Source organism: Alligator mississippiensis, chromosome 1 (genome assembly GCF_030867095.1).
Source record: "Alligator mississippiensis isolate rAllMis1 chromosome 1, rAllMis1, whole genome shotgun sequence".
Taxonomy (NCBI): Eukaryota; Metazoa; Chordata; order Crocodylia; family Alligatoridae; genus Alligator; species Alligator mississippiensis.
The window spans coordinates 185912948-187028432 of NC_081824.1; the positions used below are offsets into that span (position 1 = coordinate 185912948).

Consider the following 1115485-nt stretch of genomic DNA (forward strand, 5'->3'; position numbering starts at 1 on the left):
ATGTCCACATTCATTTGGACGTGGTCCATGTATCTAAAAATGTCCAGGGCCTTGACTTCTTCCTCTGTAACAGGGCTCAATTTTCCATTGAATCACATTTTCTACTCAGCATGCAGGATAGGGAAAATTATGATTTTCTAATAAAATGCTAGCCCATTGCAGTCTACTGCTTCAAATTGTAGCACTGGCATAAGATCCTTGTGATATCTTTCACCAGCAGAGATTTCCTACCTCAGCTCATCAAACCAGTGTCTGAGCAGCAGAGTTAACATCTTATATCAGTTTAAACTGAGCCACAACCTGGAATGCCACCCATCAACCCAATATGGTATGTATTGTATATATAGAATAATGTAGCCAATAATTTCAGTAATATTGTATAAAAAGGAAGGGAAAATTGTATGGGGTATAACAGAAATATAAAAAGCCTATGCACATGAAGGGAATTGTAGGCACATTGAGATTTCCATGCAAGGAGATATGTAAAACAATTATGAATGTATAGGTTAGGGAAGAGGTGAGCAAGAATGACCACTAGTTAAAAGATGCACAGAAGGTAAATGTGGAGGTTCCTATTTTAACTTTTTTCATTATAATAAGCAAGAAATGTAAAATACAACAGCTTTAAAAGTGATAAAAGGCTCCTGTACATGGCTAGACTATGAAACTCAGTGCCACAGGATCTAGTTGACAATTAGTACATGAATAATGGCCACAGTTTTAGTAGATAAGATAGATAATGCAACCATTACCTGACTTGAATTAAGAATAAATTTTCAGATGTGGAAGATTATTCTCCTTCCCTGGTGGGCAGATTATTCCATACTTGTCCACATTTTCTTTTGAAACATTTGCTGTTGTCAGAGTTGGACACCAGTGATCTGATTCACTGTCAATTCCTAGTAGTATTGCTCTCTGTTTTAGTGAGCTGTGTTATTTCTCACTGTCTTTATCTCAAAACTGGTCTATATCATGGTTTCAACATATTATCATATAAAGTAGATACCATTTTCAGTGATGCAAGGATATTCTTTGAAGTAACAGGACTAACATTTTTCGGTTAAGCCTGGTGTATAAAGCACACCCTGGATTTAAATGTCTATGCCAGTGCTTCTGAGGATACCTTCTACGACCCTCAAGATTAGTTTATAACACATATCTGTTGAAGCTTGGATAACTTTGCATAGAACTGTGTGTATCAGGGTGCAATAATTTCTTGTGTCTACATTCAGAAATGGTGATTAGTAAAGGTGGAAAGAACATATCTCTATAGCATCTTTCAGAGATTCAAAAATTTAGGGAAAATATGCTAATTTCACAAGCACTGTCTTAATTACATTTCAGTATTTTAAAAACTCTCAAATATTCTGATGCATTAGAGCCTTCTGCCACTTCTGAAGTAAACAATACCTTCCCAACATCTAATATTCTTTTAGGTGCCAACGCCTTAGTGTACACATGATTCTGGCTTTTCAGTTTCAGTCACTTTCTGTAATAATACACATATCCTACAATACATGACGTGGAGCCATACATTGAAATACAGCTAACATTCCAATGAACTCTATGAGTACAGTTTTCTTGAACATGACATATGTTGTACTCAAGGTACTCAAACTGTTAAATTGGATTAAACTTGAGTAGTTCCATTATGTGAAAGATCACTTGTATAATCTGAAAGAGATCTTTTTTCCATTCAACCTTATTCCCTATTAGTCAGTGAAAGCAAAGCAACATAAGCAACTTTGAGACCTGATTTGGTTTTTAAGGATGTTTTTTATGCCAGGCCAACATAGTAACTAACATCAATGTTAATGCATTTTGGGAAATGACTTTACACTCACTGCAATATAGGGGTTACTACAGATGTTTTCATTTGTCAGTGACCTTTTGAGTAATGAATTGCAGTTGTGAAGCAATTTGTATGATAGCATAAATGAGGTCACCAAAAAAGCAATGGTGCCTGAGTCCACTTTGAGTTTTCCTCTCAAGTGATTGAAGGTTCCACTCAGGGAATGCATACATTTCCTGCTTCTAAATGCTGGAACTATGGCGCTATCTATTTTTCTAATGGGGGTTTATATTTGATAATCTCTGTAAATGTAATAGCACTTTAATATTAACATTTTACAAGCTCCGGAAATGAAGTTTGACAGACATACTTGTTGAAGTAGGTCCCCCATAGCCAGGGGCCTCAGCTTCTGTTCCCTACTGTGAAGTTGTGACTTGAAAGCCCTCAATGCTATACATCCAGCACAAAGGTTCACTACCTGGCACCATAGAGCACAAAGGTTCACTACCTGGCACCATAGTCAGGTATCTAAAAGTGCTGCAATCCCTGCCTTGAGCAAGATGTCCCAAAGTTGCAGGGTACATTGGTGAGAGAAGGCCTACCCATGCAGATTGCCCCTGTTTAGGAATTCCTAGCCTTCCAGATCTACAGCTCTAGGGCAGCCCTACTATACTACCAGAGTCTGAGGGAGCCCATGGTTTCTAAATGTCCTGTCATTGAAAAGGAAGCCTTCATCTGTAGGAGCCATGACAACAGCTAAGGGAAATCAGCAAGAAGCATGCTGGTTTCATTTAGCAGTAGCTGGAGTCCTGGAGAACATAGTCATTGCAAAAATATACTGTGCTGGTGTTTCTGAAAAGAAATGTTTCAGAATTCGATTCTGAATGACATTTTAAAGAACTTTGTTCTACTCCAAAATCACATTTTGAACTATTGAAATCTGCCATGAACTAGAGATTCCAAGATTCAGCCAGCTGACCAGCTGTTTCCTGTGAAATTAAAGGAGAGTTTTGATTTCAATTACTTTGAACATAAAAGATTGCCATCCACCTTTAAGATCATTCAAGCATCTGTTTGTTGTGCTAGCCTCAGGACAATGAGCTGTTTGACCTGTCACAAATATTAAGTACTACAGGTCACATGCTGCAACACCCTAAAGTTAAAGCACAATGTCTTGGTGCTGTTGGGAGCATTTCACAGGCATTTCAGAGGTGTTTTACTAATTAACTCCTTGCTAGTACAAATGCTTTACTTGTTTACACCTGAAAGGTTGAGGGATCATTTTCCCTACTTGATTTGGTGGCCAAGTGGCATCAAAGTATTAATTGGGCCCACTAGAACAGCATTTCTCAACCCATGGCTCGCAACTGAAAACTAGGTTACAAGAATATATGAAAGGTCAATGAACAAACTTTAAAAATGGATCATATTTAAGAAACAGAAAAAGGAGGATCCAGGGAACTACAGACTAGTCAGCCTCACCTCAGTCCCTGGAAAAAAACATAGAGCAGATCCTTAAGGGATCCATTTCTAAGCACTTGGAGGAGAAAAAGGTGATTAGGAACAGTTGGCATGGATTCACCAGGAAGAAGTCATGCCTGACCAACCTGGCCTCATCTCATCTCTATGATGAGATGACTGGCTCTGTGGATGTGGGAAGCCTGATGGATGTGGTGTACCTTGATTTTAGCAAGGCTTTTGATACCGTCTCTCAGACAAGCTAAGGAAGTATGGGCTGAATGACTAGACTGTAAGGTGGATAGGGAATTAGCTATCACATCAGGCTCAGACTAATAATCAATGGCTTGATATCTAATTGGCAGCCAGTATCAAGTGGAGTGCCCCAGGGTGCGGGGGCATGTTACTCAGGGAGGAGGTGGGGGGACACAGGATGCAGGCGCAGCAGCACTGGGAGCGGAGGCTATGCCTTGCTGCCGCTTGCCCCTTCCGCCCATGTCCCCTCCCCCCCACCACCCTGGCTGGGCAAGTGGCAACAGGGCAGAGCCCCCACTCCCAGTGCTGCTGCACCTGCATCCTACATCCCCCCACCCTCTCCCCAAGTAATGCACCCCACCCCTGCCCTGGCTGGGCAGCTTGTCCCAGCCCCAATCCCTCCCCCACGCCCCTTTCCTCCCCACTCCCGCAACCCCAACAGACGCTTCAAATGGATGCTTCAAATGGATTTGGAGCTTTTACTTGGTCTCCCGATTCAATTTGAATTTGGAGATTCGGTCCCTGAATCGGGCTGAATCTCCTCCAAATCAGATCAGCTACCAAAGCTTTGCACAGCCCTATAAAACACTGGAACAGGTTACCTAGAGAGGTGGTGGAAGCTCCATCCCTGGAGGTTTTCAAAACCCAGCTAGACAAAGCTTTGGCTGGGATGATCTAGATGGGGATGGTCCTACTTTGAGCGTGGAGTTGGATTAGATGGCCTCCTGAGGTCCCTTCCAACCCTAACTTTCTATGATTCTATCAACAACTTTAAAAATGGATTCTCCTTTAAAGAAGAAAAACTTGGGAAACTATGGCTTTTCCCTTGCAGGCTGTCAGAGTTCCAGCCTGTAAGGAGCTGCTAGAGGCTCCCCATGCCGCACACATTCCCCCCGTCCCACACACGCACCCCCTGCCCCATATTCTGGGGTGCTAGGGGTAGGGAGCAGTGGGTCGGGAGTGAGGGGTACAGGGTCTAGATCAGCCATCAACATTTACAAATGGGTCCAGGTACAAAAAAGTTTAAGAACCACTGCACTAGGAGAGTGCCAGAAGTACCAATAAAAAGAAAGCAAAATATATCCAGGATGTGGGTGGTCTATACATCTGACACAAAGGGGCTGTATGCAGATGGAGATATTCAGAGTTACCCAGCAGGTGGTTTGGTCTGGAGGAGTGGGCATGTCTAAACTAATAATTGTAAAGCAGGTGGCTGGCGTTCATTGCAGTAAGAGCACATTGTCATGGCCATCGCTTATTGAGATCCAATTCTTTGTACATGATAGCTGGTTGGAGAAGTTTCATCCAAACCAAAAGCCAATTTTGAGTCATGTTTGTGTCTGGGCCTGTTGAGAGTGAAGAGTAAAGTTTTAAGAAAGAAAGAAAGACAAAGACAGAAAGAAAGAATCGCACCGTACGTAACAAGGAGAGATTTGGTTCTACATATAATATTACACACATAAAGAATAAGTCAGTGAAAAGTCTGGCTGTTTGTTAAACTGAGAAACCATCCGTGAAGTCTTCATGTCCAGCTTTACACAGCTGTGACAAAGCATATGCTCTGCTAATTCACATTACTTACTATTTAAAGGAGACGAGTTGCTTACATGAAAGTCAATAAATCTGTTAATGTATTGTTTCATATTCTGTCTTTATGTAAACCTACTTGATTTTTTTAGTTGTCTTCCTCCTAATTGGGAGTAAAGTGCATTTAATAGCTCACTTAAGGTGTCATCCATTACTATGAGTTACTGTTAGACCTAATTAATAGAGCTGAGATTATTTTGTAATGAGAAATTGAAGTATTGCAGTGTTTAAAAAAAAATTGCCATTCATACCTAATTAACGTTTAACAATGCAAATAAGCTGATAATTGTTTTTCAAGCCATAGAAAAATTCTGTGACACTTTATATACTACCTTTCTGGTCTTAATTGTTTCTGAAAGTATCTTAGATTAAAGCAGGATGAAGAAATCTCACTTCATACAGTTTTAAGGTACAATGTAGGGTGGTCCAGCTCTCCTTGCTCCAGCAGGGCCAGGTTCCACCATGCCTACAGCGGACGGGTAAAGGAGACAGGAGAAGGAAATAGGGGGTCAAGGAGCGAAGCAGTGACAGAATTATGTGCGACTTTGTAGGCAAATTGTAGCGTAGAGGACTACTTAGGACAAACTGAAAGGAGCAAGGATTCAAGGAAGGAGATGATAAGGCAGGGAATCAGTTGAGAAGATGCACCATTCAGTGAAGAACTGAAATACAGGGATGTTGAAGAGAAGAAACCTCCATAAAATGTAGCAATGGAGAGAGGAAAGGAAAGAGTTGAGAGAGATCATACCCCACACAGTTCACTGAGGAGGGTGTCCCCAGTCTTACAGGACATTACAAAAGTTAATGGGAGGGGAAAACCTCATATTTAAATATAGACAGGATCAATTCACCCCTTTCATCAGCCTAGAAAGATAACATGCATGCTACACCGTTATTTGGACAAAACTTTGAAAACATTCTGCTCCATTTAGACAGCAAAGTGGTTTCTTGCTTGGTACAAATAAGGGTTTGCCCTGGGTTCTTTAGCCAAAATTTCCTCTCGGCTCCATATTAGTCCCTGGCTGCCATCTGGCCTGTCTCCTTTTACTATAGAGGGGAATTGCTGCATCTCCAGGGCCCAGTGTGCAGTGCTCATTAGCCAGTTTGGATCCTTCAGGATGAATGCTTCTAATTAAATAGACAATATCTCTATTATACACCTACTGAAGCCTGATCTGATTTTTAAGATGACAAACTGTGAAAGAAGGGGAGAACTTAGGTATCTGTATTATTTTATCAGTATAAAGCCCCTCTCATCTCAGAGGTCACAGGGACCATTATAAACCAGTCCTATGAAAACTGTGTAGGGCAGGAATTGACAATCTGTGGCTTGAGTGTGGCAAATAGCATAGGCGGCCTGTGTTTGTGGCACATGGCAGATCAGGGAGGGGACAGGGCGAACACCAGCGCATAGGGCAAGAAGCAGAAAGTAGAGCAGGAGATTGGGCTAGAAACACGTTAGAGAGCAGAAAGAGCAGCAGATCAGGCAGGTGAAGGAGATTGGAGTGGCACTTGTGGGGGGGCAGGGCTCATTTGTGGCACCCGTAGCAAACAGGTTGCCCCCCTCCCCATTGTGTAGGGTAGGGAAATAAGTTTGTGTTCATTGAACAGTAGCTTATATTGAAACTATCTAAAGGGAGACTTTCAAATCGAAACCTCATTTGGGTGTGTTTGGTTTTTTGGTGGGGTTTGTTGGGGTTTGTTTTTTTTTCTAAAGAAAGGAGCAAAAACTACTTGATGTTAGTACACTGGCTCCAGAGTCCCCTGGCTATTTTATGTGGTATAAACCCTGCATTTTCCTATTTTAAAATATTTTTTTCTCCCTTGTTGCTAGGTGAAAAGCTGACATAAGCCAACATACACACTCACTCAGTACAGCTGTACTTGTAAAAAAAATAACAAGTTGGGAAATACAGAGAAAATAATTTTCTCTGACTTCCAGTTATAATCATCTTGAGTGTTAATTTGTAATTGTAGTTTTCATGTGTGAGAATAGAAGAGCTGAATTTATGGTGTCCCTTTAGGTTGTTTGCCCAAGGTCGCAGGAGTCTAAAATGTTGGGCTAGTACGAATTATCAAAGGCACAGTTGGGATTTTCAACACTGAATTCTGATTCCCAATCTTTAGCGCTAATCACTAAACTACAGCCCTTCCCTGTAAATATTAAAAAGCTATTCTTACCTGATATAAATTGTACGATCACTCATTCCCTTGCTATTAATATCGGTCTAGTAAATGAAATTTCATGTTAGCTTGCTTCGATCTTTAAATCTTCTGTATATTTTTTGTTTTATTTGAGGAGATGCTTTTAATGACAGAGTAGTTTTATTTTCATCAAAGTTTTCCTAAAAATATGAAGTTTAATATTTTTGGTTGCATCAGTAGGTATTAAATACTCATTTATTTAACAGCTTTGTAGTAATATATACTCAACTGACAAGCGGACCATGAAGGCTCCTTATGCTGGTCTCCTACTAAGCACAGACTCATTACTTTATACACCTGACATTTTAAGTAGATCCAGATTTCTCTCCAGCGATTCAGTGCCATTAACTGCCAGTGGTATGATCTACTATTGCCACTTTTGGTTTTATCTCTACGTTAGAGTTGTCTTCTGTCTTTGAATTGTCAGACAGCATAAATCATCCTCCGATTCACAGGCACCACTAGCTTTGTAGAAGGAAAGTGTTCCTTGATGACTATTTTTTTTCAGTAGATTGTTAGATATTTTTTGTAGTCACATTTTTATCCACATGGTCTGATCTTTTTTTTTTTCCTTTTTAATCATCACTTTCCTTTACGATCATCAAACAGTGAGAAATAGATACTTTCCCTTCCTCTCAGCTGAAGTAATATCTCATTCCTGCAAAGTGGGTATCAGCCTGTCTGTGAAGAAAACAGGATTTTCTCAGAGGCCTGATATACATTCTAATGGTAATATCACACAGTCATCCCTAAGGGACCACAGCACTAACTCCAATGACATGTTGTGTCTTGCTTAAAGTGTGAGGCCCTGGAGTCATGGTATTTTGTGAAAATCCTAATTTTCATTTAAAAAAAAAAAAGTTTCTAGCCCTCCTGGCTGAAGAGAAAAGCTTGCAGTTGTGACCTTAGTAAAATCCTAAAAGTGCTAAAACCAGTAACTTTTAATGACTTTTTTAGACAACCTAATGATCTGGGGGAAGGTGCTTAAGTCATGATTTTTGAACAATTGAGTTGCTGTTACTGGGCAAGTCTACACAAGATGCTAAATGTACAGTAGACTAATTCTACTAAACATTAGCGCTCATGGCAAAAGCCATGCTATAGCTCTAATGCAAAGTAGAATTAGTCTACTGCACATTAGCATCACTAAAAAGGTGTGCGCCGCTGTGCAGCAGTGCCAGTTAATGCACATTCAGTTAGTACCTGTACTAACAGGTACTAAACTTAATGCACAGTAACTACGGCACATTAATGAACATGTAGACGTGCATTAATCAGGCATTGAAATAGATGCACCTAGAATTAATGTGGAATTAGGGACACAAGGAAAATTATGATACTTAAGTTTTGATCATGGAAAAGAGTGTAGGTCAGGGAGAGGTTAGTTTTTTCCCCTTTTCACAGTTGCTAGATTAGTTTGCCTTTAGCAGATATCTTGTTTAAATTAATGATAATAAACTGGTGGTTATGAAGAGTCTAATTGTTATCTCTTTTCACACTGGCTCTACCATCTATAGAAGATATTGTTAAAAACCTTTTGGATACTCTGCTAATTGGCTACTTTCGTTCCTTGCTCCCTAACTTCATCCAGAGCTGTAGATTGTTCTTACTTGCAATGCATCTAAGTATTAATATTTTTCTCTTTCAGATTGACATGATCACTAAAGACAGCCTGCAATCTTTATCATGCTAAAATTATTAGATGCCATAAAATTAAGAAATTTTTAAATGAAAAATATGAGCAATTATAATAAACATTTAATGCGAATATTCTGAAAAATTTGCATTGTAAACCTTTTTAAAAAAATATTGATTGAAGGTCTTTGCTGTCTTTTAAACTACTATAATACCTATAAAACAGATTTTAAAGGAGGGGTAGCAGTATTTGCATCTGATACCAGAAATATAGCCATATAATATAAATATACATACTTTAATCAAAATAATCAAAATAGATCTGATTTTCGCATGTATGTAATATAAAATTGTTTTGGATATTTACATTTCTAAATGCAACCTATAAAATGAGGAAACAGTTGGCAAAAATGCTAAGAAACCTTCCTGTTTTGAGACTCATGCTACTGTATTTCTCCATTACGTCTGTTAACAACTATACTAGAAACAAGCAGCAGATTTTTTCCAGTCTGTGAGTAATTGTCTGCACAGCAGTGACAGATGTGCAATATAGCAGCTTCTTCAGGAAAAAATTAACAGTTTGTCCAGCATGTCAGCTCGCTCTTTTTAGTGCTTCGGAGGTCTTGGCCCCATTATGGATGATTTAGAAATTGAGGCAAGCTAAGACCAGCTGCCTGAGTTGAAAGCCTTAGTTAGTAGGCCTCATCTGCATTCCAGTATTCACTTACATCTAGAAATTGGTAGGGCCCCTCTGGCCACAAGATGAGTATGGGCTGACAATGCCTTGATTTGTTGAGAGAGAGAATAAATGGGTTTTTCAGAAGATGAGGAAATATCACCATTACTGGCCAATTTACAGCATTTTATCTGTTCTTCAAACATGTCACTTTTGTTATTGTTGCATGGTAATTACATAGTGAAACGGAAAGAAAACAAATTCTGGTTACATATTCAGATGGATTGCAAAATCATATAATCCTGATAAATGCCCATTTATGATACACACGGATGAAAGGTTCATTTTAATTTTGAATAGCTAGCACAGCCATAAATAGGATATAGGATTAGATCCCACAGAATCCGATTACCTAAGAGCAAATAGTATTTTTCTTCACTTTTTCATAACAAACAGATTCAGTGTGTGCAAGGTATTGAAATAAGTAGGTTTTTCAGAAAATATATGAAATAAATATAGACCAATATTTTTTAAAAATATAACACCACTTAAGACTACTCAGCTCAGTCTTGCCGAGAGTGCTTATAGAAAGACATCAACACTTGAAATGGTCTCACACATGTCCCTTACACATTGCAGAAGCTTGAAGAAAGCAGAAGTAGCTTCGCTCATCAGATATCCAGTAATAAAGTAATGAGCACAGGATAACTTATCCTTCACATTCTATAACCATCTACATTTTATAGCATCTCTACCAGCATTTTAAAAAAGCTTAAGTCCATGTGATCAATTTAGACCAGCGATTCTCAATCAGGGTGCCAAAGCATAGTGTTAAAATCCATAGTGTTAATAGCATTCTGACCTGCTGTGGTCTTTCTGAGTTCTTTGCAACAGAAGAATTGCACTGCTTTTCTGTGCTCAAAAAAAAGTGAAAATTAAGAGCTGGCATTTTCCAAGGGGTCCTTTAGTCAAATGAGGGCTGCTTTGAGTCTAAACTGGTTGAAACCCACTGATTTAGAAAGAATTTCTGACAGTGTTAAGAAAACATCAATCATTTCTAAGCATAGCTGTCATGCTAGAAATTATAGATCATTAAATCATTAATTAGGTGTCTATTCTTCTATGGGGGGGGCAGACTTATGCATGTAATTTCCACTGAAGTTATGCAATTAAATCTTCTTACATACATAGAAAAAAAGACAGCTTAGTAAGATTCTCTGCTTCCTAAGTCTTATGCTCCAAGATTGATGACTAAAGTATCCTTACCCATGCCCACCTCTTGAATCAGATGGCGTTTAATGGAGTTTACTATTGGTTCATGGTAGAACCAGAAAAAGTGAGCATCTGTGTAGCTTTCATGTAATCATGTCTTCTCTCACCAGCGGGTGTCACTGTACTCAAGCAGAATCTTATGTCATTTTGTGAGGCTAGTAAAAACAACTTTGAAAGAGTTGAACAATCTTGTACAGAAATTCTTACCTAAATGTAAAATCTTTCCAAGGAAGTAGAGATTTCAATGCTCTAGTGGCAACTACATGGTCAAAGTATCTGTAGTGCCACATCATGCTAGGCCTGTTTAGTGTAGTGTTTTAAGACTCAAAGATGCATTAAGTTCCAGAATTGAAAGTTCATGAAGATGTTTGTGATCCTGTCACAAAGGAATAACATTTGGCAGTTGCTAACTGCTTACCTGTGTAAAAGTCAATGTTTATCTGTGTGTGTCATAAACATGACTAGGTGCCAGCAATCTGAGCAACTAACCTTTAGCTAAATCTGCTCTGAACTGATTAAGTGGTATCTTGCCTGAACTTGTCTGACAATGTACCCATCTGAAGATTTACAGATTTAGGTCACTTATTACAGGTTAGATTACAGTTTATAATAAGCCTGAAGTTGTTGCAGAGGTGAATATTATAAATGACTGGTATCATTTTTTTTCATTTATCTTCAACCATGTTTCTAATCATTTATGCTTGCTCCTCCCACTTTGGCAACTACCGAATCAGTATCTAACCTGGCACCAAGACATTTCTTCACATACTGTCATTTCCTAATGGGACAATGAATACATAGTACAACCTGAGCAAAGTAACTTAGAGCCCAGGAGTCCCTGTACAACTGCATACTTTCCTCCTGGAATGGCAGTATGGCATGGATTATGCTGGGGGCCACTGAACAAGGAGAAAACAGCTGTTCTTTCTAAAAGCTGACACTACAACTTTGCATGCTGCATACAGTTATAGCTATCTCAATACTCAGCAGATTTTATATAAGTTTAAAGGAATGCAACAAATGAGATTAAGGAGCTAGGTGGACCAATTAAGAAAAAAATCATTAAAAGAACTAAATATACATGGACTGTTTTGACATGTACCTAATGTGGGTTATGGTCATCTACAGCATTTAAAGAACATAAACAGCACAGAGCAACAGGAATGTTTTAGTGTTGTACAAGTGAGTCAGGCGAAGATACTATTATAAGGCATGTGTTTTATGGCACTCCTCTGGTGGCTCTATCAATTTCTAGCCCTTCTATGAGGAGGATGGGACAGTGCCATTCACTGAGTTTGCTGACTGGTTCAGTTGAGATCCCCTGTGGGCATACAGGCTAAAGGAGAAATTAGATTTCCATCCAGAGTGAGGCAAGCTGTTTGCAACCTAAAATGTTAGCTATGTCTATTCCTTCTCCCAAGTACTGTGCGCACACACACTGCATGGATATATCCAGACAGCCAGGGGCTTAGCCACTCCCTTAGTAGGTGACATTCCCTGAGAAAGTGCTAATTTCCAAAGCAATCTTTTAAAACATCAAATTTGCAGGTCTAGCTAGACTGAAATGGTTCTTGAGGCATTACAAAATTGAGACACTGCATTTTAAAATTTCATTTGTGTGCTGTTAAGCAAAATCCTTTAAACTTTAATGAAATTTAGAGCTATTTCCCATTCAGCCCTCAGAGGTTATTCATACAATTGTATGCATGCATAAGAGAGGGTATAAGAAAGAGTAGTTCTCTGCTATGGCGAAGTATTGTCTGATTTTTTTTTCTTTACTTAAAGATTTCCTGCTGACTTACACAGATCAAGCAGAGTCCTAGATGTAACATGTGCTGCTATAATCTGACTTTTAACAAACATCTGTAGTGGCATTTAAAATTGGAATAATATATGGCCATCACTTTTTAAAAATACAGTTTATCAAGGGAGAAATTATGAAGAAATCTTTTTTTTCCCCTATTATTATTATTGGCCTGAATTTCTGAGTAGTGTTGAGCCTTCCATAATAAGCTGTCATCTGGTACAATTGCCTCTGAATATGGCCTCATATTTGATTGTAGGGTCTGGAACATCAGACAGTAGGAATGCAATGCTTAAGCTTCCTCGCTTATTGCCTGCTGATGTACAAATACAGGATTTTGCAATTTACTCTAAAGCCTTAGTTTCTTCTCCTATATATGCCCACTCTGGGAGGTACTGTGTGTGCAACCATATGAGGGCAACAGGGAAGTCGCAAAGGATTTGATAAAGATAAAATAATAGCAAAGGTGTAGAGAGAGTTCATACCTGGAAGTGCAGATTTCTCAAGGGGTCCTTAAAACCATTCACCACCAAAGAAACCTCATAAATGCTGGAAACTAACAGCAGGTCACCAGTGAAACAATTTAATAACAGGAATTAGAATGCATCTATTTCATATGGTGTCAGATTGGCAAATATCCAAATCCCTGACCCTGTGCCTCTCTTGAGTAATAGGTTTTAGTATGAGGTGAGGTCCTGTGGAAAATGCAAGGAAAAACCTGACCCCATTATTTCTTCATGCTGCATAGTAGTGTAGTACTGCCTTACCAAAGTCACTGGTGCCATTGTAGCAGTGTCCACAACCCCAATGGCTTTCAGCATCTCTGTGAAGCAGAGAAGGATTGTGTTAGTCTCAGGAGCCAAATACCACAAAACTACAGACTGTGGTCTCAGGTCTTTAATAGCCCCAGGTTAAGTTAACAGCATATAAGGGCTGTGGCTTCACTGGCCAGCCTTGGATGAATGGGGTTGTGGTTTAAGTATTAGATTAACTGCTCAATATTCCCAGGTGTGCCACAGAATTTGAGTGTGACCTTGGGCAAATCACTTAGCTTCCTTGTGACTTAGTTCTCCACATGGGAACCATAACTCAGTTTCCCCTGCATCTTTCTCTGCCCTTGCTTTGTTCCTTGATTCAGCATCATCCTAGGCACAGCATTAACTGGAGTAGGCAACTGACTTTTTCAACCTTAGGCAACTGGCTTCTTTAACCTGTGCCTGCCAAAGTGGCGTATGTCAGTTCCACTATGCTCCTTCTCCTCCTCCTGATTAATCCTCTTTCCACCCTCCCTCCTCCAAAAAACGAGCTAAATGCTAAACAGACATTTTGTAGAGTAGGTGGCAGGGGTGGTTTGCCAGGTTTGCTAAACATAACAAGGGTGGCCAGCCAGGTTTTCTAAACCTTCACCTAGGTTTGCTAAACATAAACTGACTCATCCAGCATTTGCTCTGTATCTTGGTTGAGAATTCATACCTTCAATCAACATTTCTCTCCCTTCTGGTTTGTGTTATAAAGGGGCTGTGATTAAATGAGAATGGTCATTACAACTTCCAAGCAAAGAAAGTGACATGTAAAATATCCTATAGTAACTCTGATAATACGTTTGTCGTATGTCTTGTCCATTCATTTAAATGGGCAGAAAACATGTGAGAATGAATAAGTCGATGCTATTTCCATGCGTTAGAAATGGGTCTATAATTCAGGACAATAACGCCCCACATGGCTTATCTATGTTAATGAAAGGCTGCCCATTGGCACAGACTATATTTGTGATAAGTCAGAAATTCTCCATAAAGAAACCACACATATCCAGGGCTTCTTGTGTTACGTACAGAATTTCAAAAAGAAAAAGGTTGATTCTTTTTGTTTCTTGCTGATGCTGAGAGGGTGCATATAAGTTTGTAAATATAAAGACATAAAGCAAGCTTCACCAGGACCTGATTATTATTTATGTCAATATAATTACTGGGCTCTGGAGCTCCTGTGGAGGAAAGAAGCTGTCACAGTACCCAACAGTGGACTAACAAGTTGCAGAGTCTCTTAGGTACGTTGGCCAACTTAAAAAATAGTCATTTAAAATGGAGAAATGATGACCAACATTTTTCAGAACATATTATACTTTGGGTATGGTTTTTGAGAAGTATAAGAGTTACATATAACTTGAAAGGGCTAAAGAACACTGGGAGTCCAGTTAATGAAATGATAATTAAAAAATTGTTCTAATAGGGAATTGTGTAAATCTTGGATCATATTGTCTGAGGGTGAGTATGCCTCTTTAACCAGGCCAAGAGACCTTGAGTGGATTAGGCAGAATGTGTGTCAGAGGAACCCCTAGAAGAGAAGATCCTTTGAGTACAGCAGGTGAGCTAGTGAACTGCTGGGATATTTTTAAACAGATACAAAGGAAAACAGCAGTTAAAAAGCTCAGTAGTCTAGAGCCAAAGAGTTACCATGAAGATTTTTTACTACACTTGGTAGAAAAAAATCAAAGCTCTTTGAGTGATTTGAATGAATCACTTTCAGGAGTAACATCTGAATCCAGGCATACGATAGTAAGACTACAAGCCACCATACCTGTTCTCCTTCACTTAAATCCATTCAACTCATATAAAACAAATCATATAAGACAAAAAATAGATATTGTTATCTTATACAATTGTATTAAGGTATTTCTACTCTACTTTCCTTAGTATGTCTAACAGCAAAGAAAATAAGATACTTATAAAGATTCATAGATCAAAGTTGTGTCTGGATGCCAAACAAAACTTGGTTTATTTCAACAACCAGGAACCCAAACATCAGATATGATCAAAATGCTATTTACAGCTTTGAAAAGTGGAGAGACAACTGTCCTACCTACTATCCCTAATCCACAATGGTCTACCTTTTTTTTTTTCCTTTCTTTGTTGTTGCTTTGGCTAGTGTTGTTCTTGCATATTGCCCATTGGAAAGGTGAAATCAAAGGTCACCTATACATGAGCAATGAGGCTGCTCTGATGCACTGTAATTACAGCACGTTTAATCGAGTCTGCTGGAGCATGGTAATTACTGTGCTTCAGCAGGCTCCAGCATCATGTGTATCAGTGTCCCCGCAATGAAAAATGGCAGCAGGGGCACTCTAAAGCTCGTTTGATGAGCTCTAGTTAAAGCACCCCTGCTGCCATTTTTCAGCGCGGGGACTCTGATACACATGACGGTCCGGGTGCTTTAATTAGAGTAGCTCTCGGAGATGCTCTAATTAAAGTACCCCCTTCCCCCACCCCTCCCAGAGCACATGTATTAATGCCCAAAGAGTCCCTCTAATAGAATAACAATGGCCTAGGACTGATTGTAAGCCCAACAGAAGATCACTTGAGTCCTTGAAGAAGCTCATCTGCTCAGGGCAGATCAGTGACAGAACAACACAGAAATGCCTTATGCTCTGAATTGGCTCCATAGTCAATCCTGAATGTACCATTTGGTCCTGGTCTGCTTCAAAACCATACACACACACACACACACACACACACACACACACTAGTTCAATTTACAAGGCGAGCCCAGGGGCAAACTCTTGGGATGGCAGAGGCTGGGTATTTTTTTATGGAAGTTCCTCAACACATTTTCATAGATTTCATAGACATTCGGGCTGGAAGGGACCCCGGAGGATCATCAAGTCCAGCCCCCGGCCCCAGGGTCAGGAAGTCAGCAGGGATCATAGGATCCCAACAAGATAAGCATCCAAAAAGGCGTTCAAAGTGGGTGCTTGAACTGCCTCCAGTGGCAGTCTATTCCAGACCTTGGGGGCTCGGACAGTAAAGAAGTTCTTCCTTGTGTCCAGCCTGAATTGGTCACAGCGGAGTTCGTTACCATTTGATCTTGTCATCCCTTGGGGCACTCTGTGAACAGACGTTCCCCCAGATCCTGATGAGCACCCCCGATAAACTTATAGGTGGCCACCAGATCGCCCCTGAGCCTGCACTTTTCCAGGCTGAAGAGTCCCATGGCTCTTAGCCTGTTGTCATAAGGTCTGTTTTCCTGACCTCTGATCATGCGTGTGGCTCTCCTCTGGACTCTCTCAAGCTTCTCCACATCCTTTTTGGATTGTGGAGCCCAAAACTGGATGCAATACTCCAGCTGTGGTCTCACCAAGGTCGAGTATAACGGGAGAATAACGTCCCAGGATTTGCTTGAGAAGTATCTATGGATGCAAGCCAGCGTTTTGCTCCCTTTACTAGCTGCATCATCACACTGAAGGCTCATGTTTATCTTGTAGTCAATCATGACCCCCAAGTCCCTTTCATCTGTAGTGCTAACATTGAATTCCTGTGAGTAAGCACTCAGGAGTGTGAAGATGTGGTATGCAAACTAGCCTCCCACACTGATGGACAGTATGATTTCCTACTCAAAGGGCCAATTTTGCAAACTCAGGTGAGTGGTTAAGGGAACCATCCACCTGAGTAGGTTTTTGAGGGAGCTAGCCCTGTCTTTATAACATAACAGTCATCGGCTTGAGGCAGTGTTCACAACAAAACCGAGAAACTGCTAGCTCTCCAGTGTCCTTTGCTGCTCCCTTTTTTTAACAGCCAAGTTGTGTATGTTAATGTTTCTATTGTTTTAATATTCTTGCCTTTCTCATTCATATTCTAAGATATTATTGTTAGTGCCAACTCATTTGATTTATCATTTAGAGAAAGCACTTGTTCAAGAAGTCAGCATGGGATATCAAATGATGATTGCCTGCAATGAATTTCTTCTCAACATCTGCAAAGACAATTTGGCCTTTTCTTCTACCACTTAACTCTAAATGAGAGATCTTAAGCATAGTTAAATAGGATTCATAATATCATACTTGCAGAAACTCATCTTAAAATTTAAGGTATTAAAACAAAAATTAGTAGAGTTATTGGTTATAAACCTCTCTGAATAAATTGAGAAAAGAAGAAAATTATGTGCCTGTGTACATTAGTGGTGGGGTGATATAATCTGGGAATGGAAACAAAGATACAGATCCTTCTTTGGAGCTATGCTGTTTCACAACAGCTAGGAATCTGGCCCATACACTTTTCTTGTTAGTGTTTAAAAGAATACACACAATTCTGGAGGCATACCTTACCCTCCCTTCCTTTCTCTCCTCCCCCCACCTTCCCCCTCACCCCCACCATGCTGCATTCTCCTTGCTCACATGTTCTGCCATACATGGTGAGTGGTCAAAAAAACACTAGTTTTCAGAAGCAAAAAAAGGGAGGACAGCTCCAGCAGCAACACACCATCAGCCACTACCACTTCTTTGCCCTCCTCACTACCAGAGCTGGAGCCAGAACACAGAAGATATTGGGTGGGGGAAAGGGGAGGAAGAGGGAGGCACCCTCCTTAGCCCCATTCCAGCACCCCTCTTCCCCTTAGGCAGCACCTAGGGCTTGTGTCCTGCTTTCCCACGCATCATTCCTTAATCCACACATTTTTGTCTAAAATGGTCACTTTTGTAAGTGATTGATTAACATCAAGAAAGTAGTTTCACATCAAAATTCTGTCTGACCCAAAGCCCACTGAATCTTTCCATCAAGTCCCATAGGCTGCAGATGAGGTGCTGACCTGGTTTTTTTGTTCTTGTTTTGCAGGTGGGGTTATCTGCTTGCTTGCTTGCTTGTTGGTTTGTTGTTTGTTTTTGCTGTGTAAAAGATCAGTAACACTTTTATCATCCATAACCTCAAAATAACAGGGACAGGTTGACCTGCATATTAATGACCAGCTTGACATGGCTGCTTTAAAAATTCCTATGCAGCCAGATCAACAAAGGTTGCACCATTCCTTATCATCCAAGGGAATCAGAAGTGAAACTGGCTACAAATGAAAGTGCAATTTGCAAGCCTTTTGCCATTAACCAATGTATTTAACCTTAATTTATTAAATGAAAAGTGAGCAAGCAGGATAAATAGTAATAAATATATTTTCATAATTTATGATTATGTTAGTAAAACAAGTACTGATATCATCTGTTTTATGATTTTTTTTCCCCCAGAAAGTGACTAAAGAGTCTAGATAACAAAAAGATAATGATCTTTTCTTTTCTTAAACTAGTGTTTTGATTGATTGTATGGATTCACTTCCACAACTGTGTATGCCATAAAGGAAAAGCATTAGGGAATTTTAATTGCCCACTTCTTTGTAAAGCATAAGTTAAAATAGGAGGGCCCTTTTTAACATTTTAAACACATAAGAGTGATGTAGACAGCAGTGACAAACATTCCTCCCAGTTGCACTTTGTCCCATTTGCCCTATTCAGGCATTACAGTCAACAACAAGTACTCTGGAAATCATTGGTGAGGTTCTACTCCCACTGAACCCACTTGGAAAAGGAGTGGGCCCAGCGATTTAACATCTTTACCAAAAGCTGTAGCTGAGATTTTGTTTTCTCTTCTATAATTACAGGTTACATCAAGTATGGGGGAAACATGAGGATATGAACTGATTAGAAACCTGTATAATGTCTAATGACAGTGGAAATAGGTAATGCCAAAGTAACAGCATTTGGTTCAATTCTTGTCTTTTACTGGCAAAATGTAAAGGTTTTGCTAGCTCTCAGGATGCATAAGGACACAATATAACTTAAAGGCTTCTTCACAGTGAATTTGTGATGGCCATGGTACCCAGGACTGGAGAAGTCAGAATAGAAGCAATGCAGAAATACCTTAAAACCTTTCTTTTAGTACCATAATGCATTTGGCATATGCCACATATTTTATTTTTTCAGAAATGTCATATGCAATTTTATTAGTACTACTCTACAAAGCCCTGCACTTTCCAGCTTGCCTTAATATCTATGAATCCAACTCTGGGGTTTTTAGGAGAGAGAAGGGTGATAGTTGATGGTTTTGAATCTATACTGTTACTTAAAACACCTCATTCTTAAGCAGATATTAAATACTCCTGAGCAGGCAACCTTAAATCCTTAATTTTAAAATTATTTCTCTTCACGTAGATTTTTTAAATAGATGAAGGTTCTGGTGTAGGAAAACACTGAAGAACACATGTTTCCATACCACAGATTTCAAATTAAATACATGCTTAAGTGATGCCTTGAGTAGGAATGTTTTTCTGAACCAGAAACAGGTTGTACAGGTAAGTCAGAACATCTTCAAACAAAATGTTCTCTAGCTGTTTAGGGTGCTTTGTGCAGTGCATGCACATAGATACTTACAGTGTTTTTGCATTGGTTATTGAATATGATTGATCAAATCAAGGTGAAAGACATCTTAAGAACAGAGAGGAAGGTTGTGTGAAATGGGCTAACTGCATTTCAGGAGATTAAGTTTGAGTTAGATTTATACCAAAGTGAGAACTAATGGGTGGCAAAATCAGCCTGTAATGTCAACAAAGTTAAAATTTGTCAGATCTACTTGACTGCATGTCGATCCAGGACAGGAATACTTGGTAACACCATACTGAAGCCTGAGTTCTGCAGGGGACTTGAATGAGCCTATGATGATTATTGATTCAATAGACTATAATGACTCTTTCTGAGCCCTTAGGGGTCTATTGTATAAATGTGTACTTAGGGGCTCTTAAATATATCTTATTAATGACTCAACAGACCATAACTGCTCCAAAAGAGATGTTACAATCTATCGTGTAAATCCTCCTTAGTTCTGAGATAATTGACCATCATGTCAAAGTCTGCCTCACATGCACGTTGGACCCAAGTGCTAAAAATACATATGATTTTTCTATGCATTTTGAATTGGCTTAGGCATTATTATTGTTAACTTGCTAATATCCTCATAACCTCCATCTTTTAAGTGCTAATTCATGGGGCCAACTAATAACCTGCAGAATTTAAGAAACATGAACATGTTTTGCATTAAACCAGCACAAAGAGCATCTGAAATCAGTGAGCTGTTTCCTTTGTGTTCTGTAACTTAATGACACTGCATAGATTATTATTTTTTTTCTAAATTGCTCCTAGGGTGGGACCTTGCATACCAAATTTCAGGCTAGAGCTAATTCTTACAAATGAATTATAAATGCCCTGATAATAGGCTTTATGATGGAAATGCTGACACAACCTTAACTCCAGTAACAAAAACTAGTGTCCCTGCTACAAAAATGACCCATGTTTTCTTTCTTAAATGAGCTCTATTAAGTCATCCACTGACTCTTAATTCCCGTGCTCTTCTTTCATTGATCCCACTTAGAGTTATCTTTATTGTTTGAAAAAGATAGTCTGGAGTCTGAACTTCCAAGTCTTCCTCTTTGTTGCCTAAGGAGCATACAAAGGTTTAGATTGCATCTTTTCAATGCATTATGGCACTGCAGCCTAAAGCCAATACTTGTTTTTTAACTGGCAACCTGCCTGTGCGAATGGAGGAAGCAGATTGCCTCTTTGCTGAACACTTAGACAAGGTACTGATTTAACAACAGTGGACAAGCAGCTGGGAGCTGGGCTGTCAGCCTGTCACACACTGACAAATCTGTTGTTCATATTCAGGCAGGATGTTCCAGTTAGATTGCCATCAGTATCATCCATCTACTACAGGCATGCAAGCAGTACCAGCATCTACTGCATACCCATAGACAGAATGCCGTTGCTACATCTTTCTGGGAGAATCTCAACAAAATAGCTAATTTGCTTTGCTTTTCTTTTTTTGCTTTTCCTTTTTTTTGTAATGGTCTTCTGTAATAAAATTAGTCAGATAGTTGGTTCCATTTTTGTGCCTCTGTTTCTTCATTCAGTATGCCAGAATAATGTGTGTAAATTGATGGTTATTCCAGTTTCATGTCACTTGCATGAAAGCGTACCTTTGAGGAGGGCCTCAGCACTTTTTCTAAAGCTATGGAAGGTAATTCTCCAAATAGGAATTCAGTAAAATGTGGTTTAGCAAAATGAAATGAGAGGGGAAAATATGGTAGTGGCTGGGCTTCCAGAGTAATTTTTAACACATTCCCTATAGCCGCTGGATTTGTAGCACTAATGATATTCTCTAGATTAATCTCATTTGGATAGTAAAGTTTAACCTATGTGTAAATTCACAGGAAAATGTCTATTTATATTTATAGTAACCTTTTTGAATCAAGCAGTACTGCTCATAGCATCAAACCTTTGGAATGTGATCTGTAGTTATTTTAGCAGTCATCTACCAGCAGATTTTTATTTTATTTTGGAAACACTGCTTTTAAATATTCTGACCACATGCCATATCTACTCAAATACAAGATGACCCTGAATGTAAGATGACCCCCCCCCCAGTAATTAGATTCTACACACAGAAAATTTATAAATGGAATCAAATTATTGGAATATCATCTTAAATTTGCTCCCCACCCCTCCACTACTGCAGGCAGTGAGGGAGAGGTCATGAGGGGGACAGGTGGTGGGGGAGGCAGTAGGGGGGTAGTAATGGAGCAGGCAGTGAATTGCAGGTAGTAGGGGGCAGGCAGTGAGAGAGGCGGGCAGTTTGCCTCTTATATCTGCACCCCCCCCCAACCTATCCCCTATTGTGGCTGCCCACTAGGGCTGTGTGAAGCTTTGGGTGGTGATTCGATTCGGAGGAGATTCAGCCCAATTCAGTGGCTGAATCTCTGAATCTGAATCTAATCAGGGGACCAATTAAAATGTCCGAATCGATTTGAACCTCTCCGGATCTTCAGAAAATATTCGGAGAGCTTCAATGATTCGGACAGTCCCTGGTGGTTGCAGCAGGGGTGGGAAAGGGAGGGCTGGAGGGGAGGGGGAAGGGGACAATGGGGGGACCCCTGCCATGCCCTATCCCCTGCCTGCTCCCCCAGCCTCCCAACCCCCGCCCGCTCCTCGAGCCCCCCCCCGATGGCTGCCTCACCTGCCCCAGCTCCCGATGCTTTAAAAAAAAGCCCCGACTCACCGGGTGCTGCTGGGCAGGGGCATGACCCCTGCTGCCCCCCACTGCCCCACGCTGCATGGGGGGTTATGCCATGAGCCCCCTGACCCCAATCACCCCAGCTCTGGTCTTTAAAAAAAAAAAACCTAGAAAAACCCTGTACTCCTCACTCCTGCAGTGGCCTCAGGGCTTTAGGGGGCTTGTACAGAGCCCCCCAGTCAGTGAGGGGCAGTGGGGATTACCCCCCACCGGGCAAGAATGGTGAGTGTGGGGTTTTGGGGTTTGCCTTTTTTCTTAAAGGGCAGGAGCTGGGGTGGGCAGGACAGCCATGAAAGGGCTGGGACAGTGGGAGGTGGGGGTCAGGGGGCTCATGCAGAGACCCCCATGCAGTGGGTGGCAGCAGAGATCATCCCCCCGCCCGGCAGCACCTAGTCAGTTGGGGCTTTTTTTTTTCCAAGTGCCTGGAGGTGGGGCAGCCATTGACGGGGCTAGGAGAGCAGGCAGAGGATGGACCCAGGTGATTTGGTGATTCAGCCAGAGCAATTTGGGACGGTGATTCAAATCACTGAATTGAATCACCATGCCTCAAATTGGCCGAATCTGAAGCGAATACTAGCTGCTTTGCACAGACCTACTGCCCACCCACACGTAGCCTTAGGTTGCCCTGGTTCCCCCTCTCTGTTTTCCCTTCCTCCCCTCTCCACATCACCTCTGCCACCTGCAGCCTCAGGTTCCCACCCCCCTTCCTCCCATCTTCCCCACTAAAGTCTTTCCCCACTGCCTGCCCCTCAACCACCCTCTGCTCTGTACTGGTAGGCTGTGTCCTTACTGCAGCCCAGGGCATGGAGCATGGCTCCAGCCTGCCACATAGCAGCAATGCAGAGCTGTGACTACTGTTCCAGCCCAGTCCCATAGCAGGAATGGCAGGGACCCAACACTGCTGCTGTGGGGCTGGGCTGGAACAGCAGTGTCTGCTCTACACCATTGCTACAGGGAGCATGCTCCATGCCCCACACTGCAGCAGGGACAGAGCCTGTTAGTGAGGAACAATGGTAAAAAGGACTGCGGCAGGGGAGGAGAGAGAGAAGCCTTATGGGAGGGGGAGATTAGGGGCAGTGAGGGGAAGGAGTGTCAAGTTGTGCAGAAAGGGGGGCTGCACTCAGCTCCAGCTCCTGCCACAACCCTGGGTTGGGGCTGGAGCTGCAGCAGCTACCTGCAGGTTAATTGTAAGGCACAGGGCTTTCCCCCCATGTTAAATGGGGGGGGGGAGGGGACGGGGGGACAGGGACTTCATCTAATCAAGTAAATGCAGTATATGCCAAATTATGGATTTGTATTATCTGACCGTATATCAAAGTTATTCAATTTGTGGCCCTATGTGCCATTTACCTTTTCCTGTTCTGGTTACAGATGCATAATCCTAAAGCTCATAAAAACTATTCCAATTTAGCAATCTCCTTCCCCACCCCCCCCAAAAAAAATTCATCCATCTGTAATTCCAAGTGGCTGTCATCTGAATTTGATGCTGCTTGTTCATCACCTGTCTTGTACAACAGAGTGATAGAAATAACCCACAGCTTTCTCAAGGAGGTGATAGAGAAAGTATTCCACTATTTTATTCTCATAGTAGAATATACCATTTTAAATGTTTAGGGAGCACTGGTGTAATTTAAAGCCACAATGACCCTGAAAAGTGGCAAGCTAGTCAAATTCTTAGTATTAAATCTATATCACTTTACATGTTACCTTAATAATGTAAAAAATCATAATGTTATTAGTGACATACATTTATGTAGTGTGTAATTTAATCAGCTAATATCTCCTCTAAGTCTAGAAGATCCTCTTCTCAGCTTTGTCATTATAAATCCTTTTCTAATCAAGAAAGCACCTTACTTGACTATATTTTTACAGTGAAGTTTAAGGCCTTGAAGAAAAATACCTAGTCCCTGGCAACTTTACTAACCAGGAAGGAGAACAAAATCAGATAATTTGTCCAATTTTCCTGGTCTTAGTCTATCTGGAAGAAAGACTGCAGTTAAATAGAAATAGGTGTCAGTATAGTACAGATTACAGTAAGCTTCCATCCCATGCTGGGAATAATAGAAGTTGTGAATAACACACACACACACTGCCTTGTGACTAGACAACCAACATTACAATGCATTTCAAAATGCATTTTGGTGTGTTTACTTTTTACAATTAGTAAATTCACTTCTATTTTTCAAATTCCTTACTTAGAAAGCATCACAGTTATAAAACAAACCATATTGCACATAAGGAAAGAGTGGAGTAACTTATATTTTCATTATACTTCTTTTATTCCTCTCTTACTTTCCCAAGTGTCAAAGCTTGAAACAGTGTCCAATTGAAGAAACAAATTGCAAGTCCATGAAATGCTATTATCTCATTCTTGGCTCATGTGAGGGTGAGTAAGCTACATATCAAGAAATCTCAAGATATGAGCTATAGCATTTTTATTGCTAATGTCTGCAACTACAGTTCAGTCTTGTGCTTTTTAAAATATGCTTTAAAGTCCATCAAATTCTATATGCGAACCAACAAATGGAGAACATGAAAAGAGAGGATTACATCAGATTTCTAAATTCTGGTTGAAAATTCACATCTAAATTGAGGAGGAATCAATTGGCATTTGCTCTGCTTTGGTATGGATAAAAATAAAAGTGAAAATGCTTCTGAGCCTTCTATGTATTCTCATACATTAAGGTTACATTTCTATTTTTTGTACACCAGGATAATATCAATTCCCTATCTGCATAAGATCACTGGGTGTTCTTTATTCTACACTGAAACCTCAGTGATTTTTGATTGACAGAAAGATTACCTAATAAACCTTCACCACAAACTAATTAATCACTTTGAATACAACACTAAATTGGCAAGCATAAAAAAGCAAATGAGATGGGTGTTGAAGACCATTTTCAAATGACCTTAGTTAAAAGCCAAGTACAGAGTGTTGAAAGCATCAGTATATTGCACTGCTAGTAAACTAACTTCTTCACTAGATCTGCCTGCTCATATAGCACACTAGAGAGGGAAAGGTGTAAATTCACAGTGCTCAGTACTGCACATACCAATTCACTTTAGTAAAGAAGAAGAGATCAAGAATGTGAAAGCACACAGAAAGTCTCCTGCTTCACAAATAGTCTCTGACATAGACATATTTAACATCCATTTTATGCTTCTCTCTTATTTTTTTGCATTATTTGGTAATTGTAATTTCAACTATTTTTCTTAATGACTGCAATAAAATATTTCTCTTTAGCCTGCAGAAGAGACCTCATTTTAACTGTGAACCAAAACTGTATCCCATAATCTCATCCCTATACTTAGTGTAGCATTGTAACAAATAGGTTTCCTCTCACAGTAGCCACAGCAGGCCTCCCTAAGCCTGGAGAATGTCTTTTCCCCCCTACACAAGTTTAACTAAGATAAAGTCACTGCAAAGTGATATTCCTGTCAAGTTTATCTAAGTCTGAAGATTAGGTCAATATAAGATCTTAGTCATCCACTGCTTTCTTTCTTCTTTTTTTTTTGGGGGGGGGGTGGGGGGAGGGCTGACACTTTAACAGCACATACAGCCTTATTTACAGTAAAGGTGTGGGGCTTAGTCGGACTGCTGCATACGTCACTTTTTAAGTCCTAGAGATGAGACTCAGATATAAGTTTTCAACTGATATGAATGTTCTCCTTATTCAAGAGTGCTTGGAGGGGGAATTTAGGGATGATCTTTGCCAAAGCACTGAGATACAGAAGGAATATAAGTTCTGTAACGTATCATCTTTAATAGCGCAGCATGAAACCTCTACCATCAGTTTCCCCCTTATTAAGGGAGTCACTGAGGTGCAAGTTCTGATGGCACAAAATGAGGGATGACCATTTTGGTGGTGGCAAGGTTTGAAGAAAACACTCACAGGCTCTTGTAACAGTTTGGATGTGAGGAGAGAAAGGAAATCAGAAATGATGTCAAAGAGGAACACAAAGGGTAGGAAAATGTTCAGCTTCAATAGGGAATGAAGAGCTCATGTCTTTGCTGATATTTGTAAACTCATTAGGTTTTCTTTGTAGTTTCAATCTGTCCTTACTATTTGTAATTTATCAAAACTTATGGACATTAATGAAATGTCTGTATTTTATGCCACCTTTTAGAAAATGTGTGGGAACATTAATTAAGACAAGCCCTAATATTGCTCCCTGTCCAGGAGAGCCCAGTTCTTTGTTTCTTTTTTTTGCTTGTTACCTACTTTTCCCTCCAAGGCATAGTTTCAATCCAAACCAATGGACACTGATGTGTATGTAAGATTTTTGTTAAAATGTATGACTTAATTTACTTAAATTCAAATATGGTACCTCTGCTGTGTTCCCCTTCATCCACTAACACTGTCATTCTATTTACAACCATACTTTTAAAATAAGCAGTCTGGTTTGTCTGACATGATTTATCCTTTATAAATCTTACTGCTGGAGATGTTCAAAGAATCTTTCCGTTATTTAAGAATGCTATTATTTGTTGAGAATAGATAACACTTGGTATCCCCCACCCCCAACCAGTACATACAAACATGCCAAAATAACCTTTCAGCCTTCTGTTTTCCATCCAACATCACATTTATTTAACAAGATATGGACGGTATGAGTGGGGAAAAGAGGATGGAGACCTTTGCCCAAACCTGTTTCGAGTATGAGAGGAACAAACTGAGGCTCTGCTTCTGCAAATCAGTCTCCTGGTAGTACCAACGAGCTCAAGAGGGCTATTCATGAATGTAAAGTTACTCGTCTGCACACATGTTTCTAAGGGACTAAAAGAGCTGGAGTTTTTCAAAAGAGAAGCACCAAAACCCCCAACCACCTAAATTGTGCTGCTAATTTTTATGGCTGCATTTTCTCTTCCTTCGTGTTGTTTGTTTTGTTTTACTCTCAGGCCACGCATCATTTGTGTCATCGTCTTGTCCCTGCGGTGGGTTTGATCTGTCTGCCTCACTGTGAGCTTGGCCGCGTGCTGCAATATAGGCTGGGCTGGGTGGGTGTGAATTGTCTGGTCTACTCAAGAACCGGCTGCTGGGCTCCAAACACAGACATCTCATTTCACGACAAGCGGCAGCAGCAGCCACCGCCACTCCCAGGGATTTTAATGAATTGGTTGCTGCTCTCCAAACTACTTATTTGCCCCTTCCCCACCCCCCTCCACCCTCAGCCTCTTCCCCTCCTCATTTTTATCCGAGCGGTTCAGGATCTCCCTCTCTCTCACACTCAGAGAGAGAGGGGAATTATTTATTGTGTGCCTGTTGAAAATGAAAGGCTTTTACATTTTAATGAGCACTAAATAGGAGCAAGGAAATATTGTTCATTAGCTGTAATCTGCGGAATTGCTTGAGTGAACTTCCTTTGGAGGCCGCTTTAAACGGTTCACTCAAGTAAAGCAGTTTGTATGGTAATTAAGGGAGCATTTTTCTGTCAACATCTGTGCTGCTATTTATAATGCTGAAGGTATCTTATTACTCCACCAGAGAAACATTAAAGGGGGTGGGCAGAGGGGAGGTTGTATTTTTTTTTAAATATTATTACTGTTTTCACTCTTCACAACCCCTCCCTGTGTCTTGCCTCCCTCTCTTTCTCTAGCTCTCCCCCTCCCTCCATCCCTAGTTCTTCAAGGGGAAAAAAAAATCCTGTCCACTATTTCCGGAGAGGAAAAATTATCATTCTGACATCTTTTCATTAATCATATCCTTTGCTCGGCAACCAGGCAGGGAGACTCAAGCTGCTTGGCAAAAATGAGGCCTGTATTTCTGGCAGCCATTCTCCATCCTGTCTCTCTCCCTGCTAAAATGCATATCTTTTGGCTTCACTGTCACTGTGTCCCTGAAGGGGTTTGGGCCAGATACCTCAGTCCTGAGGACGGCCTACCAGCAAGCACGAGCACAAATGGAGGGAAACCCAACCAAAGACAATAAGGGGCGTGATGATAACCTGGAAGAGAGGAGTGATAATGCTAAATAAACTTTAGATATGTGCAGTCCTGTCAGAGATTTCATTATCATTCGGATGTGTGATCTTCCACCCTACCACTCAGCCACCTAGTGCTTCTTAGGAAAAAAATCCTGGGTCAGTGAATGGAGGAGGGTTTTTTTGGCTGAAGTAGGAATGATTTTGAGAGTACCGGTCCTTTTGGTCCTACGTCATTGGTTTCTAAGTTTTTTAGTCCAAGGACCAAAAAAGTTACATTAACAAGGGGAGGCAGAGTTTACAACTGCCATTTCCCCCTCATTCTGCCCCCTCCTTGCTCTCTAAGTGCTTAGAAAATTAATCTGGGATCCTAAAAACCTTGTTTAGGACCCACACTGACTTCAGGCTCAAAGCTTTCTGTACTTTCTCAGAGCACCAAGTAGGCTTGAAAAGGCAAGAGGTGGCTTCCTTTTTCAAGTTCTGCTTTTACCCTCTACCTCTCCCCTGAAAATCACAAGATTGGAGGTTTTCCTGCAATGCTATACAGAAGACAATCATGCATTATGGTAAAAATGAAGACTTGGACATTCAAACTAGTAGAACTACAATGTTGGTACAAATTAACCCTCTGGTCAGAATATAATGAGCTCCTAAATTGCAACTCATCACATCTTTCCTTCCCAAGTCTCACTTTCTTTCTTATTCTGGGAGGTTGAGCTCATGGCCTTGGCCCTTGCACATTCTGCTCATGGGGCTTTACAACCCAGACTTGAGATTAATTGGGTGCATAACTAGCAATTTACAACATGGCCCAAATGAGCTTCCATCACCAATCTGCAACGGAGGCTGTGCACTCAAGAAGAGGACAAACTTGAGCTAATGAATAGTTTGGCCACCCAATTTAGGGTTAAAAAGCTTAGAGTGTTACTAATTATCATGGTTTTTCCTCATAAGTTATGTTTCCCTGGCCTCTGATCATTTTCATTGCTCTTTCCTGGACTCTTTCCAAACTGTCTACACCTTTCTTGAAGTGTGGGGCCCAAAACTGGGCACAGTAATCCAGGTGCAACTTTACTAGTGTTGAATAGAGTATATTACAATTACTTCCTTGATTTGCAAAGGTGCAAACAGAAGTGACATTTTTCAAGCAATCTGGCCCCTGAAAGTGCTCTACACACATGTTTTTTGCCAGTGGGTGCTGGTAGATGTAAGAAAATACAGAAAACCATGGTGTAAAGCCCAGCAGATGCAGCATGTTCTTCAATCCAGTTCTGCAGCGTCAGTAAAGACTGGGCGATTTAGTGGGGCTTTTCTGGAATTTTTATCTAATAGCTGATTGAATCAGCTTTAGCTAACAGCTCCAGAAAGCCCTGCTGAAGTGCCCAATCTTTACAGATGCTGCAGAGTGGATTGAAGTAATGTACTGTTCACTAAAACACGGGGTTTTTTTCTTTTTTCTTTTTTTAAAGTCTGCAGTGGCCTGCAGCCATGGCTTATGGGTGCTGAGCATCCACTAATTTTTTTCATTGGGTGCTTGAGCCCTGGAGCACCCTTGTGAGATGGCCGATCGTTTGAAAAATTAACCCTGGTTAAATTGGGTATTACATTAAGACACTGAAAAGCAGATGAATTAACCCCCCCGGGTTAATTTTTTTGTGAGGGAGGTGGGACTGGGCACATGCCCAGCCCTACCCCTGGGCTGTCAGAGGGAAGGAGAGGGAGCTGCTGGCTGCTGAATGGCCAGACCTGGGGGAGAGGGGGTGGGGAATAGGGCCCCCTTGCCTCACAGCCCCCTCCAGCTACCCTGGCTGAAGTATAGATGGACAGCTGGGTCAGGCTCCTGAGCCAAAAGGACTCCATTCCTCTCCCCCACCCACCCAGCTCTGGCCATTCAGTATGCTGGCATAGCCAGCATAAAGATGCCAGCTGCTGAATGGTCAAAGCTGGGGGAGTGAGGGGGAATGGAGTCCCTTCACCTCATGGGCCCAACCTGACTCCCCCACCTGGTACACCAGCCAGGGTAGCTGGGGGGTGACCACAAGGCAAGGGAGCCCTGTTTCCTGCCTCCTATCTCTGGCCAATTAGCAGCTGGGAGCTCCCTCGCTGATATCCCTGGAGCTGAGGGGTGGGGAAAGGTTGGGTAGGGGGGAGGTTTGGCAGCTTCCTGGGAGGCTGCAGGAGTGCCCCACTTACTGGCCTGGTACAGGCTGGGTCCAGCTCCCCTCCCCCCCACACCAAGCAGGCAAACGTTTGTTGGGTTTTGGGGGAGTGGGGGCTTTATGTAAAGTGCCATGAGTTAGAGTGGGGCCCTAACTTCTGCCTGCACCCCAAGTGACACTCCTGTTAATACAACCCAGTATGTTGTTGGGTGGTTTTGCAAAAAGAGCATACTGCTGGCATATATTCAGTTCATGGTCCACTGTGACCCCCAGGTCTTCTCTGCAGCACTGCAGCCTAGCCAGTCATTCTCCAGTCTGAATTTGTGCATGCAATGTGTTTGTTTCAAGTGCAGGTGCATTTGTCTTTGTTGAGTTTCATCTGATTGATTGAGGACCTTTTCCCCAGTTATGCAGGTCATTCTGGATCCTAGCCCTACCCCTATCCTCTGGAATGACTGCAACTGTACCCAACCTGGTGTCATCTGTAAACTTGCTAAGGAAATTCTCAATCCCAAAACACTAATGAAGGTGTCAAACAATACCAGACCAGAACAGACCCCTGGGGGACTCTACTTGATATCTACTTCCAGCTAGACATTGAACCATTGATGACTACTCATTGAGCATAATGATTGAACCAGTTATATATCCACCTTAAAGTCCTTCTAGCTAATCTGTATTTCCTTAGCTTGCTAGTGAGAATGCCATGGGAGATAGTGTCAAAAGACCTCCTGAAACCAAGGTATATAACCACCACTGCTCTCTCCCCCTATTCACAGAGTCTGCCGCCTTATCATAGAAGAAAATCAGGTTGGTCAGGTATGACTTGCTCTTGGTAAATCCATGCTCGCTGTTCCTGATCACCTTGTTCCTCCTCTATGTGCTTCACAAGAGAGTTCTTGAAGTGATTATGAAGTTTCTGCACAAATATCTTTAGCTTTCTTTAGCTTTCTTCTCCCTACCATCTAAAGATACAAATAAATTTTGGTTGAAGCTGACTATTCAACTCACCGAACTTTTCTTGTCCTTTTTCACTTCCAGGTTTCCTGGCTAAGAAAACACATCCTGGATCAATACACCACAGATTACCATACATCCTTCTGGGTTCTCACTCTTGGGTAGGATGCCTTGGTGCTGCTATGTCCATGCTTTCTGGGATCTCCAGCTCCTCCCCTTTATTTCATCCTCCTTTGGTTGCAGCCTCCATTTTACTATTGCCTCCTCATCCCCCATACCTCATAGTCTAAGCCATTATGAAATGAACTCTACATTGCACAGCAGAACTGTGAAGAATGTAGCACTTCAGAAAAATCCTGTTTGCCTTCTTGACACACTACTGATGTACAAAAACATCCACACAGCCTCTTCAGGCTGCTGATGGCTTTCTCCGCTGGTAAGCTTGTGTGGCTTTAGGATCACTCTGCCATGTTTCCTGGGTGAGTGCTGAGGAATCAAGGTTAGATGGAATAGTCATGGTCATCTGCCTAAAACAAAAGGACAACCAATGAGGCTTGGCAGAGCTTTGCATACAGATAGGATGGATTTCATGGACTCTGGTTAGTGGAAGGAGGCAGAAAGAACTAGACAAGAATGAGAGGCATTGATTCAGGAAAGGGTCATGGGGTGTGGTGGGAGTAAGCAATTCCATGAGAAAACACTTACTTGAGGGAATTTTCCATGGCAGAAGGGACTTGAGACAGACTGTCCCAAGTGAAAGAGTCATGGCTAGGTCCCAGGAACTGTATGATCAGATTATGGATTGTCTCTATATGGGCATTGTAAAGTAGCTTCATGTTCATTGCAAAGGTCCTGTGCCAGCTGACATAGACATAGACATCCCACATGGGCTTGCAATATTAATGTCAGTCAAGTGGGAAGCCCATGAAATTCCAGCATGATCTTCTTCTCAAGCACCAAGGTCAGTGGGGGAAATTATATATTCTCTTATGTGAATGATGACAGCCCCCCAAAAATGGTTGAGGATTTGGCTGTGGGATGATCTAGTTGGGGCTGGTCCTGCTTTGAGCAGGGGGTTGGACTAAATGACCTCCTGAGGTCCCTTCCAACCATAATCTTCTATGATTCTATGATTCTGGCATGACTGGACACTCACTGGAAAGACCCCATTGCCAGAATACTGAGATTATGGTGACCTCTCTCAGAACAGAGAGAACCAAGTCTGCAAAGCATGCAGTCTCCAGATTGTCCTGAACTACAGTGCATATGGCAGTAATTCTCAACTGGCATGCCACAGCACACAAGTCCACCCCATTCCCCAGCCTAGTGCCATTCATCTACTGCCTTTTAGAAAAACCCTACCCCACGCTTTCAACCCAATCTAGCTAAATGTGCATTCTTCCTTACCCTGATTGACTAACTAAGCTGTCTTTAATCTGTCCATATGCCTTTCTAGGACTTACTGCCTCTCTCCTAAACCACCAAAGTCTAACTAACTTATCTGATATTGCCTATCGAAAACTCTCTGGTTCATGCTTGCTCCCATTAGCACTTGCCCTATGCTTATCTGCCAACCATGGGTGTTCTCAAGTGCTCTTTCTGAACCATGGATTTCTCCCCAAGATCTCTGTACCTGTAGCAACTAGCAATGTGCTGCTCTACATGACCTGAGCAGAGCACATCTGGCCTATTCTGGAGACTCAGCTGGGTTTAGGTACAACTTGACATTGATCTAGATTGTAACAAAGCCAAGGCAGGAGCTGTGCACATAGGAGTACGTTTGGAATCAAAACTACTTATGCATAAAGACTGTGAGTAGACTGTCTTGGGGTCTGTTTAGGGAAAAATGAAGATACTTAACAAAGCTAGACACAGTAGCAGGCTTTTGAACACTGCAGTGGTGTAGATTTGGATCAGACTCAGATGCCTAAATGCCACCTGAGGCCTCCTTTAATGCCTTACCTATTGATTAGGTTCTGGCTTAAATTGTCCAACTAGAATTGTAGTTGGTCATCTAGAATTTTTGTTTCTTTCTGTAACACCAACTCTGGAATTACTACTGTAAGAAACTGGATACGGAAGGAGAAATCAGAACATTAGCATTAATTCCAATTAATCCCTTTAGCATTTAACTCTTGACTAAAAATGAATAATTGTTAGTGCTTTTTAGTAGAAGCCATATGAAATTAAGTAAGTCTATATGTTAAACCTCAAAGGTAGCCAGATTTGGTAGTTTCAGGTCTGTTTTTCTTCTGTGATTTGAATTTCTGCCCAGAGGAGTAGAGTAAAAGAGGAGGAAAGTTTCAAATGAATCCCTATGAAACCCTCTCAGAGAGAGAGCACGCATACTAGCAGTGTTATCAGTAAAATAATGTTTGATGAAAGGCAAGCATTAACACTAAAGCTTGTCAGGAAGCCTCTGCCCCATAGAAACTACAAATGACTTCTATGAATTTTTTCCATAACTCTAGTGAAGGAAAAACATAAATGAGACGCTCATAAAATGATAAACATTAGAGATTAAAAAATCCCTTTAATAGCATCCCATTTTCCTGCCAATAAAGGGTTGTTCATATTTTCTAGTGATTTCCTCAGACTAGTGTTAACGTCTCAAGTGATGGGCCTTCAGTTTTCCTTGGGACAGCCTCTTAAAGCTTAATACATTTCATTGTCAGAAAGTTTTTTCTGGAAACTTAGTTTTTCCTGTCTTAATTTCACCTAATTGCTCTAAGTCTATAACTTAGTATATCCATATAATTTTTTTTCTCTAGGTTTTCTTACCAATATTGAAACTATTTCAGAAGTCATAGAACAAAAATATCCATTGCAGGGTTTTTTTTTGGTCTTGGGGTGAGGTGTTGTTTGTATATACATTTTCTTGTTATTTTGGGTTTGTGGTTTCTTTTATATAAAACACTTCCTTAGCATTTGTAATGTATTACATCAGGGTTTTTTGTACAGTTTCCAGACTCTGTAACACTGATTTCTCTTCCAGAGGGGAACCAAGACTCCCAACATCTGCTATTTTTTGGTAGCCAGGTGTCAGTGTTGTGAGAAGATCTTCCTCCAGAATTCTGAAGGAACTAGCCCATGAAGCTGGAGGTTTGTTAACAAGTACAGTTACATGTCTCTGTAGTCAGGGCTGGTACCATATGATCTAAAATAGTAAGTGTCCTTGTTATATTTAAAAAGGACAAAATTGAAACAGGTAATTACAGGCCAATAAGTCTGATATCAATTGGAAGCAAGGCTTTTTTAACAGATTTTGAAGGAAAGGTCAATTTAAGATGTGGAAGTGAAGGGGGAAATGGGGTATTGTAGAATATGTGTGTATCAAATACAGGCTGTACCAGACTAATCTGGTAGCTCTTTTTGATAAGTAGACTGACTTTCTAAACAAAATATGAGAGGTAGATGTCACATATCTGGACTTCAATAAAGCATTTCGTAGGATACCAAATGGGAATTTGTGTTTAACTTGGAAGATGGTGATTCACAAAGGAAGTATAAAGTGACTAATGAGATGGTTCAAGAGAAAGACAGCAACAGGAAGTGTTGAAAAACAAATATGATACTTGTGGCATTCTTACTAGTTTACCAACATGCATCTTAAAAACAGTTTGCTTTTTGCTTCACTATGATTAAAGCAATTACAATACCTCAGTAGGTTACTCAAATAGCTAGGACAGATGCTTCTTATGTCCAGCCTGAATTTATTCATGGTAAGTTGGACTTATTTGTGCCAACACTGTCCTTCAGCTTACTTGGTTCTTTTCTGTTTCTAGCTTACCCCATCACTTAATATATGTGTAGAAAGAAATTATATCCCCTCCTGGCTTTCGTTCTGAATGGCTAAAAAAGCCAAATTTATGTAAGATAGGTTTTTAATTCCCGTGATCACTTAGTATCCCTTTTCCACTTCTGGTCCTGTTTGAATTCATCTCTCTTGAATTTGTTGACCAGAAGTATAGACAGTATTCCAGACTATCACAAAAAGTTATCCTTTGCTAATCTTTTGGCCATGATGATCCTTTTATACATCCATGTCCTTTTCACCTTCATTTGAAATTGAACAGTTCCCAATTTAGCAAGCTGGCTTTTGGGAAAAGTGGTGTACCATTGACCAAGTTACATTACATAAATCTGACATAAAAACCAGATTTGAAATGAGACAGAAAACAGGTGTGGTCTTCATCAACCTTATGATACTGTATGGCACCAAGGCCTCAAATATAAACTACACTCTATAATGCCTGACTGCAAGCTATGTACTTTCATCATGAACATGATCTCCAGCAGATCGTTCAAACTTGCTACTAGCCAAGGATGAAAAAGCAGCGTATGAACGCTGAAGAATGGAATCCTCCAAAGGTCAGTGCTAGCTGCAATACTTTTCAATGTACATGCCTCAGACTTCCCACATACAACATCTAAGCAATACATGTACGCTGACCATGTCACTGTAGTTGCTCAAGGAACTGACATGACAGAACTAGAAAACATACTGAATACTGACATGGAACTCAATGCTATCTCCACAAGTGGTGCTTAAAGTTGAACATCAATAAATCAGTATTGTCACTCTTCCACCTGAACAATCATCCAGCCAAGAGGGCACTGAATATCAGAGTAGACAACCACATCCTCTCCCATGAGCATAACCCACCCTATCTAACAGTCACATTAGACTGTTCTGTCATCTATAAACATCACATTCAGAAGGTCAGCAGTAAAGTATCTGCATGGTTAGCTGCCTGAAGATGTTTAGCCAGCATGACATGGGGTGCCAACTTCAAAGTGCTCAAAACCGCTGCACCTTAGCAGAATATTGTGCTCCTGTATGGTCCAGAAGTTGTCACGCTGAAAATTTCAACACTGTACTTAACAGTGTGCTGAGACTCATAACAGGCTGCACAATTTATGCACAGATGTACTCCCTGTACTCTCAGGCATTAGACCAAGTGATATAAGAAGATATACCCTAATATCATTACTGGTAATAGAGGAAAGAGATGATGAAAATCACCCCCTCTGTTAAATGAAGACCCAAATAGATGGAGGCATAAGAGGCTTAAAAGTTGTAAACCACTGTTACATGAAGACCATAAGCTCTTGGAAGAGCCTGGAGATGCTGAACTAAATCTAAGGACAGCAATGGAATAGGTCAATCGCTGGTAAATGTCAGCCTATTCCTACAGCATTTTATACCAACACCAAGCAAGTTCCCCATTGGGCACAACCTTGACAGAGAAGCGTGGGTCGAGCTGAACAAACTGAGATCTGGATACAGATGCTTTAAAACAACACTTCACAAGATGAAGTTCTTGGACAGTCCCCTGTGCGAACGTGATGTCCAACAAACAGCACAGCACTTAATCGAAAGCTGCAGTCTTTAAAAGGCCCATATGAGGCAGATGGAATCTGTACATTGAGAAATACTACCAGACAGTGGCTCATAGATTTGGAAGTTGATATCTGATGCCATACAAAAGAAAGGGAGGGAGAAAGAGAGAGAGAGAGAGAGAGGATTCACACTGACTTGCTGAATGTTTCAGCAAATAGGGAGTAGTTAAAAAAAAAACAACAAACAAACCTAGCACAACCATCACATTGCCAAAACATATTGATCTTGTTTATATTAATGATCTCTTTTAGATCAGGGACACAATTCTTGACTCATAATCAAAAACTGGATTTATATGGTGTGTCCAGATGAGCGTGCATGTGCAGGGATGCATATTTTCCATGGCAAAATAGCAGTGGCACAAACTTGTACCACTGCTTTTTCCTGCTGTGCATGCCCCTGCACATGGGGTCTGATGCAGGGCAAAATGCCTCGCTTCAGGGAAACAGTTGTTTCCCCACTCCTCCTGGCTCCCAGCATGCTGGAAGAGGCAGGGGACAATTAGAGGAAGGGACCCAGCCTCCCTGTCTACTGGAGCATGGACTGTGCCACTTTTTTTTTGTGGTGGATTTTTTTGACACCAGGATCTCCCGGTGTCAACTTTTGGCACTGCGCGGCAAATCTGCAGTGTGGTGGATGGTTGCACAAGCACCAAGCACAGCATGCGGCACTGCAAACCACACATACCCACTCACCTGGATGTGCCTATAGAGTTTAAAGCCAGAAGATCATTAGATCACCTAGTCTGACCACAAGCTCTTAAATTCACCGTTTCACCAAATTCACCTTTGGTATTGAGCCTAATAATTTATGTCTGATAAATTCATATTTTCAAAAACATAGGCAGTCTTGATTACAAGATGCCAACAACATAGAATCTACCACCACTCTTCTCACTTTCTTTTTATAATATATCAGTGACACTGTTAAAATTTTCTATCTTAAACCTTTCAGCTACCTCTCTTCAAATGTATAGTACTGCAAATGAGCTACACTAGGGGCACATCTACACAAGATGTTTAACTTTGCATTAGCATAGTTTACTGTGAAGTAAGCATGTGTGTCTACGTGTGCACATGCTAACTACACAGTAAACCTCCCTAATCCTGAGTAAATATGCTACCTGGAAATGCAAGATTAGTAATGGCGTTGTAACGTTCATGTAGATCCATGACCGGGAGCAAAATCTGCTCCCAGTCAGCCATCCACCGGGGGTGGGAGATAACCCTCTGCCCCCAGGAGGTCTCTGCTAGGGTGGTCTCTACCACAGAAGCCTGGGTGGGGATTATGTCCCCCTGCCCTGGCAGCAGGGAGCTCCAAGCACCCTGCTTCCAGATTGCAATTGGGGAGCAGGGGCCGGGGGATCCTTATCTCCTGGCATCTATTCCACCACTGTAGTAAAGGAGCAGGGGGCTGGGAAACACTTATCTCCCAGCAGTGGCTCCACAACCATGGGGCTGATGCTAGGAGATGCTTATCTCCCAGCAGTCGCCCTGCGGTTGCAGAGCCACAGCTGGGAGATAAGGGTCTCCCAGCAGTGTCCTGGAGGCGGCACTGGGATGGCAGGGACCAGGAAGTCTGTTCCTTGCCCAGCTCCACAAGCACCAAGCTGGGACGGAACAAGCTTCCCAGCCAGTTCTGCTCCCAGCTCTGCGCTCACTGAGCTGAGCAGGGCACAAGCGGTCCAGCCCCCACCTGGCATGCAGGGCAGGAGCTGGGAAATGCCTTTGGCAATTTTTCACCCTGGTTTCCCCCCCTCCCCTCCCTTCTCTACCAGTTATTTTCCTAATGTCCACCAATTTACATTCTCATTTTTAGCTTCTTTCATTCCTTGGTGATTTCAAAACAACAGCAGAGACTCCCTATGCCTGAAGAAGGGTGCTTGTGCCTGGAAGCTTGCAAAGAGCATTTTTCCAACTACTCAGTTGGTCTAATAAAAGATATCACACCTACCAAAAGAAGCTTGCCTTAACAATTCAATGAATGTATGCACACGAGCAATTAATCATAGCATATTTTCAAAAACCAATGATATTCTTCAGGTCATCTAAAGTTGCTTCTGAGTCTTTACAGGTAGTACAGCATTGTAATATGGTATTAACACATGACAGGGCATGTTCCAGCAGTCCATTAATACATGTCATAGATGTGCAGCCACATGCATTCAACCACCCACGGCATGTATTAATGGACCATTAAAACATGCCCAGGAGTGTCTTAATGCTGTTACAATATGGCTCTGCAATTTTAAATTCAATTTTTGTTAAAACATATTTTCAAAAACCCTCTTTTCGTACTATTTTATGAAATACTTTTCAAACTCGCAAAGAGAGAGCTTCTGGCAAAAAAAAGAAAATAATAAGACAAGGTTCTAAACACCATTTCTGCTACCATTTTTCAAAAGCCTTCTGTCTCTTCTTATACTGTTGTACGGCAGAATCCTAAGGCTTAATTCTCATTTATACCAAGAAACCTTTATTCTACTCTAACAAGGTAAAGAAGTTTTACAGTGGCATAACTGTAAATTACATCCATAGACTTTTGAAAACCTGGTTGCTAAGTTCAACAGAAATTTCCAGATGTCCAGAAGAGTAAGCTTTTAAAGCTGTTTTTATTTTCTGGTAGAAGAAAACAAAGCTGGAAAATCCAAGCAGCTCACCAGCTACATGTTGCAATAGAAAACTAAAGCTGGAGGTGGAAGCTAGGTGTACAAGGACAGAGAAAAAATTCAAACAGTTATTTTTGCCCATCCTGAGTGGCCTACTCAAGCCTTCTGTAAGATGTTGGCCATGACCATATTTCTGTTAAGACTGAAGTTATGTTTAAGTAGCTCTGTAAAACATATACTCTTATTGCATCATTGTATTACTATTTGTCTTACAGTAGCACCCAAAGACCCCAGTCAGACTCTCATTGTACTAAATACTATGCAAACATGTAAGAAGATTCACAGAAAGACCCTTCAGGACATGTCTACACTCAAAAAGAAAGGCCACATCACAAAATCCCATATAGGTGCTGTAGCTGCCAAGGAAGGCGGGCGTAATTTAGGTAGCCCCCCGCCCAAAGCTGTCTTGATTGCACTAGTGGGGTTTACCAGCCACCTAACTATCTCAGGATCAGAAGGATACAAGGGTGGCTTGTAGCTACTGCAATACCTCCTCAGTCTGTGAGTCTTGTGTTGCATCTCATCGCAATGCAGAACATCGTGTCATCCTCAGTTCTGGTCTTTAGTAATGAGGTGCATAAGGACTTTAATTAGAACTGAACAGGAATTAAACATTTTTGTTTCACAGGAAAGTCTGTAATTTCACTTTTTTCCATTTCAAAAGGAAACAAAAACAAAGATTTCCCCAAAACAAAATTCCAGAAATATTTTGTTCCAGAGCTATAGAAACATTTCTTTCTGTCTTTGACTTTTTGCATGTTATGTTAGAAAACATAAAATTTTAAGGCATGGGTAAAAAAGTCATTTTGAAATGGTAAATTGCAGCACTTCATTCTTGTTTTCTTTCTAAATGACATATCTTCAAAACTGACAGTCTTCAAATCACTTTGCTCTTAGCTAAATGGCATTTTCTGATGAGAAAAGTTGTACTAGAAAATTTCCAATGAGCTTGAAATTTAACTTTGCAAAATTCGAGGTGCTCTAATTAATATTGTTGTTATTACCATGCATTGGTGAAGATCCTGGTCTGCTATTGAGTCATTTAAAGGCACTTAGCCAACATGTGTAAATATTGGCACTGCTGAAGTTCCTTTTTTCGCTAACGAAGCTAAATCAGAAGCATTAGAATAACTCCAAATTTAGCTGCAACATTACTGCCTCAGACTATGAGCTCATCAGAACATAAACAGTTGGGTGTGATCATTAGTTGGATGAGCTACCTGAAAGGAAATAGCAGTGCTGCAGGATATGGTGTAGATTGGAACTGTCTCTGTCTTAATATTAAATCATTGATATACAATAATACAGTGGTATAACTTTGGGGCGTAGAGGGAGAAGGGGCAAGTTCTCCACACACCAATATGCAGGGGGAGGGCAAAAAAAAAAAAGGCAGCTGATACCAGTGCATATATTTGTGATCGGGAACCAGAAGTCATCACTTCCACTTTGCCCTGGGTGCTTGGCCATGTCCCTACACTGCTACAACAGTATTAAAAAAAAGAATGGTGCTGATCACAATGCTGTCTCGTCATATTCAATGACTAGGAAAGGTAAGGTTTGAGTTAAAGACAACTGGAAATATATGCCACACAATACTGACTATAGCTGCAAGGAGAGAAAGTTACAGGGTTTTTTATTTGTTTATAGGTGTTGCAAAATTTAGCTTTTGTTTTTAAAAACATTGGGATGTATGTGGGAGGAGGTGGAGGGGATATATTATTTGTGCATATATCCTTTTGACTGTGACCAGATATGTCCTTCGATTACTGAGTCTACAGATTGGCAGAACCAATAGTTTTGGCCATTGTGAATACCACCAGTCATCCTAGCAGGCCGGTAAATTAAAAACTCAATAATGGCAAACTACATTTAAGCAAAGGTGATTATTTCAGTGCTGGACACTTTAGTAGTAGTGTCTTCTATGTGGCATGCTGTGGCAGGGCCAAGGGTTAAGAGAGAGACATACTGAGGAAGAACCACAGTTCAGAGGAGAAAGCAAGACACTAGGGGAAAGAGAATGAGAAAAAGGAGCTGGGAGGAACTGGAAATGGCTGGGCAAAAGACAGGTCAGGAAGGGGACTGACACTAAAATGGAGAATTCAGAAGAATAAGAGAGAGATTGGCTGGGCAGAGAGACTGAGATTGGAATAAAATGTCTAAGGGGTGGAGACTAGGATTGGCTTGATTTAGATCCATGTGGTAGATCTCAAGAGTCTGCTGATGAACCATGGGGGCATCAGTGAGGGAACAAATGACAGAAAGGTGTCAAATCTAGCTCCTGCTGTCACAGACAGTAACATTATATTATCGTTTTCATAAAAAGAACAAGCTTCGTCAAACAAATAAGTTTTTGTCATCACTACTTTCATTGTAATGCTGTTCCAGCACCTCACTTCCCTGATGGCTAGAAACCACCTTCAAATTTCCAGCCTAAATATACTCTTAACCAGCTTACTCATTTGCTTTATCGACATTGTTCTTTAGCTGAAATAGCTTGTCACCTTTGCAGTGTACTTGTAAAGAGCAGTCCCTCAGTTCTTTTGTCTCATTTTGCTAAGATAGGCTTTCTATTCCCCTGGTTAGCACAACAGCCTTTCTTTACACCTAGTCACATTTGAGTTCATCTTTCTTGAACATGGGGCCCCTACACATGTGCAGGAAATCCAGCGCGTCAGAGTAGACTTGATTAATCAAATCTGCTGGAGCACAGAAATAAACGCACTCAAGCAGACTCTGGCGTTATGTGTATTAGCATCCCCACATCGAAAAACGGCAGTGGTGTGCTCTGAACTAAAGCTTGTTCAATGAGTTTTAGTTCAAAGCACCCACCACCATTTTCAAGTGCAGGGGACACTGATACACGTGACACTCGGGTGCTTTTAATTAAAATGCTCCCTAATTAAAGCACCTTCCCGTGCCTCCTGGAGCTCATGTAAAAATGCCCTGGATGACCAGAGTGGTATGCAGTATTCCAAATAAAGCCTTCTATTTTGGCAGTAATTCTACCAGATCTTTACTGGAAATACTTTGATTGGCACAGTCTATATGCATTTGCCTTTTCATGAGTGCATCACACTCGCAACTCACTATAATTCTGGGATCAGCTAGCATACCCAGGTCCTTCTCCTCCTCAGTTCTTTCTGCCAATGATCAGTTCATCTCTTGAGGCAGAATGTTTTGTTAATGATCTCCAAATGCTCTTTATGTTCTTGCATCTCATCCCATTTCTGTTGCTCCATTTCTAAAAGTCATCCCATTCTTTCTGTATGATTTCTCTATCTTTGCTTGCATCAGTCATGATGTTTCCTAACATGATGCCATCAGCCAATTTCATTCCTACATTTTTGTGCCAAGATCTTTAAAAAAAAAAAAAAAGATTGGTCCTAAGACAAATTCTTGAGGGACTTAAGTTGTAACTTCCGTTCAGCCTGACAATTCCCCTTTCAAACTGTCCTTCCTACCTCCCTTTTAGTCAGTTCTTTACCAGCTTGATTGGGTTTTTGTATTAAAATCAGTTTTATTATCCAGGGATATCCAATTTCTGAGGCCCCCCCACCATAGAATCCCTCTTCCCCACCACACTGTGGGTGCACCTACACGTGCATTGATGCGCCTTTGCTACTGCACATTAAATTTTGTACCTCTAATATGAGGTACTACATAAATTCACAGTAGCAAAGGTGCACAGTCTTTTTGCGATGCTTAAAGCGCAGTAGACAAATTTTACTGCACATTAGTACGGCGTTTGCCATGACACGCTAATGCGCAGTAGAATTAGTCTACTGTGCATTAAATGTCTCGTGTAGGCAGGCCTGGTATGAACCTTCCCAGATGCCTCAGGCCCTTTGAGACCCTCAGGCTATGGACTCCCTGAGCTCTTTAGTCTGTACTGCCCAAAAAGCCCAAGGGCGAGAGCAGGAAGTGGAGATTGGAAACCCTGATGGCTGCAACGGGAGAGTGATGGGGCAAGTAGCACCCAAATCAGAAGCCCAGGGGCTAAGAATTAATCTCTTGCAATCCACACATCATTTGTGGACCAATATTTCAACAGGTCTGATCTTATCAAAGCAATATAAAATATGGATCTGATGCTACTTACCGTTAGTAAACCCACATTGTAATTTGTTTCATTTTTGATTTACCTCCATGTCCTAAATTATTTTTACCTTCAAAAATTATGTCACATAATGGGAAGATAGGGATCTGGGCTAGATGTATGACACCTCTACTTTGAAGTCCCCTTAGCATAGCTAGGGTGACATTATTGTGACTTAATGTGAGCTGTGGAATTGTATGATATTGATGCCATGTAGATATCCAAACTAGCTTGGTTAGCTCAGATACTAGAGGCAGAATAGCTGTGTTAGTCTGAGAATCAGGATAAAGTAGCATACGCAGAGCACCACAGTAACTTAGTAGCCCAGATATTTCTACATGATGCTGCATGGTGTATTTGAGGCATCCCTTCAGTGTCCAAATCCATGTTATAATTAAGCAATGAGAACAAAAAAAGGCAGTGCATGTTAAGTTGTGTGATAAGACAGATAGCCGAAAGCCAAGTGCCTTTTCAAACTTAATAATTGTGCTGATATCTTCCTGAAAAGCAGCTTTGTGGGAGTTGCTTTGCTCTTAAGAAATTGGAATTACACATAAAATAAGCAGAAAAAAGCATTGTGCATATATTGGTCTTTAAAGTCAGGTTATAATTATTATATTCAGCTACTAACATATTCATTACTAAATATGTATACAACAACAAAAAAACCCATGAAGTGCTAAAGTGCTTCATAGTATGAAGTACTATTTTACTATTATAACAAATGACATCCCTCAGCAAATGCCAATTATCTTTAGTGCTGTTTCAGAATTATTTTTGTAACTTTTTAAAAACTTCAGAAAGGAGAGACATGTTCTGCAATGCAATGCTGAAGAAAGTATAGTCCTCATTAGACTAGTGCTGGCAATGTACTTGATGTTGTGCAACCCCATTAGATGTAGGCCATGCCTTAGGGAGATCACAATCTACTCAGACACCAGAATCCTGAATTAGGTGTTAGTGAAATGTAGTACACCTATTTCAATAATACATTTATTTCTACCCTAAACAGAAGAAATGACAATTAGATTTTGATGCTGGTTAAACCCATGCCATGTATGGGTATGCACAGACATTCAAGGAGGTTATGGGAAGGTTAGATTGTGTTAAAAATGGCCACCCAATCTATGATAAGTCGGTGTGGGGGGCTTGGGAGTATCAGAGGGGCAAGTGGGGTCTTCAGGGAGGATCAAAGCGGTAAGTGGGGTCTGCGGGAGGGGCCTGGGGGGACAGGCAGAGTTAGTGGGGGCTGTCAGGGGGCAAATGGGGTCTATGAGGGAGATTGGGGGATCAGAGGGGCAAGCAGCATCTGCAGGGAGGATTGAGGGGGATTCTTTTGGGGGAAATGGAGGGGATTGAGGCAAGCAGGGTCTTCAGGGCAAAATGGGGGAAGTGGACTCTGTGGGTGAACTGGGGGACTGGCACAGTCTGCAGGGGGGTTGGTTGGGTCTGGGAGGGCTTGGTGGAATCAGGCAGGCTAATGGCATCCACAGGGGGAGCTTGGGGGGAGAGGGGCTCTCTACTCCCCAGGATGAAGGGCTATTTTTAGCCTCCTGATTACTTACCCAACTCCAGATTAACAGTCTCCTTGGCAAACCTTCCCCCTTGATCACACCCGCCCCCCTCCTCACCCTGACTTACTTCCATTGGCTCCCAGTACTGGTAAGTATTGGTAAAACCAGAACCAGGAGTGGCTTGTAGGATGGGGGGGTTGGCAGACTTGGGGGAGAGGGGAGGGAAGGGCTGGCTGGTCCACTGCAGGGGGATGTTGTCCATCTGGGGCTGGGATAATAAAAATAGCCTGGTGCCAGGGAGTCGAGGGGGAGGGAGGGTAGGAAAAGTGTAGCTCTGGGACTGGGGCCAGAGACTGGGCTTTCCCAGCCTTGGAGCTGCACTGGGAACTGAAATTCAGTTAAATCAATTTCACTGGACCTGATCTAAGTGAGACTATCTCAGAGGTACAGTTAATTTAGATCAGGTCAGCCATTTTTAGACTGATCTAACTTTCCTGACCTTCAGTACAGTTCACACTTAGAATCCTAGTTAGGTCAATCTAATTGTAAGGTCCTCACCTAGGCAAACTAAGTTAGATCAGGTGGCCATTTTAAGGCGATCTAACCTCCCTGAACATTTGTACCAAGCCTGTGCGAAACTGAAAATTAGAAGTAGCAGTGTATGAATCTTTCTTCTACAGAGCTGATAAGGAACAAGTCCAGGTGTTTGGTTTTACAAATACTGAAGGTCAGGTTTTGGCTTTCCAAATTTTCCAAAGCTGAATTTTCATTCAAGCTGCTGTGATTCTAGGTCCTATTTTATCTAAACCATCAATGTCCAGAGGTTTATTTGCAAGCACAGATGTTTTTGGACAAGTTCTGGTTTTGATCAATTTCTAAGTGAAAGCTGTGTGAAATTGAAATCAAAGGCATTTACACTGAAATACATGTTGCAGTTTTACCTCCTCTTCCTCACCTGATGGAAAACCTATGCAAAACCCCAAATCTGAGAAACCACAGTAAAAAGTTTGGAAACAACTGCATTCTGAGTAGCTTTGCAAACAAAATCCTGGTGATAGTGAAACACAACATGCTTATCCTTTCAAAGGCCTTCCCAGTTCCTGATAGTTGAGGAAGCCCATGTCATTCACATAGTTTGTGGTCTCATTTGGTAGAGTTGTGGCATCTGTGTTTAAAGCTCTCAGCAGCCACTGTGCTGCTGGCAATGCTTCACAGGTGCTTCAGATTTACTATTTCTCCTTCCAGCATTATTGACCAATCACTTACCATGTGCATCAAAGGCATGTGTAAACAAGCTCATGATTAGACTGGTAGGAGTCCCACTCGATCCCCCACATCCCACCCCTTTTTTGTAGAGAATTTAGACATGGGTATGATAGCATAAACCAGAAATAATTCATACTTAAAACTGTACCATATTACACGTTATTTCACAGGAGAAGAGGTCTTTGTTTTGCTGATTTGAGCAGTGGTCATGATATCAGATTGTAAACAATAAGAAAACAAATAATAAAAAAAAATCCCCATTAATAATAGTCTCTCTAGGACTGCTACCCAGGAGAATTTATAAAGATAGACTGAAGAATATTCAATAGGGGATTTGAATTGACCTAGTAACATTGTTACTGGAACAACAATAATAACCAGTTCATGTGAAATTCCTTGAAAGGAGTTGTTCTAACTTACTTCAGGTGATGACACTATAGACACTGCCACTTAAGCAGCAAATACTAACAAAGACATAGTTGGGGATGAGAGGGGAAAATCAGAGTATAGACGCACACAAATGTAGCCTACCATCTGGCACAGATGTCATTTATGGCTGTTCATGAATCAGGAACCAGTTAAATTTAACCTGGTACAATGCTAGATAATAAAGATAAATATTCTTAAGGATTTAAAACTTGATAATACATGATTGATCATTTTTTACATGTGCAACAATGGAAAAAAAATGGTAAAAATGTGGCAAAATTGATTAGGTATATCTCTTAAATTCATGAATGTCCTGATCTTTAACTATGGTGTGTTAGTTGCTAACAGATAGTTCACCGTTTATAGAATGAAAGAACATTGGGTTTGTTTTTTTCCCCAAAACAAAGATAGCAGAGTTATTTTTTACTGAAAAATGATAAAATATTAATTGCAACATAGATGCAATTTTTGGAGGCAATCATTTGAGGAGACTAATTTTTCTGAAGAAGTTTAGCTGATCTGCTACTAAATTTCTTTAGAATATAATAGATGTATCCTATACATAGAGAGAGAGAGAGAGGGAGAGCCCATACATAGTTCTGCATACTGCACCATGCTGCTCTTATGGTAATATTTTGAGTAACATAGAGGCATAATGTTTATGTTATGTTTATAATAGTCAGTAGTAATGCTGTTTAAGTTTAAATGTCCTCTGTGCAGCTATTTCCTTATAAAAGCAAAGCCTTTAATACGTGAACTCTTTATGATCAGAAAATGAATATACTATGGCATCCTCATTAACAATGTCTGTATGCAACCTGTTTGTTTTGCTTTTGTGTAAGACCATTTGAATTAAAAACATGCAATGCATCCTAACTGGGTGATAAAATATGTTCATTTTATTAAAACCTCATTAATTTCCACCTCTACCCTATAAACACATATCCGATTCTATGGCAGAATCTTTTTAGCACACTAAACATGTTTTTAGAAGTTAGTTCTGGAGCTTAAGACCAAGAAATAGAAATAAAAGTATTCTCTATCGATCTAAAGTTATGAGAAAGTGCTATTTAAATATATTTCCTAGCATACAAATGAGCTGATGAGACAAAACAGAGAAGTGTGAAAAGAGTAAAATCAAAAGGAAGTACTGTCACTGTGTCAGTTATAAAGGCTTTTTAAAACATGGTTGCTTCTAGAATTATATTGTTAGCATTAACTACTGTGCTAAATGTAATTTCAGAGCAGCTTGGCTATGCTGGGACCAATAATGTTTCAGCAGATGTTAACAGTGAGGGAATTTAAAGATTACAGAGTTTCATGGGTGTAGTAAAGCTGCAGTGGGAACAGAAATATTACCGTAGCTGTTATGTTCTGAGTGCACCACATTTACTGACAAGTAATACATGAGTGATAGTGAGGACCAAGGGAACAGAACTTTATACTTACTGGTCAGCAGCATATAAATTCCATAAATTAAACAAAGTTTTATGTATTTTTCACTTCTTTTCAGAATGATCCTCTCTAAGGACCATTGTTTCATATTAATTTCATCGACCAAGCATAGGTCTATCAGTCAGTCTCTTTCAAAAGGGTATTTTCCCAAATACAGGTTGCCATTCCCCCGTGTTCCCATTCATCTTTTCATTCTTTTCATTGCTTTTATGTTTTCACCAGAGATGCCTTATCACTGTAGAGTTCCCTGTCAAGGAATCAAGTCAAAGTTAGGTAAAAAGAAAGCACCTAATATGCTAATTTGAGAGGCAGCCCCTCAAAGACGCTCTGTTTCCAAAGTTGACCACCATTTTGCAATGTGTTGCTTCCACCCGAAGTGTCAATACAAAGAAATTACTCCTAGTGCACCCATGGGAATCTCAACAAGCATTAACAGGTGAATCCCTTTTACTAGGCCTCAAAGCTAAAGCATTAAAGCATCAAACTTGAAATAAAAAACTAAGCTAGAAAGAGTGGCCAATCTATTCTATTTTGCTGATTTCACTGCTGTCTTGTTAATAATGTGAATGCAGAAATAAGTGAAATAGTTCAGTACTATGCAAGCATAGGGTGTTTTGTGTGTCCATGTATAGATCTAATTCTAAAGAACAAATAAGCCTAGAGAATATAATATAAAAAACTAAGGCTTGTGCGCTGATGTCACAACCCACTCCATGTTGATGGAAAAGAAAAAAAGTAGGATATAACATTTTTTTAAAATATTTTGTTCATAACCCAAGTTTTATACTGAATGCAGTCTTCGAAAATATTTTGCTCCTTGTACTCGTCTGCTAACAAGAATGTAAGTGAAAAAACCCATGAATTGTGATTTTTAAGAAAATGAAGAAAATACTTTTTTTGCTTTTTTCCAAGAGACCATGCCCTGCAGTACAACCTAGAGTAAATGTCTGTGTTCTTCTTCTTGACCTTTGAACGGTTTAAAAAAATGTGATACCTTATACCTTTTTTAAGTCTTTGCATTTTCAAAACATCATTCAATGTTAGAAAGGCTTTTCTATTTGTACTTGCAGTGTTGGACTTAAACAAATTTTGCTTTGACACCCTATGCTGGCACACCGAAGTTCAATATAACATACTATTGATATAAGAAGTAAATTGTGTTATCTTTCTCCATTATATGAGACTGATCCAGAAAAGCCACATAAGTCCACTGCCATTATTACTACTACTACTACCACTACTACAGCAGACCTTTCCCTCACTAAGTCAAATGTGTTTATAAAAGAAAATGATACAGTACCAGCATGATGCTTATTACGAATGGAGACACCCATCCAGCAGACTACATAGTGGAAGCCTTTTTATTTTGATGGCACTATTTCACTGTCTATCATAAACTTAGTGAAGCAGGCTTTCTCTATCCAGCTCTCCTTTTATTGGGCATAAATCACTCCTGACAGGAAGTTTTATGCCTAAATCCGTTTACTGTCCTTGTTGGTAGTCTTTAAATTAATATTTATAAGCTGAGAGAGGCCTAAAAGGATGCAGCAGTAAAATATCTAAATGCTTCAGTTTGGCTTGAACTGATTTTCTCCTTCTTGACCACTGACATTCTTTAATTGCTAGTGACCCAGGCATGTATTGTCTCTGCTGTCCCAAGCCCACAAATCACAGTCTCTGATGGTATTGTGGCAAACAAAAGGAGAGGTTCAAAATGGATCTGTTTGTATGATATATTGGACAAACAGGCATAAGTACAAGTGAAAAGGGTACTTATTGAAAGGAATATCATTTAAAGGTAAGAGAAACGACTAAAAGTTGAAACAAAGTGATCCTCATTTGAAAAATGCTGTGTTTTAGTTGGCAAAAACATCAGTCTAATGCTATGTTTTAATTTTAAAAAGATGGCAAGCAGCTGCAGGGCATGCTAGGCTTACAAAAACTCAAATAGTCATATTCAAATCCTAGACGTATGACACATGGACCCACAGCAAAATGACCATATTCATTAAGTCAAGATGAAGGACACATCTTCCACATATCAAAAATCTTTCAGCAGGTTGTGCATTTATCTCAAATTAGAACAAAACTGATCAAGAACAAAACACTATTTCAATTCATTTTGTTGCGTTTAGATATATAGATATAGATATCTATATCTATCTGTGTGTGTGTGTGTGTGTGTGTGTGTGTGTGTGTGAGAATATTATTATTTACTCATGTTTAAAGTCACATCCCTGGCAGAGCACCTAGGGAACTGTACAACAGAATAATAGCAAATGTAATAAAATTGTAATGAAATGCCACCTTCTTATTGTATCCTCTTAAGAGCAAACATGGTTTGATGACCTTTTTAAATGAAAGATTATATAGAGGGATCTTTTTGAAAATATCTGTATAGGGAACACATCTGTAAGGTGTTCTTTTTAAAGTGAAGAGGGACACAGGTGTGCTGTCAAGTGTGCAGCACCCTTATCCGGTGTTTAAGTGCAGATCCACAAGTTTAAGTACCCTGCTTAAGCAGGGCACATAAGGACATTCTTAACTTAGCATACACAAGTAACCCTAGGATTTCATAGTGAGATTGATCCTTAGTCCACAGGTACCAGGCATTTGTTGGTGCAAGCAACAAATAAATTTGATTTGTCATTGCCCCATACCCCTGGGTAGGTTTTTATGCAAAGTGTGAATTAAATGAGACTCATACCCACATGTAAACCAAAATGGATTGAGTCTCAGTTTTTAATAGAAATAAATGAAAGATGAAATCAAGGAGCTCCCAGCTCTGCAAATTAAGTCTTGGGGTATGTATAAGTGTTACATTGAGATCGCCCTAACCAAGGCTTAAACTAAGCCGCCTAAACCTGAGCTCAGTTATGTGAACGCTTGTTCATAGTCAGTCATCACCTGACAGGTAAGCACTATGTTTATACATTTGCTTTGGAATACAATGAGAAACCATTTAAGTTTAAAATACCACAATATTGTTTGAGAGCTGGGAAAGAGAGTTAAAGAAAAGCCATTTTTTCTTCTGTACCTCAAAACTCTGCTACTCTTGAGAACTCAAAAACTTGAGCTGAGTTCAAATAGTCTTGAAGCATGGCTAATAACACCACTCCTGCCATCAGAGATAGCTAATAAGTAGGCACAAACCCACCCCTATAATTACAACACGGGCATGGTTATGTGTTCTGTTAAAATGACCCGGACTGTTCCTAAATCTTATTCTTCCTGAACTAATAGACTAAGATGATCATCTGCTGGGGTCAACTAATTCTCACACAAGTCGCTTTCTGCTCTTGGAGAATCAAGTATCCAAAGTAATTCATCCTAGAGCTTAAAAGGAGATGTCCTCTTGGAATTTTGGCCAGGCCTTTGATTCAAAACTGGCATTACAGGCTATGTTAAATACAAAATATCTGGTAAAGATGATTCTATAATATGATAGAAAATTCTAAATCCACCAAAAACCACTAATTGGCTCTTATATTCTTTCCAAAAAAACACCTTCTTGCTTCTATTTCTGTTATCCTCTAATATTAGTGACATAAATAAGTAGAGAAAAAAGAAGCAGCTCCATGCAGAGTCACTTGGAAGAACTGGATGCCTTTAAGTCGGCAGGCCCGGATGAGCTCCATCCGAGGGTGCTGAAGGCACTGGCCGACATCATTGCAGAGCCACTGGTGGGAATATTTGAACGCTTGTGGTGCACGGGCCAAGTCCCGGAGGACTGGAAAAGGGCCAACGTGGTCCCCATTTTCAAAAAGGGGAGGAAGGAGGACCCGGGCAACTATAAGCCAGTCAGTCTCACCTCCATCCTTGGCAAAGTCTTTGAAAAAATTATCAAGGCTCACATTTGTGAGAGCCCGGCAGGACAAATTATGCTGAGGGGAAATCAGCACGGGTTCGTGGCAGGCAGATCGTGCCTGACCAATCTAGTTTCTTTTTATGACCAGGTTACGAAACGCCTGGACACAGGAGGAGGGGTGGATGTCGTATACTTAGACTTCAGGAAGGCCTTCGATACGGTATCCCACCCCATACTGGTGAACAAGTTAAGAGGCTGTGACTTGGATGATTACACAGTCCGGTGGGTGGCGAATTGGCTGGAGGGTCGCACCCAGAGAGTCGTGGTGGTTGGGTCAGTTTCGACCTGGAAGGGTGTGGGCAGTGGGGTCCCGCAGGGCTCGGTCCTTGGACCGATACTCTTTAATGTCTTCATCAGTGACTTGGACGAGGAAGTGAAATGTACTCTGTCCAAGTTTGCAGATGACACAAAGCTATGGGGAGATGTAGACACGCCGGAGGGCAGGGAACAGCTGCAAGCAGATCTGGACAGGTTGGACAAGTGGGCAGAAAACAACAGGATGCAGTTCAACAAGGAGAAATGCAAAGTGCTGCACCTAAGGAGGAAAAATGTCCAGCACACCTACAGCCTAGGGAATGACCTGCTGGGTGGCACGGAAGTGGAAAGGGATCTTGGAGTCCTAGTGGACTCCAAGATGAACATGAGTCGGCAGTGTGACGAAGCCATCAAAAAAGCCAATGGCACTTTATCGTGCATCAGCAGATGCATGACAAATAGGTCCAAGGAGGTGATACTTCCCCTCTATCGGGCACTGGTCAGACCGCAGTTGGAGTACTGCGTGCAATTCTGGGCGCTGCAATTCAAGAGGGATGCGGATAACCTGGAGAGGGTCCAGAGAAGGGCCACTCATATGGTTAAGGGCCTGCAGTCCAAGTCCTACGAGGAGAGACTAGAGAAACTGGACCTTTTCAGCCTCCGCAAGAGAAGGTTGAGAGGCGACCTTGTGGCTGCCTATAAGTTCATCACAGGGGCACAGAAGAGAATTGGTGAGTATTTATTCACCAAGGCGCCCCCGGGGGTTACAAGAAATAATGGCCACAAGCTAGCAGAGAGCAGATTTAGATTGGACATTAGGAAGAACTTCTTCACAGTTCAAGTGGCCAGGGTCTGGAACAGGTTCCCAAGGGAGGTGGTGCTCTCCCCTACCCTGGGGGTCTTCAAGAGGAGGTTAGATGAGCATCTAGCTGGGGTCATCTAGACCCAGCACTCTTTCCTGCTTATGCAGGGGGTCAGACTCGATGATCTATTGAGGTCCCTTCCGATCCTAACATCTATGAATCTATGAATCTATGAAAGTAACATTATTTCCCAACTTTTTTTTCTCCCCCAAGTCTTACTTGTAATCATTGTTTCAAACACTCAGAACATTACATGTAGCCCAGGCAGGACCTTTGCTTGCAAGCTACTGCTGTCCTTCTTTGTGTTCAGGCATTCAACCATTCTTATACTTTCATCGGAGTCAGCATGTAATTATGGCAACATTTTCCCCTAACCATCACTAATGCTGTGGGTCTAAAAAGTCTCCTTAGACATACCCTGGTTCCTAACACCATTTTTTTTGTCAAGTCCATACTTTAGCTATCTCCTCGAATAGCCTGAACTCTTTCACTATATTTTTGAATTTACATTTCTAGTCTGTCTGCTTTCAATAGTCTGTCTTTCAAAAAACAATGTTTTATTTTTCTATCATGATCACTGAAAGCACCAGAACATTCAAAACTGTGTTCAGTAGGGTTGCAATGCCAAACATAAAACAAACACTGCGATCACAATGACGCCCCCTTATTCTTAGCCATTATTTCAATCAGAAGATGTTTGTGCAGAGCATTTCCACATACATTATCGTCCAAAAACTCCCACCATTTTAAAAATACAAAATGCAGTACAAATATATGCATACATAAGTATGTCTTGCTAAAGAGACTAGAGTATCCCTGGATTAGAGATGCTTGTTAAATAGACTACCCTGCTTTCTAAATGCTCTTTCCCTAGTGTCTCGACCTGAGTCAAAGCCACATGGCAGTAATTTTCCATAGCTGAAAGATCTTAAAATTGAAATGTTTGGAAGTTGCTTTTCCATTGGCTCTGACCCATTGTTCTCAACAGCCTACTTACTTTAATTTCCAGCTGTCCTAATAGAGACAGAATTGTCAGTTTCCTGCCTCCTGCTGTTTTACCAAATTCATCCGTGTACAAAATCATCAGTGCCTTTTCCAACAATCCTGTAGAATTCAATAGAGAATTATAATTCCTGTATAAATTTTTATATACCAACCTTCAGAATTACATAGCAGAGATATTAATTTTCTGTTAAATTATTTAAGGTTTGCTTAAATATTCTATAGGCATTATACAAATTTTTGTTATGTTATATTGGGGAGTTTTTTAGAGTCAGTTTTAGGTTTATGCCTGTTTATGTCCCAAGATCTTCTTTTTCACTTATTTAGGAATGAAAGAGACTGTCTTCTTACAGCGCATAAAAGCTCAATCCCCTTACATTTTTTCCCTTGTTCGAGCCCAAGGTCTTAACCCGATGATATTTTGTCAGCATGATGTAGCACCCTGGGTGGCCATGAGATCCTTTTAAGGGTGCTACACAATATTATCACCTTTAGGTGTGCAAACACTTGCACATAATTCACAAAATAAGCCTAGAGATTTCAAATAAGAATCTGTAGTGTCAAAAACATTCTGACCTCCTGTAACATTTTAGGGGGTGCCTTGCAAAATTGAGAATGACTGCATTGACCAAAAAAGGGTCATTTGCTGATGTTTCTTGGCCAGGAATCTGGTTATTTGTGGTTATTATCTGGATTAAGAGAAAACAAAAACAGCTAGGGTCAGTATTGTATGTTTTCTGGCTATAGTGCAGTACACTTATTTGGCTTGTGGATGTGAGTTCAACAGAGACTGGGTAAAAATTAGGTTCCTAAATTTCTCTCAGTTGTCTAGCCCTGTGTCTGCTTTCGCCTAAGTTTAATAGAATGCTTTATGTGTCTTTATTTAGTAGCTTCTCCATTTCAAGACTAGCTTCAAAGTTGGAGTGAACTACACCCATCCGTGTTTATCTAATAGGATGGATAATTGTAATTGGTCCCAATGGAAAGGAATTGGGAAATAAAATAAAGATGGGAGGTACCCTTCTAGCTGGAGAGGGTTGGCCATCCATATACCCCATGTCATTATTTAATGAAACTCCTGAGAGGAATAAAATCATGCAACTACAAGAGAGGGGTTTTTTTGTAACGTAAGGCTACTATGCTGCTGTATCAACCGAGGAAGTTGGTTCTCCAGTGCTGCTTCCTCCCCTGTAGGGAAAGAAAAAAAATCTGCCTAAATGATGCAGTAGTGTGTAGTGGCAACACAGACTTCCAGATGTTTGATGAGAATGACAGCCCCCAAGTCTGGATTGCTTGAGTGTGTGTGTGCATGCCACTCTTTACAATTCAGAATTAGCTAGAAGCAGAATCAGAGAGTGAAAATGTCAGGCAAGACAGTATTCATTGCAAGCATCGTATTTCAGGCCGGAGGACCAGCAGAGTGAGGAAGAGGAATATTGAAACAATTTATAAAGTAAAGAAACAGAGGTCCTGTAAATGGAACAAGTCTGGAAAATGTAGAAGTGATCATCACCCTTCCTTCATGTCCCATGCCTTGATGTAAGCTAGTACTGAAATAGCCCAACTGAGTCATGCTTCCCCACAACTACTTGTGTTCTCTTTAGTAGCCCTCCAAACTCTCTGTAGTTGGCTCTGATTGCCTCTTTCTCCTGACAGGCCGTTTGCTACCAGTGGCCCTGCACTTGGGATGCTGGCACCCACAGCAGCAATGTGAGCAAATGTCCACCACCAGCCCCTCACCAGCAAGGCTATGACAGAGCCAGCCCCCTGAACAGGCGCATTGTACATAGCATCTGGTCTGCGTACCTCCCCATGCCTCTCCCATCACCAAATTCCCAAGTCCCACATGGCCAGATTGGGGCCAGGCTATGTCCCTTTCTCCCAAGGGGCTAGGTTGGAGCCCACATGGCTGGAGAGGCCAGGCCACACCTCTTCCCCCCATGCAGCTGTATCAGGGCCAGATCATGAACTTTCCCCCTATGTAGCTGGATCAGGACTGGACCATGCCCTCCTCCCCTGCACTGCTGGGTTAGCCAGACTGCCCCAGCCCCCACCAGATCAGTCCCACTGTGCCTGCTCTGCCTGCTGGATTTGGTTCACCAGCCAGATCCGGCCGGTGGTCAGACCAGGCACCACCCATCCAGCCCATAGAGCAAAAAGGTTGAACACTGCTGGTTTAAACTAAGCTGCTAAACTTCCACCAGTTCATCTGAATGCTTGCACACAACCTAAGTTAGTCTCCAGTCTTCTCCCCCAGTTCTCTTTGACAACCCCTCTTGAGCTTTCTCTGTTCTTTTCTTTGTCTTTTAACATATTTGTGTCTCTCTCACACACGTATACACTGAAAATTGCAGAACTAAGAAGTGCTTTGCCAACTACCATACAGATTACTCTGCATACATCATGTACCACTTTCCCTCACCCTTTGTCTGACTTGGCTACTTAGAGTGTACAAATAAATAATAACAATGATGTCAATCTGTTCTCCTTCCTTCTCCCTGCCCTCTGAAAATGTTACATTTCCATTTCACTGACTCAATACCCATCACTGGCAGCAAACTATGAAGATAAGTAGGGCTAATCAGTAGCTTCCTTGCTGACTAACACTGATTTTTTCCAAGCTTAAGAGTTAGTCATCTGTAGTAACACTGTTTCTGCCCTATAGTTAACCCACTCACAGTTGTTTCCATATTATTGCACCTCTTCTTTATTGTCTCTTTTAAAAACCCTTTTTTTAATGAGGATCATTTAACAAGGGTATCAGCTTCTACCGGAGGAAATATGCTTATATTCGTGTATTTCTATTCAGGCATTCTTCCTGCAATATAAAAGTCCAGCTTTAAAGAATATTGCATCCAAATTACTGACAATGCTATACTGACATTTCTGACTAAATGACTTAAATTTAAAATATTTTATTAACAAATTCTGATATGTAAACATTCTATTTCTTTCAAAAAATATTTTTCTCCTATATTTGATAGCACTGGTTCTACTAGAATTGAAGTTGTCGCAATTATTTTAGTGCAATGGACTCTGTACTTTCTTTGCAAAGGATAGGTATTTTCTTTGCAAACCTATACCTCTGCAAAGAATAGGTATTTTAGAATATATTCTGTTTTGTTTGAATGGAATCATTTAATGTTATGTGTGCTATGTATTGCTACAGTTAAGGGTAATTCATTGTACCATTCACCTCTGGGATCTATGCTATAATATAGCTTTTGACTAAAGTAGCAGAATATCTCTCTGATCATCATTGCTCTTATTATAAAACATGTACCATCTGAATCTGCATTGAGACTGATAAGAAGGTTTATGATTCAGAGAATTGCCTTTATTACAAAGCCCTCATTTACAATAAACATGATGGACCAAATCCATCCCTACTGTAATTCCATTGACCTTTGCATAATTACACCAAGGATGAATTTGTCCAGTCATATTTGTCATAAGAAATATTTTGTAGTAGCAGTAGCACAGATGAACTAGGCTAGTCAGCTCTGAAGTCCCATCTAGAGCATATAAGTTGCCTCAGCCATTACCCCAGGCTCCTACCTCACCTTAGGCTGAATAGAATGATAAGGTCCAACTTGTCAGGACTTATTACTTATTCACAAAACCATCACACCTTTGACACATCTGTCAGTTTTTATAGAAAAAATGAATGAGCAAGGATGCCAAAGTTTCCTTTCAGCTCACTGGCGGGTAGTCCTTTTCACCACATCCTAAAGGCTTTCATGTCAGGGATTGGTTACAATGACAGAGCAGTGTGAGGGACCTATCACTTTGCCTGTCCATACTGTACTTAGCTTCTGGATACATTATACTCCAGCCCTTGTATTTAAGAGAATTATATTTTTCCCTGTTTTTTATTTTTTTTATTACAGAATATAGTACTGCATCTATACGATTACTGTCAATTATTATCCACACAGAAGGCAGGGTTAATTTGCACCTTTATAGTGTAACTAAATCAGAGCTGTATAGCAAGAGCCTTTTATTATTCAAATTTATACTATCCAAGTTTATGTTAGAGCTAGGGCTTAAGTTAAGAAGTTGCTTTTTTTCTGAACCGCGTTTAATAATATTCTAACAGACTCTGGAGATGATTGTTTTTGTATGAGCAAACAGCAACATATTTAGTCCAAGAATGCAAAACAAAAATCGGGGGGGGGGGGGGAGAGGAGGGGAGGAGAAGTCAGGAGAATCACAGAATAAAGTGATTTTCTGTCTAATGAGTTTATGGTTAAATCTGTAATTTAAACTTGATGGTATTGTTAAAAATTGACTAGATTAATGTGAAAGTCACTAGAGTCTTCAAGAAACATTACATCCAATGCTGTATATCTGTAATGGTTACAGAGTAGCAGTGATTTGGATAAACGTGGTTGATCTATGCAAGTTCTATATGGTAACAGACTGCATTGAATCCAACAACTGGTCTTTGTGTTTATCCACTTTAAATCCTGGTCAGACCAAGTTCACTCTCCTTTTCAGCATCCACTCTCTGCCTCTATGTGACACAGGATACTGGGCAAGGTGGACCAGTAAGTGGCAGCTCTTATATTCTTCGTTATTTCAATTTTAAAGTTCTGTATCATAATATAAAAGAAATACATAACAGTATTATAGTAGCACTGGAGCAATGTTGTAGCTGTGATAGTCCAGGAATTGTGTGAGAGGCAAGGATTTTTGTAGATGATATCTTTTACTGGACTAAGTACATGGTTGGGATAAAGATGAAGGAAGTCTTGCATTCAGAAACTTGTCTAACTGTATCCCAGCCATGCAGTTGGTCCAATAAAAGTTATCATCCACAAAAATCCTTGCCTCTTGCATAAAAAGAATATACTAAGTGACAAATCATTTTCCAGTTCCTGCACCAGCTAATAGTCTTGTTTTCTAAAAATATAATAACCAAAAATGCTGCTGCAAAATGCTTTAAAAGTGCGACAGAACTCATGTAAAAAAAATTATTCAGAGCTGTTGTGCACAGAACTGTGGTTTGAGGTTTTCTTTGGAGCTCTGCTAATGCCTAATCTGTTAAGATTAGGTTATGAATGCATCCATTGAGTATTCCTATGCCTGCAGTGAATTTGTCAACTCTGGTGAACACACCTGGCTTTTCCATGTTGTGCTACACAGGGTTTTGCATTGTTTTTTTCTAACTAACAGTACAGACCTCAAGGGAGTCATACTTTGAATGATGGTTCTGTCCCTTTGGTTTAAAGAAAATGCCTGCAAATGTTGATAGACTTTTAAATATCCTTTTATTTTTCTTGCTTAGTATTCCACAATATGGGTAATAAAATATTCAAATATGCCACAGGACTTTTTCTATGGAGTTGTTTCTACTATCATTTCTTAACCTGTGGTGAAAAAAGCTAAGTGTCTAGGCTTACTAACATAGATCTACTGGAATTAGTCTTCCTTTGATATGTTAGTCTCTTTATTTTTACCTCTTTATTAATAATGATTTCAAAACTGTTTTCAGTGATATATGAGGAAATTGAGCCAGTCCTGAATATAGAAGCTGGACAATCTTATACATAAAACAATTTAGACTGAGCCCCCTAAGAGCATTTCTTAATGCTTGCCATGTATCTGTTGAGTATCATGGATGTATGTGGTAACCGTGTTGGTCTGAGACAAAAAAAAATGCAAAAATCAAGAACTCTTTTTTCCAGCATGATACCTTTTATTAGACCAACTGAGAAATGTAAAAAATATATCTTTTTCTGCAAGCTTTTGGGCTCATGTGCCCTTCATCAGGCTCAGGGAAAGTTCAAGATGGTAAAAAATCCCCATATGTAAGAAATACATTTAATTTTGCACAGAGGAAGCAGAAGCTGGAAAACTGTCCCTCTGGGTCCATGAGTCTAATTGTGAGCTTTCTCTCTGTGTAGATCCAGCAGGATGTCTTCCCTGGTGGTGTCAGATGGCAGGCAGAGAAGTGTAGAAATCATTCTTGATGTTCAGCAATGATGAAGGGCACACGAGCCTGAAAGCTTGCAGAAAAAAATTTTTTTTTTTTTGCTATTTCTCAATTTGTCTAATAAAAGGTATGATTTTGGAACCAAGAGTTCTAGATTTTTGCAGCTCTGTTGAGTATCACAGCTGTTCAATTCAATGAGTATCACAGCTGACTCATTAGTCGCATATGCACTGATGTAGTTCCATTGCAGCTTAGGGTTATGGCTGGGCACCCAGGGCACAGGGGCAGCATTGACTTTTGGTTGCCACCATGATTGCTACTGCAATCATGCAGCTGCTGGTAACAGCCCCTTTTTTTTTGCCCCCCTCAAGTCAGTGCCTGGACAGTTACTCCATTCACTCCAGCCTACTTACTCCACTACTACAACTTTCATTGAGGTGAGTCAGCATCTTGCTTGTTATATGTGTGTCTGGGTGCAAGTGTGTGTTGTGTATGTAAAAAAATGTACTTCAATTAGAACACTGCTAGTTCTATTTATATAAATAAATATAGGCAATATGGTGATCTTTTACTTTCCATATCTTACATAAAAAAGGATACAAAAATCAAATGACCCTGAAATATACCAAAACACAGTAATCCATGGACAGAATCATCAGATGTCCAGCAAGCAATTAGACCACCCAAAATTATGCCTAAATCAGTGATTTTCAAATTACATTTCAACTCATTAATCCAGGTCTCTGGGCTGTTGTTAAGATCACCCAGTGTTCATGGAGCACCCCAAGAACATTTTTGTTTGGTTTTGTTCTGGAAACTCTCCTCACCGAGCTAGCTTTTCCAGCCTTATCCAATGGTTCATATACCTTTTCAGCAGATCTATAAATATGTCCAGATGCATAGCTGAGCAGGTCCACCTCTCGGGCAGCCGTGCAACAGCTACTACAGTGATGATTGCAACAATGCGATCACCTGCCACTGAGGTCATATTTTTGAGCCCCTGCACAAAGGCAGCACCCAGGGCAGCTGTCCCAGTCACTGCCCCTTCATTATGCTATGGGTATGTCCTATACTGACTGAGGGACTGATCTAGTTCCCACTGAAGTCAAAATGATAGGCCCCCCATTGACTTAGTTTCTGATCCAACTGCCATCAAAGTGACAATCAACATGTTTAATAAGTGTATCAGCTCTCAGACATAAATTGTCACCAATGCAGACTGCTTTAAACAAGCATAAAGTAATGATCTTCTTTTGAAAAGAGGACAGCAGTAGAAAAAAAAGCATTTACTTGTCATGATATTAGCAGCACAAAATGGCACAGGACTGCATGACTAGGGCTCCATTCTACAAAGTACTTAAGTATATGCTTAAAGTTAAGCATGCATTCAAGTGTTTTGCTGAAAAGGGGTGAGATCATTCACAGACTTAAAGTTAAATGCATGCCTAAGTGCTTTGCTGAATCTGGGCCCACATGCATAAACCATTAAACAATCACTTTCAGAAAAAAAGATGGGAAGCTGTTATACAATTTCTAGACCTACATCTCTCGCCTCTCTCCCCCTCTCATTCTTGTTAGCTCAAGGAAGAGGTTTTTAAAGCTCCAGTTCACCAAAAATGATAATGCTCATTGCTACTCAATTGTAATTCAAATTGCTCCACGCAGCCCCAAGCATGTGTTCAAACATATAATCAACCAAACAGGAGACTTGCATCTTGCCAGTTGGAATACTGTAGGTCACAGATGCTACACATTTTTTTTTCAGAGGGTAAATAAAGACAGAAAGAAAGATTGATAAAAGCTGGCCTTTGCTGTCCATTTCTGGTGTTCTGTTCCTGTGGTTTGGGTTATGTGGTACATGTTGCTTTGTATCTGTGAGGGCTCTTTTTTTTTTTTTTTTTTTTTGCCTTTCTAGCATGGTCAGAGAAGCAGTACTCATCACCTGGAGTGAAGGCTGACAGGAATGAACACAGGCAGGAAGCAGCGTGACACACACATTGTCATGCATGACTGACCAGCAGCCATCAACAGCAATTAAACATTGAGAGCTCTGGATCTTTTTGGACAGGTTCAAGTTTCCTGGCACTGCTGTGATTAGATGTTTTGCACTGTTTCCCTGTAGTCAGTATATGACACATTTCCTTTTGCTTGCTCTTTTCTGATATTTATTTCTACGCCATCCCAGTATTGCAGCAGTCTCGTAGCAAAATGTAGCACTTAAAATGGGTTCGTTTTGAGTTAGATTGATGAGGTGGATTAAAAACCAAAGAGAAAAAATGTTAAGAACATTTGTTCAGAAATCAGTATTGAAATATAGTGTGTTGAAATCTTTTGATAAACCTTAATTATATATAAGATTCGCCAAGAGAAAATCCTGTGAATGGCAGGGGCCACTGAAGACCAGCATAAGCACTGGATTTGGCTAAGTGACTGTAATTTGATTACAGTTTAAGACCAGCAAAATGCTCTAAAAGCAACAGTGAAGTAAACGAAGGCTACAGTCACTGCCCACTGTCACAAGCCTACCTCTTTTGAGATGCAGAGCAGCCTAGCCATCAAAGGCCTGAGCAAGACCCCACAATTTTAAGCTGAGGTAAAGTCTGTGGTCCAGCACAAACTACTCCAGATTGTAGAAAGAAAGCTTGACTCTAACTCCCTATAGCACAGAAGTCAGTCTGGTGCCTTGTTTCATATAGTCATAGATTTTGAGAGCACAGGAGACCATTAGGTTATCTAAACTTATTCCTGTATATCACAGGCCACTATGTTTCATCCGGTTCCCCCTGGAGTCGAACCCCATAATAGGTGTTTTAAGAGGGCATACTACGTGTTCATTTGAATATCCCAATCTCTGCATGGAGATGGGAGGCTCTACCAGCTTGAAAATATAATAGTAAGCTAGCAGCTGCTTCCAGTCTTCTTTCTAGAGAACTCTTCCTTCCCCTGCCCACTTCAGCCTGAAAGGCACCACACCCAGCAAGTATGGTCTGAATATTTAATAAACCATAAAATCACTGGTGATGCATAGGTGATGCATGGGGGTGCACCCCCTGAGAGTGCTGTTGCATCCCCTGATAGGCTGCGCTCTCTGCTTTGGCAACGGGCAGGGGGGGCAGGCAGGAGCGGCTGTGTCCCCCTTGCGAGCACCGTAGCCACTTCCAAGGGTGCCGGATGAAGCTCCAACCTCCCCCCCCGCCCCCAGTCAGCGAGATCGGCCGCAAGGAGACCCCCACCCTGGTCACTGACTTGTCACTGGGGGGGCACATGCCCCCCAACTAAGGTGACACCAGTCACCCATGCATAAAATAAGCAAAGCACCTGGACTTCTTTGTGGAAAAGAAAGAGTAGGTCAGAAAGCTCCTGAGATACAGTCATTTCATTTTAAATGGACTGCTCTCACTGTACCACAAACTATTCACATCACAACAACCTGAGAGCCTAGCACATGCCCCAAGAATTTACTACAGATACTGTGCTAGCAAGTGACTCAAGAAGCCAAGCCTCTACCCTGTTGCTCTCAGGAACAGTATTTAGAGGACAAACAAGTTTTCAGTCTCATCACCACTGCCTTTCTTTATCAACCCAGAGACTGGAGTGAAGAAGGAATTGCTGCAGAAATCAGGTATGAATTTACTGTGGTAGCTGGAGTGGTTGCTGTGATATCAGGATTTGCACAAAGGGTAAACATCCTACTACCACTTCTTGCTTCTTGTGGTAAGCAACTTACTGACATGTTTCAGAGCCAAAACAGTAGCAGTGTCAGAGGCAGAAGGGAGAGGTAATTTGTGGGTTACAGGAAGGAGGAAGCCTCCTGGGTGTACAGACAATGCAATATGTGTACCATTCATTGTAACAAGTCCCACTCTGATTTAAGTGGTGGGGGTTGTTAGGAATGGAGGAATGAGAAATAGTAGGGAGAGAGGAGCTCTTGCAATATCATCTTCTCCCATCTCATATAGTGCATCTGAGTTAGGTGTTTTCCAGATAGGCACTAAGGCTAGGGGCAGACATGCACAAAGCCCAAGCCTGAATTGATTCAACCTTGGCAGGTTAGTCTAACGCCACGGTTGAACCAGTTTGTAACAGGACAGACATTCCCTCTGGAGCACATGCCTACAGTTGCTCAGGCAAGGAGATGGGGGGGTGCTAGAGCTTGCCCTCAGCTGCAGGGAAGCTGTGCTGGGGGAGGAGGCATGGCCAGTCTAGACTGAACTGGCCAGAAAGGGGTTTAATTCCCCACTCCCTGTCCCACTGGCAGAGACCCAAGCCAGGTCTTCTGGGTGCCCCCACCTCGTTGCTGCAGTGGCAGGCCAGCATGGCTCCTGAGGTAGCGGGATCAGGGAGGGGGTGTTATTCTCCCCTCTACCCTCACTGCCCCGGGGGACCACAGCTGGGTCTGCTTACCCTGACAGCCACAGCCACCGAGCAGAGGAATAAGCCCCCTCCTGTCCCCTCCGCCAGATGCTGGAGGGAGGGGGAATAAACCCCGTCCCTGCCCCCATCTAAGGGGCCCTGCCGGCTGGTGTCTGGCCACTGCAGCAGGAGTGGGCAGGGCCCTTAGTAGGGGCAACAGCCCCTGTTATAGTGTCAGGAAGCATGAGCTCCTTCCCGATGGGAGGCCCCGCTGCCTCAGGGGTCACACTGCCCTGCCACTGCATCAGCAAGGGGGGAGTGCCCAGCAGACTCAGCTTAGGTCCCTGCCGATGGGACAGGGAAGGGGGAATTAAACTCCTCTCTGGCCAGACCCCCACCCCTGCCTGTCCCTGCTCTGGCTGGGGAGTAGAGGTGTGGGGCCAGCCCTGCTGGGTTGGAGCAGAGAGCCCAGCCCAGGGAGCATGCTGGGGGAGTCTGGTTTAAGTTAAACCAGGAAGGGGTCTGGGACAGACATTACATAAACTGGTTTGAGCCAAATCAGTTAAGTCTGATTAACCTGATTGAATGTAGTATCTCAAACCGGTTTCGGACATTTTGAAAATGGCTTATGTGCACTGAATGTCTGTTCTGTTACAGGTTTAAACCAGTTTCTGATCACTTAAACCAGTTTATGTATAATGTCTATCCTTAGCCCAAGTGGCAGGGACAGTTTCTAGCCTACCTACTGAACCACAGACTGATTGGCACATAAGGTAAACAGAGTAAGACGGTGTTGTTGTATGAGAGAGGCAGGGTGGGAATGAAGTAATGTTCACATTGCATTTCTAAGTAGCAACATGATGCTTCAAAGGATGTGGTATGCATTCAGCTGTGATAGGAAGTAGTCTCCTATCCCCAGCGCCATCTTCTATTCTGGGAAACTAATTCAGGCAGCATTTAAAGACCTGACTTGTAGGCATCATGAGCTCCTATACATGTATCTGGAGCCTGCTTCAACGCACTGGAAATCCAGCGTGTTGGAACAGACTCGATTAATGAAGTCTGCTGGAGCACAGAAATGGACATGCTCCAGCAGTCTTCTGTGTCATGTGTTTCAGCATCCCCACGCATCTCCGTGCTGAAAAAATGGTGGTGGGGCACTTTGAAATAAAACAGTGGTGATGCATAGGGGTGCATGGTCGTCCCCCCATCCGGTCGTTCAAAGCACCCTGCAGCCATTTTTTCAGCACAGGGATGCTGATATATGTGATGTGGGGGTGCTTTCAATTAGCATGGCTTGCTAATTAAAGTGCCCAGTACCTGCAGGGTATAACTTTCCCTCTTTGGCCAGTCTGAGTCCCAGTATTCCTGGTTTTGGCTGGTGTCCTTGTACTTGCTATAATGGTGCTTCTGCATTTCCATTCAGCTGGAAATCACAATGCAGTTATAGACTTATAGAGAAGTAGGGCTAGAAGGGACCATTAGAGGTCATCTAGTCCAGTGGTTCTCAACCTTTTTTGTACCAGGACCCATCGGTAAACATTGATGGCTAGTAAAAAGTTTAAGTAGAAAACAACCCCCTGGCCCTGCCTGCACCCCTCACTCCCAACCCACTGCCCCCTGCCTCCAGGCCCTAAGTGTATAGGGTAGGGGTGGGAAGAAGGCAGGGCACATGTCTCCCCAGATTTGTGCATCCACACCAGTCATGGGGCTGCAGCCTGGCTGGACTGGCATGGGCAGGAGCCACCTCCACAGCCTAGCAAGTGAGACCCAGCATGGGAGGGTGGAGCAGGGTTGCAAGACTTGTTGCTGGCAGAACCTCCATGCCAGCCATGCTGGCAGCAGTGTGAGAAGCAATGGACAGGGGAGGAAGGGCCATGCTTCCTTCATTTACTCCTGCCACCAGCCTCCCAGGCACTGGGCCATGTCTCTACCCTGCCACCATGGCCCAGCTGCCACTGCCACTGCCCTCAGGCCACCTGCACTGCCCTCACCCCACCTCCTTTCTGGGGTACAGCTGTAGCCTGAGAGGAGTGGTGACAGCAGCAGCTGGGCCATGTGATGGGGTTGAGACATGGCCTGGCACACAAGCACTTGTCAGCTGGAGGAGGTTAGAGCAGCTTGTCCTCCCCTCCCCCCCCACCCCATCTGTTACTCCATGCACTGCTGGTGGCTTGGCTGCCATGGGGGTCACAGTGACAGCCTACCATGCGGGGTCCTACCCATTTGGCCATGGAGGCAACTTCTGCCTGTGCTGGTCTGGCCAGGGTGCAGCCCCATGCCCACTGTGGGTGCACAAATCTGGGCACGTGCCCCACCATGTCCCCCTGATGTGTCACCTGTATCCCCCTGACATATTGTCTATGCCCACCCCCATCCCACCCCATAGACTTACCTCCAGGGAGCTACAGAAGCTGCTTTCCATGCTGCCTGGTTTCTACATTCATGGAGGGATCTCCCTCCTCCCACTCCCACCAGCCCCAAGCAGCTGTTTTCAGGCTGGAACTCTACCAGCCTACAAAGAGAAACCTGCGGTTTCCCAAGTTTTTCTCCATAAAGGAGAAAATCTGTGATTTTCCGCATTTTTGTGTGATTGCTCATCACCCTTTCATATATTCTTGCAACCCAGTTTTGGGTCAGGACCCACAGGTTGAGATATGCTGATTTAGTCCAACTCCTCACCAGAGGCAGGATCATCCCTATCCAAACCATCTAATCCAAATCCACTGTATAACCAGTTAGTAAAACTACACAGTCAACCCTGACACAACCATAAAACATGGCACTCTAACCTGCCACAGGTAAGACAGGGCACAACGGCAGTTGTTCAGGTTGTTGAAATATGCTCAAGATATCCAAAGAAGAGGGCCACACCCCCTGCTAAAGGGCAAAACCTCACATTATGTGCAGATCTAACCATGGATTTGTACCAGTCAGATCAATAATAAATAAACCTTAGAAGAACCATGTGGACTGAAGAGGTGGTATTATTGACCTTAACTCAGAAGGGAAAACCAATGCACAAAGATTAAATGACTTGTCCAGGGTCACAGAGTAAATGAGGACTAGAAGCCAGCACTTCTCCTACACTATCATCACTAGAGCATGCCCCCGCCTCTTTGTGCATCTTATTTTATCTTTTGCCTGAGTCCATCATATTGCCTCTGCTTTTTAAGGGTTTACACAAGTGCAGATAGCCTGTTGGGTGGGGAGGGCTCAGTCTGCCTGCACCAGCCTTGGACAGTTGTGGGGGGAGGGTTACTGCAAGCACCCTCAGGAGGCTCCTGGACTACCCCTCTCCCTAGTCCTCCTCCCCACCAGCTGTTAACTGTCAGTAGTGGCTGGGGGAAGGGAGATGGGAAGGAGCTCCCCTACCCCCAGCTACCACTGCTGGGGTCTTGGGGAGAGATGGGCCCATGAGGCAGGGGTTCTCTGCTCCCCCCCCCCATGTCCTGCACAAACATCTTGACAGTGGCAGAGGCTGCTGCACCTGGAGCTGGGGTGTGGGGGAAATAGAGCACCCCAACTGAGTCCAAGCTCAGTTCCCCCCAAGACCCCAGCAATGGTAGCTGGGCTGGGCCTATGAGGCAGGGGGGCTCCATTTCCCCCCACCCCAGCTCCCAGCACTGTCAAGATGCTTGAGCAAGATACTCACATGGAGGAGGGCAAGAGAGCATCCCCTGCCTCATGGGCCAGCCCAACTCTCTCCAAGGCCCCAGCAGTGGGGGCATATGCAGCTGTGGGCTCACTTTCCCCACCCTCCCTCCTCCCTCCTGCATAGGGAAGAGACTCCTCTCTGTGGCAGCCCTGAGGGTAGGGCTGGGCTGGTGCTTGCCCTTGTGAGCACCAGTCCAGCCCTGCAAAGCTGTGGAATCAAAATTAACCCTTGCAGGGAACTTGTACACAGGTTTCCTAAGGTGCTGTGACTTACAGCACCCCTGTCTGATACTGCATCAGATGAGGGTTAAATTTTCATGTGATCGGCCATTTTTAAAGTGTGCTGAAGCCAGGAACATTTGTTACATTATGGCTGTAGAGAATTTTCAGGGGCCTCCTCTTGTGAAAAATGTAACTTCTGTAAGTGTCCTAGGGCTCAAAGGTATTTCACCTTTTTCCTCCTAGGACATCTATAGATGCTAATAAAAGAAGAATGCCTGGTTATTATTAAACATTTCTTGGAATAGCATTGCCTCAGTAACTGACACAATTAGACATGCTAGGAATCTAAGCTTGTAGAGGCAACTCTGTTCAGAAATCTGGGAGTTTGTAATTGGACTTTGGTGTGATGGTGAAAACAATTATCATCTGAACAATGAAGTTTTAGATTTCCAATATGGACATAGTTAGGCACAATTCCTTTTAAACAACATTTTATAGCATAAATGAAGCTAAGAAGGTGAAACATAGGACTAACCCTACACTGATGAGACAGAACCTACAATAGTAAATTCATTAGCACAATTACCAAACTTGCTACGTTAGAGGTGAACTATATCAGAAGAGTTTTCTCTAAGCACTGCAGCAAAAATAAGTAATAAAAACACAGCAAACCAGCAAATTAAAACCTGCAGCCATCAATAAAATATTGTCCTTTATTATAGTCATTAGAGTGATCTTTTTAATAGTGATTAAAATTTCTTAATACAGTAGTGAAAATTCTAGCTGTTGTCTGGCAAAAAGGAAGATATTTTGAACTGTATAAAATGGGAATATGTTCCATTGTGCAACAAGGTATTAACAAATAGCTGTTAGACAAAGCTGACAGATTATGCTTTTAAAGGGCACTCAGGAAAAGCAACAGAACAGAAGCATTTGAATTTTTTCTGTACAGAGACTGAGGATAACTGGTTTAACTTGGAACTGAATCCTTATCACTTATAAAATTCAGATATATATCAATGGCTCAGCTTTGATGTCTGCTTGGTGTTGAGGAGCATCCCTTCATGCAGTCCCAGTTAAAGGGCCATGAACTTAAACTGACCAGCTCCCCCACCCTAGGAACTTGTGAGATGACACCCTTGAGCACAGAAGTAGCATAGAAACATGGCTATTCATCAGGAGAGTCTTTGCAAAAAAAATATTGAAGATACATAGCAAGATGCATATATTCTTATTAGTTTAGAAAAATAATATAACAATACAAGAACTGGGATCTCTAATCTACTTACATTAGATTTGCATTTTTAAGGTACAGACAGAAGTAACAGTTTTTACCCAGTCTGGCCACAGTTACAGCCATGACCAAATACAAGTACATGTCTGAAGACAGCTACAAAAATGGCCGATCAGGTGACAATCTGAACCCTCACTGCATGAGGGGTTAAATGAAGACATTTCAAAACAGAGTGTTTCCATAACTTCTGTCTGCACGGTCTTTCAGCCTTGAGCTGTTTTCAGAATAGGAGGGGAGAAAGGGAGCTGAGGGAGGTCAGTCTGGGGTTTTTTCTGCCCCTGATGGAGGGTGGGATGGGTGAATTGGAGCACCCCCTATGCTGGAGCACCCCCCAGAATTGGAGCAGTCCCCTCAGAGGAGAATCCAATTCACACACCCCACCCTCCAGCACTGTCTGGGGAAACCCTAGAACAAACTCCTTCTCGGTCCTTCCCCCACTCCCATTCTGAAACGAATGGACTGGGAGAGAGGAGGAGCTGTTGCTAGGGAAAACTGGCTGCAAGCTCGCAGCCAGCAGCTAGATTCCCTTCTCCCCAACAGTGAACTTCTGTTTGGTCCAGGGAATTGTTGTGACTCAGAACACTTCCTGCAAAGCCTTCTCAGTTACAGCAGGGAGCTGCACTTCTGTCTGCACCCTTAGGGTAGGATTTACAAGAATAGAGTGGACTTATTCAGCAACCTTTTGTGACAGTGGTGTTTTCCCCCTGCTGACAAAAGAAATGCTGTTCATGTGAGGGTTTTGGGAGAGACAGAAAACTACATACATAATTGACTCAATGAGATAGGAAGTTTAAAAAAGCATTCCAGCAAACACAAAGTTACAGTGAAAGTAGCTCATATTTCTGTATGTTTTAAACTATGGGATAGTATAAAAGGAAAAGAAGAAGAGTACGTCACATTGCAAAGGTAAAGGAGATTTAGACAATCAAGATATGATGATATCTGGGAGGCAATTTGGCCAAAGCATTGGAGTACAGTATAGCAGAAGTGATATACATGGTCTGGAGCTCCCCTTCACTCTCTTTTGTTGCCTCTACCTGGCAAAGATGTTCCTTCGAGTGGTTACCAGGGGTGTGCAAAATGGGCCCTATTTGATTTGGATTTGGCATGAATCAGTGACAGTGATTTGATTCATTGATTCAGATCACTGTCCCTGATTCAATTTGTCTGAATCCGAATCTTAAGATTCGATGCTGATTCAGAGAATCAACGTTTTGGACATAGACACAGCTTTAAAAGATTTTTCTACATACCTTGAGGTAGCGGGTGCAGCTCGTGATTGCTGCGATGCTGGGGCACATGGAGCGTCCCACAGGAGTGGTGGGGGGACCTCCACATACTCGGCAGCAAACCCAGAAGTGGACTGGAAGTACTTCCGCTCCACTTCTGGGTCTTCCCAGGAGTGCACTGGGGGGACCCCCTGCGCCTCCCAGCTCATCAATTACCCACAGGGGGACCCCAGGTGCCTCCCCCAGACCCAGAAGGCACCAGTCACCAAGCCAGGGGGGGCGCAGGGGAGCCCCCTTGCACACTCCCCAGCAGACCTGGAACTGGACCTAAAGTGCTTCTGGTCCACTTCTGGGTCTGCTGCTGAGCGTGCTGGGGAGCCCCTGCGTTCCTGTGGGACACTTCATGCGCCCAAGCACTCCAGCATTCACAAGCCGCCTGCTACCTAGAGGTACGTAGAAAAAACATTTAAAGCTGTGTCTATGTCCGAATCTCCAAATCTTTCTGAATCGCTCTGAATCAATTTGGAGGGTTCTGATTTGATTTGGAGAGATTAAAGAGTCCTCTGACTCAATCCGGATTTGGATATTCGGCCACCGAATCATGCCAAATCTCCGTCAAATCGAATCAGGGACTGAAGCTTCCCACAGCCCTGGTGGTTACTAGTTTTCTCCCTCCACGGGAACATGGAGGACTTGAAGGAAGGTAGAATTAGCAGCTGAGTTCAGTGATGGGTTTCCAGGAAACCACTTTTCTGCCTCTCAACCACAACCCCCCTCACAACCACCACTTACCCAAACAGAAATGGAAACTTGCTGTCCAAAAAACTCTATTAATACAGAATTAAAATTGACTAGCTAGACTTTGTCCCTTTCTAGTATACTAAATACAACTAGACTTAATTGAAAACAGGGAAATAGAGCATTAAGGTATACATCTGCTCTGCCCCTACAATCTTAATTCTACTCTCTTTGAGCAATGCCTCAACATTTTAGCACTCTCACCTTTCAGTTTATATGGAGCACTGTAGAGATGCAGCACATCTTGTACATTAGAAAGAACTGTCAAACCACATCCTTACTAAGGTGAAAGTTACATTTAGGAGAAGATTAGGAACACACGGTGGCTATGGCTGCCCTATCTTCATCCACCTCCGTATTGTGCAATGTAGCCCCTCAGAGCTGCCAGATGTCACCATTCCTTCCCTTGTCCTCAGTTGTCCTTATCTCTGCCCTGTCATGTATGGTGCCAGACTGCTACAAGTCACCACAGCAACAATAGATTATTGTGCTTCCTGCTGCACAACCCACATAACTCAGCACAGAAATGAGAGCTCTGTGATTTCTTTCAGTGCAGATGCATCCTTCTTCATCTCATCATGTGAGCAGTAGAAAGTCATCTCTATGCCAATCAGTCCAGCTGTCCTGCACAATGAAGGGCAGCTAAGAGTTTATACACACAAATGAGAAAAACACAGTTCTGTATGACTACATGAAGTGGTGCATTTACTAAGTCATACCAGGCAGCCTTGGCTGAAACATATTTGCAGTAAAGCTCCTGTGGCTGTTGCCAGCTCCACAAGGCAGAGTTAAGGTTGGGAGGCAGAAATGTTGTATACTTTAACTCTATTTCCTGATTTTCTGCTGTACAAGTATACGGGCATTCAGTGTTCTGGAGGGGGTACTGCCAGTCAGTCTTACCTCTATTAATGTAGTGTTGAGGTAGGCAGACAAGGTTCTTTGGGTAAATCCGATATCTTTTATTAGACCAACTCAAATAGTTGGAAAAATTCTTCTTTGCAAAATAGTTTTTGTTGAAGTAGCACATGTAAACAGATATATGTTTGTCTACAGCAAAGAAACAAAGAACAATGCTAATAATTTCTCCAAGAGCCTTAGAGGCAGTGGATCTAACTGACTTCAAATCCCAAGATGTCTAAAGGAGGAATGAGAAAATGGCTAGAAATTAGCCTTCTCTACCTATATCAGAGAACTTAATGGCTACCTAATATGGTCCAATTTGCAATGCAATAGGAAGGAACAAGGAGGCTGAGAACATGTACTGTTCATGTTATTCTTTAGTGCTCTTCGCAACTTTAATAACTTTTAACATTGTTTTTGGTGTTTTCATTCTTCATTATTCTACTGGTAGAACAAAGTTATGCTGAAATCACCCTGTTTGAAAATATCAGCTTCAAAATGTTTGTAGTAAAATCTTTATGCCCCCACATCTTTGGAGCATTGTAATGCAATAGTCATAGGGTCTAGACATACAGTGAAATAGTTTTGCCATCACAATCTCGCATTCAAATGGCCTCATAAGACAGTCCCTGTAGACATGCAATGAAATCCTTTTTCTCATTGTGACAGCATCACAAACTCTAATTGTTAGGCATTATTCTTGCTTTGACATTGACATGAAATCAGTACTACAAAATGCAGATCCCTAAGCAAGTTTATGTTACATTAGTACACTCTTTGGAATTACTATTTGCCTACACTCTAATTATTCTTCACCTATTGGCATCTTGGCTTTCTAAAATTTTCCTTTCCCAAATAAGCTACAACATTTTAATACTTATGGCAGCTTGCTAATCTAGATTTTTCCAGAAAAAAAATCATGACTTATGGAAGTCATTTGAAACTGTATAAAATGTTCCATGGTTCTACAAATACAGATTGCATTCTGTTTTGGATTTCTGTAGGTACCCAAATAAACCCAAATAACTCAGAAGCCAAGTAAAGATGCCCAGGTTTATTTGGGTCTGCATTTGTGTACTGTTTTACAGTATTTCAAAAATAGCACCAGTGTTCCATTTATAAGGTCACAATAAGATGAGAATATTATGAGGGTAAACTTTTCAAAATTGGGTTGAGCTGCCAACTTCCCTTGACTTCCAATGAGCACCTTAAGTCATTTTTAAAAATAGGACTCAGGCTCCCAAAACAAGTCCCATTTTTATAAGTTAATGAAGGCACTCATTGAAAATCAATGACACTTTAATATCCCAAGTTACTTAGGAGCTTTTGAAAATGTTGCCCCTAGACTTCTTTGTTTTTACCCTGAAAAATGGAGAAGATTGATCTTGAAGATGAAAACCTCAAGTGGAAGTGAGTTCTGGTTATGCCAAGGATACTAAAGGCAGTCACTGAACTCCAGTGAAAGCTAGGTATGCACCCAGTGTCTGAGACTGGGAAAAAAAATGACTATTGAGGTGGTGAAAGTGCCTGTGCAGAGACAAAATGAAACACACTTTTCTGAAGCAACTACACTGCCTCGGGGAAGGAAGCAACAAAAGATGAGATCTAAGAAAGAAATGTATCGTAGCCTTGATCCAAACAGCAGAGTTAGAAGAGGATATTTTCCTTGTGTCCTCATACTTTTCTCTGCTTCCAGGTTCAAATGGGTGATTCAATATTGCTAACTCTCATGATTTTTGGCATTGTGCTTAACGTCTATGCTTTGGAAATATGAAAAACTTAGTCCTTTCTTTTATATTTCTTATATTTATATTTTTATATATAAAAGAAATATATATATAAGACATATATATAAAAGAAGGATCTTGGGATGCTGGAGGACTGCAAATTGCTTGTTTTATCTCTGTGGAGCAGATTGAAGTTGCCTTAACATGAGTTAGGTAGCATGGCCCAGAGTTAACCTTCACCTGAAATGGAGTAACTTTCAGACATTTACTTAGCACAAGTTAAAGAGTTTTAACAGCAGATGCTCACATTTTAAGTGTCCTTAGTATAGTTTAAGTGTAACATGTAACTTTACTCCCACTCTTCAATATCTTCTAAGTGTGTGTGTGTGTGTATTTGTGTGTGTGTATACACACACACACACACACACATACATATATATACATACATATATATATATATATATATATATATATATACATACATATATATATATATATATAAGAAAGAGCTAAGTTTTTCACATTCCCAAAGCATAGACTTTAAGAACAATGCCAAAAATCATGAGAGTTGGCAACACTGGTGATTGATAGCATATATTGACACCCTTCTTACTTCATGATGCCAAGGACTAAATTGGTGATGTTTTTTGTTTTTTTTAAATAAGAAAGAAAAAATCCTATGTAAAGTTTTAACCCCCCAAAAAGCGAAGCCAGAGATGATTGCGAAATCCACTAGGATTCTACATAGAAGATATAGAAGAGTGGGAGTGAAATTGCGTGTTACATCTAAACTATACTAAGGACACTTAAAATGTAAGCGTCTGCTGTTAAAGCTCATTAACTTGTGCTAAGTAAGCATCTCAAAGTTACTCCATTTCAGGTGAACGTTAACTCTGGGCCATGCTACCTAACTCATGTTAAGGTAACTGCAGTCTGCTCCATAGAGATACAACAAACAATTTGCAGTCCTCCAGCATCCCAAGATGCACTGCTCCCAAGCAGGAATATAGCCCATGTGTCCTGGCTCCTAGCCATGCCCCTGCTTGCCAGCCATCTAGGAACAAGTCAGAGCTAAGCAGGCAAGAAATGGTATTAACCCTTAACATGCAAGTGATCATAACATGTTCTAACTTTAACAGCATTTAACATCCCACAGATGTAGCATGGTCTGAGTGCAATGTGGAACTTCTGCCTGACTCTCAATCAGGGCTCTGTGGCACCCTGGGGTACTCTAAGATCCTTTCAAAGGTGCCACACAATGTTAGGTGTACAAACATACTTCCCAAGATCAACCCAGAGATTTCAAATAGAATCTTTAGCGTTAAAAACATTCTGACCCGTTGTGATCTTTCTGAGTTGGTTGAAACAGAAAAAAAATGCCTATTTTTCCATAGTCAAAAACAAGTGAAAAGTGCTAGCAATTTTGGAGGGGTATCTTGGGTCTAACACAGAGTGCCTCAAGTCTAATGAGGGGTGCCTCAGGTCTAGAAAAGGTTGAGAAAACGTGGTGTAGATGATGGGTGGCAGCGTAAGACACTAGGGAAAGGCAGCCTAAATTGGTACAAAACCCTAATGAAGACAAACAATTATAATGGGCAGCAAGTTAACTCAGAAACTACATGTATGTTCAGAAAGGATACAGACTAGCAAGGGCATTCTTAGCTGAGGATAAGAGAAACCCTGTCACCATCTCCTAGATGAAGGGGAGGGGGAGAAGGAGGGGAGAGAGAGCATTCCTCTTAGAGGGAAACTGTGCCAAGACTGAAAGCACTTTTACGTGTGGAGGAAAGCAAGAACACTTCAATGTAGGAGCTACAATTTATTTTACAGAATGTGTTGGTCCCTCACTTTGAATTTAATGATGCGAATGTACCTGTGGCTGGCTCAGTTGGCCTGAATGCATGCATATTGTTTGGATAATAAAGTCAACAGTCATCAGGAGTTGCCTGGAATTACTGGGTAACTAAATAGCTCCTATAGCATTGTTATAAAGAAGTTAAAGCAGCCTGGGGCAATCTTATTTTATGCAAGTGAGTTTTCCCAAACTAATTCTGCATTCATGAATTGTTCCAGTTTGTGTGTGGATGGATTGAACTTTTTATATTCCTTTTCCAACATCTTCAGAAAAGTTCCTTACTTACATTTCTCCATTTTTCTGCTTGAATTTAATATACAAAACAGGGTTCTGTGTTTGCAGAGTTGGGGGGAAGGGAAATCCATATGCCTGAACACAAAGCCCTCAAAGTGAAGCCAACTTGTGTGCTCCACGGTACCTGAACAGTTTTCCGTATGGATCATTACTGAAATAGAATATTTCCTATGTCACAGTAACTCACTTTTTTAATTCACTAATGTATCCACTTGATGTCACTATCACTGCCCAGTAGAATGGTAAGTCAAAGGCTTTCGGACCATAAAAAGTTTTGTACCAGTGCATTGCTGAGCAGAGCATAGCCAGGTTACTTGTCTTACAGTTAGAGAAAACCTAATAGTATTACATATCGGGTGAGTTATTTTTGCTATTCATTCAAATCTAGTCATAATATTTCCTGATGGGTCAGTGAATCCTCTATTTTTTACTGAAATAGAGTATGAGCTCCAAAAAAATTATAGCCACTCTTTTTATCCTTTTGCAGTGGTTATATTAATTTTGTTATGGAGTTTGCTATATTTTACAACATCCTTTCTGTTCTTTTCCTTTGTTCTTGATTTTATCATAACAAAGCAGAGAAATTATTTTTATTCATCCCTCATTTAATCACATGTGGCTAGAGAATTTAATGCATTGGAAAGTTTATGAAGAAAAATTGTATAAACTAGATAAAATCTAATTTTCAGACCATTTTTTTTGTTCTCTGGTCACTTGTCCCGTCAGATCAAGTTGTCATGTGACAGAGATGGAGGACTTAAATACTTTAAGCTTTGGTTTAAACAATTGAAACACAGCTATTCCATGTGAATTGCTCCTTGCCAAAGCCCATTTGCTAGTATTAAGTACTTTGGGGACAGCTGTATCCTACTTTAAGGGGCCTAGATCCTTTCACTGTTGTGGTCTTGCTGCCTAGGTGAGAAGCACTTTCCATCAATTTGCAGTTATCTCTTCAGTGCCACAGTAAAGATCAGATCTGACAAAGCCATGGAATAGTCTGTTCTCTACTTCTAGGTCTATACAATAGCTGCTGAGTTGCTTCTTCTACTGCTTTTCTAGCACCGGGCTTCCTTAGCCTTCCAGTCCTTCTACAAATTCCACAACTGGCATGGATAACTACATCTTTGTAAATTGCACTCTATCATTTATGTGTGCATAGGTATTATCAGAGGTGCTGGAAAGGGAGACTGTAAATGGTTCACAGAAACACATGTTCACAGCCAAATCCTCATTAAAAATTGCTTTAACACACAGGCCAGGAGAGAATGGCAGATACAAATGATTTGCGTCTCCTGCCACTTTAGAGAGTCTCTGCAATTTGTGTTGTGTTCTGAGCTTCCCTCTCAAAAGCATTCCTTGGGTTTTCCCCTGTGCGTCTGTGACTACTTGAAGCAGCACTATATGCCCTTCTTGATTCTTGCCTCCTATGCAGTCAATCAGGGTTGTTGGCAGTCAGTATGATTTAGAAGAGGCTTAATTTGGATGGCAGGAGGGAGGGGTAGGAAGCAGGGCAAGCTTAGCACATACCTAGCCTTTGAGGGAGCTTAAGAGCAAATTTTATGCTCCCAATCCTGAGCTGAGCTGTGCACACTCCATGGCCATAACCAAAAATCAACATTTACATTTTTGTTCTTTTCCAAGATTCTCTCCTGCCCTGGCGCTCCCCTCAAATGTAGAATTGCTAGCCCCAGGCCTGTTTCTGTTTTATGTTGTACCCCTGGTATACAGCTCTTTATGGCTCTTAAGCTGGGCCGTGCACCACTGTTTCTTTTACTCTCTCTTTCATCTGGGTAATGTGGGTGAGAGGGAACCTGAAGTTACAGGGCCTTTTGTCAGCCTGAAGTTCCCCTCTCTATGGACAATCATCTGCAAGGATCCATAGCAATGTTCCAGCCCCTCTGCACTTTCTAACTGGTAAGTAACTCCAAGGAGGCAAAACCATTTAAATGCTAACATTGTAACCACATGCAATTCTTTTTTCTTCTTCTTTAAAACAAACACAGGATGCAAATAAAGAGAAAAATCCTGTGCAAAGCAACAGAGTTTGCAACAGCTAAAAAATAAGAAGAATTTTTAAAAAATCAGAAAATAAAAGAATTACACGTCTGAGAATAACATTCATTTCATTATAATAATATTTTCTTTTTCTGTGTTCTATTTGATTTCCTAGTCCTGCAAACTTTCATGCAGATGTCCATGTGATTAGGCCCATTCACTTCATTGGCACACTTCTTGCCTACTTACATGCATAACTTTACTGGACTGGATTTGAAGTCTGAGCCTATCTGCATAGGGAAGATAGGTTTTTTTCTTTTTAAAAATTGTAACAGTTTGAAATATTTAATGTTAATATCGAGAAAGAGTCTCACTCAATATTTTATCAATAAAAATGTATAAAAATCTTTGATCATTGATAGTGTGATGTCCATGAAAAACTACATGTTTTTTCTTACAGACATATACATATACGGAACAGGGAGGAAAACAAATGGGAGTATGGGGCCATTGCTCAACAACTCAGGACAGCTAGTTACCAGCACTCAGGAGAAAACTGAACTCCTGAATGACTACTTTGCTTTGGTATTTCACCGGGCCAAGGGGAAAATCATGCCAGTTAGGATACAGAATTAGCAGGGTAGGAATGACCACCTTCCTACTACTGCTGTAAGACAATCTTACTCATTCACAAGTAATCGCTCACCATCATCATTGCTGTAGAACTGGTGTGTGATCAATTTAAAAAATTAGACCTATGTAAGTCAGCAGAACCGAATGAACTTCATCTGAGAAGTTGAAGGAGCTGGCTGAAGTCACAGCAGAACCCCTGGCGAAGTTCTCTCAAAATTTGTGGTGCTTCGGAGAGGTCCCCGAGGACTGAAAGAGGGCCACTGTTGTGCCCATCTTCAAGAAGGGGAGGAGGGGAGCACGTGTGTAACTACAGGCTAATTAGCCTAACTTCTATCCCTGGGAAAATCCTGGAAAAATGCATTAAGGAGTCTATGTGTAATAGGTTTGCAGAAAGTAGGATTCTGAATGACAGCAAGTATGGCTTTGTTGTGGGCAGGTCTTGTCCTATCAACCTCATCTCCTTTTTCGATCAGGTAACTTGCCACCTGGATAAGAGAGAGGAGGTTGACATTGTGTACCTAGACTTCCAAAAAGCCTTTGATCTGGTTTCCTACGATGTTCTCATAAGAAAATTGGAGGCTTGTGAGCTTAACTGTGAGACAATTAGGTGGGTAGGGACCTGGTTGCGGGACAGGACCCAGAGAGTTGTAGTGAACGGATCTGTGTCATACTGGTGAGAAGTGGCCAGCAGTGTCCCTCAGGGGTCAGTACTTGGTCCAGTGCTTTTCAACATCTTTATCAATTATTTGGTTGCGGGGGTGAAGAGTTCATTGGCCAAGTTCACAGACAACACCAAGTTATGGGGAAGCATGGTCATGCTTGAAGATAGGCTACAGATACAGGCGGATCTAGACAGGCTGACAAGTTGGGCGGATCAGAACCAGATAAAGCCTAACATTGAAAAATATAAAGGGCTCCACCTGGGGATGAACAATCCTCTACTCACCTACAGGCTTGATGGCGACAAACTACCCAGCACCATGAACAAAAGTAACCTGGGGGTAATAATAGACCACAGTATGAATATGAGCCAGCAGTACAACACTGTAGACAGCAGGGCAAATAACACTGTGGCATGCATCAATCGATGCATCTCCAGCAAAACCAAGGAGGTGATTCTTCTGCTGTACTCAGCGGTGGTGAGACCGCAGCTAGAGTACTGCATCCAGGTCTGGGCACTGCACTTTAACAAAGACGTGGCAAAGCTTGACAGCATCCAGAAAAAAGCCACCCGTATGATCAGAGACTTGCATGGCAAGCCATACAAGGAAAGGCTGAGGGACCTGGCACTCTTGAGCCTGAAAAAGAGAAGGGTGAGAGGGGACTTGGGAGCAGCTTACCACTACATCAGGTGAGTACATCAAGGTCTCAGTGAACAACTGTTCACCAGGGCACCCTTGGGGAAAACCAGGAGTAATGGCCACAAACTCCTGGAAGACCATTTCAGGCTCAACATTAGAAAAAGCTTCTTCACAGTCAGGGTGTCCAGACTGTGGCATAAGCAACCTCCAGAGGTGGTACAATCACCTACTGTAAAGATCTTCAAGAGGAGACTGGAGAGCCAACTTGCTGGGCTCACCTGACCCCAGTTGTCTTTCCTGCCTGGTGCAGAGGGCTGGACCCGATGATCTTCTGAGGTTCCTTCCAGCCTTACAGTCTATGAATATTCAAGGCTCACCATGCACGGAACCTGACATAATTTTTTTATGAGAAATATGACAACTTCTTCTATGTACAGGAAATAAAATTGCCAGGTCAACCTGGAACTAGATTTTGCCAGACATTACCTGATTACTGTGTGGTGGTAAGCAGCTTTTGAAAGGTGTTTTCCCACATTTTCTGAATGTTGTCAATCTCTATAGTAGCTGTACTCCTGGCTGGAGTCAATTCTAGTAGTTCCTGTCATGGAAAATGCCTCTGTTTGCCTCAAGGCCAAACTATAGGGCATTAGCATCCAGCCTTGTTCTCAGCATACCTGTGCTGACCCCAGCAGCCTTACCTGGGGTTCTGGGGGTCCCTTGGGGCTCCAGTGGTGGTGATCTGGCAGCAGGGAGCCTGGCCAACAGCTGGAGTGCGGCTCTGGCTGGCCAGGCTTCAGTTTTGGGTGGTGCACTCTGTTGTCACATGCAACCCCCACACATGGGGTTTTTTTACATCAGGATATCCTGGTGTCAAATCCCCCCCATGCTACAAATTAGCAGCATGGGGAATACCTGCATGTGCAGTGCATGCAGTGTGTAGTGCCACAGACAGGTCTGTAGCACCACGTACCACATGTGCGCACTCATCTGGACCTGCCCTAAGAGAGTAGCTGTTGAGACAGGCAGTGAGAAACATGCTGCACCTTGAAAAGACTTGAAGTAATCTTTCCTCAAGCAAAAAGAAAGACAATACCTCCATCATACAACTCCTCCCTGGGCTACCTTTAGGGAATTTAGCCTCCCAATTACTCTGGAAGAAGGCTGAGTCAGCCTAGCCACCTGTGACTAGTGTTGCCCTCTGAAACGAACTTTTTTCCAGCGTGTCTCTCTGGGACCAGCTCTTGAAATTTGGCAGAATCAAGCAGCTGCATCTTTAGCAGGACCATTTCCTAACTGCCTGCTGCATTTTTCACCTGGGTCCAGCTGGTACGTGTTCTTAATTTCTGTTATTCTCTCACCTAGGTTTTTCCTTTTCTTATCCCTGAGGTGGTGACATGTTCTCACAGGGGGCCTCGACCCATGGCTAATGAGAAAAATTGTTCCTGGAGATATTTCCTTAGTGTTGGCAATTTTCTAACTACATATTTAAAAACAAATACAAATTCTTAACATTCCTGAGTAGGGGGTTTCTAATATCAGAATGAGCTTTGGTCACTGCAATTGAAATAATTAATGTTTGTTATTACTGTTAGTTTTGTTCCTCACCATGCTTAATCACAGATTCCTGTCCTTTCTCATAAGGTCCTTGCCAGTCAATAAAGATGCTATTCTGGTCATCTACCAGACTGCTTCCATTTATCCCCTTTCTGTCTGTGAGGTAGCCCTCCATGAATGGGTATGAAACTTACGATTACTGTTTGCCCATATATTAAACATAGCCTGTGGAGGTGAGAGAGTTGACTGTTACACGTGTAAAATAGCACGGTATTAGTGAAGTCAATAGAGTAAGCTGATCTCTACCAACCCAGTCTGGATTTTTTTCATCTTAATCAAAAAAACCTTAGCTAGTGACTGTGTAAGAAGAGTTCTGGCCATTTAGAAAGCTAAGGTACCAGAGCAGAGGGGAGTCCTTTTGATCGAGGACCTGACATGGGAAGGAAAGTTAGGATTTCTAGAACCCAATCCAGCTCCCCAACTAGAAAGATGGATCTGTGCCTACATAGATCTGAATTGATTTGGAGACACTTCTGGCACAATCTTGTATCATCCAGAATTTCCAGAGGTGGCTATACTTCACGAATGTCTATATTTTTCAGTGCTAAACTTAAGACACTTTAAAGTGGCATGACTTTTACAGCATGAGTGCTCAGGATTTTTCTGAAATTAAAGTTCCTTCAAGGTATCTGGACTCATGTGTACAAAATAAGAGGCACACGCAACCTCTAGTTGCTTCCAAAGTTTTTGGCTGACACATTACCTTAAGTTGGGCAAAATTTGTTTGGTTGGGCATTTGTGGCAAAAACATTTTTAAATGTCATGAAGTCTTGTACAACGAGATTTAATTTAGGTTTTAACTTGTGCCTGGCCACCCCCTACCAGTTAACTGTGAGTTATCTCCTTATCTCTGTGTCGCAGCACACTGATCTGTTCTAATTTCTTATACATTTTTAGCTGCTGCTGTAGCATGTTCAACCTCTAACATAAATCATTTACTGTACTTTGAAAGTTGGATAATGTGTTTGATGCACCCAACATTAAAAATACACATCTGTTTTGATGTTGGGTGCATCATGCCAGTAAATAGCATCATTTATCTTAATATTTTTCACTTCACGTATAAATGAATAATGAATATACAATCACAGAGGCATTGCCAAGCAGTAGTGGGTGGGGTTTTTTCCCTACTTTCACACACTGTATTTTTAAAAGTTTAAAAGTTTGATGCTGAAATCTCTGCACATGGTTAACTCTCCCTTTTCTCATACACTTTTCTCATAACATTAAGAATAAATGGGCAGTTCTTGCTGTGGTTTTCTAGCATTTTCTGTTTCTTGTTGGCAGGACATTCTCAGTGACAATACACTGATATTGAAATATACTTCCTTCATGGTCCATGTTTGGTAAGGACCAGCTCCAGGATGTCACATGTGGCTCACTCAATTGAACTGAGTGTTTTAGTTGTTTTGCTCTGTGCTCCGCTGCTGATATCATCTGGTAGGAGCAGGAAATCCAACACTGATAACTATGTTTATTGCTGGAGTTGCAACTTTAATTGAAATTTGCTAACTCGGGATTCAATGTCACCTGGAAGATGAAAGGCGCTACAGTAGTTATGTTCATAAGGTATTGAGGGCTACCGCTACATGCCCTGGACTTCAATTTGACCCCTACCTCACACTCAAATAAATTGTGAGTGGTACCTAGCAGCCACAGGGGCAGAAGATAAAAAATAACAGTCAAATATTCAATCTTTTTGCCTATTTTGGAGGAGGAAGCCCTGACTGCTTATAACACCTTTACCTTCAAAAAAGGTCAAAATATGAAATTAGGTAACATACTATCCAACTTCGAGGAGTACTACCAAAAGAAGAATGAGACCCTTGAAAGACACAATTTTTTTATGGGCTGACAAATAACAGAAAAAAGTATAGATCAATGTGTTGCTGAACTACAGCCTGAGAAAGAACTGTGCTTTTGGGAACTTGACAGAATCTATGAGGCATTAGTCAATGTGTCACTTTTCCCAAGGAGGTGGTGAAGTCCCCAACCTTGGGAGTCTTCAAGAGGAGACTGGACAGACGCCTTGTTGGGATCATTTGATCTCAGTAGTATTCCTGCCCAGAGCAGGGAGGTTGGACTCAATGATCTTTCAAGGTCCCTTCCAGCCCTTAATTTCTATGATTCTATGATTAGAGATAACATTATTTGTGGTATTGTAGACACTACATTACAAGAAAGATTATGGCATGAGGGAGACTTGTCCCTAGAAAAGACTATCCAAAGGTGCAAGGCAGCAGAAACTGTGAAGGCCCAGGGTGCAGAGCTGAATACACTAAAAGGGGTCATCCATGCCTAGGATGGCTATTGGTCCTGTTTTACACTGGATTGTCCTGTTTTTAAACCCATTGTACCCTGTCCATTCCTGAACCAGGAATGGACAGCAGAAAGTCCTGTTTTTCAGTTCATTGATGGAAATACATGTCAATCATTTGTCCTCATGATTCTATTGGCTGTGCCTGGAGGAAGGGTGGGGCTGTACAGGGGGAGAGGGGCTCCAAGTCAGGGAGTGAGGGAGCTGGGCTGATTCCTGACTCCCAGCCTGATCTAGCAAAATGTCAAAACAGCATTGTAACATCCTGTTTCGGCAAAGCAAAACGGAACAGCTGTTTCGAATCAAAATGAAATTCAAAACGGAACCCTGTTCCATCAAAACCTCGAAATGGAATGGTGCCATTTCACAGAGCCCTAAAATATACCCAGGGACACAAATGTAAGTACTATCCTACAGAAAGAGGAAAGTAGCCTCTTCAGTCTGTAGCTTATAAACTTTGTGCTATGTGCAAAAGCACAGATGCCAAAAGTGCAAGTCAATAGGATCCCAGTATAAGGACTCAAGGCTATCAAGACTTGGAGGAAAATCTTCTTATCGAAAACAAATCAGAAACTGATCTTATACTTTGTGGGTCTGAGAAGAACGTAAAACCTCCTGAAAAACTCAGAAGAAAAGGTGGACTAGGAAAGTGGGTGCTAACGACTCGCTTCAGAGTGAAATGCTGGTAAGATCTTCTCTGTAGATGGGCATTAATTGATTTTTTTTACTTATTCTTAAAAGAAAAGAAGTTGTCATTTAAAGATGCTCCCTAACTAAAGAGACTGAGGAAGTTAGTAATTGGGAGATGGTCCTTCAGTTAATTGATAAGTTAGAGACAGACAGAGGATCTGCAGGGGTTGACTATTGGTCCATAATAAAAGTTTGTTACGAGTTATTTTGATTCATGGTATGCCTGTTGACCACTACAATACAGTCATAGGACATAAGAGTGGAAAGGACTTCCTGGGTCAGTAAATCTAGTTCTCTGCTACTGAAGACAACCATGTCTTATAAACCTGTTCAGAAGCTTATCAAGTTCCATTTTAAAACATGTTAGTTTGGTCCCCTCCATCCTTGCTGCTCCTGTAGGAAGTCAGGGGGACACTTTTGGGCCTACATTTATTCATAGCCAGCCTAAACCCATTTGTTCTTGGGCCAACATTGTCTTTTAGCTTAAGTTGCTCTTCTCCGATGTCTACTGCCCCGCAAAAAAAAAAAAGTATTAATAAAAAACAATAGATTCCCCTCTCTGCCTTGATTTTGCTAAGCTAAACAAGCCAATATATATTATTTATTTTTGTGAGCAGGGGAATGGAGGGTCTATCATAAATTTAGAATGATGCCATGGGAGATTAACTCTAACTTTACATCTGTTCCTAGGAACAGCTATCAAGAAGCTACCTCTGGTCCCATTGGAAATGCACGCCCCTGCACATGTGTGCTCGTCAGGATGCACCCTAGGGGCACATCCACACATGCAGGCAGATGCGCTTGCAGCAGCTCAAATAGCAGCAGCATAAATTTCTGCCGGAGATTTGTGCCTCAGCACACATGCCTGTACATAAACTTTGATGCAGTGGTGATGCGTAAGGGGTGCATATGCACCCCCTGAGAGTGCCGGTGCACCCCATGACAGGCTGCACTCCCCACTCAGGCAATGACTGGGGGGGCAGGCGGGAGCACCAGTGCCTCCCCTGCAAGTGCCGGCCAGGGAGTGGGAGTACCACAGCCACTTCTGGGAGCGCCACAGCGGCCTCTTCCCAGCTGGCACGATTGGCCATGGAGGATGCCCCCCACCCCGGTCACTGCCATATGCCCCCCCTGACTAAGGCAGCACCAGTTGCCTATGCTTTGGTGTGGGGCAAATTGTATCACTTGGGGCAAACTGACCCTGCCCAGCTCCTCCCAGATCTTCAGCCAGGGGGAGCTAGACTAGAGGCTTGGGTCAACACCTGTGCTGGCCCCAGCAGTATAAAATGCTACCCTGGTGAGCAGCTCAGGGCTGCTCAACCTCAGGAGTTTCTGAGGCCTGACAAGTTGGTAACTGGGGACACTAGCCCCTTGTGCCAGCTGGACTACTGAAGCAGTCCTAACCTAAAGTGGCCCCTGCATCCTCTACCCACTGCAGCATCCTGGCAGTGGGGGCTGCTGCCTTGCTGTGATCTACTGCCACCTATGACAACATCTGCCCCCTTGGACCTGCAGCCCCATGGCTGCATGCCTGCCAGACCCAGATGGAGACCGCACAGCCACCTGGGCTGTGGCATGGGCACAGTAGCAAAGCCACCTGCACCTCTGGGCCAGCTGCCAGTGGGCTCTGGCTGCGCAGTTGGCCTTTGGGCAGCACTTCTGTCATGTCTTCTGGTGCCCCTACTCTGCTTTTTGGGCAGCTATTGCCTGAAAGATGAGTTTGTTGCGGTGACACACTTTGACCTGTTAAAGTGTATCCTCCTGGCCCCAAATGGCCAGGAGGTCAGCCACCTTGTCTGCCGTCTAGCTGGGTCCCCAGTGCTGGCGCTGGACAGGCTCCTCTGACTGGGTCCCACCAATTGCCTCACCACTTGCCTCATCCTGGTGTTCCGTGTTTAAAAATTGCAAATTCTCTGATAAAAAAATCAAATACTCTCATTAAAATACCCAAATCTGCATTCTTCCATGATTAAAATGAAATGCCACTATATATAGAGAGATCAGTTGGGCAATGTTTTATTGATAGATTTACAATTTTAAAGCAATTTGGAAGCCTACCAGTGCCTCTATCATTATAATAATATGAATTCTAATATATATACATGTTGGAGTTTGGTTTTGGTGTTTTATCATAGAAAAATCAGAGATGCCTCTGCCCCCTTTGCTCACCAGGATGTGGGGAGCTGAGCAGCACTGGGATGCCAGTGCCCTGCCCCTGCTCATGCCCTTGCCCCTCACTCCCAACCCACAGCCCCGTCAGTGCCCCTCAGTCCTGACCCACAGCCCCTGCCTGGCCCCCAGTAGCTCCCTCTGAGCAGCAGCTCCATCCCAGAACCAGGATATGGGTCTGCCTGCAGCTGTCCCACCCGCTGCTCTGTGGCTTTAAGCACTGCCAGCAGTGCTGTTCTGCTCCCTGCACCTGTGCCCAGGCCCCAGTGATCCCCATGTTGATCCTGGGAAGCCCTTGACTGGGGCTCAGGGACAGAGCTGGGCAAGACTTCTAGGCCAGCCTTCCCCTGCACAGGCTGCTTTAGGGAGGCAGGGGGGCTCTAAGCTGGGCTTTGGCAGTCTCTCCTACCCAGAGTGTTCCCCCATCCCTGACCCCCCACATATTCCTCTCTCTCACACATACACCCCTGCTGTCACCTCCAGTCCTCCCCCCAGCCCATTACATCCCCCAAGTCATTCCTGGGACCAGGAGCACCCCCCCCCACCTCAGCTAGAGATGCATATCCCAGCACTGGTGTGGGCCCAGAGTAGGGATGCAGTGTAGCAGTTGCCCCTGCAGCTGCAGGTCCCATCCTATCTGGCACCTGGGCACATGAAGTGTGAGATTTGTGGAGGGATGTGTAGGGTTTGGGGGGGGTTGTGGGTGGGTATAGGTGTGAGTGTAGGGTTTGTAAGGGTGAGGTTTGTAGCGGGTTTGGGGCTTGTGTGGGTGCTTTAGGGGGTGTGGGGTTTGTTGGTGGATTGTGGGGGGTTTGTGGGTATAGGTCTGTTGGGTTTGTAGGTAAATTGTGGGGGGGTTGTGGATATGGGGGGACTGTGTGGGGGTGGAAGGACTATGGGGGTGGGATGGGTCCCCTGTCCACCCCCACGGCACACAGCCCCCACCCCCCTGGCAGCAGCAGCCAGCAGTGGGCCGTTGGGGCTCTCATGGCCTGCTGCTGGCAGAGACCCCTGGCAGTGCACCATGCCACTTGAGACCCAGGGGCTCCATGTGGTGCACAAAGCCAGCCCAGCCCACTGGCGTGCACCTTCAGACAGGATCAGGATGGCTCCTGCTGCCACCCAGGGTTCCCAGCACTCTATGCAGGAGCTGTGCACCATTGGGCCAGGCTGGTTCCTGCCTCCATGGATTTTAAGGCAGGAACTGGCCTGGCCTGATGATGTGTGGTGGCAGGAGCCAGTCTGGTTCTCTCAGAAGGTGCACACCAGTGGGCTGGGCCAGCTCCATGTGCTGCATGGAGCCCCCAGGTCTCAGGCAATGTCACATGCTGCCGGAGGTCTCTTCCAGCAACAGGCTATGAGCACCCCAATAGCCCGCTCCTGTCTGCTGCTGCCAGGGGCAGCAGGGGCTGTACTTTATGGGGGTCAGTGGGGACTCACCCCTCCTACACAATCCCCCCCATCCCCACATACCTGCTTACCAGGACAAAGCCTGGGTCTGGGCCACTGCTGCCAGCCTTGCCTCGCTTCTATTTGCTCCAGCATGCTGACGCAGTGTGCTGAAGCAGCAGGGGCATGCAGCATGCATAGAGATGCTCTGGCCATGTGCTAGAGCATCTCTCTGGACAACTCAGCCTCCAGTTGCTTCAGGACACACAACAGGAGTGCACCCTGCACTGCTTTTTTTCAGCATGATTTTTTTTTTGATATGAAGATTTCCCAGTTTCAAACTTAGAGTCCATGCTGGGAACATTTTTTCAGTGCAGTGAAAAAACTGCTTGGAGATGCCACAAGAGACACATGCTCACTTGTCTGGATGTGGCCTAGGTGTTTTATTAGATCCATACATTTCTTTAAAAATGTTCATTTTTCTTAACATTTCACTAAGGAGCTGTACTAATGACATTTCACAGACTCCTGCTAGCAGATAAACACCAACCTTGTTCTTTTTACTGAACTGTAAGGGCCACTGCGCTTGAGTAGGTTAGTGTTTCCAATCACATATGTACCTGCATCTGAGACTGACCAGATTTAGTTAAGACCACAAACCAGCCTAATCTGATGGATGGGAAAGTTCACAAATGAAATGAGTTCAGATGATCTTGACTCAGTCTCCAGTGCACATGAATACACACAATAAAACAGCACTGCACTGTCACCGATTTCTCACTTTTAGCTCCAGGAGGCCCAAGGAGTAAAAGCAGAATAAAGAACTGTGTCTTGCTGGTGCCAACAGCAGGTGGTGGCACCAGGTCATGTTGATGCTCAGTGATAGGTCAATGGAAAGGGAGAATATTATTACAGCCTTGTGATGCAGCTGTTCCCTCTGCTTGCAAACTGTACTAATGGAACAAAAACATTCTTTCTATAGTGGTTGTTATTTAATGGCTCCTCTCCATAATGTCAATGAACTTGGGCTCTGTTCTTGTAGATGACAGTGTGTGAGCAAACTGACATGCCTGCACGGAACCTTGTTGAAGTCAATAGGACTCTGTGTGGACACAGCAGTCTGCCTATGTGCTATCAATTTCAGGATCGGAGCCTTGGATGATACTGTTTTAAAATCTCTGATGTAATTTCAAATCTCAGTTGCTGTTGTCAAGAAAAACAAAATTGTAGCTACTTTGTCTTCCCCCTCCCCTATTGTGATCATAGCAAAGAGGTTCATAGGTCAACCTGAACTGTTCTCTACCCTTACATTAAACAGGCCAGGCCAAATCTATCCAGTAATTTTAGCAGCAAGGTGGGGCAACAGCAGTGCACCTTCAACTTTATTGTTTCAAGAAACTATTTTGATGTATATTTCCCCAGTTCTATTTTTTTTTTAAATAAAAGCGATCAAGCCTGCTCCTGCTCATGTGTAAAATCACCCTTAAATAAACTCCTTGAGCTATGAATGCTATTTTTACCTATATCCTGATGGACAGCAAAATCCAGGGTGTGACAAATGGCACCTGACATCCAGGAAGGAATATATCCTTAAGAATAAATCCATATCTCCAAACTATCTCTAATTTTATAGGACAGCCTTTCATTCTAGATCCATATCTACCACAGTTCCACAAAAAACAGATCTTATTTTTCAGTTCCTGTGAATTATAAGCATTACAAAAGTTCAGTGGTGAAACTAAGTTTATATTTGCTTTTGTTGCATGTCTGTAGGGTTTCGTTCTTTCTTTTAATTCTGTATTTGGTCTCTGATCTATACCTAAGAGACACATCCACAATTCTGGGTGGGGGAAAAGGGCAAATAATGAGCATCTTGGAACACAGAAATATGGGTTGCCCCTCCATATTTTTGGCTTAAAATGAGAGCCACAATATTTTGGGTGAAGAAGTAAAAAAGGCTAGAATAGACTTTGACCTGAATCTGGTCCCTATTATCAGCATACTGTTGAAATCTAAGAATTTAGAGGCTGATATTTGAATTGTAATATAATAGATGATGGTTTCCTTTACATGTTTGTGATAAATTGAAATTGGCCTCTCTGTAGTTTTGTATAAATTTATCAAAGCTCTGCAAGAGTGCAGTTAGGTAAGTCTGATTATATGTACAAACATGTACACACACACGCACGCACGTTACCCTCCCCATTTTTAATGGCTTCTGTTATGAAATGCTCTTGGATAAAATGGCCAATATTCTCTGCATCTCATCCCATTAACACTCCCTACCAGTTCCTTTGTTCTGTATATACAAAACTCTTTCTTGTAATATTCAAAAGATTTGATCCCTTCTTATCCCTTTACCTAAGTACTAAGCATTATAACCATTTGCAGGTTTTAGACCCTCTCCCTCCTCTCCCCCCCCAGCCCCCTCCTACACTCCTTATTTGTTTCATCAAAACATTTTGGAGTCATCCCTAATATTTGGCTAAAAGGATCCAGATAATGAGGAATCAACTGATTCCCACATATCATGGGCTATAAGAGGTACAGAGTTGAATATAAATGTTGTTTACTGTAATTTCCACAGTACATCATTCCTTTTTTTTTCAGATGTGAATCTGTTCTACTTAAATTTCATTAATTGATAGTGACCTTTCGGTGCTTGGCTAGAGTTTAGTAGAAAAAGTAGTGTGGCTGTAGCGCAAGCCATAGATGTACTGCCTTGAAAAACCTGTCAGTGGTTTGCAAACATGAATGCAACAGAATGGGTGTCTGAGAGTCGGGTCAGAAGTTAACAGGATTTTGCCCTACTATGGAAACTTAAGCCGCAGATCGGAAAGTGTTTATGTGATATCACAGTTTGAGTGACAACTGTCAATAGGTGTTGGATGGAGGTGAGGTCAGTATAGATTTTTTTCAAAGGCTGTCTGCTGCTATTGCCTGTCATGAGATAGCTGTCATTTTCAAATCACTGTATATGTTCAGCAAATGTAATGCATCAGCAGGCTAGCAGAAACACTGAGGTAGCAACTGTTACAAGTTTATTTTTAAATGGCCCTGGTTTTGGTTGTTTTTTTAATTGTTACAGTTTTAAATTTTCTGCATTTTGTAAAACATTTAGGATGTAGGTTTAGTTTAATCAAGCAGCTCTATTGTTTAAAGTATTTTGTTATATTGTTTGATGTTTTGTAAATGTATTATCTAGAAATCAATTCTTTTGAGACTTTTATTAATTAAGTACTGCAATGTATTTTATGTTACCTTTAATGGACAGAAAATGACTTTTGTTCAAAAGGATTTCATTGTACAGTATTATATCTTTTTCATTTGATGTGGAGAAAAATCAATTATTTTAAGAGTTCTTTTCTTCTGGCACTTCATTTAAGTGAATTCTTACTGTGTTAAATGATCATCAGTATTTTTTTCTTTAAATAACTGCTTGAAAAGTAGCGTAATACAAAAAGTGTAATTTGCTATCATTGGCATTGATTTTGCTCCTGTTATAAAAGCAAGAACTATTCAAATATATCTGTAATATTTTAATTTCTATTTGGTTAAAATGTCTCTGATGTAAATGAATGATTAACTAACAATGAGTAGTAGTATTCATTGATCTGAATATATGGACTGTGTACAATAGGTCTGGGGCCTGTTTCTGATTAGCCAGATTTACCCAGTATAATTCCAATGAACTCATGGAAAAAATGATGTGTAACATCAGACTGGGTCATACTCAACCCATGTAGTTACTATCTGTTCTACGTTGCAGTAATAATAATAATATATATGTTGAAAATACAATCTTCACATGTACAATAAGGCTTCATAGAAAAGTTGAATTTGACTGTATTGGTACTGAATTAGAACCCATGTTTGTAAAGCTTTTTTGACAGGCCTATGAATAAAAGAATAACATGCGCTTTTATCTGAGATTCTGAATTTTATCTTCCAAAGCTGCAGAAAAAAAAATGAAGATCTTCTTCTCCCACCCTCTTTATCTCCAAACCACCAGATTTTTCCAGGTCAGGGGCAGTTTCAAGTGGTTTAGTAATGTGTGTCTTGATGTTTGCACTGGACAAGGGCTTGCAACCTAAAAATATAATTCTTAAAACAATTACATGCTTTTAAAATAGACTTCACAAATACAAAAAGAGCAATCCAGTGGCTAAAATGCCATGTTAAGCAGGCTCTGCACAGCTTGCTTGTGAGTTGCAAATCTTTTATTTGTCATGTATGATGGAATAAAATGTATTTTTTTGACATGGAAGAAAACAGTGAGATAACATGTCAAATATAAAATTCACCAAGTATTATACTGCATTAACAAAGATTACTTTTTTCTTAAATTGCTATTTGGAATAATAACATTATTAAAATGGATTTTATTTGAAGTTAGACTATTTAAATTGTTCTAAGCAATTTCTCAAACACTAAAATCTGTTGAACACATTACTCTATAAGACTCTTGCATAATAATGATTTGACTAGGTGGACTAGCATCTTCTAATCCTTTCTTTGAACAATCACAGGTTTAGGGGATTTTTACAACAGTGGCAGCCTCTTTAACACAGAGATACTGTGTCAGATTTTTTAAATTTACTTTTTATAAATCCCAAAACTATGGTATAGATACATTACAGAGCACTTCAGATTTTAGTTTTATAATATATTTACACTAAACTTCAAAGAAGAGGCAAAATAGTCAACCACTTTGCAAACTATGAATAACTATACAATGTGTTTTGTACTCCTGATTAGATACATGCTTAAATAAAAAATAATTAAAAATAAAATAAGAACAACAAAAGCTGAAGTCTTTTAAAACAAACATATTTTGAGCAAAGAGGCTTGATTCTTTCATGGAAACTGTAACATGATTTCTGTGAACAGATTATTCATCAATGAAATAATATAAAGTGAGTGTTGAAAAATGTTTGAGCAGATCAAGAAATGCTAATTTGTTTAGTATTTTTAAGTTTACCTTTTAAATATAAGGTTATTAAATATTTGATTTCCAGTAAAATGTTGATTTTTTTTCTTTTAATTTTTGTTTTAATCTACCAAAATAAAAGCCATTTTTCAATTACAAATTCAGCTGGATCAAAAAAATTTAAAGAGGTCTCTGGGAATGAGTTTCTAAAACAAAAATCCTCCCATTGTTGTTAATCATTCAGTGCTTAACAAGCTGTCATGAGTATCTTACCAACAAACAAAAAAAGTAAAAACCTGAGCAACATGTTGATCCCTTGACATTGTAATAAATTAGGACTGACGGCAAGTTTGTCAGTGTGTCTTTGTTTAGAAAATGTCTGAAGATTGCTGAAAACCTTTGGCCCATCAATAGATAAAGTAAAATTCAGATAGTTATTTCCCCCTCACTTGGCAGAGATATGATATAAGGATCAATTCGGACATCTTTTTGCATTGACTTGTTTGATCAAAATGAATACTATATCCAAATCCCTCACACAGGGGCACCTCCCAAATCAGACACATACAGAGAAACTAGGGCTAGCTACAGACATTAAATTTAAGATGTGCTAAGTGCACAGAAAGTGTTTTAAAGCCATAACAGAACAGACAGTCATGGCACTTAAAACACTTTAAAAATGGCGGCTCATGCTCTAAGTTAACCCTTGATGAATGTGCTATCAGACTTAAGTGTTTTAGGTTAGAGCTCTTTTTTGAATGTCTGGACCACATTCATCACATGTTAAGCTAAGTTGCATTCACTGGCATCCCAGGGCCCCCTTGTAGGGTGGCATGCTCACCTTGGGCAGAGCTTGTCTGCTCTGCCCATGCTGGGCTGAACCCTACCTCCTTGGCTCTCACTGACCTGAACCAGTGACTGCCTTTGATCCTGGCTAGCTGTGAGCCAGCTCTATGGCACACCACAGCCCAGCTGTGGGGAAGGGGGGTTCCTTTCCCCCAGCTACAGCCAGCAGCAGTGTGAGTTTCCTATCCTGCTTTTTGCCACACTGGGAACTTTGGTAGGGGGGTAGAAAAGGAGCCCTGGCACCCCTGAGATCCTGGCCAGCATGCTAGGTGGGGGGCCCACCCAGCAGGGGCGGTCCTTTTCCACCCCCCACCAAAGTTCCTGGTACAGCAAATAGCAGCACAGGGAACTTACACTGCGACTGTTGGCTGCAGCTGGGGGAAAGGAGCCCCCCTGCCAGGCAGTTCGCCTGCCCCCAGGTTGCTGGCTGGTTTCTCAGAGATGGGCCAGGCTGGGCCCCCCTCTGGCGGGGGGGGAGCGGGCTCCTTTCCCTCATCTGCAGCCAGCCATGGCAGGGTGAGTTCCCTGCACCATTTTTTGCTATACGTGGCACTCTGGTGGAGCCCCCCTACTGCAGGGGTCCCAGCCCAGCCCCCAACAAGACCTGAGCTAGGAAGCTGGGAGGGGGCCATCCAGCAGAGGGGCTCCTTTTCCAGAGTTCCTGGTGCAGTGAAAAGTGGTGCAGAGACCTCATGCTGCCACTGCTGGCTGCAGATGAGGAAAGGGAATGCCCCTGCCATGAGGACCCCTCAAAGCTTGCTGGCTGGGGTCAGGGGGCAGGCTGGGTCAATGTGGTAGGAGAGCTCCCTTCTCCCCAGCTGCTGCTGACAATACCCAGCTGGCAGAGGGTAAGGTGGGGGGGCACTCTGGCAGCCTCCTGGGAGGCATGCAGGGGTGCCCCCTGCCTGCTGGCCTTGGCCAATGCAGGCAGGCATTGAACAGCACACATCTTTTTGGTTGGAACATGCTCTAGCTTATAGTAGTTTAAGTAAAGTGTGATACAGCGCTTTCTGCCAGGGACTTTTTAAACATCTATACTTAGCCAAAGTCTGTCTTGCAAGGTGTGCCTAAATAGGTCGGTGAGGTTATGTGAGGCTCTTCCCAAGATGTTATATTCTTTACCTGAGTGGCATCAACCCAAATCTGAAATTTTTTGCTGGCTAAGGAAACTCAAACAAATCTTCTGGAATAGATAGTTGCAATAAATCCCCACAGGTAAAGAACTGTGAAACACATCTGAACACAAGTTGATGGTTTTGTTTCTTGTTCTTTGGTGTTTTTTTGTCTGTCACCATTAGGCTAAAAATAATTCACTGTCATTTATATGTGGTTATTAATCTGAGCTTTATTCAACATGTTGTTTTTGTAAACTTTGGCTACATGGGGCCATTTAGTAACTTTAAAAATTACCTTAAATAATTGCTACTGGTCTTTGGTGGCAAACATCTAGGAGTAAACCAGAAAATTAATTATCAATTACTTTCTCCTCTTTTCCCTTTTTATCTGGGAAGTGTGAATAACTTCACCCTTTTTTGTAGAGCACTGTATTTATACTTCTTTTCTACTCCATCAGCTCCTCTGGTCAGAATGTGGGAAGTAGGAACAAAGAAGCTTCCCCTTCTTGGCTTCCTCCCTGCCATTTGCAGGGAATTTCTGTATGCCTTCTGGAGTCAGAATCGAGGCAGGGCTGAACACAAACTTAATGGAAGTGGGCTGCTTTTAAATGATGGTAATGACAATTTTGTCCATTGTAACCTTGTAGTTGGACATGGAATTCTAATATATGTCTGCCATATCCAGAATGGATTATTGCAATTTATTATGGAATATGCCTAACCTCTTAGAAGCTTCAGACTTCCTAATTCCTTAGTAGTAGTTTGCTTATGGAACATGTCCACTTGTATTCAGGACTACAGCAGCTTCCATTTAATTTCTTGGTTACTGGAAGGTGTTGGTCACCTTTATCACTTTATTGTTTGGCATTAGAAATCACCTATCCCTTGCCCTTTGCCCTAAGATTTCACATAACCTGGGACTGTCTGAGCTAGGAGTTACTAACTCAGGCAGTTGGTGACAGAGTATCCTCAGCTGTATAATATGCTTTCCCCAAGCCCATGTGAGTGGGTTTTTGCTACTCTTCTGGTCATACCACAATTTTTCCCCCCTGCCAAACAATGTGTTAAGTAGGAAAAAAAAATCATTTTCTTTGCCTTTATTGTGAGCTTAGGACTGTTGCAATATTGGATAAATGTAGACTCTTTGGGCATGTCCAGATAAGTGTGCATGTGTGGTATGCAGCACTGCAGGTCTGTCTACACTGCTGCACATCACACATGGAGGCATTCCCTGCACTGCTAATTTGCAGCAGCGGGGGTGGGAGTTATGACATCGGGAGATCCCAGTGTAAAAAAAACCCACACTAGAGAAAAGCAGATCTGCTCACATGACAGCTGAGTGCACTGCCCAAAACAGGTGCCTGGGCAGCCAGAGCCATGCTCTAGCTGCCAGCCAGGCTCCCTGCTGGATCACCACCGCTGGAGTCCCAGGAGGCACCAAGTAAGGCAGTTGTGGCCAGCCTGGGTGCTGTCCCTAGCCTCCCCTACCCCACCCAAGGCAACTTGCTGCACACCAGAGCATATGTGCATAGGTGTTCCCTGGGGACAAGTAGCAGTGGCACAACCACGTGCTGCTGCTATTTGTCCCTAGATTGGGTTTGGACCTTCTAATCATAGAAATCATGTAATATGAAGCATGTTCTTATTTCTTTCCAATATCATTTTATTTTTTCTTAAAGTTATATTTAAAATCATTTTATTATCAGCTGAGTTGGCTAATAGCACCAGCAGCCATAAGTGCTACAAGGTTCTGGGAGTCTCTAAGTTGTTTCCATTTGATTGCTAGCTGTTGGCCCTGCTAAGCTGTAGGCAGGCTCGCCAACTAGAAAGTAAACTAAATTGTTCACATTGCACAAATCTACACAACTGGGCTAGTGACAGAAGTTACACATAAACCACTTTAAGTCATCAGAAACTGGTTGAAACTTGTAACAGAACAGAAGATCAGTGCGCATAAACCAGTTTTCAAAATGGCTGAACTGGTTTAAGATAAACCTGGTTGAATGTAGTATCAGATTTAACTGATTTGGGTCAAACCAGTTTAAGAAACTTCTGCCCCAGACCCCTTCCTGGTTCAAGTTAAATCACAGTCCCCTTGCATCCCAGCATGCTTTTTAGCCCTGGGCTGTGCTGTGCTGTCTGCTCCAGCTAAGAAGGGTTGGGGAGGGGGAGGGGAGGCAGGAACCATCCCCCTTCTCCCTGGGCAACCCTGGCTGGGGTCTGGGGCCAGGGAGGGAAGTTAAACTTACCTTCCCCCAAGTACAGTGCTGCCCTACCTTGCTAACACCTTACAGCTGACTGTGCCTGTGGACTATAAATCCCAGAGGTACCTGGAAGCAGGAAGTGGAGATGATGAGCAACCCCACAGAGTCCCGCAGCTGTGATTCTGGACTGCAGATCCCAGAGACCTCAGGGGCAGCAAAAGGAGGAAGCAAACACAGCCATCCTAGCTGCATGCCAGAGAGCTGTGTTCAAGCACCCACTGGCTTCTGACCTGAGTCACTGCAAGTATGTGGTTGCATGTCCTGAATCAAAAGTGACAGTCTGTCCAGTTGTTTCTCAGTTTAATCTCTGCAACTTAGACTAACCTGCAAAGACTGAATCAATTCAGCCTTGGGCTTTTTGACTATCTGTACTTAGCCCTAGTCTTCCTCAATGTAGAGACATCCAGGGTCTATACACTTATGTGACAATAGAAACAACAGAAAAAGTGCAAATGTGGGAGAGCCCTTGAAAAAAAAAGCTAATTTTATAGCTTGTGCATTATTGTAAGCATTAGGCTTGACAAGAATAAGCTCCTTCAGAAGCCTCATAGATATTGCCATTACAAGGGTTTTTTGTTACAGTAACTGTATGACTATATGGCTAATTAGCAACATTCTTTTATTGGTGGCAATGTCATACATTTATTTATTTATTTGTTTGCACCACTTCTCTAGACCATAACATCATCTTTCAACTTTACTTTGCAAGACATTTCTTTTTATATTTACATCTATATTGATTTCTGGGGCATGCCTGGAGGCATATTTTCCATTGCTTTTATCAATAATTTAGGATTTTTTGTATTTATTGACTTACAGTTTGTGATTGGGAGGGGGAAAAGGAAATAAAAATAAATATTCAGGTAAAGATTATAGTATAACTGTCAAATGTAAAGTAATGAAGAAGGTTTACCCAAGTCTTATTTCTTTAGGAAAACCATGGAAGGATTGAAGCAAAATTACACATTCTGTAGATGCAGTTTCATTTTTTTCTAAAGAATTTAGTGCCAGTGAAACAAATAATCATGCTCTTACTTTGGCAATTTTACACAGATTTCCAGTCCTAAAAACTTCACAAACAAGGTCTGCGACCCTAGAGTTACAGCCTCTCTGCATTTTCTTCTTTGACTTCAATGGAAATGTGATTAAAGACTGGATTTAGATAATTAAGTGGAGTGTTTTTTGTTTAAACTGAATAAGGAGCTCAGATTTGTTCCCTTTCTAATAATATGCATATTTATTAAAGTTATGTATATCTGAGTGCCATGGTGATAACTGTAAATGCAGCTGTTAGCTTTGTTTTTTCTCCTTGTGGTGTTCCTTTAAGATTGGCAGTGTGGAGAAAGAGCAGCTAATCAGACTCATAAGGTTAAAGATCAGCAAAAGGCCAGAACAGTTAACAAGGGACAAATCCTGTCTCTGCCTCTGCAGCTGTGGTAGTTCTTTTGGCAGAGAGACCCAGGTTCTCTCCTCTAGTTAGTGGCTTAATGCTGCTTGAACACTTTTTTGCTGACCTATTCTTCTGAAAGGAAAACTAAGCTTTGGATGGAATGACAAATGTTATGAAAAATGTCCATTTTCATCCATTGGGAGCTGGGGAGAATCATTTAAAAATCATAATCTTGAAAACTGAAATGCTTTTCGATTTTTAATTTGGGGGTGTTGGGGGGCGGGGAGGGAGGGATTGGTTTGGTTTTGGTTTGGGGTTTTTTGGAGACACACTAGAACATTTTAATCTGTGACTTCCAGAAACAGAAAATATCTTTGTAAATCTGCTTGGGTTGACATCTATTCTGGATGGAGGACTTGTTCCTAACTCCAAATCTCTGAAGTACCATGAAGATTTTCTGTTGGGTTGCTGGCATTCTTGCTGCTACAGAGAATCAGCAATGTATCCTTGCCATGAAAGATATCCAAGGTACTGTAGGATTCTTGACATCTACTAATGCAAGGGAATTGAGGGGACCTTTGTGATAGTTGTTCAGGGATCCTCATTACTGGTTTTGCAAAAGCTAGTGCCCACTCTTCCTGATCTCCTATGTCAGTGGTTCTCAAGTTTTTCAAACTCAAGACACTCCTCCATTACTTTTGTAAACTGAATAGCATCCCATTTCAAAACCTAATTTCTTACAGTGTTTACTTCTTTGCAGAGAAGCTGGGCAGTTGGAATGAGGCAGTGGACACATAAGTGACAGTGAGCCTGCACTCATCTCCTCACACCTTTGCTGGACCCATCAAAAGATCTCAGGGTGTCCCAGACTGTGGTTGAGAATCACTGCCATAGGCTGTATGTTGTGCTCAGCCCCTCTGGTGAAAAACATAAAGGATCTTTTTGCTATTTTCTTTCTCTTAATGTGTGTGTGTGTGAAACGGCCTCATTTAGGCCTTTCGAACAGGGATGGGCAATTATTTGTGCTCATGGGCCACATAAAGAGTTTTGGGGAGCTGTCACAGATCAGATCAGCACCCTCCAGCCCCAAAACAGCTCACCAAAGCTCCCTATGTAGAATGGGGCCACAGGCGTAGGCACAGGTGGATGGCAACTTCAGCATGGGCAGCTCAGCTGAGTCCCTGCCACCACCTGTGCTGCCTCTGGGCCGCCTTTCTACACCAAAGAGGAGCTGTAGCTGCAGTCTGGCTTCAGCAACAGTGGCCCAGGTGTGGAAGCTGTGGCAGCGAGGCAGAAGCTGCTGCTGAGCACCATTAAAAAAATGGAACCTGAGGGCGGGTGCACTGGCATTTATCCTTTGTAGTGTATATTGCTTTCATGTAGTCTATCTTTCCTTCTGTGTTCTGCACAGCTCTAGTAAGGGAGAAGTAAAAAAAAAAAAAAAAGACAGATACCCTTTCTTGTCTTGATTGCTGGTTCAGACTTTCCTCTAGTCTGTAATATCCCTAAGCAGACTGCTAACTACTGCTTGTTGCCCAAGATAAATTGATAATTCAGTCCATTTCCTAGATACCTGCTAAAGGAAAGAAAATGGCTAACAATCCTTTATGTTCAAGAGGGGTCTAGCCCAACACGTGACCTAGGACAATAATTCTCAGCTGCAGTGCTGGGGCACCCTGAGATCTTTTGATGGGTCTAGCAAAGTGGGAGGAGAGAAGTGGAGGCTCACTGTTCCCTACCTAACCACTGCCCCACCCCCTCTATCCAGTCTCTCTGCAAAGAGGTAAACACCATAATGAATTATTTGTTGAAATGGGCAGGCACACTACTAAAAGTCCTGTCACCAGCACTAATTAGCAGTAGTAGATAGGACATGCACTGAACAGGCACGGAGAACACTCTTACCCTAAAGGTGGTCCCTCAGGCTTAAAGCTGAGGCAGACTGTCAGAGTGGCTTGCATGATGATTTTCCTATACTATTTCACATGTCTGTGAAACTGGTCCAGCTGCACATAAGGAAGTTTTTAATCAAAAGCCATCAATAAGCTCTTTGGTGCCAACCTCTTCTCTAGCTTTGACTATTGTCATGTCAAGGCAGTGAGGAGATGACAAACCTGGCCAAGTCACAGGCTATATTCTTAGAAGTAAGCCAGCAAGGAAAACAGTCTTGAAAAGACCTGCCCCCTCCCCAATGTCTGAGTGATGGAATTCATAACAGGTTTGTGCTCCCTTAGAGATACAGCATTAGACTGAAAACAATATTTGTTTTAAAAGCAACCAGCTCCTGGCTATAGGGGTTATGGGTTTTAGGCAAAAAACAGATGCCAATGCATGTGCCAAAAATGCTGGTGATCTGAGCTTTTATTCTGGTCAGCCTAGCATTGACCAGGCAAATTTACACAGCTACTTTTGCAGATTCTGAATGCCAGACACATCATAATCCAAGTTAAGGGTTGCATCTACATGTACAATTAATGCACCTGAATTTTCTGTGCAGAAAATATAGGCACATTAAGCTGTGCCCCTGCATGCATCTGAATGTATGCCCATCAGGAGCAAATTTGCTCCTAACAGGAGCAGTTCGGTCCAAGGCTGTTCCTGCCCTGCTTTGCCCCCATGCAGCAGCCAGAGGGAGCTCCAGGCTCTCCTGAGTGCCAGCTCCAAGCTGGCAAGGGATACAGGGGCTGGTCACAAACTCCACAGAGTTGGGGGAGTCTCCATGTGGCTGGGAGGCAGTGTCCTGCTGATCCTAGGCAGTTCTTCCCACCACCTGTTGTCCCCTTCTGCCTCGGCTGACTGGGAGCAAATTGCTCCCAGTCAGTGTCTACACATGTGCTTTGGCACCATAAGTGATGCATAGTGGGGGCACAAGGGGGCATGAGCCCCCTGAGTTTGGCCCTTGATGGCCGGAGAGTCAGGAACGATGGCCAGTGCCCCCGCTCCCCTCCCCGAGATTGTGGGGGTGCCGAGAGAAGATTTACCACCAGCACTTGCAGTTTTATGATCTGGTCGGCAATCAGCCACAGAGGGACACCCCCCCTCCCCCCCCCAGTCAGCGATTGGCCGCTGGAGGGCCCCCAGTATCAAGAGTAACCAGTCACCCAAGTTTGGCACATTAGTTTAATGTGCCAGTTTCTAGTACCTGTATCTAGAGGTACTAGAAAATAGCACATTATACTAATCTACTGCAGAGTAACTGCTGAGCACGTGTAGACGGTGATGCTTTACTACACATTAAATTAGTTTAATGGACAGCAAAGCATCTTGTCTAGATGCACCCAAGGAGAGGAAGGAATGGAGGAGAATAGAGCTTATACAAGGATCAAAGTTATTCCCTAAAACCACCTGATTTTACCATGGCTCCTAAACCCTGGGAATACCTTCCTGCACTTCAGCATCCATGGTCTACAAAGCGCTAATTTGTACATCTGGGGAATGTAAGATTATGATACAAAACCTATGTGCCTGTTGGCATCTCTACTAGCTATGGTCAGGAGAACATAGATGTAGCTTATGGCTGTTGACAGATGTTGGGGCGGGGAGGGAGGGGGGGAGAAAAACAGTGCTTTACTGGAAGAGGAAACACATTAGTTCAACCCTGCTTCCCAGTGTCTGTATAGATTGTGCACTTCAGCAGGGCCTTTTGGAGCTTTTTTCTAAAGCTGGTTCAATCAGCTATTAGACAAAAGCACCAGAAAGCCATGCCGAAACACACAATCTATGCAGATACTGGGGATCACACTAACACAATGCCTCTTTTGGGCTGGCATTGCACTCAGCACAGGGACACACCAAACTGAAAGTAAAGTACTAATGGGGGGAGGGGGTTCACATCTGTAACCAGCCTATGACCTTTAACAGAAGCACCATGAAAGAGAAACTCAGCTTTTTCATGCAACCACTGCAAATTTGCTGTTGCTTGTAATAAGAATTAAATCAGGACCATCTGACTACTTCAGAGAGAGAGCCAGATCCTCAGCTAAAGTAAAGTAGCTCCATCAATTTTAAAGGCTACACTGATTAGCACCAACTGAAGATTGGGCCCCAAAATTATATAACATTAGCAGGTGTAGTGAGCAATCTATTTTCATAAGTTTCAAATGATTATACCTCTCATAAGACAGAACCAGGCAGAGTTATAATCAGTTACCAACTGATAACTTCTCATCAGAGGCAAAGACAAAAAGAAAGGTTCAGTCCATCTTTCTTCTATGGTATTGATATTAATATTACCTTTTAGTTTTCAATAAATAATGTTTCCTGGAAATCCAAATGCCCTCCATTTGGTTTTAGTAATGCATGCATTTTCAGATATATAGACATTTTGTGTGAATGGTTTTACATTCTAGATCTCTCTTTATTTGTCTGTAAAATTTCAGCCCCATTTACATTATTTTATGCTTCCCATACTAATTTTTTTTAAAGTTACACCTGCAGATTTTTATCTGTGTTCCATCAGCATAAATGCTTCAGGATCAGCACTTTTCTGTTCTCCCATGAAAAGTGATGAGGTCTTGCAATGGCTTAGGTCATATGATCTGTCTCAGTGCTGTCTTGTACAGATACCAGGAGCTGTGGCATAAAGTGAGTGCTATTTTGGCCACACTTTATTGAATTCCCTATGCAGATGCTCTGCATATTTCACAGCAGAATTAGTAACAGTAATCATTGTGCAAGATTGAAAATGTCCCTGCTCAGGGCTGCTACCAGCACTGGATGATGACAAACTTGTTCCATCCATTTGACACCATAAAAAGTCCACGTGTTGCAGAGCTGCTTGGTTCTGAAGTGACAAAAAAACATCATGGGAATGAGCAAAACTTGGCTTCAGTACCTGAGACTTTCCCTGCCTGACATGCAATACTGTTCAGCAAGCTCTGTGAGGTACAGTAGATCCCTTTGCTACAGCTATGTTTTACACCTTCTACACTTTGAAGAACTTGTCAGCTACATTTCCTTTCATTCTGAGTACACATCTTCCTGATCCTTACATACAGAATTTAGCAAAAGAGTCCATTTAAAATGTATGTTCTGCACATCTAAGTAGCCTCTCTAAAATTTCATGTGACAGATCTTTAACAGTGAGATTAGCTCAGACTCTTTGAAATAAAGTTGCAAGGCTTTCTATTGTTTGAAACAAAAAGTTTGGTTCAGTAATGGTAATTCACAATAAATTATTAGTCTAAAAAGCCTAATTTTTTAGTGCAATTAGACTGTCATACAGAGAAATATTATATTGACTTATTAGCTCAGAGTTTCTTTCTTTTTTCTTCTCGCCCCGCCCCCCCAGTATATCCATGGAAATTCATAACATGCTTTGAAACTCTAGGAAACAAAATACTAAATTATTTTGAGATGATGTTGTGTATTAATAAATGATGACTTCTATACTCTTCAACTTCCTTGTTCATTTTACATGCTAAAAAGACTCAAAGTAGAACGACTTTAAGTAAATAGTTTTTGAATATTTATTTCCCCAGTTTAGTTGTTACAAAGTTGGGAACCATCAAAAGCATAGGGTTCAGGAGAAAAAGAACACAATTTTCCTGCGTATGAGTGATGACATTAACATCTGTGCTTTAAATAATTATGAATGCTATGGGAACAATCTATTAGTTTTATTACAGGTCCTTTTAAAGGTGTTTCATGTCTTTACAGCATGCATCAGTGTCACTATGGCTTATAGAATTGGAATTGGCTACTGTGGGATTGGAATGTGAGCTCTACATCACAATCTTGAAACTCTGCAATATTGCAAAAATTTCAGGATTTTATTGAGTAGATCATGGCTTTGTTATACATTGCTCATCTATAAGTGACTGGGGAGGAATCTAGAGCACCGAGTCTGATTGACTGGCACACAGGAGTATAATATACAACCTGTACTACCCTAGTCAACCTAATACAATGGAAATGGGTACAGGTTCAGTAGGACTAGGTCCAGAAAGCTTTAACACTTTGGTACCCACAGTATTAGTCTAATGCAGTTGTTCTCTTCCTCTTCATAGGGCAGATCCTAACGTTTTTACTCAGTCTAAAGCCAGCATGAGTTTGTTCAAATAAGGAACAACTAGAACCTAAGCAAGGACCTGAGTATTTGGCCCTATACCAGCAAAATGGTTCAGTTACAGATCTGCAAATGAATCAAGAACCCCACAGCTTACCTGCAGTATCCTTCTTTCCCTACAATCATTGTTTTTTTAATTCTAGGAGATAAATGGCCATCTCTGCACAGATGCATTTAGCATTGACACTCTGTAGGAGCAAGAGCTCGCAAATAATGGAGGTCATAGCTTTACCAGACTATAGCAAAGTCAGAAACAAATGTTAGCCTCTCAATCAGCTGTACATGACTAATTTTTATCTGCTTATCTGGAATTGGGTACTGAATCTAAGTTGGGGAGAACAACTGCATTAGACTGCTACCTAAGGGTGCCTACAAATGCTTAGAGAGGGCACTTTAACTCATAGCACTTTACACAAAGTGCCTTGAGTTTAGAGCCCCCCACCAACCCAACAGATGTGTGTTCACCTATTAAGCTGGGGGGGCTCGGGCCTTCCTGTATGTGCCCTGGCCAACAGGATGCTGCCAAACCACCTGTCTCCCCTGCCCTGCCCCAACTCTAGCCACTGCATAGCTGAGTCGGCAGGTGTGCACTGTCCTTCTCAAGTGGCTCAGGTGGGGGTGGAGGAAAGGAGCCCCCCACCTCACAGGCCCCCACAGCTACCCCAGCAGGGGTATTAAGAGGAGCTGGGCTGGGCCGGTGAGGCAGGGAGGGCTCCCTTCCACCACCCCCTGCCTAAGCCTTTTGCCAGCTCACAGCTGCTGGCTGGGCTTTGCTGCAGCTGGAGCTGGGGAGGTGTGGGGAGAGTGTGAAATGGACCCCTTTCACCTCATAGGTCCAGCCCAGCTCCCCCTGATACTCCAGCCAGAGTAACAGGGGGGTAGGGGGCCCATAAGGCAAGGGGGATCTGTTCCAGCCTGCCCCAGCACAGAGCTCTGGCCATGGTGAAGCCCAGCCAGCAGCTGCATGCTGCCACAGTCAAAAAGCCTTAGGCTGAGGAAGGAGGAAGGGAGCCCCCGCCACCTCGCAGGCCCTCTCAGGTACCCTGGCAGGGGTACCTTCCCTACCTAACCCTAGCCCCACAAAGGTGCATACAAAAAAATTAACCCTCAAAGGAACCTGAACAGAAATTCCCTGAGGCACTCTGCTCTAGAGCACTTTCAGCTAACAGCTGCTTTATCGAAGGGTAATTTTTCACACAATCAGCCATTTTAAAAGCACTCTGCAGCTGTGCACATGTGTTATGTCACAGCTGTAGAGTTCCTTTAGGGGCCAGATTGCACAAAAAATGTAACTTGTGTAAGTGCCGTAACGCTGTGGGTACCAAAGGGAAGTAGGCCTGTGCCTGGCCTCTGCTGAGTCAGCCCTGCAGATAAAATCCATTCATCTCCTTTTTATCCAAGCTGCTGTCACCTTGTGTGACCAGCATGCCTGCCACTTCCTCCACTACAGCCTAATGACAACACAGCTCATTAAAATGTCCTTTTTCCATGCCCATTGACCATGACTGGGAGGGAGAGGTAGGTTCCAGAAACAATTTATCCATCAGCACCTTCCTTAGCATTTATGGTGTTCTGTCTTCTCTAGGAAAATTAGAATGAAATTTTCCATATAATTGTAATACTAATCTAAACCAAGATTTATTAAAGCAAAGTGGATAGAATTCGAAGAACAGAAATGGTTTCTCTGAAACCATTACACTTCTCATGAACTATACTAGTTACAGCATCCTTAGGTTAGATACAAAAAAAAAAAAAGTGAACAACATTTACTTCATGAATGCAGTTCTTTTCTCCTTTGATTACATTGTCAGTATTGCTAGGGGTGGATATCAGCTCTTTGCTGCATCCAGAGATTTTTCGGGTAGCCTTCTTCAGCTTGGTCAGCCATATGGGAAGCCAACCCCATTCTCCAAAGACTCTCCTACCCTTACTTAGATGTCCTATAGAAGGGTGGCCTTTTCTTACAATTTGAATATAAATCTCATTTGTTGTATTTATGTTGAAGCCCCTGATTCTGGATTCATGTTATGAAGTAAGAATCTCAGAGTTTCTAGTTCTAGTTTCTAGTACTCATGATAATGGTTAGAACCTGGAAGAGGCAAACCCTAATTGTGACACAACCAGTAAGAACCCCACATTATTATTAGTTATTTAATCTCATGATTTTAAACCAAACTAATTATTTGGGGGCAACTGACTGATATTTTTTGCTTTTTTGTTTTAACATTTAGAGTTGGACATACCAAACTGTGGTTGTTCCACTCTCTAAGATGGCCCACTGAGGATACAATCTCCTTAATAATGATTAATAGCTTCCTTTCAAAGGTTTAATGAGTAATCTCAGAGACCACATTTCACATTCCAGTCTGCATGTCTGTACCCCAGCTAGTTTCTGTCCTTTCAAATAGGCAAGCTAGTATGTTCCTTGATACTTCCCTCTGCCCCATTTTCCATTGTTATGAAGTATAAATTAAGGGCAGAAATAAGAAAACAAGATGCAACTGTGATTCTGCAGTGTCAGCTTGACAGTTGTATTTGGATTGGAGCAAACTGCCTGAAAACTGAACTAGGTACCATGAGGATGATAGGAGGGTAATAAAGGAATGGAGGTGCATTTTGCCTGTACCTTCTATTAGAAGTGCCATGCCAGTTCTCACCATTATGCTATGCAGCTTTAAATTTCTATTGAAGCCCTCTCTAGTTTTAGATCAGCAGGTAAAAGTTGGTCACATATGTCTGATTGACTGGCTGAATTTTTTTCTGACCTTACCATAATCTGGTAAAACTGTGACCTCTGGTTTAAGATAGTGAATGCTTCTTGGCCCAGCTGATACAGAATCTGTCTCTTCATCTTCTGAAGAGGTTAGGTCACTAGGGTGAAGTATGGGAAACACACGGGTTATTTGTTTGGTTGGGTGTAATTTAAGTTACTTTTGATCATCTTAAAAGCCCAGCCAGGCAAGGAACCAAGGGTGTGTACAGAAGTGCTCTGTGCACATTTTACAGTGCTGTAATTTAGAGCACTTGTTATAGCACTATAAAGTTATAGCACTCTTAAACATGACAGAAGTGCAGTGTTTGGGGGGGGGGTGGGGAGGAGGGAAGGGCCTCTTAGCTTCCCTGAGCTTTCCAAGCTAGGAGGCAAGGGATGCTCCACAGCCTCCTGGGGCTTCTTCACTGATCAGAAATGTGACCAGTGTATAGAAGTTATTTAAAGCACTGTAGGTTGCTAATGTTCTGTAAAATACAGCGGTACAGTCATTCAGGGTGCATATACACATACAAAGTTGACTTTAAATAAGGTGACTTTATGTCAACTTAACCAAATTGACTTAAGCCAGCTCAATATACGCATGGCAGAGTGGCAGCCATCTTGTGATCTAAGTTGACTTAACTAATGCAACTCAAGATAGTACACCTCAGAGGTGTATTATCTTGCACCGCATCTAAGTCGACTCTGCTCCACATGTGTGTACACTGACAGTTAAGTCAACTTAAAAAAGTTAAGTCAGCTTAATGGTCAAAGAGTTAGTATATGTGTATGCACACTCATTCTACAACTTCCTCCTCTACCCAGTTCCTTGCACCTTTCCAAGACCAGGTATCCCAGTCTAGAGAAACATGGGCTGTCCCAGTTTTCCCATTCTCAGAGGGATTGGAGCAGTGGGACAAAGTGTAAGAAGCAGGCAGCAGATTGCACTTCTCCCTGCACTCAGCTCCCAGCAGCCAAGCAGATGGGCAACATGGCAAGGCCCCTGCCTGCTCTTCACACCATGGTCTCTGGAATAAGAAACAGGCAGGAAGCAGCTGGTGACTGCTTCTCCCATTCCCTCCTGTTCTATAGGAGGGGGTGAAGTAGCTTCCTCCCACATCTCCAGACCAGGATGACCCTGGTCTCTGGAACACCTGGAAGCTTTTCTCCCAGTTCTACTTCTGGTCCTGAGAATAGTTGAGTCAGGGGAAAGTGTGAAGATGTTCATTGTCCTGGGAGAAACTTTTCCAGGAGCAATTTCTACCTCAGTAGTCATTTTTTGCTCTGATAGCAAGAGCTTGAAAGTCTATACACTTTTGGTTTCTACTGGGAGAACAGTGATTCTGTTACGTTGAGTCTGAATACGTTGTGCCAAATGAGAAAAAGTAGTATATTCTTGCTGTCTTTTTCTGATGTGTGTAGCAAGTGATATTCTTACATAAAAGTCCTTGTTTTTAGAACTGATACCATAGGATTTTTTTGCCAGGGTCTGAATTCAAAATAGAAGTCATTCATGGGACTTTTGTCCTCTTTTTTTTTAAGGGGTATCTGTAACATTTGTAACAGAGCTGAACCCTGGAATAAAGCATATCCTACAGATGGAGCCGGAACAAACATTTAGGGAATGTCCACACTGGTTTACAAATGTGCAAACTAGCAATTAGCAATTGGGAAACTCAGGGTAAAGCTTAATGTTGATGTTGATTTAATACTTATGGTGAAATTTTTCAAAAGCAGGAACTGGAAGAGGAACTAGGTCAAAATGATTGTGCTGATTTCAGTGTGAAGAGACTTAGGCAAAAATTGTTCACTTTTGAAAATTCTACCCTCAAACTTACTCACCTTTGATGAATATGCTGAAGAGATATGTTAATAAAATATAGGATATGAATCTTGTTTTATCAACATTTCCTGACTTTGAAAAATTTTTTGTATGTTATGGAAAATGCTTAGATTGATACTAAGTACATTAATGAAAAAATAATGAGAATGTTATACCTGCTCTAAATGTTCAGTATTTTTAGTGAAGTGATATTAGGTTAAAATAACATTTTAAATAAATAATTGCTGCTGGTCACCAAGAATACCTTTTGAATATTATTACTGAATGGATTTTGAGAGCCTGATTTTTTTAAAATGGGTTCTTCAACTCACTTCTTTTCCATGCTCTTAAAATTTTGCTAGAGAAAATGTATCTAATTTGAGCAGCTAAGTTCATAACCATCTACCTGACAGCAACTGTACATGCAGAGAATATACCTTTGTGAAAAAGTGGTGCTGAAATTTGACTTTTTGAAATCATACCATTAAGGTTCTGTTTAATTTGCACAGTTGGTTTTTCTTTTTTTATGCTTGCATTTTTTATACTTACTAATGATAATGATAATAACAATACTTATCTCACAAATAGCACTTCTTATTAGTATATCTCAAAACATATAAAGGGGAGGTTGGTATCATTATCCCATTTTTCAGCAGGAGACATTGAGACACTGGGTCTCCCTAACATCACCCAGCAGGCAAAAATAATCTAGTCTCTTGTGGCACTCATGAACTAATTTGGTGCTACAATGTTTTAAAAACATTCTTTGTGCTGACTTTTCATTGTACAAGAAATTGTATTAATATTCAGTTTTGTAAAACTTATTTTTGAAGTTGGATGCAACTAAACTACTTGTGTCCCCTTCATCTTCTATCAGTGACTTTGCTTTTTATGGAGAAATTGTTTAAACTGTAGGTATAGATTGGCCACAAGGGACAAAACCCTATAGTTTTATGTTATTGGTGAGAATAGGATGTGCTGCATTCTTCATTTATTGTATACTTTTAAAAATACAGAGGTCTTTACATCAGAGGTGTATTTCTGAGGTTTGTTCACATTTGTGAGAATGTTAATACTGTGTTGTGGGAATAGTGCTGAGTTCCCTGTTATCATGCAACCAATTGCTAACTGTAGACCTCTGACTTTGTAATTTGTTCTTTATGGACTAGCCTGCAGCCAATAAGCAAAATCAATAGTCTTTGCTGAAAAGTAAGCAAGTGCCAGTGTGTTATGTGACAGGTGAAGATACATGTGCTTACCAGGGGTCAGGGGGCCACATCAAATTTCTCTCTGACTTCTTTTCAAAAAGCTAAATCCATTTAGGGAGCATTCGTCATTGGAAAATGTTGCAGTAGGGAATTAGGCAGGCTCCTGCTCTTCTTTTCTCATTTAACGATGTTTGTTTTCAACAGCCTGTTCAATAATGTCACTGAGAAGAAATTATGTGAGAAGAATAAAGTGCTTATAGTCTATTTATTTATTCATTCATTTCTGTAGAATAACACTAGCTGTTGCTTTCTCATGTATATTAATACTATTGTAGTAGTCCAAACATTCGTTTGTTCTCTTTTCCCTTTGAAAAAAAAATAAGGGGGGGATTCATAGCACTATAGAACTGATTACTTATAGTTTAAGTCTGAGATGAAGGTTATACAAGATTGATTGGATTGGAGTTATACATTTCTATAAGCTACCATTCTCTATATTTGAATAGGATATAGATATATTCCACAATCTTTGTACTCCCAAGAGACTGGGAAGCTTTTTTTGTTTTCAAAGTGGGATGATCCAGCTACAGGCAATTCACAAGAAGGCTAAAACCAACCCTCCTGGGCTAAAATTGATTCAGATGAACTTAACTAAAATGGGCATTACATCTGAGAGACTTTGCCACTGCAATTTTCTGTTTTGCATTGAATATTCAAAGTATTTGAATGTTCCAGTTACAAGAGAAACAGAGGTCAGGAAAAAAATTCTTGTCCATCTATGTATTAGAGTGTAAACTAAAGCAGCCAAACCCCTCCCCCCCAAAAATAAAAAACTCCACCTAGAAGTTCAGCATAGTACATGTCAAAATCTTAAATGTGCCCAAGGTGACTTGGGGTAAGTTTCATTGGTACTTAGGAGTCTAAATTGTATTGGCTTTTATTGAGATGTGGGCTCCTGAGTAGTTTAGGTGGTTTTGCAAATTTTGCCTCAAATATGTTGAAAAATATTAGGACCATAGTCCAATTTTCATTTAACATAGTTGCTCCGCTTGTCAGCCTGGCTTTTGGTCATAATATTACCGCATTTACTTTTATTCTCCTCATTTGGAAGATGACAGTTCCAGGCAGGTGTGATCAGATTATATGTGTGTGTGGAAGGGGTGAGGGGAAGAAAGAAACAGAATCACACTGGTGTGTTAAAGATCTAAACTTCTTTGCTGCCATGTTTGATCCTCAGATGTTAAAAAAAAAAGAATCAATTCTAATTATTTTTCCATCCAGAATTTGCTTTCTTTATACAAATATTTTTTCTCCTACTGACTACAAAAAGCATTAAATTAATATTTTCTCAGTTGAGCACTGCCTTTGAAGATGATGAATTATTAGACTCAATGTTTCCAGCAGGCTGCAGTTGATGCCTTTGAAACTGGGTGCAGCAATACTGCGTGCCCATGCTACACCAGGCACTGGGATTTCACAAGCTTTTGAAACTGTATTGTTTTGTGAATGCCCAGGCCTAAATAGGTTTGAGATGCAAGAAAAACTTTCAAGCTGATTCATAAGGTCTAAAATGCGCAAAGCAGCCCATTTTCACTTTTTTCAAACAAATCAGTGCTTTATTAATCTTTTGATGCAAAACATTAAAATAGCATTAGTGTTTCCAGCTCTAAAACCTATGGGGTATGGAAATTGTGCTTCTCCACTGAATCTCATTAGAGTGTCTGCTGGTCCTATTGTCCCTCTGTGCTTTGTCTTAGTACATTCTGAAACTGTGGTGTTCTTATTGAACATGGGCCCCAAGCCAGATTCTCCCATCTTTTTAAAGTTCTGGTAGGCACTTAGAGAAATGATTAACTGTATTAACATTTTACCACTCGCTGTCCCTTAGTGAGTAGCTGTATGTACAGGCTGAAGATAAAATGGGAATTAATCATTCTTCCACTCATTGTTTGTTTAAAAAACAGATATTGGGATTTATTGATAATTTAAAGGAAAGCCAAAAACAAACACTGGGACAGTACAGCTTCTACTATACTATGATAGAACAGAAGGTAAAGCTGAAGTAACTTCAGATCTTCTCTGACTTATTGTTTGTATAGGAAAAATGCTAAGCTTTGTGAGCTTAGTTTCCTTTTTTTTAATTCAGTGTTAAGCATTTTCCTCAATAACAAATATGTTTTTATACAGAACATTTTCCCCCTTATCATAAATTGCCCACTTTTGTGTTTTATATGAAAAAACCTAATGCTGCTTTTTAGCCTAAATGCTCCGTCTTTGCTAACAACCACTGGCCAAGAGAGGGAGTGTCTCCCCCTTTCACATATGGCACCTGATCTCAGGAAAAGGATAATGCATACATTGCAACTTCTGTAACTACTGTTCCTCTTGCATTGGCTCCTAAGCCAAACCTGCATCAAAACCTCAGCTTTAAGCTACCTGAAACTTCAGGAAAGTTCAACTTTACAGCCAGCATTGGTTGCATGAGCTTGTCTCTAAATTACTGTGAGATCGCTTTAATCTAGCTTGCATGGATAACAACAGAAGTGGGAGATGAAGGAGTGTCACAGTATGGAGTCCCCAAGGATCTCCGTGATTACCCTGGGGCTCCATGACCATGCCTGCTCTGCCCTGCAGGCACCTTGTAATCTCTCCTGCCATGTCTTGTTGGTTGAAATAATAAGTTGGGAGGCTGCCCACAAGTTTGTGTAGTTAGGGTCCTGCTGAACCCTACTAGACCCTGCTGATTTTGGATCCTTTACTGAGTCTTGCTCAAAGTCTGTGCCTCCCAAGACATGCTAAGCCTTATGGGCTACATGCATGGCTCCAAAACCTTCCCTTTACCATGCCCCATGCCTCACAGGTGGTATTTAAATATTGTCCCTTGTAATGAGACCTCAGTCTAGCTCAGCCTCCTGTCATCACTAGGCCCTTGTAGCTGCACCCTCTGGCATTGGGGTCTCTACATCCCATATAGTGGCTCCCTCTCTGGTTAAAGAAGCAGGCACACCTCAGTGCCCTGCGACAAGGTGGTAAGGTTTTCTGGGTACACATCCATTGCTGCAAGATCAGGCTCATGTCTGTGCCATAGCTGTGTCTTCACAAATCTTATCCACACTACAGTTACACCATATGGACTGAGTACAGACAGTAAAAAAGCCTGAGGTTGGATCGATTCAATCTTCACAGCTTCATAGATTCATAGATTCATAGACGTTCGGGTTAGAAGGGACCTCAATAGATCATCGAGTCTGACCCCCTGCATAGGCAGGAAAGAGTGCTGGGTCTAGATGACCCCAGCTAGATGCATATCCAACCTTCTCTTGAAGACCCCCAGGGTAGGGGAGAGCACCACCTCCCTTGGGAGCCCGTTCCAGACCTTGGCCACTCTAACTGTGAAGAAGTTCTTCCTAATGTCCAGTCTAAATCTGCTCTCTGCTAGCTTGTGGCCATTATTTCTTGTAACCCCCGGGGGCACCTTGGTGAATAAAACCTCACCAATTCCCTTCTGTGCCCCCGTGATGAACTTATAGGCAGCCACAAGGTCTCCTCTCAACCTTCTCTTGCGGCGGCTGAAGAGGTCCAGGTGCCCAAGTCTCTCCTCATAGGGCTTGGTCTGCAAGCCCTTAACCATATGAGTGGCCCTTATCTGGACTCTCTCCAGGTTATCTGCATCCCTCTTGAAGTGCGGCACCCAGAATTGCACGCAGTACTCCAACTGCGGTCTGACCAGCGCCCGATAGAGGGGAAGTATCACCTCCTTGGACCTGTTCATCATGCATCTGCTGATGCACGATAAAGTGCCATTAACTTTTCTGATGGCTTCGTCACACTGCTGACTCATGTTCATCTTGGACTCCACTAGGACTAGGTTAGTATAAGCTGTGTAGATTGAACCGATAAACAAGTGAACAGACATTCACTTCTGATTCCAGCAATGCAGCTGCATGCCTGCAGTGGCCCAGGCCAAAAGCCAGGAGGTGCTAGAGCATGCCTCCCCGCTCTGCTGGAGGAGACAGCTTGAGCCAGAGCTAACCTGCCTACCTGATGAGCGAGGGGGGAGGGGAGGCAGGAGCAAAGCATTCTGGGATGCTGGAGGACTGTAAGTTAACTTGAAACCAGAGGGGATCTGGGACAGAAGTTCAGTAAACTGATTTAACCTAAATCAGTTAAGTCTGATACTACATTCATCCAGATTTATCTTAAACCAGCCATTTTGGCCATTTTGAAAGCAGTTTATGTGCACTGAACTTCGGTTGTTTTACAGATTTCAATCAATTTCCAATCACTTGTACCAGCTTATGTGTATTTTCTGTCCCTAACCCAGTTGGCTAAGCAAACACAGTGGTTAACCTTTGTGGTGGGAATTCAACTTGGAGTAAAGCTGGAGTAAGTTTATCTTGAGAAGGAATTCTTTCCTTTTAGTTTTGTCTTATTGTTTGTCTTGTTTCATAATTTAAGTCTATGAAACAGACTTAAACTCAAAAATAAGTTACCAGTGACTTCTTCATATGTTACTAACACACAGCATATACCACTTACACTAACAATTTCTACCATTTTTGTGACCAGGCATTGTATATATTTAGCATCACACATGCAGAACAGTGTAAGATTATGAGCAGCAAAAGTTACAATAGTTGAAGCAATTGCCAGAGTTGATTTTTATATTTTTGGCTTTGGTCTTTGCTATTTGGAAATGTTGCTAGAATTCTAATCTGAGAGACACTGGGCTTGTAATTTATTTCAATTTTTACCTAAAATCAAATTATCAGGTGTAATTTTTTTCTGTTAAAAACACCCTATTTACATATCTGAAAACCTACATATCTTTCTTTAATTCCTCCAAATTATTGCAATTTTTCCCTTTATTTCTGTCTCTGCTACTGACTAATACTCCAGATAACGGCAGATGCATGTGTTGGTTATGACTGCAGCATTAATACCTACAAAGAGTGGGAAAAGAATCTCTTTTCTGCTTTGTAGCTTGAAATGAAATCCATGCAAAATGCACCCTGTGCTTTGGGCCACAGTGTAAGTCCAAGGAAGCATGAAGGAATGAACAATGTAACATGTTGTACTTTGAGCTGCTCAAATGTTGATGGGTGTTCGTGCTAGCTTGAGCTTGTAGCAGTCACATGTTCAAGCCAGCAGGGGCCTGGAGGACTGAAAGGCAATAATCCCTATCCCTCCTCTCCCATTCCAGGCTTCTCCCCTGCCCCCTGGGGCTGTTCCCCTACCCCTCAGGGTTTCTCCCTGCCCCCCGCCCCACCCTGGGGCTCCCTCCCTGCCTCCCCAGCCCACACAGCTCCCTCCACCCATGCCCCCCAACTTATTTGTGGCTTCCTGCCCAGCCCAAAGAGCAGCAGTGGTAGCAGTGTTACCAGTATCTGGGCAGGCAGGTTCCCCTTCCCTTGTTGTTCGCCTGAGACAGCACTAGCAGCCAAAAGGAAACCAGGGGTCTGGGGAGGATGAGCTGGGATCTGGGATGCTGGGGGGGGGGATACTATGGGCAGTGGACTGATCTGGGCTGCTGGGGGGTTGAGGCAGGGGGTGGCCATCTGATGGGGGGGAAGAGGGGAGCAGTAGGCACAATCCAGGTCCAGGGGGATGGGGGGGGGTGAACGGGGTGTTTATACTAATGTATAGCCTAGAGTAGCCACATTAGTGTGGCTGGTTAACACTGGCTGGGTAACTCAGTCTGGAGCGGTGTAGCTTTAAGCTGCCAGAAGAATGCTTAAGACTAGTTCCACATGTTAATATGTGGGACAATCCAGGGGTTAAGAGCTCTGGGAGCTACCAAAATCTAATGTGTAGCAAGACCCTCAGTTCACATTCTATTCTTTGCTTTTCCTGATACAATTCCCTCCTTGTGCCCCTCCTGTAAGTTATACCCATGTGCCAACCTAAACCTGCTTACTAATGGGGTATGTACATAATTGAGTAAGGCCCCTCTGACTTTGGCTCTATTTCTCAAAAGAATGTTTTGAAGCAGGAATCTTGTATGCTGTTTTCTCCATCAGCGTTATATATCCTTTGGATCCTGTTGCTGAAACTGTTAATGTTCCATATCTGTATTAAGCCTACCAAAGAATGGGTGTGTCAGATCCCAAAATACATTTTACAGGAGTTTGCCTACTTTGCATAAACAGAAGTAGGCTATATAAGGACCAGTTCTATTTCACCAACCTTCTACAGCAGGGGACAGCAATCTATGGCCTATAGGGCCTTTGGATGTGGCCTAAGGATGTAGGGTATCAGCAGCATTTACTGGTTGGGGGGGATTGCTTTCTGCAAGCTCTTCCCATGCCACTGCTGGGATGAATGCTGGCTAGATGCATGTTTCCCATGCTACTGGGGAGACAAGCAATGGCAGCAGTATGGTCCTAGTGCCCAGGGGTGGGTCATTCTGACCCACAGCTGAAAATGGTTGACTACTCTTGCTCTACAAAGTAGTATAGTTCTAATGGCTGTGATTAAGTTAGTCAAGATCAATGCTTCATCCATGGCCATTACAGCCAGTGAAAGGACCTTCATCCATCACCTTTAGCAGATGTTGCATCATAATGTTACAGTGATACAAGTGAAGGTAGAATTAGATTCATAGTAATTTCTGCTATGTAAAATTAGTTTTGATGTACTTTAAGCCTACTTTTTTAGCAACTAATACAGATCTCTGGGTGAATAATTCATAACAACTAATGAATTCAATTTAATTTTCTCTTTATTTTTTTGGTTCTTAGATTATCTGTGAATGAAGGGTAATTATGATAGACATTTATTAATTATATGAAATGATTCACAGAGTAAGTTCTGCAAACAATTCTTGGTCTCTCATCCTGACAAGACTTACACACACATTTAATTACTCAAAGGGAATGCAGTTTAGCCCAAGTCTTTGTAGGACTATGCCTAAGACTGTAGCTTTTCACAAGTAGTTCACTGTAAAAATTTAACACTCAAAATTTGAGCTGTTTTGACAGGACACATAGGTCGCATGCTAGTTTTCCATTCCCTAATAGGTTAAACATTATGAATCTGTTTTAGCATAAGGATTCATGACTGCTGATTCAAAATGAACTGTCCATGCATAATCTATAACCTTTGCTTAAAATTCACTGTTTCGTCAAACTTTTCTAACAGGAAATTGTGTTTATTAGAGTATGAAAAAATGTGAAGAAGAGATGTGAATGTTACTGAAGGGAATCCATTTGAAAAAAATTACAAATATTTCTGGAATAAACAATTATGGTATTAGCCCTTCTCTATTTATAAATGGATTGTTTCCAGAGAAAAATTGATCGGCCAGTACTCTTACCACTGATGAAAAACTACCTCAAGGTGTGTAACTTTTTTTTTAACTTGCTCAAATAATTTTTAAGATGGAAAAAAAAAAATTACAGTAACTCTCAGAGAAGGGTGATCTCCTAATCGGAGATATGGGGCTGACTAGTCCTCTGGAGAAGTTTGAGATTAAAGTGCCAAGAAGACTCGTATATGTTCTTTGGCAGAGAGCTCTCTGTAGCACATCAGGGTAATGTTCAATTCATTTTATATCTCTAAACCTCCAGAATAAAAGGTATCAGTGTTACTTAGCTGTGATGCAAATAAATATTCATAACAATGGCACATGCATAACTAATTGAATGGTTTTTGTTAATATTATACTAGATATTCATGGACATGTGCCTTTTTCTATAATGAAAATACTGCCTTAGGCTAGCTTTGTTTTTCTTGTCAAGAACAATTTATGTGCTTTCATTTAAATGAATATAAACTCCTATTCTCATGACAAAATAATTCACTGTTAATTTGGGTAAATAATTTCTTTATTCCCATTATGGTATGTTTTATTGGAAAAGAAAATCCTAAATATATCTTTAAAAAAATGTGCAGTCTGTCTAATTTCGGCAATACAGTGTCTATAAATAGTAATTACCAAGTGATTATGTGGGGAAGGGGGGGGGTGCATGGTGTGAATCCATAAGAGATTTCACTTTAAATGAATCTTGAAAGTAATACTAAAAAATACAAATTTCCCCCATAGCTGTTAATATGGTGACTCAGCCAGCTGTTTTTAATCCTCTTGCTCTTTAAAACTAAAAAAAACCCCTTCCTGCTCCTCCTTTGCTCTATTTTCTTCTCTTGTATGTTAATTACTATCCTTTTAAGTTTGCCTGAAAGAAATTTTGAAAGGGTTAGGACCTGGGGTGCTGAAGAGTAAAGGAAGAATTTACATGTTGAACTGAGGAATGAATATGGAGGGAGATGCTCTCCTGAAATCTGAGCCCTGCCGACTTCTGTGGTAAGGCTCTTCATAGCAGGTAGGACTCCATATAAACATCACTCTCTTTTCTCTGCTGTTTACAACTTTATCTTATTTAAATTTTCAGTGGTGTTATTCAAAGGTAGCAAATGGTGCTAAACCCCAAATTAACTAGTCAATCAATTCAATTCTGACACCAAATTAAGGTTGTCTAGTAAACAGAATATAACTCCATTAAAACCCCAAACCCCAGGCACCTACACTGCTACGAACGCTTTCAATATTTATGTTACGATCCTTTCAGTAGCTGACTGTCACATTCTCTTGCTTTCTAAAATAACTTTAAAATGTATACCTTTCATAAATGCAAAGTCAGTGGGTTTGACAGCATTTCTGTATATCATAGTTCTTTTTCAGGCAATCCTTGCTTGTAAGGCAACATGCACTGATATCTTATCCAAAGTGTATTCACATTATGGAGTGTTGTACTGCTAGCTTTGCTAAATTGATTCTTCGATGTGCCTTCCCCATGATGTAGAAGCTTTACTTCTAAGGATAAGAAGCTAATTTATCTTTGAGCATTTGGTCATTGGTCCATCAGCTAAGTAATTTACTAAGGTAATGTTCTTTATAATGTGAGTTGCCCACTACAAACTGGACTGAAGCAACCAAATTCTTTTCCCTGCACAGCCATCAGAGAAAACCTGCTTCAGCTCAAATTTGAACTGATGCTATAGGGCTGATATGTTACCTACACTTGTAGCCTGCAGGGCTAGAAAACAAAACATTCGTTCCCTGGAAATGCAGTCTCCAGTGAGACTGAGGAGTTATTTGTAACCCTGGCATGACCCAAACTATTGGATTAAAATGTGTGATGTTTTAGGTGCAGAAAAGCTATACAATCCTGTACATGCCAATAAAACTTTTATTCCACACCATAACAACATGTATTCCATATACATATGTGTGTAATATATAAAACACACACACGTTTGGATATAGACCTACTTCTTAATAAGTAGATGAGACTTACATCAAGAGGGACTTCTTAAACCACATACTGCCTCTGTTCAGTCTCAATGCTGGTATGTGATAAGAGCAAGCAACTATTGCCCTTAGCCATCCAGCACTTTATCTTCTTGATTTTTCCAATGTTTAGGGATTAATTAAGTGAAAATAGTAGAACACTTAATTCTCAGGCTACTGTGTGTCACCACATGCTCACAGTGCAACTTGGGAGAAAAACATTAAGGATGCAAATTGTCACAACAATTTTTATTTAATGCATCACAAAGGTTTCTCTTTTCTATCTGTTTTTATAAGTAAATAACTTCCTTAGAAGTCTCTGTGTGGCCTAATAACTGGAAGAACCAGTGAGGATTGGGCGCGGCTTGCTAGTTATCAAGTAAACAAAGCAGCATAGATATAGATTTAATAACATTGTGTTTTTATCCATTCTCACCTTTTTATGGTGTTTGCTTATCCTTCTCTGACTTGTTTTGTGTATCTTCCTTGCTGCTTCTGATGATTATAATGACCTCTATTTTGCTCTCTGCCAAGCATCATCTCTCCTCTTTAGAAATACATTATTGGGAAGTCTGTGTAGTTTGTTCATGGTATTCCCCACTTCTCACCCCCTGCAACACACACACACAATTTTTTTTACATTTAGAGTGTGTTCTTTCACAGTTCAGAATATTTTCCATTAGCCAAAGAGCAGTAGCTTTAGGAGCCTTGTTAAGTCATTTTCCTGTTGGAAGGCAAATCTGGGAAACCAAGTCCAAGCATAATTTGCCTTGCAACTCAAATAGTCACAAACATCACTGGAACAATTCTCTTTCAAGGAAGCTCAGCCAAATCATCAATTGCTCGTTTCCAAGGAGTAACTAAACTTTTTTTTGGTTTGTTTGCAGGAGTTTCTCCTCAAAGAACTTGCCTCAATAAACACATTAGTGATATGCTTCTTCACTGAACACACCCAATGTGCTAAAAAGAAAAATATCATTTGGTGACTCTAGTTAAGCAGGAGATTTTCAAAGGTGCTCAATTCTGTTCCATTGAAGTCAATGGGAGTTTGATTTCATGGAAGCCTGAGCGCTTCTGAAAATCCCACTCCATTTGTTTGTATCTTCATTTGTTGTAATCCTCCATTCTGTCCTTTGGCAGTTGTACCTGTTTCCTGTGTCTCATCTAAGTAAGAGCCCAATCTTGTGAACGCTTAACACACATGACTCAGAACTGCACTCAGTTCTTTTTTGTAAAATCATTCAAACATCTGTAGGACTGCAATAGTACAGTAATAGCAGCAGAGGTTCTATAATAATTAATTGTGTGGGATGAAAAAATGAATCAAAGTCCATTACAAGGAATTTCAATATAAAAACCAACACGTTTGATTATTAATTTTACACAAATTTGACAACAGAAAGGGGAATTCTCCACCCAAGGTCTCTTCTTCTCCTAACCAACAATTACTTACAGTATGATGAGATTAAAAATAAAATCAGCCAGTGTTCTATGACTACACACAAAGAAAAGGGCATTTCCCTTTATCAACATGCACCCCTATGGGCACAAAGTTATAAGGACCATGATTTTAGATTAAAAACCACTTGTAAGTTCCACATACCTTATGGCAGTGTGACCCGGCGGATGGAGCCCTGGTTCGAGACTTGGAGTTACCTTGATCCTGTGGTCACTTCTGCCACTCTATTAAGTGACCTTTGCCAAGTCACTCCCTCTCTTTGGGGCTCAGTTTTCCCATCTGATCCCTTCCACAAAGCACTTTGAGATCTGTTGATAAAAAATGCTGTAGAAAAGGCCAGTCCAGTTGGTCCTGTGTTGCATAGGTATAGGCTGAGGACCAAAATGTAAGGTTCTGCCAGGGAATTGCAAGATTGTGAGTAACCCCATGGCATTATTACATAATCCACCAGCCTCACTCACTCACATTTGCTTTGCTTGTTTTGTTTTACTTGTAACCCCAACCCCCACTCCTTTGTGAGCAATCACACTTATTCTTGTTTGTAAAGGAAAAAATGCTGAATGCTTAGAATTTCCATTGTCTGTTGAATTTCCATTCCCATCAAATAAATAGCCTTGAGTCCAATTCATCACCTCTGAGTACATTTAAACTGCTGTGCCATCACACCATTTAATGGTGCCTTTTGTATTCACAATAAGATATTTATAGTAAGAGACTTAAACTTTCATGTTTCTTAATTAAAGAGATTTTCTAAACTACTTGTAACCTGCATTTGGCCTTATAATACCTTCTGGAATAACAATGATCTGCCAGTTAATATGTAAGGGCTCAGGACTGATTGTTGCTCCTCTTCTTCTGCATATTAAGTAGCATTCATTAATTAATATTCAGCTTGCTTGCCTCTTGCACACAGGACATCATCTTTGCACTGGGTTCCCAATAGACAAAAGAATAATTGTAGTTTAAATGAAAAGCTTTAGAGATCCCTTTGAGTGGGGTGTTAAGATTACAATCATGAAAAAGTGTATATGGGTTAGAAAAATTCAGGACTTTCATTACAATACATTTTGGTTTAGTGTGATATGTCAACCCACCTGTGATCTTAAATGTTTGTTACCTGGATGGGTGTATCTTTGTATTGTTGTCCAAGGCCTATTTTGAATTAACAGTACCATATTTTGTTATAATTTGTGTCAAAATAGGACCCTAATAATCTGATGTAAGCGTGCAGGCACAGGCGTGTACCAAAATATCTGAAGAGGTGTGTTACAACTGACTTGGTTACTTTGGTTTCAGACTTTAGTAAACAGTCTCTAAGTTCCCAGTTCAGCAAATGCTTAAGTATAGTTTATTTCAGTGAGACTTAAGCACATGCTTAAAGTTAAAGTAAGGCATGTGCTTAAATGCTTTGCTGAGTCAGGACCTAAAGCTATTTTTGATTAAGCCAAAAAATAAAGCACTTTCTACTACTTTCTACTACAGAAAAAGGGGGTCTTTACACTCTAGAAAGTAAAAGTGTGGACTCAAAATCACCTATAAAACAGGCCTGTTTTGCTAGCATGTCAAAAAGTTAGCTCACTACTCAGGTAGGAGGGTGGGGAGGGTGGGGGTGAGGATTTGTCACCCCTGCCCCCACATCCTCCTGATTTTTTTTTTTCTTTTCTGTTTATTTGTTTGCTTTTTTTTTTTAAACAATAAGTCTCCCAGTGGGACATGTCACTTGAAGCTTGTGTTTGTCATGCTTATGGTGCAGGGAAAAACACACACTAAATTCAATCTTTAAATTAAGCTGTAACCAAGCTTGTATATTCATTAGAGGAGAAAAATTCTCTTCTTAGAAGTTCAAATTGTTTATTGATTTTCATTTCTGTGTTCAAGTGAAGCTTGAGTAAGTCTGTCTCACTGCAGTCCCTCTGGGGCAGCACAGCCAACAAGTGCATCACATTGCAACCCAAGTGAGCAGTTACCAACAAAAATCTGAGAATTCCTTTAAAACTATATTAATAAATAGTTAGAGGGTGAGATTTCCAGTTCAATAAAGTTGATTCTTTTGCAAGGAGAGTAACAATTTTGAATTGCAGGCTATAATGACAATCTTCATGAAAAGCCTGAAAGTGAAATCAGGTCAGTGGAAAGAGCAATTAGTGACAATGCTGTTCAGGTGGGTGAGGATAAACGGACGGGAGGGAAAGAAAGAAAGAGAGGATGCTGGCACATATTTCTTAAATTTTGTGATGTTTTCATAATGGTCTGAAGCTCTAGGCTGTTATCACTGCATGATTTTTGTCAATGGAGTTGCTGACACAGATATTGAGCTACTCCATCTCTCTTTAAGAACATGTTGCAACAGACAAGCTTTAGGTTATGAATATATACAATCTGTGAGACGAAGTCAAACCTCAAGTCAGCTCTTGAAGTGGATTGATGCTTGGCTTACTTTTCATTGTGATATTTAAATTGTTAATAAAAGACAGTACTTATTAAAAAGTGTACTGAGCCATTTGTCTTCTGTTTCTCAAGGTTAATTTCTATTTAGACGTCTAATTAAATGAACTTCAATTTATTAAGCACATAGTCACATTTGTGCAGGGATGGAGTTTTCCATCTCTTCCAAGTCCAAATTTCCATGTATGCTGTAAGAACTTTATAAAAATAAACCACATTTTCGTCTTGTCAATGGCTTGGAGCTGTTTGTGTCAGGAATGAAAGATAAGACAGTGAAAGATAATTCTAGTTTCTCTTTAGGAAGATAAGAAAGCAAGAAGCATTTTATACCAAACAAAGAAGGTACCAAATAAATTTAAGTACACCCAGGTTCAGCATACTCAATTTCAACATTTATAGAACAAATATGGAATGCAAGTTCTTGAGAAATAATTAACTGAAAAACAAAAGTTGAATTGTGAGATGTACATTTACAAGAAAATAAGAGATCATCTTCTGTGCATTGGCTATGATGTATCAAATTACTTGTGAATGTACTGGATTTTCAACTACATGCAGTTAGATACCTGTGCTGCAAGAGTAACTTGGGGCCTCTTTATGGTTATGTACATGGGTTTAAATTCCATACAGCTAAAAGAAAGAAAGAGAGGATACTGGCACATATTGGGATATTTAAAGTGTTAAGAAAAGACAGTACTTATTAAGAAGTGTTTAATTGAAAAAGTTCCTTAATTGAAAAAAAGGAAGAGAAAAGGAAATAGTGACAGAAGAAGCATTAACTATTTCTAAAAGGTGTTAAGTTTTACTTTGTTAAACACAATAACTTTTTCAATATTTTACCTGCAATTTCACTGGCTACAGTATTTCTCTGCCCATGTGCCTCTGTGCAACGTGTCTCACTGATGTCCCTTTTTATATGTTTCAGTGCTCATTGAACAGAACGTATTTCACTGTTCCTGCTGCTGTCTGTTTTCTGATGCACTGACTTTCCTTTCATCTGCTTTTTTTCCTTCCATCTGTTTTAGGATTTTTCAAGTTTTCTACCTTTTGAAAGCTATAATCTCCAGTTGCTGCTAAAATACTCATCGTTAAACAACATTTTTTTTCCTGTGTCAATTTTCTCTAGGATCCATTTATGTGATTTTTGAAAATCTTGGTTGATCGTCTTCATACAAAAATCAAACACACAAAAGTAAATATGATAAAAGGTTTCAAAGTGTGGGTTGGGCAGTTAGGTTTTTATGAATGGTATATACGGATATTCCATGCTTTTCCTTTTCGGTGAAGCTTTCAGCATGTGTGCAGCCACTTGAAGTTTTGAAATACATATTTGTATGGTTGTCTATAACTATTATGATTCAAATTTGGGCTTTTTCTGAAAGTCCTACTTGATAATATATTTATAGAAGAAAAGTAAGTAGGATTGAAAAAAGTTCCTCTGAAGATTTTTTTTAAAGGAGGTCTTAAAAAGCCAAAATAATTTAGAAGCACATGCTTTACTGACTTTTAATCACTTTTCTTTATCTTATTGCTTAAGTAATATTATTTTTGTGGTATTGGAAATAACCAACTAAACTCAAGTCCAGTTTTATGCATATTGAATATCTTGATAAATTTACTTATGGCCAAGTGTTGGCAGCATTGGTTCCATATCCTGTGCCTACTCTGTTAAAGCAGACTACCATATGTGCATGGTCCTCAATTTAATTTACATAGTTACATTTTTAACGTGAAAATTATTGAAAGCCCTGAACCTTGAACTGTGTAGAGTACTGTAGCTAAAAGAGGTGGGAACAGGGGAGGGGATGACTCAGGCACCAGTCCCAAACACTGAAATATGGGTGTGCGCAAAAATAGCAGCTGCTGTGCTACTGACCTGGCTGCTACCACTAGCAACACAGTCTCTCTTGCTGTCCTGTGACCACCCCTGCCCAGGGCACAGAAATGTCCGGTTACACATCAGAGTTACAGTGGAAGATCTTTATGCCTTCATGAAGCCTTCCTGGGGCTCTGTACATGCATAAGGATCCACAATGCGGCAGAATCAGGATAGGACCTTAATTTGAATTTTTTCTGTATTTGCTCTTGTCAAGAACAAAACAAGAACAAAATTAAAATAATAATTACAAAATCGCTCCCTGGGATCATTTTACCTATTATTAGACCTCATGGATTTAAAAAAAACACTAAATGCCATTTATATTTATGGCCTAATTAAATGTACATGCTATCCATTACATGTACAATATTGCCAATTTCTAAATGCTGTGCTTGGAAGCCATAGGTTTAGCATGGTAATCTAGAGTATTTTATATAAATGGCAATATAGAGCAAACTGGAAGAATAGACATGATAGCAAGAAGCAGTAGCTATTCAGAGACCTAGTGGGTGTGCCTACACATGCGTTTTAACAAGCTTTAGCCTATTTTAATGTGCATTAAAGTATCACAAAAAACCTGTGCACTTTTGCTAATGGGCATTCAAATAAGCTAATGTGCCTTTTCCTAGTACCTCACAATGGGGGTACTAAATTTAATGCACATTAGCAAAGGTGTATTAATGAATGTGTAAACCCACCCAGTGTGTAACAGGAACTCCCCACATTGACTCACTGGATCTCAGCAAAAGGCCAATGATGACAACATACTCCGTAAATCTGACACTTTCCAAGACTGATTTTGGTTTTACACTGGTAGGACCCAATAGAACTCAGTGGATTTATTCCTGATTCATGCTGTAGTCCAGTCTTATAGATAAGGTGACAAGGGAAGTTGTCCAGCACCCACTAAGAGGAGCTGAGCAACTAATTACACAAGAAACAATTTTTCTCATAGATTTTAGGAACATTCATCTTTTGTTCATCCAGACTAGACACACTATGGAAAATATTCCTATGGTATCTCAGCACTTCTAAAATCCTGAGAAGAACATATATAATATTTGAAAAATTAAAAGTTTTGTTTCGGTGGGCACGCCTATACGAGATATGTTATTGTGCATTAGCCTAATTTACTGCACAGTACGAGCAAGGGTCTACATATGTACACCCTTACTATGCAGTAAAAATGACTAATTACAACTAAATTTAATACCTGCAAATGCAGCTATTAAATTTAGTTGTGATTAGTTAATGCACAGTAATGCACACGTAGATGCAACCTGGCACTAACTTGCCAGGTCTGCCCAGCTACTAGGGTGCTGACCTGAGCCCAGCCCCAGGGCTCCTGGCTGGGAGCCTCTCCTGCTGCAGGGCTGGGTTGCTCTCTGACAAAAATCCCTTACTGCACATTAGCTTAATGCATAGTAAATTTAGTCACAACTAAATGCACGTGTAGACATGCCTAGATTCTTTTACTTTTGTGATAAGGCTCAAAGGAACCTTATTTGAACAGAAGTAAAGCATTCTTCCCTACTTGTACAGAGAATGATGAAGACAAATATATTTCACAATAAAAGAAGCTGGATATAGACCATGCAGGAAAAGAAATACAAACTATCCAGTCTTCAAGTAACTTCAAACAAGAGGCAAAAGTAGTTGTTAAATGGTAGCAAAGAGAGATGTCCTCCCACTGTGCATTCAGATCTTCCACAGAAAGAGTCAATCTTTTGATTTTATTTATTACTAGTGGAAGAACCCGTTCTTTGCCCGGGTTATTATTTTTGTAATTGCAGTGTTGGTTTATTTTCAAACAACTTCATGCAACATATTTAGGTTAAAAGTATTGTTTATTTTTAAAGAACATAGTAAAACATATTTAACATTTAATATTTAACATGGAGTGACATTTTAAATGACATCCAAATGAATAATCTTTATTGTAGAATTTATTTGTAAACAATGTTTGCAGAGTTTCCTGTTGGCGACACTGTTTGACTACCAACTCTGGAGCAAACCACATATAATTTTCCATGTGAAAAGCATTGTTTCATTAAATCAGCGGTTCCCAAACCCAAGTCACAACCAAAATGAGGGTTGTGGAAGCAATACTGGGGGAGCAATACTGGCGGCGCCTCATAGAAAAGACAAGCCAGACTGCATGCTGGGAGCTCCTCTGCCCCCGCCCCTGGGCTGCTGTCAGTGTCACACTCTGCTCCCAACAGTGGAGCATGGAAAAAAAAGGTTGGGAACCATTGCCTTAAATAGTCACTGGAAGCCCCCAAAAGGGTCAGGTGAAAAATAACCCACCTATAATTTTCCTTGGGTTGCATTCAGTGATTTTGGAAGGTTTAGAGTAGATAGGACCAGCCATTCTCAAGGTAGAAGCAAATGTATGTACGTATGTACATACATACAGACATACACTTCATTTTGTATATATAGATTATTAGGGGTGTACAAAATGGACTATATTTGATTTGGATTCGGCCTGATTTGGCCTGAATCGGGAGACAGTGATTCAATTAGTTAATTTGGATCACTGTCCCAATTCGATTAAGCCAAATCCAAATCTGAAGATTCAATGCTGATTCAGAGAATTCGTGATTCAGCTATAGACACAGCTTTAAATGTTTTTTTTCCATACCTCGAGGTACCAGGCATGGTTTGTGCATGCTGAGATGGTGGGGCAGATGGAGTGTCCCACAGGAGTGTGAGGGGGAAGGGTCACATGTTCAGCAGCAAATCCAGAGGTAGACCAGAAGTACTTCCAGTCTACTTCTGAGTCTACCAATGAACATGCAGGGGACTCAACCCCACACCGCCCCAGCTCAGCAATCAGCCACAGGGGGAACCCTGGTGCCCCCCCAACCCAGGAGGCACCAGTTGCCAAGCCAGGAGGTGGGGGGGTCTGCCGCTGAGTGTGCTGGGGACCCCCCCATACACTCCCATGGGATGTCTCATCTACCCCACCATCTCAGTGTTCATGAGCCGCCTGGTACTTTGAGGTATGTAGAAAAAACATTTAAAGCTATGTCTATGTCCAAATAATTGAATCTCTCTGCATCAATTTGGAGCGTTCTGATTCAATTCAGAGAGATTAAAGGGTCTCCTAACTTGATTCAGATTCGGCAATTCGGCTGCCAAATTGAGCTGAATCTCTGCCAAATTGAATCAGTGACCGAAGCTTCACACAACCCTATAGGTCATCATCTAATGTAACATCTTAGACACTAAAGTGATGTTTAACCAGAAATTCCACTGTGGAGTGGGAAATTCTTCCCAATGAAAATTTAATAATTTTTCACTTTTTTCCATGAGAAGATTCAGGATCAATCAGAGTAATAGGGAAAGCAGAAAGTGAAAAGGAGTAGCAATAGTTGGACAATTATGGTTAAAGAGGGAAATTATTACTTTTTTTGTGAGTCAGCATGATGAAATGTAATGAGCACCTTTGGACTCATTTGCCTGCATTTATCTAGTGTAAATCTCTGTGGGGTCATTCAAGTCAGAGGGTGGCCCACGATGTTACTGATTTTACTTGCCTCATTTGATCTCTTTAGTTTCCTATTAATACTAAAATCCATGTTTTAAAAATGTTAGACTAACAGTCCCTCATAAGTGTATAACTGATGCATGGTTTTCAAATAGTTGTCAAATCTCTATGTTCAATCTCTATGGTGCATTAAACTGATGCACACCGTTCACGTGTGGCTAGGGAAAGAAATTACACATAAAACGGTATAAGTGATCAGAGATTGACTCAAATCTGTAACACAACAGAAGTTCAGCACACATAAACCACTTCCAAAGTGGCCAAAACCAGCTGAAGATAAATCTGTATGAATGTAGTATCAGACTTAACTGGTTTAAGTTAAATTGGCTTATTAAACTTCTGTCCCGGATCACCTCCTGATTCAAATTAACTCACAATCCCTCAGCATCCCAGGATGCTTTCCACCTCCCCCACAAACCCTGTCTCACAGTCTGGGTGGGCTAGCCTTGGCCCAAGCTGTCTGCTCCAGCCAAGCAGGGAGGCATGCTTTAGCACCCCGCAGTTTCTGGTCTGGACCACTGTAGGTATGTGGCAGCATTTCCAGAATCAAAACTGAATGTCTGTTCACTTGCTTATTGGTTCAATCTACACAGTTTAGACCAGAGGTTCTCAAACTGTGGTCCATGGACCACCACTGGTCTGTGAGCTCCATTCAGGTGGTCCGCAGAAAGGCTGTGGAACAATCAAGAATATCTGTACTTGGACCTGCACTTGATTAATTTTTTCTAAAGACAGATGGAGATTAAGTGGTCTGTTGAGATCCTCAGCAATTTGCAAGTGGTCCATATAAAAAAAAGTTTGAGAACCGCTGGTTTAGACTAATCTGTGAAGCTTGAATCGATTCAGTCTTGGGCTTTTTGACTGTCTGTACTTAGCGTTAGTCTGAGATCTCCAAAACATGTTGGGTCCACCAAAGAAAATGGAAAATGCTTTATGATTTATAAAGGCCCATCCAGATTTAAAGACAACTTTGTTTGAGTCTAATTAATTCTCTCCAGCAAAAAAGAAGAAAAAAATCCATATCACTTGACTTTTTCTGGTTGCTGCACAGCAGAATGAACTGTTTCGGAGACAAGGTGATCTGTGAGAGAAAGAAAATTCCTTGAAGTTGCAGAGCTGTTTGTGAAGCATGTAGCTCATTTAAATGAACATATCGACATAGATAATAAATCATTCTGCCTGGAATATCATTCATCCTGGAGTAATTCCACACCTACAGGTATATGGATGGAGAAGGTACTAGGCTAGATAACTTCCTTTTGCTAAGAAGATACAAACATCAGGGAAGCAGTACAGAGAGCAGTTTTCTCGTCCCAGAATTTTGCAGAACAAGAGAGTTGGTGTCTCTATGCCAGTTTTTGGAGATGGTATTGATGCTGTTATTCATTACTGTTACAGAAGTGCATTCAGTGAAAGTAGAAGGCTTTCTCACCATTCCATTCTCAGCTTATAGGATAGCAGACGTGTTGCCAGTATGACAGCTTCCAAAGTCCCAGAAAGTACTAGAGCATCTGGTTCATGGGCCAGCAGCCATGAATGCTAATTTGTGCTGGAGAAAGACCCAAATCCAATTATTGCTGCTTAAGGACAGATTTTTGTTTTCCCTTATACTGTTACTAGCATGCAGTGACATTCTGGATTCATCAGGGGAAATTTTCACTAAAAATCTACATATGTAAAATACTTCATCATATATCTCTTGCATCTTCCCATTTGCTGCTACCTAACGTGAATAGTGACACATGTCTAAAATATGAAATATCCCATTTACTGACAGGTCAGTTTTATTTATTAAATAATTTATGGATTCCATTACATTGGACTTATTTTAAAATATATATATGTCTAGAAAAGCATTAGAACATGTGATTTTTATTTACTTATTTCAGCAGTCTTACTTTTCACCTCCTCTAGGGAAGACATTTTATAGAATCATAGAAAGTTAGGGTTGGAAGGGGCCTCAGGAGATCATCTAGTCCAACCTCCTGCTCAAGGCAGGACCATCCCCAAATAGATTATCCCAGCCAAAGTTTTGTCCAGCCAGATTTTGAAAACCTCCAAAGATGAAGCTGCTACTATCTCTCTGGGTAACCTGTTCCAGTGTTTTACCACCCTCCTAGTGAGAAAATTCTTCCTAATATCTAACCTAAACGTCCCTTGCTGCAACTTGAGACCATTGCTCCTTGTTCTGTCAGCTGCCACTGCTGAGAAGAGTCTAGCTCCATCCTGTTTTGAACTCCACTTCAAGTAGTTGAAGGCTGCTATTAAGTCTCCTCTCAGTCTTCTCTTCTCTAAACTAAATCAGCTCAGTTCCCTCAGTCTTTCCTCAGAAATCATGTCCCCCAGTCCCCTCATCATTTTTATTGCCCTCCGCTGGACTCTCCAATTTGTCCACATCTTTTCTGTAGTGGGGGCCCAAAACTGAACACAGTACTCCAAATGTGGCCTCACCAGTGCTGAATAGAGGGGAATAATCACTTCCCTTGACCTACCGGCAACACATTTACCAATGCAGCTCAGTATGCCATTAGCCTTCTTAGCAACAAGGGCACACTGCTGGGTCATATTCAGCTTATTGTCCATTGTAACCCCCAGGTCCTTTTCTGCAGAGCTGCTGCCCAGCCAGTCAGCCCCCAGCCTGTACTGGTGCATGGGATATTTCTGTTCTAAGTGTAGGACTTTGCACTTGTCCTTGTTGAACCTCATGAGATTTCTTTTGGCCCAATCCTCCAATTTGTCTAAGTCACTCTGAATCCTAGCCCTACCCTCCAGCATATCTACTAGTCTCCCCAGCTTGGTGTCATCTGCAAACTTGTGAGGGTGCACTCTACGCCATCTTCCAGGTCATTGATGTAGATATTGAACAAAACTGGTTCCAGGACTGACTCCTGGGCCACTCCACTAGATACTAGCTGCCAGCTAGACATCGAGCCATTGATTACTACTCTCTGAGCCCAATGCTCCAGCCAATTTTCTATCCACCTCACAGTCCATTCATCAATCCCATACTGCCTTAGCTTGCCTGGGAGAATGCTGTGGGAGACTGTATCAAAAGCCTTGCTAAAATCAAAGTACACCACATTCAGTCTCCCCTCATCCACAGAGCCAGTCATCTCATCATGGAAGGCAATCAGGTTAGTCAGGCATGACTTGCCCCTGGTGAATCCATGCTGACTGCTCCTAATCACCATTTTCTCCTTCAAGTGCTTAGAAATGGATTCTTCGAGGATCTTCTCCATGATTTTTCCAGGGCCTGAGGTGAGGCTGACTGGTCTGTAGTTCCCTGGATCCTTCTTTTTCCCTTTCTTAAAAATTGGCAATACATTTGCCCTTTTCCAGTCATCCAGGACTTCTTCTGATCACCTTGAATTTTCAAAGATGACAGCCAATGGCTCTGCAATCACATCAGCCAACTCCCTCAGCACTCTTGGATGCATCCCGTCTGGCCAATGGACTTACACATGTCCAGCTTTTCTAAGTAGTCCCTAACCTGTTCTTTCAACACTGAGGGCTAATCACCTCCTCCCCAAACTGTGCTGCCTGGTGCAGCAGTCTGGGAGCTGACTTTGCCTGTGAAGACAGAGGTGAAAAAGGCAGTGAGTACTTCAGTCTTTTCTGCATCCTCTGCCACAAGATTTCCTCCCCCATTCAGTAAGGGACCCACATTTTCTCTGATCCTCCTCTTGCTACTGACATAATTGTAGAAACCATTCTTATTACCCTTCACATCCCTTGCTAGCTGCAACTCCAATTGTGCTTTGGCCTTCTTGGCTTCATCCTTGCATGCCTGAGCAGTGCTCATATATTCTTCCCTAGTTATTTGTCCAAGTTTCCGCTTCTTATATGCTTCCTTTTTGTAATTTAGTTTACTGAAGAGTTCCCTGCTAAGCCAAGCCAGTCTTCTGCCATACTTGCTAGACTTCCTGTACATTGGGATAGTTTATTCCTGCACTCTCAGTAAGACTTCTTTGAAGTACAGCCAGCTGTATGAGTTAATATTTCTTTTCTCTCAAATAGTCTTGTAACAAAAAGGTTTGTTATTAAAAGGCAGAAAAGTAAGAGTGGAATAGAAGGTGTTAAGAAATGGTATTTCTAGGAAATATTCTCTGCCTTTTAATAAATAATGTCTTAAATCTTCTAAGAACATCACTTTAGATTTTCTCTCTCAGCAGATGTCACAGTCACTTTATTTACTTCATGTTAAAAAAATCTGGAAGAAGTAATCTCTTCCCCTCCCCCACACCTCAGTATAGTTCATCTCCTCTCCCATAACTAATCTTTGACTGTTTTTGTTTCACAAAAATTCTTTTTATACATAGTCTTAACAGCTGACCTTCATCCCTTCTAACTTCCTCATTCTTATCACTAAACTCAACACTGCCTTTTGACTAATATCAAAATATAATTGTCACCCTTTCTACAGCATTGTACAGGCAGTCCTCAGAATTGTGACACAATCGATTCCTTAAAACCGCACCATAAGTCAAAACATTGTAACTCTGAACCAGTTTTCCCATAAGAACGTTACAAATGGGGGATTGGTTCCTTTACCACATTCAACACAGCTGTGTCCAGCTGGTAAGTCTGTTGTGGTGGGGGGAGCAGGGAGAGAAGGGGGGGTGGCAGGGCAGATCAATGCCCCACAGCAAGGGAGGAATTTGGGCTGGGGCTGGGACATGGGCTGGGGCAAGCGCTCGCTGCCCAGACAGGGTGGGGGGAGGCGTGGGACTCAAGGAGGGGGTGGGGTGGCTCCCACAGCTACACACTGCTGGTCTGGGAGGGCACAGGGGACATGTGCCCCCAGATCTGCATGGGGCAGTATAACAGGGAACCCTAGCCCTGTTACTAAGAGACAGGGTGGTCCCTTTAAATCCAGAACCTTCCAGTCACAGCTGGCCAGTCAAGTAGGGGTTAAGGCTCGAGCCCTGCCAGCCGGTCAGGTGACAGGAAGAGGAAGGCCAGGATCCTACAAATGGCAAGTGGAGAAGGCCAGAGGGGCAGCAGAGATGGGGACTCCCGATGACCATGGTGCCGCGGCCACAGTCTCTTTCGGAAGAATACGCCATGCTGTGAGCCAGAAGCATGATCATCTAAAGTAAGCAGGCATGTTGGCTCTCTTATTTCTTCATTATCATTTTTCTATTATATGGCCATAGAAGCCTATGTTTTATGTTGCATGTTAATAACTGGAGGATCAGGCTAAGGCTATTTGGGGAAGGAGGAGGCCTCATTGGGGGCCTACTGCAGTGTGGGGACCCCAGTGTCAGAGAGGGCACAGTATTCAGGGGTGAGCAGACCCCAGCACCAGAGAAAGCGCAGGAGCCTGAGGAAGTTTTTTGAAAGCTAGAGCCTTAGAGTTAAGCCCTGATTAGTGGGTTTTTTGACTGACAGGCCTTGCTAGAGAGAGAAGGGGTAAGCCCACAGCGGCCGAGACCCCAACGTAAACAGGAATTTATAAATACCATCTGCGAGGCTTGGGCTGCAGTGTAGGAGAGGAACAGAGCCACACATAGCACCCCCCTGGCATCGGGGCAAGAAATGGGCAGCCTCCCACCAAATTAAGATCATTAATTAATTAACAAGGTGTGGCAGGAGAGAAGGTGGGCGGTTGGCCCAGAACTGGTGGGTGGGGCCGTCAGTAGACAGGCCCCGAGCAGGCCCCCTGTTACAGGTCGGCAGGGTGAGGGCTGCACCATGCTGTGCTCTGGGTGGGCATGGTGGCATTGGGAGTGGGGTCTATGCCCTGCTGCCATCATCCAGCCAGGGTGGGGAGGTATGGGATGCAGGCAGGACTTGCTCCAGGCAGGTGCGGAGGCACTGGGAGTGGGAGCTATGCCCTCCCACCACTGCACTGCCTCAAACAAGCAGCACACAGTCACAGGAGCCACCCTGGCTGTCCCATGTTTTCCAGATGAGCCGTGGCTTCACCCAGCCCTGCGCCAGCTGGGAAAGCAGTGGCAGGGCATGGCGAGGTGTTTGTCCTCAGATCTGCATGGAGCGACCGGGATCAGGGCTGCACCAGGCTTTGCTCCAGGAAGGCAATGGGGGCTATGGGGAATTTTAGGGCAGTTGCAATGCTCCCCATAGCCCCTACTCTGCTTTCTGCCCTACGTAGATCTGGGGGCACGCGCCCCCACCATACCCTGCTACTGCTGCCATTCACCCAGCCAAGGAGGGGCTGTGTGAATCTGCGGCTCATCCAGAAAGCATGGGGAGGCCAGGGTGGCTCCCACCACTGCACGCCACTTGTCCAAGGCACCACAGCAGCTCCACTGTGCACCCCACCCCGCCCCAGCTGGGTGAGCGGCGGGAGGGAAGAGCCCCCTCTCCTAGCACCTTCTGCCTGGTGCACAGCTCTGGCCCCTCTCACCCTGCACAGATAGGGGGCACACATCCCCCCTGTGCCCTCCTGGACCAGCAACACACAGCAGCAGGAGCCAGGCCCCCCTAACCCGGCTGGGCAGCTTGCCCCATCCCCATACCCCTTTCCTCCCCCCTCCCTCCCACTGCAACAGACTTACCAGCTAGATGCAGCTGTGTCAAGTGTCATAAAGACAAAACCCACATTGAAACCTTGAAATAAGGTGTCAATTTACAAATATCGTAAATGCTGTTCATCATAACTTGAAAAGTTATAAGTCGAGGACTGCCTGTTGTTTCCTAGTGTATTATGGAATTTCCTGTCTTCCTACACATAGTACCTACAAATACATCTGTTCTCCAACCTCATCTCTACCAATTATTTAACTCACTCCATTGTTTGAATGTGACTTCTTTGTTTCAGTCTCTTCATATTATTTCTCGCACTGCCATCTGAAGAAAAAATACTTGCTTCTCTGTATTCTCTGCTTCTCTGTACCTTGCTGAATCCTATGTCCTCTCAAATTACCTAGTAGAGATTGATTTTATAATTCCAAACTGTCAGCTTGTTTAACAAAAGAATCAAATTTATACCTTCACTCTTGATAACTTCCCAGGCTGCCTCCCAAAATGTACTATTTCTTAATTGTGCTCTAATAAATGTGCACGCACTGAAAGCAGTATTATGATTGAGATTTTTAAAGATATCCAACAGATTTAGACATACGTCCTCCATTAATTTTAATTTTCTAAAATATTTTGGGACTCTCATCTAATGTTTTTTCCTTGGTTCAACATAAGTTGCAAAGCAAAATTTCTATGGTGGTTTAAGAACAACATTTCAACAAAAAGAAAATTATAATGTATTTTATGTAAAACATGTACTATTGCTGGTTTTTGTGGCAAGTTCATATGTTTGTGGCAAGTTTGATTTATCACCAAACAATGACCAATATGTATGGGCTTACAAGTCATTATTATGTATTGATTTATTTGAAAACTAGTCATTTATACTGTGTTATAGATGCTCACATACTGTGGTCTTTCACTGGTATAACACTACTGTCTTCAGACTGATTTACATCAGTGTGAGGAAAAGAAGAATCAGGCTCATTGTGTGATGTGCCTAATATTGGGGGGGGGAATCTTGTTCACTTTTAGTCAATGGAGTTCTTACTCATATCTGTCTTAAAGATTACTAAAACACCTCTATCAAAATCACTCACTCTAGACTAAGCAAAATGGGCAAGGAGTTCTGTACATGCTCCTGTTTCCCATGCAAGCCTACTTCTCTACTTAATATAAGGAACTTGTGAGTGTTGCAGATATATAACATTTTCATTCATTCAATCAGTTCACATATTACTATTAGTAGGAAAACGTGCCATATGTTTTTATGGTGAGCATGCTATCTGAAAGCTGACCTTCACAGTATTGTCACTGGTTATGCTCAAAGCTGACTTTGTGAGTAGTGTTTTCATTGGTGGTGTCAAAAACCTTCAATAATTAAAGTTACTATCACATATGTATATTTTTGTTCTTTCCTTGTAATAAAAGAAGTCTCTTCAAAAGCAGAGAAGAAAAAAATTAATTGATCTGACATTTGAGCTGTGGAGAAATACTTTAAGGAATACTGTTTAAAAAAAAAATAAAAAGAACTTTGAAGCCCCAAAAAATTAAAATGAGAAATTTAACTAAGCAAACACAGGCATGTCCTCTCAGTTTTCTGTTTTTTGTGGACACAGGTTTTGGATGCTTTTCAACATATATGACATAACAAGGTTTTAATTATAGAATTTGAGAATCTCAGAATTACCCTTATTGTGTGTGTGTGTGAAAGAGAAAGAAAGATTCATTGTCATTCTGACTTCTTTGGAGTATTTGTTAGGGCATTGTGGAAAGCTGGTGAAGCACATAGTGCTGGTTCTTGCTCATTTCCATTAGAGCTAGGGACAGACATTCAAAAAGCCGGAGCCTGAATTGATTCAATCTTTGCAGGTTAGTCTAACCTGCCTAGATTGAGCCAATTTGCAAGTGAATGGCCATTCAGCAAATTCAGGCACATGCCTGCAGTGGCTCAGGCCAGAAGCTGGGAAATGCTAGAGCTGCCCTCAGCTGCAGGAAAGCTGTGCTGGGGGTGGTGGGGTTGGCATGCCCAGCCCCAGCCCCAGCAGTAGCCTCAAGTAAATTGGCCAGGGAGGACATTTAATCCCCCCTCCCTGTCCCACTGGCACGGACCTTAGCCAGGGTCTGCCTGGCACTCCCCCATCACTGCTGCAGTAGCAGAGGCACAGGCAGATGTCTGAGGCAAAGGGGCCAGGGAGGGGGCTTATTCTGTCCCCAGAGGACTGCCGATTTCTCTCTGTGTGGGGCAAGAAGTGGGATAAGCTCCTTCCCTGCCCCCTCTGCCAGATGCCAGAGGAAGGATGGAAATAACCCTTGTCCCTGCCCCCTTGCCTAAGGGGGCCATGCCGGCTGGTCTCTGGCCATGCCCCTGCCCCTGCCTCTGCTATTGGAGCAGCAAGAGGGGACTAACCGTGGCGGGACACCAGCCCTTCTCATGGTTTTCTGGGAGTATAAGCCTCTTCTCAGTGGGGGGCTGTGCTGTGGGTGGGGGCTGGGCAAAGCTGCCACAGACTGCATGGGATGAGCTGTGGCACTGGGGCTTGGAGGGGTGGCCATAGTCCCCCAAGGCACCCTTAGCGCACCACCACTGCTCACCTCGCACAGTCTGTGGCAGCTTTGACTTCCCCACAGCTCAGCCCCACCACTGGGAAGATGCTTGCACTCCACGGGAAACCCTGAAAGGGGCTGCTGCCCCCATCACCATCCCTGCCCCCTCGCTGCTCCACTGGCAGGGGTGGTGCCACAGCCATAGGCTGGCTGGCATGGCCCCCTTAGTTAAGGGGGCATGGAGGGGTTATTTTCCCCCCTCCCTCTGGCATCTGGTGGAGGGGCAGAGAAGGAGCTTATTCTGCCACTCGTCTCATGCAATGAGCAGTGGTGGCAGCAGTCAGGGCTGGCAGACTGCAGTCCCCTGGGGGCAGAGAGGGGAATAAACCCTCTTTCTGCCTCCCCCACCTCAGGGGGACATGCTGGCTGGCATCTGGCCATGCCCCTACCCCCGCCTCTGCAGCAGTGAGGGGGGAGTACTAGGTGGACCCCAGCCCAGGTCCATGACAGTGGGACATGGAGGGGGGAATTAAACACCCTCCCTGGCCAGTTCACTTGAGGCTACTGCTATAGCTGGCCATGCCCCCACGGCTGGAGCAGCAAGCAAAGAAATGCCTGACAGGGGCTGTTGCGCCCTGCCTGGCAGACCCCAGCTGGGGTCTGTGATGATGGCAAAGGCAAGGGAGGAGGGAATGAACCTCTTCCCTGCTCCCTTCACCTTAGAGGGGCCAGTATCTGGCCGTGCCCCTGCCCTCTCCTGCTCTGGCTAGGGAGCAGCGGGGCAGGACCAGCCCTGCTGTGCTGGAGCAGAGAGCACAGCCCCCGCCCAAGGCTGCAGAGCATGCCGGGATGCTGGGGGACTCTAGTTTAAGTTAAACCAGGAAGGGGTCTGGAACAGAAGTTGCAAAAACTGGTTTGAGCACAATCAGTTAAGTCTGACACTACATTCAACCAGGCTTATCTCAAACAAGATTCAGCCATTTTGAAACTGGTTTACATTCACTGAACTTCTGTTCTGTTACAAGTTTAAACCAATTTCTGATCACATAAGCCAGTTTATGCGTAACTTCTGTCCCTAGCCTAGAAGATGTCCAAAAATTGCAGGCATTAACTAATATTACTTTTCCACGTAAGCACGTGCTACAGCTGTCACTGAAATCTGCATCCCTCAATGGGACGGCAGGTGTTCTATGAGACGATTTCTGCATCAAAATGTGGTTGAAAATGAAGAGCTTGGGAGAGCCCCTGGTCTGGTGATTGTCTAAAGCCTACTGAAAGGACAGAAACCCTTATTATGAAAGTGAAAGGAAATTTGTCCAGTAGTTATAACTGATAGAAGCCAGAAATGTGTAGGAATCTTCCTAAATTTTGGTGAGTGAAAGGGATTTTTGCCAGCCACTTACAGTGCATTGATCCAATGTTGTGGTCTTTTCAATGGGAGCCCACTCCTTGCAGCTGATTGGCCAAGGGGGCTGTCCCTAGTGTTACCCCACCCCTCACTGCTGATTGGTGGAGAGGAGCAAGGCCATGCAACAGGCACCTTCTCAACCAATCAGCAATGAGGGGTGGGGGAGGGGGGAAACAGCTGGCATCTTGGCTGCTCCCCTCCACACCAGCAGTTCCCCCCACAGAGGGATGTGAGGCCAAGCTGCAATGGCCATGTGGACCACTGACTCCCACTGGGGAGTCAGCATTTTATTTTTATTGAGTTTTTAAAATTTTTTTATTTTGTGGATTTTGCAGACAATGCCCGATTTTGCAGACAATGCCTAATTTGCAGTTTCTGTGAAATCTGCAAAATCACAAATTAAGTAGGTCCCTTAAAATGTGGTTTTGTTTGTCCTGGATTTTGAAAATTTAATGTCCTGGATTATATAGGTGAAGGCTACTTGTCTGGCAATCATGTTATATTTGAAACATTTGTGCTTTAAACTAATTTTAATCATTCATATTTTTTAAATCTAGCTCAAAGGAGAGAGCTTTTTCAGAATAAGTTTATGACTTTACTTCCTGAAGCCCAGTAAGATCAAATGTATTTTTGGCCCTAATATTTTGAATTAATTCTTCAGTGCCATACATTTCCTTTGGAATAAAAATGGCTTGTTTACAAAAATCTTATTTATACAAATCAAGCCTTCAAGAGGCAGTCTGCCTCAACCCTTTTCAGCCTTGTCTCAGTCTACCAGTTGTTTTTTAAGCTACCAAGGAAGTCACTGCTCTTCACTCTATTGATAGTGATGTCCCTTTTGGTTATATAAATAAATAAAACAAGACAGGTGTAGGAAACAAGATCACTCCATCATTTCCCTGTGATCCCATAAAAGGGATAGAGGAGAAAACAAACATTTATAGGGAGGGAAGTCCCCCCCACCTCTCTGTAATGGCCACAATAAATATGTTTGATGAAAAATAAATGTGAGGAGAAGACATGCACACCCGATGTTTGAAGAGAGCTTGTTCATGCTTAATACATAGGAAAAGGTGCTCAGGAGCTGTTCATCCACGTTAAAAATATTACCCCTGTAATCCTGCCAAGGACAGTGAGACCTATGGTGGTTGACTGAGTAAGTGCTGGCTGCTCAAGTTAAAGTGCCATTGGGGCAGCTATAATTTAAACACCTAATTTTTCCCAACATGTCAAAAACTATTTTTTTAGAGAAGCAGGTGAGATCCTCTTCTAATGTAAATTGGTCCTGCTCACTGAAGTCAACAGAAATATACTCACTAACCCCAGCTGAGGATATGGTCCACTGTGTATGTCTTTGAACGTTTTTATCAGTTCCTCACTTTTAATGTTCTCTATACTTTCCATGAGTTATTAAACTGAATATGGATTCAGCTTAATTTTGAATTAGAATGTATTGGTATTGGCATTTTTTTTTAATTCAAACTCTCTGTCAATTCAAAGTATGCAGATAAGTCACAAATGGAAGGACTGTGCCCTTAGTCTGCATCAGATTTTATTGTGATTAGACAAAATTTATGCTAATCTCAACACTTATCCTGAAAATAGACTAGTATTTCAGATCAGGAACCAACTTAGAAGAGAAACTGACCACATGGATATGAAGTCATGGGATTTGTAGTTTAGGCTGATCTGGCCTGTTTATTAATGATAAATTTATGGTTTCAATTTTGGTTTTGTTGATCTTGTTTTGGGTGCTTGGTTTTTTGTTTGGTTTTGTTTTGCAAGTGCAAACTAAGTTCATGATGATAAAGGCACAGGCATAACAAACAGGTTCTGCTCCCTGGACAGCAGGGAACAGCAGCAGGTAGGCTGACAGTGGCTGCTATTCTTCATCGCAATCTGGCTAAGTACTAATATTCAAGAAGGCTGAGGCAGAAGTGCTCTAAGGTCACAGACAGAAGTGACAATTTTCACCTGGTCTGGCCCCAGAAAGCGATCTAGAGCCATGACCAAACAGAACTGCATGGCTACAGACCACTTTAAAATGGCCCAATCCTGTAAAAATCTGAATCCTTGTTGCATGAGGGTTCAAATGAATGTGCTCCAAAACAGTGTTCTGTAACTTGTGTCTGTGGAGCTCCCAGCTTGTTGCTGTTTTCAGAATGGGAAGGGAGAAAGGGAGAGGAGGGAGTTTGGTCTTGGGTTTTTTCAGCTGGCAGTGGAGGGTGGGGCGGGTGGATTGGAGCCCCTCTGAGGTGTGTGGGGGGGGCTCCAATCCACACACCTTACCCACCAGCACCATCTGGGGAACCCCGAGAATGAGTTGCCTCTGCTTCCTCTCCCTGCTCCCATTCTGAAAACAGCATCCGGGCTGGGAGGGGGGAGTGGCATTGCTACAGAGACTGGGCTGCAGGCTCTAGCAAGCAACTGAAATTCTCAACTGCTGGACCCAACAGTGAACTTCTTTTAGATCCCGGGGATTGTTGCAAGTCATAGCACTTCCTGCAAAGAGTTCTGAGTTGCAATAGGGAGCTTCACTTTTGTCTGCACCCTAAGCACCTAAGGTTAGGTCAGGAGCAAGCAGAACACATGTTAGCCATTATGCAGGGGTGGGGGCTTAGATCCTGCCTGCCTGGTCTGAGCCTAGCAGGAAGGGAGGTTCTCACGTGCCTCCCAGCTTGCCATGTGGGCTCCCTAGGACACTGAAGACTTTCAAACTGAGCCAAATGGCCAATCCACCCCTGACTGATTGGTGGGGACATCACAGCCATCCACTTTGACCAGATGTGGCAGCAGCTCATCATGGTATGCACCCTCATGCCCATGAGCCATCAGCCAACTGTCCCACTCATGTCCATCCAGTGCAACCTGCCAGATGCCTGGGGCATGTGTGTGTGTGTGTGTGTGCATGTGTCCTAGATACCTGTATCTCCCACCCCCCAGTGTTGGTGGCCCAGCCCCACACAGAGGCAGGCTATCCAGATCTGTGAACCCGTAGCTGAGTAGCTCCTCCCCTATGTGGACCAGGAACCCACCTCAGGTGAGTGGGGCTGAAAGACTTCAAGTGGCCCCACCCTAGCACTGAGTCATGGGCCTCCAGTCCTGACGCCTCTTGCCTTGTGTCATGGGCACCACTGCCCACAACCCAGGCTGGCCAGACTCCATTCCCCTTCCCTTCTCCCCACCCCCATCCTTCTCCCCCTCCACCAAGGGCACACACAAAAGCTATGGGGAAAGTGCAGCCTTAGGAAGAGACATGCCTAATCAAATGTTGAAGCTGCCAAACTTTGAGTGTGTTTATTAAACAAAAACTGTGCAACATTGCCTATTCCAGAACTTGGAACTGTCTTCTCAGTTAATATTGAAAGAGTGGGGAAAGACCCTGGCTGCACCAGCCATTATGGCATTTGGAAGGGGAGGGGGGTGGCTAGATCCAGGGACTCAACTTAAACATGAAACTTTGGGCTGCAGGGGGGATGCCACATGAGAAACTGTCACCCGCCCCCTAGGCTTAATTAAATGTTGCAGCTGCCAAAGTTTTCTTGTGCATAATAAATAAAAACTGTGGAATGTTGCCTGCTCTGGAACTTGGACCCTAGCCCAGGGGCTGCCTATCCTCACAGAGGCTGCACTGTTCCCATACAGCGGGACTTGGGTCTGGAGTGGACAGGCTCTGTGGGCTGGTGGGCTTCTCCCTCCCATTCAGAGTACTTCTGAACCCTTCCAGGACTGGCCTAGGACCTTTTGGGGGCTGTGGACTTATGCCAGCAACTGCCAGGGGTAGACAGTTGGCCCTGGAAGGTGGGCTGAGTCAATGCCAGCCCTGGCAGTGGGTCTTGGGCAGCCTGGTCTCCCTTGCCTTCCCCAGTCCTTCCCCCTAGAGTGGACTTCACCAGATGCCTCCCTGGCTCCTTGGACCACAGATCAGGGGCTCCCATATACCATATCTCCTGTACTGAGGCTGTCCTGTACCCCAGCATTCCCAATCAATGCACAATGTGTTGCATTCCCCCATGGTTGCCATCCAGCCCCCCACTCCCTCCCTTCTGTGGGATTCTCAGGCATGTCACCCCAAGAAGGAATGCCCAGAGCAGCATTCTCCATGGAGAGAAGGAGGTGGGTAGCAGCCTGCCTCACCACTTCTGTCCAGGAGGTCTCCCCATGGGAGGCAGCACTGACATCATTCAGGGGTGTCATAGATAGATCCCAAATAGGCTTCTTATCCTGGCACTGTGACTCAGCTCCACAGCGGTGAGGTTGGCCTCCCTTCAATAATTCAGTATCATCAGTTTTCCGCATGGACAATAGTTGAGTCAAAAGCACGCTGAATATCAGAATAGGCAACTATATCTTTCCCCATGAGCATACCCCAGCTTACCAAGGAGTCACATTAAACCATTCCCTCACCTATAAACTTCACATTCAGAAGGTCATCAGTAAAGTCTCTGCCTTAAGACATTTAGTCAGCATGACATGGTGTGCCAACTTCAAAGTGTTCAGAACTACCGCACTTGCAATGGTGCATCTACTGGTGCAATCTGCACCAGCAGACTACTGTGCTCCTGTATGGTCTAGAAGTTGTCACACTAAAAAGCTCAACATTGTACTTAACAGTGTGCAGAGACTCATAACAGGCTGCACAACTTACATATACACACATGTATTCTCTGCACTCTTGGGCATTAGACCAAGTGACATAAGAAGACAAACTCTAACTGATCCTCTGCTGCCAGGTTCCTGGGCCTGTGGAGAGTCCGGTAGGCTGTGTTGTGGCCTTGTGTGTTGCACTAAATTTAGATAAGGGGTGGGTGAATGGAAATGAAATGATCATTCAGAGTAATCTTGTCTGAAATTTATTCCTACAGCTTTTTATACCAACACCAAAGGAATCCCCCTTTAGGCACAACCTTGACAGAGGAGCCTGGGTCACATTGAACAGACTGAGATCTGGATATGGACATTTCAAAACAACACTAAACAAGATAAACATCTTGGACAGCCCCCTGTGTGAATGCCATGTCCAGCTATCAGCACAGCACTTAATCAATGTCTGCAATCTTTACAAATGCCCAGATGGGGTAGGTGGAATCTGTACACTGAGTGATAATACCAGACAGTGGGCATGTCACAAGACGCTACTGCGTAGTCATTACTGCACATTTATTTAGTACTTGTATTAACAGGTGAGCTAATAGCTCAGGTGAACTAATTAGGTGATGCTACTGCACAGTAGCCTAATAATACTGCACAGTAGTATATTAGCACTGACTGTGCTGTGACATGCTACTGCACAGAATTTTTTGGCTACTGCATAGTCAACGTCTTGTGTAGACACACCCACAGGGTCATAGCTGGCCAAAGGGAATGTGGGGGGCTGGGGGTTGGAAACAGGGACTTCACTGACTTTTGTCAGTGGCAGCCCAATGGTGGGGCCAGCCTGGTGCTTGTGCAGACCACACAAGCTCTGACTGAAGCTAGAGCAGTGCTCTGGGAGAAGGGGTGCACGGGATGCCACAAAGCCCACTGGGTTGCTGGCAGATGTTCATTACAGTGCTCTAACCTACATCACTGAAGTCTCATACCACATCCATCCAGAGTTATTTTAGGGTGGGATCTGTCATTTTTACAGTACACTAGATGCCCTGATTGTCTCTTTGGGTATGGTTGTAAAGCAGAGACGGGCTATTATGGAATGGCCTGGCGGGCCGCATTTTGCCTACCCCTGTTGTAGAGTGCTTTCTGCACACCTACGGCACAGTAACTGTAAGTTCTCCAAGTTTCCCCAGTTGCCCACCCCTAGTTATGCTAGTGATAAAAAGGTCAGATGTGGGCAGCATATCTTACAGGACTTGAAACAAGAATTCTAGTAAATACATGCCGGAGAGAGAGAGAGGAAGGCACTAGTTCAAAAGGCAGACTTGCATAGATATATGAAGGATCAAGGAACACAAAATGGCACTATGTATTATGGAGCCAGGCCTGCAAACTTCTATCTTTTGAAAACAAGAGACTCTTGAGACTGTTGAAATCTGCTGTTTTAGCCTACTCTGGTGGTTCAGTTGTTAAATTCTGGTCCCTATTTGACTTTAGGATTCTCAAAAACACTATCCTAAGAAAAACTGTTAGGATTTTGATTCAGATCTCTCTTTAATTTATCTATGTGTTGTAGATAAACATATGTTATAAAGATGTATTGGAATTTTTTTTTTAACTAGCAAAACTCAGTAAACTAATACAAGTGAGTCCTAGTGACAAAAACAAAATGCTTGAGGGAACCTTGAAGGTTTACCGAAGTGGCCATTTAAAATAGAGATTGTCCATTAATGCAAGATTCACTATTTGCATGCATTAACACATCCATATACTCTGTTTCTTATCATCCTGGTGACTGGTGGTTACAGGGTACATTCAGTTCAGGAATTCAAAATGACAGGCCAAGTTATAGTGGTGCATTTTGAATCATATTGCACAATTCTTATTAAACTAAAAAGAAAGTCACTGAAATTATTATTCTCAAGTAGAATGGGTTGTATTCTGAGGTTCTTGCTCCATTTTTTTTCTTATTCCTTACTTGGACAAACTCCTACTGAAAGGGCTCAAGGATGTGGCCTGTTGTTAGGATGGAAAAAGAGTGCACGTTTCATCTAGAGGGAAAGTCCTAAAACTTCTGTTTCAACTATGTCCACAAACCACTATAACAATTATAGGGGAAGAGGTGGGGCTAAATGATTCCACAATTTCTCTCCCCAGTGGAACAGGCACAGGTACAAACCCTAGTGCTTCCAAACTCTCCACTCCCCATGGATCTCGGGTGTTGAAACATGACTATCTGTCTGGGATTTCTGGCTCTGTAGCTCAAAACTGGCAGCTGCCCCAACGCACATACCTTGAAGGACAGTTCTACACTGGAACTTAGAGCAATGCCAAAAGCTAATTCTTCCTAGGCAGTATTACCTGCTGGGTGTAGATGGAGGTGACAAACAGCCCCATGAATGCCACATGCCCCTGAAGCCTGGGTGGGTACGGTGAGATCCTGCAGGCGGCAACGGCAGTGGCGCTGTCAGTGGTGGGAGCATGGCAGAAGCAAGTGGGGAGCTGCTGCAGGCAGCCGCAACACTGTCAGCGGTGAGGGTGGCAAGTGGCAGCAGTGGCCAGTGGTGATTGTGGACCGCCCACAGACACTGCCAGCAGTGTCGGTGGCAGGGGGGAGTGGGGCGAGCAGCAAATGCTCACAGGTGCCACTGACAGTGTTGGCTGTGCCTTTTCACAGAGGGTGCACCGTGGCCACGCTCAGGGAGTGCACGTGCACTCGCGTGAACCCCCAGCATGTTGCCAATGTACAGCCCTACCCACGCCCCCAACTCCCATTGTTAATGTCCCTTCACCACTTGCTTTTCTGGAATGGGAAATAACTCTCCATGAAGTCCGGTGAAACTAATTTATCCATGTCCCCAAACAGCTCATTTCTTTCTTCTATATGAGAGAAGCATTATGTGTGTCTAGAGGCTATCTTCTGTATGCAGATTGATACAATTTCTCCCCATATTATTTAATCAAATCAAAGCAAATGTCTCAACCAATCTTGTAAGTGAAATATAAAAAAGTTTCCAGGTCCTTATAATAGCTGATAATAATAATAATAAAGGTTTCACATTATCTATCTTGTCCACATTTAAGCATTTCTTCTGCATACTTCTGTAAGGACACTAATATAAAACTTGGTTGCATCAAGTGTGTTTAGATACCAGCTTTAAATTTTTAAAAGAATTAAAAACTTAAAAATATATCAATACCGTATAAAGATTGCATTATTTGGAACAGGGATGAATATGTTGGTGCAGAATCAAAAGTATTTACTCAGCAACTTTCCATAAATGGTCTTAGCTAAAACATGGTTTCTACAGTGTATTTTAGGAATATGTAAAGTCTTCTGGTTCATATTATGAAAGTGTCACAAAGTTGAAATTTCTTTGTTAGCTCTGTGGAAGAAGACGATTAGTACCTGATCTGGGAAGTCTTTCACATCAGCAAGCTTCAGATTAAACTCTAACTTTTTGAAGAGCCGTATGTTCTACCTGGCTGCTTTTGGCTGACCTTGGTGTATGACCAGCACAACAAAATTTCTACCAGGACTTTACAGGGATAGTCTTGTAGAGGTACCCAGACTCAGATTCAAGAGATCTGTGTTCCTTTCTGGCCTTTTGCCTTGGGCAAGTCACATAGGAAAGGATTTCAAAAACACAAATAACTTCTATTTGTATCTTTAGAAATCTCTGCCTTAACCTCTCTGTCTTTTGCTCCCCCCCCCCCCCCAACCCTGCACTTTATGGAATCAAAATAGTATCAGTTGCCTATTGCCTAAAGATACAGGTGCTTGTGAGATAATACAATGATATAATATTGCTTTATGGCATGATATACTTGGGGATGCTCCTGCTTTGAGCAGGAGATTGGATTAGATGACCTCCTGAAGTCCCTGCCCACCCTAATTGTCTATGATTCTTTTGGCTTTATTGTAATATGTGCAGTTTGCACTGTGGACAGTTTTCAGACCCAGTCTGGAGGAGACTTTGCTTTTTAGGCACAGCTGTGTGGGATGGTGAGAAGAGCCCCAAGGAGTAACTGTGTCTCAGAGGATCATGATTCCTCCATTGCCCCAAGAAATAAACAATTTGTTGCATGTGCCTATTGTGTATATCATGGTCCACCTCTCCTACTTGGGTTGTCTCAGTTCTGCTGGCTAGACTCTGGTCCATCCGTTCCATCCATGCCGATTCACCCAGCAGGTAGTAATAGCTGCCCAGAGCCTGTATGAGAAAGCTACTCAAAAGACTGGGAAAGCTACTCAAAGGACAGAGGACTAGTATCCCTTCCACAGCACTGTGTGGACATATTGTGGCAGCCATAATGTGGCTTTGACTGCTTACCCAAATGCCATACCCCCGTGAGTCTCTCCCCTTTTGTGCTTTTGTATTTATGAAGTGTCCTGTTCTGGTTGCCTATCTGAGAATGTGCGTCCTAGTCTGTAGCCCTTGAATCATCATCACAGTAAGTGCAATTCGTATTATGAGGCAAATTTGTACTCTTACCCAACTTAACTGGAGTGATTTTGCTAGGAGAAGACTGATATATGGATAAGTGCAAGGATGCATACTCTCTGTAAAATGTAGACTCCTCTTCCATGAAACAGAGTAAGTAATGAGCTAGCAGGGTGAAAAGAATCCAAGGGGTGACTGCTTCATGGGTACTCTTTTATTTCTGCCTGCTCACGTACCTGCAGGAGTCCTGTTTCACCAGTCTACTTCAGACACTGAATCAGACTCAAATGTATTACTGGAGAAATGTGTTTTTCCATTATATACACTGCATACCCTGTGTTCTATTGTGCAGATCCAAGAGTGAAATCAGGCCCTTGATTAGTGTACTTTATGCCAAAATATTTTTATGATTAATAGAATTTGAATCTATAGTCTAGCTATGGCACAGTCTTGATTTTGTATATTTATCATTTTTATTTCATTATAATAATTTTATTGTCTAGGTCAGGGGTAAGCAACCTATGTACGGCCTGTGAGCTGACTCTAACCTGCAAAGAGACTGGATTTGGCCTGCGAAGTTCCAGTCTAGCTTGCGGCATCCAGAATTGAGGCCTGCAGATACTATTCTTGCTCTTGTTGGTATAATTAGTCTTACCTCGATCCTGGGTAAGCTTTTTGAGAGAATTAGCCTGGAGCATGTCCACGAGGGACCAGCAGGGGAGGTTATGCTTAGGGGCAACCAATATGGGTTCATTAAAGCCAGGTTCTATCAGACCAACCTGGTGGCCTTCTATGAACAAGTCACAAAATCCTTAGATGTAGGTGTAGCAATGGACATAGTCTTTCTGGACGTCAGGAAGGCCTTCGACACTGTCTCTCACCCCATTCTCATTAAAAAACTAGGGGACTGTGGCGTTGACACCTACACAGTCAAATGGGTCACTAACTGGCTGGAGGGCTGTACCCAGAGAGTGGTGGTGGACGGGTCATTTTCAACCTGGATTGATGTGGACAGTGGGGTCCCCCAGGGCTCGGTCTTCAGACCTGCGTTGTTCAACATCTTCATCACTGACTTGGACGAGGGGGTAAAAAGCACCCTATTCAAATTTGCTGATGACGCTAAGATGTGGGGGGATGTGGGCACACTAGAAGGGAGGAATAGGCTGCAATTAGACCTGGACAGGTTACAGGGGTGGGCAGATGAGAACAGGATGGGTTTCAACACTGACAAGTGCAAGGTGCTGCACCTGGGGAGGAAGAACCAGCAGCATACCTACAGGCTGGGGAACTCCCTTCTCATCAGTGCAGAGGCAGAAAAGGATCTTGGAGTTATTATTGATGCCAAAATAAACATGGGCCAATAGTGTGGGGACGCGGTCAGGAAGGCCAACCACACCTTGTCATGCATCCACAGATGCATCTCGAGCAGGTCCAAGGAGGTGATCCTCCCCCACTATGCGACACTGGTCAGGCTGCAGTTGGAGTACTGTGTCCAGTTCTGGGCACCGCACTTCAGGAGGGATGTGGACAGCATTGATAGGGTCCAGAGAAGGGCCACCCGCATGATCGGGGGCAGCAGAGCAAGCCCTACGAGGAGAGGCTAAGGGACCTGAACCTGTTCAGCCTCCACAAGAGAAGGCTCAGCAGGGCACTGCGTGCTCTCTGGGAGCTGGAGCCACTAGGGCTGAGTCGTGCTGGGCTCCAGCTGACTGCTGGAGCCGCCCCAGCTCTCAGACAGCACGTGGTGCTCTGCCAAGCCACATTACACCTGTGCGATGGGGCAGCTGCTGCATGGGTGCCAAGCTGGGGGGCAATCTCCACTGCTCCCCACTGTCCCATGCTGTGTGGGGGGGCTCTGCCATGAGCCCTCAGAGGCCCCAGTCACCACTGCCAGAGCTGGCAAGTGTGGAACAGCAGGGCATAGCCCCTACTCCCAGCACTGCCGTGCCTGCATCAGCACTGAGAGCAGGGGCTCTGCCCTGCTGTCACTTGCCAGCCAGCACAGGGGATGTGGGATGTGGGTACAGCAGCACTGGGAGTGGGGGCTCTGCCCTGCTACCGCTTACCCCCTTCCACCTGGAGTGAGCCACACCCGCATCCACCCTGCCCCCCCAGCCTGGCTGGGCGAGCAGCACCAGGGCAGAGCCCGTGCTCCCAGCACTGCCACACCCGCATCCCACACCTCCCCTCCTAAGTAATGCACCCCCCTGCCCCAATCCCTCCCTCCCCCATGCCCCTTCCTTTCCCCCAAACCCAACAGACTTACTAGCTGGAGGCAGCTGTGTCAGCTGCCTGTTTAGTCTACAGTCAAATCTCCAAAGTGGCCAAATCTTTTCCAAAGTGATTTGGATGCTTTGAATAGATTCAGAGCTTTATTTTGGCTCCTGAGATTTGGTCCCTGAATGGGGCCAAATATCCTCCAAATAGAATCAGCTACCAACGTTTCACACAGCCCTAGTAAGCATGAGATTCATAAGGTAAAGAATAAATATTTCAACATTATGTGTAGGCCTCTCTTTAGTACCCTAGACTGCCTTTAGTTCAGTGTTCTGTTTTTGCTGTACTCTTCAGTGTTAAACTTTTCTCTTGCCCACCAAAATGTAAATATTGATACTCCTGCACAGCATTAAATGGTTTCCTGAGATAAAAATGGAGAAACAAAAAAAAAAAACCTATATCTCCAGTCTTGAGTCCCTTCCACCTTCAGGAAGCCCCACTGGCTTGAACAAAAATCACATGCATGGTGGACCATGCTCAAAAGTAAGAAAGTCACTTTGGTTTCTTCAAGAGAAAGGTAATATCCCTACTGTGATTGGGCAACTGGTGTGGCTGTTCCTTTAAATGGACAAGGATCCTGACTGGCAGCTTGCAAGTGGTGAGGGGAGCTGATTAGGGGCTCACCTGGCTAGAAGAGAGGTAGGCTTGAGCCATATAAGCCCCATGCCTGAGCTGGTCAGGTAGTCCATCCATGAGAGCCACGAAGATGGGAGCTCCTGGCTGCAGAACTCCTAAACTGGCAGTAGAACTGGTCAAGCAACTCTGCAGGTCTGGGAACAGGCGAAGTTCCTTGGGGCAGAGAGAGACTTCTTTATGCAGGCAGTGGTCTCTATTTTATGCTAAACCAAGAGAGGGTTTAGGTGTCTACTAGGGGGCTGAGATGCTTTTTATTTAAGTTGCACTGGTGGTTTAGCCTTGAGCCCTGCTAGGGGCAGGAGTGGCCTAAGGTCAAGGAGAGACCACAGCCAGAGACTGCCAGAGCTGAGGAGCCTGGAGATCCCAACTGGCCCAGGAGTGGGGCCAGAGCCCAGGAGGGGCTCAAGGTCCAGGAGGGACCACAACTGGAGACAGAGCCCAAGGTGGGGCAAGTTGGGCTAGGGAGCCCGGAGGAGACAAAGGTTTAGAAGGGACCACAGCTGGGGACTGCCAGAGCTGGGGCAAGCTTGACTGGCCCAGTAGTGGGGCCAGGGCCCAGGAGGGACCACTTCCAAAGACCAACAGGGTTCAGGACCCACAATCAGGGGATCTGGAGCCTAGAAGCCAAGTCTGATACTGTGAACCTGGGCTAAAAGACCCAGTGAGAGCAGAAGGGGAGGAAGCCAGTAAGGCCAAGATCCCTATAAGGCAAGTGATAGTACAGTACCACCCATGGAGCGTGGTGTAGGGATGGATGGAGCTATGCAATGATCCCTGAAGGCTACAGATGCCCTGGAGGGGCACAGATAGGCCAAGAGGGCCTATTGAGCTTAAGGGCCAAACCAAGACAAGTGGGGTCTGGGAGGGACTCAGTGATGATTTACTGGACTAAGTCTCACTCTAAAGCCCATTGGCAGCCTCCTTTACCTAATCCTCAATAACAGCAAGGTGGGGCAGGTGAGCAGTCAAAGGACGGCTATAGTACAGACTGAGCTGGGCAGGAGCTACATAGCCACCAAAGGGTGTAACTGCTGTGCCTGGGGCCTTGTCCTGCCACACTTACCAACAAACTGAACCTAAGCAAAGGGAGAACAGTATCATAAGCCTACCATAGTATATTTAGTTAAAACACTATGCAAATGACAACCCCATGATAGTGATGCAAGGAGGACTACACATTTCTCCATGGGATTGCAGAGAAAGTTCTAATGGTCCATTAGTTTTCATTGTCAATTACCCCAATATTAGTTCTCTCTTTATCAGAAACCCTAAACAGTACCCTTACCTTTCTGTCAGCAATGCACAAATGTAGATAAATTCAATATGATTTTCTTTACCTCTCAAACATATAACTATCAAGCAAAGATGTAAAATGCAGTTAAGGGTACTTTATATGTTGTGATATACAAATCGCTGAAAAATAACAGGTGCAGGTACTCAGATTCTCCAGGACTCTTGACATATTCTGAAAATTTCAAAACACAGGTGGCCTTCTTGTACTTATTGGTGACCTACAGTTTATGATTATGGAATTACAGCTTAGAATAGTGAAACAAATGTAAATTTGCAGAAGTTAGTTATCTGCAATCAATCCTATCTCCATCTTTTTACCCACAAGCATAAAAGTGACCATTCTTTATGATTTATTTTTATTTCTGAAAGTAGATATGTGATTTTTTAAAATAAATTTTAGCATTCAGAAATTGGATGGGAAGATGTAAAAGATTAAATCTGTTGTACCATACTGAGACTATGGTTCACTTAAACCAGAGCCTTTTACAAGGGCAGAAAAATTGTTTTGATTGCTTTCTTACTGTGAAAAAAAGAAATGTTATAATAGTCAAAATGTCCCACATTTTGCTTAGAAATAAAGATTCAGTTAAAAAAATTTAGTTAGTTTTATAGTAAAAAAAAAAGAAATAGAAGTACATCCAGTTCCTGAAAATTTTATAGGAGCTTTTTCCTTCTAGGATCTTTTTTTGGTTTCATATCCAACTTCATGTATGCATGGCATACTCAAAGGTGGCATGCTCAAACTGAAGTGAGCACTGAATATAGTGATTCACCATACTCTTTTGGTTGCCTTGCCTTTCTTTCCTTTTGGAAAACTGTATTATTAGGTTTGGTTAAAAAAGCAAAAGGCAAACCAAGTCTTGAGATCTTGCTTAGTGCAGGTCTCTGAAGACGACTTCATAAAACCAGAAAGTAGAAAGCCATTCCAAAATGATTTGTAAGAAGGATATGTTCTTTCACAGAGAAACCTTCGTTTGGGTCATTTGGATTTCTCTTTTTCCCTAGAAGCGGCTAGTCAAAATTGTCTGTATGCAACAGAAAGATAAAAATTTCAATTAGGTTGAGTGCTGTCATAAGCAGACTACATGAGAAGGCTTGAGATAATATGCATTACATATTGATGTCTATCAGCACTGAGAACATAGCCATGTTTTATTCCTTGCCCCTTTTGTAGGTTTGGCAGCAATGGCACCCAATAAAGGCCTAATCGTATTAATTTATGCCCCTATCAATTATACATTCAGATTCTACCGATAGCTTGTCAGTTTTTATTCACTATTTTCTGAAAAATACGCCTATTACAGTTACTGAGCAAATAGGAGAACTGTCAGAAACTGAGATTTAAAGAATATTACTTAAAAGGGGTGGGCTTCTTTAATTTATAAATCTGGTAATATATGTCATGCATTTGTTAGTTTTAAAACAGGTGACAGTGCAGGGACAGATGTTACATTAAGGACTTTCTGGAGACAAGGGTAGAAGTAGTCTTAAAAAGCACTGTGATTTAATTCAACTCTTCTTGAAAGCAAAGTATTCTGTGTTTGGTAGATGTAGTGAAAATGTATCAGCTTTGTTAGTTTAATATTAAGTTGGGTCTGTACTTAAGGCTGTATTGTTTTAAATTGGTGGTATAGAATCTGTCAGAGTTTGGAAACCCCTGCCGTAGGCTAAGGCTAGGAAGGCCAAAGCCTATAAAAAGGAGTAATGGTCAACCAAGTGACACCTGCATGGGTATGGCTGTAGGGGCAGGAGGAGACCACTAATATAACCCTTAAGGCAAGAAAGGTCCAAGAAACAAGTACAGAGGGAGGAGAAGAGAGAGAGAGAGAGTAAATATCATAGGCTTACCAGCCTCCAAGGGCAGCCTCTCCTCATTATCTTTTAACATCAAGGCATGGCAGACAAGGAAATAGCCTGGGAGGCTAGAGTGGGAGCCAGGCAGGAGAAGGCGGCTGCCACGGGGCATCATTTTGGCCCTTGGAAGGATCTCAAGACACTCCAGTGTGCCACTGCACCCTGATTGAGAATCACCGACCTATATGCTGCATGGTGAAAGTTAGGGACCTCAGAAGTCATTCAAAAGATGTGCAGACTGAGTTGCTTGAGGCTAGCCAATGATAAACATTAAGTACAGGACTGTGTCTGATTTCCTGCTCTTCACTGGAATTTAGGTACCTGAATCAGGGCTTCAGGGGAGGTATCTTTTTCTATACAGAATGCAGAGCCTTCTTCTGAGGGCATTTGCCTACCTACAAGTATTCTTTCAAGGTATATAGGAAGGGTGGTGCTATCCACCTAAAGCCTACTAATTAAATCACTCTTCTGGGAAACAGGAGATGCGTTTGAATCCTCTCCAGTGGAAGAGAGCCTATACCCAGATCTCTTCCCTGCCCCCCTTGTCCCCATACTCCACAAAGAGTACTCTAGTCATTATATACCTTATATGTGTAACCCTGCCAATTTTGGATCTCTGGGATGCCAATGGCTTTGGTCTTTTTCCCAGTCCACCGAAGAACTGGTAGCAGCCAAGCAGCAGACTACTCTGAGTTCCCTTCATCCTAAGACACAATACAAACTGATAGATATGGATATGGATATAGATATGGATATAGATATATAAAATACAAAATATCTACAGACACAAATAAACTCAGCAGGGGGTGCAGCTCGGGGTCTGCTAGGCTTAGCTCACACAACCTTGTCTTCAGCTGGGTTTGCAGGCAGCAGCTGGTCTAGGATGCTGTGCCCTCTGGCTCATCTGGTAGCTGACTCCGGTTTCTGATACCCTCAGACAGTGCTGTCCCACCCCAATACAAAGCTTAACTCGAAGGCAAACACAGAACAAAGCAACACAAAAGCCAACCATGTTTCCTAACCCCTCTTGGTCTTTCTATAGCCCTTCACTCATCCCTCCTAGGGTTTCTTCCATCACACAGCTTCCCTGTGTGACACTCAGTGTCCACTTCAGGCCAACCCAACCTCACAAATGGCCAAAGGCAACCCAGGACTAACTCCCTCCAGTCTTGCCTTCCCTCTCATCCCATATAGGGCTCACTGGTGCCTTGTGAATGGTGTGCCTGCAGGACTCAGCATGCTACATCCTGAGGCCTGGCTTGGTTCTTCTGGACTAAGTGCTCCCTGATCCTCCAGAAGTCCCCTTGTGAGCTCCAACTGCCCCAGTGGGTGGATCCACCACTGCACAGCTCCCTCTGCCATCTTCCAGCACATGCCTTTCTCTCTCCCTTCCCCCAGGGGTGGGGAAAACCTCCTCTCTTTAAGGAGCTCTCCCAGCCAATCAGGAGGCTGGGATGTTTTACAGGCTTGCTGACAGATCCTTTTGCTTGCAAGCCATGTACACAGGGCTTCCCCCTTCCAAAATGCCCCTGCTGAGGCAGATTTTCATTTCATTGCTCCCTATGGTGATTTAGAAGGGGACAAACCTCTGCTGCTGCAAGCCATGCTGTGTCCAACATGGAGCACAGCTCTCCAAACTGTGTGCACTTTAATGCTTTTTACATCTCTAAAGCAGCCACTACCTTCTCATCCTCTTTCATCAGTGTTCTTTTAAATGACATTATGTTAGGTGTGCTGTGACCATGCCCACCTGATTGGGCCCTTAAGTGATGCTCTGCAAAATTTCTGGATCCAAATGGGGCTCGCGTGAAAGTGAGGTGGCTAGCACCAGAAAGCAGGGCAGTTCTGAGCATATGCAGAAGAGAGCACTGCACGTGTTGAGATCATTTTCAGGTAAAAAAGCAGAGGCACAGTGAGTTTAGACACCTCTACTGTTATGGAGCTACTGAGCATGTTTGTTCTAGGATTACAGTTTTGGATTCCATCCAGCACCTCTTTAGATCGGTCCCCTCCAGGACTAAATCAGTAGATCAGTTCTCTTAACAATGTATAAGTGTTCAAAACAAAGTCTATCACTTTGATGTCAAAAAAGTGTTATCCTTGAATATAGATTATACTAAATTATCTGTGTAAATCTACTTAATTTAACAGAGCTGAACTTAAACCTAGGTTTAGCTTTGTAGTCCAACCCTGGAAGAAGAGTCCCCATAGTATGAGAGACTGTGAAGGGAAAGGGCAAATGCAACCCAGTTTCAGCTTTGTACTTGAAGTTACTGAAGTCCCACCAGGAACATCATTAATGAGAAAAAATGCTGTGGTAGCACATTGCTTTTTCACATCATTGCACATAATAAAGGATTTAACTTTATCTTTAAAAAATGGAGGCCTTATATTGACTGGAGTCCATGCACATTTAGGCCATTAAAACTGCTTAATTTTATCAAGGATTAAAATAAATGCCAAAGGGAAAAAAAAACAGGCCTTAGCACCGTGTAATACACAAACCCTTTAAATACATTAAACCCTTTAAATATATTTATTTGTATTGTTCCTTACATGCCCTGAGGCTGAATGCTGCTGCCAGAAACATCTTGCCATTCTGTTACCTTCTTTCTCACTCCTTGTCTGCTTGACTCATTCTTCCAGCCTCTTCTCACTAGGTTCAGGCTGCCTGTTCCAAACTTTGGAACATTCTGCCCTAGATCTAAAAGACAACTTGAGTGCTTTTACTGGGCTTTAAGTGTGCAATATGTAACCCTGGCTGCGGGGCTACCCGCAAAGCCACCACCCAACTCTGGATCCTTGGAGGTGCCCACAGCCTGCAACCACTTGTGCCCCTGGAGTGAGGGAGGTTCCTCTCACAAGAAGGCACCTATTGTCCCTGGACCTTTGATTAGAGACACCACCCAATTTGCAACTAGGTGCACTTTATTTACAAATGGTTAAAGAAAAGGAAACTAATTACTACACAACTAATAAACTGTCAGAAACATATCCACCCCCTCAGTGAATAACGTTGCACACGATGATAGCCTCGGATGATATAGGTAGCCTGGACCGAATGCCCGGGAAGGTGGAGCTTCTTCCATGGCCCTCCTTGCAGGAAGCGTGGGCAGGTCCTTGCTGGGAGGGTCTCGCGAGGCGTGCCCCAGGGATTGCTGTGCTGCAGGCAGGGGCTCCCTCGCTGAAATTCCTGTAAAATAGCTTACTCTGCCCAGACCCTTGTCCCCTGACACACACAAAGCAGGGTCTGGGCTGGAGCTCTGGCAATCTCCCCTGCCCACACCCACACACCCCTGCTTGCCAGGCACTCAAGTCCTCCCCCTCCCTTGGGTCTTAACTCTTTCTCACAGGGGCCCTGCCCTGTGAGCAGGGCTCACGTCCCTTAGCTCTGCCGCTCCCCCCCCCCCCGAGTTCACAGGAAGCTGGATCAATCTCTTTCCAGTTCCCCCCCCCAATTCCCTAATGCACCTCACATCACATAGGGGCTTGCAGAAGTCTCCTTTTCACTATCTCCAGACAGCCAGGTGCTCCTCCAAGCAGCTCAGGTAGGGCTCTCAGGGGAAAAGGAGCAAGAGAGGTGCTGCAGTTGGGCTTCCCAACCCTCCAGCCTACAGCACAGTCCATGCTTTCCTCAGGCTCCAGCAGCTCCAGGATGGGACACTGTGCCCAAACTCTCCTTCAGGCTCTGGGCTTCTCTCACACCTCTTCCTTTCCCCAAGACAGCTACCTCCAGAGCAGGTATAAGAGGGAATAAGAGATGTGTAATCCAAAAAGTGATGAAGTAGTAAACTAACAAGACCTGGCCTGAACAACTAAAACTTTGATGGTGTTTGCCAAGGAGGAATAGTCCAATTAATGGGTGCCTCTGGGTAGTTTTCCCTTACATGACCAGCGCGTCTCACTTGAGATCTTACTGCACTTGGCAGCATTACAGGGCAATCTTCAAGTAAAGATGAAACATTTCCCTAATGTATTAGTCATCTTCAGGTTTCTCTTCTGCATTTGGTAGGGATAGCTTTCCGTTTCACTGGGTTTTTTTCTGTCAGAAGTATATTTATTATGGTAATATGCAGTGTAATCTGCTTTTCAGTTATGTTTGAGTTTGCTTCTTACTGTATTTCAAGGTATTAAGGGAGTATGGGATTCTGTGTCACATATGTCTCCCTAAAGTTCCCCATTTGAGACTGCAGTGCCTTTGGGCTATTGGAGGTGTTTAATACAATGTTCTACTACACTAGCTCTTTCTATATAAAGAACTTAAGTGTTCCTCTTGACTAGTGGCCCAAGGATTATACAGTGGTACCAGTAAGAGAAAATATAAAAGCTACACCTTTTAAACTATTAGAGTGGAAGCATCAGAAACAACAACATGAGTGAATTGTATTGAGGTGCTGCTTCCCTTCCCCATCACTATAGTATGAATCTACCTAGTTACCTATGTTCCTTTGTGTCCCAATATATAACCAAATGAGATAAATTCTGGAAAAACAGAAGCTGATAATACTGTTTTGGGGAAAAATAAAACACAGATCTTTAAAGATAGGGAGCAAGCAGGGGCAGCAAACAGGGGGAGCAGTTTGCAAGCAGTTAGCTAGTCAGTTTGCAGATCAGTTTGCCACTCCCCTCTTTGAAGAGGAGCCTTTAAACTTGGTGAGAGGAAACAGAGAAAAATTGACTTTTTGGGACCAAGGAGCAGTAAACAGGCCAACTTACAAGTGAGTTTGCTAGAAAAGGTCTACTTGGAAGAAGAGTAGCCAGAGCAAGGTGGCAGATTAAGAGATCCAGGGAAATGGGTGGAGGATGTTGCAACACCAGAACCACTGTTACTGCCTGTGCTTGCATCTGTGAGGTTTCTGTCCAAGCAGGACTGCTCATTGTTGAGCCTTCCACCTAGGTCCTGGTTTGGCACTGTGGAGACTAAGACTTGCAGTTTCCTTCCAATGACAGCCAGGTGAGGGAGTGCCTGCTATGTTAGCAGTACCTCCTGGTGGTGTCCATCAGGGAGCAGGCAAGAGAACAACAGGAGAGGCGACAAGGCTCTGAAGCATCTTCCACTAGGAGGACTTCAGTGCCAGAGGAGACCTCTGGGACTGTGGAGGAAGGACTGCCAAAGGATTTCTGCATGGATTTCTAAGAAGGTGGAAACTCAAAGCTTCTGACCTCTGGCAGCAAGCAGAAATCTTCATCTCCACCTCAGCTGTTTGCCTGGAAAATAGAGATGGAGCCCAAGCAATGGAGGAAAAAGAAGACATTCCATTGGCGGAAGAGGACAGGCCAGGTCTCCCCAAGGTTGGCAGGATCAAGATCACTGCCACCAAGAAGAAGTGACAGGTGCTGATGCTTGGAAACTCCCTTCTGCTGGGGCTGGAGGCATTGATCTGCTGGCCTGACCTATTGTCTCAGGAGATCTGATGCTTGCCCAGAGACCAGATCCAAGATGTCATGGAGGGATTACAGAGACTCATCCAGCCCTCTGACTGCCACCTCATGCTGCTAATCCATTCGGGCACCAATGATGCACCAGAGGAGACCCTGAACAGATCAAAAGTGACTATAGGGTTCTGGGTGCAAGGGTGCAGGGGATGGGGGCTCAGATGGTGTTCTACTTGATTCTTCCAGTCAAGCAGAAGGGTCCAGGCAGGAGCGGATGTATCCTGCAGATCAATACATGGCTGCGCAGATGGTGTCACCCACAGGGATTTGGCTTCTTCAACCATGGGATGTTGTTCCAAGAAGACGGATTACTAGGAAGAGACAGCATCCACCTCATGAAGAGAGGGAAGAACATCTTTGCAGATAGGCTTGCTAACCTAATGAAAAGGGCTTTAAACTAGGTTAACTAGTAGAGACCAAAGCCCTGAGTTAAGTGGGGAAGTGCAAGCTGGAGGGGAGAACAGGGGAGGCCTTCTCATTCTTCCTGAGAAAGTAGGGCAATTCGCTAGTTACCTCATATGTCTGTACATGAATACACTGAGCCTGGGAAACAAGCAGGAAGACCTGGAAGTCCTTGGACAATCAAGGAACTATGATGTGATTGGAATAACAGAGACTTGGTGGGAGTTCGCATGACTGGAGCAGTGTCATGAATGGATACAAACTGTTTACGAAGGACAGGCAGAGAAGAGGCGGAGGAGTTGCACTTTATATAAAAGAACCATATGATTGCTCAAAGCTCCAGTATGAATCTGTAGATAGGCCTGTTGAAAGTCTCTGGGTTAGGGTCAGAGGGGAGAGCAACAAGGGTGATGTCATGGTGGGTGTCTGCTATAGGCTACCATACCAGGAGGAAATGGTGGATGAAGTTTTCTTCAAACAGCTAGTGCAAGTTTCCTGATCACAGGCCCTGATTCTCATGGGGGACTTCAATCACCCTGATATCTGCTGGGAGGGCAAGACATCAGTGCACAGGCAATCCAGGAAGTTTTTGGAGAGTGCTGGAGACAACTTCCTGGTGCAAGTACTGGTGTGGCCATCTAGGGGCCATGCTCTTCTTGACCTGCTGCTCACAAACAGGGAAGAATAGGTGGAGAATGTAGTAGTAGATGGCAACTTGGGTAGCAGTGACCACAGGATGATTGAGTTCAGGATCCTGAGGAAAGGAAAGATGGAGAGCAGCAGAGTAAGGACCCTGGACTTCAGAAAAACAGACTTTGACTCCCTCAGGGAATTCATGAGCGGGATCCCCTGTGAGGCCAGTCTGGAGGGGGAGAGGAGTCCAGGAGAGCTGGCTGTACTTTAAAGGAACCTTAGTGAGGGCACAGGAACAAACCATCCTGATGTGCAGGAAGACTAGCAAGTATGGCAGAAGAGCAGCTTAGTTTAACAGGGAACTCTTCAGTGAGCTAAAACACAGAAAGGAAGCTTACAAGTGGTAACTTGCACAAACAACTAAGGAGGAGTATAAGAATACTGCTCGAGCATGCAGGAATTAAATCAGGAAGGCCAAAGCACAACTGGAGCTGCAGCTAGCAAGAGATATGAAGAGTAGTAAGAAGGGTTTCTACAAGTTTGTCAGCAACAAAAGAAGGATCAGGGAAAGTGTGGGTCCTTTACTAAATGGGGAAGTCAGCCTAGTGACAGAGAATGCAGAAAAGGCTGAAGTATTCAATATCTTTTTCAACTCAGTCTTCATGGGTAAGGTCAGCTCCCAGACTACTGCACCAGGCAGCACAGTTTGGGGAGGAAGTGAACAGCCAACCATGCCAAACAACAGATTAGGGACTATTTAGAAAAGCTGGATGTGTTCAAGTCCATGGAGCCGGATCTGATGCACCCAAGGGTGCCAAGGGAGTTGGCTGATGTGATTGCAAAGCTGCTGGTCATTATATTTGAAAACTCATGGCAATTAGGAGAGGTCCCTGATGATTTGGAAGAGGGCAAATATAGTGCCCATCTTTAAGAAAGGGAAGGAGGAAGATCTGGGCAACTACAGACCAGCCAGCCTCACCTCAGTGCCTGGAAAAATCATGGAGCAGATCCTCAAGGAATCCATTTCTAAGTATTTGGATGAGAAGAAAGTGATCAGGATTAGTCAGCATGGATTCACCAAGGGCAAGTCATGCCTGACCAACCTGATTGCCTTCTATGACAAAATGATTTGCTTTGTGGATGTGGGGAGACCAGTGAATGAGATATACCTTGACTTTAGCAAGACTTTTGATACAGTCTCCCATAACATTCTCACAAGCAAACTAAGGAAGTATGGGTTGGATAAATAGACTGTAAGGTGGATAGAAAACTGGCTGGATCATCAGGCTCAGAGGGTAGTAATCAATGGGTCAATGTCTAATTGGGAGCAAGTATCAAGTGGAGTGCCCCAGGGGTCAATCCTGGGGCTGGTTTTGTTCAATATCTTCATCAACCTGGAAGATAGCATAAAGTGCACTCACAGCAGGTTTGCAGATGACACAAAGCTGGGGGGAGTAGTAGATATGCATGAGGGTAGGGCTAGGATACCGAGCAACTGTGACAAATTGGAGGACTGGACCAAAAGAAATCCCATAAGGTTCAATAAGGAGAAGTGCGAAGTCCTGCACTTAGGATGAAGCAATCCCATGCACCACTACAAGCTGGGAACTGGTGGGCTAAGCAGCAGCTCTGCAGAAAAGGACCTGGGGGTTACAGTAGACAGTAAGCTGAACATGAGCTAACAGTGTGCCCTTGTTGCAAAGAAGGCTAATAGCATAATGGGCTGCATTGGTAGAAGCGTTACCAGCGTTCTTCCCCTCTATTCAGCACCAGTGAGGTCACATCTGGAGTACTGTGTCCAGCTTTGCACCCCCACTATAGAAAGAATGTGGACAACTTGGAGAGAGTCCAGCAGAGGGCAATGAAAATGGTGAGGGGGATGGGGGACATGACTTCTGAGGAGAAGCTGGGGGAACTGGGCTTATTTAGTCTGTAGAAGAGAAGACTGAGAGAGGATTTAATAACAGCCTTCAACTACATGCCCAGGCAGGGGGTCAGACTTGAAGATCTACAAGGTCCCTTCCGACCCTACTTCTATGATTCTATGATACATGAAGGGTGGTTCCAAAGAGGATGGAGCTGGATTATTCTCACTGGAGGCAGATGACAGAACAAGAAGCAATGGTCTCTAGTTGCAGCAAGGGAAGTTTAGGTTAGATATTAGGGAAAACTTCTCACAAGGAGGGTAGTACAATATTGGAACAGATTACTCAGAGAGGGGGTAGAATCTCCATCCTTACAGGCTTTTATGACCTGTCTAGACAAAGCCTTGGGTGGGATGGTCTACTTGGGGATGGTCCTGCTTTGAGCAGGGGGTTGGACTATATGACCTCCTAAAGTAGCTTCCAACCCTAATTTTGTGATTCTTTGTGGAAAAAAAGTGTCCTTGGGTATTATGACTAACAAAATACATAGGAATATGTAGCATATTTGAAGAGGCACATGCAGTAATTCTGTATGAGGATCTGGTGATAATGGATCTGGAATATATTTTTTTCTGGGCATTTCAGAATCTAAATGGATTGAACACTGATATGCATCAGGATCCATCACACTCTTCCTGTGATATCAGATGGTTGTGAGCAGATGCACTTGACATGCTAACCCTACTGGTCTAAGGTGGAAGGAAAGCTGAACAGGCCTTCTGAGTTTTAGAGATTCAATTTTGAGATATGTTTTCTTGTTTGGTCCACCAGAGTTCTGGATTTTGTATCTTCTGAGTACACTGAAAGACTCAGTGCCTCCTCTCCCCAGATGTTCTGGTTTTGTAAGTAAGACTGGGTCTCTGGTTAGCAAAACCAGCCAAAAAATCTGAAACACTTTTCTTTTGGTAAATGTGTTTTTGCTTTCTTGCTTGCTTGTTTGTTTGTTTTTACCTAATTCTAAATTTTCCTTGGGAAAGGTCAATTACTAAGAGAATCTAAATGAAACAAAGTTGCAATGTTTTCAAATAGAAACATTTTATTTGTTTTGTTGACCTGAAATGGAATGTTTTAATCAAGGTCAACATTAAACTCCAGCATTTTTAAATTACATTTTTTCATAACTTTTAATTATGCAAAAAATTTTGATATTTAACTTTAAATCCTGATTCAAAATGAAAATAAAAATGGATATTAAAAACAGTACTTCACTTCTTTTGCAGCAGCTCATCTTCCTCTACATGAGGAAGAGCTTGCCTAGAACTGCAGACTGACAAATATGTGCGTTTAAATGGTATCTATAGTTTCTGGTTTCATGTACAAATAGCCACTTGCCAATGCAAGATATTTATTATGTACACACATAAGCATGTGCTTCCTTTATTAGCAGCATAGGACTAGAAGGTACCTGCCTGGCCTCATACAAGATATATTTGAGCTAAGTGTACAACATATACTTTTGCATTTTTTGTTTGTGCAAGTGAAAGAGAAAACACCAGCTAGACCAAGAAAATTATTGCTTAGAAAAGGTAGTCCTTAAGTAAAAGCTGAACAAAATTGTACCGTAAATCATGATAAATAATGAAAATGGTTTGCTTCAGACAGAAGAACAGTGCTGAAGAAGTTCCCTACTGAAAATTATTTTTAATATGGGTATTTATATAGTCTTGTTATGGACTATGCTAACACAATAGAAAAAAGATTTTATGCAATTTCTGACCAAACTTTTGGAACTGTTCACCATCCTAAATACCTAAATGGAAGGAAAAACCATACAAAGACTTAAGGAAAAGAACATTCTTTCTTTGATGCACCTTAACCTATCTTTACATGTTGACCTTGTTTATATTTTCAGAAACCATATATATAGTTGTTGAGTTGGTCAATAAACTAATCCGACCATCAATAAAACACACCTTCTTGTTTATTAATATGTGATTAAAAATGTATATGATAAAGAGATATTGACTATAGCAGAGTTTGGGTGACAAGAACAATTATAGTTCCCAAGGCTAATCACTACATGAGCTATTTAACCCAGTGAAAGTCAATAGTCTTATTTATGAACTATACTTTTTTATTTTAAATACAATATTTGGATTTTGTTAGGTTTCTACCCTTTGTAACCTATATAGATCACCAGAATGAAACATTCAACTGATAAACCTCTCATTACATGTATTCTTTATGCTGCCTTGTATCACAAAGCAATACATATGTATATATATACATGTGTGTATGTATGTGTGATATATATATAAAACCAACATTTTTTGCTTTCATTATACTTTATCTAAGCTGTATAATTCACTATTTTCCATTTTTCATCACATTAGTTACATAGCTAATAAACAGCTTTTCAAACCTTCCCAATTTACTTATCCATTTTAATAATATTGTAGATTTGATTTTGCAGTACGTGGACTTAGGACTCATTTTTTTCATTTACAACTGTATAAAGCTGCTGAATTACATCAATGAAAAACTAATGCAAGTGAGATTAGAATCAGACCCTACATTTTCTGATAAAAATGAATCTTGGGTTTTTAAAAATCTTTCCCATAATTCAAGTGCATTTGGTCTTCTAAAGCACTAGTGGTCCATAGAAACATATATATTCTATTAAAAAATTCAAATCAGATGCATGAGAGCTGCTAGTAGAGGATTTTTAAGAATAATTCAAAGAAGCAAACTTCTATATTTTATTCTTGACTTACAAAGAAAACACAATCAGAACATAGTTTCTGTGTTAGAACTCTGACCAAGTCAATAATGGTCAAAAGCAATAAAAATCTGAAGTTTGTTGTTACAGTTTTGTGAAAGAAGATCTATGAGAGCACAGTGATGGATTTTGGAAGGATTAAGCAGAGTTTGGTTTTCACCTGCTTCCTAATGGACAATGCCCATATTACAAAAAACACGTCATGCATTGTGGCAGAGGAGCCAAGTAAGCAAATAAGCATGAAACTTAAAATAGCCATTTAATTCTTAAATTAATCTTTCTAGGCTTAACTTCACCCTCATGGGGTGCATCTACATATGCACTTTAATGCACACTAGTCTATGCTGCTGCTGCTGCTATTAAAGTGTCACATCAAAAAACAGTGTTAATATGCTAATGCACGGTAGAAATGTTACTGCGCATTAGGCATCATTAAAAAGGTGTGTGCTTTTGCTACTGTGTATTATGGCAGCCTAATATGTAACACCTCATGTGAGAGGTACTAAATTTAATGTGCACTAGAAAAAGCACATTAATGCATGTGTAAACATGCCCAGGGTTGTGTGGAGAAAGACAGACTGCTACTGCCTGATGGTTCCTATTTTGTGATTCAACACAAGACTTCAAGAGTACCAAGCAGTCACAAAAGATGCAGCATTTGATTCAATTCTTAAAAATAATACCAAGTACTGTGTGTTCCACAAGATTTAAGTGCCTTGAATGAGGGAGACTTATAGATTCATAGATTCATAGATGTTAGGGTTGGAAGGGACCACAATAGATCATCGAGTCTGACCCCCTGCATAAGCAGGAAAGAGTGCTGGGTCTAGATGACCCCAGCTAGATGCTCATCTAACCTCCTCTTGAAGACCCCCAGGGTAGGGGAGAGCACCACCTCCCTTGGGAGCCAGTTCCAGACCTTGGCCACTCGAACTGTGAAGAAGTTCTTCCTAATGTCCAATCTAAATCTGCTCTCTGCTAGCTTGTGGCCATTATTCTTGTAACCCCCGGGGGTGCCTTGGTGAATAAATACTCACCAATTCCCTTCTGTGCCCCCGTGATGAACTTAAAGGCAGCCACAATGTCGCCTTTCAACCTTCTCTTGCGGAGGCTGAAAAGGTCCAGTTTCTCTAGTCTCTCCTCGTAGGGCTTGGTCTGCAGGCCCTTAACCATACGAGTGGCCCTTCTCTGGACCCTCTCCAGGTTATCCGCATCCCTCTTGAATTGCGGTGCCCAGAATTGCACGCAGTACTCCAACTGCGGTCTGACCAGCGCCCGATAGAGGGGAAGTATCACCTCCTTGGACCTATTTGTCATGCATCTGCTGATGCACGATAAAGTGCCATTGACTTTTCTGATGGCTTCATCACACTGCCGGCTCATGTTCATCTTGGAGTCCACTAGGACTCCAAGATCCCTTTCCATCTCTGTGCCACCCAGCAGGTCATTCCCTAGGCTGTAGGTGTGCTGGACATTTTTCCTCCCTAGGTGCAGCACTTTGTATTTCTCCTTGTTGAACTGCATCCTGTTGTTTTCTGCCCACTTGTCCAACCTATCCAGGTCTGCTTGCAGCTGTTCCCTGCCCTCCGGCATGTCCACATCTCCCCATAGCTTTGTGTCATCTGCAAACTTGGACAGAGTACATTTCACTCCCTCGTCCAAGTCACTGATGAAGACATTAAAGAGTATCGGTCCAAGGACCGAGCCCTGCGGGACCCCACTGCCCACACCCTTCCAGGTTGAGACCAACCCATCCACCACGACTCTCTGGGTGTGGCCCTCTAACCAATTCGCCACCCACCGGACTGTGTAGTCATCCAAGTCACAGCCTCTTAACTTGTTCACCAGTATGGGGTGGGATACCGTATCGAAGGCCTTCCTGAAGTCTAAGTATACGACATCCACCCCTCCTCCTGTGTCCAGGCATTTCGTAACCTGGTCATAGAAAGTGACTAGATTGGTCAGGCACGATCTGCCCGCTACAAACCCGTGCTGGTTTCCCCTCAGCATAATTTGCCCTGCTGGGCTCTCACAAATGTGAGCCTTGATAATTTTTTCAAAGACTTTACCAAGGATGGAAGTGAGACTGACTGGCCTATAGTTGCCCGGGTCCTCCTTCCTCCCCTTTTTGAAAATGGAGACCACATTAGCCCTTTTCCAGTGTTCTGGGACTTGGCCCGTGCACCACGAGTGTTCGAATATTCCCGCCAGTGGCTCTGCAATGATGTCGGCCAGTGCCTTCAGCACCCTCGGATGGAGCTCATCTGGGCCTGCCGACTTAAAGGCATCCAGTTCTTCCAAGTGACTCTGCACCACCTCAGGATCTACACATGGAAGTCTGGCGCCTTGCTGCTGCCTCTCTACAACCCCAGTGAGAGACTTGTCGTGCCCCTCACATAGGAACACTGAGGCAAAGAACTCGTTGAGGAGTTCAGCCTTGTCCCCTCTGTCTGTCACGAATTGTTTCTGCCCATTTAGCAGCGGTCCTATTCCTCCCTGGGCCTTCCTTTTACTCCCTATATATCTAAAAAACAATTTCTTGTTGTCTTTTACTTGGGTTGCCATCCTCAGCTCCATGGTATCTTTGGCCCGTCTAACTGCCTCCCTACAAGCACGAGCAGAGGAGGTATATTCATCTTTAGTGATCTCACCTTGTTTCCACTATTTATGTGCTCCCCTTTTGGCCCTTAGGCTGCCCTGGATTTCTCTGGTCAGCCATGGAAGCCTCCTGGCCCCTTTCCCTCTTTTGCCTCGCTCGGGGATCATCTTGCTTTGTGCCCGAAGGATTGTTTCCTTAAGGCACAGTCACCCTTCTTGGGCTCCCATCCCTTGAAAACTCCTACTCTGCAGTGCGTCCTTGACTAATCGCCTGAGTTCATTGAGATCAGCTTTCCTAAAGTCTAGCACTTTCACCCTACTAGTTACCTTACCCACTCGACGTCTTACGTTGAATTCTATTATAAGGTGATCACTGTCTCCCAAATGGCTACCAATCTGGAGGTCCCCTACCATGTCATCCCCTGTTGCCAATACCAGATCCAGTATGGCATTCCCCCTAGTGGGATCATGTACCTCCTGTGTCAGGTGGAGGTCCTGTACACAGGTTAGAAACCTGTGTGGGCGGTGGGACTTTGCTGTCTGTGTCTCCCAGCAGATGTCCGGGTAGTTTAGGTCCCCCATGACTACCGCCTCTTTAGCTTTTATGGTCTCTGAGAGTTGCCTCAGGAGCCCCGCATCTATTTCTTCCCACACACACACACTTAATTCTGTGTGTGTGTGATGAGGGAAGCCTATAGAATTATTTAAGTAACTGCATTTTACATGTTATATTACACTACTTTACAAAATAAAAGACATACAGGGCACATCTACATGTAGCCCTACAGCATTGTTGTTACTGCACCGCCATGTAGTACTTCCTTTTGAAAGTATTAAATGACGGAGCAGTAACAGCCCGTAATACACCATGCTCAGTGCGCGTGGTTATTTTTAACTGTTACGTCATGGTAGCAGTGCTCTACATTGAAGGAGCATGTTGCTATGGCGACATAACTGTGGTGTCACAGTTTTGTCTGTCGACATGGTCGTAGCGCATTGCTACAGTGATGTAGCATCACGTGTAGATGCACCCCCATGGTAATATTTTTTAAACCTTTACTTGATACTTCCTAAGTGCTTGATTTAACTTAATGGTGGTAGGCAATGCAATCATCTAGACAGAGCACTACCCTGAGGCTTCAGGTACTCGAGCCCAATTCCTGACTTAGCTACAGCAGTGTAACCTGAGATGTCACTTACTGGTAATTTGCTCCATGCCTCGGTTCCTGCTATGTAAAATAAAGGCTGTATTTTCCTCTATCACAAAATTGTTATTAGGATTAAGTCTGTTAATTATCATAAGTCATTCAGATACATGTATACAAACATATCAATGCTGACATATATGAGAATGATGTCAGTAGGAGTCTTTCCATTGACTGCCAAATGAATTAGATTGGATTCATGGCATTTATTAGCTTTTCCAGTGAATAGATGTAATCAAATTATCATCTCTTCTTTTTCTTCTTTCTTAACAGGGGTCTTTGGTGAAAACTCTTTTTCCCAGGCATCTTATTTAGCGTTATGCAGCAAAAGCTCACAAGAGTCAGCAGGTTCAGCAAAACTCACATGAGAGTGTTTTCAGGATCAGGCTCTTAACCTGAAAGATTTTCAAGTCAGGAATCTCCTTACTTATACTTCCAAATGCTATGTACGTCAAGCCATAGTAATGGCTTGCAGAGTCTTGTAGCCATTCCTTCCATCTATTTATAGTATTATCATTGTAATTCACTTATTGTGTCATTGGATAAGCACCTTAGAAATAAATCCGTTTGTATTAAAATGATATAACTCCCATCCTTTATTTTCCTCAAACATTAGGTAGGTACACTGGAAATACTGATGCCATATTACTAGTTAATATTAAACAACACCACATTGATTATATCAATATAATATTAATTGGTATTAAATTAATATTATATGAATTGTTAATGGATATGCAAAGCTGTCACTTAATAAGAACAAAAATACTAAAAAAGAAAGCCATGAAAATTGAAATCTATGTTCTTAAAATATAGGACTACTCTGAATAGTTATTGGTGACATTATAGTCACTAATTTGCCATGCACCCTTGTGTTCACATGGGAACAAAACAAACATTAGTCAAAATTAAACAGCTTTTACATCATCTATGGTAAGAACCCAGGGACTAAACCAATTTCTCACTATGAGGCCACATCCAGACATGCAGGGGTCTGTGCTTGCAGTGGCACAAATTGCTGCAGTGCACGTCCCTGCATGTGCCCTTCACTGCAAGACAAATTGTGCCGCAACAGACAAACTGTCCTTACCCAGCCCCTCCTGGCTCTTCACCAGTGCTGGCTCCAGCAGTCTTACCAGGTGGCCTGGAGCAGCAGGGACACAGGTCAGACAGCAAGTAGGCCTGGCTAGCAGCCAGAGCATTGCTGTGGACAGCCTGGCCTTCGTGTGTGCTGGAGCACATGTACATGTGCACCACATGTGTTGTACATGAGTTGCACCATTTTTGTGCTAGTTTTCTTCTTTTTTTTTTTCTTTTTTTCTTTTTTTTCTTTTTTTTGCTACTGCGAAAGCTTTATCTCCCAGCCCTGGCTCCATGATTGCCTGGGAGATGGTTATTCCCAGCCTCTGCTCCAACAACCATCCCTTACTTCCTACTTTGCAATCACAGAGCCAGGGCTGAGAAATAAGAATCTCCCAGCCCCCACCCTGTGATCCCAGAGCTGGGGCTAAGAGCAGGCAGCTCCCCGGGAGCAGGGAACAATCTCCCAGCCTCCACCAGGAGAAAGATGTCTCCTAACCCCATGCTCCCTGCCAGCCCCAGGACTAGCACCTAGGGGGAGTCTAGAGCTCCCCCTGACTGCTGCAGGGGGCTGGTACTGAGCCGGCAGTGGTGGGAGCAGACTGCTGCCAAAAGCAGAAAATCTGCTTCCCCTTCCCTGCATGTGTAGATGCCTGCCCAGGATGGGTTTACCTTTGAGTAAATTACTCTAAAGTAAACCCACCCCAGAGCCTTTGCATGTGTAGACACACCCAGTATGAAGGGACTGATTCTTCTCTCCCTTATGCCACTAAAATTATTATGAACTCAATTTTAATTAATACATGAGGGGGGGAAGGAGGCTCTGTGCCCCCATGTTTCAAGAAAAACAGAACATTCTGGAACAGCAAAATTAAAGTAATAAATTTCCAGCCAAAAATACTAAAAAAAAAGAGAATTTCTGAAAAAGGGGAAATTAAATTGTACCTGGACATGGAAATTGTATCAGACATGGCTCTCATTACAACAGAACAATATTAAGTAGAAGATTAAAAAATAAATCTGAAAAAATAAATTGATCATTCTACAAATATATTCAAAGCATAAATGTAATTGAAATCCTAGGACAATGATCACATTTTAATATCCTTCTTAGTTGAAATTTTGCACTTGTCTACTTATCTTCAAACTGACTTTGAATAGGACATTGCTAATAAGATGCTTTGTTCCAGTCCATGACCTGAATCACTCACATGCTTAAAAATATTAGTACATTTAAGAATGTTGGTACATTTATGAGTCTAATTAAATATGTACGTTGTAGATCTTTATTCTTCCGCTCAATAAAACAGGGTTTTGATTCATTTTAAGTTTCACTGGTTTTTTTACTCTCTCTCTCTTTGCTGGGAAGGAAATGGAAGTGGATGTAAGCTGTGATATACTTTCTGAGAAACAGACACCAATGATATATTGATATTGGTGTGCAATAATATGCAATAATTTGAAAAGTTGCTCTTCAGACACAGATAACAGTGATGAATCCATTAGAATGGGGTGTTATCAGGACTTTGTATTGGCTTTAGAAGGTGATATATATACTTTAATTTATCTTGGTCTCATTATTTGTCCAACTACTCCATCTTCAGCCCTAGCCTATATAAATGATTCTACTAATAATCTCTTATCTTCATCATCATCACAGCCTCATTCTGTCCAAACATTCTGATGCTGCTGAACATCACTATCCTGACCTCCATGTCCTATACACTCTAAGGTGCCAATATACTTTCTCAAAGTGCATGACGTCCACCATTACATTGGTCTCCATTCTACAAGGATCACTCAAAAAATACCAGGAGACTGGAGGTTGTAATACAATGTGGTCCACATGTAATACTTCTTGTTTGAACAGCAGTGCCAGGAAGTCAGTGATAGTTGAGTATCTGAAATTCTTTGCATCCCTGAGCAGCTACTGATCTTGAGCTAGTTACCTGTTGGGTACAATGAGATATGATTATCAGTGGGTGTGTCTACATGAGATGCTTAATGTGCAGTAGCTTAATAACACTGAGTAGTAATGTGACGGGCAAAAACCATACTAATACACAGTAGTATTAAGGTACTGCACAGTAAGCATCACAAAAAAATAACTCGTTTAGTTAGTACTTCATTAAGCAAGTACTAAACTAAATGTACAGTAACTACTCCGCATTGATGAACATGTAGACACACCCAGCATAAGCCACACTAACATTTTTTTTATGACATGAATATATGATTTTTTTTTACTTGGTCAGGCATTTGGTTTCCTTTGTGCTTGTTGTGGTTAGTGGATTCTGGCCCTGCAAGGTTTTCAATAATATAGGGAATATATATGCAGGGTTTCTGTTTTAACATGGTTTTGTCATTAGGACTTTTGTATTGGACTCCATAGCACATAATTTTAGATTCCTTATAAGTCTATTTTGCTTATTTTACATACTTGTTCTACAGCAGACTGGCCTGTCATATGGAGCATTTCAATTTATTGTGATAGATAAACAGTAGAGCAACTAAGGCAGGGTGACTGGGGCAGCAGCCCTAGATGCCTCCATGGTTGGTGAGGATGTGTGGAAAAATAACAATTGCTGTAGCAGCCAGAAGTCACTACTGCCCCAGGCACCCAGCTGCCCTGTTACACCTCCATGGACAAATATTTTCCTATGATCTGGCAGCCAAATAGGCCCATTTGCATCTAGCATCATGCTTGTGGGACCTGAGCTTGCTCAACATAGTCATTGACAAAACATCTATTGACTTTAATTGGTATAATATCAGACGTGTGTTTTTTGCTGTATTCACATTTACAGAAGAGTAGTAGTGATGGCCTGTGATCTTCCAGTAGTGTAAAGCACATATAACTAGTATAAAACTAACACAAATGAACTTGGAAAAAGGCCCTCATTCCAATTCTCACAAATCAATAGAATGTTATTTTTTTCCTACAGTTTTAGGCAGTTCTTAGGGTAGCTGAACACATCAATAACAAGGTTTATAAGAAATGAGAGAAGGGGTAGTATCCCTTAGTTTATTTCTGTTGACATTAAACATATGTGGAATGAAGGTCAAGGACAATGTTTTCATGCATAGACAAAATAATAAATAGCATAGAGAAGATAAATCAGGAGCTTCTGTTTATTATTTGAGAACAAAGTAGCAAAGACGAATATGATAAGAAATTATTTTTTCACATGATCCATCATTAGAATGCTGAAGTGACTGTCATAGGATGTCACTGAGACCAAAATCTTAGCAAGATTCAAAAAAGGATTGAATGTTTAATCAGGCTAACAAGAATATTCAGTCAAAACAGCTCTGTTAAAAAAAATTAACTTCCAACATTTTTGTAAGGAATATAAATCTTCATGCTTCAGGATTTAAGACCATCTCTAACTAGGAAGGGATTTTTCTAGAAGTCCTGCGGAACTTTTTTGCATCTTCATCTGAACATCTACTGTTTTGTGTCACAGAAAACAAGATACTGGACTAGATGGGTCACAATTCTGATCCAGTAACAATTCATGTATTCCTAAGGCCCCTAAAGGACATTGCACTTGAGATGTGATTCACTGGTTAATCATGTCTTTAGCAATGACCTGGTCACATGTTCATTCAATTAATGGTGTGATTAAAACAAGGAATAAAATCTGTGTAATAACTTGTGGCATGCCTTTTATTAAATGTATGGCCAGTGCTCCCAGCCCCCAGAGCACAACAGAGCCCTTCAAGACTGTGCTACAGAGGTTGGGAGTACTACTGAGGTGATCAGCCAGGGAAGGCACCATGGCTAGGAGCCCCGATCAGCTCACCAGCACTCCCAGCCACAGAAGTGCTCCCCCAGCACTGGCTCCAATGTGTTCCTCCCGCTGGGAGCCCTGATCAGCTCACTGGGGGCCCCTGATCTGTCATGGGCTCCCCTGCACTCCCCCAGCTGGGAGCCCTGGTCTGCTAACTGGGACTCCTACCTGGAGGAGTGCAAGAAGCCAAGCTTTCTATTTGCCAATGCAGAGGGAGCCCAGGATCATGATCCCAGGCTCCGCATGCAACAGCAATCTGGAGCAATGCAAAATGTTGTTTGATATTGTGGCAGAGCACTGTTGGTGCCTGCCACTTTAAGGGCTGAAACAAGCAGCCAGCAGGTGCTTGATTGCAGTGGCCATTTTAGATCTCTGGCCACCTACATAAACAGAGCAGTTCGCTGCTGGCAAGCCAGGTAGAAACATTACCTAACTATAAGGCTGTATGCAACATCCTGGAGGTAAGGATAGGAGCTTGAGGAGATGGTTTGGAGGCTCCTGGTCCTGGGCATGACCTGAAATTGTACCCTGCCAGGAGTGGGTGGCCTGGTGGGGCTCCCAGTGGCGTGGGAGCCCCCAGGAAATACCAGGCCAGTTATCACCCTGGTGAAAGGTGGGTCGGGCACCTTAAACACTAGCTCCCACAGCACTGTTGGTACAAGATGGGCCAGGCACAGCTATGGCCACCTGAGCGCAAGGAGGCTGGAAGATTCAGATGGGGCCAGGCATGGCTATGGCCACCTGAGCCCAACTGGGGAGGGAAGCCCCGTAGCCCCAGTGATGGGGTGGAGATGAGGAGCCCCAGTGAAGTGGGGAAACCAAAGGGCTGGGAGCCCAGTATGTGTGTGTAAATGTATAAAGAGTTGTGCCTGGTGTGGGGCAGAATTAGCCCAGGGTTCAGTACAAGGCCGTGCCATGTAGAGTAGGGGAACTTGTGGGAACTGAAGGGACTGTGTGGTGAGGCTGGTATATAAGTAGTGAAGCCTGATGGCCCAGAGGGGTTGCTCAAGGAGGAGTAGGATGGTGGAGTGTGGCCCGGTAATGGGCAGTATGCCAGAGGTCCAGGTGAGAGAGGGGCAGAGTGGAAGAGGCCTGCTGAGAGTGGAGGTTGTATGAATGTGCATGTGTGTGGTGCCCCACTTTGGATTCAGTTTGCTCCGGTCTCAGGCCAGGAGTAATATTAACCTGGATGCCTTCTGCGACGCTTGGGCTGCAGTGTAGGGGAGGAATGGAGCCACAGATAGCACCCACTGGCATTGGGGTGAGAATGGGCAGCCTCCCGCCTAACTAACACCATAATTATGTATCATCAAGGCGTGGCACATGAGGAGGTGGGCAGTTGGCCCAGAAACAGATGGGCAAGCCAATGACAGAGAGGCCCCAAGAAAGCCCCCTGTTACAGATATCTATAATCCACCTCCTGCCAGGCATATAGATTCATAGATATTAGGGACCTCAGCAGATCATTGAGTCTGACCCCCTGCCCCAGGCAGGAAAGAGCGCTGGGGTGAGATGACCCCAGCCAGGTGCTTGTCTAGTCTCCTTTTAAAGACCCCCAATGTAGGGGAGAGCACCACCTGCCTTGGAAGCCCATTCCAGATTTTGGCAACCCTTAGCATAAAGAAGTTGTTCTTGATATCTAACCTGAATCTGCTCTCTGTTAGTTTGTGGCCATTATTTCTAGTTACTCCAAGGGGTGCCCTGGTAAACAGAGCATCTCTTATCCCTTGCTTCCCCCCTCTGATGAATTTGTAGATGGCCACAAAATTACCTCTTAGCCTTCTCTTGCGGAGGCTGAAGAGATTCAGGTCACTCTATCTCTACTCATAGGGCCTTACCTGCAGGCCCCTACCCATACGAGTGGCCCTCCTCTGGACCCTCTCAAGGTTATCCACATCCCTCTTGAAGCACAGTGCCCAAAACTGGATGCAGTACTCCAGCTGTGGCCTCACCAGTGCCACATAAAATGTTGCATAAGAGGGGAAGTATCACCTCCCTGGACCTGTTTGTGATGCACCTGATAATGCATGATAAAGTGTACTTAGCTTTACTGATCATGTTGACAACTCATGTTCATCCTGGAGTCAACTATGACTCTGAGATCCCTTTCTGTTACAGTGCTGCTGAAAAGGTCTTCCCCCAGCCTGTAACTGTGTTGGTGATTCCTTCTCCCTAGGTGCAGCACTTTGCATTTGTCCTTGTTGAATTGCATCCTGTTCTGCTCTGCCCACTTCTCCAACCTGTCTAGATGCACCTGGATTCGTTACCTGCCCACTAATATGTTTACTTTACCCCATAAATTGGTGTCATCCACAAATTTGGACAGAGTGCTCTCCACACCCTCATCCAAGTCGCTGATGAAGACATTGAACAGCATTGCTCCAATGACCTGAACTTGGGAAATTCCACTGCCCACATCTTTCCAGGTGGATGCCAACCTGTCCACTACCACTCTGGGGGTGCATCCTGTTAGCCAGTTTGCCACCCACCTAACCATGTAACCATCTACATCACAGCTGTTCAGTTTATTTATGAGAATAGGATGAGATACAGTATCAAAGGCCTTCTTAAAATCCAGGTAGATGACATCTACCTCATCCCCTGCATCTAAGCATTTTGTGACCTGGTCATAAAAAGAAACAAGATTAGTCAGGCAGGATCTACTTGCTATGAACCTGTGCTGGTTGTCCTTCAGCATTATTTTTCCTGCTAGACTCCCACAAACGTGATCCTTAATAATTTTTTCAAAAGTTTTTCCAAGGATAGAGGTGTTTAAGCACACTAATTTACTGCACTGCTAGATGCCACTTGTATCTGATGGGACTATCCAGCAGCACAGTAAATTAGTCTACTGCACCCTAATTACTGTGCAAGTGTAGATGGTGATGCTTTACTGTGCAGTAAATTAGTCTGCTGTGCAGTAAAGCATCCCATGTAGATGTGCCCAGAAAGCAGTACTTTACTCTGTAAAGAAACCCATTCAAAGGTACTATTCATTATAAGGGTAACTGAATTAGGCCCCAAATGCTTTAGCTCAGGGCTGTCCATCTAGAGGCCCACATGGGGTTAATGTGCAGCTCCTGGACTCCTACCCAGCCACTGCCCCCTTATTTCTGGCTGCCGCTGCAGCTATAGTCTCTATCCTCCCCCACTCCCATCAGCTTTCAATCCTGCTCCTGCCCCTGGGAGTGGAGTGCTGCAACCCATGATACCAGAACAGTGTGCACTATAGTACAACAGTGTGTGTAAGGGGGTGGGGGGGAAGGGGACTGCCCATGTTTGCAGTGCAGGGCAGACTTAGCCGAGGGGTTTGCAGTCCCCCACTGGTAGGCCTGCTCAGCTTGCAGCCCCCAGCCACTTAGAAACTGGATAGCCTTTCTCTAGTTATTGATCCTCCTCATTGTAAGTCCTGAAGTTATCTTTATCCTGACCAATCTTCATCTTCACATCATTTCCAAGACCCTCCATGTCTTTTTTCACTCTTGCAAATTTTTATGGCAAATAGCTTTGGGGGGCAGTTTTACACTTGCCATCTTGCAAAGTTATGGGCATAAAAACTGATACTGAGTTGAGGCTTTCTTCCAAATCAGGTCCCACTTCTGCTTTACCATGTGTCTTGGATGAGTCAATGAAGCAGCTTATTCATGTAAATTAGCATAGCTGTTTAAGTGATGGCCTAGCTCTAGGATCTGGTTCCTTGACCTCATGGTTGTGATATCCAAGAGCAGGGGCAGGCAATTATTTCAGCTGGAGGGCCACTTAACAAGTTTTGGTGAGCTGTTGAGGGCCACAAGGATAGCCCTGCCCCTTGACTGGTACCCTGCACCTTGGTTGCCATCTTAGGACTGGAAGTCCCGCCCTCTAGCCCCTGACCCTGTGGGGGGAGGGTTGTGGGACTTGTGTTTATGGGGATGTGTGTATGGGTGAGTGGGGGTTTGTGGGGGCATTTTGGTGTGTGGGGGGAGGGTGATTGTGTGTGCTTGCGGGGTGTGGGTGCATGTGTATGGTGGGGTATGTGCATGTAGTAGTGAATGGGGCTCCCCCCCAGAGGTGTGAGGGTGTGTGTAGGGGGGGGGTGCATGTGGGGAAGGTATAGGGGGTGTGAGGTTTGAGGGGGAGGGTGTGAATGAGTGCAGTGTTTGTGGGATGTGTTATTGTGTGTGGAGGAGGGTGAGGGTTTGTGGGGATGGTGAGGTGTTCATAGGAGTCCCCCCATGCACATAACCCCCTGAGCTGGTCCCCCACCCCACAACAGTGGGGAGCCTGCATGCCCTGCAGCACCTCCCCACCACCACCACCGATAGCATGCAACCCCGGATCCATCCCATACCTCCCCATCTCACCCCAGTGGGAGAAGACCAGCCAGAACTCGCGTGCATACCCCTGACCCCATCCCTCCCCGCTCCTGCTCCACTCCACCTGCCTGTGGTACATCCTACTGCCCCCTGGGCGTGCATCAGAGCTGGGGCAGGTCCACGGCTGGACTGCCTTTCTAGGCAGCCCAGGTGGAAGCAGCTCCTTCTGGCTGCCACTACCACTGGCCTCAGCCCCCTGGTACTAGCAGGGACCCATGCACACAGCCCAGGCATGCTCCACGCTGCACCTGCTCTGGACAGACCCGCCCAGGCTCAGCAGCAGCAGCAGTGGTGACTGGAAAACAGAAACTGTTCCTCAGCATTGGGAAAAAGTGGCCCCTCCCCCTTACCACTGCCAGGCCCTTCCTGCTGCAGCCACCTGGACCCTGCATTGGGCTGCCCTGTGTTTCTATTGCCATCACCACCTCCTCCGGGCTACCTAGTGAGGCAGTAGTGGCAGTGCAGAACAGATGCAGGGCAGCCCAGCACAGGCTCCAGACAGCTGCAACAGGAAGGGCCCAGGAGTGATGAGGGGGAGGAGCCACTTTTCCCCCACTTTGAGAAACAGTTTTTGCCCAGCTGCTGCCACTGCTCAGTACTGGTGAGTCCAGAGCAGGTGCGGGGCAGGAAGGGCCAGCGCAAGGTTGTGCATAAGGGTCCCCAGCCACCCCAGCCCCATTGCATGTCTAGGTGGCGGTAGGACATGCCACAGGCGGGCAGTGCTTGGGCCAGGTGGGACCAAGGGACTTGCAACAGGCCAGACCAGGCCATATTTTGCCTATGCCTGCCCAAGTGGGAGACTCCATGAATAGATGAATATGGATTGTGTTCTCCCTCCCTTATCTTTTGAGCAGATGAGAGAGGGCCTTGAACTTCTCTGCACTTTAGCATGCTGTCATGACGTAGAAAATCTTTCTAGATCAGTAACTGAGAGTACAGTATTTGCGAGTTGTTGCCAATCACTGGTTCATGTATCCATGTGAAATGATTTGAAGTTTTTAGTCCAAATATTAACAGCCAGGTGTTTCCATTTCCAAACAATACAGCCAGTGCTAATACATGTATACTAGCTGACTGCCCTCTATATGGTCCACCAGAGGGAGCGAACAGTCTGAAAGATTACAATAATATTGATGGATATACTCTCAAATGGGTCGGGGAGTTGACTTTCTGAAGTCTTATGCAAGAAAAAGAGAAAGTGCTAATACAGCAAAGCAGCCAAAGAGTGCTTAGACACCAAAACTGAATTATCCTTTCTACTAAAGTTAGTCTTCCTAGGACTGGGAAACTTTTTGTTGTTAGTGTTGTACTCAATCAGTAGATAAACAAAAGTGCTGCCTCTAGGGCTATCAATCTAGTATCTTTCAAAAGCACTAAACACACAAAATAAATTAAACATTTCAATCAAATACTTGAGATCTCAGTAACATCTCCAAACCACTCTAGCCCCTGGGCAGGACTTGGAGAATAAAAAAACAAAAACCAAGGAACTGACTGAGCACTAACTTGCAGTGATTGCAATTATAAATAAAAGCAACAGATCAACTGAGAGAGAACCCTAAAAGATTAATATTAAATTAGGCATATTACACAATAATATGAAAAGAACATTATTAAAGCTGCAACACGCAGAAGTTAGGAAACATTAGACTTCAGCTTACCTATGCAACCTTAATTCATCTGCCTTATGCATATATATTATGATAGTCTTTCATCACATAATCACATACTTGGAGCTGTTTTCTTACACAACTTTTTTTACTGAAATTGAAACTTTTCATAGAAACATACCAGTTTTGGCACAGCTTTCCCTGGGAAGGGTTGGCTCCAGAACTGAGTTTCTGGTTAAAATCAAAGAGAAAAACTGTCCTCCAAACAGCCAATAGCACAGTAGCTAGGACACCTCTGGATGTGGGACACGGCAGGAATTTATAACCCTTCTGACTGAGACCAGGGACTTGAATCTGATTCTCCCAAATTCCAGGTGAGTTACCAAGCCACTTCTTGTTTTCAAGTCTATCTCTGATGTTTTTCATGGTGAGTCTTAGTAACTCTTGAGTTAGACTTGAAAGAATACATGAAATCTAGAAAAATGTTGTAGGAATTCAAGGGGTTTTTCTGCCCAGCATTACTCGTGATGTTTTTCTGTCTTATTTGACATGTAGGATCATAGGAAGGTAGAGCTAGAAGGGCCCTCGCAATGTCATCTAGTCCAGACTCCTGCTCAAGGCAAGATTGTCCCTGACTAAACCATCCCAGGCAAGTATCTGTCCAGCCTGCCCTTGAAAATTACCAGGGATGGAGAGTCAACATTTTTTCTAGGTATCCTGTTCCAGTGCTTGACCCCACTCTCCATTGTCAGAAAGTTCCTCCTAATCTCCAACCTAAATTTCCTCCTTGTCTTGTCCCCTACATCCACAGAGAAAAGCCTCTCTCCATCCTCTCTGCAATCACCCTTCAGGTATTTGAACACTGTTACCAAATCCCTTCAGTCTTCTCTGCTCCAGTTCTTTCAGCCTTTGCTCACAAGTCACACTTCCCTGGCCCCTAATTATTTTTGTCACTCTGCACTATACTCTTTCTAATCTATCCATGTTCTTCTTGAAGTATGGTGCACAAAACTGGATATAGTACTCCAAGGATGTGTACAGACGTTGCTGTTTTCACCATTTAAAACTCTGCCATGACTTAACAGAAGTGCACAGCTTTACAGCATTTTAAAAATGGGTACAATGCTTTTAATAAACCCTTGTTAAATGAGGTATTACGTTTGAAATACTGTATTGTACAGCAGTTTATCAATCTACTGTGTTTTAAATAACTTCTGTATGCTGGTCAAGGGAGGGTTTCACCAGTGCTGCATAAAGCAAAAGAATCATTTCCCTTGATTTGCAAGTGACGCTCCAGTTGATACAATCCAGTATACTGTTGGGTTTTTTTGCAACCAGAGCACACTGTTGGCTCATATTCCGCTTATGGTCTGCTGTATCCTCCAGGTCCTCCAGTCTACATTTCCTTAGGTTATTGATGGGAATATCATTAGTCCTGGGGAATGACTTAAAACTACACCCTGCTAGGGTTGGGTGGTGTGGTAGGACTGCCTGTGGCAGGGTGGTACCCAGGAAATGCCACATCAGTGCCTCCCTAGTGAAAGGTAAGAATGGGGCACCGTATAGTGTTAGCTCCCAGAACCTGTTGGGTTACCCCATAGAGGAGTCAGGCGAGGGTCCAGGCACTGGTGTCAGAGGCCTGAGATCCAAGGGGTATAAGGCCCAGGAGCTGCAGTGAGGGGGTGGTGTAGTAGCCCCAGTGAAGGAGCAGAATATTGGCCCCAGTGAGTAGGGTCTGTATGGCAAGGCTGAAGGACTATGCGTGGACCACGTAGAGTAGGGTCCATATGAGTGGGCCCAAAGGACTGTGCATAGGCCAGCCTGCCGAGAGAACAAGATATGTTAGGAGGGGCCCAAGAAGGTGGACCCATATGGGAGTGTAAGGGCGAGCAGTTCTGTACCTACCCTAAATGAGCATGCTGGGGCCAGGACCAAACCAGTTGAAGGGCCAGAGTGCCCACTGTGAGGGACGGCCAAGTGCTAGAGGCTGGGAGTCTCAACTGGCCTAGAGGTGAGGCCAGGGCCAGTGAAGCCAAAGGTCCCAGAAGGGACCACAGCCACAAGGGGAACAGGGCTTAGGGAGTTTTGCCGCTAAGAATGAGGGTGGAGTAGACTGCCTGAGATGGAAGGATCTAGGTGGGGTCTGAATGCCAGGCAGGCATAGAATGAGGTCCAGTATGGGGTCGAAGCCACATTGTGATGCCATCTGCAAGGCATGGGACGCGATGTAGGGACAGTACAGAGCCATGTATTATGCCCTTGGCATCAACAGCAAATGGGCAGCCTCCCAACTTGTTAACATCTTTTAATTGGTTTCATCAAAGGAGAGACAGGTGGGCAAGCCAATGACTTGACCAGCCGCGAGACAGCCCCCATCACAGAAGCAAATATATGGTATTTTGTTTTACCACCATATGTGAACTGAAAGTCTCATTTACTGCCCACTGTTCAAATCAACTTCTGAAGAAAAAATAATGATTTCCTCATTGTCTTTTTCTATGGCTTTCATCCATATATATTATGCTTTACATACATGTTTACAACACCCTTCAGGGGCAAGATACTAATGGTTTCCCTATTTTGCTAATTTTTCTGAGCAGCTGAGACACAGAGAAATTATGGACCAGTGTCCTTTTATTTCTGGTGTCCAAGTAACAGTGCCCATGTCTGATTTTTTTTTTTTTTTTTTTTTCAGAGAACTTCGAACACTAACCACTTAAGTGTGGTGCTTATTCTGTTCAATGCACAGTTCTAACAGCTTCAGGTGCAGCTGTGGAAGCTGAGTACTCCTGTAGATTATGTCCTATTTCATTTCGGGCACCCAAAAAATAAGAAACGCATGAGTAGTCACCACTTTTGAAAAGTATGTTTTAAGTGACTTGTCCAACATCACATAGTAGGTACGAATAGAAATCAGTTCTCCACGGCTGCATTCTCGTAGTCATAAGACCACCCTTTTTCTCCCTACTGTCCCCTGCTTTACTCATTAATCACATTTCAACTTCTTCAATAACTGAGGAAGGAATCCAATAGGAAACAGCCTCTTCCACTGCACAAATCTACCCCTAAAACAGGTCCACCCTGTTCCAGGCACGAGTTCAGATGCAGGGATCTTGTGGAAAAGTAGTATGTAATTATTTAATGAAAGATTGTATCGTACTTCATATGCATAAAGGGATGTAATTTGGTTTGTAAACACAACTTTAATGTTGATATTTCCTAACTTTTGAGTACTTGACACTTCAAGAAGCACTGTGACAATGAAAGAACTCAAAAACAGTTTGAATCTGGTCTGTGTAAATGACCAAATCCAAATAAAACATTTCTATGAAGTTGTTTAGCTTAGATCCATTTTGAAACACAAGTGCCCTGTTGAAACGAACAGGTGAAGTATGTTGTTTCCAAAATGTCAAAGTAAAACACTTTAACTCTTCATTTTCTTTCATTTTTCTCAGTAAAGCTAGTGACTGCTTTCAACCCAAAGTAGTGGATATTATTTAGTAGTTTTATTCTACTAAAAGTGCATTTTTGTGAATCTACTAATTGCCAGAATTTCCCTGCTCTAATTACAACTTTCTTAACGCCCTTTTAATGTACAATTTTATGAAAGCTTTAATTTTCTAGATGCCTCTTTCTAGATGTTTCTTTCTTTCTTGAAAAAAAATCCATCATATATATGCGGCATGCAAGTTTTCCCCTGCCTGTTTCTGGGAGGCAGGGGCAGCACCGGGTAGTGGGTGGCAGCACTCTGCCTCCCCCTACCCCTCATCCCTGCGCCCCTGTCATTCTTCACAGGCAATTCGCTAGTCTAGCATAATATTGACACTCACATGATGCATCATGAGGACTGGAACCTTTGCTGCACATTTGAGCTAAGGGAGTAACTGGAAGCAATGTTAGGTTGTCCCAGTCTCCTTCCTCAGCCAGTCTTAGATCCTTCCTCCAAGTTTTTCATCTTCTCTGTTTCTCTTTCTACCAAGCTCCAGTCCCCCAGTTTCCAATTCCCCGTCATGGTTTCTCTCAGTAGTCCCCCTTACATCAGTCTGGCTTTGTCCCCACTCCATTTGAAATGGACAGCTTCATCCTTCTTGCAGCCTGCAAGCCAGTAGAGAAGTTACTGAAAGCACTGGGGAGATGGGCTCCCTGCTCCCAGGTCCACCAGTGCCTTGTCTCAGGAGAACCTAGGAGTAACAATACACCCCAGGGCTGCTCCATGCTCAGTCACTCTTTGTAGGTGGCCCCTCACAAGGGGGTGCGCAAGACTCGCGTATGCTCAGTGACGATGGAATCCTAGAGACTTTTAGTCATTAAAATCAATAAAAGTCTCCATTGGGTATATATGAACTGTGATTTTTTTTTTCAAAGACATATAACTTATTCATATTTGAGCAGATATTGCTGCATATTCTAAACTGCCAGGCATATTCCTGGCAGATAGGCCACTTTTTTCCTTCCAAATTTCAGATCTCAGCTCTAAAACCATAGGGTGGAAGAGCATTTCAAAGAAAAAATCTCAGAGAGATGCAGCATGGAAAAATGTAGCCCCAATAATTTAAGTGTTGCAAAGTAATAGGAACATTGGACTAGAAGGGACCTCCTGGACCAATGAGTCGGGTGTCCTGTGATTGCAGGAGCTATACACCCTGTTCTATACCTCAAGTTCCACTTAAAGCTGTCAGGGACTTTGTCCCTGCTACTCTTACTGAAAGGTTATTCCAGGACCTGATTATACTAGTGGTTAGGAACCTTCTTGCAATTTCCAGCCTACATTTATTCTCAGACAACATTTGTTTCTGTGCCAACATTGACCTTTACTTCAAATAAACTTTCCTTCTTCCCCCATGTTTACCCCCCACAGTGTATCTATAGATAACAATCATATCCCCTTTCAACCTTCCTTTTTTTAGACTAAACAAGCCAAGCTCTTTTAGTTTCCTTTCGTGTGGCAGGGTCTCCAGTCTGCTGATCATCCTAGCATCCCCTCTCGGCACCTGTTTGAGTCTGAGTTCACTTTTCTTGAACATGAACAGAACCTATCATCTTATAGTAGCCTATGCTATAACCTCACAATACTCTTATAGATTCTCCCTTGGGGATTTAGAGGCTAAATAATATCTCAAAAAGCAGCAATATGGTGGGTAAGCACATTTTGCCTATTTTACAGATGGGGAATCTCAACTGTAGAGAGGGAGTTAATGGGAAAGCCAGGTATAGAATCCAGGAAGCTAGAAGAAGGTTTCAGACTTGATATATGGAAAAACTTAGTGTGACCAGACTCTGGAATAAACTCCCAGCAGGGCCTGGGATAGACTCCCAGCTGGGGTGGTGCAGGCACCTACCTTGGAGATCTTCAAAAGGAGACTGGACGCACACCTTGCTGGGGTTATTTGACCCCAGCAGTCTTTCCTGCCCAGAGCAGGAGGGGCTGGACCCGATGATCTCATATGAGGTCCCTTCCAGCCCTAAACTTCTGTGAATGTGTGATTTCCAGTCTCCCATTGCTGTAACCACTGGAGAAGGTTTCCTCACTGTGGAGTGCAACCATATTCCTTTATTTCTGGTTTCCCTTCCTTCTGAAGTTTTATTGTGCTGCTTGCCCTCACCCGCATCAGAAATGTATGTTTTAGATGGAATACATCCCTATTATATTTCCTAGCTGTTTAGGATTGTGACTCCTATAGGGTGGGTATCTGTGAATAATAATAAACTGATTGGGTATCTGGGTCAGAACAAGCCAGCCTCCTAACATTCAATCCTGTGGCTTGTGTAAATGTCTGCATAATGCAAAGTCTCAGTCACAGTTGGAACTGCAAAGCTCATTTTCTAAGAGAGCTAATACACACAGCAATAGCAGGGCTCAGAAAGGAGGAGGGGCCCACAAGAAGCAACTGCTTCTGGTGTTTGTAGAGACAGTCTGCTTTGCTTCTGTGACTAGTTAACTCCAGGCCATGGACTTGAGTGCTCCAAAACCTCTTGCTAGGTGAATTTCCTGCAAACTAAAGGTACCACTCAGGGGTGCCAGAGGCCTGAAGTAGACAAGCTGTACAAAAGTTCATGCCGCTGGCTGACTCCCTTAGAAAAGTCAGAAGAACAGCTAACTGCTGGCAATAACTGATGAGAGAGCATCATGCAGCAGTGAATGCCTCATAAAAACATTCCCAACAACAACAAATTCTCCAGCTTAAAAACTGCAGCCGTCTTCAGCAACAAAGAGTTGCCAAATCAAACTGCTGACTCCTTTTTTCTTATCAAAACACCACAGCATACATCTTAACAGCCCAGAGTAAATCAAATGCAAGACCAGCTGGAGCTAGCCAGCTCATGTCTCTCCCTTGATATCAGGTGTGTGCTGCACTTGTGGCAGATTAATTTATGATCTCAAATGACTGTGCGCACCTAAAACTTTCAATAGGACTATTAGGGCGATGCCACAGATGTCCTGTGGAAAGCATTTTCTCTGTGTAAAGATAGAGCTCTTCCCCATTGCCACAAATATTCTCATGTGGGTGCCAATGACTTTGTTTCCTATATTTTTGTTTAATCAAAACCTTTCCATCCATAATGTGAGGACTGAGTGAAATTCAGGGATAGATACAGCGAGTGCCTGGAACTGAGCACCTGTGTCTCTGCTGATCCCTCCCTCTTTGTCCTTTAGCATTGTTTCAAGCATTCTTGCAAGAGATATGTCTGAAGCTAACCTTTAAATAAAAGTGAAACCAGGAGAGATTTAGACCAGTGTTTGTGGTTTGCATCAGGTTTAAAACAGATCTCTCTCTACCAGGTCATTCTGATGAAGGTCTGTAGAGGCTCAAAGTATAGAATAGCCTGTTCTTTCCAAAGTCTGGAAAGTTTGTGGGTTTGGTTTTTTTTCCAAATCAACCCTTTATTATCTGCAGGAGAAGTTATTGTTTAACTCTTGAGTTTTACACTACCTGCCCTGCTTGTGGGAAGGCAAGCACATAAGGTGCTTCAAAGTGGATGGCTGGGTGGAGGGTGGGGGGCAAGCATTAGTGAAATAAAAAGTCAGGGAGTGAAAAGGAGCTGCTGTTTCTGCCCAGCTGGCTCCTGTATTATGCCTTGCATTGTTAGCAGAGAAACAGGCTGTGGAGACAGCCTCCGTGTGTACGAGATCAGTTTCAACCTGGTGGCTCGCATGGCTCCAGCCTCCTGCCCACCCTGTGCACCTTGAGCATTTCTGCACTGTCTCCCAGCCCCGGCTAGAAAAGCGCCTAGAGAGAAGCACCCCAGAGCCAGCTGCCCCTGCCTCCGCCGCACAGGGATCCTCATTGCCTAGGGACACAGCTCACCATCTGAGCTTTCCCTTGGGGAGGGGGAGAGAGGGCTTGGACATGGGGGAAACCCTGGTTAGGCTCCTGACTTTGAAAACTTGGACTGAGTCACTTCTGGGTCCTTTCCTGGCTCCGGAGGGATCAGAGACAGCAATCAGTCAGGCTCTTAGGCTGCTACCTGGGTGCCTCCATCTCGATTTGCTTGACTCTTTAAAAAAAAAAAAAAAAAAAAAGGAAAAGAAAAGAAAGAAAGAAAAAATCCTTTTCCAAATTGCATTTTTGTTTAATTTCTTGGCTACAGAAGGCTGAGTAAAATCACAGCTATGAACTGCTTCACTAGCATAGCATGGTCAGGCGTGGGGTGGACAAAATAACTATATTCCCAACACACACAACACCTGTATAGTCCCAAGACACACGTATATATACACACACCCCTCTGTATTCCCAGCACACAAACACACACACACACACACACACACACACACACACACACTGCGATAACTACCCTCCCAGCGTGGGCAGTGCAGGCAAGCTGTCTCTTTTTCCTATAACATGCATATTTTTTGCGGGAGTCCAGGTCAATATGTTAATTAAAAGTGAGCCCAGATCGGTCCCTTGCAATCCCAGATGTGTTTAAGAGCATGCAATTAACACATAAGGAAAATCTTTTTGAAGATACCAGAAAGTAAAAGAAAAAAAAAATGCCCCAGGGGTGAGGCTTCCCCTTACCAGAAACTAGCACTGGCAAAAAAGTCATTGGAGAGGTAATTAGCCAGGGGCTCCAGTTTTGAAGAGGGTCCTGCAAAATCGCCCCCAAATAGGAGATGGTAATTTGATTGCTTTTTTTTTCCTGAGCACTACAGGTGCTGGCAGTGTTTCCCCCTCATTTCCCACGCCATGTATATTAAGCAGCGGGAGAACATTGCTCCATTGTCGATGATGACCCGAGCCTCCTCTGAAATCTTTCGCTCCGCGGCGCCAAATTGCAAAGTGGGTCTCTCTGAAAGCGCTAGATTGGTTTTATAATTATCTCGTGGTCCAAACTTCTCGACCACCTCCTCCTCTCCTCCTTTTTTAAAAGAAGAATGCCCTTCCTTATTAATATTTCTTTTCTGCAGCCAGCCCCCCACGGGAGTTTTGCCTGAGTAAAGACTCCAGGATGGGGCCCCGTGCGTTCAGACAGGCTTGCAGTCGACTTGGCCTTCTCCAGGCCGCTCTCCAGTGCGCCCGGCTCCCGCCTTCTCCATGCCCTGGGCTCTGCCCCCTCTGCCCGGGCTGCTGGGAGCTTGGGCTTTGCCCCTGGGGAGCTCGTTTGAACTCTCCTCCCCGCGCTACACGCCCAGCTGGGCTCGGCTCGGGGCTGTCCCCTTGCGACGTGTCCCCCGCCCATGGGGCCGGGAGGCTCGGCTGTGGCTGCGGCAGGCGCGGGGCCCGGCAGCTGAGCCCAGCCTGGCCCCTTCTCCTCCTTAGGCGGAGTGTGTGTGTGTGTGTGGGGGGGGGGTGTTCCCCCCTTTCTCCTGTGTAGGATACAGGCGGTGAATCATGACTTTCCTTCTGCTAATGGTTTATGAGGCATGAGATTGGAAATGGATGTGGCTGGAGCAGAGCACCAGGCTAAGAAGCGCTGGAGGGAGAGGGGCCTGGGCTGTGGGCTCCTCCGCCGGGGAGGGGGTGCAGCGCGGGGGGCCGTGCAGGCCGGCCTCAACTTGCTCCCGAAGTCGCTTCGCTTCGATTGCAGCCTCCTCTGTGCTGTGCTGTGCTGTGCTGTGCTGTGCTGTGCTGTGGGGGACGCGCTGCCTCTGTCTGGGAGGCCACGGCAAAGCGCGGCCGAAACGCGCTTGAGGAAGACTGTCTCGTGCCTACACACATCTCTCGCACACACGTCTCTCATGGACACACGCACACTTCTCTCTCATGGGCACACACACACACGTCTGTCTCTCACACACATACACATCTCTCACAGATCCCTCATGGACACACTTGCCTCACACACACACACACACACACACACACACACACACCTCTCTCTCGTGCACACACACGTCTCCCTTTGTCACGCACACATCTCTCATGGACACACACACACACACACACACACAGATCTCACATGCACACACACCTCATTCACACACACATCTCTCCCCCACACGCAAACACACCTCTCTCACACAGATCTGTCATGGACACATTTACCTTTTACACCTCTCTCTCTCTCTCTCTCTCTCTCACACACACACACACACACGGATCTCATACACAAACAGGTCTCACACACGCACACGTCTCTGTCGCGCGCACACCCCCCCCACACACAGATCCCTCTCTCACACTGATCTCCCCCCCAAGATCTCATACACAAACCGCGCTCTCACCGACACACACCCAGATCTCACTCACACAACACACGCGGATCTCTCATACACAGACGGATGTGTCTCACACAAACACACACACGCGCGCGGCCCTTCCTTTTGTGCTGTGCAGCGTGTGAGCCGTGCTTCAGAGAGAGCTGGGCTGCCCTACCCCTGCCCCCCAGGGGAGTGTCCTTCGGAGCTACCCCCCCCCCGGCTGGGGCCGCCGTGCCCCAGAAGCGCGTGCTTGGTGCCGCAGCCGGGCCGGCCGAGCGCGAGCGGGCCCCAGCTGTCCTCCGCCCCCGGGAGACGCGCCGAGAGATGTCTTTAGACAGGTCAGCAGTTCCTCCCCAACCAGCCCTGACAGCTACCTGTCAGGGGAGAAAAACCTCTTCATCGCTGCCCGGCTAGGATCCTTGGGAGCAGCCGCAGCCCCTCGGCTGCCACTGACCCAGCCTCAAGCTCCCTGCAGATCAGTGTCCCCCAGGGACGGGTACCTGTCACCAGGAGGGATGAGCCACCAACCCCCCCCCCCCCCGCCCCAGGGACCAGAGCGGGGAGACGGAGCCCGACCCTGGCCCCGCCGGGGGGGGCGTTTGCCTGCCAGCCCCGGCTTTGCTCCCACCTCCAGACCTGCTGGTGCCGGGGGAGGCACAACCCCCCTCCCTCCGTGGGGTAGCACAGGGCAAGGGGCTGGGCCGGGCAGCTCTTCTCCCTGTTCTGTGTGAGTGGAGGGGACACGTTGATCCCTATTCAAAATGCGGGGGTGGATCTTCAGGACCCAGTGCAGCGAACGCCCCTCTGACAGTGCCCCCCAGGCTCGGTCCAGTGCCCGCCCCGGAGGGTAAGGTGGGAGAGGGGGTCCCCGCTGTGGCTTCCAGTCCCGGTGCAAACTTTTCCCCACCGCTGATTTCCCTGCCATAGCAGCTCCCAATTTCTTTTATTTATTTATTTGGGGGGGGGAGGGGCAGGCAGGCGGGCTCGGAGCGGAGCTGAGTGAGTGCCCAGAGCTGCCCGGGTCCGTGCCAGCCCCCGGCCCGGGTCAGAGGCAGAGCCAAGCTCTCTCCCACTCAGCCCGCATTGGAGGAGGCGGGGGTGGTGATCAAACCGAAAGGGGCTTGACTTTGCTGCGGGAACGGAGGGCATCAGTGCCTGGCCAGTCCCGGGCAAATCGCCTCCTTTCTTCCCAGCCAGTGCCCGACAGACAGATCGCCCGACCCTGACCCCCCAAGTGCTGATCCGCTGCCCCCTCCAGGCTGTGCCCTGCCCGCCTCAGCTCCCCCCTCCTCCACGCTGCGGAGGGGAAAGTCAGTGCTAATCCAGGTCAACGTCTCCCACCCTTGGGAGGGCTGTAACATAGATGATGGGGGTGGGGGGGAGACCCAAACAACAACAAACAAAAAGCCCCCTCCCCAACACACAATCATAATAAAGTCCAGTTCCTTTCCACCCGCTCCCAACTTTAGCCCTGGCTGCTGCCCGAGGGGTTTTAATCTTGCAAAGAGAAAGGGGGGCTCCCTGCGCAAAATTACGCCTTCTTCTCTCATTTGTTAGCTGATTCCATCAAAAAGTTCGCTATTTATAGGCTACACACAGGGAGCTGGAGGAATGCAAACCCTCCCGTGCTTGTTCCCTTTGCAAAGTGACCGGTCCTGCAGCATCTGATCGAAAGGTGCGTGCGTGTGTGTGTGTGTGCGTGTGTGTGCGCTAGCCAGAGAGCCAGCTACAAGCAAAGAGGGGGAGAAGATCTCCAGCCGAGAGACTTCTTAATTGCTCCGAGCTGCTCTGCCATCCAGCCATGTGAGTACCCAGCCATGATCACCTTTTGCACAGATGGTCACTGAAATCAGGCACAGACACTTTTTACCTTTTTTTTAATCCTTCCCTCCCTTTCTCTTCCTTTATCTCCCCGCTTCCTCTCCACCTCTTCCCTAGGTTTTTTTTTTCTTTCTTTCTTTTTAGTTGTAGTTTGCGCGGTTTCTCCCTCCCTAAGAGGAAGAATGAACCATAGGCAAATGTCAAGGGGGAAATGTGCTGGAGAAAAAGGAAAGAAGGAGTGGTGAAGGAGGGAGGAGGAGGAGGGTTTTGCTAAGCGATTGCCTTTTCCCCTGAGTCCGAGCCGGCTGGGAATTAGCAACAGAAAGATAAGGCAGGTTATATCCCCCTCCTCACAGCTCTGCTTTTCGACCCCTAGACAATGATACAAGTCTGGAGAGGGGGATCGATGTATAGGAATTTGGGAAAGGCTTGATGATAACCGCGTGTCTAAAGAAGTGGCTGTCAGACAGCTTGTGCAGACCGACAGGTAGGGATGCAGCTTGCCCAGGAGCCCGGGCTCCGGGAGCACAGCTGGGAAGAAGGAGGCAGATCGCACAGCGTGCTCTCCAGGCTCCGCGCTGCCTCAGCCCGCTCAGTGCCCGGGGGGGCGGGGGGTATGGCCACACGTCCGGCCCCTGCCTGCATGCTTTCCAAGGCATCCTCCAACCAGTGTGACCCCAGAAGTGAAGTCAAGCCCCACACGATGCATTTAAGAAATTGCCCAGTTGACTCAGGGAAGGGGAAAATGCGATGTGAGACAGGGAATGTGGCTCTTGGGAACATGGCTGGAGAAGGCTGAGGGATGCAAAGCCCGCTAGGGACCCGGCGTGGGGGGTGAAAAGTGGGGATTTGCTTCCAGCAGGGAAAGGCACTTTTCTCCAACAATACTTGAGCTCTGATCGTGCACTCCCGGGGCAGGGTAGCATTACACGAGCAGAGTCAGGGTTATCCAGGGCATGAGGCAGTGCGCCCGGGATGTAACCTTTCTAGCCATTTAAACACAAAGAAGAGGGAGAGCAGGAGTTTCACTTGGAAATCCAGAGAGCACGGTGAGTGTGTGCATTTATTCCTTTACTTTGCCACCCAAGTTCAGGAGAAGCCAAGCCTTGTCTTTGTGTTTGGGTCTTGTATTTGCTTGAGCAGACTTGAAGCACAGATGGTTTAAGGACGAGCGCACACAAACGAGCAGGGGAACTTGCTTCTAACTTTGCTGCTTCCTTGCGCGGGGGAGGGGGGGGGGGGTTGCCTTGGATCTAGTGCCATTTATAGGTGGCAGTAAAGCTTCCTTTTCAACCAGCGGCCCTGGAAAGCAGCATCAGGGGAAAAAAAAACAACACAAAACAAAACAAATCTGGATGCCCTACTGCTTCAAAGTTAGACAGAGCCAGTCTGTACCTTACAAAGTCACAGCTCCTCTTGGTTGGGGGGAGATGTAAAAAGAGGAGAGGATGTTCCGTGTGTTCCCTGACCCCCCCTACTTCAGACTCATTCAGTTCACACTCCCAGGCTACATGCAAGACTCCCCCACCTCCTCGCCTTTCAGAAATGCACACAATACAGGGCGCAACCTGCGGGGTTGAAAGTGGGCCACGGCCCCACGGTACGTATCCGAGCACACATATCAGAAGAAAGAAACCCGGTTAAAACAAACAAACAAACAAACAAACAAACAAAAAGAGATAAGTTCACATCAAAGGGCGAGCTGTATTTTATTTATTTATTTAGACAGAGGCGCCCAGCGGGACAAGCTGGGAGCAAATCGTTGCGAGTTACAGCTGGGATCTGCACTTCTGTCTGCACCCTTGGTGCCTGTCGGCGTCCCCCACACCCATTGCCAAGGCAGCAGGCAGCGGTGGCTCTTTTGATTGTGCATCCTTTAACCCTCTTTTAATTAGGATCGCTAAAGTAGGACACGCCGGTGGAAGATGTTTTCAGCATCCACCTACCTGTCTGCCACCCGCAGAATTATCTGTTAACCTTTTGCCCCTGGCAAAAAACCGCCCCCCCCCCATCATGTTTTGCCGCCTTGTCATCTGCCCAAATGACAGTCTATCTGCGGAAAGGGTTTTTCCATTAAAAAAACCCAAACCCTTAAAGCAGCAACTAGACGACTAGCTTCAAAGGGCTTTGCTTGTTTAGGGACGGATTAGGAGGCGCTCCCAGCATTTTGCAAGACTCCAAACTTGGGAGTGACCCCTTCTCTCCTTTGTGTTTGAATGTATTTGATGACTCCCAGGAGATCCGCTTCTCAGGCTTTGCCCACGTAGTGACGAGGTGAGGAACAAGTGCTGCTTAGCTAAGGACACTTGGAGTTGTAGCCCTTGGCAGTTCAACCTAGGACGCGTCTGCTTTGTGCAGCTCAGGTGGTCACCGTTGAACTGATCCTGACCCCTCCCCCACTTTGCTCTGATTTTTCTAACGATGACCAAGGTTGATCACTCCAATTACCGCTGACGAAAGAAAAGATCTTGCCAAACAAGCGAGGCGTTCGGAGTTTTTTTCGCTTCCAAGTTACGAACCGCTTTAAAAAGTTGCCATCCTTTTGACGGTCTCATCATCTTGAATGTTTCAGCCACCCCTCGGCCATCTCGGGTTCACCTCCAGCCTTGGGGTCTGTCCCAAACTCACCCTTGTATCCCACGTGGGATTATATTCGCTGCCCTTAGTAAATCAACTGAAATAATAAATAATACCCCCCATAATCCCTTCTGGTTATTATTAGTGTGTGGACGAGAGGGGAGTTTAAATGTAACGCTTACATTTGGATATATGTGCTCGCCAAGGAGGGTAGCAATCCCCCTTTCCTTCTTTAAAAGACAAGGACAGGAGGCATTTATTTTCTACGGTCCAACGGTGATTTAATTAAGCTATTATCCCGCCCATTCAAACCTGTTCAAAGTGGTTTTCTCTCATTCCCTATATTGCATTAAAAATACAAACAGGTCTCTAAATGACTTTGAAAATAGTTCAGATTGTTGTTTCCATTCCTTTCATTCTTACTTTGTGGCGGCTGCCCCGGACTCTCGATTCAATTCTTAGTACGACGAGACCCATTTGAGCATAAGTTATAGCCTGGCATTTGCTTGGCCATCTGAAATGATAGAAATCGCACTAATATGTAGCAAAGAGAGGTAGGAGAGGCGGGACCCCTCACCAGGGAGTCCGCATTGCAAAGCTAAAAGGATATTCCTAAACTAACGAGATCGCTTTCGAGAACAGGATGCCACTAGAAAAAGGAAACTACTGCCGAGCGCAGTTCAGAAAGTTTCAAACTATCCATGAGAGACAAAGCAAGTGTTCAGGGGAATCAAAGAAGAAAAGATCAGCGACTGCCTACACAATCTTGCTCGTGATGTCTTAAAAAATACACCTCCGTCGCCCAGTTATCTTACCACTCTGGAAAGGAGAGGGATTGAGACCCTAGCCTTGAAGCACAAGACGTGTGTTGGTAGTTGGGCAGTAGAAGAACACTACAGACTTCAAGGATGGGAAGGGACCATCCCCAGTGATCTCCCCTCTTCCCCCGAATGTGTATCCTCTCTGTGCAAAGCGTATGTAGTGAATCCAGCACTTGGGATTGTGGGGTCCCACACACACGCACACTTTTCTTAAGCAGCGGGGGAAGCGATCAGAAAGGACCATGCAGGTTTAGGGAGGAGGCGCGCAGCTCGTTACTGAAGAACAAAAGAGCCGGGTGCAGACGTCACAATGGCCAGTGTCTCAACGTTCGGAGCCCGCAGCCACAGCCCCAGGACTCCTGGATCTCCTGCGGGGTCACTTTCTGAGTCGCCTTGCCAAGAGCTGGAGGGAAAACGACTCCTATGTAAATCCAAATTTACCAGCCCTGTGAAGCACTGGTATTTTAGACTGGCCAGGCTGGATCGGACGTGTTGCTGGAGTTGATGCCGCATTTACAACCCAGGCAAAACCCACTAAAGTCACAGAACCGGTTCTGAAAGGAGCCTGCCTCCCCCACCTTTTTTTTTTTTTGGGGGGGGGGGGGGCAAACAGGGGAAACCTGGGAACCAAGATAGCCTCTTGCAGAGACAGCTGAAAGGAAGAGTTCCCTTGCTCTGAATTACTGAACTTCACACACACTGTCCTGGGCATTAGGAGTGGCATATAACTCTTGCAAAGAATCAGCAGTCACATTGGAAATAGGATTGGGCCACAGTTGTCAAGAAAGAAAGAGAAATTAGGGTTCAGTTTGGGCCCCAGAATTCCCTTTTACCTACCTTTTCTCTTCAGCTGAACTAGTCTTGCTGCTGCTCCAAAGGGGAACATGCCCAACATACAGACAGAGCATCTGTTTTCAGTGTTGGGAAGAAAAGACAGGTCACACTGATGAAGAATTTCTAAACGGAACAGTCTGCAGGGTGAACATATTTAGAGTTTGACTATTTGGGCTGTACAGAATAAAAATCCCTTTGGCCTAATCAATTTTTTATCAATGCCTCTTTTTGTGACAGATTGAAAATTATCAAAGTGAAGCTGAACAGCTAAAAAAAAAAGCCATAACATTGCTTATGTAAGATACAGTCCTATTAATAGGATACAGTCCTATTGGTACTGAGAATGGTAATGTAACAAACACCTCTGGATAGTGGGAAAAAAATTCAGTTAGGACAATATACTATATTCATACATTTTCTTTTAAAAATAAACTAAACACAGCACATTTTGTCACTGAAGAACACCTTTCGACCACAGATCTAAAAACACTTCACAATCATAATTACTATCACAATACAAATATCAGACAGATAAATGCTATTCATTTTATTTGAGAGCTGTGGAAACTGAGGCACAGGGAAACTATGTTCAACATTTAAGACAGTCTGATGGGAGAAGTGAAAATATAATTTTTGAGTCTTAAATCACAGTTCTTTGCTCTACCCACTGGATTATGCTTCCTCCTTTATAATAAATGATATCATACAAGGACATATGCATTTTTAGATTCTGCTGAAAAAACACTTGAGCTAAGCTCATGTAGTTAACAAATAAAATGCCTATGCGGATGTATATGGACATTATACTTATTTATTTTTGCATTTGTATATCTGGGAGTTAATATATATCTCTTACTCAAACACTGTAATAAATATTTTCAGAGGATTAATGTATCGGAAATCACACAAAATGGCTTTTATAACAGTGAGCTAAACTTTCTGAACTTAACAAAGGAGAGTTGGCATGGAATTAAATTTGTGCTATTTTATCTAGGATGAGAGAAGATTGAAAGACACTACATCCAATATTCACCTGTTTTTCAGTAATTTTTTCCCTTTGTGCACATCTGTTAGTATGTCTGTAACATGTAGAAAACTATGGGACAGTATTTTAAATATTTTCAGAAGTAGACTTTGAATTTGGCTGAGTTTGGCCTGACCTTTTTTTCTTTTTAACATTCAGTGCAGGCATCTCCAAATGAAGTCAGAGGGAGCTATGGGTGCTCAAAATTCGAAAATATGTGGTTTACATTTCTGTTCCATGTTAGATATTAAGAATGTAAGGCTGTTCTTGAAAATTTTGGCCTGTATTACCGAGGAGCTTTGATTCCTAACTGATTATTATAACAGGATCAGACCCTAGGAGAAATTCAGAGAAAGATGTATGTATCAGATTAGATGCTTTGATTACATTTCACTGTTTCTAATTCAGTATCTCAATGAATACAAGTAATTTTACTAATATCTTTCTTAAAACTAACCAAGGATCAGATTATTGTTATTTTGTATATTAGTGATAGTACCTCGGAGATAATAATGGGTTGTGATACAGGGTAAAAATACATTCAATATAATTTATAGTGGGGAGTCTTTCTTACACATCTAATCAGTAATGGCTAATACAGCAGAGTGGGTGAAAGTCTGCATTTGGAAATATAAAATATCTTTACAGAAGTTGATGGTGTCTCTCTCATTTTGCTAAAAACTGAAATAGAGCCAGGTTTCCAAGGAAAACAATATGCAGCTAATTGAAACAAAGGGATTAATCACGAGAATCATACCTGCATGCTGATGACCTGGCAGGTGCTGTATTGAATCAATAGGAATGGTATCTGTGAAGGGGAAGTGATTTGGGGCCAGGCAATGCTTCTGTGATATTGGTTCAACGGAGAGTTTCCGTAATTTCATTTTTGATGCAAACAGGTACAATTCTGGTAACAGCAATCGAGTTGCACCTGGTTGCACATTGGTTAATAAATCTCTTTTTTTGTCTACTGGCTTTTATTGAACTATATGTTTTCTCCCCATAGGTGAGAAAGTCATATAGACTCTGCTCTTTCTTTCTGAACCTTTGACACTAACATTTTTGTACTGTTTTTAAAGAGAGGAAGAGCTCATGGACAGTTGTTTCCTTAATTCATGAAGCTCCTGGAGTTTTCTGAAAAGGTGTTAATTCCCCTGACTGAACTGGTTTTTGATTGAGAGTCTTCATCACTCTCATCTACCAGAAACATGCAAAATAAAAACAAGACCCCATTCCTTGCCGCAGCTTCATTTTCATTTCATTTGTACTGTTTACACATCTGAGTAAAACCACTGAGTTCAACTGAGTCTACTCCTGGGTTTACACCTGGAACAACTCAGAGCAGTGGTGGGCCATGAGTCTGACATAAACCAGCAACAATCCAGAAATTTAAAGAGAGAGGCAGGCATTTCCTATAACTGTTTTGTAATGTGCATGTGTGGGCACAGGTATGAATAAACACATTGGTTCATTTATACAAGTCTTAAATGGGGGAATCAAAGCCCACAAGAAAGATGGTATTATAACATATTTAGCAAATGATATTATGCTAAGATCAGAAAAACTTGCCCAGTTAAGGGTACTGTTCTTGACATATCTGCAATGCAATCAGATCTCACATATAAAGAAGGGAAAGCATATAACAGTGAGACCTATTTAGAGAATAGACGTTTAACAATGTAAGAGTCTCTCTCCTTTTATTAGTTTACATCAGATTCTTAACATTATTAAATTATTTTCTATTACTTTTTTCCTAGCATTTAGTCAGCACAGGTAAGAGGGCTTCTTCAAGATATTACAATTTTTCTACAAGTATACAAGCATTACAAAGGGCCACACTATGCCTCAGTATATGTAGCTTTGGAAAAGTTTCATAGTGTATAGTATTAAAATGTACTCATTAAGCACATTCTGCAATTGTCACTTTATGCAGAAAAATATTTGCCACAATAGCAAATGCTGATATATTTAGATATAAACTATTTGGAATGTGTTGTTTTCTAAAGTAATAACAACATCATACTAAGAAGTGATAAGTTTCCAAATATTATATTTCAAAATACTTTTCTTTTCCCCAGAGTACAAGTCATTATTATTTGTATTTTGTCAGTGACTACAGGCCATAGTACATCTGGCATTATACAAATAAACAAGCTACCTCCCCCCGCCTAAAACAATTCACATTCTCTCTCACAGAGAGCTTGTAATAGCATTTAGTAAACTATTGCCTAGCTGAATTTGTGCAGTTATGCACCAGTAATGTAAAAGTGGCTGTTGTATTCACATAATGAAAGCTGAATACAAAAGATACCAAATCAGTATAAACACACCCTGTATAACTTAACTGAGTTCAGGATTAACTGTAGCTTCCATCACAGTCGATGCCCAAACACCTATGTATTTTTTAATGAGCCCATTCACATTACTATTTGCTAGCACCCAGAGACCTCACCTTACATTTGGCCCCATTATTGCTAAGCATCAGACAAAAACATAAAAAGATAATCTCCATCTTAAAAAGTTCTTGGTTTTATGCCTTAATTTCTCATATGCTTTTATCTAGTATTGTGGTACTTATGTTATCTACTACCTAGTTTCTAAATATATTAATTTTCCTGCTGGGACTTTAGTAATATAACTGGCTTTAGTGTTTGGATATTTTCTGACTTCACACAAATGCTGGCTAGTGATGATCTTACTTATATTGAATGCAAATCATTAGATTAGTACATGTTTTGGGAAACTGCCAACAAAATGTCACTAAGTTTAACACCTGTCAGCAATGGCTGCTACAATGGATGGTATCTATATACATTCTTTTCAATATACTTAAAAGTTATGCATATTCTAAAACCCATAAAAAACCCATAAGGAAGAAAAACTCTCAATAACATGGAAACTAATGTCTCAATGAAGTCATTCCATGAATATGTATGTACTTATGAGTCAAAACTTTTAAATAGATTATTTCATATTATTTGTGTTTTGTTTCATTAAATAGTTTTGTATTCAACAGAAGAAAATGAGACTTTTCAAGTGCTTAGCTTCTAAGGAAAACATAGATCCTAAAATATAGATAAGGAATGAAAGTTTTATGGAAGAAGTATGATCCTTTATGTCAAAAGACTTGGTTTCTACTTTTGCCTGGACCAGTGAGCTTGTATGTGACCTTGGTTAATTTCCTTAAACTTTCACTTTGCCTCATTTTGTTAACCTGTAAAATGGGGTGAATAGTGTTTATTTTTGAGTGGTATGGTAGAGTATAAAGCATCTGTGTGGTACTTAAGCACCTCAGAACAAAGTGCTATATATAAATATAAAGTGTTTAAAGTATTGTTACAAAGATTAAACCTTTACTTAACCAAATGCACTGCATTCTATCCAGTAATAGTTTGCATTTATACAGAGAGTCAGAAGTGCTGTACAACTTATACCCAGACATATACTACCAATAAAATCCAGCCACTTCTGAAGTGGAAGGGGACAAACAATTGATAGTAATATGCAGAGAAAAAGTTAGCTTAGGAGACAATGTAAATGAAAAAAAAGACTCATGCATAATAAACTGCATAGAGTTCAATTTCCTTGTTTTGGTAGAATGAAGAAATTAATCCACTTGCAGGATCCTACCCTCGTGTAGTTTCCATTGATACTAGTGAAAACAATAGGCAGTGGACCTATGTAAGTGAGGGAGACCATAGTCTGCAGGTGATTGTTTTATTTTCATCTGAGGTCACATGTCTGTTATCTAGCAGAAAGGTCTTCATTAGGGTACTGAAATGAAAGTATATTAAAACCACACACATGCCTTCAGCTTTTGAAGGAAGGAATTAATGTATTTGTATTAGGGACTATGATTAGACCATTATGAATGTGGCTTAGGTTACTAGATGATGCCCACACCAGGTGATAGCCTTAGATTCTCATGGTGAGGTCACATTTGATCTATATTCTCAATGTCACACATTTATTATTCAACAATATATGTGACTTTAATAAAAAGTCATTTTTATATGTTAAACTACTTTAAATACATTATATACCACAAATACATCAACCCTGAGAGTGGTGATAATACCTAGCATTCACGTAGTGATTTGGTCTGCTGATCTCTAACAAAGGTAAGAATCATTATATGGGAAACTGAGGCACAAAGAACTAAATGATTTTCCAGGCTCAAAAGGTAAGTGACAGAGCAGAGTGGCAGGCACTAAAAACACATGGGAATTCTGTTAAAATCTCAAAGCATGTACATTTTCCAATAACATCACAAATTGTTGCATTTTCCTCACATACCACATGTCCTCAAATAAGATATGCACCTTATTTTGGAAAGGCAGAATGAAGAAAAAGAATTTTCTAGAGTCAAGACCAAGTGCAAGTCTCACGGAGCAGGAACAGAGTCTTTTCAGCATCACTCACTCTCTACTTACAGCTTAAGCTTTAAACCTGTCACAGCTGATGCTAAATTGGCAGCAGCTTTTGGTTGTAATGGGATGTAATGGAAGCAGAATCTTCCTCTTAGCATCTTAGCTTTTTATGATGTACTAAATTAATACTTCAGAGAATAAAAAAAAAGTCCCATCAGCAAAGACTTAAGTACATGGCTACAGTTTCATAACAACTAGATACTGTATTTTCTTTCATACCACACTTCCACAAATAAAACATGCACCTTGTTTTTGGAAGGCAGACTATAGAAAAAAAAAAAGATTTTTTCCAGAGTCATAGCCAACTGTGTGATACAAAGTAAATCCTCCTGGAAAAAGTGCATCCAAAAATGTGGCATTCCAAGAGGCAGTCTGAGTGAGGCAGCTGGAAATTTCTGGTGTGGCAAGACAATGACAGAGATAGGCAACAGGCCCTTGCAAAGACAGTAACAAGACTATTACTTCTTTACTGTAAATAGTTCTTTATATAAGTTCCATAAATAATGAAGTGTTGTTTTTACATCACAAGCCTCATTGAGATTCTGCAGACTGTATCCAGGAGCTCACAGGCCCTGAACCAATTCAAAGTGTTCAGGCTGTTAACACTGGACTTCACCCCTTCTGCTTTTAGGGCCACAGAGAAGCAGGAACCATCTTAGCTGCCATGAATCATGATGTCTGCTTGCTTCAGGGCCACCCTGCTTCTATTTCAGCCAAGCAAAATCATCAAAATAAGATATGCAATTTGGGGTGGAGGGGAAGCTGATTGGCAAAAAAGCTGCATGTGATATGGTATGTGAGTAAATATATTAAGGTCAGGAAATATTACATTATTTAGTAGTTAATTTAAATAGTACAATTAATAATTATTAGGGACAATATTATTAATCAAAAGACATGTAAAAAATAAATGGTGTTAGGCAAAATGTTAGTAGTCTATTATACACCAGGCAAACTAGTTAATGATTAGAGAGGTGATGTTTGTAAAGGAAATATGTATACAAATAATGGATTGTTAATTACAAAAAGGACTAAGGCCATGGAAGTATAGAAGTGCCTTGCTAAATTTCACTTGACTGCTTTGCAAAGTTGATGAGACTCACAGAAGGCCCTGTACAGCCCTCACCAGAGTCAATGGAAAGACTTCAATTAGCTTCTGTTGGACTTGAATCAGGTGGTAGAATCAATGGGTTCCATTTCTCAGCAAAGATTAGGAGCAAAGTGACCAACTGAGGTGTCTCATTAGTTAGACTGCTTTGATTTTACATGATAGGCTATATAGTGTACATGTCAGAGTATATCATAAGTAATTAAAGTTGCAGTTGTCAAACTAAATGAACACAACAGATACTGGCCACGCTTGTGATTTCCCTTGTGCATAACAAGAGTAATTCCACTGAAGTCAATGGACCTGAGCAGTGTAAAAATCAGCGTGAGAGCAGAATCAGGCCCACTGAGCTTACTGTTGCCTTCTGGTCACATCCTGGATGCTGACTGACTTCAGTAAAAGTTTTTGATGTGAAGGGAATGGAGGTAGGATTGAGCCCTTGTGTGTTGTACTATATTTATTTACATACCACATACACCTTCCCCCCAAAATTAGCTCTCCAAAATTGGGCGATGTGTTTTAACTTAAGGAAGCTATTTTTCTTGCACTGGAATGGAGGTGTGCAAATGCTGTAGTGGCTGCAGGGGGCTATGCTGCTTTCCTTTGCCTTCCTGGCTATATGGAAGAAGGGTAAAAGTCCAGTTCTCAGTGTCATTCTCTCTCTTCTTGCACACTTTGCAGCTCACGTTTTAACCCCAGGTCAGCTGCTGCTGAATTGTCAGCAGCTTTTGACTGACTAGCCAATTTGGCAGTGGCTGTGATGGGGTTAAAGCTTGAGTTGCAGAGTTGGCAAGTACAGAATGAGAGACACTGATGAATAGATTCTGTTCCTGCTCCATGCAGCCTGCATTCAACCCTGACTCTAGAAAAATGTTTTGGGTTTTTTTCCTGTTCTCATTCCCCCCCTCCCCCAGGTGGGTGTCTTATCTGGGGGAGGGAGGGCACATGGTATGTGAGAAAATATGGTACTATCCTTGTTTCTCTTGATTGTGCTTGTGGATGTAGCCACTAACTCATTGATGGCTATGTTTTATGAACAAAAGGTAACAGAAAGTTGCAATTCCTCTCTTCCTCTCCATGTTCTGGTGGTACAGGGGCTAAGGGGGTTACTTTACTCCTTTTCTTGGAGTAGCTTTGCATATACTCAGGTAGCTACTCTGGCTTGAGAGTGAAAACAGAGCCAGTGCCTTTCCCAGTCCCCATTCTTTCCCTGCCTGTCATTACAGAGGAATGCTGGGTAATTGAGCCTGAGCCTGTGTGGCTGGAGTTACAATCTGAGCAGAGGCAAGCAGATAGCTAAGGAGGTATGGGAGGGTAACTTTCTTCATTTTACAGCCAAGTAATCTTATAGGATGGAGAGACTCAGATGCGGTATATGACCCAGTATATGCTAGAAAAGTTGCACTTGTTTATCTAAACATTCCAAATCGAACTAGTTATGTTGATATAAACCCAGATTTAAATCAATTTTACATAAATTAGTTAAACCAGCAAAAATATTCTAGTATTAAGACATAGCCTCACATACTATGTGATGGATGCACTACTAGACCAGAGGTAAACAACTCCTTGTCTTTGTAGAATTAACATCAAGTTGTGCATGGAGGTGGTTGATATAGCCAAATGTTTCTGCTGCAGTTACTCTTGTATTCTCTCCCTTTTGCCCCTGTTGTGTTTTACTCTCATACGTGGCATCTCATTTTGTGTGGGCTCTTTGGTTTGTACAGTGCTTTGCAAAAAGAGTCTGTCTGCTAGGTGCTGCTATCACACAAGTTGTTCTTGCAGAGAAGGCAAAATTCTGTTCTCATCTACGGCAGTATAATTTTGAACTATCTTTGAGCAAGCTACTGAGCATCTTCAACTCCCACTTAACCTCAATGGAAGTGGAGGCCACTCAGCACCTCCCAGGACTGAGCCCCACTAGTTTTCTGTATTGCCCAGAAATTGCTTTGACTGGTCTCAGCATTCCAATTGAAATTCCATTGTTTAGGCTAGTGTTAGAATGATGCTGTAGCCATGATGGCCCAGATATCACCCCCCAAAAATCCTTGCATCTCACATTGTTTACACTGGCCTCCATACACCTACCTGGGGAAAAAACTCAGGATGTCAATAATCAGGTTTGTTTATAAAATCTGAAAATCAAGGAATCCATGTCACTCACAATGAAGATGTCACAGCTGCAGCTCTAATGATACTGCAGTAACTGTTGAAATAGTAAGGGCGGCTAAATTACATTGCCTTTCTGTTTACAAGTTGAACAGTGCTTCCACATGGTTGAGGGGCTGAAATATGTGATGATGTGATTATAGAATCACTTTGCCAGACATTCTGCCCTGGTGCTGATTTCTCCCCGCATTATTGTATAAATGTTTATTATCAATCCTTCTATTTTATTGCTAGTGTTCTGTGTTTGTCATTACCATGTTTTCATGAAAAAAACCCCATCCTGCAACTTCTTATTTTTTCCCATATAAAGTCATAAGGCCAGATCCTCAGCTGGTATAAATTGGCTTGACTCCACTGCCTTCAGCAGAGCTAAGCCAAGTTTGACCAGCTGCAGATCTGGTTCTCAGTCTGTCATCCTGGGCAGCCAGCTACTGTACAAGCCTTCTCCATGAATGCTTGCATATTTGGCACAGTATGGGTCCAGTGTAATGGAGTATGGGGTTTTGAATGGTTTTAATTAGTTAAATATGATTAAATCTATTTATAATATATTTGGTAAAATAAGGCATTTGACTTTTCCCATAATTTCCCATGATAAACAACTTAATTAAAATATTATGTGCTATGATTTTTTTTTCTCATTCTCTCTCTCTCTTACCACTAGAATTCTGATGGAATTTCCTATGGGAAGACAATCAGGTCCATTTATATAACACCCAGAGACAGACCATGTTGCCTCTGCATTAAAAACAAATGATTGAAATTGTAAAAGGAAAGTGCCTTGCCAGCATTTCAAACTTATGAATGCAGCTGTGGAATTCTTAGTCAAATGACACTTGTAACATTGACTATTATACAGAAGCCTGACCATGTATTTATCACTTCATATAAAATACAGTATAACCTCATAAATCTGGCATGCTTGGAACCAAGTGCCTGGTGGAAACTTGAAAATTCCGGATTTTTTAAACTGGAGAGGCAGCCAGTTGTGGAGCAGGGGTGAGGGGGTAGCGGCAGCACGCAGAGCAGCGGCATGGTGTGGTAGATAGCAGTGGCAGCTGCCATGTGCAAGCTTCCCGTTCCACTGCTCCGGGACTGGCCACCGCTACTCCCCAATGTGGTGTATTTTTAAAAAGTGTTGGATTTTCAAGAATTCCAGATTTTTGATATCTGGATTTATGAGGTTATACTATACCTAAAAAGCCCAGGGAATAGGGACTGGAAATGAGGAGTCCCCTCCATATTCCCCAAAATGCCATAATCATGCTTCCTTTCTCTCCCAATGCATCTTGAACTCTATACTGCCCAGTGGCACAGTTACAGCAAGAGGGTTAAAGACTGACAACCCCCCTCCCCCCGCCAAAAAAAGAAGAAAAAAGAAAAAAAAGATTATGACCTGGTAGTTATATCACATATCACTTTCCTGGGAGAGGAGAGATTATTTGAACCCGCTCTGATTGAGGAAAGAAACAACCCAAGGTTGCCCACTGTCTGGCTGAGTGCTTTAATCATTGGGCTGTTGTGGGAGTTGAACTAGGTCAGTCTTTCTCAAGCTTTTTTGTACCAGGACCCATTTATAAACATCAATGGCCAGTCCTGACCCAGTAAATAGTTTAAGAAGAAAGCAGCCCCCTGGGCCTGTCGGTGCCTTTCACTCCTAATCTATAGCCCCCGGCCCTGCTGGTGACACTCCCAATCCACTGCCTCCTGCCCCAGGTGGCAAAACTTGTTGCTGCCGCTGCCACTGCTGAGACCCCCGCAACAGCCACATTGCCAGCAGCGCAAAGAGTAATAGACGGGGGTGAGGCCTGCACTGCCCTCACCATGTCAGCCATTTGGGCATCGGGCTGTGGCTCTACCCTGCTGCCATCGCCCAGCCACTGGCACTCCTCTCAGGCTGCCTGTGCTGCCCGCCACCCCACCTCGCTTCCAGGTTAGAGCCACGGCCTGAGGGGAGCTGCAGTAGCGGCCAGCCAATGGTGGTAGGGTAGAGCCACAGCCTGGCATACAAGTGGCTGGTAGTGGGAAAATGTGAGGGCAGCATGTCCAATCCCCCCGCTGGGCATCTGTTACTTCTCATGCTGCTGGTAGTGCAGTTGGCATGGGGGTCCCGGCAACAGCAATAATGAGTCTTGCTGCCCTGCTCTGCTCTCCTATGCTAGGTCCTGACTGCTGGGCAATGGAGGTGGCTTCTGCCCATGGTAGTCTGGCCAGGCAGCAGCCCTGTGCCTGCTTTGGGAATTCTGCCAGCCTGCAAAGGGAAACTCATGGTTTCCTATGTTTTTCTCCTTTAAAGAAGAATCCCTTTTTCAAGTTTGTTCACAACCCTTTCATATATTCTTGAGACCCACTTTTGCATTGCGACCTATAGGATGAGAAACTCTGGACTAAACGATCCTCAAGGTCCTGTGATTCTGTGATTACAGAGAGACACTGATCTCTGCCTCTTCCAACCAACCTCTAAAAGAAAATATGAACCTTCTGAAAGAGTGATATTTTTGGTCCCTGTCTCTGGGGAGGATTCCAAGCTTTGGATCCTAAATGGATGGAGGAGACGATTTTCTGCATTGGGGAACTAGGGTCCTAAGATTCAGAAAGGACTCTTCTTAGAGCTTGCTATTGGCTATTTCTAGGCAGCTCTTTGCTTAGTGTGCGTGCATGAAGCATGTAGCTTTCCCCAGGTCCTGCATATGGAACCTTCAGCTTGAAAAAAGGCTCGGGATTCTACTCTGGGGAGCAAGGCCCTAAAGGTTAGGCACATACAGTGGCGATGCATAGGGGGTACATGTGCACCCCCTGACTGGCCGCACTCACCGCTTAGGCGACGGGCAGGCGGGAGCATCAGTGTCCCTCTTGCAAGCACTGGCTGGGGAGTCAAGCACCGTTGCACTCCCGGAAGCGGTTGCAGCGATTGGTCACAGCAATTGGCCATCTCACAATTGGCCACGGGGGTTGCCTCCCTGATTGGCGGGATTGGCTGTGGGGGGACCCCCCCGCCCCCAACTAAAGTGGCACTAGTCACCCATGAGCACATAAGTCCTTTATTGAATCTAGCAATTGAACATTGTATTTGTTAGAGAGAACTTGCTGCTTATGACTTCTTTTTGCCACACATGCGTTATGTAGAATGTTTAAACTGCTTATGCCAAGGCTGTCTAGCTTCTCAGCAGTTGTGGGGTGCACTGTATGGTTGGTGCTTCCCCCATACAGCATTGCACCATACTGGCATCCCTCACCACATGGGGTCTCTGGGTCCCTCCAGACCTCCCACTGGGAGCTCCCTTGGCCCCACGGGCTGTGGCATACTGCCCTGCCCCCTGTAAGCAGTAAGCAGAATCTGGAGGTGGGAGAGGGAGCTCAAAGTAATTCATGCTAGCAGCAGGAGAATGATAGGGGGAGCGGCCCCTTGATCAGAAGCCTGGAAGCCACAGGTTAGACCCTCAGGAGCTGCATGCAGCCCAGGGGCTGCCAGTTAGACAACTCTTGGTTTATGCTACAAACCTCTTATAGGACATGATAGCATTTTATTTTGCAGCCTAGGCATCCATGGAAGTGCCATCATGGAGGTTCCTTGGAAGGCATGTTGAATCAGCACACAATCTCAGAGGTGTAGCTGAACTGCTCTACACCTGGGGCAGTGCCAGCTGCTGTTGTGCTGATCACAATAGCACAAGCCAGCTGCTGTTGCTCTAACAGCTATTTTGGCACCCCTCCCTCCCCCCCACACACACATAAAGGTGGTGACCAAGGCTGCTGCCTCAGTTGCTTCCCTTTCAGTGACACTACTGCATGTTCTGGTAGCCTTAGCCACAGTATGGCTCTGCCTAGCCAAACCCATTTTCTGTATCAGCTACCACTGAGATCTGCTTTGGAGGTTCTGGGAAGCCTGTAGGGGCTTGCACTGACTCATCTAAGATGTAAATGACTCAGGGTCATGGAATGCTATGTTATATCTATACATGCAAGTACCAAAACCATTGCCTATTTTGCTGGATATACTATTTATAACATGGTAAATGTCAGGGCTTATAGTGCATTAACATTTTAGATGGTGTTTGCTAATAGTTTCATAATGCAAAATAGCCTGGTCAGGAGTTTGATAGACCCTTATTCAAGGCATGGACAATGTGCACAATGTGCACAAAGCCCTGTTATAATTACAGTCTACACCCAAAGGGGAGTGAAAAGTGTGCTCTCTCTATGTGTTTCAAAGGGGCAGGAGTTGATGAAGCCTCCTATACCCTCTGCACATATTTATAGAATAAGCTCACATTTGGGTGCTCCGTGCACACCAAGCAGTTTCAGCAGAGATTTTGATTTCTTTGGGCACATCTACACAAGATGCTACTGCACAGTGGTTACTGAGCATTTTAGTACTTGTATAAGCAGGTACTAAATACATGTGCAGTAACTGGAGTTACTGCACAGTAGAGCTGGCAAATGTTTTAAGCAACGCTACTGTGCAGTAGCCTAATAATACTGCACAGTAGCATATTAGCACTCTGTGTTCTGTGACACGCACAGTATTATTTGGCAGCACAGTCAGCGGCTCATGTAGATGCACCCTTTAAATGGAATTGCACACTGATCTTCTGATGTATGCATGAGGGAAGCAGGGTGGGGAATGTTGCATCGAACTAGTGTTCAGGATAGTGTCTAAAAATTACGATTTGTCGCCCTTAGCAGCATCAAATGTAATTGACTATTTTCCTGTGTAAGTGAATTGCAGTGTTTGTGAATAATGCCAGGTTGACACCACTAGAAATCAGAAGAGAAGAAAAACATCTCCAGAAGCAGCTCCATCTTAGTACCCACTTGGATGGCAGTCTATCTGCCAAGCGGATCAGGAAGTATGCCAGTTAGTGCCAATTGGGACAGTAGATTTTGCCTATTATGAATACGACTCAGACCATTACATTTATGTTGTATTATTATCTCCTGATGGCAGTTTGGCAACTTGCATTGTTACCCTGCTGAGCAGATTCTAATCTTCTTACCAAATCACTGGGTTATCCAGCTCTCTGAATACCAGGCTAGAGTATATGAGAGAGAGGACCAAACTGTGGGATTTAAATATGAACCTGACATTTCTAAGGATGCTTAGATCCAGTATTTATGTGGGCCCCACACCTCAAATTCTGATTTGTAATGTACAGTTTCCCCACCAAGTTTTTTTTTTGAATTGCACATTGAATTAAAGCAGGTTAGAAGCTGCATGTCTAAAATGTGGTATGTTTGCATGGTATGATGAAGTATGAGCCCGTTGTTTCTGATTCGGTCATGTTTACATAGCATGGGCATTAGTAACACATGCGTCTTCTTCCCTGCAGAATTAAACCAATGTAAATTTGCGTGACTCAGGGATTTCTTTCAATGCCCATGTGTAAACTCCCATTAAAGATGCTTATGCTTCAGAAGAAGAAGAATATAGTGTTTAGTATTAATGTTTAATGCATATTTCACCTTGTTGGTACAGAAAGAAAATGAGTCAGTGGTTTGTTAAGACAAATGTTAGGTAACAACATCACCAGCCCACTCTGACAGATCCTTCATTTTACTGCATTGAGTGTGCACTGGGGTTTCTTTTTGTGGGGTTTCCATTGAGTCAACTGTTTATTTTCTTCAGTGATTTCCTGATGTTAATTCCAGCCATGAAAACCCCATTTGTTGTGTCTCCAATTCTTCGGGGTTCTTCAATGGGAGTGGAGCTTGAAAATATAGTTTTGAGGACATCCTGAAGCATGCAAGGTTCAGTATACAAGGATCTTACCCCAATGTTTGCAAGGTTTCATATCATTATATGATTTCATACCAGGGCTGCTCACACGGTGGTCAGGAGCCCCATTATCTTCAATGTTAATTCTTGCCTGAGTCCAAACAGCAGGATGAGGCCTGCAGTTAACACCTAAACTACCATATTTGCTCAAATATAAGACAGCCCTGAATATAAGATGATCCCCACCCCCAATAATTAGATTCTATCAAAAATGTATAAATGTTATAAATTTCCAGGTATATAATTTAATTATTACAGGTTTGCATTGAATTTGTCCTCCACCCACTGCTACAGCAGGAAAATAAATCTGGGGGGGGGGGTCAGGTGCCCCCCTTGTCCTTTGCCCCCCACCAGCCTCTTCTTCCTGAAGCCCCTTCCCCCCCACCCTTACTGTCAGATCCTATTCTCCCTGAGCATATGGAAGTGAGAGGCAAATTTGAAAAGACTGACCTTGAAATAAACATACCTGTAGTAATTTGCATGTAGTACCCCTTGCCTTAAGGTAAAATTCATCAATTCTGGATTAACTATTCTGAAATTACTGCAAATTTTAGCACAGGTACTCCATAAACACACTTTTAAGTAGTACTTTTGTACCTACTCATATATACAAGCTATGCATGACATTAGTCTAAAACCAAAAGGCTCATGATTTATCATATAATTCCTGGGCCTGGGCCCTAGTAGAGTCAACAGCATTTCAAGCTGTTTTGACCCCACAGCTCAGCACTGCTCAGTATTGTGTGTACTCCAGATTATGCCCCCCCGACATTAGGATACATATCCTAATTAGCCCCCCACTCATGACTACAACTGGATGTTCTTGTTACAAGTCCTGGGATGCTCCAAAAATTTATATGCAGATGAGGCACAGGGCAACTTGGTCCAGCTCTACCTCATGGAGGGCAGGCCCACAGTAACATATGCCACAGGCTAAGAGAGGGGGTGACAGAGGGATTCTGGGTGAGTTGTTTGGGGTCCAGTTCGGTGATGTTTGCCAGACATTTAAGGCTGATGAAGAAACAGGAATCACTGGAAATTAGAAAGAAAGGCACGGCTTGGTGGTGGGAGTGCAGAGAAAGATGAAATTTCTTCAGTGTAGTGGCTCACCGTGACTTGGAAACAAAAGAGTCAGCACTGAGAGGGGTTGCACGTGCCATATACTTTATGCAGATGGGCCGCATTAACCTATTCCTGTGGTAGGTGAATGTATGCCCAATATGGGCCAGATGTTTTATAATCATGCTTAGCATTGGCTGCATTTCGTCAACTTCATAGTTAGTTTCCATGACTAAACACTTGCTGCTTTTGGCAGCAATTTAATGCTAGACAATGTATTTAATGAGATTTCCTTGTATGTGAATGTAAGACAGAGGACTTTTCCTCCTATGCTGATTGGGGAAAAAACCCTTGTTTGTATTTGAGTAAATACAGTACTTAACAGCAACGCTCTGATTCTTCTTTGGCTCTCTCTTTCATTTTACAGTGTGATTTTCTTCCATACAGTCTACGAAATCAGGTTCTATATGAAAGAGGTATGAGTAAGTGAAATTCAAACGCTCCTCCATCAAGCTAGGGCCAGGGGTGTAATGCAGGACCTTATCATTACCATTAGTCACAGCTAGTAGTGTAACTAGGAGTAGGCTCCAGGCTCTTACCATGGGGAATGGATGCAGGAGTCCCCTTGTTGTCAGCCCCTTCCATCCTCTGCCTCTCCATGGGAGATATCGCTGTAGCTGCTGTTGGGGGAAGTGTCAGCATGACCAGCAGACAAGGGTTTAACCCTCTTGCTTGGCCCTACAGCTGGTTTTTCACCAGAATTCGGGGTTTTAAATTACCTCTCAGAACCAGAATCATCAACACCTTCCCCCAAGCAGTGGCATGTCCTACTGGAAGTGGGGCCTGGTGAGGCTGACAAGGGGACTCCTGCCCAGAATGCAGAATGTACCAGTTATGCCTCAGCTCACACTTACAGAAGGAAGTAGTATTTGCAGACCCTCATTATCTCTCGTGTGGGGGTACTGGAACCACTTGATCTGTATATGGATCTCTGGCAACCCTCTGGCCTTGTCCTATTACAGCCCTTGGCACTAAAGCTGATCTGAAACTCTTTTCAGCGTGGGAATAGTTTTTAACCGCTCTATAAAGCCTGTATCTTCAGTAGGGGGAAAAATGTGTTCTTAACTTGCATGAATTAACTCAAACTAAAATCCTAGGGAAGATAAGGCAATTATCTAACTCAAGAACACACTTTTCTTTCCCAGTGAAAACAATGACCTACAGCTATCCAAGAAGTCCAAGTGCAGAGGCTAACGAAATGATTTTGAGAGATTTGCTCTGGTTTTTTCTACCCTGGGTAATTTCACTCTCTTTTGCTCATGTCCTGACCCCTTCATAACTCCTATTGGCTTTTTTTGTGCCTGTTTAAAGGGTCAATGTATTGTAGCGTACAGCTCATTTATTTTCTGTGATGCGCTGTTTCTTTTTTCTCTTTCTACATTTTTTCTCTCTCCCTCTTTCACAAATATGGTTCTAGATTTAGAGACTTGTTACTTTCTGGCAAGAAGCCAGCCTCTTCACAGGGGAGTTTTGTGGCATGAAACAATTTACAATGACTTTTGAAAAGTTTTCTGCTTACCATTAAATTACTGTATAATATTTTTTTGGTTGGAAGCTCATTTTAATTTTTGTACTGTTCCTATAAGCCAATTACGCTACATGTACCTGATTCTGATTCAACTCGCATGCATTTTATGCTGGCATTATTGCATGGGCTTCTGTATGGAGTTTCTCTTGACTAAACCACAGTAAGACAAACCAGAATTGGATCCCTATTCATAAGGTGCTTTCTAAAAGCCCTATTAATTCTGAAAACCATTTTGTGCAAGTCTATTAGAAATTCCTCATTAAGGTAATATTATTGACTTTTAATGGGTGCTTCAGTTAGACACTGCTACTTTAAATGGAGCATTGTATAAATACAAATGGATCCTGAGTTTTCAAAAAGACATAATGTTTTTTCCCCTCCTTTTGTTTCTAATAACGTACTGAAAATTCTTACAGTTAGGAGCCCAATGCTGCCTCCCAAGAAATGCAATGAAAAAACTCGCACTGACTTCACCAAGAGTAAGAATAGGCTATAAATATAAACCATGTTTGTTTTCTTTTGTAAGTTACACAGAGATTTATTGTGAAATTGTTCATAAATACACAGCTATTTATTTATTCATAAATACACAAGTACACAAAATACTCTCAAGTTTAAGATACTGAAATAACGTGCAAAGAAATGGAAAATAAATCAAAGTTTCATCTAAATTACCTTTACACTATCAACTGACTCCAAACAAGTCCCCTGACTTTTTTCCATATGCTGGACTACCTGTCACTGAAGGACTTGTCTTTGGCATAGTTTTTGCAGGAACAGTTTCTAGAGTAAATTTACCAAAGTAAATGTGCCTGACTAATTCCATGCATGGATACTCTTACTCCTTTTCAATATGGTTTAAGATTAACTAGAAAAAAGGCTGTCTTATTCCAGAATAAGAGTATCCACAGAGGGCCATTCCAGATTAATTTTGTTTTAAATTCACATACAACTTTATTCCAGAGTAACTTTCGTAGGTACATAAAGATCTCCAGCAAATGAAGATGCAACTGCAGCACAGGTACCTGTACCTCCGCTACTGTTAATCCTGGTAGCATGAATATTAATAGCAATAAAAATATCAGCAGGCTTTAGAATCGGTTTGCAACCTATATAAATGTCCAGGGTCTTTGGTGGGCTTTTATAGCCTGTCCTGAAATCCATGTCTCCACATTTTCACTCCTCTTGTTACTGTGCTAGTTAGATTAAAGCTAGGGCAGGTATGCCTATTCAAACTTTCATCTCCCATGTAGACATACCCAACATTTGGTATACGAAATACAGCAGGACTGGCCTACATGAAAAATGGCCGATTATAACTTATTTTATTCACACTGGGGAAGATGTAGTGGATTTTAAAATGCTTGCAAAAGTAAGCGAGGCTGCTCTGAAAAGAGAGTAAACAGCTGAATGACTCTATAGGCCAAAGTTAACTATGCTGAAAATGGGCAAAACTCCAGAGATTTCACCCAGGCTGAACCTGGGCCTATACGCAATGCCTGGCTTGCGAAGGCTGACCAGTTTCTTCAGTGTTGTTTTGGGAGATGCTAGCCTACTCATTTGCTTTCATGATATTACACAGATGGGTTTCTTCTGAAGATACTTACTTTAAAAATTAATTTGTGTACAACAGGCCCCACATTCAAAATCTGCTCAGATTCAGTTCCTGAGAGGTGCTGAGCAACAGTCACTTACCCCTGGGGGAGCCACAGTATACCTCTGACTTTTAAAAAACTTTCCACAAAAAAAATGTCTTGTTTAAAATTAAAAGAGTCAGGAATCAGCCTGTATATTATATTTCAAAATCCTTCTCAATCTTTTCAAGCAATCCATTCTTTTGCTCCAAGGCACTTTACCTGAAGGAGACTGGAAACATCTTGCTTGAATACACAGCAAAATATGTTTTTAAAAAATTCAGGCAAAATTGGCTTTCCTATCAGAAACTAGAAAATAAACTTGGGCATTTAAAAAAAGCCTATGGATGTCTCATATTTTATATTGCTTTCTGTCTATATTCTGAAAATATTGGGTTTTCACCATTTAAAAAAAAAAAAAAATAGGGTGTCCACCCTGAAAGATACAGGTATCACAATGAAAAACAACATTCTGTTGCCCTATTAACCCACCCTTGCAGAAAACTCTTTCAGGAAAAGTAAGAATCTCTCCTCAATAAGACAAGAATAGCAAAATTTAATGTACACCAGTTAAATGCTAAAAACATTATTAAAACACAGGCAATGTTCTTTTTTTTCCTCCCATTTCATATAAAAACCTGGGAAATTACATAAAAAAACCCGTTAATGCTCGTGTTAAGGACACATAGATAAAATAACAAAGTCAGGACATGCAAAAAAGTAAAATTGCAATAGCTAGATATTGGCCACATTAACACACCCGCATCATTTATGAATCTTTTTCCTGGTTAAAAGCATAGGCTTTACCTATTATATGACCTGCTATAGGAAAAGGTAATGAAAGGCACAAGGAAGTGCCACACAGCAGAGCTGCATTTCTGTTCAACTCAACTTCTTAATTCCAGACTTCTACAAGCAGGCATTTTCTTACTAACATAACCATCGATTTTTTGGCATGTCAGGCGCCGGGGTGCGCATGCCATTCCATTCGAAAACCCAAATTATGGTTGAGTTTGCAAAATCAGGCCTAGTCCTGCAAACACTGATGCACATGCAAGAAGTCCCATGAGTTGAGCGAGGCCGCACATGCATTCACAGGATCTGGGCCTTCAACTTCCAAAGGGAGAGGCGCCCCATTGGGCCCTCACTGGATTTATGCAAACAGCATTTATTAATGAACACACGCACGAAGCTTTTCAGAACTCAAATCTTTTTTTTTTTTTTTTCGGAAGCCTTGCAGCTGGTCGCGGTACCAGATTAATTGGTGGTAATCTTTGGTCAAGGCTGTTTTGGATTTTCTTTTTTGCTTTCTGTATGAAGAGCTTCCTCCACGTTCAAAATGCCAGCTCTGTTTCTCTTTCAGCTCTGCGGCGTTCACCCTAGGAGGAATGCTAGCGCTCCCTGAACTAAACGCAGGCCCACATGGATGCACTCAGAGCTCCCCCCCTCCCTCCTAATGGGCTTGAAAGCAAATTTCTAAGGGGCAGAAAGCGCCTTCTGAGCTAGGCCTAGGCGCTGCCTGCATCCTAGAGACAAATGCATTCATCTGGCATTTCTGCCGCTCTTCCCCTTCAGCGGAGAAAATGGCTCGTTGTCTTTTTTTGTGGCGGTGGGCGACGCGGCCGCTTCTTGCAGGAGGCACCTGCTCCCCCCTACCCCACCGCCGGTGCCCCCTTGATTTCCCCAGGTGGGGCTTGCCGATGACCACGGCCCTGAATGTCACCCTGAAGGTAAAATGAAAGACAAAAAGATGAACGCATGCCTGATTCCTCCTCCTCCTCCAGCAGCAGGAGCGGCGGCGGCAGCAGCACACACAGCGACTCCATCCCCGCGAAGGCAGCACAGCACTCGGAGAGCGCAGTCCCCCCCCTGCAAGCGGGCAGAGGCACACACATGTGCGCCTGCATCGCTGCGGAGCCACACGCGAGGCATGCCCAGAGACGTGCACGTACCATGTAGCATGAGCCCGGGGAAAGAAAGAAAGAAACAACAACAAAAAACCCCAACCACCAGCCCCAACCTGGCAGCTTCCCCCTTCTCCTGCCAAGTTATCATTGAGAAAACAGACAGGCAGAGTGACGTCCTGGGTCAGCCGGAGTGCGGACCGACTCTACCAAGGCAGCAGGGAGGCCGGGCGCTGCTCGGCGGCCCCGCCGCTGCCTGGCCGGGCGGGGGGGGTGCGGCGCGGCGCAGGGGGGGTGCGGCCGACGGCGGGGCCCGGGCCGGCGCGGGGCAGCGCGGCGGGGGGCGCGGGGCGGCTGCCGGGCGGGCTCGGCCGAGCCGGCACCCCCCTCTCCGGCGGAGGTCGCGGGAGCCCGGTTAGAGGAGGCGTGCGTAAAGATTTTGCAATGTCCCTGCATGGTGTTGTAGACTTTCCTAGCCAAGAAACCGGCTTCGGCTTCTTGCAAATCCCCGACGACTCACCTGATTAACCTGCCTGCGGTTCTGCCCGGACCAGGTAACGCGAGCCCGAGCCTCCTGCCCTCCCCCCGGCCCCGGGCACGTCTGCAGGCCCCCCGCATCTGGGGCAGGGTTTTTTTTGTGGGTTTTTTTTTTTTTTTTTTTTGCCGGGAGCCGAGAGGAGCTCTCTGACTACCCCCCCACTTCCTCCTCCTCCTGCTCCCACCTTCAGCCCCTGCCCCATTACACTTGCTGAGGGTCAGTCCCTAAAAATAATCCGGAGACTCAGACTCCTCAGACTTCAGCACCTAATCACCCCGCAAGGTCAGCTGCCCAGCTGGAGCTCTCGGCCAGTTTTTTTGGGGGGGTTGGTTTCGTTTTTTTGTTTTTTTTTTTTTTAATATTTTGGTGCTATTTTTATTTCTGCTGAGGGATCCAAACCCCAGTAGGTTTTATCCTGCTCCCCCCCCTTCCCTCCCCCCTTCCTTTGCCAAGGATCAAGAGCACTGTGAAAGTGCCAGGCTTTGCGGAGTTAGGGACGGGGTCCTGGGGTGGCTGCAAAAGCGGAAAGGGAACTTGGCTGGAAGGCACTGATCCCTGTGTAGCTGCTGCCCCGGCTGGCGCTCTGCCTCCCTCAGCTCCCCCTGCTCTTCCAGGGAGCTCAGAAGTTCATTCAGGCTTCCTCGCTGGCTGCTTTTTGGGTCCCTAGGGTGCCAGGAGAAGCCCCCATGGCACTGCTTCCCCTAAATGCTGCACAGAGTCAGGGAGAGAGGGACAGACCCACAGGGAGGGAGAGGAAGAAAGACGCTTCCCCCGTCTTCCTCTCCACCCTCTTCCTCCTTCCTTAAACATTTCTGAGAGTGATTCACAAGAGCCAAACAGGCCTGGTGGAAACCTTGCATGCCGGCGTTGGGGAGGGGGATTGTTCTTCTCATGTCTTTTCATTCCCTCTAGCCTCCTTGCTTCCCTGAGGTTGTGAATTTGCCACATGAGGCTGGGAAAGCACGTTTTCTCTGTTTGTGTGGTAGTGCTGGAATCAGTGGACGTGGACTTAGACCTTACCCACAAAGCAGGCATTTGCAAGCACAATGAGGGAGGATGAGGGGAAGTGTGGAAAGTGCATGCAGACCAGACAAGGTTCCTTAGGCAGCTGTGATCTCTTTTATTAGACCAACTAAATAGTTGGGAAAATTGTTTTTTTGTAAGCTTTCGGGTATAAACACCCTCCTTCACGAAGGCAGCGCATGTGGATCACATCTTGATGGCCCACCCTCCTGGCTCTAAGCATTAGGGTGTTTTTTTTTGAAAAGTGATCTCATGTTCACATCTAAAATATGACCTGCCTGCCAGGATTTTTTATTTATTTATTTATTTTTGCCCTGAACATTCACAGGAGCAAGTGGTCTGAGGATATATTTTGAACTGTTGCAGGGGAAACTCTCTGATTAGTTGGTCTAGCGGAGTGGTTTATTGCAGCGCCAAAAATCTGGCAGGAGGACTGAATTAGGAAATGAGCAAAGGATGAGAGTGGCAAATAAAAAAGATGAGAATTCAGATGCAAGGAAACTAGAGGGGGGTGAGGTTAGAATTTGAGGGGCTTTATTCCTCTCATTGTGATATTTTTACCCAAGCTCTGTGATTTTGATGTTAAGAGGACTTGAACAAAAAAAAAAAGAGAGAGACAGTACCACCAGCTGTGTAAGAGAGGGAAATTTGAATTCTCTTTAAATAAAAGCCAGTGCAGAGGTAGAACATAGAACAGCTTGGTCGTTCTGTAAGGGAGGTGCATGAGATATAGCAGGAAGTTAGTAGGAAAACAAGATTTGACATCCTCTGTTTTTCTTCCCCTTCCTCCCTCAGTTTTGCCCTTCCAACTTAAATATGAAGTATCAAACTTATTTGATGCGCAGTTGTTTCTCAGATTTCACTCTAAAGTACGTAACGCTAAGTTTAAATGTGAAGACCGCCCCCCCCCCCCCCCCAACCACACGCATTCAATTGTAAGCATGGGCATTCAATATTGTATTGCAGTTCCATAGGAAATACCCAAGGGCTTAGAATCAGGAACTGATTTATGTGATTAAATTCTTGTTCCCTGTGTGTAAAGTATCATTGTAACCACTTTTTGTGTGTATACTAGATTCTTACAGTTCTCCTTTAAGGGGACTTTCAGTTTCAAATATGCAAAGGGTAGAGGAAGGTAAACATGGCTTTTAACGTGTTCGGTATCAGAAACATAGCAAATAAATCAATTACATTAACAGTGTTCAATACCACACTTATTCTGCTATTTTTTTCAGAAATTAAAAGGTTACCACTAGAGCACTATATCCATATCTCCAACCTAGCAGCACTTATTATTGCAACAGTATTTCAATATTAAGTGATCTTAAAGATATTTCATCTTTCATTTTGAATCCTGAATTTGAATCAGCATTAGAATGTCAGAGCTGCAAGATAAGGTATAACAAGCTAAGTAGACAGCTGAAGGGTTCCTGGTGAAGGTGTTGCTGAGAAGGATATCTCGGTCTGTTCTCGGTAACCTTGTTTACAGGGACATTTCAATTGCAACCAGAATTTCAGCAAGAGGCTGCCTAGACTAATGTCTGTGTGTTTGAAGTTGATCACGAGTGTCTTTTTTCACTATAAACATACATGCCTTAGCAACACTCACGTAAACTTTTCTGGAAGGTTATGATGATTTTTTTTTTGTCTACCAGAAAGGCAGATTTTTGTGCTGGCGTACAGTAGAAAAAATATTTATGAAATTATAGTTTGGTTCGGTTTGATGCGTTAGGCAGGAGCAATTCATGGGTCTTCTTAATGTCATGTGTATAGGCTTTGATTTATTTGACTTAAGTGTCATGATTTATTAATACATTTTACAACATGCTAAGTCAGTTTGAGGTAAAATTTGAAAAATGAATATACTATAACAGGTAACATTTATGCCTTGATTTGCTGAATTTTAGTCATTCTGTTTTAAAATAACATTTGGAGAATAATACAAATTTAGAGACTTGGACTTAAACACCAGAAGCTACATTAATGAAGAAAAATGCTGTTGAAATACTTTTGAATAATAAATAAGATATGGAATGGTCAACCACAAGATAAAAATTTTACACAGTGTTTTTATGACTCTAAATTGGCTGCATTGTAAACTAAGCTTACTACTCTATTAAGTCATCCTACTTTTCAATTATTTAACATTTCTAGCCATGCAATTTAGTCTTCATTGTGCATATCAGAACATTATATATAAAGTAGTCGTCACTTGTTAGTTTGTCTGGGTTTTGTGGTGGATCAGGGTTTAATTTTAACTTATCAGGACAAATATTACGAAGTATGCACACAGCAAAATGATATGGAAATAGCCCCAGTCGTATGAAATGGGGATAGTTACAGCACTGAAATGTACCTAATACAATTTGAGATCCACTCACTAAGAAACCTTGACAGTATCTGCCTTCCAGGTACTGTGCATTTGGAAATACTGTATCTCCATTTAAATGCAGATCTTCTGTTTTCTCCAGGGGGCAGTTGGTGAATCTTTCGATTGAACCACTGGTACTAGAAAAACTAACTGAAGATTTCCCCATGAACAAGAGAACCTTTCAAGTCTGCCTGTTTGAAATAATGATTATAAAATTTCCTAATATTGCGGTTTTATATTGATTTTAAATGCCTTTTCAAAAATCAAACCAAAGGAATTGTGCCTTTTGCTCAAACAAAGCAGTTTTATGTTTTCACCTTTATTTAGGGGGCTTAGAAGATATAACCATTACAAATAAGTTCTTTGTTTTTACATTGGTATTGTGTTTGCATGTGAATTTCATCAAAGGGACATAGCAGTCTTCCTCTGATTTGACCTAGATTCCTCCTGATTATTCCTATACTGCCAGTACCTTGCTATTTCCCACTGTGAAAATAGGTGAGCAACTGTTGATGCTACGTAGCTGGGGCTGCATGGGCAATGGGCATATACAAGCGGTTAACTCCCTCCCTTCTTGAAGACTTCATTATTAGACCTATGTGAAAAAATGTAGCTTGACTGAAAAAGGGATTCAGACAAATATTTTTCTTTGCTTTCAGTTCATGTAGATTTGAGTTCAAATAAGCCAGCACAACCCAGTTGAACCTGGGAGGTTTGGGTTTTTGTTTGTTTGTTTGTTTTTGCATGTTGAAAACATGGGTTTTATATGATTGCAAGGATAAATTGGACCACGTTTGCTTGAAACAGAGGCCTGCTTCTGCAGACCCTGGCCCTAGTTTTAGTATAGGGTCATATTTGCCTACAGAAGGGGTATCAAATTTGTATGGGCCCCAGAGCTCCTATGGGCTGGATGAGTGTTGCTGGACTGGTTTGCACGCCAGAACGGACTGTTACCCCTGTGCAGTGCTTGCAATGCTGGATCTAGCCCGCATGCTGCACACATGCCAGATCCTGGGGACTGGCACTGAATGCGTGCTGCCCATGGCATGCAGGCTGGCCTTGGTGCTTCAGGCAGCACAGAGAGTTGGTCCAGAGCAACAGATGCAGCTGTGAACATCTTGTATCCCATGTAGCTCACAGGGCAAGGGCTGGCACAGGCTGGAGGATACAGGTCAACAGGCTGGATCCAGCCTGTAGGCCTTATGTTTGAGATCCCTGGCCTATACTGGCTGTTGATGACGGCTAAGTGTTCATCCACCAGAATTAATGGTGAAACTCTGTGGACAGAGAAAGAAATTGGGAAAAACACTCTTGTTGTTTAGACTTTGTAATGGAAATTAAACTTAAGTGACTTTCTTACACAAACATTCATATCTTGGTTAAATGAATCTATCCTGACTCTCCTCTCATTTAACACTGTCACTTGAGTGAGGTCAATCGAATTACTCTTAATTGGCAGAAGTATGAGAGAGAGGAGAATCAAACTTAACACTTTCCCCTCAAGTATACTTTGGGTCCTTGAAGAGGGTCCTTTCCTGAAAACCTGTTGTATGCCTGTCTTGCTTGCCTGTGTGTGTGTGTGTGTGTGTGTGTGTGTGTGTGTGTATCTGCATAGAAACTGATACATATTTTTCAATAGAATATATTGAAATATACATATATAGTTCAATAGAATACGTGTGTGTGTGTGTGTGTGTATACACACACACAGAGCTCAACTATATATATGTGTGTGTGTGTGTGTGTGTGTGTGTGTGTGTGTGTGTGTGTGTGTATATATAAAAAGAAAGTCACCCAAATATATATTTGGGTACAGACTCATATTAGAACCCAAACATGAGGGGAAAAAATGGAACTTCTCTCAAACAGCTTTTCTTAGGGGGAATCTAGTGGCAATTGCTTTGAAGCATGTGTAATTGATTACCATACATTTATTTTAAAAAGGAGACATAACAAGGAATCTAACATGATGTTTTGGAATATATCTTTTCCCCACAATGTTCTTGAGGGAAATGTAAGGTTGCAGGCATCATTTCATGCCCTGTATGTTTTTGAACATAAATCAAAGAAATTGTTGGAGAGTTATAGATGTTCATAGCAACTATAGCTATAATAAACACATGCAGTATATATTTTCTAAGCTATTTCGTAGGGGCAAAAAGCTGAAGCCGGCATTCTGTATGAACAATTCAACTTAATCAATGAAAATTTATTTCCTAGTTAGTGTGAATTACCAGTGTAGCATGGAGTCATACACCTTGGTTTAAGTTCATCTGATTTGAAGCTGTGGTTAAAACTGGGAAAGAATTTAAATTAGATTTAGACACCCAGAATGAGTTATCCCAAATGTCACAAGTACAGTGATGGCTGTATGGTAGTATTTATATCTCTATTATCAGTTGTATCTATCAAATTATTTATGTGTATATTGAATTCAAATGGTGTTGGCAGTTTACATAAATAAATAAATAAACACTGAGTTTTACACATGCCACAGAAAGTGAGGGTAATAAATAAATGGGGAAGGTGGAACGCTGAGGCTAGGTACAGATGTTCAAAAGGCCCGAAACAGAATCGATCTAAGTTATGTGGTTTTCTGAAAGTGGCCTATGTTAGACAGGCAGTGAACAGAACATACATTCTGCCTTTGGTGATGAGGAAGGAGGGGCCAAGGCCAGCAGGCAGGGGCCACTCCTGCATGCCTCCCAGCAGGCTCCGCAAGCTGGCAGAGACTGCTGAGAGCAGCCAAGCACCCAGGACACCCCTGATTGGCTGCTGGGCATGGACAAGCATGCCCTGAACTCTCCTTACCCCAGCTTGGCTGCTCAGTGCCCCCCCTTCTCCCGACCCTAGAACTCCAGGACCCTGTAGCTGCAGGCTAAAATACCTTTGAAACACCCCAGGAACTCATGTCCCAGGTACCTGCTGTCAGTGGCCAAGCCAGGAGGTCACAGGATTGCCTCCATGCAGGCCCAGTCCCAATGGTCTGCCCCTTTTCATCCTAACACACAAGCAAGCCTCCCGCATCGGCTTCTGCTCGGGGAGGTCCATGCTGGGGTCTGGCTGGCAGGGTGCCTGACTCTAGCAACTGAGATGTGATGTGCAGCAGCCAGAGCCAGGTCCGTGGGGTTGTGCCAAAGCACTGGAACATGGAGGTCCCTGGCTGGGTGTGAGGTAGCCAGGCCCATGTCCATGGAGCTATGCCTGAGCACAGGGGCATGGGGGTCCTTGGCTGGGTCTGTGGAACTGTGCTTGAGCATGGGGTTATGAGGCATCCCTGGCTGGGCATGTAGTCGCTAGGGCCAAGCTCTGTGGTGCTGTGCCCGGAGCACAGGGCCTCTCCTGGACTCCATGTCAGTTCTGTGTGTACATTGTATGGTGCTTTGTGACAGGGCAGGGGACCAGCCCAGGGACTTTTGTGCCCAGTTTCTGGGGTTCATGAAGGGGGGGCAGACACCTCCTTCCTCTGCACACCCCCATCTGCCTGCACCTGGCAGATAGTTGTAGGCTGGAGGGGAGGGGAGCGGGGCTGGGGAGAGGGGCTCTGCTAGCTCTGTTTAGGGAGAGCTTGGGATTGGGACCTGTTTGGTGGCCGACTGGAGCAGCCAAGTGTGGGCTGAGTGCTAGCATGCCTTCTTGTGAGGGGTGTAGCAGGGTGTCCCAAAGAAGGCTGGGATGCTGGCAGACAGTGGCCTAACTTGAATTGATAGGGGATCTGGTACAGAAGTTCAATTCACTGGTGTAATCTAAATGGATTAGATTTGAGTGCACATTGATCCAGGTCTGCCTTAGAAAAGAAATATATATATATAAAGAGGTCCCTAAAAATCACAAGAGTTTTTTTTATTGGCCTTCTGTTTTTCCAAAGAGTTTAGGGAATATTTTTAACCTTTTCCTAACAGCTGGAAGGGCTAACACCTTATTTTTTTTAAATGATAGGTGAGATCCTCAATTAATCTCTTGACTCCAGGAGCTGAGGCTTTCAAAAAACAATCAGTATTGCAAAATTTATGATAAAATCATGAGAACTAGTACTATGGTTTAAGTACTGGTAGTATTGGGTCCTTTGTGATTTGTAGGTTAGGATTTTTTTTTTTTAATTACAGTTATTAAGGATGTTTCTGCAATTTGTATCTAAAATAAATGATCTTAATAAACAGTTAACAATAAGGGATTTAGAAATAGAGTTGCAACATTTACTTTTGGCCTGGTTTAGTCTGGCCATCCCATATATTATACAGTTAAGTCAGCCCTTTCCAAAGCTGAACCCATAGAATTAATTTGGTCCATATATTATTTTCCTACCCCACTTCTATACAATACATTTAATTCCTCTACCCCCTTTCACTTCATTTAGCACTAGCCCTCCCTGACTGCAGGATTTCACTGCCTGGAGTGAGCTGCTTGCTGCTACTGCTATTCTGGCCCCTACAACTCCCCCAACACTCTTTTTCTCCTAAAAAAACCAAGCGTCAGAAGCACTGAATTCCTTATGAGCAAGCAGATCAGAAGAAGCAAGCTGGACACATACAGTGAAGTGTGAGGAAGGAAGGAGTATATGAATAATTTTGTGGCACATGGGCTTTTCCTTTCTACCAAACAAAAAATATGTTGGGTCTTACAGTCCTTTCTTGCTCCTTGAAGGACAGAAGGAAAACCTAGGCAGGATTTCCCAGAACTGTTGGAGAAGGTCTCCATTTCTTACCTACAGCCTGCTACCCAGATGCTGCATCCTGTCTTGTGGGGACATTTCCTAAAAGAGTAATGATGAGACACAGAGGAAGAACCAACTTTAATACAGATCGTTTCAGACAGCATGGTAAAGTGGATAGGTCTGGGGGAAGAAACATTTTGCAGGTCTATTATGCTGGGTACTTGGGTTCTAGGGTAGCTCAGGCTGTGCTGTTATATAAGAGGAGTGCTGAAGGAGAATCACTGCATGTAGGAACCTGCATGTACAGAGTATAAAGGGAGAAGGGATTATGATAATCCTGGCTGGAGATTTTTGCAGCCCTAAGAAACCCCAACTTTGTTGTGTGGATTTTTCCACTCACCAAGTTTAGAGCAAGACAGCTTCTTAAATCTGGAATACTGGCCTTCATATCTGATTCAAGGGTGTCAGTTTTTGGCTGGGGATTGGATTTCTGTACAGACAGGCTTTTGGACAGTAATTTTCATTCACTAGAAGTCTTTATCTCCACTGAGACTTTGCTGTTATTTATAATTCGTTATTAATATAGTGTGTTCAGGTCCCAACTGACAAGAGGGCCCTGCTAAAGCAGGCACTGTGCACAGGCATAAAGAGGAGATTAAATCCTTTCCTGAAGGGATTGCAGTCAAGTCAAAATACAGTAGATCAACTAGACAAAGGGTGGGAGAAAGTCCTAAGGCATATACATGAAAAGACTGGAAACTAGACAGAGAATTTGTCCAAGGTTGTGAGAGATGACCATGCTGAACTCAGTAGTTTCTAAATTTTCCATCTGTGTCCTTCATCCCAAAAGTTATCCCTATTTTACAGATGGAGAAACTGATGTGCTTAGGCTCTTGCTCTCATTGTAGCCATCAAACTACTCCAGTAATTTGCATAGTGCAGAATCAGTCACTAAAGGGAAAATGGTTTCGTTCAAGGTCACGCAGCATGTCAGAGGCAGAGTCAGGAATAGAGCCCTTGTCTCCTGACTCCAGAGCTCTTGATTAACTAAGTCACACTGCCTCTTTAAGTGAAAAAAGACAGAGAGATATATGTTTCACCATTCAGCAGGACCTGGGGTGGGGGGGGGGGAAGGAAGGGCTATAGTCAGGGGACTCTTACAAGGAGACTCTGGACAGGCTGAAGCTATTTGGGGTAGGGTTGGTTGGAGATGATGTCTGTTGCATGTTAAAAAATTATCTTGATCTAGGCTGTTCCTATTATCATTCTTGTTTGGGTCACATGCCCACTTTTGTGAATAATCAGACTAATTGAAAAATGTAAAGAACAACTGCCCCCCCAACACCCAAGGACAAGCACTATGATTTTTCAGAGGGGCTGAGTACCTCTAAAATCAGATTATTATCATTATTGTCAATATGATTATACCCCTATTAAGCCCCTTTACCTCCTGTATGTGTATAATATGTACATGTACATTTTTTGTGCATGATACGCACACACACACATATCTATAATCTCAGTTATTTTGCTGCTTGAATTCGTGAACATGCCCTTTTGTTGTACTGCTAGTTTTGGTTTTTGCCCTTTGGACCATAGTTCACAATATTAGAAAAATAGCATGCAATATACTGCTGGCTGGAATAGTCAAGAGTGCCTGAGGGGAAAAAGATGGGTGTTGAATAATCTAAGTGACCATGAACTATATCGCAAAACCTCATCACAAAATACATAATAATTGTTGCTAACCAGACTCTAATACTGTGTGTTTTAAAGCTGCACCTGCCTACATTTGCTTTTGAACTTTGTGTTTGTAACCCAGGTAAGAGAAAATGGACCCTTTCTGTAAAGACACCATGCTGTTCGGTTGCCTTTGAAATGTGATGTAAACATTCTTCTTACATTACTGAACAAAGTCAAGGGCCAAATATAGCATAAAAAAAGCATGATTGATGATAAAAAATGATTACCTCCTAAAGTTGTGGATCCATTTGGGTTACTGCTCCTAAATATGGGAATCAATATAGTTCTGGTGAGCAAGTTCAATATGTTGTTACTCTGGTTTCATTAGTTTACTTGGACATGGGTAAGGCCCACATGCAGTTTAGGAGCTTCCTACTTCCCAAAAGTTTTGGAGTGTTTGGATTTGAGGCTTAGGTGAAAACTGATATCAAGTAAGGATTGGTTTTGCAATTTGCTTCTGGATCATAATTCCAAATCATTACAGTGTTTTGCGGTGTTGGAATTTAGGGACTATGTCAGGGTGTTTCATGTAGGACATGGTGGGGGTGGATGGAAAGGAGACAAATCCCACTCTTGAATTTTTCTGTATATCAGAATCAGAAAGAATAACTAGGAACAGTGTGACAGATGATACCGGGTTGTGAGGGGCAGAACAAATTCAGGGCAAATCCAGAATGTGTACTGCGCCTGTTATAATAGGTCCAACACATACCTTAGGGTGCAGCGAACATCTCATCATCTGCAAAAACTGCAATCAAGACAAAAACAAAATATACTGGGGCGTATTCTGCAGTCTTTACTCAGTCCTGACACATGTACAATTCCCTTTGAAGTGAATGGGAGTTTTGCTTCTATCAGAGCTGACTAAGGACTCCAGGATTCCAGTTCATTGTTAGAAAAATTACATGGTAAATATACAATTTAAAAAGTCCTCCTGGACATATGTAGCAAGCCCACTTATTTGAATTGTGTGAAGTTGTCAAAGGTTGCTTTGCTCTCCAGAGCCTGGCACTAGCTCCACTGAAATGTGATGCCATTGGTTTTCAGTAAAGGTTTCTTTCTGCAGGGCTGCAAACAGAGATCAGCTGCTACTGTGTATACACAAGTAGGGAGCAAATCAACCAGCACATTTAAGCAGCCTTTTTAACCCTGAGACTTTCCAAGATTTCTTCTTCACACGGGAAGTTTCCTTTATATTGTCAGATTTAGCGCTTGGCTCATGTAATCAGATCAGAGCTAGGATCATTGCTGCACAGTAGAAAGACTTCCTTAAGACATTTGTCCTTGAAACTGCACCAAACTCTTGGAAGAACCCAGAACCTGTAAGTATGTATGATTTAGGCAACAATAGCACAGTGCAAAGCTGCAATCAACCATTATACAGTATCCGATTAGTAGTGCAGTAGGGATTTTTTTTTAGATGTTATGTTACATTCATTTTCAATTTGTTCTGAGGAAACAAATCAATTCGGGCTTCTGATACAGTGACTTTGCAGTAGATGAGCTAGTAATATGTTTGATTTAACTATTTGTTGTTCTCATGTAGCTGGTGGGACAGTTATTATAGCCATCAAACTATTGAGAACTTTTCTTATATTATTAGACATTATAAATGTTTATATCCGTGTTGTAAATAAGTTTTCTTTTTGTTTCTTTTTTTGGCAACCCCACCCCAGGGCAAGCAATAAATAGCAAGGCAAATAGAATTAGTTTGTGTCATCCTTAAGTAGCAATGCAACCTATTAGTTTGCAGGCTTAATTTACTACAAAATGACATTGGACTGTTGTTTTGTCTTAATTGAATTCTACTCAATGCTGTCTATTTTGTGCTTTACTATCTTGTATGTGTCTAAGTTACTTTGCTGGGACTGCAGTCTGGTTAAACCTGTATTTTAGAACTATTTCTATTCTAAGCACATCCCTGCTAAAATAAGCGCTCAAGATTAAAAAAGGGGATGGGGGGAAAAAGCTTTAAAAAGGATAGTTTTATTAGCTTTGAAGGCTTGAGAAGGCACAACATGGATGAATGTCAGCTGTAGACTACATAGCTTAAGTCCCCCATGCACTAAGTCAGATCTCAACACAGCCACTTTTGCAACTACGACTAATAGAAGCCTTGAGCTCCCTTTATATAAATTTTTAATATGCAACAATACTTATGTTTATAAGATTAATTTCTCCCAGGTTAGCCTGATTGATAGCTGGATTGTGGTTTCTTAAGAGCTTTCTCCAAGAAACCCACAGAAGAGCTGCATTCCATTTAACCAGTGAATGTAAAAACTGGTAACCATGGATTCAGGCACCACTAACTGCCGAGTGCAATGACTTGTTGTAAACAATACAAATGAGCCAGGATAGCAGAAGCAACCAGACATGAAATGATTTTAATAGAAATTACGGTAAAGGTCATGTGATACTATATCAGTTTGTATTCAGTATTAAAGGGAAAGTATTTCAGTTTTTCAGGTTCAGCTTAAATTGGACATCTCTACCAGCTTCACTGTTGCACAAGGTCCACTGAAGGGAAAAAAATCTCAGGAAATGTTTCTGTTTAATTGAACGTTGCAGACCTAGGCTCGGATCCTGAAATCACTTATGCACATGCTCACCTCATATGAGCAGTCCCATTAAACTAAAATCAATGGGGTTGTTTGTGAGCTTAAAATTAAGCACATGCATAAGCATTTGTAGGACCAGGAGTTTACTGGGTAAGTCCCTGTGAAATGCATTTGTGTATTGTAAAAAATAGTAAACCACTGCTATATTTTGACAAGAATAACAGGTTATATCTGTCACTTAGGTTTTAAGTGTTATGACTTTCATGTCTTAGCCGCCCTTCCCAAAACATGGCTTTAATTTATAGCCTCTGTCTTTCTGGATAACTGATAAACCATGAGTGCAGCTATTATAATACAGTATGATGATATGCACATGCAGATCTCATGAGTAGTTGTGTGCCCTATCAAGAATTTCCATTGTACAAAATCTTTGCCGGCTCCTGGCTGTCACATGCCTGTCACTCATAAATTCTAACTACAAGCACGTCCTTTTCCAGGTGTGTTGCATGTATACCCATGTAGATAGATGTCTGTTTAGTCACTTTCCCCCTCCAAATCAATCTCTCCTCAAAGCCTCTTATATTCAGCATTTATTTATTCTTTAATCTAAATGTCTGCTTCTCATTCCTGTGCTAGCTACATAAATTTTGTAAAAGAGAGTAAGCAACAATAGTTACAAAGAGAGCTACCTAAAAATTAATGTAATATAACAACTTAAAGGAATATAAAACTAGGTTCACATTTCCAGCATCCCTGGAAAACCTCTTCCTGGGTTTAACCTTTTAAATCCTTTCCTGGTGATGTTGTCATCCCTCTATACACTTCCTTATGACCAGTTGCATTTACTTGTCAGGTCATTATATTGTCTAGCAGGATTAGATAATAAGCTTCATGGGCAGGGCCTTTATTTATTGTTTTAGAGTAAAGCACCATGCACATCTTCATTGTTATTTCTGTAATGATAATTAATATGGATATATAGATTTCAGCCAGAACATGTTTTGTGTTAGTTAGCTCCAGCTTGTTGGAATTGAGCAGCACGTGTCTGACATATATGAGTGCAATTAAAATAACTGCATATAGGGACATCCGGCTTACTTTACTTTCATGAACACCACTGTGGCTTATGTGAGTTGGGAGAGCAGGATTTAGCCCATGTGAATAGTGAGAGGCTACTTATGACAATGGACAGAGTTATTCTGACTTCTCTTGAAAAGGAGTGTATTTGAAAAGCTAGTAAGAAGCTCTCTAGTATGTCAGAAAAATCTGCCAAAAGCAACAAAGCACTTCATCATTGTTTGAATTGTGTTAAGTGTTAAGATGATTTCAGTAGTGCACAGATGCAGAGTAAATACAAAATTTTGAGGCAGGATAGGATGTTACAAATATCAGGTTGTCGCATTGCTCCTCAAAGAGGTGGAGGACTAAACAGTGAAGATACCAGCTTCCTGGCAACCCAAAATCTAAATTAAATGTTAAGGGGGAAAAATCGACACTAATACCCAAATGAATTGGGATGGCTTCCTTAAGTGTGTTAATTATGATGAGTTAGTAATCTTTGCACATAATTAAAATAAGTAAAAAGTTCATGTTACTGGCCTCAGCAGAAATGATATTTTGAGTCTATCACACAGGTTTCAGTCTGGGAGAAAAAACAGAATTCAAGAGCAGCAACATTCAAAATGGCTTTAGCAGTCTGTCAAGATGGTGGAAATAGGCTTATTTTCTTGCAAATGGGTATCTTTGCTATCTGTCCAAGATCCCACTTTTTCTTTACCATGACACATTTTGAATTTTCCAGCTACAACATCTAGAAGTTAGATAATGGAATGACAGAACACTTCTCTCTGTATACTGAGTTGGAGAATTAATATTTTCAGTCCTGGGTTTCAGCATGGTGAGGGAGACGTCTGTTTTAAAACAAAGTTACCTGAAAATCTTTTTACATACTTAAGATTAATATATTCATATACATTATGCTTGATGAAATCTCAGTGCCCATGTTTTGTCAAGCTGTATAACATCAGCTAGAGCATGCTTTGGTAAAAATAATCAATGGTTGCTATTAAATATGAATAATATCATTTATGACAGTATTTCTTCTTGCAAATTTCCCTACAGCTAATCTCTTATAATAAAAAGACTCAAACCCATAGGGATTGGAATTATAATCTAATTGGTTTTCCTTTTAACTATATGTTTACAGCAAAGTACATTTTAGTGCAGTGTTGGGTTTGTTTGGTTTTTTTTCCTTTTCCTTTGGAAAATTATCAGATTGGCCACCCTGGTAACTATTCCAGGTTGTATAAGGGCAAGCTTTCTCTTATTAAGTCAGTCCCAGTGTGACAGTACCCCCAGTAGGAATGTGAAGGGAATAATTCAGGATCCCAGACCATTCAGTTTTGTATCTCTTTCAGGGCACCCAAGGGTGAGTGCACAATATTGAACTATGTTTTGTTGTCTCTTGTCAAAGGGTTGCTAACAGGAACTTAAACTGGAACTGGGCCAAAACCACTGATTCATCTTACATGGGCCATTTTGAAATAGCCAACCACCATATATTTATGAATATACCTCTTTAAATTCCTACATATTTTTTCAAACATTCTGTACTTAATGCAGTATTTATAGACCTGATCTCTTCTGGAAAGCTCCTACTGGGCATTGAGTAGGGCCTGTAATGACTGCAATTATCTTTGATTTCTCTTTGCCTTTCATATGTACTTCTTTTTCAGGAGCTGTGAAAGGTGTTGTGAAGTTCTCCAAGACAACAAAATTGTCTCGTGGCCTCGAGTGAGAGTCCTAGTCAGAGCCAACCAAATTAACTATAATTTCCTGGGACTTCAGCATATCTCTTTCATAATGCTGAAATACCCTTACATTATTTGTGTGTACCAAATAAGATTTTGGTGTGTGTTAATTTAGTTTTAACAGTGTCAGATTGCCATTGAGCATCAGTCTGATGACCTAAGCAGCCATTAGGGCATCTCATTTGGGCACCCCAAAGCACCTGTGACTTTTAAAGGTCTCAGTCTGAAGCTTATCCTGGGCTCTAGCTGGACTGCTGGTTTTGACAGTTGCTTTGCGAAGGCAGAATCAAAAGCAAATGACAACTCATTAGTGTAGCTGTGTAGGTGATCTTATGCTGTCACATAGTTTTTATCTATGCTTGAGCCATTTCAAGTGTTTTAGCAGTGTCTGCTCTTTTATTTACATCCAACTTTGTTCCTGGATTTTTTTTAGCTTCTTCTGGACCTTTGTTCAAAAAGTCCCTTAAGTTATCTTATACTAAATTGAGGCACCATTATCAGTACACAGTGGGCGTGTCTACACGAGATGCTGTGTCACCGTAATGACAAGCTATGGCATATAGCTCGTAATTTTGACGTAGCTTCAGTGGGCATGAACCGTGCTCATTGCTGCTGCGCTGTAGTGTTAGAAACGACCTGTGCTGCTGAGACTGCACAGTAACGGTGGTTACTGCACAGTCATTTAGTACTTGCTTTAGTAAGTACTAAATGACTGCAGTGCACAGTAACAACTGCGCAGTTGGGGGCACGTGTAGATGCGCACCCAGTTTGAAACAGTTTGAATGGGTACACTTGGACCTTTCATATTATAGCACATCACATTTCATGTTTTAGGTTTTTGGGATGCAATTCATGAAACATACTGCAGTATGCCCTTACATTTTCTACCTCTTCATATGACAAATTTATCCAAATGTTGTAAAAGTCTCTGCCTTTCTTTCCATTCCAGATTAGCAGATAACCATCATTTTGCTTCTTCGTATCTATATATCAAGTAATTCTCATTTTCCCATTCCTCAGGAAAGTTCCTGCTTTTCTAGTGCATCTTAGATAATATGGTTGCATTTACAGGATTTCTGACCTCACACTGTAATTTTTGCTTTATGTGTATAATCCTGTAAAAAGTAGTACAGAATTTATGGAATGAGTCCATCTTTATTATATATTATTTGTGCTGGAATAGAAAACGTAAGAACTATACAGGCACACAGTCATTGCATTTATGAGCCTGCCACTATAGAAAAGTTCATCCAGAAAAACTCTTATGTAGTAAACACATTTTAAATGTGTTAGAAGAACAACTTCTAAAAAGAGTTGTATCGCAACTAACAGACATTTCTTTCAAGGTGTACCTATGTATGTATTTAGTTAAACAAAACATAAGTAAGCACATTATCTGTAGTAGTACCATCTAATGACTCCTAATAATATTATTTATTTCTTTTATGAACCAGTCTTTTCAGAGAGATCAGTTATTTTATGGAATAGTGTATATAACATAAACTTTTAGCTTTCAATCCAGTGAAGTCATTTTACAGAATAGCATCACTATTGTGTGTTCATTTTGGCATTTTAAAACTATGAAAATTGACACACAAGCTGAAAGAGACTTTGCGATTTTGACTGTACTTTAAATTAAAACTGGATTATGGCAGCCTAGGGGCAAATATCCATGGAAAGTCTGTTGGAATGGTGTAGAATAGGAGATGCCCATTCTCAGCATAATTTTAACAAATTATTTCTTTTGTTTGCTTAACATCCACCCTAATGGACTTCTGCGTCAGAAGGATATTCCCTGAAGACGTTAAATTTTACATTTAGGGGCAGATTCATGCACACATTGAATAGAATATGATTGGCTGCTTAAGAATCTTGTTCCTGGCCAATACCTACAAAGATCAAGATGTTGCTTTTAGAATGTCAAACTAATGGTTAATGAGTATATGGTTAATATATAGAGGCAATAGTAAATGCTTGCTGGTCAGCAGATATTTTGTCCTAGTGGCTCCCAGAGCACTTACTGTTCCAGGTTTACTAAACCCTATAGGCAGCACTTCTGTTCTTTGGGTTACTCATTGAGCTTTTAATAGTCAACTTAATTTGAGTTAAGGTTCAGTTTAGTAACTCTAGCAATTAGCAGAAAATATTGTTGGTATTCAACTGGTGAACCGTATTACACGTGATAAGTGTAAGCACAGTGTACCAGGAGGTAAAAGATAAAAGATCAATTCTTATGGATCCTATAGTTGCAAGCTTTTAAGGATAAATTACGGAAACTTTGTAATTATTGTGGGTAATCTTGCAGAAAATTGAATCTTGAACATGTATGAGGAAGTTTGGTCTCCTTTGCTCACCATAGCTTTGTAGTGTTAAAGCAGCTCTCTGTACTGTTGGCTCCTTGGTTACCTGTCAGGCTTTGTGTTTCACTTCACTGCAGGTAAAATGCTGTTTCTAAGATTGGGTAAATCCCTGGCAAAAGCAAGAGGACTTATTTTTCAGGCATGTTGCTAAGACATCTAGTTCTTTCTTTCTCTGTCTCTTTGAAAGCAGCTTTGGAGCGTGCTGAAGTGTACGAGGTAAGAAGGAAAGTCTGTTGTTTGACTCTTTGTTGGACAATTTATTTTTTTTGACTGTTTCATGGTTTAAACTTTCTGGTGAAGTACAAAAAAAAAAGAAAACTCCAACAAGACTTTTTGTTCTGCTTAAATAAGGTCCAGTTTAATTGCAGAGGGCCTGTTTGTACCCACAGGATAAAACACTAGGGTTTATAAGTATGATCAGGACCTCATAAAAAGACACAGGCAAGGGGGGGTTCATTTGATGTGGTTCAGTTGGATTTGGTTCTTTTTATCAAGTGAACGTTTTAAAGTGTTTGTAACAGATATCTGACTGATGCTCATGGAGCATGAAAACTGCTATCACTACACAGGGCAGATAATACAAGCTCGGGTGCATTGCAGACTTCCCACGTTGTCCATTATGGCCTGTCTACACTTGTCTATATCTAGGTCCCTAAAAGAGCAGCCCATGTAATGGAGCTAGTGGGAGTTCTCTCATAGACAAAGAACAGAGGGTAGCAGGCATTTTTAACACAGTCATCTCTAAACTTTCTCAGGGGTAAATGACACTGTGTTTAAAAGTGCCAGCAGCCATGGAAGTCTCATGCACATGACTGTGAAAATAGCTACGTCTCCGCTGGTTTTAACAATGAGGAGAATTTTTTGACAGAAAAAAGTAGTGGAAACAGCGCCAGTTGAGGTAGTTTACTCTACAGGTTTTAGCTGTGAACTTACAGACCAGTGGTTCTCAACCTTTTTAGACTCAAGGCACCCACTGGAAAATGCCAACTCTTAGTTTTCACTAGGTTTTTGACTAAAAAAAAATAGTCATTGATTTTCCATTACAAAGATGTCAGAAAGATCATAGTAAGTCAAGATGCTTTTAACACTATGGATGCCTATTTAAAATCTCTGAGTTTATCTTGTGAATCATGTTTACACACCTAACAGTGCTGATATTGTCTGGCACCCCTAGGACTCTTGAAAGGATAACAGGCCACCTCAGCATGCCCAGCCATCTTGGCTGAGAATCACTGACATAGGCTAATGTGTTCCCTAGTTTCTAGGGAGGGTCAGGATATTTTGTTGGAGGATATTGTCATGTGTGTGGATGCTTGTGAAGTAAATCATGCTTCAGATGTTTGCTGAAGCATATGGGGTGATATTTTGGCTCCATTAAAATCAATGGGAGATTTGGATTTCACTGTCAGGCCAGGTACAGACATTACACTGTTACTAGTATAAGTGATCAGAGACTGGTCCGTATCTGTAACAGAACAGAAGTTTGACACACAGACTGGTTTAAAAATGGCAGAACCTAGTCTAAGAGTTGCCCCTAACCGTACCCCCAAAGGGCGAATGTGTGTTCTGTTTATGAACTGATCTAAACTATGCTGCTTACAGAAAACCATGTAACTTAGATCAATTCTGCCTTGGGCTTTTTGAGTGTCTGTACCTAGCCACAATGTCTGTTTCCTCTTTATACTCCCATAGTACCCTCTACAAGGTGTGTCTTATCTGTGGGAAAAATACCAAGAGTATTCTGATAAAGCCTACAATAAAAAGTTTACCAAACAATTGATTGTGTTATTTATAGGAAAGGTATGGTAAAAGTGTTGATTATTGTAATTTCTTGAATTTCTGTGGAACAAAACGTCCTGACTGGTTCTGCTGACACTATGATTTAAACACTGACAAGTTTGGACAGGGAGTATATGGACACGGACAGAAGTTACATTTGTCATGCGATTGGCCCCTTGAAAGTGCTCTACAGCCGTGTCCTTACAGAAGTGCATGGCTGTAGAACACTTTTAAAGTGCCTAATCGTGTGACAAACTGAACCCTCATTACGTGGGGGTTTAGATAAAGGCATTCCAAAGCCTTCACCCACCCCCAGAGCTGTCTTTAGAATTGGAGAGGGGGGAGGCAGTTCCATCTGGGGTTTGCTCAGCTTGCATTGGAGGGCGGGGCAGGTGGATTGGAGCTCCTCTCCTCCCCCTGCCCTGCCCCGCAAGGTGCTGGTTGAGCCAACCCCGGATCAAGCTCCCTCCCATTCTTTCCCTCCCTCCTGCCCCCCATTCTGAAGACAGCACTGGAGTTGGGAAGGTAGAGCAGGGCTAGGGAGAGCAGCTGCAGATATGCAGTTGCTCCAAACTGGAGCTCTATCCCCCAATCCCCAGGACCCAACAGTGAACATCTGTTGGTGGGGGGGAGCTCTGTAACTAATGGTGCTTCCTGTGGAGTGCCATGAGTTACAGCAGGGAGCTGTCGGCTCTCAGCCCCATTTTACATGGGACTGAACTCATAAGTAACGTGAAAATGGCATCCTAGGGTTCACATGTATTTCCTTTCTGTGCGTCTTCTACATGTTTGCTAAAAAGCAATTTATTTAACTGCTGTATTGCAAACTAACACTAAGATCTAAAAACTGCCATGTTTTTTGCCTCCTGCAGATAATCATCAGCAAAACAGTTTCTGCACTTATAATACAATAATTTTATTAACAGCGTATAAGGTGCACTAGTATCATAGTACTGTTCTTTCGCACAGCTGCCCTAACTGCAGCAGTAATAGTACTGATGTTTTTGTTTTGCTAGTGGTGTTAGTTAAAGAAATGCAGGGAGCAGATATATTGGTTTAGAAGACACTGTTGTTATATCCATGCCTAGCTTGGCAGGGCTTAGATTTGGCTATCCTAAGCAGTTCTGCCTTGAAATAACAAGGTTGCCATGAAAAACTCAAATAGATATTATTAAGGAATTAAAATATTTCATTAGAATGCATGTCCAGAATAGTGGGAGACAGTATACATGTGTCAATAATGAGAATTATAGTCCTGCCAAGGAATGGGAAAATCTTTCTCACAATAGCAGAAGCAGCACTACTTTAGACCAGCTAACAATGGAATTCTCTTGGGAAGAGCTGCACGACCCCAAAATAAGAGCAACATGCCATCTATATGCCACAGACGGAAACTTCAGATACTTCTGTTTTATAATAATGCCACATTACTGTATGTGATTTCAGAGCAGCGATCTTGGCAATAGCGCTCAAAGCACAGCACTAAATACCTGACGTCTGCGCACTAACCAGACATGAATGTTTTTTCATTGTTAGATTAGAGAACTAAAACTCGGGGCTCTGGGGCATTAATTCTAAATGATCTATAAAATATGGGAAATAATGAAAATAATAAGTGCTTACCTTCTAGGAGTTACTTGCAGTTTAACTGTTTCTGAAGTGGGTTGATTTCCATGTCTGAACGGTGTTATAGAAGTGCAAAGTGTTTCTCTTTTAGATAGCACTGTATTTAAGTTCCTATTTTGATCACTGTATAACAAAACCTTTGAATATCTCTTCCATCATGGTTGGCTACCATAAATTATGTGATAATGAGGATGGAGTAGAGGTCACAGGGTTGCAAATATATGGGAGAAGATGGTGAGCTTAACTTTACCAGGTGAAAGAAAGGTTAGTAAACCAACTGCATGAACACTTCAAAGCATGTAGCTGGTTTACTGCACTAACTTAATTATCTGTTTATGACATATGTTTGTCAAACATATCTATAGCCCAGATACTGTTACTTGCAGAGGGCTTCTGTTTGATTGCCAGTTTACTGAATCCTTTCTCCTGCTTCTCTGCATTACTCTCTTCAAGGACTCCCTCCCTTCCCCTGTTTCCCGTCCCTTCCCTCCTTAGTCTGTTTAAATGGAAACTTACTCTTCTCTTTGTAATGGCTGAAAATATTTTAAGATGCAACGTTTGCAGCCTGACGAAATGGTTTCAATATGATTTTTAAGTGAGGCAGATGAGAAGTGTAAGATTTCTTTATTTTTTTCTCTTCCTTTTAATTTCTTCTATTCAATTAGTTGCATTATGGAACCAGTTTAGATTTTCAGTGAATAAGTGGCTCGGATCCTATATGTAATGCTACAATGGGTGTATCTACACATGACCAGCAGCTACTTTGCTGTAGTGGCGCTCTCCCCCATTATAGCAACCAGGTGCCACATGTATGGCACAGTACGGGCGGTTACTTTGCCGTGCTTTACTACTTCCAAAAATGAACAAACAGACATAATTTAAAACATACTGGGCCCCTACATGTTGCCCTATGGCAGCATTGTTACTGTGCCATGCTTTAGTACTTCCACAAGGCAGGACTAGACTTCTGAAAGGAAGTACTAAAGCATGGTGCAGTAACAATGTCTCCATAGGGCAATGTGTAGACACGCCCAGTATGTTTTAAACTATATGACTGTTTGTTGATTTTTTCTGCAGACTGTAATCTGAATTGCAGAGGTGGAATTAACAACTCATTGCACCAAAATTGAATAGAGTCATGTTCTGGGACACCCAAACCTGGTCTGTGGTTGGTGAGCTATAGATGTCAGTAGACGAAGACTGTGAGGAACTGTTCAGCTTGTTTATTGTTTCTTCTTCCGCAATATCTGTTACCCAGTTAGGTACAGTTTTTAATATGGTCATTTTTAATACTTATCCTTTGAAGCTCATGGGTAGATGGAAGGAAACAGAGTGAGATTGTGGCAAACTAAAAGTCTGGGATAATCTATATAAATAAAAGTGAAGTAAAATAACACTAAAATAAATTAAATGAATTCAACACAAGTGCTCAGTAGGAATCTATTTTAGGAAAGCTCTTAACTCTGATATTAGATCAGCCATGGTAAAAGTATTAGCTAAAGAAACCAGTAATGTACCTATTGTGAATTCACTTGAGTAATTCATTAGCCAACACTTCTAAGCAGAAGAAGTTGCAAGTAAAATTCTAAATGAGTTTTTGCCCCTCTGTAGCAATGCTTTGGTTACAAATAAAGAAAAAGATATTGCACATGTATTCTTTTTTCAAATAAAGAGATTACATTGGTTATCTTTGTTGTGTCAGTTGCCTGTGTGTGCTGATTTAATACAAAATTTTGTTTACTAAACAAAGACACGACCCAACTCTGATCTTGGTTACATTGGTGGAAATATGGAGCAGCCTGTTGTCTTTAGAGGAGTTGCTTTGGGTTGCTTCTGGTATAACTAGATCAGAACTTTGCCCATGGTTTGAGTAATTTTCTGATTTAAAGGTGCAGTTGATTACAGGCATGTTTTACTTACTAATATGCTTGGCATTAAATGCAGTAACATACAGCTCTTAATAAGGGCCTCAGATAAGCTAAGAGGAAAACTTTTTTGTTTATCCTAGTTTTTATTTGTTCTGCTTTTGCAGATTGAATTTCATAAAAGAAACTGTTGTATTGTAATAACTCCTGCAAGCTTTAGCTCTTTCTTTGGGGGAAGAGTACTGACCTTTCCCTATTTTTAATAAAACCTTTATGGTTTTCTGTTTGCCTCCTCTAGAATAGCACAGTCATTTTTATTTTGTGTTGGTTGGGGAAAACCTATTTATTTCTTTTGTATATAAGACATCAGGAAAGTCTTGGGACGAGGCGCTTTATAGCCTTAGTTTATAGTGGTGTAACTGAAAGGAGGATCACATAGTATATATTGCCACCGCATGTAGTGTTAGATGGAACAATATGGGTGCCTAGTGAAGTATTAGTTTAAGCACAAGCTACTCAGAACAAGTTAATAAAAACAATCAGTGAATGGCAAATTATAAGGACATATTTGCATGTGTGCATCCCCCTTTGACAACTAGTAACAGCTATGTGTATGTGTGTATAGGAAGCAGTACAGTCCAATGGATAGGGCACAAGCCTGGGAGTCAGAAGAAGTGAGTTCTATTCCTGGCTCTGCCCCTGATCTGCACTCCTTTGTTAAGTGCTTTGAGATCTCTGGATGAAAGGCATTATAAAAGAGCTAAGTATTATTAAGCCTGCTTAGTTAGACACTAGGCTTTAGTGTCTTTTATTTTCTGCTTTGTGCTTTATGTGAATAGAGTGTGAAACTGCTAGGAGAGCCCTTTGTTCTTTAAGACTGGCATTTTCCTTCAGCCTCCCCCTTTTTTTGTTCAGTCCCACACTACTGGAAGGTAAAGGACACAGCATTTATTTAAACAATATGAAGTTACCTAAATAACAGGCATATTGAACCAGATTATCATTAACATGAATGACAAATCATTTCTATCTGATACTTCTAGATGCTTCTGGAATAATTCTGATCATTTCAAGTGTTACTGTGTAGAAGACATGGAAGACTTTCTGTCTGGGATTCTCCTGTATATACCAGAAGAGAGCAGTCCCAGTCTTCATCAGACAAAGGCTGCTTCTGTGTCAGAGACTGACTTGTCTTCATGATAGTGACAGAAAACTAAAGGATAGCACTGAAGTCACACTTGCTGAAGATCTGACCTGTAACTCTTTGCTTTGTCACCTCCCTAACACCTAAAAACATTATCTCCAGGGAGTTCTAGAAATACAAGCTAAGATCTCTGAGAGCTGGCTCCTATCTGAAAGGAGTAATATGTGCAGTGTATTGTAATAAATAAACAGCTCTCTGGCAAGTTCGTGAGCTCACAACAGCATTTCTTTCTGCATCGGTTTCTCTTCTGCTATCTCTGATCGTTCTGCACTCGCGTGTCCCCCTGGTTTCCTACAAAATGGTTTTGATCAATGCAGGGTTTTTCCAGACATCTTGCTAATAGCTTGATTTTTCTTCCAGCTGCTTCATTAAATGCCTTCCTGTCTATCGTATCAGAGAGCAGACGCAAAGCTTTAGTTGCTTCTCCATCACCACCTCTTTTCTTGAAGCTTCTATAGGTGCACAATAATTCTGAAGACCCCTTTTTTACTTGTACCCAGGAAACAAATATCCAGGAATGGCTATTCTGTGTCTGTGGGTATTTGCTACAGGGAGAACATAAACCATCTGAACTTGTCCCAGCTATATTCCTCCAATTGCGATTACCCCCTTGTGGTGTGTGTTTTTTTTTTGTTTTTTTTTTTGCTCAGTCCAGCTATGTGCTTAAGGAGACCAGGATTCTGCCCAAATCAACAGTCTGACACTGAATTTAAAAAGTCTACCCTCCTGCTGCATTAAAAAGAAGCACTGGATACTGTTGTGATGAGTGGTACAGGAAAACCCTTTCTTTAGATTTCTTCAGGAATTGTGATCGTGTGGCCTTAATAGAATCACTGAGTGTCAGACTATCTTGTGACTATGATTTCAGCTACTCATTTGTGAAGGGAAAGATCTAGCTCAGTGTTCCAGGAGCTTCACAAACAATATTTAACTAATTTGGGGGAAAAATCCATCAAAATAGCCTTTTCTAGAGTTTCCAGAAAACCCATCAACACTTGATTCACAGTATCTTTTTATCATTGGGCATTTGCTTTCTGTGCCTACTTAGCTCAGTTATCCAGAAAATATTCTTTTTTTTTTCTCCAGAGCTAAGACTCAAGCAACATAGTCTATATGCCACCGAGCTTTGTAAAGAATCTTACTGCTGAAAGTTTCACAGCTGCTGAGGAATAGGCCAAGCCTTCCTCATAATGTGACACTAAAACAAGAATATGTATTCCATTGGGATTGATCATGTATTTTCCCAGACTCCTTTCCTTTTGAAAGAAATATGCTAGGACTTCCCAACTACATGCCTAACAGATGGAGGCAGCAACCAATTTCCATTGCAAAGGCGTTCAGCCACAAAACATCCAAAAGAATTATGGAATTGGACAAGTTCACAAACTGCAACCTAAATCAAGAGCCATGGAAATAAGAGCTGAACAACTTGCTTAGCAAGTCTAGGAACATATCTACTCCTGATAGAAATATACAGGAATGAACATTTCAGAACTTAAACCCCTTATTTATTAGGGCCTAGCTTTTGGAGTTGCTATCTATGTTATGGGTTTTCCACACTTCAGAAAATCAGGTCTTTAATATCTGGCCAATGGTTGCAACTACTGAAAAAGCACCTTTCAAACTATACAGAATGACCTTCTGCTGAGGCAGGCTTAATATAGCTCCAACTGGCTTAGTCAGGTAGAACCTTCCCTTTTGGCTCACTTGATATGCTGCCTACAGGCCATGAAAGACCCAGGGTCTTGGCTGTGGTGATATGGAGGGACACACTGTTAATATAGAAAGAGGATTGGACACCGTTAATTGGTTAATTCCAGTCCAGTGTGTGGCCACAGTTTGTTGACTATAGTAGCCTCCTTTGGTGATAACTGTGGGTAAATGGATGAAAGAACATAATATGCTTCATTATGCCATCTTTTCAGAACACCTGAGGTTCTGCACACCATGAAGGTCTGAAATAAAGACCATCAAAAGCAATACTTCTCCTTCCTGAAGTATTCCTCCCACAATCCCAAGATGGATATGAATAGGTTTCAGAATGCCATTCACTGAAAAGTAGAAGGTAGTTGCTTGTGTAACTTTGGATCTCCTGTACATATGGGGCATGAAAGGATACTTACAGAACCATCTGGTTTCATGTTTGTTTTGTCAGAAACATCTACCAAAATAATAGTATAGAATCGCACAGAAATAAAAAGCAGATGGAGATATCTCCCATGTATGATCCGTGGGGAGGTGAGAATTCATCTTCCATAAAAATCTAAGGACCTGTTGTCATTGCTGGCCTTGGACTGTCTAGTTTTATTCTCTTGCTCTAAAATAATTAACTCCTTTCTGACCTACAGTGGGTGACTGCTGAGCCTTCCAGTAACTAATCCAACTAATGCAAGATCCAAAGTTTTGAACTATGTTTCCATAGAAAAAGTGATTAAGATCCTTAAAACAAGGATAGCCATGTATGTAGCCACAGATAATATGGTTTTGTAAACTTGGACTATCAGTAAAGTTGAGCTTTGAAGACTATGTAAGTATGCCAGAAACCACTGAAAAGTAGAATCCATATTTGCACTTGTCTGGATTGGGTCATTTAATTGCACAAGTGTGCAGTGGCCTGGTTGGAAAGAGGCATATGAAACTGAACTTAAAAGAGAGCCAATGAAATCATTAACTGACTTACCTTCTGGATGTGACAAGTGATGAATCAGCCTAAACTTGCCTGGAGCTTTCTTTGGGACAATACCCATAGGGGAAACCCTCATATGCTCAAGTCAAGCGTTTTCAAGCGGGCCCTCTATTCTTCCCAAATGCCAGTTCTTTTTTGTCTCATCTCTAATTACCTGAGGACATCTAACTGCTGATCTCAGCTTTTTAGTCAATGTTTGCATCTTGGGGGTTTGAGTGCAGGATAGTGAACCCTCAACAAATACTTCATGCAGCAACTGTATGCACGCGTGTGTTTCCTTGTCAGCCTATTTCCACAATGACGGAAACATTTTATTTGCCCTCACTGTCATTTTTGTTTGTTGCAGGCCCCTTCAACTAACCTGCGTGCTTCCAACTTCCTTGCTTTGATTTGGGTGACTGCTTGAAGCACCTGCTAATGGCTTGGAGCATTCATGCTGAAGTGTGCAGTCTCTGTACCACGCACACTCCAAACTGTTAGTAAATGGCAAGTGTGTGACTTCAGCATGCAGGCTTTACTAGTTGGGCCTAGGAGTCTGCTTTCTGTTTGCTGATGGAAGCATTCTGTTCAGTGCTCCCTTTCTCTAACCTTGTTCCAGTCCCTTACATTCTTTCCATAAGCTACTTTCTGTACTTCAGCTACATAACACTAGTATTCTGGATCTGATCCAGATATTTGAGTGAAAAGTGGGGTATTTCCAAGTTGTGGGGGTCATGGGTGTTGCGGTAACAGGTATGATACAAATAACAGCAGCAACAATGATGATGATGATGATGATTCATAGAAGTTTAGGGCTGGAAGGAACCTCTTGAGATCATCAGGTCCAGCCCCCCCTGCTCTGGGGAGGAAAGACTGCTGGGGTCAAATAACCCCAGCCCGGTGTGTTTCCAGTCTCCTTTTGAAGATCTCAAGGGTAGGTGCCTGCACCATCCTCGCTGGGAGTCTATTCCAGAGGCCAGTCACACAAACTGTGAAGAAGTTTTTCCTTATATCTAGTCTGAAACCTTTTTCTAGGAGTTTATGACCGCTGCTTCTGGTTTTCCCCTGGGGTGCTTTGGTGAATAGTTGTCTGCCTAGCCCCTGATGCCCCTTGATATATTGTAAGCTGCCACCAAATCCCACCAAAGTCTTCTCTTTTCTAGGCTGAACAGTCCCATATCTGTCAGCCTTTCCTCGCATGGTCTGATAATGGCTCCTCATAAGTAGATCTGAAAGCACTTTACAAAAGATGAGCTGTTATTCCCACGTTGCAGATGGCAACACTGAGGTAGAGAGTGGGGTCACAACATGTTCAAGGTCATCCAGTAGACTATTGGCTAGGAATAGAGTTCATGTCTCCTGTGCCACTATATAGTATACAGAAAAAGAGAGAAATCCTAAAAGCCTGAAGAATAGCACCACTTCCACCTAATGATAAAGTTCCTCTCTATTTGGTGATTACCTTCACTGCTTTTGGGATTGTTTTGTGCCAGTCTTTGATGTGAGTCATCCTGTTCACTATGCATAAGCAAGAATACATTAATGAGTTCTATACACTGTGCTTTCTCATTCATATCACTTGGCAAGGGACAACCCTAATGGAGTAGCTAAGCATGACTTCACAGGCAATATGGTCCAACTCGGTAACTGACACTGTTCCCCTCATTTACTTTCCATGCTGCACCCACATGCACTGGCTTTTCTATACCTAGGATATCACTGACATGGGATTGCTCCCTCTGAAAAATCATTTATTTTCTTTTTTAGAATAATTGCTGTTAACAGTTATTGGAAAAGCATAAGCATTGGCTTCTTGCCTGAATATTTACGCCTACATAACCTGCCAGTCCCATTAGTGGAAGGAATCATGCTCTTTCTACCAAGTTGCATGCCAGTATTCAATCATATCTTGCCTTCTACCTATCTGCTACCTCAGTGGAAGTGCCTCACAGTGCATTATTACAATCTAGGATGCCCCTCAAGAGCTATCTTACTCATTGTGCTGCAAATCATATACTTGTCGATACTAGAGAAGCATCTGCTCTGATAAAAATATGGTCTGACCACCATAGTGTTTGATTTGTCTAATCATTAGTTACTGGTTGTCTCAACATAACCCTATTCATAGTGCTGAAAAGAAGCCCATACAGTAGACCCTCATGTGTCTGACTCCTTTTCATATGGTATTCAGATCATATGAATGCCCAATTTGGTCACCAGAAAAAAAAAAAAACTGAGCATCTGCACATGCATAAGTAAGCAAGGATGGCAGCAGGAAGCAACAAGATTTTGTTCTTATGTTCCTCTTTTTTGGTGCTGTTATATTGCAGATGTTACATATATCAGAACAGTTCGCATATATGAACTGATGATGATCATAGGAAGGTCAGATAAGCGAGGGTCTATTGTAGTTGCTCCTGTAATGGAATTGTTTGATGTTCATCTGTTAAATGTTATCTTTAGATGCCTTTTGGAATAGTGTAAGCATAGTAACTCCTGAGTTTCTAGTTGTGCCTTTGACCCTGACTTCCTCTGTGGCTTTTGACATTTTGTGTTTTTTTCCTGATATGCATGGTGATGAGTACTACTTACCTGCCTACCTATTGAAGATCTTGTAAGGACTGATAAACAGTTAAGATATTATTTAAATATAATTTTTCCCATCTCTGTCTATTTTTCTGGTTATTTAATTTCACACAGTTGCTCTTCTTAACCATCCTTAATCTTTTTAACTACTTCATCATCATTTTGTATAATTTCTTATGGATTTATGAACGTGTAGAGGGTCAAGAGAAGGAATAAACTCTTTCACTGCATGTCCCACAAAAGCTCCCTTTCACTGTTTACAGATTTGTCCCTCCCCTTTCTTCTTAAGTGCCAAATCAGCCTTTTTTAATGTACCCCAGGTCTTTTTCTAAATAGCAGTGCCATATTGCTCTTCCTAATTTCAGTAAAAAATGTCTTGGATTTACATATATCACTTAGATCTAGCCCATATTATTCCTCTAAAAGGGTGGGGGATGCTGGTCCTGGTCTGGTTCTTCATCAGATCATACATACCGGCCCTGTCTACATGAAACACTGACTGTGCAGTAGCCCAATATGACCGTGTGGCAAAAACAGTGATGTGACGCTGCTGTGGAGCAGTATTAGGCTACCGCGCAGTAGCATCATGTAAAACACGTTCATCGTCACTATTGTGCAGTAACTCAGGTTACTGCATAGTCATTTAATAGTTGTTTATACAAGTACTAAATGACTGCACAGTAATGACTGCGCTGTCAGCATCTCATGTAGACAATGACACAGTTCCTTAACGTCTCTTTGCCCACAACTCTCAGCCTTTGGCTCTGTGTGCATACAGAGATTTAAGTCTGAAGAACCTACCACCCATCTTCTAAATGGTGTCTTCTCTTAGTATCTCTAGTACTTAGTTGAGACTTCCTGTTTCTTGTCTACTTAGTGTTCTGTGGTACTCACTTTTGGAATCGTTTTTCTTGCCCTTCCCCATAAGCCTTCTATTAGGCAGCTACATACTTAAGCAGTGATAAGAGTTTGCTCTGAACATTAAATCAAGGAAAGAAAATGAGAAGTCAACTCACTGCTTTTGGCATCTGGAGAGGTACAGTGCTGATAGGACACAAATCCTATCAGCATTTTTTTTGCTACCCCAGCCTTGTTTTTTCACATAACAAATCTGTGATATATCCTAAATGTAAATAATAGAAATATTTTACATCAGATAATTATTTTGGGCTTATGCAGTATGAAATCCTCTTGGGTTCTTCTCTTTTCTGCCTTGTAATAGTTTAAAAAAACTAAAAAACAAAATCTGGTTTAAAAAAGGCAGATAATACAATATCTGTTAATAGATCCAGAGTAATGTGGGTTTGAGAAGAGAAAAACATTCGTGTAGCTGAATCTCTGAAATGTAGCTGTACCACTGTAGTTGGGGAAAATTTGTTTGAAGATGTATTACGTTCCACGATCAAATGGAAAAAACGGCACCTGTCATCATATTTAGAAAACAGCTGGGTAGCATGGCTAAGTGCCACAGTCTCTTTTCACATGGCCTTTATGCTGAAACCATCCAAGCTCGATCTTCAGCAAGTGGAATAACCCAGTGCCTTTAAATGGTTACAAAAACATCTACTTCGGGGACAGCTCTTATTGCAGCAGAGTTTGCTTCTGATGCTTCTAATTAGCAGTTAATGGATTACACTTTACTTTTGTAAGCCAGCAGGCACTCTTTTTAGGGTACTTTTTCAGTTTTTTGAAGTAGCCAGATATCTGCCTTTTACACTGCCTTCATGCCTGTAATTTGAACATGCAGAATACATTTGAAATAAAACTATTCAAGATTTATTTAGTGCTAATATATTTAATTTAAATCTGAATAAGCATTTTTTTACGTGGGCTTTTTCTCTTATCTAACATCTTAAAAAATACCTCTAATGGGTTTACTGTCCTTGCTGATCTAGTCTTTGATGCAGAATCTCTCAAATGCATATGTATTTTTAATTAAAATATTTATATACGCAAAGAAAATCTTGACTTTTTTATATTTGCAAACATAGCTTTAATATATGCTTATTTAAAAATACATTTTTCCAGCTGAATGCACTAAGGGTACATGCTGAAGCACCAGTGCTTTTCAAAAAGCAGGTGTGTTTGTACAAGTTAGCAATTTTTACTCTGATTTTGAATTAAATGACAATAGGATTGTTAACAAAGAATATATATTACCTTATCATATATGACAGATGCACATAGTCCTGTGGTGTATCTGTAACTGAATTAAAAAAAAACCCACCCTTTTCAGAAACATCCGTTAATGGTTTAATAACTTTGTAACTGTTTAATTGTGAATGACACACATCTGTTGCAGCAACCCTTGCCTGTTGACCTAGGGTTTGAGGCTGCTGTCCTTACTCAGGTAAGACTTCCACTAAAGTAGTGTTTAAAATGAACCAGTTTGAAACAGGAGGGGGAGCTCTCACTGCACTAGCCAAGAAAGGGGGGATGGTATGGGGATTTCCTAACATGGAGGGGAAGCTTCCTTACCTAGGAATGAGATGGGGCACTCACTTCTACTTTGATCAGAGGTATGTGCATGGTGCTTCCCTCTGCTCCATGTTTCAGTAATGTAGCATTAAACTCTTGGGAGCCCAGTCCTCCATCTCTTATTTACACAAGTGATCAGAGCGTTCAACTCATATGAATAAGCAATATGAGATAAGAGCCATAGTTTGTGACAAAGGACGTGCCAGTTGGGAGTGCCCCAATTTAGCAAGGCGCTTAAGTGTATCTTTATCCAAGATAGCACTTGTTAAGCAAGAGGTTTGAATGTAGAGCTGGGTGAAATGGTAGCTATGGTGACCAGGAGATGGCACAGCTGCCATGGCTGGTTCAAAATAAATGATGTTATTTGCTAGAAAAACACATGCAAAATGTGTAATATGAAATAACCGTTATGGCAAATCTCTTAACCTATCTTTTTTTCATTGTGTTACCTTAACATGGCTATGACAACTTTCCTCAACCCTGTGTGGCAAGAGGGCACATTTGTGTCTTTTACAATTATATATATTTATGTTGCATAATATGCTGGTCCACCTCGCCTGGTAGGGCAGGGCCAGAAATGTGGTGCAGGTGGAGTAAGCCCTCCTCTCCTTTAAATCTCCATGCAACCTGTCTGTGTCCATAACTGCAGCGCCCCCATCTTGCCAGGAGCATGGGATTTCTTGGCATGGGATAGGAGTGCTCCCATCTCCTTGTTCTCTGGACAGCAAACACAGATAAACATCTAGCACGGTGTATTCCCACCCCCAGAGCCAAGCAGAACCAGAAAAGAGACGGTGATTCTCTGGCTTGGTTTTCTTCCTAGGCTGCTCCAAGGAAAACACAAAAATGTGGTGTCCCTTGCTTGGACCACAGTTGCAGTCAAGTCCTCTCTGAATAATTCTCCCCTGCTTACTCGCTGGCAGGTGGATGAAGTAATGGGAACATATGAAAAATAGTTCACATCCTTTTGCACATTATGGCCAGGTACAGACATTATACTTTTACTAGTATATGTTATCCGAAACCTGTAACAGAACAGAAATTTGGTACACATAGACTGGTTTAAAAATGGTGGAACCTGGTCTAAGATTTGCCTCCTCATTAAAAGGCAAACATGTGTTCTGTTTGCTACCAATCTAAACTACGCCCCTTACAGAAAACCGCGTAACTTAGATCAATTCTGCTTTGGGCCTTTTGAATGTCTGTAGCTAGCCTACATGTCTTTTTAAAAAACCAGCATGACAGTTGACAGGCCCAATATAATGGTATAACTTTTTCCTAAAAATAACCTTTATGAAAGGAGTATTCCCTGAAAATGATAAAAGCTCTAGATTTCTCCCAAACAAAGTCTGACAGGGATAAAATTCAGTTCTCACTTGGCTGGAACCCTCATAACACACTCAGAGCTCAATCACAGATGTCAATGAACTGCAGGATCAGCCCCCATTCAACACATAGCAGAGCTGTACTGTAGTAGCACTGCCTCCTGCAGATACATTTCCAGTCTGTAGATTGGTCTTTGGTGCCACTTGCTCAGTGTGTTGGGACTTTCATACTCATCAGCATAACTTCCCTGACCCCTCTGGTTCTCTGCCCATGCATAGCTGGTCCAACTCAGGGACTCAGCAGCTCAGAAGGTTTTTTGTCGGCCAACCATCCCAAGGATTAATTCCACCTCTCCCCACCAAGTAAAAATATTTTTTGGTACAAAATTTATCAAACTTCTAGCAACAAATTTGTTGTGTTTGATATTAGAGGGGTTGGGAAGGGAAAGATATATTTGACAGGGATCTTCTTACCTACAAAAGCAAGGTTTCAGATCACTTGCATCTCCCAGTAGATGGTCAGCTTCAACATGAAGCACTTCGTAAGTATTTCTGTCTGTTTTTGTTTCTAGGGGTGCCAAGGATGGCTGAACGTTTAGCATTTAGACTAAACTTGCCACTGGAGACAAAAAAAAAAAAAAGGAATGTCTGAGATTGCATTTTTTGACCTTTTCTTGAGAATATGGGGAGAAATTAGGAAAGTACGATTTAGATGTCGGTATTTGGGTGACGTGACAAAGAACAAAGCATCATGACATGGCAGGGGACTGAAGCAGTGGTTTGTTTCATGAAAAAATTGAAAGTGTAAATTGCATGAGAAAAACCATGACAAATTTCATGGAAAAATAAAAAGCGTAAATGTATACGAGAGCAGAAAGTCTGAGGAAGGACAGCACACTCCTCTGTCACCGGAGTCCTGCTCTCAATACTGGATTAAACGTGACTAGCCCCTTGCGTTCAGATGAACCCTTTTGGAAGTTCTTTTTTTAAAGCCAGCAGCTTGGCCTTCTAATTTTAACTCTGATGGCACATAATTAGAAATATTTCCAAACTTGTTTACAAACACCTGCACTGATAGTGTGTGCCTGCAATTTTAGAAGGACTGTCTTGTCACCTCTAGTGGGGGTTGAGAGGGCATTTCAGTTCTTTGTGCTTGTACAGTTGCTGGATACTGGAGCAAAAGTTGCTTCTTCTATTTTTTTATGATGTTTTAGGCAGGACTGAAATGTATTTTATCAGGGAGCCTTTTACTGCTTTGAAATCAGAAGAATAGTTAACCAGTGGTCATTTGGGACAAGGCTTGATTTAAACTGACACTCAAAGGAGAAATTCCAGTGACTAATTTTAGCAGCCTGGTGTCTGCATTTGGAGAGGATGGTTTTATGTTTTCTGTATTTATATCTAATTTAAATATATTACTTTCTTGTCTACTGTCTTTTAGTAATGGATTCTGAAACAGTTTTAAATACCATAATTCATGCAACTCAACATTTTATTACATTAGAAGTAAGAAAGCATGATGCTTTTTGAGCATGAGTGGGTTTATGTGGTACACAGGGTTTTAGGCAAAATTTCTCCAACTATGTGAATTTTCGGTTAGGTTCATTGACAACAATTTTGCTTTTCTGAAAAACAGAACAAATATTTTGGCTACAACGGAAGGCTAAAAGCAATTAGGAAAACAAAATATTAACCAAAGTTTTTATAGAATCACTTACACTGGCATTAGAAATGCAGGGTAAGCAGAACATTTTGTAAAAATAAGCTTTTGCCTTTTCATTCATGCCCTTATGCCCGTCACACCTGGATACTAGCTGCTGCATTTAGATTAGCAGTGCTGCTTATGAATTCCTTAAATAATATGGAAAATTATGTCCTACTAATGTCCCTTTAAGTTGCTCTGGGAGCAGAAACAACCCTTAAAATACTCATAGTACTGGGCTGGTACTTGGGCAGCATTAGCTGTCCTGTTGGCTGCTCTATGTGCCAGTTATTTCTAAATGCCCTGTGGAAGCTCCTGTAACTTTAAACAACCTCTGCGATTATTTTAAATTACGCTGGGATCAGCACTGCACCTCTTCACCTCCCTCCATGAAATCCCGAATATTGAAAGGGAAAAGGTGACAAAATGACTTCCCTTTGTTTTTGTAAAGTATGCGTTATCAAAGTATGCAGCATAAAAATGTGGACCATTGTATTCATGTTTAACTTAAAAGGAACACACGGCCTGTTCCACAAAGGTATTTAGGTAACTTACTCCCCCTCTTTTTTTAATAATGGGAGTCATGTACCTAAATAAGAGTTAAACCCCTAAAAGTTTTTGTTGATTTGGCCCAAAGTAACTAATGTTCAAAGTCCTTTAATCTTTCCATACTTCAAGGTCAACATATGTCAAGTGGAGATAATAATTCTAACCTCCCTAGATACAAGTTTTAATTATTAAGTGTTTTGAAAACACTAGCCTAGAAGATATTATAGACGCCCAAAGATTTTAATATTATTATTCAACCCCCACACCTGTGCTTGACTACCATTTATCATCATGCTTTTTTAAGTGGCATGGTTCTGAAAAAAATCTTCTCTATCTGCATTGAATGGGGATTTATTTTAAACAACTAAGTTAGTGAAAATTGTGCTTTAGGTATGAAACATAAGTAGTCCACTGGTTTCTCATGAAGTGTGGATGTTACGAGGCTGTAGCCATATTTGAAAATAACTTCAAACATAAGCCTTCCTGTGGTGAAGGTCTAGGTTGATTGGCATTAGAAATAGCTGACATTTTAGAAATCATTTGTTATGATTTAAATTTTACTGTAGACGTTAGACTCAAAGAGAATAAAGTAAATTCTCCTTCATAACCAGACTTAGACTTTTTGTATTTTAGTGTCTCTTCCTTATGCTGGAAAGAAAGCACTTTCTAGACTGACACACTAAGGGACATGTTGCTTCATGCCATTGTTACAGTTTTCCTCTATTTTTGTTTGCTTGTGTCAGCTCTATGCCCACTCTCCAAAGTGTTAATATGTAGAAATGTTTCCAGAAGGTTCAAAAGCAAGAAATATGCAAGTGTGGAAAAATCTGTCTAGCTAGCAAGGGCCTTTTTAAACACAAGCACATACAAAAACTTTAGGAAACCCTTGTGAATATAAGATTGAGTGAATACAAGATTGAGTGAATGCACCTCCAATTACAAGTTGTCTTAGATTTGTGAAAGATCTGATATTCATATTCATATTGGGGTTATCTCTGGCCACACGAAGCATCTTTTTGGGAAATGTCATGGCTTTTGTACTGAGATAGGATAGTAGATAAAGGTCTTTTATGGTACTTATCCACAAAAGAGCGTGGGCCCTTGAAAATATTAATTAAAGGAGGAATCTCTGAAGGAAAATATCAGTGCATCTGTTCTTCTTTGGTTCCTTTCTTGTAAAAGTTTTCATTCTCTGTGTTAGGTGGGTTCTTCTCTTTCACCAAGGGTGCTCAACCAAGGGCGCTTTCACCAAGGGTGCTCAAGTGCAGCCCATGGAGCCTTGGAATCCGAACCACAGGTCTCCCTACAGGTTGGAAAATTTGGCAGCGGGGGAGTGGTGACAATGAATACTACTATTCTCCCCCCAGCCAAATTCCAAAAACCCCAAACCACAAGCTCTACGCAGCAAGTTGGGGCTGGGCCAGCCCCCCACCCCCCAGCCTGGTCCCCTTCTTTGTGGCTGGGCCATGCCCCTCTCCCCACTCTCTGCTGCTCCACAATGCTGGTGGGTCCCGCCACTGCTGCCCTAGGTGCCAGGTCAGGACCACTGGTCAGATTCAGCCCACAGACAGACCAGGCACTGCCCATCTGGCCCACTGGCCAAAAAGGGTGAGCACTGTTGGTTTATATGTGTCTAGTTCAAATAGTCAAATTCACATATATTTAACTGGGCTGAAGGATACTACTTGTATTAGCGTTCTGAAATCAAATATGGGCATAGAGCAACTGTAAATTGCCAGTCCATCTGTGCACATTGTTAGTCCATGAACTACCATTGTTTGGCAATGGGTGCATTTTGAGAGCAAAAGCGAAAGCAAAATGCCAGTGTGGTAATAAAGTAGCTTATCAGATGTGTATCTTGCAGCCATTTCTCCAGTATTTCAGGCCTGTTGACTAGTTTAATGTTTCTTTCCAATATTCAGAATATTTCCTATTCTTTTCAAAGGAAAAAAAGAGAGGTAAGAAATGTTATTTTCTGTAAAGTAGCAAAAATGAAGAGCATCATGACTGACTGTTAATTAGGAAAGTACTATGGCCTTCTGAAAATGATTGTAATTTACTCCTTAAAGCTCTGTGCTTTCTTATTTTATACCAGTGAATGCATTTATTTAAGAAGGTATTTGTCACCTCAGGAGCAGAACCATGCTATGATACTTATTTTCTCTGCTTAATTGCATGTCAGAGGTTGGCAACCAAAATGAAGGGACACGGTGCAAACTTGGGTTGTCTTGAAGCAACATCCGAGTTTCAGACTTACCAGGCATTTTAAAAGGCATTTTTTTTCTCAGCATGCTAAAAGCCAGCATTGCACCCTTTTAATCCTAGTCAAGTTCTGTTTTGAAATGTTGGGGACCCTTTGAACAAGGGGGGAGACTTTCACCGTTAATGAATATGAAAACCACTTGCTGTACTTAGCATCGCATAAATGTGTGCTAGAAGGGATTAGTTCTGTATAAAGTGTGTGAGCACCCTAGCTCAGTCCTCTGTACTTGTTAATGAATTGGCCCTGCAGTAGAAGGGGAAACCAAATAAGGTGCTTGAGAACAGAGTAAGTACTGAGGAGGAAATTGAAATGACACAAAGCACAGTCATAGTTTTTAACTTTATATAATGTGTTTCGCAATATATTAGAAAATTAACTTTAGGACAAGTGGCAAGACCTGTTATGTAAGTAATCGAGCCATAGAGCTGGTTGGTATCTCTCCTTTCATTTGAGTTTCTCTGCGATGCGACTCTTGCAGGAGTGAATGCTTGCCACAGTCCCGGCTTGGCTCCTTGGTAAGTCTGTCTTCTGATACAGTTACTTTCCAAGTGACTGAATAGAAATAAGGACATTTTTCATGGAGTACTTTAAAAGAGAGCTGCTAATCAATATTTCTTATTATTTTATGCCCTGTGATTTTTACACCACCCCTACCAGCTGGTTAATCATGCAAAAGCTGAACACTTCATTAGCCAGAACATGTTTGCCCATGGGCATTTCTCTAGTAAATTAGTTCTTTCTATTTATACAGGTAAGTCATGGCCAAAAGTCTTTAAGGTGCCAAAGGTAAGGGTTGGAATTAATACCTTTTCTGAGTCTTCAAGAGAACTCATTTTTTAACTCTAAGTGCTGGTGGTTTGAAATTACTTTTGAATTAAAGATGACATGGAGAAAAGATCATTCTCAGGCTGGTCCAAAAAATATTGTGTCTTTCTGGAAATCTGACATGGCATTTGTTGTGTATCCTTTCTATAAAAAAAAAAAAAACCTCACCAAACAAAGTGTGTATTTGTGTAGTAGGAGGCATACTGACCATTCTTAGAGGGGTTTTTTCCTTACTAGTTACCTTTTACACCAATAATTGAAAATCTGTGGTTTACAGATGCTTTGTTCCCTAAAATGGAATGGTACTGTCTGAAAGCCTGCAATAGCCCAGCATTGAATTTAGCTTTCAGACATAGACCAGTGCAGTACTGCTTATATACCACTGTTTCCTGTAATCAATGTAGTTTTATGTCCACCTAGAATAGAAAGTCTAGATGGCAAATGTCTTGATATAACTGAACATAATAATCAATTGATCATCGATTCATTACATGCCCAAAGCTTCCACCGATTTCATTAAGACTATTGGGTTCATAAAGTGTGCAGGATCTCTCTAAAATGTTGTCTTTGTGACCAGTAAGTGAAGTATCAACACATTGCTAAATTTAGCCAGTTGCTCCTGCCAACTTGTATGTCTCAATAACTTAAAGAGCATTCCAAAAATAGCATGCCACTTACATCACTGTATCTCTTCTGCCTGATTTGCAGTATTTTACCAAATATTTGCATAAGAATTTGGTGTTTGGTGTATATAGGCAGAAAGTGAAAATAATGTTGTTAATGGATATCATTAACTCACAGCTAATGGAAACCATTTTGAAAAATTAAAGGTTGGTCAAAAGATTAACCCCCTGAGAGCGACCTGGTGGGCAGCAGGACCTAAGCTGAGAGACATTTAATCAGATGACTAGATCCTGATTAATACAGAATTTTACCACGGGCACCAAATAAACAGGTAGTTGGTATAAAATGTGCCATCAGCATTTGAATTTTGTGGTATGTTCACAAGGCCCTTATACTGAAATGATGTCTCATTCCCCTTATTTTTCTCCAAATGTATTGGCAATAAATGTTTCATTTTACAAGACTGGTGATTTTTTCCCAGTGTAAAAGCTGTCTTAATTATTTTTTTGTGCGCTGATTTCTGTACCTTGATAATTAGTTTCTTTAACCTTTATGTGAATCAGGACTGCAGGAATTATTCTTAAGGACTTTTAAAAAATGGATATTGGCTACCACTGCTTCGGCAAGTCACTTATTTTCACCTCCCTCATAAAATCATACAACACTGGTATTGTTGGATTAGATTGCTCTCATTTTTAAAACATATTTATGCAGTGCTACATCTTATTTTTCTCTTTTTATTCCTATTCATATTAACATATGTGGGCGAGAACCAGATTTTCATATGCGACTGTTCAGTGCCTAGCATAGAGGAGGCTTGTCTTGATTAGGGCTTCTGGACGTTGCTATAATATTTATATATTAAATCATAATAATATATTTTGATGTCTTGAAATCCAATTGAACTCAAGCTGAGTTTAAAAATCCAGGATCTGATTCAGGAGAATTCGGTCCCATCTGGTCTGTGGGTAGCAGGTGCGTGCGTGCATGTGGTAGGTTGATGATTGCAGGGAGTGAAACATTTGCTTTACATGTAAAGCTTTAATTCCAGTCTAATGCTGTGGTTTGAGGCTCTCTGCTTGCAGTTTAAGTTCCCATTTAAGTACAAAAATCTATTGTTTTTCTCCATTTTTAGACAACATAATTGTGTTGGTAAATGGCAGGAGCAATTAAGTGTACAGCATAATGAAGAAATAAAGGTTCTAGGCCTTTAGATTTGACTTGGTTTCTAATTACACTGAGTCCTCTCTAATATGGGTGAGTGTGTGTTTCTGAAAGTTTGAAGTATGTATAGAGATCAGGAGAATAAAACTCAGAGAAGCTGTTTCATTATATACTTCAGCATGAAGGTCTATTGTAAGAACTGGCATGTTATCTAACAGCAGCACAAAAATAATTTCTTCTCTTTCTTTTTATATGATGGGCAGAAGATTTATTATTTCATCTCCATTACCAATAAGCAGCAAAAAAAAAAAAAAAAAAAAAAAAAAAAAAAAAAAATCTGCTAAAATTTCTCTCTCTCTCTGGTTAGTAACGTGAAGGAATCTTTCTCAGTTGAAGCAGCATTTTAGGAAATCTTGCCCAGGTAAATCTAATGTTAGTAGGAAAAAACATGAATTTGTGAACCTACTGTCAGTTTCAAACAACTCTTTTGACTCTTTGTTCATCTCCTGTATTTAGTATAACCTTCATGAACTTATTAAAGCTATTCTAACGGACTTCTTTTTCATCTCTTATTTAACTACTTCTGTTTTTCCGTTGCCCAGCCTTCTCTCTTCTTCTTCATGCCATCTTTATGCTTAGGAGGTTACTGCCTCTTTTGCAACATCTAGCCCCAAGAATCACTTTCTTATGGGCCCATTTCATTGAACGCATCTCTTAAAAAAACAAATAAATCCCTTATTAACTCTTTCTTATCCCAACTTTTAAATGTCTCTCAATGTTTTTGCTTATGTTTGCCTTTGTCAGTACATAATTGTACTCTGTAAAGGGTTTTTTTTGTTGGATACAGCTTATGTAGAAGATATTGCACAAAATAGAGTGGTTGTAAAAAGTGAAGCAACGTGTTATTTAGTTCCTAAATTTCATGCTACTATGGCAGATAACATTTTTCTTGCTGTACCTCATGCAGTTTTCCTTGGGAACTGACCTGTATCTGTAATGAAGAGTGGAGCTGGGGTTGCATTGTAAGGTAAAGTCTGTCTGTTTAGCAGACTGAGTGATAAGCGTTTATCTGGACATTTCCTTAAGGACTCCTTCTTTCATTTGTTTGCCTTAGTAAGGTAAATGAGGGAGGTCATCCCCTTTGACAGAGTAAATTTTTTCCAGCAATAGGGTTTTGCATGAAAACATTTTTTATTAAGCAAGTCATCCATACTGCACCGTAGGCTGTTTGAGTATAACAGCGTGTTACAGACTGCAAAGTTAATGCAGTTAATATTCAACTGAACTTTTGGGGGGTTGCTAATCCCTTAGGCGGGCTTAGTAGAAAGGGCAAACATATTTATAGCACTTTGAATCAGACTTCAGTGAGTGAACAACAGTATGTTATACCATGCAAATGTTATACAATTTCAGCAAAGCTCAATGCAAAGTAAGCTTTTAATAGTACCTGAATTGCTGAGATATCCCTTTCCTAAGAAACGGAGTTGTTGGCTCAGAGACACAACAGATTGGTTAAATTGGGGCTGTCTAAAAGGTCTTAAGATTCTTTCTCTGGTAATAAATCTGTTTGGAACTTTAAACATTTATGGGCTGTTTAATAAGGAGCTAACTGTATTGTAAAGCTGTGTGATTTGTATTATTGCCTAATAGGATTTCATTGGACTTTTATCACATATTTGGGTATGTCTCTGCACATGTAATGATGGACATAAATGATGTCTGCTGTTTTATGTAGACTCTGTCGTGTCTTGCTGACTGTAGAGGAGTGTGAAAGTTATCCTCAAATCATAGTAAAGGTTTCTGGTTGGCAGTGTAGTACTGGGTAGAATTTGCTCAATACTTTTGGCCAGAAGACCTAGGGGTTAAAACATAAGTTGCAGAAGGTTTGGTAGGGATCAGAATAAGGGACAAAAAAGGAGGGTGATGTCTCCACAGTTTGCTCACATTTAGATTGGTGACAAAACTCTCATTGGCTTTAATTGTGTAAGATCAAGGTCCAAGTTACTATATTAACACTGTTTATCCAGTGAAGAAATAAGGGTCACACTTTAGAATTTTGGGGGGAAAATGTGAAATGTGGAACTTGAATAGACTCAACTAAATATGAGGGGGAGCAGTTGGGAGTCAGCAACACATTCCTCCTTCCTCCTATGTTTTCTTTCTGCAGACACACTTCAGATGGCTACTGGTATCAGTAACCTTTAAAATAGGCTGCTAAGGTGGGCTTCTATCCCCCACAGTCATAGAATACCAAATGCATAACAAAGTATCTACTCTATTCTGTTGGCTGCAGTTTAAAACTGCTTTGTCTTGTGGCTATTCTCTCAATTTATTGTAGACATTATTTATAGGAATATAGTTACACTAATAGACTGATTCAGCAAAGGACTTGATGTCAGTGGGACTGCTCACATGCTTGAACTTAGGCCCTTGTTTAAAATGCCTTTGCTGAGATGAGGGAGTCCCACCCAGGATTGATCATGTGTCTCTGAAAAGAAAGAAATCTGTTCAGGAGCATCTCGATCTTATAGCTGTTGGAGAAATGGAAAACATTTGGGCTAAGTACAGACAATCAAAAAGCCCAGTGCTGAATCGATTCAATCTTCACAGGTTAGTCTAAGCTGGGTAGATTGCACCAATAAGCAAGTGAACAGGCATTCACTTTTGATTTTGGAAATGTAGCCACATGCCTGCAGTGGCCCAGGGCAGAAGCCAGGGGGCACTAGAGCATGCTTCCCTGCTCGGCTGGAGCAGACAGCTTGGGCCAAGGCTAGGCAACCCATCCTGCAAGGGGGATTTGCAGGGGATGTGGAAAGCATCCTGGGATGCTGGGGAACTGAGTTAGGTTAAATTGGTTTATTAAACTTCTGTCTCAGACTCCTTCCAGATTTAAGTTAAATCAGGTAAGTCTGGGCATTTATGCCCATACTTTTTTTTCCTGGGATGCACTGGAGATCTGCCGCTTTGTAGCAGACTCGATTAAATGAGTCTGCTCCACCTGTGAGCTGAGTCAAACTGCATTGTGCCGCATGCAGTTGTATAAGTGGTGAAATGCACGTTGGCATACAGAAAATGGCAGTAGTGCACTTTTGAATTAAAGCACCTCCTAAGTGTTTTGATTCAGAAGCATGCCACTGCCATTTTCTTAGTGCTAACATGCATTTTACCACTTATACAACTGCATTTACAATTGCGCTTTTCAAAGCAACCGGCACTGTGACACAAGCATGTGTAATAATGCCCTCTGATACTACATCCATCCAGGTTTATCTTAAACCAATTTCAGCCATTTTGAAAGTGGTTTATATGCGTTGAACTTCTGTTGTGTCACAGATTTGAACCGGTTTCTGATCACTTTTACCAGTTTATGTGTAATTTCTATCCCTAGCCTGTGGGAGGAAGCTTTCATGAGTGTATTTTTAATGTTTTGTCCAATTGTGATTTTTTTTTAAAAGTTAGGATTGATTAATCAGGCTGTACAATGGCCCGTGAAGGGCCAGCATGCAGTCCTGGGGCCCCAGTGCCTGCTTCTCCCTCTGCTTTGTGGCAGGGAGGGCTTTAGGATCTGTGCACTGCTGTCCAGCCTGTTTAGCAGGGGGGCTGCATGCTGTTAGTGGAGGGTGGGGGTAATTGGGTGCTACCAGTGGGAGTTAAGGCTGGGGGTGTTACTTGCTGTCACCACCACAACCCATGCAGTGGGGAAGGACTCTGGGGGCCAGCCCCACAGCATGCAGGCCATGTACATACCATGCGCTACCCCCAGTTGCTCCAAAATTGGACAGCCTGGATTGAATACATTATGCCTGGCTGATATTTAAAATGTTATAAATAAATACGATGTATTACACTTAGGTTTTCAAAGATGAGTTCCAAATGTTTTAAAATATTAAGTGCACACCTTTGTTTTAAAACTCTCTTTCATGTTGTTTAACATGCATGCTAAAAAAGCCCCAATTGCTTAATTAGAAATAATTTCTAATGATTTCTTTGAAGACTGATCGTTACCTGCTCTTAGGCTTTAAATTGTTCAGGATAAAAAACCTTATTTGTATGACCCATAAATCACTGCTACACATTCTGCAACTCTCTTGAAGTTTAAAAATAAATAAGATTGCTGGCAGTTGTATATGGGAAGTAAGGAACTAACATACCAGTTACCTTTGTTGTGATAACAGTTATATCTTTGTTTTTCTGTGGGGACTCTGCCGTGGTACTGCATTTATTAATTCTTATTACAATAGCAGTCAGAGACCCTATTCAGGACTGGTGGACAATTATGCTTGCACAGATACCTATGTAGACATGGCATGCTCCTTTCCTTTAAAAGACTGAAGTCTAATTAAACACTGGATAGACAAAACAATTGGAAGCATTAGGGATATTAAAGGTAACTGTAATGAGTTCAAGTTCCTATGTAGGGTAGCTAGATGCACAATAGGGCTCTTAATGATTTCACTTTTTTCCTTAGACCTCTTGTCTCTGCACATTATCTCCTCCAAAAAAGGGGATTTTAGGTTTATGGACCATAATTATTTAAATAGGAACATAGGACTTGCTATACGAGACCTAAGTTCTACCTAGTCTGGTATCCTATCTCCAAAAATGACCAACACCAAATGCTTCTGAGGAAGATCACAGACCAGTGTGATAGGGGCAGATATGGAATAATGTTACCTATGTTAGATCTCATCCTAATAATTATTAGGGATTTTTCATTAGCCCTGAAGAATGAGGTTTAAAAGCATATGCCCCCTGCCCTTTGTATAGGCTATCCTTGTTTAAAACATTCACTTTCCCCACAACACTCTCAGATGCTGGGTCCCTCTCTCTGAATAATTCTTCCCTTCCTAAAGCATCTGCTTAAAAGCCTTTGGGCGATCTTTTTTTCTTCTTTTTTTTTTTTTTGCTGGTTGGAGAATTAGGGTAGATCTCTGAGTGTGTGAGGTGAGGTGCAAGCGGGCAGAAGTCCATCAGTTAGCTATTGTCTGTATATTCTGATGTTACTCTGTGCCTGGGTCAGGATGGTGCTGCTGGAGCTTTTTTATCACCCAGTTTTCAGTACAGCACAATAAAGAAATAACCATCAGTAAATCTGGGAATCTTCGTATTAATTTCCACTGCTAGCCATGTACATATGAGCAGCTTGCCATTTGCATATGTGAATCTTGTCATAACAATTTCAGGAAGTGATCTGTTAATAATCAAGTTCTCAGAACAGCTCTAAATTGGTAATTGATGTAGGTCTGGATAAAGCAAGCCTTCCGCCTGCCTATTTTGTGGAGCATTTTTTGGCAAGTTTCAAGCCAGCATGAAAACTAGCCATCAGAATAAAATTTAGGACAGCTGGGATGCTTTGCAGTGAAGACTTTTGGCTCCACAGTTCAAATAATCACAATAGCAGCTCAATTTAGCCTTTGGCTGGATAGGTTTGGCAGGGCACAATGAAAAATAATTATTTCATGGCCTGCTTATTTGTCCCTTAACAAATAAACTCTCTGACCTATGCAGGCTTATGTAAATATGCTGCCGTATGTAGAGCTGTAGAACAATGTAATATCCCTATTTAGAAAACTGTTTTATTTCACCCTCATGTTACAAACTTTCTTTGAGTTCTATCTGGGGACCAAAGAAAGGAACTGATGGTGTCAGAAATTGAACCCCAGGCAGCCAGACACTCAATCTAAAAGGCCATCAACCACTGTCTTCCTTCTGAAAACATTCCCATTAGTATGCAGCATTGTCACTATTGTAATAATACAAACAATAATGATATAAACAAGTCTGTCTCTTTGCAGCCTTACCACTCGGGATGGGGAATGACAGGTCCTAAAGCATTTGGATTTTTGCCTAAATGTACGCTGCTTAGCTAATTTTCTGTTGTCTCGGTCTTGTGCCTTCCTTGTCTTCCTTTTCGGTCGTTTTAATGACACCTTAAAATGTAAGGCTGGGGGGGCAGGTAGACTAAAAGACTACAGAGTGCTTGGTGGAAGGAGACTATATGCCCAACAGTCCACAACCACATAAACTTGCCTGTATCTTCCCTGATTTTCTCTATTTGAGGTTCTCTTTGAACTCAAATGCAGCCAGTCCATGGTACTGTATTTCCATTTCCCACTCAGTGAATTAAAAAAAACATACAGAGAAGCAGGCAGAGTGTTGTGGTTTCCTCCACCCCCACCATTTGTTTCTTTAATAGTGAAAGAAGTCCCTTTCCCCCTCATGATCCAAAATATTTGCCTGGAACGTCTGCTGTAAAAACACACCGACATACAGACACACAGACACAAATCAAACTCCCACTATGAGCATCATGAGCTGTTTTTAATGAGTGGCACTTCTTCTCAAAGTGTCATTTGAAAAAAAAAATCAGCAGTCATGTCATGCTTCAGGATGAATTTCTAAATGTAAATGAGATTCTCTCAGTAATTTATTTACATTTGTTTTCAGCACAACAAATGAGACATCACGTAGCTTCATAATTTCCCATGACCGAGTCACCAGCATGCGGTGTGTAATTTACCATGATTTAAGATGCTTATCTGGAGGTTCTTGCAAGAGTACCTTCTGAGGGTTTTTTTTTTTATAATACTTTTCTCTGGCTTCGCCCCACCTTCATTCCCTTCAGGGTTTTTCAGTAGAAATATAAAAGGATATATATATTTTTTTGATTTTGTGTGTTTTCTTGCTGATTATCAAGACCTTTGAGAAGTAGAGCTGAGAGAACTGTGTTTGGTTTGTGTATAATTTTTTCTCCTATCAATTAGGACATTGTTGCTTAAATTTGTGTTGCTGGTAAAACTAATATTTCAGTAGCCACAGTGGACGCTATCCCAGATTAGAGACTGAATATAAAAGAGGAGCATGCTGGAAGGACATATACATCATGTGTCTGAAAAAAATGACTGCCCAGTCACTTGGTATGAGTGGGAAGTGTCCTACTGTTAGCAGTTCTTCACAAATTAATGAAAACACCAGGATTCTTAGGGCTGCTATGGGTTAGATCTCTAATCACTTGGTTGTTCATTTGATGAGGTTTAAGGTGGAAAAATTGTGGGCACAAAAGTGTGCATGCAGTTTTGTACCACTTATCTTGGAGGCTGAGTATAGGCTTGGTTAAAAAAATCAGGGATACGACATTTATTTTAATAGCACTGTTAATTGAGAACTATTGGGGCTTGAATGAAAGTTACTAAGTACTAGTACTACGGATGGTACTACCGTGCTCTACCTTCTGTATAAGTACAGTAATAATCCAAAATAGTGCATCATAAAATTGTGCTATTATAGTGTTTTAGGTCATCAGCCTAGAACAATATGATATGAATGTATGGCAGTCTGCAATATAAATTGTATATGAGCAGTTTTTTCACCTAGAGTGAAAGCACGGAGTTTCTTTTTGTTCATTCAGAGCACCAGAATTCATAACCCCCATGAAAATGAATAAGCAAATTCCAGAAAGAGCAAATAGTTTTTAGTCCATTTTCAACTACGCAATGTAAACATTCTGGACTAGATAAGCTTCTGAGTGATCAGTTTTGCTCTCCTAGACATTTCTATAGGTCTAGCACCATAGACTGCCATAGCTCAGGGCTGGTCTCTCAAACTGCATTTCATAATGAACTGTAGTTAAATTACAGAAAAATTAACACAGAATGTGCTAGGGGCAAATTATTTCTTTAAGGCTGTTTTCCAAAATACATTTGAACAAGATCTTTATAAAGGAGCTGCATGAATCATATTTTGTGTGGTTGTGTATGTGTATGTGCATATGTGTGCACAGGAAAATAGCCTACTCTTTTACAGATGTGAGGCTTTGTTCCTGAAACAGAAACAGAAGTGTTTAATGATGTTTGTACTGGATTCAAATTCTCAAATCATGGATGTGTTGATAGGAGCAGCACAGAAGCCTCAGTGGCACCATGGTCTTATATAAGATATTGGGGCACCATTCTGTTCTTCAGATTTATGGGCATGCATTTCTCTGTGCCTAGTAAAATCAAGTACTGCACAATTGCATGGCAGGTGCAAGCACATCAGCTGCTTTTACAAGTTCTCTCTCATATCCAGGTCTACCAATCCAGGAACATCAGTTGCTTTTACAAGGGACCTTGTGAATGTGTGTTTGTGTATATGAAAGTGGGATGGAGTCCTTGTTGTGTTGTGCAGTGTGATTCAAGCATTTTTTTGATAGAGCAGTATCATTATCAGCTATACGAAGAGACTATATTTCCCAATGGCAACCCTAGTTCCCTGCAGAATATCCCCAAAATGTTAAACATATTTCTCTGTAGATTTGGTCTTATTAATAACAGTCATACCCATTGCTTTACTTTGAAAAAGCATTGGAACAGAGCATTGCTTAAGGGTTCTCTATGCAGCGTTTATGTCTAGCTAGAGTATTTTGTATGCATACATTTTTGTCAGTATTTTTTTAAACACCTTTACATTGTGAAATACCTTTATAGGGCTTTGTGTGGACCTTACTTGATCTTGCAGAAATACATCGTAAGTTTCTGGTTTATTGAACACTGCAGTGCAGGCATTAAATTAATTCCCATACATAATTTCCTTTAGGAGAAAGAGTTCTGTGCTTTCAATACCTATAGGCTAGGTACAGATGTTTGAGGAGGTTAGATAGTGTTAAAAATGGCCACCCAATCTAATTTAAGTGCAGACCTTACACTTAGATCCCTAGGTAGGTCAATGTAAGTGTGAACTGTACAGTACTTCAGGAAGGTTAGATTGGTCTAAAAATGGCCGACCTGATTCCCCCGCCCCACCCCTGGCTCTAGTCTGTTTTTAGCCCTCTAGCCCCTTGATTCACCTCCATGCAGACAACATCCTTCCCCCACAAGCCAGCCAGCCAGACCCCTCTGCTTCAAGCCTGCCAAAGCCCTCAATCCTGTAACCTGCTCCTGGTGCCAGTTTTATCAATGTTCACTGGTGCCGGGAGCAAATCGAAGTAAGTCAGGATGGGGAACTGGTAGGGGGTGTTAAAAATAGCCCCTGGCCCTGGAGGAGTGGAGAGATTCCCCCCCATCCCACCAACCCCCCTCCCCCCCTGCAGATCTGCCAGCCCCACTCATCCCCTCCCCTCACCTCAGTTTACTTTAATTAGGCTCCATGGACCAGTAACGCCCTGGGAGCAGTTTGTGGGATTGGAGGCAGTTCAGTGGCATTGGGACCTAGGAAGGTCTGGGACTCTGATCCCTCCCCCCCTCCACCATTCTTCCAAGTGCCCCCTCAACAGACCCTGCTATTCCCCCTGATCCTTCCAACCACCCCTCCATGGACCCCACTTGTCCTCACCTAATCTCCCAAAGCCCCACCCCAACCCACCCTATTCTGACTTACCTTAGATCAGGTAGCCATTTTTAACTCAGTCTAGCCTCCCCCTGTCCTTCCTGAATGTCTGTACAGACCCTCAGGATGCAGTTCAGCCCTGTGGAGTGAGCTTACATAGTGCATAGAGTCTTCTGTGGGCTCTCTATGTATGCAGCCTACATTCAGTTATTATTCAAGTGAGAAAATGCACTGAAATTCATGTGAATTAAAGGCATTAGAAGGAGGAGTTTTTGAAAGCCAAATGTATTTTTTATTGCAATACCAATAGGGGATATATGAACCAGTTTGTATATAATAGACCTGACTGTTCACTGAATCAGATGTTCTTTGTGATTTGAAAAGTTCAGATAAATATTTTCTCTTTTCATTTTCTTCTCAATATGGGCCTTGTTTGTTAACAACTAATATGTCAGCACTCCATGAGGTGTTTAAGGCAAGGTTTGAGCAGTTTGTACCTTAAGGCTGAGTGCAGTCCAGTTCCATGGAGACTCTTTCCATATGCACATGCAATGGGATTTAGAAGCCTGTAGACAGGCCTTCCTAGCACATAAAACTGGTTCCATTTGAATCCACGCTTTGAAGCAGAATTTTCTACAGCGACATCTGTGTGTAACTTGGTGGGGAGAATCCTTCCATCACCTTCAAAGGACCTGTGACTGCATTATACTTTGAAACAGGGTAGGGGGTCATGTGTAAATGTCACCCACTGGCTAGTACATGTTGTATATCCCTTTATCATCTCCATTCTCAGCTTGCAGAAGTTATGAGTCTGTTAAAGTCCCATATTGCAGAGACTGGCTCTTCAGCTCAATTCAGAGACTCATGCTTTTAGCTCTCTGGGTCCCTGGTTCAATTACTATTGTGCCAAGATGGTTGCTGCCACACAAACACTGTGCCTTAAGTTTCTAAAACAACCAAAAGTTCCAAATTGTATATCACACAAGTACTTTATTCCCCAAGTTCAAATCCATATCTCACTTATTGCTACAGTCAACAGTCTAATAGTAACAAAAAATAAAACCTTTCATCATCTATTGATTTGCAGTCTATAAAAATGACAATAAAATATTTTTGTCCAATTTCTCAATAAATAGGAACATTTATTGGCTTTTCAGTTTTACCGTATTGCATGAGAATACATTTTACTGTGTATGATGGGTAATGCAGCATCGGGATACATTGTTTCATTCTGCAAGTCAGTTCTGAATCTGCATTGCTCAAGTGAGAGGTGTAAACATTTTAATTGTACCTTAATTCAAATTAAAATGCATCTAGTAGACAGGCTGGAGTTAATGCTTTTGTTTGTCTCTTTGTGATCTTCTGTCTGTAGGCTAATGGATGAGAGTTGCAATTAAAAAATATTAGAGTAGATTCCCATACTATATTCCTCTACCTATTGGAAAGAAAAAGGATTTTCTTGTGGCTAAGTGGGAGTCAGAATATCTAGGTTATGTTGCTGGCTCTGCTATAGACATTCTGTCTGAGATTGGGCTGATTACATGTTCTCTCTTTCCTTTTTTGTGCTTTTAAGTGCATTGAAATAATTTTTTTTCATTTAATGCAGTACATGTTCTTTCTTAGCTGTTTATTCCATGACTGTATTCTTTTTACTGGGGGTGGGGAGCAGTGGTAAACAAATATAGTAGGTCCCAGCCATTTCAGGTATTAGAGTGTGAGACCTCCATTGTTGTTCCCAAGAAAACCTCTCTAGGGTTTTCTCCTCCTCTAGGTCCTCTATGGGGGAGACATAAAGCTGAATCATTGCCTCCCACTCAGGGCTCACTACCAGAAATGAGAATCTAGTGAGATATTTCTAACCTCATGACTTTTTCATAAAAAGGCAACTCTGTCCTACACTATATTTTCAACAATAGTGCAATAGAGGAGAAAAATCAGATTTCCATATGAATTTCCTGCTAGTAGTGGGCCAGAGGCCAGGGAAGAGCATTCATGTGATTTCCTTTTTTGGGAGCAGGAATGGAGAGGCTTCATGAGAGTGAGCCCCTACTGCAAAAGACAGCTCCGAGGAGACAAGGTGAAGATCCAGCCCTGACATGGGACATCAGGAAGATATTTCCTTCCTCTTCTTACATTCCTGGAGATGGAAATCCTAGAGGGCTGCAGGGCCAAGCAGGCCTCTCTCCTCCAGCCTCTCTCCAGAGTTTTCTGGCAGGCCGTTGAGCACAAAGTCCTCAAAAACTTGGGACCAAGTGTGCTCTTATTTTTACCACATGAAGCTTTGACTTGTTTCATGAACATAAGAGCAAAGGAGTTATATTGCGGGCACGGGGAGAATCAAGAGTTTTTGCAGGTAAAGCTGCATGTTGTGCATAGGGCTTGATCCTGGAAGAAGCAGAGGCTTTCCTATAGGTGGTTGAGGACCCTAAACCTTATCAGCTACATTGGAAGCTCACCCCCTTACAGGATCAGATGCATAAAGAGTAAATAAGTGATTGCTGACCAAAGCCATTATTGCTCCTCTTTGTAAAAAATGATAAAGAAGGATGTATAAACCTGGAAAGCAAATCTAGGCCCACTTTGTGGATTTTTTTTCATTTACCTTTCCCAGAATCTTTAATGTCATTCTTCCACAGTTGTTTTGTATGTGGTGCAGTACCGAAGGGGAGAAATAACAACATTCCTTTGTAGCAGGAGTCTACCTGACAGCACCCAGCAAATGCAAAATTTGACATTCATATGAAAGTGAGCTAAGCAAGACCAATAGGAAGGAGACAAAAATTGACTGCAGCAAGAAGATTAAAAAGTGCTTTGTGGAATCAACAGCTGCACAATTTATTGAAATACCACAGCCGACCTTTAAGGTGGCAGTGCTACAATGTAGAGGTATGCAGAGTAGCAGACAGAGAGAGAGAGGGAGAGATGACTCTTATCAAGGAAACATGATTGGATTCGGGGTCATGGAAAGCTAAGCTTAGAAGAGGGTTGCCCTTCATTATTTAAGCATATTATACAGTAGAGTTTATTTCAGCGTGCTGGATGGAAAGGTATCGTATCCAAGACAGCTGTTTGCTGTGCTTGGTAATGAATTTCTGATGATTGTTTGGCCTCAACATACACTGTGGAGATGCCTACAGCAGAGTAGATGATTTCTGATTGTATGTGTAGTTTAGTTCTAAGTTACATGCAGAGCTCTCTCTTGTCAGGCTCCCGAACCCTGTTATATTCCAATAAATCAATCTGTTAATAATAACTAATTTGAACTAATTTAACCTAAATCAGTCAGATTCACCTCCCCAACAAAGATCATTCAGGGCAAATTGTCATACAGTATCAGTTCTCTTCTGTAACTGGATAATCTAAACTTTATAATCTGCTCCTCTTCCATCACACTACATTTCCTTTAATCAGAAAACAGACATTCTATTATGAAATACATCTTATTTGCAAGTACAAAATTTGTTTTTCTCCTTTGTTAATATTTAACAAAATGGATTTGAACATGAGGAACGAGAAGTTGTCTGACTTTTTCAACCCAATCTCAGACACTGAGGGAGGGGTTAAGGATTCCATTGGCAGTTTTGGAAAGAATAAGTGCCCCTTAATTGCAATTTCTCTTTCCTTATACATTGTTATAAGCCAGTTGCTTTTCAAATTACTGTGCTGCCTTCACTCCTCCCAAAATTCAGGATGTTAAATTTCTGAGTTGAAGTGATTCCCTTTTCTGTGGTTTGGATGGAATAGAAATGCTTACACGTGCGATGTACCATATTTTCGCACATATACCCCACCCACGGGTATAAGCCGCACCCACGTATAACCTGCAGAAAATTGTATTTTTGTAAATAAGTCCGTGTATACGCTGCACCCGTGTATTCCCTGCAGCGGCGTATACACGGGGAGGCAGCGCAGCCTGCCCCGGCCCCCGCAGCGGCAGTGGCACAGCCTGGCCTGCTCGGGCCCAGTGGGGAGGCGGCGCAGCCTGTCCTGGCCCCCGCAGCAGCGGCGGCACAGCCCTGTGTAGCCCGCCCCAGCCCCCATGGCAGTGGCAGCACAGCCCGGCCTGCCCGGGCCCAGCGGGGAGGCAGTGCAGCCCAGCCCACCCTTGCCCCAGGCCCTGCGGCGGCGCAGCTGGCCCTGGCCCCCGCGGCAGCCCGCCCCGGCCCCGGCTCCCCACGGGGAAAAAAAGTCCGCCGATAGCCCGCACCCCTGTATAGCTCGCACCCACCCATTTTTTTGGGAAAATCGCGTATACTCCGCGGGATAGATGCGCGAAAATACTGTAATTATTTTTAATGCCAAAGGGTCACCATGGGAATTTTTTTTTAACTCCAAGGCATTATATGGTGCAGGTTTGACTTTAAAAAGCAATTGAGAATATGAGATGAAGGAACCCTGGGTGTAGTAAAATTGGATTTTTCTTTCCAAAGTTTTTAAAACCTGTTCATAATAATGATATTATCTGAATGCTTGTCTTGATAGAGGCCTACAGTTGCTGAAAATAATCATGGTCATCATTGTTGAGGGGGTGATTCATAGCAAGGACAACATAACTCAGTGAGCGTGAACCCTCTGCTAGGAAGAGAGGATTGCCAGGGCAGCAAAAAACTATACTGATCCAGCACTTCTCTGTTGCAAAGTTCCTGGGAAGACTGGTGGGAATTACCCACATGGTGATGGGGGCTTCTTCCCATTCACCCTGTGGTAGAGTGGTGACCTCTGCTGGGTAGAGTATTGCCTGTGGCACCAAGAGGCTGAAATCATAATTTATAGTGGCTCAGGGAAGTTGAATTACTTTTTCTTTGCACCAGCTTCCATGAATTTGGCTCTTCGGGCCATGTTCATCCCTGGTGTAATGCCACTAAAATCCTTGGGCTATACCAGGGATAAGACTGGCCCTTGCATTACCAGATACACTCATTGTAATCACACCATCACTCCACACCTGTATACTCCATGCTTTACATCCCCACTGGCAGGTATTACAAAGATCTTTTAATGTTTGTTTCCAAATGTAAGAATAACTTTTTCATGAGCTGTCTTAGTCTATTTAAGCAAAATGGCATTTAGAAATAGTAAAGAGAGATACAGAAGACGTGAAAAGGGAAACAGAAGGCAGGGGTGCGGAACGAGTTAGGATGTCTCTTACATAGGTCTTAGAAGAGAAAAAAGAAAACATTATGGATACTCTCACCTTTTCCCCTTCTTTATTGTTTTCCCGTCCAGCCCATTACACACATGAGGTGCCAACACCTTCAATCATTTTGTATCAACTCTGATGCTTATAAAACTAGTCTTCACTCTCATGCCTTTTAGCACTGCACTCAGGCTCTCCATTCCCTTTGGGCATTCCCTACAGTTATAACTACTTACCTCTCTCAATTAGAAAAGACACATTGCTCTCACACACCGAAGACTCACATCACACATAAGCCAAAGGCCACTTGAGATCACTTGCATTTTTCATCATCTTTCTAAGATAGTTGGCAAAAGTGTACAGTGGCCATTCTAGCTGTTTGCAGTTGCTGAGAGGGGCTCTTGCTTACTATAATTTTTTTACAAAAAAATTGCAAAACCACACAAGTGAGCAACCAATTATAAAACTTCTTTCTCCTCACTGCTTATTATAGTCTCATCAAAATGTATGAAATAGGTATGTTGATATTCAATTTAATCCTATTATATAGTCTTTTTATAGAAAAACACCTTTCCTATATCCCTGTGTTATTAAGGGGTCACAACAGCTTATTTAGTAAACCTGAAGATGATCTTTACAAGCCTCTCCACTGGGCTGCTTTTTTTCAAATGTCTAAGGAAGATGTAATGCAGTGGCACAATGGGCATAAATACACCAGTGCTTGAGGAGCTCAGGGCAGGGGACAGAATCATACATTCATAGGAAATTAGGGTTGGAAAGGACCTCAGGCTATCATCTAGTCCACCCCCCTTGCTCAAAGCAGGACCATCCTCAACAATATAATCTCAGCTAAGGTTTTGTCTTGCCAGGTCTTAAAAACCTCCAAGGATGGAAATTCCACCACCTCTCTGGGTAATGTGCTCAAGTGCTTTACTACCCTCCTTATGAGAGAGGTGTTTTTTTCCTAATATCTAAGTTAAACTTCCCTTGCTGCAACCTGAGACCATTATTCTGTCATCACTCATTAGAAGAACCTTGCCCTTTCATTGGTAGCCAAATCTGATAGTTAGCTACTCTGAGTAATTCAGAATAACTTTCTTTTGTTGCTTGTGTTCTTATCCTATTATCATCGTATCCTATTAATGCTGTTATTGCCAATTATTCCTTGGTGTGTGATGTCTAGTCAGTGTAAATAGAAATACCCTACTGAAAAAACCTTCCCCCCTCTAGTAAAAAATTGCTGTGCAGGTTGAAAAGTAAAACATTCAAAAGCAATGGTTAACGTCATTGTCAGTTTCAATCAAAAAGGCCAGCGATTGAAAGAATAGCAGTTGTGGATTTCTAACTCTTGTAAAGATGGTCATCTTTTCAGAAGCAGTTTTGGAGAACTTTGGATAGGAAAAATGAGGGAGGTTTTCATTGCTATTGCCTCTAATGTAACTTTTCTTTGGAGAAATAAATGAATTAAATTTCCAGTTCTAGAATCTTTCACCAATACTATTTCTTTAAGAAACAGGGAGGTGTTTTTTTTTTCTTGGATGAGAGTGAATTATTGTTATTAGAGGATATTTGGGTTTTAGTACTACGTGCTGCTGTCTGGAACGTTATGTAATGTAATGATCGTTTTTGGGAACATAGAGTCCTTTTAGTGCTAGTCAGGTAATATGTTATTTTTCTCCATTGAAACTGTTCAGCAGGGACACGAGTTATTTATTTATCTAGTTATCAGAAGATCATGTAGCTCTGCTAAGGCAAGTCAGTTGAGTTTTGCCCCCCAGTTGAAATGTTTATATATTTGGACAGATTGCCCAAATGCACATCTTTTTAATTTTTTGCACATGCAACTGAGTTTCCATGTGCCTACCAAATGGTAAGGCCCCTTCACCTGTGTACTTATCATTCAGTTAACTGCAGCCTGATGACCATTTCCTGTCATTATTCTGCATGCATACTTCCCAATGAGATCGGTGGTATTTCTGGCAAAAGTATCAGGGACGTTGTGACCTTAAATAGATCTCACTCTTTCATTGTATGAAGTGGGGATAATTTCTTAAATACATAGAAAAGCAAGGATATATTTGGTACTATTCTAAAGACAAATATGGCCCCCATGTTACATTGGAATACATTCACTTGCCCTTTACAACAACATCCGCATCTGTCTCTAGACAGATCAGTTATTTGGAGAGCAGAGACAAGGTAAAAAAACAAATAGTACATGGTTTTGAAAAGAAATAAATGAGCGATGCCATAGAGTTAAAAATGTTCACCTACTGATTTTAAAACAACTACATTCTTAAGATGGTGGATGAATTGTATTAGTACGCAAGAGTTAATTAAAATGGATTGTTTTATCTCAAGCTAAAGCCATCCAAAATTGCAGTTGGAGAAATCATCTGCATTTGTGAAGATTTTACAAAGCAGTCTGTTTCTGAAGTCTGTTGAAACTGCACCATTCAGTCTCTGAGTCATTTGGCTGAAGAGGCGTCAGCTTTTTTTTTCTCAGCTGCAATTATGATTGTTTTCATCTTCTGCTAAAATGTAACAAAAATGTGATTACCATTGCACTCAGAAGCAGCTAGTGGCTTGCCTGAGCCAAAAGGCACAGAAGGCAAAAACAGGCATACATGAAGATACTGAAAAGGTGTACAATAGATTCTTGAGAATCATTATGCATGACTGAATCTGTTTCCCAGTAAATCAAACCCTTGACAAACCCAAACCCTTCCCTTTGCATTTGTGGGGGAAATAAATTATTTAATTTAAATTCAGCCCAGATTCATCTGAAAATCAGTTTGGAGGCACTAAATGATTGGTAAACCTTGGCTGTTTTCCAGGACTAACCATATAGATAGGCAAGTTTTGCCTGTTTTTGTGATTTCCTACATACATTTAGCATAAATGTACTGTACTCCTATAATTCCCATTAATGGGGAGATCTTTCAGAGTTTTCACTGTTTTCTCTCTATAGTCTTATACCTGTAATAGCTATTAATAAGTGTATTTATGGGATCTGTTCTTGCAAAGTGCCCCTTGGTTTTTGATTTTTTAGAAATAATGTTAAGAACATACATTTGAGTTGAGTATTTGTTATGTGTACTCAGTCAAAGTTAGATGCATAAATTCAAGAGTGCACCATTAGAATTGCACATGCCATTTCTTATGAACACAAAATATAACAAGCATGTTAGAAAACAAACCCTAGAATGTTGTAAGAGATTCTGATGTACTTGAAGAGTTAGAGTGGGCATTTCAATAATGGGCAGTGTGGAAGCTGCACCATCTAGGAGGCTTTATGTTTCAGAATCGGAGACACCCTTGTAGGCATCTGGAGGACTGGCTGTAGTAACTTGTTGGTGACTAATACTAGTGATAAATTGCCACTCTGTTCTTCGCCCCTTCTGCTCGGGTAATTTTGGAAGCAGATGAAGGGGGAACAGCAATTCCCTACCTACCTGCTATAAAGGAGGGAGAAAACAGGTGAGTAGCCCCCCCATTACACCTTTTTACCTGGATCCAAGATAAGCAAGCAGAGAGGTTCAAGAGCATGTAATCTTTGATGACATCTATATTACCTCCCTTCCATCCTTATTGTATCTGTAAGTGTTTTGCCTTGCTTGTGATCTCTCTCTTATCCTTAATCTTTTCTCAGTAAAATCTTAATGGCAAAACAATAACTTGCTTAAATCCACATAACTGTGAACAGTCATTAATTTCTTTCCACTGATAGAAGTAGTTAAAGCTGCCTCCACTTCTTTGTTTTCCCTGCCTTTCCCAGACCAGGGAATCAGTCTGGGGAAGGTGTTGGGAGCAGAGGCTACTCCACTCTTCCCAGTCTTGGGGTAACCGAAGTAGTAGGAATTAGTGTTTCATGGGGGGCAGAGGGAGAGCTTCTCCTTTGTGTGCCACCTCAAAGTCAGTGACTACCACAGCCCTGGTGTGGGGCTGCAAGCACAGCACTCTCAAGTGCTGCATAGGGGGAAATTTCCTCCACATACAACATTTTGAAGCACATGCCCACAGCCCTCCCTCAGATCAACAGGAATAGGGAATAAAGCTTGGGGGAAAGTAGTCTGGGAGGGGAGCAACAGTGCAAAGCTCCTAGCACTGGGCAGTCTCCACTGCTCCCCTTCTAGACCAGACCATATCAGGAGGGGAGCCTCAGACAGAAGTAGATTAAGTTGTTGTGGGGCCCTGGGCAAGAAGAGGATTGGGAGCCCCCTGGAGGGGGAGGCTTTTTTCCTCTTCCCCTCCCATGTGGGAGCTGGAGTCTGAGAGGGGAAGAAACCACTTCTCCACTTGGTGGTACTGCTGTTGTGGAGGTGTACATCTCAGTTCTCACTCACTCACTCACTCACTCATGGCGAGTTAAAGTGAGCAATGTGGAGTAAGCGAGGGGGGCTTATTTGCATATTTGTTTGCATACTCCCAATGTATACAAAATGTGTATACAAATGGATCTTCTTTTTTGCTTTGTATTGCTCACCATGGCTGGCTGGTGAGTGAACTGGGTTAAAATTGAAGAATTATTGTCCTATACCTGGCAGCACTGTCCCCCCAGGCATGTGTGGGAGCCTTTGGGCCCGGGCCCAGTTGGCCTGTGTGTTAACCCGCCTATGCCAAAAGGTATTTTTCTTCTTGGTAGAGAAAATCTCTTGCAAAGGGATATCTTCTAGGCTGACATTTGGAAGATCTTTTTCCGAAACGGGCATTTTTTCTCCAGGAGAAATTGAATGAATGCTTGTACTCTTATCCTTGCTAGTGGGAGAATGGTGTTTCTCCTGGTAGAAATGTTGCATCTCTACTTGGCTAGTTTCAGAGCAGAGATTAGAATTTGGGAGTTCCTGAATCCTAGTCTTGTACTTAGGTGAGTAGGTGAAATGTGTAGGTATCATTCTAAGGGAAATATTGATGGAGGTTTACTATACTGTATCAGCATGTTTTTAAGAATGTTAAGGGTGACTTTTTCCCCCCCCCCACAGAAATATCTCAGTTTAAAAGGACCATGGAGGTGATATGTTCTTCCCTACTTTCCCATTTCTACCTTGCATGTGGCCATTCTGGAATGAACTTAGTTGCATGCACTTGCAGATATTGGGATTTCCATTTCAAAGTACAAACAATTCTAATATTAAAAAGCCCATCTCCCCAGTGGGAATAATGGATTGTATGAGCTTCTTGACTTTCCTTTTTTATCTTTTGATCGTATGTGATCACACCTTTAGATCTCTCCATCATTTTTTTTTGTCAGTATCACAGCGGACAAAATGTCAGGTGAAGTTACAGTAGAACATTTCTCTAGAGAAATAAAGGTTCTTTCTTAAGGACCATTGTACTTTTGAATCTCTTTTTTTTTCCAGTTATGGTTTGGTTTGCCAGTGCACTTCATTACTTCATCTTAGATTTACTTTTCTGTTATATAAAGTGGTAAGACTTTTAGCCACCAAATAAATATACAGGTGGGGAGATAGAGAAGGGGAGTGGTTGTGAGGGGAGGGGATTTTCTACAATGATTATATATATGTTCAACACTTGGAGCTTAAGAATATATCTGATACTTAAACTAACGTTCAGTTGTTTTTCTGTAACTACTTTTATCAATGAGCCTTAAAAGCACTGATATTTTCAGGCTTTATAGCTAAAGATAACTGCAGTGCCCTTGAACTATCCACTAGCCAAGGGGATGATAGACCCAAATTCGGCTGGCAAATTACCACTTGCTGTCATATGTTATATTTTTTTTCCTTTCCCTCTGGAATGTCAGACTGGTACCAGAACTTCGGCTCATTACACAATACTCACAGGCTGACTGGTACCATTGTCAGGTGCTGCTTAGATTCTCTGTTGTCGTCAAAATGTCTGCTCCTGCACTGTATAGTGAAGCTAATCTTTTGTTTAATTTTTTTAATATTTCCAAAGGAAAGTCAGGCTCTCAGACAGGTCTTTCCATCTTTGCATGATCATACAGTTGAACAACATGTACATGTGTTAATTAAACATCCCTTCTTATCACCGTTTTGGTAAGTGTCCTGTAAATTTAATCACTACAACACCTCTGTACACATTACAATCCTTTTAAAGATCTAGAGAAAAATCCTGGTGGATTATTCAAAGCACTAAATCACACAGAATTACAGTAGTTATTAGAGGCATTAAAACTTGTGATAAGAAGCTTTATCATGCATTTTTGGGGAAGCTTAGTCTTTATCACAGATGACAGTAAATAAAAGTGAACAGAAAAAAACTTGGTAACACTTCAGTTCACAGCACATCAATAATTAGGTACTGTAATTACAGTATAGTTATATGATAATTATTGCATAGTAAGGTAACTACAATATATTAGAGGTTCCTCATTTTTTCCATGATAACAAGTAACTAACCTGCTGGACATCAATAAATAAACACAGGGCCTGGTTTTCTCTCTTACTTATGTTGGCACTATATGCATGTTCTGTTTGACTTCAGTGGTGTTGTTCTTATTTACATCAGTGAAAGTGAGAAGAGAAGTTATATGCAGTGTGAACTGCTAAAATATATGGGCAGTATTCTAAATTAATGTACATATATCAGAATCAGGGCTGTAGGAGAAGATGATTGGGTTTAAAAATAGATCTGCCCATTTAATTGATTTTTTTTCTTGTTTCTGACATTGGAGAAGCTGTTTTCTTAATTGCAGGCTCTCCATTACAGATTTGCTGCATCTCTACCTATACTCTATTTATAATGTATCTATATCTACATATATGTTTGTGTTTAAAGATTAGATTAGATTAGATTAAAGCTTTGATGATTGCACTTGGGCTGCATGTGTACCTCAGTATTTGCATATTACCTGTCGTAACCCCAGAGTGTTTTTTTTCTTTTATATGGGGCGTAGCCTGAATGAAGAGATGCAATTAAGTATGATTTCTTCTAATTTAATACTGTTTACAGTGTTGAGGGATCTAGTTAATTACGACAATTTGTGAAGTTGGCAAGAGCAATGTTGATCAAGTTGAGCTCATCTAGTTTTATTTATAGCAAGTGTCAAGTGTAAAAAACAGTGTAAAAAATGTCAGATATAGGGTCATACAAGGGAGATTGGTGGCATGGTTCTAGATGGGCCGGAGCAGGGGGCGGGGCGCAGAGGGTGGGAAGAAAAACTGATGTTTTGAGTTTCTAAAATAAGTACAGAGGGTGTCTATATGTGAGTGCGGAAGCTGCTCCAACACACTGCAATTACAGCGCGTCAGAGCAGACTCAGTCATGTCTGCTGGAGTACAATAATTACCGCGCTGCAGCCAGCCTCTGCATCTCATGTATCAGCATCCCTGTGCTTCAAAATGTTGGCAGGGGAGCTTTACCTAAAGTTTGTCAAGCGAGTTTTAGATAAAGTCTCCCTGCTGCCATTTTGAAGCACAGGGACGCTGATGCATGAGACGTGGCAGCGCTTTAATTATAGTGGCTCTTGGAGCCCCTCCCCTCTACTCCTCCCCTCCTCCCCCTGGAGCACATGTATAGACATGCATATATGCTACTGGAATATAAGCAAGGAACACCCATGGAAGTGCTGAAAGTATTGAGACCAGTGCAACTTTCAGGTAATCACCTTCACTAAGGATTAGTTCATGTATTTGGGACCAAGTGTTGCACTGGCTGAAGACCGTGGCAAAATTGCCATTGGCTTCTGTGGGAATGAACCACTGGCTTTTATGCATTTGTAATTTATTTCTGCATTTGGAGTTTGTTTCACTCCAAATTCAGGTCTGTATAGTTATTGTGAATTACCAAATTGTGCTTGGGAGGTATGGATTACACAGTTTAATAATGAATTAGTTTCTTTGACTAATGGTTACCCCAGAAATAGTGACCCTGCCATTATCTTTACAGGCTGTAACTACTGTGTAATTGCAGTGTCTAATTACAGAATAACCACCTCAATATTCTTTAATATAGTCAGAAGAACTCTTGACTCTTTGTAGTTACTTTTTGGTGGCCTTTTGACTGAAAGCAAATGTACTCTACTTACTCTGGATGAACATAGATTGCATGATTAACTAAGTATATGACTAAGATTGCATTAACATCCCACAACTTTGTACTTATGTAGCTACCATATGTGGGGTCCTGTTTATTTTCTAACTCTACGGTACCACATAAAGGTCTTAATTTTAACTTTTTCTCAATAAAGCTTTTAAAGCTTTTAAAAGCAATAAAGCTTTTAAATCTGAATTTAATGTGTGATTTGCCCTGATTAGGGGACTGTCTCATGTATTTGCAGGTGGAAGACTTGGTGAGCTTGTTGGGTTTTTCTCTCTCTGTCCTGTGTCTGCAGTAGAGCATTTATAAGGAGCTTTAGGTTAACCCCTATAAATGCCTTCCTGATTGGCTTAGCAGAGGGTCTTGTTTAATTTCTAGTAACTGCTGACATGTGGAAATTATTGCTGTCTGATCAACAGAAATTCTTACTGAATTGCAGCTCTGCAGCAGCAAGTTAGGCTAGTTTACACTGTTTTGTAAAATGTGATTTTTCTTTTTGATCTAAATATCATGAACAATTATTATATTTTTAAGATGGTAAGTGCACTGAAAGATCACAGTCTCAGGCATGTAGGAAAAAGTATGTTGCATTAAATAGTAGTCCAAAAATTGTGTTTGCTATGGCCCTGAAAAATGCATACTACGCAGATCTTAGAAATTATAACTCCCTCTTAGGTACAGATGAAGCACAGCCTCTGATCTACCTAGGCAGTTGTTAAATGGTGTGCAAAATGCCAGAGTGATGAGTAACATGGTGGAAGCACTGTGCCTCCAGGACAGAAAAGTTCAAATCTTGAGGATTAATTTGGAGGTTGCTGGGTTTGTTTGTAAGTATTTTAGCAGGAAACATGAACAGGAAGATGCTGAGTTTGCTCTTTAAAGCAGAGGCTGCTTTACGCAGTCCACTGAGCGTTCTTTACAGTGCTCATTATATTGCGGTGGGGCCTGGTCTCTGGTTTGGTCTCTAATGACTATCTGAGCATGGTGAAACAGGCCTTTTTCAATTCCTTTTGACTCTCATAGCATTTTCAGAGTTAATAATGTTTTTCAGGGTCTGATTTTAACAGAAATTGGGGGGGTTTTTTTGGCAAACACTTTTTATGGAGGCACATTAGAGAAGAAAGGTTAGGAATATGTAAGGGAGGGGAATTAATTGAGTCACTTCTATAGGCATTAGGCAAATTGTTTCACTCGGAGTTAAGAGGCAACCTGGGAGTGTTTAAGTATAGGGTGCCTGCGATGCACTTTATGGTAGTCTTAGCTTACGACCTTATATCATTTTATTTCTCTATTAAATCAAGATATCGCACATTGAGACTAGGATAGTGCATGGTGTAATAGTTAGCTGCTCCTGGTCAGAGGATTGCGTAGTATACTTTGATTAAACAGTAAAGTGAAACTATTTGTATGTTGTACAAAACATGGGGAGTTCATATAGTAGCTCATGAAAGAAAGGCAGGTATGTTGTATGGGTCAGAGTGGCAAATAGAAACATCTGTTTCCAAGCTAATTTTATATGTATAATGCATTTTTTTTACGTTGTAGGGCAGCTACCATGGAAACGCATTCATCCTAGTGATTCAAAATAATAACTGGTACAACCTACAATGATTACTAGGCTAAGTCCTTAGCTTTAGATGTGGGAAGAACTTTAGAATTCAGCCCACTAAAAATACAGCCCACATGGGAATTAGAATTCAGCCCACATGGGAGGCGTGTGTTTGTTGACTTGCCTTGAAGCCTGTGTAGTAGAGGCTTCCAAGGCACCTTAGTGGAAAGTGGTGGGACTGTTTTTTTAAATATACAGGGAACCGGCATTGGATGAAACAGGACTGTGTAAGGCCACATACAGACATTCAGTTTCTCCTGGGAGAGTTGCTTTTCTTCCATGAGAAATGAAGAGTGTACAGATGTTTAGGATTTTTCTTCCAGAGCAAAAATGGCTGCTCCAGAAGAAAAATAACCGGGACAACCAGGTTTAAATGACTCCATGGAGAGTTGCTTCTGTGAAAGTGAATGTCTGTACAAATTACCAGTCTGAGAGAAGCCACAGCTCAGTCCTCTTCCAACATCCCGGGGTGCTTGGGTATGTTGCTTGGGCTGGACTTTGCTACTCCAGCTGAGCAGGAAGCAGAACAAGTTTGTGAGGATTGTATATCTTTAAGAGGTAAGCAGAATTAGAGACAGGGCTGGCGAGAGAGTCTCATGGCTGTCTGGGTGCGGGTGGCATGAATACAGAAACCTCTTTGTTAATGTGGTTCCTGACTCAGTGAACTGAACCCGTAACATAACAACATGCCCTTCATAATTCTACATCGTGCTGCAGGGAGACATAAGCAGTCTGAGTCAACCCATCAGGGCTGCCTTGTGCACTGCTGCCATCTGTTGCCAGGCAGACTAAGAGAGTCAGCAGAGTATTCTGGCTGCTCAGAATTACCTCTGCAAGCTCTCTGCTCTTCAAGGGCTCAGCTTTAACTGTCTGTTCAGGTATCTTTGGGTATGTTTTTCTATTAAGAGAACAAACCCAAGAGAATTCTTCTACATCATTTGAAAGTGTGTACACAGCCTAACTGGCAGCCTGTGGGCTGCATGCAGTGCACAAGGGGTTAATTTGAAGCCCTACGCTCCCATCCTGCCACTATTCTCCCTGTTGCTCCAGCTGCAGTAGCAGCCAGGGCTAGGCTCCCCCTCCCTCTTCTGGATTCTTCTTCCCATGTCTGCCCTAGGGTAGCATGGCACAGTCCAAGGTGCCAAGAGAGCTTGTAGCCTGTGGCACTCAGGCAGCACAGTGTAGCAGAGGAGCCCGCAACCAGGGAGCTTCGGGTAGGAACCAGGACATCTGCATGTGTAGTACAGCACAGGGGTGCCTGCACTGGTGTGGCCTGATGGATCTGTGGCTTGCATTGTTGTGGTTTACGCTGCTGCATTTTGCATGGGTTATGGCCCTGGCTGCTTAGAAAATGGACAGCCCTAGGATACAATATGGAAACAGGCCAGGGGGAGGGACAGTACATCAGGCTTCCTTCCTCTCAGATGAGTGCCCTAACCTTTAGAGTCAGGTGCCCTCTTGTGCTGTTGTTTTGAGTTTTTTTTCACAGTGCTGCAACTTCAATAGAAAGAGGGGTCTGATTGCCCTAGACCCAGCATAGGTTGTACCCTGGTGATTAGGGAAGTCTTATGGGAAGTGTGGGTATGAATCCCTTCAGGTGAAGGAGAGAATTGTGTGTGGGTTTCTCACATCCTGGGTTAGTGCTGTAATTACTTGGCTCGTCAGTAAAAGGGGAGGAGCAGTATCACCACTGGCCATGTTATATCAGACGGCAGTAGTTCACACTGCATTTCTGTATCGAGCCCAACCTCATTTGTATGTGATAGGTGTTTCTGAAATCATACTGGGTTATAGCCCAGGACTTAGGCAAAGGAAAACCTAATTGCTGGATCTTGATGAGGCTTTGGCACGAATAAGATTGCCTTTGTCAAGATTGGGACAGTTCTGGGTATCTGAAGAGGCACAACTTTAGGCACCTGGGGAACTGGGAAGTCTAATAGTGAACTGCTCATGGAATTAAGCACTTCAAGTGTAAAGCTGAGGGGAGGCAGGGAAGGGTTCAGGATTACAATTCTAAATATATACATCCAATTTCTGCCTAAATCCTGCTTTAGGCTCCAAAATCCTTTTTTTTTGCATTGGTTCCCTGTGCTTTACAGAACCAGTTCTTAGGCTGTAAGTACTTTGGAACTGTAATCATGTTGTCTCCTATATTTTGTCCAGCCCCAAACATTTTATCAGGGATCCATAAATAATAATCCTATTTTTTTAGAAGACAAATTGAGCATATTTCAATTTGTTGCATATTATGGGTGGGTGTCGGGGTTGGATTACCACTGTTTTTATGGTACACTGGCACCTTTCATAGAATAGAAGGACAGGAAGGGACCTGTAAGATCATCAACTCCAGTCCCCTGCCATGGACAGGAGGTAGTTGGGTTCAAACGACCTCCATGAGGTGCTTGTCCAGATTCTAGTTACACTTACAGAAAAGAAGTTTTTCTGTATGTCTAGCCTAAATTTTTTCCTCAATTAGCTTGTGCGCATTGGACCTCGTGCTGCCTTTTTGTTTACCAGAAATACATCCATTTATTTAAAAATATAGAACCAGACTCCAGCCCTGCAATGTAGGCTGAGATAGCCTGTGCTCACCATTTTTCCCCCCTCAGCTAATTGTTTCAGTGATCTTTGCTGGCACTTACAAAACCTGAAATGCTCGCTCTGAGCTGTGCAACTGCCCCATTCATCTCAGTGGGTGCTAACTCACATATCTAGTGCTAATCCTTCAAATGTCAGAGTTGATAATTATTTCCCTGCTCATCAAAGCTTTGTAAGAAAAGATTACACTATGAAGAGCTGCACAGCCGAGTTCTAGGGGCAGCTTATATTTGGCACTGCATGAGTAGGTTTGGCAGACTACACACATACTGGATCAATAAGGTGCCAAGCCTAAGGAGACTAGAAGAATCCTGATGGCATCTGAACCCCACCAAGGGGCACCAAGTGCAAAAAAAATCAGTAGGGTAAAGAGCAGAGTATATGAGCATGTTCAGACAGTATTTAAAGTTGAGCTAAGGTTATGGACCCAAATTGCTTATTACAGGGGTGGGCAAAATATGGCCTTGGGGCCAGATCTGGCCCACCAGGCCATTCTGTGCAGCCCACAGGGCCCTTAAAAAATTTAGTAAATTAACATTTATTTGCTCCTGGCTGCCTGTCAAAGATGACAGGAGTCAGGGGCAGTAGAACCCAGAGGAAGCCAGTGGCAGGACCCAGCAGCAAGGCCTGACCAGCCCCACCTTCCCAACCAGAAGCTCTACCTAGCAGAAGCTTCTGGCTTGGGACCGTGGGGCTGTTCCTGCATCCCTGCACCGGAGAGGGAAATGCAGCCCAACAACTTGCCAGAACTCAGTAAGCAGCCCTCCACCTAAATTAACTGCCCACCCCTTATTACAGTAAAGCTCACATATGGCCACCGCCACCCACCACCTTGTGTTGTTGCGGCTCCGCGTGTGGCTACTGCCACCTTCCCTTCACTGCGCAGGGGTTTTCAAAAAGGTTGAAAACCCCTGCCTTAGATATCTGGAATTTTTAGGTACCTGGCACCCTCCTTACCCGACTCGTGCTGGTTAACCAAGCTTTTAGTGTATTAGGAGCATCTGCACAGTATTCTGTGAGAAGCATCTTGTGGGTGGAGGTTTAAAGTGTACCACCACTTTTTTTCTAAGTCAACCTCTGAAGAGAGTCACTTTAGAATGACTATTAGGCTGTGGGTAAGTGAAGTGCAGTATAGACTTATGAAGATGACCAGGGTGGAATAATGTAGTTATGCTTTTCCTTCTTTAATTATATCTGTCTTTAATATTCTTCTGCTAACATATGTTGTATTTTATTTCTTTGTACATTTGGCATTTTCATGATTCGCAATTGCTTCTTCAGTGGGTATGTGTCATAATGTCATTTCATTCTACTGAGGAAAAAAAGTGTTTCCGTCTTAGGACACTAGATGAAGTAATGGTAGCTACTACTTCTGTATCTTGATATTTTCCCTGCTGTTTTGCAGGACATTAGATTAGAACAAACAAACAAAGGTTTTCCCAGAAGGGTCAGAAAAGCAATTTTAGAAATGTGGTTTGCAGCAGAAATCATTGAAAAACTATAATGTTGTTTTCTGTGGGAATTATGTTTCCATTTCTACACTTTTTCTGTTAAGTTTCTATTTTTAAATATAAGGTCTTCTGTTTTACCAGTCATATATGAGTTGGGGTTGGGTTTTTTTTGGAGCTCTCAGAGCTACATGAGAAATTGGTACTGACCTTGGGTAAGATACTTCAGCCTCTGTGCGTCACTGTTCCTATCTCTAAGATGCTTTAAGATCTGCTGATTAAGAAGTGCAGGGCACAGTATTACTGTTTAGTCAGCAAAAGCCTCACTGACAAACAGTGCCGATGATGATGGGGTTTTTTTGTTGGTTTGTCTCACCTGCCTGTTGAGAACTGGGCAGAGAACATCATTTAAAATTTACCAAGGGCTTCAAAAACCTGTTACATTGTTTTAAGTACTGTATTATTGCCTGGATTACCTTCAAGCTGTTGACCGAGAAGTGAGCAACTCTGTCCCCCGGTACTCATCCATTCAGTGAAATATTTTAAATTGCTTCTGCACTTTTCAATTTGTGACGCATATTTCAGACAATCTTAAGATGCACCCACAATGCATAATTGGCCAGATTTTAAAAAAATGGCCTCTCTTTTCTGGAACAAGTTATATTGATAATGTGGGCCTGTGGTTTGGCACCTATGTTTGAATAACAAGCACAGATATCAGTACATGTCCTTGAAGTTGCACAAACTCTCATTCAGATGAGTAGTTGTAGGCACAAGTACTGTGACCTGCATCCACTTGGGAGGGCAAAGAGAGAGGCTTACAAATTGTGTAAGCGCAAATGAGTACTGAAAAAAAGGATAGAATCTCTATAGGAGTGCACACATTGAAAATGGTTGGTATTGAATTGTCCTAAGTATAATTAAAAATAGCGATCCTCAGTTTTAAACTTACAGCCTGGCTATATGTTACTGCAGCTCTGCAGAGAAGGACCTGGAGGTTGCAGCAGGTCATAAGCTGAATGTGAGTCAGTGGTGTGTTCTTGTTGCAAAAAAGGCCAGTTACATATACTGACTTGTATTAACAGGAGTGTCATTTGCAAATCAAAAGGAAGTAATTCTTCTACTCTGCTCAGTACTGGTGAGTCCTTAAGAAAAGAGAGCAAGAGTGGAAAGAGTGGAGAGCAACAAAAATGATTAGAGGCCTGGGAAACATGACTTACGAGGAAAGACTGAAAGAGCTAGGCTTATTTAGTGTAGAGAGCAGAAGACTGAGGTGGGGAACAGGGATTTGATAACTATCATCAAATACCTGAAAAGCAATTACAGAGAGGACAGAATTTTTTTTTTTTCTGTGGTTGTAAGGGACAGGACTAGCAACAAGAGCTTCAAGCTGCAGCAGAGGAAATTTAGGTTGGAAATTAGGAGGATTCTGATGATGAGGGTGCCCAAACATGGGAACAGGCTATCTAGAAGATGTTGTGGACTCAATCCCTGAAAAATTTCAAGAATAGGTTGGATAGTCACTTATCTGGTTAGTCAGGGATGATCTTGTGAGGTCCCTTCCAGCCCTGCTTTCCTGTCATCTTACAAATAGAAGAGTAGGAGAAGAATTTATACACCAGCAGCCAGAGTTTCAGCTGAGAAGACCAGCTTCCTGAAATGAGTTCAAATAGAAGAGAGTTATAATTAAAAACATGAATCTTATCTTCATGGGAGGAGAGTCAAAGAGATCTCACCACCAGCAGTCTCTTCTTGTGGCATAAAATCCTGCCAAGAATAAAGTTACTAAATAAGTACTGCACAGAAGTTGTTACTTTTAAATGCAAATAGATTGAATCAGACTTGATGTTAACTGGTAAGCTCACATCATTTGGTTCTTATGATGCCTTTTGTGCCTCTATTTTTATGAAAAGCACATTGAATTCTTAATTCTAGAAATGTGGATGCTTTTTTTTTTTTTTTTTTGACATGCTCATACGGCTTGATCTTAAGAGGTAGGAACATCTTCCACTCATAATGAATTCCTTGGGATGTTTTGGGTGCTCTGAAGAATTTAAGATCAGACTTTCTAGCCAAGACCTTTTGTCATTCAAATCAAGAAAGTATTACCTTGTGGGAACAGGATTTAAACACTTACTGAGCACATCTACATGTGCGCTTTAATTCACAGTAGCCTATTCTACTGCGCATTAGTGTGGCATGTCAAAAAATGTGTCAGTACTCTGATGCAGTAGAATAAGCTCCTGAGTATTAAGCATCAACTAAAAAGCATTTGCGCAGTCTAATGTGCATTCATTTAGTACCTCATATTGGAGGTACTAAATTAAAAGTTCATTAGTAAAAGTGCATTAGTGCATGTGTAGACCTGCCCACTGGGTCCTTTATCCAGGTAAGTCTTTCATTTTTCTCAAGAAAATGTGCATGGTGAAATCCATTGTTTTTCAGAAAGAAAGTTGATTTGTTTGAGTAAGCAAGAAATCCTATAGAATGAAGAATTAAAACACTCACATTTCAGATAATCTGTGCTGGTTATTTGCATGCTTAAAATAGTTCAGAGAATGTCTGTGTATGGCTAATAAAAAACTCTGTGAATGTGGGTATGCATCTTTGGGGCACAATATAAACTGAACTCTCAGAAAGCATGCTAGCAGATTCTAGGGAAAACTGACACAGAAAAAGTGATCTTGGCATCAAGCATTGCTTCCCCAAATTATGTTAAGCTATTCCCAAGATGGGAGACTTACAAATATTGAATACAAGTGGAGAAAAAGAATCACATGAAAAGAAGTCACAACACCAGAAAACAGACAGAAGCATGAACAGCTAAATATGCTCTTTCAGTGAACAATGAAAGCTACACAGAAGGAGACATCAGTGAGGCATATTGCACAGGAGAATAATGAGAGCACTGACAGTACAGTGAAATCACGTACAGAAAATTGAAATTTTATTTTCTTAAGAGACACGATCATGCTTTATTAAACAGACACTATAAGGCAGTTCAGAAGCAAAGTTTAGGATTTAAAAACAATTACTTTTTATAGAAAACCTTATATGAGCAGAAATGTTTTCATGAAATAAAAACCAAGGCAATCAAAACATTCCACTGTGGAATGGGCAACCCAGATCCTTCAGCTATTTGCCTGAAAGCCCCAAAGTGAAATAAATAGAAACAAATCAGTCTAGTTTGTATTCTCTGAGCTAAGTGATGTACAAAAATCAATGAGCAGCTTAAATGGTGAAAAGCATATTAGACAAAAAGTATTTATATTTTTTTCTTTTACTTTAAAATGACTCCATTCTCCTTTTGATATAATTCCCCCTCAGGCTAATAGGGGGGAATTTGCCTGTACCCAAGGAGCAGATCCCGGAGAGATCTATTTGAAGATAAGAATGCAGAGATCTTCAATGCAGAGATTTCTGTTATCTACACAGAGCCAGAGTAACAAGGATGTTTATACTATGGCCCTATTTTTTCATTCTTACAGGGCATGTCTACATGTCAAATTAGTGTGTGTGTGAATAAACTTTGGTGCAGTTCACACTGGAGTTTATTGTTCCCAGGCACAGCATTTACACATGCGCCCAGGATTGCAGCACATTGAGCCATAGTGGCACAGTCCTGGCTGGCAGGGAGCCCAGGAAGTCAGCCTGCCAGCCTGGAGCTGCTCTGCCCTGGCTCAACCTGCTGTGGAGGGGCTGGCTGGAGCATGAGGCTGCTCCAGTGTAGGGCTAGCCGGCAGGGCAGGTCCCACATTGTAGCACCCTCGTGGCTCAACTAGCCCCAGTCACTGTAAACATATGCATTGCACTAAATAACTCCACCATAGGATAGTGCTTGTATCGGGCAGTACTGTCCTACAGCAAAATTAATTACTTTACTGCAGCTTAATAGTACTGCACGTGTAGATGGTGATGCTTTACATGTATATAATAACGTATATTTAGCTGATAAACTATAATGGCTCCTAAGTTTTCTAATATTAATAGAAGACAGGTTTGCACTTGAAAGTGGAAATAAAAAATAATATTTTGCTCTTCTTCAGCACCTCTCATCTGAAGATTTCAAAGCACTTAACAGATATTAAATAATGTATTTATTCTCTTTTTCTCTAGTATATGCCCATGTAGTGCCCTGGGTACATGTACGTTAACAGTAATTTCAAATATTCAAACAAAAAAGCAAAGTATTATTTCTCTTCATTCCAAAACTATTATGCATAATACATTTGAATCCAGTTACCAACCACATTGCCTTTAACTGAACCATGGTGTGCCCCTGTGATATAGGTATTATGCCAACTTTACAGGTAAGTAAATTGAATCCCAGGGAAGTTAATTGATTTGGGAAAGGTTAAACATCAAGTCAGTGGCAGAGTCAGTAAAAGTACATAGTAGTCCTGATTAGTAGTCCTTCATTAAGACCAGTAGGCAGTATATCATCTTAATACTAATAAAAACCAAATAGATGTTTCGGTGTTTTAAAAATAAGCCACTCCCCTAAGATTTTTTTTTAATTAGAGAAAGTAAATAGTAATTTAAATAGTAAGTAAAGGAGGAAGAGGAAATACATAGTAATTAAAAATAATCCCTATTAACAGTTCCAGCAAGGCCTAGTGAATGACTATACAAAAGCTTGCATCACAAGCCGAGACTTCACTGAAGTGCTTTGTTTTAGTGTAACATTCGTACTGTATTTTCTCATGTATACCCACACCTTTTGTCTCAAAACCAGTTGGTGAAAAGTGGGTTGCACATTATATATGAGGAAAACAGATCTCCATGATTCCAGAAGTTTGTCATCTGGAGTGTAGTGGCAGCCCAAGCCAGAATGTCGGGCCGACAGCAGGCTTGGGAGCAGGCCGGGCTCCCTAGCTGCTGTTTTTTCATTACCAGCAAGGATGATCTCTTTTTTTTTTTTTTTTTCCCCCTTCAGGCTATTCTTTCAAAACACAGTGGGTGCTATATGTGGAATTGTGACATACGTGAAAAAATATGGTATTTTATAAAACACCATTGTATTCTCATGTGGCACAGTCATTGTTGGAGATATGAGCTACCTAACATTACAGTTATGCCACTTCAGTAACAAAGTACCTTTCATTCCAGACAAAGAATCTCAGAACACTTTATAAACTTTTCTGTAGAAAGCACTTTTCCTGCCATTTTAAGCAGCTCCCAATGGCACAGAGTACAGCTGATGCTGATAGCAACATTACACAAATGTTTTGTAGGAAAAGTGAAGAATAATACCACATCCAATTTAAACTTCAGGAGGGGAGGCGTGCAGTTTAGAGAATTGCAATTTTGCTGGCACATCTCTCCAGGCTAGGCAAATATATTATACCTGTGAAATTCAAAGTAAGCTTGATATACCTTCCTTTTGTTCCTCCCTCCGTTAAAAAAGACCCCCCCCGTTTCCTTCATCCACACCTTGCAATAATAAATTGTTTTAGGTTTGTACAGTGCCTAGCACATTGGTCTCCTGGTGCATGGGCCTCTTAGGCTCTACCACAAGCCAAATAATAACAATAATAAAAATATTAAATAATTTTTAAGGTAGCAGCATATTATACCCCCCTCTTATAGGGATGGGAAGTGGGGCCCAGAGAAGTGAAGTTGCTTTGTGCTAGGTCACAGGGTAAATCTGTGGAAGGAATGAAAATAGAACTCAAGTCTTCTGACTTTTGCTTTGTAGATCTAATTATTAGACTTTGGAATACAAGCCCCTCTCTACTCACAACTATCTCAGGGCAGCAGAAACCAGCCTGGCATGCTGCAGCCACAAAGTTAAATGCTCAATTTGGAGGGGGAGGAAGGTTGTCACAATTTCAATGGTAATTTAATAGTTTTGTATTTTATCTATATGCTTTCATTTGTCCTCTTGGAGAGTATGGCTTATGGATTTGTCCTCTTGGAGAGTATGCATTCGGTTACTTATCAGATCCAAAAAATGTATTTCCCAGATATTAGTAATTAAAACATGTTAGAAACCTGTATACTTTCTCTTCCAGGCAAATAAATAACCAAATCAAATTGCGCAATTGTTTGGAGCCTGCTAGTCATATGGTTCAGTACATACTGAAGTACTGTTCAAAACAGATGAGTCAGCCCTAAACTTTATGACAAATTTTGACAGGGAAAAAAAAAATGAAACTTCTAAAGGGGAAAAAAATAAAAACAGTCCACCAGACATATTGGGAAAGTTCTGCTCTGAAGGAAGGGGGGAAAAAGATGGACAATAATGAATTCATCAAGCTGAAAATGCACAAGCCATCGGAGCGCTCAAGTTTCAATACAAGGCAAATGGAAAAAGAGCCCCCATTACTGTTGAGATACACAGACACGGTTCCACTAATCGCTTGGTCATGCTTGGGAGACAGTAAGTCATCACAGGCCATGACATGGTGAGAACAGGGTGCCAGGGTTTGTTGTAAGAAAAAATTGTTTATTTAACATCCATAACAAAGATCACCTCCCCGCTTTACCTACAATCCTCTTCCCTACTCCACTCTTCTCTGCTGGGAAACAGAGAATCAGAAAACACTTTAAAACTCCTTCAGTAGAAAAGAATTGAGTAGCTGATAAAAGGTGGGGGGGGAGGAGGAGCATTCCCACTGGGCTCACGCTCAATAATTTTGTAGCGAGATGTGTGGAACTGGTCACCAGTTTGAACTGAGCTTGGTCCAGTAGAGACTAGCAGGTATTTTGTGGTCTTTTTGTGGTTGGTGGTTTCAGTTCAGTCTGCACTGAAAATACACCACCACAAGTGGCACGGTTGGTAAGCTCCATGCACAGACTGAATAGGCTAAGAACTGGATGGGCATGAAATTACCTAATGGTCAGGGTTGAGGTAAATCATTAGGGCAGTGTGAGGAAGCTTCTCCCTCTGCCCTGCTTCTACCCCCCCCCCCAATATATTCTGTGGCTTTACACATTGTTCCATTCCCTTTGGCTGTCACTCCAGAATCTTTCACTGCATTATATTAGTCATCCCATTTCCATGATAGGAACCTAGATAGATAATGGAAACACTCTCATAGTTAAGTTTACTTTTAAAATTCTGAAGCTGAAGCAATTTTTTGCTTAAAAAGAATGGAAGTCAAGAAGGGACTTGCAAATTTCTATAAAATTTAACATCTTCCCTCATCAGAAATAAAAAGTCTCTTATTCCAAAATCTTCTAGACTTTCTTAAAAAAGGGAGGGAAACCCTATGTGACAGGGGGCTTTCTCAGGGCCTGTATGGGGTCGGTATGGGGCAGTCTGCCCAGTCTCTCCTGCCACGACTTGCTGTTTATCAAACTGGTGTAAAATGCAGGAGGCTGTCCATTTTAATGCCCCAATGCCAGGGGGCGCTATACACGGCTCTGTACTGCCCCTACACTGTGTTCCATGCCTTGTGGGTGGCATCCAGATTATTATTACACCTTTGACTTGAGGCCGGGTCGAACTCGGTCCTATGTTGAGTCTGTTGCACTCTGCCCTTCACTGGGCCACACGCATACCACCCTTCTCTCACTGGGGCTTCTTTCACTCTACCCATTCTCACTGGGCCTCTTTCATACTGCCCATCACTAGGCTACTCTCTACCCACCCTGCTCTCCTGAGCAGCCCCTCTTAGGCCATTGGGCTTGCCTACTGTCACGCTGGCTGGACCCCATGCAGCCCTTTGGGTTGCTTGAGCTTCCCTATTCTGTGACTCCAGCCTTGCCTCACACAGGGCTGACTCTGACCCTAGCCCCTCACTGGGCAACTTCACACACTTGCATACTTGTGGGAGTTGGTCTCTGTGCTGCCCTTCAGGCCACCTCTACAGCCCTACTTAACACAATGGTGCAGACCTTCAGATCTCCCTCACAATCCTACTCTACACCTGCTTACACATATTTCTTCAGGTCGCAACGCTGCACCCTACTCCATGCGGGCCACCACAAACTTCTGCCCCCTCACTGGGGCACTCTATCTGATCCCTTTGCTGGGGCCTCCAGGGGTCTTATACCCCATGGGGCTCAAGTGTTCACAGGTGTGCCTGGCCTCCGTGCCTATCCTCAGGTATGGATGACCCAGCTGGATGTGGAGGCTGGGGTTATAAGGTGCCCCTACCCACCTTTCACTGGGGAAGCAACTGGCCTTGCATTTTTGGGGCACTGCCCCACCACAGGAAGTTCCACCAGGCCTTCCTTCCCCAGCACGGTGTAGTGTTCAGTCATACCCAGGACTAGGAGTCTCCTGCCATCCCCATAGCCCCTGCCCTACCTCCAATGATGTTCTGAGCAGCAGCTCAGCCAGGTGTTGCTCTTTTGGCTAGCAGCAGCAGACCGCTGCCTCAGCCCTAAGAGCCTAGATCTAAAATGGAGGCTTCTCAGCCCTGTCTTGCTATCCCAGGGCTCTCCTCCAGTCATGTGACTGCCTCATTAGGGCTAGCCAACACCTGCAGGCTGCCCTGCTGCCTGCTCTCAAGCCTTAAAGTGACAGGCAACAAAGGTGCTCTGCCACACTCTAGCTGATGATACATGATTTATAAATGATGTCTTGCTCATATGTTGACAATGGGTAAGACCTCATATCTAAAACATTGGGAGACAGACACATATCATGTCAGGTAAACTAACTGATTAACCAGGTGGACTGAAAATCACAGGAACTGTGTTCTGCCTGTGACTCCTGCCACAACTTTCCATGCAATGAAAAGCATGTCACACACCAAATCTTTTGGAGTTGGTTATGGTTTACTATTTTTAATAATTTGTGTTATATTAAAGTGACTGTCTTGGTATATTTCTTTTTTTTTAATGAAAATCTCTAATTTCTAGAAAGTGAAAATAGATCACAATATATGCAGTAATTAACATTTTTATTATTACATTAATTATATCACAATAATGCATGATGAAATGGGCCTGCTGTGCTTTTTTAGTCCTTTTCTTCACAGTTTTAAGGTCTGTACTCCACAATTTATCTTTCAAAGACTGATCTTTTCAAGCTGATTTTTTTCCCCTATTTTCTAAAGGAAATAATTATAAAAATTTATATTCATTAGTACATAGCTACAAATTAAGCACATTGATTTGATTGTTTTTATGTGTCACCATATCATCTACTATTCTATGTACACATGTAGTTCTCAGTTACTGGAGGATGAAGAAAATGTATCAAAGAGTAAGTCTTTACCTCTCAATTACAGTGCCAGACAGCGCTCATTATGTTCTGAATGAAAATATTGTTAACCCGATTAGTGTGGAGCACTGTATACACCAATAACTCTGTCTCAGAGTCTTAAGGTGGCTACGTTACTTTCTGTTTAGGAGATGGTGCCCAGTTTAAACTTGGTATGTCTTAGTATGGGGATGGCACTGCCATGTACTGTAATTAAGTAGTATAGTCGCATCCTTAGCATCCTTTCCACTCAACCCCTATGTACACATTTAAAATGCCAAGAAAAGTTTCTTGAAAAACAATTAAATGTGGATAATGGAAATGGCTAGCCACACAAACCCTTAAAAGTGCAAAGTGTACAATTAACTTATGCTTCCTGAGCACACTTTCTGCCCCACACATAATATTACTCACTGTCAAAGACAGACTCCGCCTGTCTATATAAGAAGTTGGATGCATCTCTAGGAAGTATTGTGAAACACCTACACCACATTCCTTATAACTACAATATAAAACAATACTTTAAAGCTGACCCCATGCTTTCTCCTAGAAAAATAAGGTCACATACTTTTTAACAGCACATGGATATCTTTTAATAGTGTTGAGGTCAGTTATAGCTTCCACTTTACTTCTTTATAACAAAGAATTTGGAAGTTCAGAGCCTTGTGAACTCTTTAAAAATAATAACTCTCAAGTACAGAACCGTTACCTGCTCCTGGGTATCCTATTCTGATTAAATAAATACGAGAGGAATAAAGGTGGGGACCACAGAAGCTATATATTTTTTTTACCTCTAGTGCACTTGATTTTGGTAGAATCAGGAGCTAATTCTTTCCTTTCCCCCTCTTTCTCCTTTCAAAAAGCCATATGAATAATGAGGAAAGAAACACTTATTTGAACTCAATCATTGCTTAAGGACAAAACACAAAACTCTATTGAGTTAAAAATGAGCCTGAAAAGCAGTTAGGTTCACACACACAAAAAAATTACCACTCCTCTTACAGCCTGTATTCTGATGAGATGGATTCTCTTTCAGATAGGGATGAATTCTTGCTTTGTTAAATGAACCCATAATTAACAGGCCTTTAACATGTAGAGCAAGAGAGCCTTAAAATGCTGTTGCCATGAACGTGTCAGGCCTGTAGAGACAAAGGGTTATTAAGGTTACAAGTACTTAAGGTAAACTTTACAAAATGGCCCATCTAGCCAATATGATTTGGGCAATTGCTAGTCAAGTAAAAGGCTGACTTACAGGGTATCAGACCTTTTCATTATTAATGCCTATAGCACTATCCTCTGGAGACTCGGGTTCAACTTGTGGAAAGTGGAATGAATTTGGTGGTCTTGCCTTAGTACCTAATAAGAGTTTTACCACATCAAAAAGCTTTGGCTTTATTTCAAGGTGTTTGGGAAAGACTGGAACAACAGGAGTTTCATGGTACAACATCAAAGCAAATGTAGGTAAGATTCTGTGAAGTGACTTACTTGTATAATACCTGTCCTCAAGAAACACTTGACCCTGTTTGTGTGCCTGTTTCTCTCTAGCTAAACGTAGCCTCTAAAAGTGAGTACTTTACACTGGGGTTAGCTTCCCCATTAACAAAGACTCAGCCTACCTATCTGTCTATGCATAACAGCTTTTAGACCACATCCATAACCATACGATCTGAGAGAGCTTGTGTTTTCAGTAGTGGTTTCAGTCCCATCCTCTTCATTCGTGCCTCCCCCCCTTTTTTTGTGGTAATATATGTGTTCACTCAGTTGTTTTGGCAAAAAGATTTTTTTTCCTTGTCCTTGACTTGTCCAGATTGCTGTGTAACATGCAAGATAGGTAAAAGGTAGGTCATTCAGAGAAGAATACATAATACAGTAAGATGGTTGTTCTTTCAGGTTCATATAGCCATCTGATTTCATTTCAAGTTTTCAATTGATGTTTGTTTTTATTTAAAATGTCTGTAAGGGTAACTGTTCTGAATGTACCGTCCAAGATAATAGCATTAACTGGCATGGCTGCAAAATCAATAATAGTAACAAAAATATTCGTCTACTGATTAAGAGTGACATAAAACAAATTTTGTTAACTAAAACAGATGCAGTCAACAGTTTAAACGTACATCATAAATGTTTAAACTCCATTCATATTTCTTTTTTTTTACTTTTAATAAATTATATTTAAAAAAGATACTTTGAAATGTACAACAAACTATGGAAAGAAACAGAGAGGTAACCCAGAAAGTGCCTTCCTACTTCCCAAAGGAAAAAAACCCAATAGTGGACTTCACCCAGGGAAAGTAATCGAAAATGCTAATTCAGTGGCCATAGACTTAACTTTGAAGGACAGGTCTTTGTCATTTGGCTTCTTGAGAAACAGCAGAGCAGAAATAAAGATAGATCATAGACCAAAAATACCCTTTTCTAGCTAGGATGTTTAAAGCACCACTGTATTCCATTTTTAAATCATAATATAAGTTATTTCAGAACTACTCTAAAAAGGAGCACGAACAGTGAAGGTTAAATACTTTGGATGACCTCACTGTTGATGGTGAGGATGATTTGAGAAGTGGTTTACAAAGAGATAAAGAACTAAATTCTATCCTTGAGTCATATATGTATACATATGTTTATAAAAAAGTGGCCAACCGTGAACCATCTTGGCCCTGGTGATTGCTTCAAAATCATTACATTTGTACAATGGTGGTTTTGAGCTCTTCATTGCATCCATGGAGGAATATTTTGAGTCTATACTGCTTTGACTGTTTGTGTTCTAAGCATGAATCCTATGAGGATAGTATGAGTCATCATGGAGTTTGTATGGGTACTTTCTCATCAGCTAACATAAAGTCACAAGTTAATACTATGATAGGTTAATTTTTAAAAGACAAAGTGAAGAGTCAGCATTTGACTCAAAGTCTTTCAAACTGCTTGGTGCTTCTTTGAAAAAACAGTGGAGATGAAGTGTTATATCACTATTCTGTAATATTGTAACAGACACAGTTAAAAATTGTAGAAATGCTTCAACATAGCACCCCCCCACACACTCCACTCCAACCGTGGTACCCCAACTACCAACCCAGTATCTTTAGCTTAAATGCGTACCTGCCTTCCTCTTTTTCCCTCTTTCGTCTCCAAGCATGAGACTATTAAAATTTTGCCCTGCTTCCCCTCAAATGGAATGAGTGCTCTGATTGGAACTAATTTGTTTTCACTGTGCATATATGAAAAAAATATTTGGAACACAGAGCTTGGGATCAGTACTTCCCTGTGTACTTTGCAAGTGTACCCAGCATTCAGAAAAGCTGAGTATTAAGTGGGGAGCCAGCCTGAGCAGTCATGGATCAATGGCTCTCTGGATCCACTGACAAGACATTCATTCCTGAATTTGTAGAAGGAAAAGGGGGCCCCACTGTTGTTTTGTATCTCATAGGAGAAGATTCCTTTCTCAGCCTCCACAGAAACATATCACACAATTGGCCCACTGAGCCAGATCTTCAGCTTTTGTAAATCATCATAGCTCAGCCGAAGTCAGGGAAGCTGTGACAGTTTACGTCACCTGAGGATCTAGTCTGTTTATTCTTGCTGTAAGGTGGGGTGAAGATATAGCAATTTGGAAATAGGTTGGTGCTACGGCTGCGTTTTAACTGTGTCATCGTATGACATTATAGCATGTTAGAAAGAATTATGTTTGGTGGACTGTTTCTATTTCATCAGATTATATAATGGAAATACAGAATAAAATTGAGGGTTGATAGAAGACACAAAAATAAGAAGCTACTAATTCAGGACTATCAGAAGTAATGATATCTAAACACCTTAACCTCGAACTCATTAGTCTCACATATCTCAATCAATATGGATCCTCTCAGAAATCAATTTTCAGCCGCAAATATGATTGTTAAATAATTCACAAGTTACAGGCCTTCGGGCAAGAAGAGGTTAGAGAAGTAGACGGAAAGTGGTGATCTTGACCTCAGATGTGATTTCAATTAAAAGAAGAGAGCATCTGTAAAATATAATTTTATGTCTGAGGTGGCAGTTCATTGTTTAAAGAAGAAAAAAGGATTATAAATGTACATTATACTCTTCTGTAGTGTGATATTTTAAAAACATTTATTCTTTACATATTAACCTAAAAAGAGATGGTGAATTGGCTATCAGGGAATATTTCTTATGAAAAACTGAACAGGTATTAAGCATGTCTTAGCAAAAATAATGATACAAAAATACCTTTATCAACCTGTATTTCCAATTACACAATTTAGTAGGAAGCATCAATGAAAGGTAGAGATCCTGGAAAACTTCAGGAAACGTTATCAATTTTTTAAACAAAGGATTTAGAATTTGTGACTGAACTTTTGTTTTTCTTCTGTTATCTCCCATATAATTTTATATCCGGTATTATCAGGAGACTCAAGAAGATACTTTAGTTTGGCTATGTGATAGATTCTGCAGTATAGCAATTTTATGGGTATTAAAAGTGAGGCTAGGGAAGGCTTCTTATTTAGAGTTTATAAAGGGACCAGATCCTGTTACAAAGCCCTGGTCCAAGGCATAACGAAAAGACTCCCATCAGTTTAATAGGTCATGGATCAGGCCTTAACTACCTCTGTGCAATTTTAGGATAATAGCATTAAAGTTAGTTTCATTTTATCATTCTTAAACTGGTATAAATTATTGAGATTCAGACCCTACGTCTTAAAATTTCTTATGCCTGTAGATGCAAATGATAGTTTTAACAAATTTTTAAAATTATGATTTTATTCAAAATTATTTACTATCTTACTTATCTCTGCACTAGACAATTATTTCAGGTAATTGTAATGACACGTTATAATCTGACGTTATCTGTATTCTCTCAGGGACTTTTCAACGTACATGATTTGGATAAATATCAAACACTCCAAATGCATTTGAATTCAGCCCAGGTCAGTAATGACCAAAAGGTATTACTGTCTGAAGGCTCTCCAGTGACTTAGTCAAATGAGCTGGTGAGCTCATTGCAGTTCTGAAGGCACTCGTGTACTCTAATGACGGATGCCAGTATAATGGCTTGAATAGATAGATTCTGAGTGAAAAAGCTTCCATGTAACAATGCCCAACTGGCACTTATTGGCCCTCTCTATAAACTTAACTACTTTCTTGCCCTTTGAAGTGGTCTCTCCAGGTCCAGGATAAGGTAGTGCAGTATTGGGGGGAACATTGTATGGTGAACTTTGGATTGTTGCCTGTTCTGTTCTTGAACTGAAAAAGGCTTCATTCATTCATTCTTTAGGACTGTCAGTCTGCTACCTTTCACCTTCACTAAATTTCATTTAAGGTTCAAAAAGAAGAAAGATCTCCCTTTTAAAAAAATAGTGGACTATTCACTCAAGAGTAATGGTAGGCATGGGTTTAAGCCATAGATTTATCTTGTCCTTATAAGAAAAGTCATATAGATTTAGCTGAAACATCCTCTACATTTTAATAGAGAATTTTATCTTATGGAATTCTATAAGATGATTCAAAACACTTATAGAAAGGATATAATTCTCCATTAACATCTATGAGTCTTTTAACAAGGAAGAAAATTGTTGGTTTCTTTTCAGTTGCAGTCTATGTGACTTCTCCATAAGAGTGTTGAAATGAGAATGAGGGCACTGGTCTTCATGCATGTGGATAATGATTATGTTATGGCCAAAAGTGAAAGGTAGCACATTATTGCTGGCACAAAAAAAGGTAATATTAATGGATAAAATGGTGATTAATTTGTTCCATAATGACAGGAAAGGTGATTGACAGGTTATCTATTTTTGGACTGCTTTGGAAAGGGTACTATTGGGTGGAAATATTCTTATGTTTTCTTTTTGGTTGCAAAAAGATGGGGACGGGGCAGAGACATAGCATTTTCATCATACTGCAAATGATTTAGAACCAACCTTAATAAATATGATGAGTTTTAGAATTCAATCAAAAACAGGCTATTATAAGAGTAGTATATATTTTGCTCTTCTTTTCTAAATCTGTGTCTGTGTCGAGTGAACTTTCTTTTAAAAATATATTGTGGAATGTGATTAGTGGCAAATGTCAGTGAAATTTATTGTACTATTAAAATCCTATTGGGTCTTTGTTTATGAAATGTATTTTCCTATATTTGAGGTTTAGGGAGGCTTGATAATGAGGCTGTGAAGATTCATAGTCCCTTTTCTGCAGCTTAATTTAGGCTCTATATCAAATATGTAAAATAACATTATATCTTGCTGCAGCCCATGTGTGTGATACATTTTTGTATTATTTCCCTGCCAATGTTATTTCATTTATAAATGCGGAGCTAGTAAATGGTGACAAACTGACAAAAGCTTAGCGTTCTGTTATTTCTTAGGCTAGTACAGTAGCTGCAAACATAGGAGGTGTTCTGGTCAGTTTCCCATATATTCGTTTAAGGGATTTACCTGTTTATGTGCACTCACACATGCACACACATATATATGCATATCCACTGAAGTAGGCTAAATACTTGAAGCACCATTAATAGTGGAAGGGTTCCCTATAAGATGCGGGTAAGAAGATTTTCCAAGGCACAACTTGAAATAACTATCTTCTGACCTTTGAAACCCTCCACCTCCTGTGTTGGGACACTAAAATAAATTTTCCTTTACAAAAGTGCTGTGGTTTTAAGTAACATTGTCCCCAGAAGGAGTAGTGACATTATCATAAACTGAAGTTCTGGAAGCATTATTAAGGAATATTTATTTTGCATAAGAGTGCGCATTGATGAATTTCTGGTGGTGAAGAAGATGATGATAAGTTTTCTTGATCTTTATAGAGTTGATATGACCTCAGACAAAGGCTTAAACCTGCAAGTCACTGAACACCTGTGAGGTGCTGAGATCCATCAACTCTCAGTGAAGTCAGAACCTGGATCCAAATGATTTCAGTTATTTGCACTGATATTGTGTGTCTCTTCAAGAGAAAACCTAAGGTGTGTGATTTATGGAAAGACCAAGCATTGCTCTTTTCCATGATTCAGCTAGAACCTTGTGTTCCTGTCTTGTCTGTAAACAGTGCAGTATTTACCTCGTAGCACTCGAATAGCACTTCTTAATGCCCTCAAACAAGTGAAAGGGGGCAACACTTGGGTGTCTGAAGGTAGACCGGGCTTCTAGTATGGAGATATCATTTGTTACTGAGGCATGTCACCATCTTCTAAAGAAAGGGTGGAAAGTAGTTTCCTGGAATGAGGAAGAAGAAAGAATGAGGGAATATCAACCCTTATTATAGACATATTTTACCTTACACATTTTAAGCAACAAAGCAATGGTGTTACTTCAGGTTTACACTTTAATTGAAATCAGAATTCTATGTCAAGGATCTACATGCAAACTGATTAAATTAATTGTCAGTCAAATGAGAATTTAAAAAAATCAACAACCAAATTGGCGTCAGTGGAGTTGTATATATTAAATCAGTCTAGTTCTTATTCTGTATTCAAGCCCAAAGTCCTCGAAAGTAAAAATTGTCATTGTCAAATGTATGTTTTGTCTTCTTAGTACTAGTTAAGATGTAATTTATGAGATTATTAATCCCTGATGTCTCTACTACAAACCCTGTTCAGTGTTTCATTTTGATAGAAATTTTATATAATAGTGTAAGTTCCTTGAGTGTTATTCAGTTGCCTCTTCTGGCTACAGTCAATACATTTATTTATTCAGGAAAACAAATCTTTGTAACTGGGCTTCCCTTTTCAGAAATGTCTTGGGAAGTCAACAGAACAAAGCCCTGTTAATTGTTCCTTATTCAAGATGCATAACATGATGTTATAATACTGCAACAATATTCATTAGACAAAACAGTTGCAATAATTATCTTATAAAAAGTCAGACAGGGTAATTTCTTTTAAAATGAGAATAATCTCTAGAGAAGATTCTGCTGTAGTTTTGTTTGTGTTTGTTTATTTTTGGCCAAATGATTTTTAATAGCAATTACTGAAGTGTCAATGACCTTTGGGCTCAATTGAATTAGAAAACATAAATGGAGTTTAACCATTACTGATCTTTGTTGCCTTAGGTTTACGGTAATGGGGCCCTGCAATGATGCCATCCATACCAGTTTCCTGTTGAAGCTATGGTGGGTCAGTAGGGGGCACTCCTGCTCTGAGCCACCCTCCTCACTGCACCTGACCACCTTCCAAGCTCTGAATGTCTCCCCTGGGGTACCTACGATTGGCTGACCCCCTTCCTGGAGCACACCCACAAGCCTGAAATAACCGCCACCACCACCCAGGGTCTGGTCCTTGCTTGGGCCCTGTGCCCCCCAGAGTACACAGGTCTTACAGACCTAGGGGGTGCTTGACCCAGTGCGAGATCTTGGGCTGCTTCCTTTAACCTGAAAGTAGCCTCCCTTAGTCAGCGGAGCCAGGGGAATAAACAGGTGTGCCCAATCCTTCTCAAGCATGTACCTCAAAGCCTGTTATAGTGGATAGCTTTCTTGGGTAGAAAGGGTAGGCTTGGGGAGGGGTACAAGTCAGAGAAGTATCAAAAGAATACCCGGAGCAAACATAACCGGCCTGATGGCCATTTAATACGCTTCTAAATTACTGTAAGCTACTTTCCTAGATCAGTTTCTGGTAATGTACTCACTTCAGCATCCCAGAAGAGGGTGAGGATTGGAGAGGTTCAAGTTGCTGTGTAAAAGTCCAAATATGGCTCTCCTCCCACCCCCAAGATGGAGGAACCCTTAAATAACCTTTCTGACCTCATCCCTAGGACTCAACCATAAGCCAGTATCCCCAGACCATGGCTGATACTGCTTGGTCAGTTTAAAAAACGTCAGCACCCTCAGGTGAGAGTTTAGGGTTACGCAAGACAGAGGACGAGCAAGTCCCGTCCCCCCTCAGGAATTTGCAACCCTGTTACCATGGAGACCAGGTGTATCCACCCACCAGAGTTTGTAACCAGAGTAGGGGGGTTTGGGCTGTAGCCCTACATCAGTGAAACAGGCAGGCAGGGAAGTTTATTCCTCCACAGAAGCCATGTATAAATCAGAGGTGCTGCCAAGTACTACATAAAGCTCCAGAAATTGATTGAGACAGGTTTTGTCTTCTGGGGGCTTTTGAGGGATATTCTAAACTTGATGTTGGAAGTTTTGGTTTTTTTAGATGTCATTTTTTCCATTGTGTCTAAGCAGACACAGCCATGGTAAAGGTGGTTTGCTGATGTAGAGAAAATCCAGCCATCTACCTAAGAACTTTGTAATCCTTCTGTATGCTGCCTCTATGCTACTGTGGGGTTGAATCCAAGATCCTGTGTCTGTGAGACATGAAATTTATTACAGACACAAATAAAGAACTTACCTAATAGCTGGAATGACCTAAGCATTGCTGAAGTAGAATAATAATAACTGTTGGACATTTTCAGAGTGATAAATTAAAAACTGGGATTGTTCCTAGCCCTAGCAAGTCAAGTTTCTTCTTTATTAGGTGTTCCAATGTGTTTTCCTAAGACGACTAAGAGCACTATAAGATTAATTCCATATTAGAGTGCAACTGCACTGATTTTTCTAATTTCATTATCCTTAAGTATTATAGAGTACAATTAAAAATACAGCTCTGGAATACTTATGAGCAAGGACATGATCCATGACTCTTTCTTCACCATTCCAATCATGGGATAGTAGCCTAAATTACTTTTCATAAAATACCAATGTATTGTTCTTTTCAGCTATATATGGTTTTTATTTTACTTCAATTGGAAGGGGACACTAGATAGCAAACACAGGTCACAGACACAGACAAAAAGCCTAAGGGTCCTATAGTCACTTATTCAAACACATGAACATTTTTTTACCCAGAAGAAAGGTCCCACTGAAGCCTATAGTACTTATTGTATGCATTAGGACTGTCTATACAAGCAAATGTTTACAAGGTAGGGATATATATATCTTAATGTGGGGTCATTTCTTGATATGGCACTGGCATTTTTACTTTTTCTTCTTTTTAATTTTATGGGCTCTTTTTTTTCTTGCCAGAAAAAGGTTGTTATATTATTAATGTTGGAGTATCTTATTGCTTTTCATATTTGAATTATATCTGGAAAAGCATGGAGATTTATTTATTTACTTATAATTTAAATGAAAAATAATTTAAAATTAGGTATAAAAGAATCTTTTAAGTTATATTTGTATAATTTTAAAATAATTTTGGCATACTTTTCTGTTTGGTAACTGAAGCCTTTAACCTTACAGTGAGACCATACTTCTTTTAATGACAATGCTATTACGTCACCAGTCCTGAAATGGTGGAGTCAGAAATTAATTAAGGGACAAAATGATTATAGTAGAGAAAACAGAAGACTAAATAATGCAGAGACTAAGGGCTGCAAATTGTTCCACTGGGTCCCATTCAGATCTCTAGCACTCGTGTAAATGCAAAAAAACTCCAATGAAGTCATCAGAATAACTGACAGTAGAATGTAGCTAAGATAGAAGCACTCATATGTGAATAAAGTAAGCAGGATTTTGCCCTAAAGATTCATTAAAATTTGAATGTAGATAGGATGAGGAGGAAATGAAAATATTGGGCCAAATTCTGCTCTTATTTACATCAGTGCAATCCCATGAAGTCAGCTGTGGGCAGAATTTCATCTAACATTGGCACAGATTAACTTCAGGGTTTCTTAAAATTGTTTTAGTGTATGTGGCAGGCCAAAAATCTCAATAAATAAAATATGTTTCCAAAAAAACCCAGCAAGCCTTTGAAACTCTCCTTTGCATTACAAGAAATGTCGGGGTAGAAAACGGGGGTGGTGGGTTACATAAATGAGAGCAGGTGCGGTCGTGCAGAGGTAACTATTCAGCATATGTAAGTGCAGTTGGAAAATCATTGTCTTGCAGAGACTACTCGAAATTGGTCCCTAATGGCCTTGGTTTTTGTCATATGGTCCTGATTATCAGGCTAAAATTGCATTGCCAATGCCTTTAGCGTGAACGAGATGGATGAATAATTATTACGTGCACTGAATACCTTTCTGCAAGGAGGAACCAGGACATCCCCTGGTCACCGTAGCTACCATTTCACCCTGCTGTCAGAAAAACTATAAGTGGCCAATTCATCACCTCCTTATTTCTTCAGACAAATAGATAATATACACAGATAACCATACAAAAATGGGCAGTGTAAAATCCAAAATTGTGAGCGACAACTCTCTCTTGGATTACAGATTAAGGGGAAACAGATCCATGTTGCTTTATTGCATTTCTGAAGATGTCACTGTGTCTTCATATGCATATAAACCCCAATGGAAGATTTAGGAGTGAAAAAATTTCTAACCTAAATACATGCAAGCTAGCCAAAAAAGTGTATGTGTGGACTAGTGAACCTTTCAGATATAATTTACACTCCTTATGTCTCTCTTAGCGAGAAGGAATATTGGACCCCCTCTTGCTCCTCTTTTACTACATTTTGCTCCATTATGCGTTACAGCTGTGGGTTCCAGTAATGAGGTTAAACAACAATCTTGCTGTTAGCACTAAGAATAATTCTCTGTGGTATTGCAAGAGTTTACCCCATCCCCCAACTACCCCTCCACAGAAAGAAAATGTGCTTGCAGGATCAGAGATGATAAGGTTCAGAACCACTCTAAGATCCATGACCATGACCACACTGCTCATTCATCACCAGAATATTTATTGTAAATCATGGCCTTGTGTAGCTGCTGCTTACCCACTATGCAGTCCTTTGCAATATTGGCAATTAGTTATGAGGGCCACTGGCTTCTAAACACAGTACCTTGAACTTCAGTGCAAACACAAATAGAACACAACAAATTGCACTCCTTGTTAGAGCATGCTGAATGTCTGATCAGGAGGATTATTTGCAGAGAGGGCACAAGCTTTTCAGAGCAAGATTTTCAGTGTCTGAAGGTTTCCTGATTAATTGCTTGATGCCATTTGCCACTAAAACCCTAATGAGGTGCCTAAAAACAGTTTTGATTAAATAATCAGACAATCATCCCCAACTATTCGGATCTACTGATTATCTTTTACCAGCTGTTTTAGCTGTGGCTACCCATGCTGGATTTGACGAATAAGTAAATAAATAAATAAAATAAATAAATGCTAAACCATGCATATGTAGTTTTAAATTTAAAGAAAATCAAGAAAGGATGGGAAGAATATATTTAAGAAAATGATTTTATCTGTAATTACTTATCCATCTATTCACCCACAGGTTTTTGCATTTTTTTATCAAAATTTCACTGAGCCTATTCCACTCATGAATGCACATTTACCTTTTCAGCTACACCCATTTTACAGGTAGGTAAATTAAGATGGAGAGGTCTTCAGTGAAATAGATGTGTGTTTGTTTTTTTTTTAACTTGGCTTGGCTAATGTGGGTTAAAATGGCGATGAAGACAAGGGAACCTCGGTATTATTAACTCAGGTATTAACTTGAGTTCAAACATTGCTAACTGTGTGTTGAACTCAAAGCTGCTAATCTGAGTTAAACTGACAACTTGTCTTCATTGCTATTTTAGCCAAATTAGCTAACTCAGAGTAGCCAGACTAAATTAAGAACACACATTTAAAACAGTATAGATTTATCACCCAGAAGTTGAATGATCTTCTAAAAGTAAGTGAATGTGGAAGTTCTGATTCTTATTTTGCTGTGCGAATTATCAAATCCTCTCTGTGCAGTTTAAACATATGGTGCCAAATTCACCCCCAGTGCAACAAGTGAATTGCTTCAGAAAAAGGCTGTGGCTCTAGGCCGAACAGTACTAAAGCCCTTTCCCTTCCCACCACGAAATACACACTTGTGTATATAGCAAGGCTGTTGTTGTATTTAAAGATTCTGTTGATGTAAAAATATGAGATGAAACCTAAATAGTTCGTGATGGCCAACGGCCTGCTTTTAACTTTCCTTTCTAATTGAAAAAGCTAAATCGATTGCATCATATGAATCCTGATTTAGCTTTTAAAATAAGAAGTGAAAGCTAAAAATGGCTCAGTCACATGACTGAAATGCTATCACATGCTAGTGAAATCAATAACCAAAAAAATGAGAAGTTTTTGAGTGACAGGTTAAAAATGGGAAATTTAAATATATCTCTGTTGCCAGATTCTGCTTCATTGTGTTGCTTAAAGCACATTTTGACAGCCTGTTTTTAAGCAGTCCAGAAGGTGATTTATTAGTAACGGTGAATTTGTGTTTATGTTCCAAATTGTAAACTACGTTTATAGCAATATATCTGTACTAAGGTATTAATGTTAGAAGTACTACCTAAGCTTAACTTTACTGCTGTAACTCAAAATATAGTTTATAGCGCTATAAATAGTAATATCAGTATTGATACTTGCTGCATCATCTGTGTCCCTGGGAAACTGTCTTGTACTAAATGAAAATTTAGGCAGCTGATACAATATAAAACATAACGGTAAACAACAATATTTCATAGTTCTTATTACTGAGGCTTTTTTGTATTTAAATACTAGGTGGCATGATGAAATTTTCCTATTTCAAAATAATATTTGTATGGATTATTAGGTGGTGGAGAGTTGTTTGTCAGTAATTTCTCGCTAACAGTTTACATGACTATAATACACGATAATATGCACTATTGTATACACAGTCTGATATTTATTATGGCCTGATCATTCATGATACACTTGCAACTTCATACAGGATCCCATCTTGCAAGATTGTATGGGTCCCTTGCATGCTACTTCTGAACATTGAACTATCTGGAATTGGAAACATTTCAGTGTATAAATTCCTTTTTAGAACTGGGTCCTTCATAATTTTTGAGAGGGTCCAGAGAAGAGCCACCTGTATGATCAGGGACTTGCAAGACAAGCCATACGAGGAGAGGGTGAGGGACTTGGGCCTCTTCAGCCTACAGAAGAGAAGGCTGAGAGGGGACTTGGTAGCAGCTTACATCAGGGGAGTACATCAAGAATTCAGGGGGGAAGACCAGGAGCAACGGATACAAACTCCTGGAAAGCCACTTCAGGCTCAATTCCAGGAAAAACTCCTTCACAGTCAAGGTGTCCAGACTGTGGAATAAAGTCCCTCCAGTGGCGGTGCAGTCATCTACCCTGGAAATCTTCAAGAGGAGACTGGACAGTCACCTTGCTGGGGTCACTTGACCCCAGTTGTCTTTTCCTGCCTAGTGCAGGGGGACTGGACCTGATGATCTACAAGGTCCCTTCCAGCCCCTAATAATCTATGAATCTATGAATTTTTGAGTTATGTGGTTATCCCTAATTTACGAAATAAAAATGTGTTCTGTAGCCTGCAGCTAGAAAGTCTGTCTCACATACAAATCCGCAAACATACTATGATGATGCTATTTTTATATGCTGTTGTATGGGGGGACCTGAATAACTCATTCATATCTTATAGATTATGTGGTCACCACAAGTACAAACAAATTACACTATCTTACACTAGAACATCGTTCCTGTAACATTTATATAAGATGTATATGTGTTATCATGTATATGATAACATTTTACACACAATGACATCTTGGATTTTAAGTGATTATTCCCAAAGTCACAGAACAAATCTGTGAGAGATCTGAAAACAGAGCCTGGGACCCTTGAATTTCTAATTCCTGCTTTTATTATTAGTTTGATCAATTATATTGAGCAAAATTCTGCCCTCAGATATACTTTTATAGACCTTCTTGAGAGTTGGATTAATTGAATAATATTTGTATGGATCCATGGACTGAGCTGGCAACATTTTTTGGCAAATAGTAAGTTTCTAAAAAGCTCCTGGTTTAGATGATATCAACATTTTAAGTGAATTCAATCCAAATGTGTTATATGTTTCAGGTGGAAAAAGAGGTATAGGGGTGGATTTCACAGTGGTCATGGTGACTTTTGGTCCCTTTTCCACAAGGATGTGGGAAGTCCAGATTTAATTCCCCCCTCTGTCTCAGGGATTTTAACCCATATCTACTACCTTCCTGGCAAGTTTTTTCACCCTCAGGCTATTGCACTCTTGGGAGCAAGAGGGCTCAGTCTGTCCTGCTGACACTTTCATTTTTCTCAAATAATCAAGTATTCACTAGAGCAGGGATTGGAGTCACAAAGTCCTACCTCCAGGGTGAATATCCTAACCATCAGGCTAGAGAGTCATTTTCTTGTGTTTGCTGTGTTTCTCTGAGATGAATTAATTGTGTTATATAAAATGGACGAGCTCAAAGAAGACAGACTAAGGAAGACCTAACCCAAAATACCCTATACCTGAAATGGTTAAGATATTCACCTGAGCACTTAAATCTCTTAGCTCAAATCCCCTTTAAGAAGGAAGTATGGAGTAGAATCGAACTTGGTTCTCTTACCTCCCACAGCATATGACTAAGTAGTCTGTTGCCTACAAAAGCTCATGCCTCTCTAAACCAGGTGGACTCTAAGGCTGCGTCCAGACAAATGAGCATGTGCCTGTTGCGGTTTCTTAAAGCAGTTTAAGATGCTTCAAGAAGCACACTGGGAATGAAAAATGTTCCCTGTGCTGTATATTTGCAGCACCGATTCTAATTTTGATACCAGGAAATCCAGGCACGTGTGCTAAGGAACAAATTTGTGCCTCTGCTGTTTGAGCTGCTGCAAGTGCCTGTGCCTGCATGTGTGGCTGTGTTCTAAGGTGCTCCCCTGCCATACCTTCTGCCTACCTCTCGAGGCATGCTGGATTGTAGAACATTGTGAATTGGAGCTCTCTCAGTTCTTCCTACTGAAGTTTTTTCATGGTGTATAAGATAATTGGATTACAACAGTGATTCTCAGCCAGGTTGCTGAGATCCTTTCAAGGGTTCATATAATATTAGCAGTGTTAGGAGTTCATTGTGTCAAAGACTTTCTGACTTGTGATCTTTCTGAGTTCTTTGCGCCAGAACAATTGGTCTATTATTTTTCCATCGTCAAAAACGAGGGAAAACTAGGAGCTGGCATTTTCCAACAGCAGCCTTGAGTTTAATAAGCAGTGCCTTGAGTCTAAAAAAGGTTGAGAAACCCTGGACTAGAGAAAGAATAAGCCTCTATACTGCTGATTAGGACACTGTGGCTGCGTCCAGGCGAGTGCTGCCATGCGATATGTGGCACTGTAAACACTTCTGCGGCACCACATACCAAACATTCAGATGTTGGTCATACTGCAAGGCTGTGTTGCCCATGTGTGCACTGCTTGGCTTTTTTTTCCCTGGGGTTTTTTTGACCCCTGGATGTCCAGGTGATAAGGAGAGAATGTGAAACTAGGAAAAGTGAGAGATAAAGTCCTCTTTTCACTACTTATAACTATTATATCTTTACTATTTTGTTTTTCAAGTACTGGAAAAATGGCAGAATTTCTAGTGACTTTAACAAAAGCAGGATTAAGCTCCAAATGACTTGTTTACATGACTGGGAGACTGAAGACACTGGTATTATTTCACAAGGAAAGATGCCAGATAGAGATAGTTTCAGCTTATGGAAAAACAGGCCAAGAGGTAGATCTGCTCAGTAAGATCCTAAAGTGCTTGGTGCTGCATATTGACTTTAGCAGTTTAGAAGGGCCAGGTTCTTCATTCTTTCAGAAATGTATATAGGGATTGGAAATTATTGTGAAGTCTTGAAGGTCTGCATTTAAGGAGGAAGGCCTAACACAGGTAAAAAACTGTTTTACTCATAATGGGCACATCTACACGTTCATTAATATGCAGTGGTTACTGCACATTTAATTTAGTTATTGTATAATCATGTACTAAATAAATGCACAGTAACCAGAGTTACTGCGCAGTAGTGCTGGTAAAAGTCCTTTTAGTGACATAACTGCACAGTAGCTTAGTAATACTGTGCAGTAGTGTTTCAGCACTGTTTGTGCTGTGATGCGCTATTGCGCAGTATTATTAGGCTACTGCATGATTAGTGTTTCCTGTAGATGCACCCAGTAAAATGTAAATCAAAGAAAAATGGCATCCAAAAAGACAAGGCAGTGACATCCAAAGCAGTTCTCTTAAGTCTGATTATGTGATAGACTGGGCACATCTAACACTGCCAGTACAGCTTCCTGAGGAGTTTGCCAAGGAAGGAAATGCTACGTCTGCAAGGGTATTTTCTGGAGTTTGGCATTTGAGAGTCTTGTGACTACCCAGCTAAAAAATAAGAGGTGACAAAGGGAAGCAAAACAACGTTATCTTGGCACCTCAGAACATATTAAGTTGTCATGTGAACTTCATGTTTCTTTTCTTTTAAAAGGACTCATGTACAGAAGCAAAAAACATAACTTAGTAAAATGCTGTAAAAAATTGATGTGCTTTTTAAAAAAATAATTCAAACACAAATACACAAGTTTGTTTAAACTAAGGATTTAATATCTGTGTTTTGTTTAACAAAGAGTCCATGGAAGCATTAGGGGAGTACTTGAGATAAAGAGTCAATGGGTTGCAGTGGAAGGGGCATATAATATAGAAAATTAATATTTTGAGACATGATGGATAGATAGCTTTTAGTAAAATATAGGTGCTTCTGCTTTTTGGTGAATTCAGATTAATTGGAATGCAGGTTTAGAATAATGTTTGCAAGTTGAAGTATAATGGCTGTTAGTAAGGTAGGTCTGATCTGAGTTCACATATTGGGGATTTAAATGTGTGCGCAAACGTGTGAATATGAAGCCTGACTTGCTTGTTGAGATCAGGCGATTGCATGTGAACTATTCAGGCAGAGGCAAAAGTCTATGCACAATATAGCGTGTGAAACTAGAAAATGTGGGGTTACTGTAGTTAAATTTCTAGACCTTGATCCTTTAGGCACTTGGGCGTAGGCACATCACATGAACAAATTTAAATTTGCTCCTGCAAAATGAACATATCTACCTAGAGTGTTTATTGGGTTTTTTTCATACTTTGATTTGACTGCATTAGAGCAGCATAAGAATGAGGCGTAAAGGCCTGATCCTGAGCAACCAGAATCTTCCAATGGCATTCAGACACTTATAGGAACAGACACAAGTTGGATGCCATCTATGCTAACTTTCACCTCCTTAAGTATTTCTACTGCATTTCATACTTGCAGAGTTGGCCACAAGCCTCCATTTTAAGTGGTTTATTTTTTGTCCCCCTCCAAACTTAATCTAACAAATAATGGAGCGGTTCTGCAACATGGAAAAATAGCCACTGGGACTAAGTTCAAAGTCCCACTAAACCCATTTTACATATGAATGTAAATGGCTTTCTAACGAAGGCCAACAAGAGTGAAAAGAGAAAGTCCAGTGGATTAATCCACTCATGGCCACAGCCTTTATTTTTTTATGGGCTTTGGTTGGGGATCAGAAGAGAGAAAAATGTGACACTTTGACATGATTTATACTATTTCCCCCCAAACAGCATAGTATCCCTTTCTCCTCATATCTCTGTACAGAGTATCCGGACCTAGGGTCCCTCCCCTGTAAGCGCACAGGTAATGAATAGTTTTGGAGAAGGCCGTTAGCCTTTCCACCTGTAGCACATTGGAAGCAATGAAGAAATTTGGACTCTAAGGGGTGCATCTCAGTCACAGTGCCTCCTCACTCTATGCATACAGTAGTACAGCTTACCCTCTACCCTTTCCTCAGAGTTAGTAGTCCCTAACTAGCTCAGTGTTTTAATAAAATACTGGATAGAATACGCATCCTCTAAAATTGCTCTAAGTGCAGTGTTTTCCTAAAGTGAAACGTACTGGAGAAGCTAGGAATTAATTTGATGCGCTCTGGTTGCGTGAAGCAGATTTGTTTTTCCTTTCTTGTTCTTCCTTGTTCATCACTGCAACTTCAATTGAAAGCAGCATGCTATGCATCCTCAAACTCCTTCCTTTCAGTAACTGATTAATCAAGCCCCTTGATCAAGCCCCTAATGGTATTACTACCCCAGGTGAGAATGGTCTCCTTTCCTTATATGAGATGCCTATCCAGGAGCTCAGACATTGACTTTATTTGCTTTTGAGTGCTAGTTCCAGCAACAGTGTTGTGCCAAAGAGATCTTATGCTGATTTTGGCCCCATTGGTTTGACTGGCCAAGTCGCCAGAATAGCAGTGACCTAAGGAGAAATCCACAGTAATTGAATTTCATTTGCTAGCATTGAAATATAGCAGCTAAGGCAGAGCATCCTGTCTTGCTGTTTTTGTGTGTCCCTGAGTCTAAAGTAATTTTTAAAATGTGAGTGATGCAATTTCTTGCATCTTTCATTTAATATGCATCTTGGTAAACAGTGTTTTAGATTAGTATATTTGTAATTTAAATGAAGACAATACATCAAGCCAAGTCAAAAAAGAAGGAAGAAGTTTAAGGAATGATTGATGCCTCTTTCAGTGTTATGCCCTGTTTTTAAAGGAAGAAAAGAAAAGGGGTGGGGTGTGCTGAGGATTTGTGTGTGGTGGGGAGGGAGAGAACAGAGAAACTATTGTTCATGGGCAGAAATACACTATTTTTAAAAACAGAGTCAGCCCTGATGGCTGAATCTGTTTTCTTCAAGCGCACTAATAAATTCTGCCTAATTCATTTTTTATTCTCTCTTGGGGTCTGCTTGCAGATTTGCCTCAACAAAGGAAGCATCATGTTACTTCTTTTAAATAATTGATGGCTCTCAGTCCAAGCCAGCTCGAAGGAAATTCAAAAATAGGTACTGATTGAGTAAATACCCTGCCTTCCCCTCCACCTCCAACCTCCCTCCCTTTTATTTATTTTTGCACTCCGGGTGACTGACAGTTGCCGATGATGTCATTGAAGCTTTGGAGACACCCAGCACTTAGCAGCTCTGATTTCATTTATGTATTTATTTATATATAAGAAAAGGGGAAGCTGTTAATTATAAACGGTCTGATGCAGCTAAGAGCTCTTAATAAATCATCAGCATGTTCTACCATAATAACAACAAAGATGGACTCTTACTGCCTGGGGTTGCAATTGGTACCCATAAAGACCTAAGGGTAACTTGAAGGCACACATTTCCCAATCTGCCAGGAAGCTTCACCCTTCCCAGGAAACAGAAAATTCCTCTACCTTCCATTCCCAGAAGTACTTATGGGGAGCCAGGACCTCAGTTTCAGTTTGATTGGTTGCACTGTTTTTGTGGCTTACATAGCACAAACATAAATTAAGTAATAAACAATCTTTCGTAAGAAAAGTGGAAGAAAATCAGTAGCCTTTCTTTCCTCAAGATTTCCAAGTTCTAGAGAAGTTCATACTTAGACTCTTGTTTGCAGTCTGTTTAACTTTATGCTTTCCAAAAGCCCAGCATTGGTGTGTAATGGAAAAAAAAATGAAGAAGGCTTCAAGTAACATGGTTTTCCTATGTAACACTTATATGAAATTGCCATTGTCTTTTTAAAACTTCTTTGAGACTTTCACGTATTATCCAACATACAATAGATGATGCTCAAGTAAAATAGGGAATGTATTCCCCAAACAAGCAAGTCAGATAGCTTCGTGTTTATAAATTAACATACAAAATCAGCACTTACATAATAAATAATCTCAGGTTTCCTTGACTTTGCTGCATTATGTGGGCAATCTTGATATATAGCTGAAGTGCACTGGGGTTCAATACTTTCAAGAAATGATCAAGCATTTCCTTTAATGTTGGGCTTGTGTAACCCTCAGTCACAGTGGCTCTATGTCTGGTTATAGTGGTTGGACCACATATCACCTTCTGAGTTCACACAGCCTTAATTGTACAGACTTGTACAGTTAACAGAGCTGGCTTTTTTTAATCTCAGAGCCTCATGATCTAAGAAGTGGAAGGCCTGGTTTCAGTCTTCACCATTGGTGATCAACCCAGGGGAATGGCATTAATTTTTCATAGCTGTTTTCTCTTTCCACCTACTTTATCTGGGATAAATCTATTAATGATGGCTAAAGTCACGTAGTCAAAGAATACTCATTATTCCCTGTCCCAATTCCATGTTATCCATTTTGAAAAGTAATTATTTATTCAGAGGTTGATAGAGGGAACCAGTCTGGTTACCAGTTTTGTATATTTATCTTTGCTATAAATTTCCCTTCAGGATCCCAGGGTGGATGTTACGAAAAAGTTTCTATTTAGTTGAAAGGAGAATGAATGCAGGGTTTCTTTTAGAGTTTATCAATGACATTACCAAGTAGGACATGAAGAATCCCCTTTCCAGAAGATTGATTCATAGTCTATGCAGTACTTCCACCTAACAAAACATAGAACAGAGATCAAAATTGCAAAAAAACCCAAAACAGATGAAGGTGAAACATGTAGGTACAGCTTTACAAGGAAAAAAGTGTTCTGAGTAATCCCCATTGGCTCTGTTGCACATGTGTAATAAGTGGGTGTAGCATGGTAGTTGCACGTGCAGGAGGTGTAGTTGCATGTATCTGGCTGATTTCATGTTCAGTATGCTTTGGAAACCCAGGTGCACTTTTGGTCCCATGCATGTAGAATTTGCACATGCAGTATAGGAATTCTCCAGATTGTCTCTCTGTTTACAAAAAATAGTAACCCCCCCTCTCCCCCCCAATTCTGGTAAAATATAATTCCAGCATGGGGAAATATTTTAAAAAGTTGCCTGTAGTTTGCTTTGCTGTTAATACAGTCCTTCTCCATAGAGGAAAATCAAAGAATTGCTGAAGGCACAGCATACTAAGTTATATCTATTAGTGTGTGCTTAACGCTATTGTGTGAGAGATTTTATTAAATGCAGTGGTCAGGAAAATTGACCTCACCTTTTTTTTTTCTTTTGGGGTTGGCTCCTTGCTCACATCACATAAATGAACAGAGCTGGCAATTTACCGATTTGTCAATGAAAAAGTATTAAATTATAAAGATGTAGCGGAAAAGAAACTTCACAATTTCATTGTTACAGTTTGAGAGATAAGCTGCTCCCCACAAGATCAGGCAATATTAATGAACTAGAGAGCCCACGCAATATCAAATAATATTATGCCATATAACAAATACAGCAGGTGATCACCGGTGCCTGTGATGGGTGGACTACCCTGGTTATAAAGTGCTATTGTAAGCAGTTTGTTTAGGAAAAGAAGTTAAAAGCCTCTCAAGGGGATTCAGAAAATGCTGATACTGAATGTAAAAATGAGCATGTTTTGATCCTGAAGTTATTAATTATTACTCTTGATTAATTATAATTACTTTATTACTATAGCAAATTCACAGATCAGATTGCACGATGAAGCCAATAAGAAATTTGCCAAAGAAACCTCTTGATTTGGTGTGTTATCATTATGATGATGATGATTGACCATTATCAGTTGTACTGAATATACCATCTGGTATCATACCATCAAATTACAGCAAGTATTTGGGTTGCAGGTATAATTTTGTGTCATTCTGTATCATCTGATCGAAGTGCAGATTTAAAGCCTGAGGAAATGAGAAACATTTCCCCCTTTTTTTCTCCTATTCGAGACACAAATTATAACTCAAAAGGAACTTTGCATGTCTGAACATTCAGATGGGGAGTAACATGGAATTGGATTTATTATTAAGTTTCCAGTGGAAATTTTTTTCATTCTTTCCGCTGCTCCAAACTACATTAAAAACGTTCTAATCCTCAAATTACCAGAAGAATCTTTTATTTTTCCTGAGCACAGAGCCCCTAATATACATAAAAGCAGAGTTTGCTTTGATCTTGACAATTAAGCATTTATTTTTAAACTCAGACTGGGCTGCTGTCCAGCAATGCTCTTTCCTTTGCATCATGCACTGGATCTAAAGTACCCAGTCAACCTCAGTGTAGCAGGAAGTAGTTAGAGAGTAAACTGTCTTGATGGGTGCTGGTGGGCTTTTTTCCCCCCTCCTCTCCTCTAGTTTTGAAATTCAAATTGAATGCAATTTTCAGCTCATTTGAGCCAGAATATACTGTTGCTGAGCTTCAGTGGCTCTTAAATTCAAACTCGCAGGAGAAAACAGATATCATCTGTCACTGAGGGTGGGAAAGAGTGTCCTCCCCACATTTTATTCATGGGAGCCAGGACTGAACTGACTAATTCAAACCCTTCTGTCTAATCAGTCACTGGCAAACTAATCAGCTAATCAATGAGGGTGGTTTTCTGCTGTTTGATCTCTTCTTATAATTTCTTTTTATTGCTCCAACCTATTTAGTATTTATATTTAATGTTCAAGAGTAGACTACATTGGAATGTGTAAGTGGATTTGCCTCCGACTATCATTCCTTATGCCTGACTGTATTGCCTTCATTAAATATTCTTTTGATAAACCCTAAAACAGAAAACTTTAAAAATTAGATAGTTGGCAGAGAGGGGATAGGGAGAGGTCTTCCAAATAATGATAGATGATTTAGCCTGATTGAAAACATACTTCAGAATGTTGCAAATAAAATCCAATAAGGAAGGGTGAAGAAAATATTTAAAGTGTGTGTGTGTATGTCAACAGTTTCAGGGCCATATACGCTTATGGCTTGTATGCCATGACAGCTTACTATATTAAAATCATCTCATATATTAATAGATATACCAGAATCTCTTGCGTCATATCCTTTTGTAAGATGAGTTCCAGTTATTTAAAGTCAGTGGGGATTCCTGCTTTAAAAAGTGCTGGTAAAATATGGCACCTACTTATGTTGCTGCAATATCTATTTGAAATAAAAATGGGACCAGATCCTGCTTTCATTGAAAGACAGTGACAAAATTCCCTGATTGCATTGTACCCAAGATTAGAAAACTTTCTTAAAAAGAAATAATTACAGCAAAGGGAGTTTGATAGGTATAAGGGAAGACATCTGATAAGGGGTGCCTAGGTGAAAAAGACCGTTTAAGATAGCAGCATAATAGCATTTTAATGCTGTTCTAAGCAACATCAACTTGCTTTTGGCAAAAATCCACATCTTCGTGTAATAACATCCAGATATTATAAAGGCTGTACACAGGCCATCTGCAAATGGTGGATAGGTGAGTCTTGAGATCACGTGCAAGGGATGCAGAAAAACTCGTGTCACATCTGAACTCGCCCTTCACCCCTGCAGTCCAGATTATTGCAAACCATTCTTTTTTCCTCCTGAATGGATGAAATGATGTATTCAGACCCAAGCCTGCAAGTACTTTTCTATGTAATATACTAATAGCATCCCTGTTACAAGTCATGCTTTGTTTGTCATTATCCTTTTAGTCATCTCTACATCTTATAACCTAAGATAGCAGTTATTGGTGGTTGTTTTCCCCTTCCATGTATAAAAATCCCTTAACTGGATTGATTTTTTTTTTTTTGTAATGACCGAACAAAACAGAGATACACAATATATTTTTTAGTCCAGATGAACAAAATATAAGCTCTATGGCCATTTCCAGTCAATAACTTTGCCACTAGTGGCTCTGTCACACTTTGACACTAACTTGCAGTGCCGGTACTGCAGGTTCTTATAACAGAAACTATTTCCAATTAGGGTATGGTGATATATGCAAATAAACTGCTATGTCCATACTGTCACCTCTTCATCTGAAAAGAAGGGCACATCGTTTCCTCAGAAGCTGCTGGAACTGTCAGCCATGCTGTCATTAATACTCTACATTCTTCCTGGAAGCTCAGTACATCAGCTATTTGATGTACCCTTCCCCTTCCAAGAATTCATCTTCCCATTCCCACAAATTCATCTTGAGCTCAGACCTCCCATCTGTCAGTTTATTTTTCTCCTACAGCCCCATTAGTGCCTCTCCATGTCTATTCTGTTCTATTCTGGTTCTTATATTGCTCCAACCATCATAGCATTTTGAACGCCTTCCAGTAGTGAATGAAGTAAGAGCCTACCTTTTCTCACATGTTTATATTCTAATCCTTTCCCCCAAGGCTGGAAGTGTGCGTGGTGGAGTATGTGGTTGTGTTGTGTTGTATTGTGTTCAACTATATTTGATTGATCACCATCTTCTGGTTAGTCACCAGTCTTAAAAAATTTGTACTCAGATAATGCATCCTGCATGTTTCTGACTGAACAGTCCTTGGGGAGTGAACAATCTCTTGGAATTGGCTCCAGCCTCAGTCCCTGGGTATTGACCCTGCATCAGAAGTTGGACATTGTATTCCAAGTGCCCAGTCCACTGACCAGTGCTGCATACCCCAAACTTCTTCTCAATGTTTAACATACACTATTCCTACCCTTGTGGTTGTTCTGCTTTACATGTATCCTTTTAGGGAGATATCATTGACATGGTAGGACAAAGTATATTCAGTTCTCAATGGTCCTTCAGTCTCCTATTCAGAGGCAGGCATGTCTTCATATTGGGTTACCCTGTCTCTACTATACACACAAGCCACGTATAATATTTGAGAGAGATTTAGTCAGTGTAAACTGATGTCACTGGATATGACATCAGTATATATCAAATGAACGGATATACACCAACTGAGCATCTGGCCCAAATATATTCTTGTCCATTAATACCTTTCTTATTTTAACTTCTGTTCCAATCAATGGCGTGACATAATGGATTTTCCTCTGCTAATGATGCTTTGCTAATAATTGTGTCTTATATTATATATAGCATACATTGATTTCAGTGGAACAAAGCTGATTTGTACTAGTTGAGCATCTGGTCCAATATATTATCTCTAAGAGGTTTGGCGGTGATTTTCAAAACTAATTAACAACTTTGAGTACCCAATTTGAGACACCTGATTTTGAATGTTGGGCACCTGTTCTTTGGACATCTGTTTTTTTTTGAAAATGTCACAGTTTAACTCATTTTTTAAAATCTTGGCCTGTTTTATTTGAGAATTTCTTTTAATTACTAATCCCACCACATGCTATTCCCATAAAATATGGGAACTATGGTAGGTCTAGCTTTATTCACCAAGTTTTAACTTGTGACGTGAAAATGCCTTTGGAAAAAAAGTCCTCACAGCCTTTTTTGGCCTTTACCATGCTACTTTTGGCTTTTACCATGCTACATTATAGGTCAAATCTGCGTCTTTTGCTGTGCCCCAAATTAAGTATAATGTCCATTATTTTCTTAACTTTGCACTCATACATTGTGAAAAGAAATTGTTCTTTTTATCTAAGATTTTAACCACTAGTTAGGAAAAAAATCTCTAGATGGAGACAAAAACTCATTGTGGAATGTGTAAACAAATGCTGGTGAAGAAATATCAAATTATTAAATATTACTGTCTTTATCAAAATTGTCCAATCAAAATATGTTACAGAATCCTAAATCTGCAGTGAAATTCTCAGTGGCTTCAGTTAGAATTGCATTAATTTATGACACAGTACATTCACCCATTGTTTTGAAAATCAATAATTGAGGTGGTTATTGATTGTGGTTCTTATCCTCTTTGCATTTCTCTTGGCCATCCATTTCTGTACATACGTCTGTTACTTAACACCTAATTTGAAGGTTTTCTGTCAAGCAAAACTCCAGTTGATTTCAGTGGTTTTTGACATCAAGGAGAGTTTTCTAGGCTGAAGACTGCAGCTTGGCTTTTTATTGTTGTAAGTGTTTAATGTATAGCCAATACACGAAACACTAAGTTATCTGCCTATAGCCCTGATTCTTCAGGCTGTTCCTGGTGAGTAGATACTTGCATACAGGAGGAGCCTGATGAAAGGCAGAAATTTGCCTCTGTGGAGCAATTACATGACTGCAAGCTGTAAGTATTAGTTAAAACCATATTAAAATTTTTGTTTTGTCTGTGTGTGTAGTCTATGAAGAATCACATGCAGTTCTTATTGTCCACTAGGTAACAAACAGTTTGTTGCACTTGTCAATGACCTGCATGTCTTGCTCCACTATAGTTTGTTAAGTAGAGGTTAGGGGTTCAGGTGAAAAATAGAAAGCTGGTATCCTAAAGGATAAGGGTTGATGGCAGTAAAAATTTAATCAGCTTTCTTTTAATTTTATATTTGCTTTTGTATCATATATTTACATACTAGCCATTGTTTATTACTCCTCTAAAATAATTTATCACAATAAGATAATTTTCTGTTTAAAGTCCACTGAAGAAGTTAGGAGTATGGCACTTGAGCCTACTCTCTTTGAACTTATTAGCAAAACTACCATCAACTTCAACAGGAAGGACTAATACTGGTGGTGGAAAGGCCCTTGTCACATACAAGACCAGATTCCCAACAGAATAATAGCTCTAATAGGCCAGCAGTTTGCCAGAGTTGTATTCCATCCTGCCACAGACCAGATTGGGGCAACATCTTGCATCAACAAAGGGGTGCAACATTAGCCTTACGTATATTTTCAACAGTCTTCGTATTGCTATGGCAACAATAGTTTTAATTATGGAGAACCAAAATGATAAATTGTATATCAGATGAGGCTCAGTTTTCCCTGTGGACAAAACTCTGATTAGACATTTGAGAAAAGCTTTGTATCTTGGTTTTCCTCCCAGGCTGGATTTTATTATCTGCTTTAACAGACAGCTGTTTTGCTCATGGTATGAACTTAGAGAAGCTGAAGCAGGCTGAAGAGCTGCTGGACAGTGACCCCCTAGTAGATGAACTGACCCTTTTTGTCTCAAAGGCAGTTTGATACAGTAGTAGCTTGTGCATCTAAGAACGCGTCGTCTCACTAAAGGGCTGCTTTTGGCTTCCCTTTAAACTGCTGGAAATCTGCATATTTTGGGAAAAACCTTGTGTGAAGTGATGTCTAATAATCATCCTTGACAATGTTCAAGATTGTGCTGGGGGGACAAACAAGTAGTTCCATTATATCTGTAGACATGAAAATTCACAAATCAGAGTTGCATTCAAATCAGGGCTATAACCATAGAAATAAATGAGAGAGAGAGAGAAAAAGAAAGGTGGAGAGAATGGGGAGATGGCATGCAGGATGGGTTAAGAGTTGCTTTCTTTACCGATGTAGTTATTATTTGAGTCAGTTTTTAATATTTGTTCAATGGAGGAGATGTGAACTAAGGTACATATCAATCAGTACATTGAGCCCCTTTCTGGGGTGTTCTAAGAACATACTCGATTCAGTACCTTGACTAGAGTTTTGCTGGCTTCTTCATTTTAGGAGGCAGAGAAGCACTAATTAAATTCCCAGATGGGCTACTGTAAAGAACCACTTTCAATTGTTACCACTTGAGTAGACTTTTGATGTCTTCGCAAATTATTGGTGGTGGACAGTGAAACTCAGTGGCTAGAGTACAATCGAGACTGGATTGTGAACTTTATCTCAGCAGTGAGGAACAGAGAAGTCAGTGCGAGGATGGAATAGAATCCCAGACCCCCCAAAACTCCCATCTATGCCTTGTTTGAGAAGCTGATTATTTTATTGTAAATTTTCCTCATTGACCTGAGCTCATCTGATGCTGAGCACTTTTTGGAAATGGCTGACCACCTCCAGCTCTAATAAAAGCTATTGGCAATGTGAGGTCTCAGTGGTCACTGCAAACCCCCTAACACCTGGGAAAATCACACTATTAAAATAGTAATTAAAACATTAATATTTTGATGCCTGAACAGAAGAGGCTCCACAAGAAAGTAGGATAATAGATTCATAGATTCATAGATGTTAGGGTCGGAAGGGACCTCAATAGATCATCGAGTCCGACCCCCTGCATAAGCAGGAAAGAGTGCTGGGTCTAGATGACCCCAGCTAGATGCTCATCTAACCTCCTCTTGAAGACCCCCAGGGTAGGGGAGAGCACCACCTCCCTTGGGAGCCCGTTCCAGACCTTGGCCACTTGAACTGTGAAGAAGTTCTTCCTAATGTCCAATCTAAATCTGCTCTCTGCTAGCTTGTGGCCATTGTTTCTTGTAACCCCCGGGGGCGCCTTGGTGAATAAATACTCACCAATTCCCTTTTGTGCCCCCATGATGAACTTAAAGGCAGCCACAAGGTCGCCTCTCAACCTTCTCTTGCGGAGGCTGAAAAGGTCCAGTTTCTCTAGTCTCTCCTCATAGGGCTTGGTCTGCAGGCCCCTGACCATACGAGTTGCCCTTCTCTGGACCCTCTCCAGGTTATCCGCATCCTTCTTGAAGTGTGGCGCCCAGAATTGCACGCAGTACTCCAACTGCGGTCTGACCAGCGCCCGATAGAGGGGAAGTATCACCTCCTTGGACCTATTCGTCATGCATCTGCTGATGCACGATAAAGTGCCATTGGCTTTTCTGGTGGCTTCGTCACACTGCCGGCTCATGTTCATCTTGGAGTCCACTAGGACTCCAAGATCTCTTTCCACCTCTGTGCCACCCAGCAGGTCATTCCCTAGGCTGTAGGTGTGCTGGACATTTTTCCTCCCTAGGTGCAGCACTTTGCATTTCTCCTTGTTGAACTGCATCCTGTTGTTTTCTGCCCACTTGTCCAACCTATCCAGGTCTGCCTGCAGCTGTTCCCTGCCCTCCGGCGTGTCCACTTCTCCCCATAGCTTTATGTCATCTGCAAACTTGGACAGAGTACATTTGACTCCCTCGTCCAAGTCACTGATGAAGACATTAAAGAGTATTGGTCCAAGGACCGAGCCCTGCGGGACCCCACTGCCCACACCCTTCCAGGTCGAGACCGACCCATCCACCACGACTCTTTGGGTGTGACCCTCTAGCCAATTGGCCACCCACTGGACTGTGTAGTCATCCACATCACAGCCTCTTAACTTGTTCAGCAGTATGGGGTGGGATACCGTATCGAAGGCCTTCCTGAAGTCTAAGTATACGACATCCACCCCTCCTCCTGTGTCCAGGCGTTTCGTAACCTGGTCATAGAAGGAGACTAGATTGGTCAGGCACGATCTGCCTGCCACAAACCCGTGCTGGTTTCCCCTCAGCATAATTTGCCCTGCCGGGCTCTCACAAATGTGAGCCTTGATAATTTTTTCAAAGACTTTACCAAGGATGGAGGTGAGACTGACTGGCCTATAGTTGCCCGGGTCCTCCTTCCTCCCCTTCTTGAAAATGGGGACCACGTTAGCCCTTTTCCAGTCCTCTGGGACTTGGCCCGTGCGCCATGAGCATTCGAATATTCCCGCCAGTGGCTGTGCAATGATGTCGGCCAGTGCCTTCAGCACCCTCGGATGGAGCTCATCCGGGCCTGCCGATTTAAAGGCATCCAGTTCTTCCAAGTGACTCTGCACCACCTCAGGGTCTACGTATGGAAGTCTGGCGCCTTGCTGCTGCCTCTCTATAACCCCAGTGAGAGACTTGTTGTGCCCCTCACTTAGGAACACTGAGGCAAAGAACTCGCTGAGGAGTTCAGCCTTGTCCCCCCTGTGTCACCAATCGTTTCTGCCCATTTAGCAGAGGTCCTATTCCTCCCTAGGCCTTCCTTTTACTCCCAATATATCTAAAAAACAATTGTTGTGTTTTACTTGGGTTGCCATCCTCAGCTCCATGGTGGCTTTGGCCCGCCTAACTGCCTCCCTACAAGCACGAGCAGAGGAGGTATATTCATCTTTAGTGATTTCACCCTGTTTCCACTTTTTATGTGCTCCCCTTTTGGCCCTTAGGCTGCCCTGGATTTCTCTGGTCAGCCATGGAAGCCTCCTGGCCCCTTTCCCTTTTTTGCCTCGCTCGGGGATCGTCTTGCTTTGTGCCCGAAGGATCGTTTCCTTACGGCACAGCCACCCTTCTTGGGCTCCCATCCCTTCAAAACTCCTACTCTGCAGTGTGTCCTTGACTAATCGCCTGAGTTCATTGAGATCAGCTTTCCTAAAGTCTAGCACTTTCACCCTACTAGTTACCTTACCCACTCGACGTCTTATGTTGAATTCTATTAGGTGATCACTGTCTCCCAAATGGCTACCGATCTGGAGGTCCCCTATCATGTCATCCCCTGTTGCCAATACCAGATCTAGTATGGCATTCCCCCTAGTTGGACCATGCACCTCCTGTGTCAATATTTGGTCTTTCTGAATCTCTGTTTCATGCTATACTTTGTTGTAAGAGATCTTTATAGCACAAAACGCTATGCAAGTATTTCACTATTAGTTGGCCTGCTAGTTTCACTGGCATGTTGCTAAATTTAAGAAGCCTTGCTTAGAAGATCGCGGTTTTAGAATTCGGGATAATTAATTAAAGCCTTTCTCTCAAAGAAAATAAGTTTGAGGGCTTTTTTGCTGCTGTTTTAATAAGGGTTTACAATAAGAATAGCAATGTAAGTCTGTCAGCCCCAGCTTTGCTGCACATGTGTAGCTCGGTGCTTTGAGACTCTTGAAATGTCTGTGTTTAGGACATCAGCAGGGGGCTAATGAAAAGGCTTTGTTGATTTTAACGAATTGCAAGCCACTGTAGCCAAAATAAATATAATCTGCTTTTTGGATTAGTTGTCACAGATGATTTTACCTACTAACAGTGATTAAAGAACCCTGGTGGACCAGAAGCATAGCTGCTCTCTGGTGACTCTTGCTAAAATAGCAATAAACAGAAGTAAATAAAGACTTAGGGCATTAGTTATCTTTAATAAACAGTGACACTGCATATCATGTTTGGGGGACTTCAAAGACCTGCATCATGTACAGTAGGATCACTCTTTTTAGCTTGTAAAGCACTGTTCACATTAGATGACTGAAAATGCTGCCTGGTACTAATAAAGAAATGTCACTGGGCATCCTAGTTAAATTATAGACCTAGGGTCCTCGTTCCACCCATCTAGAACCACCAAACCAACTGAACCTTTGTGGAGACATTTGCTACTGCCATGTCCACCTTCACCCTGCAATGGATTGTAGAAGCAAAGCTGAAAATTCCTGCAACTAGAGGAATTACAGCATGAAAATGAAGGAAGTGTTAATTACTAGTGTAATTATGTAACCTTCTAACCACTGAAATTGCATCCAGTTAATGAACAGGAGACCAGTACTGTTTGCTTTCACCTTAGTATAAGCTGGTGAAAAGAATGACTTGCTTCTTCTGACATCTTTTATCCAGTCTGCTTTTCCTGTCATAGTGGGTGGCTGAGTTTTTAGATTCCATTAGCATTTTCTGGGAAAAGCAGTGGTTGTAGCAGAGTCTCTGCAAACCACTTTGTTAGCTTCTGCCCGTATCCAATGGAGATAAGTAATCAGACTGGTAAAACTTTCATTTCCCTATATTTTCTTTCTGTGCAGGACATTTTTTATAAAACTTGAGTTTTAGGAATATACTAAGATTAATAAAATGAAATTCTGAAAGGGAATAAATAGGCAGAATATTAAGAAAAACTTTCCAAGGTATGAAGGTGCAATAGTCTCACAAGGCAAGTAATAAACAGTGCCTTTGGAATTTAAAACTAGACAGTGCAAAATAGAAATGATTCTATTTTCAAGCAGGGAGGTGGCCTAGTTCAATAAACACACCTTTCCACACGTGCGGTTTGCGGCGCCTCAGAGCTGTTCGAGGTGCCACAAATTGCACGTAGCGCATGTGCAACTGTTTGTTAAACTGCTAATTTTCAGCATGGCACCAGATTTTGACAAAGCAGTGGCACAAAAGGCGGGAGGATGCACATGGGGACACAGCCATTAAGACTAACTTTAATTAGATTAGAAATATTAACCTAGACAAAATAAGGCACTCATTTTTAACACTGAGTCTAATTAGTGAATGGAAATGTTTACCAATGGCTGCTGTGGCTTTCTCATTACTTGGAAAGCTTAAATCATGATTGGATGCTGCTCCAAAACTATGCTCTATTTAAAATAGGAATTAATTTCAGGAAAATCTTAAACCTCTGTGAGGCAGGAGGTGAGACTTGTTGCGCACAGTGGTTACTTCTAGCCTTACAGTGTATGAAAAGAGACCAGGATTGTAATGAACTTTACTGAAGACCTGATAATTCAGTCTCTGAAGTCAATGACAGTTTGAAATGCTGCCCAATTGCATAGTTCAAATTTTGCCTACTGAAGAAACTATTGCAATTAAAGAGTTAAAAAAATTAGTAGCTTTGGTGTTCACTGTTAACATTGGGCCAGGCTTTAATGTCCATTCTTATATTGGACACTATTTGACTATAAATAGGACAATTTGTTGAATAAGGAGCTACACAGACTATTCAATGAGGCTGTTAAAATCCGGGCCTGTCATTTTTGCACTATACAGTGATAGAAAAAAATTAGATAGATAGACACTAGGGCTGTGTGAAGCTTCTGTCCCTGATTCAATTTGTTGAAGATTCGGCCTGATTCTGTGGCCAAATCTCCGAATCCAAATCTAATCAAGAGGCCCTTTAATCTCTCTGAATTAAATTGGAACCCTCTGAATCGATTCGGAGAGATTTGGAAAGATTTGATGATTTGGACATAGACACAGCTTTAAATGTTATTTCTACATACTTCAAGGTACCAGGTGGCTTATGACTGCTGACATAGTGGGGCAGATGGAGCATCCCACAGGAGCACAGGAGGCTCCGCAGCGTGCGTGGTGGTGGACCTGGATGTGGATCAGAAGCACTTCTGGTTCAGTTCTGGGTCCGCTGGGGAGCAAGCTGAGGGCCCCCACCCCGTGCCCTCCCAGCTTGGCACCTGGTGCCTCCTAAGTCTGGGGGGGGGGGGCACCTGGGGTCCTCCCATGGCTGATAGCCGAGCCAGGGGTGCACAGGTGGGGCCCCCCTTCGCGCTCACTGATGGACCCAGAAATGGATCTGAAGTACTTCTGGTCCAATTCTGGGTTTACCGCTGAGCACGCAGGGAGCCCCCTGTGCTCCTGTGGAACGCTCCATCTGCCCCCACCATCGCAGCGCTCACGAGCTGCGCCTGGTACCTTGAGGTATGTAGAAAAAACATTTAAATCTATGTCTGTGGCCGAATTGCTGATTCTCCAAATCAACATCGAATCTTCAGATTCAGATTTGGCCGAATTGAATTGGGAACAGTGATCCGAATCAATGAATCAAATCACTGTCCCCAATTCGGGCCAAATATGAATTGAATATAACCCGTTTCGCACATTGCTTTTAGGGATAGGTTTTCCCCAAATCTATGCTACCGGTTATTAATACAAGGAGACTTGTAAACTCCTTTGCAGGCCTAGGTGCATTCCCAATCTTTGGGCTTCTCAGTTTCAGCCACTGTGGCTCCGCTGGTGTGAGTAACCTCTGTATATACATTTTTGAGTTCAGTTTGCAGCTGGGTAAAGTGGGTGGGGGGCAGTGGTAATTTTTTAAAGTTTATTTACAGTTCTACTCTTATATTGTATATACTTGGGACATGTCAGTATCACCCAGAGCAGCCTGATGTGCTGGCAGAGATGCATGTAGTAGTGCTCATTAAAATAAAAATTATGCAGGTGTTCTGCGAGTTTCCTACGGAAGTCTTATGTGGGACGTCAAACTGGAGCCTCATTATGCAACTGGATAGTGACATGTGGGCAGGGTCCAGGTGAATGCTTTATGTTGCTTACAATTCAAGTGAGACCATGAGTATGTATGTCTAGGAAAAGGATTCATTCCTATTTTCATCTGCTAATGGCTGATCATATATTCATAGGTGGAATTTATGAAGAAGCTGATTCATTAAAGTGAATTTGTATAGTTAAAGCTAAGTCTTCATGGATCACAAACACAATTGTTTTGCAACGTGTCAGACTGATTTCATATTTTTTTAAGTTTAAAAATAGATCATAAAATAATAGTTAATAAATAGATAAGAAAATCAGCTTTGATGTTGCTTTTGTTTTTTGGGTTGCAGCCTGAATTGGATGGAGAAGGCCTGCGCTTCAGTTGAAGCCTGGAAAACATATAGTGACTGACTTTATTCCAGGTTTATTGGGACCTCTATCAACCTTCCAAAAGGGGTATCTAGTATTCTCAGTACTCCGTTGGCTGCTGTTTGCGAGAAAGAGAACCTTAACTATAGTTTCCGATGATATTATGCGAGATAATGGTTTTACTAGTGTAAATTTTCAGCAACTGCCTTCCTTTCCAATTGTGAAGCCACAAGTCAGTTATGAAGACTATCCCAAGCAAGTGCTGTGCTGAATCACTATGTAATCCATGCAAACTACACATCACCAGAACAAAAAAAAATTAGTTTGCTAAAAAATGTGATTAGGACACATTTCTTTCTATATCACATAAATCTTTTCTATATCTAAAATGACATGATTTTGAAGTATGGTATCTTGGGAATGACTTCCAAAGTCAGATGTAAATGTATGTCCCTTTGGAAAGTTGAGAATCTCTCTTTTCTACATTGCATGGCTATATGAGATTGCATGCTATTTGTCTGTCTGCTTCAGATACTTGTAGAGCTCTCATTACTCCCAGGGCCTCACAATACCACTTTGCGTTAGGGAAGTCCCATTACTTTAAATTTGTCATTTGTCCAGAAGTGAATACTGCCTGCTTTTAAATCAGACCAGCTTAATTTTGGAGGGAAACTCAATATTGATTGAAAGAAGGAAATATTTTGGGTGAGGAAGAAGGTAGGCCATTATGAAAAAAAATGGCTACTGAGACAGTGCAGAGTCTTGTAATCCTGGTGGGATCTGAGTTATCGACCACCTGATGTGGTCAAACATGCTTCCTTCATTTCATTTATCATAGGAGTGTCATCATCATATACTTAGTCCATTAATTGATCAGATAATAGTTGTTTGTGTATATATAGATATTGCAATATATTCTCAAAATTATGATTCTTAACACTTAATAAAGGCTACAGGAAGCTCAGGTAGATGTTTGTGCTGATATTTTGTTGATCATTCAGATTAAACTAATGATGTTAATGAATGCATGATTATTTCAACCCTTCACTGGGGAGTTGCAAACATTAGCCTATCAGTAATTTGAACGACTGCAAATAGAAAGAGGCAGAGAGAAAGAGATGCAAGGCAAAAAACACAAGGGAGGATTTTTTTAAGGATAATTTTATTAAAAGTTCATGTTTGAAGTGATGTCATCTTTTTCATTCTCTGAATTCAATTGCCTTTCTGAAGCTTGCTAGATCTAGTCTGATGTGCAGCAAAAATATCACATCAAAGGTTAATGTTTGGATCTAAACTAAAAAAAAAAGAGAGGGAAATGAGACATGGGGAGAAGGGAGAACCCCCAAATGACTAAAAGTTCTAAAAAGTACGATATAAAGGAAAATAATGGTCTTCCTCCCCTGACAAATAGTTCAAAAAGTAGCCAACAGTTTGGATCTGGTCTGTCACATTGCATACAAATGAAGATACTGTCACTTTCTGTTTCCTTTGAAACCTTTTGATCTTATCTTCTGTGGTAAAGGGCATGTGACATGATCAGTGCTCCTATTTTATGTAGTGAAAGTCCTGATCTATTAAAATGGGTGTGATTGATTCCCCCCTGCCTCCCCCACCCCCCAAGATTATCTTGATATTATTTTCACCTTCCCTTTAACACCTTTTTTCTTCCTTTTCTCGGAAGGAAGTGTTAGATTATTTACTTGGTAGTGGCCACCTAAAGCTGTTTATTATTTTTCAGCCAGTAATATTTTTGTCCAGGTTTCCTCCCCACCATTTTACTTTTGTAGCTGTAAAACTATGTAATTGAAATCTAAATATTTAGTAAAGGATGCATTCACTGGACACATGAATCCTTCAAGCTGCTGTTTGAAAACAAGGCACACGTTTTTGGGCTCAAAACAGGACTAGCTGGGGGAAGCACAGTGGCTTGGGTTATGCAGGAGGGCAGTAGATGATCCAGTGGTTCCTTCAGGCTTTACACTCTCTGAATCTACAGAAAAGTGATACCTGCTTTTCCTTTAGCTTTTCAGACTGAATTGTATAATGCAGAACCCTCAAACCCTCGAACTTCTCACCTGCCCACTTACTGAATTTGTTTCTGTGCAGTGCAGGCTGTACCCTGTTACTATTAGAGGACTGACAGGTTGCATGTATGTATGTACAGACAGCTTTTTGGCTGCACTTCTGTCACCGGTGCATACCCATTACCCAAGCACAAGTAATAAACTGACAGAGACTAGAATAAAGCCTGGAGCAGGCCAGCTTGTCTGGGAGGTACAGCTGGTTAAAGTACAGTAGCATGTCATTCACAGTGCTGGGACTGAGAGCCGTTTCCGTAGGCCAGTTGTTCTCAACCTTGTTCAACTCAAGGCTCCCCTTGGAAAATGCTAGCTCTAACTTGTTTTTGAATATGGAAAAACAATAGAGAAATTTTTCTGTTGCAAAGAACTCAGAAATCCTACAGCAGGCCAGAATGTTTCTGACCCTGTGGATTCCTATTTGAAATATCTGGATTTATCTTGTGAATCATATTTGCAGGGATAATATTGTGTAGCATCCTGTGGCACCTTTGAAAGCACCCTGGTTGAAAATCAGTGCCACAGGCAGAGCAATTTTGTTCTTTGGTGGTTTTTAACACTGTGACCAGTTAGAGCTGTTTACATGGTAAGCAGGTCCTTCTACATGCTAAGGTAGTTTATGCAAATTCTCTGTGGGTTAATAAATAAGGGAAAATGATTATGCAACTAGTTGCATAAGAAGTGGCTCTCTAAGTCACGTAGGTATATATTAGAAAAACCTTAGCACATGGGGCTGTTTCCAGCTGCTGCTGAAGTCACCGGGAGTCTTTCCATTAGGCCTCCAGATTCTAGTTCTGCAAAGCACGGAAGCATGCACTTAAGTTGTGCCGAGCCCTTGTAAATACATTTCTCATTAAATGTCATTGTCATGTAGTGTACAAAAATAGTGTCTCTTGAAATAGTTTGTGAACCTGATAGTATCTTTCACTGTCTTCTGTACCGCAGAAGACACCAGAATCCTGATAGAACAGCAGGGCCTTGCTTGTCATAGGCAGTTTGTGAATGTGGTGATATGGTCTCCATCAACGGGCTTCTTTATTTTATACATGTTGTCTTACAAACCAAAGATACAGTGGTTAGTGCTGAGTTTTTATAATGGCTGAAAAGACTTGGATTTCTATGGTGATTGTGTTGGAAGGATTGTATAGGATCTTGAAATACAGAAAATCACCAACATCAGCGTATCATTCATATGCTCTCTAAAAAGAAGCCTCCAACACAGAAACATGGACAGTCCTCTGCTGACAGCAGCAGTGGAGAAGACGAAACCTTGGGCCAGGGTCACAGGACCAGAAGGTCCATTTCCTTCTGCTTAATTTGGAGAAGATGTACATACAGCCTGAAGCCTCCTCACCATGCCTTATTTGAATTGGGGAGGGAACAGTCCTGTCAGGCCCCTTTTAAATACGGCAGTAATGAGAAACAGGCCAGCTGACCAGCCTCAGAAGGTCTGTGAGGGAGAGAGGGGCCAAAAAGAGAGAGATCAAATAGGTAGGAAAATGGTAGATAGTGATGCTCCTCCCACCAGTGTGTATGCAAAGAAGAGATAGGGGGATGGACAGATGAAATAACCTGAAGCTTCTCTGCTTCCTCACCAAATCTGTGGTCTGTATTCTTTTATTCTTCCCATTGTAAAGGCAGTGTAAGAGCTTAGTAGAGCCAGAAACCCCATTTTTTCCCTTCCGGACCGACCCATCATACTGATAGTATTCTTTAATGTTACCACCCCCACCACTCTATAGATGCCATTCATAACAGTAGGATTTGCCTTAAGAGAGAATGAAATGAGTGAAGGTTATGGAATGGGAGGGTTTGTGTGAGAGAAAAAAATTATATTCATGGGCTGACATTCTAACACTACCCTTCAGACTTGATTATCTGTGTCTAGCTGCTTTGCTTGGAGGAAGCAGGTTGCTGGATATTTTGGAAATATTAACTATTTGGTAATAATAATAATTTAAAGATTTTTCCAGCTGTTAGCCAGCGGATATAGTTTTTCTTTCATGCACCTTTACATATGCAAGACCAATTGATAAACTGAAATGTACTGTGCTATAATTATTCTCCCCTGTAGCTTTAATGAGAAGATCTGCATGTAGTTTGATGGGAGAATATACTCTACCGACAGTAACACTGAAAGTTAAGACAGGTGTAATCTGCTTACTAGAGTCCATGAATCCTCACTATGTGGCTATGTTATCTGCAGTGCATGTTTCTAGGAATAGGCTTGTAAAAGGATTTAATTTAATGGAATAATGGTAGCTGACACCACGAATATGAAGGTGCGTGGATAATATGATGGTAAGAGTCTTATAAGTACCTGGATTGAGGAAAAAAGGATGAGTTACTAGGTTTCAATTAACATAAATACATTTGAAAAATATATAAATTAAGAGTTGCTGTGCCCTTAAAAAAAACACACAGTTTAATGCTAAAGTAATGTGAAGTGGTAGGGTCTTGTTACATGTTACACTTTGAACTCTTCAGATGTTGATCAGTGTTAGTACTAGCTCAGGTCTGAAACAGTCACACCTTAAGGCAGGGGTAGACAAAATGTGGCCTGTGGCTGCCCCTGCTGTGCTCTGCATGGGGGTGAGCCCTGCTGGCATCTGCTTAGGGCACCCTGTACCGTGCTCCTGCCTGCACCCAGCTTGCACCCACCAACAGCGCTGGCTGGGCCCCGACCCCAGGGCTTGCCAGGGCTGCTCCTAGTGCTGGTGCAGCTGCTCAGGAACTGCTCATATCCCCCTGCCTCCAGCAGCTTCTCCTCCTCCTCCTGCTGCACTACTCCAGGTGGGGGGGAAGCTGGAGCCAGGTGATTCTTACCCTAATGAGCAGAGCTTCAGCTCCAGCTTCCAGCTGCCCGGTGCAATGAGCAGCCACCTATGGATGGCCAAGTGGGTGGAAGGCAGCCCTGCTGGGATGCTGTGTCTGCTGGCTGGTGCCGGGGCTGTACTGTTGGTGGGCAGAGGTGGGAGCAGATGGGCCTTGGCCCCATATGAAGCACCATAGGGAAAGCTATGGATCAGATTGAGGGGGCTTGGGGAGGGCTGAACCACACCTGAACCTGCACAATATCCCCTGGGCAAGCTCTGCTGTAAAATGTTTCCTGTAAAATGTTTCCTGTTACACTTCACATGAGAGTTGGCTAAGCTAAATTATGCTTGTAAAGCCTGTTGACAAATAGAAAAATCTAACTGCTGTAAGCAGCAATCCAAGTAGATATTTTTTTTTCATGAAAAAATATTGTAAATATAATGTGAAGATAATTTTTTTTTGTATACAGACCTGAATCTAAGGTCTGATTCTGTTCACCCAAGTGGACTTAAATTCCTAAGTGTGATTCTGTATCATCCTGCTTATGTACTGAAAAAACCTATTAATGTTGCTACTTTTGTAATATGCCATCGTCGTGCCCTTAGGACTAAGTTACAAAAAGCAGTAAAGAGGAGGACTATCTATCCTCCTTTTTGTCAAGTGTTTTTTAAGGACTCAAGCTGGTTGAAATAGGAGAATACACAGGCATTTAAGACAATTTAGGCACCTAATGGGTGGAATAGTGTTCAGTACTTCAAATGATGAAAGAAACAGTAATGGGTCACTCCATGGCTGTTTTAGTTAGCCATCAGTCTAATCCATCTAAAGATAATACAGTTGGGCTGGGGACAGAAGTTACACATAAACCGGTTTAAGTGATCAGAAACTGGTTTAAATCTGTAACAGAACAGAAGTTCAGTGCACATAAGCCGCTTTCAAAATGGCCAAAACTGATTTAAGATAATCCTGGTTGAATGTAGTATTAGACTTAACTGATTTGGATCACACTGGCTTATGGAACTTCTGTCCTAGACCCCTTCCTGGTTTAAGTTAAAGCAGAGTCCTCTAGCATCCCAGCATGCTTTTCAGCCTTGGGCTGTGCTGCCTGCTTCAGAGAGCAGGGCTGCCCCTGCCCCTCTGCTCTGCAGCTGGAGCAAGGGTGGGGTTGTGGCCAGATGCCAGCTGGCATGCCTAAGGCAAAAGGGCAGGGAGGGGGTTTATTTCTTCTCCATCCCCTCTCCCCCCAGGGGACTGCAGCTGGGATCTTCCTGGCTGGGGTGGAGGACCTCCTGTCAGGATCCCCCACGCTCGCTGCTCCAGCAGCAGGGGCGGGGGCATGGCCAGAGCCAGCCAGCATGGCCCTGCCATCCGCCTTCCTTACCTGGGGCTGAGGCTGGGGCTTTGGGGCAGAGTCAAGCCAGCCCACAGGTGGGCCACAGGAGTAGGGCCCTTCCCAGCCAACTGAGACTCCATGATAGCCTGGCCTGATGTGCATAGATGGCAGCTGGCCAGACAGTGGCACGGAGGCAACGCTGTTACAGCTGCTGGTGGGCACCTTGGTAGTTGGACTGGCTGTGCAGGTTACATCTTTTATACCCATGACTGCCTGAGCCAGCAACCCCAGAGCCCCACCACAGGGGCACATAAGCCCCCGCGGAAGATGAGTGCCAGGCTCCAGGCCTCCTGGTGCCTCTGAGCCAGCCTGGGCAGCCACGAGCATGAAGGACTCATCCCATGCAGCCAGTCTAGTTGCCAAGGGGCCTTCCTGCAGCTGCAGTGGCATTGCCTCCATGCTTCTGCCTGTCCAGCTACTGCCCATGCACACCCGGCCGGACTGTCATGGAGCCATAGCTGGCTGGGAAGGGCCCTGCCCCTGGAGTCCAGCCTGGTCCAGACCTACTTTCCGCCCGCCTTGCCTGGGGCAGAGCTAGGCTGGCTGTGGGTGCTGCTGAGGGTGGGTGCAGAGGGGCCGACCTGAGCCAGGCCAGGCCAAGGGAACAGGGCCCTTCCCAGCCAGCTGCAACTTCATGACAGCCCAGCCCAGCCTGGACGTAGGGAGCTGGGAGCACTTTGGGCACAGAGCTCCCATGGCCCCAGCTCAAGCCACAGCTGGTTGGGAAGGGACCTGCACCCTCAGCCCAGCCTGGTCTGGCCCCTCTGCAGCCACCCTCAGCAGCACCCACAGCCAGCTTGGCTCAGCCCTGCAGTCCCAATCCCAGCCCCAGGTGAGGTGGGTGGATGGTGGGGCCTTGCCGGCCGGCTTGGACAACATCTTGCACAACACAAGTGGCCAGCAGGGTGGAAAGCCAGGCAGACCCTGGCTAGGGTCCTCATGCCCGAGAGGGGAAACAGGGGAGTTTAACCCCCCTCCCTGCCTTCCCTTTGCCTGAGGCTTCTGCCCCGGCCAGCTCTGCCCGCTCCCCCCGCCCCCACTTCCGTGTGAGTGGCCAGCAGGGTGGAAAGCCAGGCAAACCCCAGCTGGGGTCCTTGTGCCCATGGGAGAGAGGGGAGATGGGAGTTTCATCCTGACAAAGGGAAGGGAGGGCTTGCTCTAGTTCCCCCCTGGCTTCTAGCATGAGCAACTGCAGGCATGTGGCTGCATTTCTGGAATCAAAACTGAATGTCTATTTACTTGCAAATCAGTTCAATCTATGCAGGTTAGACTAGCCTACAAAGATTGAATCAATTCAGGCTCGGGCTTTTTCAATGTCTGTACTTGTAGTGCAGGTGCAAAGAGAGTTTGGTTACTTTTGAATTTCACATCCCAGAGGATATTTGATGGCCTTTCCTTTTAGCCCATTTTAAGATCCCAAGCAAGATAGTGGAATACACACCTGGACTTATGTGCTGTATTTCTAATTCTTTGTGACTTCTGTCCTTGAGAATGGCGTGTGAGCGAGCAGAAGACAGCAAAAAGTTGATGGCAAATATTATGCTAAGTGACATTGCTCTCCTCACTCAATTACCTGAAAGCATTTGGTTTACAGAGCTCTGACATCATGTAACTTTTTTTTCAATATTAAACCTCTTTGGAGATAATATATATACGATTTATTATCCATAACAAAGATGGTGAAGTACATAATGCAAGACTGGGGTATAACATTCTGCACTGGGCAAAATCTGCTAAAAAAAAACCCCAAACACCTCAGCTTGCTCTTGGATGCAGAGAGACAGAGGTGGAATGAAGATATTCTTTAATTGTTAGTATTAGTCATTCCTATTTAATGCTCCCTCTCAGATTTTGAGTCAGAATACAGTACTGATAAAGGAGTAGCCTTGATTTCTATATGCACATTATAGTTACTTATAGAACCGGCCTCACAAATTGCTATGAAGCTTCTTCTGTTTCTTTAGAACAGTTTCCTAGTCCTAGCAGTTTGTTCACAAATGCAGCATCCTCCCTCCTAATGCTGTGCAGGTTGATAAAACAGTTGCCGAGCTGGAGTCCCTAAAGAAATTATTAATTATCTGGTTAATGTGCATCAGGCTGTGGGAGTGTGAGATTAATCACCAGTGCTGGGATGAGTTGCTGAAGTGGATTTTGGTTTTTTGTCTCCTGTCACTTGGTAATGGCTTTTCTTTCCTTCACCATCAGGTGAACAGGTGCAGAGATGCTGTATTTTCATTTTCCTGTAGTCAGTAACAGCCGGTGGCCAGGAGATGCCTTTTCCTCAGTCCTGCTGCATGAGCAGTTTACAACATGGAGTGCTACCTGCTCAGAATGTTCCAGCTGCAGGAGATTCTCCTAGAGCGACAGAATTGATCCCAGCCTCTTCAGATACACTCACACATGTGCACCGGAAAGCAGCACTGACCAAGGGTCTGATTCTGATTTTGCTTACACCATTTCTTTAATGATGCAACTCCATTGACTTCAAAGGAATAGTACAGTGAGTTGCAGTTTACTGTGTGTAAGTAAGAACAGAGGAAGGCCCCTGAAATGTATCTGGATGCTGAATCATGACTATTCAAATCTTATACTCAGAATTTCAGAGCAGATAAAAGCTCACCATGCCTCCTTTTTCAATAAAACTAAATGCAACTGTGCTCCTTCAGAGTCGCACCTATACTTTTTTCTAGGAAAGACTTGAAAACACAGTGGGATTATGGAAAGTTTTTTTCATCAAGTCACAGACTGAAGGAGGCCTTCAATTCCCAGATAGTCTCTCTGGAGAAAATAATCAGCATTAAAATAGGTACATTTAATAAATATATATCTGTAGGAGATACAATATCTATGGGAAGATGAGTCAGACTCCTTTTCCCATGGCAAGAGAATCAATGGAAGTCCTAAATTAGAATGTTAAATTGGGGTTTAAATAATTTTTTCAGGGTCCAAGAGCCAATGTGACAAAGGATGTACAGTGAAGTCCTACACTTGCCTTAGAGTCTCCTCCTGGATCACGCAGATCCTTTCGCACTAGCTGCCCTGCTAAATTTTATAGCTATGGGTGATGCCAAAAAATTGATTGATATTATTCCCTCCCTTTTTCTCGAACAGATCTAAGTGCCTCAGTGGCAGAACCATTGATTGGGAAATTCTAATTTTAATAGGTGATACTGAGGAGAGGAAGGAAGATCAGACATAGGTAAAGGTTGTATACCTTAGACCAATAAGACTAGGGACAGATATTACACATGAACCAGTTTAAGTGATCAGAAACTGGTTTAAACCTGTAATAGAACACATGTTCAGTGCACATAAACCAGTTTGAAAATGACTGAAACTGGTTTAAGATAAACCTGGTTGAATGTAGTATCAGACTTAACTGATTTTCATAGATTCATAGATTCATAGATGTTAGGGTCGGAAGGGACCTCAATAGATCATTGAGTCCGACCCCCTGCATAAGCAGGAAAGAGTCCTGGGTCTAGATTGGGTTGAACGGGTTTATGTAATGTCTGTCCCAGATCCCTTCCTGGTTTAAGTTAAACCAGATGCCCCCAGCATCCCAGCATGCTCTAGGCTGGGTGGGGCTGTCTGCTCCACAGCAGGGCTGCCCCTCCCCTCTGCTCCCTGGCTGGAGCTTGGCAGAGACTGCAGGCGTCTGCCTGGCTTCCCCCTGCTCCACCCTCCCCTCCCCTCCCCGTCCCCTCTGCCTTACACAGACACCTCTCTGCATTAGCTAGCCAACCACAGCATGGACTGTAGCCAGCATGAGGCACACAGGACAAAGGCAGAATCAACAGGTAGCTAGTAATGTTCCTCTGTTTTCTTAATGGGGTGATAAACACCATTTTATCAATTCCCTGCAGGGCTGGTCAGAAGTGGGGGGCACCCTTCCTAATCAGAGCATGCTGCCAGGGCCTGGCCATGCCCCCCATCAGCTCAGCACTATAGAAAGGAAGGGAGGGTTGCTCTAGTGCACCCTGGCTTCTAGCCTGAGCCACTGCAGGCATGTGCCTGCATTTCTGGGATGTCTGTGCCGTTACACACTGATTCCGCCTGTCCAGGTTAGACTAACCTACAAATATTAAATCAATTCAGGCTCAGGCTTTTGAATGTCTGTGTCACAGCCCTGATGTCTGTGGTGTGTCTTGTAATTGAGAGAAAAGAGTGACTGTGGACAACAGCCCAGCAAACATTGTAAGGTATACCTAATGGAGAAAAGAAAACAGCAAATCTCTTTTTGTAGACTCTTCTAATCAAGTCATAAGTTATAAATAATAAAAATGATAAGGGCTTCTAGTGGCCTGCATTATTACGATTGTAAATCCTAGCAATTTGGGGCAATTATACTAGAATCTATAGTAACTTTACCAAAGTTTACTTTCCCCTTTCCAAGAAAGAAAATCTTAGGAAATGTTGAGCATTAGCATAGCTCTGTTGTTTCTTTTTCTTTTTTTTAGTAGATTTACCCCTGCTGAGAATCAGTCTCTCTTTTTAACCTTTCACTTGACAAGTTGTACTACACCCTCTTGTGATGGGCAGGTAAACAGACCCCTGATGAATTGTTGTCATGATGGGTATATTTCCTAGGTGTACTACCTTTCATCAGCATGTAAGTTTGTTTTTCCTTGACTTGAACTAGTGGGTTTTCTCCCTGGTGAACTGAAGCCTTTGAGTCACCTTGCCTCTGTAGGCAGGTAGAGAATTGCATATATTTGAGATAGCATTGAACTATGCCATCATAGAGAGTTTGTTGTTGGTATTGTGCTGTCCTTAATCCCTCTTCGACTAAAGATGTTACCTTGGGAAGAGAGAGAGAAGGTGAACAGTATTCTATTCAAAACATTCTGTCTTTATATCACTTTTGTGCTTCAAGCTGGAATCCCTGAAACCTTTTAGAGCCCTATGATGTTCCCAGCAACATAAACTTCCATTTGTTTGGCAGGCTAAGGTATAACTTCACATAAAATGTAGATGACCCATTTGTGTTTAAAAAATCCTAATCGACCCGTCAGCATGGCAGCAGGAGAGCTGTAAGCATTAAGCAGTCTTCAGGGCTTCAGGTTCACTATTTGCATCGCAGTTGTTTGGGTTTCTGCTCCTCATAGAGCTTCCTGAGCTCATTCTGATAAGTAAAGCCAAATTTACTTTGTTAAGCTCAGCAGTTCCCAGCAGTAAAGAGATAACAGGGGAAAAAAATATGATTTTTAGGAGACAAGAAGTGAATTGTCTGTCTGCATAGGGAGGCGAGGAGCCTTTTGAATGACTTTATTTGTTATTAACAGGTATATTTGCATAATCATGCATGGTCTCTCTCTCTCTCTCTCTCTCTCACACACACACACACGTGCATGCACGTATACACCACCTATAAGGAATGTTGTATTTGACAACAGCCTCAGTCTTAAAAGCACACATTAATTCAATAAACTGTTCTGGAGCCATTGTTGTCTGACATTTAAAAGTAAGTGGAGTTGCAGATTTTCAGATGAGTAAATTGTGCAAAACTGCAGCTAATTTACATGCACAATCACCTTGACTGCTTGTACAAATCAGGTAATTGCGCATGCAAATGGCTAATTAACACACAATTAGCCGATCTGCTGATGCGGTATCAGGAACTGTAAGCATATATTAGACATGTATTTGCAAACTAATTGTATGCAAAACTCTGATCCATAGTACTTACTAATAGATTATTTTTTTTAATTGTGACTTATGAGTTGTGTTTTCAGAAGTGGCCATTTAGGAGTACAAATCGACAATCTCACTGAAGGTCGACATTACCAAAACTCCTAAATCACTTAGGCAGATTTGAATTTCTTATCCTAGCACTACAGTCAGGCATTCAGTTTGATATAAATATGCACTACCCCTGTGGGAGCACTAGGCAACTTTGTCCTTAAGGCAGATTGATGAGGCTAGTAGCACTGTGGGTGCCACATCAGGGAATACAAAGAATGCAGTTGGGCCCAGTCATATGTGGGTTGTCTCTCATGGCCTCTGCCCTGCACAGGGGTAAGCGTAATTTGATCTTGGTTTTTTTGTAAAATGGTCTCCTGCCAAAGAAGTGGTTGGTAGCCATTCTTTAAATAAATAAAATAACTCAGCTTTTAAACACGTTTACCTCCAATAATCACATGGTAGAAAAATAAAGGAAGGAAGAAGAATAAAGAAGGAATTAAAGGCCAAGGTTATCAGTCTGTCTGTCTAATCCGGCATTTATTAATTTGTCATTTAACTATCAAATAGTTAAGAAATCAGAGAAAGAGAAATTCTCAGCAGGTGTAAATTTTCACAGTGCCATGAAACTATGTGTTGATTTACACAAGTTGTGGAACCTTGCTGTAGGATTTCTATTGCTCTCTTTCTCTCTGATTGTTATTCTTATTATTTTTAATTAGCACCATAGCTGAGGATATTCTTTATTGAAAGTAGTGGTTTACATTTTTGAAGCAGAATAAATGGTGGTAAGAGTGTGCATGCCTTCCTGGTAACTGTCAAAGCTCACACTGTACTCTTAACACCAGATTTTTGGCGTGCCAGCTGAGTATATAACACAGAAGTGGGACTAATACAAACTTCTGAAGGCACACAACTTTGGAAAATGCATCTTTCTGTGTTGTTTTTATCCCATATGCAATAACAAAATATTTTAATCTACGTTGGTGATCCTTCACTGATTTTGAAACTGTATTTTAATTAATTTTTCTCTGGCATTCCACTGCAATAAGCTTTTTTAAAAAAGTTTTAATTTTACAAGAAAAAAAGGAAAAGGAAAGATCATGCTTAATTTAGAAGCTCCCTAAAATACAAGAGTGACATTCAAGAGACAGACTGCTAAACAGAGTTGGGATACTCTCACAGAGCAATACTTCTTATTTCCATCCTGAAACATTTACATTCTATCTATAGAATCTGATTATACGTAGTATTTTTTTTATTCAGAGAACCTCAAAGCACTCTAGAAAGTAATGAGTTAGATGCTGATAATGCAGTGACTGTGTCGGCAGAAGGAGCAGCTGTTATACACTCAGCAATAGCTCTTATGCAGCCTTGGACATTAAAACCTGTTTTATGAAGAGGGAATTTGGCCCAGGAAGCTAGGGATATGTTTTCAGAAAGTGCCATGGGGTCCTGGTTGACCACCAAAGACAGAAGGGATGCAAGTTTAACGTCTCATACAAAGGAGAGCACGTTTAGCAGTAGCCACCTAGTGGTACTTTGTCATAGTGTCAGAGAGAGAATTTAAGTTCTGGTGTGGCAACAGTGCCCTCTGACCTGGAGGCCAGAATGCTACTAAATGATACAATGGAGTTCTCCCAAAAACGGGCAGAGAATTTATTTAAAAGCATATTAAGAAAAGGGTATCAATCCTAATAATAAAGCCATCCACACTTCTGGCCTGTAAAGCACAATGAGCAAAATAATTCAGTGTGTAGATCCCCTGCTCTTCTTAAAAGTCTGCAGTGGCCGTACTGAAAATGGGGGTATAGTTTGTAGCCATGTTGATCTAAGACGTAGGTAGAAGAGGTTCTTTGAGTAAATCTGATATGTTTTATTAGACCAACTCAAACAGTTGGAAAAAGTTCTTTGCAAGCTTTCGGGCACAAAACACCCTTTGTGAGGCTGAGGAAGCATCTGCAGTTGGTTTGTGCTCCTCAGTACTGAAAACAGGAATTTGAGATGCAAAGTAGGATGCTTCTTGTGCTTATTTGCATGCTGATACCCAGAATGCTTTTCCAGTTCATAGATTGCTCTTATCAGCTCTAGTGTCCGAGCTCTGGGAGCAGAACTGAAAAAGCTTGGGCCTTGTTAGTGCATGTACATTTCCTCCTCTCTTCCCATGTGTGCCTTGCAATTTAAAGATACAGACTTCATTGAATGACAAATTATGATTAGCGGGGAGCTGAAGCCTAACCATCACAAAAGGGGAACTAGGAGTTTGGGGAAAATGCGTGCTTGGTGTGCTAGTGGCCATGTTTAGATTTTCACCTCTCTTGCCCTGTCACTCTCTTTAAAGAGACAGATAGGCTGCTTAAGAAACGTACAGATTTAGCTAAAAAGTTTGGGATGCCTTGAGATTCTTTCAACGTGTGCAAGCATAATTCACAAGATAAATCAAGAGTTTTCAAATAGGAATCCATGGTGTTAAAAACATTCTGACCTGTTGTGATCTGAGTTCTTTGCAAAAGAGGAATTGATGTATCTTCTTGTGTAGTCACAAAACAAATGAAAACACAGAGCTGGTAATTTCTGAGAAGTGCCTCGAATCTATGAAGAGGTGCTTTGAATCTAAAAAGGTTGAGAAATATTGGTCCATAAGGTGCATCTCCACCATTGTCTGTCTGTCTGTCTGTCTGTCTGTCTCTCTGTCTGTGTACATAATTTTTCATCTCAGTTTGGATACAAGGGATGCAAATTACAGGTTTAGAATTCCTTCACTTTTAACAACCAGAACCCAAGGTCTGCAAGTAATTCCATGTGGGTGGACCACAGCTTCCCTATCGAACATCATTAACTTCAACAAGACTCACTGGTGACCTAAGTATCTGTTTGTGTATATTTGTTTGCAGGATGAATGCCTATAGCTACACACACACACACACACACACACACACACACACACACATTTCTGTTTCAACATACATACATATATATGTGTTTGTGTGTGTCTGTGTGTATTCTTCTAACTTGACATTGTTCCTGTAAAACTAAAGTTAGACTAGACTGTCTCATGGACCTCCCTACAGTTTTAGAAACAGGATATCACATAGGGGACTGGGAATGACTGATGAATTTGGTTGCGGGAATAAAAATTACTCTGATAAATCAGTTAAAAAGCTGTTCACACACAAGAAATGAATGCTAAAAATCTTCTGTGAAATAGAGAAGCTATATATCTCTTCCTTTAAGAGACTGCCCTTTTTTGAGATGATCCAGATTTGTTCAAGTCAATAGAGAAACATATTGAGAGTTGAATTGTATCGTGTTTCTCACCTTTGACAAGATGTCACTGTCTGCTATGTAAAATCTCCCTGCGTCCATGCTTGTCTCAAAGCTCACCTGGTTAGGGAAATGTATATTATCTCTACTTCCATCTAGCAGAAGCTAGAAGAGTCTTGGATGGGGAGTTTCTAGTAGTTTGTGCTGATGTGTTCTGGGTTTCTTTTCCTTTTTTTTTTTTTTTTTTGAAAAATAGTAAGCAGCAAGGGAAGGGATGAGAAGTGACTGCAGCTGACATATTTTTCTTACCCTGAGTGGTGAGTCTGCATAGCGGCCTTCAATATTGTATTACTTGTATCCGGTACTCTGTGCTATGTTTTGGCACTAACCATGCAAAGGGTCATATGGCGATACAGATTTATGGTTTTAAGTAGAGTAGTATGTTTCGAATTCTTCCTGAAGTTATGCTTGCAATGAGCAGCAATGGAAAACTACACTTTCCCAATCAGACTTCTTACTTGTGAAATCCTCAAAGGATCAGTTTTCTTATTGATTATTTTCAATATCTACCTACTAGCTCTAGATGAATTGGCCAGACAACATGAACTCAAATGGTAGCAATATACAGATAATAATACAGTGCTCTCCTTGTACACCATGTTCAACTGAATAAACTGGATTCTTCATTAACCATAAGAATGGTCCAGCACCTCAGTGAGATCATTCCATGTACAAAGCTGGCTGATGGTGAACCTAAGCAAGATCAAGTTGATAATGGTGGGCAAAGAAAAGCCTTTTGAAGAGTTCACAGCCACGATGTCATCTCCTCTGCTTAAAGTTACATGTTTACAGTTGGTCAGTTAAGTTCGAAATCAAGTTCAAGATCTGGATCCTTATCTTCAACCACTGGATCCTTATCTGGTGCTCAGTGCGATGGTCCAGGATAGCTATAAGATACCCTAACATTGTGGATAAAGTTTGTAGTCACCATTTTCATACTTCAGGCACAAGAGAAATCTACCTTAAGGGTCAAGTTTGTATGAAAGACCAACCAAACTTTCTCAGGGTTGGGCCAAGACTTCGGAACAAATACTCACTCATAGAAACTCAGAACCTTCAAAAACCTTACTGCCTTCAGGTACAAATGGAAGGTGGGGGTGTTTGACCTTGGCTTCTCTAACATAAATACATAGCAATATGTGTCTTTAAAACTAACTAGTCCCTACCAAAATGAAGTCTCCACCACACGTTTTTCCCTCTGGGGAGAGGATAAGAGAACGAAAAAAAAAAGACAGATGTTAGCCATGTGGCTTAGTGCACTTCTGGAAGGCACTGAGTGCAATGATGAACACAGTATAAGAAGCTATACAGATTATAAATTTATACTACAGGTTGCCTGCATTTTACGTTCTCTACTTCCTTTGAAATGCATGCAGTTGAACTCTTTGGAAAACAAAGGAAATGGATCTTGGGTCTCCCAGGCAAGAGCACTTATGCTTTCTCCCATTACTCAAGGGTTGACTGCACCTGGCTAGTGTAACCACTGTAGTGCTGAGAGAGAGCTAATTCAGCTTGGCGCAGTCTCACATGGACACATCTATACTGCTTCCAATTTGGAAGGTAGTGTATGGCTATCTCAGGAGCTGGAAGCAGTTTAGGTGTGCTTACCTCCACTTCTGCTGCCTCCTTTTAGCAACTGGATGCTGCCTGGTATTGTGAGACTATCCAGCAGGGAGATGCTCTGGGACCAAGTTTTCGGACTGGGGACAAAAATCCTATTTTAGGATCTCTGTGGGGGGCTATGGGGAGACAGCCCCTTAATTTGTGCCTGTCAAGGAAAATTTGGGATGGTCAGTCTTGTTCATTAAAACATCACAAATTGTAACAGGAAATTGAATGCACCATGAATTGTTTTTTTTTCCCCTCAGTGAATCAACAAGCTCATTGTCTTAACATGCAAGTTTTCAGATCCTTATATATTCCCAGTACAGAAAGGAAGCTTCTAGGTCTGCTGCTGCTGGCTAAAAGACATAGATGCATTATTAGGGATAACTTGGTTTATCTCATTTGACACTTTTCTGATATCTCTTGATCATTAAGGGCTGGATTAAGTGGGAAAAAAACATCACTTACACCGATGTTATGTAGCTTATGCCTCAGATCTTTTATGAGAGAGTTTGGGTGCTTAATGTCTTCCAATTCAAAAAGAAAAATCGAAGGCTTGTGTGAGGCTTCATTCTGTCAGGTGGTGAGATGAGGTTTCAGTGAGCAATTAAAGAGAACTCATCAACTTGAAAGTCACATTTCCAGTTGAAATTGTATACCTAGCATGAATTTAACAAAAATAAATGGGAGGAGAACTTGTCTTTTCAGTTTACTTAGTGGATTTGATAGTCTCTTGGGCTAATAGTCTCTTCTACTTCCTGTTTCATGAACTCACATAATAGTGCATCTCTCGTGTACTGTTCTGGCAGAAGCTCTCTGTACACTCTTCCCCACCCCTGCAAAAGGGTGCTTGCCAGAAGGTTGCGGCAGCAAAGCTGAAGCAAACAAGCACACAATCAAAAGGCAGGCATGTATACAGAAAGGAAGTGGGCTGGGGGAGATGAGCCTCTTTATGTCTGGTTGCATTTTTTCAGGCTTGCTCTAAAATGTTACTGAATTTTCATGAAGGGAGGAGAAATATCCTTATAATATTTATTTTAAAAATTCTAAAATTTCAGGGCATAGTTTTATGGGATAATTTGTTAAAACTGTGTTGTTTATATTGCTCAATTTAACAATTGAGCTTTACGCTGAGCCTTAAATGGAATATAGAAATCAAGCATATGGCCCTCTGGATGCTCAGAAAGACTAGTCACATAAACTGAACAGGTATTTTTGGCAGTCCTCTGTTGATGAAGCAGGAGGGAGGCTATTGCATTACTTCAGTCAGTTAGCAGAAATGGTAGGATAACCCTGAAGAGAACCAGTCTAGGAGCTGACATCCAGAGCATTCAAGTCAGATTCTCCTTTTATTTTAACAGTTTGCTTTTCTGTAGCCTCTTTCACCAGAGGAACTAAACTTTACAAACACCAGGTTTCCGATGCCACTCTGAGATAGGAATTATGATACTCAAGTATAGACGGGAAACTGAGGCATGGGTAGATTAAGTGACCTTCCAAAGGTCATCAAATGAATAAGGGGCAGAGACAGTACTAGGCGCCATGAAACCTAGTTCCCATCCTTTTGCTGTTGCCTTTGTTTTTGTTGATCATGTAGGATTAAAACAGGCACAAGGCTTATTCACCTGAGTTCTCAAAATGGACTTCTGTTAGACCTGCACCAGAGCAAATTTCATCCCGTCTTTACTTCATTGTGTGACTCGACTCAGGAAAGGCAAAGGACTGCATAACTACTTCGTGCAGAGAGATTGTCTTGTGGGGAAAAACTGGACTTAGAAATAAGTAGATTTTATAAGTTAATTGCAGAAAAAAATTAAATGGAAAACAGAGGCCTAGTGCATGAACCAGGGGTAAGTTAAACTGATGTAAACTGATTTTAAAGCACTGTAATGTCTTTGAACAAAATTTCAGTAGTTTATTTAAATCAGTCTCAAACATCACATCTTCAGTTAAATTGATGTGAGTTCTTTATATAGATGAACCCAAAAGAATCCTAACCATAAAAACTGCACTTAAAATAAAATAAATTACTTTTCTTTTTTTTCCTCCCAAGCAGCTTTGTTGTATCATTTCTGTTTCATCTTTATTTTGCTTGCTGATTGAATGTGTGGTTATTGCTTTATTATTACTCATCATTTCATACTTTTACTTGAAAATGGCATGTGGGCTGTTAAAACCTATTCTGTTTAACTTTCTTTTCTTTCTTTCCTTTTTTTTTTTGAACATGCTCTTACCAGCTTAAAAATAAGAATAAGGGAAACTGTTGAAGAAAATTAAAATCCTTTAAAGTTACTCCACTATTAATATAAGTTGCAAAACATCCTGAGCAAGTACCAAAGGTTGTATGGTTTCATTTTTCTTTCCTGGAATTGCTATTCAAGCAGAGTACTTCCTACCACTGTTGATCAACACAATCAAGCATGAAAGCCTGACTTAAACTCTCTCAGTCTCTTTTTCATCCTGTAGTTGAAAATGTCCTTTCATCTTTTCAGATGTTCCTAAACATGGCAACAAGCATGGCTCTGCAACAGATGCAATTCTTTCTAGGTCTCTAGGTAACATTTTAACCTGTGTAATGTTCACAGCACAGCATCGTAAGTAATATTCCAGGAAATACGCTGCTGCTTGTTAAAAAGGATAGGACCCCAGAGATGCCTTTAAATATGCCTGTAAAGTGAGAGGTGCCAAGAGAAAGATAATATGGCTGATTATAGTTATTTACCTTACATTTTCATTCGCCCTTAACTGGGTGTAATTTAGGGGCATGAAATCTCTTATTGGAAGTGTATTTGCATTAAACATCTCTAAGCAACCATGAAAGTGCAGAAGCTGAAAAATTGACAGACTGGGTTCCTAGAATCCCAAAGTAGCATTTTTGTAATAGGCATACAAACAAATCAAATAAACATGTTTTGCTTCAACGATTTAAAGAATATGGTCTTTGGAGTAATTTGTCTTTTTTTTTAACTATCATTTCTAACCTTTTCATTGCCTATCGCTATTTTGCAGCTCCTCCTAACAATCTGCAGCAATTTCCAAACCAGCTGTTGGGGTTGCATACCATTGTGCTTTTGTTTAGATTTCCATGAGCTATCAAATCAGCCTATAAAGGGGATTACCTGGCTGTGTTGTTTTTCGGGTCTGCACTTCTTTTTTTGGATAATTCTTTTTTGCATTTATTTTAATTAAAAAAACAATAAAATATTCTGAAGATCATAAACCATGCAGTTAGCTGGACTCTAATCGTGCAAGAAGGGAATGATGCCCTTTTTTGTTGCTGTTGCTTTATTACTCTCCTAACTTCTGTCTCAAACAATCATACATAAATTATAATACACAGAAAAAATTGTGGATCTGTTTAAACAACCTAGGCTTTCCTAAGAGAATTAATCTTTTACATACATTTCCACTCAAAAGAGGCCTTTGATTTTTATGATAAGCCTGAAACATTTCTGATACAAATATGTGCAGATGCCTCCTTCAACCCCAGAGGTGGCTGCATTACAGTGATGGATTAAATGATGTGGTTCTCTCTTACACTTTCTTCATAGCCCTCTGGCTTAAAGCAAAGTGGGTTAGCAGTTTTGTAATCTTTGCATAAATAGAGCTATGGAAATGCAAAGTGTTTTAGTATTTATTTAAATATATCATGAATTAGTAAATGAAGGAAAGTTGGAACAACTTTTTATAGATATAAAATAACATCTTCAAGTCTTCAAATATGCAAATGTCTGCCTGTGTTTGAAAATCTAGCATTGTTGTAGCTGTGATGGTCCAGAGAATGTGTCAGAAGCAGTAAGTGTTTGGTACTATTTTTATTGGTTCAGCTACATGGTTGGGGGAGATATCACACAAGTTTTTGGACACAGACAAATCTTTCTTTTGTCTAGCATTTTCCCCATTTATATGATCAGTCCAATAAAATATAGAGCCAGACAAATTATGCTTTGAACTTCTAGGCTTATGTGACCACATACGTGTTTATAGATGCAGAGATTAGGTTTCCTCTGTTAAGTCTTATGACAGCGTATATGCTCCTAAATATCTTATAGAATTCACATTTTAATACTATACATACTCCCCCTTACAGTAGGTGCTATATGTAAACCATGGTCTACTCTCTAGATATTTTCAGTACAAAAGGAATCATATTGACACAAAGGATGCTTCTTCACTTTTTGTTCCTGGTTTGCAAACAGAGTACATTTTAATTAAGGCTTGTCAGTCCAGATCTAATTAATACATTTACAGTAATGTCTCCATCTTCCGGAGGTGAACTTGACTTAGAAACTGTCCCTGTCAGAGAGTGGCTGATGATATCAATTTAAGGACTTCTTATTTTTCTGCTTTAAGAAAGCTTTTGTGCTTTGTGCTATCCTAGCTGGACACAGGGTATCAATATTATCCTAAAGAATCACTGTGCATTGCTTATTAAAATGCATGCACAGGCAACAGACTAGAAAATCCCCAGAAGAAAGGCTGGCATTACACCTGGATAGCGTGCTATTTAATCCAGTAGCAGCACATGACAGTCTTTTATTGTGATACAGTTACAGAGGTTGCCTGTCGATTACATCAAATAAATCAAGAACTTACTCCTCCCAGATGAAGATTCTGATGCTCGGTGAAAACACTCTGAGAAACACTTCTGGGTAAAACCAGCCTGCACAAAACGTTTTGCTCATGCCTACATTACAGGGGCAGATGGGGACGGCATCTCCCAAAGCAATCAGTGGGCAGGCTCCAGGGCTGCTGTGAAGCTCTTCCACTTGCTCTGTTGTCAGCTCCCTGGATTTAATTGGAGCTCTAGTGATTGTTGATGTTTTCCTTACAGCCCTGGTGCCTGGTATCAGGCAAGAGTCTCAGTTTTCATTTACAGAAGAGAGAGGGATTAAAGGTAAGTTTTTCACTCTCCCAGTTGTGGGAAAAGTGTTAAAATACAAGCCATAAGAGGTCCAAACCCAGAAAGAAAGCAACAGTAGCAACAACAACAACAATCCCACATTTTAACCTCTCAGCCACCCTCATGGTTTTTAAATGCTTGGGGATGCTGATATGGTCACCACTACTTTGTGGTTCCAATCTTTATTGCTGTGTTTTAACTTTTGTGTTTTGGAAACAGGTACCTCAAGCAAAGGTGCCTGAAGCAAAACATATTTAAGTGCTGTCGTAAGCAGGGTCTACAGCACCCACATTATTCCTCAAAGATTTCCTGAACACAAGTTTTACATCAGTGCATGTGCATCCATTGCCTAGTATCTTAAATACCTACGTAACATCTATTACCCTTGTATCTGAACATCTCACAGCTTTCCATGCTTTTAACCCTGTAAGTATTGCGGTGGTCAAGACGCAGTTTTATCCTTATTTTTTAGATCAGAAACTGAGGCATGGAAAGGCTAAGGCTCAGATTGTCAGAGGGATGTACAGTAGTTACATCATTCCCATAGATTTCATTGAGAATTAAGCCCCTAAGTACCTTTGAGGACCTAGGTATGACTTGCCCAGGATCAGCCCAGATGTCTGCGGCAAAGCAGAGAATTGATCTCAAATCATCCAAGTCCCAAGCCAGTGATCACTATGCCATGCTTCTTCCTTCACTTCTTCCCTAGTCCAGTACCTCTGGATTCATGTCCCAGTCCATTCAATGGCTATGGAATGGCACAAATCTACGTGGCATGGAAGATCTCCACAAGGTGGTGGATTATGACAAATGACAAGCATGCGCTAGTAATAGGTACAGGCTTCTTTGACCTATCTTAATTTTTCTAGTGAAGCCTTTAATTGCCAGTAAAAGGTATAGACAAAGGCAATAAAAGAAACCCCCAAGCAAACCAGAGCTATACCACAGCTTTAAAAGGAAATACATTTTAGAAAGATTTTTTTAATTAATAGGGATTTTGTTGTCAGGCTAAAACAGACTAAAAATAAACAGCTGTATAGTACTTCATTAAGCTGCCTGCTTGGAGTGATTTTCCCATTGATTAGTCTCAGGGCTAATGCTGGTTCATTCCTCATTTCATTGCTAATTAACATCAGCTCTGCTTCTGACCACTTGACCGCACTCTCTCTGTGAACATGTGCTGGTTTGGCAAGTAATAACTATTTCTTCCTTCTTAAAAGACAGAATTAAGGGAAAAAATTGCTATTAAGCATGGATCTCTGGCTGCTTCTACTGTAAAGAGGGCAAGCTGTAAAGCCATATAAGACCCAAACTAAAGGTAATAAACACCGTTTACTATGCACAGGAGTTTGATTGAAGGACTACGTAAATACAGATGATGAGCTCAAGCTGCCATACAAATTGACAGACTTGGCTTATCTTGAGTCAGTCTCGTTGATGCAGGCACTTTTGGGATGTTAACAGTGCAAATTACCTGACCCAGGGGCTTACCATAGTGGGCCTTTAGGGGAAAGGGGACTGTGAATGGATGGCACTTACTTTTTCAAGCCTCACAAGGTATTCTGGGTTTGAATAATGATATGAAATTAATTGGCGATAGGTAGAGAAAGAAAAGGAGGCATCATGCCATAGTTATAGCTTTGTCAGGCAACCTTCATGAAAGTAGAATATAGATGAAAATAAAGGAATGAAATACTGAAATTGGCACAGACACATTCTGAGAAAATCTCTAACAACTTTAATGAAATTAGCTGCTTCTGTTCTGGGTGAAAAGGTCAATTTTTCCATAAAACTCAAGTAAACTGGCATTTTGGAAAACATCTACTAAACTTGGCACAAAATAAATAACATTATCCCAAAGTCTTGGTTCTATTCCAGATCATAGCATTTTCTTTTAATTGAATTGAGTATTGCATTTCATTTTCAGAAAGTCTTTTCTCATTTTTTTCTTACATTCAGAAGCATTCATATCTCAGGACTAATCAGAAAGTCAGCCTTATACAAATCTATCAATCAGGAACAGTTGCAGAAGAGAGCGCTTGCCTAACTGATAAGCCTTTCTTACTTACTTTTGAGAGGAATCCTAATTTACTTGTTCATCAAGTATATATTTTATACATTTCCTCTGTTAGGGCTCAAACTTACAGATGTTTCTGCATATGAGTAACTCTATTCATACATGTAGTCCTATTAAAATCAAGTAAAGTTAATCATGTGCATAAGTACTCAGAGAATCAAGTCCTGTAATATAGCTTATCATTGCTTCATTTATTACTTATGCCAGTGGTTGTCAGCCTTTTTAGACCCAAGGCATCCCTAAGAAAATGTCAACTCTTAACTTTTCACTCAGTTTTTGACTGCAGAAAAATAATACAGTAATTCTTCTATTGCAAGGCACTCAGGAAGACCACAACAGATCACAATGCTTTTAATATTGTTGTTTCCTATTTGAAATATTTGATTTTATCTTATGAACATATTTGTACACTTAACAGTGCTAACTCCATGACACCCTTGAAGGGATCTCAAGGCACTCTGGGATGCCACAGCACTGTGGTTGAGAATCATTGACTTGTACTCTTTTTCCATGGTAGTCAGTAAAGAAAGGAGTATATTTTACTCAGATGAGAGAATCTGCACTCATTTCTGATGTTTTAGGACATAAATTAATCATTGAATAGGGTAACAAAGAATTGTTTCCTCTGTGATGAGGTATTGAGCAATTAGGCTATAAGCAGGTGCCTGAGCAGCATAGCTGATCTACTTCTTTGGCATCTATGGATGTTGCTAGGCCTGTTGTCCCACAGGGTCAGGCCCCTGCTGCTTCTGAGGCTTCAGGGGCCTGGTTCTGCAGGACAAAGCCCCTGGGCACTCTGCCTTTAGCTGGGGGCATGATAACCTGATATGCACACTGCAGGAAGCCATTCCCTGGGTATGCATCTGCAAGGGTCTGCAAGGGAATTCCTGTGATGTGCAGTAAACAAAACAGACATCTTCCTGCTTGAGGTGTCACAAACTATTACTACCTTTAGTCACAGCAACATTTTTGAGCACCTGAAATGTGACGAGGGGCTGAGACACATATTTTTTCTGTTTTTTTTTTATGGTGGCACAAAGGTGATGTCTGTTTGCACCTTAGTGCTATTATATATCGTAGAAGCCCCCGACATTGCTCACCAACAGTGGCAGAAAGACCAAACTTCATTAGCCTATTCAGATTTAGCAGTTCCATTTGTTGAAAGTCAATCAGGTTGCAAGAATGGCTATTGTCTATTTTGCAAACACAGCTTCTTGGACTGAAATATAAATCTGGAAAGGACTGTCTCTTTTTTTCTGTTCCCACAACAGTTTTGGTACCACTTGCTCCTATGGTGTCTTCTGTAGTATTTTTAGCTCATCTCGTGGTATTTCCATTTGTGGTCTAGGTCAGAACTGTAGAGGCAAGTAAAAATAAAAAATTCTAGGAAAAAGAAACAGTACCCTTCTGTGTTGACAGCAGTCGGCAGATGATCCACTGAAAGAAAGTGGAGAAGAGGAAATTTTTAACCTTTTGTCAATAGGGGCTGCTGTACAGAGCAAGCAGTCATTGTAGAGAGAGAGCAGTCAACTCACAGTTCCCCAGCATCCCAGGACACTTTACACCTCCCTTGCAAACCTCCCCTGTGCAGAGTGGGTGGGCTAGCCTTGGCCCAAGCTGTGTGGAAGTGTGCTCTAGCACTCCCCAGCTTCTGGCCTGAGTCACTGCAGGCATGTTGCTGCATTTTTGGAATCAAAAGTGAATGTCTGTTCACTTGCTTATCAGTTCAATCTATGCAGCTTAAACTAACCTGCAGAGATTGAATTCATTCAGCCTCAGGCTTTTTAACTGTCTGTATTTAGCCACAGTGTTTGAGCTGAGAACTAATGCCTTCTTGGCCATCTGCAGAGCTTGAAGAAGGCAGAGATGTGTGATTGGAGAGGGAGTGTTACTAGGATAGGCACAGGTTTAAAAGAGTAAACAAATATCTGGATACTTATCCTTTTGTCAGTTTTCAAGGTCTCAATAGGAAAGCTTATCAAACAACCTTTCTACCACTCTGGGAATATAGTCCACAGTTTGATTTTTCTAAATGCCCATAAAAACATTTAAAAAATATTGGCAACAGGGTGCCATCCTGGCCAAATACTACATTCCATCCACATAAAATTTCCCCTGTGTGTACAGGTAGAGGGGTTAATCATTTCCTTTCCTAAAAATATGTTTGGCAATTTTGCTGACACATCATGGCTGCTGACTTCCGTATTGAAGATGTATGCCTTATGGTTTGTTTTGTGGGATGATTCCCCTATTACGTGTAATAATACAGTTACAATTTATTTAGAAAGTATGCAAAAGGTGTAGTAGGCTCTTAGGAAGCAGAGGAAATAAAATATCTACTCCTATAAATTTGCAATCTAAATGAACACTTTAGTTGAACATAAGAAAGATGGAGGACAATTTTTAGGAAAAGCAGGTAATATCAACACAGGTAAAATTTTTGGAATTGTCTAAGTGATTAGTAGACCCTGTGCCCTGTTCTTAGAAGTGACAAGCAGTAGGTCCATTAAACGTAGGCTCCTAAGTGCCTAAGGGACCTGTTTTCAACAAGAGGCATAAAGGAAGGAGGGGTGGGGGAGAGGGGTGCTTAGGCCTCTTTGAAAATCCCACAGATAATTTGTTTGCCTCTTCAGGGCCATAAGCATCTTTAACAATCTGGCACTAAGTCAGTTTTGAAAATTAGTCTTAGGCTCTTCAGACATTTAGGCAGGTTTAAACTTGTATGTCACTTTCCCCTGAAAAGCAGTCTATTGAGAATGGGACTTTGTTGCTTTGAAGATCTTACCTTCTTTGGATCCACCTTTTAAAATGTTTGCATTATGATCTTTTTTTAAAAATCTTTTCTCCCCTTGCACTCTTTTTACCCAGCTCTCTTTCTGTACCTCCAGGGTAGGAACTGGGGCAGAAGATAATGAGCTTCCTGGAGACTACATTTTAAGGAAAAATTTGGAGGAAAGGTTGGAGATATCATGAAGGGGATTTCACTTATAATGAAAAATGGAACATGACCTGATAGTAAAAGTGAAAAATGGAAATGATTGGGAGCTAGGTCTGTAGATATCCCTTGTTCTTTGTCATCCCAGCTACCGTTCCTAATACTTTGCTGCATTTGCTTGCTGCATCTTGTCTAAATCTGGATAGCAAGCTCTCTAGGTCAAGGCCATGGGTTTTTATCTGTGCTGTAAAGTTCCTAGAACACATTTAGGAACTATTAAAAAAATAGTAGCAGCAATACACATTTGCTATGTAAACCACCTTGAGATTCCTTACTGTGACTAGGATCTCCTATATACAAGACATTAATAAAGATAATTGTCTTCTTTGCATTCAATTGATGAAGATGTTCCTTAGAAAATAATAGAATGCTGGTGTAAACTTAAAAAAAATAGATCTCGGGCACTGTGGTCTGTTACTTAAAATGAAAAGTGCATGAGAAAGATGCCTTTTTGACCTCTTTCACCCCCACTCCGCAAAAGGACACCATCAGTTCACACAGTTCATAGTTAGTATGAGACTGTCTCTGTTGTTTGAACTGTAAGTTGGCTCATCTTGTTAAGCAAGCTCCAGTGGCTTCTTGTTTCACTACAGGCTAGAATTTGGTGAATAAAGTATGATTAGTGGCTTTTACAAAGCTCTGGATGGACACCCAAAGGAGAGCAATAATACCGTTGCAGTATTACAAGTCAGCAGCGTATTAAACATTTTTTTTCCTTAGGAAAGGATTTCCTGTTGAGGTCCTAGAGAAAAATAAGTTTCATTAGTTGAGCATCGAGAAAAGATAGAGCAACAGGATTGATTGTAATAAGCCTCTCCTTTTTACTGAAAATCCATTACTTTCTAAGCTATTAAGTGATGAAAGGGATTAAGAGAATAAAAAAAATATATAAGCAGGACTGTATTCATAAATCTAATAAAGATGATAACAGTGGAGCATTTTGTGAAATTTGCATGTGAATTTATAACATTCTAATCCGTCGGTAAGCAGCGTTGTACAGCAGAAGCATGGAAAAATATCATATATGTATGGGTGAAAATGCAACAGCAGAATTTCTGGCCAAAGGAACTTTTTACCATATGAGTATCCCTATGGTTTATCTGAGAACCCATATTTTTGGTGCCTAGTACCTATGTATTTAGCTTTTGCTTAAAAAAAAGAGTAAAATCACTTTCCATTATCTTTTCTTTCTCAGAAGGTGATCTTATAGATATAGTATAGCTAAGTGAAGGGGTCTGATGTTTTGAAGCAAAACTAGATCTGGTGCAAATGCTTCCTAACATAGATTTTTGATTTCTGGATATTAAGTGGCCAGGTTAATGAGTTAATGGCCCCTAGATGCAGAACATCTGTTCTCTGCTTCCAAGGGCCCAAGAGAGAATTTCCCACTATAACAGAAGGAAAACTGCTTGAGGAATGGGTGTGTTTCTTTTCTCTGGGCCTATACACAAGATCTTCAATTCATCTACCTTTCAGGGCTTCACTTCTAGACTGGTTGCCAACCAAAGCTGCAGAGCCCAGTCCACCCTGCCATAGCATCTGCCTTTTGGTGGCATTTCCTCCACTAGGGGTAAACACTACTTCCCCCTCTAGGTTGCTCCTCTGCCTGAAGCCATTGGCATGATAGAGGTTGCTAGGCTATTTCCCGCCGCCCAGCTCCCAGCCTGACCTGACCTGACCTGACTGCCATAGGATTCATTAATGACATTACATTAGCAGTGGAAATGAAAGCTGCCAATATGGGGGTTGGATTTGGACCTGAGAATTGGAGAGCTGTAACCAGCTTGGTAATATGCCCCAGTTTCCCTAGTGGAGTTCTGGCTCAGAAGAGAATTTTGTCCAAAATACTGCTGGGGGGAAAAATATTCTAGTAACAGGTGCAAGATTGATAACTTAGTTTCTACAGTTAATTCCTAGAACCAGGTACAGAATTGGCAGGGGCAATAAAAGCTCCAGTGAGCCTCATTCCTGACCTGGATACTCAGTTCTCAAAGACTGAAGGCAAGTGTAGGTGTTCAAAAAGCCTGAGACAGAAGCAGTCTAAGTGTCACACTTTAGTTTACGTGCTCAGAGTTAGCTTGGGAGCAAAGAAAACAGATGTTTGCCCTTCAGTTGGGGGTTCATAGTTCACAGTCACAGCCAGCAGTAAGTTTTTAGCAGGACAGGGCAGCTCTGTACTCAGGGGAAGGGAAGTTTAACCCCTCTCCTCCCTGGCCCCAGACCCCAGCAGTCCCTGCCTTCTTTCCCCCCCCCACCCACTCAATCCTTCTCTGCTGGAGCAGACAACACAGCCCAGCCCAGGGCTAGGAAGCATGCTGGGATGCTGAGGGACTGTGATTTAACTTGAACCAAGAAGGGGTCTGGAACAGAAGTTTCATAAACCAGTTTGACCTAAATCAGTTAAGTCTGATACTACATTCAACCAGGTTTATCTTAAACCAGTTTCAGCCATTTTGAAACTGGTTTATATGCGCTGAACTTCTGCTCTGTTATAGTTTTAAACCAGTTTCTGATTACTTAAACTGGTTTATGTGTAACTTCTGTCCCTGGCTGCTATGTGCACTGACCTTCTGTTACAGATATAGTCTGGTTTTTGGTCACTTATACTGATTTATGTGTAATGTTTGCACCTGGAATGAGGGTTCTTTTTTGCTGAGTTTTTCAAGGAGAGATTCTAGGTTTATATCATCAATTCTTTTTGCACAGGTTACTAAACAATCATAAGATGGTACCCAAGATGAGGGAGGGCATTTTAAACAAATCTAATTTGTAAGTGTGCTGTATTAATTTATATGCAGTGCAGCAGAAAAGTATACTGTGCTTACTAGATTTATGACATTTACTGTATTAAATAAGAAAGCTCTGACATGAGTATGTCCATGGTGTCTGTTAACTTGTATGATGGGTTGTGAATACCATCCAATGAAGAAAAATCAGTTTTGCCAACATTTGTTGCATTTATAGTACCCCAAACTAGTGGATGTGCCATAGAAAGAAAGATTGGAGTGTGATGTTTGATTCATATTCTTCTCCAGTTCATGTAATTTAAATTTTCAGGTGGGTTTGGATTTGTACTTTATCCCCTATCTTCCTCACAATAATGAAAATGTATTTTGGGGGGCGGGGGGTGGGGTGGCTGCATAATAACCAGTGTGCATCACTGCTCTGTTACCTCCCGTATAGCACAAAGAAAAGGCAGATGCCTTCCTTAGATAAACTAAACAGCAGTGTCTCGATTCTGGCACAGTAGTTTCCTAGCTCTTTGCGAAGAACTCCACCTCAAACAAATATTCATTTTAAGATGAACCCTGCCTACTTGGAGATAAAGGGAATGTTGCCACTGGCTACAATTGGTTCAGGCTTTTAAATCATTGGTGGTCTAGAAGTTACAGAAAAACTTGGCCTTTCCTTTGATATTGCTTGGGGTGGGTGGGGGTGGAAGTCCCCTCCAATGCAGACATTTTGTGTTGACTATAGATTGTTTCACCAGGAGCAATCAATCATTTTCAGCACTGCTTTTCCTCATCAGGGTTGTGGTTTTGTCAAGGTGAGTGCTTATGTGCTCATGGGTTGCCAGTTGTAAGCTACCTCATAGGTCTTGATTGATGGTGCACCAGGTTGCTTTTTAAAAAAATAGCTCATAAAGTGTGCTTGACATGTGCTTTCCCCTCTGCATGTGACAGTTCCTGGGCATAATGGTCAGGCATTCCTGTTCAACCTTTTCTGGATGTCCAGTAAGCACATGCATCTCACCATCTCTACTGGAGAGCTCTCAGTATGAAGAGTCAATATATTTACCCCCAGATTGGCAAGAGACTGGCAGTCACTTGTTCATGCTAGACACATAGAAATATGCTGAGGGTATGCCATAAATACAGCTAGTTGGCAAGGAAATTACAGGAACTAACCCTCCCCCCCCCCTTTTTCTAAAATGATTATCATGTAGAAATGCTTTTATAATTTTTTTCTTGGTATTCTAATGTAAGATCACACTTATTTTAAGATTCTTTAGGACAGAACTGCATTCCTTCCACTGTTCTATTCCTTACCCCATTACCTCACCACATTAGCACTTGTATCTCCCTCTGATGGCATCCAGTTTCCATTCCATTCACAGTGGCCAGGGATCATATCTCTGATCCACTTAGAAACACAATGATCTCTACCCCTGAGAATGCAAACGCTTTCTCAGTCAAATCTATTGATCTACAGGGCTCTATTTCTGGCTTTCCATTCACTCACTTGCTGTTTGGGATGCGGAGTATTCCTTCTGGGGGAAGAGTTAACTTTGGTTACTAGGAACTGGATGGACATTTCTGTAGAATCCAAAGATAGAAGTGATCTTTCATATACATTTGAGTGTCTGTGCATGCACCCATACAAGCATGCTACATCTCTGTACTGAACAAAATTAAAACAGCAGTTAACAATGCACGGTGTGGTAGGAATGTCTGAACTGTGCAGCAAGCTGAGGCAAACTGCTTTTCCATTCTTTTGTAGCAATCATTTCAGTGGGGCTGTAGTATTGAGGTGAAACTATAAGCATAAGTTGACTGCTAGAAAGGGAAGAAGTATTTAGGCCTAATATGCTGCACCTTGTTAGTGCTCAGGGAGGAAAAATATGACTTGCCTATCACCACTCTTTGTGACATGCAAATGGTTGTTATGATTAAATGCAAATCTACAGAGGGCTGTGAGACAGTACCAACAGCACTGAACCCTAGTACTTTAATGCTACTTTTTAAAAAGCAAATCAGCTCTAGGGATGGCAAGATTTTTTTTTCTATTTCTGTCACACCAGGATTCCACGATACTGTATAGTACAGTACAGTCACATACTTACAAATAAAGAGTTCCTGCCTGAAAGGGTTTATAATCTAAATGAGAAGAACAAGAAAGAGTGGTAAGGGAAACAGAGACATGGAGAGCTTAAGAGTGTATGTACATGGCACGCAGCCCTACTGTGGAGAGATACCCATGCCAGCTCTTGACCCAGCAGCAGTATAGACATGTTTGCAAGTGCTGCGCCATGGCTAATTAGTAGGGGTGTGCAAAGCAGGCAGTATTCAATTTGGATTTGGATTCAGCCTGATTTGGGGGACAGTGATTTGCTGATTCGGATCACTGTCCTGATTTGATTCAGCCGAATCTGAAGATTCAATTCTGATTTGGAGAATCAGCAATTTGGACATAGACACAGATTTATGTTTCTTCTACGTACCTCGAGGTACCAGGCACAGCTCATGAACACTGTGATGGCGGGATGGATGGAGCGTTCCACAGGAGCGCAGGGGGGTCCCCCACCAAGTGTGTGGAGGACCCCCCCCCGCGCTCCCCTGGCTCAGTGATTGGCCGCGGGGTGACCCCATGTGCCCCACCCCAGACTCAGGAGGCACTGAGCTGGGGTACAGGTCCCCTGTGTGCTTTGCAGCGGACTCGGAAGTGGATTGGAAGTACTTTGGGCACACTTTTGGGTCTGCCACTGAGCACACAGAGGACCCCCTGAGTTCCCATGGGATGCTCCATCTGGCCCACCATCTCAGCGTTCATAAGATGCGCCTGGTACCTTGAGGTATGTAGAAAAAACATATAAAGCTGTGTCTATGGCTGAATTGTAGAATCTCTTAGAATCGGTCCAGAGGGTTCTGATTCGATTCAGAGGGATTAAAGGGTCTCCTGATTCGATTTGGTTTTGGAGATTTGGCCGCCGAATCTTTGCCAAATCAAATCAGTGACTGAAGCTTTGCACAGCCCTACTAATTAGCTCTGCCCTACTGCTTTTGATTTGAAAGATAGCAAATGTAAAGTTGGTTTGTGTATCTATGTGCAGTATTGCCTTGTAGCAAAGAGCCATATCCTACCTAAAGCACTCTGAAAGTGAAAGTTAGGCTTTTGGACCTTGGGCAATGCCTGAATACTTCCAGAAATCTGGACCTTGGGTCACTTTAAAATGTCTCCCATAACCCAGACAAGGTTCTTTGGGTAAATCTGGTATCTTTTATAAGACAGCTACAACCTACACACATAATCCATGTTTTCTTATTCCTAGTCCAGTGACCTATCTTCTTCACCTTGCTGCCTCATGACTAACTAGCAAATGGAATAAAAGCCAAATCAGTTCCTTGGAAATAGAGGTAGGCCTTTGTTGTTGTCTGCAGAAAAACCTGTCCTCTCCCTTTAAAAAAAAAACAACAAAAAAGAAGACAGTACCTAAACAGGATTTCTGTAGTGGATTGTTTCTGAGAAAAAAAATACACCTCAATTAGTGCTGAAGCAACGGTGTGTCTTAATATGGGACATAATGAAAGCCTTTCTTAAAATAGAAATTAAAATAAATGCATTGTTCTGGCTTAATTTGATGAAAAACCTGTTGTAAGTTGTCACTGCAGTGTTAATAAATCCTTCATATTCTGTTTTAGAATGCAAAATTAATGAATAGTAAAAAAATATTATTATTATTTACCAATTAGGCACTAGGTCCAACCACTATATTCAGTGCTCTGAGGAAGCAAGAGCTAAATTATGGCACATATTATTTACCAGTAAGAACAGAGTATCAGCACTTCTGAATTTAAGGGAAGGGAGTATGAGGGTGGAGACTACTTTCTGCATAGTTTGATCAAGAAAGAGAATAGCATAAAAATAGTAACACTATCCACATAATATAGTATAATGCCTTCCTTTGAGGATCTTGGTTCTCATTTAGTTAGATTAGACTGTTTGCTGGGGTGAAATGGTGTAAGGATCATTCACTTGATGTTGTAGAAGAGAAACATGGGGGCCTACCCACCTACTCACTATCTGATCCTGAGAGACAGATCACCGAGCCCTTTTTAATTTCTATTTAAATCAGTAAGTATGCCATGTGATCACTGCCTGTTAGGAACAGGCCTAAATTATTTGTCATAGGTGAACCAGGAGATCTTTGCTAGAGTCCCTCTTTCTGACTCTAGTTTCTGTGGTGAGGGCATAGGACCATACTTCTACCTGCAAATGGCAACGGAGCTTTTGGAAGCTGAATATGGTATAAGACAGTAATTGCTGAAGAGTCATTCATCTCAAGGTCTGCTTGAGCATGCTTCTCAATCCTTGCCCCAAGTTTACCACACACTCAGATGCATTTCTCCTCAATTTACACTACCATTGGGCTTTGTCTGTTCCTTTCACTTCCCCCACAGCCGACTTTTGAGCACTGATAATTTTGTCTGAGAAACAGAGGGTTATTCTGCAGCAGGTTATCATAATGTGCCCTCCACTGAAATGATCTTTTATAGTTTTGAGCAACCACTTATTATGAATCCATTTTCCCAAATACCTTCTCCTCTGAATTCCAGATAAAGGTCTTCAAAGGGTAAATATGTTAACATCTGTAGAAATGCAGCTACTGTTGTGTTTTTCTTTTTTGCCAGCTACTTGACATTGTTTTTTGGCTGGACTGTGTGACTATTGCCAAAAGGCTCAGCTAAATCCTGTTGTCCTCCTTTATCAAAGAAATTCTTAAGAAACCACAATAAAGCAGCTGTAACCCTGGCAGTGCTTATAACTACAGCCAAAAATAAAAATCAGTGCTGCATACATTTTCTTAATGAGGGTATAGTTTTATTTCAGTGTGGTCCTTGACATTCAGCCAATTAAGGGCTTGGCTCTTGGTGTTTAGAGCAAACTTCATAAATAGCATTAGAAGTCCTTGAAGTTAAAATATTTTTCTCTAGGAAGGGTGCTTTCTGCTGGCTAGGTCTCTCACAAAGTAGTTGGAAGTGTCACCCAGGAGGTAGTTAATATACACTAACATATTTTTAACAGGCTTGTATAAGGGGCCAGTTGTTCAAAGTATGGAACATCTACAAGATTTTGAGCACCAGTTGAGTATCTTCTGGGATCAGGCCTGTAGACTTCTGTAATAATACTTGCCATCACAATACGTCATCTTTTTTGCTTACAGACATAATTTATTTGGTTTTGTATCCTTTTTCTGCAAATATGTCTGTAGCTAAGTTTTTACGCTTTCCTTGCACAAATATAAAATCTTGGTTAATTTGTCAGCTCACACAAGAGTTTACAAATCTGGCTTTGCTCCGTAATATAGAATATGACCAGGAATGGGTGTAAAATGAGTCAATTCTGGGATTCTGTAGTGTTTCCCAAAGGCAGGAGAGAGAGAGAGAGAGAAAGATGAAAAGAGATGAAGTAAAACTTTGGGAAAGTTCAGTCAACAAGATAAGAAGTTCAGTCATACTGATTTATAAAGATACTATAACTTTTAAACATGTACTTTCAATCTGAAGGACTGCAGTGGGGATTTAAAATATGACTTTAATTTTTAAAAATTACATAAATTAAGCGAACAGCCCATTAACGGGATGCCATCAGGATCACATGGCCAATTCAGATCAAGTTATATTGTCTCGCCTGCCGGATTTGAATAAGAATTAAGAAATTACTATTCCAAAGTGGTATTGGGCATTGATCCTCATTTACAATGAAATTTGTCACCATAACTATCTGGAATTCCACTGCTCTGACAGAGGCATTCCACTGAATCTTCTTCCTGGTGCAACTATTAGTGAAGTATATTAGCAAGAGAAAAAACTGCTGATTAGTTGTTCTGCCTACATGCTAAATGAAGTCTTGTCTTGCAGAGAGTTCACTTGTAAGCACTAAGACATGTCTAATGAATGGCAACCCAGATCTGATAGACAATGAACTTTCCCTCTTTGGTCCACCACTCTGGCAGACAGTTCATATAAATAGCTGTTATGTCTCAGCCAACAGAAAGTCTCTGTCATTTAAGAGCTGGCTCCTTGTATTGTAACCTGGCAGTTTGAAGGCATTTATTTTAGCGTGTGTATCAGGAATAATCAAGCTGAATGGTGCATTTAGAAATAAACCCTGGTCAGGGAGTATATTCCAGCCTTTATGATGAGCTGAATAAACAAGGTTTCTTTTTGTGTACATCTCTTTTTAAAAGAAAAAAAATATCATCATTTTGGAGCCCCATTCAAAAATGTGTAATAAATACTGTCTTCTCGGTTCAGTGCTAAATTGTGTCAGGCTTAAGTGAACAATAAAACAGCCAAAGAGCAACTAAGAATTGTTTAGCAAGGATCTTAATTTGTTTCAGTTTAAAGACATAAAGTGAACATATTAATCCTAACTGTGTTTGCAGTTTATTTCATAACCATTAATTTTACTATGTAGTGGTATTTCTATTTGACTCAACTCTATTGCATTTCAAATCTCCCTTTATTGAGTGTTTAAAAAGTGAATGAAAGGACCTGATTCTATTCTTGCCCAGTTTTTACTGTAACACAACTGTATTGACTTTTATGGTGCTACTGCTAATTTACCTGGTCCCTGGTTGTAAGTAAGGGGACTCAGGCTCAAAGTTTCACTACATCAGGATCAAAAGCTTACTAACAGCAGAGCTTACTAGGGAAGGCAGGTGGTATACAATTAGTCTATGTTAACCCAAAGTTTTTTTTTCTCCAAGTAGTTAACCAGATCTGTACATCAACTAGAGTTGTCATTACAGAATTTGCAATACATTGAAAATGTTGTATTAGATTGTACATGTTGCTACATTTCTTATTCACTACATGTTTCTTTCAGTATTACACACATGGATGCAAAAGAGATGCTAGAATTTATTCACATTATATTATAATAACATCTTTTCCATGCCTGCACTCCCCTTAAGTCACAAATCACAGTTCTCATCAACTGTTCACTTTTGCTACTCATAGTTGGAATCCACTGAAACCATTTTAGTAGAGTACACCTTCCGAGAAATGGAGCACACATACCAGTAATAATTTTAGATTCCCACACACAAAAGATGTAGGGGGGAAAAGGTAAGTTAGACCTTGTTTTGGTCTGAAGATTTTAGCTACCTAGCACAGTCTATCATCATGGTATGTTTCTAGGTTGTAAATTAAATCATCCATAATTTTTCCCTGTAAATACGAACTTTTTTTTTTCATTTCAGTCCTAACCAGGACTGGAAATGAGAGACAGAATTCTAATTATTTTTGTACCACAACCAGAACCACAAGGCATAGAAACCTTACAAAAATGATCTGGTGAGAGTTCTGGTCCATATTTGCAAGCCCAAGATGTTTAGATAAGTCTGGGTGAAGGAGATGGTCTTTTGGATGTTTATATAAATACCAAGGCCTTTCATTTAGCCTGCCATTAGGTTAACCCAGGAAAATCATTTCTGACAGGCATTTTCCTGGTTTTAACAAAGGTCTTGTCGTTTGTGCGGATTATAAAATAGAACTGTTTGTGTTTATGCTATGACCAATGAAATTCAAATTCATGTAATGAATAAGACCACCAACAATTAAAAAAAAATTAATGAATTAACCCCTGCAATATCCCTAGAAGGTAGATAGTATTTTCCCCTGGCCAATCTGTAGAGGTGTGGGAGGTTTCATCCCCTGCAAATCCAGAATAGCTTTTCTAGTGAGTTCAGTTTAATGGAGTCTACAGGCAAGGACCTTTAAGAATAAGGGGGAGAAGGATGGAAATCCAGTGGAATTAAAAAAAAACCTCACCTTGGCCATCCATGCTTATATCCCTTTTGTAAGTAAGTACTTTATGCAAATATGAATTGTTTGATTTTTTTTTTTTCACTTGGTTGGTTGTAAAAGGTAAAATCTAACCTTACATGCTGGGGAATTTTAAATCTGATGGGACACTGTTTTGGCACATCAGAAAAACAAAGTTCCCAAAGCCTTCTGAGGGGATCTCGGTAGAAGAGATAACTAGAGAAGGTAGATGCCCCCTTTAAGTCATAATCACATGCACCATTCCTTTTTTGGAAATTGGGAAAGAGAGACATAAAATTAAGCTCTGCATCCAGCCAACATATATGACAGCAGTCTAATTTTTCTTGGAATTTTATTGTTTTATTCCCTCATCTATAATTCTGCTGTTTTTAGATATACAAAGCCCCACTGGCTTCTTCATGTCCTCCTCCTGATTATAAAGTTATATTCATTCAATCAAAAAACAGAAATCATTGGTCATATAAGTCCCATGGAATCATAGTTAAGCAGTACATTTTGAATACACTTGTTTAGGACTGAATACATTTCTTAAAACTCCAATAACACCTTCAAAACTTATCTGATTAAATACAAGGAAAGCACCAGTCTGAAAGCAGACAAAAGGCTGAAGTTACCAAGTATTACTCCTTAATCTTCATAAGGTAAGCACTTACTTGCTAAACTGGTAGCAAGCACTGGACAAATGCCTCAGATATTTATCACAAATGCTTTCTCTTTACCAATCTCACCTTAAAAATGTTTTTTTCTTGTATATCTAATATGAAACAGCAGTTTCCACGATGGCTAGTTTGAAGTTAGTAAGTACCTGCCAGATTCTAAGATCCAAGTGCTACTGTTGGATCTGGAGCAATGGGACTTATATTTGACCTCAAGGTATTAAAAAATGTTGAGGAAGGAAATCTGTTCCAAACATGATTACCTAGAATGGGCATCACATTTTGCTTTCAGTTACTTAAACAGGTTCATAGGTAAATAAAGGCCTATATTTGTGCTTCAGCAGTTGTTTGGAAGTCCAGGTATAGGCTGTAGGCCAGAGGTTCTCAAACTTTTTCTTATTGTGTACCCCCTTCCAGATTTAGCAGCTTCCCGCCTACCCCTTCCAGTATACATTTAATATTTTAACCCCTTAAATGCCAATTATTATTATAATGAAAATTAAGTCCACCATTACACAACTTCTCTTGCATACCGCCCCCCCCCCCCCCAGGGTATGCATACCCCAGTTTGGGAAGCCCTGCTCTAGGCATTCTTTGAAAATATATTGTAAACTTTTTTTTTTTTGGCACGCAAGATTTATGCTGAATCATGTAGCTCCTTAGAGGAAAAAAGGCCTTTTATTGATGTGGAGAATTGTGAAAGGGTCCAGAAAAAGGCCACAAGAATGATTAAGGGCCTGGAGGACAAACATTGTGAGGGAAGACTAAGGGATCTGAGACTGTTCAGCCTGTGGAAAAGAAGACTGAGAGGGGCTTGGTGACCCATCTATAAGTATGTAAAGGGTGAATATTGTGAGCTGAGAGAAAAACTGTCCACTAGGGGAGGACAAGGAGCAACAGCCATAAACTGTTTAGAGGATGGTTTCAGGTTAGAGATAAGGAAGAACTTCTTTATGGTAAACATGACCAGAATCTGGACTAAACTTCCCAAGGAGGTGGTGCAGTCCCCAACCTTAGAGGTCTTCATGAAGAGACTGGACAGACATCTTGCTGGGATCATTTGATTTCAGCAGTGTTCCTGCCCAGAGCAGAGGGGGTAGATTCGACCATCTTTCGAGGTCCCTTCCAGCCCTTAATTTCTATGATTCTATGAAGCTTTGTTTTACTTTTATGCATTTTCCTCTTATTTTAGGCTCAAATTCAGGAAAACGCTTATATGCACTTTTAAATTCAGCTCTCTTCAGGACAGCATGTACACTTGTGCTTAGGTTGAATGCCACTGATTTAAAGTTAAGTTAATGTGCAAATGTTGTTCTGAATAGAAGCTGTTTACTTGAATTACAGCTTCTGTTACCAGTGGTGGAGGAGGTTTAAGACGGAGAGGGATTTGACTCTGTTGCTCAGCCCGTCTTTCTTAAGGATGCTGTCAAATACTTACTGTTGGGCCACATTTTGTAACATTTATGGCAGCCCTTTCATTAGCTCACTGGTGATGTTGTCACTGGGAGGGGGGTGCGAGGTAGAGGCTAACCTCAAAAAAGAAGAGACAGTGTCTTTACTATTGTCTCTGCATTAATGCAGCATTGTAGCAGCAGCTGTCCTTTTTAAACAGCTTTCTTTTTTTCTGTAGAGTAAGCTGACTAGATTTGCAGTTTATAAAACTGGGACAGCCTAGCAGGGGACAGGGCTGTCCATGAACCATCTTCAGGGGATAATAATATCAGTAATAGAATGACTGCCATGACAATTGCAGAGAATGGTGAATTGCAGTGTATGTGCAGTAAACATTTTTTAAAGAGAGAGAGACAGGGGAAAGCCCTTCAGTTCAGTATTGGTTTTCATTAGAATCTCAGCAAACCATTTGCCAAGAAAATTGAACTCTGGTCAACATGCTCCTGTAAACTCTTGACTTTGTTTATTTAGAAAGAGCAAGGGCTAGGAGAGTTCGTTTAAATTAGCAAAGAGAGTTAGTGAGGACTTTGTTTTAAGGTTTTATGGTTAATTTTCACTTGGAAGTAGAATGTGATTCATCATAACCTTCCTGTCCATTCCACTGCCCCCTTCCCAATACTAGGAACATTGTGTTTCTTTTTACTCTTTGTACCCCTGGCACCCAAGTGTGGGTCCCCTGATTTTTTTTTTTTCCTCCCCTGGTGCAACAGAGCTTGATTTTGTTAACTCTGAGGGTACACTGCAGGCTTTTCTTGAGGCAGTGGACTAGTGGGGTGCAGTGAGTTGAGAAAAAGCAATTGAAGTGGGTGCTTCTGGAAGCTTTATTAAATTTGCTATTGAATGAATGGGGTGTTTTTGCATGAAGTTTCATACTGAGGTATACATGTAACTCAGCTTTAAGGTGAAATATTTTTGTACAAGTTCTAAACTGATTTATTATGAAATAAAACAAAAGAGTGTCATGAGTACACTTCTTTTGGTTTCTGTTTTGTTGAAGTCATAGGGGCAAAGGACAGTAAATGTCTCAAAATCAAATAGATTTTGAACAAACCTGTCTAGATCTAAACCAATAAAGTAATATTTACCGACTACTCGTGGGGCAACAAAATATACTTGCAGGTCCAGAGATCAGCTTTCTAGCTCAGTGATGCTCTGTTACTACATGTGGTTAATATGGTTTTAATGTGTATTTGTCCTTAAACAGTAAAAGAGCATGTACAGAACAAAGTTTCTGTATCTACCTCCAGAAGCTTCTTAGGGTAGGACACTCAAGTTCCCTCTAAAACTGTTTCAAATTTTCCTGTTATTAAGCTGAACCATCTTTTTCCCTGCTGAATCAGTAACAGATATGTGAAGTACCATCCTAAAGCTGCCAAAGGTTGAAAATTGCTCTAGCAGAAACCCCTCCAGCCCCTTCCTTGAGAGATCACTTCATAGTGCCCATTTATTCTATAGTGCCTGATTTTTTCCGATGGATCTGCTACAAAACAAATGGTTGGGCTCACAGTCTCATTTAAGTACTCAAAGTTTTAAACACCTGAGTGCAGATCTGGGTTATTTATCAACTGTTTCATAACTTGCTCCATGCGCAAGCCCACACACACAAATGATCATTTTAAATCCTTTAACTGTAGGTGGGATAAGAAAGAGACCGAAAGAGGGAAACAGATTTACTTAGGTTTTGAGTTTGAGCAAAACAAATTTAAAGGAGCAAATGGATATTTTTGAGCTTTTCAGATCAGTAGTGTAACTTCAGACCCTATTTTTGTTCTCTCTTTTAATTTACAGGAAAAGGTGGGCTGATAAAAGTGGGAGTAGATGGTGTATGATAAAAGCCTCTGAAAGCTGAAAGTGGTATATGTCACTCCACTTCTCTGCCTTCAATTCTATCTTCCTAAACAATTCAAAGGCAAAAATTAGATCATCTAATTTGTGTGCACATATGATTATCTGTCTATCGAAGCACATACACCTGGTTTTATACATATTTATGTATGCTTTTAGAATGTTATGTTACATTCTTCCAACTCCTAGATTTCAGTGTTTGACCCCCTACTTCTGAAGGAGAAGATTAAGCAGGCCCCATTATTTTGACATCAAAGGCAAGTCCTAACCCGTTGCTAGGATACAGAATGTGGTACTCTAATATTGCCTCATTGAAAGGTTATATTGCCTAAGTGTGGGTAACAGGCCATATTATAAATCTAAGTAAGTTAAGACAAAAGATAATGCTTTCCACTTTTATCACACTCTAATTAAAAAAAGAGGGGAAATACACATACCAAACCACCACCTCATTTGGAGAATCTACTGATAAGGAAAGCATTGTTAATATGCTGTTTCATAACAAGTCAGTATGGGCTGAAATCTACTTTTTTCATCCAAGCAAGCCTGGAGTAATGCTACTGAGATGAATGGAGTTATTGCATTTACAGCACTTTGAAATCTGAATCTGGCTGTATATGTTCTAACAGATTTACTGAAAGCAGAATAAACTATATACTAATTTCCACTGTTTTTATTGATATTATCAAGTGAAAGATTTGTATTGACTGTGTACTGCATTTTTAGCATCTGCAGCCTCCATACAGTGTGAATTACTGTGTTGCCTTTAAGCCCTGTTAACAAAGAAGATGTTCATATGTCTGATATGTGGTAAACAGAATACTTTTTTCATGTCTTTTTGTACAGTTTTATGGCATTGGCTTAGAAGCACTGTTTAAAAGGTCCAAATCAATTTCCTAATTGATTGCACTAGTCTAAGAAGAAGATTCTCAATTTTTTTTCTTTTGGTGAAAATCTCTCTCCTTTTCACCTAAGAATTTCAAAACTGAAATTTTCAACAATTTTCTAAGCAGGTATAACACCTGCTTATTCCTTATGTGTGGTCACAGTGTACCACTTCCACTCCCAAAGTAGTTGAGTACTAGTAATATCCTGTACCCTTTTGCAGGACCACATTGTTAACTGCTCTGTGAAAGGGAGGGGAAAGGGCTGGAGGGGCCATTAAGGAGCCTGGGTGTAAGAAGAGAGTATTTATGTCTGCTATCATTGTACACAGGCTAGACCAGGAGTGCACAGCATGAATGCAAGTCATGAAAGTTACTTTAATATTTGTGACATCCCACAAGGAGTGGCAGTCTGGCCCACCTGTTTTATACCCTGATATAAAACAAATGACCCAAAGCCTGAGGTACATGCCTTTCATGGGAGAATAGTCAAAGAAACAGTTATGCCTAGTTACTGATCCCTATATGCCTTTATCTCTCAGTTTGCCTGAACCTCTACATGGTCCACATTGCCAGTAGTTAGTAGGAGAGACAGCCTGGCTTTCAGATCAGGAAGAGAATATGATTTGGATGAGGGTATTGATAGACATAGATGGGGGAAGCAGAACTAAGGAGGTAGCTGAGAGTAACCAGTATTCATTCATGGTTGTAGAAGTTCATGGTACATGCCATTTGGGTAGGGTAGTTAAAAGCTGGATCCTCAATCCCATTAGAATTGCTCTGTGTTGAACTCATGTGCTCATAGCTCAGCTGGTACCTCTTAGGAGGTATTTGATATTTCCTAAAAACTACTGACTAAAAAAATTGTGGGGAAGTGATTTAGATGGTGTAGCTCTATTTCAGTAGAATGGACTGCATTATTTCTGGACTGCAAAGTGTATGTGGCTACATGGTATTGTATCATCTGTACATGGCTTTCTATAGTTGCTAATTTTGGGTAATTTTAGTTTACTTTAATAATTAAATAAATACTTTGCATATATAATTCCTTCTATCTGAGTCTCAAATTAATCCTCACAATACTTCTTTCAAGATAATTAGCATTATCTTCTTTATTTTACAGATGAAGACACATTAAACCCAAGTTTTCAAGTATGCGCTAATTTAAGTGTCTCTGTTTGGGGTGATGCATAAATGTTGCATCCAGTGCTTGGACTTAAATCGAGTTTAATACTGGAAGAAGCAAAAATGGTTGATCTTGAACATTTTGGCTTAAATTACTTCTCATTTTGGCTTAAATTACATCACACAGGAAACCATTAGCAGAGCCTGGAATATAATCTTTGTACCCCTATTCCTCTCCCTTAAACAGAACATGGTATGCCATGTGCAGCAGCCATTTGACAAATTGCAATTGTATGATAAACTGCATTTATTGTGCTCCTTTTACATCTTCCTCTGGCCATTCCCTACAAACCCCACAATTACTGGGTTGTATGCATGGCTTTCAGCTCCCAAATATGGAATTTACCCAAAAATGTGTACTGGTCTTAGGTTCAGTACTGGTAATATTGAGGCCTGTTCAAATGACAGGTTTAAGGTCTAATAGCTCTTAAACCATAGGGCAAGAAACTTGAGCTTCGTAGTAAGAAAAGGGAAAATGTCCTCTGGAGACTTGCTTTTAATCGTGGAAGATTATAAAATACTGGACTTAACATGTCACATCTTTTATACCATAAAAGTTGTATATTATGTATGAAGTTTAATTTAGGACCTTTGGGGTGAGGGCTGCATAATTCTTACATGACTTATTTACAGATAATGCAGCCATCCCAAAGTCATACCAATGAATAGTTATAGTACAACATACTATCATGTATGTAACAGACATATATACATCTAAGTGTGTATGTATGTATTCCTGTATAATCTGCACATAGCAAAATACAGACTTTCATGCATTAGACTGTTCTTGTTATGTTATCAGTTTTCACAGTAAATGTTTGTTTGGTGTATGCTTCAGTGCAGCATAATGCAGTGGGTCCAGTCACTAGATTGGGAGACAGGCAGGACATTTGGGACCTGTGTTTAGAAGGTATCAGTAACCTGAATAAGGCTTGTCAAAATCAATAGGGACGTTAATCACATGCTTAAAGTTAATTATTTGCTGAAGTGCTGTTCTAAACAGAAAATGACTTTATTATGTACTTAAGTACTTTTCTGAATGAGAGACTTGGTAAAGTCGATGAGAAACATTCCTAGTCTTCAGGTTAGGAGTTGGGTTTTTAGCTTCTGCTCCCAACTCTGTGCCTTACTCACTGTGACCTTGAATAAGTCACTTAACCTTTCTAAGACCCAGTTTATGTGTCTGCAAAATGGATTAAAAAAAAGAAGAAGCACTTCACTGTCAGAGGTCTTGAGAGAATTAATTAAAGTTGAAGTGCCTTGAGATCTTTGGATGAAAGGCAGTTACAGAACATGCAAAGTATTACAATCATATATGTCTGGAATAATATTTCATACCTTTTAATACATGTGCGGTGCGAGTACAGCTCTTCAAAACAACACCCCCCCCCCTCAAAAAAAACCCCAAACCCCAAAACCAAAAACAGTTTTAGGATGCAAACTGTAGCACAGTCCTGCAAAACAGAGTCCTAAGCTGGGTGGCACAGGGAAGTTAAAGTCCCCTTAATACAAGGTATCTTTACTCTAAATTTACATATCAGATGTACTTAATTGCCAACAAACCCTGTGCCTGCCACCCTATACATCCTTGTCCCCAGAAGACTGTGAGAAATAAACTTGTTACTGTACTAGCTTTATCCTTCTGCCTTGGGCATTCTATATTGTGTTTCAAAAAAACATGAACCAGAAATTTTTTTTATGTTTATTTTTAAATATGAAACTATATGGACAATATTATTGGTGCATTTCTTGAAATGTGTCCAGAATTCAAACCTGGAGGCTATAGAAGTGCTGGAGTGAAATTGGCCCTAGACAGTTAATAAATTCTGAGCAGAGATGCATAAATCAGCAAAGGGTATTTTTCAAACTTTTTTTTTTCCAAAGGGTGGGCATGGGGGAGGGAAATGTCTTTGGAGAATTGTTTTCTATTAGTTCAGAAAATAGAGAAAAGAATTCAGCAATACCCAGTGCTGGTTAGCAGATTGTCATTTTTGGGTTTGATGTTCCTGGGTTTAATTGTCTTTCATGTGAACAATGGCAGGAGCTCTCTAGTGTGCCATGTGAGCATGATAAAAGGGGGCCGTTCTTGCATAGCAATGCCTTTTTTTTATTATTAGCGTAAAAAATTAGCAAGCTGGAAGTCGTTAGAAGGAGTTCCACTGGCATTAATTGTAATGCAGCCTGAATTTGTTTGCAGACCAGTGCGGCAAGACAATAGCAGCAGGGGAAAAAAAAGCAATATTAATAGCCTTTTACTTATTGTATCATTTTAGTGAGCCTTAATAAGGTGTCTGCTGTCAACTGGAATTTATTAAAAAAAAAGACATGGTAATTGATGTATTGCAGTAAGTATGGATGAGGGCTCAACTTGATTAATGTATGAGTTGGCTTTTTAAGGCATTTTAAAAAGGCTTCTTAACTGGGTCTTAAGAGACTGGCACAAGCCCACTGTAAACTACCTCATTGCAGTTGGAAAACAGCCTGACAGCTGCTGATGTCTCCCGTGGCTTTGCTTTTTTTCTGATCAGAGAAAACTGAAGTAATATAGTCCTCGTCAATAATTGCAGTGCTTAAAAATCTTATAAAGGGATTTCTATTCTTCCCTCCGGAGATAACTTTTCAAAGGTTAAATTAGTTTTACTTGTGTGTGTTTCAAATATCTCAGTTCCCAATAAGGATCAAGTTTTGTTTTAAATAAACTGCCAGTTTGTGAGTCGCATTGGATTAACACCTTGCTGAGTATCCTGTGTTTTAATATGAGGGACACTGTATTGTATTCAGTGTAAGTCTGGCTGCTTTCCCCCAAACAAGCCACAGTACACCTGTCAAACCTGTGCTCACATTGCTATGTTATTTCACAAAAGGGCATATCTTTTATCTTTCATTTTTCTTTAATGTATCAATATCCATTGCAATCTTTTACCTACTGATCATGAGCCAAAGAAGTCCTAATACAGATGTATCCAGAGCTGAATTCTAGTCCAGAAAAAGATAACAGCTGGGATTTTTATAGGGGCTAGTGTGAGCTAGGCACCCAAATCCTATTGAATTACAATGCTGCTTCATCATCAGACTCCGTCAAATTCACAATGTTCTGCTTGCCAGGATGCTACCAAAATACTTACCAAAATCCTAAATGTGTGTGAAATAGGCAAATAGACACACACCAGGACATTTTTGTTTGGTAAGAGAAGAGAAAAAATAGTAGTGCTTTTTCAGCTATACAGTGAGCTTTCTGTCTCACTCACCTGGATTTCTCACTCATTGTGCCCTAAGTCAAACAATTGATATGTGGCATGCTGTGCAAATGGATCAACTGCAGCACAGTTACATCTGTGCATATCTGTTGCATTGATGTTTCTGTTGTATTTGCCAGCTAGCCAGTGGGCAAACAGAAAAATGTGTCGGGAGGAATTGCATACAGATGCTACTTAAAGAAATGGTTCAATTAGGTGGAATAAATTTGTTCATCTGTATTGTTCCCTTGGGTCAGCATGATCTTGAGATGTAAGCTAAAAGGCTGGGCAACACATTTTATTAATTTTTTCCTCTACTTTTTGTGTTCTAAACTAACAAGAAACTGTATGCTAGCTGGACTAATCGAGTGTTTTCAGTCAGCAGTGGTATATCTAGCAGTGCTATTTGAGTATACACCAAAGTCAAATAGAGAACAGCAGACTTCTCATATACTGTATTTGTATGTGGTCCCTCTTGATCCCTGCAAGAAATATATGTATGGCAACATGGATGCACTCTAAATTTGCATGAATACCCTTTGTCGGTCTCAGGTGTTGGGGCAGGAGAGGAGAGAAAAGCCTTTTTAATTTACAGACTGCAGCATTTGGAAAAAAGTGATTTGATGGTACAAGTTGTGTGTCAATGTGGCTGTTGCTGTTTTCTTAGTATCTTTTGAACTTCTGGGTGTTATACAGAGATGTTTGGTGTGATGAGACGTGCCCATGAAAAGCTAAGACATGAAGACTGATAATATTAAATCATGGAGTCCTTTGTTTTCAAGGAACTCTTTTTGCTTTGGATAGAAATGCTTGTCAGGAAAATAGACTAATCAGAGCTATTTCTGATAGTCTCACCTAAAACTTAATGGTTCTACCAGGTTGGTTTGAGTTGGTGGACTTCCATATTATCAGAGTTTTTCCATATTTCAGGTACCATCCATGCAATAGAAAATGGTTCATTCAGGGCATCTTAATGCTTCCCAGCATGGCTAGTTCACTAATAACTGGACTTGTCGTCTAGTTTCAAGGTATGTGAATTACAATGTTATCCATGTAGGGCATCCTATGCCTAAGATTTTTGCAGAGGAAAATTGACTGCAAGTTTTTTTACTTCTCTACCACATTATCATCTGGTAGGTAGTACTTTAATTTTTCCAGGAGTTCATTTCACAATAACCTTTTTTTCTCCCAAATCACTTGGGGAGAAATAGAAATGTATCTCCAAGTCCGGGAAAGTACATTTACTCTTTTACTTATTGCTGATCTAACTACCTCATAGCTACCAGGGCTCTTTGCTTCCAAGGTATTTCCAGTGGATCCACTATTCCTTTGTGGGTAACATTTAAACATTGATGTTTCAGATATTTATTCTTCCTTCCTCTAAGTACATTTGCATGGCAGATGGGTGCAAATGGCCTGACATGTCTTTTTCTAGATAATGGTGATAGACCAGTGGTGGCTTCATTTTACCTATCTTATGTTTCTGGGAAGAACTGTCCTCAAAAATGGATTTCACCAATGGGATTTTTGATTCTGAACACCCTGAAATGTTAGGAGTGTTTCAAAGCTGAATTCCCAGTTCCAAATTTTGGAAATGGCCCCATCTTTATAATGGACAGAACCGAAACCCTGAGTCTCAGCTCCTCCTAACATCTGCAGTATTCGTAGTCCAGATCTAAAGTGATGGGCTTGATCTCATCTCTGTATGTCATCAGACCAATCAATCTGCTTATGTAGCCCATTACTGTTGTATCTAATTGCCTGTTGTTTCCACTAGAATTCTGTGCTTTTTTCTTCCCTTCTTATGTTATACCTATTATCAGATACTCCACACTTCACATTATATGTGGGTTTGGCTGGAATTAGAGGAGCCTAGCCAACTGTCACCTGCTGCTATCTATCAGAGTATTTGAACTACTTTGGGGTGTGCTCATTTATTAGGGATAGTTTCTAGGGTCTTGGTGATTCTGTCAGTGTGCTGCTTGTGTTACTATACGGAGCTGTATTTCTCCCTTCTGCAAGCCCTCACCCCCAGTGGAGCTATCTTGCAGGACTCAATCTCAATGGGACTGGGTTCCTCCAGTCACCAAATCAGTCATACACACAAACACACACAAATTAACGTGACACGCCTGATCTGGCGTGGCTGATCAGCATGGACAGGCTGACACCCTCATATGCCAAGAATCAGTTCATAAGAGCAACAATAAAATGCAGTCAGATACAAGCACACAGGTAAACAGAATCCCTCTGAATCCGGCTGGGTGTCCAGCTGACACCCTCATGGGCCAGCATTCAGTTCATAAGGGCACGTCTGAGTCAAACTGGGTCAATCAGCCTGTACAAGCTGATCTCCTTATGTGTTTCAAACTCAGCACGTCCCAATCTTTGGCCTCTTGATGAGCAGACCCCACAATAATTTGGGCTTCAGAGGGATCTTTAGCATAGGTAAAAGAATCGTTGCTGCAGAGCACGAGAGGAAAAAGAAGCAGAGAAGGAAAAATATACCCAATTACTACCAGTTTGACTATAAAAGTTATTTATTGCTAAGCATATGAAATATATAATAGTACTAGTAGTAATAGACATGCAAAAGAAAAACAAACACAAACAATGACAATACTACCCTGGTTTCACTAAGTATTTGGGGAAACTTAGCTCAAGCTTAACTGATACAGTTCAGGTTCAGAAGTTTATGCCTAGACAGAAGAGAGAGAACTCTGGGGTCTCACCTAGTCCATGGTACTCAGGCTGCAAAGCTGACAGGCACAGTCCGTAGAACAATCCTTGAAGAGAGAGACGATCTGTTCTTCCAGTGTCCCAAGAGTAACAGGGGATGGTGTCAGCACAGGAGTTTTCTTCTTCTTTCCTTTTCTCCCTTTTTCCTCCTGCTTCTTCTTTTTCTTTCTCTCTTCTTCTCAGCACACACACTTACAGATTTTTATACCCTCAATTCAGCTGCTTCGAAGCACCCTCAGTAGTGTAAATCATTGTCTTTTCTATTGACAAGGGGTTATCTGGTTTGGACCATCTCAGGAAACTGATTGATAATCAGGAAACACTTAAGATTAGGGAGTAACCCAAATACTTGGGAGCCAGCTTGAAATTCCTATGGATGGCAGATATACTGATGGGATTTCTCATGGTTTCTTCAGGAACAATAGATAGCTTGCAGCATCAGGATTTTGGATTTGTACTTGTTGTGCACAAGCCTCAGCTTAGCATGACTTTTCCAGATTTAAAGCAATTATTGGGGTGCTCATAACCTTTTGTGGAGAGGACTCCCACCAGTCGTCTCGGGAAAGATATGACAACACCTGTAATTAGGGCTCCAGCAGGCTGGATGCTGTGATGAACCCTTAACCATTGTTCAAATGTTGCCCATACCCCCTCGGACTCGGTCACTTGCCTCAGCATTCCCTAACCCGGCAACTGAGTTTTAGTCAATCAAGTTTAAATAGGCCTCCCATAGTGGGACCGGGGAATGTACGGCCCGAGATGCCTATTAAACTTAGAGCTGTGTGTGTGTCTGGGGGGGGGGGGGGGGGGGGGGGGGGGGGAGTCCTTAGCAAATCCAGATTAGAACTGGTCTGATAAATGCTGAGCTGGGTGTGTGTGAACATGGGTTGATTAACATTGGAAGCACAGATTCCCCATCATGCAGCGCTCTCCTGCTTCTCTGGTCCCAGAATTCACTGCAGTCTCTGCTTCAGGCTTTCTGTTTTCCATCTCTCATGTAAATGAATGGTCATCTGGTTCCATCTCGGATGTAAATGAGACCTAGGGCAGTTGTTCACTCTTATCACCCTTATCTAGAGAGTTTTAGGTGCGTCTCTCACTGCATCTTAATCAGTTTCGTTTAGGTAGAGGAGGGGGGGGGGGTGAGTCCTTGTGAGTCAGACAGACTGCATCCTGTGCCAGGGTTGCCCAAGAACACAGAGCTGAGACGTAACACCTTGTGCCAATCACTTAATCTTTTTAAAACTTAGGTCCCCATTTGTAAGTGGGGATGATAATATTTACTCAGGTGACAGTGCTGCTGTGAAACTAAAATGAATGAATTGTTATCCCTGGATGGAGACTGCTATGTAAATGCAAAATAGTATTAATCAGTGTAACTGTTTAAGAGTATTGATTAGAGATCAAAGAAAACTATGGCTCTACAGTACAGTATTTCTTAAAGTGTAAAGCATTTTAATGTTAGTGAGACTTAACTTGCAGGAATAAGACTTTATAGGCAGAATCTTCTTAGCAAAAGTTGTAACTAAACTATATTTATACAGGTAGAACTGCACAGTTCCTTTGGGGTTGGATTTGAAATAGGTTGGATTTAAAACTTGTTTTGCAAGATGGTTTTATACATTTTGGGGCATGAGCTCATGGATGCTGGAGTTATAAAGGTAGTATCCTTGAACAAATCCATTTTTCATGAAGTAAGATCTCATTATAGCTCTTTTATGACAGTCCTTTTGCCTAAACAAGAAGAGGAACTAGGTCTCGACACTAATGCAACAGCAGAATTCTGACCCCAAATTCCCCCTTGTAAAGCAGGCCTATAGTTATTACAGAAGTGAAAAATATAGAAGGGTTCTGCCAGGAATATTCTCAGATCAGATGTTTCTGATGATACATCCATACAAGAGCTCTGATTTATAGGTAAATTTACCTTTCTGAACCTCAACCAAATGCGAGCCATAATGTAAGGGACCCAATTGTGTGACCTTTGTACAGGCTGAAATTGTCCACTCAGGGGTTTCTTAGGCATGTTAATTGATTGGCAGATGTTTTGTGGTTTACTCTGGGGAACCTGTCTAGGGTGTAACCTACAAATGTTTGCAACCTGTAACAAATGCTTAGGTAGCATCCACAATAGTCTTTATAAGGTTAACAGATTGCAAATTAATTCTTGCTAAAAATCTCTAGGAAAGACAAACCCTGTAAGTAGTATCTTACTATTTGAAGAGTCTTTCTGTTAATCATGTTAATGCTACTTAGCATGTGTAAGAGTTTGTCTACATGAATAATATGCTACAAAGTATGCTAAGGTATGAATGTATGGCTCACCTACCTACTTCACCCAACTCCCTTTGTGGAAGCGTAGTAACCATAAGTTGGCAATGGTTGCAGTCCCTTGATTCGAGGATGATCTCTACCATGGCTCATTGATGGGTCTTTAAGTGACTTAAGAGTCCAATCCTTGATCTACATATCCATCTACAGAAGTTGCAGGTGTTTCCACAGGGGAGAGTAGGCTGTAGGTCAGGATTTCTCATCTGTTCCTTCCTCTGTGCTCTCTTCTCTGCTTCAAGGGTGAGATGCCATTGGAGTTGGTCAGCAGTCAGCTCCTCCTAGCTCTTGACATCAGCATCTGTTTTCTTGAGGTATGCCTTCAATGTGCCCTTATAGCATGTCCTCTGGCCACTCGAGTCAAGAGTTGGGCATCTGCACACAATGTCCAGTTCAACAAAGTTGATATTTGAGGATCATCAACTCAATGCTAGTAATATTGGCTTTAGCAAAGATGCTGGTGTTTGTGTGATGATCTTCCCATTTGATCGGAAGGATTTTCTGGTAGCACCGTTGATGATACCTCTCCAGGTGCTTGAGAGGATGACAGTAGGTCACCCAGTTTTAATATCCACAAAAGAAAATGGGGATGATGAATGCATTGTAGACCTGGATCTTGGTGTCTTTCTGGAATTTGCAATGAATAAAGCATGCTGAAGCAGTTTCCCAAAGGAGGCATCTTGTGTTGGACCTCCTCATCAATGTTCACTCTCTGAAGGAGGTGGGTACCAAAGTAGAGGAAGTGCTCAACTACCTCCAGGGTTTTTCCCTCAATGGTAATTTGGGGAGGGGGGTTACATTCATGGCCTGGGGCAGGCTGTTAGAGCACTTGAGTCATTTGATGTTGAGAGAGAGGCCCAAAGTTCATTTGGCACTGTTGATAGATAGTAGAGCTTCTCTAAAAAGATCCAGCCTGGTCTGGCAGTTTCCTTAGTGTGTGCAAGGATGGTGCAGTCATTGACATATTAAAGGTCAAGGATAGTTGTTTTGAATACTTTGGTCTTTGACTGAAGAATATACTAGATCGAAGAACCGTTCATCTCTCCAATTCCAGAAGCAAAGCGATCATTAATGAGACCCAAGATGTCAAAAAAATGGAAAACAGAGTTGGGGCCATGACGCATCCTTACTTTACCTCAGTTTGACCAATCCAATCTCAGTTTGGATGACAAATAGCTTGGATGATGAATAGTTCTTTCTCGGATTCGTTACATAGAATGGTCGCAGTCATCTGCTCATGAAGAGGTCTTAAGACCTTGATGTACTTTTTTTAGGCATCCAAATCTGGCCAGTACTTTCCACAAAACTTTGCAAATCAAAGGCCTTAGTGAGGTCAATGAAGGCCATATAGAGATCTTAGTGTTGTCCCCAGCACTCTTCTCAGACCTGGCAGGCATCAAAGATCATGTCAGTTTCCCTGTGGGATGGTCTGAAACTACACTAGTATTTCAGCAGGACTTCCTGAGCAAGAGGGAAAAGGCAGTTTAGGAGGATGCAGGCAAGGATTTCCCCTGCTCTGGAAAGGAGGGTGATATCTCAGTAGTATCAGAGACATACAGACTTACCTCCTTTCTTTAAGATAGTCATGATGTTGGCACTTCTCAGTTCCCCAGGGATCTCTTCATTGTTCCAAATACATAGAATAAATTTGTGGAGTCTCAGTACCTCACCACAACCTTTGTGGATTTCAGCAGGTATGCCATCCGATCCAGTAGCCTTGTTGCTCTTGGTTTCCTTGATGGCACACCAGACTTATTCTAGAATAGTAAGGTTGGTGAGGGACCCCTTTTCAGGGTGTTGGGAGATGGGTTTGATGGTTGTATCTGCCACAGTTGACTGAATACTGTTTAGGAGTGCTTCAAAGTGCTCTTTCCATATAACTTGATAGATTAATTGTCTTTGAGGAGCATGGAGCCATCCTGCAATCACAGAAAATTAGGACTATGGGAAGCTGGGCTGTAGACGGTGTTCATTGCCCAGAAAAAGCTATTCTTGTCATGTTTAGCGTCATAGAGATTTGGTGTTATTTTGCCACCACTTATTTTTGATTTTCTGGACCCTCCTTTGAGCTTTAGTTTTGAGAACCCAATATGTCTCCTGCTGACATGAGGTATATTTTTGCAAGCAGAAAGATCCCTTCGCTTTTGATTGAGGGGGGTTTGTATCTTGGGGTTGCTCTCATCAAATCAGTCTTGGTGTTGATGGGTGGTATAGCCAATGGATTCAGACAGAGTAACAAATACAAGACCACCTGGAGACACCCTCACTCTAAACACTGGCATCTCCTTGACTGTGTTATTGTTGGAGCCTGTGAACACCAAATCTCTTCAAGACCCGAGGACATATGTAAGGATCCCCAGCAGCATCTCCACTGAAAGTTCTCTGTCCTGTCCACAAATGAAGGCACAGGCCATATGGCCATTAGGGCGTTGGTCAGACCGCAGTTGGAGTACTGCGTGCAATTCTGGGCGCCACACTTCAAGAAGGATGCGGTTAACCTGGAGAGGGTACAGAGAAGGGCCACTCGTATGGTCAAGGGCCTGCAGACCAAGCCCTACGAGGAGAGACTAGAGAAACTGGACCTTTTCAGCCTCCGCAAGAGAAGGTTGAGAGGCGACCTTGTGGCTGCCTATAAGTTCATCACGGGGGCACAGAAGGGAATTGGTGAGGATTTATTCACCAAGGCGCCCCCGGGGGTTACAAGAAACAATGGCCACAAGCTAGCAGAGAGCAGATTTAGACTGGACATTAGGAAGAACTTCTTCACAGTTCGAGTGGCCAAGGTCTGGAACGGGCTCCCAAGGGAGGTGGTGCTCTCCCCTACCCTGGGGGTCTTCAAGAGGAGGTTAGACGAGTATCTAGCTGGGGTCATCTAGACCCAGCACTCTTTCCTGCTTATGCAGGGGGTCGGACTTGATGATCTATTGAGGTCCCTTCCGACCCTAACATCTATGAATCTATGGATGGTAACTTTAAATCCCTTCCAGAATTCCTCATTCCTCATTTTGTCTTCATTTGTGGACAGGGCAGAGAGCTTTTGACAAGGGCAGAGGGCAGAAATGCTGCTGGAGATCCTTACATACCTTTGGATCTTGAAGAGATTTAGTGCTGAGAGTCCTTCACGTTGTTTTGACTGCTTTTGATGTTTCAGAGCAAGCCAAGTTCATAATGGATCTGACAAGATGGTGATCTGTCCAGCAGTTAGCAGGTCCTTGCATGGCTCACGTGATAGGGACATACATTTGATCACGGACTCCAACAATAACATAGTTAAGGAGATGCCAGTGTTTAAAGTGAGGGCGTCTTCAGGTGGTTTTGTATTTGTTCCTCTGTCTGAATATGGTGTTCATGATGAGAAGACTACGCTCTCTACATTTGCTCAGGGGAAGGATGCCTTTGGAATTGGCTTTCCCTACTCCTTCCTTCCCAATGGTGCCACTCCAGAGTTCCAGGTCACATATGACTCTGGTTTTGAAGTTACCAGGGAGAATGATCTTGCCCTCCTTGTAAATATTAGACAGTATGTGGCCAAGGCTGGAGTAGAACTGTTATTTGACATCATTGTCAGCATCAAGCATTGAGGCATACATGCTAATGACAGTGGCATACTAATTGTTGCAGAGCTTAAGATAGAAGGTCGTAAGATGTTTCTTAAAGCTCATAGGGAGCTCTGTATGTTGACTGACAAGCTGACTCTTGATGGCAAAGCTGACACCATGAACACATCTATCCTGGGCTGGTTTCCCTTTCCAGAATAAGGTATAGCCTCTAGGTCATCTTACCAGAGTGCTGCAATGTTGATGTTGTATCTTAGTTCCCTGGAGACGATGGCAGTTATTCCTGATCATTCATTGTTTCAGTTATCCAACAAGGTGCAAACATCCCATGTTGCAGAAATCCTTATCTTCTGATGTTTTTGACCATGAAGAGGGTGATGTTGCTGGACATGGTTATCCAGCCAGGAGCAGATAAGACAGCCTAGGTTTGGGGCACCCTTTAGCCCCTTCTCCAAGTGGGACGAGCATGGGGTCATCTGCTATCTATTCAGAGTTCCTGAATAGAACTGCTTAGTCACGGTAAGAGCTGCCAAATTATACCCCTGTTTCTAACCCAGGTGCAAGATGACCATCAGGCTACTGCCTGCATGGCAGGAGACTGCTGGATTCATTAGCTATGTCTCTGTCAACACTTGCCCATTGCTGCAGGACTTCTGGAGGTTGGTACAGGAGAGCAGTGTTGTTTCCTGTGGTAGAAATCTGCACATGATTTCGTTTAACACAAGGAAGGTGTTGCACAGATGCAGCAACCACATGATCAGCAACCCTGATATGCTGGTGCCCTGCCCATGCTGTTGCCTCTCACTCCCAACCCACAGCTCCCTGGCCCTACCGGTACCCATCACTCTTGACCCACAGCCTTATGCCCCCCCGGGCCATGCTGGTGCCCCTCACTCCCAACCCACAGCCCCCCATCCATGCCGGTGCCCTGCACTCCCAACCCATAGTCCCCTGCCCCTCTCTGGTGCCCCCCACTCCCAAGTCACAACCCCCCTAGCCCTGCGGGTGCCCTTCACTCCCGACCCACAGCCCCCTGCTTCTCCCAGCCCTGCTGGAGGGGATCCTCAGCTGGGCTGTAGACGGTGTTCATTGCCCAGAAAAAGCTATGCTTGTCATGTTTATAGAAATTTGGCTGCCCCTGCCCTACCCTGTGCAGACTACAGGATGCTGGTCTGCAAGGACACAGCAGGGATGCCCTCCAGCATGAGGTGCATGTAGCACACCTCATGTGGGTGCACAGGTAGTGGCTAGGGCACCACACACTGCCCCATGCTGCCGGCTGGGGCTGGGGCTGCAGTGCAGCAGGGAGGACCAATGCCACACTCCACAGCAGCAGCGTGAAGCAGTGTGGGGCTCTGGCCCAGCCACACTGCAAGCAGCAGATTGAGGGCGAAGGGCTCCAGATCCTGTCTCACCCAGGCTGGAGTGTGGCGGCTGCGAGGGCTCTGACACATGCGGATGGAGGCAGAGCAAGTCTGGCCCCACCATGGGCTGGATGGAGGAAGAGGCACCCCCCACCCTGGGCTGGGCCTCCCATACTGCACCAGGTGGCTTGGCCACACCTCCCCCAAGGAGCATCTCCCAGCCACCCCACTGCTGCCCCTGTGAGCATGGGCACCAGCCCCAGTGCCACCAGCCCGGCCATGCAGCTCTGCACCTCCCCCAAAGGACCCCCCCTGCTCTGTTCCCCTGCTGGAGGAGCCAGGCACCTTGCTGCAGCCCCAGTGCCCAGACAGGTTCCCCCAGCATTGGCAGGTACCTCCGCCCCCCTCACACACCCTCCATACATCCCTGCCACACCCACACAGACTCACATGCCCACCCCCTCTCCCCCCAACTCCCAGCCAGTCCCCAAGCACTGACCCTCCAACCCCACCCCCTGCATCCTGACTTACCTGCATCCAGCTGCTGGGGCTGCTTCTACCACCCTGCCTGGTTGAATGCCAGCCATGTGCCTCCAACTGCCCTGCCCCCGTTCCCTCCAGTCCCAAGCAGCACTTTGCAGGCTGGAAGGATGATTTTCTGTTTTATGGAGGAAAACCGCATTTTTCTTCTTTAAAGAAGAAAATCCACAAACTGATAAAATTGATAAACTAATGAAAATATGGAGAAATGTATTAAGAAAACTGAAAAAAGGATGATGAATCTATTTCAAAGCTTAAAAAATTGGAACAACTTAAATTTTCTCAATTTTGTATAAAATGTTTTAGATTTTTTTTATTTTTATTTTTTGTCTCAGCTCTATGAATAATACACTAGGGTGCTGTTTCCAGGAAGCGGTCAAATACAGGTGTTGAGATAATTTTTTCTGACTTTATTAGGTAGATGAAGGAACTCATCTAAACTATAGTCTCATTGTCTGAAAAACCAAGTGAGAAAACTTCTGCTGAGTAGCATTGACCTTTTCTCCTCATGGGAAAAATTCAGTCAGTCAGATGCTGGAAAATGTATCATGTAACTCTGTTACTTATTTCTTGGAGCCTAGCTTGAGGTCCAGTTTGTAGGTAGCCTTATAGGGCAGAGAATATTTGTAAAATGCTCCTTTTGACAATGTCTGAGTGAAGTACTTCTGGCTTGAGCCATAGCAGTTTGAATGGGAATTGGGATGAGTTTGGGTTCTTTTTTAACTAGAAATGAACATTTTGTCGCTCTCTTTGTGTACTCATGCACACACTGTATTTTGGAATTGGGCCTGAACCCAACATTTTAGGATCAGCTGTAGCATATGTATGCATTTGACCGTGTATGTCAGGTAAATTCCTTGCTCATGTACTGACAATGGATTTGAAATGGGACAGAAATAATCTGTCTTCATGGATGTAACAGTGCCTTGTATGTAGTGGAGAACTGTCAGAGCTAAATTTATCTGCTCCAAAAGGTTATAAGGTAAAGCAGAGTGTGTCCCATGATGTCTCTATATACACAGGATGTCAATCTGAAATGCTTTTAGACATGTTAATGAGCAGTCCTTATTCCCTGGCAAGAGATGTCATGAACTTCTTGCTACCGTACAAGATGCAGTTTTGCACAGCTGAAATAAGTCTCACATTCCATTTTTAAACCCTGGTATAATCTGAGATTATGGGTGGTACAGCAGGGATAGCTTTCTTGCTGCTTATATAAACTTTAATGGAAGAAATTATGTTGTAGCTTTACAATGGGGGCACAATAGACTTTCTATTCAGACACTGGGTATTTCTCAGTACTTAAAAGAGGTTTTTTTTCTTATTAACCTGTTTTATAGTCTTTCCATATCAAAGCATGTTTAAAAAAAAGATTGCACTTGATAGTAGTAACTAAAATGCAGTAAGAAGCAGCCTTTTGATCTGTTGCAAATAAGCGTTTTTGCAGATAAATATGTAACAAGTGTAGTTTTGTTCATTTGCTATCAAATTTAATAATAACCAGTGAAATTGAGTTCAACCAAACTGGTTTCATATCAGTCTTTGAATACATACTTTTAAATATTAAAAGATAATGATTTGTATGGCATTGTTATATAATGCATTTCTTGTCTTCTCTTGTGTGCATGTGACAAATTCCAGTCGATAAGCCCAGGACTCTGGAGTCAGTTGTCTGGCTAGTTATTAAGATTAAGATAAGTACTAAGAACGGAAAGATACAGTGCATTGTACTACCTGTATGGGACTGGGCCACCTAGGATTCAGAGTGTAAACAATGAATTAGTTCTCCCTGGATTACTTCAAACCTGAGGTGCACACTGTAAATATTTGTGAAATACGATGGAAAGAGTATGCAAAGATTCGTTTTCTTATCCATTAAAAGCTCCTAAAAACGAGAACTTTCCCAAAATACTGCAAACTCATTAAAATTTATCCATAAAATACTAGCTCTGTTTTGGTTTTTTTTTTTTACTTGTTTATGAGAAATAATGCTTCTATATATTATATTTCCTATATATTAGCTCAAGGGAAAGCATCAGCATTTGAGATGTATTGCCATTGGACTTCACCCTGACTGTACAGAAACAGTAATATATTTATAGTCAGCACCATTAAGTGCAATCAAATTTAAAACAAAAACCAACACTAAGGGCCTGATCCAAAAATCATTGAAGTCAGTAGAGGGATTCCCTGCCACTACAATGGACTTTGGATCAGGTGCTAAGTGAGAGTATAATACATTGTATGTATTTGGTGCATTATTACTCTCTTCCTTCTAATGTCTTCAAAGGTAGATTCTTAAGGGCATTACACTGTCTTTTCCAAAGGGAGAAGAGGGGGAAACCATGGCTTCTGTTACTCCATGCTAATGAATTGTTACAAAGGTACATAAAAAAGAGGCAAATATTTTCTGAAGTGTAGGCAATGTTTCACACTAAGTACAGTAAATATGAGCATTGCTACAAATTGGTAGGCAACATTACCAAGACAGCAAAGTTTAACTGTCTATAATATCACTGGAGGAATGATAGAAAGGGGTAATTTAACAAGCATGCTGCAGGAACATGCTGTGCGATGTAGAGCACAGGATAGCAATTAATTTTTGTTAATGAATTTAAAACTAGATGTATGGAAATGGTTATATAAAATGTATACACTGCTAAACAGCTAACTAGTCCTTGGGGTTCATGCTTTAATTATCTGCATGTAAATCATTTCAACCAGAACAATCTAATGAGTCAAAAACTGCTAGGAAATTTGGATCTCAGTTTGTAAAGTCTGTAGACACTTTTGTTTTCATCCTGATGTCCTATTTCCCTATATGGCACTTATAGCTAACCAGTGGTGATGCTTTGAATAAACACCTTCTCTGTAAAGGACAATTTGTGAAAAGAAAACATGAGTCACTGATGCTTTCTAAAGCAGTATTACTAAATTCTAGGTCTGCCCATGTTAGCATGTGAAGGAATATTAAAAGGGGGTGATGTTAGTGGTGTATATAGATGACCCTAAAGGTTCATTAGCTCTCATGTTTTTATTTTGATGGAAAACATAGCATTTATTTTTATATTGCAGGAAGAAAGCATGCAAAGTATTTTTTTGTGCAAATCAGAAAGTTCAATTGAATAATTAGCATGTTTCTTTTCCCTTTGTACTCAAGTCTGTACTTTCTGAAATCCCTTAAGAGATGTACCATGATTTATCCTTAAGATTTATCCTCATTTCCACTTAACTGGAAATGAGGCTAAATATCTACTGTATTTTTTGTTTATAATTATTCTAAGGAAAACTAAAGTTGAACAATAATTTACAATGGGAACACAAAATACTACAGTATCTTGAGTACAATAGGAAATCTGTTGGAACATTTTAGGGAGATAACATGACAAGCGTAGCCTTGGATGTTTCTAGAATTTAAAAATGTGAGTACTTAAACATGCTACATAGATTCAGTTGCTCTTACTGGTCATATTAACTTTAGGAACATTATCTCTAGCATGTTTTAGTTTTCAACTTGTTCCAAATGCAAAAACAACACGAAATAAACCAAAAAACAAACAACCCACCCCCACCAAATCAGAACAAAACTGCTCCTCATCTCCTCCTCAAAAAACAAAACAAACCAAAATGAAAAAGGGTGTTAGCTTAGCCTTTGTGTAAATCATTTTGTATATTTATTGAATGCATTCAAAACCAACTGCATGTTTTAAAAAGCTCCTTATCTGAAACTCCTGATGGTCTGAAATACCCAGATAGTTTGCATTCTTCCTGTTTTGATATGATTGAGACCTTTACTTGAACCGACCTCAGAAGGAATAGAAGACTAATTGAGGCAGCCCTAGTTCTAGCTCTCTAGAGGTGTAAAACATTGCATGCATGTATCTGGTGCATGCATAAAAAGGTGTATATAGTAGACTAGAGAACAGGGGAAGGAAGAGAGGGGTTTTCCCCGCTCTCTTGCTCTCTCAATAGTTTTCCTTTTTTTCAGGAAAAAATAATTTTATTTTATCCTAATATCAGTGCATAGTAAGATAATAAGCACAAAAGGAAAATGCACCCAAACAATGTGGAAGGTAAAATTAGGACAGTACTCTGGTGCCTCAGGGCTGTAATTAAAGCTATCTAGATAAAAAGAGATCTTCTGCTTCAGATTTATGTTCTGAGGAGGGGAAAAAAAGTGTAAAGTGAAATACAGCAAAAGAAACCCTTAATTCCAATGTATTCGACTCACCCATCAGAAGAAATGGCATTAATTCAGGTACCCAATTACTGTAATGTGGTTCAGAGCACCTCAATAGGTGTTTCAATCTCAAGCCAGGACTAACATTTGTAATCCTTTAAATGCACTTAAGAAATTGATGTTACAGCCCCACAATCTGTTAGGGGCCTTGCTTCCTGGCTGATTGCAAAGTATCCCACCATTAATTGGATCATCAGAATGTGATCCGCGTTCTGGTCCTCGGATTATGTAAGACTGACTTTGCTCTGACGCGTTGAACCAGAGGCTTCTTTTGCTGGATATTTTGACCCTTAATGTAGATAAGTGGTATTTTTCATCAATCTTAGCTTGCATTAAAAAAGGAAAATGTCAGTTCAATGTGGGGCGTTTAACTTAATTCAACATCTTTTAATTTAATACCTTGGAAAAGTTAGTCAGTCTCCGACCTGCCTCACACTTCTGCTGATGGAATATTTTGTAAGACACTACTGGAGATGCGTTTCACTTCTCTAATAATATTGAATCCCAAATTTCTCCACATTCTGTCTCTCTATGAAAAGGGGAGGGGATGGGGGGAAGAACCAAGTAAACCCCCAAACTTGTTTTACAGCCAACAATATTTGTAATAAAGGTGCTGCAGCTCTGGCAGACTGTTTGTTTTTTTCCCAATAGCTCCTTTCTTAGCCTGAGGGAAAAGAATCTACATTTTTTTTCAATCTTTGCTCTGTTATTTTCCCCTGGGACTGCAATTTTCCTTTAGTATTAGCGGGATGGAGGGGGGTGCTATGGTTGTCTGCTTACTCATATCTGCTTCCTTAGTGGGATTTTGTGGGGAGGCAGGGAGTGAGGACGCCTTAGCTGATTTTGATGTCAGAATAAGTGGAGTGGATTTGGAAGCCCTCTGTTGGAATCTAAAGGCCACTGAAAGTAAAGGGAAAAAAATCTCCCTAACTTTAGCGGCCCTTGGATCACACCTTTAATTCACTGCGCAAAGATGTTGGACAGGCCATGACAATGCATTCATCCCTCACTAGTAGATCTCACTAGGAGGCCTCCATGCTAAGCTGCAGGGACCATCTCATAAGTTTGTGGTTGTTCTTTGGATAAGCCACAGATTTTAATTTTAGAAATCTAAATTTAGATATTTAATGACAACGTCCTTTCCCAGAACCCTACTCTGTAGCTGAAAACTTTTGTCCCGCTAGTGTGGACATGGTCAACTGCATTTAGAGTCCGCTGTAGCTCAAGTTTTTAGACTGTCCAATAGAAGTAGCTGGCTGTCCAGCAGGTTTGGCTGTATGTGCTGAATTCCTTTTACCCTGCTCAAATGACTGGGCCAACCCCTTTTTAGTGCCAGTTTGCAAGATGCTGCCATCTTGGGCACTTAATGGAGGTGGATGAAGGGCAGACGAACAGGAAGGGTGATACATGTTTCAGTGTATCAGGCCCTCTCAGCCCTTGACATATCTTACAGCACTGCCAATGAGAGTGTTTAGTCATAGGTGTAACTGATGGAGTTTGCATCCTGGGCAACTGAGGTATAGGACTTGCTCCCTCCCTGAGGCACTGGAAAGGAGGCAGGGAACCTTGAGGCTCCAGCTGCTGAGACCTACATGCTGAGCGATGATGCATAGCCTTCAATTCGGCAGCAGCTACAGGGCCAGAGAAGGGTTAACCTGGCTTTTGGCAGCAAAATCTCCTCTTGCAGCAGTCCTGCCTCTGATCCACTCCTCTCTGCTCTATGTGACTGGAGCTTCAAGCCCCCGCTCAAGGCCTCTACTGTGGTTCCCACCTACCTCCATTCCAGTTCCCCCTTTAACTAAGTGCCTGGGACTTGTGCCCCAGTTTCCTACCTTTAAATGCACTACTGGGTTTAGTAGTCCCAATGCCAGCAGTGATTTCTGTGAGATATATGCTGGTTTCCTAGACACTCCCTGTCATCCAGAAAACTTCTGCAGGACATGAGTTTGCTGTCTCTGTTGTAGAGGAGAAGTAAGCAGTGCTTATTTCCATCAGAACTGTGGCATAAGTTGTAAAAACTATTTGTTTCTAAGTCTGTCTGGATCAAATGTCCATTCTAGCCACTCTCCTTCAAGTTTCATTCCTTGCTGATTTTTTATCATTGCAGGTAATCTAAGACATTTACCAATCCAGGAGGGCAACTGGGACACAGAGTGCGATAGCCCCAAACCTCTCTCTGTATCATAGGCATCAGCTGCCTGACTGTTGAAATCTTGCACAACAACTTGGGAACTTCATTGCCACATGAGAGAGCATTCCTATCACCTGGGAAGCCTTGATGCCTGAGAGATAGCTTCTCTCTGGACATGTAGAGATATTTAACACACTCAAATTTGATCTGAACATTTTTCCCTGCATTTGAGCACAGAAAGTATTAGAATAGATATGCTATTTCCATGTGCATGTTCTTGAGCCTAGGCCTCTGGTGAATGCAGGGACAAAGCGAGCTGACTACAGATAGGTGGTAGCAGATTTCCTTAGGTAGAGGCTGGGTTGGGTGACTTATTATGAATAAGAGCACAGGTGGAGAAGGATTTATTGACCATGTCTCTTACATTGATCAGCATGAGGATGAGTTCCTTGTTGGTCAGGGCTTTGGTCTGTGTGAAGTTACTGTTTGCTGATTGCAACCGATTTGGATGCAGCAGTTACGTGGCCTTGCCTCTTTTTATTTCTTCTTGATATGACTTTTCTTGGAAAGGGGTTGTAAGAGTAGTCACCCTTATTGGCATTGGCAGTGATTTCCTGGTGTGCTAGACAAGAAGGGAAGTTTTGTGGTATGGAATTGTGCAAGTCTGAGGCCTGGGACTCAGGAAACATGGCATTTTTACACGTACTGTGGGATGTGGTGTTAGGCACTTTAATTAACGAACCATGCTAATTAAAATTGCCTGTGTGTCATGTGTATCAGCATTCCCACACATCCCCGTGCTAAAAAGTGGCAGTGGGGTGCTTTGAACTAAAGCTCATCGCATGCGTTTTATTTCAAAGTCCCCCATCGTCATTTTTTCATTGCGGATGCAGAAGGCTGCTGGAGCTCATCAACATCTGTGCTCCAGCTGACTGCTCCAACACGCTGGATTTCCAGTGCATCGCAGCAGGCTCCATGCACATGTATAGGAGCCCTGAATCAGTCCCTAGCTTTGTTCTTTGACTTGATAAAATGTGCAGGGTGTGTAGTGTCCCTCACTATGTTTTTTGTACAGCACCGAGCACAGCAGAGCCCTGATTACAGTTGAAACGCTGGGCACTGCTGTAGTATAAATGATATCCCTATTTAGAGATCCCAATACGCCTTGCAGAGTAGACCAGTCTTGCAGAGTAATTAAGTTAGTCCTTTCTTATGAAACATTATAGATTATCCCACAGCATTCAAATCTCTGTAGCCTCATTCTACCTCAGCTTGCCCATGCCCACATATGAAAGGAAATGTGGTTTCATGCAGAGGAGCTGCCCAGACATGTCAATTCAAAGATATCCATAGAGAAGTCTGTCTTTCTGGGGAGAAACATTACTCATGGGGAACGAAATCCACTGCTGCTTCTCAAATATTTTAACAAGGAATGAAGCTCACCGGACTAAATTCGGACCTATTATACACAAATTCAACTTATATGAAGTCTGTGCTGCTTCATCCATTTATGCCAGGGCTAAATTTGGCTCAAATATATTCAAATATGTAGAGTCAGTTTCAAAACCAGCTAACTTGAAAGCAACAATTGTTGGGGGGCAGGGGGGCAGGGGGGAGACTGGAAGCGGGAAGATGTTTTCTATACCAAAATGTAAATGGGGGTTGGGAAGCTTATATGGGATGGGTCAGTCGATAGGCAGGGAAGCAGGAGGGGTGGGGTGTAGTGGAGTTTTAAAGTTTTGGAGTGTCGGTTGGGGAGTCTGTTGTTTTTTTCTGATCGTTTGGCTTGTTTATTGTTTATTACAAGCCACTGGGAGCCTTTCTGGATAGGATGGGTTATAAGTCTAAATAATAATAATAATATATTAATAAGAAGACATACTTATCAGAAAGTAGTGATGAGGCCAGTTAAATAATTCTCAGTTGAATGACAATAATATTTCCCTCCCTTTTGGAAAGGCCAAACTTTTTCTGAGGGTATGAGTATTTGTGGTATCTCCAATAGCTGTTGCACTCGTACAGAAAGAAGCTCTATACCAGAATAAGAGTCTTACTCCACTGTGAAGTGAAATGAAACCTTTTGTAGCTTGTGGCAATACATTCCTGGACAATTGATTTTAAACACAGCCATTGTATCTCAGGGTGATCTGACTGGATGGGGTTGCATTTTAAGTGCATCACTTACAATCTATTTAATTGGAGTCTTGGGTGACACTCCTGCTACTGCATCCCCCCCAACAGGAAGCTGATCTACATTTTTGCTTTAAGTACACTACAAGGTTGGAAAGTAAAGTTGAGTTTGCAGCAAAGGTAGATATATTGACTTCCCATGCTTTGAAGACAAATGGAATCTCATCCATCGCTGCCGTACCAGTACACTGGTGCTCCGTTTCAGACTGCTTTGGGTTAGGATTTCAGTTTGCCCTTCCTTCCTAATGGGGTCCCTTGGTGGCGAATGCCATCCAAGCTAGGATGGATGAGATGCCCTAAGGACCTGCATCAGGCTTGTCTTTTAAGCAGTGCCTTGCTGAACTGTGAACTGGGGTTTCCTTGAACTGCATGTGAGGATATGAATTCTACTTTGAAAAAAAAAGGAGGAGCAAAAATTTGGTATACAGCAGCATGTATCAGCTAACAGTACATAATTTTCACCATCAGTGTTAATAGGGAGCTAAAACGATTTCCTCATGGTGACTTAAATATTTCTGTGAGTCTCATTTTCCTTTGTTCTAATTCCCAGTTGGACAGATAGAGAAAAATGGCTGGTGCATCTGCTCTGGCCACTGTCAGAGACAGGCTTATAGCAGAATTAATTCTATCCTCCCTAATGACCAGCAACTTACCTCATCATCAGGAAATGGCCCCTTCAATCTGAAGAATCATAATGACCTATCACAACTAATTTTCATTCAGTGGGACATCACCTTTCTCTATAACCTGTTTCCCCCATACACCAAACGCATTCCTGCTTGCCTGTACCACTTAAAGTAACAGTAGTTTCTTCACTCAAAAAGATTTTGTGTTCCAGAATAGGTTACATATAACAAAAAACCTTCAGATTGGAGCCCTGGTATTTTATGGCCATTTCCGTCCTGAGCATGGGGTTTGGCTTCCACCTCATGCTGGAGAAGAGATTAAGAAGTGTTAGCAAGATGAAGCAAGCCTGACACCCTGCATCATTTTGTTAGTTCAGATTGTCACCTGTCTTACCAAACTGTGGTAAGATGGGTGTTGTGGTGGGGTAAGATACATCTTGGGGAGATATGTTTGTGACTCTGTGGCATAGGTGGATGACTGACTGCACCTGTTCATTCCATAACATTTAATTCCTTTTTTCAAATGGGTTTAACAGTAGTTGTTGCATGCCTGCTTGGGGCTGGAGCTCTGCCAGGATGCTTATGCCCCCCTTCCTAACATGAGAATAATTTTCAAGGCAATACTAAGTAAGTAACACAAATTCCATACTCATGATGTTCAATATTGTGGGTGTGCATTTTCAGGCACAATTTTCAGATGCACCAATTTGAACCCTACCTGTGGGGTTTGTTGGATACTTTTTTTAAAAATGTAAGCCTGTACTATTAGAGTTGCATGCAATATATGTTACTGCTGTCTTTAAAGGATGAAACATTATATGTATTTGGGACCAGGTGGGTATGAGGTTGAGCAGGTCTGTTTGAAATGGCTGAGGGGGGTTTGAGTATTTCAGCCCAGCTGTTGCTTAAAATGCTTTGTGCAGGGCTTTAATTTGTGCTGTACTATTCGCATATAAGCAGGAAGATGTGAATCATGAACAGCCTACTTTTGTACGGTGAAAAAGATGCAAGTATTGTTTCCCATCTCCTTCCCTTGCCGCCTTCTTCTTCCTCTCCTCCTCCCACCCCTCAGCAGTACAGGTAAGGACACTCTTACATGATGCAGACAAATCTGCTTATGTACTGGTTACTCTGGTTCTTGCATCAGGTTATATTACTTCTTTCATGTGCCTCACAGCATCTCAGTTTCACCTTCTGTGCCATAAGAAACCCATATCTGTTCAAGAAGTGTTGAATGTACCAGTAAATGTATGTTGTAAATTGGGAAGCGGAACAGAGTAAATATGTTCACCCAAGATCCGGGAAGCAGTAGGAGCTGACCTTTTACACTTCTCTTGGTTTTCTAAATCGACTGTCCCTATAAAAAGCTGCATTTTAAAAGGCTTTGGGAGGCTTGCTGACCTTGCAACCTACTTTGTAAGGAGTCTGCACCCACAGCTATTAAACAAAATTAATTTCAGCACTTTTAAATTGTTAATCTTGCAAAAGACAACTTGCTTGCTCTCCAGTGATCTCGTAGGTCGTCATTCTGTGTGCTATAAGCCATCGCCAAGGTTCATGGCTCTGAACATCATCAGTCTGCTTGTGGTCTCCCAAATGCCTTTCAGAATTAATTCCCCAGCCCTCCACTTTCCCTCCCCCTGCACCCAGCTTTTTGAGATCTGGGAGCCTGGTGAGCACTGTGGATTTTACGGGCACTCACAAATAGCTGCACAACAGCTTATTGTCAGTTTAAGACTGTTCTATCCTAAATCAGTGCTTCTGACTTCTCACCTTATGGTAATGAATGTTGGGCAGCAGGACATTAATTCAGGTAGGAAATGACAGCCTTAGTATTCTAAGAGTTAGGTTTCCTATTGAAAGGGCTACATCTCTTGTAAGTTAAGTATCTCCTTACCCATGGGGCAAATGTTTTATCATGTATCAATTTATTTTGTATCCCTTTTAAGTGCATTTTTTTCTGCCTGGCCACAGAACTTTGGAGTATTACTTTTTGCCCTCTCCTTGTGGTGCATGTGTGCATGTGCGTATACATATGTGTGCACGCTTGTGTACTTTCTCTGGGATTATTATTCATGGTTGTTCGTGCTCCTTCCACCCCTTTTATCTCTGCCACTCAAACCAATTTCAGCCATGCGCCAGCTCTCATTTAGGATAATAGCCTTTCTTTTTATCGTTGTCTTGTCGTCTTTGATTCGTCAGCACAAGGGTTTTAAATTAGCCAAAATGCTTGCATGCTGGGCTTACTCCGCTGCCACGACCAGTTGTAGATCCACTGAACCACTTGATGCTGAAATTGATGATTGCTCAGAAGGAATAAGAAATTGTTGGTGGCTACCAGGAAGATTCATTCACGCCGAGCCCCTTTTAAACAACATAGAGGGAGGGAGTGAAAGATTTCCTTCATTTTCCTGCTGCCTGGCTGGTGGTTATATTGTCCTTGTGCCAGGTTCCCGCTGAGTGATTACAGTCTTGCTAGGCTGGGTAGTTCCTGTGATTTCAGAAATAAAAACAGAAAAAAAGCCCTCAAAAGATGTGCAGTTAAATTCAGTGACTTACAGCTGTTGGGTTTTAACTCACTAGTGAGAGAGCTCTTTAATTTCTTTCTTATTCTATTCCCTCTATATTGAAGTTTACTTACTGGAAGTTTTAACCAGGAGAAAGCTGTCTTCCACGGCCTATTTGAGTTTATGGTGCTAAGCCCCCAAATGGGGCTCGAGCAGTTTTTAACACATTCTTCTGATCAAAAGGCATTGGCTGTTAATGGGATTAGCAGACTCTGGAATCACCCTTGAAAAAACAAAACTTTACCATGACCTCAATACCTATTATTATTGGTATTGCTGTCTAAAGAAACTGGTATCCAGAACTAATATGGAACAGAATAAGAAAGTTTTTTGGTGCACAGTGCTGAAAAACAGATTACACTAATACCATGGGTGCTACACAGTTAAATGAGGATGGGCTAGAGCACTACTTGAGGTGTAACAGTGTTTTATCATTGAGTATCTTGTGCCCTCATGTCTCTGGTTCCTCTTTGAGAGACAGTTTGAGATACAGTGGCTTTATTTTAGAGGTTTCTAGGACTGGCAATTCATGGTTAGTGTGTGCACAATGGTTCATGGTAACCAAATTTAGTGCCATATGGAAATGTCAACAGGCATAGGAGAGAGAAGCAGTTAGCCATGTTAATCTTAAATCAGTCAGAAAACAGGGTAGATATATACCTTTATAAACTGACTAAATAAGATATTTATAGAAAGCATAAGCTTTCCTGAACCCAAGTTCACTTCATCAGATGCTGTGAAAGGATGTGCAGAAAGCGGAGTATAAGAAGGAGAGATAAATTAGAATACAAAAGACAAGGGAGGGTGTGGGGAGAGAAAAAGAGAGATAAGGGAGAGGGAAGCAGTGCTAGGAAGAGCAAGCCAGCAGTAAACCCATCGGAACAAAGAGGGTCACAAAAGCTAATCCAGGTAATGCGATAAGAATTGGTAGTCCCTGTTTGAATCATACTTAACACAGTAGAGTTTGTGGATGATTTCTTGTTTCCCATTCAAACTGGTTTTTATTTTTATTTTTTTTGCCTGAGAACAGCAATCGGTGTTCAGTGATGGAGGGAGGTTAAAGTGTTCTGCCACAGGCTTTTGTGTCTTTCTGCAGCTGACCTCAGATTGGTGTTCATTCATTTTTACATGTAGAGATTGCTGTGTCTGTCCAACGTAGATAGCAGAAGGGCACTGTAAGCAGGTGACAGTGTATATGACGCTGGTAGAGATACAGGTGACTAAACCTTGGATGTTGCACTCCTTGTTATGAGGTCCAGTGATGATGTGGTCTGTATTGATGTAGGGACACAGCAAGCATTTGGGGTCCATGGCAAGGCCTCATGCCTTAGTGAAAATGTTGTTTGAGAGACTCTGTTTAAGGTTGGGGGAATGTCTGTAAACCAGGACAGGTTTGTCCCCAAAGGCTACCTTTTCCAAGAGAGGTTGGAGGTCATCAGTGATGTGTGTAAGGTGTTCAAGCTGAGGGCTATAGGTGGGGAATTCTGTTGTCCTTGTCCTGGAGTTAGTATTGTAGCAGGTCAGAGTGAGGTCTGAGGCTGGTTTTGTTGATCTAAATGGCTACAGTTTGGGGACTCTGGTAATTTTAAGAATTCCTCGGTCTAGATTCTTAAGGTGTTCATCCTGGTCAGTGGGGTCAGAGCAGATTTGATTGTAATGTAGATCTAGGCTGTAGACTATAGATGCGGTGGTGTACATAGGATGAAGGCTGGTAGCATGAAGGTAGCTGTGGCACTTGATAGGTTTCTGATAAAATGTGGTGATGTTGTGGCCCCTTCAAAGCTTCACTGTAGTGTTTAGGAAATGAATCTGCTGCTCCAGAATTAGTTTGATGGAGGGGTGGACGTTGTTACAGTCTTGGTGAAATTTCTCTGGAGATTCCTTCCCATGCATCCATATTATGAAGATGTCATCAATGGAGAGGAAGCAAACTCCAAGGTCCGTCATACATATGCTACTAGGGGGCCATATGTGTGCCCATGACAGTGCCCTTCCTTTGTAAGCATAGGGGTATTTGACAGGCATGGGAAACGGGTGAGTCTGTGTAATCTGTGCTGTGGTTTGAATCAAGCATTACTGAGGGAAATTTGGAAATAGGTACAGACGGTTTGCCACACTGGGTCAGACCTTAATTTTGTTGGTTCTGGAACCTGCACCTGGCAATGACCAGTATCCAGTGCTTTGGAAGAAGATGAATATGGAACTTGAGGGGTGGGGAAGAAATGCTCCAGAAAACAGTAGAATTTGTCGCAAAATAGCTAATGTGATACCAGAGCAACTTGAGCCGGATATGCAGGTTATATGATGCCAGTTGTAAAAGATCCTGATTCTACAAGACTGTCCCTAAAGACTGTAAATGCAGCATAGGCAGGAATAGGGTTGTATTATGTCTGGACTTAGAGGTTTTTTCATTTGTATTTTTAAAACTAATCTGTATCCATCATTTGTCTTTCTGATTAGTAAATAACATGATCTTATTTTATTAGATAACTTTTTGTCTGAAGAATGTACCCTGGTAAAAATGTGAAGGCATTACTGCTTGTCTGTATTTCCTATTTCACATGTATAATCTATCTTGAAAAATAATCGGAATTCTAAAGCTCCAGAAACATGGATCTAACTAATTGTATGAATCTCTAAGGCCCAGCAGTAGAGATATGAAATGTAAGTCGAGCATTACAGGCTCTAGTTTGCACCCAGTAACAGTAGAATGGGGAAGCAGGCCATATTAGGTTTGGTGTTGTTATCTCTTTCTAACCACTGTAATGCTGAGAATTGCTGATTTCTCTGCTAAATCATGACAGATGTATTACAAGAAAATATATTGGTAGAGGTGCTAGAGAGGGAGTTAATGCAAAGGATAATGAGTGGCTGTGGCTGTGTCCTCCAACAGACTTTGATGTGTTTTGATAATATATGGCATGGGTCAATCTGCCCTATTAGCAAACGTAACCAGTTTATGCTCTACATACAAACTAGAGATTTGATAAAGCACTAAATTAGTTTTCTAGCACTCATTCACAAGGTATTAGATGTTAGATACTTAATGGGATCATTATGCTTTTGCTACACTTGGTTAAAATGAATTCTATAACATACATATAAGGCAGCATGTTGTTTCACCAGGAGGGGGAGGACCAGGAACTGGAGACCAGGAATTATAAAAACTAGGTGCTGGTTATGGCTCTGTCTGTGTGATTTAAATCACTTTTCTTCTATTTCTTCATCTGTAAAATAGGGTTAAAATCCTACCCAGCCCCACAGATTTTAGTTGTGAGCCACAAATATGTATAAAATGTTTTGATGTCCTGGGATGGAAAGGGCTCTGTAAGTGTAAAGAATAATAATGATTCAATATCAGTGTTCCTGATGTACGGGAATAATTCTGTTTCATTCAACAGCTAATGAGAGAATCCCAAAAACTAACTATGGAAGAAAGCACAACTTACAATGATGCATTTGAATAAAGTTAAGACAGAAATAATAACATTGGTTAGATGGTATCATTTTAATGATTCACAAATGTCAACATACTTGCCATTTTCAGCATTTTACTAGTATTTAGAAGATGGTATTGAAGTAGCATGAAAATGTCAATGGACAGAGTATACAACATTTCTGTGACACCAAGGATATTGCAGGAATACACATTTCTGCATGTTAGCCTAATAGAGCAAACCCTGAAGATTCACAGCATCCTTGTCACATGAGGGAAAATATTGTTTTCTCCATTTTACAGGTGGGGAATTTGAGATAAGAGACTTTCTCAAGGCCAGTTAGCAAGTTAATATCTAAAGTAGATTTAGAATGTGCTTATTCCTAATGCCTAGGCCTGTGTTTGGTCCACTGATCTGTGTTGCATTTCTGATCAGATTGGCAGTTATTTTATACATATGTGTACTCCTATAAAAGGAAAGGCTGGGAAATGACAAAGTTTTAGCTTTCAATGTTTTTCTGTCTTGTTAAATAGAAACATAAAAACTGCTGACCACAATGCATGCTCACAGCTACTTACAGACAGCTCTGGTTTAAGATTCACTAAGCAGAAACAATTGTGAATTTGATAGTTATGCAAGCGTACTTTTCAAATGTAGTTTTTGCTAATACTGTCAATTTTGGCTTTTCTCTATACTTATATGCGCTGCCCTTAAATACATTTAAAAAGCACCATTCTGTTTTCATTAGCAACTTATTGCTAATAGAGCCAGGCAACCCTGGTGTAGGTTTAACAACCCTGGTTGTTAGTCTTTTCCCAAGCACTAGGGAGGCTTTCTTACTCTTTTTTTTTTTCAAAATCTAACAAGAATGTCATATATAAAATTACCCTGTTTGAAAGAATAGGAGCTGCATCGCAATATAGATCACAGTGGAAAATGACTCAAAATTACATGACAGCTTCTCCCCCTGTCCTCCCCCCTTCCTTTTCTCAGTCTGTCTCTTAGTTCAGCTGCAGTATGAAACATGCTCAGTTTTTCATGACATTTTAGTTTACTGTTCCTAATAATCTCTTTGCATGTTTCATTAGTGTATTATTTATAGAATCATAAAAGGGTCTTTACAGTATTCAGCCTCTGTGATGCTGCTGATGCCATTCCAAAGATTGAAGTATCCTTAAAAAATATATGTAGGCTGAACCTTTGCTGCGGCATTGAATTTACCAGTTCTTTTGTCACATTTAAACTCTGCCCACAGACTGTCTATAGAGAGGTGGCTTTAAGAATATAAGCAGTCAAGGAAAAGTCCAAGGGAAGCTTTGGGCTGAAATCCTACATCTTACAACCTGCAGTTACAGAGGCTGCAAAGAGCATGAACTCCAGATGCTTGTATAAACAAGACTTACTAGAAGTCTTTACCTCATAACTCCTCATAAGCTTATACCTGACAAGCCATTCAGAGCTAGAGGGCTGCATTTTCCCTAATAAATTCCTTTTTGAACCCACTTGTTAGTCAAGTGTTGTGCACACTAACTACAGAAAGGGCCCTGTGTCTTGGGCATAAATTACTCTTGTGTGCCACTGTCTCTGAGCAGCCCCCCAGTTATGGATTGCTTTGTTCTCGACTTGACAGGAACATAATTAGAACTGTTGATGAAATCTACCAAATTGTTCCTCCGTGGCCTCAGTGGTCAGGAAATTTGGCTGAGTCGTATTTGTCACCGACGTAAAGGCTCTAAACACTTCATATTAACTATGTTATTAATGTGCCCTCTAATCTGTCCATGAATTGGTAACACTTGAAGTGAGCTGTGCTCTAATAGCACCTTGTGATGAATACATTGTACGGCTGTTAAAAAGTTTCTGGAGGGTAAAGAAACGTTAATAAAAAGTGGGTGTTTCTGGGTTCTTTCTTTTTTTGTTCTTTGAGATTCACATAGGCTTTACATTGACAGACCGTTTTCTGTTCTATAGGGGTTGCTGACATTTTGGCTGTTTCATTCCCAGAGGAGGCTTTGTGTGTCCCAGAGGAAGTGAGTGATCTGGCCATAACAAAACCTGCCAAAATATTTAAGCACCGTTACAATCTTTTCTAATGCAATGCATAGTGAATGTGATTAGAAAAGGATGGTGAGTTTATGAAGGGAAGTCATTCCCTCTGGTGTGCAAACATTGGGTGAAATGTGCACAAATGAGCCTCTGGGGATGGTGGGAGACTAGAACTAGGGATGCTGCCTTTTTATAAACATATTGCTTCAAAGGAACATTAAATATGGAATCCTGATCTTGAATTTCCTAAGAGTTTGGGGCACTCAGATCACAGGTTTTGGTGATCAGTCTGCGTCAAAGAAATGCTGTCGCTAATCACACATTCTTAGGTGTTCTGCTCTTGTAGTGACTTAGAGAAGAAATGTGAGGACTGAATAAGTATTATGGAAAAATCTGAGCTGACAATCTGTAGTTTTTGGATGAAGTCCTATATATTACAAAGCAGATATCACAAATGTATGGAAAGGAGAAATATTTATTGAGGCCCTATCCAAAGCCCATTAAAATTGACAAGCAATGACTTAGGTTAAAGAAGAATGGAACTCTATGGTTGCTCGTTTAGTTGCCATTTTTAAAAGGAACAGTTATCTCCCAACAAGACAGTGATCTCATGGTTTAATGTCACTTAGAGGAACATTGTGGTTTTTCTTAAGTGTATAAGTAATTGTGCTTAGGCATGTTGTTAGAATACTAAAATGCTTCAATTGGGATTTTCACATGTAGTGTTTTGTGGGGCAAAGACAGTTTTGACAACTTAATGTTTAGAACAGAACTCGCGGTAGTACAGAAACACGATAATTTGGGTCCTTTGGCTACTCTGTAAAGAACCAGGTAAATTAGCTCCCATTTTTGCAGTCCTCTTAGTGATTTATTTTGATTAGATCTCAGACAAAACTAACAACTCTTCTCTCTGAAAAGAGCTCGCTTAACTTGCACTGAGCCAAGGCAAATAGAGAGCAGTTCACTACTATGGTGGTTAAAATCAATAGCACAAGGATGGGTTGGTAAGCAGGACACACACCCAAGCAGGGCACAGGAATGATAGGAGGTGCTTCACCCTTCTTTTCCCTGTCCCACTCTCCTCTCATACTCTGTACCTTTCCTTCAGTTGCTTTGGCTTTAGCAGTAGGGAGGTGTGTGTGGCGACCTGTGTAGGAGCAGTGGCCGATGGTTTGCTGTTGCTGGAGAAAACATAATCTCCCTTTTTTGCCTCTGAAAACCAGTGTTTAAATGGCTGCTCCACATGCATGTTGACGGCATTTCCCCCAGCAACAGCAAACCTCCAGCCACACCATGTACTGTCACAGCACTGGCCAGGTACACCTCTGGCTGACAACCCATGCTAAGCATGTATGCCAAAATCCAAAATTAGGGCACCTCCTGCTTAGCTCCATGGTGGTATGGAAAGTAAAACAAGTCTTTTCTTCAGTTTGTGGGTTTAACTGTTGTCCTCGAGACTATGTGAGGTAGTGATTGGGTGCATTTACACATGTCGCTATGGTGACGTTACTGTGCTGTGATTTAGTACTTCCATTAAGTTAACTAAATAAGGTGGTGCACAGTTATTTTTATCAGCTACTTTGTTTGGGGCATGCTATACCCAGGGAGCTCGTTGCTATTGCTGTGGAAAAGTAACTGCTGGTCATGTGTAGACACCCGTGGACATTCCAGCGCTGTAGCGTGTTGTTATGGTGACATAGCGTCATGCATAGAGGCACCCATTGTCTGGTCCAAAAGGCTATGTAGTTGGGTAAAACTGGGGAAAAAACTGTCAAGTAAGTTGACTTTGCCCTCAATTTTGGAAGCTTCTCTGTAGGAACAGACTCTCCTGAGCTCACACAAGGAAATGATAATTGTAATGGGACTGTGCTGACTCTGTGGGGCCTGTGGGGGATCTATCTGGCCAGGTCTAGTTGCGGGATCAGGACCTTGTTAGCAAGGTAGCGGAAATAGGTGTTGCCATACATAGATGTAGGACCCATACACAACTTACAAAGTTTCTCTCTTAGTTTCTTTATCAGTTTGTCATGGAATACTGGATGGAACGAAAGGTTCTGGCCCTAATCTTCTAAACCCTCTTTTAATTGGACCTGGATTAATTCAGGGCTACCTCTTCTGCTCTGAGATCAGTATACGTTTTCTAGAGCAAGTACTTTTATCTACAGAAATCAGGTACTGTGGGAAATAGAGCTTTTCTTAGGAAATCAGAATAACTACAGCTCTTAAGATCTTCCAGATGAAATTAAAAACATCATTTTTTTTTAGATTACTCATGATAATGGATATAGTTATAAATTACAAGCAGTATACTGTATATATATTTTAAATTAAGGTGCCACATTTGGAAAGAGGGGGAGGCTCTGGATTCAAGATGTTAAAACTATATCTTGCATTTTTGTAATATTGAAAAATGCTCATAGAACCTTTGAATTACTCTGGTGTAGAAAATGATACAATATTTCTTCCTGTGTCCTGTTGTCTGTCTCTTTTTCTCTCTCAATCTATCTAGTCTGATTTTTCCTTTCCATTTTAATTTCTCCCTTCTCTTTAATTAAGTTCACCCAAAGCCACAGGATCTTGGAGAGCTTTCCAAATAATTAGATCTTGTTGCTTGTTTGCAATGTATTCCAAACTCTATTATATTATCTTTTGTTTTACTCTTGTTTTATCTGTGCTTTAGAATAGCATGCCATTTGGGATATTGTTAACCATACATACACTTTATGCGGTCCTAGCTCATTTCATTCTCCCTTTAATATGTATTTATTCCTTATGACATTTTTAATAATGAGTGTTATGTTACCTTTCTGTTGTTGTTGTTGCTGTCTGTCTCCCATGACAATGTCGTGATATACCCACTTTCTCAATATATCTATATATATTTCTGTTTTCTTTCCATAGGGCAAAATATGTGGTAGGAGCTCTCAGCCAGTGAAAAGGCCTAATTCTGATCTCATTTACTATTTTCTAGTGTGCGCCAGGGATAATTCCACTGAAATCAGTGGAATACTGTTAGTATAAAAGATTTAGATTAAGATCAGAATCAACCCTTAAATGTTAATTTGTTAAATCTTTGGACTTATACAGCATCAGTTGTATGGAGCATATGCTAGTAGATGCTCATGTTTGAAGTGATGATTCATAGCTAATCGTTATAAGAAATAGGCTTGCCACTTCATAAACTCTAGGAAAGACTGTTTTCTTTTCCAAACATTTAAATTACTCAGCCGTTTTATGCATTAAAACCCAATTATAACTTACAGAGTATTTCAGAGATTTTTGAAAGCTATTTCCTTGAGGAACTGTGCCTAGACCTGCATTTTATCACTGAGGAGTTCTTGCACTCAAATACAGCTTTATTTTTTTAACAGAACAGTGCTTGAAAAACAGCAAGACACTTGACCAGACATCAGGTATTGCCCTGTAACACTGAAGTTCTTGATAAATCTAACAAAAAAACCATACTTCGTCATTTTAAAGGGTGAAATTGTATTCTTAGATCAACATGTGTTTATCTTTTTACAAAAATGATCTTTTGTGGGTTGAAACAGAAATTTATTCTACTCAGGACCGGTTTTACTTTTGTGACAGTTTAGAGACCTACTGTGGTTAGGCTTTTGCTACAGTTGAGAACACCCCTCCCCTGCCCCATCCTTCTGGTGCCCCTCCCTTTAGGTGGTGTCTGGGGCATGTGCCACTTTCGCTCACCTCATGTTACATTACTGATTCAAGCAGTTTCAACCGTTCTCTAGTCAGTTAGTTAACTGAAGTCTGAAAACCCACGTAAAATACACCCATGCTACCACTAACCCCACTTTATGCTATTTAAAGAATAACAGCTTCCTTTAACCAGCGCTGTGAAATCTCAGGACACCTAAATCACCTGCAAAATATAATTTGCCTCCTTTTGAAATTGCAACAATTAGGGGCATGCAAAGGATTTTTCACTGAGCTTCCTTAAGCATTTTTAACACTGCATATGGTGAACAAATCCAGAATGAAATTTCTTATCTGTGCTTTGAGAAGGGGTTCTAGTATTATGTAGAATGAAGTATACCTGCTGTTGAATTGAAAGGTGTGTCTCAAACATCTGCTTTTTAGCTGTCACATACTTGTACTCATGGGCAAGGGACAGAAGTTACACATTAACCAGTTTAAGTGATCAGAAACCGGTTTAAACCTGTAACAGAACAGAAAGTCAGTGCACATAAACCACTTTCAAAATGGCTGAAGCTGGTTTAAGATGAACCTGGTTTAATGCAGTATCAGACTTAACTGATTTAGGTCAAACCAGTTTATGGAACTTCTGTCCCAGACCCCTTCCTGGTTCAAGTTAAGTCACAGTCCCCCAGCATCCCAGGATGCTTTGCAGCCCTGGGCTGAGCTGTTCTGTCTGCTCCCTAGCCAGAGCACTATTACTGCTCTGGCTAGCTGAGAAGGGGGTGGGGGTGGAAAAATCTGGCTTCAGAAGGCAGCCGGGTCTCCCTGCAAGGGCTGGAGCAGCCCCTGCCAGACTTTTCTCCCACTCGCCACTGGAGTGGTGAAAGGGCAGGTGGCCTGACCCTGCGGCCAAGCAGGCAGAATGAGGCAGAGGGGGAGAGGGAGCTCCAGGCCCTGCCAGGCAGTTCTGCGCTTGAGCGGAGGAGGTGGGGGCATGGCCAAATGCTGGCCGCAGGCTACATCCTGAAGCAGGGAGGAGGAAGAGGGTGTTTAAACCCCTCTCCTTCTCTCAGCCTGGGCCTCCTGGGTTGAGGGAGGGAACGGGGTTTAAATCCCCTCTCCCTTCCCTCTGCTTCAGGGTGCCAGCCCAGGGCTGGCATCTGGCCACACCTGTGCCCCTTCCACTCAAGCGAGGCGCAGGGAAAAGCCAGATGGGGGCTGCTGCGCCCCTGCCAGGCAGACCCAGGCTGAAGGAGGGAGAGGGCTTTGAACCCCTGTCCCTCCCCTCTGCTTCAGCATGCGGCTCAGGGACAGCATCTGGCCATGCCTCCACCCCCTCCACTCGAGCCGGGCGTGGGGAAAAGCCTGGAAGTGGCTGCTGTGCCCCTGCCAGGCAGACCCCTGCTGGGGTCCCGTGCAGGCAAGGGAATTTAAACCCACCCCCCTCTTCCCTCTCAGCATGCTGGCCTGGGCCAGGGTCCAGCCACACCCCCTCCTCTGCTTCAGTGGGGAGTAGGGAAAAAGCCTGGCAGGTGCTGCTTTTTCCCTCCACCCCAGGGGCATCCTGGCTGGGGTCCCTGCAGGTTTAAACCCCTCTCTATAACCATAGTCAGGCGCACCCCTGCCCACACCCCCACTCTGCTCATGCAGGGAGCAGGAAAAGCCTGGAGGGCTTTTCTCCCAGCTTCCCCCTAGCCTTCTGGCCACTGCTAAAGGGTAGGGAAGGCTGCTAGCAGCCCCCAGCTTCTAGCCTAAGTCACTGCAGGCATGTGACTGCATTTCCAGAATGTCTGTTCACTTGCTTCTTGGTTCAATCTCCGCAGCTTAGACTAACTTGCAAACATTGAATCAATTCCGCCTCAGGCCTTTTGATTGTCTGTACTTAGCCATGTGGTCTACATTCCTGGTATTCCCCAGATAAAAATTAGCCATAACCACCATGCCACAAAATCTCTACTGTTTCATACTGGAATAGAGATGATTTGTAATAGTAAACCTGATTTGACCGTGTCCAGCTAAGAAGCGGTATGATGTTTGACATATTTGAAGTATACATAAAGCAAAAATGGATATGTGGATCAGATCTTACTATTCTAAGCCAGAAAGCTCATTGTGATTTTAGCTAATGCCTGAGTTTTTGTTTGCTTGGTTTTTGTTTGCAAAGAAAATGTAAACACTTACAAATAGCTAAACACGTTAAAGTACTGCTCAGAAACTTGACTACTGACTGAACTTTGAACTTCTGAAGCTCAATAAGCTGGCCGTTTAGCCACCTTTTGGAAAAATATTTGGTAAAAGTGTAACCACCTAGACCACAGTTACCAGGAGTGAGAGGTGACCAGGAATTGTCTAGTAGGTTCACAAAACCGATGACATTTTATTTAAAGGGCCAATTTCTGTTCTCATTGATACTGCTGAAGTTCAGGAGTAATTCTGAATATTCATCTCTGATGCACACGTTGTTAAGTGAGAATATAATTTGGCTGGCTCAAAACTTTCAAATGTAGACATGGGGAGAACAACTTAGGTTAAATACAAACTGTGCTGTCATATTTTAGTAAACAAAAGTAGTGACTTACAATGTTCTAATTCCTTCTAAATTCATTTTTACAGATAGGGATGCATCAAATATCTATGAAGTTGTACCTAGGATGGCCATCCAAGAACACATGCATTCTAGAAAAGGGTAAAAAACATATAAACGTCTACAATTAAAGAAATCAGGTGTCAGAAGAAGCAGCAAGGTCTGCCCAAGGACACATGTTCATTTTTGGCACTACAGCATGCATCATGTGGGCACCAGCTGTGCCACTGCTAGTGGTGGCAGCAGAATCCCCCCAGCAACGCTACGCTGCTGCTTCACCAAGGTAGCATTGGCCCTATGACGGCCACTCTCCTTCTCTTTCTGGTGGGTAGGGAGAGGAGGGGAAGTTCAGCATTATGGGATACTGGGAACCAGGAGACCTCCTATAATGCTACGTCTAACTGTCCACACATTACCTGTAGTGATTCATAGAAGTTCCTGTGTGTAATAGGGCCATATATAGCACCACAGATGTAATGCGTATCCATGACTTGTGTTGTAGATGATGTTATTGGGCTCCAGGGTTGTCATTTTTGGGAAAGTAAAAGGGGAATAAAAATAATAATGGGGGCAGGCAGTAGCACTTCTGTTTTTCACATTTATTGTGAGTCTTGTGGAGCCCAAGTTCAGATAAGAGTCTGATGTGTTCCTTCATGCAGAGCTGTGAGACAATATGAATTATAGTTCCCAAAGATATTAAGATTTACTAAGGAAAGTCATACTTGTCAATAGCTCCTCTTGTTAGATATCTAAAGTTCAAGTGCTTGTTTGCTTTAGTTAAGTGCTTTGAAGTATTTCAAAAGGCATTGGCCCATTTATATAAACAAATAGAATAACTCACTGATAGTCTACTGTACCCAGATAGAGTGTTTTACCAAACGCTCAGAAATCCCTTGGCAGTGTCTGGAAAGGAGCTACCTTGCTGGTCTCCAGCATATTTGAATCTTCATTAAAAGAAAGTAATTTTATATGCTTGCATCGGGACAATACTTACCTTCAGACACAATTTTCACCTTGCAATAAACCATGAAGATACGAAGCAGGCATTCAAATCAGTAGCTTAGAATATTATTTACCCAGGTGACAAAGGTGATTAAAGATATCGAGAATAATCTGTAAGATTGATTTTTTCTTTTGGAATATTTCCATTACTAGCATTAGTATTTATTTGTGCCCAGACTTTTCTTTTCTCCCTTTGGCTGGAGTGAATATATTCAGGAATATATTTCATTGTTAGTAGCCATGCTTGTCTGCAAAAATAAAAGGAAATTATATATTAATAAATACTAGCTGAATCTAGTTAGTGGGTTTCAGAACTCTTTGAGCATAGTGGTATTTTTTTTCTGTTTCCCCTGATTCAGTGCTAAGAGGTCATATAGTCACAACTAAGACATTTTGGACCATCATACTTGCAAAACTCCCTTGAAATGCCTGTCCCTTAACAGAGAAAGAATTAACCAGTATTAAGGCAGACTTTTATGTTATTTGCATATTTCCCGTAACACCAGTCAATTCTACACATCATAACAACTGGGCCACACCATTATTGCTCTTTTGAGTTAGGTCCACGATAGCATTGTCCCTTTTATGATCATGAAGCTCCTTAACTCCATTGAGATTTTGCAGAAGGATAGGGAAATGTTAATAAGCAAATCTCTCATTTACACCCTCTCACACATACATGTTGGGGGCTATTTGTGGGATTTGCCTGTTCTATTGCAGGAAGATATTTACTGAACTAAAGGCAGTGAAGTGAAGGCAAGCTGAATCCTTCAAAGTTTGGTTAGCAAAAATAGAATCTCTAAGGGGCAGCAGTTTGTGGAGGTCTTTGCTCTTTGCTATTGCCCTTTGCAAAGTAGGTAATGATATTCAGAGCCACTTTGTCCCAGCAGGGCCTGATTCTCCCACTGCGGGATCCTAGTGAAGAGCTCCATGAGCTGTTCATCAAACTGTAGCTTCTCTGAACAAATAGTGCAAGGATTAGTTGTTAGACCTGGGCTGAAATGCAAAACAGAGAGCTGTCTTCATCCATTCCAAACCATGAGCAACTAACCTCTGGAATGCAAAATAATGTGAGCATAAGGACTTCACTGAATTAAGCTTTTACTGCTGAAATGGCAATCTGGATGAGATCAGTGTGTCATAATCTTGATTTGCATGTGCTTTCTTTTATGTGATCCATGGGCTGTTTGTAAGCTTCAGAGGGAGTCATAAGCCAGTGGATTTAGTGCTATTGCTAATTTAAACTGCACTTAATAAAACAGAAGTTTGAAAAATCTTACAAATCAGTGAATGTGGCATAGTTTGAAGATTACTTTTGCCAAGTTTGATCAGCTCTAAGTGAAACCTTTTCTAAATATTAGTTGTGAGATTAATCAGGCAGGGTAAGAACTTGAATTATTCCTCATCACAGGAAAACAACACAGTAAGTTATCTCTTTGTCTAGTAGGATCATAAAAACATAATTTTTGAAGATTTATGATTTATGTTGTATAAAATCAGATCAAAGGAAACACGCATTAAGCCAAAACTGTCATTTTTTGTTTTTAGTTTTTATTTCAAGATTATGTATTGTAGTTGAAGCTGGTTGCACCACCACTTGCTAAGCCTGGAAGACCCCAGGTTCAGTTGCTAATAATCCTATCAGATTTTAACTACTCCAGTTGGATTTTTCTTGGCCAGGTAATTATAGATAAAATGGTCCAGTCATTTTCACCAGTGATGTTGGGGGGGGGGAAAAAAATAGGTTTTTGCCCATGTTAAATTCATACAAGGTTTTTGTGGAGAACCTTGGTATCTCCATCCTGAACACTGACTTTAAATTTGACAGAGGGGTTGCCCTATGTTAGGAGTGAACTTTTTGTGAAAATTTGCCCATATATGGCCAAACTATAAGTCTTCCAAAAAAACCTCAGTTCACATTAGCGCAGCAATTTTTTTATAAGCGTTTAACAATTGAGTGCTCCTAAACCAGGGAGCAACAGACAATGTCATCCAGCCCATGGGCACCCACCAACTAATTATACCCCAGCTAGCCTCACTCCCACCCTCGTGTGCAGAAGGGCCCCAGCCTAGCCAGCACACAGCTTCTGGGCAGGGCTGCTGCCACTGCTGCAGCCACTGGGGGACCTGCTCGGCTTTCCTGGCCTCCAGCAGCTCCTCCTGTGTCCCTGCTGCAGTGCTTACTCCAGGCAGCAGGTAGGGAAGTGGCAGGGGGAGCTGCAGCGGGGGCAGGGAGAGGTACACCTGGGCAGGAGTGTGGACCATGGGCTGGCGGGAGCACGGAGTCTACGCTCAGGGGGGCATTGGGAATGCAGAGCTTGGGTGGGCAGGGTGTGAGTATGAGGGAGGTTGGGGGGTGTGGGGACCCCCCACATACTCACCCCCTGGCACACAGCCCCTGCCACCAGCAACAGCAGCAGCAGCAGGAGGCATTGCCTCTTGGCACCACACAGCTCCAGGAGGCGGGACACCTGTCAAGGGGTCGGGTTACCCTCCTGGCCCTCAACAGCTCACCAGAACTCACTAAGTGGCCCTTCAGCTGAAATAATTGCCCAGCCCTGTCCTAAACTATACTTGCACTGAACATACTCCTTCCTTTCCAAGTATCCGGTGGTGACCAGACTGCGAATGTGGATCTCTGTAGTGCAAATGATCATGCCTGAGCACAGGGCTGTAGGTCCCAATTGAGTTTTTCCTTGTTATCTTTGCTGCCTAGCAAGTTCATAGGGCATTGGGCTCAAGAAATGAGAATAAGGTGCATAGGAACAGATAACGTGAGGCAAGAAACAGAAAAAATGAGGGACAGAGAGGACAAGGGCATAAGGGCAGAACCTCAATTCTGAAATTGCCTAACTTTTGAATTACATTTGTGTTACTTTGTTGATTTTTCCTTGTCTTCTTTTTTGTTTTTTTTCATGTAATTGTATATAGACTAGATTTGAGGATAATGGTAGAAAAGAACTGACTCATAGCTTGAGTAAGTTACTGGCAGTAAGATTTAATGAGCACAGCCCACTGGCTATCACCTCTCAACTCAAAGGGAAACACTCTTCTTGATAATAAACGGCCAGTTAATTGCTGTATATTATATCCTGCAAAACACAGTATAGAAAAAAAAAGGTAGGGGTAACTTTTTTCCACTAGCAGTGTATTCCTCCTCTCTCCTTTCTTCTATAAGTCTTTTATATCATCTTTCCCTTTTTAATGTCTTTAAATAAAAAGCTGACATTTTGCACTGCTCCCTGCTTGCCCTGTCTGCAGAATATGGTGGGTTTGCTTCTGAGCAGCTGCAGCCTATACTTCTTGAGTTTAGATGTGCACCAATAGAACTTTAAAGGTTATCTATCAGTCCTTCTTTCTGAGGGTTAGTTTGCAAAACTAAACTGTATTTGTCCAATTTATTATCTGTCATTGTGTTGTAGTTGTGGTGGTACAGGGAATATGTGAGAAGCAAGATTTGTTTGGCCGTATCTTTTATTGGGCCACTGTATAGCTTGTAGAGATGCGCCTAAAAGCTTGTCTATGATGCTCTTCCTCACGTCTGCAAGAGAAGCAGATAGAACCTAAGATAAATATCAGGTTGAACCTTTCCTCTTATTTAAGCCCATTTTGTAAACGAAAACAGCCACTTTAAAAAGGAAGAGGGCAGTAAACCCATGGAGCAAAGTGGAGTCATCCTAAGTAGTTACAGACTAAGTAAAAATAGTTGATCTAGTTACTTAGTTATTTGATTTATTTGATGCCCCTGTCAACAAAGGCTCAAATCAGCTTACAATTAAAGGACGGACTAGCTTATAAAACAGTGACAAGAAAACAAAGCAGCTTAATGGGAACTAGACTACCAGTGTAAAGCAGAAACCCACCCCAAGCAATATCTCAGCCTAGCTTTGTTTGCAAAATGTCTGCCCAAATAGAAAGGTCTTACAGCACTTCAAAAAGATGTCCAGCCTCAGGGTCTGGTGGGCCTCAGAAGGGAGGAAGGTCCAGAGCTGAGGAGGAGCAACTGCTAAGAATGACCTGCCATGCGTTTTCACCAGGCAGACGTAGTTTAAATATTAACTCTTTTCTTTATATGCACATGAAATATGATTTTTAAAATAATATTTAAAAAAAAGGATATTGTGTTTATATTGCAATTAATAAGAATTTTCCCATTGACTTCACTAGGGCCAGAACTGCATCTAGTATATTTAATTATTATATGTCTGTTTATGTAATATGCACATAGATATGTATACCATGTCTGAATAGACAGCTATAACATAATGGCCAAACACCAGTTTCATGTCCACGTAAATCACAGCAAGGTCTAGTTACAGGAGAAAGAAAACTCTCCTATTTTAAGAAGTTTTTACATTTGCTGCCTAGAATTCAGCAAATTAAATATAAAAAAGGATCTGGTTGTTAGATGTGAACTGTTTGCCTGAGCTGTTTGCTTCATTATAGCCTATGTGCATCTTCAACCATCTTCATACTGCTTTCCCTGTATTAAAGAAGCTGTGTTAGCAGAGGGAGTGTTATGATTATGGAGGTTTCTGTAAGGACCTGGAGGTACTGTACAGCCATTCTCCATATGTGTAACTCACTTCTGGTTTCACTGCTCAGGAATAATTGTTATCTCAAACCCATGGCAAGGAAACTTTTGTACTATACCACACCACTCATTCATTTTGTACATGGATCGTTCATTATCATCATGAGCATCTGTCTTTTCACTATGATTTATTTCTCTCTAAGTCTCTTTCCCTTTTGTAAAATACTAGTTCTAAAATTACATCTGTTGGGAGGGGGATTCATGTTCTCAAAGATTGAATATTGATTTCAAAATTTAATTGCCCATGAGTAAATTTGAAATCATATTATATTAATTGCTAATTATTTAGAGCGAGAAAAGAAAGAGTTAAATAAAAATCCCATTCCCTACCCCCAGCCCAAACTAGACTCCTTCCTCCTAACAAAGCTGTTGCACGAGGTTTTGGTGGTATGAATAAATGTATTTCTTTTAACACTTTTGTTGTTTAAAAATGCTATTGTTTCATTTGAGGTGTGAGGAGATGTGCTAACCTTGTCAACGTGGGCGCAACAGAGCAGAAATGATAACTGTATATACATTTTTTTACAAAAATACAGAGCGTGTGTGCATGTGCGTGTGTGTGTCTGTGAGAGACAGAGGGGGTATGTGTGTGAGAGAGAATAAGTGAGGGAGAGAGAGAGACAACTTATTTAAATCCTGAATACAGTCAGACCTCATATGCATTGTTAAAAAAAAGCCCTAAAGAATTGCATATGGATTAGGGGGATGAATATTCTATTATTTCAGTCTGTTCTGCTGATCTTCTTATTGTGACTTTGCGCTTCAGAAATCTGCCAGGAATTTGGCTTTGCCGTACTAGGCAGTAATTTTAAATGTGTATCAAGCACTTGATAGTGTATGATTTGCGTGCTGTTGCATTCCCATTCCTTAAATTTTCCACCAATTTATTACTTTTTTCATACTGTTTTAATATTTCAGGATGATGAATATATACAGCATCATTAAAGGTAAATAAAAAATGCATGAAATTAAAAAATGGAATATTAGATGTTTCTTTGCTGTAATCCCTAGGTCCAATAGGAATGAAATGTCTCTGTTCTGTCAAGTAATCCCTAAACATGATTAGGGACCTTGTAGTTTCCACACACCCCACATAATATTTGTATCATATAAGCCTATTTATGTAAGGTTTGAGTAAAAGTTGTTATTAGAAGACCTATAAACCTATTTTACAATTCAGAAAGATATGCTTGCCTCTTAATCTCTCTACTTTTATTATTTTGCTGGAGTTGATGGCAATGCGTCCTTAATTCATTTTTCAGAATGCTGTTACATCTTTTGGGTACTTATATCATGCATTAACTATCCCAGTGAAATGTATTTTTAAGACACAGGATTGAGTTCAACAGTTCATCTACTACTGTAGCTTTTCCTTAAATCTGAGTCGGAAGGGACGTGCGACTCTTTCCTGGGTCTTCTCTTTGCAACATCCAGATTTAATCTGAAACATGGGTCAGGAAATGCAGGGATCATTCCTCCAGTAATTTGTCTGGATTAATTTTCTACATTTTTGGATTAATTTTCTATATTTAAAACATAATATATGTTGATGACACAGAAGTTCCCTACAGCATCACAAAAACTTTTGAAAGCAGCTTTTGTTTTGACTGTCCAATCAAGCAATTTTAAAGGGAAAAGCCACGCACAGGAAAAGCGTAGGCAGAGCTTTAGGGTGATTTTGTTAAATGTCTCTGCAATTTGGTTCTGCTGTGGAAGCGGTGAGGTGATAATCCCTATTCAGTCAAACTCCAGTTGAGTGTAGTTGTTACACATCTACCATTTCCATTCTAAGGGCCCAATTGCTCTTACAGATTTCAGCAGGTGTTTTCCTGAGTAGGAAGTGCTGAATGTGACTCCTTAGTAACAAATTGTTCAGGTGGGTGCTGAGGTGATTCATTTGCTATTCTTGCCTTGGACACAGATATCTTTTTGATCTTGGGCAAGTCTCTTAACATGTGAGACTCATTTTACTTTATAAAAATAGGTTTGATAGTACTTCCATCACTCACTGGACTGTTGTCAGACCAAATTCATTGATGTGATCGCTTTGATTCTGTGACAGTGTGACCTGAAGAAAAGAATAGAAGTAAAATAAAAACAATACCTTGTATGCATAGTACTGTTTGACTGGCCTTTCAGAAAGAGAATGTTGTCAGTTCGTACTTAGTCACGCATAATAATCCTTTATTCCACATTTTTTGATTTAAGATGTTGTGTACTTAATTTTACCTACCTATACATTTATTTAAAAAAATACATATATAGTAGAAGAAGAGTTGACACCATATGTCTCTCTATTCCACTGAAATTCTACTGGCAGTCATTTTTCTTGTGCAGTGGCTCTGTGCTTGTATTTTTGAACAGCAAGAAGCATAACTGTTCACGGCTGAGCCCAGGAGTCCTCTTCCAGGAACACTAAGATCAATACCTGTTATCGAGTCTACATTTATGGGGTGTGTTAAAAGATCACAACGCCTGAGGTTCACCCATGGAGATGGTGTGCTTAAAACTTCACTGTAGATTTCCCAGAAAAAAAATGATAGAGTCAGAACTTTTAATTTTTGCTCTCATGTCAAGCTGTCAGTGTCTTTAATAGAAGTAGATTTGTTAGCTTGAGACTTTTAAGGGTGCTATTAAGTATGTTATCAGCACAGGAAATAGGTCACAAGGATATTCTTGTGGCATATTTATAACCAGCTGATATTGGGCGCCCTCAGAGCTATAAGCAACTGGTGCTTAAACAGCAGCTTATGCCTGGAGACTTGTTTTGCATACAGGATCTCCTGTGTAAGAGAAGAGCAAAGATGAACCGTATGTTACCTTTGCACATATCACTTTCAACTTGAACTGTACAGGTGCTCAAAATGCTGATTGAGATTTAAATGAAGACTCCATTTCAACATAAGTGGGAGATGGGAAAGATAAAGCATGATTTAGGCAACAATATTGTGCTGTATAATAATAATGAACTAATAATTCTCTAGAATACTTAGGAATGTCGTTTATCTAAATTAACGGGTCATTTAAGATGGAAAAGTTAGAGACTGAGAATGTGCAATGGCTGCCTCTCATGATACTTTCATGTTTGTGGGAAGTAATATTACTGTCACAAAGTTTCCAAATTGCTCTTTACACAAATCCATAAAAAATAAATCTCCTTCTTGGTATGAAAACAAAATGATGTCTTGAGACAGTACTATATTAACACAGATCTATGGAAACAAAAAGCCAAATTCTACTTTAAGTTATTAGGTACCCAGTGTAACTATGGAGTAACTAAATTGAAACAGGCTGTAGTTTAAACTTTGTGGCATTATTCTACTCTCTGGCTCTGATCCAGATAAGCATGTGCTTAGTTTTAAGCATGTGAATAGCATCAGAGGACTCTTATGTGACATGTTTTATGTGAAGCACACTGTTAAGTGCTTCACTGGATTGAGAAGAATTTAGCTTAGTATATGGAGGGCTCTGTGGTACAAGAATAATAAGAAATGATGTGAGTTGTAAGTCTTTTAAGAGAACATCACAGTTCAATTTCAAACTCAAAGAAATAACATGAGTACAACTCTTTGTAGACTATGTGAAAAAATTTAGGATGACAAAATAGCGTATGTTCAATATGGATTTTATCTGCACTTGAGTCCTTGGGCCGAAGTCTCCTTCTATTACTTCAGTTTCAGTCCAAAATATTTTTAGTGGAAGCAACAGGCTGTGTCAAGAAAAATGGAAATAACATTGGTGGTAATTCTACCGCCAGAGGAACAGAAATTTGATAAAAATATGTTTAAAATAATGCTAATGTCAAGCTTCAAACAGATCTGCAAATTGAAAATTCTGCATAATAACTATTGTATCAGCTGTACAGCTCTGTACATTGTGCCTATGAATTTTTGCATCAAGGGTGCTCTTAGGCAGTATACCCTTTGTTATCAAGCGAAGTTTTGTGTGCTCATTTAGGGCTGGGGACAGAAGTTATACATAAACCAGTTTAAGTCATCAAAAACTGGTTTAAACATGTAATAGAACAGAAGCTCAGTGCACATAAACCAGTTTCAAAATGGCTGAAACTGGTTTAAGATAAACCTGGTTGAATGTAGTGTCAGACTTAACTGATTTGGGTCAAACTGGTTTATGAAACTTCTGTCCCAGAACCCTTCCTGGTTCAAGGTAAATCACAGTCCCCCAGCATGCTTTTTAGCCCTGGGCTGTGCTGTGCCACCTGCTGTAGCAGAGAAGGGGGGGCAAGGGGGACAGGGACTGCCCAGCTGGGGTCTGGGGCCAGGGAGGGGTGTTAAACACCCCTTCCCTTTGCTCAAACTTACTGCTGGCTGTGGCTGTGGATTACAAATCCCAGAGACACCTGGAAGCAGCCCCTGCCTGTGCCTGGAAACAGGAAGAGGAAGTGATGAGCAACCCTGTAGAGTCCTGCTCCTGTGAGTCTGGACTGCAAATACCAGAGACCTTGGGGACAGCAGGAAGAGGAAGCAAACACACAACTCACGGTGGCTACAAGCCAGAGAACCGTGCTATAGTGTTCCCTGGCTTCTGGCCTGAGCCACAGTAGGCGTTCAGCTGCATTTCCTGAATCAAAAGTGAATGTGTGTCCAGTTGTTTCTTAGTTTCATCTCTGTAGTTTAATCTCTAACCTACAAAGACTGAATCAATTCAGCTTTGGGCTTTTTGACTGTCTGTATTTAGTCTAACAGAGTAAGTGCTGCCAGTTTTGACCCATAGTTCACTTTTAGATGGTTGCACAGCACTCTGCAGTGATATAAGCTTCCTCAGAAGTACAGTATTTGTTACCACTGTATTGGTTAAATCTCTCACTCTGACTTGCCATTAGTATCACACTTCTATTTGAAAGTGCCCATCAGAATGTGTACATTTTTTCAGGCTCATAAAGGACCCAGATGTATGGCACTGCTTACAGTAAAACCAGCAGGATTCAACAAGGAGCAGTAGTTGATTTTGCTGACAAATATGTTGTTTTTAATAGATTTATAACAGAACTGTAATGGGTTTTCGTGACTTAATTTAGGCAGTAGAAAAGCTTTTTAGGTATAAGTTCACAAGAGAATTAAGACAACGCTACCAAGTGATATGATTAATTTAGCTAGTAAAATAGGACCTAATTTACAGAGGAAAACATAATAGATCACATTTTAAAAACATGGAAACTGACTTACCTACGTTCTGGATCAAGAAAAATGCTTGCATGGTTGATTTTAGCAAGCTTAGACTAAGCTGCTAGTGCTGCTGCTGAGTTTAGACCTTTTAGCTCCTCAATTTGTTATAGCATCAGAGAGAGTATTACATTAAAACGACAAACAGATACCACATTTATCCTGGAAGAAACCATTTCCTCCCAGGACAAAGTGTGATCATTCAGATGTCTATATCTGTTGTCCTGGGACAAACCATAAACAGTTTTGTGGCATAAGAAGTGCTAACGGTTTGTCTCAGGACATCATAAAGTACATCTGAACGGTTATTCTAGGGATGACCCATTGAATCTATGGCAGAAAAGCAGTAGTGCATTCAACCACCCACTGAACCCAGATTGGAAGGGTGATGTGTGTACACACCAATCCTGTACTTTTTCTGTTCCAGGAAAAAAAAAGGCACAACTGGTCTTGGGACTGCTTTTTTTAACCTTTGTGTGGTTTTTTAAACTATTTTGGCTGAATGTAAAATAATTTGAGTTCAAGGTATGAAATATTCTTCATTGCTATAGCTAGAAAATTAGTGTTCTTTAACAAATCTGTATGGGATGTCTTATGAAAATTCTAGTTTGAACTTTGAGCATGATGGAATTTTATTTTTTGTTAACAAGGTCCAATGTTTAAGAAATCATAAGATTCAGTCTGTTTATGTTAAAAGTAATGTATTAGTTCATTCCTGTATAGTGGACATATAGTATGTCTCAACATAATTGTATGTTCTTAAGAGCACCATCAGGTAAATGCAAATTTTGGCACACCTTTTTAAGAATGAATTGAATTTTATAGATGATCAAAAGGAAAAAAAGTCAACACTGAGTTGCGGAAAGGACAGTGGTCTTATACATTTTTACTAGCATCAAACCATACAACACACTTCATTCTGAAAGGTCCAACGTATTTCTGAATAGGTCATTCAGCAGCGACCATGATTGTCTTTTTTATCTTTTCCCCTTTAAAATAATCAGGTCCCATTCTGCTGCTTATAAAAACAAATTGCAGTATTAAAATGGGATATTCTTTCTTGGGAGCATAGGCATGCTCTCACTGTCTTTACTAGAATGTTTCTAAATGTGTGGATTACCAGTTGCATTAGCACACACTTTTTACTCATTACATAATTTTCAAAACCCAAATTAGGGGACTTATTCTCATGCTCCCTCTCATTTCCATATTCTTTTTGGTGCAAACTTTGCTAATTTCTTGTGGTCAGCTTTACTATGCAACTGATAAACAGTATTATTTCTATTTTAATGACTCCCAAGTCCTGTCGTATTTAAATGAGATGGAGTTTGCTCAGCAGGGTTCTTTTGAATTTGTGAGTATTTCTGTTCCGTATTCCACAATAATACGACAAATATTATTTGCACTTTTGCTGTATCCATTGAATAGTTTAAACACCCATTTTTAGGAGGCTTCAGATTGCTTTTGAACATATTTAAATGCATTTTTAGCTATCACCAGTGTTAAAATAGGGGCCCTTTTTCAGCTTATCTTTATTAAACACCTGTAAAAATCAGTGGTGTTTCTTTTTCCTATAAAGCTCTCTTTCTTTAACGAATGCTGAAATAATGCATAGTTCATTCTAGGGTGGGTTTTTTTGCTTGCTATAATGGACAGTAAATGGTCTAATAATGTCTGTACCATTCAGACACACACATTTACCTAGCTGAATGTTATAAATAGAAGCTTGGTGTTAAAAAGTAGCTAATCTGACCATTAATTATAATCAATTAGAAATTATTGTTTTATGGAGTAGGCAGAAGATTTTTAAAATTCTATCTATAATAAAGCTATAGAAATGGATCATTCTTTGCAAATGATAATGCTTGCAGTAAGCTGCCAGCCCAGAGTGAGAGGTTGGTCTGACAGTGACTGATTAATTATATTTCTTTATCACTTTTCCCTTTTATTTGAATAAAATCAACTATTCATTTTGTATTTTTTAAATTACATGAGGTTTTTTAGTTAGATAAACATGTAATTCTTTTTTAAAAAAAAAGAGATTGTTATGCCCTTTTATAACTTAAAAGTGGACCAGCAGTCTAATCCTCCTGCTCTCACTGCAGTCAGTGGCAAAAGTTCCATTGGCTTCTGGCCTCTTTTTCTTATCTAGGTTCTTCCAGTGGCTGGGTCAGACTTCAAATGTTCTTTGGTAAAGTATGTTCAGAATTGTGATCATGCAGTAAGACAGTATTTGTCAAGATTCCTCCCAGGGCAGAATTTCACAGGTCAAAAACAAATGCTTACATCTCTGCTAATTGTATTAGACCTGATCTAATGACTGTGCAAGTGTCTGGGAATATTTTCATTGAATTTAGTGGGCATTGGAACTACTGCTGTACAGGACTATGGCAGTCTGCTTTTTATCAGCGTGAGAAGCACTTCTTGGAATTGAAACCCTTGGTATAATGCTAGAAAAACTATGGACACAAGCTCGAAGCGATGACAAAAGTTAATACGCTCGTAAACAATGTAGTGACTCGTTTACATGTATGGCGTTTGATCAAGAATAAGTATTTGCTTCTGAAGGACCTGGTGGAACGTTTGAAAGAGGAAAAATTAGCCGTTGCTTTTGGGAAGTGGGAAGGTCTATGGTATGTGGTTGCCGCTGCTACTGCCTCTCCGATAAGATTGTAAGAATTGCCAATATCAGTATTCAGTCTTGTAGTGTGTCACAGTGCTTTCATGTGAACTGAACTGAACTGTCTCTTCACACTCCCTCCCTCTTTCTCTCTCTCTCTCTCATTCCCTGCACTCATCGCATTGAAGTCAGGGGAAAGAAAAAAGATTTGAGGATCGCCCAATTTGTTCTGACATAAAGAGATGTTTAGCTCTGTGAAAGGTGGTGGAGGCAGAGTGCCTGACTGACATTTCAACAGTGTGTCTGCTGGGATTGCTCACTTCATGTCCCTTCATATTCCCGCTGTGTCCTGCGTGAGTGCTCTTGTCTAATCTTCACAGTGAGAACACCAACAGTCCCTTGGGCTTTGGTGCTCAACACCTTGTTAGACAGGGCTTATGGTGCCATAGCTTTTGGTTTAGTGCTTGTTTTTGCTCTAACATTTCAGGTTTGCTTAAACTCCCCCCCCTCCCCCCCCCCCCAAAAAAAAGATTTCTTGAGTAGTTTCCTATAGAAATTGTGTAGATTCTTTGTCACTTTAGTCTTCGTTAGCAGTGGGTGGATTTGGATGATGATAATATTAATGCAAGAAAAGGAGGTAGAATTTTTTTAAGGGGCGAGTTAAGTCAAATGGCACTGTTTCAAGCAACTGCTTTCTGTGTTAAATGAAAAAACGTTGACCAGCTCTCATCAGTTTAAAAAGCAGATGCTAGAAATTTGCACTGAAGTTGTAGAATATTGATAATAAAGATAAGATCGCTTCTGCTCAGTAGTATCTACCTCTGTCCTAGTAAAGGAAAAGGAGGTTAGTTGCTAGGGATGTTTTATTTTTATGATTCTGGACATGTAAAACATTCTGGGTGCATGCAGATATTACACTTAGATCAACATAACTAAGGTTAGGTTGATCTAATTGCCGCTCTGTACAGGTGTCTGGGGAGGTTAGATTGGGTAAAAAATAGGCCTGTGATCTAACTTAGTTCATCTGAGGAAGTGAACTAAGTTAGATTGGGAACAGGTTAATCCGATCTTAGGAACATTTGCACATGTTTGGAGCGCAGCCCTGGGGCTGGGAAAACTCATCTGCTTGTCCCAGTCCCAGGGCTACACTCTTCTTACTACCCCCACCCTGACTGGGCTAGTTTTAGTCCTTCAAACCCCCACCCCTGAATAGACAAACCCCCGAAACCCCCCAGCTGCCCCTGATCCTACCAACTCCCCTCTGTGGACCTGCTAGCACCCTTTCCCCCCTCCCCGCTTCCCAATTCAGCCACTGTGACTTCTGTTATGTACGCAGCTTGGCTCCCAGCACCAGTGAAAATATGCACAAGAGGGATCTAGTCTACGATCACTATTAAAGCAAGTCACACAATTGTAGATCGGGCCTCATGAATGTGTGCATGTACCCTCTATTGTACAACACCCTGTTACACTGTGAATTATGATGCTTAGTAGGACTAAGCATAAGAGAATGAGTTAATGAGATGTAATGTTTAGCTTTTACTACTGGAGCGTTAGCAGGTACTCTGTTAGCCACAGTAAGAACTCAAATTTGTCCTCTACTATAAATTGCATGCTAACTAGATTTATGTATTTATTTTTTGTTACAGATAATGATGTTGTGCCCAGATATGTTTATTGATAAACATGGCTTATTTCTTCTTAAATCATGTTTCAAATTCCTATACTTAGTTTATACATTTTAGACTTCTCCCCTTTTGTTCTTTAAGGGCAACTCTTTGCCTCCTCGATCACTGAAACAATTGTTTGTGACAAAAGGCAAAATCTACCCTCTTTGGTTCCTGCCTGGTTGGTGTCCTGTGCTATTAACCCAAAATCATGCTGCACCAATTCTCTGGCACATCATTGCTCATATATCTTTTGCAGACCATTTACATTCCCCTTCAACTTTAAAAATTGAACCAATGTCTCCTACCTCTAAGCACACTTGCCACGTCTCCCTAGAGACTGAGCAATCTGTGGTTCCCCTGGTAAGTGAGTCCTAATGCATACTGTATTTTAATGGCAAATTTTTCAAAGTTGTGTGCCTAAAGCGAAATAAAAATCAAACTGAGAGCTGCCGTAAAAAACAAAAGTTCTCCACGACTCAGCTCTTAAACATGGAATCAATAATACATCCTTTAAAATACATAAAAAGAAACCATAATGTCTTCAGTCTTGATTGGAAGACTGCCACAGATGTACTCAGGCTTATACAGGCTGATCCTGTGAATTGCTGAGTGTATCTTAATTGGTGTTTCATTCCCTCAGCTGTCATGGATGTCGCTGAGAACGGAAGGGACTCAGTTCTTCTCAGATACAGTCTTCAGGTCAACCTGGATTTGTTCTATAATCTGGAGCCATCTTGCCTGTCTTAATTACTCTGATGGCCCAGAAGGCCACAACTGATCCAGCAGATAGAAATACACTCCTTAAATTTAGTCCCTGATCCACTAAAACATTGAAACATATGTTTTAATTTTGAATACTTGTATAGTCCTTTAGACTACTCATGCTTAAAGTTTAGCACATTCACTGGATTGAGGCTTCAAATATTAAATTGAAAACCATGAAGTTCACTCACTGGATAATAGAGAGCACATATTGTAATCTTGGAGTTTAGCTTTCTATTTTATATATGAGGTGTCATATTTCAGATACAAGTATACACATTTAGTATAGATATAATTCAAAAATCCATTGGTACAAACAAGCTGTACAGATAACTCACATTGCTCCAAGCAGTTGCAGTATTGCAAAGGTTAGCAGACAATCAAACCACCAGTTTTATATTTAAATTAAAACTCAAACTAAAATACAATTGTAATGGTTTATCAGATTAATTTGCAGGGATAGACCAAATAAAATGACACAGGAGGTAGAAAGAAGTTCCAGATTAGTGACCTAAAGGATTCTACTTTGACTATTAACCAAAAATTAGAAAATTAATTGGAATTTAAAAAAAAACTAGGAAGTGGTATGATTGCTAGAGGTGAATATAAGGATCTCTGTTTGAGCAACCTTCTTAACAGTAATAAATATTACACAATGCCATTGAAATGCTAGTGACCAAGTATGAGGTAAATCTTAATATATTAATTGTAGTCTATGGGAATGCTTCAAATGTGGATGCCCAGTTACCTACTGAAGTAACATTAACTTACTAGAATTGAGTTATAGAGTTCTATATGCACCTAGATTTGTTGAACATATTGTCTATATGTTATAAGTTTTCCCTGGTATTTAAAATTGACATTTCAAAGAGTGTAATAGCATAATGAAATGTAAACTGAAAACAGGAATGAGTTAATTAGACTAATGATCCCTTGACTCCTTTATTAGCCAGCTCTTCAGAAATTGGGATTAGCTTTGTTTTCTCTGCTGAATAAAGACAGGAAGGATGGTGTTGATTCTAGTAAATGACAGCACCAGAAGAAATGAGCGTTTTCCTGTTAGTTACAGGTTTCATAATTTAAGATCAAAATTTATCATTCTTGCACACATACCTAATTTCTTTTATATTTTAAGTTAGGCTTACACTGAAAGGGAGATATCAAGGAGGCATTTTAGGAATGCCTGTTGGATATTGCTTTAAAAGTGACAATGTATTTGGTAGCTGTATGGGATTAAAACTTTAATATACATAATGTGACTCTGAATTGAAAAGAAGGGGACAGAAAAGGCAGACTTAAGAACTTTTGAAGTTAGACATTTTAGTTGTCCTTCTGACACAGAGAATGTTCCCCAGTTTTCTGTTGTTTGTAGGAACATTCAGAGTATCATGAAGAATTGAGGCTCAAAAAGAGCTCTCTGAAGTATATACAGTGCAGCAGAATTCAGAATTTTTGCAAGAAGTAGCAGGAAGTGCAAGTCAGTGGCTCAATTAGTAAAACAGCATCATTAGAAGTTCCTGCACTTTCAGCCCTTGCTGTCAGGAGTCACTCAGGCCAAACAAAATGTAAAATAAGCTTTTGAATTACAGGCAGGAAAAAGAAAATCAGGATTTAAATAGGTGGGGATTAGTGATGATTTGCCAGGTTAGTTTCTGCCCTCATCTAGGAGCCACTTTGCAGTCAATGGAATTGCACAGGTGGAACAAAGGGCAAAAATTTGTACTGCTGATAGTCCAGAGTTAAAATGACTCCTGGCAGAGCTTAATCTTGTGACAAACTGAGTGCCTTCAGCTCTCACCAAAATCCGTCAGAGCAGAGGTCACCAAGCAGCTTGTAGGACTGGGCCTGTAACGCATGCTTGTGGAATACAGAATTTACAAGCCAGATGAGCTGATGGAAGGGAGGTGGCAGCAGAAAAGTTACGAACCTTTTAAAATACAATCAGGTTTAATTTCCAATCCCACAGACCCTCCTTAAGAATTTTATGTGAATCACAAGAAATAAAAGCAGTAATATCATTTGTTTACAGGTTTAGTCTCTTTAGCTTTCAAGGTTGCAGTTGGAAGACCTTCAGCTGGAGCATTTGGGGGTTAGCAGGGCAGCTCCCAGGACTTCCTGGCTATCACAGGCACTTTCTCTTTTGGAAAACAATAGCTATGATATTGGTTGAGTGCTGTTAGTCATTCATTAGGTGCGACTTAATGGCTCTTGGGTATGAAATTCACTTGATACTTAATTTTATACTGTGTCTGGTACAATATGCAGCCTGAGCCTTGCATGGCAAAGAAGTGAACATTATTGTAGTCCAACACTATGCCTGACCTTGCAGCTCAGTATTAATTTGAAGTAGTGGAATTAAAATTTTCCATTCTTTTGCATTGTCATGCCTCACGTTGATAAGCACAAAGAAATGTAAATAAAAAAGACCTATTTCACAACCCTAGCTACAACCTTTTTGTTTTATGACAAAAGACAGTTAATTAGCATACTAGCAGTAAGCAGCCTTCCCAAACTCATGCTAATTATGTATTCTGTTGACCGTGACTCCAGTCATAAGGTAATTGGCTTGCAGCAACATGACATTTCAAATCATCTCTTGAAATTACATCAAAAAGCCAGCCTGTTTTGTTTTGATAGGGGAACAATCAATTTGATAAGTGGTAACACAGCTCATTGTTTCACATTAATTAGACTAATTGCAGCATGTTAGCCTCTGAAATAGACAGAACTTGGAGAAGACAAAGGCTGTGGCCTTTAGCATGCAGTGCATGTGATGGTTCCACTTGCTTGCACATACTGTAGGCAGAAAACAGAGTTGTTAGAATTCAGCCTTGCGGGAGGCTGGGTGTTAACAGTGGTTTGATGTGTTATGCTTAATCCACTGGCTTTCAATTATAAGATCCAGGTTCAAAAAATCCCAGAGAGACAGAAAGAGAGAAGGGAGGAGAAAAAAGCTATTTCGATATTAATGGTGCCAAAGTTCTCAGTGATCTTAAGCTTTCTGTCTCCTAAAACACAAAACACAGAACTAGCAGCAGGCTCTCTTAGAAGTTTACAGACAATCAGGCATCAGTTTGAAAGGGTTTCAATTCTATCTCAGCTGTTCCTGCTCATTCCTATTAATGTTTGTTTCTCTGTATACCTTAGTTTGAGCATTTTCCTTCTTAACTTTTACACTCACATAAACACAACAGAACAACATTACTTATAAAGGTGGATTACTGAGGGCCAATAGGACAGGCACATTCCCCACCCACAAGTTTCTAATTTTGAGTAGCTTTGCTTGCTGTTGAGAGTACCAATTGTCCCTTGCCGTATGGTGCTTTTTATGATCAAGATATGTGAACTGTAGATTGACATGACCAAATGGATTTCACTTGCAACCCAGCTGAAATGTGAACTGAAGTTTTAAGAGATGGAAACTTAGGGGTTACCTCAGTACACAGCCTAGACTCCCTTCATTGTTGTTCAGATCTTGGTACTGTCTTGCACAGTGTACATGCTACAAAATCTTGGTACTGTCTTGCACAGTGAATGTGCTGATAGGTATTTTGGATGCACAAGGAGTACAGGATTGGACCCAGACATCGAGTTGAGGTTGATAAACTGCATATGATGATATAGAGCCAGAGTTCAGTAAGTGGCACCTGTAAACTTAAGAGGCTGTGGGTCAGAGACTAGATTCCGAAGTCGGGTAGGTATAAGGTATGCACAAGGCTAAATCCTGTTTCCTTCTACACCTGAGTATGATGCATAGTATTTAGCCTGTGGAGCCCCCAAACCCAAAAGTACTGATCCACTTTGGCCAACAAGATGTAGGCTAGATAAGAAAAGAGAGAGACAAACACTTCACTCCAAAGTCATACAACTGATAATATTAAAACTGTTATCCTTTAATTGCTTTTCTTGATGAAGGAGATTTTGAAATGAGCCCAAGAGTCAGATTTCTTTCAAGTTCCATGGGAGCTGGGCACATAACTCCCGTTCAGTTTCTTTGAAAATCCCAGCATCTGTGTCCCCCTTGCTACTTTGTGGCTGTTTGTAACTCCTTGGGGTAGAACTTTTTAGTTAAAGTCTGCTTGCAGCTGCATCAGTGGAAATTTTACTGTAATTCCACTGAAATCAGTGGTTTGGTTTTAATAGCTTAAAATGATCGCTTCTAGTTGAAGCTATATTTTTATTAGTTTTGCTTATGTTTTATGTTGGCCTCTTAGCAAATGATCATAAACTGTGTTTTAAATTTTGCTACTAGTTACTTCATGTTCCTGATTTATTTCCATCAGTTTACTGGCAAGAATAAATTAAAAAAAACACATTAAAAGCAATTCAGTCCCTGCTATCTCAGCTCCCTCCCTCCCTCCAAAAATTAATACATTTGTAATTGTCTTTCATTAGGCTTAAAATTATACCAGGATTAGTAATCTTAGCTGTGCTAATATACTGCTTTTACCAAGAAGTCCTGGGCTTATACAGGAGGTAAATTAGGAAAAAGCACGAGACTGAAGCCCTTTAGCATTCAGTTTAAGTGCTGGTTCCACTTGCCTGAACACAAGCTGGAAACAGCGTTGTTAGAATTCAAGTCTACACCCTTGCTGTCACTACTGGTTCTTGTGTAGTCAAGTTCCTGCTTGGAGCAGAGCAAATCTTTGCTCAGTTAAGCGAGCGTCAGTCAAAGGCAAGCTTGGCTGCCAGCCCAGGGTTGTTAGACTTTTCCATGCTACACCTGAATGAGATATTGACGAGACATTGCTACCTAAACAGAGTCAAGAAACACTAGATAAAAAAAAATATAATTAAATTGTCATGGGGCTGACAGAATAATTTTAAGAATATACCTTACACTTCCAAAGCACAGTCAGAATGCTTACAGTAAGGAGCCCACATGGCTGGTTGGGTGATAAATCATGTATAATCTTGTTGTTTAAATACTTTTCTCTTTTTTTTCTTCAAAGACATGCCTAAAAGGAGAAGCTGAATTGTAATTAGAGAAAAGAGGTACAAGCAAATTGTAGCTCAGGAAGCTGGGTTACTCTTAAGGGCACAAACCTTCAGCTGCTGAGCTCCCTTTGCAAGGTTCAGGGATGTATATGGTAGCTGCGCTGGTCTGAGACAAAAAGAAATGCAAAACCCTAGAACTCTTGGTTCAGAGGTGATACCTTTTATTAGATCAACTAAGAAACAGCAAAAAAAAATTTCTTTTTCTGCAAGCTTTCAGGCTCACATGCCCTTCCTCAGGCTCAGGGAAAATTAAAGATGGTAAGAAGTCCCCATAGGTAGGAAATCAGCTTCCTCTGTGCAAAAATGAAGTTTAAGATGGAAGTCTGTTCCCTGCAACTTTTGTTGATGTCAGCTTACCTTGTGGAGGGTGTTCACCAGTGTTGCCAAGTCTCGCAAGAAAAGAAAAAGCAGCACTGCTTTTAAAAACAAACCCAAAACAAGGCGAACCCATTTCAAACAGAGGGGAGTGGGGGTGCTTATCAACCCATGAATATAAAAAAATTAAAGCAATGTTTAAAAAAAAAAAAAAGAAGCCCAATTCTGCTTATTATAAGTGGACTTGGCAACACTGGCATTCAGCTTCTTTTAGGAATGCGCTTTTAACCAGCCTGGTTATTATCCAGTGAAACAAAATCTACACAGCTTTTTAAAAATATTGTTTTCTCTGGTGACGTGGACAACAAAATTACATGAGAAATAAAGTTACAAGGTTTTGGACTGTGTAAAGACTTTGACAGTGGGTATTTTGCAGAGAGAGAAAAAAGGAAGAAAATGAGGGACAGAGGAAAAAGAGATAAAATAGGAATAGTTTTTAAATAGGGATGGCTGGCAGTGCTATTAATCACACGAGCTTCTGAGCTTGAAGGGATGCATAAGTGGAACTAATACTAAAGAAAGAAGATACTTTGCAGATATCTTGAAATACACCATTAAAAGCCACAAGCTAAATTAAAAGTAGATAACAATGTCTGAACAGATTAATGACAAGTTATCCAAAAAAAGTCAAAGTATCTTAAATAAATACTTGTGTCCTTTGTTTGTGGAGTGGTGGTTTTCAAAGAGAAATCATTTTAATAATCAGTTGTGCAGATTGCATGTCCTGTCATACCTATTGAGTTTTAGGAGTCAGTTCTACTCTTGCTTACACCAGTGCAAATTCTCAGGCACTCCATTGAAGTCACTGCGGTTAATCTGGCATTGTTCAGCATCTGTAACAGGTATCGTGCTGCTGTGGGATGCTGCAGTTTCAACTTGAAGTTTTCAGCTGTGGTGAGATAGGGAAAGAGATATTCCTCACCAGTTTCTCAGTTAGATATGGTCAACCTTTGGTCCCAGGCTGGTCCTTCCTTGGGGTGGATGCTCAGGGTTAGGGATTTGGTCCCAGTAAAACATTTTTCCAAACATTTGAGGTGGCTTTCAGTACTTGGTGCTTTGATTTTTCAGTTCATTGATTCATTCCCATTACCTCACCCTTATGATCCCATTGTTTGACTTGCTTCCAAGCAGTCTGGACACATGTTTAGGAATCTGGTATAACACAAGCCTGTCCCAGCATAAAACTATAGTAGGTATACGATTATTTTTTCCTGGCTTTAATTTCTATGACCTACAGTCTCTAACAACAAAAGTACACTTGTCATGGGAAATAAAATGGTCCAAATTTGGTGCTGGCTTGAAACCTTTGAAACTGCTGTTGACTTTGAGGGAGACTGCATGAGCTATAATTCAGTATGGGATTCAGCTCAATATTGCTTCCTCATTGGAAATGGGATATATGATAATTTATGTTTGATAGTAGTGTCCTTCAAAAAATTTTTCAATCATGATTGTCTTTTTCTCTCCACCTCCTGCAGTGCAATTTCAATAGGTTTATTTGCATGATATTGCTAAAGTTTCAATGAAACAAGCATGGCATCTTGGCCTGATTCTGATCAGAGTCTTTTTTACACCAGTTTAATAATATTGATTCTTGTTCCATTATCTCCGACTGCTGTATTACCAACCCCTAGTTCTTTTGATCCTCAGGAGCATGCCACTTTCAGGCTTCTTGTTCAGATACATTTACTCTTTACAATAGAGAGGGTCCTGTGTGCTACCAACAAATACAGTATGAATAATAATTATTCATATATTCATATTAAAGTATTTCTAGTCCAGATGGGCAAAATACAGGCAAACAGGGTAGAGGAGAGATGCAACATAAAAGTAAAATGTTAAATTGGGAATGTGTTTTTTAAAATTTCTGTTTATGCTTTTTTTGTTTGTTTGTTTTTCCTAGTATGTACAAAATTAAAAGATTATGTGGTAGTGGAATCCTAGGCCAAGAAAAAGAAATCTGTAAAAAAGGATTTGAAGAGGGGAGTCAAAGAAGAGTGTTCCAGGTATAGAAAGAGGGATGAAAAAAGTATTAGGCAAAATTTGTGACCAAAGAGTAGAGAGTGATATTCCCAGAGTATTGTTGGGCACATTTTAATTAAAGCAATCACATACATTTACCAGGAAACTGGATTGTGAGCCAATATGTAGGCAGAAGTTGCCGCCACGTGGAGCCTTGGAAGACAAAGTAATGGGCTTTGAAGTTCCTGGAGAGTACGGTGGAATGAATGAGAAGTAGGGAGAAGTTTAAAGTGAGGTGCTGGGACATTTTGGCTAGGGACAGACATGCAAAAAGCCTGAGCCTGAATTAATTCAATCTTTGCAGTTTAGTGTAACCTGCCTAGGCTAAATCAGTTTGTAACTGTAAAGATATCCCAGACATGTAGGCACATGCCTGCAGTGGCTCAGGCTAGAAGCTGGGGGTTGCTAGAGCAGCCCTCCCTACCCTTTCACAGGGCTGAGCTGAGTGGGGTGTGCCCAGGCCTCAACAGGTTTAGGGAGAGGTTTCCCCGCTTCCTTGATAACAGAGCATTTATCAGCTCTGTTATCATCATTTATCACCCCATCAGAAAACAGACAGCCTCTCATTAGTTCAAGCTCTTCTTAAAGAAGGAAGGGAGGGACATTACCAGCTGAGCTGTTGATTAGCTCCAAAAAGCCCTAAGATGATACTGCTGTCTGCCACAGCACAGTCCGTAGCCAGCCTGTGGTCTGCTAGCTAATGCTGAGGTGTCTGTGGAAGGCAGAGGGCATAGGGGATCCCTGCTTAGCAGGGAGTGGTGAAAGGAGGGGGAGAGCAGGACAGAGCCAGGCAGACACCGCTCTGCTTACAAGTCTCTGCTGAGGTGCAGCCAGGGAATAAAGGGGAGGAGCCAGCCCTGTTGTGAAGCAGAGAGCCCCGCCCAGCCCAGAGAGTATGCTGGGATGCTCGGGGAGTCTGATTTAGCGTAAACCAGCAAGGGTGTCTGGGGCAGACATTGCGTAAACCAGTTTGACCCAAATCAGTTAAGTCTGATAAACCTGGTTGAATGTAGTTATCTCAAACTGGTTTCAGCCGTTTTCAAACCAGTTCATGTGCACTGAACATCTGTTCTGTTACAGGTTTAAATCAGTTTCTGATCACTTAAACCAGTTTATATGTAATGTCTGTCCCTAGCCTCTGAGAGAAAGACAACTGCAGTATGATGAATGGACCAGGGGGGATCATTGCAGTAGCTGGAGAAATAAGAGACATTATTTTCTTGTGCAAACACTGGAGGTCAAGAATAAGGGACCTCAGCTCATTTGCCCACTAGATAAACCTTGAGTTGATGGTTACTGTTGGGTCTTAGATTTCAGAACTATATACTAAAACTATTTGAATTATTTCTCTCTCCCACTCCTTTCTGGATTTCTTCCCCCTCCCCCATCTTTTCTTTCTTCCTTTTTTTGTGGGAACTGAATGTTCCAGTGGGAACTGAATTTTAAGACAACAAAGGCCAGATGTGTTCTACCTATTGGGCACATGAAGTAAACTTAAGTGGCTCTTCTATCCTGCCTGAGTCCCTGAAAAATAATTAATTCAAAAGGTGGGTGGATCCTCTTCCTCATCATGTTTTTCTATGACTCACACTTAAGGATAAAGTGTCAGTGTGTTATGAAAGTAGATGCATTGGTATAGTGGTGCTCAACTTTTTTGCCCCATGGGCTGGATGGGTAGTACACACTGTGTCCAGACAGAGGACCGGATCTGATGCATGGGGTTGGTGTAGTGGGGCTCATTTGGGCTGTGCAGGGGGCCACCTAGCCCCAATCTAGTCACGTGGGGGAAGGAGATTTAGCCTGGCCCTGGCCCCAACCCACCCATGCGTGGGGTAGGGGGTCTGGCCTAGCTCTAACGTGGCTATGCAGGGTTTGGGAATATGGCAGCAGGGGAGGAGTGGCAGTATTAATTGCCACTGTTCCCCTGCCACCACATTTCCTGATGTGGAGAGCCTCATGTGCTAGATACCATGGCTCCACAGCCTGGATTTGGCTCTGTAGGCTGGGGGTTGAGTAGCCCTGCATGGATGGATTTTCAGGGATGTAAAGAGGGTGGAAAAGAATTAAACATAGGTGCCTATGTCCACCTAGATGTCCAATAGGATCTGACCACAAATGTTTACAAACTTTAACGAAATGACAGTTTTCTTTCCTCTCCTAATCTGTTCTAACAGTTTGAATTGTTGAACAACAGCTTCTGCTTCTAAAAACCTTGCCTGCCCTTGTAGAAGATGATTAAAGATACAGAGAGGTGTTTTCAGTCGGCAACTTCATTGTGTATATCCATTGGGGTTTTTTGTGCCTTTAAATTAAATATTTTTGTGTCCATGTGAATTTTATGATAAGGTGCTACTGGGTTCCAGGCTGGGCAAACTCCTGAGTCAAGAGATGTGAAGATTTAATTGTGTCTGCTACCTTTATAGCTCTGGCTATTTGTTTTAGCATGTAGAGAAGAAAAAGAAAAGAATTTAAATAGAAACAGTAAGTAGAATCCCCCCTCCCTCTCTCTCTCTCTCTCTCTCTATATATATATAACACACATGTATATAACATCTTATGCATATAAGTATATATATATATGTTATATATTATACTTATATATATATATAAGTATAATATATAACATATCCATATAGATTCTACCTTTTGTTTCTATTTAAATGCAATATAAATTATGAAGATTAATAATATATATTATTATGTAATATATATAGCTGGTACCTACTGTACAAAGGAAATTCTTTCCCTTTTCTCTTTATTTGCTAAAGCACAAGCCAGAGCTACAAAGGCAGAGCTTTATTGATGTGAGTTGATTAAGAAACCTGAAGATTTTTTTCTGCCTCTTCTCTTTTCCCTTCCACATGAACAATATTCTTCCTCAGTCTCTTTTGAAAGAATTCCTCTTTGGTATGTTGAGTGTCAATTCTCAATTTTTTTAGATTCAGGGCTCCCTTCCATAACATTGATGAAATTAGCGGCACCTTCCTGTGGGCCAAAGGAGGGAACAGGTAAAAGGTAAAGGAACATTAGCAACTGTGGTAATGTACACTCAGTACCTTAATTTTCTCCCCAGACACCTCCAGAGGTGTCCCTAGTCAAGCCTTCAGTCCCAGAGCACTCAAACAGCAGCAGTCTGCAGCTACCCTGCCCCTGAGTTTGAGTCTAGTGCCATCAGTCCACGCAGTCCTGGCTGACCAAGCAAGTGGGATCCCAAGCTCCACTGTGAATTCCTCCTATGTAAGGTCAACCAGTGTCTTGACCTCCTCAGCTTTCTTCCCTTCTCTTTCCTTGTCTCCTGAACTGCAGTCCCCATGGTGTTTCTGGGAGTTGTAGTCCAAAATAGCAGTCATCAGCTTTGCAGACTGCACGCTGGTTCCATCTGCTGCAACACAGTACTCTTTACCGAAGTTTATCAGACAAACCTAAGGCAAGCAGGAGCACCCACTCCTGCCACAGCTCTTCCTAGTCTGACCCCACATGCCTCCCCTGGAAAAAGGGCATCTCCATTCAGCAGCAACAGTAGTATGGCAGGTTGGAGATTTATCTGTGTGTTTCTTGTGTTTCCCCAGGCCACTGTACCACTGCCAAGTGGAACTGTCCTAGACTTCTCTGTTTCCAGGAGGAGCATGTGAGGCTGGACTGGTAAGGGCTGCGGTGAGAGTGGATGTTACTGCTGCATCTACTGATCTGACTTCACATGTGCAGGGGCAGTACCTGTGCCACAGCTCCCCCTAAAGTGTCTCACAGGCCTCTGGTTGAAAGCCACTGATCTCAAGCAGTGGTGCCCAATCTTTTTGGCTGGCAGGCCAGATGGGCAGTGCCTGGTCCATCTGTGGACTGAATTTGTCCAGTGGTCCTGATCCAGCATACAGGGCAATCACGGCAAGACCCCATCTGGCTGTGTGTAAGTGTGTGGGGGGAGTCTTAAATCAGCACTGCAGGGGTAGGGGGCATGGCCCAGCCCTGATTCAGCTGCAGGGAGGTGGGGAGGGGTGTGGCCCAGACCTGATCCAGCTGCTGGGGGGGAAGAGAAGGGAAGGGATCGTAGCCCTGATCCAGCTGCACAGAAGGGAGGGGACATGACTAGGCCCCAGCCTACCACACAGGGTTTGGGACTTTGACAGCAGGGGAGGGTGACTGTATTAATTGCAACTGCTCTCATGCTGCCAAATTTCACAACCCAAGGGACCTCTGCAGGCTGCCTACCTGGCTTCATGGGCAACAGAGGCTGAGCATCCCTGATCTAGAGAGTATATGAAAATCAACATTTTCAAACTTTTGAATGGACCTTCAAGTTTCAAGATTTTTGTCCAATAGATTCATATATGCAAAGATACAGGGATGCTATAGTGGCATGGAGTGATTGTAAATTTGAATTCTACATGTATGTATAACACAGGAAAGAGATGCATATGGGCGATAAAGATTCAGAACACAGAATACTAGGTATTCTAAAAAATGTGATTTGAGGAGTTCAGCCTGCAGTCAGTAGGGAGTTGTCTTGTCATATGTATTGGCAGTTTGCTTTGCTTCCAGCTATTAAACTGCGTGAAAATATAGATAAAGGTGCCTTAAAGTTTTCCTGATTTTATTCTTCCAATTTAGCAATTGTAGTTGCAGTAGTGAATGGGAGGGGGACTAGTCTATGCAGTTTTGAAATAATGGGAAAAAGTCCCTGATTCAATGTCTGCATTGGATATAGTTCCCAGTGTGGAAGATTTTTTTTTCTATTGTATTCTGTGGTGCTTTATAGTGGTAACAAAGAATTGCATGGAAATAATCCATTCTGGTGAGATAATTTAGTTCTTGGTTTTACACATATGCAGTGCTAGTTTTATGTTTGGCAGGAAGTTGGTGCAGAATCTGGCATTAGAGAATGGCTAAATCTTGATAACAGAGTAGGGTATGTTTGTCCATATGCCACAGTGGTTTTTATTATAAATATTTCTTTAAACTGAAGTCCAATAGCATGCTCTGCAGTATTGTTCACAACCTATCTGTATCAGCTTTCTCTAATAAGGAATGCTTGCAATTTAAAGAAGAATGTTGCTTTCTTTCCCATATATTCTTGTCCTTTGGACTGTTCTCTGCACCTGTCCAAAGTTGAAGATGTAGGAAGGACAGCTTCTAGTACTAGGAGACAACAAGGTATGGAGATTGACTACATGCAACAATTGAACTAATAGATATAGAAATGGGTTTAAAAGTATGCAGTTTGTGTGTGGAGATTGAGCTGTAGTAGACCTGCTGAAACTGGAAAAATACATCCTAACACAAATGGCTTAAGCCCTACGCATGCCTGAACAGACACAAAAAGTAAAGGGCTCCTTGACACTGAAAACATTTTCTCTGTCCCACTTAACACTTACACAGGCCAATTGGTCTGTTCCCCACTAGAGTTGTGAAAGAGATGGACAAGAAAAATGTGATGCAACATGCGATGAGAATTTTTTCATGATATAAAAGTGTGTGTGTGAAATTTAGAACAGACTGAAATCAAAGTCAGTTTCTTCTATCGTGGAAGCTGCCTTTATCAGAGGTCTTGCAATATTTTTTATACTGCTCCAGAGATAAAGACTATATCAAGCTACAAAAAGTGATGTTATCTAAGCTTATATATATATAGTTTCAGTCCCTTATCCAGACAGATCAGCTGAAATTGTACCATACATGTTTATCCTCCCCAATTGATAGGCATGATTCATGATTTTGTCTTAACTGATATATAATCATTTCTTCTAAAAGGAAAATGTCCTGATGTCTAAAAAAACAAATCTGTCTATGACCAATGCTGTAGAAAGAATGGGAATCAGAGCAGGGTGATATATCAGGCTTTTAGCTTCCTCTATGTACAAGGAGGAAAATATCTCAAGATTTTTATTATAATCTATCTTTTTATTACAAAATGTTTTGTTTCAGAGTTTTGGTCTTTTTATATAGCTGTATGGAATGTATTATAAAGTGTGTTCACTTGCAGGCCCTCTGCCTAGCCCTATACAGTGAGAATCCTTAGTACCATATTTTTTGCATACAACATGTGCCCAAATATAGTCTGTACCTGGTTTTAGAAAGAATAAAGAAAAAAGACTTTTCCAGAGATATGGCTGCATAGAGCAGGAACAGAGCCTAGTCCTCAGCTGACATCACCCTCCCTTTCCTGCATAACTAAAGCCAAATCCATAGCTATCGCTGAAGACTAGCCTCCATGGGTGGATCTATGATTTTAAAGAGGTAGAGAGTCTGTCCTAAAGAGTTAAAGAGGCTATGACATACGGAGCTCAGGAGCAGCTAGCAGGCACCAAAATTGCCCTAAGAAAGACCGCTTTAGATTAGACATAAGGAAATACTTCTTTACAACTCAAGTGTCCAGGGTCTGAAATAAACTCCCCCCAGAGGTGGTACAATAACCTACTCTGGATATCTTCAGAAAACATCTGGAAGCTCACCTTGCTGAGGTCATGTGACCCCAGCAGTTTTTTCCTGCCCAAGTACAGGAGGGCTGATGATCTCAAGAGGTCCCTTCCAGCCCTTAGCATTTATAAATCTATCAGACTATGAATCTATGAAAGGTTAGTTTAATTAGCAGAACATCAAGACCATTAAAAAGGAGAGCTGATCGTTAACACCTGTAAAGTGAATAACGGTGAGCTCTTAAGTCAGTTGACTCCCTCAGCTGCCTGAACATGCATATGTTCACTGTATGCATATGTGCACTGTGTAATGCATATGTTGCACTGTGAAGCAAGAATCAAACCAGGGTGCTTCTAACCCTGGGCAAAATATCAGCTTCCCTCTTAATACATACAACCCAATTTTGGGAGCTCAATTTTTTGAGAAAGTTGTGTCATATGTGAGAAAATACAGTACTAGTAATGCCTTTAAAACAGTAGTTCCAAACCTTTTTAGACTGTGGACCAGCAAACCGTGGCCCGGAAATGACTGCAGACCAGCAAACTGCGGACCAGGATACTGCAGACTGGAAGTGACTGGCATACTGTGGACCAGCAGCCAACCCTTTTTTATACTCAGTACCGGTCTGGCAGCCAACCCTCCTGTGGACCAGCAGCCAACCCTTTGCGGCCTGGGGGTTGGGAAGCTCTGCTTTAAAAGACCAGGGCTAGATTGTACTGTGTACAATTGAGATAGGAGCCTCAGAGGAGTTCTCTGAGACTCCCAAATCATAGTACTGATTCTTCATTGGTTCCAGTGCTGACATACTTCAGAGCAACTTTAGGTCAACTCTGTATTATGCTTTACAAGTAAGCAAGCTGTTACAAGTACAACTTCTTATCGGCTCTTGTGCTGATTGGAGATTGCTGCAGAACACTGCACTCTGGCCATTTCCGAAGTCTAGCAGTCCTGCCTTGTCCTAGGCAGCAAGATGTCAGTTGTATGTTAGCTAATGATTTGGGGACAAAATATAGCCAGTTATCTCTAAAATAGGTGTCACGATATCCAAAGTCATTGCTGTGACAATTTTTGGGCGGTTCTATTTTCATTATTTGAACTATTCCAAATTTACTCTGAATCAGAAGCAAGCTGAATTTTGCCTTCATTTGGGTACATATCTTCTAAGTACTTTCTAGTATGTTTTATTAGGACATTTTATGACAAATGTCATTTATTCATTTGGGATGGGTATAGTGTCTGGGATTTGACCAGTCAGACAGTTTGTAGACAGCCAAAAGAAGAAATGTAAAGACAGATTTCTGCTGCTGTTTGCTTTTTTAAGAGTTGAATGCCTTAAAAGTTTCCATAAAGACATGGAGTAGTTTGATTTCTGAAGACCTGAGAAAGATCCAGCTTGCTTACTTACTTAGCACTTAATAGAGGCTGCCTTAAAATTTAGTCTTTTACAAGATGTTAGTTTATGCCTTGGCATTAGTAGTTACAATTTTAATGAATTAGCAGTTTTCATACAAGTGAGGCAGAGAATCACTTTTTCTTAAGTGGAGTCAGAATGTACCAGGGACCCTGTAAGTTTGATTTTGTTAAAAACTCAAAAGTCCCAGCAGGACTAGATACAAAAGTGTATATTGTAAAGTTGATGTAGTCTCAGCCATAGGCCAAACAGTTTAGTTAAACTAACTGGGTACCTGAAGGGAGGTTGATCCATTCAGATCAGTGGTGTGACATATTTTGTCAGGGCTTAGAATAAACAATTGTTCACTTTCATAAATATTCACATGTTCAGTGTTGGATATTAGGCACATCTTTGAAACCTAACAAAGGACCTAATACTGGGTTTTTTTTCACTACAGAAAGTCCTCTTCCTGGAATACATACATTGTAGATACTGTGTCTGAAGTGCTGTCCAAGATCTGCTTTGTCAGGTCCTTTGAATTCATGTACTAACAAAGGCAGAAAACCTGTTCTTGGTTAAATGGAGAGTTGTCCTACTTGCATGAGCAGGGCATTCTGGATTTAGTCTGGTTCAAGTAGAATCTGTCTTGATGTAATGATTTCTGTTAATGTCCTAGATACAGGGTGACAAGTTTGCCATATAGCTGCAAGAAGAAAAAAGGCTAGCAGATAGTAGGAGAATAATTTATACCAGCTTTGCTGTGGACTCAATTGAGAATTGGCTAAAGCTAAGTGTATTTTCCTTCCCTTCCCCCCACCTCCAGACTTTGATAGTTAAGTTGAAATATGCTGGGTGCATCTACATGTGCAATTAATGCGCACAAATAAACTCCAGAGCTTATTGCTCCAGAGTTTATTCACGTGCAACATGTGGAGCCCCATTGGAGAAGCCTGCACTGGCAAGTTAAGCCACTAGTTTCCCTTGCCAGCCTTGGCTGCTTCAGTGAGGCTCCACATGTTGTGAAATGGCTGTCTGGGGCTTGAGGGTGCTTCAGTGCAGGGTCTGCCTGCTGGTTAGCCTTGCACTGAAGCACCTTTGTGCCCCAGCCAGCCCCTCTGCAGCACGTGGAGCCCCATCAGAGCAGCCCTGGGCTGGCTACTCTGACAGGGTTCCACATGCTGTGAAATGGCTAGGGTATAAGGGTGCTTCAGCATGGGGGCTGCCTGCTGGCTAGCCCTGTACAGAAGTACCCTGTGCTCCAGCCAGCTGAGGGGCAGAGTCTACATGTGCACTGCTGAACCTAAAAAAACTCCGAACCTGCTACAAAGTTTATTAGTGTTCTGCGCCCTAATAGTAGCACATGTAGACACTGAGATGTTTGCTGTACAGTTAATTAGTCAAACAATTGCTCTGCACTCTTGTTTCTGAAATGACGAGAAAATCTAGCAAGCGTGCCTATCCTTCTCTCTGGTCCAACTTGCTCTTTCAAAACATCTTGGCAAAAACTTTAGAAGAATCTTTAGCTTGGTAGTAAGAGAGAATGGGGAAGAATAAATTACTCTGGCATCACTTTATATTTCTACATAGTCCTTGCTTAAGATAGCAATGGACCAGGGGAGGAATAACCATGGGACATAATGCAAAATCAGAGATTTAGCAAATCATGTGTGATAGCTTCACAGAGATTGTGAAAAACAATGGCAGTATGCTGATTGTCATTCTTCACAAAACAGTTTTGCTGCTGAGCTTTATTATGGTCTCCTGCAGATACATTTGACCTCTTGGATATGGGTGTAGGCAAAACTTTGACTTCAAAAAATAAAACTTGAAAAGTTCCTGGGTTCTGACATCCTTCATCACTCCTATAATGTAAGCATGTATTGGCAGTTGTGGGTTAAAGGCCTAGACTAGGAAAACAGTAAACATCTGTTTATACTCTGGCTGTTTGCTACTATATTTGTCCTTCTGCTGGACCATGTTCTTTAGTGGAATTGTTGGCACTGGATTGGGACCCACCCCCTATACCTTTCTTCTGGGTGAGCACAACCCTCAGACCGACCACAACACCCGCCAGCTGATAATAGGTGAGCTTATTGATACAGAGTGGTAACAAAAAACAAGCAATACAAACAAGAAAACAATTCTATATCTACCAATCCCAGGGCTGTCATCAGAGTCAAAGTACATCTGGTCAGGATGCAGGCTCCACTCTGAGGCTCTTTCTCTTGGGTGTCAGCAGTCTGGAGGTGGGATGCCGAGGTCCACAGCCGCCCTCCGGTGGGGTGCATGAGATGGGCTGCTGGTATGTCCTTGGTCCATGGTGGCCTTGGGGACCCTTCCCAGGGGACGGGGATGGGGATGGGGACCCTTCTCATGGAGGGGAAGGAGGGATCGGAGGGATGGGATAAAGGGAGGGACCAGGAGGCAGAGAGAGAGAGGGACAGGGAGGGACAACAGGGAGGGACTCTTGTTAATCTCAAGTCTCTGCTTTTGTATTCTCCTTCCCTATTCGTGACTCCTGATGAGTCTTCATTCATGGTTATCTCTGGTTGGTTGTCTCTCTGTGGTCACATGTCCATGTAGCCTTCTTGGCCTTCTCCTAATTTGGTCTGTCCCCCCAAACCCAGGACTCAGGCCCCTCTGGTGCTGTGGGACCTTGTAGCTGGTGTCACTTATCTCGTGTTATGGGACAGTATGGTGCATACTTCCTTGGTTCCCAGGCTCTGTGTCCTTGTTGTGTTAGACAACCTGCTTGCCTTGAGGGTTGTGATCTTGAGTTATGGCATGCCCCCCTCAGTTCTCAGGCTGAGTCCATCGGTTGGTCTTGTTGTGCTAGACAGCCTGTCTGCCTCCAGGGCTATGAGAAACTTTGTGTGTGTTAGACCCAGCTTCCTAGAAATCCAATTAGCCCCCGATGCCCATCTTGAACCCTTATAATGCATGTATCTATAACTATAAGCTAATTTCCAAAAAATAGACCTTTACATGCCATTTTTAAGCCAACAGAAGTTTGTCTGAATAAAGACTGAGGAAAACTGAGGAAAACTTCTCAAGATTTGACCTGTGTGATTTAGAATTTCCAGATATTTGTTAACTTATCAGAAGCTTTATTAAAACATAAACTCTAACATTCGGTTACTGAAGTTTTTTGGCTCACTGGACCTTCTTTATTAAAGGGAGTGGGCATTTCAGAGAGCATATTCTTTTCCCCCATCCACTACTCCAAGGCCATATGAATCTCTGGCATATGGTCTCTCTCTCATTACGAGATGATGTGAGATCCAAAGCAACTGGTCTTGTCAATAGATTAGATTCTTGGTTGGTATAAATAAGCTAATGTCCGTTAACTTTGGTGGAGCTGTAATGATTGACATTACCTGATGACCTTGCCCACTTTGTTGACAACATGTGTTTTTCTTGGCCCGTTGGATTAACAGTCAGCTCTACCTCCATTGTCAGAGCATGTGCAGAAACAGAAGATGGGAATGAAGTTGTGCAGGTCTGCATTCAGGGATGGTTTTGTGTGGGCGATAGCATGAGAAGTGTGCAGGCAAGCTGAAACAAGAGGAGGACATAGCAAGAAAAAGAAAAGAGAAGAGGACAGAAAGGAGCTGCGAACATAGGGGGCACTGAGGAAATGAGAGCAGAGGTGGCAGAGCAAGACATACATTTTTTAATTTAGACATTCAAATGACCTGGTCTCTAGCCTCCTTCAGCCTAGAGGGTTGAGGGACACATTTTGATCCCATTTATATAGATGTAACTTCATTGACTTGGTACTACTCCATATTTACACTGAGATCAGGAAGGTTGCTTGCAGACATGAAAAAACCCCAAAATAACACATTTAAAATTTGGTGCGCTCCTGCGCCAAGTTCAGCACATGCCCAGAAGAGGCAGTGCGTTACGTTGACCTGGCTCTGCAGCATCTGTATAGATCAGGTGCTTTAGTGAGGCTTTTTTGTCACTTATTGAATCAGCTTTAGATAAAAGCGCCAAAAGGGCCCCACTGTAGTGCCTGATCTATACAGATGCTGCACAGCCGGGTTGAAGTAATGCTTCTCCCAGTAAAATGCTCCCCACCTTCCTCCTCTCCCTCCTCCCCCCATCTGCAAGCAGCCAAATTGGTTGAGAGACCGGCTTTCATTGAAGGGAATGCTTAGTCCAACTTAGTCTGACCTTTTATTTTAAAATAAAATTTAAAATTTAACTCTTAAATAATGCTTTTCATAGGAAGTGATAGATCTGTTTGAGATAATGAAAGCTATGGAACAGAGCTGGTTTGCAAGAGGTATGCTAAACTCAGAAATAAAGCCCAGCTCTTTTTTTGTGTCCTAGACTTGTAGCCTCTGCTCTTATCCATACCAGAATTAAAAATTTGGTTACCTACTGGCACCATCCTTCTTAATGGAGGTTTGACTGATGTACTATACCCTTTGTGCTTCATGGATGTGGCTACTTTTACATATGGACTGTAGTAGCATACTTGGAGCTATATGACATGCTGGAGGGCTTTACTGCCAGGTATAAGTTTGCCATCTGGATGTGGCCTAAAAATATTTTATACCATCTTAAGACCTTGTGTTCCTATTTGGTTTTTTTCATTGTGTCTGCTTATGGAACAAGGTACCACTCTGATTAAGGTGGACAAACTCTGACCTTGAATATGTATCTAAGTACAGTGAGATGTATTTCCCAGCATCAAACCTTTACAGCTTGAAAAATGTCGTTTTTCTTCAAACTTGGCTTGTTACATTTTTTTGGTTTGATTTTTAAATTTCAGTGGAATCTTAAAGAACGTCAACTCAGTGCTTTTAAAGAGCAGTAACTCAAATTAGAGCTACTTCCCGCTTTTTAAAGATTTTTAAAGAAAAAAAAAATATAGCCTTTTAATATACAACCATATTATTAAGATATAGCATGATTACATAATTCTAAAACTGTCATAATCCATATTTCATGGATTATGCAAGAGAGCAGAATTTAAGAAGTTAAGATGATTTGTTCATCTTTGTTATCAGTTTCTTGCCTTTTGTTATAATGTTAAGACAATATTAATATATTAACATCTCAAAATATTTGATTTGATTGTCTTTTATATTAAATGCTTTCAGCTTTTCTCAAGATGAAAGGTGCTATTTTAGTTTAAAATATTGTTTCATCTATATCCTGTATCGTACCATTTTATATTTGTCCTTTCCTTTCCTTTCCTCCTTATGTCAGTCTGAAAATGCCAAATTGTATTATTTTTTTGCTTCAGCGGAGTTGCTTTGCAATTTATTTTGTACAGTTACTGTAGGCTTGATCCAGAGACTTTCTTTCCATTAAATTTTGGATTAGGCCCTTAACAAAATAATGACTATCAGATATTAAAGTTCAGCTCTGAATGGAATAGATATTTAACAAATATATATTTTTTAACCTTGGAAATGGCAGCCAAAACAGAAGGTGAGATGAAGAGTGAAGTTTTGTGGAAAGGAATCCTTCATTTTAACTGAATATTTATGCTCCTTTTTCCATTTAAAACAATAATATACATGATGACTCAATGAAGACATTCCTGTGCTGCATTAGAATAGCCATCAAAGTCAGCCTAGATCGTTTGGATCATGTCACTTGTCCTGAAGTGTGTAGCTGTTTTTAAAGAAAAACATGTCATGTCTATACAGGGATATTTAGTGCATGAAACTTGTTTAAAACATTAATAAATCAAGCCCTTGCTGTTAAAACCTATGCTGAATTGTCATTCCTGACAATCTGTATCTTTCTCAGAGCGTGAGAATTGCAATAACAACAAAAATCCATACCCCAAACTAATATAAATAACTCTGGACAGAAGCAAAACATGAAATTAAAAAGAAATAGCGTGGGAAAACTAGCATTGTGCATTTGCTGTAATGTTTGATAATGGTGCTATTTTTAAAAGCCATTGGTATAGGAGGTTATGAGCAGTGGAGGGCTATTTTCATTATTTATGCTCTGTTGAATAGGCTGTTTTGCAGACATTTCTCCCCCCACTCCCAAAAGAGTGGAATAATTAGGACCAAATAAAGAGTATTTCAGCTGCCTTCTTCTCTCATTTATGCTGTTTTTACACAAGCATAACTTCATCAGCTTCAGTGGACTTGCTTGTGATGTTAAGGAAAACCAGCCTTTTATGTTTCTGAGTGGTTGTACATGACTCTTTTTGACCTTGTGTAACTTTAACTAACACAAAGCAAAGAGTATGCACAGAAAACCCCCTATTAATTAATCTACACCAGTTTAGGATCATAGACTATACCTTAGCAGCATGACATTAAAGTTACCAAAACCCTATTAAATGATGACATCAGTCTGAATTTGGGCAAATTTGGGTAATTTCTGCAATATGTTCCATAATCACCAGTAATTGTAAAAATAGATAGGCAAGAAGATTATGACTAGACTCACATTTGGATTCAGTTTGGCATTGAGGCCAAATCACAGCTAGTGCTTAGGATCCTGATTGTCTGTAGCTTTGCACAATGCTCACTGTTTCCTCCACTTCACAAATTGAGAGGCCTTATAACTGTTTCCTCCACTTCACAAATTGAGAGGCCTTATATTAGGATATTAACTCATAAGCATGCAAATATACATTATGTATTAGTAATTATGAGTATAAAATATGAAAGGTCCAATAATGGTACCACTACAAGCTGAAATTGTATGCGGAGCAAGTATGCTGTATCCAGAATCAGTGCAAGCTTCTCACCTCACCTCACCCTCAGGCTTAAGTGCCTCAAACCTGCACTTGGAGACAGTACTGCATGGGTATTCACGCAGTTTTGTCTCTGTGCCCACTCAGTACTTGGCTGGGAATGTCAACAAAGGTGCCAATTAGTGCCAATTGAAATAGTGTTTGTTTTTTTAAATACGTGAGGTCTTTAGTCCACTAGGGACTACAGGGAGACCAAAAGTGCATTTTCGTAGGCTACGATTTGAACAGCAATCAGATGGTAATGACTTTGAGTTACATGTAGAATGAACTTGATTTCAGCCAGTGACCTTGAAATGAAGGACTCCATAGTCCATTATAAGTGACCGGAGGCATGCACTCCCTGTTTAAATGGTTTTGTTCATGTAGGTTTGAGGGGGTGGGTTTACTCATTTTATTTATTTTTATAGAGATGACCATCGAGTTTTTTTAATAGAAAACAAATAAGCCAATAGCATTTTTCTGCCATTCTCATTGCTTTTAAAAACCTTAGTTAGCCACTGCCTGCTTGTCGCTCTACTTGCTGAGCTGCTTAAGGCCCTCCAGTTTCCAACAACTCAACTCTTTGTAGCAAACTTGAGTCCACAGCATAACATGTAAAGTGTTGTGATTTGTTGCCATGCTGACAGTATCAACTTAACTACAGCTGACAAACAGTTTTTAAATAGAACATTTCAATTCATTATAGTATTCTCCATCTGTTTTTTTTCACTCTCCACACACATGCAGAACATTTGAAAAATGTTGCCACAATGGTTTGGTTTACTTATCCAGTCTCTAACACAAATGATTTGTTAAGAATGGTATTTTAGGGATCAAGAGAAATAATGACACTCCTCCACCATAAAACGAAAACTTTATTTAAAATATGCCTCCTTGATTGGCTTTCGTATGTATGCTCAGTTTTCTCTATCAGTTTGGAGGGAAGGGGTTATCACTGATATTTTCTCTGTTCTTCATTTTCATTCACTTGGTTGGCACTTAGTTTGTTGCTCACATCCTTCCATAATGGCTACCCTCATCTTCCTTGAATGGTTTCATTGACTTGAAGGGAGCATCATCTACTGTATGGATTAATTCAAGCTCCTGGGAGTCAGGTTTACCAGGTTCCATTCTTGACTTTGCTGAGGACCCATTATGCAACTTTGAGCAAGTCACACAGGCTAGGGACAGAAATTACACATCAGTCTGTATAAATAATTGCAAACTGGTTTAAACCTGTAAGAGAACAGAAGTTCAGTGCACATAGATCGATTTCAAAATGGCTGAACACAGTTTAATGTAGCCTTGGATAGATGTAGTATTAGACTTAACCGATTTAGGTTAAACCGGTCTGTCAAACTCCTGTCCCAGAACCCCCTCCGACTCAAGTTAGATCGCAGTCTCCCAGCATCCCAGGATGCCTTGTGCTCTTCCAAACCCCCTTGCAGGGGTGGCAGGTTAGCCTTGGCCTCACTGTCTTCTCCAGTCGAGCTAGGCTGGTCCCACCCTTGGGCTGTCACAGAGCGGAGGCAGCAAAGCCTCTGCTCCTTAGCCTGTGTCCTACCTACACCTGTCAGCTCAGTGGGGTGGGGAGAAGGGGGAACAGAGCCCCTGATGTCCCCAGCTCCACCCTCAAGCCCTGGTCTGGGCAGCTGCCCACCCCCTCCCCCACACTTGGCCAGCCTCTGCAGGTGGGAGGTGGGAAGCAGTCTCCCATCCCGGTGTCAAGGAAAAGCCCCCCAGCACTGGAATGGGGGATTGTTCCTCCCCTCCCACCACCAGGGGTGTGGCTGGCTGAGCAATGGCTGGACTGCATGGCAGAGGGGGCAGGGGGGAAATCCCTGAGGCAGCAGGGGAGGCTGGGGCTTGGAGATCCTTGGGAGGCTTCTGCAGTAGGGGAGACCACCCTGGGCCGGCTGGGGGAAGCCTCCTGAGGTGGCAGCCCCTAGTACAGGGACAGGGGCTACTTCCCCCACCCCCATGGTGGGACAGCAGGAGGTTGGGGGCATGTGCTAGAATGGCCCCAGCTTGGCTGGGCTCAGCCTGGTTCAGCAACGGCCAATAGTCTGGGAGGAGTGCTCTAGTACCCCTTGCCTTTAGGCTTGGGCTAGTGAAGGCATCTGGCTGCCTTTCCCAACTGAAAACCAAATGTGAGTTTAGTTTGTTATTGGTTCACTATATGCATCATAGAGAAACCTGCAAAGATTGAATTGATTCCTCCTCTGGCTTTTTGACTGTCTGTAATTAACCACCGTTTACCCATATATAGAACAATATCCTCAGGGGAACATTGACTACGTATCTATAACATTCTTTTGAGCAAAAGCTGCTACATAAGTACAAAATAATAATTCCCCTTGATTTTTCTCCGCCTGCAAAACTGGTATTATAGTTGTTGCAAGTATTGGTTGCTGACTTCTACTTCTGTTACTTCATCCTTTATTCTCCCTCCTTTAGATTGAATGCTTTTGGCTAGCTTTGACCATTACTAATTTTTAATAAACCAAATCATAGTTACTGTTGTAATTGTACCTTAAGAAGTGAAATAGAATATGCTTTTAAATTAAAAATATTGTGTGACAACATGTACGTGAGTAATATTGCCACTGCCGGGACACTATTTTGAAGCTACAGTATCAAACCATGGATGTAAAACTAGATGAATAAGCATTAAAAAAACAAACTCCAAAACCACCAGCAAACTTGATCATTTCAAAACATTGTACTTCGAAACTCTGGCAGAAGGTTTTCTCAGGGTCTCTCTCTCTTCCAAGCTCTGGGCATGAATGTTTGTGACTCTGCTCAGAGCATCGGCTCAGAAGGCGTGTTGTGAATATTATAATCTGCTCATTCACAGAAATCTAAGGTGAAAACAGCACAGAAATGTTGTTTATTGACAGAAATACTAACCATCATAAAATGTCAAAATAATGTAAAATCAGAACTCAAGAATTGTTCAATGTACACCTGAATCGTCTTTATTTTTGTTTAAATAAAAATTTTTTTTTTTTTTGGTTAAATAATACTGGCCCAAAAAACTTTTCTCCAAGCTAACAGTAGAGGAAGTAACAAATTGACATATTTTAGTTTCAGTCTCGAAACAAAACTGTATTTTATACATCTAATTAAAAGTTTACATTCACTAAAGTATTGACAAAATGTCCTTGATTTGTGACTACCTATATAGAAAAAGCAAGAGATCTGCAAGGATATGGATACCCTGAGTGGAATTTGCTCCCACTCATTTTGCTCAGTGATAATTTTGCCAGCTGAATCATGATTTCACCCAATGATTTATTTATTTTAGACCATCATCTAACTCATTGAGCTCTTATGGACTTTTGCTTTAGACTGTATTCAGACATTTGAACTATAAAACTACTACAAGTCAAAAAGGTACGGTTTTAGCTAATTATTCACTAAACCTGTGTCCCTCGTGATATAATTGTTTTTGGTAGAGTTTTGTAATCAACTCTGATGATAATTCACTCTCAATGCAAGCAGGAGAATCAACCCAGAGTTGCCCAGTCAGTAATTTCAGACTCCTTAGAGGAGATCAAAAAGGAAAGCAGCAGGGAAGAGAAGTAACCTTATATGCAAAGGAACATTTCTAAGGAACTGAGATAGCATGATCAGGAGATACCAGGAATAAAAAAGATTTATTAAAAGAGCAAACTAAGTGGTTATGTGAGATTTCACCTACCAGGACATAATCTGGGCGCACACATTCCCTTTAGCACATTAAAAAGTACAGAAGTCATAACCAGACTTGTAGCCTCTGAGCTTTTACTGGGTTTTGTCGTTCTATGAGGGGGGAACTCTGATGCTGTGGATGGGGTTTCTCCTGCAATGGTAGCAGAGGCTGGGATTCATAAAGGAAAACTGGCTTCTGGGTTTTCACATGTCCAGACCCTCTCTTCACACCTCTCCTATTACCTTGCCCCCATTCCCTGCACTGATTGATGTTTACTAGGTTTCCTCTGTAATAACATGCCCTACTGATAGTGTAAGGAAGGTAGAAAGCAGGGTTGATTTGCACCTTATTGGTTAACTGAATCAAAAATGTATACCATAAGCTTTCATAAGCCTGAACTCAGGAAGGCACGTTCAGGAGTTTGTTGATGCTGCTAGACCGTACATAGTTTATGAACTTCATGAAGAACATATCCCCATAATATGACTACCTTTTATCTTTCCCTGTGATCATGTGCCCCAGGCAAATGCAAAGCAGGTCTCCTTTGCAGTAGTTGCAGAGAACAAAGATGTTTCTGTGCAGTGTAGGGGGGACCATGTTTCACAGTTGTTCACGGTCTCCCTGTTCCATTCCTTTGTGTGCCAAACATCCTCTTTTTCCAGGACTGAATATTTTCATATCTTGCTACCATTTTTTTCACTTGCAAGGTTTTTGAATTACTACTGAAAATGTGGTCTGTAGTTTTGGAGGAAAAAAAATTGGTTTTAGCAAATTCTGGAGGATGCGGGATGTACCGGATAACAAGTGAAGAAATATAAGCAAAAACCACAGAGAAGAAATGACAATCGTTTAAGGAAAATTTGCTCGCAAATATTATTGGTTTCCACTTGGTGGTGGTGTATCAGGAATTAAAAAAAATAAGTAATAAAGCAGGTAATCCAACGTATCTAACAGTGTAGGCAAAGTAAATGGACCTAATTTAGTGTGATGCTGAGTCACATTCTTTTTGAAGTCAGAGACAGGGCCAGGTCTAGGATTCTCAGTTTTTCCCAGGACTGAATCCTAAGCACCAGGTAAGGAAAAGTGTAAAAAATCATGTGAAAAGCTGTGAAAGGGGAAGCTATACAATAGGTTAAGATGAATATTAAGGTGTAATCAGAAAGGTCATCAAAGGGGATGTTAGGTCTGTAAGAATTCTACAAGGAATTTAATGGAAAGACCCTACAAAGAAATTTTTATGTGTTAATGTGAAACACAAGAACCAGAGAGCAGGAGATATCTCTAAGACAAGGACTAGAAACTAAAGAATTTAGGTAGTATTTTATTAAAGAAATTCTTAGTATACGTAAATAGAATAAACTACAAAGGTCGAGATCAGAACAAGAGAATAGCTTAAGGAAAGTATTTTTCAGGTATAAATGCTAACTTTCATATTCTTCCCTCTCCCAGCCTTTTTAACTAGTTCATTCTATTGGAATGAACACATTTATGGGCTTTAAGGATTTTTCTTTTATCACCATCTTCCAAATAGAGTAACCTCTCACCCAGGATTTTTTTTTAAAGACTTGAAGTATTTTGCTTTCTTTATTTTTCTTACACAGAGTTTCATTTCTCTCTTTCTCTGACCTGTTTTTTTCTTATTTTTTTTTAAACGTGAACTGTTGTCTGAGGCGACTTCATTTCAGGATCCCACAGTTTGATAAAAGGAATAAAATACAGAAAGATAAGTTCTTTAAATCACTCTGGGCTTTCTTTAATGATAATCATTAGCCCTGTTCTGAACTCTATTGATAAAATGCTGGAGTATTCTTGAAAGCAGAGCCAGTTTTCTTTTAAAGAAAGAACTGGTTAATTAGAAGATTTAATGAAAATGACCTAATTTTTCAGCTATGTGCTAACTTTTTTAACAAACAGTAAAATAAAGGTAGTTTGGAAATAATGCATGTTGATTAATGTAAATCAAACAGGTCAGAACCTTGATTGGAAAGTTAATTTTTCAATAGCTGCTTAAAATGTTCTTTTTCTTTCCTGAACAACACCAGGTATTGTTTGCATGCATCTTGATAACCAGCATGGAGATTATATATTAATATATACAGCCAGAGACAGAGACAGAGAGACAATTCTTAACAGTCAAAGAATGAGGGAATCGTGCCATTACTCATAAGTAGCACAGCCATGAGTGAGTTACTCAGTCATCTTGTAAGTGCAAATGCTCTTCTCTATAAAAAAACAGGAATTTAGCTGTACCTAATAGCACTACTATAGTTAACGATCGGGCACTAAGTTCTGTAAGTGTTTTAGTCATAAATCAAGGAGTTTAAATTTTAAACTGAATATTCATGGTCTGAGGTCAATGTAAAAAACACCCTGTTTTAAACAATACTACATTTCAAACAACCATCTTTGCTTATAAATTGTATGGGCTTGTAAAATAAAGTTTTAAATGCTGTAGATGGATTAATTAGGATCTCCTGTAACTTAAGGAGTTGGTGCTAACACTGGCAGAATTAAAAACTGACGGTAATTTTTTTCATTCATTCTTGTTGCGACCAGGGTTCTGCTGAATTTTTATCCTTGTCTTGCATATCAGAACTTAGAGGGCAAGTTAAATAGATGGTCAGCGTTTTATGGATGCTAACCAGATACATGCAACATTTTGTATTCGTAAATGTACAAATGCTCTGAGTTTATCATAGGTCCTTCAGCAGACTGTCACCTATATAATTTTGTCCTTGACACAAGAATATATTTGCAGTATTTTGCCATGGTACCTCAGTAAATTGTTACAGTATTTGGGCTTTTGCAAAATGTTTCTCTGGATGGGATGGCATAGTGTTAACTTGCTGTGGCTCATTGATGTGATGCAGTGAGGCCACAATGTGTTCCTTTCTGTTGCAAATCTATGAAGCACGGCAGTGACATGGCATTGCAACGTTAGGAAGAAATTTTCCTCTGTGCCTGGCTTGCAAGGTGTGGAACAAAGCTGAAGAAATCAGAGGAGGTGGGATGTTAACAATGTCAGCGCCCTTGTTTCAGATGGATTGCTAGTAGGTCTAAAATCTGGAATGTTTGTAATGCTACTTTTAGATTTGTTTCTGTTCTGAGCCTGTCAACACCTTGACAGAGAAACTCTCTAAAAACAGCTTTGTTGTTTTCAATTCTAACCCTTAAGCTTGGAATACTTGATGTGGGCTACAGGTCTTTGTGGTATTTATATGAAAATAAAAACTGCCAAGTTTCATTAAGGTCTGGAGCACAAGCAGTGAGGAATTTTACTGTGAATTGAATGTTACAGATCTTTGCTGTTCATACACGTATTATTGTGCTGCGGTTGGATGGTACATGACACTGATGGATACATAAGGTGGGAGAGGGAACAAGATTTCTGCTGTCATCATGCTTACTTGGGAGAGTGTTAAAATCCTATTTGCCCTGCATTTGTCTGCACATACTGAATAGCGCCAGTGCTGTGCTAGTTTTTACTGTTAGTGGTTCCAGCAATCTTAAAGGCGCCAAGGAGCAGCAGGAGGTACTTCTCCCGTACCTTTTGAAATGCAATTCATCCTACACACCTTCTACCAAAAATCAAATGACATTTATATGGTTACTATCCTGGGTGGGGCGGGGAATGTCTTGAATCAATATATATGAAATTCTGCCACCATGTAAGATGTCCCTTGACATGCTAATAGGTGTGAAGGACTTTGTACGCTAAGTCTACAGCTTGGGAGTTTTGCATGAGTGAGCACTTCAGGATTTGGCCCTATGGGTGAAGAATTCTGGCTACAGTGATTTACACTGGTATCATATTTAGATTTGGAAGGTAAAGACAAAGCCAAAAAGAACTGACACGTGAACATTGAAAGGTTTGGTGGTCTGGTCGGCATAAAATGTTAAAGAGTTCACAGCCTTTTGGGCTTCTTTATCACTTCTCTCTGCAGTCTGTTGAATAGTCCCCCAGCTCCATACTTATCCCCTCAGAATAGCCAGATGCTCAGCTTCCCTTCTCTTTTTCAGTTGATCCTGTTACCTCCAGCATGCTGCAGCCTTCCACCTGGGTGTCTTCCTCTGGGTGAATGCCAGCCCTTGCTGATGTTCTCGCATCTTAATCTCTCTCCAACTGTCCTCAAGCTCTTTTTACTCAACAGCCCTCCCTCTGCCACATCTAATAGATGCCTTACTCGAAAGCACCTGCTCTCCTAACAGCTTATTCAAATTCCCAGTCCCAATATTTCCCATCACCTGGCCAGCCCATCTTTATTTATCATTATCATCAAAAAAGACAGCCCCTCTCAGCAACTCTGTATTCAAAATGTTATACCCCTGGGGTGCGCGCATGTTCTTCTCTGGCATCAGGAGTGTTTGAGGTGCTTAAGCTAGAGTGATTAGGCCCCAGGGATGTTGCAAAGAGGCTGACACTAATCACGGACTCTTGCAACTTTAAAAGTGAGGGGTGAGGGGTCTTGTCATGAAGAACATTAGGGATTTGGCTGGAGCCTGGGCTGGTTCTTATTTTAGTCTAACCAGTAAACTGCTCCTTAATGCAAAGGCCAAGTTACAGAAAGAATGACTGAGCGATGCAAAGAAATTGGTTGTCCTAGGGAGTATTATATTCTCTTTTCTATCAGAGCCTTTGATGATGCTGTTGAATTAAGCAAACCTATTTCAAAAAGCTAATTTGTGGAAATCATTTATACAAAGCAGTACAGCTAGTTGAGAAAAGAAGCATTTTTAAAATTTCAAAATAAATGGGAAAAATGATTTGATTTAGAGATTTCAGTCGCAGGGAACGAGTATAATATGAATACGATGTAACTAATATTCAGTGCAGGCTACGATTAGCATTTCATGACTGCTTCATAATTCATGCACTTAGTAATGTAACACAGTGTGAAGCCTTGTCAGTGACACAAAATGATGGTGCAACTAAGATTAAGCCTTTATATCTACCTTACCTTTTTATCTATCCATAGGCCACTGCCCATAGTGTAGTCTTGCTCGATGGTACACCAATTAAGCAAGCAATATTTTGACCAAGAATAAAATAATTTAGGGCAGCTGAGGGTGCAGAGTTTGGACACTGAGAAATGGGAGCAAATTCACAAATTGCATTAGCAGGAACAGTTCCATTTGGGTCAGATTTTGATCTATGTTGTTCCAAATTCTGATCTATGTTGTTCCAAATTTACTATCATTGTTCTTAAACTGGCCCTGGGATTTATATCCATGTAATTGAGACTAACATCTGGTATGTTGATTACACCTGCAAATAATTTGGCCCATGGCATAATTCAGTGCTTCCACTCTAGCTTAAATTCAGCTTGGCTTGGTAGTAGTCAAGAAATCATTGCCAACAAATGGCTGTTCAGAATGGAGGCTTATGCAAAGTGGTCCACTTGTTTATGAATACTTCATAAGATTATTGTTAACCTTTATGCCAGCATCTACATAGTAAACTCACTGCCCTTGCTGATAGTGCCCTAAGGTGTGCTGTGCTAAGTGGGCTACCTCCTGAACCAGAAGCAGTGTAGTTACTACAGTTGGTCAGGTCATAAGACTGAGGGTGGACTGGCTGGCATTGTGTATTCAGCAGTGCTAATTACTATTCTCCAGTGCCTCATAGAAGCTACCCTGCATCTGGGTCAGGAGGCAGACCATTGAGAGCAGTGCTTGAGGATGCCTTGGCTGGGGACAGTGAATTTTCATGGTCTCAGAAGAGAATCCAAGATCGAAATGTCCATAAACACTAGACTGCTTCTCAGCCCTGAAAAATTAGATCTCCAGGCTAGGATTAAGGCATGTTGGCAATGGAAGGAAGCAGCTACCTGTGTTATACCTGCATCTAAGAAGTTGAGCAGTGAAACAGGAAATTTGTACCTGACACAAAATTATTTGGGTTAGTCAAGTCTATAGGAGAGTATGAGGAACTTGAGAGGACCTAACCAAGTTGCTGCTGTTGTTGTTTATATTTTTTTCTGCCCTATTCAGAAATGCTCAGAGCATCTTACAATGACAGACAACCAACCCACAAGATAAGAAACAATGAGAGACTCCCCACTTAACACCCTAAAACTTTAAAACTCCACCCCTTCCTGCTTTCCTGACCACTATACCTAGGAGAGCAAGCCATGGAAAATGAAATGAACACTGACAATGAAAAATTGAAGTGTTTGTATCTTACTGGTACCTAAATTACCTGTATCAGCTTAGGAAAGGAGCCTGGCCACCATTATTGACAGTTAAGTGAAAACCCTTGCTCGGTGTACAGCTGCAGTAAAAAAACAAAGCCCAAAAAACCCAAAATGAAATTCAAAGTATATAAAGCAAATAATAGAGAATACTAAACATATTATGATGCCATTATGCAAATCAGTGGTATAGCTTCATTAATTCAGGGCAGAACTTTTCAAACAGGATTCAAGAGATGTTCAAGGGTTTCAGAGTTAGGCTACAAAAATAATTAGTGACAAGGAAAAATCTTATAGAGTCAGATTAGTGTGTGTGGATGATGTTGTAGCTATGATGGTCCATGGAGAAAGGAGTAGGATTGCTCATCTAAAAGGGGAGATGAATAGGAGGGGAATGTAAGAATCTAACATTCACTATTTTGTATGGAAAGGTAAATCAGGAGCTTCTTTTCTCTTTGCCTCCCAAGCCAAGAAAAGGAGGGCATTCACTGCAAAGTGGCAAATTCATTGCTGGTAAAAGGGATTACTTCTTCACATGACACATCCCTGAACAATAGAACTCATTGTTATGGGAAGTGGTTGATGCCAAAAAATAAGCAGATGAGGGATTGCACATGAGCCTATCCAGACATGTTATAAGAAATATTAACAAAAATAGTTTGGAAATGGATCCAAAACCACATTATTGTGGCCAGGTACTAACTTTTACTGCTATAAGTGATTGGAAACCAGTCTATACCCATAACAGAACAAAAGTTTGTTCACAAAAGCACACAAAACCAGTCTATACGCATAACAGACCAGAGGCTTGGTGCACAGGCTGTTTTAAAAATGGCAGAACCCAGTCTAAGATTTTGCTCCCCCACCAAAAGGCAAATGTGTGTTCTGTTCGCTACTGATCTAAACTACAACACTTACAGAAAACCACATATTTTTAGATCAATTCTGCCTTGGGCTTTTTCTGCCTCCAAGTTTAACTCTTCTTACCAAATGAGATAAAGAGTATGCTTCTGTTGAGAGGAGTGGATTATCTCAGCATCTGCCAGTTATGGCTTTTTTGCCCCTCTGTTCTCAGTTGAAAAGAGGATAATGGATGAGATCGGGTCTGATCCAGTGTAGCAATTCCTATATATTAATTAGACAGGTAAAACAATTACTTAAGATAATGTCCAACCAAGGATCTTATTAATATTAGATTATATAAACTCTTTGGGACAGGCACCATCTTTTTGTTGTGTATTCCTAGGATGCTGAGCACAGAATACTCCTTGTTGTTAAAACAAAACAAAAAATCCAAAAATGCAGAAGGCCTCTGGTGGTAGCAAAGAATAGGCTGTGCATCACATGTTTGAACTGCTTATTATTATCCCAGTTGTCATATTTCCCTCTCTCAATAGAAGAAATAGGATATAAAAGGAGGGAAGAGATTAGTATGTAAAGCATTTTACCTTTGGGAGTCAGTGTTTAAGTCCACCTTGAAATCCTAAGTAACATGGCATTTGGCATTTTTACTTAATCCCCTGGGGCCATCCCAAAAACATCATGTGGCCCAATTTGCAAACACTATTCGAGAGAGATTTAGGATTGTGGTAGTTGGGAGACTCTGGCCCTTGGAGACTCTAAGGGTTATAGTCTTTGTTGATCCATGTACAAGTTTTAGTAATAGTAATGTGAGCATGAATTATATAATATAAATAATATGCATTTTCCCAATATTTGTCCCTAAGCTAGTCTCCTACTGACTGCTGCTTTAGCCTCTGTAGCAACACTACAGGAGAACAGCCTGTAGCCTATAAATAATTATCATTACATGTATAAGAAAAATTCTGATGTGAAAATTCAGTAAAGGAGGTGACCAACCCCTGCTGCTGAAAATTCTTCAAGGGGACTCAGGATGCCAATATACAGTCCCAAAATAAGGAACTGTAAATCTAGGCAATCCTAGGAGGTTAATAAAGTTCACAGATGCTTAAATTAGATCAGTGTAATTCACTGCATCTCTAGTGGAAATTAAATTAGTGTTTAAAACTAAAGAGCAAGCCAGCTAGGTTCAGGAGCACATTGGGATGCAAGAAGCATCAGGTCTATTGCTGACTTTTCTGTTGCTTTGGTGTCTTGGGTGAAAAGAGCTCTGTAATGCGAGGAATAACTATTTCTATTTGTTAATGTTGTTTGCTGCCTATTCCATTTATTCTTTTATTTATCCCCTTCTCTCTTCTGCCAAAGGGCGGGGGTGGGAGGCATCCCCATTATTATGCTACAACAAATTAGTTATATTTCATGTAAGTAGCTCTGGATTTAAATCACCATCTTACCCACAGTTGAGTAATTCCAAGTTACCCAGCACGATGGCAAATTTGCTGTGTTTCTTTGTTTCTTGGATTTAACAGAGAACTCAGTGGGGGAAATGCATTATTCTTTAAGAGGCCACAGGGCTTAGGTCATCTGAGGTAAACCTGACTCCTATTTTTCCAAGGGAATATATCAGGATGGTGATTAGATTTTGGAAATGGTTGCACAACATAACTAAAGTCTTTTTCTTTCTCAGTATATGTTTGTGCTTACTTTAAGCTTGCAGCAATGGTTTACTAAGACAGATGTTGTGCTTCTTCATTGGTCAGAACTCTTATTAACATCTGTCTTTGCCTTCATTGCTGTGGCACCTGAGCACACAGGTACCCATGTTTAATGTTTTGCTTGATTTAAGGATTTAGGACAGTAGCCCTAAATCCACCCCTTTTTACAGCCTGGCAGTTCAGTTGTGGAACTGTGAAAGACTGACTGTACTTCAGCAGTTGGGTGCAGTTAGATGTTGCAAGCTGGTTATGAAACGCAGTGAAATAAAGAAGGTAGGAAATTATCTAGCTGGTCTGTAGCTCTTGTTCTTGTTTAGAATTTAAAAAAGAAAACAGAAGTTTGATCCCAGAACTGAAAACAACTCCTTATATTTTCCCCCCAAACATCTATATTTACTGTGCTCCTGGACCAGAACCAAAAACTGGGATTAGAATTTTGAGGGCCCCAATCCAAATTATATGGACATGCCATGTTTTAAAAGATAATATTCTGGTGTCCTAATCCTGACTGATTCATTTCTGTTACCAAGCACCCCACTTTTGGATTGCACAATAAAGTTGGAGACAAACCTATTGCATATAGTCAAATACTGGATTGTCATTGCCTGCGTATTTGTGTGGAACTGCTATATAGCTGTGTAGTTTGAAAGTGGAATCTCATGAATGCAAAATCAGCATAAAAGTCAGGTTTAGACTTTTTTCCCATTCATAAATATGAATTTGAAAAACCTCCACCATGATCTTATCTGGAGCTGTGGTAGCAGTTGACAACAAATGTGCCCTTGAGAATCTCGCGTACTGTAGCACAGCGGAGTCATGGAAATCCCTTCTTACTTCCACCCTCTTGTATAGGTTTTGTTATTGCTATTAACTTGGATGCCACAGTAGGTATCTGTTGGCCTGGAACTAGTGTTCAGGCAATTGACTCTGGCTTTGTAGCAGCTAGTGTGCAATGGGCCCACCATTGTGCTCTGTTCACAATGAGCAGTAGATACTTAATCCTCCCAGACTATTGTGTTCATGGACTGCTGGAAATTCAACATGATTAAATTTGTTCCTCTGAAGTATTCCGTTTATTATACAAGTGCTTTTCAAGCTATATACATTTGTTTGTTTATTTTGATTTCTAAAACAAAGAGCCCTGTTCCCCCTCCTTTTTGCTCTAGGCACGGAAACACTAAAAATGTGAATACATCTCATAAATAAGCCAAACACAAATTACAAACCCTTCTTGCCCCTTTCAACTGTCAAGATGAATAAATGCTACACCCCTTTTCAATTTCAGATGTAACCCCTGTCTCCAAACCCTGGTAAAATAGCTAGGCCTTGCAGCATGCCCTGAAGGACAACAAAATTGCAGACCAAGCAAAGAGACAAGTTAAGTTTGTGTCAATGTTTCAGTTATCATCCTGTATTTTAGAGATATTTGCTCAGCTGAATAAATTCTTTCTACTCTAAAATTTGATATATAGGTCCTGTGTCAAAAAATTCTGGCAGTCAGTGATAAGGGGCAGAATTTGGCACAAAATAAGTCCTACTTTGCTACAAATTTTAAAATAAAACTGTACAGTAGTATTGTTAAACCTCTGTCCCAGGAAGAAAAACAATCTAGCCAGTATGGGTGCCTGTACACGAGCATGGAGGCTGCTCCTATTCAGCCAGCCTCCACATCTCATGTATCAGCATCCCCATGCTTCAAAAGGGCAGTGGGGGCACTTTGTCTAAAGCTCATTGAACAAGCTATAGAGAAAGCACCCCCACCACCATTTTGAAGTGAGGGGACAATGATACATGAGACGCTCCAGTTGGTCTAATAAAAGATACCATCTCTAATATGAGTCCTGATTGCCTTTTCCTCTAGACCAATATGGCTACAACCTGGGTACCTGACATGAGACACTCCAGGTGCTTTAATTAGAGTGGCTTTCAGAGCCGCTCTAATTAAAGTGTCCTCCACCTCCATCCCCAGAGCATGTGTCTAGGTGCCGTGTATTTTAAAATGCTTGCTTAAATGGCACAATATTTTGATTTACAGGGCAAATCTTCTGGTTTTCTTCCAGTTGGAATCACTAAAGGTGGAAGTTTTTATGAATTATGTATACTAGGGGCAGACTCCTTGGAGAGGCCATAGTAATGCAACCAGCTGGCCAAGAGAAAAAAGTCATATAGAAGGGTCATTTGATAAAATGGTTCTGCGCTAGACTCCTAGTGAACAAGCTATGAGATTGGCTGTTGTCCAGTGGGTATTCCATTCCTTCATTAAATGAATGCGATTAAGTAAACTGCCCAGTCTTAATCAGAAGGGTACAATTTACTTATATTTTCCATATTTGCAATACTTGAGAAATCAAAGCCAGTTCTGAATTGCATGGCCACCTTTGTTACAAAGTCCCAGTGTCTACGTTATTTAAATGGCTTGTATCTCACTGTTTAAACAGCCTTTTCATAAGCAACAATAGAATAGCGTTTGTGATTACATTAAGATTAGCTTATCAGGATGGCATTTCAGGCAACAGTCTTGGGTTTTCCTTTGCCAGCTTTGTACCCTTATTTTTAATAAACAGCACATTTATGTCTTTGGCATTCCAGCCAGCAGCAATACCACTGTGCTTTTTGGGCTTTTTTCCCTCTTTTTGGTTTAAATTGTATATTCAGAGGTTAGGATTAGTTGGTTTAAAGTTACTGGGTTGGCAATGGGGAAACCTTAGATTTATAGAATTGAAGAAGGGAATATCTTGAAAGAGACCAGGGTAGGACAAGAAGGACACAGGTGGGGAAAAAGAGGCATAAAGGGAGTCATTAGAGAGTGACAGGAGCCCAGGCATTTATGTGACTAAGAGGACAAGAGGTGAAAGTGTATAGGACAGGGGTGGGCAAAATGCGGCCCAGGGACCGGATGTGGCCTGCCAGGCCATTCTATCCGGCCCACGGGGCCCCTAAAAAATTTAGAAAATTAATATTAATCTGCCCTGGGCTGCCTGTCATGCGGCCCTCGATGGCTTGTTGAAATTCAGTAAGCGGCCCTCTGCCCAAAATAATTGCCTGCCCCTGACGTAGGAGAAGGAGAGCTGCCATGGAAGGCAAAAGAGGGGATTGAATGTCACCATTGTAGGGAAGACCACAAAGAATTAATGTGGGGGAGACTAGGAGGGTTAGGATTAGCATTAGAACTGGGACTAGTATTGGGGAGGAAACAAGGGTCAGTTGAAAATGTGAAGTGGAGGGTGAGTGTTACTAGGGAAGAAGAAAGAAGGCGTACAGTTATATGGTGATGACAGGTGACTCGTGGGCAACTTGGAAATAAGGAACATTAATAATGGAAGCCATTAGTAGAAGCTGGAAGGGTGACCCTGAGGAATACTCAGATGGTTTTGTACAGTTGTTGGTTCCCTTGCACAAAGGCCTCTGCCATATCTGATAAGAAACAGCAAAGCATAAATTAGAGGTCTCCATTTTCAGCATCTTTTAGTTTTTTCTTTCATTACCCAAGTAAAAATAAAATCAGAGTCTGTAGTGTTCCAGATATTCATGTTGCTCCCAGCAGGCACAGCCTTCTACATCATCTTTGTATTTTGCTTTTATGAACAAGGCCTTCACCTGGGCATGTTCATATTGAACAGAGGCATGTCAGGTGAAATTTCTGGGAGTTTTACCATAGATTTCTTTAATGGGGAGAGACAATTTCCTCCGTAGATGACAGTTGGGGATGACAATGAGAAGAGAAGGAAATCTGTCCAGTACAGGTGTCTGAGGGGAAGGGTTCACTTTGCTAGTCTAAGCAAGGTATGATTTGCTATTGTCTGGTGTAGGGTTGTGGCTGATATTTGGATCAGTTTTTGCCTGGATGTATTATGCTAGAATTGGATAATCTATCCCGCATTGAAAGACAATTTTTTACCTGTCAGTATGTTTCCTACATATGTTTTTCCTGTTTTTAGACCTTTTCAAAATTCAACTTTAACCTTGGTAACAAACTCTCTGTAAGAATGCACACAATATTTAAATGGGTCCTCAGAATAGTGACCTATATATTTGCAAATAATTCTCTGTTTTCTGTAGCAGAATCAATGTAAAATATGTGTTAGTACTGCACACCTACACATATGTGTATTCTATAATTGTATATGTAGGCCAATCAGCCTAACTTCCATCCTAGGGAAAATCCTAGAAAAGTTCATCAAGGAGTTTATCTGTGATAAGCTTGCAGAAGTTAAGATTCTGAACAACAGTCAGCATGGCTTCGTTGTGGGCAGGTCTTGCCTTACCAACCTCATCTCCTTCTATGACCAAGTAACTCACCACCTGGACACAAGAGAGCTGGTTGACATTGTATACCTAGACTTCCAAAAGGCCTTTGATCTAGTATCCCACGATGTCCTCAAGAGAAAATTGGAGGATTGTGGGCTTAACTCTGAGACAATCAGGTGGGTGAGAAACTGGCTGCAGGATAGGTCCCAGAGAGTTGTAGTGAATGGATCTGTCTCACCCTGGCGAGAAGTGAGGAGCGGTGTCCCACAGGGGTTGGTGCTTGGTCCAGTACTTTTCAACACCTTTATTAATGATTTGGATGTGGGGGTGAAGAACTCACTGGCCAAGTTCGTGGATGACACCAGGTTATGGGGAAGTGTGGTCACGCTTGAAGATAGGCTACAGATACAGACAGACCTAGATATGCTAGCGGATCAGAATCTGATGAAGTTCAACGTTGAGAAATGTAAAGTGCTCCACCTCGGGATGAGCAACCCCCAACACACCTATAGGCTTGGTGGCACCAAACTGACTAGCACCATGAATGAAAGGGACCTGTGGATAATAACAGACCACAGTATGAATATGACCTGGCAGTGCGATGCTGTAGCCAGTAGGGCAAATAATAGTCTGGCATGCATCAATCAATGTATCTCCAGAAAAGCCAAGGAGGTGATTCTTCCACTCTACTCAGCATTGGTGAGACCACAGCTGGAGTACTGCACCCAGTTCTGGGCACCACACTTTAACAAGGACTTGGACAAGCTGGAGAGAGTCCAAAGAAAAGCCACCCATATGATCACAGTCTTAAAAGACAAGCCATACGAGGAAAGGCTGAGGGATCTGGGACTCTTCAGCCTGAGGAACAGAAGGCTGAGAGGGGACCTGGTAGCAGCTTATCGCTGTGCTAGGGGAGTACCTCAAGGGCTTGGCGAGCAACTGTTCACCAGGGCACCCAAGGGGAAAACCAGGAGTAATGGCCACGAACTCCTGGAAGATCAGTTCAGGCTTAACATTAGAAAACTTCTTCACAGTCAGGGTGTCCCGACCCTGGAATAAGCTCCCTCCAGGGGTGGTGCAATCACCTACCCTGAAAATCTTGAAGAGGAGACTAGACAGTCATATTGCTGGGGTCACCTGAACCCCAGTTGCCTTTTCTGCCTGGTGCATGAGGTTGGACCCGATGATCTTCTGAGGTCCCTACCAGCCTTACAATCTATGAAACTATGTATGCAATCTTTTACCTAGTTGTGAAAATGTGACTTCAAATATATCACTGTTATTCATATTATTAGGTAATATTGAGCCTCAGAGAGCATTTAATATTTGTGTTTGTATTGCTACAGATTTGAATGTATTTCATAGAAAATACATTCAGAAAAATCAATTTGAGGAAAGAAGGCATTTTTTTTAGAGTTAAAAAAAAGTTCTCTGAGATTTAGCTGAAAGCTATAGAGAAACAAATTAATTTAGTAATTTTAACCAGGTTGGGAGCCACTTTGCCACCTAAAATTCTGGTGCAGGGTCTGTATTTAACTGTGCATTTTCTGCATATTGACTCTTTGAATCTCAGTGGAAAAGATGAAGACTTTAACACAGCAATCAAGCCAGCCTCTAAGCAGAGTAAGAGTGAAAGTATACCTGCCAGTCTTCATATCTCTTTAGAAAAAGATAATTAGGAGATAAGTGGGGATGCAGCTTTTGTGATAGACTTTTTGGAGGAGGATGGCAGGTTGGAAACATAGTAGCTTATTTCCCTTAAAAAAGAGAGCTTTTCTAGAGAATGTAGGCTGGCTTGTAGACAGAGGTCGCCTTTTTCCCCACACAAGAACATTCTATGTGAAATAATAAGCCAGGCCAGTTTTGGATCTGAACACAATCTCGCTTGCACTCATGTTGTTTGGCACTTGAACAGGAGTGACAGGCTTTGGTTCCTTTATCAAATAACTCAGTGTATCTATTTTTGTAAGCCGTGTCATTGGCTGAAAAATGCAGGTCCCTCTACAATTATGGGGCATGACCGGGAGGAACACACGGCAGCCGGGCTTTACTTGGACTCCTACCAGTTAATTGAAATTCTACTCCATCCAGTTGAGATGGGAAGTGATATGAAGATGTGGAAAAACCTGAGTTGAATTGATTTTTCCCTCCCTTTTTTTTTGTAAAAGAAAAGACAATTGCTCTTTTGTTTATCAAGGGACTTTGATACAAGAGCTCAGGGATAGACCGCAAGAGAGCTAGTGCTCATGTGAGTAACAGTTTTTTTTGTGTGCGTCTGTTTTGGTTTTTATAGCTACAAGGAAAAACATTGCTCGTTCTTTTCAACACATATGTCGGCATATGTCTGTAAACCTGCTTGTTCAGATTAACCGGGGGATTTATACATAAGCTACAAAAGCATAAGTATTGTGGCATGTTGCAAAGTGTTCCTGGTATACCAGAGCACCATTTTCAGGTTGCTGCTGGCTTTGTTTACCTCTTAAGAATTTACAAAGAGGTGAAGGCTAATCCTACATGACATTTTCTTCTTCTTTTAAATTTGTGAGTAAAGAATTTCAGTATTCTTCTGCCTTCAAGGTTTTTCCTCCTCAGGGCCTAGAGGACAATGCAGCCAGGCAGGCCAAAAAATGCTTCAGGCTTACCTACAGCAGCAAACCATTGTTTCAGTAGCAAACACTGTGAGGGTCATCCCATCTTTCAGACCCACGTGTTTGGATTGCAGCTACTTTGGGGGGTGGGGAGACTTTTGCCTTCTGACATTGCAAGAGCATACTCCGAATTTGTTTCAATTTTAGGAATTTATAATCTATTCTAAGCTTGAGACACAACAGATTTATCAAAAGCAAGAATAGAAAGAAAGCTTTCTTTACTATATAAATTCTCTGTATCCTCACAAATATGTTTTAAAAGCAGAGGGAATTCTGCTAGCCGTGTTTTGTCCCTCCTGGCAGCCTCAATTATGCACTGTCCAAATGTGTGATAGCATTGAGCACATTATGTTCTGCATTTAGTCCTTTTGCAAGGAAGGAATGTTTGATGGGGAGAAGCTACTGTGAATTCACACATAAACTGCAGGTAATTTTTGTTCAGCGACTGCTCCTTAGGGTTTGATCCTGAGAAGTGCCGAGTACCTCTGTTTCCAGAAAAACTAATAGAAGCCCCTGGATGAATTGGGTCCTAGGGTAAATGCAGGGTTGATGGTTTTACTGTTTTGCCATTGTAAGCTCACTCCAGAACAGATGGTTTTCTAGTATAAGCAGGTAAAACTCCAAGGCTTGGAAGTTACTTTAGTGTTCAGTTAGTGGTCTACCTGGCTAAACAAGTTCACTGAAATACTCTTGTGCATTAACCTGAAATAGGTTGACTTTGCTAGTGTTGAAAAAGATGTGTAAAACTGCACCAGCAGTAATTAAATATGCCTTAGGCTGTGGGTTGTCATTTAGGTTGGAAAATCTTTAGGAATAGGCTTAAAACACAATATTAACTAGGTTTGGTTTAGTATTTGGACAAAGAAATCACTGCTCTGAGCTGAGCAGAGAGATAAGCGTCTTGACTTGCAATAGATTAAGACCTGCATTGGTTAGAACAAACCATGTTTGAGACTCTCTCCGAGTGCCGCCACGTTTAGATTTAAGATTAACTGCAGCAGAATGGTGGAGCGGCTGTTTGTTTTATGAAACAATCACTAATGACATTAAACAGACGGAGCCCCTTCCAACACGATTGTTCATTTGCGATAAACTGAGAGAAGCCCACAAGAGATTGGAAAAGAAAACTCATAAGTGCTTCATTTTGAGGCTCTTAAAAAGTCCTATTGGAGGTGACAATTAGTAGAAGAGAATAGGCACCTAACTCCAAACACATTTAGATTTTTTTTTGTATTCAGCAAATAATTTGTAAATATTAGCTTGACTCTATCTCTGTACCAAGCAACTGAACAGTAATAATGTAATGACAAGGTTTTCTGAGCAGAATTTTTTCTTACTGCTCCTGTCTGTGTGAAGCTGCACTAAGCAGTAACAATATTAAAAAGAGTGTTATCTATTAGTTCAATTAGACATCAGACATTTGCTTTTCAGCGTATTTGAAGACTGATTTGATTTGAGTCCAATCATTTAAAACTAAGAGAGCAGAGCTGTGTACAGAGCTGTGTACAGATATCTGTAGCTCTGAAGTCTTAATTGCAAATTCAGATAAGGATTAGAAGGGTCTGTATCTCTGTAGACCAAAGGTATTTGCTAATACCTGAGATATAAAAGTGTTTAAATTCAATATTTACTAATTTAGGATTTCCACTCTGGATTTTGATGGAGCTTTATGGGGTTTTTTTGTTTGAAACCCCCATATTATTAAGCAATGAGGAGGGTAAAATCCTTGCATGAGCTTTTCTTTCACCTTGTATTTCAAATAATGTATTTTGGACTTTGCATAAGCTGAAGTAAGACTCTATTTTTTTTAACTGTCAAAGGCCTTGTTGCAGCATTAAGCTTTTGTTTTATATACAAAGAAATATATTAATGAAAAGTGTTTTAAGTGCTTATTACAGAGACGGTTTGTTTTGAAACACAGGCTTTTTCACAGCAGTTTTACACTTCATTGTGTACTATGAAAGACATACTAAGTAGAGGTTGTCAGGTTCCCATCTGAAGTAGACTACTGCTGGGGAATGGAGCCATTTATGATGCCACTCAAGCAGGACTAATCTAGAGTAGATATCTTATAAAGAACCAGCAACAAAAATACTAAATCATTCTTTTTTCTGCCAAAGCAGACAAAATTGCTGTTTAAAAGAAAGGGAAATCTTTATTATAAGGACTTAGAATCTGAATTATCGAATCAGTTGGAGTAATGTCTTTTTTAAAAGGTAAAAAGGCAACCTTTATGCAAGAATCAAAGGAGCAGTTGCAGGCACACTAGAATTTTGAAGGCTTCGTCTTCTTGTTTTGCATTACTGCAGTAGACATTTGCGGGGAGAGGTTCATAGATTCATAGATGCTAGGGTCGGAAGGGACCTCAATAGATCATCGAGTCCGACCCCCTGCATAGGCAGGAAAGAGTGCTGGGTCTAGATGACCCCAGCCAGATGCCTATCCAACCTCCTCTTGAAGACCCCCAGGGTAGGGGAGAGCACCACCTCCCTTGGGAGCCCGTTCCAGACCTTGGCCACTCTAACTGTGAAGAAGTTCTTCCTAATGTCCAGTCTAAGGTGGCAACGGGAGTCTTGCATCCCCTGTTCTATATCATTGTAAGAGCTCAAATTCTGTTAGTCAAGATGTAGGGTTGGAAGGGTCTTCCTGGGCCATTGAGTCCAGTCCTCTAAATTCAAAAGTAACCACTCCATCCAAAAGATGTATAAGACCATCCACTTGACTCCTCTCATACATTATGGTCACAAAGTGACCTGGGGGTTTGGGAAACACCCTACCGAGTGCCATAGTTAGAGAGAAAAGGGTGCCACCTATGTGGTCTTTTCCAATCAGACCTGGGGGGGTACACTGATAAAGATTATTGAGGTAACAGCCTCCTCACTAGGACAGTGTTCAACTTGTACTTTTCATTTTAAGACATGATTTCTGTTAATATGGTACCCAGTCATTTAATTCTTATTTAAGGATAGTCCCACTCAGGGCAGTGGTAGGGCTACTCATGTGAATATGTGCTGCAAGACTGACTCAGGATCTAGCATATGGGATAGAGAAGGCCTCAGCATTGTCATTCACCTGTAAGAAATGATGGTGGGTATAAGGTGTCAAAGGCAGGAAAACATTTCCAGGTTACCACAGCCACCTTCTATGTTTATGTCCTACGGCATAAATAGACATTGCCAAATGAAGCAGATCAGCTGTGCCAGGATGTACCCCAATGCAGCTGATATGCTTCATTGCACAAAACACTTGTTGCCCTGCTCATGGATCCTGTGGGTCAATGGTCAGCTGTTCTTCTCCTGCCCCAATGGGGAAACCCAACTGCAGTCCCAAGGTTGAGACTGCCAATCAGCTGACTGGTGGTCCTGGCCTTGGAACTGCACTAGAGTGTTGAATTCACTGCAGTACATTCCTAGGGCTGAGACTGCCAGGCCCAGGACCACAGTGGAGGAAGTTTGACACTGGTGCAGTCTTAGGGTTAAGACCAGCAATCAGCTTACTGGCGGTCCCAGCCACAGGGATGTACCAGAGTGAATCTGACACTCTGATGCAGTCCGGGGCTGGGACCACACCAGAGCTGGCGTTTGCCTTTTACAGAGATATGCCCTGGAGATTTAGCTCATTGGTGGTTCCAGCCCTAGGACCTCACTGGGGTGTCAACCAGTGCCTGGGAATCCTAAATGGGGAAACCCAGGCAGGTGCTCCTAGGACTTCAGGGGCCTGGTTCTGCATGCCCTTGGGCATCGGAATTTCCCGAGTATGCAGGAGCAGGCCCCTGAAGCCCAAGGCTTGCCCGCCTGGGGCAGCTGGAGAGTAAGCAGTTCCAGGCTGGCTGCTCACCTGTCATAAACCTAACAGACATCTGCCACATTTAACCAGCACAAATTGATGCCATCTATGTGGCAGCCACAGAGTTTGGGCATTTGTGGTGAGACAAGGGCAACGTCTGTTTCTGTTCACAGGCAGTACTGTGTTTGTCATGTTAGTCTGAAGTCAGGCAGAAGGCAAGGTAGATTTGCAGCATATAGACTACATAAAACAGAGATGCAACACTTTCATTATCAGTGGCTTACTTCACCAGTAAACCTTCCAAGATTCTGTCTCTTTACAGCATTCAATGAAGTGAGCTGCTGCTTATGAGAGTTTATACTATACAACTCTGATTTAGTTAGTCTATAAAATGCAAATCTGCCCTGCCTTCTGTCAAAGATTCCACCAATACCTCAAAGGTGAAAGCACCAGGGGCTTTTATTATATTATTTTTTCAAATAATCTATTCATTTTGAATATTCTATTAATTAATTAACCCATGTTACTAGAAAGGTGGTAGGAGAATATTTTTAATTCTAAAGAAATATTCTGCACCTTGTTAATTAGCATGCCTCTTATCCTGAAACCTTACAATGGCTTTTGCAATTTGTGAAGTTTGAAACTTGCTTACCTATACCCTGTGGCAAGACATGCTGCTATAGAGCTCAGTTAGTACTGACCTCTCCTTCTAGTCCACACCACTAACCCCACCATGGTACAAAGGTCTGTCCTCTTTCACTCTATCTTTTCCCTCCTGGAGAGGAAGTCCTTGCCAAGAATTAATCTGAGAAATGAGACTCACCCAACTTGTGCAGAACTCATAGATCAGTATTTCTCACCATCTCTAGACTCAAGGTATCCCTCCCTAACTTGTTTGAATTTACAGTAACCCCAGTTGCGAACCCCTTTCCCACTGTCTCAGCTTACCTATTTTGTCAGATAAACCTAATGGAGGCAAGAGCATCTGCTTCTGCCTCAGCGGCTTGCTTCCCAGTCTAGTCCTGCACACGTATCCTGCAGACAAACAGGATAGTTCCACCCAGTCACAGCGGTGCCAGTACAGCAGCCAGGAAAGACATCCCCAGAACAGTGGTTCTCAATCAGCTGTCTCTCCAGGCTGCTGCACTGCCACTACCACCAGGTGGAATTGTCCTGCATGCACAAGGTGGGCACAGAGCCAGACTGGCAGTGGCTGCAGCAGGAGGCGGCACTCCTGACTACATGAGGTTTATCAGATAAATTACAGCTGCTTTCTGGTCTGACTTCACATGTATCCCATGGAAAATGAGACATGTTGGGATAGTTTCACCTTGCTGCAGCGATGGCACCATGGCACCCTTGAAAATGTATTGCAGGACCCTGGTAGAAAACCACTGTCCTAGGGCTATTGTATATCTGATTTAAGACCGGAGAAGATTTGCCAGAGTTTACCTCTGTTGCCATCATTTTCCCATATGCACAAGATTGTTTATTGTATCTTTTAAAGGACCATAAAAAGAAGGAAACATTTGGTAGCAGAAAGCTTTGAAATTTGAGTCCTGTGACAACCATAAAATCAGCCGCCAGGTCAAGCCCAAAGGCAAGCTGGGAAGCAGGCCCTGTCCACTTGTTCAGCATGCATGAAAGCCCAGAAGTCAAGCAATGTAGTTAGTTAGCACAACTTTAAGCAGATGTCTACAGCCATTGGGGTGGGTGTCTTCAGCATGCCCAGGGCCACTCTGAGCTGGTTACCCTGCCTAATTTTTGGACTTTGGTGCACAGTGAACAGGAATGGCTGGGTGCCATTCTTGGTGATTCTCCTGGGTTTGGTGCACAGGCAGCATTGACTTGCCCTAAGTTGTTTCCTGCATTAAGTTTATGAATAATGTCCCATACATACTTACATTCTTTTCATTCTGTCCTCCTAAAATAAAGAGTGATAAGTCTCTAAAATAATTCTGAAGGCAGGTTTCCCAGGGGTTTGGATTATGTTATTTAAAATTACATTTTGTTATACAGTTATAAAGTTATACAGTTGTATTTTAAGCAGTTGTGAGTAGCTATGGGTTGGAAGGGTGTTTTTTCTGTTTTGTGTTTTTTGTTTTACTTATTTCTGAGGCACTTTGTTTATTGCTACTGGCAGGTCATAAAGAATAAAAATGCTCACTGCTTGGCTCCCTTTCACAAATACTCAGCACTGAATTAGGAATCAAAGTCCTAATACCTGTATCAGTATGGCCTCTGGATCCCTTTGCACACAGTGTATCTCTAACCTGGTGAGTGAAGGGAAAATAATGTTGAGACAGACAGTGATTGAGATGAAGGAAGACAGTTGATCAGTATGTTGAAGTGGTGGACAGCACCTTGGGGGAAATGCAGGGATAGGGTCAAGTGGCAGAGAGGAGTCATCCCATGTGTCCTTCAAAATATTTGGAATCTACGTTTTTATGTATCCAGCAGTTTTGTGATGAAATTACTTTCTTAGAATACTTATGACTTAAGGGGAAAGAGTAATACTAAAACCAGCGTAGTTTCTGGCCTATGTAAGGCCTCCAACTGTAAGACAGCCAATTGACCTACAGTATAATAATAGGGGTAGCAGTCATTGCTGAGCTGCTGAAGGCCAGGCAGGGAGAATTTATGATGCATGGAGAAGTGGTAGAAACTTGAATTTTTATGTGATTTTTTTTTCTCTTTGTCCATGGATTTAATACTTACATAGGACTCTTGGCTGTCTTATAAAGAGTTTGAGTTGCCCAAGATCTCTCTTTGCATCTCCATCCACTGGGCCTCTCCATCAGAGGCCCAGTTTCACTTTAATTGCTTTCTGATTTTTCACATTGATAATTATTGAACATACTTCCTTTGAAAGAAGGTGTTTGCCTATGTTTGCTGGCCCACACTAAGTTTTATGCAGTTCATTTGTATGTCAGCCTGTCAAGTGAGATCTTTAAAACTAAGGAATTCTATATAATGTTCATAAACAGTAGGATTTGTCCTTGGTCTCTATAGCCAGTATTCTGTTCCTCTGGTTACTGGTGTGCTGGTTATCAGCTTAACTGCTGCCCTTCTCCCAAGGTGGCTGTATTTCCTAGTCATAATACCGGGTGCATCTACACATCTGTGCTTTACTGCAGAGTAGACTAATTAGCTCAGCAGTAAAGCATCACCATCTACACGTATGCTGATATTAGGGTGCAGTAAATGAATTAACTCTGCCATAAAATAATACTCACGGGACACAAGGGTACTAATGTGCGGGGGCTGCCTGGCACCGAGCCCTGTACTTTAGCACCCTCGTGCCACAGCCAGCTCCTCTGCTGCCCAACACTGCCACCCGGAGCCTGGGACTCCCAGGACCCTCTGCCAGCCTGGGGCTGCTCCACCCCAGCTCAAAGTGCTGTGGTCCCAGGTGCACGTGTAGATCTGGTGCCCAGGAGCAGTTGACTCCAGCACAAAATGTGGCAGAGTTTATTGTTCTTCCTTTCTTGCACATGTGGAAGCACCTACTTGGTATTATGTGAGGAGTAACTGGCATAACTAGTTCTGACTGTCTGCATGATGACTTGCATTTTACAAGTAGCTTTTAATGATATCTTCTGACTCACTGAAAGAAAAAGAGAAATATGCAGAAGCCAACCTCCTGCATCCCCCCACCCACCCTAGAAAAATAGAAGAAAAATATGTAAGTCCTGATCAAAACCCACTACAGTTGGTGAAAGAACTTCCTTTGATTTCAGAGGGTTTGAATTGGGCCCTTAGTGAGGGTTATGTGTTTAGACCTGAGTTGTGACCTGAGGCCCAGGCTGAATCTGGAATTCAGGGGCACCTCACCGTCTAGATTCAGCGTGGGGCAAAGGAGTAATTGCCATGGCCACTGTGACAGCGGCGCGAGGTCCAGTGGTGGCACGTCAGGAGGTGGTTGGTTCTGAGTTAGCAGTGGTAAGTACAGAAGTGACAATCTATGTGGGGGCACGATGAGGGTTTGAGGGTGGCCATGGCAGCAAAAAAACTTGATGCTGATGGCCATTGCCAGACCTGCATTTTGTGGCAGGCCATCCCTCCAAATTCCAGTAGCTTAGCAGGCCAGATAAAGAGGCTCCACAAGCTGGATTTGTGTTGGCTGTCTCATAGCCATGATTTAAAAGTCTGTGATGAGAGGCTATATATTAATACCATTTTATATTGTTTAAGGACAAAACCTTCAGTTTTTTTTCACTAATTTTATTTTAATTTTGCGTTGCTTGCTTAGAAGCCTCTTGAGTCTGGCTGTCGGAAATGCCAGACTCCCAAAGTACCCATTAATATTATTTTTAACTGTTTCAGTTGATTCAGAAAAGATGTGGGGTTATGTTACCAGATATCATTGGAAACTGCTCAGTACCTCTGCAAACCAGATACATACAGTCCTTGAAGTTGGAAGTCATAAGAAATTAATGTAAACTTTGAAAATGTTGTTGCACTTGGATAGGTGAACTGGCCTTTCCCCTAACAACATATTCTAGAACTATATATGCAGCAGGGAGTATTCTTTTTTGTTAGATTTCTTTAGGTAATTAGTTAGGTAATTGAATTAATGCTTTCTCAATAGAAGATTTTTCTAATTTTATTGAGGTGGTGTCCTTTTTTAAAAAAAGGAAAAAATACGGTATGAACTTAAGAAAAACCAATCCATTAGTTCGTGTTGGGCACAATTTAAGTGTCTTTCCAAAATTTCAATCTCCAGGGCTGAGAAATAAATCTGCTTCTTTGAATAGCAATGAGAAAGACTGGTAAGCATTTCAAAAAGGTAGATGATGCACAGCTGCTAGCAGTGCTAATGAAGTTGTTTGTTCTTGGGAACTATTCTGAGCTAAACAAGGAACTGTTATTTTCTGGCTTGGGTCATTTAACTTCTATGAACAATAAAGAGTTAACAGACACCTGACATGTATGCATATTTTATTGAAAATCCAAGTAAATGAATACTGCATTTCATTTAAGTGAAACTATTTAAACTGTTAGAGCTGGGTGGAAACGTAAAAATAAGTCCAAGAACAGTGTTCTAAACTTTGCTTTCAGGCAGCATTCAGGTGCCTGTTAATCTTTGGCATTTGTTACCCCATGTTTCTGTACTAGGATGGTAGGAACATACATGCCACATATGCTAAATAGTGTTTGGCTTCTACACTTACCAGAAATTTTCAATGAAATTGGTTTACCTTTAAACAGATGTATAAAGGAGTGGATAAATGGACAACAATAGGGTGAAAAAATGCTTAAAAGAGAGTGTTGCATAAGAAAAAGTTGTCTTTGCTTTATGCGATGAACAAAAGAAAAAAGACACTTTGAAATGCTGCAAGTATTAGTATGTTGCTTTCACGCTACTGTCTGTGGCCAAAAAAAATGAAACTTAAAGGACAAAGAGATTTTTTTTGTGAGAGAGAAAGAGAGAGAAATCTTCTATTTACTATATACCAGTATGTATTTGGTATAGATGATGTGGTTTTGTGCTACAAGTATCATTGCTATTTTGTTGTCTGATATGTGATGCTTTCTCCAGATTAGAAGCATTAGTGCCCTCTATTGTTCATCAGAGAACTGCAAATATTTTTAAAGATTATATCCTGTATTATCTGTGATAGCATCAAACAAATTTTAACAAAAGTAATTTTGTAACAGAACATTTACCCAAGTTAAATCACTTAATATGTTAACAAGAATGTAAATTTCTATGAACCATATCAACATTTTCCATCAACTTTTCTGCTTTATGAAATAGAGAGTAAAAACCAACTCATATGAAAACACCTTGATATAAAAATGAATAGATATAGATATCCTTATCTACAGGCATTGGTTGTCAAGTTCACTATTTGTTGCTGAACATTTGAAATAGGGAAGGTATTTGTAGCCAAAATCTTATATTTGAAATACCAAACAGGAAATATTTTACAGTTCATATTTAATTCTTTCCTTTTTATTCATTATTGTAACAAATGACAAAAGCTATTCTTATTTCAGTAGGCTAGTTAGAACATGTAACTTTTGAAAACAACAATAGAAAAATAATGTGGCTGAGCTGTGTTTTTTACTACATTAAAGTGAACTGCAAGAATGACAACTTCATTCAAGCGGATCATTTGGAATTACATTAAACAGCTGCTATTAAACAGCTGACAACAAAGGAGACCATTTTGATCTCAACAGCACAGAGATTCTAGCAGCATGCTCCCTTAGTGATGTTATGAAGAACACATTGTGCTCTTGTATACCAACACACAGTGTACGCCCCACTGTGCTTGTTGCCAAACACTGGTTTTTCAAATCACTTTGTATTCAGTCAGGGATCCAGGAAGTCCAAATCCAGCCAGACAAATGCAGAACAGCTTAGTTGAAGCAGCTTTAACAGGTGCCATCAGTACAGACTTGTCGAACCAGAGACAACACAAACAAATGTGTAGCATTGGTCAATAGGGTATGATTTGCCCCATTGCACATGATGGCACTAGTTACTAAACAGCAGTTTGCCACAGAGGATGGTTAACGGAACTTCTGTAAAGGGGGAAATATTGAAAATGTGTGTTAGCACATTGCAGACAGAGTCTGCTAGATTTTTATGCTCACGTTAATTTGTTCTTTTCTATGGCGCCAGACACAGAATGGAACAGAATAAAATGAGCATACCTGTAAAGGAATAAATGGAATGAATGTAAGATTGATTTAAGAGGGTGCTTCCCGTGCTTGAAATAGTTGACTGAAGGATGAAGAATAAAATAAGAGTAGAGATAATTGGATGGGTCATTGTCTTGTGCTGTCCTTGTCTGGCAGGGATGCATCCCTTCATTATCTCACAGTAATCTGCCATTGTTCATGATTCGCCACATGTGTTGCCCACTAAGCTGTGTTACCCATTCCAAGTATATTGTTACCCTGCACTTTGCTTTCTTTGCAGCCATAACCTTGACCAGCTTCATGCTGTTGTCATTCTCCCTCAGACAGGTTTTTTTCTAGGTGGATAAAACAGTGCTAGACTTTTGGCTACCAGTGTTATTCAAAGCAATTTTATGTTTTACTTTTTCCTTGGGGTAAGTTAAGACATTGTGTAGCTGCCTCAAATTAAGCATGAGGGATATTAAGGATTAGAGTAATGGGCCATATTTTTATTTCCTGTTGGCAAAGGAGGGCAATTCTAAGGAGAGGATTCTAAGGAATTTTAATTTGTCTGAGCATTCACATTAAAACTTAAAATGGCACTCACATAACATTCATTGTTTTAGTGATATAAAAGAAGTCGCTGCTGGAAGAGATTGGTCAACGGGAAGAAACAAAGTTTATTATTTGGGCCCTGATTCTTCTGCCCTAATTCATGTAACTAATCCTGTTCAAACCATTCATATATGGAAAACTGAAGAATGGGCCCAGCAGGGTAACTAGGGATGGGTGAGAGGGGCACCAGTCCTGGGTGCTAACTTAGGAGGGGCACCAAAATCACCCTCCACCCCCTGGGCGTTCATTCTTTGGCAGCAAGGGCAGCCCCACAGCATTGCTCTTGCAGCAGCAGCTGGTACACGGGCACTACATTGCTGCTGCTGCTTTAAGAGCAAGAGCCAGGGTGGACAGACCATGGCAGTGGCAGGAGAAGCAGCAGCCACGACCACGGACTGGTAAGACTCTTGCCTCTCTTTGCTCATGCTCTCAGGAAACGCCCCCTTCCCGCCTACACATACAACCCCCTGCAGGGTTTGTAGGCCAAACCCTGCTTGTTGTGCCATTGGATTGGCCCTGAAATGTAAAGCAGTTTGTAGGTTTACTTTGTAGAACTGATTGTGCTGGTAAAAAAAATCAACTTTAAACAATGGTTACAGAGTGGAATTGATAACAACGGTTGCCTCTTACAGCAAATGGGAAACACATTGTCCATATGGTTTATTTTGCTATTATTATGTTGTCATGTTAATGCTAGTGGGTGGCAACAAGGATGTAATCGGGCAGAGAGTTTCACTGACAGAAGAGCATAGGGAATGCATACCTTCAGTCCTTTGTTACACAGGGTAGAAAACAAGCAATCCTGAAACTGGATTTAAAAGCTGTCTAGTGTCAGAAATCTGTTTGTCAAGTATAGGTTTTTGTTAGGCCATGATCAAGTCACTTCAGCTCAAGTTTCTTGTTTTTTAGGCACGGTTTCCCAGACCTCAGACCATTCTTGTAGCTATTTTCTGAACTTTTTCCGTTTTTTCAATATCTTGCCTGAAATATGAAAACTAGAGCACCAGACCTAGACACAAGGTTCCATGGGAGTCTGGCAGGCCTGTTTCTCCTGAAATCTCTCTTGTAGGACTATACTTTTCTAGTTTGATAAATTGAAAAGCTGTAGAGTTTAAGAACCTTTCCCACATCTTCCTGCCCAAGTATAATTAATGACATAGTATACTAGTAGTCAGTAATTCATCCATAGTAAAATCATACATATGCTGCAAGTTTTAAGCCATTAAAAAGGAGAAAAAGGAAGACTGCATTTTCTCCCCCAAAAGTTGGTGAAAGACAGAGCAGGCGGGTCATAGTTTTGATAATATTGGATCATACTGTAATTTTGATGGATACCTTTCCGGTTTCAGTTCAGTGAAGGACCACTTACGGCAGGGAGAGAGTGGTTGAGACTCATGTCTGTCCAGTCCTTTGTCTTCCTGTGGAGACTTCCTGGAGTTTTGAAATGTGAATGCATCTGTTTACTAGGAACTCCATCAGGATCACCCATTCTATTTTATTCTCTTTGAATTGTTGTCAAATGGTTGGAACTTCTGAGCACTACTTCCCTGGCTAGGAGCTGAATGGGTGACCTAGAAGTGAAAACAGCACGTCTGGTCCTGGATTCTGAGCCAGCTTGTCAAGTCCTCTACATCATTTTGCTCAGGCAGGCTATTCAGAGCACACATGTTTTAAAAGGATTTTGATATGTATATTGATTGCATATACATGCATCCAACTAGTGTGACAGTGATGGAGCACACACCAACTGCAGATACTTCCTGAACCTGACAAAGGGTTTTTAAACCCAAAAGCTTGCTAAGAAAAAAATGTCCAACTATTTAAGTTGGTCTAATAAAAGATATCAGATTCACCCAAAGAACCTTGTCTGCCTATGTCCTTAGACCAACATGGCTACGACCTACACCCCTTCAACTAGTGTGTTTCATAGTGTCATAGTTGGTAGGGTCAGAAGAGACCCGAGCAGATCATCAAGTCCAACCCCCTGCCATGGGTGGGAAAGGATGCTGGGGTCAAACGACCCTGGCTAGGTGATTATCTAGCCTCCTTTTGAGGGTAGGAGTGAGCACCACTTCCCTTGGAAGCTGGTTCCAGATCCTAGCCACCCTGACTGTGAAGTAGTGCTTCCTGATGTCTAGTCTGAATCTACTCTCTGTCAACTTATGGCCGTTATTCCTAGTTAGTCCTGGTAGTGCTCGGGGGAACAGGGACTCTCCCGTTCCCTGCTGGTCCCCTTTGGTAAGTTTATAGATGGCCACCAGATCCCCTCTCAGCATTCTCTTGTGAAGGCTGAACAGGTTCAGGTCCTGTAGCCTCTCCTCGTAGGGCCTGCCATGCTGCCCCCTGATCATGTGAGTGGCCCTCCTCTGGACCCTCTCGATGCTGTCCACATCCCAACTGAAGTGCAGCGCCCAGAACTGGACTTAGTACTCTAGCTGCCGTCTGACCAGTGTCGCATAGAGGGGGAGGATCACCTTGGACCTGCTCGTGATGCATCTGTGGATGCTTGACAAGGTGCGGTTAGCCTTCCTGACAAGGCTACTCAGATTGGCGGTCCATGTTCATCTTAAAATCAATAGTGACTCCAAGATCCTTTTCTGCCTCTGTGCTGACGAGAAGGGAGGTCCCCAGCCTGTAGGTATGCTGCTGGTTCTTCCTCCCCACGTGTAGCACCTTGCACTTGTCAGTATTGAAACCCATCCTATTCTCATCCGTCCACCTCTGGAACCTGTCCAGATCTAGTTGTAGCCTATCCCTCCCTTCTAGCGTGCCCACTTCCCCCCACATCTTAGTGTTTCACCCCCTCATCCAAGTCGCTGATGATGATGTTGAACAGTGCGGGCCTGAGGACCAAGCCCTGGGGAACCCCACTGCCCACATCCCTCGAGGTTGAAAATGACCTGCCCACCACCACCCTCCTGCCAATTTGTGACCCATCTGACTGTGTAGGCATCAATACCACAGCTGCCTAATTTTTTAATGAGAATGGGGTGAGAGAGTGTCGAAGGCCTTCCTAAAGTCCAGAAAGACTACGTTCACCGTGACACCTGATACTGTGTTCTTTTCAGTATTTTCACTTAGGTGGTATATGCTAACAATTCTCAGAGTTGCAGTTCTTATCTCAATGGAAATCTGTTAGATCAGAGAGTGGGGTGTGGCTTGGATATGTTTAATTTTTTTTTTTAAAGAATTTCAAATTACTTATAATGGAGAGAAGGGAGCTGTATTGGAATTAAGAATTTCATGCTGAATCTTAGATAATATAATGAAATGAACTCAGATTTTACTTTGGTGTTATTCTGAGTTGAATGCTCTTCCGGGTTTTATTTTGGTTCAGAATCTTTTGTGCATAGAGTTAATAGATGACAGGGTTTAATCATAACTCTGATCTTTAGTGCAGGTGAGCACACGGATCTGTGTTACCCATATAAGGTAAAGTCCATACACGTTAAGTTATTTAGAGGCAGTGGATCACATTCAGCCTCCAGTCACCCTGTAACTATCTTAAGGAAGTCAAGGTAAATGAGGGCAGAATTTGGCTAAGCATTTCATCCTTGGTTCTGCATCATTGTGGGTCCAGAATACTACCTCCCCCACAGTCCCTTAAATAAAAAAATGGACTGTATTTAGTCATTGTATGTCTATAGTAATTAGGAAATAAGAAACATATCTGTCAACTGAGTGTTGAGCATTTAAAAAAGTAGAATGGTATGTAAATATGCATTACTTCTAGCATCCTCTTATGGACTGAATGCACTTTTTTGTCAGTAAATATAAAAAGCTAAAATGACAGCATCAAAACTCAGGAAGTAAACAAAAAGAAAAATTAAAATAGAAAAGAGCTGAGAGAGAGCCTGAAGAAGCATCTGTTGACTTTAAAGCAGAATTGTTTTCTTTATGCACCTCGGTATCAACTTAAAGTGACTTATCTGGAACAAATACACACATTCTAAACAAGTAGCTTAGAGTTAAGAACTGAGACTGGATGGTGAGTCATGAGAAGGCTGGAGAGGCAATATCATGAATAGTGAACTCTCTCCTGCTTTCCTTGACACCTGCATAGTGCATACTGCCAGCTATGATAAATGGAGCAGAAACGTAGACACTTACTAAGAAGATCGAGCAGAAGCTAAAGGCAAGAGAGAGAAACATGGAAAGATGTATGGTTGATCTCACATGGAGAGAGAAACAAATGGGTATGAGAGCAAACCAAGTTGAATGACATCTTGAAGACTGAAGTACTGAGGCTGAAGTGGCAGTAGGCCAGCAAGAAGAACAGATGGAAGGTGGGACAATTTTGTAACCAGGCAGGCCATTAGACAGTAACAGCACACACAATGCTAGTAATACAGATGAGGGGGTGAGCTGGTAATCTTTATAATTATTATCTGGTTCCACTCAGATTAAATAAAGTCAGAAGGCTCATTCTTTGAGTTCAATGCACTTTTGGGGAAATGATCCAAGCAAAGGAATGGAAAAATGTGCCAGGTAATGTTTAGTAAAAGGAGCATGGAAAGTAAGAAAGGGACTGAATTGAGCTAGTCATCACATCCATTTTCTTTTCAAAGTGTTTTACAATACTAGAAATATTAGATAATGGACAGAGGACCCTTACATTTCTTTGTAGAACAGCTGACCAAAAACGCATCCTAGATGGTAGATACCGGGGGAGTGCTTTCATAAGGCTAAATCATTGCATTCTGCCTTTGTATTGGACAGCAGATACAGGTACGTTGAATTGTTTGGCACAGTGGTTTTATTAAGTTTTATCTCCAAATTCCTGTTGATCTGCTCTTAAAATCCTAGGTATGTGGACTAAGCATTGCATCTGACCTGATGCTGAAAATATAAACTGTTCTTGTAAAAGTCCCAGAGAACAGAATAAATGGTGTTAGGCTTGCAGGGCTCATAAATTAGTAGAATTTCTCCTCTAATTCTGCTGGGTCTGTTGCGCTGCATCCTTTCAAAAATGCATCTGAAACCACGGTGATAGGTGTCTTCAAAACACAGCACACTGATATAAATTATGTATGCACTCCGCAAAGTACAGTACAAGGTGCAACTTCTGTTGCATAGTGTTTACAAGGCAGCTGAGGCTGGAGGTTAATTTTCATTTGGATAACCACTTAAGCTTATTGGATAACCTAACTTGAGATCCAGGTTGTCCTTGGACAAATCAATGTAAAACGCTTTTCCTAGCATGTCTTTCTTTAACTGTCAAGGCTGCATTCCTTCTTTTTCCCTTTGTGACACTGGCCACTAATAAGTCAATGCATTTCATTATATTTCAAATGCAACAATGCGGTAACTGTTGGTTAACATTCACATTATGCTCGCAGCTTCTGTATATTGCATTGTCCTTTTATACAATGCAAGGAAAATCCTTATGTTCTACTAATGTTGAAGGGCTAAAGTCTGTCCTGTGCTGCATATACGTCTCCCATGAAGTCATCTGGAGCCATGTTATTGCACATTTAAAGACAAAATTGATCCTCCATCTTGTTTCTGTCACCCTTGCCTATGTGAAGGATATGTAGTGTTTTGGGAGACTTGATATCATGTCATCTTGATAGTTTTGTTCATATGTAGCAATAATTTCATTTTCAGTGTCAGGGACAATATAGATTGGCTGTCCTTTTGCTAGCATTTAGAGAGCCAGAATACACTGTGGCCTCTTTGCTCAGGGTCTTGCAGAGGTGAAAGGAATGATATAAAGGCAGCAATTTCTCAGGCATCAGAGGTAGTTAAATTTGGGATAGAAGGTTCTTCACACTTTCTGTGGATCCAAAGAGCCCTTCTGTGTTCCTCACTGAAGGTGACTGCCTTATTTGGGCACTAATGATATACTTTATTACATTTTATATTGACTTTTTTCAACCTCAAGGGTCCCCAAAGCTCTATGCATGCATCTGCGTGCGTGTGAGAGACAGAGAATTGCGCATCTGCATCTGGCATGAAATTCAGCAGTATGCAGCACTGCCTAGCTGTGAAAGGAAGAGTTGACATGCAACTCATCAATTGAATCCAAATTTACACTGTGTAAAATGTACAATATGCTCTAAGATGTCTACCTCTTTCAAAGTGGGCAAAAGGAGGACTAGCTTTCTTTCCCATCTCTGCTGCCCTTATCAGAAATCTGCCATGTAGTCTAATGTGCATGTGGCTAAATCTCTCCCAGAGAAGGGTCTTTGAACTCCAAACCATGGAGATGAAGAGCTGAGGGTGTAGGGCAAGGGAATGGACTAAGAAGACAGATAAAACATGTATATGTATATCACAAAATGACAGAATACTAGCTTAAGTCCTGTCATAACACAGTTTGATCTGGAGATTTCAGCTTCTGCAATTTTTGTGTCATTTTTAACTTTTAAATCAGAAGATATTAATTTTGAAGGAATTAGTATGACATTTCCTCATACTGAAATGAAATGGCACAAGTTAGCAAGGCTACCTGCTAAGGGTTTTCTAATGAAAACTAGAGGGATGGGGAAGGTTGAACATTTCTTATGATAAAAAGATTTCTCAGTTGTATTTGGTTTATTAAAAAACAGTCAAAACGGGACAGAGAGTGTAGCAAATGATTTATTAGGTATTATATCCTCTCTTTGCATTCCGGGACCACTCCCCAGCCAGCTTTCAATTATAATACCCTAAAATCTCAAAATTTGGGACCGTGTTTTGTTTTGTTTTGTTTTCCTTGAGACAGGCATGTTTCTTGAAAGGCTTTATGGCTTTTTTAACCAGCTCCTTTTCTAATAATATGTGACAGTTGGAGTTTTTTAGTGTAGACAGGTGTTTATGTGGCTGCATTCCCCACAGGGTCTTGGGGGGCTGCACGGGGAAGTGTTGAGTGTTGAATGTTAAGCTCCTTCCTTTGTATGGCTTAGAAATCTCTGTTGTCCAGAATTGTACAGATAAGGCAGACCCATTTGCTTCATTGTCAGGCAATGTAGCTGAATAGAAATGCAAATGTGACATAAGGGAGCTATGCTGGGGAGGCTTTTGCTGCTGCCTTCTATAACACAGTGCTCCTGGTTGTAAGAAAATTCCCCCAGAATCCAGGATTTTTTTTTAATTAGCTACAGGTTACAGAAAAGATTCTCTGAAAGAAATTGTATCTCTTTTGCAGATGCCTCTATTTTTATGCAGTGGAACGGCTCAGTTTTAACTCCCTTATCAAGAGCTGCATGAACTGCCCAGACTAAATTGGGAGCATCTCCACACTGTTTGACAAATAGATTTTTTGTAAACTGATTTAGCCTTTTCATTGTTTGCATTTCATTATATAGCAGACTTCATGTCACAAAATCGGTATTCATTCAAAATAGAGAATTTAGAGATAGGACTGTAGCCAGATAAAAAATATTGCACAGGTCAGGTCTATTAACCATAGAATAATAGCAAGTCAGTGATCCAAGGGGTAGTTCTTCAGCAGGGAAGGGCTAACATAACTGAGGTCAGGAGTCAGACCTCAGGACTTCAAATGTGGCTGTAGCCAGATTTACAAGTAAATCTACTGGGAAAACAGGGAAAATGAAGGAACCTTACCGTGTAAGTGGAGAAAAAGGCAACCTAGCTCTTTCATCTTAAATCTCAGCCATCTCAGTGGGTGAAGAATAAAGTCTGATTTGCTTAAGTGCTTCACTTTATTCAGAAACTCTTACAGTTCCTTCTTCCAAAGCATGATCCAAGGATCTAACTCAATAAAGTTTAGAGAATTTATTTAGAAAATATATTGAAAGAGAAATTATGCTTGTTTGCTGCCAAATGCATTATTGAATAAAGACTGTTAGCATTTTGAAAATGCATGTATCAAGTACAAACGGTACTGAAGAATACAGATACAGCCCTTAAAAGACTGAAGCAGTTTATGTTAATGCCTCAGCAGCTGATAATCTGAAGTGGGAGCAAGGAGTTCAATATGAAGATTCAGTCTTTTCTAATTACGTTTTGTTTCTGAAAGAGGCTTAAGGCATTTCGTTTTTACCCCCAACAGTATTAGATAGATTTTTACATCTCTATGAGCAATGATGTCCTAACAGATGAATGCAGAAGCCCCTTTAGATTTTCCTACAGTTACATCTCTTTGGCACCATTCCCTTATTCATAAGCCATAGTTACTTGGGGCCCAATTCTGTGTCATTAACAGCAATGGGAATGGAGTTGCTCAGCACTTTAGAAGCTCAGTATTTAACAAGACAGCAATCTCTGAACTCACAGTCAGGCCCATTACTTCTCTCTTTGACTAGCTTGCCTGGATAATTGACGATTTCGTTATTGCCTGTGTAATATCTGGTGCTTCCTCTAGCTGGAAACTGTAACCTGCAAGAAATATATACATAATATAAACATTCATACATTAGTGAGAGGCCCATTCCTGAAGGTTTTACCTAGGGAAAATGCTATGGAAGCCAATATAAGTTCAGTCTTGTTGATATGAATCTGAAGTTGGTTCACTTGAATTTTCTCTCAGGGAGCAGGTTGGATTTTTGGGGCAAAGCTAATGAAGTACTACTATCTGTCTAGCCTCAGAAACTGCAGCACTCACTTCACATGAATGTTTTGCAGGGAAGTACCGATTAGGCCTGCTTTTATCCCTTTATTTAGTAATGTAGAATCAGACAATTATATTTCATCGCTTTTCCAGCTTGAACCCTGAAAGACCACTTAGATCAGTGTAACTGAGTTCAACCAAATCCTTGGTCTACAAAGTGGGCAGAGCTAGTTGCATATAAAGGCGAGTTTTACATGTCTTCATAAGAGAGAAGAGTTGGACATGCATCTGAATTTGCAGGTACATGAATTAAGGTGAGCAAGGGTAAGTGTGATGTTTACATCTCATAGAGCTGAATCTATTGATTGAGATTGAATAATTGAATAGAGCTAATTGCCTGATCAATAGAAATGAGGCTGGTAGTGGGACAGGAACTTAAGCAATAATGGAAAGCTCTAGCCGCAGAAGATCACATTAGGATTATATTGTCTCATTTAATCATCTTTGCTAATACCGTTAGAAAAAATGTGAATGATTTCATTGCATTAACCACAACAAATATAGACAAGACCCACCATATTTAACAAAGTGTTGTAATACACTCTAGTAAAAAAGGGTTAAAGTGTTCAAATTAAATGTTAGTGTAAAATCATTTCAGTGTTTTCAGGATAGATACTGTGTATTGCTGCAAAAAAGTACTTGCTACATTTTTGAATGAGGTATTATATACCCATCGGCTTTAGTAGTGCTTAGTAAATGCTTATGAGAGCAAGAAACAGCATCTCAATATGCTGTATTTTTTGTGGACTTCCTTTAAAATCACCTGAGTTCTGATACTGTGACTTGGGCAGCAGGCTGTAGTACAATTACAAGTGTATCACATTTTCTTTCGCACTGTTAGAACAACATCATATTTACCCATTTTTCACCTGCATATTATAACAACCCTTTAAAAACTAATCTCTGATGGGGGGGGGACAGGGACGGAGGAAGGGGAGTCAGGGAAGGGAAGCACAAGATGATGGTTCATATGTCAGGTGCTTTATGTGTGCATCCACTTGTATCTCCTAAATACTCACTTGGCTGGCAATCTAGAGGACATCATCATTTTAAGTTTTAGATGTAAAGGCTCACTCAGTCATGTGGAGTTGTGTGCAAGAGTTGCATCAAAATCAAAGCAAGGGCTCAAATTAATATGGACTAGTTTGAGATGATCTTCAGATTTTGTTACATTTTGTCCATTTGATAGTTAGGGTTTTAGTAAGAAAAGGAAGAAATAACCTGCTTTTTTCACTCTCGGAAACCCCGCCCCCCTCCTGTTTTAGTCACTAAAAGTTCTGTCTAAACAAAGGGTTTGAAAAGTTGATCTACTATAACTGTTATTGATAGGTGTTGCAGGTACTTCTGGGAAGATTTGGTTACTAGTGAACAGATAAACTGGATAACTTTTTTGCTTTTAGTTAGGTTTGTGTTCACATGTAGAGGGCTAGATGCCACTTGCGTCCATTTCAGAGATGCTGGTTTTAGATGGCAAAAGCCCCGAGTTGCCTGCACAGTAAGGTCATTCTGAAGGGCACCACCTTCTGGAAGTTGAAAGATATTTCAGAAGGGTGGATTATCTATATTCCACCACTGATTTAGTTTATCCCAATTTTTTATGTCCCAATTCAGTTGAAGATCAGAGTTAAGATGGAAAATCTCACCTTGCTCCTGAGAGGACTAATTGCATTTTGTATGGAGGTGGTATTCCAGGTTAATAACAGTAATCGATAATAAAAAGTCCTTACTATGTCATGTAGTTTCTAACTTTTCAGTAGATGCTTTTCTCTTGTCAGTGTTTCCTGCAGTTAAGCAGTGAAGGCTTGATAGTGTTATACGCACCTCTAAAAAGCACAACCTCTTTTTAAAATATTGTTCAAGAAACATGCGCAGGATGTCAGACAACATAAAGACAGCATGCAGAGATAACCCTGATGAAAGTGATGGTTCCAGTCATCTAGTGTATGGATAAAAGATTTCTGAGGGTATGTTACTTGGCAGTTCAACATGATCTGGCTGTTTGTTAATCAAAGAATGTGGGAAGAACAAAGGAGAGACAAGTGCGTTGTATAGTTATATGAGGTGCAGTAGGACAATTAATGCAGTGGGAGGGTTGGATAATAGTGGTGGAAAATGAGAGTGGTAGGAGGGTAAAATTTGTTTCACTTTGTTCCATGTGACTGGGGTTTGTTGGGAAGGGGGATAACATTTTTGTATGCAGTCAGAGAGCGTGTTCTGTAAATCTCTTCAGTTGCCCGTTCCCTGAGTGTCGCAATAGATTAAGTCGCTGTGTGATGATATGACACCGCCATCACTCGTCTTCCTGGGATATTGCTGGAGGCAACAACAAACCTGTGTCTTTGGCACATGTGAAGGAATTTAGCGCTTGAGGGGTTAAATAACACAGGCTCCCCTGTGGATCAGCTTATGCTTGGACAGTAATAATAGCAATAACATTAATAATAAAAATGCCAGAGCAAAGGGAGCGGAGGGGGAGTTAGGGGGAGAAAGAGAAGGAAGAGTGATGGAAGATGGGCTGGGATAGTCAGGGGAAAAAAGGGCAAGCTGCAGATAATGTGTTTTGTACGGCAGGTGCATCGGCTACAAGTCAGATTTCATAGGGGCCCCTGAAACACACACATGCACAAACACACATTACAAAAGCTATGGAGATAGTTAGTGGTGGTGGTGGTGGGGTGGGGTGTGTGTGTGTGTGTGTGTGTGTGTGTGTGTGTGTGTGCGCACACATGCTGTCGCTTCAAGCCATGATATCCTAGGGCAGTGTAACAAGCAATTCATGTCAGCTCACGGTAAAGATTATTGGTGTTTTCACTGGGGAAATATTTGCACTCCATCTTCTTCTTTTCTATTTTTAGTGCTTTGAGCTTCTAGTCTAGTAGGAAGACAAAAAAAAAAAATAAGAACCAAAAAAAAAAAAAAAAGACCCATTAGATCTTGTCCTTCAATTAGTCAGCCCCAAACCCCTTATGTCACTTAGGAATGGCTGCTGGTGCCAGGTTTTTTGTCTCTGTCTCCTTGTTTTGTAGGATACTATGTTTCATTTGGGATGGGAAGGAAAGAAGGAGAATTCATCATTTTTTGTTTTCATGAAAAACAGTAATATTTGAGTAAGAAACATTTTCTTCAAACTTGAGGCCTCTGAAGAACAAAAAAGGTATTCAAAAGAGGAATAATGTGGACTCTTTATTCTTAGGCACAAATGCCATCACAATAAGGAAGAGCAATTCATTGCACTTGAAAAAAAAGAAATATGAATTTGTCCTCTTTCAGATTTATTGTTTATCATAATCATCTTTCTGGTGAAACGGGCTAATTTACTCTTTCTATAGGAATATTTTAAAGGTGATTATCATAATATCACAGCTGCTGAAAAGGTCTAAAATAGGACATTGACCTTGAGTGCATTCCTGTGTTTAGCATGTAGCACTTAACATTCAAGAAACAATATAACTGCAACTCATTTATTAATGTATAATCTCAAAATGTTAACTCTTGCTCTGTAAATACATGCCATAAGGATTGTTGAAAGCTTGCAGTATCCTATGAAGTATGCGTGATATTTTATCAGTGTAAATATGTATAAGATTTTTAAGATTTCTGCTGGGAATACTCCGTAACTAAAGTAAGTTTTCCCTTTGGTACTGCACTAGTTTATGATTTAATTTTTACTGACATTCCACCAGTCATATTATTAGCTTCACAAAATGAAAGTGAAATAATCCTGTATTAATTAAACAGAGCAACTGAATTCCCTCAGTCATCTTATCCTTGGATGTCTGAGACCGTAATGCACTTCTGCTTCCCTAAAGAAACTTACACTCGGAAAAAAGCTTGGTGTAATAGAGAAATATCAATATTGAAGTGAATGCCCAAATTTTCTCTTGTGAGAAATATATATATATATATATATATATATTTGGTGGGTGACAGGCAGCACATATTTTTCTTTCTGTTATAGGGTTTGGAAAAGGTGTTTTGTTCAGGATGAAAAAATTCACTTACAGCAATGTGAAAGGTTCTATTCTATAGCATTTATTTAATATCAGTGACCATGTCCTTGAAAATAAAGGGAAAAGAAAATACGGAGTGTTTTGTTAAGATCAGATTAATAGAATGTACTTTCATAATATGGTAAGGCAACTGTGATTTCTTACAATGTACAAAATTTTCTGAGTTTAAAAAACAAAATTGAAGAAAACAGTCCAGTTTTGTTGTGTGAGAGAACAATTCCTGCTCTGTGGTTAAGTTCTAAAGCACATTTTGAGATAATACTATGTATATTTTTCTAAAACCAAAAAAAAGCAATTAATGCTAAGTAGAGACTGTAGTAGCAGATGTTTCTAAAGCAATAACCAGCTGCAATTTGCCCAACTGTATAAAACAGGTGAACAAAGTTTGTAACTTTTTTACTGATAGCTTAAAAAAAACAACCCAGTATCTAGAGATGTGTTGTGTTTCCTTACTTGAAGAGCACACAAGGCAAACTCAAGCCAAATCCAATGGGGCAACAGGATAGCAACCAGAATAGTTTTACTGCTGATCATTCAGCAGCATGCCATCTATTATGTTCTTATTTAGGACAATTCTGTCACTTGATTACTTTGTGGAGTGGTGGAAAGGAAATCATAAGAAAATATTAAATTGATCTTTTCATAGCTCATTTACAATAAGAGGTGTCATTTCAACATTTCTTTCAAATTTTATTAAAAACATGGCTGTCCTCTGCTAGATTTTGCTGAAGGACAGCTCTGTGTGGGGAAAGCTTCTTTCTTAAATAGGGTAGGATTCACAATTGGTATTTGTTTTAATGTAAATAATTTCTCAGCAGGTGCTTGGGAGTTGTCATGTTTTTTGCCCCCTTTCCAAGTGTCTCTTGCTCATTGCTCTTTTAGATAAACATGTACTTGGCACGACTTACTGTGCTGCGTCTGTAAAGTGCCACTGAATCTTACTTCTTCGGTTGCCTTGAGGTAGCTGTGGTTTAGGAATGTGGCTGTTTGGATGCCTTGAACTGTCTGTAGTATTTAAGTGTGAGGGTGCTTGAAGATGTACTGTTCTATACACAGGGATAGTTATACGCACACAGAAATGGGGATGTGTAATGCTTATCGACTGATGCAGACACTGGTGACAGAGGTTTTTTTTGATACCCCCCCTACCCCCCTTCCATTCCAGTACTGTTTTCTGTAGACTCGTTGTGGTAAGATTTTGCATTGTAGATTTTGATAAGTTAGTGCAGACATGTGTGAGTGTACTTATTATGTATCCCCTGCTGAAATTCTGTAAGCCAATGTCTGCCTTGACTGTGTTTTCCCCTAGTACTTATTATTTATTTCTAGCATGGCACATGCAAGCTTACTGAGAAACTCAGCTACAGCTTGTCCCAGTTCTTTGACGCAGTAATCTTTCTTCTTTCTTTCTTACTTTTTTTTTGTTAACTGATCACTAACTGGGAAACCCAACTTCAAGCATGTAGTTGGAATTCCAGACCCTCCTCTGGTGGAGGTGACACTTGAGTCCCAGGGGATGAAGCCAACTGCTTTGTTTATCAACACGTACAGTATAGTACTGTGTGTTTCTGGTCATCCAAGGAGCAGAACTGGCAGTGAAGACAGCCGCTTGCGTGGATGAAAGATGGTTGGTGGAAAGGTAGTGATGGTTAATAGGGTGAGAGAAAGATTGGATGGGGAGAAGAGAAAAGGAGTAGTGGAAACTGTGTGGACTTGAAAAAGATAGTATACTGGAAGACAGAGCGTAAGAGAAGGCAATAGACATCACATTTTCAGCATCTGAATACAAATACACTATCTGAAAGATAATGAACAAAAGTAAACGTAAGGTAAAGTGTGGTGTGATAAGATTTGAGAGGGTTTAATAATATCTTAAATAATATCTTAAATTCTATTAAAATTATACTTGAAATGACTTTTGTCAAGTGACTTGTATACAGAAATTCATCATGGATTAGCTTTCACAGTAAAATAGTCACATAGTAAGGGGGTTTGAAGGAATTTCAAACCCATATGCCACTATAGTGACAAATAGCTACTTTAGAATAAGTGGATATGTATATTTAAAGATATATAATTAAACAATATACATGTACACATTTGCATGGAGATTTTTTGTTTTATTTATGAAATATGCATGAATGGACAGGGTAGCGGGATCAGTACTTTGGGTTTACATAGGAATAAAGGATCTCTATAACAAAATAAACATATTTTTCAAGTGCTGCTTTGATTAAAAAAACCTACAGCATTTCTTTTATCAAAATGTTTTTCTAAGAGACCATTCTAATACTGTAATATGATTAAATGCCTCTCATTTTAAAATACGATAAAAATGTTTTCTTTCTGTGCGTTAGTTCTACAGAATGCTGAGCTTTTATTCTACATCTCAAAGCTCTTTTAATTCACTGCTCACAACTGAATTTACATCTTAATTACAGAGTTCACATTTAACAATATAGACAGCCTAATGCTACTGGTAATTAAGCTTTTACTACCTGCTTTTATACAGTAGTCGGGGACGTAGTTTTGCTGTGTGAGTTCTGATCTGTAAACTTGCATGTATTTATATCACACAAATAAGAAGCAGGCCCATTTTTCACATCTGGTTAAATTCTGTACACATTCTGTCATAAACAGGTACAAACAAGTCCATTATGCATATATATTTCACACACACACACACACACACACACACACACACACACACCCACCCCAGTTCTGCGGAGGTTTCTTTGCCAGAACCTGCAAAATGGATTGGGAGAAGGCATTGGTGTTCCCATTTGTGAATGGTATTAATGCATTCTGAGGGTGTGCACTGATTGGTTTTGATCTAAAAGATTATACCATTTGCATCATCTAGGGCTCCAGTCACAAAAGACTTTGTGAGCACTAAAACTGAATTTTTTTTTTAAATGTTGGTTTTCCTCTGTTATCTTCTCTTTCACAATAGCCAGTATTTATATACATTGCAGGTTGACAGGACAAAATATTTTTTTTAAACTAGAAAATAAATATGAGCTTTTATTTCTAATGTTAAACTAGCAAATTATAGCTTTTGAGAGAAATGTATTGAAGTGACATTTTCAGCTAAGGTGTGTATTTTCAGTGTAAAAAGTGACTACTGCTTTACATATGATCATTTTCTTGAGACTGGTTTATTCAGTGACCCTTCTTTATGACAGAGGTGGACAATTATGAGTTACAGAGCTAGTATTTGGGGAAATTGGATCTAAAGATGATTATGTAGGCATGCACATGAGTAATGTTTACTTCCAGTTCAGTAACATTTATTTTTAAAAGAATTTAAAAAAATTGTAGAGGTGTCTGTTTGATCCAAAATTTAACCTGCCACAGTACAGTCCTTATCTTGTTAAAATGAACATGCAGAGTTTAGTCCACTATAATCCCACCACAGTTACAGAATAAATTGATCTGTTCTGGAGTTTTTCCTTCTGTTTATGAACAAATTCTGAATGTCCGAATTTGGTGAGACGGTGCTAAATATACCCCTGATAACTTGTACCCAGTCTGTATATTCACCTATATGTTCACGCATACACACTCATAATCCCATGTGCAACCATCTTGTTAAAAGACATGCATTTTAAAGTGCTAATTTTAGTGTCCAGTATGTACAGATAACTGAGAATTTCAGTTCTAAATATGAATTAATAACACAACCCTGCAGCTGAAAGTTCAGTTACCCAGAATCTTTAAAACACTAGGTTTGATTTTAAGTGCTCGGTATAAACCAGGATGATCAGAAGGTAGACAAACAAACAAAAAAAGTATTAATGCACGAAAAATCAAAGCCCTTAAAAACAAACCCCAACTCAACTCCCCTGCCCCTCCACTCCCCCCACCCTCCAAAAAAATGTAATGAAACAGATAATGGGAGCACAAACTTCATTCTCTACCTTATGATGAATTCTTCCCAACATTTACTGAGAGTCTGCATGTATTTCTTCCTGGCAAGGTACCTGGCAAACTCTGTTTTTAAGTCTAGAAAACATCTTGTGTCTAGAGAGTTAAGTGAATTAGCTTTTCTTTGTAGCCCTTTCGAAAATGTTGGAAGCATTTACATTTCTTTTTATTATCTCTCCACTCTGTTTTCAGTCTCTTTCAGTTTCTCCACCCCTCTCTACCTGCCTGGCTCTTCTCAATCTGTGCAGCCTGTGTTCTCCTCCCAGCGGATTGGCTAATGTCCTACCAATCCAGTGCCTGTCTGGGCCAGTGGGACTGCATATGTAAAGCCCTACTTCATATTAATAAGCTCCAATCGGGGCTTTAAGTCCTTGATTAGGAGAGTGTGAGAGCTTTTGGTCCCAACTGGCTGTGCCTATAGGCTTGTCACCAGGAGAACATTTGTGTTAATTGCACTGTGCTCTGTCAAGGAAACTTTGATTTATAGTGGGGTGCACAAATAATGGTTGCCGAGCGCACATGGATTCGGTAGAACTTTGCCTTCCTGAATCTTTTTCCCTGCACTACGAAGAAGAGTAGGTACCTTTCTCCCCCCCCCCACCCTTCCCCCCCCTTTTTTTTTAATGAGAAAATCTGTAAACACTGACTCAGGTAATGCTCTGTGGTTTCTGTGTGCATGAGTGGTCGTTTGTGTCTGTCTTGTCTTTTTTGTGTGCTGAGGGTGATCTGCTAATTCAGTAAGTGGAGAATTGTTCTCTGACTACAATGTTACCTTTGAGTCAAAGCCCTGTGACTGTCAGTAAAACAGCTGTGTGACAGTCACTTCTTATTCAGGTACTAATAATAGGCACTTGGCAGAAATGCTTAGTGAATTGTTAAAATGTGTCTTTTAGTAGGACACGTTTTTCCCAGGCAAAAAAAAAGGGGGGGGGAGGGGGACGCTTAAAAGAATATAGGCTAGAAATGATTTATACCAGTACCTCTCATGTATTTGCAGTTTGACAGATATTTTGGTCTCCCTGTCATTTCTGACTGTGCAGTTAGTCAGGAAAATAGCATGACTGCTTAATTCCTCTCTTAAGGAATAATACTGAAAACTAGCCTTCTGCAGTTTGAGTCTGAGATACTGTTCAGCCAGCACTGTGCTGACGGATAAATCCATTTAGAAACAAGGGAAATTTGCACTTTCTAATAAGAGACAAATACTGAGGATGAAAAGGGCCGAACTGATTTGAATGTTTTTACTTTAATAGAGAACTGGCTGAATGCAGCATGCTGAGCAATTAGCCTGTTTTGTTTGGTTGTTTCCCCACAAAAGACAGTAAAGTACTTTTTAATGTACAGCATATATAGTTGTTTCATCTGTACCTATTAACTACCTACTTTAATATATGTGCACCTATATGGGCTTAGACTTTCTGAGATCTAAACTAGAAACCCTCCCCCCCCCCCAAAAAAAAAAAAAAAAAATCAAGCATTCAGTCTTGATGCATGGCTCATAAACTTGATTTCAGCCTACAATCAGGCTTAAATATTAGTATATCATGGGAGTTGTCACTGATTCATCTTTCTTTATGTCGAGCCAGTTACATAGATGCGCAATGACTGTAATACTGAAGAAAAAGCAAAAGCTGATAGTAAAACGTAGCCCTAGATGTAGTATGTAGGAAGGCTGTATTGAGAGGTGACAGACAGTGTATTAGAGGTGGATGCCCACTAGCTGTCCGTAGTGTCTGCATATTACATTGCTATTTGTAATTAAGCCAGAGATGAAAAGTGACTTGCAGTGATGGTGTGTTGGGGAAATAAAGAGAACAGCAGCAGATAGACTTGCCAAAGGAAAAACACTTTGAGAATGGGAAGAGGGGGAGGATCCACTGTAAAATTTCTGGAGTAAATAAATGAAAATAAACAAAGGTAGGATGCCCACTAACAGATCAGGGCTCAGTGAACTACTGTATAGCATTAAATGTCTCCACATATGTATGAATACAATTGCCACAACTTGCATTTAATATTTGAAGTTTTCTTTAAAAAATAGAGATTTTAATTTTTTTTTTAGATACTTTTAAGGAGCTTTCTTGCATTTATGTTCTTACAGCTAATTTGAATGATTAGTTTGGATAAGCCTCTTAAAGTAGATGCATTTAAATGAAATAGAGGCACATGTCTTTTTGGCTCTAGTGTAAGATTCAAACCAATTCTTTTTTCCCCTTTGGCTCAGTTAAAAGTCTTCTTAATACCAATTTATTGTCCGGAAGTGGGAACTAATAGGTAGATGGTTGAGTGGATAGATAGCAACACCTAATGCTCAGAAACGCATCTGTCTCAGTTAATAAACCACAGTTTTGCATGCTATTAATATTCATATTAATTGCATATTGAGTGTATGCTATCATCTGCTTATGCACATAGAAACATAAAGGCAGTTTTGCAGATGAAGTAAACATAGTAGCTAATTTCAGTAGTTCTCACTTTATAGAGGACGATCATGCTAAAAATTGACTGAACATTTTGGGAGTGCACAGTCATCTGTCTGATCATCATTAGGTATGCTTTGATTTTGAGGCAGAGCATGTTCAAGAATGCAATAACTTAAAGCCAGCTGCAACTGGGCTTTTGCTTTTTCAGCAATAACAATAACACTCATAATTAATAATAGTTAATAACATAACAGATGCAATAAATATATCTGGTCATTTTGACATATGTGTCAGTTTAATCATTCTAAATGAATCAGTGTGTTCATAACATGAAATCGCCTTCAACTTCAGATTAAAATGTAACGTTGACTAAAGGATTATAGAGGAGACTTAATTTTACTGACTGTTTTAACAGTTGTCACAGCTGTTGGAAGAAGGAAAGGCAATTGAAATACTCCAAAAAAGGGGAGGAGGGGGAGGAACTAGTTTAGTAAATTTAAACATGATCTCTGAATGCCAAACATAGAAAACTGAATAGATTTGTGACTACAGATAGCTTCTCTGCACTATGTACATTTGCCCTTTGTGGCTCACTCTGTTCCATGAATTTCAGCCCCCGACCCCTGACCTACTTCCTCCACTCAAAAAAAAAAAAAGAAAGAAAGGAAAAAAAAGAAAAAGAAATTTAAACATAAAGAACCCAATATGCGTGGATTTTTATTTTGCAGGACAAGAGATAAAATACAGATATTATAAGAAATAAAGCTTGACTAGCACTGTTGTAATTTTAGATAGAGAAAGTGGGTCTAAACAGAAATCACACAGAGCAGCAAAGGCACTTTAGCATGATGATAACCAGTGCACGTTTTAAATAATATTTTTCTAGATGTGATCATGTTTCAGTACAGGAATGGCCCATCTTTTGTATAATATTTATATATCTATATTTTTATCTGTACCTAGAGAGAGAGCGAGCACGCGTGTAAAATAGGAGAGTTTCATTCTTCTCCTTTAAAAATGTTATGATAAAACTGCTTATTCCCAAAGACTATGATCTGGAAATACCTGCAATTTGTAAGTAGAGGAAAGGGGCGGACTGGCGAGTATTTCTTTGTAAATAAGTGGGAAGTGACAATTGATTCTACTCTACAGTTTCTTAGAAGTGGAGACTTTTAACCTCATGTGCCAGAAGTATTAGGTCTCACATTAACTCTTTAAAAAAATAAAGAAAACAGCATTCAGGTTCAAAACGATAAGGCCTCAATACCCATATCAAGTACCTAGTGTGGAACCCAGCGCTCTGATGTGGAGTGAACCTAAAAGTGTGTCTGAATGACTGGATCCCTTTTATGTTATCTCCTTGGACAGTAAGTGGGGCTTATTCCACGCTTCTCTCTATTTTAGATTTTAGGTTTTGTTTGGGGGTTTTTTTTTCCATAGACTTTGTTGGCAAGTTTTAAAATGCTAAGTGTAAAGGGCTTGTGCTGAAATGGCTGCCTGACAGCTTTTCATTTACTGGGGCTGGCCCTTCTTATAGTGATGGTTGCTCATTTTAATGTGTTTATGGTTGTGCTCTTTTATTTACTGAGCCTGGTGCGTTGCAGTGGTAATTAACCCGTGTTATTAGCAAAGCCCTTGTGGATATCCATTAATTCTCTTGAATAGCTGATCATTTTTTCTACTGTTTTTTTCTTTCCCCTTTCCAAGACATACTATCTCTTTTTGTAGCGTTCTAATTTTCTTTCCTTAAAACCCAGGCATATATGTAGAAAGGCACTGTACTCAGTATTCTGCAGTAAAGGATAACTGCGCTCTTACACAACTATTTTCAGAGATGCTGAAGAGAATGGAAGCAATATTGAGCTCTAATAACAAATCATGTCTTTTTCAAAACACATACTAAAATAAGAAAGGAATAGTCAATCTTTACTTTTTTAGAGCTGTACAAGACTGTTACGACAGTTTAGGTGTTGCTCTTATTTTAATCAGATTTTAACTTAGTTAATAGCACTTTGGGCATTTAAAAAATATTGAGCCAGCACAAAAATACTTGTGCTTGCACTGCTGAGAAAAGATAAGGACTACCTCATTAGCCAAGCCCTACTTTTCTAATTAATTTCAAATACATGGTGCTATTCATCAAATAAAGAAGGTAACTGGTCCATGATTATATTTAACAATACTTGAATCATACTTTGCTTAGAGTAGCTGGCAAGTATAGTAAGCCCATATTCTTTAAAGCTACACCAGCCTCTATTCTATAGCACATCTCATACGTTATGCAGTTAAGATATGATATTGGCTCCTAATTCTTTTTGAGCAGTACATTTTACAGAATGTTTCTAATGAAATCATCTTTGCCATCTGTGAGATTGTTTTCACCCATGTTGCAAGTATAAGAATGAATGAATGTCACACTTAGAACCCTCAAACAAGTGGCCAATTATTATTAATGTTTGCTAGCATTATAGTGGTCATTAAAATGCACAGGATAGATATAGTAAATTCTTAAGTCACTCTTGTTCAGCATCCCCTCTGAAGTTTAAAGTAGGCTCTATCATGAGACATATTTTGCTCTGAATTCTGTTCACGGCAGGTTCATGGGGGGAAGAAACAATAAAATGTTGATCTGTTACAAGTGCATATGAGCCTCATGCTAGCAAGCTCTCTGGAGGAAATCTGTGATTATGCTGGGCCAGTTTGTTCAGTTTTTATCTCTTTTACATCCACTGGCCTTGTATTAAATTGTCATTGTCCTAAAGCACATGAGAGAGAAATGAATTGCACTTCTCAACATGCTCTGACAGTGAAATATTTAGCCTCTCTGTCTCCAATCATACTCATGTGTATGTTTGATAGTGCAGTGATGACACCAACAATCTCTGTAGCTTGACATTCCACTTATTACATGTTCTTTTATATTTTGTACATCTTTTCATTTTAACTTGATTGTTGTAATCATACACTTGTGCACATATATGTATATACATACATACTTTATTTGTATATATAATAATATGCATTATATTTAGGCAGGTGTGTGATTAAACCAATATATATAGTTTATATGTATGATTTGTTTATGTCTGCAGAAAAGATGATAGATGTATATACGTGTGTGTGCATGTTTTATACATGTACAGTATACTGTATGTAGTGTATAGAGATAAGACCATACATAAGTGATCAACTTCTCCATATACAGTTACTTTCTAAGAATATTTTACTTTATCTGTAGGTTTTTCTTGCCATTGAAAAGAAACTTACTAGAATAGCGATTTAGGTAACTTGATTCTGATTTTATTTTGTGTCATATGTTTCATTTCTTCCAACACATTTAGTTTTTATATTAATATTTTTATCTATAATACATGCCACCTAATTACATTGTACTTTGAACAGTTTAATAAGCTACATGAATAATAGTATTTAATTACACTCTTGTAACTTTTGCCCCTCTTTAGAAAATCACATTCTGATCATGTATGTCCTCTGACACATGGTCAGGCTTATATTCAAAGTGTGTGTGTGTGTGTGTGTGTGTGTGTGTGTGTGTGTGTGTGTGTGTGTGTGTATTTAGAGAAAAAAACAAAAACTTACCTGTCCTTAATATAATTATTTAGCCTTGAGGAAAAAAAATAAAATACACATTAAAATTTTAATTTCCTTTAGTCCCCTCTCTCCTAAAATATCATCCTTTGTTTAATGTTCTAAATCATGCTTGGCACAGGTAAATACATGCTGAAATGTTAACATTTAAATTTTGTTTTAAAACTGAATTGTGCATCGCCCTTAATTTCTTACAGGGATTTTATCTTTCCGTTTCTTCAGTACTTTTCAGAGAACTTCAGACAATAGATATTATGCTATGTGTTTTTTGACATGCATGCTCTGAAAAGCATCTCTTATTTTTGCCATATTTCAAAACATTGAAATCTCTTTTCCTTGTTTATGTAATATGTGGAATGGCACTAAGTTATTTCTTCCTTTCAAACAATGCAGTGCTTCTTTCCTCCCCATTGCTCTATAGAGCAGGCTAATGTTAATGAAATTCTTGCCTTTCCAAATAAGTTCCCTTAATTACCTCTCTATACTATATTATGAAGCAGATCTTTATCATCTGGTCCAGCCTCTCCTTACATTTCTTTTAGAGGGAAGTGACATTTTCTTAAACCTTCTTTGCTTAAATTTTCCTGGATTGTTGCTGCGTAAAACTCCATGAATTGTAAAGATCCTTTACTAATAGTAAAGATCCTTTACTAATGAGAGTTTAGAGTGGGTATGGTAGGCACCTTTTTACTGAATATATAACAAGCACACATGTTTTCTGATTGAGTTCGATTTCCAAGACAGGTGATAGGGTTTTGGTTTGGGATAAAGTTTAAATAGAATTTCTTTTAAATATATTTTACATGTATACTGGTTTTGATTTGCACCAAACCAATTCTCTCTGTCTCTGTCACACAGACACACATGCACGCGCGCACACACACACGCACACACACATGCATGCACACATGCACACCGAGTTAAAAATATATATTAAGCCTTCATTATGATGCACCCTTATAAGAAACCTTGTAACACAGGACATTATACATGCAATTGGAGAATAGTTCATCAATATACTGCAGAAGTTAGTATGTCAAGGGTTTATTAAACAGAGGTTCCTTTTCCCCAGTCTAATCAATCCATTTGTAATATTCTTGTGTCGACTGGTGACCGTGTATTTCTGTAGTTCCTATTGAAATATGATGATGTATGTGTGTGCATATGAGAACAGTCTAAATATATCTCTTTTATCATTAATGTATTCATTTTCCTGTGTAAAAATCTGAGCACAGATTTCTACATAGAGCAATATACACAGTTGGATAAAGGGCTGTGTTCTGACACCAAACTTTAAAATAGAATACATGCATACTCTCTAGATTATTACTTTGCAAGTCATCCCTTGTCTTACTTATTCCTCTGTGTCTTTTCATGTTGCTTTGAGTGAAACAAAATTGCACATCTCCTTTTCATCATTTTGATTGGAACTACATACCATATGTAATGTGTTTTGGCAGCACTTACCTAGCCAAAGAAAACAAATTAATATTAGCCATGCTGAGGGGCGTCAGAAGTATCACAGATGTGTCGATTTAGCTTTGCTCCATCACACACCCTTTTCTTAAACAACTGGTCAAGCTGTCGCAAGATGTAGTGTTAGGCTACAAAGAGATTCTAATAGGTGTGATCAGAGATTGATGGCTGTGGCTAGTTAGAATAAGAAGATGTTGCTGATTTTGTTGATGCTTGTTTGAACAGCCTTAAAAAAGTGTATTGGGAACCCTTGAGGAACTAGATAGCCTAAAATTAAAATCTCTCTGTTTAAAAACACTCAGATGTGCAGATACTGGCCAATATAATGCACAAGTCCATCTGAAATGTAGATGCTGACTTGCCCCTAACCACTAGTTAAATTCCTTCCCATATAAAGACGCAGGGATGGGTAGGGAGGGGAGGAGGAGGTGGCTTGTTTTAATCATTCCATCCTTTTCCGTGAGGTTTCATTTATTTTTCTCCTTTTGGTTTTGTTTACAGAAATATTCTTGGAGCAAACACCTACTTTCTTATCTCACATATGAAACTTTTTAAGCCTATGTAAAATGGGAAAACCTAACAAAAAACAATAGCTAGTAAAATGGTGAAATCATGCTCTCTTTTAACTTAGCATAGCCATTCAGTTTAGTCAGCCAGTTCTTTGTAATAATTCTCCACACATTGAAATGCAACAGAGAGAAAGGATTGATTGAACCTTGATTCTTTATTTGCTTTTTTCATTTTTTCCCCCAAGCAGATCTCTGCATGGTAATTCTTTCCTCAAGTTAGCTGCAGGGTTTAGTTTTTGTTTTTTTGGTGGAGAATGCTGATGTCCTTTTAAGTTAACGAGGCAGTTTTCTTCCTTAAATAGTCTGGGGTAAAGTCAGCTAACAAGTGTAATGGCTATAATAGTTTTCAGAGGAATTTATATTTTGGAAGACTGGTGTATATTGCTGAGTGAAATACTTCAGTCGTTTTTCTTACAGGAGAAAAGAGGAGCCAGTAAAAGTAGAGGCTAGTAATAAGTAAATGCTATCTTAAAGACAGTAAGATTCAGAAGCAATAAACAATTCTGAAACTAAGCAAATGGGAATTGATTTCCAAACCATTTTTAATGAATTCTTAAAAAAAGTACATAAATTTCCCATAGCAAAAGGGTTTATTTTTTTCACCATAGTAATTTAACGGCCCATGAATGCAGGATTTCCTCTACTAAATTATATCCATTTTTCCAGCAGCGAAAGAATTCCCTGGCAATGTTCTCATAGCAGCCGTTAACCTAGTGGGACAGATCAGATGTTTTGAAGTGGCATGACATGCCATGTCTTTAACCAACTGTTCCCAGGAGCAATAAACGGGTGAAGTTAGAATTCCTGATAACTGAATAAAGGCTTATGGGCACCATACGTTCTCATACGAGGAGCTGATTGGGTACAGTTGGTGCTGGGTTGTATTAAAAGAGCTGAGAAGCCACTGTCAGTGGTTTACGGTAGTATGAATGACACCTGTCCCATCAATCATGGGGCTGTGGTGTCACAGATGGAGAAACAACAATCGGCTGAATTATACAGCACTGCACACTTGGCTTAATTCATCTCATTGTTCTCCTACAAATCTAGGGGATGGCTCATTCTGTTCCTGGAGTCCAGACAGAAGCACGAGATGGGCTCAGGTGGTGGCACGTGCCTGCCCTTTTCTGTTCTATCAGAGGTATTCAGCAAAAGTCAGGAGGTGGGGGTGGGGTAAAGGAGCATTCATCACAGTAGCTTAAGCAGCAGATTCTTTCATAGGAGAAGGATGTCGTAATTAATCACGAGTTTGAACAAACTTAATGTTTCCTCTCAAATTCCATCAACTCTTTATCTATCTATCCAAATCCACATCGTTTGGGCCAAATTCTGACCTCTGCTGAAGCCAGTGGACTTGCTCTCTATTTGCATTAAAGTCCTGAGCACATGAGAGAATTTTGCCTTGTAAAAACGAGAGGTACCTTTTTTCTATAGGAACAGGAGTGCTAATGAAGGGTATGCTACTGAGCGTTTACCAGTAGCACTCTCAATATGTCTTGAGATAATTTTTAAACTTCCTTTTGCATTTTTTAAGTATTTTAACAATTTCAATATCCAACTAAGTTTGGATTATTATGGATGATAGAACTGGTTTCAGTCTGGTCTGCTGCCTGGCATTGGTAAAAATATTTAAATGCCTGTTATTGTGTTGTAACAGCTCTTTCTACAGATATAGGCAGGTGAGAGAGAGAGAAAGTAAAAAGGATTACATTTAAGGAAATAATGAGCTACTCAGAAGTATTTTTGAAAACCTATTCTCTCCAGTTTCTGCAATGCTGTTTTTTTAAGCGTACTGGGCTTACATGATAGTGTCATATTTGGAGGCAAGTAATTTTTTTTTTTTTACTTCAGAAATATTCATTTTCAATTTATCCTATTTTTTCTTGCCTGTTCTGCATTTTACACTTTTTGTGTATTTTTTTTTGTCTTTTTATGAGGTATGGATCTTCACTGTTGGCATTTTTTGCTACAAAAAACCTGTGGCATGCTAGAAACAGGCTACAGTACATTGAATTCACAACTTACGTTTGATTGCGTGTAAATACAGTTAGTTTGGTTTATCTGATAGTCTGGCAGAAAGAGAGAGGAGCAGTACAAACTGTTTTCAGTAACTGTGCTGTTCATACACCTGATAAGATTGAGAGTGCTTTCAAACTGCTGATATGCTTTGAATAAGAAAAGAATAATCACTTCCACTGGCACCAGCTTATCGGGAATGAAGTAAAATGCCAACACTTTTACATTAGCAAAAGTAAATGTTTTAGACACTTTGGGCTTTTTTTCTATTTAAATTATATAGTAAGGTGCTTTTGAGCATGCTGTGATGAAGAGAAGGAGTCATTACTTTAGCTAAATTACAGATGAATATGTTGGGGAAGGAGTCCTCAACAACAAAAAGATCTCCTTTGATAAGCGGGTACATCTATTTCATATATGGGGAAATTCAGTATTTTTATCCTCTTCTGTCCTCTTAAGTGCAATTGCTGAACTAAGAAGGTGCACTTGCTTCATGTTCCAACATATTTGTCTTGTTCGTTTGGAATGTACAGGGGATGCACATTTGAAATTCAGTTCATAATACTATTATTTGTAAAATAATGCCTGAGCATTTACTGGTGTGACTCTCTTGTGCCGTCACTTGGTGTGTGTTTCTACATCTGAGAGAGAAAGCGTATGTCAAAATCCTCTCAAGAAAAAAAGCCCACCGTTTTGCAAGGAAAAGTATGATTCCTTATTAACTTGGCAACTGCCACATGGTGAGGGCACATTTGCTTATGTTACTGTCCTTTGCAAAGTTCACTGATTTTTTTTTAAAACTATTATTCTTATTGCTATATTTTTCTCTTTCTCATGACTGCAAATAATTTTGGTGTATTCAGATTTGATAAATGATAGTGCAAGAGTAGATTGATTGATTTTGGATTATTATTGATTGCTCTCAATGAGATCACCGTGACACTCTCAAATCAATAGTATTCGATTAACCAAGGCACCACTGTTCTATATATGAGGCAGCAGTAGGGAATTTAGGAACTGAATGTTCACAAGCTGATAAATTGACAAAGTGTTCAGCTTTAAATAGCCCTTTGTTTGGCATTAGCTCGCCAAACTATGTTTCTTGGGAAAGTTCTTTTTCACAAGTCTAGGCTTTCAGTAAAAGAAAGGTCATCGATTTCAGGTTTATTAAATTTTAGCTAAAAACAACTGGCTCCATTTGGGTGTAAAATAATTTAAGTACTTACTGCAGGCAACCTTCATGCTTTAGAGCTGTTGCTCAAAGGTTCCATTCTTCTATGAAGATGTCAACTGTAAATATAAAAATGCATCACTGAAAATGTAATGGTTTAAAGATTCAAACCGAAATAAAATTTCCTGCCTGGGGAAAGCACTGTAATCAAAATAAAGTAGTCTTAACTTTTTTTTTTTTCTCTGAAGAGGGCATACTTAGAAACAGTGCTTGAAGGCAGCAGGTAGCGAGTTTGGCAGGGAACACCATTTCCCCCCCCACACACACTGATAGCCTAGGTTTTGAATCAACAATACATATGTGAACCACTAGGACCACATCACATGCAAGTTGCTGTGGCTTCTGAAGTGGAATATTCTGTCATTTAAAGCAATTTTACAATCTTACAGAAAGCAACCTGCCCTATTAAAATCCAAGTTCTGAAGTACTATGTTCTTGGAGGCTTTCAATATCCTTTTAGCACACATTCAGTTTCATAGGAGGGAATGGCCCAAATGTAGAATTGGTGTGTTTTAAATGTACAGTGACTGGGCCATTCATAGGAATGTGGTAGATGAAAGTGTTTTACAAAATAACTTGCTTTTGGAGCACATGGAAACTTTGGGGAAGATTTTCAAAGGCACACAAGGTATGTAGATGTCAGACTTTCTATGGATCTCTTAAAAACCATCCTCTTTTTATATTTTTTAGTAATATTAGCCGGATCCAAAAAGTATTGAAATCCTTTGAAAGATTCCCATTCACTTCAGTAGCTTTGGATCAGGCCTTATCATGGGGCAGAACGTTAAAGAACTAATGATTCAGTAGCATTTTAGAGAAAGGAAATCAATATAGAAGCTGAGCTCGGGTTCAAAAATTCATTGTCAGGACATGACATTTGTGCTAGTAAAGAGTTGCCTAGAGGAGGCAAGTAAGTGTGGCCAGGAAATACTAAGGTTACCACCACATTTTCTGTGTCTTCTTAAAAGCAGTGTTGGCTTTTTGCCAAAGATCTCACTCCTGGGTAGTCTTAAGGAGGCTGCGATGTCAAGACTAAGTAAGAACAATCCCTTTTTTCCCTTAGTTATGGCAGTTGAATCACAAGAGTGGTAAAAATATTAAGCTTGTTTAGCAATTTTTGTTGTTGTGTGTGGGTTTCTTTCTTTTTAATTTTTTTTGTTTTTTTGTTAACCCATTACAAATGGGGGGAGAGAGATACAGAATATACAAAGCCATCTGTGTGATGGCTTATCCTGACATAATATTGGTGGACTATCTTGGAGATTCCTCACTAAATTTAAAAGCTGCCAAGGAATATGATAATCAAGTGCATCTTTCCTTATGAGATGTAAAATAAATGTGAATAGATAGAGAACTGCTTTCTTTCGCTTCTAACCAACATTGTATTTACGAAAGAGGTTCCAATAGCTATTTCAAGAGATGTAGGGACTTGGCTTCTGTGTGAAGAAGCACCTTGTCACTCTCTCTTCCAGAGAAGAAAGAAGTGAAGGTGGGGTAGCAGGAAAAAAGAAACGCTGAAGGGTCCTGGTTCCCACTTACACAGAGGCTAGTATATGTCACCAATCGTGGAAGAGTGGCTTACAGTGTGTGTAAATAGAATATATTCACTTTGAAATATATTTTTTGATGCTGGAGCTGACGCTTCTTGTTCCCTAGGTTTTGGCTCAGACTGGAAGGAAGTATGCTTTTATACTGTAGTTCAACATGCAGCAAGTTTTAGGAGGACTTGAGAAAATAAAAGGGGCAAGAAATACTGGGTATCTGTTATGATGAGTTTTCTTTAACTTCATTTTGCTGTCACATCTGACTCGTAGCAGTACATAAGCCTGGATCCTTTTTCCTTAGCAGTAGATTCTCCTTTTGTTCCCAGTACTGAATATGACCTATCTGTAATAAAAAAGGAAGGTATTTGTTCAGTCCTGCACTACTAAAGTCATAGAGATTTTTGCTGTTGACCTCAGCTGGAGCAGGACTGAGCTTTGTGGTGATTTTTTTTTAAATCTAGGAGCATATACTTAGCCACTCTGATGCATGTTCAGGCACCTCAGTAAATATGGCCTGATTTTTTTCAGGGCTGCCGAGCACTTCCAGCTGTGACGGACTTCATGATACCTGGGGGTGATTCAGCACATCTGAAAATCAGGCCAGTTTTATTTAGATGCCTGGATATGGTTTAACTGCAAGCTTTACACATCCAAGTCTGAAAATTGTGGTTGATATTTTTATTTCCAAGTTAGTAATATTTCATCCTCTCATGCTTGGAGTTGAGGACATTCAGTACAGTCCAGGAGCTGCTCAGAAACTTCTAGGATTAGTAGTAGCATAGCTAAACCCTGGGCACCGGTTTAGGTGGTGGCTGTTGGCTGGTCGTACTGCTGGCACCAGCATCCATAAGCCTGCACCATCCCCTGTGCCTCTGCTGCCCTGGGAGCCAAGCTGCCATGTTACGGCTTGAAGAATTAGGTGCAGAGAGTCCTGTAGACTTTCCATTGTGGAAAACTAATGGCCTTGCCTGCTTGTACTATAGACCCTTTTAGCCTGCTTCTGATCTTAATTAATATTATATTATGCTGCTGTAAATGTGTTGATTTAAATCTAATTACACCTTATTTTCACCAGTAGGAGTGAAGTCAGAATTTAGCCTATTACCATGTATATAAATGCACTGAAGAAGGTTCCTAGGGTCTTCAGAAGCAGAAAAATCTCTCTCTGTAAAGGTTTACAAGATGTTTTCAGAAAGTAAGACATTTCTGCTAAGGCAATTCTATTTCTTTTTTTACAAAAGGAATAGTTGAGTTACAGAGGGCACATTAAAATATTGTGTCGCAGAATTTGCAACTAAAATTTTTTTCCCAATGGAACGACTTCTAGGGAGGCTAGCGACAAGGATATGTATGACCATTTTCCCCCTTTGGAACTAAACAAATGTTCACTTAAAGCACCATTCAGTTAAATTCCATATCGTGGAGAGTGGAAAAGTAATTGAAGATAGGGCATTTATATTTTTCAGCGTTCCCTTTTTAAAGTTTCCAAGTAGCTATTAAGGCTTTGTTTCCAGTTTAACATAGTAGCTTTTGTTGAAGCTAGTAAGGATTCACTCAGAGCAGAACAAACCACAACCCATCAGAAGGCTGCTGGTCTGCAGCAGGTGTGAACAACATAAAACAGGATTAACACTGTACCAAAGTGTGCACTAAAAACAGAACCCCTGCCTTGCTTTTTTACAAGGACAGTAAGATAGAAGCACTCTAGCACTGTACACTCCTTGTTTACTAAACAGTGTTCAATGGACTATGTAAATGTCTCTGTTCAACTGCAGAGAAGTAAGTACAGGACTCATTACGTATTCCAGATTTGATTAAAAGAAGCTTTTTTTTTGTTAGAATTGCATAAATGAGTAACTGCCCTGTGTTAAAATAATATTCAAGAAGAGGCAGAGTGACAAAATACCACGGGATTAAGAGTTAACACAAAATTTACTTTTGTTCCTGGAGAACAGGTGAGAGGGGGACAAAGAATACATGATATTAAAGATGGGACATTATATCTAAGTTTTAATTTTGTAGCGGTTGATATAGAATCTTGTGCCATAAATTTCGGATTATAAGTGGGTGTTTCAGGTTTTAATTTTTGCCTGCTTTTTGTTCTGTGCATAAATTGTTTTAAATAGTGTTGAGAAACACAGGCCTGCTGTTCTGGCAGATGCGTATTGGACATCTTATAAAACATATTTATTATATTCACTACATACAGAAATGTTTCCCCTTTCTTATACTTGTACAAGAAGGGTGTATACCGGTGACAGCCAAAGCGGGGTGTGGGGTAGGGAACAGGATGTGGAGAATTTTTTTCTCTCTATTTATCAGAACTTTTTCCAAGCCACTCCTGTGTTTCTAATAATCAGTATTTTATCTGACCTAGCGATGTTGGTGTTGTTAGAAAAACACATATTTAAGGTGAAGTTGTTTGTATAAATATTTTGTGTAACCTCTCAACTTCTCTGGGTTTCTTTAATACCTATTAATCTTAGACTAGACTCCCAGAAGGGCTCAGAATTTGTGTTTCCAATGAGGGACTGGAAATACCTGCCTAAATTTAAAAAAAAAAGCAAAAAAAAATCATTCAAACCCTTTAATGATCCATCTAGATTTTTCAGAAGACACAACACCACCTTTCCCTTTACATCATTTACCCCTGAAATTGATGTATAAGAATTTACAGAGCTATTTTCATGAAAATCTGGCTCTTTTGCATATTTGGCTTATAGTATGTCAGCCAAGTATAGATAATTAAAAATATAGTCCTTCTTTCAAGCACTAATTGTATGAGAACAGGAATGAGAATTTTCTAAAAATACATATTTTTTTATTTTCAGGAATTTTATATATAGTTCTTTTGAAAGTAGCATATCACCAGTAATGGCGCTTTTGAAAGTATTATGTTTTATTGAGTTCATATGTATTGATGCATTTTATTTTGCGTTGCAGCTTCCTCACGCACACAATAGCCCCTTTTCCTTTTCAAGGGGTCAAACTCTATACTCAGAGGCACATAGTTCATGTTGAAGTAAAGTTTCCAGTATTCATATGCTTCCATGGAATAGAGCTCTACTATTTTTACGGAGACACTGCTACCTAAGAGTCCACTCCTGAAGTCACTATACATCCCAGTCAGACTCAAGGCAGTAAGCATGACCCCCAGCAGGTAGTGTATATTTGGGGTTTAGCTATAATGCATTATGGTTAATTTGGAAGTCAGTGGAAGCTGCACCGGTTTATCAGAGGGTAGAAGGCAAATCAGAATTCACTGACTTGTCCAAAGCTTTTCACGTAAAATGTCCAAAACAATGAAAGAAAATTAAGTACTCGCAGGTTTCCAATATCTGTGTTTTTAATAACTAATAATTTTCTAGTTATTAAACAGTGTCAAAACTGAGAGAGTTTCTAGGCATCTTTGCATCTCTACAAACAGAACTATTTGTTTTGTCCTTTGGGGTGTTTTTTCCTTCACAGAGTAAAAAAAAAAAAAAAAAAATTCACTTCAATGAAGACTCCTTGTATGGCAATTTTCCTACCTGAGGAAATATTTCCAGCATAGTTATGAACTCCTGAAAACAGTTGCATTTTTTTTCTGCTGGTGCTAGTACAACCTTTTATCTCTAGCAATGAAAGCTCAAAAGTAGAATACACTGAGCAATTTTGAAACTACAAGATAGCTCCAGAATTATGGTCTCAATGCTTTATAAATTTATTTGACATTAGCTGGAAGTCCAACAGTGTTTTTTTCTCCCCTTTAAAATGAGTGTTCTTCACTCAGAGTTCTGCATATATCTTTTATTCAGGAAGGGGTGCATAATAATAGTTAATAAAATCAGGGACTGATTTCACTTTTAATTTGATTCAAAGTATACTATAGTTCGTATCTCTGTGATGTTGTAGACAGTTTACTGTAACACTAAATGCTCTTCTGGAGAGTGTAGTCCTCTGTTCATCATTTTTATCGTTTCAGAAAGTCACTGGCACCTAACCTTTGGTTAATTCTGGAAGCTTGCCCATATGATCCCTGAATTGTTTTTTTATCTTTTTTTCCTTAGCATTCATGATGGGCAGACCCTAAGGGTTCAGAGGCTCAAGTCAATACATATAAGTATACAAAAGTGTGGGCCCTTATCTGAAACTTGTCCAAACTGCTTAACCTCTTTGGCTTCAAAATCAGTTAGAAATCCCATGAAAACAGGTTTTCTTGAGAGCTTTCCAGTAATTCTCGGGTTCTGGCAGGTCAGATATATACCAAGAACAGCCTTTTTGAAAGCTTTTTAATGTTTTCTTCATGTGCCAGCTGAAACTAAAAGCTACACATGATATTTCTTTACTAGAATTTTTACAGAATATTTTTAAAGCTCAAAATAGACTTAGGTCCCGGATTGGTTCTACTTTTGATCAGTAGTTTGGGTCATTTCCTAATTTATCCTAACAGGTTTGACATCAGTGAAAACAGGAATCAATCTCAAGTCTGTGGTGAGTTATGCTAATGTTTTCCATTGGAACAGAAATGAACACTTAGAAGGCTACTGCTACCACCTCATGACAAGATTAGAAAGAAACAGGAACAGGATGAACTTTTCTTAGAATCCAAACCTTATTATTTGCATTACTTCCTGTTTTGATTCAGTTGTTGTACATTTGCAGCTGTACATTTACAGTTGTACATTTGCAATTCAGCCACATCAGAGATTTTCCAAACTGTTATTTAACATTTCTGGTATGGTAGTACCTAGAGGCTCCCTATGTTGCCAGTTACTGTGTGAATGAAAATATATATGAAAAGACACATGCTTGTGTATTTATATTCATGTCTATAAAATTATGTGGGTATATATCCTCATTTTGTAATTTTGTGACTAAATATCGACTTCAGTTGCCCTTGATCTAATTATGAAAAATACATAGGTTCAGAAGTGGTATATTTAAAGGGTAGAAGATGGAACAAGAGAGAGGCTGTAAAGGTTATCATGAGGAATAGACCAATGAGTAGTCCAGGCTGGCATTATTAATAGGATAGGGCAGGGACAGATAGAATGCCAGACAAGTCTGGATAATGAATAAAATATTTACCAAAGTAATTACCTAAGTGATGGCTTGTACTATTTGGTTGCTTTTTTTTTAATGATTCATTGTTTTGAAATATTTCTGCAAGCACAGTTTTGCATAATGTATTAAACCCATTGCCTGCCAGTTTGAAAAGATGACAGTTACCCACTAAAGTTTGTTTGGACACCCAGGAAGTTTATAGAGAAATTGTTGAGATATGCTTATATTGGTGCCAATCAGAATCTGCTGGAGTATCTCCAGAGATTTTTTCTAAAACCACTTATTCCCAATTAAGATGCATGCTATTGTTTTTCCTATCTGCTGTCTTCCAATGCTTTGCACAGTAATGTTGCAAACATCTACAGAGCAAATAACATTAACATTTTCATTTTCAGGAGAATTTATATTTACTTTCTCATCTATCAGTTATACTTCTTTTATAAAACCATAATATTTCTGGTAAGACACGATTACTTATGTAGGTATTTTGAATCTGAAGGCAAGAGAAGTTAAAACAGTGAGGATCAGATTCTGCACACACATTCAAGTGGATGGAACTTTTATGTACACGTGTAATACATGATAGGCTTTCTTGTGAAAATGTATTTACTCTGAAAAACTTGTCTTACAACACAGAATGAAAAATAGTTGTATGCAAAAGGACAAAGGTGTTTAGAAATTGCAAGCTATGTTATTGATTCTTTGGTTGATGTTCATGTTACCTGCACTTTGTATGGTATAATTTCAGAAATCAGCAGGTGTTCTGATAAATTCATTTTTGCTTTTTTTTCTCAGTTCTTTGTAGTGCTTCAGTTATTCCTTTTATCTTTCTTTATTCTTCTTGATGGATTGCAGAAGGAAAAAAAAAGCACTAGGGAGACATGTCTCCTTTAAGAGACTAGGGAAAATGCTTCCTTTTGCACTTTAAGTAAATTACCTTTTGTTACAAGAGGCAAATAAACAGCTGGCCATTTATTTACCTAACTTCTATAGTATTGTATGTAAATGTTTCTTCCTTCTACATCCTGCTTTCTGCTACACTGATGATAATATACCTGGAAGGAAAAGGCAGTCCAAGCTGAGGCAGCCAGCGTCAGACAGGGCGGTCTGCCATCTGTCCCACCTGCTGCATTCATGTGTCCATCTGGTTACTGCAATAGCTCATTGCAGGCTTCAACAGAAGAACATTCAGGCTGAAAAGAAGGCAGTGTGAATTATTTAGGTAGCTAGTGTAAATAAAGAGAGGGGGAGAGAAGCAGAGAACAGGGTGGGGGAGAAGAAGAGAGAGAGTGAGCAAGAGCGCGCAAGCTCGTACTCCTGGATGCTTTGGAATTTGTTAATGCATGAGAGCATTTGATTTGCATATAGATTTAGATGTATAGATCATTGTGAAGATTACAAGCCAATGAGTTTTATCTAGATTTAGATAGCTCTCAGCCTGGTTTGCACATAAAATATAGCCAGTTTCAGGAGCAGAATCTTTTGGGACTTTAAACCTAAGTAAAACTGATGAAATGTAATGCTTTTAGGTATTAATTTAGCAGAAATAAAATATTTCCTTTAAGAGCTTTTTGTGCCCTTTCTTAACCAAGAATTTATAACTACTTTACATATTTGGTGCTTTATACACACTGTTTGATTTCAATTTGTTTGTAGCTGGTTGCATTTATAGTCATCTACACTTGTATGCATCTACAAATGTAGTTGGGAAGGGCTTTTTTCCTCCACCTTTTAGTTCTTGTTTTTTATCCAGTAGAGATTAAAACCAATCAGGAACATAATTTAAAAAACCACAAGTGTGTATATCTGCACACATACATTCATATATATCTATATATAGATATTTATAGATATATATAAAATGTGTGTTTAAATATACAGATGTAACACCTATATCTCTTAGATATTTTTAACATAGATGAGCAAATAGAAATGCTTTCATATAATAGCCTTCAAATATGAATAAGTGCATTTAATGTTTGCTTAGGTTATTTTTTAAATCAAGTAACAAAGGGGTTGGATTGTGGTAGATAAAGCCATCATTATTATTCATATCTAAAAATAAACTATTTCTACAAAAGATGAACAACAACTGGGTTTAAATTTAAATGTAGCAATGCCATTTGAATAACTAGCACATTGATTATATTTCTGAATTATTTTTATAAGGATGCTTTCACATTTTTCTTTCATGTCTAGAACTTTTCTGTAGTTATTTCAATGGTATATTTTATAATATAGAAAGTGAAATTCCAGGATTTGTATTTTGAAGGAGAGGAAGCTATTTTCAGTTTCAGAAGCTCCTCCATTCTAATTTTAAATGACTGGGCTTGCATGGGCAAAGTATAGAGGGTTGGACCTTATTAGATGAATCTTCAAGAAGGCGGGGAAGGGGGGTTGTCATTGGTTTGCCCAGTTTTAGGTTTCTAAAAGAAAGGGACATAATGTCTTGAAATTCCAACAGCCTGGCTACTTCTGTAAGATTTGCACGAAATTCAGCTGCAGCCTTCAAAGGGATTTGAGTGGATTGGATTCTTTAAGGTTAGTCCATGTCAAACCTATTAAGTTCAATTCACATGCAAAACCCTTTTTACGTTTTTTTAAGCCAATAAGGCTCCAGCTACTATTAAGGCAACATCATGTACTTGCAGCAGAATATCCATGGTAATGGATCACCCTCTTGGCATGTGGAACTAACCAATAATCCACTTTGTCTTCTTTCAAATTAAAAGGTGGTGCACTCTGTATCTCCAACCAGGGGAAATGAAAAACTGTTTGTATATGCTAAAGTTGAGATTCGTAAGAGCACATTGAAATGGACATCTTTCATCTATAACAGTATCACCAAAGTTGTGGTTAATTGAAAATCTGAAAAACCTATGAGCACAAGTTAGAGGTATTTGTTAGTGTAGTTATTTATTCAACTTTCCACATGTGATTTTCCTTTCTGTCTGAAAGCTCATGGTCCCCATAATTGACTGTGTTGCTTGATGTGGCTTCGGTGTGTGGTATAGGTTTTGCAACAACAAAAAAAACTATGACATTAGAGAATGTGCTGTGCAGTATATAAAGTGTGACTATTTCAAGGGCACATTTGCAAGAGAGGTGGTTCAATTTAAATTTAGAAAGGGACATAGGAACATTGTAGGGTTTCCACCTGTCTCAAAAATCCCCACCACAACAAAATAAACTCTATGTGGTATTGGTATTTTGGTGATTATAGAAAGCTTGCTGGCAGACTGTAAACGGGTACCTTGCTAGGATACCGCCCCTCAATATCCAGGGCCAAATCCAGCAGTAGGCCAAAATTATGCTATTGAAATTTCATATCAGTTAAAGACTGCTGGTGTAATCTGTTTGGGTACCCAGTGCTGCTAACTCATTCTGGTGTTCTGTAAAGAACTAGAAATTGCTCTTTACTCTGCAGAAGTGAACCCCCAGTAAGGTGTACAGGATTTGCCATTTATATTTTCACTTTCACTATATTTTCACTTTCTTTTTCAATCTGTGGGTGGATATAGTTTTATAAAAGTCTTTGTAAAAATACTGCCCTGATTCTACAGACCTTTATTCAGAGGACTAGATTCTGGAAGATATTGAATGCTTTCTGCTTAAAATGGAGAGGACTTGAACACAATTCTCCTAGGGCACTGACAGTGCTCAGTTCCTTATCCGAGGTGCACCATGCCTTGAAGGAATTTGGTGTTGAAGTGAAATTTCTACTCTCAGCTACTTCCGTGCAACCATATTGAATTCCCTGAGGTTTCATAGGTTAACTGAGGACCACACAGGGCTCTCTTCTTGTATTATATTATTTTTCACCCTGGCATTTGAACTTTAACAAGACTTTGTTGCTCATTAGAGAGGAAGGCACCACCTTAAGTTATATCGCTACAGATAAATGGTCTGATCAAATCAAGCTGCTTCCATTAGTGTAAGGTTTCAGCTATCCCTAGACCCCATTAAAACCTATACTAATTATTGAGGAGAAAACCTGGTAGGGGGCAGTTTTTCAGAAGAATGGAAACACAAACTTTCTAAATAGAAATAATGTCACTATACCAAATGTAAAATGTAGCGTGGCTACCTTTTCATTTTTGTTCTTTCCCTGTAATTGATGTATAATTTGTCTCCTGTTTTCCTGGGTTTCCCTCTACCCCACATTGGTTTTCATCTTTCAGGTACAGAATTTTTTGTTAGTTTAATTTTTAATTTAGGCTGCTGTCTTCCTCTTCATGATATTTGAGGGAGTAGGTTGCCCCCTATATAAAACATATGGATACATGAGTAACTTTAGTCAAGTACCCCATTCATTGTTTTTATAGAATCAGGGATTTAGTTTTTATATTTGCCAATTTTTAAGAGTTTATTTCTTTAAAAGGAAAATAATGTTTTGTTTATTCCGTAAGATGAAAAGAGAAAAAGAAAAAAGCTTTACAGAGGACATAAGGGCCTGATCTCTTAGTCACAGAAAGCCTTCACAAAAAAATAAAGAGATTTTGCCTGGATAAAAAGTGAAGAATTACACTCACTAACTAATCTAGTTATCTTACATTTGTGGTTTTGTTTTTGTTTGTTGTTTAATTGGAGGTTTTAAAATTTATTGTAAGGTCTGAGGTAAATGACATTGGACTAAAAAAGTATTATACCATATTGGTCATAAACCCCTGTACCTCATTGTCTAAAAGTCCTAGTTTCTACAAAATGAAATTAAAAAAAGAAGTTTTAGCAGATAAAGGTTATTTGTAGACTATGAAACACTGTTGTTGTAAGGTAAATTTATATTTAGTGGTTCATCTAATAACTATTTATAGGTGACACTCCAGTCTAGCCAGCTAGATTTATATAGGGCTTGCAGCTTTTAATACTGATGCCTGATAGCATTAATATGACTATTTACAGCATTATTAATTATATGGGCTAAGTAGCAAATACTAGCATCCATGTCACTACTTAATAGCATCACATAAAGCACTCTATTATCCCAGTCACAGCATGGGGAAATGGTGTTGTTTTAAATTAGTTGCATTTTTCATGTGTTAATATTTGGGGAGGTAAGGTTAATATTTTGCTGGGGGAGCAAGGTGAGGGAAAAGATGTCTGCATTGGATTTTGCTTGCTTGACACCTGAAGATACTTTGTTAGAAGATTATGATGAGCATAGTCATAATACGAGAGCAGTGTTTTCAAGCATAATTTCTGACAAGAATATTTTCTTTTTCTTTTTTTTAAGTGTTCCTGGTAAAATGTAGCATTGTAATACATAAAGCATGTATCAAGACAAGATTACAGCTATTCTGCTATTAGCATTGGCTACATTATTAGAAATATCACATACCCCCTAATTTCACTTACCTAAAATAGGGCCAGGTTCGTCACAGATGTATAGTGTGGCCTGCTAGGTCCTGTTCTTATTGGTTGGTTGCTAGCAGCCTTTGAATGAAGGGAGGCAGGAAGGGAGAGCGAGCCTGAAGTTCATTTCTGAGAGAGGCTAAATTACACATTGCCTCAAATGACAAATTTTCTCCAGAGCAGAAATGAGTCATATTAAGGATTAGTTTGGGAAGGCTTGAACTGAACCCACTTCCGTCCCATCCATAGATTACATCTCTGATGTTGCCAATGTTTTACTTTTCATAATTGCTGAATTCATTTTCCAAAATTAGTAAAGTGTGGAGGGGGAAAAGGTAAGGAAATGAAGTGGTTCTGCCTGGTGCAGCTGAAGTTTTAGTTGTGTTGCTTTACTGTGAGGTGCACAGAACACTATGGCAGATAGGCACCATAAAAATAAAATGTACTGTTTGATTACTATATTCTTACTGTTGCAAACCAGTAGAGAACTGTTGCAGAAATGAAGATATTGCAGTGCGTTAAGAAGCCAGCTAATTTCTACCAAGGGGCAGTGAGATATCAGGCTCTCTGTGATGCACTCTCCACCTGTCTATTCTTGCCAAGGGGAGCGCCTGTCACCAGCAGGAGTGCAGTTCTTGCAGTGCACTAGGAGTCCTGCATGCTTTCAGCAAGCTTTAAAGATTTTCTTCTGAAAAGCCTCACCATATGAGCTTGGATTCCAGGAGGATGTGAGCAGAGTCCCTGCTCAGAAAAAATGCGCTCAATCTGTTTCAGGCGAGTTCCCTGAAAGATGGGTTAAATCAACTGATTGAGCTGATTTTCCCTCTTGAGGTGATATTTTATTTATATGATAAAATGCTTGGAAAGTGATTAATTTGTCAGGGGAACATCTTGTTACTGTAAATTTGCCGAATGTGTAATAAAATTGCCATAACACAGATGGGAAAATGAAGATCTTTTTAAAATTAAATAACTGAGCAGTCTGCCTACATTTTCACCAGTTAAAATTAACTTTGTTAAATTTCTTCACCATTTTTTTTTCCTGAGGAAAGCAAGCTAGGAAGGGTCTGTGGTGAAGGGGACAGAAGAGCAATAGCCTGTATAGCTGCTCTTGCTCTCTCCCGTGATCAGAGGAGGCTGATACATTTATTAAATTTCTGCCCAGGCTGATTGCTTTAGTGAATTTTTATAAATTAAAACATACAGGTCATGCACCTCTTTCTGGGAGCGTACAAGTTAGAAATAGAAACCAGGCAAGTGCTTCTAGTCAATAAGGTGCACCTGAAGCAGGTTTTCCATGCCTGGTTCTGCAGGATCGCTTTCAATCGATATCCAAATAGCATAATACTCTTATTATTCCTCTGCAGCAATTGCATAATGCATAGGGTATAACTTTGACTGGATAGGGGTGCGCTGTGAAAAGTGAAAGGCAAAGAATACAGTACCTGTCACTGGGTTTCAGAATGTAACAAGTGAAAATAGCATTAGTGAAGGAACAGTGCCTTTTATTCATACTCATTTTACTACCGCCTGTCCATCTGTCCACTGGAATGAGCCACTTATCATGCTTCCAGGTTTTTCTCTTTCAACTTAAAGAATTATGAAAGGAAAATTCCAATTTTTCCTGTTTCTTTATGACAGGTAGACTGAAGATTGTGGTCATTTGGATTAAAAACATATCCATCACCACCAGCTGACAGGTTATTATTATGTCTCCTTTGAATATATGAATTTCATCCACTACATGCTGGAAGTCTAAGAATGCCAACTTTTTATATAAATAATTATCCCGCTGGTGATGTACTGCATACTGTTGCCATATTTTTTCACTTTTACAGCATTCTTGGCCTTATCACCCATAACATAAATCTTACGCTCTCATATTTAATAAAACCTGTAGGATAACAATCCCTGTATAATGTACAGTCAACCAATCACACATCATCATTTGACTAACATTATTTGTTTTCCTATGACAGATATTTCAGTAGATATCCCAGTTTAAGTTTGACAGTGTGTTTGATACAGCCATGCAGGGAAATATAAGAGGGTGACCTTATTTATGTGCTCAAGCTGACCTCAACACGCAGCTCTCAGTTCAGTGAGGTTCTGTGGATGGATAGATAAAGTTCTATGTCAACTGGCTTTATTGTGTTAGCCCCTTATCTTTTTCAAGGAACTTCAGGGAGTCCATGCCATAAAGAAGATATACCCTAGAACCTAGTCCTCTGAACTTCATGATTGCCATCCACCTACAACCAGTTCAAGTGGAGCAGATTTGATGTCTTGTGCGTACATCCATTGCAACCCCGGTGAAACACACACTTGTTTTTATCCCTACATCCAAACATATAGTTATATAAAACATAGGGCCTGATCCTATAAGCCTATTACATGATGCACTCGCACTTAATCCAAGGCACTGAATATTTTCAATAAAGTGCTAAGCGTCCTTGCATTGAAGCCAGTGAGGCTGGGCATCTTGTAGGACCAGGCCAGTGTGCATACTCCAGCAATAAAAGTTGAATCTTCATTCCTTACAACACACTCAACAACAGCAAGATACACTATTTAAGAATTGAATCTTTCATTCCTTAAATTCCCTAAAATCCTGTTGATGGCTTCAGCAGAAATTTTGGCTGTACAAGAGATGCATTAATGATCCAGATGAGACGACATTAAAAGAATTAAAGCAAGTGCATAGTGAAATGACACCTGAAATCTATGGTGTGCGGTATAAACAAAAAGTGCTTACCTCCTGTTGCAGGCTTGTTTCAGGCAAGTCTCACAGTGGACTCTTGCCTGAGTGATGACCACACATGCATACACGTGCTAATTAAAAGTGTGTCTAGGTAGCCATGCTAAAATTGTTAACATTTAATGATAGTCCTATCTTATCTGCAGTAAATAGAATGATGCTTTTGTTCACTTCCTCAAGTAAAAAATTTCTAGAGGGACTGTTTCCTTTTATTGTTTTGTTTTTAAAGGGATGTAAGGAATCTATAAAAAAAAATTATCTTGTAAACTCACTTGCTATATTCACACAGACATTGTAGAAGTGAAAGCCACTTATGGCAGTTCCTTCCTGACCTTTGCGGCTAGTATCCAGAGGCAAAGCTCCAGCATATAAACCCAATGGCATAAATAGCTTTGATTTACACGTAGTAATATGTGAACAATGTGTAACTGTGAAAAGCCAAAGGTTTGGTTGCTTTATTTATTTATTTTAGGATCTGTAATCACGCATATTAGAATCAAGGGTATGATGGAAAAGATTAATCTGGGAAGAGTTTTCTTCCATAAATTTTGTCTGATATACTTTATACAGTGGCTTAGCATGCCTAGATTTTTTTTCTTCTTCAAAAGCATATGCAATTTTATGTATTTTAATGCTCAGCACTTATGGGGACCAAAGCTGATAAAACAAACTAAAAGAATGAGAACAGGCATCCACTTCTTTATTGGTTTTGTTAGTGGTTTACAAATATTTAGGACTTTACGGTATGGTCAAATGCAGGCTATACTGGGAAATGCACTAACAGTTTAGACTCAGATTATGCAAACTGTTATACACAAAATGCAGGTAAACTATTGAACCCATGCTGACCTCCTTTACATTGCACTATTAGGTCTCTGACCCACTGAATTTGTTAGGATTCTCTGTCCTGGTCTGAAAGTCAATGTACTTATGCCTCGACATATCCTACCTTCATATCTACTCTGGGCAGCAAATGTTTTGCCCTGTTGGAAACAAATCTGATCTTGATTGGCCCATTTTTTCTTTTAACGTTGAATGCTACAAATATTTCATGTTAGCAACTGGACAATCACGAGTGAAGATAGAGACCTTTTTGGAATCTGTTTACTTGCTTATTATGCACTTTTTCTGTCACATGTTCCAGAGCAGTCATACTTTTTTTTATCCTTTCTTTTCTTGCAGGTTTTTTTTTTTTTTTTTTGCACATTTGTTTCAGATAGTGTTCATTTATTTTCCAATCTACATGTTACAGCATATTCTAACTGTACTTTTTTCTGGTGTTGTCTCTCTATTGCAATCCTTTAAAAAAAATCCAAAATCCTTGGGCTATTCTCAGCTACATATTGCTCACACATTACTCTCTGTTGGCTAAAGCTGTTTGTGCCATGGGCTTTATTTTTAGGAAGACTGCAGACAAAGAGATCAGGTTATTTTTCTTCAGCTGAAAATTATACATTTCTACATGGGGAAAGCAGGCTTAATTTTTTTCTATAACTCTTTACTACAAGAATCTTGAAAAAGTTTTTCTTTTTTGAAACAAGGGGACAAGACCCCCAGTTTTATGGGAAAAATAAAAGATTTGATCTTCCTTTTTAGAAAAACAGTGATGAAAATCCAGGGTGAAATCCTGGAGCCACTGGAGGAAATGGGGGAAAACTGGAGGCAGAGTGGTCAACTATGTGAAGGCACGGGCCTGAAACACAGGAGGATTGGGTTCCTTTATCAGCTTTGCACTTTATTAACTAGTACCTCAGTTTCCCCTTTTACTAAAGGATAGTCATAAAAATACACTGACCTCCCTTTCGAAGAGCTTTAACATTTGCTATAAAAAATACCTATCAGTAAATTATTGTTAAGCTATTAGCAGCTCAAGTTTTTGGACCTTCATGACTGCGGCACAAGTCATGTTCCCTTTGGAGGTAAAATTTCCATGAAAGTTAGTGGAAATTTTGCCAGCATGCTGTGATTGATAGCACAATCCGACTGTATTGGCTATACATACCTTTGGGAGACTTTGTCCTAGGAACAGTTTTAAACAACTTCTAACTTTTGCCTACATCTCTTCTGTATCTTGGGTGTATTTGCATCTTATAATTTGAAAGAAATACTTTCCCCTTGTAGAATATTATGCTTCACTCTTTTCAGTTCCCTTAACAAAAATACAATTTCAGGCTTCCTGTATGAGACCATGACAAAGTGATTTTATAGCCAGTACTGAAAGTGACTAAACTTGACAACAATTGTATTTTATGACAACCTCTGCTTTTATGTCCTCAGCCTACTTTCCTATCATCAGTTGGCTTTTTTTTTTCATTCCCCCCCCCAAATGCAAGCAATTCCGTATCTCTGCATTGGCTGGAAACAAATCCCTTTACCAGGAGTGCATTTTAATGGAGAGCATGCTTCAGTTAAGTCACCAGAACCTTAACTGTATAATATTCAATTTCTTACCAACCCAGAACCAAAGCTTTTTATTGAGAGCCATGTTCATAAGGGTAGTGGAAGAATTAGTATTACAAAACTAAACCAGATTAGGGGGAATGTGAATTAGGTTTGGTAACAGATGGTGCTGTGGAAATTAAAGGTGCTTTGCGAATGGAAGCGACAGCAGCTTGCCTCTTTTTCTCTCCTGTCTCTCTCTTTCATGCGCTTGATAGACGGGTATAAATCACAACAATCCCGTCTTGACAGCCAATTTCGAGAATTTGATCTGGTTAAAGACATGGCTTTCCTGCTCCACTCACTGAAACCGGCTTCTATTTTATTTTTATACAGCACCTTGTCATATTTAGGAAAGTGGAATCACCTGCCTCCCTTTAATGAAATTTTCTTTAATTACAGTTTTAGCTCTTTAGTGTTAATTACTTTCCCATTCAGACTGAGTTCTCAGACTGTCTCACAGGAATTTTTTTCCCCTTTTTTTTTCTTTTTCCTCCCCCCACTCATGCATATGCTTTCATTTTTCTAAAGATGCCTTTCATTGTTGGAAGTTGTTGTCAGATCCATTATAATTAGATCCTAATTATCAAAATCATCATAATTGTGTAGGAAGAAAGCATCGCAAACAACTGTTAAAGTTATAGCATCTCTTTGACAGAAAAGAAGCCTTTTAGGAAGTACCCCAACATTATTTTTAAACTGGAGAGCACATGAAGATATGGATAACAAATGCTTTCCATACAAGTTACAGCTACTCAGATTAACTCCTTGTAGCTACTTATGCCGTCTCAAATGCCACATTTTTCAGAAAAGAACAGAATAAAATTCTAGAGCTGCTGTTTGTTCATGTCAACTTATCCTCTTTTCTAGTGTTAAAATGTGACCCTCTAATTTGAGAAATTTTAGATATAATTTATACATTTTAAATACACATTTTTAATATAATATACATTTTGCAGTCATTGTGGCAGGTCTGAAAATGACCGGGCAAACTAGTGCCATGCTTAATAGCTTGGAGTTTCCTTAATTTTATGTTAATGGCTTTCAAAATGAAAAATAATTTTAAAAATAAATTAAATAAATCTCCTTCTCAGGAAGTGAAGAGATCAATCCCTAGAGCTGGCAACTAACAGTTAGTAGAAATAAAGCTTCCTACTGGCAGTCAAATCAAATGTAGTAACAACTCAACGACTCCCTGCTGATAGCTGACAGCATGGTGTAACACACTGGGACAAACATTCACTTAAACACTGATTGTGGGAAAACTTCATTTTCCAACTGTGTGTGTGTGTGTGTGTGTGTGTGCGCGCGCGCGTGCATGTGTGTGTGCGTGTACGTGCACACGTGTGTGTGTGTGTGTGTGTGTAAAGGGAAGGGCTGAATCTCAGACTGGCTAAGGAAGCAGGGTCATTTGCTTCATAACTTTTTATGTTGACATTTTAAGAAGCTCAGGATCTGATATCATTTCTAGTCTGCTTTTTAAAATCTCCTTCCCTATGAAATGGAGCTAGATTAAAAAATCATATTTTTCTCTTGTTTTGTCTATAAAAATCACCAAGAGAATTAGGTAATGAGACAGGCAAACGTGTACGTGCACATACCTACATGTTCACTTAGAAAGACAGGAGAAAATCTCTGAGATAAATTGTGGAAACTATGACACAAACTTTGAGTCTGCCTTGAGACTGATGGCAATTTCTTTTTATTTTTTTTTCTCTCTTTTGAAAGTGATGAACAACAACTATGCCCTTGTGATCTGTAGTACTAGCTTTCTGACTGTTACAAGTAACTGCTTTTGATGCTGTAATCATTTCAAAATAATCCCTCTTTAGAAATCCTGTTATATTCTGGAATAAATCCTTTTGGTTATTTTTCTGGTTTCTTCATTTTTTTTCCCTTGAACAACCATAGTGTTGATGCTCTTTTGCTATTTTAATGAATTGCATAATTATTATTACTATTATTATTATTTCTGCTGTTGTTGTTATCATAATCGCAGTTCATGATCAGGAGACCTTTTGTCACTTTGCTTTCTATTCTTGGGATTGGACAGATCAGGTAGACTTCACTTGATACTAGATCAGAGAAAGCCAGGTGGATTTTTAACTATCTGTTTTCCACTGTATGCTAATATATGACGTAAAATAAAATAGTTTTCTTATAGTTGGATAAGATTTAATAAAAGCCTGCCTTTTCCCAATCTTAATTTTCATGGAATGAAAATGACTACCACTCTAGTAGACATGTTGTATCCTTTACACTATAACTTGTAGTTAGTACCAACAGTCCTTTAATATAAGTCTCTACAGTTCCTAGACAATGGGTTCCCAGCTTAGTTGAGGCCTATAAGCACTATATTAAGAACAGAATTTCATGTTTGAAACTAGCAAACTACTGGGGAAACAAAATGTAAATAATAGGAATTGAATAGCCTCACAATTGTAAATTCAAACAGCAAGCATGTTTTTATTCTACACACCCCAAAGTGAAAATTAAGACTCAAGTATCAGCCTTAACTATTTGATTGCTGAAGTTTGTTAATGCATGTTGAAACCTAGTACATATTATGAATAAATAGAAACATACATATATCTTTTTTCATGGGGATTTCAGACACTCTGGAAGGATTTTCATTTAGCTGTCAACATTTTCTCATGTTGGTTTGTCTTCAATGTGTTCCCTACTTTTGAGTGCTTGAAAACAGAATTGTCTGAACACAAGAAAACTTTATTGATCCATATCTATTTCAAAGACTTGCGATTTGTAGAAAAGGGTGAGTCTCTTTTCTGCAGAAAGCTTACTGTGGAGGAGGCCTGTTAATGGCACAGGAGACCTCAACAGATGACTGACTACCTGTCTTGTATGCATACCAGCCCAGCCTCTGGCTTCTTTATTTTTTATTCCATCCAAGAAGAGCACGTACCAACTGCTGAAACTTCCTTAGCCTGACGAAGGGTTTTTGAACCCAAAAGCTTGCTTAATAATTGTTTTCCAACTATTTAAGTTGGTCTAATAAAAGATTTCAGATTCACCCAAAGAACCTTGTCAACAGTTGAATACATTTTACATGCGTATGTGCTGTATTACCTTGGTTTTGTGACTTTTGTATCTGGGGGGCAGTAGGTTGCTTTCCTTTTGGAGGTTTCTTGAAACCAGTGTGTAATAGGTAACAGTGTAACAGTGTCCTCCTGGCCCTTTACCAAACACCTGGTGTCTTGGCTCAAAGGTGCAAGGTCATTTAATTTTCTTCCCTGAGGATTTTTTTGTTCCCAAGGGAATGCCTGGCACAGAGAAGTCCTTGTGTGGTATGATAAAATTTAAATCTTGCTGCTTAGGAGCACTGTGAATTTCAGCTTCACAAGTAAATTAATCTCAGGATCTTTAAGCTCTGTGGGCTGTATGCTAGAAAGCTTGTGCATGTCTAAGGATATATTTAATTAAAGCTACATTAGTGCATATATACAGACTTGTTAAAACACTTAGTTTGTCTCAGTAATATTGATTAAATAGCAGTAGTTTGTTTAATCTAAGTGTATTTTTGCTATTATTCCATTACTTTGAAGTAATCAGGGTAATAGTCATCATTGGTGAAATATCACGTTAGTTATAAAGTAATGCCATAAGAATTGATTTGGACTTGGCAGGAATGGAAATCTCTCTCTCATATAGTGCCAAAGCCTGATTTAGATGATTAGACTGTGAGTTTTAAGCATAATCTCAGTTCATATAAACCATGTGTATTGAATAGGCTTATAGGTGACTCTATAGTATGTAAGTATCCATTAGATGAAGGAACACCTCAGACAGTTAATTATGCAAAACATCATGTATGTAATTACATAGTATTATTACGTATTTAACGGTTTTATTGATTTGCCAGTTGCTCACTTACAGTATTTAGAGCGATAAACAAGAGATGCTCACCCTAAATTGAAAGAGGTCCAAGCAAATGAGTGAAGGATAAATTACATGAGTAAAGCATTACTGCATCAGATCTAATCCTTAAACGAAGAAGCTGTCAACAATCATAATTTGCAAGACACTGGGGTATTGCAGGACCATTTCCTTCCCGTTAATAAAGTTTATCAACCAAGAAGTGCAGGGAATCAACTTGTAATGGAAAAGAAGCAATGGTGATTACTTACAGAAATAAAAAGTGGGAGGAAAAATAGATTAAAACAATTCTACCTAAGTTTGCAGGGCAGGGAATTGTTATATTTATAAGTTAATAAGTTTGAAAATTTTGCAGTTTTCAAACAAGTTGGTTTGAAAAATAATGCAGTTACTTGAATGAGAGATGCAGTTGGGTGTCCCAGGAAATTGGCTTTTGAACTGAAACTGAATGACTGTATAGTCTTCTGTTCTCCTGTTTTAATGACCATTGTGGTATGACTCAGTAGGTCACGTGCAGACTCATGATACCAACTGAGAATTTGAACTTTTGGTTGCATATTCTTGATCTCCAGATAACGTAGGCTATTACTAATGGCAGGATGATGGCTACATGCCCTGCTTCCACAGCTCCCACTGTCAGCAGATGTGAGCCATCATCTTTGGAAAGTAGCTGTTTGCCTACTTCATCTCCCCTGATAAAGATGGGATGGCAAAGACTGCTAGAAAGATTATTAGGAAGTGGAAACATATTTTAAAAAGTAGTTTAGCATTTGAACAGCAATATACAAATCATAGCTATTATTTCTTTGCTGATTAGGTTGCATATGGACATTTCTTAATAAAGTCCTAATATGTAATAACAGTTTTTGGTGTGGTGGTGGTGGTGGGGGGAAGGATTAGGAGTGCTTACAATTGCAATTAATGATCTCATCCATTAGGTTAACCAGGCAGACCTTAAGATATTTCTTATTAAAAGAAGAAATCCTTTCTGTTCCTTCCCCCAACTAAGCCAGTGCACCTTAATGCAATGATGATATGTTAGACCCAGCAGTTGTCAAAGCATCGTATTACTGTGATGCCATAATGACACCCTGTCTCTGTAAAGTAGTCATGTTTTCTCAAATCACACGTTGCACCGTTGATTTCTGACATGACACTTCATTCAGTCGCTTTCCTTTTCTTCAGCATCGCCATTCTCTGACAATAGCAGCTGGTGCCCATTTTCTACTAAGTGATTCACATTTTGCCACTTTACTAGAATGCAATTAGCTGAAGCAGAAAAAATGCTCATTGTAAAGTGGCTCAGCTGAAATTGTAACTCAGCTCTGTAACAAGAGCTGGTGAGAGAGTCTCGAGGTGACTTGGGTGTCAGTGCAAGAAGCAACGTTTTGGTTTCCTTCCATGCAGATACTTTTTCCTTTTACATTCAGAGAAGTGAACTACAGGAAATCACTGGCACATGCCTCACAGTTTTCAGTCTATTGATTCTGGTACAGAACAGTGCAATATTACTAAAAGCGTATGACAGAAAAGATGGTGTTTGTGGTTAAAACCTGGGCCTTTCATTACGGAGAGTTGGCCTCATCACAGACTGCCTGTGTATAATCTAGGCCGAGGCTTTGTTTATACCTTGGTTTTCACATGTACAAAATGGCTTTTGTGAGACTATATCAGTTGAAATTTATTAAACACTTTGGGAAGTACTGGAAGGATGGCAACATTAAAGTGCAAAATGATAATTATTAGTGTGTGATAATACCTGTCTTGCTGAGGGCCATTTATAGTGGTTATAATAAAAAAGTGAACCATTAATGAATAATGACACACTATGACATCTGTGACACCAAAGAAATGCTTTTCTTTGAATAGAAAATAACTGATCTCTCATACCATTACGTGGAAACTCCGTAAATGTTGATTTTTACTTTTATTTGTAAATGGGGACCATTCTGATGGCTGGAATGAATCGATGCATGCTTAGTTACTGTATAGCACTTCTGAAGGTAGTATTGTTTCCTTGCTCCTGCTATATGTAGATTTTGTCCTGTTTTGGAAACCCAGAATAAAATAAATAATAGAATTACAGTATACTAATAATATGTTGTTTTATATCCTTTTAAAACAGGTAGAATAAAGGAAGGAAAGAAGAAATAATATTCTAAACTTGTAGTCAGATCTTGGTATAGGAAAATCTTTCATTGACTTGCATGGGAAGGTTTTCTCCTCCATGACTATGTAATTGAGCCCAATTAATTTATGCAGTCCACTAAAGTATTGAACTGCTTTAGCCAATCTCAGCAGTATCAATATCATTACTAGCATGGGAAGTAGGAAGAAATATGAATGTAATGTAATTAACAGATTCATTAATGATTATTAGAAAATTATTTCTTGAACACAAAGCGCACAGTACCTTGGTCGCTGTATTTTTATATGTTTTCTAAAGCAGTGAATTTGGTTTTGTAGCATCCTCTTGCTGTAACCTTCTGCCAGTAGTGTTTGTGCCAAATAATTAAACCTAACTCAGATTATGGATTCCTGTATTTTGTAGTTATAAATATGAAGGTTTATAGTGTAAGTGTGTGTGTGCACTTTTTTTTTTTTTACTTAGTTTGAAGTAGGCTTCCAACTGCCTTAACAGTCTATTGTCCATGTATACAGAAATGGAAGTTTTGTTAGAGCAAATTATGCTCTTTTCTGGTGACTGAAGGTAGTGTTGGCCTTCAAACAGGCTTTTGCCTCCTGTTTATTCTTGAGTAGCAGAGAGAGCTCTGAGAAGGCACACAGGGACATGCTCCACCTCCAGTGGAGCTATCAACTATTTGCCTGAAAATAACAATAAAGAAAAAAACAACCCCACCAAGACTTTAAAATAAATATAGTACACTTTTATATGACACGTGTTATTTCTATTCATAAACCTTAACTAAATTTAGATTTTTATTAATCCAATGTGACCTAAAAAAATTCTGCATTAACAGCACAATGTGGAATTGGGCTTATTCTCTTTGAATGCAGATAAAGCCATCATCTTGAAAATAGCTCTTTCTGACAAAAAGGTGTTCTTTTGAAATAAAGTCTTATTCACTACATTCCTTTTAGAGTTAATGTGAATTTTAGTGCCTCTAATTTTAGATTGAAGTGAGGTCTAGAATAAAACCTACCGGCTGACAATTGAATTTATAGATAGTTGTGAATATTTCAGGCTTGAATAATAGAGCTGTAGAATTTCAGAGACAGAGAGGAAGAGAGAATTAAGCTCCAACTGTAGTTTTAGAATATAATGCAATGGTGTCTAGGAAGTCTTCAATGTAACGAGCTAAGTAGTAATTAGGAGGGAACTAGTCTCCTACTGAAATCTGGTTTAGGCATTATTCCAAATGATCAATATGATGGTGGCCCAACTTGTTTTAGGTGTAGATGGCTCTTCAGCCTCTTCTGTTCAGAAGTGACACAGAAAGCAAAGACTGAAGTCAGCAGAAAACATGTGCCTGTTTCCCACACACTTGTCAACAGCCCAGGCATGCACACAGCCTCTGCTGCTGCTGCAAGGAGTTCAGCTAGTTTCATCCACTGAGAGCGAAAGCTATTTTCTCAGCTCCTTGGAGTGGTTAATGTTTGAACTACATTTCTGCCCTCCTAATGTGCACCGATCCAGTTTACACCATTTAAACAGCAGCCAAAAGCAGATACACCTGGGTTAGCACTAGAAACTGCCATTTCAAAAGCATCAGCAGACTGGCTCTTACCTAAACAGATCTTGATTTTATAAAACAATCAGATTAAATTTTGGTTCTGACAGCTTCAAGTGGGAGAGACCTGCTTTTGTACTGGATAAGATAACATGCATCTGGACAACTAATTAGTTGTTGACTTAGTCTGAAGTAAGCAAATGATTGCTTTGGGAATGGAAGGATGACGTTAGTACATGTACCTTCATAAATTATTCCATTACCTAGAGAAAATTTACCTGTAGGATTCAGAAAGAGAAGAATGTACCACAAGCCCAGCGATGATAGACTAGAGATCATGAAGTAACACATCTGTTGTTGTAATGGTGAGACTTGACATAAGGAATCTCAACAAAAACCTGGTGACAGAATGACCAGGTGCTTGTATTCAATACAAAGGCCTCAGGACCAGCACGGAGAAATAAAAAACCCGCCAGTTGGTAGATTGCAAAAGAGATAATTGATATTTTTAATCATAGCAATATAAAATTCAGTGTCACAAAAAAGAGGAAGAGAGAGAGAGAGACAGAGAGACACCATGTTTTAGTACCCTAATAACTCCTAACTCTAGTCTAAGATCATAATGTATGTGAGAGCAGTCCAGTAATTATAAGGTAATAAGTGGAGTGGTGGTGTAAGTGCTCTAAATTAAAAGGAATTCGCAGAGCTGCTGTAAGTCAGTGCCGACCCGCTTTCTTTCAAATGTTGACTTGAGAAAAGTGCTTAGCCCAGAGTGCAAGTAGAAAGACAAGAGAGAGCTATCTATTAATTACAGCACTCATTAACAGTGACGGGTACAAGGCAGCAGGTGCAAAAGGAAAGGCATGCACTAGTGCAGGCTGGCAAGGGGATTTCTTCCCCCCACTAGTTCTTGAGGAAAGGACAGCACAAGCAGATGGTCCAGTGCCATAAGATATTTTCACGGTTTTAACCTTCCCATTTCCTTAGCTTCTCTGCTGATACAAAATACTCGCCCCTCCTGTTTGCCCAACCCCAAATAAATATTGATTTTAAGTTTAGAGGGGAAAAAAAAGCTGCCAAACTTCAGCCAGGTTGCTTTTCATATTCACATGGAATTTGTCTTTTAGAGTAAAATTAACCATTGTGAAGAGATACTAACCAATGCCCTAAGGCCACCTACACCCAATGTTGTGTTGACATCTTGCTCTAGATGGATTTTTCTAGCAAGGGGCCATGTTCTATTGATTTATTTTATTTAGTTCTGTTAATTTATTATGATTTTTACCTCCTTGGAGAGGGGCTGGGCAGTGACATTCACCTGCTTAATTTCCTCACACCTTGGAGCACCTTTCAAAAGATCTCATAGTGCCCTAGGAGAGAGAATCACTGTAATTTGAGTGAGCTTATGTAGTGGTTGTATTTCTGCTTAGAAAAAGTCACTGGAGAGTTACTCAGGACTGTCATCTGTACATTAGCAGCTTCTCAGAACAGTGTCAAAGGCTTTGCTCAGCAAGCCATTTACTATTGTGGCTTTATAATTATAGCTGCACACAGGAAAGGTAACATCTGATCAGAAACTTTCCAGTTATTATTCTTTTCCAGATAATAAAATAAAAAGGGCAGTTTAGTTTTGGGTACAGAAAAGAAATAGATTCTTTTTTTGTGGGTATGTGGGGCAGGGAGTAAATTTATCACGGTAAAAGTCTTGTTACTCTGCTTTCAACTCCGAAAAGGCAAGAATTAAGAAATAGGGCAGTTAAGAATCTCACCTTTTGAAAGACAAAACTTTTATCCATTTCCTCCATTTTTTTTTACCCAGAATGTAACATGTAAAATGTCAGCTCTTGTAGAGTTGTAGATATATGGGGTACTGGCATAGTTATTACTGGTTAGTCTGAGGATAATGGCTAAAAAGTAATTGCAGCCAGAGCTGATGAATCATTCTACTTAGATTTTGTGAAACTGGAGTCCAGCCTTAATTATTTGTTAGAATCTCAAGATGATGTGTTACTCTATTACTAAATAGCTATATATAATGCAGCAATTTTAATAAAAAAAAAGTGAGTGGGAGACTTATTCCTGAATTCCAGGGTCAGATCAATAGACAGTGTAGTCATGCTTTACTGAAATATGCTGACAAACATTTGTTACCAAGCAAAACATTTATCTGTTCAAACTTAGAAGTGTTTGATTTCAGTGACGGTAGAATTTATGCAAGGAGTTTTGCAGGGGGGGAAATGAAATGCATTCTAGCGATCAAATAGGGTTTTGAATTCTTTGACTCACCAATTGACAAATTCTGAATTTAGAGAGTTGCTTTGAAATTGACACACAGGCTAGAAGTCGGAAAAATTGGGGGGGGAGGGTGGAGTGGAGGATTTGGCCTCTTTAAAGTTTTTGTTTACTGCCTGTCTGAAGCTTTGATAAAGCTCTGTCATGCCCTTATGCTGATTACCTTCATGTAGAACAAGAGGTATTGACTAATGAATGAATGATGTGCAGTCCCTAGCCCTTGCAGAGCAGTCTTAAAGAGCACGGTCTTTAATACACAGCTTCTTTTCTCCTCCTCTCTCTCACAATGCAGGCTTGTCTGCAGAATGTCAAGCAAAGATCGACACATTGATTCTAACTGTTCGTCATATATCAAGACGGAACCATCAAGCCCCGCCTCTTTGACGGACAGCGTCAACCACCACAGCCCTGGTGGCTGTTCAGACGCCAGTGGGAGCTATAGTTCAACCATGAATGGACATCAGAATGGGCTGGACTCGCCATCCCTCTACCCTTCCGCCACAGGGCTTGGAGGCAATGGGCCAGGCAGGAAACTATATGAGGACTGCTCCAGTACCATTGCTGAAGATTCACAGACCAAGTGTGAATATATGCTGAACTCGATGCCCAAAAGACTGTGTTTGGTGTGTGGTGATATTGCGTCAGGGTACCACTATGGGGTGGCTTCCTGTGAGGCCTGCAAGGCTTTCTTCAAGAGGACAATTCAAGGTTAGTGCTCGTTCACACTTCTCCCTGGCTGTGTTAAACGGTGTAATCCCAGTGCCTCCTCTTCCTCCTCTCTCCCATGAACTGTTCATATTTCCAGTATCTGGCACTACTGACTTGACTCATGTAAAACTCCTTTGGCCTTCATGTGGGAGATCTGTCTGAGCTAAAGGACTGTCAGGTCCAGCCCACAAGCATTTCTATTTTGACTGCCAAAGGTAGGCAAAACTGTGTGGCACCCTACGCATCTTCAGGTTTTGGTTTTTGTTTTTTCCTCAGTAGGAGATCCTCAGGGACATGGATAAATAATTGCTGTTAAGAAAACTGGTTGTTTTCTGAAGGTTGCCATGGCTACCTCTTGAGTGAGCCTCCTTGAACCTACCCTTGTGCATAAGCATCTTGCTGCACATTTTGCTCCTAGCTGTAAAATGGCACTTCAGTGGTTGGCAAAATCCAGTTTATTTTTGTTAAAGCTCTAATCCATTTAGAAATGAAACAAAATGTAATGCTGTAGTGTTCTGTGTGCATCAGTGGATTAGTCCCTGGCCTTTCACCTCTAAGACCCTCCTGCAGCCTTAACCAGATTCACCAAATATCTTTCAGATAACATTCTACGTGAAATAAGTTAGTGAGCTTCGGTCTCGGTCCTATAATCCGCATTACAAACCTGTTTCTAATGCCTGTCAAAAGCCACCATGTATTTCAGCATTAAACAATACAAATGTGATAATTTGCATGTCCACTGGTTTTACCCAGGAAGCCAACGTAAAGAAAATAACTGTTTACTTTCATTTAGATCTAATCTTCTCAGGTCAAATTGAAGATGTTTTGTTTGAAGAATGTGAGGCCAATCCTGGCCTCTTCAGGAATATAGTGTCACATTAAATTAAGGTCCAGCACCCAGACCCAAATTTAACACTTCAGCAAGAGTGGCTTGATATTTCAGAGTATCCAAACACGTGGAAAAGCTCATTGAACACAATGAGGTAGTCAGTGTCTTTGCAAAGTAAGACACTTGTGCCAGAGAGCTTAAATTTGGGTGTATTTTCTTAACTTCAGGCACCCCTATTTGAAAATTTTGACCTAAGTTTCTTGACTGTATAACTACGTATTTAACATAAATTTGGTGGACCATTGTTTTGATTTAGCCATTCCTAGCTGTGTTCTTAAGCCCTTCTATAAAACTGTTAGAAGAACCCAATTTTTTTAGTTTCCCCTTTCACTTCTCTTCTCCCCCAAATTCCTTGCATTGTTGCTGAGGAATGCAGGATGCTGCTGCTGATTCTGCAGCCTGCTGGTGGCCAGGCATTTAGGTATGTCCTTTTTTTGCAGAAATTTGAGATGTTCCCTTTCCTCAGTAGGCTGCGTAGTGGCTTCCACTAGGCTTCCCATTCTTTTCCACCTGGAAGCTTTTACTTAGATCTATACAATGGGCTTAGTCATATACTTCTTACTCAGGCAAAACTGCTATTAAAATCAATTAAACAAATTTTCAGTAGAATGAGGAATACAATATTGGATTTGTAACGGCAGACAGCTCTACTGTTGTATAGGTGGATACCAAATGATTATTAAGATTGTTTCTGGTGTTATATTGTTGTCAAAGGGACTTAAGCATGTGATTAAAGTTAATCAAGTTAAAGCTTTTCTGAATTGGGGCCCATGTTAATATAAAACAGCCATGTATATTAATGAGGTTGCAACTGTTTGTTACAATTTTCAAAAGAGGAACATTGGATTTTAATTGTTGTTATGAAGTTTGAAGCCACTTTGTTTGTAGAGTTGGTGTACACTTATTTAGATTCATTTGTACATTACGTAGTCAGTTTGAGTGCACAGTTACAGTAATTACACATGCATATAGACCTCAGGCCTTGCCTTCATAAAAATCAGACCTTTTGAGTTAGCTAATTTCCTTTGACCTTCAAGAACATTATCAGGAAGGTTCAACAGTTTATACAGTAGAGTAATAGATATTTTGAAGCTACTAAACTTTAGCGAACATGGTTTTCATAAAGAACCTTTATCTAATTACTGTGCAATAAGTATCTTACAAACCAAATAGATACACCATTATTTTAGTTCTGTCTTCATTGTGAAAGAAAGAAGCTAACCCTTTAACTGAATAAAACCTTGACTTCCGACATTGATGAATAGGCTGCAGTTTTACCACATACCATAGACAGCAAGTTTCTGGGCCTTGAAGTACAAGACAGAAACATCATTCTCCAGATTAGCAACTTGGACTTGGCCATACAACTTGAACTAGATCTGGCAGGTGAGCAGAAGCTTTCAGTAGGGATACAATACTAGCTGCATCAGCAGGTGTCGCTGCACAGTGATATAAAGAAAAATATGCCATGTGGCAAATAAAAGCATTGAATGGAAAAGCAAAAATAAAAGAAATCAAGGAAGGGATAGAAAGATGCCACCTTCATTTAACATACAGGGTTGTCTTCATTAATGGTATTGACTAAGGCTAAGTACAGACACTCAAAAAGACTGAGGCTGAATCAATTCAGTCCTTGCAAGTTAGTCTAAGCTGCAAGGATTAAACTGAAAAACAATGACACACATTTACCTGTTATTTAGGAAATGCAGACACATACCTGCAGTGGCTCAGGTGAGAAGCTGTGGGGTGCTAGAGCACAGATCTCTGGTACTTCCTCTTACTGCTGCTCCCAAGGTCTCTGGGATTTGCAGTCCAGCATCACAGAAGCAGGACTGTGCAGGGTTGCTTCCTCTTCTCTTCCAGGTACCTCTGGGATGTGTAGTCCACCATCGCAGCCAGCAGTAACTTTCAGCAAGTTTAGGAGCAAGGCAAACTGTACTCAGGGGAAGGGGGTTTTATCTCCCCTCCCTGCCTCCAGACCCCAGCCAGGGTGTGCTAGGAGCAGAGGGGGGGTGGGCAGTCCCTGCCTCTCTCTCCTCCCCACCTGCAACCCTTCTCTGCTGCAGCAGACAGCACAGCCCAGCCCAGCCTAGGGCTGGAAAGCATGCTGAAATGCTGGGGGACTCTGATTTAACTTAAATCAGGAAGGGGTCTGGGACAGAAGTTTCATAAAGTAGTTTGACCTAAATCAAGTGGATCAAATTATAAGACATTACAAGTGACCTGAAATAACTAAGGCAAAGATGACTTTTATAGTTTAGAGGAGGAGTAAGTTGAGAGGGCTTTGCATTTGAACATGTATGGATATCTCTTCTTGATTTTTTGGTAGTCATTTTCTACAAAGGGCAGAATTTAGCCAAAATATTCTTGAAGTTACTTTTTCACTATATAGTCTCTGAGTTCATGATTCATATTACAGTCTCCCCATCGGTATAAATGGTTTTAGTTCATAATTAAATAAGAATAAATAAGAAGATATGCAGATACAAAGAGGGACATAAATAAGGAATAAAAAAACTAATTGAATCTGTAAGAATTGCTTATCTGAAATAAAAGAATTGTTTCTTTCAAATGCTAATATGTCATATCTGTTAGGGAATTAAACATAGGTTTCTGTGTAAAAGGCTGCATGTTATTTATCAGACTTCCCTAAGTTACCATTCATAAACTACTAAGTGAGTTCACATTATAGGTCACAGCATTTCTCAATTGAAGTTATTGGCAAAACTCCCATTGACTTCAGCAGGAGCAAGGTTGGGCTGATGCACTCAGGTCATGAAGTCAGTTTTGTGCTTACTAAGAGACTGATACACATTTCATTGAAGTCAAGGGGGTTCTTTCCATTTTCTTCAGAAGAGCGTATTGAGATCAAAAATGGGACATTCACACTTGTGCGGATAACCGGCACCACAGAAAATTTACTTCAACCCTCAAAAGAGACTGTTATGTTGCCTAAGGCTTGCTCTGGCCTGGCTCTTTGTACAGAGTAAGTTTTACCCTCATTCAAATGGTCAAAGGACCATATACTCTGTTTACAAAAGTTTACTAGCACTTAGTAACTAGTGAGTGATAATTCCACATTTTCAGATGGCAAGGTTTTGTTTAAAAAAAAGGCAAAACACTTCAGGCTGAAACAATGCATAATGTTTGGCTAATTTTGTTCTAAAATGTGAGGAAATGTTAAGAGTTTTAAGTTATGAGAGGATGAAAGCAATATACAGCTTCCTTTGCTAAGTATTTTATTAATTTTTCATGCAGATAGCGCACAAACCTCTGACTTTTGAAAAATACATGTAAATAATTTGGAATAAAGGCAGCAGCAGCATTGATTGGAAATAATTGTAATAAATAATTATGATTTGAAAAAAATCACAGCTTAGTACACATCATGAGGATCCCTTCAGGTCTGAGTAGAATCTAATGAAGTCTGCCCACCTGTTTTTTTGACATCACCTAAGAGATGGAAGAACTGGATGTTCCCTCTGCTCAGCCTAATGCTTACAGAGCTGCTACTCTTAGGTTGCTTCTTGTATAATTTACATGACGGCTGATTGCAAACGTCTCACAGAAATACACACACAGCCAAATCCTTCCCAAAATTGGCTTAACATCAGGGACAGTAGAAAATAGCAAGTGCTAAAAATAGTCATGGTCCACTGATTTTTAGGGTCTCTCCAGTTTTTGCTGTGCACAATAGTATCTATAAAACTCAAAGCTTTCATTAAAATATAGAAATAAAGAGCAAGATTTTTGGATTCAGCTCTGTGCAAAGGTCTTGGCCTGAACCTCTAACTATGTTTCATGTCCTATATATTTTGTAACAATAGCTCAATTTAAATTTGTATCTCATAGATTTTATTTACACTATCATGTCAAAATCTAATTAATACATGCTTTTCATTTAAAAACATTTAGTTGCTCTGTGCTTCTAACTCAACAAAAGTTTAACCCAAAAAGCTGGCAAAAATCCTGTTGTCTTCAGTAGTGGCAGGATTGGCCCCATGAGGTTTGAAAGTTTTCAAGTATTTTCTGTCCTTTTTTTCTGCCCCTAAATTAAATAGGAAACTCTAGTGACTATTGTTCTTAACCTAGAATGAAAATGCAACATGAAAAGAACAACCAATTGCTGAGCCAGCAGCTGGGTAGCAAGATTGTTGCAAAGATTTCACAGCTTACTTTATTTCTTATTGGCCAACAATTAAGTTGATGCCATTCAAATTTATATATTTGCAGATACAGTCATGTGATTCCAGGGTTTCTCCCCCCAGGGCCCCCAACAGTCACAAAAAAGCATTGGATGAACAGCACTGTAGATTGCAGTCTTCCATTTATTCACAGGTTGGGTAATGCATGGCTAGTGAGACAATAGAAACGTGCTGCTGTCTGATTTATGTACCTTAATCCTGAGTGCATCAGTCCTGGTGCATATCAGCCTCAGTAGCCAAAAAATGTTCCATCATGTGAGTAGTTATGATCGTTAAGAACTGGACTGAGACTGCCTTCTCATTTTATGTTGACTACCTAAGAGCCTTCAGCTTCTCTGGGCTGCTGTAGTGTAGCTTCTGAAGTACACACCACACCTTGTTCAAACCATGTGCTATATACCAATGCTCATGGACTGGACCATCTCTTTTACCTTTTCAGTTGTGCAAAGTTGTTTTTATCCCTTCAGCATTCCATTTTTCTAGTGCTCTTTTAAGTGCAGTATTTACCCATTGCTGAGCCAATTTAATCTGCACATTCGCAAATGCTTTACAGTAAACATATTCTCTTAATCAGCAAGGTAATCAGGAAAGGTAGAACTGGTTATGTAAATTCAGATAAGGTGACATTTAAAATGGATGACAAAGTTTGGTTCTGGTTTGCACATGACCTGAGTGGTTCCTAAAGGTTAACTGACACACCTTGCAGCTGGCTACATCTGCAATGACACTGCACAGCATTTTTTTTAAGAAATGGAAACAAAGTAAGACAGGCTTTATATGGTTTTTCAACATCTAAGATTACATCTCATATAGGAAGGTAGGGGCAGACTAGAAGCTTTGGTGCAGTAGTCTGTGGATCTTGGCTTTGGTGCAAAGATGGCAGCCCTCCAGTGAACCTGACACTATGTGTCACCTGAATCTATCATTACCCGATTAAATCATTCACCTTCCTTATATAAGTAAAAGCCTTTACATCAGCATTTCTTTAAAGAATGTTTTAAGTAAGCAAGGATGGATTCTCCCCCCATATTCCTCTGAGCCCATCAGTCAACCAAAATCTTGGGAAGGTATTTTTAATTCCCTCCTACACATCCCTCCATCTCCTCATAATGTCATTGTGCAACTATGGCAGCAAAACAGGACAAGACAATAAAATATAAACACGCTGAAATCTGAGAACAGAGAGAAGTTTAAAAGGATACTGGTGGTTCTATCATTTTTACTATCCCTGTTTCCTTTATGGCCTTGTAAATTATATGCTGCATTTAGCCTACCGGAGAATAGGAATGAGGATTCTGATTTTGGCATGGCTGTTTAAAACCCATCAGAAACACTAGAAAAGAAAGAGACATGTTTTATTAATAATGCTGGGTACAGTGGCACCTGTCGGTGCCTTTATAATTAGGGCGGGTTCTGTATTGCTGCCATAAACTTGAATTTCTGAAGATGTCTGACTCACCTATAAAACTACATCTAGATTGAAAGTAGACACGAGGTCTTAGCCAGCAAGTGGTTTTTAAAATTTTTCTATATATTTTTTATTTCTGTGGAAGTTGCCAGATTGACAGTCCTAGAGACTGAAGTTCACTGTGTAGCTGTGGAACAGAAACTTAGCAGGATGACTGCAACCTTCCTCCAGTCTCTCTGCCAATGTGTTCAGTGGATAGATTAGTGGACGGGTGGGATGGGGGAGAGGGGAGAGAGAGAGTGCAATTGAGTCTCCGTGTTCCTTGTGATGTAGACCTTTCTGCCATGACTGCTGAGAAGGAGATGAGTTTAGTGTGATTCTGTAAGGTGCTTACAACCTCTTGGGAGGGCCAGATTGCGATGAATTCCCACTGCAGAGCAGTAAATCGACCCCAGTACAAGTCAAGAATATGTGGTACTTCTTAGGCACTTATCACCTTGTAATATTGGTCCTACCGTGGCTCTTGAGATGCTTTTTTCTCATGGTGGATATCTGTCAACTGTACATCAGGCAGCTGACCCATTCATTTCATGTAAAACAGTACCAAACAGGATCTTTATATTTTCTTCTCCAGCCTCCATGTGCATGGACTGCTGGTAGCAGAACAGTAACATTTGAAAAATTGCATTTTACAAATGAAGAACATTGCTTTTAGTTCTTCTACAGTGCAATAATATGGTTCCTTTTTAAACTGAAATGTAATGAGTTTAATATTTTTCAAACTAAGTACTGTTGCCAAATGCTTGACTTACCATGTAGAAATATTTCAAAATCAGCCATTTAACAGGAAAGCAAATTCTAGTATTAGGAAAATCCACTGGTATATACATAAATGGTTTTAGAAACCTACAAAAATGAAGCCGTTTAGGTCAAATTTATAAAACATTCTGTAGTAGTGCATTAACAGTTTTGTTCCTGCTGTCAAACATGTGAAAACTTGTGGACATGTCAATTGCAGGTGAAATTAGATTCAAATAGCATATAATTGAATTTAGGCAACTTCCTACATCATTTGGGTGAAGTAGAGGCCTGGATGAGGTACTGAAAGAATTTGTCAACTAGGCTAGGGACAGAAGTTACACATAAACTGGTTTAAGTGATCAGAAACTTGTTTAAACCTGTAACAGAATAGACGTTCAGTTCACATAAACCAGTTTCAAAATGGCTGAAACTGATTTAAGATAAACCTGGTTGAATGTAGTATCAGACTTAACTGATTTAGGTCAAACCACTTTATGAAACTTCTGTCCCAGACCTCTTCTAGGTTTAATTTAAATCAAACTCCCCCAGCATCTCAGCATGCTTTCTAGCCCTGGGCTGGGCTGTGTCCCTATGCCTCTGCTCCCTAGGTGGAACAGTGAGTAGTGGCTCACTGGCCTCAGTAGTAGCCACAATTGTGCCCCCCCGGCAAACTCCAGCTGGGGTCTGGGACCAGGGAGGAGGATTCAACTCATCTTTCCCCGAGTACAGAGCTGCCCTGCTAAAAACTTTGCGCTGGCTGCGATTGTGGACTACAAATCCCAGAGGCACCTGGAAGCAGGAAGAGGGAGTGATGAACAACCCTGAGAGTCCTGCTGCTGGTATTGTGGACTACAAATCCCTGAGACCTCAGGGGAGCAGGAAGAGCAAGTGAATACAGAGTGTAGGCTGCATTTATACTTATTCAGTTTATAGTTTTTCAGAGAATGACCTGTTCTTGTTCAAGCTTTTATGAATTCAGTGTCACTACCTCCCCCTATCTGCCCAGGCAGAGCACAGGCTGGAGCCTGGCTACAGCTCCAGCAGGCAAGGTGGGGGGAAATTCTTGAAGGGCTCTCTTCCCTTTGGCAGTGGCTGTCAGGTGTCCTCTAGCACTCCTCAGCTTCTGGTTTGAGCCAATGCAGGCATGTGGCTACATTTCCTGAATCAAAAGTGAATGTCTGTTCATTTGCTTCTCAGTTCAATCTCTGCAGCTTAGATTAATTTGCAAAGACTGAATCAATTCAGCCTTGGGCTTTTTGACTGTCTACACTTAGCCCTAGAATTAAGCTTAAAATATCCTGGTTGACTTCAAACTTGCTAACCTTATTCATACAAACAGTCCTTCTGACTTATATTGAGTTGAGTTCTACATTCAGGTGTATGGTTTGCAAGAATGAGCAAATTTTATTTGGGCCTCTGTTCAGTTTATAAGGCCTGGAAAATTCAAGTGTATTTTCAAATCCAATGAAAAATCTTTTCCCTCTCTCTCTTCCTAAATCAGCCAATTTACTTCTTCAAGCATCCTGCTTTCCTAGAATTCTCTGACAGTATTCTGTTTTGTTCAGATTCTTATACTATGCTCATCACTATGGTTTCTAAGTGCTTTTATAATCCATTCTCTATTTTTAAAATGTAATCAAGTACTTTTTCCCTTAAAAGCAGATTTTTTTTCCTTTCAGGTAGTTTCATTATATTTTTATTACTTTATATTTTAAAAGAAAAAGATAAAGCAGGGTGGCAGAAGATAGAGTAACATTTGGGTTGGATATACCCGAACTTGGGTGTGGTATGTGGCTCACAGGCCAGTTCCCTTGTGCTGCCATTTTTTTGACTGTTGCAGAAATCCATCAAAACCTTGGTCAACTGCTGATTCTTACAGACCCAGACTTATGGATATTTACTTTCTCTTGTTGGAGTGATCTGTCTTTTCATGCACCAAAAATTTGGGTTTGCCAACAATTCAGATTAGGAATTCTCAAGTGGGATGCCACTGCCACCACTGCTGCGGGGTGAAACTGCCCTGTGCACCTCTGTTTTCAGGAGAAAGGTCAGAGCCCAACTGAGAAGCTGCTGCAAGAGAAAGACATGCTGGCTTGCAGTACAGTATGCAAGCAGGTATTCTACTGCAACTCTTCTTGGTTCAGCTCCAGCACACCTTCTGAAAATGGAGATGCGTGGGACAGCTCTGCCTGGTGGCTGCAACATCTGTCTGCAGGCTGCTGCCCTCTTGGGGTGAAACTACCCCAGGCACCTCTGTTTTCAAGAGGCACATTGGAACTGAACACAAAAGCTGCAGCAGAGTCAGCGTGCCTTCATACATAATGTAATGCAGGCAGGTGTGTCTTTAGCTGTGTGTTCCTGTAGCTGCTTCTCAGTTCAGTTCCAGTGTGTCTCTTGAAAGCAGAGGCACACGGCATAGTTCCACCTGCCCTGTATGCCTCTTGTTTCCAGGAGATGCTACGCAGGGCTGTGGTGGCAGTGGCAGTGACTGCATCACGTCACCCCCTTGGATAGCCCTTTCCCTCCTCCTGGGCCTTGTGTCATGGTAGAGTGGATATAGCACTACTGTGGGAGCCAAGAAAACGTGGTTTCTAGTCCCAGATCGGCCATAAATAGAATGTATGCATTCTGCCAGCTACTTTATCTTTATTCCTGCATCCTTAAAAAGAGGAGAAATCCTTTTGCAATGAAGTTTGAAATCTACTGATGAAATAATTGCCAAGGATTTTGTCCCTTATTTAGTAATGAGGGACTAATGATCTTCACTATTTCCAGAAGAGCCTGTTTTACCAACCTTCTATACTTTCTCTTACACTGTAATGGACCTATTCTCAGAGCCATCTTCCCACTACTAATACTTTTAATCTTTCAGATCAGATTTACATTTGTGATAGGGTTCTACTGCATAAGGGCCCTGCATTTTTAGTGTAGTCACCTTTTACCTTCTGTGCTCTGAATGTTGAGCGTCCAAACTTCTTAACCTGCCACTTTGCACTAGTAGCTGCCAAGACTGTCCCAGGATCTCAGTGATACCCACTTACTTACCCTGACTGAGAAAACAACCATTCTCCAAATACCATGCTGCATCAATTTCCAAGCTCCTCTTGGGGCCCATGTGTCATGCAAGGAATCCCTAATGCCTTATTTTATTTTAGGTATCTCTATCTTTAAGATGAAAATGTGGTACTTTTACCTATGGAAAACGTGAGCCATGTGAAAAAAGCTGTCTCTCCAAGCATTTCAAAGCAGGCAGACTACAGATTATGCACTTATGCTTTAAAATTCTAATTGCTAACTCAAGACCAAATACCATTATTTTTTTAAATGGATAAATCTCCCTTGTAATGCCCTACATGTCATTTCTATTTTCATGCATTTTGGCCCAGTTAATAAAATTAAAACCATTAGCAAAATAAGCAGATGCTTTAAAATAAACATTTTTGTGTGTGTGAGGAAAGAAAAGGAACTCAGGGTTGATATAAATCCCAATGCATTATTACAATACAGGGCAGTTGTGTGTGGGAAGTGAGGATTTGACATATATTTTTATTTTGAAACGTCATACTAATTTACATTATTCAGCCCTTTAACTGCCAAACTGTAAAAGTCCATTAAACTACTGAAAGGAATATACAAATTATCCACTGGCACTTCAGGCAGGAGTTTTACGTATACCCTGTTATTCTATCAGCCAGTTCACTGCAAGATTCTATTAAGGAGTAAGTGAGAAAATTATATTGCCTGCAAACTAATTGTACAAAAGACTTTGAAATAAGTAATCAGAAGCCAGTTCTTTCTGCACACCAGCCAGGAGATTTTATAAATTTCTCTATTCCTCTTGTCACCCTAGTTTAAAGACCCTGAGCTGCCGTGTTGATTTTGTATAACACGGCTACCTCTCCAACTATTGACAGAATGGGGCAAACTCAAGTTATGCTAGTTGTAGCTGCCCAATTCACTCGCTAGCATTGTCTAGCAAATCTGGACTGGAGAATGATAAAACATCCTCCTAAATTCCGATGGCCTTTAGCATATATATGCAACACTTTGAACAACTGTGGAGTTGGCTAAGTGTTTGCAGAAAACAGTTTTGTCTTTTCCACAGTTTTTAGTGCACTGAAGAAAACAAGAGACCTTATGATCTGCAAGATGCAATAAATTTGAACTGTTACCAAAATAGGTGTAATAATGTTAGTGGGTGCTTGGGACAGCACATTTTTAGAATAATACACTTTCATTTATAGAACAACAAAATTCAAGGAGGCTTCAAGGACAGCTCAGGAGTAACCTAAGTCTATGTACATAGACATTCAGTAGACTAATGTGACTGTGTATGGAATGGAGATGACTTGTCTGATTCTGAGTACAACTTTTACACTCTGGACACATTTTAAAGTATTGTTCATTATTGCTAAAATTGTGATTTCCTCATTCATTTGCAACCAAGAGAGATTTTGATCTTCACTGTAGAAGTAAATCCTGAGTAGGGTAACTCCATTGACTTCATCACAGATGCTCTGAACTTGCAGCAGAGAAATTAAGATCAGTCTTGTGATATAGAAAATGATTTATTAAAGCAAGACAGTTTAAATGGATAAAGAAAGCTTCCTTATTTTGCCAAATTATTGGATTCTCAGTGGCTGGAATAATGTTGCCATATAACCCTGTTTATTTGCCCTCTTGATAAACAACATTTTGAGACAATCAGTTGTCACTGTTGTGGCATGACAGCTATGTGCAATAGTCTTTACACACTTCTCTTTCATCTAGTCCTGTTTCCTAAGGTTCTCAATATAGCTGAAACCTTCAGGATAATGAATTAGAACTGTATGCCATGAAAAATTACCCTCTTCACCCAGTCTCCCAGTGCTCAACCCCACTTCACTTCAGCATTTACACCTGCACTTTTACATAGAGATAGTAATTTTTCTAGATTCGTCCATTAGTAGCTGCTCTACAAAGGGAATCATTGGTTAGTGTTTTGCGTGCAGATTTATTAGCTAGCAAGTTTTGAATGCAAATCCTGCATCTGTTCCTGGCTTCCCCGTTGACCTTGAGCCTCTCCTGATCCTCTGTTTCACTTTCTGTGAGCAAGGATAAGAACTTATATGACATAATGTTGTAGTTAAATGTTTTTGAAGTGCTTGGAAAGTAGGTATTGCCTGATGGTGGAGACATCTCATTGAAGGGAGGTAGTTCAGCCTGAAAGGAAAGTGTGGACCTTGGGGCAAGGTCTTGTTCCCCACATCCTTTTTCTCCTTGGTCCCAAAATATTCTTTACCATCTTTGTTACCAGAAAGAAGTCCTCTGGACAGACACTTTTCCATAATTGCCTGCACATAATAAGCCAGTGATACTCAAACTCTGATTTGCAGGCTATATCCAGCCCCTAAAACCATGTCTTCTGGCCCATGGGTCTCCCCACAGGTCTGGAAACTTGGTGGCAGTGTTCATTGTTGCTCCCCTGCTGGCAAATGTCTTGATCTGTGAGGAGCTTTGCTGGCTGAGTGACATGGCACTGTGTGCTAGATTTTGAGGCTGGATCCAGCTTGTGGGGTGAGGCCAGCATATGTCCAGATCTAGCGGGCACCAGTTAACTTCGCATGCCAACCTTTTGCATGGGGTCTGGCCTGTGTACTGGCCCCATACCATTCATCTGACCTGCAAGGACAGAAGGTTGAGTGCTATAGTATTAAGCAGTGTTTTTCTTATTAGCAAGAAACTGAAGGGCCTAATTCAAATTGTAAGTTGTGCATGCAAGACTCCAGAGCGATCAGACATGTCCTGATTACGCACTCTTTTTGCAAGCATTCCTAATTCAGCCATGCAATAATGCTCTAAATGAATAAAGCTTGTCCAGCCCTGTTAAGGTTGTGCAAAGTCTGTTGGTTTTATTGGCAAAAATGCATTAAGTTACAATGCTAATTTAGTGAGAGATTTCTGATGGGTTTGTCTTGCATATATTGCACCATGCAGACCTCTTTATCATAAATACTTAACCAATTTTCAATAGATATAAGTGGTTTATGTATTACTTCCTGTTGAATTAGCAGTTGCTGAGCATTTGAGCCTTTGTGCAATCCTGCAATCCACTAATGTGATATTTAATGAGGAGACATCAGTCTGGAGAAAGGTAGTCAATATAAATCAGTGTTTACAAAGTGTGATTAACTCTGAAATATTTCATCAATGCTGTGGTCCCAGGCAGACTCTATGCTAATTACTAGAATCTGCGCATGTTTCAGGGGACTTTGACGGACCCTGAGTGCAGCAAACATGGAGCAGCAAAATTGCAATTATGCTCGGACTGTCTCTGATGACAATTTATGCATTTGGTGTGATGACCTCCCACTTCCCAAGAGGGCAATAAACAGAATGCATTTTCATTAGGATACTAATGCACTTAATCACAGGGGAAAAGGGTTAGAAAGTAACAAAATACTTTTAAAGCAAGATGTGACAGGGCTGATGGGGAAGCTACTTTATTTCAAAGTCAGTTTCTTTATGAAACTTCCGACTACCACAACATTTGTCATATCAAATCTAGCTGTGGATAATAGGGTATATTGAAATTTACAGAAGAGCTAAGCTTTTTACTGAAAAATACTAAAGTATTGTGGCAACAGAAGAACATTTTTTTTCGCAGTCTCAAATACTCAAAAAATTGGGAAAGTTTGTTGTAATTTTTAACATTTAAAGGAAATAATTTTTAATGCTTAAATGTTGAGTGCAGTTTATACTCACTGTGATACTCAGAACAAAGTGAAGAGGCTACTCTGCTAAAAGTTATGGATTAAGATTGCCAGGCCTTGAGTTGTTTGCTAGGGACAAAGGAGAAGGGGCAAAAATCTCTCATACTTCTAGGGATCTAGAAAGTTGCCAAATTTAATTTTCATACTTGGATTCCCTAAATACATTGACCTTATAGGTCCTGTGGGTCCAGTGGTGCTTGAAACCCCAAATGAGGATAAAGAGGTAGCTTAGAGTAGCAAGGAGCATATGTTATGGCCTTCTGAAATGTGCTCCTGTGAGTGGAGTCTTCCCATGTCAGAGATCTTGTGCCTGTCATTTGGGAGGGAAAAGATGGAACTTTAGTGTTGCTAATTGCGACAGACCTTGACCAAGAAGAAGACTGGCTCTTCCTTATGGACCTGTGGAAAAGGAACAGAGAAAACAATGCAACTCTTACATCTTATTTTACGTTCCCTCAGACACAACAACTTACATTCTGAAGGCCTTCTCTGGCCAAAAACATAGAAGAGGCCTTCTGGGTGGGATTTTTGGACCAGGGGCCTGATCCAGGTAACATAGTGGGGATATTCCTTGATCCAGCTTCCACAGAATACTGTTGCCTATGGCACCCATGATCTACCTGGAGGATTTTGTCTGAGGCAATGTATGCAGGATGGATATAGGTCCACATTAATGCTGCCATTTTTATATGTGGCCATATGAACTAAAAAGGCAACTGGGGCTGAATTTGATTTTTTATTTTTAATTGAATATCAGCTGCATTTCCACAAAAGTGTGCATCCAGAAATCTTGCTCTAGATTGGTACTGACTTTAGACTGGTACTGGTACTGAATGCTGACACCAGTCAAACTAGCTGTAAATGGGCTAAGGAGATGAAGGTGGGCAGACATGATGCTAGCCACATTACTCCCTCAGGTAGCATTAGCTTCAAAACTCACGTGCTTTAAACATGGTAGCCCAGTGTGCGTTGATCTTTTTGGCTGACGCTTGTATTTTCCAAAACAAAATACACCACCAGTGTAACGAGTTTTGTTCATATAACAATGGGATCCGTCAACTGAGATTTCTCACTGGCTGCTTTTTTCTGAATTGTGTGCCCCAGGTAACATAGAATACAGCTGCCCAGCAACGAATGAATGTGAAATCACAAAGCGCAGACGCAAATCCTGCCAAGCCTGCCGCTTCATGAAGTGTCTAAAAGTTGGCATGCTGAAAGAAGGTAAGGCTGATCGAGTCAATACATATCTCTCTACAAACACTTGTAACAATTGCAGGGCAATCAGGAAAGAAGAGAGATCGGTAAGTGTTCTGACCACCTACTATAGTAACAATCTTGATGTGTGTATGTACTCCTTGACAGTATGTTTTTAACTGCTGGTTGAAGACTCCAGGGACATCCAGGTAAAACATATGTTCTGTGATACAGAATATATTGGGTACACCATAATAGTCATTCTGTTGCAATGCTCATAGAATAATCATCACAAAGAAAGAAAGAAAACAGTTCTGTTTCTTCCTCTTTTTTAAGCTGTGAAATTCTAGACCTCCCTGTACCCTTCCCCCCACCTTTTTTGCACTGGTTCTGGTAGAACTATATTTGTGATATGTTTTTTTCCTATGTTGTACTGCTGCTTGATATCATCAGAATTGAAGGGATTGCTTCTCTCCTTCCACCTGTATTGGTGTAACCTGGAGTAACTCTGCTGAAGTCAAAGAAGGTACTCTGGTGCAAAACTTGCAGTGTGGGGGAAGGTGAAGAGGACACTGAATATTAAGTGCAAATAAAAACCTTTACCCCTGACTCCCAAGCTTGTATTTTTACTGCATCAGCTGCACCTCTTCTTCTAAATTAAAGGTATTAAGTCATTGGTAACTGCAGGGAACCATCCTTAAGGACTGTGCTAACAGATTAGGGCCTCATTCACCCTAATGTTTTCTCAGTTATACCAGTGTAAAACTTGCCAAAGGGAGAATTGGGCTCCAAGCTACTGAATGAAATACAGGTACATGCTATTTTTTGTTATTGTTGTCTGTGAATATGCAAGAAGGTGCATATGTATTTTCTTTTATTTTAAACATTGTATTTAGATTACACTGTTCCATCAACACAAAATAATATAACTCCATTGATTTCAGAACTAGATAAGTATTTCAAATAAATGCCTTCAGTGGAGAACCCCCTTAGTTAAATGACTTTCTCCAGACAATTTCCAGTGGTGTTTTATTTGATCATTACTTTAAAAGTTAGTTTTAATATGTGACTGACATTTGAAAATCCTTTCATCGGTCATTGAAAATGGGATTCAGTATATAGGTATCCAAAAAAGAACACGGACTGATAGAGAGATGATGGAAAAAATTAGGCCTATCACACACCTACAGACATATTCTTATTGGATTATACTTACTAAGAATAAACCTCATTCTGTGCAACTGCTTTGGCAGATGCTATGATCCTGTGAGCCAAATCCTGCTGTCCTTAGCTGGACGCAAGCAAAATTCCTGTCAAATTCTGTGGAGGTTTTGCTTCAGTATAGACTACAGGATTTGGCCCTCTTTTCTAGTGCTGATTCAGAATTTCCTTACTTGTAAAAAAACCTAATTTGCTTCCACCACTAAAATCCCTTACACAGAGACCAAAATGGAAGGTTTGGGCAAGCTGAAAAATGAAAGAAATGGTTGGGTATGTATGACACCATGCTATTTAACACTTCTGTCAACAAAACAGACCTTATATTGCTAATAACTTGAAATATAAGCATATTATAGAACTTGTTCTCTATAGGGAAGAACAGAATGATACTAGAAAGTATCTGGATGGATGAACTGATTTAGAACCTGACTCTTAAATGTTGGCTACACAATTGTACATGCATAATTTACAGGAGTATCTAATATGACTACATGTGCAAATCAAGTAATTATTTTTGAAAATGACTATTCATGTTCAGTTCTCCTCTTTACTTGTACACAATTTGGGTACACATTTGAACAGTAAGTAGACAACTGAAATCAATGTCATGGGAGTAAATCAGTCCTCAAATTGTACCTCAGAATGTCAAGAGTTTATTGTGCCTCATTTTTTAATAATACAGCAGTCTTTTAATTTTTTATCTTTCATAGAGACAACTTAAAGATAAGACTGTAGAAAGGAAAGAACAATATCAAGATTGATTGGCTAAAATTTAACTTATCTAAAATCTACCTTTTTAAGGATTAGCGTTACAAGTCCCTTTTGAGCGAAGGATGCTATCCTCTCAAAAAAAACTAAGTTCTTCTGTTGACAAGCCACAGAAAGACCCATTGTTTTTCCATTTTCCTCTTTATTGTTCTCTGCCTATAGATAGATGATTCTTGTGGGTGGGTTGACCAGAAGACACACAGGGATTTTTATCTGTTTTTAATTATTAAATATAATGCTCATGAGTGAGACTGGATTGTCAGTGAAAGAGACTGAAGCCTTCTTTCTACAAAACAGGTGAAGCAAAAGTAGGGGGTTGTACCCTCCTCTCCCTGTATAGCTCAGCCAAGACCTAGAGGGACAACCGAAACAGAGTAGAAGGAGAGTTCAGTTTTCTTCACTTGTTTGGCAGGAAGGGTTTGACTGTTTAGGAACTAGACTGATATATAGCCTATCTCTGATGCTTTCTTCCTAAAGGGAGATTTAGGGTTGTTTTTTTTTTTCCTACTGTGGGATGTTTGAGTATGAGCTTTAGTTTAGGATAGATCAGATTTTGGATGTGTCAGTCCTGACAATGTCCTTTATATACTGCTTTAAAGCAAGACAGATGGTAATATTTTATTTCCTTTAGGTTAGATTATATGCAGTTGATTTTCACTGGCTTCCCAGTGCAAAGGGTAAATTAGAAACAGGTCCAAACATATCCCAGGTGTAACTGCATTGATTGGAATGGAGTTGCAGGGGATTGAATTTGGCCCAGTATGTCTTAAACATGTCTTTATGTATAGGCAAGGATTTCAGTCCCATGCAGCATGTCAGAGATCATGCTGCAGTAAATCTATTCAAATGTAAACCTGTTCAATTCAATTACCAGTCTATAATAAAATTTGCTGTTACAGCCTCCACGTTGGTCACAGCAGTCCCTACATGCTGATGGCACAGCATGCCTGGAAATTGACAGCTTAAATCTATTTACTAAAAAAATTTAGTTGCAGACCCTGAAATAAAATCAGGTTTCAACAGCTTTGATGGGAACATCATATCCCTTATAGGAACTTCTGCTCAACTGGGGAGCTTTCTTTTAAACTTTTCCCTAAAGAACGCTCTCTGTACACAATCAGAAATGACATATATATCAATCACTTTGCTTTGCTTCACATTTTAGGAGGCTTATTTTATTTTATGGTGTTGTCATTTTTTTGTGATTGTCATAGGAAACTTCAATTTGAAAAATGAAGTAGCAGGGAAAAGACCACGAGCTGTGTCTTGGCGTGGCAGCTCCAGGTTGCTACCAAACAACAAATAAATAGGCAGAATGCCTCTTGTGCCACCCAATGAGCATGCTGAGAGGCAGCTCCTAAAACTGCTTCTGGGAGATCCAGCATGCTGTGCCTCCTTCCAGTTTTTAGTGCCTAAATTTGTGTAGAAGTGTTAGTGTGAGGATCTTTGGATTATCTTGCATTAACATGTCCATGGGCTCAATGGTAAGGGTGAGTATGGCTAATCAAGAGGAAAGGAAGCAAATGGACTTTGCAGTCTTCCTCAACAGTGTAAACCTGGGCATTGCTAGGCATAATCTACACCTTTGTATGTAAGTTCAAAATTTAGATCCCAGAAGATCAGTTTTGTTTGAGAAATACCTCCTCAATGAGGAGTGTTTAATCAAGAACCTCTTCCCCTTCTTTTTTTCCATGTGTTTTTCCACTGACATTGAAGGGTTACATGAATGGTAAGGAACTTAGGTGTCTACATGACAGACACCTGCTTTTAATACTTTTCTTTACTTTTCCAGGTAATAGTTATTAATAGCATAGAGATGTTACATAATGAGAGCCAGTAACGCTGGCCTGTAAAATATAAATTTGGCTTTTCTGTGCACACATCTACACATGCCCCTATGGCATCATTGTTACTGTGCCATTGTTACTGCACCATCATTTAGTACTTCCTTTAGTAACAGCTGTTACTGCACCATGCCAGTGGCGCACGGTTAGTTTTATCTGCTACATCGCCATAGTGATACGCTATAGCAAGGGAGTGCATCACTACAGCAACGTAGCTGTGGCATTACAAATTGTACCCACTGATACTACATTGCTGTAGCATGTTGCTATGATGATATAGGATCTCATGTAGACGCGCTCAGTCTTATAAAAAGTTATTTATTCAAAGACTTCTCTATAAAATATATTTTATTCCTTTTTGGATCTAGATGAAAACATTTGTTAAATTATGTGATTGCAGTTTTGGTCAGATTCGTAACTGATGAAAGAACGTAAGGGTTCTTGTATAATCCAGAGCTATTTATAGGGACACCGTTAAATCACAGTCCTGTGTGCAATACCTTATTGATCATTTTTGTAAGCTAAACCAAGGTTGCTAGAACAGACCAAAATAAAAAAAAAAACAAACCTTGCATCTATTCAGATGTGTGTGCATAAAATTATATAGATTTTAAATCACTTTGTGATCAGATTTTGTATTCTAGTCAGTCATTTAAGCTCCAGTCCAGCAAATGCCTCTAACATGTACTTAATGATAAATAAGCAGGTAGTTTCATTGACTTCAGTAGCCCCGTTCCCAAAACGAAAGTTAAGCGTAAGCTTATTAGCAGGTTTGGGTCTTTTACTGCCTTTTCCTCTTCGTTAACTTTGTTATCATACATAGCAGTGGGCTGGGGAGGGCAGGTTTTTGTTTTTGTTTTGGTTTTTGAACTAGGAAAATGTGACTAAACCCAATTGAATTGACAGAGGAATTCCTGGACAGGTGCCAGACTTTGGAGTAGTTTTAGACCATTTTTTTGAAAATTGTGAAGATGTTTGTATGTTTTCTCCATACCGGCCAGGAGAGGAGTGAAGGAGCTGTGGCCATACACCCTTCATCTGTGTGGCAGGAAGCTGAGCTCCCAGCTGGTTGGTGTGGGCTTCTGCTGGAGGTCTGCCTCTGCGCAGAGTTCTCTGAATTCACCAGCTGGTCGGTTTGGGCTCTGGCCAGATCCAGTGCTTTTGCACAGCTCTGGAACTGCCATTGGCTCCCCACCCCTTCGTCAGGCTAAATTCAGGGTGAGGGTGAATGACAGCGGTGCCCACCTCCTGGGCTCCAGAGCCATGTGAAAGCAGTGGCTCTGGCAGGAGCCCATGCTGCCCAGCTGATGAGCTCAGAGAACACACTGCACATGTGAACCCCACTTCTGGATCTGCCCTGGTCCTGTCCTAGCTCTGCAGAATACATTCTGACCCAAAATGCTGGAACTTCCTAGCTCCATATAGGCTGGTGTTGTCTCTAATTGAAAAGAACTCTGATTTGTAGTCCCTGTGTAATTTAAGGAACAGTGACACTATACTGCCATCCTTTTCAAAGCTGCGTTCTATCATTCAGTGTAACTTCATATAGCACCCCACTAGCAAACCTCATGGCATGTCTATGCAGGAAAACTGACTGGCACAGCTATTCCAGAATGACTATGCCACAATACCTATTGCTCCTAGTGGGCAGTACTCTGCTGGAGCAATTATTCTGAAATAAAAGCCCCTTTCATGTAGAGTTCTCTTCACAAAAGGGAGTTATTCCAGAATAGCTGAATTATATTTGGAATGTTTTTTTCCAGTAGCATTTTTACAGGATAGCTGTTCCCTATAGAAAGGCTTTGGCCGCAGGTATGTTTCTACTTCCATAATAGCAAAGTGAGGAACTATTGAGAGTGAAAGGACCAGTCAAATGCTCCAGCAAGCAGTTGCTGACCATTTGTGAACGATAGGGAAGTCTGAGTTACTGCTGTGATATTTTCAGTATTTTGCTATCATCTATGTTTTTGGAAATCTGCTTTCAGTAGTTGATCAGTGAAACTCACTACCTAAAACAGTGGCATACATTTTCTAATTGGCAAGTATGCAGTGAAACAGATTACAGTTCATTTGATAGGCAGTCCCTTTCTTTTAACCATGTTACAGGAGGGAAGTAGGTCTGATTCACAATTCTTATGAGTAGTTTTGGAGTGGCTTCCCAATACATAGTCATCATTCACCATTTTGTAACCTGTTTGAGTGGAGAAGGTGGTGGCATTTGAACTTCATCAGTCCATCATGGAGGCCCAAATCCTCACATGGTGTAAAACAGAGTCAACAGAATTTAGGATTTGGCCCATCATTTCTAGCCTTGTATTAAGTTGTTTACCCAGTGGAGGTTTATTGTTCAAAACTATATTTCCTTATAAGTTCTGCCCACAAAATTGACTGAACTAGCTAAATATTAAATAGTTAGAGTCCCATAACCAATGCTGCAACTGTTGATCATGAAGGGTTTATGAGTTCAGAGCTCGTCATCCAACCGATGGCTTGGTCAAGTTATTTTAGGAATCATTAATGTTCCATTGTATTCTCTCTTTGCTCTCCATGAACCCTTGCTAGACTAGCTATCAATTAGCCAGTCTTCAAAATAAGTACAACTTGCTTCTGCCAGCTATGGACTTGCAATGGTGACTTTTTACTGTAGTCTTGCTCCCAGAAAGATCCCTCTTCCAAGACAGCATTAGAGGGTGCTGACAGATGTGCAGCTCCCTGCTGTAACTCATGGTGCTTCACAGAAAGCGCCATGAATTACAGTCACACCTCCCTAACCCAGCAGACATTTGCTGTTGGATCGGGGGGGAGGGGAAAAGGCGGGGATATCACACTCTACTTTGGAGCCAATCCAGGATGAGCTACATGTCTGCAGCCTGTCTCCCTAGCCCCTCCCCTGCCTCCCTCAGCTCTGGTGCTGTCTGCAGGATGGGAGGGAGAGAAGGGAGGGGAGGGAGCTTCAGTTTGGGGTTTGCCCAGCTCGCGCTGGAGGGTGAGGGCGGGCAGATTAGAGCCCCCTCCCCCCAACAGGTGCTCCTCCCTCCAGCTCAGGCTAGACAAATACCAAACCAGAGCTCCTGCCCCTCTTTTTTCCCCCTCCCTTCCTCCACAAAGTACCGGGGCAGGGCTGGGCTACATCAGCCCAGCCTTGCTCATGCACAGGGACAAACAGAAGTTAACAAAGGCGCTTCTCTTTGGAGTACCTTCATCTGAACTCCCATTAAATGAGGGTTAATTTGTTGTGCATTTGGGCTTCCATGTATTTTTGTCAGAGCACAGCCGTAAAGTGCTTTCAAGAGGCCGATCACATGACAAATATCACTTCTGTCAGTGCCTGGATTGTTGTGTTTATCTTCTTCACTTATTGGTTCTGTCACAGTATTGTGCCATTTAAACTTTCTCACTTGCTCGTTTGCAGTGGTGCAGCCTCTTTCAAATAGGCATTATTTAAAGAACTCTTTAAAATAAGCATTACCCTGTCTTAGGATAGGGCTGTGACAATAGGTAGGAATCCATTTTGTTCATGGAGCTAGGGCTTCAACATTTGTTTTCCAAAGTCATAAAATTTCAACCATAATTTGTTGCAGAAGTGACTGGGTGGGCATCTATGGCCTGGCTTGTACAGGAGGTCAGATTACACATTCATAATGGCCTAACCTGATCTTGGAAAAAAAAACCCTATGAAAATTAATCCTGCTTAGCAGAGAGACTAGGTAATGTGTATTTAGGCTCATGCAAATAGATATATAGCATCAGCTGGAAGCATATTTAAGAATGTTCTAAAAAAACCCCAAAAAACTAAGCAACAGTTTTTATAACAAAAAATGTGTTATCACCTGTGTTTTGAAGCCACAGAAAACGCCTGCCTAATAGAATTCCTGTTAACAACATTTCCTTTGAAAAGACCTGTGCATAAGACATTGCCAAGGTAAATTTCTCTCTCAAGTCTAATACCATTAGTCTGCCAAGTAGAAAACAGAAATTATTGTGAGGGAAGTTTTAGTTTCTACTGCCTTCAGAAATTAGAACAAAAGGAAGGAGGAAGCTTTAATGGTATTCAAGGAAAATATTTCTGAACTGGATGACAGTTAATAGAACTGCACTGACCTCAGCGATATTTCTTATGCTCTCTATTGTAATATTATACTTAAAGAGCTCCTTCATTAATGCAGGGTATTAAACAAGGCTCCTGTATTGTAATATCAAATGATGACACAGTACATTTTCTGTTTGAATCTGTTCTTGACATTAAACCTTTTCTATGTTTAATGTGTTATATAGTTTGATGCCTAGCCCAGATACTGCATCAGTGGGTGTGTCTACAGGAGATGTTTACTGTGGAGTTGCCTAATAAGGTCTGCAGTAAATGTCTCAGTGTCTACACGTGCAGCATGATTAGGACAGAGTAAACTAATTAACTCAGCCATAGGCTAGTACTTGTAAAAACAAATACTATCCTACGACAGATTTTTTTTACTCCGCAGCAGCGCACATGTAGATGCTGACAGGGCTGGCTGGGGCACAAGGGTGCTTCAGTGGAGAGACTGCCTGCTGGCTAGCCCCACACTGAAGCACCCTTGTGCTCCAGCCAGCCCCCGCACACCATGTTGAGCTGGTTCAGAGCAGCCCCAGGCTAGCAGGCGGCCCACCCCCCACACTGGGGCCCCTGCCAGTTGGGGCTGCTGCAACTTGGCTCAATGTACTGCAGTCTCAGGCGCACAATAGAGCATGGTGCCCCGGAGCAATAAACGCCAGCATGATATGGACCAGAGTTTATAGCTGCATATTAATTTTACATGTAGACATGCCCAGTGAGTACTTGTTTACCTGGGCTTGACTTAATATTTATTGGGATTTGTTAACTTCTGTTGGAAACAGTGAAACCAATATCTAAATGTTGTTGGTCTCCTTAAGCAGGCCTCTTTCCTCTCAGCCAAAATGTGGCCTGATAGCCAAATTCACTTATTGGACCTGACAGCCCAATTTGTCTGTCTTAAAATGTGGCTCCTGACTATCCCCTCCTTGTGACTGGAGGATAAGGACAAACTGTTCAACTGCAGGTTTTTATTGGTGCTAAATAAGCAGTTTCTGGTCATCCCTAAAAGAAGACAGTGTACAAGTAAATATCATAGTTGTAGATATTCCTTTTGGGTTTTGAAATTATGTAAATTGACATGCAAATTAGGCCCATCTGTCAGGCTCCTGAAAAGCTGTTATTGCAGTCCTTGGTATTGCACAGCTCAGGCAATCCTGATTTCGGCTCCAGTTCTGCAAGGAGCTGTGCGTTTGCCAGGAAGTCCTGGGTTCTCTCAGTCCCATTGACTTCCCTGGAAGTGAGAAGGCTCAGCACCCTCACAGGTCTGGATCTGTTCTTGCTTCTTGTGCAGTGTATGTCAGTTTTTCCACTGACTCTAACGAGAGGGAGCAGTAAGCTTTAAAGAACATATGACCTGTCATACACATCAATGCCAGGGAGCGTTCAGTGCACAGATAGAAAGGCTTAACCCTGAGTTTGGGCATTTTGTTGTGTTTAAGAGAGTGTTGAGCACACATTTTTAAGGGTTAGCCTTTGTAGCTGTGGGGCCAAAGCCATTACTGAGCTCATGTAAGTTCAGTCCTATTGGAAGTACACACTAGATCTGATCCTAGGCTCAAAGCCCTCAGTGACACAACTCCCAGTGTCTCCAAGGGTCAGATAGCTGGGTCTACTCTCGCCAACGGTGTTCTTGGCCCATAGTGACGTTGGTGTTTTCTTTTCATTTTAATATGGCTAAATAGGCCAAATTTTGTATGGAATTGGTAACTCCAAGTGAAGGCAGACATAAAAAAACCTAATTAAGAAAAACCTATTGTCATCCTTCTGGTGACTGTGTCTTACACAGCAGACCTGCTATTTCTTGGAATTAGAAGGAGGAGTTTCTGTAGGTTTACAAGTCTGCTTCAGATGGAACACAATTGAAAATGAATCACTTTTTATTATTAAAAAAAATGTTGGCCCAAATTAGGTCTTGTACCTGAATATCTCCATTTGTTGTTTTTTTTTATTCTGAACTGAAAGTAGGGAACCACCATTTGTCTCATTTACTGGAAATTATTATTCCCTTTTTATGTGCAGAAGGTTTAGCCCAAAGAGGAATAAATCTGTGAACATTTACTTATGCACTGAAAGTACAGTGACAACAATGTAAGTGATAAGGGGAGGTGGAGATGAGCCTGAAGGATGTAGAACTGTGTTAGATATGGCATCTTTTCCCATGAGCCCTCAGACAAATAGCTGCCTTTTGTTCTTATTTTCTACCACCCATAAACACATATATCAATATGGCACTGCCATTTGTTGCAAAGTGCTTGAATTTTATATAAAGGGGTACTGCTCTGTTTGAATAAGGGTCATTTTGTGAAGCGTTTCATCAGTTTTATTTTTGCTTCGTACTTCCTTCCATTTCTGTCATCAGATATCTGCACAATTTCTGCTCCAGAGGAGTAGGATTGGCATCCCATATATAGGATACTAATAGTTTTGGCACCAAGGCATATGCAGTCTCTAAGTATAAAATGCTGCTATGGAGCCAAATCCCTTTTCAGATTTTACTCAGCCATTGCTCAGGCAATGCTTCCATCAACACAATTAAGAGTTTTGCCTGGATAAAAGCTTAATAAGCAGTACAGGATTTGGTTTAGGACTTTTTGGGGTGAAATGCTGTTGTTGGAACATGAAACCAGTGCTGCTGAGTCGTACCCACGTGACAAATGTACAAGCAGACCTTTGTTGCTTGGAGCAGAATTGGCACCAAAACTGCTGGAAGTTCAGGAACTCTGCCTGACCTCCTTGTTCAATCAAAGGAGCCAGGGTATCAAGAAGCACTAAAAGTACAAGCTGTAAATATCACATGTGATCTCATATGGTGCTATCCCTCAAATATCCCTTGCTTATAAATCTTCGTCTTTCTATAGAAGCAGTTACAAATAACATTTCATTGGGCCACTGACATAACTAAGCCGCGCCCCTTCTTTGTAGCCAATCATTGTCCTTTGTTTCTCTGCAAGCATTTCTGCCAGCGTGCAACATCTGTCACTTCCACTCTCTGGGTCACTGTTTGAGGCCAGATGATGATTTCATTTGCAGTTTGTATCATGACTTTCATGGTCAAGAGTCAACTGTCTTAAATCTGAAATAGATGCACAAAATGTGTTCTGCACACAGCTAGAAAACTGTTGGTTTCCATAGTGGTCATTAATTAGTATCCATAGACTTTCTGTGAGCCAGGTATACAAAAATAGAGCATAGCTAATAACTGATGGTAATGTAAAAGCTGTGGAAATTCAGTTTGAAGTCTGTTTCTTAGCTTAATAAATGCTTAATATGCCTTTTAATCACTGTAAATGGAAGGGCTTGGTTATATTTTGAGCCCAGAAAAATCTGTCACCATGTTTGTAATGCTAAAGCTTTAAAGTGCATCCACATAGAAACTGAGAATCTAGGCATGATATATCTTAATTTTCAGCATATTATTCACTATTTTCCCATTCTGTCCTTTCAAAAATACCTTTTACTCCACTGTGTTGTAAAGGAGCTAAAATGTTTGTCTCTATTTTTCACCTCAGAAGTCTCTATTTATAGTTCTTAGGCATAGTCAGGTACATATCCAGTCCCATCATCACGTGCCATGCAACAGGTCTAAAATTAGCAGATCTGTGCTTTGCATCCCCATCTCTATCTGGAGAATCCCACCACAATTCAAATTTAAAACATTTCGCTAAATAAAATCCTGAATGAAAAAAATGCTTCAATCATCTTAGCTCCCAAACTTCCCTCAGAGGTCAGGAACACCCCTTCCCCTGCTCAAACTTACTTCTGTGGACCGTGGATTACAAATCCCAGAGGCACTTGGAAACAGGGAGAAGAAGTGAGAAGCAACCCTGTAGAGTCCTGCTACTGTGATTTTGGATTGCAAATCCCAGAGACCTCAGGGGCAGCAGGAAGAGGAAGTGAACATACATCCATGCTCTAGTGCCCCTGGGCTTCTTGTCTGAGCCACTGCAAGCATGTGGCTGCATTTTCTGAATCAAAGGTAAACGATTTTCTAAATCCCTGCAGTTTAGACTAACCTGCAAAGACTGAATCAATTCAGCCTCAGGCTTTTTGACTGTTTGTACTTAGCCTAGGTGTACAAGCGTTCACACTATTTCTACCAGACCAAAAATGGCAGGTCTGGTTAAAAAAAAAAAAATCTTATACCTTCAGTGAGGTAGAAGTCTTCTCTAACAGAGTTTCTACCAAACAAATGAACACTTGTACACTTACCTCTCTGATAGAAACTGCCAAGCTGTCCTTCAGCATCCCAGCTTGTACCTCTCCTCCAGGGAGATAATCTTTGACTTTGGCTGTACTCTATTGCATACTACAAACCATTCCTCCAGCAGTTTTGGGTCTGGGAAAGCTCAACCCCTCTCTGCAGCTCTGGGGCTATGCAGCTTTCTGTATTGCCCCAGGAGCAGGTGTGGAACCACATGTGTCAGAAACTGCCACCGATGCATCAACACCTGACTCAACTTGCCAGCAACCTCCTTGCCCCAAACCCAAACCAGCTTCACTTGGCTCCTGTCATTTTCAGAGTCTCCAGACCCCCACAACTCTGACACCTGGACCCAGACCACACCTGAGGTGTGGATCTGCCCATGGAGGGAGGGTCTGTGGTCTCTAGTCCTACTGGGAACTGAGTCTATGCAGTTTAGATATGGGAGGGGTTAGGGTCTGGTAGATCCTTGTTTAATCATGCAGGATCCATATCTGTCAGACCGCATTCCTCTCCCATACCCAAACTCCTTTGGCTGGTGAAGGAAGGGTAGGGATGCTCGGTGGGCTGCTGGAGGGAACATTGACAGCCTTGAGAGGACAGCAAACATGCTCTGGGTCTCCTGTCTCAAAGCCTGACAGCTGCATGGGAAGGATAGGGGAGGAAGGGTGTTGCGAGCAGGGGAGCATGGTCCCCTGGTATGTCTAGCCAATCAGCACTGATCTGCTCCCTAAGCTGCCGTCAGCTGCTCCTGGGAGGCAGGGAAGCGTGTAGAACATGTTGGGATATGTGCACAGGGGCCTCCTAGCAGTGGCATGTCACCAGCACAGGCTGTCTACAAACCACCCACCCAGCCCCTGTAAATGCTTGTGCAATGCTCCCCCAGTAGGTTTTTCTACCAGGAGAACAAAGCTGGTAGAGTTCTCTCAGAATTTTTAAATGCTTGTATGCACCTTCTCTAAAGTTTATTTTGACCACAAACCCAGTTTCTTGAGAAATCTGTCAGAACTTCACCATAGGTTCCCATATGGCACTTGTATTAGTAATATTCAATTTCAGCTCTCCTGAATTCTTTAGTTTATTAGCACTCCCTTTTCATCTTTTATTTTTCCATGAGCTCTATGGTGGCTGAACCTGGTATCATTATTTAGTGATGCAGTTAGGAAAGGTCTTGCATTTTGATCTGAGGATGCTCAGACAAGATCTCTATCTTATCCCCTCTGGGCAGGGGTTCTACAGCTAGAGTCCTGCCTTTGCTGGTATTCCATAAAATCCATATTGGGATTACCACTTGATCTTGCTCATTTTCATGACTCACTCTGTGCCATGTCTGGATCATAAGTACCCAAACGTTTATGACCACAAAGGGCCATGAAATCTAAAGATGGAGGTAAGTTTGCTATAATTTGTCAGATCTACTGAACTGCTGGATGGACTCCACTGGCAGAGGCTTTACTGGGGAGCAAAAATACACCTTATATCTATTGTAGAGATGGTTGTCCCAGCTACTGAAAATCATTTAAAATGTTCAGAGTTGGTTTGGGGTTTGAGCTGATTTTTATTTTCACAAAGCAAATTTCAAGGTTGTCCCAGCTGCTGAAAATCATTTAAAATGTTCAGAGTTGGTTTGGGGCTTGAGCTGATTTTTATTTTCACAAACCAAATTGCAAGTTCCAATCTCATCCTTTTGTCAAGATAGGTGAAATAATATTAAGTATTGAACAACAAAACTGAATGTGTACTGAGAACATATAAATAAAAATGATTTAGAAAATTGTGTAAAAGGACTTGCTTTTGCTAACCCTTACTCAAAGATGCAACTTTAAAGTTACCCACATAATATACCTGCCCCCTAATTTACACTTCAGATGGAAGACCAGGTTGACTAGAGAATCTTTGAACATTTATTTTCATGATTCAGGATACTCTCTCCTGAGCTGCACCCAGCAGCATGCCTACTAAAAGCAAAAAGTTGGCTGTGTAACAAACAAACATAAGCAGGAGCACCTGTACCCTGGTATACACAGCTGTAGGCATCACTGCTGTTGACTTCTCTGCAGTGTATCACATGTCAGTTGGTTGATCTTGGGCTGGATGGAGGGCAATCCATTAGACAAAAAGCAAATCCATGCACAGTTATGGAAACTTGAATTCCTTCTTGCTGCTCTATTTATCTTCACTCTTTTTAATTACTTTCTTTTTTTGTCCCTATTTGCACTATAGCTGTGTCAGGGAATGCCAATGAGACTGTATATTTGATGCAAACATTCCTTTTTCTAGGTACTGTTTTTTTTCAGGCAGGGTTGCGGGTGAGAAGCATTAATTTCTTGGACACCAGACTGGTGATTTTTGTGAGTACTACTCTGGCTGTAAGATTCTCTTTCCTCCTGGGCATCCTGACGTTTCTGAGGATACCCAGGTAGGTGAGATATTTCAGTAACAGCTCATCTCTAATTAAACTACTTGTTATGAAGTGTTCTTAAACACGGCTGCTTAATGAAGTTAGAAAAAGCATTTGGATGCAGAGTGTGAAGGCTTCAAATGTTGGATTTACTCTCGAGGGAGAATTGTGCAGTCAGAAAGCATTTTGAATTGCTAGTAATCCATCCCATTCTGTTCCCATTTGTATTCTTTAATTTCCTGCCTTTTTTAATGCTGGTCAGTTAAAATCAGTCCTTTCTCTCCCGTTTCTCCCCCACCCTTTCTTTCATGGAATGGACTGTGACACGTGCCTGCAAAGTGGCTTCTTGGGAATTTGCAAGTCTTTGAATGCATTATCTGATTAAAGGGATGTATGTGTCTTTAATTCTCATCTTTAGTTTCACCTTTGACCCCATCTGTTAAAGTGGAGAGGAGCTGAGAGTCAGCAAAGTCCCAGATTCAACCCAGATAACCTGAAGTGTACATAGTTGAATGCCTTAACTCTTTCATTGACTCCAAAAGCTACAGGCTTAATTAAATCATAGATTTAATATGAAAATGTGGCAAGTCCAGTGTCTAAGACAGGTGAAACATTTTATTTTATGGGTATGTTTAGCATAACATAATGTAGTCCTGCCGCTACATTTTAAATTGGAGAGTAGGGCAACAGAGAATTGTTTTCTTGAAAATAGATAAATTGATCTTAAAAAAATATTTTTAAATAAATAGTCTCATAGCGCCTTTGTACACACCACAAAATTGGCCTTTAAAGTGGCTTAAATGCCCTTTTGTACTGCTTTAATGGTGTTGCTGTTTGCACATTTGGTGGCATATTCTGCTTTAATGGCATTGCGGTTTGCATGCTCGGCAGCGTATTCCGCCTTAAATGACCTTGGTAGGTAGCAAGATAAAACACCCCTGAGGTGTTTTAGTTTGCTACCTAACAAAGTACAACAGTGCATGGGGCACTGGAAGCCGATGTGCTCGGGGCTTGGTGGGCCCTGTGCAGCTTGGGGGTTGTGGGGAACCCCAGGCAGGCAGGCTCCACCGAAGGGAAAAAAAACATGGAACAGCGAGCCTGATTTTTTTTTTTTCTCCCCAGAGCCTGCCTGCCTGCCTGCCTGAGCTGTGCAGGGGCCTGGTGCCTCCTTCTGCAGCTGCGGGGGACCTCTGCTTCCCTTCCTGGCTGTGACATCCCCCCCCGCCCCGGACAACCTAGGCCGGGTGGCAGTGGGCAGGTGCTACCAAGGAGCTCCCCCATGCAGCTCAGGGACTACTTTGCCTACTGCCAGCTCATGCCCCCCCCACCCTTGCTGCCAAAGAGGCGGGTAAGGATTGGGCCCCCACCCTCGTGTACATGCCACGGGGGTTTAGTTTGGTTTAATTTTCCCTAAATTGAAATGGTGTTTTTAAAAACCCACCATGTCAATTTAGGGAGCGCAAAACCGAATTAAACCCCCATGACGTGTACAAGCAGCCATATTTACAAGATGGGACTGTCAGTCCAAAGTCCTACCTTCTTATTTCTCCTGTATGGGCACATCTACCCAAGACGCTTACTGCTTATTAGCCTAATAAGCATGATAAATAGGTCCTGCATGACAAATAGGTCCAGGGAGGTGATACTTCCCCTCTATAGGGCGTTGGTCAGACCGCTGTTGGAGTACTGCGTGCAATTCTGGGCGCCACACTTCAAGAAGGATGCGGATAACCTGGAGAGGGTACAGCGAAGGGCAACTCGTATGGTCAAGGGCCTGCAGAGCAAGCCCTACGAGGAGAGACTAGAGAAACTGGACCTTTTCAGCCTCCACAAGAGAAGGTTGAGAGGCGACCTTGTGGCTGCCTATAAGTTCATCACGGGGGCACAGAAGGGAATTGGTGAGGATTTATTCACCAAGGCGCCCCCGGGGGTTACAAGAAACAATGGCCACAAGCTAGCAGAGAGCAGATTTAGACTGGACATTAGGAAGAACTTCTTCACAGTTCGAGTGGCCAAGGTCTGGAACGGGCTCCCAAGGGAGGTGGTGCTCTCCCCTACCCTGGGGGTCTTCAAGAGGAGGTTAGACGAGTATCTAGCTGGGGTCATCTAGACCCAGCACTCTTTCCTGCTTATGCAGGGGGTTGGACTTGATGATCTATTGAGGTCCCTTCCGACCCTAACATCTATGAATCTATGAATCTATAATAAAATTGTGCTATAGCGTACCATGGCAAAAACCATGCTAACAGCCTACTGCACAGTGTTATTAGGCTAATGTGCAGTAAATATTACTAAATAACTGTGTGGCACTACTGCACAGTGACTCTAGGTACTGCATGTTTAGTTAGTACTTTATTAAGGAAGTACTAAATTAATTGTGCAGTATCCAAGGCATATTCATGAACGTGTAGGCGTGACCTGTGCATTTGTAAATACTTATGTCATTTTGGGTGGGACTTTCAGAGACACCTGAATGACTTGTCAGAAAGGAATATGACAGTAGTTTTGGTGGCTTTTGCTTTGCTTAGCTTTTTTTTTTGTCAGTAGTATATCTTCCCAATAGGTAGTTAGTACTAAACTATTGAAGGAACACGGTTAACAGAACGAGAATAACCTTCTACATTTGGAACTGTTAGAGCAATTTTAGATCTCAGGTGTTCATATAGTTTTCAGTTCTTTATCAGCTAGGAAAACATTGAAAATTCTGTCTGTATCCCATCCCAATCACCATTTTCCAAGCAACTACAGCCAAATTCTGTCCCTACTGACATCTGTTCAACACCATTGATTTCACTCAGGTTGTATGGCCGCAGCTGAGCACAGAATTTGTCTCCTGATCTCACCTATTTTTAAAAGTAGTATATTTACATGCAAAGTGAACACAAACACACTACATTGAACTGTAAGTAGCAAAAATAGAAAGATAAATAGCACGCAGATAGATCTGATAGAGTATCTATTGTACATAATATTGTAAATGGTATCTTGCTGTGCTGGAATCTAGGCAATATGAGTTCAGTACTAAAGTGTTCAGGTTGCACCTGAGCTAGTTGGAGCCTGCCAGCCTCTGCAAGCCCACTGAGAGCATCTGTCTCGCCACCACCTTGCTCATGCTGCGTCCTCCGCAGGCTCTCCGATTCTTCCGACTATGAGCATAAATCATCCACCTGTCAGGAGCTCTTGCTGCCTGGATTATGCAATGCCTGCCTTCATTTGGAGATGGTGTGAGCAGAAGATTGCTGCAAATGGTTTGCATTCATTTTAATGGCATTCCAGCATTTCCTTAGCTTTAATGAGGGATCAGGATGGTGACGACTCTCTGAGACAATGAAAGTCCTAGAGACCCCAGGCTTGCTTTGTATGTTTGTATGGCCTAGTTTCAATTTCTTCCCCCTCCTCCCTCCCCTTTTCTTTTCTGCAAAGAAATGAGTGGCTTGAAAATTCAGGCAAAGAACTAGTATTGCATAAAGCCAGCTGTCCACTGCTCTCTGTTTATTGGTTTTGTAATACTTCCCTCCAGCTGAGCAATGACAAATTTAAAAATCAGTCATGTTTAATGTTGATTGTCCATTTGAACTGTGGTCAAAGCTGTATAATACCAAGTTTGTTACCTTCACTTACACTTTGTTTAGAACCCCAACCTTTGCAATATGTTTCGTTACAGATAGATTTGGATACATTTATACTTCTGGCAAGTGCAGAGGCACCAGGATGCCTCATCCAAAATTAAAATGCATCTTCTTTATATCACATTCTCCTACCAAGCCCACATTAAAAAAAGGGTCTGTTTTGCCCCCCCCCCTTTTTTTTTACTTGTCTAGTATGGTATAATCCACTTCCTGTCTCTCCTGTAACTGTGTATAGAAATGAAATTACTTTTCAAGCTAAACACACGTTATGTGTGTGTAACAAGGAAAAGAATAGCACTCATGAGAGTAAACCTTGTGATGGCAGTGACCCTAGAAGCAGCTTTCTCTTGGCCTTTGTGTTTTCTTTTCTCAATCCCAGCTACATTGTCCTGCTTTCGCGGGCCCTCACTAAAGCTCACAGGAGGTTCTCAGCAGCTTGCAGGAATGTTTCATATGTTGTAGTCTTCTTGTGGCTTCGGGCTTATATTATTATTTGTCTGAAGAGAACTATGCATTATATAATGAATAATAAAAATAATATTAAATCACAGTTAAAAATTATTAGTAGTTTACAGAGCCAATCCATGTATTTAACTTCTTCTATATACTCAGTGCCACGTCTCAGAGCATTCCTGTGAAGTAGGGAAGTAGTAGTATCCCCATTTTACAGACAGATAAGCTGAGCCCAAGGACCTGTAAATGATTTATCAAAAACCACGCATGGAGTCAGTGGCAGAGCTGGAAACAGAGCCCAAGCAGTGAGTGAGTTGATCCTTTCCGTTGTGCTAGGAAGTGACTAAAAATGTCAAGACCCCTTTCACACCTACTCCTTTCTAGGTGAGGACAGGGTAAAAGAAGAAGAAAAATAATCATCTGTCATTTCAGTCAGCTCTGTCAGCTCTCTGGGTGCTAACACTGGTTGCAAAGGTACAGGGGAAAAACCATGGAATCATGGGATGTGGCATTCAGGTAATTGGAGATCTATCCATTGGGTGAAAGGAACTGGACAAAATCAGAATAAAGAAAAAAAAGTCTTTTATTCTTTTCTTTTTTTCTTTCCTTTTAGTTTTTAACAGCTAGGTGTTGTTACCCTTTGTTTATCATTGTTCCAGTGCTTATGAACTGCTATGTCACTCAGCTTGGAGTTCTCAATTCTAGGCACCACCATGCCTGGTCTCACTAGCACACACCAAGAGATAATGTTTAAAGACTTTTTTTGTTCCTTGCTAAAATATCCTTTCCTTTCTTTATGGATTCTAAGTTTGGTATTCAGAGGCCTATAGGGATGAAAAGATTCCTGAAGAGGAAGTCAAATTAAGTCCAACTTTTGCTACAGATAAGGCAATGTAGTTTATTCCATGCACATTCCTAAATCTTATTGCTGTTAATGGGTGATACATGCACACATCCAGAGGAGAAAATGACCCTCAAAGTCATGTGTGTGTGTGTGTGTGTGTTTTAACTCTCATGTAGGTAGTACTTAATTATGAACATCTTGCCAATTTGAGACATGCAGAGAGACCCCAAGAAAATACAGTGAAATCTTTCACAGCTGACCAGTGACATTGGTGGCAGCTGAACCACGGACTCTATTGCACTGTAGTCTGTGTACCAGTCACATATCATTACTGTACTTGGAAGTCTTGCATGCATCCATGTTACTCCTCCCTGATTTTCAAAGGGACAGAATTTTTATACAACCTGGACAAGCTTAACTAGGACCACACACAGGAAGGGAGATTTGTAATAGGCTGTTTGGAGAAAAGTGAAGACCCTAATGAATGAAATGTGTGGACTTTGAGATCCTTTTTCTGTGTCTTATTTGCTTCTGGTAACAAGCTAACCTCCCATGCCATTACTTCCCCCTTCCAGTTTTAATTTGATGGAAAGCCAGCAGTACCACCATTTTATGTAGCCTCCAGTGGACTCAATATTTTTCCTGCTTTGTCTATACAGATAACTTAAAATTCTTAGGTATGTAAGGAACAGAACAATCTGAAGGCACAAATGCAACACAACACTGACAAAATCAGATGAAAAATCTCACTCTTTTATCTATGAAGAAATTAGATTTATCATCAGAAAAGCATTCTCTTTTCATTTTCTGAAAGGTGCTTTTTGACAGACCCTTTGCAGTGGACGTCATGCTCACAAAACATGCTGTCACGGGGCTATTTGAATATGGTGACAGGCTCATTATCATGTTGAAGACAACTGACAACACTGCAGACTAGAAATGGACAGGCTTGCCAATCAGCTGTTGAAAGGATTGCAGTTGAAATAGGGTTTTTTTGTTCTGAGAACAGTAGTACAAATTGACTACATTAATTCTTTTTATTATAGCTGCATACACTGTAGTTAAGGGTCCGTCACTGTTTCCATTATAAATCCCTGTTTTCAAGGGTTTATTAGTAGACCATTAAAAAAAAAAAGTGTTCCCACTGAAATTTGGTACTGGAAAAAAATCCCTGGCTCTAAGAGAACAAAATTTGTATGGTGTAGATATGTGTGCATTAGGGAACCTTTTTGGGAGTGAGGGGGGAACTGGACTGATGTTTAGTCAAAAGGACAAAAAGCAAAATGCATTATTACTTTAACTGAACCATCAGTGTTCAAAAATTTTTATAAATAGGTCCTTGCCCCAGGAGCTTATACTCTAAAGACACTAGTTCTGCAAACACTATAGGACATATTGCTTGCTTTTATGAGTAATTTAGCTGATGCCCCTCATTTCAATGGAGTTACTAAGGTATAAAGCCCCTGTGCACAATAATAAAATTTTTCTATATTTTGAAGTAATTAATCCAAAATAGTATATGATACCTTTAGGTTGTACTTGTGAGTTTAGGTTCAAGTTTGGAGCAGTTATCTAATGTTGACTAGTGGACTAGATATGAAAAAGGACAAATACCCAAAGTGAAACTTAGGAGGAATTTAGGAACCTGAATTTGTTCTTGTGATCCTGACAAACTTTGCTCAGCTGCCACCCAAGTTAAACTCCATGGGTGCTGCAGTTGGCGACCTTAAAGTCTCCCAGATACCTACAGATCTTCCGCACATGTGTAAATATGGAGTTTTGACAGGGCTGAGCAACTCAGCATCCAAGCATACCCTGGATACCCTACACCATCTTCCACAATATTCCCATTATCAAGCTAAGGAAATACAGAGTAGATGAAAGTTGTGCCACTGACTAAGATGGATATGTAACTTGTTGGATTCTCATGCTCAATGAGAAGTCATCAACGGCTCAATTTCTAATTGGGAGGAGGTATCAAGTAAGGTTTCCCAGGGGTCTCTGCTGGTTCTGGAACCATTCAACCTATTCATGAATGATTTGAATGATGGGCTTGAGTGCACACTTAGCGAATTCGCAGATGACACTAAGTTGGGTGGCCTTGTAGACACTCTGGAGGGTAGGTCTAGGATCCAGAATGACCAGGATAAACTGGAGAAATAGTCTGGAATCAACCAGATGAAATTCAGCAAGAACAAGTCTTGCAAGGTACAAAGTCCTGCACTTGTGACAGCATAGTTGCATGCACAAATACAGACTGGGGAATGACTGGCTAGATAGCAGTACTGCAAAGAAGGCCCTGGGGGTTACAGCAGACCAGAAGCTGAATATGAGCCACGTGTGTGCTCTTGTTGCACAAAAAAGCCAACAAGCATACTCGGTTATATTAACAGGAGTATCTCTTGCAAATCAAGGGAAGTGATTCGTCCACTATGTTTGGCCCTAGTAAGGACTCACATGAGTACTTGGTCTGTTTTGGGCCTCACACTTCAAGAAAGATGTTGACAGATTGGAAAGAGTCCAGTGGAGAGTAGCAAAAATGATTAGAAGCTTGGGAAGCATGGCTTATGAGGAAAGACTGAAAGAACTAGGTTTATTTAGTATGGAGAAGAGAGGACTGATAGGGAGATTTGATAACAGTCTTCAAATACCTGAAAGATGATTATAGAGAGGACGGGAATAACTTTTCCAGTGGCTGTGGGGGACAAGGCTAGGTACAATGGCTTCAAAATGCAGCGGAGGAAATTTAGGTTGGAGATTTGGAGTAACTTTCTGACTATGAAGGTGATCAAGGATTGGAACAGGCTATCTAGAGAGTTTATCTCCATCCCTGGAGATTTTTAAGAGCAGGCTAGACAGACACTTGACTGGTTTAGTCAGGGATGACTCTGCACTGAGCAGAAGACTGGAATGGATGACCTTGGGAGGGCCCTTTCAGTTCTACATTTTTATGATCGTATGATCTTTGGCTGCAGACAGATGTGGAAAAAAGAACTGCACTTTACCAGAAGAGGCATTAGTTGGACCTGGATCTGCAGCATCTGTATAGATCACGCACTTAAGTGGAGTTTTTTGATTTAATCAGCTATTAGGTAAAAGCCCCAAAAAAGCCCCACTGAAGTGCCTGATCTATACAGACATTGGGCGAGTTAGGTCAAACTAGCATGATGCTGCTTCCCGCATGCGCTGGGCTCGGCATGGTGGTGCACCAAGTTTAAAGTAAAGCACTGTTTCAGGTTGGTTGTTTTTCGGGGGGGGGGGGTTATGTTTATAAGCAGCCGTAGTGTTTTGAGCATTCAACCACGTAGTGAGAGATCTGGATTCAAATTCCATTTCTGACTGAGGGGATTCAAACCCCACATCTTCCACCTCCTAAACACCAAGTTATAGGATGTGTGTGTCAGGAAGGGGACATCCTGCTCATTTTTGTGAAGCTGTGCCAATGTACAGAAAAAAATTCAATATTCAGGCCAGAAAGAGCACATAAGAGTAAAAATGACTCTCTTTGGAGAAACGAAACCTGCTTACTGTCCCCAGGATTGTTTCAGTATTATATTTAATGGTATAAATCATGTAAAATTCACCTCCCCCCACATGAATGCTCTATCTGCTAGGCTACAGGGCAAGCTCTCCTTTTAGTCTGTGAATCCTGAATTCTTTTCTGCACCACAGCACAGCTTCAACAGGATAACTGAGAAGTGTCCTCCTTCTGTCACCCTTTACCATACATCCTTTAACTTGGTGGTTAGGGCACTCTCCCAGGAAGTGGGAGATGTAGATTTGACTCCCTGATGTGGAGGATGCACTTGAAGCCAGATATGGCACATCCGGAGTGGGATAACTGCTTAGTGCTCTAACTACTGAACTATTATATAAAACTGAAGGGGGGCAGTAAAGCATCACTCCTTTTGATAAGAAAACAATAGCCAACAGTGCACTTAGTAGGGAGCCAGATCCTGCCAGTGGCACAACTCCAGCATCTAATTTTCTTCCCAGTGGCACAGGAATTTGGCAAGTGAAAATAATTTCAGCTGGCACTTTGTGGGTTCAGATATTTGCAGACATAATTGATCCTCAGATAGATGTTTGTGTTTCTGATTGCAAAACTGAATGCAAAAAATGCAAGGCAGTGTCTGAAAATAAGGCCCCCAAATCCATTTGCAAAGTCAGCACCATAACTCACATGAAATTATGTCAATATACAGTAAAGCATAACATTATCTTCAAAGCCATTATAGTCTATCAGGTCAATAATGTTAATTTTAAAACTCCTTAAAATGTTTAGTATTTCCCGATTCAGGTCAGTCATCTGTGTTCGAAAAGGCAAATAACGGAGGATTCATTAGCTAATATTTTTACAGCACATTGGAGATGAAAAGTGCTGTTCAAGTGCAAATTATTATTATTAAGAAGGATTGTCTTGGCTTTTTTTCTTTTGATAGAAAGTAGAGTGAACCACAAAAAGCTACAGCAAAATAGCTTGGGTAAAATCCTGGCCTTGGAAAAAGTCAATAGTCAAATTCTCTTTGACTTCAGTGGAGCCAGGATTTACCTCTTTAATTGAGAGAAAGTCTTGTGGTTAGAGTGGGGGACTGACTGATTTCTGTTCCCAGCCACTGATTGGGATAAGCCACTTCTCCTTTGTGCTTTTCCATATGCCATATAATGGATAAATAATACAAACCTATCTCACTGGGGTGTTCTAAGGCTTAATCAATTAATGCTTACGAAACATTTTGAGATCAGTTGATAAAAAAATGCTATATATGTGCATGCTATTATTATACCACCCTCAAAAGCAAATCAATCTGTTGTTAGCCTTATCTCATCCTGTTATAGCTACTTATCATGTTAAAAATACAGCCCAATGCTTCAGAAACAACTGAAAAGTATTCAGATATTATGGCATATATTCAGGTTTTAATATTTAAATCTCCTACTTTTTGTGATACTAGGCCATGTCTCCATATGCTTCCAATTCAGATATGCTATTGATAGAAAGCCTAAATTAATCATAAGATATTCGGAAAAGTAAATTATTAATATTGTCTCTGTTATATTGTAAATTGTTGTATAACAGGCATTTACATATAGACTATAAGGCCCTGCTATATTTTATATATATTATGTAATTAACCAGTTAATCGTGCAATAAATTTGGATTGGCCACATGTGCAAAGTAAGACCATCCACAAGTGCAAAGTAATTATCACACAACTGATTAATCACACAATAAATTTAGATCAGCCACATGTGCAAAGTAATTATCACATGATAAAAATGACTGTGCAGCTATAAAAAGAGCCAACCAGCTACAAAGTTAGTGCCTGAAAATGTGTAACAGCTCTGTAGCTGGTTTCTATCCAGCTTGAATTTGAACATGAAGCAGGGCCCTTAGAGAAGTAAATATCATTATGTATAAGCCATTGTTCTCTTTTATTCCTATAGCATCTATCATTGATACTAGAGTTCATCCTGGCCAAATACTCTGGTATTTGCTTTTGAAGAGAAAACAAGATAGTCTTGCCATTAAAGCAGCATTGGTCAGATTAAACTGGAATAAGAGAGAGGTGTAGTTTTCTGACTTTTTCTCTCATCAGTCACTCACTACAGGTAAACATCTTTGTAGAGCTGTCCTGAGAATCATACATACCAGAAAGTATTAAAAATAATGTTGCACAAAGAAAGCATGAACTTTAGGGCTGTGCGAAGCTTCAGTCCCTGATTCGATTTGGCAGAGATTCAACCCGATTCGGTGGCTGAATCTCTGAATCCAAATTGAATCAGGAGACCCTTTAATCTCTTCGAATTGGAACCCTCTGAATCAATTCAGAGAGATTCAATAATTTGGCCATAGACACAGTGTTAAATGTTTTTTTTACATACCTCAAGGTAGCAGGCAGCTCATGAATAGTGCGATGGTGGGGTGGATGAAGTGTCTCACAGGAACACAGGGGGGGGTCCCCAGCACACTTGGTGGCGGGCCCAGAAGTGGACCAGAAGTGGGTCTGCCGTGGAGTGTATTGGGGACCCTCCCCCCACCACCCAGCTCAGCAACTGGTGCCTCACGGGTCTGGGGGGACACCCAGGGTTCCCCCATGACCAATCACTGAGCCAGGGAGATGCGGGGAGAGGGGGTCCCCCACGTGCTTGGAATTGGATCCGGAAGTGGACCAGAAGTACTTCCAGTCCACTTCCAGGTCTGCCACCGAGCATGTGGTGTGCCACCCTGTACTGCTATGTGATCCTCCATCTGCCCCAGCATTGCAGCATTCATGAGCCATGCCTGGTACCTCAAGGAATGTAGAAAAAACATTTAAAGCCGTGTCTATGGCCAAATCACTGATTCTCCGAATCAGCATCGAATCTTCAGATTTGGATTCAGCCAAATCTAATCAGGACAGTGATCAGAATCAACGAACCAAATGACTGTCCCCCTGATTTGGGCTGAATCTGAATCGAATACGGCACATTTCACACACACCTACTGCACTGTAGTATTGGCCTACTGTGCAGCCAGTGTCTTGTGTAGATGTGGCCAGTGAGAATATAATTTAAGCCTATGCATTAGCAGGTGGAAGAAGTAAACTTTTCCATAAGTAGGCTATGAAGCCTCAAGGATATCGCAGTGTTATCAAGAACTGGTTCAAGAATGGTATTTTTTTTCCCCAGGGTTGACCTAGTTAAGACTGTTAGCACCAGAAGAAAAAGTTGCCACCTGTCTCTTATTATAAAAGGACTGTCCCTTACTAATGTTATAATTAAATGACACCATTTTCCCATTTGTGTCTCACAAAGATGATACCAAAATCCTATAGTCTGATTCATATACCTGGGAATGTGATTTAATTTGCTCCATGTAAAGTGAAAAAAAAATTGAATATGGTTTGTCACCCTAATTTCTGAATCTGCATGATGTAGTAGAATATTAATATTTTTATAGTACACATTATAAAAATCAATAATCCACTAGATGGAGCAGAGTGGAAGTGGAAATGGAAAAGTAAATTGGAACCTGTTGTGCCAAAAAACAAAATTGGTTTCTACATCCTAAATCTCAGAGGGAAGGGACAAAACAAAATAAGAATATTAACAGTATTTCTGTAGTAACTTCTGTCCAAGAATCTGAACAAGCCTTCCATTAATGGATTAAAAGTCACCCTTTGAGTGATGATATGCCATTTTCATAGTTAAGAAACAGGAACAAGGAAGTTAATTGACCAGATGTCACACTGGCAATCTTTGAAAGAGCTGAGATTAAATCTAGATGTCTAGTTTTCTAATTTTGTTCTAGAAGAGAGCAGGTGATTATGACAAAAACATTTTGGGAACAGAAGTAACAATAACAAAAAAATAATTTTACTGGGGTGGGGGGGGTTCCAAAAAATAAGATACTAGGAAGCCAGTGGATAAAATGAGAAAACAGACGTTCAGCAGAACCTATCTGAACCTCATACATGTACCTGTAGCCATGATAACAAAGTATTGGTGCTAACATGGCTTGCCAGATTTTCTCCTTTGTAACGTTATTTTATTTCTGTTGTAGCAACAGGTTTCCTAATGTCAGGGTCAGATCACAAATTTAATTAGAGCATTCTAGTTACAAAATAGTACCAACTGAAAAGAAGATACAAACTCAATTTGGTCTCCCAAGTCCCTGGGCTTTCCTACACCTTTGAGTAATGGTGGGGAGGATGAAGGAAAAATTGTAGTAAAAACAGAGATGGGTCTAATTGTCAGGTTCTTAGTCAAGATGTCCATAGGGGATAGAATTTGTAAAATGCATGTACAGTATCTTAAGAACCCAAGTTTTGTGCAGGCAATACCTTATAATGAAAGCTTTCTTTTCTTAAGTGTTTGGTTGGTCAAGGAATTAGGAGTCCTTAGACATTTAAAACTGCTTGTATCAGGGACCCCTGGTTCTGTACTGATTATTTTCCTGAAGTTGTATGTTTAATTGTTGTACATCTTAACAGAATCTTTTTTTAAATGATTAAGCCTTGTTCGGTGTTCCTTTCAAGGTTTCTCAGCAGCTACAATGATAGGAGCCTTGTCAACACACAGGTTGGTAGAGATTACTCCTAAGACTATAATAGTATTATTGAAAACGTTTCTAAAATATCCTTTCAAGTACAGCTCAGGCCCAACTCTGCATCCTTTTCCTGTTTGTTTGTGGGTCCTATATGAAAAGAGGCAGGTAATTATACAAAAAGGTAGTCATTTTCCTTATTGCTGCCATCAAAGTTCTTATTAAATGTCAGGGGTATATATGGGATTTTACAAACACAAATTAATATAGATTGACTTTCTCAAGGAACTAACTGACAAATGTGGACTTTTGAGAACCATAAATATATCTCTGCTTGGATAGCTATAGATAGGTATTACACTTAACATGCATTAAGCGCACAGAAAGTGTTTTAAAGCTGTAACAGAACAGAAGTTCACAGCACTTGAAGCACTCCTCCCTGTGCAGCCTGTGCAGCCAGTTGGGGGGTCAGGAAACAGAGTCTTTCTGCCATGTAGATCCCCTCCCCTAAGATCGTGGGCTGGGGTCTTGGTGGGGGATAATCTGTGACCACATAGCACAGAGGCTCCATTTCCCCCTGACCCCAGATGCCCGTGAAGTGAAAAGCCAGGTTGGGCAGCCCTGTGCTGCAGCTTCTGGCTGCTGTTGTCAGGAGGTTTGAGAATGGGGGAGGAAGGGAACTCCCCCCAGGTGCAAGGGCTTCCCAACATCTTGCTGGCTGGGTCTCAGAGGTGAAGGGGCAGGCTGGGTCTCCATGGCAGTGGGACTTCCTTCCCCAGCCCCAGTTCCCTGCATGGTAAAAAGCCAGGTTGGGCTGCAGCTCCTGGCTGTGGCTGTTAAGGGGCTGGGGCAGGAAGGAACTCCCTTGCCATGTGGACCTGGCTCAGCCCCCTGAGATCCCAGCCAGCAAGCTGTGGGGGGACCCTTGCAGCAGGGAGGCTCCCTTTCTCTCCCCCAGCCTCTGCTGACAGTCACCAGCTGGCATGGGGATGGGACTGGGGAGAGGGGCTGCCCTGGCAGCCTACTAGGAGGTATGTAGGAGCACCCCCCCACCTGCTGGTCTTGGCCAGTGCAGGCAGACACTGAGTCCCCCCGAAACGGTAAATGTCTGTTTGGTTCATTCCTGCTCTAACTTATAATACTTTAAGTAAAGTGTGATCATTAGAGCACTTCTTCCAGGGGCTTTTTGAATGTCTGTATTTAGCCTAAGTAAGGCTTTGAACCCAGGTCTCCAGAGATGGAAGCCTAAGGCACTAACCTACTGCAGTATCTCACCCACCGTTTTGTAGTTAATAAAATGTTTTAGATAGATTCAGGTGAACTTTATTTGTTTAATATCGATTGCTTTGCCTTCTTTGAAATGAGAAATGTAAGAACTTTGACAGATGAAATGAATAGTTGTCTAGCTTCACCATAGCTTCTGCAAGTATTTCTGTTTCAACTGCTGAAATGCTATATTGTACGTTCTTGTAGAAGTAGTCTTCAAATTAAAATATATATCCTTATGCTTCTTAGAGAAGAGATAAAAAGGTGGTGTTTTCTTTTTCTTTGGTGGTAGAAATGAACTATTGTCATAGTAGTGGTTCTGTATTGCATGAATAGCCTTTCTTATATTGATACTCACTAGTTCCTTCCCTCTCACAGCAGCTCTAAAAGCAACGTCATTTTCTCTAAGTTTTATTGTAAGAAAAAATTAGGAAGATGAAAGTTTACGTAATAATTTTAGAGCTTAGAGTTTGGTTGCATATTTAATTAAAAGCTGCACATTACATATGCAGTCAATATCCATTTTCTCTGAAAAATCAATTTCAGTCAGAGTGATTGATAAACATCAGCATTTTCTATCAATGAAAATTTCTTCAGGTTTGGTTTGCATGAACTGATGCACCGTGTGAATCCTAGACATACAACAAACATACTGACAATTTCTGCTTATTGATAATCCCATAGTGTACTATCCTGAGGTCTTGAACACATTCCATTATGGGCAAATGCATTCTGCTTATTTGTTGTTTTCCCTTTGCAAGGAGGGGAGAAGTTTTATATGAAATTCTAGTTTCAGCTGTTTAAAATATTAATGCTACTTACCATTTTAAACTCTTGGACTACATTGCTTTGCACTGTTAAAGAGCTGCTATATTTCTCCCCCAAAGTGATTACCTTTCAGTGATGGATGGTACATATTTAAGTTAGTTTGTAAAGTACTTTGGGATCTTTCTGGTACTATAAAAATGTTAGGTATTACCATTAATAGGAATGTACTTCTGTGAGAAACTTCCTTGCATTATTATATAATGTACTTCTGTGAGAAACTTCCTTGCGTTATTATACGTCCCATGTTTTTGTTATCCTACATAGCTCATGTATTAGTCTTGTCCATCAACAGAATACTTTTTGCGTTTCCACCAAGAGTTTGGTGCATCTTTCATTAAAAACTGCACATGACATATAGAACGAAGATCCAATTTCTCTGGAAAAATAGACATAATGATAAACAGCATTTTCTATTATTGAAAATTTTTTTCATTCAGGATTTGGTAAAGAGGCTTGCTTGTACTGAGAGGAAACCATACAGGACCTAGAGAATATTTTCCAGAGTGCGATAGCACAATATCCAGCTAGTCACTTGCATGTTTTTAGTTTAAATGTGTTTTTTTATGGAGAATGAGAATTTTACCTGTAATCTTCTGTGTGATGAAGGTGAAAATGGTATTGTCACCACTAGACTTTGAGAGGAGCAAATGAATTTCACTGAATTGAACTTATGTCTTGTCTGCAGCTTGCAGAGCAAAGTTGAGGACTTAGCTATAACCAGTGAAAGTTGGTGGGTACAGCTGTATCACAGGTTTACGAAGTGCAACTGTGTTTAAGGGGGACAGGCAACCTGAGATCACACAGCTCTCATGATCTTCAGTAGCGTATTTCCTTTGTAATACTAGGAACTGCATTACAAATACAGCAAAGGCTGATGCTGTTTCAGTCTGCTGTCTTTCCCATGTTTACTACTACACAAAAATATCTTCCTGTTTTTATTTGGCAAGAAGAGGGAGACTGATTCCAATTTCTGCACAAGGTACCAGGAATACCCATTGTAACAACAAGCCAGCAGTTTCTGTGCTGAAGTGTCCACTAATAAAATAATGGGAGCTCCAAAGCTTTAGTTGTCATAGTTGTTCATAATCTTGTTCGGGATGAGCTAGGCAGAATGCTTCCTGAGACTTGCTGTTAAATTCTCAGGGATGCTTCCATTATAACTTATGTTAACCCCCAAGTTGTGAGTTTGTTTAACACAAGCCCCATTTCATCTGATTGATAATGAGAAGGAAAGAGATTAGAAATTTAGGAAATATATTGATATAATTTGCTATTACCATATTGTATTGTACACAACATGCCCCCTGAATAAGATGCCTTGTTTTTGAAAAGCAGAATGAAGAAAAAATGATCACTCCTGGAAAATAAAGTGTTTTCTCAGGCAAAACACAGGCAGCTGCAGTAGCAAAGGTGGGGGTGGGGAACAAAACATTGCGGCTGCTTTATTAACCTCTTAGCTGCTGGATAAGCCAAAATGCCCAATCCCTCTTCTCAAGCAGAGCTGGGTGGGCAGCAAGCAGCACCTGACCGGTCAGCTGTGGGCCTGATACTAGCCATCAGGACTTGTGCAGTCAGCTAAGGGTTTGCACAGCTGATACATTAGGAGCCTGTGCCCCTACACCGAGGGCTCAGCTCTGTTTTAGAAAACAGCTCTGCAGCATGAGGTGCTGCCAAGGGAAAGAAAGTGTCCCCAACCAGCAACTAAGGAGCCCCGCGTGTTCGCTATTCTGCCTGCAGTGCAACATGTACAGCGTTACTTTTTCTTTTTCCCCCTGGCAGCACCTTAAACTGCTATTACTGTATTTCCTAGTGTAAATACACCCCCCAATTTCCACCAGCTGATTTATGGAAAACCCATGTGTGTTGTATGTTAGAAAATGCAGCATTCTTCCACAAAAACCACAGAGCATAGTTTGTGAGATTTTTTTTGGTGGGCAGGGGGTGGCGGGAAATGCATCATCACATACTCATTCTTGCATTGCTGTTTTCTGTACATACATACAAGGACTTGATGTCTTATAATGTGCTTCATGCTTTCAAATTCACAGAATTAAAGCCAGTCCCTGTCCTGAACTGCTTACTTTCATAAAGGTAGACATACACATGACATAGGAACTGGTGAATAAGGAAAAGGATGGGGAAGATTATGAAACTAACTTGTAGAGGTAGGTCTTAAATAAAAAGAAGATGCTTAGGAAACTGTTTTAGGAAGAACCTTACATAAAAAAGTACTAAGAAAGTACACCTTGTAGTGGAACAAGTAAAAACTTGATGCTTCCATTTCAGACTTGTAGTTATTCACAAATAATAAAAGATTCACTGAAGAAGAGCCAAATGTACTTGGCTTTGGCAAGCACATATTGTCAAGTAGGTGTTTATACAAGATTGAGGGGCCTCTAGTTAGAAAACTGTCTTGTAATATTAAGGAAATCATAAAAGTCATTTAAAGAAACATCTTTTCCAAAGAGGAATAAAAGGTGAAAATTTGACAGCTGAGATGCTACATTTCATTGTATACAAGCATGGCAGTTCCCTCTGCACTATTGTTCAATTTATATTAGTAACAAAAAGGGTTCATTTCAGATTATGCTAAATTTTAGCTTCACATTAAATGCAAGCTCAGTTTTACTATACAACACATATTATATGATGGGTTAATAGCAAGAGCACTACAGTATGTCATCTTTTTTTTATTATTATTATTATACCCTGACTTGGCCATCAAACTTTAATGGCTATTGTCTCTTGTACAACAATAACCACATGCATGAATTATTTTGTGGTACAATACTTTTTGTACATTAATTTCTGCATCATGTTTCTAACAATGTGGATTTTAATATTAAAATCTCTCTAGCAATATATTCATGCTGTTAACCATCAGTATTGATATTACATGGAAATTCAACCATGGATTAGGCTTGATCTAATACCAACTGAATTCAATGAAAAGACTCTCCATGACTTCAGTGGGTAATGGGTCAAACCCAGTAGGAACAAGTGTATTCATATTTTATTCAGTGAAAGTAAAAGGTTTGTTTGGGTTGTTTCTGTTGTTGTTGTTGTTGTGTTTTAATATAACATGGTAGTATTCTCACAGGGAGTAGTAACCTCACTTTTGCCCAGACCTTAAACTAATGAAAATGAAGAATGTTTCTCTTTGACTTAGGTGAGGAGGAGTGAGTAGGTCTTGTGCTACTGCAAAAGAACCAGAAAAAGAGCATGGTGTGCTTATCTTCATTCTGCAATCAGAATGAGGAGCACGTATTAAACAACAGAATTGCAAAAAAAGAAAAAAAGAAAAAAAAATCATTTATTACATTCTTTCACTATAAATAAGACATAAACTGAGATTTTTATATATTTATCTCAGAGATGTATGGGGTGAAATCCTGGTGCCACTGAAGTCAAAGGCAAAACTGCCTCATTTTCTAACATGACATTATCTCTTTAAGTGAAAAGTTTCCTCTTTTCTTCCTCTTCCAGTGTTTGAAGTTAGATCTTCATCTTTCCCAGCAGAAGTTAGGAAACTGGTGTTCTATCCTCTTCTGAAATATTTCTGCTGGTGTATGTGAAAGACTGGGTATGCCACTGTATATGATAGGCATTCTTACAAGGTCTTAGACGTATTTTTCATAGCACAAACACTTCAGTGTGTGTTATCCATTCAGCTGAAATCCAAATGACTTGTACAAGCAAGGCACTCATAAACTGTTGCTAAAAACAATTTCACTCCACGACCATTGGGTTCTTTACAGTCTAATTTTGGCCATATATGAGGGTTACTTAAATACAGAGATAACATTAATCTTTCAGTAGCAACAAGTGTTAGCTGTGGTTAAGACCAGGAGCTTAGCATTCCTGTAATCAAAATGTTGTTGCTTGACATGAGTAATACAGTATGTGATCATCTATGAACATTAAATCTAACCTGGATTTGGTTCAGCTCTGCAATATGATACCATGTTGCCCCTTGATTCTTAAAGATATGGGGCAGCAGTTAATGAGTACCTCATTTAACAGGCTGGGGGGTGTATGATGCCAGCCAGCACCCTCATGATGCTTGCAAAAGCAAGTGTTTCTATTTTTATAGACATTAGGCATTTGGATAAGTTTTTTTTAAAACAATATAAGTTCCTTGGCTTAGTGTTACAAATCATGAAACATTTTGTTTATGCATTATAAATAGGGATATCTATTTATAAATCAAAGGCACTATGTTCTCACTGTATTCCTAGGAGGCCTTAGGTTGTGTTAACATTACCCACACACATGTACTTCCATTTTGTTGCCTAGGAAGCTAAATGGAAATATATGACTCTTAGCTGGCCTCATTAATGAGACAATGGGACACCGTTAGGGTGCAGAATCTGAAGGAGTCATTGAAATGACATAATAAACAGGCAGAAGAAGCAGACTGGACACATTTTATGTTATGAAGAAATGTTATTCATTGGGAGCAGTACAACAGTTTTATTTAGGGAGAAAAAAGCAAGCCCTGGGGTGGCAGAGGGCTCCTAAGGGGTGGAGCACTGTTTATCTCTATCCCAGAGAGTCTGTGGGGGGCAATTTATTCTCATCTTGGAGGAAGAGGAGAGATTTTAAAGTTAATAATGTTTCTTCCACCTCACTCTCCCCTCCTATCATGCTTACAGTCAAAGGTGAAAGCTTGCCCTACATCCCTTGTGACTAGTATAGAATCTACATCAGAAGCAGGCAGAGGAGGGGAGGAAAAGAGAGGGAGTGAGATCAGCTCTGTGGTTTGTGGCAGCCTATAAAACCAGAAAAGCCTTTACAAAAACAGGAGCCAGACAAAACTCATAAAATGCTAGTAATCTGTTCCAAACATGGGCCACTTGGCAATCTGGAGCTATGGTTGTTTGTCATCACAATAGGATGTCTTGCTGCAAATCAGCAAATGATTTCTAATACATTTTGATAGGCAAAGCATAGCACTTTATAATGAGTATTATTCATTCAGTTTTGACCAGATTCTGTTCCACCGATTAGGCACGTAAGTGGAGTTAGATGCCAAAGGGTGATTCCATTTCACTCCTGCTTAAGTCCTTGAAAACCTGTTAATACACAAGATGGTATGTCCTCCTCATGTTTTTTTTTGTGACTTGGTCTTACGGGGTAGATGATGACATATTGCAAAGTAGATGTATTCATGGATTTTTTAGGGACTTCGAGAGGGAAGAGAATTGCACTTAGGTGCCTAAGTCCACTTAGATGCCTAATAGAGCTAATAGAATGGGGCCCTTAGTGCCTAGTGTTTTGCAAGACAAAATGGCAACAGTCACTATCCTAATGTGTCTGCAGTGTAAAATGATGATAACCCAAAGGAAAATAAGAATTAATTGGAATCAGTTTTTGAGGGTGCCTAACCCTTTAAGATGTGCAGAGGAGTAGTTTGTGATGGGAAAAATGTCTTTATTCATCTATACACTTCATTGTTAACTGTAAGAATGTATCATAATCAGCAGTATTTTTTCATAATTAATTAGCTAACAGCACAAAGTACAATGTAGTAGGCACCAAAGCTGCTATTACATTACTCCTTTATGGGGTTAGCGTCAAGCATATTATATAGGTTACCCAGTATATCTCTCTTGGCATGATATATTGTATACTGCCATAACAGAGGGTTGTCCTATTGCAAAGCACAGCTGTAGCCATCAGCAACTGCAGACACCTCTGATGCACTCCTGACATAATAGGCCCGATGACCCTAAGGCCTTGCAGCACTCTTGTTAGGGTGAAGTGCCATTTTGCTGGCTACATAAACTGTATACATGACCCTTCCTGACTTGTCAGACAGCTGCAGAGACCCTGCCTTTAATAGGCAAGGTTAGAAGGGTAGAGTGTGGCTCATGGGCTGAGTTTTCCTTTTTATAAATGGGTAACAATAAGGTGTTGACAGGCCTTGAAGCCTAGACAGGCTCTAAGGGTCATCAAGATAAGGATGGATTAGTGTATATAGTTTGCCAAATATGGGGCAAGCCTTTAGCTGGCTTTTTCTGCACTTGGTTGATTTTCTACCAAGCCACATGAATTGCACCCGTAAAATGCATTGCTGCAGGCATATTTATTGAGCAAATTTGATAATTATGGACTGTTAAAGGTCGGAAGAGATGACTGTAGACTAAATCTCAAGATGTAGCCAATTTTTTATTTTCCATAATGTCTGAAGACATGTATAATACAGGTAGAGTGTATTGCATGTTAAATCCAAGAATTCTTAATGACGTGAGTACAGATATTGTATTTCCAGGTACAATATCTGTCCCCCCCAAAAAATTTCACATGGGAGATTTTATATTTATTTTCATTCCTTGTAAATAAAACTATATCTAACTTACTTCCCTAGAGGGTATTGTTATCCAGCCCAGAGATCAGTGGTCAAGGGAAAGCATAAAGAGCCTCTAGATGAGATCTTTCATGGCTTTGAGGAAGATAGCTAAACTGCCCACCCTAAAATGTTAAGAGAACAATAAATACTATAAATTCTTGGCAGCCATAGAAGAAATCTTGTTAACCCCAGAGCTTCTGGTGTTGAATATTGTCTAAAACCTATTAACATTAGAATGTTCTGAACCCAAGTATTTCACCCTCATAAAAATAATAAATATGTTTGGGTTTATGTTTGAATTCTTGTAAGTATTTTCCAAATCAGATTTTCTTTGGAGGTATGGGAGCATGTTGTTAATTTGCCTTGTTAGCAATTTGGGGCAGAGTTCAAAACTTTAATATCTGAGCAGCACCATGCCCATGTATGGTACTACCTACAAATGTTTAAAAATAAACCAGTTGTGGTCCTTGTCCCTCCTATGTTTGTTGCAAGGATTCTGTTCATTAGAGTGACAAGTTCTTTAAAGTAAGATGCTGCATTCTGTATATTGTTTCTGCTTCACTGCCTTAGTAAGCTCACCCATTAAACAGAAAAGACAGTGTAAATAAATTTTTGTGAGTTGTTTAAGGATTCAACAAAAAGACATTATAATTGACTTTTTAGTTCATTTTTAGAACAAACTCTTTCAAGGCTCTTTTTCTCTACCGGAACACTTCCCGCTGCATTGGAAGTGACAAGACTGTATGCATTACTTTATTTTGATACTGACATTTAAACAATAAAATAAAGCCATTTAAAACAAGTAGTGGTGCTTTAAGTGTCTGAGCTGTCAAGATATCAAATTATATAACTTGGAAAAAATCAGAATTCATTGTTAATAGTATGCACTTAACACAAAGGGTCGCTGGAGTACTAACCAGATATATATTCAGCTACCATGTTGGAGCTAACAGGCTATATTCCTTTAGATAGAATTGACTATATTCACTTAAATGGACTTGACTCTAGTACAATCACTGTATTCAAATGTCAAAAAAAAGAGAAAGAGGATGTCACGTAGGGTCACAAATTATGTTGGATTTTGACAGATTGTAGCCTTGCTTTACAAGTGCAGTAACATCTCATTTGTCACCGTTTGATCTGTAAGTGCGGGAATGAGAGCGGAAGGCCCTCCATCTCCACCGCAATTTAATCGCTCTGAGGCCGACAGTGGCGGCTAAAGCCACCTGCCCATGCACTGTACTGCTGATCTGTTTTAATTTAATCGTCCGTCAGCTGGGATGAAAGCATAAATCGTCTTCCTTTGATCTGCAAGCGGTGTGTTTTTTGTAAAGCAGGGTGCAGAATCAGGGAGACAGTTTTCACATTTAGTGCAACATAGACAACATGGGGTTGAAAAGCCTTGTAAGTGATATTTTATTGTAGTAGTAATGCTGGGAGTTGCTCTTTCTATAAATGGGTATGAAACAGTGTAGGGTAGGGTTTAAAAATGTTTTTTTAAAAACCTAGTCAGAACTTAAGGAAGATATTGAATAATTGTTCACGTTGAAACAACCAAGCACCAACTCTAAAGCTAAGTACAAAATGTAAAAAGTCTGAGGCTGACTTGAGTCAGTCTTCACAGATTGATCTAAGATGCATAGATTGAACCAAAATGCAAATGAACAGACATTCACTTTTGATTCTGGGAATGCAGCCACATGCATGCAGTGGCCCAGACCAGAAGCTGGGGGGCACTAAGCACCCCTTCCTGCTCTGCAGGAGCAGACAGCTTGGGCCAAGGATAGCCTGCCCACCCTGCAAGGCGGGTGGGGCAGCTGTGGTGGAGGTGCAAAAGCATCCTGGGATGCTGGAGGACTGAGAGTTAACTTGAATCTGGACGGGATCTGGAAAATAAGTTAAATAAAATGATTTAACCTAAATCAGTTGAGTCTGACACTACGTCCATCCAGGTTTATCTTAAACTGGTTTTGGCTATTTTGAAAACAGTTTATGTGCATTGAACTTCTGTTGTGTTACAGATTTGAACTGGTTTCTGATCACTTATACTGGTTTATGCGTAGTTTGTGTCTCTAGCTTAAGTAACTTAAACACTTTCTCTAACACGTAGATGTCTCACTGGGTGTTTACTGAGTGGGACTAAAAAGAAAAAGTTTTTCAGCAAAATCAGATTAATTTGGACAGACATATTGTTAGGTAATATCTGGCAACATATCTAGTTGCATTGTTTGGACTCCATTTCCATATATAATATAACAACCTTGTTTCCATGCTATTATTTGTGGCTCTAGGGGACAGAACTAGGAGCAATGGATTTGAGCTGCAGCAGACAGAATTTAGTTTGGAGATTAGGAAGAACTTCCTGATTTAGGGTGGTCAAGCATTGGAACAGACTAACTAGAAAGGTTGTCAAATGTCCATCCCTGGAAATTTTCAAGAGCAGGTTAAACAAGCACTTGGCTATGTGGTTTAGTCAGGGTTGGTTGGAGGCTGAACTAAACCTAGTGAGGTCCCTCCTGGCCCTACTTTCTTATAAGTCTATGTATGTAGAGAGTGCTGTGGTAACATCTATGCTGCAGTACTGAAAATTCTTAGTTGAAACACTGCTGATGGAACATGGTGTCATGGCTGCTCAGTTGCACATAATAGAATTTGCTTCATTTTTTTCTTTAAAAATTGCATTCAAAGGTAACCACATTTAAAGCACATTATTTAGTTTACGAAATCAAATACTTGAAAATTGGAAAATGCAAAATGAAGTTGTTTGTGCAAACTTAATGTTTCCCTTTTTGCTTAGCTATTATGTTAAAGCCTTTGATTATATGATTAAATGCTCTTTTTTTCCTACAGGCCCTCATTCAGTCCACAGGATGGACATACAAGGTGGCAAAATTTTGGCTATCTTGACAGTCATAAATCTAGTATTTCCCATCATAGGTAGGAGTGCTCGACGTTGCAAAGTAAACATTGTTTTCAAAACTAATGTGTTTAAATACATACATTTTTGTACATAGGAATATAGGACATGCTGTATAGACAGGACAAATATATTCTACACTCTATAGAGTATAAGTGATGGCTTAGGCCTTCTATGACAGTTATCTTCAGTTCTTGGTAGACTGATAACTCACAAATGGTAATAAATGTCATGGCCATTTTACACTAAGCCATTGTCTGTTAAATCCTAGAAAAGGTGTATTTAAATAATAGGAAAATTGTAAGATACTAAATGTATTTGCCTAGCAACATTCAATCTGTAATAATATTCTTTTGTAAACTTACACCTCTTTTTTCTCTAAACATGAAGAGTTGTGGCCCAATTCTACTCTCAGTTATACTGGTATATATCTGGAATTACTTCACTAAAATTGTAACTGAGTAGAGAAGCTGGTCCTTTGACTTTAGTTGCTGGAGAACATCTATATAAAAAAAGCATATACTGATCCTAATGTAGTCAGTGGCAAAACTATCATTGTCTTGAGTGAGTGCAGTCTGAGTTCTCCCAATAATAAGTTATAGTGTCCTAAAAGGTATTTTCAGCAACTGTGATTGTATGATTTCAATTTTATGAAAAATATTGGTGTAATTCACTGTGAGTGTCCAATGATATACTTCTCACACACCCACAAACCTCATTCTGTATTGTTTTCCCTTCCATACAAATTGAAAATATTTAAGTGTGTTTAATTGGAGTTTTGAACTCAATTACATGGAAGCCAGGTAAGTCCAAATGCAAACCTGGTTCTGTAATTTATACAGTCCCCCTTTACAACTCCAGAGATAAGTCACATGTTCCTGATAATATTCTTTTATCTGTGTTACTGAGTGGTAAAATGAAAGTGAAGAGGGTGGACACAAGCCATGATGCCTTTGTACAAACTATAGTAACAGAGCTGTCCCTTAAGGATGCAACCATTCTGAAGCATTGAAGGTTCATCAGAGGCTCCCATATGTCCACAACCTATTAGTATGCACTGTATTTGTGATATTTAGATTGTTTTTGCCAGTGTGCAATACCTTGCATTCATTCACACTATCCGTTCTCGTGTGTCAATGTCACTTGGGGCTGCAGTCACCAGAAATTACTGTCTCCATTGCAAATAACAGCAACTGGATATAGAAGAATATGGCCATGCTGCCTTGTGAGAATGCAAGGCCTTGTATGCTCCATGTGCATTTTGTAACTTGGTGTATATGATGTGACATGGCTCATAGGTGCCAACTTTGTTTTTTGCTGATGGGTGCTTGCAAATGTAATTTCCCCTCCCCCCACAAAAACCTGACATTTCACTTTTACCATGGCAAATTCCCATGCTGAGCCCCATGCATGCCCAGATGAGGCAACACGTTACTTCTTTCCAGCACTGCAGCATCTATAAAGATTGGGTGCTTTAGTGGGGCTTTTTTGGTGCTTTTATCTAATAGATGACAAAATCAGCTTTAGCTAAAAGGTCCAAAAGCCCAGCTGAAGTGCCTGATCTTTACAGACTCTGCAGAGTTGGGTTGAAGTCACGCACTGCTTCTTCCGGTAAATTGCTTTTTTGGGTTTCGTTTTAACATCTACAAGCATGGCCCCATGGGTGCTGAGCATCCGCTAATTTTTTTTGGTGGGTGCTTGAACCCCAAAGCACCCACAGAATCGGTGCTTATGGCATGGCTTATTCTTCTCCTCTATCTACATACTTTGATGTACACAGAGATGAAATGGCTGTAGCTATATATTCAACTGTACATACATGCAGTTGGAGCTCCAAGTGGCCAGCATTATGGAGAGTTGTTCTTTAGCCATAAAATTGCCATTGTCTAGTATATTATGCAATTTTAAATATTTGGTATGTCCCTCCCTTTCCCCTTCCCCTCACCCCCTTTGCTTCTCATAGAATATTCTAAATTATGCCTTCCAATATTAAATATTTACCAGAAATATAGACCATAGCAACTAGATATTTATTAGAGGTGCAAATAATTCTTCATGAGAAATATTTTCAGAGCGTCTTCAGTTAAGACAAAAGCAATAAAGCGATTATTATTTAAGTTGATAAAAGATGCAAACACAGCTTCATTGGATTTCCAGATTCAAATTAAAAGAATAAATATTTCATCAGTGATACTAATTAAAGATTGGTCAAAGATTTGTCTGTGTTTTGTAAGGCAAATACCAATCACACCTGATTAGGAGAAGTAACATTTATCGGTACTGGCCACTTCTTGAAAAAAAATGATTAATATGAAGGCTACCTTGTCAGAAAATAGCTATTATTATGTCCTAATTTTAATATCATGATATCCAAGAATTCCGACTGTTGATTTCCAGGACATCTCAATAGAAATCCATTTTTAAAAACCGCTACTTGGGATCAGAAGCAAACTTTTTAGCCTGGGTAAATTTTTACCTACTGATTTTTCTAAAGAACCTCCTTGTGAAAAAGAGGCATATGGTGCAGCATGTTGAGGGACTGGATAACAGGCAAATGGTAAACATATCCTAATGACTTAACTATTACAACACCCAGGAAAAATAGGGACGAGAAACATATTTTTCTAGGGTTATGCAGTAATAGAGTAGATACATGGTATTTGCCTCATTGGATCAGGTAATTAATTAGAATTCTAATATCAGAGACTGAGACCTGATTTTTTTTTAGTGAGGGCATAGGTCAACAAAAGTGAGTGTAGATTTGGAAAATGGTAGAGATGGGATGCTCAGGCCAGACAGACATGAATCATTCTTTCACCTGTCCTGCTATAGAAAGAAAAAAAAAAATATATATTAAATATATAAATATTAAAAATATTTAAATATTTCCCTATCCCCAAAGAGCAATTTGGAAAAAGGTTTCATAAAAAGAGAATTGCAAAAAAAATTCTGACCTTTGTATAGACTGCCACATTTTGAGTATTTCCTGAATGGAAATGGACAAATATATGCTGGGGAAAAGTCAGCATGGTTTTTGTAAAGGGAAATCCTGCCTCACCGGTCTGATGGAGTTCTTTGAGGTCCTTAACAAGCATGTGGACAAGATGGACATAATATGTCAAAAAGCTTTCAGAAAGGTCCCTCACCAAAGACTTTTAAAAAAACTGGGCTGTTACAGGATTGGAGGGAAGGTTATTTTGTGGATTAAGAGCTGGTTACAATATAGGAAGCAAAGGATAGAGCTAAATGGTCATTTTTTCTGGTTGGAGGGAGGTGAAAAGTGGGGTTCCTCAGGGATCTGTGCTGGGGGGTCAGTTTTGTTCAACCTTTTCATTGATGACCTGGAAATGGAAGTGCACAGTAAGATCTCCAAGGGCCTTGTTGCATGGGACACTTAGCACATGTTTTGTTTCAATCATAGTAAACATTACTGTGAGTTAGAACTTGTTCTGAGCAGGCATGTGGTAATGCTTAGTACAACCTGGACAGGACTGGGGTTACCTAATACCATCCAAAGATACTCCTTCTGTGAAAAATACTAACCTTACTGTTATATGATAGCACTTAGCATGTTTTCCTCCTTGACCATGCAGATGCTGCCATGTTAAATATAGTTAACATGTCTGTCCCAGGAACGCTGGGGTTAGAAGGAAACCCCGGGGCAAAACCAGGGGGGAAGTAAACACTTACTTACCCCACGCAGAAGCTGGAGGGAGCAGGGACACATGCACGGGAAAACCGCCGGCGCGATTTGTAAGCCACACTTATATCCAGCTGGGGCTGGGTGACGTCAGCAGGGGACACCACCCGGCAGGAATAAAAGGCGGCCCCGGGAGTGGAGCGGAGCCGGAAGGGGGGAAAGCCCGCAGGGAACCCCGAGAACGGGACCCGCACCCGCAGGGCCTGTGTACCCGGCCCGATGGGAGAAGTCGTGGCGACGGCAGCGGCGTTGGCAGCGGTGGTGAGAATGGCTGCCGCAGCTGCAGCAGCGAGAGCCGCGCCGTTAAAGGAGCCGGTGAAGAAAGCTGCAGCTACAGCAGTGAGAGCTGCGTCCTTAAAGGAGCCGATGGAGAAGGTGGAGACGACGTCGGCGGCAAGACTAAAGAAGGCACTGGCTACAGTTCCGGTAAGGGAGCGGGCGGCGTAGCCGGTGAGGAAACCTGCAGCGGACCTGGCGAGAGAGCCGACAGACGGGCCAGCGGAGGAACCGGCAGAGGAACCCGCGAGGGAGTGAACGCCAGATACGAGACTCCCAGAGAGCGGGAGCCACGGTCCCAGAGAGTAGACACCCAGGGGAGTCGGTGGCCTTAAGCTGCCCTACAGACTTTGAGCCAGGGCAGCCCGCCCAGCAGGGCTTAGGCACCCGGGTCAGATCCCGGGCTAGGCGTGATAGAAGGGCTTGACTTTTTGTTTGTTGTTCGTTTTCCTTTAGGCTCTCTCATTTTGTGTTGCGGTGGCCTCGGGTCAGTATAGGCTAGGGGCAGCAGGGAGTCAGCGGGGTGAGACCCTCAAGGCAGATTTCAGCCTGGGAAGCTTGGGTCCCCAGAGTGGGGACCACCGGGTGACACAGGAACGTAAACGCGGCGGGGTCGCCAAAGGAAGGCCACAGGAAGACCCGCAGCAGCAGGTGGTGATTGGCCAGGGTGTAGGGGAGGTTGGAGCCCCGTGAGTGCCCGCCGAAGGCATAACGACCCCGGGAGGCGGCGTTAACAGAGACCCCCACCACTGAGGTTCCATCTGAAGTTGTGGCAGGCAAGGTTAGGGGGCCTCCCGACACCATCCAAGGTACCTCCCGGGGCCCTCTCGTAGGCTCAGGGCAAGCTAGAATGGCCACCCAAGCGAAGGCAGCTCGAGAGCGCCTGGTCGAGCAGAGGTGGGCACAATGTCCTAAGGGCAACATGCCACAAGACCCTGAGTTTGCAGATGATATTAAATTATTCCAGGTTGTCAAATCCCAAGCTGATAGAGAGGAGCTGCAGAAAGCTCTCAGCAAACTAAGTGCATAGGCAAAAAATGGCAGATGAACTTCAGTGTCAACAAGTGCAAAGTAATGTATGTGGGGGAAAATAACCTCAATTATATGTACACAGTTCTGGGTTCTTAACCAGCTGTTATGCCTCAGGAGAGAGACCTTGGATGCATTGTGGATTCTCTGAAAATGTCAGCTCAATGTTCAGTGGTGACCAAAGAATCTACTGAAAATGTCGGTCATCTTTAGAAGAGAATTGAAAACAAAGTAGAATACATAATCAGGCCACTGTACAAATCCAAAGTGCACCTGCATCTTGAATACTGTGTGCAGATCTGGTCTATGCATCTCAGAAAGGATTAGATTTAAAAAAGGTATGGAGAAGGGCAACCAAGATGATCAGGGGAATGAAGCTGCTGCTCTACCAGAAAAAACTAAAAAAACTAGGGGTCTTCATTATGGAAAGGAGAAGGCTGAGGGGAGATATGATAGAGATCTATAAAATCATGCAGAGTCTGGATAGAATGAATAGCGGATTGTTATTCAACAAATCCCAGAATACTAGAACTAGGGGACATCCACTGAAATTAGCCAGGGACAAGTTTAAAGCTAAAAAGAGAAAGTTATACAGCCTGTAGTTAATGTTGTAGAGGCAGATAGGGTAGCTAGACTTAAAAAGGGGCTAGATGAGTGCTGTTCAACATTTTTGTTTGGAGGGCTGGGTGGTCAGTGCCTGGTCCCTCTGTAGGTCAGATCCAGCTGGTGGACCCAATTCAGCACCTGGGATGGGTGCAGCAGGGCTCCATCCATCTGCGCAGAGGAAGGTAGGGGACAGCCCAGTCCTGATCCAGCTGTGCAGGGAAGAGGGCTTGGCCTGGCCCCAAACTGGCCTCCAAGGAAGGAGGGGGCATAACTTAGCTCTGATCTAGCTCCATAGCAGAAGGGATCATCACTCAGCCCCACAGGAGGAAGGGGGCATGGTCCAGCCCCAATATGACTGGGCAGAGAGGAAGGGGGTCTGGCTCTGCCCCAAACCAGTTGCACAGGGGGAGGGGGCTTGGCCTGGCCCTGAAGGAGGAAGGGAGGGTGGCCTGGCTTCAACCTGACTGGGTAGAGGGAAGGGGGAGTGGTGTGGCCCCTCAGAGGGGGCCAAAGGGACATGGCTTGGCCCCTAACCAGCTGTGCATGGGGAGGAGGAATGGTCCAGCCCCACAGGGAGAAGGGGGTGCAGCCCAGTCCCACCATACAGCCATACAGAGGGAAGGGGATAGAACCCAGCCCTGATCATGTCATGTGGGGAGATGGTCATGGCTTAGCTCTTACCTGCTGTGCTGTGCTTGGGATTTTGACAGCAGGGAGGGGTAGCAGTATGAACTACTGATCCTCCACTGCCAAATTTTCCAACCCGTGGGGAGCCCCACAGGCCAGATGCCAAGGCTCCGCGGGCCACATTTAGTCCATGGACTCAAGGTTGAGCACCCTTCAACTAGGCAAATTCATAGATGACAAATCCCTTAATAGCTATTAAACAGAACAGTAAGAGATGTAAAATCTGCCATCTCTAAACCAATGATGTTGGAAGCCAGGGAAGGAATGGCAGAGGATATATCCTGCTCATTTACTTTCCCTCTAAAGCACCTAATCCTGCCACTGGGAGTGGCAGGACACTGGGTTAGATGGACCATTGGTCTGACCAAGTAAAGTAATTATATTCTTATGTTCTAATACTTTCCTTTGGCTTTTTTTGGAAAGAGGGTAACCCTGTGTCTTACAATAAATCATTATTGGCAATGAACATATAGGGGCCTTTGCAACAGTGTTCTGTCACAATCCTGTTGAAGTCACTGGATGTTCTGCCTGAGTAAGGACTTCAAAATTCACTAAGATGAAGCAGTGGGTACTGCAAATGCTACTTCTGTCTTACTGAGTTTTCTCAGTTGCTGAGAAGCACCCATATTTCCATTTTTTCCCCCTTGGAACTATCATACTTTTCTTAATTTTAACTGATCTCTTTTTTTAGAACATGAATGTTGGGTATATCATTGAAGGTAGAAAAATGGTATATGATTGCAGCTAGGAGATAGTGTCTAAAGTGTTTTCTTGTATATTTTCCATTAATGCATATTAATAGTAATAGAAGCTCTTTATGTTTTACTAAGGACAGTAAAATCATTACCACTTCACTGTTGCTGTTATATTAATGAGGGATTTCTGTTTGAAAAATTTCTCTTCAACAATCCCCAGTAGATATACAGATCAATCCCTGAATTTATCTAACAATAAATTACGCACTGCCTCCTCCTCTCTTCTCCTCTCCTTTTTCCCCCAACCCCATCCCGCTCTGTAACAGAGATGAAGATTCTGAAGCTATGTAATACCTCACTCCTTTGAATAGTTTATTCAGTATCTGGTTACTTGGAGTTGCTCCTGTAAGTGAAAATACTAAATAACTATCATTTAAAATAACTGCTATAGTGACCTACTCACACTCCTCCTCCCCCCCCCCCCCCCCCGCTTCTCTTTGTTACTTACCAGGTACATTAAAATTCGCATTTAAATTTCAAATGAGCTAAATACACCATTGCTTTCAAATAAGTGACTGATTTTGTTCCTCTCATGTTATATTAATATTAATATTATGGAGTCTTCCATACCCTTGCTTTACTTCCTGACTATCTGATAATTGGGTTGGGAGTGTATACCGAGGGTCATCTTGTTTAGCTTATCTGCACAAGAGAAAGAGTGGCAAATAATAAGGGAAAGCAGCAATAAAATGGTGAAAAAAATTGAAAGGAAGATTTAATCTTTGACCAATTTGAAACATATCCCAGAGAATCCATGGAGAAAAAGATAAAGTGTGACTATGAGTAAGTTAACTAAACACATTACAGTGTGTGAGAGCAAATGGAGTTAGTCCATTGTACATGTTTAATTTCCTATTAGTCTCTGGCGTTTACTACTACAGTCTGAGTTGGGGCATCTGTAAATTCAGTTAAATACAGTGCATTGTCTAAACATATCACAGCTCCAATCAGTCACCCTGGCTGCTGATAAGAAGCCTCTTGTATTATTGAATCTACAATAGGGAGGCTCTGCAGGCACAAAGATAACAGCTAGGTATTTCACTTTAAGTATGAGAAAAAACAGTGACTCGCCTTTGCTGCTACAGCTTTGACATTTATTACTACCCTCTGATTTGTTTTATACTACTGATGTGAATTTGCTTTCAGGTACTTTATATCTCTTCTTATTCCTAACTTAAGACCTCTGTCTAGAAATGGTAAGGAAAAACAAATAAACTAAAATCAACTTTCATGTTATTACATAGATAGCAACAACTTCAGCACTTCCTCTTTTTTTTACCACTTTAAAAAATGTTGTACCGATTTTCACTCTTCTGGATGAAACATAAGCTTCTGTTTGTCCTTTTACCATTTTGCGTGTTTTGTGATAATGTCATTTTGATGACATCCCTTTATAAAGAGACATTTGTATGCATGATCCTTAGACAGCATGGGAATCTGGCTGTATTGACAGGTGGTTTCATTTTTTGCTGTAGGTTTTAATAGGGAAAATAAACATTTTTCACAGAGACCTCTAGCCTGGAAAACACAAACATGTCTAAAATTGCTTGCAAATTACATATGTTGTATTTATCTTTTTGCATTGGTTTATCTGTATATGCTTATGTAGATCGGAATATAGTATTTGCTAATATATATACCAGGGTATACACATATATATATTGATACTGTATATGATGGAGCACTAACATTGTCCAGTATTAAGGGTACCTAACACTTCCCATTATAAGAAACTGCTTTCAGTTGCTTATAACTCTGATAAACTCTAAGTGTTCGGGTGGAAATTTTCTATGCCAAATGTCTGCCTCAGGGAAGTCTGGCCTGTTGCCGGTCAGGCTGGTTCTGAATTCAGGTCCAGGAACCTGAACTGAGAACAGGGCTCTCTGTGAACTCATGCTGGGCCCAGGCAGTGTGGAAGTGAAAGCTGCCTGATTTAAATGCAAAGGGGACAAAACTTGGCTGTGAGGGGGAGAAAATAAATAAGTAGCTTAGGACAGGCAGCTTCGTGGGAGGCTAAAGAATGAGAGGCAGAGAGACTGGGTTTTCTTATGAAGGAGGAGATTAGGGATGGCTACCTGAATCAATTACCACAAGGTAAGAGAGGGGCAGTTAGCCTTAGTCTTAGTCTGGACCATATCTTTGAGACCTATGAGTTCATTTACCACAAGGTAAGTTAGGATGCATTGGCTACTCCAAAATTACTTGCTGTGTGCACACTGTTGCCCCATGGTAAATGGGAGGTAACTTACCTGCCTTTATCCCATGTTCACTCTTACAATGGGATACGAGCATGCCCACAGCCAGTTACTTTGGATTAGGTAGTGTGTTGAAAGTTCACACCCTATCTTACTTTTCAGTAATTTCTTTATGTAGCTAAACCATAGAACAGGGTAGACAAGGAGACATTAATATCTGTAGAGCACTCAGATATATATTGGTGATATAGAATAGCCTTTTAGAAGACTAATTATTCTATGTTCAGAGGAGGGCTTTAATTGGCTACAGCAAATAATGTTACATAAACAAATTTAATTTGAACATTTCCTAATTTTTGAGTGCTTGATTTTGCTGTCCTTTTAATGTTCTTCTAACTGCAGTTCTCTGTGTGTAATATATCATTTATACATACATACCCCAAACATATAATTAATGATACACATATATATCTATATTGTAACCATTTACCTGAAAATATTTATCTATAACCTGATAGTGGATGCTTTGCGATTGTTACTGCCTATTTGAGGTGCGTATTGACATTATGATTAAAATAAATAAGATGTTTATTCTTAGTCTCACTATTAATGCATTTTATTTATTTAATAGGACATATTTCTGTATCTTTTCCAGTAAACTGATCTGAGTAATGGAAAACCATCTAGTTGACAATTCCTGTAGCAAAGAAATTCCATGGTTAGGTTTAAATTCCAGCATCTAGGCTCAGTTCACATTTTTATATTTAGATATATTGCAGGATCAGGGATATATGTGCAGCTCCCAGGTTTCAGAGCAGGCCAGGAGAATTATACATTAAAATTTTGTATTGCCAGGTAAAAGACAAGTGTGAGTCACCTGCTAACTTTATGCTCTCCTAGACTGGCAATAGCAGCACTTTCAATACTGAGAACACCCAGAATGCAATATCTTACAGGTGTCTGTGCAGCCTGGAACCAGCAAGATAGAAAAGCATGTGTTTAACTTTAAGCACATGCTTAAATGCCACTCCATGCAGCAGAGCACTGAAGCATGCTCAAAAATACATTGTTGAATTGGGGCCTGTATGGTGATATAGGGAGGAGATTGGTTGGAATTATATCTAGTCATCCATTCTAAAGGAGGGTGGTTTTAACATTGAACCTTGAAGACAGCTGGGACATGAAGGCCCCCATACAGTAGTTAAAAAAATCTTGTCTGAGCCCTTTATAATACCTAGACCAGGGAGTGCATAGTTAATACAACATAATACTGTATAGCTATTTTTTCTTGCCTTGAACTAAGATACATACTGTTATTTCCATTGCACCACGGAGCCTTTGCAGTGCTAATGTTTATGCTAGTTTGCAGGATCACAGTATGTGGATCTTATTGTTTCTGACGCAGTGAGCATCAAAGATGTGACCGTTGTGGCAGGCTAGTGCATCTGCTCATGCTGTTAAAGGCACACTTAATGAAAGAGGGAGGCTTTAAACAGCTGAAGATAGAAATGGGAAGAAGAAAGAGGCTTAAGGAGATGTCAGGTTAGAAGATTGTGAAGAATGTGGGGTGTTGGTTGTAGCTGAGGAAAATAACACCCAAGACTGAATAGAAAGTAAAGCATAAGATTGATTGCAAATGAAGTGATTGAGAGAGGTGGTCAAAATGTAGGGACAGGGTTCAAATGGGCCAGAATCTAGACCATCAGTTTAAACCTTCAAAAAGCATTGCCAGTTCTGTTATAAGGCTGTTTCAAAAAACAAAAGATCAAATCATCTGTATACATATGGGTAAATTCTGTCTCCAGCACACCAATCAACTGGGTTCTGCTCAGGGAGTGCTGCGGGGCTAGGGGAGAAACACATTTTTGTAATCTCAGGTCTATACTACTGCTCCTCTGCCTTCATGTCACCTTTATACGTTGGAATGGCCAGTGGGTTGGACACTGACTGTGATGTTTTAGGCTCTCAAACTCTTTAGAAAGCAAAGCTTTACTGGTTCTGCTGGGTTAGGACTTTCTGTAGTTATTCCAGGAGGCCAGTATTTAATAGACCAGTAGTCTGATCCAGTATGAACAATCTCAGAAGTATAATATTTTAATATTGCCTTTTAATCTCCACACTCAGATCACTTAGACATCAAGGGAAGTTGTGCCATAAAGAAAGGGAATTATATGACCCTTCATTTGAAAGTTACACAAAGGAATTTATTCACGAAATGTAAATTCAAATCATACATTGGTAAGCATTATCAGACGAAGAGGTACAGGTTTTTTTATTTCCTCCCATTAAAACCATGGAAGCCAAAGTCATACATGCTTAAAATGTGAAGAAAACTAGGCAGATTGGTGAATGGAAGCAGCCCCCCAGAATCCCCACCTGGCATATGTAAACCAAAGTTAATCCCAATATTTATACAAACATATATATATATATATATATATATATATATATATATATTGTTTTTAGTATATATTTTAAAACCTCTTAAATCTTCAACATATCAATGAGGCTAAGAGGCACTAAAATATATTGCCCATTGCAATTCTCTCAGTTCTTACAAGAGGGAGCTGCCAGCTTAATTCTTAGACTAGATAGGAAATGAAGATTTGCCAGAATAGCTGTATTACTTTTTAAAGTTACCTCTGTTTTTTTTTCATTATATTTTCAGTATAATTAGTTTAGTCCTGTAAAGCAGCTATTTTAGGCTAGAGAGACTAGTTATCCTGTGTATTAATTTAGAGCCTTTTTTTTCAAATAGAAGCCTAGATTCAGGTGTAGTTTATATAAGTGAAATTAGTTTGGTGGCGTGATCCAGCTCTTATTAGGATTGTGTCCATATCACAAAACTAACATCCAAATTGGCACATTTCAATACCATTGGCATTCTCTGCACCAGAGAGACCGAGGAGTACAATACCCAGCATGTTGCAGGTCAGGACAGATGTGTACTGGCAGAAGTGTTCATGAAGCTTGCACAGTATCTGTTTGAACTGGCCCATTGGCTAGCTCTTAAATTCACTGGAACTCAAAGCCTGAGTAACTGGGCTTGCCATGGGAATTGCTCATGGTTTGCCATAGAGATGACTACACTGAAGCCATGCCTTGCAGATTGCTGATGGTAGAATTCCTTTGTGCAGCCTCTTCATAGACTTCCTTACAGTTGCTCTGTGGAATGGCACCAGTCTCTGCATTGGAGTCTTTGTGTGCCAGCTCCAAGGAGGTTACTGCAGTGTTGGGTTTGGTCCTGAACATCTTATAAATCTGAAAAAAGCAACCAAACAGGCACAAATAGATAAATCCTTGAAAGAAGGAACTTGTTCTAGCTCTGACCCCAACAAATCCAGTAAAATGCTAGAATTAAAATGTCCTGCTGTCCAGTGTCCATGTCTCAAAGATGCAACTGCTTCTTTTCATGGGTTGGTTATTGCTATTATCACATGTACCATGCAAATTACCTGGAGATTTCCAGAAAGGCATTTGCATGAAAACAAAATTGACACTGTGGATACAGGAGGAGAAAAGAGGGAGGACTTTATAAAATGTGGGAACAAGGCAGGATTTGGGGGGGGCTGACTTTGTCATCTCTTACAAGGTAGCATAACAATGCTCTGTACTGTGCAGCATTCTTAGATTACTATTGCTTACATTATGGCTTTTTTTAAAAATCAAATGATCAAGGAATTTCTTTTTCCTGCAGAAGCCCTTCAACTAGCTGGTAGTAGTGTTTTGGCTTGTTAAATTGTTCTTTCACGGTTTAGGTTTTGTTAACAGACACGATTACTGGTTCTGTATGCTTTCCTAATCCCTCTTCAGACTGGTGCATCTCCAACCCTACCAGCTTAATTAACACGGAAATTCTCATATTATTTTGGTGTGCTGATTACAGGCAAAGACTAAGTGGAAGTCAGTTTGGTATCCCAAGAGATTTTAGTGTTAACAATGCATAGGGTTTTTTTCTTCCTTTTCTCCTCCTTCATGAACTCCAGATAAGCAGCAGGCCCCAGCTAGATTTCATTACTATCACGCACTCTTCATGGTCATCTTTTAATATTTGAAAGGATCATTTGTTAACTGGAAATGGTCAATTTTTTTCTTTGGCTTTTGAAATATAATTTTCAATTTTTAATTTGATTCATTTAGATGAAATCATTAATCAGGGTTGAAACTGAGTTAATTTTCTGGAAAATAAATGAGGTTGTTAGAGTGAACATTATTAAGTGGGCTCTTTGCAAGAAAGGGATAATAGCTGAAAATATGGAAGACTGAGAACTATAGCAGTTGAGGGATAAAAAACAGAAGGTTTTTTTTTTCTTGCTAAGTGCAGTAATTTTTTTAAAAGGACTTAGGCATGGAGGAGTGTTTTAAATTTAAAAGTATTAAAGAAGCATGGCAAGCACTCTATTAAATATACAGCAGACTTAAAAACTACAGCTCCCCCAAATCTAAGTTTAGCTAATGAATTTCTTAGGTACTTGAATACTCTTAAAGTTTAGCAGATAAATCTAGGATGCGCCAGTGCTCTTCCAGGTTTTGAGCCAGAGAAAGCTGCTCTGCTTATTAATCAGTAATAGAGTGGTCATATGAGCCAAGAGGCTCACCAAGCACTTTGTGTGGGTGACCATTAAACCCATTTCACAGTCTGACCAAGATTCAAATTCTGGCCCATTGAGGAGAATCTGTTTTATTCATTCTCCATGCTGTGCATTATGATGAGAAGTGATTAGGATAGCCAGCACAATATCCTATAAACAAAAACTAAATAAGAGGATTAGGCTAGACAAGTTGCGTTTTAGATTTAGCAATCAACATAATTTAGTTTGCTATGGAATTTGTTGTTTGTGGTCATTTCTTAATGCAGCATACTTCCTGTTAAAGGGTGTACTCTCTTCATCTTCCAAGTACTGCAAGTTTCTTTTAATAGATACAGCTGTCCGCTCTGTTCAGATAGGTAGGGATTTTTTTTCCCTTTCAAGCATTCCAGTCCTTGCTTGAGTTACTGTAGCACTAGGCTCAAGCCCAAGGCAGAATTGATCTAAGTTATGTGGTTTTCTGTAAGCGGCATAGTTTAGATTGGTGGTAAACAGAATGCACATTTGCCCGTTGGTGGGTGGGGAAAATCCTAGAGCAGGTTCCACCATTTTCAGTCTGTGTGCTGAATTTCTGTTACAGGTATGGACCGGTTTTCAATCAGTTATACCAGTAAAAGTGTAATGTCTATACCTGGCCATAGTGACAGCAATAGGTAAAAATTTTAGTCGGAACACTATCACCCTCTCTAGCTCCTCTTTCACTGCACATGCATTCATTAATTAAGAACACTTCTAAAAACTTCCAAATAGCAATAGTGCTTTTGCATATATTACCTGGCAAGATACTACAATGGGAGTTGACTGATTACAGCAGCTCACAGGAAAGCATTCTAGTTGTTGAAGCTAAATAGGATTGTGGATATAAATGGAAATATAAATTTTATCTGTATTTTTTCTTTCCATTCTTCTTGTATCTTGTTCAAAAAAAGGAAGGAATTCATTATTTGTGCTGGGTGGAAACTGAAATTAGGTTTCATCATTACTTTTTCTGGTTTTAACCTTTTTGAATATGTGGAAGAGAAACTGTATCATGGAATAACAGAAACTCCCAAACTCCCTCCACACAATTATGAAGAGTCCTCTGTAGTCAATTAGTTGTCATGACCCAAAGGTCTGATTTTTTGTGTGTGCTTCAGCACTAAGAATTAGCCCCGTGGGTTTACCGCTTTGTTGCACGGAGGAGTTCTGCTGCGCAGAGAACCCGCGTGCAGGGGAGTGTTCCCGCCACTTTGCAGCGATCTTTGCAGGGTGCATTTCCTTTGAAACACAGAAATGCACGGTGCAAAGAGTTCCCGCTCGTCGTATGCAAATTCGTGCCCCGCAATTGGCTAGTTCTAAATTATTCACACGTGGTGGCTAGCGATTGGCCTGCTAGCCGTATAAGAGGCTTGAGCAGTTTCCACCCAAGCCGAAGAGGACTCCGCATCCATCTCGTGGGGACTCTGGGTGTGCGCGGCAGGGTAATAGAAACCCTGTGTGTCACTCAGAGGAGTTTGGCAGCCTGATCCACCGCCCACCTCTTCCCGTCTTCGAACGGAGCCTACTATAAGACGTAACGACGAGTTTTATGCGCGCTTGTCCTGGACATCCGGAGTTTGTCTGCATGGAGCCTAGCAAGCTCCACATGATTGTTCGTCTTCTGTCTGCGTGGAGCCTAGCAAACTCCACGTGTGTTCGTGTTTTCTGTTGTAACCGTAACTCAAGCAAGTTCTCAGCCTACACCACGACCATCTCGGTGTAAGTAAACAATCTTAAAATCAACCGTTACGTGTCTGTGCCTAATTCTAGCTCGGCGACCTCCCTCTCCGACCCGGCCTGCCCGGGCTGCTGGCCACAGCCCGCGTGCAGAGCGACGAAAGCGACCCGGGGTCAGACCCGGCGCGCACATTAGTCAATTGCAATTAGTTAGTACTAATGGGTTTTATATCCGGGCTGTATTGTAGACCCTACATGCCAATAGGGGCAGCTTAATTGGAAGGACTGGTGAGGCTACAGCATTATGTAGATATCCTGAGGTGAAATATGGAGCAACAAAATTTCAGTAGGCAGAGTCCTGCACTGCTAAAGTTGATGGGAGTTTGCAGTTGACTTCAGTGGAAGCAGGATTATGCCTAGGACATTTTTATACTTTTTCCTAGTTTTTGCAAGAAAGCAATATACATATGAGCAGTACAATGAGGAGTTAAACCAGTAGCTCTCACTCTTTTTGGAGTTGAGACACCCCTCCAAGGAGCGCAGCCTGCCTCTGTTGCGCAGGGCTTCATGCGGCTCTCATTCAGCTCCTGGCACTTGCGCGCCAATGGGGGAAGTCTGGTGCAATGGAGCCAGCTGCTTTCTCTGCCACATGCAGCTGTGGGACTCCACCGGAAGAGGCAGGAAGCCCTGCCTCCTGCTTGGGTGGTGGCAGCTGGCTTTGTCACGCAGGGCTTCCCCCAATGACGCGCTAGTGCTGGGAGCTGCACGTGCACCACGTAGAGCCCCACATGATAGAGGAGGGCCTACTGTTTGTGCTCCTTGCCACCATATGCAGCTTTGGCTGGAGCTACACACTAGTGGGTGACAGCACCATGAGCACCCCGAGGTGCACTGGTGTCACCAGCAGTGGCAGGGCCTGTGCCATGGGGGGGGAGTGTGTAGGGGGCTCCACAAACCTCATACACATACACCCTGTCCCCAGACTCCCCCCCACATATATACACACCTCGCAATATACCCTACACACCACCCACACACAACGCTGCACCCCATCACAAACCACAGACACACACTGTTCCACCCCAACCATACCCCCACACACAAAATACAAGACTAAGACTTTATTTTTTATCTATTATGCAATCACTTCTATATACAGTACACAAACACAAATCATGACAAAAATATTTTTTGTAATAAAATTCAAATATGTTATATTAGGTGTTTGACTTTTACTGTATGGTTTGGGTTTTTTCTGGTTCAGGTGGCACCCCCCACCCTCCCAAAAGGAGTACTTCCAGGACAAGGGGAGGGACTTCTGGTGGCAATGGTCAGGGGTTAAGCCAGAGCAGGACTTCTGGCCCAGGGGGCAGGATACCTGCCAAGGGGCAGGGCTCCCCTTGCAGCCCTCCACAGCTCACCGAAACTCATTAAGCAGCTCTCTGGATGAAATAATTGCCCACCCCTGATCTATCCTACTCCAGCCCTGGGCTTCAACTGGGCAAAGAGGGTTAATTCTTTACTTTCTTTCTCTTAGCAACAAATGAGTCCTAGATGGAGACTAGTAAATAGTCATTTACTTAAGCAGATATTTTACCCAAAGACCTCTTGTTGAAATACTAGTGCCCTGTACTGCTACACAGTGTTTTTTTCTGTCTAGCCAACTCCTTTCAGTTATGATGGACAAGTAAACAATATTTTAAAAGCTAAGTGGAAAAGGAGGGAAAACCTGTCACCAGTAACATTTTTTGTTGTTGTGGAAGAAGGCATTTAGTGCAATTCTTAAAAATCCAGCAGTCTTCTTCAAGGAAAGCATAGCAGCTAACTATTGAAACTATTGAATCATAGTTGTGATTCTACTGGATAAGGAAAAAAAAGCTTTCTAAAGGTGAATCTGTTCCTTCCTATCTTTACACTTTGTAGCAAACTTGATATGAAGAAATGTATGCTCATATAGTACCGAGGAAGCTACTGATTAGATCCTGCCAGTTCAGATCTGGCCCAAATCATACCATAAGCATACAAACATATGCCACTGATTGCAAAAAGATTAAATTTTGTGACTGTTTGGATGAGGAACCTGAAGCTGCAATTCACTTACTTTTGAACTGACTACTCTCTGATGGGATAGCCATCTGTCCTGCATGTGAAATGCTCAGCTCACATTTGGCTATTGATGGTAATACTGGCTAGCAGCGTTGGCTGTTTGGCATATAAGGGACTGAGAGTATACAAATAAAAATGAATTAAAATGGCTATTTTAAAAAGAGACTTCTAAAGCTTTTAAAGGGAAAGCAGGGGCTAACAAGCGTAATAGTCCTGCTTCAAGTTCCTTATTTCAGGCGAAACTTCCTAGTTTAATTTTAATCCTTTTCAAAAGCCTTGCTCCTACTTTGAAGATAGAACACCGCCCCCTCAAGCTCTGAAGCTGAGCAGTGGCCCTTTTTGTTTTCACAAGCTGAAAATAAAGTGTTCGCATGAGCTCATTTACAGAGACTGGAGTTGGCAGCCTTATCAGGAGAGGAGAAAGGAGCTCTGAAGATGAAAAGCTATCGCTGTGACAGAAGTCTTTATTAGGTTGGGCAGTAATGGAATGTGGTGTACACAGGATAAAGTGACGGCTACCTAGAGCATTTAGGGAAAACTAGAACAGTAATCATGTTTTATGTTGTTCCTTGTCTGGCTTCCTTGGTGATCCTGTTGACCCTGGGGGATGTTTGGAGTAAAAGGGGAGACTCTATGTAAATAGCATATGATGGCTAGAAAGAAACTAAAGTTAGTATTAAAAAACACACCCCACTTGCTCTTTGAAGAAATGGTGACCACCAAAACAACTGAGCTAGGAATAGAGAAAGTAAAAATATGTCTCATAGTTTTATAGTTTGGTAGTTGGTAGGGTTAGAAGGGACCTGAGCAGATCATCAAGTCCAACCCCGTGCCATGACAGGAAAAAGTACTGGGGTCAAACGACCCTGGCAAGGTGTTCATCCAGCCTCCGCTTAAAGACCCCCAGGGTAGGAGCCAGCACCACTTCTCTTGGAAGTTGGTTCCAGATCCTAGCCGCCCTGACTTTGAAGTAGCACCTCCTGATGTCTAGCCTGAATCTACCCTCTGCTAGCTTGTGACGGTTACTTCTTGTCACTCCTGGTAGTGCTCGGGGGAACAGGGACTCCCCCAATGCCTGCTGGTCCCCCCTGACTAGTTTGTAACAGGCCACTAGATCCCCCGTCAGCCTTCTCTTGTGGAGGCTGAACAGGTTCAGGTCCCGTAGCCTCTCCTCATAGGGCCTGCCCTGCTGCTCCCTGATCATGCGAGTGGCCCTCCTCTGGACCCGCTCCAAGTTGTCCACATCCCTCCTGAAGTGCGTGTCATTATGTAAGTGATGAAATTGCCCAGGAATCAAGGTTTTCCCAGCTTTCCACTGTAAAGTCAAAGGAGAAAAATATTTCCCTTGCTCTTCCTTGGCAAGATCAGGTAGAGATCACTTGCAAATCTGTTTGATGCAATCATTATCATAACATGGACAGAAATGAAGGTTTCTGATTTTGAAATTGAAGTTTTTCAAGGTAATTTTCAGTACAGTACTTTTACAGTATGAAGTCATTAAACACATAGCTATGTTCAAATAGCATAATATTAACAGAAAACATTTACTTTGTTCTATTTGACTGGTTAAATAAAATATTACCTTTGAATTGAAACTAAGGGCAAAATTGACTTCCCTTCCTTTTCACTGTAGATCCCTTTTGCAGGTGGAAATCTTACCCATAGAGCAGAAACATCTGTAGGGCAAGTAAAGGATCTCTAAGGCCTCCAGTTTGAAGCCTGTAGAAGTCAATGGAAATCTTTTTATTAACTTAATTTAGCTTTACATTTTCCCAGGTAAAAATAACCAAAAACTACAAAATACATATTATATTAAAATAAACATCCTCCAAATTATAATACTGATTCAAATTCTATTAGTTTCACACCACAGATTTCAATACTGTGGTCTCTGCATGTGAAATTCCGTATAAAATGTAATTGGACAATAACATGCATGGGACTGCAGTCTATACATGTGAAAGCATGTTAGGGGAGCAAGAGCCTGTTTGTCCCTGTATGCACACATTTTGTAAATATAACTTAAAAAACATTTATAAAATTTAGCCCATTCTTGCCAACAATCAGGCAAGCTGCTGTCCTGTGAATATTTATTGAATACTACAAAAACAGCACTGGCATTCCACTCCTGCTGTCTCTGGACCTTATATTTGGAACTCTTACTTGGACTTACTATCACTTACTATTTAAGTAGTGACATTCACTTCAAAGGGACTGTCTGCATGAGCAAGCACTAATCGCTGCAAGTAACAGAGTGCACAATCATAGGTTTTCTATGAGGGACTGTTCCTGAAACTGGATGGTTAACGCATTTCAGCATGTCCACTCACTGACCAGGCTGCTGCACATCTTGAGCAGATTATTTGTGTAGTGAACAAGAAGGCAGTGCACTGGTACCTACTAGCCAAACCCCACTCCCCTGTCATGTGTCTTTTCACAGTTTCAGATGTATACTGAAACTGGGATGTGGGACTAGGAACATGCAATTGCAACCCTTACCTCTAATTCTTTTACTGATTCACAAGAAGTGAAAATTACACCTGTGCAGATGGCCCATGCACCTTCCAACTCCTTAAGTACTCTTCTAAAGGCTTAAGGGGACATAACTGGTGCAAAGATCTTTGCTAACTACCTCTGTAAGGGTATATAGCACCCATTCAATGGAGATGGAGGTGACCTGAATTTGGCCTGCTATAAATTATTGATGAGAAGGGCTTCTTCACATACTTCAGCATCACTCCCATTGACTCTGATAAAAGCAAGATTGGATCTTTCAACATTATTGCATAGTTAAGGACCTACCAAATTAACGATTTCACAATTCTGTGGAAAGCACAAATTTGGTAGGTCTCCTGTGGAAAAGCCATGAATAAGCATGGGGACTTTGAAAATGCAGGAAAATGGGGGGAAGGGGCTGAGAGAGGGAGGTGGGAGGGAGCTGCAAACAGAGGTGGGATGCCCTGGTGTCCTGAAGCATTGGGTGGGGAGGAGAGAGAGGGGGGAAATTTTCATGGTAGAGTGTGGTAGCCCCCACCCACATCTCTGATTAGCCAAGGGCTCCCAGAAGTAACGCCCTTCCCTGGAAATTGACAGGTGGGTGGGAGGAGGGCCCCGCCATGCCTCTGTTTAGATGAGGGACCCTGGAAGTCCCACCCCTCCCCAGAGATTAATAGGTGGTCATCTGTCAATCTCTAGGGAGGCGCAGGACTTCCAGGGCCCCTCAGCCAATCAGACATGTGGGGGGACCCACTGTGCTCCACTGTGAAAATGATGCCCGATGCCATGCCAGGACAATGAAATCTGGAGGGAGCCTCCATGAATTAGGTAGGTCCCTACATACAATACATCACGTTTGTGCTGAGAACAAACAAATGCTATAATTCCACAAATCATCATCATATTGTTCCTAGGCCTTTTTATTTTGCTTAAGAATTTGGGGGTTTATTTATCTTCCCATTCATTCTGCTGCTTTTCCATCTTCATTAAGGTTTATCTCCTTTTCCCAACCCTGGATTAAAGCCACATCACTTTTGTGTAGAAAATAGCATACTCATGAAACAAAACCTTTAGAATTAGTTGTACGTTAACTAAAGGAAAAAAATAGATAGCTAATTGTTACTCTGATACTTATAAATTTCACAGCTACTATGAAATTCAAATAAAGACCTGCAATGCTTTTATAGACATCTCTGGCCCTCAATAAAAACAAAAAGGCTTCACTTCAAGTTTTGAATTGCTTCTTTTAAATGCCTTTAAACAATAGACCTATTTCTCCATTTAATTAAAACAGTAAAAGTTGTGCTTCAACCATACAGATTCACTGAGGACTGTAATTGATTTGGTTCATTTCTTTTTTTTTAATCACAATTAACAATAAAGCACAGCACATTTTGGTTAAAGAGCTGAGAAATAACAATGAAAAAGAAAGATAAATGGCTGTAATACTGCTTACATTAATTAGGAAGGTATGTTGAATATTATTCGTGCTGGAAAAATTCTACAATCAGTATTTTAGTGGCATGGTTTTAGTTGAATTGTTGTCTGAGTAAGGATCCTAGGTCCTAGTTCATCAAGGAAATTGTACAAAACTAACATATATCTATAAAAGATCATTTTTAGGTACATTGACAGCTGCAGTCAATTTTTTATATGCCCTTGTGTACAGAAATACATAAATGTAGAGCAGTGGTTCTTAACTTTTTTGGATTTGATACACCCCTCATTAAACTTGAGGCATCCCTCCATTACTTCCGTAAATTGAGCGGCACCCAAATTAAAAAAATAATTTATAGATTAAAGTGCTTACCTCCTTGCAGAGGGGCTTGACTGTGGGAATAAGGGATCATGGAGCAAGCCTCATGTAGTTGATTTTTCACACATTAGGACCAGGGGAAAATCACGCATTTCCTCACCTGCATATCCAGAATAGGATTAGGATGTTCTGATATGGCAACTTACTTTTGAGAACTGGGTTGGTGATGTAAAACTTTCAAATTTCATTGAATTTAAAGAACTGAAGCAAGTTTTTACAGCTTTTTAATGCCTTTTTTCTTGAAGGAGATGACAGAGCAAGCACCATAATGACATCAGTGTTGTGAAATGGATGGAAGTGCTTTGCTTTCCTTTCAGAATGACTTCTACTCAGACTCCTCCCATCATTCAAGCAGATAATTTAAAATTGTGGCTCAGTAGCCAAAAATGAAGTAAACTTGAATTTAAGTCTGATCTCTTTTGAGGTGTGTGGACCACTGCTGAAGTTACTGACAAACTCATGTTCCCTTACCACTAATATAGTGGGTAGTATAGTATATACAATATAGTTGTATAGTATTATACAAATGTACTGTGGGAAGGCCTGACCTTCCCTAGAAGTGCTAGATTGGAGGCAACATGCAGATAGACCAGTGGGGAAGTCAGTGCAAATGGCAAATTTTCTTTTCTCTTGATGCTATGTGTGGTTTAGGTTTGGAATCATAGAATCGTAGAAAATTAGGATTGGAAGGAACCTGAGGAGGTCATCTAGTTCAAGCTGCTCGTTAAAGCAGGACCATCCCCACCTGTATCATCCTAGCCAAGGCTTTGTCTAGCCAGGTCTTAAAAACCTCCAGGGATGGAGATTCCACAACCTCTCTGGTAACCTGTTCCAGTGCATCCTGGTAAGGAAGTTATTCCTAAACTTCCCTTGCTGCAACTTGAGACCATTGCACCTTGTTCTGTCATCTGCCATCACTAAGAACAGTATAGCCTATGGGCAGGCAATTATTTTGACTGGAGGGCAAATTAATGAGTTTCTGTGAGCTGTTGAAGGCCTCACACATAAAATGAACGGTGAAGATATAATTTTTAACACACCATTAGATTAAAAAAACATATGCTAACAATCAACCATCTATTATTTAATATTTTAATTTTACTTCAAAAAATATTTTTGTCCTGATTTATGATTTTTTGAGTAATATATATAGACGTGAGACGCTCAGCCAAGAGAGAATGCCCCCATCCCCAGCAGAGCCCTGCCACTGGCCAGCCACCCCTCAAATCACAAGGGAGCTCCTGCTTCATCCTGCAGCCTGACATGCCCCTCAAGAGCTGCCTGCACCCCAAATCCCCCTGCTACCCACCCCTTCCCATCCACACTTGCCACCACAAAGCCTGGGGAGGGGTGGGCAGTGGGTGGTGGGCTCTGCACTTGTGCCTAGAGGCAGCAGAGCTTCCATCATGCCTCCTTGAAGGTGAAGCCCTAGTCCAAGCCCTGGTCTCACCACCTCCTGCGTTACCCTGTGCAGCACCATGAGCCGGCCCAGATACCTGCTACTTCCTGGCTGCATCCTGTCCTTCCAGGTGAAGCTGCCCCTGGTGCCTTGGGGCTAGGGCTCCTCCTGGGGGAAAGGGAACCCTTGGGCTATAGGTGGGTGCTGCCTGCATGACCCTGGATTGGTGTTGGGGCAGGCTGCAAGAGGCTGCTGGATTCTGTATGTAAATAGTTCATCTCTTTGCTTGTTTTGCAAATGCTGTGAAGTATACTCATCACAAACAGGAGTATCTTTCATTTTCTTTTAAACCTCAGCACATTCAGCCATTTCTTCGAATATAGATGCAGCCATACTAGGATTTTCTCTAGATAAATTCTCACCTTTCTTAAGCAGGTGACTAAGTGTAGTAGTCAGTACTTGGAATCCAAATCAGTTTAGAACATTGTTACAGTGTCCAGCTGCTTCGAGTTCTAACAAGGGTTGTGTATCTTAGTAAAACCTTTTAGCCCAAGAAGTTTAGCATGAAGAATGGATATGGATTTTGTTGAGTGGAATACAGAAACTTTACTTCATGCCCTAGTCAAAAGGGCATTTAAAAGTGAGTGAAAAATTAACATTTAAAAAAGGTGTTTTAAGAGCATCTTTTATAAAATCTAATTTATTTATGTCACTAGAAAAATATAACCTGGATTTCAAATTTTAAAATGGATTAAATCTGCAATCTAAATGTGATTAAATTAAGAAATCTGAATTAAACATATGATTTTCTTCCATTTAAGGCAATTAAAAATTCAGAGCAGTTTCCTCAGTTAGCTAAGATACAGTAGTGTTTTTTATTATCTTTGTAGAGATAGATTTGATTCAACACCTTGGACATACACAGCTCTAAATTTAAGGAAGGTTCACATCCAAATTGCCAAATCCTAGCACCAGATATCACAGAAGGTTGTGAAGGTTCTGATCTGGAACTTTACCTCTTGAAGATTCTGATCTGGTTCATAGTTCTGGAATCAGATATACCAAAATGCCCAAACTGAATCCAGGCAAGGATTAGAGAAACCCATTAATCTGCGTTCAAACCACATAGCTTCTGCCCATCTCTACTTATTGTTTATTATTGTTATTATTATCATTACATCAGGTCAATCAATTAAAATTAAAACTATGGATCATCTAGGATGTCTGGCCAGGTCTCATTTCATTTTGGGTCTAATCTTAATTATAGACCACATAAATTTAACCAACCACTTGATTAGTATAATTCCGAGCCTAACAGACTCACAGAAGTTTGGTTCAAAATAGGAATGCTTCTTTTATGCCCAGTCATTTTGGAAAGTGGGGAGAAGAACACAGAGCACATGGAAATCAAGCTTACAAAGCAAGGAGAGTAATAAAAGAATGTCAATCTATAGTGCCATAGTGTTTTCTACAATGGTAGAAGCAATGGAAAATAACTCTGAGATGGAGGGAACTCAGTAAAAAATGGTTTTTGTTATCGTTTCTAAAACCTGCTTCTATTCAAGAAATTAATGTTTCTAAACAATGAAAAGGTCTGTTATGATCACATAAATCTCCTACATCAGTGAATGGGGAAAAGGAAACCTTTGGAAATGGTATCAGAAAAATACTTTAAATGTTTCAGCTCCTGAGATGATAGATTAATAAAAATTCAGCAGTCAGTCCCAAGGGTCTTCCTCATCGGATCCATCCTCATGGCTATCTGCTTTGATTTGCCCCAATAAGCTTGTGGCTGGCTCTTTATTCCCAGAGAATATATTGATATTCTTTATAAGCGACATACAGTTTTGCTGGATATAAGATCATTGTGGGCTTAGTTTACAATTGCCAATTCCTTCCTTTATTCCAGGATGATCAGGCTGGGGCCTAGAAAAATAAAAATCAGCTTATATCCCTCTCTTTCATTTCCCAGTGTAGTCAAGATCCTACTCCTGTCACACGGTTGTAGTAACATAATGATACATAAAGACATGGTGTTGATGTCTTGCACATTTAAGAAGAGGGGCAGTTTTCTCTTTTGGAGTCTATCTGATTCTCTAAAAACTAGTTAGTGAACATTCTAATGGAGGCAGATGGGTCCATATCTTTCCAGTGGGATCAGAGCTGTTTTCTGCCATGAGAAAAGCCAACAGCTGAGGGAGGCCACTGATCCTTTGGAGATGAGATGTGGCACATCTGGGCTAGGGACAGACATTCAAAAAGCCCGAGCCTAAATTCATAGATTCATAGATGTTAGGGTCGGAAGGGACCTCAATAGATCATCGAGTCCGACCCCCTGCATAAGCAGGAAAGAGTGCTGGGTCTAGATGATCCCAGCTAGATACTCATCTAACCTCCTCTTGAAGACCCCCCAGGGTAGGGGAGAGCACCACCTCCCTTGGGAGCCAGTTCCAGACCTTGGCCACTCGAACTGTGAAGAAGTTCTTCCTAATGTCCAATCTAAATCTGCTCTCTGCTAGCTTGTGGCCATTGTTTCTTGTAACCCCCAGGGGCGCCTTGGTGAATAAATACTCACCAATTCCCTTCTGTGCCCCCGTGATGAACTTAAAGGCAGCCACAAGGTCACCTCTCAACCTTCTCTTGCGGAGGCTGAAAAGGTCCAGTTTCTCTAGTCTCTCCTCATAGGGCTTGGTCTGCAGGCCCTTGACCATACAAGTTGCCCTTCTCTGGACCCTCTCCAGGTTATCCGCATCCTTCTTGAAGTGTGGCGCCCAGAATTGCACGCAGTACTCCAACTGCGGTCTGACCAGCGCCCGATAGAGGGGAAGTATCACCTCCCTGGACCTATTCATCATGCATCTGCTGATGCACGATAAAGTGCCATTGGCTTTTCTGATGGCTTCGTCACACTGCCGGCTCATGTTCATCTTGGAGTCCACTAGGACTCCAAGATCCCTTTCCACCTCTGTGCCACCCAGCAGGTCATTCCCTAGGCTGTAGGTGTGCTGGACATTTTTCCTCCCTAGGTGCAGCACTTTGCATTTCTCCTTGTTGAACTGCATCCTGTTGTTTTCTGCCCACTTGTCCAACCTATCCAGGTCTGCCTGCAGCTGTTCCCTGCCCTCCGGCATGTCCACTTCTCCCCATAGCTTTGTGTCATCTGCAAACTTGGACAGAGTACATTTGACTCCCTCGTCCAAGTCACTGATGAAGACATTAAAGAGTATCGGTCCAAGGACCGAGCCCTGCAGGACCCCACTGCCCACACCCTTCCAGGTCGAGACCGACCCATCCACCACGACTCTTTGGGTGCAACCCTCTAGCCAATTGGCCACCCACCGGACTGTGCAGTCATCCACATCACAGCCTCTTAACTTGTTCACCAGTATGGGGTGGGATACCGTATCGAAGGCCTTCCTGAAGCCTAAGTATACGACATCCACCCCTCCTCCTGTGTCCAGGTGTTTCGTAACCTGGTCATAGAAGGAGACTAGAATGGTCAGGCACGATCTGCCTGCCACAAACCCGTGCTGGTTTCCCCTCAGCATAATTTGCCCTGCCAGGCTCTCACAAATGTGAGCCTTTATAATTTTTTCAAAGACTTTACCAAGGATGAAGGTGAGACTGACTGGCCTATAGTTGCCCGGGTCCTCCTTCCTCCCCTTCTTGAAAATGGGGACCACGTTAGCCCTTTTCCAGTCCTCCGGGACTTGGCCCGTGCGCCACGAGCGTTCAAATATTCCCGCCAGTGGCTCTGCAATGATGTCGGCCAGTGCCTTCAGCACCCTCGGATGGAGCTCATCCGGGCCTGCCGACTTAAAGGCATCCAGTTCTTCCAAGTGACTCTGCACCACCTCAGGATCTATGTATGGAAGTCTGGCGCCTTGCTTCTGCCTCTCTACAACCTCAGTGAGAGACTTGTTGTGCCCCTCACTTAGGAACACTGAGGCAAAGAACTCATTGAGGAGTTCAGCCTTGTCCCCCCTGCCTGTCACCAATTGTTTCTGCCCATTTAGCAGAGGTCCTATTCCTCCCTGGGCCTTCCTTTTACTCCCAATATATCTAAAAAACAATTTCTTGTTGTCTTTTACTTGGGTTGCCATCCTCAGCTCCATGGTAGCTTTGGCCCGCCTAACTGCCTCCCTACAAGCACGAGCAGAGGAGGTATATTCATCTTTAGTGATCTCACCCTGTTTCCACTTTTTATGTGCTCCCCTTTTGGCCCTTAGGCTGCCCTGGATGTCTCTGGTCAGCCATGGAAGCCTCCTGGCCCCTTTCCCTTTTTTGCCTCGCTCGGGGATCGTCTTGCTTTGTGCCCGAAGGATCGTTTCCTTAAGGCACAGCCACCCTTCTTGGGCTTCCATTTCTTCAAATCTCCTACTCTGCAGTGCGTCCTTGACTAATCCCCTGAGTTCATTGAAATCAGCTTTCCTAAAGTCTAGCACTTTCACCCTACTAGTTACCTTACCCACTCGATGTCTTATGTTGAATTCTATTATTAGGTGATCACTGTCTCCCAAATGGCTACCGATCTGGAGGTCCCCTACCATGTCATCCCCTGTTGCCAATACCAGATCCAGTATGGCATTCCCCCTAGTGGGACCATGCACCTCCTGTGTCAGGTGGAGGTCCTGTACACAGGTTAGAAACCTGCGTGAGCGATGGCACCTTGCTGTCTGCGTCTCCCAGCAGATGTCCGGGTAGTTTAGGTCCCCCATGACTACCGCCTCTTTAGCTTTTATGGTCTCCGAGAGTTGCCTCAGGAGCCCCGCATCTATTTCTTCCCCTTGGTGTAGGGGTCTGTAGCAGACTCCTACCACCAAATCCCTTTCTCCTTGCCCCCCATGTAGCCTAACCCACAATCCTTCTACTTCCTCAACCTCGGATTCTGTCTTGATGAGGGTTGATGTATATTGCTCGCTGACATAAAGTGCAACCCCTCCCCCTTTCTTCCCCGACCTGTCCTTTCTGTACAATCTATGGCCCTCAATATGTACCGCCCAGTCATGGGATGAATCCCACCAGGTCTCTGTTAGCCCCACTAAGTCATAGGTGTTTAGTGCAAGCAGGAGCGCTAGTTCATCCTGCTTGTTCCCCATGCTCCTAGCATTAGTATATAGGCACTTGAGCCCTGCGACTGGTGCCTTTGCTGCCCCCCCGCTCCGAGTCCCAAGGGGCCCATTGTTTCTTACCTTCTTGTTTCTTACCTGTTCTGTAGTGCTGGTCTCCCCATGGCTTTCAGGTTTCCAATGTTCTCCTTCTTCAGGCTGGGCTGTCCTTGTGGGTGCCACATGGTTTGGTGGTCCACAGCTTCCCCTGCCCTCGTACTCCCCTCCCCCCGACGAGCCTAGTTTAAAGCCCGCCAGAGGAGATCCGCCAACCTAGTAGAAAACACACGCTTACCTTTGAGGGACAGATGAAGCCCATCCCAGCTGAGCATGTCCCTCGTCGTGATGTGCGGGTCATTGTCCAGGAAGCCGAAGCCTGCCTCGAGATTGATTCACTCTTTGCAAGTTACTTTAAGATGTGCAGCTTAAACTGATTAATAGCTGGACAGACATTCTCTGTTCAGTCAGGAAATGCAGCCACATGCCTGCAGTGTCTGGGGGTCACTAGAGCATGCCTGCCAGCCACTGCCAAAGGGGAGGGAAGAGAGACACCTTTCAAGGCTCTCACCCCTCCCTGCTGGAGTGGAGGGGGTGTGGCCAGGCTCCAGCCAGGGCTAGCATGACACTTGGGAAATCAGCCACCAGCCGGGGGGGAGGAGAGGCAGCTGCTACCAGACTTATGAGTGAGGATGGGGAAAAAAGTCCTTTCTCTGAAGCAAACTTGTATTGAACACAGCAATTTGCAAAGCATACAACAGGGTACTACCAACAATCTGTCTGCAACTTCCCTTAACTACATCTCCAGCATGTGTAATGATTGTCAGGTCTTTGCCAACACTTTCCACCTCTCAGTCTGGTTTTGCGGCTCTGAGCTCACAGGTGCAGGGCTTGGCTGTGCACACAGGGGACTAGCTTCCTTCTCTCCCTCCTCCCTGCCCCTGCCTCTGCCCCAGGACATGCTGTGGAATTTAATCCTCTCCCTGCCTGGCTGCAGGGAAGCTGCAGAGACTGCAGCCAAACCCCTGGGGGTGGTGTTGGGGAGAGAGGGGACAGAAGGAGGAATTAATTCCATCCCTGCCTGGCTGCAGGCAAGCCGTGGAGGTGCAGCTGGGGCTGGCAAACCCCAGCTGTGGTCCCCAGTGTTTGCCAGTGGGGGGGGAAAGAGAGGAGGGGACAGAGGGAGAAATTTGCCTCAAGGGTCCTTGCAGGCCAGCGTCTGGTCACACCTTGCCCCTGCTCTGGCTAGAGAGCAGAGGGGAGGGGCCAGCCCATCTCACTGGAGCAGAAAACAGAGCTCTGCCCAGCCCAGAGAGCATGTTGGGATCCTGGGGGAGTCTTGTTTAACTTAAACCAGCAAGGGGTCTGGGACAGACATTGCATAAACTGGTTTGAGTCAAATCAGTTTAAGTGTGATACTACCTTCAACCGGGTTTATCTCAAACCAGTTTCAGTCATTTTCAAACTGGTTTATATGCACTGAATGTCTGTTCTGTTACAGGTTTAAACCAGTTTCTGATTGCTTAAACTGGTTTATGTGTAATGTTTGTCCCTAGCCCTGAAGGAGAGGACCATATTTAATCTGAGACTGGGGAAAGCAGAAGAGCTAGAGACAGACATTCAAAAGCCCATGCCTAAATTGATTCAATCTTTGCAGGTTAGTCTAATCTGGAAAGACTGAACTGGTTTGCAAATGGATAGATGTTCCCTTTTCACTCCAGAAATGCAGGCACATGCCTGCAGTGGCTCAGGCCAGAAGCCTGGGGGTGCTAGAGCAGCCCTCCCTTCCCTTTCACAAGGAAGCTGAGTTGGGGGGGCGGGGGGCAGTTCTCTGCAGGACTGAGTAAGACTGAGGAAGGGTTTAAACCCCCACCTTGGCCTGGATGGTTCAGAGGGTGGGGGAAGAGGGAGCTTGGCCATACCCCTGTGGCAGGAGAGGGGAAGAGGGGAAGCTCTGCATGCCCCAGTGGCTCCCTGACTGCCAGAAGCAATCCGAGCACACAGTGCTGCCCAGCCCAAGAGGGGGACTCTTCCCCCTCCTCCCTCCAGGGCAGGGAGGGGGGCTCTGTACTGTGTTGGAGGGGGACTCTTCCCCTTCCTTCTCCTCCTTGCTCCCACCCCCCACTGCCATGGGGTGGTAAGGGGGGCTCTGCGCGTGGCTGCCCAGCGCCAGAGGTGGACACTTCTCACTGCTCCTTCCCCTGCTGTGGGGCAGGGAGGGAGTCTCTGTGTGGCACTGCCCAGCCCATCCTGTGCGTGAGGAGCAGCTGTCACTGAGGTGCAGCCGCCGAGGATGGCCCAGGTTTCATGACCCAGGCTGGCCCCACTGAGCCGGGTTGAGGCACCTGCACACCAGGGATGGGATGGGCCCTGGGGGCCATCCGCAGTGTCTGCAGCTCAGTGACAGGGAGGCTGAGCCCTGTCAGTGAGAGCAGCTTGGCCCAGCATGCATGGGCAGTGGCTGGCCAGGCAGCAGGCTGCCCTGGCCAGCTTGGAGGCCCCGGCAGGCCTGGAACACAGAAGCTGCCCATCATGGGGGCTCACTGCCAACCCATGAGCCCCCATGGTGCCTCCAACCCAGCCCAGGTAGCCCACTGCCTGGCCAGCCACTGCCTGCACATGTTGGGACAGGCTGTGCTCACTGACAGGGTTCAGCTTTCCTTTCACTGAACTGCAGCAGCTGTGGATGGCCCCGGCCTCACCCAGCCATGTGGCTGCCTCTGCCGGGGCTCAGCAGGGCCAGCCTGGGCCGTGGGGGCAGGGCCATCCACAAGGGCTGTGGCTCAGTGACAGCTGCTTCCTGTGCCCAGTCTGAGCTGGGATAGCCCCACACAGAGGTGGGGTGGAGCGGAGAGGAGGGGGAAGAGCCCCCCCAGTGCTAACAGAGTCCTTCTCCCCACCCCACAGTGGGGGGAGGAGCAGCAGGAAGAGTCCCCATTTGGAGCTGGGTGGTGCTACAAAAAGCTCCCCTCCCCACCCTGCGTTGGGGGGGGAGGGCAGGAAGGAGGGGTGCTATTCTGTCCCCCAGTGCGGGGGGTAGGGAATTAACCCCCTCCCATCCCAGCTTGGCCCCGTCAAGGCAAAGTGGGCAGGGAGGGTTTTAATTCCTCCCTCTGTCCCTTCTGCCCTGAAGCTGGGGTCTGCCAGCCCCAGCCGCTCCCACTGCCTCTGCCACTTTCCAGGAGACAGGCAGACCCTGGCTGCAGTGGAGGGAGAGGGGAAGCAGGTAAGAATTAACCCCCTCCCTGCCCACTTCGCCTTGATGGGGCCATGCCAGCCAGTGTCTTGCCTCATCCCTGCCTTTGCTCAGGCTAGAGAGCAGCAGGGCGGGGCCAGCCCTGCTCTCTGGAATAAGAAAGTATAACCTATCCCAGAGAGCATGCTGGGATGCTGGAGAACTCTGATTTAACTTAAACCAGGAAGGAATCTGGGACAGAAGTTGCGTAAACCAGTTTGACCCAAATCAGTTAAGTCTGATACTACATTCAACCAGGTTTATCTTAAACCAGTTTCAGCCATTTTTAAACTGATTTATATGCCCTGAACTTATGTTCTGTTACAGGTGTAAACCAGTTTATGATCACTTAAACTGGTTTATGTGTAACTTCTGTCTCTAGCCAAGAATACAGAGGAAAAGCAGTGTCCTCACTTAAGGGCCTCTTCCTTCCTGACATCTTTGGTGTTAGTTTTGAGGATTTTACTTAGTTATCCCTCAGATCAAAATTAGTCAAACTCCTGTTGATAGGTAGACTGACTTCTGTAAAATAAAGAGAGGAAAGACTGAGTTAGGAATTCAGCAGTTGGCTCTCACCTTTCATTAGGCATCAAATAATTATTTAAAATTGACGAATGGCACATTGTTGCATCTCTGTACTGGACAGCCACTGGGAACAGAACCCCTTTTTAAGTTTCCCAGTATGCAGAGGAAAGAATAAGTAACTTCATTTTCCACATTACTTTTGTATGCTGCAGCATGATTATAGGAGACATTGTTACCTCCCTTTGTATCTTGCCCAGCTACTATGAGCAGCAATTTAGGCTGCTTGCTTTCAACCCCATGCAAGGGCCAAGGATCTGTTCCACTTTTTAATAAATGATCACACAGTCCTTAGTGTGCATTTGAGGGTTAATTTTAGCTGCAATGTTTGAGCTTCTGGTGAGTCCTAGTAATTCTCCATGGCATTATCTACTTTCATCTTCCTCAGGTTAAAAGCATCCACAATTTATAGTTTTGAGCTTGAATCCCATACTTGTATATGGAGCTTCTTAGTTTTGCAATGGAACAGATGTGGTAGGGGATATGCAATGAAACAAATCTGGCATATGATCAGGCAAAGGGGCAGCACTACTACACATGTGCTGTTCTAACAAATGACTTAAAATCCCAAAGGTGATTTTTGTTCAAAAGTTTTGGGGTCAAAATGGCTATTATATATTTAAGAGTATATACTGTATATTAAATAAATACTACATATTTAATAATACATGCTAAAATATGTACTACAGTATGAAAAATAATTCTGTTTACTCCTGCAACTGAATTGTTATCCTTTTTCTCCCTTCTTTCCCGAGGAAGGACTACAAATAAAAAGAGGAACTCCTCTGTATCTTTCCTCTAAATATAGATGACAGTTTCTTAATCTAGTTTTGAATGAAACTCAAGAAGTCTTTACAATGAAATGGTGATTATGCTAAGAGCATATCTGGCCCTGTTGACAATAGTTTTGTTCAGTTAAATATTTTTCATGTATTTCATTTACACTTTGTGTGAATATTCAATAATTTTCATCTTCTGGCCTAAGCGTGTGATATGTCTGATAGTAATAGCAAAATGTAGTGATGTCCCATTTAAACATATTTTAGATGTTAGAAAATTTCTAACTGTGTAGATGGCAAAAGATAAAATAATACATAGAAGACACAAAAATTAAAGAATTTGTCTTCAGGAACTTACACATTTCCAAACTAGTGTTGAGATAGAGGACTCCTTTGCAAGGGAAAGGAAACAGTATTTGAAATAGTTCAAAATTATTGATGGGCAGGATATATAAAAAGAGAAAATCCAGACAAAGGACCCTCTGTCTCAATGCAGCCAGTTATAGGGAAAGAAATTTGGGGTGGTATATGATACATCAGAGAGCAAAATACTGTTTGTTTCATATGATCTGGCATTGAAAAAGAGCATTTATTTCTTTTTTATGTGAGACTCTGGATGGGTATACAAATTTTATAATGGCATGACACGATATAACCACCAGACCACTTGCTTGTTCCCTAAAGGTTAATCAGTCTCTAAACTGGCATGATCTGAGAATAGTAGGCCAATCAAATTACAGAAGTTTACACGTGTCAAAGAAGTGCAGCACATTACAGTGATATGGACCATAATATCTGAAACCTTATTCTAGTGACTAAGACTGTAATCAAAAACAAACCAAAAATAGAGGATGGGGGGGTTGTATCCATTTATAAGCACAAGACGATGGTTAATGATATAAGGTGCAAAGGTAGTTGTTCTCGTCACAGTGTTGAGACTGTTCTTTTACTTTTTGGATGTGGCTGTGAATGACATAATTACATTTTCAACTTAACCTTTTTCTGTGCATACTTTGAAGGAGTTGCTCAAGTTCTCTGCTTATGAAAAGGTGACCTAGGTTGTCACACAGTTATGAAATATTTCAACAGGATTGTATTTGTCAATGTAAAGCAATTTGCTTATTCAGCTTACCTTTCTCTATGGCCTTCTCCCCTTTATCAGTCAGCATTGCTATTGCTTTCAGTCTCCCACATGGAATCTGGGTTTCCCACTGAATAGCAATAAAATATAGATAGACATGATGGGGTGGGGAATCATTTTGTATATTGTGCAGGGTACAGTCTGGAAAAATGTTCATTGCATGTAAAGCAGTTGTGTCATCTGCCTTCAACTTGGTGTAAATCCATCATAGAATCATAGAAAATTAGGGGTGGAAGGGACCTCAGGAGGCCATCTAGTCCAATGCCCTGCTCAAAGCAGGACCATCCCCAGCCAGATTATTCCAGCCAGGGCTTTGTCAAGCTGGACCCTAAAAACCTCCAAGCATAGAGATTATACCACCTCTCTTGATAACCTGTTCCACTCACCCTCACCACTCTCCTAGTGAGAAAGTTTTTCCTAATATCCAACCTAAACCTCCCTTGCCTGTAATTATGAAACTTCACTAACTTCAGAGTAATTTTTTTGGATGTGTCTGATTTCTCTCAATTTGGGAATGTGAGAAACAGAAGTTGGGTTCTTATTTTAAGAATACTATATTTCTTTTCATGGTACTTGCCTCAAATGAGGCCTACACCTTGTTTTTTGGGGAGGCAGAATGAAGATTTTTCCCCCCAGAGTTATCGCCATATAGAGCAGGGACAGAAACTGATTTTCAGCTCGATCACCTTCCCTTTCCTGCTTAGGCAAAAGCTACCATTTGAACCATTTTCACAGTAGAATTGTCTGCTCAAGCAAAAACTGAAACTGGAACTGCTGATGAAGACTGATTCCATGGTGGATCTAGGATTTTGAAAAGAGCTAAAAACAGACCTCAGGGATGTGAGCTACAAGACAAAATTAGGAACAGCTAACAGATAGCAAAATTGCCAAAGAAAGAATAGTTTGACTAGTGGTACATCAAGACTCTAATAAATTAGAGAGTCCATAACACCTTTGGAGTGAGGAGATTAGCAGGAATCAAGTAGTTCAGGGTGTCAAACTTTTCTGACCCCAGGGACCGGATAAGTGGTGTGGGACTGGTTCACAGACTGGATGAATGGGCTCAGCTGGTTCATGGAGCTACATCAGACCCACAGCCTCACACCAGCACATGCAGTGTCCATTCCAGCCCACTTACACCCCAACAGGAAGAGGCCTGGCATCCTGGGTATTTGGCCGCTGCTGCAGGAATTAACTGAGGTGCCAGGTTTCCAGTGGCACTATTTTTGGCAGCCAAGCCAGCAAGAGCTGCAGTGCTGGAGCCCCATTAGCACCACAGCTTTTTTCCATAGCTGCAGCCAAGTGCCTGGGTGAGAGCTACAGCACTACTATGGCTTCCTCCTGCAGTGGTAGCTAAGTAGGTACAAGTTGCCACACAGGAACTCCAGCAGCATCATAGGAAGAAGCTCCACACCATGGGTGCCAGACTTTATCCTATGGTGCTACTGGGGCTTCAGCACTATGACCCTTACCTCAATGTTTGGGTGCCACCATAGGAACAGACTATAGTGCTGCTTGGCTCCAACACCACAGATCTTGCCCAGGCACTATTCCCCACCACAGTTGGGGCAAAAGTCTTTGGGCTACATAATATGGCTCTGTGGGCCAGATTCAGTGTGTAGGCTGTATGTTTAACAACCCTTGAGGTAAATCAGAATGAGTCCTGAAGTTAATTAACGCACTCAGCACTGCCTGAATAGAAATACCACCACTGCTGCTGGGCTGTTTGTTTGAAACTTCGGGTGGAGCAAGAAACAAAGCAGTCTATGAGTACACAAATGTACCACCTCTGGATCTTCCCATGCTGGTCTCTAACCTTCCCTCCATGAGAATGCTGGGAGGAAGAGAAGGAAAAGATGAAGTGTCTATCTTACAGTGACTCTATGCTTCTATTTAGGGCAGAAAATCAGCTTCCCTGCATGAGACAAAAACTCCAATTTTGGAAGGCTAATTTTTGGGAGAAAGGTGGGTGTTGTATGTGAGTAAATAAAGTAGATGGATAGGCAAACAGACAGACCCCCAATCTTGGAAAGATATGCACATGACATGCAAACTGTGAATAGCCACGTTGAAAGATATACAGTGCATGAAGTGAAGCATGTGAGTAAATCTTAGCAGGGTAAAAACCTATGTGACCTATCATAGTGCCTTGCAAGATGTGTTGGTTAAAGCAAACAAAAAATAACTTAATTAGGCATTTGTTAAACTAATATAATAGAATTCATTCAGGATATAGCTTGTACATTTTTCTATCTCTATTTTTTTATTATTTTACTTAGCTACTGAAATTTAATGATATCTTACCTCTTCAGATACACTAAAACCCCAATGCACTTTTTTTTTCTTTCTAGCAGTTATCCTTCCTGTTTTATCTAAAATATTTTCCTGCCAAAAACAGCTTTGTAGAAAGGTTGTCTTGAATAGTGGAAGGAATATGTAGTGAAAAAAATATTTCTTATGACAACAATTATTGACCTTTTTTCTTTTTTTGTTTAGTTAATTTAGTCTGGCTAAAATTACATACATATTCATGTACCTTAATAAGAACAAAGCTTTACTCTTGGATATTTTCCATAAATTTGTCTTCATAAGCAATTTGATAGACATCTACTATAACTGTAGTGGTGGAAGTTTACAGTAAATCAGTCTGCCTGGTTTAAAAATCTATAATTTATTAACCCATTCCCCAGAGGTCCAACACTTCGTATCAGATTACAAGAAAATTGTCACTATTTTTTATTTTAGAGCAGGGAGCATTTTATAATAGGAGTATATTGTCTAATTGTTACAAAATTTATTGTGTTTTACTAATGTAAAATCAATTTAGCTCATAATATTAATTGGGCATGACATTATAGATGGCCAAAAAAGAGCTTCAAAACATCGAACCCCTTATTATAATTATGTTTTTCAGCTAGGGTTATCTACATTAAATCTGATCAACTTTTAGTGCTAACAATGATGTACAGTGGCCATGCTGGCTATCTGGGTTAGCTATTATATTAGCATACACAAAGGTTAGATAACCTAATTCAAACTATAGTATCAGTAGTGTGATATCACTAATAAACTTCCCATTAATCATGAAAGTATTAGCCTGAGAACAGCTGCAGATGCTACAAGCAGGATAAAGTGTCACTCCAGAGTACTGTGGTGGTATAACAAAGAGATTAGGGTGGCAGCATACAAGGTGATTTGTAAACTGCTCTTCTTTAGGCAAAAAAAGCATTCAGTTACATGTAAAGTTCATGATGAACACTTGGGATGCATTTTGCTTCCAATATTTTTATCTGAATCATCTAGTATATGCTAACTGTGCCTTTTAAAATTTCCAGTTTGCCACTCTGCACATAAGAAATGCTAAACTCAGCATTGCCACTTCTAGTCATTTTATCACACCTTGCAATATTTGCTATTTTCTTAATCGCCCAGCTCCTGGAGTCGGATGGTTATCAAAAATATACATATTTATTTTTTTTAACTAATTTAAAAGTAAAAGAATTGTCCTTATGGTTGGAGAGAAAAGATTGAAAATAAATGTCAAAAGCTTAAAACACGAAACCCAAAATGCCTTCCTTTAAAAAAAAAAATCTTGATTTTTAGGCAGTCTGATAATTTTGAGGGCTTCACTTGTAAATTAGTGACAGAAATACCATTCAAGAGGGAAGAAATCTTTTGTTCTTATTTCTAAAATACTTTTAGATATTATTTTTAATAACGTAGGCTCTTGTCCATTCAGGGATCTGCTTCCACCTGTAAAGAGCTGCTGTACAAGGACATAAGGGGTTTATCTGTGTACCCCAGTTGTAGGACTAGAGCCGTCTGTTGTCACTGGACAGACTTTTTAATCGATTTTTATTTTGATTTTTTTGCTTTTCACTTAACTTGAGGAATAAAACTTGACTAGTCAATTTCACTTTTGTTTCTACTCGATTTCACTCATTGGTTCTCATGGAAGTATAGAATTTTGAGGCGTCTGTATTCATAGCATCACAGGAAAAGTTTTAAATAAAGAGAAGTTGATATCTAGTTTTGAACATGTTTTTCTTCCTAGGAAGTTTGGTAAATATACAGATATGTTTAAAAGATGGTGCCTACACCCGATAGCATCCCTTCAACCAAATCTTCCACTCTAACCCCTCAGGAGCTACAAAATCAGGTAGATGGCAATGGAACAACTATTAAGACCCCAATTCTGTGAAAACTTGCATATCAGATTGTTCTTATGCACATGAATTGTCCTTTTTGTTTAGTGGGCCTTGTCACACATGTAAAATCAAGTAGGTGCACAAATATTTGAAGGATTTAGGCCTAAACTATCTTGGAAAAACTTTTAGCCACATGACCCAAGTTCAGATCTGCAGGCAACATACCTAATTTGAGAGCTGAATTCTAAAACTGATCTTAATTAAGCCGTGAGATTAACAACAGAGAGCTGCAGTTAATTTTACCAGGGTATGATCAAGTAAATTGTGGGTGTGTCTACACGTGACTAATTTAATGCACAGTGTACACATGTGCATTGTCTACACCTGTGCAGCAATTACTACACAGTAGATTAGTCTAATGCGCTATTTCCTAGTACCTGTAGATAATAGAGGATATGAAGTGCACATGTAGAGCTGACCGGCAGCAAATTGCTCACAGTCAGCGTAGGCATCAGGAGGCCAAAGGGGGTGGGGAGAGCTTTCCTGGCTTGGCTTTCCTGGCTTTCCTACCAGCCACGTGGAGATTGGGACCCATCCCAATCTCTGAGGGTTGGGGAGAGCTGTCCTGGTTGCCAGACAGCTTCTCCCAACCACATAGAGATCAGGACCAGCCCCGCTACCTCCTACCAGTTCAGGGCTGGAACCCAGAGGAGGCTGGAGCTCCCCTTAGCTGCTGCAGGGTGGGGCAGAGCAGGGCAGGAGTAGCTCTAGACTGAACTGCTCCCATCAGGAGCAAATTTGCTCCTGATGGGTACACATTCAGATGCCTGTGATGGTGCAGTTTAATGCGCCTGAACTTTCTGCACAGAAAATTCAGATGCGTTAATTGCATGTATAGACACTCCTTGCATGTATCATATTGTTCTTGTATTGAAGAAAACATTTTTTTCTATGAATTCTCTTGTGGGACTGTTCCTTATTCACAGAAGGAGAAGTCACAATGGTATTTAAAAAGAATGTATCTAATAAATTATTTCCCCAATTGTTTATTGAATAAGTCTTGTGAATTAATTTTTCACTCTTCTTCATTCGACCTGGATATTTAAATACTCTTTGTGAGATACATTATTCACCAACATTTTTCAGCAAGGAGAAAATTATTTAGTTGCAGATATTTTTCCCAACTATTCAGTAGTCTTTGAACATTGGGACCTTTTATTTGCCACCTGTGGAAAATTTACTGTTGCAAGGACCTATCTTCTCTGTTCCTTTCTGCCAGGCTACAACAGAATATTTCAAGCCACAAAATAGCCTTTATTAGTAAGCAATACCAGCAAGTTGCCATTTTACCTGATGTCACTTATTTTATTTATTTATTTTGATTTAATGTTTGTCTGACCAAAACTTCTGAAAGGATTTTAGCTCCACGTTGAATGGTGGTTTCTCTAATTCACTGCAAACAGCATCTTGGAATATAAGATACATTGCTATGGTTCATTTTTCTGTGTTAACTGACTTTTTTTTTTTTATGCCATGAGCAACACAGCACAGGAGGATACTATGATATGGCATGGCAGGCCCCTCCAGTGGGAACACTTCAGCCCAAATCAGACAGATTTTTTTTTCATTTAAATGCCAGGTAAATATTCCCATTATAAAGTAAATAACTGCCCCAGAGAGAAGAAAGAAGAAGGGGGTGGGAAGTATGGATCAGAAATTCCTTGCTGTCATAACATGTGGCTATTTTTATCATGAACTGGTATGAGCCACCACTGGCCTTTTGTAATAGGTATACACAGTAGAAAATGGAACATGGACAAAAAGAAGAAAGTACAAAAAAGTCTAGATGTGTGTCAGAGATTTGTGAAACTAGTAGTGTATTTATCCAGAATTTTTTTTTTTGCAATTATTATTATCATGAATTTCTTTTAAAAAAAATCTCAAGAGATCCCAGTTGTAGTTCCACTTTGCTTAGAATATGCAAATTCTTAGGGTTTGTCATCCAAGAAATTAAGCAGCCCAAAAAGGGTTAACATAATCAAAACATACACAACCTATATATGTTATAGGCCTGATTTTCATATTTGATCATTTAATGTAGTGTTAAATAGAAGAAGTAGGGACATCTATCATGAATCCAAAACCTATTTTTATAGACACAATGAGTTTTAACATATATTTATGTGCAGGTGGTGCACACACATTTTTGATAGCCCATGTATTATATCCAATTTCAAAATGCAACATTCTGTTCATCTTGGTTAGTGGCATGTCAAACCTACCTGGGATATTCTACCAAATGGCTGTTTATTGGGTCAACACAGACTATCATAGAACATAATTCAGTCATCAAAATGTATTCATGGGCTCACTCAGAGCCTTGCTGGGAGACATGGGTTAAGTTTCTTAGTTGATTATCTGTTTAAATGATCTTAAAAATATGAAGTGAAAATATGAAAGGAGTGAGTCTCAGGGCTCTGACAGGTGCTCCAAGGATGCTTGAGGAATGAAGCAGAAAGGCAAGGAAGAACCACATGGCATGGGAGAGTTTATGAACAGAATGATAAAATGAGGGAATAATGGTATATGTGTAGCATTTAAATATAAGTTAACAGTAAAGTGTAGTTGATAGTAAAATGAACTGGGGTTTAAAAATTACCCCCTTCATACACTCCCATTTAAACAAAATTTTTCTGAATAGGACAAATCATTAAAATAGTTAGCTGATTTCTTCTAAAATGAGTATCTTTCTTTGTGCCAAATACAAAAATAGGAACTTGTTTATAGTCAGACATCTACAGGGGATAGAAGAATTTAGAGTTAGTAAACACCGTTTAAGTTCAACTGACCCTCCCTCCCCCCCCCCCCCCCGATAAAAAGCATATGTCTGTAAAGAGATATAAATAGAGTTTGGAACATGTTAAGCCTGAGCCTCCTACGCACTGAGGCCGATTTAAACTCATCTGGTAATGTATGTGGGCCTTTAAGTGTAAATCCCAAATAAGTGTAAATTGAGAATGAATTTCAACATCTAGAACCCAAGTCTGCTCATCACGATCATGCAAGTGGTTCTGTTTGAATCAATAGAGGCTATTCCTTGATGAAGGAGAGAAGGACTTGGTCCAAGAAAAAAAAAAAGTAACAGAGATTTGTCCCAAAATGAAAAAAGGATTTTTAAAAGGAGGGGTTAGTTTGCTTGTTAAGATAAAAAACAAAACAAAAACCCAACCCTGTGTTTATGTGTCTGTGGCTTACATGTTGTGATGCTGTCCCTCTGATGTCCTCCAGCTCCATTCCACCAAAATGAAATTACTTCTTTTAGATGCAAGTCATAATTCCGAACAAGCTTGTCCTCTGTCTCCCCAGGTCAGTTTTATGTAGCTATTTCAGTTCAAGATATTTGGGATCTTGCTGTGACTTCTGGATCCCAACATTTCTGAATCTTACATCCCCCAAGTTATCCATTGAAATATTGCTAAATTGCATATTATTATTTCTGAAAAGATTGAGATCCTGATTCATACTATCAATACTTCACAGTCGGATTACTGTAATACGTTTTATTTTGATTTTCCCATATCTCTTGAGAGTCACTAGCAAATGGTCCAGAACTTAACAGTTAGACTTCTTTCCTATTACAGTCATACTGCCTTGTATCTTGAATTCTTTATAAGCTTTGCTTGTGAGATCTAGAATAAAAGCCTGCATTTGACCTTCAGGTATTGACACAACCTTGCTCCAGCTTGCATATTTGACCTTCCTGTCTCCTTGTATTCCATATCCATTGCTTGGAGCATAAGACAGCTGTCCCCCTATGTCACCCTCACCTGTAATTTTAATATAGAGGTTAGGAATGTTTTCATCTCTGAATGACACAACAGTCCTTATTGATCATGATTTAAACTTGCAAACTTAAACACGTGTTTTCTTAATCTAATATTTAAATAATTTTAGCTATTTTTATTTGGTTGCGGATAAACTGCCTGTGAAGTTCATAATACCCATTTTTGCATGTAGTTATCTGTATGATTATATAAAAGTGCACATTCATATAATATCATCTGGCATTAAGTACTATATATTTTATATACATTTTATCAGTGTGTGTGTGTGTGTGTGTGTGTGTGTGTAAAATGTACCATTATCAGATTATATAAAAATACAATTTACATATGGAATTTATTATACATACACATACATGGCCACCAGTATGGCATTTATTCCTGAAATTAACAACAGTATTTTTCATGTTTTCATCAATGCCTTTGCTATATTTTACCAGCATATATTTTCTTACGTTTTGTGTCAAATGATGTCAGCCTTCTCATTATCATGTAATTAATTCAGGGAACTTAAGAAAATATTTGGCGATGGTAACTATTATTTCCAAACAAGTGACATTTTAAATGCTACATACTTTAGTATTTACCTTTTTCCTGAATCAATTTACAAACATTCTGTTTTTGCTGCAGCACAAACCTCCTTCCTTGTTTTTAATAGGTGAAAGAAGAGGAATAAGCTTTCTTGCTCTTCATTAGTGGTTTAATTTTCATAACCCTAACATTAGCTTAAGTTAGCATAATTCTGGGGAAGCTCTAGTGGTGTTCAAGTCATGCAATCTTGAATTAGGCACACAGTACTTGGAGCATATAAAGTGAATCTTCTGGCTAATTTAGAAAAAGTTGCTGTTTGGAAATAAAAAGGATGTTTCCATTAATTTACTCTGGGAAGGTGATAAAAGGGGCATTGGATATTTAATGCAACATTGGAGGTGTCTGAAGTTCTGTTCTTTTCTCTTTCTCTTTTCTTTTCTTTTTTTCACATTCTCCCCATCTTGAGCAGAAATAAAAGGTTCAAGGCTTGTCACCATCAGTTTATAGATAGCTGTTTAAAAATAATGAGATATTGGGTATTGTAAGGCTCAGGGCTGTCTTGCCAGACTCATTTATTTCCATTCACCTTTTGTCAGAATTGCAAACAGAAGACATTCAATTAAAACTTGTCACCGGTTGCACGTGACCTAATTTGTATTTGTAAGTGTCACAGATTAGGATACTTTGCTTCATGTGAAACCATTAAAAAAACTGTAAAACAACAATTGCTTTGGGAAACACTTTGTGTCATGTTTTTATAATGTGGACACCATTTGTCTATGAGACGGTATCTATCAGCAATCACTTGTGCTAAGAAATAATAGAATGAATTTGCACAAAATCTTGTTTGCTTGGGAAATTGAACTAAGTGGTTTCATATACACTGAATTCTTTTCATGCACAAATGATAGTGCTGTATAGAGTCATGGTTTCTGCATGCAGAATTTAAGCTCCTTGCGAAGTAAGGGCCGTGCAGATAGCTTTGGTTTACTTCCTAAACTGAAAATTGTTTTAAATATTCCTTTGGGTTGATCTGAAATGTTTTCCCCCCTTGTGTTCTTGGCCAAAAAAAAATACCTTGAGGTCACCAAAACATTTACATTTTTCTCTCTTTTATCCAAGCAAATTGTGAAAGTAAACATTATTTTAGAACAAAAAATCTTAGGCATTTTGTTTTGACAGTTTCAAATATTGTATTGCAGCATTTATATATATATTGCAGGGTTTTTATATATATATATATATATATATATATATATATATATATGTGTGTGTGTGTGTGTGTGTGTGTATACACCCTGCAATATATCTATATACCCTGCAATACAAAATTTGATCTATATATATATTTGAAAATATACATATATTTAGTACATAAAATACTATATAATATAAATATATATTTTTTCCAATTTTATTTCACAGCGTTTATATGTTATAATGGTATAATGTATGTATTGTGTATTATATGTATAAACCCCATAGAACAAAATTTGAAACAGTCAAAACAAATTGCCTAACATTTTGTTTATGTGCATCCCCCATGTACATACACATTCCCACACATACATATGTGTGTATGTGTGTGTCTTTAATCCAGGAATAATTCAACAAATAGTTGCTATTTTCCCCAAACTGCATTTTTGAGAATCAAAAAGCTCATCCAAAAATGTTTGCCTTGTAGATAAGTACTGTAAAACACATTATTGTAAGTCAGGGAAACTGAGGCATAAACAAGTAACTTTCTTTTGATTTCAAAGTAGGTTAGCTGCACAGTAAAGTAGAGAGCATGACTATGGTCTCCTTTCCTTTGCTAATTGTTAAATCAGCTGTAGATCAAGAAGTCTTTAATATGAGTCATGGATGTTATCTTTTCTGATGACTTAGGACTCAGTTTTCAGAAAACTGCCAGCCTAATGGACATGCATTTTGCATACCTGGCTGAATTTTACCTTCACGTGGTATTGGTTCCAAATACACTGTCAAGTAATCTTAAAAGTCTCAGGCTGACATATTTGTAATTCAACATACAGTCTATGTACAGATTCAGCAAATACAGGTAACCCATGTTGTCCCCCTTTCTTCATGTTATGGTATTCCTTTCATGTTTTCAGTATATTTGAGGACTCTAGCATGATTTAAAGGGATTGTGTGTAGGGTAAGTGTTTTTCCACTGCAAATCTTTGAGACTTCAAGATTAACACATTAGCATCACACTACTCTAATCCTAAAATATAACAATTATGGAATTGTCCAAAGGGTATCTAAGTGATGGTGAGAGTCTTATCTCCAAGCACCTTCTGTTTATGGTAGTGGAGGAAAAACCCTTATTTTGGTAAATAACTGCATAACTTGACAAACATTGCTTTCACTCAATCATATTCAGTAACTTTATAAATATGCACAGCATGTTCAGGTCGTACTAGAACACTCTATCAGGATGTTGTCCCAAAGGAAAGCCACATCAGAGTCTGCCACTAAAATTCCTTCTGCTCTTTCAGATACTGCTAATAAATTTCTTACCTCTGCTGCTACTTGCTGGTGCCCCTTCTGATGCTGAGTGAGATGGTATACTTAATTTGGTATACTTTCTAGTTGGTTTTGTAGAATAATTATAAAATAATTTGGGGAGTCTGACAGACATTTTCTTTATAAAATGGAGCTACCCCAGTAAATTAACCCAAGAAAGTGGCACCACCGAGGTGAAAGAGGCCATTAGAATATGTAAACTTTTGTTGCCCATCCCGAATGCTTAATTGAAGGGGGAGCCTGCAGGAAGACATGAGCGTGGAATAATAGTCTTCCACAATCCCCATGGCTACTATAGGCATGATGGAGAGAAAGCCTGAGCATCGTTTGAAATGGTTGAGTCTAATCTCCCCTGTTCTTCACTGGTGTTCTTTCATTATTATCAGGGGAGTTAGTTATTCTAGTGTACCATACTGTTTAAATGATTTGGGTAGCACTTACATTGTGCTAAGTATTGTCAAAATCAGGGGTTTCCAACTGGCACCCCATGGCCCACAGGTGGCACACAAACGGTTAACATGCTGCCCATGGATTTCTGCCTGGCCACTGCTTCTCCCACTAGTCCTGCTGTTCTGCTGGCTGGAGATTCTATGCTCCCTTGTCTCTTCTGACTTTTGCTTCTTGCTCCAAGAGCAGGGCAGCATGGTGGGTGAGGGGTCTGTGCTGTCCGCTCTCTTTGCGCAGGTGGGAGGAGAGGAGCCAGGATGCATACATGACCATGTACAGAGCAGGGCTGCTTGCATGGTAGGGGGCACCCCAAGAGGGCAACCTGAAAGTGTACAGCTCATGCAGCATGTGTGCCAGAAGTCTGTGGCTCCACGTGGCATGTACTCCCCCCACAACCGCCAAGAAGTTGGATGGTCCTGTTGTAAATAAAGCACCTTCCTTGCTTATTGTTAGATAGCAATTACTTTTAAGTAATCTTGGTACAAGTGGGAGAGATTAGGGGCCTTGGAGATCAGGGAAAGGGATTTCTGTACATAAAGGGCAACAAGGAGAAATGAAGAATAGGCTGGCATCATTAGCAAGAGTGAGAGGACAGTGAAATTCAGCAAGAGAGACAGGAGGAACTAATTTGGTAAGCAGACATAGCTTAGGCTAGAACCAGTTGAGGGATTTAAAGAGCCAGGCAGTTTGGTCAGAATACTGGTCATGGGCAACTACATTGGCTGCTATATATTGCACAGTTTGGAAGTAAGTTGTGTGAATGTTGGGGAAGCCAGAGGAGAGGAGACTACTAACGAACAGGGCAGATGAGCCCAGAAAGAGTTTTTTAGAAATAGTCTTGAAGAATACCTGGCATGCTTTAGATACAGGTTTGATATGTAGCAGGCCTGCGTGAAGAGGCTAGTATTCGCTTTGGATTCGGCTGTTTTGGGGGACAGTGATTCGATTTGGTGGTTTGAATCACTGTCCCAAATCGATTCAGCTGAATATGGTTTGGAGATTTGGCCACCACTGAATTGGGTGAATCTCTGAATTGAACAAGCCTCATCACCCACTGCTCTCCCAGCCCCATCAATGGCTGCCCCGCCCAGCGCTTACCGGCTGCTGCCCAGTGGGGGGCGATCCCTGCTGCCTGTACTGCCCTGTGCAGTGTGGGGAGCTCTGTCACGAGCGCCTATCCCCCACTTGGTCTCTCAGCCCCAGCGTCCTGCTCTTAAAAAAAACCCTAAAAAAATGCCTCCACTCATTGACAGCTGCCAGTTGTGGGTGGGCAATCCCCGCTGCCTCCCACTGCCCCACACTGCATGGGGGGCTCTGCCATGTGCCCCCAGAAGCTCCAATGGCCACTGTAGCAGCCAGTGAGTATGGGGCTTTTTTTTTTTTTTTAAAGAGATGGGAGCTGGGGCCAGGTGGGGCAGCTATCAACAGAGCTGGAAAAGCTGGTGGGGGATGGAGGGTCTCAGAGGGGCTGGGGGACCAAGCAGGGGATGGGACCTGGCTGGGGTCCCCCCATGGTCCCCTCACCCCTCCCCCAGCCACCTCTCCCCTGCCCCCTACTCACCAGCACAGAATCCGGGTCCAGCTCCCTGTGGCAGCAAACAGGGACTGGCAGAATCTCTGAAGCTCTCTGAATCTTTTCCAATTCGATTTGGAGAACTTCAAATCGATTCAGACCTTATTTATTGGGCTGATTAGATTCGGATTCAGAGGTTTGGCCACCGAATCAGGCCAAATCTTCTGCAAATCGAATCAGCACCTGAAGCTTTGCACAGCCCTAATATGTAGGGCAAGACAGTTGGCACGTCTATATGAGACACTACATCATAGTGATGTTTTATGGCAATGTAGTGTTGGCAGGCACGAACTGTGATGCTGCCACTATATCACTGTAGTGACAAGCTCCCTCGCTATAGCATATCACTGTGGTGTGAAGTAGCTGCTAAAAATAACCATGCGCTGCCAGGACAGCACAGTAACAGCGGTGCCATGAGGGCATGTGTAGACACACCCAGTAGTAGTCAAATGTATGCCATGTAGTGGCTCACAATGACTTTAAAAATGAGTTGGCACTGATGGGAACTGTGCTTAATGGGCACAATCATATAATTCAGATTGGCTGCACTAATCTATCCTTGTGGTAGGTTCCCATTCATGTTTGCTCAACATTGGCTATGTGTTTTGTAGTCATGCTCAGTGTTGGCTGCATTTAATCAGCTTCATAGTTGGTTTTTATTATTTAGCGCATGCTGATTTTGGCAGCAGTGTACTGATAGATAATGCATTTAATGAGGTTTCCTTGTATGTGAATGTAAGACAAAGGACTTTTCCCTCCATGCTGATTGAAGAAAAAACCCTTGGCGTGTATTTGAGTAAATACAGTATATTAAGGACCTGTGTGAAAGAGAGGCTGGTGATATTGGGGTAGTGATGTTCTTTTTGATTTGTGTTGTCAGAATGCTGAACGTAATAGGTTTCTAGGCCATGATTAGGGTTCCTAACAACTTCAGTAGTATAGATAATAAATCATAATACTAGGAGTAATACTGATTTGCAATTGTGATAGATAATGTGCAGAATGGAGAGGAAAAATAGAGTTCCATTTTAGCCTTGCTGAGCTGTTTGATGGAGAGATACCCGATAGGTATCTTAGTGAAACAAACAGTAGGTTGGTGCTGGTCTGCATAGAAGCTGGAGCCAGTATAATTAAATCAGTTGTACCTCACTCCTTCAGTAATTTCAATACCCATGTGTGTGTGGTCACTCTTATTTCAAACTAAGAGTAGCCTGATTTGTTGTAACTTCAGTTAATAAAGAAATACAGTGTAGAGTATACACACAAACAAATTATAAAAGCTAAAAAAGTAGTGGTGGGGGAGATAACTTACTATACAACAGCTGATTCATGTTAACTCTTTTGAATGGCCACTGTATCCTGTGGTACAAGAAAACCATTAATGGTTGTTTCATTCCAGGGTAAACTTCCCTAGTCTAACTTCTGCTAAAACTGGATAGCGTGGATGCATGAAACAGTTATTGCAGAGCAGCAGCATAAATTTCTATGCACGCCCCTTCCCTCTTTACCTCAGGGTAGTTTGTTCATCCGTCCACACCCTTGGCCAAAAGGCATGTGGAAATCTTACGCTAGAACCAGGAGTGGAGCCCACTTTACAGAACAAAAGATCAGTCAGTGTCTTAATCACTGGCTTAATCACTGGTTAACAAGGCCAACCTTTCTCTAAGATCATATGAAAAAAATCCTTAAGCCATATGGATCTGAGTAGTTACCTTTTTAAAAAAGTGAAGTTAATGCCTATATGCTTTTTTATTGTCATGAAATCTAGCCCCTTTCTAATCCTCCCCAACTGAATTCTGTAAATCATTTGTAAATGTGTGATTTCCCATTCTTTTCTAACAGATGATTGGGTGCTTGTAATGAGAGGCAAAGTGAAGTGTTCTCCTAAGTGCTTTAGTGTTGAATGTTGAATTCATATTTTGATTGGTAATTGGCCAGTGGTTTTAGTCTCTGTTCAGGTAAGATAGCCAATGACATCATTGGGATTTTTTCCTGTTTAAGGATTTAATGGTGAAACTTAATGTTGGGTCCAAGGGAGCCAGATCCTCTGGTGGTTTCAGCTCATGTGACTTCAGTGGAGCTACAGATTTACATCAGTGTAAAATGTATCCCTAGAGTATTATAATGCTAATTCATACAGTAGTCTTCATTCCGAGATCACTCATCATTTTACTGAAGTGAGCTAAATATCATTATCTTAATTTTATGGATGAGGAAACTGATGCATGGACAGCTTGAGTTTCCATGGCAAACCATGGCAAACCCTTTGGACAGTTAGAATGAGTCAGTGGTTTTGCTCACTACTTTCCTGTGCAATAACCATGTACCAAACATTAATATTAGCCAAGCATACAATATGAGTTTGATTACATGAATTAACTGTATGACTGGGTGACACAAGGTATAAAAATTATCCACACAGCCCCTCCCAAGAAAGATAAAAGTTTCACGTACTGTATCTAGATTGACAGAATAGGGCAAACAAAAACACTAGAGTTAGAAACGGTTGCATGTTGAATGTATATAGGTTTAGACTTGTATTGAGTAGCAATGCCATTTTTCCCAGATACTTAGAACAATAGTGTTCACACTTCTTATAAAAAGTATCTCCATTTACCGGTATATAGATATGTGTGCAAGTGTGTAGGTCTGTATAATTATGCCACATTGACCCTTGTCTATATTTCCTTTCCAGTGAACATGTGGGTGGCTGTGCAAATGCAGAGGAGGGGAAAAAATGTTCATCTTGATAGATTTATATTATTTTAATTTAAGCTTCAGTTCCATTACTTTTTGATTAAACATACTTCTGTCCAGTGCTATCCATCTTTTATCTCTATGAAATCTGCTCCTGAGCAGAAAGAAGGATGACACCTGAATTATGCAGAATTCATTTTCTATCTATTTTTCTTAAAATGCTAGACAGTCTTTTTCATAATCCCACCAATCTCATATGTGGCTTGCTCTAATCCTCTGCCTTTTTCTGAATGTTCAACTGCCAAGCTTTCGCCTTGTCTATATATTTTCTGGTAGTGTATTTTCTTGAATGTCATTTTCCTTAGTAGAGATTGAGCTTATTGAGGTATAATGCTTGTAGAGGTTTATTACCCATTAATTTAAAGAAATTTCCATCATTAAAAGTGTTGATTTATGCACATAATTTTAACTATAGACACATGTACATGTATATATGCATGCATGTAGGGAGATTTAACTGGTAATTATATCCTGATCTTTCTTTCTGGATAAGGATTGCTTTATTTAATTATTTCTATAGTTTGATCTTAAATATGTATTGACTCAATTGATGATGAAAAATATATTTCCTATATTGAAGTAAGGGAAGTATCCTATTATCAAGTAACTCCATACATTTTTTGAGTTGATATCTATTCTTAGAGATCACCACACAGGCCCAATGGTAGGAAGCAATACCGGTAACTCTTATATAAAATTCTTTATTCTTTGTTTTGCTTGCTGACATGGGGTATCTGCCATTTAAGGTGCATTACGCTGCTGAATGTGCTACAGTGGCTGGAATTAATGCACAATACGCTGCTGACGCGAGCAAATACCAACACCATTAAAGCGGTGCAAAAGGATTTAAGCCACTTTAAAGTGTCGTGCACACATACCCCTTGTTTCGTCTACACATGCCCATGGAGTCTAATCTTAAGGCAAAGCCTGTATTACACTAGAAACTCTTACATGCTCACACATAGTTCCACTGGAGTCAATGAATGCATCCAGATGAATGCGGGTGTGTGGTTTGTGGCTCTCCTAAGCTGTTTGAGGTGCCACAAACCACACTCAGAGCATGTGCACCTATTTACCGAGCTGCTAATTTTCCCAGTGCCCAAATTTGATAAAAGGAGATCCCAGTATCAAAAAAAGCTGCATCAAAAAAAAGTGTTGCGGTGCACATGGCAGTATCTTGCACTGCCAGAAATGGACCCTAGCCATCCAAAGCCACACTCTGGCTGCTGGCCATGCTCTGTGTGGCTGGATCAGCACTGCTGTTGCCCTGGGAGACCCCCAGTATCCCAGGTATGGCTGCTGGGGCCAGCATAGGTGCTGGCCCCAGCCCCCCCTACCCCACCCAGGACATTTTGGTGCATGCAGGTGTGTGACCTGGGTCACAAAGCAGCAGCACAAATATATGCAGCTGCCATTTGTGCCATGGCAAACGCACGCCCCTGTATGGGTGCACTTATCTGGACGCACCCAATGAGAACATCATGTGGGTAAACCTTTCATATGTTAGGAACAGTTTGTAGGATTTGACCTGTAAGACACTGTAAACGACTTAAGTCTGTGAGTGACAGGAAGGAAAGGAGAAACGGATTGAAAGATTTTATAAAAGAATAAAGAGAAGCAAAACTGCCTGTGGGTTTTTTGACCCTTTGTCAAAATTGCCGTGTCACACCAAAATCCATTCAGTATTTTTCCTATTTTGATTGCGGGGGTAGCAAATCATCTCTAGCAGTTGTCCCCTGCAACCTCCTCCCCAACCCCATGCCCCTGGAGCAGGTTCCTTGGCAGCACACTGATCCTTGTTCAAATTCCTGCATCCCATTTTGAATACAGGAATGGCTTTCACAAGCTGAAGCCATCGCTGTTGATAGATTTTATGGGTTCCAAGAACTCTGCAACGTTCTGCAAAGTTGTATTTCATGAGAGGATGAGGAAGGAAGTCTAGAGAGAAGCAGCAGAAGATGATAGTGGGAGTGGAAAATTTAAGAGGGGAGATAAGCAGAACTCAGAAGGAAAGTGAAAAAGTGGACAAGTTTTTGTCACATTGCTCACAGGGATCATCGTTCTTTAGATAATCTTTCGGTTCTTCCCTGCTTAAACTGTGGTATCAGGGCAGGCATTGATTTAATGCTTGCTACTGCTTTTCTCCTTGCCCTGTATATATAGTGAGGTTTTCTGCTTAAATGATGTGTTATTGCTGGGTTATACTAACACACTTTGTGGGTGTCTGGAATCTGTCTGGCTGACTCAGAACCGAATAAAAATATTTCACTGCTTTATGGAGGCCGCATGGAATTTTTTGCTAGAGCAGCTTCAGCTTGTTTCCGGGAGATATGCTTACATAAAGCCTGTGCCCATACATCTCAGGTATCAAAAATATGCTACTTAAGACATTAATAATTAGACAGTAGAATGCAAATGTTGATATGTCTTTGCTGACATCCAGAGAAATGCAGATCTCCCTCCTTTGAAATCCCAGTGTAATCATTGCTGTTGAGCCCTTTCAGAAGGATTTTAAACCCTGTCTGTGTCTTTGTTATACTTTGGTTTCTCTGTCGTTAGTGCTGTCAATTTTTTAGGCCATGTTAATTAAAAACATCATTTTATATTATCACAACAGGATTCAATATTAATTGTCTCTAAAATTCTCATCCTTCATAGTCCTTTGCTCATAACTGTAGCCTGGTAAATCCATTGGTGCTTATTACAACTCTGAGCTTGACAGTTTCTGCTAAAGAGGAATTCAGCTCAGACTGTTACAAACTGAGAGTCCTAGACCTATCGCCAAACTGCTTAGCTAGTACTAGAAAAGAAATGATCTCTACAAAGAAAATATGGAGTAAACTGGTCTTGTTTTTATGAACATTTAAATATTCTGTAAGTTCTTAAATCCAATACCTTTTTTATTACTTTTAATAGTTCTTATGTTGAGAGAACCATTTTATATTGAGGCTGTCTTGAAAAGAAATTGCTCAGAGTTCTGGTGGGAAGTTGTCACTTGAAATGTGTCACCACACATTTATTAAATGAGCGTATGCTTATTTTTCCCATTTTAGGGGTCCGTCTAGACAGAGTACGTGGAGGTCGCCAGAAGTACAAGCGCAGAATAGATGCAGAGAATAGCCCATTCCTGAACCCTCAGCTAGTTCAGCCAGCAAAAAAGCCATGTAAGTACATCAACTGTATCATATTTCTCTTTGCATACAAACCTTCAAGAGGGTCAAATCCTGATCCCTTCTCAGCTACCGCTGACTTCTGTAGGATAAGGATTTTACCCTAAGAAGCCACCATGGATGCTATGTGTCACCCATTTCTCTGGTAAGAATATTTTTCATTGCTTGTATTATCTTCCTCCTTTCTCAGACGGACTCAAACAAAGACTTTTTACAGGTGGAAGCATGTTTTATGCAGTGCAAATCTTACATTTACAGGTTATCTTTATTTTCAGTGGTACATAAAACAGTTCATACTGTGATCATTAGTTCATTGGAGCTGCTAGTTTCAGATTTCACAAGAAAGTGATTTTTGTAGTTTTCACTAAGTAAATGAGTTTGACTGCTCAACCTCCCAATGAAAATACATTAGGAGCCTCATTAATTTATAGCTATAGAAAGTTAACACACTAGCTAGCATTATATTAAAACAGGAGTATGCCACACTAGTAACAAGCATAGGTTGGTAGTTCTGTCTCTGATACCCTTATGGGCATTATGGGGCATTTTTACAATGTCCTTGATTTTATCATGCTAGGCTGAAATTATTAAAAAGACAGAGAAAATAGCTGGTCATCCACTGCTGAAATAAATACAAGTCCCATCCTCTGTACGATTGACTAAAAATAGTTGGAGGTTTTTCTCTACGGCTTATACAAACTCAAGCAGCAACTGTGCTAATTCCATGAAGTAAATTTAATAGCATTATAGCTGTAGTGCAGAAGACTAGTGTATTAGGCATGCATTCCCTCCCAGGTGCGTGAGAGCTCTTCTGTATTTGGATCAGAATTCCCATGTGCAGTTACACTGTCAACAGACTGCTTTGCGATGAAAGCAGAAAAATGAGCCTCCAGGGAATAAAACAAACATGGAGGCTTGATCCTTGTGATATTACCTGGTTGTGCAGAAACCTTGTCTTTCCCGTGCATCTTTCAGCTGATCTTCCCCAGTAGGGGACACTGCTGTGTACAATACACATGAGCATATGGGGATCTGCAGAGCAAATAAACAGTCTTTGAACTGTAAGCAAAAGGGCATTTTAGCTATGTCAAAAGAAAAACAACCAGTTTTACATAAAATTAAGGCTTAAGTGGACATATGGCATAGTTTCCTTTTGCCTTTCCAAAAAACATTATGCTGATTATACCTTCAATTGTCCAATCTGGCATCTTCTACTCAGCCTGCATAAGCTGTTCTACCATTCTGTAAATACAATCTAGGGCTGCATTAAGCAGATTTTGCGCATTATAATAAAAAAAACTTTCTGATAATACAATAACATTTAATAAACTCTAATGCTTAATTTCATTAGAGGTTTATTTTTTTCTGCATGCACAGATTGCCAGATTTTCATTTATTTTATATTGTCATTGAGTCGAAATGTTGATAGCCTGTTGCTTTGAAAAAAAAGAAAAGAAAAGGAAATCCCAGCCCTTTAATAGAGACACAGGTTAAAACTGTCATGCTGAAACTTCTAAGAATCCCTGTGTAAACCTGAGATTACTGGGAAGTAGTGTGTCACAATACCTTTAAGGTGCTAACTATGCTCATTTCAGTAAGCTCCATTTGTTTTAGATAAACTAACCTCCGTATAAATCATTATTCATTATCTGAAGGCCTCTCTTAATTTTCCTCCATTCACCCAATTACAAACATTTTTGTAACAAATATTTATAAAACTTTAGTTTTCACATTCTGTCAGATAAGTGCCAAGAAATAGTTGAATTGGTTTTGTTGAACAAGTAGCCTGAGAGATTTTCTGGACCCTGACTGATAGTTTGTGCATAACAAAGGCACAGGAATGAAAATTGGGTTCTATTGATTCTAATTAGGGAAACATTAAATAAGATTTACCTAGAAACAGTGCTCATGGCTATTCAATTTCCTCAGTGATACAGCTTTCTGAGCACACTCAGAAATTTCCTGTGCCTTGAACTAAAGCATGCTTCAATACATGTAGTCTTTTCCCTGTAGTGAAATACCTGGGATTCAGAGGTCTTTGAGGGGCCTTTTTCTGCCCCTTTTCTCATTCCCCTCTTTGCAGAGTCTAATGATCTGCCTATCAGTCTTTTTGTATTGGCAAAATAATGGAAGTTGAGACTTAGTGAAGGGTAAATGTAAATGCACAGTATTCTCAAATCATCTAAGAGAAACAAACATTTATCTTTGATGAAGATCCTATGATTAGAAAAGGGGAAGTTCAGGATATTTCCAGTCTGTCCTAGTGTATGTCTGCACTGAGAAAACATGGATTTTGTGAGCATTTACCCTACATATCTTCATTAACTTATTGTAATTTAAAATCCATATGGTTTATGTCTCCATCTGCATGCCATTTGATATTAATGTTGGGCCCATTTATACATAAGAAGAAAAATAGAATTTGCTTATGTTGCTTCTCACTGTGTGTGGGCACATTGAATTAATGTGAGAAAATACGGCTGAATCCTCTTTCCTCTTTGGAAACAATGTTTTCTAAGTTAAACAAACAACCACAGGCATAACAGAAGACATGTTGATTCTTAAAAAAATAAAAAGTTTTAAAAATTATGTTGGAGGGCTTTTTTGCCAATAAAAGTTAGAATTACCATCTGTCATCCTTAGATAAGATTAAAATTCCCCATTAATCAGTTTGATAATCTTCAGAATATTGAAATAAAGAATTATTTAGTTGGCAAGGCTCCTATAGTTCATATAAAACATGAATATATCCCCTAGTAATAAAACATACTTGATGTGATGCTTTCCAGTTGGCTCTGGCTCTTATTTTATGAAGGACTAACATATATCACAACTTACTGACACACAAATTTGTAATAAGGCTAAAATACTGGAGACAATACATCAGAACCAAGGAGTCAGTGTCACAAAAGAGCAGTAAAGTATCAGAAATCAGAATCAAGCCAGTATATTTATGGAAATTTGTCATAAGCAGGTATGGAGCCTGTCCTGTAGTCTCTATGCAAGCCAAATTCCCCTTTACTTCAGCCTATCTCTGACATGTGGAGAGAGCAGAGAACAGTGCCAGCTTCATCAGCTTTCACCATACCCAAAAGTTCAGGGGGTTGGTCATCTCAGGATCAAACCCCATCTATGTCAAACTATGTGAGTTTATTCCAGGGGATTAATATGATTAGATTAAATTCTGTAACAGACTTCTGTTTGGCCCCTATGGGCCACTGTTTTGTACCCTGCTCATGTGTTCCGGTATGCCACAAGGTGTCCCTCTGACTGAAAGATGGGATGGGTAGGGGCACAGTGAGCAGGCGTGAAGGGCAGTCCATTTTCTACAAATATCCTACTGAATTTAATGGAAGGTGGATCAGAGTAAAGGCATCTTTGTGCAGCTCAAATTAAAGCCTCAATATAGGCATTATACTAATTTTATTTTCATACTGCTTATCTACTGTAGAGTTGTGGTCACCTTGTAATAAACCCATGAAGTTATCTTCCTGTTTTTTTCCACCGTTCATTCTAGTATAATTGATTATTCCAGATAGAGCAACTGTAGGCAAGAGTAAACATTAAATAAAAGGAAATGTTGCATTGATAAAATAACAAGTATGTAAATATAATCAATGATTTCTGTGCACAAATGAGCTTCCTCAAATAGGGTCTGATTCTCATGTCACATAAGCCGGTTCCACATCTATATTTTTCCATTGTTCACAGTGAAATTAATCCAAATTTTGCTTCTGTATAAATGAAAAAATGATCAGGCCCCACAATGTTTAAGATAATAGAAGGTGATTTCATTTGGTTTAGAGTTTGTGCATTTCACAAATATACAAATATCAGTAGCACTTATTTCATTCCTCCAGTTCACGCATATGGGACTGAATATTTTAAAAGAGCACTTATAGGTACTGTAAGATATATGGAGTGATAGCCCCTTGGACACGCCTTTGTTCAAGAATCTGATATCTGAGATGAAGAATACCAATTAGTGTCTCTAACAGAAATTACATATTTTAACAATTCACTAACTATGTGTGTGTTTTTTTATTCAGATAAAAATATATTTGTTTTTCTTCTATTAAAACTGCTACATCCATATTTACCTTTATAACATCCACTGTTATAAATAACAAAAAGAAAGTTCTTTCTTACCTAGGAATTAAAAAAAAATCCAAAGTTCTCATTTTATGAAACCTAAAATAAATTTCAATACTAAAAAAATTTGCCCATGAAGATTTTATTCCAAGTGCTATAATTTAACTGCTATTTATTGATAAACTGAATTCATAATAGTTTCTTAGTAACATGCAGTTTGTCCTCTATGTTGTAAATGTTTATACTGCACTAAATTTTGTCTTTGGTATGTATCCTTTTTAAGTCATTGGAGTTTCACAAGGAGTGAGTTTGGTCCAGTATTTTAAGCTAAATTGTATGCATTGTGAAACATACCTTACTTCATAGAAAAATAGAGTGACATTCCTAGTGATTTTGCACTGTTTGGGTCAATTTTTACAGATAACAAGATTGTCTCTCATTTACTGGTGGCTGAACCAGAGAAGATCTATGCCATGCCTGACCCCACTGTTCCAGACAGCGACATCAAAGCGCTCACCACCCTTTGTGACCTGGCAGACAGAGAATTGGTGGTCATCATTGGATGGGCTAAGCATATTCCAGGTACATAAAATTAGAAAGCAGTAACTTCCAAAGATGCCATCAAATTACACTGTGTTACCCTTTGCTGGAAATTTTTTTCCATTTCCTACAGTTTTTCTTTTCTTTTTTTAAGACTGTAGATTCATTACAGGAATGTTGATGAAAACATCAAATGTTTTGGAAATTGTATTATTTTTTACATTAAAGTCACTAGTTGAGGCATAAGTTTTACACAGTGATCAAAAAAAGGAAGCTTTTAACTTATTCCTTTTATCAAGATGGCCCAGGATCTGTGATGCAACTTAACTGAGTAAATCACTACACGGTAAGGAGGTGCAAAAATTTGTTAATCCTCACCTTTACATCCCACACCAATCCTTCTACAGTTCTTTGCAAGGCCAGTTTCTCTGTACCAGCTTAGAGCAGCCTAAAGGTTGCACAAAGTTACACTTATAATGCTGTGATAGTAGGGCTACATATGTAGTAATTAAGAGTGGACATGATGCAGGGGAATGCTGATCTCTTCCCTTCACCCATTTTTATACCAGAAGTAGTTGTCATAAGAACCCTTATACTGGCTGTGAGACATAGGAGGATCGACGTTAAACTGGAATAACATTCCCAGAACCAATTAAACTGATTTTAGGGCCATACTATGGCAGCAATGCCATAGAAAGCAACTATACTGTATCTTAATCTTCCTGTGGTTTGCATAAAATGGAGTTACTATAATTAAAGCTAATTGGCACTCATGTTGGCAATCTCATCTGAGACAGTAGTCAACAAACATAATCTCTCAGAGCAAAGTGTGCAGTAGGTCAGGTTTGCAAATTTTTTTTTTTTCTTTTACTGAGAGACGCATGTACCTGTTCAATGGGTTAATAGACAAGTGCAGTCTCCAGGGCTGTCAGTCTGTCACCTTTCACAAACATTAGGTTCACACAAAAAATGTGTGAGATTTTTATTTAAAAAAAAGATCTAGCAGAATATTATTCTAGCAGGATAACAGGACACATTTGTGCATTTCAGTCAGCTTGTTATTTTGCTAATTTCCATAGCAGAGCCTTAAAATGCTAACCATTAACCATGAGAACTAATATCCTTTAATTGCCCTGGGCAATATAGCAACCTTCTTTTAGATTTCATTTTACCCAGGGGATACTCTGATTCACCTTAATGCAAATCGATAATCCAGACAACTTTCTATTTATCAGAGTTTAAAATATTTTATATTTTCAGTACGATTGGAAAATGCACCATTATTGTTGTCATATTAACAGGCTAAATAGACTCCATGCATATATATATACATACATCAAACCAGAATACTGGATCTTGTTTACTCATTTAGACAGAAAATATATGCAAGAGCAGATATTTAGCAACTGTATTTTAATATGTTGCTTTGTTCCTAAGATTCTTTTGCTTTAAAACTTCTTATGGCAGTAAGGCATAAGGGTAGTGGTTTGTCTCCCTGTGTGTTTTACTGCACGAACTGCAGTGGGATCCTGGCTCTTCCAGGGCTTTCTGGACTATACCACAGTATAAATAATAAGAATATCATAAATTATAGGCCTGGACAGCATGATTTTATTTTTTTAAGGAGACTGCATCCTATTACTTCCGATAGAATCCATATTTAGCCCAGATGAAATTTAGTTCTTTAGGGTCTGCCCCAGAAATGGTTTATAAGTAAGCTTTTGTATCGCGAGCAATGTTTTTCTGGTACAGTTAACTTATTTCTGTCTCCTTAAACTAGTTTGTCTTTATGCTTTGAATGCTACAGTAATTTCTTTAATCAAATTGATGGAAGTCCCTTTCCCAGCCCACACTGAAACCAATTTATTGGTCATGATACGCCAGCTATGTTGCTAACAGTCGTAACGAACTGTCAGGCAATATCGCAGTGAAGCTAATTTGAAGTCATTAGGTGTGCAGCGTTCAGGCAACAATTTGTTACAGTGGTTAGGAACACAGCTGACATTTCTGAATGGCTTTGTTCAGAGCAGTTTTAGATGAGCCCAAGCAAATTGTAAACTAATTTAAACATCACTCTGTATTATACTGGCTACTTTGTCTTACACTGGTTGCTAATAAAGCACCCCAAATTAAGTCCAAACTAGTTAAATAGGTGAGTTTGAGTTTCATCTTTGGGCAATACCTACACCAGTCTAAGCAAAATGCATCACTAGGGCTAGAAGTCAGTCATACACCACAATGATTGCCCAGGGCCTTTTATCAATTTGATTTGTGAATATGTTGCATAGCTTTGATGTGATGGGAGTGAAAGTGAAGTATGCACATGTGGGGGAGAGAGACAACTAAGCATTCTTTAAAAATGTTCAGTGTGTGCTGCTGGTGCTGGACACTGTAAACCGGCTTTGTAAATTTAAAGCCCTCAGTCTAAACTGGTTGAAGGAAACTTCCATAGTAAGCCCATCCTGGTTTTATGAGAAGTCAAAAAGCAGACCTGCCAAGGTAAAGACACAGAAAAAAGAAAGACTAAATAGGGAACAAAGTCAATCTTTTCCAAAGCCTTTTGATAAACAGAGGTCAATGATAAAAATCTGTGCTTGCTGTTTGACTTTAGATCACAAAAATCAAAATACAGAAGGGCTTGACGTGCTAAAGGGCAAATGTGATGAGCATGATCTTAAGGTTTGTAGTTTGGTTTGAATGATGGAGCACCATTGAACTTGGATTGCCTAAGCACAACTAATGACTGGCATTGGCACAGTACAACTTGCCGAGAAGCTTACAGTCACGCTGTGCTGTGAATGTGCCAGCAAATGTTATTCTAGGCCATGAAACAGTGGACATAGGAAAGGGGATTATTCATCAAGGGAGCAAGAGAAGAAAAGGTGTAAAGTATAATGTAGTCACGGTGGGCTATATAAATAGCTGCTTTAACTCTATTGAAGGCAGTGAGTTATACAGTTAATATAGTAATAGAGGTGATCATAATATCTACCATGACAGACCACTACTATATTTACTTTACTACAGAAATTTCTTAAAGAATAATGACTGCTTACAGATGTAAACAAACCCCTCCTCCCCTGCCAAAAAGTGGCGCTTTAAACTCAGTGCTCCCCTGTGCTAAGCCCAGCTCATGCCCAAAAGAAGCATTACATTATTTGGACCCAGCTTGCCCAACATCTGTATAGTTTGGGTTCTTTAGCAGGGCTTTTATGGTGTTTTTATCCAATAGCTGATTGAATCAGCTATTAGATAAAAGCACCAAAAAGCTGCGCTGAAGCACCCAATTTGTACAGACACTGCAGAGCCAAGTTAAACTAACACTATGCTTCTTCCGGTAAAGTGCGGGTTTTTTTCCCAAGTCTATCAGCAGCCGTTGATTAAAGGCCCTCATATTTCAGCTTTTAATAAAGAAATTGGCCCAAACATGTTGTGATTCAATGTAAGGAGGAATTTATTGTGGAAGCAAAAACATTTATCAGCTATTATAAAGAAGGAGCCTTTCTTAAAATTATCTTTAATAAGTAACTTCTGTATGAATTCTGTCTCTTAGCCCACCCCCATCCCTAACCTAACTTCAGAACCTAACATTTGTTTTAAAATTGTATTAAATTTAGATGCTCTCATAAAATCATTAGCACTTGCATCCTATTGGGAATGTTCTCATGAGTTGCTTTTAGTGAACAAAAAGTATGCAGCTCCACAGAAGGAAATATTGAAAAAAAATATGAAAAGGCTTTATCAGTAAATAGAATTAGTCTCCTTGCATTAATAAATCAAATAAATGGAAAGTGTGTTGTTATGAAACATGACCATGTCTTATCTGAAGAAGAAAAAGATCACAATGGCATTAGGAAATGTTTGACTTTAGTTAGAGGAGTGTAAGGGCACAAGAACAGATGATGGTGCCCTAATAGCCCTTTTTAAGAATGACAAGGCCCCGCCATTAGCATCCTTTTATATCCTTGGAAATTGCTCATGCCTCGCTTTTCTGGTTCCTATCTGCCTGACTCTTTTTTATTTCTCTTTCAATTTCGTCCGCGCTCGGATAAGCGCATGCTAACACAATATGATTGAGCTGTAAAATGGAACGCTGTCGCCTCTAATCTCTTTTATGTAGATATGGAGGTACTTCCACACTCCACTTCATTCTCTCTCCATTGTTGGCCTTTTTAGAATGGGTTGCCGAGTAATGGAGGCTCAGTCAAATATTAGAGCTAGGTTTCACAGGGTGTGATAAGAAGATTATCAGCCCAGCAGTCAGATCTATTGTTGTTCTTTGTGTAAGATTAAAATATTCCTATGTACTGTAACTTCGTTAGCAAAATACCGAAGGTGCTTAGGGAGACACTGAGGCTGCTTCATCTCCTGCCTGATGAGACAAAACCCATATTAGCTGACCTATATAAACTGTGTAAATATATTTATGGAGCCCATGTTAGGCTTTAAAAAAAATAACAGACAGCTGTTTAACTCAGTGGTTTTACTACTATTCCCTCTCCCCTCCCCCCTCCAACTTTGCTTTGGGTTTTGGGGAGCTACAAGTTTATTTTGGGCATATTAAATTAATCTATTTTCTCATACAGGGTGAAATTCTGCTGATGTCTGGCCACAGTTTCAGAGTCACTTAGGCACCATTTCTGTAATGTAACTGTCTCATTGACATTCAGCAAAAATGTGCAGTGTTCTCTTATACTAAATGGAGGCAGGAAACATTAAGCTCTTAAAAATGTGCATAACAGGAAGCTAAAGGGACAAAATGTTCTCTAAAAAAATTTGTATGCATCAAAAAACATCAACCGGACCACACCAATCAACTTTTTGCACTTAAAATGAAAAATTTGGGTGAAAACATTTAATCAGGCTAATTTATCAAAAATTAGCTAGTTAAACAGTGTCATAAGTTAAATGTGCATGCCTTCAAATGTATTCATACTTTTCCAGGAATCAGAGCGGTCTACGAAAGGGATAGGTAAAAACTGATGCAGCCACTGGCAGGAAATGGGTATGATTTTTGATGGAACAAATCCAAGAATGTTTTGAATATTTTAGTGCTAATATAAATGTTTTATGAAACATTATTGTTCCAGGACACTCTTTGTAGAGGACAATATTTAAGCTTTCCTTGCTAAAGCGGCTCTCAAGGGTATAGTTTAACATTCTGAAACTGAACAAGAACATGATTTGCTGCAAAGTTGTCATTTTTAAAATACCCTTTACTCATCATCTTCTCCAGAGGCACCACTCTGTGATTAAAAGGGGGGTGAAAGTATAAAGAAAAGACTGAAAATAATTATTTTCAGACTGTTAATTTCCAACAGTAGGTACTGTATGTATGCGTGTATGCACAAACACACATGCACACTTTAGAGTATCTATGAGTATGGTAATATGCTGATTATTCTATGCTTAAGTAACAGTGAAAAAAAATGTGAGCTTTCATTCCACTTCACTACAGATGTAATTTCATGGTATCCGTGAATGAAGTTTCTGTGTATGTATGTGTGCTCATGCACAAACACACACACAAGCATCCAGTTCTGTATAAGCCCGAGGGCTTTGAAGACCAGCTAAAACCTTAGTTAGGAAACTTACATGTGGTTGCCTGGGTATGATCCTGTTCCCAAACCCAAAGCATCTCCATTCCCTTTAGTTCAGCTGCAGCTAGTTTGGTTATTGGATGTGTACAATCACATATCCATTAACCAGCTTCTCAGCCTGCCCCCAGTCACCTTTATGTTGGAATTTGTGGGTCTTCCACAGTCACATGTAGTACCAACTAAGTTTGGGGCCATCTAAGACAACACTAGTAATCCCGTTGCTCCTTCAGGGTCATCACATTGTGGAGTCCCTGTCCCAGGTGTTCATGTTCATGTGTTTTTTACTGCTCACACTACATGGCATGGCGTATGAGCTGCTTTGTGCTGACTAAGAGCTCTGTAGTGATAATAACTTGAGCTTCTTGGGGAATCAGGACATTTTTCCCTTTATCGCTGCTGTGTCGTGGACACTTTGTAAGGTCCCTTTGCTGCCTGTTTATCAGAACCCTACTATCTACTCTTCCTTTAACCCTTTCCCTTATATGCAAACCAGTCCTGTGACAATGAATCTGCCCTGTACACACAGCTCACAGAGCATAGAATATGAGGAAGGTGATGAGGGAAAGGTCTGTCATTAGGCTGTATGGGCAGGGATCCTGGTCAAATGACTTCTCAGGAGCCACGGATTTCCTTGAACAGTTTCTTCCTTAATTTAACTAAGATGAGGGTTCCACTGTGACTGTTATTGATAACTCGACAGATACCTTAATGGCAAGATGTACATATATCATGCATTCATATGTACACTAAACAGTGTCACACTGAGCCATTTGGGTAATACTGAACAGTAAATCATTTGGCCTTGTATAGCTGTAGCATAGAGAACAGTCCATCTGTTGCCAACAGTGTTGGCACCCTGTTGATGAGACCTGCACCAAGCAGGGTAGAAAACTCAGTGGTCATCTCATTTTAACTGTACCTTTTAATATCTACATTGTTAGCACTGATGGGGCCAAACCAGTGCTAATGACAGTGGGTAATTTTTAGACAATGACCCTAACATAGACTGTACCAAAAGAAGGCAACATTGACTTTGTGTGAAAAGATGCACAATTGGAGTCAGATATTAAGGATGACCAGTTTGCAAATAAAAAAGGAGCAGGCAGAGTTGCAAATAGTGGGGCTTGAAGTCCGCTCCCTCCATTGAATGAGATACTTATTTAAAAAATATCTGTAACATTTATCTGAGATCTTATAGCCGACAAATCTTTGGGCACATGTTCCCACTTGTACTGACAACAGTAACAAACCTGTCGTGCACTTTGACACTCAGTGCTTCTTCAGATATGCACAGTATTTGTGTATCTGCTGATCAGGAAAGACTGATTCCATGCTTGAGGCATTCAGGGAAGGTGAGGTGAAGAAGTTTGTGCTCCTGGTGTTCTCTACTTTTTCCATGATAAAATGAGCACTTCTCTTTCCTCTGTGGTTAATTTTAGCTTCTTTTAGGTGCATTAAATTAGAAGAAAAGGAAAAAAACAGAACAAAAGATTGCATACTTAAACATGTTTCCTTTTCAGCATTTGTAGCTCCCACCAAAGCATAAAATAAATGTTCTGTAGGACTCAAAAGGAGTTATCATAAAAGCATCCAGTGGAAGTCATGCAGACATACACCACTCAAGTAGCTCCTACCATTTTAGATTTTTATTTCCCAGGTCAGCTTCCTTATAGGAAAATGTAATTTGTGAGCCAAGGGGTAAGGGAAGAGACCAGTTGAACTGAACACAGAACTTTCCGCTCATCACATATTTGTTTGTCATTCTGTATTACAGAATGCTTACAAAAATGAAATCCTCCAATAAAATCCATTTTTCCCAGAATCAGAATGAAACACATTTTTCCTTTTACCTCTTTGAAGCCTATCCTTTATATAGAATGAGTATTTTCCTCTTCCTCTTTTCTAGTGGTTCTTTCTCTGTTTTCCAACCCCCACCCCTTCCCCCTCCCTGCCCCAACATACACTTGGGTCTGGTTGTTGTACTTTTTTCCCCAGTATCCCCCTTTATCTGCTTCAACCAATCTCTAAATGAATGCATGTCTATCATGGCCTTAGCTTTGACACTCTGGATATATTGATTAATAGTTGCCCTAAGCTCCTTTTAGCAAATCAAATTTTCACTTTTAGCAAGGATTTCGCCTCTGATTTATTCAGCAAAGTGAAATGCACTAAATTGACTTTGACATTCAGGGAAAATGGCTGAAAAACAAAGAGGAGAGGAAAGAGATATAAATTGTGTGGCAGCTGGAGACTTGAAGCATAAAAGAGACAGTTTTCTATAGAATATAACTGGCTAATTTGAAAACATATGCATTTAAACAGGGGGTGAAAAATATATTTTTTTAAATTGGATGCATTGCAGAATGGCAATTTTAGTAAAGAGTTAGTTTTATGCTGCATTAGATTTTTTTTTACCCAACTGCGTCATATTCACATCTTAATACAAATATGGAATCCAGTTTTTTAGATATTAATAATAATTACATCTAGGAAAAGATATAAAGGGTTCCAAACTATTTCATAATGAACTGGTAAAATGGCATATCATTGCAAAATATCTTACCTACCCCATCATTACCTGTAAAATGCTATTCATGCGTGTGGCATGTTACAAATAATAAGTGATAAATAAAATAAGAGATCAACACTAACAAATTCCATTGATCTATTTTTTATTTCTTTGAACAAAAGTGGGCATTATTTGAATCTTAAATACAAGAATATAAAAAAAGGGTTGGAAATATTTTACTGTTAATAATTCTCATACCAAAATCTGGACTAGGATGTTAGGTGAGGAGATTCATCGACTGTCTTATACAATGTTTCCATATCAGATAAACATTGAATTACTGAGTCACCCATTGGGTCAAAGTTTCAGCATTTATGTTTAAAGGGGTTCAGACTCAATTTCAGGTAGAGCTGAGAGGGAGAATTGAACATTAGCACATCTAGATTTCAGATTTCTGGTCAGTATTTCTGGGCTTTGAGATTACCAATATAATTGTTTTTAAAATAAGAATTTTAAGGGAAACTATATATAGGCATATGAACAATTAATCTAAAACATGCAGCTGAATCATATGGCCTATTCTCAGTTTGGCTTAACTGGCATAGCAGCATTGACATCTGTTGAATTGGGCATATCTACATCACCTCTAGATCTGGCTCTGAGGTATTTACATATTAGTAGTCTCTATGTTCAAGGAAGTTGTGTCTGGCACCTCAAGTCCTCAGCATCTTCTAATACAGGGGTGGGCAAAATATGGCCCTCAGGCCAGATCTGGCCTGCCAGGCCATTATTTCTAGCCCACAGGGCCCCTAATAACTTTACAAAGTATTTACCTGCTCCTGGCTGCTTGATAACAGATAACAGGATAACAAAGATAACAGGAGCCAGGGGCAGTAGGACCCAGGGGGAGCCATTGGCAGGATGCAGCAGCCCAGCCCCGCCCCACCCACCCCACCCCTAGCCATTTCCCTGCTTTCCTGCCCACGCACTGCTCCAGCTCCACGTGGCTCCCATCTGTATCACCAAACCAGGGAGTATGGGTTGCCGGTATCCAGGCTGAGTCCTACACAGACACCTCACCATACACATGCACCCACAACCCCCCTCACACTGCCGTACATGCAGACCCACACCCCCTCACACACCCCAACCACCCTCCCCCCATACACATCCCCCCACAAACTCCATACCCACCCACACCCCACATATGCACACTCACACACCCACATGCTCCCTCACCCCACCCCCACACCTATCCACCCCCCACAGGCAGACCCATACCCTCCCCCACACTGCACATATCCACACACCCACAGTCCTTTACAAATACAAGAGTAAAACTTCATTTTAAGCTATTACATACAATCACCTCTATGTACGCTACACAAACACATGTAAATTAGGTAAAAAATAGTTTTTAAAATCAAATCAATGAATGTTTTAGATGTTCACTTTTTAGACTATAATTTTATATTTTTTTGGTTCCGAGAAGGCAAAACCCCTTGCTGAAAGGAGTACTTTGGGGGGCAAGGAGAGGGACTTCTGGTCAGGGGTTAGGGAATGGGACTTCCAGTCACAAGATGGTAACCAGGCTGTGGGGCACCTGTCAAGGGGTGGGGCTACCCATGTGGCCCTCAACAGCTTGCTAAAACATGGTAAGAAGCCCTCTGCCCAAAATAATTGCCTGCCCCTGTTCTAACATCAAGTCTTAAGTGAATAGTCCTACTTCCAGGACTACAACACTCACCTTTGTTCTGACTACTTATGTGATGAAGGGAATATTAGATTAGGTCCATGTATGTAGCAGGTGGCTATCTCAGCTTTCAGTTTTCCATGCCAACACAGAATTAACCTTATTACAAGATGAAAGGGCCTAAATGTGTCACTGAATCCTATTTTCTTTTTTATTTTCTTGTGCTCTCTATCTTTTCTTCATTTGTAAGATACCTAATATGATAGCTGCAGCACTCACTGACCTCAAAATTGACCTGAGACTTGAATAGCAGTGGACTTTTTCAAATGGGAGAGTGTATGAAGTGCCACACAAGAGATACCAGGGCATACAAGGCATTTACAGGCATATTATTTCTTTAAAATCATGCTGTCTCCCCCATAATTTAGAGCAATTTCCAACCATCTTAAATGACTGCTAATTAGGAGAGTACTATAAAATACCAATTTAAATTGCTGAAATAATCTTTTAGGGGGCATCATTTCCCAAACAACTTGCACTATACAGTAAATAGATCAAGGGAAGGGCAGTTCTTTACAAGCAGAGGAGAAACGCTCATTTCAAGGCAGAAAACTGCTTTGCTTAGAAACACGTTAAGGCATTGGACCCAAGACCAGAATCATTCCTCCAAGGAGTAAGTATCAGTTGCATATGCAGGAAGGTTGCAATAATAGGCCTCTGATTTGCAGACAATAAATATAAATAAATAACCCTGGTACAATGTGCAATTTTTTTCCCTTCAAATAACAATATTTTAACCAGAATTGGATAGAGTTTAAAGATTCTGCCACACAGAATTTTTTGTATTAAAAACATAATGTAGGCTCTGAATTTGCTTTCCTTTTTAATAAGAGCAGAAATGCTGTATATTTAAATTTGGTTATGAAAGGATCATATCACATATTGACTATGACTTGGTGAAATGAAACTGACATATCCCTCATCTTGTTCCAACAGCTCAGTGTAGTTAATTCTGAAACCAGGAAGCTGTGTGTGAATCATTAGGACTGTGCGAAGCTTCGGGTGCTGATTTGATTCAGAGGAGATTCGGCCTGATTTAGCAGCCATATCTCCGAGTCCGAATTGAATCGGGAGACCATTAAAAAGGTCCGAATTGATTCAAAGCTCTCTGAATTGATTTGGAAAAGATTCAGAGAGCTTTGGAGATTCAGACAGTCCCCACTCACAGCTGCAGGGAGCTGGACCTAGATTCCATACCAGTAAGTAGGGGGTGATGTGGGGTGGGGGTTGGAGGATTGGGTTGGGGACCATGGGGGGATCCCTGCCAGGCCCCATCCCCTGCCTGCTCTTCCAGGCCCCTTAAGTGTCCCCAACCCCCATCCGCTCTCTCAGCCCTGTCAATGGCTGTCCCGCCCGGCCTTAACATCCCAGCATTTAAATAAATAAATAAATAAAAGCCCTGCACTCACCAGCTCCTGTCAGGTGGGGGGAGATCCCTGCTGCCCCCCACTGCCCCATGCTGTGTGGGGGGCTTTGCCATGAGCCCTCATCCCCTGCCCACTCTCCCAGCCCCGTCGATAGCTGCCCTGCCCGGCCCCAGCTCCTGGTTCTTTAAAAAAACAAACAAACCCCACAGTCATCAGCTGCTGCAGTATCTATCGGGGCTTCTGGGGGCTTGTGGAAGAGCCCCCCCACACAGCATGGGGCAGTGTGGGGTAGCAGGGATCACACCCTTACCTAGCAGCAGCAATGTGGGGCTTTTTTTTTTTTTAAGAACCGGGAGCTGGGGCTGGGCGGAGCAGCCAATGGGGGTGCTCAGACAGCAGGCGGGGGGATGGGGGCTCATGGCAGAGCCCCCCATGCAGCGTGGGGCAGTGGGGGGCAGTGAGGATCACCCCCTCCCACCCCCCCTGGCAGCAGTTGGTGAGCGTGGGGCTTTTTCTTTTCTTTTCTTTTCTTTTTTTTTTAAAGATCAGAGAGCTGTGGCTGGGTGAGGCAGCCATTGTTGGGGCTGGGAGAGGGGGTGGGGGATAGGGCTTGTTTGATTTGGCCGATTCAGTGGCGGCTGGATCTTCAAATCAGATTTGGCTGAATCAGTTTGATTCGGTGATTCAAATCTGAAGCAAATACTAGCCACTTTGCACGTGTCTGTTAGTCATCTACTGTGGCCTTCAGCACAAGTGTACTTTGGTGTAGGTGGGGAAGAGGAGGCTAGCTATGTAGTCATGTGTTATTGATACTGTAAATCCAAAGAGGTAAAAATAACCATTTACCCAGACTAGATTTGGAGTAGATAAGTCTACACCTGTGTGGCTAGGTTGGCAGCACAGTCTAGTCTAGTTTCATGAAGTCATCTGAGCCCAATTAAATACTGTAATTCCAAGAGTGCTCCTAAACAGCCTCTACTTTCTCTTTGGATGAAGGTAGGCTTCACACCTGCTTAACCTACATTAGAATAGGATTAATTACCTGAATTGCAAGCCCCCCCTATAGCCAGTCAGCACGTTTCTGGCAGGGCACATGGTGACCTGGGCATGTATAGAGACATTGAGAGAGAGGGAGTGGAAAAAGAACACCTGGGTGATAACAGCAAGACTTGTTTGGGTCTGATCAACTGAGTCAGCAGTTTTTAAAAATCAGTCTGCTGTAATCTCTGCATCAGCTGAATCACACAAAAGCTTTGTGAACTCAGTTTCCAGTGCTAATAATAAGCTTCTTTCTGAATGTTGCTTTATATATAACATATATCTCATATGTTTATATCTCTGTGTGTGTTTAAATAGACACACAAACACACACATACAATGTATGTAATATGAAAAAATACTAATCCTAATGCCCATTTTTTTAATTACCTACACTGAATACGTATTTGGCAGACACTTTTAAGCCAGTTTCCTTTGTTATTTTAATATCCCCTGGCAAAAAATGTATGCAGCAATGTTTAAGTATATCTTTCACTTAAAAGGAAATCCTGCAGAACTTGTTCTTATGTCCAAATACATGTAGGTAATGCACTGCAGATCTTTTAATATTATATCTTACTGTCCCAAAAGACTTGTCTCCCAAAACTTCTGAAACACAGCATTGCACTGATAAAACAAATATTGCATAGTTAACACTGACTTTAGGCTGCAAAGTGCTCACAGCCTTCAACTCTCGCTTTCACCAATGGAAGCTGGCACCCATCACCTTGAAGGATTGAATCCTAAGGGCCTTCTCCTGTTGCCATGTTGAGCCCCTTAATTTTTCACAGGCTCTGCTGAAGTTTAGTGTATGATTAGTTACTGAGGTGAAATATTTACAGATGTGGAAGGCCCCAAATCCAGTTGGAATGAAACTTAAAAAGAAGAGCCCGCAAAAACCACCAGTTCACTGTGGAGCACAAGCCTGCAGTAACTTGCTGTGTGGGTGCCCGCATAGCAAAGAGTTGTGAGCAAAATGTGGGAGTCATAAAGCAAATCCACAGCTGTCACGTTTTTAACTACTGGAAAGACTACATAGAAAAGCATGTTGTGGCTGCCACTCACATTTCTGGCTAGTGAACAGCTACATTTGACTGCATAAGTATCTCATGTCCCTTCAGTAAGTTGCAGGAGGTTTTTGAGCCAGGAATTTTTCTTATTTCCATTATTTAAATCCAGTTTGTTCCATGCAGGCATAGCATCAAAGAACTCATAGGTGAAATTTGGGGGTGGTCCAAAATAACACAGTAAGACCGTTGAATTATCTGTGGTACATCATTTGGGGTGTACCTCTGTTCCGGAAAGAGCAAATTCTGACTCATTCCTCTTACTTGTGCCTTGCACAGAGCCGTTTTTTTTTGTGTCTGTGGTCAGTGGGCACATCCACATGTGCATATTAATGGACAGCAATAAACTCCACCATATATCCGTCTGAAGTTTATTGCTCCCAGGAGCTGTGATTAAATATGCTCCTGGGGACTGCAGCACATTGAGCCAGGTTGGAGTAGTCCCAGCTGGCAGGGGACCCGGGAGGTCAGCCTGCCAGCCCAGGGCTGCTCCAGCCTGGCTCAGTGTGCTACAGAGGGCTGAAGGAGTACAAGGGTGCTCCCGTGCAAGGCTAGCCAGTTGGCAGCCCCCACACTGAAGCACCCTCATGCTCTAGCCAGCCATGTCAGTGTCTGTGGGTACATTGCTCTGCATGAAAAAAGTCTGCAGCAGGTTAGTACTTGTAAATACTAATACTAACTTGCTATAGGGTTTATTGGTTTCTTGTGGCCTAATATGGCTGCATGTGTGGACATCAAGATGTTTATTGCAGAGCTAATTAGGCAACTCTTCAGTAAACGTCTCGTGTAGATGCACCCAGTCTGTCTTTTCGTATAGATAATGGGCCTCATCTTAGGTGGGTACATTTAGCCCAATTCATTTAAAATCAGTGGAATTACAATGAGGTAGGAAATGTATCACATCCAGGGAGAAAGTAAACATTGTTAGAGGCACTCTTGGAATTACAGGATTTAACTGGGCTCAGTTGACTTCAAGAAATTAGACCAGATTGTAGTGCTGACCTAGTCATGCAGGTGTAAACCTGTCTGATTGAAATCAGATTTACCTCAACTGAGAATTGGGCTTGCATTATGCAACATGAACAACAAATTTCTACAATCATGTAATTGGCCTGACAATAGGTAGAAAGTATATTTCATCACAATATTTTGGCTTTCAGTAGCTGCCTGTTTCTTAAATATTGTTAATTATTTCCTGAATGGTTTACTTGCACAAGAGGGAATCCTGTACTGACTACAGGTTTCCCTCGATTATTACAGGTCTTTATACGCTAATTTGCATTTATGCGATGAGCATATTTAGACCCATAATTCATTATTTGCGAGGTAAATTCACTCTTATGCAATCAGCATAGATGCCCCCCCCCCCCCCAGCCCAAGCAGGTAAGTCTGTGGGGGAGGGGAGGGGAGGGGAGAGGGCTGTGGCCCCACTCACCCGAGCCCCAGCTGCAGTGGCCCTGGGAGTGACCGGTGCCAGCTGTCTGCAGCCACTGGGCTGCACCGCGCTCTGCCTGCCCCCCCGTGCCTGGGCTCACCCCAGCTCCTGGGCTCTGCCGTGCTGTGGTGCAAGCAACTGGTGTTAGCTACTTCCAGGGCCGCTCCAGCACAGGTTGGGGTGAGTGCAAACAAGCAGAGCCCCTGGTGGCACAGGGCACAGCACTTACCCTAGCCCCAGCTGAAGCGGGCCTGGGAGCAACCGACACCAGCTGCCTCCACCAGGGCATGGCCCAGCCCAGGAGCACAGGTGGATGGGGAAGCGGAGCATGGTGCAGCCCAGCGGCTGCAGGCAGCTGGCACCAGCCAGTGCTGGGGTGAATGCCGCTCTGTTCCCTTGCTTTGCTGCCTTGTGCAGCCCCAGGAGTGGCACCTCTCCCCCTGCCCCTTCCCTAGTCCCAGCCTCACTTCCTCCCTCCCTGCCTCCCTCACTGCAATGGAAACCTATCCCTATTTCTTAGATTGTAAATTGGCTTCGCTTTATGAGAATTCGATTTATGTGACGTTCTCCAGGAATGCATGTGCAGCATAAATTGAGAGAAACCTGTACTAATTTTATTTTTTGACTTCTTGTTTTAGTGAAGGCAAATTTTACTTTTAAAAATATAGCATTTCTTGCATTATATTTGACTGTAACAAGGGAACTTTTGCACAAGTCACTTTTAATGGAATTCTGTGTTTTGGTAATGTTTATAAAGGAGCTGCTTCTGCATTCCTGTAATATTCAGAACTCTTACTGGAGTCAGTGTAAGTTTCGAGTTCACAAGGGATGCAGCATTTCAATAACAATGGCCAGCTCTTATTGTGCAGTGTAATTCTCGTCCCAGGATCCCAAGGCTCTTCACAAACTTAACAACCTAAGGGCCAGTTTCCTGCAGGATGCTGCAGAAAGGCACTAACCAGGAAATCCTCACACAGCAGAGGCAGCACAAGGCATACATTATCTATGATAATTCTAGTGCTACCATAAACCTACAGAGGGCACTCTCAAACAAGAGATTTAGAGGGGTATTCCAGGGTTAGGGTACAGAGAAGATAATCTTGATACTGATTGTGGGCATATAGCTGCTGATCAACCCATTCCAACTACAGGCACACAACCTGTGGAGATCATATCAGCTCTGAGAAAGGATAGTATTAAAGATGGAATATGAAACTAAGTAGAGACTACACTTTTACTGGGACAAATGATTGGGAAACCAGTCTATACCTATAACAGAACAGAAGTTTGGCACACATGGATGCATCTACATGTCACCCTATGTCCTACGTTGCTGTACGATGCACTATGATGTAGCGATCACATTGGTCTACACAAGATTGCCAGCTACATTGCTGTAGTGGTGCACTCCCTCGGTATAGTGCACCACTACGGTAATATAGCTACAAAATCTAACTGTGTGCCATGTGCATGGTGCAGTTACCACCCATACTGCACTGTGCTTTAGTGCTTCAATACCAGAAGGAAATACTAAAGCATGGCAATGTGTAGTCACACCCATAGACTGATTTAGCAGTGGTGGGACCTGGCCTAAGGTTTGTCCAGCCCAACCAAAAGCAAACATGTGTTCTGTTTGCTACTGATCTAAACTACACTGCTTACAGAAAACCTCATAACTTAGATCGATTCTGCCTCAGGCCTTTTGAATGTCTGTACCTAGCCTGAGAGAGATTGTTACAAATGAAAATATGGGCATATATTGCTATGGTACCATTTGTTTCAGTACTGAAACCACTTACATGGTGCCTAAAATTTGCCATAGATAACTTCTGTAACAACTAAATGCACTTTCTCTGTGGTAGAAGGTGATAGCTATTTACATATTGCACAGCAGCACTAAACAACAATTTAGGACAAGCAGTGAAGTGTGCCCTATCCAATTAAAAGTGCAGGCAGAATTTTAGGTAGGCAAATGTAATTATTTAATTGGAATTTGACCAGGATGCTTTTGCACTGTTAAAATAAATGCAAATAGCAATGGCTATAACATTTTAAATTATGAAAATATTTTGAATCCTTTGAGCATGGTAATTAACTCTATAAATTCAACTTTGTTTTTACCTAATGCCTTGCAACATCTGATCTCCTAACAAAGTTTGAGGTGTTGATACTTCTACTGGAGCAACTCAGTAATCCATTCTGCAAGGAATTAAGCACATGAGTAATTTTATTTTGGTGAACCGTTTAATGAAAACCAAACATATTTGGGTGTTTAAATGTTGGCAGGATGAGGCCCAGAACTATCAAGATTCACACTCCAGTCTTCCCTTTAGCAAGGCCATGTTCAAAAGGCTGCTAAAGTCAATAGAAATATTTTAATTGACTTACTTGGTTTTGGATTAATTCCTAAATATCATGACCAGAAATGTGGACTTCAAAGCTGTATTATTTCCCTCCTACTTTATTTAGTTTTTTTGGGGAGTAGGGGATAGTGCAATTCCTTTCAAAAAGTTTTTTTTAGTAACAAGGAAAAGGAAACAAGGAAAAGAGCCCCGCTGTGTGGAGAATTAGGGTCACTTACTACAAGCAGCATAAGAATCTGTTCTTAGGACCATATTTCAGGCCAGACGGACATATCAACACATGACCTGCATGCTTAGTGTGTCTGTAGTTGCGACTATTCCTTAGCTGTTTATATTATCAATGTGTTGCAGACAAAAAAAATCTCTAGAAAGTTTATACGTGTAAATTGAGAGGATTTCAAATACCATGTGGTACACCTTTGAATATGTTCTCTTGTCTTCTGCTCCTAGCTTGTGATTCCACCTGGTGAAACTTATTCCAAACTAGTTTTCCTCCAAGTGGAGAATCCTAGTAATTTCACCTCCAATGTAATGGTTTTGCACTGGTGATGAGTATCCCCCTTAATTAAACTGCCATCTTCTTTTAGCTTTTGTTGTTCTGGCTCTATATATTCTTTTTCTTTCTTTCTTTCTTTTAAGGTAGAAAAGATATAAGTAATGGGCTGGTATGCTTACTGGCCCATTAATACATCTCTACAGTTCTGAGGTGTAGGCTCCATGTTACATCCATACTTGGCTCGTTATCCTCTTATCAAGCTCTTTGAATCCCTTTGTTTATTTGAGGAGACAGGAAGACTGTGTGAAGGCTGCTTAGTCAGGGATATCAGCGTTGTTGGCAGGGGAGTGATTGCCAGTTGAAAAACAAGGCATTATTGCTCATTTTTTCCCTCTTATTAGTTTGATTACATTTGCAAATCAAATCAATCCATCAGACATGATCAGGCCTCGTCCGCATTTTAAGGAATAGTAATCTCCGTCTAATAAGATGCAAATGTGTCACATCGGTAAGTAACCAATAAATCATCGTCTTGTCTTTGGCAATCATTAAATATCAGAACCAACAGTCAATTTTTAGTATTTTCAATTTGCGATATGCCGCTGGAATATAAAGATAGATGGACGTAATTACACAAACCAAACACTATTTCAGTTCATTCCAGACAGCAAATTTAGTGGAAGGTATAACTGGCTTGTCATCACACTACATTATTCCTGGCGGTTCATGCAAAGTTCACAGACAAGCTTCAAATGGACATTGCTTTTTTTACTTCCCCTAACAACATTCCCACCATTGCAGCCAAACTTAGGTAAATGGCCCCAGAACTTTAGGACATCTCTTCCTTCAGTGCACAAAGCATCATGGAAATAGAAATATTACAGCTTTTCTAATTCTGGTCCAGCACGCATCTGGAAGACTACAATCCCAAAAGTTTTCTAACATTTGTCACACCCTCCCTTCCCCTTTTTTATGACTGATACAAGAGTATTTTTATTCTTTTCTCACAAAGATTTTTCAGATACCTCACTTCAAAACTTGCACCTTTCTGACACTATTTTTCAGATCACTTTGTATGGCATATGCTTTTTTTATAACTCTTCTACATATACTTTATCCAGTGTCTGACTGAATGCAACAAAGACGGAATGAAAATGTGAAATGGTTTGCAGTAATTGAGCAATCTGATCCTTTTTCTTTTTTTTAAGGGAGTGGAAATTTAAATTGTTTTCCTTGTTCTTTTTTTCTTGTTTAGATTGATTTGGGATTTGGGAAAATTGATTGCCTCATGTGCATCCTGAGGATTAATTGATATGTCTATTGTCTTATTTGTAGTGTGTTGCTCTCCACTAATAGCTCTATTTGTACATAAAGGTTTACATGGTTTTCATGAGAAGAGAAGAAATATACTGATATCCTAGGCCCATTGAGCTCAATGATAAAACTCATATTGACTTCAGTGGGGCACACATTTCATCTGTAGATTCTGTAGCTTTGTTTCATCCAACCTATGCAAATCTTGAAAATATATTTTATCAATGCTGTGAAATGAATTGCTTCTATTTGAAGTTCAACTGTGTGTTTTAATATATTAATAGATAATGATATACTTTTGTCTAGTCAACTGGGGATACAGAGCCTGATTCTTACCTCAGTTACATCTGTCTAGCTTTGGATTAATCTTTGTATATCCAAGGGGGTTATTATTAGCATACAGAATTGTGCATCTGTACATGTAAGGATGCTTCTGTGTGGACTATGTAATTATATTTAAAACTACACAATACATCCTTATGATTCTATAGTACAAAATTATACTGCAGTCTTTCTTCAGGTAAAATTCCTAGTGCGATTTTGACTCCAGGTAGAGACTGCAGTATTGGGCCCAGAAGCGGTTTTTTTCAGACTAATATATGATGTAAGGGCCAAATTCTACTAAAAAATGGCTTTCTGCTGTGTGGTGAGTGCCTGGTTATAGAAATCAAAAAAGAGGATTTTAGAGGCTTTTACTGTCTTATGTAGATTTCCATTGGACAAAAGCCAGACACAAGACTAACTATATCTGACCTTAAGAAACTGGACTGTTTATCTTTACAGTGAGATGCATGCAATATTTGGACTTCCAGGCTAGGGACAGACATTCAAAAAAGCCTGAGCCTGAATTGATTCAGTCTTTGCAGGTTAGTCTAACCTGACTAGGCTAAACTGCTTTGTAACTGTACAGACATCCCCTCTGGACTGAAGAAATGCAGGCATATGCCTGCAGTGGCTCAGGCTAGAAGCTGGGGGGAAGGGGTGGGGCTCCAGAGCAGCCCTCCCTTCCCTTCCAAAGTGCTGAGCTGAGGTGGGGCATAGCCAGGCCCCAGAAGGATGCTCTGATTACGGAGGGGTTCCCCCCCTCCCCTTTGCTGTTGATAACAGAGCACTGAGGTACACAGCAGGGAGTTACACAGAGAGTTGTTAGCATTTGTCAGCACGTCAAACAAAAGAACAGCCTCTCATTAAATCAAGCTTTTCTTAAACAACTTCTTCCAAGGAAGGAACAGAGGGACGTTACCAGCTACCTGTTGATTAGCTCCAGTAAGCCCTAAGCCAACACTGTCCTGTCTGCCTTTGTCCTGTCTCCCACAGCACAGACTGTAGCCAGCATGTGGTATGCTAGCTAATGCTGAGAGGTGCCTGTGAAAGGCAGAGGGGAGTGGGGAATTCCTGCTTAAGCAGGGAGTGGTGAGGGAGTCGGTGGGGAGCAGGAGGAAGCCAGGCAGATGCCTCTGTACCCACAGTCTCTGCCGGAGCTGCAGACAGGGAGCAGAGGGGAGGGACCAGCCCTGCTGGGCTACAGCAGGGAGCAGAGCCCTACGCAGAGTTGCAAACATCTGGGACGCTGGAGGACTCTGATTTAACTTAAACCAGGAAGGGGTCTGAGACAGACATTGCATAAACTGGTTTGAGCCAAATGAGTTAAGTCTGATACTACATTCAACAGGTTTATCTCAAACCGGTTTCAGCCGTTTTCAAACTGGTTTATGTGCACTGAACATATGTTCTGTTACAGGTTTAAACCAGTTTTTGATCACTTAAACTGATTTATATGTAATGTCTGTCCCTAGCCCCAGTTGCTAAATTCTGTCAGGCTAGTGCTAGGGATCCTTTGCCTTTACATCAAATTTACATTTTCCCTTTGAGAAGACAAATCGTATTAGCTTTGGAGTAAAAGAGCAAAGCACTAGTTGGGAAGAATATGAAACAGCCTCATAAGAATAACATCTTTTACTGAAGCATTGCATTTTGGTTTAATTTTATAAATAAATGAAGTGTAAACTAGGCAAGAAACTTCTTTGTGGGCAGATCATACTCACTTTTGGTTGAGCATCACTTTTAGCCTTCTTGTTAACAGTTCCATAGACTGTGAAGAGGGGGGAAAAACCTTGCAAACCTGAAAATGTAAAGCAGCCAAAATGGCAGGTAGCCAAGGCACTCAAAGGTTGAATTGTCTGAGCACAACATGTCTTCTCCTTGTATCTTCTTACCAAGTCCCTACCCAGACTTTTGAATAAACAGGTTTCTACAGCTAATACTAGTGTGATCCCTGCATGTAATTCATTCTTGGCATGAAAAGGTCATTTTTTTTATTCTGGCCAAAGAGGCATACAAAGAAGATAGATTATGGGATATTACAAAAAAATGCTTGTCAGATGCATACAGTGTCAATTCCATATGCCAAACATTTAGACAGTTTGAAATACAGCACCAATTTATAAACAGTTCCTCTTGCTGCTCTAAAAATATAATGTCACTGCCTGTGGGTCAATTTTTTACTTTCACAGTGGTGTAAACCTGGAATAATTCTAGAGGTATGCAAAGATTACTCCAAAATTACAAGATATAATTCAGGTAAGACTCTGGCCCTGTGTCTCCAACTGACTAGACAAGAGTATCATTATCTATTCCTGATACTTTCTCTCAAAAACCCATGCTGTTTTAGTAAAGCCCTTTGTGTGGATTAAACACCAACTGCTGGATTATAGACTTCTCTTGCAAAGGGTCCCTCATATTTATCAGTAGCCAGTAGACAGCATAGTGATTTACAACCAATAAAGTCATATGTGGTGGCCATGTGCCTTAGAAGCTTAGTACCAGAACCTTATGCTTTGTCTAACCAATTTACATACCACCATGGTATGTTTAATTTGCTTTTTCATCAAATCAATAATGGGTCTAATTGAAAAAATTGGCAGACCCATATGCAACCCAACTACCAATGTCAGTGTTTTCAGGAAATCAGAAATGTTGCAGAACTGTGCAAGTGACACCTGTGTTAGTGGTGCACTTCTGTTAGTAAAGTGTACAAAAACAAACATTACTACAGGTGCAGCCTCTGTACCAATTGATCACTAAGTTCTGAGAATTAATCACCTAGTATTCAGCTCAGAGAATAAAATTTACATCTTAATGTATGACATTTATTACAGCACACATTTGTACTTTGCAAAATAGTACAGCTCACTCATTTTTTGAAAGTTTTCAGTTATGGTCTTAGCCAAATTCAGTAGTTCACATAGTCTTCATTAGGAAATGTCATAGTAGCTGGTATGGCTGAGATAATTTTTTTCACATTCAGTTTCTCCAAATGCCAAAATACAAAACACATTGAGCTATTAAATGGAATGGGTTTCATTTCTGGGGTCTGTTTTCAAATCCCGCTCTCACTTTCACAAACAAAAAGGATTTCATGGTCTTATCCTAGACCATTGTGGACAGCACCCCAAAGGGAAACCCTTTCATAGTTTGGCATGTTTCAAGACTGGCAGGTGTTAGTCGGGCTGTGATTTTGCAGGTGCGCTTGGCAAACTGTATAGGGAAGCTTATACAATGTTGTCTATACGACACATAACTCTAGCTAGTGCTATCAGTTGCTTATTTTCATAGGTCCTAAATTAGCTTGTAATGCTGCCAATAAACTTTTCAAGTTTGTGCAGTTATGTTAATATCTGTGTGGATGGGTGCAAGCGTCTGTCTAAATCAGTGGTTCTCAACCTTTCTGGGCCTAAGGCTCTCCTTGTTAGATGCAAGGCACCCCTTGGAAAAATGCTAGCTCTTAGTTTTTAGTCATTTTTTAACAAAGGAAAAATAATAGAGCTTTTTTTTTTCTGTTGCAAACAACTAAGAAGGACCACAGCAGGTCAGAACATTGAGTGGTACCCCATGGCACCCTTGAATCTGAAGATGCTGGTTGAGAATCACCAGTCTAAATAGTCTCAACTGTAAGGTTGGAAGTGTAATGATTAAATGTAAAATAAAGAAAATTAGACTCCAGTGGGAGAGAGACTTTTTTGCACTTGCACAACTGAAAAATCAGTTTGATTTTTAAAGAAACTGTGGTTAAGGCTTGCTTATTAATACACAGTAATCACTTTTGTTATTTGGAAAAACAAAATTAAAATAATAGAAGAGGAATTGTCTGTTGACACATGGAAAGTTAATGCTTTTCAGAGAAATTTTATAGGGATTTTTATTATGTGGCTAATTACATATTTACATGTAATGGCACTGGCAGAGCCATTACAGTCCATTGGGTAAATAATATGCATTTTAAAAACCATTTATAAATATGTATTTACTTGACAGACCAGAACGGCTTTTTTAAAATCATTCTCATCCCCTGAGTAAATAATATATGGGTTGCTTTTAAAAATAAATATGTATTTCTCCAATAGACATTCCAGGCAATTGGGTGAATAATATACATTTTTTCAAACATTTAAAAAATATGTGGGGGTATAAAAAAATCTGGCCTAAATATGTATCTTCCTAAGAGATCAGAATGACTCCAAAGGTGTCAGGCCTAGCTTTGAAATTTCTTTGTAAAATTGTTTTTGTCAGTTTCTCACAACTGTAGAGTTAATTAAATGTATTTTAATGTATTTTCATACAGACCGTATATCAATGTCTGTTTGCAGTTTTTTAACACTATTGGAATTGACCCTCTTAGTGCTGTACAATCAGAACTATATAGTTATCTAGTTTTTTTTAATTTTTCTTTTTTTTTATATGAAGAGAACAGGCACATGAAGATAGGTCCAGTCCTGCTCCCTTTGAAGCTAATGGAAAATTTCTGGTGACCTTTAACAAAAGCAGTATCAGTCCCACTTGTTGCATTCAACTGAATCATCCTGTTAACTGAAGTCTGTTAAGGTTCCCTGTCTTTTTAAGTTGATTACCTGGCATGCATCACCATGAGATGCATAAACATCAGGTTAATGGTTCACTTCTGTGCCTGTTCCTCTTCATGGGCTGGATATAAATCTGTTGACGTCCATGGCTAGGGACAGACATTCAGAAAACCTGGGCCTAAAGTGATTAAATCTTTGCAGGTTAGTCTAAGGCTAAATCAGTTTGTAAGCCAGCCAGATATTCCAGAAATGCAGGGGCATGCCTCTAATGGCTCAGGCTAGAAGCTGAGGGGTGCAGAGTAGTTTTGCTTCCACAGGGCAGAGCTGAGGGGGGGCATGGTCAGGCCCTGGCAGGATGCTCTGATTATTCCCCCTCTCCCAGATGCCCAGCAGGTAATGTCTATCATCCTTAACTCAGTGTTTATCAACACTTTAAAAAAACAAAGCCTCTCTCCATTAACTAATGGAGCTCTTCTTAAACAGCTCTTCCAAGGAAGGACATTAAGCTACCTGTTGATTAGCTCCAAAAAGTCTGTCTGCCTCTGTCCTCTCCCACAGCACAGACCTTAGTCAGCATGTGGTCTGCTAGGTAATGATGAGGTGTCTGCGTAAGGCGGAGGAGAGGGGAGAATAATCCCTGTTTAGCAGGCAGAAGCCAGGCAGACCCCCTGTGCCTCCAAGTCTGTGCTAAGCTCCAGGCAGGGAGCAGAGGGAAGGGGCCAGCCCTGCAACGGAGCTGAGAGCCCCTCCCAGCCCAGAGATCATGCCAGGATGCTGGGGGTATCTGGTTTATCTTAAACCAGCAAGGGGTCTGGGACAGGGTTCGTGTCTGCCACGGGTTCGTGGCAGGCAGATCGTGCCTGACCAATCTAGTCTCTTTTTATGACCAGGTTACAAAACGCCTGGACACAGGAGGAGGGGTGGATGTCGTATACTTAGACTTCAGGAAGGCCTTCGATACGGTATCCCACCCCATACTGGTGAACAAGTTAAGAGGCTGTGACTTGGATGACTACACAGTCCGGTGGGTGGCGAATTGGCTGGAGGGTCGCACCCAGAGAGTCGTGGTGGATGGGTCGGCTTCGACCTGGAAGGGTGTGGGCAGTGGGGTCCCGCAGGGCTCGGTCCTTGGACCAATACTCTTTAATGTCTTCATCAGCGACTTGGACGAGGGAGTCAAATGTACTCTGTCCAAGTTTGCAGATGACACAAAGCTATGGGGAGAAGTGGACACGCTGGAGGGCAGGGAACATCTGCAAGAAGACCTGGACAGGTTGGACAAGTGGGCAGAAAACAACAGAATGCAGTTCAACAAGGAGAAATGCAAAGTGCTGCACCTAGGGAGGAAAAATGTCCAGCACACCTACAGCCTAGGGAATGACCTGCTGGGTGGCACGGAAGTGGAAAGGGATCTTGGAGTCCTAGTGGACTCCAAGATGAACATGAGCCGGCAGTGTGACAAAGCCATCAGAAAAGCCAATGGCACTTTATCGTGCATCAGCAGATGCATGACCAATAGGTCCAGGGAGGTGATACTTCCCCTCTATAGGGCGTTGGTCAGACCGCAGTTGGAGTACTGCGTGCAATTCTGGGCGCCACACTTCAAGAAGGATGCGGATAACCTGGAGAGGGTCCAGAGAAAGGCAACTCGTATGGTCAAGGGCCTGCAGACCAAGCCCTACGAGGAGAGACTAGAGAAACTGGACCTTTTCAGCCTCCGCAAGAGAAGGTTGAGAGGCGACCTTGTGGCTGCCTTTAAGTTCATCACAGGGGCACAGAAGGGAATTGGTGAGTATTTATTCACCAAGGCGCCCCCGGGGGTTACAAGAAACAATGGCCACAAGCTAGCAGAGAGCAGATTTAGATTGGACATTAGGAAGAACTTCTTCACAGTTAGAGTGGCCAAGGTCTGGAACGGGCTCCCAAGGGAGGTGGTGCTCTCCCCTACCCTGGGGGTCTTCAAGAGGAGGTTAGGTGAGCATCTAGCTGGGATCATCTAGACCCAGCACTCTTTCCTGCTTATGCAGGGGGTCGGACTCGATGATCTATTGAGGTCCCTTCCGACCCTAACATCTATGAATCTATGAATAAGGTCTGGAACGGGCTCCCAAGGGAGGTGGTGCTCTCCCCTACCCTGGGGGTCTTCAAGAGGAGGTTAGATAACCATCTAGCTGAGGTCATCTAAACCCAGCACTCCTTCCTGCCTATGCAGGGGGTCGGACTCGATGATCTATTGAGGTCCCTTCTGACCCTAACATCTATGAATCTATCTATGAATCTATGAATCTATTGCATAAACTGGTTTGAGCCAAATCAGTTAAGTCTGATACTACATTCAGCCAGGTTTATCTCAAACTGGTTTCAACCATTTTCAAACTGGTTTATGTGCAATGAACATCTGTTCTGTTACAGGTTTAAACCAGTTTCTGATCACTTAAACCAGTTTATGTGTATTGTCTGTCCCTAGCCCAGGAGACTCAGTCATATTACTTCAGTAGGTTAAAGATCAGGCTCTGCGCTAGATGCTATGCTACAGTGGACAGGGCACAAGGTTACCAGTTATAAGATGTGGATTCTACTTCTGGCTTTGCCACTGACTTGCCTTGTGACTGTGGGCAAATTACTTAATCCATTTGAACTTTTATTTCCCTTTCTGGAAAAGAGATTATATCCTTAGTTTTGGGAGTGTCTTGTGATAGACTTAAAGGCTATTTACAGACATAAATTCCTCCCCTCCCCTGCACAACCCCCCCAAACAAACCAAAACAGAGCTTTATTTTAAACTCCACACACCCCCACATAGAGCCTAGTGCATGCCCAACATGTTGGATCCAAACCACTCAAAGTCTGTATAGATTGGGTGCTTTAGTGGGGCTTTTGTGGCACTTCTTTCCAATAGAATTGGCTTTAGATAAAAGCATGAAAGAGCCCTGCTGAAGTGCCAGACCTATATAGATTCTGCAGAGCCAGGTCAAACGAATGCGCTGCTGCTTCTGGTAAAGGACAGGGTTGGGGTTTTTTTTTGGGGGGGGGGGCTGGGGGGGCTGGGGGGGGTTGTCTGTCAGCAGCCAAAATGGCAGATAGTCATGGCCCTCAAAGGTTGAATTACCTGAGCACAATATGTCATCTTCTTGTACCTTACCAAGCCCCTATGAAGACTTTTGAATAAACAGGTTTCTACAACTAATACTAATACTACTCTATAGAGACTTCTATTTAAGGATAGCAAATTAATAATGTTTCACATAATCCCTCTGGAATTGTATACTTACCTCCAGTTTACAGATAAGGAAGCAGAAAGAGGTTAAGTTACTCTACTATGGTCAACAGGAAATCAGTGGTAGAACTAGGAATAAAGCCTGGATTGTCTTACTCAAAGCTCTGTATGTTAATTGTTAATTCATTCTTCCCCCAGTCTTCCCATATTATATGTAATATCCACTCAGAGCCACAGTTTTCAGTAAGTTTGACTCTTTGGTTTGACATAAGTATATTTGGGAAGTGACAAGATATATATATATATTAGATGTGCCCTGTCTCAATTCTGTCCCTGTCTCTATATAAACATCTTGTTGCAGAGGAATCCATTAGAGATAGACATATAACTTTACTAACAAAACAGTGAAAATATAAACACACAATAGTAATGTGTCTTAAGTAGATCTTTATTATTAAAAATATAGAAGCAATGGTGAATTAATAAAGGAGCAGCATCTAGGGCCACGTCTGCAATCCAGTGGCTGCCCAACATGTTTCCTAGTATGTGATCAGGATTCTGTCCCTAGGTTTTCTTCTTGCTGTATCCTGCCTTGACTCTGGAGCATAGCAAGCATGCTACTGTGGCAGGATGGGAAGAAAAGTAACTTCCTCAATCCTAACACTGAGACATTTTAGAAATACAGCCTCAGTCAGCAATAGCCAGCAAGAATTAAGGTTTCCAGGACATAGTATTTGAGGTAGATGATGGAGGAGCCAAGAGGCGAGAGGATAAATGGTGGATTCCCCCAAATGGCAGCATTTAATATTTCCAAGATTCACTAATGGTTGTATTAGCTCATCGAAGCTGATGCAACCAGGTTTTGAACATACCTGCCAAGGTTTTCCAGGGATAATCAGAATCACATACCAAAATACTGGAAGTCTGAAGCATGCTCTTTTTAGATCTAACACAGGTAAATGGATTCAGTGGTATGGAGTAAGGAGTGCAAAAGCAGATTGAAATGCACTTTTACAAGCAAAATAAAGCTTCATATTGTGTTTAGAAATGTATAACAAAGCACTATTATTAATTTATCTTGTACTGTAGCAACACCCATTCAGAAGAGTGTCCTGCAGTGTAAAGTATTAAACAAACCACCCGTGTACCCCAAAGAAATGAGAATCAGATTTATGGCAGCACATGCTAGGTGGATGTAACAGGGGGAGGGGAAAAAGGAAAGCTGAGGTAAATACTGACACTGATACCGGATCTTATAGTTGGAAGAGGAAAAGGTTGTTGGATTAGAAATTACCTGGGGGATGATGGGAATGCATTGCAGGACAGGAGGCTTAGAATAACACAGAAAGGTATAAAGGGAGACAATGGCACAACTGCAGAAGAGATAACATTAATATCATAGTTGCCTTGTGATCATATTGAATTTGACTGTTAAATTCTCTAGTATAATTAAAGCAGATAGGAACATTCATACATTTTGTCACAAACCGATACCATCTTTTTTTCTCTGTGATCTGTATAAGATTGCACTATAGTTTTTAATTTAGCAGATTAAGAAGCACAATTAAAATATCATGAAAAAGATCACAATCTAAAACGTTTCCTGCTTCTCCCTGCCAAGTTGATAACAAGGGCTGGTATATGTAACAATTACCTCCTCTACTGTAAATTTGCTCTAGTTTGTGGGCTGAAGTGTTAATAAATACCTTGCAATATTCCAGAGGGAAAAGCGTTCCATCTAATTAATAAAACTTGGAAGAATACCCAGGACACTGAACCATATCTTTCTTATTAGTGTTGGCTTCTGCAAAAGAGAATCCCTGAATCTCAACACATTAGTAAATGTCATACTCCTGGGTTGCACAGAGACCTCTTGAAAAACTGCTGATTTGCTGTAGAAAAAAAAAATCACCATAGACTTTAGAAACAATTCAGCTGGGGAATACCAAGAGTAGAAAATCAGAGTAAAACATGGCATGCATTATAGCAGCTACAGACTTCTGCACCATTAAATGAATCTTAACAGAGAAGACACACAATTATACCCCATTCCCTTTCTATTTTTGGTCCATATATAAAGTAATGTTTTTTTCCTGAGCCAGTGTGTACCCTTATTAAGGATTGTCTTTAAAATATTTAACAGAGACTCTCTTATTCATGAGATCTACAGCTGATCTCTTAGGAATATTTATACTATGTGTCCTCAGCATGCAGATGTTTTAAAATTGAAAATGAATGTATCATATGAAAAGGAAAAAAACATCCAAAATCAATATTAAAATTCTTCCTCTGATCAAAATATATAATATTGATTCCCTTTCTGTTCTTTAATCCATATATAAGAATGCTAAACTTTGTTTCATTGTGCTTGGCTGTGTTCTCTGTCAAGACAAGGAAATTGTCACAAATTAATTGCTTAAATATTTGTCATGCCGAGATTTTTAATTGCCCTTTATTAAAAATCATAGGTGTAGTCTTGCTTTACACAGATTTCCTGATTGGACCAAAGTGCAGAATAAAATCCAGCACTTCTTTTTTAGAAAATAAATAAAAATAAAAAGGCCAGAGATAGAACACCCATTTTCATACCATTTTAAATATGATTTAGACCTTTTAATTTACTAGGGTATTACAAGTTTACTGGTATTACCTTCCCTGCTAAAAAAGAGAGTAGGAGTCAGTTTGGGGCTATGCCCTACTTGAAGTTTCTCCAGAGACAAGTATTCGTGCTGAGCACAGTTGTGTTTGCTTTTCATCCTAGTGGTGTGAGTGATTGGGTACAGAAGCAAAGCTAAGGGGCTTCTGCATGAGATTGATGCTAATATGGCTAAATACAAGTTACCTAGTGGGTGGGAAGTGGAGGGCATGATGAATGTTGCCAGTTTTTATCCGTTTCTATCAAACTTTTCTGATTTTTGTATAACCTGTGTTTCCATTAAGGTATTTAGCTGAATTCTAGTAACTTCTTAGGGCCTTGTTACATGGTAATTTTGGGCAGAGTCCTAGAGCTCTTAACCCGTAGATTGTCCACACATTAACACCTGAAACTGGCTTTAAGCACTCATACAGCTGAAAGTTATCCTACTCCAGGGCAGGTTTGTCTCTGATCCGTGCTACCAGCTCATATTACATCTTCGTGTAACATGGGCTGGGTAGCGCAGATCAGAGATAATCCTGATAATAAATTTGAGCTGTATAATGAGTTCTTAAAACCAATTTCAGGCTATATCTTGGTATAAACACCTCTGCTCCCCCTCCCCTGCTAGCCCAGATTGCCCCCCCCTGCTTCTTCCCTCTCCCCACCCTCCCCTGCACCCAAGATCCCAGCTCACTGTCTGCCCCTCTAATTTGTGGCTGCCTGCCCTGCCTGTCCTGGGAGAGCAGGCAGGGAAGTATTAACCAGCCTTCCCGGCCATTGCCACTGCTCTTCTCTGGGCATGCTTAACCTAGAGAAAAGCAACAGCAAGGGCTGGGCAGGAAGGTTAACCCTTCCAAGTCTGTCCCTTGGAACAGACAGCTGGGCAGCTACAGGTAGGCGAGGGCAGTCAGGGCCATGGGGAACCCCAAGGGGCAGAGGGGGAGGCCAGGGGAATGCAGGGGGAAACCTGGAATGCCAGGGGGGATTTTTACCTTTCAGTCTTCCAGGTCCCTGCTGGCCTGAAGTGTAACTGTTCCAAAGTCGAGCTAGCACTAACTCCCATCAACATCTATGCAGCTCACAGCATAAGGTGTAACAAGGCCTTTATAGCCTAAGGAAGTAATTTGAAATGCCGTCCAGGGATCAGTATTCAGAAGTGTCTCTATATTATTGTATTTTAGAGATTTTGAGATACAGAGATATAATGCTGTATATGCTTAAAATTTAAGCTGGTATTTTTTCCCTTTTTTTTTCTGTTGAGAATGTTTATAATGCTTCCAAATACAGTACAAGGGTTAGATCAATTCACACCAGCTACAATGAATATCTTCCATACATACACTTTCAATAAAGCATGTTAACAGCAGATGCTAGTCCTTTAAAGATCATATATCAAGAATCTCTAGTATTTGTGCTGGAAGGACCCTAAATCACAAATCTCATCCCTTGCATACATGTGCAGACCTGCTGACCAGTGACCCCCTGTGACTGTATACCTATTGCCTATGAAGGCAGTTCTCAGATTTAAGCTATTGATCATAGTTCAGGAGTATTCTCTTCTAAAAATAATAACAAAATGTTAATATCATAGGCCAGGAGGGAAAATATACCAAAAGAAGATCCGTGTTAATCTCAGTAGTTTTGAGTGTGCCATAAATTTGGATGTTGAATGAAAGAAAGCATTTTTTTTGGTTAATGTTGAATTTCCAGCCTTTCAAGCTGATTGAATTGAATGCATTCTTGTCCTTAAATTGTAAGACAAGTAGAGCACAAGCTCCTGATCTTCTTTCTTTTTACGAGTCATTATGTTATATACTTTGATCAACTCCCCTCTTATTAATCTCTTTTCTAATCTTTTAAATCTTTTTTCCTATCAGAGTTGTTCCATGTACCTAATCATTCTGCTCACTCTTCTCTGAGTCCTCTCTAACACAACACCCTTTAAAGCAGGGGTGACACACATACAGCACATGGACTGGATCCAGCCCACAGATCCATGTAATCTGGCCTATGAAACTCCTAGGCAGGGTGAAGCAAGTGGGGGCAGAGCTCACCACCAAAATCCATGGTAGAGAGATGCAAGTTGTTCCCAGATGGTGGGTGATGGCTGTGTTAACTTCCATGATTCCCTGATGCCACTCACCCTTCTGCCAGAGTTGGAGGAGAAAGGAGGAGCAAGGTGACTGCTCCACTCCCCTTTCCTCCTGGACCAGTCTAGGAGGGAAGCATACAGGTTCATTCTTGTGACGAGTTTCTCTCACAGGGGAGATCTTCCAGGTTAACATCTGGAAAATATTTTTCCCAGAGAAGGTATGTTTCCTTTGGGAGAAATTGAATGAATGCATGTCTAAGGCTGTGCGAAACAGCACTGTTTTGTTTTGATTTCTGTTTTGCCGTTTTGAAGGGACAATGTTTCGTTTCATCATTTTATCTCATTTTGAAGCACTGTTCCATTTCGTTTCACCGAAACTGTTTTGCTGTTTTGACAGGTTTTGCCGTTTCACCCATAGGCTATAATGGGGAGTCATGAAAATGCCCATAACTTTGTCATTTCCTGCCAGATTCAGATGACAATTGCAGGGATGGCAGCGGGAGGTGGGGGAGAGCCACTGGCCAGAGCTGCACTCCGAGCAGTTCTGCCACTGGCTCTCCCACCACCTCCCACAACCAGGCTGCTATGACCCGCACGTGCACACCCTGTTTTTCTATGATTTGTCCCCTGTAATCAATTGAATTTTTAAAGGCTCTGGCCGCCCAACCAGTGGCAGCCCCCAGTTTTTAGTGAGCTAGGCCCATGGTCTTTTAAAATTCAAATAGGCCCACTGCCAGGCTGAGCTCCGTGGGGCTGGTGGAGCCACTCATAGTGCAGCCCTGGCTCTCCCCTGCCTCCTGCCACTGGGCTGAGCTTCATGGGGCTGGAGGAGCTGCTTAGAGCACAGCCCTAGTGAGCACAGCTTGGCAGCAAGAGGCAGGGGAGAGTTGCTGGCCAGGGCTGCGCTCAGAGCCAGGGCTGTCATCTGAGTGGCTCTGCCACTGGCTCTCCACCACCTCCTGCCACCAGGCTCAGCTCCGTGGGGCTGTGGAGCCTCCAGCCGCCGGGCTGAGTGGCTTCGTCAGCCCCATGGAGCTCAGCCTGGTGGTGGTAGGTGGCGGGAGAGCCAGTGGCAGAGCCACTCGGAGTGCAGGCCTGGTGAGTAGAGCCTGGCAGCGGGAGGCTCTGCAGCCCCATGGAGCTGAGCCTGGTGGCAGGAGGCGGGGGAGAGCCACCGAACAGGGCTGCACTTGCAGCCAGGGCTGCACTCCAAGTGGCTCCACCATTGGCTCTCCCGCCGCCTCTTGCCACTGGGCTGAGCTCCACGGGGCTGGCAGAGCCGCTCAGGGCACAGCCCTGGCTCTCCCCTGCCTCCTGCCACCAGGTTGCTTCAAAACTCAAAATGTTTTGAAACTTTTGAAACATTTTGAGTGCCCTCATTTTATTTCTAAACTGTTTCAAAGTCTTTTGTTTTGTTTCGATTTCGCTGTTTCGAGTTCAAAATGCATTGAAACAGCTTCAAAACGAAACACTCGTTGAAATTTCACACAGCCCTAATGTGCACCCCTAGTTTCTACCAGGACAGCAGTGATTTTCCCATTAGAACCAGAGTGTCTGCGCATGGCCTAAAACTATAGACACCTTAAAGACTGATGGGCTGCATCTCCATACAGTGGTAGGTGATGGTGTACTAACATCAGCCCTGTCCATGTGTCCCTTCTACAAAAAGCAGATAGTCCCATTTGTTAAGTCTCTTGGCTTTTCCTTCAGCTTCTAGTTTACTTTAAAAGCTGTTTTTATTTTCAAATGGCAAAATGAAGTAGGCCGTGAGGATATTTCTCCGAGTTATTTTTTCTGTCATCTATGTTGCTTTCAGTGAAAGCCTAAAATCTTAATTTAATCCCAAAACATCTATTTAAAATAGTCACCTTTATGCATGTAAAAAATTCAATTATATTTTGCTTTACTCCATTTCAGAAGGAATAGAGCTGAATGGACTTTTAAGATGAAGGGGGGGGGGGAAACAGAACTATAATTTACAGACTTGTTGACTAAAAATCCTCTCATCTAGAGTGTGTGTTAATTTGCCCATTTAAATTCCCTGTTTCAAACTAGGGAAGAATAATGTGACATCTTGCCTCTCCCAGAAAAATGTACATATACCACATATTTGTAACTATTCAGTTTTTTTATCTCCCTAAATTACTGAGGTTTTGAAACAAGGGTTTTACATGTTTAAAAATCAGACAAATTCCAAACTGAATAAGAGAGAGAATGAGCCACAGAAGGTTGCCATCCTGCAAGCAGCTAGCTTTCCCAAGTGTCTCATCCTCTCCCTCTGTCATCCTGAGGCAATGTGCCTGCATTTGTGTGTAGATTTATAGTTTATCTTTATCTATGGCTTCATCTGTAGGTAGCTATTATAGCCGCCTTGCCTGGATATTGTTTGGGCCTGATAGATCTGTCTGTAGTTCATCAAAGGGGAGCTGAGTGGCTAAAAGCCATTGGGTCCAGCTGAGGATGAAATACGAGCCATCAGCCTTGGTAATGGCTGTAAAATTTCATAATTACACGGCCTTTATTACATTGCATAATGATCCTGAAGCAGTATGGAACAATTAATTAAGATTTTCAACCGTGGCTCTTTCAGAAATTAAAAGGTGCTAGTAGCTGAGAAATGTGGAAGTGTCTTGTCCAGAAAGCATTAGGAATGCTTAAGAAGTGCTTCCTGGGTACTTAAAAAAAAGAAGAGGGAGATCAACTAGTTAGGCAACTAATGTCAGAGAAACATTTCTGTACTTTACTGTTAAGTTTTAATGTGAAGCCTGGCTCTAGAACTCTTGAAAATAGACACGAGCACTAAGCTTTTTCTTTTCTTTTCTCCTTTCTTTCATTTTTTTCCTGTTCTGTTCTACAAAATTGTCTTCATTTATTTTCTTTAGCCATTTGTCACATTTATAGATGCTCAGCTCCGCCCCCTCCCCCTTAAAAAAATGCGTGCCATGGCATAGGAGGGTCAGGTAGCTGAACACTGCAGGAGACACACCAAGAATTTTCTCTTGTATAGTTTCTCATGTCTGGGGGCATTAAAATTCTTTCAAAATTTCTGCAGTTTGACCAACATCCCCAAGGAAAATTGTTTTAAAACTGTTTTCATATTTTCCCCCTTTTTTCATCTACTTTGTGAATGTAGCATGTTGGATTTAATCCATTTTTCCCTTAGAAACTTGACCTCAAACCTGATAAGAAGTAATTAGATTTGTAAGGTACTGCAAACGTCAGTAGCCTCTGATGCAAATACTGAAGGCAGGAGGGAGGAAACATTATATAATATATCTTAAAGAAGGATAGACACATATACATATACCTGTTGTGACCAAGTTTGATGACAGTTCTAAAGGGCAGCAAATTGGGAGCAAGGTTGTAGAGAGTATTCACTGTGCAAAGGATAATAAAATAAGGAAAAGGGAGCTAAAATAAACCTGACGTTCCTTGTGTTCAAGCAAAACTTTTATGAGATCTTTTGACAGGAAGAAGTGAAGTGCCATTAGTTGTCCTTTTGTTCCCTCAAACTATTTTGATTTATACAAAACTCTCTGATCCTTGATTGCTTTGAGTATTATTGTTTTTAAATTGACTGACCATCATGTTAGGTCTTATCATTCTAAATATTTCATGGAAGGCTAAAGTTTCCCTTGGGTTCCGTGATAATAAACTTTCAGCAGAAAATTTGGAAAGGATTGTGTTTCAAGGAGGAGCTGGCTGCTTGGAGTAAATTCTCTTGTTGAATTCCCTTAATAGGAATTTTCTGATCTGCTGTCATTCTTGTTCACACACTGGGTGTCACTGCCTCTAAAACACTTGTCATTCTTTAATGGAAACAAAATAGTCATTGCAGTCAGAGCCGCAATGTCATTCCACTACCCCTTGCTGCGTCGGCAATAGTGAAAATGACAGAGCGGCTCTCAGTAGGGGTAATTAAAATGTAAATATTGATATTTTATTATTTGAAATTACTTTCCAGTGCGGCATTTAATATCTCTCCATCTGTGCGGCTCTGTTTAGCGGTCACTTTAGTGCAGCTCTGGGATGCCAAGCGGCGGCTTGATCCCCGTTATGTCAAAATGCTTGTTGCTGCTTAATTTTGATATCTAATTAAGTGGAAAAGTACAGTCCACACTGTAATCCATGGCATCTTAACCAGCTGCTTGGGTATATTTAGAATTAATCTCCACTATGGAATCATCCTAATGTATGCAATTAAGAGTCTGCCGATGGCTAATTAGGTGTATTAGAATCAGGCAGCTCTCTCTCTCTTTTTTTTGCTTGGACTGTTGCAGACTTAAGACACTCTGCCTCCAGAGGTAGTCTTAATAGTACATATACACTCAGCTAGGAAAACTGAAAGCCCTGCACTCATGAGAGAGAAAGCTGCCTTTTTTGGCTGATTCTTTCCCTTCCTCCCTCCTTTTAAAGCAGGGCAATTACAAATATTATTTAAAATATTTGGCAGTATCATGCTATTAAAGGAAGAGATTAAGCTGAAAAAGAAATGAAATATAGTTCTCAAAGAACTGTCTGTCACACAAATATGAGATGACTTTTTTTGTAATGTGGACTGAGGGGTGCGTTCGCTGCCAAGCTTTTATACACAGAACGAAGGCTTTTCACACAGAAGTGATCTAGCACAGATAGAGTTAATGGAGATGCCTTGATTGCCTGGTAAGCATGTCTCTCTATGTTTGCTAATACATTCCAACACTGACTTCATCTTAACCTGATTGGGGAATTCCTGGAAATTTGACTTTGCCAGATGGAAAGTTGGAGGCGAGTTACTGCTCTTAATGAGGAAATGACTAGTTACTTCTCCATAGGAGCAAAAGCCAGACAGTAATGACCTAGCACTCTTTAAGCAAAAGAGTACCTGGAGTACACATGTACACATTCATTCATGCGCCTTAGGTACTGCACATTTAGTTTAGTACTTGCTTAATAAAGTACTAACTAAATGCACAGTAACTTGAGTTACTGTGCAGTACCTCTGGCACAAGGTTTTTTCATGATGCTTACTGTGCTTTAGCTTAATAACACTGAGCAGTAGGTTATTAGCACGGTTTTTAACCACCATGCTACTGTGCAGTATTATTAGGCTAAGGTGCAGTAAGTATCTCATGTAGATGTGCCCAAAATAGACACAATAGAAGTTATTGGTAAGTTGTGGCTTATATTAAAACACACAAAATCTCCACCCCCTTTTTAGCGCTTGGAATTTGATTTTAAGAAAAACAAAAATGCTAGGAATTTCAGGAGAGGTAGCTTTTCATTCCTTGTGCATAGTTGTTTCAATACATATGAAGTGTCAGCATCACTTACCTCCACAGCCTGATACCCACAAGGTGGTATATATCTAGGAAAGTTCAAGAAGCAGTAGTTCTGAATTTCTGACATTCAGAACAATTTTGGGGCTTATTGAGGCATAACTCCAGGACCTGTTGTTGTTTTGTCACTTTTTGCCCCTGATGTGTGATGAAGTCTTTGAAACCAAAACAGCAAGCAAGCTAGCTAGCTCTTTTTATTATCTGAGGTCGGGTATCAGTTTGATTGGCATTAATGCCAGCTCTGAACCACAGTACCTTCTGCTAAACTTACCCTTTCAAGGTATCAGAGTGGTTCACTGTCTATGCCCATTCACCGCTTATTGAGACTCCCAGCAAGGGGTACAAGCTCTGGCAGTTGTTTGCATGGAACTGTTCCCTCTTTTGTATTACAAGGGCATTGCACTTTCTACCTTTTAAATGGAAGGGTGTGAGCTCTCGCACTGTTGTCACACCAGTTTGTACTAAGAGATCTTTAATCAGTTAGATCCACATAAATGTGTATTTTAATTTGGACTAGTGAAAGTACGTTAAAATGAAGTTATAGAATATATATTCACAGTAAATTTCTCTCTCCTTGGGTACTTGCAGATGTTTGCTTTACCTGATCTGTGATCATGTGGTTTACTTAAGCTGCATGTTTGGAGATCAGGAGCAGCTTGTGCAGATGTTCGCCAGTGCTGGGAGCCATGCCAGGAACCCGATCTAAGTAATTTGGGGTCAGGGAATGGGTCGCTGGGGAGGTGGGGGGGGGGGAGGGGACGGGAGTGTGCTGGTTAGTCTGCAGGGGTTAAGCAGTTCTGGAGAGGATTTGGTGGGATTGGGGTAGATTGGTGGGACTTCCCAGCCCTGGGGCTGGCTCTGAATGAATGCAGATGTGCAGTAGATTGGGCTAAACCATTCTCAATCTAATTTATCATCCCCTCAAGTGAACTAAATTAGATTGGATTGGCCATTTTTTGCCCAATTTAACCTCCCTGAACATCTGCACAGATCGCACTTAGATTGACCCAACCCTAGTTATGTTGATCTAAATGTAACATCTACATGTACCCCCTCTTATACTCTGCTTTCCACACATCCTTTCACATGTATGATGAAGTGAATTTGGGTTCATAAAAGCCTGTGCTCTCTCTATATATCTTATTGAGTGTATAAAAGTGCATATATACCCTGCCTTCTTTCTTAAATTAAACATAGTGACCATTTGCTAGACTGCATTTTCAAAAAAGCTTGATCATAGCTTCTAATTTTACACCTGCAATTTTGCATCCTTAATGTTTTGTAGGTACACATGATAAAAAATGACATTTGCACCTGCAGGACAGGTGGTAACATGCCTGAATTGTAATACTTGCACGCAGAATAGATTGAGACAAAATTAGAAACTGTGTTTGAAAATGTGACCCCATTTTTATAGAGTGGACTCTTTCAAAGCAAGCTGTTAATGTTATACATGTAGTCCCACTATCTTTTTTTTCTCTCTCATGCAAATGCCTGAGTAAACAGATGAGCATTATGCCATGTCCAGAAGGTTAACAAGGTCAGGCTGGTATCAGACATTTAGAGAAGCAAATTCCATTGAAAAGGTTCTGCTCCTGTCCCACATCTTTCAAATCTAACAACCGAGACAGCCATAAGAGCACATCACTTGATCCCATTTGCAACAGCTTTATATCAGTAAAGAGACAATCTTCCAGGTAGCCAGGATGCAAATGTTTCAAGATAATGTGTTGAAGATCTGCAAATACTAACCTTAAATAAGGAAGTCAGATTGTAAACACTGTTATATTAAAACCAATCAGACACATGACTTCAATTTAATATTGAAGGAGAGCAATTATTGTCAGCCAAATTGTACCAGTAGCTTCAATGTTAGAGGATTTCATCAATATCTTAAAGTTAGTATCATCCTAATAGAAAAAAAAAGGTTTCCACATGTCATCCTGCAAAGTAGGAAGGAAAAGAACCCTGACCTGCTTTTGGTTAACTTTTCTTTTGTCCTCAGAACATCTGATGATAAAAACACAATGTATGTACTGGGCCTGATTCTTTTTCACTTTGAGAGCCTAAATCTGGAATAATGCTATTCTAGAAGTGAAACTAGTGAGAGAGGAGAATAAAACTCTTTGTTTGTTTAATCTTATTTTTTTCCATGGGAATTGAATACTATGATAATATGCTGTAAAATTTCAAGTGAATGAAATACAGTCAAACACTGCAAATCCTCTGCACATTGAACCTCCACAAAAAAAAATGCCGTATATTAATATCTTACCAAATCTGTTTGCACGACATTATGACTAAGTTGCTATTTATTTAATTTGTTTCCTGGTTACATTTTAGCAGGTGCAAATGGTGGTGTGAAGTCAGAAAGAAGTTCCTTATCCATGACATTTTCAAGCTTTTTTTACACTGCTGTTTTTACAGAAACTCTCAAGAACTGGTACTGTAACTGGAAATGATAGATAGTTGATTGATAGATATGTTTCTTTTGGTTTGGGGACATAAATATGATTTAAAGTAATAAACCAGTTTCAAATACAGTAGATTACAAGAGCTTTTCTTGTGAAGAAATGACATGCTTAAATTGTTCCTCTTTAGAATTATCATGTAAGGTTTGATACAGGGTAAAGACAAAACTGAAATATTTCTAACTGGCATTTAAATTGCATTAACACCTTCTTGTACAGCCTGACTGAAAGGTCACGCTAGACAAGCAGCATCTTCACTGTTTGTAAATGTCTAATTTGCTGCTTTTAAATTGCTGTGAACCTCACTTACTTAGTCCTGCTGAATGAATCCAGTGTTGCAAATACTTCTGACAAGCGAATATTTGCTTAGTGAGAATCCATTGTTCTTAATGGATTGAGATGGACATGCAGTGTGAATGCATTTTTATTGCCATGCCATCTATCTGTTGTTGTTTCAGTGAGATGAAAGTAGGATTGTGATAAAAGCCCAGGGTTTCTCAATCTGCTGCGTGGCGCTTGCCATCCTATCAGTAGGGTTTGTTTGAAAAGTGCTTATGGTCAGCAATTTTCCCCGTTTTATATATATTCATTCTGCTATCTTTGTTTAGGTAAGATCTTATAAAATATAAATGTTAGTTTATATATATATAAAACTAACATATATATACATACATACATACACACACACACACACACACACACACACACACACATATATATATATAAAAACCTAACGTTTATATTTTATAAGATCTTATCTAGACAAAGGTAGCAGACTAAATGTAGAGTTAAATAAGAAATAGGAAAATAAGCAAGGCTGGCCCAACTGTATCACTGAACTTTGAAAATGCATGGTGTCTTTCTTAGGGGACCTAAATGACACCCAGCCAGGCCTGTGTATTAAATCTATCTGATGTCCGTGTTGCTGTGATACAACTAACAGATGGCAGTCAGAATTCTTAGTGCAGACAGTATAGCTTCTGACCTGCGTGGTGAGATGAATGGTGTTGTCAGAACAGGATCGGAGCTTACAGATGCCAAAACCAGTACTTCCTCCAGAGAGCATCAGTGATCCCCCACACATGAATGAAAGAGAGGCTCAAACTTCTCCCCTAGAGCAAAGTATCATTTGGACAAACTGTTTTTTTTTGTTTTTGTCTTTTTGTTCTCTACCAAAGTCATTTGTCCCCAGTGATAAAACCTGCTTCCCTAATATAAAATTGAACTGTGACACATCAAACTGGGGGGCCATGAAAGTTGAATGCAGAAGGCAATGCAGCCTTTGGCCGGCTGTTTCATTTGAGCCTGTCTTACTTTATGCTTGTTTACTTGGTCTCTGATTGAAGAGTCCTGACAAGTTGGTGCCTTTAGTTGTTCTACCTGGTATTTACTATGTAAAAAATCTTCAACTGTTGTTAGACTTCACCTTGCTGTGATACCACCTGCAGATGCTTGCTCTTAACCTCAAGGATGAGTCTGGGAGGCTGCCATGAAGCAAACAGTTCTGACAGATATTTTCAGTTGGGGAGCATGTACTGGAGGGACACATATTCAACCTTAAAAATCCTTAGAAGCTACTGGAATTGGAACATTTTCTACTAAATTGATAAAATACATTTGCGGCCTCAGATATCTTAGTGAAAGTACTGTATCTTAATGATCTGCTGAAGAGCTGACCTGTTTATGGGTTTGGATATTTTTCTGCATATAGGGGGATAAATAGGTGTGTTTTAAAATAAACATTGGCTGGGTTATAAAATAAAATGCATGTTGTAGCCTAAGGCTAGGAACCCAGAGTTGAATGTACCTTAAAGCCTCTGTTTTAAGTGTTAGTTGCTTATGCTATGTTTAAGTGATTGTTTTAGTACTTCTTGCTCTCCTTTGGATTTCCACAAGGGGAACAGACAAATTAAAGTTGAAGTCAATGTGATGCATATTCATGTTTAGAAAATTTCCTGTACCCAGAGCAGAAATGTCATGGTTGGAGCTCTTAGCTATGGTCTACCTCCACAAAAGCCAGTTAAAGCTGTAGAGTGAATCTAGGCAAGAGAAGAGAGGGCATCAATTTCAGAATAGTGAATCTGAAAATATACATAGCCTGATTCCTATCTCAGAAAGAGGTGGACTAACTTCAGATTTACACTTTTGCGCCAGAGAGAGACATTTGGATTTCCCAAGTCTGTAGATAAAATACTGTGCTCTAATATAAAAAAAAAAAGGCAGAAACCCAAGTACTGAAAACTTTAGCTTTATTCTTTCAGCCAATGGTGAACATACATTATTTTTTAAATGAGGGAATTGCAGTGGAAACATCAGTACGTATAAAACATTTAGAAGGAAGTTAATCTATCAAAATTAAGTGTAAATAATTTAAAAACCCAACTCTGATATTTCAACTGTGTAAATATATTGAATCTGCAACACACTACTGAACATGTCATTTTCAAGCACAGCTTTGATTATAAGAAATGTAAATGAAGATATTTGAAGTATAAAACCAATGAAAGCTTGAGTAACGTTTTGCTCATAGACCCAGCAAACACTGAAACAAATGGTTAAATAAATGGGGCCTGATTATCTCAAAACATCAGTGACTTCCAGATTTGTCAGTTATTTCATAGCCAATATGATAAAAATTCTGATTTAGAAACACATATTAGAGAGGTAATAAAGCTAGTTTAATGTGAAGCACAAGGAAAGTGTGTTAAAGGAGCAGCCAGATTTAGGGCATCAAATATTCAATGCTGACAATAATAGCAGGAATAACTGTAGCTACTCTTTTTGTAAGAGTTTTCATAGCACTATGTATATGCTGCTACAGATCTTGCTTTGTCACTTGACCATCTGCAGCTGCTTCACTCTAGCCCCTAGTGAGTTAGTGTCCATAAAGTCCATCTTAATGAAGTAGAGAAAAGGGTCTTCAGGAATATAAAAGATTTCCCTGCTTAGCATGAAGATGTGTGCAATGTAAAATAGAAAGCAAGTGGTGCATGTGCTGATATTTGAAGAGAGCAATGGTCTAAATAGCCCCATTTAAGAGACTGCTAAATGTGTGTGGCTCACGTAACATGACAGACAGCACAGTTTGGCTCTTTGATATATGTTCACATAATAAAAGCGCTAAGACCTTTGTTACCTGTATTCCTGACTTAGTGTGAGCATTGAGTTTATCGATATGTGAAAGAAAAAAAAAAAAAATCAAACATATGTTAAGTTGCTCAATCAACCTTCTCTCAGTACACTTTTAGTGATCTCAGTAAGTCCTTGCGGGATAATTACAATTTGTGTGTGATGCACTGTTTGTGGAAAAGGCTCAAATGTTTAGTGAGAGCAGTGCTATAATTCCCCTTCAAAAAAAGAAAAAAAGAAGAGGGGGGTTGTGGGGGGAGGAACGTAGCCAGGAAATCAGCCATTGTTAACTGATATTACAAGACACCCTGTAGATTCACATTCAGCTATATGAAAACAGCGCTGAACAGAATGCCTACTAGGGGTTAAATTCATATGCCTGTGCTGCAGCCTACTTCTGTCAACACTCAGCTCAGGAAATAAACATTTATGCTTTCTGAAATGAAAGTGTATTTTTGAAGACTAGCCGTCAGATATTTTTTGCCCTTCACACTTTCAAATGCTTAGCCTTTTTTGTAAGTTGACTGCAAAGTGCATCAGTTTGCTAGGCAAAAAAAAAAAAAAAAAAAAAATCTTGACAAGTGCCCATGGCATCATTGTCAAGCACATGAGCGTCTAGAAGAAGATGGCAGGAGGGTTGGCACAAAACATGCTTCCTTCAAGCTTATTACCTCAGGGGTACCTGACTCTTGAGAAGCTTTTCAATCCGTCCAAATGACGTTATTCCAAACTGTCATCTGGTTTATTTGGAGCACACTGTACTGCAGATAAGCATGCTATTTAACTGCAGGTCAAGGTACAGAGTCATTCTGCTAGCAAATGCGTGAGATACATTAAATGGCACCAAGTTGGGGCAGGAGATGAAGAGAAATCAAAGTCATCACCAATGTGCGTGGAATAGTACATGCTAAACGGGGAGGAAAAAGCACCACAATATGAATGTGCATTTAAATCCATGACCTGTCAAACACCGGGGATTAAGGAGCTGTGCAATGCACTCTATAATGCAACAACTTATGTCTGTGTGAAAAGAGCTCACTGCTATGAGCTGGAAGCATTTAATTAGTCCAGATAGCTGGAAATGTATTTAACACATAGTTTGGAAGTCTCTTTTCAAATAAATTTTCATTAGAAAATATTGACTTGTCAGAAAAAAGCAACTGATGCAGCAATTTAATATTAGTTTCTACTTGGAAGAATTATTATTTGGGTTATTAGTTTAGCTTAGTATTTTTAATGAAAGCACCTCAGGTATTCAATTATTATCATTTTGATTTAATAGTAGCGTCATCACCATGCCAATAAAAATATGTTTAAATACGAGATTTAAAATATTTTTTCACCAAAGTTGCTTGTGTATTTCCAAACTGGTCCTTTTGCTTCCTGTTACCTTGATACCATTAGAGTTGTAATACAAAGAGAAAGGTCACATGGGTAAAGTTAACAGGATCAGATCAAAAGTTTGAGAAGAAATAAGGGAATAAGGTTCTCAATTTAAAAATATCTCAGTATGTAAATATGTATTCCTACATAGCCCTTACTCTCATTGTATTGTGTTGGGATATAACAAAAGGACAGCTGTATTATAAACACACCATTCACTTTCCAAATTTTCTGACAAAAAGGAAAAAAGGTTAATTACAACATGATGCTTTCCCTTGAGGAATGTCCTTAAGAGTTAAAGCATGCTTTCACTGAGTAGGCTTCACAGAGAAAGTTGCCTTTAATAGAGAAGGAAATGACTACACATGCACCTGCACACACACAAACGCACACACAAAACTGTAAACCACAATGTACTCCTGTTTCCTAATTATATATATATATACACATACATATAATATACATTAAATATATATTAATTATGTTATATTTATTTAATATATATAGTGTGTTTTAAAGTTGTCAGTTTCAACAGTGTCAATGATTTTGAAGCTTCTCCTGTGAAATTTTTGTTAACAACATACAGTACAGTAAATCACAAGCAGTGTCCTATTTTTTTCTGTACAGGGTGAATGTGACTTCCTCTGATTGAAGCACATGATAAATGTGGTCCTGAAACATTCAGTAATTTGTAAAAACTCAGTACAAAATGAGAGACGTACATACAAGAAGAAAGTTGAGAGGGTTTCAGAAAAATAGAAAGGAGACAAATTACAAGTTCAACTTTTAAACAAAAATCAAAACTGATTTTATTGCTTTTTGCTTAATTAAACTCCTCAGAAGTGTGTGAAACATTGTTATGGCTGAAAAATTGTTAATTTGTAAATCACAGGGACAAAAGGGCTCTACTGCAACTTTAAAGTTTCCATGCACGTAAATGTCAATAGAGTGCCTTCTCCATCATCAGCACTAAATTCACATTGATGCCTCTTTTCTTCTCTGTATTGATCCTTCCATGAGAACGTAGATTTGTATCTGTTAATTAATGCGTCCTGAAACAGCGTTTGTATTAATCAGGCAGATAAGAAAAATTGGATGCCTGCACCCTCATGACAACCGTAAAAGTGCTGGCCCTGATAAAATCGTGGATGGACCTCAATAAAAAAGTTCCTCCTTCCACTCAATAAACTAATCATCCTGCTTTTAATTATTCGGCAGAAAGATGTGTGGAGATTGGAGAATGTGTAAATCTATTTACTAACAGCAGTGTCTGGGAGGGAGAATAGGGCTGTCACAGGACAGTGCTGCAGGCTACATTCTCTGTCCATCTGCTGCTGCAGAAAAACTGGTTCTTGAGATGAGGGAAAGGAACAGAAACACAGCAGCTAATTGAACGCATGCATTCCTCCTTATAAACCTTTCAAATGATTATTCCTTTCCTGTTTCCCTCTTATTTATTTTAATCATAGACATGCTTTTTTTCAGTGTCACTTTTTTAGGGTTTTGTTGTTGTTGTGGTGGTTAGCTCAGTTTTGGGTGGTTTTATTTGGAAGGCAGGGAACTACTGTTCTGTCACAGGGCAGGAAAGGCAGTATGAACAAATGAAAACAGGTAAGAGAGGGAGTAGAACTAGTTTTGTGTTTCAGCCTTGTTGATGCTTACAGCTTTGGATACATTATTTTGAAAGAAAAGTAATATTTCCCTCTCTTAGTACAAGAGAGTGAATCTTGTTTGTAGCGAATGCCTGTATAGATTTGCCTGTTTCTGTCATATCCTTACTCCAGACTTTCAAAACAGGAGCAATGCATTGAAGTATAATTGAATAACAAAAAGACTGTTTTTGCTGCGGGAACCCTGTCAAAGAACATGTGAGCAGCTCCATAAACAACTACATGAAAGCTTCAGACATGTCTTAAGACCCCCTCAAGAAAAGCTTGACTAATCCCCTTTGATGATTTTATTAAGTACTTGTGGTTGATGGTGCCAACTGGCAAACTACTACATTTCACCAACAGGCCAGGAAATCACTTCCTCTCCCATATTGTTCTGTACCTCCTAATGTGATTGGGGATATTAGCAGTTTGATATAATAAATGAACAGCTACTGTAAACAAGATCCTGAAAAGGTAAGACAGTAAAGATGTTTGCCCCTAGTGATCCTATTAAAAAAGAGAGCAGAAAAAAGGAAAGCAAAACTTAAATTTATTAAGAGGCATTATTAAATTTTCTCTCTCCCTCACAAAAATGATGGTGTGATTACTATTCACTTGGCACTTTAATGTGCCATCCTGTTATTTCAGCAAGCATAGTAGAGGCAGAAGCCATTACAGAAGTAATTAGCGTCTTTTTCTGAAGAGGGTAGGTCTTACTTCTCTTTCTGCTGAGGTTGAAGTTCAAAGAGCACTTTGCTCGTTGTGATAATCACTTTAATTCTATTAAGGCATCCAATCTTCCCTCTTAAAAAAGTTTTTATCGAAAATATCCTTCTTGGCTTAAAGGGGGCCTCTGACATCATTGCTTCATTCTCTTTACAGCACTGATGAACAGAGCCAAGAGTCTGCTAACAAAAGCCCTTTGGACCAAAGCTTTTTATTATCTTACTTGTTAGATGACATCAGATCAGAACTGCATAGCATTAGATTTTAGAACGTTTCTACTAAGGAGAGAATGTGCAAACCATTCTACATTGCAATTATAACTTCCCAGATTACTGTAACTCTTGCAGAAAATGCCTACAGATTCAGGCTGGCTTTTAACTTTTACCTTGAATAGAAGCCCTTTAATTTTATGCTGGCTGATCTTGAAGAGGCAGGGAAATCTGTGGAGTGCATTTATACCAATTGGTAATTTCCCTAAAAACAAAATGACAGAAAATTCTTGTTATGATGCAGAGATTTGATGCATCAACACCTGTTTAATATTTTTCCTTGCACTTTGTAGGTTTCTCCACTTTGTCTCTGGCTGACCAGATGAGCCTTCTGCAGAGTGCTTGGATGGAGATTTTGATTCTGGGTGTTGTGTACCGATCACTGCCTTTTGAAGATGAGCTTGTCTATGCTGAAGATTATATAATGGATGAAGTCCAGTCCAAATTGGCAGGCCTTCTTGACCTCAACAATGCCATCCTGCAGCTGGTAAAGAAATACAAGAGCATGAAGCTGGAGAAAGAAGAGTTTGTCACCCTCAAAGCTATAGCGCTTGCTAATTCAGGTTGGCAGATTGGCATGACTGTTACTACATTTTTTTTTATGTCACCTTTTCATTCCAATAATACCTTCTGTATGGTTGATCTCACTATGTTTTAGGAATAATTAATTGTTAATCAGAGCTTAGGTGACCGTGGGTCTTCTGCTAAAAGGCTGCAAAAATGCAATTCAAATTAAGGAAGATTTTTACAGTTTTAAGCAGTAGAACATATTACTAATGCAGTAAAAATAATACACTGGATAATATGGAAGGTATTATACAAGCAAAGATCCTTTCAAATGAATTTAGATGTTGTTCTACCAAATCCATTTCATAATCCAGATAAGTCTAATCATTTTACTTAAATTGAATGGATGGAGGCAGGATTATATGGAATATATGCTCTCCTTAAATACGGCTACTAAACATATTGGTAAAGTGAACCCAGGGTACGTGCAAAGGAGGGAAATCCCTGTTTAATCTTTAAGGGACTATACTTCACTGTATGGATCCCCTATTTTATACTAAAGTTTCACTAAAATATATTGTGCAGAATGGGTTAAGAATTGCAAAAAGTATTTTTCTCCACATTTGAACTTAAAAGTGCTGAAGCAGTGAACAGTGTCTGATAAGTAAAAATCGTTGGTGCTTTGTTGTTTTTCCTTTTGTGTCTCCTTAATGCTTTATTGTGGTCTTAAGTCCCTTTTAGCATTTGCATAAAGTTCACGATAGATCCCTCTTTAATGACGTGCCGATCATTAGATACCTGTGTGTCAATAACATGCTCTGATGCTATGTACCATTGACAGTCACACCGTGCCCCTCCATCTGCTTTTGTTTTGACCCTATCTTTGAACTTTATCTTGGTTGCTGGCCAGTAGTTTTCCCTTTAATTACAAGAAGGAAACTGTCAATAAAATCTGTTAAATGGGATGCAATGAGTGGCTTGAATGGGCGGACGGCTATTTGTTCAAATTCTGCAGCATTCAAGGTATTGACAGTTTGTTTTCTGGGGCCATATGTGACGATCAATCTCAGGCTGGGCTCAGCCGCGCTGAAAAATGAAAAACCAGATTGCTTTTGCTTACTTGTGGATGACGACTTGTGATTTGGCGCGGTCCTAGTGAGATGAGACCTTCTGCCCAAATTGCCCCCCTGAGAGCCAGGACGCGTGACTGTTTTTAGAAATAATTTTTTAATTGATTTTGTAATTAACAGTTCATCTACAATATTGATGCACAAATCCTCAGATTGATAGGAGGGAAATTGTTTTCAACAATGAAGTTGTACTTTTCTATTTGTCTTTATGATATGATTTAGCACTTGGCATTATTAATAGGAAATATAATTAAAAAAACATGCAAAACAAAAAGTGCTATTCAGTTCTCACAAAAACCCCTCCATTCCCCTGATTGCATCTTCTTAATTTAATGTAGCCTTTTATTTTTAAGCTAGATACAGTAATTCTGATGTACCACTCAGTGACCAAAACCCATCTTTCTTTTTTTTTCTTGGAACTGGATTTATTTTTGAGCAAAGCATGGAAAGTTCAAAATACTTCTCACTTACAGGAAAAGCATTTCCTAAGATTATATTCAATGAACAGAATATCAAAATCATGACATTTTAGAAGTCTAAACTGAACACTTTTGTACTGTTTTGTTTTTTAATTTGCAAATATAAAACTATTTGCACAAGAAACATTTCTAAAGCTTACATAAGAAAGAAAAAAGGAGAGGGGTAAGAAGCTAAGTATCTCTTTTTTTTCCCAGTGGTAGTGAGTAGTAATGGATGACTCTGTAAGGCATTATTTAAAAGAAAGTCTAATAGTATGTTCTACATATAATGAGCCACAATAATCTGTAGCTTAATTGGTTGCAATTCCTATAAACTTAAACGTAAATTATAACTAGGACTAAATAATGTCAGTGAGAAATATGGTTTAATGTATTAAATTCAAAGCATGTTAAAACGAAAACTCCTCCTCCCCATATTTTAATTAAATCATATGTTGATTTTAACCTAAACTAATGGAAAGAGGATATGATATACAAGACAGCTACCTTACACCAACTTGACTTTGTTTTAACAGAATGTTTCCACTGCTAGCATTAAAGATTTCAGTTTAAGTGTGCACATACAACTCAGGTTGTTAGATATCTGACTTATACCAATCATTGTACTCATATATACAAGTGAAATTGCCCCTGCAAAACTATAGCCTCCCTTTTAAAAAATCAGAGGCTGCAAATTCCACTAAAAGACCAGTATGATCTTTTTCATATAAAAAATAGGAAGCTAATTCAGTGTTACGTTAATTTGATTAATGTGAACAGGGTCTAAAATAGGACTCTGAAAATCATTATTTAGTCATTTGGTTTTAAACATATTTTGTTGTTGTCACATCTTTTCCTTCAAATATTCCTCGCATTGCTTGGGGATTTATTTTCTCAGCTTAAAATTAACAGACTCATTTTATATCTGTAGCGGGGGGGGGGGGAAGGATCACATGTAGTGAGAAATCTTGCAGCTTTTATACACTTTTTGTGGGATCAGTTTTTTTCTAATAAAAGTATCCTATTAACTCCGGTATATACAGTTAACAAGGGGGGGGGGGGGGGGGGGCTTCTGACATTGTGTCTGCATTAGTGATTTATGATATAATGTTATATTGTTTTCATTGCTGGTATTCACCGGCAGCAAGAAAGGTACAGTAGATTGTTTTAATCTTGATTGAATTAAATAAATACCATAAGGTTCTTTGTTTTTTCCAACAAAACGAAGTAGCTTGAAATACATATATATTTAAATATTAAGTTCTTCTAGGATATGCTTAAGCAGTTTCTACACTATAATATCTGAATTTCCCTTTCCCATCTTCTTTCTAAAAGTAGTGGGAAGGTAACATACTGAGGTAATGATTAGCAACATTTCACTTTTACATGTTGGCTACAGTAATTTTGCTTTCTATTAATTTTCTAGACTTCGTATTAAATAATATTTAGTTACAGATGAAATAAGAGTTCACCAAAAGTCTGCAAAGCTTATATATCTACATAATAGCGTAAGTGGTTGTGCAGTTTATACTGGCAACCTGTGTACAGGGAAATATATAGAGACATGATTACAGTAGTTCGTTTGTGATCTGCAGTGCTTAGTATGAGATTTATCTAAATTATCAGCTTAGTTTTAAACATCTGGCTTGATTCAATAATAATTAATGCACTCTTTATGCTTGAATACCAGCAAAGTGACTCACTGGTAATGGTTGTCCTGTCAATATTACTTTTTTTTTCCTTCCTTCCTTTTTTCCTCACAACTTCCCAACCAGACATAAAAGCAGACGAGCAATTATGCTCTGCCCAAATGAAACAATATGGTACCAATGAGCTCTTTGTTTATTTGCACAGAAAAACAACTTTGAGCATTTTCCAAAGCATGCATGCACCAATTACTTCCTCAGGCATAGATGAAATGTCTACAGAAAGTATGAGTGTGTGTGCATGCACATATGTAGAAGGTGACCCGCTCATCTCTCTATGTTATTACAAAGTGCTCTCCTATATTGATTAGGTAATACTAAGCAGAGAGATGCAGGTGAGCAGTCTTTTTTGGAACTGCTTATTCAGTAAAGACCAGATTATTCCTTTAGCACAGAGTTTTCTAAAGAACTCAGCATCCATGAATGGTGCCAGATTTTTCCAGATAGTTCAGCTTCTATTTAGGCACCGGAGCAAATGGCCAGATTTTCCGAAGAGTTCAGAATGCTTGAAAATCTGGGCCCTTTTTATGTGCATAAATGAAGCTTGAAGTCACAAAAAATCTGGCCCTGTTGTGGGTGATGAAAACTGACCACTCTCTACCCAAGTTTAGTTAAAAATTTGACCCTAAGCCCCAGCCCTAGGCCAGAGCTTCACCATCTTAAGCAACAGAAAGACTTTCTCTGCTCCGCATTGCGGACACTTATCTGAATAATATACTCAAGGAGACAGAATCAGGAATTCTCTTGTCTATCAGAGTACACTGAAATACAGGACAGACATCAATTAAGTAAACCTCCCACTTAGGCCATTGGCAAATTTGGCCCATACTAGCAATTTAACTTGCTTTTCCTTCCCCACAATTCTGTACTCAGAGCAATGAGATATTACTCCTGTGAAATAGTGCTTTCATGTAAATGTTTTTGTCAGAACCACACAAACTGCCTCTTCCATGGAATCTATATTTTCTTTCTTGCCAATACAGACTCTGGTATATGGTATATTGTAATAGAGTGTATCTAGTTTGTAGGGATGCCATCTTTTGTGGGTAATTTAATGCATGGTATTATTTCTGGATCATGTTAGTGTTAGAATTCATACATATGCATCTGCAATAGTATCATCAATATGTACAAATATATCTTGTGGCTAATATAAGCAGCACAAAGAATTAGCTGCTTTCCTGTTATACTGTAGAATGTCTGATATATGTTTAAGACACAAATATAGGAAAGATTGTCATATGTTCGTGTCCCAGGTTGATTTTTTTTATATTATCATATAGATGACATCCAGATTTTTTTAGATATGTTCCTTTTTACCCTGCCTGCTAGTATTTTATTAAGTAGATTTTTCTCTGGAACCCAAATTATCACCTGAGCACCTAAAACAAGTGTTTTCTTATTTGTGGATTTAGACAGATATTATTCCCATTGTATACACTATGAACAGGAGGTAGCAAGAGATGAAGTGCCCAGAGCAACTCTATGCCAGAACTGGTAATAGTATCAAGTTCCTTAGTGCCCCTGCCTTAGCCAGACCCTATCAGCCATGCCCGTTGGCCACATAGCAAACCCAGATCAACCAATTAAAAACAGTTACATTAACCATGGTGGCACCAACACAACTGTGAATACACTTGGTTATTCACTCTGTTTTTACTGCAGAATACAAGTAGCTCTTTCTCTATGTTACAGTGATAGTTGGTTCGTTCATGGGAGGAATAGGACTCAATGTTATCCAACCAACTTTGTCTTTCCTTTGATATCTTTCCCTGTTATTCTGTCTTGCAACCTCCTTTTCTCCTGGGCCTTGCTATTTCCTCTTGATATGTGTTCAAAGTATTTTGCATTATCCAATTCATTCTGCATTGCTGAATTGTCTACAGATTCATTATCCTTCCCATCCATCCTAGTGAAATGTAAGCAGATTTAGGGACAAGAAAAGACAATTTGCCTATTTTTAATTTATTGTAATCTTAAACGTGCTGTTTTTATTACACTGTCAATCCTGCCTGCCTCCTGGAATAAACCGAGGTGTTTCTTGGACTGGTTTTTATTCATTGATTGTTACAATAAAATCATTCTCCTCACTGCTCATCAATGGTGTGAGGTTCAGCTTTCATGTTTTTTCCTAAAAGTAAACCAGGTCATTGTATACTGGAATAGCCTCCATGTTCACTGAAATTCTATTTTCTTTCTGTTTATTCTGTATGCTATAGCTACCTTTTTCTGGGTGCTACTGTTCAGAGTCACTAGGTATCTCTTCATTTGTTCCTTTCTAAATTCCAATATATATTCTGATTGAAATAGTCTACCTACTTCTAGTGTACTAAAAGTATACCTAGCTTCAGACTACTTCTGCCATATACTTTTAATTGTAGAAAGTATTCTACTTGTGTATATTCTTATGTCCAGCATTAGGACTCTGATTCCAGAAAAGATTTGTTTAGGAAGATTGTTTACACATGGCCTCAAAATTAGGCATCTGCTTAATTCCTAATTAGGAGTGGAATGACTTGCGTTCAGGTGCATTCCTGGAGCAGGGTATTAGTGATTTAGGATATGTACATGCATTACATTTAGATTGACCTAACAAAGGTTAGGTCAATCTAAATGCCCAGTTTTGCAGGCCTTCAGGAGGTGCACTAACTTAGATTGAGAAAGGTTTAACCTGATCTAAGACAGAATTAACTCAGTCTTCTGCATGCCTGTACAGATTCGCAGCACAGTCTTAGATCTGGAAAAACCAAGGCATTTGCCCTAGCCCCAGTGCTGTGCTAATCTCACCTCCCAACCCTGACTGGGCTATCTTTAGCTCTGCCTTGACCAGACAACACCCCCAGGAGGACCTACCAACCCTTCCCTGCAGACCTGCCAAACCTGCCAATTCCCCTCCCCCTGGACCCTGCAGCCTTTCAGTTTCAAAATAGAACATCCCTGAGTAAACACTGCAAATGGTGGTAATTCATGGAGTGTTTTTGCTTCATTATTGTCAACTAGAGAATAAAGGCAGATGACCAAATTCATCTTGAAGAAAAAATGCAGGTTTGGATCCTGCTGTCCAGAACTTATTTAAAATCATTATAATTACTAGTTTTCTTGTTCTTGATCTTATCTAGTTGGTTCAGGATCTCACAAGTGCTCAACTTGATTGGATCCATTTTTGACTTGTGAAACTTTTTATACTCAAGGTACCCCTCATTACACATAAGGCAACCCTCCAACAATGCTGGCTCATAGCTTTCACTTGGGTTTGGACTACAAAAAATACTAGAGCAGTTTTTCTGTTGCAAAGAACTCAGAGAGACCACAAGTCACAGACCACAAATAAGTTTTTGACACTGTGGAGTTCTATTTGAAATCTCTGGGTTTACCTTCTGAATCATGAGTAGGTGTTTCACACCTAACAGTGTTAATATTGCATGGTACCCCAAAGTACCCATAAAAGGATCTCATAGAACACTATTGAAAATCACTCCTTAGCCATACAGAAACCACCATTTTCTTGGTGGTGACTTTCTCATGCTACTTACAAGTGGTTACCTTTAAACCACATCCTATTTACACCTGCCTGTTCTGCTCTCTGCTGCCTACCCTTTGCTACTGGAGTCATTCTAATTTTTTTTTTTTTGCTCTCTGTATTCTGCCATGGAGCAATTCTTCATTTGAGACCCACGGATTTCATTTCTTCCATGTTATTTTCCTAGTGATATTAAGTACATAAATGATATAGAATACACCCTTCTTAACTTTCTGCAAGGCACCAGTAGGATTCTTTCAGGTATATTCCAATTGTTTCCTGTTTTTCACCCTTTGTGAAGTATCCCATATTATTCCTGGGTGGTTAGGTGTTTGTTTTCTGTGGTTAAAATGAAGCATGATTCTAAATGAAGCAGATATAATCTGAGTTTCTATCTAAACTTTGTGGTGATCTCAAAGAAAAAGCCTAGTTTCCTCTCATTTCTGCACAAAGATATAATCATCCAGGTTGCCCTGCAGCTGACTGAAAGAGTTTGAATTCTCTTTTCCCATGATGCAATAGGGAAACAAAGTATGTGCATGGATAAAATGATCCTCAGGGCAGAGCTCAATGAGCCAATGCCCTAATTTGTTGATTTTACACTCTCCCATTTGCAACACTGAACAACTACATCTTTCCCCAGTCCAACCCTGAAACCCCTGCTCTCAGCAGCATGTAGTGTTTGGTATATCAGTGAGTTCCTGTGCTTGGCTCTTGAAATCTTCAATTTCACCAAGCTGGGCTGCTTTTTTTCAGGACATTTAAGATCAAATCTTGCTTACTTCCGAATGAGAGTGTTTTTTCCTGTCCCTATTTAATTTCATTGTTAAACTAGACACTGATTTGAAAGCATCCCACATCTGGGTGTAGATTTCTTCTGGACAATACCTTTTAGAATGGTAACTGTAAATTATACAGGCTGTCTATGAGGGAGATAGTTGTTTACAATTTCACTTGCAGAGTAACTTTGCTGGAATAGGCAGAGCATTTAAAACAGTTTTGTTTAACATGTGATTGCATTTTATATGATAATTATTTCTTTTTTCTCTGGAAAGATGGTTTTATGTTAAATTATATGAATGCTTGTTGACCTCCCCATCATTTCCTAGTGTGGTCAGGGTATATGAAAACTAAGTTCATCTGCCTCTGGGTTTACCTATCATCTTTGAAGCTGCCAGTTTATAGTTGTTTGAAGATTCTTTTAAGTTTTTATTTTGGCTAGTTCAGCACTTTGGACTTTCTTCCTTATTTAAAAAAACAACAAATACCAGCATGATTAAGATTTATTTAATATCAGGTCTGGGTTGGCACTCCAAACTGCAAGGTTAGAAGTTGAAGAAGGATCTTAGTAGAGATTACTGTTTTTCTGAGCAGTCTGCCAGCTGAATCATGGTCTAATTAAATAGCACAGATTTAGTGAGTTTGCATTTAAGCATTAGCAGACCCTAGAATGAGTAAAGCTGAAATGAGTTTGAATCTTTCCTGTAAACGGGAAGTTAAATTATCAAAGTAATTTGATTAAATGATTTAAAAAAATTCAAGCTAAACCACAGTCTTTAAAGAATAGTTTGAAGTCTTAATCACTGTTTATGAGCATATCTCTCTGCTATTTGTTCTCACCTCATTTACTTGACATACTGCAATATATCTCCAAAGGGCACAGGCTCCCAAACTGATGTCCATGAATCAAGCCTGCCTATAGAGTACATGCATGTGGCATGTGGAGAGCTGGCTGGCCATTTTGTTTCCAGCTCTGAACAGAATTAAAAACAGCAAAAATACTTTAAACACTTAACTGCTATTACTTGTTCATGTAAGCAAATTCTGTCATTACCACAGGGATGTTAGATGTTCCCTGATGGAAGGGGAAGGCAGCCATAAGAGAATACTTTTCTTTTGAGAATCCAGGATTCGAGAGCTATGCCACATCAGAGATTCTTCTTTACTTTTCACCTCTGTATGTATATGTGTTAGTCAAAGTTAAATGGCTGAATTCTCATCTGAACTTTTACATGTCTATACAGTTGATTTTAGTAAAAAACAGCACAACACACTGAGCACTCTACACAAGATGTTTACTGCGGAGCTGCCCTATTAGCTCTGCAGTAAAGTCTCCACATTGACACATGTGGCCCTATTAGGTCACAGTAAACTAATAAACAGCACCATAGGTTAGTACTTGTAAATAGAAGTAGTATCCTGTGGTGGCATTATTTACCATGGAGCAGTGCACATGTAGGCACTGACGGAGCTGGCTAGGGCATGAGGGTGCTTCAGTGCAAGGACTGCCTGCCAGCTAGCCCCACACTGAAGCATCCTCATGCCCCAGCCAACCCCTCTACAGGATGTTGAGCCAGGTCAGAGCAGCCCTGGGCTGGCAGGCTGACTCCCTGGGCCCCTTGCCAGCCAGGGCTGTTCTGACCTGGCTCAGTGTGCTGCACTCCAGAGTGCATGTGTGGACACGGTGCCCGGGAGCAATACGCTCCACTGCAATATGCACTGGAGTTTATTGTTTAGCATTAATTGTACATGTAGATGCACCCACTGAGATTTTGATCTTTGAACTTTCAAATTTCTTAGCAACTGCCTGGAACAAAGATCTGCTCACTTTATATAGATAATTTTGTAGAGGGTGCAAACTGACAAACCTTCATGGTCAGAATATGTTGCTCCCTTTCTGCAGCTGAAAATTTCTAAAGGAAGACATTTCTCTTGCATACAGCAGCTCTGATCTGTCACAAGAACCATTATCCACAGCTCATACATCATCCTTCAGATATGGCCACAGAATGCAGTGGAAGTGTTTGGAAAGAAATGACTCCAACTGGAGTCCAGTGGGTGGGCAGGAGCAGTGTGTGTATATGGATGCTGAATTTGGTAGATTTACTCGATGATTACATAGACATGATTAACATCAAAATATGCATACCCATAAGGGCTTTTATTAACCCCTAATTTGCAGTACACACACAAAAAAAATCAGGGATTCACCTTTGATTGTCAAAGGTAAACATTATTCTACAAAATGCAAAAGCTGATCTCTTTATTAAAAAAATAATAAAATTTTGTAGAAGTGGAGGATGGGAGCACTTTGGCCAGTGCCAACATTCCCTTGAATTTCCTTCCCCCCACCCCTAGTTTTGTTACCCCACATTTTTTGTTTTTGTTTTTCCCAGTTTAATGTTTCTAGACCTGATCACCTGGATGCACAGTAACTGATGCTTGCAGTTTCTGCAGTACATATCTGACTGCATGCTTCTTAGGACATCTATTCACTAAGATCCAGAATTATTAAACATGCAAAATCCCCATAGGACTCCATTATGTGTAATTAACAGATAAACTGTCATCAGAATCAATAAAACGTGCTAAATGATCCAAACTTGTATATAATTAAGTGTCTATTTTAGAGCAGAAGCTGTAACTTTTTTTTCCCATTTGCACATTGCTTTTGAGAATAAACATGGGCCATGCTTTTTAACCTATTATTTACCAGTTCGGCTTGTGTTTTTTAAACAATGCCTTTTAAGTCAAAAGGGTATTTAAAACCTACCCAGATTGACTGATAAAATTGACTGATAAAACCTACCCAGATTGACTGTTACAAAATTGCTAGTCACATTACAGCCATCCGAACTGTTTGTTTGAGTAGGGACTGTGAAACCTAGGTCCCAAAACCAAATTTGCTGTAGTTCTATCTTTCTTAGGGTACAGCAGATATAAGGTGCTGTGTAAAATAGCCTTCAGGTGCATGAATCTGCTTAAGAAAGCAAAACAATAACAAAAGAAGATTTACTTAAGCTTTTCTCCATCTGAAAATGGAATCTTTGCTAAATAGTCAAAAACTGAAGTCAGAGCAGCAAGAATTTTGGAGTGGGATTAGAAGTAGGTGGATTTACTGCAGGCCAGCTCTAGTCCTGGTTACAGCCTCATCACTGCTGTAAGCACACACAAATTCATAGTTCCCTTGGGGCTATATGCCCTTACAGAAGGGTTACACATGGCCCATCCTCTGATTGGCTGCCGTGGTCCAAATCAGCTAACCTCCATGGTAAATACTCTATTTGGCTGTTTGGCTTTATCAAGTTCTTTAAGTCTGTATTCCTCTCTGTTTTGATAGCTAGGGGAGCATTTGGTTTGTGGTGCCACATTTTGCTTATAGCTGCCTTTCCTACCTTGTTACTTGCTGCTCTTGTGACCACTGTCAGGGAGATCCACTTGGTCTCCCCTGAGGGCAAACCAGAGCTTAAATAGTGAGGCCTATGATAGCATTACTCATTACAAGCCCTGGCAATGTTACTCATTCTATTTCACAGAGTTAGGGGATGTCCAGGACCCATCTCTGTCTGGTTGTGGTAGAGTTGATACCTTCTCCAGACTAAAAAGCATTCCTTCCCCCATCCCCCAGCAAAGCGTGACTGTGTTCTGTTTGCTAGTGATCCAACCTATGCTGTTTACAGAAAACTACGTAATGTAATGGCTGTTAGGTCCCCTTATGACAAGGAAATACTAATAAATTTGCATGCCTGTTAGAAGATAAAAAGGATGGCCTTAAGAGCCTACACAGGCTGAAGGGAAAGGAAGAAGATGGCAGCTGCACAAATAAAAGGCTAAATAAAGCAAATGTTCTTTATAAAAAAAAAAAATGTCAGAAACTATGCCCATGCATTTAGGAGAAAGACATGTTGGGATTCTAGGGTAGAATAAGCAACTAGAAGTGATGTCCCCAATAACTATTGCTGCCCTTAGATTAATACATTATGTCCAGGTACAGATATTACACTTTTACCAGTATAAGTGATCAGAAACCAATCTATATCCATAACAGAACACAAGTTAAGCACACACAACCAGGCTATACCCATAACAGAATGTAAGTTCAGCATACGCAGACTGGTTTAAAAATGGTGGAACATGGTGTAAGTTTTGCATACCCCCTCCCCCCTCCCCAGCAAAGGGCAAATGTCTGTTCTGTTTGCTACTGATCTAAACTATGCTGTTTGCAGAAAACTATGTAACAGGTCGATTCTGCATCAGACTTTTTGAATGTCTGTACCTAGCCATTGTTCTCCAACCTTTTCAAAGTGTGGACTACATCTCTTATGGATGAACTCTTTGCCAGGCTCTCATCACTTTCTCTTCTGTTGCTTAGATAGTGGCTAGTTAAAGGGAAAATCGTAGGGCTGTAGGATTAACCCATTTTGTTCAATAGGGTCATAGATTTGATCTTTCTATTTTGTAACTGTTTTGATTAAAGCTTTATATATATCTGGACCAAGCCTCCCATTATCACCTGCAGCTTCTAGTGCTTGAACCTTTTCCAGAGGGCAAGGATTTCTGTGGGTGATATCTTTTACTGGGTCAAGCATATGGTTGGGAAAAAGAGAAGCTTTCAAGGCATTCTTCTGTTTGGTTCCTCCTGTGCATTTTTCTAGGGTTCCTACTCATTTCTGAGCTCACAAGAGTTTTTTTTCCATAGAAACACTTCACAAACAAATATACAGAACCAAGCAAGATGTAGAGAGGTGTTGGGTTTATTTAATTTTGATTAGGTTGGCAAAAAAGAACTTCAGACTATCCTTGGTAGGCTACATCTAGCAAGAACTATCCATTCAGCATTGCAGAAGTGTTTCTAAGGACCCCTTTGATGTTCTTTGCAAACTGTAGTTGAAAGCTGTGTAAGGAAGGTTGGTTGGGAAACAAATATCTTTAATTGACCTATGAGGGTAGAAAGAGACTCATGCCTATTCATCCCCTGTTTCAGCCCAAAGTCCATCTGGTCAATGGCTTCTCACTTTGTAAACTCTGCCTTGGGTTGGTACCAGGTGCGCCAGAGAGGTAGGAGTTGTTCTTGCAGCAGCAGCTGCAATGCGTTGTGACTCAGATGGCCTTTGCCCCCTCAGCGCTATTAGTTCTGCATAGCTAGGAAGGCACTGTAAGAAAGTATTTAGTTGCATGGAGGATGGATTTGTTTTGGTCAGTTTGTACATGAATTTAACACTTTTACAAGATGCCATGACATGTTTGCTACTACAAGGAAGATCCTGAAAGCCAGTATAGAAATAAATGGATAATACTTTTTTGCTCATAAAACAATATGAAAAACACTATGTAAACCCATAAGGCAAATTCTGTGAACAAATATGGTGCCATTACGTATTACAGTGCCAGATACCACCTGAAACAGCTACAGTCTTATGCTGGCTGTCCGGCACTCCATGCTGAAAACTGATGTTATTCCTTTGTTTTGCAGACTCAATGCACATAGAGGATGTTGAAGCAGTTCAGAAACTTCAAGATGTCTTACATGAGGCTCTGCAGGATTACGAGGCTGGTCAACATATGGAAGACCCACGTCGAGCTGGCAAAATGCTGATGACTCTCCCGCTTCTGAGGCAAACCTCCACTAAGGCAGTGCAGCATTTCTACAACATCAAACTGGAAGGCAAAGTTCCCATGCACAAACTTTTTTTGGAAATGCTGGAGGCCAAGGTTTGACTAAAGCATCATGGGCCTTCCCATCATGCACGTTGAAAAAAAAAGGGAAAATAAACAGGATAATAATGGCAAAGAAACTTAGTGTTTAATTAAGAAAAAAAAATGACTGCACTGAAATTAGCAGCAAGACTGTGAAGCAGCTTTCAGCTCTTTCTTCTGTGTCTATCTGATGCAGTTTTCCTTTTTCTTTTCTCTCTTTCCCTTTTCTGTTCTTTCAGTTTTTTTCTTTTTCTTTTCTTTTTTTTTCCTTTGCTGCTGAACTTTTTAAAAGAGGTCTCTAATTGAAGAGAGATGGAAGCCAGGCCTGCCAAAGGATGGAAATCCATAATATGGATGCCAGTGAACTTATTATGAACCATAATGTCCCCAATGACAAAGGAATCAAAGAGAGAACCATCGTACCTAGCAGTACAGTACAACACGATGAACTGACTGAATGCAGTATTAGATTTCATAGGAGCAGTCTCTAATTAGACGACTAAGCGACGATGCATCGGCTGCTTCTTATCATTGCATTTTCCATCTAGATCAGTTACAGCCATTTGATTCCTTAATTGTTTTTTCAAGTCTTCCAGATATTTCTTAGGTTAGCTACGATGTAACTTTTTCAGGGAATAGTTTAAGCTTTATTCATTCATGCAATACTAAAGAGAAAAAAAATACTGCATTATTGTGCTGGCTTGAACAATGATGAACAATAATGAAGGACAAATGAATCCTGACGGAAGATTTTTTTAACTGTTTTGTTTCTTCTTACTAATGGAGATTTTTTTGTACCAGCTTTACCACTTTTCAGCCATTTATTAATGTGGGAATTTATCTTACTAAAGCAATAGTTGAAGGGAAGGTGCATATTATCACGGATGCAATTTATGTTGTGTGCCAGTCTGGTCCAAAACATCCAGTTTCTTAACATGAGCTCCAGTTTATAACTAAATGTTCACTGACTGAAAGGATTAGATTACACCTACAGTATATCTGAGTAGTCTAATATATACAAACTCCATATTGAATACAAATCTGTCAAGATGTTAGGAAAGTGCGACCGTATATAAGTACAATCGCTACATGATCTCTAACTGCTTCAGTTGTAAACAAATGAGATACTGCCTGTTATTTGCAAAATTACAAAGTTCTTACATGAAGACCTGTGAACCAATAATAACTCAGAGGCAATAAGGCAAATGCCAAGGTTTGCAAAATTAAGAAATCAGAATAGTAGATTTCTGACCAAATTCAAGAATTTAACACTTCTACACTATATCTGTTAATTTAAACTTTATTTTGTAAATTGCAATCTTTAACAAGTAGCTAAACCAGTATATGTGCTTTTCAACCAGTATTGTCACAGCATGGAAGTCGGACAGTTTCAAGACTGTTAAGAGGTGTAATCTAATGTATAAACTAATTAGATGCCCCCAGAAAACTACAGTCGCTAAATAACCAATAAACAATAACCTCCATCAAATGCTATACCAATGTACCAGTGTTAGTAGCTGCTCCCTGTACTATGTGAACATCCTTATTCTATGTACACAGATGTAATTAAAATTGTAATCCTAACAAACAAAAGAAATGTAGTTCAGCTTTTCAATGTTTCATGTTTGCTGTGCTTTTCTGAATTCTTATGTTGCATTCAAAGACTGTTGTCTTGTTCTTCTTGTGGTGTTTGGATTCTTGTGGTGTGTGCTTATAGACACAGGGTAGAATTAGAGACAATATTGGATGTACAATTCCTCAGGAGATTACAGTAGTATATTCTATTCCTTACGGTAATAAGGTTCTTCCTAGTAATAATTAAGAGATCGAAACTCCAAACAAGTACTCATTATGAACAGATACACGTTGAAATCGTAATATTTTCAAACAAGGGATAATTTCTGTAACAGTTTATTATAGAATACCAATGTATAGCTTAGAAATAAAACTTTGAATATTTCAAGATTATAGATAAGTCTAATTTTTAAATGCTGTAAATATAGCTTTTATTCAATCATCTCTCAGATGGTGTTATTAACTCGCTCTGTGTTGTTGCAAAACTTTTTTGGTGCGGACAAGTTTCCAAAACTATTGCTACTTTGTGTGCTTTAAACAAAATACAATAGGATGATGGTACATCGGCCTTGTGCTAGAAAATACTGTGTATCTATCATTAGCTATATGGGACTATATTGTAGATCGTGTTTTCTCAGTAGAGAAGTGACTGTAGTGTGATTCTAGATAAATCATCGTTAGCAATTCATTCAGATGGTCAATAACTTGAAATTTATAGCTGTGATAGGAGTTCAGAAATTGGCACATCCCTTTTTAAAAATGATAAAAAAAAAAAAATACAACTCCTGGGAAAAAAGGTGCTGATTCTATAAGATTATTTATATATGTAAGAGTGCAAAAAAAATATTTTCCAGAAAGTTTGTGCAGGGTTTAAGTTGCTACTGTTCAATTACACTATATATATATAAATATATAATATAAATATTGTTTTTGCTGTATCACATTGAAAAACTTGGGCTTCAGAGTCAAAAGCCAATCAACTCAAGAAATACAAAAAACACACAAAAAAAAGAGGAAATGTGTTAAAGGCACACGGTGCAAAGTTTAGTTTTCATTTTCAGTAATTTTTCAGAGCTGCAAAAGAACAAGTATCTCGAGACTGTAAACATATTAACTGAACTATAGCTAAAAGAACTGCACGGGCTTTATAGTATTGTTCATCTTAAACCTTGCTGGAGAAGAGTACTTTCAAGACCACTTACTTAATGTGAAGTGTTGGGTAAATTTCAAAAGGTGTATGTTTTAGCCATAACAATTTAATTTCTATTTTTTGCTTCATTTTTTAATTTTTTTTCTTATTTAAAGCAATATGATTGTGTGACTCCTTGAAGTTACACATTTGTTTCAATCAGATCAGATTGTTGTATTTATTCCACTATTTTGCATTTAAATGATAACGTAAAAAGATATAAAAAATTAAAACTGCTATTTTTCTTATAGAAGAGAAAATGGGTGTTGGTGATTGTATTTTAATTATTTAAGCGTCTCTGTTTACCTGCCTAGGAAGACATTTTATGGCAGTCTTATCGTGCAAAGATTGCAAAAGGACAAAAAAAAAAAAATTAAACTGCTTATAATAATCCAGGAGTTGCATAATAGCCAGTAGTAAAAAAACATGTCTATAGCTGTAGATGGGCTTCACATCTGTAAAGCAATCAACTGTATATTTTTGTGATGTGTATCATACCGTGTGCTCCAACCAATGTCCATTTGTGTAAATGTATTTATTTTATATTGTATATATTGTTAAATGCAAAAAGGAGATATGATTCTGTAACTCCAATCAGTTCAGATGTGTAACTCAAATGATTATGCCTTTCAGGATGATGGTAGAGCAATATTAAACAAGCTTCCACTTTTGATTGCTTTTATTTTATTTTTTGTGTTGTGGTTTTGTTTTTTTGGTTTTTTATACGAGGGAAACAAATCAATAAGCATTACCTTTTGTTACTTCCATTCAAAGAGTAGCAAGCATTATCCCTATTCCCTTAAAGTAGAAGACGAGTATAAATAAATGCTATATAAAGCCTTGTCAAAATGAATTCCAGTGTGGTACAAGACATTTTGCATACTCTTAAATATGCAAAATGTCTCATAGCACATTAGAATTCATTCTGACAGGCCTTTATATAGCACTTATTTAATCTTAAAGCATCTCCACATCAAGCTGCATTACTCAGAATCATTGCCTCTCTGTCAATGTCATGAAAGAAAACTTTACCACTATTTTAAGATCACATTAATACCATCTAGAAGCACTTATTTGCTTTCTCCATCAGCAACTAAATCTATCATTCATTTCCTGCTGCAAGGGATCCCTTTGACTTGTTCCGAGCTTGTTTGTTTATTTGTTTTTAGATCTGTATGGTTTGGTCTAGCGTTTATGAATGGAAGTAAATATAATGACAGGAGCACTAACCTGGTGTTAATGAAGAGCACTGATACAGCTTTAAGAGCTAAAGGGGTTAAATAGCATAGTTTAAAACTGACAGCATGGTGTCCCCCAGCCTTTTACAGTCTGAAAGGTTGTAGCCCTTATTGCAAAGGGTCAAGCTCTGCTTCCTGTGGTCCCTTCTGGAGCCATCACAGAAGTGCTAATGTGTGCTTTTCTTGCTTTTTAGCCTATCTTGATAGTATTTTGTCATTGTGTTTGCCCAGCATATTTCTCACCTTCAGTGCTGGCCATTCTCTGGAGATTTTGGCTGATGACACAAGGGCTACTAAACTGAATGGTACTGAGGGACCAGAATTGTTTCAGCCACTAAGGCAAGCTATCAGGGAACTTCTTGGTATTTTTGTATTGTGCAGCCTTTTAAGTAGCAATATGCCATCAGAGGGGGAAAGGAATGCTTACTTTCTACATTTCAACAGTACTACAAAATAGCTTCTTGACTAAAAGGAATGACAGACAGCTATAGAAGGTGTAATCATGCATGAAATCATCAAAAGAAATCAAAATATTTTTAAAAGAATGACACAATATATAAAACTTTCCTGTGCTTGGCTTTTCTTATCTGATTTTGAGTTATAGCACATTAGCTCTTCAAACAGGAGCATAATGTTTCACAGCCTAAAATGGAGAGAAGTATTGTTACCAAATAACCCTCTAAAATTAAAGGCAACACTCCCAGTCCCCCAGATGCTCCAGATTTGATCAGTGTGTGATTGGACCCGCTCACTGGCTTAAACATTTCCACATATAATAATAATCATAACTAATGCATCTATGGCACCTTTCATTCAAGACTCTCAAAACACCATGCAAACACTATTTATACCTCTCAGTTTCCCCGAATATATAGAGTATATATAACCTGCAGGAATCAATTCATACACTACAGAAATGCAGCCACTTCTGGGGTATGACTTGGCAAAATTTTAACAGCACACAACCACAATAGTGTGTGGGTGGGGGGCAGAAATGAAGGACAGCTATCCAATTAAAAAAAGAATGACAGACAGGCAGTGATCTGTTGGTAGGTATCCTTGGGAAATATGGTCATGAGCACTTGTACCTCAAGAGAAGGCAGGCAGATTTGCACCTTGCATCTCTGCATTAGTCTAAAAGGTACAACTTTGCCTTGTCTTCTGTCCAACTGCAAAGTAACACATTGGGTTATAATTCATTGGGCCCTTGGGTTTATAATTCATCAACAGGTGTTACCTCTATCAGAGCAGTACTCACTGCTAAAAGGACAAAATGTAGGCACTTCAACACAAAGGGAATGCTTTTTATTGGCATAGGAACAGTAGTGTTCTATATCAGCAAATCACTTCAAGTGTGGCTATACCAGCAAAACTGCATTTTCACCAACATAGCATATGCCATCCCTTATCTTCAGGGCAGCAAGCTACGCTAACGAGAGCCTAGTTCTGCTAGAATAGCAGTCTCTCCCTGAGAAGCGTCTGTGAGCACAACTCAGTTGGTCAGGGATCACACTCCTCACATCCTTGACCTACAGAACTAGCCTGGCAGCTGTCCATAATGTTGATCTGGCTGTAGTGGTTACTATTAATTCAGAAGAATAAAATGCAACTGACTGAGAGTGCTGCTGAATGACACAGTGTTTCTGGTGGCATCTTTGTTTCCCTCCAGTCCAACTAATAGGTTAACTCAGCTTAGGTTTTGCAGTCTCCTGGGGTCACAGTACAAGGTGGTCTGGCAATTCACTTAACAAGTAGTCCATCTCTCTGAATGATCCTTTTGCAGAGAAAAAGAAGTGCTGTGGAAAGCATGCGTTAATCAACAATATTACATATGCATTTGTATACATTTTCTTACACGGTGATACCTAAGTTGCTGAAATACAAGTACAGTTTAAATAGATGTAAAAATTACAATGGTACTTAAAAGATTGCAAAGATGAGGAAATATATGTCTGTATCAAGACAAAAACCTACCATGCGTATCTTTAAAGTGCTCCCCAGTTGCATCTTTTAGTAGTGCCCTAGTTAGAAAGTGAAGAGGCTTGCCTACAGGTGTGTGCTACTGAACATCGCATCCCACTTTCATTTTTATTTAAAAATACACACTTTACCTGTGTCGGTGCCAAAGACCTAAGTCCAGAATGGCAAAACATTAATCTGTTTGCTGAATTCTTAGTCGCTTTTTTTATTACCTTTCTTTCTTTTCCTTATCAGCTTTTTTGCTAGCATCTTTCCTTTACTTTGTGTCTGGGGTCTCCAATGTATTGTTGCTTTCTCTGATTTTGGGTGGCACATTGTTAATTACTATATCCTCTGTTATACAGTGCAGCTGCAGTTGCTACATCTCATCACATAGCGCGGGATTTTTTCCACCTCCCTGTCTGATAGATGCTGATTCTATGCACCGGGAATGCCGTTCCTCTAACACATTCTACAAACTTTCTCACTCTCATTTGCTCCAAAAATATAAACATGGAAAAAGACATTGGTAGATTTGCTTTTTAAAAATATTTTAATTGCAAGCACTTCATGTGTTTACATGAAAGATTGATATATCATGGACATATTATATTAATAATTATTTTTTGTTAAGAGTTCTCTTCTTTCCTAGCATTCAAATTTCCAAGCCTAGTTTCTGAGAATCCCCGTTAATATAAAAAAGCAAGTGGTGGTAGATTGATTACACACAGCATCTTATTATTAAGCAGAACAGAAAAGAAAGGAATTTCAGAATATAATCCTCCTTTCCCAGGAGTATTTGTCTTGTTCTCCATGAAGTTAAAGGTCTGAAATAATGTGCCCATCAGGAGCTCAATGTTGCATGTCCATGCCAGTTGGTCCAAGGGCTTGTTATGATGGTAATGACCTGCTGAAACGTGAGCTTTGATGGCAACAATACAATTGCTACCAGCTCACCCGCTGGGAGAAATATTTTATTATTGTCAAATGCCCTCCACAGAGATTTGTTTTGCCTGTTCCTGTTTAAATTAAATTCAGAGCAGAACTGCATTATTATTTCTCTGGAGTATATTTGAAATAAACAACTAGTCTTCAAATTTAGGATTCCTGGCTAGTTTAAATTTTCTTATTAGCAGAAAAATTACAATAGGTGACAACATAGCTGCAGGAATATGATTATGGCAGCCGTACAAAAGATTTATACACTGAGCACATGGCCTAAAAGCACAAGAACTCCCTTCTACTTTACAGATGCCAACCAAATTAATAATGAACTGTGCCATAAATTCTTCATCTTTAAAGAATGATGTCAACACTTTTTGTGTCATTCTGCAGGCATTTTGTCATAAGACTTAAATGGAGGTTCTTCATAGGGAGTTGTTCTCAAATGTATAAACCAGACTAAGAAACAGAGTCACCACCACTCCCCATCATGGCAGTTCAGTGAACAAGTGACAGCATGACTTCAGAGTCATTTACTACTGATTTTTTGAGGCATAACTGCATCCTTATGGCAGAAAGGCAAACTGCATATTTTGCTACAGATTAAGTGAAGCAGCTTGTCTCTTCCATGGGATAAATTTGAAACCCTGAGTTTCTACTCATGCTATTTCTTTCAAAATTGTTCCATTGAGGGAAGAGGACTTCCCATGTGCACACCCATGGAACAGGTCAAGATTTTGACCGTGTTTAAATTTATAAATGGCTGAGAGTTTGAGACATAAAGCAAGGTAGATATGCCCTTTATAGACTAAATAAGATACATGTAGCTTTCATGAACTTGAGATCACTTCATCAGAGGATGTGGGGAGGACAAAAGCTGCAGGGAAGTAGCAATGTATAATGTGGAGTGAGCGATTTGAATACAAAGGGTGGGAAGGAGGAGGAGGAGAAAGGACAGAGGGGGTAGGAAGGAGGAGCTGTGAGAGGCAAACAAGCAAGGAACCCTTCTCAGTTTAAGACATCCCACAGGGGCCAATAACACAGGGCCTCTGTACTGGATCCTGGTACTCCCATCACTGGATCCATTTTGTTCAAGCTCTTCATTAATGATGTGGACATTGGAGTCAGAAGCGGACAGGCCAAGTTCGCCGATGATACCAAACTTTGGGGTAAAGCATCCACACCTGAGGACAGGGGGCTGACCTGGACAGGCTCAGGAAATGGGCGGATGAGAACCTGATGGTGTTTAACACCGAAAAATGCGAGGTTCTCCACCTTGCGAGGAAAAACCTGCAGCATCCTTATAGGCTTGGCAGTGCTACGCTGACTAGCACTACAGATGAGAGCGACTTGGGGGTCAGGATTGACCACAAGATGAACATGAGTCTTCAGTGTGATGCTGCAGCCAGTAAAGCGAGCAAAATGCTGGCTTGCATCCATAGATGCTTCTCAAGCAAAGCCCAGGACGACATTCTCCCATTGTACTCGGCCTTGGTGAGGCCGCAGCTGGAGTACTGCATCCAGTTTTGGGCTCCACAATTCAAAAAGGATGTGGAGAAGCTTGAGAGAGCCCAGAGAAGAGCCACGCGCATGATCAGAGGTCAGGAAAACAGACCTTATGAAGAGAGGCTGAGAGCCCTGGGACTCTTCAGCCTGGAAAAAGCGCAGGCTCAGGCGTGATCTGATGGCCACCTACAAGTTTATCAGGGGCGTTCACCAGTATCTGGGGGAACGTTTGTTCACCAGAGTGCCCCAAGGGATGACGAGGTTGAATGGTTATAAAGTCCTGCAAGACCATTTCAGGCTGGACATAAGGAAGAATTTCTTTACTGTCCAAGCCCCCAAGGTCTGGAATGGCCTGCCGCTGGAGGTGGTTCAAGCACCTACTTTGAACACCTTCAAGAGAAACCTGGATGTTTTTCTTGCTGGGATCCTATGACCCCTCGGGCAAGGGGCTGGACTTGATGATCTTCCGAGGTCCCTTCCAGCCCTAATGTTTATGAAATCTATGAAATCACCACAGCTTTTGGCAGTGTCCAACTGCCTTATTCCCTGTCCCCAATTTCTGCACTGTAATACAAGGAAGTGCCAAACTGCTTCACTGAGGAGTCAGGGTTATTTTACTCAAGTAATGCCTTTGAAGTTGGAGGGGCAGAGAAGAATAATGCCACAGTTAATCACCCTTCTGTCCAGCAATGCTCCTTATGACTTGTCAGCTGTACATCTCTTTTGTTTGGGAATGCGTCCTGGACACCCATGGTCAGAAACACTGCTCATCCTCCTGCTGTTTTGGGGGATTTTCTACTCTTATTTTATGTTGTCCTGCTCTGTACAATGGTCTAATAACATTGACACTTAAAATATTTATTTGGAGGTAAACAGCCTAAATCTATAGCACTCCATGTACTGTTGCAGGGACCTGACAGTACTAACAACATGGTCTACACAGTCTGTCACAACAGTCAGAAGCATTGGAATAGTCTCCTCTTGTTGAGATCCTTTCATCCAAAAATCTCCAAACGTCCCATAACGATGGAACCATTATCTTACCAGTCCTGTCTGTGCCAAACTGAACCTCTAACTCCAGAGAATAGAAAGGTACTTAGCCATATAAATCTGAAGTTAGGCAGAAGGCAGGGTAGGGTGGTACCTTATAGACTAACTTATCCAGAGAGGCATGATTCTTCCCCATGCTGGAGGATGATGATGACATTGATGACCTTAGATGTAACAACAGGATAAGAAGGCACCTGTGGTGAAGCAAACATCAAGATTTATCATATATATTGGAATAATCATAATGTGTGTGCCCATGAGAGTATTGTCCATTAGTAGGCACAGGGAGTCTTCAGATCTGAAAAGTTGTGTATGAGAACAAAGCAGCAGAGTGTGATGCAAACAGCAGCAGTGTCATTATTGCAGTTTATGTTTCTTAGGATTTGTAATCTGTCCTCCTCGAGGGATATTGGTGCGTTAGAGCAATGGGGCCAAATTTGCCACGTGCGCCACAAATTAGCCTCTCTGAGTGTAGCCTGTTACCCTTCCCCTAGTCTTCTGCTGCTCTGCTTCCTGCCACTGTGCTGTCTGTCCTCTTCCCAATCTGTCTCATGTTGCACGCAGAGGCTGCCTCTGCCACTTGTGGCACACGTGCCTTAGGTTGGCCACCTCTGCTCTACAGTGCATTCCTGAAAACTGACCTTCCCCTCTCAAAGTGCCCCATGCATTTAGTTGCTTGGTTTGGAAAAGGCCAGACCATATGAGTGTCTACCATTCTGGTTGGCTTCTTGGAGAGAGTCACTAATGATGAATGAAAGGAGTTAAAAAAACTGTTTTTAAGTCACAGGAGCATTACAACTCACACTCCTAACACTCACCAATGCAATCTATTATGCTTCAGCTAATTTCACAGCTTCATTGGGAATGTCCATAAGGTGAGGGACTGTCAGTAAAAGGAAGTAAATCAGAAGGACATAGTTCTAGTATGAGGCCTCCAAGGACTTAAGAAAAGTGCCAGCTTTACTTGCCAGAGTTTAACTTTGAGGAATAATGATGGCACCCCCTGCTCCCCTTGCTACTTGCAGGGAAGAAACCATGTAGTATGCTAATGAGATTTTCCCTTCCATTACTGTATTCATTTTAATGAAAAAAATCACAGTCTGATCCCCTCCACCCAGGTCTAACTCCAACCAAGAAAATCAATATTACCACCTTGTCTGTGTCTACCTACTTCTGTGGATGATATTAATTAGTTAAATAGCAGCCTCGTTTAATATATTGTGGCTGCTATAGTAACTTATGAAAAGGAGTTAGTAACAGAAATGAGTTCTCTGTTGCCATTATGATCCTGAGGGAGGAATTGTGTGGCAGTCTCAGGTCTATCTGCTCTCTGCTCTTGTGGTGTTAAGACACTGTTGCTATCCTCCAGCCCACAGCTCTTAGCTCTTTTAGCTGAGGAGGATCAGCCAAATACTGATTGAACTTCTTTTTCCCCATCCGAGTGTAGTAGAGGAGCTGCTGCACTAGTTTGGTGCTCCAGTGTGTTTCCCAGGTATGCTGAAGGCTGCGTTTTGCCATAACTGTTTGCCGTGACCTCAGTAAGGCCACTATTGCTCTGCCCTTCCCTTGCCTGGCTCTGGGAATTTGGGCAAATCATTTACCTTCTCTTCTCCATCTAAAAACTGGAGATAAATACCTACCTCCCCTGGGAGTCATAGGAAATAATTAATGTATTCATGCTTATAAATAAAGCCTGATATTTGTTGTATATCACAACTGGCAGAGAGGGAAACATTTGCAGGGGGATTATGAGGTCATTTTTACACATCATCAAGAACAGTAAAGGACACAATTAGTTTGTTTTTGCTTTGCCTCTCAGCTCAAAACACGATAAAAGAGTGCTCTAATTCTTTTCAAGTACTTCTCTTCCCTACCCCATCTCAGAGTACAGCAGCAAACAATACTGTCTTTGATATACCAGGGGCTGGGAGGTGCCTAGGAGCTCTGTATATTCATTGTAAAGAAAGATGTTGATAATTCTGTAGAAAGTAAATGTGCAGATACCTGCACTATGAGGGTTTTACATAGTTACTACATTGATCCCCTTATGGCATTGTAACTTGCACAGAAAGACCCACTTACAAGGTGACCACGACAAAAGTGTACAATGAAGGGGACGGGGGGGGGGGGGGAACCTCTTCCTCTTTTCCTTTATGCTGACCAGATTCTCTTTAAATGATTTGCTGAGCCAGGCTATTCTTATGTCTTACATATAAATGGGCTCCATCTTGTAACTAGACGATTCAGGAAAAAATTCCAACTCCCAGTGTGAAAAGATTAAGGTCGCCTCTGCATTTCACACTACAAAACGTCTCTCACAAAAACAGTATAACAAAAAGATCTGCAAATCTATCTGCAATATGGTGCTTAACACCAACACAAATCAGGAGATTCCATGACATCCATTTTATCAGGACAGTAATCCTTCCTCTTCCTTTTCTCTGGAGGAGAAGGGGTGCTATTAATTATATACAAAGAATTTAAATTATTTCCTTTCCTCCATTTACCTACTTATACATTTATTGGCAGAATAGTTTTCATGATGGGAGCATAAAATATGTACACCTGATGCATATTTCCTCCTCACAGCAATCAGCAGATTGCTACCATCACACATGATGTAAATTTCTCTTTTGCATGAAATTGCCAGTGTTGGTCAGGAGTTTCCTCAGCTTATTCATATAGGATAGACCCCACAGGAATGAAAAGGGCCATGTATATTAACCCAAGGGTGTGGCTGGATATAGCTCGGGACCTACCAAATTTGTGATTAGACAATTTTCGTGGAAACTGCAAATTCAGTTGGTCCCTGTGAAAAAGTGTTGGGTCCACAAAAAGGCATGGAATTGGTGAGTGAGCAGGGGAAAAGGAAAAAAGAAGGAACTGCAAAACAGAAAACGGTGGGAAGCCCTTGCATCCTGACGCACAGAGGAAGGTTTTTGGGGGGGGGGCAGGCAGGTAGAAGAAGGGAGAGGAAGTAAATGGGAGGCTGAGCACCTGACATAGGCTCAGTCCAGGAACCAGTCAGGGGCCAGACCAGGAGCTTGCAAAGAAGCCTGACGCCCCACCCCCCATTTTTTTCTTTGATTTATTTTGCATTGCAAATGCCCAGCCTGCCTGCCCACCTGCCGGGGAACCCAGGTGTTTTCGCAGCACTGTGTGAGGAGCACAGTCAAGCCCATGGACGCCATTAACTGCATCCTAGACTGCTTGCTAACCTGTCAGTCAATGGCAGTCCCTGATCAAGCCCATGGAAGCCCCAGAAGTCCCACTCCTCCCTGGAGATTGACAAATGGCCCCAAACCAGGGCTTGCTAACTCATCAATTAATTGTTTCCATGGTTTTAATCCCCCTGATTAAGCCCATGGAAGCCATTAATTAACGTGTCATTAAGCAGTCTAGAACACGGTTAATGGCTTCCATGGGCTTGATCAAACCTGCAGAAGCCATTAACCCCATCCTAGTCTGCTTAATAACATATCAATTAAGGGCTTCCTCAGGCTTAATCAGGGGGATTAAACCCATAGAAACAATTAATTCATGTGTTAGCAAGTCCTGGTTTGGGGCCATTTTTCAATCTCCAGGGAGGGGTGGGACTTCTAGAGCCCCTTGGCCAATCAGAGGCATTGGGGGCCTGCTGCATTCCACCATAAAAATGGCACTGGGTGTCATGCTCAGATTGTGAAATCAGATGGCAGGTGTTCCCATTTTCTTAGATATAACAAGTATATCTATGTCAAAGGATACTGTTACAAAATTTTATAAAGCAGCTATTAAATGTGCACAATCTTTTAGGGATACAAGTGCAGGCAAACTGCTCCAACTTTAATCCAGTTTCATTTAGGGTCAAAGTTGGGTGGATTTTGCTAATTTGTATTACTATTAGATCAGAAGACATAACAGTTAGACTGTAACAGTGGATGCTCACTCCTGAGCAGCAGCTTCCTTTCCCCTTTTAAAGTGGCTAAAATGTTTATTTCTCCACAACTTAATTGCTGGATTGGAATCATGCTCACTGTTGCTGGTAGGTGTTGTATGGCTTTGGCGCCTTCTTGGTTGGCGCTTTCCTCCCTAGCAACGTCAGGGTGAGCTCACACCCTAGGGCCACCTAGATGGTTCTGAGCACTGCCTCTACTTGTCTGCCACGACTTTGATGTTGATAGATGGGGAGACAGTTCCCTGTTGGTGGTCCCAGCAGGGTTGCAGCCCTGGGTCTTTTTTCATGGGGCTCCAAACCTCCCCTTACCATATCCACGGCCTGGGAGAGCTCAGCCTTCTTGTACCTTTCCCTGGGGTGATCTCTCCTCACCCACGAGGCCCACCCTGAGCAGGGTAGGGTGTCTGGCCATCAATCACCATGGGACTGATCCTTAAACTTCAGACCAATTCACAAACAAACTAAACATGCCTCAACCTGGGGTAACGATAACTCAAAGGTCATTCGCTCCCTGCGAAGGCATTAGTCATCTACTGACAGTGTACAGGGGACTCCAGCTCCCTGGACCCTTCTGCCTCCCTGGGGAGAGAAAGAGACTCAACATTGATCCCTGTGCTTACTCTTTCCAGGGCGCCTGCAGGTTGGGAGCTAGGCACCCCTGTTCCCACCAATGGGTGGGAGTTGCCCCTTCCCCACCGGGTTCTGGGCCAGTTGCCACCTGCTCCTCTTTCTTCACCCAGCTGCCCACCAAGTCTTTGCGTCACTCACCGCCTTTTCCCACCGGGGTACCTGGCCACTCCAGCAGAGCCTGATCTTCACCCACGACTGGGGGGACAACCTTCCTCTCCCGGCCCTGCCTCTCTGGCCAACTCTGGCTCCTTAAGCTCTGCCCTGGGGTTTTTCCTGCTAAGCTGCCCTGTAGGTTGCTGGGGCTTCTCGCCCTGAGCCCCGCTTCGCTGCTCCTACCTGACTCCACCACCTGTGGCTCCCCACTGGTGTCCTGCTTCTCCCTGCTGGTGTTCTGCTCTGCTCTGCTCGGCTCCGCTGTCCAGGGCTCTATGCCAGCGTCCTGACCTTGCTCGCTGGCATCCCGCTACTCCTCACTCGGTTCCCCTGCTCACCTCATGCTGGTAGCCTCCGTCTCTCCTCCCTTTTGAGCAGCCTGTGCTGCTCCCATGCTCTGCCCCCAGGGATCGCCAATCCGCAGGCTCAGGCAGCTGCAGAGCCACCAAGCCTGTGTTGGCGTCTTCCCCCAGCTGCTGCTTGTCCTGGCCCCTGCAGTAAGTATCGGGGCTCATCGGGCGGGGTCCCGGGATATGCTGGGAGGGGAGCTTCTGTCTCCCCTCCCACACTCACTAACACACAAGAAACAGGAACACAAATTATATTGTCTACAGAGGCAGCCAGTGACCTGGAATTTGAGTCCTACCACAAAAGTATACAAGGCTTTCTTGTAAATAATTTTTAGGAAACAAATACAAGGTAATAATATTTTTATTGAGTATATTACCTCATTAATAAGTACAACTCTACACTGTTCTTGCCAGCTTAAAGAAAATTACTTTTCCAGATGAGTGAGATATTATATCTATTTAATAATGTTGTATCTGGCTTTTTTAGAAATGTCTCCTTATTATAATTTGTAATCATGTTAATCTGTGAAAGTGATTTGTTAGCTTTAGATTGTAGTTAACTGGGTAAGAAATTTGTGTTCATGTATGTGTTCATGTGTGACATAACAGTTGCTATTATGCTGTATGATAGTAATACTTGGAACTGTGTAAAGGTCAAAAACATCTTTTACAGAAGCATAGCCCATAGTGTGGGAGTCTAAAGAGGAATCTCCAGTAGCCACCAGCTGTTCACACATAGTGGATCAGCTCTGTTTCTATGGGTAGAGAAGTGATTCGCAAACAGGGTCCCATTGCACCCTGGTGTGCCTTGAGATCCTTTCAAGGGTGTCATGGAGTGCCATGCCATATTAGCACTATTAGGTGTGCAAATATGATTCACAAAATAAACCAAAAGATTTCAAATAGGAATCTGTAGTGTCAAAAACATTCTGACCTTTTGTGATCTGAGTTCTTTGCAACTAAAGAATTGCTCTATTATATTTCAGTTGTCAAAAAATAAGTGCAAACTAAGAGGGACCATATTCTGATGGGTGCTTTGAGTCTATTGAGGGGTGCCTCAACTATAAAAAGGATGAGAACAACTTCTGTAGAGTGTCATGCTACATAGTCACGCTAACCATTTTACCAGCCAAACTATAAATTGTACAATTGAAAAAGACTATGCTACTGATTGTTTGCAAAGCTGAATTAGATCCTCAGACAATAACTACTTTAAAAGTGTTATTAATGATATTCAAATGAAACTCACCAGAAATTAAACTTTAAAGAAACATTCATTATTACTGTTCCCTTGTGAAAAGTGCTTTATTCCTTTACTGGACTAAGTTTTGACAAGGCTGTTAGAGGTAGAAAAGGCCTGTTACCTCAACAAATCAATTTCCCTTCAGGTGTAGGTTGCTGCCACCCAAAAGAAAATGAGTCAGACTGCTCCTATTAAAATTCTCAGTGGGGGATGGATAAAGCCCATTAAACTGCTACTGCTATTTGGGATCATAACAAAAAAGACCAAATACATGCAAAACCTGGAACAGCATATTGCTACTTTTCCTTTTAATACTTTTATAGGGCAAACAATTAATAGTAACTTTCTTCTCTCCTCTTTCACAAAAGCAACACAGAAACACATATAAAACAAACCCATTACAGGTGTTCCTATATTTCACACATTTCCCCAGATTTGTTCTTTATGGTTTTCCCCTCAGGCATTGGAGCAGTGAATACATCCTGAGGAACATTTTTGATCCTGAGAGCCAACTTGTCATACTACACAATGCTCAGGGTAATGGAAAAATTCATGTAGGAGACATTTAAAGAGGTGGCCATGCCAAATGCCACCAAATGCCATGATGGTCTAGAAAAGCAAGAGCCTGATACAAACAGCTTTATCATGGGCCAGAGTAGCATACAATTCAGTGAAACTGTCAGAAATATCCATTGTTCTGGTAGGTTATGAAGATGATAAGGTAGTGGCTAGGGATAGAAGTTACACATAAACTGGTTTTAAGTGATCAGAAACTTGTTTAAACCTTGAACAGAACAGAAGTTCAGCATACATAAACCAGTTTCAAAATGACCAAAACTGGTTTAAGATAAACCTGGTTGAATGTAGTATCAGACTTAATTGATTTGGATCAAACTGGTTTATGCAACGTCTGTCCCAGACCACTTCCTGGTTTAAGTTAAACGAGAGTCTCACAGCATCCCAGCATGGTTTTCAGCCCTGGGATGGGCTGTCTGTTCCAGCCAAGCAGGGTTGGCCCTGCCCCTTTCCTCCCTAGCTGGAGCACTATCACTTCTCTGACTGGCTGAGAAAAGGGTGGGGATTGGAATCCCTGCTCTGGAGGCTGCTGAGTCTGCCTGGCAATGGGGCAGCAGCCCTTGCCAGGTGTCCCCAGCCCCCCACCCTCTTTGCTGCTCCAGCGGCAGGAGGGGGCAGGGCCAGACCGTGGTAGGTTGAGGGGAAGCAGGGATTTTATCTTCCCTTGTGGAGGTGGGGGTGGGGAGAGGCGGTGTGGGCACAAATAGACTCTGCTTATGAACCTGGGGCCATCCACCCAGGGCCATGGGGGCCAGATGCCAGTAGCCTGAAGGGAAGGGAGGGGTTTAATCCCCCCCCACTGAAGGCAGCAGGGGGGAACCAACATGATGCCCTAGGCTCAGTCCCCCCAAGGAGTAGCCAGTTGGCCAATGTGGGGGGTGGTGTGGGGAGGGGAGATGTGACCTGGCTGCAGGGATGGGGGGAGCTGAGGCTAGGTATGGAGCTCACTCACTGCTGCCTCCTGCTGCAGCAGCATGGCCTGGGCTGGGGTGACCCCAGGGGGCATGGGTCACTGCCTGCTGCCTCCCACATCCAGCCCCATGAAGAGGCCATGGTTTACAGGTGGGCTGCAGCTCCAATGCAGGGTGGCTTCCTGTCTGCTCCCTCTCCTGGAAGTGGGGATAGTGGAGCAAACTACCATGGTGGGCACTGGTGAAGCACCTGCCACCTGCTCAAGGTGGTGCTGGGGCAGGCTGCTGTGGGCCAAGGGTGGGGGGAGTCAGCGGACCACCACAGTGGGGGGAGTCAGTGGACCACCACAGCCCAGTTCAGCCTGGCCAATGGCCCAGGTGCCTAGGGAGCAACTGGCCCATGGCATCCCACCCCAAATGACTGAAGCTGTCTGGAGCAGGCGGTGGCTGACAGGTGCTCCACCTCCGCCTGCCATGAGGGTTCCCTCTGCCACTGCCATCAGGAGAGGGAGGGGTGGGCTGCTGTGGGCCAGTTCCTGCCTATGCTTCTGGGCTGCAGGCTCAGGCTGGACTGGGCTGTGGCAGTCCATTGTCTCCCCTCACTACTGCCCACCCCTCTGGCCACAGAAGCCTGCCCCAAGCACCCAGATTGCAGCCTGGTCTAGTCCAGCCCCACAGCCCAGGAGCATAGGCAGTGACTGACTCATGGCAGCCCACCTCTACCTCTCCTGGTGGCAGTGGTGGAGGGAACCATTACGGTGGGCAGAGGTGAGGCACCTGTCACCCGCCACCTACTCATGGTGGTGCCAGGTGCTTGGGTAAAGAGGCCACAAGCCAGACACTGCATAGGTCCCTGGGCTGTGCAGCCAGGCCAGACTGGGCTGCACACCTGGGCTGCAGGGCTGGGCCAGACCAGGATGTGGTGGTCCATTGCCTCTCCCTGCTACTGCCCACGCTCCTGGCCTGCAGCAGTCTGGCCCAAGCATCTGGCATTGCCATGAGCAGGTAGTGCTCCTGTTGCGATAGTTCGCTTGACCGCTTCCGCTGCCAGCAGAGGGAAGGGGTGGGGAGCTGTGCTGCAGCTGTAGCCCACCTGTAAACCATGGCCCCAACATGGGGCTGGAGGTGATGAGTGCTGATCCTGGCCCCCTGGGGCCGCCTCAGCCCAGGCCACAGTGCTGTAGTAGAGGGGGCTCTGTATCTAGCCTTGACTTCCTCCCTCCCTGCACCCAGATCACATTCTGCCTCCCCTCCCCCGCCCCCTCCCTCCCTTCCCATGGCTAGGTGGCTTCTTCTTGGAGGGACTTGGCCCAGGGCACCATGCTGATGCCCCTCTCCCCGTTGTTGCCTGCCATAGGGGGATTATCCCCCCCCACTTCCCTCAGGCTACTGGTGTCTGGCAGCCATGGCCCTGGGTGCACAAGTGGAGCATATCTGTGCCTGTGCTGCCCACTTGTAATGGGTGGATTAAAACCCCACTTCCCCTCAGGCTACTATGGGCTCACCCTGTCGCCAGTGAGCAAGTAAGGGTGGGGGGGCTGGGGACCCCTGACAGGGGCTGCTTCCCCCCTTCCCTTCCAGAAAGACCCTGGCTTGTGTCCCTGAAGACCAGGGTGGGGGTTTAAACCCCTCCCCAATCATACTCAGGCCTGCTCAGGTCTGGCCACTGCCCCCCATCAGCTTAGTTTCCCTCCAGCAGAGGGCTTGCTCACTCTAGCACCCCCCACTTCTGGTCTGAGCCACTGCAGGCATGTGGCTGCATTTGTGGAGTCAAAGGTGATTGTCTGTTCACTTGCTAATTGGTTCAATCTATGCAGGTTAGACTAACCTGCAAAGATTGAATCAATTCAGGCTCTGGCTTTTTGAATACGTGTCCCTAGCCAGTAAGAGTTAGAAATGGGAGCTGGAACCTGCAAAAAGAAAAGGAGAACTGGGATTTCAGAAAAATAATGGCTGTGGGAAAAGAGAGGGAGTTTGAGGATAGGCAGGAAAATAAACAAAATACAGAAGAATCAGGATATTTTACAGTGTCATATTCCACTTTATAATAAATGAGTCCTACCAGAGTCAATGTAGTTAACCACATGAGAAAGGCCCAGTTTCCCACTCTAAAACAACCCAATCATGCTCCGATAAGCCAGTAGGACAGACCCTGAAAGTTAGAGGCATTAGTGTGGAAGAATGAAGGTGTTGTCTTGCAACAGGTTGGGCTTTTGGGGAGGCAGAGACTCATTAAAATCTCAAGGCAGGTTTAAAGCAACGTAAAGTGAATGTTTTGTTCAAGTTAAAATGGGAGGCATAGTTCTAAGCAGGACCACTTGGGGGAGCTGCTCATTTTGGTTCCTGTCTGCCGGTGCAAAGTCTGAGTGTGGAAGGGGGCAAGGAACACCGCCCCCGCCCCGCCCCGCCCCGCCCCCCCCCCCCCGAGGGCTGGGAGGTAGGAGAATGTAAAGGTAGGGATTAGTGGCAAGGGAACTGGGCTTTTCAGTGTGACTGAGGCACTTTTCTCTTGCAGGGCTAAGCTGCCAGAGAAGCCTAGTCTGAAGGGGGCTTAGCACAGATGCTGTGCAGGAGAAGCAGGGAAGTTCAGAGTGCACCTGACGAGACTCTTGTAAGTGCCTATTTCTTTCTTCTGGTAATTAAGTGCAGGACAGGAAGTATTTCTTGGCGTCTCTGCTCTTGCCAAACCTTCCCACTGCTCAGAGTGCAGTCTCAACTGGTTTTGCACAAAAGACCCTTGGCCTGACTGCTTGCAGCCTTGCACTTTGTGTAGTTGCTTATGTTAGTGCAAGGTGAGTGTGAAATGCTTTCATTTGGATTTGGTAGCACTTTACACCTAGTTGGTACTTACAGGGTTCAGGTGTAAATGATTTCAGAAGCTGTGAGGTTATGAAAAGTTGGCCTGTGCACAGGCTTATGGCAGCAAGTAGAGGAGATGAGCTCCTGTTAGAGGTAGAGAATCCTAAGGAAAACAGTTCTGGCCCCCATCCTGAGGATCTGCACCTCTTTTCCTCTCATTTTGCTGGGATCAGGTGAAGCCACGCTAAGAAGAGATTCTTGTTTTAGATCAAAAGTATGCTAAATTTGACAAGTAGGGCTGAATTTCACTTTAAATGTTTAGGATTGCTCTCATTCAGAGCAAAACCTGGGTTCATACCTGAGCAAAGCACCCTGAATGTAGTTCATTAATGACACATTTGAATTGTGGTAGTGCTTAGAGGGCCAGTTGCATTAGGTACTGTACAAAGATGCAGCCAAGGTAAGGCCTTTGACTCAAAGAGCTCACAATCTAAGTGTGGGATGGGAGGCAACAGGTGGATGTGCAAACAGGGGAAGCAAAAGAAAAGAATGAGGTTGTACAGATCAACATGAGTAATGAGTTTCACCATATTGAGGCGCTGAGCTACTCTTTGTACTTCATTAGGCACTGGTGCACTCTTTTTCTGTGTGAGCTCTCATTTTTCAAAGATTTTGAGAGTCAGAATTATACGTATATTTGGAGCTTAGGTTTGAAGTCAAGCAACTTCAACTATTCTGCTAGTGGGAGGTTATTATCCCCAGTCTCCATGCCCCAGTCAGTCCTGGTTTCATGATTTCTAGCTAAGGTATGAACATCGTGGTAGATATTATAGTAGAATCAAAAAGCACAATCAAATCAAAGCCCTCTTATCACTGCATAAATGTGTAATAAAAGATAGTCCCTTCCCTAGGAATTTAAAATCTAGTTTAAAACAAAGTGGGATGTGATACACAAATTTGTCCATAAAACTCCTTTTCCATGGGGCAGTAAGAAGTCTTTCAGTGGTAGCAACATTCTTGGGCTGTACCAGTTTATTAAAATACTGTAGGAAGTGGAAAGTTCTATCTATATTACAGAATTTACCTAGTCCCTGAATCAGTAATTTCTTAATCCTAAATCTTGTGTATTATGAAGCAACTATCACCATTTTGTTGATTACAGTTTTAAAATAAAGACTATTGGATTTATTATACAGGTGGCCTTGAAAAATTAAGACGTATTTGTTTTTATTTGGAGAACAAGTGCTAAAAAACTGATTTCAGAACATCTTGTTAATCTTGGGTTTTAATATGACTTTAGATTCAGAGGGAAGTGCAAGAATGACACCTGGGTGATGTTCCTTAGAAGAAAGTGGATCTATTTTATACAGGCTTTATAGAGACAGATATTCTGGCTTGTTAGACCTGGAGTTTTGTCCCAGGTCTGGCCACTTAATTTTTCTTTCTCTCTCAGAGAATCCCTATGCTTGCTTGAGTCAATGCTGTGGCTGCTCTGAACTTTCTCCTTATGCTCTGGCACAGGACTTGTGGTTAGGGAAAATTGGAAGTGGGGCTAGGGGACTTGAGTTATTTCTAGTTAGTAGCATAAAAGTTGGGGTGGGGGGATGGAATGGGGCTGGCTGGGGCACCAGCTCTGAGGCACCAAATTAGGAGGGGAGTGCAAAAATACTAGCTGCTGCTAGTGCTCTCCTAGCCAGGGCACCTTCAGCAGCAACCTAGCTGTGGTTGCTGCCCTATGGCATTACTGGGGATCCTGGTTTTCTCTGTTTGAAAATTGCAAATTCTCTAATAAAACTTCACAAATTCTCTGATTAACACCCCCAGCTGTGTTTTTCCACAATTAAAATGAAACACCACTATATATATATATATATATATATATATATATATATATATGTATTGGTTGCACATAATATTTTATTGATATATTTACCATTTTAAAGTAATTTGGAAGTCGACCAGTGCCTCAATTGTTATAATAAAATACATTCTAAATAACTATATATTTTGGTTTTTTTAATCTCAGAAAATCAGAGCTTCCCCTGCCCACTTTGCTCACTAGGATGCATGTCCAGCTGTGGCTGTCCCCCCTCTGCTGCTTTGTGGTTCTGAGCAGCCCTGATATGCCAGTGCCCTGCCCATGCTGTTGCCCCTCATGCCCAAGCCACATCTCCCCCATTCCTGCTGGTGGCCCTCACTCCTCACCCACTGCTTCCTGCCCCATGGCCCCGGATGTCCAGTGTATGAGGAAGAGGGTGGGTATGTGGGGAAGGAAGGGTGCGGGCACAGGAAATGAGTGGGGGTGCAGTGGGGCATGTGACCCCCAGATTTCTGCACACACAGTAGGACATGGGGCTGTAGCCGGACTAGACCAGTTCTGAGCAGGATGGATGCAGTGTGGGAGGGAGCACAGTGCTGCCATGGTTGCCAAAGTGGGCAGGCAGGGGGCACCTCACCTTGGCGGCCCTGGCGGTATAGCGCTTCCTCCCAAGTTGGATCCTGCCTGCTGGGCTGTGGAGATGGCTCTTACCCAGAGCTGATTTGGCCCAACTGCAGCCCTGTGTCCTGCTGTGGGTGCAGAAATCTGGGGTGTGCATGTGTCCCATGCATCACTTGTGCTTCCCTGCCCTTCTGCTGCTTTCCCTGTGCCCTTCCCCCACTCCCCATAGACCTACATGGAGAGAGCCATGGGAGCTGCTTTCCACTGCTGCCTGGTTGCCATGTGCATGTATGTTCACACACACATGCATGTGGTGCCCCTTGCATCCCATTCCCCAAAGCCCTGAGCAACCACGAACCCCTGGTTTCCTGGGTTTTTCTCCTTCAAAGTAGAAAATCTGTGATTTCTTTAAAGGAGAAAAATCCAGATCTTTCCATGGCAAACATAAAACCCAGATCCCTGGTTAGGACTGTCCAGGACACAGAACTGCCCAGTATGCTTCTGTGTCTGGCACTGTAGTGGCCTTGATTCAGACGAAGGCAGGAGGGAAAACATAGTGGCATGTTCAGAGCTGCAGTGATGCACCAGAGGTCTACTGATCTGCTGTGTGAACTGGCCTCATCCAGATTAATGGGGCCAAGGTCTCTTAATAAGTCTCCAGATTCCCAGTCCCAAATTCTTTCCTCTAGTGCAGTGATACTCAGCCCTGGACCCACAAGTCGGATGCATCCCATGGAGTCATGTAATACAGCCTGAGGATCTCCCTACAGGTCTAGAAATCTGGCAGTTGGGACACAGTGACAATTAACACTGTTACCATTCCCCTACTGCCAAATTTCCAAGTCTCACATGTCTAGAACAGCCCTAGCCAGGCCAACCCCACATGGAGGGACCAGGGCCCATTTCTGTGAGGCTGGATTGTTTCCACAGATGTGGCACCACTCATCTGGCCTGTGGGCCAAAAGGTCAGGCACTACTAGATGTTGCTTCCTCTGGAGAGGGCATCTTTGACATCCATTCTTCTTTTGTTGACAGCAGCTCATAACCTTTGTTTCCTGCAGCAAACACACCTACCATTTTAATATAGGACAAATGAAAAATAACATTTGTAAAAATCTTTCATTGTGATTCTCATAATTAAACTCTACTGGAGTCATTCTGAAATAGTCTTCAGCAAACAAACCAAACTACGTAGAACTAATCTGCACAGATTAATTTTGTTCTGTAGCCCCAGTTTATGGGGCAGCAATCTTGCCATGCTTATTGATTATCAGACAAGACTACTAATCCCCTTAAGGTCATTAAGTGTACTTAATTAAAGAGCAGTTAGCAAGCTTCTCTTTACCAAAGTAATAGTGGCTGTTAAAAGTGATTTGTACATTACCAATAGGGTTGCTATTAATTTAAAGGTCAATTTGTCATTTCTATTTTCCAAAACAAATATATGTAGGAACAATTGTTAAGAAGAAGAAAATTTCTCTTATGTTTCATATACATAAATACAAGTACTGTTTAAGTGTGCATTTTCCATTTTCTACTTCTCCCATCATGAATTTAAATGATATATGTAGGCATAGAAATAGCTAAATATTCAGATCAGTATCTAGAGAGAGATACAGGTTAAGTATTAGAAATCTATCATTAAAATTATATGCAAACTTCCATTTAATTCACTGAAGTGTCATGATTTTGTTAAACATTCTGTTTTGCCAGTTTTCAAACTGGATCATAGCAATGAATCAATTCAATCCCTTGCTTTTTTGAGAGAGAGTGAGAGAGATTAAATTTGGGGGAGAAAAAATAAATGTTATCAGCCTTTGAAAAAGGCTCTTTTGACTATGCTCAGCCTGAATTCACTAAAAATTTTCAGTAGTGCCTAAAGTAGCCCTAGCTATTTTAAGATGGGTATCACAAACATGGTGGGAAAACTGTTGTTATCTCCTTTTTCAGATAGAAGGTCTTGTGCCCAGGCTTCTGCTGGGAAGATGTTTATGAGGAGGATAGAAATACACTCTACCAGTGGTGATGCGTAGGGGGTACATGTGCACCCCCTGAAAGCGCTGTGCACTCCCTGACAGCCAGCACTTCCCAGTTAGGCGATGGGCAGGAGGAGCAGGTGGGAACACCCATGCCTTCTCTGTGAGCATGGCTGGAGAGTGGGGGTGCCAGGAGAAGTTCCACTGGCACTTCTGGGAGTGCCGCTTGTGCTTCCGGGTTGGTGCGATTGGGACCCCCCGCTCCCTCCTCCCTGGTCACCGAGATTGGCCATGAGGGACCCCCCTCCCATGGTTGCTGACTAGCCTCTGTGGGGGGCATGTGCCCCCCCCCGACTTAGGAGGCACCAGTCGCCAACACACTCTACAAAGCACTGAGAAACAAGACAGGTCTTGGGTACAAAAATATTGTAGCTTCTAACTCTGTCAGGTTCTTCTATTTCTGCCCTGTTTCCAGTTTTGAAGCAAAGTCTTGTTCATTTGCCATATTATATTTTGCCTGTGAGGGCAGGTAAACATTTGGCTGGCAGGCCCACCTGAAGCATAATATATTTCCACTGCAAGTATACAAATATAATGCTGTAATTTACTTTTCTCATTCAAGAATAGGATTTTTTTTTTACTTTCTAATGGATTAGAACAGCCATTTTGAACTCTTAGCTAGTTACGAGGTAGAAGACTGTAAGCAGTACACACCAAAATTTATTCGGGTGAAGCCTTCAGATAATGAATAGAAAGCAAGAAAATTGCCAGCTATTCACAGCCAAGGAACAGAGGTCATGTTCATAAAAGAGTTTGTCCTGTCACCCTCCCATCCCATTGGGAGTGCTTGTGGAGAAAGTTGTCAATCAGCATGTATAAGGGTCAAAACAGTTTCTGTCCTTAAAACCCTGTTTCTGCTCTGACTATGAAACCTATAGGAGTTTTACTATTGCCTTCAATGACATCAGGCTTAGGGCCTTCTTATTCATGCTTGACAGTGGCATAGTACATGCCCACTCATCTTCATTTTACATGTGTATATACCATTTCCTATTAAATATGATAGATGTGCCCCCCTCCTAGATTTAATTTGGATATTTTCAAGCAGCTTACCAGCTAACAGTTTTTTAATATTCTATTTATTTATTTAATACTGTTGCTTGGGATCCCCATATAATCAGATAAGGGTCATTAAATCACTTCTGTGATTAAATAGGATAATACTATTTATTTTCTTTCCTCACCCTATCTATATTAGAGCTTATGCTGTCTATATTTTGATATTTTAAATGAAGTTATTTTTTTTAAATATCATAATGATATGAAAAAGCTATATTATCTCATTGTGAGGATTACCCTCCTCCACCTTATCTACCATAATGTCTGCACATATTGGCCTTCAGATTTCCCCACGTTGGTAGCTGCTGACCTCAGGCATTTCTCTAGTCTCCCATCTGGCATGTGTTATTTATCCTCCACATAGTTTTAAAATATGTTTTTTCATTCCTTAAGATGTGCTGAGTAGTCTTTGTAAACTGTTCATGCTCCTGGGGATTTTGCTCCATTCAAGTGACAGAAATCTCATTGTGAGGTGTGCTTGTAGACCAAATTTCTACCTGGTTCCTGTCCTCTTATTTGGCCCACTGTCATCAAGGCACAATGTACAAAACCTACCTGGGGAATCTGGGAAGGGTCAGTTAGATTTTTTTTTATGCTACCCTACCAAAATGTAATTGACTCAGCTATCTATCTCTGGAGCAGAAGGCAAGTAGGAAGCAGAACTCAGCTGCTTGTGCAGTGATCTTCGTCTAGTTGGCAATATATGAAATATTTTTGCAAGGGACAATTGGCTGGGTGCTTTGAAGCTACAAGCTCTGGACGCGTAAGGGATATGTGTGCATTCTAGTAAATGCTAGTGCTTGACAGGTACTGATTAATCATTGCTATTAATGCTGGGTAAATCCTGCAGACATTCTACAAACATTGAGTAACCCTTCTGCCAGGCACCGGTCAGCAGCAACAAGGGCTGAGCTCAATTTTGGGGTACTAAATATATTTTAGCTTGACTCGCACCCCCATCCAGACCATCTGGGAAACATTAAATTACTAGGCTGTCCCACATAAACAACCCCCGCCTCCTTGTAAGCATTGTAAACACAAACACTCAAATTTATTGCAAGAAATAAAAAAGCAAAACAATAGAAAATACTAAATATAATTTTAAAATTACAGTGCAAAGTCTATGGATGGCATCCTCTTGGGGAGGTTTCACCCATACCCAGGTGGTCTGGGACTTGGGGCTTTCCAATGGGTAATTCTGGGGGCCTGCCTCCTGTACCTGCCCTCCAGCAATGGGCTGGAGAGGGGGCCCACATCAGAGAGTCCTCTGAGCTGCTCCTTGGGTTCACTGTGCCATGGGGAGCTGTTCAAGAGCATGAGACCTTTTGCATTGCAAAGGACTCTGCTGCTCCTGGAGAAGTGGTAGAACACCGACCTCCACTACCACATGGTGGCTTTCAGGGGTTAACTGTGGCTTTTGTCAGCATACCACACCCCCAAATTTTTAGTCCCAATCCCAGGAAATAATTTTGACAACTCATTGAAGAAGTGACTTGGAAAAATCATAAAGATTAAAACCAGGGACAAGGAACCTTGAATGATTCTTGCCTTATGACTGCTCTGAAAATGGATTTTGTACATTGGTAGGGAATCCTTACTGTGGGAGAGGGCTAGAGCTTTGGAAATCATTAAGAGGCCAAATGGCAGGTGCAATTCTACCTCATCTGCTATGCTTGGGCCACAGTGTCACAGAAAGAATGAGATTAGACCAAGGGAGGATATATCTCAAGACTTGGTTTAAAAAGATCTGTAATTCCTGAGTGCTCTCAAGAGTAGTCTCTGTGTTAAGAAATTCCTTTCACAGCTTGTTTCCTTCTTTCCTTGTTACCTGCCAGGTTGTCACCAGAAGGGATGGAGGTCAGGCAGAGGCATCAGTTTTGTGGTTTAGGGTGGGGTTAGACTGGGGCGGGCAAAGTCTGGCCCACAGGCTGGTTGCAGCTCGGAGTGCACTCCATTTCCCAGCAACACCTGCCCACATGGCTGGGGCTTGTTTTCATGGAGACCGCAGCAGCAGCTATGCTGTGATAGCACGGGGCCAGGATTTCTGTAGAGAGTGACCCCAGCGGTGCTGGCAGGCAGCATTGGCACCAGCTTCTTTCTGGTGGGTGGGCCTTGAGTGTGCTGCGGGCAGGAGTAGGCCAGCTGGCACTGCTGGGAGGGATGGCTATGGGGAATTTTGGGGTGTCTATAGTCCCCCCCCCCAGTCCCGTCTCTAGCACTGCCCCTGCTGACAGGGCGTGCAGCAGGGTGCAGAGCTGCTCTGGAGCCCAGCTGGGATCTTGTGTTGGTGACAGCGTGGTCCAGAGCCAGGGCAGAGCTGCTATCTGCAGCTGTTCTGTTAACAGCCTGCCTCCAACTTTTCCAGTTGCGAACTCTTGTAAGTTCTTTGGACAAGCAGGCAAATGGGCTTTACAAGTCCTCTTCTTTCATATTCTTAGGCAAATTTACTTTGACTGAGCCCATGCTTCACCTGTGTTAATTTTCCATGATTATTCCATGACTATACCATGAGCTTTATTTGTATGGATAAAAGCAAGTGTTAAGCTTGGATAGTTGACCAGTTTTGTTGAATTTGCAGCTGCAATTTTACATTAATATGTGTGGTTTGAAATTCATGCTTTTTGTTGGTTAGATAGCAACCATCCAATCAGGAAGCAAACAGAGTGCCATATGTCTGGATGTCAGTTTGAGGTATAGTTCAGATCATTTGCCAGCAATCTGAAGAGCTTCAATTATCTTCTAAAGAAATTCATGGGTGATTTAAAATACCAAATACACTAAGGATCTTGCAGCTCGGTGGTGGGCAATTTCTGAAGAAGAAAAAAAGTCATACAAATTATTTGACATATATATCTTACACTGCTCTTGTCAGAGCACCACTGTCAAACATACCGATGTTATCTACATACAGAAATAAAGATACAGTTGTTAAGATCAAGACGGAGAATCACAGCCTGGAATCAAAATCATTTTGCCATCTGATTCTTTTCTCTATAATTTCTGCAGTGCTCCTCTCATTGGAATTAGACTATTGCTATTTTTAAATTATTTAAGAGGCCTTATAGCAAAAGTCAAATGCAAAAGATTTGCAAATTTTTATTCCTTCTTTTCTGTCCTCTCTTTATATGCCGTACAGGAATTTTATGCACAGAATATGGAATTTTTCATTGCTGAGCTGATGGGTCTCATGCAACCTAAAGGCATCCTCTGATGGCTGCTGGGTGGCTTGTGTAAAATCAATTTGGTGATCACCATTGAATTACAGTGCTGATGGATGCAGCATAAAGATTCAAACAAATACAGTGTTCCCACTGTGTAAGTGTACAGATTATAATGTCCACCGTTAATTGCTCTACCAGTTAGTAGCCCAAACAGAGAGGTCAAGAACTGAGTAGAAATGGAAATTAAATGACTCTCTCTCACCTAGAGGTTATCCCTTTGGGTCAGGACTAAAATGCATGGACTTTTAATGTGAAAATAGCTGTGTTCTCATATGAATCCTCCTCATACACAGGTGACATTTACTTTTTTTTATAATATACAAATTACAAAGTTCTGTTTAGTGATTTCCAAAGGAAGGTCTGTCCTATCTACGTGAGGCTCCTGAGTATTTCATAAAGTAATACCACTGCTAGTTTATAATCAATTGAATGAAATCCTCACAATGGGGGAAAATCCTCAAGCAAATTCCCATCAACTTCAATAACACTGAGTAAGTAACTGTTCCAAATAAATAAAGCTTTGTGTCCTACTTATGAAACTAGTAGCATCTTGTATGTGCTTTTTGTAGCCAGAAATAGTTTGACTTCGTGGCATCATGTGAAACAAATGCCCTCAAGAGTCTGTTCCTCATGTTGTTTCTGCTGTTTTATTGCATGTTCCTGCTGGTGTTTTTACTCAGGCTTGAATGATGTATCAATGGCCCCCCTTAGGATCTTTACACTGCAGAAAAAAGAATCCCAATTTCTGATTATAAGAGACTGACCTATTGGTGGGGAACACTGAGCACTAGCAGGCACTTTCCACACTGAAGCCTTTAAAGAAGATCCTGAAAATAAAAAGACCCGGGGGAGGAACAAGATGCTGTATCTTGTCAACTCCTTGGGATATTGTGTGTGCTTATGAAGAGATTTCATCTAACTAAAGTAGAAAGCAGCTCTGGATACAATAAATGTATTTCTTCAAGGGAGGCAAAGGGAGAAAAGGAAAAGGAACTATGCCTAATATTGAAGTAAAGTATGTATGACAGGGTGCATAGGTTCTACCTGGTCTCCAGAGAACAAAGATTTCACCTCAGCTTGGTTTTCACTTCCCTTTGCACAGGCACTCAAGGGAAGGATTATAAACTGGCCACTTGAAGACAGGGCTTTGCACTGAGGGGTCATAGGACAGGGGTAAAATTCTAGTTACAAAATTTAGTCTTTTCTTTTTCTGCTTTTGTTAACTTATGTTTTTGTGATAAACCTTATTTCTTGCGGGGAAAAAAGATCTTATAGACTGCCTTTATATTTTTACCTGTTTAATTATTCCACCTGTTCATAGGATGATTTTACATGGGGTAACATATCTTCAAAAATGAGGAAGAACAGAACGATTTATAACAACTCGGCGGAATAAGGTAACGTGAGTAGTATTTCAAGTATGCCTGAGTATGGGTAGTCGGAGGAATTTTGTCTAGCCAACTAAGAAATTGTTTGGGGATTCTATCAGCAAGTGATTGCCAATTTAGCTGTCTGGTCAGTTCTGTTTCTGTGACCAAATTGCATCAATTTTTGGAGGAGAGGAAATGCCCCTATACCATATACATATTTTTTGTTGTGGCACCCAATGCTATTTCAGGCTAACAATTAAAAGCAGCTTCTGTTCTGCAAGCTTGTCTGAGTGGTTTCACTTATAATATTTGGGTAACACAGATATGATCTTGACCCATGAGTGAGAGAGGGCTCTGAGTATACCTCAAATGGTCAGATCACTTTCAGGTGTTACTGACCTCCATAGTCAACTATATCTTTGTAGTTCATTACATATGAATAGGAACCCCTTCCACAGAAGCTACAATTATCAGTCTTGACAAGGTTTCATAAATATAGACCCTTGAGCCTTCAGCCCTCATGAATGTGAGTACTTCAATTGATTACAATGGGGTTGTTCATATAAGGGCTGCAGGCGTGAACAAATTGTTCTATTACTGAATTATAAAGAGAAAAGAAGAAATAATGTTTAATTTTTTTAATGCTTGGAAAGATCATGTTTGGGTAGTTTTATATTTAGGATACAGGGTATATTATGATAGAAAATGACATTGTATTGTGTCTGCAACAAAGAAGTTGTGCCGTTAAAAATGCATTTTTCCCTATGAATATGGTACATCTAATCACAGCCAGCAGAAAGTTTGAACCTTTGTTGAACAAAGGGCAATTTTAAATGATACATAGAACATCTTAAAGAATTAACTTTCTTCTATTACACACAGTTGTGATTTCTTGAGATATATGCCAACACACAAGACATGGACATTACCTGTTCACCAGGTGAACATAACCTTTTACTTCTGGAAACATGGATTTCAAACCCAGCACTTAGTAAGTATAAGCTAGGTGGTCTCAGCATAATCCCTTGTGAGCATTTGACTGCTTCCAAAAACTTGCTGCAATTTAGCAGAATCATTTTACTCTGCTCAGGAGAATAGCGAGGTCCCAGGGAAATTGGAGCTTTTACCAGTGCTAAAGCTGGCATTAGGTAATTAGTCTTCTTGCTGTGGGTATAGCTGTGGAGCATAAGGCAGTGCCACGCAGAGATACCTGAACCAGCTCAGGTCACAGAAGTAACATAACCGTATTAGCGCAGCATTCGACCTAGGCTGATCTACCCTGCTGAAAAGCAGGGCAAATTAACCCATACAAAGAACTGCAGTCATGCAACTACTGCTTCTAGTACCCAGTCTAGCTCAGATAAGTCTGTGTGGCACTGTGCTGAGCTCTCTAGAATTATGTAAGTGTTATGAACCCTGGAAATGCTCTTTCTCACCAAAATATATCAATTGTCATTGATTATATGGCCACATAAATTAACATAAAATTGCAGCAATGTAGTACCATATTTACTCAAATGCAAGGTGAGGTTTCCTCCCCCCAGTTGGCATGGGGAAAAAGCCCCTCATCTTATAATCGCATACAACACAATCTCACTAAAAACATTGTTTATCATTAAACTGCTGCCAAAAACAGCATGTGCTCAGCAATGGAAACTATGAAGCTGATTAAATGTAGCCAACACTGAGCATGACTATAAAACACATGGTCCACACTGGGCAAACAAACTGATGGAAACCTACCACAAGAATATGTTAGCATAGGCCATCTAAATAAGACGTATAGTAGTGCTCATTAAGCATAGTCCCCTTTACTGCTGACTCTTTTTGAAGTTATGGTGAGCTACAGCATTGCATACATTTCACCCAGAATCCCTCTGTCAGTCCTTCTCTTCTTACCCTTGGCACATATGATTAGTGTTGCCCTGCTCTCATAGATTCATAGATATTAGGGTCAGAAGGGACATCAATAGATCATCGAGTCCGAATCCCTGCATAGGCAGGAAAGAGTGCTGGGTTTAGATGACCCCAGTTAGATGCATATCCAACCTCCTCTTGAAGACCCCCAGGGTAGAGGAGAGCACCACCTCCCTTGGGAGCCCGTTCCAGACCTTGGCCACTCTAACTGTGAAGAAGTTCTTCCTAATGTCCAGTCTAAATCTGCTTTCTGCTATCTTGTGGCCATTATTTCTTGTAACCCCCGGGGGCGCCTTGGTGAATAAAACCTCACCAATTCCCTTCTGTGCCCCCGTGATGAACTTATAGGCAGCCACAAGGTCGCCTCTCAACCTTCTCTTGCGGAGGCTGAAGAGGTCCAGGTGTCCCAGTCTCTCCTCATAGGGCTTGGTCTGCAGGCCCTTAACCATACGAGTGGCCCTTCTCTGGACCCTCTCCAGGTTATCCACATCCCTCTTGAAGTGCGGCGCCCAAAATTGCACGCAGTACTCCAACTGCAGTCTGACCAGCGCCCGATAGAGGGGAAGTATCACCTCCTTGGATCTGTTCGTCATGCATCTGCTGATGCATGATAAAGTGCCATTGGCTTTTCTGATGGCTTCATCACACTGCTGACTCATGTTCATCTTGGAGTCCACTAGGACGCCAAGATCCCTTTCCGCTTCCGTGCCACCAAGCAGGTAATTTCCTAGGCAGTAGGTATGCTGGACATTTTTCCTCCCTAGGTGCAGCACTTTGCATTTCTCCTTGTTGAATTGCATTCTGTTGTTTTCCGCCCATATGTCCAACCTGTCCAGGTCTGCTTGCAGCTGTTCCCTGCCCTCCGGTGTGTCCACTTCTCCCCACAGTTTTGTGTCATCCGCAAACTTGGACAGAGTACACTTCACTCCCTCGTCCAAGTCGCTGATGAAGACGTTGAAGAGTATCGGTCCTAGGACCGAGCCCTGCGGGACCCCACTGCCCACACTCTTCCAGGTCCATACCGACCCATCCACTACAACTCTCTGGATGCAACCCTCTAGCCAATTCGCCACCCACCGGACTGTGTAGTCATCCAAGTCACAGCCTCTTAACTTGTTCACCAGTATGGGGTGGGATAACGTATTGAAGGCCTTCCTGAAATCTAAGTATATGACGTCAACCCCTGCTCCTGCGTCCAGGCGTTTTATAACCTGGTCATAAAAAGAGACTAGATTAGTCAGGCATGATCTACCTGCTACGAACCCATGCTGGTTTCCCCTCACCATAATTTTTCCTGCTGGGCTCTCGCAAATGTGAGCCTTGATAATTTTTTCAAAGACTTTGCCAAGGATGGAGGTGAGACTGACTGGCCTATAGTTACCCGGGTCCTCCTTCCTCCCCTTCTTGAAAATGGGGACCACATTGGCCCTTTTCCAGTACTCTGGGACCTGGCCCGTGCGCCATGAGTGTTCAAATATTCCTGCCAGTGGCTGTGCAATGACGTCAGCCAGTGCCTTCAGTACCCTCAGATGGAGCTCATCTGGGCCTGCCGACTTAAATGCATCCAGTTCCTCCAAGTGACTCTGCACCATCTCAGGGTCTACACATGGTAGTCTGGCACCCTGCTGCTGCCTCTCTACAGTCCCAGTGAGAGACTTGTCTTGCCCCTCACTTAGGAACACTGAGGCAAAGAACTCATTGAGGAGTTCAGCCTTGTCCCCCCTGTCCGTCACTAATTGCTTCTGCCCATTTAGTAGGGGTCCTATTCCACCCTGGGCCTTCCTTTTACTCCCTATATATCTAAAAAACAATTTCTTGTTATCCTTACCTTGGGATGCCATCCTCAGCTCCATGGTAGCTTTGGCCCATCTAACTGCCTCCCTACAAGCGCAAGCAGAGGAGGTATACTCCTCTTTGGTAATCTCTCCCTGTTTCCACTTTTTATATGCTCCCCTTTTTGCTCTCCATGAGGTGAAGTTGAACCCAATGGCCCTGTCTCTCATCTGCATATAATTTTTTGGAGCATCCCAGGACTTGTGACAAGAACACCTGGTTTTAGGTATGAGTGGGGGCTAATTAGCATGTGGCTCCTTTGTTGGGGGTGTCTAGAGTACACATAACTCCTTTAACATACTGAGCGGTGCTGAGCCGTGAAGTCTCTGTGGCTTGAACTATGTAGTAAATCACGAGCCTCTTGCTTTGGAATAATGTCATGTATAGTTTGTATTACATATAAGTAGATGCTAAAGTGCTACTGAGGAGTGCTTATGGAGTACCTGTGCTAAACCTTGCAGCAGTTTAAAAGCAAGGTAACATGCATCAATTTTGGATATACTAAGTGCATGGGTACCATATGCAAATTATTACAGTCATGCTTAATTTCAAGGTTATTGTTTTCAGATTTGCCCCTCACTTCCATGTGCTCATGGAGAGCAGGGTCTGACAGTAAAGAGAGGGGGAAGGGGCTGCCAGGGGAAAAAGTTGTGGGGGAAGCAGAAAGTAAAGGGCTACCTCACCCCTCAGGTTTATTTTCCTTGTTGCAGCAGTGGGAGGGGGACAAATTCAAAGCAAACCTCCCATAATTAGATCCTGTGCCTGGAAAATTATAACAAATTTATAAATTTTCCATATATAGAATCTAATTATTGGGGGGTTATCTTATAATCAGGGTCATCTTCTATTCAAGTAAATACATTAATAACTAGAATTTTGTAGCTGTTGCAAAAGTGTTCAAATAAAAGTTGCTAACAAACTTTAATGGCACTTGCAGCTCCTTTAATGCACTTTCTAAAAATATTCAGTGGTTTTTGATCACCAGATCTTCATGAAAATGAAGTTTTATGACTCGTGAAATCAATCCTGTGCCAATCTCCCTGCTGCAATGGCAAGAATGCTCCTAGTACCCAAGATATCTCCTTTAAAGTTAACATGGATATCTCTATGCTACACTGCAGTGTGAAGGTTAGACATATTGTTAGGTGACCAAATTGCACACCTACACATATTGAGTCCAAAGAGCCAATGTCATAGGCTCCCACTCTGCAATCTGTGCATGTGAACCTCTATGACATCATGGACTTCCAAGGAAGTCAATAGGGCTAAGAGATGTACAGTGGTCTGGAATTACTTGCAGGATCAGGATTTAAGCTGAAGTGCATGAGTTGTGAACACCAGCTAGCCTATAATACATTTGGAGAAAGTCTCTGTTGATCCAGCTTGGATGATACATTTTATAAATCAAATTATGTTAATGGAAAATCCACTGACTTTAATTAAGTTAAATCAGAGAAAGTTTTGACCTGTCACTTGTCATTCTTAGCAAAAGGTTTTTCTTCAGCTAGAGTAGCTTACAAGTGTTATTCTAAGGAAGACTACCAAAGTCAATATATTTGTTTTCCTTTAACAATACAGTCATAAGCAGTCATAAGCCTTGCTAATTCTATCAGCACTAAAAATGATATCTGTGTAGTTGTCTAGCTCGATTTCAAAATGAAAAAGCATTTTCAAAACTAAAGCCCATTCTAATCATTAAAAGGTGTTACAATACATGAAGGAAAATGGTGCTGTTTGGATGTATCAGAAAAATAGTTAAAATCCATGTCATGTGTCCACACACACACACACACACACACACACACACACACACACACACACACACACACACACACACACAGAGTGGGCATTTATACACAGGACTGATTTAAAGGGATGTAAACAGAATGGTATTTTTTTTGAGGAGCTGCTTAGTTTTTCATTGACTCTTAAACTTTTCCATTGTTCTCATGAATATGCAATATGACTATTAGCTAAATTTTAAAGATAAGTATTTACAAAGTTATTCATTATAATGGAAATGCTGCAAATCATTATTCAAAGAGAGGGGTGTGCATGTGTGTAATCTACTACTTGTAATTTGTAATATACATATTTTTATAATTAGCAAGAGAAACATCAAATGGTCTGAGATTTGAGTTGAGTTTGACAGAAAATCTGGAAGTTTATCTAAACACTTTTCCTCTGAAAACTGGGCTGAAATCCATGAAGTCATAGTTTCTTATAATTATATTGTTACACTTGCATTTATATCTTTAAGGTATGATACAAACATAATCATTAAATATTAACAAGAGCCCTCCGGGGGAGATGCAGATAAACACCTGTCTGTATTCCAAATTTAAAGATGAAGAAATTGATGTGTAAACAGGCTTTGTCTGAAGATGTCACTGAATACATTGATTTCTATGTGACCTCTGTTGTGCAGACAACTCACTCTTCCTCCACTGTCGTTAGAGTTTTCCCCATGTGTTCACTTGTCTCAGCTTTTTGGAATACACCTTATTGTGAAAGGATTTCTTTGTCCATTCCTGCCTGACCAAGATGACTTGCAGAAACTGTGGCGGGTAGTTTCCAGAAACCCCTCCAGAAACCATCCCAAAAAGCTGATGGGCCAGCCCCATCACACTAGTCTTTTTAATTAAAAACAAGATTTAATAAATATAGAGAGAACACATATAGAGAAAATAGGAATAAAAGAAAGAAACACTGCAGTGTTCCTCACCTGGAAGTTGAGCAAAAGCCCAGTGAGGTCACTTTCCATTTATTTTTTGCAGTGGTGCAACTAGGGTGGGGCAGATGGGGCAGCCACCCTGGACAATTTCTTGGGGGTTGGGAGAGGAAAAATTGCCTGCTGCCTCAGCTGCACAGTTAGCAGCTAGCAGTTGTTGCTACCCCCATGTGTAGCAGTAGCCACAGGCACATGGCTCCATTGTTATGCCTCTGATTTTTTAGTCTACAGGCAAAAGTTATAGTGGGATAAATATTCTGATGCAACTACCCTTATATCAATGTTCCTGTACTGTAATAACCTATAATCAACTTTCCCATATGCGAAGAGAAATGTGTACAACTGCACCCACCTGGACTTGAAGACACAAATGTCTTAAAGAGTAGTCTTTGCATGGTCTTCACATTTCTTCCATACTCTTGATCAAACTTGCCTTTGATGTAATTGCATCCAAAGGTTGTTCCTTGTCCTTTATAATGGTATCTTGGCATCTATCACATTGCAGGTTGTGCCATTGTAATTCTGTTGGTTACTAGAGATGATTAAAAAAAAGTCACACCCCCTAATCAGCTGAATTGTACTAGTATAAAACATGTCTGTAGGCTAGTCCTCAGAGACTAAAAACACTTTTAAATCTCTAGAAATGTGTTTATTCTGGTTAGCCCTAATATGCCTCTCTTGTCCTACCCAGATAAATTTCTTTTTATCTTCTATCTCTTGATCTTTTTATCAAGTCTTGGGTGTTAGTCCATTTTCATATCAGGTGGAAGTTAAATCAACATTTCTATGAAGGAGTGTTTGATCCTGGCTCCTGTGAAGAAAATGTGAAAGGATTTTTTTTACCTCTACCAGACCACTATCTTTTCCTTACTGCTTTTAGGAGGCTTCCCCAACTTCCTCTCCCAAACTCCAGAATTTTAAATGCTGCTTTAATCTCCATTTCTTCAGACATCCCTCATGTGTGAAGGTGTAGGTTCATAGCTCTTTCTAGACTGGCTAGATTACTCCCTCACGCTCAATATAATAGTTTTCTAACTTGTGTGTCCACAGAGGTAGTATGGATATGTGTTTATATTTATTCTTCCAGTTAGTTTTCCTTTGCTTTGAATTATAAATTGTTGAGAGACCCTGGACCTCTCTGTCACAGGCATGTCTAGAATCAATCCCCTAAACCATACTGCCACTTGGTTTACATTTCCAGTATTTTGTGGCTTTAACTAGATGCCTAAGGCAATGGACATGTGAATGGGTAATCTGTGAGAGGAGAAGCTTGAGGCATGAACCTGGAACCATATTGCATCATAGCAGCTGTGCACAAATGAGCAGACTGAGTTCAGTAGCTATAAATGAAAGCCTGCATACCAAGTGGGGATTGCCATGCTTGACACCAACAGCAGGTACAAGAGTAAGAAGGGACTGTCTTTCCCAGTACTACCTTCCCTCTGCATGGTGGGACATTTGGAGAAGAGTAAATGGGAGCCCAAAAGCACAACATCCAGGGGTCATGAAACAATTCCAAGATTTACCTAGCAACATCTTTCCTGGAAGGAGGCAGTGCCAGTTTCAAACGGAAAGGGCAGTACATGGATGCCTCCCATCTATGTCTCTTTGCAAGTCCTTCACTGCATCAGCAATCAAATGTGTGGCAGGATCTGCAGCTCAGAGGAGCAATTCTGCTATGCAGCACTTAGCAGAGCAATACTGCCTACTTTGTACAATGGCAGAAAAAATAAGATAGAAGATTGGGTAGATTTGCACCTTAGGGACTAACTAAATCAGGGATGGAAAAAATACTAAGGCTATCCAGGCAGTGAAGGAGTAAGCAGCAGTAGCTATCTGGAAGCTGGTAATCTCTGAGGCTAGGGACAGACATTACACATAAACTGGTTTAAGTGATCAGAAACCGGTTTAAACCTGTAACAGAACTCAGTGCACATAAACCAGTTTGAAAATGACTGAAACCGGTTTGAGATAAACCTAGTTGAGTGTAGTATCACATTTAACTGATTTGGCTCAAAACAGTTCATGCTGACTGTCCCAGGCCCCTTGCTGCTTTAAGTTAAATCAGAGACCTCCAGCATCTCACCATGCTGTCTGGGCTGGGCTCTGCTCCAGAGAGCTGGGCTGGCCCCTCCCCTCTGCTCTCTAGCTGGAGCAGGAGTGAGGCATGGCCAGACATTGGCCTGCCATGACCCCTGAGGTAAATTCCTCCCTCCATCCCCTCTTCCCCACCACTTCCAGCTGGCAAACCCTGTGGACCTCCATGGCTTTCCTGCAGCCAGGCAGAGATGGAGTTAATGCCTCCCATTGTCCAGCTTGCCTGCAGCCAGGGAGGGGATTAATTCCACAGCATCATGGATCAGGGAAAAGAGGCAAGACCTGCACCTGTGAGCCCAGAGCTAAGACCTGTAGGACCAGACAGAGGTAGGAAGTGTTGGCAAAGTCCTGACAATCATCACATATGTGTGGGAGATGGAGTTAAGGGAAGTTGTAGACAGCTTCTGGCTGGAATTTCTAGACCAAATGTAGAGAGCTACATTTACATTATAAAGCAGAACCTGTAAAACCTAAACAAAGCCTTTTTGAATGCCTGGCTGTAAGGAGACACTCTGCCCTCAGGATTAGTAAGACTTATGCAAGGCTTTCTCTTGTCTTCCTGGTTTACATTTTAAGTTAGACTAAGTTATGTGTGCTGTTGTGCTGGGCTATATCTTAGCTTAGGTGAAGATTTTTGGTAGTTCCCTGTTATATGCTCTGCAAATTGCTGTGTTCAATACATGTTTGCTTCGGAGAGAGGACTTTTTCCCCATCCCCACTCCTCAGTCTGGCAGCAGGTCCCCCATGCCCCCCAGGTAGGTGGCTGGTATCCTGTGTGTCCTGCTAGCCCTGACTGGTGCCTGGCCATGCCCCCTCCACTCCAGCAGGGAGGGGTGAGAGCCCTGGAGGGCGTCTCCTCCCTCCCCTTTGGCAGTGGCTGGCAGGCATGCTATAGTGCCCCCTCTGGCTTCTGGGTTTAGCCACTATAGGAACATGCCTGCACTTCCTGATTTAACATATAATGTCTGTCCAGTTAGTAATCAGTTTAAGCTGTGCAGCTTAGACTAACCTGCAAAGAGTGAATCAGTTCAGGCTTAGGCTTTTTGAATATCTGTCCTGAGCCTGGCTGTTAATGGTCTGTAGCAAACCAATTTGACATGGGTTCTGTACTTCTGGTTTTGTTCTGGCCGAGGTAAATGCTGTCCCTGTGTGTCATAAGGTCCTCAAACACACAGGAAGCTATCAGTGACTGCATGTGTGGGATTTCCCAACATTAGTGGAGCAAAAGATATAAAGTACATTCCCTTTCCTGGACACAGCCCACCAGGCTTTGGAGTTTCTACATGGGAATGATTTTCCCCACAATGCTGCAGGCCATTGTTGACACCTGTGGGAGATTCCCCATGCAGGCTGGAAAGATAAGCAATGCTAACAATTCTCTCTTTCTTTTTAATTGATTTTTTAGAAAACGCAATACAAAAATCAGAAATATCTATCTATCTATCTAGATATCTATCTATATATTTCTATCTCTATCTCTCTATCTATCTAGATAGATAGCTAGATAGAGAGATAGATATAGATATATATCGATATATATAGAGTGGCCCAGTCAAGCAAAATAGCTTAGGGCATTGGGCATCTTCTGGGCAGCAAGCAGTGTGGGCCTAATCCTGCCCAGGCAAAGGAGAACATTGAAGTTAGATTTGCCATTTCCTGGATTAAGTGCCCTAGGATGTGAGCACAGGCAGCCCCACCTCCTTTGGCGGTTGTGTTTTGGAATGCAAGTGGCTGAGGCTGCTATTCTTTATGCTGAATTTAGTGCTATCAGTGTGTGTTATGCCTGCTTTTGGTATGCCTACTGGGATAGGCCTCAGGGGGATTTAGATGCAGGGAAAATTAGTGTGCATATCCCAAATAGCTATATGTCTTGGAAGTGCCAAGACACTTAGCTGAGCCAAGATGCTCTGGGTGTGTGCAGTGGCAGAGTTTTAGACACTTAAGTAATCTTACTGTCCAAAACTCAGGGCCCTCTGTAGTCTCCAATGCATATTCAATAAGAAGCAAACCAATATAAATTGCTCTCTTGGATTTAGGTGCTTAGATTCAGTCTAAATCCCAATAGAAGGGCCTAAGTGCTGTTTTAGATCTGAGCTTTAGGGAACGGGCTGATTTTATGCAGAAATGTGCATGCAGTAAAGGCAGGTATAATACCCTTGTAAGATAACTAGGAATAATAAACTGCTCAAAGTTAAGATGAATAATGTTAATGCGTTTCATATACAAGTAGATGAACAACCTGGTTAACTCCCTGGCTCTGGGAAGATTACTGTCTCTTTGAATGGAAAGCACATTAAACAGTGACGGGAGATGTCATAAGAGCACAGAAACCCCAGTTTACAGAAAGGTATGTGGCTTCCAAATTACAGGAGAAAGGATCTAAACCAATGTCCTGAAGCAGTCATGCCCTACAAAGCCTAGGGACTGGCAAGTGATTTAAAAAGCTAATTTCTGGTTGAGAAGAACGTAAAAAAGACTTAAATACTATGAAAAGCATAGCTATAATTATGAACCTTCAAGTGATTCTGGAGCAAAATGGCAGCCCCCAAGACCCAGTCCTTATGGGTGGTTGCCAGTCAGCTAACTGTGGATGAAGCTGCCTGCTCTGAGCCCTCTTTGGGCAGGCAGGAAGCAGCAGTAGGGCTCGCATCTTCAACTGACTATGCTCTCCCCTGCTGTAGGTCTTTTCTTCAGTCAGAAGTGGGTGCATCAAAGAACCTGAAACTGCTTCTCTTGGTCCTCCTTTGTGGAACACACGGTACTATGGCAGAGAGCAGGAGACTGGGAAAGGGAGCAGAATTAATGGGGAGTGTTTGAGAAGAAAAGAAATGGGACACTCACAGAAAGGAAGTGACACTGAGCTAGAAAGAATAATTGGAGGGAAGGTGGACTGAATAGAGAAAGGCAGAGAGAAAGAAATTAGGATGGGTGAACAGGATGAATGGGAGAGAGAAGGGAAGGGGACAACTCTTGCAAGCAATGATAAAAGATAAGTTTGCTGCAGTGGTTCCCTGAAGGAAGTAGAAGGGAATGGGGAAGAGAAGGGGACTCGGAAGGAAGAGGATGAGAAAGGAAGTAGAATGAGGGGTGAATGGGGAGGGGACAAAACATTTTGTAGCTGCCTCAGGCATTTCTCCTTCTGGTCCATCACTTCATTTGAATGGGGAGAGACCACTGCTCTCTAGCTGGCTGCTCTTCAGCTGCATAATGAATGGTCAGAGGAGCAGGGCTAAAGTTCCCATGACTGTGCCTGGGACCAATCAGGAGGAGCCACTCAGTTGCTGAGTTTGTGAAGCTCCTATAAGGAAGAGTGAAAAAAACTGCAGGTAAGTTAGAAGGGAACATGGGATCAGTTTTGTTGGAGAGAGAGCTATGAAGGATGAACATGAAGTCAGTTGGCTAGTCAGACCTTTGACAGGGGCAAGAAAAACTTGTGAGTTTGAGGCAGAGTTTGTTGGATACATTGCTTATTGGGACAGGTATATATTTGAAGTAGTAAATTAACTGGGAAGACTGAGGGGAAAATGAAGAATGGGGGAAGGGATTTGATTGAGAGCATGGGCAGGGTGTAGATAGTCAGTTGATGAGGAACAGAGGATTGATTAATTAGATACCAACGATGTGTTGATGGGATTGGAGGCAAGGAGATGGATTAGAGAATGTTGGTGGGCAGAGGATGAACTGATGGAGGAAAAGAAGCTGTGAGGGGGACATGTCTTGTGTTGGGGGTTGGAAGAAGGACACAAGATGGATTGGGGGGTGGGGGGAGGAGATAACAGATTGGCTTTCAGAGGCAGATAATTGTCTAGTCCAGGAAGGGAGAATATTTATTTGGGGAAGGGGCAAAGGTTAGATTAGGAGAGAGAATTGCTTAGGGATGCTTTTGGCATGGGGAGAGGAGAATGGATGTAGGGAAGAGGTGGGTGGATGGTTAGGGATGGAGGATTAATGGAGCCAGAAAGACACGAGATAGGTAGTGAAAAAAGATGAATGGAACAATAGGTCTAGGAAAGAAAAAGACAACCAGGGTGGGAGCTCCAATAAGCAATGCTGGCAGAAGAGAAAATATGAATGAAACTGGAAGATTCTCTGGATCCACACTACTAGGGCAAAGGAAGTAGTCACTGAGGCCAGAACTACCTCAGGCATCCAGAGGTACTTGTACGCATGATGAAAGTCGCCCTTTTGTGTGGATTAATGGCATCACACTTTACACATACGCAAGTTTTTGGTGATTTAATGAGTTTGCGTCATCATAAACTAATCCCCATCCCGATGTAGTTTAGTGTGTGACAACAAAACTTGGAATGGTACGGCCATTTATCTGTCACATGTACATGGTAATTCACTGAATGATGTGTGGTGAGTCCCTTTGTCCATAGGGTGTTGCTACAATTTTGGTGTAGTGAGCTCCCTTGTCCACTAAGTGTACCTACAATTTGCAGGGATGTATGTGGCAGCTGTGTTGGTCTGAGACAAAAAAGAAATGCAAAAATTTAGAACTCTTGGTTCCAAAATGAGAACTTTTATTAGACCAACTGAGAAACTGCAAAAAAATATCTTTTTCTGCAAGCTTTTGGGTTCATGCACCTTTCATCAGACTCAGGGAAAGTTCAAGATGGTAAAAAGTCCCCATATGTAGGAAATAAACTTCATTTTTGCACCAAGGAGGCAGAAGCTGGAAACCTGTCCCTCTGGATCCATGAGAGTCTCTTTGTGAGCTTGTTCTTTGTTGTGTAGATCAAGCAAAATTTCTTCCCTGGTGTCAGATGCCATGCAGGGAGGTGTAGAAATCTTTCTTGTTGTTCAGTAATGAAGTTTGTAGTCCAAAATTGGCTAAAATCCGGCATCTTTCATGTTTCAGGGATGTATGTGGTAGCTGTGTTGGTCTGAGACAAAAAGAAATGCAAACATCTAGAACTCTCGGTTCCAAAATGATACCTTTTATTATTTATAAAAATGTATTATTTATAAAATAAATACATTTTATTACATTTGCAGGTATTTCTGTGTAATGAATTTTTTTAGGACACCAAGGGGGAGCCCTGGTGAGCACTGCTCAGTGGCGCCAAAACTTGCAACAGTTTTGACTGGCACCAAAACTTGCAATAGTCGCAGAGCATGGCTGTCGTGTGCCCAGCAAAAATCCCTAGACTTGGCCTGGCAAGAGCTGTAAGGAACCCCTGCCCCCCTCCATCCTGCACCTCTAAAAAAAATCCTTTTTTGGCTGGCTGTGGTATATTTGTTGTCCTAATGCCATTAATTTGCTCGCTGGTTTTATGTAAACCCACCAAACAGAGTTCTGTGAGCCCGCACGAGCATTAAGTGTTCCTGCTTTATGAACAGCAGGTGAGTTCTGTGAGCATTCATTTCCTCACCAGCTATGTCCAAACTGTTCAGCAGTTCAGGCCATGTTCCTCCAGGAGTGGTGTCTTGATGGGTTACTGGGTAGCCTGCTGTTCTGCCATGTCCCGACAGGGAGCCTGCGGGCTCCCATTGAGGGCCCAACTCTCAGTACCTGGTTTATTGGGTAGTCTGCTACTGTGCCATGGCATACACAGGGCTAAAAGACCTAGCAGGGCTAAAAAACATCCAGAACAAGTATGCAAAGTTGCTACTGCCTGGCTTCAGCATGTCAGATGTCCAAACTTTGCCCAGCAACAACAGGGTGGGACGGGGGGGGGGTGAACTTTCCTTACCCCTGTCACCTCAAGACTTATAAATTGAGCACATAGCTCCCTGGGGTACCCCTTATTGATCTGAGATGTCTGGTGTTCAAAGGAGAATGGAGTGGACTGGGGTGTATAAGTCTAGGTCCAGTTGGACCTTCATCAAAACAAAGCGCCTGGTGTAGGTGCTGGGGGACCCTGAAGTCATGTGTCAGTTTGTCTGCAGCCAGTGGGCCAACTAGCACATCTACCCTGATGTTGCCGGGAGAATGGAGGCACAACAGGATGGTGGTCCAGTGCTGTGTCAAGGCAAAGATGCTGTGGACTGCTTTCCTCAGGGATATTGCCAGAGCACAGCGACAGGGTACCCCACTGCATGACATGGCCCATTGCAGATACCTCCAGCTGCTAATGGAGGTATCTGTAATGGGCTGAAGGCCTCTGGGGTGTCCTCGCCTGTTGAGTTATCACCAACCACCGCTGTGACTCACAGGGGCTTCAGTGGAGAAGAGAGTGGCGGGAGGGGTTCCAGACGTCTTCTGGGATTGGGCCCCTGTGAGATAATGTGCAGAGTGCATTATTGGACTTCCAATTAGCACACCACTACAGTTCAATATACATGTGATGATATATATAAGAAATTCACAGGCTGCAGATTTGTGCACATATTGTAAGCGTTCGGACAATTTCAGTGCTCTGTTCGTAGAGGTGGTTGTTTGAGTGGAATAAAAAAAGACAAGTGGATTTACACACAAAATAAGGTTTACTTGATGACATAGAAATAGAAAAATAGAAAATAGGATAAGAAGAAAAATAAAGCTAGAAATTAATTAAAAGAATAAAAATTAAATAAGAATAATAGATTTTAAATATATTGGTGTAAAAACTTTCAAAAAAATTAATAATGTGTAAAAATATGTGTAAAATTAATTAAATTAATGGAATTAATGAGTGATACAATTAAATTAATGAAATGCATCACGTTTGGTCATCTGTAAATATTAGTGAGCTGTGAGCTATAGAGATCACCAGTCTATAATGGGGATTACCAATTTGTGGTGCCCCCTGCTGTAATTAGTACAAAGAGATCAGTGGGGTGGATTGTTATATGGTGCCCCCTGCAGTAATTTACTGTGAATAGTACACTGAGCATTTCATGAGGTTTAAGACTGATGAATGACAGAAAAATAAAACCCACAATTTCAATTTAGGGGACATAGAATGCAACCCTGAAGGACTAACCCCTCATTACGTGTACAAGGGCCCCAGGATGACTGCATAAATGGTCTTGGTCTCTCAGTAATTCTTTAGTTTTGATGGTGGCTTACTGTTGTCTTAGCATGGAGGTCTCAGCAGGCTTTCTTAGAAGTTCTTCCCCCTGACTTTTCATGTGGGGGTAGACTTTCTGTCCCAGCATTCTTTCAAGTGAAAGAAAGTCTGTAAAAACTTATTGCTTGAAAGAATATTTCATTACTGCATCTTTAGTAACAAAGAAAGTTTTTGGTGCTAAAAGAAGCTGTGTGATGTACTATACTTCTAAAACTGTTAAAAGGCTCTTAACAGCTCTATAAAATACTTGCCACCTCCTCCTGTTCTTTCAGAAAATTTTACTTTAATATTTATCTCATTGGCTGTTACAGAATTTCCTCCCCTTTAAAACATAAGTTGTTAATTATTTCTGAGATGTCAGGGTCTAACTCCCTTCTAGCTATTAAAATGCACTTGCATTGCGGTTTTATTATTAGTTGAGAAAATATTTTGGAAAGTAAGTTGAATTTGAAATAAATATCAACATGAGCATGTAAATGGCTCTTTAAATTTTTTTTTGCAAATATTCAAATGGTAGTTTTACAAGCAAAAGGCCCATAAAAATAATCTTGAATACTCACTAAAAGTGAATTCTGAATTTTACCCAGAGTCTTATTTTTGAAATTCTTGCTGTGCTGATTACTTGTTCAGTGCAGGTCCATTCCATATAGGTAAGAAACAATACTGCATTACTTATGTAATTAGCTAACACTCCACAAAAACAAATTGGATATGTAGTGCAAACTGTTCATAAAAAGAGTAACATTTTTCTTGAAGAATAATTTCAGAATTTTATAGTCTATTTGAACATTTTGTCAGCAGGAGACAAGTTGAAATTAATGAATGCATAAGCTGTTATTAACTATTTGTCCAACATTAATTGCAGTAATGCTTAACAGGTATTTATATCAGAAATAAAACACCCATACCAGCTTTGGTGGGGACAGGGATTACACAAAATAAGAAATAATGAGAAATAATTTTTCAAAACTATTTTACATTTTTCACAATTGGAATGTGTGTGTATGTGCAAAATACATGTATGTACAATGATGCAGTTTGCTGAAAACATTTTGTGTGATTATAGTTTTGATATATATATTTATCCTCTCTCTGTATGTATGTGTGTACATATGTATTTGTGTGTGTTTGTGTATATATCTATATATGTGTGCGTGTGTATACATTCCTGCTAGATGCAGTCATCTTCACCCATGAAGGAAGAACAGCGTATAGATATATAGATCTATATCTATCAATCTAGAGATAGATAGATAGATCAATCTATATATATGTTGTTTTTCTTTCATGGGCAAAGATGACTGCATCTAGTGGGGATGTATACAGACTATATATGAAGGTTGCAAAGTCAAGCTCTCAAAAGTTAGGAAAGACCAGTATTAAGGCAGTCGTGCATGGCATAAAAATCTTAATTTGGTACTTGTATTCTATAGAGCATATGTAAATAGAGATTCTCAGAGTCTTGTAACTTGGATGAAGCTGGACATATTTCCATGCAGATAGAAAAAGCATCTCTCTGACTCTATGTTAAACTGCAAGTCCCTAGTCCATAAAACACAGGCAGTAGATTTTCTCAATGTAATGATTGTAAGAAGTTTTAGCATAGGGGAATAATATATTGTTTTGTTCAAATTTGTCATTGCAAATGACTGAACCCTTTTAACTGAAGCTTTCCAAAATAAATTTATCCTAAGGGAATCATTCGGCCCAAAATCCTTTACTTAAAGGGTTAAAGTTTGGCAAAGTTTATAATTAATCAAATGAAAACTAAGGCTTACAAAGTGTTGTACATTCCTAAATATAGGTGTTATTCTATATCATCAGTAATAAGGGCTAAAGCTGCTGGCAGAAGTGCTCTATTACGCTTTGCTTAAAGTGCTATGAGTTAGAGCAGGAATGAACCAAACCAAGAATTATCATTTAGTGAGGCTGAGGGGGGTGGGGTGGGGCTCAGTACCTGCCTGCACTGGCCAAAACCAGCAGGTCAGGGGGTGGGGGGCACTCCTGTATGCCTCCCAGGAGGCTGCTGGAGCCAGCCCTGCCCACCCTGCTCTAGCTGGTGACTGCCAGCAGCACCGGGGGGGGGGAAGGCAGTGGCACAGAGGAACAGAACCACTCTTTTGCAAGATCCCAGCCAGTAAGCTGTGGGTGGGGGGGACCCTCATGGCAGGGAGGCGCCCTGCTCCCCTCCCAGCCCCAGGTTCCAGAGTGATGAAAAGGCAGACAGGCAGTGCCATGCTGCGGCTCCTGGTGGGAGGAAGGGAGCCCTCCTGCTGCGAGGGCCCCCCACAGCTTGCTGGCTGGGGTCTTGGAGGTTGGGGGCTGGGCTGGGTTCACATGGCAGAGGGGTTCCTGTACCCGCCATCCCAGCTTCTTGACAGCTGCAGCACAGGGCTGCCCAGCTGGCTTTTTGCCACATTGGGAACTTCACCTGGGAGGGAAGGGAGCCTCTCTCCTGTGAGGGCTCCCCCCACAGCTTGCTGGCTGTGGACTTGGGGGGAGGTATGGGTCTGTCTGGCAGAGAGGGGGCTCCCTTCCCCTCTGGCCCCAGTTCCTGGTGTGGTGAAAAGTTGGTTGGGCAGCCAGGACCTGCAGCTTCTGGCTGCCACTGTCAGGAAGTTCAGGTGGAGGGTGTGGGGGAAGGGAGTCCCCCTGCTGCATAGACCCGGTCCTGCCCCCAGAGACCCCAGCCAGCAAGCTGTACGGGAGAGGGCCTCACACTTAGGGAGCTCCCTTCCCCCACCCCTCCTCCTCCCAAGCCTCCTGACAATGGCAGCCAGAAGCTGCAGTTGCTTGGCCAGCTTTTTGCCATGCTGGAAACTGGGGCCAGAGGGGGAAATGGAGCCTCTCTGCCACATGGACCCAGCCTGGACTCCATCTGGACCTGAGCCTGCAAGCTTGGTGGGGGGATCCATGTGGCAGAGAGGCTCCGTTCCCCCACCCTCCTCACCCACCTGTGCAGGGAGGAGACAGAGCCTTTTGTGTCTCCTCTCTGTGATAGCCCAGGGCTGAGGCTGGCTGAGACTAGGAAGCTGCCCAGCAAAAGGCCCTTGGGATGGTGGCAGAATGCAACCTACACTGAAACACGATAGAGGTGTTACAGATGTTCAAAAAAGCACTCTAAACTAAATCACTTTAGTCTAATACCACATCCATCAAGGGTTAACTTAGAGTGAATCCACCATTTTTAAAACACTTTAAATGTTGTGAATGTCTGTTATGGCTTTAAAGTACTTTCTGTGCACTTAACATGTTAAGCGTAACATCTATACCTACCTAAGGTGGACACTGGACCATACCTTGTCTTTCTTGTGTGATTTTGCTCAAGTTTCTGAGGGTCATATTTTAAAAAAATATTTTTTGAGAGCACAGCTGTAGATATCTAGGACTTTCTGTTCAGAGGTCTGAGTAGCTGCAGTTGTAATTGCATCAAATGAAGCACTCAGAATTAGAACTCCCCTAAAAAATGGCATTTTCCCTTTTTTGCATTTCAGTTTCCCTTCTGTAAAATGGGGGTTATACCAACCACAAAGGAATCTACTCTGAAATAAAACTGTACTTCTATAGCACTCTCCAGCCAAAGCTCCAAGAGTACTTTATTGTTTATTAATAACAGATAATATATAATCCCTTTTACAGCTGAAGTAACTATGGTACATTGAAGACAAAATTTGTTTGGTTGCTCAATCTTTTCTGATTCATATTTAGGTTATAGTTAGACTTGGCTAAATTGATTTAATCTGGGGCTATAGCACCTATGAAAATAGTCTGGTTTATCCAAAGCTGTACTGCTAAAAATAGCCTTTATATTAGTGGTCTCTTCTGAAAATTTGACTTTCAATGACCTGCTCAAAGCAACATATTTAATCTGTTTGTTCAGAAGTCCATGGGCCTAATTAGCTCCGCAATAAAATCTCTGCATCTATACATGCAACCCTATTACGTTGTAGTAAACTAATAAGCGGCACCATAGGTTAGTACTTTTAAATGAAAGTACTATCCTGTTGTGGCATTATTTACTGTGCAGCAGTGCACGTGTAGGTGCTGATGGGGCTGGCTGGGACACAAGCCCTACATTGCCAGCTAGTCTTGAACTGAAGCACCCCTGTTCCCCAGCGAGCCCCTCCACAGCACATTTTACTGGGTTGGAGCAGCCCTGGTCTGGCAGGCTTACCATCTGGGCCCCCTGCCAGCCGGGGCTGCTCCACTCCCGCTCGCTGCATTTCAGTTCTGGGCGCACCTGTAATTGTGGCACACAGGAGCAATAAACTCTGTCTTAATATGTGCGGGAGTTTATTGCTTCACCTTAATATGCACATGTAGATATGCCCCATGTCTGATATTCTAACTCCGTAGTCTTGTGTGTTAGCCATAAGACCATTCTTTCTTTTTAGTTATATTGGTTGTATGAGAAATAATAGGCATTATGAGAATATGGGCATTAGAAGCATACATTATTGTTCCTTTCAAAATTTTGTGTACTTTTTTTTCTTTAAACTGAGGCTTTAAATAACATACATTAATTTCTTGTGCTTTTGGAATCTGTACAACATGTTCCTCTCTGCTGGGCTTAAATTGAGTTATTATCTATATACAAAACTCTATTTTTAAACATGATTCAGTTGATATCACAGATATTTAGCCCTGCCTGTAAATTACTCTTTGTCTGGCAAGAACTTTAAGCAAAATATTGCTAAGTTTCTTGGTAGCCTTCCCTAAGCTTTACCTATTTAGCTTACTGTAGGTAGTTTATCTATTATACACCTCAGATCAAGCTCGACTGGTCAGGAATATGGTACTGGCTCCCTGAGTTGAGTCATCTGCATTGTTGGTTTAAGATGAGTCCTTTGCAAATATTGCACATGCTCCTGCAACTGCTTGTTTAGTTGACTGCATTCAACAAGTTAAGGCTCAAATGCTACTTTCTGCCATCCTATCTGTAGCAGGGGAAGTTGATATGGGGAACCCTTTTCCCATCTGAGTTCCCATGTAGTGTGCAACTCTGGGTGAGTACATCACAGTCCTAAGCCTGTGGAGAAACTATCATGAGCATGTGAAAGATAAGGACACCCCTACTCCTTACAAAATGCATCTCCCTGACTTCTGCCTTGGAACCCTATCTTTGTTGTAAGGATTCCTGCAACAGAAGCAACACTGGCCAGTGCCCTTTTGAACAAAGTGAGTCAGGGAAAGGTAGGGCCTCAGACCTACATCAACAGGATCCACAGATCCATCCAAAGATATTAAATAATGTACATAAGTTACAGCCTAACATTTCTGGCTACTTGGTGAGCTACTACTTTTTGGCAGCAGTGCCTTTACTATATACATATATAGGTATTAATTGTTGTCAATTTTGATCTTCTGAAATGTGTAAGCACAAATGTGCTGAACACTTTGTATATGAACAGGGATTTTGTCTTTGCAAGTCACTTTCTCTTTGTTCTTTTCCCATGCTCTTCTTAGGGACTGAAAACTTGCTATGCCAATGCTGCTAGTGTCATGTCAGCTGCTGTGATGTGGACACCCACTGTCTAACTTTTTTTTTTTTGGTAGAAATACTTTGTGAGAACTTCATATGGTTCTGCCCCATATCGCAGCTCACATGATTCTTTTATCTATTCACATTTGCCAAGTTTGCAAGTGATATTACCATTCCTTGGGATATCATCCTAGGTAAAATAGCAGACTTTGAGGTAGTTTGGTGATCACCAGAACATCAAAATACACGGTGACAGGAAGCAACACTTTGGCAGGCATCACTACTTATATTTTATGTTCCTAGCAAAAAGGTCAGTGTTCAGGCAACCGTAATCTGGGGATAGTCTAGGTGCTTGGTTAATGCAGGATGAAAGACCTGCTACATATGCATTAAGAGTTTTGACTGACAGGAAAAAAATATATTCTCAGTCTGGGAAAGAATGCTGGCAATTGTGCATGCCACCGAACGATTCCATCAGGTCAGAGCTGGAGTGGAAGTCCAAGTACAGTTAGAGCACAGGCTGCATGAGGCTATTTTGACTAAATAGTTCTGGAAAACACCAGGTGTTAAACCTGATTTTATCTGAACCCAGTGTTAGAGGGGTTGTAATCCCCAACTCAGTCAAGCCCAGAAAGGGGGATGAGCAAGGGTTAGAACTAGCCAAGGTTACCAATGCAGCTGTGCTCCCACAGCAACGCTGTGTGTGCACCCTGCCTTAGTATTATTAGTGTATGGCATATTAATCCCAGCAACAACAATTTACAAGATAAAATGAACAATAATTTATTAATAGCAAACACAAGGGAAAAGAGAAGTGGAGAAACAATAGACAAAATAGCAATGGATCTGGGATAAACTTGGAGTAGACACAGCAGGAACAACACAAGAACAAGTCAATATCTCACCAGTCCTAACTCACCATAAGCAAGAGGATGAATGTTGAGTTCAGCAACAGCAGGTGGAAAGATTTCCAATCCAGAGATAGGTAATTGTCCAAAGCTCCTACTCTGTCATTCTGACTCCATGTGACCTTGTGTCCTGTCAGACTCTTCTGACAAGATGCAGCTGCAGAGTTTCAGCAAGCAGGATACAGATCCTCTCAGGGATGCTGAGCTCTAGAGCCTCCTAGGGCTCGGTAGTGTGGTTGAAGACTGGGCAGTGGCTCTGCTCTTTCCAGAGGAGCTGCTCTGTGCCCTGAAGATCACTACTTTCTGGTGTCTTCACACAACACGCACTCACCAGCCAGGAGAGCCACTCACAAGACACACTAAATCACTTGCAAACCCATTCACTCTCACAGATGCCCATGCTTTCACTTCAAGCCACACTCATACATGTGGTTGGTCCAGTGGTCACCTTTTATACTTTCACTCACCTCATCTCACACAGCCCTATGTCGTCTATTCACCATTGATCTCCACCCATCAATTAATCACATCTCCAATCATAGTCAATCCAAATAGCCATCCTACCCCTCAAATCCACTCAACCACACATGCTCACATTCTCCATCTGGGTCCCTAGGTGGCAAGTTCACATATTCTTGAAGACGTTCTCAAAGGGTGCATATCTGCAGATGAACTTCAAAGGTACCAAATGAACCAGTGGCTACACAGGTAGGTAGCATTCCATATTACTTCAGCAGCAAAGCTAACACCAGCGGAGGGGTAATAGTTGGAGGTTGCTTTGTCCAGAAATATGTCCCCTCAACCCACTGAATATCATACTGGGCTAATTGGTAAGACTATAGGATTGCAATGTATGGACTGGTCTGTATTTTTTTCCTCTGTGAGAATGAACAAAAATGGTTGCAAATCGGCATATTAATACACTTATGAGCTCTATCACCAATGGCTTATAAAGCTTTCTACTCAGAGGAGAAAGTCATAGTATGGAGTGAAATGCATACTCGATCACTTGGAGTGTAATAATGGGTGTTTGGTGGTCATCTCCAGAAAATTAAGACTAGAAATGTTTTAAATTTTATCATGACTCAATGTAGGGATTCAAACAGCTGAGCTAGATACATTGCCTAAATACATCGTTCATCTTGTTTTTCTTGTTTGTAACTGGACATAAAGTAATGCAGACATTTAAATAAGATAAAGGAAAAGGGATACATCCCTGAAAACTGCAATTTATTGCCTACAGTGGAAGAATGAAAGAATCTTATAAATTTGAAAATCACAGGACAAAACCACCTATGATATTTATGTATTTAACCATATATATGGGGTGGTAGTCATGGGATAATTTTGGAATCACTTCATAAATACATTTTTCATGTTTTACTTTAATCCTCTGCCCTTGAATCCATATCAGTGTTTTTTAAAAAAACTGGCCATATTTTAATTTGGTTTAAGAGAAAAGTATGTCCTTTCACTCTCCCAGTCTTGGAATACAATTAAAATCAGAGCCTAGAAAAACATGTGAGGTATGCATGGAGAACTTCTTCAAACAGCAGTGCCATCACAGGACACAAAGGAACCTCAGATCTCAGAAAGCAGATACTTGCAGATAATACATAGCTCAAGGAGGCTGTGCATGTCTGCCATCCAAGTACAAAGAGTCTGTATTGAAATGATGGTGGAGGCTGTGGCTCAGGCCTGCAAAACCCTATAGTAACTTTGGTGAGAGGGAACAAAAATGGTTGCCAATGGTTGTATACAGTATTTTGTGTCTTGGGTTTCAGTGATGGTGAAACAGCTTGTTAAAGAATGCTCTTTGAAATCAGGCAAAATTCTTTGAGTTCGTGTGGTATCTTTTATTAGACCAACTGAATAGTTGGCAAAAAGTTCTTAACAAGCTTTCAGGTGCAATCGCCCTTCTTCCGGCACAGGAAGTCTCTGCTTCTTCAGGCATAGGGAAGTCTCTGTTTCACATATTCTTGAGGGTTATGAATACAGCAACCCTCAAGAAAGAGGGTTGCTGTATAGCATGTTGTGTCCTGTGTTGTAAATTGTGTACTGCTACTTTAACATTACATATGCATAGTCAGCCTTTGGGTTCCTCCCACTGCAAAGAGCACTAGATGCAAGTGCAAGAAGTTAGGCTGCTGAAGCCAGGCTAGAGAGAGCAAATTGCTCACTGCCTCCATTTAATAAAGTATTTGCTCTTTGAGAAACTTTACCTGTGAGTCTGCCTGTTCCTCCCTATGTTCCTGCTGCCAAGGCCTGTTTACTAAGAGTAACTGGGGGTTACCATGGTGTTGCCAAGCAACGGCAGCCAGCGTTCCTACCTGTGAGCCAATTGTCAAACCGAGGGAGCAGTATCCTCTTCTTTGAAATGCAATGAATAACGGTAACAACTTATTTATCAACTGCAATTTCACAGTACTGTATTAGCTGGCCATATGTAACCAAATTAGATACCTATCTATTGTAGCAGTAACTATCAGCACAGACGTTTGCCATTCAGAGGTTCACATAGGACAGATGGTGATATGTTTTTAATCAGCTTTACTGAGAGCTAAAAGGAGCTGCGTGAAATGGACAAAAGGGGTAAGACACAGTGATATGCAAACTTAAATTATATCTTTTATTTCTTACATAGAAAGTTGAGGTGCACTTTACGTTTCCCATGTATATGTCTTTGGGGCTGAGCTATAATGAACGAGTAGGTGACTGGGGTGTTTGGAATAGAGCGACATTCTGCGTACTCTGATATAGAGCTTGTTAGTGTTTAGCTGACGCTCTGTCTATGTTAAATAGAGAACTGCATGGCTGATCTACATATGGGAGGGTTTTTGTGTGTGAGGTTCTGGGCTTTTTTAAAACCATTTCAGAATCCCATATGTTTGCATGTTTTGGTAAAATACATTATTATGTTTTTCAATATTGTAATATTTTTAAGGGATTGTAGGGATTTTTTTTGACTGTTTGTTTGTTTTTCTTAACTGTAATAGATCTGGTATTTGACTTCCAATATTCATATGAAACATCCAGTAGGCCCAGCCTTCTGATACTTACTCAGACTGAACTGCCATTGATTTTGGTCTTTGTTAACGTATATAGGAGTTCTGTTTGAGTGAGGATTTCAGGTTTGCGCCCACTGACTTGGAGCTGAAAACAGAATTTGGCCTTTAATGTTCCTAAGTTAGCATATTAAATGACAAGCTATGTGGCAGGCCTGTTTGACTGTTTATGTTGATTTTACAGATGCTAGTTCAGTCCTGTCTCTGTAGGCATCCTCCAAGACTGCAAACTGGACCATGGCTTTCGAAAAAGAACCACTGCATCTTTTATAAAGAGTGCCTCTTGAGGACATTGCTGAAGATATGGACATAATTATTGATTTAGGGATGCTTTATCAGGAAGAGACTTTTTTGTAAACATGAATTTCCTGGCTCTTTCCTTGAGCTGTGGTTTCCTGCTTCATGCCATTGAAACAATAATCTTAGCTTATTGCATTTTCTCCTTACCATTGGTCAGCTCACAGGGGTACTTTCCAAGGCTAGAAAATGTAGGAGCTTTCAAAAATGTGTCAGTTGTGCCAACTCAAGCAACTTGTGGGCTGCCACATCGAAGTACTTTTTGTCATAGTTCTACTGCTTTCAAAAGTCTTCAGTCCTGCACCCAACGGTTTTGCACTCAGGAATGTCCATATAGATCTTTGCCTGCATCCTATACTGCACTTCTCTTAGTAGGCCTTGGCACCTGTATCACAGAAGACAGGAATGATTTGCATCCAGGATCTACCAGCAATTCTACCAGTTTTATTTTTCATGATCACAAGGATTGTTTTTCTACTCCCCGCTCACAGAAGCTCACAGCTTCATTTACTTTAACTGTGTGGTTGAAACCTGAGCAAGAAGATGTAATGTAAGTAGTGTTGCAGGTATTTACTTTCATGGTGTTCTTAAAAAAAATTAGTCCAACTAGTCAGAGTAGCTCTTTGTGTGCTATTTAAAACAAAAATAAAGATTAAAAAGTAAGAAAACCTTATGTTTTGAAAAAAGATGTATAGTCAGATCAGCAGCTTCTATCTCTATAAATATTAAGACAAATTATGTATGTTTCTGTAGTGCTTATGACTCAGATAAGGAGTCCCATTAATTTCATTGGAACTCTTCCTATACAGACCATATTCTTTTTTTTTAGTTAAACATCTGTGATCCTAATATATATTAATATTTTAAAGGTGCCTTAAAAGAATTATTTTTAAATGGCTTTGTCTCCTTTTTTGAAGGAGAGAGATGACCTACATTTTGTTTTTAAAAAGTATCTTCTACTCCTCCCCCCCCGGGGTGAGAATTATAGTCTGATTTCCCAGGTTCTGCTGGAGGACCCCTTCTCTGTATTTAATAATCCATATTCAGCTATGGAAGGTTTTGAGCCCTCAACAGAGGCTTCTTTTATCCAAATGTTAGTGACAAATAAATGTTAACACAAAATTAAACTTTTGAAGGTTCCTACTAATAATTGCTTCCTCTCACAATTGCTTAAATTTCATTATCCTGGAAAAGTGACATCATTATATTAGTTCTCTCAGCCTGTCAGCCAACATAGGGTCTGTATGTAATATAAATACAAAGGGAGAAAAAAACTTTTCAGATAGTTTTTATCTATTAAAAATGAGAACAAATGAATAATGCGTTTATAAAATCCTAATTACAAGTTGTAGGCTGCACACCATCATCTTGAGGATCTGAGATTCACAAAAGTTATATGAAGATGTTCAGTGAGGCACTGTTCTGTTGCATAATTTTGTCTTCATGACTGGAAACTTCATAGTTATAAAGATAGTATCTTCTGCACTAAATGATACTCCTCTTAAAGAAGTAATTCAAGTGCTGGTTCAACATACCCACCACTTAAGCAGCTGCATAAATTTTAAGCATTTGATCAGTTCTATTAATTTCCTTGAAAGACACACTTTGCCTGTAGCATGCAGTAGTATCTGAGCCAGCTTAGGTATTGGAAATAGTAAAATGTGCATCTGCAGCTATACTGTTAGCTAACTTATTCATGGGTAACTCTGGGCTCTTGCTTTGTGCCTTGTAGACACACCGTCAATGTATCATTGGCACTGCACATACGGAAACAGAAATACGCATCTGCTTAAATTTTAAGCACATCCTTAAGTACTTTGCTGGCTTTCTCAGAGCTACCTTAAGATACCTACGCGGCACAGTAGTGCTTTGCAGACATAGCCTGAACTGACTTCAGTAGGACTGTTGCCGCTGGGAGTGTTTGTATGTAATTAATGATTTGCTCAATGTTAAGCATGTACGTTGGTCTTTTGACTCAGAAAAGTACATGTGTTAATGACCACAGACCATTTCCGATTCTCAGATGAATTGCTATAAATGCTATGTTCTCCTTGTACAAGCATAAATAACTATACTATGTGCATATTCATACTTGGTTGTAGAGCAGTGATTTTCAACCTTTTTTAGAGACACAAGGCACCTCTCTCTTCTGAATTTCACAGCACCCCAGTTGAGAACCACTGTTGTAAAGTCTCCAGGTGGAACTGCTCTGCATCTCTCTGTTTCCAGGAGGGGTGTGGGGAGCTGGACCCAGAAGTGGCTGGGACGGGAACGGGTGTACATAAAACTCCTCCTGCTGCAGATGTATCCTGGTCTGGTTCTGCATGCCCCTCCCAAAACAGATGTGCATCGGACAGTTTCACTTGGCTGTGGTGGCAGTGGCAGCAGCACTAGCATTGTGACATCTTTGAAAGGGTCTCACGACAGCCCACGGTGTAGCATCATCCTGGTTGAGAACTGCTGCTGTGGATTATCGTGGAAACTTACACCTTAAAATTCCCCATTTTTAAGTTCCTATTCAGTGCTCATAATAGATGCAACAGCTTCCCTGATATGTGACTTTTTTCTCTCGTCTTGAGCAGGGGCTGGACTAGATGACTTCATGAGGTCCCTTTGAGCCCTAGTTTCCTGTCTATGATACTACAATATTGCTGTACCTCAGAGTTCAAAAGGAACAGTGTTAGGACCCAGTCCTGAAAAAACTTGAGCAGTACTGATGACTTGCGCAGTGGATCACATGGAATATACTCTATTACTGTATTTACTCAAATACAAGATTAAGTTTTACCTCCCGATTGGCAAGGAGAAAAAAGGCCCCTCTCTTATGAATGCGTACAAAGAAATCTCACTAAATACAGTGTCTATCATTTAACTTCTGCCAAAAAAGCATGTGCTCAGCAATGGAAACCAACTACAAAGTGAATTAAATGCAGCCATCACTGAGCACGACTAAAACATCTGGCCCACTTTGGGCAAATATACTGATGGGAACCCTTTTTTGTGTGACCTTTGAAAAAAATGGCAGTTGCTCCCCTAGAAGGGAACGAGCACCAGGCCTGGGATACTGCAATACCGGGCCAGCACTTGGACAGGCCAGAGCAAGCTCCAATACCCTTTCTGGTGCCAAAAATGCTCAAGGGAACCTACCACAAGGACTAATACCATACATAGTTGAGCTGGCAGGGAAAATACCATGATTTTAGTCTTTTGGATGAGATCAAGTGAGACTAGGGGCATCTGAACCCTAAGGTCTCTGGGTCTGGGGCTTGTATGTAGGATGCCTGCTTGGATTTGGGGAGTATCCAAAGCCCCAGACTGTTGGGTCTGAGAGGGGGAATACTTGCCTGATGGTAGAGTTCGCTCAGTCAAATTTTGGAACTTGACTATAGGGCTTTGCCCAATTGAATCTGGGACTGATTTGGTCCTTGAAATGAAATATATATGTAAAAAAGTTTATAATAGATTTTATAGTGCTGCTTAAAATTCTGTTTATGAAACGCTTGTGTTAAAACTTGCAGCCATTTAAAAAAAAGGAACATGCATCAGTTCTGGATAAACTAAGTGCATTGGTGCTATATGCAAATTGCTACCGACATGTTTAATTTCAAGGTTATTGTTTTCAATTTTGTTCCTCACTTCTGTGTGCTCAGGGAGAGCAGGGTCTGACAGTAAGGAGAGGGAGAACAGGCTGCCAGGGGAAAAAGTTGTGGGGAACAGAGAGCAAAGGGCTACCTGATCTTCCAGGCTTATTTTCTCTGCTGTAGAAGTAGGAGGGGGATAAATTCAAAGCAAACCTCCAATAATTAGATTCTAAGCATGGAAAATTATAACAAATTTATACATTTTCCTTATATAGAATATAATTATTATTATACCTCTTATAATCAGGGTTGTCTCCTGTTCAAGTAAATATGGTATTTACCACATGCTAGTGTTCACTGAATGAAACAAATTAGTTTTCCTCCCTTCACAGAAGGAATGCAGCATTTAAGTTAGGAGGGGTGGGGAGGAGGCAGTAGCACAGTATGGGAAGAAGTGGCAGTAGTAGCATCACCAAGAGCTCAGGGCACCAGGTGCATTTGACTAGTCAATATGAAGGGCACAGTTTGGCACTGGCAGGGGGAGGTCAGTACATAAGCATGCATGTTAGGCTGGTAGACCAGAGCTGATTACAAACTGGGAGTATAGCTGAGGAAACTTGGAACAAAAGCCCAGCGCGCCATCAGGAGCAGGGATGGAGGGGATGCTTGGAGTATCACGCACAGATACACACAGTAGACCAGCCAGATCGCACAGTAAACTTGTCAGCTACCTAGTGCCACACAAATTGGCACTGATGTTTGACTCAACAGACAGGTAGGCACCACACAGAGACCATCATTGCAAGAGCAGGCTGAGGGAGCTATGCTTTTTTCTTTTTATACTGAATGTGTAGTGAGCCTTTTAGCAGCAGTTGGATTTGCCAAGTGGCCCATGTCTTGCAGACTGTTATAACTGTCTGTATTACAGGAAAACTATCACAGGGCCATAGGGAGATTCTCCACACCATGCTTGCCGGCTAGCATGGTGTGGAGGGAGATGCACCAAAGTGAGAGACATCCTGACCATGGCTTTGCACTTCTGCTTTACATCATTAAGGAGAAAAGCAAGTATCAATTGCCCATTTTGCAATTAAGTTAACTAAAAGTTAAACAGGACACTGCAACCATTGGTAGCATAGAGCTCTGATCTCAGATATAAACAGCCCACACCTCATTCTCTTTGTTGTTTTGCACTCTTTGAATTTGTCTTAGCTATATGCTTGCCATGCTGGTTTTAAAGGGCTCAGACTACTAGACAGAACTTGGTTCTAGAGCAAAGACTAAAATCTGATATCAGTATTCCACCTTTGTCTCCAGTAGTGCAGTATTTCTTTTTAGGAGCTGGCTCACACAGGAGAATTACACGCTTCCTCTGCAGTGAGTGCCTTCTTCAGCTTGAGTGGTGGAGGTCTGAGCTATAGATCTAAGAGTCTTGAGTTCATACACTTGTGAATCATGTACTCTGAGGAGGAGGGGAAGACTAATTAAAAGAAAACAAGGAGCATTTGTTCTTTTACTGCCTCTTCCAAAACCTTCCTGTATTTGGTTGACTGCAAGGCTCCTTTGTAATGCAAACCTGTGAAGAGAATGAAATACCATTATGTGCATTTTTCTAATGGCATTTACTAATTCAGGCAGAAGGCAAGGTAGGGTGGCACAGACTAGCACAGACTAACCTCAGGTTCCACTCTGTCTTGCCTTCAACTATCTATTTATTAATTCTGCAGTTTTAATGTATTCTCAGTGAAGGTTTTGGGAATGCAATGTATATTTATATGCATCCCTTTTAAGTTAGCAGTTATTATGGGGACTGAAGGAAGTAAGGGAATTGCAACACAGCACTGCATAGCTTAACCAGGCATGCTTTGTGAACCCATTTGACTTGTGACCCAAAAGTTTTTGTAAATCTTTTTCTTTTGTAAAGACAATGAGAAGCTCCATTTCCCCAATATATTCTCTTTTCTCATCTATGTCCTCCCACTTCTGTCCAGCTCTCCCCTCAGCCAGCTATACACACAAGTGACAAGTGTTTTCCAAGAATTTCACAGGCAGAAAGCAGCTATGCAGTATGTGTTACCAGAAAGTCAGATCTTCACAAAGAACGTCTGTTCCCATTTACAATTCAAAACACTGCAGTTCAATGCAGAATGTCCACAATGCAGAGTACCATTCGTAATCAGAACTGATACTGTTGTTTCACCTTTATTGACATCATGTCACTCTCTCTCGGACAGGCCCTCCTAATTAGCTTTCCCCCTCGTTTTCATTTCTGTGGTTTTATGTTTCGGAAGTGCAGTCTATGAAGGTCACTTCCCTCCTTAAAGTCATGACACCTGTGGGGGATAAAAATGTGGGGGGTATTTATTTTAGATAAGTAAAATAAACAAAACCTGGATTATCCAATTATTGTTTATTCAGGAAATGGGTAAATCCAGTTCCTAAATATTTTGCTACTTAGCTGTGCCTTCCCTCACATTTATTATCTGCCAAAACTAGCATGTTTACAAGCAAACAAAATATTGAGAAGTCCAATCAACAATATATTAAGAAATGTGCTTTTAGTAAGCTTGGAAAATAGGAGCCTGTGTTTGGCAAATAAGTTCATTTGAAAATATCCCTGAGGGCTAAAGTGGGTGACAGAAAAAAATCCATTTATTTTTTCCCTTGGATTTAAATGCGAGTCAATTAATGATGAAGGTACTTTTTATCAGTGAGTTTAGCTTCTCTGATACTTTTTTCCCTCTGTATGTATGTGGCAGCTTGTGGGGAAACAAGAAAGGAATAAAGTTTTCAATGACAAATAACTACAGCATGGTATAAAATCAGGATCTGCTCAGAGTGATCTGAGACCAGTATATTATGTGTTGGTCATTGGGCACATCAACATGCGCTACTAGTGGAATGTAATAAGCTCCGACACAGTTCATGCCAAAGTTTATTGCTCCTGGGTGCAGCGTTGCCCTGTGCACCCAGCGCTGCAGTATGTTTAGCTGGGATGGAACAGCTCCAGCTGGCAGGGGACCCCAGGGATCAGCCTGCCAGCCCAGGGCTACTCTGTCCTGGCCCAACTGGCTGTGGAGGGGCTGGCTGGAGCATGAGGGTGCTTCAGTGCAGGGCTAGCCAGCAAGCAGCCCCTGCACTGAAGCACCCTTGTGCCTCAGCCACATCTACACGTGTCGGGCAGTACTATCCTATGACAGCGTTTATTAGTTTACTGCAGCCTAATAGGGCTGCATGTGTAGATGCTGAGGCTTTACTGCGGAGCTAATTAGTCCTCTCTGCAGTAAACGTCTCATGTAGATGTGCTTGTTGGCTTCAAACAGGCATTCATTTCTGGCAGGGACAACTTTTGAGAAATTTCCTCAACCAGAAATCACTCTGGGAGAGGGAGCAGTATGAGTGTTCAGCCTACAGCTGCCCTCTTTTCTCTGCTCTCTGTACCTTCTGCAGACCCATGATATGTCTGGGGAAGGGGTGGGGAGCGTTCTAGTCTTAGCAGACTGGAGTAGAAGGACAACGTCCCTCCCACCCCCTGTTTCTCAGACCAGGGACCCCTGCAGGGTTGTGGGCATGGGATTTGAAGCTGCCACGCGGTAGGGGGAGCTTTCCTGTGTGTGGCACTTCAAGAACCATGCTGCACAGCCCCACATGTGGATTTGCAGCACCGGCGTTGAAGTGCTGAGCAGGTGAGAAGACTCTCCCTCTTCCTCCCCGCCCCCAACCACGTGGTACTTCAGAGCTTGTCTCTGCAGCCCTGTGTGGGGGTGTAGGTGCAGTGCTCTGCATCTGGGGCACTGGTGCACTGGTGGCCTACAAGCATTTGTTCTTGCTGGAGCAGTGGTTTTCAACCTGTGGTCTGTGGACCCCAAGAGGTCCACAGGCTATGTCTAAGAGGTCCAGAAAAAATTACTATGGTCAATCAAAAGTATGCAAATACCCACATTAACAATTTGGAAGAGGTCCACAGATTCACTCAAAATTTCCAAAGAGGTCTTTACCTCCATTTAAATTTTTAGGGGTCCACAAACGAAGAAAAAGGTTGAGAACCAGTGTGCTAGAGAAACACTTTCTCAAGGGAGATATTCCACATTGACATTTGGAAGATCTTCTAGAAGGGGCATGTTTCCCTTAAGAGAAATGGAACGAATGGTGATTGACCCAGTATCAATGTAATGCCTGTATAATATATGGCTTCTGTTTGAGGAAGCCCTGATTTACACTAAATTAGATGAGAGCAGAATCTGGCTATTCATATGCATTTGGGAGACTTGGAGACTACGTGGGGTGGCTCAGAAGACTGACAATGAAATGCAGGGTTTTTCAACTTGAGGTTGCCAACTCAGTAGAGACTGAACTATGCTAGTTCTTGTTGGTTCTTTCTGTAGGCTGTTTATGCTGTGTAGCTTCAAACAACATGGCAATGAGCTTAATGAAACTACTTGGAAAGCTAGCTATGTGAAAGGAGTTAGTGTGGCTTCAATTTAGTTCCTTATCTGTAAGTGTCCACATAATATTTGGCACTAACTCAAAACCAGAATGAAAAGCCTGAGGGCTGATTGAAGAAACATCTTGCTACTTAGCTGGTTCCTCTAGATTGGGGTGCACCAACAGGACAGCATGGCAGAATCACACACTGCTGTGTGGATTTTCTGTGAAAATGGGAGTCCTGCTGTCTCAAGAACCTGTTACCCTGTCACCACTCGTGAAATTATAGTTGCTTTGTTAAAATAAAAATGTTAGTGTCCAGTGCCTCATCAGGAAACAGTCTGTTGCATAGCATTGTGCAACAAAGAGACTCATGAGCCAGAAGTTTAACTATTAGTTTTCAGGCTGTGGGCCCCCATCCTGTTTTCTGCCATTGATTCTTGAAGAATGATGATCAGAGGGAGGAGAGTAAGTTGTAAATAAAGGTCTCTTTTCAAATTAAAAGTTTAAGAGAATCATTTTTTGCTGTAAGCTTAGCACATCCTTTGATTTTTCTGTCACTGAACATTATCGCAGAGTTGTATTTTTAACATTTATTTTAATGCAGTCTTGTTAGCATCACTTTGACACAAAATGTTGCTGAAGTGTATATGTATATATGTCTGCTTCTGACCTTATGTTGTTTTTTTTGTGGTTATTTCTAAAGGTGTGTGATAGAAAAGGCTGCTGGTGGACAGACTGTGTTCAAACTCACGATCTCTGAGAAAGAGACCATGTTTTATTATCGCACAGTAAATGGTTTGCAGCCACCAATAAAAGTAATGACATTGGGGAGAATTCTTGTGAAGAAATGGATTCATCTTAGTGTACAGGTGAGTGAAGTAAAAAGCATTTACTAGCTGGTTAAATACAAAAATCATGTAAGAGTAGCATATCTGCACCTAAGATATGAGAACAATATTAATCAATTAACACTGGTAAATGTTAGGTTCAAGTCCCATGTGGGGGAATTGAGGGCCAGATTTTGAAATAGTCACTGTAAAGACGCATTGTGCTGTAGAGATTAGTCACAGCTGCGCACAGCCAGATGAGGAAACAGGACTTAAAGTTACTTTTTCAACCCAAAAGCATGATCCTCCAACACTTAAGGTAAAGGACAACTTTTTTTTTGATATATATACCTTATGTGTGGAAACGGTGAACTTGCTGCTGAGAAACAAGCCTGACCCACTTGCTTCCACCCTGTAGATTATAACATCTTGAAAAATATTGTGTAGTCATATTTTGGAGTGTGCCAAGGGACACTTTAAGGATTTCTGCCACAAGCATGCTCCTGAGAGTGGCATTGGGTGTTTCCAACACTACTCTAATAGTGATGCTTTTTTCAGCATGCAGTACTTCTAAAAGGCAAGTTTCTACTCAAATATATGCAAAGGTGACAATCCCAGCTTAAGATATGTAGATGCTTTGAGTATTCCTATTGCTTCAAAGGAACTCCTATAATTATAGTTTGTGAAGGTAAGCATGTGCAGGAGTCACTGCAGCATCAGGATCAAAGCAGATATGTTACAGCACTATGAAACTGTGTGCATGTCTACACAGGACTTTTACTGTGGAGCTGACTAATTAATTCCTCAGTAAAACATCACTTTCTACTGCCTGTTAAGTTGCAGTAGACTAATAAACACTGCCACAGGGTAGTCTGGTTAAACACAAGTAGTATCCTGTGGTGGTGTTTCATGATGGGGCTGGCTTGGAGATGAGAGTGCTTCAGTGAGGGGGCTGCCGCGTTGGAGCACCCTTGTGCCCCAGCTAGCTGCTCTGCAGCATGTTGAGCTGGTTTGGAGTAGCCCTGGGCTGACAGCAGCCTGTCAGCCCAGGGCTGCTCCAACGGGGCCCACCGCATACTGTGGAGCAGCTGGCACAAGGATGCTTCAGCGCAGAAGCTGCCTGCCAACTAGCCCCACACTGAAGCACCCACATGCCTTATGCTGTCCCTCCACAGTGTATGGAGCCTGGTCGGAGCAGCCTTAGCTTGGCAGGCTGAACCCCTGAGCTCCCCTTCAAGCCCAGGCTGCTTTGACCAGGCTCGATGTGCTGTACAAAGATGTGCCCTGTATGTCCTACTCTGTATTGAATGGTATTGTATGTCCTGCACAATATTGAATGGAATATGCCACACACAATTATAAAGATGCACTCCATGCATCTTAAAAGTTTGCTTTCCCCTTGGCATGTCAGCTTTTTAATAATTATCCACTGAGGATCAAACAAAACTGGCTTTATATTAAAAGCTAAATTGTATTTACAAAAATCATTAAACAAATAAAGAAGAAATTAAAATACTTTCAGTTATTTGCATGTCTTACAGTTCCCAGCAGATAAGCTGTTAAATTCTGTTTGCAAGCCAAGTTCAACCAAGAATTAAAATCACCAATTATTAGGTATTGAAATGTTTACCTTCTCCTTCATTCATTTCTTTTGTCTGGTCTGTTTAAACTTACTTGGTTTACAGCACTATCAAAACTATTTTCTCTACTTTTTTTGCAACCGATAAATGGTATTGACTGTGATTTGGGAGTTTTAGTGCTGATCTTGTCACACTCAGAAATATCCAAGCTGTCCTCTTAATTTTTTTTTTGCAGTTGTCTTTTTTCCCAAGATAACAGCATGCTGGTGTGAATAAGTTTTTGGCTGTTGTATTAAAAGAGTGACCTTAAGGTAGAACTAATGAACTTTACACTTTGGACACTCGGAGGGTGCTACATTACTGCTGATGTTGTCAGTCACATTTTGTATAAGCCTCAGAAGCTGCTAAAGGATGGGATAGCAAAGTGAAGAGCAAAGGGGCAAGATGTTTTATGAAAATGTTTCAAATTGAATAACGCCCCTTTCCTTAGTTTAGGTCTTTGTTTCTTCTGGGCAGAGCCCTCTCAAGGGCACTTACAGAAATGTAGCCTTTGCTGCCCTCGTTTTTAATAAAGAGTTGCAGCCTGTGAAGATCTATGGAGACTGTAGCTTTAGTCCTCTATCAGGTTGCTGAGATCAGGAGATAATCCTGTATAACGTGACTGGTAACGTCTGTAAGCCATCACTCCCTACCAACAAAGATAAAGGCTGCACTCTATGTATTGCAGATATGATATGGCTGCTGAACTCCAGGCCAAGGGGCAATGAAGCTTACTGTTGGCCAAATATTTTATGCAGTCCCTACTTTAGATAGTTCTCAGCAACCTGATTAAAGGCACTACACAAATGATCAGTCTCAGGTGCCTGTGCAAAAAAAAGTAATATTAATATGGAAGAGACTTTGTTAATATATTTATTAAAACAATGACAATACGCAGCAGGGCCTGGATGTTTCCAGAAACCTTAGCTGATTCAAGCCTTGTTCTTAATACAGAATAGGCATGGGCAGCCTCTGTGTGGGAGAAGACAGGCAGCACAGTAGGAGATCAGGCACGAAAGAGTAAGCAAAGCAGCAGATTGGACAGGGGAAGGAGATCATAGTGGCCCTTGGGCGAGGATTCTGGGCTAATTTGTGGCATGCTTGCCAAAGAGGTAGACCCTCACTATTCTAAGTAATATGAAACTACAAATTGTGTTATGTTCAATTGGATTTTAACTCAAGTTAAGAACATATCTGTGTTTTGTAGAGAAGACAGGTCCTAGGACTGATTTTAGTGTTTATTCATGTAGAAAAAATTGGATGCATTCCTCTATCCAACTTAATTGTTTAGGTGTTTATTATGCATTGCAATGCTCACCCACTATCTATTAGGCCTGTGCAAAGCGGCTAGTATCCACTTTGGATTCGGCCATTTTGGGGGAGAGCGATTCAATTCGGTGATTCGAATCACTGTCCCAAATTGATTCGGTCTAATCTGATTCAGAGATTTGGCTGCTGCCTAATCTCTGAATCACCCAGGCCCATCCCCTACCCACTCTCCCAGCCACGGCAATAGCTGCTTCTTCCCCCCCAGCTCCTGGCACTTTGAAAGAAAAAGCCCCGACTGATTGGGTGCTGCCGGGTGGGGGGGGGGGCGATCCCAACTGACCCCCACTGCCCTGTGCTACATAGGGGGGTCTGCACAAGCCCCCAACCCCTGCCTGCTGTCCCAGCACCCCCATGGCTGCCCCGCCTGCCCCAGCTTTGGCCCTTTAAGAAAAACCCGCCCTGGTCTCACCAGTTCCTGCTGGGTGGGAGGCTATCTCCACTGCCCCCTGCTGCCCTGCACCATGTAGGGGGCTCTTCCACATGGCAGAGCTCCCCACTCAGTGTGGGGCAGTGAGGGGCAGCAGGGATCGCCACCCCTGGCTGGGAACACCCAGTGAGTGGGGGCTTTTTTTAAAAGCACCGGGAGCTGGGGTGGGCAGGGTAGCCATGGGGGGGGGCTGGGGGAGTGGGGGGGTTCGGGGGAGGCTGGGGGAGCAGGCACAGGATGGGGCCTGGCAGGAGTCCCCCCATGGTCCTCTCCCCCCTCCTCCAGCCCCCCCTACCCCCTACTTACCTGCTCCGAGTCTGGGTCCAGCTCTCTGGTGCAGTGGACAGGGACTGCCTGAATTATCGAAGCTCTCTGAATCTTTTCTGAAGATTCAGAGAGCTTCAAATTGATTAGGACCTTTTTATTGGTCCCCTGATTCGATTCAGATTTGGAGATTTGGCCACCAAATTGGGCCAAATCTCCTTTGAATCAAATCTGCACCTGAACCTTCACACAGCAACCACAGAGTGGTTGCTCCTCATGGGAGCAATCCTCAATGCACAAGCTAATTCTGTTCCATCTTGGAGGAAAGGCAGCAAGAGGGCACAGCAGCCCCCCTGGCTCTCCAGGGATCTAGCAGACCTCCTGAGGCTAAAAAGAAAGGCCTACAAAGAATGCAGGGCAGGATTCACCTCCAAGGAAGAATATTCTGCACTGGTCTGGTCTTGCAGGGAGAAAACCAGGAAAGCCAAGGCTGCAACTGAACTCCAACTAGCTTTGAGTATCAAGGACAATAAAAAATCCATTTTCAGATATGTGGGGAGCCGGAGGAAAAGCAAAGGCAACATTGGACCCCTGCTAAACTAGATGGGACATCTGACAACTGACGCCCAGGAAAAAGCCAGCCTCTTAAATGGGTACTTTGCGTCAGTCTTTCATCAGTCCCATGGGATGCCCATGCCCACTATGGGACAGGGAGGTCCAGGTGAGGGTGATCCCCTGCCCTCCATCAATGCTGACCTTGTGAAGGAACACCTCAAGAGGCTGGATACCTTCAAGTCAGCTGGCTCTGACACTCTACACCCCAGGGTACTCAAGGAGCTGGCGAGCATCATAGCTCAGCCCCTGGCACAGATCTTTGAGAACTCCTGGCGCTCTGGTGTAGTGCCCGAAGACTGGAAGAAGGCCAATGTGGTGCCTATCTTCAAGAAAGGGAGGAAAGTGGATCCGGCAAACTACAGGCCCATTGGCCTGAGTCTATCCTGGGGAAAGTCTTAGAAAAGTTTATTAAAGAGGCCATCCTTAATGGACTGGCTTACACCAACATCCTGAGGGATAGCCAGCATGGGTTTTTTGTGGGTAGGTCTTGCTTGACCAATCTCATTTCCTTTTACGACCAGGTGACCTATCACCTGGACAAGAGAGAAGAGATTGATGTCATATATCTTGACTTCCAAAAAGCCTTCAATCTGGTATCCCATGATCACCTCTTGGCGAAACTGGCCACTTGTGGCCTTGGGTCCACCCCGATCCGCTGGCTGGGAAATTGGCTCCGTGATTTGACCCAGAGCGTGGTAATAGAAGTCAATCGTCATGGTGCCCTGTGACCAGTGGGGTCCCCCAAGGCTCTGTCCTTGGACCCATATTGTTCAACATCTTCATTAATGATGTGGACATTGGAGTCAGAAGCGGACTGGCCAAGTTCGCCGGTGACACCAAACTTTGGGGCAAAGCATCCACACCTGAGGACAGGAGGGCGATCCAGGCTGACCTGGACAGGCTCAGCAAATGGGTGGACGAGAACCTGATGGTGTTTTACACTGAAAAATGCAAGGTTCTCCACCTTGGGAGGAAAAACCTGCAGCATCCTTATAGGCTTGGCTGTACTACACTGGCTAGCACTATGGAAGAAAGAGACTTGGGGGTCATCATTGACCACAAGATGAACATGAGCCTTCAACGCGATGCTGCAGCTAGTAAAGCGAGCAAAATGCTGGCTTGCATCCATAGATGCTTCTCAAGCAAATCCCGGGACATCATTCTCCCCTTGTACTTGGCCTTGGTGAGGCCACAGCTGGAGTACTGCGTCCAGTTTTGGGCTCCACAATTCAAAAAGGATGTGGAGAAGCTTGAGAGAGTCCAGAGAAGAGCCACGTGCATGATCAGAGGTCAGGAAAACAGACCTTACAATGACAGGCTGAGAGCTATGGGGCCCTTTAGCCTGAAAAAGCTCAGGCTCAGGGGTTATCTGATGGCCACCTATAAGTTTATCAGGGGTGACCACCAGTATCTGGGGGAACGTTTGTTCACCAGAGCGCCCCAAGGGACGACAAGGTCGAACAATTATAAATCATTACAAAGAGTTTCAGGCTGACATAAGGAAGAATTTCTTTACTGTCCAAGTCTCCAAGGTCTGGAATAGCCTGCCATTGGAGGTGGTTCAAGCACCTACATTGAATACCTTCAAGAAAAAATTGGATGCTTATCTTGCTGGGATCCTATGACCCCAGCTGACTTCCTGTCCTTCGGGCAGGGGGCTGGACTTGATGATCTTCTGAGGTCCCTTCCAGTCCTAATGTCTATGAAGTCTATGAAATCTATCCATTTACAAGGTATGCGTGCAGAACTCTGGTGTAGACAACAAAGGGAACTCTTACTCCACTACTCTTCTCTTTGCTTTAGGATTGTTGCTGTATGTGAAGTGTTATATCTGCAGCTGTGATATATAATCCCAGCAAATGCATTCAGAAAAATACAAATAGTTCCCCCCCGCACTCCATGAATCTTTCTGAGTAGCTTAATGGGTCAGGCAAGCTTTAGAGCAATCTTATCAGGTGCATTTTTTAAAACTTAGGATTCAGTTGGATGAATCTGATGATAGAAGACTGGGGAAAATCATGCCAATTTAGTTTAGCTAATCTTGGAGTCTCCAAAATTCTGATACTTAGGTTTTTTATTTATGCAAGAGGCAAGGGTTTCTTAGAATGATATATTTTGGTTTTATATTTAGTGTTTAATAAGAGGGCTAAATATCACTAACAGTGACGCATTTGAAAATGTGAAAAGCCATTTTCATATATGCAAAATAAACATGTCACTTGTAAAACCACAATTGTTTTATTTTTAGGAACTTGGGAAGTGCCATCTGTGAGTTCAAGTGCAGGGGGAAGGTAGTTATGTGGAAGGCAGAGAGTTCCTTCAGGAATGGTTGGTAGCCATTGTGCTGGGGTGCAAGCAAGCATGACCTAACTTATCATATCATTATTGCAATTATGTGTTTTAACAATTTTCAGCTAATTAAACCTCCTTGAGAAAGCATTGATAATATTAGCTTTATTTAAATTTTCATTTTCATTAAGCACATTAATTTTTATATGGATGCTAGAGGTCTCTCATGAAATGCAATTTGTTGACAGTCAAAAATTACTGTTTCCTAAAAGTTCAACTTACATGCTTTAAAAATAACAAGCTTGCACATTTACACATAACATGGTATGTGATTTAATTAATACCGCTAGCCTTCATTATAAGTGTATTTCTAGACTCTGCAACGTAATTGGTGCTTGTTTTCCTGAAGACAAAGTAAACATTTTTAAGATGTAGATAGTAATGACTTCTTCAGGAAATCTGAAAACCGAATACAAATGGCAGCAGTGGGCCAAAGTTACTGTGATGGGACTCTGCTGATGTTAGTGGGCTTGTACTGTGGCTAAAACTGCCCGCACATCCTCTTATGATTTTAAAAAGCATTGTCCCACTGAATATATAGCATTTCTCAATTTTCTAGGCACATTCAACAATTCTTTCTTCTCCCTTTTAAGCATTATTTATCTATTATTACTGCTGGCATAGTATTAGATTTGATACCCCGATGGTCATACTTGAGATGGGAAAATTGGATGTTCTTTTGTAATAGCTACCCAGCAGGTCTCCAGTCTCAGTAACTGAAAACTGAAATATGGCTCTTCCTTCTCCTCCTTTCTTGTGTTTCTTATGTATTCCTTAGGTTTTCATTGTTTTGTTTTAGGAAAAGTGAATCCAGGGCTAGAAAATTACAACTAGAAAACTTAATGAGGGCTGATAATAAGGGCCAGAAAAGCCTTCTTGAGTTCTCTGTTTCAACTTACTATCTCTGTTGGTTTAATTCTTGCAGCACATTTTCTAACACTTCATAGAGTCCTATTTAATATGTACTGTAATGGTACATTTGCTGCATCTGTACTCCTTTGTTGATTATAAAGAACAAGTGTTTGGGAAAATTAATCCCTGATTCAGTTCCTTAAAAATCAGCAGAACTATTAAGTTACACAAGAGATGGATTTGAGCTAATCTTTCTCTAACCATGATGTGTGTTGTTTCCTCCCCATTTTAAAAACATTATGTACATCTTCATGTCTTGGGTTGGTAACTAATACTGTATTTTCTTGTAGGCAGCACACATCTCCCTCCCCCAAATTCAGCTATTGGAAATCAGAGTGCATTATAAGCAAGGAAATGCATTAAGAACATTTTCTGTATCTTAAACCTCTACTAGGAAAAGTGAGTACTTTGGCTCACTAGGTGCTTCTACTCAGTTTCCTACTGCTATATTACCAGTACTTTTAAGGAAAGATCTTTTCCCCCTTCTTCTGCCTTTCAAAACATGTTGTATGTCTTATTCTGGAGTATGTTGTATGCAAGAAAATACAGTATTTATTGTATACATATAAAAATGAAGGCTAGGCCCTGTTTCCATTAACAGTGGTGATACTTTCTTTGATTTCACCGGATGTAGGATCAAGTCCTTAAGATTTAGAAAATCTTTGTGGCTTGTCTTGATTTGCTAATATTTATGGTATATTTCATTTTGATATGTATTTGTAGGCAACACACTACGCTAAAGTGTATAATAGAGTTAAGGTTGTCAGAAAATTAAATGTTAAAGAACCTTGTACTAAATGAGTAACAGAAAAACCAGGAGAATCAGGGTAAAAACGAACTTAAAGGGCCTGAAATATTTGAAAGCATAACAAGTTACTTCAATTTTGCCCCATAGTGATGCCAGCCTCAGATCTGCATTACTTTTATATCAACAACATCATGATATATTTTTCTTATCATATTTGCTGTTCGGGGTCTGACATTTATTTTTTGATGGTTCAAGGTTTATTTAATAAACTAAAAGAGGTGGAATTTAAACAGGAATTCTATAGATACATTCAAGGCTGCACAAACCGGAGGTTCTGGAGAACTTGTCAGATTGATGCATTTGTTTCATATTTAGTGTCTGCAATTATAAAAATAATCTTTTTACTGGCCTTTATTTTGCCTGATCATATCTGTGTAACTCTGCCATGTTTTGGCAGACAGTAGCGCATTAAAAGCTTTGGAAAGAAAGTTTAAAATCTAAATGCAAAGAGGTAACCATGACTGAATTACTCTCCTGGGAGCAAAATGCTCTTAGAGTGCCTATTGAAATCAGCATTATCATTTCAATACATGTCAAATATGAGTCATTTCCTAGTTTAGGCAAAATTTCTTTATAAATCTTTAAATCTTCCAGTTCTTTCAAGAAAAGGTTAAAGTACTTATGATTTAATGAGACTGCTTTACATCATAACTGTTTGACTACCAAGAGAAAACTTGTCCTTTCCAATTTGTGAAATCCTTTTATTTTCTGCACAAGTTTTTGAATACTTTACATTTTATATTAAAAGCCTAGAGCCCAGCTAAGTCTTAAAAGACCTGAGGAAAACATTTACTTTCCCTATGCGTACAGACAAAATATAAGGTATTTTTTGTACAGGATAATGCCCAATTTGCACCCCAAGTTTAATAGGAATGTAAGCTAAAAATGAGAAAGCCTTTTAATTTGTTAAATCTCATTAATCTCCTGTACCATGTAGTCATCTTTTATTTGTGATCCACAGCAGTGGATTGTAAATAAAAAGAGAAAAACAAACCCATATAAAACTGAACTTCTAGTAAATATATTTATATGTTACTGAAAGCAATTTAGAGGAAAATGGTGTGTATATTTAGTGCTGCCTTCCTGTCAAAGAAAGTAGAAATACACATATTACACAAACGACTAAGATGTCTTGTGTGTCTGTTAATGGAACTGGTCATTGGCTCATTGTTTAGAGCCTGTTAGGGTCACATCCCATCAAGGTGTTGCTGATGAACTTGCAGGCACAAGGTCCTTTATTTATGAGTAACTTACTGGTGCAGTCAGAAATGCTACTATGGCATTCGCTGTCTGTTTTCCTGAGCTAAACTGTTTTGTGTTCATGGTAAGCTCTGAGTTTATAACTTGTGCTCCTGAGGAACCTTGGGTGTTTCCATTTCCAGCCAGCCCTATCAATCCATGCATGTTCTTTACATAAGCTTCCATTCTTGCCTGAATAAGAATATATATCTTGGCTCTACAAAGATTTATTAGTAACATTGGTATTCTAAATTAAGTCAAGCATTACTCTTCCATATTGACAGACTTGGGCCCTATAGTTGCTCTGATGCATGGCTTCGTCCAAAACAGGAATTCAGTATGTTATAGGACACTGAAATACTATTCCTCTGGAAACCATAGACCCTTGTCAAAAGCCCACTGAAATAAAGGGAGACTTTCCATGAACTATTATAGAAACTAAAACAGATGAGTTGTTTGCAAAAGCGTACCTGGTTTGTCATTCTAATCAAGGGAATAAATGTTTCTGTTGGAAAACTGGTGTTTGAAGGCTTGATATATCAGCTATGGGAAATCAGATCAGGCTTAGAATTGTTATACTGATGATTATTATTGTTTCTTTGTAGAAAAATTGGTAACAACTATTTAAGGTGCACCTTTAATTTAAAATAATCAAGAGATGAAGAAGAGATATACTGTATTTACCAACAGTTTTTTTTTTTAAATGATGGTCTTTGGATTCACATATCTGATATAAGAGGGTTAAAAGTGTGGAGTCTTTGTGCAAAAGAAAGCAAAAGCAAAGAAGGGTTTTATTAGACTAGATGGGCCTTGACTCCGATTAATCTTTGAAGTGTATGCTCATGTACACACCTTATAAACATTTCCTAGTTAGGTATCGATTGCCATGACATAAAGTACATGTATACAGCCATATGAGAGCTTTTCCAATCGGTATACATGTTGTATGCCCTGGGGCTCTCCGGGGAGCAAACTGAGAGACTTACAAAATATCTGAGTATACCTGGTATCAATGTTGGTAGCAAAACATCAACATTGTATTGAGACAGTATGTGAATTTTTTTTTTTAAATAAAACTGAAACTTCATCAATACATTAAATATATATAGTAAAAAATCAATACCACCTTTAAAAAATGATATCATCATAGGTTCTTTTAAGACAGAAATGCCAAAAATCTGATCAAGAAATGAAAGACCGAATAGTAAAATTGTCCTTGAACCAGCCTCCATTTATATGTATTTACCCATTTTCATAGGTTTGTGATTTCTATCACTATGCATTGCAGCACCCAGAGGGTGTTAAAAATGATATATCCAGATCCCATCTCTTGTCCAACCAGATTTTGTGCATCTGAAGTGCAAAGCCTGTGTGTGCAGGCTCAGAAAAAAAGTGTTCTCGTGTGTGTGTGTGTGTGTGTTTGTGTAATTCTCTCATGTAGGCAAAAAATCTTTTCTTTGGCCAGGAATTTGGCTAGGAATGCTGGCACTCTCCATGGAAGAAATGGGAAGCAGTCCTCCTTGTCCACAGAGCTGCTCCAGTGATAAAAGTCAAGGATCTCTGTGCCATATCAGCACCATACTCTGTTGCTGGTTAGGAATCTTTCTGCTCTGGCCCTGCTTCATTTCCAAGTTTCTCGTGCAAGAAAATGCAGGGATCTTTCTTAAAGTTTGGAATTGTGCAGTGGAGTGCATTTATCCACATATGAATGTATGCTTTCTGTGCAAGCTCTCTTAATCGTGTCCTCACTCTTGGGCAGCAAAATGTACTAGAGGAAGAGCTAAGATATTCCCCTGAAGGATTTCCTTTAAATTTTCCAGGTGCAATCCACCAAAGCCAATAAAATGCATTCACTGTTATACATGCAGTTCATCCAGCCCAGGAGAGTACAACAGAGCTTAAGTAAAGTGTACAGAATGGATCTATAGTAAAATAACTGTGACTGAATGACAGTCCATTCCTTTAAAAAAAACCCAACAACCCTCCAAAGTAGTTTATCTTTGAAACAAACTTGTGGAAAAGTAAGCTATAAGGTTTTGGTGGCCTAGAAAAGAGGAAGAAATTCTTAATGCAAAACGTAACCTGCAAGATGGCAGGTAGGTGAGTATGCAGGAAGGATGTAACTAGAAGGTATGGGATATGAGGGAGGGAGATGGGCCTTCAGGAGTTGTGAGCTGAACTTTACAAAGCCTTCAGGGTGAGGAGAAACTCAATCCTGATGAAAATGACAATGTAACACTAAAATAGAAGTGTGGCATAGTTCTGGCAGTGAGAAAAGTGGTATTTTTTTTATTTTCATGGGGAGGCTGCCTAAAATCCTAGTTGGAGCATTAATGTTTAAGGTGTGGGTAGAAGGGCATTCAGAAACTATAATTTGCTCCTTATGAAAAACATTGTAAAGAGAACGAGGCAAGAGAGAGGTGAATCTGTGTTTCTCTTTCCACCTTCCTGCATCCATGGAACTGGCCAGAAACACAGCCCCTACCTACTCTCTGCCTTCACAAAGGGAGCTGAAAGACTATGACTTCTGAGTCATAATTGTGCCTCGAGTTCCCCCTGGTCAGTTCAGTTCTATGCCAGCTCCAGCACCGGACAGAGCCAAATGGCACAAAGCTTCTCTCACATCAAATACAGTCAAATCAGATGACTGGATCAATTGATGTCTACTATCAATAATGAAGTATGGATTAATTGCTGTACGTTAACAGCTGTTCACTTCTTTCTTCCATGCAGGCAGCTACTTATTCTTTGACTGGTAAAATACAAAAACGTTGTTCAAGCACAACATTTCATTTGACATCTACATCTCATTCCTAATTTACATGATTACAAATAGTTCAGGAAAAATCAGAATCAGTGATAGTGTTGTATTTTAAACAGGAAAAAAAAAGAAAAAATGTGCATTGTTATGAGATTATCTCAGATGTGCTTCCAGGGCTTTTTTGTTTCAATTAATTTTGGCAAGTCTATTTTATGTAGCTGTTTTAGCTTCTAAAAGACAGCTTGTTGAATCCGTAATACTTGTCTCTTTTCATGTTACTATAGTGATCATTGGAGCTTGGATCTGATTTGTTCTGTGACTGGGGGAAAATAGAGTCATTATGCAGCAAGAAAGCAATTGTTCTCCATTTATTTTCAGATCTGATGACTAGGATCCTCTTATTATGTTTTATTGTTTGGAACTCATTTGCAGCACAAGAGTTGCTCACTTATACAGTTGCATATAGAGAGAACAAAGATTGATGGTTAAAAGAGTAGTTAGAGAAAAGCTTATTCATTAATTATTTAAAGTTTTTCAGGATCTGTATTTACAATTTCGAGCTTACATTTTCTTCCCTTTCTGAAATTTACTGTTTATCCTCTCCTGGGGCATTCTTAATAGGATAATAGAGCATTACTAGAACAGGTAATAAAGAATATTTTTATTGCCACAATGCTGTTTTGGGGTGGAATGCAACTGAACTACAATTAACTGCTTTAATCTTATTTCATACTAATAGCCTGATCTGCATACCAGCAAAGGATTAAGTGGAATTTTCAGACTGTTACTTGGAATTCCTGCCTGAAGAGTATAGGGATCAATGAATCTCTGATTCAAGCGAAACTGTTTTTTAATTTAAAAATATTATTTACTTGACAGTGATTAAATACTGATTATGTGTCAGGATACAGGCCAGTTTCAGCAATTGTCTCTCTTCTTCTTTAATCTGTCAATTTCTGGCTTTGCTTGTCAGGTAATCAGAAGTGTAAAGTATTTTGCTCAAAGTGTAGACTTGCGCACTAGAATAGAATTGCCCTTGTCCAAGTAACGAATGATTTGCTTGATTGTTATTTTGGATCCCCCGCCTGCTTGCTGCAGTTTGACATTGTAGCATTTTGCGAGAGGTGCCCCTTAGATTGCTTGGTGTCCCTGAGACACCTTCAGATCACGTTTTGGTTCCCTTCTGATCTCACCATTTGAGGTTAAATTTGTATTAATATGTGGCTTGTTCTTGAACACCAAGTTAATTGCTTCAGGAGCACACCGGGGTTCCATCATTGGCCCCTTCTTTTCTTTTAATTTACATGGTTCTTTGGGGGATTCACGCTGAAATAGTGGAACTATGCACAAAAAAGAAAGACCTGGATTGAACAAAAACCATTTCCCGTTGAGAAGGGATTAACATTATAGGAGATAGTGAGAAAGAAAAGTAAAGGAGGGCAAAGAGAAAAGCTAAATATCTTTTATACAAATGCTAGGAGCATATGTAATAAGACTGCTGAATTGGAGTGACATGTTTTCAAGGATAAGAAAGATATTATTGGAATAAGAGAGACAACCAAGAAAATGAAGGGGGATTTAAAATGCCAAGATATAGAGTTTTAGTGAAGGGAGAGCTAATATAAAGCCGGAAGAAAGGTAACAATATTGGTGAGGGATAATATGGAGTCTGCAGAGGGTAAAAAAAAAAAAAAAGTAATAAAAAATATTTTGACTGACTCAACAGAGATAGTCATATAAAAACTTAGGACAATACAATGTAGTTGTGATTCTTAATTGTTGCTATAGACCTCAAGGCAGCCAGAAAAAGTAAATGAGAAAAAAATATTTCTTTACAACAACAGGTAAAAAAGGTCCCTGAAAAAGGGCAGAACTTTGTTCAGGGTGCAAGGAGGGGTCTGGGGGGAGGTTGTTAGAGATCAGTTTTATGATATTGACCGTGTTAAAACTGCCAGAGAGAGCACACTTTCACTAGTAGTGCAAGATTGTTGCCTTTATCTTCTTAAGTAGCCTATGCAGTGAGAATATTCTGCATAGCATCCTGGGAGCGAATATGAATGTTGATCTATATATGGAGATGAGAAACAGGCAGGATCAAGTGATCATAAAATCACCAGATTTGAAACGTACATGAGGGTATTACTAGATGGAGGAAACAGCCCCAAAGTTATTGATTTTAGTAAAGCTAACTTTGAAAGAAAGCAAAATGCTCCTGGGATTTTTGCCAGCAACCCTGTGATGAATGGGAAATCCACTCCACACAAGTGGAAAGTATGCAGTGTATGAAACACATACAGAAAGTGCAATTAAAATTCATCCCAGTTAAGTCAAAAAAGGGAAAGGCTGATATGGGCCTGAGGCAAAATAAGGAAAGGCAAAGAGATGGCTTGCCCCTCCCGACCCTATGCTTCGTGTTCTTTACCAGTCCTTTTCCTTTTCCTTTATCCTCCCTAGCTCCTCTGTTTATGACAGTTCTGTCACTCAGCAGGGAACCTGAGATTTCTTCCTCAAGCCTCTGTATCCCAATGCATTGCAGTCCTGCACTTAGTCAGGCCATAGCCACAGCCAGTATGGTGAAGTGTGAATGAAGATGCAGGTCTCTGCTTGTGTCCAAGTATTTTATTATTCTGCCTCTCCCCTCCCAACATAGTTCCAGGTCATACGTTTGTTGTATCGCTCCCCCAACTTGTTTTCTGCACTTACAACTCAGAGATAACTCAAAATCTGCTTAGGGGAAGACTGAAGATGTAGGCGCTGCTCAGGGTAGACAGATTCATGTAACACTGCAGAGAGAGTGGGGACAGCATGCAGATTTTTAGCAAGATATGGCAGCAGTTCACTGCAGCAACTGGCACTGGCATGGTAGGCTTATTTTCAAAGTCAATGAGCATATACAACTGAGGTAGTTTTGCAGTATAAACTGAATCTGGATTAGATTTTCTCCTGGGACCTGGCTTGTGAGACTCTTTTCTCTCTGACATCCACCTTGTGCACGTGCCTTATCAGAAATTGTTATCTAAGATACAAAAACCATCTGTTGTGAATAAAATGAATGGAATGCTGTTAGGGGCAGTTCTTTGGCAGTATAAATTGCATAGCTTCAACCAAAGACGGTAGTTTGTGTCAGCTGAGGATAGGGCCCTTAATTGGTAGTTGAAGCCTGAACAAGTAGTTTAAATGAATTTAAATCTAGCACTTTGTTTATAGTAATGATTACTATAACAAAGGAGAGGTTGATTTGAGAGAGAAACGGAAAGGGGACAGTACAAATGGATCAAATGGTCTTTTACTGTCAATCAATCTATATCCCTTTTTAAAGTCATAATAATTTAACTGCAGGAATTGGCAAAGGACAGAGTAAGACTATGAGGTCTTATGGCATGTTGGCCAGATGATGACAGACTAACCAATTTTTGAAGATGGTATGAGGGATCATAAAGTTTAGTTCCATGTGTATTGTGATGATAGTTGCATCTATATTTAAAGCTTTCTGTCACAGAAGCACTCTTGGTGTTGTCAGACTGTCTATTGGACTGGATGAGCTGCAACTTCTTGCAATTGAATGTCAATAAGACCAAAGCAATTTTGGTTGATTCATAGCACCAGCTTAAGCATATTCACTTGCACAGATTACATTTGACAGATAGTTACCTTCAGCTGAACTCTGTGGTTAGAAGCCTTGGTGTACTCTTGACAGTGAGCTTAGAGTTGATGCCTAATGTTTATTTCATATCCTGTTTTTACCTTCCTAATACTGCATGTGTATGTCTACATTTAAATAAATTCACAGCTGAAGTTCTAGTCAGTCCACTTGTTATCTCTCGACAGAATGTTGTAATGATTCAATTTCAATATTAAAAAAGGTGCATTTTCCCAGTTAGGCAATTTTAATTTCAGAAGCCATCTGATCAAGGAGTTTTTATTAGGGACTCCTTGAAAAGCAATTGTCAAAATGTAACAAGGAGAGTAGAAGCAGTAAAGGAGTTTGAGGATGAAAACAAATCAAAGTGGAAAAGAGAAAAAGAGAGAGAGAGACTTTTTTGACTTATTTTCCTGGTACACAACCAGTGTGCTAGTCTGCAAATATATTCTACACACAAGTTCTCAGATCTTGCGAGCTGAATAAAAAGTTGAGGCTGTGCAGGACTGCAACATGACTACGTCTTGAATCATTATACATCTTTACATGTGCATGTATCTCAAATTTACATGCACATTCCCCGAATCTCTTAATTTTTTAAATAAAATGTTTTCACCATTTTTTCCTTATAATTTTTTAAACATGAAAATACAAGAGTCTGGGTTAAAACATTCATAGGTTTAGATAGAGCTGAACCTACTTATGGTAAACATAGATATATTGCAATTCAATTTATGGAACTTGATGCTGAAGTAGAATTAAACTCCTGAATTATATCAAACTGCTTCATTATGCAAACGTCACGTCTGCTTAATGCTAATCCCTTCCTTTAGAGAGAAGTTTAGCCCTCTCATGACATATTGCCTGAGCACACTGTTTTCCCTTGTTCATAACTTTACATAAATATTATCTTTTAATAATCTGAAAGTTTGGAAAGTTTGTGTGTTGTCTGTTTAACCTATATGATATTCAAAACTGCCACATGCAGCCTTCACTCCTCCAGGTCATGTTTTATTGTTTGATCAGAGTGGCAAGTAGTTGTGATATTGTACATTGGGCGGGGTTTAGATACAAAATAGCACTTTAGGACAAATGAGCTTTGATTTCATTTCAATGTCAACTGAAAGGCTGGTCTTGTTTTGTTTCTGTTGATCTGAATGTCAGAACTCACACTAGTTTCAGTGGAAGGAGAATTAAGTCCAGATTTTGTTCCTGCAAAATTCCATTTTGCCTAAAGCCCCGGATACTGGAGCTTTTCTGAACAAATACTGAATGGACTTTAGGTTTATTTTTTTCTTTCAATTTTCTCCTTGTTTTTGACAGCTACCTTGTATTGCAAGTTTTCACCATGAATATTGAAATAGAGTTTGAAACATAATGTTTCGGTTTTCCTATAGGTAAGGTTGCGGTAGCTTAAAATAAGTGCATTATTGAATGCATATTTTCTATATTTAAAATGGGCAAACAATCTTGGAACTGTTCAAGACCCCATGGTGACTGTGAGGTGGCATTTCTTTTCCCTTTTTTACAGTGAGTATATAAAAGTAAGTACATTTGAGGCTCCAGAAGATATGATTTCCAGCTGAAAGAGCATGAGGTGCCTTGGCAGACTCATCAGCAAGTTGCATTACTGGCTTAGAAGTTGCCATTGGTCTGTCAAGTATTATGTAGATAAATTATCTGATCTGGCTTGTCCTCCTGGACGTCATTCTTTGATTCTCGCCCTGTTAACATGGCATTTACATCTTTTTTGTCTGTCTGAGAACAAGGGCCCAGACAAATTTGTCATGACATATGCAGAGAGACTCTTTTATGTTAAAAGTGACGTGTTTCTTGTTCTCATATGTTTGCTACATAAATTCATTATCTCTTGCCAAGGCTTAGAACTGCCAGTTCCCTCTTTGTTGTCTCAGTTTTCATCCAAATAAAAATTAAAATGCAAAGAGCAAAATACTAAAATGCATACTGTTTCAGTCACTGAGGTTGCAAGTTTTGTCTTAGAAAGCAAACACGGAGGAATATTGGCACACACAAAAATCCTGTTCTAAAATCCCTGACTATAATGTTATCACTGGTATATTGTTCAGTGTTCCTGGCTAATCTACTTAAGTAGAGTTTTTAACTTGCTTTAGACAAAGTCCTTTTTTATGTGGTTGTAAGAGGTGATAAGCCTTTGATGGTGGTGTTTACAGGCTACATACTTGTGATGATTTGATCTAGTATGGGGGGTAATGCAGGGTATTTTGGGGTGGATAAAGGTAAGATGTAATGGAGTTGTTGTGGAGCAGGGATCTTGAAGCTTTAGGACAGGGGTGTCCAACCTTTTTGAAGGTGGGGCCGGATCATGAACTTTTTATCACCCAGTGGGCTGGTGAGCCATATTCAAAGACCTCACAGGAATTGGTATTACATCACCCCCGCCCCCCCCCGAAACGAAAGTACAGTGTTTACTTCCGTTTCCCATCGCAGCACCTTGGGCCTCAGAAAACAGCTTGGAGGGCCGCATGGTGGCCTGTGGGCTGTATGTTGGACAAGCCTGCTCTAGGGCTTAATGTTCCCAACCCTATAACTTCTACAACACCCCCAAGGTGACAGCTAGGGTGATTATAATAAGGGATCAGAATAAGGTCAGAGGCCTTAATACATATTTTACTCAGAGCATTGCAAGAATTGCAGGATATAGCCTTCCTTATCTCTCTCACCTGTGTAAGTTTGTGAGGTAATGTAAGTCCTGATGGGCTCTGGCCTCTGCTCCCAGTAACCTCCCCTGAATTTGGGATAAAAGGGGGAAGACTGTCTAAAAGAAGAAGGGAAAAAGAAGAAAAAGAGAGGGAAGAAATAAAATATGAATAGAGTTATACAATATAGGAGTAAGCATGAGTGAGTGATACTGGAAGGAAAAAAATAAGTAGCAAAAAGTAGTCAGAATCAGAAAAACAAAGTCTTGGAGAAAGAGAGGTTGGCCTTATAGAAAAGATGTAAATTAGGCAGCTGACTCAGTGTAAAAAAAAAAAAAAAAAAGGATTGAAGTGTGGCAGGATGATCTCAGCTGTTTTTGATGCATCACATTAGTGGCAGATTGGAGCTCAAGAATTCATAATATGCAAAGGGTACAAAATTTTAGGGTCAGTGGGCTTTGCTTGGGTTAATGTGGTCCTGGTCACAGGTGGAAATGAATTTGGTCTTTTTCTATTCTCTTATTCTAATATGATAAAACTGCTATGCAGTCTGGCAAAATTCAATGTGCGCTGCAGTTCCTAGTCAGGAAAGAAAGAATTGCATAAGATTTGAAGACAGAGATTGCAGTGCATTGGGAGAAGTTTGTGAGAGCGCAAATTGTATTTGCCCACTTTGTGTTGTTCAAGTTTGTGCCCTTAACCTTTTACCTTCTGAGCACAAAATTCACTCACAAATTAAAACAAAAATTAAAACCCACATGAAAGGTAGGCAAATGCACTTTTTCTATACTCCTAGCAGTTTTGTGAGAAAACATCTAAGTACATAACAATAGCTTTTGATATGGTCATTATAATATTTTTATTACCTTTTATACCTGTGTTCAGTAGCTGCTTTTACAGAAGATGAGGTGATATAGAGCCATGTGCAATGCCAAAGGTAAAATATGCCATATATCTTCCCATGGGTAGGAAAAACTAGGATGTTTAGATATATTGAAGGTGAGAGGGATTTTTACACCTGAGTTTTCTGATTAGAGAATTGTAAGAACATCACTAATTTTCTTCGCCATCTATTGTATACTCTTTCATCTGTTGTTATCAGTGACCACTGTTGATTTGTTGTCTCTATTAAAGTATTCAAGGAAGCCATAGACCTGTCATTTCGGTTACAAACTTAATCTGTTTTTTCACCTTGGAAAACATGTCTTAATACACTTTCCAATTCTGTATCATGAGCACACTGAGAGTGCCCAGTACCTGCGATGCATTTGAGGGGGTAGGATCAGGGGAGATAGAACAGGAAAGCGAGAAAGGGGCAGTAACATGTGAAAAATATTTGAGATCATGAAAAGGCCATGTTTAGGAAATGCCTCTGTAGAGAACCATATCAAAATAAATTATGGACTAAGAAAGGGACTATTGTCTACTGATTTGAAAGTGGGAGATGGCAAGTCACTTAGAGCCAAACTGAGCTTATTTACACCAGAGTATTTCAGAGCAATTCCACTGCCTTCAGTGAAGGTAGCAGAATAGAGGTCAGAATTGGCCCTTTCCTTTGTGGCTAAGTACAGACAGTCAAAAAGACTGAGGCTGAATCAATTCAATCTTTGCAGGGTAGTCTAAACTGTGTAGATTAAACTGATAAACAAGTGAACAGACATTCACACTTGTTTCCAGAAATGCAGCCACATGCCTGCAGTGGCCCAGGCCAGAAGCCCGGGGGTGCTAGAACATGACTTCCTGCTCAAACAGCTTGGGCCAAGGCTATCCTGCCCATCCTGGGGGGGGGGGGGAGTTGTGGGGGAGGTGCAAAGAACTGGTCAACTGTGAGTTAACTTGAATCCAGAGGGGATCTGGGACAGAAGTTCAATTAACTGTTTTAACCTATATCAGTTAAGTCTGATACTACATCCATCCAGGCTTATCTTAAACCAGTTTTGACCATTTTAAAAGCAGTTTATGTGTACTGAACTTCTGTTGTGTGATGGATTTGAACCAGTTTCCAAACACTGGGCACTTTTACACATGCTCTGGGAGTGGAGGGTGACGGGGGATGGCAGAGCTTTAACTACAGCAGCTCTGAAAACCGCTCTAATTAAGGCAGCGCCAGGTCTTCTGTATCAGGATCCCCATGCTTGAAAATGGCAGTGGGGTCTCTTGAACTAAAGCTTGTTAGACAAGTTTTAGTTCAAGCACCCCGCCGACATTTTTACATGTGGGGACACCGATATACAAGACATAGGAGGCTGCCGGAACACGGCAATTGCCACACTCCAGCAGACTGGATTAATCGGGTCTGCTCAGATGTGCTGGAATCCCAGTGCATCAGAGCAGCCTCCACGCTCACGTATAGGCACCCACTTATACTGGTTTATGTGTAATTTCTGTCCCTATCCTGTATGCCTCAGTTTACATACCTGTGAAATGAGTAACAATGTTTCCACCTCTCAAGTGAGTTGTATGACTCAGCCTATTACTTTTCAAATGTACTTTTAAATCCTCAGTGCTGTATGAATATACATTTTTATTAAGTGTATTGCCATTCCTAAAGAATCCGAAGGCCTGTAATTCAGAGCTATTTAAAGGTAAACTAAATTAACTTGAAGAGTATTCTGTCTCTGAGAGACTGTATGAATGTAGAATGTATTTATGTTTGACATTGTTGGAGGGGAAAGCAATAGCTTCCTCTTCTTATTTGACAGATAAACAGGTTTTTAATTTTTAGTGCTTGTGAACATCCAATATTCATAATGACTCCTTTCACTGCCTTGTACTGCCAAGCAGCAGGTGGGTTTGCAGCTCATTTTTCCCTGCCAAAGTTAGCCTGCTGTGGGCCTACTGGAGTGCTGTTTGTGTATCCTGATTGGAGAGAGTACATAGCAGAAGGAGATTGTTCTTTCCCCTCCCATTGGTTACCCAAAGAGGAATTATGGGCCTTCATTGGGACTCTGCAGTTTTCAGTCTCTGCTGTCCTAATCACCCAAGGCCTTCTGAAGTGAGCAATGCTGATTCACGGTGGGCAGCTTTTGTTACTAGTGTACATGTGCATGTTACTGAACTGTTCAGCTACAAGTTGATGGTTAGGCCAAATAAGCCAAGCTTGATATAATTTGGCCTGACTGGATGAAAAAGTTTTCTTTTTCTCTTCCTGTATACTAAGTTCTCCTTATTGAAAAAAATCTTCTTTCCTGATATATGCTCATCTTGTTTCCACACCAGTCTTATTAGGCAATGTCATCTACTTGTAAGAGTACTTACCACTAATGGTATTTCACCACTAGTGAGGTGAAACATTAGAATTAAAAGTGCATCCTACAGAAGCTAGGTACTGTGTCGAGAGAAGAGCAAATAAAAATGTATTTTAATGAGTAAAAGAAGCATATTTTAACTAGTCTTAAAATGTCTGTTAATTATTAATAAGATTTTCTTCTGGTACTAGGTACTGAAACAGAGAATATAAGCTCTAGAAGCTCACATCTCCAGGGATATGCACTTTTCAGTTTGAGAAACAGTAGCATAGAGAGACCAGAAGTATAACTGCTTGCTTCTTGAAAAAGTGTTTCCCATTGTCTATGATTGATTAATAGCAGTTAGGGTGCCAGGAAGTTTTGATTTAGGTACATCAATACCTACAATAACAATATATGTTATATATCACATATATGCAGTGCTCTGTGGTATCACTGAGTACAGTCAGCATTGCTTTTTCTGGACCAAAAGTCTGGATTCAGTTTTCTTTACAGTGGAGTTTAGTCTTATTCATATGCCTAAGTGTCAGTGTGCTTGGGTTCTTTTACTTATTCTGACACACACTCACTTGACTGGCTTTGCCAAATTCGCAACATTTTCCACACCATTTTCACATCCACAAAACTGGGACAATAATTACTTATCTTTTTTGAGCACATTGAAGTTCCTGAAGTCCATGTATTCTTATTACTGTTGTAACTTAACCTGGCACTGCAGTGCAAGACTTGACAGATGGTGTATTGTTAGAATCCATCTATCCTGCCAAAACAACCATTATTAAACTTGGTTGGGGCCTTTCCTAGTTGCTATGCAAATTGGTGTAGTCCAGGAGAAGGCTTTGATTAAAAAGTAGTTATAGAATGATGTGCTTCTGTCAATTGTCCATGTGTGTTAGACTATCCTAAGTTATAGCTCTTCTAAATTCAACCCAAACATCAGAACTTTTGTTATGTTTACTCATATTGGCTGTGTGGATGGGACCTAAGAATTACTGACCTTCAAATGAAATAAATATTTATAATTTATTAGGCACTGTATAGGTAATTTTAAAAATGCTGAGCTAGATTTAGTCTTCATTGCACTTCTTGGCTAGGTACAGGCATTCAAAAAGTCCAAGGCAGAATCAATCTGTTACACGATTTTCTGTAAGCAGTGTAGTTTGGATCTAGATCAGTAGTGAACAGAACACACATTTGCCACTCGACTTTTGGGGTGGGAGGAAGGCAAATCTTAGACTGGGTTTCACTATTTTTAAACCAATCCGTGTGCCGTTCTATTACAGATATAGACCAGTTTCTGATCACTTTTGCTGGTAAGACATTATACTGTAATGTCTGTACCTTGTCCTTCACACCAATCCAACATATTGTCTCCATGATGAATTTACCTGAGGAAAGAATATGGCCATACTGCTAACTGTTCTTTTGAGCTTTCTTGATGTAGTATTCAAGCTGCTGAGCTTCAGTAAATTCCACCCCCCGCATGAGTAGAGACTAGTAGGGATGCATTTAAATGAGCTTATCCCCTATGTCACTGGATGGCATCACCCATCTTTGTTGAGGCTGTGTTGAATGCTTACAACCCATGGAAGAGAGGAGAGATTATGTACATCTTAAACCACTGCTGATTCCCTCCAACTGGACTTTTCACCCACTTAGATACAAAGACCAATTCTGCAGTGGTAGGAGCTAGCCCAGACCAAGGGTGAATCTACCTCAGTCACTAAGTAATCCTGACAACCACCTACTGAGGTGATTTAGTAAGTATTTGACAGATGGGGAAGCACAGAAGGAGACTATGTCAGAGCTAGGATTATACTAGCATTCCAGGCTCCTGGTCCTGTGCTCTGTAAAACCATGAAGCTACACTCTTTCTTTCATCTCTCATTACTCTCTTGGGGGAAATTAAGGATCTCGTAGAACTTTATTAATAAAGAGAATCTAGGGATAATCCTGTTGTCCTGGCCAGCTACCAGTAAAATAGATCTTTTAGTTTCACGGTTTTATGTGTAATTTAATGCTAATGGGCAGGAGACCTTAAATAACCACATCAAACAGCCAATTCAGTGCCAAGCTTCTGTCTTATTTAGCTTGGTCTACACTGACACCAAACTTTGAAACATTCCCCTCCTCCCACACTGGAGAGCCACTGGGATTTTTCATACTACACATGGTTTCCCTCCTACAATTTCCTCCCATGTCAGATATTCATACCCCCTTTAATAACCAGCAGGGGGATCATTACATTGAGCTACTGCCAAATGCATAATGACTGCTGCCTTTGCCTTACACAGTCACTGCACTACTGATATCCAATTCAGCATTGTAAAGTGCTTAGGGCTACCTTGGGGATGTGCTATATTAAACCCAACTATTCTAAATCCTATTTAATATAAAGAGATTGGGGGTGGGGATGGGGAAAAGCTGGAAAGCGATTTAAGATTGCCATTAATCACCTATTTTCAACAAGTAAAAATATCTGATCATTTAGAGCCCAATTCGGCCAATGTTATTTCATTAATAGTTTCGTTGATTTTAATAGGAACCTGGGAAGATAACATACTTTTCAGTGCTAAGGAGTGTGCAGAATTGGGCTCTTAGTGTAACTATAATGGTATAAGAGAGCAAATTTGTAATGAGTTGATGGGAGTGAGTGGGCCAATTCTGAACTCCAAGGGCTGATGCTATACAGTGAAGAGAGAAAATCAAAAAACAGACTTTGTTTCTGACTAAAAATAAAGGTGCACTTAAACTTGTAAAAGACAACATTTTTATTTGAATGATATGACAGAGCTGTCACAGGAGTGTTACCTGCTATAAAGAAAGCTTAAGAATTATTACCTTTATTAGACCAGTGACACTGAGCTTTAGCCATACATTTCTAACTTCTGTCCCTCTACAGAGACAATTTTCTTTTCTTAAATAAACTGTCATGCTAGTGTTAATATATTGTTGGCTCCCTCATACTCTGAGAATACTGCTGATATAAAACATGTATATGTTAGATTGGTAATAGTATCTTTAGTGTAGCTGACTAGAACAAATGTGTTTCCCTCATGGCTGTGCTAATGTGATAAAGGAAAATTGGCTGTTCATCAGCTTTTGGCTGGGTAAAGACAGTAGAGATGGAACCACATTCTTTTTTATGCATTAATACCACTGAGAACTTTTTGCTAGTTATATTTCATGTGCCTGCATGTAGTGCAAAGATGTTGTAAAACATGAGATAATGCTACAAATAACAAAGTAGAAAAGCCTGTATCTTTTATAATGATAACAGTCAAACACCAAATGACAGTAACAGGCTGTAAAAAATGTGATGCAAAAAAAAATGCAATGCAACCATCCTATACATGCGGTACTCACAGGCTTTTGTGAACAGGGCATCAGATGTTTAAAAAGGCTTTGAATTAAAATGAAATAAAATCTTGTGTCTGGGTCATTGATGTGTCAACCAAAAAAGCTAACTTAAAAAGAAAACAAAGATACTTATTGTGGGTAAACCCTTATGCAAGATCAACTTTCTGAACAATCCTGGGCTACTAATTATGATGATAACCTTCAGAGTGTGTGTGTGTGTGTGGTAGATGGACAAATTCTCTTGTCTAAATTTGACAAATATGGACTGCATCTGAAAATAATAATGTAACTAAGAATATATATTATTTTATGTGTAACTTATGGACACTAGATTCTTTGTAAAATTAATTTTCTACTTTTTTCATATTTTGGTACTTTAAATACTAATAGAATCTTGAGGGCTGAAGCACTGCTGATAATCATTCAATCTTAGATTTACAGATAATTGTGGCTGTTTATTTTGGCCAGAATTTGCAAGGCTTTATTGATGGAATAGCATTTTAAACATTTACACTAATTTTCAAAATGTATATTTCAGGTTCTAGCCCTCCTTTTGCACCAAATTACTCTGGCTTATAAGCCTTTTGTTTGTCCTTGCACATCCAGTATTCTTAGGGATGCAATTATTCTGGCCCTATTTGATTTGATTAGAGTGGATATCAAGGCAGGATAGAGCACTCTGGCTTCTCTTGGCCTCTACCTACAGAAGTGATTCACCAAGCATCCATTTAAGTTCATGATTACCTGTTTCTGCAAGATGGAAATAATATTCTATAACTGGCAACAATGAAATAATGTTTCAAATTCTGAAGCTCACCAAACTGTTAATTGAAACCTGATGCAAGCTAAATATTGTTAAACACAGTAATTTCAGGTTTGAATGTTTTTGCAAGTAAATCAGCTGCATAAGTGATGAAGTTTTCAATGATAAGTTTTTTATATCTGTTAGCCTAGTAAACAGAGAGGTTGTAAATTTAGAATGAGTTGTGTTTAATTTGTTTAATTAAGCTCAGGAAATCTGATTATAAGGCATGGAGGATGAAATGTATTTATTTTTATTTCATGCATTTTGCCATTTTTTTCAGATGAAAATTCTGACCTCCATAAAATCAAAACCTGAAAGCTAGCTATGCATTATTGATCCTTTCTAATTTCATAATGCCTAAACTCAAGAATATTCCTGACACAAAGAATACCTTGTAAGAGCTCAGTATCTTATGAATTAGTAGGGCTAGGAGACTCCTACTACTATTTCTCTGGATGTTAGCTTAAATTTAAAATGAATTGGCAGGAAAAAAAGACATGAAGAGAAAACACTTCTCTGTAGTGTAGACCGACTGCATATTCCTAACAAAGTGTATGTACAAGCATTACATTAGATTGCCTTAACCAAGGTTAGGGTGATCTAAATGCCAGGATGTGTAAGCATTTGCAGGGCTTAGGTCTCTTTAACAATGGCGTGCCCCATATAAAGTTGGTTCTCGTCAAAGAACTAATTTGAGATTGGCATAGGGTTAACTCAATCTAGCAAGGGTTAATCTGGTCTAACGAACACTTGCATGCATTCACAGCATAACCCCAGGGCTTGGAAAGCTCAGCCACTCTCCATGGCCCCGAGGCTGTGTTGTTTTTACCTCCTGACCCTGGTTGGGCTATTTTTACCTCCCTCCAACTGAACCCCACCTCCGTGCCAGACAGCACCCCCCCATGGACCCACCAGCAGTCCCTACAGACTTGCTACCCACTTTGAACCTGCCTACTCTACTGTACCCCAACCTACTTGCATTCTGCTGCCTGCACCTCGTCCTGGCCAGCAGCGAAGGCTTGCATGCAGCAACCCTGACTCACATTGAGGCAGCTTAAATTAAGCCACCTAGATCGAGCCAGATCCCAAAAATGCTTGTTTGCACCCAGGAGGTTCTTACGGTACAGGAACTCATTCCCCAGTAGCTGTAGCAGGTATACCCAGCTCCTACATTTCTTGCTGCTGCCCCTTTAAAAAAGAGTATGTTGAGAAGTGATGAAGCACATGGTATCTGTGCCAGAGGCCTTCTTGGAATGTGCTGCAGATGACTACACTATCCTGATAGACAGCTTTGTGAGGCCCACATTAGATGGCACTACATAGAAGAATTCTCAGACTACCCTTATTTCTACTTGAGGCTGCAGAAATCAGTTGTAACCAGCATCCTGGTGCTACTGCCTTTTCCTCCCTCAATTTGGCCATCTGTTTCAAAATCAGGCATAATTATTTGTGATAAGCAAATTTGAAAACAGTCCAGACTGACCATAGCATGGTGAATCCCCACAGGTACATCAATTCACTGTGTGTCAGATCACTATGGTGATAAAGCAAAAATACATCCAGGAATCCAATATATTTTACTTGGAATGGACTGTAACTTTACACAGAAGGAGCACTAATTTCCCCAAAGCTTTTGCCAGAGTCCTGGTGCAGAAGGACTTAAGTGAAGGAGATAAGTGAGGGCTCCAGTCACACAAACACTTATTCATGCATGTAACTTATTCATGCACACTCAGTCACTCTGTCTGGAAGTGATAAGAGAAAGTTTAAATGTAAATTCTGTACTTTGTTACTAAATCTAACAGAAGTCTCTCTCTCTCTCTTTAAAGGAATTTAAAAAGGGAATAATACATATATACCAAGAGTATCACGTGATATAAATAATGTTTGTAACATGCTTTGGGATTCTTAGATGTATACTATATTCTTATTCTTATTTACTCAACGTTCTGAGAATGATGTGCTGAAATGTCCTCTCTGTCAAGGGGAGAAATACAACTAGGATTATGGTCTGAAGTCCTGATCTCAGACTGAAGTGTTAATAGTCTCAAATGGGAATGGATAAAAAGCCTTGACTCTGCATTTCCTTGATTTAGTCAAACACATCTCTGAATCTGCCTCTGTTGTAGATTGCTGTCCCATTTCACCACTATAGTATTTTCTTTCTGACGAACAGGGTGCATCTACACATGCAGTTAGGGCAAAGAAATAAACTCTGGTGCAGTTTGCACCAGTTTATTGCTCCTGGGCGCAACATTTACATGTAAGCCTGGGACTGCAGCATTTTGAGCCAGGGTGGAGCAGCCTCAGGCTGGCAGGGGCCCAGGTCAGCCTACCAGCCCGGGGCTGTTCTGCCCTGGCTCAACATGCTGTAGAGGGGCATGAGGCTGGGGCATGAGGGTGCTCCAGTGAGGGGTAACCAGCAGGCATGTGCCTGTATACATTTTTTTTGGCATACATAACTACTTTGCTGTAGGAAAAAGCTTGTCCTGGACAGTGCTATCCTACAGCGGAGTTAATTAATTTACTGTGCCCTAATACAGGTGCATGTGTAGACAGTGATGCTTTACTGCAGGAGCTTATTGGTAAGGTCCACAGTAAAGCACACATGTAGATGCACCCACATTCAGGTTATTCAGATAACTATTCTGAGGATCATTCAGTGAATGTGGAAAAGGGGCCAGTAGTTGTAATACACACCAAGACAAAAAATATCTGCTGCTCTTAGTGCAAAATGGTTGTTAATGAGCAATTAATACTAGATGCAACTAGGTTCTTTATGAAGAATACTTATTTGCCCCTTTCTATGTATCCCTATAGGTGCACCACACCAGGATCAGTTTCTTCATAAATGGTGTGGAAGATGACAACACAGCTTTTGATACAAGAATACTTCGTGGACAAATTGCTGACCCTGTTGTTGATGGTGCATTGCAAGTTGGGCAAAGCTTCAGTGGTAAATCCCATAGCATTTTCATATTGTGAAGCTGTGCATTCAGACTATCACATGCTTAATGTGTGTCTAAAAAAGAGAATGTGTAAGTCAATTTTTAGTCTCGTAATGCATACTGAAAGCCAGGCATGCCGCTTCATGACAGAAATATTGTGTATTAGTAGCTGACGTTCTTCAAAAAATTGGCAGATCAGGAGAGTATACTGGTTAATGGTCAGGAAGACTACCACAGGTAGGTAGTGCTCCACCACTATCCAGAAGCTGGGTCTTTAAAATAGCAACTCTCCCTTGTCTCCTTTCAGAATAAACATGCCCAAACTTCTTGCTTACTTGGGGAGTTTGTAGTCCCTAATCAACATTATTCTCTATACAGGGGTGCTCAAGTCTTAGCCTGTGGGCCAGATCTGGCCCCCAGTGCCTTGTCATCTGGCCAGCAGGACTTCCCGTAGTGACAAGTCATTCTGGCCATGACCCTGCCTACTAGATCTGGTGTGCAAAGTGGCGTGGGGCTAGGCATAGGTTGCATGGAGCCCCGATCCCCACACGTGGGACTGGGCTGAGGCAGTGTGGATCCAAGGGCCCCGATCCCAGCATACAGGCCTGGGTAGGGATAGCACGGTCTAGAACAGGGATCAGTAATCCCTGGCATGCGTGTGTGTGTGCCGAGCAAGGCCATTTTGCTTGGCACACCACCGCCAGCCCGGGCTCTAAGCAGCTGCTGCCAGCCATGGAGCCCAGGCTTCTCTCAGCAGGTGGCTAGGAGGCTGCACACTCTGCTGTAAGCCCTGCTGCAAGCAGATCAGGCTCCATGGGCCAGCTGCAGCCGGGAGGCTGCAAACAGCTGCTCAGGGCTCCAGCATGTTGGCACTCTGGCACCTTCCAAGGTAGACATGGTTTTTTGCCAAAAAACATTGCCTACCCCTGATCTAGATCTTAGTGTGTGGCCTGATCCTAGGACATGGGGTCTAATCTGGCCCATGGGAGCTGGCTATACCTGCTATAGCTACTGGGGACTCCCTGTAGTGTAAGAACTCATTTGACCTGTGGGGCCAAAAGGCTCCACTGCTCTACAAACATGAATAGAACTTGATATTCCTGATTCTTAATATTCCTTTGCCTTCTTCCAAAAGGTCATGTCATTCACTGTGGAGGCTGGAGTCCCTCAGCGCTCCCTGGTTCACTTAAAGAGTACACATCTTTGTTCAGAATCATGCACATCTTGCAGCATGGCAGAAACAGTGCAGCTCAACTTCAGGGTGTTGTTGTTTTGTGGCTCTCTACAAATCTGTTTGATGAATTGGCTCAGCAGATATGAAAAGGATGAGTACCACTGATTCAGAACACCCAGTAATTTGGAGCTAACTCCTAAATATAACTTCATATAGCATTAACAGAGTTGTTTTGTTTCTGGACAACCAACAAAAGTCATTATATATCTTGATTTTTTTTTTTTAACTCTGGAACTCTCTTTTGTTGTCATTCTGATTTTTCAGTACTAGAAAGCTTAAGGGTACAACAAGGAAAGGGATATATATATTTTAAAAAAATCCTTTTATCTTTATTGTATAAATTGATAGGTACAGTTGTACCTACTGTATCTCTTCTCTAATTAGAGGTGGCACATGGGCTGGCTCATTACTTCTGTCTAATGAGCCGATCCTTGTGCCTCCTCTCTAATCAGAAAAGAGATGGGTACAAAATGTTCCTATAAAGTTATTATAAATCATTCTTTTTTATCAAAAAAATTAAGTCAGTGCCCTCTATAGTTTTGTCCAGGTCCAAGATGGTTTCATTCAGGAGAGGTAATTGTGCAAGAGAGATCATGGTGTGCTGAATTAAAGGTGCTCTCATGCAGTGCAGCACTGCCTTCTGGTTGATGATTTAGATTATTTATAATATATTTTCATAGGTTTAGAACAGTTTGTTGGAAGGATGCAAGATTTTCGATGGTACCAAGTGGCACTTACAAACAGGTAAACAAACTTTATTCTTGAAAAATATAGGTGTGTGATCAGAAATGGAGAGAATATGTAACAATGATACATTTGTTCCACCAAAATACATGGCTTTTCCATAATCTTGTTTAGACAATGTGTGTATTTGGTGGTGTAGCTCACTGGTTATGGATTCAAATAGGGCTTTTCCCTATCTAGACTTGAAGTGATGTAAGTCCAGGGTGCAGCGTTAGAAATCAATTGAACATTTGAATGTTGCTTAAATATAGGCAGTGACTCCTAACAATAGATAGTAACTCTGTGGTATCTTTGCTGTTTGTGTGTTAGCACTATTACCTGCTGCCCTAGTACCTTTCAGTATAGACAGTAACGTCTTTGGACAATAAAACTAATCTCTGGGACTCGCTTCTTCCAAGTCAATTAGATCTTGGCACTATCTAGGCACAGATTCTAGCTCCAGGATTGTGGGATGTGTTCCTGAACTCAGCCTTCTTGTCTGATACCCTTCTTTTTGCAATATGAAGTACCCCTTACCTGCCCTGGATCCTGAAATCAGTGTCTGAGTCCTAAGTTCTGCCAAGGTTTCACTGAGGCTCTCAGTGCTTCAGGCTTCTAGTTTCACTTCTTCAGAAATAACGTGGCAGGGAAACAATGAATATAAGATCAGCTAAAGGAATTGTTTAGTACAGATATGAAGAAACTTTATTCTTCTAAGCCCTGAAGTTAGTTTTGGGAGGAGGTGGGGTGGACCGTAGTACTGATATCAGTAGTACGGTCCACCCCACCTCCTCCCAGCCCCAACTCGAGTGCTCAGAAGAGTAAAGTTTCTCAATATTTATATCAATACCATATATTGGATCTATGCGAAGCTTCGGTCCCCAATTTGATTTGGCAGAAATTTGGCCCCAATTTGGAAAGATTTGGAGATTCAGACATAGACACAGCTTTTAAATGTTTTTTCTACATAACTCAAAGCACCAGGCGGCTCATCAGTGCTGGAAAGGTGAGACGAATGGTGAGGCAACAGGAGCATGGGGGAGTCCCCAGTGCATTCGGCAACAGACCCAGAAGTGGACCAGAAGCACTTCTGGCCTCCACTGTACCTCCCTGGTTTGGTGACTGGTGCCTCCTGGGTCTGGGGAGGCACCTGAAGTACCCCCCCATGGCTGATTGCTGAGCTGGAGGAGGGGCGCAGGGGTGGGGCCCAATGCGCTCCCTGGCAGACCCGGAAGTGGACTGGAAGTAGTTCCAGTCCACTTCCAGGTTCACTGCTGAGCATGCAGGACTGCACCTCCCCCTCCCCCCATGCTTCTGTGGGATGTTCCATCCACCCCACCATTGGAGCATTCATGAGCCACCTGGTACCTTGAGGTACGTAGAAAAAACATTTAAAACTGTGTCTGTGGCCGAATCACTGATATAATACGCATACAGTATATATATGGTACAGTATATGTATTTGCTCTTCTCTTGTCTGAGTTCATCCTGTTAATGAGTTTGAAGTTTGTCAGCATTTCAGGATCAACAGCATCCACTCTTTTCTAAATGCCTGCCTTACACGTGGCAATGGTTAGCATGCCACCCACAGCAACATCTGCATCTCTGCCATGTGTTTCATGACGAAAGGCCAGTCCTGCTCCATTCATGCAGGCCTGTCAGCACAAAAACCCTTGTTTCATGAAAGTGGGACAGCAGTTGAGAGACAATGAAAGCTGATGGTTGCACACTATAGTCTCAGTGGATTCTTAGTGATAATCATTCAACAAGGTGTCAAACATTCTTTCTGAATATGGCAGCTATTTGAAATACATTATAATAAGCTACTCTCAGACAAGCATAGGCATACTCAAAGCATTTTACAAAATGGAGTTCTTAGTTACAGATCTACCCAGTTCTGTCCTAAATACACAAGCTATATATTCTCCTAGGGCAATTCTTGCTATATCCCACAAAGTAAAACATAGATTTGATTTTGTCAAATGAGCATAGTTTAGAAATTGAAGGGCTTTATTTTAAGGCATAGGATTACAGAGTTGGGAGGGACCTCAGGGGTTATCTAGTCCAACCCTCTATTCAAATACAGGATTCATTGCTCCTAAACCATCTCAGACAGAGGCTCATCCAGCCTCTTTTTGAAAACCAGGACCAAGAGAGGTTTCCATAGCTTCCCTATCCAGCTTGTTCTCATTTCTCACAGCTGGAAATCTGCTTTGCATCCAGTTTTGTGGGTGTAAGTTTTGTGGAAGATCCACAAAAATAGGTGGGTCCTTCACCTCCTTTCTGCTTTTTCATGACTCATTTTTGAGGGTAAGATGATGGTGTCTTACAAAAGTAGATATATGAATGGATTTTTCAGGGGCTTGAACAGGGTGGAACAGAATTGCACTTAAGTCTTTAAGTCTGCTTACATGCTCAGTAGATGGAATAGGATCTGTTCCTTTGGGTTCATTTGAGCAACAATGGCATCAGGCATCCAAAAATTAGTGATCACTTCTGAAAAAGTTTACTGATGTTTTTTGAGAGTGCAAAATTATATCTGGAAAATTGGACGTCTTCTCAGAAAATACAAGTGGACTAACAAAATAAAAATTACAGATAATATGTCAGAGCTGTCAGTTTTGAGGAAAGATTAGTAAGCAGTGTCGGACATACTGTTGCAACAGAAAACTTTTAATGATGTTCTGTTTTGATCACATTTGTTGTGTTGATTAATGCCGGGACTTGCGTTTAATCTATAATCTTAAATACACACAATACCATTCATTGTTTCTTTAATTTGATATAATTAAAAATACCTAATTTAATTTTTATATGTGCTGTGGCAGGGACATTTTGGAGGTATTCTCTGGAAAATTTCCTCACCTGCATACACAGTCAGAGTGCCACTGTCCTAACAGTCATCCTCGTGTTCACCCTTTGGTTCCAAGATATTGCATCCCTAATGGTGCAGATGATACAACCAATGACAGAGTGCTGAGGCTGAACCCAGATGCCCATCCTCTGCATTATATCAATGATGATGATATTGGGACCTCTTGGATTTCTTCTGTATTTACTAATGTAACACATCTGAACCGTGGTGTTATCATCACAATAGATTTACAAAATGGACAATATCAGGTAATGAGGAGATGATGTTTTGCTTTGTTATGACTGGTGCATAAGAATAGAATTCAGCCAATGTGTGCTGATTATGTTAAAGAAAAGCTAGGAAGAGGATTACAGTGCATTGTATTAGAATTGCAGATACATTCAAAAACTGTGCTTTGAGATGTCAACCCAGCATTTAAGGGGCTGGGAAATTTTCCCTTTCCTAGATATAGCACTGTAAAAAGTGACAAAGTATATTATGTTTTTGCCTTGGCTAGTGTTAGAGACAGTGTATTGGGCCAAGTGCACCAATGTTCTTTTTCAGTATTGCAATTCCTATGGTTTATAAACTAAATGTTGATTTTCCATTGCTGTTGTAATTTTTAGTCTTAATTTCGGGTGAAACTCAAAAAGCCCATTTCACACATTCAGGACTGAAAGCCAGGTACAGTAAAATATCTACTCAGGAGTGTATAGCAGTGAAAACTGTGTACAACCTGCTTTGTCTGGCACATGAAACTGGGTAGTGAAGTCTACAGAAGTGGCAGGGGTAAAACTGGGATCTAGGGAGTCAGGGCTTGATCCCAGGGGATTACAACCCAAGGGATCAGGAACATACAAAGTCTGGGGGAAAACATCTCCCTTATAGTCAAGTGATCAGAGCGGGTGGCTCAGAGACCAAGGTCTATAAGGGACCAGAATGTAAGTGATCACCCTAGGCAGAACCATGAGCCAGGTAGGGTCAGGAACAGGAGATAGGATCCAGAACAGCATCACTAGCCAAGAGGTCCAGAGTCAGCAGCTATAGCAGTACAGGACCACAGTGTGAGCGATGGACAGGCGTTTGAACTGGAGTATAGAGCACAGGGGTAAAGGATCTGACAAGGAAGTCTGGAGCACAAGGATTCAAAGACCTGGGAAACTGGAGCACAAGGGGTCAAGAACCTAGGAAACTGGAGCACAAGGGGTCAAGTAAAATGTAGAAATAGACAGGCAGGACACAGCAACTGGGAAACTTGGAATCAAAGAAATGAACCTGGAAACTAAGAATGAGATATCAGAAACCCAAGTCTATCCAGAGAGACGTGTGTCCTGTTAGGTTCCTTGCTGGGCACTGGAAGAACTCTTTCAGGAAGCCACATTTATGTATGCAGCTGGGGCCAGCTGGGGGTAGGTATGCCACTGGCAGCCAGGATCATGCAGACAAGTACCTTACCACTCAAGTAAGCTGCTTACTGCCCTAGATCCTGATAAGAAGAGGTTATCTAATATCAGATAGGTGTGAGGACAGGCAAACTGGGGTCTTGACCAGCTTGAGTTCTGATTGGAGCATATTGTTTCCCTTCATAGATTACTGTCTTCTGTAGGCAAGGGCTTGGCCTTCTCTGTGGATGAACTGGTTCCACAGAAGCAGGCATTGTAAATTGTGCTCATGGCCCCTGCAGAAGTGAATCTGTCCCTGGGTTTAATATTTGTAAAGCTTCTTCTCACCAGCTTTTAATGAGTTGTGTCTATTAGGGGTATGTGAAAAGGAGAATAATATGAGGATAGATGCTAAACAGTGTGTAAGACATTTTCTTTATTTAAAAGTCATTTAATTATCTGTGAAATAATAAGGCTCAATTGATCTATAACTTATGTATGGGGATGCTCGTCACCATTGCTTATGCAACAATATGGTATGTGAGAATCCCTTTTGAGTCAAAGGTATTTGATGTGGTTCCTAACCAAAGGCAGGGGGAAGTGATAAAATAGATGGACTTCAAAACAGCAAGAACAAAAAAAGCAAAACAATACAAAAACAGCTACCCAGTGCCCGTTTGGAAACACAAATTATTCCTTTATATTTTGGCCAAAATATTGTTAACATCATAGACTATACAAGTAAGTCATAATTTCAAGTAGGCCTCAGGAAGTTATGAAGATCAGTTGCGAAGGAATGATTCCAGCCTCTAGCAAGTGACTCTGTAATAATGCCTGAAGGACCTGAGACCCTGTTTAACAAAGAAGTTTTCATTTCACTCTTAAACTGGTAGGAGATACAGGAAATAATAGATGTTTTGGTGTGTGATATTTTTTATTTCAACCTGCAAGAATGTTGTATAGATTGTGAAATGAGTGACATGACCATATATGGGAAAAAAACCATGTATTTAATATTTGTATTCCTGTAAGTATGCAGCTGAAGCACTACTAATTCCAGGTCTGTATTTTGCTATTTATTTGTAGGTGTTTTATATCATACTCCAGTTCTTTAACCCACAGCCTCAAGCAATCAGAATCCAAAGAAAAAGGAGAAATGATTTAAGCTGGGAAGATTGGCAGTATTTTGCTAGAAACTGCAGTATTTTTGGCATGGATAACAATGCATCTCTAGAAAAACCTGACTCTGTCAACTGTCTCCAACTTCCTAGGTATGAATAGATATTATCTGCTCTACGGATGCTTTTAGCAGGTAGCTGTCTGACACAATTCATTTCCAAGTTCATGTTCAGATGGAATCACATAATTTGGTGTGCTCTTTTATTATGGGGCTGCCAAACACAGGCAACCCCCACTTAATGCGGTTTCACTTAGCGCTATTTTGCTATAGTGCTCATTTAAAATTAATACCTAATTTCACTTAGCGCTGAGCCGGTTTTGCTATAACACTCAGTGAAGCAGCAGCAGCGGCAAGAAGTGGTGAGTGGCAGTGAGTGGATACGCTCCAGCAGGGGCCCAGGGCAGGGCAGCAGGAGCAGGGGAAGTGGGGAGAAGTGGCGGCAGCAAGAAGCAGCAAGTGGGGGGCAGGCGTGAGTGCGGGGACCCTGCCAGAGTGCCGGAGCCAGCAAGAACATGGGCTGTGGGCTGGCACATGGGGCTGGAGAAGTGGTGGTAGAGAGAAGCAGTGAGTGCGGGGCCCTGTGGTGCCAGAGCTGGCAGGAACACAGACATGGGCTGGCACATGGAGCGGCCAGCAGGGAGGTGGAGGGGTGGGGAGAGGCATCAGTGATGGTGAGAAGCTACGATAAGAAGCAGCAGTCACCAATTATTTCTATTTACATTCATGCCTATGGGGAAATGAGTTTTGCTTAACATCGTTTTGCTTAACACTCAGTTTTCCCAGAACCAATTAAAAGCATTAAGCAGGGGTTGCCTGTACATGTAGGAGCCCACATTTGACTTCTGCATTAGTGATTTCCAAAAGGTTATCTGTGAATTTTATCATATTTTAGATGTTCAAACATCTAACACAATTTATTTTCATGTTATCATTGAGCAGGAACAGGAGTGCTCAACCTCTGGCCCATGGTAGGCCTGCGGAGCATTGGAATCTGGAATGAGGTTCCCCATGGATCAGGAATTTTTGGTGACAGGGGAGCAGTTGGCAGTTAATACTACCACCCCACCCTACTGCCAAAATCCCAAGCCCCACATGATGGAACAGAGCCAGGCCATGACCCTCCCTCACATGGGCAGATCAGGGTTGGGCCATACTCCCTTCCCTATGCATGGCTGCATTGGGGCCAGGCCAAGTCCCTTCTTTCCATGGAGCTAGACTAGCTGGTTGGGAGCCAGGCCATGTCACATGGCTGGGCCACACCACCTAGTCAGAGTGGGGGTAGGCCATGCCCCCTTCCTCCTGTGAGGTCAGGCTATGTCTCCTCCTATGGGGCTGTATTGGGTCCAAGTTATGCCCCCTCCACCACCCACCACTAGGCCTGATTGAGACTAAACCAAGCCCTCTTTCCCTGCACAGTTGGAATGGGGCTGGGCTGCCCTCAACTGCCCTTCATGGGGCCAGATGGCACCCCACTTTGGGTGCTGGATTGGGTTCACTGGCTGGATCTGTCTCATGGAGGGACTGAGCACTGCCTATCTAGCCCCACAGACAGAAAGGTTGAACTTATTGAATAGAACATTGACATTTGGTAAATTCATGGTTTTTGCGACTATAGTCACTCAGTAAAGAAATTATGGAGCAGTGATAGGATGGGTGGAGAATGGCACTTATTTAATTGATTTTGAGCACCAGTTAATTTAAAAAAATTACTTGACTGATGACTTCTGAGAATTGCACCTTTCTCTCTGAAACTTACTGGTCTGTGTTGGGATGGACAAGGAATAAAGTAAAATAAAAAATAAAATTAGACTGTTGGAATTGGAGATGTGAAAAATATACAACATATGGGTAGACATTCATTTTAATGCATTTGGTATTTAAAGCAAGAACCCAAATTATCTTTTGTGGTGAATTTACTCTCAAAAATATATCGTCAGTCCCCTATTACACTGACTAGCATGCGTAAATTAAAAAATAAAACACCACTTCTGCTTATCGCTGCATCTGTCAAAATGCACCAATATTTGCTTCATTGCAGATGCCAGTTGGTGTTAAGCCTATTTAGTACCTGGTTGGAAATCAGTCTGGGAATTCAGTACCAGGTGCTGTAGGCACTTTACTTTTTTTTCTTGTTTCGCTTTTGCCACCTCACTGAAGCTTTCAAAGAGTCAGCATTTTTCCCTGGACTCAAAGAGTTCAGTATTTTGAGGGAAGTAATGTGAGGTCACCTGAGTTAAATTTGTTTTTAACAAAAATCATTTAACATTGTTGTTCATGGGAGAAAGAAGAAGAGAAAGTAGATTCATTAGGTAAGTAAACAAAACAGTTTTGGCAAATAATCAAAATTAGCTGTAAAATAAAGTCCATTCCAACATAAAACATAATTAACATGTCTCCTAAAAGAAATGAAGATCTAATGTATAAACTGTTGCCATAAATGTTTTATAATGTAGCACAGTTTTCCCCTTCAATTATATGACATAAATGATAATAGGAAGTGATTCAAGTGAAAGATGTTGTTATGTACGACTGATGTACAGTGGGCTTCATTTAAAAAAAAACAAACCCCAAAAAGTCTCTTAAGACCAATGTCTATTCTGTATAGTTAGCAGGTATTACAGGGAAGAGAAGAGTTCTTATAAAATATGTTGGATTTTTTTTCTTCTTTTTTTTTTCTTTTTTTTCTGGGGCCAGGTGGGGCAGCCATTGACAGGGCTGGGAGAGCGGGCAAGGGATGGGGGCTCGTGGCAGAGCCCCCCATGCAGCGCAGGGCAGTGGGGGGCAGTGGAAATCACCACCCACCACATGGCAGAAGCCAATGAATGCAGGCCTTTATTTTTTTTTAAAGAGCTGGGACACGGGCTGGGCAAGACAGCCATTGATGGGGCTGGGAGAGTGGGCGGGGTCAGGGGGTACTCAGCAGGACTGGAGGAGCAGGCAGAGGATGGGGCCTCCTGAGGATCCCCCCATGGTCCCCTCCCCCCTCACCGCCTCCTACTTACTGGCATGGAACTCAGGTTCAGCTCCCTCTGGCGGTGAGTGGAGACTGCCCAAATTGCCGAATCTCTGAATCTTTCTGTGAATCTTTTCCAAATCAATTCAGACCTTTTTATTGGTTTCCTGATTTGATTTGGATTCAGAGATTCAGCTGCCGAATCAGGCTGAATCTCCTCCAAATCGAATCAGCACCTGAAGCTTTGCACAGCCCTAGAAAACATTTACTGAATCTATCAAGGACAGTAACGTGTAAACCTAATTCCTACCTTCTCACTGGAATCGAGTAGATATTTTATGTTATATTATTACTTCAGATATAAACTATCCAAACCATACTGTGTTTGATCAGTAGATCTTATTCTTGAAGATGTCCCCATAGTAGCAACAAGTACAAATTTGTAGCAATACACATCTAGGGTGTCATCATCAGAAACTAAGCCAAAAGTAGTCTGTGCAGAAAATGTTCATAGGGCACAAGAATCAATGAGAGGTGGCATGGGGATACATTTGTGGCCTCCCAGCCATAATTATTGGAAAAGCCAGTGCCCCCATGCTGTATCAGAATGGGGTGGCTGTGGAGACGCATTGGCCCATGTAGGGGCACAAAGAAGTCAAGGAGGCGTCACTGAGACTTAAGGTTCTGTACTACCAGAGGATACTACAGAAAAAAGACTTAAACTGGGGCCTGTTTATAAACATTCCAAGCAAGAACCACCAAGTTTCAAACAACCTAGTAGTTTGTGGAGGAAAAATATATTCATGAGAATTGTGTGCATTAACTGCTATGTTTTGATCTTGCTTTTGGATGTATAGGCTTTAATAAGTACAATATTGTGAGTATAAAATTAGTAGTTCTCTTGCTCTGGCTCCTTGTTAACTTCCACCCATAAACATGTCAAAATGAGACACTGTTCACAGTAAACTTCTGCAGATGGTCATCTTGATTATTCATGTTTTGCTGGGCTCTGCATGGCTTCTCAAGCTTGCAGGGCTGTGCCCTCACGAGGCTCAAGTACTCAGCCTGAGCTCGTTGGTCTTGACTCACTTTAATGCCTGGTGGGTTCTATTTGCCTCCTTTATACTTGCCTTTTTAGGGTGCCAGAGTATATTGTAAAAATTGTCATAACGTAATATCATCCCTACATTTTTACGTAGTTTGACTGGCAGAAAAATAGTTAATAATGCAGGTACCTGATTCATTATCACTGGATATTTGAAGAGCAATTCCTGCAACTCAGTGCCATTATTTTGGGCTTATTGAAAACTGGGCAGATGTCAACTTATTAGTTACATTTGGTTCATATTTTGAAAGTTTTCTTTGCAACCATAGTGAATAGAGATTTTTTTTCTATTTATTTAAAAATGAATATTTAGATTCTGGAGCACAAAATGTGGGAAGCAGACATAGGTGATAAACCTGTGTATATTTCCTCTTTTGAGCTCTGTGGGTGACAATACCATTGGCATCAAATTTTGCACATTATAAGTCACATTAAAGCAATTTTTCATTGATGAAAGCCCTTTGTGAAAACAGGAATATTAGAATATATAACCTTCTAAAATATGTCTTTCAGTTTCTCCATTTGTCTCACTATTCTGTTTTAAACAGCTTTACTCCATATTCCCGTGGTAATGTTACTTTCAGCATTCTAACACCAGAACCAAATCGTCGGCCTGGTTACAATAACTTCTACAATACTCCATCTCTTCAAGAATTTGTAAAAGCCACTCAAGTGAGATTTCATCTCCTTGGTCAGTATTATACAAGTGAGCCAAATGTAAACTTCAGGCACAGATACTATGGAATTAATGAAATTACAATAAGTGGAAGGTAGGAGCTTTATGAATTCTCTTTTTTATTGCTGAAGAAGCTTCTGAACTATTCAGATTTTCAGTAACATGCATGCTGTGTAATTAGCTATCTAAAATTCAGTAGAATTACCCTGATTTTATGTTCCTGTGACTGAGAAGAGAACCTGCTTTACAGTATTGGATCAGGCCTTAAATGACCCATGCACCCTATAATCTGAACAGTTACCCAAACGTTTGTTTAAAATTAATGACTTTAATTACACAAATCTGTCAAAATAGGTTCTTTTCTTGGACATATCAACTCCTCTAAATAGGGATTGATGATTCTAAGTCTGACTTCTGGTTTACTGCAGAATCTCTTCTGTTTCATTATAGATTCCCAGACATAGCAATTTTAATGGTCTTTATACAGGGCTAACGTCTTTGTTTTAGCTACAGATTTTCATTAAAAAAACTGGGCAGCTGTCAGTAAAACTCTTATATTATCTGTGACTGACAACTTTATTGTATATGTTAAGTGAGTGATCTTGTGACAGGACTAATTATGCCCTGTAAATAATATGCAAATTTAGCAATGAAATAGTCTCTCTAGAAGCATACAGTGCTGATTTTGTGAACAAGTGTTATTTCTGAACTTGTGTTGAAAGATATGATCTTAATTTATCGGAAAACACCCTATCAGAGATCACATTTATCTTAAATTAAAATAACTTTCTTTCCTGGTGAAATAATTTTGATGGTTGGTTTAGATGTATTGTGATTACTGAATCAGCATCTCTCTTGATGACCCTGTGACTCCATAGTTCTAGTTCTACATCAGTCTTTACTGAAATGTCAAACCTTAAGATAAAAAGACTGCAGTCCCAGTTCTGCCCTCAGTTGGGCAGGTGTATCACCCATTGACTTCTATCATAGTACTTAAGTGGTGGTTGCATCTTTTAACAGAGTGTAAAATTAGTTCCTGTATAATTAACCTTGTTATGTCTAAGATTTTTAAGATATTATGGCCACAGTATAGGATCAAGGGGTTAATGTTGACAAGACAGGCATTAACTATAATTAATAATGAGGGCCTTGCATCTGCATATTATATTAAGAAAGAACATAATGCAAATATTATAGCATAAAAGTTGGTTCAGGACATAGTTCTGTTAATTTACTTCTCTGGAAAACCGTACTTGACATTTTAAATGTTGAATGGAGAAGACATCTAATGGTTACTATACTTAGGAAAATCTCTCTTCCTAGATTTAGTTTTCTGCTTTGTAAAAAATAATTTTTATGACGGTGTAAAAACTGAGAGATATCTCTCTAGTAATAAGCTTAGTGTATTTGCTTTAGTAGCTGTCGTTTTGTTTGCAGATGTAATTGCCATGGCCATGCTGACCGTTGTGACACAAGTAGTGAGTCATACAGATGCCTGTGCTCCAAGGAGAGCAACACAGAAGGAGATCAAGTGAGTCTCTCCCCACTAGCATATATCTTGCATCTATATAATCTGAGAATGGATTCAAACTGCAACATTTGGATTGGGATTTCAGACCTTGAATATGTAGGCTTTTTTTGGATCCAAGAAAAACTTGGCTTTAATTCCTAAACAAAACTCCATCTGGAAATTTTGAGGAGCAGTTGAACTCAAGGTTTTGCTTGGGCCTGTGATGGCAATGTGGTCAGCTGCAAAGTTTGGATCCAGTTTCAGTTCTGGCATTCAATCAAATATTATCAGTGTTTGGGTTTGTTTTAAGGCCTCTGTCTAATGTTGTCTAACAGTGAAATACTTTAACTTGGTTATTTGCTGGGAGATCATCTCTGGAATCAAAGAAATGGAAACATTTTGAACATGTGTTAAATGCATATCCCATGGTTGTTTGTACAGCTAAAAGAAAACTGAGACAGTACTTGCTGAAACAATGCAGGTTAACTGAATAGATATGGGGTCTATATGCCAAAAAGGAGGGAAGTGTGTTTTCAGATACAGCTTGCTAACCTAGTGAGGAAGTCTTTAAACTAGATTTGCTAGGAGTTGGAGACAAGAGCCTGGAGGCAAGTAAAGGGCCAGAGGGGACCTTGATAAAAACATAGTAAGGAGAGGTAATGGTGGAAGCCTTAGTAATCTCCCGATAGACAATCAGGTAGTTTTTTAAAATGTTTATATGCTAATGTGAGAAGCATGGGAATAAACAGGAAGAATTAGAAGTCTTCTTACCATTGTTGAATTATGATATAATTGGGATGATGGCGATATGGTAGGATAGTTCACCTGGCTGGGATACAGTCATGGATAGATAGTGCTTGCTCAGGAAGGACAGGCAAGGGAAGAAGGAGCAAGTGTTGCCCTATATACCATATTTTCTTGCATATAACCACCACATTTTCTCCCAAAACCAACTGATAGAAATTGGGGTGTACAATTTTTGCAAGAAAAATGGCAATTAACTCTGCCATCTTTACCTTACTGCTGAATTTCTGGACCTATGGAAAGCCCCCTGGCCAGATGACATGGCCCTGTGTGCCAGACTCGGCTGGTGTACAGAGTTGGTTTGTGGACAGACCTGGTATGCAGTCTCGGACACAGTATGCAAAGTGGGACCTGGCACACAGCCCCAGGGCTGGCCCACAGCCCTAGGCTTGGTACATGGTCTTGACTCCAGTGTCCTGAGTTAGTCTATGGGCTCCATCTGGCATGCAGGGCTAGCAGCAGGCTCATGAGCTGGCTTGGCTCCCTAGCTGCTGCTATTCAATTACTATAAGGACATTTTTTTTCTTCATGTTCTGTTTCAAAAACAAAGTTGTGTATGATATACAGGGAGAAAATATGAGAAAATGTGGTATAAAAGAGATGCACTCATGTTCTGAGGTGCAGTACAAAGTAAGAGGTAGGCCTGCTGAAAGCCTGTGGGTGAAGATAAGAGGGGAGAGCAGTAGATAGGATCTTATGGTCAGCATCTGTTATAGGCCACCAAGCCAGAAGAAAGAGTGTGTTCTTGTCGCAAAAACAGCCAACAGCATACTGGATTGTAATAACAGGGATTTCTCTTGCAAATCAAGAGAAGTAATTTTTCTACTCTATTCCACGCTTTGTGACACTGGTGAGGTCCCACTTCGATACGGTGTCCAGTTTTGGGGCTCATACATCAAGAAAGGTATGGATGGATTAGAAAAAGTCCAGCAGAAGGTGAGTCTGCACAAGATGCTAACTGCACAGTAGCCTAATACTGCACAGTAGTGTGCTGGACAGAACCCATATTAATACACTACTGCACAGTAGTATTAAGCTACTGTGCAGTTAGTGCCTATGAAAACCTGTGTACTAGTGCTTTTGTACAGTAGTGCCAGTTACTGTGCATTGATTCAGTACTTGGTTATGCAAATACTAAACTTAATGCGCAATAAGTAGGGTGCATTAATGAACATTTAGTTGCACCCAGAATGTGATAAAAATGAGAGAAGAAAGGGAAGCATGACTTTATGGAAAGGCTGAAAGACCTAGGATTGTTATTCTGAAGAAAAGAAGACTGAGAGGGGATTTGATAACAGTCTTCTGAAACCAGAAGGGTGATTATAGATGGAGATAACCTTTTGTCTGTGGTAGCAGGAGAAAGGACTGTGAACAATGGCCTGAAACTGCAGCAAAGGGAATTTAGGTTGGAGATTAGGAAGAACTTTTGGACTAGGAGGGGTAATCAAATACTGGAATAGGCCTAGAGAGGTTGTAGAGTCTTCATCCCTGGAAATTTTCAAGAGCAGGCTAGACAGACACTTTTCTGGCTTGGTTTAGTCCTTGACTTCATGCAGCCCCTTCCAGCCCTACTTTCCTATGATCCTGCATGCTTTCAGAGCTATCATTGAAATAAATGGAATAGTAGAATCTGGCCCAGTGGTTCTGATACTAATATTAAAAACGATTGAAATGTAAGCAGTCACATTTCTGAAGGCTGGGATTTAGGTATTTTTGTGTGTAACTCTACCTTTAATTGTAATGGATTATTGTTTTAATAAGAAAGCAATTTTAATATTGATGCTTTTGAATGTTCAAATTGGGATTTAGGATAAATCTGTTATGTTGTATTAGAACCTGAAGTAAAACACTATATTCTTTCTAAAGACCTGGATATATTCCAGGAAGAATGTCCTCAATTTCACTGTGTTCTGCTTGTCATTAATAATAATACTCAATAAACAGGGCTTTTGTGAATTGCACTGAAGTTGTTTGGCAGACAACTGTAAACTTAATCCCTTTTAATTTTCCAGTTCTTGGCATTAGGAGACACAGGAAGAATACTTTTGCTGAAAGTAATGCTATCAGTCGCAAGGGAGACCACAGGGGAGGGTAGAATATGACCCCAACAGCATATTTCTGGTTTCCTCTCTCCAGTGCAAGCCATAGGAAACCACAAAGTTGACTTCTCTAGGGGTTCCTGAATGGAACCAAAGGTAAATGGAAAAAAGAGAGAGGCTATCTTTTGGCTTTCTTGTAAGATTTTTATATGTGACTCAGCAAAAGCAGAGCCATCTGTTATACACAACAGATAGTAAATTCTTTATTGAATACTCAATAGACAGCTCTGCTTTGGCTGAATTAGATGTGTAAATTAAGTAAACCAGCATGAAAAAGCAGCAATTCTCAGTTCCTGTGCTAGATGAAAGAAGAGGAGCAATGATGGCTTCAGATCACCTTGTGTTGCTTGGACTGTAGGACTTTTGCAGGCCTGTTATTATATTACTGCTGTGTAGCAATGTAGGGAGTGGATGTAGCAGTGGTTTCAGACTCTTGGGAGGATTTGATAGTTTTCCCTTTTCCAGAACCCCTCCTTTTCAAGTGTGTATCTATTCCAATGTGAGCACCTGCTTATGTGTGATTCTGTTTTCTGCTGGTTGCTGTCTTAAGAGGAAAAGGTGGCCTGTTCTGGAGACAGGGAAGAACCAATGAAAGCCTGATGCAGTCTTTGGACATAAAGTTGGTGGCTGAGTGAGAACACACAGGGAACACAGGGCTCTTGGGGATGTATTCAGTCATTGGCAGTGAGGGGGGCAAAGAATGGAGACCCAGTTTGGCCAAAGGACCTTGCATCCAGTTTTTAATGAGAGTTGTTTGAATAGTCTTGTGTCCTGTGTCCTAAGAAATATATGCCTTTATTATTTTGTCCATGACATCTTACGTGTGGAAATTTGTGGTGAGTACAATCAAATGTTTAGGTGTCTGAATACCAAATTACTCAGGCAAAATTAGTACATGAAAGCACCTCATCACTAATTTTTAAAATGTCATTATTTTTTCACAAATAGAATGTTGTGCATGTCCATACAACAAGTTATATTTGTAAACATCTTTAATAACTTAAAGTGGAATTAATTGAAACCCACAATATCCTTTTTTATTATTATGTGTTTCTGTGAACTAGCCTGAGGGCAGCTCATATCATGGTAAGCATATTGCCTGCACATTTTGTGAATCAGGGGTAAGAACTTTATCCTCTCTGCCACATGATGAAATCGCTCCTCATTGATAAGCACTTGCATTAGTCCTTTCTTCAAGATAGGGCTGTAGGCTATCAACTGCATCTAAATTCCAATGCAGTGATGTTGTAAACTCTGGAAAATTGGTGAGCTGGGTGTGTATGGGCTTGCCAATTTTTTCCAAGTTAATGCAGAAACAAGAGCATTGTCATATAATAGCATTAAAGGGATATCATATTTTTCCAATAAATACCTGTTAGTATATTAGCTGGTAATCCCTGAAATTACTTTTAACTGAAAGATATTAGAGACTTCTTCAAAAAATTATCTTCTTTCATTTCATGTACTTTATACTTCTGAAAACACACTGCAAAAGCAGTTCCATTGTTTTTGTCACAGACATCTCTCTCTCAAATATTCCCCATTTTGAGGAATATCACTCATTTCACAAAGTAACTTTGACCTTATTTTATACAAATTTGGAGCCTCCATCTTATTTATTGTTGATAACCATTTACTTCCCAAAGAACTTTGGAATGCAAAATATTGTTAATGCAAAAAGAATAAATCCCACTGCATTTTAATTTTCTCTCCTGATTATTTTTTAACATCCTTCATTTTTACCCTTTGGTCCCATCTTGTGTCTAATAGTATAGACACTTCTCAGGATATGCAAGAAGGTGTTTTAACAGTAATAGTAGTTTTAACAGTGACAGCAGTCAGCAAGAAGTCTATAAGCGTATGCACAATAAAAAACAAAAAAATTGGTGTGGGCAAAAGGAACTGGTCTGGTCACATGTAGTGTTGTATTTAGGATTACCCCAAACCCGCATACAGATATAAGTAGTGGAACCTTGTAGTAATTCTTATAAAGAATTTTTAAAAATAGGATCTACTATTTCAGAGAAAATTTAAAATGTGTTAATTAATCAATTAAAATCAAGTTGACAATGCCCTTTTAATTAGAGCACACATTTTATATGTTACTTTGTAAAGATTAATTATAAATATTTAATAATATCTGGAAGCTTATTAAACATGCTACCAAAACCTGTGATACCTCGGGACAAGAAACCAAATACTTTTTAATGGTATAACTATCTTATCAGATATTTTTTTCAACATTAATGGGTTGTTTCAGTGGGTGTCACATTTTTGAATTAGCTTATGTGCTTTGTAACTATAATTGAAATGCTGAAAGTAACCAGTTTCATTCACAGTAGAATTAGGGTGTTGTTTAATTATATTTTCTCATTCTTTAATAGCAATGTCAATATCTACTAAAGATGAACTGAAATAGAATTTCCTTATTGGCAGCCCCATCACTAATTCCTTGAATTTCATGAGGGAGGTACATGACATAGATCCAAATGGCTTCATGGTTTTAATTTTGTAGCGCTGTAGTGGTTCTCAACTTTTTCAGATTAAAGCCCCGCTTGGAAAATGCCAGCTTTTATTTTTTACTTGTACTGCAGAAAAATAACAGAGCAATTTTTCTGTTGCAAAGAACTCAGAAAGGACATGACAGGGCATAATGTTTTTAACGTTATGGATTCCTATTTGAAATCTCTGGGTTTATCTTGCAGGTTATGTTTAGGTGTTTGCATGCCAAACAGTGCTAATACTGAGTGGCATATTGCAGCACCATTGAAAAGAACTCACAGTGTCTCTGTGGCACCCTGGTTGAGAATCATTGCATTAGAGGTTAGAACTCTGCGGTTACTGAATTGTAAAGCAATGGCAAATTTCATCCTTGGCATCAAAACCTTGCTAGTTCTGGATTTGATTACTACCATAATTCTTTTATATATAAATATAAATAAACGGGTTAGGGCCATAATGGGCACATCCACACATGCAAGCACGTGTGCTTGCAGCAGCTCAAATAGAATAAGTGCAAATTTGAGTCAGGGCTTTTTGCCTCAGTGCACATGCCTGAACATGCACTTTGTTGTGGAGCAAATTGTGCCACTTGAGGCAAAATAACCCTGCCTGGCTCCTCCCAGATCTGCAACCAGAGGGAGATAGAGCCTGGAGCAAGTACCAGATACTTGGTATCTGGGGACACTAGCCCCTTGTGTCAGGTAGACTGCTGAAGCAGCACCCCAAATTCACTTTTTAAAATACCCCCAAATCCACTTTCTTCCATGATTAGAACAAAAGAGAGAGAGAGAGAGAGGGATTGATTAGATGGGCAATGTTTTATTGCTATACTTACAATGTTAAAGCAATTTGGAAGCCTACCAAATTGCTCTCTAGCATCATAATAAAATAAATCCTAAATATCTATATGTTTTAATGTTTGCTTTTTGTTTCCTTATCACATGGTGTGTGTGTGATGGGAGGGATGTGGGGTTTTTAGGCATGGAGTGATGTGGGTCAGTGTGTGGGTAAATGTGGGGGGACTGTGGATGTGGGGGCAGCTTAGGAGGGGTGCACCACTCCCACAGCACATGGACTACCCTGACTACAGGGTCCCAGATGCCCCAAAGGGTTACAGCTCCCCCCCAGCCCTTCTGCTGGTCCCCATCCCCCTGCTCATCCCCCTGCTTGTCTCCAACCTCCTGAGGCTGGAAATGAGCAGGAGGCTGGAGACAGCAGGGGAAATCTCCAGCTCATCCCCAGGGACTTGTCTCCAGCCCCCTGCTCATTCACCTGCTTGTCTCCAGCCTTGGGAGGCTGGGGATGAGCAGAAGAATGAGCAGGAGGCTAGAGACAAGCAGAGTAATGAGCAGGAGGCTGGAGACAAGCCTCTGGAGATGAGCTGGAGACTTCCCCTGCTGTCTCCAGCCTTCTGCTCATTCTCCTGATCTCTCCAGCCTCCCAAGACTGGAGATGAGCAGGGGAATGGAATGAGCAGGAGGATGGAGACAGCAGGGGAAGTCTCCAGCTCATCTCTAGGGGCTCATCTCCACCCCCCTGCTTATTCTTCTGCTCTGTCTCCAGTCCTCCAGAGGCTGGAGACAAGCAGGAGAATGAGCAGGAGGCTGGAGATAATTCAGGGATTCCCAGGTGGACTCCAGGCTCCTGATAGCTTCCCCTGCCCAGCTTCAGCCTCCTGCACTGCCTGCAGCTTACTAGCAGCTACAGCAGTGGTGGGAACTGCTCAGGGCCTCATGGCACAGTCCCCCCACATGGTGCTGGGGAGCAGGGGGCAGCAGGACTCGGCCCTGGCTGGTTGGCACCCGTGATGCCGCTGCCACATCGTGAGGGTGCATCCCAGCTCAGCTGTGCACTGCACACTGTCTGGAAGCTTGGGGGTTCTGCAGCTGTCACCCAGGGCTCAGCGCCACTCAGCCCAAGTGGCTGGAGCTCTGAGACAGCATGCGGTGCCCTGCTGAGCCAGGCTGCACCTGTGTCATGCGGCAGCAGGGGTGCCAGGCAGCTGGTGCTGAGCCCCTCTGCCCCCCCCCACAGGGGGGCTGTGCCATGAAGCCCTGAGTGGACCTGACCACTGCTGCTACTGCCAGAGAGTGCAGCAGGGGGTGGTGGGAGAGCAAGCAGGGGGTGGAGGGAATGAATGGGGGGTGGAGGGAATGAATGGGGAGCTGGGGGGAACAAACAGGGAATTTGTTTTCCCCCATAATCCCCCTCCTCCAGCCCCCCAACCCCCTACTTACCTGGGAAGTTGAGTCCAGGTCCCTGCAGCTTGTACTGCTGCCTGCCCCGCATAGGCAGGCAGCATGCTTCAGCACTGGGGCAAGGGCCAACCATAGAGACATTCTGGCTGGCTACCAGAGCATGTCTGTGGAGGACCAAGCCTCAGGGCATGGTCTAGGACTGTGCCCTGCCCTGTTCCCCCTCCCCGTCCCCAGCCCCCGGGGCATTGTTTCACCCCTGGATATCCAGGGGTCTAATTTTGCAAAGTTGCAGTGTGGGGAACATATTTTTGTTCCCACATGTGCCTCTTGCAGTTTGAGGTGCTGCAAGAGGCATGTGTGCACTCATCTGGATGCTCCCAATGTGAGCATTATGATGATTGTGAATATGATACTTTTCACACTTGACACTATTCTAACCTTGAGAATACAGTAGCATTTCAGAAATGATGTGTGATCCATGGAGGAAGACTCAGATACTTCCATTCCTGCAGAGAATTGCTTCACAAAATCATGTAATTCTTGTGCTTTATACAGTAGTCAGGTTTAGTCCCGCAGGCAGATTTCTTCTCTTTGTATTAAATCCTTTCCATATAAACCTTATACAGTATTTTGGGTACATTTTCAGTCTTCTGCTGGTTTGTTTAAACCTGTAATTTTTTAACCCACAAATTAAATTCAGAGTTCAAATATTGCTGAGAATTATACTGGCAACCTAATATAGTCTTAATAATAACTCAGGGACTGCAAGTAAGGGGATATGGGAAAAGTGACTAATATTTCTTGAGCACATTGGACCGAAATCTGAGATCCCTTGATAAACTCATAACATATGGCACATTGTGCCCTTGTCACAATTACAATTGGTACAGATAAAATTACCATCTTGAGCATATCTGGCATATCACCTGAAAGGATGTTGCACTGTAAAGCAATAACAGAAATTAAAGATCACATAATTTTTTACAGAAAAAAATCTCAGTTAAAATAATCATTTACACCTGCCATGATCTGAAATCTTTCAGCCTAAATTGAGTTTCTAAGCATATATATTTGTTTATTGTTTTGCTTTGTTTTTTTTTTCCTTTAAGAGAGTCCTATTTGGGTTGAAGAACTATTTTGATGTGAAAGTCAGAGAGCAGGAATTTCTTAAGAATGATCTGTATATGCTGCCTTAGCCGAATTTATGTTGAAGACAAATAGCTACATTCAGAAAGGAAAAAAAAAATTTGTGTAGGAATTTTTAAATTTTTCTGAAGTGTCACTGCAAGAAAAATAAAATATAGCTTTCATATAAACCCTGTCATTTTCAAATTGCTGTTCAAATATGAGTTAGTTAATCTTCACACCAGCTGTGAGGTGAGCTTTATGTAGATATAAGTAACCTTATATAGAAAATGTGTTTTCCTGGGACATTGGTACATCAAATGAAGAACTAGAATACCCATGGATAATTCAGCCACTTCAACTTTGCCTTGCCATTCACAGAATCTATCTTGAGTGGGTCACAGCTGAACTTTAGATAAAAGTTGAAGGAGCATTAATACTGTGTGCACCCTGGAGTTGTGTGGGTGCTGAGAATAAATTACTGGTCATAATGTGGAAGCTTGAGGTCCTCAAAGTTTTCATCATAAATATTCAATCAATGCAGTCAAATACCTATTCTGTCTTCTGTGCCCATTAAATTAAAAGTGGATGCAGCATTGTTGATTACCATGAATCAGATCAATAAACTGTTTTACACAATTACAGAAAAATTATCATTAATGAAGTGAGTTTGGATCAGCCTATTTTAGATACTTAATTACTGATATATAATGTTATAATTCTTACTATAGTATGTAGTACTAAAATTAATTATCCATCATAGGCTTTTTGGGTAAGTATTAGACTGTAATTGGAGCATCCAGAGAGTGGTCCAGTCATTTCAGAATGAACTGAAATGAAACACAGCTGACAGATGATTGACTAGGGCTTGGGAAGACAGCACGTGCAAAGCCAGCTGGTCCAGGAACCATTCAAAATGTTCAAGTTTGTAAAACTTTTGACAAGCCTATGGAAATTATGGATTTGTTCATGAGCTCATCCTTAGAAAACTGAAGTATTTTCACAAATCAAAGATCTGTCTTCTAAAATAACTTGTGTACACACCGTTTTTGAAATAATGAAAGAGCTCATTGCTAACTCTAGCACCTCAAGTTGTATGACTCAGATGATCATTAACTGGGGAAGTTATAGAAGGATTATTGTGTAGTATAAAGGTTTGATCGAAAAGGAGTAAGTTTAATTTTATAGGGATATTGCATATCCATATCTTATTGCATATCCATATGTTTTTGCATTCAAATGGCATTTAATTTGCATTTGGTAGAATTGCCTTTCACAAGAATTAAAAAAGCTGCATTGACTTAACAGTAAATTTAACCAACTTGTACACAATCTAAAATATTTTTGGTAGACTTCTTTGTCATGGTTTGCTTTGGTCTTTTCCATGCTGACTTTAGCTAAATGTTTAAATTGTGCTTAGATTTTTTTTAATTATGTGAAACTAGCATGGATGGGACTTGAGGTATATGCATTTCTAGTGGCAAGATCTGAAAACTAGACTTTTATTCCATTATGGTTCATAGTGGCACTTAATACTAAATATCAGTATTCACTGCACCATTCAGATTCATTGAACCTGATTCTTTCACATCTGGCTTAAATGCCTGACACTAGGCTCTAAAGTTGGTCTCTCATTCTTTCCTCTGTTGGACCCAATAGATTTAATTTTTTTTTAATAATTATTTACAATAAAAATAATAATTATTTAATAAAATATGGAATAGCCTGAACAGAAGATCCTGAAGCTACAAACAGGTGCTGGGTTTATCCCAGGTGTGATTGTCCTGCACTTTGGCTCACATCAAAAGAGGAGCGAGTAGGACAGTTGGGGCACGTACAGAAGTACAACTCCTTGGTCTAACTCATGGTGATTCACAAACATCACTGTGCGTTAGACCAAACCTCCCAATCCAACAGACGTTAGCAGTTGGATTGGCAGGGTGGAGGATTGGAATTTATCCAAGGAGAGAGGCTGCATCTTCCTCTGTTTTCCCCTGCATCTCTTCCCTTGGCTCCGCCCCCACTGTTGGAGCTCCATTGCTCTCTCTGGATGGGAGGGGGAGAAGGCAGGTGAAGGAGGCTTCTTCTATGGTTTTCTCAGCCCTGCTAGAGTGGGGGGGGGGAAGGTAGATTGGAGCCTCCCACCAAGGTGAGGGGCTCCAATCTACCTGCACCCCTACTCCAGTGGGGCTGAGAAAACCCCACACAGGACCTCCTTCTCCTGCCTTCTCCCCCTCCCATCCAGAAGCAACAGCTAAGCTGGGCAGCTCTTTCACCCAGAGCAGACAGAAATTTATGAAGTTGCCCTACTTTGTAGCAGTGACTTCATTTGAACCCTCATACAATGAGGGTTTATTTGTCACACGATGGGAAGGTTTTGTGGCTGTGCTCTTCTGTTTGATCATGGCTTTAGAGCACTTTCAAGAGGCTGTCTGAGTGACAAATGCATATTCTGTCTGTGCCCTCATTTGCACACAGCTTGAGTGGCAATTACTTAAATTAGCCCCAGATACTGTGGTGGTGGTGGTATCTCCATACTGCACACATACTTCTCAGGTACTTGCAGTGGGACAATAGGTTTGTAGGTCTGTAGGATCCTAGAATAAAAGGTTTTGTTTCTAGAGTAGCAGTTCCCAAACTCTGACAGATTGTGCACCAGCAATTTAAAACAATACAACCTTAAGTACCACCAGCCAATTTTTCAGTTCAACCTTAAGTACCACCAGCAATTTTCTGTCATATAAAGTAATTATAATAAATCCAGGAGTGGCAAGAGATGTGCAGGTGAAAGCCCGCTGCGCCCCTGCTCCCCTGAAGGCCCCCAGAGACCCCCAACAGCCACAGACCTCCCCCCCCCCGCCGACCCTCAGCACAGTAAGAGGTAAGCAGGACCCGTGGTGGGAGGGGGTAACCTATAGAGAGTAGGAGGAGGTGGCTGAATGGGAGCTGGGCTGGGTCTTGTTCCATCCAGGCCCCTTCTTCACCCAGCCCCCCAGGGAGCCACATGACCAGAGCTCCGTGAACAGGCTGCACAAACAGACAAGCTTGTCTGCCGGCGCATGAGTTAGTGAGGAGTTTGCACAGGAGGGTGCGCGGAAGGGCTGAGGCCCTGCCTGCGAGCCCGCTAGGGTAGGTAGACTCGGGCCCAGCCCACCTACCAGCAGCATGCCACAGATGTGCACTCAACGCACCCCTTGGGTGTCTTCGGGATCTGCTGCACCCCCCCCCCGGCACCTCATAGACAGCCACTCAGGCAGAGCCCCTGCCCTGGATCTTGGCTGTGGGGGCTGCCTGTCCCTTTTTCAGGCTCTGGGGCCCAGAAGCATGACTACCTCCCCTTGTGGGTTCTGCTCCCTTTTGGGGTCTCTGGTGTGCCAGCTGGAGGAGCTCCAGGACGCAGTCCAGAGACTGCATGCCATCAGGGACTGCCAACAGGAGATAGACTCCTACTGCTAGGCCCTTCTCCCCTGGGAGCCAGAGGATAGACCATGGTCTCCCTCCAGGACAAGGGAGGACTCTGGGACCTCCCATTCTGTCCAGTCAGGGGGATGGACCAAGGTGGTCAAGCGCCCTAAGGCCCGCTGCACCAAGGCACCTAGCCCACTGGAGCTCAGCAACAGGTACAAACCTCTTGCAGCCCCAGCAGAGCCTGCTGAGTTGTCAGCTCCTGCAGGCAACACAGGCCCAACTGTAGCTACCGCCTCCGCTCCCCCCAAGACAAAACGCAAAGTGTTTGTTGTGGTAGACTCCATCCTGAGGGGGACTGAAGGGGTAATCTACCACCCCGATCCCTTAGCCCGGGAAGTCTGCTGCTTCCCAGGGACCTGCATCTGAGACATTGCGGAGAAGATCCCTAAGATCCTTCAGCCCACAGACCACTATCTCATGCTCCTTATTCATGTGGGCACCAATAACATGGCTCAGTGGCTCAGAGTGCTCCCAGCCAGGTCATGAGGTGCTACAGGGATTTGGGAGTGGGACTAAAGGGTCTGGGGGCACAGGTGGTGTTTTCTTTAATCCTCCCAGTCTCGGGGTATGGGCTGAGGAGGGAGAGGAGGATCCAAGTAGTTAACCAAAGATTGCGGTGCTGGTGTCATCAGGAAGGCTTTGGCTTCCATGACCACAGCCCACTCTTTAGTGAGAGAGGCAGTGAACTGCTGGGAAGAGATGGCCTCTACCTGTCTTCACTGGGGAGGAGGTTCTTTTTAGCCAGACTGATGGACCTGCTTCACCCACTGGGGGATGGGGGGACTACCACCACAGCTGGCCTGCCGAGCAACCCTTGCAAAGCCAGCAGGCCAAGGCACTTAAGGGAGCCCACCCTTGCCCCAGCCTGGCTACAATCCATGGGCAAGGCAAGAGCCCCCAAGGGGACACTTGCCTGCCTGTACACAAATGACAGGAGCTGGGGGAATAAGCAGGAGGAACTCGTCCTCCTGCTTAACACAAATAATTATGACATCATAGGAATAACAGAGACCTGGTGGGACTCCACCCATGACTGGACCACAGGTATAGATGGCTATACCCTGAACAGGAGAGATCGAGTAGATAAAAGGGGCAGGGGTGTAGCTCTCTATGTAAAGGAAAGCTACATGTCCCTGCAAGATGATGTTGGCAACCAGGGTGGACAACTGGAGACCCTCTGAGTTAAAATCCATGGGGAACACGGCACAGGGGACACAACGGTGGGAGTCTACAACAGACCTCCCACCCAAAGTCAAGAGCTTGACCAGGAGTTCACCTGGGAACTGGCTGAGGCCGCATGCTCCAGGACCATGGTTGTCATGGGTGACTTCAACTACCCAGGCATCTCATGAGAGGATCACTCAGCAAAATCTGAGCGTTTGCAAAGCTTCCTATTGTGCATGGATGACTTCTACCTGACTAAAGAAGTCTACGGGCCAACGAGAGGTAAAGTGCTGCTCGACCTGGTACTGGTTACTGGGGACGACCTAATCAGCAGCCTAATGATCAATGGGAAGCTGGGTGACAGCAACCACGAGCTGATCACCTTCACCATCTGCCGTAAAGCTGGCAAGTCAGTCAGCAACACTGAAGTCCTTGACTTCAGGAAAGCTGACTTTGACAAGCTCAGGAGGCTTGTCAGTGGGGCCCTAAAGGACCATGACCCCAGGGGGAGGGGAGTTCAGGAAGAGTGGTTGCTCCTCAAGGGAGCGCTCCTCAATGCACAAGCTAATTCTATTCCTTGAGGAAAGGCAGCAAGAGGGCACAGCAGCCCCCCTGGCTCTCCAGGGATCTAGCAGACCTCCTGAGGCTAAAAAGAAAGGCCTACAAAGGATGGAGAATGGGATTCACCTCCAAGGAGGAATATTTTGCACTGGTCCGGTCCCGCAGGGAGCAAACCGGGAAAGCCAAGGCTGCAACTGAACTCCAACTAGCTTTGAGTATCAAAGACAATAAAAAGTCCTTTTTCAGATATGTGGGGAGCCGGAGGGAAAGCAAGGGCACATTGGACCCCTGCTAAACCAGATGGGACATCTACGGAGGAAAAATGTCCAGCATACCTACTGCCTAGGAAATTACCTGCTTGGTGGCACGGAAGCGGAAAGGGATCTTGGAGTCCTAGTGGACTCCAAGATGAACATGAGCCAGCAGTGTGACGAAGCCATCAAAAAAGCTAATGGCACTTTATCGTGCATCAGCAGATGCATGACAAACAGAACCAAGGAGGTGATACTTCCCCTCTATCGGGTGCTGGTCAGAACGCAGTTGGAATACTGCGTTCAACTTTGCGCGCCACACTTCAAGAGAGATGTGGATAGCCTGGAGAGGGTCCAGAGAAGGGCCACTCATATGGTTAAGGGCTTGCAGGCCAAGCCCTATGAGGAGAAACTGGGGCACCTGGACCTCTTCAGCCTCCGCAAGAGAAGGTTGAGAGGCGACCTTGTGGCTGCCTATAAGTTCATCACGGGGGCACAGAAGGGAATTGGTAAGGTTTTATTCACAAAGGCGCCCCCGGAGGTTACAAGAAATAATGGCCACAAGCTAGCAGAGAGCAGATTTAGATTGGACATTAGGAAGAACTTCTTCACAGTTCGAGTGGTCAAGGTCTGGAACGGGCTCCCAAGGGAGGTGGTGCTCTCCTCTACCCTGGGGGTCTTCAAGAGGAGGTTAGATAGGCATCTAGCTGGGGTCATCTAAACCCAGCACTCTTTCCTGCCTATGTAGGGGGTCGGACTCGATGATCTATTGAGGTCCCTTCCGACCCTAGCATCTATGAATCTGACAACTGACACCCAGGAAAAAGCCAGCCTATTAAATGGGTACTTTGCACCAGTCTTTCATCAGTCCCATGGGACGCCCATGCACACTATGGGACAGGGAGGTCTGGGTAAGGGTGATCCCCTGTCCTCCGTCAATGCTGACGTCATGAAGGAACACCTTGAGAGGCTGGATACCTTCAAGTCAGCTGGCCCTGACAATCTACACCCCAGGGTACTCAAGGAGCTGGTGAGCATCATAGCCTAGCTCCTGGCATGGATCTTTGAGAACTTCTGGTGCTTTGGTGAAGTGCCCAAAGACTGGAAGAAGGTCAATGTGGTGCCTATCTTCAAGAAAGGGAGAAATTTTGATCTGGCAAACTATAGGCCCATCAGCCTGACCTCTATCCTGGGGAGGGTCTTAGAAAAGTTTATTAAAGAGGCCATCCTTAAAGGACTGGCCAACGCCAACATCCTGAGGGATAGCCAGCATGGGTTTGTTGCGGGTAGGTCTTGCTTGACCAATCTCATTTCCTTTTACAACCGTGTAACCTATCACCTGGACAAGGGAGGAGAGATGGAAGTCATATATCTTGACTTCAAAAAAGCCTTCGATCTGGTATCCCAGGATCACCTCTTGGCAAAACTGGTCAACTGTGGCCTTGGGTCCACCACGATCTGCTGGCTGGGAAATTAGCTCCGTGGTCAGACCCAGAGGGTGGTAATTGACGGAAGTCAATCGACATGGTGCCCTGTGACCAGTGGGGTCCCCCAAGGCTCTGTCCTTGGACCCATATTGTTCAACATCTTCATTAATGATGTGGAGTCAGAAGCGGACTGGCCAAGTTTGCCGATGACACCAAACTCTGGGACAAAGCATCCACACCTGAAGACAGGAGGGTGATCCAGGCTGACCTGGACAGGCTCAGGAAATGGGCGGATGAGAACCTGATGGAGTTTAATACTGAAAAATGCAAGGTTCTCTACCTTGGGAGGAAAAACCTGCAGCATCCTTATAGGTTCAGCAGTGCTACAATGACTAGCACTACGGAAGAAAGAGACTTGGGGATCATCATTGACCACAAGATAAACTTGAGCCTTCAATGCGATGCTGCAGCTAGTAAAGCAAGCAAAACGCTGGCTTGCATCCATAGATGCTTCTCAAGCAAATCCCGGGACGTCATTCTCCCCTTGTACTCGGCCTTGGTGAGGCCGCAGCTGGAGTACTGCATCCAGTTTGGGCCCCGCAATTCAAAAAGGATGTGGAGAAGCTTGAGAGAGTCCAGAGAAGAGCCACGCGCATGATCAGAGGCCAGGAAAACAGACCTTACGATGACAGGCTGAGAGCTATGGGACTCTTTAGCCTGGAAAAGCACAGGCTCAGGGGTGATCTGATGGTCACCTATAAGTTTATCAGGGGTGATCACCAGTATCTGGGGGAACGGTTGTTCACCAGAGTGCCCCAAGGGATGATGAGGTCAAATGGTTATAAACTACTGCAAAACCGTTTCAGGCTGGACATAAGGAAGAATTTCTTTACTGTCCGAGCCCCCAAGGTCTGGAATAGCCTGCTTTTGGAGGTAGTTCAAGCACCTACATTGAACACCTTCAAGAGAAAATTGGATGCTTATCTTGCTGGGATCCTATGACCCCAGCTGACTTCCTGCCGCTTGAGCAGGGGGGCTGGACTCAATGATCTTCCAAGGTCCCTTCCAGCCCTAATGTCTATGAAATCTATGAAATCTGTTAATGTGTACCACTGACAGGTTGTTTGCCTACCAATGGTGGTACGTGTACCACAGATTGCGAGCTTCTGGTCTAGAGGCATCCAACTTTTGTTATCAGCTTAAGAGAGACTTATAGAATACCCAACAGCTGGATGTTTGGGGCACTCTCCAGGATAGGTTCAGCCTGGGTTCATTTCTCTGCTCCAAATCAGACTTAAAGGGTTTTTTTGAAAACAGATTCCCCCTCTCCCTTTCTCCAAGTGAGTACCTTAACTACTTGGGTATTGGGTCTCACGTACAGCTCCTTTTTCAAAATGCCTGATGTACTTGGAATATTGGGAAAGCACCCAAAGGATATGGTGCTGATGGAGAATTAGGTAGGTGAATACGTAATTTATCTAGTTGCTGTTTTTGCCTCTAATGCCGTGACAGAGTAATGTTATTAGAAACCTCTGGTATGGGACTTTGTCACTAGCTTTTTGAAAGTCCAAATACACTCTATCAACTGGATCACCCTGACCACTTGCTTCCTTGATGCCTTCAAAGAACTCAAGGGAATTGGTGAGGTGTGTCCTTTTACAAAAGTCTTGTTGTCTTTTCCCCAGAAAGTCCTGTTCATCCATGTGACAAACAATACTGTTTTTTTAATTATAGTTTCAACCAACTTGCCAGGAATAGAAGTTCAGCTCACCAGTCTATAGGTATTAGATCTCCTCTGAAGCCCCTTTTAATGTATCCTAATATAATGTAATGTAATTTTATGCTGATCATTGTCACAGTCAGAATATATAGGCTCATGGATTTGAGATGGAATGGTAAATTTGATTCAGGATATTATACTTAAAGATGGAAAGAATTGTGTAACAGTTTCTATATAGAAAGGGAGTATAGTATAAATAACATGTTGAAACAAATAAGCATGCCATCCAGAGGTAAGTAGTGGAATGGAACATTTGAACAACTAGGGAAGAACGGCTTGATTAAGTACCACTTATGGTAAAATACTGGTACCTTTTCAAGTACATTCTGCATTCTTGATAAGTTGAAGATTACTTTGCAGCTTATTGTCCTCCAGCATTCCTAATGATTAATAGGGAACTCAGTACATGTATGTTCAAGCTTATGTCACTAGGACTATCCGCACATTTGCTGGATTCAGGAATTGTGATAAAATGATAAATTAGAATAAAGTCTTGTTTTGACTAATGAATTGGGTCAAGATGAGCTAGATATTTTGAGCCAGCTGACTTCATGTAATGCATTTTCCTAGAAAACCATTCCCAGAGAAAGTAAAGGTTCATTTACCATATATCAAACTGGACATATTTTTCCATTCTTATTCACAGACTGAGCCAAGGAAATGTAACATGGCCTACTAACTTCAGAAATATCAGTGGAAAGAAAAGGGACATTCTTTCAATAATTAGCACTTTGTTGTCATTCCCCATGTAAGGGAATAACATACAGGTTGAGAGTTCAAAAGACTTTTAGGGGATTTGGACAAAAAATCCCCTTAAAATCAGTCAAATTCTATGGCTATCTCTTTAGATCTCAGCTATAATATTTGCTAAAGATGTCACATTTAAGAAAATAAGAATAAACTCCTCTTTGCCTACACAAGCACACATTTTGGGCTCTGTGTTTCCCTGCCAGAAATTAGAATTTGGATGACAGTCAAATGGAATTCAAATGCTGATGAAAAATATCTGGCAAATTCAGTAGGGATTTAACATATATATATTTGAATATGCACAAACGTGACAACTACTGTAATGGTATGCTATGACTTCCTGCTGAAGGTGGTAATTTTAAACAATGACCAAAAATATCTGGCAATGTTAATGCATGAGGCCAATTGTTACTGGCAGCTTAAATGTGAGAAACAGCAATGTCCCGAGGGAGCTATTTTAAATGTCCCTCTGTCTTTCTTGAAAGATAATGTAAACATATCTGTTGTTAATTAAAAACGTATTTGTAATATTTGCAAAAAAGCATAAAAGTTGAGTAAAAATAAAAGTAAATAAAAATAAAAATAGAATTGTAGTATAAATTTGACAGTCATCAGTGATTTTTAAAAGATTGTAACATTACACAGATTTCTGCCTTTGGGTGTATGGGACAGGACTAGAATGGGGTCTGAAAGAAGGATCATGTGTTGTAAAGAGGGCTATGTCCAAATACCCTAAAGGAAATAGAGCCACCAAGTCATTTTAAGCCTTTGTTTTTTTGTATTTCTTTTGTAACTTTCTCAATATTTTTTTCTTTTAGTATTTTTTGATTTTTGAAAGCTTATTCAGTAAATAAACCTCACAGCAATGTATGATATGATAAAAAAAAAACCTGTCAGGATCTGCATGCTTACATTTCTTACTTCATACTGCACTTCCTGTGCCCATATCATGCCATGTGCACCCTGTAACCACAAACTGATTTCTAGAGTCATACAGAATTTTATGTAGCTTGGAATAAAAGATTAGGGCATCAGTTAATGCAAGGTAAATATCCTACTCTAAATGCTATAGTATTTAGGAATAGGGTAATATTCCTAATATCAGTAGTCCCTTGTTTGGTCTAATTCGTTCTCTTCTCCTGTTGCACCTTTCCCATCAGTATTTATTGTTGTAGGTAATTGAAACACTTTATAAACCTTTTTTTTTTTCACTTTCCCACAGTAGAACTTGCACTTGATATAAACCTGCTAGGCTTTAAAAACAGTGGCTAAGTACAGACATTACACTTATCATGCAATAAGCATGCAAAAAATGCTCTACAGATGTAACCAAAAAGATGGTCATGGCACATAAGGTGCTTCAAAAATGGCAGATCATGTTCTGATACCACATGCTGGATGGATGGTATCAGATTAAAGTGCTTTAGGTTGGAGCACTTTATTAAATGTTTGTGCTAGATCCCATTGCAAGTCAAGGTAGGTCGCATTCTGCCAGGATCTCATGGGGCTTTGTGGCACTTCCTTCCCCGTTCTGGCAGAGGGGCACTGTAGCCTCAGCCAGAACTCTTCTGCTCTGGCCCAGCACTGGGCCAGCCCTGTCCCTGAGCTGTCACTGACAAGAGTCAGCAAAGCCTCTGTCCTCAGCCCCACATCCTCCCTCTGGCCAGTTATGAGCCACAGCCAGGCTGTGGTGGGAGAGGGGGTCTGTCCCTGCACGAGCCTTGGCACCAGGGCACCTCTGTCCCCTGTCCATGAGCCCCCATCCCATCATGAATCAGCCCACAAACTTGAAGCAGAGCCTGGGAGAACCTGCCCTCTCCACAGGCACAGCCCTGAGGGAGTCCAGCCCTGACACTGGCATGCCCTCCTAGGCATTCCCAGGCATTCCCTGCCCAGCCTTGGTTTCTGTACACCCACCCAGGGGATCCCAGAGCCAGGCACCTGGACCCCAGCTTGGTCCCTCCACCCCCCAATCAGGAGCCAGTGTGGGTGACTCACCTCTGCTGAGATAGGGTGACAGGGGGAAGAATACCATCACTGAACCTGCATGAAGGTAACCCTATGGCCTCTGCAGTTTCGGCATTGCTGGCAGCTACCCAGCCTATGGGCACCTGGTCTGCTGCAAGGCTTTTTTGGGACCAGAGCTCCAGGGTCCCAGTGTAAGGGGGGAGACACTGAGTATCCAAGCTGAGACAAGAAGGGAGATGCTCGTCTGGCCTGCCCTGCGCTGCACAGATCCAGGGGGCACATGCCTTCCCACCCCATGGACGAGCTGCTTGTGGCTCTGTCCCACGCGCTTCCCCGCCCCGGCTGGTCAGCGCCTGCCCCTGCCCCATTGCCTCCCTCACCGCAGGGGCCTTCATCTGCCCCCCAACACACCGCTTCCACCACATCAGACTTACCAGCTGCATGCAGCACTCCACACTGCCAGGCTCTGCTCCTCACCACCTACGTGCTATGCTGCAGCTGCATGCATGCACAGGCATTTATCGGACAAATTATTGGCCGCATTGGGTCGATTTCCAATACAGAATATTTTCTTTATATCAGTGCCAATCTGATATCAGACTGATGTATCGGTGCACCTCTATTAACAGTTCAATTTTTTAAATGTAATTTGGATCTTCTCAGTATTATCCAAATGCAGCTGTCCAAAGTGCTCTCCATTTATTGTGGGCCATACCTATGATAAATCCTCTTGAAGTTTTGTAGAATCTCAAGACAAACTTGAGTTTGTTTCCACTTCATGACCTTTAGAGTTACTGATAATGCCAGACTGGTTTCATCAAACCATGGATAGAAATTTCAGGGCTGTGTTGCATTTTTAACAGTTTTATTCTTTGTGATTTTAAATGAATGAATAACTTTAAAATGACTAATCCTTGTACCTCCTAAGTAAATCTGAAGAAATAAGAAAATTTTAGATAAGGAAACATTTTGTCCCAAAACATTTCTATAAACAATGGTAGTTGGTTAACTAATACCATAATAGTGTTGTATTTCACATTGTATTAAGAATCACTGTTGAAATACAGATAAAATTGCAACAAAATTAAATACAGTATACTCAGTTGATGGATGCATACAAATATGCCCAATTCTTTTAAGTGAATAAGGATCTTTCACAATTTTTAGGACACGAATCTGCACTTTTGCAGATTATTTTATGCTATAATAATATAATATTTGTATTATCAATCTGTGAAATGTTTTAATATAAAATAGTGAATGCATTTAGATTATGGCTAGACTTGTGTTGATGCATCGTAGTTGAGGAAAGGTTCAAGGAGTCCAGTTCTTGCATTATGTAGCTATGGAGAAACCTGCCATAATGTAATTGTAAAACAGTGGGCAACAGAATGTGAGCAAATAACTCTTCCTGCCCACTTCCTAAATCCTACTCTGCAGACATTTGCATCTTTCAGTACTTAAATACTTTTATAAATCTGGGCTTTATGCTGAGTTTGACTTTTGGTATTTTTAATTTTATTCTCCTTCCTCCCTTTTACCTTCAAACTTAATTCTTGTGAGAGCTGCATCATTTAAAATATATCCTTTGTTGTTCTGTGCCTGATTCTACATATAAAAAAGGTCTTGTGCCAACATGTTTAACAATTAAATGAGAAAAAAAGATATGAAATGCAATATGAATCTGTAGAGTACAAAGATGTCCTTCTAAAGCAAAAACTCATTTTTGTTTTCTTTCAGTGTGACCGCTGCTTGCCACTATATAATGACAAGCCTTTTCATTCAGGGGACCAAGTTCATGCATATAATTGCAAACCTTGTCAGTGCTATAGCCATGCAGTAAGCTGCCACTATGATGTGACACTGGATCCTTTTCCTAATGAATATGATAGAGGTGGTGGTGGAATATGTGATAATTGTCAACATAACACAACAGGTAATTTGCAAGCAATAACATAATATATAGTTGCTTATTTTGTAATCATTGTGAGGACCATCAAAACAATGAAAATAATTCTGAAGTCCAATAATGATGCCTCATAAGAAAATTCACCTCTTTTAAGGTAAGAGGTGAACATCATCAAGATGTTAGAATTATGGGAACACTTCAACTAGACAAACAATTGCCACTAAAATGCTGTCAAAGATTGTATAAAATCTTCCGTGAGCATTATATCCCAAGGGACTATATAGGTGAGGTGACAAAATGGTTTCCATTAGTCATGATGCACAACATTTATGGCAGGCCCATCAAATCAGGTACGGTATAGAAAATATTGGAGATTTTATGGTAAAATATCAACTTCTTTCTTACAGAGTAAAAATGTGCATGCTGTATATGTAGAGAGTTTGCATACCTTTCAGTATTCTTGGCTTTGCCAATAAAAAGATAGGGGAAAGCTTGAGGTTCAAAGTAATTTGTCCAAAAATGTATAGGCATGCACATAGCACAGCTTTATAAAAGTGTGGTATTATATAACAGATGGAAGTTTAATGGAGTAAAACATAGTTTGTAACAGGTTCATTGTTTCATATGCTCTGGATCACTAAATTGGCAGGTAGAGATGAAAGGTGCATTAAAATGGACGTCCTGAAAATTATAGAATTCTCTCAAAGGAATAGAGTCTTTAATTTTGAATTATACAGCTAATTTTAATGAATTGGAAGCCATAATGCATAACCTTTCCCTCATGCAGGAAGAAACTGTGAGTTGTGTAAGGATTTCCATTACCGGCAAGCAGGTGCAGATCTTTCAGCCATCGATGTTTGTAAGCCCTGTGAGTGCTATGCAGCAGGCACCAAAAATAACAGCCTCCTATGTGATAAGGTAAAGGATTACAACATCAAATGTTTTCTTCTGTTTTGTTTTAGGAAGTGAATAAAATTATTTTCAGGATGTACAATGGGTAGTGTTTTAAGTTGCTAAAGTTTGTTCATTTCAAAATGGTAGGTAATGAAGATGGAAGGTTTCCAAGACTCAATAAACAATTTAAAAGCAGTTTGGGGTCAAGCGTGATAAGTAATATATACGCCTCAATTTTTGGTGCCCTGTTTGAGCACTAACTTTCTTAAAATCGGGAAGATTTATGGTGTATCACACGGACCACTCAAAAATTGATGCTCTAAAATTATTTGCTTTTTAAAAAGATTAGGCAGTGAGATTAGGCCCCAGATGAAACTGAAGTTAAATTAGATGGGTTTTTTTCCCCATGGAAATACAAATATAGATCTTCCATAAAATTCACCATGCACATTTTGTAACAAAGTGAAGGTAGATGAAAAGAGGAAAGGCCATCAACTCTGACTTTTAAGGCTTTGGAACTTGCAAGCAAAATGTATATCCCATTAATAAATCTTACTAGGCACATCTACATCTGTAATTAGCATGTAGCAATAAACTCCAGTGCAGTTCACACCAGAATTTACTGCTCCCAAGCGCAATGTTTTCACATGTGGGACCACCGCACATTGAGCTAGGGTGGTGCAGCCCTGGCTGGCAGAGGGTCTGAAGGGTCAGCCTGCCAGCCCCAGAGCTGCTCTGTTCCAGCTCAATATGCTGTGGAGGGGCTGCCAGGGGCACAAAGTTGCTCCAGTGAGGGGCTAGCAAGCCGGCAGCCCCTGTACTGTATCATCCTTATACCCCAACCAGTCCATATCACCAATTACACATGCATTTCAAGTGCACTAAATAACTGCGCTGTAGGTTAGTACTTGTCCCAGACAATACTATCCTACATGGCGAATTAATTAATGTAATATGGCCTGATAGGGGTGCATGTGTAGATGGTGACGGTTTGCTGCAGAGCTAATTAGTAAAGCACATGTGTAGATGTGGCCATTGCATCTTTCAAAGCTCCTATTAAGTGTCTTTTAAAATGCTGTTCAGTCATTATGTAAGAACAGTATGTCATTGGATTAAATCCAGCAACATTTGCTAACATCTTGAGTTTGAGGGATTTTTTCCCCTCACACATGGAGATAGAAAATAAAGTGAATTAGAAAGTACACATGGCATTCAGGTATTGCATATGTGACACACTGAGAAATGTGTAATGGTACATCTTTTTATTACATGGTATTACAACCATGACCCTGAACAAGCCTTGTGAAGAGATATGGAAAATGCTGTTTTCCTTCACCCCAGTATAATATAAATTGGAAACAGGGAAATAGATGAAGAGCAGATGGCTTGGAGAACCAGCCTGCAGAACCACTTGATGCTGTCTATAGATGTAGGGGCTTGGGCAGCAATCACGGAAACCCCCAGCAGTGAGTGCTCTCTGCATGTCACCACCAGAGAAAGTGGTAGTAATGACTGGGTCCTAGTGCCTGCTCACTGCCCTACTCTACCCAAACTGGGTGAATCTGGCCTTCTGCCTTAAAAGGTTCCTCCCCACTGATGTAGAATATATTTTTCAGCATGCTCTTTTGTTAAGGGTTTACTTCTTCCAAAAACTCGTCATAAAATAAGCCATTATAACATTCATCCTATGATTTGTCTTACAATTGTTTATCTTGTCTTATTGAAATTATAATCTATTCTGGAGAGTGGTTTATCTGTAACCTTGATCCTACAAATGACCTCCTATGTAAGCTGATGGAGAATAGGTTTAGGTTGGAGATCAGAAGGCAATATTTTACAGTTAGGGTGGCCAAAATCTGGAACCAACTTCCCAGGGAGGTGGTCCTCGCCCCTACCTTGGGCAAATTCAAGAGGAGGTTGGATGATCATCTGTCTGGGGTCTTGTGAACCCAGCATTCATTCCTGCCTGTGTCAGGGGGTCAGACTAGATGATCTGTTCAGGTCCCTCCTGACCCTAGCTACTATGAAACTATGTACAGATCACCGTTTGACTTTATTCATCTGCATGGAGTTCATTGGTTTACAAACAGATTTCAAATGTGCAGTATGCATAATTAAACCACTATGTTTTTAATAATAATGCCCAGTAGGCAGTAAGTAGAAAGAGATTCTTATTTCTGTCATCTGAGAATGATTCTTTCTGACTAAATCAAATAAATTAAGATCCTTTAAAACTTCCCAGACAAGGTTAGGAACCTGATCTGTTGTAACATTCTATAACAATGTGTGGAGAAAGGAAAATCAGATACTAGTGTTATCACCTTTTTTTTCTGGTGACATATTAACCAGAATAACAGTAAATTGGGGTAATAATAAAAAGAAATCAGATAATTTAACAACTTATGACTATAAATAATTTATTAATACTTATAAAAATACAATGGTGAAAAGAGGCTGAGACGTGAACATGGAAGTAGGATTATAAAAGGGAACTAAAAAGGGAAAAATGGGATAGACTGTACTGTTCAATACAGCATCAGTAGGCTGCTGTGGTAGATGCAAGGCAGAGAGAAATGATTAAGAGGCATTAAAAAATAGATTAATAAAGCTGGAGACTAAGGCTGAAATGAATTACATGAAATAGAAAGGTAACATTGAAGGAAGTATTTCCAGGTCTGACCTGTGGAAGATGAAATCAAGGGATAAGGACCCTACTCATGAAAATTAATTGTCACGTCACAATGATAATTTTCAGGAAACACGCCAAAAACAGTGCAGAATACACTTTTACTGCATAATTTACCATTTTCTGCAGTTCATCAATGCTTTTGCCTTCTTTACAGAGATAGTTATCTGTCACTAAGTTCTAAGGAGGTATAGAATTCTGGAAGAGACATCTGAATTACCCATAAAATGTATTTATTCATCAGATTCAAATATATTAATGTACAGGAAGGATAGAAGAGTGTTTCATACATTACTGCTATCCCTAAAACTTCATTGGCATGAGCTTGGAAAATTTATGCCTGTTCTGTTCATCTGTTTTACGTTACTCTTTGTGGGAAATGGGAGCATATATTTAGCATTTTTACTTAAGTGGATTCCCACCTGCCCGTAGCTTACAGCTCATTCTGTTCTAGTAACTTTGTTTACATTTCAAAGTCTAGATTAAACTTTTAAAAATGATGTTCTTCCTTTATGAGTCATGGAAGTGGGAGTGGGATTTAGGAATGACAACTTGCCTCATTAAGGCTAGGGACAGAAATTACACATAAACCAGTATAAGTGATCAAAAACCCGTTAAAATCTGTAACACAACAGAAGTTCAGCACACATAAACTGCTTTCAAAATGGCTGAAACTGGTTTACGATAAACCTGGATGGATGCAGTATCAGACTTAACTAATTTAGGTTAAATGGGTTTATTGAACTTCTGTCCCAGATCCCTTCTAGATTCAAGTTAACTCACAGTTCCTCAGGACCCCAGGATGTTGTGCAACTCCCATTCAACCCCTCCCCACCCCTACAGGGTGGGTGGGCTAGCTTTGGCCTAATCTCTCTGCTTCATCAGAACAGGGAGGCATGCTGTAATGCACCTCCCCCTCTCCCTCTTCTCCCCGCCAGGGCTTCTGGCCTGTGGGTCATGCAGGCATGTGGATGCATTTCTGGAATCAAAAATGTATGTCTGTTCACTTGTTCATTGGTTCATTCTACACAGTTTAGACTAAACTGCAAAGATTGACTCGATTCAGCCCTGTGGTTTTGGACTGTCTGTACTTAGCCATAAGGACAAGGGCAACTACAAGACTCTTTTAAATGGTGTTGTATTTGCCCACTCCACCCCTGGTTACTGACCACCCAGTTAGCATGCAAAGGGTGTAGCATGCCTCACATTCACTTGTAATATCTGGTGCCACTGATAATACTGGAACTTCACCCTTGCACTCAGGTATTCTAAGGTGAATTATTTTAGGAAAAAGAGTTCTTATCTCCATTTGCCTCAATCTGCACAGTTTGCTGCCAGCCTTGTAGGTCCTCAGAATGGTAAATCCTATATCACAGGATACTGAAATTTCTGCTGGCACTAACTTTTCTCTCCCAGCTGTTCTCTTCTCCCCAATCCCTTGCTTATTTTCCCTTATTTACCATTTTACAAATGCTTACCTGTCTGCTGTTCTTTCATGATACTCCCCCCCTCCCCCAGAAAATATTGTACATCTCTTTAAGCCCTCCATATGTAGTGGAGTGGTAAACATCATCCTCTCAGGTTTTGTGGAATTGCAGTTGCTTCCAGAAAAACTTCAAGCATCAAGAAGTGTTTCAGCAATGTCTTTCCATTTTCTGATTTAGTTTGTACGGTGGAAATCTACTATGCCTTCTGCCTGATTTAAGATTTAACACAGATATCTCTCTTCCCATTCTCTATCAGTTTTGTTTCCCATTTGCCAGATCAGGTTTCTTCGTGTACTCCATTTTTCCTCAGGATTTTCATTTACTTACCACATCATGTAATTGTGGGAATGTTTCAAAAGGCCAGCAGCTGTTACATTTTAATTGGTACATGTGGACAGGTCGGAAATGATTCAAATGTAGCAAACCGGTCCAAGTTCAACCCTGAATTAAGCAATGTTAAATTTTGAGTGGTTTTGCTACGTTTGTATCATTTCCGGCTTGTCCACGCAAAAGCAATCAGATAGTAACAGCTGTTGCCCTTTTGAAATCCTCCAAATGTACGTGTATCCATACCCCAAAATGCTGTATGAATACATTGACAGATTTTACAAGCCCCCTTAGCAAATTACGGCTTATAGTTTCATGGAGGAATATAGTCCAACACCAAGGAAAAGCTTACAATATTTTATTGCTTTGAGCACATGTGATAGCCTTGAACCCTATTGTATTTCCCTTAAAATCCATTCAAGCAGTGGCGATACATAGGAGGTTCATGGGGGTGCACATGCACCCCTTGAGAGTGGTGGTGCACCCTCTGACAGCCAGCGTTCCTGGGCGGGGGGCACAGGTGAGAGCGCTTGCTGCTGCCACTTCTGGGTCGGTGGGATCGGCCAAGTGCCCCCCCCCCCCGATTCAGGAGGCACCAGTCACCCATCCATTCAAGTATGCTATAACAGGAAGAATATTTGGGGGACTTCTTTGCCTTCCTTCTGTTTTGAGCATTCAAAGGATCAAGGACAAATTTATTCCAATTCTAAGTTAGCAGTATTTGAACAGGCTTGAAAACTTTATCTTTTTGTATGCGTCTTAGAAATTGTCCATGTGAAGTTTCAGAGCATTTCCTTTGAACAATATATGTTTTTAAAAGCAGCATGAAGATCTAGCTGATGGACATGTAGCAAGCATTTAAAAACACACATATTTTTGCACTTAAGTCATTGTAGCTTTTTTATTTCTCAAGCACCCAATCTAGGTATCTCAGTAGGCTTATGAATAGTACCAATATAAAACTAACAGATGCATTACATTATATGTTATTCAACTCATATTCTCCCATCTATGACACTTGTGGTTGGCAAAATAAAATAAAATAAAGACCCTATGTTGCAATGGAAATAGCATCTTACAAAGGTAGTTTGCTTATGTATCCTCACTGTTAAGGTGTCTTCATTTTGTTTAGGTGACTGAACAACACTTGCTCTTTTTTAGACAACTGATAGAGAACAGAATAAGGAGAATAAATTGATGCAAATGCCCACCATTACATACACCAAAACACAGCTACAACGCTAAGAACAACTAAGGAGGACGCACATCAAAAGCATTTAAATCATGCCAGGATCAACCATTTTAGGCACATTTATAACATATAGGAAAGTAAGATTTTTTTAGTATGTGAAAACTTTCACCTCTTCATTTTTGTTGGTTGTGTACCTTGACTGTACATTCACTTCACACTACATTTCACCTGAATGGAAGTGAATCTTGTTGATCTAAATTTGCAATTTGAAAAAGGATCTGACTGCTGCTTTCTTTGGCTATCCCTTGGTTTGAGGATGATGTCTTCGGGGGGGGGGGGGGGGAGAGGGAGGAGAGGGAATTATTTGTGAGTTTTAAGATGGCTAAGGAGTCCAATCCATGTTCTGCAAGTTTTTCCATGGATATGACAGGTGGTGTATTGGGGGAAGAGGGGACACAGATGTTGGCCAGGATGTTGTGTGCTTTCCTTCCTTCTCTGCCGTTTGTCAGCTTCCTGTGCAAGATGGTTCTCTTTGAAGTTGTCTTGATGTATGGTGCAGCACCATTGAGACCTGTTACCAGCCAGCACTTCCCAATTTGTAAGGTTGATGCCACCCTTCTTGAGGTATGCTTTCAGGATGTCCTTGTAGCACTTCCTCTGTCCTCTGTGGGTCCTCTTACCATGACTAAATTGAAAGAAAAGGACTTGCTTTGGGAGACAAGTGTCAGCCACCCACACACAGTGGCCAGCCCAGCAGAGTTGATGTTTCATGATCTTTGCCACAATGCTGGTTCTGTTAGCTGTAGAGAGGATGCTGGCACTGCTGCAGTGGTCTTCCCAGATAATGAAAAGGATCTTCCTCAGGCAATGCTGATGGAACCATTCCAGGAACTTAAGATGGCTTTGATATGTCACCCATGTCTCACACCCGTAGAGGAGCATAGGGATAACCACTGCATTGTAAATCAGGATCTTAGTTTCCATCTGCAGATTTCAGTTGAGAAAGACATGATGAAGAAGCTTTCTGAAGGATACGCTGGCACAGCTAATCCTGTGTTCCATTGCTACTTCAAGACCGACTGACTGGGAGAGGTGGCTGCCAAGGTATGGGAAATGTTTGACATTTTCCAGGGGTTCTCCACCATTAGAAAGGAAACTATCTTGCAAGGACTAGTGAAAATCAGATCTGACTAAAAAAAAAGGGCGGGGGGAGAATATTATGGTGAAAGTTGCATGTTTTGAGTCTCTAGTGTACTTGTATTTAGGAGTATTTAATTGCACTCCAAGTACCCTTTCCTTGGGGGTCAAATCTGCCTTTACAGTTCCTTAAAAGAAAGGTTCATTGCTAGGCTCAATGTTTCTGAGGCTAAAAACAGACAAAAGATATAATGCAGATTTGAGCATCTTGTCACATAGAAAACCTTACAGATGGAAATATTTAGTGTCTCATATTAAGTACCTGTGAAGTATCCAAATTAAATTTGAGTGAATTGCCATTTAAACCTAGTGTGTAAATGTTTAGATGGGAGCCATCTCCGCCCTAATCACCCCTAAATCTGTTGTCTGTTTTTAGCCTAAGTGGAGAGCTTTGGGTTAAGGTGTTTCTCAGGTGAAGCACAGGAGATAAGGCAGTGATAGATGGCAATGTGTATAGGCAGTGAAATTCCAGGAACCAGACAGCTAAGATATCTGCTTCTTGGCAAAAAGCAGTGTTTTAGCTGAGGTTTCTGTAAGGGGAAATTGCCTGTGTGCAGGTTGTGGAAGTTGGACTTCAGTATATTTTATAAATAAATAAACTCTACTTGGAAAAATATGACTTTGTGTCTGATTTGTTTTTCACCAACTGGAAACCTGACTTCAGGGCCCCAAAATTTGCTAGCATTTGACAAAGTAACAATTCTATTCTTATTTAGTTTCCTTTCATAGAAAGAGCTATGAACTATTATTCTTAAAGACCTTATTGCCAGGACATACCAAGACTATTACATGGGTACTTCAACCAACATATATTGGGGCAGACCATGGCCTGTCGGACACTAGGAACATGAAAATGATCTGTCTTTTGGAAAGCACAACAATTGCAGAATATGGGAAAATTTGCTAAATGAAATAAACCCAAATCTTTGGATGCCAGTTTCAATCATTATTCTTGTTAATATTTTGTCTCAAGAGTGTGGACATTATTACTTTAAGAAACTAAATGTTCATATGCTTAATGGGAGGGTCCAATGGGATTTTCATAAAAATGTAGGGCTCAAAGAGACTGAAGGAAATCATCAAGTCCATTTCCCTGGTCTGGGGAAAGATCAAGTATACACAGAACATTTCTGACTGTATTCTGGTCATGTCAAGTATCCCACAGAGTCTCAGTTATCCAAATTAGATCATGCTGCTGTGATTGTACTAGGATTCCCAATTCTTTCTGATTACTCTCTGTGCTTCTCCCATTAGTATATAAACATCTTAGATGACTGGCTTATTGCCATGCTAATTTACCTCTGACAGCATCATTAAGGCTCCTTTTGCATCCTCTTATTTGGTCTGTATGTGCACTACCTTGGTCTTTACTTACCTGTGGGATTTTGTCTCCATTGGTTTTTGAACCTGAAGTCCTCCTTGCCGGGTTAGTGAGCCTATATGCAAAGAGACTCTTTCCCCTGCTTTGTAGGTGGATCCCATCTCTGTGCAGCAGGCCTTCTTCTTGGAACACTGTCCCATGGTTGAAGAAGCCAAAGCCCTGCAAGCAATACCATCTGCATAGCCACGTGTTGATCTCCAGGATTCATCTGCTCCTGTCTGGACTTGCATATATTGAACTCAGCTGCTTCTAATCAGTGGCCAGACTAAAAAAATACTCATAGCAGTGTGTCTTTAGGGTAAGAAGCAGGCTCCTTTAAATGTAGGTATTCGAACAAGCACATTATGTAATCTCCCTCTTCCCCAAGGCACAGGGAATGCATGGAGAAGAAAATTGGTAGACAGTAGTTGATGAGTATGCAAGTTTGGTGAATTTTTTAATTGATGACCATGTGGCTGCCTAGGAGGCTTGAGTTCTTAGACCTGAGATTCAGTGCCATTAAAGACTGCCTGACAGAAGGAAAAAATGTTTCTTGAATAAATGCTATGACAGTTATAAGAAATACTACTTTGAATTCAAAGTACAATACTGTGCCTCATCAAAGATCCCCATTTTAAAAACCCAGCATCTGATTGGGAGACATTAATTAACAAAAAGCAAGTAGGACAACACCTTTGAGCCTGTAAAGATTGTCATGCAGATATCCTTTTGGAACCCATCTAGTCTTGGATGAAGGATTAGATTTGTAATAGTAGACCTTTCCTGTGAGGTATGTTAATCTGACAGAGACTTTCTTGAGTCAGAAAATCATAACTGCTGTTCTTTCCTTCATGGAAAGTGGTGAAAAAAGTGAGAAAGCTCATAGCAGAGACATTCCCCAGCTTTGAAAGAGGTCATTCACTGTGTCACATTCTAGGTTCTGACACACAGAGGCCACTGGTCATTGTGTTTGCTGTTTCTAGATGCAGAGAGGCCAGTCAGTAGTTGACCAAACTGATTTTAGCGTGAGTGATGATATTTCTGTTCCACTCTGGTCCACTCTGTTCACATTTCAGCTTCTGTTTTGTAAATCTGGGTGATTATTTTCCCTTCGATGGCAATGCCGATTGAGATTAAAAAATGTGCTCTGCCCAGGACAAGATTTTTCTTGGGGCCAATCCTGTCATCTTTATTTATGAAAACCACATTAGACATGTTGACCTTTATGACCAGGACACAACAAGTCTTTTCCATGGAATAAACGAGTGTTCTAGGACTTCAGTGTCTGTTGCATTCACCTGGTGAATACTCTGCCCTTGCTCTCTCTCTCTGTCCTATGGCCTAAATTGGAATGGAGATGATTATTCTAGGTTGCCATCTGATTTAAGAATTACTTTCCCTGGTTGAATCGCTTCAGATAATCTCTTCATTCACCAGTTTGAGGACCCAATTGATGTAGAAGGATAACAGGGATTACCGGAAAGGTCTGTTGAAGGAAGTCTGTCTGTGAAATCAGAATGCCCAAAAAATGCCAATGAGAATGGGATTTTTGTTTCTTGGTGGCCTGTACCTTGTCCAGCAGAACTGCCTTTATAATTCTGTCTTGCTTGAGATCTGCCTGAGAAAGAGGGAATAAGGAGGTCCCACTTAACTTGTGGGAAAACTGTTCTGCCCTCAAGCAATCAGAGAGAAGGAAATCAGAAGCCACAGGTTGTTTCTTCTTGTTCCTGGCTTTTCTCTCCCTGGAGCCAGTAGGGAAACCAGCTGCTACAAATGTTGCGCTGTGGGGTCAGGCCAACTCTCAGGATCTTAAAATTGCACTGTTAGATGGGAACCTGACATGCACAAAATGGATACTTGACATCACTCATGCCAGCCCATACTGCAGGCTTAAATACACAGAGACACTTAAGACACAATAACCGTATGGTGTAATACACTACAGTAATCCAACACACACAGCAAAACACTATTACAATAGCTCATGGTTATGATAAAAGGGGACTTATGTACACAGGGTTTCAACTTAACTTATAACTACTTATATATACCCATAGGGAATAGAGGAGGGGAGAGAAAAAGGCAGAAATGATGGGGAAAAGGGGATGTCATATTTCTAAGTAAAAAAAAAAAAGAAAGAAACACTGGGGGATTTTGCTAGGGGGTTTGCTACACAAATACTTCAGAAGGTGAGGTATTACTGAGGGGATGGTCTTCCTAAAGGGCAAGTGCAGTTTGAGAATGGAGCTGGGAATTGGACAGATATTAGTGAGCAGACCTGCTAGCCAAAAATTTGAAATAAAAAGTTGAAAATATCCTCAAAAATTCCGAAGCGGGGAGGTCTGGCTGAGCTTCTTGCAATTGTGGAGGCTGATAAAAAGGAGAATGCATAGGGAGAGTCCATTCCTCTGCAGTCCATGACTGACAGGTCAAGGTCTGTCCCCTAGCTGTAAGATGTCTGCATTACCCATTGAAAGGTATCTGTCAGTCTTAGCAAGATGGTAACCTACATAATATGTTTAGCGTGCCCAGCTCTGGAAGAACAAGCAGGCAGTAAAGGGCTGTTGATAGAGGCCAAGGTTCTGTTAAATCCTTTTCCTCCAGCTGGGCTCAGGCTTAACTATATAGGTAGAAAAGGCAGGGCAGAACAGCACATTATAGACTAACAACTTTGTCAGATACTATGAATGGGCCTGCAGGGACAAAGGGTAAATTCATAGGGACATAGGGGTTATAATAGCCCAGGTAATGGGATAAGAATCCATAGTCTCTGTTTAGACTTTGTTAGTTTTGAAGGCTAGGGACAAAAATTACACATCAACTGGTATAAGTAATTGGAAACTGGTTCAAATCTGTAACACGCAGAAATTCAGAACACACAAATTGCTATCAAAGTCGCCAAACCCAGTTAAGCTCAACCTGGATGGATGTAGTATCAGACTTAAATCATTTGCATTAAATCAGTTTATTGAACTTCTGTCCCAGATTCCCTCCAGATTCAAATTAAGTCACAGTTCTTAGCATCCCAGGATTCTTTGCACCTCCCCTCCCCACAAACTCCCCCTTACAGGGTGGGTGGGTTAGCATTGGTCCAAGCTGTCAGCTCCAACCATCAGGGAGGCGTGCTCTAGCACTCCCCGACTTCTGGCCTGGGCCACATTCTAGGATCAAAAGTGAATGTCTGTTCACTTGCTTATCAGTTCAATCTACATAGTTAAGACTAATCTGTGAAGATTGAATACATTCAGCCTTGGGCTTTTTGACTGTCTGTACTTAGCCAAGGTGACATGTTGAGCAGACACTTGCCAGTGATCTGCTCAGCACTTTTATCGCTAACTCTGGAGAGGCACGGTTATATTAAGGGCATGCAGGTTATATTCTTCCTAGCTCAGTTTCATCAATTTGCAATGGTACCTTTCTCAGTCAAACTGGAAAAGGAGGCTTGCCCTGTGCATAAAATGCCGATGTCCTCTTCATCTTTATAAAGATCTTGAAAATGAGGATGGGGAAAAGTTTTAGCCAGTGACTCCAGACTGCACTGACAAATACAAACTTTGTTTTCAGACTCTTTAATAGCCTGATGAGGGTCATGCCTCAGATAAAAGCCGAGGTTCTGTCAATTCTTGTATTGGTATTGTGAGAGAATGATACTTTCTTTAAAACTAGGAAAAATGTTATTGCCTGGAGTGATAAGAAAGGGTGGTGTAACTTCCTCAGGTGATGCCAGAGTAGGAGAAAATAATTGTGACAACGACTTAGACTCCAAAGACTTAAATAGTTGAGAAAAAAGGGAATATAATCAAAGTGTGCACATTCTATTCATAGACTTCAAGAAAACCTATGATAGCATACCCGGAGAACGTCTGTGGGCCCTATTAGCTGAATTAGAGATTCCCAACAAACTAATTGAGCTCATTAAAGTTTTCACGCATGAATCAAGAACAGAATTAGTGTCCATGAAAGAAACATTTTCTCATTTAGAACCAGATTGAGAACAGGAGATAGTCTGTCTCTGATCCTATTCAACCTGGCACTGGAATAGGTAATCCAGAGCATAAATAACATGAAGGGAGGAATTCAACTGAATGGACAGCATAAAATCCTCACATATGCTGAAGATACAGCTTTCATAAGTAAAAATATGGATGATAAATTCTGTACACTTAGCTAACAAATGAATCAAATAAAATTGGACTACAAGTGAACATGTAGAGTAAGTAGAAGTAAAACACAGTGTCTGCTGTTAAATAGATCCTCACATAACAATAAAAAAAACACAATTTCTATGCAAGTGACCCACTTCAAGTATTTAGGTTCTATCATAGCACAGGAGGAAATTAAAGGAAAAATAGAAGCAAGAGATTTGCATTGTACAAGCTCTTGTCATCCAAGCTCACTGCAAGGAAAACCAAGCTTCAAATCTATAAAACCATAATCAGGCCATGCATAACTTATGGCAGACAAACCTGGGTTCTCTCACAAGCAAATAAGATACTAATAGATCATTCTGAAATGAAGATTTTATGGAAAATCATTAATGCACAGTATGATTCCATAACACAAGAATGGTGCATAAGTAACAAAAACGAATGACTGTACCAATTGTACAGAGGCCCAATCCTGACACAGGAAATCGGAGCATGACAACTACAATAACTGGGCCGTGTTGAAAAAATAGAAGTGATCCAGACTTCAAAAAAGCCTGTGTTGAGGTACTGGAGGGGAGAAGGCCAAGATGAAGATGACTAGATGATGTAGTGTCAAACTTACAGAAATGAAATATGGATAACTGGAAGAAGGCACGCAACGACAGGAATGGATTAAGATAATGGAGGCAGCCATGGGCTTCTAGGGCCTACAGTGCTAAATTATTATTATTATTATTTTTGCAAAAATATTTTATTTTTCACCTGGGTCTCACTACTAACACAGCTTACACAACCCAGTGCAGCAATAAGGTTTGTTGGCTCTCTCAAGTAACATATATACCTCATTCCTTTGATCATTACTATTGGGGAGACATTCAGACTGCTTCCAAAGGAGCATGACTGTCATACTGCAATCACAGCTCTGTTCTGACTCATTCTTCTACCAGTTAGCAATCAATACACCGCTGAATACATTGGTTATCACTGGTTCTAGAAATATAGAGTTAAGGCCACGTGAGCTTATTTCCCTTTTTTTTCTACATTTGTATTTGAAATACATTAACTCTTCATTTCCTGGTTTTAGGAAGTTTGAGTTTCATTTAACTTTAATGTTGTGGAAGGTCATAAATTACCATCAAGCAGATTTCTTAATGAAGATTTGGCAATGAATTTACTGTTTTTTTAATTAAAGAAAACTGTCCTTTGTCGGAGTGGTTATGCATGCATTTCTATTCAATAAATACTTTTTCAGTTGAGATGCGAATGCAACTAGGTAGAGGTGAAGGATGCTCTGTGATTCCTAATGCTGCTCCACTGTCCTATGTGCTTATTCGTTATGCAATTTGTATTATGGTCTTGCGTTGAAATGGTTAGGGCGTGTATTTGCTAACAGGGCTGGTGAGAGAAATCATAGATATCAGTCTCTTCAAAATGCAACAGTTTTGCTACTTGATAGCTAGAGTTGCTTATGCATGCTCTCTCTTTCTCTCTATCACCTCATCTAGCCATTGCCTGCAACAGATAGCTCTGTATCTCCATATTTCCAGGTAACTCTCTGCTGCCTATTCCTTTAAACCAGGGGCATCAAAGTTATGATCCACAGGCAAGTTCCTGCCCACGCAGCCCTATCATGTGGCCTGAGGATCTTGGACTAGACGCAAATGCTGTATTCAGCGCACATCAGGCCTGGCCACACATTTGCTGGTCTGGTGCACACTGCATGCACACACACAACTGGTCTGGGGCATGTGCTGCACTCAGTGTGCCAGGCTGGTCTCTGGGCCCAATCTAGCCCACAGACTGCCTCCATGTTACTCATCCAGCCCATGAGGCCCAATTAATTTGGTATGCCTATTTTAAACCTTTAATGTTAGAAGCATGCACAAAGTTGCTTCTTGCTGTCTGACACTGCTGCTGCATACTCATAATATTAGTAGAAGCTTATCACATGGCTGCATGCTACCTTAGTTATGGGCTCCACTATACTGAACCAGACCCCACAAGCTTACCATACTCTGTCTGTCCCCAGCTTGATCAGTCCCCCCTGTGCCTTTAGCCTACCTAGTTAGTTCCCCTCCACTCTTACCACCTCCCTTTATGTTTGGCTTGTCCCAGCATCTCACAAGGGGATCATCCATATTTTAATTTTGTATTAGTTTTCCAGAGGTTTTAATTAAGTTTCCAGGGGTTTAACATTTGGGTTTTCTTCAGGGCAAGCCTGGGCCCCAACTCATGTGGGAGGGGACTTAGATCACAGTATTAAGTGGGCAGGGCCTTCTCAGGTTCCAGCACATGCAGAGAACAGAGAAAAAAGGGATCAAGCCTTCCCATAATGGCAAGGTGACTATGGATTTTGGACTCCGTGGGCATGTATACTGGATGCCTGCTATGATGCATGCCAAGTAGCATGTGTCAGAGCAGCCTCTGCATTATGTCTATTCAGCATCCCCATGCTTCAAAATGGTGGCAGGAGCACTTTAACTAAAGGTCATAGAATAAGTTTTAGTTAAAGTGCCCCTGCTGCCATTTTGAAGCATGGGATGCTGAATACATGTGACGCTGTGGGTTTTTTAATTAGAGGCCTCTCAGAGCAGCTCTAATTAAAGCGCCCCTCCCTCCACCCCAGAGCACATATATAGATGCCCCATGCGATGGGGGCTCAACCACCTTTAAAAGGACAGCAGCTGCAACATTCTAGCTGACACAGAACTGAAAGGGGCAGGGACCAACTCTGAAGCACATGGGCTACTGATGCCACTTTAGTTAGGAGGGGCAAATGTGGCCAGCCAGTGACCAAGGGTCGGGGGGAGGTCCCCCCGTGGCAAAACTCACTGACCAGGAAGTGGCTGCAGTGCTTCCAGAAGTGGCCACTGTGCTACATCTGGCACTCCCACCCCCAGCTGGTGCTTGCAGTGGGGGCACTGATGCTCCCGCCTGCCCCACCTGCCCATTTCCTATGTGGCTGGTCAGGGCGTGCACCAGTGCTCTCAGGCGGTGCACATGTACCCCTGCGCACCCCTAGGCATTGCTACTGCTGAAACATTATGCTCACATCTTTTTGTGGAGCTTTTCTTTTTGAGCATTGTGTTCCATATTGTCTCTTCAAAGAGTTCCTGTATACTAGTTGGCATAAATGTTTAATGATTGATACCCTTGGATTCATTCAGAACCATGGTTTGATTCCCCAAGTCCACACACAAATAATGGTAGAATTTGGCAACCTTCTGAATGATGGTTTTCTTTATAAAAATTTTTTGCAAGTGTGATCTTTATCATGAAGATCCCTCTGTCAAACGAGCCCAAATCAGGGTTACTAAACCTAACCTGAACCTCCATGGGGCACACTAAATTTCAAGGCAGCCCAAATAAGATTTGGGATTTTAGAGTTCTGAAAAAAGCAGGAAAGAGTTTTTTTCAGAGAGGTAGAAGTGGACCATGCATCTCAATGCAAGGTTCTGGCTGAGTGAAAACACCCTGCGGACATAAATAAGGCCTGAAACAGTAGCTCTGAAATCAATGAATGGCTCCATTCATCTCACTGGATGCTCTCATCCCACCAGTTCTTGTATTCCTCTCATATCTATCAAGCATTCTCAATTATTCTCCGTTCCTAAGCCTAGTCTTACCACTGTGTGCTGGATGCATATTTCTGGCATGTTTGTTTTCACCCTCCTAGAAAAAGGTGCAGGGTTTACTCAGATGCCATCTTACATGGGAGATGGGAAGAGGGACTCAACTCCTTGGGGGAGAGGAGGACAGAGAGTGGGGCTACACACGCCTAGAAGAACTGGGCTTCCCAGATTCTAGCTAATATGAAGAGATAATGAAAGGGCCTTGAACACCTTCCCCAGAGGAAGAGGACCTTCCATACCCCAGCTCACATGTGGGAGCAAGGAAGGCAGTTTAGACACACCCAGAAGGACAGGGAACCTCTAGATTAGGAGGGACGATAGGGTGGAGGTTTGATACATCCCCAGGGGTGACCCCAGATCCTTGTGTACACACGTAGAGTAGAATGTGGGGCTAATACGGGTCCATACTACTCTTTCCTCCAATTTAGGTTGCCAACCACCCCTGTATATCACCTCTGGGTGCTTTCCTCTTGCCTCCTTTAATTGTCATACCAGCTCTCAACCTGACCCTGACAGGTCCTCTCCCACCCCTCCTTATTTTTTCCTCCCCCTTAACCTATCCAGCCCAGCACCTTCTGACTTATTTACTGTTCTCAGATTACAGTTACTACCCCTTCCCCCAAACCAGAAATTTTGATAAAGGCAGATTGTAGCAAGATGCCTTCCTTTCCCCCACCCCGCTCCAGATTTCTGTTAAAAGTTAGATTCAAACTGACACTGGTGGATGTAGGTCAGGTTCAAGGACTCCTGCATATTCCCCTGAGCTACTCAGCTCACCGTGAAAACTGACAGACTTGAAAGCTTCTTATCTACCTAGTTCACACGTACTCAGTATAATCCATTGAGTTGATGAGCATTAAGCATTTGCCTATCCAAAGAATCCATCTCCTACCTGAATATTGTTTTCAGTTTTGCTCCCCAGAAGAGGTAGTGGGTGCCATGAACTAGTTAAAGCAAATACTGGACATCTGAGAGTGTTTAGAGTAGTCTGAGCAGTGGTTTTATCTTTGATGTGTGTAAAATAAAGTTAGTAGAATCTAGCTAACTTCAAGCTATTCTTATTTTTTTTACATGGGTGGTAGGGGAAGAGGAGAGAGGAAGTATGGCACATGAAAGCCACTTCCTTAAATAACCCTGAGTTTCAAACACAAAGCTGAACATATGCCTTCACTCCCAGGGCACAAACCATATTTCAGGGAAATTCAAGTATACATAAGAATTTTACAGCATTTAGAAGAGTCAGCCAGCTTATATGAGTATGGAAAATGGATTTTGGCTTTATGTAATTAATTGATTGTTCTTGATTGATTTGGCAACACTGAATACATTCTACAGAATTGGTAGGCAAATTATTGAAACTGTGAGAATCACTTTTATGGCTATAAATGAGGAGTAAAGAGCAAATAAGGATTAAAATCAACAGTTGTTAACCAAAGCGGGTGAAGGAAATTTTACAAAATACACAGATTAGTCCTTCCTAATCATGCAACTTTATTTTTGAATAATTCCTGCAATCTGTAGTCCTGTCTCTTTCAGCGTTTCTTCCCATCAAAGTAAATTGAAGCATTTTCAGAGTAAAAACTAAAGGATCTGCCGTTTTGAAATGATATGCTATTTTGTAAAAAGTATGCCTCAGTACTATTTTAAGAGAAATTTCACTTGACTAACATTGTCCTGTAACTGTTTTCCTTTGAAATGTTCTATGCCTAATTTGTGAATAACTCACTATTGTTATTTTTCCACCCTACACAATTTTCTGTGATTTATTTTAATTGAACTTTTATATGCATGTTCTTTGCTTAATGTTTCTCTTAGTTTTTCTTCCCAGTGAGTAAAATACTGTTTGTATTACACAGACCTATTTTTTCTGTTACCATTTAAAGTGATCTCCTCCCCACCTCATACCCCTGCCCTTGCCGCTAATGAGTGTATCATCTAAAAATAGATATGTTCATCATTCTATAATATTTTGTATCTTTCTAGATTGGAGGCCAGTGTAATTGTAAGAGACATGTGTCTGGCAGACAGTGCAATCAGTGCCAGGAAGGATTCTACAATCTACAACAGTCAGAACCTGATGGCTGCAGTCCCTGTAACTGTAATACCTCTGGGACAGTCAATGGAGATATTACCTGTCACCAAAATTCAGGCCAGTGCAACTGCAAAGCAAATGTTATTGGTATGTGTATTGCAAGAGTTTGCAGCCATATTTTTTATTATCTGCTGGAAATAAAACACTTGATTTCTAAACTGAGAAGTAGAGTAAATTTCTGTTGCTGAAGGCATGTTAAAAAAATTGAATCAAATTAACTGTCTAAAATTTATTAATTTAATAATTCTATCACACTACAGCTTGATGCTTAGTTTAATCAACCCTTTAGAAGTTTCTTTATGGTGTAGCTGCATTCGCTCACATAGCTTTATACTAATAAGTCACCAAAATAATATAATTTGCTTACTGCATAGATGTTCCTTTTAGGAAATTAGCACTTTTTCAAAATATTTTATACTTAATGAGTTCTAAGCAAATCATTTCCATGCTAGTTTTCTTAATAGACCAAAATAAATGGATTTTTTCCTCAAAATATTCTGTGCTACAGGGTCCTTTGTGATAAATCTTTCCATTTTTTCTATTATATTTCTTTGAACTGTTCCTATGAAATGCAAAATAAGTCAACATAATTCCACAGATCATGTACATTGCTAGGGTTACTTATCAAGGGCCACATAATTTTAATTTTGTAATTCAATGCCAAGCTGATTATAATAAACTGCTACCTTCTGTGTTATTTATCATTTTTTTACAAGACGTGCTTTTTTGTTTGTTACTCCCACAGGTATTTTTCAGAAATTAGATTTGATTATAGCAATTTATTATTTCCAGCATATTTGAGGGGAGCCACAGCCACATAAGGACAAAATTTATCAAGCACCCAAAATACACAGTGTATATAATACACTTTGAAATGTTGATGTATGGGAATATTATGCAAGGAGAATTTCCTGATAAAGTGAGCCCTGCATGGTAACTGTATATGTCTCAGACCATACATATGACTCAGACCATACACATAGCTCACTTTTACCGTTTCCTTATTATTTTAACCATTGTCTGTGTGCTTTCTGAAAATAACCATGGCTGTCTGCAGATATGAGAAATACTTTGAAATGTTGAAAGTATTTTAATTTATTCTCATACAATTCCTGTTAATCTCTACCATATATTTAGAAGAGAGAAATCTCATAGCCATAGGGCAAAAGTGAAGCCCCAAAAGGTTGAATCACAGATGTTTTCAAGCTATTGCTCTTTTTTCTTTAGTATGACTGGAATTTCCAAAATAAGCAAAGAAGAAATAGTAATACATAAAAATGTTGCTCTCAAAGTTCCTCATTCTATGTGACTCTGAGCCTCTTTCCTGAAGGAGTGACTTCAGCTCCCATTGCCTATGATGTGAAATAAAAGATGGTCAGCATGCCAAAGGAGGTGCTCAGTGCCTTGCAGAGTAAAAACTAACCTTACCTTACCTGGTTTTTTCCATGTAAACAGTAAATAAATACCTCTTAAAATTTAGTCAAATATATGGTCAAACTGGAATTTTCAAACAATTCTAAATTGTATTTGTATTTTGTATATTTGCATGTGGCCTGATTCTGAATTCCCAGTATATCCAAAAGCTTCCAATTTTTTTTTACTGAGATTTGAGGTATTCAAGGAATACAGGATCAGAACCTTTCTTTCTTATTCACTTACTTGTGCTTTAAAGTACTTCCATGCTATTGATGGGAATGCTTGGGATGATTTTTATTTCCATCAAGAAAGGTTTTATCCGACAAAAATTATGTATGAAATTCAGTCCTGCAAACACTCTTGCACATGCTCACCTATAATCATGTTAATTTATTTGATTTCAGCTGAACTACTAATGCACTTAAAGTTAAGCAAGTGGTTAAAAGTTGATAGGAGAGGGTATTAAAACATTTCAGACTAGAGTCCCTTTTCCTGTTTTCATAAATGACTCAATATTTTTCTGCATATTATTGCAGCATGCAGATAAATGCAATTTACCAAAACTGTGCATTGACCTTTTACAAGGGAAAGCTACATCTTGAAGACATGTACTGAATTTTTTTTAAAGCTTGGTTTACAAGTAACCTCCATCTATTGTCATTTTATCTATTTAAACAAATGTGATAACAGGAAATGCAACTGAGTACCGCAGTGTTATGGAACGTGAACTGTTAGAGTTAACACAACTGTTAAATCTTACTAATGATTCTATCACCAGTAAAATACATTAGCACCAATAATTTTATTAAAGTAGGTCATTCATCTAGAATAAAAAGGTAGAAGAATGTGAATTAAATGCCAAGTGTGCTAACTCCCCTGTACTTGTTAACATTGAATGTGATGCCCTGTAGGCCTTCCTCAGTATCGTTAGGAATAGATTACCTGTCAGGAATATGTATGGCATATTCAAATAAGCACTGCGCATATTTTTAAAACTGATATGATATGAATCCATGTAGACCAATTTTAATAGTTCAAAATGAGTCATAATTCTTGTTAACAATACAGTTATTTTTAAAATTTGCAGCAGTAGTGGTCCTTTTTTATTTTCCTTATTGAAATTAAATGATATGCCTTAGGTGAGTCATTCATCACTGTTAACGGAACTTGCCTTCTGTTGAAGTACTTGAGTTTTTATCCATATATATAATGCATTTCCTACCATTTCAGGAGATGCTTTTCTACATATGAGTTTCTAAATGTATTGTCGTATGTTTATGTATTTGTTAAAGGATGGAAATGCTTTGTTAGAACACAGAACTTTTTTTTTCTTTTACTGGATGCAACAATTAAACAATGGCTTCACAGTGAGAGATTTTCCCATTGCAAGGGAAAACACATACAAGTGATTTAGCATTTCTCGCATAATTGAGTTTATTTTCTTCTGATGTACGTTTAATAAACTAAAACTCAAATGCAACCCCTGAGGCAGGGATAAAACAATGACTTTGAAAACAAATCTAACAGATGTACAGTATCCAGAATTAAGAAAACAGTTTATTTTTTTAATGAACTGTAGGAGCCAACCAACTTAGAAGTATTATTTCATTTTGGATAATGGAAATAATTTTCTGTATTCAATAAGGGCCAATAATAATTTAATAATAATGAAATAAATATTAAAATTAAAGTGTGATGTTAAGTAAAACTCATTTATTGTCATTAGTTCTGTTTACCATGTCCATGAGTGTGTTTATATGTATTTCTTATGAAAAATGCATTAACACTCCAGCACGTCTTTCTTTCATTCAGTTTGAATTGCACCTCTTGTAGTTAGGGAGAAAATCTGTGTAACACGCGGGCACATAAGACATAGTTAGAAGTATTTTTAAGTTTTGAAATCTTTTGCTCATATATCTTAAAAGCCACATTTAAAAGCCTCCCCCCCCCAACACACATTGTATCTAGACACAAATATAAAAAAAAAAATAACTGTTATATTAGTTACCATTGTTTGTGTTGACTTTGTATAGGCATCTCCTTGTGGGTCCTGTTAAATATTGTGGTGAGCAAAGACTTCAGCACGTTTTAAAAATATATGGTGTATATCAAATTTGTTTCTTCCTCTTTTTTTATTAATAACTTTTCTCTTGTCAGGTCTCAAGTGTGATCATTGTAATTTTGGATTTAAAACTCTCAGAAATGTCAATGAAGATGGATGTGATCCCTGTCAGTGCAACATCAATGGCTCAGTGAACCAATTTTGCATCCCTTTTACTGGACAATGCAATTGTAAAGGTGAAGTAAAGGGACTTCAGTGTGACACCTGCATGGACAACTTTTATGGGTTGGATGCTACTGGCTGTAAGGCTTGCGAGTGTAACATCTCAGGGTCACTTTCTGGAACTGTGTGCAACGCTAAAACTGGGCAATGTGTATGTAAACCTTATGTCAGAGGAAGGCAATGTAATGAATGCTTGGATGGGTACTATGAAGTACAACAAAATAATTCCTTCTTCTGTCTGCCATGTAACTGTGATAAGGCAGGTACAATAAATGGAGCTCTGCTCTGTGACAAATCAACAGGACAATGCCCTTGCAAAGCTGGTGCAACTGACCGTCAGTGCAATCTGTGTGTGTCTCATATGTACAATCTCACTATTAGCAACCCTCTCGGCTGCCAGATTTGTGATTGTGACCCCTTGGGGACATTAGCAGGAACAGTTTGTGACCAGATTAGTGGACAATGTGTATGCCTCCCTAATCGTCAAGGAAGAAGGTGTAATCAGTGCAAACCAGGTAAGAAAAGCTGAATAAAATGTTTGTTACAGTATGTTGTATTACAAACTCAGAGTGTATGCCTTCTTCCTTTATTATATTTAGTATTGACCTTATATTTTTTGATATGAGGCACCAGGGTCTAGGGCTTGATGTACCTCTTACTTAAAGCTTGATTTCCTGCAGAAGTACATGTCCTCTGTTACTGTTGATTTGACAGGTATGAGTAAAGAAAAAGTCTCTTGCACAGTGATGGATATTTAGCCCACTGAGAGCCAGAAATTGTAATTATTTGATATTTATAGTATTATAGTAGCAGCCAGAGGTCAGTTTTACATTCGGCTCTGTACTGATATTGAAAAAATATGAGTTTATAGCCAATAAATTATATCTGGTTTGAAAAAGGGCTAAAATAATCAAATACATATATTGATATGCATATGTGTGCTGTTAAATTATTGGTATTAAAAGAAATGACAACTATCTCTATCTGCTACTCAGCACAGTCATAATAAATTTCTGCAATACTAATAAGAAAATAACCAACGGGGAATCCTGAGGAGAGATTTCAACAGTGGTCTCCTCACAGACTAGTTCAGGAAGGTTGCTCCTTATCTAAGGGTCAGCATGGAGAAAGGTGCAGAGAGGTTTGTATGAACAGTTGACAAATGGGCTGCCAAAGCTGGCAAAAACTTGTTTTAAGTACCCTTGCTTGTGCTAACATGTTGGAAGTATGCTAGTTTTCTAGAGGGCTTAGCAAGTTTTGGCTCTGGAAATAACCGAAATCATAGTTAGTACATCGCAATGCTTTGAAACAATTCAAAATTTCATACTACATTGATGTAAATGGACTTTAACAATTCATTACAGGTGGATGGGACTGTAGTTTTATTTTGTGTTTTTGTGATTTAGAAAAGAGTTGCATATAGTGAAAGCACATTTATTATTAATCTAACCTTAGTATGAGTGCTAAAAGGGTAGATTTAGTTTTACTTAAATTTGTAGGCAATCTGTTAAAGCAGCAGTGCACATTAGAAGCTGCATTAGAGCCCTATTGGTTTTAATGTCATTTGATAACTTGAAGAGAGGTTAAAAATGCCGCTTAACCTCCATTAAGTATTTTTAATAAAAAAAAATCATTTAAATTATTTTAGGTACATATACTAATAAATATGGCATCACTGTGTTTTTCTTAGTCCCTTCTCCAGTGCTATCTGACCTGCTGACATTCAACCGCAGGCACTTTAATCAGAGTGGGCAGAGGAATGATGTCAAGGCTTCCTGAGCTAGTGACCCACCCTTGTCCTTGAAAAATAAAGGCAAGGTTTATGCACATCCATAATGGTTTAAAATGTTTAATTGATAGTGTGTGGAAAAACTTCCATGGCACTCAGAGGGATATTTCACAAACTGGCTTGGTTAAAAAAAAATGTCTTGTAATTATCAGTTTTCTTGGTGGGCTAATAAATGCATACACATGAGAGTGCATGTAGCACGGAGCCTAATACTTTAGAAATGAGTTCAACTGCATAATTTTGTAATGGCCTGATCCTGCTCTTGTTGTAAATAGCACAGTGTAATAGTTTTGTGTTGATTTTATTGTGATCTGGTTTGGAATATGTGAATACCTGTCTCTTCATTAGCAGATCTCAAAGCATTTCATGAGGGTCAGTATCATTAGCTCCATTCTACAGCATGGAAAATTAAGTACAAAGTGAAGTGTCTTGCCCAGTATAATCCAGCAAGCCAGTGGTAGAGATAGGAATAGAACCCAAGTCTCCTTAGCACCAGTTCAGTGCACAGTATTGCATACTAGATATTGGTAGCAGAACACATATAAAGACATAGGGAATTACAAGGGTAAGTAATAGTAAAAGATTTCTGAGATCTTGTCCCAGATTATCAACATTTTTAAGCATAGGGACTTTTGGCATAGGTAATAATATAGAGAGAAGGGTAAAAATGCAGAAAGGAATAAATGCCACTAGATGAAAGAAACGTTTTAGATGATTGAATTTAACCTTGCATTTTATAGAGACTGTTAAAAATAACAGAGAGACCCAAATTTGCTATGAAGACAGTGTGTTTGTCCTGATTTTAAGCATTGTAACAAAGAGTAATATAATTGTAATAATACCTAACTGTAAACATTATGTATTGTTTTTAAAAGAGACATTTTCACAAACCGATCTGATAATAATACTGGTATTAAGATAAGGAACTATGGAACAGTTTAATTGGTTTCAAATTCTCTAACCATGTCCTTTGGCTTTGCCTCAGGCCAAAGATAACAAAATGCACTGCAAGCATATCAGTAGCCATCACAACCTAATTAAAAGCACATAATTAATTAGGTAAAAATGGCAACCTTATAAAGACATTAAGGTAGGTTAGATTGATGGAACAGCACACCTATTTTATCTGAATTTCCTGATTGAAACTATTGTGTGGTTTATAGCGTAAACTCAAGTTGCGTACACATCTTCATTTCTCAGTTCCTTTATTTAAAATAACTTCTAATGAAAGGGACTGAGATTAGTTTTGAAAGGGGAGAGACTTGTATTGAAACTAATCTCTTGGTGCATTTTGTTGTGATTCTAAATGCAGGAAAAGGTCAGCGCGTCATCCTGCTGTCCTGTTTACTGGTGGGGAAAGAAAAAATACAAAGCAAGAAAAAATTGGACAGCTTGGGAAGGAATGTAACTGTTAGGGATTTTTATTTTCTCTGGAGCATTGAACATTTGGATCACCTCCTACGATCAGGGGGCCACATCACATAGGATCAGTACTGAAGAAAAGAATAACTTGAGGGAACCTCAGTCCTATTCCTGGTTTGTTGCTCATTTGTTAAAAAACCCCCATAGTTTTCTTCTATAATTTTGTTACGTGAGAGGCAAACATTTCTTAGGGTGATAAGTTATCATTCTAAGAAATCCTTGACTCTTATAATTCCTGGAGCATTGCAGCTACAACATCACTGTAGCACTACCATCATTTTCTTAAACATCTAAACAGAACTTGGATGGAGTTTAGCTATCTAAGTTCAAAAGACTCTTTCAAATTGGTCCTGATCCAGTAGGCATAAATATCATCAGTGGCTTGAATTCAGAAAGCGCCACCATACTGTAGTGTGCTGTAGTGTTTTCTTGGAGTCTATACTAGGGCTTCTGTGCTTGCTCAGAAGTGATTCTGGTGGATTGTCTAATTAGCTAACTCCTGCCTAGGCTCTGTTGTAATTTAAATTAGTGCTGAAATGTGCTTAAGCTCTGTCAAAGTCCCTGGAGAGGCCCTACTCAGTAGCCAGGTTGTTCAGATCACTCTTAACTGATATCAAGGACTTCAAATTCGGCTCAAAAGCAGTGGTGGAACCCTATCCTTTCCTCAGTTGCCTACAGTTGTAAGTACCCATCTAGGGTAGGAGATCTGGTTTGATAGGCTCTTCTTGCCCTCAGGAGATTCAAACCCATGGCTCTGATTTCACAAGAGAATGTCTTACTTTCCAATTTATAGAAGAAGTGATATGAGGGTTTTCTTCACCCTTTCTGGTAAAGCTAGGCTACTGTACATCCACAACCACAAGAGTTGGGGTCCAGAAGAGAAGGAAACAAGGGGGACCATCAGGTATACAGGCTAGTGATAATGCCATACCCCTGGCAGGAGGAGGACTACTCTCTAGTCTCTGCTTCTGCCACTATTTTTGCATTTTACAATAAAACAATCATTGCTTAAGAAATAGAAATAACCCTTGCCTCAGAAAGCAGTGCCTGAAATTAGTGCAGTGTATAAATGGGGTACCAAAAAGGTTCTCAGATCTCCTGTATGAGAGGTAGGGTTAAACTTGTTTCCCATCTCCCTGTTATCCTCTTGTGGTGGGGGTGTTCATTGTGCTCGAGAGTGACATTGCTGGGAAATGGCCTCCTCTATTTATGTGCAGGACAGGTACTATGCTGCTCAAGCAACTGCAATATGAGATAATACATGCTGCCTCACTAATAACTTCAAAGCTATTCAGTCTCTGTGGTGGCTCTGTTCTGGGCCTCTCTGGAATAAAATGCCAACTATGTGGTTGTTTTTATGATGTGGATATATGTTAACTGGAGATGGGTATCACTTCATTGTCCACTTGAGATTTATCTCACTGAGGACCAGAGGCTAAACTTGAACAAAGATTTGAGCACTAAAATTATAATGTTTTCAATTTGTTTAGTTCTTCTGCTATTTGGATATGCGCTCACAGCATAATACTAGTGTGGAAAAAAAAGCAATACCACCCTGAGGTGTATACATAAAGGCATAAGATAACCAAAATTATAATGCCTTGGTATGTTACTATGCAATTTAGGGCTCTTTCATTATAAAGCAACATGCTGGGAAGTTAAAGAAAGTTCATGGAGTGCTGAAAAAGATTCAGCAACTAAAGAAAATGACAAAAGAAAAGCTGATGGAACTTATTTATATACTGAAGGAGGAAAGGTGACTAATGGGTCTATGAGAATGCTGCAGAAGTATTTGAGAAGAGAATTTGGAAATTCATCTCTCTGAGTCATACCCTAAGGAATAAGAGCAAAACAGTTGGCAGAGGGGAGTCCCCTCATACCCAATGACTCTATTTAAAAATTGGTATTATTTAACATAATTTTTATTGGTTTGGAGTGGGCAAACAATATAGGGTTGTAATTATAGGGATGCAATTTCTAAGGATTAGAGAACACTAAGGCTAGGGCCAGACATTACATATAAACGGATTTAAGTGATGAAAAACTGGTTTAAACCTGTAACAGAACAGATACTCAGTGCACATAAACCATTTGAAAATGAATGCACTGCACTCCCCTACCCTTCCCCGCACCTCAGAGTGCTAGCCCAGGGCTGGGGGCTGGCAACACTCTTGCCCCTTGAGCAACCAGCAGAAAAAAGCCTGGGACTGTGCAGGCAGACCTCCCTAATGAAAGAGCCCTGCCAGGGCCTGGCCACGCCCCCCTCAGCTCAGCTCCTTGCGGAAGGGAAGGGAGGGCTGCTTTAGTGTCCCCCTGACTTCTGGCCTGAGCCACTGCAGGCATGTGCCTGAATTTCCTCAGTCCAGAGAGAATGTCTGGTTTCAAACCAGTTCAGCCTAGCCAGGTTACGCTAAGCTGCAAAGATTGAATCAATTCAAGCTCAGGCTTTTTTAATGTCTGTCCCTAGCCTACGAGAACTCCATGGAAACATTTTTAAGCCAGGTGAATGGGCAACACAGTTGTTCACATTTATTGTTGACAAATACCAAGCAATGCACATAACAGTTATAGTTGGGATCATTCACATACATTGTTAGATTCTAAATTTAAATGTTTCCACTGGGGAGTGACACTTAACTGAGGATCTCTGTTAAATGCAAATGGGAGGGTTAAAATAAAAGAAAAAGATAAAATTATATTAGAAACTGTAAGGAAGGGGAAATGAAGCAATACTAACAAATATCTAATTATATAAACCAAATTTCACTGGAGCTCTACATTCAGTTCTGGTCCATAACAAAAAAGATTCAGTATGAATAGAGGCATTTTGGAGATAGATAAAAAATATAGAGATATGACTAGATACCTATATAAGGAGATATTGCGAAAAGGAAGGAAACACAAAGATATATCAAATCATGAATGATGTAGAAAAGATAAACTGAATGTTCTTTTTGTACTTTACAAGAATAAGAGGATGGGAAGCGAAAGTGAAAGGCAACCTTTAAAAAAAGTTAAAAGGAAATAACCTTTTTATATGAAAACTAATGAACTGGTTGAACTCTTTGCTGCAAGACATATTGGAGGTACAGAATTTAATAGAAGTTAGTAGAAAGGAACAAATACTTATACTTCTGCACCAATGCATTAGGTAGGGTAGTTATTTTCAGTCTGTAAGCCAACCACTGAGACATTTTGGAAGCAAACTTCTTTAATGAGGAAATAGTTGTTCCTTTCATCTTCTTTGGAAGATGCATTTGGTACTGGCCATTGGCAGAGACAGTATTCTAGAGTAGATGGACCAAACTGTGCTATTGCATGATCTTTCTTACATTTGCAATGCCTGCATTGTTTTCATTAGTGCCTTTCATGTCCTGCTCTTGATATAGGAGCAGAGAGGTCATTAGCCATATTAGCCTGAATTCAGGCAGAAGGAAGTGCAAGGTGACACCTTATAGAGAATACATGATTAGTCTCTAAGGTATACTTAGTTTCTAAGGGTACATGCAGAAATTAGATTTAGATTCATAGATTCATAGATTGTGGAACTGAGCCTGAAGTGGCCTTCCAGGAGTTTGTATCCATTGCTCCTGGTCTTCCCCAGGGGTGCCCTGGTGAACAGCTGTTCACCGAGTTCTTGATGTGCTCCCCTGATGTAGTGGTAAGCCTTCTCTTCTGTAGGCTGAAGAGGTCCAAGTCCCTCAGCCTCTCCTCGTATGAGTTCTTTTGCAAGTCCCTGATCATACAGGTGGCTCTTCTCTGGACCCTCTCAAGTTCTTTCACATCCTTGTTGAAGTGCGGTTTCTATAACTGGATGCAGTACTCCAGCTGCAGTTTCACCAGTGCGCAGTACAGTGGGAGTATCACTTGCTTAGTTTTGCATGAGATGCAGCGGTTAGTACATGCTAGCATGTTGTTTGCCCTGCTGACCACAGCATTCACTCCACTGAGCCTGTAGGTATGTTGGGGATTGTTTGCCCCTAGATGGAGCACCTTAAACTTCTAAGTGTTGAATTTCATTTGGTTCCGGTTACCTCAACTCTTCAGTCTGTCTAGATCTGCCTCTATCTATAACCTCTCTTCTGGCATGACCATGATCTCCCATAACTTGATGTTGTCCACAAACTTGGCTAGCGAACTTTTCACCCCCACATCCAAATCCTTGATAAAGATGTTGAAAAACACCGGTCCAAGCACGGACCCCTGAGGGACACTACTGGCCACTTCTCACCAGGATGACACAGATCCGTTCATGAGAACTCTCTGGGTCCTACCATGCAGCCAGTTTTCCACCCACGGAACTGTTGAGCAGTTAAGTCCACAAACTTCCAATTTTTTCACAAGGATATCGTGGGATACTAGATCAAAAGCCTTTTGTAAGTCTAGGTATATAATGTTGACCTTTTCTCCCATGTCCAGATGGCAAGAGACCTGTTCATAGAAGGAGATGGAATAAGTAAGACAAGACCTACCCGCAACGAAGCCATGCTGGCTGTCATTTGGAATCTTACCCTCAGTGAGCGTATCACATATAGATGGTTTAATGAGTTTTTCCAGGATTTTCCCTGGGATGGAGGTTAGGTTGATTGGCCTACAGTTGCCCGGGTCCTCCCTCTTCCCCTTCTTGAAGATGGGCATAATGTTGGCCCTCTTCCAATCCTCAGGGATCTCCCCTCTGTGTGCCACGATTTCTGAAAGAGTTTTGCCAGGGGTTCCACAATGACCTCAGCCAGCTCCATCAGCACTCTCAGGTGAAGTCCTTCTGGTCCTGCTGACTTATAAATGTCTAACTTTTCTTGGTGGTTTTGCACCAGCTTAGCATTCACATTGGGAAGTCTATCATTCCCACCATGCCCCCTGTGTTCCTTATCTCGCTTGTCTTTCCCCTTGGTTTGGTGAAATACTGAAGCAAAGTGGGCAGTCAGGAGTTCAGTTTTTTCCTGAGTGTCCATTACCACTTGTCCTGAGGTGTTAAGCAGGGGCCCCCCAACTTCCATTTGTTTTCCTTCTGCTCCCTACATACCTAAAGAAGTACTTCTTATTGTCCTTGATTCCCTTGGCTAACTTAAACTCAGTCGCCGTCTTAGCTTTCCTAATCATTTCCCAGAAGTACAGACCACTGTTGTATAGTCCTCCTTGAGGACTGTCCTTGGCTTCCACTGTATGTACGCCTCTTTTTTTTCTTTTTCAAGACTAGGGTTAGGTCTTAACTTAACTATGGTTAGGTCAATCTAAGTGATGAACTGTACAAGCATTTATGGAGTTTAGATTTGGCAAAAAATGCCTGGCCTGATCTAACTTAGTTCACCTGAGAAGGTCCACTACGTAGATTAGGCTAAATTTTGCCAATCTATTTGAATGTGGCCGTGTCCACATATGTGCTTTGCTGAGGAGTAAATTAATTAATTGCACAGTAAAGCATTACTGTCTACATGTGTGACAGTGTTAGGCCACAGTTACCTAATTTACACCACAGTCAGATAGTTGGAGACAGTACTATCTTAGGTTGGGGTAATTTACTGTGATTAAATGCATGTGCAGATGGTGACTGTGGCTGTAATTTGCATTCAGTGAGCCCAGTCATTGGGGGACCAGACTCCTGCCTCCTGCCTAGCCACATGACTGTACACTTTCAGTACTCTCTTTCCCAGCCAGTCCCTCTGCCACCTGAAGCTGCCACTTGGAGCTTGGGGCTGAGTGACCCTGGTGTAAACTGCTCGGCCCTGGCTCCAGTTGCTGCTGTTCCAGGTACATGTGTAGTCACTGTTCTTGGGTAGTTTTACTATGTCTCAAATTGCTCCAGAGTTTACTGCCTCAAATTAATTGCATATGTAGGCTTGCCCTGTGGGTGCATCTACACTTGCAGTTAATGTGGAACAATAAACTGGTGCATATTGTGCTGGAGTTTATTGTTTCTGGGTGCACCATTTGCATGTGTACCTGGGACTGAAGCATATTGTTCAAGGACAGAGCAGCCCCAGCTGGCAGAGGGCTCAGGGGGTCAGCCTGTCAGTCTGGGCCTGCTCCAATCTGGCTCAATGTGCTGTGAAGGGGCTTTAGTGTGGAGGGTACTTCAGTGTGGAGCTAGCTAGCAAGCAGCCCCCACACTGAAGCACCCTCATGCCCCAGGCAGCTGGGTCAGCATCTACATGTGTGGTACTGCTGAGTAAAAAAATCCACAATAGGATAGTACTTGTATTTACAAGTATCAACCTACTGTGGAATTAATTAGTTTACTCTGTCATATATTTCATAGATTTTTAGGGTTGGACGGGACCTCAGTAGATCATTGAGACTAACCCCCTGCCCTGTGCAGGAAAGAGAGTTGGGGTCAGATGACCTCAGCCAGGTACTTGTCTAACCTCCTCTTAAAGACCTCCAAGGTAGGGGAGAGCACCACCTGCCTCAGAATCCCATTCCAGATTCTGGTAACCCTTGCCATGAAGAAGTTCTTCCTGATGTCCAATCTAAATCTGCTCTCTCTCAATTTGTGGCCATTGTTTCTAGTTATCCCAAGGGTAAATAGAGTATCTCCCATTCCTTGCTGCCCTCCCCTACCCCCAGTGAATTTGTAGACAGCCACAAGATCACCTCTCAGCCTTCTCTTGCAGAGGCTGAAGAGCTACAGGTCCCTTAATCTCTCCTTATAGGGCCTTACCTGTAGGCCCCTAACCATACAAGTAACCCTCCTCTAGACCCTCTCAGGGTTATCCACATGCTTCTTGAAGTGCGGTGCCCAAAACTGGACTCAGTACTCCAGCTGTGGCCTTACCAATGCCACATGGAGGGAAAGTATCACCTCCTTAGGCCTGTTTGTGATGTATCTGTGTGATGCATGATGAAGTGCAGTTAGCTTTACCGATCACTTCGCCATATTGATGACTCATGTTCATCTTGGAGTGTACTATTACTCTGAGAACACTTTCTGGCACTGTGCTACTTAGAAGGTCATCTTCCAATCTGTATGTGTGCTGGCGATTCTGTCCTAATTTTACTACGTGTGTAGATGCTGAGGTGTTTACTGTGGAGCTAATTAGGCAACTGCAGTAAACATCTTGTGTGGACATGCCCAGTGTGTACTTTTTCAGAGCACAGCCCTGGATCTGGGAAAGCCCTGGGGGCTGCAGTTTTCTGATCCCCTCCCCCCCAGCCTGACTGGGTATTTGTAGCCCTCTGACCCCACCACCCCTGGATGGACAACCAGCCCTGCAGACCTGCCAGCTCCCATGGACCTGCCAACTGTCCCTACAATCCCATCTCTCCCTTTACCCCAACTTGGAATGTGTTCCCAGTGCAGCTTCCAGCACTGGTGAATGTGTGTACAAATAGGGACTCAATCTATGATAACATGGCTTAATTGTAGATCAGGTCCCGGGAATGTCTGCATATGCCCTAAGTTTTCACCTTGCCTTGCCTTCTGCCTGCCTGATACATGTGGCATAGTTTTTCTGTTTTGAGTTGCTCTGTCTAAGGCCTTTGACACATTACACTTAAGATGTGATTAACCAGTTAATCACATCTTAAGTTGTAACCTGGACACACATTAAAGCAATTAATGACAGCATAAAAGAAGGAATAAGCCACAAAGTTATTCCACAAAAAATGTGTCCTAGCTTTGTGGCTGTTTCCTTTCACACCATTAATTGAATGTGTGGCCAGGTGAGTCCCATGGCTGGGATCCCTGTCAGCTAGAGGTTCCCAGATATCCCTGCATCCCGAGGCTGAGAGGCCACAGTTGACAGTGCTTCCACAAGCTGGGAGCCTGCAGCTGATGGGCCTCCCAGCCATAGGAATACATGGTGCAACTCCATGGCTGAGAGCCTCAGATCATGGGGCTCCTAGCCATGGAAATACATGATGTTCCCTCATGGCTGGGAGCCCCATTAGCTAAGGGGGCTCCCAGTTTCAGGAGCTTGCTACTTGCCAGTGTAGGGGGAGCCCCAGCTGCCCCTCCACCAGCAATAACATGTGATGGAATCTGACGCTTGATCCCACAATCACACCTTCTTTCATCCACATGCCACATGGTAGGAAATGTGATTGTGTGGATAGACATTAGACATTAGACATTAGGGCTGGAAGGGACCTCGGAAGATCATCGAGTCCAGCCCCCCGCCCAAAGGGCAGGAAGTCAGCTGGGGTCACAGGATCCCAGCAAGATAAGCATCCAGTCCATCAGATCCCATGGCACCTTTACCTGCATGTCTGGTAGAGGTCAAAGAAGAGCATCTGAGGGAGAATGAGCAGAGAACCAGAGCTAGCAAGCCTCACAGAGTTTAGAACACCCTGTTCTGGAAAATGTGTAGCATTGTATATATGCATTTTACATAAAGAATATTTTCCTTGGTGTTTTTATTTGGGTTCATTGATCAAGTATAAAATAAGTAGGCACATCAGCATAATTTTTGGGTATATTTCTTCTTTTGAAACTTTATTAAATGTCTTTTTTCAACCTTTCTTCTCTTTGCTAGGTTTTTACATATCCCAATTCAGTACTTCTGGCTGCCTGCCATGTTTATGCCATATAACTGGTTCAGTCAGTCAGGTCTGTGATCGTCTAAGTGGCCAGTGTGTTTGTCAAGATGCTTCTGTAAATGGACAGAGATGTGACCACTGCAGTGACCTTTATTTTGGATTTGACTCTGAAATAGGAAGGTAAGTCTTTCTTTGTTTTTATTTTTTTTTAAATACAGTTACTTCTAATATTATCTCATTCATATTTTCTCACATTGGCTAATTTTAAAATCATTAGTAACCATAATAAGATGCCATATATTTAAATTAGATCTTCGTTTAAATAAATATGCATGCCACCTGTACTCACTAAAACTCACTAAGTGGCTTTACCTTGCATGTGGTTGTCATTGCCCCATGATCCTGATTTCACCCCAACCTTGGCCCTGACCCTGGCCCTTCCCGCCCATTCTGCTCCTGTATGCTGCTCCCTGCCTGCCTGTGGCTCCATCCCATGCATGGGTCTACAGCTGGTTTCCACAGAGATCCCACCTGGCTGATCTGTTTGGTGCCTCCGGCAGTGGGCGTGGGGCAGAGGAGCCAGGGTGCCAGGGCATTGGGGCTTCTGCCACAAGGTTTCCAGAAATCAAGTTCAGCAGCCACACTGCCCCAACACTTCTGTGCACCCAGGGGCAGTGGAATTGGCTGCACACGACATGGCCTGGGCTGCCTCCTGTGCCTGGGCCGGGTGGGGCCAAGGGATTTGCTACAGGCTGGACAAAATCCCTTGGTGGATTGGATCTGGCCCACAGGACATATTTTGCCTTAGCTCCTAGTCCTGCCCCTGCACACCAAGCTTCTAGTGGCAAGTCACAGCTGTGCAGTTGAAGGACAGTCATAGATGTTTTTTTGCCTTAAGGTATGACAGCTCCACTAACCAGAACAACACTAAGCTAATCAACATTTGTTTGGCTTACAGTATAAGGTGTAAGCAGGCCCTGACAGTGATTTGAGAATGGTCTTATTATGATTCTTCTGTATCTCTAATAATTTGTAAATAACTGATTCCACGTTACTACTCATTCACTGTTAAGACATATTTTTGACATGCTCTTTGGAAAATTAAGAGCATTTTGACTAAAACTGGCATTTTGAATAGTAAGGGAAGCAAAAAGTATGATGCTCCTCTTCCCCCAATAGGAGATAATGTCAGTTTTCAGGGAATGGATTAATCTAATTTCAGCACTTTCCCTATTGTAAAATCTGTTTCCCTAGAAGACTGGATTCTGTATCTGCACCTTAATTTTGTGCCACAAGCTAAATTTTGTATCTAATGTATCCTAGGGCCTTTATATACAGTAAAAGAGCATGACTATACTACCATGAACATGAGATGTAAAATATATCTGTAGGTAATATATTGTTATTCTGGCTATTGCTCTTTCTCTTGCAGCATTTTCTTTTTTCTTGCTTAATCCTCACAATCTAAATTCCCCTTTAAAAAGTTGTCCAGTAAGATTTCACAGGCTCTCATTTTCATGCAAACCAATTATTGTAAAATGTTTTGCGACGGTTAGCATTTGTGCCTTTAAAAAGAAGAATGGAGAGACTTAAGTGACAGTGATAGGACACCTTCAAAACTAGCCTTGGGTGTACAGAGGAATAAACATATCCTGCCCCTAGAAAGTGAGTGTGTCTTCTTGAGTTCACTTGACAGTATTTTGCAGCAGATTGTTCACTTGAACTTTTATGTTACTGTCAATCATTAGACAGGGGATGTTTTAGTTTTGCAGGTCATAGAAGTATCTGTTAATGGCAGTATTGAAATCTGTAAGGATGAAGATTTCTTATTTTCCGTTCCTGTCACTGTGAATGGTTGGCGATGACAATCCTGTAGTATTAAGTTGCCATCTGATTGAATTTTCCTTATTCTTTAGTTGTGTGTGTTTCAACTCTAACCACCAAACCCATACCCCCAAAAATTCAAAGTTTGACAATATCTAGATCCAGGGGAGTAGAAGGGCACAGCTACTTTTGGGTGAGCTGCATAGCATGGAGCAGCACAGGTTCCTGCCATGTTAATCATGGTGGTGTTATCTACTGCTTCTGTGGCAGCGGCTGCTTTTGTACCTCCTCTCCCATAAAGGCTGCTGCCCCAGTAGCCCCTCCTTAGTTATACTACTGTCTAGAGCAGGGGCTGGCACATTTTTGGACAGAGTGCCAAAAACACCCACGAACTCGGCTTGTAAGATGTTGGCATGCCAGGAGCGGATTTCAGGGGAGCTGCAAGGGGCCTGATTCTTGTGGCAGTGCATCCCCAGCCCCTTCCCTGCTGTCTGCCCCAAGGTGTGCATGTTGAGCAAAATGCCTTCATTTGCTGCACTCTGGCACCTGTGCCGGGAGTTGCCTACCCCTGGTCTAGAGCCAAACATTTGGTTTATGTCATCATAAAACCAGGATTTCTTTTTTATGTATGTGTGGGACTTGAATCTAGAGTTAGCTTGGACCATTAGTGAGTATTCTTCTACTGTATGGCTTCTTCTACTAAATTCATCGTTATAGTATCTGACAGCCTTCCAGTAAAATACATTAAACAGCATAACTAACACCCATCATGTGTTAATGTCCTCTTGAATATTTAGAATATGGTTAGAGATAGAGATATAGAATGTTACTGCATGAGTCATGGCCAGGAATATGGCTTCATCTCCCTTTGTTGTAGGCATTTATTACTTGCCTGTATTAAGAATCCATTTAAAATTCACCTTGTTCTTATGCACCTATGGCTCCTGTTTTACTTGAGGCACAAAAGCATTCCCATATTGAGGGTTTTTTTAGTCATTTACAATGAAATTCTTGTCCTTTGTATAAAGACCAAAGTCAAAAGGTTTTACATGGGGAACACAACAGAAGACAAATGTGAAATCTCATACCTGCAATTGCCAGGTCATCCCATATGAGCAGTCTGTGATCGCTACTTTGCATTCAGCTAAGTCAAAGGCAGTTGGTATCCTCACTAGCTGTGACTTGGTGTTACACCAATCTACCAATGTTTCTAGGGGAAGAGTCACCATATATCTCAACTTTGTGGTGCCTTGGGAGATCTGGAATCTTACTGAGGAGTAAATCTGTGTGTATTGGGCAGCATGATTTCCTTCTGCAGCTGGAAGTATATATCCATTAAAATATTTGTATGACAGTCTGTGGTAATCTGTTTTCAGTCATTTTTTGAAAGTTAAGACTCTTTTAAAAAGATGCTTGTTCTTTTGCAAGTTGCATATTTATTTTTTGCAAACTTTGTCTCCTTGTTTGGAATTTGAGGGTTTCAAAATAGAAAATTCACTGTGGGACAAAAGAAATGTTGATTTCAGGACTTTGCAGTGAATGAAAGAGAGCTGTAATGGTTGTAAGCATTGGCATATATTAGAAATCCCTTACTTCTGTATTGTTTACCATAACAAACTGGTCAGTGAACATCACAAATTGTTATCTATATATATCTTGACAGATTACTGTTTATGAAATCCATTTAGCAAGTGAGGTTTTCCCATAAGGATGAAAAATGAAGATTTTAAACAGATTGTTAGAGAGACTCTAACTGCACCTAGAGAGTCAATGTAATAAAGGTTTCTCTATATTAATATTACAAAAACCATTTATCCTCGCAAAATCAATATTGCAATTCATCTTGGTTTGGTATTTCTCTTTCCATGTTTTAGAAGTCTTTTTTTCTTTGATTATGTATAATTCTGTTTTAATGAATGTGAAATGTTTTTGGTTCAAAATATCTTGAGAAGGTAGCATATAAAAAGGCATAAAAGATTCTAATTAATTTGTAATAGTCCACATAAATGTTGAAAATATTAAATATTATATGGCCTGATATCTTTGAGGAATTAGTTCATTTATTCACTAAAAAAATTCCTTAATGGATTTTAAAGTACAGAGAAGGATAAAATATGCATATAAATATTGCTTATACATATGTACAGCAACAATTTTAAGTAGTAAAATGCATCTGTTTCCCTGTTTAACAAAAGATTATGACACTAATCCTGAAAACACACAGTTGAGGTATCCTATTGAATTCTTCAGGGTAACTTGCACATTAGTGTCAGCAGGGTTTAAGCCTAAGTTAATACACTGAAGATAATTACAGAAAATATAACTTTTGACCGCCCTCCCAAAAAACAAAACAAAAGCCCAACCTGTTAGGTACTGAAAACTGTTATTCTAAATGGCATGTATGTAAAACGAGTTTGATTTGTCTTGTGAGTGAATGATAATGAAAACGGAAATACCCAGAAGACCCTTATTCATAAGAGGTGCAGTAATGTATAGCAGGAGTAAGAGAAGCTTGTCTCTCATTGTTTATATGCTGAGACACTTGCATTAAAAAACCTCACAAACTATACATGCTAAATAGCAGCATGTAATGAAATTATGAAATAATGAAATATTGTATTGCTGGGCAAATAATTCTTTCTTCATTTTTTTCCCTCTAAACCATTTTCTTCTGTCATGACATTTAAATAGTCTAAACAAAACCTCTATTTGAAGGGGGATTTGGATGCACTGTCTACAGATGAAAGGACTTAATGCAGTTGTTTGAAAAAAATTGCCCTTTTCTCTTGACTATAAAAGAGAGCAAACTACAGTATAGTGGTTTCTAAGAGAGAATGTATTTTATTTATTCCCAAAGGGATATTAGTCCATAAAACAAATTTGCAGCTTATTTTGCAGCTTTAGCTTTTATCAGCCTTTTTTAAGGGTGTTGAATGATTACTCAGGAGATCACACAGCAAGAGTTGCAGTGGAGTAAAGATTCTAATAAAGAGAGCTCTGCGATGGGCAGAAAATATATGTGAATAGTTTTCTTAAACTTGTTTAAAAATCTGTCACATCTAATGTCTCTTTCACTGATTATTGACCTGGATCTTAGCTGTCTAATATGAAAACAGTTCTTCTTCTTTACCTTTTCTTTTCATTATCCCAACGTATAGTTGAGGTCAGTTGTGAACTACAGCTATATTTGAGAGGAAAAGAACAAATGGAAACCTGGGACAGAAACTTAACCATTATACCATATCATGCCATTGTTCTCCTGCCTTACCTGTGATGGATTAGGGTGCTATGCTGTGTGGTTGTGTGACAGGGTTGCCTATGTCATTTTAGTAACAGGTTAGACAAGAATTTGCTTGAGATGGTTTGAAAAGAGATGATCCTGACTCAGGCAGAGGTCTGAACTAGAAGACCTTCAGATGAGTGCGGCCATGCAGTATGTGGTGCTGCAGACACCACATATTCAGGCATTCCCCATGCTGCTACCTTGCAGCACAGGGAGTTTTTTTGACCCTGGGAGATCCCAGGGTCAAAAAATCCCACACCAAAAAAAGGGGAGTGGTGCATGTGGTGGCAGTGCGCGCCGCCCTAAACTGGAGCCTGGACAGCCAGAGCCACACTCTGGCTGCCAGCCAGGTTCCCAGCTGCAGGATTGCTGCATCTGCAGCTTCTTCCCCAGCCCCAGAACCCCAATAAATTTGCTGGGGCCAGCACAGTTGCTGGCCTCAGCTTCCCTTACCCCACCTGGGGTAACCTACTGAGTGCCAGAGGGCGCGTGGTATGGGCATTCCCAGGGGACAAGTAGCAGTGGCACAAGATGTGCTGCTGCTTCTTGTCCCAGGGGAAACAAATGTCCACACTTGTGTGGACATGGCCCAGAGGTCCCTTCCAGCCGTACTTCTCTGTGATTCTGTGACCACTTTGGCCCTAGAACTGATGTGACTAACCATGGCAAGTTAAGCCAGGTGTGGAGGGACAACCCTGGACCAGTAGTAGGGGCCCAGCAGAACAAATGGGGACTTGATTAAGGTTTCCTGCATTGATTTCTTGGGGCTGTCCAACTTGTAAGCAGCTAAGGCCTCATACTGCATTAGCTGCACCAACAGGAGTTGCACACCCCAGGACAGGCACTACTGTGAGCCACGGGCCCCTGCCTGCCCCTTCCTCTGCATCAAGCACAATGGCACACACATACTGCTGCACTGGATGGCCCCATTTCAGCTCTATCACTGCATTACACTACAGGCTCCCTCAACGTCATAGGCCGTGCCACCCTACGATGACAGAACATAGTAATATTAGAGAACTTCAGAAAAAGCCTATTATGTTGTTGTCTTTATCTTGTTCTTTGCCTTCTTCTTTGCTGCCTTCTTCATCGTCATCTTCTTTATCATCTTCTTTCTCTTCTTTGTTTTCATCTTTGTCGTCTTCATAGTCTTCATTGCCACCTTCATCATCTTCTTTGTCTTTGTCTTCTTTATCACCAGGGGTCCTGTTTTTTTTTCTGATTAAAAGTCCCCAATATTTTGTAAAAAAAAAAAAAGTAACCCCAAATCCACATTTTCCCCACATGATTAAATCAAAACATCACATACATATACGTATATTCATCATGTTTCATTTAAATCACAGAAAAATGTGGGTTTGGGGTTACTTTTTTAACTGAAAATGGGTGATTTTTTTAAATCAAAGAAAACCAGGATCCCTGATCATCACTATCTTTTGAGATGAATAGTTTGACTTACAGAATTGGCAATAGGACATAGGGTGCTGATTCAACCCAGACCTTTGTCTGTTATGTGGATACATCTTACATCTAGAATTTTGTGTGTGTGTGTGTGCGCGCATGTGCATGCACATGTGTGCTTGTATGTGGGTGTGTGTAACCTGAAGTTGGTAGTCTTGTTATAAATCATGGCTACTGAACTCTTAAGGCTAGATTCTATTGCACCTATTAGAGTTACAAGTGGATTTAGGTGCCAAAGTTCAAATCTGTTTCACTTTGTTGAAGTCCTGAAAATTTATTCTTCCATCTACTTTTGTAACACACTATCATATGATCCATTAAAATGAGTCACAAAAAAGCAGCCAGGAGGAGGAGGCTTATCCACCTTTTGCATCAATAATTTTTCAGGAACTTGAGCAGGATGGAAGAGAATCACACATAGGTACCTAAGTCAACTTATGCAACCAATAGGTGGATTGGTAGTGTTAGAGTGATATTGGCTAGGGACAGACATTCAAAAAGCCTAAGCCTGAATTGATTCAATCTTTGTAAACTAGTCTAACCTGCCTAGGTTGAAACAGTTTGCAACCATACAGACATTCCCTCTGGAATGAAAAAATGCAGGCACATGTTTGCAGTGGCTCATGCTAGATGCGGGGGGAGGGGGTGCTAGAGCAGCCCTCCCTTCTCCTTTCACAGGACTGAGCTGAGGGGGATGTGGCCAGGCCCCAGCAGGATGCTCTAATTAAGGAAGGTTGTAAACCCCCACCCTGCCTGCACTGTCCCAGGCTTTTCCCTGCTCGCTGCTCAAGGGGCAGGAGTATTGCCAGACCCCAGCCCTGGGCTAGCACTCTGAGGCAAGGGGGTGGTGTGCAGTGCATGTATCTGTTGATGATACTGAGCTTTTCAATCTCTCCCTGCTTCTCCATACTGTCTGCAAACCTGAAGGGACTGCAAACCAGCAGGGGGCTGATAAAATCAGCAGAGGACTGATAGCACAGTGTTTATCAGCCCATCAACAACAAAAAAACCAAACACTTTCATTAGTTCAAGCTCTTCTTAAACAGCTTTTTCCAAGGAATGAATGGAAGGACACTAGCAGCTGATCTGTTGATTAGCTCCAAAAAGCCCTAAGCGGACACTGTTCTGTCTGCCTTTGTCCTATCCCAGTGAAATTGGAGAGATATACACACACAGCTACCTCTCAGCATTAGCTAGCATACCACATGTGGCGGGCCGGTAGTGGGTGCTCCTGCCTTGAGCTGCCCACCTCACTGCGCCTGACCACCTTCCAGGCTCCGAGTGCCTCCCTGGGGTGCCTCACGTCTGGCCGACCCCTTCCCTGGAGCACACCCGCTAGCCTGGGGTTCCCACTGCCACCATCCAAGGCTCTGGACTGAATTCTGGCTCTGCACACCTTGGAAAACACAGGCCTGATCGTCCACTTGGTACTAGACCCAATACAGGCACTTGGGGCACTTTCCCAAGTCAGGGGCTTAATAGGAAAGTCTCCCTTAGTCCACAGACCTAAGGGGCCTCCTCGGCATAATTTAGACCCACCCCTCAATAAGTCTCCACACCGGTCACAAAGGAGAACTTTATTGATTACAGGGGGTAGGTTGAAAACAGGGTAAAAGGTAGAGCAGTATCATAGGAATATCAGTGGGATCCCACAGAGGAAACCCGTATGGTTGAGGTAGTCTTTTGATCATGCATCTGAGTTACTGTAAGCTAAATATCAAGTCGAATCTTGAGTAGCTTACTCACATGCATCATCCAGAGGTGGTTGGAGTTTTCCTCTGGAGGCAGGTCACTCTTTGAGCATGCGGGTATGAGGAGAGAGCCTGTTTCAGATGGTGAAGCTCCTCTCCCAGTTTCAGATTCACCTCAATGACCGCATGGCTAATGGCTGCCTTCTTCCTGGACCAGGCCTTTAAATAGCCTTTCTGACCTCAGCAGCCCAGTCCAATCGAAGCTGCCAGTGCTGGCCATTAGCCAACCAATTTAAAAAGCATCACTGGCTACCTGGGCTGGTGAGCGGGGCTTTTCCCTCCCCCTTCCCAGGTGACCAGAGAATCCACATCCGAGGCACCAGGCTTTTGTCATGTAGGCAGGGAGGAAGATCCCCCTTCCTGAGGAATTCAACACCAGCCTCTCACGCTGGCAGAGACAGATTTTTGGAGAGGGACACAGATGGTGGCATTTCTGCCACACCACATACTTAGAGTCCGTGTGGCTGGGGTCTGTGCTGTGGGAGATGGGAGGGAGAGAGCAGGGAATCCCTGCTTGAGCAGCAAGCAGTGAAGGAAACCAGGCAGATCCTGCTGTGCCTAACAGTCTGGCTAGGGAGCAGAGGGGCAGGGCCAGCCTGTTCTCTGGAGCAGAGAGCCCAGCCCAGGACTGCAAAGCATCTGGGATGCTGAGGGACTCTGGTTTAACTTAAATCAGGAAGGGGTCTGGGACAGACATTGCATAAACCAGTTTGACCAATTAAGTCTCATACTACATTCAACCAGGTTTATCTTAAACCAGTTTCAGTCATTTTTGAAACTGGTTTATGTGCACTGAACTTATGTTCTGTTACAGGTCTAAACCAGTTTCTGATCACTTAAACCAGTTTATGTGTAATGTCTGTCCCTAGCTGTTGTGGCCATGATGGTCCAGAAATTATGTAACAACTTTTATTGGACCAGCTGTATAATGAATTAGAATCTGGACCTTAGTCCACAGAGGATTTTCCACTGAGGCTAGTGAAAGCTTTCCACAGAAACTGAAGTCAGATTGTTGTCTTTATATAATAATTGATTTGTTAATTATTGTCTCTTTTTTTAATCTAACTGCCTTATGGTCAACATCAGTATCACATTAGGGCAGAATATGCGCTCTGCCTCCTAACCATTCAATTTCTTTTCCTTGCCTTTTCCTTTACTTTCTCTGCTTTTCCCTTGTTCCCCCCCTTTGTCTCTTTCTTCCTTTTATTCTCTTCACATTTGATTTTTAAAGCTTCCAGTTGTACCTGTGGGTAAGAAACTTTTTTTTTTTAAAGAAAAGGCTAGTGTCCTCAGACTTGGAATATATTTTGCAGGTTACATAAATATATTATCTAATTTACTTCAGTTGTACTACCTGTATGAATAAGGTACATGTTGAATGTATAAGGGTTGAAATACCAGCCATAACATTTTATTAGTAAATACCAAATGCACTTTGTTATAGATCAATTCTACAATAACACATTTTAAAATCCAAAATATTTTCTTAGAACAATTTTCATCTAATACTGAGATTTTTTAAAGGATTATTTAAAAAATGCAGTAAATAGCATGAAGTCAAACGTGAATATTTTAGGGTATATTTTATGTTTTTAAATGGATACTAGTATTTAAATTTTCTACTGCATCTCATTCCATGAGACTGTTTCTGATTCTTAATTATCAGAAAAAAGGACACATTAAATAAAACCATACTGTGTCTAACTGAAGTGTTAATGTGTTTTGATTACTTTCTCGATTTGTTTTTGTTTATAGATGTCAGAATTGTAATTGTCATCCTGCTGGAGTCATTAATGGGACTTGTCATCCCGTTACTGGACAGTGCATTTGTAAACAATTTGTAACTGGCTTGAAATGTGACAACTGTGTTCCCAGTGCTAGTAATTTGGATGTCCACAACCTATTTGGCTGCAGTAAAAGTAAGTGGATGTTGGTCTTAAAAACATGTCTTTCAAACTACTGGCTTTTATTGGTTTAGTGAACGTTAAATTAGTTCTGTAATAGTAACAATCTTTTCATATTTCAAATTCTTACGGGGTTTTTTCCCCATAGCTTTCCTCTATCTTAGCCGCCCTTTCTAGAAAGATGTAGTTAAAGAGCTTTGTAGTTTTGCATCAAACACTGAGCTTGAACTTGTGAGTTACTGAACTCCCTCAGCTTCCATTAGATTTGGGCTGAGGCACATAGCGAAACATGGTTTCATCCCCAACTTCACAAGGCCTCCACCAGTCATGATTGGTGAAAATGCAACATGTCATAACAGATCATCATAAATTGGCATGTTCAGAGTGGGCTAAAGCTATGCTGACAATCAAGTCAGACATCAATATGAATCACATTGCAGTTGAGCATCTGCACTGCTCCAACTGCAATGAACCTGGACTGGGATGGCAAGGCATCAACCTTTGTATGATTCCTGATTAGTTAAAATGACATTTTCGATTTTGTTTGGTGGATTATATCTGTGCTGGCATACACTGGCTGCCTATCTGCAATAGCAATTCCACTATTGATATCAGTGGTCAACCTATAGCAGTAGGGAATTATAAGAGAAAGGAAAAACAAGCAGTGGTAGAATGAAATGATTAAGGCTAAGTCCTATTTTCAAAAGGCCATGGCTTGACTACAAACTTACTGTGACAGCAACAATGACTTGCACCATGTCATGGTGTCCTGCATGGGTTGCCTCAAATTGAAAACAGTATCACTGCATTTAGACTGAGGATGTTCTATAACTGGCACTGTCTTACTCAGCACTACTAATTAAGCCACTCACCGCTCTGTAGTGTGGATGACTGTATTGCTTCTGGTTCAGGAGGCAGAACACACAGTGTGTTTTAGGATGCTGTTTCCAGATCTGTTAAGGTTGAGATATGGCCTTGCATTCTTAGAAATCTAAAGATATACCTATAGCATGTCTCACTATTTGGAGTGAACTTAATGGTTGCCCATAGTTACCTGAACTACACAAACTGCCCTTCCATGTCTGCATACCTTGCTGCTCTGCATTCATAAAATACAAAAGAAGAGACAGGATTGATTTTGTTGGAGATGTATAAGAAGTTGAAACAGAGCCCTTCTAGGAATCATGCCCGATACTTTTCTCTCCTTCTCTGTTTTGCTCTTATTCCAGGAAGTGGTGACAGGTGGGGTTCAGAAGTGCTGCTGGCAAACTTCTATCCTCTGTTTTCATTTTGCTTACCTTGGGTGAATACTGAACACACTGCAGGGGCAGAGCAGGTTAGGGGGAAGTTTGGCTTCATGTCGTGATGGTCAAGAAACTTTCCAGGGTATTGCTGGACATCTTTGGAGGGGGTGAGTTTTCATGTAGAGAGTAGGTGGGTTCGGCTCGGCTACAGAGGAGGCCTGGGGGAGAGCCTTAGTAGCAGTACAGACATACTCTACAAACATAAAAAACTGACTTTAAGTGATACTAATAGTTATCTCTTAACTCCTTTTATGACGTGGGTTTGTATTTGAGACATTTCTGCAAAGTATTAGTTTACATAATCTCCCTACGCATTTATATTATTTTCATCATCATGATATCTCTGTGATTATGTGTTGTATACAAACACAAATACACAAACTCAGAAAGGGTGTACATAAACATATATACAAGTTTGAGTTTTGATCCCAATATGTGTTTGAGCTGTAAAGCAATTTAATATTAAAACTATATGCCATTATAGAACATATACTACTTTCAATGGGACAGAATGAGACAGCTTTTTTTTCCCCACAGATCGATATTCTTAGACGTTCAAGGTGACCAGGTTCTGGATTTTGGTTCTAACCTACTTTTAGAATATACAGTACCTCTCTATTTGCATGAGAATTAGGTTACACATTGTTTTACATTAAAATTTATTTTTTTCAATAGAATGTATAAAAATATACTTATGTCATACTTGTATGGCACTTTTCATCTACAGAGTGCTTTGGACACATAAAATAATCTACACATTGTTTCAGTATCTGTTTTTTTAAAGTGAATAGTAATTCAACTGTTTTTAAAAATGGTTTAGATCGCTAATGTTATAGACTTATGTGTGAAACTGTAAGAATCTTTCTGTAAGATTGTTATTTTAAATAACAATCAGAGTCATCTTCTGGACATGAATGATACAGCAGCTGCAATCTTCTTTCAAGTCTTTATGCCAGAATTTCCTAATTGTTGTCACCAGTTTTAGAACATTGTTCCTCCAAAATAATGCCCCTTTGATAGTTACAATTACTCTAAAGAAACCATAATACTATTAAGCACACTTTTCATAGAGGCCGGTACTATCAAAAATCAATGCTGAGTGCTGGAAAGAAACAAGGGGCAAAATTCTAGGGATATAACAACTAGTGTCAAAAGAGAACAGAATTAAGTCCAATGACAACCAGATTAGTCTGCATTACATACAAATGTTAAGTCTTTTTGGGCTGAAGTTTTAAAGGTACTTGCGTATCTAACTCCAGTTGATTTCACATTTCAATGGAAAATCAATGGGAGTATGGCCTCTTGATATCTCAGCAGACTAACTCATGGACTTGTCCTTTCTACTTGGTTAGATTAATTTATATGGCCATTGGGACTGACTAAATGGAAATAACACTTTTGAAAAAAAAACAACAGATACTTAGAATAAAACTTTAAAATAATATTGGATATAAATATAATCCATCTTTAGATAATGTCTTAAACACAAAGAACAAGGGATTTTTAGAAAACTGTGGTATTATTGATGTTTAACTTCTGTGGCATTTCCAAGTATCTTTGAGCTGGCTGCTTTGATGCATTAATTTGGTTTGTGTACCTAGATAAAAAGCTTTGTTGTACAGTTCTTCTGATGGTTCAACATTGTTTATTGATATTGTCTGTTTGACAGTGTTTTTTCTTTTTAGTAGCAGAGGAACCTTGTTCTTAAGATTTCATTTCAATATATGTGCATGTTTATTAATCACCTTTGTTCTGGAAATAATCTTTCTCTGTTTCTTTGTTTGTGCTCTAGCACCATCCCGACAACCTCCACCTACGGGACAGGTTCTAAATGCTTCTGTTATCTGTCTTTCATGGAGCCCACCTGATTCTCCAAATTCCAACAAGCTTGTCTATAGGCTATACAGAGATGAGACAGAAATCTATACAATGGAAGACCACCATCCCTATAGTGAGTGTTGACAGAAGAAAAAAAGCAATGTTTAATATATAAAGAGCATTTATTTATTCTTATTTTAAGTTTCTGTAGTTATTTTTGGTAAAGATTTGAATTCATTTTTTTCAGTTTTTCTGTGGAGTTGAGGCTTGATTTTAGAGGGTAGTAACTGAGCATTCTCTGAAATCAGGCTTATATTGAATGTGTGTGCAATACATGCATGCGTGTCTGTCTTAAGGGGTATGGCACCCAAGGGAAACAATCTAGGAAAGCTGGTTTACGCTGCCTTTGTGCTAACTCTGTGATCTCTGCCAAGAAACACTCCCTAGCCTTTGCTCCCATGCTTAATATTGTAAATCTCAAGGTGTGGACAGATATAACACTTGCACTGTTCTAAGAACGTTACTGATTGGAAACCAGTTTATAATTGTCCCTGGACAGAAGTGTCTGCATATACATTACTACGGGTTTGAAAAAGAACCCTCACCTTTTAGTGATTGTATTGATGCCAAAATGCCACCAAGGAGTAGTGGAGTACCCAGACTATCAGCCCTTTCACACAGCAGTGGAGGGGTTGCTAAGTGCTGGGGGGCTGTGTGGCCACCTGTTTGTGGTTTTATGGTGGGGAGAAGGGGAGGTAGTGCTGTTCCAGGGTGCCAGGCTCATTTGGGGTGAGGGAGAGACAAGCCACACAACGCGTGCCCCCCCCACCCCTTGCAACCCCTCCACTCCCCTCCACACCCCAAATGAGCATGGCACCCTGGAACGCTGGGCCTCTAGCAGGGAAGTGGGATTGAGAGTGCAGCCTTCAAGACAGGGATTGAAAAGCTGTGGAGATCTTGGGGGCGGGGGATGGTGGTGCAGAGCACACAGCCCCTGAGAACAACAAGCAGGGGGTCGCACATCTGGCTGGGGCAGATGTAGAAGGAATGCAGTGGCACAGTTGTGCCTCTTCTTTCTGCCCATACCATGGGAGCAGCAGTCCCCAAAGCAGGTAAGAATCTCTCCTCTGCCTTCCCTTATATCTTCAATGGTACATCCTCCTCCCCTCCCATTCCCCACTCTTCTGCCTGCCAGTGCTACTTTCCATGCTTATGGGATGGCAAGGGGCATGCTCCAGAGCCACTTCTGCCATGCTTGAGCTGGGCTTAGCAAGGGACAGCAGCACTGGCCGTGGGTGAGTTCCCCCTCCCTACACTTGCTCCCAGACAGGAAAGGAACACCTGAAGTAACTAGGCAGAGAGGAGAAACCCACTCACTGCTGCCTCTACTGCCACTGTTCCCAGCTGGAGCAGGGCAGGAGTGCTTCCCTTAACCCCTTGGATAAGCTGGGGATAGTGAGGGTGGCAGAGGCAGATGGGGGAGAGGATAAATGGGAGGGGGCATGCTGCTGAGGATAGAGGGGAAGGGAGCAGATGCTAAGAGTGGAGGAGGGGGGTTCTTACCTGATTTAGGGATGTAAAAACAGTCCCTGCTTCTGCTCCCATGGTGCGATCTGCCCTGTGTTGGGGGACCCTGGGAGCAGGCTTCTGGATCATATAGTCCTGGCTGCATTCCAGAGCAGCCCTTTTCCCTGCATGTGCTGTGTTGGGGCTGAGGAGAGGTGTCATTTGGGATGTCTGCAGAACTGACTGGGCACTGTGCGCAGCATGCTGTTTGACCCCACATAATAGTGAGCTGGTACGTGGAAGACCAACTCCAATAGTACTTGATTTTCCCAGGGAGCTTTTGAATAGTTCCAGGAAATTTAAGCCAGTCTTAAGTGCTGTGCACATCTAGAGTCTGGGGGGTTAGAGTGTATGTGGAATGTTTTGAGAATTACATCTGTCCAGACCCTCAGGAGTCAGGCAATGCAGTCACCTCAAAGTATTGCTGAACACACACCCAGAGCCATTCTTAGGCTCTCTGTCTTGGGTGTACATATTGACACATACTCAAGGCTGCTCTAAAGCAGTTGTTCTCAACCTTTTTCATTTGGACTCATTAGCATAATTCTCAGCTTGCCACAACTCACAACCTGGCCCGAACTCACATAGTCTCTCTTTCTCTCTCTCTCTCTCTCTCCCCCCTTCCCCACTCCTTTGGCTGCTGCATCTGGCTCCCTCCTTCCTCTCCAGCTCCTGGGGCTGCTCTCACAATATTGTGTGCTTGGCAGGCCTCTGGCTGCATGCCGGCTGCATGCAGGCTGCCAGCATTGCAGCCTGCATGGGGAAACCGTGTTATTCCCTGGGACCTCCCCACGACCCTTTACAATATTTCTGCAACCCACTTTTGGGTTGCAACCCACGGGTTGAAAAATGCTGCTCTAAAGCAGCCATATTGCCTAATTTTGGGGGCTGGCAGACAGGGGCTCGGAGTAAGCGGGTGAGGTGTACTTCACAGTAGCACTCTGGTCTCTAAGGGCCTTGTTACATGGGCATTTTTGGCAGCTCCTGAAGCTCTTAGCCCCTAGATTGTCTGCACATTAACACCTTAAAATGGCTTAAAGCACTCATTATGCAGCTCAAAGTTACTCCACTCCAGGGCAGGATTATCTCTTTATCTGCACAACCCAGCTCCTGTTCCATTAAGGTGTGTTCACTCCCCACAGATAAACTGCTCAAATCAAAGGTATGACTGCTCCAAACTCCAAGCTAGCACTAAGCTGATCAGCATTTGTGCAGCTCACAGCACACAATGTAAAAAAACCCCTAAATTTAGGTTGTGTGGACATGCCCAAGATGATTTTAAGCCACCTTTTAACCTTCTCAATCCTTGGTTGTTCTCAGAACTAGGCAAGCTTCTGGAAGCCTATCTATATTATATCCGTTGGGGTAAGATGTACAAAACCTGCTATGGCAGTGGGAGCCAACCTCTTTGGCAGGTATGCCACAAATTAAGTTCTGTACCCTCCCTGAGTGTCATTCTGAGTCCCTTCTCCTGTGTGATTTGCTGCTCTAATATCTGCTTCCTGCCCTCTGCTCCTTGCCCCATTTGCTACTCTGCTTTCTGCTCCCTGTTTTATCTGCTACTGTGCTGCAAGCCCCCTTCTTGATCTGCCACGTGCCACACGCAGAACTTGCCCAGGCCACATGTTGTACATATGCTGCAGGTTAGCCACGCCTGCCCTAGGAGCCTATCTTATATTATGTACCTCTGTTCCAGATCTCCTCAGTGCTATGAGCTGCAGTCTGGGCCCCTAACATGTTCTTTCCTGACGTGCTTTCCAGCAACCTTCCTTTCCTCCCAGCCATGTTGAGGCTTGAGGGGTAAACAGAGAGACAGCTTCATAGTTGTCTTCTTCAGTTTCTCAGAATTTTCTCTGGCTTATCTAGTGGTTGTTTATGCCACTCTGACTTCCATCCAGTAAAAAGATTACAGAGAGAGAGTGAGGTTTTTTTTCATTCACTTCAAAAGTGAAAAGTAAGAAATTAAATTGAATCTTTGTACAAGTAAAGCCACCATAATTTGTTCATGTTCATAATATTGTACTGCATAATCTATTTAAAAGCAGAGTGCAATGTGAAGATACTATTTCATGATTTCACTGATATATTTACTGCTTTAAAACTCTAAAAGTATACTAGTTGGATAATCAGTCTTAAATATACTCCTATTTAACAAACCATTATTTTCTAAAACCATACATTTACTTTAAAAAAAATAAAATTTCTGACATTTCTTGGCAATCACTATAATTAATGATGTGAAAATCATCTGCTCCATGGCATTTGAACAGTAAGAATAATTTGTTAATACTGTCAGAACTTTGTATCAGCCTGATAATATTCTGATGTTTATTACTTTATTCTCAGTGTGTGTGCAGCATCTGTAATACACACAGAAAGAGCTATTTAAGTGCAACTGGGTGAAGACAGATCTTATTATTAAGTGAGAGTTTGAAATTGTAGATATGGAGGCACTGAACTTTTCAAGGAAAATTAACAATAATCTTCCAACTTGGCCTGATGAGTTGGCTGGTAGTTTTGCAGAGTACCTCATTAAAGTGATTTTTAGAACTTGTGTTAGCTTGGCTCTGGGAGGCTGATGTTCAAGGCTGGGAACACTTGAGAGATAACAATGTCGGTCTTAAGCAGAATATTTGCTATTGAATGTGAAGTAAACACAATAGGTTGTTTTAGATTCAAAATCATAACATGTTCAATGTAGCTATTTAAAAATATAGATGAGTGGGCAGCTTATGGACTAGTTATGGGTTATAGAATTTTTACCTTTAGGTTGCCAGTTTTAACTAAGGTTCATAGATTTCATAGATTTCTAGGGTTGGAAGTGACCTATTAGATCATCGAGTCCAACCCCCTGCCTTGGGCAGGAAAGAGCACAGGTTGTAGTGATAGAGAATATAAGTGGTCTTATGAAATGAATTGAATGGTTTTAGTTTGGTTCCTAGTGGGTAGATATCCACACTGAAAAACCTCTACTACAGTTGGCAGTAAATGGCTAATCAACTGGGGAAAAGAGCAAAGGTGTCAAGATTTGAGTAGGCATGGAAATTAGACTTCTCTCTCTACAGATAGACTTTTTGGTCTGTGGTCCACTTCTGATACTTTGGTATACCATGAAGAATTTTTACACTGCCACTGTCTTCTTTGTATATTTCGTGACCACGGTCTGCCATTCTAATTTGGAGGATCTAGTAGGGGTGTGCTGAATGGGCCGTATTCAATTCAGATTCAGAATTGGCCCAAATCGGGGACAGTGATTCAATTAATTGATTCAGATCACTGTCCCTGATTCGATTTGGCTGAATCTGAAGATTCAATGCTGATTTGGAGAATCAGCGATTCAGCCATAGACACAGCTTTAAATATTTTTTCTATACATGTCAAGGTACCAGGCGCGGCTCATGAATTCTGTGATGATGGGGCAGATGGAGCATCCCACAGGAATGCGGGGAAGGAGGGGCCCCATGTGCTCAGCGGAGAACTCGGAAGTGGACCAGAAGTACTTCTGGTCTACTTCCAGGTCCACTGCCAAACATGTTGTGGGGCCCCCCATGTTCCCCCTGGCTCAGCGATCGGATGTGGGGGGACCCCAGGTGCTTCCCCAGACTCAGGAGGCACCAGTCACTGAGTCAGGGGGTGTGGGGGTGCCCCCCATGTGCTCCCTGGTGGACCCAGAAGTGGACCTGAAGTGCTTCTGGTTTACTTCTGGGTCTGCTGCTGAGCGTGCTAGGGAGCCCCCCATGCTCCTGTGGGATGCTCCATCCGCCCCACCATTGCAGCATTCACGAACCGCCTGATACTTTGAGGTATTTAGAAAAAACATTTAAAGCTGTCTCTATGTCTGAATCGCTGAATCTTTCCAAATCGATTCAGAGGGTTCTGATTCTATTCAGAGAGATGAAAGGGTCTCCTGATTCAATTCGGATTTGGAGATTTGGCCACTGAATTGGGCTGAATCTCTGCTGAATCGAATCAGGGACTGAAGCTTTGTACAATCCTAGTTTCTAGCATCACTGATATTGTTATGCCTCACCCCTTCATCTTGTCTACAAAGTATGCAAGGATGCTGTATGCTCATGGTGCAGGTGAATAAACAAAAGAAAACAAATTCTGTGCCTTTTCCTGTGCCTTGTGCGCAATAACATAACACCCATTATGTAGCCTCTATGGGTGTAACTTGTGCGGCTACATAGATTTGCCTTAACATGTATTATGTGAAAATAAAGCCAGTTAATATGGTGAGACCTAACTGAGCTATGACTATTCGTGGACAAACCCTGGAGGTACTCACTGACTTGTTACTCACATAAAATTCCATTGGAGCTATTGGGAAATGAATAAAACTGGAATCAAAGAATAAAACATGACTGTTGGCCTTTGGATATGGCTTATTAATAATTATTTCTCCTCTTCTAGCATTTTCAAAACAAAATTTCTAAATCCTTTATAAACAATGAATTAACCATCAAAAATTCTCCTGAGAGAGGGGTGGACATTTGTAACCCATTTTACAGAGATCACAAATTGAGTAAAAAAAAAGTAAGGAAGAGGACCTTGGCCTTCTTCATCCTGACTTCCCTTTTTAACTGCTAGAGCATGCTCTTATTATCTAAGTATGGCTTTATTTCTGATGTAAATTGGCAGGTAAAATATAATATAGTATTTGCATATTATAATATTATATATTTATATATAATTATAAAAAGAAACGGATATTCTTCTATATCTAATGCAAAGGTCAAAACAAATGGTTAGGGTAAGTTTCCCCCCCACAAAATATGAAACTGTGAGGATAGCATCATCAGAATGCAGAGTCCACAAGTAAGAATAAAAACCCTTGTCTTGGTGTTATGAACCCCACCAAAGCTTGGATTCACAGGGTGTGTCAGTCAGGTTTTCTTGTTTGTTTCACTGATATGGCATGTGTGGTCTCCTTGAAAAGCCAGTGTTATGCTGTATCCATTTATGTTGCTTTTATCACATATGGATTATGTCATACTTTCTGTATATCTCTTTATGATGTTAAACATGGTCTAGTCATGGTCTAGGAGTGCAGACTTAAGGAAAAGGAGGTAGGCAAAACTGCTAAGTATCTCGTGCTATTGTGTTATGTAAGGACACTCTGAAATCACAGGAAGAAGGGGCTCTCCTTAAGATTGGCACCCAAGGTATTATCTGCCTGCAATGAGAAAAAGAACCTCACAATAGCTAAGGGATCTCAAAGTACAAGACATTGCCTAGAAGAATTCCAGCAGGAATTCCTGGCAGTAAAGAACATTTTAGAGGATTCTGAGACTTGAGAAATTGGGGCAGTACTGATAGGGGAAGAGGCTGGCTTGGAGGTATTTAGGGGACTATCTTAGGGGTAGATGGGTCTTTGGACAATCCCAGGCTTTGGGATGAGTCCAGGTCTCTAGCAGTCAGCAGGAAGGCTGATCCCTAAAAATACTGGTGGCCCCCTTAGAGGGCCAAGATTGTAACCAGATATGAGGGGAAGAAGCTTTACTTATTTTTGTATTCTGTTATCAAACTCATGGCCAGTTTTTGTGGTATAAAGCTTTATCCCATGTAATAAATCCTTTTGTTTTGTCTCCTTAATGATTGCCTTTGGTGAAGAATGATCTCAGGGCAAGTGATATTCCAGGCTAAGTCATTTTGTGGAATGGGGTACCTAAACTTCTTTCACAACCCAAAGGAAAACCGTCTGGGGCTAGCAGAGTTTCCCTCGCTGTGGCTCTGGGGTCTGGTACAAAAGCAGTGGAGTGGAGGCTTGCAGGGATAAGGCATTTTCCAAGGACAAATCTTGGTGGTTCCTTGGGACAAGCAGCTGGGCAGCAGGGAGAAACTCAGGGATCTGTGGGTACCGCATGGATGGGTTTGTGACAGGTCTTGAAATCTTTCCCTTTTCTCCCATACTTTTAATACCTTGGAGCTAGTTAGGGCTTGGGAAGATTCTTTGGCCTTTCAAAACATGCTTAAAAGGCAGTAAATTCAAGGCAAGTTTCTAGATTTTTGACAAATGGAATATAATTTTCTTCTTACTTGTGTGTTTTAGGTTCTCAGAACTTCACTGATACTACTTTATTCCCGTATACCTTCTATTCCTATTACCTCAAGGCCAGCAATGCTCATGGTTCCACAAGAAGTGCAGAAGTAACGTACAGGACAAAACCGGGGACACCCACAGGAAATCTACATTTAAATGCAGGCTTTCCTATTGGCCCACGTTCCATTTCACTTAACTGGACATCCCCATCAAATGACTCTGGGCCTATAGAGAAGTATATTTTGACATGTACTAATTCATTCAATCTAGAGCCTTGTGGCCTGTATGAAGGTTTAGAAACCTCAGCAATTATTTGGAATCTGGTTCCGTTTACAAAGTATATTTGTTCTGTTCGAGCCTGTACCAGTGGAGGCTGTTTGGAGAGCCAGCCAGTGACAATAATTACTGCACAAGCCCCTCCAGAAGGGCAAGATCCTCCTGCGATTCAAAATATCAGCTCTACAGAGCTTACATTAGAATGGTCTCTACCTACAAAGCCAAACGGTAAATCCTAAAACCTAAGATTCATTCTTGACAAAGCAACCTACCCTTTACATTCTTTAAATTATTGTTGTTATTTGGATACCAGCATTGCATTTTAGCATAAGAATACAAGTATCTATGTTGTTTGCTGTTGAATGCTGTTTTTCCTTTTAGGATCAAATTTTGGTTTTGCTGAGAAATTCCAGTGATCTGTGTTGAAAGTTGGTTTTAGCCCTAAATAAACCTGTCTATATAAAAATAACGTTCACAATTATTTTTTTTTCCCTGGCCAGGGCAGTTAGTTCACACATGGCATTTCTATACTGTATTGGGCTAGTGCTAGGGAACAGTGCAAAAATGACATGCCCCACCTATTTATTCCTCATCTATGTGTCTTGCATGCCAAAAAATGGCATTTAGTTGCCATTAGAGTAACATCGGTCACAAATGCTAATCTCATGAATATGTCAGTGCCTGAGAGTGTCACTGTTCTTGGTTTGGGAATAAAACAAAAAAAGCATCAACATGATTTTTTTTTTCCCATTTGCAATTCATGGAGGAGGATTGAGTGGGCAGACTGTTTTTTTATGACAGTGTTCCTTAGTGCCATCTGACATGGTTGAGACCCATCCACAGATACAGTGCCTATTGTTGCCTGTGTACTAGATGAGCAAAAGAAAAGCATGAACTAAGAGAATTAACAGAGGGAGACTATGTTTTTACAAATTGTGCTACCAAGCTAAATGTTACAGGTTATATCATTTCCAAATATTGCAGGTCAGATTTGCATAGTTAATGTTCTGGGTCCAGATTCAAATTGATTCTGTAGCCACCTCAAAAGGCCAGAAGTGCCTAAATTCCATCTAGGTCACCAAAAGTGATTCAAATTTGCTTTTTGCTAGCAGCTACAAGATGCATGCCGATTTTATACTGAAAAGCTCTTTACGTATCTACGGTTGGGCTTTGGAAGGTGTTAACTGTCATAGCTCAGTGAAAGACCTATTGTGTTATTGCAGGGGTGGGCAAAATGCAGCCCGCGGGCTAGATGCGGCCCACCAGGCCATTCTATCTGGCCCGTGGGGACCCTAAAACATTTAGAAAATTAATATTTATCTGCCCCTGGCTGCCTGTCACGTACCCCTTGATGGCTTGCCAAAACTCAATAAGTGGCCCTCCGCCCAAAATAATTGCCCGCCCCTGTGTTATTGCATAGATTACCTATTACTTCTTGGTTCTACAGAGGCTGTTGGTAACTTTCTGTGCTTAGGCATAAAAAGATGAACATGAGCTGCCAATGCCAGACTGCAGCCAGCAAGGCCAGCCATACCTTGTCATGCATCCAAAGATGCATCTCAAGCCAATTCAGAGAGGTGATACTCCCCCTCTATGCGACATTGGTCAGGCCACAATTGGAGTATTATGTCCAGTACTGAGCGCCGCATTTCAAGAGGGATGTGGCCAGCCTGGAGAGGGTTCAGAGGAGGGCCACCTGCTTGGTGAGAGGGCAGCAGGACAGGCCCTACGAGGAGAGACTGAGGGACCTGAACCTGTTCAGCGTTGGCAAGAGGAGGCTGAGGGGGGACCTGGTGGCTGCCTACAAACTCATCAGGGGAGATCATCAGCAAATAGGAGGAGCCCTAGTCTCCCCAGCACCACCTGGGGTGACGAGGAACTATGGTAATAAGCTGAAGGAGAATAGGCTTAGGTTGGAGATCAGAAGGCAATATTTTACAGTTAGGGTGGCCGAAATCTAGAACCAACTTCCTAGGGAAGTGGTCCTCGCCCCTACCTTGGGTACATTCAAGAGGAGGTTGGACGATCACCTGTCTGGGGTCTTGTGAACCCAGCATTCATTCCTGCCTGTGTCAGGGGGTCAGGCTAGATGATCTGTTCAGGTCCCTCCTGACCCTAGCTACTATGAAACTATGAAGTGTGAGGAACAAGTGTAACAGAAAGAATGTTTAAGACTTCTCTACACAGCAAAATGAAGGTATCATTGTAGCATGGGCAAGCATACCTGAGCCATCTTCAGTCTAGCTAGCATGGATTAATAGGAGTAAAAAAATGGCAGTGTGAGTTTCAGCACAGGCTATTAACCAGAATGGGCACACTTTGTCAGGGGTGGATCCAGGATTTGTTAAATGGGATTTAGGAATAAGCAACCTGTGCTGCAGAGGTGGCTGAATCTCTGCTCATAACCTTCCCACCAACCCTGGCACAATATAGGCAGACTGTGCCTGGGAATCACCAGGGAGTTTTTAAAGACCCCAAAGTAGCTAGGAGTCCCAACACCGTTCCCTTTATGTTAAGAGGTTTGCCCCTTCCCCACTTCCTCTGCTCACCCCTGCTGCTTTCCCTCCTGTCTAGGACTGGAGGAAGCTTCAAAGCCACTCGTGCCTGCTCCAGCAGGGCTGTGCAGGTACTGGGGTCAGCTGGAATAGCAGCAGTGGCAGCAGTGATGGGTGGGTTTCCTCTGCCTGCCCTGTCTCCCCAGGGACAGTGCAGGGAAGGGGAAACCCCTTGCCCATCAGCTGCTGCAGTTGCTGTTGCTCTCCCAGGTGAACTTAGCTCCTATGCAGCCTGACTGGAGAAGGCAGCAATGGCTCTGAAGCTTCCCCATCCACTGGAAAGCATGGAAAACAGCAGTTGGAGGCAGGGAAATGGAGGGGAAGCGGCATGCCTCTAAGCATGGAGGGGAAGGGTGGAGCGGATTGTCGTCTGCCTTGGGGACTTTAAAAAGTCTCCTTCAGTGCCGGCCAGTCCAAGAGGGGGGTGCAATCACACCACTTTACCCACCCTTGGGATCCCACACTGCTCTTGGTCTTAGGTGGGCTTGTATTTTAATTGCTAGCCTTTATTGAAACCTATACCTCCGTGTCTTCACTGCTGTTACCTGTGTTAGTTAGATTAATATTAGCATGAATATGTACCAGGCTACAATCACACCATCTTTTTTGCTCTGTAGATATACTTTAAGAGCTACTAACATCTTCCTATTAGTTCTAAAATTTAAAAGGTATTGAAGAAGATGCAAATTACTATGTACACTATTTAATTTGACTTAATTCTTAATAATGTTACTCCTCTTCTTGAACAATGACACAGAGAATAACAAGGTTCCAACACAATTTAATTATCTGTAGGTTAAAATCACCATCACTTACATGTAATGGCAAAAGCAGACAGCTGTGAGCTCTCTCTTCTATTTCCTTTGATGCCTAGTTAGATCTTTCTCTCTTCCCAAAAGATGAGAAGACAAGCTGTTTTTTTTAGAGACAACCATTCAGTGTCTTGCATGAATTTGACCCCAGACACTTACCACTATGATACTTATCCACCTTCTGGCTGTGCTAATGTTCCTGATCTCTTTCTCCTTAGCTGTTTCTGATTCAGTTCTTTTGCATTTATTTTTTTCCTTTCTCCATTGTTGAACAAGGTACAAGAGTATGTGTCTAACCTAAAATTTGTGAGTAGTGCCAATGAGCTTAATGGGGCTGTGCTCTGGGCTGCTGCTTAGACTGCTTTCTGGAATCTATGCTAGCTAAGGTGTGTCTACACCAGGGGTTAGCAACCTTTTAACAATAGTGGGCCAAACCAATGCAGCTCAGTCCCAGGATGGGCCATCATCCCTGATTGCCCCTGCTTCCCTCTACCCCCATGTGCTGCCAATTCCCCTTGTCACTGATTGCCACCAATTCCCCTCACTACCAATTGCCACACAAGTCCTGGCTTTGCAGGCCAGATAAAATATTTTTGTAGGTTGCTCACCCCTGCTCTACACTATAGTTCAATTTGCAGTTTAGACATACCCGAAGTTGGACATGCATTTAAATATTGTATTGTATTTGAGTCCAGCTGTGTTTTGTGACCCTCCCCCCCCCCCCCCCCCCGGACTTACTTTTCAAGTTAATAAGCTCCCTCTAAAGGAAAATTAGACCAAAAAAAATCCCTCCCCACCAAAAATGCCTTTGTTTTAAGGAAGCAGGTCATTTATTTCCATACAAATAAGGGCCTACCTATTGCACAAAAACTTATTCCTTTAAAATAGGCATTCTGCAATCACATTTGTTCCATGTAGGAGGCGTCTGCCTTGGAACAAATTAAGACATTCTTTCAGGCCTTTTATCTATTCTTCTGTATGCAAGCATAACAAAACTAAATACAATGCTTTAGCCCAAGATTTTCATGTCCAAAAATTACATTTCTAAGAAAATCATATAGTTATTTTAATTAATAATTGGTTTGACCAAATAAAAATAGCATTTATGGTTTTGATAGGCTAACAAAAAATAAAGTAATATGAACTCTTGTGCATATTAAAATGACACATTGTGGGGTATTATATTTTCTTTGCTCTCTATTCTTAGATTTTTAGGGTTTAAAATATATTAGCACTGATAGTTTAATTGAACTGCAAGAATGTTGCATATCAATCTACTATAAATTAGTTTTGTTCATTTACTGTTATTTCTAGGTATAATTATACGGTATGAACTTTACATGAGAGGAGTACCACAGTCTGATGGAAGTCATGTGCCTCCTGAAACTCGTATTTTCCAAAGTAGTGGATGGCTCAATCCTCAGCCAGTTGTGGAGTCTGCCAATGAAAATGCATTAACCCCACCTCAGAACAGCACCAGAGCCATTGGCCTTGAACCATTCACAGAGTATGAGTTCTGTGTCTCAGCAGTAAATATGGCTGGTAGTACATTATCACACTGGATCTCAGAAAGAACTGCAGAGGCAGGTAACTTGGTTATATTATCCCCATTCTCCCTTCCCCAACCTCACATTTATTTTTTTTAATTGTAATAAAAAGCAGTTATGATATTTGCCAAATGAGACCAAATTCTGCTCATTTCACTCATCCACAATTCACTTAAATTTGAGGGGAATTGAATATGAGAAATGTAAAAAGACTTGGCTCATAAAATCATTACTTAAAAATGCTGTTACATCATAAGTTTTAACAAACTACATCACAGTTTGGTTTTCTGAATTTTACCCAGTTTTTTCTCTGTCACTCTTTTATCTTGTTCAGACAGATATTCATTAACCTATCCCCTTTGTGAAAGGCTAGGGAATATATAGGCCTTAACATGAGCCATGAAAGTCATGCAGCTACATTACACTCAACTCAGATTATACTGTACTCTGCTTTAGGGGAAGAAATTCATTTGGGTTGAGCAGCAATTGTTTAGGCCCTGATTCAGGACAGAGAATCCCTGTTTAAAAAGGGTGTTTAAGCACAACTCTAACTATAAACATGTGGCAAAGTGGCTTCCTGAATTGGAACCTCCGGGCCTCGTTATACATTCATTTTATGCAGCTCTTGGAGCTCTTAGCCCCTGGATTGTCTGGACATTAACACCGAAACAGTTTTAAGCACAATTAGGTGGCTTGAAGTTATGCCACTCCAGGGCAGGTTTCTCTCTGATACATGTTACCCAGATCATGTTCCATTAATGTGTGACCATTTTCCATAGATGAGCTGCTGAAGTTGCAGTCCTTTAGCATCCCAGGAGGCAGTCTCCTCTCTCCCCACCCCACCCTGTTCTGCATGGATAAACTTTCCACTTCCTGAACTCTGCAGCCCAGGGGGCAGTACTAGCAACAAGTCAACTCCCCCTTCTGCCCCCATGGGTGCAATCTTCCCACTCCCAGGGGTACAACCCTGTGCAAATAGCCTGCAGAGCACATGCCAGCTAGCCAGGTCACAGGCCATGGACAAGTCCAGGAGTGGGGTCTGGGGGGAGGTAGGGGAACAAGGGGCTGGGTTGGGTCCCCATGAACTGGGGCTTCCTTCCTGGGGGAGGGCAGTGGTTTCCCCAAAAGTGCTTTCCCTCACCACTCTCGCTTCCAGGCCACCCCAGGAAGCATTATTATCATCCCCTACATCCCAATCCCAAATCCAAGTTCATTAAAACTTGAGACCTTCTTTAATTTGCTTCCTCTTGATGGTTTTTGAAATTATTATTATTATTTTTTTTTACTTCTTTTTATTTCATAGAATCATAGAAAATTAGGGTTGGAAGGTAACTCAGGAGGTCATCTAGTCCAACCCCTTTCTCAAAGCAGAACCATCCCCAAATAGATCATTCCATCCAGGGCTTTTTCAAACTGGGCCTTAAAAATCTCCAAGGATGGAGATACCACCTCCTCTCTAGGTAACCTGTTCCAGTGCTTCACCACTCTCCTGATGAGTGTTTTTCCTAATATCCAACCTAAACCTCCCTTGTTGCAACCTGAGACCATTACTCCTTGTTCTGTCATCTGTTACTGCTGAGAAAAGTCTAGCTCCATCCTTTTTATAACCACTCTTCATGTAGTTAAAGGCTGCTATCAAATCCCCTCAGTCTTCTCTTATGCACACTAAATAAACTCAGTTTCCTCAGCCTCTCCTCAGAAGTTATGTGCCCCAGCCCCAAAACCATTTTTGTTGTCCTCTGCTGGACTTTCTCCAACTTGTCCACATCCTTTCTATAGTGGGGGCCCAAAACTGGACACAGTACTCCAGATGTGGCCTCCTCAATGCAGAATAGAACAGAATAATTACTTCCCTCAATTTGCTGGCAACGCTTCTACTAATGCAGCCCTGTATGCTGTTAGCCTTCTTGGCAACAAAGGCAAACTGCTGACTCATATCCATCTTATTGTCCACTTTAACCCCAAGGTCCTTTTCTACAGAGCTGCTGCTTAGCCAGTCAGTCCTTAGGCTGTAGCAGTCCATGGGATTCTTCCATCCTAAGTGGCCCAATCCTCCAGTTTATCTAGGTCACTCTGAATCCTAGCCCTACACTCCAGTGTATCTACTACAGTGCCCAGCTTGGAGTCATCGATGAACTTACTGAAGGTGCAGTCCATCCCATCTTCCAGATTGTTAATGAAGATACTGAACAAAACGGGTCCCAGGACCGACCCCTGGGGCACTCCACTTGGTACCGGCTGCCAATTAGACATTGAGCCATTGATTGCTACCTGTTGAGCCCAACAATCCAGCCACATTTCTATCCACCTTATAACCCATTCATCCAACCCATACTTCTTTAGCTTGCTTGCTTTATCCTTCAGTGGCCAACTTCCTTCATTTCCTCACCCTTTCCTCCCCAACATTTCCTTTCTACTTCACATTTCATTACCCATCCCCATCCCATTAACTTTCCACGTCCTCCTATGTTTCTGCCTCCCCTCTTCCCCTCATCAACCCATCTCTCACACCCACTTCCCTGCACTGAGGGCAGGGATAGAAGCCTGTCTTGGTTCACCAGCCCTGTAGTGACAACTCACCTCTGTAGCTCCTAGTCAGGCCTCTGCTCACCAGGCCTCTAGAGGCAAGTGACAACAGCTGTACAGGTCATGGACAGTCAGAGAAAGTTTTTAGCCTTTAGTGTGACTGCTCCAGACTTGAACTAGCAGTAACACGATCAACATTTAAGCAGCTCAAAGTGCAACACATAACAAGGCCCTGAAGGTGCCTATACATGTGCAGTGAGGGTGTTCTGATGTGCTGTAATTACAGTGTGTCAGAAAAGACTTGATTAATCGAGTCTGTTGAAGTGTGGTAATTACCGTGCTCCAGTAGACTCCAGTGTCCTGTATATTAGTGTTCCTGCACTGAAAGATGGCAGCAGGGGCACTTTAAAGCTTGTTTTATCAGCTTAAAGCACCCCCACCACCATTTTTCAGTGCAGGGTTGTTGATACCTGTGACACTCTGGGCTTTTTAATTAGAGCAGCTCCAAGAACTTCTCTAATTAAAGCCCCCCCGCCCCAACTCCTGGAGCATGTGTATAACCACCCTTAGTCACTTTGGGCTAAATTTTTCAAGATCTCATCCCCACCATTTTATGTGTTTAACACTCAGAAGAAGGGTTGGATTTTTAAGAGCTCAGCTTTCAGGAAGCAAAATAAGGCCAGGTACCTAAAATAAGAGCTGGATTTTTCAAAGTACTCCTCTTTTAACTTGCTCTTTGGAAATAATGCTCACAAATTATGATGCTTCATAGTTTCATAGTAGCTAGGGTCAGGAGGGACCTGAACAGATCATCTAGCCTGACCCCCTGCCACAGGCAGGAATGAATGCTGGGTTCACAAGACCCCAGATAGGTGATCATCCAACCTCCTCTTGAATTTGCCCAAGGTAGGGGTGAGGATCACTTCCCTAGGAAGTTGGTTCCAGATTTTGGCCACCCTAACTATAAAATATTGCCTTCTGACCTCTAACCTAAACCCATTCTCCATCAGCTTATTACAATTGTTCCTCATCACCCCAGGTGGTGCTGGGGAGAAAAGGGCTCTACCTATTTGCTGATGATTTCTCCTGATGAGTTTGTAGGCAGCCACCAGGTCCCCCCTCAGCCTCCTCTTGCTGAGGCTGAACAGGTTTAGGTCCTTCAGTCTCTCCTTATAGGGCCTGTCCTGCTGCCCTCTCACCAAGCGGGTGGCCCTCCTCTGACCCCTCTCCAGGCTCGCCACATCCCTTGTGAAGTGCGGCGCCCAGTACTGGACACAGTACTCCAACTGCGGCCTGACCAAAGTCACATAGAGGGGGAGTATCACCTCTCTGGACTGGCTTGAGATGCACCTATGGATGCATGACAAGGTATGGCTGGCCTTGCTGGCTGCGGTCTGGCTTTGGCGGCTCCTGTTCATCTTGGAGTCAATAATGACTCCAAGATCCCTTTCTGCCTCTGTGCTTTCAAGAAGGGAAATCCACAGCCTGTATGTATGCTGTGGATTCCTTCTCCCAAGGTGCAGCACCCTGCATTTGTCTACGTTGAACCCCATCCTATTCTCATCTGCCCACTTTTGTAGTCTGTCTAAATCTAGTTGCAGCCTCTCTCTCCCTTCAAGTGTGTCCACCTCGCCCCACATCTTAGTGTCGTCAGCAAACTTGGACAGCGTGCTTTCCACTCCCTTGTCCAAGTCGCTGATGAAGATGTTAAACAGTCCAGGTCTGAGGACTGAGCCCTGGGGTACCCCACTGCTCACATCTCGCCAGGTTGAGTACAGCCTGTCCACCACTACTCTCTGGGTGTGCCCCATCAGGCAATTTTTTGTGAGAGACAGTGTAAAAGGCCTTCTTAAAGTCTAGAAAGACTACGTCCACGGCAACACCATCATCCAAGGATTTAGTTACTTGGTCATAAAAGGCAATCAGGTTGGTCAGGCAGGACCTGCCTTTGATGAACTCATGCTGATTGCCCCTGAGCATGATCTCCCCTGCTGGCCCCCACAGATGTGCTCCTTGATGATTCCCTCCAAGATCTTCCCAAATACCGAGGTGAGGCTTACAGGCCTATAGTTACATGGGTCCTCCTTCCTCCCTTTTTTGAAAATTGGGACCACATTAGCCAGTTTCCAATCCCTCGGCACTTGGCCAGATGACCACGCATTCTAATACAGCTGGGCCAAGGGCTCCGCAATGACCCCTGCCAGCTCCCTCAACACCCTTGGGTGGAGGGCAGCTGGACCTGCAGATTTAAAAATGTCTAGCCCTTCCAGAAGATCCCTAACTACATCTACACTGACTGAAAGCCTGACAGAGCTATCCCCGAGACTGTCCCTACCTCTAGTAGGTGGGATATCCCGGTCCCTGTTCAAGAAAACAGAGGCAAAGAAACTGTTAAAAATATCAGCTTTCTTGTCTGGTGTAGCCACAAGATTACCATTTGTGTCTTGCAGGGGCCCTACATTGCTTGGTGCCCTCTTTTTGCTCCCAGTGTACTTGAAAAAGGACTTTTTGTTGTCCTTAATCCTGGACGCTAGCCTGAGTTCCATCTCTGCCTTGGCCTTCCTAATAGCCCTCCTACACTTATGGGCCGAGGAGGAGTACTCCTCCTTGGTGATAGCTGCTCCCTTCCACTGTTTGTACGCTACCCTTTTAGTCCTCAGGCATTCCTAAATGCCCTTGCTGAGCCATGGGGGTTTCTGAGCACTCTTACCCACCTTGCTTCTATCAGGGACTGTTATCTTTTGGGCCTGGAGGATCGCCCCCTTAAGGTACGATCATCCCTCGTGGAGTCCCATCTCCTCTACCTTCTGGGCCCTCAGTGCCTCCCCCACTAGTCTCCTAAGCTCATTGAAGTTGGCCCTTCTCAAGTCAAGGGCTTAACTTGGAACTGCTCTTTTTTTTTTAAGTTCTGGTATTAATTACCCAAGGCAATATGCATTTAAAGCATTAAACATCTCAGTTACAACAATGATGCCCAGATTTCTGATCAAAATCATGTCCTCAGTTGTGTGATCCCAACAAGATGAGAGGCTAAGCTAAGTCCCCTTTTAAAATTGGGTTTTTTTGATTACATGTTTTGAAATGGTACATATCACAAAGTCTCAAATTTGTTCTGGAGAAGAGGTCTGTTAGTGTATTGTTTGTACATAACAGAAATGCTGTGATTTGGGCTCCTATTATTACAAGGTGATTAGTGGGGGATTTAACTGCAGTACAAACCATCTTTTTACAGGCATAGCTATCCAAGACAAGGAGAAATGCTCTGTAAGAAGGAAGAGATCTGTTAATTTCAAACCTGTCCAGCAAATGATATATCTTTTAAGATTTTAAAATATTAATCAGCTTTTGCTTTCCCCAAGTTTATGACTTTTTGCATGATTATTTTGCATGAGAGCTTTTCATTTAATGTATTTCTTACCCATATCCATCTACAGAGATATTAAAAAGGGATTAGTATATCTTTAAAACCATTAAAACCTCAAGCTTTTTAGTCTGTAGGGATAAGATTTTACTTTTACCTTTTTATGCAATTTTAGAATCTATATAAACATTTCATTTAAATCCAAAAAATACTTTTTGCCTCTAAAAAAATGGACCTGGTAATCAGTGTTATTGTCTATAACAGATAGTGCTTTACAATACAGTAAGAAAACTTGAATGACACACATTTCTCATTTATTTTATAATAAATTATCACATTTATTTGTTTTTAGCTCCCATATTCATGCTGTCTCCATCAGTATTCCCCATGTCACCGTATTCTCTCAATGTATCTTGGGAAAAGCCACAAGACAATTTAGCAAGAGGAGAAGTGATGGGGTATAGCATCAACTTAGTTACCGAACAGAAAATCTTGCCAGCACTTTCCCAGGTACTCTTATCAGTCAGTTTTTATGGATTTATTGCCTCTATAACCTGTTTGTCTAATTTCCTCATCCATTAACATATGAAATTCTCTTTTTTAATTATAATGTTGTGTGTGTTGTTAAATAGATTCTGGTGTGTCTCCATTTCAGTGGTCAGTGAAGCAATTCCTAGATGTGAGGGTCCAAATTCAGGAAAATTATTTAAATGTTCTCAAACCATGCATGTGATGGTTCTTTAAGCAGTGCATATATGTGTGTGCATGTGTGGATATGCATACAAGAGTACACACATGTATGTTTGTATATGTGTTGTTTATGTGCACATAAACCTTGAGGGTATTCAGCAATTTGCATTTTTTAAAATCCCTTTTAGCATTGTCAACTCTTGGAGTTTCAGTTTGACTCTTGGAGCAGTTACCTTCCTTTTAAAGCTCCAGGGTCTGGAGCCATGGGACTGGGCAAAAATCTCTGTTTTCAGCTGTGACTATTTTAAGGCCATACTCATTTTTGGGTGCTTGACAATATCGTTTTTAAATTTTAATTATTATGGTTAATACTATTATGCTACAAATGTAAAGAGTGAGTAAAAAAGTATTTCCTGGTAATTAGAGCAAAGGAATGGCTGCTGAGTTCTATTTCTGTCTCCAGCATGGCTTTGATTATACAATTTCTGAGTTCACTTTGCTTTATTTTGCTCATTCATAAAATAGAGATAACTTACCTACTTCTTGGGGCTGTTGAAGTGATAACTTAATTGCTTGTAAAGAGCTTTAGAGCTGGTGTTCCAAATATGTGAAATTTCTATTCCAATTTTTAGAGTTAACAAACATCCAATAAATGGTTCAACTGAACAAAAAATTCTTATGGAGATTCACCATTCTCTAACTTTTTGACAAGTGACTTTAAAATTGAGATAAAATAAGTAATCTTCCCATTAATCCTTTGTAGAAAAATTGGACCATCTCTCCTCTCAGAATTCTTTCTACTTGTGTCACTTATTCCATGATGATCAGATTTCAATATTTAATGGCAACATCATCATCTATATACTGTTTGTGGTGATAACAGCACCACCACACAGCTTTACGAGGCAATAACTTTGTTTCCTCATTTATCCACTCAGGAACTGGATTATTACCTCATAAAACAGTGTGATGGAAGTATTATTATTTAAATCCTAGCTTGTTGAGATTCTTTGAAATAATCCTCTTTCACTAATGGGCCTTTGCAAGGCTTTCCATGTTTAAATGCAAGAATCTGCAAATTCCAAGTCAAGTTTGTTATCAGTTAGCATATCATCTACTAACAGGAATTAAAACATTATTAACCAAGAATCATCTTCCAATCTGTTTTTCTTGCAGGTTTTATATATAGCTGAGGCTCATGAGCTGTCCTATATAGTGACAGAGTTAAAACCATACAGAAGGTACTACTTCACTGTTACTCTCTGCAATCGAATTGGTTGCATAACCAGTGAGCCAGGCACAGGACAAACCTTAGCAGCTGGTAAGGAAATAATCTGTATCAAAGTGCAAAGTTGACATGCAGCCTACTAATAAATGCCATTATAGATGATCATAGATTGATGCAAAGTGACAGAGAGAGGGGTTGTATTAATATAAAGTGGCTTGCTTAATTATTATTTATTTATTTGTTTGCCTTGACAGATGAAAAAAACCAACATGTTTTCCATAAAGGTTCATGCTATAGTCTAATGTCAATAAGATAGATGTGTTTCTTTTTCAATTACAAGTCTGGTCTTTTGGGCGTTTTTTTGTACACCTGTGAATTTAAATTGTGTCCATATGCAAGTCTTACTTACACTTTTTAAAGCTGGTAAATCAGTTTTTCTTTGTAAATCTGTTTGTGCTACATTTGCAAGGTAAGACATGCAAAAGTAGCAAACTTTGCAAACTGCCTAACTTATACAATAATCAGAGTTGCACATCTTTCTCGTGATTTGCACTTGCAAACTCTGACAAACTTGTGTGCATTCAATATTTGTATGCCTGCATCAAAAGCACACAGTGCATATGTGTTTGCCTATATGAATTTTTTTTTCACATCATTACGTTTTGCTGTATGGATGTGTGTATTGCATTTTAAACATACATCTGCAATACTTGAAGCATAAATTCCAATTCTGTGCTGCACATATCATTTGATGGTGGTCTGCAGAACATTGGCTGGTCACATTGCTGGTTCCTCATTTGCAGACAATATTGCTTTCACAGTATTAACTTTTCCAGGTACGCAATGGGGATGTGAAGGATGGGGATATGAAAGATGGATGGGCTAAGTACAAACATTCAAAAAATCTGAGGCAGGATAGATCAAATCTATGTGGGTTTCTCCAAACTGTGTAGATTGGATTGGGAGCAAATAAAACTTACATTTGCCCTTTGGTGTGGGAGGGCATGCAGAAGCCTGCACTACTGAGGCCAGAAGGTAGGGGGCACTACTGCACATTTCCCAGCATGCTGGAGATTGCCGAGGGCAGCTGAGCACAGCTGAATGCCTGTACCATCCCTGATTGGCTGTCAGACAAATGTCTCCCCCTGCTGTCCTGGCATCTATCAGGCAGCTGTCAGCTGCAAGCAGGCAGTGGAGGGTGGTCTGCTTGCCCCTACTCACAATGGCATGAGGGCCCCTAGGCTTTGTCTGGGGTGGAGCCACAGGGGTCCACCCAGACAGGACTGAGGTGGGGAGCAGGGCGCATGAGCTGCTTAATGTGGTTCCAGTGGCACACCCTGAATTCCCAGCCTGGGTCAGCAGGGCACAGAATTTGCCTCCCTTTTCTTGGTTCCATTCAAGGCCTGGGACCATTCACTGGAGTGGGTCCAGTAAAGGCTCACATAATTTCTCTTCTCCAGGGCCAGAGCTGAGTTTGGGGCTGAAGTTGTTCCCGTGCAGTTGCAAAGCATGGCTGCCTGCCCCACAAGGGACTGGAGCCCCACAGCTGCACAGGAAGCAGCCTCAGATGGGAATATGGTGCTGGGGCTGGTGGGGGAAATCCTGCAAGCTCTCCTCAGAGCCACATCAGTGCCTGGTCCTGGGGCTCAGATGGAACCTGGACAGGGGATGGACATTTTGGACCATGCACTGGAGCGATTTCCAGGAGGATTCACAGGATTTCCCCCCTGGATTCATAGATTCATAGATGTTATGGACTGGAAGGGGCCTTTCACCTAAGGGCTGGCTAGGTGCTTGGTTGGAGCAGCCAAGCTGCAGCTCTCTGGAAGGGAAGGTTAGTGGGAGCTACAATGTCCCCTGGGATGCTGGTGGACAACAACCTACCATTATGTGTGAGCAGACCTAGTACTGATGTTTGATTCACCAGTCTAAGCTTGATCCAGTAAGTCTAATACTACATCAATACAGGTCTATCTTAGACTGGGATCCATCACTGTTAAAGCAGTCTATGTGACCTGAACTACTGATCTGTTACAGGTATAGACCTGTTTCACCACCTAAACTGGAAAAAGTATAATGTCTGTACCTGACCATGAATAGGAGGAAGGTGGTCCTTGAAATGACCTATCCTTTGTCATGTGGTCCACAATATGAAAAAAAAAATTAGAAACTTTGGCTATATAGAAGATTTTTCTAGATGACTTGCTGTGCCCTTTGGCTATTCATAAATTACCTATGTGCTTGTTCTCAGTGAAAGAAAATGTAATTTGTCCTCTCGCTCACCATATGTTTGCATGGACATAGGTGTCTCCACAGATTTCCTCTTCTCCTCAGTTTCTGTTGCCCAGCAAGTTTCTCTTTTCTCTGGATGCTATGGCACTTTAAAAACGTTACTTTGATTCTCTTTAGACTAAATCATCCCTTTATAAACATAATTTATTCTGCATTACACACCCAATTGTTATATAGGAAATAGAGGATCAAACAGGTGCTGGCTTGTACAGCAGTATACTCCTGGAATGTCACTGTTCCAAGGGCTCTAATGGGCTAATAATCACAGATATGAATATGGCCAAATAGAGTTCTTTGTTATTATTACAAGTGTCTGATTTTGCATGTATATATCTATTAGAAGATCAAGAAGGACTAGCTCAGTTAAGCTTGACAGCTTGTTTATGATGGTCTCCTCCCCAGCTGTGTTAATACATTAAAGAAGACAGGAGAATACAAAATAGAATAGCAGTCAGATGCAGGTTTAACAGGCATTTTGTATTATAGCATTTTTCTGTTGACTGTTTTAAGATCTTGAAGTGGCCATTTTAAGAGTTGGAGGGCTCAGGATTGTTTTGGGTTCTATTAATTCTAACAATACCACTAGTGATGATTTCTCCATGTTGTATGCTTATACATTTAAAAAAAAAGAATGAAGTATGTGGATTTTGAACACCATTTTGTATAGCAGATTTTCTTGTTTACAATCCTGCCCTTAAGTGTTTAGTACCATTTCCATCACAATTTTATATTGACAACTGTTCCATCCTGGGAACATACTTTTAAAATATATATTTCATAAGCAGGCTTAAAAGAAACCCTACTCACCTCATCATTTTAAAATTAATACAAGTATAAGGGAAGCACTTGGAGAAAACATTTCTCTTAGTAGTGAAGACAGTAGATCTGATCCTGGTCCTTTATATAACACTTAGTGTGGCAAAGGAAAATTAAATCTTCCTTGAAATGGCATGTCAGTATTCCCCTGGTATGAAGAAACCTTTGCCAAAGAATTAGTTATACTACCTATATGCCACTCTCTGGCAGAGCCAGCTTGCTAGAGGTATGACTAGAGTACACTCTAGTGCAATGATCCTGAAGCCTGATACAGTTCAGCACCTTACAGTGGCCTTGAGTTTTGCTAAGTTGTGCTGGATGTTGAACTGGATCCTGACTGTCCCTTGGATAATAGTATGAGGAATGATAGCCAGCTACCTATGCACCCTGCCTCATCTGAGTGAGCACTGATCTAGTGCACTCAAGTATTTAAACCAATGTATGTGCTTGTGCATGCAATATATTAAATCTTTTTGTGTTTAAAAGGTATGCCAACGCAGAGAGCGATATAGTTGGAAGGCTAGGTTTCTCAGAGGAGTCAGGGCAGTTATGTATCAATCATAGACTCATTTCTTAGTCATCATCTTGTTTGAAGTGGTTGGCATGGATAGTTAAGGCTTGGATAAGTGAAAGGAACAGTCAGTGTTACAGAACTTCTCAGTGTTGCATGTAAAAAAAAGATAAAAGGGAAGATTGGAACATGCTACAAAAGCATGCTGTCCCCTATGTATTGGGTACAACCTCTCTATTTTCTGATTCAAGTACTGATCTGTCCTATCATACGTGAGTCCTCTTCAACATAAAGTAATCTAAGATTGAAACCATAAAACACTGTCTAGTTTAATGACAGTCAGACAACATCCTGTATTAGATACTTAAGATTGTCAGAAATATCTGGTGATGTTGATTGTCTAAATTTTTGGGCATCCAGTTTGAGGCATAGTAAAAGGCAGATTATTTTCAGAATTGACAAGTGCTTGCTCTCTGATATTATGTGCTCCTATAATCATTACTCATTTAAAAAATGCTGGTCATTACCATGATATTAAAGCAAAGAGCTGTGATGGCAAAAGATACTCCTGGCAACCTTATCATATATCCTCTTCCATTACAACTTTATTTATTTAGTACTGTAGCAGGCTTGCCTTTCAGAGCTTGGGTTGCATCCCAGGCTTGAGATTTTCCTGTTTTGATTGGTGGATGGGCTCCACCAATCAAAACAGGAAAATCTCAAGCCTGGGACTCAACCCAAGCTCCGAAAGGCAAGCCTGCTACATTACTAAATAATAAATTGGTGGAGCCCATCCACCAATCAGGAGGCAGCAAGAGGAGTTAAATCGTGTCCCTTTCCTGAGGGGAGGGGGAGAGGAGCTCCCCCTTGGACCTGATTGTAGACTGCAACACTACCAGGTCTGGAAGACTTCAGGGGTGGAGCTCTGAAGAGTATAAAAGGAGCTGCGTGCCCAGCATGAGGGAGATGTGTTGGGGACAGAGAAGAGAGAAGAGCAGGGCTTAGAAAAGCTGAGGAGAGCTGCTCAGCAGGGTGGAGCAGTAGCCCGGAAGCGCCCCTGAAGACTTTCATCTGTGGGGAACAGCGGATGGCTCCAGCAGCTAGGCTCTCGGTGTGCAGTATGGGGCACAGCATCCAGACCCTGGGAGCTGCATGAGGAGGCTCAGGTCTGCATCCTCTGGCATGTGGCCAGAGACATGGTGCACAGGCCAGTGCACAGAGCAGGATCTTTGGAGTGCTTGGGGGCTCAGGTCCCCAACCCTTGGCATGAGGCCGGGAGCTCAGTGCAAGGAGTCCGGGAGTAGGCTGAACCCAGTGCTGTATGAGGTGGCTCGGCCCTCCAACCTGTATCAAAAGTTTGAGTCCAGGGAGCCAGACAGTGCTCGGGCTACTGAGCCAGCAGACAGGGCCAAGCCAGAGGCCCCAGAAGCCCTGCATAGCAGAGCCCTGTTCCAGAAGACAGCAACTCCCCAAAGCTCACCACAGGTGAGAGAGCAGCTTGGCACAGAGGACAAAGGCCACCCTCCAGGGCTGGGAGCGGTGAGTTGCAGGGAAAAAGAATTCCCACAGGGGAGGGGGAGTCCCCCCTGGTTAGTTAAGGTCTCCTAAAAGTGGAGGTCTCACTGAGAGGGCCCCCCTAAAGTTACCAGCTTCCTTGCAGGGCTTGGGAAAAGCCCAAGGGCATTGGGGTTTCCCCTTGGGATTAAGTTTATCTTTGAGGTTCTTGTACCATAAGTGGTGTGATGTTGTGCCTTATATTTTGTGAACTCTCATGTTTGTAAATTAATAGATGAGTAGAGTCCTAGGACTTTGCTGGGACCCCCTGTTGCTATTATTTCACCAGTTGTTTATTTGTGTTTATTTGTGGCTTATTTATTGTTCACCTATACTTATCTATAGCTTATCAGTTGGCTATCTATGTTTATTTTGGGGTTTATCTGTTTCAGATCAGATACTTACCTATGACTTACCTGTATCTGGAGCACTAGTATAAGGTTTTATAGCATTTACCCAGAGGGTATTGTTTATGTTACTGGTTTAGATATCATATATATATATATATATATATATATATATATATAGTACATATGTTTATATCTATGTTTCTTTTCCTTGTGATAAGTCTATAAAAATTTATTTACATTAACTTAAGTCCCCTGACTTCCCTGGCCTGGTTCTATAGGGACAGAGGGAAACTGAGCGGTCTGTAGTTCCCCCGCTGCACAGCTGCCAGCTAACAATTCCCTTTAATTGGAGAAGGGGAGTATATACCTGAGTATACCTGGGCTATGGTGCCTTTTGCTTAAGACATGAAAAGGAATGACAGAAGAACACAGCAACAGGGGAAGAAAGTAGGCATCAAATTAGTAGAAGCAGCAACATTCAGAGGAGGAAAAGTGACAGCTTTTGAGATGTAATTTAAAATTGTAAGAAAAAGAGACAGAGAAGATGACTACTATATATCTCAGGCACTGTCCAGTAGTGGAACTTACCAAAAACAAGACACAACAGTAATTTTCCAGGTCTTTACATCATAGCAAATCCTTAGAACCATGATTTAACAATAGTGTAAATAATCTTGAAATAAATTTTAAAACAAAGCCCATCCCAGGATGGGTTCATTGCAGGAAAAAGAACCTGGATGTGTAAGAAGTAAAGAAGAGTGAGGGAGTTGAATAGCAAAGTAAAAGGAAAAAAGTGAGGAAAAAAAAAGATTAGGTAAGCATACCTGGTTCTAGGCTGACAGTAGTGATGAAGAAAATTTGGGAAAACTGGTGCAATAAGATATGAAGGGGAAATATCACAACCATGCCAAGACAATAAAGGAGAATACTGAGCTCTGAAAGGCAAAACCCTTTCCTTTATACACATGGGAGGGAAATATTGAGTACAAGAGTTAGATCCTGGATAAGAGGATATGTTCAGATTTAAGACCACAAACAGCTATCTTTTTAAAAACAAAGCCAAAAAAATAGCAGTTTCTTTATTCAGAAAAGATGGGTAGAAAAAATAATTTCATTGCCCAATAAATTGTATCTTTACTTGGCATGAACTTTTCCTCTACACCCTATTCTGTTTTGTGTTCTTAGCTGCAGTGTTAACCCACGAAAAGTTAAAGGTCTTGGCTGATAAATGCAACGTGAGTTTTCTCTTAAATATTTGGACTGAAAATATAAGGACTAAGTTTGAGTTTCATTTGTCTCTTCTACTTACTGGGCACATCTACACATGCACTTTAATGCACAGTAGCCTTTTTACTGCTCATTAAAGCGGCATGTAAAAAACCATTCTATTATACTAATGCACAGTAAAATAGGCTTCTGTGCATTAAGCACCACCTAAAAAGTGTGTGCTTGCTCTACTATGCATGAGCACAGGCCAATGCTTATTCATTTAATACCTCACATTAGAGGGTGCCTGCACGTGAGCCAGGAGGCTGCTCTGATGCCATGTAATTATAGCACGTCAGAGCAGACTTGATTAATCAAGTCTGCTGGAACATGATAATTACTGTGCTCCAGCCAGCCTCTCTCTCTCATGTATCAGCATCCCCACACTGAAAAATTGGGGTGGGCACTTTAACTAAAACTGTTCAATGAGCTTTAGATAAAACCTCCATGCTGTCATTTTGCAGCATGGGGAGACTGATACATGAGAGACTGCTACATAAGACTCCTCTCTTGCCCCACTCCCAGAGCACGTGTAAAAATGCCCAGAGGTACTAAACTTAATGTACATTAGGAAAAGAGCATTAATACACATGTAGACTCAACCACTGAGGTCAAAAGAGTTCCACAAATGTAACTTAGAATAGAATCTGCCTGTAAATATACAAGACCTCCATTTTTTAAATGTGAATATCTACAGCCAAATCATACTTTCAGCTTCATACTACAACTCTCATTGTTTTCAAATTCCTGATGACTTTTGAGCGCAGAACTTGCCTGTTACCTATTACTTATAATAGTTCTTAAAGCCTATTATTATTATTATTAATTTTTTTTCACAGGGATTTTCTGTTCTCTTTTTTAGTTAGATCTTTATGTAACAGATCAAATTTTCAGTTGCTGTAAACGGAGGTAGTTTCATGGAGACATGTGAAGCTATGTCAACTTCCACCAATGGAATATTGGTCCCAAGAAAATATTTTCAAAAAATGTTGCTGCATAAAAAAATATGAATACTTGCATTCCTCCTTGTGCATTCTAGTGAAATTGGGAAGTTACTGTGCAGTAAGTGGTTTTTAGACCGGCATCTGCAGATGTAGGCATTACAGTGCAGTAACGCTCTGTGTGTGCACTGACTTGGGAATAAAGTTATTCCCAAGTCAGTCCACACAAACAGGGTTACTAAGCAGTAAGGTGTCTACATGTGCCAGACTGAGCAGCCATGACTCGAGTAAATTTGCTACCTGTAAATGATGTAGGTAGCAAATTTACTCCTGAGTTGTTACTGTTTGTGTGGACTGACTTGGGAGTAACTGCATCATGTAGGTAGCAAGTTTACTCCTTAGTTGACATAAATTGCCATAATTATTGTGCAGTAAGGGCATGCATATATACATGTGTACCCATACTGTGCAGTAATTTTAAGTTATGGCACACGTGTAGATATGTGTCAATGCATGTATAGATGTGCCCACTGATACTGAGCATTTCTAATTCATTTTTGAAGTCAGGTCATTGGTGAAGCAGGAACATTTTAGCATTATATGTACACGATACAGTACTCACAAACACAAAACATGCAGGTGCTCCAAAATTTGCTGTCAGGCAAGTCAGACACAAAAACATTTATCTTTTTTTCCCCCCTCAAGTTTGTGACATTTCAGCAGAAAGGAATTAGCTGTGTGAGGACTATACCAGTATAGCAATTGCTTATCCTACAGATCTCAATATCAAATAGTCAAAGCATGCCTTAAACAATCTATAGAGCTATGTTTCATTAACTACTATGTGATTGAACTTACTTTTCGTAATTAAGTTTGTCTTTCATTTGTCCTTTTCTAAGATTTTTTTTACACTTGGATTTTAGAGCATTATTTAGAGAAGAGGTACCAAAACCGAGCCTCAAGATTGCTGCTATTTACCCCAGCACATTGTATTTCTGATCCTGTGCTTTTGATGGCAATTACAGGGTTCAGAAGCTAATTTGTAGAAGATATTCTTCCAGCAGCAGCTGCATCTGGCTTCTTGGCAGACTCCTCAAGCAGTTGTATTGGTGGCTATGGAGTTGCCTCTGGGTTTACTGGGATAATGATGCTGATGGCCTGTTTGTGCTGTCTTATACACCTTGATGCCATTTTCTTTTTGATTACCCTTTTAATCTGAGCAATTTGCCCATTTTTATCCGCTTACGAATAAAGTCCAGTGCAAGCCCTTTTGGAGTGCAACATTCCATTTACAGTAACAATGAATCATTTGCTTATACCCATCATAGGTTGCTTTTCTGCACAATGCTGTGCCTCAGTTTTAAAACCACCCATATCCCATTAAACAGGTAATTAGCAGTGCATTAAGTTTTTTCTCTGTTTCAAAAGTAAAATATGATGGTTGTTTGCTTCTGGTCTGAAAACACACATTGTTTTGCATGCATGTACATAAGTCTTTTCATTATGAATAGGACCCAAAGTGATTAAACAAGCACTCTTAATATGTTAATTTATAATTTTAATTACAACAATCTTGTATATATAGTCATTAGTGAATACTAATATAAATATTTTTCTACCTTTTTATTCATAATGCATAAACCAATCATCCAGTTTCTTCTCGGCAGTTGCCTGTTTTCGTTTCATAATACAATCTTTGTTCTTAGTTATGAATGCATTTTGTTCATTCCTGTCGTGAATAATCCCTCATTAAGCTAGTCACTTTCTGCTCCATGCTAAAAAGGAAAAATTATCATGCAAATGTGGCATGCCGTATTAAAAAGCACATTACCAAACACTTTTGTTGCTGTCCTTCAATTAGTTTCCCTTCTTTGAATTTAATTTCATTTGTTGTTAAACTACTGACTTGATGTATGGACTCATGAATTTGAGGCTGCTGCCAAGAATGTAGACGGGGGGGAAAAAAATCAAAGCCTCTTCAGAAAGCTGCAGAGGCAAAGCTGAAATGAATTTGCTTCACCTTTGACAAAAACACTTGAACAGCACTGGAATCCTCTGATGATTCAGCTTGGCTAATTATCCAATTATTTATTTCAAGAATAAAGGCACTTTTTTACAATTAGAGAAGTGTAAAGTAATCTGAGAAATTTGGTAATGACAGATGACTTAAGTAACTTCTGAGATAAACAGTATCTGCTCAAACTTGTCTTGCCAAGTGTTCAAGCTGTAGTTAAACTGCTCTTTGAGCCTCAGTAAAATAGTAGGAAGCCAAAAGTTATTTGTTTGTTCTCCCAGCAGAACACATATTACACTGCAGAAATTAGCTCAAATTATTCTTTTGCCGGTATGTCAAATTTGCATGGTTTTAAAGCTGTGTTTAAGTTGTATTTCTCTTGATTAAAAGCTTTTGGTTCAAAGCAATACTTTTTAATTGCCTAATGATATAAGTCAGTTCTTAGGAAAGAACCGTGCATTTAGGAGTTCATTTGCAATATAACTGAAAAATTCATTGCATGGCAGTAAAACAATTTACTGTTAATTACAAGGAGAAGAATTTGCTGTACCATGCTCACAGATTGCCATGAATCATGCAGCACTCCTAGAGATTTATAACAGATGTGTAAGTGGGATGAATTAGCAGGGTTTAATAACAGAGACACAAATCATGCAGACTTCAAGGAGCTTTAATTGATATACTAGAATGTGACGGGCATGAATCACTCAGCCATTCAACAGCACTGTAACATATGGTCAGCTCAATATGCTGCATCTTAAATCGGTTGGTGAGTCGTTGGTTGTCCCATATGGTGGAAGCAATATATTTTTCATGATTTAAAAAAAAAATACTGTATATTACATCTATTTTTAAAGATATATGATTATAACACATGCATGTTGTTATTAGATAGTTTCTTGACAGCCATTATGGGTATCTTTGAATTTTGCTTTAACATAAAAATTTCCCTCCCAAATGTTGTAAACATTCTCCTAAAAGGTCTGAAATGATTCTCTGAAGGAGGACACAAGCACTATTTCTTAACTCATTTACTGCTGACACATTGATTCTATTTATTTATTTATTATTAGATTTATAGGTCACCCTACCCAAAAGCAGCTAAGGACAGCTTACTGTGGAGTGTGTTGGAAAGCAGAGTTTGTACTGGGCATGCTATAGCAGTTGTAAGGTCTTGCAGATCAATAGCAGTAAGGATACTGAAGGATGTCTGGCTCTATCCACACATTTACTTTCAAGCTAAATAAAACTAAAGTAAATATGATGGCCTCCTGAAATTTTCTCCCCAAAAAACAGTTGTTAGGTTCATGACCACTCTCATTTGTATAGGTTACATTATGAACTCTAATGGAAAGCAATCAAAAGTGTATGTATTTATGTCCTTTACTGTTACTGCTACCTTTTGAAGTAGCACAAGCACTTCCTGAAAACCTTAAATTCCTAATTGCAGGGTAATATTTATGGGTACACAATCATCTACATGAAAGACACTGAAAATTATTCATTCAAACTTATGTAAGCATGTAGACTGGTAAAGATTTAGTAGCCTTGGTGTGAACACATTATTATTGGGACAGGAATCTGGCAGTCTATGGAAAAGCCATAGTGCCTATATTAGTAAACCTGACAGACTTGTGAAAAGAATATTGTATCCTTAGAACTGTGGCTGCCAGAATTTAATGTCAACAATTAAAATTTATTTTGATCCTTACCTAGTGTTTATTACTGTTTGTATACACAACAGACCTTACTAATACAGAGATGCACTATTAGATGGAATTACCATCTGTTCAGAGTGAAATGCTGGCATCTGTCTTAGATTCTAAAACTAAAATGATATTATTTCAAACAAAACAGAATTAACTGCTTTTCACTTACCAACTTCATATGTGTGTGTGTGCTCACACACATGGGAAAGGCTTATTTGTAATGACCTATGTAGCAACATCTATATTTAGATATATGACTTTAACATAAACGTATGGGCCATCTGTCTTTATAGGTCTTTTTTGTGCCCTCTGTTACACAGTGGCATGCAGCAATCATGGGCTTTTAAATACTGTTTTATATTTATAATATATTAAGCATGTATTATATAGCAAGACATTAAAACCACATAATTAAAATATACAAAATGTGACTTTGAATCTACTAAAATACAGTAAGCTCATTATTTTGACAGATGTGTCTTAACAGAATGTGACTGAAAAAAATTAAATAGGTAAAATTATAGTCAATTCATCTTCACAAAGTAGCTACAGGTACCACAGTGACACCTTTAGGAAAATTTATACTGTATCTTTTAGGCTTGAATATTTTTAATTTCAGTGTTTAGTAGCATAAAGGTCCAATGTTAGATTTATTTTCACTTTTTTTTGTTCTGGACTTTGGTAGTAATGTATTAAGAATACTGTTATTGTGGGCAAGCAAGAGAATTCTCAAGTCCCAAGGACATTGTATTTTAAATACGAATGTTATAGCAAAGATGTTACTTTCTGAAAGGCTAGGCTTCTATTCCATATATCACAAAATAATAAATTGTGTCATGCCAGTGTTTAATGCGTGTACACAGTGCATTAACTGTAACTGTAGTACATTTATTTGTGCTAGAGGAGACTTGAAAATGATTAAAAAATCAATACTTCCCTGTCAGAGAAGCAAGTGTTACGATGCATTTAAGTAGTTAATTGCATAAGCCCCATAAAAGCTTCAAGTTTGGGTAGCAGGGATGCCATAATTACAGTCCAAGCAACTGCCACTTATTAACGGTGGACTTTTAAGGGAGATACAGTTGTTGTCATAACTGTGACTATGTGTTGGCTAACTGTGTACAATTTAGGGATAATGAATTTTAGCATTTGTGTTTTAGCATCAGTAAGCCAAACCAAAGGGCTCAACCTCTGTGTTCATGTTTAAAATGCTGACGTTCACCAATTCTCTTCAAAGGTGAAGTTTTGATTGTTAAGCCATGTGTTCTATTTAAACCTGTGCATTAATACTACGATTCACTAATGCTCTGCCCTACTTATTCAGGGAAAGCTTATGACCTCACGCTGCACTGCTTGACATGGTAAATTTCTAACGTATCATGTGATACTAATTAGACTGTGAAGTCATAAATGATGGTTAAACAGGAATTTACAACCCATAATGTGTTTGGTGTTTGTGGGGAGGGATTATCTTCAAGAGGAATATTTATCAAGTAGGAAGAAAAGAAATAATAATATCCTACAGGTTAATGAAAGGAAGGAAAAACATATTACTGATCCCGTAAAGGCAAGAATAGATATTACTAATTCATTTTAAATAAAACTCTGTACAATGAACTCATACACTAGCATTTTGTAAAGCAATAGATTAGATTGTGAAGACCTGCATTTTAGTCCCTATAATAATATTCCTGAAAAGAGTTTGGTGGCATATACTAAGTCATAATGGAAACAGGCAAACTTTAACATGTTCTCCACTGTCTCTTTACTTGTGCATAAAGTGAACTTTTAGTTGTTAAATATGTATTAATGTCACAGTGAAAGTGAGAGAAAGGGGCTTGTTAACAATATAAAATGAATATGGATTCCATAAATAGTAAAGAACCGATTGTACATCACCCATGCACAATAGGTAGTTCCACTGTTTTGCTGCTGATCAGTTCCTCTCACACCTGCATGACCGTCACTTCATTATCCAAACAGGTCATGCTGCCCTCCAGTGGCTTAGTGTACAGTGTTTTTAAAAAACGTAAAGAATGTATTTCATAATTCGACTATAGATTGACCCATCCGTTTGTCCTAGTAATAGGGAAACCATTGTAATAGCGTAAAACTCTATCTCATGCTGATACTTTCAGATGCAATCTTGTTTCAGCTTCATAGAGTCTTGCAGCAAACCAGTTTTCAGGCAAGGAAGTCAAAGCAACATTCCTTTGTGTTGGCTATTATCAGTGTACATGAAGACTGCTTATTGAATGATATACTATGAGGAACAGAAAGGTTAATACTAGAGTGCAATCACTCATGTACTGACCCTCAATACTCTGCTGTGTTCTTTCTGTCCTGGATTAGTTCATCTAGTGGCAAAAGTTTTGTAATATTATATACCAAGATGTTAAAATATACCTGGACCTTGTTAAGGAGTCAAATTCCTCCTCTGAACTTGGGTTCTAGCTCTTTATTGAGCCTTTTCTATGGGGCATGTGCCTTCAAGGAACCCTAGAGAAATCAAAGCAGGATTTAAACCTAAGAGTTTAATCATGGAGATAAAATCAACTCTGTTTGTATGAAGGAGTTACTTCAGATTTTTAAGCCTCCGCAGGGTTTATATAACCCATTTTCTGTGTTCAAAGCACAATAGGGAACCATGTCTGAGGAATCAAATGAGGCACTGCTACTGGGCTGAGAGTAGGCATCTCTAAATATTATGGCCACGCCCAAACGAGAAAGGCTGTGAGGTATGTGGCCCCGCAGACACTAACCGCACATTCAGCTGTTCTGACTGTACTACATACTGCACATTCAACAAGGGAGCAGTGCAGTAGGTGGGTGGGGAGGGGGGCTGACCCCTCAATATCCAGGGGTCAAAAAAAACCCATGCAAAAAAAAAAAAAAGTGAAGCAGCGATTGTGGCAGCAGTATGTGCCATTCAAAACCAGAGCCTGGCCACCCGGAGCCACGCTCCAGCTGCCAGCCAGGCTTCAAGCGGCAGGATCTCCACTGCTGCAGTCCCAGGAGCCCAGGTAAAGCTGCTAGGGCCAGCCCCAGCCTCCTCTACCCCACCTGGGTTAACCTGCTGCACATCAGAGGACATGTGGCACAGGCATTTGTGGGAACAATTAGAGGTAACAGGGTATGCCGCTGCTAGTTGTCCCCAGGTAACCAAACATGCACAATGTTTGGTCTCTGGGGAACCAAACATCCCCACTCATGTGGACATGGCCTGTGAGGCTTTCCATTAGTTCCATAGCAGAGCAGAGGGGTTCTGTGGAGATTTGCGTTTACTGTTTAGTAGATCAGAAACTGAAACAGGATCCCTTATACACAATCTATTGTGCAGAATAAAATAAGTCTATGTTTTGCTGATACTTTCAGAGATGCAATGTTATTTCAGCTTCATGTAAGTAAAATAACAAACTGTGTAATAAAATAAAATAATGTAGTCTGGACAGTGATGCATATGTAACAATTTTTTTTTTCTATACACAGCTCCAAGAAAACTTAATGCCCCTCATCCTGAAGGAGTAAACAACACAACGGTAAAGATAATTTGGAATGAACCTAAAGAACTTAATGGGCCTTCTCCCATCTACCAGCTGGAAAGGATGGATTCATCTTTAGCTTCATCGAGTGTAGAAGTAATGAAAGGAATCCGTTTCCCAGGAAATGGATATTTCAAATTCCCTAGTTCGGCTCTTCCTGCCAATATGTACTTTACAGGTAAATGAGTTTAAATTACTTACACAGTGTTCAGATTGTACTCTGTATTTGTTTTACCATTCAATATAATTTTTTATTGCAAAGTCTTTGGATTTTAGTTTACAAGCATAGCGTGATTCTTAGTTGCATAAAGACCACTTTAGCTCTGTTAAGTCTATAACTGAATGCATTCATTTGACTGTTACAAAATCTCACATAACGAGCCTGTAGAAAAACTTATTGGACATGTGGGATTTTTATTCCCTTGGACTCAAAGACTGGGACACAAACCATGGTATATGCTGCTGCAGACTTCGCAAATCTTTCAGTGGTAAGTATAAGCTGGGGTTTTTTTTATATCTCTGGGGTGGGGGGAGGGGATGGAGAAGCTCACCAGTGAATGTACTACCAGTTCTAGAACACATTTCCTCCTCTTCTATCTTTTAGGTTTCCTTTGGTGGTCTAAAAACTGGAAAAAACCCTCTTTGCCCAATTCCTCAGAGAGATTTTTCCTAGTGTTCTGAGAGTTAATCTGCCTAAGAGTTCAGGGGACACAATATGATGTGATTATGAATACCAGTATTCTGGATGTGTGTTTGTATAATGGGGAGCTGTCAATCTGTCAGAATTTCTGGTACTAATAATTATACAATTTCTGGGCCACTGTCAATCATAATCCCTCTTTCTGACTGCATCTAACATAGGACAGTAAGGTTTTCCAGTGGAAAGCCTGTAAATTTCATTGCGCTCTCCTGAAAGAATCAGTTTTTACAAATGCCTTCAGTTTAAGAATGAGGCAATTGTACATTTCTAGGGCATCAATGGAAAGTTGGGTTACCTGAGAAGTGTCCAGGTCTAACTGATCAAGTTATTTTGTGACGCCAGCTCATGGAGCAAATTGAATCTGATTAAAAAGGTGAAGGTTGAAGCAATCACTTCCTTTGGTTACCTGTTACGTGCTGACTTGAGCGGTGCCAAATTTTAGTCTTGTACCATATTTACCCGAATCCAAGATGGCTCTAAATTTAAGACAACTGCCCCTCTATAAATGGAAAATCCATAAATTTCTTATACTTTTCTATGCATAGAATGTAATTTTTGGAGGACTGTCTCTATATTCAGCCTTACCATCACTCTAGTAGGGAAAGCAGGGGTAGGGGATCAGGTGTCTGGGGAGGCAGTAAAGGGACAGGTGGTGGGGGAGGCATATGGTGGGCCTGTAGTGGGGGAGGCAGTGGGGTGGTAGGTGGTGGAGAAGGAGGCAGTGAGGGTGACAGGGCTTCACTTACTCTCCCTTGTTGCTGCCCCCAAAGCCTTTCCCTCCTTCCCAGCAAACCACAGTCTCTGCTTCCTGCAGTCGCCTCCTACCCCTTACCCTTCCTCTGCATGGGCAGGTTTCATCCCTGCCTCAGCCTGAGCCTGTAGCAGAAGTGTGGAACCAGCATCACTGCTACGGGGCTGGGCTGGGGCTGTGCCCTGTGCCCCAGGCTGCAGTGTGAATGGAGCCTGATGACTCAGGTGAGAGATGGAGGGCAAGGAAGGTAAGGGCCCAAGGCTGGTGGGGGTGCAGGGGGCAGGCATAAGCAGCAGAGGGAAGACAGGGGAAGTAAGGTGGGGGTGGGAGATGGGGCAGGGGTTGCAAAGGTAGTGTAGTGGGCAGGCAGCAGCTGTAGCTGCAGCTCCAGCCCTGACCTGGGTTTGGGGCCAGGGCCAGAGCCAGAGCTGTATCAGCTTCCCCCACCCCTCACCACTACCTAGTACATGATTTCAAAACAAGGGGCTTTCCCTCCCAGGTTAAATGAGGGGGTGGCAGGGGGGAGGAAATCTTGTCTTGGAATCAATTAAGTACAGTATCCTGTTAGTTTGCTCAGTACCAGTATGTCAGTTAAAAGTCTGCTCATTCTTGTCACTCTATTTTAATATGTTTTAAATACTGTAGTGTTTCAAGAGTTGCTTCTCTGATTATGCATGACAAACCTGTAACAACAGTCAGTAGGCTTCACTTTTCACCTCAAATAGCTTGATGTTAGTTTCCCTAATACTAAAGTCTGTGCCTTCTACTGCGTGTTTTCTGAAAGTCTTTTATTTGTTCATCCCATGGTTTTCTTGCATTGTTGCAATCTACTTTTTAGCAAAATTAAGGGGTGCAGTTTATCTTATGAAGCTTACAGTCTGTTTCTTCACTCCAGCAGAGATAGATATTGCGCCCCCATTGGTCTGAACCAAGACAAATAATGGTGGATATTGCTTTCAATCTCTGTATGCTTCTGCTCAAAAGCCCTTGATTATCTTATTTTCTTTCAGTGTCTGGGATAGCTAGCTGGGCTTGTTAAAGTAAATGTCTCCTTGTTATGCCTTCTGGTTTACATATCCAAGGGCCAGATCCTCCAGCAATTTTGTTCTCTTTATAGAAGCTGAGAGCCATGGGCTCAGAGAAGCATCTTTGGAGATGGATGAAATAGACTCACGGATGTTGGTTAGAAGAAGATGTTAAAATAAAAACCCCTTCATATTGCTGTGGATTAATATGAATTGTTAATTGCTTTGAAATGTGATCTTTTTGTGAAGACCAACTGTTAGTTACAGTATATAGAGATGGGCTGGGACTGAAATGTGTTAGGCAAGTTGTCCAGACATCTGCAGATAATGCCCAGCAATTAGGTTAAATCAGCCAGCTTGGTATTGTATGTATCTGACAATTCAATAAATTACCCAGAAATAAAAATATGGGTAGTTTCTTGTTGCAAATTATCTGGATTCAGTACCTCTTCCAAGATGTGATGCAGGGAAAAAATTGAAGTGGGAGAAGATCAAAAGAAAGAATTGTAAGGAGTGTAAAATAATATTTTAAATTGTTCTCTGAACTTATTTCTTTCCCATATCTCTTCCTTCATCCCACCACTCTGAAATAAGGAAGTGGGCATATAGTGTGTTGTATGGAAGGGCTTGCTCCACTGTGCATGCAGCTGTGTATATTTTTCACATAGAAGTGTGCCAACTCATATTAGCCAGTCAGCAGACAGGGATCTTTTTTCTCTTTTTTTTTGGTGTAGAATCACCTACTGTTAATCAAAAAAAGATAGATCAGTTTATTCATTGCTAATAAATGTAGTTGTCCTCACTGCGTCTCTTGTCCAGTCTTATACCCTGAGGTGCAAGTAATAGGGGCAGATGTATTATCTGGGAAGTTTTCCAAATTCATCTTTAAAAAAAGTTAGGCAATAAACACTGGCTGCACTAAGCAGCATCCTTCTGTCTGTAACAAAGCCTCCAGCTGCACAGGAAATGTGCTCTGAGTACATATTAGATGGAGAGGAAGTCAGGTAAAGAATCCAGTTTTTTTTTTCCTTCAGAGCTGTCCATAAGTGACTTCCAAGTTCCCCAAATTGTAAAGAATATTTCCTTACTCAGAGGAATGTATAAGGTACCCATTGATATCATTTCACTGAAGAGAGAGACTGAATTATTCCAAGGACTCATGCCCTACTTCTGTGTTTTCTACTTTCCACAGATGGGCACCAGGCAATCTGTTATTATTTTGGCTTTATCTATTCCCTCATCACTATAATATCTGAACATGTCACATCACCCCCATGAAATATGATATATCTATGATATATACCTGCCTCTACTATCAGCTCCATGTTATATGGAGCAGAGATTTGAGCTTGTATTTTTCAAGTTCTAGGTTAGTGTCCATATTCCACTTACCTGATGCTACTTTAGGTTATATCATATTAGCATTTCTGGTACTGTTCTGCTAGAATTTTGGGGGGTTCCCAAAAGACATTTTGTGTTATGAGAGGTACTAAATTGAGAAAGGTCAGTGTGGTGGCTTTTATAACCATCCTTGAACAATCACTATCTGCAGAAGGTGGAAGTATCATGACTTTTCTGCCCTAACATATTTATGAAACGTTCTGGCCAGCATACATGTTTCCATTGAGCAAAGGCATAACAAGGCTTCTGAGCACCCAGGGCAGTGGGACACATTGGGGTGTTGGCAAGTTCCAGCTGCTGCCAGTGCAATTGTGCAGCTGTGGGGGCAGTTATAAGTTTTATGCCCCCTTGCTAAATTGCTGCCTGGACCAGCTGTCTGTCTCCCTACCCTAGTTACACTACTGCCATGAGTTTGAGGTCTGCTTAGAAGCTTTATTTTTTAAGTGACTACTGTTTTAATAATGTGTCCATATAGTTCAGATTTCATATGGGAAAGAAAAAATATTGACTTCTCTCTCTCTTTTCCGCCTCATTCATTTAGTACCTAGTTAAGGAGGGGAGCTACAGTTTAAAATGTCTCGGCTTCATTTGGAGTTGGACTCTTTAGGATGAAATTTTCAAAGGGTCTCTTCAAATATGCTTATTTTAATACATAAAAACTCACATGCAAGTGTAAGACAGTAACCTATGGGAAATTAACTTCTTATGCTCTGGATGCCGTGTTTGTAAATACATTTTTTCAGAGGGTCCTCAAAAATTCACTCAGTAAAATGTAACTTACCAATTAATTATCATTTTGTTGCAGTTCACAGTTGGTATTGCCCATGCCCATCCAATTAAAGTCATTAATTTTCCAAAGTTATTAGAAAATTTGATTCTATGTTTTCTTCTTACCTATCAACTTCCCTCTTAATAGATAATCATGGTCCCAACAGCAGTAGAAATGCTTTTCTGCTGATTTGATGGTGGCCTCTGCTTTTTAAGAGGAGGCTTAACATGAGAATATGAACAGAGGCCAAGGCTAGAATTTTTTATTTAGATTATTTTGGGGGTGTTGGTTGTTGCTGTGTTGCTCTAAAGGCACAGGCAGACATGGTTATTTTGGCAAATGTGGTATCTTTTATTAGACCAACCGAATATTTGGAACAATTGTTCTTTACAAGTTTTTGGGCACTATTCAACTGTAGAGAAGAGACAAACACCAGCAGACTCTCCCTATGCCTGAAGAAGGGCGCTTGTACCTCAAAGCTTGTAAAGAACAATTTTCCCAACTATTCAGGTGGTCTAATAAAAGATGTGACATTTACTGAGATAACCTTGTTTTCTTATTTAGATTGTGACCTTTCCCCCCATTACTATATAGTATATTTAGTACAGAATATGTCTAAAGTTGACTATTGATTAGTGTTTTATACATTAACTGATAAAGTGAAAAAACACGTAATTGATTTTGAATTTATATGTCCAGGGATTTGTACACATCCTCCTTCCCATTGCCTTGGTATCACATAAGCATGAATGAATTTATCTTCAATGGAGGGACAGATTAAGGCTGCTGAAATTTTCAAGAAAGTAGGTGTCCAAATCCTATTTAAATTCAAAGGGAATTCAAAGAACAACCTTATGCTTCTTTGAAGATTGCAATCTTAAGAGCAAGATCCAAAAAGGGGCTCAGACTTAGCGAAGTCCAATTATTTGATGCCTGTCCCCAGTAGTGGAATTCTTACAGCCACTGGTTAGGCTCCTAGCCTCCCTGTAAAATACGTAGGGGCATGTCTACACAAGATGCTTTATTACATGGTAGACTAATCCCTACCCAGTGGGGGGCTGGCCAGAGATGTTCCACTTCTGGGGCCCAGCAGGAGGCTCACTGGCAGCTGCCCTACAAGTGGGACAGTTCCTGCCAGGCCTCCACTGGGCAGAAAAATCCCCACCCAGCTTGGGGTTTGCTGGCAGGGAATCTCCCAATGTACACGGGGACAGCTCAGAGACAGCTGTGGCTGAGGCAGGCGAAGCTCTCCTGGCCCTGTGCACATTGGGACACACAGTTACTGGGACACACAGTGGGACACACAGTGGGACACACAGTGAGCCCACAGCTGGGTGGGGATTCCCTGTTCTGCAGGAGGCTGGCCAGAGCTGTTCCACTTGCAGGGCAACTGCCAGCAAGCCTCCAGCTGGGCCCCACAAATGGGCAGCTCTGGCAGCCCTGCGCTGAGCTGCAGGGATCCACATGAATCATCAGTGTTCCTGATTTCAGCTCATCAAGTGACACCTCAGCAGTCTGGAGCTCTGAGACTTTTGTCTCCTTACAAGGAGAAGCTAAAGAAACTGCATTTGGGAACAATTTTTGAAAACATTGCTGTGGTCTAAGGTAGGGACTATAGAGTCATAGAAAATTAGAGTTGGAAGGGACCTCAGGAAAGCATGTAGTCCAACCCCCTGCCCAAAGCAGGACCAACCCCAACTGTATCATCTGAGCCAGTATGGGCCTACCTAAATCATGGAGGCCAATTTCATGGGCAGATTGTGGGACTGGCTGGCATTTTATTGGATTTATGGCAGCCTCCCCATGCTTCTGATTGGCTGAGGAGGTCTCTTTCGCCCCACTCCTTGCTGCTGATTAGTTGAGAGACCTGTCTATCGTACAAACCTGCCCCTCATTGCTGATTGGTGGAGGGGACAGGGCCACACAACAGGCAGCCCTTTCAGCCAATCAGTGGTGAGGGGCAGGGGCAGTAGCCATTATGGCTTCTCTCCTTTATGCCAGTAACCCTCCTCCTACTTCACCCCTGGCAGGTTGTACGGCTGGACCACAGCAGCCATGAGGACTGCCAGCTCCCATATTTTATTTTTAGTAAGGTTGTTTTTTTTCCTATGGATTTTGCAGGCATTGCCTGATATCATGGACAAAGCACAAATTTACGATTTCCATGAAATCTGCAAAATTGTGAATCAAAGAGGTCCCTAACTATAAGAGCAAAAGGCAGAAAGTGGGAAGGTAATTAGCCATTGCTAGCCTTTGAGCTCACATCTTCTAGGGACAATTCACTGCTTTCACAACAAGCTCATCTTAGAATGCCCTCATGTTGAAATATAGAGGGGATACATGCTAGGGTAATAGGTTAATGGTGCAGTATTTCACTTCTAAAAAACTATATTTGAAATATTTATCAGGTGGCTTAACTTCTGTCTATTGGCTGCTGGTTTACAGCATAGTACCACTACAAAATTCCTATTGAGAAGTAGCCTAGAACCAGAAATGGGCTTGCACTGGATTTAAGCAATTAGATAGAAATATGATGATGATTGTTATTTGACTGCTGATCCCACAGAAATTCTTAAGCCACTTGGTAGCAAATAATAAGTAACAAGACAGGTACATGGGAGGAGGAGGTTATGCATATAACCACCTACATATTAAAAAGAAGACTGCACTTTACATTGGAATTTGAACTTTTTGTGAACAGGAACTGACAATTATATTGAACTGTAGTGGCTCTTGGGAAGTAGACAAAAGCTTTCTTTTACAGCCAGATCAAGCAGTATTATCTGAATATGTTCCTCATAGATAAAATATACATATCTGAAAAAGAAAGGTGTTCAGATAATTGTAAAAATGAAATACAATTTGCTGAAAGGAAATCTCTCTGATTAAATTACTACTTTGTTACATAACTGCAAATGCAAATGTTCTGTGGTAGGGTACTATCAGTCAGATACCTTGGCCTTGTTTGAAATATAGATACTTCATGACCCTCCAGGTGATGTAATCATTAGAAAAGCATATCTTCACTATGTCTGACATCAGAAAGTAAGAAAACCATATATTCTATGTAAAAAGTGGAATGCTTTTACAGTTGTATTTTATATATCCCAATAGTCTTAACAATTTACTTTCGTATTTGTGGCAGCACACCTTTGGGTGCTTGCCACTTTAAGGACTGGAGCAGGTAGCCAACAGGTGCCTGTTTAAGGTGGCCATTTTCAAACAAAGCTCAGCCAGGCAGAGATAGCAGTTAGCTGCTTGCAGCTGAGGGAGCAGCAAGATCCAGCTTAGAACATCCTGGAGGTAAGGGCAGGAGCTAGGGGGATGGTTTGGAGGCTCCTGGTCCTGGGAATGACCTAAAACTGCACCCTGATGGGGAAGCGAGGTCTGGTGGGGCTGTCAGTGGCATGGCAGGCCCGCTCAAATACCAGCACTGTGACCCCTGGTGAAAGGTGGGTCAGGGTGCCTCAATAACCCCTAGCCTCCACAACACCATGGGTACAAGGGCTAGGCATGGCTATGGCCACCTGATCCCTAGGAGGTATAAGACCCCAGTAGAGGAGAGGGACCAGGCATGGCTGTGGCCACCTGAGCCTCCACAAGGTAATGAAATGCTGGAGGCCCCAGGGAGGGGATAGTTGTGAGGCCCCAGATACGAGGCAATTATGTGGCCCTAGATGGAGAGGGAAGTTTTGTGGCCCCAGAAAGAGGGAAGTAGTTGGGCCTGCTCAAAGTAGGGTACATTTTTACTGCATGAAAGACTGGGCATAACTTGGGATTGAGTAGGGCTGTGAGACAGTCTGAAGGGCAGACCCAGGGTGGGGGGTGGGTGTTGAGTAGGGTTGAACTTGAGTAGACCTGAAGGACAACACATGGGCAAACCCCCATAAGAGTGTTTAGTGAGTCTATAGAGTTGTCTCGGGAGGGACCAGGGCAAACTTAGCCCAGGTCACATTATTGGCTGGCCACTACCCAGGTGAGGGTCATGGGAGAGGCCCAAAAGACTGTATATTTGCCACCTAAGGAGTGAATCAGATAAGCCCCAAGGTCTACAGAGTCACTCCAAGAGGGAGCAGTGCAGAGTGGAGGGGGCACACTATTGTGCAGCGAGAAAGTGAGGTGGAATGAGTGAGACCCCTGTGGCAGGGGGTCGGTTTGAATGTGTGCATGCAAGAGGCCTGACAAGAGGACTAAGTTTGGTCTGGCTTTAGTTATAAGATCCTGGATGCCATCTGGGAGGCATGGGCCACAGTGTAGGGGAGGTTCAGCACTGTGGATCATGCCCCCTGGTATTGAGACATGTAATGGGCAGCCTCCCACATTATACCACCAGTTTATGGGAACAGCAAAGTTGTGGCAGGTGAAACTAGGCAGACTGCCCCATAGACAAGCAGGCAGGCTGACTTGAGACTCGACCCTGAGCTTGCCCCCTGTCACAGTATTTTAAAAAATTAGTGCTGATCTTCTGGCTTCCAGTTTCTCTCTCAAGAAAGATATGAGTATTTTTTAGATTGGAGAATTTTTTTTTCAATAATAGCATTTTTTCTTTTAATGAGTTGTCATGGAACACTGAACAAATGCTATTATCATCACTTGTGAGCAAAAGGATGTTGATGGTGACTATACGTTTCCAGCATTGGCTTCACTGTAAATGTTCATCATACTAAACTTCCATTCCAGTAAGTACAGAGTAAATTCAACTATATATAGCAACAAGTCTTAAATTAACAATTTGTAGTTATTAGGAGGAACAGTATTTTCATTGATAAATACAATGAAAAAAATGAAGCCATTCCAGGCATCCCAAAAAAACCTCCTAGGATTGTGATAAATTGGGATTGTTCCAGTACTACGGTGACAAATAATCATTTTGCCTAGATGGTGTTAAAATTATGTCTGGACAAATGGAACCAATCATGGGCACCTATACATGTGCATCGAGGCTGCTCTGATGTGTTGTAATTACAGTGCATTGGAGCAGACTGGAGTATGGTAATTACTGTGCTCCAGTAGACTCCAACATCATGTGTATCAGCATCTCTATGCTGAAAAATGGCGGTGGGGGTGCTTTAAATATACCTTGTTGAACAAGCTTTAGTTAAAGCGCCCCTGCCACCATTTTTCAGTGCAGGGATATTGATACATGTGATGCTCCGGGCACTTTATTAAATGTTCCCTCCCCTCACCTCCCAGAACACATGTATAAATGCCCAATATAACCTTCTTTGGGTTCCAAAAGTTCCTTCTCCCCATCCTCAAAAGCATTTCTTACATTTTAAATTGTTTAGATCTCCTCCAGGAACTCTGAAATGTATTTATGGCCAGAAATAAGGCATAGTTTGAATAGAAATGGTCTTCTATCTGGTGAATAGGCACAGTTTCTCTGGTCTCACAGGCCTCAGGGGTCTATAACTACCTGAAATAAATGAGTACAATACTTTCTTTTATTTTTAAACCAGAAAGACCAGGACAGCTGAAAAAAAGAAAGAGAAAAAACTTGTTGCCTATGTAGACCATGGTTAAGAGGCCACTTATAATTCTTTAACAATCTCCCATTGGTGATTTTTTTTTTTCTCTATTGTGAGATTTTAAAGAACAAACCTCTTCTATGCACCATGGTATGAAAAGTTTCATTTACTACTTAATTTGGAAAGAGACAATATGAAGACTAAGGGTTTGTTCATACTATTTTCATGCTGCTTCCAAAGCTGCTGATGCTATCTCCCACTATTACTTGCTAAATCATAGAAATGAGACAATGAGCCATTTTAGAGAGGCCCTCACTGAGGTGCCAGAGCTATTTTTCTGGGTGTGCTTATTAATGTAAGCTTGGAGCTGCGGTAAAGTGTTTACATTGTTTCATTTCCTGGATCTGGCATGATAAGAGTGGGAATCAGTGAGTGGCCCATGGTTCATGGGGTGCCTGATCCAATGTAGTGGGGTAGGAAAATCTTGTGATTAGTTAAGGAGTATCTTGTACTAAAAGAGTAAAGTCAGCAAAGTACTTTATCCCAAGGGTATTTCCTCATATTAAACGAAGACATTCTGTATAGTAATTTAGAGACAGGACTCAACAAAACCATTAGCTGAGAATTTAATTAATATAATCTCTGAAGAATTCTTCCATAAGCATCATGTAAAATGCTTGGGGTCTAAGTTTCCATCCCCTAAGGTTTGTTGAGTGGTGCTAGATATTTAAGGATAAAGGGTACATATTACACTTAGACCACACACAATCTATGGAATGTTAAGCGCTATTAAAGTTAGAATTCAAGGAGCAGTAGCATGTTAAAGGCTACTACCATTTCTTGCATGTACAGGAGCTCTGACTTGCCACTAGAGAGCTGTAGAGCAGGGACATGACTAAGAGTCAGGACATCTAGGGTCTATTCCTGTCCTGAGTGGGGTGGGGAGTAGCTTGGAGCAGTATATCCTGCAATGCTGGATGATTGCAAATGGCTTGTTTTATCTCCATGAAGCACACTGAAATTCCCTAACAGAGATAGATCTTATGGCCCAGATTTAACCCTTGCTTGAAGTGGCATAACTTTGAGCTGCTCAGAGACATTTAGCACAAGCTAATGAGATTTAACATGTGGACATTTGCATTTTAAGTGCTCTTAGTATGGTCTAAGTTGAATGTGTAACTAGACCGTAATTAGACCGTGTTAAATCTCATACCAACCTAGCCATTAATCTTCATTCCTTGGATTCAGCTTGTTGTAAAAAAAAACCAAAAACAATTTGGATCTATGTCTTCCTCTTTATTTTACTTCTTTTCACAGAAAGTCTTGTTCTTCATCATGACCTGTTTGGCTTCAGTGAGATGAGGAACCATTCTTTCATATTCTTTCTTATAGCCATTGATGGAGCCATTTTAGCTAGAATTTAGTCCTTGTACTTAAAATGAATTCAGAGGTTCATCTTGAAAAAGACATTCCTTTCTTCCTTCTTTCCTAATCCCAGGAAGCCTAAAGATAGGAGGAGAGGGGAGCTAGATATAAAGAAAAAGGAGTGTTCTGGTACAACAAAGTGAACTGTGCTGTTTCATGAACAAAACATCTTAAAACATTTTCTAACATGCACAACAGGGACTTAAGTAGCAAATACACCAAGCTGATACTGACCTTGCCAGCATTACAGGAGTAATATTTTTCACTAAGAACTGTTTTTTTTTAGGCACAGACACACTTTCTATCAGTATCAAGCATCTGCCCCCTCCCCCTTTTTATGATTTTAAAAGGATTTATGGTACCTAGTACAACCCCTGCCTCCCCCCCTCAGTTTTCTACTAGTGTATGAATTCTCATATTTATGTCTTACAACTTATTAGTCAGCTAAGTAGTACATGTTCTGGCATACATCCATAGTTTAGCTATCTTTTTTTGGAACTTTGCAAAAGCTCCAGTGCCAAAGTATTTATGGCCAATATTCTGTGGTATTTGGGTTTACTGGGTTTAAAATTTAATAGTCCTCTCTTTGTAAGCAAACTTGCTGAGTAGGTAATAACTCCAGTAGTACAGCTGTGAAAGCAGTAGCTTTCATACTTATCTTAAAATTGGTTCTAGAAGCCTCTGTTTTTGGTGTCAGGATCAGGACCCAAATAATCACCAGTGAAATAGTCACATAAGCAGCCACTCTTTATGAAGCAGCCATTTCCCTGCATTTTGCTGCAGTCACTTTTGATTTTATTGAGTGTGTGCTGGCAAGATTCTTAATTTAAAAAACAGACTAGAACTTCCCCTAGCATATAAACATGAGAATTCTAAGAAATACCTTGTCATCACCTCTTCGTAGTGCATATGTAATTGTTGAGGTATGGACAAAGGCCCATTGTAAGAGAAGCACACTACAGCACAGCATATCTGCTAGGACTATCACAAATAAGACACATCACATAAAAAAAAAATCAAAAAATAAATATTGGTGTCTTGTTTTCTTACTTTCTTGACAAAGAATCAGTGTTATACCCGTATTTTGGTAAATTGTAGCTTACTCTTAGGATAGCTTGATTGATGTCCGTGGGACTCTGGAATAAGATACTTCTCAGTGGGCATGTCTACATGTGCAAATGTTCTGGGGTGGGTTTACTTTAGAGTAATTTACTTTAGAGTAAACTCACCCCAGCCAGGCATCTACACATGAAGGGACATGGGAGCAGATTTGCTGCTCATGGCAGCAGTCTGCTTCTGCCCCAACTAGCCCTGCACTGGCCCCCTGCAGCAGCCAGGGGGAGCTCTAGGCTTCCCCTGGGTTCTGGCCCAGGGGCTGATAGGAAGCATGGGGTCAGAAGACCGCTGTCTCCTGACTGGGGCTGGGACATTGCTCTCTGCTCCTGGGAGCTGCCTGCTGGATGGGGGGTGGTGGGAGGGCAGAATGGAGCCATGATATAAATCAGTGATGCTCAAACTTTTTGCCTAGTGGATTGGATGGACAATGCCCAGTCCCACTGTGGGCCAGACCCAGCCAGTGGACCCAATCTGGCACCTGCAGCAGGTGTGGTTGGGCCACACCCAGCTGCAGAGAGAGGGGATATGTCGGGGCAGCCCACCCCCCATCTTGCTATGAGGGGAAAGGGGACTTGACCTGGTCCCAACCTAGCCCCACAGGGAGAAAGGGATGTGGCTCAACAATGCAGGAGGAAAGGAGCAAGGCCTGGACCCATTGGGAGGAGTTAAGGGGGCATGGACTGACCCCAAACCACCCATGCAGAGGTAAGGGGGTGCTGGCTGACTCCAATCTGGCTATGCACGGGGAGGGTTGTCACTTGGCTCCAGGCCACCATGTAGGGGTTGAGATTTTGGCAGCTGGGAGGGTTGGCAGTATTAACTACTACTACTCCTCTGCTGTCAAATTTCCCAACCCTTGGGGAGCTCTGCAGACCAGATTCCAAAGCTTGGCAGCCTGCAATTGGCCTATGGGTTGGAGATTGTACACCCCAGATGTAAACTGGTCAGTGTAGTGGAGAGAAGTTATGGCCACATTCTGTAAGTGTTTTGTAGCAGTTGTTGTCCTTTCTTCTCTGAGGCTTCAGGAGGTGTGTTTTTCATCAAGCACAATATGTGCAAGACCATGGGGGTGAAGCTCAAAGAGCTAGGAGCCCAAGTGGTCTTCTTCTCAATCTTCCCTCCAATGGCCATGACCTCTGACTGGGAGGAGTGCATTGAGGAGGTCAACCAAAGGCTTAGGAAATGGTGTTACTGTGTGGGCTTTGGATACCTCGACCTTGGTACACAGTTTAATGACAGTGGTATACACGCAAGGGATGGTATTCATCTCACAAGTAGAGGAAAGAAGCTCTTTGCTATGAGAGTTGCTGACCTGTTGAGGTGGGCTTTAAACTAGGCATGTCTGGGGGCAGGGAAGAAGGTTCTACTGCTGTACACAAATCCTCTAGACACATGGGAGGGCATTCAAGCAATGCATATGCAGATAAGTACTGACACCTAGAGACACTGGCAGTGTGACAGAAAACCTGAGGTAAGTAGGGGAGAACCCAGGTGTCTTTATGGGAATGCCAGAAGCATGGGAAATAAACAACAGGAACTGACATTCCTTCTGGTAGACAAGAAATTTGGTCTGATTGGGTTGACAGAGACCTGGTGGGATGACACACATGACTGGGCAGTGAATATTGAGGTCTATAGGCATTATAGGAAGGATCAGGTTGGGAGGAAGTATGGCCTTTTATGTGAAAGAAAGTACCCCTCCCCACAGGTCACGTTTGGCAGCAGGGAAGGGTCCCTTGAGACCATCTGGGTCAGGATAAAGGGGGATCAGGAGAGGGAGACCTGATGTTGGAGTCCACTACAGGCCTCCCTCCCAAGAAGAGGAGAGTGATCAGGCATTTTCAAGAGACTTGACTGAGGCAGCTAGCACTAGAAATATTTTTGTCATGGGTGACTTCAACTACCCTGACATCTGTTGGGAACACCATTCGGCCACCTCCAGCAGGTCAGCCAACTTCTTGGCAACAATAGACAGTCTGTTTCTGACAGGTTGTGGAAGGGCCTACTAGTGGTAAGGACACTCTGGATTTAGTGCTGACCAAAAGGGAGGACATCATAGGTGACCTGAGGATTCGTAGTACTCTGGGCAACAGTGAGCATGACCTGATTAGTTTCACCATCCACTGTAAGACTGGGAAGTAAGTCATCAGAACAGAAGTCCTAGATTTCAGAAAGGCAGACTTTAGCAAACTCAAGAGGCTAGTTGGAGAGGCCCTCTGTGACCAGCGGCTGGATGATTTGGGAGTTCAGGAACAGTGGTGCTTCCTTGAGGAGGCAATTCTCACTGCTGAAAAATAGGTCATCCTCACACAGACAAAAAGCAGAAAAGGAGCCAAGAGACCTGCTTGGCTCAACAGGGGTATTATGGAGCTATTGAAAAAGAAAAAAAGCTTACAAACAATGGAAGAATGGTTCAGCAACCAGAGAGGAATACACCTATATCACCAGGGCCTGCAGATACGAGACACGGAAAGCCAAGGCAGGCATGGAGATCAAGCTGGCAACCAGAATAAAGGACAACAAAAAGTCCTTCTATAGATACATAGGGAAGAAGAAAAAATCAGGCTCCACTGTGGGACCCCTACTGAATACTCAGAAGCAGCCCACAGTCGATCCCCACAAAAAGGCAGAGCTTCTAAATACATATTTCAAATTGGTATTTTTGAAATCAAATGGGGCCTATTCACTAGGCCTGTGCGAGTTGGCAGCAATCCGATCCAGCTTTGGATCTGGCTGCTTCGGATGGCTGCAATCCAGTCCGGAGCTCCAGACCGGGATTTTGCCTTGATCTGGCCAAAGCTTCAGAGCCGCCTCAGAGATCTGGCCATAGGGTATAATGGGGAATCAATGAAATATCTATAACTTTGTTGTTTTTTGTACAATTTGGATTAAATTTGCAAGAATGGTACCCTCTGCTGAGAGCATGAAACTTGCAAAGTTTCAAGAAGATTGGTGCAGGGGGTTGGGGGGAACTGTACTCTAAATTCTTAAAAGCCAAACTCCTGTCATGGCTGTGTGTCACACCACAGGGGGGTGAAAACTGCAGGGGTGGTAGTTCTTACTGAGGCCACAAATACTGCCAAGTTTCAAGGGTATCGGTGTAGTGGTTTGGGGGAATCTGCACCTCAAGCTGCAGACAAGCAAAACTCATGCCATGGGTGACACTGCGCGTGTTAAGGTGCAGCAGGGTGACAGCTGCAGGGGTGGTGGCACCTGCTGTGATGCCTGCCAGCTGTCGAGGAGATAGGTGCAGGGGGTTCTGGGGCCCTGCACCCCTAGCTGCTGACAGGCAAAACTCGAGCCAAGACTGTCTCTGTCTTGGGGCAGTTGATTGTCTGTATTGAGTCTTTCCTCTCCTTAGCCTGGTTTTGTAGGTACTAATTGATACTCGTTAAGTCATTATGCGGTAGCTAGGTCCTGTGTATTGAGCTGGTCCCTTGTCCCTGAGTGAATCATGGTTGATTGATTGGTAACTGGGAACACAGCAGCTTAGCAGCCAGGCCTGCAGCAGTGTCTCCCCTCCCTGCCCCGAGGCAGAGACTGTCAGTCCCACAGCACCCATGGCACCATTTTTGCTTGTCTGCAGCTTGAGGGACAGTTCTCCCCAAACTCCTGCACCGATCTTCTTGAAACTTGGCAGACTTTGTGGCCTCAGTAAGAGCTACCAGCTCTGCAGCTTTGACCCCCCTGTGTTGTAACGCATAGACATGACAGGAGTTTTGCTTTCAAGAATTTGTGGTACAGTTGCCCCCAAACCCCTGCACCGATCTTCTTAAAACTTGGCAGGATTTGTGGCTTCAGTAAGAGCTACCACTCCCGCAGTTTTCACCCCACTATATTGTAACACCTAGATGTGACATGAGTTTTGCTTTCAAGAATTTGGGGTACTGTTCCCCCCAAACCCCTGCACTGATTGTCTTGAAACTTGGCAGGCTTTGTGCTCTATGCAGAGTCTACCACCCCTAAATATTTAATCCAAATCGGACAAAAAACAACAAAGTTATAGATATTTTATTGTTTCCCCATTATACCCTATGGCTGGATCTCTGAGGCGGCTCTGAAGCTCTTCGGGAGCTCCGAACCACTTTGGGAAGCCGAACGAGGCCAGTGCTTCAGCCCGGATGTGCTACTTCAGACCCTGAAGCATCTGAAGCTTCTCCAGATACAAAGCTCTGCCCAAAGCCTTGCACAGCCCTACTATTCACCTGACCATAGGCCCAGGGAATTGGGGAGACAGCAGACTACATGAAATCAGTCCTGAAAAGGTGATGGATCTCCTACAACACCTTGGATGTTTTCAAGTTTTCTGGGCCAGATGACTTGCATCTGAGAGTCCTGAAAGAACTGGCTGAGCTCATAGCAGCAGCAGCAAAGTTGTTTGAAGAGCCATGGAATTTGGGAGTGGTCCCAGATGACTGGAAGAGGGCCAATGTGGTGCCCATCTTTAAGAAAGGGAAGAGGGATGTCCCTGCAAACTACAGACTAGTCAGTCTGACTTCGGTGTTGGGTAAAATTTTTGAAAAATGTATTAAGGAGGCCATCAGTTACAAGCTGGTAACTGATGGGGTGTTAAGAAGCAACCAGCATGGCTTTGTCAAGGGTAGATCATGCTTGACAAACCTTGTGTCCTTCTATGAGCAGGTAACTAACCATCTGGATGAGGGACACAAGGTTGATGTCATTTACTTAGACTTCAATAAAGCCTTTGATTCTGTTTCCCATGGAATTTTCTCAAACAAACTGGAGGGTACAGGGCTGGACCAGTCTATAGTGAGGTGGGTGGACAACTGGCTTAGAGGCCACTCCTAGAGAGTTGTAATTGATGGGATGGTCTCACCCTGGAGGGCCATCTCCCATGGTGTCCCCCAGGGATTGGTGCTTGGACCCGTGCTCTTTAACATCTTTATTAATTACTGGGGTGGAAACCTCAGTGATTAAGTTTGCAGATGATACCAAGCTGTGGGGAAACATGGGCATATCAGAGGATAGGGTAAAAATCCAGGACAACCTTGACATACTAGATTTATGGGCAGAACAAAATCAGATGAGGTTTAACAGGGAGAAGTGCAAGGTTCATCTGGGTAGGAAGAACCTTCACCATAACTACACAAAGAGTGGTGGTCAACGGGCTGACGCAGCATCTGTGCAAGACCTGGGGGTCATGATCAAGTGGAAGAAGAGCATGAGCCAACAGTGCAGTGAGGTTGTCACAGGGGCAAATATAACTCTGGCATGCATCAGCTGATGTGTTGCCAGTAGATCCAGGGATGTACTCCTCTCTATATTTGGCATTGGTGAGGCCACAGCTGGAGTACTGTTTCCAGTTCTGGGCACTGCACTTCAAGAAGGATGTGGATAAGTTTGAGAGGGTACAAAGAAGGGCCACCCATATGATTAAAGGCATGGAGGATATGCCTTATGAGGAAAGACTCCGGAACCTGGGCCTGTTCAGTCTGAGTAAGAGAAGGCTGAGATGTAATGGTAGCTGCCTACAAATATGTCAGGGGTGAGCATCAAGATCTAGGGGAGCAACTCTTCAGAAAGGAACCTCAAGGGAGGATGAGGACTAATGGGCATAAGCTGATAGAGATATAAATTCAGACTGGGTATAAGGAAAAACATTTTCTGTGTAAGGGTCACCAGAATTTGGAACAAGCTCCCAGCAGAGGTGGTGCAGTCACCACCCTTGGAGGTGTTCAAGATGAGGCTGGACAAGCACCTTGTTGAGCTCATCTGAACCCAATAACTTCCTGTCCATGGCAGGGGACTGGACTTGATGATCTTACAGGTCCCTTCCAGTCCTTCGATTCTGTGATTCCATGATTCTGTTTTGGGACTCTTATTGTGGTGGTTCATTACCTTGTTTCCTTCTCCCTTTTTTCCATTTCCCCTCTCTTTCACCCTCCTAAGTATGAGCTGGATCTTCATGAAAAACAACATATAAGGCAGACAGAGAGAGATCATTTAGAGGGTGACTTTGAAAGAAGTAACAGAAGTTGCCACAAAAGAGAATTTCATGAATAAGAATTAGGAAGGGTAGAAACAGTGCACAACCAGAAGCCCATAGCATCACACAGGATAGGTATGTGAGACCCAGGTACATAGCAGGTGTCATATGGACCCTCATTCAAATCAACTTTAGTGATAATAAATAGGTGATGCAAGTGGGAAATGGATATAGCAGAGGAAACACCTGAGCATCTGAGCTTTGAAGATGATCAATGGGCACTATCACCTGATGCTGGAACTGCAGGTGCTGCTGGAAGTTCAGACCAAACTCACCTCACTAATGTATGATGGAACTGAAAAAAGGAAAAATGGCTTTGAAGTCCTATATTCAACATGGGGATGGCAATTGAATATATCTAAATGCCTCTTACTGAGTAGTCCAATTGTGGCTGTTTCTGCTACCAAGGAATATTTAGCTATGAAGCAACTTTGTATGTCTTCATTTAGTGATTGTGCTGCAAGAGGAAAATGGAGCAGAGATGACTCATTTCAAAATACCCTAGCACTCTAGAGGAACCAAGAACTCTGCGAGGCACTTAAAAAAGATATAATGATTTCTCCTTTTTTTTAATTTTCCTTTTTAGGTATCCTTGCTGTGCACAACAGAAACACCATAACTTGCATTTTTTCCCCTTAGGAAGGATTTGATGCTGCCATAAGTAAATTGTAGGTTAAAATTTAAGAGCTCCTGGTGTCAAATTTTGGTGTCCTGCTGCAAATTAGCAGCATGGCATATGCTTGCACATGCAATGCGTGTGGTTTACAGTGCCTCAACCAGTTTTGAGGTGTCACAAACTACATGTGTGCACTCATCTGGATGCTCCCTTTATGTCATCTGTTAGAATGACATACCTCATACCCCTCTAATATCTGCACAAATGATCCAGGTAGAATCTGTTTTACTGCAGAAGCAGGGATAGGTACCACTATATAACATTATTGCTACTGAAGAAGTTAAAATCTAATTTTCTTCTTTTCTTTTTCTCCCTCTAAATAAATGTTTTTCTTTTCCTTCCTGATACTAAGGCTGTGTGAAACTTCGGGTGCTGATTTGATTTGGAGGAGATTCGGCCTGATTTGGTGGCCAAATCTCTGAACCCAAATTGAATCAGGGGACTGATTAAAAGGTCCAAATAGATTTGAAGCTCTCTGAATCAATTCAGAAAAGATTCAGAGAGCTTTAGCAATTCGGGCAGTCCCTGCCCACTGCAGCATGGAGCTGGACCAGAACTCCAAGCTAGTAAGTAGGGGACGGAGGAGGGGACCATGGGGGGACCCCTTCCAGGCCCCATTCCCTGCCTGCTTGCCCAGCCACCCTGAGCACCCCTTGACCCCTGCCCACTCCACCAAGCCCCCTGCCCCACCTCCTAGCTCCCAGCCCTTAAAAAAAAAAAGCCCCTACTCACCAGGTGCTGCTGGGCAGGGGGGCAATCCCTGCTGCCCCCCACTGCCCGATGCTGCATGGGGGCTCTGCCATGAGCTCCCTGACCCCTGCGCACTCTCCCAATCCACCCATGGCTGTCCTGCCTGCCACAGCTCTGGCCCATTAAGAAAAAAAAACCCCAACCCCCCCCAAACCCCCACACCCTGGGCTCACCAGCTGCTGCAGCAGCCTCAGGGCTCCTGGGGGCTCATGCAGAACCCCCCACACAGTGCAGGGAAGTGGGAGGAGCAGCGGGGATTGCCCCCCCACTGGGCAGGAGCCGGTGAGTGTGGGGTTTTTTTTGTAAAGGGCTGGAATCTGGGGCAGGCGGGGCAGCCATGAGGGGGCTGGGACAGAGGGTGAGGGTTGGGGGGCTTGTGGCAGAGCCCCCCCACATGGTGTGGGACAGCAGGGGGCAGCGGGGATCACCCCTCCACCCTGCAGCACCCAGTGAGGCGGTGCTTCTTTTTCCAAAGAGCCAGGAGCTGGGGCAGGTGGGGCAGCCTTTGCCAGGGCTGGGAGAGCCGGTAGGGGATGGGACCGGTGCAATTCAGAGATTTGGATGATTCAGCAGAAGCCAAGTCTCTGAATCAATTCAGGACAGTGATTCGAATCACCGAATCGAATCACTGTCCCTCAAATTGGCTGAATCTGAATCCAAAGTGAATAGTAACCGCTTTGCACAGGCCTACTTGCTACTTCTCCTTACTTATCCCCACTAAAACCAACATTGAGAAGGTAGTACTCTTCATCTTTGTATGACTTTCAGAATAATGCTACAAGTCTGAGTTTAACTGAGGTAAACTATGCTGGGTGACCCTCCATTAGAAAAAACAGCATGCAAATATTTCTTTTGTTATGAGCATATGTAAAAGACTAGATAAGAAGGCAGATCATACTCATGTCAATGTGTCAGGCCTCAAACACAAACAAGGTAGTACAGGATATCTACGTTTAGGTCTTTTTAAATACCAAACCTGTCTTTTCTGAGACTTCTGCGTGTTTATGTTTTCAGGTTGTGGTAAGATCAGAAAGAAGCAGCTAGTATAGCATGTTGATTTAAATCCCCTTTATCTTGCATTTTCTGTTTAGTTGTGCTACATCTCTTTGGATGTGCCACTTGTGCTACATGCGGCTGGTCTGTTTTGGCACATCATTAATATCCTATATCTCTTTATGCAATCCACTCCTCCTCCTGAAGTCCAGTGTGCAGGGGGTAGGGCAGGGAGGGGTGTAGGATGTGGGGAGACAGGCAGGGAATAAAACATAAAACTGTTCATTATAAAGTTGCAGAAAGGACAACAGGGCTCCTGGAACTGAACTGAACAAAGGACACCATTTACCTAATCGATTGCCCAGCAAAGAGAGAAGGAATATGGGAAGATCATATGAGTTGGGAGATTAAGGGTTCTATTATCTTTCTCTGAGACATTGTGTAGGTCTAGGAAAGGGATGTTACCCATCAGTACCCAGGCTCTGTGGAGAACACTCCACGAGGTTCAGAAGAAAGGAGTAATGAGACTATAGAAATAAATATTCATGTGGATGGGGACAGTCTATACATGGAGCCTCCCTGCAAGACTCTTAGGCCATGCTTGGTCTTATTCTACTTAATTTACTCTAGATTGTTAATTAGTTTGATGGAATATGACAGACATAATACTAAGAAGTTAAAACATTTTGCTCTACTGACGTTGATCCTTTTCAATGTTGTCTGCTTTTGAATGGCCTTTAAAATGTGGTTTCCTGATTCCTACATTGTGGTTTTTGAAGAGAACAAACAAGAGGGAATTACAGATCAAGGTATTGAGCTGACTCATAAGACAGTCATTGATTATGATTATGTTGTGAATATCAGCAGGAAATGTTCATGCAAATATTATCAGGAAGAGTTTCACCTTCTAATTGATTCTTCAAAGATATCAAGTTAATGCCACGTATAAGTATGTTGGGCCTTATCAACTTTGACTGCTAACAGTGTAAAGAATTTGAGAAATTAAAATTCTGATTTTTAGGATTATATATTTAAGGTCTAAAATCAAGTAGCTCAGACTAGATAATACTATTTTGTCAGGACCATCATTGGTTAGACAGTGGTAATTTGGTAGAAAAATGCTTTATATATGATTACATACAACAATATTAAAAAAAAAGCTCAAAATAAAGGACTTAAAAGTTAGGATGTCTCATTTAGATTGTGCACTGTGGTATTCTTTAATTACATGATAATATTCTAGCATTTTTATAAGGCCTATGCAAGGGGTGGACCAGGTATTCGGTATTTTTTTTTTTCTTAGCCTCGTTATTCAGTTTATGGTCTTATTTCATGTTTTTAGCATACTTTACAATCTCTTTACCAGATTATTCTCTATATTATCAAAATGCTTCATGTTTGTTCATAAGCTTGTCTTAATGACGCTTATGAAAGGCAAAAGGGAGTTGCTTCCATATTATGGTGAAGAACTTGGGTAAAGGTAATTATGTCCAAAAGTGGATACTAATACTTGGGTGCCCAATTTGAGATATCAAGAAACTGATTTTTCATTACTTCCTATTTTCAGAGCACCTTTGACATTAGTTGCTGATGTGACTGCTTAGCATTTCAGTAGAACTGACATTTTTATGTCTAAAGTTAGGCATCTAGAACATGGGTACACATAGCTAATGAACAACTATAAAAAGTTTGATAGAAGGTTTTTTGTATTGTATTGTATAGGGATGCCTGGCAGAGTCAGGGATCGATATCAGCTCTCCAGTTCTACAAAAATGTCCATTGAATAAGTTATCTTGTAGAAAAATGCTCTTGTGTAATCAGCAGGGATCCAAGTTTTCCATTTCATATGGAAAAATGAAAAAAAACCTTGAATTTCCCCTCTTTACCTGACGAAAACATGGATTTCTCATTTTAACAGAGAATCCTGCAGAATTTGCAGTTTTGCAAAGAGCTCTCTCAAGAACTCTCTCAAGAGGATAGGAGGGAGAGGGAGGAGGGCGGTCAGGCAGGGGGCATCATGTGCATGTATATGCACATGGCCACCAGGCAGCCTGGAGAGCAGCTCCTGCAGGTAATTTGGGGGGGTAGGGAGATTGAGGATCCCCTAGGGAGAGAGTTGGGTAGGGCTAGGGCTGGGGCTGCTACATAGCTGGGTAATGCATGGTGCTTGGGGCCTGGGGCCACAATGCATGGCCACAGAGCCCTGGTGGGGAGTGGAATGGGGCCACAGGCAGCTTGTCAGGGGGCGGAGGGGTGGGGCCAGCTCCCCACCACTGCATGCACACCCAGGGGGCAGGAGGGGCCTGTGCCCCACAGATCTGTGGACAGGGTGGGGGCAGGGTAGGCTGCCTGCTATGGGCTCAGGCTCTCTGTCCTGCTGCCCTCCCCCAGGGCCTTCACATCCCAAAGGGTGTGACCCAGCACTGCAGGGCACAGCAGGACTGTCATTGCTGCTACGAGCTCTGTGCTGCCCTGGCGACATCTCCCTTGTATGCGCAGCAGCAGTGGGGGCAGTGGTGCAGGGTTGTGCCCTTCACTGCTGCTGTGCACTCAGGGGATTCCTCATCAGGGCAGTAGTAGGGAGCTTCCTGTACCATCTCGTTCTGCCCTGTGGGGCTGGGCTACACCTGCTGGGCTGTGGAGGCCCTGGGGGAGGGAAGCAGGGCAGGAGCCCAAGCCCGCAGCAGGCAGTCCATGCCCACCCCCATCCTACACAAAGATCTGGGGGGCAAGGGCTCCCCTGCCCCCCCCAGAAGTGTGTGCAGCAGTGAAGAGCTGGCCCCACCATGCCCAAGCCCACATCAGCAGGCAGTGGGGTAGAGGGGGCCAGGCCTGGATTCCTGGCCCCATAGCCCTGGCAGCTGGGGTTCCCCTCTGATAGGGATGGGGGGACAGTGAGGGGCACCAGAAGGGCCACGAGGATGTGGGGGGGAGTGAGGGGAGAGGGGCATGATCAGGGAAAGGGAGCTGTGGGTGGAGAGTTAGGGCCCTGGACCTGTATTCTGTGAGCTAAGGGGGCAGGGAGAGTTCTGATTTTTCATGATTAAAAACCCAAAATCAAATTCCAAAATGTATAGGTATTTAGAATTAATTTTATTATAATTATTGAGGTACTGGTAGGCTTCCAAATTGCTTTAAAATTGTAAATATACCAAGAAAACATTGTGTTCAACCATGGGCGATTTGTGCCTTCAGTCAGTGACTGGGGACTAGGGGGCCCTGTGCTGGATCATGCTAACCTGGAAGTGCCAGTGGCATGCCCGGAAGGGCCAGGGGTGTGCCCAGAAGTGCTAGCAGTGCTTTTCCTGGCTCCCTCACTCCCCGTCCGGCTCTCTCATGGGGGTACCAGTGCTCCTGCCCACCCCCCCATCACATAATCAGGGAATGCTGCCTGTCAGGGGGTGCACCAGTGCTCACAGCACGACTGTGTTCAACTGATACCTAAATATATAGTGGCCTTTCATTTCAACCACAGATTTTGGGCTTTTTATCAGAAAATCTGCCTTTTTTTTAATCAGGGAAAACCAGGATCCCTGGTAATCAGCTATGCATACACAGGAGTCTAATAAAGGTTGCACAGTCAATCATAATATGGCATTTCCTCCCTTCTGAGTGCTTGATTTTGCAATATTGATTTCCTTTTACAATTTTTTCTTAAAGACTGCTTAAAAGAAAAAAGAACATGGTCAAGAAATTCCATCCATGGAACTATGTTTGCATGTATATGAACAGGACTGGGACTTTTTTTTGTTTGTAGCAGGCTTGGTTTTGGAGCTTGGGTTGAGTCCTAGGATTGAAATCTTGCTGTTTTGATGGGTGGAGCTCATCCCTTAGTCAGGAGGCAGCCAGAGGAGTTCAGTCACACGCCTTTCCTGAGGGGAGGGGAGAGGAGTCCCGTTCCCCCCCCCCCCCGTGGACCTGATTAAAAATTGTCTGGAGGACTTCAGGGGAGGAGCCCCGGAGCATATAAAAAGATCTGCATGCCCAGCATGAGGGAAGCACATCCAGGAGAGAGAGAAGAGAACAGTGGGGCTTAGAAGAGCTGAGGAGAGCTGCAAAGCAGGGCGAAGCAGTAGCCCGAAAGTGCCCCTGAAGACTTCCATCAGTGAGGAATGGCAGACGGCTCTAGCAGCTAGGCTCTCGATGTGCAGCATGGCACATTGCGTCCAGACCCTGGAAGCTGCATGAGGCAGCTTGGGTCTGCAACCTCTGGTGTGTGGCCAGAGACACAGTGCACAGGCTGGTGCATGGAGTAGGACATTTGGAGTGCTTTTGCAGCTCAGGTCCTCAACCCCTGAAACAAGGCTGGGAGCTCGGTTCAGGAGGTGCTGCATGGATGGTCCAGGAGTGGACTGAACCTAGTGCTGCATGAGGCGGCCCAGGCCTCCGACCCATAGCAAAAGGTTGAGTCCAGACAGTGATCAGGCTACTGAGCCAGCCAACAGGGCCAAGCCAGAGGCCCCAAAAGCCCTGCATAGTGGAGCCCTGTTCCAGGGGACATCAACCCCCCACTGAAACCCACTGCAGGCAAGAGAGCAGCCTGGCACAGTGGACGAGGACCACCCTCCAGGCCTGGGAGCCGTGAATTGCAGGGAAAAGAGGATTCCCCGAGGGGAGGGGAATCCCCACCCTGGTTAGTTAAGGACTCCTCAAAGGGGAGGTCCCACTGAGAGGGCCCCCCTTAAGTTAGCAGCTTCTTTGTAGGGCTTGGGAAAAGTCCAAGGGCATTGGGGTATCCTCTCAGGATTGTTTATCTTTGCGGTTTATCTGTTTCAGATCAGATGCCTACTGGTGACTTACCTGTATCTGGAGCACTGGTATAAGGTTTAATGTCATTTACCCAGAGGGTATTGTTTATGTTACTGGTTTAGATATCTTATAAATATATATATATATATTGTACATATGTTTATATCCACGTTCCTTTGTAATAACTCAATGTAAATAAATTTGTATAGAGTTAAGTCCCCTGACTGTCCTGGCCTGGTTCTATAGGGACGGAGGGAAACTGAGCAGTCTGCAGTTCCTACCCCACAGCACACCTGCCAGCTAACAATCCCCTTCAATTGGAGAAGGGAAGTATATACCCAAGTTACCTGGGCTACATGTTGAACACAACAGTGGCATGTAATCTACTACTCACTGATGTCTGCAATAACTTATCATTCTTTGTCTGGGGTTTTCAATAGGCCTGTGTGAAGCAGCAGGTATATGCTTCAGATTCAGATTCAGCCAATTCAGAGGGACAGTGATTCAATTCAGTGATCTGAATCAATCTCCCAATTCAATTTGGTTGATTCAGATTCAGAGATTCAGTGCTGATTTGGAGATTTGGCCATAGACTATACAGGCAAGCCTCAACAGCGCTGGACACAGCTGCCTTCAGCTGGTACGTCTGTTGTGGTGGGTGGAGGGGGGAGGGAATTGGTGTTGGGGAGCAGATCAATGCCTCTACAGTGAGGGAGAAATTGGGGATAGAACTGGGACAAGATGCCCAGCTGGGGTGGGGGGCATGGGACTCAGGGAGGGAGGCTCCCGCCACTGCGTGCCACCACGTGCCACCAGTCTGGGAGCTGCTCTTTTGGTGGCTCCTCTGGTAGCTCTCATTGCTGGTCCAGGAGGGCATAGGAGTGGGCATGTGACCTGAGATCTGCATGGGGCGGGCTGTGCTGTGCTCTGGGAGGCTAGCCCCAACCTCCCGCTGCCAGGCTGTGCTCCGCAGGGTGGGTGGAGCCAGGCCTGGACTCTGGGGGGCCTAGCCCCAGCCGCCCGCTGCTGGCCTGCACTCCACAGGATTGGTGGAGCCAGTACTGCACTCAGGATGGTAATCCCGCACTGCCAGGCTTCACATTGTGGGGCAGGGGGAGCTAGGGCTGAGTTCCTGGCTGAGGCTGGGGCTAACTACCCAGAGAACAGCCTTCACTCTGACCTCCCCATGGAATGCAGCCTGGCAGTGGGTGGTTGGGTCTAGCCTCCTGGAGCACAGCCCTGGCTCTGCCCACCCTGCAGAGCACAGTACAGCAGCAGGGTGGGTGGAGCCCAAGGTCCACCTACCCCGTGGAGTGCAACCCAGTGGCAGGCAGCTGGAGCTCACCTCCCAGAGTACAGCCTTGACTCTGCCCACCCTATGGAGTGCATCCCAGCCCACCCAGAGCAGGTCTGGGGGGCACGCCTGCTCCCATGCTCTCCCGGGTGGTGGCAAGAACTGCCAGAAGTGCCACCAGAAGAGTAGCTCCCAGACTGGCAATGCGTGGTGTCACGCAGTGGTGGGAGCTCCTCTCTCCAAGTCCCATGCCTCCCTGCCCCAGGTGGGCAGCTTGTCCCAGCCCCAATCCTTCCCTCGCTGTGGGGGCGTTGATCTGCCCCCCTCACGCCTCTTCCCTTCCCTTCCCTTCCCTTCCCCCTCCGCCCACCACAACAGACTTACCAGCTGGAGGAAGCTGTGTCCAGCATTGTAAAGTCAAAATCCATTGTAAAGTTGAAATTTATAAAGATCATAAATGTCGTTTGTCATCATTCGAACTGTCATAAGTCGAAGACTGTCTGTATGGAAGATCACCACATTCCCCTTGCTCTTCTCAGTTTCTGTTTGCTGCAAGCCTTCCAAATCTCTGAATCTCTCCAAATCGATTTAGAGGCTTCCAATTCAATTTGGACCTTTTAATGGATCTCCCAGTTTGATTCGGACTTGGAGATTCAGCTGCAGAATCGGGCTGAATCTCCTCCGAATGGAATCAGCTACCAAAGCTTTGCACAGCCCTAGTTTTCAACCATTTTGGTCAGTGTACTCCTGGTGGCTGGTCGAGAAGCAGGGAGTCCCCCAGCAGCTGGTCAATGAGCAGGGAGGGGGTGAGGGTTCCCCAGCAGCCAATCAATGAGCGAAACTGGAAGTGCTGGCAGCGAAATGAAAAGTGCAGGTGGCAAAACCGGAAATGCCAGTGACTTTTCTGCACCACTGCCGTGTACCCCCTGGGGCCTTCCAATGTACCCCCAGGGGTACACATACTTCTGGTTGACAACCCCTGCTCTGTGGAACAGCCATTAGAAGGCTGTAAAACACTCTCTCCACAGATGTTTTCTAGATAGCTCTTGGGAATTTTCTGTTTCATTCTGGATTTGAGGGGAATGTTCTCTTGTGCTTATAACTTTTTGCTTCTATCCCAACATCTTGTTCCCTTCTTTCCCTGTTTTTTCCTTTCTTTCCCTGTTCTTGGCCAGGGGAGCCCCCTTTATTTTTATCCTTCCCCTAGCTCAATGGTATCCACTTCTGGCCTGACTTCTTTCTTCTCTGCTTCTGTCCTTGCAACTCCTCCATCATGCTGGGCACTGGCACTGTGGGGAAGGAGAAAGGGAAGGGGAACAGAAAAGGAAAGAGGAAACTTGAGAGGACAGGAGAGAATCCATTTGCCCAAAAGGCAGGCCTTACCTGCCTCCTGCAATACTTAGCAGGAGAATGCATAGTGCAGCTGGAATCTTTGGAGAAATTACCTTCTGGCCTTTCTCTAACGTCTATTCAGGCAAGTGCAAATCGTTGTTTTAAGACTTATACCTTAAGCGATTGTTAAATGGATTTTCACAGAGGCTGTAAAAGGCACCTCTCTGACACCTACCAAATTTCCAGTCTATGTTCCACAGCATGAAGGTACCAAAGCTTCTCAATGGAGTATTGTAAGTTTTTGTTTGTTTGTTTGTTTTTAATTGGCAAAATGGTTTATTTTTCCATAAAGTCATTCTGGCAGTAGCTAACCTGTTTTAGATTAAACTTTCAGGAGATCTCTAGTCTGAAACAGATATGGTTATAGAAAACTTTAGTTTCATTACATTTCAAGAAAAATATAAACAATTGAACACTGTAAAGAAGAGGGCAACTGTAACTATAGGTATTATTGCCAGCTCTGTCTACAATATCATTTTATCCTGTAATAAGAGTGAAGAAGTTCCTACAGTATCTTTGATTATTAACAATATTTTTAATAAATTACCATGTTCTTTCAGCTTTGCATAAGTTTGGTTAAATCACTATTAGTTATCTGCAGGGATCTGAGTTTTCCATTTAACATAGAAAAACATGGCAAAACATAGATTTTCTCCTTTAAAGAAGGAAAACATGGGAAACTGTAGGTTTCCTGTTGTAGACTGGCAGAGTTCCAGCCTACAAGGGGCTACAGGAGGCCGGGAGCGGTGGAGGGAAATGGAACACATAGGGTACGGGGTGCCATGTGCATTTGTGCATGCATATATGCATGTGGCAGCCAGGCAGTGTGGTGGAGAGCAGCTCCCACAGCTCCCTCCAGGGAAGTCTATGGGGGTGGGGGCACAGGTGATGCATGGAAGGTGGGGGGGCACAGGCAATGTGTTGGGGGCTAGGGGGCATGTGCCCCCCGAGATTTCTGCACCCACCATGGGGTGTGGGGCACAGGGCACAGGGATGTAGCCCAGCTGGACCTGGGCTGGACAGGAATCACCTTTTCAGCCCAGCAGGTAGGACTTGGCACAGGAGGGAGCACTGTGCCACCATGGTCACCAAGGTGAGGCACAGCGGCTGCAGTGGCATGTAGCTGTGCCCTCCACTGCAGCTGGGTGGGTAAAGGGCACCTCACCTTGACAGTCATGGCACCGTGGTGCTCCCTCCTGTGCCAGGTACCACCTGCTGGGCCACAGAGGTGACTCTTGCCCAGTGTGGGCCCAGTCAGGCTGCAGGCCCACATCCCTTTGTGGGCAAAGAAATCTGTGGGGCTTGTGCTCCACCTCCCCCCGATGCATTGCCTATGCCCCTCTGCCTCCCTGACATAGCACTTGTGTCCCCCTTTCCCAACACACCCACCCCCTTCCTCATACACTGGGGACTGGGGCCTCAGGGTGGGGGGCAGTGGGTTGGGACTGAGGGGCAATAGTAGGGCTGGGGTGGTAGGGAAATATGGGTAAGAAGTGAGGGGCACTGGCAGGGCCAGGGGGCTATGGATTGGGAGTGAGGGGCAGTGGAGGGGGCAGGACACTGGCATATCAGCACTGTTGAGCACCATAAAGCAGCCGGGGGGGCACAGCTTCAGCTGGATCCATGTTCTGGTGAGCAAAGGAGGCAGGGGGAGCTCTTATTTTCTATGACAGGGGTTTTCAAACTTTTTGGTTGGGGTATGAAGAGGGGAGGGGGTCCCCCAGCAGTCGGTCGACAAGCGGGTGGGGGCGCAGGCCCAGAAGTGCCAATGGTGAACCTGGAAGTACCAGCAAGTACTCTGCATCACTGTTGGGTACCCCCTGAGGCCTTCCAAACTACCCCCAGGGGTACTCATACCCCTGGTTGAAAACCCCTGTTCTATGATAAAAAAAAACCCCAAAATCAAATTCCAAAATATATAGGTATCTGGAATTTATTTTATTATAATGAATGAGGCATTGGTAGGATTCCAAACTGCTTTAAAATTGTAAGTATATTAATAAAACACTGTGTTTGACTGATACCTATATATATATATATATATATATATATATATATATAATGGCATTTCATTTTAATTTTGGAAAAAACATGGATTTTGGGGTTTTTAATCAGAGAATCTGGGTTTTTTTTATCAGAGAATTTGGGATTTTTAAACAGAGAGAACCAGGATCCCTGTATCTGGTATATACAGATACTCCAAAGATTATAGTAAAGCTGTAACTCCTGATAGGAATCTCAAAACACAAGTAGTAAGTAATGTTTTTTGACAACAGGAATGACATGCTATCTCAACAAACAGTTCATTAATATTTTTTCCACAAGCACAGTTTAGTTATTTGGATGAATTTAAGGTTAGACTACAGCATGTATTTGATTAGATATTGAGTATTAGTACCTGAATTTTTGAAGAGCTACCTGGTTGGTTTAATTATTGGGAGATACTTTTTTATGTGTTCAGACTATGAAAATAAATACAAACTTCTCAAAACATTTACATTTCAAATTTATGGACATTTTTGTAGTGAAGTGGGATCATAAATTTCTGTTTCAGAGTTCCCCTTTCTTTACAGGTATCTTTCAGCTTTCTATGAGATGCATTGGAATTGATATATGATCTCTGAGTCTAATGTAGTTTGACAAAATTGTTACCTTAGATAACAATGCAGAGTAATGACTGCGAATTCAGAATGCTAGTGTTATGATAAGTATTAGAATGGAAATGTAAGATTTGTCCAGGAATGTTGTTATGGTATAAAGAGATTTAATTTGGATGGGAGAAATGTCGTATACAAAAATATGGGCGAATTCATTGAGGTCAACAATTTTACTTGTTGTCTGACACTAATAATTTTTTTTTAGTTAAAAAAAACATAGAAAGTGAGAGAGATTTTTCTAAGGATGCTAAAATTAGCTTTAATCCAACTGTGCATACCCAAAATGAGGCTTGATCAAAGTTGGTTGGGTCTGTGCTTACTGACCTAAGATCCATATTACCTTAAGATTAATTGAGAACATAAATGGAGAAGCTGACAACCTGGAACCTTGACTTCTTAAGATTGCTGACCCAATTACTGCTAAACCCTTAGCTGACATGTTAATATGTCTCTTTAAACTGGTAAATTACCACCATTTCAGGGTGTGCTAGAGTTAGTCCATTGGTTAAAGGAAGATGTAAGTTTAATTTAAATAATTATTGACCTATTTTGACCTGTTCATTTCACTTGTACTGCTCCTCTCAAGGTAAGCAATTATATTTTTATAGGATTGGATGGTAATCAATATACAAGAGCTATCTTTATTGATTTGATTTAGGCCTTTGATCTGGTAATCACCAACTGCTGCTATCTAGGTTGGCTTGGATTGCATTAGCTATAACTACAACTCTTTTGGTTTTAAAATGAGCAAAATTACGGGAACATTAAGTCACATCATAAATGAAAGATGGGTAGGAATGCCTAAGGACTTCTATGTGCCACACAGAGGCTTGTGTCAAGGAAAATGGGGCTGAATATACTCTGCAGGTATGTGCCAGACACAGAAGTTCATTAGTAAACTTTTCTGGTGACCACCCAGGGTCTGGAACATGTCAGTAGAGTCCTATGGTTGGGGGCATTTAGACCGGTTCCTGTTACTGGCTGCAGCAGCAGTATAAGCAAGACCTGCAAGTCTGTTTTGGAGACTTCAGCAATAGTTTTAAACAGGCTGTTTGATTCAGTACATTTAAACAATTAGGACTAGAGCCTGAACTACTTTTTGATCACAGAGGTTGTCCTTCTAGGTAAGTTTTAATGCACATAAATGTGCAAGAATAGGTGATTTTTTTTTTTTTTTTTTTGCCATCCCTACCTGTTGGTTAGATAAATGTCAGACTTTAGAGTTGAGAGGCAAACATTTCTATGGGTGACATTGTTCTTTGGACCAACTGCATGGTTGGGATAGACAAGCTTTTGGGTATTCACAATATACTTCCTTGGCAGACTTGGTTCTTCTTTTTTTTCCCTCGGGTCTACTGAGGAAGGACGTTCTGAATACACAAAAGCTTGTCTAAATCTATCCCAACCATGCAGCTTATCCAGTAAACTCCTTATTACCTTTGTGTATTTGCCTGTTAAAAAGGCACCTCAGTTTCCTTCACATTTGGAACCTTTGGAGGAGATGCTCCTGTTATTTGTTTGCAGTCTCAAGATTTTTTTCTAAAATGGCCCATCTAACAGCCCAATGCCCAATATCGTTAGTAGGCTTACTAGTGCAAACATGCAAGACTAGAAATCCTTTAATCCTAGGCTTTGTTGTTCAAGCAATCTTCCATTTGTTGGTCAGACTGTCATGTTGTAGGTAGGAAACAAAGGATGAGGTGGGTCTGTGCTTGGAAATATTACCTTTAACTTTATAGATTTAGTCTTATGCTTTGCATGTATTTCAGTTTCTAGTTTAGGTTTAGCTGAACCTGTTGAAATAATGTTTGTCACCAGTGAAACATTTCTATAATAGGTGGGTACACCAACATAGCATGTAGCTAAAGTGAATGTAGCTAAACCAGTGGCTAAAAACCTCAGTTTAGCCAATGAGTAGGGACCTACTGAATTCATGGTGGAAATCTAATTTAGCAGGTTCCCCATTCACCCCCCTCTGTTGCTGACTGCCTGAGGGGCTGTGGTGGCTCTGTTGCTTGGTGCTGACCAACTAGGAGGCAAAAATGGTGCCATATTTAAAACTGCAGTTTTCATCTCCCTGCCGATTAAGACTGACTGGTGGGGCCACTCCACCAATGGTGGGAGGGAACGTGTAGGAATATGAAAAATTAAAGGAGCTGCTGTGCAGCCTACTTTCTTCATGAATTCGGTAGGTCCCTACTAATGAGTCCTAATTTAAAATAATACTCTGAGAATTGTTGTAAGTGGTATAAGTTGTCCCAATTCATTGGTTTTTTTAAAAATATTAATTTTTCTGCAGAAGTCATAAAGGGCATGCATCTGTGTCTTGTGCCACAGATACTAGACTTTTTCTTTCCAGTATTTGGGAAATACTGCCAGAGAGCAATCTCTTTTTTCCTACTTGCTTTCTCTATTTAAATCATGGATTGGATTGACCACTGCAGTTTTTTTTCTAGCTGTTCTTTCAAATCCTACTGTCTGTAGCAATTTTAATCTTCTTCAGGATTTTCTGTTTAAGTTAAATGACAGTATCAAATCTTTGGACCATTTTCCTGCATAATTTTTGGTCTCACAGTACTACTTCATCACACAACCATTCTATTGTTCAGTCCTTCCTTAATACTCATTGCTTATGTGAAGTCTATAAATAGTATTCCAAATGAAAAAACAAACAAACCATTACTCAACCATTCCCAAACTTGCATTTAAAAAGTTCTAATATGGAGTCTTTGTCCAAAGCTTTAAGTGTGTGATGCATTGTCTGCAGAAGTAGATTGCCCCTACCTCAAAGAGCCTGTTGTCTTTATGTATCTGGTACTGCACTGAACACATTTTAAGTGCTTAACAAGAAATAATAATGAGAATAGCAAAGAGCCAAGTTTCAACCTCTGGCCTCCCTGCCCCCACCTCCTCTGACTTATACTATTTTTAATATTCTAGGTGTATACATTCTCTCAGCACTACTGCTTGCTTATCTGAACTCCTCTCTTCCTGCAAAAGTTCACCCTGTGCTCATATGGTACCAGTTTATTAAGCATTCCCTAATAGAGATTGTGTATGGCAGGTGCTAGAGTCTTTGTCAATTGTGCCCCAAGGCTAAGGCACTCTCTGCCTGAAGATATTAGATCAGCCAATTTTATCTGTGTGTTTATAAAACTGGCATTTCTGTTTTCCCAAGTCTTCCAGGCAGCCTCAGTGAGCTCTGTAATTTATCATCTTTTTTACCAGAACCATGGGATATCAATCATATGAGGTGATTTTAGAAGTTTATATTACATTGCAAACATTTTTTTAACAAATTATATACAATGTGCAGGGAAAAGAGGAAGCATAAGCAAAAAAAAATATCTCTAAGTCCTTGGGGGTGAGTTTTCAGTACAATATATGGGCATTTAGCCACACAAGTCCCATTAATGTTAATGGTCCCAAGCTTTCTTTTATTCATCACAGTCTTGATAGCACTTGGTCAGCTTTTTTATCAGTTTGAAATATTGACAGTAGGAGTAGGCGTTCCCTTAGCTAGGCTTGACTATTGCACTGATATTTTAACTTAGTCATCCTGCTCCTGTAAATGGATTTATTTCTGCAGATCCAAAACATATCAAACAGATCATCTTACCCTTGTGAAGGCCCCTCTGCATTGGCTCCAATTTGCAAGAGCATTGATTTCAAAATATTGATTGTTACTTATAAAGCACTCTATGGTTTTGTGCTATTTTATTTATTAAACCGCCTTGTTACCTGTGCTGCTGCTTTAAGCCCTATCTTCAGTCTGTCAGGAACAAACTGCTCAGTGTGATGTTTATTATGATTTTGGTTTCTGAAGTAAGCACATTCCTTGATAATGTTGGCCTCAGTAACCCACAAACTGTTGTACTATAATGTTTTGTTCCTGTTTGCTTTCTCTGTCTTCAGCTTCAGTATGAATATTTTTACAGATTTTATTGTATCTTTGGCCACGTTCATTTTGAAGCTTTTTTGGATGTACACTTTTTTTTGTAGGAGCAGTTCCCTTAAGCACTGAACCATAATGTTCATATTTTTAACTGTGTAAATGCACACAATATTTTCTTTGCAAATTAGTAAGTAACATAATTATGATAGTCACAGGATTCCCTGTTCTAGGTTAGGAATCCCCTGAGATATAGAAGTAACATTCAACATCCTAAAAGATCAATGTTGGTTCTTCCAAAGTAAACTCAGTGCTCCATAGATTTTCACTCATTCGGGAAGCAACACAATACTATACCCATCTCTTCAAGCAAAGAGAAGCTACAATAAGTCTGAACATGGTACAACACTTTCTTGCTTAGGCTGATCTTTACTTAAAAATCCCCATTCTAAGCTCACTTGTGTTGCCATAATTTGGGAGCTCAAGCTGTGCTCCGCCTCCCGCTGCTGGGCTGAGCTCCATAGGGCTGCAGGGCTGCTTGAAGCATAGCTCTGGCTCTCCCCTGCTTCCCACCACTGGGCTGCTTCAAAACTTGAAACATTGGAGACATTTTGACTAGTTGGAGAAATTCTTCTTTGCAAGCTTTTGGGTTTAAAAACCTTTTGTCAGGCTGAGGAACCATCTAGTTGGTGTGGATGTGCTCTTCCTCGATAAAAGGACTACTAAAGAAGCCAGAGGCTGGCATGAAATGCAGGCAAGGAAGTCAATCAGTGAAAATGGAAGTGGAGGAGTCAGGGGGTGAGACAGACAGGCTGGAGTAGGGGGAAAGGGGATATTCTTCTTCTTTGATTACTGTATGTGTCTGACTTCTCTGTTTACTGTATGTGTGTGTAATTATTAATATTAATATCTCTTCTTATTCTCTGTGTATGTATGTGAGTGTGTGTAATGTATGTGCTTTCCGGAACAGTGATGGATCACACTGTCAGGGAAAACACAGCTTTCTTTTAAAGTGTGGGGGGAAAAAAACCCAAGAACAAATAAAAGGTTTTTGGGGAAGGAATAAGTTGAAAGAAATTGATTGTAGAGGGATTTTAGGCAAGGGTAATTAGTAAGCTGTATCCAATCCTTTCCAGGAAGATAGACCAGCAAGAGACTGACTAGGAAGCCAAGCCAGTCCAGAAGTACCTTTCAGACACTGTTGCTCAGGCTGAAACATCTCACAAAAGGGACAGAAAGGCTGCAGACAGAGGCTTATATGTTGTTTCTACGTCCCTCCCCCAGAGCACTGTGTTTGGAAGGGGACTCGGGGAAAGATCACAGTCACTGGCCAGCTACCGATGTCAGTCTTTCCCCCTCTGCTCCCTCTCCCTCTTCTCAGTTTCTGTTCCCTTGAAGGACTACCTTCCAAATCTCTGAATCTTTTTACAAATCTTTTCTGAATCAATTCGGAGGCTCTGAATCCATTTGGAGGGGGGGTTTTTGTTTCCCAATTTGATTCAGATTCAGTGATTCTGCCTCTGAATCGGGCTGAATCTTTTCCGAATTGAATTGGTGACCAAAGCTTTGCACACCCCTGGTGTTCTTCCCCACCACCCCAAGAAACGTTTTTGAAACTTCTTGCCATTTGGCAAAAACAAAGTTATTTTTCTCTTTCAAAGGCCTACGATCAAAGTAATTTCTGGTAGAGAAACTTTAACATTGCCCAAAGACAGGGCATGAACTTGATCAGAAGTGTGCAAATGGTCATCACCTCTATCCTCAATGTTGTTTGTACATCATCCAGAAAGCTGTTTGGTTTCTGTTCACCACTTTTAAATGATGAAACTTACTATTACATTGCCTTCTGCACCCTAGTTTTATTTCAATGGTATATTTAGTTGTTTTCTCTTGTGTCTTCTTGACCCTATAGTACCTCTCTATCTATCTCATTTTGTCTCCTCTTCTTCCACTGGTATTTACCAATGTAAAGATCAAATTATACAGATCACCAGAGCCATATTAAAAAAACCCAGTCACCTTGACATATTCATATGTTGCTTGAGGAAAGATTAGCATATCCCTGAATTGGGGTTAAGGAACCCCATTCTGGAGGTGCACTGTTATATGCCTGGGAGAAGGCCCTTTAAAATACCTTCTGCTCTCTGCTCCCTTGGTGTTGTTACCTCTTTAGCTGTGTGGGCAAAGCTGACTCATTTTCCATAGCTCCTCCCTTACATGGTCCCAGGAAGGGGGGACCCAGAAGTAAGCGGGCCTCACTGTTTTAAAAGACCCTCTACTGGGTATAAAATGGTATTTAGCCAAGCTCATCCAGAATGGAATTCCCTAATGCCATTCTAATCCCCATATCAACATGGCTGTACTACCTGGGCAGTCTAAAGCAGGAAGTGCCTTGATATAGAAATTCTTAGGTGATTGCATATTTATTTGTGTGTCATTTTCTGTATCTCCTACTCCATTCATAAGGGAAGAAAGGGGCACAAGATAAATCATGAGTGGAAGGGAGGAGGGTAGACTATATGGCAGATGATGAATCAGATGGCTGTAGCCAGGGTAAATTAGAACAATGTTAAGGCTACTATATGGCATCACCTCTGCTGACAAGGGTTTTCCAGCTCTACCATGCTAGAAAAAGAAGCTAGAACCAATTTGAATTATGCCATCTTGGATAATAATCCCAGCAGAAGGAGTTTCTTTGATTGCATAATTCTTGTATTCCATAATTCTTTGATTTCAGGTATGGCATTTGTTGGCATAGCTAAACTAGTTTAGATGGTGATATTTTCTCTTCATCACTTCTACCTAACATAGCAAGGCAGGTAATACTTTTAAGCACAGAACATGCCTACTTCCTCAGGACTAGGAAAGTAAACCAGTGGCTTTGAGTCATTTTTCTCTAGTTAGGAGGGAACCCTTAGGTTAAGTTTTTCTGCTTTGTGCTCCACCGCTCCAAATGAGTTTCATGTTAAATGCCAGAAGAAAAAAGTTTTAATGTCCATCTCCATAAAAGATTTGATATTAAAAAGCATTATGTGCTTTCAGGTCCCTAAATTTCCATTAGAAATGGAGGTTCAGCATTTCTGAAATATCAGCCCTTGAATATGTGTTTCTAACTATAGGTGCACCTAGTTCACTAACTATAGTTGTTTAAAAACAGGTCCTATTAAAAACATGTGGATTTTCTATAAAAAATTTATATTTAACTGACTTTGCCATTTCAAATTATAACGGTATAAAATCTCTTATAGTTATATTAGAAATAAAGAATATAGAACAGAGCACGATGCCTTTAACTAATATTATATGGCCAATCACCCAACTTCTGTTTCATTCCATTACAATATTGTAATCAATCATAATCTTCCATGTCTTATAAAGCCCCATATCTCTGATGGGGGAGAGGAAAGAAAGAATTAAATTATCAGTGAGTTTACCACAAGAGGAAGAGAGATTTCCCTATTATCATCATTCAGAATTAGTCAGTCATATATACTGCAATCATTCATGTTTTAAGTGATAATATAAAAATCAACACAAAGGCAGGCAACAAAAAATTTGCCCTTAATTCAAGTTTCCTATAGGGGATTAAATATATGGAAAGGTGATATGGGATAAATTAATTTCCATCTCAAGAATCTCAGTATGTGTTGAGGCCAAATTGTATCTGGTAGGGAAGAGAGAAATTTTGATTAAAGTTTTTAGAATAATATTTTATATATTTGGAGTGCATTGATGACAAGTAATTGAAGGAAGGGTAGAGGAAAGCAGACCAATAGCATAATGGTTAAGGATCTAGTAGATTCTTTTTGTCTAGCTTAATTGAAAGTTACTTTGTTATGACACTTCTGAGAGACCCTAATGAGACTGAAAAAAGGCATTCTAAAAGTAAAAGCAGCAGCTGGTAGTAAATCTCATTTGGTCACCTTTTAGCAGTATCTTTTAGATTTGCTAAAAGATCTGGTTCATCAAGTTATGTTTTGTAATTTGGGTTGCATTGGGTGGGCATATTGTTAGATTAATATCAGTAAAAATGCAACATGTAGTGAGAATCCATTGTCTATAAAAATATTGGCAAGAGCAACAAGACTTACTCTGAGGTCATTCATAGGATATGTTAATTAAAGAAGAGCACTTTTTACTAAACCTGACCATAGTATGCTTTTTATTTGCAAATTAAGAAACACTGCCCCTCTCAACTATCTCCTTCATGTTAGATGAGGTTTATTTTTTTTAACATAACCAGCATCGTACACAAATTTGATATGTATGTTTGTATTTCTGTGGCCTCTTGGAGTTTATGGGAGCATCTACACATTGCCCTACAGTGACATTGTTACTCCACTGTGCTTTAGTACTGTACTTCCTTTTGGGAGTACTAAAGCATGGCACAGTAACCACCCGTGTAAGAGGGTGAGGATTAACACTGTTCCTAAGGGGAGGTTGAAGGAGCTCGGTGGACGAGCAGTAAAGAGAGCATGGGTGAAAGACAGGTAAAGGCAATTACTCACAGGGTTCAGCTGAGGTGTTAGTACACCGGAACATGATTAGAACTTCATGTTCGACCTGATGGCTGGCAATGAATAAAAGGTATAGGAAGGAAGCAGTTCCTTGCCCCCTGGGGCACCATGAGAGACAGAATGGAACAGTGAGGGAAGCCAGCACAGAGAAAAGAGATGGCAGAGAAACCACCAAATGGAGAAATGCCAGAGTTGGGCTCAGCTGATGAAGATATAACCACAGTGAGACCCACTCATAAAGAGGTGAGGAAAGAGAGGTATTTGCCTTCATAGATGCCAACATGTGGGACGATTCCTGGAGGATAGATGTTGGGATGACCGATGGAGAAAAAATGGTTATTAAGGAGCTGACCTACAGGCAGGGAGCCTAAGGGAATGGTGAGGGAACACAGATGCTGGCTGGTCGGTTATCTAGCTGCTGCTAGAGATTTACAGGGAGAACCACAATAAATCAATTTACTTTTACTTTCTTTGTGAGGTGATTGACTAACCTACATCTCATTGGGGGAATTTACTTTCTCATTTTCCCGTCAAATCAAGGTGTGGCAGGAAAGTCCTCAGGGAGAGACTTCATTAATCACTCTGAATCCCACAACAGCCTGTACTGTGCCGTACGCATGGTGCAGTTATTTTTAAAAGGTACTTTGCTGTAGGGGTGCATTATAATGGGGGAACTCATGGCTACAGCAGAGTAGCTGCTGGTCACATGTAGACACCCGTGGACACTGCATTGCTATAATGTATCACTATGGCGATGTAGTGTCACGTGTAGTCATGCCCTTTGGGTATGTACAAATGTTCACTGCACCCAGTCTAGGTTTAGGTGGCTTACTTTAAGCTACCTAGATCTAGATTAGCACTGGCATGTGCAGATGTTTGCTACTGCCAGGACTGGTGTGGGTAGCCTGAGGTAAGTAACTCAGGGTAGGGGGAGAGACTGGCAGGATTGGTGAGTACTAGAGGGAGGGCACCTGGTGGATCTGTGGGGGGAGATGGTTGGTCTGGGGGGGTGGTTCCTTAGTATAGGGAAGGGGGTGGGGGACCAAAAATAGTCTGGTCAGGATCAGGGAGGAGGAAAGCTAAGGAAGTCTCCAATCATTGTCAGTCAAATTATAGGACAACGGACAATAGGTGGATACAGACTGATGAGAGAGTGCCAGGCAAGAATGAAGCAATATTGACCAGCATGATGCATGGTGTCAGTGTACCAGTAGCTTATTTCATCATGTATTTCATTTTGCAAATGTACTTTCATGAAGAAAACAGAATTGTGATACAATTTATAAAACATAACTTGGTAAATAAATGATTCCCCCTTTCCCCTAAACTTCCTTCTAATTCTTTTCTACTACTTACTAATCATTCTTTGTCTATGTTCTATTGCTCATTTGAGCCCTCATTGTTTGAGTTGCATGGTTTTACAAAATATCTAAATGCCTCTATTCATTCCTAATACATTGGTAGGTTTTTTTAAAGACTATGAATCTAGAGGCAAGTAGAAAAAGCTAATATAGAGGTGATGTGAGTCACACATCCAGATTCCTTATCTAGGCCAGGCAGCACTGTGTTCAGGGTTTCCAGTCAATTTATTTTACATGGGGTAACCTCATCCCCACAGTAAATAACACAAACAACAAAACAGGCAAATGTGAAAACAACAAATAAAACCAAACCTACTGCCCTCCTTCAGCCTTTGAGAGCAACAACTCAGGCTTTATGCTTCTCCCCAGCACCACAGCCTCATCTCTCCCTTACCTTTTTCTCTAGCTGCTTTCATTCCTCTTTGTAACTCTACTAGGCCTTACTTTCAGCTAGTTCCCAGCCTTCAGCCAGGCAGACAATTACCTACAACCACTTGCAGCTGGATTTCATTCCCCTGAAGGCTGAACACCTCCTACCAGGTGATCTTTCTGAATAAACCCCAGGGTCCTATAGTGCACATAAAAATCACTACTAATAGATTTTGCTTCTGGTAGTTCAGATGTGTCGGTTAGACATACTGAAAGAGTAAAAACTATTTTGCATCGCCAGACAGATAGAACACCATGGGCAGATTCTCAGCTGTGGCTTAGCATTTGGCACATCTAGATCTGAGGAAAATATCCACTTTGAGCTCCCCAGTGTTGGAGCCATTGTTCCTAAGGATTGTGGCAACCTGTAGGGTTTGCTATGACATTTGGGCTGCATCTACCCTTTCCAAGATGAGCTTTCACCCTAGGTGTGTTGTGGGATATTGATATAGAAACCATAAGGGAGACGGTATGTCATCCAATCATTTTTTTACATAGGGGTGACCTGGAGGGTTGGAGCTTTCAAGATTGGACTGGCCCAGAGACCACCACATTCATTTGAAAGCCTGACCTGAAGAAAGCAAAACCATGGAAACCACTTCAAATACCCAACAAACTATGAACTTGATTCAGCTTAATGTAGATAACAAAATAATTCCATTGATTTCAGTGTAGTTTCATAGCATAAAACAGGTTTGGAAGAAGAGTTCTGTTTATTCCTCCATGGTTTAGCAGTATCTTCTCGAACAACGTTGTCTAATATACTTTTTGTTTTTATATATATTTGTGATTTTGAAGTCTAATGACAGTTTAAAATATGCCTTCTATATGCTGTGATTTCTACACTATGTATCAAACTTGGTTTCAGTGTCACTTGGTAAATTGTTCTGGAAAAATTCAAAAGAACTCATGTCCAATAAGTGACATGGGTCATGCAGGAGTTATCATTAGTATAGCTGGTGTCTCACTGGCCACTGTTAACAATCTAAAGTGATTTAATCATGCAAAGAAATTCAAAAGGGTGTGTCGCAACTTTTTCCAGTCCTGATATGTGCCAACATTTTATAGGATTTTAAGTTCCAAGAAGTTCTAACAAATTGAATTTGTCTTTCCAAGTCATTGACTTATAGCTAGCAAACAGGATTTTTTCTGATCTCTGTGGGCTAAAAAAAATGTCCTGAAGTTTTGTGACTTCCAAAGTATTGCCTTGAATGTGGTTACCAGGGATCTGGGTATTTTGTTTGCCGCACACACACAAAAAGGTGGTAAAACCTGGATTTTCTCATTTTAAGCAGAAAAACACGGATTTTCTCCTTTAAAGGAGAAAAATGTGGAAAGTGGTGGGTTTCCCCTTTCAGACTGGCAGAGTTCCAGCCTGAAAGGGGCTGGGGGGGAGCAGGAGAAGGGTGATTAGGTAGGGGGCACCATGTGCATGTGCACACTTACACATTCACATGGCCACTAAGCATCCTAGAGAGTAGCTCCCACAGGTAAGTCTGGTGGTGGTGGGGTGTGTGTGAAATTAAGGCCCCCATAGTGAGGGAGGAAGGGAGTTCAGCAGGTTTGGGCCTGGGGCTGAGGCTGCTGCCTGGCTGGGGTGGTGTATTGGGGTTGGGGCCTGGGGCAGCCACAGGGCCCAGGTGGGGAGTGGGATGGATCTGTGGGTGACTTGTCCGAGGGCAGTGGTGGGGGCTGCACTCCTAAGGGGCCATGGGGGGAACACACCCCACAGATTTGTGTGCAGGATGGGGATGAGTGCAGGCTGCCCACTGCAGGTGTGGGGCTCCCTGCCCAGCTGCGCTCCCCCAAGGGCTTCTACAGCCCAGTAGGTGGGACCTGGCATGGCAGGGCAGAGTGGGGTGGGGAAGCTTGTTTCTACCAATGGGAACCCTGCTCCACTCTAGCAAGGTGCCCCCTGTCTGCACAGCAGCAGGGCTGGCAGCATGGGGTTGTGCTTCCAGCAGTGACAATGAGCTTCCCTGCCCAGTCCCACTCTGCCTTATCACACTGGGTCTCACCTGCTGGGATGCAAAGTCCCTGGGGGGATAGGGCAGCAGGGTGGGGAGCCCCAAGCCTGCAACAGGCAGCCCACATCTGCCCCTCACATGAGCTTCACTGCAGCCATGCTGCCTGTGGTAGAGGGAGATCCAGGCTCTGTGCTCTGCCTCCTGCTGGTGGCAGCCAGGGGTCAGGCGCTGCTGCAGGGGACAGGGCCCTGTAACCCTGGCAGCTGGGGGCCCCCTCTGGCAGGGCTGGGGGGAAGGGCTGTGGGTGGGGAGTGAGGGGCAATGGCATGAGCAGCAAACCAGCATATCAGGGCTTCTTAGTGCCACAAAGTGGGGGGGGGGGAGGGGAGGCAGCCACAGCTAGACCCATGTCCAGGTGAGCAAAGGGGGTAGGGGAAGCTCTGATTTCCTGTGATTAAAAAACCCAACATCAAATGTCAACATTTATAGGTATTTAGAATTTGTTTTATTATAATGATTGAGGTGTTGGTAGGCTTCCAAATAGCTTGCTTGAATATTGTAAATATATCAATAAAATATTGTGCTCAGCTGATACTTATCTATATCTAGTGGCATTTCATTTTAAACATAGAAAACCACAGATTTGGGGAATTTCAATTAGAGAATCTGTGGGGTTTTTCAGAGAATTTGTGAATTATAAACAAAGAAAACCAGGATCCTGGCTGGTTACTATGTAAGCAATTGATGAATGTTAATGGTATTAGACACGTGATATAAAAGTGTGGCTTCTGTCGTTTTCCCTATGTGCTTGACTTGAACAATGAGTCCATGGTTTTGAATCGTTGGGGAAAAAGCCAGAATCCAGATTGGTGCTACACCTTTTACTACTGGTTCACTGCACCTCGATTGTATTTTTTATGACACTTTTCCTTTTCTAGAGTTGGTAAGGTGAATATTAATTTATGTACTGTGACTAACATGAAATCCGCTGGTTGATCATTTGGTCATGTATTTATATTGACATGTCCATGAATATAATAGAAAATTATGGCAATATTTGTTGACCACATATTTTTAGACAGCCTCTCTAAGAATAGGTCAGGTGCTGTGCCTGCTGTAAACTGTGGGATGAATTCTTCTCTTTGTGTTTTGGAAGCACTTGAAAGAGTAAGGAAGGGCTGTATGGAATCCAGTCAGCCAGAAAAAATGTGAAACTCATCTCCCTTTAATGTTTCCCATGCAGTACCTGTGGCGTAATCTGTGAAGTATATGTGTCATCTCATATCATGCCTAGGTTACTTTCACTATAGTGTAAACTAGCACTGGACCCATAACTTCTCTCTCTAATACCTTTCATATCCTGATCCAGAGGGGTCAGTTAAAGGAAACAGAATCTCTGCTGTCCTTGGAATCTAGAAAGCCCTTCTCAGAGATGTATGCTGGGATTGGATGGAGATCTTTCCCCCCATTTACATCCTTGTACATAGGCTAGTCAGACTATGCTTAATTTAGGACCACATTCCTTCCTTACTTTATATGTGCAATTCCCATTGGAAGAAATAGCCATATGTTAATGAAGGCAAAATTGAACCCTAAATTAAACTCCATAGTAAATTTTCTATCATTTTGAAGTAAAATAATCTGTATAATAGCTGATGACATGTTCTATATCTGGAAATATTTGTACTGCTTGTAGATTCTTATTTTTCTTAATTTTTCATTTAGACATTCATCTACAGGATCAAATGGCATCCATATCATAGCAAGCACATTACAAACCTATCCTGGCTAATACACATTGTCTCTTACTAGATTTTATTTAAGAAGTGGTGTTGTTGGTATTGGGTTTATGATCCAGAGACCTTGTTCTGGGTGGGCCCAAACTTTCAGACCAACCACAACTTCTCCATTCGATAATAGGCAATTTTTTTTCTTGATACACAGCAATGGAAGATAAGAATAATGCAGGCAAGGCAAAAAAATAACCCACCATGATTCTACATCAACCAGTCCTAGGGCTGTCACAGAGGAAAGGTATGTCTGGCCAGTATGCAAGATTCGCCCTGAGGTTTTCTCTTGAATGTCAGTTGTTAGTAGCCTGGAGGTCAAGGGCTGAGCCGTCCCCTCCACCTCCAGTGGGGTTGGTGAGACAGGCTGGTAGTGTGTCCTCTATTCATAGTGGTCTTGGGTTCCCCCCTCAGGAACCTTTTGCTGCTCTGAAACCCTTCATTTTGTATTATTTCTCCCCTCTGATGACTCTTCATCTCTAGGCATCATTGATTGTTTTCCCTGTGGTTGTCGTACTGTCCACATTTTGTCCTGTCAGCATATTCCTTTGTTCCAACAAACCCATCACATGCACACATCTTAATTTGGTAATTTACCGGGCCTCTTACTTTGGTCTGTTCACCAAAACCAGACATCCCAAGGGCTCTGCAGTTGAGCAGTGTTACCTAATGCCACCTTATTTCATGTTGTGGAACAGTGTTCATGTTTCCCAGCCTGTGTATGTCTGCTTGTCCATTGGCCCCAGAAACAGCGTCTGCTGGTTCCAGACACAGTAAGCCCTGAAGGAAACTTTGTCACAAACAGGTTTTTAGAAACCAATTAATCCTTGCCATTCCCCTGGACCATTGTTCTAATGCAATATCTACTTTACCTACAAGCCAGTTCCCAAAAGCAAACCTCTAAATATCATTTTCTAGCCATCAATGTTCCCCTTAGAGACAATGTTAATTGATGTTTTGTGTGAACTGTCAATTTTTGTTTCCTCGCTGGTGAAAAGCAGTAGGTGTCCTATAAATAAACGTGCTACTTAATAGGTTCTCTTTCAGTATTAACCTTTGTATATCACTACATACTATGGAGTGGTCTCAAGTGCTATGATGCAGGACCATTGGACCATGTTTAAGGTGCAATCCCATGCAACAGTGAATTACTCTTGTGAGCTGATGAGTGCTCACTACTTTCACTGAAATTATTGGAGGTTAAACTCTGCTCCTTGGCAGTGAGTCCTTAAAGTGGTGTTCACAGTGAATGTAGCCTGATTAAATATTTAATTTCAGAGGGTTGTGTGCTGATATAATGTAAGTTTAAAATTTACAGATGAAAATGTTGAAGTGACCTCCTGCGAGGTCTGTTATAAGTAAAGCTAGCTTGTTGTTTCCTCTGAAGAAGGTCAATAATTAGGGGAAATGGCATGGCAAATGCTACTGGATGAAATATTGCATATTTCTGACTTTCTGTTATTGCCTCCTTGTTTGAATCATTAACATTTGGCAGATTTGTTGCTGAGTTTGTTGTTCCCCTTTAAAACTTTGTGTTAACCTGGATATGTTGTTAGCTTGATCTTGCAGTTCTGCCATGACTTGCATTTCTTGCAGAGTATTTTACTTGAATTGCTGTAATTTTTGCTGAGCTTTTGCTTTGTCTTGTTGTATTTCTGTCTAAAAGGCTTCCCTCCCCCCCCACCTTGTTACATTTTCACTTTTGGCCTATTGTATTCTTCAAGCCACTTATTAGCTTCTTCTAGTTATTTTCCTGTTCAGTATGTACAATGTCTAATCAATAAGCTTCTTCACTTGCAGCAAGATTTCCACCTTTATTGTGCTTCCAACTTCTCTGATGCCCTGTGATGAGATTCTGCCTTGGCTAGTATGCTGTTGTCTAAATTTTCTGTGTTTCAGATCATTACACTGCCTTTAATTTTGATGTATTTGTATTTTACCCAGCTCTAGTCATGCTCTTTTTCCCTTGATCAGTTTAATTATTCTCTGTCCATGCAATGTTATACTTGTACTACTGCTGCAAATAGGAAATACTCATAGATAAACTATTATTTATAATCTCTGACCTCCAGTTCACTTCTGGGTATATTTTTTGATGCTAGTTTTTTTATAGGTTGGACTCTATATAGCTTTGAGGCCCCTTCTTTTTTCATGCTCTTCTCAAAAAGTTATAATTCCTATTATAAGAATATTTGGAGGCTCCATTTAGGAAGTAGGGACATTTTGTCAGTCACTGCATGATGCATAATAGGATAAACAATCATTATTCCAAGGATATTAGTCTGAAATCATAATAGATTTTTGATCAGACCAGTAATATATTTAAACATCAGTGTGTGGGCTTTGGACTTTGCATTTCTACTAAAATGCAGGTTCTTCTATGAATAGAGCATGAGCTCATTGACCTATAAGGTCATTACCACTTAAATCAGGCTTTCTCTGGGAAGATAGCTTATGTGTGAAAAATTATCTATCTTTTCCAGTCTCTTCTCCAGGTGGTAGAAGAAACCTTTTAATTCATTTCATAACGCTGGGTTAATGTGAATTGGTATTTTTTTGTGTTATGCTAGGTTTTTTATGATGAAGATGAAGATAAAACAAAAAACAATCACAAGTGCTATTTGAGAGATACCATACATTTGAGAAAAAAAGCTTTCTGATTTTGAGTCAAGGTTCAGGGGGAAAGAGGAAATTATACTGCGCTGTGTCAAGAATTTATATGCTTGTCCACAGCAGGAGGAAAGCAACAGATCTGTTGAGTATATTTGAGTAAAGATAAAGGGAAAAATAGAGTAGTAGTGGTTGGGGGAGAGGTGTTTATTGTCAAATTGGGGGCAAAATATGGCAAGCAAAGGATTAAATGAGATACAACTTGCAAGGGATAGTACAGATAAAACTGTTCTAGAAATATGTTAATTAGAAAAGAAAGACAAAGGCAATTGGGACTCTGGGGAGGATATTACTTAGGAAAGATGCAGAGAAGGCAGGAGCTATCCAATGACCATTTTACCCCAGTTTTCACAAAAATGAGAACAAAAGCTTGCAACACCAAAGCCAACACAATTAGCATAAAACAAGAAGAATGTTTGTAGGTCTTCGTAAGTAAAGAGTGCATTGGACAGCTTTTAAAAATGTGAATGATTCTAAGTTTTCATGGTCTGAGGATCTTTGTCCCAGATACTGAAGGATCTGAAAGAGGAAATCTTGAACCCTCTGGCAATAATATTTGTGAAATCATAAATGACAGGTGACATCTCAGAGAACAAGGGAAGGTCTAACATGCTGAATTAAAGAAGTGGGTTAAAAATAAAATTCAGCAATGATAAATGTAATTCCCTGCCCTGGTGCCATGCCAATGGAAAGAGAACAAAATGCACAAATACAGAATGGAAGATAACTGGCTAGCTCCAGGGTTGGCACCCTAGGGTCCACAGGCTGGAAGTGGCTCACCAAGTGATTTCATGTAGCCTGTGAAGCCTGGACATCAGTGGCAATTTGGCAGTAGGGGAAATAGGTGGCCAGGTTGTGAGTTCCTTGGTAGCAATTTAGTGGCAGGGGGAAGCAGTGGCATTTTGTGTCAGCCAGGTTGCAAGTGACACACCAAGATGCATTCACTCTGCTCAGCAGTCCAAAAAAATTGCCTATTCCTGGGATAGGCAGTAAAACTCCAGATCCTTCTAGACAGTTCATGGTGAATCATAGATTCAACGTAAATCAGCAATGTGGTGCTATGTCAAAAAAAAAGAAAGGAAGAAGGAAAATGCAATCTTGGCCTGCATTTTGTAGTATGCAAAACACAGGAAATGATCTTATCACTCCATTTGGTGTTGGTTAGATATTAGTTAGACCATGGTCCATAAAGCTGGGCTCCATACTGTAAGAAGAATGTAGATAAACTGGGGAGGATCAGAGGCAAGCAATAATGATGATGAAGGGAATGGAATAGAATGGAAACAATACAAGAAAAGGTTGAGACAGTTGTTATGTATAGTTTGAAAGAATAGAGAGATTAAGGGGGACACAATAGCAGATTTCAAATATTTGAAAGTCTGCCATAAAGGTAATGGAGATCAAATGTCCTTTAGCAGAACACAAAGCAATGCGTTTAAACTGCAGCAAAAATACCTGTATTAAATCTCAGGAAAGACTGTAAAAACTATAGGACAGTAGAACAAAATGTCTGGGAAGCTGTAGAATTTCCTTCATTGGAGGCTTTCAAGAAGAGACTGGATAGACATTTGTCTGGGGTGATTTAAGGATAGAGCATTCTTCCTCTGTACAGGTGCTTGGACTAGATGACTTGTGAGGTGCTTGCAAAACCCTGTGCTTCCTGACTCTGTAGTATGCCCAGGAGCAAAAATCTAGGAGTTAGGACTCCAGAGTTAAATACTTAGGCTTGCTTGGTAATTTTGGGAGAAAACATTTAAGTTTTTAATGAACGCATAGTATCCACAAAATTCTTGCCTCTTGTTTTAATTTTTGTGTTTCCGAATAAATGAATGCATATAATAAGCAAATATTGATGTTAGTTGGAGAATACCAAGATTTATTAAGTCTAGGGGGAAATATTAGTTTTGAGGGACAATAAACTTGGATTGTTACTGAAATAGATGAATCCACCATTATAAGTACTCCAAAAATTCACAAACAGCTAGGGTATAATTTCTGCTAATTATAGAAAACCTCTGCTGGTTTTTTTCATCCTTTTAAACAAAATTCTAAAGGTGTTATTGAGTTAAAGCTCTAGAAAACATTTTAACCACTTAGCACATTGGAATTACCATACTGCTTCAGACCTTCCATTCATCCAGGCTAGCGTCCTATCTTTTCAATAGCCAGTAGCAAGATACTTCAGAGGAAGATGTAAGGAATCCCACAGTAGGATATTAGATCGTATCATGCTGTCTCATAGACAATGTTTGTTTTAAGCCTGGAGCATGAGGTTTAATATTCCTACACAAGCTTTGTTGTTTAATTATAACAATGATGGATGTTCTTGAGGCATATATTTTTTATTCTTGTTAAGGTCTGGCTTCAATGATTTCTCATGGCAAATGTTTTACATTTTATTATAATCCTGCCTCACTCCTAATAGTCTTTTTCATATGCAGATCTCAAAGCTTTTTGTGAAGATGCCTTTCCTTTTGTTTGTATTCAATATCTTGCCTTTTAATCTTTTGCATTGTAAGACCTGCATCCACTTTCCGTAGACCCTTGAATATGCCTTTATCATCCCCCCTTATTTTTCTCATTGCTAAGGTAAACAATTACATTTGTCTTCAATACATCTGCATAGGAAATCCCATTCTGAAAAGGCAATCGCATCTACGTAAGTGTGCACAAAGTTCTATTACAAAAAAGTGATGCTGTTGGTCAGCGGTGCTATAGACATAGTTTCATCCACTTCTGAGGAAGTAAATAGTAAAACTCTGTTGACTCATTGCATGAGTCTTCTAATCATTAAGTCAATTTTATCTTTTATATTTTAGGTAAATTGACTTCTACAGAGTGTTGAGAGTCAATTATGTTTGTAATGCCTGGGTATATTCTAGTTTTACACTGACTATTCAAATGCAAAGTAAAGTTAATATTAAATGAATTACTGTGTTTTCAGGGAAAATTTGTGATGTACTTTGTAACTACACTGTATTTACAGAGTGCTGTATATATGCTGTCCCTCAACAGAAGAGACCTAGAAGTCATTACTTTTTTTCTGAGAATATTTGCCCATCTTCATCAGCTTTCAGATTTTTGTCTGATCTTTACACATCCTCTATTAGTTGGCCTAATCATTTGTTGGACCCACAAACTTTAATGGAGACTAAAATCCCACGGATAATACTGTATTATCCCCCATTTTACAGAAGGAAAAATGAAGGCACGTAGAAGTTAAATTACTGGATCAGCCCCACATTGTGTCTGTAATTGGATACAGAATCAAGGTCTCATTTTCAATGTCTTAATTTGACCACTGGGCATGGCTCCCTTCCTGAAAAAACATCACTCCATAAGTGGGGAAGAAAGTGCCACTAATCCATCAAATCTTATCAAATGACTCTAAACTTATCTTGGCTTTCTTTTCACCAAGGTTTGTTGTAAATCTTCCTAACTAGAAAGTAACAGGACTGGTGTCCTTGCTAAAAAGAGAAGATTGATTTACTGTATTCATAGAAAACCAGCCGCTTCCTATGGCTATGTAATAATGAATTCAAACTCTGTAGCTTTTACTCCTATGTGACACTTAAGAAGACCTTTAAGTTTGAAAAACAGAAACTTATCCAACATCTGTATAGAACAATGACATAAAAATATTTCAATACATACAATTCTCTTATTCTTCAAATACTCTAATTGATTGTTCACTGGGCTCAGTCAGCCAAAAGTAGAGAGAAACTTTGTACAGACATCATTAGTTTTTCTCCATTTAAAGATTAATCATGAAGAGCTCTGGCTCTTTAATTCTGTAATTTGTATATTTAATGGGCTGCTGCAGAATCTATGACAGTAATTAGCATAGCCTGAAAACTCATTAATACGCAACAACATGATTAATGCAGCATTAATGCAAACATGACTGAAGTTATTTGGGTTATGTAGTAAGAAGATTAAAGCTAAAATGTCCTGTTTGTTTTACCAGTAGTGGGTATAATGGAGTAGCAAATACATAAATAAATAAATAAATAAAAACAGGTATCAAATCAGTCATTTTAAAGAAAAAATGGAAATAACCAAATCTAACTCAAGGTAATTTTCTCTAGGTCCAAAATTTGAGGCTTGGACAAAATGCTACTCCCTCTCTCTCCTATCCTCATTCATTATCTGTATTTATGCTTGTTCAACCTTTTAATTTGACCTAGTTATTCTTTGGGTAGTTTGTGATATTAGGATTATATCAGAAACATCTTCAGATAATGCCATTCTTCACCTTTAACCAATATTATGTCATAGAACTCTGTGTAAAGGCTATAATCAAAGCAAATGGAAATTGTTTTCTCATTTGAGATGAGGTGCAAAAGACTATCACAAAAAATATATGCATATGACCATACCCTGGAATTGTAGTTTTCTCTTACTGCTTGAAACAAAAAACCAATGTGTAGATTCTTTTAAAATTAAAGCCATGTAGGGAAATGTTTTGCCTAATGAATATAAATATAACTACGTTTAAATGTCTTTATATATAGACATTTTAAAATATTTTGAAAACATTATGGTAATTGCAAAACTACAGATCTCTTCCATGTCCCACCCCCAAGGATAGAAAGCAAAGCTTCCAATTCTTCTTCCCGTTCAGAGACGGAAAGCAAAAGCAGTGATGCCATTACAAATTCCCCCACTAAAAATGACACCCCTCAGAGGATCCTGACAACTTCATCCAGGAATAAGTTTCCTTTGAGCCCTTTCCTTTTTTTCCTGATACGTCTGAACTAATCTTTCCTCTTATTTTGTTTGTGAGAAGATGACAGCCCAGGTTCTCTTTTCAGTAAAACTAGAGAAATAAATTCAGCTTCTTAGAAATCTTTCAAGGCAGATGACATTAGACCATGATCTGGGTAGTGTCATAAGAGGAAATACCTCTGCCAGAACAGAAGTATTACCCCTATTTAAAAAAAAAAAATGTCAGAAGATCAAAACTATTAGAAAATTTATGCAAACCACATTGCCAAGGCTATCAGAATGAATGGAAAATACTCTGGATAGGGCATTTCTCCCTACAAGTCTTGTTCAGCTTCAGAGACTCTTAAAACTGCTCAGAAATTACAGCTCGTGAAACACTCATATATGAATGATGGTAAGAAACCAAAAAAAATCCATATATATAGGTCCAGATACTCAGTTGGGATAACCTGGCAGAGCTGTGCTGATGAGTTGAAACTGTTAAGGGTCTGTTGCATGGTCCATAGACATTTTCTCTTAGTTAAGTTTAGCCTTTATCGTTGATAGTGAAAAATTGTGCTTTGCATATGTGTCTGGTTATAAAGCCATATACCTAGTGTATCCTTTTTCTAAAATTTTCTTTTGGTTGTTTGTTTGTTTGTTTGTTTTCATGAATTATTTAATTCTTATGTACTGTATTCTTTTTCAAGACCTTTTTCTTTCTATCCATTTTTGTTCAAGAGACCCATGAATGATGATTCAATGCAATTTATTTCCCCCCCCACCCCCAACCCCCTCTGGCAGACTTGTATGTACTCCCCTCTTATTTTTATTATTTTTGTAAATATTCTTCAAAATGAATGAAGTTTTAAGAAAAAATGCAGTGCTTTCCTGTATGCTAATGGAACTAGAATTCACCCTGTCACAAGCATGTGCATATAGTCAGACATGTAATTAGGAATGCCCAGCCATGAGATAGACAGATGACAGGAAGTTCTGTATGTGAGACTGCTCTAAACCTGGTTCTCTGTCTGTATGTCTTTTTATGGCGCTTCTTATCATACATAACTATAAAAACTTTATTTAAGCCTAACATGAAAAGCTAGAGCAAATCATAATAAAATAAAAATAAGAAAATGCTCATGTATTCAATATAACACCATTGAAATCAGTCAGGCTGAACAACTGTGACCTAACTGAAAGTAGAACTTGACTACTTGGATTTGGTTAAACATTTTGGAAAGGTTTTATGGATGTATGGAAGGCTTGATTTTAAGGTTAGAAATTTTGGCCTCATTGGGTGTGTCCCCATGAGCACTCGTGTTTAGGGGCATGAGTTCCCTGTGGGACAGAAAGTAGCGGCACATATTTGTGATGCTGCTATTTGTCCCTGGACACATCCCTGGACATGTGCTCTGACACATGGCAAATTGTCCCAGTTGGGGTAGGGGAGGCTGGCCCCAGCAGCATTATTTGGGATTCGGGGGCTTTCTGGGGCAGCAGTGGTGGTGATCCAGGTGCTTAGAGCCTGGCTGGCATCCAGAGCATGGCTCTGGCAAGCTAAGCTCCTTTTCCGGAGGTGCATACTGCTGCTGCATGTGCCACACCAATTTTTTTTTTTTAGTGGCATTTTTTTTGTCACCAGGATCTCCTGGTATCAAAAAACCCCACTGTGCTGCAAATTGGCAGCTCAGAGAAACATGTGCATGTGTGCCGCATGTGGTTTCTGGCGCCACAAACCGCATGTATACATTTGTGGAGACAAGCTTATTAGGTTTAAACTCCAGTGTAAAAAGTATAATTTGATTAAATCAAAATGTGGCTTGCAGAATGTGGCTTGGATTCTGTAAAGTACTTATGCACATGTTTAAATCCTATTGAACTGAAGACTGCAAAATGCTTCAGCTGTTATGTGTTCAATGGGTTTGCTGCACATCCACAGTTATTATGAGTTTACTTTTAATGCAGTGAAATGTGCATGTGTACATAGTAAACTGGGTAGGAAATTAAACAGAGTTTTGGTTAAGTGCAAAGAGAAATTATGCTGAAATTTGATGTGGTTCATAACTTCTTTGCTATGGTTTTGTAGTTGTCTGAACTTTAGGATCAACTTATGTTTCTGCAGTGTAAGTTGTGCTTTCCATAAATTCTTTTATTTCCATCTAGCATTAGAAATGTTAAGTAAGTTGCCAGGCTTTATCATTATTCTTCTTTTATCTTATTCCCGTGGGTTAGGATGGGTCCCAATTATGAAGCGCAGTTTGGCTGATGGTGTTCTCACTGACTGCATAAAAGTTAGAAATACAAATACAGTACTGTTCTTGGCACTCATGAAAAGGTCTTTTGATGACTAAAAGGCTTTCACACATTTGAAGTATATTTGCCTCTGAGTATGTAATGATGCTGAAAAGTTGCACCTGACAACTATTTTGGGTTAGATTATGTAGCTGTGACCCTAAGGAGATACATCATGGAAGTGTTAGCTGCCAAGTATAAGATTCAAACGTGGCTATAAATGTGATTTTTGTTTTGTTTTGTTTAAACAGCCTTTGTTTTGGTTTGGTTTTTGTTCAACTCCAGTAATTGTTTAACTTTGGAAAAAAGCCTGGAAACTATTAAGAAAAAGTGTTTTGATTTGATTTTTAATTTTGAAACAGCATGTGTTGTTTTTAAATTGAAGTACGTTGAGAAAAGCATTAAAGCAAAAAGGAACTGAAACGCTTTCATTTTCAGCCAGGTAGAATATTTTGTTCAAACTACTTTTGACTTTTCCTTTCATACGGAAAAACAAGCAAAAATGTCGTTTCGTGTGAATCTGAAACAAGCTGAGCTGTTCTGGGGGCTGCTATAATTTATGGCAGCCATGCACAGCTGCGTTTGGTTTGCTCCTCAGCTTGCAATACGTCAGCATGGTTTTCATTCTAGCTTGCTTTTTTCCTCCCCTGAACTGGCCTAGCAAAGCCCTATGCGAGGGAAATATGTGGGAGGGGGCGGGGAAGGGTTAGATGGGGAGACAAGTGAGCCATATGTATCCTCCTGGTGCTGTTATTCCCATGCATAAATACCTAGAGGAATTTCACTGACCCCTTCTTGGCTACATGAGACCTATGAATGGTGGAATCTTTGAGCATCTTTACACATTCTCTGGGGGCAGGGGTGGGGTTAGGTGCTTTAATTAAAGTGGCTCCGAGAGCTGCTGTAGTTAAAGCACCTGCAGCATTTTGGGTATTCAGCATCCCGCATTTCAAAATGGCAGTGGGGGCGCTTTAACTAAAACAAGCTTGTGAAATGAGCTTTAGTTAAAGCACCCCCACCACCATTTTGAAGTGTAGGGATGCTGAATACACAAAATGCACAAGCTGCTGGAGCATGCTAATTAGCACGCTCCAGGAGACTTGATTAATTCTGCCTACTCTGATGTGTTGTAATTACAGTGCATTGGAGCAGTGTCCCCACACGTCTACAGGGACCCTTTATGTTTAAGAAGGAAATCATAATTATAGCACACAACTGTATATAGGCCACTTCCCTGTGGCTGTTCTGCTTCTCCCCCAACATCTATATGGTGGACATAGTTGTGTCTCAGATCAATTGGCTGTTCCTGCTTCTCATTTGGAAGCCCAGAGAAACTATGTTGAATTACACCAGCCAATAATCTGGCCCCTAGATTTTAGTACAGGAGCATAAGCTAGGGTTTCATCATGGAGGTGCTGTTCAAAGAAAGCCTTTGTGCACATTCTTACCATTAAATGGAGGGCCTGATTCTGATAATATTAATAGTGTACCTACTGTAGGACATGTGAGGGGTTACACTTAGTTCAGCCTAATCAGGGTTGGGTCGATCTAAGTGCTGAACTGTACATACATTTGGGGAGTTTAGATAAGGCAAAAAATGGCCAACCTGATCTAACTTAGTGCACCTCAGGAGGTGCGTTAAGTTAGATTGGGTATAGGTTAGCCCAATCTACCAAAAGCTGAGCCAGTCTCCCCAGCCTTGGGACTGTACTTATTCTACCTCTCAATCCTTACTTGGGTTATTTTTAGCTCCCCAGTCCCTCCATCCCTGGAGACCACCTCTTGCAGTAGAACCACCAACCTCTACTATAGTTCTGTCTAATTCCACAATAATTAAAGGAATTCAAGAGAAACCTTGAACAAATTCATCTGTGGGTTACAACTATATAAAAGCATGGCAAGATTAAGCCATAGTCCAGCTCTAGAAGGAGAAACTCAGTAGTTCAGTGTATTGTGTGTGTGTGTCTACATGGGCATTAGATCTGGAAGTAGTTCATGAATGGCATATGCCCCCGGCAGCTGAGGGAGTATGGCTTTGCCAGAAGTGGTGGGAGTGTTTCAGCGGTGAGCAGGGAGCTCCCACAGACACCGCCGGCACTGTCAGTCCTGGGGGGGAGGACAAGCACTGACCATGGGTTGGTGATAACCCTCAGGCACTGCCGGCAGTGTCGGCAGTGGCTGGGGGCAATCATGGACTGCCTGCAGATGCCACCAGCAGTGCTGGCAGCAGTGTGGCAAGCAGTGACCGCCTGTAGGTGCCGCCAACAGTGTTGGTGGTGCCTTTTTGCAGGGAGTGCACCGCCATACCATACCACACCCCTGGAGCAGTTTACTAGTGAGTAAACTACTCACAAGTAAATGCTCCTGGGAAGGCCTCTACTTGTAGGGAGGCAGAAGCAGATTTGCTGCTAATGGAAGCAAACTGCTCTCACTTCCTGGGGCTCTGCAATGGGCCCTTGCTGCCACCAAGGGGAGCTCCAGACTCCTCCTGGATGCTAGCCCAGGGATTGGCGGGAGCACTGGGCCAGGTCTTCTGGCCAGGGCTGGGACATTGCTTACAGAGCTGGATGGGGAAAAGGCTCCCCAACCCCCACCAGCAGGGAGCTCCCAGCACCAGTTCCACACTTGCTGGGAGATAAGGATCTCCTGGCCCCCATTCCCTGATTCCAATCTCAGAGTGGGGGGCTTGGAGCTTCCTGCTGCTGGGGCAGGGGGACACAGTCCCCACCTGGGCTTCAGTGGCAGAGCCTACCCTAGCAGCAGGCAGCGTTTGAGGGCAGGGAACATTCTCCTGCCCCCTGGTGGCTGGCTGACTGGGAGTATATTTGTTCCTGTTCAGGCATCTATACAAGCACTACTGCGCAGTTAGTCATCATCACAAGTAAATTTGCTACTTGCATTTGCAGGTAGATGCATGTGTAGACACACAGGCTTATGGTACAGTAAACTATGCTACTTCACAGTAAAGCAGCTTGTGTAGATGCACCCTATGATTCTGAGTCCTGAGTAGTAAGGCATGGAAAGGGGCCAAGATACCAATGTATATCTGCTGTATTTTTTGGTGCCTAATCTCCTTTTACATGCTGCATCCAGATTCAAGTGAGGATGTTTACAAATAAGACAGCTACTACTTTGATCTTAGGTTTAAGTATTCTTGTATGGTTACTTAATTTATTGGATGTATATTTTTCTTCTATAAATATTGTGTCATCTTTCCTCATAGTTTGCAAGCACTATACAGGTGGTGGTTATTTGGTTCTCTTCCTGTTGAATATAACCTCAGAATTTGTAACCAGACTCGGTACTGGTATTGCCTGTCAGATAAACAGGGCTACAAGTAAAGTAAATCCTTTGGTTGCAATTCAAACTCCAGGTGTCTTAAATTATATTCAGATCAGATCATAGCCCATGGTTGGTCATGTTTTCAGTCCAAGGAGCAATAGCTTTCTGCTGTAAATCTGAACTGCAGTTTATTTGAGTGATAAATGAAATGTTATCGTAATTATAATATTGCTACTGGGTAAGCTGGTTGTAATTGAATAGGTATAGTATACATGAGGAAGTTAACAGGACATTTTAGAAATGCATGAGCTGTGACAGTGGTGACAATGGGGTAGGGTCTATCTTCTTTAAGAAATTTCTGTGAAAATTTTCTTTTAAAAAACAAGAAAACAAAAAGAAAAACCAAAACCCCAAAACTTTGTTCTTCGATGGAATGAAAGCAGCATTTTCAAGTGAAGAAATCCACCTTCTCTGTAGGATAAATTAACCTAGAGGTTCTGGCTTTCACGTGTGTTGTGGAAGATCCATATACAAGTGTTTGTTCTGCTTGATGAAGATAAGAGGCTTGAATTTGAGCTTCCCACCTGTCCCAGGTGTATGCCCTGACTACTAGACTGCTAGCTATCAGGGATATTTCTTTGTTTTTCTATTGAAACAGTTTAGCTTTGTAAAATTTTCCATTGGGCCAGATAGAATATGGGAGATCCATGCTCAAGTTACTAGTCTGAATCAGAAGGGAAAGAGGCTGGAACTTGGCTTTCACAGATCCTATATGAATATCCAAAGTATTCAAAGCTGGGTATTTTTTTTCCTCTCTGGTTTTGCCTCCACAAGCCATCGTGGAACTTTCCCAACAAATATATTGTTGCAACTTGCATGTTTTAATGCAGGGCTGTTTGGCTGAGGACATTGCATGGCTCACAGAAGCTCAGTCCCCCACACCATACAATTCCCCTCCTTTCCCCTCTGCAATGTGCACCATCGTGATTTCCACCCCCCACCACTGCAGTGAGCTGAAGTGATTTCCACCCCCTGTCCATGTAGTGCTGGAGTTGCTGCAGTGCCCCACCCCCTGGGGTGAAGGCAGGAAGCAGAAGGCAGAGAACAGTTGGGGGAGCGTGGAGATTTTGGCTGCTGTTGCAGCTGGAGTAATGTGGGGAGTGGGGACCAGATTATAGCCTGGGGGCTGTACATTAGCCCAGTGCCTTCCAACTTTCTTCTCAGCATGACCCCATTTATGGCCCCATTTCCTCAGCATGATACTATTTCCTCAGCATGGCTCCTCATTCCCAACCCAGAGTCTCCCCCCTCACTCTCCCAGGTGCCCCTCACTCCCCATCCACAGTCTCCTGGCCCTGCCAGTGTCCCTCACTCCCCACTCACAGCCCCCTGGCCATGCCAGTGCCTTTCATTCCCCAGCCACAGCTCCACCCCACTGCCCCATCCCTGCTGATGTCCCCCACTCATGAACCAAAGCCCCCTGCCCTGCTACCTGCTGGAGGGGGCCCCCAGCTGCCAGGTCTATGGGACCAAGGCTGGGGCTTACAGTCCTCTGCCCCCTCCAGCAGTGCAAGCCCTGGCTGCTGCCCTGCAACTAGAGCAGAGTGGGGAGCCTGACTCCCCTCTCCCCATGGGCAGCATGGCTGGAGCAGAGCCCATGGGGCAAGGAGGATGTAGGCTGCCCTCTACAGGCTTGTGGATCCCCACCCTGCTGCCCTCCCCCTGGGGCTTCTGCAGCTCAGCGGGTGAGACCCATCACAGAAGGTTGAGGAGGCTCAGTGCCACTGACCCCTACACTGGCTGTGTAACCATGGTGAGGTGAAAAGGAGAAAATCCTCATTTTTCCACAGTGACCAGAAAACCTGGGTCCCTGTAAAATCGGTCAACACTGTCAAGTGTCTTTGAGATGCCAATTTTTATCGTTGCAACCCCAAGATTGGGAACTGCTGGTTTAGAAGAAGCAAGGGTGTTTTGGGGGAGATTTTTTTCTGGGCCAACTGTATATTTGGAAGAGATTTTAGACAAGCTTTTAGGAATAATGTGCCCTTCCCCTACTCCTTTGGTTTACAAGGCAGTAGACCCATAGCTGTGCAGTTTGCTCAAGGGTGCTGCTGTTAACAACTAGTTCACTGTGCACACATGGTTGTAGATTATTTAAGCTGAGTTTTGTATGTCTGTATCCTAAGGTGGGAATTATCTCACATGCAGTATTTTCTTGTATTTTCCTCAGGATGTGTGAAAAAATCAACAAAACAGCTACTTTTGAGGCTATACAAATGCCTATACAAATATTTATTTAGAAATAGATTATTCAAAGTATTACAGTCTCATGGGAACTCATAAGGAACTATATTTTAGAAAGGCAAAACCCTTTCTACTCTATAATGGGCAGATGGGATGTGCAGACAGCTTAATGGGCTGGTAGTGAAGGAGAAGGTTTTATGTCTCTTCCTTGTTCCCTTCTCCTGTGGGACAGTTTTCACTCTGCCTCTGAAAATGACTATGACTTAATGTCCAGTTTTCCAACCTAGGACCAGGAACTAAAATGTATCAGGATACAATTAAAATCTAACACACTAGGAGAAGGGAGCCAGGCATGGCAGATTTTAGTGACTAATAGTGTATAACCAAGAGAAAATTATTAGTATATAACAACAACATTGTCAAAGCTGGTTGCTGAACTTTTTCCCAAAGAAACTCTAACACATTCTTTGTGAGAGGTCTTTGCTTATTTTTTTTCTGTTTCTCAAAAAATGTTGGTATCTTCTCACTTCTACTCCTTAGAAAAATTATTGCAATTTGCCAACATAACTGTTCATGAACCTTTTAAAATGGAATCTGTGCCATGGCTGGAGCTTCAGCAACATCAGCTGTGCACACTACACTGGGAACAAGTAGGCAGCTGTTTTTGGGCTAGAGGGAGATGTTTAGGGCTTGTCTGTCCCTCAAACTATCCCCTTGATTCAGCACAGGGATTCTTTTTCTTTCAAGTTTTATTTTATAAATATGAAACCAAAGCTCAGTTTGGAGGGGTGTGAGCATTGGGGAAATCGGGAGTTAGGCCTGTAACTTAATTCAGGTAAGATAGCTTTTGAATATGTAATTATTTTGGGGTGTTAATTTTGCACAATTTGTAATAATTATTTTAATATAATAATTTTCATTATCAAGGATGAATATCTTCATCTGTCAGTGCATTGTTATATTGTAGAAGAACTTGTAATGTGATTAAAATATGTGGGCAAAAGGAAATTACTTATGGGTAGAGGTAATTAACTAGCATTATCTAATATGAATATGCATTGGAGTTATGATTCTTTAATTTTTTGTAATACATTCTGTCTACAAGGAAAAGCTTTCATTACTACTGTACTTATTTTCTGGCTGGCATAAGAAGGGGAAAATGAATGTGAAGAGGTTGACTTGTTTGATACAGTTGGGTAAAACCCAATAAATTACTCTGTCCTTTATTAAGTACAGGGGATCACAAGAATATATCAATGTATTTGAATTAAGTAGAGATGGAAAATCACTAAAATGCTGCTGGAAATTGATGCTTGATTTGGAAAATGAATGATTGTACACAACATATAATAGAGGGTTGATATAACTTTCCTTCACTCTACCCTTTCACCACTTTCTTCCAGCTTGCACTATGCACTACTTGCACTTTCCCCCCAGCATCTCTAAGTGGAGAACTGCATGTTAAATAATAGACACATTGGCTAGGTACAGTAATTCATAAAGCCTGAGGTGGAATTAATCTAAGTTATACAGTTTTCAGTAACCAGCATAGATTCATAGAGTCATAGATGTTAGGGTTGGAAGGGACCTCAATAGATCATCGAGTCCGACCCCCTGCGTAGGCAGGAAAGAGTGCTGGGTTTAGATGACCCCAGCTAGATACTTATCTAACCTCCTCTTGAAGACACCCAGAGTAGGGGAGAGCACCACCTCCCTTAGGAGCCCATTCCAGACCCTGGCTACTCGAACTGTGAAGAAGTTCTTCCTAATGTCCAGTCTAAATCTGTTCTCTGCTAGCTTATGGCCATTATTTCTTGTAACCCCTGTCACAACCCAAGTTGTGAGTTTTTGTTTTGTGTGCTTCGGCACAGCTAAATTGCTCCCCGCTAAATTGTTCCCACCAAATTGCAGCTTCTTTGCACGGTGGAGTTTTCTGCTGCAACAGAGAACCCCAGGTGCAAAAGAAGTTCCCGCCAATTCATAGCTTTCTTTGCAGTGTGCATTTCTAAGTTGCAGCACGGTGATGCACGTTGCAAAGAGTTCCCGCCATTTGTATTCTAATTCGAGCCCCATTATTGGTTTACGTTAAATTATTCACACGTGGCAGCTAGCGATTGGCCTGCTAGCTGTATAAAAGGCTTGTGTGGTTTCCGCCCTAGTTGGAGGACTCCACGAACACCAGGAGAAGGAGACTTCGCGCTGTGTGAAGATCTCTAAGCGCTGCGGATCCTCACGGACCCAACGCATTCTAAGCAGGCAACAGAGGTCTGATCAGCTCTAGCCTCTCCCCGTCGCCATACGATCCTAGACGTATCCTTCCCTGCGCGCCAAAGAGACGGATCCACGGAGCCTAGCAAACTTCGTGTGAGTGAGTGTATTCAGAGCTCTTTACCGGACGGATTTTCTCCGGTTGGTCCGACAGGCTTGCGGTTTAGAGCCTCCAACCGGATGGGCTAGAAGAGTGTTCCCGGAGGAACTCTAGTCCGCCTCTCTTCTTTTCTATCTGCAACTGTAACTCAAGCAAGTTCTCAGCCTGCACCGCGACCATCTCGGTGTAAGTAAACAATCTTAAAATCAACCGTTACGTGTCTGTGCCTAATTCTAGCTCGGCGACCTCCCTCTCCGACCCGGCCTGCCCGGGCTGCTGGGCACAGCCCATGTGCAGAGCGACGAAAGCGACCTGGGGTCAGACCCGGCGCGCACAACCCCAAGGGGCGCCTTGGTGAGTAAAGCCTCACCAATTCCCTTCTGTGCCCCCATGATGAACTTATAGGCAGCAACAAGGTCGCTTCTCGACCTTCTCTTGCGGAGGCTGAAGAGGTCCAGGTGCCCTAGTCTCTCCTCATAGGGCTTGGCCTGCAAGCCCTTAACCATACCAGTGGCCCTTCTCTGGACCCTCTCCAGGTTATCCACATCCCTCTTGAAGTGTAGCGCCCAAAACTGCACACAGTATTCCAACTGCGGTCTGGCCAGCACCCGATAGAGGGGAAGTATCACCTCCTTGGTTCTGTCCGTCATGCATCTGCTGATGCATGATAAAGTGCCATTAGCTTTTCTGATGGCTTCATCACACTGCTGACTCATGTTCATCTTGGAGTCCACTAGGACTCCAAGATCCCTTTCTTCTTCCGTGCCTCCAAGCAGGTCATTCCCTAGGCAGTAGGTATGCTGGACATTTTTCCTCCCTAGGTGCAGCACTTTGCATTTCTCCTTGTTGAACTGCATTCTGTTGTTTTCTGCCCATATGTCCAACCTGTCCAGGTCTGCTTATAGTTGTTCCCTGCCCTCCGGTGTGTCCACTTCTCCCCACAGTTTTGTGTCATCCGCAAACTTGGACAGAGTACACTTCACTCCCTCATCCAAGTCGCTGATGAAGACATTGAAGAGTATCGGTCCAAGGACCGAGCCCTGTGGGACCCCACTGCCCACTCCCTTCCAGGTCAATACCGACCCATCCACTACGACTCTCTGGGTACAACCCTCTAGCCAGTTCGCCACCCACTGGACCGTGTAGTCATCCAAGTCACAGCCTCTTAACTTGTTCACCAGTATGGGGTGAGATACTGTAACAAAGGCCTTCCTGAAGTCTAAGTAAACGACATAAACCCCAACTCCTCCATCCAGGAGTTTTGTAACCTGGTCATAAAAAGAGACTAGATTAGTCAGGCATGATCTACCTGCTATGAACCCATGCTGGTTTCCCCTCAGCATAATTTTTCTTGCCAGGCTTTTGCAAATGTGAGCCTTGATAATTTTTTTAAAGACTTTGCCAAGGGTGGAGGTGAGACTGACTGGCCTATAGTTGCCTGGGTCCTCCTTCCTCCCCTTCTTGAAAATGGGGACCACATTGGCCCTTTTCTAGTCCTCTGGGACCTGGCCCGTGCACCACAAGTGTTCAAATATTCCCGTCAGCAGCTGTGCAATGACATCAGCCAGTGCCTTCAGTACCCTCAGATGGAGCTCATCCGGGCCTGCCGACTTAAACAGATCCAGCTCCTCCAAGTGCCTCTGCACCATCTCAGGGTCTACGCTTGGTAGTCTGGCGCCTTGCTGCTGCTTCTCTACAATCCCAGTGAGAACCTTGTCTTGCCCCTTGCTTAGGAACACTGAGGCAAAGATCTCATTGAGGAGTTCAGCCTTGTCCCTCCTGTCCATCACCAATTGCTTCTGCCCATTTAGTAGGGGTCCTATTCCATCCTGGGCCTTTCTTTTACTCCCTATATATCTAAAAAACAATCTTTTGTTATCCTTAACTTGGGATGCTATCCTCAGCTCCATGGTAGCTTTGGCCTGTCTAACTGCCTCCCTATAAGCGCGAGCAGAGGAGGTATACTCCTCTTTAGTAATCTCTCCCCATTTCCACTTTTTATATGCCCCCCTTTTAGCCTGTAGACTGCTCTGGATTTCTCTGGTCAGCCAAGGAAGCCTCTTGGCCCCTTTCTCCCTTTTTCCCCACATCGGGATCATCTCCCTCTGTGCCCGAAGGATCATTTCCTTAAGGCACAGCCACCCTTCCTGGGCTCCCAACTCCTTAAAACTCTTACTCTGCAGTGCGTCCTTGACTAAACGCCTGAGTTCATTGAAATCAGCTTTCCTAAAGTCTAGGACTTTCACCCTACTAGTTACCTTACCCACTCAATGTCTTATGGTGAATTCTATTATTTGGTGATCACTGTCAACCAGGTGACCACCGATCTGTAGGTCTCCTACCATGTCATCCCCTGTTGCCAATACCAGGTCCAGTAAAGCATTCCCCCTAGTGGGACCATGTACCTCCTGCGTCATAGTTTAGATTGGTAGTGAACAGAATACACATCCACCCTTTCGGGGGGAGGGGGGGAGGAGAGGGGAGGCCGGGAAATCTTACACCAGATTCCGCCATTTTAAACTACTTCATGTGTGCTGAACTTCTGTTCTATTACGGGTTTAGACTGGTTTCCAATCACTTATACCAGTAAGAGTGTAATGTCCGTATCTGGCCATTCAGAGGAATTCTAGATAAAGTGAGCAATGGAAGGTTGGTCTGGTCCCAGATAATTTTTTCCATAAAAAAAACTAAAGAAGGAAAGCCATGCTTTGGCGGGAATTTTTTTGCCTGCATATGCACTGGTTTTTCACAGTGCTGATCAGATGTTGGAATTGTAATAATAATGAAAGAAAGAAAGCTGAAAAAAGGGCAAGAGAGAAATAAGAATTTGCAAATTAAATCAAAGATTGTAAATAAACCACTTAGCTTAATAAAGAAGAAGCACACAGAGAAGATGGGCAACCCACAACTTTATTAATTTAAGAAAGATATAGGTTGTACTTCAGTCGTACCAGGCATTGTGGAAGAGCCAAGAATATTGATATTTATGCTAATGCAAAAAAACAAGGTCTTCTGGTCTCGTAGGAGATTCATACAGCTTACTTAAATATCTGATCAATCCTCTTTATGCTGTGCAAAGTCCACAAGTAATATTCCAGTATGACCAGATTCAGCTTGAATTCTATGCTAGGGTTTACATTAGGATCTAGTCTCACTGTCCCAGTTTTCTGTACCCTAAATGGTGTCCCAAGGTATTGGCACTCAGTCTAATTTCTCAGTGAGCACTGTTGGTGTTTTGGGAAAAGTAAACAAAACCCTTGGTACCAATTTTAGGTGGACCTTCCCAAAGGGTGCTTACACAGATTCAGTTGTTGTTACTCCCAGTAATCCTAGCTGAAAATTTGGAGTAGTTGGGCCCTGTATGGTGGTGGTGGTGGCACTAAAGTCATACAAACAAGTATGTCTGTGTTTAGTTGGTAAATAACATGAAGAAACATAAGGCTTGGGAGGGAGAAATTACTCTGACCACATAGGTCTAGTCATAACACTGCCCACTACCCTTCCATCTTCTTGCTGGCTTCATGTGGCCCTGTAGGAGATCCATCTCTGGTTAGGAAGAATTAGAACTCCTTCTTTGTCACACAACCAGGGCTCTAACCTGGGCTCTGTGAGGCCTCTGGTGAGGAATGAGGGCTAGGTCATGTTTGAGTTGTTTTCTGTGAGAATAGTACTTACTTGGGTGAGTTGCCTTTGGTATGGCTCATTTGAGGCCCAGGGACACTCTCTTATGCAGTATGGATTTCTTATTGTACATTTATACAAACACAACTGAAAATTCTAAGAAACATTCTTAGTGCTTAAGAAATAAATATTGCATCCCTTAAGCTTCTTGCACTTCATAGTTTTTCTTGTGCCCGTAAAATGGTCTTTGTTCCATATATCTCACAAGTTGAGAAGGATGGTATTGCGACATTGTAATAACCATTTAATGTTAATGGGTAAACTTTGGTGGCTTCTTAGGTGCCAGCTGCCTTTCCATATATGTATTCCAGTATGTATCAAGCCACTGAAGTAGCTCATTGCCTTGATACTTCATTTGGAATTAAAAGTTCATAAAATAAAATACATTTTATTCTTATGCAATATGTTTATGATATTTTATTTGAAGAAACTGAGAAGAAGGATGAGTAGAGAGTAATCTAAGATGTCCTTATGTTTAAAATAAAGTTCTTGGTTCTTTAAATTATCTCTAAAAGTATTTTCAAAATTTGTTAAAACTTTAGGAAATGCAAGTTCTTCTTCCATACACTTTTAAAAACCCTAAATAGAATTATACATCTTTTAGGAACCATGAATCTATTAGTATGCACAACAACTCTCTGTGTTTAGTTGGTAAATATCATTCTTATCTGAAAATGGGAATAACATTAAGGCTAAAGTTGAAAGCCACACACTGGGTGTGTCTACATGAGATGCTTTCCTGCACAGTATCTTAGTCTACTGCACATCAAAGCATCACTGTCTACACATGCTCACATTTACTGTACAGTAAATTAGTCTACCACGCAGTTAGCAACTACCTGTAAATACAAATAGTAGACTAACTGTGCAGTAGATACTGGACAGTAACACTCATGTAGACTCTGGCTGCCCTCTGGCTGCCCTAGAAAGCAGGGGGCCACAGGGGATAGAGAGCTCTCTTTCCCTCGTCCTGGTTCTGCTTAGTTCCTTGGCTTGCCCCAGGAGCTGGGAGCTGATTAGCTTCAGGACTAAGGAGCTCTCTGCCTCCTGTCCTGGCTCCAAGGAGGCTGCTCACGGGAGTCCTGGCACCCATGGAGCTGGCTGCTCTGAGGGACAGGTGAGGGCTGGATTCCCAGGCCCTGCCTGCTACATGGAGCAGCCAGCTCAGTGTGGCATGGAGCTGCTCCAGGGGATAGGCAAGGGCTGGATTCTCAGTGCCCACTTGCTCCCAGAGCAGCTGGCTCTATGCCAAGAAGGGCAGGTGCCGGTGAGTCCTGTGGCCCCACCCCACCAGCAGGAGGCTCACCCCCAGCTGTCCCACACCCCAGACAGCTCCCAGCAACCCCCTGCCAGGCAGGGAAGTCTTGTCCAGCAGGGGGCTTACAACTGGATGAGCAAAGGATCAGGAGCATTCTGCTTGCTGCAATGGCAGCTCTCTTCTAGCCCCACATACATCAGGTCCCATCCCAATGTGCATAGGGCCAGGAGACAGCTGCCACTGCAGCCAGCAGAGTTCTCCTTGCCCTGTGCCCACTGGGACCACCCCATGTCTCTTGCCAGTCCCCAGGCTAGCCTGGTCCCTGTACCAGGCTGCTCCCATTGGGAGAAAATCTGTTCCTAAGAAGAAGCACATGTAGACATGCTCCTGAGTAGGCTTACTGTGCAGTATTTTTATTGCATAGTAAGTGTACATCAAATTAATAACACATGTAGATGTGCCCACTGAGTCAGTTGTACAACTAGTTTTAGACCTCCTCTATTTTGGCTTCTATCCTGTTCTTGTCCACTTACAAGAGACTGTCACATTTTTCAATTATGTTTCCTTAAGAAAGAGATCCCTTAGCTATATAAAGTCAGACTTTGCAAGTGTGTTCTGCATGAGTAATCCTTTACTGTACAGGTTGTGCCATTGATTTTCAGAGGAGATTTTCATGAAGTAAGCTTCTACACAAACTGGAAGAAGTAGTGGGATCTAGCCCCTAATGACTGCAATGTGCTTTCAGTTATCCGGATTCCATACTAGGACTTTGATCTGCTGTGTTTTCTTGTTGAGCATACCTTTCAGTTTCCAATTAGACTGCATTATCTTCAAGAATCTATAATCAGTATTACATATATGCCTACTTCTCCAATTAGGTATTAAAGTGAGCTTTAGAACCAAGGAAGCTGATGGCCTGATTCTTTTCTCTGCATCACCTGGGAATCAAGAGGAATACATTGCACTTCAGTTGCGGGATGGACGTCCTTATTTTCTTTTTGATCCACAGGTATAGTAAATAGCAAGATCAAATATGAAATAGCAGATACAGATACTTTGTACGGCACTCAAGGTATTTTGTACATTTAATGGTATAAGCTCATGGTTCTTTCACCCCTCCCTTTTTTTTTGGTATTGATTCAGATTAATGGGTTCTTCAAAGGCCTAAGTAATTGGAGAGCTTTAGAAAAGAAATATTGAAACTGTGAAACCTTTTCTAACACTGTCAGTTATGTGTTTGCAAGTGTAAACATCTTTGAGATAGAAATGCTGTGTCTTATAAGTTTTATTCTTGCTTATACTACTTAGTTTATAGACTTAAAAAAGTGTGAAGAAATCTACCTTTTCCATTAATAAAGGTCATATACTCTTCTACTAAACTAATTTTCATTATTTATTTTCAAGTCTTAATCCTTTCCTCAGTGGAATCAATGAGTATTTCCTCACTGAAGCAGCAAAAATAGCCACTAACTTAATGTTACAAAATTGAAGCTGATATTATGACTAAGGTAAAAATTAAGAATGATATATTTCAAATGACTTCCAAAGTTTTAAAATACGGCCAGGCTGCTAAGCAGGGGAAAGATTGAACTTTTATTGGGCAGTTCTTCCATTCCTTTATATACAGAACTCTCAAATACTATTATGGGAATTTTGAGTGAATTAGTGATAAGACAAACTGTAGACTAATGATTCTCAACCAGGGTGTAATGGCAGCCTGTGGTGCCTTGAGATCCTTTCAAGAGTGATGTGGGTGCCATGCAGTGTTAGCATTCTTAGGTGTACAAACATGATTCATAAGATAAACCAAGAGATTTGAAATTGGAATCCATCATGTCAAAAACATTTTGACCTGTTGTGATCTTTCTGAGTTTTTTACAATAGAAAAACTGCTCTATTTTTCCATAGTCAGAAAATGAGTGAAAACTAAAAGCTAGCATTTTACAGGGATACCTCAAATCAAACCAGGGGTGCCTCGAGTCTAAACAGGTTAAGAACCACTGCTGCAGATGAACACACACACACACACACACACACACACACACACACACACACACACACACACACACACACACGAGATTCACTGCTAATACCAAAGTGGAGAAATATTCTCCCAGTATTTTGTTAGAAATAAAATTGAAATTGGTTCCAGGAGTCCAGAAAATGTTTACATTTGTGTGCATCTTTTAATACATTTTTATTTTTAAAGTAGCTGTAGTTTTGTATGATGCCTATGTGACAATGGTTTCATGCAAACAAGTCACTGTTAATTGAAAAAAGATGTAATAGATGTAATACATGAGCTAAGTGACTGCATTATTTCACTTTTTAAAAAAACTGGGAACAGAAGTCTATCTTTTTGAAGTAAATAGAAATTTTGCCAGGATTTCATCCCTGGGTCAGATCTAAAGATCACTGAAGCCAATGGAAATGTTACCTTGGATTCAGTAGGCTTTCAGGCTAATCTTACTGTGACTTCCATAGATTTTCTTTACAGTAGTACCCAAAGGTTTCAGTTAGGATTTGACCCATACTGACTGCTTACAGATGCAATCCCCCACCCCAACCACCCCCAAAAACCCCCACAGTGCTTTAGGTTAAACTTCATGCACCCCTGCTCTGAGCCCAGCGCCCCCCCAGAAGAGGCATCACATTAGTTTGATCAGGCTTGCCCAATGTTTGTATGGACTGGGTGCTGCAGAAGGGCTTTTTTAGAGCTTTTATCTATTAGCTGATTGATTCAGCTTTAGATAAAGGCACTCAAAAAGCTCTGTTGAAGCGTGTGGTTTATACAGAAGCTACGGAGCTAAGTCGAACTAATGCACTCTCTCTCTTGGTAAAGTGCTGTTGGGTTTTTATTGTGTTGACTATTGTATAAATTCAGATCTTGTGACCTGTTGCTACAACATTCAGAGTTGAAATGCCTAACTTCTAGGTGCCTTGTCTTGCCATCTAATAAAATCCACAGCCCAAACTTGGGCTAGGATTCTTAGGCCCCTGGCAAACATTATACTTAAGAGGTGATTAACCAATTATTCACATCTGAGGTAGTAATCCAGACACACATTCATGCAGTCAATGGTGCAATGAAACAGGGAATGAGCCACAAATTTATTTCACAAAATAGGAGTAATGACTTTGTGGCTGGGTCCCAACATGCCTTAACTTGAACATGTAATTTGAACTGATCAGCTGATTGGTGCTCCCAGCCTTGGGAACACTGTGGAGCGCATCAAGACACTGATGTGGGATATACCAGGCACCTGACTTGCTACTTGCTAGTGCGGGGAGAGGTGTGGCATGGCAGGAGGTATGACTGTTGGAATTGCAGATCAGATCCCATCATGCCTTTAAGTGAACATCTGTCAATGGCCTTACTGAATAAGAATCTGTGGGGAGCTGGCTAAGCTAGTCATTAAGAAATGCCAAGGAGAGGCTTATAGCTTGTCTTGCTTTTCTCAGGGACTCGAGGACAGATAGGTACATAGAATTCACAGTGGTAAATACTTTTCTGGAATATAAGGCTGATTTACCTGACTTTCTCTTGTGGTGATATTGTCCTTTTATCCAATTGCCTTGGAGCACATGCTCCCACATCTTCTGCTTCCCATCTACAACTTGATCCCACATCATCTGCTCCCCAAAATAATGCGTAAATATTAGGTTATCAGGTATTCTCTCAATTTCTCTTTGCTTCACTTAAGTGTTTATCGGAGTAGGGACTGAAATCCTTCCCTACCCAAGATAACTGTTTTAACAATGGGAACATATGAATGGGATGGTCCCCCTAGATCATCATCCGGTTTCCTGCTGTTATAGGTGAAAGCATCTTATAATCTCTACTTTATAATAAGATACATCTTGGTAAATTTAACTCTTAACTCCTGTTGGAAAGCTGTTTCAGAACTGTACTGCTTTGATAGTTAAAAATTGTTTTCCAGCTTCCAACTGAAATTAATTCATGACAGTATACACTCATTTGTTATTGTGGCTAGAATGTGTGTTTACACAAGATGCTTAACTGCACAGTACTGTAGTTTACTATGCAGTAAGCACATGTGCCTACACATGTGTACACTTACTGCGCAGTAAAAACGCAAATGCAAGTAGCAAATTTATGTGTGATTAGTTACTGCGCAGTTATGCATGTGAAGATGCAACCCAGTAGCAAGTTTGCTCCTAGGTCAACCCTGCCACTAGAGGGCCAGCCTGAGGCTAGTCCAAGGGCTCTGGGCTGGGAGTATCTCCTGCCCCAGGGCTGGGCTGCCTTTATTGCAGCCTCTGTCTCAGGCTCTAAAAGCCTGCAGGCATTCAGAGCCCTGGGGCAAACCAGCAGAGAATCTAAGGCCAATCCAGGCCCCGGTGTACCCCTGGGCAGGCTGCAGGGCAGCTGCCCTAGCCTGCTTGTACCCTGGTGCTGCTGTCTGGCACTGCCTGGCCTGCTGCCCAGCCACCTGGCTTGCTGCCTTTGTGCCGCCTGCTGCCCAACCCCCGACCCTAGCCATGTCTGCCCCCAGTAGCCACCTGCCACCCAGCAGCAGGCCCCTGCTTGGGCCTGGGATGAGGTTCTGTGCTGCTTTCAGCAGCCAGGAGCCTCTGGCTTGGCTCCAGGCCTGGGTCTAGTGCTGCCCAGCCCTCCCCCACCACTCACCATACATCCATGTGGACACAGAGGCAGAACTGCCTGCAGTGGGGAGAGGACCACATGTCAGCCCTGCTGGCTCTGGACACCAGCTGCTGGAGGGGGAGCTACCTGTGCCACGGGAGCACCAGCTGCCATCAAGCCCCCCACCCACCACATTCATCATGCTGTTTGCACTCATGGGGCAGTGGGCAAAGGCTGGAGTGCTGGTTGCCTGTTCCCAGGCTCTGCCTTCTAGGCACCCCACCCTATGGCCCCCCATCCTGGGAAGGCACACAAAGGACACTGAACAAAGTTTTCATGGGGAAGTAGGCGTTTTATTGTTGGTGGCTTGGGTGGGTGGTAGATGGGCTCTGGTTGTTGTGGGGGTCCCTGTTTTTGGGAAGAGAGCGGGGACAGGGAGTCTGTTTGGTTCTGTGAGGGGAATATAACCTGTTTGAGTCTGTGAGGGGAATAAAAACTTGTTCTTGTGAAATGTGTCTGCAGTGAGCATGGTACTGGGGGTGGGGGGTCCGTGGGCAGTGGTGCCAGTGGGCTAGAGTGGAGAGTGCTAGAGGAGGTGGTCAGCCAGTACTTCTTGCACCTGGTGCCCTAGACCCCACTGGCGGGTGCTCAGCTCTTCTAGGGCCTTGGTGGGTTGGGGGGAAGAAGGGGTGTGCTGCTGCCGCTGCAGGTGGTGCTCCTGCTATCAGGCATCCTCTGTCCGTCGCACCTTCTCCACCCAGGCCTGGTGGAAGAGCTCCTTCCAGGACTCGCAGATGTTATGCAGCACATAGGCTGTGAGGATGACCTGGGGGAGGTTGTCTTTGGCAAGCTGGTGAGGGTGCTCCAGCGTCCCTTGAGGCAGCTGAAGACACACTTCACCAGGGCACGGGTCTGGCCCAGGCAGTGGTTGAAGTGGGCCTGGCAAGCCCAAAGACAGTGGGGCTGGAGGCCCAGGAGGGTGCTGGAAGTCCTGACTGGCTTCCCAGAGCCTGTCTTCAGTGTCCCTGGCAGGGTCCAGCCAGGTGGACAGGGTGGAGGTGGCAGGTGCCGCAGCAGCCACCCTAGGGATGGTGCATGGCAGGTGGGCATATGATCGCTGCATGTGGGGGAGCTGGAAGGAGTGAGATGGCCTTTGGCCAGGCAGCGGACAGCATAGCAGGTCAGCATGACCAGTGCGGCAGCCATCAGGAGTGTGGGGCACAGGTTGCCGCTACCAGGGGGAGGGACTAGAGCAGCCACATGCATACTGCTACATGCTGTCCCTGCACTGGACTTGCTGCTTCTGGCCTGGAAGTGGCTGGCCAGACAGCAACGAGTGGGGCTGGCTTTTAAAGAGGGCTGGTAGCTGCTGGCAGCTGCGGCCTGAGCCTGGAACTTCCTCTGGTGTAGGGTCCCAGAAAGTAGGAGTAGATTGGCAGGGAATCTCCTGCTTCCCTGCGCATGTAGATGCTTGCCTGGCACTGTTTACTCATGAGTAATTTACTCTCGAATAAACTGGTGCCACATCAAATGCACGTGTAGATGCGCCAAGAGTGTCCTTTAAATAGTTTCATTTTGCCAGGCTAAATAAACGATGCTCTTTTAATCTCTTCTCATGTAATGGGCCCTTCATTCTTGTAATGATTTTAGTTATCCTTCCCTGCACCTTTCTTGAACATGAATGACCAGACTGTAAGCACTATTCCAGATGAGGTCACACCAGTTTCTTGTACAACAGCATTAGTTGCCCAAACAATTCCCATATTTCTGCTCAAAATACTTCACCTGATGCATCCTAAGATTGCATTTGCCTTTTTCCACAGCCGTATTACATCAATGACTCAGATTTTTCCTGTTATTGACCTGGTATAAGTAGTTCTTTCTCATCTTCCATAATTTCCAAATGATGAACTTCTGGTTTATAGCAGAAATTTTTGTTAGTAGCTCCCAAGTGGTTGATTATCCACTTGGCAATTGAATTTCATCTGATTTATATTACTTCAAACCTCAAGGACATACATTTCTACCTGTATGATATTCCAGTCCTTCTGTGTATTCCCATTTTTGTCATCAACATATTTTATTAGTGCATTCTTACTACTTGTGCCAAGTTCATTAATGAAAATATTGAAGAGGATTGGCAAACCAGCCCTTGAAAAGCTCCACCATAACCTCTCCCCAGTTTATCAGTTCTTCTTTCAATACAACCAGTTCCTTATCCACCCTTCAGTTCTCAAACTAATCCTTATTTACACTGTTGTAACTATTATTTTCCCATGTAGCAACGTATCAATTGCTTTCCCGAAGTGCAAACAGTTTAGACCTATCACACATCCTTGTTCGTAAAATTAGTTGTTTTATCAAAGAATGACATCAAGTTAGTCTGTGTGATCTAGCTATGATGTACCGTGATGTATTTTATTTTCCATTTACCTCCATGTCATTCATGATTTAAGTTTTGTTTTGTTTTTTGTTTTTAAATCAAATGTTCTTCTAAAGCCCTACAAACTGTTTAAATCAGACTAATTGGTCTGTGGTTCCCCAGTAAATTTTCTCCCCATTTATTTTAAATAAAGTGTCTATATTTCCTGTTCTTCAGTCAAACAGTACCATGCCTGCTTGATGGATTTATTAAAAATTCATAATACTGGAGTTATGGCTTCATGTGCCAGTTCTTTTAGAATTCTGGGATGGATATTTGAGCATATTAAAATATTTGCAATTTTGGTTTTTCCTCTGATGTGGCAATTTCCATTTTCATAACTTCATTCCCATTAGTCATCCTCCTGCCTTTCTACATCATCATCCTTACTGAAAACTAAGGCAAAAATTAATCTTGGAGCTTTACCTAATGTATCTTTAATCTGAGTCCTAGATAACTGTATACGATTCCCTCAGTTCTCATCACTTGTTTCATAGATTCATAGATTGTAGAGTCGGAAGTGACCACAATGGATCATCGTGTCTGACCCCCTGCCCCTGGCAGGAAAGAGGACTGAAGTCAGATGACCCCAGCCAGGTGACTGTCAAGCCTCTTCTTGAAGACCTCCAAGTTAGGTGATAGGACCACCTCTCTTGGAAGCCCATTCCAGACTCTGGTCTCCCTTATTGTAAAAAAAAGTCTTCCTAATGTCTAACCTAAACTCTCCACTAGTTTGCACCCATTATTCCTAGTTACTCCATGGGGCACTCTGGTAGACAGCTCATCCCCAATTCCCTGCTGTCCTCCCCTGATAAATTTATAGGTGGCTACAAGGTCACCCCTCAGCCGCCTTTTGTATAGGCTGAAGAGATCCAGATCTCTCAACCTCTCCTCGTAGGGTCTTTCACGGAGACCACTAATCATGTGAGTGGCCCTCCTCTGAACCCTCTTCAGATACTCCATGTCCTCTTGAAGTGCAGCACCCAAAACTGGACACAGTACTCTTGTTCTGTCCATAAGTAGCTAAGGAACCATTTGCTCTTTGTTTAATTCCCTTCAGAACTCAGTCAAATTTTTGGTAGTTCTTATATTTTCTCTATACTTCCTGACCTCTAAGATGCACTTATTTTTCCCCAGCTGATCCACTCCAGTGAGAAAACCACTTTTAATATTTCCTATAGGCTCTTTAATTACACCTAAACCTTTTTTTAGGTCTTTTTAGGTCATTTAGATCTGTGGCCTTTCCATACCATTTTTTCTCCTCCTTGCTTAGTCTGCACGTTCTACACCCTTCTTGTACCTTTTGACTTTAATAATGCAAGTGTTATCCACATTTGAGTCCTCAACCTCTTCAACTCACTAATTCCTAAATTCCTCAAAATTTCAACTAAAAAAAACTTGGTTATCAACTTATATTGTTTATGTATCAATTTGTTGTAAATTTAGTCAACTAAGTTAATCATTTGTGCTTATTTTCTTTGAACATCTTTCTTTATGTCTTCAGTAGGTTCATCTACACATGCACATTTACTGCACAGTAATTTAGGTTACTGCGCAGTAACTGTATTGTGAAGAACAGATGTGTGCCTACACATGCACACCTGCACTGTGCAGGAACAACTATTTGGGGCAACTTAAGCCTATTTGGGTATAAACTTGATATCTGCATCATGCAGGTATCAAATTTGCACCTGATTAGTTACTGTGCAGTAACTCATGTGTAGACACCTTACTGCACAGTAAAACTGTATGTGTGGACCAAACTGGGGCTAGCTTTAGTCCCAGGTCAGTCCACATGCAACTTTACTCCGCTTTAATGGCTGCACATGTAGATGCCAGCCTAAAAACTGCTTACTGCTCAGTAACTTACTGTATAGTAAATACACATGTAGACATGCCCACTGATGATCAAAATAAAATATAAAAGAACCATCTTGTCTTACAGTTCTGTGACTATGTGGTTAAATAATATCTGTTGCCTGTCATATCCAGGAATAAGTGGACCATACTATTATTTGTACAATTGTTTGTTAATCTATATCTTCTAAATTAGTTTTCAGTAGTAGTTATTTCACGAATTAATACTGAAGAGATTTCCTATCCATATCTAAATCCTATGCTGTAGCAAAACCCTAATGTCACCCAAGTAGAACCTCCTACCGTCCTTCTTCAGTGTGGTGTGTTTTTTACTTAAACAGGTTCAGTTCTATCTATGTTATCCCTTTTAATTTCTTTAGTCAATCACATCATTAGCATACTAATGCTAATGATACTACTCCACTGTCTTGTCCATTATTTCTGTCATTCCTTGTCTTCCTTTCAGTACCTGTATTCCAGTCATCATTGTTATTCCTGTAACATCCAGTTTCATGTCCTGCTTCAGTAGTTCTAGTTTCTCTGTTTTGTTAATCAGGCTCCTTGCATTAATGTGCAAGCATTTCAGTTCTTTTTCACTGACCTCATCCAATTTCCTACCCAAATTAGATACAGTTCTTTCAGTAACTGTATCATCTGAGTGACTGAGTGACTGACAGCTGCTTTCTTCAATGCCAGTATTTCTTTCCTTTACTGTCTATCCTCCTATAGGTTGGCATATCTTCCCCCATGCTGAGTCCTCATTTACTTATTTTCTTCTTCCTGTGTTTTATAACCAGATGTTTTATTTCTCTTCATATTGCACCCTCCTCTTCCGGCCTCATTTTTTTTAATAGAAAGCTTTCATCAGTCGTGTCAGCCACAATCTCAGAAAACTACCAGTACCTTGTCAGACTCCTGGGTAGAGTCCATCTGCCAGGAAGAATTGCTTTTCCCAGTGGAAAAACATCCACAGTGTTCTTCATGGCAATAGCCTATGAACCAACTGTCAATCTTGGTTTATTTGTCATATCTTTGCTGTCCTTTCCTAGGGTCTAAAAGAGACCCATGCAAAAATACCTGAGGCTCCCCACTCATATAGTTGTCCTTTATCCATTCTAGTGGGAATCTGGCATTGTCTTTTGTCTTGACATTAAGGACAAAAAAAAATCAATAGAATTTTTTTCCCCCCATTCTCATGATGTTTCTTTTCAGTGTCAGGTCCTCATTGCTTTTGGCAGACACAGCTCAACCTTCTTTTTTTTGGATCCACTCTGGTGACAGCCAGATGCTTATTTTATGAATCACAAACATTTGCACCTTCCTTGTAATCGTAGACCTTCTTTCTCCAGTTGTTCCTTCTTTGTGCAGATAATCCCATCTTCTTAGTTTCACAGTTGTTAGGGTTGGAAGGGACCTGAGCAGATCATAAGTCCGACCCCCTGCCATGGGCAAGAATGAATGCTGGGATCAAATGACCCCAGCTAGGTTATTATCTAGCCTCCTTTTAAAGGCCCCCAAGGTAGAAGCAAGCACAACTTCCCTTGAAACTTGGTTCCAGATCCTAGCCACCATGACTGTGAAGTAGTGCCTCCTGATGTCTAGCCCGAACCTACTCTCAATCAACTTGTGGCCATTATTCCTAGTTAGTCCAGGTAGTGCTCGGGGGAACAGGACCTCTCCCATTCCCTGATGGTTTTCCCTGGTAAGTTTATAGACGGCCACCAGATCCCCTCAGCCATGTCTTGTGGAGGCTGAACAAATTCAGGTCCCGTAGTCTTTCTTCGTAGGGCCTGCCCTGCTGCCCCCTGACCATGCAAGTGGTCCTCCTCTGGACCCTCTCGATGCTGTCCACATCCCTCCTGAAGTGCGGTGACCAGAACTGGATGCAGTACTCTAACTGTGGCCTGACCAATGTCACATAGAGGGGGAGGATCACCTCCATGGACCTGTTTATGATGCATCTGTGGATGCATGACAAGGTGCGGTTGGCCTTACTGACCGCGTTCTCACATTGGCAGCCCATGTTCATCTTGGAATCAGTAATGACTCCAAGATCCTTTTCTGCCTCTGTGCTGACAAGAAGGGAGTTCCCCAGCCTATAGGTATGCTGCTGGTTCTTTCTCCCTAGGTGCACTTGTCAGTATTGAATCCCATCCTATTCTCATCCATCCACCCCTGTAACCTGTCCAGATCTAGTTATAGCCTGTACCTCCCTTCTAGCGTGCCCACCTCTCCCCACATCTTAGTGTCATCCATGAATTTGAACAAGGTGCTTTTCACCCCCTCATCCAAGTGGCTGATAAAGATGTTGAACAGTGCGGGCCCGAGGTCCGAGCCCTGGGGGACTCCACTGCCCGCATCCCTCCAAGTCGAAAATGACCCGTCCACCACCACTCTCTGGGTGCAGCCCTCTAACCAATTTGTGACCCATCTGACTGTGCAGGTATCAGTGCCACAGTTGCCCAGTTTTTGAATGAGAATGGGGTGAGAGACAGTGTCAAAGGCCTTCCTAAAGTCCAGAAAGACTACGTCCACTGCAACACCACCTTTTTGCTCTCTCTCTCTCTGTCTTCCATAATGTCTTGTTTGGTTGACTGGCTTTCTCTGTTGTCTTTTGCTCATCTGGGGCCCAGCTGGGCCTGTGGTCTGATCCAGTGTGACATCACTTATGTTCTTGTGTCTCCCACACACTAGCCACTAGATTATTTCATTAAAATTGGCACTGTCACTTCCTCCTCTGCCTGTACTTTGTATATAGCCTGATCTGATAAATATGTTCTGAGACTGCCTGTAACTTTGGGCCCCATAGCTTAGACAGGTATGGCAGGACCAAGCTAAGTACCTGGCCTCTTCAGCACTGTCAAGGCTTGGGTGACTGCACACACCCAGTGTCAGAAATTTAGGCACTGAAAAGAAATTCACTGGTGGAAAAGTAGTCAACCGGGGATGTAGGATCTTTTGTGATTAAGCAGTAGCTGAGTGCAGTTTTGAGAATATAAATTTTGGAGTTAAGTGCCAGTTGTGGATCTAGCCCATCAGTTTAAGACTTCAACAACACTGGCATACACAGACATTTTTTGGCTGTTGGGAACTGTTGGAAATTAAAACTTGGCCAATTGTTCATACAGCTAATCCAGCCATAGTCTGTATATTTGACTATTTTTTTCCAAATGTGAAGTGGCTTGTTTTACAGAGAAATGCTTAGATATGATCACAGAGCCCTTCAGTTCATTCCGGTGAAGATAGAGCATAGAAACCTTAAGTGGAATGCAAACTCTAAAATTAAGCAATGGTTGGCAAATGCAGTTGTATTGTCCCAGACTGAACTGCTTACAAACAAAGGAGTTTCTGATGTATAAGGCTATTAATGCTATAGAATGCTGGCAAACATAATATGAAGAACCCCTTATTCAGACACCTGATCTTTAGAATGCGGCATCGTTTGTAATAATTTTAACGCTAACTAAGTACACTTTGATGAGACAGCATTTAATAAAATGCTCATTAATTTCATCATTAGCAAGGGTATGCTAAGAAGTAAGCCAGTTTCTTATGTCACGCCCAATTAGCATCCCATGCTAGTAATCCCATTAGTATTGTTGAATTCACTAATGGAAAAACTAATGGGCATGCTACCAGGGCACATTAATTGGGCATGACACCAGTTCTGGTTTTAATTATTAAACTACGATAATGAAATGTGTGTTTGTAAAATATTAAAATGTTGAAATAGGACAGAAGACAATAAAAGGACTATATGGAAAAATGGATGTTAGCGTGTAAGTGCATGTGAATTTGTGTTATCATCATGGTATACAAACCATGCCTGCATACTGTGATGCAGGTACCTTTAAGAAAGGTACATGGATTTGTGTGGGATGACATCCTGTATACGCTCATAGGAAATTATTTGCTTTTTGTAACCGTAGATACATGATGTGTAGTCTCATGACTAAGATGCACAATGACAGCACTGAATTAAAAAATAAACTATAAAAACATGTATTACACTACAGTTCTGTATGTTGGCCAATAATCCTCTGAGGAAGTTTGAACAGAGAGAACTTTATTCCTTTAGGCTAGTGCAGCATCAAAGCTGAAGTAGTCATTTTTGGCAGGATTGTGTTAACAGTTTTATTATATTAAAGAAAAAAAAGGAGTGTGTCATCAGTATAATAAGGTCACTAAAACAGAGTAGGTAAGAACAGAGGTGTGAATGAGGCTTACAGAGCTGGTTTTTTTATTTACCACTGCATGGTGCTGAACTGGTTACTACTTTTAAAAAGACCTGAAAGTGTTACTAAGACAAAACAAATGTTTCTTTAAATGAAGAAATGTTAGAAATTTAGGCTACTGAAACCTGTCCTCAATCAGTGTAAGAAGTTATAAAGCTTATTTTGCTCTATTAAGAGTTATTGCCCTTGCATAGTATCATGTTTCACAGTTAATTTTTTGCCTGGGAAACAGGGATATTCTGTCCTGGCAGGTGAATTGTACTGAGGATGATTTTTGTTCCTTGAGAAACTAGCATTTCTCCCCACAAATCAGGAGTATTTAAAGGTCCTGGACTGTGTCTCCGAGTGATTACTGGATGACTTGAATGCCAGTCAGACATCAGTCTTCAGCAAATGCCCCTATAATGTAGTTACTATTCCTACAGCATTAATGTGTATGTGTGGCTTTTAATTCCTTTTATTTTTAGTGTGACATGGATCAGTTAATTGTCTCTGACTTCGCAGTTTTAGAAAAATTTTGCCTACTCATTAAGCAGTCAGCTTTCTAAATTTGTCCCAATCTTCTTTTCATTCAAAGCTTTCTGTGTTCCCAAATTATTTTAATACAGTTTGGGGAAAAAAGTTATTATATTAAAATGTAGTTTTGCATGCACCTCTTACATAGTCATAATGTCTCAAACTTTTATCTTCCAGTTTTTCTTTTTAAATTGTTGGCCTTCCTGAAAGGTATGGGACTGATTGTCCTGAAGAATGTCATCCTCTCTTATTCTGAAAGAGCGGGTGCAACAAGGAAAATGACAGAGCAAGCCTCTTCCAGGCTGCCCAACAAGTGTATTTGTAGAGAATGTTATATAGCTAGAACATGCGAAACTATGATCCCAAATAATATAAAATGTAATGTTGGTTTGCGACATAGGACCAGGGCCCTCAAACCAATTTTGAAACTCATTTCAAACAGTCTGTTACACAATCGTTTGATAACTTCCTCGTGAAATATTATAGAAGTAGAACTCAAAACATTCTGGATGAAATGAAACCATCACTAATTGTCCCTATAACCTCACTGAAGTTAGTGGAGCTGTAGAGGGGTGTTTAAATCTAAGATTTAGGTTAGGTTTATTAACTGCTAGGAGTAACTACATGGGATCCTTCCTTGGTCCTTAAGGAAGCTAATTTTAAAATTGGCATTAAAAAGAAATGGATGAAGGTGCCTGGTATTAAGTCTTATTCATAGTTGTACCATGACTGAAGAGATTCTTTTGCAAATCTTTTATATATATCTCTATATTTATATCTACATCTATTACAAGATGATTTGCCATGTTTCTGAAATTAAATTTGCAAGAGTACCTAAATGAGTACATTTTTCTTACATAGTATTTTAGCAAGGTATCTTCTGTTATAATTTCTTGAAAGGGATCTGCAGTGACAGTTACTCCAGCTAATGATAGTGGAAGACAATACAATGATAACAGCTGGCACCACATCATTGCTACAAGAAATCAGGATTTGGGAGAAATCATTGTAGATGGGCAGTACACAGGTAACCAACTGATTTTTATAACATTATAGTAGTTTCATTCCTATTCAAGTTATTGCTTGTTTGCTTCCCTTTGCATAGTATCTTCTGAATCCTTTGTTTAATGTGTACTTCAGTGCCTCTATTAAATTGAGGATTTACTGGAAAAATGCATAGTAAGTCATACACTATCTTGTTTAGGTTCTTCCTTAGCTACCAGTGGCAGCACCATTATTGGGGAAAACACAGGGGTTTTTGTTGGAGGACTTCCACAGGATTACATTATACTAAGAAAGGATACAGGTGAGTAAATTTGTGATATTCATGTGACATCCCTGAAATCCACTTTTGTGGAGTTGATTTAAGTCCTTGCACCATTGAGGGCTGTACTAACAGCTTGCTAGGACCCTAAGGACAGCACTTAAATGCATAATAATTGACATAACTGATAGACTCATTGAATCATGGGAAATTAGAGTTGGAAGGCACTTCAGGAGGTCATCTAGTTCAATCCCTTGTTCAAAGCGGGGCCATCCCCAGTTATCTCATCCCAGCTAAGGTTTTGTCTATCCAAGATTTTAAAACCTCTGCTAAGGGTGTGAAGGGAGATTCCACACCCTCTGTGGGTAACCCTTCTAGTGAGAACGTTTTTCTAATATCTAACCTAAACTTCCCTTGCTGCATCTTGAGATCATTGCTTCTTATTCTGTCATCTTTCACCACTGAGAACAGTCTAGCTCCATCCTCTGTCCACGCTTCAAGTCGTTGAAGGTTGTTATTAAATCCCCCCTTAGTCTTCTCTTCTTCGGACTAAATAAACTCAGTTTCCTCAGCCTCTCCTCGTAAGTCATGTGCCTCAGACTCCTCACCATTTTTGTAGCCCTCCATTGGACTCTCTCCAATTTGTCCATATCCTTTCTGTGGTTGGGAGCCCAAAACTAGACATGGTACTCCAGATGTGACCTCACCAGTGCTAAATAGAGGGGAATAATCACTTCTCTTGACCTGCTGGAAATACCTCTACCAATGCAGCTCAGTATGCCCTTAGCCATCTTTGCAACAAAGGCACACTATTGGCTCATATTCATCTTATTGTCCACTGTAACTCCCAAGTCCTTTTCTGCAGAGCTGCTGCCCAGCCAGTCAGCCCCCAACCTGTATCGGAATTGTTCTGTCCTAAGTGCAGGACTTTGCACTTCTTCTTATTGAACTTCATGGGATTTCTTTTGGCCCAATCCTCCAATTTGTCTAGGTCGCTCTGAATCCTAGTCCTACCCTCCAGTGTATTTATTACTTCACTCAGCTTGTTTTATATGATCTAAATACTCGCACAAAAGTCATTACATTTGCATCTTCAATGATAGAAAATGCTGTTTGGCTAAATTCACCAGCAACAAGAAAAAAGTATTACTTCCTATACCATTATTCATAACTAATAGCTTGTAACAGATACATGTACAGGTTCATGCACTGGCATCTTCATATGTATAAAACACATGAGTGCATTATATATTTTACATCAAAAGGATTCCTAAGGATTTAAAATATATATAAACAGTAACTGAATCACTTAGAACTTTAATTAAGCTAGAGTAATGGTGAGTGAAAAGCAGCACCAACTTAACAGGGTACAGCTATGATGATTTATCCAGGTTACAATGATAATTTATCCAGTTGGCATGGTAAGGAAAGGGCTGGCCAAACTCAGGTGTAATAAGTAGTCACACTTGACCAGGGCAGGAGACAGAATATATCAGTCTTGCAGTAGCTATAAGGTCTTTAATTTCAGCATTATGAGAGGTAAAGACTTAGAACTTCGGGCACCATGAAGCAAATTACCAACTATACGGAGTAGATAGAATCCAGGGCTTTCTTTATGTCATCATATTGAGAATTATATTTAGGGTTTATTTAATTATAGCACAGAAAATCAATGCATCTCCCTGCTCAATGGCTACAGAGGACTTCTTGGCAGTTGAGCCTAATGTGCCTCTTATGCTTAATGAGCAGCAGGAAAACTGGAGGGCACAAAAGGGTTCCTGTGTCTCCAGAGGGTGGAACCTTATTTCTTATGGGTATCAGTAATGCAGCGGAAAGGGGATGGGCTAGGAAAGCGTGGCAGAATCTGTGACTATCCCATAAGTGTCCTTCTGTGATAAGCCAGGATCAGAAACAAAAACAAACCCTCCCAAGCACATCCAGGAAATTAGTATACACAAAATCTGCTCCTTTCTGGGTTTTTGTTTCAGTTCACTGAAAACAGAAAACGTATTTCCCTAGCCTTGCTTCAGTCATCCAAGGTGACTGCCTTAATATCTTGTGCAGATTAAGAGTACTGTACAAACAAGCTATTCAGAATAAAAACTTATAAGCAGTTTTTAGGAGAGGAACATCTGTAAAAACTGATTTTGTTACTGAGTAGACTTCAACAGGGAAAAAGATCGTATACAGTCCCTTAAATTCTGGCATGGTTTGTTATAGCCCAGCAACCATGTATTTCTGGATGTCTGAGAGACCAAATGAGAATTTACTTGTGACAGCTACCCTGTTCCATGTATCAAGGGTAGAATTTTTGCTTCTCCTGCTCATGAAATCCAGACTGTGGGATATTAGGCTAGGTTCACCATCACTGGCTTCTGTGAGATAATTTTTTTCCCCTTCAGTAACTGCATCCCTTTCTTCTTTAGTATTTTTAAAGGTAAAACTTTTTAACAGACCTGATTTCATGAGCATTCTCTTGTAAGCGCTACACTCTATGACACCCCCAGCTGCTGCTCCATTCTTCTAGCCTGCCCCTAATGCCTGGGCCATGCACTGGAGTCTGGGTTTGCTCAGGGAACAGACCTCTGAAAAAAAAATGGTGCATACCTCATAATAGCTTTAAATGAGCTAACTCAGGTACTAAAAACATTCTACCTTAATCAGCAATGGCGTTCAGCATTAACTAAAATATCCTGATGGAAACCAGGGATTTGTGGGCTGCTGCCGCAAGACTATTACTGGTACCTACCTGCACACAAATTTAGCATAGTACTTGTTTATCATATACATTACTCTGTCTGTATGTACATGTACCCTGAGAGACCAATATACTGGTGTGGGTGATTCATTACTATCCCTATTTCATTTGTTATATCTTGTTTTATAAATGATTTTTTTTTTTTTTTTTGCAGGAACCAAGATAATTATCCAGAAAGGTTTTGTGGGGTGTCTGAGTGACATATTTTTGAAAAAAACACACAATCCATATGAAAGCTGGGAACCTTTAAATTGGCAGGATGCTGAAGAGCAAAACAATGTTTATCAGACTTGGGAAGGCTGCCCCTCTGGCCTCATGGAAGGAGCACATTTTCTTGGCAAAGGTAGAATGCAATATTATATAAGGAATCAAATATACTCCTAAACAGAAATTTTCACATCCCTTATATTTCAGTTGTCCTACTTTTTTTAAGGACCCTGTTGATAAGTATAAAATTACAGAGGTGTAACAAAGCAGTTGGGTGCCCAGGACAGCTAGACACATGGGAGCAGCAGTGATTTTGCAGAGGCAGCTGATATTTTTCTGTCCTCTGTTCTCCGCCCCCACCTCCTCCCAGTCAGTGCCTGGAGCTGCTACCATGGTCACCCCACCCTAGTTACGTTACTGCAAAATTATTTTCAGCTGGACTAAAAATTTTCATCTGTTGTCACAAGGGGAATTGGTGCCCAGAAAATGAATTGTAATCAGTGAAAAGTGAAATTGTTTTAGCAGCTCATATCTTTACTTCTGGGGATTATTTTGCAGGTGCCAGTTGCACCTGAAAATGGGAGAAGGCTCACATTCTGCTATTCAACACAAAATATCAAACTGTATCATAGCAGTGAAGCATGCCACACTTCGCTTCCTTCTTGGGTTTTTGGTCCACCTGAAGAAGTGGCCTTACAAGGCTGAGTGACACTGTCCTTGGACATCAACTCAGCTGCTTCTAACTGAATTTCACAAATGAATGTACCATTTAGTAACTTTCTTTGCTTTTGAGTATCTAATTTTTCTTGTTTAAAAGGAAAAAAATATGATTACTTTTTGTCTTTCAAGGGTTCCTGGAACTCCAATCAGATATTTTTCACGGTGGACTGGATTTCGAGATCTCATTTCAGTTTAGAACAAACCGAATGAATGGATTACTTCTGTTTGTTTACAACACAGAAGGACCAGATTACCTTGCTGTATGTTTAGACACCAGTTTTTACAAATAATTGTTACAGCATTTGGTATCTTGTATGAGATGCTCTTTCTAAAATCAGTATCATTATCCAAAGGTCCTTGTGCATGTGTGTGTTTGTGTGTGTAACTTTTTCAAACAATGTATTATTATTTTTCTCTTTTCCAAATTCTGTTCAATACAACACTTTAAAATGTATGGACAAAAGACTCCACCAAGTATATGATTTCAGGACCAAAAAGTGAAAGTAAAGGTATATTACATACATATATTTTTAAATGAGGGAAGCATCAACATGACTGACACTTTTTGTACTGAACCATTCTGACATACGTAACACGAATACAGTAGAGCCTTGATTCCTCGCAGGGGCAGGTTCTTGACCCCTCTTCGAAGATGAGGCTTTGCAGTGTATCCTGGTGTATATACCACCTCAGCAAACACCTGTGCAGGACTATGAAGATGTACCACCTGTTTACTGAAGACTTTATGTCAAAAGGCTCTGCTTTTGAAATCAGTGCTTCACCTGATCAGAGAAAAGCTGTGCCTTTTGAGGTAAAAGCTGCAGCAGCTCTTTTTTAATTTGGCAAACTGAACCCTCCTGATATGAAAAATCTGTGTTCTACTGTGTATATTTTTCCTTATGTATCCATTTTTTATTAACTTCTCAGGCCAACATGTTGTTAATCTTTCAGAATTTCTTCTGTGATCATAATCCATCCCTGCTCACATTCAGCTTTAATTGTGGTCCTACCTTTTGCATGACTTACATCCAGAACAGATGGCTTTGCCCAATCTGTGTGTTCCTTTGCATCTGTCTGCTTTCCTCCCAACCCCTGCTTTAAATAGCCACAATGCTGAAAATGCATTACATTTCAGTGCTAGAAATCAGACTAATTTTATTCTGTTGCACCAACCCAATATTTACTATTGCAGTACTTGCTAGGGTTCAGGATCACGGCCTCACTGCATTAAAAGCTGTACAGACTAAGACCCAGTCCTGCAAATGCTTATATATGGGTAAAATAACAGGGTCAATGGTACAGCTTGCATGAGTATGCTATGCATAATGACAAGTATTTAAGGTTTGGGGCCATAGAGGTGTGCTTGACTGAGATGTTTCCTTGTATCAAGGAAAATAGTATTTTGTTTATAGTATAGTATAATGTTTACTCTGTTTATCATTATAAGGCAGTTATTATATTTAGTCTGAGTTGTTATTTTAACTCCTCTATATATATTTAACAATTTTCTTCTTCCATCTTAATTGTTTAAACTCATGTCATACACCAGAAAATAGTAACAAAACCACTATGTATTGATTCTAAGATATTTCTAATTTCTGACTGAAAAGTAAACTGGAATGTAGTTATTTCTAACATTGGAATTACAAGCAATTTTGGGATACTATGAAAGGTTCTGATAATTTTTATGAGTTACAGCCATATTTTCCTGTTTAAAAAAAAAATCTTCCCTGGTTGTGTGGAAGACTTCTAAAAAGAGGAGAAAAATGACCTTCTGACTACAGAGGGGAAACGGTACAAAAACAAGCTAACCAAAATGTAAAAAGTAAGCTAACCAAATAATTTTTCACTTTAATCTCGATTTTTAGTTTTAGTCAGGTTAGGTATAAATAGTCAGTTGGTTATTAATGCACACAAAAAGTATGATTAAATACTTTTTTTAGCATCCTTCTTGGCTCCAATCAAACATTTCCATCTAACCTCATTCTGACCTCAATAACATTATATTCTTAAGGCTATGGAGGGTTACATAGTGAAATGCATTTTCCAGGTCCTTGCTGTTCATGCACATAATGAGGATGACAGGAGGTTTCTCTGAATATTTACTTTCACAAAAAAAGAAGATTTTAGAGAGTAGAAATTAAGTGCATAGCATGCTGTGTTTGTGCTGTTGTGCCTTTGTCAGGATGCTGATTCAAGATAAGCTTCCATCAGTGAAAAAGTTGAGAAGTTGGAGCAATTTGCTTAGGAACCATTTTGCAGACTCATTCTTTTGGTATTCTTAGAATCATTACTTCACACTTCGCAAACCTGGCCCTTTTTCTTTTAAATGTAGCCCCTGTCACTGTGTATTACCTTTTATTATAATATGTTATTTACTACAAGCAGCTGCATCTTTCTTCCTAAACAAACCCTAATAGGTGGAACAATACAATCATTAAAGAGGTAATATTGAAGTCTCATTGCAGAATGATATGTGGCATATATTCTCTTCCCCTTTTTCTCTTGGAAGAGTGAAAATGGCAAGAACATAAAACAGGGGTTATGAGATGGTGAGTGAAAATTCATGTTTCTTCTCTCAGCAGGCATCAGTGTTGAGGTCACGTGCTCATAATGTTGGAGGCTTTTTAACAGCAATGGCTGTTGGGTCTTTGCATGCCACCTCATGTTTGCAGTTAGTACATAATGGGTGGAACAGCTGTGATTGTACCTCAGTTCTTGCTTATTATGTATGATAAATCAAAAGATAAAACAAATATAAACCAAAATTAAAAAAAAATTAATATGGCTGCAGGAGAAAAAGTGCTATGGGCTCTATGCAGGCTTTGTATGACTTTGACTTGGCAAAATCAATATCTTCTCCCAATGCATGTTCAATACTGAAGAGGGAACTCTTAAAAAGGATATGTGCCACTCTATCTCATTGGCAATGGATTTCTCCCTGGTGTTGAGATTCCTCTTCCTTTGTCTTTGGAATGCAACTTCAAGGAGAGAAATTTGAGCACTCCATGCCAAATGGCTGGGGAGTAGAATTGGGTCAGCCAGCTTGAATCAAACCATTACCACTAGTGTATGCCGCATAGGTCACATTGACCTCTTTGGGGAATACAGTGCATTTTAACGTAAGCAAGGAACTGCACGCTTATCTCTTCTTTGTCTGGAAGCCACTGAGGTCTGGGCATCCTGATGAGTGCGCATGCATAATTTGTGGCACCTCAAACCTGTTTGAGGTGCTGCAAACCACACACAGTGCATGTATACCCATTTGCTGCATTGCTAATTAGCAGCCTGGTGGGTTTCTTTGACACCAGGAGAAAAAATGTGTGCCCCTGCATGTGCACACTTGTTGGGACGTGCCCAATGTATCCAAAGTGGAATAACTCCAATAAGTTTTCACTTTTCAGAAGTTAGCAGCAACCCAGAAGTGATCACTCTGAAAGTCTGTCATAGAACTGATCTTCTTGCTTTGGGAAGCTTTACAACAGATCTGTTCATCACCAAAGTCAACACCAAATCTTTTGTTTCAGAGAGGGCAAGGGCTCAGAATTATTATAGCTGTTTGCTTTCTATATTCATATTAATTCTTATTGAATCCTCTGATTTCTAGGTTGATAACAAGATGAAAAAAAAAATAAAGATGACTGTGTTTTTTGGGTATCTATATTAGACAAGACTGTTGTTGAATGACAGGTCTACCCACAGATATTGATTCAGTCTCTGATCCAACTCCTGTTATACGTACTTGGATCAGATCTCTGTACACTATGGTCAGATACTCTATTCAGGGTGAATGTCACTTCATCTGATAGTATGGTGGTTGACTACATGAGTACCATGATATCCTTTTAAAATACTGATGTATAGCAGGAAAATATTTATTTCTAAAGTGTTTTCTCTAAATTGAATTCTTAATACAGGCAACCCAATATTTATCTACGCTTTGATATAAAAAGTTTTTGACCACGTATAGCAGTGGTTCCCAACTTTTTTTATACTGCAGACCCACACACAAGCAGGGTGGGGTGCACAGAGCCAGCTGCCTTCCTCCCGACAGATGAGGGTCCAAGCAGGGAGCTCATGCCATGACCTGGCAGTCAATCCTTCACAGCCCGGTACCTGGCTGTCACCTGGTGGTTGGGAACCTCTGACTTACAGGGTTGTTGGTTGTAGCTATGTTCGTCTAAGTGCATAGGTAGACAAGGTTCTTTGGGTAGATGTGATATCTTGTATTAGACTAAGTAAATAATTGGAAAAATTGTTCTTTCCAAGCTTTTGGGCACAAACACACTTCTTCAGGTGGAGGGAGAGTCTCTTGACTACTTGTTGCACTCAAAGCAGGGAAGCTTCTCCTTCATCTCTATTAAGGTCTACCTTGCAGGAATCTCAGCTTGACATCTACCAGGACAACTGTGTATACGACGTGTCTTCATGCCCCATTGTCCACCAGCAAAGAACCCACTCTTGCCTGAGGACCCCCCCCCCCCACCTCCACCCCTTTGAAATTCTTTCAGAATGCTTTAAATGCTGTCTCATTCTGAAGATGATGTCACTCAAGGCCATTACATTGGGCAGAAAAGTGAGTGAGCTTCAGGCAATTATGACGAAGCCCGCATAAAATGTTTTATACAGGTGAAGCAGTACAAAGACCGCATCTGAAATTCATTTCTAAGTGAACATAATTTTATCTAAACTGATCAAACTGTCTGTTTTCTTCCAAGGGCCACCCACAGCAGCAGGAGAAAAGAAATTGCACATATTTGATATACCCACGAATTTGTTCTATTACTTTGGGAGGACTAAAGAGTTCAGACTGCTATCCTGTTTATTCCTAGTCACTGGTGGGCATTCTACAAGACAGACCATCTCTTCACAAAGCATATTGACATGGATATCTCTGTGCTAGAGCACAAACAGCATTCCTGCTTCAAGAATATATAAAGTGGCAGCATGGAGTAAGCCACTGACCTTTGTCAAGCACTGTGTGCTGGACTTGGATGTTAGGACAGATGTCAGATTTGGGAGACCACTGATATTCAGCTGATGTTGCTGAAACTCTTTATCTTCACTATCCTTAGAGGATGTTGCTTGCCAGTCACCTAGAGCTTGATTCACATAGATGCATGTGTAAAATAAGAATGGTGACTTATCCTACCAGAGTTAAGATTTTTCAAGCTGCTGTTGTTACAGTGGATCTGTTGATCTGATTTTCACCCTTCTTTTTAGAGTCCATAGCTACCAAAGACTTTCTATTGTGAGAGGACCCAAAGGCCTAGCTATAACCCCCCTTCCCTCCAAAGTAAGACTTTTTGGTGAATGTGTAGCCTCTGATGGGATCCACACTGATGACAGCATTTTGAAGAACCAGGGTAGCAGCTCCCTGTATGTCTGGGGCTACGGTTATTAAATTACAATCAAAATATAAATATTGTAATGTGGTAGCATTGGCATTCTCAGTGTCTGAAAAAGTATAATGTCAGCTTATCAATAAGGATACTAAAATGTATATTTAATTTATCATTCTTATTTCACTTAATAAGATTTTGGCATGGAACCTGAAATGTCTTTTCTGTGAGCTTATCCAATTTTTTCCCCCAACTTCCTTATTTAAAATTTCCAGTATTCTGTACTAACCAATTTAGAATCTGAAAAATACTAGCCGGTATGTCCTTGCCAATTAGGATAAAGAATTTGTCTGCAAAGCATATGGAAACTTTACTTCCACAATGAAAATTTAGGTAAAATGTATTCCTATTAGAAAATTGACATGTTAATCTCAAACAGCACATACAGAAACAATTATTTTACTTAGATTTACAACAATAAGGATGAAATATGGAATCAATATATAATGTAGAAATTTGAAATTGAGTTCGCCAGCCAATTAAAGAGAACTTAATCAGCTCTGACACTTCATTTCCTCATTGTCTTGTCACATTCTTCCAAAAAATTTAATTGATAGAAGAAATTATGTTTTCTCATTTTCAAAAAAAAAGTCAAACAGAAACTGTAATAGTTTAAGTTGTCTTTTTTCCTCTTCATTTGGTTATACTAGTGTTGATGCTGAAGTCCTGGATAGGTTAAGGGGAAAAAAACCCCAAGAAATACCTTGATACACATCATATTGTGTCATTAGAAGGTATGAATTTATTTACTAGAGTTGCTGTATCCTCTGCTAACTAGTGTGCAGTCCAACTACCTGAAGGAAAAAATGTTTATGTACCCTTCATTCAGCTGAATTTCTTTAAACATCTGAGACATGTTGACCTTTTCCTCCTCTCTGTCTGCAGTTCTTGTTTAAATCTTTCTTTTTTATTTTAAAATACAGACTGAGCTGAAGAGTGGAATATTGAGCTTCCTGTTAAAAACTGGTGTTGTCGTTACACAAGTGAATCTCTGGCTAGGGCTGTCTTACTGTGATGGAAAGTGGAAGAAAGTAATTGTTAAAAAGGAAGGCTCGGTGGTTTCAGCAAACATGAATCAATTGAAAGAGCAAGTGCTGGAGCCCCATGCTCAGCAGCTGGAAGTCAACTCTCCAGTCTACATAGGAGGAATTCCATCTGAATTAGAGGATTCCTATAAAGACGTGGGGCTACAGCAAGGTAAGTAACTTCAAAGAAAACTTCTGTGTTCTAAGAACTGGTACCATTTTTTCTATAAATAGGTGCCTTCACACTGAGTCAAACAGATATGCAGTGAGACTGTCTTGAACTTCCCCTTTTTAAAGATTAATATAACACTCTTTTGGCCCAGGAACTTATCTGCCTATGGTGCAAAACTACAAACAATGACAAGCTATTACTAGGTTGAGATTCATTCTAATAAAATTTGTAGTTGTCTCAGGCAGGTGGTGTCAGACTCTGGACTGGACAGAACATGCTCTTGTTGGACGAATAAGATTGATGCTTTAAATCATTATTTATGGTCTTGTTGTTTTTTTTTTTAAGGTTTCCCACCATGCAGTAACAGCACAACTGGGACTTGATCTCCAGTCCCAAAATTGTATGTCCTGCTATGAATGTCTGCCATGGCAGGAGGCACAAATTTGGGGATCAGGGAACAGATCCCATCATGCCATTAAGTGAATATGTGCCATGGATCTTAGATTTTGTCTAACCTGGTCTGGCTGAGATGACAGCCTCTTGATTTACATATCATTTGCTCCTAGTTAGCAGTGTTAGATTTGATTGAGATTGGTCTGTCTGTACCCTTTTTGTAAACTGGACACTTAAAGAGGAAGGAGCTATATATAATTTCTCTTCCACCCCAACTCTTGTATTATCCAGAAAACCATACTATCTATCACACAGTATTCTGGGTAGGAAAAATGTTCCATCCATGTAGGAACTAAATGTAGATTTGATCTTTATTCTATATGAAAATAAACTGTTTTAATTTAAATATTATAGGTATTAGAAAAACATGGTATATGATTTGTAGATGACCACTCCCATTTCTTTAGATTGTTAAAATTCCCCAACTCTAGTGATATCAACTTAAGCAGTTATAATCAAAAGAGCTGAATCAGAGAAGTAATAAACATTTACTTGTAGGATGTACATGCAGAAGAGTAAGAAATGCCTTTAGGAGAGAACCAGCTTAGACTGATTTTTCACAGAGTCCACTGACAAAAGTCCCCTCCAGGATCTGGAGTGACAATATGCTCAGCCAATGAAATGCAAGACAGATGCATTAAATCACTGGCATGCTATCATAGAGCAGGATGCTGTTACATGTAGTGACTGCTGAGAGCTGATTAATCCTTTCCCAGCAATGCTGAAGAAAGGCAGAGTTTTCATTGAATGCAGCATTCTGAATGTCAGATGTTCTGGGTTGATCAGCTGTGATTGGCACAGGGCCATGAAGAGTGGAGACAAGGGTGTGTTTAACCAACTTTTGAATTTCTCCAATTCTGGAACAGAAATAATTGCCACTGTAAACAGAACAGCACAGAGTTGTTATATTTTATAACCTGCTGTTCATGGTCCCCAGCCAAAGATCAGCTAAATGCAAAATGTCTGCAGTATGGTCATAAACTTGACCCTGTGATATTTGGCCTCCTTTTGGTTTATGAGTCCTGTTATGAAGCTCTTGCTGTTCACAGTTTCTTTTTGGATATTGGTAAACAAATGACAATTAGTAGATTAATAATGAAGTTTTCAGTGTTGGTATTCAGAACTTGAACTTTACAGATGGTTTCAATACATGTGTTGATATTGAATATAGGTAAACAAGCAAATCTGATTAGTTTTTAAATTTACAGCTGTAGGAGGCTTAAAATCAATTAAAAGCACTACAATTCTTAGATTGTTCATTTTTTGGGGGGGGGGGGGGAGGGGGAGCAGGAAAGGTGGGGGCAAACCAAACCAAAATATTCTTCGTATCCTGTTAATACTACATGTTACCAGCTGTACTAGATGGCACAGCTCCAGAGTTGATACACACACACACTGCCTTCAGGACAGGGATCTATGAATTTTTGGGCCAAAAGTTGGTGTCTAAAGTATATATGTTAAAGCTCTCACTAACCTCAGCTGGGAATCACAGATGCTCAGTAATGAAGCCATTTCCTTAGGTTTCTAGATGTATACACATGAGCAACTTTTGGCACTCACATTTATTTTTTTTTACTTAAATGCATACTGTAAACTTATATCTAACCTTATTCAGTTCTCAGATGAAGCCTTTTAATTTTTTTCAGTGTGAGCCAATCAAATGATGATAGTGATGAGCAGCAGTAAGCAGAAATGAAACTAGAAAGGAGCATAACTGTACAGTGTGTTAGGCACACACCCTAGGTATAGGAAAATGTATTCTCATAAAACAGGAGTGGGCAGGGGGTATATGGTGGGAGATGTAAGAGTTTGGGGGGTTTTGCATAAATGGTGGCCAGAACCTAGGACTGTTCTCTCTAGAGTTATTGCCCTCATGAATCTGTTCCCATGAATCTTGTATTCATTCTTGCATAAGGCATAGCTTCAATGGGAGGATTGGGGAAGAAAGACCCCATGTCAGCCTAGCCCAGGGGCAGGCAAAGTCTGGCCCATGGGCTAGGTTCAGCCAGCAGTGGACACCGTTTCTCAGCAGCCCCTGCCTACATGTCTGGGGCTGGTTTCCATGGAGAACCCAGTCGCAGCTGCGCTGTAATAGCATAAGGCTTGGGTTGCCATGAAGACTGGCCCCAGCCTTACTAGCAGGCACATGGCAGAGCAGGGCAAGGCAGGGGATGGCTCTGGAGCCACTGGGATCTTGTAATAGAGGCAGCTTGGTCAGGGCCAGGGCACAGCCATGATTTGCAGCCTGCATATTCTGGGCAGGGGTGTGCAGGCAGTGGATCATGACTCTGCCCTGGCTCTTTGCAGTGGTGACAGCATGGTCCCAAGCCAAGGAAGAGCCACAATCTGCTGCCTGCGCACCCTTGCTTGGAGCATGCAGACTGCAGCTCTGCACTGGCCACAACCAAGCTGCCCCCCCTGCAAAATCCCAGTGGCTCTGGAACAGCCCCCTACCCTGCCCTGCCACACAGCCTGGCAGGATGGCTGGTCTCCATGGCAACCCCAACCTTGCTGTCACAGTGCAGCTGCAGCTGTGGGCTCCATGGAGATCAGCCCCAGCCATGTGGGCAGGGGCTTCTGGGAAATGGAGTCCGTCTACCGGCTGGATCCACTATTTTGTCCACCCCCAGCCTAGCCTTATAACTTTGTGGTTAGGGTATGCTCTAGAGAAGTAAGAGAAATTACTTGGAACCCCTGCAGTTGAAGAGAGCACTGAACTGAGGTCTTCTACTTCCTGGATGAGTGCTCTTACAACTGGATTATTTTAAAGGTAGTTATGTATGTATGCACTTATTTATTCTATTTATATACCACCCTTCCCAACAGAGGCTCAGGGTGGTTTACAATAAAAGGACAGAATTCCTATATAATAAAGGGCTTATTATTATTCTTATATTATTCTTATATAATAACGAAGGCAGCAGCGGCATGGGGTGCTGCCCCTTCCTTCCCCCTACCCCTGGGAGGTGGTGGTGGCATGGGATGATGGGTGGCAGTGCTCCACCCCCACCCCCCCTGTCATTCCTGACAGGCAATTCGCAGAATTCACAGAATGCTTCAGAACTGCAGTTTCACTCTGAAGACCATTGATGGACAGGAAAGGTACCCTAGAAGTCTCAAGAATGGTGTCCTGAAAGGGTCAGTACTTTCTCCATTGCTTTTTAATGTGTACATTGTTGACCTACCTGATACCCAGTCCAAGAAGTATGGCTATGCCAATAACCTGGCTCTTACCAAATCAAGCGACCAGTGGGAAGCCACTGAGTCCACTTTGACATCAGACATGAACACCCTTGCCAATTACTTGTGTAAATGGTGTCTCCAGCTCAGCCTTGTTAAAACAGTACAACAGCCTTCCACCTAAATAACCAAGCAAAGAAAGAAATAAAATTCAAGATTGGAGTCTGGACACTTGAACATACTCACATCATCATGTATCTAGGAGTCAAGTTGGACTGGACCCTTACCTACTGCCAGCATCTTGAAGGGGTCCAGGGTAAGTTTAATAGCAGAGGAGCTCTTATCTGTCACCTTGCTGGCACTACCTGGGGTACAAGTTTCCAAATACTTTGCACCTCCATTTTGGCACTTGTGAATGCTCCTTCTGAGTACTGTGTACCAGTATGGGGCTGGAGCATGCAGACTAAGTTACTGGATTCCAGCTTTAACAGCATCATGAGGACCATCACTGGGTGCCTTACGCCAACTCCAATTGACTGCTTACTCTCAGGCATCCCCCCCCCAAAAAAAAAAAACAACCCAAAAAACCCAAACAAGCATCCAGAGATGCTTTTACCTTGGCTCTAGGCCTCAAAGCCCAAGATTCAAACCTTTATTTGCACTCCAGCCTAGTAGCTGCAAGCCAGAAAACCAACTACCACCTGAAGTCTCAGAACCCATTCCCCACTCAGGCCAATAAGCTCATTGAATCTGCAGATGGCACATCACCTATAGCATTGACTTCCCATCACTGGAGCAGCCAACATGCTGTATAAGAACTGCAGCTAAAGAACTTTATCCCCAACATCAGCTTCCACCCTTAAGGCTGGAAGCTGCCTATCAGGACCTGGACTGCTCTTAACCATCTCAAAACAGGAGTTGGATGGTCTAAGTCAAGCATGCACTCTTCAGGCCTCTCCAACAACATTGGTTGCAGCTGTGGTGCTCAAACTCAGACAGCTGATCACATCACGCATGAATGCTCTTACGGCCTTCCTTTGGGTGTCCAAGGTCTTTTTGATATTGACCATTGCACCTGTTGCTGGTTTTCTGGTCCCCATGCTCCCAACATATGAGTGTGGCAATATAAGCTGCTGCTGCTGCTGCTTCTATTTCTCCTTCTTCTTTTCCTCCTTCTTCTTTTTCTTCCTATTCATCACTAAAATCAACAAATAGGAGAAGGACACATACTCGTTTTACTTTATATGTTTTTCAGCAACTTGGGGCAGGTAGAATAAAATCCACTTACGTGCCTAACATGTAGGGTAGGATCTAGCCTCTATGTAAACTTTACTGGTAAAAATGTGAGTGCCTGTGGATTTTCAGGTTGGGTACAGAATTTGTGGATAGTTTTCTGGGACACAGGCAGAATAGGTTCTTTTGTGGATCTGGGTCTATAGTCTTCACTATAATATAACCGCTCATCATTGTATCATATGCAGATTACAATACTATTTTGCATTGCTGAGGTGCATTTTCTTTGTATATTAAATCATAGAAAATCGTATGGCTCCCATAATGCCTTTTCTGTGAATATCAACATTAATAATGTAGGCAATGAGAAATATTTCTAATATTCAAGCCACTTAAAACCCTGATGTTATAGTTCTATGTTTTCAAATACAGTATAATGTATATTCCAGTTAAAATAATATCTGTTATGCTTTTGCTTTCCAGATTCTTTAGTACATTTGCTATCCCTAAACCCACTGTAGTTCAAGGAATTGTGGGTACATTGAGAAAATAAAAATGAGCAGGGAATTGCAGGGGGCTGGACCCCCAATCTCAACATCAGTTTTAGGCACTTATTTTATCATAATGGTTTTGAATATAGGGACATAGGAGACAAAACAAAAGTTTTTTTCTGCATGATGGAGTGCTTAATAATCCAGGTAGGAATCAAATAATCATTACAAAAGGAATTAAACAATGAAACATTAGGGAGTCCTGTCCATTTTAGCATGTAAAAAGAAGGGGGTAGGGGGGAAATCATTTCTCCAACATAAATTGAAAGTTAACATTTACACCAAATTCTTCTTATTACAGAAAATGTGGCATTGCTAGGAACAAAAATGATTCTTAATTAATGACTGAAGCCCTTTATGTGATACTAATCCCTTACTATTTGCTAGGTTTCGGTGGTTGCATGAAGGATGTTAAATTTACACGAGGTGCTGTCGTTAACTTGGCATCTGTGTCCAGCAGTGCTGTCAGAGTCAATCTGGATGGATGCCTATCAACTGACAGTGTTGTTAACTGCAGGGGAAATGACTCCATCCCAGTGTACCGAGGAAAAGAGCAGAGTGTTTATGAGAGTGGTCTACAACCATTTACGGGTAACTCGTTGGTTCCTTAAATGAAATAGTACATTTTTATTTCATTCTGCATTAATGTGTTCTCATGTTCAGTCTGTCTCTCTCTCTCTCTCGCTTGCTCCCCCTCTCCCCGTCACACCCTTGAAGAATACCTATACAGAGTGGTTGCCTCAAATGAGGTTGGATCAGTGCCTAGTGCTTGGAGTCGTGGTCGCACAAGAGAATCAGGTAACATGGTTTTTAGATTTGTATATTTCTATTTTGCATTATCTTATGTTAGGCCAGAGGAAATCACACCATAAGAATTCTGATTGAAGAGTACAAATTGTGCAATATTTTTAATGGGAACCAAAAATTCTTGATGTTTTGGATGAATACCATATCAGTATTATGTTATAGCTATAAAATGAGCAAGTAGTCACTTTTTCTCAATCTATTTCCAGGTGGTATTTTTAGATTATGTCTAACTGTATGAAGGCAAGGAATTTGAAAGGGTTGTATTGTATGCACATATATGCATATCAGCTACATAACCAATCTATGCTGATATATGCAGACTGAAACTTCCAGTCAAATTTCACAAGTCTGCTAGAAAGGAGGCATCTAATAATAGTTAAAATGAAAGGCTAGACAATTCATGAAAAGTGTTACCTAGCAGGAATGTAGTATGTGGTTGCATATTTCTCTTCACACACATTTGTCCATCCAGAAAATTAACTTTTTACTGTTTTGCCAAGACAGTTTAGAGTACCTTATCTTCTATGTTCTATGTTTTTTGTATCTTGCTGTGCAAGTGACTTTCTGAAAATACTTCACAGTGCGCACATGTACATGTGCAAATAAGTCAAAGCAATAAACTCCAGTGTATATCACACAGAATTTATTGCTCCTGGGCACACTGTTTGAATATGCACCCGGGACTGCAGCAGGCGAGCTGGGTTGGAGCAGCCCTGGCTGGCAGGAGGCCTGGAGGGGTAGCCTGCCAGCCTGGGGCTGCTCTAACCTGGCTCAATGTGCTGCAGAGGGGCTGGCTGGGGTATGAGGGAGCTCCAGTGCAGGACTAGCTGGCAGGCAGCTCCCACACTGAAGCACCTTCATGTCCCAGGCAGCCCTGGCAACCTACACATGTTGCTGTGGAGTAAAAAACTTTGCAGCAGGATAGCACCTATATTTACAAGTACTACCATTTGCTGGAGTTTTTTAGTTCCCCCCAACGTAATAGCACTGCATGTCTAGACATGAGACAATTACTGCAAAGCTAATTAGGCAACTCCACAGTAAACGTCTGGTATAGATGTGCTCACTGTGAAGTAGTTTGTCCATCTACGACTGTCACTATGTATTGAATCCAAATACCATTCCAGTCATGGAGAGAATTCTTTGGATGCAAGATATTTATTCAAGAAGCCTTTTTCCCTAGGATCTCCCCAATTACACTATGACTTTCTTCTTTAAAAAAAAGAAAAGAAAGAAAAGAAAAACTTTGTTATTGCAAAACCACTTTGATCGTGTCCATAAGAATACATATCTGACTTGCAAATATATTGCTTATAGCACTTATTGTCACCAGTTTATCTGCCATCCAAAAGACAGCAAATATAGCCATATTTTTATACTAATTATCTGACCACAGTAAGTTATACTATAAATTTATATTTACAATCTGACCACAACACTGAGCAGCTACATACTCCCAAGGGTTGGAGAATAATTGCACTATTTAATTATTTTTGAGTCAGTTTTGTTGTGTCCCTTATGAGAAGACCATCTGCTATATAGTATCTTACCTTGCCCTGTGCTACATTTCAGAACTAATAAAATCAATATATTACTGTAGTAACCTGAAGCATTCCTGGAGTATTACATTTTTACTTTTCACAGGAACTGTATTTACTCGAACAGTTTTACACTTAGCATTCTAGTGCCTCTCCCTTCACAAAGGGCTGCATTTATTTAATGAGTCCAAATAATAAAGTTAAAAAAAAGAAGTGATATTTGATATAAGGGAAACCGAAGTGATCTTCATCAACAGGGCTCAGGAGTCCACATGCATTTACAGCAAACTCATCATCCATCATCCTGCCATAGTGTTCCTTGGGCCTTTCCTCTGCATCCCTTGTGCAGTCATCTGTGATGAAGTTGTTACTGGCTAGACCTTTACTTGGTATAGCAATATCTAATAAATAGTTAAAGGTTATGGGAAAATGGGATGATTTTTTTTATTAGGGGCTCTATGTGTATATGATTGTGGCTTTCCAATTCTTTTAAACATCTTCATTTTCTTTTTATTCCCTTTTTATCATCTGAAGTGATCAAAACCAAAGGCTTTTGTGAAAGGCTGTGGAAAGCACAGTTTTCCTTCAGATGCTTTTTATGGAGTTGCTAATTTATTGACAAATACTTCAAATAGTTTGAAATGCTTGAATTTTAGATATCAAATTATATGTAATGACATCATGATCACATTTGTGTTATTTTGTGACCAATGTAACCAAGAGATAAAATTGTAAAACCCCTGTCTAAAACAAGTCTAATTATTTTGATTTGTTCAGTTACATTGCCTGAACTTGTTAGGTGCAAACAATCCACCTCTTCCTTTTATGAGTGATGCTTAAACACACTTGAAATGTTAAATGTTTTTGGAAAATCTGAACTAGACAAGTAAGAATGTTATGTAGATGGAGTTTTGATGGTTTTGAAATATAGCTTAAACTGAATGGCTCAAGATGTGCAGTCATATTAAATCAAAGCTGAAAAGTTACAACTCTAATAAATTGTATTTATGCTAATGGCTGAGTCTGATTTACTGCAGCCATTAAAAATGAAGAATAGGGGCAATAGTCTTCTCAGAACTGCCATTTTCTCTATTTTCTATTTTATCCTTCCACAGTCCCACAAAATGTGCCAACTCCCTCAAGAGTTCACAGCATAAATGGTTACAGCATTGAGGTGACCTGGGACAAACCTGCGGGGGTCAGAGGTGTAATTGAGAAGTACATTCTGAAAGCATATGAAGAGGATGGTCCCAATGTACCCATCATCAGAGCTGAGTTTGCAGACACTAGTAGGCTCACAGGTAAATGTTACTATTAGTTTTAAGGCACATAAAGTAAAAAAAAAAATGTTTATACCTTATGCCAACCTGGAAAAAAATATTGGTGTTATATCTATCCATGTGTGTAAACAGCCTATGGAGGGTGTTTGGCTGGGGGTGCATAGTGTTTGTTTATAAAGTATTTACACATGTACACCATTACCTACACACTATGTGTGGGTAAGACTCTGTGTGTGTGTGTGTGTGTGTGTGTGTGTGTGTGTGTGTGTGTGTGTGTGTGTAAACTCACTGACTAACTTCAAGGGCAATAGAATTGTATTATAGCCCTGAAAGCTGAAAGGTAGTTTACATAAATCCGTTTTTTCTCATTTTGTTGCCACTGAAAGCCCTGTTACATATTAATTTAAGGTGGTTCCCAGAGCTCTTAACCCCTGGATGGTCCACACATTAACACCTGAAACTAAGTTTAAGCACACATTAGGTGGCTTAAAGTTACACCACTCCAGGGCAGGTTATTTAACTTGCTTTCCATTAATGTGTGGCCACTCCCCTTAGATGAACTGCCCAAATTTCAGTCCTCCACCATCCTAGTATCTAGTGTCCCCTCTCCCACCCTCCTCTTCTGTGTGGACAAACTTTCCACCCTTTGAACTATATTGCCCAAGGGGTGGTTCTGGCACCAAGCCAACTCCCCCTGCTGCCCCCAGTCTGCAACCTTCCCACCCCCAGGGGTGCAATCATGTCTAAACAGCCTGCATAGCACATGCCAGCTAGCCAGGTTACAGGGCACAGATGGGTCCAGGAATGGGGTCTAGTGAGGGTGGAGAGGAACAAAGTAGGGAGGCCATATCAGGTCTCCATGAGCTGTGGCTTTCTTCCCAGGAGAGGGGCAGTAGCTCCCCCAAAATTGCCTTCCCTCACTGCTCCCACCTCTCAGCTAGCCCTGGATACACAGCCAGTACCCCACAATTGCAAATCCCAATTTATTAAAACATGCAACCTTCCTTATTTACTTCCTCTTTATTGCTTTTCCTTTTTCTTCGTTTTTACTTCTTTTTCTTTTATCCTTGAGTGGCTGCGTTCCCTCATTTCCTCATCCTTTCTCCACCCTCATTTCCTTTCCACTTCCCATTTCATTACGGGCTCCCATCCCATTAACTCCCTACCTCCCAGCTTCATGTTCTCAGCCCCACAAACTATCTCTTACAAACCCCTACCAAGACCAGGGTTGGGCTGCTAGATTTTCTTCCTTGTGCTTGGTTTCAAAGTTGTGGCTTCTTGTGTGAACCTATTCCTTTGCTGGCAGTGTCATGAGAACATGATATGGCATATGATGGCACAGGCAGGAAATGGTAAAAAAATAAATTTTCATGATACCAAAATGTAACCAATGGGATTTGTTTATACATTCCCCAAAGTTAATTATATAATTCATCACAGTTTTAAAAAAATGAGACACATAATGCTCAAAGCTGAAAGCTTGGTTTGGCTGCACTGTGGGCAATATAGCATAATCTCAGGAAGCATCTTAACCCTTGGGCAGTATATTATTGCTGCTTTTCGCAAGCCCAATATGTGCTCAATGTGTATGTATAAATATGTATGTTTTGTGTAGTGTGTTTGCTGTTATGTATGTCTGTCAGAGACAACGTGTGCATATTAAACTTGTCTAAGCTAAGGTCCTGTGGTTAGTTATGAGTGGTAGGTTGATAATCATTGTGGCTTATTCATTATTGATTTTATAACACTATTGGCAGAAATGTGTTTGTTCAAGGTATAAAGTAATATCAAATCTATCAGCAGAAATCAAGGTGCACTCATAAATTATTCAAAATGCTTAAAAAGAGCTAGATAAGTTAGATAATCTATGCACAGGGAATAATTTGACCAGCACTAAAAATAACATGGGTTGATTTGTTGTCCTCATGCCACTTTAATTGTGTGCCAGATATAGAAGAGACTTACCTTATGATGGACAGGAAAAAACTATTATGACCTGTAAGATGTAGAAGGAAATAGGAATGACTTTGTATTCCATAGGAAATGCTCAACAACATAGGGAATTAAAAAAAAAATGATCATAGTATAAAGATCTCTGTATAGATCCTTTGCTCCTATGAAATGCATCTATGAGAAGCTATTAACAAAGGAATTCTACTTTCACTTCTTTTGTCCTCTATAGTAAGTAACTGCTGATTACAAAAGAAAAAAATACCATTCAGACAACTGTCCCTAATGCACTAATAATGTGGTTTCACTCTTTCAAGTCTTAACAAAAATGTTCCGTCCAGGATTAACTTGGCATTAATGGTAGTTCAGAGTGGAGTTAAGGTAAAAGGACACCCCAGTAAAGGGGCTGAGCTCAGGGAGTGTTTACAGTCTTCTGAGTATGGAAAGAAGCATAGTAAACTGGTCAGGGTGCTGTCCTAGGACTCAGGCATAAACTCAATTCCTTGCTTTGCCACAGACTACTTGCATGAGCTTCAGTACATCATTAACTGTCCCTGTACCTCTCAGTTCCTTACGTTAAAATAGAGTAAGATGATATGACTCTTGTGATAAATACAGTATAGACTGTGAAGGGCTCAGATTCCATATAAAGTAGTTTAGACTGATAGATGTTTGACACCTGCGATGAGGTGAAGGGAATGTAGGTTTCTGATTTCTATTCCCCTCAACGGGAGAGTGAGGGGTGTTCCAGTACACAGTGTGGCATAGTGAAATACAGCTCCTCCCATTATTTCACATGAGTGGTGTCTCTCTGTACTGCCCCACTGAAAGGCCATATGCCTAGAACATAACTGAGCTACGTCAAGGCCTTTTTTTTTTTTTGGCCTTTTAAAATCCCTAATCTTGCAGTTGTTTTTCCTTCTGGCTGCTTTAGCAGGTTGATTGCAATACAACTTACACAGCTGGGCAGGTCTGCAGGTGGCTGGAAATGTGTTAGACAGGTGGCCACCTTCTAATGTGTGAGTTAATATGGAGGAGATACAAAGTCTCCCAGGGACTGTGACTTTTTTGGCTGTTAACATAGGTGACCTCAGATAGCAACTAGCCATAAGTACAGGTTCCACTGAAGCACAACTGCACATGCTCCTGGCATGGTAGGTTCACTTTAGTTGCAAAATTTTTCTTTTTTAATGTTTAACTGAATGAATAAATAAATATATGTAATCTTAAAGAGACTATAACAGCATAAAAGTTCAGAGTGAAATAATGTTGTTGCTGACTAGATTGTTAAAATGTAGTTTCAAAATCTAATTCATTCCCACCAATTTATATTCACTGTTTGTTGGGGGGTTTTTTGCATATCATTTACCATGGACAGTGAGACTAAATGTATTGTTTTCCCTCCTGTCCAAATCAGTTTTGCTTTTTTGTTTCTCATGGGGTGGACAGTAATTTTTACTGAGGTTCACAACACCAGAGGGGGATGTTAAACTTTTACAGGATCCTGTTTTTATTGAAAATATTGATCTATTTTATCAGCAGTATAGCACACAATGTTAAGAGCTAGCTCAGTTAAAACATTTTTCTAAGACTCCAAAGGCACAAATGCAAGTATAGCTCCAATTTCATGCTGAATGACACACCTGGGTGAACCAATGGTAAATGAGTACCTGGTCTCTTAGGGTGGAGAGTCAAAGGCAGCTGAATATGATGATAGCTATCTCACTCCCTTGTGTATTGCTAGCTACAGAAACTGGTGAGTCTTAGACCCACTCTACATAGGAAGGCAAAGGCACAATGAGATCTAGTGTGTGATCCACATGTGTGTGGTATGGCAGGAAGCATAACTGTGTAGACCATGAATTAGATCCCATCATACCTTATTGGCAGTGCAGGGGAAGCCAGTGTGGAGGCAGCAAGAAGAAAGTTGCCATGGCTGGAAGCCCCTCAGTTGATTGGCTTCCAGTCATGGGGGCACCCCATGGAGCCCTGGCGCTGCGGGATCATGGCTGCCACAATATCCCAGGCTTGGGGGTACGTGAAGCCAGAGCTGACAGCTGTGTGTGGGCATGATGCACTTCTCCCTGCTGGCCTGCCACAGGGGAGACCCTGCTACTCATCCTAATTCAAGCTGGATAACAACTAACTATAAAGTTAGTACACATTTTTTAAGTCTAATTTTATACTTGGTTGGAGCATTTTATGGCATGATCGCTACTTTGTACATGTTACTGGTCTTAAGGTAAGTGTGCAGTTAACCAGTTAATTGAAGACCCTCTCTACGTTGAAGTGAAACCCCTTCACTTCAATGTAGAGGGGGCCTTAAGCCTAATGTGTCAGCCAGACGTAGGAGGACTTTTGTCCTTTTTTCATAACATGTAATACTATCAGCATAGACATAAAATGAAGGGCATGTTTAGAGGAGTTTGCAGCTTTAACATGTTTCCATGCAGTTAGGCACTATGATGCCACTCCATGATACCACTCCAGGGCAGGATTATCTCTGATATGCACACCCCAACTCCTGTTCTGTTAACATGTGGCCACTCCCCACAGATATGCCACTCAAACTGAAGTTCTCCAGTGTCCCAGGATGCAGTGGCCCCTCCATCACCCTCCTGTTCTGTGGGCCCTTACACATCTGGCTGCTTAGTGGAGCAGCCCAGGGGCTGGAGCCTCAGCTTTTCTATTTCCCCCAGCCTCTAGCCCCCAGTCCAGGCTCTGTGGCCCAGGGCACCTTCCCTCACCAGTGCCGAGCCTGGACAGGCTACCACTGTTGGACCCTATGCCCTCTCCTGCCAAGTCCTGGGGAGCAGAGAAGAATCATGGAGAAGCAGGGCTGGAAGGAACCTCCCTGCTTATAAGCCTCTAGTGGCAAGTCACAGCTGTGAAACTGGGTGCTGCCGGGTGTGACTGCTCCAAACTCCAAGCTAGCACTAAAGCTGATCAACACTGGTGCAGCTCAAAGCATACTGTGTAACAAGACCCCTATACTCCATTCTATATGCTGGAAGACTGATCTGTCAGGAAAAAGAGTGCAGGGAGTAGCACACCTCATTCATTGAAAAACACTAACTTGAGACTGATCAGCTCCAGGTTGTTTTTCAAGACGACATATGATCTGATGATTTAAACTTCTGATTGAAGAGATATTGCAATACTGTATTGAATTGCAGGGTTCTGTAGTACAGATTCTGTAGTAAAAGCAATTAAATGTTTAAGGCCCCATTTTGCATTGCCTTTAGAGCCATTTTTGCTACTTCAAGAGAAGGGGCCGTGTATGTTCCAAAATAATATTCTGGGCTCAAAACTGTCTCTGCCAACAGAATTATTCATAGAGTCATAGATTCATAGATGTTAGGGTCAGAAGGGACCTCAGTAGATCATCGAGTCCGACCCCAGCTAAATGCATATCCAATCTCCTCTTGAAGACCCCCAGGGTATGGGAGAGCACCACCTCCCTTGGGAGCCCGTTCCAGACCTTGGCCACTCGAACTGTGAAGAAGTTCTTCCTAATGTCTAGTCTAAATCTGCTCTCTGCTAGCTTGTGGCCATTATTTCTTGTAACCCCCGGGGGCGCCTTGGTGAATAAAACCTCACCAATTCCCTTCTGTGCCCCCGTGATGAACTTATAGGCAGCCACAAGGTCACCTGTCAACCTTCTCTTGCGGAGGCTGAAAAGGTCCAGGTTCTCTAGTCTCTCCTCGTAGGGCTTGGTCTGCAGGCCCTTAACCATACGAGTGGCCCTTCTCTGGACCCTCTCCAGGTTATCCGCATCCCTCTTGAAGTGCGGCACCCAGAATTGAACTCAGTACTCCAACTGCGGTCTGACCAGTGCCTGATAGAGGGGAAGTATCACCTCTTTGGATCTATTCGTCATGCATCTGCTGATGCATGATGAAGTGCCATTAGCTTTTCTGATGCCTTCATCACACTGCCGACTCATGTTCATGATGGCTTCATCACACTGCCGACTCATGTTCATATTGCCATTAGAAGTGATGTTAAAGAGAGGCCAAGTGTGTAGCTAGGTTTAACCACCAAGTTTAAAAAATATAATAGTTGCTCATCAGACAATCTGACTTAAGTGTGTATTTAGGTCTGAAGTACTGGAAGTCCTTACTTCTTGACTTATCTGAAATCCCTCCTCTTAGAGGTCAACTTGCTGGAACGCAGTTACAGTGGCTGTTCAGTATGCAGTTGCCTCTTACCTCTGTCACATGCCGTGGCTGTGCTACCTCTCTGCTAAGCTTGGGAAATAAGAAAGAGAGAATCTCTGCCCACTTGCTCTTGTTGCTGTAGTGCTCTAGGCAGGTGGTTCTCAACTTTTTAGATGCAAGGTTCCCCTGCATGACTTTCCTGAATTTAGCCGTACTCCATTAAAAAACAAACAAACTGATTACAGTGTTTACCTACATGTACACTGCAGCACTTCTAAGAGCAACTCATGGAATGCCATGGCAGTGCTGTTGAGAATTATTGCTCTTCACTTCAATGTTGTTACTTTCTAAAACCAGTTATTACCTTGCTGAATATTATAGTGGAAACAGAAGTCATTCTCACAGTATAGGCTCCCTGTACAAATGCAAAATATTGGAGGAAGTAAGTTGCTGGAGATTTTGCTTTATAAATACTCTTGTAGCCGAACACATGACAGCACTGTTATCTTCTCTAGTGTCCACATGACCCCCAAATTTGACTTGCCAAATCAGAGTGTAATTAACTGTTCTGTTATTCCTAAAAATTAGCTGTGTAGTTGCTTCTGGAGACCTCTTCACTGACATTATTTTAGTGAAAATGAAAGAACCCCCCCCCCCCGATACTTGACAAGTGATTTTATTTACATGCCCTCTGATGATCCTGGCTACAGCCTCCACTGTGCTGGAGCTCAGGTCAGTGTAGCTGAGGAATAGAATGGGTTGCCAAAAGTTTTCAACTATCTTTGTGTGATAGTGGTTCCTGAGGGCTGCCTTTGGCCTGGGATATTTTGGACTTGCATATAATAAATATATATATAATATGTGTGGTAGAAAGGGGATACCCCTATTCCTGAAGAGACTGGTGCAGCCCCTGCTGCCAGGGCTGCTCCTACAGACATTAACACCCTGGGACCAGAGCCACCTTCTCCTGTAGCCCTTCCCTCCAGCACTGGGAGAATGGGAGGAGCAAGGGGATGAGCTGGGCTGAAAAGCCTAGTCCCACATCTCCCACCCTCTCACAGCAGGACAAACTTCTCGGAGCATAACAGCAGCTGCCAGAGCAGGGTCTGTCTGGAAGCATGGAGAAGTAGCAGAAGCAGCCTCTGGAGCAGCAGCCATGGGAGCTGTTTGTCTGCTGGCACCAAGTGAAGGAAGGATCAAGTGCTTATCTCCTTTCACAGGGGCATGGCACTGTGGCACCTTCAAAAGAATCTTGTTTACCTGTGTTGAAAATGTAGGTACTAAGAACTCAAGTTTGGCAATAAGGCAGCATATATGCCTTAGTGGAGTCTTGAGCAGGGGTGGAACCATGGCAGGGGTACAGCAGTGCAGGTACATTCACTGCTGCCCTAAGCTGATCTGGGTGCAAGAGAGTCTGCATGGACTGTGGCTGTGCTGGGTGCCAGGGTTGGCAAGAGACAGAGGTGGTAGTGCTCAAGTTCTTTCCAATGTGTGCTTCCTGCCTGTCCCCTCCAACAGGTATCTTCCGCTGTCTGGGAGCAGAGGCTAGAAGGAGGTATGCTGGTATTCCTACCCCTGGTTGACACAGACATGAGGGAGCCCAGGGGTGCTGCAGAGAATAATTGTATGGAGAGTTGGAGACAATGGTGGCAGAGCGTAGGTTTCTCCTTCCAGTGGTGGGGAGGAGAGGCAGGCAGGGGTCAGGGGCTGGAGGTAGGAACCTGTATACCACTGCTGCTGTTCCTGGCCATGCTTGACTCCCCACAGAGCTGTCCCACACAGCTCTGGACTGCTCATGCCCCCAGGTCAGCCAGGGATAGTGGCAGCAGTGTCAGTTGGAGTCAGGGAGACTGGGGCAGAGGGACAGGTCCTCCTCTCCCTTCATGCACCTGCACCAACCCAGGGGCTCAGCCCCACTCTCTATGATTTTTAGGGTGGTGTGCCATGCTCCCTTCAGTAAATCCTGAATCTTCCCATGGTCCTGATTACTTGCCTTTGCACTACTTTCAGGCTTTTCTGAGACACAGCACCTGAGAGCTAGAACAGGGTGTGGGCCTGGGACCCCTCTAGGCCATATACAGTAGGGCTGTGTGAAGCTTCGGGTGGTGATTTGATTCGGAGGAGATTTGGCCCAATTCGGTGGCCGAATCTTTGAATCCGAATTGAATTGGGGGACCAATTAAAAGGTCTGAATCAATTAGATGCTCTCCGAATCTTTGGAAAAGACTCAGAGAGCTTTGATGATTTGGACAGTCCCCGGTGGCTACAGCAGGGAGCTGCAGTCAGACTCAGAGCTGGTAACTAGCAGGTCAGGGAGAGGGGGCTGGAGTGGGGGGAGGGGACCATGGGGGGACCCTCATCCCCTGCCTGCTCCCTCAGCTCCCCCAACCGCTGCCCACTCCCCCACAGCTGCCCCACCCACTCCAGCTCTGGCCCTTTAAGGAAAAAAAAAACCAAGAAAAGCCCCAAGACTCTCTACTCCTGTAGCAGCCTCGGGGCTTTGGGGGGCTTGTGGAGAGCCCCCCCACATGGTCATGAACAGTTAGTCTGGGGTTTTTCTCGGTTTTTCTTTTCTTAAAGGGCCGGAGCTGGGGTGGGCAGGGCAGCCATTGCTGGGCTGGGAGAGTGGGCAGGGGATGCACCTGGCCTTGGTGATTTGGAGATTTGGAGAGTCGGCAGCAGCCGAATCTCTGAATCAGATTTGGCTGAATCGATTCAGGATGGTGATTCGAATCACTGTCCCCCGAATCAGCCATATCCAAATCCAAAATGAATAATAGCCGTTTTGCACAGGCTTAATGTACAGGGTTTTCATCAAGTCCTAGTGCACTTTTAAATTTGAATAACTTACGTTGTAGGTATGATAGAAACAATCTGTAAACAGCATTTAAAAGCAAATTTATTAAAGTTGTAGGACAACTAGAGTACACAATGCTATACTTCACAATGCTATAATGAATTTATTCTTAAATAAGATGGAGCTCTGTGCCAGTATGCTCTGAATGTACGACAGTTCTTAAATGATGCTTTCCCAGAGAAGTGGATAGGCAGAGGTGGACCAATTGCTTGGCCACCTCATTCACCTGACCTGTCGCTGTTGGACTTCTTTTTATGGGGACGTGTTAAAAGTGTAGTTTACTTGTCAAAACCATGTTCTTTGGTGGAACTTAGGGCTAGGATCACCAATGCAATTAGTGCAGTAACTCAAGTGCAAGTGGGAAATGTTTTCAAGGACTTGGAAGATCGGATTGAGCACTGTATCATGATGGATGGTGGTTATGCTGAAGTCTAGCATTGTGTACTCTAGTTGTCCTAAAACTTCAAATGCTTTTAAATGCCATTTACAGATTGTTTCTATTATACCTACAACCTAAGTTATTCAAGTTTTAAAGTGCACGAGGACTTTATGAAGACCCTGTATATTGCCTAGTTGTCATAGTTGGCTACATGGAGTAAGTGTGAAGAGTCTGGGCTTATTTCCTGAATGGCAGGAAGGAGGTGGCATAGATTTGGCCTTGCTTCCTGGGGCCATCATAGCTTCAAAACCCCAACTTGTATGCTTTCTCCTGAAGACTTGAAGCCCTCTTAAGCATTGTATGCCTCACTTTCCATGTACTATCCTGTTGTTATGCACGTTTTCCAGTTTTGCTCAGCTCTGTAACATTTAAGGGCATAGATGCAGTCACTCATCTTGATGAACAACTTATTTCAGCTCTCACTAATATCACTCTTATTAATATTGTCTGGAAAAGTAATTGAAGAGTCATTGCAAGGCCTTCCAAACCTCCTGAAGTCTGAAAACAGCTCTTTCCAGATCAGTTTAATCTAAGTTTCACTAGGAAATAGTGAAGCTTAATGAAGCAGCCCCAGCTTTTGCAGCTGGGTATGGAAATTTCAGCTTTGCAGCCTGTTACTCTCTAGCACTTCATTTGGCTTGGTTTAGCCTTCACAGTCTCTGCTACCTCAGTGACTGCAGGTATATGACAAACAGCATCTTCAGTTAGCCGGGATAACTTATTTGTCATTCAAAGCTTGCATCATTTGAGAGACCCAAATAATGAAGCAGTTTTGGACTTCTGGAAAAAACCTAAGACTCCATTTTGATGTCCTCATTCATCTTCTTCTCTCTTTGTTCATGTAGGGGATCTCTCTGTAGTGAAGATTTTTACCTCCCCATAATGGAACTTGAAAGCTAGGTCCAGTTCTTACACTCCTATGGTCTGGACTAGTCTTCAGTGCCCATCAATGTTCAACATCCCATTTTTGCCTGCCTTTTTCTTATCACATCAACGTTATCTTTTTACTTTCACTTTCAAGGCCCTCCACAGCCTATCTCCACCCTACCTATCATTTTTCTCAGTATTAAAAATTGACTGCTGCCTCTTATCATCTCACAGTGCTTCTTTACACACTTGTTAATATTGCCAGCAAACAGTTTCTTCATTTTTTTCTCTCCTTGCCAAGCACAAGGGCTGGTATGGAAAAAACTCTGTGTAAATATTTCATTGTTCTTTTTCATATCCCTCTTTAAAACTCTTTTGCTGTGATTCCTTGACAACATTTAGACTACAAATGTGCTGAGTCCACAGTCTATTATGCTGATCATCATTTTGGGATGGCCAATTACATTACTGCTGTGGTCAGAACAAATAGAGGAGCATGCAAAGTCATCACAGCTGCACAAAAAGGGGGTATAGTAAAATATGGCATTAGTTCAAGTCCCCTGCTTTAAAGATAAGCTATTTCTAGAGGTGGACTGGCTGGTGTAACAAGCCGCTGCTGGCTCCTACAGAAAGAAGAGTCTCTCTATCTGCATTTCACTGCCTGCCACAGAAATTCAGAATATGAAATACAATCTCTTCTCAAAGAGAATGTAAAGACCCAGGTGAAAAGGAAGAGCCACGGTCGCACAGTTGGTTTGTTCGAGGCTTTTGGGCTTCCTATTGTCTGTAATATTGAGAACATCTAAGCAAAAGTGGCAAGAGAAAGCAGTGTTAATTATAGCTACTCTGGGTATGGACAAATGTACATTTTAGCCACTTCAAAGGGGGTAGGGGAGCCACTGTTTAGGAGTTGTTAAGATCTAGCTGCTATTTCTACATGATACTATAGCAATGCAAGTTAGCTAAATCACCCTAACTTTGACTCTGAATGAATGGGGCAGCTTTACTACACTTCTGTCATTGAGACAGAGATTCAAGATCTTGTTCTATTTACCAGTTACCTATTACTAGTAAGGAAAACAGCAGAAGCTTTAATCGCTATAGGGCTAAAATATTGGGTCAAAGGAGCTAACCAGTAAGCAACATTTGCTACTATGAATGCAATCAATGACTTGCTCAAGATCACATTGTGGCAAAGCTGGGAAGAGAACCCAAAAGGCCTAACTCAAAATGGAAGGCAAGATTGCATAAGGCCTTCTTTTTTAAAGCATAGTGGACATCTGAATGGAAATATTTTATACCCCTTTTATACAGATGTAAATAAATTCACCAGATGTAAATCAGCAGAGAATGAAGCCTTACATGCTTAAACTATTTCTTGCATTTGCATAATGTTAGAATCTGATAGTACATTTTTATAATTATTAATCATGGAACTTTGTTTTAAATTCATACTCTCCAGAACAGATTTTTGTTTCTGAAGTTGGTACTCTCTCTCTCTTGATTAATCACATTCCTATATATATTTATATCATCCTGAAGTCAACACTCTCTTTAGCCTTGCCTTTTAGAAATAATCTTTCGTCTGAATCTTTTTCACAGAACATAAACTACATAAATGCTGCCCACAGTAATAAGGGTAAAAATACAAATGATATTATGTAGAGCAGGGGTGTCAAAGATATAGCCTGAACCCTGTCACTTGGCCAGCAGTGCAGCAGACTGGCCCTGCACACTGCATTAGGGTGGCTGTTGGTCCATTTTTATACTGGACCATCCTGTTTTTAAACCCTTTGTCCCCTGTTCATTTCTAAATGAACGGGCTGCAAAAAGTCTTGTTTTTCAGTTCACTGGTGGAAATATGTGTCAATCATTTGTCCTTGTGATTCTGTTGGCTGTGCCTGGAGATGGGGCAGCGCACAGCCAGGAGAAGCATGGTTTCAAACCAGCCAGGGGGGGATGGAGGTGGCCTTTTTGTGGTGGCCCCACTCCTTACTGCTGATTGCCCAAGTGGGGGCGGTGGTCCTCCCCACCCTCAACAAGGGGATGCCCTGTATTCTGGGGATGCATCAGTGGCCTTCCTATAGTGCAAGCATCATGTGCTGGCCCTGGTGCCACACATTATATGTTGTGAGCAGAGCCCATGTGGTGCACACTTCACATGATGTGTGAGCTGGAGCTACTGCATGCACTGCACACAGCATATGGGTCAGGGCTAGCTCACAATTTTGGGGGGGGGGCTGCAAGATATAGTTTTGGGGCCCCCTGATGGGAAGAAGCTGGCAGTGGTATTGGCAAGGTGGGGGTGCCAAGCAGCCAAAGAAGCCAGCGTCAGTATTGGCAAAGTGTGGCTTGGTGGGCGGCTGAAGAAGCCAGTGTTGGCATCATTGGGGCGGGGGGTGGTGACTGGGCAGATGTGAAGCTGGTGTTGGAGGCAGCAGCAATGCAAAGTGGTGACAACTGCCCACCCCCCTTGCTACTCATTTGGAATATTCATGGGTGCAGGGGAGCCCTTGACTGCGGGGCCCCCTGTGGTCACAGGTTCCCTAGGATAGGACGGGCCGGCCCTGATACAGGGCATGTGCTGTACAAGAAATGTAGGACTGGGCATGGGCGTCTGCTGCATGTAGGGTCCATACCAGACTAAACCTGAACAGTGGAAACAGGTCTGGTTCAGTTTGGGTCTATAGATTGGCCACACATGCTGAATCCAGCATGCAAAACTGGGTTGGCATGGGCACCATGTACCCCAAACTGCCTGACACACTGCATGAAGCTGGGGCAGGTGTATGCTGAATGTGGGGCCAGACTAGTGTGGCATGCATGTGGTGTGTGGGCCTATAGCCAGACCAGGACATGTGCTGCATGTAGCCCCTATCCAGACTGGCTCTGCATTCTGGTTCTGGGGCTGGGCTAGGCCCACAGACTGCCCCTACATGCTGAATTCAGCATGCAAAGCTGATCTCCAGGTGCCTCAGACAGCATGTGCTCTGGGCATCATATGTGCATGCAGTTCATGCTCTGGACCCATCCCATGTGGTGTGTGTAGCACATGGCCCAAACCCAGCCTACATGTCAGGCCTGTGCCATCATATGCTGCATGCAGTGCATGGGGCTGGAGCCAGCATGCATGCTGCAAGTGGCACATGGGGCCATTTTAGGGCATGTGCTGAATGTGGCCCAGTCTGTCCTAGAGACCGGCCCTGCATCCCTCAATTAGCTCACAGGGCTGGATGAGTGTTACACCCAGGATGTAGAGGGTATCATTTAGAAATGAACAAGTAGCTTCTCAGAATTATATAGCATATGAGAAAATCATAATTATGGTTTTGTATGGCCCTCACAATTTCTCCCGTAGAAATCAGTGGGACTTATGCCATGGATTAAATTTGAAGCCCAATCTTTGAGCTGCTCTGTCATGTGCTACAAAGCCTATTTATGGAGGTAGCAGAGGTAGAAATACTCCCTAATGTAAAGAAATCCTTTGGAGCTGTCAGTAGTTGGTTTTACACCTTGCTCCCTACCCTAACCATTGAGTACAGGGGAAGAATTGGAGAAAACAGTGGAGAAAAGTTGTGTTGCAAGCATAGCTAGGAACATGAAAAGCATGTAATGCTCTACATGAACCTCAAACTGTATAGTGGCTGATAGAATGTATAAATGTTTTTATTTTCTTCCCCTCGCTCCCTCCCTCCAGGGATGTTTTGGCTTTCACTGATCCCAAACTCTGGGGATGAATAAAGTTGGCTTAGAGCTGTGTTCTGTGTTCTCCTTCAGCAGACTGTGTGTGTGAGTGCTTGTGCATGCATATGGGTTTTTTTACTGTACATTCTAAAATTTAATGTATATTCTAGAATATTAGGAGGATTCCAACTTGTATGATTTTTAGATCTAAATGAGTCTTGTTTACAGTTCATTGCTACTGTATACATGTATTAGGGTAGGAATGGGCAATTATTTCAGGCAGTGGGCCGCTGACCCAGTTTTGGCAAGCTGCCGAGGGCCGCATGGGTAGCAGGTGCCCCGCCCCCTGGTCACCATCTTGGGATCAATGTCCCAATGTCTTGGGACCGATGTCACAGGTCCAGCAACTGAGGGGCCCAGAGCAGGGTGCAAGCTGGCAGGGGTCTGTGGAGCCGGGCTGTACCAGCAGGGGGAGGGTGGGGAGCTGGTCCAGTTCCATACAGCCCCTGCCGGCCGGGACCCTGTATTCCTGCTGCCCTGTTTTGGGCCCTGCTAGAGCTGACCCCGGGATGCCAGTGTGGGTCCCATGCACTTGCTCACTCCTAGTGCCCCCCAGCCCTGACCCTCTGCAGCCCTGAGCCCCTGCTCCCTGGCAGGGGACAAGCTGATGCGGAGTGCGGGGAAAAGCAGCCCCTTGCTCACCCCGTGGCCGGCACTCCCTGCTGCAGCCACTTCCAGTCTGCGCAGGGCTGTCCTGAGCAGGCACAGGCAGCCACATGAGGGCTGCAGCACAGGGTACCGGCCACAGGGTGGGTAAGGGACCACTTTTCCCAGTGCTCCTTCCCTGCCCAGGTTCTCCCCTGCCCTTCCCCCCTGCCTTTACCTGAGTTTCCAGCACAGTGCAGCCACATGGTCCCTGCTGGGGCTTCTGGCTGGGGGGGCAGGGCTGGGCAGGCCCTGCTGTTCTGGGAACCTGCTGGGCTTCCCCTGGGTCCTACTGCCCCTGGTTTCTGTCATTTTTGACATGAACCAAGGACAGATCAATATTAACTTTACAAAATTTTTAGGGGTCCCATGGGCCAGATAGAATGGCCTTGCAGGCTGGATCTGGCCTGCGGGCCATATTTTGCCCACCCCTGTATTAGGGGGTGTTGGTCTAAGGACATAGGCAGATGAGGATCTTTGGGTAAATGTGATCTTTTATTAGACCAACTAAATAGTTGGAGATTGTATTAGATCAACTAAATATTTGGTCTAATAAAAGATATCACATTTACCCAAAGAACCTTGTCTGACAGTATACATTTATTCACACAAAATGTAAATTATCTCACTAAATGGGTGGGCCCTCCCTTTTGTTCCATCATGGTCTCTAAGGTCATCTGAGAGCAACTTCCTGCAGTTTTCATCTGTGTAAACTGTGTAAACTTTTGAAAAGATGTAGGAGCATGTTCTTGCTAGTCACCTATTGCCATTGGACCTTCTTCCCCTCTGAGGTCCATTAGTGCCTGAACCTGGACATCTGCAGGCACTTTAAGACCTTTTTAGTTGGGTGGATTTGTATTGGCTGAGTTTCAGGTGTGGACGATTGCTTAGGAAGTTGTTTTATCAGTTACTATTTTATTTTAATATTTTATCTGGTTTTATCTTTTTTTATTGTAAGCCTCCCTGAGCCACTTTTGGAGAAGGCAGCATATAAATCCAGTACATAAATAAATAAATAAACTTGAAAATGTTAACAAAATTATAGCAAATTTAGATACATACTAATATTCTTCTAAAAAAATTCTTATCCTTTAAAAAAAAGGATCACCGAAATATTTATATAGAAACTTCCACTTAGGTTTACACAAAAATTAACATAGACTTTTTGCCCTCCAGTGAAGAAAGGTGGTGGAGGGATGAGGTATGTGTATGTTGTTTTTAACTTTGAAGATAACGAGATAAAATAGTCCACTTGGGAATCTGGTGTATGGGAGTGTTAGAAAATGTACCTGAGCCTGGTTGTGCTGCTCTTGGTGAGGAATGATGGAGGGAGGTGCCCCTCTAAATACAGTCTAGAGCACACTCAGGCCAGCTTTATGTTATGGGGATTGATACAAGAGACCACTACATCCTATTTTAGAGTTGCCCACAGTCATTTTGCATATGGCTATTCATGATGGCACTCCAGTATCTGAAGAGTCTGGTACTACAGCTTCTGTGTGTTGCTGTAAAAAAGACAGATATTAAAGCAGGGGCCTCTTGCTCCAAATTTTGACAAGTGAATGCAATTCATCTAACTTCTAGCTGAAAGTGCATTTGAAATACAGATGTATGGACTAGCATATTTACCTGAATCCAAGATGAGTTGGAATTTAAGATGATCCTCCACTTATTAGATTCTATACATGAAAAATTATAAATTTATTATAATTTTCTATGTATAGAATCTAATTAGTGGTGGTCATTTTATAATCCCCTCCTCATGTTGTGGCAGGGAATGCTGCAGCAGAGGGTGAGAAGCCAGGGCCCTGCCCCTTGTTCTCCTGCCCCTTGTCCCCCTGTGCCTGTGCCCCTTTGTATTTGCCTCCTGCCATGTGGCCCCTGCCACCTGCCACCCACCTGCTATTGCTTGCCCCCCATGCCTGTGCCTGCTTCTCCTAGGGCCCACCCCCCCACCCTTGGCTCCTCCCTGCCATCTTCCCCCCAACCCTCTGCTTTCCTTGTGCTACCCTCATCTCCCCCACCTTCCCTTCTTCTGCAGCTCTGTTCCCCAGAGCAGTCAGCAGCAGTGTAGCCCCAGCCCCAGTCCCAGCCCAGTTGGTTAGGGAGAAGTGGAAGCAGGTCCTGATTGGACTGGGTTGGTGCTGGTGGGACTAGAGGAGCCAGAGCAGCAGGTAAGGGGGTGAGAGGGCAGCTGGCATGGGGAAACAAGGGGTAATGGAGGCATGATGCATCAGGAAAGGCATAGGCACTGGGGCAAGGGGTGAGGGAGGCTAGCTGCAGGTTCCACCCCCCGCCATCTCGTCCTACCCTGCACTTCCCTTTGGCCTGTGCCTCTCCCCACCAAACATGCCATTTCAGTCTGGGGCAGGCAGTGGCTCATCTCCAGCATCATCCCTGAGCCCCAGGCCAAAGCCAGAGCTGGGCTGCTGCCTGCCCCAGGCTGGCACTCGAATCCAAGATGAGGCTTCCCCCTATTCCTTCTGATTGGAGGGAAAAAACCTTGGCTTTGATTTGATTAAATGCAGTAGTATGATTTAAACATGTTTGTGATGCAAACTTTATATGACAAACTTGCTTACACTTTGGCAAAATGTTGCCATGCTCTTCCCAAAACCATGGGGCAAGTCATTTGATGATTTTCTTCTGTTATAAATATCAGTACGTGTCCTGTATTATAAGTGCATATGGACACACAGGTGACTTCTCATTTGACACATGCTTTATAACCTCAGGCATCCAGTTGCTTAAATACTGTCTTTAGTTTATTTTGTAACTTTTTTCTTTTATTAATATTTCATAACCACTTAGACAGAGGAAAAAGCAAATCTGTAAGGATCAGTGTTGTTTCAATTTTTTATAAGCAATCTAAATACTTTAAAATAGATCTTTATGAATTAATGCTACAAGGGGAAAACAATGTGAAAATTTGGCATAGGAGGCTAGATTGTGATCTTCAAAGTCCACAAAGTGAACTGTGCACTCAAGTCATACTCATTTCAATGAGATTTATATGGCTAAGTCTGCTAGTCAGCTTTGAAAATCTCCACTTTAAACAGTAATTTGGATAGGGCTGAATTTTGTAACAGAAAAAATGATAAAATGTGCCAAAAGTGTGAAGGGGTACTTTGTGCCTAAAAGCTTGTCCAATATCTCCTCCAACTATTTCTGGAATATGTGTAATAGATAGGACCACTGAAACAGCTGTTTTCATGAAGAGTTATGTTTTTTCTAAATAAGGAATCTAAGTGACTATAATTCCTTTGAATTTATTTTCTGGTTTTTTTTCTGAATGGACAATGCCTCATTGCAAAAAAATGCTGTCTTTCAAAGAAAATTGCATTCCTGTTTCTCTGCCACAAGAAGAGATGAGGTTACTACTGAGAGGTTGGAAGTGATAATACCACTTCTTTTAGATACAGCTATCTGTACACTGCTCTACATGCCTAGCAACAAACCAGACCAAGTTGGATACATATATATTAGTCCGTGCATAGTGTCCTCAATCAGGTATTTTACCATGGAGTGTATCGATAGATGTAACACTAACTCTAGTTTACCATGGACTTAACATAGACTGTAGGTCTTTGCTTCCCAGAGGAGAGGATCCAAATCATGTGGAGTCCCCTCAATTATCTTTGTACCCTTAAGTAGCACCAGGACAGACATTTGCTGCATTTCATCTGCTGTTCTCATCTGCCCCTATGTAATTACCTGTTGCTATGAAGGCTGTTTCATTCATGGCAAAAAAATCCCAGATTATCTCTCACAGAGCATGTCTACACGTGCAATTAATTTACAGTGATAAACTCCAGCATACATGTACCCAGCACCACAGCATGTTGATTCAAGTTGGCTGGCAGGGGACCTGGGAGGTCAGCCTGTCAGCCTGGGGCTACTCTGACTCAGCTCAATGTGTTGTGGAGGGGCTGGCTGGGGCACAAGTATGCTTCAGTGTGGGGCTAGCCAGTAGGCAGCTCCCTCACTGAAGGAGCCTTGTGCCCCAGCCAGCCCTGTCAATGTCTGCATGTCCATTGCTGCACACTAATAAAGTCTGCTGCAGGTTAGTATTTGTAAATACAAGCACTATCCTGCGGCAGAGTTTATTAGTTTTCTGTGGCCTAATAGGGGTGCATGTTTAGACACTGAGATGTTTCCTTTGGAGCTAATTACGTAGCTCCACAATAAAAGTCTTGTGTAGACACACCCACAGTGCAGTTCAGAATAAGACTATAGACAACGTACCACATTGTGGCTGAAGCACAGATAGGTCTCCATTCCCAATTAACTGGGGACGCAAAAGCTGAAACCATTGTTCTGCCAAGTTTATCCCATCATTTATTAAGTGACACCATTCCTATTTCCTTAATTAGTAGGTCTCTGTGTGTGTTGGGGGATGGGGGGGGGAGGGTCTTATATCACAGTAACTCCTTTTGTCCCCAGTTACCTTGTGGAGAGAGCTAAGCTGGCAAGAGCCCTGAATGAAACTGGGGAAAATGGACATGGTTCATGTGAAGTGACTGAAACCGGTTTCAAATAAACCTGGAAAGATGTAGTATCTGACTTAACTGATTTAGGTTAAATTGGTTTATTGAACTTCTGCCCTGGATCCCCTCCAGATTCAAGTTAACTCACAATCCCCCAGCATCCCAGGATGCTTTACACCTCCCTGCAAACCCCTTCCTCTCAAGGTGGGTGGGCTAGCCTTGGCCCAAGCTGTCTGCTGCAGCTGAGCAGGGAGGCATGCTCTAGTGTCCTTCTGGCTTCTGGCCTGAGCCACTGTAGACATGTGACGGCATTTCCAGAATCAAAAGTGAATCTGTGTTCACTTGCTTATTGGTTCAATCTATACAGTTTAGACTAACCTGCAAAGATTGAGTTAGTTCAACCTTGGGCTTTTTGACTGTCTGTACTTAGCCACTGTGTCTCAGTTGCTCTGTGGTGTAATTGTCCCCTTGCTTGGAGTTACCCCTTTATAAAACTGAAAACTACACCAAGGCAATGACTCTATCTTCTGAGTAACCAGGGCATACTCTGTAGTAATTGTGGGCACAGGGACAGTAGAGCAGCTAAGGCAAATTTTGTTTCTGCCCCCCTTCTGCTTAAAAGCAGCAATAATTTTTTTTTCTTTTTTAATGTTTTTTACACAGAATTATCCCCTCCTAAAAGTAGCTTTGCAGCTGAAAAAAGGTAGGCAAATGCTGTGATAGACCCTTTTCTGCTGTTCATTTCTGTGCTTATTTTCCCTTAGTTAAGATAAAGTGAGAATGAACCTCATGTTTTATTTCCTAAACAAATAACTAATATTAGGGAGAGATCATTTGAAGAGGTACAGAAAATTAAACACTAATTTTGCATATCAATTGGTCTTAATGTTCTAGGTGTGATTCCAGATCACTCTTAAGACTGTTAACTTTACATCCATATTTAACGAATGACATTATTCAGTTTCATGGGGTCATTGTGTCAAAATGTCTGTGTTAGAACTTTAATTTATTTCCAGAGGTTCGTTTTAGTGAGTAGGAAGAGTGGTTCATTGGATTGATTTACTGTCTCTAATCCACTATGTGGATTTTAACGCTTGGAACTTATTCTGTGATATACATTTAAGACCCCCAAAAATTCAACTGCACTACAACTGCAAGAGCATATTTAGCTTGAACAAAACTGGGGAACTCAACTCAAAGGAAGGAGGTTGACTACATTACAGAACTGGTATACCCAAATTCCAGGCAGTATTGATTGTGCCATGTAACCATCATCCTGAACTACCTGCTGGTTCAGCCAGGCATCTCCTGTTGGTATTAATGAAGCTATATGTACTGAACTAAGAACAGAACTTGCTCTGTTAGCATCACTTTTTGCAGCAGTCATGTGAGCTATTATCCTGCACATCAATTATCAACTATAAGTAATGGATGCTAATATAATAATGTACAAATTAAAGATTAAGAAAAAGCGTTAAGAATCCCCTACCACTTTCAACTGGGTTCTCAGGGCAGTGTAAAACTAGCATTGCAAAATACACTTTGCTTCGCTATAAATCAATGTATGTATAGCAATGATGATCTTTGTTATGGGACTACTGACTTTGTACTGTAGGATAGTCAAGCGCTGAGTGTAAATTTCACTGCTGACTAAAAGTGCAGAGGAAATGAGTGGGTAATGAGAGTAGAGGAGCCAGTTCTTTAATTGAATTAAAAGCCGGGTGACACCAATGCAGACACCTGTCCAATTACAGACAGGCCAAGGTGTTTACCATTGCTGTACAAGCGATTTGAAGATGACAGAAATCTTTCCGCCCACAGATTAACATAATGAAGGAGAACAGATTACAGTGGATGCTGGCCAAACAGCTAGGTTGGCAGCTGAGAAAAAAAGTAGTTTGCTGAAGTATGTAAATAAAAAACTGCACTTTCTATTGCTCACCTATTCAACACATCTGTTTCTTTGTTGCTGGCAAAATCATATGCATTTATATATGAAGCAAAGGAGTCAAATATAAATGTCAAAATAGAATTTCTTTATAGAAGTCTTGACTGAATACATTTTAAACAAACAGATATTTTATTTTTTTAAAAGCACTTCCCTGCTGAATGATACACAATGTAAAATGTGATGCCGCATGGACACAGAATGTCAATTTTTTTCTACTTTGTCAAAAAAAAACAACCCCTCCAGTGCTGGGGGCATCTTTCTGAATGTACTGTTTGCTGCTCTTGGTGCCTGAAGCCATTGGTGATCCCCACAGAATGTCTCCCAAAAGAAATACAAGGAGCATTAATTCACTATCACATAAAAACACTGTGACTGTTAAATGTACAAATAAAACTAAACTGCATCCCAAAGCAGAGCAGAGCACAAAGTGAATAGGCACATATATGAGTACCTATAGATGTGCTCATTCGCATTCTAATTAGAAGGCATCAAAGCAGACCTAATTAGAGTCTGGTCCTTGTTCTAATGATAATGGTCCAGCGTCACCTCACCATCACGTGTATTAAGCCACTGCACATTTCATACTGGCCATAAGGGCATTTTATTCTAAACCTCATTGAATGAGCTTTAGATAAAGCATCCCATGGCTATTTTGAAATGCTGTGGGGCTTAATACACGTGATGATGAGCAGTATTTATTACAGTGGCTGTCCGGTAATTGCTTTAATTAAAACACACCCCCTACTCTCCCCACACATGTGTATAGGCAGCCATAGCATACAACAAAATATACCCTACCAGATCTCCCTCTACAGTGAACTTGCAGATATCACATTTGCCAGCTTTGGTTCAGACACTTATTTATAGGCTGACAATAATTCAAACTGGTTTGGTTTTTTTTTACTTTCCTCTTTAGCCACTGTCAGTATGGAGTGCTAACCATGAGATCTCTGCATCTGATGGTGCCAAAGAGTTTAATAAAGATGTCAGAACTACTGTGTTACACAAGATGCTAACACTTAAAAGCATCAGTAATGCTTATGGGATGCTTTTTCAAATAGCTGTCTTGTATCATTGAAAGATTACAGGCAAATAAACTGGGGTTGCTGCTGCTGACCCTGATCTGCTTTCAGTATATCTGCTGTAACATTTACATGAGAGTCAGAGGAGGCAGTGTGGCTTTCCAGTATTAATAGAAGATTTGCAGAATTGTGAACTGACCACAGTATAACTATGCCGAAGTCAGTAGAGTTATCTCTGATTTACAGCAGTCTGAGCAAGAGTAGAATCAGAAGAAGCAAATAGAGAGATCATTGCAAATGCTGAACTTCCAGGATTTTTTTTTTTGTCAAATCTGAGAAAAGGTTTGAACATCTTCATTTCAATAAAAAAAAATGTGGTGTCTAAATATGGGAATCCATTTGCTCTTTGGATTATTCATTTTTATTCCATAAAAGACAAAACTAGGCCCAGCCCAGATGCTTCTAAGACAGATTGCCCCAAAATTTAATGTGTTATTTCAGTTTTTAGCATGTCTGATTTATTGTTAAAAAAATCTGTAACTATTAAGCATATTAAGCACTATTAAGCCTCTTTCAGAGCTTTGATGTGTATAAAGTTTTGAGGGATCACAAGAAGTTTTGCTTTCTTGTTGTCTCATTCAAGAGCAAAGGATTATTGCCTTTTCTGTTCCAATGACAGTAGGCACTGTTCTTTTCTTCCACTTTGAACATATGTGTCACCCAAAAGAAGTAGTCCATATTGCATGCTACTGCACACAAGGAATCTTCAGTCAAGGACTGTGGCTTCCAGAGATGCAATCATTCCAATGGTGGTGATGGAGTGGACCAATGATTACATAGCAGTTTGACTTATAAAGTTAGTTTGACTAACCTTAGATGGTGATGTGGATGCTAACAGATTTCAGTGGAAGCCCAGCAAGTGCATAATATAGAATATTACCACAATGAATATAACCCACAATGAAATTTGCAAGTCTGCCTTCTTTTTATTTCCTGAATTTTCATTTCACAGTAATTTACCATTTGACCTGATTTGAAAAGGAGAACAGGAAATACTTTGAAAATGTATTTTAAAATGTATGTGTAACTTTTATAAAGCAATCTCCCAGTAAGTTCATCTATGTAACTGTGTGCTAGGATGAATGTCTGTCCTCTGTGCCTACGAGCAAAACTGAACTGGTCTTGCCACATGGTAGATCTAGAGCAGGATTCTAGCCACTTCTTTTTAATAATACCAACAGGTCCTGAAAACCACATTCATGTATTTTTGAGTCCTTTAATACTGTATCAGGTGAATAATGGAGTAGTAAACCCCGGGATTATACAGTGCTACCAATGTAACAGAACTTGGATGATATGTTTTATATGGTACAGGGGCTTGATTAAATGGGAAATCTGGTAGAGCGGTATTTAATTTCTGAGATGGAGACATGTATTTTGTTTTAGGAGTGAGGTTACAAATTACTTGGGAAAAAATAAACTCACAGCTAAAATAATTTAGCAGGGGAAGGAATGAACAAAAAAGCTGAGTTAATTGCCAAATATGTTAAAGGTTTGCTTCTCAAATCTGAAAAAAAATCTAGCATTTGTTACCATTTTGTACTGAACAGAAAACTACTCTATTTAAAAAAAAAAACCCTGAAAATGACAAATGTAGTATTTTCATTTTTTTATCCTCTTCTCCTTTAACATTTTAAGTGCGTTTCAGAAAAAAAAAATTAGTGCCTTATGACTATATATGCCCAACATGCAGACCCTTGTGTACACATAGGTAACACATGACTTCTTCCTGTTTGTAGGCATGTTGACAGGCTTGCATCCCTTCACAAACTATGCTGTAACCCTAACTGCTTGCACTTTGGCTGGCTGTACTGAGAGCTCACATGCATTGAACATCTCCACTCCACAAGAAGGTAAAGTAATTTCAAAGGTCTTGACTTCCACATTTCAGTCATGAATAATAAAACAGCAGAAGAGCTAAATGCTGCAAAGCCATTTGCTGGAAAACCCCAACCTAATTTGATGACAAAGTGCATTGCCAGACCATAATTGCTCCATTTTTTGGGGGGGTGCGAAAATGAATCAAACTCCATACCCTTTAATGACATGCATCTTTAATAGCTGTAATGCAGATTAATGGGCTTTTTAATTGCTGTTACATTGTTCATGCAAGAGCCTTGTCATTAATATGAAGCATCTGAAAGATTAATGAAAGCTTCCTCATTTTACTATGGCTCAGAAGTAAATCTAGAGACAGTCTGACTAAAAAGAATTGATTGTATGGCACAGTATGAAATTGAGAATCAAATGGTTGATTTCCATGGTCTCTTTTAACTGCTAAACACCAGCAATAGGCAACTATTATTTCAGTATGAGGGTACCTCCAAATGCCAATTGAGCCATTTATTAATCTTCTCCTTCTCTTCTTAACTCGTGCATATTTTTGTTGTACTCAGAACTTAAAAGTTGCAAGCATAAATTAGCGTTTCTCAATTGTATATTAAAATCTGGAGTATAGAAAAAGAGAAAATGTGTTATAGTTCTGGCTTTAGGGACCAGCTTAATAACTGCTGTGCATCAATTCCTGAAGGACCTGTTTCCAACCGATCTGAGGCATATGCAACTCCTGTCTCCTTTAAGCATAAAATTCAGGGCAAATTATTCTCTCAATTACATTAATCTAAATCTGGAGTAATCCAGTTAAAATAAACAGTTAGTCTAGATCAGTGGGGGCCAACGTTTTTGTCAGGCTTCTGTGTGTGCCTCGGTGGAGTTCTCTCTTTAACAGCTTGTAAATTTAAAAAAAATCAGTTTTTATATGCTGTTTTTCTTTCTGGTTTTAACCACCTTGGAAATATCTTGGGAAGGGTTATTTTGCAATTTCTTGTTCAATTTTGTGGGATCACAAAGTTTGTCAAAAGTTTGGTGTTTACCTAATGTTAAACTTTATTTTTAAAGGTGTTTGGTGTTTTCTTTACTCTGTCATTTAAGTCTATAGGAGTTTTACCATGGACTTCAATGTGAACAGGGCAAAATTAGATCATGTTTGAGGATTTTTGGGAAAAAAAATTACACCTTGAACATTCATATGATTCTCTATTACTAGGTCCCAGTCAATGAGACTAGATATTGTTGGACAGTAAGATGGGCCACCAAGTATTCTTTCTCTTTGTTGCTGTTTATTCAGCTGCTGACATAAATCAGCTGGAGAATCACCAGATTCAGCTTTACATAGTTTTAGGCCAAACATTTGCTATTAGAGGAACATATTTTGATAAGGTTTCCCAATGGAGCATTATTTTTATGTGAATCCTTTGGTATATACTAGCAGCACCAATCCAATTTAAAAATCTCAGCCAATTAGAACCCCTTAGGATGTTCTAAACATACTAATGTTTAAGTGAAATGATAAATGAATACTATGGCAGATTTATTAAGGAAAATTTGAGACTTCCTCTGCCAAGCTTCTGGCATAAACATGGAAATCTAGTGTTATCATATAGTTGAATTACTGCACATTACTGTACATTTTTTCTTTATACAAATTATTTTTTTACTCAGAAAAAAATAGTAGTTATTTATATAATATACATATTATATATGTAAGGTATAAAATATACAAGAGACAGGACATTTATATTGATGGACTGATATGGTAAAATTTTAGGCAAGAACGGTTTTTCTTTTTCTCCCCGCAGCGTTCAATAAAATCTCAATTTTTATCCCACAGAAAGACTGAACATAAAGTCAATTTGTGTAATTTCTATTTGGGATACACTCTTGTTGCATGGTCTTAATAACAATAAACTTCTGATAGAGAAGACAGACACCATATCACACCCTCCAGCTATCACTGTTTCCCTGTTGAAACATTCATTACTATATATTGTTTTCACATTGCCAGCCAGTGCTAGTTATTGTTTTAAATTGCTAATTCAGTGCTTATAAATTACCAGATATGCCTCCTAGACTAAGGTCCCAACACTGCCACCTTTGTGATATTCAGTGGGATTGCTTCTGGAGCTAAGAGGTAACTCAGTGGAAGGGTAGGAGAACTGAGTCTTTAAATTATTAGCCAGCGCCAACCACTACATAATTGTGTATGCAAAATAATGCTAATTAGATTATAACCACATGCATGATTGAACTAATTATGCATATTATTGCATACCACATGCCCCCAAATAAGACACGCACCTTGTTTTTTGGAAAACAAAATGAAGAATTCCCCCCCCCCCCCCCCCCGAGTTATGGATGCCTGGAGTAGGGACAGAGCCTAATCTTCAGCTCACTCACCCTTCCTTTCCTGATTAAGCAAAAGCTTAAACCTTAGCTGCTGCTGAAGGTGGGTCTCCATGGCTAGGTCTACAATTTTGAAAATTGCTAAAAACATTCTGCAAAGCTGTGAAATAAGGGGAGAGACCAGGAGTAGCTAAATATAACAAAATTGCCGGAAGAAAGGATAGCTTGATTGAGGGAATATCTAGACTATTAAAAAGGATAGAAGATAATTAATACCTGTAGAGTGAAGAACTGTGAGCTATTAAAACAATTGGCTCTCTTAGATGCCTTAATAGAAATACCACTGCTGCTGGAAGCAGCAATCAAAGTGTGGTGCTTCTACTCTGGCCATAAAACCAGCTTCACTGTTTAAAACATGCACTCCAATTATGGGAAGCTGATTTTTTGGGGGGAAGGATGTGTGTGCTATGCTAGTAAATATGGTATTAATAGTGCAAAGCCAAGCCCTGAAAAGTTAAATGCTGAAATTAAGGTTGTCTGTACATAATAATATCTGCATCTAAGATATTAGAAAAAAGATCCATGTGCAACTCAGAATCAAAGTCAAGATTATATGGGAGATTATACCTGGTTAGGAGACAAGCGTTAACATTTATCAGATCTCCAATTTAAAGTGTTTTAAACGTAAGTGTTTAAAGCTAGACTTATAGAAACATATGTATGTATCTGTGCAGGGCCTGAGAGTTCAAAAGTACAAAGGGTATGCCTTCCCCTTCCAGTGAAATGTATGGCGGTGCAAGTACTTTGCATCTCTAAACACCAAGTAAATGTGGATGCAGCTTTTTAGCTTCAGACACTAAATTGTAAAAATTTGGTCCTAAAAATTATTTTAAAGCACCTTTGGTAGGTCTGGTAGCTCTCCTTTAAAATTACCTGACACTTGAACTGACAACCAGTTTTGTTACCTATTCTAGTATGACTGCCCCTTCCTCCTTCGAATAAGTTGGTTTGCTAATTAATTAATGTCTATGAGATCCACTGCTCTATAGGGTGCATGGAGAATTTCCCTGTCTTGTCAGAAGAAGTCACTTGAATACACAAGGGATTTTCAGACAAGGTAAAGGTAAAAGACACCAGAGATAAATCACATACTAGAGTAAGCTCTTGTTGCTGGCAGGCATGTTTTATCCATATGGTTTTTCTCGCCTGGCAAGTGATTATTTGACCCCACTTATTGATAGTTCAGTTTTAAAAATGTTGACACTTTGCAGCTCAAGCACCCTCATGAATTTACAGTGTTCTTTGAGCACTGTCCTAAGAGCAACTGTTCACTAAAGGGATTATCATTCATTTTTTATTTAATATAGTATAAGGTATTATCTGATATAATTATTTGCCATCAACAAACAAATAATAATTATATAAATATTTTATCAAAGAATTATTTTTCCATTTGCTTCATTGCTTATTATTTGTATTTATTGTTACTGTGTAGAATGTTAAATAATTTGTTATATGGACATGGTAGTCTTTTTATAATGGCTTTAGGACTACATATTTGATTTATTATTATACATTTTTAGGGTTTTACATATTCTTTCCAGCCCCTACAGATGTACAGCCACCTACAGCTATATCTTTCCCCACTTCTTTACTGCTGAGTTGGAGTCAGCCAAAAAACCCGAATGGTATTATAACACAGTACACTTTATATATGGATGCTTTACCAATGTACACTGGAAATGGAACTAAATATATAGTCAAAGGTGAGTTTTATATATTGGTACTCCTGTCATAATTACCAGGTTGATTGCATGTTTGCCTTCTCCTCATTTCTTAGAGCATCTTCTTTCAAGTCTGACATCTCTAGCTATCACTTGGCTAAGGAAGGAGAATCACACAATTCTCCCATTCTCAGACAAGAACTCAGATGCAGTTCCCCACTTATTCCAAAGCTAATTTGATTATCTCTGTAGGCTTGATTTAACTTGAGCACCTAGTATTTTGTTCTCTTGGTGGGTAACCAGTGACCCAACTGTCTTTTTTAAAGAAAAGCAAAAAAAGATGCTTCGTAGGAAACCATACTTTTAAAACAATAAAGCAGATTTACGTATCTGGGGACTCTGGTAGTTCGAGCCTATAAATTCTTCCACTAAATCCCTGCTGGGTTGTCTGGCTGTGACAGCCTTTGTCTTTTTACTCCAAAACCAAAACCCTCCCTCCCCATGTCAATAATTCTTTATAACTTGCCCAGTCCTTTCTCACAGGACTCAAGATACCTCTTAACTTTTTTAAGTTCTTTCAATTGGCAATACTCAGCTTTAGCAAAACAAGTTTGCAAACTGTTGGTGATGAGGTAGGAGCTATAATGTTTTCCTACTGTCTTTCAAGTGTACAATTGTGGCCAGGTACAGATACTTTTACTGGTATAAATGATTGGAAATCAGTCTATACCCGTAACAGAACAGAAGTTTGGATTGCACAGACAGGTTTAAAAATGGTAGAACCCAGTCTAAGAATTGCTTTCCCAGCTTCAGGGCGAATGTGTGTTCTGTTAGCTACTTATCTGCACTATGCCGTTTACAGAAAACCATGTAACTTAGCTTGATCCTGCCTTGGGCTTTTTGAATGTCTGTAGCGAGCCTTGTCTAGGTATGTCCTTGTCTAGGGAGGCATTCTACAGCATCCCTGCATAGTCCCCATTCAATTACATATTGTAGGAATAGAATATAAGTTATATGCTCTGTCTTAATGACTGGGTTACATAAGTATTCTGTTTCATAGAATCGCTATCTCTGCTGCAGAGTATTATTTCAGTGTCCAGTACTCTCACATTTTATTTTCTGCTTAACTTATTGTTTAATTAAGGTATCACAAATTCATCAGTTATACCATGATTTTTCACCCAATGAAAAAATGAACTCTTTGTGACAGTGAAATAAAAGTAATAGCTGGTCACAATTTTGTGTATTTCTATAGATATATGTAAAACTGAAAACATTCCAAATCACTATCTACACAGGATAAAGAGGTTTCAGGGTCTTTCTTTCTTTTTTAAGACCTTAAAACTCTGAGGTATCTCTATGCTGAGAGTTAGTACAACACACATTTAAAAATGCATACAGTTCAATGTTTGTTTGTTTTTTGCCTTGCACAGGCCATGAGCTACTAGTGTGGTGGGTCAGTTCTGACACTGAAAAATGAATCCAGTTAGAGAACCTCCTGAAGGCTGTTGATGTTTGCTATAATAAATAGTGCACACTTTAAGTCAAACTTTTTCATTCTGTATTCAAAGGTAATGGATTTTTCGTAACCATAGTAACCTTGGTGTATTTCTGGATAAATACATGAGGTATATACATTCTGGTTTTATTTTTGAATATAAACTACCACATTATGTATTACTAATAATATGAAAAATAGGATGTAGGTTAGCATAATGACAGCTTAAACTACTATACATTTTTCTTCTGCAAAAAAATAAATATTTATCAAATCTATAGGTTCAATTAATTTTTCCCCCTAGTTTTCTGGTATTCTTGTAATGCCATTTATCTTTTTTGCAAGATCTCCATTAATCTCTTATTGCTGTCCCATAACACTATTCTTAAGAATTTTGTAGCAGAAAATAGTTGTGCTCACAATCTTCTTATTAAAAGCATTATTGAAAGATCTTGCAGTGTTATTGTTAGTAGAGTCATGTTCTTGCTCTGCTTTTTGCATCTTGTGTATGCAGGATGGCCATTAGTTGGAAGGGAGGGGAGACTTTTTTTTTGTGGAGAATATTCAGCATGCTAGTGTTTTTTGAAAAGTGCAGGTCAAACTGTCCTGAGTGCTACCATAGAGGCTATAAATTGAAATTGAGGTCAATATAGTTTTTGCAATTGTCCTACTAGAAACTGAAGGTAGGCTAGTTTTCAAGGGCACCTATACACAAGTAGTGAGGCTGCTCTGATGCGCTGTAATTACAATAAGTTGGAGCATACTTGATTAATCAAGTCTGCTGGAGTGTGTTAATTACTAGGCCTGTGTGAATAGAGAAGTATTCGATTCAGATTTGGCCAGTGCGGAGGACAGTGTCTCCATTCGATTCAGCCTAATCAGAATCGGAGATTCAGCGCTGATTCGGAGATTCAGATTGGATGGGGAGAGGCTGGCATAGCTGGGCAGCTGCAGGTTCTCCTGTGGCTCTTCTAGCTGTGCCTGCCTCTCCCTGGGTGGGGGGAGCCATAGAAGAAGCCCCCAGGGCTGCCCTCCCCAGCCCCATCCTCCATGCAGCCCCTGCCTACCAGCACTTGGAAAAATAAAAAAAAAGTCCCACTCACCAGGTGCAGCAAGGACTGTGGGGGCTCTGGGGCCTCCTGGCAGAGCCCCTCCCCATGCAGACCCCATGCCCCAATTGCCTCCCCTGCCTGGCCCCACCCCTGATGGCCCACGCCCTGCCCCCCCTGGCCCCAGCAGTCTGGGAATAAAAAAAAAACAAACCCCAAACCCCGCGCTCACCGGCAGTATCAGGGACTCTGGGGCCATGTGGCAGAGCCCCCCCATCACAGCCTCTGATCCCCAATCCCCAAACTCTCCCCTGCCCAGCCTAGCCCCCAATGGCTGCCCTACAGAAAGGACATGGACAAAATTGGTCCAGCAGAGGGCAACAAAAATGCTGACGAGGCTGGGAGACATGATTTATGAGGACTGAGGGCCTACTTAGTCTAGAGAAGAAAAGACCCAGAGAGGATTTAATAGGAGCCTTCAACTACCTGAAGTGGGGTTCAAAAAAGCATAGAGCTAGACTGTTCTCAGTGGTGACAGCTGACAGAACAAGGAGCTCAAGTTGCAGCAGGGGAAGTTTAGGTTAATACTAGGAATAATTGTCTTATTAGGAGGGTAGTAAAGCATTGGAACAGAGAGGTGGTAGAATCTCCATCCTTGGAGGTTTTTAGAACCCGGCTAGACAAAGCTTTGGCTGGGATGATCTGGTTGGGGCTGGTCTTGCCTTGAGCAAGAGGCTGGACTAGATGACCTCCTGAGATTCCTTCCAACCCTAATTTTCCATGATTCTATGATTCTATAACAGACTCTTTAATAGTAGTGTTGAAGCAGTGTTGTAGTTGTAATGGCCCAGGAAATATGTGAGAGGTAAGGATTTTTGTGGGTGATGTTTTTTGGACCAACCGCATAGCTGGGATATAGACTTAAATAAGTTTTCAAATGCAAGGCATTCTTTTTCAGTTCTGAGGAAAAAACACTTGCCTTGCCTGCTTTTTCTTCAGACCTGAAGAAAAATGCACTCTATTCACAAGGCCTCTTTATGTGGCTTATAGCACTTCTTTTGTGTTCATATCTGCTAATAGTTCAAATACCATCTTTCTTATGACAATATGGCTTCTGTTTCTTTACACACACATTTATTTTAACATTTTAGAACCTTAAGAAAAGTTTAGTTGCCATTTGAGTTTTGAAATAGAAAATGTCTTTGGAGGAATAAGAGGATTTCTGTTTGCTCCCAACCACCTCCTTCAGAAGCCCAGGCACAATTTCCACGCATGAACTTTGGTCACAGCCAGACATTTGGGGCACCAATACCCATGCCCAATGCCTGTTCTGATGTGTGTTAATTAGCACACATTGAAACAGACTCAATCTAATTAGCATGCTCCAGCAGCCTTGGTGTTGTGCGTAGTCAGCATCCCTGCACTTCAAAATGGTGGCAGGGGCATTTGTGCCCCTGCTGCCATTTTGAAGTGTAGGATGCTGAATACATGAGACGCTGTGGATGCTTTAATTAGAGTGGCTCCTTCCCTCTCCTAAACCCAGTATCATCACACCAGGCTCAGATGTTGTAACTTATGTCACATTAAAGGGAATTTTCTGAGGACAAGTCATCTTGAAAGAGGCCTCTTCTTCCAAGCTGGAGCTCTTCCCATTTTTTCCCATTTGGTGTTATTAAATAGGACTAATTTTCTTTCCATGGGGACCCAGCTTCTGTTCAGGAGTGCACCCTGGTTGTCAGTGCTGGGGCTTATGAGATCTTTCCCCCTTTTTATTTCACATTAGTTGTTAAGTGAAGATTAATGAGTTATTTTTACTTTGCATGACCTGGTGGACTCTGATGGGCTCTTGCTCACCACTGAATACAGCACGGGAAGTAAGACTCTTTGGTTTGATGCCACCTGATCTTGCTACAGATTCCTTCTTTTCCTGGAGGCAGGCTACAAGTGTGAATTTGGAAGGAGCAAGAAGTCTGATTTGAGTCATCAGCCTGGGATTTGGGTCACCAGAAATATAAGCCACCCTAATAGAGGACTGATGATTTTTCTAGCTCAGATTTGTGCAAAATTCAAATTTTAATCATAGAAGTGTCATTCTTGTTGCTAGAGCAGAAGGACCTTTTTTTTTGCTTTCAGAACCTATGATCTTTTTTCTTTGTAGACTAGAGGAGACATTGCAAAGTGGCACAGTGGCATCTACCTTCTCTTAGGCCTTTATTTGTACAGTGAAAAGGTCAAAGGGTTAAAAGTCAGGCTCTGGATTTTTCAGTGCTGTGTGTTCCCTGTTTGTGGCGGTGGTGGTGTGTTTCCTCCCTCCTTTTTCCCCACTCCCTCATCTCCCTCCCTACCATTTCACTGCTAATGCTAGTAAATGTTGAATAATTTGTTGTTGCTTAACATCCAGGTCTCACTGCCCTATTTTTTGGAAGCAAAAGCACATTCTTTCTAGCTTCTAGTTCGTTTTCACTTACCCATATATATTTTTCTAATTTATTTTAAAAAAATCAAAATATAAAATCTGTAAGCCTTTGTACATGCCACAAAATTGTCCTTTAAAGTGGCTTAAATGTTCTTTTGCACTGCTTTAATGGCACAGCTGTTTACACTGTCGGCCGTGTATTGCACATTAAATGACTTTGGGATGTAGCAAAATAAAACATCTCCGAGGTATTTTAGTTTGCTAACTTACAGCCGTGGAGGGAAGCACTGGACCCTGTCCAGCTCAGGGGCTGTGCAGGCAGCCTGTGCAGGCAGTCCAGCAGCAGCCCATGCAGGCAGGCTCCGCTGAAGGAAAAAAAAAAAGCTGTGAGCCTAATCATTTTTTTTGTGTGTCCCTCCCCAGAGCCTGCCTGCCTGAGCTGCGTGCGGTCCGGTGCTTACCTCTGTGGCTGCAGTGGCCCCTGGGACCACCTGGGCTGGGTGCCTGTGGGCAGGTGCCACCTGGGGGCCATTGCCGCCACCATGGAGGCTGGCCCCCCCGCAGCTCAGGGACCACTTGGCCCACCAGGAGCTTGCCCTCCCCCACTGCCACTGGAGAGGCAGGTAAGAATCAGGCCCGACCCCTGGGAACATGCCACAGGGGTTTACTTTAGTTGAATTCTCCCTAAATTGAAGCAGTGTTTTTAAAAACCCACCGCTTCAATTTAGGAATAATTCAACTGAAGTAAACCCCCATGACATGTACAAGCAGCCTGTATGAGCAAGTTAGTTCCTGGCTAGTTGCATTTAGCAGAACTCCACAAAGCATTTTAGAATTTTCTGTTCTAAAATGCTGTGTCCAGACAACAATGTCTAAGTCCTGGAAGAACCGTGTGAAATGTGTGAAACATTTAAGCTACAAAATTAACATGTTTTATTCAAATGTGAATCCTCTAGACCAGTAATTCTTAACTAGGGTGCAATGGCACCATGGGGTGGCTTGAGCTCTTTACAAGGGTGCTACACAGTGCCAAATTATGTTAGCACTGTTGAGTATGCAAATATGATTTACAAAATAAACCCATTGGCCACATCCCCATAAGCAGAGGCATGTCATTGCTGTGGGGAAAAAAGCAGTGGCACAAATTCATGCCACTACTTTTTGCCCTGGTGCATGCCTCTGCACGTGGGGTTAGCATGGGGAAAAATGCTCTGGGTGAGGCAGGGGAGGCTGGGGCCAGCAACCTTACCTGGGGGCCTCCTGTGGCTCTGGCTGGCCAGGCTCTAGTTTTGAGTGGTACATGCTGCTGTCACATGCACTGTACCACTTTTTTTGGGATGCTTTTTCTTGATAACAGAATCATCCAGTATCTAAATATAGCTCTATGCTGCAAATATGCAGTATGGAGAACCAAATCATGTGCAGGATGCATTTTGCGAAGCCTCAAAAGCCTTTGAGGTGCTGCAAAGTGCATGCTCACACTCTTGTGGAAATGTCCTTGTAGGACATAACCTGTCTTTGGCACAGAAACTGGCACTGAGGATGTATATGCTCGCATTCTGAAGGTTTGGCACTGCTAGCAAATTGTGTTCATGTAATTTCTCTTGCGTATGGTAATGGTCCTCGTTATGAATCTTTACAAGAAAACTATTCCTATTAGTACATAGCTGTATGAAGTGCGTTATTTTTCTCTGACAAGCAGTAAAAAGTGTATTGTTAAAGGAAGGGAGCCTCACCAAATAAGTCCTATGACCAAATTTTCAGCTGAAAACATCAGTGTAAAACTATAGTAGTTTATATCAATTGGAGATGCGGTTAAGAGTCTGCATAGAAACAGGCTTTCTATACAGCTAAATTGCACACTAAAAAATGTCTGTGGTGCTGCTTTGGATCACCTAGTTGTTTTTTTTGGAGTATAAAGACAGGCATTCTTGAAAGAGCGAGCCTGGAGGTATAATTTATGTTTTGTCTGGATCAAGTTATTGCTGGACCTGAATGCTGAAAGGCAGATCTTGCAAGACTGAACAGATCAAAGTTGGAGAAGACAATAAGGAGTCTTTCTGGAATCAAAGATCAATAATATGTTGGATAAGTAGTAGGTGTTCAGCATGCTTAAAAATCAGACTCATAATGGAGAAACTGAAACACCCCAAATTATCAAGCACATATGAAAGTTTTGCCTCAGGTCAATAAGATAAACAATGGAGAGTTTCTATATTCCATTGACATTTGCATACAAACATCACTGTTAAGACATGATTTCAACCCTTTCTTTGTCCTCATTCCTATACATTTTTTAGATGAGTTGAAAATGTCTGGCTTTGTGTCTGTTGATAGTTGATAAAGGTGATAGTTTCATAATAATAGTCTGCTGTGCAGTTGAACTTGTTGTGAATTGGAGTAAACCCAGAAAACTTTTCTGCTGCTAAGAACCATTGCTATAGGGTGCAACTACACGTGCAAATAATACAGGAGCAATTTACTCCAGTAAACGACTTGAGAGTAAACTCTACTGACTACGTGTCTCCTAGCAGCAGACTGCTCCTGCTCCCTGTGGCCCTGCAATGGGCCCCTGCAGCAGCCAGGAGGAGCTCTAGGATCCCCCCTGGGTGCAGCCCAGGGGTCAGGAAACAGCTGTCTCCTGACAGGGGCTGGGACATTGTTGCCAGCTGTTGCCAGAGCAAGCTCCACCACCAAAGCCCAGGTGGGAACAACCCAGAAGCAGGGCGCTCTCAGCCCACATCCCATGACCGTGGGACTCAGGCTGGGAGATAAGTATCTCCTAGCACCATCCACACAACCATGGAGCTGGTGCTGGGAGAGAAGAATCTCCCAGAACCAGCCCCATGACTGCAGAGCTGGAGCTGGGAGATAAGGATCTCCCAGCCCAGGTCCTGTGACTGCAGGGCTCATGCTGGGAGATAAGGATCTCCCAGCCTGAGTCTCATGACTGGGACTTGGGCTGGGAGATAAGGATCTCTCAGTCCTGGCCCCATGATCAGTGGACCTCTGCCCGCTCCCCCAACCCTCCCATGGCTGCCCTGTCCACCTCAGCTCAGTACTGTACTTCACGAGCCCCCCAGCTCCTCCAGCCCCCCCACAGGTGCCAGCCCGGGCTAGCTCCAGGCCTTTAAGAAAAAAAACAAACCAAGAAAAGCCCTGGGACTCACCACTCCTGGTGCAGACTTGGGGCTTTGGGGGCTCCCCACATGGCGTGGAGCAACGGGGGGCAGCAGGGATAGCCCCCCTGCTCCCCCTGCCGGCAGGAGCAGTGAGTCTGGGGGTTGTTTGCTTGGTTTTTTTTCTTAAAGGGCCAGAGCTGGCCCAGGGGGGAACTGTGGTGGGGCTGGGAAAGCAAGGGTGGGGGTCAAAGGGGCTCATGAAGAGCCCCACATGCAGCATGGGGTAGTGAGGGGGCAGGGGGGATCACCCCCCACCTGGCAGCACCTGCTGAGTCAGGGCTTTTTTTTCCCCCAAGAGCCAGGAGCTGGGGCGGGAGGGTGGCCATTGCCAGGCTGGGAGAAGGGCAAGGAATGGGCCTGGCTGATTCAGAGATTCGGCAGCTGCTGAATTTGGCAGCAGCTGAATTGAATCAGGACGGTGATTTGAATCGCCAAATTGAATCACTGACCCCTGAATCGGCTGAATCCAAATCCAAAGTGAATACTAGCTGCTTCGCACAGGCCTAGCAGGCAGCTCCCAGGGGCAGGGAGCAATCTTCCGTTTCCTGCTGCCTGGCTGACTGGGAGCACATTTTCTCCCAGTCAGGCATCTACATGTGCCCTACTGCACAGTAAGTAATCTCAGGTAAATTTGCTACTTGCCTTTGCAGGTAGCAAATTTACTCAGATTAGAGTAAATTATTGCACAGTAAGAGTCTGCACATGTAGATGTGGATGTTTACTGCACAGGAAAGCATTTCATGTAGATGCTTCCAGAGTGTCTTAAGGAGGGAAAGATCACTTAAGGCCACATTACCATGGTTAATGGGGCTTCCTTAGGCCAGGTACTCTCCAAACATAGCAGAAAGGCAGCTCTTGGTTTGAAGGGCTTGCAATCAAAAGGTACCTTAGTTTACTCTGGCAATCACTAGGAAATTTTTTCTTCTCTTCAAACATATGTCTAAATATACCTGAAGGAGGCAAGACTTCTGCACATTAACATCTCCGTTGAGAAGAGTAGTTTAATAGCCAACAAAATGTTGGCATCCAATTTATTTACATTACAACAGTGAATTTGTGTTTGTTCTGGAGATATTGCTACCTGGTAGATATTGCTACCAACGTGAGCAATAGAAAGTGGTTTCCATCCTTTCACAGTTAGAACTCTTTATCTAAAATATTATCCACAAAATACTGAGATACAGAGGCAAAACTAGTAAGTTTTGCAGCCTGGGCAAAACTGGGCATAGGGAGAGAAGGAGATGGGTATGTCCAGCACAAGAGAGCAGGGGAGTCTTACCTGCCCTAGGGACTTAAAGTCCTGCTGCTGGCACAGAGTGATCTGCCTGCCCTACATGAAGTCCCTGGCCTTGGCTGCTTTTGCTATAGTTGCTGTAGCACCACAGACTCCCTGGGAAAGTGTTATGCTGGTGCTCCCTTGAGGTCAGCGCCTGGGGCTGGTTCCCTGCTCACTTTCCGCTACTTTGAGATATGAAACAAAGTCTCTTTTTTATCTTCAGAGACTTGCTGTAAAGGGTCATATAGCTCCACAGTCACCAATCCTGTGACTGAATAATGTATCCAAAAGAAAAGGTGGTACAGGAACTAATTTCTTTCTCAGTGCAGTAAAGAAAGAACACAATCCCTGTTGTAGTCTTCAGACTGGCCTAAATGTCTATTAAAAAAAAAAGATACTGATGTACCCAGCACTAGAGGGCAGATTACACCAGGATTATAGAGTGAGTGGGCTGCCCAAGTCGTACGTCCATATAAAATACATTTGTATGTGCATATAAAACACCTGAATTCAACAACTGATATTGCGTGTGACGAGAATTAGTGTAATTAACTTTTCAGGTCTACAGGGCAGATTCAGCAGGCGCAAGTCTAAGAGGGAGATGAGGCTGGCTGAGTTTGGCATTTCTGGGTTTCAACTTTAGATAGATCTAGTCCACTCTTTGGACCTCACATTACAGATTTGTGGGATGGGGAGGAAGGTAGGGAAGCATTATGTTTATTTGTAGCAGCTCTGTTGTATCATTTTTATTGCAGTGCATTAGTGCAGTGTTAAATAAAATCTGCTTATTTAAAATCCTTTTAAATAGTGTTTAAATATTTCCTGCTGATACAATCTGCTAAAGTAGTTATCCTTGCTGCAGATTTCAGTTAACCTTGTCACACATACTAAGCCTGAAGCTACAGAGAGTTTTAGGGGCCTTGATTATGGAGCAAAACCTAATGGTGTCATTATGAAACCACAGCTGGACAGGCTTTAGTAGCACTTGTCCTTTGATCAGATTTGGGTAACTCAGCAAGCCAGAAGAGAGCTCATGTACATCCTGGCAGAATTTCTGAGTTCTCAAAATGTTTGGGTACCAGTTCCTAAAAACACCTTAAATTGCCAAATAAAAGAGATTGATGCCTCCAAATCTGTCTTGTATACAAAATGCAAGCTCTTAGAAACAAGTAGTAGTTCAGGGAGGGTTAGTGTGTCCACTCTCTTTCTCTTTCTCCCTCTCTCCTTCCCTCCCTCCCTCCCCTAGCTTGTTGTGCTACTCAAATCTAATCGAAGGACAAAGACTTCAACTGCCTCTGGTTTTATGATGATACCCTGACCAGGGAGAATGCCTGATCTGGCAATAACTCCAGTTGATGTAATGTCATCAAAACAATGTAATTAAGATGTTGGGACAGTACTACCTTATGGCAGCGAAAATAACTGCACCTATACACACGTGTAAATGCTGACCTAGGCATACATTGTGCACGGTCAGCCCAGGCAGCAGGGGGACAGACCTCCTCTGCCTGCCACCTAAACATAGGGCTCCGCATTCTGCCTGACACTACCTCCTGGAGCCTGGGGCTGACCTCTGGGGCTCCCTGCCACCCTGGGGATGCTCTGCCTTGGCTCAAACTGCTGCAGTTTGAGGCACAGCATCTTCATGTGCACCCTGGACTGTAGCAGTTTGAGCATCTACAGGTGCCATTAAGGTGCCTTGATAAACTCCAGTGCAACCTGCACCAGAGTTTATCATGGCACGTGTAGATGTACCCACTGTGTAACAAGGGCCTTGGCACAACACAATCACCAGATTCAACTGACTAATGCAAGAGTCTCTTACAGACACTTCCCCACAATTACTTTTCCTAGCCAAATATAACAATTAGTAAAAAAAAATACATATAATACAGAACTCTAAGACTTTATAATTAGTCTATTAACCAAAAATAATTTTCACCTAGTCTCTGAGTTGTCTTGATGGTTTCCCCATATACATCAGAGTTGTCAGTTGGCATAAGTCCATTAGTTCTGGTTGTATCATGTTCTGGGTCTCAGTCATCTCAGTCTGTTGGTGCCTATCTCAGGCACTATGGGCAAATGGCTGAGTTGGTATTTATTTCTCTTACTTCTGGTGCATGAAGAATGTATTGTGCATTTCTCCACATTTAGTGTATCCATCCAACAAAACAAACTCATATTTATTGCAGGGCAACCTCTTGTAATACAACTGATCTTTCTGATGACTGTTTCTTATCTATTATTGAGAATTCCCCTTAAAATGGTAATGTGGGATAGGAATATGTTATTCCAGCCACCCAGCACTAATAGCCTAAATTACTTTCTGCATGCCTCGTCCATAGCAATAGCTGTACCAACTGCAGTCCCCATTTCATCTTAGAGCAGACTGATTGATGTGTATGTAATCTGGCTCTGAACTTTGTCCCACTCTCTTTTCCCTAGGTGCTCTAGACATTATGGCCACGTCCACATGTGGTGTGGATGTTTGGTTCCCCAGGGACAAGTAGCAGTGGCTCAAGTTAGTCCGGGTGGGGTAGGGGAGGCTGGGACCAGCACTGGGCTGGCCCCAGCAGCCTTACCTGTGGGCCTAGGGGCCTCCCTAGGTTGCAATAGTGGCAATTCTGCCACTCAGAGCCTGGCTGGCAGCCGCAGCATTGTTCTGGGCAGCCCAGCTCCACTTTTGAGCAGTGAGCGCTACCCCTGCATGCGCTGCTCCACTTTTTTTTTAATATCTTACACTGCAGCAAGCTCTCCTCTGAGGCACCTGGAAATGACATGATTTCATGATTACTGTCACAGCCTCTGGACTACAGTGTCTTAATTATACTCTCCCTATGCCTGAAGAAGGGTGTTTCTGCCTGGAATCTTGCAAAGCACAATTTTTCCAACTATTTAATTGGTTTAATAAAAGATATCACATCTATTCAAAGAACCTTGTCTGCCCATGTCCTTAGACCAATATGGGTACAACTAACAGCTCTTAATTAAACTGCCTCACTTTCTTAAACTTTGTATTAAGATTAAATCCCATGCACATTGATTAATGTCCATTTCACATTAGCAATTTTAGGATGTTGATTCAGGCAGGTAGATTTTTTTCTCTGTAGGTCACCATTCTATGGCGATGAGGGGGGGAGGGGGAGGGCATATTAGCAATGGCCTCAACTGTAGCCCATATGTAAACCCTGGTGTGTCAACTTCTCTTCTAAGTATGTTATTTCCATTATGTGGAAGTTACATTTTTGTTTGTTTGTAAGCTTCAGTCCAGTAATTCTACCTCTTTCTGGCCGTGTTTTTCTACTGTTTTCTCTATGTGAAATTTCTGTGTAAACCTTAGTGTCATCTTGCTTAGAATGAGAAAATTAATTGCATCTTTCTGTGAAACACCAGGGATGTCAAGCACAATCCAAGCAAGTCTTGGGAATTGTCTCCCAGAAGAGGTGTTGAATGCGCACAAATGTGCCCTTCATTTTATTAAGGGCATCTGCCAGAATCCTACATTGAATGTAGAAAAATATTTGGCACCATCTCCCTCACCTTAATTTTTCCTTTTAATTCTCTGTGGTCTATATACAAACAAAGGGTTTTGTTGTTTGGTTTTTTTAGCTTTAATATATGCTGTGTTGAAAGTTTCTCTGTTCTCTGGGAGACCTCCTCCAACTCTTCTATGGTGGTTTCACTCTACGTTATCAAATGATGTCACTCTACATTATCAAATGAGTTCACTCTACATTATCTTTACATATTTTTAACCCATAAAGGATACTTTTCTTTGGTACTATTATAAACTGTATCTTTTCATGGCTTGTTAGTTACAAACTGAGATCATTATTGTTGGGTATTCCCTTGGTTGTTTCTGAGTATTACAGGTGCATCCACCTGGATTGCAACAGCTGCACTGCTGAATATATCAGGTATGTCCTTACAATTCATTGACACCAAAGAAATATTAATGAATGATGGCAAGAACAAGGCAGGTGCAGTAGAGACCCAACAGTGATAGAGATCAGTACTTCTGTATTTAACAGTATTTTTCTGGATGGTACATTGAGTGTATAATAGGGCAGCTTTAACTTATTCTTGAAGGAACAAATTAAGTCATGGAAGTCAATGGACATGTCTCTGCTTGTATTAGAGCTATATTTTAGCTAGTTCTTGCTCTCATTAGACAAATGGAAATTTTACACTTGATTTCATGGGGACCAGATTTCAATCCACTTTTAAAATTTCTTGTTTGCACTGAATCCTTATCAATGTGCTTTACTTTCTTTGGAATTGCCCATACCAAACAACTCCTAGATAGTTAAACATAGCATACTTAGTTGGTCTGATGAGGTGAAATTATCTTTTGGCATGACACCTAAATGTTTGTATGTATACTTGTTCATGTTCCTTATTTCTGTAATAGGAGGATAACAAATCCTGGAATAACTTTCCTATAAACATATGTCCAGAGCCTTTTACCAATTAATACCAGAAATCTTCTATTTTTGGTTGGAAATACTAACAGGGCGCATCTACATGTGCATTTGCAGTGGCACCAGTTTACTCATGAGTAAATAACATAAGAGAAAACGATGCCAGGTAGGTGTCTACATGTGCAGGGAAGCAAGTGCAGATTTCCTGCAAATCTGCTCCTGCTTCCTGGGGTCCTGCAATGGGCCTCTGCCACCACTGGCGGGAGCTCCAGTCTCCAGATGCAGCTGCTATAACTCAGCAGCCCTCTTCAAAAGGCAGCCCTGCTTGCTGCTCTTTGGCCTGCCGTTTCCCTGGCCAGGAGTGGTGTGCCCCAGTGCAGGGACAGCTCGTGACTGCTCTCCTTGCTGCATTTTCCTCCCCACACCATTGCTGCCCCAGCACCTGGCAACAGTGACCAGTGCCCTGGGCTCCTGCTGGCCCTCTGTGCTGGCCCTGCTGGCCCACCATACTGACAGCCACCTGGCCCATGGCCGCCCCCGCCCTTCCAGCTCCCCCACATGCAGCATTGCAAGGCCGCTGCATGCCATCCCAGGGCCACCGCTGCACACCTGCCAACTTGACCCCATCCCTCTGGCTGGAGCCCAGCAGGGATGCTGATAATGGGCTCCAAGATGCCACTACCTGGGCTGTAGTCACTCTCCTGGGCCTCCAGCGCCACTGGGACAGCCAGGGCTGGTGGTGACATGTCGTTCAGCACACCTGGGATGATGAGCAGTGGCTGGAGGCCTTTTGCATGAACCAGGCCACCTTCTGGGATCTTATAGAGAAGCTCCACCCCACCTGGAGCAGCAACACACCAGCATGTGGCCGCCCTTCCCTGTAGACACCTGACTGGCCCTTGCCCTACTTAAGCTGGCCATGCCCACCAGCCTGCAGTACATCGGTCATCTTTTTGGCATGGCAAGGCCACTGCCAAGGAGGCTGTCCTGGAGCTGCAGCACCCTCCAGGACATGCCGGGGGGCACAGTGCTCCACATGCATAGCCCCCTGGTGGTGATGGCAGGGTTCTGTGCCCTAAGATTCCCCCCAGGGCATCAGGGCTCTGGACAGGACCCACATCCCCATCACTGCCCACATTGAACCTGGCTCCCCAAGCTGCTGGTGGAGGGTACAGCTGGGGAGCTTGGTAGGATGGGCTGCTGGACGCCTCAAGGGCCTTCTCCTGGTGACATATTATCTGGGGTGCCAGGCTGGGGTTGGGGCTTGAGCAGGCCACCCATGCTGCTGTACACAGCACTGCTGTGGCCTGGATCCCAGGGTGTGATGATGTCTATCAATTGCTGCATAAAGGGCATGGGCTTATGGGGACTCCTTGACTGATGGTTGTGGTTGGTGATGGTGACTCACTGTGCCTGCAAGGCTTTGACCTTTACACAGCATTGCCATGCCAATGGGTTGTGCCTGTACTCCTGCATCCAGCCAGACACTGCCTTACAGATGTGGGCATTGGAGCACTCACTCCTCTCAATTTGGCATTGGACCTCCTCCTTGCCTCACAGTGCCACAAGCCACTAGTCTCCTCCATGGACCAGTTGCAGGTAGCTAATTTACTCACAATTAAGCATTTTTACTGTGCAGTAAATGTGCACGTGTGTAGACTCACATTCTTACTGCACAGTAAACTATGCTACTGCACAGTTAAGCATCTCATGTAGACATGCACATATAGTATCATTTTGTGCAGTATTTTTACTTTTTCCCCAAAACACACGCAGTTCTTGCATATTTGAGTAGAATGATAAATATCTGAATATCACAGGACCTTAACGTTAGATTTGAATGTAAAAACTGTATGACAATGTACAAATTTGAAGGAGGAATCTTTTTTCTCCAAATTTATGTGCCCATCCTTTTAAGTTATACAGAAAAGAAATGAAAATGTATTAAATACATATATCATTGAAGATTTAAACATGAATTAACAGAAAGATCATGAAAGGAATTCCAACAGATTTCCCTTCCTGTTGAATCACTGCCAACAATCTAACCTAGGTTTGTACGTACACTGAACACCCAAACTGTTTACATGAAGCTTTATAGCCTTTTACTTAGTGCTGAACTCAATCATATTTTGCACTGTTCTTCTATAAAATACAGTAATTTTATGACAATCCACTTCTGATCAAAATATTTTACATAAATTGCAGCTTGACTTTGAATTTAAGATGATATATTAAAAAGAAAACAATGCATGAGCACTAAAATTAAGTGAACGTAAATCAAAGTATGTAAGGGAAATATCAGATTAGCATTCTTTAATGCATAAACTCAAGGTCTTTTAAGATGACTATCACAAAGCAGATGAGGAAAAGAATCATTACTATTTCAATGATGGCAGTTTTGCAAATACTGTATTCCATTATTGTAGATTCACATTTAAGTTGCATTTACAATATGCATATATCGATTTCTTTTTTATGCTGTTCCTGGCAGTGTTCATGATGGCATGTAAATAAACATCTGGATTTATAATTTAACAATCCTGCTGTTGTTTAATCATTTCAGTAATGCACTGCATGGCACAAGGTCTGCAGACGTAAGGGGAAAAAAAGAGTCAGCTGAGGAAAAGTGAATTTTCAGGCTGCTGATAATGTACTGTCTATGTCCTGTATTGAGGAATGTATCACTGCTAATTTCTCCTTCTAATTTGTTATTTAAGCAGTGAAACTTAAGGCCTTTTTATAGGAGTGCTTCTTATTGTAAGTATGTGAGGCTTCAATGAGTGGAGGTGCATTAAAATATGTAATTTTGTGAAAATATCCTTATAGAAACATTAACAAATTATTTGGAGATCCATTGAGGTAATATAAATTTGAGTGCCTTGGAATAAGGACTGGATAAATTAGCACTGGCAGATAAACCAATGGTTGTTTAAACTTAGGATGGCATGAGACTAAACAAAGCTATACTCAGGATAGAAATGCTTAGTCCTGAAGTCCTTTGTACAGGCTTATATATTTACAGGGATGCTCAGCCCTTGGCCCATGGGCCATATCTAGCCCATGGAGCTATGGCATCTGGCCCACCCACAGGTTGGGAAATTTGGTGGTGTCAAAGTTGGCAATGTCAATTGCCACCATTTCTCTGCCACTATATTTCTGAGACCTGCAGAACTAGATTGGTCCAAAGACATTGGCTCAGGGATCAGTTGGGCTGGACCATTGCCTACAGCTAGACTGGGGTTTTGCCAAGCTACTGCCACGCAACCCAGCCAGAGCCCAGCTGGGCTGCACCCATCCTATATGCTAGAGCAACCCCCCGCCTCATGGCTGGATTGGCTCCTTGCTGTGCCTACCCTGCATGCCAGATCAGGCCCCCTAGCTGCATTTGACTCCCTAAAGTACCTGGCACTAGCCATGTGGACTGTGGGGCAAACAGACTCACTGCATTAGAGAGATTTATTTCAAAGTGATGTGTAAATAGGATATTATGTGGCAAGTAAATATACCTCCTTCAATGAATGGTAAAACCATTTTTCTGTGAAGGGGAAGTGCCTATAAGAATGGACATACGTATACACTGTGAGAAATTCTTCCTAGGAAAGAAGCAGTGATAGAAACCTGGCATGCCTGTGCTAATCTGGTGGTTCCCTGTATCTAATAAGTGAGGGAGTGCCATCCTGTTGTGATTGTGTGTTGGGAACAGGCAAGGCCAGAAGTCCTGTGGAAGTGTCTAAAGCAAAAGAGTGAATTGAAGTTTTCAGGACTTGAGTGCGCTCTTATCTGACCCCCTGTAAGAGAGCTGACTGAAATGAGAGTTCAGGCTAAACACAGTTCTGTCCTCTATGTAGAGAAAGCAGGTCAATGGTATAGACCTGCTATTGAAGAGTGCTGCTGGCTATCCTGGCAAGAAGATCTTAAGAAAATTATTGAAGGGTGGAGTCAAGCTTAGTTAACATAGAATATGAGCAAATGCCTTACAGATTGGGAGATTGTATGCAAAATATAGCATTTCCCAATTGAATCACTTAGAAGCCAAGCTTTTTAATCCATGCATGAGAAATAATATGACTATATTCTCTAGTTTATAAACAAACAGTATTTCCACTCCCTTCTATTGTTACTAAGTGAGAGCTCTTGATTACTTAAAGTGCTTTTCAGCTTGCTGGTTTTGAAGACACCTTTGACTGTATAAAGCAATTACATTAGTGCCTTTGCGTCTTTAGCCAAATTATAAAAAATCCCCAAGAAACTAATGCTAAGGAGAAGTCACCATTTCCTGACTTACATTAATAGTATGTTATCTTTGAAGTCTAATTTTGGTGCTTACATGTTAATGCTATTAACCATTTCATTTCTGCTCAATATGCCTGGAGATTCTTCTTACATTCCTGCAAGCCATATATTGGGAAGTACCTTCCATTTTAATTTATTTTGGAAAAGAGTATAGAGACCCGTCTATGAGACAATTAGGTTGTTAGCATAATTTTGGTACATACCAGGTGCATCTACATAAGATGCTTTACTGTGTAGTAGAGCAGTTTACTGTGCAGTAAGCATGCACATTTACATGTGCACACATTTACTGCACAGTAAACTGCTCTATGTGTGAGTAAATTATCTACCTGCAAATGCAAGTAGCAAATTTACTTGTGAGTGGTTACTGTGCAGTAATGCACATGTAGAAGCTGACTGGGATCAAATCTGGTCAGCCCTGTCACTAGGGGTCTAGTCTCACCATAGGCCCAGGGCACCAGGGCTGGAGCCTCTCTTGCCCCAGGGCAGGGCTGGCGCTATGCCAGCTCCAGCCCTAGGCCCTTAAAAGCCTATGGCCAGCCTGGAGCCCTGGGGCATGTGCAGGCACTGTGTCCCACTGCACAGGCCACAGGGCAGCTGAGGCAGCCTGCCTGTACCACAGCACCACTCCCTGACACCACAGTGCTATGTGGCTGCCAGGGCTGCACTGTTCAGCTCCACAGGATGCTGCAGGCCCCTTCCAGGCCTGGCAGCACCCATGCCCAGCTGCAGTGAACTTATGGCCACCAGGGCCAACTCCACCTGGCCGCAGGTGATCCCCAGCAGCCTGCTTGAACCCTGCAGCTGCTTCCTGGCAGTGCTTCATCACATGGCTGCCAGTCCCACAGCATGCCCTTTCACTGAACATTACAGGCAGTTGCCCAGGCCCAGCAGCATTGGGACAGCCACATGGAGGCCCAGAGAGCTGTTGCAGGAGCCACACTAGAGTTCTTCCTGATGCCACATGCCGCCTTCTGAGGCCCCAACTTGACCCAGAATGAGATTGCAGACCTCATGGTACAGTGGGGTGAGGCTGAGGTGCTCAGCCAGTTTATGTGGTGCGGGAGCTCCAGTGCCCATGTTTACAAGGGGCTGTCAAGCCATATGCAGGAGCACGGACATGACCAGTTTGTGCACCAGTCCTACATTGCAAGCACTGTGGGTCACTATCACTGAACACAACCGCCGGTCAGAGACTGCCTGCAAGTCCATGCCCTTTATGCAGCACCTAGACACCATTCTCATGTCCCAGGACTCTGCCCACAGCTGTGCCAGGTACTTGAGTATGGGTGGCCTGCCTGAGCATTTGCTACAGCCTGGCACCCATGGTGATGCATCACCAGGGGAGGGCCCCTTGGGGTGCCAGCAGCCTGTCCTGAGCTCCCTGCCCCCAGCATCATCCAGCAGCAGTGGGAGCCTGGGCCTGCCGCATCAGCTCCATGGCCTCAAACCTTCCCCGCCCCCCATAAAGCCAGGCCAGCCATGTTACTGCCAGTCATCAGGAGCTCCAGCTCCTCCCTGGAGGGGTACCCTGCCTGGGCAACTGGACACCGTGTCTTTTTCACCAGGACACTGCTGGGAGCTGCAAGCCATTGCTGCCAGTGGAGGCTGACCTGAGTCACCAGGCAAGCTAGCTCTGCCCTCCCCACCCTGTTTGTGCACCAGCTGCAGGCCCAGCCCCAGCTCTCTGTCTGGCTTGCCCATGGTCCCCTGTGCCCTGGGTCCCCCTCCCCAACAGCATGCAGGGAGGCAGGCGACAGTACAGAACTTTATTGAGAAGCCTGTTCCCCTGCAGCTAGGCCTGGACTGAGGAATTCATCATTATCAGCTGTGATGTCCTCCTTGGCTGCAGGGAGCAGGAATATTTAGTGTAGCCACAAGTAGCCCTCCAGGCAGTCCTGTGCCAAGTGCACAGGTTCTCCTGGGGCATCATTGCCATCAGCAGCAGCAGGGCATAGTGGGTTGGGCACCTCTTGGTCCATGCAAGCAGCTTCTTGTAATGCACCTGGGAAACTCACATCATGGCACACTCCGGGCATAGTGCCAGAATGGGGGGAAGGACTGGCTCTGGGGTGTCTCCCTAGAGAGGACCCCTGTAGGGGAGGTGGGGGTGCCAGCAGCTCCACATCCCAGTCATCTGGGAGCCCCATGCCTACTGAGCCCAGGCACCATGGGCTGGGCAGCAGCACAGGAGACAGGCTGGCCTGCAGGAAGAGAAGTGGGGGACTGGGTCTGGAGCTGTGGCAGCATGTGCTGCCAGGAGCCAGGCCTGTCCTGGAAATGGGATGAGGCGGGCAGGCTGCCTGTGGCCAGTGGCCCATTGGCCTCTGGGGAGGAAGCATGGATGGGGGACTCGGCCCACAGCCACATAGGCTCAGTCCTGCCTGGCCAATTAAACATGGTCCATGGGTACTTGTGACACACAACCCCCAATCTGAGACCGGGCAGTGCACAGCCCCAAGGTACAGAGCATCTTTTCTCAGAAATGTTGCAAACTCTCACAAACAGGTTCTTTCTCATGGTTCTGCAGGTTCTGCAGCTGCACATGGGGGAAAGGCAGCAGTTCACAGGTAGGATGGCAGCTCCACGTCACCACTGCCCTTAGCTGGGACCCTCCAGATGCACTGGCTCCACCACAGGAGGACCCAGGACAGGATTCTCCTCCTGGACACGGTGGTAACAGTGTTGGAAGAGTGGCTGGCAGACTCATGGGTGTGACAGGTGGAGTATGTTTCTGGGCAGGAGGCATGGCAGGCAGAAGACATCACCCAGCAGGATGCTTGGTGGGCAGAAGATGTGGCCCACAAGGAGGCACGGCACCAGACAGATTGGGAGTTCAGGGCGAGGCTCCTGGCCCTGGAGGAGTGGCACATGGAGGCCCTGGAGTGGCAGGCTGTACTCATGACCAGGGCAGTGGAGGCAGTGGAGGAGGACTGCCAGGGGCAGGACACCATCCAGGCCCTGACAGTTGCCTTTGTGCTACCTGCTGTCCTGCCCCCACCTGCAGTCCTCTCTGCCCCCTGGCAACTGCCCACCACCCAGAAGCAGCCCCCCGTCCCCACCCATGGGCCTGAGCAGAGGTCTAGCATTACCTCCGCCGACCAGGAGCCCCACCCCCAGCCATGGCCTTTGCCCTGGGTCCACCACTGCCCAGCCCCACCACTCACTTGGCTCCAAGCAAACATGGAGCAGGAGCTGCTTTCAGCGGGGCCAGGACAGTGCATGGCCTGCTGGCCCTGGCCACTGGCTGCCAGAGGGGAAGATGGGCGTGCTGGGAGAGCAGTGGATGCCATCACTCCTGGGTGAGCCCCCTGCCCACCGGGCTTGCCACTGTATGCACACCCACAGGGGAATGGCCAGGGGCTGGGGTACTGGCCACCTGTCCCTGTGCTCTGCCCCCTAGGTGCCCCCATCCCACACCCCCTAGCCCCAGAAGGGTGCACACACAACTACAGCCATATAAATAGTTCACATGGGGAAGAGGATGTTTTATTGTTGGTGGATGGAGTTGGTATTAGAGTGGCTCTGCTGTTGGGGAGGGAAAGAGGAAGAGGGTCTGTTTCTGAGAAGGGAATAAAGTGCATCAGTTGAAGTGGTGCTGGTGGGGGTCCAGTTGGCTGGTGTAGAACTGCATGAGCCAGGGGAGGGGCAAGTAGGGGGAGTCCCCATTGAAGAGGGGCAGGACCATCACCACACCTAGCTGGAGGTCCAGCACCCCAGGCACAAAGTGCCCTCTCTGTACCAGGGCTGGCAGGGTGGAGTTGCAGAATTCAAGGGCATTGTGGGCGCTGCCCATTCAGCCAGGGTTCATGTTTGTGAAGGTGCCATGGTGGTCAGTGATGGCCTGGAGCATGACAGAGTGGAAGCCCCCCTGGCTGTATAGGGGCAGTCACTGTGGGGCAGGCAGGTGATGGTGATGTGGGTCCCGTCCAGGGCCCTGATGCACTGGGGGAAGCCCAGGGCATGAAAGCTTGCCACCACCACCAGGGGGTCATGTGTACAGAGCACTGTGTGCCCCAGCACATCCTGGAGCACCACACACCTCCAGAATGGCCTCCCCAGTGGTGGCTTTTTCCATGCTGAAAAGGTGGCTGATGTAGCACAGGCTGGCAGGCGTAGCCAGCTTGAACAGGGTGATGACCAGCTGGATGTCTGTGGGGAGGGGCTACCACATGGCAGTGTCCTGCTGCTCCAGATGGAGGCAGAGGTGCTTCAGGAGGTCCTGGAAGGTGGCCTGGATCATCCAGAACACCTCCAGCCACTGGATGATGTGGAGCCACTAGTCATGGATGGCTGGGCAGGCCCAGAGGTGGTGGGGCTGGAGGCCCATTAAGGCATGCATGGCCCCCACAGTGGTGTCCAGTAGCACATTATTGGTGTACCTGCCAGGGTCTAGCAAGCAGGATGGGGTCTGAGTGGCAGCTACACAGCAGCAGGGGGCCTGAGACAGTGTGGTGATGCCAGGTAGGTGGTGGCTGTGCATGGGGCAGCTGGCAGGGTCCAGACTGCTATGGACCAGATGACGTTCACCATGGTGGGCCAGTAGGGCCAGCACTGTGGCCAGCAGGGTGCTGTATGTTGCTGCCAGGGGCAGGACTAGAGCAGCCATGGTGTGGAGAGGCAGAGGCTGCAGCTAGAGAGCCACCATGTGCTGCCCCTGCACTGTGCATACTGCTCCCAGCCAGAAAAGTGGCTGACCTGAGAGCAGGGAGTGGGACTGCCCCTTAAAGATGGCTTCCAGCTGCAGGCAGCTGTGGTTGGAGCCTCCAGCTCCCCCTGGCATGTAGGCGTGCCCATTAATGTCTTTAAATGTAGGTTTAAAGAGACATTTCTGCTTTTATAGCTGGACTATTTTGGACTTCTCTGTCCGACTGGCAGTCTCTCATAATCTTTGTTTTCATACTGTTAAGTTATTGTCAGTATGAGACTATATACATAATTGGAAGCGTTCTGTTAAATTTATATGCATCAATGCACACAATGTTAATCATACTAAACTAAAAAACTAAATACATTGAAGAAACTGAAAGGTTAAAAGCATATCAAAAAAAGATATATGAGACTTTCCAGAAAAAAAGTTGTCTGTGTCCTAGCTTAACTAGAAAAGCATGTTGTAGAGCAGACGGAGGCAACAAAAGCAGATGGTGGCTAGAAATAGAATATGATTGAAAATATTTGCATACAGGGTAAAAGAAAATTCCAGGAAACTAAATAACTAATGTGGTTTGAGGCAGTTCAGAAAAAATGCAACAAAACTACTCTCACCAAAGAGTCTGCCATAAACAGTGCCCCTTTCAGTTGCACATTAATCAATACTCCAGTACTCCAGTCATAGGAGCACAAAAAATACTAAAGCAACCAATTAGACTGAACTCAATCCTCCTCTTCCAAACCAACAGTCCTGTAACAGGAGGCTTTGGGAAGGCAGATTCACCATGGATAATAGTGACTTTGTGGCCTTTCTTTTCCTTCGTATAAATTGCCGTCAAAATTGGCACTAGTTGGATATAGTTTCATAGTAGCTAGGGTCAGGAGGGACCTGAACAGATCATCTAGCCTGACCCCCTACCACAGGCAGGAATGAATGCTGGTTTCACAAGACCCCAGACAGGTGATCATCCAACCTCCTCTTGAATTTGCCCAAGGTAGAGGTGAGGACCACTTCCCTGGGAAGTCGGTTCCAGATTCTGGCCACCCTAACTGTAAAATATTGCCTTCTAAACCTATTCTCCAACAGCTTATTACCATTGTTCCTTGTCACCCAGGTGGTGCTGTGGAGAAAAGGGTTCTGCTTATTTGCTGTTGATCTCCCCTGATGAGCTTGTAGGCAGCCACCAGGTCCCCCCTCAGCCTCCTCTTGCTGAGGCTGAACAGGTTCAGGTCCTTCAGTCTCTCCTTGTAGGGCCTGTCCTGCTGCCCTCTCACCAAGTGGATGGCCGTCCTCTGAACCCTCTCCAGGCTGGCCACATCCCTTTTGAAGTGCGGCGCCAAGTAGAGGGGGAGTATCACTTCTCTGGACCGGCTTGAGATGCACCTTTGGATGCATGACAAGGTATGGCTGGTCTTGCTGGCTGCGGTCTGGCATTGGCGGCTCATGTTCATCTTGGAATCAATAATGACTCCAAGATCCCTTTCCGCCTTTGTGCTTTCAAGAAGGGAACTCCCCAGCCTGTATGTATGCTGTGGATTCCTTCTCCCAAGGTGCAGCACCCTGCATTTGTCTACGTTGAACCCCATCCTATTCTCATCTGCCCACTTTTGTAGTCTGTCTAAATCTAGTTGCAGCCTCTTTCTCTCTTTAAGTGTGCCCACCTTGCCCCACATCTTAGTGTCATCAGCAAACTTGGACTGCATGCTTTCCACCCCCTCGTCCAAGTCGCTGATGAAGATGTTAAACAGCGCGGGCCCGAGGACCGAGCCCTGAGTCCAGGGCTCACATCTCACCAGGTTGAATACAACCCATCCACCACTACTCTCTGGGTGTACCCCATCAGCCAATTTTTTACCCATCCAACTGTGTAGGCATCAATGCCACAGTCGCTTAATTTATTGATGAGGATGGGGTGAGAGAGAGTGTCAAAGGCCTTCTTAAAGTCTAGAAAGACTACGTCCACAGTGACACCATCATCCAAGGATTTAGTTACTTGGTCATAAAAGTAGTATTTTTTTTGTATTTGCATGGAGGTTGGGGACTTTAGTGGGCATGGACAGGGATTAGTAACCTACAGTCCATAAGCTGGATCTGCTCCATGGAGCCACTAGATCTGGCCCACTGAGCTGGGGCTTCAGTGATGTTCGTCAACGGGCATTTTGCCATTGCAGCAACGCACCACATTGTGTTTGGACAGTCCGGTGGGAGGGAGCTTTCCTGAGCCATGCTGCAGCCAAGCACCAAGGAGAAGCTTTGGTGGTAGTGCCAGCCAGGTCCTAGTGCCAGGCTGCCTTGGACCTAGACTGGGCCATGCTGGCCCACCATCACAAAACGTTGCTGACCACTGGGGATAGAGATCAATGTTCCATCCTGATACAGGTGCTCCACTTAGAAGTCTAGTGAAGTACACTGATGAAGGGGTAAAGTGAAAGGTCAGTGCTTTTAGTAAGTAGAGGGTTTTGCAGTCATTCCCATCACTGACTGCAACAGTGGAAAGTTCCCTCAAAAAGACAAGGATTCAGAGTGTAATGAGAGAATCTAACCCAGACTCTAATAGGCCCACATAGACTAGGTTCAGAGCCAGACATAGGCTCTGTACCTACTGAATACCACAACTGCTGAATATAGCATCGGTCTCCTCTGGTCTCATAGTAAGTGAAGCAGAGCAAAACAAGTTAGCCTTGAATGAAATGAGTGTTAATTTATTGGGGTTTAATTTGTATTTATATCATAGGATAAAATACACAGACAGAACAGTTACCCAGCAGAATGTAACACCTTATATTCAACAGTGATGGACTCAGCTGACTCCACTAAACCTCTACCCTTTTTAAAGTTGTGTAATTGTTTCGTCTTTCCATACCGATATAAATTAGTCCAGAATGATGTCCTTAGCATAATAATACAAATACATTTCCACCAGTAACTACTTAATGGGTAATATCCTATAGCCTTTCCATAACGTAGAAGATAGGACATGGAAAAGTATGTTTTTAGGAAAAGTGTAACAGGGTCTAGACTAACTAGTGAAAATAGGAAAAGTATGGGTCAATGCAATGAAAAATGTATCTTGTTCTGCACACATGAGATGTGAGATTTCAGAAGTCTCTTAAGAGTTCACCACTTGTGAATTATGCATCTCTCTCTCACTAGTAGGTGCAACTGCATAATTCTAATCTGTTCTTATTACTTATTTATAATACACCAGTAGAATGTAAATACTTTGCCTCTTTAGTACAAGCTTAACATGGTACTAAAGGTATGCAGATATTTCAGAGAGCCTACATAGATAACATTCCTGGCATACTACATTGTTTCCAATTAAAGGCATAAACTTCCAATAATAAATTTAGTGTGCTTTTCTCCATTTCATAGGAAAACTTCTACAGTGTGTAAGAGAGATGAGAGAATCAACAGAAATAAGCATCCATCTTCAAATAACTTATTTTTCATCATTATTATTATTTATTGCTGTTGCTGCTATTGTTATTAATAAATTCTATATGGATGGAGAAAAAGCCTGCAACAAATACTATATTTATGAGATCAGGGACAGGTCCATGTTCTTTCTTTTATATAGCTGGCACTGATCAATTTGTATTTTTCCCTGATGCTAGTTTATGCTGTTATAACTATTTGGTGACCCTTTACTACTGAGTTATGGTTGCAAAGCAGTCCACATAGAAGAAAGAGCCTATGAACATTGTGTCCTGATCTGCACATCCTAGAGACACACAATCATACAGAACATCTGACTGTGCCACCTGTGATCTGTGTACCCACAAATATGATTTATTATGGTAATCCCAGTTTAATGCATCACTTCAGATTGTGGCAGTTATGTTATCTGATGGCACTACTGACACTATATGACATGACTAGGTAGTACAATGGATCACCTGAAAGAACTTGGAGTTTTCAGGGCTTATATATATGCACACACACACACACGTGTGTGTATGTATGTGTGTTTGTGAATATTTCTATTCTGTTCTATTCTATTACCCAACATTAAGAGGGAGGGGTAAAGGTGAATACATATTTGAGGAAAAGGACCTTTTAAAATGTCTTTTAAAAATGATATACATAATTATATAATTATAAATGTGTGTATACATATATATACGTATGAGTGTATATATTTATATTATATAGTATTATAGCATTATATATATATTATATATACACACATACATATATAGGTACATACACACTTATAATCATATTATTATGTATTTCATTTCTAAAGACATTTTAAAAGGGCCTTTTCCTCAACTATATATTCCCCCTTACTCCTCCATCTTACTCTTGGGCCAGCTGGAGTCTGGTTCAGTTCCTGCACAACTTAGAGCAGCCTCAGTGCTACAGTAAATTGGCCTGGCTGATAATAGCCCTGAAGAGCTGATTCACCAAGCTAGTTCCTTGAATAGTTTTGTGGCAATATTCAGATGTACTCTTTGGGACTGAGAAGGGGATGACATCACATTTTAAAGAATCTTCCACATATGAGGAATCCCAAACTAGATGCTTCATTCAGCTATAGAAAACCCCAATGCATAGTTACCATACAAACACATGCAAGTCTGGATTTCATGTCCATTTAAGCCAATAACCTATTTCTGAATGGGAGAACACAAGACCTGGGGATAATTTTTCAGTTGAAGATTGCTTTTTTCTCACAAAATGGGCGTGTGTGGCTCTAATTCTTGCCATATGTTGTTGCCACAGATTTTTGACTGAAAAAAATTGCAGTCCTTCAATTTTTCATTTTAAAATATGTTTTTTTTTAAATGAAAAATGGAAATATTTTGTCAGAATGTTTGCAGAATATATTGAGGACTTAATTAATGTATTACTATAATGTTGTTATATATAGCAATACAATCAAATGTGCCTAAACTTACTCAAAATGAAATGTTTTATTTCAGGTAGAACGAACTCTCTCCCTTTTTTTCTTGAACCCGAAATAACCAAAACTAAGTTTGGGTTTGGTTTGGTTTGGTTTGGTCTGGTCTGGGTTTTGTTTTGGTTGCCTTGTTTGTTTATTTTCATTTGTATAAGTAATACAAAGGCAAATTAAGGATTAAGACCATTAAAAAAAGTTTTATTTAGAGTTAGATTGAAAGCATGACTTGTATCTTTCATGCCAATTTTACCCCAGGAATAAGTCAGATGTGGTTTGTGGGATTGCACTCACTTAGAAGAAGGTCCATCTGAGCAAAATTGGAACTAGGACGTTTGATGCTATTCCCTAAATTAAATGAGAAAGTAGATAAATATTAAATGATGAACTATGACAATTCAACAACTGGAATAAAACTGGTTAGCTAGGAAATTCAGATCTAATTTAAAAAAACAGGGGTGGTGTGTAAGGTCCAATGTCATGTGTAAATATAGTAGTTTATTGGTACAATAGGAAATCCTAAAATAAAGAAAGTTATGCTAGTCTTTATAAAGCTATATTTTTGTGTGGAGGAAGGGAAGCGTTCTTTCACAGATCAGTATACTCTAACACACTGCAAACAATTTAAGAGAGCAGCAGGGGTGAGGTGGGGGGAGGGGCAGATATTTGAGAAATGTACTTGATTTGAGAAATTTGATAGATTTGAGAAATAAGAAATAATAACCATCTCAGGAGTACAATTTTAAAAACAAATATTGGAGCTCCCATAGTTCCTTGACATAGTGAATACCTCAGACAAATAATAATGCACCTGTTTACTTAAAAAGGAATAGTTTTATTGCTAGAGAAAAAGAAAGCATTTGGTTCAAGCTACAGATTACAGAGAAGAGGTATACCATGTTTTTGGAAGAGATTCTGATGTAGCATTTGACTCATAGCCTGACCAGAACAAGTTTTGGGGTGAGGAGTGCCTGCTATCTGCAAAAAGGGAATTATAGAGAAACTGAAGATTTATTTAGAACTCTTACGTGTTTGTAAATGTCAGAACATAGCTAAGACTAGCTTCTAACAGCTTTTTAAGCTTATTTTCTTCTAGATTTTTGGTACGAAAACACAGAAAGTTCTATGGGAAAAAAGTTGCAAGTCTACTTTGGGTCAGTACTCATTATAGAAGTTATGACCCTGCTCTCCACAGATAATAAGTGAATTAATGCTTAGTAATTATGGACTAAAATATTCCAAGAAGCTAATATTTAAGGCTATTTCATTTTTGTGAGAGGGCTTTGTGGAGGAAATGGTGCTGTTCTAATACCTATATGCAGGGTCAGATCTCAATTCAGCTCTGGCCACTCCACCATTCTGGTATTAGAAAAAAAGCAATCCAACTAACTGGTTTCCTGATGATTTTCCTGTAATTCTCCTGTTCTGCTTCCTTGATTTGGGAACATAGCTAGGGAAAAGATAGTGCAGCCACTCTAGTGATCCCAAATTGCCAGAATGGCTCTTGGTTCCTTAGGCAGCCATCAGACTACTCTAAACTGCACTGGACAGCAACAAACTAGGCCTTAACCCATCAAAAAGAAGCTGCAAAACTCCCAGACTCAGTAATATGTGAATACCATGGCAATTTCAATAAATACTAAACCTATTTGGTAACATTTTGGGATGTAATCAAAGAGCTTTGATGCTTGCATCTATGGCATAAGGGGAAAAGCTAACATTGGTGCCTAATAAAGGAAAGTAACATTTTCCTGATATCTCTTTTAATGCTTTTCCTTTTTTCCCATCTTATTTATTGCATTGTGGTAGTGATAAAGTTCCCATTCAGGATTGGGGCTGAGTAGTCCAGCCACTAATAGTGTAACATTTAATTCAGGGCTGACTAACTGCAGTGTGGCCAGGTCCATACCACATGGATCATATAGCTGTTGGGATGAACTCCCAGGTCCCCCCACTGCACCTCCCTCCACCTCAGCCACATAGACAGCAGGCCATCTGCTGGCCTCTCGTGGGGCTGCAAGCCACTAGTTGGGTAGCACTAGTCTAATTTTAATACAATATGTAACAATTGTATATAACAACCAATGGAGAAGAAGAAGAGAGGTATGTGGAAATGGGTATGAGCAAGGAAATGAAGTAGTTACCTAGTCTAGTTACATATACAACTTGACACTTAAGAATTCTTTGAAAGTATTTCATTTTTACATGCTCTCAGCTGGTTTGTTTTGTTGTATTGCTAATAAACTTTAGTTGTAGTGTCCTCTTATTATTTTACTTTGAAAATGGCAATAGAATGGCTTTTGTCTCAATTATTTTCCTGACAGAAACTGTGTGGTTTTTCTTATATAAAATACTTTTCAACTGAGCCCTAAGCTATACATGATTCATGCAACTTCAGATCTTCCCATAGTTTGCACTTGGGAGGAAAATGTGGAACCTAAGGTGTGAACAAACGTACCTTTTAACTGAATAAAAGAGGAAGTGGGGCTGCTGCTTGGGAAGTTGCATTAGCTGTTATGATGTAACTATTATATCTGCATGATACTGTAGTGATACAAGTTAGCCAAATCACTCTAACTTTGACCCTGAATGAAGTAAGTTGAGACTTGTCATGTTTTTATTACACTTGTATCACTATAGAATAATGCAGAAGTAACAACTCTATATCAGTATTCTTTGATAGTACAATTGTTACCTCTGCCTATGCCTTCGGTGTCTAAAGCTAGTAGCAAAGTGTATTGCTAACTACAGCTTTCATTCTTCAATACTAAATAACAACTAACTTTGCAGCAGTTGTAACTGCCTTATTTAAAAAATGTGGCTATACTCTGAAAATGACAACCTAAAAAATGGCACTGTAGTATAACATATTATCTTTCAGTGACTACACATGAAATTTGACCAATCTAAAAATAAAGTAAGTGTTCTTATTTGCTCTTTAAATTGAGAGTCATTGTCTATTTTTTCTGTCTCTTGCATTGATTCTGCTATCAGAACTTACACTGGTGGCTATTAAAAACTGGACATTTACCAAGCATTGTAGTTAGATTTACCATGATGTTTAAGGTATCTCCTGTTGTAAATATAGAGGGTACCACAAATACCACAAGTGCAATAAATATAGTGGCGTACTAAATGTCAGTTTTACTGCTATCCACTGTAGTTAAGAATGCTGTTGCTGATCTGTGAGCCAGAAAAGAACCCAGCTCATTGAATTGGTGCTACAGTCCTCCAGAGGTAAAAGGAAGTTAAAAACATTGGCACAGATTCTATTCAGCCCAGTAGATATCCAAGATTTAGCAGATCTCTTTCTCCTAAATATGTGTCTTAATTCAGGACATTGATTTGTAGTACTCCCATTCTGGCAACAGGCTGCCTTATGTGAGGAATAGCTTACAAGTAACCACTAGAAAATGTGAACTGCTGATGCATAGGAGTGCACATTTAGCACCTGTATAATCTCAGGAGCTTATTCTATCTGAGAGGGAAGAGGAGTATCTTTCTATATTTTATCCAGTACTATACTGTTTGGGACACTTGTTCAGGAAGTTGGGGTGCCTATAAACATGTGCACTATAATATCAGCATAGATTCATAGATGTTAGGGTCCGAAGGGACCTCAATAGATCATTGAGTCCGACCCCCTGCATAAGCAGGAAAGAGTGCTGGGTCTAGATGACCCCAGCTAGATACTCATCTAACCTCCTCTTGAAGACCCCCAGGGTAGGGGAGAGCACCACCTCCCTTGGGAGCCCGTTCCAGACCTTGGCCACTCGAACTGTGAAGAAGTTCTTCCTAATGTCCAATCTAAATCTACTCTCTGCTACCTTGTGGCCATTGTTTCTTGTAACCCCCGGGGGCGCCTTGGTGAATAAATACTCACCAATTCCCTTCTGTGCCCCCGTGATGAACTTAAAGGCAGCCACAAGGTCACCTCTCAACCTTCTCTTGCAGAGGCTGAAAAGGTCCAGTTTCTCTAGTCTCTCCTCGTAGGGCTTGGTCTGCAGGCCCTTGACCATACGAGTTGCCCTTCTCTGGACCCTCTCCAGGTTATCCGCATCCTTCTTGAAGTGTGGCGCCCAGAATTGCACGCAGTACTCCAACTGCGGTCTGACCAGCGCCCTATAGATGGGAAGTATCACCTCCCTGGACCTATTTGTCATGCATCTGCTGATGCACGATAAAGTGCCATTGGCTTTTCTGATGGCTTCGTCACACTGCCGGCTCATGTTCATCTTGGAGTCCACTAGGACTCCAAAATCCTTTTCCACCTCTGTGCCACCCAGCAGGTCATTCCCTAGGCTGTAGGTGTGCTGGACATTTTTCCTCCCTAGGTGCAGCACTTTGCATTTCTCCTTGTTGAACTGCATCCTGTTGTTTTCTGCCCACTTGTGCAACCTATCCAGGTCTGCCTGCAGCTGTTCCCTGCCCTCCGGCGTGTCCACTTCTCCCCATAGCTTTGTGTCATCTGCAAACTTGGACAGAGTACATTTGACTCCCTCGTCCAAGTCACTGATGAAGACATTAAAGAGTATCGGTCCAAGGACCGAGCCCTGCGGGACCCCACTGCCCACACCCTTCCAGGTTGAGACCGACCCATCCACCACGACTCTTTGGGTGCAACCCTCTAGCCAATTTGCCACCCACCAGACTGTGTAGTCATCCACATCACAGCCTCTTAACTTGTTCACCAGTATGGGGTGGAATACCGTATCGAAGGCCTTCCTGAAGTCTAAGTATATGACATCCACCCCTCCTCCTGTGTCCAGGCATTTTGTAACCTGGTCATAGAAAGAGACTAGATTGGTCAGGCACGATCTGCCCGCCACGAACCCGTGCTGGTTTCCCCTCAGCATAATTTGCCCTGCCGGGCTCTCACAAATGTGAGCCTTGATAATTTTTTCAAAGACTTTACCAAGGATGGAGGTGAGACTGACTGGCCTATAGTTGCCCGGGTCCTCCTTCCTCCCCTTTTTGAAAATGGGGACCACGTTAGCCCTTTTCCAGTCCTCCGGGACTTGGCCCGTGCACCACGAGCGTTCGAATATTCCCGCCAGTGGCTCTGCAATGATGTCGGCCAGTGCCTTCAGCACCCTCGGATGGAGCTCATCTGGGCCTGCTGACTTAAAGGCATCCAGTTCTTCCAAGTGACTCTGCACCACCTCAGGATCTACGTATGGAAGTCTGGTGCCTTGCTGCTGCCTCTCTACAACCCCAGTGAGAGACTTGTCGTGCCCCTCACTTAGGAACACTGAGGCAAAGAACTCGTTGAGGAGTTCAGCCTTGTCCCCCCTGTCTGTCACCAATTGTTTCTGCCCATTTAGCAGGGGTCCTATTCCTCCCTGGGCCTTCCTTTTACTCCCAACATATCTAAAAAACAATTTCTTGTTGTCTTTTACTTGGGTTGCCATCCTCAGCTCCATGGTAGATTTGGCCCGCCTAACTGCCTCCCTACAAGCACGAGCAGAGGAGGTATATTCATCTTTAGTGATCTCACCCTGTTTCCACTTTTTATGTGCTCCCCTTTTGGCCCTTAGGCTGCCCTGGATTTCTCTGGTCAGCCATGGAAGCCTCCTGGCCCCTTTCCCTTTTTTGCCTCGCTCGGGGATCGTCTTGCTTTGTGCCCGAAGGATCGTTTCCTTAAGGCACAGCCACCCTTCTTGGGCTCCCATCCCTTCAAAACTCCTACTCTGCAGTGCGTCCTTGACTAATCACCTGAGTGCATTGAGATCAGCTTTCCTAAAGTCTAGCACTTTCACCCTACTAGTTACCTTACCCACTCGACGTCTTATGTTGAATTCTATTATTAGGTGATCACTGTCTCCCAAATGACTACCGATCTGGAGGTCCCCTATCATGTCATCCCCTGTTGCCAATACCAGATCCAGTATGGCATTCCCCCTAGTGGGACCATGCACCTCCTGTGTCAGGTGGAGGTCCTGTACACAGGTTAGAAACCTGCGTGAGTGATGGGACCTTGCTGTCTGCGTCTCCCAGCAGATGTCCGGGTAGTTTAGGTCCCCCATGACTACCGCCTCTTTAGCTTTTATGGTCTCCGAGAGTTGCCTCAGGAGCCCCGCATCTATTTCTTCCCCTTGGTGTGGGGGTCTGTAGCAGACCCCTACCACCAAATCCCTTTCTCCTTGCCCCCCATGTAGCCTAACCCACAATCCTTCTACTTCCTCAACCTTGGATTCTGTCTTAATGAGGGTTGATGTATATTGCTCACTGACATAAAGTGCAACCCCTCCCCCTTTCTTCCCCGACCTGTCCTTTCTGTACAATCTATAGCCCTCAATATGTACCGCCCAGTCATGGGATGAATCCCACCAGGTCTCTGTTAGCCCCACTAAGTCATAGGTGTTTAGTGCAAGCAGGAGCGCTAGTTCATCCTGCTTGTTCCCCATGCTCCTAGCATTAGTATATAGGCACTTGAGCCCTGCGACTGGTGCCTTTGCTGCCCCCCCGCTCCGAGTCCCAAGGGGCCCATTGTTTCTTACCTTCTTGTCTCTTACCTGTTCTGTAGTGCTGGTCTCCCCATGGCTTTCAGGTTTCCAATGTTCTCCTTCTTCAGGCTGGGCTGTCCTTGTGGGTGCCACATGGTTTGGTGGTCCACAGCTTCCCCTGCCCTCGTACTCCCCTCCCACAGCATGTTGGAGCAGACTTGATTAATCTAGTGGACTCAATGAATTAGCATGCTCCAGCAGCCTCTGTCTTATGTATCAGTGCCCCATGCTTCAAAATGGTGGTGGGGGTGCTTTAACTAAAAGCTTGTTTGATATCCTTAGAGAACTGGGTTCTAGACCCCAGTCAGTCTGAAAGAAATTGAAATCACACCTTGCACTTTGTAGGAAAGTATTCTAATGATAAGGCTATGACCTAAGCTGGATTGTGGGCACCCTACAGCCCTCTGGTTGAAGTTGGTACAATACTGTTTATTAGGGCTGTGCAAAACTTCTGGTGCTGCTGGCTCTTTAACCCCTCCCCCCCCCCGTGGATTTGCTGGCTGCTGCAGAAGCCTCAGGACTTCCGGGGACTTGGGGCAGAGTTTCCCATGCAGTGGGGGGCAGTGCGGGGGGCAGCGGAGATCCACCCACCCCAACCTGGCAGGAACTGGTGAGTGGGAGCTTTTTTTTTTTAAAGGGCTAGGAGCTGGGGTGGGTGGGACAGCCATGGGAGTGGGGGCTGGGAGAGTGGGTGGGGGTTGGGGGGCTTATGGCAGAGCCCCCACACAGCATGGGGCAACGGAGGGCAGTGGGGATTGCCGCCCCCCCACCTAGCAACAGCCAGTGAGTGCAGGCTTTTTTTGTTTGTTTTTCTTAAGAACCGGGAGCTGGGAGAGTGGGTGGGGCAGCCATTGAGAGTGGGAAGGGGTTGAGCTGATTTGGAGATTCAATCTATTTGGCTGCAGCCAAATCTCTGAATCAGATTTGGCCAAATCGATTTGGAACAGTGATTCGAATCACTGAATCAAATCACTGTCTCCTGAATTGGCTGAATCTGAATCTGAAGCAAATACTAGCTTCTTTGCACAGGCCTACTGTTTATTAATTTTTCATGAAATAGTCCTTGAGGAAATGCATAGAAAGCATTGGGTTCAGGAGCAGGAGCACCAGGTTCCCTTCCTCCAAGGAGACTGTCCTGACTACATAGGTATTCTTCTTTCTTTCTGGTTCAGTAACTTGTATGCCTTTCCAATCAGTGACCAGCTTCAATAAAAGGAGGAATAATTTTTTTGTGATATAAGTGATAAGTGTGATTTGTGATATACTCATGCTTTTATGTATGCCTAAACTTAATGCACATTTGCCTAATGCGCATTTGCCTAATACACAATTTAGGCTCACATCTGCACTTACATGTATTAAGGCCTTAAGGCATTAACACAGTATGTGGACCAACTTGGGACTACACACTTAACGTGTTAAGGTGCTTTAGCTATTCGTACCTAAATTTGATACCTGCTTTTGAAGGTATAAAATTTAGGCATGAATACCCTAAAATCACCATGTTTAAGGCACATTAATGGCATGCATGTGCAGACACATGCCCTTAATGCACCTTAAAAATGGTTAATGAGCCTTAATTCAGCACATGTAGATGTGCCCATAGAGATATAAAACTAAGGTGCCTTGAGGAGGGGAGAATAGAATTACACTTAGTAATCTGCACACCTAAAAGCTGAGTAAGTACATCTTGGATGTCTTGCAATGTGTGTCTTATACCACATGTTCAATAATCTAGGAGATTTTTTCCACGTTTGTTCTTCTGGTAGAAAAACTTAATTAGAGATGCCTGAACAGACATTTGAATGCTGAGCCCTTGAAGAGCAGAGAGCTTGCAGTGCTGTTGCTATGTAGCTAGGAGGCTCCCTCCACACATCGTAGCATGCTCTGCAGGTTTCCTCAGTCTCCCTAGAGACAGATGGAAGCAGTGCACAGGGAAGCCCTGACTGGCTGACCCAGACTTCTCAGGGTCAGCCTGTGATTCCTGGCAGCACAATGTGGGAAACGCAAAGAAAGCATGTTCTGCTTCCTGCTTGGCTGGAGCAGCTGAGTCCAGCCAGAGTGAGACACTGTCTCCCTGGGGAGGAGGACAAAGTACCTGGGGAAGCTGGAGGACTGTGCTCTGGCTTCCCTACAGACATTCACTTCCCCCAGGAGAAACTCTTCTGGCAGTGATTTAACACTGGTTGTTCTCAGATTATTTTTCTCTTGAAGTGGCCAAATTTGCTCTGTAAGAAAAATCCTGAACATCTGTACACTTGTGGTTTCTGTTGGGAGAGCAGTGAGGAAGAATATGACCTGACTCACTGATTTTTGCTTTTTCTTTGTTTTTATCATAAATGTAAGTAGTGGATTTAGAAGAACACATAGCAATCTCTTAGGTAAGAGGGTAGATTTTTCTACATGGTCATTCTGGTCAAAGAAGTCCATCACTGTTACCTACTTACCAGCAAAAGGAAAATGACATGAGATAAACCCTTCCCTGAGAAAAGTTTAACTCCCTCTCTGATAATAGGGCATAGAGGTTTGTTTCCAAATTTGGATTTCCTTCTGCCCCTAAACCACTCCAAATTTTAAAGTTAATGTTGTATATAATGCCATATTATTTAATAGTCCATCATTAGAACAACATAATAATGATCCTTTGTCAATATTTTGGAATAAAACAGGGATATTTCACTGCAGAGCAAATGAGATATAAAACATTCCAGATCGTCAGAGGCAATAACTGTACTTTTATTTTTCTAATATGGGAATGAATAACACACACACAAAACTTCAGCTCTTCTGTGAGTTAAAGGAAAATCATTCTTTGCTTATTGGGTTCATTTTGTAAATTGAGATCAATGAAATTCTTCCAAGAACAGCATGAAATCAATTGTAAAATAACATATAATTCATAGCTTACATTGTAAATTATAGTTTGTTTGACATTAATCGGTGAGGTTTCCATGCAGCGGGATGTATTCCTTGTAACACATCTTCAGATAATGCTTGTGGATCCATTTCTAATGCATCCTAAAGTGATCTGTTTTTCATGTCTGCAACTGCCTCCATTTGATCTTATGCAAATGAGGCAATCAAGTAAATGGAAAACAAGATGTTGTTATCAGAGGGCCTTGACCAACAGCGGCCTTGCAGTTTTAGAGTCTCTTACACTCAAAGTTACATTTATACCTGCATGTATTTGAATTTATTTTTCCATTATGAAACATTTGGAAGTATGGATATGGGGTCATGACAAACCCAATATGGCAAATATTAGTGTCAGTTTTTACTTTAAATTTGCTACTTTCCAGTTGTAGGATATTAGATATTCAGCCACTAATTTTTCTCCTGGTTCCTCTGCAGTCTATACTTTTTTCATTTTGGGCCTGAAATCCAGTGAAAATGTTTGAATTGACTTCAGTAGGTTTGCTATACACCTCATTCTCGCTTCACACTGCTTCTTTTTCTAGTATTTATTCACCTTCATTTTATGATTTTTAACCATTGAGCAAAATAGTGAAATTTTAGTTGGAGTAATTAGTTTTTCAGATAACATGCCATTAACTTCATTAAGTCAATGAGAAGGAAAAGGTAAAAACTCAGTAAATACCTCCAGTCTGCTCTGACTGCATGTCTTTTCTTTCCACATTTTCTCTGCCTCACTTCTTATTGAATCCTTTTCTCTTTTAGCACTATTTCTCAATGACTCAGCAGTTCTGTGCCCAGAACTCCTGTTTCCATTCCCTGTTGTACTGTTTTTCCTTGTCCTACTTTTTTATCTTTCTTGACCTCCGTTCTCTTTACTAGTTTTTTTATCTCTTCCATCTAAAAACTCAGATGCTTATAATGGTAGAAACCATCATTGGTTTCATAGGTAGGTAGATGCATCTTTCTTCCCTCAACTCTTAATTATTTCAAAAATATCTCTGTCTCTGCTCATATTTGGCTGGGCACTTTCAGGGACTTCATCTTCTACTAATGCCCGTTTAAATCAATTTTACATTAATTGCTGCTGCTTGCCTGTTTATTGGCTCAGAGTTTGGTGTATAATAAGTTCTCTCTTTTAAGTTCAACCCAGATGCTTCTATCTGTCCATCTTCCCATATTATACGTTGCTCCCATGATGGCAGTTGCAAGGCACATGGGAATTAGAAAGGTGTGAATTCATGATGATGATCCAGTCAGCGCAGTATGCGATGTTGATCCAGCTTGAGCACCTGCTCTGGAATGCAATTTCCTTTCTCAATCATTTAAACAGTGCTGAAATTTAGTAGAATCAACCCCATTATGTTGATTAAACACATCACAATGTTACATGCATTCCCTTGATACTTTATTTTAGTTATGAAATATATTTTTTTAACTCATACTTTTCCGCGTGCTTCTTGGGAATTGTATCTACTGGGTGAATGATTTCCAGTTTGCAGGACTCAATTTTCATCTCACTTTCACTATTGTAAGTCAGGCACAATGCCAGCGTAGCCAGTAGACTTACACTAGTATAAAGCTGAAGTGAGAGAAAAGAAGGTCTAATTCTATGACTACAGAATCATTGTTATCCAGATGTAGTTATTGTGGTTCTTTCCCACCCCCACTTGTTACTCGATTCTGCGATCACTTTTATATTTTCTTTGAATATGTGAATTTATCTCATGAATACAAGAATTCAGAAATATCATGGGATCTTAAAATATGCAGAAATAAAAAGATAAATGTATTTTTTAGATCATATTCTTTACAAAGTCTCAATTATACACTCTTTAAAGAACTTGCTGATTAAGATATGTTTGTTGACATAAGGAAAATGCATTTGATTAGAATTTCAGCAGATTTCCTATGAAAGTTCTCTTAAGAGAATTTTCTTGTCAAAGAACTGCTTCAGTAATTCAGTTTTCTTACAAAAGCCAGCTTTGTGAAATTAAAATTCATATAATAATTCATCAAAATTTTTTTTTCCAGGAGAGCTTTAGAGGCAGCTTATAACAGATACAAATACGTTTGCTATAAGGCTGGTTTTGACTGAAAACAACACATTTTATAACCCTTTTGAAGTTTATAAAACTGGAGACAAATATGTGATGAAGAGCACGTGCCAATGTATATATTACTGATGGCAAGAGTGCTGCTTTCCTTTAATTTGTTCTACATACGGTGAAACATTCTGAGGATGAATCTCATTTATTGATATGCAGCAATGATGCAATGAATCTCACAATTTCCTGGGAAAAAAAGAAACCCTGTTATTTGTGTAAACCTTCTGATTAATTGTATGTTTTTTTAATCATGTCAAAACTAGTAGACTGCACCTGCAACAAAAATATATATAATGTAAAACCTAGAGCAGATCTACATTTTTGCTTTGCACTGATGAGAAATATACACATTTAATAAGTGCATTATGCCATGCAAACATAAAAAAAATAAACTGGGGTCTATAATCATAATAATCATTACGATTTGAATGTCCTGACATTAACAACAACAAATCCAAACAAAAAAGAGACGTGTAGACATTTCCCTTCCCCACATCCATTTTTCTGGATTCAGCATCCTGAAAAAGCTTAAATAAAAACAAAAATTAATAAAAGCATGGTACTAACTAAATTCCTCTTTCCTTTTTTTCATAGATTTAGCAGTTTTTACACCACACCAGTTTCTGCTCACTGCATGCACGCTTGTTGGCTGTACAAATAGTTCTCAGGTCACCTTGTTTACAGCACAGCTGCCACCAGCTCACGTAAATGCCCCGGTCCTGACTGTTTTGGATTCTAGAACGATATATGTACAGTAAGTACAGTTTTTTTCTTTCTTGACAACACAATCGTGTATCAGTTTATTCAAGAATCCCAGTGAGTTCAATCAGGGAAAGGGTTTGTGACATAAAATTAAATTTATTATGATTAAATGCATAGAAGTGATTAGTTTAGTGGTTCTGTGAACCTTTGATTATCACTTGCCAACTTAATTTCCATTTTGTCTTTGCGCAATCAGGATAACCTACATATGGGTATAGGCTCAGTGCAAAATTCAGTGCAGGAAATATGTTCTAGAGGTATGACTATTTTGTAGCTCTTACATTATTTGTATTATTCTAATCATTTGTCTATTAAGTAGAAATATTACATTAAAGAAGTCTTTAAAAAAAGACTTGCTCCCTTGGACATATACATGAAAGACAGTTTTAATAGTTGGTCTGATCCTTTTCAGTGTTTTGAAGTGATTTCTTCTAAAAATTATATAAATATATGTTCAACATCATAATAAAAACTCTACACATTTCTATATAACATGAATCATTATCGAAGGTAATGGTGTGTTGCTTTTATTTCCAGATGGAAGGAACCACTAGAAGTAAATGGAATTCTGGAACGCTACATTTTATATATTACCAACAGTGAGCACAATTTTACAAATTGGGATGTAATTTATAACAGCACCAAACTTTTTCTGGATTATACTATCCGGCAGCTTTTCCCGGGTACTGAATACCTCATAAAGCTGGCTGTAAGTTTTAAAGATATGTAAAGAAGAAGGTGGTAGGAGGATTGGTGAAATGTACTCTGTTTATTGTTAGAATCTCATACACTTAAACATCTCTTGTGTCCATTTTATTTAACCTCTTTATTTTTTTTTGTTCTAAAGAAGGTCAAAAACAGGAAACATGCTCAGCATCAATAATTGTTCTTACATCCAATTCAAGGATACACATTTTTTATATGAAAAAGTTTTATCTGAAATAGTTTGGGCAATGATTGCATGAGGAATTATCAGAAGTATTTAAAATATTTAGAAGCACAAGTTCCATTGACTTTTAAGGACACAGTATTTAAAAATGTCCACCTGAACTTCGATATCTGCTCAGTTTCATTCAAAGAGAGTTTGCCCTTTCTATATAAAAACCTGTAAACAAATGAGTGTGTTAGAGTGAAAAATAAATAGTTTAGTATAAACTAGCACCTAGCTTGGCTTTTTTTTTAAGTCTTTTAAAAGACCTTGATGTTTTCATTGTAGCTTTTATTCAGTAGTTTCTTTTTTCTGATGAAATAGAACACTTTAAGTTCAATAGCACAACTCAAAATATCTGAATATAAACATGAGATTGTCCCTATTTGTTTTAAACACACTCCTCATTTTATAGCAATACCTATATAAGGATATTTGCTTTGATAAATGCCATAGAAAAATATTCTGCTCTTGATTATGAATAAATTTACATTTATGTAGACACTGTGTATGCATTCATTTTACTTAACATGCTCTTGAATGTTCTAAATATTATACCAGAAAAAAAAATAAACTCCCCCACATAACTATAAGGATCTGACTTGAACCCACAAAAACAAGGATTTTCAGGGTAATTAAAGCTAAGCTTCATCTTGGACTGAACTCATTTGTGCTTAGGCACTGAAGCACAAAAACATATAACATGCAGACTGTCAAATTTTTTAATACCTAGATACTGTGAGGTGAGTTAAGTAGATTTTAATTTTACTAATTTGACCTTTTTTTTTTTTTGTTGCTACTTCATAGCAACTACACATGTATTTTAGAAATATTGTTTATCATCCTCATGTTCTCTTTCAAAGTACTCTTTCAGAAGGCCTCCTCTTGGGCTAAGATATCTTTCTGGTCACAAAATGTGGTTGTCTTTTGAAGCTCATTGGTGATATTACTCTGCTGAGAGGGGGCTGGTGTCACTTGTGAGATCAATGCAGTCATGTCTATATAAAATTAAATGTTCTTTAATATGCAAGAGATCAGAACAGATGATCTAATGATCGCTTTCCACTCCTAACCTTAAGTGCTGTGAATCTACAAATATATCAGTATGCTTCATGCTTTCCAGGTGACAAAGCATGCAGCCTCCCTAATGTACCTGGCTCTGGTTTATCTGGAAATGCAGGAGTCAGTTTGGACTTCACACCAAGACTCAGACCTCCACATTGCTGACCATAGAATTGGACAAAAATTTTTTTTTGATGAAAAAATACAATTTGGGGTTGATGAATGCTATTCACAGATTTCCAAAGCTTTTCACAAATAGTTAAGTTGAAAGAACAAACATGTAAAAATAAAAAAGTTGAAATATTTATTTTTGAAATGGGATTGTATTTTGAAACATGCCTAAATAAATAATAGAGGACATAAAATAAAAAGAAATCCTTTGAAAACCTGAATGAAATGTTTCATTTTGGATCAAACTAAATATTTTGACCAGCTGGGAATACAACTTTTTGTTTCATTGTTTCTGTAGATAGAAAACTAACATGTTGTTTCCTTGGGTCAACTTGAAACATTTTTTTTGTGTGGTTGAATCAGCAAACTGAAAGACTGTTTATTTCAGTCATCGCTCTCTACTCCTAGCTACTTCCATGGGAATTGAGGATGGCTGCACACTTTTGAACATCTCGCAAGACTGTGACTATAGATAGCATTCATGACATTATGTGGCATTATCACTATGCCATGAATCCAGCACAACAAATAGTATAAGCTCCCTTTAATGTGAGTTTTTCCAGTGTTAAAATAGAAACTAAGTTATAGACAAGTTATTGTTTGCATAAATGACTGACTGAATTTTAATATATCTAACGGATCAATGCACATTATGTAGCAATTTCATTTACAAAACCCGGATAAAATCTTCAGAAGTGCCAGAGTCCCATTTTTTAAAGTTACTTAGTGACTTAGGAGCCTAAGGCCTTGGCTACACTGCCTCTCTGCCAACTGTAGGACTGTCCACTCACTTCTGCTTAGTAAGCGCCAGATCCAAGAAAGGCATTGGTTTAACCAGCACTTCTGAACAGGTCCAAGAAGCATGCCTAAGGGTAGTATGGACATTGGACACATAATCAGGACTGCCCTAAAGCAGCTACAATGTTGCATTTTTAAGATTTGGTATACACTGAGGGGGAGGAGGTGAAAAGGATGTGCTTCATAACTGATCCTGGGTTCAGTTCAGATGTAATCTAAATAAGTCATCATGGTCATTGCAAGTCAATAGGACTTAATCTCCTAAATCAATTTTGAAGATAGGACTCAGGCTCTCAAGTCACTTAGGCACTTTTGAAATTTCTACTCGAACTCTCTTTTTGACAGTATAGATAAGTGCAAAAATATGCTTGATTATTATAGTACAGTAGCATGATACTGTATATAACCAAGCATATTCATGAAAAGTTCTAGAAATACCTAGTCAAAGCAGAATGAAATCATGAAAATTTTCACTTTTTAAACCTGATGGTCCTCTTTTTTATTGATTGTAGTCTCAGAACTGGATCCAGCTCGCAGCACACACGAACTTCTGCACTGCAAACATCATATTTCTATGTTCTTTACCGGAGCATGCAGGTGTCTGCAGAGGTTAGATCACATTAAAAATGGCCACCCAATTTAACTTAGTTCACCAAGGTGTGGACCTTGCACATAAGTCAATCTTAGTGAAAACTGTAAAGAAGTTCCAGGAAGGTTAGATTGGTCTAAATGTGACCAAAGCTATTTAAGTTCACCCTACCTCCGAGGTAGCCTAACTTAAATTGGGTTGGCCATTTTTAGACCGATCTAACTGTCCTGAACTTCTGTCCTACCCCTTCCCTGGCACTGGGCTATTTTTATTCCCCTGGCCTCTCTCTCTCCATTCCCAGATGGACAATCTCCTTCCCTATGGATCAGCCAGCACCCCCATTCAGCCCACCAAACATGCACATCTCACAATTTGCTCCTGGTGGTGGTTTTATCCATATTTACTAATGCCAGGAGTTATGGAAATTAGTCCCAGTAGGGGAAAGGGTAGGAGGGATGGGAAGATAGGTTCACTGGTGGGTAGCAGGGGGGCTAAAAATAGCCTCTGTTCCCGGGGGTTGGGGAGAGTTTATACCAAATCTATAATTTTAAAGAATCAATTTTAGAAAAGGGTCTGTTCAGGTATAGTGTGTGAATGGGAGATTTCCACTTGAAATGAGTGGAGAGTAGACCTGTGAGGGACAAAAACCATGTGAAGCTATAGTGGGACAGTGCTGCCAGAAGCAAGCTTCTGCTGAAATGGGTTCATGAATCTGAATGTTACTTAAACAAACATTAATCAAATCATTGATCTCTCTTATCAAATCATCAAAATCAAATCAAATCAAAGCATGAATCAAGTCATGAATGCAAACATTGATCTCTTTGAGAACTGGTCAGTGCCAATTAGATCTATATTAAATATTATTTCCATACCACATCACAGTAAAGACTGTTTTGGGACATTGCACAAAATAATATTGTTTTCTTTTCAATTCTTGTGGAGGGAAAGTTGGACATTGGTCCTTGTTCTGCTATTGTATTGGGTACAAAATGAACAATGAAACTAATGCCTTCTTTACGTATGGAACTGGCAACCATCTGATACACTGTTTGTTTTCCTGCTAGTGTTTCTGGTGCATGGTTTGTAAAGGGAATAAGACAATAAGTCACCTCCTCTATTTTGAAACAGAGAGAAGGGGGAAACATTCCCTTCACTAGATTCAAGTAGAAATTTACCAGATTGAGAGCAGAATTTGACTCCCTAAATGACATGATCTGACCTTTTGTCTTTCTTTAGGACTGATCCTTTGAACAGACTAATTCATATGTTTAATCATGTGAATAGTCCCGTTGCCTTCAGTGATATTACTCACAAAAATAAAGGGAAAAATCACACATACATTTTTTGCAAGATTCAGGGTTGATTTGTTGTAATTGATTTTAGCTTTTTTAAAGTAAAAAATATCTTGTATTCAAATGGGTGTAATGCAAAGGATTTTTAGCTATTTTTCAGCAAGTTGAGTAGCTAAATATATGTGTGTTTCATTTTGGTATAGCCAGTAAACACTTAACTAGACTTTTAAGAAACAAACAAAAGCCCTCATTTACTAAAATATAACTGATCCTGTGGCTTTGTTTATTCATGTGAGACTTTTTACCCTAAGCCATTCATTCTAGTACAACTAATTGGACCATTAGTTTGAGGAAGGATTAGAGAATAAGGCTCACAGCGTGCGCATGTGTGGGTACACATGCATGCATACACATGCACGTGTATTTATGTACATACAAAAACTACATCCAGAATGGTGTCTTATGATCAAGCAAAATGTGAAAATCATGTAATGAAGCGGGCCTCCACTGGTAACTAAAATGCAAATGATTCAACCTCCTTGTCCATTAAGATGCACTCAACAATTATTACATATTGATTTATTATAAATTAATTTCTTCACTTTTTAATTGCATTTGAATACTACTAGTCAGTGTATTTACATAAAATACAGGAATGTCCTGATGGCATTTTTTCCCTTCTGGTAATTCACTGAAAGATTTTTAATTGCAGCAGTAGCCAGTCATATTTTCGCTGCTTGAAGGATCTGAGTATACATTAGAGCATTACAAGAAGAGTTGTGGTACTATAAATGTACACTGTACACTGTAATTTTCTTTAGCTATTGCTGCAAAAGCAATGGGATGTTTATGAAAAGCATATACTGCACTGTAAGAAGCACAAACTTTATTAAATTCAGAAGTGTAAAATTACAAATCTTAAAAAATAATTTCTTGCTTTAATATTGTGCCATCACTTCAGGATATATTTGTTTACTGTGTTTGATATTTTAAGGCTTGCACTGGAGGTGGATGTACAATAAGTGAAGCCAACAGAGCCCTAACAGATGAGAGTACACCAGAAGGTGTTCCTGCTCCAAAAGCCCAGTCATATTCACCTGATTCCTTTAACATCTCATGGAGTAAGCCTGAGTATCCGAATGGTAAGTGAACTCTTTTAGCCTCAAGTTAAAAAGATGATTAGTAAAGGTAAATTAATATTCTAAATGGCAGCTTATATGTGGTGCTTAATTTTTAATGATCATTTTAGCACATAAAATACCTGTGATAGTATCATTGTCTATAGCTAGGAGATTGTGGTTTTCAGCCTAGCACACAATTTCAGTGGCTCAAAAGTGCTCCCTTTTGATAGTTCTTGTGTATTGCATCTTATTGTTTAAGGTTTTACAGGACAACTGAGCTGAGGAAATGAACATAGAGAATGGTCGTCTAGAATTTGCACTATAACTTCTGAAAAAGCATTTTTGACATTAATGTTTTTAAATGCTGGATTGATTTCTTAATCTATTTATTCATTTCTTATAGTATTATTTTTCTTAATTTCATTCCATAGAACTTGTTCAAGAAATGGTGTACACCTGCACTTTTTTGGAAGTTTATAATATCCTTATTAGAATTAGGAAGTTTTTCTATATGTACTGTGCATATCCATACATTTTATACCAAATTAATAATTTAAATCATGTCAAAAGATATAATCTGGACTTGTTTTCCTGGTTTCACAGCATTATATGTATCATATTCCAATCACATAACAAATGACTGCCCAGAAATCATTGGCACTGTCTGCAAATGTTTATTTTTTGTTGAAATATGTCCTCTATAATAAAAATATAGGATGAATGCATATCAAATATTATAAAGCATGAATTTCCATTAATTTAATTTTCCCATTTGCAAGTTTGTCCCTGCTCTTTTGGCTTTGGCAAAGCATGTGTGCTATCCAGATGGTTCAATTTCAAACATTTTGAAAAAAATTCTAGGGAATTTATACATTTTTAAAGGATGCATTTTTTATTATCCTGTATTGTCACATTTTAGGGAATAAAATGCTAACATACTGTTGACATCATTTAGAGGACTATTGGTTTTAATTCTTTATATTATGATGGTAATGATGATGATATATGTGCACCTGATTCTGTAAGATTTGTTGTGGACCTCCTTTACCCAGTTTCCAGCAATAGGTTGCATATTTATTGCATGTTATCTGTTTATTTAGTGCAAAATAGGATAAAATAATATAAGTCACTTCTGTGTCTAAGAGGCCATAGTCCCATAGTTTTTTTTTTCAGTAACATGGTGGCTCTTAGTGAGTTAAGTGCTTATAATAATTTCAGTCAGATATCCAAACCTGCTGTCATTTTTGCAATTTGGTAATTTCTAACAAAGTTAGAGGAAGTTTTAGTTTGCATAGATGATGAGAGCAGGCTCTGGGTCTATAATAATAATAGGCTTATTCTATGTGTCCAGAGCACTCTGATTGGTTGCATCACAATGCTTACTGAAACAACCAATCAGAGTGCTCCAGACAGCCAGAAAAAAGCATGTTATTATTACAGATCCTGAGGAATTTCAAACAGATATGCAGGCAAGTCAGAGCTAGAATTAAACACCTCCCCCACACACCCCACCCCCCAGTTATGGAGCTGGCAGGCTCTGCCAAAGGGGGGAAAAGAAAAAAGCAGTGAGGAGCCCAATCCTTTGTTTTTTTCGTGGAACCTGCCCACATTTCCTGTGGCCAGGGGATGAGCTGCCGGCTGGTCCTGAGCTATTGGGGCCCCCAGTGTGGCCCTCTGTGGTGACAGCACCTCTCAGGACCGCCTGGCCAGGGTGCCAGTGGGTGGTTGCTGCTCAGGGGGTGCTGCCACCATGGAGGGAAGCACCAGGGGGTCCTGTCCAGTTCAGGGCCTGCATGACCCACTGACCACTCACTCCACAGCTGCAGGAGATGCAGGCAGACTCTGGGAGAAAAAAAAAGAAAGATAAGGCCCTTTGCCACTTTTAAATTTTTTTGCCTTAGCAGAGCCTGCCAGCATAAGCTGCTGCTGGGTCGCATAGCCCCTGAGCTGTTGGGGGAGGGAGGGCTGGTGCTTCCCTCCACAATGGCACTGCCCCCCAGGGGTGCCTGGGCAGGGTGCTAGCTGCGCAGGTGCAGCCCCAGCTCACAGGCAGCACCTGCCAGATCCAACATTGCATGGGGCACTGGAAGCCTAGTTGTGCTCTGGGAAACTCAGGCGTGCACTGTCCCTGCTGCCTTTCCACTGCCTGGGACTACCGGGGAACAGCCTGGCTGCCCAGGGAAGGTGGCAGGACACCTGCTGGGTGTGCTGACAGCCAGAGAAGGTGGTGGGGATGGCGCATGGGGCACTGGAAGCCCAGCAAGCCCGAGCTTCCCTGAGCATGCCTGGACTTCCAGCACCTCATGCACAGTCCTCGCTGCCTTCTCCAGGTAGGGCCCTTGTACATGTGAGGAATATTGCTGTAACTTGTTATGTAGTAAACTAAAATACATGGGATGTGCTTAAGTTTGCTATGTAAAAAGTAATTTAAATCAAAATACACTGCTGAATGTGTACGCTGCTACGATATTTAATTGCAACATGCCACTGAACGTGAACACTCTTACACAATTAATTTGTTAAGAAGGACAATTAAACCACTCAAAGGGGCAATTTCCTCATGTGTACAAGGGCCTTCTTATTCCATGGCTATGAACAAGTCACAGGGTCAGACTTTTGACAAAATATGTATTTATATTCCTATGCCTGTGTTTACACATGGACAGCTTTATATAGCCTTTTTAAGCGTGCGATGTTTTGATTCTGTTAAAGTATTCAGTCAAAGAATAACTAAGAATCCTGTATTTAACGAAATATTTTTGCAATGAAAATTTAATCGCAAATCTTTTGTGGGTTTCAGCTACTTTTAATTAATTAACCTCCATAAGATTTTATTTAAAATATGGCATATAATGGGATAGATAGAAGCAATGAATACTGCATTCATAGCATCTGATGAAATAAGCTGTTTCTTCCAAAAGCTTATGCCTCTCAGAATAAGTTTATAAGGTACCACTCTGCCCTGCCTTCTGTATAAATCATATTTGCCTTTTTCAAGTATGGCAGTTAATGTCTGTGATATGGCTAGTTTACACTGAGAGCAAAGTAAGTGGTTGCCAGCTAAAGCTTTGGAACCATATCTTGGGCCTAACAAACAACTGTACTATATGCTCTCAGGAATTCCACAGTGCTTGGGAAATGGTATTCTTTTATCTTCTGTCTTAATTGCAGTCCCTGAGGTTGAAGGCTTCAATAATCTACATCAGGCATTGTCAACTGGTGGGTGGGGATGGAGCACTGCTTCCTCCCAGGAGCAGGGCTGGGTCAAGGCAAGGGCAGTAGTACCATCTACAGGCTGCACAGGCACCACTTGACTGGTCAGATGGGGTGGAGGGAGTGGGGAAAGTTTGCTTGCAGTGGCAGCTGCCGCTGCCATCCACCAACCCATGCCACTGCTCCATATTCGGCTGTGTGCCACCCTCCCCTCCACCCTCTCTGCATCCGGCCACCAGGGATACACTTATTAAAAAAGGTTGAAAACCCCTGATCTATTCAGCATCTATTCTATGCCCATCTATTCAGCAGAGTACTGGCCAGTGTGTTTATGTAATTTTACCAAAAACTCTGTACAGAACTTCCTCTTCTATCTCAACTCTGTTGAGAGCTCATGGAAGCATAAGATGTCATGTGCATGCTGCTTCCAGCCTGACCTCACCTTGTATATGTTTTAATACCTTAAATTCTTTCTCTGCCTGTGGAATAGAAATAGCCAGTTTTCCCCCTTGACAGGGAAAGGTGCTACATGGAAGTATAAATGCTACAGTGATTCCTGGCAGGGGCATAATGGAATGGAACAGGCCTGCTCTAAAAGTCTGAGTTGGCAGAAGAAATTCTGGTTAAGTAAACTAATCGGCTCCAATCAACTGTTGGAGAGTACATACCAGAAGCTGTGCCTCATGGGAACTGGTGCAGTGTGTGCTTCCCTGGTTGCCTGTGAGCTCCAGATGCTGCTTAGGAGTAGACAGAGGTTCTGTCTATTGGCACTGGACTTATGACCCAGCTACTTTGTTCTGGGCAGACCCAACCCTCAGACCAACCATGACCCCTCCCTTTGATAATAGGTGAATTTTATTGATATACAGTGATAGTAGATAAGGATAATGCAAACAATTCTATATATACCAGTCCCAGGGTTCACAGAGTTAAAGTACATCTGGCCAGTATGTGAACTTCACTCTGAGGTTCTCTCTTGAATGTCAGATGTCAGCAGTCTGGAGGTCAGAGGCCGAGGCCCACCCTCCCCAATTGGGGTGCTTGCGATAGGATGGTGGTATGCCCTCTGTCCATGCTGGCCTGGAGCTCCCCTCTTGGGCACCCTTTGCTGCTCTGAAATCCTTTCTTTTGTATCCTTTCTTCTCTCCTGGTGACTCTTCATTTTTGGGGCATTGTTGATTGATCTCCCTGTGGTCATTATACTGCGCAAGTTCTGTCATCTCAGAGTATTTTTTGATTTCACAAACTCATCACATTATAATTTGGTGCTTTCTGGTGTCCTCCTAATTTGGTCCATCTACCAGAACTGGAAATCCCAGTGGCTCTGCAGGTGGGCACTGTGACCTGGACAACATGACAGAGTTCCTTATCTCATGTTATGGAACAGTGTGATACATGTCTTCAGTTTCCCAGCCTGCGTGTCTGTTTGCTTCTTGATTGCATCAGATACAGTGGATCTTTAAGGAAACTATAACAAACAGGCTTTTAGAAATCAATTAACCCTTGCTGTTGCCCTGGACCATTGTTCTAATGCATATCTACTTTACCTACAAGCCAATTCCCCAAAAAGCAAACCTCTAAATACCATTTTCTAAACATCACTGTCCTGTTTTGAGTATCCTTGTGAAGCAGGCCCTGTGCTTTTGTGCAACATTGTTGCTATCACAAGGCTTAATAGGGAGGAAGGGATGCACTTTTTTATATGTCCACTGAAGTGGGAAGCTACTGATTGGGCCTGCATTCTGTTGTGCCTGTTCCCAAATTGCTGTTACTTCTTTTCCCAACTCTTGTTCACAATCTTGCCTGTTTTGGAAGATTAATTAAAAGAAAAACCTCTAAAATTTGGTATTGTGTAACTCATGTCTTAGGAAAGTTTGGGTCACCGAGGAGCTCTGTTTCATTCATTTTCAGCAAATCTTTTGGCTGGTTAGTGAGCATATCATCTATAATAATAATAATAGGCTTATTCTGTCTGTCTGGAGCACTCTGATTGGTTGTCTTGGCAGCCAATCACAATGCTTATTGAAACAACCAATCAGAGTGCTCCGGACAGATAGAGTAAGTGTGGTGTTATTATAGATACTTAGACATTTGAAACAGATATGCAGGGAAGTCAGAGCTAGAATGAAGTACCACCACCCCCGCCCCTCCGCAGAGTGGGAAGGCTCTGTCAAAGTTGGTGGGGGGGGCAGTCAGCAGCCCAAATATTTTTTTTCCTCCAGAGCCTGCCTGCCTCTCCTGTGATTGGGGTGGAAGCTGCAGGGCACCCTGGTGTTTCCCTCCACAGTGGTGGCACCAGATCCTGCCTATGCAAGCTGCTGCCAGGTCACGCAGCCCTTGAGTTGCAGGGGTGGGGGGCAGTGCTTCACTTCATGGTGGTGGTGCCCCCTGGGGCTGCCCGGGTGGGGTGCTAGCTGCATGGGTGCAGCCCCAGCTTGCAGGCAGCAGATTTGGCTCCAGCGATGCACAGGGTGCTGGAAACCTGGGCATGTTTGGGGAAGCTCAGGCTTGGCAAGCTTCTGGCATCCCGTGCACTGTCTCCACTGCCTTTCCACCACCTGGAACAACTCAGGAACAGCCTGGCTGCCCTGGGAAGGTAGCAGAAGAGTGGCTGGGTGTGCTGGGAACTGGAGAAGGCAGCAGGGACAGTGCATGGGGCACTGGAAGCCTACAAAGCCCAAGCTTCCCCGAGCACACCTGGGTTTCTAGCACCCCATACACCATCCCTGCCACCTTCTTCGGATAGAGTCCTTGTACATGTGTACAAGGGCCCTCTTATTCTATGATTATAAACAACTCACAAGGTCAGACTTTTGACAAAATATGTATTTATATTCCTAAGCCTGTGTTTACACATGGACAGCTTTATGTAGACTTTTTGAGTATGACAAGTTTTGATTCCATTAAAGTATTTGGTCAAAGGATAACTAACAATCCTGTATTTAAAGAAATACTTTTGCAATGAAAATGTTATTGTGTTTTGTGGGTTTCAGCTAGTTTATAAATAATACTTGTGTCAGCATTTTCAAACTGCATTATAAGTTAAAGAAGATTTCAGGTGGACAGGATCTTAGCTTAATTAAAATATGGAATTGAACAGCTAGAGGTACTTTTCCTTAGCCCTTCCTACTTCCCAGTTCTTACTGCCTTCTCTGACCTCTGCTTGTGGTCGTAGGTTAAAGGGGTGGCAGGTAGGATTCCCTTGTTTGTCTGCAAGAACAAGCAAACCTTTTCCCTTTCTTGGTTTCACTGGTAGAGTCCCCAACTGAGTATTGACCTACCAAACTAAAAAGGAAGTAAACCTCAGTTCAAACAACTGACTTTGGCTTGATTTCAGATTGAAACCATGAGAAACTGCCAAGGTGTGTATATAAGTTGAAGTTACATATTATATTTAAGCCATACAAAATCGTTGGAATGTTAAGTGGCATGAAAGTTAGAACATGTTGTGAGCAGTCACACATTAAGGGTGAATGCTGTTTCTTGCCTACATTGCTCTGACTTACCACTATAGAGGGAAGGCTGTGAAGCCAGGATACCTGAGCTTTATCCCTGCTGGGGGGTGGGGGCAGGATTCTGGGAGCAGTGTATCATGGGATACTAGAGGACTGCAAACGGTTTTATCAGCATAAAGCAGACTGAAGTTAACGAGGTAACACATCCCAGAGTTAACTTTTCCCTGAAGTGGTATAACTTGGAGATGCTCAGCGGGCACTTAGCACATATTAATAAGTTTTAATATGCAGATGTTTGTGTTTCAAGTGGCCTTAATATGGTCTGAGTGCAATGTGCAACTTTACCATATCTGTATCTCCTAGACCACAAACTGGGATCTCCCTTGTAGTTATCAGGAGCCCTTTATTATAAAAATATCTTACAGAGAGGTGCAATGGCTTGCATCTGAGTCTGGGCAATGCATTGTTGCATTCTATAGATCCATATATTAGATGCTGCTAAATGGAAATGAGCAGTAATCTGTGCTAAAGCCTAGGAATTAAAAGAAGTGGACCTACTGGAAGATGACAGATGAAGAAAAGACCAGCAGCCTGTGTGTGAATATGACTAGAGAAGAAAAAGTAGAGGATAATATGCAAAATTGGTGATGAACAGGATTTTAGGTTATCAGGCTTCCCTGGAAAGGATGACAACATGTAAGATGAAAGGAAGATCAAGCTTTGAGCCCTCTTGAAGTGTTAAAGAGGTTTTTAGTCCAAACCAGAAACTGAGACTTGGTTTCAGTCAAATTTTCACTGAATTCTGGTGAATTTGGCCCAGTGTCACTCAACTCTGGACTGAGATTTGACAAAGCACTTCTGAGAAAATATAGCTGAATTTATTTGTGTAACAGAAATTGCTTAATTGGGGTTTTATTATAAAAACACGAGATGTGTTCCACTGACAGTTATCTTCCCCAAACCATTGACTATCTATGAGATGTACAGTACCTCTTAGGCCACAGAAAAGATGGGCAATTTTACATTCAAATCATAGAGACATATAGCATAACATAAATCAGAAACTTAATTTAAGAATTCCTGCATCTAACCCAACAGCTCTTGGTGATATGCTATACTATTTTGATCCTGTTATAGTATACGATCCTGCCTCTTGGCCTACAGTTCCTTCAGAGGGGTGTCAGACACAAAACCAGTTTGGGAGAGAATATTTCAGAGTATGATTTTTTTATCATCATACACACAAGTATTATCAAGAGTTTGCAGGACTTGAACCCTAGTTTATACTCAACTGACGCTGGTTCCTAGCAATTATACACAGTAGCTCTTTTCCTCTTTAAAATTAGAGATTGCACTGAATCAGTATACTGCACCACAATTTACATGCACTCTTTTTTTTTTGTGGTTCTCCATAAAAGTGGCCAACCAGTCAAATAGATGCTGCTTGAAAAATGTTAAACATTATTGTAGCTGGTTTCTATCAAACTTTAATTTGAATATGTGGCATGTCACAGAAAGGATGATAGGGCATCTATACACATGCTCCAGGGTAGGGGTGGGGGGTTGCTTTAATTAGAGTGATTCTGAGAGCTGCTCTGATTAAAGTGCCTGAACTGTCACGTGTATTCAGCATCCTGTGCTTCAAAATAGCAGTGAGGGTGATTTCACTAAAGCTCATTCAATGATCTTTACAGTGCCGTTGCTGTCATTTTGAAGCATGGGGACACAATACACAGGAAGCGGAGGCTGCAGGAGCACACTAATTAGCATTTGGTCAGGTTCTCCAGCATCCAAAGGTAGACTGCTTTCTCTTTGTTCCTCCTTTTCTGCAAGTGGATTCGCTGTGACTCATGCCATACCCTGCTGCCCCAGGGTGCCTCAGCAGGAGATATCATGATTCACCACTCTCCTCTCTGTCCCCAACCAGCCTTCTAAGCTGCTTTTTTAAGGAGATATTAGTGCCTGTTCCTGTGAGAAGCAGAGTAAACAGATACTCAACATGAGGTTCTTTACTTACACAATAATAATTTGAGAGATGGGGAGTGAATTTATTTGGAGAGCTGATGGTGGGGACAAGACTGGCAGAGAGGAAAAGCACATACACAAAAGCATCTCATAAGCTATTGTGAGTGCTCCCTCACCCCTGCCCCCAGCCCCTCAACAGGTCTCTCTCATTTTGTAGAAGATTCAGGGGGGTAGCTCCTTCACCCAAGGGGAGATCTGAGGGCTGACAGCCCCTGCCAGCAGCTTTCCAGCACCCCTTCCTGGCAAGTGCTGGCAGAGCAAAGTTTTTAGAGCACTTCCCCATCCCCTCCCCCCGCAGTGGATAGCTTGCCCTGTGAACGTGAAGCAGGTCATATAGCATGACAGTTACTTGTTGCTTGATGAAAACGACATCTGTCAGGGGCCTTGATGATGACAAAAAATATATTGGTAGTCAGTCAGTCAGTGTCTGCGTGATCACCGAGTCATGCGATAGTATCCTCAGTGGCCTTGTACAGTTTCTGAACTTAGTCAGCAGGCTGTCACAATATGTGATGGTGTGTGTGTTGATAATGTAAGAGTGATGTTGTGATTGTCCAGAAATTATGTGAGAGGCAAAGATTTTTTAGGGTGATATCTTTTTGGACCAAGTGGGTGCATCTACACATGTAATCACGGCACTTGAATAAACTGTGGAGCTTATTGCCCTAGTGTCCATTGATCCTGGGTGCATCATTTGAACATGCATGCACTCAGGAACAATTAACTCCAGAGCAATAAACTCCACAGTTTATTCAGGTGCAGCACATGGAGCTCGGCTGGAGCAGTTTTTTACTCTGCTGCAGAGTAGTACTTTTATTTACAAGTACTATCCTTCTGTGGAGTAAATTAGGGGTGCACATGTAGACACCAAGATGTATATTGTGCAGCTAATTAGTCAACTGCAGTAAATGTCTTGTGTAGACGCACCCACTGAGTATCTGGGATAGAGTTGGACAAAGCATTCTTCATCAGGTCTCAAATGATAAAATGCACAAAACCCCCAAACCCTATTATCATTGTTAACTATTTCTGGGCCAGTCATCTTTGCAGAGAACTCTTGAGGAGTAGGTAAACTCATTGACTATTCTTTAACCTTTACTGAGTGTGTGTTACAGATGTTCACTAACTGATTCTTTCAACACCACTGTGAGAGAGGTAAGCAGTTACTACTACAATTTCACAAAGATGGCTGGGGAAACAGAGAGGTTAAGTTATTTTTCCACAAGGGGAATTATGGTCTGATTTAAAATAAGAGCTCAAGTTTCTGATCCCATATCTCATATTCAGACCACTAGACCATATCTTTTTCCATTCTCAAATTCACTTTTTTCCTTTGCAGAGAGTTAGGTCTCTCATGCCAGACAGAAGTACTTATTTAACTGTGAACGTTAAAATTGGGAGATAATAAATTGGCTTAATAAAGAGACAGTTGTTTTCTGACAGTACTCAGAGAAGTATCAAAAGTTCACAATGCATATTGGCAAGCTGCTACATGTAGTGTATATGCTCCACAATGCTGTTATTGCAGGAACACTTTAAAATAATGGTCCAGTTAATTAATGCTGAGTTACAGCAGGGATCCTATAGAGGTACTTATGACACCTACATTAATACGAAATGAGTTCATCATGATTAATGCTATTACAATAAATACCAAAGGAATTAATAATGATTAGTCCATTATTTTAGAGTGTTTCATGCTATTGAAATAAGTACTTAAAGTGTTTCCTTTTTTTTTCTGTGTAACATGCCCCAAATGCCAATGTTCATATTTAAGGCTGCCCTGACCAGTTTAAATTAAAACATCATTCTTTTGAAGTAAATTGAACATGTTTAAATTTATTTATCTATTTTTTTAGGTCACATACTGAAGTGCTTTAACATTCTCTTGATAGGTGAGCCTGATATGGAATCCTGGGAACATTGTACCTTAGGAAGCAGGTCAAGATGCAGCATGATTAGTTGGAATGTAGTTCTCAAATGCTGTGTGTTTGTGTGCGTGTGCACGCACACATGCATGCATGTGTGGAGATGGGGGTGGTCTATATGATGCCTGCCCCTGTTTTGAGTGCAGGTTCTAACTTTTCATGGAGATAGTTTAGGGAATCAAATTTAATATACACATCTCTGAATCACTTCAGTGTATGTACCTGTGAAATACATTGCTTCAAAGTTTAGCAGAAACTCCATTTCTATTCACTTTTATTTATGAATTATTTTCCCATTTGGTTAAGAGGCAAAATCATTTCTGTTTCAAACAGAATCTTTTCAGTGTAAGATCAAACAATTCAGTTTTGAAGAAAGAATAAATGCGTTGCGATTATTCAACAATATGAAGGCTGTTTTCACTCTTTAATTGAACCCTCAAGCGTAGCCTATATATGAGTGGAGCTCTGCCACCATCGGCATATGCAAACATGTTTGCAACATTAAAAAAAAAACTTCAAAATAAATTTAACTATAGCTTTGTAAGAATCATTTGAAGTTTCTATGGGGCTGATTATTCAGAAGTAACAAAAACCTGCAGGACTGACTGAAATCAAGGGGAGTGGCAGCTGCTGAGCGCTTTGGAAAGTCAGGTTCATAGACATTTCATGCTTCTAACACTATTATCCCACAATTTGGTTCATGTCTAAAATTGCTCAATAGTTGCAAAGTGAACCATTCTGTGATTATCTATCTATCTATCTATCTATCTATCTATCTATCTATCTATCTATCTATCTATCTATCTATCTATCTGTTGGTGGGTAACTGATTTCCCATGTGGTTTATAGAGTCTGTGTCACTGGAAGATTTTAAGTACAGGTTAGATTTAAGGGATAGGCTCATAGGGACAGTCCTGCCTTGAGCATCAGGTTCGACTAAATACCCTGCATCAGGTTAGACTAAATCCTACCTTTGAAACCTATTTTCTATGGTCCTTTGATAGCTTAATTATAATAAACAAAATGAAAAGGTGCTATTTAAAAAAAAATTGATGTGAAATATATTGATCTTTTACTTTGTGGGTTCAGTAGGAATTATTGCAGACACCCAAAGGGAATATAGTTGCAATCAGTGGTAAATTACCTGTTTTTAATGGTGTCCACTGTATACTGAATTAAATTTATGTTAGTTATTCACTTGTCAGCCATTGACTGTCTTTGCGAATTGGTATTAACATCCCAAAACTCATCCTAGGGTGAGAGAGAGATTCTGATTCCATAGGAGATTTCCCTGCAAAGAATATACCAAGTATTTCAGGATCCGGCATTCAGTAAAGGGTAGTTTAAATTAAAACTGCCTATAATGGCTTAAATGTGGCTCAGTGAGATGGAAATCAAGTAAATGTAAGTGATGGGAGCTGAGTTTTCCTTGAACCAATAACTCGGGGAGTATTAACCTATGCAACCTGACACTGGAAAAACTTGAAACAGAACTCTGACTAGCACAGGTGCTGAGTTTTGCACAGTTTTAGTGCCGAGTCATCTGCTGAAGAGGCACTTGTACAACCCAAGTGCCAAGATGGGAGGATTTGACTTGAAATGATATATTACCACACAGCTTCCCAATAAAAACTGCAGCAGTTCTTTGAAAAGGTGCCAGTATAGCATGTAAAGTTGTTAAATAATAGCATAGCACAGTTTTAGTTCAGGAACAATGTGGAGAATTCCATAATATATAAGCTGCATGGGCAGAAACCCTATTTTTTATTTTTTGCCAGGAATACTAGGCATAGAGATTTATAACTCAACTGCAATTTCACATAGAAATATAAAATGATCATATGAAACAAAACAATATGTTGTATGACATATAAAACACTGAGATTTCTGTTCTAATCACCACCATCATATTTGCCACATCTGGAGCAATGACCCTTTTTCTAAAGGAAAGTGTTCAGACTTCAAGGATCAGAATCCCTGTTGTACAAGAGATTCAGTCTACAGCTTTGTAACATATACAAACTAGATTGATAGGTTTGCTCTGTGTGCAAACCTCACATCATTATTACCAGAGGTTTTGGACATGTGCTTGGATTTTCTTCCCAGTAGGGAAGTTGGAATTCTTTTTTGAGCTGGTTTGTGTTTCTCAGACATACATCTCCACATACTCAGCAAGTCTTGGAATTCTACTTTAAAGAGCTAATAAAAGGAGAGGAATGTATCCAGGTGTGAGAAGGAAGGAATGGTAGCTGGGAGCGAGTTTCAAGTTAGTTGACCTTCAAGCTCTAAGCAAACCTGCAAGGGACCATTTTCATTCAGTTCATGAAAACACATTTTCCAGCTTACCCACCCAGGTGAACCTTCACCCAGGGTTCATCTAGACCTAGTAGTATTCCCTTTGGAAAAGTGGAGACTTGGGTTATTTTGCATATGAGAGTAGCACACTTCTGTAAAACTCAGCCACCATCATTATCCCTCCCCTAAAAATATTGTTTCACTCTAGATTGTTGCACATATTTTATTCCTTTGATTTTAATAAGACAGCAGCCATTTCACCCCAATAGCATTCCTGTTAATATTACTCATGCAGGAGACTCTGAAACAATTGTATATCACATACTGAAAATTAAATTGACCGACATAGGTACCATACTGTACAAGGTAGGCTCTGTTTAACCAGTCATGTAAAAACTACAGTCTAGAAAAGAACAGATTAATTTATTTGAGGATAAATAGTTTATTTGAGGTTAGTGAATGGAAAATCTACTTGCAAACTGGCAACAAAAAGGAATTTTGTTAAAGCATTTAGTGTGACAGAATACATTTGCTGTCTGCTTATCATGCATCCCAAATGTAATAGAGCTCTACAAAAATATAGACTGCAAATTTTGACTATTAGAAATGTTTGAAAGGTTTTATCTTTAAGTATGATACATATATATTTAAATGTAGGTATTTCTCTCTGCATATTCCATTGGCTAAAGGCTAAGGTCAATGTGATAGTTGAAAAGATTGTTCTTGTGGCCTCGGATGGTGACTTAATCCTCCTTCAGTATTGTATTTACTGTGTAGATCACTATTTTCTCTAAGTCTGAAGGTGGTAGGGTTTAAAACGGTCACTATATATCTTCATGTCCTTGTTTTAATCTGTGTGTGCATTTGCATGCAGAGTAGGTTGTGAAACAGAATTGCCTCAACTTTCTCAGTTCTAAGATTACCATGACTGTTTTAGTTCAGAAACATGTCTATTAGGGTATATTCTTTGAAGCACAGTGATTTTTTTACAAGATGAATGCAGACCACTTGCCAGACTTTCAGCCTTCTAAGATGGAGGATATGTTTTATCTCAGAGACATACAGGCATTTCTGGTACAGATTTTGAAATTCTAGTAGTTATTTAAAAAAAACAAACAGTTCATTAGCACCTTCATATTTTTGTAGCTTCAAGCTATTTGTTTCTGCTCTTGTTGTAATGCAGATATGAATTGAATGCTGTTAAATATAATATTGTTTTTATAGGTATTATTAATAGTTATGGATTGTATATGAATGGCATTTTGATGCAGAATTCATCACAGCTAAGTTATTATGCTTATGGACTTGCTCCTTGGAGTCTGCACTCCTTCAGAGTCCGGGCATGTACTGCAAAAGGTTGTGCTTTGGGTCCATTGGTGAGTACCTCAATTTGCATTCTGGGAATGTAATAAATGTCAGATGGCAGTGAATAGCAGACTAAATGGTGATGATTCACTCTGGTCAGTCCTAGCCCATCTGGCAAAATGTGACATTTTATAAAAAATGCTATTTAAGAGCTGCTAAGGATTTGATAGGTCATCACTAGGCACAGTTCCAAAATAGAGTATAGATACAGAAAAGGAAGAGATTGGGAGTTAAATCTGAGGCTGAAACACATGTTATTGAAGTTAAGTAGAATTAATATGTTTAAAAGGTGCAGATGTGGTTTAACCTGATTTATAAGGACATATATAAAGGGAGAGTTACTGTTCCAGTAATGAGCAAAATTCTAGCTGCCTGACCAAAAGCGCGGAGGATAATATAAGGAGTAGAGAAGACAAAATATGACAACACTTCTCAAAAAATTGTCATGCTAATTGGAAAATATCTGTGAAACACAAATCTGTCCGAAAATGGAAAATAATATTATATTAGTCTGGCATGAAAAACACTATACCCAGGATTTAAGATTGTGTTAATATTAGCATTGAATTCTGAAAACAAGTCTTCTGTGGCATAAAACACTTTTGTTATTATAGATCTTTAGACAAGCTGTTGGGCTGACAAACCAAATATGCATGTGTAACATTGCAGCTCATAAATAACTTAAGTAATAATAGCTGTAGATGACTTTTAAAGTGTTGCTGAAAGCATCTTTTTATATTTTACAAGGTTTAATTCTTTAGTAAATTATAGCACTGCCCATACAGTTTTTTATACCAGAAATGTTTTTTATTGTAATAAGGTGGTGATTTTGGCACTTTTTTTCTCTATCATTCTGTGTTTATTTTAACATCATACTTTCTAATGGCAATAGACTATGCTATATAAATAGTAACTCAAAGAAGAGCTTCAAGGTTTAATTTTTTCCTTCCCTATTTTTGATCACATTTCCCATGTCTTCCCAAGATTAGTTGCTTTCAAATGCTGGTAACATCATCTATCTGTAGAACAGGGCTGTAGACTTTATAACCATTAAACATTTTATAGCTTAGACTGCTTTGATGGATATTTACTCTTAAAAGCATGAATGGCTTTTTGCCAGATTTTCTTCTCCATGTTAAAGAACCTTCTCATATACCAGAAATTTAAACTTTTTTTTAAGTATTCAAAGTGCAGGGATGAGAGCTTGTATACAAAATCATGTTACATCTGTTCCATTGTACAAGTAGCACTTTTTTAACATGGGGCATTTTAGAATCCCATTGGCAGCTCAGATAAACCAGTTATTTTTAGGGACCTGATCCATAAAATGCATATTAAAATAAAGTGGAGAGAAAACAGAATTGTTTCTTTGTTCCTTTTCTTTTCTTAACATGCTTTCTACTTCACTTAATTCCTAGCCTAGCTTGACTTTCAGTGCAGTTCAAAGTAGGGGTCGCTCTAGCTGATACTTATCTGCATCCCACGATCAGTACGCAAACTATTTTCCCAAGCCAGTGATCCATCTCTAATCGCAGAAATTGAAGTATGCCTTTATTTAGAGCAACTCACCTAAATGATGCCAGGAACTTAGAGCACTGCATCTTCATTTGATTTTCTGAAAGATTTTTATATCAATTACAGCATAAATCTAACTCTTAAAAAAAACTTTGTCTCTTTGAGTACTCTAAATAGTACGGGGAACATCTCCCAGAAGTAAACTGATATTATCCTTCCAGCTATTTTTGTTGCTGATCTCTTATTTAATGTGCCCTAATCGATTGAAGAGATTCTTTGCCACTACCTTAAGCGCCGGATTTTTCCAGCTTACATTTTTGAAGGTGGCTGTGAAGATTTTAATCAGTTATTTGAGAGTTGCCAGTTCCATTTATCAGCAAGGATTTTTTTTCTTTCAGTGGTTGCTGATTTTTTTTTTTCATTGTTAGACTGTTTTTTGTAATGATTACAATTTATTTCAAGTAAACCTAGAAAATATGTATTCCAAAATCATCAGTTTTATTGTCCTGCTAGCAAAGAGGTATCTCTTTGGAATCTGAACTAATTTTAACCTGCTGCCTCTTCTTTACACATTAAAGCTATCCTTGAGGAAATTACATTAATGTATCTCTGCTTGATTCATTATGGAAACTGAAATAGATAGTTATATCTAAATACTTCAGTGTATGAATTGTTCCAACTATTATGGAAAAAAAATCTGCATTTGATTTTGAAAAAAATAAGAGAAATAGAGAGAAATACATTGAAATATTTTGGAAGAATTTATGATAGCTACGAGAAAAAATTATTAATAATTAACTCTATTTGTTTCACTTTTCAAAAACCTTTCATATTTTAAGTTTGTAGTACAGTATTTATGTTATCCTAATTTACTTGGACAAAACAGACTAATATGGTATAATTATTGTTATTTTAACTATGATTATCTTAGGATTTTTAATTCATATGGTTGTCAAGTGTTTTTGTTACTTTTTAAATTATTGCAACACATCTAGAAATATGAGAAGAGTTAAATATAGGGGAATGTACAGCATAGGAAACTCAAAATGTCCTCTTTTGCACAATATATACTTGTAGAATGCTTAGACTTGAAACAAAATTACTATTGAATATACATTGCCCAAATACAGTTATATTACATACAGTTTCTAACCAATATTTTAATAGTAGTAGTAGCAGTAGTATTTCATACATAATATCCTAAAAGGTGAAAACTGTAATAAGTGATGAACAAGACTTATTTCAACACAATTTTTCCCTTAAAAATCAGTCAGAGTTATAAATAAAATATGATCAGTGTAAGATTCAAGAGTTTTAGTATTTTGTGATGATTACTCCATATAAGTAGAATACTAGGAATTGCTCAGTGCTTTTTTATATTAAAATAATTACAGTATCTTATTTAATGAAAATGATCTCCTAGAAATGCTTGCTTCTCACAGTCATGGCTACATATTATAAGACAGAAATAAGGTAATAAATAGTTAGTACTTATGTAGTATTGAAGGTATCATTCCCTTGGTCATTAATCTGAGAACCAAGACATTTAGTTTCTTTCTAATATTTGGAGGTATTGAGGGTAAACAGCAACTTATATTAGGCACTCAGTACCTCAGAGGGAAGGTCTGACAGAGTAGGAAGTATAAAATAGTGTAACACTGTCATAAAGTTTGATTTTTGATTGCAGGATGCAAATCATTCTGGCCATTATCCAGAAGGCACTGAAGCCTTTGCTTATTTTTGGCCACATCTACACAAGAGACTCACTGCGCAGTTCTTACAGTCCAGTCATTTAGTACTTGCATACACAAGTACTAAATGACTGTGCAGTGACTGGAGCTACTGCACAGTAGCATTGTCAAACAGCTTTAAAGTGATGGGACTGTGCAGTAGCTTGTTCCTACTGTGCAGTAGCATCATGTCATGCTTTGTGCCACGTGACTCTACCATATAGTAGTAACAAGCTACCGTGCAATCAGCATCTCGTGTAGATGTGGCCTTTACATGTATAAGTAATCCTTTTGACTTCAGTTGGAATATTCAGCTGCTTTAAAGTTAATCTTGTACTTAGAGTGCTGTGCTGAATTATGGATGTCTAGTATACATTGTGCATGAAAGACAATTACATCTGTAAAATAAATCCTCAGAATAATTAACTTCCCAAATCAGGCATAAAATATACAATCTCCATCTTGAAAAGACAGAGAATACCCCTTGACATTTTGATGCTGTAGAAGGTATAATAGATTAAAACTAGCCCTAAGTGGAACTCCCACAAACTGTAATACTCTTTATATAAAGCTGAGAGACATGGAAAAGATTTCACTTTTTTCCTACCTTAGAAAACACCATATAAATTATGGGTGAGATATAAGCTTACCATCATAAGTAATACATTTTGGACCTTAAATTTTGATCCATAACTTTGAATCATGGCTATAAGTTATGCTTAATAAAAACCAAATTCCACTATAATTATGAATTTTTCATTTGTTTAGAAAATAAAGCCCTAAGATTAAGATGCTTGTCCTTATTGCCCTTGCTAGCAGTTTTGTCATCTTTCAGTTTCCCCTCAAAGGCTTACTTTTCACTATGTCTTAGATCTTCCAGGAACTGCACCTCAGGGTATAAGCCAAACTTGACCAAGGATATTCTTCTTTTGTCAAGTGACTATAGTAATATACAAAGGGGACCATTGCTCATTTTTATATTAAACTTGTCTTTTAACCTTAGTAAGTTTAAGGGATCTTAAATTTCTTCCATTTCCCTTCCACATCCACTTTCCTTCTACTATTCTTTCTCTGGACTGCTGAGCAAGAATCAGGCAATAGATTCAGATGCTACTACATTTTCAGGGTTTGAGTCTTGGAGTACTTCATTCTTCTCCATTTTCTAGCTTTAGATCCAATCCTATGAACAAATATTCTCATAAAATATTTGAATTAGTAGACAGTTTGTAAGCAAATGTTGGGGTGAGGGTAAGGAGAGAGGAAAATACTTTTAAAGAAAATACACCAGTGTGAAATGTTCATTAATAATATATGTTTTAAATCAAATAAACATATCTTAAGCTGTTGTATAACATGTTTCCTCATGTGTGTACAGGCTACAGAAGCACATCTCTATCTCATGGTTAAATTTGCAGGTAGAGGCTCGTACAGCAGAAGCTGCACCAGAAGGTACAGTTGAAATGTTTGCCACCATTAATGGATCCAGAGGAATTCTAGTAAATTGGTTATCCCCAAATAAACCTAACGGGCATCTGATCTACACAGTACTTGTTGCTGGACTCTTCTATGCTGATCAAGGTATTTTCTTTGTAATACATCTAGCCCTACCATTATAACAGTATAAACATAAAATGTCATAATTCTGTGGTTTTTTTCCCCCTTTTTACAAAGGATTTCTAGCAGTTTTAATTTTTCTACTATATTCATTTCAGAGAGACAGTTGGAGAGAGAGAGGTAAATAAGTGGTTGATTTTAGCAATATTAATTTTGTTGTTTTATTGTACTGCAGTTTTACTATTTTATACTAGTATAAATACATGTATCAGTACTGAAAGAGAAGATCACTGCCCAAAGCTCTTTTAATCTATAAATACAAAAAAGGGTTTTCTCTTGCAGCCCCTACTCAAATGAATAATTCTATTAACAAAGTTGCGGAAGATTATTTTATATAAAAGTTACTTGAACTAGGGGATCATGATTAGATTTGCATACAGCAGAGTTCACACAAATAATGGCAAAGCGATATTGCTTAGAATTAAGAAGGCAACTACCTTTCTGGAGGTCATCTTCTAGAGTGTATATACTGAAATCAGGAATTTATTATGTCCAAAATATACTATTATAAACGGTAACATTATTTTGCTTGACAAAACAGCTTCATCCATGAAACAGAAAATAAGTAAAAGATGAGCTTCATCTCTTACAACCTATTGCATTTAAGGGCAGTTATCGTATTTCCACTGCACTTTCTCTAATCACATATTTCTGAGCAAATGCTACTAAATCAGGATGATAGTGTTTTACAATCACTTTGAATATATGAAAAGGACTACAGCACAAAGAATCACACCAGCTTTAGAGACTTTGTACTTTGTATGCACTTTTCACTTGATTGCAAAATGCATCAACTGCTCTAACCATTTTTAAAGAATGTTATAAGGTACATGGATAACAAACAAGCATGAACATTGATGAAAATCTAGGTACAGGTTCAATGTTAATTAAATGATCAAGCATGCTTTAAGGTATAAAATAATATGAAGCATATATATCACTTAATATCAAATGTTACCATTAGATCTTAGAGGATTTTAAACTGCATGATTATTTTAAGTCATCTAGAAAAGTGTTTGCTGATGATATTATCCCAGAAAAGCACTGATCAGATGATAGTTATTTATTTAATTTTGCTATGTGGTGTAGGCAAATACAATTTAATCAGTGTCATAAGTGAAATAGGAGGCATGATGCTGAGTCACTGGGGGCTTTGTTAGTTGTCTCTTTAAATAATTGGAATGAAAACAATTTGTTGCTTTCAATATCTGTAGTAAAGGGAAAATATGTCCTGATTTTTTTGTTTTCTAAGAGAAAGTATATACAAGCAGTTGTTTGTGTTCTGTTTGGAAGAGTGTATGTGCTGAAGG

General features: G+C 41.3%; 2 protein-coding genes across 13 annotated transcripts in view; both read left to right on the forward strand.

Moving 5' to 3' along the window:
• Positions 1 to 191706: 191706 nt before the first annotated feature.
• On the forward strand, positions 191707 to 710262 carry ESRRG (estrogen related receptor gamma). Of its 12 annotated transcripts, XM_059717757.1 has the most exons (9): positions 217852 to 218046; positions 437535 to 437607; positions 534006 to 534421; positions 549581 to 549697; positions 609347 to 609475; positions 641585 to 641695; positions 646214 to 646375; positions 693323 to 693592; positions 706604 to 710262. In XM_059717757.1, exons 3-9 carry the CDS (start codon positions 534019 to 534021, stop codon positions 706846 to 706848), a joined length of 1437 nt encoding a protein of 478 aa, XP_059573740.1. In that variant the 5' UTR covers positions 217852 to 218046; positions 437535 to 437607; positions 534006 to 534018; the 3' UTR covers positions 706849 to 710262. The 12 variants fall into 12 exon arrangements, with proteins under 12 accessions (XP_059573738.1, XP_059573742.1, XP_059573740.1 ...); XM_059717755.1 differs by lacking the exons at positions 217852 to 218046; positions 437535 to 437607 and adding an exon at positions 191707 to 192550; XM_059717759.1 differs by lacking the exons at positions 217852 to 218046; positions 437535 to 437607 and adding an exon at positions 192557 to 193617.
• Positions 710263 to 762231: 51969 nt separating this feature from the next.
• USH2A (usherin) overlaps positions 762232 to 1115485 on the forward strand; it is a 642051-nt gene continuing 288797 nt past the window's right edge. Inside the window, exons 1-36 of the mRNA XM_059717779.1 lie at positions 762232 to 762889; positions 771052 to 771217; positions 800050 to 800185; positions 802092 to 802155; positions 804963 to 805257; positions 807457 to 807641; positions 812157 to 812378; positions 813722 to 813815; positions 835632 to 835827; positions 836588 to 836718; positions 854707 to 854902; positions 858389 to 859030; positions 870198 to 870381; positions 880276 to 880439; positions 883521 to 883679; positions 891165 to 891659; positions 896113 to 896385; positions 902585 to 902742; positions 904099 to 904243; positions 919093 to 919323; positions 987655 to 987785; positions 1001313 to 1001439; positions 1001617 to 1001718; positions 1004589 to 1004777; positions 1005491 to 1005621; positions 1011687 to 1011960; positions 1017765 to 1017968; positions 1018095 to 1018175; positions 1020838 to 1021023; positions 1044924 to 1045037; positions 1048971 to 1049132; positions 1088904 to 1089063; positions 1089609 to 1089780; positions 1094909 to 1095056; positions 1109176 to 1109327; positions 1113977 to 1114139. Coding sequence (XP_059573762.1) covers positions 762402 to 762889; positions 771052 to 771217; positions 800050 to 800185; positions 802092 to 802155; positions 804963 to 805257; positions 807457 to 807641; positions 812157 to 812378; positions 813722 to 813815; positions 835632 to 835827; positions 836588 to 836718; positions 854707 to 854902; positions 858389 to 859030; positions 870198 to 870381; positions 880276 to 880439; positions 883521 to 883679; positions 891165 to 891659; positions 896113 to 896385; positions 902585 to 902742; positions 904099 to 904243; positions 919093 to 919323; positions 987655 to 987785; positions 1001313 to 1001439; positions 1001617 to 1001718; positions 1004589 to 1004777; positions 1005491 to 1005621; positions 1011687 to 1011960; positions 1017765 to 1017968; positions 1018095 to 1018175; positions 1020838 to 1021023; positions 1044924 to 1045037; positions 1048971 to 1049132; positions 1088904 to 1089063; positions 1089609 to 1089780; positions 1094909 to 1095056; positions 1109176 to 1109327; positions 1113977 to 1114139 — 7120 coding nt within the window. The 5' untranslated portion in view covers positions 762232 to 762401. The remainder of the gene's footprint in view (positions 762890 to 771051; positions 771218 to 800049; positions 800186 to 802091; positions 802156 to 804962; positions 805258 to 807456; positions 807642 to 812156; positions 812379 to 813721; positions 813816 to 835631; positions 835828 to 836587; positions 836719 to 854706; positions 854903 to 858388; positions 859031 to 870197; positions 870382 to 880275; positions 880440 to 883520; positions 883680 to 891164; positions 891660 to 896112; positions 896386 to 902584; positions 902743 to 904098; positions 904244 to 919092; positions 919324 to 987654; positions 987786 to 1001312; positions 1001440 to 1001616; positions 1001719 to 1004588; positions 1004778 to 1005490; positions 1005622 to 1011686; positions 1011961 to 1017764; positions 1017969 to 1018094; positions 1018176 to 1020837; positions 1021024 to 1044923; positions 1045038 to 1048970; positions 1049133 to 1088903; positions 1089064 to 1089608; positions 1089781 to 1094908; positions 1095057 to 1109175; positions 1109328 to 1113976; positions 1114140 to 1115485) is intronic.

What these genes read in the sequence shown, in the direction of transcription:
- ESRRG (XM_059717753.1), top strand. Translation starts at nt 410,916, where the DNA reads ATGTTCATTTTTGGCACTACAGCATGCATCATGTGGGCACCAGCTGTG. An exon ending in AGTTGGCATGCTGAAAGAAG is followed by an intron (nt 549,698 to 609,346) that starts GTAAGGCTGATC and finishes GTCAATCTCTAG; the next exon opens with GGAGGCGCAGGACTTCCAGG. An exon ending in TCAGCCAGCAAAAAAGCCAT is followed by an intron (nt 641,696 to 646,213) that starts GTAAGTACATCA and finishes CAATTTTTACAG; the next exon opens with ATAACAAGATTGTCTCTCAT.